The sequence below is a fragment of the Balaenoptera borealis genome, assembly GCF_965194805.1.
Source record: "Balaenoptera borealis genome assembly, chromosome: 10".
In the NCBI taxonomy this organism is placed as follows: Eukaryota; Metazoa; Chordata; class Mammalia; order Artiodactyla; family Balaenopteridae; genus Balaenoptera; species Balaenoptera borealis.
The window spans coordinates 94053549-95206981 of record NC_138874.1 but is presented as its reverse complement, the minus strand read 5'-3'; the positions used below and the strand labels follow the sequence as shown (position 1 = coordinate 95206981).

General features: G+C 41.6%; 2 protein-coding genes, 1 long non-coding RNA gene and 2 pseudogenes across 8 annotated transcripts in view; 3 read left to right on the top strand and 2 right to left on the bottom strand.

Annotated features, from left to right (window-relative positions):
- Nucleotides 1–80020: 80020 nt before the first annotated feature.
- LOC309636153 (secretory carrier-associated membrane protein 1 pseudogene) lies at nt 80021–84373 on the top strand (annotated as a pseudogene). The gene is made up of 3 exons (XR_014249621.1): nt 80021–81000; nt 81350–83677; nt 83991–84373. The product of XR_014249621.1 is annotated as a secretory carrier-associated membrane protein 1 pseudogene (transcript).
- A 119166-nt stretch (nt 84374–203539) lies between these two features.
- Nucleotides 203540–208388, top strand: LOC309604747 (cytochrome b-c1 complex subunit 8 pseudogene; annotated as a pseudogene). Its single transcript has 2 exons — nt 203540–203577; nt 203665–208388. The product of its transcript is annotated as a cytochrome b-c1 complex subunit 8 pseudogene (transcript).
- An 83663-nt stretch (nt 208389–292051) lies between these two features.
- Nucleotides 292052–876997, bottom strand: SORCS3 (sortilin related VPS10 domain containing receptor 3). 4 transcript variants are annotated; one of them, XM_082408251.1, is made up of 28 exons: nt 876369–876997; nt 698760–698827; nt 617909–618008; nt 568198–568356; nt 507449–507522; nt 445931–445995; nt 432594–432712; nt 403056–403145; nt 395003–395182; nt 385675–385821; nt 384020–384122; nt 378500–378576; nt 375455–375546; nt 365088–365195; nt 341968–342085; nt 340826–340959; nt 329799–329912; nt 326093–326264; nt 323270–323456; nt 317194–317327; nt 308757–308880; nt 307013–307125; nt 303140–303271; nt 301301–301400; nt 300232–300337; nt 298633–298680; nt 294705–294865; nt 292052–293449 (listed from the first exon to the last, which is right to left on the bottom strand). In XM_082408251.1, exons 1-28 carry the CDS (start codon nt 876993–876995, stop codon nt 293316–293318), a joined length of 3786 nt encoding a protein of 1261 aa, XP_082264377.1. In that variant the 5' UTR covers nt 876996–876997; the 3' UTR covers nt 292052–293315. The 4 variants fall into 4 exon arrangements, with proteins under 4 accessions (XP_082264377.1, XP_082264378.1, XP_082264379.1 ...); XM_082408253.1 differs by having other exon boundaries at nt 293361–293932; XM_082408252.1 differs by lacking the exon at nt 298633–298680.
- Nucleotides 793384–803353, top strand: LOC309636313. Its single transcript, XR_014249394.1, has 2 exons — nt 793384–801519; nt 801831–803353. It is a non-coding gene; the product is annotated as an uncharacterized lncRNA (long non-coding RNA).
- A 174602-nt stretch (nt 876998–1051599) lies between the features above and the next one.
- The window catches only part of CFAP58 (cilia and flagella associated protein 58), a gene marked incomplete at its 5' end in the record, with an annotated part of 102539 nt that continues 705 nt past the window's right edge, over nt 1051600–1153433 (bottom strand). Inside the window, 16 exons of the mRNA XM_082339681.1 lie at nt 1051600–1051841; nt 1055491–1055624; nt 1058446–1058565; nt 1111573–1111677; nt 1114281–1114392; nt 1116841–1117064; nt 1117813–1117953; nt 1123916–1124062; nt 1124713–1124874; nt 1135809–1136000; nt 1139855–1139937; nt 1143783–1143942; nt 1145943–1146080; nt 1148138–1148332; nt 1149269–1149425; nt 1151612–1151760. Coding sequence (XP_082195807.1) covers nt 1051730–1051841; nt 1055491–1055624; nt 1058446–1058565; nt 1111573–1111677; nt 1114281–1114392; nt 1116841–1117064; nt 1117813–1117953; nt 1123916–1124062; nt 1124713–1124874; nt 1135809–1136000; nt 1139855–1139937; nt 1143783–1143942; nt 1145943–1146080; nt 1148138–1148332; nt 1149269–1149425; nt 1151612–1151760 — 2331 coding nt within the window. The remainder of the gene's footprint in view (nt 1051842–1055490; nt 1055625–1058445; nt 1058566–1111572; nt 1111678–1114280; nt 1114393–1116840; nt 1117065–1117812; nt 1117954–1123915; nt 1124063–1124712; nt 1124875–1135808; nt 1136001–1139854; nt 1139938–1143782; nt 1143943–1145942; nt 1146081–1148137; nt 1148333–1149268; nt 1149426–1151611; nt 1151761–1153433) is intronic.

Sequence of the window (1153433 nt, the reverse complement as noted above, 5' to 3'; positions counted from 1 at the left end):
AAAAACTAAAAATAGAATTACCATATGATCCAGCAATCCCACTACTGGGCATATACCCAGAGAAAACCGTAATTCAAAAAGACACATGCACCCCAATGTTCATTGCAGCACTATTTACAATAGCCAGGTCATGGAAGCAACCTAAATGCCCATCAACAGACGAATGGATAAAGAAGGTGTGGTACATATATACAATGGAATATTACTCAGCCATAAAAAGGAATGAAATTGGGTCATTTGTTGAGACGTGGATAGATCTAGAGACTGTCATACAGAGTGAAGTAAGTCAGAAAGAGAAAAACAAATATCATATATTAACGCATATATGTGGAACCTAGAAAAATGGTACAGATGAACCGGTTTGCAGGGCAGAAGTTGAGACACAGATGTAGAGAAGAGACATATGGACACCAAGGGGGGAAAACTGCAGTGGGGTGGGGATGGTGGTGTGCTGAATTGGGAGATTGGGATTGACATGTATACAATGATGTGTATAAAATTGATGACTGATTAAAAAAAAACATAGGCAAAAATGTGGCTCAGCTAGAACCCTCCTATATTGCTACTGAGAGTGTAAAATGATATAAACACTTTGGTTTAAAATAATCGGGCTGCTTTTTATACAAATAAACATACCTACTCTGTGACTCAGCCATTTTACTCCTAGATATGTCCAGAGAAAACTTGCACAAGAATGTTCCAAAAAAGTTTTTTGAAAATAACCAAAATCTGCAAACAAACCAAATGCCGATCAATCGGATAATAGATAAACAAATTGTGATGCACTCACACAATTGGTTACAATTCAGCAATAAAGATGAATAATAATTCTTGCAACAACATGCACCAACCTAAAAGGCCAGTTTATTGAGCAAAAGAAGCCAGGCACAAAAAAAGTACACACTCTAAGAGTCCATCTAGATGAAGATGAAGAACATGCAAAACAAGTAATTATGATAGAAATCAGAACAGTAGTTGTCATAGAAGTGGTGGGGGTAGCTGTTCAATGGAAAACAACATCAGGGAACTTTCTGGTTTGGCGGAAATTTACTATATTTTGATTTGGGTGGCAGTAACAAGGATGTATAAATTTTTCAGAAGTTATCAAACTGTACAATTGACATATATACACCAATATGTATAAAATAGATAACTAACAAGAACCTGCTGTATAAAAAAATAAATTAAATTTAAAAAAAAACTGTGCACTTAAGATCTGTACTTTTTATGATATAAACACATTATGCCTCAATAAAGAAAAAAATACATTTAGGTATGACTGGCCTAAACAATTCTTAGCCTCCATTTATTTATTTATTGATGTACCTATTTGTCTATTTATTTAGTATTTTTAAACTGAAATGTAATTGACTTACCATGTTATATTAGTATCAAGTGTACAGCATAGTGATTTGATATTTTTATACATTACAAAATGATCACCACAATAAGTCTAATTACCATCTGTCACCATACAAAGTTATTACAATATTATTGACTAAATTCCTCATGCTGTATGTTACATCCAAGTGACATTAATTTTATAGCTGGAAATTTGTACCTTTTAATCCCCTTCACCTATTTCACTCATGCTCTCACCCCCTTTTCTTCTGGTAACCACCAGCTTGTTCTTTGTATTTATGAGTCTGTTTCTGTTTTGTTCTGCTTGCTTGTTTTGTTTTGTTTTAGATTCCACACATAAGTGAAATCATATGGTATTCATCTTTCTCTGACCTATTTCATTTAGCATTATACCCTCTAGGTCCATCCATGCTGTCATAAATGGCAAGAATCAATTATTTTTATGGCTGAATAATATTCCATTGTGTATATATATACCGCATCTTCTTTATCCATTCATCTGTTTATGGACACTTAGATTGCTTCCATATCTTGGCTATTATTAATAATGCTACAATGAACAGTAGCATCGTATATATATCTTTTCAAATTAGTGTTTTTGGTTTTTTTCAAGTAAATACTCAGAAGTGGAATTGCTGCATTGTATGGTAGTTATATTTTTAATTTTTAAAGAAAACCATACTGTCTTGCATAGTGGCTATAACAATTTACATTTCTATCAACATTGCATGAGTGTTCTCTTTTTCTACATCCTACCAACACTTGTTATTTGTTGTCTTTTTGATAATAGCCATTCTGACAGGTGTGAGGTGATATCTCATTGTGGTTTTGATTAGTATTTCCCTAATGATTAGTGATGTTGAATATCTTTTTATGTACCTGTTGGTCTGCCTTCTCTGGAAAAATGTCTCTTTAGGTCCTCTGCCCACTTTTTAATCAGGTTGTTTGGTGTCTTGACATTGAGCTGTATGAGTTCTTTGTATATTTTGGATATTAACCCTGTATCAGATATGTCATTTGAAAATATTTTTTCCCATTGAGTAGGTTGCCTTTTCATTTTGTTGATGGTTTCCTTCTCTGTGAAAAAGCTTTTTAGTTTGATGTAGTTCTATTTGTTTATTTTTGCTTTTGGAGCCCTTGCCTTAGGGGACAGATACAAAAAGATACTGTAAGACCAATGTCAAAGAGTTTACTGCCTATGTTTTCTTGTAGGAGTTTTATGGTCTTAGGTCTTACATTTAAGTCTTTAATCCATTTTGAGTTTATTTTTGTACATGGTGTGAGGAAGTAGTTCAGTATGATTCTTTTGTATGTAGCTGTCCAGTTTTCCCAACACCATTTATTGAAGAGGTTTTCCTGGAAAGATTTTGTCATAGATTAATTGACCATATAAGTGTGGGTTTATTTCTGGGCTCTCTATTGACCTCTATTGATCTATGTGTCTGTTTTTATGCCAGTACCATATTGTTTTGATGACTATAGCTTTGCAGTATATTTTGAAATCAGAGAGCATGATACCTCCAGCTTTGTTCTTTCTCAAGGTTGTTTTGGCTATTGTTGGTCTTTCATGGTTCCATACAATTCTTAGAATTATTTGTTCTAGTTTTGTGGAAAATGTCATTGGTATTTTGATAGGGATTGCATTGAATCTGTAGGTTGCCTTGTGGAGTATGGTCATTTTAACAATATTAATTCTTCCTATCCACGAACACAGTATATCTTATCATTTGTTTGTGTTGTCTTCAATTTCTTTCCACGTCTTACAATTTTCCAAGTATAGGTCTTTTATTCCTTGGTTAGATTTATTACTAGGTCTTTTTTATTTTTCTGATGCAGTTGAAAATAGGATTTTTATTTAATTCTCTTTCTTATAGCTTTTGTTAGTGTATAAAAACATAAGAGATTTCTGTATATTAATTTTGTATCTGCAACTTTACTGAATTTATTAGTTTTAATAGTTTTCTGTGGCATCTTTAGGATTTTCTATATACAGTATCATGTTATCTGCAAACAGTGACAATTTTACTTCTTTTTCAATTTGGATGCCTTTTATTTCTTTTTATTATCTGATTGCTGTGATTAGGACTTCCAATACTATGTTAAATAAAAGTGGTAAGAGTGGGCATCCTTGTCTTTTTTCCTGATCTTAGAGGAAATTTTTTCAGCTTTGTACTGTTGAGAATGATGTTAGCTGTTGGTTTGTCATAACCTTTATTATATGTTGAGGTATGTTTCTTTTATTCTCACTTTGTTGAGAATTTTTATCACAAACAGATGTTGAATTTTGTCAAAAGCTTTTTCTACATCTATTGAAATTATCATGATTTTTACTTTTCAATTTGTTAATGTGGTGTATTACATTGATTAATTTACAGATATTGACCCATACTTGCATTTCTGGGATAAATCCCACTTCATCATGGGATTTGTATAATCCTTTTAATGTATTGTTAAATTTGTTTTGCTAATATTTTGTTGAGAATTCTGGCATCCATGTTCATCAGTGGTATTGGCCTCTAATTTTCTTTTTTTATGGTGTCTTTATTTGGTTTTGGTATCAGGGTAATGTTTGCCTCATAGAATTAGTTTGGAAGCATTCCTTCCTTTCCAACTACCTCTTAAACTATTTTCATTTTTCTTAATTTAAAAAAGAAAAAATTATTTCACCTTGGATGATTTCCACTACTCTGTCTTCCAGTTCACTGATCCATTCCTCTGTATCATCCAATCTGCAGTTGATTCCTTCTAGTGTTTTGTTTTGTTTTTTCAGTTACTGTATTATTCAACCCTGTTTGGTACTTCTTTATATTTTCTAACTCTTCATTAAACTTCTCACAGTGTTAATCTATTCTGCTCCCAAGTTCATTTATCATCTTTATAACCACGACCTTGAATTCTTTATCGGGTATATTGCTTATCTCCACTTGACTTAGTTCTTCTTCTGGGGTTTTGTCTCATTCCTTCATTTGGAACATATTCCTCTGTCTCCTCATTTTGCCTAATTCTCTGTGTTTATTTCTATGTATTAGATAGGTCATTTATATTTCCTGATCTTAGAGAACTGGCCTTATGTGGAGATATGCTATGAGACTCAGCAGTGTACTCCACTCTGGTCACCAAAGCTATATGCTCTAGAGGTGCCCCCTCAGTAGGTTGTATGGGCCCTTCTGTTGTGGCAGGGCTGACAAGTGTGGTCATACAGGCAGGTAGGGCTGGCCCCCAGTCCAGCTGGCTTCCAGGCCCTGCCTCATATGGTGGCTGCTTGCCTTCTGGTGAGCAAGGCCCAGTCCTGACATGACTGGCTGCACAGTCCAGGGGGACCCAGGGCTGGTGCTGGCCCACTGGTGGATGAGTAAGCCCTCAGCACTAATAGGCTAAAGGGAGGTTTCCAAAAGAGTGCCCTTGTGGTAGAATGAGCTCCCACAAATGGCTGCCACTAGCATCTGTGTCCCTGGGGGAGTCCCAATTGCCTCCTGCCTCTCTGAGAGGCTCTTCAAGATCAGCGAATGGCTCTGACTCAGGTCCCTTTCAAATTATTGCCTCTACATTGGAACTTGGAGCATTTGGGGTTTTGTGTATGTCCCTTAAGAGCTATTTTCTACAGCCTTCTGGCTCCCCCTAATGCAAGTCCCACTGGTCTTCAAAGCCAGGCATTCTGGGGGCTCGTTTTCCCAGTGTAGGACTCTTAGGTTCAGGAACCCAATGAGGTGCTCAGACCCTTGCTCCTTGGAGAGAACTTCTGCAATTGTGATTATCCTCTCCCTTGTGAGTCACCTACCCAAGTGTGTGGGTCTTGATTACTTTGTGTCTCCACCCCTCCTACCAGTCTCCTTGTGGTTCCTTTTTTATGCCTTTTGTTGTGAAAAATATTTTCTGCTAGTCTTAGGTCATTTTCATAGACAGTTGTTCTGAAAATTGTTATAATTTTGTTGTGCCAATGAGAGGAGGTGAGCTCAGGGTCTTCCTACTCTGCTATCTTGGCCACACCCTCCAGTTCTTAGTCTCCTTGAACTTACCAACAAATGCATTGATGCCTTTGAGATACCAGCCTGCTTGTAAGAGGAAAACTTCAGTTTACAATCTTATAGGTACATAAAGAGTACATAGATGTCTAATTTTTATTTTACAAGCCTAAGTTTATAACTGCAAAAAGTTTGCCACCTAAACTATACCTAGTGACACCTATCCACAACACTTCAGTTCTGTTTTACTAGATTTTCCAATCCCCAGGGGAAAAAAAGTAATCACTAGACACAGCATTACAAATCAGAACCTTGTTCCCTCTCCAAAAGGCATAGTGGGGAAGAACAAAAAAGAGAAAATGGTAGAGATAAATTCATATGTTTAAAACTGTCACAAAAGACTGAAATTCTCTCAAAGTCCTATACAACTATGCTATCTCAATAACCAGAACTACTTATGATGAGATAATTTTCTAACGGAAGAGGCCTTGGTCATTATTATGAGGAACATATTAAGAGAGGTTTCTCTGAGTTGCCAATCGTACCCCCATTCCTTAAGAAATTTTACCATTTAAGAAATAGTCTTTATTGCTAGAAAACCTGGATTGGAAAATGCTATTTAAAATGGCAAATAAAATCAGGCTGCCCCTGTAAAAGCAGAAATTTATGAGCTCAATATTTTAAAATTTATCTCTGGATAGAAATATATATCTGAAATCAGTGATTCAGTTCTTGGCTTAGAAGCTGTTATTGAAGCCAGGAAAGAATGGGAGACTGTTAACACAGGTGCTTAGGGAAGCAAATCCCCAGCTGGTACTTTATATTGTTAGATCAATTAAGGAAAGGTTGATATATTTACATACCTGTTTCAGATAAATTTATATTTACTTTATATTTTATAAGCATAAGTTATATTTCTCTCTGTTGACTAAGAAACACAAAGATCTTGGTTTGTTTGAATAGACAAAGACACCCGGAATCATACCATTGATTTATAAACTTAAGATTAAAACATTTCATAAAACCTCTCTTAAAATGTTTATGCGGTAAACTATACATTCATTTAGGTTATTAATCTACACTCATCTTCAGAAGTTGATTTTACTAACCAAAACTTTGGTAATAATTAAATTTCTATAACCTCATTATCCAACTCTCATTAACTCAAACAGATGTAGAAAAAGACTGCTTAGTCTCAAAATTGGTTGTATCATGAAAGGCACTTTCCTCTTCTATAAATATAGTTTATAAATAAAACTGCATTGACTCAAATGTGGAATCTCAATTTGCTTTGGTACATTGTAATCTAAATATTGGGACCAACTCAAGTTGAGAGTTAGTTGTTCTGTACAGGTGATCACTGGCTCAGAAGTTGGGAAATTGTCCTAGCTTCCCAACCAACCCAGCCTCTATTCCGACCACCTCAAAGAGAGAAGCAAGAAGGATATGCTGCCATTGCTCAGATCTCTTCTCCCTATCTTGCCCACCACACAAGTCATTCCTCCTCTCCTGGGCAGAGATGAGTCATTGAAAAGGAAAAAAAAAAAAAAAAGATTTTCAATATTTCCTGTAGAGGTAGAGTTCCAATTTCATGAACAAGGGTGGAATAATGGAGAAAGGGTAAAATTTCTTCCCTCCAAATACATCTATCTCAGGTTTGTTTCTGCAAATCTTATCCGACTGTAAAATAAACATCTGTGGAAAACAGATTTACATTAAAACTGATAGGGGAGAGAGGAGTTTTATTTCTATTCTCTGAAATGGGGATTCATGCATATTTTATTTATATTTATTTTGCAAGTTGTTTTTCATTTACAATCATTGAGTTTGCTTTCTCTTGAAAACTCAAAGTGGAAGCAAATAAGAGAGCCTAAGACCATGCTGATTTAATATAAAACTTTTATGGAGCATCTACTATGCAAAAAAAGGAAATACTGTCATTTGCAGAAAACATTCAATGATTCAAGATTATGCAAAATAGCTCCTGTATTTTTCCATACCTTGCAAGTTATATTCTGTTTAATCCTGGGATTCTGGAAAGGGATCACTTAGTGTTAAATAGCAACAAAGACAACATTAGTGTTGATATTTGAGTATGATTACTCCTGGTGAGCCAGAGCAACCAAATGACTGACTCTCATCTGTGGTGGACTGGCGTGCTATACCAGTGGAAGGTGAAGTACCAACTTCCGCAGTAATTTAGGTATATAAACATTGTGAGGACACCAATAATTGTAAGAATTGTGGAGTGCACTGACTTTATTCCAAAGCCCTTGCTTTGGAAATCTTAAATTAAAAAAATGACAAGCAATGAAAGCCAAAAGGCTTAAATACCATGATGGTATTTAAAGTGACCCTTATTTCCCACAGCAAGAGGACAGATTGGGCTAAAATTCATGGCCAGGATTTAATTGTAAAGGTATCAGATCTGCAAAGGAGACTAAACATACAAAGTTAACAGGTCTCATATTAAAGGTAGAGCTCTTACAGGAGGGCATAGTACCTGAGATCTGAATTGAGGACATTTGGAGGACATTCAAGCCTGAGAATCTTGAATCCCAGATTGCTCTGAAAACAGGGGACTGGCCGAAGCAGCTTTTATTTCCTTGCCAGAGAAAAGTGGTCTTACCTTGCCTAGAAGGCTTGCAAAAGATCACACCTGAAGCATCTTACTTTCAAGATGATGCTTATTCTGCTCTGCTGTTACTCAAGGTCTTCAGACCAATAAATATGGACAGGTTTTGACATAATCTGAACAGGAAACTATAATCCCTACGTGGAATGGAAATAGCTTGTTCCCCAAAATAACTGAAGGACTGGGCTGATGTACACAAGAAGGAACCAGAGGGACAGGTGTGGGAGTGGATCATGAGGGTCAAGAGGGAAGAGTATGACAGGGCAACACTCTCCCATGATTCAAGATTTAATGTCACAGCAACGACATCTGGAACCAATCCTAACGCACTGTTGGGGTGATGGCTTGTACAATACATAAGGTGGAGAGGCTGCAACAGTCCTGGCAGAGTACAAAGAAGAGGTCAGAAAACATAGGGAGGTGGGAATATTAGAACGGATTACCTGGGAAGAGAGAAACACTTTGCAACATTCCCTAGAAGACCCTACAAATACCATCCTTCATCAAAGCAATACAGAAAACTTTGGTGGGTGTGTTAGTTAGCATTCTCCAAAGAATCAGAACCACTAGGATGGATGGATAGACAGAGAGATAGGGAAAGAGAGAGAGGGAGAGAAGAGGAGATTTGGAATTCCAATAGGAATTGGTTCATGAGGTTGTCAAGACCAAGAAGTCCCACAGTCTGCAGTTCCAAACAGGAGAACCAGGGAAGCTAGTGGTAAAATTCAGTCCAAGTCCAAAGGTTTGAGAACCAGGGGGCTGCTGATGTAAGTTCCGGAGTTCAAAAGCTCAAGAACCAGAAGCTCTGATGTTCAAGGGCAGGGAAAATATGCCCAGCTCAAGAAGAAAGAGAAGGAAGTGGCCCTTCCTTCACCTTTCTGTTCTATTCGGGACTTTAAAAACAGAATAGACAATGCCACCGATGTTGGTAAGGGCAGATCTGTTTACTCAGTCTACTGAAATCAAATGCTAATCTCTCCCAGAAACACCCTCACAGACACAGCCAGAAATAAAGTTTTACCAGTTATCCGGGTATCTCTTAGCCCAGTCACACTGATGCATAAAATTAACCATCAAAGTGGGAGAACACAGGCATTCACTATGGAAAACCTCAACAGTCTATGTACTGAGGATGTGTAAAATTTTAATGGGGGGAGATGTGAGGAGGGTAGTCTATATGTTTCTATCTTTCTTGGAGGCACAACAGAACAAACTCTATCTACAATTCCAACATGACTGTCATAGTGATATAATTGATTCATTCTTAAATTAGCTAAATTTGGACCAAATTAGTGATCGTGGTGGTTTTAGAGATTTATTCTCAAGCTGAAAGAAATCAAAGATTCTGGGGCAAGGAATAACATTAGCAGAATGTTTGGGAAGACTCATTTGGCAAGATATATTTTGGATGGGTAGATGTTAGAGGTAGGGCAGATTATAAAGTTGGTTTTTGGAGTAGTCCAGGCTTGAGGCATCCAGATCTTGAACTAGAATTGGAAATGTGAAAAATGGAAAAAATTGTTTTTTCAAATCATGCATTGATGTCAAATATACCAGTTACCAAAGAGCTTAAACTATGTTTAAGTCATGACACAAGGTACTAAGGCATTCCAAGTGGTACTCCCGATTTCATTCAGATAAATATATTTGTAACTATAGGTAATTGTTTATATTGAGATGTAGTTATTTTTAAGGAATTTAATGAGCTTTTATTCCTCAATGTATAATGTCACCATTTAAATTATATTTAGAGGTAAATGCGTTATCACCTCTATCCCCAATTCCCCAGTTCCCCTGGGGAACTTCCAGTCTTGATGTACAGCAAATAGTCTACTTAAATACTAAGACCTGAAGAGTTGGGATACTTTTAGAAAGTGGAAATTTATGAAGCATTTGTATGTCTGTACTTATGGTAGTATATCAAGCAATTTTAAAGGTCACCTTTCATATTAGTTTTAAAATAAGGAAGCAACAAATAAGTGGACAAATATTGGGTTTGCCAAAAAGTTTGTTTGGGTTTTTCTGTAAGATATTATGAAAAAACCTGAACGAGCTTTTTGGCCAACTCAATATTAGCCCCAGGTTTCTGGAGTTTCTAAATTGCTCCAATTTTTTTAGTGTAATTAATCTTGGATTCAGACTACAAATGTTTTATGGAGGGAAATGAATAGGCCAATTGATAAAGGTCAAGATAAGAAAACAACGTTTTACAAAAATGGATGACCATGGGTATATCCATGCCTTAAAACAATAAAGTGATTTGCTCTCTTGGATCGTTCAGTGATTCATTTTGCCATGGCATGAAATCTATAGTAATTGCCCTTGGTTTATTTTAGATCTGAAAGTCCTTTTAATCCCAGTGTCACCACAGCTTCGTCATCTGCCCCTGTGAAAAAGAGTTAATGTAGGAGGTCTGAGACTGCTGTACTTAGAAGGGCTTGCTTGAAATGTTGGCCCTTGGCTGGATCTGAGAACTTGGTTCTTGGAATGTTCCCAGTCAAAAGCTAACTGAGGAGAGGGGATCACTGTGCCAGACTGTTTTGGGAAACAATATGGTTTATGATGAATACTTGTTTTATTTCAAGGAGTCTGGAATTTTGGTACATGCTAAGGAGATGGTGCTTATGTGACCAGCCCCAGTAAAAACCTTGGGTGCTCATTTTCTAATGGGCTTTTCTGGGCACAAACATCACATCCATGTTACTGCATGTACACTGTTGGGAAAGAATGTGCTTTTGTGACCCTTCATGGGAGGACTAGAGCATAAGGAACCTGCACATGGATTCCCACAGACTCTACCTGTGTCTTTTCCCCTTATGATATGGCTATATATCCTGACTTCTATACTGCTATAATAAATCTTAGTCATGAGTACAACAATATGCTGAGTCCAAGAGTTCTTTCCAACCAGCCTCCGCGCTGGGTTTTCTGGTCTTGGAGACCCCATCACAGCCCCATTCTTCTCACAGATTTAATGAGTCTGAGCAATAGCACCCTATCATCTGTCTAAGTAAGAAACAGCACTTTTTGTATACAGTTGGAGATCAGCTTTTTTTCCCCCCCAAGTGGAAAGATAGATACCTCTTAAAGAAAAAGAAGCCAACTTTAGCTGAAGGTACAGGATTTATTTTTCTACTTATTTAGGTTGTAAAACGCTATCATTATTCACACACAAACATTTAATTGCTTTGGTAATCTTCCTTGGCAATCTGCAGCCACAGTGTTTGGAGTTCATTACAGGCTGTGAAGTTTCCTTTCATTTGTTTTAAATGTGCTGCTTTTTGATTTCGCCAACGGAATGAGTGCCCTCTTGTTGTTCTGTTATGGGAAAGGGTAAATAAAAATGCCAACTAGCCTTCCCCAAACCATCCATCATGCTTTACTACCTGAGTCATAATTCTTTCTTATTTTCAGTACTGTTGAATCGTACTCAATTCCCTGCCCAGAAAAACCAACATTTTTCTTCTTCCCTGAATAGCATGACTAGAGATGCTGTAAGCTTTTCCCAGGTCACCCTTGGGGTGGCTTTAGTGCAAGCTTTTCCAACAAGTGTAGGTACAATTGGCAACCAAGCAAAGCATAAGTATACTAAGGTACCCTATTAAGGTTGAAACAATTTCTACCCTCCTCTCTCCACTGCCCACCGAATTGCAATCAATTAATATACCAAGGATACCAAAAACCGGGAATTCCCTCCAGAGCTCTCAGCAGCTATAACCAACCAAAAATAGAAGTCCTCCATCTCCACTCACATTGCTGCTTCCGATTATTCCAATCCCTTTATCAGAAGCTTGGAACATTGTCTAAGCAATTATTGTCACATACCTATGTACATTAAAATCTTCTACTAAATTTTAAAATATATATTCTCAGGCCACATTCCCATGATATTCTGCTTTCGTAGGTCTAAGGAGGACCCAGGAATGCATATCTTTTAACAAGTTCCCCTGATAATGCTTTATACAGAAGGATGTGATGGGAATGTAAAGAGATCGTAACTGCAATTTGGGAAAATGCCAGAAAGAACAACATTCAATGTATATCTCTCTCTATTACATGATTATCTGAAAGAGGTGAAAAAGAGAGGCAGTGAACAAGCCCAGGAGCCATGGCTTTTCAACTCAAGAGCTTTCAATATATATGCAGCAGGAAGACACAGGAGAGAAATGAACTGACCTTTTTTGGGAATTACATCTTCTTCCCTTTTCCTCCCATTCTTCTGTGAATTTGCATAGATTTTCATAATCTCCCAGCCTCTAAATAGAGCTGTTGTTTTTTTCTTCTAAGCGTCACAGATAAACACAGTTTGGTGAAGCTTGATCGTAAGGAACAGCTGAGTCCTCTAAGGACTAATCTAGGACACAGAGAAGGGCAACAGAGAAGTTAAATCTATTTGCCAGCTTGGTTCATGGATTTTATGATTAAGGAGAACAAGTAATGCACAAAACTGGTAGGTAATTATAATGCATAAAAACAGATCAGACTAATCCAATCCATCCTGGGCCACACATGATTTGATGAGGTTTTTTTTTTTTTTTTTTTAATAAAATACCTCAGCTAAATTGATTTGAGACCCTTAAGACACAAACCTTTAGGAGTTGGTGGTGATTCTTTAAAGGAGAAGGAAACCTGCTTTTTCACTTTTCCAGTTGGCTGCCTAATGCATCAGGACAGCTGCCCAGGATACTTGCAATTGTTACTGATAAGTTTATGATTCCCTCTGAAATGCAGCGCCATCATATAGAGTCTTGTTTGCTCCTACCATCTCTTGGACAGTCTTAGTGACTTTTACTTACATGGCTGCTGTTTATTTTCTTTTTCTTCTCATGCTCTAGTGGCTCTTTTCTCTCTCACTCCTGTGTTCCCTCTCTCACATCTTTTTTCTTCTTTCCCTACCACCTATCCTTCTGATTTCGCATACAATAAGGGCAAGGTCTACCGCAATCATGTGGCCTAACTACAGACCCAGTCAAGATATTCATTGCATACTATCTGTGATACTGTGATTTATAATAAGAAATTTATATTTGGTTTTTGTCCCCATTTCTGGCACAAAGCTCCTAAAACCCTTGGAATTTCCTAAATGCTGAGCGTGATAAAGGTGTCCTGCATTATGTTAAAGAGATGACTTTTGGAAAGCACCTAAGGATGGGGGCTGGTTGTCAGGAGAATCGACCACATGATTAGAGGTTTAGAACTTCCAGTCCCACCCCTGTGATTTCTAGGAGGGGAGAGAGGCTGGAGATTCCTCTCCATTTCTTTATGTTATCCATCTATGATCTAATTTCTAGAACCCTCATGTTCACTATGATCCTTTTCAGTCCCTCTCCTGTTGACCAAAGTCTCTCAAAATGAACTATGGTTCATTCCACAGACCCAGTACTACTGAGGGAATTGACACATAACCTTCCTAACAGTGCATTAGACTTGATACACATATTGAAAGAACGTTTAATAAGTCAGCACTCCTCCATTCTCTGAGTGTGCATTTATAAGTATACACAGAGACACACATGCACACACACACATACATAATGCAAAGCACACACATATATGTATATGTATATAAACTTAACACACAACTTCACAATTTTCACTGTTAGGCTATATCTCGTAAGTATGACCCCTAATTATAGTCTATTAAATCCAATATTAACTCTGTTGCTGTCATCCTGTTTGCACTTAACAACAGCTTTATACCACCTATAAATTTAATAAACACATTTCTATGTCTTTATTAAAGGAATTATTAAAAGTTGACTATGCCATGTGCAAGGATAGAGCTTGGAGGCATGTTCTTAAAGACTAACTTATTTTTGTTATTGAACTATTAATCAGACACATTCAAGGAATAATAATGAAACCAACTAAAGGTGGCCTAACTTCTTAGCTGTTCTTTGAGGATATCCTGCTTTGCTGAAGTCTGGATACTCAGAATTTTCCTGGTGCTCTAGTCTAATATCTGAATCTTCAAAAGAAAACACAATTGCTCCCAGGACCTATCTTTCTCTGCTACCTGTGGTCCTGCAGAGTTTCAAGCCACCATGGAGAAGGCCAGAACATTTTCCAGCAGAACTTCACGCAAGAAGAAATGTCCCAAAATTGCTTCAATGGAATACGTTTTGATAAAAAGGTACCAGAAACCTCTCAAACTGGCCTTTCTGTTCCACAAATAGGTTAAGCATGCTCACTGCAGGAAACGGGACCTTGATGTTTCCTGGGGTTTCCATGGGTGGCTTCTTCTCTGCATTCTGGTCTCAGCTCAAATGTCACCTCCTCAAGGACTGTTCCTACTATCCTATCTCTGCCTCTTACAAGCTGTGGGATCTTAAAAAGCAACTTAATGTCTCTGGGCTTCTGTTTCCTCTTCTACGAGAGAAGGGCAAAAAGGGCTACCTCCTTCACTGAGCTTTTTTTGGGATTAAATGATTTAAAATGTAATTCTCTTAGAGAAGTATCTTTGCTCTATTAATAGTAAACTCTCTTATTATTGTTACTATTTGAACACTTGCTTTCCTTCCTCACAGTCATTCTAACAAATTTACCTATTTTATTTTCTTCAAAGCATTATTATTATCTCAAATTACTGTTCACTGTTGTTCCCAGTTTACTTGTTGATTTTCAGTAACCTTCAACCTGACAGACACACTTCTGTCTCTGCATGACTGCATTCCCATTGATTAGAATGGCATCTGGCACAATATACTCAGTCAATACTATCAGTTAAATGAAGGAATGCTTGCACAAATGAATGAAAGGCAGTCTCCAGAGTATTATCATATCTCTAGTATTTCTTGGCATATGGAAACACCAAACACCAACTATTCTAAATTTTTGAATTTGGGAATCCTAGATTTGGCAATCCTGGCCATCCTAGACTTCATGGAATCAAGGAACTCTATATTCCTAAATTTTGTCTGAGCACTCCTCATAATATTCATGTCAGATTATGAGAAAGAGACAGAGTTACATTCAAAACTGAAGACAATCAATCTAATAAAGAGAGAAAACTCCTAAGAATAGGAAACTAGCAAGTGTATTGTAAAGTAATTCAATAGCTCCCAAAAGGAAAGATGGGATGCCATTGTACAAGCATAAACACTGGGCTATTTCAGGTTAGTTTGCCTGAAGAAAACTAGCTAGTCCTTGATTCACACACAAAAATTAGAAAATAGACTTTAAAATATTCTGACTAAATAAATTGTGGTATTTTATACAATGGAATATTCCAAAGACCTCAATAAAAGAATAAGATAGATCTTTATATGGCTTGAGAAATACTTATTAGTATTTTTGAATAAAATATTCAGAGTAGTTGAGGAAATATAATGTTTTGTGTCATGGAAATATACTCAAAATATTAATATTTTCTCCACTTGGGTATATGCCTACTGCAAGGGTTTGTATGTGTGTACATCTGTAAATAAACAGGAAAAGGTCTGGAAGAATGCACAAAAGTCACAATGGTGGTCATCTTTAGGAAGGAACAGAGAACAGAATTGTTTGAGGTAGTCTAAGCAGTCTCTGGCCTTACTTGTAATGTTAATTTTTCTCAACAAAAACATATCCATGCCTTGTTTGAATGACAAATTGATTTAAACCTAAAAATTAAAAAAGAGAGCACATTTTCCACAAGTGCAGAAACTGCCCTAAAAATTCTGCTTGCATATTAGACTTCTGTATGGTTAATACAACTGTAATACTTATCAGTACAGCTTAACTGAAATGAAGATAGTTTGGCGCAGAGTATCCTGAATAAACATGCTATATTGAAATGAGTGTGACTTCCTTTTTCAGGTGCATATAAACATCTATTTATAAGTTAAACAATTTGGTGGCAGGCTGTTAGCAAACTGACTGGAGAGTATTTCTCCCCTACAATCTACTGTTCTTCTCCTTTAACAATGAACATCTTTTTGTTTTTCTATTTTAAATTTTGGGGCGTCTCTTCCAGTCTCTAAAACCCCTCAAAGATCACTGATGGTTTCACCATGAACACCTCAGTTCATTTTTCTCCAGACACTTGCATTAACTTTGCTTGGGTCTAGAGATACAAGTTCATTTGACTGTTGCTGAAAAAAATTATTTCCCCTTCTACGTTGGATTTTTGGGCATTTTGATTTTTGTTTTGTTTTGTTGTTGGTAATGAGAAACAAGGCTTGTACTATCTTTTCCACTGGGGACAAAAATATTTGGCAAAGACTGGGAAAAGAGGAACTTGCAAGTTTGTCTCTTCTATATTACAGTAAATATACTGCTATCTGCCCCAAACAGTTGTGCTATCTCTTCTTTGTTTTCGCTTAGTTGCAAACACAGTTAGTCGCCCCACCTGGTGCAAAAGTCTCAGTAGATTTAGCCCTTTGTTTAGGTTTGGCCCTTTCTTCCATCTCACATGACTCCCATTTTTTATGGAGCTCACCGTGAGCATCCCAAGATGTGACAGTGATTTCCTTAGTCAATTTCCCCTTTCCTTGCCCTTCTGGAATCCTTGTGATGGCTTGTATGGTCAGATTTTCAGCTTTTAATGTTCTATCCCTTTCGAGCCACATCCTTTCAGAGCCACTAGTTAAAAAAATCCTTCTTTTCTATGAATTTTTTGAAATCTGGTCTATGTCTCTCTGTTGCCTATTATAAAATCCTCCCTGGAGTGGTCACTTTCTCCCAGGGTTCTCATGTCCTCCAGAGCACCAATACATTCTTCTTTCTTGGCCATAATTATATCTAGAGGGGCAGTTACACTCACTGCTCTCTCCACCACTGACTCTGTCAGATGCTCACTCTGACTCAAACGAGATTTCCAGCTGATATCTGGATAACTGATGTCTGCTAATACCACAGTATTTGGAAATGTTTGGGTTTTGTCTGGGTTTTTTTTTTCCCCCTGGCCAGAACGTCCCTTAGTAATCCTCATTAGTGATTTCACTTTCCATTTCTCTCTACTTTTAACCTTATCCAAATATCGTACCATGTGTGGGGCCTGAGACTCCTGACAGCTACATGGAAAGATTTTCCCTCAAACCCGAAAGCAAATGGAACTTTTTTTAAAAAATGGCTGTTTCTGTTCCTCTTAAGAAGATTTTTGTGTCTCTCCCAAGCGATAAGCTGCAATAAGGAAGAAGAAACATGCAAAGACTGAAAATCCTCTTGTAAATGTCTCTTTTGCTTAGAAATTATTTTTGGTATTTTTTTCCCTATATTTTTACAAAAGAATAAGGAAAAACAGCTGTAACAGAGACTGATGTGTGTTCACTATTCCTATGGCTCTTTTTATTATCTAATTTTCCCCAGTTTCATTGAAATATAATTGACATATAACATTGTATGAGTTTAAGGTGTATACTGTGTTGATTTGATAAAATTATATACTACAAAATGATTACCACTATAGTGTTAGCTATTCCTACTTCTTCTTTCTCCTGTGTGCACAGCTAGGTTACATCTTCCAGTGGTCCTTGCAAGCAGGAGAGGCCATGCAGCTGGGTTCTGGCTGTTGGAATGTAAGTGATGTGATGTCCGCGATTTCAGGCCTTGCTCCTATAAGACTTCCCGCTTGGTCCTATATTCTCTCTTCCACTGCCTCTGCCTGAATTCAGAGGATCATGTGGCTAGATCCTAGGGATGATGGCAGAGCCATACGATGGAGGAAGCTTACCTCCCTGCAATATGTATGAAGGAGAGTACTTATTCTGCTAGCTAACCCACTTGAATCTGGTATCTGCCTTCACAGCCCAGCCAAACTATACTTAATGACTTTAAGCTATTGAATCCAGGTTATATTTTTAATCCACATACTCTTGCTCTCTCTGTTGTATTTGTTTCCAATGACAACAACTTGCTTCATCAAGTTCTCTCCATCCTTGAATTTCATGGCATTACCTGTTGTAGTTCTCATCTTACCTCCTAAGGTTCTCTTCGTCTGTTAGCTCTTGTTTCAATGTGGGTATCCATGAAGCTCCATCACCACCTACTTATCACTCAACATGCTCTCCTCAGGTATTTAATTCCATTTCTATGTTTTTAAACTAACATTTAATAACCCATTTCAAATTGTGGTCCCAGTTTCTAACTTTATGTTTTTTAGTAACATGTTCTGCTTCTGCCCTGTGTACTGGTAATAGTGTACTACTCACCCTTCCATGGATATGCTACATTCTTGCATCCCTCTTTTTTCATATATTGGTTTCTCTGCCTTTCATGATCAAACTCTTATTTTCATCTCAAGGAAATCAATCACCACTGCTTCTCTGATCATCCCTCCCAGGCAGAATTGGGAGCTCTCTTCTTTATGATCTAACTGTTAACTTCCATTCGTCTTCATCATTAGCGTGTAACACAATCACTTGTACATGTTTATTACAGCCACCAAGGCTGTGAATTCTTCAAAGGCAGGTTTCATATATTACTCATTTTTGTCTACTTAATTTTTCAGCATAGCAACTTCCACATAACAAGCACCCAGTGCAGGTGAATTGAAACATTATGAAATGAAATGATAGTTTACTAAAACTCTCCTTTAACATATACCAAAATTTGGAAGGATTTCCTTTTCTGCACTACACCCCAGCAATATAGGGACAACTCACCCAGCTTTTAGCCCTCTGTCAAAAGTGTCAAAGAGAACACTTTCTGTTAGCTTGAAATAATGGGGCTTGATCGGTGGTTGTGGTCAATACGAGGGGTTTTGCTTCTAGTCAATACTGGAGGCTTCTGTGCGACTACTGGGTCCCACAAAGTATTTGAGTGTTGAATCATTTATATTACCTTCATAGGGACAGAAGTATTGTGGGGACACGGCTATATGCTATTTTTTTAATACATCTTTATTGGAGTATAATTGCTTCAAAATACTGTGTTAGTTTCTGTTGTACATCAAAGTGAATCAGCCATATGCATACATATATCCCCATATCCCCTCCCTCTAGATTCTCCCTCCCACCCTCCATATCTCACCCCTCTAGGAGGTCACAAAGCACCGAGGTGATGATCTCCCTGTGCTATGCTGCTGCTGCTTCCCACTAGCTATCTATTTTACATTTGGTAGTGTATATATGTCTATGCTACCCTCTCACTTCTCCCCAACTTCCCCGCTCCTCCCCGTGTCCTCAAGTCCATTCTCTATGTCTGCATCTTTATTCCTGTCCTGCCCCTAGGTTCATCAGAACCTTTTTTTTTCTTTTTAGATTCCATATATATGTGTTAGCATATGGTATTTGTTTTTCTCTTTCTGACTTACTTCACTCTGTATGATAGACTCTAGCTCCATCCACTCCTCTAGAAATAACTCAATTTCGTTTCTTTTTATGGCTGAGTAATATTCCATTGTATATATGTACCACATCTTCTTTATCCATTTGTCTGTCAATGGGCATTTAGGTTGCTTCCATGTCCTGGCTATTGTATTTTATAGTTCTCTTATTTTGCTTGGGCATTAAAGGCTGATATATTGGTATGTTCCTCAGAAAAACTAATTACAGTAATCAACCAACCAACCAACAAACAAAAACACCCAAAACAGCGCTTTATACAATAAGAATGTATAGACTGGAGAGCTCTATCTAGAGATTTGGGAAAAAATGAGTATTGGGTTGGCCAAAATGTTCGTTCAGGTTTTCTGTCCCAGCTTATGAAAACCCGAACAAACTTTTTGGCCAACCCAAAACAAGTCCGCGATTGAATGAAGGAGAATAAAGCTAGAGAAGTTTTATTTTATCTGCCTCCATTACCACCACCTTGGTTTTAAGATTGGCAAAACTTGAGCATGATTCTGCTGAGATCTTCTTTATAAAGAGAAGGAACACAGCAAGAATGGTTAGTTAAGGGAAATTCCAAAGTAAAAAGAGACAGTAACAGTACCCATATTTTACACAGTAGGATAGCTTTGGGTAGGTAATAATGCACCACAGTATGAAAGGTAAAGAGCTATAACAACCAACAACTGTAAGCAGTACTGATATTAAACATGTCCAGAAGAGGACTAGCTCAAATACCTCCTCTTCCATGAAGTCTTTCTTGGTTCTTCCTAATCAGAAGCAAATGTTTCCTCTTCTGAGCTCAGTTGTGCTTGGATTCTGCTTCTCTAGTGATATCTACCACCAGCACTATACCTCATGTTGCCATACCTCCTAAGGCACTCTGAAAACTTTTTGAGTTCAGGAACGGTATCTAATTTTACATTTTGATACGATCACTAGCAGCTAGGACTGTGTCTGGTGCATTCTGGTGTTCAACAAGCATTTATTAAACTCACATTAATAACCGGTTCCTTCTTGTAGGTGAGAATGAAGTCTATAAAGAAAATTATACTCAACTCTCTCTCTCTACACTCAAATATCCTAGCAAGAAAATTTAATACTTGTCATATGCACCTCTTTGTGTGCAATGAAACTTCCATCAGGTTTCTACTGGAATTTAATAAACATTTATTGAATAGCTGGTGAAAATGAAGAATTTACAGACTGGTGTTCGGAGTCACCTTTTTGCATCTTCAGAGACTTGCCTCTGACAAGACTGAAGTTCCTTTGTTATGTAACTCTAACCACTTGACAATGATGAAGAGAATTTCCTTGGTTAGGTGTGTCTGTAGGTGTAAAATTCAGAGAGAGGCAAATGGGTTCTTAGAAGATCTAGATTTGACAGTCCAGGTTAAGATTCTCTATAGAGGCAACTGCTAGGTTTTGTATGCTTGTACACACCAGCTAATGCAAACAAATGTTGAGTAGAAACAGAAAGCTGGCTTATTATCACCGAACATGGGTGATAATGACTTTGGAATCAATACCTGCTGAATCTTTCCCCTTCTTCTCCCTAAACATACAGATGGTGCTCGATCAAAGCAAAACTGTTACAGAAGAATTGATTTCTCATTTCCAAACACACGTGGCTTAACTTGCAGCCAATTGTGTAAACTATCTTAAGCCCTTTTCCAGGAGGAAGAGGGCTGTAAATAAATAAATAAGGGGGCTATATTTTCCTGCCTTCATGAGAATGGATTTCTGGGCTCCTTTCTGCAGAAATTGATGCAGTGTGTTCTCTTGCTAGCCTCACGCTGTAAATAACATTTTGACTTTGGGCATCCTGGTGAAATATACTTAAAAATAAATTAGATGGGGCTCTAGGCAAAGATTAATTTGGAAGAGGATACCTGCTACGGTTTTGCACTCTGTTGCCATAGGGCTATGCAGTCCAAACTGTATTCCTCTTTAGGCCATTAAAAAAATAGAAATGTGTGTTTGCAAATTACTTTGTGGATTTTTTTTTCCGTTGTTACCTCATGCATGGCTTTCCTGGGGATGTCAACAGAGTCAGTTAGCAAAATAAAGATAGATGGCAGGGAAATAATTCTGAAGGTTTTGCTGTTGTTGTTTTGTTTTGTTTTGTTTTTGCAATGCAACTATTACAGATACTCAGTTGTTCTCATTCTTAACCAGAAATTTTTAGTTTTAAGCATTAACCATTAGTTTTCTGCTCTCCTGAGAGCCAACTGCCATCCCTTGCCCTGAGAAGGGCAAGATTTCTTTTTATTAATGGGTGACTAAGCACTTTGATACTCTGTCATGCTTTTCAGAATTTAAGGGAAATGAAAATAAACTAGGCACTCAAAGTGTGGGGAAGAAACCAAAGGTGCCAGAATATCCAGTGTGGAAACTGACTGCAAAAACACCCTCAGTTTTCCATCCCTCCTTCTACTCATTTCCTCTACAATATGAACTTCATGGTTCCTTTCCTCAGGAGTTGGAGACTATTTCCCCAATTCTTGAATGTGGGATCTGTGACTTACTTTGATCAATAGAATGAGGCAGATAAAGATAGGGAGCCAGTTATGAACCCAGACCTTAACAGGTCTTATGGGCTAAACTCTGCACTCTACCAGAACCCTGCCATGGGAACACAAACACGTCAAGGCTATTCTATGGACACAGGAGAGATGGCATGGAGGAGAGCCCAGTGGTTTCAGTTAAGGTTATCTCAGAGCAGCCTACATCAAGCCAACCTGAAAACATATGAGAGCAGCCTTCTCAGACCAGCAGAGCTGCCTCGTCAACACATAGCTGATAGCGGATGCCTGAAGGAGCACAGCCTAAACCAGAAGAATCAACCCACTGAGCCATGCTTGAAGCACTGAACTGTAGAATCATGAGCCAACTCAATGGGGGCTTTTTAAAGCTATTTTGTTTGAGGGTATTTTGTTATGCAGAAATAACTAACCAAAATACGTGCAATAATAAAAATTGAACTAGCTTTTGAGTTAGATCAGCTGGTGTTCACATCCTGGCTGTAGCATGCAAATGGCTAGGTTTGTGAAAGGTTTAACCTAATTTCTTCATTTGAAAATTAGTAGTAATAACAATAGTGTAATAATAAAAATACCTACATTTGTATTGTTTCTAAGGGATAGAAATCACACATGTAAAGCATTTGACCCTCTGCAGATGGTAGCTATTATAAATAAAGGAAAATAATTAGGGATGAGAAAGAAGAGAACAACAAGGAGAGAGTTAAGAAAAGAGAAGAGGTAAGAGAGAAAAGAGAGAGAGGGAGAGAAATTGAAGAGTTGGGGATAATCTGGGGCATAGAAAATTGAGGGGGGAAGGCTGTCTTCTTCCTTAAATGGATCCTGTGGCTGCTATCTGTGGGCATATTAAATATTATTGGATTAGTAAGAGGTAAAACACATCTGTCATTTATTGAACCCACAATATGTTTTAGGACCTCTGCTAAGGTTTTCAGCAAAAATATTTCATTTAATCCTCACACTCTTCCTATATTAGGTAGTTATAATCCTTATCCCCATATTACAAATAAGAAATTGAGGCTTAGAGGATGTAAGGACCTGTCCAAGACCACACAGCTAATGAGGGACAGGCCAGGAGATGAGTTTTGTGTGACACTGGGCTCTTAAGTGCCATGGAGTACACTTTTTCCCTAGAAAGCCTGCATTTAGTGGGTAATATGAGTTTTACAAACCTATCATAATGGACTAATAAAAGACTCCCTTTTAATCAAGAAAGCTTTGTAAATCAGATGTATCTTAAGTGCACATTAAGCTCTATAAATCAGACACATTCTTGAGAATGCATTAAGCAAGATGTTAGGTTCATCTTTTAAACATCAGGGAACCTGGGGGTTTAGTTGGTTCTCAGTGACAATTCCTTTGTCTTCACCCTTCTTTTTGAGGAAAAAAGAGATCCTTTGCATTAGAGCCAGAATTTTGAAAGTTGTCAGGTTATATATTTTGTAGCCATTGATGCAAGAACTAGAATTTTATACAAACCAGGTCAGAAATATTACATTGAATCAGGCCGTAGAAACCAGTTACTTGATATTTTAACTAATACATTTGCTATTTGACATCTTTCCCCAACTGGAAGAAATGTAATCTAAAACAAACTCAGAATGCCCAAGGGATTTTGCTTTCTCACATTTTGAAAGTGAAGGTAAGGGGCTGAACATGTTTTATTTCTAAGCTTTGACTGATTCCCTGTCATTTTCTTTACTCCACTCAACACATGACTCTCCTCATCATTAAAAAGAATTTTAGTGAAAAAATTTCTTGGTAGAAATTTGTATTGCCAAGGATTACACATTTTCACAACACCAGACTGGTGAGGTTTTTAGGATACACACTTGCAAGTAATTTAAAGTACACACACACACACACACACACACACACACACACACACACACACACACACCATTGAGTTTGATTTGTAATGTCAGGGTCTTATTTGGGTGATCCCACATTTGGAAATTTTAGTCTGCTTTCAAATAAGTTGTAAGTCAGAACTGTGACGAAGCACCATGATTTCCAGCAGCTAAGATAAATCTTGTGCTAGATAAAATTTCAAGTGACCTATCTTAGACAAAATCAAATGGGCTCACAAAATTATCCTCCAAAGCTTTTATGCATATACCAGAGTGCCATTTTCTCACAAAGAGAGAGCTTCTAAGCACAGCAGCATCTGAATTGATGGCCAGACCATTACATGGGTGATTATAGCAGAACCAAAGGAAGAGAAAGCCATTCTTCATATATTTCAGAACCCAGAATTCAAATGTAGAATCTTAAGACTATTTCAGTCACTTTTCTGATTTTTTTTATCATAGGATGGTCTTCCCATGACTTAACCAAAAACTCTTCAATATTCAAAGCACCACAAGCTTAAATATAACACACAATTTTTGCCTTCTAGAAGGATCTGTTCCGCATCTTCCTTCATATGCATTATTTATTTTTAAGCTCAAGTTTACAACAGACTAAGAAAATCTTCTTAAAATGGATACCCTCCTGAAAAGTCACTGCCAGACCTCTATTCATGTAATTGACTTAAAGACAATACCATAATTTTATAAAAATGGGAATTCTGTGTAGTGCAGTGACTGGTCCAAACATATTAGACCAAGTGTCCTATTTAGAAAAGGGGCATTTCTTGCGTCCCTACTATTGCCCAAGCTCCTTCATGTTTATTTAATTCTCATTTAATTCTAATAACTACCCATTGCAGCAGGTATTACAGTCTCCATTTTAGGCATGACAAAATGGAAGGAAATAACTTGCTTATAGATCTGTGGCACTAACAAAGTGCTGGCATAGGGATTCCAGCCCTTATCCATCTAGGTCTCAATTTCCTTTTCCTTCCTGGCTGTCATATGGCCTTTCTGAGTATATGTTATTGAATATCCTCTTTGTCCCTTGAGAACTTAAGAAGTGATGTGAATAAAGTAATCTGATACTTGCTTGTGTCTCACAGTTCTACTTAAAAAATTGTTTGATCCCCTCTATTTTGTACTTTTCTATCATTTTGTCCTTGTTACTTCTTGACCCCGATTTTCATACTGTCTGGATATCTGTTCTCCTAAAAAAAAAAAAAAATTACATTTCCTCTACGCAAACAATCTTCCCACTGCTCCCTGAAGCCCTAGAGTTTTGCTGTCACTTTTGAAGACAGATAATAATCCAGTGGCTACATAAATAGCCCTGTACCCTAAACAGGCCCAGGAAACCAGTGAACCACAAATAAAACAAGAACAGCAATGAAACTCCAAAACACAGTTATTAATTCACACCACCAGTATTACTGCTTTCTGTAAAGGTATTTTTAATGAGAAGAGATAAATAAAGCTTTTAAAAATATATGCCATTGTAGTCTGGATCACTGATTTTTAGTAAGTTACCTGCACCATAAGTTTGCTTTTAAAAATTTTTTGGTAGGGGTGAGAAGATTGTGTTACATTATTGATAGGAGCAGAAAGGTCTTCTGCTTTCTTTGAGACAAGGGATATTTATAATTTGGATATTTTTATTATGCAACTCTTACCACAAACTTTCCAAAGGAAACCTGTGTATATGCATGAGTGCATATTTTTTTTTAACTACTATAAACCCCCCAATGTGGGAAGAAGAAAACTCTTTGAATTCTAATTGTTGTTGAAAAGATGATTTGTTACTCACAGGTCCTAAGAGGACTGAACATGCCATGTCATGCAGGGCCACACAGGGTGGCACCAGGGTTGGTGAGGAGGCAGAAGGCATTATAGGAAAGTTTGGGCAAAGAAAAAAAAATTACTATGGTTTTTAAGACAAGAAATGGGTAAATTGGAGAGCAACAGAATCACAACTAACTGCTGAAAAATCATCAACAGGAAGACACTGGAATTCACCAGAAAAGATATCCCACATCCAAAGACAAAAGAGAAGCCACAGTGAGATGGTGGGAGGGGTGCAATCACAATAAAATCAAATCCCATAATCACTGGGTGGGTGACTCACAAACTGGAGAACAATTATACTACAGAAGTCCACAAACTGGAGTGAAGGTTCTGAGTCCCACGTGAGGCTTCCCAACCTGGGGGTCCAGCAATGGGAGGAGGAATTCCCAGAGAATCAGACTTTGAAGGCTAGCGGGATTTGATTGCAGAACTTTGACAGGACTGGGAGAAGCAGGGACTCCACTCTTGGAGGGCACACACAAACTAGTGTGTGCATCAGGAATCAGGGGAGGGAGCAGTGACCCCATGGGAGACTGAACCAGACCTACCTGCTAGCGTTGGAGGGTCTCCTACAGAGGCAGGCGGTGGCTGTGGCTTGCCGTGGGGATGGGGACACTGGCAGTGGAGGTTCGGGGAAGTACTCCTTGGCATGAGCCCTCCCGGAGTCCACCATTAGTCCCACCAAACAGCCTGTAGCCTCCAGTACTGGGTCGCCTCAGGCAAAACAACCAACAGGGAGGGAACTCAGCATCACCCATCAGCAGGCAAGCAGATTAAAGTTTTACTGAGCTCTGCCCACCAGAGCAACACCCAGCTCTACCTACCACCAGTACCTCCCATCAGGAATCCTGCACAACCCTCTTAGATAGCCTCATCCACCAGAGGGCAGACAGCAGAAGCAAGAAGAACTACAATCCTACAGCCTGTGGAACGAACACCACATTCACAGAAAGACAGACAGAATGAAAAGGCAGAGGGCTATATACCAGATGAAGGAAGGAGATAAAACCCCAGAAAAACAACTAAATGAAGTGGAGATAGGCAACCTTCCAGAAAAAAGAATTCAGAATAATGATAGTGAAGATGATCCAGGACCTCAGAAAAAGAATGGAGGCAAAGATCGAGAAGATGCAAGAAATGTTTAACAAAGACATAGAAGAATTAAAGAACAAACACCTAGAAGAATTAAAGAACAAACAAACAGAGATGAACAATACAATAACTGAAATGAAAACTGCACTAGAAGCAATCAATAGCAGAATAACTGAGGCAGAAGAACGGATAAGTGACCTGGAAGACAGAATGGTGGAATTCACTGTCGAGGAACAGAATTAAGAAAAAAGAATGAAAAGAAATGAAGACAGCCTAAGAGACCTCTGGGACAACATTAAACGCAACAACATTCACATTATAGGGGTCCCAGAAGGAGAAGAGAGAGAGAAAGGACCCGAGAAAATATTTGAAGAGATTATAGTTGAAAACATCCTTAACATGGGAAAGGAAGCACAGCACCCAAGTCCAGGAAGCACAGAGAGTCCCAGGCAGGATAAACCCATGGAGAAACACGCCGAGACACACAGTAATCAAACTGACAAAAATTAAAGACAAAGAAAAATTATTGAAAGTAACAAGGGAAAAATGACAAATAACATACAAGGGAACTCCCATAAGGTTAACAGCTGATTTCTCAGCAGAAACTCTACAAGCCAGAAGGGAGTGGCATGATATACTTAAAGTGATGAAAGGGAAGAACCTACAACCAAGATTACTCTACCCGGCAAGGATCTCATTCAGATTTGATGGAGAAATCAAAAGCTTTACAGACAAGCAAAAGCTAAGAGAATTCAGCACCACCAAACCAGCTCTACAACAATGCTAAAGGAATTTCTCTAAGTGGGAAACACAAGAGAAGAAAAGGACCAACCAAAACAAACCCAAAACAATTAAGAAAATGGTCATAGGAACATACATATCGATAATTACCTTAAACGTGAATGGATTAAATGCTCCAACCAAAAGACACAAGCTTGCTGAATGGATACAAAAACAAGACCCATATATATGCTGTCTACAAGAGACCCACTTCAGACCTAGAGACACATACAGAATGAAAGTGAGAGGATGGAAAAAGATATTCCATGCAAATGGAAATCAAAAGAAAGCTGAAGTAGCAATTCTCATATCTGAAAAAATGGACTTTAAAATAAAAAATGTTTCAAGAGACAAAGAAGGACAATACATAATGATCAAGGGATCAATTCAAGAAGAAGATATAAAAATTATAGCTATATATGCACCCAACATAGGAGCACCTCAGTACATAAGGCAGATGCTAACAGCTATAAAAGAGGAAATCGACAGTACCACAATAATAGTGGGGAAGTTTAACACCTCACTTACACCAATGGACAGATCATCCAGACAGGAAATTAATAAGGAAACACAAACTTTAAATGACACAAAAGACCAGATAGATTTCACTGATATTTATAGGACATTCCATCCAAAAACAGCAGATTACATGTTCTTCTCAAGTGCACATGGAACATTCTCCAAGAGAGATCACATCTTGGGTCACAAATCAAGCCTCAGTGAATTTAAGAAAATTGAAACCATATCAAGCATCTTTTCTGACCACAACGCTATGAGATTAGAAATCAATTACAGGGAATAAAAAGTAAAAAACACAAACACATGGAGGCTAAACAATACATTACTAAATAACCAAGAGATCACTGAAGAAATCAAAGAGGAAATCAAAATATACCTAGAGACAAATGAGAATGAAAACACGACAATCCAAAACCTATGGGATGCAGCAAAAGCAGTTCTAAGAGGGAAGTTTATAGCAATATAATCCTACCTCAAGAAACAAGAAAAATCTCAAGTAAACAATCTAACCTTACACCTAAAGGAACTAGAGAAAGAAGAACAAACAAAACCCAAAGTTAGTAGAAGGAAAGAAGTCATAAAGATCAGAGCAGAAATAAATGAAACAGAAACAAGGTAAACAATAGCAAAGATCAATAAAACTCAAAGCTGGTTCTTTGAGAAGATAAACAAAATTGATAAACCTTTAGCCAGACTCATCAGGAAAAGAGGGAGATGACTCAAACCAATAAAATTAGAAATGAAAAAGGAGAAGTTACAACAGATACCACAGAAATACAAAGCATCATAAAAGACTACAACAAGCAACTCTATGCCAATCAAATGGACAACCTGGAAGAGATGGACAAATTCTTAGAAAGGTATAACCTTCCAAGACTGAACCAGGAAGAAATAGAAAATAGGAACAGACCAATCACAAGTAATGAAGTTGAAACTGCGATTAACAATCTTCCAACAAACAAAAGTCCAAGACAGATGGCTTCACAGGTGAATTCTATCAAACATTTAGAGAAGAGCTATCACCCATCCTTCTCAAACGCTTCCAAAAAATTGCAGAGGAAGGAACACTCCCAAACTCATTCTATGAGGCCACCATCACCCTGATACCAAAACCAGACAAAGGTACTACAATAAAAGAGAATTATAGACCAATATCCCTGATGAATATAGATGCAAGAATCCTCAACAAAATACTAGCAAACAGAATCTAACAACACATTAAAAGGATCATACAGCATGATCAAGTGGGATTTATCCCAGTGATGCAAGGATTCTTCAATATATGCAAGTCAATCAATGTGATACACCATATTAACAAATTGAAGGATAAAAACCATATGATCATCTCAATAGATGCAGAAAAAGGTTTTGACAAAATTCAACACCCATTTATGATAGAAACTCTCCAGAAAGTAGGCAGAGAGGGAATCTACCTTGACGTAATAAAGGCCATATATGACAAACCCACACAAACATCATTCTCAATGGTCAAAAACTGAAAGCATTTCCTCTAAGATCAGGAACAAGACAAGGATGTCCACTCTCACCACTCTTATTCAACATAGTTTTGGAAGTCCTAGCCACGGCAACCAGAAAAGAAAAAGAAATAAAAGGAATAGAAATTGGAAATGAAGAAGTAAAATTGTCACTGTTTGCAGATGACATGATGCTATATGTAGGTAATCCTGAAGATGCCACCAGAAAACTCCTAGAGCTAATCAATGAATTTGTTAAAGTTGCAAGATATAAATTAATGCACAGAAATCTCTTGTGTTCCTATACACTAACAACGAAAGATCAGAAAGAGAAATTAAGGAAACAATCCCATTCAACACTGCAACAAAAAGAATAAAATACCTAGGAATAAACCTAGTTAAGGAGGTAAAAGACCTGTACTCAGAAAACTATAAGACACTGATGAAAGAAATCAAAGATGACAGAAAGAGATGGAGATATACCATGTTTTTGGATTGAAGAATCAATATTGTGAAAATGACTATACTACCCAAAGCAATCTACAAATTCAGTGCAATCCCTATCAAATTACCAATGGCATATTTTACAGAAGTGGAACAAAAAATCTTAAAATTTATATGGAGACACAAAAGACCCCAAATAGCCAAAGCAATCTTGAGGGAGAAAAACGGAGCTGGAGGAATCAGATTTCCTGGCTTCAGACTATACTACAAAGCTACAGTAATCAAGACAATATGGTACTGGCACAAAAACAGAAATATAGATCAATGGAACAGGGTACAAAGCCCAGAGATAAACCCACACATCTATGGTCAACTAATCTATGACAAAGGAGGCAAGGATATACAATGGAGAAAAGACAGTGTCTTCAATAAGTGGTGCTGGGACAACTGGACAGCTACATGTAAAAGAATGAAATTAGAACACTCTCTAACACCATACACAAAAATAAACTCAAAATGGATTAAAGACCTAAATGTAAGACCAGACACTATAAAACTCTTAGAGGAAAACATAGGAAGAACACTCTGACATAAATCACAGCAAGATCTTTTTTGATCCACCTCCTAGAGTAATGGAAATAAAAACAAAAATAAACAAATGGGACCTAATGAAACTTAAAAGCTTTTGCACAGTAAAGGAAACTATAAACGAGAGGAAAAGACAACCCTCAAAATGGGAAAAAATATTTGCAAACGAATCAACGGACAAAGGATTAATCTCCAAAATATATAAACAGCACATGCAACTCAATATTAAAAAAATAAACAACCCAATCCAAAAATGGTCAGAAGACCTAAATAGACATTTCTCCAAAGAAGACATACAGATGGCCAAGAGGCACATGAAAAGCTGCTCAACATCACTAATTATTAGAGAAATGCAAATCAATACTACAATGAGGTATCACCTCATACCAGTCAGAATGGGCATCAGCAGAAAATCTGCAAACAACAAATGCTGGAGAGGGTGTGGAGAAAAGGGAACCTTCTTGCACTGTTGGTGGGAATGTAAACTGATACAGCCACTATGGAGAACAGTATGGAGGTTCCTTAGAAACTAAAAATAGAAATACCATATGACCCAGCAATCCCACTTCTGGGCACTGACCCAAAGAAAACCTTAATTCCAAAAGACACATGCCCCCCAATGTTCATTGCAGCACTATTTACAATAGCCAGGTCGTGGAAGCAACCTAAATGACCATCGACAGACGAATCGATAAAGAAGAGGTGGTACATATATACAATGGAATATTACTCAGCCATAAAAAGGAACGAAATTAGGTCATTTTTAGAGATGTGGATGGACCTTTAGACTGTCATACAGAGTGAAGTAAGTCAGAAAGAGAAAAATACCGTATATTAACGTATATATGTGGAATCTAGAAAAATGGTATAGATGAACCGGTTTGCAAGGCAGAGACAGAGACTCAGATGTAGAGAACAAACATATGGACACCAAGGTGCGAAGGCAGGGCAGGGGTGGTGGGATGAACTGGGAGGTTGGAATTCACATATATATACTAATATGTATAAAATAGATAACTGATAAGAACCTGCTGTATAAAAAAATAAAATAAAATTCAAAAAAAAAAAACAAACAGAAATGGGTAAAGCAAGGTAAAAAGGATTAGGATTGGCTAGTTTGAATAATTTCAGCAGGCTCTGGGGTGTGCAGGCTGCCTCGAGTTGTCTGGTACCTAGTCCTGGGCTGGTTAGGCCAGAGGAGTGTTGGCTTCACATGTAGACATTCAATAAAGAAGGTGATTGAGGGATATGAACATTGGAGTGGTTGGTTTGCATATGACGGTTATGTTCCAAAGGGACTAGTTTGCTATCTCTAGGAATTAGCTAGCCCTGGCAGAGGCTGTCCCTTCCCAGTCAGCCAAGACCCTGAGATGTCAAAGCATCACACAGAAAATGAAAAGCAAGATTTATACAGTCATGTAACATGTATATATTAAATGAATGAAAGAATGAATAAACAGCTGATTTCTGCAGCTCAGCATTTCAATCTCTGTTCACATCTTCTCTGACCTCCTTGAAAATGAACAAATGATCTCAAAGACAGCTGAGTACAGATTCTTCTCAAATTTTGCCAGTCAAAATGTTACCTGCATCATTCAGGTTAAAGATTGTATCCTGTCCAAAGGGTACTTCCCTGGCAGGAGCAGATGGGCATGGATGGATCTGAAAACCAGAGTTCCTCCACTCTCTATTATATGTAGGTGCTATGTTGAACTTGCGTAATTCATTTTTCTTTAAAATCTCAGATTCCCATCTATTGAAGAACTTAGACCCTCACATAAGTAAATGTTGGTGGTATTGAGACAAAAACTTAACCAACTCACATTGTAAGCTTTCGGGGAGCTAATTTGAAGTAAACATTTCAGGAAATAAATGAAAGGGAAAGGTATTTTAATTTCTGCAGACCTTTAATGACTGTATAATACACATTGAAACAACAAATACTAGCACTATTATGGGAACTTTATTCACATAAATAAATTCACAAGGACTGTTTAATAACATTTGCAATTAAAATTATTCTCTAGCACTGGAAGGACGGCTTTCAATTACCTGTAGATCATTGGATTCATTTAATTCATATGACTTGTAAATTTGAGAGTCTGTGCTTCTAAAAATAAAGCCATGAAATCCTTCCTGAATATACACAACCCCATTAACAACTTCCTTAATTGAAATTATCAACAGTAAATACATTTGATTACAGTTGCTATATATCACACCTTATTTAATGTTTCATCTATTTTATGTACCATCATATAGGAATTTCCAACTATTGCCTTCATCTTCATATATTCAGGCTTAATAATCAGGCTTATTAGAGTTTAGCTGCCTTTTTTAAAGGGAAAAACCTGCACTGTATTTTACTCACCAGCAATTACATAAAACAGAATCTATCTCTTTGGTACTGATTTTTCTGTACCAAGTCAGGAGTTCATCAAATCTCTTTGTCAATTGTTTGGAGCCAAGCCTATACAAGGAGAAAAGATGTCCTGCCACACTGGGTTACAGGAAGCCAGGGCTGGGCAGTTCTAGCACGGTGGGAGGATTTTATCCATTATCAAGGGTCAGAGGTATTGAATTCAATGAAGCAAATGAATGTTAATCAAGAAACAAAAGAAAACAGGCAATTGGTCAACATACTTCAGTAGGTTAGCTAAGATAGGAAGGATCAAGAAATGCCAGATGCCCAGACAGGCAGGTCCAGAGTGTGACAAGAAGAATGCAGAGGGAGTGACACTAATAAATGAAAGGCAGATTTTTTAAATTCTCAGCTGAATGAGTATGGTTGGAATTTGCTGTCAGAGTAAGAGAGGAGATCTACAGTGGGCTACTTGGTCCGGATGGAGGCAGGAGGAAAACGTTAATCCCACAGATATCTTCTTACTGCCATTTCGCAGCATTGCCAAATAAGCAAAGTGGCACATACCTGAGGTAGAATAGCTAGGTTTGGTTTTAGAGCAGTTCTTTGCTCAGCTCCAGTGAGATTCATACGTGTCCCATTAGTCCTTTTGTGTATGTAGTTTTGGCCCACTGGCAGAAAGAGACTCCCTGGCAAACTGGCAAATGACACCTGAACTTCAAAGTGACTGAATCAATTAAAATGATATCCTAACTAGAAAAACAAAAGTTTATCAAGCATGCCCTGTTCCCTTTCAAGTAAATAATTTAATGTAATTAACAAGAGTCCTTCTAGAGATTAATCAGGGGTGGTCCTGGGATTTGGGTACAGTTGGGCATGAACGGGTCACGGTCACCAGAAGTCTGTTTACATGAGGTCCAAGGAAATTTCTGGCAGGAAAGCCTCCTAGGACAAGTGATCTGTAGCTACTATCTTGTGTTAATAACAGCAGGTGATGCTGAGTTCAGCATACTACTTTTCATGTAAATTGTCCTGTTATCTAGCCACTGGGGACATTTGCCTAGGGTAAAGAAAAAAGAAAGCGGAAAAAAGAAAATGCTAAAAGAATCTCTCTCTAAATGTCCATGGATTATTGATCTTAGCCCAATGTTAACAGTATTGGCGCTGTAGCCTCAGCAGCATTTTTGGACGGATTTATATTGGCACCAAAGCTTTTGGCATACTGGCATTAGAAAGAGTGACTAAGGGTTAGAGGAGGACTCATGTCTTCCTCATGAAGTGCAGTGTTAGAGCCAACAAAAGAATTTTTCAAAGAGGAGAAGGTTTTTTACTTTATATAATACTACTATGTATACACTGTATATCATTCATAGGATATCTTTCACACACACACACATACACACCACCGAGAGGTCAAATAATAAGTGTGTATGTAGGCAGGATTGCTATATTGGAGTGTAGACGGAGAGGCACTTTCTCTACTGGAACAGAAAGAAAGATACAGGTAGATTATTCAGTGGCTGGAGGATTAGAATATATAATAGTAGAAATATTCAGATTTAATCAAATCTCAAATTATGAAGTGTAACAAGGAAACCCTAGAGCTCCTTGAATTATAAAAACCCATTTTGAACTGGAGACAATATTTTTCTTTCAGGAAAAGAGACACCAAAATAAATTGACTTTCTTTGGGAAATTTTTTATTGTGCTTATGATCTTGTTTTTAAACATGCCCCTTCTGTTTTTCCTAACCTATGGAGCTGAATGTCTTAGAGTACTCATTTCCCAATAGAGGCATCATTATATATTCCACATCATCTTGTCAGGTAGGGTTTAATTCTGTAATTTTCTTTTCTTGTGATATTTTTGTCTGGTTTCGCTATCAGGGTAATACTGGCCTTATAAAAATGATTTGGGAAGTGTTTCCTCCCCTACTATTTTTTGGAAGAGCTTGTGAAGAATTGGTATTAATTCTTCCTTGAATATTTGATAGAATCTAGCAATCAAGCTATCTAGGCCTAGGCCTACATTTGCATTAATTTTTAAAAATCCAATCTCTTTATTTGTTGTAGATCTATTTAGACAGTCTTTTCACGAGTCAGTTTTAGCTATGTCTTTGTAGGATTTGTTCATTTTATCTGAGTTATATAGTTTGTTGCCTTACTTTTGTGCACAGTACTCCCTTTATAGCCCTTTTTAATTTCTATTAGGTTGGTACTAATGTTCTCTCTTTTCTTTCTGATTCTAGTAATTAGAGTCTTCTTTTTTGGGGGGCAGTGGGGGGAATCTAACTAAAATATTGTCAATTTTGTTGATCTTTTCAAAGAACCACCTTTGGATTTCATTTATTTTCTCTATTTTTTTTTCTATTCTCTATTTCATTAATTTTCACTCTGATCTTTATTTCTTTTCTTTTGCCATCTTTAGTTGTAGTTTTACCTTTTTTTCCCAGTGTCTTAATGTAGAGGTTAGGTTACTTGAGGTTAGGTTACTTATTTGAGATCTTTCTTCTTTCTTATTATAGGCATTTCCAACTATAAATTTCCCTCCAAGAACTGCTTAGTTCTTAGTTCTTAGCTATATCTCACAAGTTTTATTATGCTGAATCTTCATTTTCATTCATCTGAAAGTATTTTATGATTTCTGTTTTGATTCCTTCTATGATCCATAAGTTAATTAGAAGTGTTTAATTTCCACTTATTTGTGAGTTTCCCAATTTTTTTGGATAGAACATAAATTAATGGATGCATGAGTATACATTTTTAAAAAATCACCAATCATCTTAGTTTGGTGTATGTTAAGTGTGACATGTTTGAGGTCATTTTTCTACTGTCAAACTCAGGAAGGGAAAAAAACACCTTATTCCTAGTCTATGAATTGCAAAAATATCTACAAAATATCTGTCTTCCTTTGCAGATGGTATAATTATCCAGAGGTTAGTGTAACTCACCAAACAAGAGGCCTCGCTGGAGACAGGTTAAGGTTTAAGTTATCAAATGAACTAGCCATGCCTGCTAGGGCGCTGTGAAAAACATTCTAAGAGCTCTCACCTTTAAATACCCATTTTCATCCTTAATAAAATACAGATAATTTCCCCAATGCAAAACTGCTGAGCACTGTTTTTCCAATTCATCAAAGTGTAAAGCTAGTCTATACACAAATCAATTCGGGGGTGTGCAAATGGGAGGAAAGGAGAATACCAAGACGAAAATATCCATTAAAAGTGCAAAGTGCAGTAACGGATAGGCGCCTATACGAACTCAATCCTCACAAATGGCAGCAACCAAATTTCTGAGTAGTCCTCCCTAGAGTAGGTCAAGGCAGAAAGGATTAGTTGAAGGTGAATGGACAGTAATGTTGTCTGATCAATTGCCCTCAGTATGCTTCAGACGTCCCAGCGTGTCAAAGCAGCTTGGTCTGATTGGTTGTACTGTGGGTTGTTTTGTCAGAAATTCAATTCAAATAAGTGGAGAAACCAAACAAACTTATATTTCTGAAGGACAAACGTTGTTTGAAAACAGGAAGTATGTACCTTGCAGATTTCAAACAACGTGCATGGGATATATCCTAATATTAATATTGCCAGTGTACTTGCATAAAATTGTCTCATTTAGCAGCAAGCTCCCATACCCTCCTGCTATCATTCAATCCAGTTTTAGGTGGGTTTCATCTTACGTAACATTGGCAGACAAGCTTTGTTTCTTTTTTTTGTACCTCATGGAGCCAACTTAGAAAAGTATTATGGAACCTTGAGACTCTGCTCACCAGAGCCAGGTTACTTCTAGCAGCATAGACTCTGAAAACTAGTACTTAGCATTAGACTAAACTATGCCTGGAAGAAGAGGGGTTCATTCTGGGATGGGCAGTTCCAGATGCTGGTGTTGAGGCAGGCTAACCACAGAGCAGAATGGTCATGGCACAAAATGAAGCAGTCCTGGCCAAGAGTAGTCTACCATAGAAGATGAGAGTAATATGACAAAAAGGGATCCAACAGAAAAAGACAAGCTTGAACCAACCCCCCAACCAAAACAGTCAATTAACATTAAAGGTGGCCGTCTTGGGCAAGCATTTTCCTCCCTTCCTTCCTCCATTTACTCACTCATTCAAAAATATGTTGTAGTATTTTATTTATATGACAGGCACTAAATATAATGAGATAAACAAATGCACTTCTTGCCCTCATGAATCGTACTGCCTGGTGGGGAAGACAGACACTTACATAATAAACACACAAATAGATGTGTTATTGTGAACTGTGGTTAATTCTAAGAATCAGAGAAGCTCATGAGACCATGAGTGTAATAAGAAGTCCTGATGTAGCCTGGTGGGTATGGTGAAGACTCACTACCCTAAGAGGGGATGTGTGAACTGAGATCTGAAGAATTAGCAAGAAAATGGGGTTGGGGAGGCATTCAAAGTCCTCAGGTGGGAGATGACTGTATATTAGAGGAATGAAAAGAAGGCCAGGGCATGGGAACTACAGAGAACAAGAGGGAGATTGGCAAAAGGGGCTGGAAAGGAAGCAGGAATTGGTCATTCAAGATCTTATGAATCATGGTAAGATTTTGCTTTTTATTCTAAAATCATCAAGTAGATAATGAATGCTTTAAATGAAATGACATAATTAGTTTTTTTTAAAACATTATTCTGATTGACACATGGATAAAGAATGGTGGGTCATAAAGGTGGAGAGAAAAGGAATGAGATGATTCTGGGGGACCACTTAGAAAGCTTTTTTAAAACTTGTTTTCTGGTTGAGAAATGATGGCAGTCTGGCTGAGGATGCTGCAGTAGGAGATGCTGGAGAGAGGCTGATATATTAGAGGGGAGATGAAAACAAGTGGTGGTGGATTGAATGAGGTGTATGTGTGGTTGATGGAGAGAGAAGTGACAGAATTTCCTCTTCAAACTCTCATTGCAGAATGACCTAGATGATTGTACACTTTAGTAACATAATAAACAACAGAAGGAGACAGAATGGCATTAGATAGAGGGGAGGATTGAGTTCAAATCTGGACATTTTTTATTTGAATTCCTTTGAGACATTCTAGGAGAAGTGTAGAAAAAATAGTTGAGGTATAAGTCTGCAGCTCAGCGTAAAGATCCAGATTAGTCCCATAAACTTGGGAGTCATTTGCATATAGGTGATAGTTGATGATGGAAGTATTTGGTGGCTGTGACATTGCCTAGAGAGTAGAGAATGAGGGGAAAAAAGCACTTGGAACCAAGCCTTGGAAAATGTCAACACTTAGAGGTTAGAAAGAAGAAAATGAACCAAAAAGAGACTAGAAGTAGCAGACAGAGGGAAGAAAAGAAGAGGTGTGTGTGATACATCACAAAAGGCAAGAGAAGAGAGTATCTTAATAAGGAGGGCATGATCAACAATATTGAGCGCTGGTAAAGACTCAAGAAAGATGCGGATTGAAAAATGTTCATTTCATAGTGACATGGAGGTCATTGGTGACTACAAATTGCTTTTTTAGTGGAATTTTTGTGGTTGTTGATATTATTGTTTTCTCTCCAGATCAATGAACCTCTTTCTCTCACAATCAATAAGCCTATTGCCTTGCAAATTAATGAATTAACCAAGATTTTCAGCATAAAGCAGGTTTTAAAGGAAGTAGGTCATAGATAAGGAAAGTTAGGAAGATATACTATGGATATACTTTAGGAAGCTTATTAAAAATACAGACACCTGCATACAACCTGTTTAGATTTTCAAGCAAAAAGTCTATAGCAGGGTGAGGGAACCCCTCTGTGGTAGGCAGTCTCCTTGCCCTTGTAGAGGTCTCTACCCTGACTCTGGGCTAGTCCATTTGATTGGCTTTGGCTAGTGAGGCATTAGTGTGAACGAAACAAAAGCTTGAGAAGTGCTTATCTGCTGGGGCTTGTCATCTGGGAATGCTCCTTCTTGGAACCCACCTGCCAACTGTAAAGAAGCCCAGTGTCTACTTGGAGATGCTCACGGGGAGAACTGAGACCCCCCCCCCTACCTGAAAGCCCCAGCTGAGCTTGCTTGCTGGCAGAGAGTACAAAGTGAGTGAGGTTGTTTTGGACCTATTAGACATCCCAGGACTTCTGCCAAACCCACTTGAGACAGAAGAACTGCCCGCCAGCTCACAGACTCATTAAAAAATAATGGCTTGTTTTTGTTGAAGCTATTAAGTTGTGGAGTGGGTGTCTTATGCATCGACAGGAACTGAAAGAGTCCCCATTTTAGTAAGCTCCCCGGTGATTCCCATGACACTGTTCCAGAATATAGTGTATTAGCCCCTTTTACAACTGCCACCCTCTTCCGCCCTGTTCTTCCTCCTCTTCATTCTCCAGGTTCTGCTCCTCTCAACTCTACCTGGAAGCATCAGAGATGAGAGGGATTAGCAGGAACCTGAAATCCTTCCTCACTAAAGCTGCAACAGCGGGTAACTGACTTCATTCTCTGGGCCTCAGTTTCCTCATTTCTAAAGCACAGAGGACAAAGACTCTATTGCAGAGAAAGGTGAGGTGATAGGTGTGTGGGATCTGGCATCTACGAGGCATTTAGGAAACATTTATCTTTTGTCCTTGAAGTACTCCGTAGCACATCTACCTGAGCTATGTTACTTAACGTTGGACAACATTTACCTTTATTGTCTTCATAATCACCTATGTTCATAAACTATAGGGTTTCTTACAGATGTACTTATAATGCATCCACAAGACTTCTGAAAGGGTAAGGTTTCTTCTCAGAATATCATCTGTACCAAAATGCCATCTTGAAGTGAAGCAATCATTTATGCTGAAGTCAGGTGGGGCGGGGGGGGGGGGTACAGGATGAATGCCCTTCTACCTACCCTGCACCACCTCCTGAAGGTTTCAAGCACTGTAGATTTTGCATAATAGAAAACACTAGAAAACTTCTGGCTTTAGAGGCACTGAGGGGAAGCCAAAGTTCCTATTATATTTCTAAGCTCTTCTTTTCTCCTTGAACAAGTAGGAGCATCACTCAACTATACAAGCCATCAGTAGGAAATTTTGATACTCTTTCCCTCGGGACAAATCTAAAATAAACTGTCAGGAGCCTGTAATGGTACCAGGCTCTCAAACAACTGGAGTCCCCAGGCATTTCTCAGGATGGATAAGGAACTTGTGAAAGTCACTGTGTTCCTCTTCTCCTCCTAGCCCTCGGTGACCTGTTATTGTGGCCGATCACTGGTGGTTCCGCTTCAGGGCTGTTCATGAAAGCTTGACAGGCTGCAACCTAATCAAGCCAAGAGCTGCTTGGCTGGGAATTCACTCGGCTTTGTATGTGTGACTGCCCTTGGTAATATACATCCTAGATATACTGGATATGTATCTAGGGAATTTGGATTACTGGGGAAGGGGAGGAAAGTCTTAGTCTTCTAAAAATCATTAAACAGGGGCTTTGTGAAATCTGCTGCCAGCCTGTTAGTTCATCATGTCACCCCATTCATTTGACACATGCTCCTCTAATAGGCAAGAAGGTGACAAGGCTAGCATGAGTCCTAGAGAGACAAAGAAGGTATGCAGGACTACACTAGAGTTTGAACCACTTTTAAAATATCTTTTATGTGAAATTCACTCTAGAGGTTGGTCAAAAAAAAATTTTCCCAATAGTCCCCTCATTCCCAAGTAGGCTGAGAGGTACTGTGATATCAGAATTGCCACATCAAGGTGGAAATATTATTAATCCTACCTAAAATCTATTTCTGAGATAGCAAGGGATAAATATTAAGGGTGTTATTTGCTCATTGCTTCCTCTCTTAACCCTTCAATCACTGATAAGCAAATCATTCATTCATTCATACACCCACCATCCACTAAGCATAGACCCTGTTAGATGCTGGGATATAAAAATGAATATGACGTGGAAAATAAGCAGACTAACAGGGAGGAAAGATATATAATAATGGAAGTTTATACAAGATAAGTGATAGCTCTGAGAGCTGAGTGATTAACTCTGCCTGAAGGGGTCAAAAAGTCTTCAAAAGAGCAGATGACACTCAATCTGAGTTCTGTAGGATGAGTGGGAATTCTCTGGGAGGTAGCAGTAGAGCTGACCCCATAGGGAAAAACACTCCAGTATCCTTTCTTTCTCTTCATAACCAGTGACATGTCTGCATTCCCGGTTCTCAACCTGGCAGTGCATGAGAATCACCCACGGGACTGACAGAAAACCGAAGGAAACCAAATTCACACTCAGCATGGGGGATGCCATGATGCACTGCCCAGATCTGCCCTCGGGATGCTGGCAGATGGCTCTCCACTCTGAGACCCCTATGGGGATTGCCAAGGCTAATGATTAAGGTCTCCTTCCCTCCCCGGGGCAGCCAGCATCCAATAACCATGCACAGTGGGGGTAAAGTCCCAGCTCCCTCACCCCAAGTAAGTATACCTTTGGGGAGTCATCTTAGCACCTCAACAATCCCTTAGATTAGCTGAGGCCTCCACTGAGACTGCTTTGCAGTTTATCTTCTTTCTCTGCCCAGTCTCTTTGTTTTCAGAGGTCATCTATGTCTCAGAGTCAGCTTCCTGGGGAACCCAGCCTGCGACAACTGGCCTCCTTCCAGAATTCTGTACACAGTGGATATGACCCTGCAGGCAGGCACAGCTTTGTAAAGACCCACAGGCAACTCTAACGCATGTCTCTTGTTAAGAACCACTAACTGGTCTTCTCAAAATGAGATGTGAAGACTCCTTGCAACAGAACTGCCTTAAGTAGGTTTATTAAGTGGAGATCCCTAAGCCTCCTTCTAGACCCTCAGAATTATACTCTTTGGATAGGAGGAGTGGGAATCTGCATTTTAACAAATTCCGTCCGGTTCTTTATACGCGCATTGCTGTCTGAAACCACAAAAGCTTATCTCAAACTCTTATGAATGTATTTATCCTTTCAATATGTAAGTAAATAAAGGAATGTGACCTTCCTTCCTAACCATAGACTTTCTGCTTCCTGAACCAAATGCAGATGTGAGTAAACGTGATTCAGTAAGAGAAACACTGGTTACCCCTGGAGCTGCTTTCACCCACACAAGTTCATCATCTCAGTAATGATTCAGTGACCTCTGGTCCCATGGCAGAGAAGGACTTGCCCTTCAAGGAGACACTCTGGCATATGAATGCTTTTATTCAGTATCTCCAGTGCACGCTCTGATTTTGATCACTGCATGTTTTTCTTCCCCTGGCATGTAGTCAATACCAGAGATAGGGGTACAGCGTTCAACGTATCCTAAACCTTTAAAATGGAAGCCTCCAGATATAATCAGCATGACTCCTGGCAGCTCTTTCAGGCCCTTTCTCTGTCTTTTCCCTTAATATGCTTTGCTAATCTATTTTAAAATTATTTCCAGCAATGTTGCCTCAATAACTGTTCCTTGGCAGGCGCTCCATTGTCTAAATGGGCTTCTGAGGGTATTTTCCTCCTACTTACATCTTTCTCACTGTCTTCTCTTAAAAAGTGAAAAAAAAGGCTATTGTTTCTTTATGTGCCTTTCTCCTTCTAATGTTGCTATAAAGATAGTATGGAAATATAGTCCATCTGGTGCATTGTTAGGAAAACCCCTAGAATCAGTCTCCCTGGTTTCAAATTCTGGTTCTGCTGCTTATCAGCTATATAATCTTGAGCAAGGCGCATCATCTGCTTCTTTTTTTGATCCGTAAGTTTGAGATAATAATACCTACCTCTTGGGCCTCCTGTGAGGCTCTAAGGAGTCAGTATGTATAAACAACGTTGAATGCTACCAGGTGTGAGGTAGGTGTTCCCTAGGTTCTGGTCCTCATTGTCATGGGTGTGGGCAGATGGGAGCCAAGGTACACTTGTCCATTTCACATTTCTTGGTCCCGTTTTTAATCTTTCAAAATCAAACTAAAATAAGACCTATCTACTTAGTAAGAAGTGGGCAGAAAAGATTTGGTCAGAGAGGCTCTTTATAGAGACCAATAGAAGCAGGAAGAGTGAATGTGCTTAGCACCAGAATGAACCTGAGGACATGTCGGATGAAGAGGTCTCGGACCCCCAAACTCAGATTGCACCTCCTTGCAGATGATTTTCGCCCAAAGCACTTTAGATCAGTGTAGGTTTTGCAAAACTCTCTGGGTGGTTATGGGAAAGTAATTTAACTTCTCTGAACCTCAGTTTAACCTTTAAATTCAAATTGCTCATCCATCCCCTCTTCACTGGATGGCTGTAAAGGCAAACAGCAGTGTATACGCCAGCACTGGCCACAAAGTTGGCATTAATTAAGCTTTAGATAAATCCAATGGATTTTAAAACAGAGGGAGTTGAGGATGCAGTAAGAAGCATAGGACACCACCTGTGAATGCCAGGAAGGGAGGTGCTTCCTGCTGGGCCTGTGCAAGCTGTGGTGCTAGAAAACCAGCAGGGTCTATTTATCTCCTCTCCGTTCTGATACTCCCAGCGGTGGCTCCCTCAGGACTGAATACTGATGGCTAAGAAATGTATTTGACAAGCTGAATGTCACTGACAGTCACTCTCCCACACAGCAGGCAGCCCCCAAAACAGGCAACTTATTCCCTAGGCCACAGTCCCTGGAGGGAATCACAGCAAATCTTATTTTTAAAGGTGAATTTCTGACTGTTCACCCCTGCCTTGAATTCCACACACCATTGGGCTTTAATGAACAAATGGAGGCAGCCTCAAGGTCCCACACACAGGATTCATTCAACAGACCCAAAGAGACACCAGAAGATTATTTTTTACCCCCAGACATTTGCTCTCCTGGGTTCCCTATGGCCGCAAGATGTTTATACATGATTCTTCCTCCCAGATAACCTTTCATCTTTATCTTCACAGATACAGCGGCAAAGAGAAAGAATTAACATATGTAAAACATTTTTTAAAAAAACAGCATTTACTAGATATCTGCTTTGTGTCAAGGTCTTTATGCTGTATCTTTAATTTTCACAACAGCAACGAGCTAATGTAGATAGTCTATTTCCAACTTTGCAGATGAGAATGCTGCAAATAGACTCAGGGATGTACAGTAATTTTTCCTAGGTCACACAGCTCATAAGGAGTTGGCTGGGGTCCAAAGGCTTTGTTGCCTGGACCCAGGCTCATGTTCTTTTCATGCTGCCCTTCCCCAGAAATCATTCAGGCTAATAATGACAATAGACCAGTATGGGAGAGAATACAGTTTCCCTCATTTGCAAGTAGCCCTAGAGTCTTTCTGCTTATATTAACTCTAAGTTCACCATTTCTGCCTATAATCTCCCAGAGAATCAGGCAGCAAATAAAGTCGTTGCTCAAGGACCATGCTTGGGATAGTCTTGCAATGATTCTCTGGTTATAAAGATTCAGAGAGATCTAGTAATGAAGAAGTCTTAGTTGGCCTCTTGGGGGTAAAAAAACAAAAAACAAAAACAAACAAAAAAAACAGATTTTTAAGCACCTCATTCCCTAAATATTTTAAGTCAAACATTTTCATCTTTGTTATCCAGAAGAAAGGGACTCATTCATTAAATAAATATTTACTGAGCACGTACTACATGTCAGTTGCCATTCTAGCGCTTGAAATGTCACTGAATAGAACAGATAGAGATGTATACCTTCAAGGAGCTTATTTTGTCAAATACACATATATCCCAAGAAACAGGGAGTCTTATGGGAGAGGTTACAGCAACTAGCACTCCTAAATGAGATCCAGTTTTCAGTACATAGGGATAGCAAACATGTTCTATGTTTCCAAATTTTGGAGATGCCCATGGCATAGTAAGTCAAAATCTTCAAGAGCTTTGCAAATGGGACCTTTTAACATCCCAAAGAGATGTTTCAGACAATAATCAGGTGTTCAGCAAAAGAAGACAAACGCAGGAGATGTGCTCAGAGGGAGCTCTCTGGCAACAAAGGCAAATTCAGTGGTGCACAGTGACACCAAGGCTGTGGTTGTTTCACACCTGACCTTGTGTAAGTACACTTGTATATAGAGACCTGTGCTAGCATATAAAGAGGAACTGATGCAAGTTCAAGCTCTAACTGCCACTTTGTGGTATCACCTTGGACAAATCGATTAACCTCTCTGAGCTGTCCTCATTTCCTAAGAAAGATAAATTGTGTCTACATCATTCTGTCTTGCACATGTGTGTCTTTTATCATTGAAAACAATGAAAGAATGTGTATGTTTCATACATTTGCCTAACTCTTCATAGTTTACAAAATAATTTATCACTAATAATACCAGGTAAAGTTTCCGTCATCCTGCCATCTCCTTTGCTTCTCATAATAAATAAGCATTTCCTTTGTATTCAGTTTCACAGATTCTTTCTTTTACTCCTATCGCAACAGTTTAGGCCCTGAGAAGGGGGTTTCATTTTATCCTTTTTTTTACAGCTATGAAAATTAAGCCTTGGTGATTTACTAAAAAAAGTTTAAATTCACATAACTTGTCAGAGGCAGAGTCAAGGTTAGAACTCAGGCCTTTGTAATCAACAGTCTATACAACTGTACAACAAATGAAGTGATAAGTACCAGCCTATGTACTTATCCCTTTAGGTTATACTGTCTCTTCGCTTGTCCCCTCAAATCAGAATTCCATAACAAAGTCAGAAATAACTTTCAAATATCACATGTTTTTCCCACACTGAAAACCCTTTAGAGGCTCTCCATGGCCTGTGGATAACGCACAAACTCAGTGTGAGACACAGGCCCTACCCGGCTTGGATCCTGCCTGTCTCAACACCTCAGGTCTTTTCTTCCGCATCCACTCATTCCACTAAATAATGCCCTGAAGATTCTGTCTTCCTCTGGATTCGATTGCCTTTGGGGTTTGCCCCAGGCTCGGTGGCTGGACAGTTAGCTTGCCATCATGAATCAGAAGAATGTACAACCCTGACCCTCCATCTAGTACACAGGCCTAAGGGAGACTACTTTGGCAGTGCAGCTTGATCAAGGGGGTCAGACCTCTATTATTCAAAAAAAAAAAAAAAAATCATGGTAATACAGAACACACCTTCAAAATACCTTCATATATGCATAAATTTGCAACAATTGGGGGAAAAAAACCCTCAAATTTGCTTGACAGACATGCAGCACCTCTCATGAAAGAAAAGCAAATGTGTGGCAGGCTGTGAAATGGAAGGCAATACTGCCTCATTAGAGCTAATTTTAAGTTGGTTTTAAAGGATGTTTTGTCATGCATCTAAATAACTTAAGTGAGTACCAGGAATGTGTTTATCCGTATTGCTTGGAATGAGTTTCCTTTTGCTCCTCTAAATATAACCCTTCTCAGAATTGCAAAGGCCAAAAAGAAGCCTCCTTCTCTACAGGAGGTTGTGAGTGTAATCAGGACTCCAATGACATTTCCTCTCTGAAAATGCCCTTGTCTGTTACCAGGAGCTATTCCGAGCCAGGAAACCTAGGAAAATCACCATTGGGAAGGTTTCCCTCTTCCTCTAAGGATCACCTCTCCCTAGGTGCTTTTATATAATATTGTTGAAACCTCTACAAAAGACGCAATACATAGAATGGCTAAGGCTGGACACCCTAGTGTGAGATTGCTTTGGTTGCAGTCTTGGCTCTGCCATGTAATAGCTGTGGGACGTTGGACAAGTTCAATGTTCTATCTCTGATGCACTTTTAAAAACTAACTATCAAAATATAATGCACATACAATTTAGCCATTTAAAGTGTACAAGTCAGTGTTTTTTCTAGTATATTGATGGCTGTACAACCATCACCACAAAAAATTTTAGAATATTTTTATCACCCCCACACCTTCCCCTCCTCGGTATCCGTTAGCAGCCCCTCTCCATTTCCTCCCACCTCTCCCCCAGCCCCTGGCAACTACTCATATACATTCTGTCTTTGTGGATTTGCCTTCTCTGAAAATTTCATATAAATGAAATTATTTTATGTATATTCCCTTGTTACTGGCTTCTTTCACTCAGTATAATGTTTTTAAGTTCCATTTATATTATAGTATTATCAGTACTTTGCTTGTTTTATTGTCAAATAATATTCCATGTATAGGTCTACTACACTTTGTTTATCCATTCATCAGTTGGACATTTGTGTTGTTACCATTTTTGGCTGTTATAAATAGTGCTGCTATGAACATTCATGTGCAAGTTTTTGTGTGGACATATGTTTTCAGTTTTCTTGGTTGTATACCTGGGAATGGAAAGGCTGGGTCATATAGTTCTATTTAACCTCTTGAGCAACAGCTGGACTATTTTCCAAGACAGTTGCATCACTTTACATTCTCATCAGCAGTATGTGAGAGATACAATTTCTCCACATCCTTGCTAACACTTGTTATTACTTATTATTTTTTACTATAGTCACCCTCGTTAATTGAAGTGACAGCTCATTGTTTTTTGTTTGCTTGCTCATTTTTTAATATCTGGACTTCATGTTTTAGATGTACAGAAAAATTGAGCAGCTAGTATAGAGAACTCCCGTATTACCCCCGACCACATACAAGTTTCCTCAATTATTAAGATCTTTTATTAGTATGCTAGTATATTAGTTTCCTAGGGCTACTGAAACAAATTTCTACAAAATCAGTGGCTTAAAACAACGGAAATGTATTCTCTCACAGTTCTGGAGGGTTGAAATCTGAAATTAAGGCATAAGCAGTGTCACGCTCCCTCTGAAGGCTGCAGAGAAGAAATCCTATGTCTTCCTAGCTTCTGTCAATTGCTGGCAATCCTCGGAATTTGTTTGCTTATAACTACATCACTCCAATTTTTCTGCCTCCATCTTGACATGTCATCTTCCCTCCGTGTGTGTCTGCGTCTCCCATGGTCTTCTTATAAGGACACTAGGCATTGTATTTAGGGCCTACCCTTATCCAGTATGACCTCTTCTTAACTTGATTACATCTGCAAAGACACTATTTCCAAACAAGGGCACCTGGGGTTAGGATTTCAACATATCCTTTCGTGGGCCAAATTAAATCCACAAGACGTATATTTATGAACAAAATTAATGAACCAATATTGATCCATTATTAACTTAGGTCCATCATTTATTCAGATTTCCTTTGTCCTGATGTCCTAATGTTCCTAACAGCCTTTTTCTGTTTTAGGATCCCATCCAGGATACCACATTATATTTTGTTGTCATGTTTTCTCAAGTTCCTCTTGACTGTTACCATGACCCTGTGACTTTATTTTTGATGACCTTGATAGTTTTGAAGAGTATGAGTAAGAAGTATTGCCAGATTCTCCTCTAACAAATTTTTCTGATGTTTTTCTTATAGTCAGACTCGGGTTATAGGTTCCAGGGAGGAAGACAACAAGTATCATTTAATCACATCATATCAAGGGTACATACTATCAACATGACATCACTCGATGTTAACCTTGATCACCTGGTTGAAGTAGGTGTTTTTTAGCTTTCTCCACCTGTAAAGCCGCTTTTTTCCTCTTTCCATACCCTGTTCTTTGGAAGGAAGTCACTATTACAAAGCAGCCCACAACTGAGTGGGAAGTTTTTCTTGCCCTTCATATTTATCATCACCTACTCTTTCATCCGTAAAACAGGGATAACAATACTACCTACCAATTCAGAGGGGTGAGGTGAAGGTTTATGAGTTTATGTAAAGTCCTAGAAACAATTACTTGCACAGAGTAATCATTCAGTCAACGTTAACAATTATTATCATTATTATTAGAACTCTCACCTTTTGCCTCCTGTTATAGTAAGTTTGCACATGTCTGTCCTCTCTTTAGTATATAGTATCTTTGATTGTCAATGCATAACATCTTAATATTTATACAATTCCTAGCAATGGCACTGTATTTTGGATAAAATCATTGCTCAGTTAAAAATAAGCTGTACAAAAATATACATATATAGATATAATTATTAATAAATCCCTGTTTATCTTCACTCTCTTTAGTTTTGTGTAGCTATTCTGAAAGGAGCAAATTTGCATAGCTGACCTTGGATAGGTGATCATTCCCACCTCTGCTCCAAAATATTTTTAAAATGCCCATTGTTCCATGATTATAATTTATCTCCTTAGTGGCCTGAAGAATTTTCATCTTCAATTTCCAAGTTCACTTTAAGAAGCATTTTCTGGCTGAATAATCAGTCACAGGCACTCTGGGGATCATGAAGATGAATAACAAATGGTCCTTCATCCCTGCCCTCATTAACCTTACAATCTAATTGTGGAGACAGAAATAAATAACTCTGAGTTAAAACAGAAGTAAAACTAAAGTTTTTTGACAATGCAAGAAAGGGAACAATTAATTCTAACCCTGATTATAACAGACTTTCCAGATTTGTAGCATTTGAGCTAACCTTTGAAGAATAAGCAAATTTTAACAAGTAGAGAGAATAGTGGAAGAAATTCCATTCTACAGAAACTTCAGGAGCAGAGACACAAATATAAATAACAGTAATAGCAAATAACAGCTAGTATTATTGATAAATCATTGACAAGTGGTCTAAAATTTTCTAGGCCCTTACATGGTTAAACTACTTAATCATTACAAAAAAAAATTCTGAAAGATCAATACTATTCATATGATTATCCCTTATGAGAGTGATAAGAGGTGACTAGTTTTGATTATTCAGTAGAATTCAGGACCTTGGATGACAGGAAGTAAGGCAGGAAGGAGAGAGGATGAGGCTGAAAGCTAAACTGGAGCCAGATTGTAAAGGGTTTTTAATGTCAGCTTATGAAGGTCTAGGTTTTGGTTCTAAGGGCAACAAGAAGCCATTAAAAGATAATGAGTGACTTGGTGTGTTCAACCTGGGCTGTATTACAAAGAAGAGAATTCCATGGTGCTGGTGGAGAGAAATACTTTAGGTTTAGATACTACATGTAAATTTAGAGGAACATGTTATATCAGAAAGACCCTGTCAAAAAGAAGAAAGGGAAAACTGTAAGATATTTACATTCCTATGACCTTAAGAGTGAAATGAGCTCAAAGTTTAAGCAAACGGAGCAAGGGGTCCAGAGGAGGTAACCATCCCAGGGCTCACATGCTTATTGTTTTAGCAACAGTGCTTTCTGCTCATGTTATTACTGTAATGGGGAAAACAAGACAGAACAAAAACACTAACCAAGGCGAGAGCAGTATGTAGTCCAGTTAACTCCACCTTAGGGGAAGGACTAGAAGAGTTTTGAAGGGGTTGGTGCATTACAAATGAATAAGAAATGCCATTTGGATTTGTTTTAAAAATGCAAATGAATGTATTAAACATGATCAGGAAATTCTTGGTATTACAGACAAGCTGTATCCATTGCTGAATTGGTCAGTTTATATCAAATATACTTCTGTTGCTCATCACAAGTTCAACAAGTTGATGAGGTGAAGTAAGCCATGAAGGAAGCAGGATAGAAGTATCACTAGTTAGTAAGCACACTTTGCAATAGCAAGTAGAATAGATTGGAGGAGAGGATGGCTAAAATAAGGAAAATTAGAGTCATTTGTAAGAGATAACAAGAGACTGAATAAGCCAATGAGATTTAAAGTATATTCTTTATACCTGTAAATATTTCTGGGCAGAGTAATAGCTAAGGCACTTTTCTAATTACACATTTTAGCTATAGAAACAAAACTGTTAGATTTTGAAGGCATCCCTTCTATTGAACTTGTTAAGTTCATCCCTCTACAAAACAGAGACAGAAACTGAGGTTCAGAGAAGACGGATAAAACGTTCAGGCTTCCCAGTGAGTTAGTGGAAGAACTGGCACCCAAACTGGTCTAACGATTTGCACACTAACCTCCTTTCCTGACTACCAGGTTCACCAGTGATCGATCTAGAGATGTGTTAGTCAGTTAAGAAAAGAATGAAGCAGGAACAGGATCCAGGTGCTTGAGAGTGTGGAATTGGAATCAAGGGCAATAAAATAAATTAAAAGGAAGGGAACAGATTTTGAAGATGAACTTTGCCAACTTCACATTTTTGCCAAGACGTAGCCACACTGAGCCATCACCTAAACCAAGTTCAGCCTATGGGAAGGGATAACTGTACACAGAATCATCATTTTAATAAAAACATATTTGCCTTGAGAACCTACCTCCTCCTAGCCACCAGACACAGTCTGATACTTTAATTTTCTTTCAAATTTTCTCTGAGCACCACTGATTTATAACCAGTCCCTTGAAGTAGAGTGAAATCTTCAGGGTGAGCATTTTCCACAGACCACACCTTAGAGTCATTATTGAAATAAAAGACTATTCTGGACCTGTGTGACACATATTATGTGACTAGCTATGACTAAGAAGTAGATAAAATGTCTATATCCACGATGAGGACTCCTTTCTGTGTGAATTAGGGACAGTCACATGACCTGGTTCCTTACTCATAAAATGCAAACGATGATATAAACCTACTTCACTAGGCATTTATGAGGGCTTATGGCAACATGCTTTTAAAATGGAAAGCTCAAGGTAAATAGCATTGCACTGTAAGTTGTTAATGTGCTTCAAAGTTCTTCCAGTCATACACCAAAACATTTTTAACAGCCTAAATTAATTCAAGCTCTGTAAGAATTCCAGCAGAAGCTAGGCTGAAGATTGTTTTATAACGTTTGTTTTGTTTGTTATGTAAGCGTTATATATAGATATTGAGGTTTTTACAGAAAAACTGTAAAATTAGGGCTGAGCTCTAGAGTGAAGCGGTAGAGCACAGTGGTTAAAACACTCTGACGCTGTCATTTATGAGTGGTTTAGCCTGTATTTTAAGTAACATCTCTGTGCATGAATCAGGTTTCTGGTTTTTCTTTTTAATTTCTAAAAAGAAATAACAATTGTTCCTTCACAGAGTTGTGGTGAGAATAAAAGCTCTTGTGCTTGCGAGCTGTAAAGCTCTTAGAATAATTCCTGGCTCAGAGTAAATAATAAATGTAACTGTTATTACTATTATTTTTTTTCTTATTTTAATGAGTCAATTTATATAGGTAAGTTTCACATGTAAGATATAAAGGATAATAAGAGTTTAAGAAACAGAAAATTAATTGGCACTTTGGGTGCCCTCTCCCTGATTCCAAAACTCTCTCTATCCCAATACTCTAGGGATAATTGTTGTCTTGAAGTTTGCATTATGTCCTTGTTATATTCCCTAAAGTCTTTCTTAACTACATATGTGTGTATCCCTAAGTGGCATTATATGAATGAAATCATCTTGATATATTCTGTAATGAGTTTCTTTTTTTCCCCCCTCACAATATTATTTTCCTTAAGCTCAAGCATACTGATTCATGGAGTGGTAGATCACTCTTTCTCTCTGCTGCATGGTTTTCCATCATGTTCCATAGAAAATATTTCAGATGAAGAGTCCAGTTGGCACCAGCGTTCTTCTTTCTTTTTCTCTCCTATATATGATGTTGTATAATATCCTTGTACATGTTTCCTTTTTACCAGTACAGAATTATTTTTAGGGTAAACACCTGAGAGTAGAATTGCTAGGCTGTAGGAAAGGCATCCAAACTTGAACACTGGAATCTCTTTGCATCAGAAAGGAGCACTAGTCTTGATTAGGCTTAGGCAATAGTTATAAATGGAACTGTCCTAAAGGATACGGGAGGTGTGGTCACCCTCATCCTTCTAGATAATATCTTTCTAAAAAAAAAATTGCTTTCTAAAGTATTCCAATTTACATTCCTACCAGCAAGATGCTTTTATTTTTAATTACTTCTTGAGTCAGCTTTGTTAAGTAAGGTATACTTTTCTAGTAATTTCCTGATTTTCTGTTTTCAAATTTACTGGAGTAAAATTGTTTTCAAAACAATCTGACATTTTATTCCATTCGATTTTCTTTAGGTATGTCTATTTTGTCACTTCTACTATCATCTTTGTGCCCTATTTTTTTTCTGATTGCTCAGTCTTGCAGGAGATCAGCCCCTCGAAGAGACAAAACCAACAATTTGACAAACATTTGTCTTTTTTTGATCTTCTCTAAGTGTTTTTCTAACAATTTCTGTTATTATTATTACTTCTTTTCATGTACTTTCTTTTAGTTCATTTTATTCTTTTTCTAACTTTATAAGCTTAGTGCTTGGCTTATTAATTTAAACCTATCTTCTCTTTCAAAGTATAGATTTAAGTGTTTAAGCCTATAAATTTCCCTCTGAGAACTGCTGTAGTTTCATCTCATGTATTCCGTAGGCAGAGAATTTTTGTTAGTGTTCAGGTCGAAGTTATCTAATTCATATTATTATTTCTTTATTGACTTATTATCTATAAATGTTTTGTTTTCCAAAACATCAGGGTTTTACTAGTTTCTTTTTTAATTACTGATTTTTGACCAGTAGTGATTAATTACTTTTTTCAGGAATCAATTTTTTACATCTCACAATTTTGTGAGTCAGAAATTCAGAAAGGGCTCACAGGCAGTTTTATGCTCCTGGTGGCTTCTCCTGGGATCACTCAGGTCATCTGATGGCTGGGTCAGGGAACTTCATTAATGTGCCCAATGCCTTGGCATGATCTCTGGAAGTCTGGGTGCAGCCTGACCCCTCTCCACTTCCATGTAGTCTCAGCGCCTCTCAATGTGGTCTTTGCAGGAGGCTTGGGCTTCTCATAGCATGGTGGTCTCAGGGTAGCTGGCCTTGTAAGGAAGCTCAGAGCTCTAGGTGTGAGTGTACCAAGGGGTCTCAGTAGAATCTATAAGGCTTCCTATAGCCTGGCCTCAGAGGTCTAAGGACATCACTTCTGCCAGATTCTATTGGTCACGAACATCCTTACATCAGCCAAAATTGAGGGGAGATGGATAAATCTACCTCTCAATGCCAGGAATACCAAAGAATTTATGGCCATCTTCCTCCTAGCACACCTACCAATGCCCCATCCCGTCACTGCGTCCAATTTAAGGTTCAAGATCTCCCAGATATGTATAGTCAATACTATCAAGTCCATCCATGGTTACTCACTTTCTAGTGACCAACAAACTAAAAATATAAGTCAGCTGCTCCCTCTAAACTCAAAATGCAGTGTGGTACATAGTCAACATAACCACAGAAGATGCTTCTTTTTGAAAAATGTAAAAGTATAAGACAAACAAACAAACAAAAAATCACTTGCCTAGTAATTCCAAAATCCTGCTGGGAAGATATCCTGAAGGCCAAGAAATGGGAGAAGCTTCTCCTTTAAGCTCTGGTTCTCTGCTCTGGGAGGGGTACCTCTGCCAATATTTTCTTTATGGCTTCATCGTCACGTAGCTGTTTCCTGATTATTTTTCATGACCATATTGATGTGACTTTGGGAGAGCAGGTCTCCCTTTGAGACTGTATAGCTTTATAATGTCTCCTTCTTGCTCATGAAGATATGGTGATCTAAAGCTGTTTTAACTCTTGATCAGTCAAATAATTTTTAGTCTGGGCTGATTGATTTTTTGGCAATTAAATCCCTCCAGCATTTAGTTGGCTTCTGGTCTATGTCTTTCCAGTCAATTTCTTGTACCAACAAGTAAATCCAAAGTTCTTTCTTAAATTCACAGATAAGCTGTCTTTCTTTGCTTCCTCATCCCCTTGCATCTCTCAGCGGTGGCTACAGTGATACCGAGCAGCTGACATTCTCAGGCCGTACCCTTAATTTGATATGTGCTGCAAGACTGGGTCTTAATAAGTATTTGTTATACAAAGATTCTCTCAATATTATTTCCTGACCTCTGTGGTTTATAAACAGTAGGTTCTTTTCAAAATCTAAAGGTCCCAAATTTCTGCACTTTTTATATTTTCCTTTATTTTTCCTTGCAAATCAGCCATTTATTTCCTGAGTTAATGTCTGTCCTAGGATACTTTGCCAAAAGGAAACAATAGTGGCCAACATACACTAAAGATTTGATTAATTTCAACCCCCTCCTCTGGAGCTTCCAATTCAGTAAGCATATAATCTACTTCCCAGGTGCCAAGCCTCAGTTTTACCAAATGTTTCGCCACTGTAGTACATGGACTCCACCTTTATAGCCTCTCATATTAGTTCCCTTCCTGCTCATTGAACAATCATTAAGCCAACGTCCTACATAGAGATCTCAATTTCTGTTAATATAGCATAAGTAGTAGCAGGTGCTGAAATAAGCAACCCCAAATTCTCCATAGCTGAACACAACAAAGTTTAATTTCTCGCTTATGTCAGCCTAATGCAGGTCAATAGTTAAGTAGATTCTGCTTCACTCAGTTGTTCAGAGATCCAGGTTCCTTCTAGGCTATGGCTCTTCCATGTTCAACATGTGCCTTCATAGGCATCTGGATCTACCTCAGATTAACAGATACGTGTTTGGAGGGGGTGGGTGGGAGGAGAATTTGGAGAGTCCAAACTAACTTGGACTGGGTGTGAGGTTATCACTTCAATTCACATTCCACAGGCAAGAACCACACAGAGCATCCCACTTAGATGCAAGAGGGCTTGGGAAACGTAGTTCAGCTGTGTAATCAGAGAAAGGAAGTAGCTGGTAAATATCTAGCCAGTTTCTACCACAAATTTTATGCAGGAGTTTTAGTTGTTTATAATAGGAGAGAAGTTCAAGATACCAAGTCTGGCTCACAGCTAGAAATGAAGGTGTATTTTAATTTTCATTATTCTCTAAATAGTCTGACATTATAGTTTTGACACCATCACGATCTAATGGTTTCATAAGAGAGGTGTGTTTTTTTTTTCATTTCCGGGTAATAGATCTTTTTTTCTGTTTTTATTAATTGCTATTTTTACATCACTGTGAGAAGAGAATGTGGCCTGTACAATTTATGTTATTTGGAACCTACTGAGGCCTACATTTGGCCTAATATATGATCATTAAAAAATAAATATTACATGAACAATTGAAAATAAGGTAAATGAGAAAATGGGAGATTTTAAAACCTCCAATTATTCCTCATCTCATTTAAATAAAATTCAACCTCTCATAAAGCCCTAAATGACCTGATTCCTGCCAGCCTCCCCACACTTACCTCACTCACTTTCCTTCTACTCATCTCTTCCTGCCTGAGCTCCTCGTACCTGCTCTTCCTGCTATCTCCAGATCTAACCCCTGATTGTGACTTAGCTCCAGTTCAAATGTCAGCCTTCTGACAGCATTTCAGAGGCCAATCCAGTCCCAAACGGACATGTCACCTTGTTTCATTCGTTTCATAGCATGTTAAATATTTTTGCATTGTCTGTCCACCCCAAATAAAGTATAATTCTACGTCAAAGTGTAATTGCCTTTGTCATTTAGGGTTTTATTGTTTTATTTCTCATATTTACAAGAGTACTGAGAATATAATAAACACTAAATATATATATGTTGAATAAGTGAATACAACTTACCTCACTGTCTCATTCATGCCTAACTACAAGATTCTTAGGTTTCGATGCTGAATAATTCAAAGGTTGCTGTTATTCTCTCTCTCTTTCTCTCTCTCTTCTCTTTCCCTTTCTCTCTGTCTCTCCTATGCCTCTCTCTTCTTTCCTCCTCTCCACCTCCCTTATTTGGGGAGGTTAGTCTTGCTAAGCCTAAATTGTACATTCAAAAATGTATTTCTCAATATAAAACTTTTGACTGGGACTTAGTAAATGACTTTATTCTGTATTTATGATCCTTTTTCCACATTTTCTCTTCTTAGGTAACTTTATTTTGTATTTTGGTAGAATAATGGCAAGAAATGTCTCAGTTATATTGAGTCATTTACTATACTTTTTCAAAACTCTAACAGAAGTTTTATCTGTGCTCTAGTCTCCAAAAAATGTCTGAAAAGAACAATCTAAATAAGATCTTGGGGACAAATTTGAAGCTTTTTATGCAAATATACTTTTCAAATGTTTTATCAACATCCATTTACATAGACTTAATATGCTTATAACAAATCCATCTTAATCTCTTTACAGAAGCTGCGCTCAAGAATCTTCCCTTGGGGAGCTTCCCTGGTGGCGCAGTGGTTGGGAGTCTGCCTGCCGATGCGGGGGACGCGGGTTCGGGCCCTGGTCTGGGAGGATCCCACATGCCGCGGAGCGACTGGGCTCGTGAGCCACAATTGCTGAGCCTGCGCGTCTGGAGCCCGTGCTCCGCAAAAAGAGAGGCCGCGATAGTGAGAGGCCCATGCACCGCGATGAAGAGTGGCCCCCGCTTGCCACAACTAGAGAAAGCCCTCGCACAGAAACGAAGACCCAACACAGCCAAAAATAATAAATAAATAAATTTTTAAAAAAAAAAGAATCTTCCCTTGGTAACGTAATGTTGCATTTGCCTAAGGTATTGGGTTAAAAACAATTTGATTTCCCCTAAAACTCACTTGTAAACTCAAGTTTCAACACCCTTAATTATCTCCCTAATTACTTCATGCTAATAGCATTTTATTTTTATTAATTAAATTAGTATGATACTAGGTTTAGTTCACTTGGGACAGTACATCTCAGAGAAGAGAGACAGTTGTAGTATGTACGTGTCATAGAGGTGAGGGCTTATTTGAGTGAAGAAAATAAAATCTGATCCAAACTGTGAGCTGCGTTTTGTAAACACGTCCCCTGAGTGAATGCTGGTGGCCCAGGAATGTTACCCTATTTTTCAGGTCCCTTAGGTAACGGCAGGGTTATTTTCAGGATAGTTTGTGCACAAAGGGCCACGTACTGCCTTCAAACTGATGATCATTAGGAATGAAAAGTGCCAAAGCTGTTTATGTACATCCCACCCCATGTCCTGGTTGGCCCTGATTGCCCTGTCCAAGGTAGAATAGCTTGAATTCTGGGGAAAGTTAAGAATACAAGCCTTCCTGTTTTACTCATAAGAAGCAGCCCAGCAAAAGGAGATGTAGGTAACCGCCCTGCTTTCTGGAGATGAGCGCTATTCAATGTGTGGGTGATTTCCTCTCCCATCTTTAATGTGGAAAGTAACCAAGGAAGGGAGCATAATAGCTGAAGGATTGTTGGGTAGAGCTTTTGAATACAAGTGGTTAACAGGCAGGTGACTCAAATTTGAATGAAATAAAAATGATTACGTCTAACACAAAGTGGGCACTTACTATGTTCCTGACCCTGTGCTAGGAGTTTTAAACTCTAATTCACATTGGAAATCTATGAGGGATCCATTTTACACATGAAGAAACTAAAGAAGCTTAGGGAGGTTAAATAACTTGCCCAAGGTTATATTATTACTAAGTTGAGGCTCAAGACTCAGAAACCAGGCAGCAAAACTCCAAGGACCATGCTTTAAATGACCAATGAAGGGCTGGCTGGCTGGCTGGCTGAACAGATGATGAATGGTGTTTGGATAAATGTAAGAGTTAGTTCTTAAATGATGTCAGACAAAAGTAGGAGATTTCAGTGCATTTGAAAACTTTTTTGATTCCAAGCTGATTTTAATGACATTAAAGACAAACACTGATTTTTCTCAAAAGGGCCAGTTGCAGTGATGTCTCCTATAAAGCATCTGCACCTCATGAAGTTGTTGGACAGCCTAATCTCTCATTAGTATCCAGAAACTTGCTACCCATGGAGTCACCTGTCCCAACCAAGAAGAGCTGGCTGTCTACGCTGCTCATTCATTAGCATCATCTGTGTGCCAAATTGATGTTGTATATTATTTATTTGCCTCTCATTAGGAGCAAGGCCAGAGTGCCATCCAATTCTCAGAGCAAAACACCCCAGAGCTTCCTCACTTAAAACTGCACATCATACAATGCTAAGGTTTGTTAAAATACCACATGCTTGCAAAATTTTTCAATAATTGCTACAAATATTCACCAGAGGGGGGAATGTTTATTCATTTGCCTAATTTCTAATAATGTTTTCTACTATGGTAATATTTTGTTAGTCTCTCTTACATTTAATTTGGCATCTGACCAATTGAATTTATGCTTTTAAGCAAATGGTCCAGGCTTTGAATGTTTAGCATCTCATTCATGTTATTTGTTCTTAGATTTGGTACCCATACAGTCTGTTGGCTGTGTTATTTTCTAATGAGAGTTTTATAAAATGCCTTGGAGGCTCATTACAATTTGAGCTTCTTGCTTTCCATTCAAATGAGCCCCATTTAAAAATATTGCATTTCTTGCCATTAAATGAGTGTTGGCTCTGGGGGACACAGGCTTTTCTTGGTCGAGCCCATGCTGCTTATGGACCTGGGAGCAACAGCCATGTGTGGGATGCTAAAGTACATCCTTAAACCTAAGAAACTCTCCCTCCATTCTTTTCTTTTAATATACTTCCTAGCTCTCAGTAATGAAAGTGAATGTGGATACCAGTACTCCTGTTTAGTACTCCTAGAGATTTATATGCAGCCACATATTATATCCTGTATTTTTTTTTTTTACTTTACTGAGCAACATTCTTGTTTTCTTTCCCGCTTTGTTAAGGTATATTGACACATAAAATCATAATATATTTAAAATATACAACCAGGGGAGAAAAGGGGGAGGGATAAATTGGGAGATTGGGATTGACATATACTCACTACTATATATAAAATAGATAACTAATAAGGACCTACTGTATAGCACAGGGAACTCTACTCAGTACTCTGTAATGACCTACATGGGAAAAGAAACTAAAAAAGAGTGGCTATATGTATATGTATAACTGATTTACTTTGCTGTACACCTGAAATTAACACAACATTGTAAATCGACTATACTCCAATAAAAACGTAAAAAAATAAAAATAAAGTATATGACATAATGATTTGCTATACTTATACATTGTGAAATGATTCTTTGAGTTAAATCAATTAATACGTTCACCACTTCACAGTTACCTTTTTTTATGAGAATACTTATCTAATTTTTTAGTAAATTTCAAGTACACAAACAGTATTATTAGGTATAATCACCCTGCTGTACATTAGATCCTCAGAACTTATTCCTCTTATTCAGTTCAACATTCGTACGCTTTAAACAACTTCTCCCCATTTCCCCCAGCCTATATCTTATAATTCTTATATTAACCCTGAGACTATTACTATTATTCTATTGAGGAAACAGACTCAGAGATGTCAGGCAACTTGTCAGCTATCACCTAGCTAGAAATGCGAGGGTCTGTGTCCAAACACATATCCCATGAGTCAGAAGCCCCTGGTTCTCTTTCTCCACCCCCTAAGGTACACTAACACCGGTGGTATTATTCTGCCTCACTCCAAGGCACACATTCGATATGTGGACAGCTTTTACTACTTACAAGTGGTCTCCTGGGCTTCCCTGGTGGTGCAGTGGTTAAGAATCCGCCTGCCAATGCAGGGCACATGGGTTGGAGTCCTGGTCCAGGAAGATCCCACATGCCGTGTAGCAAGTAAGCCCGTGGGCTACAACTGAGCCTGCGCTCTGGAGCCCGCGGGCTACGGCTGCTGAGCCCGTGCGCCACAACTGCTGAGGCCCGCACGCCTGGAGCCTGTGCTCTGCAACAAGAGAGGCCACCGTGGTGAGAAGCCCACGCACCGCGGTGAAGAGTGGCCCCCGCTCGCCACAGCTGGAGAGGGCCCGCGTGCAGCAACGAGGACCCAGGACAGCCAAAAATTAAAATTAATTAATTAATTTTTTTAAAAAGTGGTTTCCAATGACTGTAACCAGTTGTTTTTATTTCTACAGGTTGTACCTCACAGAATAAGTTTCAGTGGTCTTCCATTTGAACTGCTTCAACTATTAGGATATAGAATAAATAGCACAGTTTCTTTCCTTTTTACTCCTCAAGTAACAATTTTCCGATTCCTTTATCTGTGACTCTTTCTCTAGCACAATGTATATAACTTGCCTAGCTCTTATAGGCACTCTTCTTTGATCATATTCTGCTTTATGTGGAACAGGGCCAGCACAGAGTAAAACAGTATTAACTTCTACAGACTTCTAGACCCTCTACTCTTGTTAATGCTGCCCAACAGGGAATTGCTTCTGTTTTGCCTTGTTTTATTTTGTTTCGTTCGGTAGACACATGACATAGTTAACTCCCGTCAGTTTTACTGTAGGCTGAGTCCTCTAAGTCATTCTTACATATTTTGCTAATGAGACATTCCTCCCTTTATCTTGCATTTGGACAGTTATGGACCTGGAGGGATATGTTGAATGTGACGCCTTTTATGCATCGCTTCAGACACTCACTGCCTCCGGCCACTGCTATGGAGACCAACTCTGCATGGTTCTGTCCACCTGGATGCCTGCCGAACACAACGGCATCTCCGCTGGGTAACCCTGTCTATGCCTCCTCCCCCAGGGCTTCCCCACTGACATGGAGGAATGGGCACTGCAGGACTTCCCTTGGTCCCCTTGTCTGCGCAAATCAGGAATGTGAGGGAGTTAACACCTTATGGAATGAATTTTGACCAATAGGATACGGGTGCTGATGGATAAACGCCTCCCCCAGATAAACTACCTGAGATGAAGTTTTTGCAGATTATCAGTAGATAGTTCTACAAGACCAAATAGTCATTTTCAGTGGCACCAGCTCAATAAAGAGCCTTGAATTAGCCTCCCCTTCTGCCCGCCTTCCTCTCCTTTTTGCTCACTTCTGCCTCGCTCTGATTTTCTTTCTTAATAAAATAGTGGCATATAAACCTTGGGCTCAGGCTCTGCTTTCGGAGGGATTCAGGCTAAGACCAATTAGAGAATGTTAACATTTCCTCTCTAAAATTTATTTTAGATTTGAAGCATTCTAACTTTTAAGAGATTCTTTCATCTAGAATATTTGCTCTTATTCTCATTTTCATATTCTTGATTCAGAAAGTAAAGAATTTTCAAATATATGATAAGGCGTTGACCATAATGATACCAACTGGAAGCTATATGGTTTGACAATTATTTTTAGTGCCGAGATATCTTTCTAACCAAACAATACGTTCTTATGGAGGAAGGAGAGGAGGGAGGGAAAAGTAGTTCCACATTTAGTACTTATACTGGGTGAACGTTCAAGGGAAATATTTTCACCGCAAGGATTCCAAATTAAAGTATGTGCATCCAGAAGGATTCAAAGACCCACAGACTCTGATCTGATAGGTATAGCTTGTTATTCTTCAGATTGTATTTGCCAAACCATATCAACTTTCAGGATCTAGTCTAACTTTAGTGAGAAAACTATAACAAGGATTATTTTCGGTTTTAGAAAGTACATCTCATTATGGACTGCTTACTTACGTTAAAATTAAACCTTACAACTTATTAAGCTTAACCATTTGCTTAAAGAATGTAGCCAGAAGGACCTTTAGATGTTTTCCAATTCTTGCTTCTCACTTGCACTTTTCAAATAAAAGGAAACTGAGGTGCAGAGAGTTAGGGCAGCCTGTTCTGGGTCATCAGGAAAAACTTAACAGCAGAACTTGGATTAGGTTACTAGACCCAAGGACTTTCTCACAACACTAGTTCTTGAGCTTTAAAAGAGTAAGAGTTTTTTGTTCTATTCTGAGGAATTGCCACTGGGAATAGTCCATTAAACTACGAAAACGTGGCTAAGAAGAAAACACAGTTTGTGAAGCTTACTTTTGGTATTTTAGCATTTTAAGTCTCCTTTTTAACCCTTGAATATAGGATTCCTCTTTTATCCTCAAATACCACAATCCATTTAACCCCCAATCCTGACAGCTGTAGCTTCAAGGATATACCCTGAATCTGAACACTCAACTGTCTCCCTCCATAAACCTTAGTCCAAAAAAAATTATCTCCTGAAATAGCTCTTAATTGATCTCCCTTCCATCTTTTTTGCATCCTATACAGTATTATCTACATAGCAGTCGCTGTGATCTTTCTAAATGTAAATCTGACCATGCCATTCCTTTGCTCGAAATCTCCCAATGGCTTCACATTCAAATTTAAAGGTAGCCTCCAAGGCTCTGTTCGGTCTGGCCCCTGCCTAGCTTCCCAATCTCCTCATCTAGAACTTTCTCCTCACTCATTTTACAGTAGCCAGCATGACTGTTTAGTATTCTTCAAACAGATCAATTTTGTTCCCACTTCAGGATCTTTATGTTTGATGTTCCCTCTGCCCGGATGATCTTCTCCCAGATTTTCATTCTTTGCTCCTTTGCAACATTCAGGTATCTGCTCATGTCAGTTCCATATAGTCCTTTCCTGACCATCTATCACTTCTTTCCTCCTCTCTGTGCTCTTATTGTACTCTTTCTTTACAGCAATTATCACTAGCTGAAGTTAGATGATAAGGTAATTAAATACATACATTTTGTGTCTTGCTTACTAGAATGTAACTCCAGCGGTCAGAGATTTTGTATTGTTCATCTCAGTACCTGCAGCTCCTAAAGCAATGCCTGGTACGGGGATGGTGCTGAATAAATGTTTATTGAATGGAGGAATGTATAAGGTTATAAATCTTTACTATAGAGAAGTCATTTCTTGCAAACATATGCCATTATGATTTTATTTCCCTTTCTCCAGCAGTTATCCTGTTAACTAACTGAGCAATTCACCATTAATAGAGAGTCAATCAAGAAAGCCAGTCTCCAGTTCAAGCTATTAGAGTGAATTGAAATATCCCATGCATTAGAATGCCTGGAATCTGAATGTCAAAGCCATTTGGCTGCACATTATTTACTGCTTTTGGACCATAGAGATGGTTGTATTCAAATGATCTCGTAATCGCAGAAGAGCTCCTAGATGGCCTATCATCAATTATATTATTACTTTACACTCTGCGGGCGATATCAAATTAGCACCCACCGCATTGTAGGCTGGGAGCAGAGGCAACTGAAAAGGCTTGGAGAGAGACATCAGCATGGGTGGCTTTAATGCATGAGTGAGGCTCTGTGTATTAAAAAAGCAGGCTTTCTTCTCTCTCTTAGACCTGCTGTGTCCAGCTTGTATTCACTGGCCAATTAGTAGAGTGAATCCTCACCTGTTTGTATTTCTTACTTAATTTAAGGAACTGGAGTTTATCTGTAAGATAATATGTACTAAAAAGTTTTCTAACTGAACATTAAATGATGCACTGTCAGGGGACTGGGATTTCTCCAAGGAATGGAAGAATTTAAGAAATGATATAACATAGTGGGTCATTGGAATCAGCCAGGACTGAATTCAAGTCCAGGCCCTGCACATTCCTAGCTGTACATTTTTAGGCAACTAGGGTGAACATGTCTGAGATTCACCGTCCTTATTTGTAGAAATGAGAAGACAGCAGCACCCATCTTGTAGAGTGTTGTGATGACTAGAATGAGACAATGCATGAAAGCAGTTAGAACAATGGCTGGCACATTAAGAGTGCTTTATTTATGTCATCTCTTACTACTGTTTTTTTAAGCATCAACAGGTATTTATTGAAGGACATGCTATATTAACATAATGTAATTGAGGCTGTGGGGGATGAAACACTGACGCTGCCATATCTGAACTTATGATCACTTTGGTAAAACAAAGAATACATACGCTAAATAAAATGCAATGATAAAAACTGCAGGGGCTTCCCTGGTGGCGCAATGGTTGAGAATCCGCCTGCCAATGCAGGGGACACGGGTTCGAGACCTGGTCTGGGAAGATCCCACATGCCGCGGAGCAACTGGGCCCGTGAGCCACAATTACTGAGCCTGCGCGTCTGGAGCCTGTGCTACGCAACAAGAGAGGCCGCGATAGCGAGAGGCCCGCGCACCGCAATGAAGAGTGGCCCCCGCTTGCCACAACTAGAGAAAGCCCTCGCACAGAAACGAAGACCCAACACAGCCATAAATAAATAAATAAATAAAATAAAATAAAATATGTATGTTATAAAAAAGAAAACTGCAAATACGGTAAAATATAAGGTAACAGATGTAAGGTGCAAGACAGCTTTAGGTTAAGAAGATTTGGTACGTCTCATGAAGGAGGATGAAATTCAAGGAGCACTGATAGAAAGTTGAGATTTAGGAAGTTAGAAATAGAAGTAAAGAGATTTTTTGGTAGAAGAAAGTACTCCAATTTCAAGTTCCTATATCTAAGTTCATTGCTGTTTGTCCTGTGGTTGTTCCTATTGAATAAAAGCCCCCTAGAGACCTCCACTTTGGAAATAAATTTGTTAGCCTCTTTCTGGAGCCAAATGTACCTGAGAATAAGAGAATTATATTTATTCAGGGCTGTTATTTTACACCAAGACATCTAACACCTTATTTTTGCATATGTGAAGATTCAAATGTCCCTTGCAGTTAGTTTAGTTCTTTGTATAATAGTAGTTAATTGAGTGGATGCAAAGGATTAAAAGTATTAGAGCCATGAATAAATAAGCTTATCCTTTTAGGGAAAAAATGACCCTTCTTCTAAACCACACAGAAGAAGTAATAAGGTGAGTGGATTCATTGTTTTTTCCCCAACATTTCTCCTGTATGTACTTTTTTTTCTAGTTAAGAACACAAATTACATTGCATTATGCTTCTTAAATATTTCAATAAAAAGTGGGCCTTTATACAAAATGCCTTCTCTATACTGAAAATGGGTTACAGGACTTTTATGGAGTGTGACCTCATTCCATTATTAATAATGCACTTTGTGAGTTTTCTTTCATCCATTGATCTTGCAGGAGCCTTGCTAACATTAACTAATTAATCCTCTTGTCATCTCCGTGAACAAGGTAAGGCATTTATTTAAAGGCTCACTCTGCCGTGGTGAAACTTGGGCAAAAATTGCTTGACAGTGCTTGATGAATGTGTGTGGCCCAGGTGACAGTGAAGAGCTGACTTTTAAAAGAAAAACACTGCTTTCACTTTTCTGGCACCCCTCCAAATCACAGGTGAGCTGACGGCTTTTCACCATATATTCGTATTGGCTCAGATCTATTCCCATCTGTTTGGAAAGCATGGTGCCCAAACAGGCACTGGTCAGATCCTTGGCACAGATCTTGGGAGATGAGCGCTTTTTGGGCAGTTTGTGTCTCCCTACCACGTTGCATCTGCTTTACCAGATGTCTCACCTCTGGGTCCATTGGTATGCCAGCCCTGTAGCTGCATGTCTATTTACAGCACACCGGCTGCTGTGTAAATGCCAAGCCACAAAGTAAATGGTAGGGCGGTGTGTGGCGTGTATGGGGTGTGTGTGTGTGTGTGTGTGCGTGTGTGTGTGTGTTGGGATGGGGATGGTGGTTGGTGGACACCCAGAGCATAAGATTCATAATGTACTTCCACAGCACTGTCCCCATCAACCTTCTCCTGGTGGCGTTTGCTGCAGGCTACAGCTGGGGAACGTTAAGACACCTGCCTTTAGCCATCAAAATGGATGCCTCAAAGTAATATTGTTTCCAGAATCAAACATATACATCTTCTGCCCTAGACATGTGGATCACAAAGTTAAAAGGACCACAACATCTCCAAATAGAAGCGGTAGTAAGGCATATTGAAGCCCTCCTTAGTGGTTACTTCATGTCATCGTTCATTCATTTATTCAATAGATAATCCATTCAGCGTTGGAGTTTAACCATCATCACCAAAAGAACTTGATATTGGCTCAACAGCAAACTGGCTTATGGGGGTTCGCTGGTGTGAAGAATGGTCAGTGGTTGAGTTTACAGCCAAGAGGAAGAGGACCAGTAGATTAACCATGAAATATAAAACTCCTAACTCACTACAAGTCATGGTTTATCAACACTCACTCAGGACAATTAAACAACTATCACTAAATTAGCAGAGCTCGCGTCCAATCCCTTCCTAACTTCCCCCCATTTTATCTGGTGTATATACCTGTCATAAACATTTTATACTATTCAGAGCCCTAAATTTACTATTTTTATGATGACAGGTTATCTTTCCAAAGTCATGACTGGTGTCCTGACATTTAGAACAGAAACTGACAGATTTTTAAAACAATAATCGTTCCTTCTTCCTTCTGATCCTTACCAACAGATAGTGTTTTAATAGATTCAGGCTAAAGTGGAGTTCTCTACACAACTCTTCCACTTAAATTTTAGTAATCTTCCATTTTTAGGGACTAAAAATTCAAATTAAGATGACAGATGCGGCCAGCTTTATTTATAAGGCTAGATAAACTTTGACTTTGGACACATAGATTCCAGCTCATTAATCCCAGGATTTTTTGGGGTTTTTTTGTTTTGTTTTGTTTTTTTAATTAATTTATTTTTATTTTTGACTGTGTTGGGTCTTCGTTTCTGTGTGAAGGCTTTCTCTAGTTGCGGCAAGCGGGGGCCACTCTTCATCGCGGTGCGTGGGCCTCTCACTATCGCGGCTTCTCTTGTTGCGGAGCACAGGCTCCAGACGCGCAGGCTCAGTAGTTGTGGCTCACGGGCCTAGTTGCTCCGCGGCATGTGGGATTTTCCCAGACCAGGGCTCGAACCCGTGTCCCCTGCATTGGCAGGCAGATTCTCAACCACTGCGCCACCAGGGAAGCCCCAATTCCAGGATTTTTTGTTTGATGTTTGTTTTACTATTTCCCTCCCACACTTTCCATAGAACAGTTTTAAACCCAAGGGATTTGGTGCAAAGGCTGAATCCAGGTGAAATGCTGCTTTGTAACAACTCTTCCAGTAATTCTCCCAATTTCTTAGAGAGTTCTGTGATCATGCATTGATAATTTCATCTGTGGGTGCGTTATTTAAATGGTAAATGCATGAGAAACTGGTTTTCAGTAATGTAAATCAGTTCCTTTTCTTTGTCTTATGTGCCTTCCACTTATCCTTAAAAAAGTGGCTCTTTTCCCAGCACCAAATCGTGGTACACGATTACAAGACATTCTGTGAGGACGTTAACTGTATGTATATCATCACTGCATTCTTGAAGACTATGGCTGGTATTAACTATTTTGACAATAGACCTGTTGAAAATGTCAAACTGGGTTCAGTCAAGGGACAACCGTGAAGAATTTTCTTGTGTGGCATATAGTCTTAGAATATATCATTTAAGAAAATCCCCAAATAACAGAGCTGAGGCAGATCTCACCCAGTTGTTTCCATTCTTAAAACATTAATCTCTGAAGAGTAGCTAATGTGGATGATAAATGGTTTCTTAAATGTGACAATTTTGACAACTATTCTGGTCTATGTTGAAATGGTAGTGGAAAGAAATATTAATAGAACATGTACTTAAGCTCCAGAAATAATCAGGAAAAGTAGCGGGGCAAGGTGGAAGAAACACAAGTTATGGATAAGAGAATTTCTCATACCAGTCCCACCATCACAGAGCCTTAGCCTTTTCATCTCTAAGATAGGAATCAAAATACCTACCTCACAAGGTTGATATGTGGCAAAAATCAGATAAAATATGCAAAGGACACTGCAGATTGGTATACTCAACACCTATCCTACAGGTTTTCTAGCAGCCTTCCTATACCATACAGCTGGAAAATCAAAAGCTTTATTTCTGAGACTCCTTTGCAATTAAGTCTCCAGATGCAGCTTACATTCTGCCACATGGGTATATTTGTGTGAGGTTAGGAAGGAAGAAGCAAGAAGTGGGCATCAGCTGCCAGACAGAGGAGATGGTTTCTACTTGGGAGGCTGAGGGGCATAGGAACTTGTTCTTAGGGCAGCTGTAGCGAAGGTTCTAGTCATCTGATCTAGAGCATCACAGGCTCCAAGCAGTAGCCTGGGGGCCAGTGGGGTTCCCCTAGAACCCCATTACCCCAAGTTATTCTTCCTCTCTCTGTATCATCCAAGCATAATCCCCTAATCATCCTGGAATTTGTTATAAACTATTTAATGCCATTTAAGAAATCCCTTCCTGGGCTTCCCTGGTGGCGCAGGGGTTGAGAATCTGCCTGCTAATGCAGGGGACACGGGTTCGAGCCCTGGTCTGGGAAGATCCCACATGCCACGGAGCAGCTGGGCCCGTGAGCCACAACTACTGAGCCTGCGCGTCTGGAGCCTGTGCCCCGCAGCAAGAGAGGCCGCGATAGTGAGAGGCCCGCGCACCGCGATGAAGAGTGGCCCCCGCTTGCCACAACTAGAGAAAGCCCTCGCACAGAAACGAAGACCAAACACAGCCATAAATAAACAAATAAATAAATAAATAAATAAAATTAAAAAAAAAAAAAAAAAAAAAAGAAATCCCTTCCTATTTAAATGTATAGGAATTAATTATGAGGACTGCAAATAAAATCTCTGAGACCATATCTGAAAAGTATTTAGAAAATGATAAAGACCTTCAGCTATTTTTGGAAGGAAGAATCATACCATCCTTGCATTTACTGCTTGATTTCAAAATACAATAAGATCCTCTTAGGAAACAAAGCTTCCAAATCAGATTGTTAAACCTCTATTTTATGATCAGCACAGGTATTTTAAGCATAAGGTCTTTATTTTCTGGATAGAGACTGGAATAAAGTTCTTACCAGGTATTAACTGAAAGTGAGTTTTTAATTTATAATGACTCTCTTTTTCAGTTGTGTGCTTTCTTGTCAACTGCCCTCACTCTCCCCTACGCTCCCCAAGTCATATCTGATGTTTGGAGTCAAAATCAATACGTATATACAAGATATTGAAAAGTATCAATGTGTAAGAATTGTAAAAGCGTATATACTGGCATTCAATATTGATATTTATCTAGAAGAAATTGATTACTCAAGACTCTTTTGGTTGTAAGAGAAAGGCTCAACTTGAAAGGGGAGAAGAGTTAATGTATTATTTTTTGTAACCAGGAGATATAAGGGAAGATCTGGGTTTTGGCACAACTGGTATCCAGACTCAGGGTTGATCTTCACCCCTCTTCTTTCTGTGTGTTTGCTTCAAGTCCCTCTACCTGTGGGGAAGATTACTTTGTTCAGTCCCCTATTTGTATATTCCCAGTAATATAATCCTAAAGACGCAGTACCTTTCCGTAAGCCCCAAACAAAATCTAGTGGGGGAAATACTGATTGCTAACTTGAAGCATGTGCCCACCCTGCACCAATCACTGGGATCTGAGTGTGGTCTTTGCTAGGCCAGGGCTGGTTCCCACAAGCACCAGTGAGTCTGAGAACACTATTTGGAAGCCCCAGAAGCCACATACTTGGAGTGGGGCTGAATAAACTCCCTAAAGAAAGTTAGGGTGCTAGACAGAAGAAAAACAAAGGTCCCCTCCAAGGTACTCCTTGATTTAAAAAAACCAAAAGGCATTCCTGGTACTCATTTTCCCATAAACTATAAAATGCATCTCCAGCTGTTCCTTTATTATGCATTTTCCATCTCCCTTATCTATTCATCCTGGCATGTAAATTTCTTTCCTCCAAATGAGATAGTCAAGATGTAATCACATACACTCACATAAAAAAGCATTTTATGAGGAACAACTAAACAGAAGAACAGCGCACATTCTTAGATTGTATTCTAGCACCTTCCAAAAGCAGGGCAATATGATCTGGGAACAGCCTTGGTACGTAACACTGTATGACCCCTTATAATTGAAAGCACTTATCTTATTTAATCTTTTCAATAACTCTTTTAGATGGGTGATGATGATGATGATTTTTATCTATTTCATAATATTGGGTTGGCCTAAAGTTTCGTTCAAGTTTTTCCGTAACATGGAAAAACCCGAACGAAACTTTTGGCCAACCCAATAATATAATAGTATTATTATTTCTAACTATTTCACACGTGAGAATACAGAGGGAGGAAAATAGCTAGCCAAACTCATAGTTATTGGGTGATAATGAGAGGATTTTTATCTCAGTAATGGGATACCTAAATAACTTGCTCTTTCCACTCTACTTAAGACGGACCGCTCATGGACTAAGTTGTGGGAGATAAGTTGATTAGGTATTTCTTTTTTTTAAAAATAAATTTATTTATTTATATTTAATTAATTTATTTATTTACTTATTCATTTATTTATGGCTGTGTTGGGTCTTCGTTGCTGCACGCAGGCTTTCTCTAGTTGCGGTGAGCGGGGGCTACTCTTCGTTGCAGTGTGCGGGCTTCTCATTGCGGTGGCTTCTCTTGTTGCGGAGCACGGGCTCTAGGCATGCAGGCTTCAGTAGTTGTGGCACGCAGGCTCAGTAGTTCATGGGCTCTAGAGCACAGGCTCAGTAGTTTTGGTGCACGGACTTAGTGGCTCCATGGCATGTGGGATCTTCCTGGACTAGGGCTCGAACCCATGTCCCCTGCATTGGCAGGCGGATTCTTAAACGCTGCACCACCAGGAAGTCCCTGATTAGGTATTTCTAGTGAATTCTGGAATACCTTGAGAACTTCTGATGTGGGGCATGACTTTTGGGGGTAGGGCTTTGGGCTCAATCCAGTGAGAAAAACATTCAGCTGAAAAATTCAGGGAGCCCACAAAGCTTCTGTTACATGATACAGTATTGATATAATCAGATTCCCAATGGCCTATAGCAAGGGAGGCTCCAAGTGTCTCTTCGCCTGGGCTTTACAGGTAAAAGCAATTCTAGAAATCAGCTCTTAAACACTGTCAAGAGTCAGGAACCCAGAGCTCTTCACTGATGTCTCTAGCCTAGCTAGAAACAAACATGCTACACCATCTTGGTGAGAGAGTCTTACCTTGTCCTTAGATCCCTGGAGATACATTTTCAGCCTAACACACAGATTTCCTCAGAAGTGTGTATTTAGTTGCTACAATGTACTGAACTTGCAAAGTAAGTTGTTTTCCATTACCATTTTTTTAATGTCTAATGTCAGCTTCGCCCCTAATAGCATTCTCTCTCTCTCCAGTGATATCTAAGAGATTTTTGATCCTCTTCAAGCCTCTGTGTTGTAAGTAATGTTTATAACTTAAAAGAGGGAAAAAAAGGCTTGCATTTGTATTGTACAAAACACTTTCAAACTGCCACACTTCTGGGTTCTCACAACAACCCTGTAAGATATGCAGGACAGATATGCAATCCCAGTGGGACAGATGGAGACACTGAAATCCCAAGGGAGTGACTTACTCAGCGTCGCCAATTCTTTATGGCAAATTAAGAGAAGCAGCCAAACCTCACGCATCCCAGACCTAAGCTTTTTCTGTAAGATTAGTGGCTTTCAAATATATTTTTAAATAATTTTTTCACATAAATTCTAGCATTTGTATATTGAGACACAACATACAAAATAGTCAGTAGGAATGCTGCTTATATGGAAATTGGAGAACTGAATCCAGCCTCACTCTGGCAACCCCAGAGCATCATTGCAAAAAGCCTCTCATGGACAGTTTGAGAACCACAGAACTATCTAGTTATTAGATAGTAACTAACTTACTATCTCCCCTTGTCTATCTAGTCCGATCCTGCTGAACTTAGCTTCCCAAGGGTGGTGCCACAAATATTCAAAGATGTGCTAAAACGTTGATCCCCTGTAGCCTCCAAGAGGGCCCAGGAAGCTTGAGCTCCCTGGAGTAGATCTCTACCTGGTTGCAGCCTCCTCTGTTTACTCCAGCGTACTCTACAAAGATAATGTTCTGCGTTGGGAAGCACTAGAGAAAGTTTAGGAGGGCTCAGGACCCAGAAACACAATTTTGCTCACTAGATTCAAATTAGCCTCATTGATATTTCTTGTAATGAGCCCTCTCCTTTCTGAGTAGTAATACCATCTTTCCTACCTTAATTCATTATTGGTTATGAGTTACATTTGTCCAAAGCAGATTTCCCCAACAAACAGATAGCTTTCCAAACAATTCCTATGTGACCATTTGTCTGATGTCAAATGAATCCCTTGGCTGCTATTCATTTAAGTGACTTCAGTTATACCTTTTTCCCCCACCCCCAGTGCTTCTTTATATGACTTCTCTGATTGTTTTCATCACACCAGGTTATGCTTAGTAAAATCCTTGATGGCTTCTCTTTTCTATTAGGAATCTTTTTTTTTTTAAGTTTTAGCATGGCTCTAAATGTTCTACTATTATTATGCCAGTATATACTTAATTCACTCAACAATCTCCTTATGCACTATTTAAATCTCTTTGATGGGAGAGAGCCAGAGCCCCCGAAGCAGCTGCTCCTTTAACCCCGTCCTCTCTGAGCGAAGAACAGACGCCCTCAGGCGACCTACACACAGAGGTGGGTCCAAATCCAAAGCGGAACCCCGGGAGCTGTGTGAACAAAGAAGAGAAAGGGAAACTTCTCCCAGCAGCCTCAGGAGCAGCGGATTAAATCACCACAATCAACTTGATGTACCCTGCATCTGTTGAATACCTGAATAGACAATGAATCATCCCAAATTGAGGAGGTGGACTTTGGGAGCAATGATATATATATATTTTTCCCTTTTTCTCTTTTTGTGAGTGTGTATGTGTATGCTTCTGTGTGTGATTTTGTCTGTATAGCTTTGCTTTTACCATTTGTCCTAGGGTTCTGTCTATCCATTATTTTTTTTTTTTTACTTAAAATTTTTTTTCTTAATAATTATTTTTTATTTTTTATTTTAATAACTTTATTTTATTTAATTTTACTTTACTTTATTTTATTTTTTCTTCTTTCTTTCTTTTTTTTCTCCCTTTTATTCTGAGCCCTGTGGAGGACAGGCTCTTGGTGCTCCAGCCAGGCGTCAGGGCTGTGCCACTGAGGTGGGAGAGCCAAGTTCAGGACACTGGTCCACAAGAGACCTCACAGCTCCATGTAATATCAAATGGTGAAAATCTCCCAGAGATCTCCATCTCAACACCAAGACCCAGCTCCACTCAACGACCAGCAAGCTGCAGTGCTGGACACCCTATGCCAAACAACGAGCAAGAAAGGAACACAAACTCATCCATCAGCAGAGAGGCTGCCTAAAATCATAATAAGGCCACACACACCCCAAAACACCACCAGACATGGACCTGCCCACCAGAAAGACAATACCCAGCCTCATCCACCAGAACACAGGCACTAGTCCCCCCACCAGGAAGCCTATACAACCCACTGAACCAACCTTAGCCACTGGGGACAGACACCAAAAACAATGGAAACTACAAACCTACAGCCTGTGAAAAGGAGACCCCCAAACACAGTAAGTTAAGCAAAATGAGAAGACAGAGAAACACACAGCAGATGAAGGAGCAAGGCAAAAACCCACCAGACCTGACAAATGAAGAGGAAATAGGCAGTCTACCTGAAAAAGAATTCAGAATAATGATAGTAAACATGATCCAAAATCTTGGAAATAGAATGGAGAAAATACAAGAAACGTTTACAAGGACCTAGAAGAACTAAAGAGCAAACAAACAGAGATGAACGACACAATAAATGAAATTTAAAATTCTCTAGAAGGGATCAATAGCAGGATAACTGAGGCAGAAGAAAGGATAAGTGACCTAGAAGATAAAATAGTGGAAATAACTACTCCAGAGCAGAATAAAGAAAAAAGAATGAAAAGAATAGAGGACAGTCTCAGAGACCTCTGGGACAACATTAAAGGCACCAACATTCAAATTATAGGGGTCCCAGAAGAAGAAGAGAAAAAGAAAGGCACTGAAAAAATATTTGAAGAAATTATAGTTGAAAACTTCCCTAATATGGGAAAGGAAATAGTTAATCAAGTCCAGGAAGCACAGAGAGTCCCATAAATGATAAATCCAAGGAGAAACACGCAAAGACACATATTAACCAAACTATCAAAAATTAAATACAAAGAACAAATATTAAAAGCAGCAAGTGAAAAAAACCAAGTAACACATAAGGGAATCCCCATAAGGTTAACAGCTGATCTTTCAGCAGAAACTCTGCAAGCCAGAAGTGAGTGCCAGGACATATTTAAAGTTATGAAAGGGAAAAATCTACAACCAAGATTACTCTACCCAGCAAGGATCTCATTCAGATTTGACGGAGAAATTAAAAGCTTTACAGACAAGCAAAAGCTAAGAGAATTCAGCACCACCAAACCAGCTCTACAACAAATGTTAAAGGAATTTCTCTAGGCAGGAAACACAAGAGAAGGAAAAGACCTACAGTAATAAAACCAAAACAATTAAGAAAATGGTAATAGGAACATACATATCGATAATTACCTTAAATGTAAATGGATTAAATGCTCCAACCAAAAGGCATAGACTGGCTGAATGGATACAAAAACAAGACCCATATATATGCTGTCTACAAGACACCCACTTCACACCTAGGGACACATACAGACTGAAAGTGAGGGGATGGAAAAAGATACTCCATGCAAATGGAAATCAAAAGAAAGCTGGAGTGGCAATTCTCATATCAGACAAAATAGACTTTAAAATAAAGAATGTTACAAGAGACAAAGAAGGACACTACATAATGATCAAGGGATCAATCCAAGAAGAAAATATAACAATTGTAAATATTTATGCACCCAACATAGGAGCACCTCAATACATAAAGCAAATACTAACAGCCATAAAAGGGGAAATCGACAGTAACACAATCACAGAAGAGGACTTTAACACCCCACTTTCACCAATGGACAGATCATCCAAAATGAAAATAAATAAGGAAACACAAGCTTTAAATGATACATTAAACAAGATGGATTTAATTCATGTTTATAGGACATTCCATCCAAAAACAGCAGAATACACATTCTTCTCAAGTGCTCATGGATCATTCTCCAGGATGGATCATGTCTTGGGTCATAAATCAAGCCTTGGTAAATTTAAGAAAATTGAAATCGTATCAAGTATCTTTTCCGACTACGACGCTATGAGACTAGATATCAATTACAGGGAAAAATCTGTAAGAAATACAAACACATGGAGGCTAAACAACACACTACTTAATAACCAAGAGATCAGTGAAGAAATCAAAGAGGAAATCAAAAAATACCTAGAAACAAATGACAATGAAAACACGATGACCCAAAACCTATGGGATGCAGCAAAAGCAGTTCTAAGAGGGAAGTTTATAGCTATACAAGCCCACCTTAAGAAACAAGAAACATCTCAAATAAACAACCTAACCTTGCACCTAAAGCAATTAGAGAAAGAAGAACAAAAAAACCCCAAAGTTAGCAGAAGGAAAGAAATCATAAAGATCAGATCAGAAATAAATGAAAAAGAAATGAAGGAAACAGTAGCAAAGATCAATAAAACTAAAAGCTGGTTCTTTGAGAAGATAAACAAAATTGATAAACCATTAGCCAGACTCATGAAGAAGAAAAGGGAGAAGACTCAAATCAATAGAATTAGAAATGAAAAAGGAGAAGTAACAACTGACACTGCAGAAATACAAACGATCATGAGAGATTACTACAAGCAACTCTATGCCAATAAAATGGACAACCTGGAAGAAATGGACAAATTCTTAGAAATGCACAAACTTCTGAGACTGAACCAGGAAGAAATAGAAGATATGAACAGACCAATCACAAGCACTGAAATTGAAACTGCTATTAAAAATCTTCCAACAAACAAAAGCCCAGGACCAGATGGCTTCACAGGCGAATTCTATCAAACATTTAGAGAAGAGCTAACACCTATCCTCAAACTCTTCCAAAATATTGCAGAGGGAGGAACACTCCCAAACTCATTCGACGAGGCCACCATCACTCTGATACCAAAACCAGACAAAGATGTCACAAAGAAAGAAAACTACAGGCCAATATCACTGATGAACATAGATGCAAAAATCCTCAACAAAATACTAGCAAACAGAATCCAACAGCACATTAAAAGGATCATACACCATGATCAAGTGGGGTTTATCCCAGGAATGCAAGGATTCTTCAATATACGTATATCAATCAATGTGATACACCATATTAACAAATTGAAGGAGAAAAACCATATGATCATCTCAATAGATGCAGAGAAAGCTTTCAACAAAATTCAACACCCATTTATGATGAAAACCCTCCAGAAAGCAGGCATAGAGGGAACTTTCCTCAACATAATAAAGGCCATAGATGACAAACCCACAGCCAACATCATCCTCAATGGTGAAAAACTGAAACCATTTCCACTAAGATCAGGAGCAAGACAAGGTTGCTCACTCTCACCACTATTATTCAACATAATTTTAGAAGTGTTAGGCACAGCAATCAGAGAAGAAAATGAAATAAAAGGAGTCCAAATCGGAAAACAAGAAGTAAAGCTGTCACTGTTTGCAGATGACATGATACTATACATAGAGAATCCTAAAGATGCTACCAGAAAACTACTAGAGCTAATCAATGAATTTGGTAAAGTAGCAGGATACAAAATTAATGCACAGAAATCTCTTGCATTCCTATACACTAATGATGAAAAATCTAAAAGTGGAATTAAGAAAACACTCCCATTTACCACTGCAACAAAAAGAATAAAATATCTAGGAATAAACCTACTCAAGGAGACAAAAGACCTGTATGCAGAAAATTATAAGACACTGATGAAAGAAATTAAAGCTGATACAAATAGATGGAGAGATATACCATGTTCTTGGATTGGAAGAATCAACATTGTGAAAATGACTCTACTACCCAAAGCAATCTACAGATTCAATGCAATCCCTATCAAACTACCACTGGCATTTTTCACAGAACTAGAACAAAACATTTCACAATTTGTATGGAAACACAAAACATCCCAAATAGCCAAAGCAATCTTGAGAAGCAAAAAAGGAGCTGGAGAAATCAGGCTCCCTGACTTCAGACTATACTACAAAGCTACAGTAATCAAGACAGTATGGTACTGGCACAAAAACAGAAATATAGATCAATGGAACAGGATAGAAAGCCCAGAGATAAACCCACACACATATGGTCACCTTATCTTTGATAAAGGAGGCAAGAATATACAGTGGAGAAAAGACAGCCTCTTCAATAAATGGTGCTGGGAAAACTGGACAGCTACATGTAAAAGAATGAAATTAGAATATTCCCAGCACCATACATAAAAATAAACTCCAAATGGATTAAAGACCTAAATGTAAGGCCAGACACCATCAAACTCTTAGAGGAAAACATAGGCAGAACACTCTATGACATAAATCACAGCAGGATCCTTTTGACCCACCTGCTAGAGAAATGGAAATAAAAACAAAAATAAACAGATGGGACCTAATGAAACTTAAAAGCTTTTGCACAGCAAAGGAAACCATAAACAAGACGAAAAGACAACCCTCAGAATGGGAGAAAATATTTGCAAATGAAGCAACTGACAAAGGATTAATCTCCAAAACATACAAGCAACTCATTCAGCTCAATATCAAAAAAACAAACAACCCAATCCAAAAATGGGCAGAAGACCTAAATAAACATTTCTCCAAAGAAGATATACAGATTGCCAACAAACACATGAAAGAATGCTCAACATCATTAATCATTAGAGAAATGCAAATCAAAGCTACAATGAGATGTCATCTCACACTGGTCAGAATGGCCATCATCAAAAAATCTACAAACAATAAATACTGGAGAGGGTGTGGAGGAAAGGGAACACTCTTGCACTGTTGGTGGGAATGTAAATTGATACAGCCACTATGGAGAACAGTATGGAGGTTCCTTAAAATACTAAAAATAGAACTACCATATGACCCAGCAATCCCACTACTGGGCATATATCCTGAGAAAACCATAATTCAAAAAGAGTCATGTACCGAAATGTTCATTGCAGCTCTATTTACAACAGCCAGGATATGGAAGCAACCTAAGTGTCCATCAACAGATGAATGGATATAGAAGATGGGGCACATATATACAATGGAATATTACTCAGCCATAAAAAGGAATGAAACTGAGTTATTTGTAGTGAGGTGGATGGACCTAGAGGCTGTCATACAGAGTGAAGTAAGTCAGAAAGAGAAAAACAAATACCGTATGCTAACAGATATATATGGAATCTACAAAAAAAAAAAAAAGAAAATGGGCAGAAGAACCTAGGGGCAAGACGGGAATAAAGATGCAGACCTACTAGAGAATGGACTTGAGGATACGGGGAGGGGGAAGGGTAAGCCGGGACAATGTGAGAGAGTGGCATGGACATATATACACTACCAAATGTGAAATAGATAGCTAGTGGGAAGCAGCTGCATAGCACAGGGAGATCAGCTCAGTGCTTTTTGACCACCTAGATAGGTGGGATAGGGAGGGTGGGAGGGAGGGAGATGCAAGAGGGAAGAGATATGGGAACATACATATATGTATAACTGATTCACTTTGTTATAAAGCGGAAACTGATACACCATTGTAAAGCAATTATACTCCAATAAAGATGTAAAAAAAAAAAAATCTCTTTGATGGACCAGGTTCCTTCCTGCCACAGGACCTTTGCATATAATATTGCTTTTACCCCTAGATGCCACTCACCTCCTCTATCTAGTCAAACTTTGTTGTTTTTATTGATGTGGTGCAATATGCAGTAGCCAGCATGACCTATGCTATACTTTACACACACACGCAAAAAAGAAATCAAACCTTAGTTTTATCAAGGCTCTAGATCTAATTAATAATTTATAGAAAATTCAGAGATAGACAAACTTGTCCTATAAAACCACAGGAATGTCATCAGTCAAATCCAGAATGTAGGAAACTCTATAAGATTCTCTACAGGAAATTATATAGAATTCAGGTCCTTCAATGTAAAATTTGCAAGGGAAAAAGAAAAGAAAAGAGAGGAGGGACTGTTACAGAGCAAACTAAATAATGACCATTAACCAAGTGCAGTGTGTACAGTCTTATTCGAACGAACCAACCATAAAAAAGACATTATCAAAAAACTGAAAGATAACAGGTGTTGGAGAGGATGTGGAGAAATTAGAATCCTTGTACATTTTTGGTGGAAATGTAAAACGGTACAGCCTCTATGAAAACAGTATGGAGGTTTCTCAAGATATTAAAAGTAGAACTACCATATGATCGAGTAATCCCACTCCTGGGCGTATAACCAAAAGAGTGGATGAGATATGTGCACTTCCATGTTTACTTCAGTGTTAGTCGCAACAGCCAAGATATGGAAGCAACCCCAGTGTCCATCAACAGGTGAATGGATAAAGCAAATATCACATATGCACACAATGGAATATTATCAGCCTTTACAAAGAAGGAAATTCTGCAACACGTGACAACATGGATGAACCTGGAGGACATCACACTAACTGAAATAAGCCAGTCACAGGACACATACACATGATTCCACTTATATGAGATACCTAAACTAGTCAAATTCACAGAGATAAAGAGTGGAACGGTGGTTGCCAGGGATTTGGGGGAGGGGGAAATGATGGGTTGCTATTCAACAGGTATAGTTTCTTCTTTTTTTTTTTTTTGGCTGCGTCGGGTCTTAGTTGCCGCACGTGGGATCTTCCTTGTGGCAAACGGGGCTTCTCTCTAGTTGTGGCATGAGCATTTTCTCTCTCTAGTTGTGACGCACAGGCTCCAGGGCGCTCGGGCTCAGTAGTTGTGGCGCGCGGGCTTAGTTGCCCCACAGCATGTGGGATCTTAGTTCCCCGACCAGGGATCGAACCCGCATCCCCTGCATTGGAAGGTGGATTCTTTACCACTGGACCACCAGGGAAGTCCCATCAGCGGGTATAGTTTCTGTCTTGTAAAATGAATAAGCTTTACAGATCTTCTGTACCATAGAGTGCCTACAGTTAACAATACTGTAGTGTATACTTAAAAACGTGTTAAGTGGCTAGATTTCATGTTACGTGTCTTACCACAATTTTAAAAAACCTGCTTGAATGAAACAGGAAATAAAAACATGTTAATTTTTTAAGACATTTATATGACAATTGTTGAAATTTAAACATGGTTTTGATATTAGTTGAAATCCTTCCTAGTAAAATTAGCAACAATTAATACTGTCAATATTAACATTAGATAATGGTATTGAATTACTAGGAGTCATTGTCTCTTGGAAAGACAACAAAATTACATATCTGTATGATGAATAAAATTATATAAATATAATCTAAGATAGATAAAATAAGATTAGCTATATATACATTGTTAACTGTTGAGCTGGATGATAGACACATGGCGATTTATTACACTAATCTCTGTACTTCTGTGTACTTTTGAAACTTCCATAATAAAAAGTTAAAACAAACACAATTTTCGGGAAAAAATGAGGCACAAAATGCCAACACAGCAACAGATTAATGAATTCATCAACAGTCAGCAAATACTTTGCAGGATCTAAGAGGAGTCAGAGTGGAGACCAGAAAGATGACTTTTAAAAAAGAAAAGAAACTGAAGTAATCAACTACCTTTGTGGCCTAAAACAAAGGTGGTAATAGCAGGAAAATGAAGAGTTTTGAGAATCAAAGGTAACCAGAGAGAATGCTTTGGAGAACTAAAATTGCAGATAGCTATAAGTATAGTTTTATAATTAACACTGCAAAGTCAGTTTGGAATTTAACCATAGTTTCTTAAGAGGGTTTTTTATAAATCCTTTTTTTTTTTTTCAAAAGCAATTTATCTTCCATTCTTTATTAAAATTATTCTCAATAGCTTGTTTTCCCCCTTTTAATGGTAACCCTGTTAGACTAGCTCAAATTTTGTTCATTGTTTCAAGAAATGAAGCCATGATGTGGAATTGGAGCTGGCAGCATCGATGTCAGGACAGGTTCAAATGACGCCCATCACTTGAGTAAAAATTTATAGCTCTGCCTGTGCTGTGCGGTGCTCTGTGTTTCAGTTCAGGGCCGATAAGAGATTTATCAAAGGAAGGTGGGCTTCCCTGGTGGCGCAGTGGTTGAGAATCTGCCTGCCAATGCAGGGGACATGGGTTCGAGCCCTGGTCTGGGAAGATCCCACATGCCGCGGAGCGACTGGACCCGTGAGCCACAACTACTGAGCCTGCGCGTCTGGAGCCTGTGCTCCGCAACAAGAGAGGCCGCGATGGTGAGAGGCCCGCGCACCGCGATGAGGAGTGGCCCCCGCTTGCCACAACTGGAGAAAGCCCTCGCACAGAAACGAAGACCCAACACAGCCATAAATAAATAAACAAATAAATAAATAAAATTAAAAGCAGAAATAATAACATATTAGTATCATTAATTAAAAAAAAAAAAGGAAGGTAACAAGATGTATGGGAGTAGCAGGTAAAGTTTTGAAAGGCTTTATGAACTAGAGTAAATCTTGAAACTTTGGGTTTAATCTTTGAAAGTTGGACTTCCAGGTATAATTACAGGTTAACACTTGACATATTGTGCAGGTGAATAAAAGTAAGGCACTAGGAAAGCACGTCTCTAATGAAGCCAAGAAGTTTCCATTACCTGATACATGTGTGTAAGTACCTATGGGATCCAAAAAAATACCATTACTAGGATGGCAATCAGCCATCAGCAATCAGGCAAAAACTGGATCATGGGCTTTCTCGAGAAGGCACCCCCAGCCCGGAGGAACGGGATGGCGAACTAGGAGCTGCGCCGGCGTCCGGCAGTCCGTCGCACCGGGCATGCTCAGGGGCACGGCCGGCTGGGTGGCCTCGCGAGCTGCACCCGGATCTGCTCGGCGGCTGCTGCAGCGACGTGAGCGCGCAGGGGGGCGGCGGCCTCGCCTCCTCTCTCTCTCTGCGCCTGGGTCGGGTGGGTGACGCCGAGCGCGAGATGTCGGATTTTGAGAGTAACCCGTTTGCAGACCCGGATCTCAACAACCCTTTCAAGGACCCATCAGTTACACAAGTGACAAGAAATGTCCCACCAGGACTTGATGAATACAATCCATTCTCGGATTCTAGAACACCTCCACCGGGCAATGTGAAAGTGCCTAACGTACCGAGTACACAACCAGCAATAATGAAACCAACAGAGAAACATCCGGCTTATACACAGATTGCAAAGGAGCATGCCTTGGCCCAAGCTGAACTTCTTAAACGCCAGGAAGAACTAGAAAGAAAAGCAGCAGAATCAGATCATCGAGAACGAGAAATGCAAAATCTCAGTCAACACGGCAGAAAAAACAATTGGCCACCTTTTCCTGACAATTTTCGTGTGGGACCTTGTTTCTATCAGGATTTTTCTGTAGTCATTCCTGTAGAATTCCAAAAGACAGTAAAGATTATGTACTACTTATGGATGTTCCATGCTGTAACACTGTTTCTAAATATCTTCGGATGCTTGGCTTGGTTTTGTGTTGATCCTCCAAGAGGGGTTGATTTTGGATTGAGTATCCTGTGGTTCTTGCTTTTCACTCCTTGTTCATTTGTCTGTTGGTACAGACCACTTTACGGAGCTTTCAGGAGTGACAGTTCATTCAGATTCTTTGTATTCTTTTTCGTCTATATTTGTCAGTTTGCTGTGCATGTACTCCAGGCTGCAGGATTTCATAATTGGGGTAACTGCGGTTGGATTTCATCCCTTACTGGTCTCAACAAAAGTATTCCTGTTGGAATCATGATGATAATCATAGCAGCACTTTTCACAGCATCAGCAGTCATCTCGCTAGTTATGTTTAAAAAGGTACATGGACTGTATCGCACAACAGGTGCTAGTTTTGAGAAGGCCCAACAAGAGTTTGCAACAGGTGTGATGTCCAACAAAACTGTCCAGACCGCAGCTGCAAATGCAGCTTCAACTGCAGCAACTAGTGCAGCTCAGAATGCTTTCAAGGGTAACCAAATTTAGAGTCTTCAAACAATGCATTGTTACCTTCTGACTGTACTTTTTTCTCCAGTTACTGTATTCTATAAATATTTGTTTTGTTCAAAACACACAGTACACACAGCATGTATATTTCCTAATCACTTATGCATGGGCTAAAACCAGAAAAACTTCCTTGTCCTATTATTTACCTGATAGTTTCTTAATATTTCAGTGCCCCTTGCAAAAAAAAAAAAAAAATTACATGCGAAATAAATATTCTCCATATTTTTGGGGGGGATGAATGTTCAGCAAATTATTTCAGTGGTGACACACTGAAATTAACATGGCACTTATGATTAAAAATGCACTTAGTACTTGCTGCAGTCGTTCTTTCAAGAGTCAGACGTAAGGATTACACGTTGGAGCAGTAAAGCAATGCTTTGTTCCTTTTCCTTATTTATATTGAAAGAAATAGGACATCAGAGACTTAGGGATTTTTAAATTGGCTTGCTTTTTAGCAGTTTCAGTCACTAGTGAAGAACCTGTGTACATTTCATGGTAGATAATGTAAATTTTATCTTTTTATTTTCTTTTTTTAGAGTAGTTGGTATTTTGATAATCAAGCTCTGATCTTGCATGGTCACCATGTTTCTTAAAAGAATTAGTATTTTGGGTTATGCACTGCTTATGGTTGCAGGATTGGGGAGTTGTTTATAGAATCATAGAAATGATTTTCTGTAATACTTTCTTTTAAATAAAAATTCACTAGGGTGCAATACGAGGATATAATATAATATGCAGTGCATTATCCAAAAGAAAAGGTAGTGGGGGCTTCCCTGGTGGCGCAGTGGTTAAGAATCTGCCTGCCAATGCAGGGGACACGGGTTCGAGCCCTGGTCTGGGAAGATCCCACATGCCGCGGAGCAACTGGGCCCGTGAGCCACAACTACTGAGCCTGCGCGTCTGGAGCCTGTGCTCCGCAACGGAAGAAGCCGTGACAGTGAGAGGCCTGCGCACCGCAATGAAGAGTGGCCCTCGCTCGCCGCAACTGGAGAAAGCGCTCGCACAGAAACGAAGACCCAACACAGCCAAAAAAATTAAAAATACAAATAATTAAAAAAAAAAAAAGAAAAGGTAGATAATTGATGGAGTAGAATGTAGTGATGATAATACCTTTTTGTTTTTAATTTTCAGTATTCATATCATAGTAAAACATTACTGTATGGAAACTTTGGTATATTCTTGTGGCTACTCTTTTTAATTGAACTGAGATTGTGTTTGGCAGCTCTTTTCTGGGGTATGTGTGTGTAATTTTTAACAGAGGTATTAAAGTCTAGCCTAACTCGATGTCCAAAAAGAACATAACAGTATTTAAGAAATTTTTCTTTTAGCCTCTCATGTCTAGTTGGCATTAAAAATAAAAAGACCCTGGCACTTCACATATACTTGAATCCCTAATGCACCTCAGTCTTCGAATTTTTGAGACAGACTGAGTACATTAAAATTTGTAGCAACAGGGCTTCCCTGGTGGCGCAGTGGTTGAGAGTCTGCCTGCCAATGCAGGTGACACGGGTTCGAGCCCTGGTCTGGGAAGATCCCACATGCTGTGGAGCAACTGGGCCCGTGAGCCACAACTACTGAGCCTGCGCATCTGGAGCCTGTGCTCCGCAACAGGAGAAGCCGCGATAGTGAGAGGCCCACGCACCGCAATGAAGAGTGGCCCGTGCTCGCCACAACTAGAGAAAGCCCTCGCACAGAAACGAAGACCCAACACAGCTAAAAAAAATAAATAAATAAGTAAATAAATTTATTAAAAAAAAAAAATTGTAGCAACAGAAAAAATAAAACATTTAACTTGCATCAAGCAAGAAAATACAGATACAGCTGAATGCATTAATTATGGATATAATCATGTTAAAATTATTACTATGCAGCACAGGACTTCATTCTTATAGTATACTTGGGTTGAAACTTTGAGTCATTTTTAATAACTGATTAAATGACTTAAAGACATTTGTAAGGTCACAATACTGTTGTTTTGGAAGTCATTAGCTAACCTAAAAGATTGCAGGATAATAAGTATTCAACTTGATTTTGAAAAGTAAGGGCACTCTATTAGATTATATTATTTGAGACTAAAAAATTGGCTGGGTGTAAATGGTTAAATCACTTTTATTCTTCCCCCCAAACCTGGAGTTAAAATGAGTTTCATGCTGGGGGTAGGATGGTGAGTTCTCACTATTTATGAAAGAAGCTTTGTGTGATACGAGATATAACACGGATCCATCCAGATGGTGTTTACATTTGATTTATTTGGGACTTTGCTGAAGTAATATACTTGGAAGATATTTCTTTTATTCTGATGAAAGTAGGATTCAGAGTATGAATTTAAAGCTGTTTTAATGAATATTTCTGATCAGTGATAATCTCTACCTACTTTCTCAACCAAATAAGCCAGTTCAAAATTTTTAGAGTCTATAATCTCACTGAAAATCTGTCTCATCAGTATGCTTTGTTGAGTGTGGATTTTACAAACATTCAAAACATTAACCACAAAATACAGCAAAAGTACTTATGTCTGTCATTAATTCATCTCTCAAGTTCCTTTTGTTTTTCTTTAAACTGCAAAATGAAAACTCTATCATAGAGACTTTTGAAAAATACTGAGATACCTTCCTTCAAGAATTAGGAATATTTCTCTCTATTCTGTAGAAATCCTCTATTGCTAAATAGCAAAGAGTAATTACAACCAATTGTACCTTTTTTTGTCTGGATGGGGAAATGTTGTTTTAAATTCCAGTTATTTGGGTTAATACAAGCTTATAAGAGAAAAATGTTTTTTTAAAAACACAAATGTGCATTAAAATGATGGCACTGCTTAACAGTTTAATAAGGTAGAGGGGTTTTTAATTCTTATAATCTCTATTCTCTTAACAATAATTATTAGTAAATAGTCACATTTGCGCTCAGTAAAAGATTGGCACTTGTTAGTGTTTTATATTTAATATTAGCATTACCCAGTATCGCAATCATGAAATGGTCTTCACATTGTAAGGATCCATGTCATTTTTCAGTTGGTAATATTAAGTTTTGGCTATTTTATTTCAAACCAAAGTTTGAACACTGGAAAATCATTGCTCAGTGTTTTTTAATTTGGGACTTGGATTATTTATCTAGGGATGTTTGTATATTTTGTCAACGAGTAATATTGCGCTGCCATTATGGTGACTGTCATGGTTCTATATAAATGCCCTCCATCTGTCCCTCTAATGTTGCATGTTTTCAGTGGTTTGGAAGTTTTCTATATTTATTGTATTAACACAGAGTGTCATAAAATAAAATGCTGTTTACTGGAAAAAAAAAAAAAAGAAGGCACCCCCAGGTGTTCAGTTTTATAAAGTCTTTGTGGGCCAATGCTATGCCTACCAAACAAAGCTAAACTACAGCCCTCATTCTGCCTGAAGCTATCATGTTTACAAACTCTGATCTACACCAATCCTTTTTTTTAAATCCCTTTCCTCCTATTTTTTTTCATATTTAACTTGGTTCAGGGCAAGCTGCAATATTTGTTCCTCGTTGAATTTATTTTCTTGGACCTTTACTGTTGTTCCAGATTTTTTTTTTTAATGCTGTTTTTGAATCCTTCTTCATTTTGTTTGTTAAATATTTTTCCAGAGAGTATAAAATAATGAACATTAATGGGGAAAGAGTTGGTGGGGAGAAACTGTGGACTAATCTATAAGAGGTTCCTTTTCTCGGGCAGATTAGAGTTTGGTGCTAATAAAACCCAGCTTAAAAGTTTCACTTTTATAATGAATTTTCAAAGAATAAACAATATGTCTTTCTAACCAGAGCTGAAAAGATTGTGAACCACCATGTATAAAGTATACTTTTGACAAAATTAACCTAAGATGGTTACCTTAGGTTAATTGGTTAGCTAATAATGTTTACCTTAAGATGGCAACACAGATATCTCTGATTTTAAACTTTGGCCTAACTGGGCATGTAAGTGAAACATTTGGGAGTAAACCTGGCAATGCCTTGGTGATTATTTATTGAGTCTGCAAGGCCACAGTGATATAAAATGGGAGACCCACAAATGCATGGGGAGACAGGATGTTAGGGAGAGTGGACTGGTCTGGGACTTGGAAATGAAGTTCCAGTGTCAGCTCTGTTGCCAACAAGGTGTAAAAACCTCTCTGCTCCTAGGTTAATTATTTATTTACTATTTATATGTTGCCTATTTCCAAAACAGATTGGAGGTAGCTTTCAATAAAAACCACTAATGTATCAGAACTCTTTTACGAGGTAATAACCCGAGATTAAAAAAAAAAAAAAAAAAAAAAAAGATAGTTATAGCCGCAAATCGAAGCTAAGGGAAGACACTGTAATGGAGCACAAATTGCTGCTAGGAGTTCTGTGGCTACAGAGTAAAGCAGGAAACAAGTTGTGCCACTATTATAATCAATGGGTCTCAGTTTTGTTATTTACAAAATGGGTGGGAAATGAGAGTTAGATTAAATCACTTTTTAGGTCTTCTCCGGGTTCAGATGTTTCTGTTACAAAATGATAAGTACATTTCTGAAAAGAATTCCTCACATTCTGCAGGATCAAGCACCAACAGGGGAAACCTGGAGTCAGGTGGTTTACTCATAACCTATGTAACTTTGTAACCAGAGAACTATAAGAATAAGTAACAATGCTAATGAAAATACTGGTAAAATTCTAAGTAAAAAAAGAAAAACTACAATACTTGGAAGACTTTACCAAGAGCAGGTCTGAATGTGGGCTGATGTAAACCTGTGTAGGGAAAGGTTGAGACTATGTAGAGAGACAGTTCAAGGACAAAATGCACACAGATAAGGCAACATGTGCAATTAGAACTTCAAGATGATGCGTGAGGCCAACCTGAGTCAAGACAAAGAACATGGGGCTAGAAACATAGAATGTGGTACCGCATTCCTCAGAAGACTGCTCACGTACTTTGAGTTCAGTCAGAGAAGAATCTGTAAGTGAGAACTGATCAGTCTCAGATGACCTGTGTTTCTATGAAGATGTGTTACAGTTTCTATGTTGGACCAGACACAGCTGAAAGGTTCCATCAACCATAATATTGATTTGGCTGCCACTGTGTAGAGAAGGACTAAAAGGCTAGTAAGTTGTAACCAAAAAAACAAAAAAAGCTATAGGAGGACTATGGCTACAAGGAAATTATAATCTTAAATGATCATTGTGAGAAAGAATGTGGGATAATTTTGAAAAAAAAATCATGAAAATGGCATTAGAAAATGGAGAAGATGTTTTTATGAGTAAAAGTTTTGTTCTAATAATATTTTAAAATTTTTGATGAATTTGAAAAAAAGAAAAAGAAAAATGGAGAAGAAAATTATCAATAAGTTCACGGTAGCTTGTGGCAGCAAACTGAATAAAGAAAACCTGTTTGGCCAAAAAAGAATTCATGGGGCTTCCCTGGTGGTGCAGTGGTTAGGAATCCGCCTGCCAATGCAGGGGACTCGGGTTCATGCCCCGGTCCGGGAAGATCCCACATGCCGCGGAGCGGCTAGGCCCATGAGCCACAGCTACTGAGCCTGCACGTCTGGAGCCTGTGCTCCACAACAAGAGAGGCCGCGATAGTGAGAGGCCCACGCACCACGATGAAGAGTGGCCCCCGCTCGCCGCAACTGGAGAAAGCCCTTGCACAGAAACGAAGACCCAACACAGCCAAAAATTTAAAAATTAATTAATTAATTAATTTAAAAAAAAAGAATTCATGAAAGCGTTGAGAAAAATGGAAGGAGTTGTCCAACCATTCCCATTTTGGGAGAATAAAATTCCTTTAAACTAGTGTTTCTCAAACAGGGGCAATTATGTTCCTCAAGGGGCATTTAGAAATGTCTGGAGATGTTTTTGGTTGTTGCAATTGGGGAGGTCCTATTGGCATATGATGGATAGAAGTCAGATATGCAATGCAAGGACAGGCCCCTACAACAAAGAGTTATCTGACCTGAAATGTTAATAGTGCTATGATTGAGAATCCCTACATTAAACAAAGATAGGGGCAATTTTTCAGTCTAGAATCACTGCTTTAAACATAACTAACAAGTTCTTATTTTCTTGAGGCAATTTACCATGACCCATTCTGCTTCCCATGACCTAAGTGGAAGTTGTACAGGTTTTTTCCAGTCCCTTACGTGATGGCCTTGAGACCCACCTGCTCCCACCGACCTGATCCTTGGAGCCTTAAGATGAAGCTTGACTCAACCTTAATCCACATCTGATGTCTTTTAAAATGTTCCCATTTTAATTATTTTCTGCTCTTTTCTTTGCTTTAGTTCTTTTGACCCCTAACGGATTGATGTTTTGACTTGTGGGGTAATGACCTTCTGATCCTGGTTATAACTTTTTCTCTTTCTTTAGTTTGACTCCTTTTCTGATGTCCTGAGTTTTACTCCTCTCAAACAGTATTCATCATGGTCAATTACATGGAAAAAAACTAATCAGAGCATTTTTAATGTGCAACCAAGTTTCTGAATACTGGATGGCCCCTCTGTGCTTCTCAAGGTACTGCCTTCATGCCAACTATAGTCTTCACTGCTAAAATTACTGAAATAGTCCTTAGATTACTAATACTTGGCTTGAAGGAGATGAAGTGAATCAGATGAAAACAAAAGAGGTAGAATCAAATGCTTTGCTTCTAAGAAAGCAGAAGAAGTATGCTCTTGTATTTACACGAGGAAGAAGCTCTTGACACACACAACTGACTTTGGCATCTCTTTCTTTCCTAGGATTTAGAACAAATTGCTGCAGGCTTGAAGTTTACTTAGCTTAGACTCTTCAGTTTGGAAATCAGTAGGGAACTCAATCAAACATTTTAGGATACCTTGTATGCCTATATTCGATCTGATTTGAATGGGACTTTATTATAGGAAAATCTGCCCTTTGCCAGCTGTTTCAAATGCCAATGCCATCTGAGGCTTCTTCTATAAGGAAACATAACACCTTTTTCTGACATTTTCCCTCATGATTGACACTCACCAGAAATTTCTCCTTAGCCATTGGTTTCATTAACATTATTATTGCTTCTGGTTGGCACTCTGCTCTCTACCTAATCCTGTAAAAATCAGATAGCATTTTGTTCCAAATATAAAATTCTCTTTCTCATACATGCATTCACCACACAGGAAGCCCACAGGAGCATGCGAACACAGCCTACTGTAGGTCAAGCAGACTCCAAGAGAGTGTGTTCTCCCAAAACCCAGGCAGAGGGAGGTGTTTGCCGTGGTAGTCTATACTCCTCACAAATGTTCCGGAACAGGAGAAAAAGAGGAAATGCTTTCATCTCTGTACCCTAAGTGTTCCTCATTCTGAGGACAATAAAGAGAGATTCATGGGTAGCACGTCTACCCTACTCTAGGCTAAATGGAAAGCAGCATCACACAGTTAACTAAAAATTGTGTCTAGAAAGGTTCATTACAGCACAAGGAAAGAAAATTAGAGTAATTTCTTACCTGGTCTCTTAGCGTATGTGCATATGCGAGCAATTGCATGCAAGTCTGTATGCACACAAAAAAAGAATGCATCTCACTGTTTTTGCTCTTCACAGTGGGTCCTGAATTTCAGGATTTATGAGCTGTCAGAATTTCAGTAAGTGAAAATGTCATCCTACTTCTAATGATATATTTGATTAAACCATGCAGATATGTAATAGACATTCTTCAGGAGCTTACTGAGACCAGTCAGTACATAAAATGCCTTCTCTACTGGTAACCAAGATTTACTAAATGCCTCCTATGTGTATCAGACACTCTTCCAAGGGTTCTACATGTGTTATTTTATTTAATTCTCCAGTGTCTTCGAATTATGTGTTCACCAAATCATTCCTTTTAAGAGAAATGTATTTTCCACCACCCCTGAAGTTAGATCGGATCATGGGACTAAGTTATGGTCAAAAAAATGCGGGCAGGAGTAATGCATGCCATTTTCAGAGCTTACCCTTGAAAACTCTCACATGATCTTTTGCATGTACACTCTCACTCTCATTCTTTTCTCATTGGTTAGCTGGAGGGAGAGGATCCAGAGGAGGGTTTTTTGGCTTATGAGAACCAGTGGATGAAGAGAGCCTGGATTCCATGGAGGAAAGCCACTCAGGAAGGCTGATGGTGACTATATTAACTGATACATTTTCATGAGGAATACATAAAGTTAAACAATGCTAAGGGACTCAGCTTTCATTGCTGTTACTGCAGAAGCTAGCATTATTTAACCTGCCTTATACAGCAATTGTTAACTAGAAAAAGGGTGCTGCTGGAATATAAAATTTAAAGATGCAGTATTTGCCTTAAAAGTCTGGTGATAGGTGGTAAGGAGACTGATAATAGAGGCTCAAAAGATGGGAACTCGTGTCATTCAGTGGCAACGTATTTGGTATACCCTCACCCACAATGGCGTAGACAGCCAACCACACGCCTTCTGAGCCAGCAGCTTCACTGGCAAGAATTAGAAGCATCAAACTGTTAGTGTATGTTGGATACTGTTGGCTGCTTTGACAAGGCCTTGCAAGAAAGAGATGAACTCAGGAAAAACCTGACTAGTTTGCCAGTAGCAATGAGAGGGAATAGAGAAAGTCAGAAAGGTAGGGCCTTATTTCTAGAAAAGCCATTTGCTTCTTGACACAAACAATAAAACATGGAATTTTAAAAAGGTTTTAAGGGTCAGTGACCTAACAAAACTTAGATGAGTAAAATGTCTAAAGACAACTATCAAATTAAACTATCAAATGTGGCTTCTCATTCAAGACTGACAGCTGTCATTATCTTGAGAGAGGAAAGCATAAGGTTGAGGAAACAACAAAATATGGCAGATGTGAAATTAAATTTAGAACTTTGAATGAGGATGTTGGCATAAGGAAATAACTATAATCAAAAGATCATATACAGTGCTATGGGTTGAATTGTGTCTCCCTAAATTCATTTGTTGGTGTCCTAATTTCTACTACCTCAGAATGTGACCTTATTTGATATTGGGTATATACAGAGGTAATCAAGTTAAACTAAGGTCCTTAGGGTGAGTCCTAATCCAATATGACGGGTGTTCTTATAGGAAGAGGACATTTTGGCACAGACTGATACAGAAGGAAGATCATGTGAAGACACAGGGAGAAGACAGCAAAGTGAATCAGTGAATTCTCTGTGCTTTCCTTCTCTAATTTTCCAAATGGCAGCATCACTGTGGTTAGCCTGCCCCTGCTCTACCACTGTATATTAAGTGTATGGGGGAGAAGGAAATAGCTTGTCTCTTTAAGTCATAGGTATTAGACCAAGAAGAGCCGCGTCTAGTGAGATGGAGAAAGTAGCTCATTACCCAGAGATCCTGCTGGATGCAGTGTCTAGATGGAAATCTGGGGTGTCTCCTTTGGGTGGTGCTAAATATGTTCCATGCATGGGAAAAGCATAGGTGAGACACTGCTCTGTACCGTCCATACCTTTTCATTTCCTCCTGGGCACGTGGATAAAATACCTTTGCAAGTTGCCTTACAGGAGGTAAGGCAATGTGACTCAAGTGTGGGTTAAGAAATGTCAGTATAATGACATGATTCCTCCCATAATGGCCTCTAAAATCTCTTACAGAATTTCTCTCTCTTACAGAATTCCTCTGCTCTCTTCTCTCCTCCCCTTCCCTCCTCCAATTTGGCTAGACAGGTGAAGGGATCCAGGGAAGAACTCCAAAGATATAGGGGAGCCCAGAATTCCTAGAGTAGATGAAAGGATCCCAGATCCCATAGTCCCTGTTTTACAAGGCTACCATGGAAACTGCCCAATCTAGAACATTCACATTGGACTTTATGGGAGCCAGAATTAATTAACTCTAATTTGGTTAAGCCATGAAATTTTCAGGTTTACTTGTTATTGAAGCAGCTAGTATTACTAATCCTGACTCATACACTTCCCAATAATCCAGAAAAATAACAATAGCAATAGCTTTTTGGAAGAGTCTCTCAAATATTACTAAATTGCTCAAGAGTGTACAGTAAATAAGCCAGTATGTGGTGGGTTAATCAAGTCAAAGTGGTTTAGTTTTAGCCCCAGAATGAAAATTGCAGTAACTTCAATATTACTTCACTGTACAAACACATAGAATGGGGATCTTCCCGAACAAAGACAGATATATAAATTTGATCTGTCAATAGTGTATGCACAAACACACACACAGATACCCCAAACTTGTATTAAATTCTTTCTGCAACCATGTAATGAATTACAATGATTCAAATGAGTTAAGAATGAGGGAAAATCACCAATGGCAGAAAAAACAGGAATTGACCCTTATCCCTGCCAATTTATAGCAAGTATAATGGAGTCTGAACATGAGGAAAAAAGGGGGGAGAAAAGTCGCTGCAGTGTTAAGTGGCAGTTGCTATAGAATATGTCTGAATAGGAAAATTACTAACGAGGTAGTGTCAGTCTCAAACCAGCTATCCAAATGCCAAGTATAAGTGAAACAGTGCTGCAGATCAGTGTGTCAGTGACAACACAAACACCAGTGACCAGACTTGCAGGACCACAAAAAGAGCTGAACGACTGAAGCGGGTTACCTGGAGATGGAAGCATTAGCCTCTCAGAGTTCACAACATGCATTAATATCCTAATGAAAAACCTAATCCCAAGCTACTTGCCTGGTGATTATTTCCCGGGATGACTAAACACAGACAGAAGTAAGAAATGAAATACATTAGAATTAGTATCATTATGGACATCAAACTGTACTTGTTTAAGAAGGAAAAAGTAACAACCAGAAGCTATTTTTTTAACCAGGAGTTCTGCATAGATTTATTGACTACTTTTCTTTGAAGGTTAGAGTTATATTCAATTTTGCTGGCGATGTATTATGATCAGACAGAATTGGATTTTTCCTTTCTATTCAGACATGATGAGGTGCTGAATACAGACATGAACAATAGACAGTGGGTAACAAATGGCCCCAAAGTCACAAGAGAGAAGAAACAGAGACCTATGACTCTAATTCCCATAGGTATTCAACAAAGCCTGATTTTGTCATGGCACAGGGACTAGGGCTGTATGTGTGGTCTCTGCTTGCCCTGACAAAATAGCTCAGCTAATAAGATATTACTCTGATACCACAGCAATCTTTTAGTGTTCTGTTGAATCTTTCTCTCTCCCTCCCTCTCTTCCTTCCTTCTTAATAGATGTGGCCTACATTACAGTTGATCTTAAAAATACTTCAAATGATCAGAGGCACTGTGAACACTTTTTGTTTTGCAAAGATAATGTAAGGTTACCAGCGGGGAAGGGTGGGGGGGGGGGTGGGAAGGAATAGTCAGGGAGTTTGGGATTGACATGTACACACCACTATATTTAAAATAGATAACCAACAAGAACCTACTGTATAGCACAGGGAACTCTGCTCAATATTATGTAACAACCTAAATGGGAAAGAATTTGAAAAAGAATAGATACATGTACATACATAACTGAATCACTTAGCTATACACCTGAAACTATCAGAACATTGTTAATCAACCATACTCCAATATAAAATTTAAAAAAATAAATCACGTATGATTGCTTAAAAAAATCATCATTCATATCATTCTAGGACAAGAGGGCAAGGCACAGAAGCACTGGGAAAAATAAAAAAGGATATCCCTGCCCCAGCCAGCTCCCCTCAATATCATCTTCCTCTCTCACTCTCATCCGCCATTCTCCCTTTCCCTCCTCTACTGGTCCCTAACATATTATTTCCCCTCCCATTCTTTGTTCTTGTCGTGGTTCCAACGGTACACCTAGGCAGTTTCTATTTCTTCCCATAAACTCCCAGTGAGCTAGCAGGAGATATTTTCCCCCTTGTTTGGATAAAGTTCTCTCAAAGCCCACAAACTAGGTCTTTTCTGACTTTAGAAAGTCCTTCCTACAGACACAGAAGATGTCTTCACCTATATCCAATGCTGCTCTTTCTGCCTGCCTGGCACTGCAGAGGCAGCACATGTAGCAAAGATGGACTTTGTTTCATGCAAATCTGAGTTAAGTCCCAACTCTGCCATAAATTCCCTGTCCTTAGACAAAGTTCTTCGTCTCTGAATCTCCACCTACTCATTTACAAAACAAGGGTAATAACACCTATCTTTCAACTGAACAGCACATTACAGATCTATATGTTATAGAATATGATACATAGGAATTGTCTAATTACAGATTGTGGCATACTGTACGCACCCAGTAAATATCAGCATCTTAGCAGACAAAACTTTCTTTTCAACCTTGCTATTAAGAGCCATCATACAGGTTTTTAAATTATGTCTCCCCATAACTTCTTAGTTCATCAGCCGGGGACTCTTCTCTCTGTGTTGCCTTAGATTTAGATAAAGGCTCTTGCAGGCCCAGGATAGTGGGTAAAAACAACTTCCCTCTGTTTGCCTGGCTAACAGGGATAAATGACTCTATCTCTGGTTTATGTTGATGCTTGATAATGCATCACCAAGAGAAGCACTTAGCAAGAACACTCAAAAATAAGGCTATAATATTTATTCAAACTACTCTATTTGCAAAGCCAAGTATACAAATGAAGGATGAAAACAGAAAAAATGGGTCACTAAAATTAGCCTGCACTGTTTGTGAGGCAGATAATAATAATCCAGTGTGTTGTCTTTTAGAGCCTGTGCTCCAAGGAGCTTTAGTTACATAAGAAAGATTTATTGAAAGAATTAGAAATGTATTCCATCTTAATGTGATATCTGCTGGTCTGGGAATACAAGTCACAGAGCTGTATTGCTAAAAGTGTACTCTTTGGAAGGCTCTTTGCCTCCCAAACCTTGATATTTGAATATTATATAAAGTCCAGCTATATTCCTTAATCATACACAAACACTGCATCTCTTTCCCTTAGCGCTTTCACAATCATCTCCTACAGGAATGGAATAGAATTCAAGAGCTATTACCCATTAATAAGAGAGAAATAAAAGAGAATGACTGAGGAGTAGGGGCAAGATGGCGGAAGAGTAAGACGTGGAGATCACCTTCCTTCCCACAGATACAGTAGAAATACATCTACACGTGGAACTGCTCCTACAGAACACCCACTGAACGCTGGCAGAAGACGTCAGACCTCCCAAAAGGCAAGAAACTCCCCCCGTACTTGGGTAGGGTAAAAGAAAAAAGAAATAACAGAGACAAAAGAATAGGGACGGGACCTGCGCCAGTGGGAGGGAGCCGTGAAGGAGGAAAGGTTTCCAGGCACTAGGAAGCCCCTTTGCGGGCAGAGACTGTGGGTGGCAGAGGGGGGAAGCTTCGGAGCCGCGGAGGAGAGCGCAGCCACAGGGGTGCAGAGGGCAAAGCGGAGAGACTCCCGCACAGAGGCTCGGCGCCAACCAGCACTCACCAGCCCGAGAGGCTTGTCTGCTCACCCGCCGGGGCGGGCGGGGGCTGGGAGCTGAGGCTCGGGCTTTGGTGCTAGCCGGGAGGGAGTCCGGGAAAAAGTCTGCAGCTGCCAAAGAGGCAAGAGACTTTTTCTTGCCTCTTTGTTTCGCGGCACGCAAGGAGAGGGGATTCAGAGCGCTGCCTAAACGAAATCCAGAGACGGGTGCGAGCCGCAGCTATCAGCGCGGATCCCACAGCAACAGGGGTGCAGAGGGAAAAATGGAGAGATTCCCGCACAGAGGCTCAGCGCCGAGCAGCGCTCACCAGCCCGAGAGGCTTGTCTGCTCACCCGCCGGGGCGGGCGGGGCTGGGAGCTGAGGCGCGGGCTTCGGTCAGATCGCAGGGAGAGGACTGGGGTTGGCGGCGTGAACACAGCCTGAAGGGGTTGGCGAAACAGGAGGGAGCCGGAGAGGAGGTCTGCAGCCGCCGAAGAGGCAAGAGACTTTTTCTTGCCTCTTTGATTTGCGGCGCGCAAGGAGAGGGAATTCAGAGCGCCGCCTAGACGAACTCCAGAGGCGGGCGCGAGCCGCGGCTAACAGCGCGGACCCCAGAGACGGGCGCGAGCCGCGGCCATCAGCGCGGACCCCAGAGACTGGTAGGAAATGCTAAGGCTGCTGCTGCCGCCACCAAGAAGCCTGTGTGCGAGCACAGGTCACTCTCCACACCGCCCCTCCCGGGAGCCGGTGCAGCTCGCCACTGCCAGGCTCCCGTGATCCGGGGACAACTTCCCCGGGAGAACACACAGCGCGCCTCAGGCTGCTGCAACGTCACGACGCCTCTGACGCCACAGGCTCGCCCCGCCTCCTCCGTACCGCTCCCTCCCCCGGCCTGAGTGAGCCAGAGCCCCCGAAGCAGCTGCTCCTTTAACCCCGTTCTGTCTGGGCGGGGAACGGACGCCCTCAGGCGACGTACATGCAGAGGCGGGTCCAAATCCAAAGCTGAACGCTGGGAGCTGTACGAACAAAGAAGAGAAAGGGAAATCTCTCCCAGCAGCCTCAGAAGCAGCGGATTAAAGCTCCACAAACAACTTGATGTGCCTGCATCTGTTGAATACCTGAATAGACAACGAATCATCCCAAATTCAAAAGGTGGACTTTAGGAGCAGGATATATTAATTTCCCCTTTTCCTTTTTTTGTGAGTGTATATGTGTATGCTTCTGGGTGAGATTTTGTCTGTATAGCTTTGCTTTCACCATTAGTCCCAGGGTTAGGTCCGTCCATTTTTTTTTTTTTTTTTTTACTTAAAAAAATTTTTTTTTCCTAATATATGTTTTCTTAATAATTTTTTCCGTATTTATTATTTTTAGAAATTAAAAAAATTTTTAATAAGTTTTTTCATATTTCTATTTTAAAAAATTAAAATTTTTTTTCTTAATAAATTTTTTTCTTAAAAATTTTTTTCTTATTTTTTACTATAAAAAATTAATAAATCTATTTTTAAAAATTAAAAAAAATTTTTTCTGAATACATTTACTCTTAATAATTTTTTTTCTTATTTTTTATTATAATAGCTTTATTTTATTTTATTTTATCCTCTTTCTTTCTTTCTATTTTTTTCTCCCTTATATTCTGAGCTGTGTGGATGAAAGGCTCTTGGTGCTCCAGCCAGGCATCAGGGCTGTGCCTCTGAGGTGGGAGAGCCAACTTCAGGACACTGGTCCACAAGAGACCTACCAGCTCCACGTAATACCAAACGGCAAAAATCTCTCAGAGAACTCCATCTCAACATCAAGAACCAGCTTCACTCAACGACCAGCAAGCTACAGTGCTGGACACCCTATGCCAAACAACTAGCAAGACAGGAACACAGCCCCATCCATTAGCAGGGAGGCTGCCTAAAATCATAAGGCCACAGACACCCCAAAACACACAACCAGACATGGACGTGCCCACCAGAAAGACAAGATTCAACCTCATCCACCAGAACACAGGCACTAGTCCCCTCCACCAGGAAGCCTACACAACCCACTGAACCAACCGTAGCCACTGGGGACAGATACCAAAAACAACGGGAACTACGAACCTGCAGCCTGTGAAAAGGAGACCCCAAACACAGTAAGATAAGCAAAATGAGACGACAGAAAAACACACAGCAGATGAAGGAGCAGGGTCAAAACACACCAGACCTAACAAATGAAGAGGAAATAGGTAGTCTACCAGAAAAAGAATTCAGAATAATGATAGTAAGGATGATCCAAAATCTTGGAAATAGAATAGACAAAATGCAAGAAACATTTAACAAGGACGTAGAAGAACTAAAGAGGAACCAAGCAATGATGAAAAACACAATAAATGAAATTAAAGATACTCTAGATGGGATCAATAGCAGAATAACTGAGGCAGAAGAAAGGATAAGTGACCTGGAAGATAAAATGGTGGAAATAACTACTACAGAGCAGGATAAAGAAAAAAGAATGAAAAGAACTGAGGACAGTCTCAGAGACCTCTGGGACAACATTAAACGCACCAACATTCGAATTATAGGGGTCCCAGAAGAAGAAAAGAAAAAGAAAGGGACTGAGAAAATATTTGAAGAGATTATAGTTGAAAACTTCCCTAATATGGGAAAGGAAATAGTTAATCAAGTCCAGGAAGCACAGAGAGCCCCATACAGGATAAACCCAAGTAGAAACACGCCAAGACACATATTAATCAAACTGTCAAAAATTAAATATAAAGAAAACATATTAAAAGTAGCAAGGGAAAAACAACAAATAACACACAAGGGAATCCCCATAAGGTTAACATCTGATCTTTCAGCAGAAACTCTGCAAGCCAGAAGGGAGTGGCAGGATATACTTAAAGTGATGAAGGAGAAAAACCTACAACCAAGATTACTCTACCCAGCAAGGATCTCATTCAGATGTGATGGAGAAATTAAAACCTTTACAGACAAGCAAAAGCTGAGAGAGTTCAGCACCACCAAACCAGCTTTACAACAAATGCTAAAGGAACTTCTCTAGGCAAGAAACACAAGAGAAGGAAAACACCTACAATAACAAACCCAAAACATTTAAGAAAATGGGAATAGGAACATACATATTGATAATTACCTTGAATGTAAATGGATTAAATGCCCCCACCAAAAGACACAGACTGGCTGAATGGATACAAAAACAAGACCCATATATATGCTGTCTACAAGAGACCCACTTCAGACCTAGAGACACATACATACTGAAAGTGAGGGGATGGAAAAAGATAGTCCATGCAAATGGAAATCAAAAGAAAGCTGGAGTAGCAATTCTCATATCAGACAAAATAGAATTTAAAATAAAGAATATTATAAGAGACAAAGAAGGACACTATATAATGATCAAGGGATCGATCCAAGAGGAAGGTATAACAATTGTAAATATTTATGCACCCAACATAGGAGCACCTCAATACATAAGGCAAATACTAACAGCCATAAAAGGGGAAATCGACAGCAACACAATCATAGTAGGGGACTTTAACACCCCACTTTCACCAATGGACAGATCACCCAAAATGAAAATAAATAAGGAAACACAAGCTTTAAATGATACATTAAACAAGATGGACTTAATTGATATTTAGAGGACATTCCACCCAAAAACAACAGAATACACATCTTTCTCAAGTGCACATGGAACATTCTCCAGGATAGATCATATCTTGGGTCACAAATCAAGCCTTGGTAAATTTAAGAAAATTGAAATCGTATCAAGTATCTTTTCCGACCACAACGCTATGAGACTAGATATCAATTACAGGAAAAGATGTGTAAAAAATACAAACACATGGAGGCTACACAATACACTACTTAATAACGAAGTGATCACTGAAGAAATCAAAGGGGAAATCAAAAAATACCTAGAAACAAATGACAATGGAGATACGACGACCCAAAACCTATGGGATGCAGCAAAAGCAGTGCTAAGAGGGAAGTTTATAGCAATACAAGCCTACCTCAAGAAACAGGAAACATCTCGAATAAACAACCTAACCTTGCACCTAAAGCAATTAGAGAAAGAAGAACAAAAAAACCCCAAAGCTAGCAGAAGGAAAGAAATCATAAAGATCAGGTCAGAAATAAATGAAAAAGAAATGAAGGAAACGATAGCAAAGATCAATAAAACTAAAAGTTGGTTCTTTGAGAAGATAAACAAAATTGATAAACCATTAGCCAGACTCATCAGGAGAAAAAGGGAGAAGACTCAAATCAATAGAATTAGAAATGAAAAAGGAGAAGTAACCACTGACACTGCAGAAATACAAAAGATCATGAGAGATTACTACAAGCAACTCTATGCCAATAAAATGGACAACCTGGAAGAAATGGACAGATTCTTAGAAATGCACAAACTGCCGAGACTGAACCAGGAAGAAATAGAAAATATGAACAGACCAATCACAAGCACTGAAATTGAAACTGTGATTAAAAACCTTCCAACAAACAAAAGCCCAGGACCAGATGGCTTCACAGGTGAATTCTATCAAACATTTAGAGAAGAGCTAACACCTATCCTTCTCAAACTCTTCCAAAATATTGCAGAGGGAGGAACACTCCCAAACTCATTCTACGAGGCCACCATCACCCTGATACCAAAACCAGACAAAGATGTCACAAAGAAAGAAAACTACAGGCCAATATCACTGATGAACATAGATGCAAAAATCCTCAACAAAATACTTGCAAACAGAATCCAACAGCACATTAAAAGGATCATACACCATGATCAAGTGGGGTTTATCCCAGGAATGCAAGGATTCTTCAATATATGCAAATCAATCAATGTGATACACCATATTAACAAATTGAAGGAGAAAAACCATATGATCATCTCAATAGATGCAGAGAAAGCTTTCGACAAAATTCAACACCCATTTATGATAAAAGCCCTGCAGAAAGTAGGCATAGAGGGAACTTTCCTCAACATAATAAAGGCCATATATGACAAACCCACAGCCAACATTGTCCTCAATGGTGAAAAACTGAAACCATTTCCACTAAGATCAGGAACAAGACAAGGTTGCCCACTCTCACCACTATTATTCAACATAGTTTTGGAAGTGTTAGCCACAGCAATCAGAGAAGACAAAGAAATAAAAGGAATCCAAATCGGAAAAGAAGAAGTAAAGCTGTCACTGTTTGCAGATGACATGATACTATACATAGAGAATCCTAAAGATGCTACCAGAAAACTCCTAGAGCTAATCAATGAATTTGGTAAAGTAGCAGGATACAAAATTAATGCACAGAAATCTCTTGCATTTCTATACACTAATGACGAAAAATCTGAAAGTGAAATTAAGAAAACACTCCCGTTTACCATTGCAACAAAAAGAATAAAATATCTAGGAATAAACCTACCTAAGGAGACAAAAGACCTGTATGCAGAAAATTATAAGACACTGATGAAAGAAATTAAAGATGATACAAATAGATGGAAAGATATACCATGTTCCTGGATTGGAAGAATCAACATTGTGAAAATGACTCTACTACCCAAAGCAATCTACAGATTCAATGCAATCCCTATCAAACTACCACTGGCATTTTTCACAGAACTAGGACAAAAAATTTCACAATTTGTATGGAAACACAAAAGACCCCGAATAGCCAAAGCAATCTTGAGAACGAAAAATGGAGCTGGGGGAATCAGGCTCCCTGACTTCAGACTATATTACAAAGCTACAGTAATCAAGACAGTTTGGTACTGGCACGAAAACAGAAATATAGATCAATGGAACAGGACAGAAAGCCCAGAGATAAACCCACGCACATATGGTCACCTTATCTTTGATAAAGGAGGCAAGCATATACAGTGGAGAAAAGACAGCCTCTTCAATAAGTGGTGCTGGGAAAATTGGACAGGTACATGTAAAAGTATGAAATTAGAACACTCCCTGACACCATGCACAAAAATAAACTCAAAGTGGATTAAAGACCTAAGTGTAAGACCAGACACTATCAAACTCTTAGAGGAAAACATAGGCAGAACACTCTATGACATACATCACAGCAAGATTCTTTTTGACCCAGCTCCCAGAGAAATGGAAATAAGAACACAAATAAACAAATGGGACCTAATGAAACTTAAAAGCTTTTGCACAGCAAAGGAAACCATAAACAAGACCAAAAGACAACCCTCAGAATGGGAGAAAATATTTGCAAATGAAGCAACTGACAAAGGATTAATCTCCAAGATTTACAAGCAGCTCATGCAGCTCAATAACAAAAAAACGAACAACCCAATCCAAAAATGGGCAGAAGACCTAAATAGACATTTCTCCAAAGAAGATATACAGATGGCCTACAGACACATGAAAGAATGCTCAACATCATTAATCATTAGAGAAATGCAAATCAAAACTACAATGAGATATCATCTCACACCGGTTAGAATGGCCATCACCAAAAAATCTAGAAACAATAAATGCTGGAGAGGGTGTGGAGGAAAGGGAACTCTCTTGCACTGTTGGTGGGAATGTAAATTGATACAGCCACTATGGAGAACAGTATGGAGGTTCCTTAAAAAACTAAGAATAGAACTACCATACGATCCAGCAATCCCACTACTGGGCATATACCCTGAGAAAACCATAGGTTAAAAAGAGTCATGTACCAAAATGTTCATTGCAGCTCTATTTACAATAGCCAGGACATGGAAGCAACCTAAATGTCCATCGACAGATGAATGGATAAAGAAGATGTGGCACATATATACAATGGAATATTACTCAGCCATAAAAAGAAATGAAATGGAGGTATTTGTAATGAGGTGGATGGAGTTAGAGTCTGTCATACAGAGTGAAGTAAGTCAGAAAGAGAAAAACAAATACAGTATGCTAACACATATATACGGAATCTAAGGAAAAAAAAAAAAAAAAAAGGCCATGAAGAACCTAGTGGCAAGACGGGAATAAAGACACAGACCTACTAGAGAATGGACTTGAGGATATGGGGAGGGGGTGGGGTGAGATGTGACAGGGTGAGAGAGTGTCATGGACATATATACACTACCAAATGTAAAATAGATAGCTAGTGGGAAGCAGCCGCATAGCACAGGGAGATCAGCTCGGTGCTTTGTGACCACCTAGAGGGGTGGGATGGGGAGGGTGGGAGGGAGGGAGATGCAAGAGGGAAGAGATATGGGAACATATTGTATATGTATAACTGATTAACTTTGTTATAAAGCAGAAGCTAACACACACAAAAAAATAAAAAATAAAAAAAATAATAATAATAATAAAAAAAAGATTACAGGTGGGGAATTTTTACAGTATGTCCATATTCAAGTGGAGATCAAAGAAGCATTGACTGACATGACAACTATGGGCTGAGCAAAAATTCTTTTTAAAAGGGCTATCTTGAAGATTAGGATTCAACCATTGGAGGAACTACAGTGATTTACAGTGGAAGAAATCATAACATGTGAATTCCTTAAATAAAAATGTATTGACAAAAAAAAAAAAAAAAAAAGAGAATGACTGATCATGAAAGAGGAACCCAACTTAATCCATATGGATCCAGAGCTAGATGGAGGATAATGATTGAGGTACAAGAAGGCAGCTTTTGCCTCAACAGAAGAAAGGGAAGGAAAAAAACCCATAATATTAAGTACCCATTATGTGTGAACAGCTGTACTTAAAATTTTGATATTTATCTCATTCATGTGCCCTTAAAAGTTGCCATTTTACACTTGGGGAAAAAAAAGTGTTTATGGGGTTTGCTGTGGCCACTCAGCTAGTGAACAGTGTAACTGACATTCACCTCAGTCTATGATTGACTCTAAAACTTACACTCTTCTCTTCCTACCATTCTATCTCTGTGAGCTCCAAGAACAATTTCACACCAAGAGCTGCTTAAAAATTCAATCAGTGAGTGAATGGGTGAAAAGCTCTTGATCACCAGAAATAGGTGTCCAGAGCCTGCAGGAGCAGCGCTTGAAGAGAAGTCCCCAGTGGGCGGAGGCTGAACTTCTCTGGAAGCTTTCATATCTGTGTCCCATGTCTGTCTCCTTTCTTGCTACCGTTGTTGCGGGTTAGGTCACGTGCATCTGTTTCAAACAGCAACACCAGCAGTTGCCTCTATTCTTCCTCATCATCGGTGGCTTGCCCAGTATTTTATAAACCTGACCACACTTAGTCCTTAACATTTTCCTGAAAGGTTGTTTTATTGTCCCATTTCTCAGGTGAGGAAAATTAATTAAGAGAGGAAATGAAACACACAGGGAGGACACACAGGGAGGACATTTTAAAGCTGGGATTCTAATCTGGATCTATTTTATTCAGATGCAGGTCCAACACTTGGATCAAGATGTCAAAGATCTTAAAACACTTGGGAAAAAAATTTTACAGTAGAAAAAAGTAATCCCTTCCATGTGAGGAATCTGCCTGACTCAAAATAATATCTTATACGAGTTAGCTTAGAGGATGACGGGGCTGCTGAAGCTGGCCTTGCTGGTTTTCCTGCCTGCAATTAGTTTTACACATTCTCCTGTTGCTTAACATCCCACAAGGGCTATCCTTTTCCATTTGTCAGTTTGTCAAGGTTTCCCGTCTTCTATTGAGAAATATGACAGGGAGTTATCACCCTGCTTCTGTCCATCAAGCTAAAGAATTGATTAGAACTGCTGGAGGAAAACAATGGACTTGTCTACTCTACATACATCCTTATCACCCTCCTGACCTTTGAGGGAATAGGTATCATTGTTACATGCAACTTCATTTAGATTGGGTTCCTTGATATATAAATGAATGCATAAACACAGGAATAAACAAACAAATAAGTAAATAAATCATCAGAACCTCAGAATATTTCCTTTGCTTTCATCCCCAAATAGGCATCGCTGAAAGGAAAGCCATGGGATGACTTTCATCTATGGAAACTTCTGCTTGATTCTCATATCCTCTAGGGTTGCAGGGAGAGGTGGTCTGATATCCCACACCTCGGGCTCAAGTAAGACTGTTTATAGGTGAACAGAAATTTTTAAAAGACATGGCTCTTTTTTGGGGGAGGTCTCATGGTCTCTTCTAACCCTCTTGCTGCCTTCACCTCTTTACAAGCCAAAAGCTCTGGGTAGGGATATCTCATCTCTGCTCTTCTTGTTTTGAAAAGAAAGAGTGGACATAGGTTCAAATCTAGCAAAATTGTGCATCTGTAACATCTTTGTGACCACATATTAGGTGATCTTTACATCTTATTTGCCTTCAAGTTAGCTATTGACTTTCTCCATAGGAATGAGCTAGACCCTCTACTAGGTAAACTGGCTGTAATTAAAAGTGTCTTCACAGTTATTCCTACTGCCTGATATGTCCACCTCCCCATCTCTCAGTCTGTGTGTCTTAGCTAGTAACTCAGAAGGAAAGAGATGACACTCTCACAATGGAATAATTCAAGGAGAATTGACTAAAGAGACTATTTACAAATATGTGGGCAAAGTTTAGGGAAATCACAGGAGGCAGTAACAATCTGCCCCACCTCTGTCACCACTTCTAGGTGAAAAGGGAGAAGGGAGGAAGTGGTCCTGAAAGCCAACAGGAGAGAGAGAGTGGGGAGGAAGTCTATAAAAGAAGCTGGGATCTCTGGGAAGAAAGCTACCAAGTGCAATTTTAAAAGGAGAGGGAACACAAGTACCCAACTTCACACTCCTTCCCTCTGATCTCCTTGTGGAGCTCCTCATTGGACAAAGGCCATAGGAGGCTGCAAGGCAAAGGAGCTCGTTAATGTGATCCAAACAGATCAGCCTCTTGCAGTAGAGAAGTAGATGAAGAAGAGTGAATCTGGAGGGGCAAATACAATATTCACCCACACCTGGCCTTCAAATTATATCCAGAAGGCCCACATACACCATGGAACATTTCTAGTCCCTCTTTCCTTGAACTACTGCAACAAGAAAGAAATTTCTCCCCACTCTATTGCAGACTGATCATACATATTCTTACCCATTGCGTTTGTTTCATATGTGGCTGAGTTTCCCATTAGATTAGACACTCCTGGAAGGGCTGGGGCTACATCTAATCTCTTGGGCAGTCTAATGGAACACGAAATAACCAAACTCCGTATATTTCTTTACCTCAAGTGTATAAATGAAATGTCAATGGACTTCAGCAAATTGCCTAAAGTTTCACAGTGAATGAAGTTGAGAAAACACTTAGATTTATTCCAGATTTTATGCATTTAGATTTTGTTGCTTCAGTTTGCAATTAGAACACCTCCTTCCTTCCTTCCTCCCTCCCTCTCTTCCTCTCTCTCTCTTTTCTCTCTCTCTCTTACACACACACACACACACACACAGGCTTAAATTTGGGCATCATGTCTCTGGGTTAAGATCATTTTTGGAAAGGCAGTGTTCATCTTCTATAAGGATTCACGTGGGAGAGGTGATATTCTGCATAAATGTAGAAGGAAATAACAATAACCTTAACCTGCCTTTTATTTTGAGTCCTCCTACCTTCTGGCTCCCTCTCAATCACCAAGTAATCAATCTGAAGCAGCAACAGGCAACACCATTAAAATTACAGATGTTTGGAGATGGAATTAGTCTACTCACTCGTTATTCTTGATTAACAGAAAACTATCCTGCTAACATTTACTGTGCTGTTCATTTGTTATTTGGAAGTGATTAGCCACAAATAACAGTTAAGAACCAGCCAGTTTTGTAGTTTCAGCCACAGCTGTAATTACCTCCCCAGTGCCTCTGCCTTCAGACACGCCTTCCTCACTTGAAAATATTGGGCTGCCAAAAAGTTCGTTCGGGTTTGTCCATACGATGTTACGAAAAACCCGAATGAACTTTTTGGCCAACCCAATAGCTCATGCCCTTCCTTCAACACTACCTCCTCTCAGATATCAGCTTCTTTTATTTTTTTTTCTCTCAACCAGAGTGAAATTAGTGGCCCCACTCACATTCACCCCATTCGTGAAGACCTGAAAACCATCAGGGAAGAATTTTAACTTTTTGCCCAAAGCTGGGAAATCTCGGGGCCCAGATGATTCTGTTTCCCAAATTTCCCCATTAGCTGCATCAGCCTCCAATGCATTTCTCATTCATATTACTTTCCTCCAAGAAGGAACCTGAGGGTCTCAGGTCAGACAGTGACCTAGCCCCACTGTTAGCCTCTGATAACTTCACCCTTTTTCCTTACTTTCTCTTTCCCATTTAAACACCTCCTCACCTGGACTTTCCTTTCTGTAGAAATCTACATTTTAACAAATTCTTATGGCTCTGGGGATGACCAGTGCTACCCTAGGCATTACCAGATTGTCCACCTTAAGGTCTCCCATTAAAATTTCCTTTTTTCTGTTTTTCATTCCCATAGGAAACCAGCTTCACCAGGCTGTTAATTAATGAATGAATTTGCCCTCAGGTGTAAACAACGACTTAAAATTGAAAATTGGTGTTCATCATCCGAGGATATTTACATTTTGTAATTCTCAGCCCAAACTGCCCATTATCAGCATTTCAGAAGCCTTTCTAAAATGCCTGGAACCCGTGTCAGAGTTTCTCATATAACATATAGGGTGGAGTCTGAACCTAAGAATTGGCTCTTATTGGAATGTTAGGAATCTGTAACAAGATAATGAGGGATTGGTTGATTGATTGAGGTTCAGCTGGCCAACAGAGCGCCCTTAAATTCATGGTTCTTTCTCTAAGTCTAAACCTTTTGCCTACTTCTACAATTCAACCAATTTTTTAAAACTTGTTCCAAAAAAATCATCCAGTATGAGGGTGCTTATTCCTGTACCCTATTCCAGAGTTCTGCATTAGAACCTGTAGAAATCTACATTTTAACAAATTCTTTAAAAAAACAAAAAACAAATTCTTATGACACACTAACACACTCTCAAGTTTGAGAACTACTCATTGCATTGGGCAAAGCCAAGATCCAGACCTACCAGGATTAGAAGCTGATTTGATTTAGGGTTTACTTATTCTTTCTTTTAGTTACCTTGCAGTGGATCATTGGCCCCAGACATCAAACTATATACTCCAATGAATCTTTGACTTAACCTAGAGAATATCTTTTTTCTTTTAAATAGGATACATTCAATGAATTGTTTGACATGACATTTACATTATGTCCAGACATGTTTTATTCATCTCACCATTTAATTTGTTGTGCATAAAGCACCACCTAGCATACACGACTACATAGCAAAGAATAAAAACAGATTCATTTCCCTCAGGGAGCTTGGAGTCAATCAGGGAGAATGATATGAATTCAATTAACTAACACAAGACAGAAGGTAATAAATGAAAATCAAAATCTAGAACAGGAATAAGCATAAGTGTATTCTAAAGACCTCATATGAAGGAGATAGCAGATGAGTTGAACTTTGAAGAATGGGCTAGTTTACAACGGGCACTTAGGGCCCAAAAGCAGACAGACTGATGATAACCACTCATGCTGTTTCCCCCTTCCCAAGGGCCTTTCACACATCAGGTCCTTTGGGTGAATTCTTATTTATCCTTTAAACCCTTGCTCTGGCTCCACTGACCCTATGAAGTCTCCTTGCTTCCCTCAGGGCTAAGCTCATCATCTCTCCTTTGTTCCTCTGCTTAGTTTGCAACTGCTGCTATGCTAAAAGCATCATGCTAATCTCTGTTGTAGGGAATGATTTATTTATATAACTGAATCCACACTAGATTGTGATTGACTTGGTAGCAGAAAACATGACATTCATCTTTGAACACTTAGCAGACCACCTGGCATGTAGAAAGTGTACAACGCATGTTTGCTCATTTAACATTTACGTTGTAGTGGTTAACAGCCAAAGTGACCAGTTTGTGTCCTGACTACAACTTGATATCAGTGTGACATTACTAAAGTTATTTAATCTTTCTGTGTCTCAGTTTCCTCATCAGTGAAATGGGAGAAAATAATTTTCTAATACATTTCAGATACTATTTTTAAATAATAAATGCTGCTAGTATTGATATTTGGATAAAATGAGTTAATACAAGTGAAGCGTACAGGAGAGTCTGGTGCATTATAAGTGTTCAATAATTATTTACTGATAGTTTTATTAGTAGTAAAGTTGAATAGATTCTTCTTCCCTACGTCACTATCCTTGGAATTCTGCTGACAAGTTGAGGTGTTTGGGCAGGTGGCTATAGCCATGAATACATCTGTGACACCTTACTGTGATATAAGACTCCCATTCCCAGCACTTACCCTTTTATGAATATTGTCTTGCATCATTACATGGCATTAGGCATCTTACAGACACTGACAAAGACAAGTCTGAGGCACTGTCACAAGTCACCCAATGAATCAGAGGAACAGAAAAACCAGACTCGAGACTTTTAGGTCAATGCCCCCCACTCAATACTAAGGATTGAGAGTCTGGCACATCAGGTCCCAACTTCTAAACCACATGCTTCCCAAGCAGGTATACCCATCATGTCAATTTCAACTTTCTACATGAATTGAGTTTCTCTCAGCCTGGGATATGGGCAAGTTATTTTATGTTTCCTCTTCTGTTGCTGAAGAAAAGCTCTGAAGCAGTGGCTAGCTTAAGCTGTCTTGCAGAGGGCATTGTTGGTTCCACCAGTTTCAACCTCCAAAGTTCTTTACCCCGGGTGGTTTTCCCCCACCTGGAGACACTTAGCAATATCTGGAGACATGTTTGGTTATCACAGCTGAGGGATGCTACCGGTATCTACTGCATAGAGCTCAGGGTTGCTATTAACCATCCTATATGTGCAGAACCGCCCTGACAGCAAATAATTATGCTGCCCAAAATATCAATTGTGCCATGGATGAGAAACTATGCTCTAGAACCAGGTCACTACCTGAGCATGGCTTTAAAGAGATGGTATAAATTTTAAACATCCCATATGCTGGCTCAGTTTGGGGTAGTAAAACTCATGGGAAGAAACGATTAAACAAAGTAGCATGTGAAGATGATAAAGAAGGGCAAAGAGACCTGCTTCTGACAAAAGCACTGTCTCTATTTGGATGCTTTAAGCTTTCTACATCCCAGCAAACCAATTTACTACCTTTTTCTGGCAACAGATATGCTGCACAGTTATTTGGTTTCAATGGTAATGATACCCAGCAAGAACACTGAGCCTTAAGAGCAGCTTTGTGGATTCTGTGGTCTGACCCACTGCCCTTTAATAAGACTAAGTTCCCTTTGTGACTTCTCAGTTGGAGGAGATCGGGGTACTGGGAGCAAAAGCCTCGTTTGATTCATTTTACCCTTCGGTTTTCTTTAAAATTGCACACATCACAAAGGAGGGTCCCAGGTGAGAAGAAAAGAAGCAGGCATCAAATTGGATAAAATAATAAAGCAACTGGAGTCACAGCCTCTCTCCTCCCCAGCTACCTTCCTGCAATATTCACTTGGTTTTCTGTCTGAAAAGCAAAATCATCTGCTGCTCCCTAAACCATTTCCAATTTAACATGCATGTCATACTTTACTAATTATTCATCATAACTTCAAAAAAGCTATCATATCTTTTTACAGGGAGGTTATTTCAGCCTTCTAATCCCAAAGTCAATGAGTTAGAGTTGTATGGATAAGTTATTTGTGTTCATGCATTGGTGCTTCAAAGGAATTTGTTAAGAAAAGACAGAATATTTTGTTCTCGCAGTTAATCCCTTCGCAATATTCCAAATTTATGATATTCAAGATTCACCCAGTTTAAAATCTTATCCAACCTAGAATGAGTTATTACTCTGCAGAGATATTTAAATTTGACTCTGGAATTTGTTTTTAATAGATAATTGAAGGTATGAGTTTCCATAAGTCAACTGTGATCTTTCCCTAGCAAGATATACAGTTGACCCTTGAACAATATGGGTTTGAACTGCACAGGTCCATTTATCCGTGGATTTTTTTCAAAAAATGAGTGTCACAGAACTACACAGTCGGCAACTGGCTGAATCCATGGATGCAGAACTGAGATTACGGAGGACCCTCGGACACCAAAGACCAACTGTGAAGTTAGACCTAGATTTTTGACTGGGCAGAGAGTTGACACCCTTAAACCCCATGTTGTTCAAGGGTCAACTGTATTTTTTTCTTGTGACTTACCTAGTGCTCTATAATGCAATTTTATGGCTACATGTTGGAGTTTTGTTCTGCCAAAAGGTTTGCAGATCTTTAAATGTATTTCCTTCTTACATAATCTTTTCCTATGAGCCCAGTGGACTTTGAGGGTGACTACAAATATGGTATTTCTCACTGCTGTTAAGGAGCAAGGATTGAGGAACAAATGGGTATTTCCCATTTGTTCCTCAATCTCTTTCAAATCCCAGGACCAAAAGTCTGTGCTGCTGAGTACAGTAGGGGCACAAGACAAACTACCCTGCAACACACCAATTAAAAAAAGAAAAAGTTTGTCAAAGACATGGAGGCAAGCTCTCTTTACCAATGATTTGCTTTTGGTTCAAAAACCATACAAAGAGTGTCCCAGTTAAGAATTTTTGATGTACTCTAAGTAGAAAGCACAAGCTCATGTTCACCTAATCAAAGAAATGGAAAATATTGGCTTCTTTCGAACAAGCAACCCCGTTAAAACTTAAACAGTTCATGTCATTCCTTTGCTCAAAATGATCCAATGCCTTTCTAATAGTTTCAGAGTAAAATAGGAGAGTTTATTATGATTGTAAAATTGTACATCATCTAGCGTACCATCCATCTCTCTGATCTCATCACCTATTCACCCTACTTCCTCCTTTACCCCACCCCATCCTTGCAGGTGGGCTCCTGAACTTGTCCTAGCTTGAAGTTCATTCCCTTCACGTTGCTCAAATATCACCTTCTCACTGAGGCCTTAACTAGCCACCTAACCAAAACTGAACCTCCATCCATGACACTTCCTACCACACTTAATTTTCTCTTAGGATTTATCATTATCTACCATCCTGTAGATTTTAACCTTTTACCCTGTTTATTTTGTACTTCCCACATTTGCAATATAAGCTTCAGAAGGGCAGGGATTTTCATTAATTTTTTCACAGCTGCATCCACAGTGTCTAGAATAGTACCTAGGACACAGCAGATGCTCAGTAAGTAATTATTGAAATAAAGAATCAAGATAAAATCAAGTTCCATGGAACTTAAAAGCAAGACGTTAATCTGTGAGTCACAAAGGACTAGAAAGCTCTCAGGAACTTTGAAATCTTCCCTTTATGGATTCATAGGTTCTCTTACATGATCTTCTTTTCCTCTTTCTGTGTCACTTATCTCACCAGCTCTGCAGCCTCATTTGCACTGATCCAGTGTGCGATCATTGAGTTGTCATTACCTCAGTTCCAGCAAAGAACTCTACTAGATTCTCTGGACCTCCAAATTTCTGGAGGAGAGAATTTGATTGGCCAACATTGGCATAAGGTGCTCCCAGCCTCTCATGGGCAATTAATCACAACCAAAGGAAAGGGGCCACATAAGGCAAAACAGGGCCACCAGAGGTTCACTGTTAAGGATGTGGGGGAGGGTTTATTTCTTAGATTTCAAGGTATTTTCAAAGCTCACATTTATACCCTTTTGTTACAATATAAAGACAAGCGGCAAATAAGGACAAGTTTAACAGATAAGTAAGATGGTTCTCGTTACTCTGGCCTTGTTTAAATGAGTAGAACGCTCTGTTCTGTGTTATAAGAAAAAATCAAATTCTGTGTAGACACACCCTGTGTGCTTACAGTCTGAAGGAACAATATTTATTACTGGCAACCAATTTTCAATGTCTTGAGAGAGTGTTTTTCAACCTTTTATGTGTATGTCCCTTCTCCTTTAATTTTCAAAACTTCATGGATACCACCCCCATGGTATAGTCATAATTGTATTAGCCATTGAATGGAAAAATAAATGGCAAGGAACTATTAAGACTTAAGTAACATTTCAAACAATTTTGTATTTCAGAAATCACAAGAGTAACTATATACAGTTAGAAAATAATAGAGCATCTAAGTATGAGACTTATTTGTTAGCAGACACTGTTTCACAGATCTCTAACAGTATATCTGCTAGTCCTCAAGGTCCATGATCAATGGGTTGAGAACCATCAATGTTATACCTACTTTATCCAGACTTCAAATGATTTGTTAACCTCTTCATTGAACCAACATACATGTGTATATTTACTCTTTGTTTATCACTAGGATAAGATTGTAGTGATGCACAACATAGATACTCTCTCCACCCACAGTGAACATCCAAGATTTGCCATCGTTTGCTAGCACTCTTAGGCCCTTGGAAAATAATAACTGTTTGAGCACTTACTGAATAGCAAGCCCACTATGCACCTCATTTAATTATTCACAAAAATATTATGATGTGGAAACTATTACATCTCTGTTCTGTAGATGAGAAAAGTGGGGTACAGAATTCTCCCAATGATTTGGCCACCTTTATAAAGCTCAAGTGATATAGCCCAGACTTAGAGCTACAAGACTTTCGAGGGAAGCAGACAGTTATGCAAAGAGAATGTTAAAATACAGTGCAATAAGCTTTCTAATATAGAATTTGACAATGTTTTATGGGAGCTCATAGAAGAGAGGGACAATTTTCCCTGCGTTAGGAGCAGGGAAAGCATGACATTTGGAGACCAAAGTGGGTTTGGGCTCAGCCCCTCTACTAACAATTTATATGACCTTCATCAATTATTCAACCACTTAACATTGGGGGTTTTTTTTAATTAGAAAAATAGAAATAACAACACATATCTTTTCACATTTTGTTTTGGTAAGTACCTGATACTTGATAAAATATCAAAAACATGCTAGTTACTATGTTTAAGAATTATAGGACCATATATGGAAGTTTTGATGTATGGTATACAATCAATAATTATTATCTTCATTCCTTATTTTTTGTCTTTCCTAATTACCTCTGAATGTGTAGAGGTAAGAACTGAGTGAAAAGCCTTGTCATCTATTTCAAGAGCATTCATTTCATTTTGGTGTCTCCAGAACAAAGAGCAGTTTTGACTCATTCTGTGTCATGGCTGTCTTTAGTTCACGGGTCTGAAACAGTCATAAATATCACTTTGGCTGGGTGCCCTGGAGTCATAAGAAGCGAGCGGCTAATTTTAGGTCTTGACTACTCTATTGGCAACAAGAGGCTTAATTGGCAATTAATGTGTGTAAGGTCATTTAGGAATGAATGAATGGGCTACATGTGGACACCAAGGCTCAGACATTGGGATCAGAGAGAACTTTCTCTGAGAATCTGGTGGTAGACCATGTGTTACAGTTCCTGTCTACCCTGCTGAAAGGAGAAGTATATTTTCACAGAACAGGTGAATCATTCTGCCAATTGTGACATTGCCACTGTCCCCAATGTCATCATTTCTTACTAAAGGCATAATGGGTTGAACCCTGAAATGGGTGTTGAAAAGGCCTGGGTTCCAGGCTCAGCTCTGGTGATTTAATTGGTTCGGGTAATTTAATTAGCATCTCTGGGCTTTGTATTCTCCATTCCTAAATGGAGGAAATGTGTATTGGAACATACTTGATCCATGTTAGTGGAAAAGCTTATGGAGTACAGCAACAAATCAGGATGTTCATAGGTGGACAACTTTCTACATGTAGAGGACAGGCAGGACCTAGACACATATTTACATTAGCATTTGCTTGTTAATTGATTTTTCTCTCATTTTCTGGTTTTGGTCTCATTTTGGTGAGAAATAAGGGAAGGGGCTATAAATAAATGGAGATAAGTATAGCTTGGTATGAAAATCTTTTAAATGTTGGGGATAATGAGGAGGAGGGTATAGGATTTGAAGAGAACTGGGGATTTTGCTGATAGTGCTGTTTTGATTTCATCTGTAATTAATTGGTAAATCTTCAAGGGACATAGCTAGGGCTCTGGGCTAGGTATTGTAAGCAGGAAAACAGATCTCTGCCCCTTTCTCTCCTCAAGGGACTCAGATTCTAGCTTGAGAAATGGAACAGAACTGCCAAGGTAAACAAGTAATATCCTCCATTAGGCACTGTATCCTCAAACCCAGCAAGTGACAGGGACATTGAGTTCAGATGTCAAGACATGGGGTTACAAGGGGAAGAAAGAGTCTTAGTGAAGCACAGCCCTGGAGGAAAGTAAGGATGATTCAGCTTGTCAGTAGATGAGGACAGGGATTCTACTTTCCAAGCTAAGCCAAAGGGCACAATTAGATAACCATCTCTTGTTATGAAATAGTAGACAATGAGATGAAAACACGGTTATTAGTCATGTTGGGGATGATTTTCAACATCAGATTAAGAGAAATTCAACTCAAAGTCAATGAGAGTTATTTATGCTTGTGGCTAAGGTGGGATTAGCCCTGAGTGGGAAGCAACCAACAACGTGGCCTTCAGCACCAACTCTCCCCAACCCACCCTCCTCTTTGCTCTCCACTTCCACCTAGACGAGGCTGATAAACATGGCCAGAGCCTGCCTTTAGGACAATGTGAAGGTAGGTCACTTACTGCTGGCCCTTCTACAAAGTCCACCAGGTTTGTAGTGGCCTTACACTGCCTGGGGGCCCCACAGGGCACTGCCCACACCCCTGTGCTTTCTTACCAGTTGAACTCCAACCAAATTCATCTGTCCTGAAGCTTCCACTTGGTTTCAAACTTGCCTTCCTAAGACTCTAGTTAGTTAGATTGATAAAATGATTCAGTCAATGGCTAGTAATGAATTCAAAAGTGAAATCAAGGAAACAGTCCCATTTACCATCTCATCAAAAAGAATAAACTACCTAGGAATAAACCTACCTACGGAAGCAAAAGACCTATACTCAGAAAACAATAAGATACTGATGAAAGAAATCAAAGATGACATAAACAGATGGAGAGATATACCATGTTCTTGGATTAGAAGAATCAATATTGTGAAAATGACTATACTACCCAAAGCAATCTACAGATTCAATGAAATCCCTATCAAATTACCAATGGCATTTTTCACAGAATTAGAACAAAATATTTTACAATTTGTATGGAAAGACAAAAGACCACAAATAGCCAAAGTAATCTTGAGAAAGAAGAATGGAGCTGGAGGAATCAGGCTTCCTGACTTCAGATTATACTGTGAAGCTACAGTCATCAAGCAGTATGGTACTGGCACAAAAACAGAAATATAGATTAACGGAACAGGATAGAAAGCTCAGAGATAAACCCACGTACCTATGGTCATCTAATCTATGACAAAGGAGGCAAGAATATACAATGGAGAAAAGGCAGTCTCTTCAGTAAGTGGTGCTGGGAAAACTGAACAACTACATGTAAAAAAATGAAATTAGAACACTCCCTAACACCATACATAAAAATAAACTCAAAATGGACTAAAGACCTAAATGTAAGGCCAGATACTATAAAACTCTTAGAGGAAAACATAGACAGAATACTCTTTGACATAAATCACAGCAAGATATTTTTGACCCACCTCCTAGAGTAATGACAACAAAACCAAAAATAAACAAATGGGACCTAATGAAACTTAAAAGCTTTTGTACAGCAAGGGAAACCATAAACAAAATGAAAAGATAACCCTCAGAATGGGAGAAAATATTTGCAAACAAAGCGACCGACAAGGGATTAATCTCCAAAACATACAAAGAGCTCATGCAACTCAATATCAAAAAAATAAACAACCCAATCAAAAAATGGGTGGAAGATCTAAATAGACATTTCTCCAAAGAAGACATACAGATGGCTAAAAAGCACATGAAAAGATGCTCACATCACTAATTATTAGAGAAATGCAAATCCAAACTACAATGAGGTATCACCTCACACCAGTCAGAAAATCTACAAACAATAAATGTTGGAGAGGGTGTGGAGAAAAGGGAACCCTCCTGCACTGTTGGTGGAAATGTAAATTAGTACAGCCACTATGGAGAACAGTATGGAGGTTCCTTTAAAAACTAAAAGTAGAGCTACCATATGATCCAGCAATCCCACTCCTGGGCATATATCCAGAGAAAACCATAATTCAAAAAGATACATGTACCCCAGTGTTCACTGCAGCACTATTTACTATAGCCAAGACATGGAAGCAACCTAAATGTCCATCAACAGAGGAATGGATAAAGAAGATGTGGAGATATACCATGTTCTTGGATTGGAAGAATCAACATTGTGAAAATGACTCTACTACCCAAAGCAATCTACAGATTCAATGCAATCCCTATCAAACTACCATTGGCATTTTTCACAGAACTAGAACAAAAAATTTCACAATTTGTATGGAGACACAAAAGACCCCAAATAGCCAAAGCAATCTTGAGAACGAAAAATGGAGCTGGAGGAATCAGGCTCCCTGACTTCAGACTATATTACAAAGCTACAGTAATCAAGACAGTTTGGTACTGGCACGAAAACAGAAATATAGATCAATGGAACAGGACAGAAAGCCCAGAGATGAACCCACGCACATATGGTCACCTTATCTTCGATAAAGGAGGCAAGAATATACAGTGGAGAAAAGACAGTCTCTTCAATAAGTGGTGCTGGGAAAATTGGACAGATACATGTAAAAGTATGAAATTAGAACACTCCCTGACACCATACACAAAAATAAACTCAAAATGGATTAAAGACCTAAGTGTAAGGCCAGACACTATCAAACTCTTAGAAGAAAACATAGGCAGAACACTCTATGACATAAATCATAGCAAGATCCTTTTTGACCCAGCCCCTAGAGAAATGGAAATAAAAACACAAATAAACAAATGGGACCTAATGAAGCTTAAAAGCTTTTGCACAGCAAAGGAAACCATAAAGAAGACAAAAAGACAACCCTCAGAATGGGAGAAAATATTTGCAAATGAAGCAACTGACAAAGGATTAATCTCCAAGATTTACAAGCAGCTCATGCAGCTCAATAACAAAAAAACAAACAACCCAATCCAAAAATGGGCAGAAGACCTAAATAAACATTTCTCCAAAGAAGATATACAGATTGCCAACAGACACATGAAAGAATGCTCAACATCATTAATCATTAGAGAAATGCAAATCAAAACTACAATGAGGTATCATCTCACACCGGTCAGAATGGCCATCATCAAAAAATCTACAAACAATAAATGCTGGAGAGGGTGTGGAGAAAAGGGAACACTCTTGCACTGTTGGTGGGAATGTAAATTGATACAGCCACTATGGAGAACAGTATGGAGGTTCCTTAAAAAACTAAAAATAGAACTACCATACGACCCAGCAATCCCACTACTGGGCATATACCCTGAGAAAACCATAATTCAAAAAGAGTCATGTACCAATATGTTCATTGCAGCTCTATTTACAATAGCCAGGACATGAAAATAACCTAAGTGTCCATCATTGGATGAATGGATAAAGAAGATTTGGCACATATATACAATGGAATATTACTCAACCATAAAAAGAAATGAAATGGAGGTATTTGTAATGAGGTGGATGGAGTTAGAGTCTGTCATACAGAGTGAAGTAAGTCAGAAAGAGAAAAACAAATACAGTATGCTAACACATATATATGGAATCTAAGGGAAAAAAAAAATAAAGGTCATGAAGAACCTAGTGGCAAGATGGGAATAAAGACACAGACCTACTAGAGAATGGACTTGAGGATATGGGGAGGGGGAGGGGTGAGATGTGACAGGGTTAGAGAGTGGCATGGACATACATACACTACTAAATGTAAAATATATAGCTAGTGGGAAGCAGCCGCATAGCCCAGGGAGATGAGCTCTGTGCTTTGTGACCACCTAGAGGGGTGGGATAGGGAGGGTGGGAGGGAGGGAGATGCAAGAGGGAAGAGATATGGGAACATATGTATATGTATGACTGATTCACTTTGTTATAAAGCAGAAACTAACAAAAAAATAAAAAAATAAAAAGCAAAAAAAAAAAAGAAGTGGTATATATATATACAATGGAATATTACTCAGCCATAAAAAAGAACAAAATAATGCCATTTGCAGCAACATGGATGAACCTAGAGATTGTCATACTGAGTGAAGTAAGTCAGATAGGAAATACAAATATCATATGATATTGCTTACATATGGAATCTAAAAAAAAAGGTACAAATGAACTTGTCTACACAACAGAAATAGAGTTAAAAATGTTGAAAACGAACTTATGGTTACCAGTGGGGGAGGGAGGGGAGGGAAAAATAGGGAGATTGGGATTGACATATACACACTACTATGTATAAAATAGATAACTAATAAGGACCTACTGTATAGCACAGGGAACTCTACTCAATACTCTGTAATAGCCTATATGGGAAAAGAATCTAAAAAACAGTGGGTATATGTATAACTGATTCACTTTGCTGTACACCTGAAACCAACACAAAGGTATAAATCAATTATACTGCAGGGCGGGGGTCCCCAACACGTGGGTCATGGACCACTACCAGTCCACAGCCTGTTAGGAACCAGGCCGCACAGCAGGAGGTGAGCGGCAGGCCAGCGAGCAAAGCTGCATCTGCCGCTCTCCATCACTCGCATTACCACCTGAACCGTCCCCCTCCCCTCTCCTTCGGTCCATGGAATAATTGTCTTCCATGAAACCGGTCCCTGGTGCCAAAAAAGTTGGGGACTGCTGCTCCAGGGGACTTCCCTTGTGGTCCAGTGGATAAGACTCTGCGCTTCCACTGCAGGGGGCCTGGGTTCTATCCCTGGTCAGGGAACTAAGATCCTGCATGCCTCGTGGCTCTACCAAAAACAAAACAAAGCAAAACAACAACAACAAAACCCTATACTCCAATAAAAATTAGAAAACAATAAAATAAAGTTTAAAGAAACAACAATAAGAAAAAAAAAAGTGAGTGTTAGACCTCTCACACATTTAGACATTAGATGTCAGTTTTGATTCCGGTCACTGGAAGTAGTTCCTTTGCACAAATCCAAAGGGGTGATCCTAATAGTGAGAAATGCCAGACAGGGCAGGGGAAATAAGAGAAGGTACCGACTTTGAGTTCACCTGCAGCTGGTCACAACTGGCACTCTCCTCATGCTGTACCCTCAGCTGGGAAATCTTTCCCACACCTGCCTCCCTATTAAAAACACCACCATTTTTCAAAGGTCAACTAAAATGTCACCACCCTGAAATGCCTTCCCCAACCCCGCTTCATAAGCGTAACACCTAATATTAACTGACTGCTTGTTCCTCAGATCATCTTCCAGAAAACCATTCTCTTATCTCCAATTTACAAATGAGGAAATCAAGGTTTAGGGTAGTCAAAGACTTATTCGAAGTTACAGAGCTAATAAGTGGTTAGAAACATGGGGTCAAAATGCTTAATGCAACCAGCTAATCCATTCAAATTTTATTTATTCCTCCTCTGTGCTCCTGTAAGCATGTTGTTTGTATTTTTATTAAAATAAAAACTAGCACAGTCTACTCTGTACTATGGTAAAGTGTATACTCCACAGTCAGCCTCAATAAATTATGAACTCCTTGAGTTTAAGTGCCATAACTTATTCATCATTTTATCACCCGTAGCACCTGGTGAGTGCCTGATGAAAAGAATATGCTTAATAAATTTTATTCGAATTACGGAAAACAAATGAAGAGAAAGTGTGACAAAAATGTCCTTAAAGTTATTTTTGCTTATATTTTTCCACTTTTACTTGATGTGTGTGCGTGTGTGTGTGTGCATGTGAAGTTCAAGGAAAATGTCAGCCTAAATTCACGTTGAATGCCTATGATTTTGCCTCCTGTGAATGGTGTGGAGGGGGCAAATATAGCAGAAGTGGGTACAGGAAGCCACTGCTATCATTTTATAGAGGAAAAAACCCACCAAATATCTATCGGCTATATCCATAGAACTCCCAGATAACAAAGTCAATGAAATTTCTAATGTGCATCCCTCACAGAATCCCCTGCACATTTATTATTTGGTATAAATTGTAAGGTGATTTTTTTTTTTTTTTTTTAGCTTTCTCTCCCCCAGCTTCAGCTTTGAGATAAAAAGCATTTCATCCCTGGCTCTAGTAGCTCTCAGCAAGCTGCAGGGATTTTAGAGGAATTTTAGCTTCCCTTTCTTTTTCTTTAGTGGTAAGGACTAGACAGATACATTTTTCATGATGGAAACACATCCTGATCCAGGATCAAGAGAGTGGTGCCCTTCTTCAAAACTCAGTGAAGGAAAATAATCTTGAAAGGATGTCTCAAACCTTTCCTTGGTCCCAACTGCCAATCCAGACAGACATTCACTGTCTAAGATCAAACCCTGAGCCAGACACCATTTGGCAGCCTCTTGGCTGGATGCTAAGTTTATTCCACAACATCCTCAGCTGGAAAATTGTTCTGAATCAGTTTCTAAAAGTATAATGGCCCCACTTCCACCAGGAGTTCTCTGACTCATCTCTCTTAAAAAGTATAGCAATATGCTTAGCACACTGTAGGTTTTCAGATCAGTCGTGGCCACACTTTATTTCTTTTAAGCAGGTAAACAATGCACCAAATGTGTGTCACCTTCCAGAGAAGCAAAATGGAGGCAAAATCAATTTTTTATTACTACTCACTCTGCCTCTGTCCAATTCAGGACCCACGCATCCTTGACTCCTATGTATCCCAGGCTAATAAGCAACAGGGAGATCGTTTAGTGCACAGGATCTAAGGTAAAACAACTTGGATAAAGTCCTAGCTCTGCAGTGCAATAACTCGATAACATTAGACAATTTCCTGACCTGAGTCTAGTTTTATAAAATGGGTACACAATAGTGCCTGCCTCATGCAGTGGTTGTGGGGACTAAAAGCAATGATGCCAAAGAAGATATACAGATGGCCAACAAACACATGAAAGGATGCTCAAGATCACTAATCATTAGAGAAATGCAAATCAAAACTACAATGAGATATCATCTCACACCGGTCAGAATGGCCATCATCAAAAAATCTAGAAACAATAAATGCTGGAGAGGGTGTGGAGAAAAGGGAATCCTCTTGTACTGTTGGTGGGAATGTAAATTGATACAGCCACTATGGAGAACAGTATGGAGGTTCCTTAAAAAACTACAAATAGAACTACCATACGACCCAGCAATCCCACTACTGGGCATATACCCTGAGAAAACCATAATTCAAAAAGAATCATGTACCACAATGTTCATTGCAGCTCTATTTACAATAGCCAGGACATGGAAGCAACCTAAGTGTCCATCGACAGGTGAATGGATAAAGAAGATGTGGCACATATATACAATGGAATATTACTCAGCCATAAAAAGAAATGAAATGGAGGTATTTGTAATGAGGTGGATGGAGTTAGAGTCTGTCATACAGAGTGAAGTAAGTCAGAAAGAGAAAAACAAACACCGTATGCTAACACATATATGTGGAATCTTAAAAAAAAAAAAAAAAGGTCAGAAGAACCTAGGGGCAAGATGGGAATAAAGATGCAGACCTAGTAGAGAATGGACTTGAGGATACGGGGAGGGGGAAGGGTAAGCTGGGAAAAAGTGAGAGAATGGTGTGGACATATTTACACTACCAAATATAAAATAGATAGCTAGTGGGAAGCAATCGCATAGCATGGGGAGATCAGTCGGGTGCTTTGTTACCACCTAGAGGGGTGGGATAGGGATGGTGGGAGGGAGGGAGATGCAAGAGGGAAGAGATATGGGGACATATGTATATGTATAACTGATTCACTTTGTTATAAAGCAGAAACTGACACACCATTGTAAAGCAATTATACTCTAATAAAGATGTTTTAAAAAAAAAAAAAGATGGCCCTCACCAAGACAAAAAAAATAAAAATTAAAAATAAAAAAAAATAAAAGCAATGAGGACAATAAAGCATTTAGCATAATACTTGTTATGTAAGTTTGAGTTGTCTCATAGTGCTTTTTTTTTATTGGAGTATAATTGCTTTACAATGTTGTGTTAGCTTCTGCTGTACAATGAAGTGAATCAGCTATATGTATACATATATCCCCTCCCTCTTGGACCTCCCTCCCACCCCCCACCCCCATCCCAGCCATCTAGGTCATCACAGAGCACTGAGTTGAGCTTCCTGTGCTTTATAGAAGGTTCCCGCTAGCTATCTATTTTACACATGGTAGTGTATATATGTCAGTTCTAATCTCCCATTTCGCCCCACCCTCCTCTTCCCCCCCATTATAATAATCAAGTTTTTCCCACCACTATGTCAAAGTGAAAAGGCAGAATGGGCTGGATTCAAGTCCTCATTTTACTGCGTAACAGATGTGTGGGCTCAGGCAAGTTCGCTAATATCTCAGTTTCTCATCTTCTCATCTCTAAAACTAGGCTAATAATAATAACTACTTTGTTGCTCAGTTGTAAGCATTAAGTACTAATGCAAGTAAAACCCTTAGCACAGAGTCTGACTACAGTAATGCCCTTAATAAATATTATCATTAAAATTTATTAATAGGAATAGGAGTATTATTATTATTGCTATTGTTATTATCAGTCAATTGTATGCTTTTGGAACAAGAACAGACTTCTCTGGAGCATCTTTGTCTGGCTTTCCTTAACCATCCAAGTGGTTTCAGCCAATCCTGATGCTGAGCTCCTAAAGCAACAGATGAGGTGACATTATTTTACCACTGGGAAAAAGATGCCACTGTGTCAGCAGAGTGGTCAGCCATGTGGCTGAGAAGAATATTTTCATGGAAATTCATAACTGTGCTTCTCAGTCTTGACTTGTTCTCCCTCCTCCCTTCCTCTTTCGCTCTCTCTCACTCATTGGGTACATAGGTATTCATTATTAATAACAGGAACTTTGATCCTAGGCTTGAACAATCCCCATTTATCTTTCCTTCCAAGAGTGTTTAGTTTCTCTCCCTAACTGAGTCGTGTTGGCAAGAACAGACCCCCGACTCTGACTACAGCCCTGTGGTAGGCGTCTCTTGTTTGTTACATACCACTTAGAGAGAAAAGAGACATTTGTACTCATTCACTCTACTCGCTCATATTCTGTTTGCTCCTCAACAAGCAAATGTCTTATAACCCTCACTCCCAATGTGCGCACCCACATATAATCCTCTTTTCTCAAATACCCTCTTTCCTGGAAGCTGTGACAATATGTTCTTCTGCTTTAGCTCCTGCCTCTTTGGCAGTTCCTTCTCAGTCTCTCTTGTGGGCTCCTGTTTCTCATCCTTATGAGAGATCCTCAAAGTTCTACTTTTTTCTTCACGAATGTACGCCTCCTCCAGGGTTCCTGGTCTCCATGAATAGGTCCACCCATTTCCTCAAGCCAGTAATCTGGACTGCATCCTTAAAGTCTTATTCTTCTTAATCAAAAATGACCCCTCCCCCCCACCAAAAAAACACTTAAGTTCCATTGATTTTACAGTCTTATCATTTCTTGACTCCATATACATTTCTTTTCCCTATTTCTATTATCCTTGTTTGGGCCACCATATCACTTACTTGAATTACTGCAATAGCTTCTTTAGTTGTCCTGCTATTGCTAAACTTGTTCCGCATCCTTCAAATTCATTCTCCATACTATAGCTAAGATGATCTTCCTAGAATTTACGTGTGATCATGACAGCAACACTTAAGACCTATCAATGCTTGCCCTACCTCTCTAACCTTGATCTATCTCCAACCAACCTCCATGCTCTCGCCATAACGATGATGTCAAGATCCCAGCATACATCTAGGATCTCCTGTTTCCATACATGCTATTTGCTCTTCTTTAAAAATCTCCTTTTCCTCACTTTCACACACAACATAACTAATTTCTCATTCTGTAAGTTTTGGCACAGAAGTTGCTTCCTCCAGAAAACCTAACCCATACATCCAAGTTTGGATATGGTAACTCTCCTACGTGTTCACTGCCTTGTCCCAGGAGAGATCCATCGACATTGTAATTGCCGACTTTGTGTTCTTCACTATATGATTATTCATGACCAACAGGCAGAGAGGACCTGTATCATTCATATTCATATATGTGTCCCCAGCACTGTCACTGGTTCCTGCTCAGTGATGGAGGGAAAGAGGGAGGGAAGAAAGGGTAATGGTAGAAGAAACCTAATTTGACCTCACGAATAGATGAAGGGAAGGATGCTGTTACAACTTCTCAGCACAGAATATCTCCAAAGAAATAACTTATTGGTATCTAAGTGAGTTTTTATGCCTGGAAATTCACTGCTGTTTGGTCTACTTTATCATGCCCATGTTTTACTTTTTGTTTCCTTCCTGTGTTTAATTGCCTACTGACTTCTTTACTCCAAACAAGTAAGTAGATTTGCAGTTGAATAAAGTTGAAATTTCAAGAATACCTGTAAACAACATTAAATGCCTTTCTGTTTATAGAAAATAACACAAACTTTTCCCCCTCACATTTTTTGTATTTTTTGATGCTTTACTCAACACAACAGCACTGTCCAAAATCTGAACCACATGTTCCAATTATCCTGTGCTTGCATTTCAAAAAGCACTAACTTCTACCTGTTAAATTGCAATTATATCCTATCAGCATAAGTGTCTTAACTTTGAATCACTGTTTTTTCAGTCCCTAATTAGAAAATTGAGGGAAAGAAAGAAAAAAAACACATAACACAAAGCTGACAACAAAATGAACTCGAATTCAGGCAGCCTCCAGAAGTTAAAGATCATCATCAAAAAGATGATCATTGACCCAAGTTAGTTACTTCAGTGTGTTTAATTGAAAAAGAGGTTATGGCTAATGGTGACAATTCTGATGATGACAATGATGGTGATAACATTAATGACAAGGATAATCCATATTTTGTAAACTCCTAGAGTATACCAGGCGGGTTGATAAGTCTTTTTACATAGATCATTTTATCTCATTATTATGATAAGCCCAAAGGAGACATACTATTAATATTATTATCATTTCTATCTTACAGGTGAGAAAACTGAGATTTAAATTGTTAACTAATTTGCCAAAGATCCTGTAGCTAATTGATGGGTAGGCCAGATTTCAAATTCAGGCTATTAAACACAAGAGACCTTATGCTTAACCTCAGGCCAAGGAAATTCTATCAGTGTGAGCTTAATACTGGTGAAGCCTTAGCATTGTCTATTAGGTTTGCAGGGTTTAGCAGGCAGTATTACTTATTTCCTATTTTGGTATTTTGTTCACTATTAGGATACATTATGAGACTTCAGCACTAGGTTGGATCTGGGGAAGAAATTAGCAGTTTCCACTCATTGCCTTTCTTACTTCAAAAAATTAGAACTCTTTATTTAAAAACTCAAGCATAGTCTTTTTCAAAAGTATCTTTTCAGGTACCCTGTATAACACATGATAAACATTAAGTGAGACTTTTGAAATATAAATAATTAGGTATAATTTAGTTTTACCTATAAATTCTTAATTTGTATTAGCAAAGTCAGAATTTCTCATCAGTCTTCTACAAATTATATAACCTCTTTATGCCTCCATATTCTGATTTGTATAATAACATTATTAAACTCATTGGGTTATTATAAATGTTTAAGATATAATTTAAGTAAAGCACAGTGCCTGGAATATAGTAGGTACTCAGTAAAAGCCAATTGTTGTTATCATTAGAGTTTACAGACTAGAAACTCCTTTCACAATTGACTCTACATAGACTCACTCTATAAATTGGTTTCAAAGCTAGAAAGCAGCTTGTTGATAAAATTCCTTTTGACGGCTTATCGTATATCTCAATGAACCACAGCCAAACTGTTTCCCTAGAAGATTTGTAAGTTTAAGTAAAGGGTAAGTCTGGCTTTGCTTTCCTAGTTTCTAATTAACTATAAAGGTCTACTTTTCCTGTTGCCTGCCTTGCTCATTCACCCACGTGGCAGAGAACAGAAAGCTACAAGTAGATACGTTTCTACAGCAGCAGCATGAATTCCATGACAATTTTTTAAACTGGGTTTCTCATTCTTTTCTTTTTCTTTTTTTCATGGCTTTTCTGCCATAGGGTACATGTCGATTTTCTATGCTTAGTGTGTATAGGACACAAATGCACGCACACAGATACATAAGCACGGCTTTTGCCTATTTGGATGCTGTGTGCGAGCCAGAGTATGTCCAGACTTCAACCTAGCTGGGTCCCAGCTTCAACTGTTTTCATCAGAACTTTTAATCTACAACTCTGGACTTCACTAGGTGATGCTTGGCTTCCTTGTCTCTCTGTCTCTACATAGATATGGGATGGTTACAAAAAGTCAGAAGCGCTGGCAGAGGTGGTAACACTCACCGACATTCTTCTTCCAGTTAGGCAGGTTCTGTCACTATTTCTGGACGGTGTGCTGAAAGAGGAGGTGACATGTATCACTACCAGGCTGACCCCATGGAAGCTCATGTTCAAACCTTCCCAGCATTGTTCTACCTGCAACATTGACAAAAGAGCCCATAAGTCCTGGATGGTGCCGCTCCTAGATGGAATGTTTAATCCAACTGGATACTTGCGTTACCACATGGAGAGCTGCTTGCAACTACAGTGGACTTGGTGTGCAAGATAAATACAGAAATAAATCTTTGATACGTTTATCTAGTGATTTGGGGGATTTTGTTGCCGTGACATAAACCTATCTTCTCCTAACTAAAATGAAGAATATCAGCCTTATAGTTTACAAATCCTGGAACAAGAGAATGTTTCTCCCAATAGTCTTGGCAATGTCTTGGATAGGATTCTTTTTTTTTTTTTTTTTTTTTTAGTAGAGAAAGAATACAGTTTTATTACTGAATGGGCATTAAACCAGAGTGTGATACACATCACAGGCAATCTACTAAGAGATCGCAAAGACAGAAAGAAAGCTCCCCCTTTTATAAAGTCAAGCAGATACAACCCATTACATACATGTTTTCAAGGTAAACAGTAACTAATCCTCAGGTCAGAGGACTTGATAGCACCATCTGTCACATAGTTCACCCTAAATTTTCCTGGTAATTGAGGCGACCATCTATGTTAGCTAATTGGCTTTATCCAGAGGAAAAACAAATTCTTATGCCTTTATGACAGAAGGTGGTTTTTACAGCTTGGAGTTCAGTGTCCATTGACATTGGATAGGATTCTTATAGTCCCGTTTGAGTCAAATGACCATTCCTGAATCATCACTGTGCCCACTGTGATTAACCTAACTGGCTAGTCCTATCCTATGTCATGCCCTATACCCTAGATGGAGAAGAAAGGAGCAGAATATACCCAACATCATCATCTGGACTGAAAATGACCACTAGAGAATGATGGAGGAATGGTTCTCCAAAGTACACTGTATTTATACAGTGGGATGTTGATAGCTTCTGAGACTCATCTCTTGCTGACATGTAGTCATCTTGCCCTAATAACTGTTGTCGAGAGAAGTCACATTTGCTTCTCTCAAGTGCTTAAGTGGCAATTTGGCTTTTTACTTCTGTTGTCATCACTTTACTAAGAAAGTGAACCCACATGGTTGGGAGTAGAGAAAGCTGTGAAAACCTAAGAATTAGACCTAATCTTTTATTTCCTTCTATCAGCTCTATGCAATGTCTCCCCTCCAATTCAATTCAACAAACCCATATAGAAATGCTGAGGAGGATGCAAGCCAGTGGGACAGAGTACGGGGACAATCTGCTTAGTCTAAGTGGGAACCTGGAACAAGGAGTAGTTCTGATTTTCAAAAGCAGGAAAAACTGAAAGGAAAAAGCAGCAATCAGAATGGGCCTTGAATGATTATGAGGATGCCTATAGTTAGAAAATAAATGAAATGGTATTCCAACCTCAGAGACCAGCATGAAGAAAGAAGTGAAAGTTTGTGTGGTCACTGGGATGTTGAGGTATGGAGTCAACAGGCATGGTCCTAGCAGGAAACAAATGATAGGCTTGTTAAAAAGCAAAATTCAACCAAGTAAACTTAAGACTTAATTGACTTTATTCAAGAATCGGGCAGGATCCAATCCAGCAAATTGAAACGATCTCTAAGGAGTTACGCAAAATCAAAGGCTTTTATAGACAGAAGGGGGTAGAGCCAAGGAATAAGGAGATTACTTCATCTTTCTTTGGGGGGGGTGGAAGGGGTGTCCCAGGTAGGTTACCTCAATACTGCTGACCAGGAAATTCCAGACTGACTGGGTAAGACTACATTCCTGGTAGAAGTTGAAATTTGCAATTAGGTTAGGTATTAAGTATTGGTTTGCTGATGTGGGGCTCAGCACAAGTGTCTTCATTTGGGGCCTATTGTTTCTTTTAACAGGCTAAAAAGAATGACTAAAGAGAGTCTAATGGGGACTTTTGCAATGTATTTGGAAGGGTTATGTGAAATTGTGGAACACGCCATGGCAGCAATAGTAGGAAGCAGTTAAGACAGGAAGAGGCAAGGGAAACAAAACCTAGAGATATGGATAGCTGTAGAAGAAGGCCACCTGACAGGAGTTTTGGTCTTTCATAGAGAAATGATCCCATTGCCAGCACAGCCTGGCAAAGAGAGACAGCTCAGGGAATAATGACCCCAGCCTCCAGTACTCTGACTCTGATATTTCTCTGCTGTCTCCCATTGGCCAAACCCAGTGGGAAGCTCAGCTGGGATCCTCTGTGGAGATGAGCCTCCTGAGTCCCGGAGCAGGACAGACAAGATGGAGATGTGCAGGGATGAGAGTGAATCGCAGCACAGATGAAGAGAAGGGTGGAGTTAGAGATGAGCCTGGAAAGGTAGTTTGCAGCAAGAAAACAGAAGGGGGCAACATGACTATTATGAAAAAGAGGCACCCTAGATTTTGATCACTCTGGAAAAAGTACAAGATATACATGGCACACAGTATTTCTGGAAAGCTCTCTTATATGACTATTCTCTCAAATATTACCAATTGTTACACGTTAAAAAAGACCCTGAAGTCAGATAATCTGGGGCAACATTAACACAAGTTAATTAGGTATTATAAGAAAGAGTTTCTTAGGTCTTTTAATACACTAGTGTACACCGTGAATGTGAAAAAGTGAAATATAATAATGTAGTATTTCCAAAATACATTTAACCATTAAACTTTTTAAAATAGAACATCTCTTGGTAATACCTAGAGCTCAGTAGTGCCAACTGAGAAATTACAACTTGGCATAAACTTGCTTACTCTGTTGTGCTTTATGATATATTTTATACTTAACTATCTTTTCAGTTATTTGAGGACAGGAAGGTGCCTTCTAAACCTTTTCAATCTGAAGCACTTTGCCTATTGCTAGGGGGTTGGAGATGGTGAGTAGAGAAGAGACCTCTATCTGAAAATGATTAAAGAGTCAAAGTAGAGAACTGAGACATGCAGGTAAGTCTGTAGTGTATGTAGTAGAGTCATGGAAGAACAGTGGTTGTGGAGGTGCATGGTACTTTTCAAAAGAGCAAGCCACAGGGAGGAATAAATTTGGGAATTAAAGTTGTACAGACCTTCAAAACGGTACGGTAGCCACACAGGGAGGAATTATGGCCAGTTTGCCAAATCTGTAAGCATTTCAATGGGACAGAGAACAAAAACATCCATGAAGATGAATAAAATTCATCCCCCCAAAAGTATGTCCCTTTTTAAGTCCCAGGCTCCTTCACCCATGTTCATTTGTTTTTTATTCTAAATGTATATAAGTTGAGTGTTGTGCTCAGGATCGATTTCCTGGAAAGCCACTTTAACTAGTGGAGATTCAATAATCATGTTCTTTACTCCATGAGTCAATGAAAAAAAGTATGTACGAAGTACCTACTATTTACACAGAATCATGTTGTCTAATCCCGTTCCCCATATTCTGGAAATGAAAAGAGTAAAACAGAGTCTGCAGAATGCCAGAAAAGTTTCCAAATGAATGAACCAGGAAGGCAGACAGGAGAGACACTTTTTGGAATACATATAGTTAGAACAGGACATACATATCTTGTCTGCCTATGTCCCATGTGCAATGCACAGACAGTGTACACACAGCCAGTCAATATTTGTCCTCTCACCACTTAGCCTGTTCCAACCCCAGCTCAGGAACCTGCTGTAGCCAATCAGCACCTTATCTGAAAGAGTCTGGGGGGTTCTAGAACTGCCATTCCAAGGGCTAAATGAGAATGCATTTGGATTACTGGAAAGAGTAACCTTGGGTTTGAAGGAAAATTCTGTAGTTTTCCGGGGGCAGGGGGATGGGGAGGATATTGCCTGGTGAGTATGCAAGTTTAAAAAATCATGCCAATTTCACTAGAATTGCTTAGAACCTCAACTCTGGTGAACTGCGGATGAGAGTACTTTACACTGTTAACAGGACAGGGGGCTTCTTTAGAAACTGCGTTGACCTTTGAGATGACTGAAAATTTGGAGTAAAAGTCTTGATGCAGTTCATCAAATTGGATTCAAATGAAAAGTCTAATGTGGGGCCACTTTAATATCACACAAAGAACTCGTCCCTGGATTCGGGGAAATAAAAGCAGGGGGCACGTGTTAGACTCAGCAAAAGCCAGGGGTATAAGGGGTGGGGGGTGGAAAGGAGAGTGTTTTGCTCTCATTGTATTTGTTTTTCTCCTTAATAGAGAAGAGAAGGTGGATGGCTTGATGTCTGAGATAACGCAGTGTTTCCTCAATTCAGAGATGGTCATTTGTTCCTGTTTCAAATTTGAACATCTTAAAAATTCAGGATGAAATCTTATATCTTCTATAAGCTATGGAAGGTCACAAAGTGGTGGCTGTCATTGCCTGGGCATGGACAAACCTGGTTGTAATTCCTTATGACATGACTAGACCCCTTGACGTTTCAGTCAAGAAGCTGTTTAAGGATCTTTTGGGAAGGAATATATTGTTGTTGGCTTTCCAACAAACGGTTATTGTCTAAAAACCTTCCATTGTCACTTGCTCGTAATGCGCCAGCGCCATAATTTACTGATTAGGTATTAGCAGCAAAGAATAATCTGGAAGACAATAATGGAGCACTGTTGATTAACACATTTAATGGCACAAAGAAGATATTGTGGAGAAAAAAATATGGATGTTGATGACTCTGAGTCAAAGAGTGATTCCTGGAGACTGACATAAAGCTGCAGAAAAAATGGACAAAATTGTACAATGAGCTAATTTTGCTATTGTTATTTGAAAGGTTTCAGGAAAAGCTTGTTGATATCTAGAGAAGAAGAAATGTGTCTGAAGTGTACACTGTTTAATGTTTTTGATAAAAAATGGGAAATTCAGCTTTTTAAGGCTATCTTACTGGCAATTTTAAGCTGTAGACCTGTTGAGAAACAATTTTATGTGTTTAGTTATTTCCTCAGTGACTAGATCAGCAATCTATTATTTGTTGCATGTCTCTTAGGGTAGCATGATCTGAATAATTAAGTCTTTACATAATAGAGAAGTAAAAACCTTTAAATCTATAGCTGACCCATGGGAACACTAATTTAAAATGTATAAAATGTCCCTGCCTTAGTTAAGAGTTTAAATGGATCATAATTTCACTTTTCATCGATGATTGCATCATTACCCACATAAATTCTTGTATATCCATGAGGAAATTGCTACTCTTCTCCAGTCCTTGGTTTCCTCATCTGTGCAATAAGGAAGGAAAGGGTTAACTGGGCAATTTTAAGGTCATTTTATGCCTTGAATGCTTATGCTTTTCTTGTATTAAAATCATTAACATTTTAGGCTAAGACTGGGTCATTGATCTTCTCTATCTATGTGAAAACTCCAACCTAGAGTGTATTTCTAGGTGCAGTGGAAAGAACAGCACAGCTAGATCCGGCATCTATGTGACCTAGGCCAATTACCAGTTCTGGGCCAGTTTCCTCATCTGTAAGAGGAGGAACCATACAAAGGGTCCATGAAGCTCTGCTATCATTTTTAAAAAACATAAGTTTAAGCACACAGAGGTTGGTGGAAAATTGGAGACAGACTCTCAGGATTTTTGGCTTACTCTTGTGGAAAATAACTCTAAAGTCAAATCTCAACTTATTTTCTAAGCAAACTTCAATTGTGGGATACACATAGAGAGTAAAATTTCTGCCATTGTATTCTCTGCTGCCCTTTCAATGGCTGTCCTCTTAGACTTCTCCTATTGTCTGCATCAATGAACTCATCCATTAGTAAATATACACCACATGCCTATTTTATGCAAGGCATAATTTTAGGAGTTGGCTTTCCTAGCCTAAAGGGACCCAATCTGATCAATTTATTCAAACTAAGGTTAGGGACTCCTAGGAATCCTTGCTGGTTACTCTCTGTAGGGAAACAATTAAAAACACAGATGACCGCGCTGGTAGTCTGAACTCTGCTCCCTCGGTGATTAACAATCCAATTAACAATGCTAGTTTAGTACTTAGTATAGAATTACTTGCAGGTGCAAGTATTTGTGAAGATAATTATAAGCTGGATCAGTTTTTGCCTCCTCAGGAGTAATCATATATTGTGCTTTTCAGTTTCTCTTGTGGGACCACTGGGGGCACAAAAATGTTACTTAAATTCCCAGGATACTTGAAGCCAACAAACAAAATAATTTTTAAAAAATACAACACCCAAACTTTCTACTGTTTTCAGATCAAAGGAATATTTAGAAACTTCCTACTGATTATCATTTTGGCACTTTTGATTTCTTCTTCTCCAACCATATAAATATTCTAAGTTATATAACCCCATAAATATGATATTTCTACTTCCACTTTTGAGTTTAATCACTTAGTATTCATGTGGCACATAGGATTTGTAAATCGCTTCATAATAATTAACTTGTTGAAGAAAAACACAGATGGATATCTTGGTATTCAAATTATATTGAACCCTGGTATTTCCTTTAAATGTGTATAAATATATATACCTATAACACCTATTATTTCCAAAATGTTTTATAATTATGAAAATTACAGTGATTTTTTTCAATCTGACTTTCTGTTTCTGTATTCCAAAACTCTTACCATTCTACTCTTCCAATTTTGGTGTATTTTGGCAAATAAAAAAATAATTCCTATTTATAAATTTCCTAGCATCATGGAGATTGGTCTAAAGGCATTTTGATACAACTTTCCACCAAGGGGTTTAGACTTATCTGGCATTTAAGAAGACTCTCTTGAACAAATAAGAATAAGCCCATTATTATTCCTAATGCTTTATTCCATTTTTACATTGCTTTATGTTCCTGTGGGTTCTCTTTCCACATCTCTGAACCAGGCATTCCTGAACAGTAATAATGTTATATCTCCATCTGTGTCTGCCCCCTTCATCCTCCCTCTCCTTTAAATACAGATATCAGCGTAACTATTGTAAATCTCATAAAATTAAGTCAGTGACATTACAAATCTAATGATACGAGAGCTTAGCTTAGAACAATAGAAAATAAATACCATTTTATGTTTGTTCAGTAGACATGTATAGTAGAACATGTACATACAAAAATGTTCATTAAAAGACAAAAATCATTTTAAAATAAGGCAAAAATTAGTGATATGGATTATATATTTCAAAATAAAACTGGGACATCTGATCCACCCCCCCAAAAATGGTTTGAGAGAGAAAAAAGCGAAAGAGAACATGAAATAATAACATTATAAATAATAAAGAAAGTATGACTGCAGATACATAAGCTATTTGAAAAATTATAGGTAAATACTGAATGATATTTTATAGTCTAGAAAATCTAGAGAATATATTGCAATAGTAGAAACCTGAATGGATGAATGTAGAGATATCATAGAGATAGTTATAATTTTAGCAATCTCCATCAAAAGGAACTAGGCGCATTTTGTTTTACTAGAGATTTGCAACACCCACCGTAGGATGACCTGATTTTTGTATTATTTAAAATTATATCAATAGTAAATGAGTAAAATTCAGAAAGCATTTCAGTCAGAAATAAGCCTGAAAACAAACATATGACCATAGTAACATATGAATCCCTTTTAAGAAAAGTAAGTCTTACAGACCCATATTTTGATTTACATATTACTTATATATGTACAAACTAAAAGTAGGTTAAAATTCCACATTAGTTATAGCTGTACTCTAAACCCTAAAACAAATGCACACAAATTAGATGCATACTTATAAAAAATGATAGAATACAGAATATATTTCTAGCCACCCAACGTCAACCATTACATTAAGCTAAATAAGTTGTATAGGATTTGATAGAGGAAAGGCCTATTTTTCTATTTTTAAGTGTCTAAGCTTAATAAAACTGATAATGAGTATGCCTGGTCATATACATATTTTTTAAAAGAATTACTAGTAAGTTCAAGGTTTGGTTTACTAGTTACAAATCATCAGAACTCAATTTTTCAAAAATCCTGCTAATGAGCAATCTTGCACTCTTCAAACACCAATTTTAATCAGGTGCCATACAACAAATCTGCAGATATGCCAAGTTCACTTGAAAATAAATTAGCATTGTGGTACTTTGAAAGCAGGCATTAAAAGGCTATTTTACTTTTATTGCTGGAATAGGGGTAGATAAAATCTTCATTACTTATTTATAACTTCATTTATTTTTACAAATTAATATACTGAGGCAAAGTCTACATTTGTGCTTCTCATTTCTGGTTGAAGTTTAGAAACATTTGTAAAGATTTAAAAAAAAAAATGACTGATGTCCAACCCCCAACTTTATGGATTCTGATTTACTTAATCTAGAGTTAGGCTCAAGACTGTACAGGAAGTGCTGGGGACTTCTGAGCCACACAATGTATATACATGTAACTTTAAGACATTATTAACTGCCGTGATTAAATTCTTCTGGGCTTGGTATGCCCATATTAATGTGTTCTTTAAGAATGACCCAATTCTCTCACTTTTTTCTATCCCTTGTTGTCTGTACACCTTGTCATTTTCTGATCTAACCTTGGTGAGAATGCCATCTTAAGCACAAAGGCAAAGTAGGACATTGGACTTGATATAAGTCCTCAGTTGTAGGGTGGTGACCCACATTTTCAAGATTATGCTTAGATGTGTATAATTTTAGAATATCATCAAAATAGAACACAATATGGAAGTATCTTACGATGAGACTAAATCTACAGAATACATGTGTCCTTGGGTTTCAGTTTGAGAAATATAGTTAGAAACCAATATAACATATAAATACATATGCAAATATTCTAGATAACTAATATGAAATTGAGTCCAACTGTACTTTAAAGAAATGACATATTACAATTAATAAGGGTTTTTTACTAGGAAGGTAGATATAGCTTACCATTAGCAAATCTATTAGTACAATTCACAGCACTAATGATTAAAAGAGAGGGAACACAAGACAATCCAAATAATATTAAATTTTTTGATGAAATTCACCCATTTTTAGTAAACTAGGAACAGAAAAAACCACTATTAACTTAATAATTTCTTCTTTAAATCTAGAGCAAACATCATATTTAACAGTGAAATGTTAAAATCATTGGACTTTAAAATCAAGGACAATATTTTAATTGCCCAAAACTATTATTATTCAACAATAACAATCTTGTCAATGAAACAAAAGGAAAGATGAGATAATATTTTTGGAAATTAAATAACAATATGTGTATTCTGCTAGTAATATTAACTATCACCCTGGAAAATCTAAGAGGATCACTTGAGAAATTCTGTGAATAATGAAAGTTTACTTTGGTAAGCTACCCAGATATAAAGGTAACACATGAAAATGAATAGTCTTTCCTTTATGCCAGTAATAACAAATCAGGGACCATATGGAAAAAATGAGTTCTTATTCACAATAAAACAAGAGACATAAAATAACTAGACATCAGCCAAAGAAATATTCAAGGTATTCAAAAGAATAAATTGTAATTCTGGTTTCTAGCCAAGATAAGGTTAACTGGAACTGGATTTACCCAATTGCCTTAGCCAGATAATAAAAACTGGAAAAAGCAAATTGAACAAAGGTTTTCAAGTATTGGAAAACAGGCAGTGCAGGATCACCAGGAGAGGAACAGCAAACGAGGTAAGGCCTATAGTTGCCCCTCAGCTTACACCTAGAGAGTGTTTCTAGGCTGAGGTGCAGGAAAGAGGAACCTCAGTGGAGACTGTTGGTCTCCTTGAGTTCAGCACTGATGTTGGTTTTCCAAGGAGGCCAATACAGTAAGATTAATCATAAGAAAGAGTACCATAGAGGAGAGAGATGCAGAGAAAGAGGAGAACCACATTCTGAGATATACAGATCCCCCACCTCCCACTTCCAAGTCTTCAGGTGAGTACCAATCAGAGCATGTATATGAAGCAACTGCTCAAGGCTTGGAAAAGTACAATCAGTAAAATGCAGGCAAAGAAATCTACAGCACTCACAAAGGGAGAGGAATAATTTGTGTTCCAACCAGCCATATTATCAAATTCTCAAAACACATTGGGCATTACGTACAATACTCAGAAGAATACTCCCTCCCTATGAAGATATAATTAGTTCAAGACTATAGGCTGCTGTGATGCCACTATAAAAAGCTTAAAAGCAAACCTCATAAGTCATTCTCCAAATAGCTTGACTACATTCCAGAATAAACCTCAAAAATATTTGAATAAGTGCAAAAATAGCCAGGACCCAACAATGTAAAATTCATTATACCATCCATAAAAAATTACCAGGCATGAAAAGACGTGGGAGAATACAAGCCATAAACAGGAGAAAAATATACCAATCAAAACTGACCTAGAGATAACACATATGATAAAATTAATGTGAAGGCACATTAAAATAGTTACATAACTATATACTGTATATAAAAGAAGGTAAAGGACTATGTGAACATGTTAAGGACATACATGAATATAAAACAAAATGTCCAAACTGAACTTCTTCAGATGAAAATACAATGTCAGAAATGACAAGTACATTGGAATAAGTGAAAAGCAAAGAAGAAGAGAAGGCACTGAAGAAGAAAAGATGAATGAACTTGAATACATAGCAATAGGAGCTATCCAAAATAAAACACACAGAATAAAAAGACACCTAAAAATGTACAGGACGTCAATAAAGTGTGGGGCAATTTCAAGCATCCCAAAATGTGTAATTGATATCCAAGAGGGAGACCAGAAAAGGATTAGAAAAGAAAATTTAATTCCAAAAGTTTCCCAAAACTGATAGAAAATATAAATTCACAGAATCAAGAAGCTTAAGGAACTCCAAGCAAAAGAAACACGAAGAAAACTACACCAGGGAACTACACCAGGGAACATCATAATCTATTTGCTTTAAACCAGTAATGAAGGGAAAAATCTTAATCAGATCCAGAGAAAAATGACACGTATGTACTAAAGAACAAAGATGCAAATGACAACAGACTTCTCATTGGAAACAACGCAAGCCAGAAGACAGTAGAGAACAATTTTAAAGTTCTGTAGGAAAAGAAACAAAACAACCCTCTGAACCTAGAATTCTAAGAGTTCTATACCAAGGTGAATACATTTTCAGACATGCAAAAGCTTAAAGAATTTAATAGATTTTACTACAAGAAATATTAAAGGAACTCCTTAAGGCAAAAGAAAAGTGAAAGAGCACCAGAAATGGTAAATTTGTAACTATATCATTTCTCTCTTATTTTTACACAATATCATTAAATGTCTAAAGCAAAAATCGTGACAATGCATTGTTCGTTTTATAATAAATAAAAAAGTAAATGAAACCTAGACATCTGCTCTCAGAGAAAATGACATAGACTCATTTTTCCCTGTCCCAGATCCTGTCCTCTGTCCGGCCACTTCAAGTGGCCCACTCCACCTGCACCAGCAGAGCAAGAACTTGCCAGAAAGGCACTCCATTCCCCAAATTCCTGCTAAAGTGGGAGTAGGTAGGCCTGCTCCACCTGCACTGGAAACAGCAGATGCCCAGTGTTCCCATCCCTACACGTTGTGCCAGAAGGAGACAGAAGATTGACATCTCCTTGCCATCCACCTAAGAGCAGAATATGATCCAGGACCAACATCTTCTGACATCCCCACCCCCAACAGAAATAGACTCAAGCAAGCACCTTCTGTCCCAGCAGTTGACACCAGCAGAGATCCAGGGCAAATCTCATCAGCACTAGGCAGCCTGGAGGACTGACCCAAGAAAGCAGTCATTGAACCATAGGTGAGGCACCTCCTATCCCTCACCTGGCAGCACTAGGCACAGGGAAGTGCACTTCGCCTCTGTGGGCAGCATCAGCTGGGATCGAGCAGAAGCCCCAGTGGCACCAGGTGAACAAAGCAGACCACGATAGCATTGCAAGGTTTCAAAACCAAATTGTCATTGAAACAATAGATTACAAAAGTGGGACAGCATACTTGCTAAAGCTAAATGGGATTGCTGCTTGCTAAAACAGAAGATTTAAATAGGATTTAGAATCTCCTAACATAAAATCCAAAATGTCCAGGATTCAACTGAAAAATCATTCATCATAACCAGACATAAATGAGAAAAGTATATTCTGACTGTAATGGAAATAAATTAGAAATCAATAACAATACTGTCTGAAAAATCCATCAAATATGGAAACTAAATCAAATATCTCTATATATCCATTGAGTCAAAAAGGAAATTAAAATAGATGATATTTTGAACTAAATGAAATTGTATCGAAATTTGTGAGATGCAAGTAAGGCAGTAATTAGAGAACATTTTATAACACTAATTGCCTATTGTATAAAGTAGGACTGCAAAGCAATGAGCTAATCTTCCACTTTAAGAAATTAGAGAAAATTAATCCCAAAGTAAGGAACAGAAAGATAAATTAAAGGTAAGAGCGGAAATAAATGAAAACAGAAAAACAGAGACAAATGAAAGAAACCAAAAGTATGTCTTTGAGAAAGATCAATACAATGGATAAACTTAGAGCCAGACTGATGAAGAATTAAAAAAAAAAAAAAAAAAGACCGACTATATAAATTATCAATATCAACATAAAGGTGAGAGGAGAGGAATGTTACTAAAGAGTCTTAGGACATTGAAAGGATAATAAAACAATATTATAAATAACCTATGAGAATCAAATGACCAACTTAGATGAAATGGACAAATTCACTGAAAGACATAAACTACCAAAACTCAGTCAAGAAGAAATAAGCTAATAGCCCCTATATCTAGTAAATAAATTGAATTAGTAGTTAAAAACCTTTCTACAATGAAAATGTTGGGCACAGATGGTGTCACTCTTAAATTATAACAAATATTTAAGGAGAAATAATGACAATCTAGATAAATTATTCTCCAAATTAGAGTTTAAAACACTTTCCAACTCATTTAATGAGACCAGGATTATCCTGATACTACAAAGATATAAGAAAGCTGTATGCAAATGCCCCTCATGAACTTAGACTCAGTAATTCTCTTTTAAAATCTAGCAAATCAATTCCAACAATACATAAAAATTATAATACACCATGACTAAGCAGGAGGCTATCCTGGGAAGGCAAGTTTGGTTTAACATACAATTCACCTTTATCACCAAGATAAAGAAGAAATGCCATAGGATCAGCTCAATAGATTCAGAAAAAAAATGTTTGGCAAACTCCAACATTCATTCCGATAAAACTTCTCAGAAAACTAGGAATAAAAAGGACCTATCTTGGGCTTCCCTGGTGGCGCAGTGGTTGAGAATCTGCCTGCCAATGCAGGGGACACGGGTTCGAGCCCTGGTCTGGGAAGATCCCACATGCCGCAGAGCAACTGGGCCCGTGAGCCACAATTACTGAGCCTGCGCGTCTGGAGCCTGTGCTCCACAGCAAGAGAGGCCGCGATAGTGAGAGGCCCGTGCACCGCGATGAAGAGTGGCCCCCGCTTGCCACAACTAGAGAAAGCCCTCGCACAGAAATGAAGACCCAACACAGCCATAAATAAATTAATTTAAAAAAAAAAAAGGACCTATCTCAACTTGATAGAATACACCTCCAAAAACTCTACAGCTAACATTATAACATTTAAAGACAACGTTTTCCTGCATGATCAAAAACAAGTCAAGAAATTAAGAGTAATAGAGCTTCAGAGAAGGCTGAATTCTCAATCTTATAAAGTCTCTGATACCAATATTAAGACTCTAATAGCAACAGGAGATGAAGTTCAGAGCCTTTGACTCCAGGATTACCCTCAATCTGCAGGGTCTGCTGAAGCAGTTCTCTCTCTTTTGTTAAAAGACAGTAGACTCACTTTCCTTGAAGAATAAGGAGAGGCTTTATTTGGACAAGGTGCTTTATAATCCATCACTGATGGTAGAAGACAGCAAAAGTCTCAGAGAAGTGGCCATTCTAGGTTGAATGCAGTCATCCCTGGGTATCCGTGGGGGACTGGTTCTAGGACCCCTGCAGATACCAAAAGCCCCTTATATAAAATGGCATAGCATTTGCATATAACCTAAGCACAACCTCCCCTATATTTTAAATCATCTCTATGTTACTTATAATACCTAATAGGATGTAAATACTATGTAAATAATTGTTAATACAATGTAAATGGTTTCAAGCATGTGTCAAATTTAAGTTTTGCTTTTTGGAACTTTCTGGAATTTTTTTTTCCTACTATTTTTGATCTGTGGTTGGTTGACTCTGCAGGTGTGGAACCTGTGGATATGGAGGGCCAACTGTATGCTACACCAGCTGATGATATTCTGTAGGAAAGTTCAGCAGATACATTCTTTACCAAAGTAATAAGGAATGTGCTGATGAGAGGGGTGCCAGCATCACTGAGAATCTCACTGGTGGCAGAGCTGCTGGTATGATTCTGTTACAGAACTGGGCACCCTGATAGCAGTAGAACATGACAAAGTCCCCAAATAACAGAGGCTAGGTAGCAGTGCCTTACCATCTAAATCGAGTGGGTACAATGATCTCAATAATCACCAAGATCAGTGGCACAGAGGCCCAACCTACAAAGAGCTATGGAGATGGTTAGAGAACACGGTATCCCTAGAGGCAACATAGATGACCATCCAATGAGGATACTGCTTAATTTATACAATCCAATGAAATCAAGACTGGATGAACTTAAGGTTGAGGATGGACACACCAATAAAATAATATGACCCCTTAACCGGTGTCCAGACCTGAGCCATTTTTCATACCCAGAACCCACAGAATGAAGAAGACATAGGATCTTTTTAAAGGTCTCTGAAATAGTGCTACAAGCTAATTCAGTAATAATTTCTCAGAGACCTTTTTGGTCACTTAGGTGAACATAGATAAAGAGAAATATTCAGGATTATGAGTATTAGACATATGGATTTTTAGACACATGATCTGAAATGACATTGATACCCATGACCTCCAGTCAGAGTGGGAGCATATGGGATGCAGGTAATAAATGAAGTTCTGGCCCAGGCCTGATTCACGATGGATCCCCTGTGTCCACACACAAACTTGGTTTTTCTTGGTCTCTAAAAGTATTTTTGGAATGGACATACTTGTAGCTGTCAGAATCCTAATATTGGTTTCTAGACTTAGGGTAAGAGCTATTGTATTGGGGGTAGAGTAAATGGATACTTTGGAGATATGTCACCACCCACTCACCCACCAAAAAGAGATAATAATTAAAAAACAATAGTGTTACCGAACCAGGTTCATCTTGCCGGATGCACAACAAGCCAAGACGCTGAGACGCCGAGGTTCGCAGCAAAAAAAAGATTTATTGGCAAGGCAGCCAAGCGTAGAGAGGGGAGAACAACCTCAAATCTGCTTCCCGGAAGGAAAGTGGCTTGGAGTATTTACGGGCTAACGAATAAAGAAGCAGCGTGGTCTGAAGCGTGGGGAGCGTGGGGGACATGGGGAAAGGTGATTGGGAAAAGGTGTGGTAATTGTTCTGCGCAGGCCTAACTAAGCTACAGGGCTCTGCACATTCAAAAGGTCACCCAGAGGACGCTGGCACATGCCCAGTTGAAGGGTCAGTGGTCCTATTCAGTATTAATCAGCTTAGCTTGAACCAGACGCAGCTGACTCCAAGTTCCTAGAAAACAACTCAGGCAAACATCTTATTGTTTAGACTACGTGCTACTTGGAGGACATGCAAATCTTAAAACAACCTTATTAGTGAAGGCAGGTGAAATGGATTTGTCTAATCATTATGCACAGTTTCAAGAGGTGAAATAACACATACAGTGCCACCAAGACATAAAGGAGGAAGTTAGTCCCTGTCATATCTTCATTTAATTCACCACTATGGCCCCCCAAATACCCTATGGATCATAGGATGGGGAAGAATGTAACTGTAGAATTAAGCAAGTAGTAACTCCAGCTGAGATTGATCATTGCCACCTGCGTGTGGAATATGGCCACTGACCTGGTGCATCACAACATAGCCTGCTGTGGTTGTCAGCAAATCCATCTGCCGCAGAGAACTACACAAGGCACGCTACTAGACCCTGATAGACATTGAGTTTTTGAACATGAGACATCAAATGATGATATGGCCACAGCTGCCCGTTATGAACTGAATTCTTTCAGACCAACCAAATCGTAAGACTAGGTGGGCCAAGCAGCACTCTTGTAATATGAAAGTGGCATAGATTTCCCAGAAAGCTACAAAAATAAAACTAATAAGTTCACAGGATATGAATGCAACATACAAAAATCATTTATTTCTATATACTAACAATGAACATGTGAAAACTGTAATTTAAAACATATTACCATTTACAATCACTCAAAATATGAACTACTTGGGTATAAGTCTAATAAAACATGTACAGTACTTACATGGTGAAAACTAAAAAATATTGGTGAAAGCTACCAAAGATAGCTTGGAAAGACATATTATATTTATGGAGAGACATATTATATTTATGGAGAGACATTATATTTATGGATTGGAAGACTCAACCTAGAAAAGATGTTAAATTCTCCCCAAATTGATATGCAGGTTTAATGCAATTCCTATAAAAATATAAGCGATATTTTTATGGACATAAGATCATTCTAAAATATTTATGGAAAGACAAAGGAGCTACAACAGCTAAAACAATTCTGGAGAAAAAAGTAAATAAAATGGGAGGACTCACTCTACCCAATTTCAGGACTTCTTATATAGCTACAGTAATCAAGACTGCAGAATTGGTGAAGAGAAACACAGACATCAATAGACAGAATAGAGAATTAACAAATAGTGCCACACACGTATGGTCTCCTGATCTTCGACAAAGTTGCAAAACAATTCATTGAAACAACGATAGTCTTTTGGCAAAAGGTATTAGAGCAATTGAAAATTCAATGATAAGCTAATAATAATAATAAAAATAAATCCTAACTTAAACCTTACACTTTACACAAAGATTAACTCAAAATGGATCATAGATTTAAATGTAAGATGTAGAATTATACAACTTTTAGAAGATCACATTGGAGAAAATCTTTGGGAATTAGGATTTGCTAGAGTTCTTAGACAAAGCACCGAAAGCACAATGTATAAAAGCAAAAAAAAGCTAATTTGTACTTCATCAAAAGTTAAAACTTTTGTTCTTATAAAAACCATGTTAAGAGAATGAAAAGACAAGTTACAGACTTGGAAAAAATATTTGCAAACCACATCTCTGACAATGGATTTATACCTAAAATATATAATGAACTCTCAAAATTCAACATAAAAATACAAATAATTCAATTAGAAATGGGGCAAAAAAATATGAAGACGATATATGGAGGGCAAATAGGTACATGAAAAATTATTCAATGTCACTAACTATTAGGCAGATGCAAGTAAGAATATGTTGAAATATTGCTACATACATTTTAGAACAACACATATAAAAGAAACAAAACATATAAAACACAGTGACAATACAAATGCTGACCTAAGGAGGAGAAATTTAACCTCTTATAAATTGTTGGCGAGAATTTATGGCACCCTTATTCTAGAAAATATGTCGGCAGTTTCTAAATAATAATAATCCTAATAAAACTAGCTAAACTAAACTAAATGTACACTTACAAGATAACCCAGCAATCACACTCCTGGGCATTTGTCCTAGAGAGATGAAAACTTATTTCTGTACAAAAACCTGTACATTACTGTTCATAGAACTTTTTTTTTTTCTTTATTGGAGAATAATTGCTTTACAATGGTGTGTTAGTTTCTGCTTTATAACAACGTGAATCAGTTATACATATACATATGTTCTCATATCTCTTCCCTCTTGCGTCTCCCTCCCTCCCACCCTCCCTATCCCACCCCTCTAGAACTTTTATTTATAACAGTGTAAAACTGAAAATAACCCAAAAAATCCCTTAGGTGAATGGTTAACCTGTGGCTCATGTAGTATGTAACACTACATGATTAAAGTTAGCATGTAATATTACTCATCAATAAAAAAAGAATGAACACTTCATACATGCAAAAACTTATATGGATTTTAAAGGCACTATTGAGAGAAAAAAGTCAGTCTCAAAGGTCACGTACTATATGAATACATCTACTTACCATTCTCAAAATGACAAAATTACAGATGTGGAAAACAGATTAGTGGTTGCCAGGGGTTAGGGCAACCCAACTATAAAATCTGATTATAAAGGAGCAGAGTGAGGGAGGTCACTGTGGCCATGGAATAGTTCTGTATCTTCATTGTCTTGGTGGTTACACAAGACTGCACGTGATAAAACGACACTTGCATTATATCAATGTCATTTTCATGGTTTGGATATTGTGCTATAATTAGCTAAGATGTAACCATGGGGAGGAACTGGGTGAAGGATAGGTGGGGGCTTTCTTACTATTTTTCAACTTCCTGTGAATCTGTAATTATTTCAAATAAAAAAGTGTTTAGAACTCAAAGAGTGCGGGGTTTTTCCTCTGACATTGGAATTGAAACTGTTTGAGAACAAGTACAGTAGTTAGTTTAATTTTATGCTGGTTTGTATGAATAAAATGTTTCTTTTGAAATAGTGGAATAATAGATAGGGTAGAGGGATCTTCACTCTACCAAAAGCCCACGGGAATGGACACTGAGAGTAGATTCACATTCACAAAATCATATGCAATCTGGGCCATAACTGAATGATGAGTGTTGAGCACGCTAGCAGGCAAAGTTGCTCACGGCGTGAGTTTTCTCTTAATGCTTGCCCTGGCTCCTTCATTGCTAGGCTCATGTAGGTGAGTCTGTGTATGCTCCAGGCAAGTTTTTGGTGACCTCATATTCCAAAGTTGCCTAATCATTATCATCTGTGCAGACAGAGGTGTGTGCTTCTTAATTAAAGGTTCTTTCTTCTCCTAAGTGGAGACCGAGAGCAATATATTAGCGTCGTCTGCAGCCCAAATGGAGAAACGCTGCTCTCTCTTTCTGGGTGGTGTGGTTATAGAAAATACAGGGGAAAATGACAAAAAAACATGATGATGATGATGTATGACACTTTTTTCAGAAAAAAATGAAATGTTATTTTTAACATCTTAAAATGGTGTCTTAAAAATAGAGCAGTATTGTGATGTATTGAGAATGAAGGCTCTTGAGATGGGCAGTTCAGGTTAAAATCTGCACTCTGCCAGTGACCAGCCCTATGACTTAGGACAACTTCTGTGACCCAGTGTAAAGAAATTGTAATGGATTCCTTTTTTACATAGCGGTATGAATGTATTGAGGTAACAATATCAAAAAAATGTTAATATATTTGCCACATAGCAATTTCCCTATAAATGCTATTTTAAATATTTCTCACAATCAAAATCTACAATCATTCCCTTTTTCTCTTGCTCACAAAAGAAATATGGGTTGTGTGTGTGTGTGTGTGTGTGCTTGCCATTTTATCCCATATGCCACTAATATAATTTCATTTTATTAACCAGAATCATTTCTGGCTATTCTAGGCATAACCACATGAATGTGATTTTTTCCAAGAAGACAGCATAGTGTAGAGCTAAGAGAAAAGGAGTGAAGATTCCAGCTCTGGGAGGTTGACCCAATCATTTCTCTTGTCTGAGCCTCAGTTTCCTTATCTATGAAATGGAGTTTTTGGTAGCTGCTCTTCCTGAAGTCCATGGATAGTATAAAGCTCAAGCAATTCTATGGTGCTAAAGAATAAATACAACTTACAAAATGTACCAAGGAGGCTGAAAATCCAGCTCTATCGTCTATGACTGTATGTCTCTATTCGGTCAATAGCCAAAGTAAAGGGACACATCACTAGCTATTTCAAGGTGGTCAGCCAGTTTCCTTGGTAGATTATTTCTCTGGCCTTGGACATTCTTCTGTTCAATGGCAAAACAAAACAAACCAAAACAACAAACAAACAAACCCATAATCACCTTGTTTAAGGTGTGTGTACGATAATGATGCTGAATTATCTTAGCTGAATGAGTTATGAGTTTGATCAGTCCCTGAAGTGAAACGTGGATCAGCTCCACCACCTCCTTTTCCTGACCATGTATTTAAAAACCGTGGCTGCTCATTGGCTCATGATTGAATAATAAGAGACCATTTATTCAGAACCTATTATAGACTAGGTGCTTATATACATGACCTCTAATTTTTACCACACCTCAAAGTTTTTCGAGAGTTCAAGGTGAAGTTCAAAGACGTTCAGAGACTCTTATCCTTATTCCTTTCCAGGGTTCAGGCTAACAGAGTATATACACATGGAACTGAGTGAAATAGGGATTAAAATACCAATTTTAATAAAAGTAATATTGGATTTGGAGAATGTGGCTTTGTGCTGAGGCTAAAAGAGGCTTCTTATCCCTTCCTCCTAGATTCAAAAAAGCCAGTCTTGCAGAGTGGAGCCAATCGGACTTAACCCTCAGTTGTAGACTGAAATGCTGAAGGAAAATACTGGGTCTGCCTATTGTCAAGCTCCTTGGGCTTCAGGCACAAGACTAGGAGACTGCAAGAAAGAGACAAGGTAGAGTCTTTTAACGTTTAAGGCACCTACCGGTTTATTGGGTGACAACTCACCTTCCCAGGGAAGAAGAAGGGAGCTATGAAAAGAGTGACCAGAAAGTGATGACTCCAATACCTACCCTGCTCCTTCCTGGGTCAGGAAAAGAGGCTGAGAAACAGATATTTCGCCTCCTCTTTGGAAATATAAGGAGCTGAAGGGGCAGTGAGATGATACATGATGTTCACTGGTGACGTAAGTGATTTCTATGTGCTGGGGGTGGGCAAAGTGCTTTATGGCACTCATTTCATTTAATCCTCCAAACAACCTACAAAGAGGATGGTTGAATGACTGCCAATTTAAATTTGAAGAAATTGTTCCTTGGAGAGGTGAAATGCTTAATACCTGCTTGCTCTTCAACATTGGGCAAAGTTAGGATCCAAACTGGAATCTGAGTCTCCGTACATCACACTTCCCAAGCTCTATGAATGAGTGTATGCTGCCTGAAGATAATTCAGTTATCAGATATGGGGACCACCAGGACAGACTGATATATGGTTCCTATCTCATGCAATCACCGTGGGAACCTGGGCCTGGATTAAAGGGACTGCTGCTAAGAAAGGCCAGGTAAACGCAACTTCTCCTGATAATAGAATGAGTTAAGCCTATTTTCTTGTATTATTTAGAGTTTTCTTCGAAGGTGATTTATATGTATATAACATATGCAATGTCTTTGTTTGGGCTGCTGTAAAAATGTACCATAGACTTGGTGGCTTATAAATAACCTAACTTTATTTCTGACAGTTCCGGAGGCTGGAGTCCAAAATCATGGTACCATCATAATCAGGTTGTAACGGCTCTCTTCCGGGTAGCAAACAGCTGACTTATTGCATCCTCACATGGTGGAAAGAGAGCTAACTAGCTTTCTGGCCTCTTCTTATAAGGGTACTAATCCCACTCATGTAGGCTCCCCCTCATGATCTAATTACCTCCTAAAGGCCTCACCTCCAAAACCCATCACACTGGCATTAGGGCTTCAGCATGAATTTGGTGGGGGCAGTGGGACACAAATATTCAATCCACTGCATGAATAAATGCAGACACCCCTGAACCCAGTTCAGTCATAAAAATTTTTGTTTGTGCATGTATCTGAAAGAAGAAACAACATTTATAAATTAGTTTATATGCATTCTCCTGGTTCACACTTGGAACTTCTCTTCTGCCTCTGGGCCTGGTGTTCTGGGTATTTGGCAGGGATTCAGCTTCCTAATGGACTGACTTTCTATGACATACACAGCATTGAATGCAAGGTTTTACCAAAAGGAAAATAAAGATGGGGGAGAGAGGGAACAATTGTCTCATTAAGCAGATGATAATTGCAATTATTCACCAAGAATTATGAATCACAAATGAGGATTGCAGAGTCAACTGGGAAACAATTTGGCTATAAATACTCATATTAAGCAGCCTAATGAAACCTGCTTTGCTTTCGAAACTTCCACTCTTGTTTTCGTCAAGTGCTTTGTAGAAGTGCAAATCTTGATAAATTATTCCTGTCTCCAGCAATGCAGAAAAAAGAAGCAATGTTCTATAATAAGCATGTTGATGGTTGTGAGATCTTCTAATGGTAGTAATATCACCTACAATTCAATTGCACAGGGTTTTCAGGTTTCCCACTCAAAATCAATATTTCACGTGGTGCTCATGATGCCACATAATGTCAGGCAAGGGAAATATGCCATTACAAATTTACAGCAAAGGAGAATGTATTATAGAAAGGCATAATGATTACCCCAAGGTCACACAGTCAGTTGCTAGAGCGGAATCTGGGTCTGATGGGAATTCTTGCCCCTAAATCATATTGCTTCCACTATCAGTTTCAATGCTTTTAGTTTCACATAACTGAAACTTGAATTCAAATAGACTTGAACAATAACAGAATTTATCAGTTTATGTACATAGTAAGTTCAAACGTAGATAGGTAGGTATGATGGTTGGTTGGTTAGTTTGATCCAGTAGTTTAGAAATATTAACTGATTTTTTTCTATCTCTTCACTCTCTTTTTTGTAACTTTTTTTTGTCTTAAGAACGGCTCACACTATGTCACAGCATAACTATTAACAGCTTCTGGGAGAGAAAGATAGCCACAAGAAAAGAGGAAAGAAAAAACAGTATAGAGAGAAAGTTACAAACACAAGTCCCGGACTTAGTTCTGATGGGCCAATGTAATTTAAATGCACTTTCCATACGCAAGCGCTATGACTAAGGCAATACCATGTACTGATTAGTTTCAACTAGTGTTGATGTCAATTTTTTACCAATCACCAGGGCAAATAAACTATTGTTGATTGTATTAGAACAATCAGAGTCCAGTTCTGAAGTCAGCATAGCGTAAATCCTACCCAAACGCAAACCGCATTAAGTGCTAAACAATGATGTGGGGAGATCATTCCTCAAAGGAAAATCTGAGTCGTATTGAAAATTGAGGTGGGTGGAAATATGAGCTGGAAAGGTCACAAATGAATGTCTACTCTACCTCCAAATGTGCCAGTCATTGAACAAAACTGAGCAGAGCCTAGGGGCTGCTATACATAGATCGAGAACATGGAAGATACGGTCTATAGTTGGGGATTAAGAGGGTTGTAAATATACATTAGTTCTCATATAAACTTGAGATTTGAAATGGGATGGAGAATGGGAATCCAGGCAAGAAGTAGTCTGAAATAAATCGATGAGGCCAGCGGTCTCATCTTTGGTGATCTTTCATGTTCTACCTACACCCACTTTCTCATTATTTTGCTCCATTTCTGTGTCTCGGCTTTCTCCTAATATTAGATAGAAGTGGTAGTTAAAATGCTCACTGACAGTTGATCCAATCTAAATCCATCTAGCTGCAATCCCAGCTGTGTGATCTTATAAAAAGTATTTGACTTATCTGGGCTTCCATTATCTCTTCTATATGATTAATGGTTTTATAAAATTAGACATAAAACACTTCATAATATTGAAGGTCCCTTCCAGTTTTAATATTCCAGTAATTCCCCTGCTCTAGAGATGGATTCATTTAGCTTGAACATTATATTTAATTCTACATGTATGAGGGAGAAATCGAGGAACAGTTGGGCTTGAAACCTCTATTTCTCATTTTATCATACATTAAACGGACTTGCTCCAGTCAGGGAAAATTAAAAGACTCCTTGTGCTTTGAAATTGATCCTGTTTTCCTCCTTCCAGCTGGTAGCAGGCAAAAGATTACATACCAATACGTTTCCACTTTCCTATCTAAGCCTCAGTTTAGTTTTTGCCATAACATTTGGTAGCCTAACCTAAACAATGGCTGCTGTTTTAATTGAAAACTGCTTCAGGAATTATTCACTTTCAAAAACTCTTGGATTAACAATTTAATCACCATCTCCAACTCTGTATCTAAACTTTTGCTATTACTAATAATTCTTTAATAATTAGGATTTATATTTTTATCCATCTGTCTTAGGAACAGATTCCTAAAAGTGGCATCAACAGGTCAAAGAGGAAATAGATATGTTATATTGCTAAATATTGTCAAATTTCTGACCATAATAAGTATTGTACCATTTTACATCAGCAGCAGCATAACCTCAAAAATAGAGTATTCTGGCAAACTTTTGAATTTTGGCCAATAGATGAGAAATTGCATCACACTGAAGTTTAATTTGCATTTCCTTTATGTAAGTGAGGTTGAGCATGGTTTCCTGTGATTAGGAGTTATCTTCAGTTTGTTTTTTCCTATGAACTCTTTATTTCTTTAGCTCATCATCCTATGGGGTAAACTTTTTCTTTTGTCTTTTTAGAAGTTCTTTAAATATTAACTCTCATCTATGACAAAAGTTGCCAATGTTTGGTTTTTTTCACTATGTCATCTGTTTTTTTGCTTTGATTATATGAATTTTTCTTGGAGATATTTTTCATTATGATGAAATCAAATTTGCATTTATTTATTTAGAAGCTATTTTAAATAAGGTGCTGAGGGAATATCTCTCTGGGGAAGTGACATTAAGTCTGACAGACCTGAATGTAGGGTGACCAATCACCCAGGTTTACTCAGGACTAAGGTGTTTCTAGGGAGGGGGGATATTGAGTGCTAAAACTGGTACAGTCCCAGGCAAACGAGAATGAGTTGATCACTCTACGTAAAAGTTGAGCTGAATTGATCATCTGGGGAAGCCAGCAAAGAGTGTTTGGGGGAGAGTGAACTTCAAGGACAAAGCTCTAAAGCAGAAAAAATCAAACATTTCCTAAGAAGTGCCATAAGAACACTGTAGAAGGAGCACAGGAGACAGAAGACAGTAGCCTAATTAGATGACTGGCTAGAAGGGCCAGATCATGCGAGATCATTACACCATGGGTGGAGTGGAGGTAACTTGCATTTCTTCTAAAAGCTTTTGGATGTTATTGACAGCTTTAATAAAAGAGTGGCATGATCCACTCACGCCATTTGGAACTTGTTTATTGGTCACTGAATGAGGGTTGGCTTTGGTTCAGTTTTGAATCTTTGAACTCTAATCTTTCCATATGAGTGGCTTATTCTCCTATACTGAATCTCTTCCTCCTCACTTCAACATGCAGAGCCAGGGCCCACACAGAGAGTGATGAAAAATCCTTGTTGGATAAACAAATGGCAGATGGATTGAAAAGTGGCCCATGCTCCCCTGACATCAATCCTATAAAGGGCCTTCTCCAGGGAAACAGCTGATGGGAAAGCTTTTAAAGGCCAGAACAAACGTCCAAAGTAATACATAGCCTTTAAATTTACATCACCTCCATTTTTCTATATCTTTTCTTAAGGCTCAAGAGGAAGTATTTATAGGTTTACCTGATACTGGATATTTCCCATGTTACTGAACATTTTGAACTTTAAGTGTAAAAATAAAATGGTTTAACTACTCTTTTTTTATTCCCTGTGTTTAACCACAGTCTGTCAAACCACTCTTTTTGATCCCTTAACAATATGTTAGGCAGATACCACAGCTTTACAATCACTTTAGGTTATTAGAAAAATCACTCAGCCAAGAAGGATTTAAGACTCCTGTCTCAAACACAATTCAATGGCAATTCCTCTCTCCCCTGCAATGGGCCTCATTGTGAGTGGAACATGTGGTTTGATCTTGGACCCTCACATTCCAACACTTTAGAAGGATGGGGGTCACCTGGTCTGGTTCTGGAACACCTCCTCTCTCCTCCCACCTCCGTGTCCAGCCCCTCCTTACAGGGGCAGGGGGCAGGAAGGGGCAGGGGGCAGGAAGGAGCAGGAAAGAAGGAAGGGTGTCAGTGGCAGGAAGGCATCCATGGTCTTACTGTGACTCAGCTAATTCCATTTGTTGCTGATGTAATATCCACCAATGCGGTGATATCTGCAAACATGCGAGTGGTTTCCTTGAGGCAGAAGTTGAGTTTCACTCTGGCTCCTCCAATACTGAGGGTGCAGAGAGGAACAGCTGTATCTTTTTTCAGCTCTGAGATTTCCACACATCCACTCCTCTTTCTAGGTCAGTTCCCCCTGCCTCGGAAGCCATAAGCCACCTCACAGTCCTTGCCTTTGCTCTATTCGAGATTTTTTCACTTCCCTTGAAGGCACAAGGGGCTGCAGAGATGTCGTTCCAAACCCTACAGGTGTAGGACTCTGGCACTCTCCCTGGCATTCATTTCTACCCAGATCCACTTGCTGCCATCACCTAGGTTTTCCTTTGGGAATCAGTTCCTCCCACATCATTGTGTAGCACCTATGTGCTTTGAGTTTGGGTAGGATTTGCTCTCTCTGCCTTAGAACTGAACCGTGATTGGTTTAAGTTAACTAACCTTTATTTAACTCTTTTCCATGAGAATTAAGTTGGGTGTGAGTCCCCATCCACTTCATACTAAGCACACTATCCAATGATGCCAACTTGCTCTATTGCTCTGGGTGACTCTACCTTCAAACATCTCCAGATGAGAAGCAATCCCTCGTCTCTTTGGGAATTCTCCCCAACTCCAGGGAGAAAGTGTCAGGCTCTACCAAAAATTTAAAACTCATTTCTACTCCTTTTCCAGTGTCGTCAGATTCTACAACTGAACAATCTACCAGTATGGGAGTGAGATACCAGCGTGTTCTCATGTAGACATTCTACTCATTTGTAGAGTTTGGAGCCCTCTCTCACTTTGGAGCCCTCTCTCTCCTTCTCCATGGGGAAGAAAAGTATATTAGATGCTCTTTCCTTTCCCCAGGTAGGGGGCAGGTATGCACTAAAAAATGATGGGAAGGAACAAGGGTACAAAGAGATGGGGTGACAGGAAGCACTAAGACAGATGCTGCTCATATGGCTCCTTCCAAGAACCGGAGGAAGGATTTCCACTCTGGGAGGATGTAGCCTGTGTGCACTCAGCCAGGTTAGCAGGGTGCTGGCTGGATTTCAGTCCTCATTACTCTCTTGGCTGTACACATTTGAACAATAAACAACCTACAACACCAAACAACTCTGGGCTGTGGTCCTGGCACTGCAGTGATAATCAGGGAGAACAGGGTTGGTTTGGCTATAGCTTAATAAATACTGGAGAATGGGTCTGGTCTCAACTTGTATTTGCTCTGTGCCAGCTGTGTCATGAAAATGAGAGGCCAAAGAAAATTACCATCAAACTTCCTTCTGAATAAATATAATTAAACACTATTGGACATTGTGCTCAGTGACTTAGACTGTTGCTTGGAAAAATTGTTTTAAAATCATATCCAAGGGCAATTTGGAAAAGAAGCTATTGCTCATAATGATTGAAAGGAACTAGGCACCTAAAAAAAATTAAACTATAATTTAAGCCCCATATCTTTACCTAAAATACTCAAAATAGCAGGAACATGTTTCAGTTAAGACAACCAAACTCTGGAACCAAATATGAAATGAGGTGACAAAATCATGAAAAAAATTTAGCTTGCCTTCAGCCTAATGAGAATTGTGATGTGACCAAATTCCCTTAATTTATTTTTTCTTTGGTTTGTTCATTTGAAAGAGTTTTCTATTTTATTTTTCTTTTTAAACAGGACAAATGAAAAGCTGCTCATATTCTTTATGCCAGAACAACCTCATCTTTGGATCCTCCATTTTTTACTTGTTTTTTTTCCCCATGTGTCCTCATTCTAAATAGCATTTTTCTCCCAGCTACAGGCCACTATTTTCATGGGTTTTACATATATCTATACATTTGTATATAACTTTGTAAAATGCATGCATTTAGGGGATATTTTTAAACTTTAATTATTTTTATTTAAAAATATTTTATTTTTATATTTATATACTTAATTTCTATATTTTTCATTTTATATGTATTTTTAATGTTTATCATATAATAAAATTATTTCTATTTATTAGTTTTTCACTCTCAGCCCTGTTTTTAAGATAATTCATTTTTATTGTGTATGCATGACTGTGTGTATATGATTTTTTGCTTCTACTTGCCACAGAATATTCCACAGTTTGCATTCACCACATTACGATTGTCCTTTCTTTAAATAATGGATTGCTTCCAACTCTAAATATACTGATTCATATCTCCATATGAATCTGTATAAAACATGGATTGTTGTGTCACAGGGTATCTGTACATTTAATTTCATGAAGTACTGCCATGATGCTCTCCAGAATGGCCACAGTGTTCTACACTCTCACCCCAGTGAATTATGGGCTCCCTACTTTTGCCAACAAATGTTACCTTTACAACTGGCTTGCCTTGACTGCCTCAAGGGGACATGCAGAAGACTGAATCTACTTAACGTAAATGGGCTTTACAAAGTCTCAGAGATCAGTGCGAAGAAACTGGGGCAGAGACAGCTGTAAGATGCGTGGATGCAGAGAGGATATTATAATTATTAATGAGGCTGATGAAAATCAGATAAGCTAAATAGATGGTTAGTTAACACTATGAAGAGGGCCTCATTCTCTTACTTTCTCCTTTTTTTTTTCCACATTAAAAATAAGTTTATTGCAAATGTCTCAAATGATTATGGAAAAACACTTTTACGATGACATTAAAAAAGAAAAAAAATTGGAAAAGTTGTTTTGTTTGTTCTATACACATGTGTCTTTACATAGTGCTTTTCATTTTTCATTACTGTGGTAAGGAAACACTTAGCATGAGATCTACCCTCTTAACCTACTGTTAAGTGTACAGTATAGTATTGTTAACTATAAACACAAATGTTATACAGCAGATCTCTAGAACTTTTCATCTTGCATGACTGAAACTTCATATCCATTGAATAGCATCTCCTGTTTCCCCATCCTCCAACCCCTGGCAATCACACATTCCACTTTCTACTACTCTTTTATTCTTTTTTAAAACTATTTTTTGATTATCACAATTATACATGCTTATTATAGGCATTGGGAAACTGTAGACAAGTACAACAATATCAAAGATAAAATTTTATACACTCTTCTTTATTCAGAGTCCATTAGTCTGTTCTATAATTTTAAAACATATTTGAGATTTTATGGTATATTACATTTCCTACACTTTACCCAAAATATGTTTCAATTTTAAGCTGGTATAATTTGAACATTTTCTTCAAACATCATTTTAAAAAGGATTGACATGTATACACTGATGTGTATAAAACTGATGCCTAATAAGAACCTGCAGTATAAAAAAACAAACAAAACAACTAATACTAAACTTTCATTGGGTTATTTGTATGGAAATATGTTAATATAAATGTTTCAGACATTACATGAAATTTCTAAAAATCTTATATTTGTATTTGTATGGAAATATGTATGGAAATATGTTAATATAAAGGTTTCAGACATTACATGAAATTTCTAAAAATCTTATATTTGTACTTGTATGGAAATATGTATGGAAATATGTTAATATAAATGTTTCAGACATTACATGAAATTTCTAAAAATCTTATATGTTCTGGTATAATGTTATAAGTAATAATCCTAGTTATTACTTTAAAATGTATATCTCAGAAATAACTAATTTTCATGTCAACTGCATTATTATGAACTGTCATCAAATCTTTAACCGTGGTCATTTTTAAGTCTTTTGTCATTTACAGACAGTTCTGGGTGTACTCTGATGATTTTGCAAATATGTTCCTATAAAAGGGTTTCATCTTCAAGAAATACATGGAAAAGACTCTGACAAGTACAGGTTTCTGGTAACGGACTGTACTGCTGAACTGAATGAATAAGCATTTTCAGAACTCTAATGAAAAACTGATGAACTCATAAAAGTGCTAACAAAAGATCAAGATGAAAAAAAAAAAATTAATTACATGGGACTGAGTGAACTGATGAGGATGAGTATAATTTTTGTGACTTTCTGTCTGAATTTAAAAAAAAAAAAAAAAATTCCACAAGGACTCAGAGGCAAAGAATATACAAATCAATTTTCACTGCAAAGTAAAGGAGCTGTTACAGTGGAGGATTACTGGACTGAATGTCAATACTATGACATAGTATGAGTGTGTTTCATGTTTGGTAATTGCAATCATTGTTGCTTTTGTTGTGGTCATCCATGTACAATGCTTGGTGTCAGTCGATTTATCTCTTGTAAAAATAAAATACAGTGTGTGTGTGTGTGTGTGTAAAAATAAATAAATAAATAAATAAAAAGCAACTTAGTTTGTCACATTGTATAGATAAATGCAGACTTCTTAATTTCAATGTCACTTTGGGATTTATAATTTGAAGTTGTGGTGATGATTATAAATCCCTGAAATGGATAATTTATTATACTATATGTAAAAACAAAGAAGATTTTTGCCCCTCGTATCACTGCCTGATATCTCCCCTAGTCCAAAAATAAAGACAATTTGAATTCTTAACCTATATTCTAGCACTTCAGTTCAAATTACAGTTGATATCTAGGTGGATTTTTTGATTGCTTTCTCTAAAGAGAACATAATTTAAAATGAAACATCAGGAAATCATGGCAGGTCTAAGGGATGAATCTCTAAATTTCACCTTATAGCACTATTAGAAAAATAATGTTATTACTATGAGGGTCCGGGGCAGTTGAAAGAAAGTAGAAGGACTGCTGAAATTTTCCTTTGGCATTGGAAAGGGGAGAGGAATGTCAGCTTGTTTTAGTCTAAACTTCCCAATGAGAAAAATATATATAGCTTGGACAATTTTTTTAACTTTTTGGAGTTATAAGGGAGCTATCAAGAAGTCAAAAGTTTAGCGTCAACATTTCAGAAAGCAGGGAAGCCCAGAATTGTGAGCCCAACATTCAGTACTACTTTTCTCTGAGGCATTTGCTGATTTAAAAAGCAGCAGCTGAGAAGCTAAAATTCTGAGCATAAAGTAAAAGCTAAAATGATTGGCAGTCTCACAGGTCTGGGGGCAAAATTGGAGTCCAGGAACCATCAAAAAGGAGGGGCTCTTACTTACAAATGAGACTTTAATTGGGAACTTGAAAAGCTGCCTTGTAAACTTAAGTGTGAACCAGATATAGACCCGCTGCTTTAGGAGTGAAGTTCAGCTTTGAATCAGCTCAAATCCTGATTAAAGTAGCTCCTCTAGCAAAAGTCCTCCTTGGTCTTTTATCTCTAAACTATGCAATGCAAAATATCTAGTATCCATTTAAAAAACAACAACAAAGAATATCAATAAGAGTCCACTCAGGAAGCAGAAACCATACAATGCATTTCAGTAGCAATGATTTAAAATAAAGAGTTTTTCAATGGAAATTGAAGAACTGGAAGGCAGAAGGGAGGATATCAAAATGTCACAAAGGTAGCAAATATGGAAACAGCCATCTCATTTACAACTGAACAGGAGAAAGAAGTTAGAAATATTTCAACAAATCTTAGAAGAGAGGTCCCTCAAAGATAAAAACCAAGACATTAAGAGAGGAGTTGCTTCTTTTAGTATCCTTTCTGAGCTTGGAGGAGGATTCTTATGGGACGGAGACCCAGACTTCTTAGGAGGTAACGATGCCTGGCCAGAGCTGGAGTCTCTGAGCAGTAATGTTAAGGCCGGTTCTTTGTTTGTCTGAAGAATTAGAAACTGGAACCAATTGCTGCTACTTAAACAAACACCTGCTCTGAAGTGAAGAAACTTAGCTATGATGATACTGATAGAAACAGGAAGCAAATCTGCAGGAAAAAGTCCCTTCTTCTGCCTCCAACCTTACTATCTCCCTCTAGGGTCCTGTATAGGCAGAGCCTAATGGGAAGTCAGTGGGCAAATCAGCAATGTTTTCTGCAGATTCCCTCCTCAGAGCAGAGTAGAGGACGGGGGACTTGAGGCTGAGAAATTACAGCCCAATAACTGCTATAACAAGTGTGTAAAAAACATGATTGACAAAGAGCAAGTGAAAAAGCAGACAATAGTATAGAACCAGAGGGGATCCAGATACTGGAGCTGTCAAACACTTATTTTAAAATAACTGTGATTTTTAAATTTTAAAATTACTGCTCAAGAATTTAAATGGAAAAATGGAGAGCATTTTTGCAAATAACCGTCAACTATAAAACCAAATGAAATGGAAGCTAAAAAAGCATAATAACTGAAATTAAGAACTCAACGAAAGTTCAACTTCTGATTAGGAAGTAGAAGATTAAAGACATTTACTCTCACCAAACTGTCAAGAAATCAACAGAAAAAAAAAATCGCACCTTTCTTTAGAGCCATTGAAGATCAGAGGGCAAAAAGAATCTAAAACACTGAAATCTAGAATGATGAACTCGTCCTAGGTGAGCAAGACAAAGGACATTTTCATGCTTGGGGCGAGTTACTAATGTTGTGGGGGTGCAGGGGAAAGGAAAGTCTGTACCCAACTGAACTGTTGATGAACCCATGTATTAACCCGTAGAATTTTAATCAAACACACGAAATAATACACTCTGCCGAGTAATTATCCTACAAGGGAATTTTTCTTTTTTTTTTTTTGGTGAGTGGGTATGCAAATGTGAAGGCAAGACTAAAAAGTAGAAGTAGGGCTCTGACTCTTACCTCCAGAGTTTCAAATTCTCATAATCTCAAAGTCTTGCTGTCTTGTAGATTTACACTCTCACAATTTCACAGACTCAGAATCTCATGGTTTGGCAGTCTCACATGCCACGGTATTGCAATAATAAAGGTTCCAGGAATCAGTCTTATGGTCTCATGATCTCTAAACTTTGCAAATTCATGGTATCCAAATCTAGAAGTCTCACAGGTTCAAAAAGACTCAAGTTCTAGAAGTCTAAAACTCTAGGATTTTTACAGTTTTGAAATCTACCATACTTGAAGGCTCACAGTTTTGAGGTCTAGAAGGCTCTACTAGAGGGAGAAGTCTGAAACACATTCAAAGTATTTGAAGCCAGAGGTGAAATTAGTCTTACCCAAACTGTACACAAACCTCCTTCAAATTCAACTACTTTTAAAACTGTTTATAAATTATCAGCCTATGGCAATGCAAGTTGAAAGCTGGACTGATAGCAAAAAGAGATATACTTAGAACAAATATAGACAGGATAAATAGAAAACTAATAGCAAAATGGTAAATTTAAACACAATTATATCAATAATTATGTTACATGCAAATAGATTAAACACTTCATATAAAAGGCAGATTATCAGACCAGAGGAAGAAACAGCTACATGGGTAAAATTCTCAGACTGAACAAAAAAGCAGATATGCATAAAATATGACAGAAGTTGAAAGTGAATGAAAGAGAAAGATAAACCATGACAGTACTAAGTATAAGAAATCGGGTATATTTCAAGACAAGAAGTATTACCAGAGATAAAATGGATATTTCATAAATATATAAGTGTCAACTGCTCAAGAAGGCATAACCAATCTAAATGTGTATGCACCAAGTAACAGAGCTTAAAATACGAAAAGTAAAAGTTGGAAAAACCAGTGAGAGAAACAAATTTATAATTATAAATAGATCTGTAATATATTTTCCCTTGTAATTGATAGAACAATAACTCAATGAGAATATTGAAGTTTTGAAAAAAACAATCAACTAAAATGAACTAACTGACATTCATAGATCATTACACCTAACTGCTAAAGAATAAACATACTTTTCTCATACACATGAAATATTCACCAATAAAGACCATGTAAAGAGAAACAAAGGAGCCATAAAACAAGTCTTAAATTTTTTCAAAGAATTGAACCTTTATACTGGACATTCTTTCATCACAGTGAAATTAAATTAGAAAACAGTAACAGAAAGAACTCTAGAATATCTCCAATACTGCAACAAAGTGACACAATTATAAATGATTCATCAATGAAAGAAGAAATGAAAAAGAAAATTAGAAAACATTTTGAATTGAGTAATAAAAACACAACATATCAAAATTTGTGAGATGCATTTGAAACAGTTCTTAGAGAAAAAATATAGTTTTAATGATTTTATCAGAAGATAGGAAAGAACTACACTCAACGATCCAAACTTTGACCTTAAGGAAGGAGAACAAAGATAAACTTAAATAAATGAAAGCAAATACATTTTAGAGCAGAAATCAATGAGATGAAAGGGAGACAAATACCAGATAAAATTAAAAAGCCAAGTTTTTGTTTTAAGGATGAATAAAATTGATACCCTGTAGCTACACTGATCAACAAAAATGAGAAAACATGAGTTAGAATCAAGAATAAAAGATATAACATCACTACCCATCTTATAGCTTTTTAAAGGAAAATAAGATTATATTAAGAATATTACGCCAATAAGTTTGACAACTCAGATGGAATGAGAAAATTTATTTTTTTAAAACAACTATTGAGGTACAATGATATACCAAACAAAGGCTGCACATAATTAATATAAACAATTTGATGACTTTGAACATAGACAAACATGCGTGAAACCATCTCCACAATCAAACTAATAAACATATCCATCACCTCAAAAGTTGTCTTGTAGTTCTTTGGGTTTTTTTGGTTTGGTTTGGTTTAGTTTGTAAGAACACTTAACATGAGCTCTGCCCTTTTAACAAAAGTTTAAGTATACAATACGTTAACTACAGGCATTGCGCTGAGCAGCAGGTCTCTAGAACTTACTCATTTGCATAACTGAAACTTTATACCCATTCTGTCTTTTTGGCATATTTTGCTTAGAACTCCAGGCATTTTTTATAATGTTTTATGGCTTCTAATATATGGACAGAAATACTGAAACAGTAAACAAGTTTATTCATATTTGTTAACAATTTCCCATTTATCCCTAAGGCCAAGTACAAGTTTTGTCCCAAGAAAGCATTCTTTAAAGATTTGAACTGAGTACAAAGTGTTGACATAGAAAGAAAATTAAATTTATAGACCTGGCATAAGGAAGATAGAGGAAGAGAGCTGACATTTTTTGAGATCCCACAAAATACCTGGCACTGGGCAAAGTGGTTGTGTACATTAAGTGTTTTGGAGTTTTACGAGGATTGAATGACAACTTACTTCCCACATCTGAAGGAGGAGTATATGCAATACCAATACACTTAAGTTGTAAAGTGCTTTACAGTTGCTTCTATGCCTCTGGTAGACGCCTATGCTTATTTTTCTGGTACTGCTTTCTCCCTCTAATAATGAAACAGTAACAGCATGGTGTAAATGGTATTAAAATAACGTTTTAAGACTTTCTTTCATCTGAATACAAATCCCCATATAGACTGATGACATAACCTCTCTCTACCTCTACTACCTCCTTTAAAAACTATTACATTATAGAGTAGTCAGGAAATTTTGAGATAACATATGTAATGTGCTTTTTACAATGTCTGGCATCTAGAATATACTTAAAATGTTTCTTATTATTATTATCATTAGCATTATCATGATTATTACAAGGAAAGCAGCAAAAGACACAGTGTTATCTGTAGCAAGGCTTGTGGTCTCTCAGGATATTAGTTTCCAAATCGGTAAAGAGAGTATCTTGACTTGGAATTCTTAACACCCATATTTAGCTAAAGCTTGTATATGTACCTGTTTATACACCCATGTATATATCACTGGTTATTATCTGAAATGATACAATTCACATTTTTAATTTTCATTTTCATGTATCTGATTATCTTCAGGGTGTTTTGTCAGCTTGGGCTCAACATAGTAAAAGTCTAGTAAAAATGATTGCGGGGGATAAATTAGGAGTATGGAATTAGCAGATACACAACACTATATATAAAATAAATAAGTTACAAGGATTTACTGTATAGCCCTGGGAAATATATTCAATATCTTGTAATAACCTATAATGGTTAGTAATCTGAAATATATATATATATATATATATATATATATATATATATATATATATCTATATATATCTGAATTGCTTTGCTATATACCTGAAACTAGCACAGTACTGTAAATCAACTATACTTCAATAAAAAAAAGATGCAGATAGAAGACAAATGGCTAATACCTGTATATATATATTCATCATCTGTCTGTCTATCTATACAATCTGTGATCATTAAACAATAAAACTTTTTTCTCATAGTTTGTAATCTCAATCTCATTACAAAATAGCCACAGTACTTTCTATGTACATTAGTGTAAAATTTTACTTTTGAATCCAATAATTTCCATGGACTCTCAGTAGCTTTGTACATTAGAACTTAATCATATCTGTCATGAAATCTCCAGGACCAATGATGTTCACATGTACTGTATGTCCCCATAGCACTTACTGGAACTCCACTCCTATAAGTTACTTATGAAAGTGTATCAGAACACAAGTGTTATTAAATGAATAATATTAAATCCACTCTAATTAATAAAAATATAAATGATTAAAAGCTTCAGAATTTACTCTAAGTAATAAATTACTTGTGACCTCTTTTCCATCTGAAGATGAGAGTCCAATGATTTCAAACACCAATGCTAAGAATGATTAGTCTATGTGAAGAGAAACATGCTGGCACAAGCTTTAGAAATAAATTTCCTATATTCATGTCCTGGATTCAATACTCACTAATTACATATAACGTAACTTCTTTACTACTTCCTTTTTATATATGTAACATAGGAATTGTTTAAATTTAGCTCTCATCTTAGAATGAGTGTACTAGGTCAACACAAGCAAAAAGCTCATCACAGTTTCTATACCATGGCAAATTCTGATTAAATACTAGACTTTTTATTGTTAAAATATCAGCCTCCTTAATTTGAAATAGTTTGTGTGATTTATTAGGTACAAGTGGGAAAGTGAAGTATGAAAGAAGATACCAGGAAGAGAAGTTGGGAGAGTTCTGGAGTGTTCTTATTTTCACTAACAAAGTGCTGTACCTTTATCTTCTGGGCAATTCACCAATTAAAATATTTCCTAATCTTGATCTTCAAACTTCTTGTTTTGGAGCCTCATCCTTAGTCATTTCTCTTTCCCTATGTTCCCAGGCAAAGTTAGCTAAACTTGAATTCATACTCCCATTGCACTTTGTTCAAATCCCAATAGCTAAACATATTCTAATGATTTACTCACAGAGTTATTTTCTAAGGCAAATTGAATGCTTCAAACATAAGGGTAACTACTTAGGGCTTTTCTACCAGTTCCATAAGAATACGAATTGTGTCTGACTTGTTTATTGCTATATTCATAGTGCTTAACACAGTGCCTGGAACATAAACGTACATAAAAACATTTGTGAATTAATAAGTAAATTTATGATTTGTGCCTAACAAATATTTGCTCCCAACAAACTTCTGTGGAACGTGTGAGGACAGAGAAAAGGGCATTAAGATAGATAGATGGTTGGATTGAGTCAAAGCTTATACTTGGGGAGAAAAATTTCTCCCCCAAATCTGTACTAAAAACTTGAAATAAGTTCCAGAGACTTCATTAAAAAAAAAAAAAAAAAAAAAAAAAGCATATAACCCCTGCATTAGTTTAAATAATATTGATCAAGTGGTTGGTTCAACTTAGGTTATTATTTTATAATATAAAATCTAGAATTCTACACATTGCATTAAAATCATTTACTTATTTCTTAGCTTTGTGGAAATAAAGGATTTCTCTTTCCTTCTATCTTGGATCATGCTAAGTCAAGAAGCTTCAGAATGCTATTATACACAACTTTTAAAATAAGATGCTTTTTTAAAAAGAACTTAAAAATAACTAATTAGTAGTTATATTGTCTATGTTTGCTTTATCTTGGTCATTACATAATTTTCACTGGGATCAGGACCATATATTCTTAATATTTTGACTAGAATATTATAGATAATTGGTAAATATATGCTGGAAAAACACTACAGAAAAAAGTGAAAGCCACAGATATTTTGATTTTTGAAAACAGAACAGAGAGGATGTCTGAGGTTTGGGGAAAAAATGCACTTATTATCCCATTAAGATATACAGATAATAGGACCAGGCTAATCAGGAAAATCCAGGAATAATCATAACTTTGAGATTTCCACTAACCAATACAATCTGGTAGATCCAGGAAGTTGAGTGCAAGATAAATATCCAAGACAAGCAAGGCTAACTCTTCAGAAGTTCCCAGTATCCAAAAAGTCATAGAGTTAGCAAGCTAATTAATGTACATTAATTAATGTACAGCCAAGGTATTATTTCTACTTTTGTTCATACTGTCTGCTGAGTGAAAGTGTCTTGGGTCAACTAGTATTCATCCATGCATCCAACCACCCATTCATTTTTTGAATAAGTTTTTGCTGAATATATACCAAGGGATAAGAACTAGGTACCAGAGACCTAGGGGATGATAATGGAGGTATATGACTGCCTTCAGGAGCTTAAAGGCTAGAAGAGAAATAAATCAATTAAATTACCAGTAACAGTAAACCATGATAGGGGCTAGGTATGGATTAAAGAAGCATGTTACTTATTCTAGAGAGTATCGAAAAGGGGTTCCTAGAGGAAGCTTTAGAACTCAGTTCTAAAAGATAAGCAGGAACTTTTTAGCTTAAGAGAAAATAGTGAGAAAATGTTTCAGATAGATGGAAAAGCAGTTGATGACTTCAAGAAGATGATCAACAGCTTAAAGTGAAGGCTTTCTTTCATTCAGTAGTTAAAAGAGTACCTAAGGTCACCCCAAGACCCTTACCAAATGGAAATACTGATGCAGCTGGTAGAAGGCTATTTCACCTTCCTATTATTTATGATTAACAAGAAGTCAAGGAAGTTCATCATAAGCATGAACACTGACAGCAGCACTCTATCAAGAAAGGCAAGTGAAAACATGTGAAATGATTAAATACCACCGAGTACTCAAGTCAACTGAGAACTCAAGACAATTCCAAACAAATTTTGGGCATGTAAATGGGTTCTTTTATGCAAGGAGGATTATGGAACAAAAGAATCAAGGTACATAAAATTAAGCTCCAGAATAGGTGGCATTTATTTTGGATATGCTATATAAATGAGTGTCCTGATTTTTCTAATTGTCCGAGCCGATAGACACAATGGAGACAGCACTAACTGAGGCAGCCATAAATGTACTGGCTGCCAAAGATCCCCTGACTCCCTGAGTTTTTCTGCCTCAAACACATTGATCAAGAAAAAATGCCTTATTCCAAGACATCTCACAATCCTATTGATTTCAGATGACAGCATCAGAACTCTATGAATCTACACATTCTTATTCTCAGAGGCTCATAGCTACTCTTAGCCCTATGATAAAATAATCCAGTAACCCAAGACTTCTGCTTGCCTCAGAACTCTTCTGTTATCTCTGAAGACCTTCCTTGTAAACACAAGAATTATGGTATCATGTCAGGAATTATTTTCCCAATTGGTTCAGAGTCAGCCTATGCAGCTACCCAAACATTCTTCCATGCCTAGTTTGGGCTTAAACCTTTGTCTGGAGTTTCTCTATTCTAAATGAGCCTGAACAAGGTGGTGGCAAATCCTGCAGCAGTGATAAGGACACCAGGCTCTTACATCTGGTTCTTCTCCGTGCCACACTGAGGTATTGTGATGTTTATTCCCTTCATTTCCAGCAGCTTCAGGTTAGCGCATAAAAAATAAATATAATAGTACCTTGCAAGGATGTTGGAAGCTAGAAATTTAATATTTTTTATTAAAAATATTATTTTTAAGAATATTTTAAGGAGCTTAGAAAAAAGACATAAGCAGAAAATATTATTAATAATAAAAGTAGAGAGAGATGAAACTGTAAATAGCACAGCTCCTTTGAGAGGGCTAGCTCAACCCCACCTCATTTAAATATATTTTTACCCTTTATTTTCAGGGCATTGAATCAAACTAAATGCTCTTCTCTTTATATAACACTGAAGATATTAAAACAATTCCACTACATCTGAAGATACCAAAGGACATTAATTAGCGCTACTTGACTACATGTAAAACTAAATGCTTTAGGGTACTGTGCTCCAGACTTTTTTTTCGGTAAATGTATAGTAGGGTGTTAGTCTAAGAAAAAAGACATAGTTTTGGGCTTTTTAACTTGCTTATTTGTTAAAAATTCATTTATTGTTTTAAATTCTCTGCTTCACTTGGAATCTTTTAGTCTATCTTTTCTAAGTGCCTCCCATTTATTGATTACTGGACTATTACAATTATGATATTCTTATTTTGGATTTCCCACCAGTAATCAAGGAAAGTTATAACCTGTTCAGATTCTTCACATAAGATCCTCCTAACATATTTATTTACCTCCAGTAATAATATTCAACTACTCCCACAAGTATCATTTACCTTAGAGGTAGAGGCATTGGAAGGTGTTTGTGTAGATAACTCACTTTTAGAGTCTGGTTTAAAAAAATACAAGGAAAGATCCACCCACATAGTCCATATAGGCATAAAATATGGTAAAGACAAATTTGGTTAAGAATAGTGTTCCAGATTTTCTAGGAATCTTGGCATATAATATGGAATTGACCTATTTAATCAACCATCAACTATTTTATGGGTGCCTGTTATAGGTACAGTACCATATTGAAAATTGTCGAAATTACAATAAATCACAAGACTTTGTCCTGGAAGTACGCATGATAAAGTAGAGAAAGAAGGGCTTCCCTGGTGGCGCAGTGGTTGAGAATCTGCCTGCCAATGCAGGGGACACGGGTTCAAGCCCTGGTCTGGGAAGTTCCCACATGCCATGGAGCAACTGGGCCCATGAGCCACAATTGCTGAGCCTGCGCGTCAGGAGCCTGTGCTCCGCAACGAGAGGCCCGCGCACCGCGATGAAGAGTAGCCCCCGCTCACCACAACTAGAGAAAGTCCTCGCACAGAAACGAAGACCCAACACAGCCATAAATAAAATAAATAAATAAATAAAAATTTTTAAAAAAATGTAGAGAAAGAAACACACAAATATTTTTAAAGTTTTAAGAAAACAAAACAAAATAAAAATCAAGAGACAAAAGCCCACATTGCTTGTTCAAAGCAGAAAACTGGAAAAGAAATTTCTTCCAATTCTGATCTCTGTGATTAAGAATGAACAAGTGGTATAGAAAATGCATATTTCTGAGCTTTTAATTTTTCTGGTGTTGTGTTTCCTTAGGCATCCTTTTCTGTAATTGTACAAAATTTATATTTAATTACCACGTATATGCTAACAATTACTAAATATATATATTTTAACCTATATATCAGTCTTAACACCTAGCTTCATCTCTTACCCAGTTGCATAATGCCAGGATAAAATGGGTGCATTTGGTGAATAAATTATCTGTTACATAAATGAGTTAGCTGCTACTTCCGTCATAATTTTGCTGAACAAGAAAGAACAAGCTGGTGATTCAGAGGTAGGTATGATATTTTGAGAAAGTACCTTAAAAAGGCAGGAAAGAAACTAAACAAGGAGACAGATCTATGTTTCAACATTTGGTAAAAGCAGATTTCAACATATTCAAGAGAAAGTAAAATAGTAATCTATAGACAGACACCATTAAAGGAAAGGATTCTGTTGAATCCACAACCACTCTCCTCCTCTAGAGGAGACCCTCCAACACTAGCAGCCGTGTGGCTGACAGGGTCCCTGTGCTCCAGCTAAGTGTCAGGCCTGAGCCTCGGAGGTGGGAGAGGTGAGTTCAGAACACTGGACCACCAGAGATCTCCCGGCCCAAAGTAATATCAGTGAGAGATTTCCCAGAGATCTCTGTCTCAATGCTAACACCCGGCTCCACTCAACGACCAGCAAGCTCCAGTGCTGGACACCTCATACCAAAAAACTAGCAAGACAGGAACACAACCCCACCCATTAGCAGACAGGCTGCCTAAAATCATAATAAGTTCAAAGACACCCAAAAACACACCACTGGACTCAGTCCTGCCCACCAGAAAGATAACATCCAGCCTCATCCACCAGAACACAGGCACCCATCCCCTCCACCAGGAAGCCTACACAACCCACTGAACCAACCTTACCCACTGGGGGCAGACAAGAAAAACAACACGAACTACGAACTTGCAGCCTGTGTAAAGGAGACCCCAAACACAGTAAATTAAGCAAAATGAGAAGACAGAGAAACACACAGCAGATGAAGGAGCAAGGTAAAAACCCACTAGATGAAACAAATGAAGAGGAAATAGGCAGTCTACCTGAAAAAGAATTCAGAATAATTATAGTAAAGATGATCCAAAATCTTGGAAATAGAATTGAGAAAATACAAGAAATGTTGAACAAGGACCTAGAAGAACTAAAGAGCAAACAAACAATGATGAACAACACAATAAATGAAATTAAAAATTCTCTAGAAGGAATCAATAGCAGAATAACCGAGGCAGAAGAACGGATAAGTGACCTGGAAGATAAAAGAGTGGAAATAACTACCACAGAGCAGAATAAAGAAAAAAGAATGAAAAGAATTGAGGACAGTCTCAGAGATATCTGGGACAACATTAAATGCAACAACATTCGAATTATAGGGGTCCCAGAAGAAGAAGAGAAAAAGAAAGGGACTGAGAAAATATTTGAAGAGACTATAGTTGAAAACTTCCCTAATATGGGAAAGGAAATAGTCAGTCAAGTCCAGGAAGTGCAGAGAGTCCCTTACAGGATAAATCCAAGGAGAAACACTCCAAGACACTTATTAATCAAACTATCACAGATTAAATACAAAGAAAAAATATTAAAAGTAGCAAGGGAGAAGCAACAAATAACATACAAGGGGATTCCGATAAGGTTAACAGCTGATCTTTCAGCAGAAACTCTGCAAGCCAGAAGGGAGTGGCAGGACATATTTAAAGTGATGAATGGGAAAAACCTACAACCAAGATTACTCTAACTAGCAAGGATCTCATTCAGATTCAACGGAGAAATTAAAACCTTTACAGACAAGCGAAAGCTCAGAGAATTCAGCATCACCAAACCAGCTCTACAACAAATGCTAAAGGAACTTCTCTAGGCAGGAAACACAAGAGAAGGAAAAGACCTACAATAACAAACCCAAAACATTTAAGAAGATGGTAGTAGGGACACACATATGGATAATTACCTTAAATGTAAATGGATTAAATGCTCAAACCAAAAGACACAGACTGGCTGAATGGATACAAAAACAAGACCCATATAAATGCTGTCTACAAGAGACCCACATCAGACCTAGGGACACATACAGACCGAAAGTGAGGGGATGGAAAAAGACAGACAATGCAAATGGAAATCAAAAGAAAGTTGGAGTAGCAATTCTCATATCTGACAAAATAGACTTTAAAATAAAGACCATTACAAGAGACAAAGAAGGACACTACAGAATGATCAAAGGATCAATCCAAGAAGAAGATATAACAACTGTAAATATTTATGCACCTAACATAGGAGCACTTCAGTACATAAGGCAAGTGCTAACAGCCATAAAAGGGGAAATTGACAGTAACACAATAATAGTAGGTAAATTTAACACCCCACTTTCACCAATGGACAGGTCAACCAAAATGAAAATAAATAAGGAAACACAAGCTTTAAATGACACATTAAACAAGATGGACTTAATTGATATTTATAGGACATTCCATTCAAAAAAACAGAATACACTTTCTTCTCAAGTGTTCATGGAACATTCTCCAGGATAGATCATACCTTGGATCACTAATCAAGCCTTGGTAAATATAAGAAAATTGAAATCTTATCAAGTATCTTTTCTGACAACAACGCTTTGAGACTACATATCAGTTACAGGAAAAAATCTGTAAAAAATACAAACACATGGAGACTAAACAATATGCTACTAAATAACCAAGAGATCACTGAAGAAATCAAAGAGAAAATCAAAAAATACCTTGAAACAAATGACAATGAAAACATGACAACCCAAAAACGATGGGATGCAGCAAAAGCAGCTCTAAGAGGGAAGTTTATAGCAATACAATTCTACCTCAAGAAACAAGAAAAATCTCAAATAAACAATCTAACCTTACACCTAAAGCAATCAGAGAAGGAAGAACAACAACAACAACAAAAACCCCAAAGTTAGCAGAAGGAAAGAAATCATAAATATCAGAGCAGAAATAAATGAAAAAGAAATGAAGGAAACGATAGCAAAGATCAATAAAACTAAAAGCTGGTTCTTTGAGAAGATAAACAAAATTGATAATCCATTAGCTAGACTCATCAAGGAAAAAAGGGAGAAGACTCAAATCAACAGAATTAGAAATGAAAAAGGAGAAGTAACAACTGACACTGCAGAAATACAAAGGATCATGAGAGATTACTACAAGCAACTATATGCCAATAAAATGGACAACCTGAAAGAAATGGACAAATTCTTAGAAAGCACAACCTTCTGAGACTGAATGAGGAAGAAATAGAAAATATAAACAGACCAATCACAATCACTGAAATTGAAACTGTTATTAAAAATCTTCCAACAAACAAAAGCCCAGGACCAGATGGCTACACAGGCAAATTCTATCAAACATTTAGAGAAGAGCTAGCACCTATCCTTCTCAAACTCTTCCAAAATATAGCAGAGGGAGGAACACACCCAAACTCATTCTATGAGGCCACCATCACCATGATACCAAAACCAGACAAAGCTGTCACAAAAAAAGAAAACTACAGGCCAATATCACTGATGAAAATAGATGCAAAAATCCTCAACAAAATACTAGCAAACAGAATCCAGCAGCACATTAAAAGGACATTACGCCGTGATCAAATGCGGTTTATCCCAGGAATGCAAGGATTCTTCAATATACGTAAATCAATCAATGAGATACACCATATTAACAAATTGAAGGATAAAAACAATATGATAATCTAAACAGATGCAGAAAAAGCTTTAGACAAAATTCAACACCCATCTATGATAAAAACTCTCCAGAAAGTAGGCATAGAGGGAACTTACCTCAACATAATAAAGGCCATATATGACAAATGCAAATCCAACATCATTCTAGATGGTGAAAAACCAAAACCGTTTCCACTAAGATCAGGAACAAGACAAGGTTGCCCACTCTCACTACTATCATTCAACATAGTTTTGGAAATTTTAGCCATAGCAATCAGAGAAGAAAAAGAAATAAAAGGAATCCAAATTGGAAAAGAAGTAAAGCTGTCACTGTTTGCAGATGACATGTTACTATACACAGAGAATCCTAAAGATGCCACCAGAAAACTTCTAGAGTTAATCAATAAATTTGGTAAAGTAGGAAGATACACAATTAATGCACAGAAATCTCTTGCATTCCTATACACTAATGATGAAAAATCTGAAAGAGAAATTAAGGAAAGACTCCCATTTACCATTGCAACAAAAAGAATAAAATACCTAGGAATAAACCTACCTAAGGAGACAAACGACCTGTATGCAGAAAACTATAAGACACTGATGAAAGAAATTAAGGATGATACAAACAGATGGAGAGATATACCATGTTCTTGGACTGGAAGAATCAACATTGTGAAAATGACTCTACTACCCAAAGCAATCTACAGATTCAATGCAATCCCTATCAAACTACCACTGGCATTTTCCACAGAACTAGAACAAAACATTTCACAATTTGTATGGAAACACAAAGGAACCCAAATAGCCAAAGCAATCTTGAGAAAGAAAAACGGAGCTGGAGAAATCAGGCTCCCTGACTTCAGACTATACTACAAAGCTACAGTAATCAAGACAGTGTGGTACTGGCACAAAAAGAGAAATATAGATCAGTGGAACAGGATAGAAAGCCCAGAGATAAACCCACGCACATATGGGCACCTTATCTTTGATAAAGGAGGCAAGAGTATACAATGAAGAAAAGACAGCCTCTTCAATAAGTGGTGCTGGGAAAAGTGGACAGCTACATGTAAAAGAATGAAATTAGAACACTCCCTAGCACCATACACAAAAATAAACTCAAAATGGATTAAACACCTAAATGTAAGGCCAGACACCATAAAACTCTTAGAGGATAACCTAGGCAGAACACTCTATGACATAAATCACAGCAAGATCTTTTTTGACCCATCTGCTAGAGAAATGGAAATAGAAACAAAAATAAACAAATGGGACCTAATGAAACTTAAAAGCTTTTGCACAGCAAAGGAAACCGTAAATAAGACAAAAAGGCAACCCTCAGAATGGGAGAAAATATTTGCAAATGAAGTAACTGACAAAGGATTAATCTCCAAAATATACAAGCAGCTCATGCAGCTCAATATCCAACAAACAAATAACCCAATCCAAAAATGGGTAGAAGACCTAAATAGACATTTCTCCAAAGAAGATATACAGATTGCCAACAAACACATAAAAGGATGCTCAACATCACTAATCATCAGAGAAATGCAAATCAAAACTACAATGAGGTATCACCTCACACCGGTCACAATGGCCATCTCCAAAAAATCTACAAACAATAAATGCTGGAGAGGGTGTGGAGAAAAGGAAACCCTCTTGCACTGTTGGTGGGAATGTAAATTGATACAGTCACTATGGAGAACAGTATGGAGTTTCCTTATAAAACTAAAAATAGAACTACCATATGACCCAGCAATCCCACTACTGGGCATATACCCTGAGAAAACCATAATTCAAAAAGAGTCATGTACCATTATGTTCATTGTAGCACTATTTACAAACGCCAGGACATGGAAGCAACCTAAGTGTCCATCGACAGATGAATGGTTAAAGAAGATGTGGCACATATATACAATGGAATATTACTCAACCATAAAAAGAAATGAGATTGAGTTATTTGTAGTGAGGTGGATGGACCTAGAGTCTGTCATACAGAGTGAAGTAAGTTAGAAAGAGAAAAACAAATACCGTATGCTAACATATATATATGGAATCTAAAAGAAAAAAAAAAGTTTCTGAAGAACCTAGGGGCAGGACAGGAATAAAGATGCAGACGTAGAGAATGGACTTGAGGATACGGGGAGAGGGAATGGTAAGCTGGGATGAAGTGAGTGAGTGGCATGGACATATATACACTACCAAATGTAAAATAGCTACCTAGTGGAAGCAACCACATAGCACAGGGAGACCAGCTCGGTGCTTTGTGACCACCTAGAGGGGTGGGATAGGGAGGGTGTGAGGGAGATGCAAGAGGGAGGGGATATGGGGATATATGTATACGTATAGCTGATTCACTTTGTTATATAGCAGAAACTAACACAACAACGTAAAGCAATTATACTCCAGTAAAGATGGAGTATAAAAAAAGGGGGGAGGGGTAGGGAGGACTGACTAAACTGAGATATTTAATAGCTATTGTAAAATATATGTGCTATTTTCCTTGTAGTAAAAAAAAAAAAAAAAAATTGCCAGGGTAAAATTGAAACCTCGCAGATGTAGACTGCACCTGTTTAAGCGCTTTAAAACATGATCCTAATGGTGGAAACAAGCATCCTTGAGGAGACAGAAGAAAAGAGGGAGAGGTCCAGAGAAGCGCAGTCTGTTCACAAATGTAGAGCAAGCAGAGAGGATCAAAGAGAAGATGCAAGAGAAATGACATTTGAGTAGCTAAGGGACAGACTATGGGACTGGTCAACAAAAGGAAGGTCCAGTTCCTGGTGAATGGACACCACGGCTTTGGCTAATTTTTCCTCATTCTTGTTTCTCAGCTTACTTGTTACCTCTCTGGAAAGCCTGAGTTATTTGCTTCTTCAGTCAGAAGCCTGACTTTGTACTCTTAGAAATTATCAGTAGAATGTAGTAGTTAAGGGGGTGGCCATGATACCCGATAATCCTCAGTTTTAATCTCAACATCATCATTTACAGTTAACTGCGACTTTGGCTAAAATAAAATTGCTGTGCCTCAGTTTGTTTACCTGTAAAATGAGGTTAATAGTACTATAACTTTAGTTCAAAGTAAGGGCTAAACAAGGTAACACAATGAGCACAAATTTAACCCTTAGGAAAATGTCCGATAATTAATCATTGCTCAAGAAATATCTACCATTGTTATGACTAGTCTTATAACTCATTTTCTTGTTCATATTCCTCACTAGATAGTAAGCTGATGAAGGCATCGGTTTAGATGTTCACTATTGCAGGGCTGCTGAAAACTTAGCATGCATACAAATCCCTTGAGGATATTGTTAAGCGTAGATTCTGTTTCAGTAGAGGTAAGGTGGGATCTAAGCTTCTGTATTTCTAATAAGCTCTCAGGTGATGAACTGTCCATCTAGTTAGATTAACAACACAGTAAAAACCAGAAGTACTTGGCAGCTAGGAATCCAGGTCCTGGAAGATTTGGCCAGCACCACAATTCTCTACTCTCTTTCACTTTGGTTCCGTGAAATAACTTTAACTCTATTTGAAGATTCACTTCCTATTTCCACGCCTGAAATGAGTCCCATAGATACGTAAAGTCAGTGCCACTGGGAAAATAGAATATTGAATTAGTTTCTTGATATGGTGGGTTTCCCAGACTCCTATTCCAGCATCTACTTAGTTCATCAGGCTGCCAGAGATGTAGGGAGAGACTGAATTTACTCTATGAGGTGTAGCCAGCCTGATCTTTGTCACTTCTGCTTCAGAGAATAAATGGAAAACTGAGGAGTGGCTGAAAAGCTGGTTCTCTATCAGGGAAGCAGGCACACCTGCTGGTCATATATGGACCTTTATATGGGTCATGAAAACCATCTAGTCTGAGGGTTCAAGGAACATCACTTGGCCTACAGGCCATATTTTTCCAGGTTCTTATTTGATGGCTTGAGAGTATACTTTTCTTTCGATGTTTGCTTTATGGGGCTAGGCAATACTGACTCTGTAATGATCAGGTGTGCACAGTAACTTGTACAGATAGATAGTTAAACATGTCTGGTTGATTGCAATGGCAATATACTGTGCAGGAACAAGAGCAACCATGGCTGCCTTTGCAAAAGTCCTTCTGGAGGGCTTCCTTGATTACTATAATCTTTAGCATCTTCTTTCTCTAAATTCATATTACTAAAATAGTCAAAATAATTAAAATTTGGCATTTGATTACCATTTTTAATTTCTCACTGCTTTCTACTGTTTTCATTTTGTTGAAACCTGGTTTCCATGACTGTACTGTAACTCCTTTGAGTGAATAAAAGAGCCCTTGCCTGTCTTACCATCTATTAATGCACTCAGCACAGTGCTGGACACCCAAGGCATTCAGTGAAGAGCTGCTGGAATTTGGAAATGAGTTATAACCTTCATTCTGGAAATTAACAGCAGCTACTTGATAAAGCAACTGAGACTGGAATCTCCAAACATTTTCTATCTTTAAGTTAAAATTAGAGCCTTTAGAGTGTATGGTACAAATACTGAATTGGGCCAGCCTCCAAGGGAGCTTTTCCATTTAGGAAAATCCAGTTGCCTAAGGCTTCTTTCTCTAGGAATTTAAGACTCTTTCTTAACATATATGACAGATGATGATAAAGGAATTCTGTGGCTTTGAAAATGCCATCTGAGAATTTAATAAAACATACTGGGTAAATTGCATGCTGCTTTTGTGTTTGCATGTGAGAAGGGGGAGAGAGAGAGACGCAGAGAGAAAGATAGAGACAGAAGGTAACAGAGGAGTTCACATGTGTGGACACTTCTTATACACACACACACAGACATATAATATATAAAATAATTATATATTTACATATGCATTATATATATAATATATATAACTCTTTCTTCAAGTCCAAAGGGACAGTATGTAAATGTACTGGTATGATTAATAGGTTAATTGATAGGAAGATTAACCCTGTACTTAGAGTACCAGTAAAACAGGAATATGAAATAAATGAGGAAAAGATGGAAACAATATGATATTTAATATTTTTAAGCATCAAAATTGTCCTGGAGAAGCTTAGGTCTACATTGGCCTTCTTTCGTCTTATTTTATGGTTTAGTTTTATTTTTGTTTTGAATTACTTATGTCCTTATGCCTGAAGTTCTCAATAGAGTCCTGGGCAAACTAGGAATTGTAGGTTAGCAGATGGGAGTAATGAGAGGCATAAAAACCTGTTCAGGCCATGCATAAGGATTTTGCAGCCTGGATCCAAACTTCTTAAATGATATTATCAAATGTGATATCATACAAATCATTTCACATTTTAGAGTCTTATTTTTTTATCAGCAATTAAATGACAATACCAATACTGACCTCCTATATAACAGGAAAGTTTTGAGATAAAAACAGGGTAGAAGTTGTCATAAAAATGATTTGAGAAAAAGTTTCTGTACAAACAAAAGCTCTTGGTGAGTGATGGGATGTAAGAGACTAGAGAAAGAGAGGAAGTAAAAATAACTTTGTGATTTCCTACTTTAGTCATGGGAGGGGAGTAATGTCATTACACAGAACAAGACAGCAGACTCATTATAGAGAATAGAGAGGATTGTGCTGGGCTGGAGGTGACAGGGAACACCCAAGTAATATCCTGAACTCTACACAATAGGAATCTTACACATCTTCATTCCTAGAAAACAGTCAATGTTTATACACTACTTTTGTTGCATTGTAAAGCCTTCTGATGACAGAAACTATCTTATATAAAAATTTTTGGCAGTTGTCCAGGGACAAACCCTCAAAATCTGCAATATTTGCTTGAATCTGGCTATTTCCCATCACCTCAGATGCTAGTCCATCTTTATCTTTCTTTCTTCTTGATTCACTGTCTGGGCATTATGCTTGGGCCTCTGGTTTAGACAAGAAAGCAGCCTAGTCTCCTTATCTAAAGGAGTTTCTGTCTATAGGGTCAAAAGATTTATATCAGTAAACATTATTTACTGATATAAATAAACATTATTTTATACTTTTTAGTAACAATTTTTATACTTTTTTTAGTAGCAATTTTTATACTTTTTAGTAACAAATACTAAATGTATAGGACTATGAATTTTCCTCTGAATAAAATTTTGGCTGCTTATCATTTGGCTGCATTTTGAATCATATAATTTTGAATTTTAGTCTTGAGAGATCACATGGATCAACAAGCTCATTTTTAAAGAGAAAAATCAGAAAAACATAGCCAGAAAGTGACTTGGCAAATATTACAGAGTAGTTTCCAAAGTATATATATAATTATGCTTGGTGAAAATAAACCAGGAAAAAAAATCTTCTTTAAGCTGTCTTTTGACTATATTTTACAGGATCTAATGTGTATGTAAATCTCTGAGATTATAACCAACTTAATTTTTGCTATTTTCAAGGAAGTTCTTCCTTAACCAAATAAAAATGAAAAATCAATCAAATAAAAATGGAAAATTTCAGACTTCCCTGGTGGTGCTGTGGTTAAGAATCCACCTGCCAATGCAGGGGACACGGGTTCGAGACCTGGTCTGGGAAGATCCCACATGCCACAGAGCAACTAAGCCCGTGCGCTACAACTACTGAGCTCTGCGCTGTAGAGCCCGTGAGCCACAACTCCTGAGCCCGCAAGCCACAACTACTGAGCCTGCGCGCCTAGAGCCCGTGCTCTGCAACAAGAGAAGCCACTGAAATGAGAAGCCTGTGCACCGCAACGAAGAGTAGCCCCCGCTCGCTGCAACTAGAGAAAGCCCGCACGCAGCAATGAAGACCCAATGCAGCCACAAATAAATAAATTAAATACAAATAAAGAATAACCCATGCAAAAAAAAAAGGAAAATTTCACCTTCATGATGTCCAAATGGATATTAATTTTGTAAATTCTAATAAAAGCCAAAATTTTAAAATTACCTGAATAATTATTCCACTTTCAAAATGATTTTGGCAGTATAGATGTAAGCCTTCCTATATTATATAAGGAAGGAAGCCTTGAACAATTTTAGTGCTTTAATTTCATTCCTTAAATATCAATTCTAAGGAGAAACTGCTGCCTAGTTATAAATTCACAGCTAGAAATTGGTACTGAAAAATCTTCAGCCACTCTATGATAATTCATTCTATTTTTGTTATATAATCATTATCACTATTATTGGCATGGTATTCAGGGTTCTCCCTTTGGAAAGCTTCAAGAAACCCAAAGAGACTAACTATGCAGAGTTTATATGCCCTTTACAAAGTCTACATTAGGTGTCTCATTTGGAAACTATGAACCAGATAAACAAAGTACAGGTTTAATTTTCTTTCATTAGATTGTGAAGAGACCAACATGAATTAATTAGTGTTAACTACAACACGCTTCACTAACATCCTGCCAACACAAAGATTTCCTACAGTGCCAAGATGAGAGACACGTTCAGGATGATAGGAGAGAAATGTAAGTGGGTTGGTGCAATCATTATTACATTTATTGCTGCAAAGAGTTCTAATTGATAGGGGATTTTGCATTTGGGGAGTAATAAGCTCTCTTAAGATCTGGGGCTAGACATTTAATTTAGTTTTGATGGCATCATTTTATGTTAAATGGCTTAAAATTAATTATTAAGGCATATTTACTGTGATTATTCATACAGACAACAACATCTTAAAATGACAATTAGGAACTTTTAAAGGTAACCCAGCCACACAGTCCCTCATTGGGTTGAAGTGACCATGAATTGAAAAGAAGCCTCGGATACAGTAAGTGGCCATTTATGTGGTGAGGGAGAGGCCCTGTCCACATCAGAGATATGGCGTTGCCTTCAGGTTATGGCTCTGGTCATTTAAACTTGAGCACCTCTTGTTATTAAAACACTTGTTGTACAAATGATGACTTTTCTCAACACTTTGAAGGTGGCTCTCACTCTATGTATTACAACATAAATCACAGTAATGTTAGCAAATTAGTGGTAACGTTTTGCCCTCCAGGTTTCCTACAGAGCAAAATACACATACAAATGGAACAAAGGCACAATGCAAACTAACTGCAGTGCTAAACAATGTGTACTTATGGTACACACATAAAACATTACACACTGCAGTGATTTCTAATGATTATCCTGTGCCTCATAACTATACCCACAAAGTAATGTAATTCAGCTCTAACTCCTGGCAAGTGTTCTCTGCTATACTTCTAGGTGTCACTCAAAGGTTGCAGTAACTTAAATGGCAAAGAGAATTTAAGCACCCCTCCACACACACATTCCATACACATATACTATACACACAAAGCCTTTAAATATTTCCTGATTGTTTCAGTATTTGTCTAACACATACTTAACCCTTCAGAAAACAAGGGAGATCTCCATGGCTTGGAAATGATAGGAGGGTTGGAGGTGACGTCCACATTTTAATGAGACAGTGAACAGAAAGAAATCTCCATATGGAGGAGTAACAGATAATAAGATCAGATGGGTGGGGTTCCGACCCTGAGTTACTTTGGTGGCAGATAGGAAGGCACCAATGCATGAGGAATAATATGCATACTGTGATATTATAAAAATATTTTGTCTAGTGTCTCATTCAGAGCACAGTCACTTTCTGGAAGAAATGAAGCTAAAAGCAAGCCATTGCCAAGACAGACTCGGCCTTCCAAGCACTGGTATATCCTAAGGTAAAATCTCCAAGAATTTTTCATCTAAGCTTCAGAGTAAATTTCTAAACCTGATTTCCCTGAAGGAGGATGACATGGAGCTCTCCAAACTTCTGCAAAATAAGATATTTTTATGAAGAACTAATTGCAGATTAATATGGTTTGTACATCACTAGAGAAAGAATTTGAAAAGATCTGGATTGGTGCTGCTTGGAAAATGGTAGGGGGCTTTCACCATCACATGATACCACCACCACTGCCTTCACTTTACAAGCCAAATATCAACATTGCAATTCTCAAAATTCTGTCATTTGGGTGATGGCCAATTGTGTGAAACCATTTATACCCATGGATGCTAATAATAAAATGAGTCTTTAGTACTAAGATCCTAAAAATTCTAAAAGATGAGATGACTGCCCCATGAGAAAAGAACTTTATCTTCACGACTGTGTACATTATAGAACATTTTACAAAATGGGAAAACGTTTTTCTCCTTTAAAATTATGAAAATAATAAATATTTACAGATTTTAAATTCAGGGAAAAGTTAAAATATGTTTAAAAATAAATTTTGACAATACTTGTTCACTTTGTGTGCCAAAATTTTATTTATTTTTACTTTATTGGTTGGAGTAGTGGTTGTTGCTCTTTGCTTGCTTTTCTCCCCCAGGAAACAGGCAATATTAGGCAAGTATCAATATTAGGCAAGTATCTTACCTCTGTCACTTAAAACTTTGACAAATTTCAAAATTTTATGTTGTTTCAGGATGCTCTTCTTCAACTGATCATATGTTAGAAAATTATATTTACTGCTTTTCTTTTTAATAAATGAATGTTTATATTCCTTACTATGTTTATAGAACTGATGATGGAAGACGTTATGATTTTCAAAAGTGAATTAATTGGCTATTTACCTATGGAACTACCCTTTTTTGTTGTTGTTGTTCCCCACAGATACCCTCTCCTTGCATGGTTAGTTCTTAGTGGAAATGACATGTATTTCTGCTAGTCTTGTAACTAGCTCCTTAACCAGATGAATCATGGTTAGAATTAGTACCCCCATGTGATTTGTAAGCACATTTCATATCCTAGTCTTAAGATAGAAACTGACTTCCTCATGCAAAGTAAGTATCTGTTAGAATCAACTCATTTTCATCACCCATAAATAGCCTTATTAAAGGCGGAAGAGGGTTTTCCTATCCTCTGTGTGTGCAAATTATAAGTTGACAGAGTCAGGAAATGGATATGAATTCCCAGAATTGCCATGTGGAGGGCAGAGAGAGGACACAGTTTCCATGGCTGATGCTGGCCCCTTCGTTCTGGCTGTGCCCTTCCTTTGGCTGTTTGTGGTCACAAAGGGTCAGGAGCTGAAGTTCGCTTCTGAGTGTAATGTCTGTGCCTCTTTTACCACTGTTCACTCACCATGACGAACGGGACCCAGTCAGGCTCACTGTATTCTGAACCCATTCCTCGTGGTTTTCATCACTTTGTTCTCTGACCGGAAGTGTAACTCTGAATATATATCTGTCAGCATACACTTCTACAGAGATGCTACAAATTTAACCCTAAATTAGGTACATGCTAGAAATAGAATTATGAGATAAATTAACTAAATGCATTCTATGATGTTAAATCCTAATTTTCCCCCTTTCAGAAGAATCGTTGACTTGTCAGTCTGTAAGCAGTGTGTCTACGTCCCAAACCTCATGCCGCTCAGATTGCTCTAGGTTTCTTCAACTACAAATCCTTAGTCCATAAGCCACGAATTTATACATGTCCTTCATTTCTGTGTGTGCACCGTCTTTCTTTCTGTATTAGAAGCTCTTCTAGGACATGGATTCTATCCTAATTGACTGCCATATGCCTTCTGATGCCCTAATCCTTCTTAACCCTCCCTGTCTTTCCCCACACTTCACCTTATGAAAGATGTCTTTTTAAATTCATCCATTCTATAAGCATTAATAGATCTCCTCATTTATTTTGTTTTCTAATTACAGTATTTGAAGTGTCTATTTGCTTATATAAATGAGAAATATAGAGGTATGGAATAATCTCATCTATGGCTGCATACAGGGTATTGAAGAAAAAGCTCAAATGGCCTTCTCTCTCTCTCTCTCCCTCTCTCAACTCCTGTGATTGTAGGTTCCATTTCTTTTGGAGTATTGGCCTCAGTGTCTTCTTAAAGATGATTTTCTCCATTCAGAAGGGGTAGATAGCCATCAGATGTTCAGCTTGGATGTCCTTAGAGCTTTGGACTCTAAAAGAGGAGAACATCTTTCCCAAAGCTCTCTCGTAACAGTCTCGGGGGGGCTACTGATTAACCTTGCCTGGGCTTATATCCATCACTAGATTTAAAGGGGCCTAGATCAGACACACCAGAATCATATAAAATGATACCTATGTGATTTCTGAAAGAAAGGGTTCTATTCTAGGCAACACACTATACAAATGGACAAGTCATTATATTAGACATTGGGCATACAGAGGTGAAAGACATGCCTATAAGGAACTTGTAGCTAGTGAAGGAAGCAGACACAAGACAATTCTAGTTTGATGTGATAATTACTGAATATCCTTATGCTCAGGGTGTTCTTGGAGCACAGACAAAGGCCAATCAGAGGAGTGTTACCTAAAGGATTCCTGGAGGAGCTAAATCTTGCAGGATGCTTAGGGGTTGGCAAATGAAGAAGACTGATGTGCATGTTGCAAATAATTGTACAAGCATGAGGACAACGTTAGACAAGAGACCCTGCTGCAGTCTACGATCTGTAAGTAGTTCTGGTGACAAAGAGGAAGGTGCATGAGAGGGAGGACAGAGAAACTTGAGGATGGGTAGGTACAAAGGCTAGATCCTCAAGACTAAAATTTAAGACCATAAAAATGGCCTGTTATAGGAAAACATTAAAAGCTATAACATAATCATATTTCTATATTAATAAATATAAGTCTAGGGACAGTAGGAAGAATGAATGTGGAGGTAGGGGAATGGAGGGCATGGAGAATTGTCAAAAGGCATCTGCACTGACCTCAGTGAAAGTCTAAAGGTAGGAGGAGCAGCAGTGGGGAGGGGACCTGAACTGAAGACCTTTGGAGGAGCTCAAAGGGACAAAACTGAGTGACAAACTGGATAGTTTGATAGAATACCTAAATTGATTTCAAGTTTTCTGATCTGGATGAATAGAGGAATGACAGATTAGAATCAAGATATAGAAGGCTGGGGAAGGAATATTAATCCATTATTTATTGTAAGTCTACTCTTCAAACCAGCTGGTCTTCCAGCATTACAGAATTTCAAGGATTATTTGCTGAAGGTAGTTGATATCTCATTTTTTCCTTAATCTTCCAATTATTATGAAATTCAATATTATGACCCTCAAAAATCTCAGTTTCACTAGACCTAATCTAAAACTAAGACCTAAGCTAAAAGTAAGGTTAGGTCCAAAAAAATCAGTGCCACCTAAAATGGTGTGATCCGTTAAGTGGTCTGATTTTAATCCTGGGTCTGATGGAGAGGTTTGATTGAGAGATCCTGACAAAAAAGTTCCTGCAGACAAGACAGAAGCAAACTTGAGGCGCTGGCAGGAGAGACCATGCAGTTTAAGTTGGCTCACAGCCAAAGATACAGACCGGCACCATTGATTTACGGAAGAAATTAGAAAAATGTGAAACAATCCACCTTTAAATTATGGATTCACTTGTTAATTCACTTGACCACCTTTAATGTACATTTCTCTTTGCTTTCTTTGAAAACGCTTCTTTCTATCTCAAAACTTCTCATCTCAATGTTTTGGGTTTCTCAATGAAAAGTGAAAGACGTGAACTTCTAATTTTCTAAGTCTCTCAATGAAAAGTGAAAGATGTGAACTTCTAATTTTCTTTAAGAAATAAACATGCTTGAAATAAATAATGCCAAGAGTTTGTTAAACTTTTCTTTCTCTCATTGTTTTTATCCCTGCCTCTCCTGTACTTCTCTCTCTCTCAATCCCTCTCTCATTCTTCTAGATCAAGATATTGTCTTTCCTTACAGAATAAACAAACTGAAATCCTCATATTCTGACATCTTTCCTTGATATTCTACAGAAAAAAACAGGCTGTATATCATGGAGCTGAGCTACCTCCAGGTAAGCAAGAAGAAAAGGAAAGATTTATAAGATAATAGATCACTGTCACTGATGTCTGCCCAGGAATCACACAGTTCACGGAAAGTACCATGTGAGCTAAGGCTGCACAGATAAGGCTAATCTTCAGATGACATTCTCAGAGTGAAAACTAAGACCCCTAAGGCAAACCAGCATCTTCAGCACCCATGGTCTAAATAAAGTCTTCCTCTAGACTTCTGACTCTCTGGTCCAGATTCTGACCTTGCTACTTCATTTATACTTAGCTCTTCTTGGGGTATCCACATGCTAGGTTCCTCAACCTTCCTCCCATTGATTATGTCAACTGATGCCTTTCTTCTCACCATATTCTTTGGTCAAGACCAGGCTCAATGTTCACCCCTTTCAAGCAATGATCTCCAATCCATTCCATCCTATTAAAAAAAACTTCTCCAGTCAAATATACTTTGAGATTTTATATGTAAAACCACATCTTTCTATGTACAGCTATTTGTCTACTGTTCTGCCTTAAAATTCTAGTTCATTAAACTAAACACTTGCATATGCATACAAGCTCTGTGTTGATTACAGATACATGTAAATGACATATGCTCCCAGATCTCAAGGCATTCTGAATAAACTAACAATGTCTATCCAGCAGGAGAAGTTCTAGCTGGAGGTATTTAGAGGATGCTATGAGGACACAGAAGAGATGCATGGGTTTCAGACTGGGGAGGCAAGAGAGGTTTTCCTGGAGGACATGGGACCTCAGCTAAGTTTGTGAGCAACATGAAGACTTACCTGCTTGGGAGATACGGTGGGACTTCCCAGAAGACCTGAAACAGTCTGAGGTATTAAAGACATTTTAAGCAGGTTAGTATGGTTGTGCAGGAAATGCATGCAATCAGTGGTGGGAAACAGGCCAGAGAAAATCTCAAATAGAAGGTCTCAAATTTTGATATACATCAAAATCACCTAGGGAACTTACAAAGGAAGAGATTTCTGGCCAGATCCAGGAAACCTGACTCAGTGAGGCCCAGTAATCTACACGTTTAATAAACTCTTTTTACAAAGCATGAAGAGCAAATGCTAAGCAAAGACATTTGAAAGGGACCTTGAAAGATCCAGGGAGCCATTGAAGGGTCTTAAGTAGAAGAAGGACAAGGTCCACTTGTTGAGAAGAAGTTGCCTATTTGGGGGCTGTTTACAAGGCAGTTTCAGTAATACACTTATTACATTTATACACACAAGGATTATATTATATTGTTTTCTTTTAATCCCCCAGAGCAGTGTTTCTAAAATATATCATACCATGATGATCTGGCATATTGAAAAGTAAAAATTCCTGGACTTCCTTCCTTACATACTAGATCAGAATCCCTGGAGTGGGACCCAGTAATCTATAGTTTAACAAGTTTCTCAAGTGAGTCTTATGTGCCACAAACAGCAAAGTATCTCCAGAACATCTCAGAGTAAACTGGGTCTGTACCTTTTGGATCAAACCTTTGGGTTGCCACGATGGGTTCTAATCTGAATGCATTCCAGCATCTCAAACACAGAATTCATAATATGTGGCATCAGCCCTAAAGCAATATTTTGTCAGAACAGGGGTTTCTGGTATTTCCAAGAAGCACTTCCTATCTCCACAGCAGTTAAAAAACAAAACAAAAGGTCCTCATGCAAGCTTTTTCAGCTCACACTGAAGGAACTGCAGCTTCTAAAAGTCACGTGGAAATAACCACGTATTAAGATGTATCTTTGAAAAAAAGCTGCCAATACTTCTGCGAAGCTTAAGGAGCTCTTCCTTAAAAGAAATCAGGTTAGATAGCCTCAACCACCAGAGAGCAGACAGCAGAAGCAAGAAAAACTACAATCCTGCAGCCTGTGGAACAAAAACCACATTTACAGAAAGATACACATGATGAAAAGGCAGAGGGCTATATACCAGATGAAAGAACAAGAAAAAAACCCAGAAAAACAACTAAATGAAGTGGAGATAGGCAACCTTCCAGAAAAAGAATTCAGAATAATGATAGTGAAGATGATCCAGGACCTCGGAATAAGAATGGAGGCAAAGATTGAGAAGATGCAAGAAATGATTAACAAAGACCTAGAAGAATTAAAGAACAAACAAACAGAGATGACCAATACAATAACTGAAATGAAAACTACACTAGAAGGAATCAATAGCAGAATAACTGAGGCAGAAGAACGGATAAGTGACCTGGAAGACACAATGGTGGAATTCACTGCTGTGGAACAGACTAAAGAAAAAAGAATGAAAAGAAATGAAGACAGCCTAAGAGACCTCTGGGACAACATTAAACGCAACAACATTTGCATTATAGGGGTCCCAGAAGGAGAAGAGAGAGAGAAAGGACCAGAGAAAATATTTGAAGAGATTATAGTCAAAAACTTCCCTCACATGCGAAAGGAAATAGCCACTCAAGTCCAGGAAGTGCAGAGAGTCCCATACAGGATAAACCCAAGGAGAAACACGCCAAGACACATAGTAATCAAAGTAGCAAAAATTAAAGACAAAGAAAAATTATTGAAAGCAGCAAGGGAAAAACGACAAATAACATACAAGGGAACTCCCATAAGGTTAACAGCTGATTTCTCAGCAGAAACTCTACAAGCCAGAAGGGAGTGGCATGATATACTTAAAGTGATGAAAGGGAAGAACCTACAACCAAGATTAATCTACCCGGCAAGGATCTCATTTAGATTTGATGGAGAAATCAAAAGCTTTACAGACAAGCAAAAGCTAAGAGAATTCAGCACCACCAAACCAGCTCTACAACAAATGCTAAAGGAACTTCTCTAAGAGGGAAACACAAGAGAAGAAAAGGACCTACAAAAACGAACCCAAAACAATTAAGAAAATGATCATAGGAACATACATATCGATAATTACCTTAAACGTGAATGGATTAAATGCTCCAACCAAAAGACACAGGCTTGCTGAATGGATACAAAAACAAGACCCATATATATGCTGTCTACAAGAGACCCACTTTAGACCTAGGGACACATACAGACTGAAAGTGAGGGGATGGAAAAAGATATTCCATGCAAATGGAAATCAAAAGAAAGCTGGAGTAGCTATACTCATATCAGATAAAATAGACTTTAAAATAAAGAATGTTACAAGAGACAAAGAAGGACACTACATAATGATCAAGGGATCAATCGAAGAAGAAGATATAACAATTATAAATATATATGCACCCAATACAGGAGCACCTCAATACATAAGGCAACTGCTAACAGCCATAAAAGAGGAAATCGACAGTAACACAATAATAGTGGGGGACTTTAACACCTCACTTACACCAATGGACAGATCATCCAAAATGAAAATAAATAAGGAAACAGAAGCTTTAAATGACACAATAGACCAGATAGATTTAATTGATATTTATAGGACATTCCATCCAAAAAGAGCAGATTACACGTTCTTCTCAAGTGCGCACGGAACATTCTCCAGGATAGATCACATCTTGGGTCACTAATCAAGCCTCAGTAAATTTAAGAAAATTGAAATCATATCAAGCATCTTTTCTGAACACAACGCTATGAGGTTAGAAATCAACTACAGGGAAAAAAACGTAAAAAAGACAAACACATGGAGGCTAAACAATACGTTACTAAATAAGCAAGAGATCCCTGAAGAAATCAAAGAGGAAATCAAAAAATACCTAGAGACAAATGACAATGAAAACACGACGACCCAAAACCTATGGGATGCAGCAAATGCAGTTCTAAGAGGGAAGTTTATAGCTATACAAGCCTACCTCAAGAAACAAGAAAAATCTCAAGTAACCAATCTAACCTTACACCTAAAGAAACTAGAGAAAGAAGAACAAACAAAACCCAATGTTAGCAGAAGGAAAGAAATCATAAAGATCAGAGAGGAAATAAATGAAATAGAAACAAAGAAAACAATAGCAAAGATCAACAAAACTAAAAGCTGGTTCTTTGAGAAGATAAACAAAATTGATAAGCCATTAGCCAGACTCATCAAGAAAAAGAGGGAGAGGACTCAAATCAATAAAATCAGAAATGAAAAAGGAGAAGTTACAACAGACACTGCAGAAATACAAAGCATCCTAAGAGACTACTACAAGCAACTTTATGCCAATAAAATGGACAACCTGGACGAAACGGACAAATTCTTAGAAAGGTATAACCTTCCAAGACTGAACCAGGAAGAAACAGAAAATATGAACAGACCAATCACAAGTAATGAAATTGAAACTGTGATTAAAAATCTTCCAACAAACAAAAGTCCAGGACCAGATGGCTTCACAGGTGAATTCTATCAAACATTTACAGAAGAGCTAACACCTATCCTTCTCAAACTCTTCCAAAAAATTGCAGAGGAAGGAACACTCCCAAACTCGTTCTATGAGGCCACCATCACCCTGATACCAAAACCAGACAAAGACACTACAAAAAAAGAAAATTACAGACCAATATCACTGATGAATATAGATGCAAAAATCCTCAACAAAATACTAGCAAACAGAATCCAACAACACATTAAAAGGATCATACACCACGATCAAGTGGGATTTATCCCAGGGATGCAAGGATTCTTCAATATACACAAATCAATCAATGTGATACATCATGTTAACAAATTGAAGAATAAAAACCATATGATCATCTCAATAGATGCAGAAAAAGCTTTTGACAAAATTCAACACCCATTTATGATGGAAACTCTCCAGAGGGTGGGCATAGAGGGAACCTACCTCAACATAATAAAGGCCATATATGACAAACCCACAGCAAACATCATTCTCAATGGTGAAAAACTCAAAGCATTTCCTCTAAGATCAGGAACGAGACAAGGATGTCCACTCTCACCACTATTATTCAACATAGTTCTGGAAGTCCTAGCCACGGCAATCAGAGAAGAAAAAGAAATAAAAGGAATACAAATTGGAAAAGAAAAAGTAAAACTGTCACTGTCTGCGGATGACATGATACTATACATAGAGAATCCTAAAACTGCCACCAGAAAACTGCTAGAGCTAATTAATGAATATGGTAAAGTTGCAGGATACAAAATTAATGCACAGAAATCTCTTGCATTCCTATACACTAATGATGAAAAATCTGAAAGAGAAATTATGGAAACACTCCCATTTACCATTGCAACAAAAAGAATAAAATACCTAGGAATAAACCTACCTAGGGAGACAAAAGACCTGTATGCAGCAAACTATAAGACACTGATGAAATAAATTAAAGATGATACCAACAAATGGAGAGATATACCATGTTCTTGGATTGGAAGAATCAACATTGTGAAAATGACTATACTACCCAAAGCAATCTACAGGTTCAATGCAATCCCTATCAAATTACCAATGGCATTTTTTACGGAACTAGAACAAATCATCTTAAAATTTGTATGGAGACACAAAAGACCCCGAATAGCCAAAGCAGTCTTGAGGGAAAAAAACGGAGCTGGAGGAATCAGACTCCCTGACTTCAGACTATACTACAAAGCTACAGTAATCAAGGCAATATGGTACTGGCACAAAAACAGAAACATAGATCAATGGAACAAGATAGAAAGCCCAGAGATTAACCCACGCACCTATGGTCAACTAATCTATGACAAAGGAGGCAAAGATATACAATGGAGAAAAGACAGTCTCTTCAATAAGTGGTGCTGGGAAAACTGGACAGCTACATGTAAAAGAATGAAATTAGAACACTCCCTAACACCATACACAAAAATAAACTCAAAATGGATTAGAGACCTAAATGTAAGACCGGACACTATAAAACTCTTAGAGGAAAACATAGGAAGAACACTCTTTGACATAAATCACAGCAAGATCTTTTTTGATCCACCTCCTAGAGTAATGGAAATAAAAACAAAAATAAACAAATGGGACCTAATGAAACTTCAAAGCTTTTGCACAGCAAAGGAAACCATAAACAGGACGAAAAGACAACCCTCAGGATGGGAGAAAATATTTGCAAACGAATCAATGGACAAAGGATTAATCTCCAAAATATATAAACAGCTCATTCAGCTCAATATTAAAGAAACAAACAACCCAATCCAAAAATGGGCAGAAGACCTAAACAGACATTTCTCCAAAGAAGACATACAGACGGCCATGAAGCACATGAAAAGATGCTCAACAGCACTAATTATTAGAGAAATGCAAATCAAAACTACAATGAGGTATCACCTCACACCAGTTAGAATGGGCATCATCAGAAAATCTACAAACAACAAATGCTGGAGAGGGTGTGGAGAAAAGGGAACCCTCTTGCACTGTTGGTGGGAATGTAAATTGATACAGCCACTATGGAGAACAATATGGAGGTTCCTTAAGAAACTAAAAATAGAATTACCATATGACCCAGCAATCCCACTACTGGGCATATACCCAGAGAAAACCGTAATTCAAAAAGACACATGCACCCGAATGTTCATTGCAGCACTATTTACAATAGCCAGGTCATGGAAGCAACCTAAATGCCCATCAACAGATGAATGGATAAAGAAGTTGTGGTACATATATACAATGGAATATTACTCAGCCATAAAAAGGAACGAAATTGAGTCATTTGTTGAGACGTGGATGGATCTAGAGACTGTCATACAGAGTGAAGTATGTCAGAAAGAGAAAAACAAATATCGTATATTAACGCATGTATGTGGAACCTAGAAAAATGGTACAGATGAGCCAGTTTGCAGGGCAGAGGTTGAGACACAGATGTAGAGAACGGACATATGGACACCAAGGGGGGAAAACTGTGGTGGGGTGGGGATGGTGGTGTGCTGAATTGGGCGACTGGGGTTGACATGTGTACACTGATGTGTGTAGAATTGATGCCTAATAAGAACCTGCAGTATAAAAAAACAAACAAACATAACAACTAATACTAAACTTTCATTGGGTTATTTGTATGGAAATATGTTAATATAAATGTTTCAGACATTAAAAAAAAAAAAGAAAAAAAAAAAAGAAATCAGGTAATTCGTTCTGAATTAAAGTTAAGCACTTGGCTTAGTTCTCTTTCATTTTTCTTCTCGTAAATCTCCAACTAAATTAATTAAGCTGGTGTTTAAAGCTGGCAGCCAACCTGACACAGGAAGCCATGTGGCAAGCTGGGCGTCAGTGGTGAAATTAGAACAAAAGTTAGAATCAGCTGCTCGGGAGGAGCCGGCCTGCTTTTCTTCTGCCCCCTGCTCCACCCCTCAACATACACAGGACTAACTGCCAAGACCTTCCTTGTTGGATGCTTCATCCCTGAGTCCCACAGCTGACTTTTTTTTTCTGTTCTATAAAACTTATGACAAATGCATGAGCAATAAAAAGGAAGCTTGGCCATTTTCCACTCAGAAGCCTAACAGCATGAACAGCTGCCGCTAATCTCATCATCCAAAACCAGATTAAGGCAGGGCCTCCAGGCCAATGACAGCAGAGAGGCCTGCCCGCATCAGAAGGAGAGGTGGTCCTGAGCTGCCATTAACATCAGCTGTGATGGCTAATTTCATGTGTCAACTTCTCCTGGACTAAGGGATGCCCAGGGAGGTGGTAAAACATTTTTTCCGGGTGTGTCTGAGAGGGTGTTTCAGGAAGAGATTAGCATACGGATCAGTAGACTGAGAAAAGAAGACCCACATCACCAGCATCCGTCAATGAATTGGACGGTGGGCATCATCCAGTTCATTGAGGGGCTGAAGAGAAGAACAAGGCAGAGGAAGGACACATTTGCTCTTGTTGCTTGGACTGGGGCATCCATCTTTTTTCGGCCCTCAGACTTTGGCACTCCTCGTTCTTGGACCTTCAGGTTTGGACTGGGACTTATACTACCAGCTCTCCTGGTCTCAGGTCTTTGGACTTGGACTGAATTATACTACTGTTTTTTTCTGATTCTCCAGTTCACACGTGACAGATTGTGGGACTTCTTGGCCTCTATAATCAAGTGAGCCAATTCTTACAATAAATCTCATATATTTCTATGTATTGATATATCCTACTGGTTCCGTTTCTCTGAAAAACCCTGACTTACACACCAGGCACTAAAGCAAAAATGCAAATGTTCATTTCTCTTCCTTCCTACCTCCTCTCTTCCTCCCCATCTTCTTTCTTTCTTTCCTTCCTTCCTCTCACCCTCTTTTTTACCCTCCTGTCCTTCCTTCCTTTGCCCCTTTCTTCCACTTCACTTAAATATTAATTGAGCACCTACCACAGGCTCGGCCCTGATCAATCAGTGGTGAACAATACAGACAAATTCCCTGTCTCCTTAGGGAGCTTGAATTCTAGTGGAGGAAACAGATCACACGCAATTAGAACAATTAATAAAGAAAATAAATATTGGGACACATCCTCTGCCACAGAGGATAAGACAGGGGCATTAGATAGGGTGGAGATGGAGAGGAGTACTTAGGAATTTAGACACGCAGCCTGAGAAGGAGCCAAGAAAGCTGGAGAAAGTGTTCCTGGAAGAAAGGCTCCTGGGATGGTGCTCCAAGAATTTGAGTGGAACTTATTTGTCCCTTGGAGACCACCATCTCTATTCTTTGTCATTCCTTTCAATAAGAAATCACATTTTCTAAGAGTTCTAAGTAGAAATTTCACAGAGCTCTGTAAGGGAATCTCTGAAATGAAGAGGTTGCTTGCAAAGTGACTCATCTATCCTCTTTTCTTGTAAGTTTAAGACACGAGTAGCTTGAGTGCACAAGGATCAAGCCACCGAACAAAAAACGCCAGTGGAAAAGCACTCAGTGGGAGCAAAGCTGTTCCCCTGCCTTAATTAACCTTCGTTCTAAGTTCGACATTCAGCACACTTCCTCCTAGAGTCGGCTACCGAAAAGAGGAAGGCATCTGCAGTAATTATATGGGCTCAGCTGTTTGAGTCCCTGAAATTTGTTTGACCTGAAGATTAAGGCAATTTAAAGCAAAATTTGTTTTGGTTCTGGAGCTTGGGGGTTGCGGGGGGGGGGGGGCCTCAATGCTAAATTGTGGCAACTTTGAAATACCAGCTGGGCCCTGGTGGGGCAGAGACGGGGACAAGCCTGGGCCGCTCTGATGTGTGCCTGTCTCCACAGTGCGAGATGATGTGATTTGACATCAATTAGCTGGTGTGCAAGAAAGTCATACCTTTCCCCAGTTAGCGGTAACCACAGAGTACCATGCACCTCTTCAAACATGACAAGCAGCTCGCAAGGCATTGCCTTTGTTGACGCTCATCAGGAATGACAGGCCGTGAGTTATGGAGAGGTGCTGAAGCAGCAGTGATTGGCCACAAACAGCACTGGGGAGGATAAAACCTCCTGACGTTTGGACCAGGTGAAATAACCAGGCAAACTCTAAGTGTATTATGGCCCCAAAGCATGAACTCAGAAGGTGTCTGTAAACATCCTGGACATCTCAGGAGACTCGTTGGTCCAGGAAGAGGTAAGACGCTTCCCAGAAGAATCTCCAGGCTGAACTCTTGTCTAGTAGAAAAGACTGACATGTGAGCTAACTTCCAGAGAACATGGAAGTTTGTGACCTTCCAATGTTTTTAAAAACTGAGAGCATTCTCCCAGACAAACAAGAAACAGACAAAAACTTAAGTGTGACTTTGATGGCCATCATTTCACAATTTATAACTGTTTACTTATTTTAAAAATGACGATCCTCAGTGCATAAAAGGATGAACAGGCATCATAAAAAACGCTATTTCATCACACCTCTCACTGCCAGAACTGGTCTAAAACTCTGCTGCTTGATGCTTTTTGACAGCTTAGGAATTATTGGTGACTCCCATTTCCTATAAAAATCCCAAAAGTCCTCAACCCAGAATTTTATTCAATTCATACCTCCCTGTGCAAACTTCTCTTTATGAAATCATGCTTTATATTTCCACGGGTCCTCTTTTTTCCATGATCAAAAGACAGACAGAGGCAAAGACAAAGAAAGATCCACAGGAAACATCTTAAGGTACAAAAACCAAGTACAGAAAGGTATACACCATACAATTCTGTTATTTTTTTTCTAAACTACATATTTATATACTCATTCAATTAAAGGAATGGACAGAAAAAATATAAGGCCTAATTGAAAGGAAAGTTTCCTTTTTTACCTTTTTTTCTTTTGTATACTTCAAAATTTGCGATTTTTTTACAATTAGCATATGTGTGTGTGTATTCATGGCATAAACTTATATAGATGTATATCATTAACATGGAACATTAAAGTGCGGTATTGGTATCTCACAGTTCCATAAGATTCCACCAAAATCCCAGAGAACACAGGGGGAAAAAAAGTGATTTACAAATCTAACCCAAACCAGTTTGTTGGTTTAAAATGATATAGATTAGTCAATGACACATCTTCCTCAGTTTCTTCAATATTTATAGGAAAATGTCAATCACTTCTTCCAACTAGGCTGAGAAATAAGATGTTTAACTGGAGTCAGACTGCAGCTGTGCCCAAACCCTAAATTCAAACTCCAAGTCTCAGTTGATAGAAACAATATTTATGACCACTTGCCTGGAGGAAGTGCAAATCTGTCACCTCCTTCAATCAGCGTTTCCTAAGTGTGTCTTTTGGGACATAAATGATGTCCAGTGTCCACAGATGTCCACAAGATGTCCAGTGAAGAAAGAATTCTTTGGTCAACCAAGTTTGGCAAATATTATGTATATTCCCTTCCATTGATTCAGAATACACAAGGGTGTACAAAAATATCTGAGAATTTGTGAAGTAGAGAAAAATGCCTCAAATTATTAACCTAGAATTCTCCCAATCTATTTGGTAAGGAACCACTTTTACGCAAATCCCAGTGTAGTATACTCAGGGAAATGTTTCTCCAGCTATTCCCATATATACTCCTAGGTTATGCCTCCAAAACTTCTTACCCAATCCTGTTGTGTTGCCCAGCCTCCTGCTACTTTATAGAACTGCAGTTACTGAACCGAAATCCTTTTCAACACTATCACTTTATATCAATGCACTTTGAATCATGTTATTTTGATTAGTGAAAATTATTGTGAAAAATTTTGCTTACATTAAAAATAAACTCACTTGGGGCTTCCCTGGTGGCACAGTGGTTGAGAATCTGCCTGCCAATGCAGGGGACATGGTTTCGAGCCCTGGTCGGGGAAGATCCCACATGCCGCGGAGCAACTGGGCCCGTGAGCCACAACTACTGAGCCTGCGCGCCTGGAACTTGTGCTCTGCAACAAGAGGGGCTGCGACAGTGAGAGGCCCGCGCACCGCGTTGAAGAGTGGCCCCCGCTCGCTGCAACTAGAGAAAGCCCTTGCACAGAAATGAAGACCCAACACAGCCAAAAATAAATATAAATAAATAAATAAAAATTAAAAAATAAAAATAAAAAAAATAAAAAATAAACTCACTAAGTTTTAGCTACTATTATGAACAAGCATAATGCTGAATTCCTTTCATGGACTATCCAACATCATCCTCAAAACAATCCTATGAGGCTAGCGCTGTTGTTACAAATTAGTGATGAGGAGAAGAGCCTGAAGGGGTTTGAAGAGTCTGGCCCAAGATAACACAGTGAGGAAATGTCAGAGGTTGGTTTCAAACCCAAGTAGCTTGGCTCCTGGGCTCACATTTGTAACCATCCCATGAACTTGATGTCTAAAATAACACATGATGGATAATTCTTAGTGTTTCTTTACCAGAAATAACTTGACTCCTAAACACTTTTGTTTTTGTTTTAATACTTTATTCACTATGTTGTATGAAATGGTTTTGTTTTCCTCTTCCCATTGGTGCCCAAACAGCTCCAGCCCAAAGCCTGGCTCAGCAGATGTGAAGAAGGCATGCGTGTGGTAGACCAACCTTATAGTGGCTCCATCTGACATTTTTACTTATTTTCCTTTTGACTCATTTTGCCTTATTTTCATCTCATCAGTTTTAATTTTTTTGTATTGGTATGCTGTGCATATGTTATACAAATATAAGGTAGTGTGGTAAAAACATATTGCACCTCTGGCACTTCCTATACATTCCTTATCTGCCGCAGACCTTTTTTCTCCAGCTGCATCATCGTAAAATATCATGATGAAAATAAGCCAGAATTGAGTTCCAGTCATAAACATACCTTCTTTAGTAGAGACCTCTAAACCTAGCTGGCTATTAGCATACAGTGCATTGCAGGGGAGAAGATTTGTCAGGAGCCCAGTTTGTCATCGACAGATAAGTAAAAGGTAGTTAATGTAAACTGCATTTCCAAAATTCATTCCATTTAGCATGGCTCAGGAAGGACCTTGAGACGGCAATCTAGAGACTGCTATGAGAGTGAGTAATGTGATGGCCACTTTCCATTTACGTGAGCATTTCTCTCCAGAGAGCACTTTGCAGTTGTCCTATTTACTCCTCCTTGTTACACTTGTCTGGTTGTTCAGGTGTGCTATGAGAGTGTGAAAACTTGAGCAACCAGTAGTAGCAGCCCCCCAGAGCTTAAACTGTGCTGAGAGATCTGGTTCATAACAAGCTCGTGCAAGTACCTCTTGCCTTGTGTGGGAAAGGTGTCTATTTCAAAGATGGCTGACCACGTGAGAAGCTGATCTGATTCATCTGGGTGGCCGTATCCCAGCAACCACATGGCCCATCAGTTTCAGTTATGGGGATGACTGAACCTAAGCTCAGACTTTGGGTTCAACTATTTAACCAGTTGTTTTGAAACAACAACAAAATCGATTTTTTTTAAAGACTTGAAACAACAATAAAACTTCACTATAGAAAATGTTTAAAATATGGATATACAAAAAGAAAAAAATACATAGCACCAAAATTGTTCACTGGGCCATGGGAATGTGAATTATTTCCATACTTGGATATACACACACACACACACACACACACTAACTCACTCTACATATGTGTGTGTGTATGTATATATGTGTAGTTTCACAAATCAAGCCCCAGTAAGGATTCCAAACTTCCATTTAACTACCTGGTAGACTGTATTACCACTTACCATGATCTAGTTCCTCTTTCTGCAGTAAGATTTTACTTTCCTGACACCTTGAATTCAGGTTTGACTGTGTCACTTGCTTCAGCCAATAAAATACAAGGAAACATATGTGAGATACCCCCTGTGTAGAAATGTTAAGGGCTGGTGCATGAAAATAAACATGGCTTTTTTTTTCCCAAAAGAATTAGGGTGGCATGTACTTTAAAGAACAGTGGAAACTATAGAAAATTTTAAAAAGGAAATATATATGAATTTCTACCAGTTAACTATGCTAGACTGACTTTGTTGGTATAGATTCATCCTTTTCTCTATGCAGAAGTTTTACCTAGTTGTAGTCACACTGCTTTTGTAATTTTACATCACTCTCCCACTTATCATAACCTAATAAGCATTTTTTCACACTATTATACTTTTTTCATAGCCAACATTTTTAATGGCTGCATAAATTCCTTTGATTGGTGATACTGTCATTTGTTAACCACTTCTCTATCTTGTACCTTCTAAATTTGCATAGCTTTCTTGCTCCGCGATAGAGCAGTGTCTCTATTGTTTCACCAATTGACGCCGTTTATCAGGCGTTTTCTTCTCATATATTAGACTGCATTTTCACTTTCTCCCAGCTACTCCTTTTCTCTCATGCCCTTTCTGCCTTCTAACATAGCTTGGAATTCCCTATGACAAGCATTTGATTTGATTTTCCCCTTGTTACAAAGCAATCTGTAATCTAATCTGTCAGGAAAGCTCATGCTTCCATCGCTTACCCCATGAGCTGAAGCCCAGGGAGGCATCAGTGATTGTCAAACACACCATAAGCAGTATAAAGATGAGCCCAGAGGGTGTTAATTCAGAGAGAGGGAGAGAGGAAGAGAGACAGAGCAGGAGCAACTTCTCTGTGAAAGAGGGAAAGAGCGATGATAAAGGGAAGTGGAAGGGAAGCTTTGGTTTCTAGAAGAAACGTTCTGCCGTGAGAAATGCCTAGGAATAAAACTGACCTCCATGATGGATTCTTACACGCTGATAAGAGAGACCAGGAAAACGGCATCAGTTAAACACCGCTATCCATTCACCGCATTAATGAGACAGCTTTCAGAATTCACTTGTATGAAGAGGGCTATCAATACCGGAGGAATCCAGAGGTACTGTGGCAGATTAGAACAGGATGAATATTTGCTAAGGGGATGAGGATTTTTCATTTTGTTTCTCATTTTCCTGCACACCACCGTTAAAACTCAGCCATGCCCAGAAGTCTGAGAAATCCAGCCTCACGCTTGTAATGCTGCATGATAATTTCATTGTACTAAACGTGGAAAACATTAGTGGGTCATTCGCTCTGGTCAGCTTTCAAAGCTAATTTGGCATTCTGGTGATACAAGCTCCACAAAGCTCTTGGAGTCAATACATTTTATTGCTCAAACAGATGTCCAAAGACCACGATGTTTTTGATTGGGAAGGTTTTTTGTTGTTGTTACTGTATTATATTAATAAACAATAGGCATTTGTTTATTGTTACCCGACCAAAGCCCAAATTCGTTAATAGGTTCTTTATAACACTATCTTACTGAGAAACCCCACTGGTCCCATGGTGTATGTTTTTGCTCATGGCAACGAGTAATAAACAAGACTTTTTCAACTACTATTGTGTTCAGGATGGGCTCTAGCTGGAGGGCACTGATACTATGGAGTTCTTTCTAGACTGAGTAGAGACAATTCTCCATGTGAACAAGAGTCACTTTTATTTTACAATAAATAGAGTATGACTTGGATGAGGAGTCCTTCAGCTTGAACACCATGTCCAGAACAATTAAGATACACTTGCTTCATCCGATGTGATTAAGAAGTTGGGTTCAGGTTCACACGGTCAGGTTTCAAATTCTGGCCCCGCTGCTTACTGTTTTTCTAGTCCCTGAATCTCCTTAAGTTTAGTTGCCTCATCCTCAGGCTTGGATAGTATTAGTTCCATCCCCACACGGTTGCCATGACCACTGAAGAGATGATGGCCATAAAGGACCAAGCACAGTGTCTGGCACATTTCAGGTCTCAACAAATCTTCATCATTATTAATATCACCTTTTACCCATAATGAAATCATTTTGCATGAGGAAGTTTAAGTGCATAGAAGAGAGTGTTATTTTAAGGTCTTTAAAAAATGTCCAGCATGTAGTAGACGTTCAATGAATATTTTTGAATGAATGGGTACAACTTACTTGGTAATTTTTTTTCCCTGTAGAGTTGAGCATCAGTGAAGTTATTAAAAAGTGAAAACATACTAGGTATATTCCAAGTTGCCTTTTGGTATATTATTAGTTAATGTGAATAACCAAAATTTGGGGATTTGTTTTTAACTTCAGGGTTTGTTTTTTTTTTTTTTTTTAACACGAGGGGCGTATCTGGAGTATTGTCAACCACTGAATTTTTTAGAGTAATGATGTATGATCTAACAAATTTATTTAAAATATATCGCTTTTGCTTAAAATTGGAAAAACATCCATCCTGATGAGATGCTACAATCTTTTTTAAAGGCGAAACTCCCGATAAGATTTTTCACGGGTCTTACCAGTAGGTGGAATATTTTCACACAAGCCCACCCACTAAAGTATCACTTGTTTCTAAATAAAGGTATGATTTACGTTTTGAAAAGAATATGTCCATCTATCATTCTTTTGAGGTTTGGGGAGGAAGATGCAAAAGCCAGCAAGATCCACCCTGGCAGCCATGATTTAGAACATATTGAAACAATCAAATTTGACGTTGTTAACAATTTATCTGGCTCAACCTTAATTCTGATGTACTGACAAGTGAAAATCTGGCAGAAACTCAGTGAACAAATTCCCTAATGTTTCAAGTGTTCTGTGATGCTTCCTTCCAAAATCCTTCAACTCAAGCCACACCCTAACTCTATCTTGGAACAATCTCTCACAGGCTTTCAACTTTGTTTTGTTATTGTCACACAAGAACCAAGACAGGAGTTAAAAGGATTTAAATTGATCTATTTGTCTTTGTCTTCGTACATATATATGTTTACTTTTTTTTAATGTCAAAAATATTCCTAGTAAAATCTCAGTGATGGATTTTTTAAATTTTTTGATTTATGCAATATCTTGGTTGAAATGCTGCTTTTGATTAATGCGTGAAAAAAAAGTTTCCAGCCAAATTAATCCACAGCAGCAGTTCTCAAACTTTTCTGTATATTAGAATAAACTAGTTCATTCTGGAAGTTTGGAGGCTGAGGCTGCATCCCATTCCAATGAAACCTCTGCGAGTGAAAACCAATCATCCATATTTCTGAAGCCCCTCCCAAGTTGGTTCTAGTGTGTAGTCAAGTTTGGGATCAGTGATCCAACCTGGTAACTCATAGCGTGGTATGTGGTGAACAGCACTGGTACTAGCTGGGAGCTTGTCAGAAATGCCAAGGGCTGGGTCCCTTCCTAGACCTACTGATTCAGAATCTGATCTAGACCACTGCTTCCCAAACTTTAATGCGCCTTCCAGTAACATTGGATCTCTTGTCAAAACACAGATTTGAATTCAGTTGTTAAGTCATAGAGCCTAAGACTCTGCATTTCTAATAAGCTCTCAGAGGACACCCATGGTTCTGGTCCAAGACTAGTCTTTGAGAAGGATCTAGCTGCTAAAGGATGAGTCATCTTCCTTGGGTCACAATCATCACAGCCTCCAATCTAACAAGGATAATAACAGCTATGGCTTTTAGGCAACTACCACATACCAGACAATGGGCTAAGAGCTTCTTTCTTACAAGCTCTATGAGAAAGAACTATGATAATTTATATTTAAAAAATAAATTATGATTCAGAGGGGTATAGTGTGGCTCAAAGCTGCTCAGCTTCCCCGATATCAAGGGCTCTCAGACTTCAGAGTGATTATGAATCACTCAATGTGCTCAGTACATGTGTAAATTATAAAGTATTCTGGCTCAGTGTGGTTGAGGTGAGGGGACTCAATAATCTATCGTCACCCTCAGGGATGGTCTGAGTCCCTTCCTAAGTTTCAATTGATGACATACAGACAACAGGATGGGACTATAAAGTGATGCTCAGTGAACATGCCAAACTAATCCTAAAGGATTTCTACTTAGCAAAACTTCATAAGTGTTGTACTTTAACTTGCAAGACATATGATTGAAATGAATTTTTCAAGAGATGGGCTTCTTAGGTTTCTAATAAATGAGAGGATACCATCACTGGGCTTACCCCTCTGGGACATTCAGAGTAAGTGTAATACACAGCACGTTTATGAAAACCACATTTACAGGAGACATATAAACTCATAAAGTAGCTGAACAATAACACAAGGTGGCATATGGTAGATGCCAAATGGGTGACAGAGGCAGTACTCATAATGAAAGTAGCTACCACTTACTGAATAACTATTATGTGGCAGATGTTTTATATAAATTGCCTCATTCTATCACTACAATCAAAGTAAGGTTATAATTAATATTTCTATTTTACAGATAAGGAAAAGGAAGCTCAAGGAGTTATGAAATTTTCCCAAGGACTCACCAATATTAAAAGCCAAACTGGGATTCCAACCACAGCTCTGTGTGACCCCAAATGCAATTCTATTTCTAGAATACCTTATTGCCTCTCCTACACCATCCTACCTCCTCTGTATTCTTGGAGGTCAGTGAAGGAAAACATGCAGCAACAGAGCAAGATTTGTGAGGAGATTTTTACATGAGCTGTTTTTATAAAGACTGCTGAGAGTTTGATAAGCCGAGAAGGGGCAGGAAGAGAAATCAAACCAGGAAAAGAGATTGATCAGGGAGCAGTAACAGGAAACAAGGGGGTGTTGAAGTTTGATAAGAAATGATTTGTTTGGGGAAGAAGTGTGGGGTGAAGTGCATAAGCTAAGAACGTTATAGAGGACCTTAACAATCCTCTCAGGGACATTGGTCTAAGGACAGTGCGGTCTCACAGAAGTTTTCAGGAGAGGGAGAGAAACGATACCCCTAGAGTTTTCATAAAATGTGTAAGACCCCAGTGTACTGAATGGTTTGTAGGCTAAGGAAGGAAGGATTTTGTGAAGGACTCTAATAAGCCTCACTGAAGTTCCAAAGGAATAGTAAAACGAGCAAATTTGTGGATGGGGGCGGGGCAGAGGGGTTCTTTATGGAACCTGGAAACATAAAGCAGGGGTGTCTTGACAGTTCCAAATTGTAGAGTTCTAAGGGATTTGGAATTTTCTCCAGGCAGTGGAAAGCCATTATGAAGATCAGTCTAGGAGAGACAGGAAAGAGGAAGACCTCTTGGAAAACAATAAATTTTTGATTTGAGGTGTTGAAAAGAAAGTATAAATAATAGGAACCAAGAATCTATAGGAGATCAAGAAACACAGGGTGACTGGAACGTTGGCATTCTGAGGAAATTCAGAATGATGAGAAGGTGGTAATGCCTGGAAGAATGTGAGTTGGTCATCTATTTACCCCTACGTAAAATCTGGACTTGGAGGTTATAGTGTAAAGGAAACAATACCGAGTAGGATGCATTTTCCTTTCAAAAAACCCCTGGTGACAATAATAAGAGCTTATGTTTATGCACTTTGTTTTTTATGTATATGTTTTATTATTTTATTCAAAAGACTCTTAAATAAATTACCTAATTGAAATCTCACTTATCAATGAAGAAGTTAGGGTAGAAATTATCACCCACATTTTCTATGTCAGGAAAGCAAGGCAGAGAGAGGTTCAATCATTTACTTGAGGCCACTCAGAGTATAAGTGGCCAAGGCAGAACTGGTCCCGTGGTTGTGTTTCAAGTCCGAGATCAGTCTCCTACAGCAAAGACAGCGAATCCTAGGCAGGAGAAAGCTGGGCTGGATGGGGACGAGCACATGGATTTCTGTAGCAATGTGTCATTCCTTCAGTTAGTCCATAAAGCAGAAGACAATTCAATACAAGTAGGTAATGACTTTGCACTTTGTCATTAGGCTTAAATTACAGAGGTACTTCTCATCAGTTTCCAGGAGAGTGAGAGAGCAAGAGGAAGGAAAGTTGGCTAACGGTGAGGGTTTTTTCTCTCTTTCTTGAAGTGCATGTTATCTGTGTCTAAATGTGGAACGGGAGGCCAGTGGATTCTGCGCCGCAGAGGGAGAGGTGACCTCGGCGCTGCACGCAGCGACCCTGGGCCGCGAGTTTGGGCATCTGATGCGGGTGCGGCCTGTGATCACCTACAGCTTGTCGCCCTTGGAGCAGCGCGCCTTCCCGCACTACTTCAGCGAGGGCTGCCCAACATGCTGCACCGCACTCGGACGTGCACCTTTCGCGTCGTGCCGCCATTTGTAGTGTTTTATTTTGTCTACACATGGGGAACACGGGAGTTTGAGAAATCCAAGAGGAAGAATCCAGCTGCCTATGAAAATGACAAATGAGCAACTCATCTGGATAATGGTCCCTTGTCTCTGAAAGACTCTTCTCTGGGAGAGGGGTCTACACTGTAGTGTCTCGAAGACACAATAAACTTACTAGAGGCTGCAGAAAAAAAAAAAAAAATTGTGGAACGCTTTGCATGAATCATTGACCCCTTAATTACTGAGTTCTAAAGCTATTCATCTGCCTGATCAGAAGAAGCCCACTCCAAATGAGGGCTCTTGGAGTCAACAACTCTCAGATACTGATCACGACCCAAAGCAGGCATGGAGGTTATTTAAAGTTTCTCACACTCCAACTGGGCAGGGAGGTAATGAACCTTAAGATTGCCTATGCCTCTGCTTACATCCAACACTGCCTTTTGGAAGGAAATAAACAAATAAACAAAAACAATGAAATTCTGGAGACCTGGATATACCAGTCTATAAATTGCATATACCTTGAGCAAGTCATTTAACCACTTTGTGCCTCAGTTTCTTGTCTATCAACTGACAATAAAAGGCATTAATTTCTAACTCTGTTTACTGACTTAATGCATGAATTAAAGACCTTACTATATGCCAAGGGTTGAGTTTAGTGCTGAATATCCGCATGGGATAACACAGGTTCTAGCCCAAATGAATCTTGGGGATTACCCAGAGAAATTAATAGTAAGCAAATAATTACAAAAATTAAGACCTCAGTGTTTTAGTGAGGCTTTCTAGAATGAAGGGATTTCTAAACTTAAGACACAATATAAAAGCAATCAATTTTAAGGTCAGGGGAAGAGAGCTAAGTCTTACTGAGAACCTACTATCTATTAGGTATTACGGTTAGATCTTTGTATGCATTTTCTAATTTAATCTTCCCCTCAATCCACACATTATCTGCTATTATATGTGTTTTCCCATAAAGGAACAAAGGTCGGGGAAGTTCATTCAATTGCCAAAATTCATCATATTGTGGTGCCTAAGAACCCAAATTCTGGAGTTAGGTTACGTGAGTTCAAATCCCAGCTCTGCCTCTTATTATCTGTGAACTTGGGAAGTTACTTAACTTTCCCTTTATCTTAGTTATCTCATCCATAAGATGAGAATAATAATATTACACAGATCATAGGGTTGTTGTGAGAATTAAATGATTTCATTGTGCCTGACCAAAAGGAAGTGTTACAGAAACATTAACTAATATATTATTCTTAATATTAGTTGGTTTGATAGTTAATTTCATGTGTCAACTTGGCTAGGTCATGGTGCCCATTCGTTTGGTCTAACGTCAGTCTAGATGTTGCTGTGGAGGTATTAACAGCCACATCAGTAGGCTTTCAATGAAGCAGTTTACTTGTGGCTGGGCCTTATCCAATCAGTTGAAGGCTAAGGCAAAGACGGAGGTTTCCTAAAGGAGAAGGGTTTCAGCCACAAGACTGCAACATAGAAACCCTGCTTGATGTTAATCCCAAAATCCCAATTTATCCCTCTCCCCCACCTTTCCCCTTTGGTAACTATAAGTTTGGGATTGACATATACACACTATTATATTTAAAATAGATAACCAACAAGGACCTACTATATAGCACAGGGAACTCTGCTCAATATTCTGTAATCACCAAAATGGGAAAAGAATTTGAAAAAGAATGGATAAATGTATATGTATAGCTGGATCACTTTGCCGTACACCTGAAGCTAACACAACATTGTAAATCAACTATACTCCAATATGGAATAAAAATTTTTAAAAATAAAGCAATTTAAGGGGAAAAAAAAAAAACCTGCTTGAGTTTCCAGCTTGCCTGGCCTGCCCTGTGGAATTTGGACTCAAGACTAGGTCACCTCTTACCTGAATTTACAGCCTGCTGGCTTACCATATGGATTTTGGACTCATAAGCCCCCATAATAGGATATATCCTATTGGTACTGTTTCTCTGAAGACTCTGACTAATACAGTTGAAAAGCCTGAATATGAATCCGGTTCTGATTGCAAAGGTCAGTTCTTCATTTCAAAGTTCCAATGGACTTTCCTGTCGTTAAAAGCTGTTCAATCTGTACTGCTCTCTTTTACCAATTTGTTTTTTTAAAAAAACAAACAAGGATTTTGATGAGTTTTTACTGAAAAAGGCAGTGGCAATCAAGTCCAAAGAGACCTGACTACAGGTCTTTTCTCTTTGTTGTCCAGAACGTTCCTTCCCTGAGGGCTTTGTCACGGTGAATGGGGCCACAGCTGACAAGTCACATTTCTTTCATAATAGAGAGAAAAGTTTAAAATGAGACTTTCATTAGTTTTTGCACTGCCCTAATTTCTTTTCTCCTCTGCTTTCACACCAGCTGCAGACTTTAATTAAACTGTGGCAAGTCTCCTAAACTTGGCGGGCTTTCCAGAGAAAACAAGGGCATCTCCTCCCAGGGCAGATCTTTCCCGGAGTCCTCCAGCTTGCATTTATTTTCCCCAACTGTCTGGATTAGTGGCTACAAACTTTGCCTGTCCTCATATTTTGTTTCCTCCCTTTTGTTCTCACTTCGCAGATTTCACTAGAACTTCCTGAGCCATGCATTACTGCCATGACTAATTCTAAGTAATATTTCATGGCTGTAATTATGGTAAATTACTACACTGGTTTATCATTTTGACTCTTTACTTTAAAGCACCATTCATAGCCACAGGATAAAACTATCATATCTGTATTTACGGATGAAATTAATCCACCCCTTTATTATAGACAGTGATAAAATGAGAGTTGAAAAGGAAGCACAGTCTTATTAGGCTGTAGACAATGACAAATATATTCTGGACCATCTCAAAATACTCCTGAAACTCAGTGGCTATGTACCCTGGGCCCTGCTTTCTGCACCTGTTCTGTGATTATCAAACCGTGTAATATAGAGAGCTGAGACTCACAAGTTAATTCATCATTGCTTATATGACAAGGTTATTTAAAAAGACAGTATATTTATTTATGAGACCATTTCCTTCTGCAGAGATTCTTCTGCAAGCTGCATCACAGTACCCTTCCCACCTTGAAATAATATGAGACAGCTTACAGGAAAATCATAGAAAATGTTGATGTAAAGACACTAACAACTGAATAAATAAGGAGGGGTCAGGGACTGGACAAATGACAGGGGGGAGAAGTTGAGAATCAAAGACTATGGAGAAGAAACATACACATATCTTTTGCTGAGGAAAGATAATACAGGGGAACAGCGGGAAAGGGTACTGGGAAATAGCTGAAGACAAGGTTTTTAGACCAAAAGAGGTGATATCCAGAAGGTCCAGGAGAGCAAGCAAGAATCAAAAGAAACCTAAGATTATCCTCCTTCTAAAACCTAACCAGGATTCACCTATATAAAGAGCATTCTTTACCAAATAATAACCTCAGGCCATCTTAGTTAAGCCCTAGCTATAAGTACTTCTCAACAAATATTTACAGAGAATCTACCCCATGTCTGGCCCTCAACTAGGCACTGGAATGTAGCAGTGAACAAGAGAATCATGGAACTTGCCTACATGATGCTCACAGTTCAATTAGAAAGAGACACATTCAATAAATAATCTTTTGATAGTTTATTCTACTGAGAAGTGTTAGAAGTTCTATAAAGAAAAAACACAGGGTATTACGAGAGCACATCACGGGGCGGGGGTTGTTTTAGCTAGCCAGAAAGCTCAAAGCAAACCTCCCTGAGGAAGTGATATTTTCAAACCTAAGAATGAGTAAGGCTTCACACAGGCTGTTCCCTCTGCCTGGAACTCCTCCCTTCCCTTGTGGCCAAGAGCCTAAGTGGGAAAAAGCCTGATCCTCAGAATGAAGAGTAGCATGCTTAGAGGACAGTGAGGGGGGAGGAAAGGGCCTGAGGTGAGGGGGTCAGGGGTGTCTTAGGAAGACTGTGCCAGGGATTCACAGACCACATGAAGAATTTGAACTTTCTTATCAGAGCAAAGAGAAGCAACTTCAGCATTTAAAATGAAGGAACAACATGACTGGATTTGCATTTTTAAAAGATGCCCTCTTTTGAGAACAGGTCACAGGTGGAAGAGCAGGAAAAGGGGCTATCGGAAGATAACCTCAGGGACTGGTTTGTACTGAGAACGCTCTATTTGGCAGGCATTGCGCTTGATGTATGCGAACTCACTTTGCCTCACTATATGTGGCTGGGATTCAGGGCTGGTTTTGTGGGCATGTTGCAAAGGACCAGCTCAGTCAGCCAAGTGCCTGGCACCCGGAAGAGCCCTGCACTGGGGTGTTAAGGCTCTGTGGTGTCTGTTTTGAAATTCCTAATAATTTGATCATTGCATGATTGGAGATGTGGCTGGAACAACGGAGACTGCCCGGGGCTTAGTGCTGCCTCCTTTGCCCTCTCTGCCTCTCTCAGATGGGCTGTCAGCTGTCTGCTCCCAGTACCCTGGCACCCTGGGTCCCACCAGATCTCCCCCCCGCTCCATCCCTGCCCCATGACCACAGCCACTCTTTCCCCCAGGGAATGATGGAATCATGTCGGTCTGAGAAGGCCTGCTTTCCACCATCATCCTGTGCCCCCAGCAGGGCCGTCCCCTCCACAAGAGTATAGGATGGCGCTCAGACACGTGTTGACCATCCCTGCCCACTGTCCAGGGCTGGCAGCACCATGGGGTGTTTCGCGGGTGACTTTTCAGGGATGATCCCTTCACCTACCCCACTCCAGGCACCAAGCACATCCTAGCACAGAGAATGAAAACTCGTGGAGGTCACCACTGGCCCGGGGCTGGGTCGGCAGGCCCAGAGACAGGAGATTGACTGGGACACGTTGCCTTGGTCTGGCAGCTGACTGACCTGCTGTCACCTGCCCTCACAGGGTGGGACCCTAGGCCACCTGTGGAGTCTGCATGAGGATTTCCATCCCTGAGGCAGCATGACAGGAAATGGCAAAACCAAAAAACACAAAAACACACACAAAAATGCCATGACAATTTAAGAGGCAGACTGCAGAAGAAAGCTTTATATCTTAGTACCTTTAATGGCTTTATCCTGCTCTTTGAACAATGGCCCTTGAACTTCATTTTGCACTAAGTTACAGAAATTATGTAGCCAGTCTCGCACATTATTGATACATTTTCCAGATATGGAAATTAAATTCTGTGTGGCCAGCCATGTGACACGGGGCAAGTTATTTAAGCTCTCAGAGCTCAGGATCTTAATCACCATGCACAGCTCCCTTTTTAGACAGGATGTAGTTTTGGATATATTTATTTAGGGTGCTATTGAGGCAACTAGCGGAGATGTTGAGAAGAAAGAGAGATATGTGTGTGTGTGTGTGTGTGTGTGTGTGTGTGTGTATTTATGTGTATATATTTGCATATATACATATATATTTCAAATTTTTCTTGTGAGATAATTTAGAATTGTAACTCTATCATCTTTTTTATAGGTCAGAATTTCTAAAAAAGGGCATTTGATTGAGTCATAAATATAAATTATGTCTCACAAGGAAATTCTGGGAGCCAATTCAGATGTCAAGGAATTGGGGGATCTTTTTAATGGAAATGATCAGATAAATAATAAACACATTGAGCATGTATTATGTGACTGGCCTAAATCTAGGCCCTTTACATGCATTATCTCCATGTAAGACTAACTTTATTATAATTTATTGTTACCTTCACTTGACAGATAAATGTTCAAGTCCTAAAGAGGCAATTTGCTGGAGATAACACAGCTTCACTTGCAGAAATGAAGTCTGTGTGCACAGTTTGCAGGGGTATGAGGTGGAGTCCCTCTTCCCAGGTCACCTTTGGAGGAATGAGGGCATCTGAGTGTGGCACTGCTCAGAGAGTCCTCTGGGTCCACAGCAAGTCCCCTGGTGAGTGGTATAGGCAGGTTCTCCAGTCCTCTCCAGGCACGGCCCTGGCCAAAAAATTGCTGGTTTTCCTCCTTACTCTGGATGAGCGTGATACGACTTTCCTTTCAAGAGCTGTGCTAAGGCTACCCACCCCAGTACACTGACAAGGAGCCTTGTACTTCTCTGCCCTCATCTTGACCTCCCTCCATGTGACTAGGTAAACAAACAAGAATAAACATAAAACAAGCAAACATATAAAACAAACACACAGTATATACGTCCTTAGTGCTTCTGGATTTGTAATAACTTCCCAAAAGACTTCATGGATAAAACAACTCAACTGGTAAGAATCATTCATTCCTGCATTCATTGATTTTGCTTTATATATTGATTATCAACCAGAGCCTGTTCTGGGTGTTGGGGATTACAGTGGGGAACAAAACAGAAAATGTTAACTCTTTCATGGACCTCATATTCTAGTTGGGAGGTGATATGATAATTAAATATATGTCTAACGGTGATACATACCATGGAGAAAAGCAAGCAGGTAAGTGCAAAATAAAATGCAGGAGAGCCAGGCAAGGTGCTATTGTAACAGGGGGTTGGGAAAAGCCTATCTCTCTGATATATTTGGGCAGAAATTTGGAAGTAGTAAAGGGCTAACCTACATACTTACCCAAGGAAAGAACATTACAGGAAGTATTTCAGCAAGTGCAAAATCCCTGAGGCTGAAGTTTGCTTAGCATATGCAAGGAAGATAAAGGAAGCAGAGTGAACAGATGGGAGAAGAGGATGACCAAGAGAAGTGATGGCAGGGGAAGCGGGGAGATCACCTGATGCTTTGTAGGGCAAAGCAAGGACTTTGCCTTTACTTGCATATGGGAACCACCTGAAGGTTTTGAACAGGGTGGTCACATGATCTGACATTGTAACAGGCTCTTCCTGGCTGCTATGCTGGGAAGAGACTTTACCAAGCTGGGAGGTGCTACCAGGCAGAAACAGGGTTTCCGGTTAAGAAGTGATGGTGATGATCCACATGAGAAATGAAGGTGGCTTGGCCCAGACTGGTGGTGATGGAGTTGATAAAAAGGAGTCAGCTCTAGATGTATTTTGAAGACAGAACCAATAGGACTTGCCGATGGACTGGCTGTGAAAAGTAGGAGAAGAAAAGATCATCCAAGATTTCTGGCCTGAGCCATCAGTGATGGGGAATGGAATGTGAGAGCTCAGTTTTGGACGTGTTAACTTTGAGATGCCTATCAGATATCAAAAAGGAGGTGTTGAGTAGACAAGGTTATTTATAGTCTGTGGTTTAGAAGAGAGGTCCCGGCAAGAAATAAAAATGTCTCGTCTTTAGAATACTGATAGTATTTAAAGCTACATCACTAAATGTACTTAGAAAGAAAATATAATTAAAATGTGAATAATATGTGTAATATACATTAGCTTAAGGAATCTTACATTATCTCTGCAAAGTAGGGGGTATTCATCTCATTTTACAAATGAGAAATGCAGCAAGGTCGAGTGACTTTCCTTAATTAATTCAAGTAGGAAATGACAAAGTGGATCTCAAATCCAAGACCCCTGGTTTCAAACCACACTCCTTCAGTGTAAATGCATTGATCATTGTGTGCTCTGGACACCACAGCTTCTCCTAAGTACATGTTCTTTTCTCACCTGAGTTGGGAAGTGTTCTTAGGCACCAACCCCCTTATGTGCAAAGCATTTGAGAGAGGCTGCTGAAGGATAAGAACCATTGCTTTAACATCCTCAGCCCATCTCCTTTCACACTGAGTCCCCTGCCTTGCAAAGTACCAAGGAGAGACCGCGAGAAAGGAGGCCACTGGAGCTGAATGATTTTGTTGCAGAAAGAAATGACGAAAGAGTTTTACACACATCCCAAACCTGAACCTCCCTAAAGTTTATAGCTGATGCTAAAAGGCCAGGCTCACCCTAGAGGCTGCTGTGAGCAAAGGGATGCAGGACTGGTAGGAGAACACATCTGACTCCCTGGAGGTGGTGCCATGTGTGGAAGGGCTGCTTCCAGCCCAGTCTCTCCAGCAGCGGCTCCCTCTGCTTCCTAACCTGGATTACCTTGTGGGATTCTTGTGTTTGGTTAATTATACCTCTCTCTCTTTTTCCTGAATGCACCACTTTTTACAGTGTTCACAGCTCTGAATTAATATAGACCTCTCTCCCTGAACAGCTGCTGGCGTCTTTAGTGACGTTATGGATTTTCTTTCTCAATTGCTCTGGAGCCACCCTGAGGCTACTGATTTGGGCTATTAGCCTTGGGTGATTTCAAAACCCTTATTGATAATGCTGAGGCTGTGCTGGTTGCCTTCTATATGGGCTGTAAGTAAACAAGTGGTAGCCTTCTCTGTTATTTCTGCTGCAGCCCGAGTTTTCTGGGGTGCTCCCTGGGAGCTAAGCTAGGTCAGGTCACTGTTATAGGAATCCTGCTCCACAGACAACTTGGAGCCAATATCTGGCTTTCACAATGGTAAAAATGACACTAATCATAATGACAATAATGATAAATTAATATATAGGCAGACCTCAGAGATTGTGGGGTCTGTTCTAGACCACCATGGTAAAGCAAATATTGCAATAAAGCAAGTCACATAAATTTTTTGGTTTCCCAGTGCATATAAAAGTTATGTTTACACCATACTATAGTCTATTAAGCGTGCAATAGCTTTTTGTCTAAAGAGAATACATACTTTAATAAAAAATTATTTCTAAAAAATGCCAAGACAATTAAAATAGTAACATCAAGGATCACTGATCACAGGTCACCATAACAAATATAATAATAATGAACAAGTTTGAAATGTCATGAGAATTACCAAAATGTGACACAGAGACATGAAGTGAACAAATGCTATCGGAAAAATGACCGGGATAGATTTGCTAGACATAGGGCTGCCACAACTTTCAATTCATAAAAAAATGCAGTATCTGAGAAGTGCAATTAAGTGAAGAGCAATAAAATGAGGTATGTCTATAGTAAATGAACAATATTTTATTACTAATAATGTTAATTAGTATTGATTAATAATAACCCTACCTAAGGAGGCAAAAGACCTGTACTTGGAAAATTATAAGACACTGATGAAAAAAATTGAAGATGACACAAACAGATGGAAAGATATACCATGTTCATGGATTGCAAGAGTTAATATTGTTAAAATGACCATACTACCTAAGGCAATCTACAGATTCAATGCAATCCCTGTCAAAATACCAAGGGCATTTTTCACAGAACTAGAACAAATAATTTTAAAATTGGTATGGAAACACAAAAGATTTCAAATAGCCAAAACAAACTTAAGAAAGAACAGAGTTGGAGGAATGATGCTCCCTGACTTCAGACTATATTACAAAGCTACAGTAATCAAAACAGTATGGTATTGGCACAAAAACAGACATAGATCAATGGAACAGAATAGAGAGCCCAGAAATAAAACCACACACTTATGGTCAATTAATCTACCACAAAGAAGGAGAGAATACACAATGGAGAAAAGACAGTCTCTTCAATAAGTGGTGCTGGGAAAACTGGACAACTACATGTAAAAGAATGTTAAACATTCTCTAACACCATATACAAAAATAAATTCAAAATGGATTAAAGACCTAAATGTAAGACCAGAAACCATAAAATTCCTAGAAGAAAACATAGGTGGAACACTCTTAGTCATAAATCATAGCAATATTATTTCAGATCTGTCTCTTAAAGCAAAGGAAACAAAAGCAAAAATAAACAAATGGGACCTAATTAAATTTAAAAGCTTTTGCACAGCAAAGGAAACCAGGGACAAAATGAAAAGACAACCTACTGAATGGGAGAAAATATTTGCAAATGATATGACTGAGAAGGGGTTACTATCCAAAATATATAAATAGACAGCTCATACAATTAAAGGGCAAAAAGACAGACAGCCTGATTAAGGAATGGGCAGAGGACCTGGATGGACATTTTTCCAGGGGGAACAGGTGGATGGTTGACAGGCACATGAAAAGATCATCGATATCATTAATCATCAGGTGTTAGTGAGGATGTGAAGAAAAGAAAACTTGTATATACTGTTGGTGGGAATGTAGATTGGTATGGCCACCATGGAAGGCAGTATGGAGGATTCTCAAAAAACTAAGAATAGAATTTCCATATGATCAAGCAATTCCACACCTGGGTATATCTTTGAAAAAAACAAAAACACTAATTTGAAAAATATATGCATCCCAATGTTCATGGTGTCATTGTTTACAGTTGCCAGGATATGAAGGCAACCTAAGTGTCCATCAACATGCACAATAGAATATTACTCAGCCATAAAAGGGAATGAAATTTTGCCATTTGCAATGACATGGATGGACTTGAAGGATATTATGCTAAGTGGAATAAGTCAGAGAAAGACAAATACTGTATGATATCACTTATATGTGGAATCTAAAAAATAAAACAAACTAATGAATATAACCAAAAAGAAACAGATTCACAGATATAGAGAACAAACTAGTGGTTACCAGTGGGGAGAGGGAAGTGGGGAGGGGCAGGATAAGGGTAGGGGATTAAGAGGTACAAATTATTATGTATAAAATAAATAAGCTACAAGGATATATTATACAACCCAGGGAATATAGCCAATATTTATAATAACTATAAATGGAGTATAAGCTTTAAAAATTGTGAATCGCTACATTGTATACCTTTAACTTACATAATATTGTACATTAACTATACCTCAATAAAAAATAATTTATCATTAACAATAAATATTTTTGTTTTAACAATAAATAATTTAAATAGGGCATCTGTTTCTATGATAATTCATTTATTAACTACTACTTGCAAGGTACTGTGCTAAGTAAGCAATATAATTTTTTCATTGAATCCTCATACTTTCTCTAGGAGAGTTTATTATTATCACCATTTTACAGGAGAGAAATCTCAAGTTAGAAAATTTATGCAGTCTGCCCCATCACACAGTAACTGTCCAGGGCTCAAACCTGCATCTGTCTGAGTCCCAAACCAGTGCTCTTGGTTTCAGATGTTAGTCCTACAGATTGCCTGATTCCCAACCACTTGAAGGGACTAGTTAATATCCAGATTATCACAATCCATTCTAGACCCATTCATCAGAAGTTCTGTGGCAGACCCCAACATCTGCAGTAGTAACAAGCTCTCCAAATGATACTCACATATGGCCCAATCTGGTAACCTCTGTGTAACTTCTTTGACCACCACATTTTTCCAAGTGTGGGCTCTTGGACAGTACTGCTTGGCTATGAATCCCAAGTTCATCACTTATTTGCTATATATCATTAACCTAAACTCTGCCTCAGTTTCCTCATTTTTCAAACGAAGTATATTAATGATGCATACTCTAACATGTTGATCAGTACTCATGTTTTGAGCATTTAGTATGTGTCAGGCTGAGTGTGGTCAGGATAAGGTGAATTAACACATATGGTTTTCCACCAGTGCCAGGCACACAGTATTCATTTTTTAAATTTTTGCTGTCAGGGAATGGCTGGTGTGCAAGTTGACCAAGTGGAGACTGAAAAATCTGAAAGCAAGAAGTCAAAGCTACCCATAAACTCTGCCAAACAAATATAAGCATTTTGGTATATTTCTTTCCAAATATTTTCTATGATTGTATAATTTTTGCAACATCAAAGTCTTTCTGATGTATAATGCTGCATTCTTCTTATTTCACCTAATATTTGTATCATAAACTTTCCCCATCTTTGAAAACTATTTAAACACATTATTTTATTAACAGTCACAATGTGGATGTGCCATAATTTACTAAAACAGCCTACTATTGTTTGACATTTCAGTGGTTTCAACTTCTCATTGTAAAAATGGTTGCACTGAACATGATAATGTGAAAATCTTTATCTACATTTTTGATTAAAATATTTACTAGGAAAACTTCCTCAAAATAAGGTTACTAGGTCCCACTTCTTTAATGCTATTGATATTCCCAACCTACTTTTCAAGGAGATGGTACCAATCCAAACTCCTAGTGGCAGTATTTTAAAGGGCCCGATTAATGAAACCCTCCAGGAAACTTTCCTTTTACAAATGGTGAAAGGGTTGGGATCATCATAAAAGTTGAACTAGCAAATTTGAAATTAATGTACTTACTACACATTTGTCAATTATTAATTATATACATTAACCAGTCTACTTTGAATCCCATATACAGAATTTGGGATAGAAATAAATGACTAAGAACTGGATAGAACAACCTCAAGTTCATATATTTGGAGGACATCCAACTGACCTGATTTTTTGTGATTCTCTGCTAATCCCACTCTCTAATCCATTCACTTATTTCACAAATATTGAGCACCAACTAGACTCACATCTTGATTCAGTAAATAATTATTAGAATCATATTATGAGACATGACACCAACCAGATTCTAAGGTGATACAGGGGCAAATAAGACAAATATGTGCTCAAGGAGCTTCTATTTCATTGGACAGGTAATTACAAGTATGATAAATGTTAGATAAGATAAAGGAAGGATATCGTGGAAGTATATCATGGGAGCATATGATAGGGATATCAAATCTATCTGGAGTATGAAGGGCAAGTAGCAGTGGGTCAGTTGAAAAATAAAAGAGTATTACATGAAGAGGGAACAGCATATGCAAAGTCGTTGAAAAAGGAAGGTACATAATATACTTGAGGAACTGAAACACTTCCAATATGACTAGAGCACAGAGAAGAAGGGTGGAGAAAAGTGCTAGGTTTGGATGGAGAGGATGCTGGCATAGGTCAGACCTTGCAGGCCATTTGTCACTCAACATGTTGGCCCAAGCACTGGAAATAATTGAACGCTTAAAGGGTTTTAAGAAAGAAATAAAATGATCAGAATTGTGTTTTCAAAAGACAACTCCAACTGCTATTTAGAGAATACATTGGAAAATAGTGGAAGCCTAGTGATCATTTATCAGGTTAATGCAATCCAGGAGACCAATGGTAGTGGTTTGAACCTCAGGGTGCCATAATGGTGATGGAAAGAAATGGGCAATCTTAATATTAATAACCATAAGCTCGTTGCCATTTGAATACTTTGCACAGCCATGGAAAAGTCTATCTTCTGATCCCTTGTCCCTTGCTCAGTAAGGATAAAGGATTGCTGATGGCTATTAATTCTGTAAAATCTTTCTCCACATAAGATCTACAGTATAAAGTTTCTCCTGTCTTTCTTTTCCTTGGGTCAAGTAATCCTATTTCTGTGTATCTTAACTCTCAGGATATACCAGTTCAAATTCTTTAAACAATTGTTTAAAAACATTCTTTTAGGGAGTGGTGGGAGGAAAGCCCCAAAGCTTTGACAGGTGTGTATTTGCCATTTTCCTATGGCAAGATGCACTTATGGGATATTTTCCTTGGTTATTGTAGAAACACTGCATATATTTAATAACCTATTCATGAAATGCTAGAATTTTACAGTTTATAAAGCAATATGTTTATTCCATTTGCTACAGTTTGATGAAAATATGATAGGACAGGAGAAAGATGTCTGCAAATGCATCTATTTCGAGGCATGAATACAAGAGTTTCCTATGATGGGCAAAAGTGTAAAACCCAGAATAGCCTCTTTTCTAGTTGTTTCTGCCATGAAGGTGGGGACAGTGATGACTCCTCAGACACTTCCACTGGCTTGAACTTCAGTTCTTTGCTCCGTTTCTGCTAATCACCTCATCTTACAAAAGAGAGAAGTAAGGATTAAAGAGATTCCCTCTGTGACTTTCTATAGCTCCTCAAAATAAAAGGGCTATATATATTCAATGCATTATGAACCTGATTGCGTTTGTATTCATGATTTTTGCAAACACTGACTCAGCCCCAGAAGCTTCTTGCTTTCTAATTCTTCACTAGGAGAGGAATCCAGTATTAAGCCCACTAGCAAGATGTTTTTGTTCAATCGGGAGAAACCAGAGGCAGCCAGCCTTCCTTCATGGTTTATCTTCTCAACAGTCAATCCCTTTTTCTTTTACCAAATTGACAATCTTTGCATTTTTTCTCTTATCTCAAGCGGACACAGCCCCACCTCTAGATGACTTCATAAAGTGACTGTGTATCCCTTAGTCGTTGCTGTTTACTCTTCATGGTTTCCACCCAACAGCTGGCTCTGCCTCTCTGTTAATTGGATTTTGGATTTGGGAATTAAGAGGAAAGGATGGTACCAAAAAAATCAAAGAGAACAATATCTTTCCAGACATTTGCCTCAAGACCTTATACACTGATCCCTTTTTGTAGACTCCTGTATTGTATTTGATGTTGTCTGTTGTGTTACCTTTGATGAAAGTGCCAGGCTGAGAGTGACATTCTGCCTGAGTATGTCAGCCAGCCCAGGGTAGCAGAAGGCTGCTTCCCATCATTTAATGAGATGCCTCAACCCTGATATTTAACTGCTTTTGCAGTCCTCAGACCTGCCTCCCATGATTTAAAATGATTATTAGATGGGTCTGCAACCAAGGTTATTTTGTCAGGCTCAAGGAAGACCCAAATGAGCCTCATGGCCCTGTTTCTTGACTCTTCACAGTCTTCAATGCTGAGCCATACAGGGAAATGGAGCAGCAGTGAGGCAGGGGTGCAGGGGCAATGAGAGATGAGCTTCCCCAGCAGACCTGCCTTGAGCATGATCTATGCCTATAATGACGAGGGCGGGACCGAGCTCTGCAAACCTGCAGTCACTTGTGTCACCTCCCTAAAACTACAACTCCACTTGTTCAGCCTCCTGGGTGAAAGTCTTGTGTTTATTTATTTGTGATTTATAAAATTCCACCCTTGGAAAACTGCTGGCTTTGGGGAGCAAGCACACAGCAGAAACCAGCCAGTTAAGTCACATAAAATCCAGTAGTATAGGGCTTCCTTCGTGGCGCAGTGGTTGAGAGTCTGCCTGCCAATGCAGGGGACACGGGTTCGTGCCCTGGTCTGGGAAGATCCCACATGCCGCGGAGCAACTGGACCCATGAGCCGCAATTGCTGAGCCTGTGCGTCTGGAGCCTGTGCTCCACAACAAGAGAGGCCGCGATAGTGAGAGGCCCGTGCACCGCGATGAAGAGTGGCCCACTCGTGCCACAACTAGAGAAAGCCCTCGCACAGAAACGAAGACCCAACACAGCCATAAATAAATAAAAATAAATTAAAAAAAAAAAAAAAGACCAGTAGTATAGCCATCCTGCCTCCGTCAGCAGGAACTGACTCAATGATTACACTTCCTTCATCAATAGCAATCAGGATAGGGCTATTTACAAGGATAGGGCCTCCTCTGAATCCAGAGAGGAGGGAGGTTAGGTTTTCTTCTCTTAAGATCCACAAATCCTCTTAGAATAATTCTGTGTTCTTTGTCCTCCTGAGACTTGATTCCCGACAGCCTAGAGAGAAATTCTATCCCTAAGAAGTCTGGGGAAAAAATCTCAGCAAAACCTCTTTAATGTAGAGCTTCCTGTGCCTGGCCTGGGGGTGGCCCATGGGGCAGGTAAACACTCTCAAACCCTTTATTGAATCCATGTCTTCCGTGTAAAGGATAAAAATTATATCTCCTTCCAATCCTTGTCTCAAGGACCTGAAAAGGGCAGTTCCCCTGGCCTCTTTAGCTGAGAAGATGAAGGAGCGGGGGAGCCAGCCCCAGTCAGGCAATTGGCTTTGCAAATGAAGGAAAATAGCAAAGCTCTTGCCAGAGGGAGGGTGGTGAGCGAATGTGACATTTTGAAAATGTGGTCTTGCCATGCTCTTTGTTTAAAAGACACTCCACAAAAAAAAAAAAAAAAAAAAAAAAGACACTGCACAAAAGTTGACCGGTGATAAGTTCTCTTTGTCCATATTTTTCATTAAGGCTATCATTAGGGCTAAGGAATGATGATGACCTTAGATGACCCCTCTGCTCTCTGGTTCAGCCTCCTCCCCCTGCCTATTCCCTTTCACTCTCCTCTTCAAAGCAGAGACTGAGGGGATCAAGTATTCATTTACCGTTTAGAGTCAGGTACACCATTAATTCAAATCTAGACTTTCTACCTTATTGCCTTTGTAACTTCAGGCGTCTCACTGACACATGGCGTGGGTCTGGTAAGTAAAGAACGGTGACTCTCCGTTTTTGCTGTTATAACTATGGATGCTACCTGCGCCTGGATTTCCTCATTTGTAAAACTGAGGTTAAAATTTTACCATATAGAACTAGTGTAAAGGTTACATGAAATAAGGCATTATGACTCTGCAACTTCCCTACAGCTGCATGGCGAGGTACCCATCCCATGGCCCTTCATGGAAACTTCTACCCCAATGAGAACTCTTTCTGGTTTTTATCACAGTTGTTGCCTACTTACGATCACACCCATGACACTAAGCTCCCTGAGGGCACGGGCTTCTATAACAAAAATACCACAGACTGGTATAGCTGGCTTTTCTGTTGGTAATGCAAGTGCCTGACTTAAGCTTTGATTGCTGAGACATCCACTTCAAAGAAGTCTATCTGAATAAACACATTGCCAGTCTCCACTAGATAAAGAGCCCCCCAACACCTTCTTGGGTACCCTAGACTCCTTTGTTTTGGAGATCTTGATTGATCTCAATAATTGACTACTTGGGCCACTTGTTTTTCTCTTCCCAAGCTTTAAAGTCTCGCTCTTAGGTTTCAAACACACCAGAAAGAGTGCGCCTGTGAAGCCCTAGGCACCCCACCCTGAATCCTAATAAAAGCCGAACCTCAGGCCCTCACATTCTCTTTCTCCACCTGTTACCTTGGTGTGTGCTCCCAGATGTGCATTATAAATTCCAGGACTTGTAAGTAGTAAACTTTTTTCCCCCGCCCAGTTTCCTGATGGTTATTGCTGAGGGCATTTGCAATCATAATAAGAACCACAAGGGCTGGACCAGCCATATTGGTTATCAGCAGGCTGAGACCAGCACACAACTGGGTGGCTTAAACAGCAAAACATTTATTTCTCAGTTCTGGAGGCTGGAAAACCCAAGACCAAGGCACCAGCGGATCCAGTGTCTGGTGCCCACTTCCTAGTTTGCAGATGGCCATTTCCTGGCAGACAGAAAAAGCTCTAGTCCCTTAGACTCCTGATAAGGACACTAATCCCATTATGGAGGCTCCATCCTCATGACCTAAACTAACCCTAATTACCTCCCAAACTCTCCACCTTCAAATACCACCACACTGTGGGTTAGGGCTTTAACATATGAATTTCAGGGGAAAGCCATTACGTCTATAGCAGCAGGGAAATTTATACTTTTTAGACTGGACTCTCAGGGACCAACATAGCAAGTAACAAGTACTCAAAAATACATATTGAATGTATAGATGGAATGGAGAGGGACCAGTACATTTTTTGGCACTGATACAATCTGAATAAAAACATTAATGTCCTCCCTTCTACTGTTGCCCCAGGATACTCTATCAATATGCTCATGACAGAGCTTCTCAGACAGGGCTGAATTTCTGGTCTCTCACTTTCGCTTTCCCATAGTCATCAGACCTGATATATGTCTTATTCCTAATAGAAAGCTAATGGCAGCTGGCTGTCTAGGTAAGGAAAGGAAAAAGCAGTTTCATAGCCACATTAGCACTAAATTGCTAATGACCAGCACAGTTTATTATATTTTCCCGTTAGAGATATTTGCATTTTAATCAGTGCCTTAGCCAAAGGATAGGTGTGTGAAGGTGGCTTTTCAGGGCTCAGCATTTATAAGCTGTATCTTTCTATATTATGAAGCAGTCATAACCATCATCTACCCACCTATCCCCAAGACATTTAAGTTTAACATTATTTATAAGCCAGAACACCCATAAGAAGTCTATAAGCAGTCTCTTCTCTTCCTTCTTTGGTCAAGAAGAAATCTGTTAACTACTCAGCCATAAGAAGGAATGAAATTGTGCCATTTGCAGAGACGTGGATGCACCTAGAGACTGTCATACAGAGTGAAGTCAGAAAGAGAAAAACAAATATTGTATATTAATGCATATATGTGGAATCTAGAAAAATGGTACAGATGAACCTATTTGCAGGACAGAAATAGAGACACAGACATAGAGAACAAACGTATGGACACCCAGAGGGGAAAGAGGGGGTAGGATAAATTGGTAGATTGGGATTAACATATATACACTACTGTGTATAAAATAGATTACTAATGAGGACCTACTGTATAGCACAGGGAACTCCACTCAACACGCTGTGATGACCTAAATGGCGAGGACATCCAAAAAGGAGGGGATATATGTATATGTATAGTTGATTCACTTTGCCATACAGCAGAAACTAACACATCATTGTAAAGCAACTATACTCCAATAAAAAATTTTTTAAATAAAATTAAAAAAAGAAGAAACCTGTTACCAAGCTGTAGCACATCCCTGCCAACTTGAAATATATACCTATGAGACATATTTGGACATTTGTCCATATAAGGTGAGGGCCAGAGGAAGAGCTCTTCCTGGTCATTTTTTTCTTCAACCAAACACATGGTCCTCCCATGACCAGGGGAGCTACCAGACAGTGCCATCACTACAACCATGAGTATAAATATAGCCAGACTCAGAATCAGACCACATCATCTGACAAGTAGCAGATTTATGTGACATAAGAGCAGGACAATTGAAATCTAGACTTTCCTGGAAAAGCTTGGACATGGGATTCTCCTGTACTTATGTGTAGGTAAAGAAGCTGTCTTTACTTGACCAGATTAGCCCCTGGAGAGGCAAGTCTGGCTGTGTGCTACCAGCCCTACAGGGAGGCTTAGGACACAAAGGCATGGTCCCATGTCAGCAAACATCTCAGCAAAGGCCATGTAACAAAGGGACGTTTTTGCCCCCAATAATGTTGAATAGGGAAAAGATAATTTTAAAATCTTCTAGTGTAGTTTTATTTTTATAGTCAGTAAAATGATTTGCCCAAGGTCACGCATCTTGTGGAGACAGAGCATTTTAAATGCTTTTTTAAAATATATTTGATTACAACAAATTAATGTGGTAAGCAGGGCAAAGCTATCACTTCCATTATATAGATAAGAAAATGAGGATCAGAGTGGCTTGGTCACACAGAATCTTCTGGTGGACCCAGCACAAGAACTCGGTAACCCTAACTCATACGCAAGTGGGTTTTTTTGTATTTTTGTATTTTCTGTATTTGGTTGGTTATTTGTTTGTTTGGGGGTCTGATTTCATGCAAAATATACTCTTCCTTTTGGAAGAAAGTTCAGTGGATCAGCAAGAGTCATGAACTGAGTCATCAGAGCATGTCCTCCTCTGCTTGGGCGTTCCAGGTGTTGCTCTGGGCCTTGGAGTCCCCACCTTAAATACAGGGGCAGACGGTAGGGGGTACACAATGTGGTTTCTAAGAAACTTTCCCGCCTCCTCTAAAGAACTGCCACAAGCTTTGTTCATACTTATTGCCAGGCAATGGCCGAGCAGCAAAATCATACACAGATCTGTTCTCAGTCCTCCAGTTGCTTTGAGGCCTGTTTCTTCTTCTCCATTTTCAGTGGAGAGGAAGGAAGTTGGCCATCACCCTCACAGTTCTGGCTACCTAATACTGTTGCCTTTACTTTTGCATCTGATGCTCTCAGGCATCCTGTCAAGAAAGCAGCACAACCTCCATTGCCCAAACTTACAGTGCTTTAGCAAAATAATTTAGGATATGGATTCTCGAATGAGACACACAGGGGATCCAAGGTTCACTAAAATCTGAGTTAAGTGGCCCGTAAGTAGTAAAATTAGGATGAGTATTCAAAAATGAAGACCTAGGAAGATGAACTGCTCCTCCCAGCTGGCCAGGGCTGAGCTTGGCATACTAGGACCACAGAACCGTGAGCCCTAATGGAGGGGTAATGGGAAGATGGAAGAGAGAGAGCACGTTCACGATTATAATTATTACTAGATTATCACTTAGTATTTATAGCTAAATACTGTATCTTTTAATACATGAAAGAAGAACAATTCTGCCAAATGTTCATGGTCTCTGGGGAGACATTGCACAGACCAGATTGTGCAGAATGGGAGGTGTTTTCTATGTTTCTCAGATGCAGATGTGGGTTCTCAAAACTGAGAAACCCAAGTGTAGCATTGCTGCCGTGGGACCTGCATGAGTCACCTAACCTCTCATGGCCTGTTTCTTCCCATTCGAAATGAAAACTTGCACTCCAGCCTTGCAGAACACAGCAGGGGTGGGACGAAGGGGGCAGAGGTGAAGGGCCAGGCGGTGGTAGGCATGGCTCACCTGCTGTCCCTCCCCCCATCCCGAGTCCCCATCCAGGGCTCTCACTGCCTTCACACCCATTCAAGACAATGAACCCTCTTTACTTTTCCCTCTTCTTTAGGCTGGGCGTTTGCTTCTGACAGCTGCCCTGACAGAGGAGGCCCTGATAATTACTGCCTGATAATTACTGATAAGTACTGCCGTGGTACTTCTTCCCAAAAGGCCGGCACTAGGGCTGCCGGCTGCTGAGCCCTGACCTTGCTCTCTTAGCCCGAGCGTGTTTTCCCAGGCCTGGCTGAGAACAGCCCACCTCATCTCTGAGATTTTGACCTTTTCCCAATGTCTCTTTGTTGGTTGCTGCTGTCCTTTCTAAAAGCTTCCTATTGATGTTTGGCTCTAAGAGAAACGTAAACAAGAGGTAGATAAAGGTTAACTATACCCAATCAATGCTGCAGAGAGAGGCAGGGCTGGGAGGGATGTACTGAAAGGCCAAATACAGGGAGGGCTCTCTTGACAATTTAACTGCATTCATTCTTTCCTCCTCATATGTTGTACTAAAAACAGAGCTGCCAGATGATACTCTTCTTCATCCTTTCCTCCTTATATGTTGAACTAATAACAGAGCTGCATGATATTCTTTCATTTTAGCTATAGTGAGTTATTTTTTTTTAATAGTTGAGAAGAAAAACTGGCATGCAAATATGTATAGAATCACTTTCTTAATTATTTTAAACTAACTTATTCTCAAACATACTCCTAGGTTGCCTATTTTCAATGGTATCCTAAGTTACTCTTCCAGCCCTTGAAATGTGCTCCCCCATCTCCCATCTCCTCTTCACCTCTGTTAAGCGGATCCACCTAGGGAAGCCCAGTTTCGCTGCTGGCCTTCCTGTGAAGCACTTCCCGAGGTCCCACGTACAAGTCATGCCCCTTCCTCTGCCACAGCCACCTTATCACAGCTTCCTTAGTATCTGTGTTCTCAGTTCAAGACTATCACCAAAACTCATGTGTGCGACAAACATGTTACTCAACAGTTGATAGGCAAGGAAAGTGAGGCCTAAAGGGATTATATGCATACAAAATATCACAAGAATTGGAGTTAGAAGTTAGTCTTAAGGTCTAATTTCTACTGTATTTTTCTACCATTTTATGTACTTCATTTAGTTTCTTATACAAACAACAAGAGATGAACTGAACTATAGGCTACTAGGATAGCTCATACCTTAGCTATACCTAAAAATTTTTTAAATTTTAAAAAAGAGAGAGAGAAAGAAAGAAAGAAAGAAAGGGAAAAGAAGAAAGGGAAAGGTAGGAAGGAAGGAAGGGAGAGAGGAAGGGAGGAAGGGAAAGGAAGGAAGAAAGAAAGGGAAAGGAAGGAAGGAAGAAAGAAAGAGAGGGAGGGAGGGAGAAAGGGGAAGGAGGGAAGAGAGAGAGAAAGAGAAAAAGAAAGAAAGGAAAGAAAAAAGAAAGAAAGAGCAAGAGAGAGAGAAAGAGAGAGAGGGAGGGAGGAAGGAAGGAAGGAAAGAAAGAAAAGAAAAGAAAGGAAGGAAGGAAGGAAGGAAGGAAGGAAGGAGAAAGAGAGAGGGGGGGGAGAGAGAGGGAGAGAGGGAGGGAGGGAGGAAGGAAGAAAGGAAGGAAGGAAGGGAGAGAGAGAGAAAGAAGGAAGGAAGGAAGGAAAGAAAGAAAGAGAGAAAGAGAGAGAGGGGGGAGAGAGAGAGGGAGGGAGGGAGGAAGGAAGGAAGGAAGAAGGAAGGAAGGGATGGAAGAAATGAAACTGAGCAGGACCCTGTGGGGCTCCTGGGCACAGAAGCCTTTCAGTGTCCCACCTTTCTTGTAGGGAACAGACTCCAGCCTCCATGACCTCCCCTGAGTCCCAAAGGGCAGATTCAAGCAGTTGCTAATCAGGGAAGGGAGGGGATGCAGAGTCAAGCAGTCAAGAAACAATAGTGCAGCCTTGGGACAGGGTCCTGGTTCCTCCTCAAGGGATACACATAACAATGTCTTTAAGCTCTTTATAGAATTAAAACCCAACAAATGGAAGTTGTCAGCATTCTTCATACCAGAGAAGACCACCTGAGGACAGATTAAAGGAACCAGAGAAGCTCATCAAGAAGATTACCTGAGACCAGAATAGAGGGGTGCAGGCCCTGCACACACCCTAATCTTGTCAGCAATCCCACCCCTGAACTACTGCTATAAAACTCCTCACCAAATCCTCCCGGGTTGGAACATACAGCTTTTTGGGGCAGGAGCCCAGTGTATCCCCTTTGCCTGGCAAAGCAATAAAGCTATTCTTTTCTTCTTCACCCAAAACTCTGTCTCGGAGATTCAGTTCAGCACTGGTGCACAGAGGTCGAGCTTTCAGCATCAGAAGGAAGGAGGGAGGGAAACCCCATCCTGACTATGAATGAACCACTCACTGGCAGAACCCTATGGATGAAGACCAAACCTCTCTAACTGATTCTGATATTACTTTTTCGTTATAATGATTTCTTTATCTTAACCCTTGTTTTCCACATCTCTGCCTCTTTATTACCCAGATTATAGCATTCCAAGAGTGAAAAATAAATATTCTCTTCTTTAAAGGAATCTGGTAGATAAAAACCTGGAATGGAAAAGGAAAACATAGGTGGTAATAGAAGGGATGTGACAACAACAACAACGTCTATGCCTAAATAATTCCTCCTTTATTATATTTTTATATGGTTGGGATTCCCAACATTTGATTTACCAGTTTCAAATTATAAAAACACCTATGTTGCAAACAATTAGGGCTACCTGGACAGAAAAGCTGTCCTTTTTCCACCTTGCCCATTGCAAAGCTTGCCCATCTCTCTGTGGCTTGCAAATAGCATAATGCTTGCCTAGAAACCTCACATCTCATGACACATGTACAGAATAAGGCTGTATTTGAGCAGAGATCCTGCAAACCAATAACTGAATGGTTCTTTCCAAAAGTGGAGAGAGAGAAGTCAAGATCTCTGTTCCCTCCAGCATAGGAAAGGAGGGCAGAGGGTGCCAGCAACTGGGAACCAATCCATTTTCTGTGTTCAGCTCCATTTATATGCTACAGGAAGAGAAACAGCAAAATACTGTTGCATCAAAGAAAATTGCAGCAATTTTTAATTACACACTTAATCATCCTCTTCCAGAAGGGCAAGCGATCTTTCATGACATTTTTACATATTTGAAGGCAGCACTGAGTGAGCACAGGGCAGGATGTTGGGTTTATTAGATGTCACAGACAATTTCAACTGACACCAATGCGTTGATTCAAGGGACAAGAGCATTTTAAGGGCTGTGAGTGCCAGACACTAAGGCGACATGCGATGCCCAGTCTCAGAATTCATCTTCCTTCATTTATCCACTCAATTAATTTGTTAAGACTAATCCTATGAGGTATAATTTTCTAAATATTAGAGATTTAGAGACAAAGGCCAGTACCTACTCCAAAAGAGCTAACAGTGTAATTACTGAAGCAAACATATCAATAATAAGTTGAAATTTACTGAGATAAGAGCATTAATGGAGGTACAGGGCAGGTTGAGATTGTCCTGATCTGAGGCAAGTAATAATGGAGGTTTCTGGTTTCTCAGAAAGATTTAGAAGGCTTTAAGTAGGGTTTTGAGGGATAGATAGGAGTTTGGAACAGACAATATGGTCTTCTATGTTTGTTTGTATGTTTTCCCAAGAGCACATTTCAGAAGAGAAGGGGTGGCTTCCAGTTAGAGGAAAAAATACCTTCAAAAGCCTGTAGATATTTGTTGAAAGGTAACATTTTACCTTTTATGGTAGGAATGACCAAAGGCATATGTAGTCTACAGATGTTGAATTACTTTCCATAGTTCTTTCAACATAGAACCTTTGTTTCTGTGATGCAATTGAATGCAATCAAGGTAACATATCAGGACAAAGCTGGAATTCTTGTAGTTGCTTTTGGTTTGACTCTTGAAATGTATTAACTTTTTAAAGTGCCTTAGCCTTTTTGGAGTTCCTAGTCTGGCTATATTTCTTTAAATTGTGGCAAAATATATATAACATAAAATTTACCATCCTAACCCTTTTTAAATGCACAGTTCAGTGGCATTAAGTACATCTAAATTGCTGTGCTACCATCACCACCATCCACTGAACCCTTTTCATCTTGCAGAACTTAAACTCTACCTATTAAACAATAACTCCCCATTACCACCTCACTCAAGTCCCTGGCAACCACAATTCAATTCTACTTTCTGTCTCTATGAACTTGACGACTCTAAGTACCTCATATAACTGGAATCCTGCAGTATGACTCCTTTCACTTAGCATAATACCCTCAATGTCCATGTTATAGCACATGTCAGAATTTCCTTCCATTGTATGTACACACCATATTTTGTTTTTCCATCACCCAACCATGGATACTTGCACTGCTTTTACCTTTTCGCTACTGCAAATAATGCTGCTATAAAAATAGGTATAGCAGGGACTTCCCTGGTGGCAGAGTGGTTGGGAGTCCGCCTGCCAATGCAGGAGACACGGTTTGGAGCCCTGGTCCGGGAAGATCCCACATGCCTCAGAGCAGCTAAACCCGTGTACCACAACTACTGAGCCTGTGCTCTAGAGCCTGTGAGCCACAACTACTGAGCCTGTGCACTGCAACTACTGAAGCCCACGCACCAAGAGCCCATGCTCCACAACAAGAGAAGCCACCACAATGAGAAGCCCGTGCACAGCAACGAAGAGTAGCCCCCACTCGCTGCAACTAGAGAGAGCCTGTGCGCAGCAACAAAGGCCCAATGCAGACATACATACATACATACATACATACATACATACATAATGGGTATAACAAATATCTCTTTGAGACCTTGCTTTCAATTCTTTTGAATATACATGCAGAAGTGAAATTGCTGGATCATATGGTTCTTTTTTCTTTAACAGTGAAACTTAGGATGTACCTAGGATATCTGACTCTGCCGTGTGGGGAAATGTCTTGGTACTCCAAGTCAGAAAACATAGACTCTCACCAAATTTGTATCATTAACTTGCCACATAATTTTGAATAAGTCCCTTTACCTTTTTGGATCTTGGTTTCTGTGTTAAAAGAAGTTGGACTATATATTATCTGAGTCCATTTTAGCACTGGCACCCCATGGTTCTATACTCGTGGCAGTTGTGTCTTCTCTCAGACTGCCAAAGAAACTAAACTCGGCTTATCCATTATGACATTGTGCACCCACGCTCTGCCTTGTCCTAGATAGGGTGGAATGGCAGGGATGGGGAGCAGTGCAGTTAGAAAAGCAAATCTAAACTTGCAACACTTAAATCACACTACATTACGTAGTCTGATTAGGAGCTACCATGTCCTAGAGACCCTTTGGCAGTGGCAATCCAGCAATGGGGAGTGCAGCTTCTGGAACAAGACCACCTGGGTTTGAGTCCTTGACTTCCACGTATTAGCTCTTTGACCTTAGGCAAGTTTTCAGATTATCCTGTGCCTCAGTTTCCAAACTGTGAGAATAATATACACTCCATGGTATTGTTGTGTTAAATAAATAAAGCACCTAGAACAGTGCCTGCCCCTTGCCTGTGATCTTCTTCTTGACCTTGCTCATGCTATTTCCTCCTCCTTAGTAAACTCTGCTTCTCTTTGCTTGGCAAATAATAAGTGTTAGGAATCTGAATTCTGGAGCTCTCATTCTCTGCCCTCACCTTTATTTTAACCTCTATCTCTCATCCTCTTGTTCCCCTATGTACCTCCCTCATTCCTCCCATCTTGCTCCACATTGTGTGTGTGTGTATGTGTGTTTGTGTCTCCTCACTTCTCCATCCAGTGTTTCCCATTCCTCCTGCCACCTTCCAGTCTATCTTTCATTTTCTTTATCTTTCTTCTGACTCCTACTACATGGAGATAAGTTCCTCTCTGTAGGTAAAGCATTTAAGATTCTCAAATAAAATGAGGTCACAGATAAGTTGCTAGTTCCCATAAAGGTCAAGGATACTTGTCTAGCCTTTCCAGGGACTCTCAATAAATACTAAACAACTTGGGTGGGTGCATAAACAAGCACTTTCATACAGGAGTTGACTCTCCCTTTAGAGATTAACAATGATGCTATCATTTGTTGAGGGTGTACAATTGTCAAGAACTATTCTAGACACTTTACAAATCTTAACCCATTTATGATACAAAAAAGTCATCCACGCTTTACAGATCAGAAATCTGAGGTACAAAGAAGGTAATTAATTTGCCAAGTTCACATGGCTGAAAAGTGGCAGTGGTGAAGTTCAACTCAGGCAATCTAGTTCAAAACCCCATTCTCAACCATTCGCCCCCCAATTCCCACACAGGTCAACTCAAATCTCACTTTCCCCTGGAAGACAGTCTTGACTACGTTAGTCCTTTCTAGATCCCACATGACAGAATGTAGCACCTACATTACAGAATGTTCTATATTCTTCATTCCTAGGCAGCAGAAAGCATAAGCCACCAGAAAACATGAGATGTGGACCCAGGAGGGGAAAGTGTATTTCGGGCTGCCATGTTCTAGCTGTTTGTCTTGGGTCAACTTAACTTCTCTGGGTCTAGTTTTCTGCCGTAACAATATTTTTCTCTTGAAGTTCTTATGAAGGTCCAATGAAGAAACATAAAATAATTTTGTAATTTTAAGGCACTGTCCCAATATTTTTCATACCTCTCATTCTCTCTCTCTCTCTCAGTCTGTACCTAATTAGATTATGTCTCAAATTCAGGGCAATTCTTGTCTCTTCCTTTTTTCTCTCCCACAGCTTTCACAATTTTTCTTTGCTTATGACTTTTGCTAGAACATTGGTTGCTAAGCAGACTTGCTGAACACTGAAATGTTCAGGGCCCCAGCCTTTATTTACCTCCAAAGCTTTATTTCCCAAAGGACCCCCAGCCCAAAGACGACTCAGGAACCCAGCAGGTCTTCTGGCCCTGGAGACTTGCCTGGCCTAGCACTCTGATAGTATTACATAGGAGGCACAGAACACCATTTATATTAAAGTCACACTGATTTAGATTCTACTTAGTTACATCATTCAGACATGGTAAATGTGCTTCTAATTCAGAATGTTGCCTTGGGCAACACTGTGAGCTTGGTAAGTTTCTCTTTCTTGTCTAACCCTTTCACTCCTCTCCCCTCCAAATCTGCATGTAGAATTCCCATGATCCTTGCATCTTCTTTAGGCTAAATTAATCTTTTGATTTGTGTGTATGTGTGTGTTACCATAAAATGGAGGTTTATGTTTTATTTATTCCTAGTGCAGATGAGCAGTTTAATTGAAGTCTTCGGCTGACTATTATTTTGCATAAGGCATTAGCTCCAACAGTGGAAATGTTAGGCATTCCATTGGTGTTAGGGTCATAGACGAAGGGAATTTGAGACAGATAAACATTTCCAAACTCATCAGAATGAGTGGGAAACAGATAATGCCTCTTCTACTTATCTGTAAGGCAAGTTCATTCTTGATTTAAGTGTTGAGAAGTTCTGAATAATTATTTCTCTTGTGAACTTTCAGAAATTTTTCTATCCAAAAAAAAAAAAAAAAGTGAGCTGATCCTAATTTGAAGTTCATTGCTGCATTGCAATTTGAATAAAGCTTCTAAAGGCTATTATTTGAGTCTTCAGCTTGAAAAATGACACATCTATTTGCCATGTGTTCACTAGAGTCAATTTCCTAAGACTTATTGAGCATCTCCTTAGCACAGTAGGTTATTTAAGCTGAAAAAGATGAGTTGTCTCCCTCTAGATGCTTATGTATATGCAGAACCATGAAGAACAATGGGAACGGAGAAATCTGAGTTTAAGTTTTGGCAGTGAAACTTACTAGTTAAGACATTTTTTAACCTCTCACACCTCAGTTGCTTTCTCTGTAAAATAGGAATTTTAAGTCTAATATCCCAGATATCCTGTTTTATGAGTAACTTAAAATGAGACAATATAAGAAGGTGCAGGGCATATCATGGTCTCTCAAACAAATAACAGTTCCCTTTTTGTCTATAATATACTGCAGATTATGATGAGTTTCATAACATAAGTGCAAAGTCCCACAAAAGCCTATGGGGAAGAGATTAATTCTGACCAAGAGATGTCCTATTGTCAAGCTGTATCATTACATCCAATAGGACTCATATATTACACTTCTTTAAAAATCTCACTTAACTTTATTTTCTAGAGTCCATTAATCTCTCAACTTCAAATATGTAGAGGGTTTGGTTTTAGAAAAAATGTCTTCAAAGAAAATAGTTTCCAATTCAGACTCTCCACCATGTCAGAGAATCTATGTTTGCCCAGGAAATGGATTTTTTCTCACTCTGCCTTTTCTATCATCCTCTACCTCATTCCCTTTCTAAGCCATATCCAGTCAACCTGATGGGATCCTTGGGCATTATTCCTAACCCTTACCATGCATCTCCCACAATCAAAGCCTCTGCAATATATAGGTTAGTCATACTTCAAAGAACACACACACACACACTGAGTTCTTAGTTATGTTTTTGGGTTTTTGTTGTTTGAGTTTTTTTGGGCAGGGGGGGAAGGTGGGCAGAGATCACTAATTCAAACTCCTGGATCCTCAGTTAATGTCTACTATTTAGAAGACAATGTAGATTACGTAATATTCCCTCACTCATTCCTTCTTTTGTTTTGGGCTTTTTTTTTGTTTTTAATTGTTGTTGTTTTTCTTTGTTTCTGTTTTTCCTGTTATGTTTGGATTACACCCACTCTCACTGAATTCTCAAATACCCATGTTATGCTCTACACTGTTCAAACATAACCATGAACTTTCCATATTCTTTTCTTATTTTCAGATAAATGAATGGATGGCTGGTGGAAGCACACGGAGTCCATGCATCAAAAGGGAAACTTCCACAAAGCTCACATGGATTCTCAGAGCCAAAGCCACGTTGCCAGAAAAGGCCCATCCTCATTCACATGCACACAAATGTTACTTTGTTCCTTACAATAAAGAAGTTAAGTGAACATTTGATTTCCCAGCAAATGCAAACATTCACTGGCCAACTCTGCATAAGGAGAGATCTAAGCATGTGCAATGGATAGGCTTCCACTATTTTGAAAAATTTTGTTTAGGCAGACCTGAATTTATACTTCTAACTGTGTACACTGAAGGATATATGTGTGTCTGAAGTAGGGCAACTTTTTACTTCTGTCTCCAACTCCATTGCTTAACCTAGGATGCCTTGTATGTTTTGCTATCTTTTGTGACGATAGAAGTTGTTTTCTGCACACAACACCTTGTACCAAGTAATTTAAAAAATGAGTTTCTACATTTTCCATTTTATTACTATTTACTATTTGATTAGTTATTGGTTTACAAATAGATATGCATTACAGGATTTAAAAAAAATTTTTCTTTGTCACTTTGTATATTACTTGTGTCCGCCTGGCTTCCTGCCAATAAAACCATTGAGTATCATCATTTTACCTCTGACAGCCCCACCCAAGAAAAAGCAATAAAGTACATAATTATACAGAGAGCTTGCTGTACATTTGCTTAGTGTATGGTGACCTTCTCTCTGTATTAGACCCTACATAGGGGCAGCTACGATGCAATGGGTTTCATGTGACATCCTTGAGCCATGATGTTCTCCTCTATATAATGGGAATAACTATTTTGAACACTTAGGGTTAGAATGGAGACTTAGGGAGAGTTTTTAAGTCACACATTGCTATATAAATGTTAAATTTGTATCATGTTCTTTCCTAGCTTATTTTCACTTCATTTTGACAAACATATCTTTTTTGAGAAGGCAAGGTCCTGAAGACTTTTCAAATTCTGTTATGAACCCCTACAATGATATTCTATAGTCTTCATGGCCTAAAAAATAAAACATAATATGTAATTTCGGCCTAATGTATTTTTGGTTGCAAACAAAGAAGTGATTTCAAGGAAGTTTAAGCAAATAAACAGATTTGTGTACTTAGATGTTTAAGATCAAATGACTATCTCACAAAGCCCAAGGGCAAGGCATACTGCCGGCCTTAGCAAAAGACTAAAACAAGGAGTCAAGAAGATTTCATAAACGAAGCTGGAGACGCCTCTCAGCTTCACATTCAGAACTCTGGTCTCTGCTTCTCTCTGTGTGTCTGCTTCTCCATGACCATGGTGGAGAATAGTGCCCCACAGCTCCCAGATATATACAACTGCTGTTGAAGCAAACAAACTTCAAATTTCCAAAGCGAGAAATTCTATTTCCGCTTGGTTAAATTTCCACTTATGGCCCACGTCTATGGCTGCACCTGTTCATTCTTGTTGGTAGATGGGGTGGGCTCAGGATGTGGTGGGACTGTTTTCCAAAGAAGATGGTTTCTATAAGTTGCACAGATACCTCAAAAGTTGCCTGGAACAATTACATTTTCTTCTATCATATTTTCTAATCACTTTACCTATCAGGAAGATTCTAAGTTTGTACAGAACCATGTATGACAGTCAATAAGCCATAAAGGAATATCCCTTCCTTAAGGTACCCCACAATCACCACAGTTCACATTGGTATTTGAGAAATATTTGGAAAGACACACTGACATGCACTATATACAGGAAAACCAGAGCAAAAATATAAATATATATTAAATATTTCATATGTTTATATATGAAATATACAAAAAATTATATGTAAATCATATTGTGTATGTTCATATAATATTAATTTTAACTTAAGCCAAGCTCTGAATGGAATTAAACCATGAATTATACACAGATCAGTATGTTGGAAAGAGGCAGAAATGTCGATGTAAGTGTCCTTTGGGCCAGATGAAAAGGATAAGGGAAAACACAATTAGTGACTATCAGTCTTTCCTATGGACTATATTTGAGAAGCCTCACCTACTATGTTTTATCATGAAAAATCCATAGATTGGGGAGCATTTAAGATGGCTGGAAGCTTTCTTATGAACATTCAAGATTGCTTCTACCTAGAAAAATGAGGAATTCTGACCTAAGGCAAAAGAGAAAGAAGGATTTGGAGAGAGGGCTGTTCTTTCTTAGATCACCCTTCCAAAGGGAATATGCACATTTCAGTGTTGCTATCCATTTTCATTTACTTGGGAATCTCCGTCATGGTTGATGTATGAGACTTTAAATGTTTACCACCATAACACATGCCTTAAAGATGCATTATTATTTTTTAACCAACATTCAAGTTTAAAAACTAAATAAAAGCTCTGCTCCACGATCTACCAGATTATCTCTCAGAACAAAAAAAAAGTGGAAGAACAAATCATACAGCAAGATTCAGAGTCCAGGGGGGACGCGTTTTACATTGTTTCTTTTGAGCGGGCATTTGTATTCATATGCTTTCCTGCAGAGAGAGTCTGGGGAAGTAAGTTTTGCTCTAGGTTTTGTAGTTAACTCATTGAGGACATTTCCGTTTCAGAAATGGGACAACGACCTGCAAATTAAATCAGATTTCTAGTTAATTGCCCTTGGACAGGATCCAGTTTGTGCAATATTGGCCTACCCAGTGTCTTTAAAAAGTGAAATTAATTGTCAACATTTTAAAAATCTGGCGTTTTTATATTAGTATTTGGATTTCTGGCTTTATCTTAAAATTTCAAGAGATGTCTAATTTTACACAACATTTTGCTGAGCTGAGGAGAGGTTGCTGCTCCCTTTACTTTTCCTATGTTCTAGGTTTATCATAGTCTTGTGCCTCAATTGTCTCCTGGACTCTGAGGTTGCACACCAAGGTCATTTAATACAAGGCAAGGTATTTTGGCTCTTTACCCAGGACTCTATTCAAAGAAAGAACATCGAAGAAGGTCTGAGTGACCATATATTTCAAGAAAAGTTAGATATAGCAGGTCTGTGGAAATAAAGAACACTCTTCCATATGTATATATATGTAGGCAATGAAGTAATATAATTTAAGTGGCCACTGTAAAATAAACCCAGTTGTTTCACCCATTTTTTAAAAATTAAACACCAATAGGGACCAGGTATTTGACTCATGGATTTATTAGATCTTTTCTATTTCAAATGCTTTATTATTCCACAGTAAATTCTGTTTGTTTTACTACTTTGACAGATGTAGCAAAATAATTTCTATGTGGGCTTATGAAAATGAACAGTGGAAGAAAAGATAATATTGTTCTATAAAGACAGGAATACTAAACTAGAGATAGGAACCCAAGGCTCGAACTAAGATTTCCTAGATCACAGCCCAGGACAATTTCTACTACTATTTCTACCATTTCTATTCTTTCTTAGACACATTAATCAACAGTAGGGGCATTACTGAGCTCTTTGGGTCTCCAAGCCTCTTTTTACTTAAGAAAAATAAAAAGTACAAATCTCTTAAACATCACAAGAATCTCCTTTTGCATTTTCTCAATGACTTTACATTTTGCGAAGATAGTGTATATATTTTTTTCTCTCTTCTATGAGCATTTCTCAGATCTCTTTGGAACCTTCTCTCTTCTGAGCTCGTAGAGTGTTTACTTTCTACTGTCAGGGAAACTACAAGTGAATATTTTCTTAGCTTAACAGTAGGATAGGCTTGCTTCCCAAGACACATAGTAATTGTGTTTGGTGCAAAATTGCCTACTGCATTTTGACCATTAATGATTCATGATGTTTTCTAGTCTACTTGCAAATGCTGAGTTTTCAGTTTTCCAGTTTCTCCTTTTTCCAGCATGGAGAACTTCCTTGGGCAGAATACACAAGGACTAGAAAGAGCAGATGAGGGTAACTTTAAGGAGGGCAGTGTTTCAAGGAGTCTAAGGAAGACCCTCCAGAAAACATGCACCCACACAGGGCAGAACTAAGGCTCAGAATGGGGCTCCTTTATAAAAAGAAAACAATGCAAAGTTTAGTGCTATAGGAATCAATCCCCAACTTCTTCCTGTGTGTTTTAAAGTGAAGTTATGCTCTGTGAAACTAGGTAGGAGTGTTTATGCTGTGAGAAACACTTGTTTAAAGAAATCCTGACCTATAGATTTGCTCTAGATGATCTGATCACAGTTATTCGCCTTCCTCAGAATACACCGCTAAGAATTGCATTAACAAATGCAAAATAGCTAGATTCATATCTAAATCTGCTAAAAGTCTGCCTGCATTTAGAGGAAGTTAGCAAGGTCAAATGGAGCCCAGAATCTTGGAGTTCCTAAATAATAGAAAATGTACATTAGTCTCTTCTAGGAAGAGAAATTAGTACAAGAACTATGACTTCATTTACAAATTAAGTGGACAATTTCTGGTTTCTTTTTAAATAAACATATCATCTAAATTAAGTGACTGATATGATGTTTCAAAAGCTATGTGGAACAAAAAGAATGACTGTAATTATATGCAATATACTTAGTAGATAAAAACCCATAGTAACAATAAAAGGAAACAGCCAGTTACTACCACTGGGGGTGACACTTCTCCCAATTCTGCACTCGGAAAATTGGCAGTTAAGAATGTAGAACTAGGAGAGGGAGATCAAGATGGCGGAGTAGCAGGGCGTGGTGCTCACCTCCCCCCACAAACACATCAAAAATACATCTACATGTGGAGCAATTCTCACAGAAAACTAACTGGAATCTGGCAGATCTCTTATGCAGCCAAAACTGCAAGAAAGATCTTCAGATAATCAGGCAGGATGGAAAAGAAGGCATCAGGTCAGGACTGGCGCCCTTGGGAGGGATCTGTAAGAAACAGAAGGTCCACACACGTGGACCCTCACCTTGGGGAGGGAACAGATCGACTCACAATCTGGGCATCCCAGTCCGGGGATCCTGCACAGAGGAGACAAGCCCCCTTGCTTGCTGGGAAATCTGCTGAGACCAACGGAAGACCTGGAGAAGCCCAGACTCTTTGCAAGGAGTGCCCACATGCTGGCTTGCTAAGAATCGGGACACAAAGAGCCATGCACTGTCCGCTGCCTCTTCACCACACTTCCCAGTCCTAAGGGGCAAATGCTCCAGCGCCACTCACTCCACACCACAGCCTGGCATGTGATCAGGGAAAAGATTTGGTCTAGCCGCGCAGAGAGAGACAGGGACACCTGGGGTGTGATCCAGGCAGAACCGTGGAGAACACTGTCAGCACACACACAGGGGCAGCGGGTCGAGCTGGACAGACACCATCAGTGCACCCACCAGGCAGGCGGCACCACCAGAACCCGGAGTGGCTAAGCGCTGAATCGCGAGCAGACAGGCCCTGGGAGAGGACTCAGTCTAGCCCCTCAGAGACAACCCGGAGGGCCTGGGGTGTGGTCCGGAGCCCATCGGCAGTGCATGCAGGCAGGTGGCAGTGGGTCCAGCCGTGGGAGACACTGTCAACGTGCTCAACAGGCGGCGCCGCAAGAATGCACAGCAGCAGCTTAGTGCTGAATCTTGGGCGGGCGGGTCCCAGGCAGTACTCGGCAGTTCCTTTCGCAGTGAGAGCGCCACAAAGCCACACCACAGCTTAGCGCTAGATCTGGGGCGGACAGGTCCTGGGAGAGGCATCCCTGATCCCAGGTGCCAGCACAGCCACCTCAATTCCTGCAGCCACAGTGCCCCGACCTACACCACAGCCCTGTGCTAGATCTGGGATGAACACAACAGAGAAAGGGAAGCAATCTTGGGCTGCTTCTAGGTGGAACTGCAGACACCTACACAGGCGGTACCTAGGTTCACTGTGATGGCAAGGGCCTCACTAGCTTCAGCAAGCACCTCCTTTGCAGCAGGGCAAGCACTCAAAGGCAATGAAGCTTGATTGAACCCGACCCTCAGGGCTTCTATTCCAACAACTGGGGAGCAGACCCCACCCGCCACAGAGCAGTGACAACCACAGAGTAAAGAGGAAGCCCCCCACACATTCCGCAGAGGCACTAAACACTACAATACCAATTACACCCTCTATCAAGGGGATAACAGCCAGCACACAGGAAAGATACGGCAGGCATCCATACCAAAAACAGCCCTTGCACCAAAAATACTGGACACACACACAGTCTACACAGGGATGCTCCTACATGAAAACACTCCTTCAAGACCACGGTAGATAACTGTTTCTTCTAAATTCATAGAGACAGAGAAAGTTAAGTTTAAAAAAAAAAGAAAAGCAGAGGAACTACTCCCAATTAAAAGAACAAGAGAAATCCCCTGAAAGATCAAATAATGAAACAGAGCCCACCAGTCTACAAGATCCCAAGTTCAAAGAGGCGGTAATAAAAATGCTAAAGGAATTGAGAAAGATTATCAGCAGAAATGCAGATCACTGTAACAGGGACATAGAAACTATAAAGATGAACCAATCAAAATTAGACAATTCAATTGCCAAGCTAAAAACCAATCTAGTAACAATAGATAGCAGGCTAAATGACACAGAGGAACAAATAAGTGATCTGAACAGTAGACAGAAAGATAAATGAAAAAAAAAAATGAAAGCAATATACAAGATCCATGGGATAATATAAAGTGTGTCAACCTACATATAATAGGGGTTCCAGAAAGAGAAGAGAAGAGAAGAAAGGGGATCAAAAATATATTTAATAAAATTATGGCTGAAAACCTAAAGAAAGAAACAGATATCCAATCTAGTTTTCTGTAATTAACAGTAATCTGTTGATGTTCTGACTACCTACCCTTTGTTACAAAACCCCTATATATCCTAGCTCCCCCCTCACCTCCTTGGAGCAGTTCTCTCAGGGTTACTTGAGATGCTGCCTCCCGGGCTTGATGTCCTAAAAATTCCCACCAAAGGGTTTCCCTGGTGGTGCAGTGGTTAAGAATCTGCCTGCCAATGCAGGGGACGCGGGTTCGAGCCCTGGTCCAGGAGGATACCACATGCCGTGGAGCAACTAAGCCCGTGCGCCACAACTACTGAGCCTGCACTCTAGAGCCTGCGTGCCACAACTACTGAAGCCTGCGTGCCTAGAGCTCACGCTCCACAACAAGAAAAACCACCGCGATGAGAAGCCCACACACCACAACAAAGAGTAGCTCTTGCTCGTCGCAACTAGAGAGAGCCTGCACACAGCAACAAAGACCCAATGCAACCATAAATTAATTAATTAATTAATTTTAAAAATACATATGTTAAAAAAATTTAAACAACAACAAAAAAATTCCCACCAAAGAAAGAAAAGATATCCAGGTACAGGAAGCAAAGAGGGTCCCAAACAAGATGAACCCAGATAGTTCCACATCAAGACATGTCAAAATTAAAATGACAAAATTTAAAGAGAAGGTTCTAAAGGCAGCAAGAGAAAAAGAGTCAGTTACAAGGGAAACCCCATTAGGCTATCAGCTGACTTCTTATCAAAATACCCATGACATTTTTCACAGAACAAGAACAAATAATCTTAAAATTTGTATGGAACCACAGAAGACCCAGAATTGCCAAAGCAAACCTGAGGAAAAAGAATAAAATTGGAGGCATAACCCTCCAAGACTTCACACTATACTCCAAAGCTACAGTAATCAAAACAGTGTGGTATTGGCACAAAAACAGACCAGTGAAACGGAATAGAGAGCCCAGAAATAAGCCTACACACCTATGGTCAGTGAATATTCAACAAAGAAATCAAGACTATACAATGGAGAAAAGGCAATCTCTTCAGCAACTGGTGTTGGGAAATACTCCCTCACACCATACACAAAAATAAATTCAAAATGGCTTAAAGACTTAAATATAAGACATGACACCATAAAACTCCTAGAAGAGAACATAGGCAAAACATTCTCTGACATAAATCACACCAGTATTTTCTTAGGTCAGTCTCCCAAGGAAATAGAAATAAGGCAAAAATTTAAAAATGGACCTAATCAAACGTATAAGCTTTTGCACAGCAAAGGAAATCATCAACAAAATGAAAAGACAACCTACAGAATGGTAGAAAATGTTTGCAAAGGATGCAATTGACAAGGGATTAATATCAAAAATACATAAACAGCTCATATGACTCAATATTGAGAAAACAAACAACCCAAACAAAAAATGGGCAGAAGACCTAGATAGACATTTCTCCAAAGACATACAGATGGCCAACAGGCACATGAAAAAATGCTCAACATCTCCAATTATGAGAGAAATGCAAATCAAAACCACAATGAGGTATCACCTCACACTGATAAGAATGGCTGTCACCAAAAAAATCTACAAATAAAAATGCTGGAGAGGCTGTGGAGAAAAGGAAATCCTCATATATTTTTGGTGGGAATGTAAATTGGTGCGGCCACTATGGAAAAGAGTACAGAGGTTTTTTTAAAAAACCAAAAATAGAGCTACCAATATGATCCAGTAATCCCACTCCTGGGCATATATTTAGAAAAGATGAAAACTCTAATTCAAAAAGATAGAGGCACCCCAATTTTCATAGCAGCACTATTTACAATAGCCAAGACATGGAAACAACCCAAGTGCCCATCAACAGACAATTGGCTTAAGAAGATGTGATACACACACACACACAATGGAATATTACTCAGCCTTAAAAAAGAATGAAATATTGCCATTTGCAGCAATATGAATGAACCCAGAGAATATTATACTTAGTGAAGTAACTCAGAGAAAGACGAATATTTTATGTTATCATTTACACGTAGAATCTAAAAAATAATACAATTAAATCTATATTCAAAACAGAAACAGACTCACATAGAAAACAAATATGGTTACCATAGGGGAAAGAGAGGGGGAGGGATAAATTACAAGTCTAGGATTAACAAGCTACTATACATACAATAAACAACAAGGACCTACTGTACAGCACAAGAAACTATAGTCAATATCTTACAAAACCTATAATGGAAAATATTCTGTGGGCTTCCCTGGTGGTGCAGTGGTTGAGAATCTGCCTGCCAATGCAGGGGACACAGGTTCGAACCCTGGTCTGGGAAGATCCCACACGCCGCGGAGCAACTGGGCCCATGACCCATGACTACTGAGCCTGCGCGTCTGGAGCCTGTGCTACGCAACAAGAGAGGCCGCGATAGTGAGAGGCCCATGCACCGCAATGAAGAGTGGCCTCCGCTCGCCGCAACTGGAGAAAGCCCTCACACAGAAACGAAGACCCAACACAGCCAAAAATAAATAAATAAATTTAAAAAAAAAGAAAATTGTTATTTAAAAAAAAAAAAACAAAAAAAAGAAAATATTCTGAAAAAAGTATATACTTATAACTGAATCACTTTGCCGTACATCTGAAGCTAACATAATACTGTAAATTAACTATACTTCAACAAAAACAAGAAGAATGTAGAATAATTTTTTTCAACATTCACGTAAAGGGGACAAGATAATAAAATTATTAGATTAAAAAGTTAGAGAATGGGACATTTATGCAGTTTCTAAGTACTACTCCAGAAATCAAATACTCCACAGATGTATCTGATTTCTGTGGTTGCATAACAAATTACCACAAACTTTTTTTTTTTTTGGCTGCACGGCACGGCTTGCAGGATCTTAGTTCCCCAACCGGGGATTGAACCCAGGCCCTTGGCAGTGAAAGCGCCAAGTCCTTACCACCAGACCGCCAGGGAATTCCCACAAAATTAGTATCTTAAAATGACACCCAATATACAACATAGGGTCTCCTAAGACTGCAATCAAGGTGTCAGCTGGGCTGCATTCCTTTGGAAGCTACCTGCAATTCATTGTCGGGTGACCTTTCATAGACCCTCTCACAACAGGGCAGCTTATTTCTTCAAAGACAGCAAAGGACTGGGGGTGGGGGGAATGGGGAGCTGCTGTTCAATGAGTTTTGCTTTCAGTTTTGCAAGATGAAAAAGTTCTAGAGATCTGTTGCACGACAATGTGCATATAGTTAACGCTACTCAACTGTACACTTAATATTGATTAAGATGGGGGGCTTTCCTGGTGGCGCAGTGGTTGAGAATCTGCCTGCCAATGCAGGGGATGCGGGTTCGAGCCCTGGTCTGGGAGGATCCCACATGCCGCGGAGCAGCTGGGCCCGTGAGCCACAACTACTGAGCCTGCGCGTCTGGAGCCTGTGCTCCGCAACAGGAGAGGCCGCGATAGTGAGAGGCCCGCACACCGCGATGAAGAGTGGCCCCCGCTCGCCGCAACTAGAGAAAGCCCTCGCGCGGAAACGAAGACCCAACACAGCCATAAATAAAAAAAAAAAAAAAAATTAAAAAAAAGAATTGATTAAGATGGTGAATTTGCATATGTTTTTACCATATTTTTTTAAATCTCCCCAAAACCGGAAACACAAACACCTTTAGATTTTGAGGATTAATATTGTAGAAGAGAGTTAGTACCTACCTTTATTTGGCATCTGGGACTGTCAGCTCTTATCGGCCTGTGTTGCAAAGGTGGCTCAGATCCCAAAATACTCTCAATGATGTTGACTCCATAAGGAAGGCTGCGGTTCCTACATTTTAAACAGTCAGAAGTGCCAAGAGGTAGAAAAAGGTTTCCTGGTGAAGAGACGTCTCTGCAATGACTGTTTCCAAGAGGAGGTGAAGATGTCTTATGCCGGCGCTGCCGCAATTTAACACATGTACGACTCACCTGGAGGCTTGTTAACTGCAGATTTCTATGCAGTAGGTCTGGGTGGGATCTGAGGTTCTACAAGATTCGATATCCTCCCAGGTGATATTGAGGCTGCTGGCTTAAGGACCACGCTTTGAGCAGTGAAAGCTTAAAAAAATTCAAATAATTATCAAGGTTGAACTAACTACGCAGGATTTACCAATTTCATCTAATCATAAGAATCACCTGGTACTCTTGTTAATATCAATATCTAGGCTCCTGCCCTGGGGATGATGCCTTAGTTGTTCTTTACTAGAAGTCTGGAATTTTTGTTTTAACTTCATGATTGTTATAATCAGTGAATTGGGAGAAATACTAACTAAATGATCTTTAAGATGGTTTTCAACAGTGACTTTCCCTGACCCTGCTTCTCTGTGTTTCTCATAGGGCTAGCTATTGACTAGGTTTTCAGTGGATACCTATCTCCAGCTTTCTCTTGGTGTGCTGTTTCATCCCAGGGACATTCAAATTTCTACTAGAAGGAGCACCCCCCTTTTATTTATAATAACCAAGAATAAGCACCCAATATGTGAACCCACTTTCACCATTTGATGGTTAAGTGATTTCATTCAGTGATATAATTTTATTTATATAACAACTCTGTGAAGTTTATATTATTTCCCTTGTGTGGATTAAAAAGATGACGTTGATAGAAGCCAAGTGACTTGCTCAAGGTCACAGATGCAGGAAGTTGTGGGGCCAGGATTTCACTGTCATCTCAGTTCAAACCCTGGTCGCTCAGACACCAGACACCTGAAGACACGTGACGCCATCTCCCACTGTGTGCCTGTTAGGCACATCGCCTGCACCCTGTTCACAACCTCTGCTCTTCTCGCCTTGACTTAATGTCTCCACTTACCTCGGCTTTATGTCTCCTACTCAGGACTTCGTGCTCTTACCTTTGCCTCTGCTCTCCCCGGGTCTTCCAGCCCTGAATGAACACAGCCCTGCTTCTGACCAGCACTGGGGTCAGAGTCGCTCTTTCTAATCTCTCTCTCTGGCCTTTATGAACAACCACCTTCACCTGGGTCTGGACAAAAAGCCAAATTGTGATGCAGTGAGGTTCCTGATGACCGGCTCCTCAGAACAGCAGTAAAATGTATTCCCTGAGCAAGTCTTCAACCAGAACCGGCTCTTCTGCACAGAACCATGGGGTGGGCTTGGTGGGGTGGGGAAATTAGCTCTCATAGGTGGTTAATAATGACTTTTGCTGACTTTTTCATCTCTTTACCTCAATCATCGTTAGTACAAATTGCATTGTGATCATTCATTTAACAGATATGCATTGAACACCTGCCTGACATGGTACAGGGTACTTGGAGTTGCAGGGCTGAGCACAAGTTGACACGGATGGTGTCCTCATGGAGCTTCTCATTCAATGAGGGAGATAATTGTAAATAAATAATCACAACATTCCATGTGTGATTACAAAGAGAGACCAGGGTTGTTAAGGAAAGGAACAAAGGCGCTAAAATAAAGTCACAAACATGTGGTAGAAATCAGCAAAGATCTGGTCAGGTTAATCTCATTTTTCCTTTTATCCTCTTTAGTGGAGTTGGAATGTTTATAGACATAAAAAGAGCTAACATTTATAGAGTCCTTATTGTGTGCAAGTGGTTTCTTATTAGCACTTGATATGCTTTAACATATAATATCTACACAGATACCATATGAGCCCTATAAAATAGGTATTCCCATCCCACTTCAGTTTTTTCCTTTGTGACTTTTAGAAAGAATGCTTATGTAACCTGCCCATGGTCATACAGCTAGTGAGTAGTGGGTGATGAATTCCACACAAGTCTGTCTGACTCCAGTGCTCAAGTTTATAACAACTACGGATGACTTATTGCCTTAGCAAAACATGGTGGGTGTGGTGTATTAAGAATCAATAGGAATAGTCACAAGTTGTGTCATGCACTAGTAATTGGGCCCACGATGGGGAGATGGTGGCAAGATGTAAGAACAATTAGGTAGACTAATCATTGGTTGAAGAAATAGACCCAAAGAGGATTTTTTGGTGGTTCACAAACAGGAAGAAGGTTTGTAATAGCTTGGCCCTGTCTAAAATATTTTGTCACTGGATCTAGGTGAACATATGAAAAGGGAGGGTTCATCCCATTTGTGGATGAAAGCTGCTGAGAGGAGGAGTTAATATGTTGATTGACATAATCAGTATTCACAAAAATTCCCACCAACTGAAATGAAGGTCTGCATCTAATAATGTGAAATGTAATGCAAATGTAAGTGAAGCCTTGCCTTTTCAGTTAGGGATATCAACTGTATACAAACAGAATTGGGGAGATGACACTCAGTATTTTGATGTAAGGAATTTTGTGGATAGGAAACTCAAGATGAGGCAACAGTAGAAGGTGACATGTAAAAACCTTAATGAGATCTGGGCTTCACTCTGGGATGCGTAAAATTTGGGAAAAATGTAAAAAACAAAGGAGATAGACATCATTGCTTTATCTGAGCTGACTGTTTATGGAAAAAGTTATTCCACATGCTTTTGTCACCTTATAGTGAGGTTACAAATGAACCAATCAGATCATTTAAAAGAGAGAAGCCAGGATGGTAAAAGCTTGGAAATAATTTCATATGAGGAGCAGTTACAACTTAAATGAATAAATAAAACTAGGTTGTTTACTCTAGGGTGGATAAGACTCAGGGAAATTGACAAGCTGTCTGTAGCATTTGGAATCTCCTGGAAGAGGTGGCCTGAGGTCAGGTTGGGGCTTGTGGGGGCGGTTATTGATGAGACCACTGGGCACAGGAAGAGAAAACCATGAGAGAATAACTATTATTAGTCTCCATTTTACAGATGAGAAAACAGAGGTCTAGAAAGTTTCAGTAACTTTAGTCTGAGTCAAGGGCTTGTTGGATAAATCAGGAGAGACAGAAAGTAGGGTAGGTGAACATTTTTAGAGAGAACTTCAAAAAGCAATTCAGAAGTCAGTACAAATAGGTACTCGGGAAAAAAAACAATTATACGTAAAAGTGTATTGCTTTGATTTTAAACCAGCCACTCTGTTAAATGCTTTCTGTACCTGGACTCATTTAATACTGCTAGCAATCCTTCTTCCATTTTAAAGATGAGAAGACTGAGGCTGGAGGAAATGAAGTAACTTGCTTATACAAAACAGAACTGAGACTCAGCCATATCCATCCGGTCAGACTCCAGAGCCTATACTAAGAGCCAACCTTCTGTTGCTTCTAAGATAGTGTAGAACAGGAGAAAACCAAGGGGTTAGGGTAGGAGGGCAAGGGACATCAGGGCTAGGAAAAGAGAGGTGTTGGCTCAACAGGAGAAACTGGCAGACTTTAGTAAGGTATTGGGCTGAAGACACAGTGGTCTGGATGGGGAGTGATAATATGAGTAATCACAAGTCAGTAGAATAATCAAGAGTGTGACAGTCCCTGGAAAGCAATGGCTACAACAAACTCCAGCTAATATCAACCTTCCCTGGGGTTGGGTCTTTCACCACAACAAATCCTTCAGCAAATGCATCCAGCAGGACCTCACAACCATGTCCTTTCAGGGCAATATCACTCCGCTTGAGTGGTGTTTTCACCTTCTTTTGCCTAGACAGGTTGTCTGCACTCAGTTGTTAATGAAAAAAAAAAAAAAATCATTAATGCCTAACATGATGCAAAGTGCTTCAAACAGCAGTGCTACCATACTGATATTGTATGGTACTGATATTGTAATTTGTATTGATGTCCTGCCACTCTGCCCAAGCTTTACATATTTTCTTTCTTGTGGACTTCCCACGTTTAACACAACAGACATTATCTTTCTCCCCAGGTGCTGGGGAAAGAAAAGTCGCCATGCATTCTGATGCTGGACTTAGTCCCGGGGAAACTGAGGCTGGTGGGATATGATCGGAGTCCTCAACATCAAAGACCAAGTCACAGAGGAAAGCCCTAGACTAGACTCTGCTTCTCAAAGCCTTTATCTCCCCTGCGCCACCCCTCGCCACCCCAGCTCGCTGCCTCTGCTACTTAAGCCAGAGGAATCATTTTGCTTTCAAAACTCTTCATCCGGAATGTCATAAGGCCACTTCTGAAATGGGGCAGGGGACTGTTGGTGGGAAAAATATCCAGAGCCTCCCGTGATGGTTCCTGGCAGTGGAGATCTCTCTTGCCTAAGCAACAGCTGCTGTATGAGTTAATTTCTTGCTTCTCGCATCTTGCTGTGCTCTGCCTTATTAAGAGGAATTTACTTTTCAATTTGCTGTAGTGATTTCAAATTTCCAAGGTGACTGCCACGCCTTACTTTAGAGCAACAATTACACACCACTCGCTAAGGTCGTAAAGGGTTTGGAAATACATCCTCAGTGGACCTTTTACAGGTCAGATGTCACCAGCTTGCAGCATTAGCTTCCTCAATAGATACTGGAGTATGAGATCCTTAGACGTGGAGAAGGGGGAGAGAAGGAGCATAGAAAGAGCAAGGAGAGGTTTCTTTAAATATCCATCCTCAGGGAGTGCCTTCAGAGAGGGGATCACAGCGATGGTAACAACCAGTGGTTTTCTCTCGCAGAGAGCAGTTCCATGTTTGTAGGGGGTCTGATTTCTTCCCTCCAGCCTCTAATCACAGAGCCACATAACTCTCCGCACAAGGGTGGTTATTTTAAATGTTTAACGTTTTTCAAGGAACTTTACTGCTGAGGCTCTTTTAATCTTCAGAGCCAGTTGGTAGGGGGGCCTGCATTGTGCTTATTTAATGGTACTCTAACAATTCCCTCAGGGCAGCATCTTGAAGAATCATGCACTCTCCAAATGGGAGTTGGAGACAATGCTGTAGACCATTTTATAAAGAGGGAAACTGATACTCAGAGAGGGTAATTCAGCTCACACATTATCATACTGTAAGTAAATTGGGAGAGATTTTCCTTATACTTTTATTGCCTATAAATCCCACAGTCACCATAAAGAGAAGAGTGATGCACTGATTCACCCACAGGTTACTTTTTTGTTTTGTTTTGTTTTTCCATTTTATATCTGCTTTAATTCAGTTTGCCTTTATAACACCCCAAATTTGGGGAATTTATGAACAAAGTAAATCAGGAGTAAGCAATCTCTGATTCTTGAAATATCAATAATAATCTGTTTAAGTGCAAAACAAGACGTACAATCCCCATTTATGACAATAGTTGGGGAAAGGCCAAGGATTTTGAAGCATTTATCATCAGCATCACCAAAATATGAGATGAGAAAATTACCCATAGAATTGTAACTTTCTATAGGCCTTTCCCAGGCAAGAGGATTGAGAGAAAAATGGCAGCCACTCCAGGTGATATGACTTGAAATTCCTCTATCTGTCTGTCTCATTCTTTATTATCAATCCTTAGCCTCAGTTTGGGTATGAAATAGTGGTTTGTAGAAACATTTATTAGCAGGCAAATAAGTTTGTATTTCACATGACTATTTTCTATATGAAAGAATATAATACTTTAGTTTTTCCCTCTAGCTATGATAGTAGTGGGGATATCCAGAAGGGTGAGTCGAATAAGTTGGGGAGCATATCAGTGACCTTCGTTTGAAAAAAGTCCCTTCTGGAAAAGAAGAACACCTAGGAAACTGAGATCTAGATCCTGGTCAGAAACCTTATCCAAAAATTCACTTACGTATTTATTCAGCAATCAGTTTGAGAGACATAGTAAATGTCTCAGTCTTTGCTTTCAGATGGGAAAATGCAGAAACCCAATGAGAATAAGCAATGAAAACTCAAATGGGGCACAATGATGGCCTACTAAGAAATTCAAGAAAAAAGTTTAGGAGAAGAGAAGAGCAATGAACATCTGCTGAGCCCCTACTCTGTTCAAGGTGTTGAACTGGGTGCTTTAACATTATAATATTTTCATTGAAGAAAGGAGTTGAGGGCTTCCCTAGTGGCACAGTGGTTAAGAATCTGCCTGCCAATGCAGGGGACATGGGTTCGAGCCCTGGTCTGGGAAGATCCCACATGCTGTGGAGCAACTAAGCCCGTGAGCCACAACTACTAACACTGCACTCTAGAGCCCATGAGCCACAACTACTGAAGCCTGTGCAACTAGAGCCCATGCTCCGCAACAAGAGAAGCCACCACAATGAGAAGTGTGCACCACAACAAAGAGTAGCCCCCGCTCACTGCAACTACAGAAAGCCTGCACACAGCAACGAAGACCCAATGAAGCCAAAAATAAATAAATGTAAAAAATAAATTTATTAAAAAAAAAAAGAAAGGAGTTTAAACTCTGAATATTCTTTTTTTTTTTTTAACATCTTTATTGGAGTATAATTGCTTTACAACGGTATGCTGGTTTCTGCTTTATAACAAAGTGAATCAGTTATACATATGCATATGTCCCCATAACTCTTCCTTCTTGCGTCTCCCACCCACCCACCCTCCCTATCCCACCCCACTAGGTAGTCACAAAGCACCGAGCTGATCTCTCTGTGCTATGCGGCTCCTTCCCACTAGCTATCTATTCTACATTTGGTAGTGTATATATGTCCATGCCACTCTCTCACTTTGTCCCAGCTTACCCTTCCCCCTCCCCGGATCCTCAAGTCCATTCTCTAGTAGGTCTGTGTCTTTATTCCCGTCTTGTCACTAGGTTCTTCATGACCATGTTTTTTGATTTTTGATTCCATATATATGTGTTAGCATACGGTATTTGTTTTTCTCTTTCTGACTTACTTCACTCTGTATGACAGATTCTAGGTCCATCCACCTCACTACAAATAACTCAATTTCATTTCTTTTTATGGCTGAGTAATATTCCATTGTATACATGTGCCACATCTTCTTTATCCATTCATCTGTTGATGGACACTTAGGTTGCTTCCATGTCCTGGCTATTGTAAATAGAGCTGCAATGAACATTGTGGTACATGACTCTTTGTGAATTATGGTTTTCTCAGGGTATATGCCCAGTAGTGGGATTGCTGGGTCGTATGGTAGTTCTATTTTCAGTTTTTTAAACTGTTTTCCATACTGTTCTCCATAGTGGCTGTATCAATTTACATTCCCACCAACAGTGCAAGAGGGGTCCCTTTCCTCCACACCCTCTCCAGCATTTATTGTTTCTAGATTTTTTGATGATGGCCATTCTGACCAGTGTGAGATGATATCTCATTGTAGTCTTGACTTGCATTTCTCTAATGATAAATGATGTTGAGCATTCTTTCATGTGTTTGTTGGTTATCTGTATATCTTCTTTGGAGAAATGTCTCTTTAGGTCTTCTGCCCATTTTTGGATTGGGTTGTTTGTTTTTTGGATATTGAGCTGCATTAGCTGCTTGTAAATTTTGGAGATTAATCCATTGTCAGTTGCTTCATTGGCAAATATTTTCTCCCATTCTGAGGTTTGTCTTTTCGTCTTGTTTATGGTTTCCTTTGCTGTGCAAAAGCTTTTAAGTTTCATTAGGTCCCATCTGTTTGTTTTTGTTTTTATTTCCATTTCTCTAGGAGGTGGGTCAAAAAGGATCTTGCTGTGATTTATGTCATAGTGTGTTCTGCCTATGTTTTCCTCTAAGAGTTTTATAGTGTCTGGCCTTACATTTAGGTCTTTAATCCATTTGGAGTTTATTTCTGTGTATGGTGTTAGGAAGTGTTCTAATTTCATTCTTTTACATGTAGCTGTCCAGTTTTCCCAGCACCACTTATTGAAGAGGCTGTCTTTTCTCCACTGTATATTCTTGCCTCCTTTATCAAAGATAAGGTGACCATATGTGCATGGGTTCATCTCTGGGCTTTCTATCCTGTTCCATTGATCTATATTTCTGTTTTCAGGCCATACCATACTGTCTTGATTACTGTAGCTTTGTAGTATAGTCTGAAGTCAGGGAGCCTGATTCCTCCAGCTCCATTTTTCGTTCTCAAGATTGCTTTGGCTATTCGGGGTCTTTTGTGTTTCCATACAAATTGTGAAATCTTTTGTTCTAGTTCTGTGAAAAATGTCAGTGGTAGTTTGATAGGGATTGCATTGACTCTGTAGATTGCTTTGGGTAGTAGAGTCATTTTCACAATGTTGATTCTTCCAATCCAAGAACATGGTATATCTCTCCATCTGTTTGTATCATCTTTAATTTCTTTCATCAGTGTCATAATTTTCTGCATACAGGTCTTTTGTCTCCTTAGGTAGGTTTATTACTAGATATTTTATTCTTTTTGTTTCAATGGTAAATGGGAGTGTTTTCCTAATTTCACTTTCAGATCTTTCATCATTAGTGTATAGGAATGCAAGAGATTTCTGTGTATTAATTTTGTATCCTGCTACTTTACCAAATTCATTGATTAGTTCTAGTAGTTTTCTGGTAGCATCTTTAGGATTCTCTATGTATAGTATCTTGTCATCTGCAAACAGTGACAGCTTTACTTCTTCTTTTCCGATTTGGATTCCTTTTATTTCTTTGTCTTCTCTGATTGCTGTGGCTAAAACTTCCAAAACTATGTTGAATAACAGTAGTGAGAGTGGGCAACCTTGTCTTGTTCCTGATCTTAGTGGAAATGGTTTCAGTTTTTCACCATTGAGGATGATGTTGGCTGTGGGTTTGTCATATATGGCCTTTATTATGTTGAGGAAAGTTCCCTCGATGCCTACTTTCCGTAGGGTTTTTATCATAAATGGGTGTTGAATTTTGTCAAAAGCTTTCTCTGCATCTATTGAGATGATCATATGGTTTTTCTCCTTCAATTTGTTAATATGATGTATCACATTGATTGATTTGCGTATGCTGAAGAATTCTTGCATTCCTGGGATAAACCCCACTTGATCATGATGTATGATCCTTTTAATGTGCTGTGGGATTCTGTTTGCTAGTATTTTGTTGAGGATTTAAACTCTGCATATGTTTTGATGCAGAAAAGTTTAATCACATTAAGTAACTTACCAAGATCTCACCTCCAGTAGGTGGGTCTGGGGTTGGAATGTAGGTTTGTCTGATTCCAAAGCCCAATACTTTTCACTTTCTGTATGAATTGTTTAATGGTACAAGATTTATATATTGGTGGGGTCTAATACAATCCCCAGAAGTGTTAAAATTATTTTTTATAAAGTCTGTCAGAGCAGTCTTATAGACTAAGGGATGAGTTAAACCTAGTTCCAGATCAAGTAATCACTGATATTATAGGGTAACATAACATAGGAGTTATCAGCATGGGCTCTGAAATCCATCCCTGGATTTTGAATCCTACTTCAACCACTTAGGATAAAGACTGGGGAATCTGAGAGTTTAATAATGGGGTTTTTCACAAAGGTGTGGGAAATTTCCTGGGAACCACAAAGAAAGACTTGGTATTTCCAGCAATTAACAATGCCAGGATCTGCTCCCTCCCCAAGACTGAAGAGGAAGAAGGAGGAGTCCACAGAGAGAGGAGATCTGTGTGGGAAGGGCTGGCTGGCAGAAGATGCAGGTTTCAGTCAAGAGACGCATCCATCCAAAAGGGACCCGACAACGAGGGAGCTGGAGAATAAATACCGCAACCTCATTCTCGCCCTTTCTTACAATTTCCTGCTCCCTGTTGGCAAAACGGAAACGGAAGCCAGAAAGAAGGAATAGCATTCACAGAAGTTGGCCTCCCAAGCACTCCAGTAGGACAGGGAATAATAGCAAGTGAATCTAAAAACAAATACACATCTGTTGCATAGGTATGACAACAGTACCTACCTCTGAGAGCAGTTGCAAGGATCATGTGAATTAAAACATGTAAAATACTGGGATTGATCCTGATCCCATGATAAGCTCATCTATAAATCCAGAGTTGACGCGAACCAAGAATGACAAACTTCAACAATCTCATTTGGCAAATGAGGACACGAGGCCCCAACAGAGAAGTGACTTACTCCAAGTTCTATAAAGAGTGAAAGCGTCAAGACTAAAACTCAGCTCTTCTGTCTACTTGCTAGAGATTTACATCTGTAACGTGTCTACAGAAGAGAGGGCACAGACCCAATCTCAAGTCCAAAAGGGTGAACAAAATGTGCCTTATGATCTGCTGAGCTCACCTCTCCCTGAGCCTTCCAGCAAGGTCCCTGCACCGCTCTGCATTCACAGAGGGGACTGTGAGTTCCTGGCCTAGTTGGTGCAGGAGCTGACCTGCCTTTTGCTCTTATGAGTTTCTCTGTGTAAATAATAATCTACATGGTAAATTTCACAGGACCAATAAGCAAAGAGCAGAGACCCCCCTATTACAGGCACAAGAGTTTACAGAGCAGATGCCCTCTGGTCTGCAGTGACTATGCCAGAAGAGGAAGCAGAGCCAGGATATTTTTTAAAAAGGAGCTTCCTCTTCCCAGAAAACTGAAGACTATGCAGGGGCAAATTTAACCTAAGGCCCTTCGTGATAAGCGCGGCCAATTATATTTTGCCTAATCATACCAGTTTGCCTGGGATCGTCCTAGTTTTATCCCAGCAAATCCCTCAACCTGCAACAAACCTCCTCCCCAGTCCCATCCTGCCCTGCCCAGTCCAAGGCAAACCAGGATGGTCGGTCACATTAGATGATTTACAGAGATTTACGGACTTCAGACCAGACAAGAGCCCTGTGCTTAGGTTCTTGCCTGGTGCATGATTGCATCCTTTGGAATTTAAACAGTTGCATTTCTAAGCAGTAATCTGCATTTGCCTCTGGGAATTCTGATAAGCATATGCTAATAAATCAAAAAGTGGTCACAAGGACAGAAACAAAAACTAAGAGGCAGCTTAAAAACAAAACAGAGAACAGATGATCTAACTACTTGTAATTCATAAAGCACTGAATTCCTGCAAGAGATTGCTGCTCAAAGCACATGTCAATCTAGTGAGCCTGGACTAGGGAAGGGGCCACCAGGAGACCAGGCGGGAAATACAGAGGATCTCACACCCTCTACCGACTGGGGCCAGTGACATCAAGGAGTAGACACCTTTACGCAAGACACCCACTGTAGCATCTTGTAAGGAACTTGGGCTACTGTAATGTGCAGTCCATTCTTGGGGAATTAATGAGTGAAGAATGAAGGAAAGGGCTTCCCTGGTGGCACAGTGGTTAAGAATCCACCTGCCAATGCAGGGGACACGGGTCTGAGCCCTGGTCCGGGAAGATCCCACAAGCCGCAGAGCAACTAGGCCTGTGTACCACAGCTGCTGAGCCTGTGCTCTAGAGCCCGAGAGCCACAACTACTGAGCCCACATGCCTAGAGCCCATGCTCCGCAACAAGAAAAGCCACCGCAATGAGAGGCCCGCACACCGCAATGAAGAGTGGCCCCCGCTGGCCGCAACTAGAGAAGGGCCACGCGCAGCAACGAAGACCCAATGCAGCCAAAAATAAATAAATAAAATAAATTTGTTAAAAAAAAAAGGGACTTCCCTGGTGGCACAGTGGTTAAGAATCCGCCTGCTAATGCAGGGGACAGGGGTTCTATCCCTGGTCCAGGAAGATCCCACATGCCGTGGAGCAACTAAGCCCGTGCTCCACAACTACTGAGCCCATGTGCCACAACTACTGAAGTCCGTGCGCCTAGAGCCCGTGCTCCGCAACAAGAGAAGCCACTGCGATAAGACGCCCGCGCACCGCAGTGAAGAGTAGCCCCCGCTCACCGCAACTAGAGAAAGCCCGTGCACAGCAACGAAGACCCAACACAGCCAAAATAAATAAATTAATTAATTAATTAAAAAAAAAAAAAAAGAAAAAAGGATGAAGGAAAAAGAAAGATGCCTCAAATGCTACAAAATTTTGAGAAGGATCTTCATTGTCATAATTTGTAGATGTTTCTGAACTTGAATTTAAGTGGGTTTCCTTTGCTCTCCCCAGTTCTCATCCAGAGCTTTGTGCAACACACTGTATCAGTGAAGTCTGTCAGGTAGAGCTGTGCACTATCAGCCTTCAATGCCCAACATAAGCTCAGTGAGACTTGAATTATACTTGTGATGGGCAAAAAAAAAAAAAAAAATCAAATATAATCTGTGATGATCCCAGCCTTCTTCCTGTCTTGAATTAGGTAGTTTGGTCTGCTTGGTCTTTATTTTTCTAATTTCACCACATGAAAGAGTGCTCTGAGGTGCCAGATCAGTCCTTGGAATATTTGCGGTGAAAAATTAAGTGAAAAGGCAGAAGGGTTGTGTTTTTTGGAGAGTGATGCAGTAGAAGAAAGAGTGACATGGGGAGTTTTTAGCGATATTAATGGGGCTATAATTCACCTGCATAATTTTCTAGAAATCTAAGTTAAAAAGTTGAATTAATTTATGATTAATTTTGTTGCATGAACTGTGTTTATTTTTTTTTAAACATGGTACCATTATGGGATAGAAGCACAGGGTCATACATATTTAAGTTTAAGGTAATACTCTGTATGATACTATTTTACACTACTGATAGACTGTGACAGGAAAATTGGCTATTCTGATATTTCAATATCAATGGATAGCATTTGTTTACATCAGTGAACACAACTTGCCCTGACATATATTCAAATCTATATAATGGCATATAATTCTGTTATATGTTCTGTTGACATTCTATCACCTAAAATTTTATAAACAATTATTGCATTTTCAAGCAAGTCTACAGTATAAGCTAGTCCGGGTAATAAAATAGTCTCATTAATTTAACGTAAATTATGGCATTTTATTTAGTAGGAAGTACACAGGATTAAAAATCAGAAAGCCTATGGCACTCCTAGCTAAGTTACTGATTGGCTATGTGAGTTTGGGAACTTTGATCCATTGCTTTGATCATTACAATATCACAAGACTTGGGGGATCAGATTTGACCCCAAGTAAACCCACTGAGAAAAACCTCAGTGTTCCATACAAATGAAAAGCTATGCGTTTCATGAATGAAAACTTGCTAAAGAATTAGGAAGATACAAAGTGTACCTACTATTAAGTGGACTCAACATTTAATCTTCCTGTTATCATTCAGAATGAACAAAGGCAAAGCAGCCCCCACAAACTGCAGGTGATTTGGTTCAGCAGTAGTGCTTCTATTTTTGGATTTGACCACCTAGGTGTTAAACATTTTTAATTTGCATTTAAATTTCCTCAAGGCTTACCCTTTACTGATTTAGAGACCATCTCCCATTGCCTTTCCCAGCTCCTCTGTACCTACTGATCTAATCTTACTGGCCTCTGAATTCCCAGGTAGCAACCACTGCACACAATCTCAGGCCAAGCACACCTTAGCCTTATTTTTACCTTTAGTCTCAATGTGAACCAGCACTTAGGAACCCTGGCAGAGAACCTCAAATGGGAGCAGGATGGAGCAGTCTATTCTGCACTAAATCCTTAATTACAGGATTTGTCTCTGTTACGGACCAGATGGAGTGAGTAGCCAGCAGGGAGCCTTAGTGGTCGGCGGAAGCACGTTCTGGGATTAGGTATTGACGTCTTGAGCCTCGGTGTGCTCACCTAGAATATGAGGTAACTTCCTTGTACAGCTGTTTTTTAGGACAGCCTGAGATCACTCATGTTCAGCGTTTAGTGGGAGGTACACACTATTGGGTGTAAGATAGGCTCAAGGATGTATTATACAACATGGGGAATATAGTCAGTATTTTATAATAATTGTAAATGGAAAGTACCCTTTACAAATTGTATAAAAATATTAATAATAAATTTCAATTAAAAAACATTTAGTACAGTGTGGTGCAGAGTAAAGCACCAGGTGCATATGTTTACCTATTATTGATATTACTTTCTGACTCTCTAAATTAATTCAGTTTCCACAGTTACATAACTCTCAAAGAGCTGGATTCCTTTCCTTCATGGCTCTGGTACTGGCATGTAATTATACCTTCATTATTGTGATGATTTGTTTAAAATCTGACTCTCATTGGATCATCACCTCGTGAGCACAGCACACTTGTCTGCTTTTGCGCAGTATTGTACCTCCAGCTACCAGCATGATACCTGGCACATTGTAGGTGCTCAATGCATCTGTGTTAAATAAATCAACAAATGAACTCCATGGAATTTATACCAATGATCACTGAGACCCAGAAAAGAAAATCAGCAAAAGTCACTATTAACCACCTATAAGGGCTAATTTCCCCACCCACCTAGCCCACCCCATGACTCTGAAGAAAACCTGGTTCTAACTGAAGACTCGCTCAGGGAATACATTTTACTGCTGTTCTGAGGAGCCGGTCATCAGGAACCTCACTGCATCACAGTTTGGCTTTCTGTCCAGCCCCAGATGAAGGTGGATGTTCATAAAGGCCAGAGAGAGATTAGAAAGAGTGACTCTGACCCCTGGTGCTGGTCAGAAGCAGGGCTGTGTTCATTCAGGGCTGGAAGACCTGGGGAGAGCAGAGGCAAAGGTAAGAGCAGAAAGTCCTGAGCAGGAGACATAAAGCCGAGGTAAACGGAGACATTAAGTCAAGAAGAGAAGAGCAGCAGATGTGAAGGTTGTGCAGGGCTGTGACTCACGCGGGAGGAGGTGGCACCTCGGGTGATCAGGTGTCTGGCGTCTGAGTGACCCGGCTTCAGACCGAGGTGAGAGCCAAATCCTGACCCCACGACTTCCTGCATCTGTGTGACCTTGAGTGAGTCACTTGCCTTCTATCCACTTCAATTTTTTAATCCACACAATGAGGGAAATAATATGAAACTCACAGAGTCGTTATACAAATAAAATTATATCACTTAGCAAAATCACTTAACCACCAAATGATAAGAGTGGGTTCACATGTTGGGTGCTTATTCTTGCTTATTAAAAACACAAGGGGGTGATTCCTTCTAGTAGAAATCTTTTTTTTTTTTTTGACTCTGAGACAAAAAAAAAAAAAAGGCAAAAGAAAAAGGCAAAAACTAACAACAAAAAAAAGTAGATATAAAATCAATAGCTAGTCTGGTAAGTTGCTATTCTCTCTATCTGCCATCTGCCTCTCCAATTTTGGGCACGGTGATTTTTCCTGTGACCTCACTTCTCTAATGAATCTAAGAAGAACTGTTGATTTTTCAGTGTGTTCAGATATTTCCCTGTTAGGACAGAGTGGCAACTTCCAAGCTCCTTCCTTGCTGGACTCAAAACTAGAAGTCTCATTAAGATTTTTACAATGGAATAAAACATGTTAATTCTCAATATTTCTAATGTTTTAGGTTGCACTGTATTAACTAAATATAAGATTTACTAATTTTTTAAGTCTATCTATAACTTTATAACAAACAAAGTTTCTAGTGTTTTTGTCAGAAAGATTTTAAGGTCACAGAACAATAATATTTTCCCCATCAATCATTGAGATCAACTTTGCACAGTTCAGCTTGTATGATCATTTTTATAGCTCCACAGTGAGGACAGCCTGTACTTTATTTACCCTATATTTTATTTCTCACATATACATGGGTTCCTATTCTGCTTTAATAATATACTGATGTACTGTTACAGCTTATTAGATTTTTTTAAACTACTGAAATTTGGAGTGTGTTTTGATATTGGATACGGACATTTCTTTCTTCATTCCAACTTTATCCTACTTTAAAAAAATCTGCTTTATGGTGATAAATCCCTCTTGATCATAATGACTTTTTAAAAATATGTTGCTGGAATCTATTTGCTAATATGAGGTACAACTTACGGTCTTAAAATAAATGTGCTTCTAGTTACTCTTTGGGTAAATTTTCCATATCTGATTTTTGTATTAGGACTCTTCTAGCTTTTTTAATACATTGGAAAATAACTGCAAAAAAAAAAAATCAATAGCTAGCCCTGTGGAAAATAGAGAAATTACACTGTGGAAAGATCATGAAGATCATCTAGTTAGTGTTTCCCAAACTGGCCTGATGATAAGAATTTCCTTTTTAAACACACAGTTTCTGGACTTCCAATGAGATCGACTAAGTCACAGTCTCCAGGGGAGGAACGTAGAAAGCTGGATTAATAAGAATACCAGGTGATTCTTAGAACCAAACAAAACCGGAAACCCTGTTCTAGCTTCATCTTTCCTAATTACTTGAAAGCCCTCAGGTGTGTTCCACCCACCAGAAGCAGCAGCAGCATCTGGGGACCTGTTAGAAATTCAGACTCTCAGGGCCCAGCTCAGACCTACTGAATCAGAATCTGCATTTTAAGACGACCCCCAGCTGATTCTTATGGTCACTAATATTTGAGAAGCACGGGTCCAAGGCATCCCGTCAACCCCTGGACACCGTCAGTGACAGAAAACACACTACCTCTCAGGAAAGCTCTTTCCATCTCCTAGTACCTCTGACTGTTTGGAAATGTAGGAGCCACACCCTCCCCTGAGAAGTCTGCATCACTGACGACATTTAGGACCTCAGCCAAAGATGGCCACACAGACTGGGTGGCAGCTGACATTTCCAGGATACCTAACAACACTTGCTTTTTTTGTTTTGTTTTTTCCTTCTTTTGTCTTTTATTATATGTTTCCAAAAACAACAAAAAGCAGTAAGAAGAGTGACATTTCTACCATTTTGCAAATCACTTTAATGTTTGGCTAAACAGAAGACAGCTAGATTCTCATATCCGCTTCTGCATTTTTTTCTGCTGTGATATATTGTTAGGTTGAAACATAAGAAAAAAATGGCCTCATACTGATATGTATTTAGAAAAGGAAGAAGTATTTTAATAGCTTTTTGGATAATTGTGGATATTCTTCTCTGATGCTACACCAAAACTAGAAAAGTGGTAGTTTATTAAAAATTACTTACAATGTGGAATCTGATGCTATATTAGTGAACTTTTACTACTCTATTAAAATCAACTAGTCTATCTTGCATTTTGGTAGCTCCTTTCATACCTTTGAATGGAAAATACTGGATCACTGGGTTATGCACATATTCTTAATATTGATACATTTCATGAAAAATATCAAACAAATGACATTCATTAATATCACCACTGATCTCATCAGAAAAGTCTTTAAATTTTGTTAATCTTTTAAGGAGGGTGTTATTCTATCCCAGGTGCTGGAATAAGTTTAATTCTGAAGTTAATGATTCAAAGCAGATATTGCCTGTATGACAACTAAGAGAAAATGCTCACTGGATTGAACAGATCTGAAAAAAAATAGGACAAGGATTGGCATACTCTGGCTTTGTTGTAATATTGCTGGAGAAACCTACCATTTATTAAGTTTTTTCAATGAACGTTTATTGAGCAACTACTATGTGCTGGGCCCTACCCTGGGTGATGGGTATTAGTGGTAAGACAAAGAAGACACAACATGATACTGACATTCTAATGAGGAAAGACAAACAAATAACAAATAACCCCGCAAATAAACAGTAATATCAACTATGCAGAAATTTAAAACAGGATGATGTGATAGAGAGTGACTGGGCTGTTCTTTTAGATCAAGCATAAAGGCAGGGGGCACTGAGGGGGTGACATTTAAACTGAGATATTGGCCAGAGGGGCCAGGTCTGCGAAGATTTGACGACATAACTTTTCGGGTCCTAAAGGCAGAAATAAGCTTGATGTCATAGAAAAAAAAGAAAGAAGGCCAGTGTGGTTGAGATTCACCGGTTGCACGGGAAGGAAGGGAGAGAGTTAAGCAGAAGCCAGATTGAAGAGGGATTTATCAGTCTATAAGCCTTTCCACTACAAGGTTGTAAGAAGTTCCTTTTATTCTAATGCAACAAAATGTCATTGGAGGGTTTTAAACCTGAGAGTGATGTGATACGACTTAGTTTAAAAGGTTCCCTGGAGAGCAGGAGTGGGAGGAGGGAGGTAAGCTACTGGAGGTCAAGGAACCAAGAGGAAATCCTCTAAAGGTACACTGACATCATTAAGCTCAGTTTCAGGAACGGAGAGGAACGAGAAGACAACGAGGCGGGCACTCAGAAGTTATCAATGAATGAAGGAGCAAGGTGAACGCAGCATGATGTGCCGCAACATCTGACGGCACGCATTTCACAGAAGCAGTGGTTTTGAAGGAGGACTAATGAAGTGGTTTATAAGTGGCTGTCTTCATGCTCTGAGGTTCTTGGGGCAACAGCAATACCTCCTATGCTGCTCTCGCTAAAGGAGACCATTTGTAAAGGAATATCCAGATTTCTGTTAGGGCTGGAAGGGGAAGGAAAAGTGTAGAGGAAGGGCACGGTATAGGGTAGCTTACAGCTAACAGATCGTAAGTCCAGAGGCACAATGGAAAGTTCTATGGGAAATCAGAACTAACCAGTAACAATAAAAAGTAGTATGAAGATGGGAGTCCCGTCAGTGAATAGTTTAGGTGTTGTGAGGGCCTAGGAGGATAGGGATATAAGGCACGATTGGATTAACCCCAGAAATCTCTTAGGAGGAGGTAGTAACCAGGTCAAGCTGGACATCTACTATTTCCTGATGCTCAGGGGCATGGCAAGCAAAGAGTGAGCTGAGCGCCCTTGAGGTCTGCTCTCTTTGGTGGCTCTGATGCTTCAGGCAGCACAGAGAAGGGACGTGGGGGCTGAGGCTGAGGATCGTCTGAACTCTAAAAGAATTTGAAAAAGAGTGGATATGTGTGTATGTGTATAACTGAATCACTGTGCTGCACACCTGAAACTAACACAACATTGTAAATCGACTATACTCCAGTGTAACATAAACATTAAATTAAAAATAAATAAATAAAGCCCCGAGGGTTATGGCAGCACATGTTGCATTATTCACCGCCTCTCCTCTCCAAGGCATACTCTTGGTGGGTGAGAAACTGGACAAAAATGAATGTGTGTCGGGCTTCCCTGGTGGTGCAGTGGTTGAGAATCCGCCTGCCAATGCAGGGGACACGGGTTCAAGCCCTGGTCTGGGAAGATCCCACATGCCGCGGAGCAACTGGGCCCGTGAGCCACAATTACTGAGCCTGCGCGTCTGGAGCCTGTGCTCCGCAGCAAGAGAGGCCGCGATAGTGAGAGGCCCGCGCACCGCGATGAAGAGTGGCCCCTGCTTGCTGCAACTAGAGAAAGCCCTCGCACAGAAACGAAGACCCAACACAGCCAAAAATAAATAAATAAATAAAACAAAAAAAAAAAGAATGTGTGTCAAACTTCTTCACTGTAGAACCCTTTCTTCAAGTGAAAGTTGATGCAAAGGCCCAACCCAAAGAATAGTCTAAATCAGATTTACTCCATACTCTGAACCCAGAGGCTCCAAGAGAGCTTATTGGGTCCTCTGGGCTTACAGAGGCATGCTTTGTGCACTCCTAGAAAGTGCCACATCTAAACAAATTCCACATCTCAGAATCAGTGTTGGTATTATTCACACCCTTCTGGCTAACGTCATGACATATGTGGTAAAGCCTCACTAATTTTGAATAATGATGCTAATATGACTCAGTAACAAAACTAAATTACAGGCGTTTTGTTAACAAAATGCAATTTTATTACTCTCGAGTAGAGAGTGTTTTATAAACTGAGCTATAAATGGATATTATTAAGCTAAATGGAATAAGTTTATGTAAAATTATGGCTCACAATAGGCCTACATAATGTGGTGATGTATCACAAACGTAAATCCTTTGGCATAAGAGAAATAATTGCTGTGGTTGAAAAATTGAAAGCAGAGCAAAAAGGGTCTTTAGTTTATTGAGTCCTTAGTTTTCAAAGCTACTACTTGTAGTTTTAATTTTTCCTTAAATATAAGACCCTGAGGAATCAACGATAAAATAATTATTTCAATATTTACTTGAAACAAATGAACAGTACAGAAGTGTTGAAAATCTCAAATGAAAATGGTGAGGGGTGGGCTTCCCTAGTGGCGCAGTGGTTGAGAATCTGCCTGCCAATGCAGGGGACACGGGTTCGAGGCCTGGTCTGGGAAGATCCCACATGCCGCGGAGCAACTAGGCCCGTGAGCCACAATTGCTGAGCCTGCGCGTCTGCAGCCTCTGCTCCGCAACAAGAGAGGCCGCGATGGTGAGAGGCCCGCGCACCGCGATGAAGAGTGGCCCCCACTTGCCGCAACTAGAGAAAGCCCTCGCACAGAAATGAAGACCCAACACAGCCATAAATAAATAAATAAATAAAAATTTAAAAAAAAAGAAGAATAGAAAATGGTGAGGGGTAAAGTACCATCGTATATATAGGTCTAGGTCCTTGATGATACTCGAAAACAAGGACTGAGTTAAACAAGGTCAAATGATGTATATGGGTGCAAGACTCTTCAAAAATGTAATACGCTAAAGCAGAGCATCTCAAACTTTAATGTGCTTATGAATTGCTTGGGGATCATGTTAAAATCCAGATTCTGATTCCATAGGTCTAGTGGGGGGACCTGGGATTCTGAATTTTCCATGCGATACCAGTACTGCAGGTCTGTGGACCACACTTGGAGTAAAAAAGTTCTTTAGTGCATTCAGACTTTGTGTGAGAAAGCTGAATAGATATACTGGAACATTTTTGATCCTGCATATCTTTTATGGGAAGAGGGAGAAAAGTTCAAATATCATTTTATTGCACATTTTTGTACATATGATTTACCTTTACTAAGTAGGATGATCCTTTGATTCCAACCTCTTGTTTATTTTCTCATCTCACTTCCTCTAAGCACTTGGTAGGGGGCCTTTCATTAGAGAGTATTAAGCACATTACATAGGGAAGTCAAGTACGGAATTCTATAACCTAAATTCTTGGATGTTGGCATAGGGGTCCTGTAATTGCCTGGCTTAAAAACTTTTTTTGAATAGTGTATTTTCTTTAGGTAAATTTATTTCAATTCACTAATGTTGTTTAATCAGTGACCTTGTTTAAACGTGCTTTCAGAAAATGTATTGTTTCACTTAAAGAGTAAAGCCAGCCACTATGGAGAACAGTATGGAGATTCCTTAAAAAACTAAAAATAGAGCTACCATATGATCCAGCAATCCCACTTCTGGGCATATATCTAGAGAAAACCATACTTTGAAAAGATACGTGCATCCCAATGTTCACTGCAGCACTATTTACAATAGCCAAGACATGGAAACAACCTAAATGTCCATTGACAGATGAATGGATAAAGAAGATGTGGTACATATATACAATGGCATATTACTCAGCCATAAAAAAGAATGAAATAATGCCATCAGCAGCAACATGGGTGGACCTAGAGATTATCATACTAAGTGAAGTAAGTCAGACAGAGAAAGACAAATATCATATGATATCACTTATATGTGGAATCTAAAAAAATGATACAAATGAACTTATTTACAAAACAGAAACTGACACAGACTTAGAAAACAAACATATGGTTACCGGGGGAAATGGGGGAGGAGGGTTAAATTAGGAGGTTGGGATTGACATATACACACTACTATACATAAAATAGTTAATCAGAGGCTTCCCTGGTGGCGCAGTGGTTGAGAATCTGCCTGCCAATGCAGGGGACACGGGTTCAAGCCCTGGTCTGGGAGGATCCCACATGCCGCGGAGCAGCTGGGCCCGTGAGCCACAATTGCTGAGCCTGCGCGTCTGGAGCCTGTGCTCCTCAACAAGAGAGGCCGCGATAATGAGAGGCCCGCGCACCGCAATGAAGAGTGGCCCCCGCTTGCCGCAACTAGAGAAAGCCCTCGCACAGAAGCGAAGACCCAACACAGCCATAAATAAATAAATAAATAAATAAATTTAAAAAAAAAATAGTTAATCAACAAGGACCTACTGTATAGCACAGGGAACTCTACTTAATACTCTGTAATAACCTATATGGAAAAGAATCTGAAAAAGAATAGATATATGTATAACTAAATAACTTTGTTATACACCTGAAACTAACACAACATTGTAAATCAAATAAACTCCAATATAAACAATAAATAAAAAAGAAAAAATAAAGAGTAAAGCCAGCAATTGCTCTTCAGACTCACAGACTTATAGAATTTTAGGTTGAGCAGGTTATTAGAATGTGTATCATCCAAAACCCTGTTTTTCCTGTAAGGAGATAGAGATGCTGGTTATAACTCACAGGAAGGTTTAGTTCCTTTATCTTTAGTCTTTCTTTGAATTTAGAAAGGAAAATGTGAGCCTCAGTGCCCCTTGAATTTAAACTCAAATGTTGTTTATCTTGTGTACTTATGCTTATTAAAATAGTCATCAGATATTTGTAAGTGTAACAGTATAGAAACCACTTTACTATTTTTCAGATCCTTAAAATATGTGCCTTGAACTGTGTTAGGATGAGCAGTTTAAAGGTGTAACATCCAACTGCTTCATCTTGGCTGTCCATGTTTATGTCTGGGGCCCATATGAACCTCTGTTCCCAAACAGATTTAACAGAATGGCCATCTCGCCCTAGAAAGAAATGTGTTTCGGGGAGCTGTAATGCAGGTTCAGGATCACAGGCTTACACAGCCTCTGATTATCGTCCATACAGGGTGCTGAACGGCCCCAGTAATCTGTGAAATATGCAAAAGGCATGCTCTTCAGCTCCAGCCATTTGCCACTTAGCCCCAGTGAGCTAGCTGGGCTCCAATTCAGGTAATTGCATCCTGTCTGCTCAAATTTCCTTTGCAATTTCAATCAGATCTGTTATCCTCCTTAGCACGGCTGCCCAGGATGATAGTTCAGGAGTCCCTTACAGCTGCTAAACAGCTGTTGTGCTCAGCCCAAGAGGTGACTACATTTCAGTGGTGGGTAAAATGATTCCTTGTTATTCCTTTTCTGCATCACAGAGGCATTCTGAGACTTAATTAAGCTGTGTACAGCTTCCGAGGTACAAGTTAGAGCAAAGATGGTAGACGTTCATTATTAAGCATTTTTAAAGAGTTCTGCACCTGCCTTCACCTCAAAGTGGAATCTGGTCATGATATGTTCCTTATACTATGATATATCCGGCATAAATTTAATAAGAAAATTATTGTCAGAAACTGGCACTGATTGAATTATACAATATGTTACCTCTTTTTATCACTTTAAATGATCTGTAGTACTAACGAGGCAAACTTCTCACTTAAAACTGCATTAAAGAACTTTTCATTGATGTTCCACATTACTAACTGCAGACACTGCAAAGGTATCAATCTATTTTGTAAATCATTTCCCCAATTTTTCCATATGACTTTCTTTGCATGCACCTTGCTCATGAAAATATGCTGCATCAAAAACAAACTATCCCCAAATTTAGTGGCTTTAACAACCATCACTTTATTATATCTTATGATTTTGTTGATCAGGAATTTGGTAATAGCTCAACTGGGAAATTCTTCTGCTGCATGTGATGTTGACTAGGGTCACCTGGTGGTCGGACTGCTCTGGAAGTCTAATATAGCTTTGTTTACATGCTCAGTACTTGGTCAGAGTTCTCTAACTCTGACAAGGTTGGGCTCAGCTGAGTCCCTCTCCATTTAGTCTCTGGCCTCATCACTGGTCTCTCCAGCAGGCAGTCCAACTATCTCATGAAGACCTAGGACTTGACGAGCCTGAGACAGAAGTTGCCAGTTCTCTTAAAGTCTGGACCTAGAAAAGGCACAGTATCACTTTAATTTTACTTTCTTGGTCAAAGCTGTCAGAGGTCAAGCCAGATTCAAGGGAAGGGAAAATAAGTCCACCTCTTAATGAGAAGAATGTAAACGAAGTATGAGCATCTTTAATCCACCACACTGACCATTTTAATAATAGTACTCTTACTCATGGTAGTTTCAAAGAGATCTGCGTTTTCCCCAAGGACACCTCTACAATTAAACACCCAGACATTCAGACATAAAGATAGACTCGGTATCAACCTCTTGGCTTTAACAATGGCCTAAAAGACCTCTGGAAACATAGCCAAGGCAGGTATTTCCTCAGCATCAGCATCTGTAAGAGGTGCTAACCACGATACTTCCTGTTTCTGCTCTCTAAAGAATGCAGTACCACTCCCCCAAACCATCACTTCAAATAAACGTGTAAATAGTTTTGTTTCAAGTGTATTTACACATAGAATACTAAAAATAAAAACAAACCACACACACACACATACACAAAACTTGCAGTGGAAATAGGTCAGATATTATGCTTTCTATTTTGCTGCTGAGGAACTTGAAATAGAGAGAGAGGGAGGTGATTTGCTGAAAAGTCTCCAGGTAATGAGTAATGGGTCACTCAATCCAGGACTCTATCTACTTCACTCCAAATTCTTTCTCCCCATTAAGATTTGACTTGCAACCTAAAAATCCTTGATGAGGTTCAAGGTTTCTGACTTCACTACAGTGGAAATGTTTTTGCAAGACAGCAAAGTCGTTCTCAAGTTAAGATTCCCATTTTCACTGAGAAACATCTAAGTTGGAACAAACAGCAGCTGCTGTGCCTACTTTACTTGCTTTTCTAAGTGTGGAGTATGGGAGTCTTGTATGATTGAAGAATGTGTTGTTTGCTTCGTTTGGCCACATCACAGCCAAAGATGCAAGACCATTCCAGTCCCCTGGGTTTTCTCTTCATAAGCAAAATGCATTGTCTGCACTATTCTTGCCCTTTTGTCTAATTCTGCTTATCCTTCTCAGTCTTGAGGAGTCAACTCAGTCCTCCCAACTGCTCTAAAAACACTTCTCCCACTCTTTCAGTCCACGTTTTGCTCTTTCCCTTGAACTCAAAGAACTTCACCGTCTGGATCATGTGTTATCAGAAATCAATCATATTCATTCTTTCGCTCATTAAAGGTGACATTACTAGTAAGTGACAGAAACAGATCATAAGCCCAGAACTAACTCCAAAAACAAGGCCTTGACCATTAGGCTATAACATCTTTGGACAATTGTATTATATGTATGCACTTCCACGTACGTGTATATGTGTGTGTATATAGTGAGGCAGGGAAATGTATGGTGACATTTATCTTTCAAACGTCATGTGCAGCAAAAGAAAGACACAGACAAGGAGCTGTGAGGTTTCAGATAGGAGCAAAATAACTTCATCTGAGGTAAGAATCCTGGCACTTGACACAGGCCTTACCAGGGGAATAGTGAGTAGTTTGGTTTAACATGAGAAAAGTGTAGGTGAGCGTGATGTGTAAGAATACAGCAGGACAGGGCTTCCCTGGTGGCGCAGTGGTTGGGAATCTGCCTGCCAATGCAGGGGACGCGGGTTCGAGCCCTGGTCTGGGAGGATCCCACATGCCGCGGAGCAACTCGGCCCGTGAGCCACAATTACTGAGCCTGCGCGTCTGTAGCCTGTGCTCCGCAACAAGAGAGACCGCGATAGTGAGAGGCCCGCACACCGCGATGAAGAGTGGCCCCCACTTGCCACAACTAGAGAAAGCCCTCGTACAGAAACGAAGACCCAACACAGCCATACATACATACATACATAAAAAAAAAGAATGTAAGCAGACAAGAATAGCATTAAAAATATATAAATAAATAAATAAAATTAAAAAAAAAAAAGAATACAGCAGGACAAACAAAATATGCTAAGAAGTTTAAATGTAGTCAGATAGTCACTGCTAAGTTTTTAAAGGTGTTTAATGTGGGTTGACAAGATCAGATGTGAACTTTTAGAGGAGTGATCTGTCAGCCTGGGTAGCAGATGGATTGGAGTAGGACCCTGTGGGTAATATGAGTTAAGCCTTGCTCTTTTAATTCCTTCCAAAGGTAATTATGAGTCTATTGCAACAGTCCAAGTAAAGCAAAGTAATAATAGTCTGACTTCAGTATAAACCTAATCTTGGCCTGTTTGTTGATAGTTTTAAGAATGCAATTCTTGAAACGTTAAGTATTAATAATAACAATAGTAAGTGACATTTCTGTGATATTCTCCTCCTTTCATTGGACCTTCACATATATTATCCGTTGTATTTTAAATAGACCACTGACCGCACAAAGCTGAGGATCATAGACTAGCAATATGCTGAGGATACAGTTGCCATTCAAAATGTTTGGCTAACTTACTAACTAATCTATAAGCAGCTATTCTCCCTCTGTTCTTGGAGCCATTCTCCATAGTGCTTCCACTCACGGTTATCAAAGCATAACTAATAATCACAAAAATGATGATAATTTCAAGTAAGTTATTATTAATATTCAACATGAATCAAGCATTTTAAGCCCAATAATATAAGATATATATTATTATCCATAGTTTATACATAAAGAAACTGGGGCAGAGAAGGTTACATAATTATCCAGGCTTATATATCCATGAGGGATAGAGCTGGGATTCAAATGTAGGCACGATGACTCTAGAGCCTGTGTGTACTTAATCACCAACCTCCCAAATCTATCAATAGATTGTCTAGTCTTGGCTCCTGAGTTTCTATGAAATAAGAGCTCTTTCACTAAGGGCTGAAGGAAGAAAAGCTATATTGTTGTAAAAAATATTTTTGAATACTCTAATCTAAATAGAGATATTTGGTGATGCATATCTATGTTTAGGATATAATTTAAGGACCATCTACCTTGCAAATCATGAGTTTAAACTTCATTGTACTCTACTAAGCTTAACATGTCTAATGGCACAAAGGGACCTTGAAAACCAGTAGATGGAAAGAATCCAAATTCCCTTATCCAAAACAAAACACAATTTCTAAATCCCCAACAGGTTTCCTCCCTCCTAGCAGCTGGTTGCCAGGAACAGAGCGAGTTCACCACAGCCCTGCACAAGATTTAATGGGGTAATTAAGAAGTGTGCTGAGATTTTGGCCCGGGACTTGGTTCTGTTTTTGCTCTGCAGATTTTGTGTTGGTGGAAGCCTTCAGGCAATCCACCATTTGTGCTTGGCAATGCCAGTGACACAAGTCAGTTCTTGGAATACAGTAAGGGACAACGGTACCGAGTGGGTAGCCAAGGTTTGGCAGCAACCTATAGTGGTTTGAGGGATGCTTTGGCTATGGTTAGTGTTCCTCTCAGATAACTCAGCAGCAAGTGGCAGGGGAAAATGGAACTGCCATTCCCCCAGTCTGCCCAGACTTTGTTTCTATTTTTTTTTTTGGCTTATTCTTTCTGCATCTATATGAACACTCTCTTTTAGAAGAAAGCTTCACAGGATATCACTAATCTTATATAAGTGAGAAATAGTATCTTTAGAGTATGTGAATGTATGAGTGAGATAGATCATCTTTCAAATGTTGGAGAACCATTTGCATTTCCTTTTCCATGAACTATCTGTTTGTCTCATTAAGCAAAGATCCACGGACTTCTGTGGGGAGCTATGAAATGGGCTCCCACTTATGATGATTATGGAATTATAAATGCAAACAGCGATTTGTCAATATCTAGTAAAAAATTTTAAGGGCTAATTCTCAACAATTCCACTCTTAAGTATGTATCTCACAGACAAACTCACATGTGTGCAACATGACATACTAATAAGACCTTCATTGCAGCATTATAGGTAAAGTTAAGGTAAGAAACAACATATATATTCATTAATAGTAACTGGTTAAATAAACTATGGGAGGAACATCTACTTCTAGACATGATGGAGTAACTGGTATGAGCTAGCTCTCCAGCCATAAATACTAAAAGGCTAGACAAAATATATGAGGCAACATTTTTCAGCACTGGATAATGGACTATATAAGTTTGGGATTCCTGATCGCAGGGAAACTAAAAAGGTGAGGTGCAAATTGTCCAGCCTTCTCCCGGGGGATAATTTCCTGACTATGTACAGAGAGTTGGAGTCAAAGCAGGTCGTGGCAGTCCTTCTGAGTTGCAGAAGCAGAGATCAGAATTTGGAGAAGATGAGATGACTGAAATCTACAGCATGGGGTGTCAGAGATGAAGAGGGAGCTATGCTCAGAGAGGGCTCCAAAGAATCTACACAAAAGCTACATATACATTTATACAGGCAAAGAACAACTGGGAATTGAAATGAAAACCAGTACTATTTACAAAAGCATAAAAACTATGAAATACTTAGGTGTAAATATGTCAAATATGTACAATGTTTTTATTCTGAAAACCACAAAACATTATTGAAACAAATCAAAGAATACCCTAAAAAACAAAGATATACCACAATAATGGATTGGAAGGTTAATTTTGTTAAGATGTCCATTCTTCCATAATTGATAAACAGATTCAAAGCAATTCCAGTCATGTAGAAGTGAACATGCTAAAACCTATACGGAAAAGCAAAGGAACTAAAATAGGCCAAACAATTTTCATAAAGAAGGACAAAGTAGGAAGTTTCACACTATCTAGTTTCAAGATTATTATAAAGCTACAGTAATCAAGATATAGATTAAATGAACACATAAGAGTCCAGAAACAGACACATACATGTATGCTCAATTGATTTTTGACAAAGGAGCTAAGACAATTCAATTTAGAAATGACTTTGGAACAATTTAATATCCATATTAAAAAAAAATAAGAAAGAAAAGAAACTGAGTCCACAGCTCACACTAATATAAAATTTAACTCAAAATGAATTAATTTTAAATATAAAACTTTTCACAATAACATAGGGGACAATGTTTGTTACTTTGTGTTAGACAAAAGATTTCTAAGATAAGACACAAAGAGCATAAGCCATAATAGAAAAAAATGGATATATTATACATCATAAAAATTAAAATTAAAGCTCTTTGAAAGTCACTATGAAGAAGGTTAAAAGACAAGCCACAGACTGGGCAAAAAATATTTGAAAAAGCACATCTGTATCAAGTACTGATACATGTAAATAATTATCACAACTCAATAGTAAACAAATAATCCAATTCAATTCGAGTGGGAAAGGGGAGTATTTTCAAAAAATGGTGCCAAATCAACTGCATATCCATGTGGGGGAGGGAAGGAAATTGACTGTTATATTTTACCAGGTACAAAAATTAACTTGGAATGAGTTATAGACCTAAATGAAAAATCTAAATCTATAAAAAGCTTCTAGAAGAAAACATAAGGGAAAATCTTTGCAACCTAGAAGTAGGCAAAGATTTCTAAGCATATAAAAGAACAAAGAAAACAATTTTAGCAGACTGGACTTCATCAAAATTAATATCCTTTGCTCTTTGTAAGACACTATGCCAGAGAGAATTATGTCCCAACCTCCAACAAAAAATCCCATGCCTAAATCCCCAGGATGATTGTGAATACACTACCTTACATGACAAAGGGAACTTTGCAGTTCCTAAATTAGGTTAACAATCAACAGATCTTAAAATAGGCAGATTATCCTGAATTTCTGCATAGACAAAGTGTAGTCACATGAGCCCTTAAAAGCTGAAGAGCAAGGCAGAAGGAAAATCAGAGAAACTTGAAGAGTGAGAATGATTTAATGTTGCTGGCCAGAAGATGGCTGGGGCCATCTGTCAAGGAAACAGGGACCTCAGTCCTACAACCACAAGAAACTGAATTCTGACAACCTTAGGGAACTTAGAAGCAGATTCTTCCCCAGAGCTTCTGGAAAGCTACACAGCCTTGTCAACACTTTGATGTTTTAAGACCCTCAGCAGAGAATCCAACCACACAGTGCCAGACTTACAACCTACAGATCTGTGAGATAATAAATGGGTCATGTTTTAAGTCATTCTGTTTATGGTCATTTGTTACACAGATAGAAAATTAACACAGACACCATTAAGAAAATGAAAAGGGGCTTCCCTGGTGGCGCAGTGGTTGAGAGTCTGCCTGCCAGTGCAGGGCACACGGGTTCAAGCCCTGGTCTGGGAAGATCCCACATGCCACGGAGCAACTGGGCCCGTGAGCCACGATTGCTGAGCCTGCACGTCTGGAGCCTGTGCTCCGCAACACGAGAGGCCGCGACGGTGAGAGGCCTGCGCACCGCGATGAAGAGTGGCCCCCGCTTGCCACAACTAGAGAAAGCCCTCTCACAGAAACGAAGACCCAACACAGCCAAAAATAAATAAATTAATTAATTAAAAAAAAAAAGAAAATGAAAAGGCAACCACAGACAGGGAGAAAATATTTGCAACGCATATATTAAACAAAGGACTTGTATCAAGAATATGTAAAGAACTCCTGCAATTACATAATAAGAAAACAAGCAACCCAATTTAAAATTTGAACAGACTATTTTATAGAGAGTTCATGAAAGATAATACGTAAATGCCCAATAAAACCATGAAAACATGTTCAACATCATGACTCATTAAGATTCATATTAAACACATGTTTACCCATTAGAATGGCCACAATTTAAAAGACTAGCCATACCAAGAGTTGGAGATCATGACACAAGTGGAATAGGTATACATTACTTGTAGGAAAGCAAAAAAGTACACTTTGGAAAACGGCTTGGCAGTTTCTTAAAAAGGTAAACAGACACCTACCATGTGATGCTGCTATTCCATTCTCAGATATTTATCAAAGACAACTGAAAACATACGGCCATACAAAAACTTGTATGCAAATATACATGGCAGATTTATTGATAATAGTCAAAACTAGGGAAGAAAACCTGAATGCCCATTGACAGGTGAATGGATTTTAATTTTGAAATTACAGTATATCTATACAGTGGAATACTACTCAGCAATTAAAAAGTAATGGACTACTGATACATACAGCAAAATGGTTTAGTCTCAAAAGGGTGATACTAAGTGAAGAAAGCCAGAAAAAAAAAAAAAAAGGAGTACGTCATGTAAGATTGTATTTACATGAAATTCTATGACATGCTAACAAATCTACAGTGACAGAAGCAGGTCAGTAGTTGCCTGGGCATGGGGATGGAGGAAGAGAAGGATGATAAAGCTGCATGAGGAACTTCAGGCTGATGGAAATATTTATTATCTTAATTGTGATGATGGCTTCACAGGTATATACATATGCCAAACTTTATCATAATTGTACACTTTAAACATTTGCAATTATTGTACTTCAATTATATCTCCATAAAGCAGTTTAAACAATTATATGGCCCACAAAGCACATCTTGCAGCCAGAGAGGCCTGGCTGTGGTCCAGCAGTTTGAATTCTCAGAATATGATAAAAGTCAGAAGGACGCTGAGATAATCAAGATTTTGTCACAGAATGATCCAAGTTGGGGTACCTCTGAGAAGCAGGTGGGGAAAGGGGCACCTCTTCTTCTCTGCCTGTATGGATAATTTGAGGGAAATTAGCCTCCTAAAGAACTGTTGTGCTGTGGCCGATTCCCTCTGCCCACCTTGTCCTGAGCCACTGAGCCTTAATCAGCTCACCAGCACTGAGCGCTGCAAAGCCATGGGGATTTCTCAAGTACAGGACTCAGTCCTTAGGCTTCTAGAAGACTATATCTGGGCCCCTGCTGTTATCAAGCATTGCCTTTGAGTTTGTTAGTGGTGGCTGATAGAATTAGCTAGAGCCACATCTCAGGGACTCCCCTGGTTTAAAAGATAAAGGAAATTCCCTGAGGAATTTTCTAGCCAGCCCAGTGTAGCAAGAGGACTTTATCACATCTGGGAAAGAAAGAAAATCGCTCTAATCACGTCTTTTGAATTTTTTATGCCAGAGCCTACTTAGAGGCCTTTGTATCTGCTGTTTCTGGCTGGCAGGGCTAGTTTCCCAGCTCAGGGCTCTCATGAAGGCAGAGCTGATTGCTGAGCGGAAACCTAGGAACTGCCAGTGCCAGGGAGTATCTGCCCCTCCTGATAGAAGCACCACAGAAGAGCAAGCAGACCGACCTGCATCCCTCCTGCAGTATGCTTCAGGCCCGGGGCAGAGAGCAGCCAGCTGCAGAGACTTTGACCCTTCCTCCACTAACACAGGATCAGTGTCAGCTGGGAAAACGCAAGAGGACTTAATCTCCTCTCTGTCACTGGCAGCCAGGTCAGCAGGTACCTCAGATAAGGGTCCTCATGTGATGTCATTCCTGTTTGCCTCAAGACATCCTCCTCATAATCCTTATTCCCCAGAAAAAGCACTCAGTGCATCTTGAGTAGGATAAGTCATTTAACCTCTCAGTTCCTCATTTTCCTGTTATTCACTCATTCATTTATTCAATAAATGGTTAATGGGTATCTGCTTTGGATAGGTCACTCAGGTATGATTGGTAGGTATCAAGACTAAAATCTAGAACTGCTAGAAACCAGAACAATGATTTCTTTATGTCATTAAAATGAGAAACTGTCATTTTTGAACCACTCTTATGCACCATCTATCTGTGTTACAGACATGATTTCCTCCCTCACAATGCAAGTTAGATATTATAGTAAGCATTTTACAGTTGGCAAAACAAAGGTTAAGGAATTCATCCAAGCTATCAGCTTAATAATTTCAACACAAATTTAGAAATACCTCAAACCCATGCACCTTCCACTCTATCAGGCATCTCCGTCGGTTACTCAGCCTGTTTCAAGTGGTTTTAATACGGTGATGTTTCCTTATTTATAGCACTTCTGCAAACATGCTCACATTTTTTCTCTAGAACACTTACTGGAGCATTATAACAGTAAGGTGACATCTGGCCACACAGGCCCTTGGAGGATTCCCATGGTCCAGTTTTAGGTTCAGAACTCGATTTTCTCCTTCATCAGAAACTAGTTTTCTAAATGCACAGGAGCCTGATGTATGAATAAGAATTCTAATTCATTATTTAAAAGGCTAAGTAGGGCCAGAAAACAGAGAGGAATATTGACTATAATGATTCATCCATTCCACAAATATTTATGGTATACTAGGTGCCAGTGTGGTTCTAGACGGTGGGGCTAAGCCAGTAAATATGAGCAGCAAAGTCCCTGCTGCCATGGTGATTACAGTGTCAGTCATGATGATTCAGATTGCTAGTTGGGAGGAAAACAGTTACACAAGCCATGGGCCATTCAGCTTTGAGTAGGCAGAGTTTCAGGTGTCTAACAATTGAGAGCCAACTGTTGAGTTTTCAGTTATTTTGTGAGCTGGTTGATGTCAAGTTGGTAGCTAAAAATCAGCCACGATCGGTATATTTATGTCATGGAAATTGGCAAACTTCAAATCAGAGCGCCTCTTCCTCTCTCCATGAGAGCTGGTTGTTAAAGATTTACTGGCCCATCATTGAGTAGAGGAGCAAAAGACCGGATACAGAGACCAGAGACAGACTGTGACTTCTTTGGATTCTAGAGCCTGTAGTGAAGTTTGAGGGTTATTAGAATACAGGTGGTAGTAAAAGTCTTGTGATAAATACACTAGCCTAGGGGAGAGTGATAAAAGCAGAAGATTGAGAAAAGAGCTTAAAACACACACACAACAACAACAAGGAATGGTTAGGGGAGAAGCAAAGAAAAAACAAAAAGGCCCCAAAGAGATTTGAATGCATCAGGTTTGAAGTATCAGGAAGGAGCTTCACAATGGAAAGTGTAATAAGACATTTCCAGAAGGAAGTGTTTCACTTTGCTATGTTCATCTTTTTAAATTATAGTCTAGGGCTTCCCTGGTGGCGCAGTGGTTGAGAATCTGCCTGCCAATGCAGGGGACACGGGTTCGAGCCCTGGTCTGGGAAGATCCCACATGCCGCGGAGCAACTGGGCCCGTGAGCCACAACTACTGAGCCTGCGCGTCTGGAGCCTGTGCTCCCAACAAGAGAGGCCGCGATAGTGAGAGGCCCGCACACCACGATGAAGAGTGGCCCCCGCTTGCCGCAACTAGAGAAAGCCCTCGCACAGAGACGAAGACCCAACACAGCCAAAAATAAATAAATTAATTAATTAATTAAAAAATAAAAATAAATTATAGTTTAAAGTTTAGAAAGTGTCCAGGCATTTTGGTGGCTAGGGTGAGATGAACCATTGATACCCTTGGACAAAGCACTTTCAAAGAGTAACGGGGAATGAAGCTATTAGATGAATGAAAGTACAGAGTAGATGGGGATGGAAGTGCAAATAACAAGGATGATATACCGGAGAGCTCATGACTGGTGATGGGGAGCCCCGCCCTTCCGGGAAGGGGAGAGCTGGATATTCTTTTTCCAAGACTCACCTCTTGGACCCTCATTTTCTTTTCTTCATGCAGGAAATACTCTGTTAGCACATCCCTTCTCTACATGGAGGATGAAGAAAGCACCAGCTTTAGCTCTGCTAAGCAAGCATACTCTCCCGAGATTGATGAGGCTCAAATCATTGAACCTGGAAGTTCAACTGTTTATCATTTAGGGTAGGTTTTTCTACAGATGGCTAATTTCATTTCCCGCATGTTGAATTTTTCCTAGCTCTCTGCTTGGAAGGTAATCTAAATTTCAAGCTTAGGGAGTGCCTTGCTCTTACCCATGAACATATGCTCCAAGAGGGAATATTTTCTCTGCTCATTTTTAACTCATAAAAGATGCATCAGGCTTGGGGCTGGGGAGGAAGAAGAGTATGACACTTATATTGTCTGTTTGGCAGTAGCCATCCCATCCCCATCTCAGAGGAGCTGCCTCATCTACATGTACACTGGGAGGGATGGTCAGCTCTGTACCATGATATTCTACTAGCCAGGTCTCAGCTGGACTGGGCTGGAGATGGACAACCACTCAAAATCTGCACAGAGACAGTGCCTTGCTGGCTCAAAAAGACAAGCTACAGTAACCAGATTCCCTCTATCTGAAACTTCCCTCTGGGACCCTTAGCTTGAATCCTTCCAGTTGCAGGAGCATGGACTGGAAAAGCAAGTGAAAATAGAGAGGACTAAGCGTAGGCAGAGGAAATCAGAGATGAAAGACCATATGGTTCCTGAGAGACAGAGTAAGGTTACCACTGAGCCTCATAAGAACTGGAACTTAGAACAAAAAAGTCAGAAACCAAGAACAAAGTCAATCCAAAGATAATATACTCAAGACCTCAGTTCATGACAACGAAAGAGCCCTAATGAACATACACATGGATTTTATCCAAGACGCTATCTCTTCATGATTGCAACTTGATGTCCTCAACAAACGTTTATCAAACACCCACTCTACAGCAGACATAGAAACTAAGACTCTATCTTCACCGTCCTCAAATAGTTCTCAGAGTGGGAAAAAGAAAAGAAAACCCTGTGTTAAGGGTTCACTGCAAAAGGGAGAAAAGGAGAATTAAAAACAGCAGCTAAAGTCACGCAGTTTGGGGGTAGAGCATTTCTGCAATAATTGAAGGGCAGCTTGATTTTCTATCAGCAAACCAAGGGCAGCTCAGACTCCCATGTCTGACCACAGGATACTTGCCGTTTATCTGTGTTTATAATCATTGGTTCATCACTTCAGACAGTGTACACATTTTAGCCCACTTGACAGACTGATTGGTTTCTATCTGCTACAGAGCCATCGTCTGTCCACTACCTCTGAGTTTTACCAAGAGGAATATATTGATGTGGCTTGGCTAATTCCTATAAAATACAAACATATTTTTCTTCATCAAGAGCCCCAAACCAAGTCACAAGAATAACGCACAGACCGGAGGCACCCAGATTAGCATTTGATAAATGGGAGCTAAGTGGGATACAAGAATTATCTCATATAATCCTCAAATAGTACCATGAAGCACCTACTATTATTATTATTTGCACTTTGAGATGGAAAGAACTAAGGCTTAGTGACGTGAATTCACTTGCCAAAGTCACGAGCCAGAGGTGACAGATTAGACCCAGGTCTATTTCTGTGGTCTTCTTCATTACAAGGAGAGATCATACAGAAGACCTCCCACCCAAATTAACCCAGACCGCTGGCAAGAGCAAGGCAATCAATAGTTTAAGTTACGCATTCACCAATAACACTCATAGTAGTTATGGGCTTTGGGGAGGACAGTTGCAAAGAAAAACCTAGAAAAGGCTGGATTTAATTAAATAGACATAATGTATGAGTAGATACTCAACCTCTTTATAACGTTAGGGTCCCAGATGATATCTTCCATGCACACACATAAAAATGTTTGTGTCTGTGTGTGTATGTATGTGTGAATATATTTTCAGACCTATTGAAGCAAAAATATAGAAATCCACAGGTCTTATAACAATTATTCTCTGGAACGGTGAGTTGGTCCTACTTAATTAGCAATAATTGAACAAGGTAAGATGGCAGTGTTTTCTTTGGCAAATAGAGAATATTGGAAACTTTTAATTAGTAAGAAAATATCCCAAGTTGTGGGTCATACCTCCTCTCACAAGGCAAGGGCTCCAAAATTACAGTTTGTGCAGTGATGAAAACCCAGAGGAAAAGAAGGAAGCAGTTCTCTAGTCCTTGGGAGAGAAGCAGGGCCGCCTTTCAAAGTATTCACTTAGTGTCAACTGGAGGGAAGGAAGAGAAAAAATATATAAGCGTTCTAGTCACACACCAGCTGTTCCCACTAAACAATCACTTTCAAGAAAGCTCAGCTTGTGTGGATGATAATCATTCTTGAGATTGAGGGTTCAGAAGCTACAGAAGAAAATTCCTGGTAGAGGGAGGGCTACTATCTAAGGCCCGTTGCGGCAATAGGCCATGGTACTCTAGCCTTAGGGTTGGAGGTTCCACCCTGCTGTACATCTCATTGGCTACAAGCAACCTCCATTGCCCTCCCATCTCCCAGAAATCCTCTGCTCTGGCTCACAGCTGGAGACTGGGCTGGGACACTTAGCTATTCATGGGATCTGATTTTTCTGCTCCTTGAGATCTTATATCGAGGAAGGTGTAGCTGTCTTATATCTGTAAGAACCCTTTGAACACAGGGATGGGGATGTCTTGTTTTGTGATCTGACCACCATGGGATGGTGTCTTGGGTTGAGTTTTCTAGAAGCAGAGCCGGAGACAGGGATTTGGAGCATGCAATTTATTAAGAGTGTGCACTAAGGGAAAGCAGGAAGAAGGGTGGAAAGGGAGGAAAAGTCGAGCAAGGATGTAGCCTTGTTGAGTTTAGTTTTGACTTGTTCTGCAGGGGGTTCTGAAGCATAAATTATACCACAGACTTGCCCCATCCAGGCGTGGGATTGGGGTGTTACTGCCAGGAGAGATGGGGACCCCTCTGGGGCAGGAGCAGCTGTGAGACATTAGCAGTCAGCACTCACAGAGGCTGGTGCTGGGCGACCTGCTGCAGCCAACGAAGTGCAAATACAGGCATAGGGAGAAGACAGGAAATTGCTTTCATACTCAGCTTATTGTTGTAGCAGCTCTGAGCCAGTATATTAAATTCATTACAGGATGGGGCATCTCGTTTGATACATATAATGGCCTGATAAGACAGGCAGGGCAGACATCATTTCTCTTCAGCACTGACTCCTATTTTATAGAGGAGGAAATGTGCCCAGATAGACTGAATAACCAGCCAAAGTCAACCGGATAATATGAGAAGAGCTAGAACTAGACTCTAGGACATCTGACTTCCAGTTCTGCGTCCTTTATGCCACATCTCTCTGTCTCTTGCCCCTCTCACGGTAAAAGAGGAGAAAAGGAAAATGGTGATAGCAAGGTTATAGGTCATATAGCAAACACATGGGAAGCAGGGAAAGGGGAGGAGTATTGAGCTGGACTCACCAGGAAGGCTTGCTGAGGGAGCCACACCTGTGCTGGGTCTATTCCATGGTTAGGATTTAGATGGACGGAGTCTGAGAGCTTCTCAGACTCAGGTAGTCCAGAGACTAGAACGGTCCTGGGTGCATCTGGGGTATGGCAGGTGGATCATTCTGTAAAGGGGCTAGATTTGTAGAAACGCTGTTCAGCTGTAGGTATGTGTTGGGAAGAGACAGCTCAGTCACTGCAGCTTGTCTTTCCTCTCACCCATCCCCCACGGGGTCTTCTCTCCACATACCCACATCACACCCTTCTCTATCTTCTCAATTTGGTTGTTTCTGGTTGTGTTAACTCCCGAATAACTGGTCCTACACAGTAGAGAGTTGCATGAAATCGCTTTCCTCCACCAGATGAAGAGGAATAAAGCCCTTTGAACTCAAGATGCAGTTCCTATGAAGTAATGGTAGGATTTTATAGGATTAAGATGGTTTAGAAGAGGACATTAAAAAAATGTCCCACTCTTGTCTCAAACACTCCTACCCGAGAGGTTCCCAAGGGTCTCATGGGAAAAGACAAAGAGAAACAAATTGCTACCTTCTTGTTCCTAAGACCTGGGCCACAAACCCTAAAGGCAGAATATTTTGAGAAACCTGAGTGATACATGTGGCCCAGCCTAGATATTTACGAAGCCTCTACACCAGTCTTCCCCTTTCCTGCAAGCTCCAGTGAAATCACAGGATATAATGGCTCGGTCTATTTCATGCAAACATAGACCACTACAAGAATGCATACAAAAGAAAACTCCCTTTTTTTTTGCTGAGGGAAGGACACATCATAGCAGCATAGTGATGCCAATGACTAACAGGTTGAGGAAGCTCAACCTGTGTCCTAAAATCTGAGCAATCAGATCACTTTTCTTCTTCGAAGAGAAGTAGGGACAGGGGTATAATGGGAAATTTCTGGTCAGCGATAGACCACTTGGCTAACTTAAGACACATGATAATAATAATAGTTCACAGCATGCAGATCAGAAGAACAAACCCAGAGCAGACAGCCCAGATTCATATTAGAGAGCCAAAGGGACCCTGGCCTGGTAAGTTTTGATGGGGAAGAGAGAGTGGGGGGAAAGAAATAGATCATGGGGGCTGCCATTGGATGCTGAGAGCTCCTGCACAGATATTCTGCTTATCCCCACTTCTATCCTTCTACCTGTACCTTTGTTTATACCTTTTTTTAAGGAATGGGCCTTAGACTGAGTTGAAATGATGACCCTCCAAAAGATATATCCACCCAGAACCTGTGAACGTGACGGGTTTCTTAGTTGGAAAAGGGATCTTTGCAGATATCATTAAGTTAAGGATCTTTGGATGAGATCATCCTGGATTAATCAGAAGGACCCTAAATCCAACAAGTGTCCTTATAAGAGAGAAGGGAGAACACACAGAGAAGCCATGTGAAGATGGAGGAAGAGATTGGAGTGATGCAGATACAAGGCAAGGAACGCCAAGCATTGCCAGCTGCCACCAGAATCTAGGAGAGCGAGACAGGGGATGGATTCTACTTCAGGGCTTCGAGAAAGAGCCAAAACTCTGCCACACCCTGATTTTGGACTTCTGGCCCTAGAACTGTGAAGGAATACATTTCTACTGTTCTAAGCCACCTGGTTTATGATAATCTGTTAGAGCAGCCCTAGGAGACGAATACAGCCTGTTAGGTGCTATTCCTTGGGAACATCCTTAGTAACAGCGGTGTGGTTGGATAGATGAACCACTAGGCTGCCCCCTGCCAGGTACCTCAGCCATCAGGGAACAAGCCTACCAACCAGCATTCTAACCTGCACCGAAACGTGGGCACCTCCATAGTCTCCTGGAGCCAGCAACCCCACACAGAAGATTCTGCCTTTGGCCCATCAGCCAGCATCCCGGCTCAAAAACAACCCATTAAACCCGGCTCAAGCACATCTCAAGGCCCTTGGGAAATATGCTCAAATGACAGAGCTGTTCTCCTTTTTGGCAAAGGTCTTTTATCAAGTAACACCAAGTGTATTTTCAATCATTCTCATATCACAGTGAAGAGACAAACCCTGTAAGTGTGTTTGCTGAGCAAGAAAAAGAAAGCAGACGTGAAACGCAGTGGCTTGGTACACCCAGGGACTAGCTGGGGCTTTGAGCTTCCATGAATCTTAGCAGTAGCCAGTGAAGTGTAACTCAATCTTTTTAACTTCATGATATATATTCATGTCAATGGCTTTAAGATAAGGAAAAGACTTTAGTGAAAAATGAAACTTCTGATGAATAACTTGGAGGACACTGAATAATGTACAAATATTTCTTTCTCCTCAGTCAGAGAGATGCCAAATCCTGCTGAGTTCTTAGCCCTGTCACGGCCATTCTTTTCTAAGGAGAACAATTTGGGAATAGGAAAGAAAAGAAACCTTGGCATTTGGGGAAGAAGGTTGCGGGGGAGGGGAGAGGCCAGGAGAAGGAAGGGGAGGGAAAAAAAAACTCAGCATGCCATAATTGAAAGATCTTAAAAGATGGAGGAAAATTGGCACATTGTTGATAATAACCATAATAACAAAGTTAATGATGATAGGCTCCCGGAAGGACGTTGCTTGGTCTCGGATTTGTTATAAAGCAAAGGAGCCGTTCAGCTGGCAGGCGTGCCTGCGTTTAGCAATGCAGCATTCATCCTCCAACAGCCCACCAGCCATGTCACTGGTCAGGCCACTGGTCTCCTTCACTGTCCCAGCCCTCAGTTTGCCTCTACAAAATTCTTGATACCTTGGCTCTTTTCTGAGACTCGACAAAAGAATAGGTGTAAACTTTCACGGGGCGGGGAATTGGTTTAGTGGCTGTCTTTCCGAATTGTTTTTGTTTCCTACACAAGGGAGGGGAGGCAGCTCTGGGTGGATGAACGGGCGGGAGTAGAGCCCCCATGGCCGAGGGGGCCGAGGAACACCTCTTGGGGGGTCTGAGCCTTCCTGTGTTGTCTCTTCCTTAGCAAGGAGTCCTGTGCCCTGTCATACAGGTGTCCTAGGAAAGCACAGAAGAAGGGTCGGGGGCAGAGGGAATGCTCATTTATTCTAAACCTATCATACGCTCCATGTTTTCTATCTTATTTTCTTCATAAGACAAAGGAGGAAATTGAGGCTTGGGGAGATGAGAGACTCACCCGAGACCACACAGGGAGTAAATGCAGAAGTTGGAACTGAACCAAGATGTAAGCCCTGCAAAGGCTAAATCCTTCTGATAACATCATGATTCTGCCCCCAGAGGTGGAGGCAATGCCCTAGCTGAGTCTGGGGTGGGACGTGATCCCTGAATTCTGAGAGCTCAGAGTGGGAGAGCCTTCACTTGAAGGAAGGAAAGTTGCATGATACATTGATAAACACTCATAAAAAATGCTATAAATGAAAAATTGTTTAAAGAGCAGCCTATCTTCCAAAGCTTGGTGGGGCTAGTTTGGACGTGCTCACCTTGTTTGATGTCTCCCGTGGGTGATCGCATCCAGGTCCATGACTTCTGTAGTTCCAATTCTGAACCTCTAGCCAACACCCTTGCATCAGAGGGTCAGGTGGGTGCTAAAGCTCAGGGGAGAAATTTGGTCCAAGTTTCCCCTCTGTTTAAAATGTTTTCCAGCACCAGGCAATGCCTTCCTCAAGCTGAGTTCTTCACCTGACAGTTTACGCAGAATCTCTCACCATGTTTGATAACCACTTAAAACCTTAATTGGTGTTGTTCGGTTCCAACGTTTGTTAACAATGGCAAATTACTTACAGATGGGATGTTGCCAGCAAAATTGCTCGACAAAAAAGTTTCTCTGCTTTTGCGAAAGGAATAAGACAAAAGAGTAGTAGAGAGCAACGTATGAGCAATTTCTTTTGCCAAGAATCTTGAGTAATGATTTCCTGTATCTTTAATACTCATCGTGAAAGACCTAAGTTATTAGTTTCTTTTTCCATTTATAAAGACCAATAAACCATTCTCTAGCAGATATTATGCTACAAGCCTCTTGAAATTATTGTCTATCTTTGACCTATGAATGTTCTTATTTTAACTATGCTTAATAATCAGTATTGCAGAACAATCTCTTATGGTTTTTTTTAAAAGTTTATTAAAAAGGACTCTAATAAAATACCCTGAAATCCACTAGATCTGGAAAACCATTATAAACATTTGATGTGACTTTTACTTTCTTCTTTATTCTTTTAAACTATGAAATGAACACAAGCTCATCATAAACATTTGGAGTCATACAGAAAATACAAACTATCCTGTGCACATAAGGTCAACATTTTTCTAACTCTAAACCTCTGAGTTTTTGTTATTTCGTAGTTGTCTTTCTAGCCTGTTTCCCACCATCCCCCCGTTCCCATTCATCCTCCAGTTCTGCCACTGCCTCAACGTTTAGAGCTCTATCATGTTGCCAGAGAAAGAAGGGAAAGGAAGATGCTAGATGGAAAAAAAGTGTGAGCAAATTCCAACATTTTTAATGCCTAGTGTAAACGTCATTTCCTGTGCAAATTCTTCCTTCAATTTTACCACCATCCTTCCTCTGGGTGGAAGGATCATCCCTATACATCTCTCTGTTAACTGTCTCTAAATTATCAAAGCACTTTGTCCCCCAGAAAAGTGTGATAGAAAATTGAGTACTTGCAGAATGTTCCACCAGGCCAGGAAAGGGCTCGTATAATCATATCTGAAATTCCAACCACCTAACATACTACCAGGCACTTAGTTTCTTAGCTTGTGCTCAATAAATATTGAAAGAATAGTGATTTCAAAACTTCCTTGAAAGGTTATTGAAGTGGACATTCATTCTCTGTCCAGAATCCATTGTGCCTTCATAGCCAACCACTTATTTCCTTTGGTGGTGGTGGAGGGATCATTTCTCTCCTAGTGTACGTCATCTAAGTGGAATAGTAAATCCAAATGCCTCTACCCCCACCTGAAAAGCCAGAGAAATACAGCTTTATTCCCCCAGATAGTTATCCTCACCGTTTAGTTTTCTAAACTAAACAAGTACCAAGTACAAGTACCACAGATTGGGTGGCTTAAACAACAGAAATGTATTCTGTCACCATCCTGGAGGCTAGAAGTCAGAGATCAAAGTGTCGGCAGGGTTGGTTTCTTCTGAGGATTCTCTCCTTGGCTTATAGATGACCATCTTCTCCTTATGTCTTCACATGGTCTTCCCTCTGTGGGTGTCTGTGCCCTACTTTCTTCTTATAAGGATATCGGTCAGATTGGATTAGCACCCACCCTAAATACCTCATTTTAACGTAATTACCCCTTTAAAGGCCCTATTTCCTAATACAATGACATTCTGAGGTACTAGAGGTTAGGGCTTCAACACATGAATTTTGAGGGGACAGGATTCAGCCCATAATACTCACTGTACCATGCAGTGAGCATGTGCCCTAAACTTTACCAGTTAGGAAACTTATCTGGAATTTTGCATCTTCAGTAACATGAGGATAGAAGAAATGACTGACATTCTTTCATTCCAGAAGAGTCCCCTGGTAAGATGCTATCTGCCCGGAAAACATTCCTGTGCTTCCTGATCCCTCTAAATCTGTCTTAGCTCCTGCTTCTTTCCAACTTATGGTCTCCAAACCTGAGTTGATTCTGTGGGCTCCCAATAGCCTTCTTGTAAATTCCATTTTGCTGGAATTAGCCAAGATCAGGGTCTGTTTTCTGCAACCAAAATCCTAATTGATATAATATTTTAAATATCTTTTTAAAAACCATCCAAAGCTATGCTCACTGACCTCTGACTATGAAAGAGTTCACCACCCCAATGAGAGGCCTTCAAATCCTCCAAAGCTGATAGGCGATATCCATAAAGAATTTTCAGGCTCAGAGAATTGGATTTCCATCTATGGGTAGGGGATTGAAAGGGAAAAAAACAATTCAAAGGTAAATGTAACATGGACACATCGCTGATTTTATGTTCCCTCTGAATTTTACGTTAAGGTGACCCTACCTCCTGGTTTGCTTGACACAGTCCTGTGTCATGCTTGTTTTCCCAGGGTAATTATTAATAGTGCTCCATTTACCCCCAACTGTGTCCCAGTTTGGATTTAAAAAAAAGATGTGGTCACACTAAATTGTGTGTTTTGATCATTGATATAGTCCTACTGTCTAGAAAAGAGCCTGGTAGAGAGCAGGTTTTCAGTAAATATTTCTTGAATGAATGAATGAATGAAAAGGATCTTGCCCCATTCTCCGCTACAGGTGCCTATTTAGTTATTTGTTTTTCTTCTACTTGATGTCACTTGCTGGGTCTATATCACTGAGCCAAGAGGTTTTGGAAGGACAGCATCTTGCTATGGAAAGCTCCTAGACAGAAAGGAGACCCATGTTTGAAGACCTGCCATGTTCCTGTTAGCACCCATGGAAGTGGTAGCTGCCTCTTTAAAAGGGATACATTTCAAGGCAAGGTGTGAAGCCCACCTGTTGTCACAAAGCCTGCCAAGATCTGAGCTCGACTGGACTCAGAGCTTTTCCTCCCACTACCTGCCCTCCCCATCGCCTGGATGAGGCTCCAACTTGATCAGCAGGCAACCAACATGCCACTAATTAGGAGGCACAAGGCATAGCAGAGGATGATTAGCTCATGATGATCACACACTGGCTAGAGTTGTCTTGTTACCATTATAAATAGATTAGAAATCTGGGGAGCATCTGTATTTTCCCCTCACAGAGGAGAATCTGAAATTGACAGGTTGAAATAAGAATGTGTCAAGGAGAGCTCTGTAGTTGACAAAGATTAACTTTATTTCTCTAGCCTCATCTCTCCCCTCTTCTTCCCCTTGACACCCCACCCTCAGAATGTCCCAGCTGCCAATGCAAGAAGCCCAGCAATTCTCTAATTGAACCATAACATTTTGGAAGGTCAGCATGAGAAAACCATCCTGGCTTTCTAAGGACCAGGTGTGTTGTTTATGGAGACAATTATGTGCTTCCCAGGTGATTCTACCTAGAAACCAAGAAAGACAGATTAGTGACAAGAAAAGCAATTCTGTTTCGTCTCTGTTGCTTCTGCCTCCTTTCTCTTCCCCTCTACCATGCTTGGACACACTTTTAACTGCAGCCAGTTCCTGGAACATGGGCAGCGATAACCCTTTGCCAGGGAGAATAAGCAACAAAAGAGCCTGCCTTGTAGGAAGAGGCTTCTGGGACAGGCTCCAGGAAGGAGAAGTAGGGCCTTCTTGATGGGGAGAAACCCCTGGGGCCCGGCAGCCTTTAGCACCTGGGACGCTTCGGCACAGACATCTCAGCAGAAGAAGTCTCTGTTCTTCAGGGAACAGACCACACACTTTCTCAGGAGCAAACCACTGAAGGCCCCACTTTATCTAGTTAATTTCCAATGGCTGCAAACTGCTCCGTTCCCCAGAGACTAAGCCATAATGACAGGTGGCATGTGTGCCTGTCATGATCTATTTTCTTCTGTCTTTTCTGACATTTTGGAAAGAATGTGTCTTGTGCTCAGTCTCTGTAAGAGCTCTCCTTGAGCTGTGACCAGAGTTGAAGGCAAGAAACCATCTCCTTGGTACCTCCATCTATACAAAAGGTATATTTTTACAAATAATTGTTTTATCTGATTATTTTTCAATGTATGAAGATAAAGGAACTCAGGTCAGTGACCCTCAGGGAGGCTTTGAGGGACCCCAGGACCTGGAAATGTACATCACAAAAACTTTGTATGAGAAGGGAGTGTAAATAAGAAGCAAGTTATGTTATAAAGGAGCCAAAACCGTAAACAAGCAAGGCTGAACTGTTTCTGTCCAGTAGCGTGGCTCCCTCCAGGGTATCGCCACATTCAGCAAGGCTGAGCATGGTTCAGGACCTGAGAGCCTCCAGTCTCTAATTTTATGAGGCGTTTCTGGTAGCCCTGATTACAAGTGTCCATTTCTTGCCCCCTCCATACGATCCAAGGAAAATTAGATGTTATATTAACAACAACAACAAAAAGCAATTAAATAAGCAGTGACTTTTGGGAACAAGGTGTAAACAGTGGATTATAACCAAAAATCTCTTCCAGATGGGGGAGACGTAATGTCAAGTAATTCTGAATACTTTCTCTAGCAGTACAGCCCTTGGTGAAAGACTGGTAAGATAACTTTTATAACTTGAGGCCAGGAAGGACAGAGGAAAAGGATCTAGCACAATACTAGAGCTTCTCAGATTCAATTCATTATTTGTCAAGGTCTAGTTATTTTGGGTTTATCCAAGTTATCATATTTGATCTTGGTTCCAACACTGTGAGGTTGATGTCATTATATTCAATTTATAGATAGGGAAACTGGACCCTGATGATGTCACTTTACCCCTCTGGGCCTCAGATAATTAAAAAAGCAGTGCCTTCAAGTTTTATTGAGAATCTGAGTCTCCAAATAAATTGAACACCAGCAGAGGCTCTCTTTTGTTTTTCATATACAATGTCCCACTGGTTCCTCTCTGAATGAACCTGTATCTCATAATGATATACAGCCTGAAAGCACAGAGGCAAAGAGCAATTTAACTCTGCTACTGTAAAGTTAGCAGTAATTAAACTAAGTTTAAGGGACATCGAGATGCAGTAGTACTTTGGGAGGTAATCGTTGGACTACATGGCCCCTTTGGCAGCACCACTGGACCAGACAAGAGAACTTGGCAGGATCTGGGGTGTGAGTCAGGATGAGGCATTCCCATTGCTTATGTTTGCTCTCTGACCTTCTTCCCTCTAAACAAGTGCAAATGCTTTGAAAGGAGAGCAGCGCGGTGTGTGAAGCTGGGGTCTGGCAGCTGTCTGTTGAGCAGCCTTATTTCAGTCCAGACAGGGCAGCATAGGCATCAGGCCATGGGCAACTAGACCAGTGCATCAGCAGGGCAATGGCATGTGGAGGGTCGTGAGCCACTGAATGATGAGCCCACTCGGGAAGTCAGATTCTAAAGCGCTCTGGACATTGTAAATACGGGGGCCATATTGCCGTATCCATCAGACTCTCGACTGACTCTCAATGATGGGCAGTCCGATCAGTTTTGCATTTGCTGGGGAGACACGTGGTAGAAAGAATACTGCCCTACAGTAAAGAGGACATGGATTCTATCTTCAGCTCTGAACGAATTTGCTGTGTAGCCTTAGGGAAATCACTTTCCTCTCTGAGCCTCAGTTTATCCCTCTACAGAAGAAGAGAGTTCTCTTAAGTACTAGTCATCTCTCAATAATTTTGGAATTGGCAGTATACTTTTCACATCTCTGGAAATCAAAACTAGCCAGTGAGGCAGGCCACAAAGCGTTTTCCTTTTACAAATAAGGAAACTGTGGTCTAGAATGACTTGCTGAAAGTCAGAGGTCTCCTCCTTCCTGGCTTAATATGCGTTCCAAGGCACAATCAATCACCACCTTGACTCGCTGTGTGATCTGTTTTCGATAACTCCGTCGGCCGCTCTCCCACAGTTGCAGCTGTTGCCCAGGAGGAAATGAGCAAATCTGGAAGCTGTTCTCACTTCTGTAGATTAAGGTGCCTTGTATCATGGTAACAGGAGCCAGGGGAGGTGACTTTTACCCGTAACTCTCCCTGAACTATTTTAGTGGCAGAGCAGTTATTCTTGAACCTTAGTGCACATGAGAAGCCTCAGAGAATCTGCTTATGATGCTGAAAGCTGGGCTCTAGCCCCAGAATGCTTCTGCAAGCTTACTTCTCCGGTCTAGAACTGCCTTAGAGAAGACAGTTCTGATGCAGTGTCCTCACTACTGGTGAGAGACCCTGCACAGAACTAGCTACAAAGCCAATCACACCCTCTGCCGTCTGCCTTTGCCTGCCTGCTACTGAGAAATCTGACAGGCCTATGCTGGTGGTGGATACAGAGGCTATATTCATAGCAGGACTTTGCCCAAATGAACCAACTGACTCACACTGTTTTACCACTTTATTTCACTTCCTTCCTCTTTACTCTGGTGGAGCAATTTTATCAACCGGGACATAAAATTAACATGAGAACTCAGATCTCATGGAAAGCAAAAACTAATTCTCTCTCCTTTGACTTGGGATAGGACTATTAGACACTTCACATTATTGGGGAAGTTCAAAACCATTAAAAATCCCTTAAAGATGTCTAGGCACTTTATGTTATAAACCAGTGGAGTTAGACCCAAAAACTCACTGCTTCTTTTAGAGGTACCATGTGACATTCTCAATATTTGAGGAAGGTACTTACATAATGTAAATCTTTTTAAAAGGTGAGTATAAGTCAAGAAAAGTTATACCAAGAATATACACAATTTTTAAATACATTCACAAATTGAAAGAAAACCACCTTTGTTTAATCCTATATCTTCAACTGAGTTCAGAAAATATGATTCCAGAATAGTCAGTCAGTATCCAAAATATGGGAGCAAATTATTGACCAAAACTTCTGGTTTCTTGGGTTTCTGGGATCCATGGAAGTTTATCACATATTTGAATACTAAATAATTAAAACATCTAACTTGCAGCCCTCATTCTAGGCACTTAGTTCACATTCCATTATTACCTAATGTACGAGAAAGCCAGCTACTCCTCCTTCCAAATTCCTTACTTGGTGTAGGAAAGAGATTTGTTGCTGGTTTCATGCATCAACAGCATAAAAAAGGTTTAAAAAAAGGATATATGTCATGTTGGTTTCCTCTCCTCTTTTCATTTCTCCTGTTGAAATCTTTAAGACCTGAGTTGGAGTCCCACCTCTACCACTCACTGGGAGCTTGTGTCGGACTCAAAGGCCTTGGGGTTACCAAGACTTCTGCTCATTTGAGATGGGGAACTTGGATACTGATTCAAATGGGCCATCTAATGTAAGTTCCCCATGGGGGTCACAGAAACTGAGTAGGTAGAATAGGTGGAACGATTGTTCTCAATTCTTCCTACCCTCCGTAGATTGGAATTATATATCCACACCTTTTGCCATGTAACTTAGTAATGCTTTGCACCGGAGTCTATTTCCCTAGCTCACTGATGTTGAACGTGGCCATATGGTTTTCTTTAGTTAATGGAACATCAGTGACAGTAAATAGAGGGGCCATTTTGAGCCAAGGCCTTGGAGGATAGAGGATGCTGCTGGCCTCCCTTGGAATTCTGTAATCCACCATGAAAATAACATGCCCTGGGTAGCTGCTGGTCTCAGAATGATGACAGCTCATGGAGCAGACTTCAAACAACTGAAGCCTGCATCCAAACTAGCCCAGGAGAACCTGGTCAATCCCAGCTGAGCTCACCCAAATCACAGCCAACCTGAAGACTCACAAGCAAAACATCAATATCTGTTGTCATAAGCTAGTCGTTTTTTTTTTCTCCCATGGAGCATTGTTGCAGCAACAGTCGAATAATACAACAGATCAAGGCAACTGCCCAAAGAGAGAACTCTCAGCCAGGTATATAGCTTTGATGTACAAAAATACATTTATTTTCAACAATTTCAAAACCACTGTCTTTTTTTTTTACAGTAGAAATATTCAAATGGAACAATAAAACCAAGGACAGTATATGTACATATACTGTATATATAGATATGACTCATGCATTTGTATTCCAGTGTTTAGTACAAGTATTGCAATTGTCTGCCCCATTTAACCCTTGAAACGAAAAAGCAAGATCTTTAGAAATATTCCCAATTCTGATCTATGATATAGCCAGTCCGATTTCTCAAGGTCACATTCAGGGTCTCACAGAGAAGGATGTGAACAATGTCCCACAAAAATGAACAGGTAAAAAATTCAGCCTTTTCTGCCATATATATATACAGTGTATCATTTTTATAAAACAAGTACACTCAGGCTGATCCTGAAAATAAAACAATGCTTACAGCATGGCTTAAAGTGACCCTCCTAAAAAGAATTGACACATGAACCGTGTGAAGGGGCTGTGGTGCAGGAAAAGAGAACACTGGCTTTGAAAGTCACTCGCCCCAGATGCAAGAACTGCCTTCAGGGAACTGAAGGTAGACATTTGACTTTAAGGAAGTTGTGTACTTGTGTACATCTGACAAGCAGGCGGCACAGCTTTGCGAGAATCAACTTTGACTAAGATCATTAAAGGCTACACCCCTCTGGGGCCTGCAGGGTTTGCACCGTCACAGGATTCCACGAAGGCCGGCTCCCTCCCACCTCTAACTTCTCCCAGGCTGAGGCACTCACTGGGCTTAACCTAGTGCCCAAGGGACTTTTCTGGGGTAAGAATAGCCAGAGAATTCCCCATAAGCATTATTCAATTCCATGGAATCCAACTGGAAAACAGAATGTCATCTTTTTAGATCCATTGCCTGGCTTCTTTAGAGAAAACCTCAGGCCGACAGCTATCCTCAACCTCATCCTTGTGGAGGGGAAGCCTTGTTTCCCCATCTGATGCGACAAAAAAAAATCCCACGTTCTATGATGTCACTCTCGTCCTTCCTTTGCTAGGTGTTTCAAAGAGGCCCTCCCCCCTCCCCCCTTTATATACAGAAATAGAAACCAGCAATGGCAGGGACACAGAGATGCAAGAGTTAAGTGTGACAGACAACTGGAGAGCATCCAGAACCCAGCGTCAAGCAGGCCTGGGGGTGGGTCAGCTCTGAAGGTGGGTGCATAAGCCAACAGACACATCTTTCCTTTTTCTGTTTTCTTTTTTACTAAACATTAAATTATTTCTCAGGAAATAAAGAGCTACTTACATTGTAACTATATACAATAAGCCATCTGCAGCTTGCAATGGACATGCACGGGGCAGGGCCTCTTCCGACAGGTGTGCACGCTTCCTGCAGCTACGCTCACTCCCCACAAACCTTCCTCCTGCAGACCTAACTGGGAAATGGTTTACGTTTTAGGTGCGTGCTGGGAGGGAGGAGGCGGGTACTGGTGATTTGGGCTTGTCGGGGGGAGGATGGGAGGTTAGTGGAAAGCCAACCCAACTTAAAAAATAAAAGGAGAGAAAGACCGCAAGGAAAACAAGATTCCTTGCACTATCAATGGCAGAATGAAGCAAGAAAGCCATGGGAAGATGCAGCCTTTGCCCTTAACACAAATACAGCCATTTATTCTTTGTGTCTCATTTTAATCAGTTACGAATGCCTTCGCCTACCAAAGCTAAGCCTGCTATTTATGAAGGGGCCCTTGGTAAACAAAAGGTAAAAAAGACATTTTCATTTTTCCATAATAAGAGTAATAGGAACCATCAAAAATAAAAAGTCAGAAAGATGGTTGACCACGTGGCTTGTTGGTATTAAACACTAGTGCAGTTGGGGATCTCCTTTGTGCTTTCGCTGTTTGCAATGGTGGCAATGCCTCCTGCAGGGGAGAGAAGACAGAGGGAGGTAAGGATGTACCTGTCACAAGGGCGTGGGTCTGTGCTTTATTTATTGCTAAATACCAAGCCACCTTAATGTGTGCTTATGAAATAGGGCACCTGGGTAGTCTATCCTACCAGCTCACTGGCTTATCTTACCTATGTTTAATGTTTGCCATCTCCCACCCCAGCACACAAGGTAGGAGCAATACCTTGCCATCTTATACTCTGCTGATCACAATACTAATAGCCAACAGGTACTGAACACGTATTATGTGGCAGACACTGTGCTAATGATATATGTCATTTCATGATCACAACAATCTTAGAAGGCAGATACTATTATTCCCATTTCACAGATGAGGAATATGAGGCACAGAGAGGTCCCAGAGCTAGAAGATTGGTAGAGCAAGAAAATGAATCCAGGGCTATCTGATGGCAGAGTTCCTATTCACGTGATTATTGGGACGTATAATGCTTTTGCTTTATAGAAAAAATAAAGAGAAAGTCCAACAGTAATAGTTGGCCTCAACCCTCTCCCACTCAGACTCCAGCACTTTTGATCTTGATCTACTTCTAAGAGAAAAAAGTTCTGCCAAATTCATGTGGTCAGAGGTGGCGGACACTTTAAAACATGATTATGTCGCTGTAGCCAACTGTTTTCTCCCCCCACCCTCCAGACTAGTCCCATCTGAAGGACAGCCCACATAGGCTGGCTGCCTCAGGGTCTGGAGGACAGAGGACTCAGGAGCCTGGTGATACCAGCACACATACCTATGACCCGGGTGTCCAGCTCTTTGTCCAGCAGTTCCTCGGGCTCGGTGAAGTCACTGAGTGTGATTTTGGGGGCGTTTTCACTTTGGCTCACTGACCCAATCATCTCCTGCTCCTTGTCGTGTTGGACTTGAGCATAGATGTTAATCCAGGGGATTTTCCTATATGGGGCAGAGCAAAATCAGATTACGATCACGGGGCATGCCCAACGGGGGCAACTGGGAAATCCTGGGTGATAAGGTGGAGGAAGAAGCTGTTTACAGGACCAGTGTCAGGGAAAGGGGCTGGCCACCCAGATACTGTCCCCATGAGAGCAGTGAACACAAGGAGGGACCCAGATGCCCAGCGGAGAGGTAAGCCGCAGGACTCCCGGAGGCACGCACCTTCCTCTGAGGCACAAAACCAGCAGGTGTAAACAGAAGGGCAACGCTATCGACCAAGTGTGCACTAAAACCCTTAAACCATTTACCAGTTATTAACGTTTACAGAGGAGCTGGACTTTGAGACTCATAAGCTTGTATCATAGTGAAAAGACAGCTTTTTCTAAGTTTGTATCAGTTTCATCAATTCACATTGGTTTACTTTATGAATAGCCAAGAAATAAAAGACTTATAGCCATTGCTACCATTTTTAGAACACCATCCATGGGCCAAGTATCTTAAATACTTCCATAGTCAGTTTCCTCATCTGTTCAATAGGAATAACAATAGCTTTCTTTTAGGATTGTGGAGAGGATTAAGGCAAGGATTAAGAGAAGCTAAATAACTTCCTTCAAAGACAAGAAGGTAGGAGGTTTGGAAACAAGGCAGACAGACTTGAGGTTGGAGGAGCAGGTAGGTTCAAACTGAAATCTGCTGGAGTACTCATCTCCTGACCCATCTCCATCATCTCCTGACCAACTGTGTTCCAGCTTCTGTAGCCTCCTTTGACTTCTTCTAATCCTGCGCTTCTCAAATTTCAATATGCTTATGCCTCACCAGGTTCTTGTTAAAATGCATTTGTTACTCTACAGGCCTGAACCGGATGGGTTGAAATTCTGCATTTCTGCCTAGTTCCCAGGTGGTACTGATGCTGCAGGTCTGAAACCCAAACTTTTGAGTTTCAAGATTCTGATACATCAGACTCGTTCCCACCTTGGGGACGAGGTTTGAATCAACTGTTCCCTCCGTAACACACCTCCTTCTACTCTTCTCGTGACGGTGTCCTTCTTGTCCTTCAGAATTTGGCTTACATGTCACTTCTGAGAGGCCTCTCCTGACCACCCAATCTCCACCCAATCTCTCCTGACCACCCAATCTCTCCCGTCATAAATATGTAATTATGGGATGGTGTCTATGAAAGAAATGAATAGGGTGTTGGTTTAGGGTGATGGAATAGGCTATGTGTGTGGACTTGTTTTCTGTCTGTCTTTCTCTCCCACAAAAAGCCCCATGTCTGCAAGGTCTACAGTTTCCACTTTCACTGCTCTACACTTAACTTACCACAGTGCTTGGCATGTGGTTTACGTTCAGTACGTATTTGTCAAATAAATGAATAAATGACCTCAAAGCCTATGCTCTTTCTATTTTCATATATTATGTTCTCAAACAAAAAGACCACACTTTCATCTTAGAATTTTACAGGTAGAAGAGCCCTCTCTTACCTCACTAAATGATGGGGAAATTGGTCTGAAGTCCAGACATTTCATGAAGCTGATTACTGGCATAGATGTTATTAAAACTTGAGACATCTGACACCTACCCCAAACCAGAACATTCTGTACAAGTATGAAGCAGAATCACTCTGTTACCCTAGTGCCAACCAGTGGTATTTTCAAGCATCTACATTCCCTTCCCTACTCCAACTCCACAATGAGATAGAATGTGAGGCATTTAATAAGGTCTTCCATAGCTAATTTGGAAGGAAAGATCCCAAAATATGTTTAAAACATGGACAGTTCCTACCTTTCATTTATGTCCAGTTTTCATGTTTTTAATGGTTGCTTTCCATACATTAAGGGAGGTGTCCTCCTGACTCTTACTGGTCTAAACCAGCTTACTATAATTTACAAGAACTTTAAGTGAAGAGATTCTATGTGAGGCAGCAAACCGCAGGCTCTCTAAATGTGTGTAATTAAAATTTCATGCTGGCCCTCACTTTCTTCTTATCTAAATAGAAAGGCAGCCTAACGACTTAGATTTCTTCTAATCATAAAAGTACATATTACTCATGAACGCTGGGATCAACTGTAATATTTATTAGGTGCTGGGGGCAGTCAAACCATTCCTGATCACACAAGTCTGGGTACTTCAGAGCTGTAGCCAGAGGTCACTGCCTCCCTTTTCCTGCTTTTTTAATGATTGATACCTGTGAGAATTTGGATAAATTTGTCCTTATAAAGACTGTTCACTTTATTTTAATCTCTGAAAACGGGCATATTTTTTCAATATTTTTAATAGATGGTTGGAAGGGAATGAATTTTATGTCACAACTTGCAGCAATTAAAATTTTTTTCAAATTGCTTTTTATTTCTTAACACATCCACTTGTAGGACCGTTGAGACAATAAGTCAAGACTAAACCCCACTTTTGCAGATAAGAAAGGTGGGAAATGAGATTTAGAGGCACGTCTTGGGCTATTCATTCATGTACGTTTTAATAAGAGGAGTAAGATGGATCAATCCAAGTCACCTATATAAATTTCAGTTTTTATTTGTTTGTTCCAACTATGATTAAGTATTAGAAGTCCGTGGGAGGAATTTAGCAAAAGCAAAGTAGGCTTCGCACTGTGATGAAAGCCTTACTGAAAAAAGACTGGAAGAAATATAAAATTTCAAAAGTTTTCTTGGATAATAAGAAAAAACAAACCTATAGTATAGAAAGAAGGTCTTGTTAGGAAGTTTTCAGAAAATAAAAGCCATCTCAAAATGATTTTTATATTCCCTAAGACATCACAAAATAGCAGTCACTATCCAAGAATAAGATCAAATGTGGTCACTTAACAGAGGAAGGAGAATAGAGTTACCATGATCCCCAAGATTCCTTTAAATAATTCTATTCTTCCTCTATTAAGTGACCACTTGGGACACTGAGATTGTTTTCAGTGCCTGGCACACAGCAGGTGCTCAATAAATGTTTGCTGAATAAATTAATGGCTTAATGAATTAATGCTGGAGATGGCAGGGAGAAAGTTTCGGGGTTTGAAAACAGCATGGCCAGTGATTTGGAAACAGAAACAGAATTACCCTTTCCCTAGCCTGTGCCATCAAAGTGTTTACTAGTCAGCTGTAGCTATTTAAATTTAAATTAATTGAAGTTAAATAAAATTAAAAATTCAGTTTCTCCACCATACCAGTGGCTACTGTATTGGACAGTATAGATTATGGAGTGTTTTCATCTTTGCAGAAAGTTCTATTGGACAGAAATGAAAGAAGCAGAGGAGACTCTAGGAATCATGGATAAGAACCTGACCTTTACTTGTCAGCAAGCTATGCACCCTCCATATAGCCATCACTGGAGTTCCAGGTGGTGAGGAGGGAAAGGAGACCAAAGAAACAAAGGGAGATCCAAAAGGACCTCTGCCAAAGGGCTTGGGCACTGGGAGGAAAACTTCCAGAAAAGGTGACTAGAAAAGAAAAGGTAACTGATGATTGGTTACTCTTAATTGACTCAAACCATTTATCCAGTTTGACTAGTATTTGTTTCCTGTATCCTGATTCCCTGCCAGGGACATAGAAAGGGTTGGCTGATATCTGGGGACAACAGAGGTAGAATAATTCAGAGATGCCATTAACTGGCATAGATTCAAGTATTAAAGTCTGCACATTAAGAGATGGCGACATTAGTAAGTTGACTGTCTACGGAGTTTAGCAACATTTACAAGAGAGCAGAAAACTTTCTAAGTCACAGGGCAGATCTTGCCTTAATTTTGAGACACCTGACATAAATACCTCTTTGCAGGACTTCTATTGGCCCTGGTCCTCAGCGAGGATGGAGGTCTAGGAGCCAGAAGGTGATACATTTGGGTTAATTGATCTTCAAGTCCCAGCAACCACCAGCCTTCCCCACAATCAAATCCTTGAATGAACGAAAGTGTGCTTTGTGTGTAACTGAAGTGCACCCATAAATGGGTGTTGCTTTGACCAGACTGTTTCTATATTGAATCTTTGCTCGCTAATTGGATATGAAGGCTTTTCCCCTTCTTCAAAGGGAACATGGCAGGTGGGTTGACCTATCTTGATCCAAGAGGACGTGAACTCACATAACTGGTCTATAAATTGAGTAGAAAGGTAAACCCCACTCCGTCCTTCTAGTGGAGAGCGTTTAAGAATTCCTGCTGTTTCGGCTAATGCTGAGATGTCTACTGAGTAAAACTGGTGTTTTTAAGCCTGAGAAATCCACTAGAGGAGAGCTGATGGGGGCTGGGGGCGGGGGAGGTAGAGTGAAGCACCTTTACCACTGATCTCTTCCAAAAATCTAAAAGCATTACCTTCAGTGTCTAGAAAAACTCCCAGGACCAAGTTATACTTTCAAAACTCATCTGACAATAATTAATGACATTTTTACTTTACCCAGACTTCCTATGAAGCACATTTCTATGCCACTGATATGTCTGAGCCCTACTACGTGCCAGTTTGTAACACAGGAGGTGCCTTTGGGAGGCATGTTATCTATAGTAGCTTAGCTTTTGTGATTTTTTATTATGTACTAGATATAGATATTATTACCTCGAAAACATACAGCAAACCTACAAAGTATTATTGTTTTTCCATTTTACACATTAGGAAATGAGGGCATAGAGAGGCAAATTCAATTGCCTAAGGTTGCAAATGTTGAAAGTTAAAATTGGTCTGATTTTTGAGTTCATACTCTTAACCAGCATATCTCTTGGTAGATGTATTACATTATCCAAACAATGGTACAGAATTATTGATTTCAATTTCTTGTTTTTAGTAAGTATCCTATTACATCACCCCGCCTCTGGCCTTCAAAAATAACTTTTGAATACGAGTGGGGTTTGGTTTTCCTGATCAATTTCCCTCTAGAAACAGGAAAAATAGGGAGGAGTATAAAATTGTATATTTTAGCATGCAAATTTAAACAGAGATGTTGGATATCAGCAATACAAGATAAGAAAATATGTGTGTTCATATATGCGTAACCAGATTTCAGCTGCATTTTCTCCACTTAACCACCCTGAATGGGTGGTAAGCTGTAGAAAAAGATCTCTTAAATATTTGAGACCTTACTTCAGAAACTTAGGTGAGGTTTGAAAACCCCTCAAACTTCTCTTGAAGAGAATTAACTGATTTCATAGGCTACCCCTCATTTTCCTAACTCAACATAATTATAAACTGGAGAGCGTTCAGATTCTTAAGCTCCTTTATTCCCTGACCCTAAACCCTTCCTGTTCTTCGCCAATGCCAAGCAGAGCTTCAGGGACAGTTAAAATTACCTATTTAGGATGAGTTTAGGAATGTCGGTTACAGGAGGAATCAGCTCCCATGAATCTAGCCCCACGATTAAAACTGAGTGATGGTAGCACATACCTTTTAAATTTGTAGATCAAAAACACCGCCAGGCCGACAAACACCACTGACAAGAGCATAAGCATGGCTGAGCTGCTGTGCCCAGCACTGGAGTCCACCAGTGGAGCTAGGAAGAAAGAACAGACTTGCTCACTTGGAAGCTATTAGCTGGAGGGAGTATCCGTTGGAGAAAGGAAGCCAGCTGGACTCCATCCTTATATCCAGCCTCCAATTGCCCTGCATGCTATCTGGGCAGAGGAAGCTTCGCTTCAATGATGAGAATGGTACCCCTGATCTACAGCTTCTTAGGGATCTGCTCTGCCTGGGGAAACTTGCTGCTCCTTGTGTAAACTGTACGCAGCTAAGGGGAGTAGGAATAGGGCTTGAATGTTCTTTCTCTTAGCCCAATTGCCTGTCAACATGATCACAGGTGGCCCATTGGGAACTCTGGCTTAAACACTGATGGAGTGTTTCAATCTCTGCCTCTATACTGTTGTGGTAAAACACTGCTGGATGGGTACGTTTGGGACCTCCTCATCTGAAAAGTTTTTATTAATTAGAAACGTTCAGCACATAGGCTTCCCCAGAGAGCCAGAGGTAGATGCCCAATGGGACACGCCTCTTTTTATTCCTTTCACAAATCAACCGCCTAGAGCTGGTCACTTTTTCTACTTAGAGTTACATATGATAAATCAAAGAGAGTTTTAAAGTTATTTGATCTAGTCTTCCAACCAAGATTCACTGAATCAGAGAATCATAGAAATTAAGAGAGCCTGAGGACTACCTCATACAACCCCAACTGTTATAGATTAAAAAAATACATAATAAAGTCCAAAGCCCAAAGAAATTGTAGGTTTTTCCCCAAGATCATCTAGCAATTCAATAGCAAAGCCGCTTCTAAGAAAGTCTTCTTGCCACCTTAACAGGAAGCCTCAAGAAAGATGTGATTAATCTTTCTTTGCCATCACTACACAAAGCCATTTACGGGCATTTATGGAGAAGTGTTTGGTAAGTATCTCCTCCCTTTTCTCTCCAGGATATCAGAGCACCACCCCACCCCCCCACCCCACGAATCCCAACAGGCACTCACCTAAAGTCAGCTGTGTGACATACACAATGACTTGAATCCCTGGCTTCAGCTCAAACTGGACCAAATTTTGGTTTAGAGCATTAAACAGCGTCTCTACAATCTGGGGAGAAAAAAAAAAAAAGAGAGAGAGACTGCATGGGAAGAAATGTCATGTGACCGTGCTCCCTCATGGAATAAGAAACCAGGGTCAATAGGCAAGAAATGACCACGTTCACTCAGAGGACAGGATTTTGCAACATTTTTATCCATCTGGTTCTCCCAGCCCCTAGAGCCCTGGGAAGCCAAGGACACAGCTGGTATTATTCGCTTATACTGGAGAGGAGAGTGAGACAGAGAGAGGCGTGTCCACAGTCAACCTAGTGAATTCGAGTTGACAACAGATATAGAGGTTTCATTCAGCTCCCAGTTCAGTGCCTTTTAAGCCTGTGTAACTTTCCATAGAGAGACCTGTTGTGGGTCCCAATGAAAGAAAGTCAACTGACCAACCGTTAGTTCTTTAATCTGAACAAGCAATATGCACAGGGTAGAGAAGCCCCTGCCAGGATTAAAGCAGGCACATACACCCCAGCCCACTCCTCTGCTGTTTCTCTTTTAGAGACAATGGGCGGCAAACATTAAAGGAGAAGCTGCCTCCTTTTTATGGGATAATTCTTCCTCTTTACTTTTCCCCAGCAAGTCTCGGAACACGTAACATCGATTTAATCACTGTGTAATTCCCACATGAAAGCTGAGGCAGACTAAGGCTGTTGTCCCTAACTCTTATCTCACTGTACACGCCTTAATATCACAGCTGCTATTCATCACCGTAATTACCTATTTATCTAAATGGATGGACACTGGAGCTTCCAAATATAGTTCACACATGCCACTTGCTATTTCAGAGTAAAGAGGTCTTATAAAAGTGATGTACGCATTGAGAAGCTGAAATTATATCTGGCCAATTTCAATATGCAGCCCTGCAATGCAAGGATCCACTTCATTTTCCAGAGAAACTGATGGCATCTGTGCAGCTCACAGAGGACTGTGGATAGATGTGGGGATGGGGTGACAGCCAGGTGAGTAGCAGAGGGATACAGAAGACATCTGTACAATGATTAACTCGTATGGGAGCAAATGTGTTTGATTCATGCTGATTTCTAGCGGCCTCCTTCTCACTTATTTCTACTTCTAACTTAGCATCACAGGAGCATGGAAGAGTAAAGCAAAGCACAGCCAATTAAGACCCCAGCAAGAGCAGGAAGAGAAGGAGAACCATGGGACCACCACTGACTTCATTTCTAGGCTAGTATGCAGATCACAAGAACTATATGCCATTTGATAAGGACAGTAAATCACGATCCCTTTTGGGAATGCTGCTTCCTTAGTCAAAGCAACATGAGGCAATCCATCTTTTTCCAAAGACACATGTTTAAAAGCAGTTCATTTTCTTCCTAGAAGCAGAACTTCTACTGACTAGGATCTTTAAAGACAGGAAGCACATTTCCCCAGAAACAGATAGGGAAACTCAAATTCCTCTCTTCATCTCCCCCATCTCTTTTCCCCAGAACAAGTCATTGGGTGGGAGACATGAGCAAGTTGCAGGAATGGCAACTGTTGGAATGAATGACTTTGGGGGTACTCTTCCTTCCTGTGTAGCTGAATGCTCCAGTGTTTATGCATTTGTGTTTATTCTAGGTAAGGCTGATTGCTCTCCAAAGCCCTGGGTGCTGGACAAAGAGTGACAGTCTGATGGACCCATAGGAAAGGGCTCATCTCACTTTTTGGCTGGAAATACTTTGTGTCCCCTTTGATTATGAGGTGGAGGCAAGTCTCCTACCAAGTTAGTTTTCTTTCACTTACTTGTTCCAGGTCCCCTTCATTGCCTTTCCTCCTCTCTGTCAAGTTCTTGGGGGGAAGGATGAAGAGCTCTGCGGAAGTGGGGAGGCCAGGGAACACGGCAACTAGGATCTGCTCTTCTGGGATGCTGGTTACCTGCAAAGATGTTCAGACCAAAGAATGGGGTCCTGGAGGAGCCAGCCTTCCCCAAGTCAATAACAAGGATATGGACTATACATTTTTTTAAATGCAGCATTTAAGGCACAGTTTCCAATATATATCCAGGCTTCTTTTCTGTTTTCCCCTCGAACTGCCAGGTAGAGAATTATTAGTTTTACTTCCTCCTCTGCTCTTATATACATTTGTACTGAAACTAAAATACTACTACAAGTGAGTTTCAAAATACTGTTTGCTGGCAATATTGGCAAAAGCTCTTCCCATATTTTCCATTTTTCTACACTAAGAGGACTAGAGCTTCTGGCTAAAACATGAACAGACTGGCTGCAAATGAAGAATAGGAAGTTATAAACAAACATGGGAAAAGGCAAATTAAAAAAAAAGAGCAAAGCAGCTCTTGTTTTCACTTACTAAAGCAGGATTTTTCGTTAAGTTACAGTAGCTAATACTGGTGAGGCTTCAATTAAGAGGTTTCCTCAATTGTTGCTGGCAGCACTAAAAATGGATACATATTGCCGATTTGGTTTTCAAAAGACTTACTGGAAGGTCATAAAAATATTCAGACCCTTCATTCAGTAACTGTAACTTGGAGTGTTTGTCCTAAAGAAATGATCCAAAATATAGGAAAAGCCATACGGAGGAAGAAACACTCAGAACATTATTTATGTCAAATAAATGGGAAAGACTCAAACATTCAAAAAAGTAAAGTAAATAATGGTTATACTACCATTAAGATGATAATTAGTACAGGGAGGCAACATGGAAAAACACTTAACGGCAGCTGTATCCTGATCTATTACCTCACATTTCTTTGGTTACAACTCTATAAAAATAAAAAATAAACATAAAAAATAAAACAAAGCACTAAAAGTTCTGTTAAGATGTTGAAGCAGTGAATGAATTTTTCTATTCCTGAGTGTTTAGTAAAAGGATTATATTGTTTTTGGATAAAAACTAAACGTAAGCTTCCGTCTGAAGGCAAATTCCTTAAGAAAACAAAACTCTGAGTTCTCCCGTGTAAAGAGTAGGCCTGTTCTTTCCTATGTGTCTCTGGAAGGTCTTTATATCCAGAACAAAACTTCTTCTTCTGTCAATCCAAATACGATATATAGAGTTTTTGACTTGGCTGAAACACCTGCCTCCTCCAAGAAGTCTACCCTGACTACCTCGTCTGCAGTGACCTGTTCCGTGTCAGTCTCTCACCCCCAGCACCTCCAGATTACCATGAAAGGAACTTAGATCATGTCCACAGTAACATATGAGTATGTCTGTCTGCTACATTCTTTTCTCTGATAACTTCTTATTATATGTTTGCCCAGACATTCCAGGGGGGCGGGGGGCAGTCTCTGTGGCTACCTCACTGTTCCAAATGATGCCTGACCTGGAGGAAAGAATAGACACTGGACTGAATAGAAGTGGAGGGACTGTCTCCCATTAGCTCAGCTCTGATTCTTATTTGGAACTAGAGATTGGAGTTAACGCTCAGGAATGTGATGCAGGAAAGAGAGAGTGCCAACCTGCAGAGAACTAGCAAGCGGCAGTCAGAAGCCTGGAAAGCCCTCCAAAGTGGGGAGGCATCCCCGTGCAGCCTGAAGAGGCTTTGCCAGATGCCTCAGTTTCCCACTGGGAGGCAAGATGGCCTTATCCTAACCAGCCAGGGGAAGTAAGTCTCAGAGAGCAGACTGAGGTCAGACAATCACCCAGTTGAGAGAAGGGGACACGCCTCTGAGTGCTGTGGCTGGTGTGACCCTGTGTCCCAGGGAAGAGTGGTCTCAGGGTGCATCACTTGGCTAGGGACCTTGGAGGGACCTAACTCCAGTCATACAAAATCCCACACAATCCTGGATGTTTCACAGTCGAAGGCATACAAGACCAATTTCATTTTCATCCCTCTCTAGGAACAATCCCTTTATAAACAGATGTGAGGTGAAGTTCTTCTTGTGGACAACTGCCCACAGGCATGCTCTCATATCATTCTCTTTTATTAGTGCTTCTTCCTTCCTGGCAGCTCCTTCTCCATGTCCTTCCCTGGATCTTCCTCTTCTGCCTTGGGAAGCATCAGCATCCATCCCTGCCCCGCCCCCTCTCCCTCTCAGGGTGGGGTGGGGGGATCTACAGAGCCCCACAGCCTCAGCTCCCACATTGCTACCTCCCACAGAAACCTCACATGATCCCCAATCCATATCTTCAACTCTCTTGCTTATCTTCATCCAGTTGTTTCTCACGTGCTCCAAATTCATATGAAAGACCAAATGATTACTGTTCCCCAAGCATGTTTCTCCTACACAGTCACCATCTTGATCAATGGCAAGGAAAACCTTCTCCGTCCTACTCTTAAAATCAGAAAGTTTCTCCCTCCCTCTCATCCACACTCTTATTTTATTAGTCACCGATTCTATTGCTCAACTGCCTAAGTAGCCTTTGAATCGTCCCTCTTCAGGATCACAATAGTCTTTTAACTGGTCATCTTTTGTGAAATCTCCCCCTACACTATTCACTTTCCCACCTCTGGAGTCCATCCTCTGCATTGCCACCAGAATGGGTGTCTGAAACATAAATCTATTGTCAGAAATTTTTACTTATATAGGGTTGGCCAAAAAGTTCGTTCGGGTTTCCTGTAATATCTCACGGAAAAACCCAAACGAACTTTTTGGCCAACCCAATATAATAAAGAAAGAACAACTTCCCAGAGCCTACGGGATGTATGTCAAACCCCTTTTGGCTTCTCAGACCCTTTACAAACTGACCAATCCATCCCTGCTCAACATCATTCACACCTGCCCTTATAACCCATAGATTGGCTACACTAAACTGCCATGTCCCAAATATGCTGTGCTTTCCACTGAGCCTGGCTTTGCACACGCTGTTCATTCTACCTGAAAGACATCATCCTCTCTCTGTTAACTACTATTTATCCTTTAAAACAGAGTTCAAGTATCCCCTCCAAAGACTATTCTAATAGTTCACAAGTATTTACTGAATCACAAATGTGTGTGAAGCTTGAACTTTCCTGGACAGAGTGAACTGAGCTTTTCTCTGTGCTCTTTTGAAATGCTGGCCATGCCTCTACCACAGAACTAGCTGCATATTAGACTTATCTCTACATTTGAATTGACCATGTTTTATTCACTATTACAGTCCAGTGCCTAGGTGTGAGCAAAGGATTAACAAAACCCTTTCAACTTTCAACTTTGTCTAAGGAAAATGTGACCTTGGGCAAACTCTATAACCCCAGAGTCTGCTGCCATGCTCTGTTTCCTGACCTGCAGCCTTCTGATGGCCACATATGGTCAGTGGGAGTCTTGAAGTCTGAGTGGTTAAAAAACAACAACAACAAAAGCAAACAAAAAAACCCCAAATCTTGGTGGGCAAACAGCCAACCAAATGAATGATATTAGTAAAGACTCAATGAGTGACCCAGCCATCATTTCATTAAAGGGGTCAATCTCCTGTCTTAGAAAAATTTAGGATTAAGATGGGGCCAATTTCCCATCCTTGAACACTGGATTGATTCTCTGTCTCTGTCTCTCTCTGCCTAATCTCTCCATCTTTCCTTCCCATCCTTCACTTCCCCCATTCTTCTTTTCTCTCTCTCTTTTCACAGAGAAATAATCTTTACTTAACTGCGGAATGGTGGTTTGCATCCATGAAAATGTATTCTGGACCACAGCACCTTGTTCTTTATTCATAAACATTTAAGCAAAGAAAAAGCCAACTTACTTTCACCAGAGCCCGCTTGATCACATTGGCAATATCTTGCCTCCACTCCGGAATGTCAGGATTGTGGTAATCCAGATTAGGAGAGAATGATAAGAGTTGGGACTGAAAGTATTCTGCAAGGAGAGAGCGTGTGTGAGTGAGGCTGAGAGAGGGTGTGATAGGCAAGGGGACTCCATGATCACTGTGCTTTAGGGAAAGGGCACAGTCTTTCATGTGGCCTCATCTCAAATTCCTTCCTCTCAGCCTGTCTCTTGGCTTCTAAAACAAAGTGGCATTTGGTGACTGGAAGTAAATTTGTGCTCCTACCATTTTTGTTTGTTTTTAAAATCTTAAGGACTTCTTCTTGTAAATGAACATTATCTGAAATGCAAGAAAATTGTGAAACTCCAGAAGAAGGGGACTTTTGCTGCTGTAGATGGTATCATGCAGAGGCAACAATAAAGCATTAATAAATTGGGCTAGATTAGAATGAAGCCTTTTCTTATCCTTCCCTTAGTTCCATGGATCCTGCTAGAAAAACTGCCTCAGGGGGTTAGAAAACAGGTCAAAACTCTAGTATGTGGGTAACATTCAGTTTCTCAATCTGATTGGTAGGTACACAGGTCTGTCCACTTTGTGATAATTCATGAAGCTAAAACACTTATGATCTGTGCACTTCTCTGTATTTAAAAAAATTTTTTTAAATTGAAGTATAGTTGATGTACAATGTTGTGTTAATTTCTGCTGTACAGCAAAATGACTCAATTATATACATATATACATTCTTTTTTATATTCTTTTCCATTATGGTTTATCCTAGGAGGTTGGATATAGTTCCCTGTGTTATACAGTAGGACCCTGTTGTTTATCCATTCTAAATGTAATAGTTTGCATCTAATAACCCCAAACTCCCAGTTACATTCCAATAAAAATGTTTACTTAAAGTCTTCCAGGTGCCCGATGAGAGAGCCTGAGCCTCAAGTTTGCAGACTTGTAGGAAAAGGCACTCACCTGGGGTGAGGTGGAAGAAATACAGACTGAGTCAGAGGGTCACATACTTCACCCAGTACAACTTTCTAGAAAACCCTGGTATAGTGGCTGTTTTTAGGGTATGTGGGAGGTTTGTGGGATGGTGGTAGAAGCACAATTTGATTTAAAAGAAATTTAATAATTAAGAGTGGTTCTCCAGGATTGAGAACAGAATGGTGGCCCTATTTACCACTCTCCTGCCTTGCTCTGTCTTTCTGTTCTCAGCCTTAGTCTCAGCCTTTGCAGCCAAAGATCAGAATCTCAAACGACAAAGAAAACACATCAGTTCTGTGTAGTTCATCTCAGTGCCTAAGCTGTGAGTTCTTCAAGAGCAGGGACCATGCCACCTCCAGCTTTTGAAATCACTGGTCCCCATCCTAACAAAGAATGGATGCCACATGTGTGTGAGAGATACCTTGGCAGGTCATCAGATCTAGATGCTTCTATGATAGTCTTTCCAGCTCAGCATTCCTTCAATTTATGATACATCTCTGTCTAATGAGACCATCAGGTTTTGATGCAGACACATCACAGAAGACAAGAAATGCCTGTCCGTGATCTGCTTCTCTAACAACCTCCGTATCTATTCAAGAACAAGGTAAGAAGTAGGTTTGGATACCTTTTGTGGACCTACCTAATTTTCCTATGCCCTGGGGCATTTCCAAAGCAGTCGGCGATTGCTGCTATGGTGTATGGAGGGCATTGGCTGGGCAGGAAGGGGCATCACGGGGCTTACCGTGAACTGCGATGTCTTTTGTGTCCTGGATGAGGGCATTCCCAGCAGCCACCTGGACAGTGATGGTATTGGTCCCCTCTGCTAGGAACGTGAAGGAAATGCTGCTGTCCAAGGTGATGAGGGGCTAAAAGAGAGAAGCAGGAACACTTACTTAGTCCTTTATGGGATATCAGATTCCCTCCTTTCCTGTAAATCTCAGACTGTCACCAATCTGCATAGCATTTGCATATCCCCAAGGGATCCTAACTTGAAAAAGGAAAAAAAAAAATGCACAGCTTTCTAAAACTGTGATTGTTTATCCAGTATCCAGGAAGAGCATTAATATACTTGAAATGCACTGTAAAATGTAAATTCTGAGAGAGGAAGATAAGACTGGGCACCCTGGATTTTGCATGTCATTCTACTCCTTCTCCTGGGGCAAAGTAGAAGCATCTTTTGTAATCTATTCCTAGTGACTCTGGGAATAGGCGATCATTTTTCTCTTTTCCTCTAATATTCCGTGTCACTTATATGTTCATCCTGTATTCCATCGGGCTGTAAGATTTTTCAGAGAAGTGACCTCATTTTATTTATTTTTGTATCAACCACCCTTGGCAAATTGTCTTACATCTAGCAGGATCCGTATATAACTTGGATGTATGGTCATATTATTGACATTTTATTTGGTCATATCTGTGTTTTCCATTGCAAGGCATTTCTAACAATTTAAATAAGTTGGAAAACATATAAACATGCATATCTGTGCTCACTTTTTAATCTTTTTTCCTTTTCTGTTTTCTTTCCTTGATCATAACAGACAGGGACTTGTCAAAGATAAAGAAAGAGAATAAGCATATTTTTTTTCTTGGGAATTAGGATGTTGATAGAAGCAGGTGCTTACTGGAGAGAGGAGAATGCAGATTCTGCGATTGAAGGGTCATTATTCAGTGATTATCCTGAAGCCAGTGCCCTCTCAAGTTATCTGGTGTTTGCAAGGTAAGACATATTAGTAGGAGGCTTCTCTAAGGTAGCTCATGAAGAGATGTCACAAGTGCAGATGAGCAGACCTCTCTCCTCTCTGTGTGTTAGGATGACAATAGGATAGAGTAATGATGTAGCCAGCTGGGGATGTGTAGAGTTTCCCTTTTAAAGTGTGGGTATCGGCCAGTGTTCACACAGCACACCCGTGCACCTGGACCCTGCAGAGGCTCAGAGAGGCAGCTTTCAGACAGCGTCCCTCCTGCAAGACTGAAATTCCTTTCTAGCTCAGAATTTTCAACTGGGCCTCTGAAACAATCATTTGATTTCTTGGCTTTAATATTCTATTGCTCTATTTTATGACCAGGCTGATGGCTGGAGTTGGACAGGATTAGAGATATTGCCCTAAGCTTTCTGACACCCTTTCTTCTCTGCTTGCTAAATGAAAGAAAGAAGTGAGGATAGAAAGAGTTACACTCTTTTTCTTAAGTAAGGGTAAACCCCAGAGCCCAAGCATGCGTCTCCATACTTATGGCTCTGTGATGATACGCACCAGGGTGTGGCCTTATTAATTAAACAACAGATGAGGTACAAGTAGGTTCTGTGATGGAAATCAACTCCCATGGGCCAAGAGTGGCTGTTTAGTGTCCTGTGTTGAGAAGGAAGCTGAAGTCAAGTTGGGCTCAGCATGGCAATGTCAGCCACGGACAGAGGAAGAATGTGTGCCACTGAGTTGCCATCTTTAGTATAACAAGAACAGAGACTTGATACTCTGGCTCTGTTACTATTTTAATGAATGACCTTGGGCAAAATTTGTCCCCACTGTGTGCCTTAGGTCTTTATCTTTTAAATTAAAGGTTTGGGTTAGAAGTTGTGAGGACTCATTCAGGAATCAGAACACATAGGATTGATGAATGGCTTTTGGCAAATTTTCTAATTCCTACTAGTCAACTCCTTATGACTTACCTGTCAGAATACCTTCAACTGCTTCAGTACCTAGGTCATATTCTTTGGAAGGAGAATGAGATACCTCTATATACCAAACACAATGGCTACATTTTCTTTAAAAATAATAATTTCAAATATTATTGAGGATGTGGAGCAACTGGAACTCTCATACATTTTTGGTGGGATGTACAATGGTGCAACGATGTAGGAAAAAGTTCAGTTTTACAAGAAATTGCGATAATTTTTTCCAAAGTAGTTGTAACATTTTATATTTATGACTTAGCAATTGAAGTCCTGGGGATTTAGTCAAGATAAAAGAAAATATCCACAAACAAAAGAAAATGTTTATAGCAGTACATTCATACTAGCCAAAAACTGAAAAGAACCTAGGAGAATTTATCAATAGGAAAATGAATAAACAAGTCATAGTATATGCATACAATGAACATAAAAGAACAAATATTGATATACACAACAGTATGGATAAGTCCCAAAACCATAAGAAATGAAAGAAGCCTTATATGAAAGAATTCACATGGTATGATTACATTTAATGAAGTTCTAGAAAAGGCAAATCTAATTCATGATGAAGAAAATAGTAATTGGTTCTGGGGGTTGGGGTGGGAATTGACGAGGGGCATGAGAGAACTTTTGGGAGTGATGCTAATACTATATATCTTGATAGAAGTTTGGGTTACAGGTATATGCCTTTGTCAGAACTCAGGAGCTACACACTTCAGATCTATACATTTCATTGTTGATACATTTCATACCCCCTGTGGGGGAAAAAGTATAAACAAATAAAGGACTCTAGCTAATGATTTGCCACCTAAAGCATTTAGGACAAAGCATGTAAGTGCCTGAAATAAATCAAAAATTTAAGATCAGCTGATGGCTGAATAGAGGGATGGACAGATAAATAGACATGATAAAACAAGCACAGTTGATGTTAATGACAGACTACAGATGGTGGGTATGTGAATGTTCACTTCAACTTTAGTTTGTGTTTGAAGTTTTTAATAATAAAATGTTGGGAGAGAAACAAAACAAAAAAGGAATAATTGATGTGGTGGGGTTTTTTTTGTTTGTTTGTTTTTTTGATCCCATGAATTGCTCTCTCTGACCATAACTATATCACATTGTCCTTCCATTTTGGTTACTGCCCTCAGCTATCTCTAATCTCTTCCCAGCTCTCAGCCCCAGGATACTTTTCTCCACATTGTCTCTTCAGGGAATCTGCACGACTACCATGTCATCTTCTTCAGCTCTCAGGGGTCTATATGGCCCCCGCTCTCCTTTCTCTGCACACTCGCCTTATCTTAGGCTTGGGTGATGGTGCTGTGCCAGGCAATGACATCTCTTTCTGAGATGAGTGGAATTCCTCCTGTCCCAGCAGATTTGTTCTCCTCTCTATCTGGCTGCTTTCCTAGCAGATCCAGGAACCAAACAAGGATGCAAGTCTGCAGGACAAGGGAATGCCATCTGAGGTGGGAGGGAGCGTGCCATCCCACCAGCCAGTCAGGGCTCTGAGCCACAGCAAACAAACTGTGTTGAATGTGAACCCTTGGCCTCCAGGTAACAGGCCCCAGACTTCCACCCTAGGGAAATGGCAGAAGCTAATTTTGTTTTCCAAATTGCTTTTGTTTTTCATCAGCTGTTGTGACATCATGGCTGATTTCACCTTCCTTGCAAAGCTGGAACACTCCACGGGATTCTTGAGTTCTTCACTGGCCACCCATGTCTAGTGCACAACACTAAATTAAATCAAGTATTTTAAGGTTCATTTACTAACTCTGTTAGGCAAGCAGACACATTTATTAAGCCAGAACTCTGTTAATCTCAGCAGATTGGCCTTTTAGAGCCCCACAAATCCAACAGGCGGCCAATTGACTTCTCCGTGTTTTGTCCAAGCTGCAGGGCCAGCCCACAGCAAGGCTCATGTCCTGCCTAGGCTGCAGGCTGCATCCCTGCCCACAGAGGATTCCTCATGTGCAACAGGTCATGTATTATCCACTAAGCCCAGCAAGACATCAACGAAGCTCTGAGTAACTAGTTAGGAGATTCCCACGTGACCAATGGATCAGGGAGCTTCAGGAAAAATGTTTGGATGCAGCCTACACCAGATTCCCAATACATAGTAAGTCAAGTTAATATCGAATATTATAAAATCCCCACAATTTAAATGTATACCTTGATAAAACCTTCCATTCCTAAATTGGACAGACTATGTAATCACTACACTTGCCTCACTTAAAACCTTCAGCAGATTACATATGTGGAAAGTGCTTTACTTTATGAAGTGGAGAAGGCAAGATATATAATTGTGGATATGCTATGATGAGAACTACATGAGAGAAAAGTCTAAAATACACAAAAAGACCAAAAATAAATAAAGCAAATAGTACCTAAATATGTGTTATGACTATGGGAGTATTTTGAAAATTTATAGTTTTGGGGAAAAAAATTCCCTCAAACACACACACACACACACACACACACACACACCCCTCTAAAAACTCTTCAAAAGTATCTCATTGTTGAAAATATCACTGTCCATGAATCTGGTTCTATCTTCCACTATCCTATCCTAAATCTAAGTTTCTATGACAAACTAAAACACATCCAGTTATGTCATTCAAAGCCATTTGTCATCTATCCTCCCCAGTTTTAGTTTTTTATGCAATTTCTCCCCAAATGAATCCCTCTTTGGTAGTGTCTGTCTACACAGAACACAAACAGGCCCAAAGCCTTACCAGTGGGCACAAATCCTTTCTCCTCCTCTCTGGCCTCAATTCTACCACTCCTTCAATGCCAGCTTAGGACCAGCTTCATATACAACTTGCTCCAAGACCAAGAAGCCCTGCATCCATCAACCCCTAGGCTGCCTGGCTGGGCCAGTAACGTTACATTCCTATTACCATTCCTTACAGTATCTATTTTGGGATGTTAACCTCATCTTCTTGAATAGATTGTTTCTTAAGGGCAACAAATGGAATTTATACTGCTTTGTGTTCCTCATAAGATCTAGCACAAAATACAGGTTCTTGAGAAAGATCCACGGAGCTACTGATACAATTTCGCATCTCCCGCTGATAGACTTGTAGGTATATGGGCCTATAGTTGGATTTCAGGAATGCTTGCTCTCTTCTCTTTATTCGTACATCATCACACTTGCTCACTGATCATTGTGTGTGTGTGTTCATCTTGCCTTCTCATCAGGATTGTAATCTCCTTGAAGATAGAGACAAGATTGCAAGTGCTCTTCTATTCCTAAGGGCACCAAGCAGAGGGTTGGCTATAAAGGTTTGTGGGGAATCAACTGATTCTTACTGGGAGGTTGATTTAATTCAACCACCTGGGCAAACCTGTCCAATCCAATTCACCTGGTCACAACACATAGAAACAGACACACACATACACATACACATACACAGGGGATAATTTCTCCTTCATCAGTGATGTTCTGATGATTAAATAACATATATGAAGAGCCTAGTGCAAGGCCAATGCTAGAAAGAAATGCTCAAAATTAGTATTAGCTCCTTTTACAGATCGGTTTGTTCATCAAAGGTAACCACATAGCTCGACACTCAGAGCACTCACCGAGACACCCAAAGACACTCATTCATTTGCCAGGAAAATACAATGCTCACTAGATCAATTTCTGGGCACCGTGGCCACACTGATGTGTTTCTGTCATGGTGCTAGCAAAAGCACTGCAAATGTACCTCTTTTAAATGGATGGAATAACGATGCTTGAAGGTGGGAGGGAAATCTCTAGAACCATGTCAGCTTTGCCACTGAGATGTAGATGCCATTGATGCCAAGGATGAGCACAACAGTGACTGGATGTGTTCTCAGCACTCAAACGTCATTCTTTGCTTAATCCTCAACGCAGTGTTAGAGTGTAGTAGCTACCAGTCTTATTCTGACATCACAGTGAACAAAACTAAGGCACAGAGAAATTACCTGATTTGACAAAAGGCATACAGCAAGGAGAATCTGAGCCTGGACCCCAACCCAGGTTTGTCTCATTTCAAAACCACTCTGTTCCAATGCCTCTAATGTACTATCATTCTCTTGGTTCTTTGGGAAGAAAAAACCAACTAGTAAGACCTTTGAGATCTTGGGTATTTGTACAGCACTTTATGCTCAAGTTTATAGATGGAAATTCCTAACCTAAGAAGTACTTCAGGTCATCCTCAATTAAAAAAATAAAACCATAATGCCATTCTGCAATTTTAAAATTTCCCTCTAATAATATAGATTAGATAGATAGATAGATAGATAGATAGAAAGATATTTCAAATAATAACTCAATGATGTTCATGGATTAGATATTAGTATCCTTGATTTAGAGAAAACAACACTGAGCTTCAGATCAGGTGATTTGTTCAAACTAACAGATAATTTTTAGAGAAATAGAAACTAGACTCTCCAATCACTTTGTCCACTTCTCTGTTGATCAAATGTTCATTAGACACTGTCTGGTATTTCAGGCCTTAGAATAAACACCCAAAGAAAAAAATGGTGCTATAGAGAAACACTGTCTTCGGTTCCTTGTGGGCTGTTGAGTAAATCATTGGGTTCATGACGGCCAAGAACTGCCCTCCCTACACACAGCTGTCTCCCAGTAAAGATCAACAGGTGAACAAACACTAACAGAAAAGAACTCCCTGGCTGGACAGCCCAAACCTCACATCCTCAGAGGTGAAATGAACTTAAAATCTTTCTCTTTCTGATGCTCTCCTCCCAGAAGATTTTCTCTTTTTCTTTCACCACGTATGTCTGCTGGTGTTTGAAGCAGAATTTTAGGGTCTGTGACCTCCAAACAGAGTGATGCAGAGAAAGCATCCTGGGGCTGGGGGGTACATGGTAGATGGGAGTTAGGAGACCTGGGTTTAGGTCTGGCTCGACAACTAACCAGCTGTTTGACTGTAGGATGCTCATCTCACGCAGGCAGCTTCACTTCTCTAATATACTAAATGGGGAATCTCATTAACGAACCTCCTTACCTATTGTCTTGGTGAATAATAACACCAGAAATGCAAAAGCATCATAGTCTATGCTAAGAACTTGAAAGTATACAGCACAAATGATGCAAACAAGAAATTGTCCCTTGGGTCCATAAATCTAATTCAGTCTTTTATCAAACCATCCTGTCAGTTTTTATACCAAAATAGAAAGCATCCATTTAGTGAGTAAACTCGTCTGTGCCAGGGAGATACATAGTATCTTACTTAGTTTTCACAAAAATCGAGATGATGCAGGCATTATTCTCTCCAGTTTTCTGTTGAGTGAATTAAATTTAGGTCAAATCACTTGATTAAGCTCACATAACAAACATGTAGCAGTGCTAGAAACCTAACCCTTGTCTCTCTGACCCCAAGGTCCGTATTCTCTCAACTGCATCATGCTACCACCCTAGAAAAGAGCAGGATTTATAACATTGTAAATCAACTATACTTCAATAAAATTTTTTTTTTAATTTAAAATAAGAGCAGGGATGAATCATCTCCCACTCTTATCATGCAAGAGCTGAAGTTCTCTTTGGTCATCTCGTAACAAACAAACAAAACTGGCATTGTTCCATTCCTTTTTAAAAGGAATTACTACACCGGCAACTGAATATTTATTTCCCCTTTCTTTAGATATCCAGCATTTCTGAGTCTGATATATCTTTCACAAATTTTTTTTTTTAAAGTAAAGGTCTAAGATGAGCAATACCAATCACATCAAGAATGACTAAAGAAAATGCAAAGACAAAAACAGGAAGAGTGAAAAACATGAAGTCCTTAAGCTGAGGAACCCTCAGCCAAACTGCTCCCAGCTTCTGTTGTACAAGTGTGGTTACTCTTGAAAAAGCTTCAACATCACCAGTTGCCAGGAGTAGGGAGTATCTGCAAAGTCCAGAGTTTGGCCCTTAAGTCCCTTTCTTTGAGACTTGGCAACATCCAGAGTTTGGCCCTTAAGTCCCTTTCTTTGAGACTTGGCAACATCAGTACCATGCCTAAGAAGAAGAACATCAGTACCCGGCCCTAATAGAACACCTAGTAGGTCTTGCTAAAGATGCTTTATGTGCATTATTACCCCATTTGACTTTCACTGCCCTGCATTTAGATATCTAATTCACATTTCACAGATGGTGTCACTTAATTTCAGAGATGCTAAATGACTTTCTTGATATCACAGAGCGGGTGAGTAGAAAGGCCGGGATTAGAACAAAAGGGAGCGACATCAATATTAGAAATATTGGTTAGAGGAGCAAGAACAACCAGGTTTGTGCAGATTCTCCGAGTACCCTTTCTTCCTCAGGATTATTTGAACTTTCCCTGTTATAACAATGAACTTGCTGTAGGAGGGTATGTCATATTCAATTACGTGGATTCATAGCTTCATTAAGTATCCCCTATTGCCCACATCCCCCCTGTGCCCCGCCCCCCCCCCCCCCCCCCGCAACATCAACACAGAAGTTGGAACATGGGAACGTTCAGTATAGACCTAAGCAGACACCAATCAGAAAGGGCCAAACCTTTGTACTATTGCCGAACCACCAGAAATAGGTAAGGGTCCCCAGCTGGCTGGGCCACACAACTGCACTGATGTTGACCTCCTTATTTCTTATGGCAACAAATGGAACTCGGAGATGAACGTGCTCCACGGGACCTAAGGGAATAAGAAGAACAATGTCAATGTTTCTATTCCTGGAATGAACAAACAATCACACTCCCAGATTCTTAATCTTAACCTCTATTACCATCACCTATAAGAAAACAAGGATTGCAAACTCACAGATGTTGAGAAGTATGTGTGTTTGTGTGTGTGTGTGTGTGTGTGTGTGTACTTGAAATGAAGTACCACGTATAATAGGGAACTCAAATCGGGCTTCAGATTTTTTCAGTGACATCTGAATTTAATTTCCATCCGATGAGCCCAACCTCGAATGCTTATGAACCTCCAGCCCAAGGACAAAGCTAGTTTACTGGACACTTAGTCAGTAAATAGGGAGATAAAGAGTGGTCTCTTGCATTTCTGCCGATTAGCCTGTATCGTGATTGGGGGTCAGTGCATTGTACGGAGGTCTCCGCCATGATCCTCAATTGTTAATTGGTCCCATCTTGTTCAACAATCGGCCATTGTGCCTGTCATCTGCAACACTCAGTGGGTGTCATTCAGCAGCTCGCAAGGCTGTTTTATAAAAAGGAAAAAGCCCATCTCCCTAAATTGAAGGAGAAATAAGTGCCAGGTTCCCAAATAATAATTTAAAAAGCTGCTTGCCAAAAGGTGACCAAGCTTCTATTTTTTTTTTCTTCCTCAGAAAACTGATGTAAGCAGTCTCAGGTTCTAAACTAGCAAGTAAGAGAATAGATTGGAACCCACCCTATGCATACTAAGTGAGGATTTTAATTTAATTCATTTCCAAAATAACGTGAGAAGAGGAAAACGCTGCTGGAAGATGTTAGTGTATCAGCGTTGCCTTTGTGGGTTAGATCTGTTATTTTTTAATTCTGTGGGATTTTCTCCCCCAACCTCACCCCTTTCTTTTTCCTTTCTGTTTTCTTTTTTTCCTACCTACTTCCTTTCCTCCCTTTCTTCCCTTCCTTATATCCTTCCCACTTAGCCAAATCCAATTAAAATCTTCTAATTATCTGTCCACACTAAGTCAGAGCACATTTTCCTGGTTTCCACCATGATAGTGTTGATGAGCTAAAGTGACTAAAGGTCACAGCTGTAGCATGGACACCTCTTTAGCCTGGGGGCCTTGAGTTCTTCTCATGGGTGGGACATTTTCCAGGTCACCCAGCCTTCACTATTGATGTCTTGGGTTATTTTGGAGACAGCTCAGTTTAAAGGGAAGAAAACAGATGGATACTTTTCACTTCTGCTCCTGTTTAATTTTAGCTGTATGACCTTTTCCTCTATCTTACAGAACCTTGACGCTACACAGACTGTTATGCTGTCCCCTGCCTTCCTTACAGTAATAAGAACATATGAAAGTGATGTGTGGATGTTAAAGGTGTCATATAATTAATTATGTGCTGACACTGTTTCCACCACCACCACTACCACTACCACCACATCATCACCGTTCCTGTGTATCACTGTGTAGAAGTCCCTCTTGGAAGAGTGGGCGTTCTGAGTCTCGCCGGGTACCTCCTATGTCGTAAGTAAGTTTATATTGGGATAAAAGGTGTTTGGACAGGGACTGATGTTTGGGTGAGGAGATTAGCCAGACTGGCTTGCCACCTCCCAGATGGTATTTTCCTGAACAATCAACAAGTGAATCTGTGTATCTACAGCGTGAAAATATTCTTTGTCTACTGCTCTCTCACCTGACCCCAGACATACGGCCTCTCAAGATTTCTTTCAACAAATAATTTCAAACCTGTCACTTCAGATACACATTTGGCTGAAGGTTTAATTATTTTCAATGGGTAAATCTGTTTAATTATTTTGGTATGGTTTGACTGTTGGTGAGAATAAACACACACACACACACACACACGTGTGAGAAAATAGCACCTACTTTTCATTGCTTTATTTACTCATTTTTAGGAGTTTTTCTGGTTTATCTCTCTTTGCTGTTTGTGTGTTACTGATCATGTGGAAGAGAATGAGGTAATGGGAAGGGGGCCCTGGCCAGGTCATGTCCTAAGAGGGAGATAAGGAATCTGGGTCTTATTTTAACACCTCAGAGTTGTTCTTCATGCCCAGATTCACATCCCTCATTCTTCTCCTGCTGGGAAAGGGGACCCTTTTATGCTCAAAGTCAATGCCTCTTTTTTTTTTTTAATTGAGGTAGAGTTGATTTACAATATTGTGCTAGTTCCAGGTGTACAGCCAAGTGATTCGGTTATACACATATACATATATATAAATATTCTTTGTTTCAATTCTTTTCTACTATAGGTTATTACAAGATATTGAACATAGTTCCCTGTGCTATACAATAAATCCTTGCTGCTTATTTGTTTTACATACAGTGGTGTGTATCTGTTAATCCCATGTTCCTAATTTATCCCTCACCCTCTTCCCCTTTGATAACCGTAAGTCTATGTCTGTGAGTCTGTTTCTGCTCTGTAAATAAGCTCATTTGTACTATTTTTTAGATAACGCTGCTGTCTTATCTCTCTCCCTCAAAATGCATGGAGCCCATTCCCCTGGCCAGCTCATGGGAACCCTGGGCTTTTCCACAGTTCAGTGATGTCGCTATGACTCGTGGCCCTGGACAGACTTCTCAGCTTTCGGTCACTCAGAGGCTTCAGGTCAACCAGGGCTTACATTGTTGGGTACTCTGATACCCCAAAATATAAAATGAGACCTCCTTCTCCCTAAATTCATGCCAAACACAAAAGGGGTGGGGCTTCCACGAATTAGAACACCATCAAGCACGGCCACATATATGCCAGCTTCAGGACAAGTACATTTGGGTAAATATAATCTCAAGGAACAACATCAAACAGCTTTTCAGGGCAAAGAACCTGAGCCAGAAGCTCCAGACTTCAATCTACAAATAAACCATGGATCGGGGAGAAGAGAGCTGAGGGATTCAGGAGGGAACATAGCAAACTCCTAAAATTCTCACTGTCAAAGAGTGCTCTTTTTGATAAAAATCTAATAATCTGTGCGAGATTGGTTATTATGGGGGGCTAACAACTACCTTTGTTAACTAATGGCCCAAGATGAGGCCAAGAGCAGTTTCCACTATAATAACTGGATGGTAAATGCAGCCATGATTGATTTGGAGGGAATTATGAGCACGATAAAAGTTTCAAGGGACATTTCCTCCTTCACACACATAACCCACAGTATAAACCTGCTCCCTGCTGTTGTGTTTTTTTGTCACTGAAATACATTGGTCACTGTGCCTGGCAGGCAAGGCCCACTCTTGGCAGAATTAGGAACATGGGTGGGGCAGGTCATTGGAAGAGAGGAAAGAAAATGTTTTTTCTTTGTCTTCATTTTTAAATGCAGCAGAAGTGTCAGGTAGAAAGTGAATAGGAAGTACTTAGTAGTTACTAGAGCAGGTAACATTCATCATGTGCCAGGCTGGGTGCTAAGTGGCATTTTGCACACTGTGCAGAAAAACATTGATGTTGACCTGAGATCATCATCTTTAGAAAGACCTGTGGGCAAGATTGGCCCTTTGCTGGCATCTGGGAACTTGGCTCTGGGAGTGTTTCCAGTCAACAGTGAGCTGATAAGAGTGGTTCACTCTGCCTAGACTGTTTTTTTTTTTTTTTTTTTTTTTACCAATTATAGGGTTTATTCTGAAAAAATGCTTTCCTCGGGAAGTCTGGAATTTTGGTATACCCTAGGTAGAGGATGGCTACTTGACCAGTCCCCAATAAAAGCCACGGGCACTGAGTCTCCAATGAACTTCTCTGGTAAATAGCCCTTCATATGTGTTGCTACAACTCATTGCTGGAGGAATTATGCATGTTTTATGTGACTCCATGGGGAGAGGACTCTTGGAAGTTTGCACCTAGTTTCCTCCAGACTCTGTCCCACTGGCCTTTTTCCCTCTGCTGATCTCGACGTGTCTCCTTTCAGTGTAATAAATTATAGTCTGAAGTATGACTATATGCTGAGTCTTCATGAGTCCTTCCAGCAAATCACTAAACCTGGGAGGGGATGTCTTGAGGACCCCTGACACATACACATAATCCAATTTGATTCTCATAGCCTTGCTATAATCTAAGTATTAAAGGCGAGGAATCAGGGGTTTGTAAAGACTAAGAAAGTTGACTGACAGTAGACATTTCACAAACGGATATGATCAGAATTCAAACACAGGTCTCCCTTGCTCTAAACTTGGCTCATAAAAGCCTTGCACACCACCCACCTGGGTTTCTGACCTGTTGCTTCTGACACAGAACTATTATTATTGGTGTGGTGTGGTTATCACCCCTGGGGCTATTGGTGGCCCGTTTCTCACAGTACCTTCCCTCCCTCGCCAGAATGTAAACTCTGCAAGGGCAGGGCCATCTCTGTATTGTTGCCTCCCAGTGCCTAGCAGAAGGCCTTGCATATATTAAGAACTCAACAAATAGTCATTGAATAAATTAGTGAATGATTGGGTGTGTTATTTGTGTTTCCTATTTATTGTTACAAGATCCCTGGGAAGCAAGGTGTCAGTTAGAATTAAGGCATTTTGAAACTGAAGTTCAGAAGACCCAGAGGAGAAATCATTTATCTCATGGTCATGTAATGTGGCATCTTTAAGGATATAACACATAAAATCTGGGTCTTTCTCCATGCACTTCCCCCATCACTGCTGGTCCTTATGCTACTATTGTGACCAGAATGCTAGGAGACCAGCTAGGTCACTGTTTGCCAGGGACCTTTTAAGTGTAGGTTGTTTATACAGCAGTGTTTATATCTTTACTGAGTTGTTAATTGAAAAGGTTCCCCTTGTTTTCACCTAGATTCTTTTAAAGCATTTAATTTTCATCATATGTAGCATATTACCACCCAAACTATCGTGGAGTATATAAGTAAGAACCATAGAAGTCCTTAGACCCATGAGTATCACTATAACGTATAGGAAACCAATAACAGCCCCTAACAACACTTCCTTGACCCAACATTCTAAAATCATATTAAGTTTCAGTTTATATGAGTCAAGTCCCAGGATAGCAAAGGCACAAAATACTTCCAGGACTAACACACAATTCTGGAACTTCAACTGTCGTTTTGGTTTGTGCCAAGCAACAGCCAATAGCCATGAAATACATTCTAGAACAAGAAAAATATGTTGGTGAGTTCTTAGAATTATTCACACCTGGGATAAACCTGAAGTAACGTCAGATGTAAGAATTAAGTTATTTTGTGTGTTCAGTTCTACATTTAAAACAATCTGGGCATGGGTTTCTTTAAGCCTTCTTCGGCTCTTCCAACGGAGAGAACAATTTACTTTTTTTTTTTTTTATAAATTTATTTATTTATTTTTGGCTGCATTGGGTCTTCGTTGCTGCGCGTGGGCTTTCTCTTTGTTGTGGTCCGCGGGCTTCTCAGTGCGGTGGCTTCTCTTGTTGCAGAGCACGGGCTCTAGGCTTCAGTAGTTGTGGCTCACAGGCTCTAGAGCGCAGGCTCAGTAGTTGTGGCACACGGGCTTCAGTTGCTCTGTGGCATGTGGGATCCTCCAGACCCAGGGCTCAAACCCGTGCCCCCTGCATTGGCAGGCGGATTCTTAACCACTGCGTCACCAGGGAAGCCCGAGAACAATTTACTTTGATTTGTGCTCCCTTCACTCAGAGTAACTTGAAAATGAACCTGTGGCTGCGAATCAGATGAGTTCCCTCTTTCTCTATTTCAGGAGTATCCAAAGCAAAGGCAAGGGATTTTTACTTGAATGTGTTTGCATGCGCACACTTACTTACGTCAGAACAGAGGGGAGCTGAAAAGAGGGGCCAAGTGGTAATGTTATCCAAACTTTCAAAATAATCAGCCTACTTTAGTATTATGAAACTCAAACACAGATGAGGTCACATCTCAATCTTTTGATTGGGGTCATCATTTGCTTGGCTTGGAATCCCGGGAAGTCTGAACAAAGGGAGTTGTCAACTGGGAAGAAAGTAAGAGAGGCGATGGCTCATGCTACTTACAAACCACGTGCAGGAAGAGGACAGCTGTGTCTGAGCCCAGGTTGTTCTCCGCATAGGCCGTCACCTGGAAGATCCCCGCACTCTTGTACACGTGCTTGATGCCGTCCTCAATGGGACTGAAGTTAGCATAGGACACTGCAATCCCATCCCCAAAGTCAAGCTGGATGTTTGTCCTTTGGAGATCACCCTGAAAGGTAGAATAGCAGTTGGCCTGGGCCCATTCACATGGTCCAGCCTGACTCCTATTTGATACTTGGTCCTGTGCCTTCAGCATCACCCTTTGAGGCCCTAATCTCTCCCAGAGGGCTGAAACACCCTCGACACAATCATCAGACTCTCTCTACTGGGCACTATGAACAGGTACTATGGACCTATTGCCCCTGTATGGCCAAGCTTGCGGCAGCCTGATTTGGTTGACACCGGCAATTGTGGATAAGGTAGAGCCTCTGTGAAGCTATGAACTGGGGAAGCCAAGGGCTTCCCTGGCTCCCTCATACACATTGTTTAATAATTTCTCTCCTGTGTCGTCCTCCTCCTCATCATCGTAGTAGTAGTACTAGTAACAGCTAATACTGATGAAGTTTCTTTTCAGTTCTAAGCAATTAATCCCCTCACAACTCTATAATGTAGAGAGTATTACTGGACCCATTTCTAAAATGGGGACAAAAATAAATTAAGTAATTAGATCAAAGTCTTTGCAGCCAATACTGGAAGAGCCAAGTTTTGAACCCAGGCAGTCTGGTGTCAATACTTTCAACCACCATGCTATAATTATAATTGTCTAATGTCCCATTTTTTAGAATTTATTATTAGGTTCCAAGCATTATGCTAATCACATATTATATAATACCATCTTTAAAGTAACTCTATGAGATAGGATGATTATTTCCATTCTACAGATGAATACTGCATACCAGCTGAAACTAGACCTGTGCTCTGTTGACCTTGGGTTTCCCTAAACCTGCCTAAGCTCCCTCTTCCCTAAAGCCTTTTTTTAAAAAAATTATTTATTTATTTATTTATTTATGGCTGTGTTGGGTCTTCGTTTCTGTGCGAGGGCTTTCTCTAGTTGCGGCAAGTGGGGGCCACTCTTCATCACGGTGTGCAGGCCTCTCACTATTGCGGCCTCTCTTGTTGTGGAGCACAGGCTCCAGACGCGCAGGCTCAGTAATTGTGGCTTACGGGTCTAGGTGCTCCGCGGCATGTGGGATCTTCCCAGACCAGGGCTCGAACCCGTGTCCCCTGCATTGGCAGGCAGATTCTCAACCACTGCGCCACCAGGGAAGCCCGTAAAGTCTTTTTTGACCATCTCAGCTCACAGATATTTCTGCCTCTTGGGACACTAAGAGCCCCCGGGTGCTGCCTGAGGAGGTGATGGCAGTGGTTCAGTTGAGTGCATCTTACCATCCCAAGTTGATCCTTAGCTTATTAAGGGCTGATATTGAACCCCATCCTTTCTTGTCCTTCTCTCCACTATATTGGGCCAACACTCTGGATAAATTCAATTGAACCTGACCATCAGATAAGGATCCTGGATGAAAAAGAAGAGTCGGGTCTCTCTACTTATTAACAAAGATGGTTGATGGAATAAAAAGAGAAATACATCATTTTGGAATTATCTGCCCAGTGAACGTGCATTCATCACAGTTTGACTTTCTGTCTCTTCCCCCGTGGCAACCCAGATGTGAGTAAAATATTGATAGGTGCTACCTTGCCCCCCACACAATGTCAACTACCCTTGAGTTTATGAATATAAATTAAAGTGGAAATGAACTGAAGGCAATTCAAATGGATAAGATCATGGCTCTTCACATCTATTCAAGAGAAGTTTTTATAGAGCTGGTCCTGGAAACTCCCTAGTGGGAATGTGATAATCACCTCCTCTGAATATTAAATTTCTTTAATTCAAGCACCCAGTGTGTATGAAGCCTAAAGAATCTGTCAGTCCAGGATAAGGAACCCTCACCGTCCTGTCCAGTGTGAGCCAGACTTTAAAGGTCTCTAAAGTATTCAGAGTTAGGGGAAAAACTCCTGGCCTGCTTTGGTCTCCTTCCAAGCTCTCAAGAGCACACAGTAATTTGCATTTAAATTTAGATGGCTTTGTAAATCAGGCAAGTTTTCTTGCCCCGGCACCTCAGAAAGGAGTGCCTGAAAAATTCCCTGGTTTGGAAACAGATGAAACAACTCATATAGGAAGCAAGAAGCATACAGCAGAGCTATTTCTACCCTGGAATGAACGAACGCAGTCTGATTTTACTGCCCAGATTGCAGAAGACCTAAAAAGTGAACCAATGGAGCAGGTAGCTGATGGAAAATCAACTCAAATGACATTCTTTATAAAAATAAGTTTAAAGGGTTAGGATCACTTTCCCCCACCCTCACACTCGTACTTTCAAGACCCTTTGAAAGCCTTGTGGGCTTTTCTAATCAGTGGGATTAAAGGTTTAAAAAAAAAAAAAAAAAGGAAAAAAATGTGAATTCCCCTCTTCCGGCAAAGTTTACAGTATACAGTCTAATGATAATAAACATTCCTCCAAAGATGCAGACCCTAAAGGGATACCTCAAAGAATATATTCAAATCTGCACCTGCCCAGAGACAAGGGGGCCCCACTTCTGTATAGTGAGATGAAGGGAACAGGGTCCCTAAATATCCCAAGACCTCTTTCACCCCTTCCATCTTCTCCCAGGAGTCTTCACTTCTCACCACTGACTTTGTTACAAGGACTGGTGGGAAAACGTGACATTTCTTCTCTTCCCATCTGGAAGTGGGCAATGACCTGCTTGTGAGTTCTGACCTCAGAGACGCAAGAGGGTCTCCCCTACCTCCTCCATGAGGATGATGAAGGTCGCATTGTGCCCCTGCTCTGCCACCAGGCGCCCATCGGTCGTCACCACGTGGAGGCCGTGAGGGGCTTTTCCCGGGCATATCTGGGCCTTGGCAGTGTACTTCTCCCTCAGTCCGTCTGTGCAGTTGTTGGACACGATCCGCCGGTACCTGAGAGGTATTGACCATCGTCAGTGGTGGGGTTTGTGCCAGTGTGTGCACCCTCGCAGGAGCACGTATGGCAGAGCGTGCAGGAGAACAAGAGTGAGACAGAGATTCTGCACAGCTGCATCTAAAGACTGAGTCCCAAAGACAGCAGCCATTTAGGATGCTAAGCAAACGGTGAGAAACCGCTATCCCTCCATCTCAGGAAGAGCAGCTCCTTAAACGTTATTATCGATCCTACCTGGTGAAACGCAGATCGGATCAGTGTCTAAACCAGGCAAGAAAAATCAATGTCTGGCTCACACATGATACAGGAGGGGACAGACCCACTGGACTAGGGAAGCAAGGAAAGCAGGTGCTTCTCTCTGTGATGGAGAGACTTGTGCCTACCTCCCTGAGGCCAGAAAGCAGCTAGAAGATCAGCCTTCTTCTAACTGTAACTAGTCAGGAAGCCTCTTCCGGTCTTCCCTCTACCCCCAGGACATCATGCCATCCCCTAATACCTAACAGCCCTTACTCTGGAGCCACTGGGCTCTTTTACAGCACATCTTCTCTCCTTGTTAATATTTCATTTCTCACTCATCACCAATGCCAGACTAGAAGCACAAGTTTGAAACTCCTATTTGATCCTGCTGTGGTAAAACTGCCTCAGAGAAGAAGCTTGCATGGGAAAACCTCCCCGTAAACGCTGTGACCTTCTAGGTTAAGGGCATCTTTGCGCACAGTGATGACATGTCATCTCGCTTGACCACTGACCCCAGCACGTGAAGCCGAGAGCTTGCCCACAGCCCTGACCTGCATGACAGACTTTATTTCCAGGTACATCACTGTCTGTAAGGCTGCACAAAATCAATACTCTGGTAAAACCACATAAAATAAATGCACCACAGACACCACCACCACCACCACCATCATCACCATCGTCACATCTTCTTTCAATCTGTGTGTCAGGAGTAATCAACCAGTCCATCCATGTTGCCTTTTTCTGGTGGCCTTGAAAACAGGTGAAAGCAAATTCCTTAGGAGTGATACTAGTCCTCCACTATCCCTCATATTTCCTCTCTTGCTGCCCCTCACATACTGCTGAATTACCAGCCCCACATCTCCATCCAGAGATCTCAGGAAGATGTCAAGCAAATGCTATATGTAGTTATTGCCTCATATGCAATTACAATATATCCTCTTATAGATGTATCAATATATTATCATGATTATTTTTAATCAGTCATCGATTTTATACACATCAGTGTATACATGTCAATCCCAATCGCCCAATTCAGCACACCACCATCCCCACCCCACCGCAGTTTTCCCCCCTTGGTGTCCATACGTTTGTTCTCTACATCTGTGTCTCAACTTCTGCCCTGCAAACCGGTTCATCTGTACCATTTTTCTAGGTTCCACATACATGCGTTAATATACGATATTTGTTTTTCTCTTTCTGACTTACTTCACTCTGTATGACAGTCTCTAGATCCATCCACGTCTCAACAAATGACTCAATTTCAATATATTATTTTTAATTGTCAACTGAATTCATAATGGTTCTAGAGCTGCTCTGTCCAATAAGCTAGCCACTTTCCACCTGTGGTTTCTGAGAACTTGGGTTAGTGGTGTGTGTTGAAATGATAATATTTTGGACATACTGAGTTAAATAAAATATATTATCAAAATTAATTTCACCTTTTTAAAAAAACTTTTTCAGTGTGGCTATTTTAAAATGTTAAATTACATATGTGGCTCGTATTATAGTTCTTTTGGTCAGCACTGGTCTATATAATCAAACTTTTCTAACCTATATTTTCTTGCTGAGCTTTAATCATTTAGAAGATATTGAGTTTTACCTATGATAGATATTTTGGTGGGTATCACGTCCTAATGCACACTTGATATCACCCAACTCTTCAGCCTCAACTGGCCAGCTGGTTGACGGTTTGTACTATAAGCCAACATTTAAGCAACCTGGAGATTCACTTGTAGTGAATCTTTTGAAAAAAATGAATAGTTTTTCCCTTTCATCTTCTTGGTTTATTTGATGGCTACTTGGGGTTTTGGTACACCTAACTTGCTTAAACTTGGGTCTACCTACACATGTCACAGGATCATATGAGAAGCCCTAATGCAATTATCTTCCAGCTATGTCCAGGTATGTTCTGGCTGGGAATTTGGTGGCATAGCTGATCTTCTGTGCCCATTATATTCCTCTTCCTCAAACTTCCTAGCACTTTAGTCTCTGACACCACATGTCTTGAAGTTTCATGCTGCTGGATCTGTAGTTTGAGTGGCTTAAATCCCTAAGACCATTCACCTAAAATAAAATGACATCAACAGTGCTTAAACCTCAGCTCAGATCCCAGGAATAGCTCCCTAAGAACCAAATTTTTGACTAAAAAATGTATGTTTCTCAGAGTATCTCAGACCACTCAATATATCTCTTCCATCATGTTTTTTCTTCCTCTGTAGACATCAGTTGGGTAGATAGTACCCCTACCACTATTTTACAACCAAGTAAGGTAAAAGTACTGAGCTGGTGAGTAACTTGTCTGAGATGTTAGAAGATCCATTGGAAGAGCTGAGACTGAATTCCAGAGCACTTTAGTCCCTTGCTACTCAAAGATTAGTGCTAGGACCAGCAATGCTGACATCGCGTGGGAGCTTGTTGAAATGAAGAATCTCAATGCCACTCTAGATCTCCTAAATCAGAAGCTGTATTTTAACAAGATCCCCAGGTGATTCACAGCACATTAAATTTTAAAAAGCACTGTCTCAGACCACCAATCCACTTCCCAAATCTGTTCTAGGTCATAGGAGTGGCAAAGGAAAGGGGAAGACAACAGATCCCCAAGGAAAATTTTTTCAAGCATCTGAGTGAGTAAGTAATAAGTGAACAAAGAGAGAAACATACATAACTTGACAAGTACAGAAAGTGTGCCTTGACCTTCTTATTCCAGGAGTTTCTAGGATGGGACTTTTGACTTTTCATTCTAAGTTTTCATCATCAGTCTACAAGAGCTTTGGTTCATCTATCGCTAGAAAGCACTGTAGTATCTGCACATCACTAGTGTTAATTTATTTCCATCGGGGTCTGGAAAAAAAGGTGGCATCGTTTTCCAAAAGAGAAGGTCTGATCAAATAATAGCTATGGTATTTCAGAGGCAAATAGCAAAAGGTACTGAAATCTGGGTAATCAGAAATCTCTTTTTTTTTTTTAACACCTTTATTGGAGTATAATTGCTTTACAATGGTGTGTTAGTTTCTGCTTTATAACAAAGTGAATCAGCTATACATATACGTATGTTCCCGTATCTCCTCCCTCTTGCGTCTCCCTCCCAACCTCCCTATCCCACCCCTCTAGAAATTTCTTTTGACGTTCCAAAAAAGCTAGCTTCAGCTAAAGAACCCTTCAGCTTTCCTCAGAAGCCACCTGTTACAAACAAACTCTATCTACACTCCACTTTGCTTCAGTAGGAATCCTCCTTTGATCCCAACTTAGGGAAATAGGGAAACAGTGAGTGGAGTTCCTTCAGGTGTTTTACTTACCCAGTGCTGTTAAGGTAGCTTTGACCAAGGCTGCAGTCCTTTGACGGGGATGCTGGATTGTACCAGAAAGCTGGGACACAATGGCTTTCTCCATGTCTCTCATAACCATAGTCACTGTCGAGAAAATAAATATTGCATACTGGTGTAGATGCACAAATGTGAAAATACCCACAGGCACACACAAACACATCCCTTTAACCATCCCCAAAGCTGCAACACATTCTTTAAATATTCCCAGTGGGGACAAATATTCATACTTTGAAAATGGATTTTCAGATTTGGAAATAATCCCAAAGTCATTCGGAGTTCAGTGTATAGAAGACGTAATAGATTCTCAGATGGAGAGTCCAGGCTTAAAAAAGTATGGATGTACATAATGTGGCAGGTACACTGGCTTGGGGTGGGTGTGAGGGATGCTGTAAGCTTAAAAGTATATTTTGGATCACAGTGGATTTACTGAAATAAGTAGATGACAACCAAGAAGATGACTTTAAAGGTCAAGATTTATTTCTGTGTTCGGATTCCACATTTTATTCCAAAATGGACTTCATTGATCTTATTTTCATTTTTTCTGAAATTCTCTCCCAAACAAATACACACATTTGCATTCACATATACACAGTCATTCAAACTTTTCCCAACTGTTTATAACACAGGTCCCCTGTTTCCTTTAGGAAAAAACAAAACACACACACACACACAAAACCCCACAAAAACTATACTGTAGCTCTTCTCCATGTTTTTGTAAAAGCCTAGCCATAGTAAAATGAAGAAACAAAGTCTGGTATGATTTTCTGCTCCTTTCCTCCACATTCCAAAATGAGGAAGTCATAGACCAGTGTAGGAGAAGAGCTCTCCCATCTGAAATGTGAATGGTGTTGCCTTCCTTCTTGGACTTTTATAAAGCTCCCAGAATCATAAATTCCAGGGTAGAAAAAGAGCAACAAAGTAGGCATTATTCCTCTTGTAACCAACCCCAGGTCATTGAACGTGGCTTAAATTGGCAGGAGGAGTCATGCCTCCAAGTCAAGCACCCAAAGATGTCCTGAAACCCACAGACAGGGCAGAACAATCTGGACATTTGAATACTGATCCACTGAGTGTTAATAAAACATAAAACAACAGGAAAATCGCTCTCTCCAGACCCACGCCTCCTTTCTTTTTCTGCTCTCCTATTCTTTCAGCCAAGATTTAATTAAAGTCCAATGAAAATAGACGCAAATTGTCTATGTGGGTAACGAGGATAGCAATGAAAGGGAGACAGAAAGAAAAGTTTAATTCCACATTTATTTATTACTCAGTATGTGCCTTGTCCTGTGAAGGAAGTGCCATAATCCTTATCCTCAAGGGGTTTTCAGTCTTTTGGAGAGAGGAAGACAACATGCCTCAAATCCAACAAAAGAACAGAGTAATACAGTATCAAGCAGAACACAGCATGATACAGGATGAAGCAGTACAGTTAAGAAGTACCAACTGACTGATGAGATTATATAAATTATCTTCTCGGTTTGACCCCACCCTACCTTGTCACCACCTTCCTCCAAACCAAACTCAGGCCAACCTTTAACCCTCTTTGTCTTTGTCTGTGTGATGCCCTGGGCTTTCGTGTTGTTTTCTTTTTTTTTTTTTTAATATAAATTTAGTTATTTATTTTGGCTGCGCTGGGTCTTTGCTGCTGTGTGCGGGCTTTCTCTAGTTGCGGTGAGCGGGGGCTACTCTTCACTGCGGTGCGCGGGCTTCTCATTGCGGTGGCTTCTCTTGTGGTGGAGCACGGGCTTTAGGCATGCGGGCTTCAGGAGTTGTGGCACGCGGGCTCAGTAGTTGTGGCACGTGGGCTCTAGAGCACAGGCTCAGTAGTTGTGGTGCACGGGCTCAGTTGCTCCGCGGGATGTGGGATCTTCCCGGTCCAGGGCTCAAACCCGTGTTCCCTGCATTGGCAGGTGGATTCTTAACCACTGCACCACCAGGGAAGTCCTGCCCAGGGCTTTTGAAGCACTCTACCCTTTTCTGTTTCAGGTGGTTCCCTATGTATCCTTCTTCAATATCTAGGTCTGATGAAGCCATTCTTGCTTCCCTGGACCAAACCTTCATGGTCCTAGCATTTTAGAAACATCAAGGCTACAAAAGAGCAAACCCTTCTGTTGGTTTTGTTTGGCAATATAAGCGTCTAGAATAGGATACTGAAGGTGTTGAATAAATATTTACTGGGTGAATGACACTCTAATTACATTTTTAAATGACTGCACAAATTATCCCATGGCATCTGGTCTATTTCTGCAGGGAGACTGTGAGCCCATGGTTGACTTCCCAGTGTGGACCACAGAGAGAATCCCAGGTGCTCAACAGATGCCTGTGGAGTGAGTGTGAGCTTGAGTCATTGCAAATCGCTACACGGAAAGGTGAAGGTCAAGACCAGCTTTGATATGGCAAGTTTAAATGAAACTGGAAGAAAAGGAGAAAGGGACATGTCTGTCAAGGTAATCTTTTGCCATGCCTCCCCCGATCAATGATTGGAGATCTTCCAGCCTGAGAGATCATATGGACTCAATGTTGTGCCAGCTGGTAACTGCCCATGAGAGCCAACTTAAAATTCGAGGAATTTTGCAAGTTAGTTATTGGTTGTTAAACACAACTATTATCGAAAATTAAGTTATACAAAATTTCAATTAAATAAATTATATTCAAAGGATAATAAATACCGAAAACACAGAAATTCCTCATTATTTTGCTGATTATATGCAATAAATATTATATATAAAATGTCACTGTACATCATTTTATTATTTATGCTCTTGAAGTCATTTATGTCTATGTATCCATACAGTAAATACATAGCTACATGTTGTGCTTCCTAATTCTGCATTCAATGATGTCATGTTGGTAACTTGAATCAGATATGGTGGGAATATTTACAGCAATCAGCAAACACTACTAATCAGGGCTTATTTATTCGTTTCTTTGTTCCCAGAGAGCCAGTGGTTAAACATTTTCCAGTACAGCACTGAATATCTGATTTCTAAGCATTATTTATCTGCAGAAAGATTTGGGCTGTGGTGTGTCTGCACTACTTCTAGAAAATTCCCTGCTTCCTTTATGAGGTAAATCTATTGAATGTCCTGTGAATCCTAAGAAATATTAGTAATCTCTGAAGGAAGGGTGTTCTCCTAAGCAGCTCTGGGAAGGAGAGAAATGTCTTATTTCTCCTTGCTAAATGTAACCATCTTTAGCAGTTCTGTTCAGCTCTGCTACCTGTTAGTGATGTAGTAATTTAAAAAGGTGCATCAGCCATGCTGCTTTGCCCCAAAGAGAAAAAGCACCTCATTAATATTTAATAACATTAATGGAAACATCACTGGCTGCCCCCAAGCTATGGACTTCTTCATTAACTTCTGCTAAATGTATATTAAAATCTCTCATCCTGCCCAAGCTCCCTCCCAGCTCTGGAGTTTTTATGATGTCAGCAAATAAGCAGTCCCAGCTGCTGCTACAGCTTCTTGAGGACAGGTGGTTTTCTGTTGAATTGTGACATTTGGAGAGAATGTACCAGAAAGTTTGATTTGCCTCTGGGAAGTAAGCTGCCACAGCTTCTGCAAACACACAGATAGTTTCTTTTAAGAAATAAGTCACCTCTGTGGTTTTCTTGACTATAAAAGGGTTTAGAACTTCTAAAAGTTTATGGGAAAACTTGCCCATTTAGGACACATAGGGACCTATGTGTCCTCCAAGTCCCATCCAGGGAGAAGCCTCAGACAATCCAAAGAAGGAATAGACAAGAAAAGGTTCAGAAATCAAAAAGCTTCTGCATGTCAGAATAGGAAGGGACGCCTGTATTCCTTGGGTTCAATCCCCTCAGTTGACAGATTGGAAAGGCGAAGAAAAAGAGGAGAAATGACTTGTTAAAGACTGTACACACCTGATGATGTTAACCAAAGGTGATAATTGAGACTCCTGATCCCTGGTTCAGCATTAGTACAAGCCCATGAAACACCCATTTAATCAGTAGGGAGGGCCTAATGTCATTCTGAGCCTCTTGGAGCCATCCAAGAAGTCATGGTCTCTGCTGGCCCAGTGGTAGGGTGTATCCTACTCTCAGACTATGCACTACCCCACCATAGCCTCATCGACCCCAGTTCCTCCATTTCCCCATTTGGGAGCTGCAGTTCTAGGATGAGTGTTCCACAGGTGTCTCTGTCTCATTTTAGGAGACAGTAGAGCACGCTGGGTTTAGGACCAGATAGAGGTTTTTGGCAGCCACAGCATGAACACTCAGAAAAGAGAAGCAACCACAACAAAAACCACAACAAAAACAATGGACTAATAATTAACATCATCATCATTTGCTAAGGCATAGCCTAAATGGAGCTATAGAGATAGAAAGATAATTATATCCAAACCATTTCAGAAATTGTTTGAAAAATCAAACAGTCATCGCTCAAGTGTCTCTCCTAATCTAAACCCATGCTATCCATCTGGCCTTATCCCTCTATTCATCAACAACCTTCATATACCTGCTTTCTTGGATGTGCTGCCCATTTTCCTCATACTTATTCAGCAGCAAGTCTATACAGCTCCATCACCACTTCCTGTAGGAAGCCTTCCATCATTACTCCAGTCCTCAGTGATCTCTTTGCTCTGACCATTCCTAGCACTTGCAGGTAGGACCAATGCTGTCCCACAGAACTTTCTGTGATAATGGAAATGTTTTACATCTATGCTATCCAATATGGTAGCCACTTGCCACATGTGACTTCTGAGCACCCAAAACGTGGCTAGTGGAACTGAAGAAATGAATGTTTCATTGTATTTAATTTTTTTTTTAATTTTTGAATTTTATTTTATTTTATTTTTATACAGCAGGTCCTTATTAGTCATCAATTTTATACACATCAGTGTATACATGTCAATCCCAATCACCCAATTCATCACCCCCCCACCCTCACCCCCCTGCCGCTTTCCCCCCTTGGTGTCCATACGTTTGTTCTCTACATCTCTGTCTCAATTTCTGCCCTGCAAACCGGTTCATCTGTACCATTTTTCTAGGTTCCACATATATGCGCTAACATACGATATTTGTTTTTCTCTTTCTGACTTACTTCACTCTGTATGACAGTCTCTAGATCCATCCACGTCTCTACAAATGACCCAATTTCATTCCTTTTTATGGCTGAGGAACATTCCATTGTATATATGTACCACATCTTCTTTATCCATTTGTCTGTCGATGGACTCACTGTATCTAATTTTAATGCAAATAACCACATGTGGCTAGTGGCTACTATACTGTACAGCATAGGTCTGGATCATGAAATTCAGCACCCAATTATACTCTATTATTTCCTGTCATCCCTTCTTTGCATCCAATAACTCTGGCTAATACATCTTCGATTTTTCTACAATGCCTAGTCTACAGAAAAAATATGCTAGAATGGGCCCTATATGCAGAATACTAAAGGTTGACTAGATTTCAGACGTGCCTGAATTTATGTACTATGGCACCCCAAATCTCTTCCCCTCGTTGTTCTACACTGCCACTTGATAAACTCGCTCTGTGGATCTGGAGCCATACTGGACATGGAAGGTAAACACTAAGACATAGTGAGACTTTGGGAATTCCCTGGCAGTCCAGTAGTTAGGACTCCACGCTTTCACTGCCAAGGGCCTGAGTTCAATCCCTGGTTGCGGAACTAAGATCCCACAAGCTGTGAGGTGTGGGCAAAAAAAAAAAGACATACTGAGACTTGAGACTCTGGAGTAGCATATTATTATTTTGAATGAGTTACACTTAACCTCTCTTGTCTCGATTTCTTCATTTATAAAACACCTATGATAACAGACTCTCCTTCCAAGAGCTGGTTGGGAAGATTAAGTAAGTTAATCCATCTAAAAAACTTGGCACCTGGTAGGTGCTCAGCAAAATTATTGCTGTGTGAGTGGCTGGATGAAGAGTAAGAAAGAGAACAATTTGGCATAATCTCTGGTCCAACTTGGTTTCTCACTGAACAAATGCATTTGGACCTCCCAGGGGGCAAGTACTTCCTAGGAGCCCTCATAGGACTTCAGAGCAGCTCCCTTTTCTGGCTACTCACTAGTTTCTGACAAACTTACTTCTCACGGAGGATTTGCTCCTAGCCCCTCACCAGTGCCATGATGGAGGTTGCTACAGAGAGGTTCTGTACAGTAAACATGAGGCTGGGGGATTTGTGAGGCCGTTAAGTAGAAACATCAATATTTATGTAAAATTCATACTTGTTACTGACACCCGCTCTGGATGGAAGGGTGAAAGTTGCGAAAGTCAATGGTGCTCTACAAGTAAAGGTATCTGAGAATCTATAAAGCCTTCCTTCTTAAGCAGAGCAATACGGGCAGAAAACTCCTCTGTGAACCCAGGCTGCATTCTTTAACTTTTCCACCAGAATCAACGCGTTTAATCCATCCTCCCGTCTCTACTCCCTGCTGTCTCTGAGACTTAAAAGTTGCCTGGGGCTTCCCTGGTGGCACAGTGGTTGAGAATCTGCCTGCTAATGCAGGGGACACGGGTTCGAGCCCTGGTCTGGGAAGATCCCACATGCCACGGAGCAACTAGGCCCGTGAGCCACAACTACTGAGCCTGCGCGTCTGGAGCCTGTGCTCCGCAACAAGAGAGGCCACGATAGTGAGAGGCTGGCGCACCGCAATGAAGAGTGGCCCCCGCTTGCCGCAACTAGAGAAAGCTCTAGCACAGAAACGAAGACCCAACATAGCAATCAATCAATCAATTAAAAAAAAAAAAAAAAGACTCCTCATTTCCTCCTCTTCCCCTTTTAAAAAAAAAAAAAAAAAAAAAAAAGTTGCCTGGATCAATCCAATGAACATGACCTGATTTGGCTTAGGGAAACAACTAGGTGGAATATGCATGGTAATCACTTATACTAACCAAGCTGGGGTCTTCAGATTCCTTAGCTAACACTTCCTGGTAGGAAGGAACATCGAGAAGGAGACAGGGCTATGCAACTGTTGCCATACACGGATTTTTCAGCATGAGCATTAAAGACAAACAAACAGACAAACTATATTTGAGGGAAAAACTGTATTTTTAACTGATACCTATGCTTATTGAAGTTGACTTAAAAATAAAGCAAAGAAAAAAATTTTAAACACTCAGTCCCATTGTCCATGAAAACCACCATAACAACAACAAAAAATCCCAGAAATTTCAGAATCAAACTCTCTCTGCCATACTCAAAAGTAGTGCAAAAATACTTTTAGGTCACATGATTTTTCTTGCTTTTGTTCTCAGATTATGACTACTAACCCAGCTTCAAGTCTTGTGTGTTTGTTAGTCCTAACTCAGACTCAAGTGGTTCTATCTTCTTTTTAATATGAGGTATGATTGGCTACAGAGAGCCAAATATACAATGTCTTACATATCTCCCTTCAAAATTCTATAAAGTCTTCTTGAACACCATACACCTATGACAATTCTAGTACCAATGGCCAAAACTACTTTATTTGGCGTTGGTTTAGAGTTCATGGAACATTCTATATTAAACCTCATCACCAGCAGTTAACTTAGATCATTTGAGAATGAGATCATTTAATTTTAGAATAAGCAAACTTGGGGACCCTATTTCTTCTGAAAAATAAAGTGTATCTAAAATAACAAAGATTTGTTTGATTTCTTGAGAAATGGCATGATATAGAGAAGAGAATGTGGAATTTAGCTAGACTTACATTTGATCCTCACCTCTTTCTCTCACTGCTAATGTGATTTTGGTCAAGTAACTTACATTCCAGATGCGAATTTTCTTCTCATTAAAATGTCATAGTGGGGCTTCCCTGGTGGCGCAGTGGTTGAGAGTCTGCCTGCCAATGCAGGGGACACGGGTTCGAGCCCTGGTCTGGGAGGATCCCGCATGCCGCGGAGCAACTAGGCCCGTGAGCCACGGTAGCTGAGCCTGCGCGTCTGGAGCCTGTGCTCCGCAACAGGAGAGGCCGCGATAGTGAGAGGCCTGCGCACCGTGATGAAGAGTGGCCCCCACTTGCCGCAACTGGAGAAAGCCCTCGCACAGAAACGAAGACCCAACACAGCCAAAAATAAATAAATAAATAAATTTAAAAAAAAAAATTAAAAAAAAAAAATGTCATAGTAATGATACTGACATTACAGGGTGTTGGGTCCAGGTGGTACCTCTACCAATGCAAGTGTGAGAACCATAGAATACTTTGCAAGGGCTTCTCCCTCCACTTCTTTACTTATAGATGCATTCTGACAGCAGTTTTCCAAAGACAGGTTCAGAAATAGTTTAAGCAAAACCATCACCATTGAAATAAATGGATAACACCCAAAGGTTCAACTTTGAAGACAGTGCTTATTTGGATGTATAAGCTCTGATTTACTTGCTAACGATACCATGGGGACCACTTAACCTGGGGTTCAAGATTAACAACAACCGCAGCATCAAAAGCTGTGTATACCATTAGGATAAACTCCTTATTCACATTAATGATGTATGTGAATTCATTTATTCCTCCCTAGGACCCAATGAGATACATGTTATATATTTGTATTTAATAGCCTAGGAGGTGAAGTCATAGAGATTAAGTAAATTTCCCAAGGTCAAAAATTGAATATCAGAGCTGGGTTTTTTTTCCAGACTAGTAAATGTTAATGTAATTGCTGAAGAAAAAAATATTTATATTACAATTCCTACTCTTTCTCAATTGTAAGGCTTCCCAACAATGGGTGAGGGTCTAGTACAGTTCAGAGAGACACAGGAGAAGATGTAGCATGACATATGCGAAGACACTGCACCTCTACGGAGTCAGTCTGCAGAAGGACACAAGGAAGCCTGATATTCAGATTCTGCATATTCAGGGTGACATCAATATGTCATGTACCATAATTCTGAGTGGCCTACTGTATCACTGCTATGACTATTTTTCCGGATTGTGGTTAATAATTAAAAATTATTCTTCCCAATTGTGAAAATATCCTTTGTTTTCAAAGAGTCAAAAATGTTACAGATAGGACCCTGTCATTTAAATTAAATTCCATTTAGCACATCCCATTTGGATGATTCTTGCTGAAGTCAAGCTTTTCAAGGCATGAGTTCAGGGATGAAGAGCAGGTAGGGGGGCAGTCATGGTCAACTAGCGGGCTTGCTGTTACCACTTACAGTCATAGTAGAAAGTGGGAAATGGAAGATGGCTTACAGAACAAATCAAGAAACAGGCTGGATGCAATGAGGATGGAGGGGGTGAGGGTTCTGTATAAGTCCCATTTGGACTTATTTCTGTTATTAGACACCAGATAAGCCCTAATGCAGCTCTGTCATTGTCCTGCCCCTTCCATGTCTATAGGCTGACACCTGAGCCCTTAGCTTTGTCTTTTAACCTGGAATGGGTGATGAAAATATCTCAAATGAACTTCAGTTTTTGACTGTGACACAGAGGAAGAATTCATCCAACTGGAATCAGCCTGGGATGACCCTGCGATCACCAATGGGATCACCCATTCCCAGGTTTGGGAAGGTTTTTGACTCTCCTAAAAGAAACAACATTCAGAAACATCGTATGACAGTTTAATGCTTCCTGTGGGCTAGGCATGGAGGATGCAACAATAAAGAATGTCTAAAATTCCTGCACTCACAGCACTTCCATTCTACTGGGGAAAGATGGGCAATAATAAAGAAATCAAAAAACACAAAACACAATCTCTCTATTTGTGATGAATAATAAGATGACAATTAAACAGGGTGATGTGCCAGAGAGTGCCAGGGTGTAGGTGAGATTAGATGGTCTCAGAAGGCATTTCTGAGGAGCTGCTATTTTTGCTGAGGCATGAGTGATCCAAAGTTGCCAGCCATGCTGAGATGTGGAAGAAATCCTTGCACTCGCTGTTTCCTTTGCTAGGAATGGGTCTGGGTTAATCAAAGTGTAGGAGATAGTAGTGTGGCTGCAAAATAGTGAATGAGGCGAGAACAGTAAGAAGTTAAGGAACAATGGCAATGGGTCAATCATCTACAGTGGAGCAAAGAAAGAAGATTAGATTATATTTTAAGGAAGAGGGGAAGCCATTGGGGTGCTTCAAGTATAGGAGTGATAAGATCTGACTTGGGTTTTTAAAATATAATTTTGGATAGATTTCAGGGTGACCAGAGTGGAAGCAGAGAGTGAGTTAGTAAACTGTTGGAGTGATCCAGATTGCAGTGGTCATGGGTAGAGGTGCTTTGAGTTAGAATGTGTTTTGGAAATAGAGACTTTCAAGGACTTGTGGATGGCCTGGACCTGAGGGTAAAGGGAAAAATCAAGCTCTCCTGGGATTTTGACTTAAGCAACTGAGTGGATATCAGTGTGTTTTATTGAATTTGGAAAAGCTGGTCCGGGATGGGGGGTGGGTGGCTTAAGAAAAGTTGAAAAACTGCTTCCACTAGTGGGTGTTCAGGAAGAATTCTGCTTGGCCACACGAAGTTTGAAATCCCTATTAGCAATTCAAGGGAAGATGGATGCTGAGTAAATAGATGGATACAAATGTCCCCATCCAAGAGGAGAGACAGGCCAGAGATGGAGGTAAATATTTGGAAACTTGTGAGTCATTAGCTAATAGGTGAGAGTCAAAGTCATTCTTTGTGGTTGTCATTAGAGGGAGAAAAAAAGAAATGACGATAAGAGAGCTCATTTGGAAGAGCACAATTCTAGCTAACGTTTCTGGAGGTAACTGTCCAAGGTGGCAGCTCTCTGAGCTCTCTGTGTCCAGCCCCACCTCTCTGGGACTTTCCAGGACAAATGCTAACTGAAGATGGGAAGAAGTCCCCTTGGACATGCTGCTCTGATAGAACAGTGATCTTCCCTGTGAAATCGCCTCCTCCCATCCTCCTTCCAGGGATGCAGACATCCCATCTGGCCAGGAACTGGGGCAGCCAGGCCCATAGGCCAGCAGACACACCTATCTCTTAGTCATGCCTTCCTCCCCGGCTTCATCTTCACCCTCATCCCCCCAACCAGTAAATGTCTAGCTGGAATTGGCAATGAGATGCCCAGGGACTCACCATTCAAAGTCCCAGTCGGCACAGACACAGGGTTCTGAGACCACCGTCCCTGAGGAGTCTCGGCCCAGGGCACACTGAGCTCCTGGCTTGCGTTTCTTGAATATTTTCCTTTCTCCCATGACGCACGGCTCCCCCTTACGAAGAAAGTCCATAGTGAGAGAGGCAGAAAAACACAAAGATGGTGAAATAAACCAGCGTTAGCCTCTTCATTCTCTTCTCGTCACTCTATGTAGAAATCTCCCTCCCAGGAACCATTCAGGAGTTTCCAAGATTAAAAGGCTGATCTTTTACTACCCCGCAAGAGGAACACTATAGGAGGCTGGCCTCTCACTGTCCCTCCACCCAACCTAGCCAGTGATGGCTACTTCGTCTTGTTTCTTCTCCACCTCCATAGAGAATGCAAACACCCCAGGTCATCCTCACAGATCACCCGGCAATTGCCCGAATGGCGTCAGCAGAAATTCCAGTGGAAAAGAACCCACTTCTGGCATATTTTTCACATCATCTTCAGGGTAAAATTGAAGTGGACCCAATAAGCTCCCTCTCTATGATAAACCACTGTGTCCAAGCCCTTATTCCTTGTCAAGGGCACAAAGAGAAGGATAATAATTTGTTGGTACAAATTATAAGGACCCAATAGTTCTGAAGAAAAAAGAAGTCTGCCTATGTTGCATAGCACTAAATATCTGCCTTGCTAGAGCCCCTCACCTCCACCTTTCACCCCTTCTCTGTGGTCCTGTCCACAACGCTCCTGGGTCCTGACTTCAGGCTGGTCTGAGAAATGCTCTCATGCTTCCCAGTAAAAGCTGAGATGATCACATCATTGGTGTGGTCTCCTAGTTTTCTGGGCTTATTTCTCCATGGGTAGCACTAAAATCTCAGGTTACCATTATCACCACTTCCCCAGGCTGCTCGGTGATTTCAACGAGTAGATCAGGATTCCAGGGTGCACAATGGTCCCAAAATATCACCTGCCCCTGCTAGACCTGGGTGTGTGGGTTTCAATCCCTCCCCCGAAACCCACCATCACCCCCAGATGGCCCACTACTTTCCTTCTCCAAATAGGAAGGCCCAATAGGACCAAACAGGGCTTGCAGTGGCCCCTGTTCCTAGGAGACAGGACCCCCTACCCTGCACTGTACCTGATTGAGCAGGTGCCAGGTCTGATAATCCTCTTTGCCGCAGCGCCGGCTGAAGATAGATTTGTAGCCCACCTTCACCAACTGCCATTCCGAGCGGAGGCTGAAGTGGCCAAAAACTCTAAGTGTTTAGGGGACAAATGAGAAAGGCAAGCAGATAAAGCCCCATAGTCAGTCACAGTGTCTAGTCTAGTGCACAAGGACTGGAGGGACAGAGGGCTGAATTGCAGCCTGGACTTTAATGATTCTTCTAAAGCCAGGTCTGTGAAGCCTATTGAGGGGAAAGTCCACTGACCACACAACTCCAGCCAATTGACACAGTATTCACTGTGGGTGTAAAACCAACTTTTTTTTTTTTTGCAAAAGTAATATATGTGCTTTACAGGAAGCATTTCAGATATAGAAAGGTATGGTGAAGGAAAAATCTTCCCCAATCATCTACAATCCTCTCCACAGGTAGACCTGCTCCTCGTATTTTCACGTATAGTCTTCTTCTCAAAGCAAGCACGACTGTTATAGCTACTATGTCCACAGGCAGGGACTCAGTTTTCTCATCTGTAAAGTAAATTGTACGTGTGTATCTTGGGAGGGGTGGGTGTGGATTAGCTAATCTAAAGTATGACCTTGCCAGTTCCAATATTCTGACTGAATCTAAGTGTGTTTTAGTTGAAATTCTCATTGCTTAATTCATGTGAATACCTCCCTCTTTCCCCCTGCCCTGAAAAATCAGTCGTCTCATAAAAGGAAATCATATTTATGTATAGCAAAGAAGCACACTTTCTGCGCGACTTAGATAATCAATACTGACCTTTTCAAAGTCCAGCAGTTGATAGCCCTATAAACATGAATGATCAATCATTTCTAGAAAAATAGAAAAAAAGACTGATCATCCATACTCCACTCAGGTGGCATGTCTTTTAATTACAATGCAAGGCATCTATCAGAGTGATGTAAAGGGGAGACCAATCATGCCGGGAACCAAAACCCTCTGAAGTCTTTCAAGGAACCGGATGGCTTCCATTCCAGCAAGAATTAATCATGCTCACAGCCCTGGATTCTCCTCTTCCCAAGTTCAAATATCCTCATAGTGACACCTAAGAGACTAACTCTCCTCAAGGGACATTTCCTTCTGCTATCTGAAAGATGAGGATGCTTTGGGAGGGATGGAGCTAATTAAAATTGTGAAATGGAGAAAGAATTGTTTTATAGATCACACAACTTAGAATACACCTTAGGAAATGATTTTTAATCTTCTATCATTTGCTCATTAAATAAAGCTTTTTAGAGCTTTGTCTGAAAAATAAAAAAGATTAAACAGATTTGAGGGAGTGACCGTGGGTGTCTCCTTTAGTAAAATCGTATGATCTTTGCATGAATCTTACCTCAGCCCTGAGTAGTAGGAGCCAAGAGGCTAGCATACCCTGGACCGTGTGGCCAGTACTGCGTGGGGTACCTGCCCTGATGTTCTCTCCGTTCTATTGCATTCTTGCTATATTCATTGGTCTCCAAATCCAATACATCCATGCCAGGTCTACACTAAGGTATTTCTACCATTTAGTTATGATTCAGTTCACGGAAAGGTCATGAGTCAGTCAACTTTTAATCTTTAACAAAACAGTTATCTCATAAAAAGTTTCTATTTGTTTTAAGAGAGGAGAATAAGGTTAAAAGCTCATCAAGAAAAAACAAACAGTGGGAGAAACCTTGATAAATGTCTTCTTCCCTCTCTATCCAGCCTATCCAAATCCTCTCACATTCGAATGCTACCTCCTCTAGAAAGTCTTCCCTGATTGGAGTACTCTGAGTAGCAGGATATTAGTGATGCTAAACAAAAAACAAAACACTCTACCTACTCCAAACAGTTTACAGTTATTTTATAGATCACAAAATACATCATGTCAGATGAATCTCATTCCTTTCTATGAAAGGATTACTAAGCATACAGAAGAAGGAAATATGAGGCACATGATTTACCCAGATATCAACAAGGCATCTGATGGTCTGCTGTAGCAGTCTTGAAGAAAAGATGAAAAAACATGAGCCAGGTGCTAGTAAAATTATGTGGCTGAACAGTACCTAATTAAGGCATTAAAATCAACCAGGAGGGAGGGGGTGAGTAGTCAGCTGCAAGGTTACCTGCTGTCTGCTCTTTCTTGTTCATCATTTTTATTAATGACTTGATGACATGAAAATAATGGTCATCATTGGAAGTTGCATTTTCTGATGACACAAAGCTGGAAGAAACAGTCAATATGCTTGACGGCAGAATCAGGACCCAAAAAGGTCTTGACAGACTGAAGAGACAGGCTGAATTTAATAATATATGACATAACAGCGGAAAATATCAGGCCCCTCCCTGGCAACTACATAAGCATTGGATAAAAGAAATGGGGCTTGGTGCAGCTCAGGATACATAATAATAATGATGATGATAATGATAATGATGCAGCTTAAGAATTTTCGTATACAATGTAATTAATATAAGTAAACACTTCAGAGAGACCAGAAATACTTAAGGTAATCTTAGAATGCATTAATGAATGCAGAATTTTGTATATTCTCTAGAACAAAAGAGACAATATCCTGGTCTGCTTTACATTAACTACATAACAAAGGAGAATTGTACTTAGTGTTGGATGTCACCATTCAAGAAGGATATACGTGAGTAGTACATGTAGGGGCTTTGGCGGTGTTAGCGGAGTTTGAATCTCCTGAAATTTGAAATAAAAATATGTATTTACTGGCCTGTGTGTATTTATCTATGGAGACATTACATATCTTTTTATCAGATTTTCAAAAGGGTTCACAGTTCCCAAAGTTTAAGGACCACTGAAAAAGAGAGGGATTCAGATGATGTACTGGATGAAATAGTGGCTCCCCGAAGAGACATGACCATGTTCTATTCCCTGTAACCTGTGAATGGGACCTTATTTGGAAAAAGGTCTTTGCAGTGTGAGTTAAGGATCTGAAGATAAAATCATCCTGGCCCTAAGTCCAATGAAAAGTATCCTTATAAGAGATACAAAGAAGAGAGACATACAGAGAGGAGAAGGCTATGTGAAGACAGAGGCAAAGACGAGTCATGCAGATACAAGCCAAGGAACACCTGGAGCCATCAGAAGATGGAACAAGCATGGAACGAATTCTCCTTTAGTGCACTAGAGGGAGCGCGGTCCTGCTGCCACCTTGACCTTGGACTCTGGCCTCTAGAACTATGAGAGCATAAATTTCTGTTTTTTCAGCCACCCAGTTTGTGGTAATTTGTTACAGGAGGCACAAGAAATAATACAAATGGCGATATGATTTGAGACCACTGTTCATCTACCAATCCAAGGAGTGGTATAAAAACTATGGCTGGTTAACCTGGGGATGACTTAGGAAGGGGCAGTGGAGGGAAGAACAATAAATAAATGGGCACTTTAGGGAGATCTCTTGAGTATTAAAAAATAACAAAAAATAAAAATGTAAAGGTTTATAAAATGTGAGAGATCTTTCTAATAGACAAAGTTGCCCACACAGGAAAGGAATGGCTCAGGAGTTAGTAAGCAGAGAACTTCAAGCTCAGGCTTAACCATTTCCCAGGGCTGATGTTGAGGAGGATGCTGGCATCATCCAAGTACATGTGGCCTAACTGACCCTGAGCCTCTAAGGATGTCCATGTTGTTGGCCTTCCCGGCTTTTAGGGACATCTGTTTCTGATCTGAGGGCTCATTTCAGAACTGAACATAAAACAGAGGCTCATTCAGAACTTGTGGACTAACTTAGCTTCTTCTCTTCTCCAGTTCCCGTAGGTGCATTCCTTTCACCAGTATTTCTTTGGCTTCTAACCCAAATTTCCTTACACCATGTTTTCCAGGTCCTTCCCCGAACTGTAAATTGATACACTGATATTTCCACTCAGGGGTTGGCTAGTATGCTCTCCCACGGGGTCATTTTCCTGTGCCAGATGCAAATTTTTAAACATTTAATGTTAGGATTATGAGCTTTGTTCATTTTCTCACTGGATCCCAACTAAAATTAGTAGGGTAAAACCCCTTAGTAACTTTCAGACATTGATGTACTCCCTCTCTCCATCCACTATCAGTTCATGGTGGGCCCCCTCCTATGGGGCATAAGTGACTCTGATGCAGGGTCTCTCTTTTGCAAAGATCTGGCCTCCCTAATTCTGTTCAATACTGGATTCATTCACTGCTCTTCTGATTGGAGCTCATGGAAGATGAAGAAATGACAGAAACACAGCAAACTAAGTCAGAGATAAAATAAGGACTAACTTAATTTCAAGCATTTCTCATCCCCTTTCATAACTACTCTTAGAACAGATGTTAAAATTCACAACAGGATCTGCAGAAGTGAGAACCCGGCAGAGAAGTCAGTGGGATTAGAAACCACGTCTATCACTTTGAGGTGATAAACACTGACTAGATGAACTTGGTCCTGGATTGGAGAAAGAGAAAACCTAGACTGCTTCTAAATAATAATAGAAGAAATCAACTTCCCCGATAAAAGCCTCTCATCTCCTGGAAATGTTCCTCTAAGTTTATCACCAGTAAAGCAGGGGCAGCATATTCGTCCCACTTGTGGTAACTTTTTGGGAAACAAAGTGATTCATAAACGAATTGAATACACAAACTCAAGAGATGGCTAGCGTGGAGGAACCAAAGATGTGGAACATCTCCAAAAGGATAATGTAATTCCCAAAACAGGTACTACTTCTTTTAGAAAGTCTTCTGTGACTGTTCCAATAATACTGAGCTCTCGTTCCTCAGAAACTCAAATGGTCCCGTTATCTCTAGACTAGAGGATCTCCACTGTCCGCATCAGAATCAACTAGAGAGCTTGTTAAATATAGATTGTCCCACACCCAGACTTTCTAATTAGTAGTGTTGGGTGCCTGATTATTGCATATCTAATAACTCCCCAGGTGATGCTGATGTTGTTGTCTCCAGGACCACCTGTTAAGAAACACTGTTCTAGACCGCTTATGCAGAATTTAATTTTCTTGTATTTTTGGTCAAATTTGTAGCAACCAATTAGAAAGCTTTGTAAGGCTGGGAATGTTCTTATACTTCTTTGGACCACATAAAGCCTTTCAACAATAGTTGCTTGACAAAGAATGGCTGATTATTGGGTACCAAGGGAACAAGGCAATTTGAGAGGGTGGCTTCATTTTCAAGTCTTTGGCAAAAAAGCTAATTTCTAGCGTGTTCAAATTCACTGTCATCCACAGTCCCACTTCCTTGCAATTACCAAGATAAACTATTTTGACCTCCTTCTTCAGAAATGTATTCCCAGTCCCCCTTCTTAACTCAAAGCATATTTTCATCAACATAATCAAAACCCCAAAATAATATATGTGAAAATCTTGAAAACTCCCAATTGACAATAAATATTCATTACCATCACCATCATTCTCATTGCTGGGACCCCCACAGACTCATACCCAAGGCCCTGCTCATCAAGAGGTTTCGATAGGGTTGGCTCAAAATTCCTTTTGCAAGGTAAATACTAACCTAAAATGCAGGGGCTTTGTCTTTTGTGTGTGTGTGTGTGTGACATCTTCTATACAGCCTTGCAGAAAGTAGATACCTCATACATAAATACAGATGACTGTCTGGAAACAGGTAGTCTACCCTTTAGTTCCCGTGAAGAAGTTACTCCCCACCACAGAACAAAATAAATGAATTCTCAGAGCCATTTTTCACAATATGGATTTTCAGGAAAAATCTATTAAAATTTATTACTTCTGTTTTTCTTTTTCTTTTTACCTTGTCACCTGGATTTTTTTTTTCATGAGAGTTTTTGGCTCCACTCAAGATTTGCCTTCTTCTTGGGCTTTACAAACCTGAGACCATCTCTCTCTTTCTATTAATCTCCTCTGTTGCTATCTGTCTGCACTGCTAATGTGACTCTGGTTACAGAGTGTCCTCTTGTGTGGTTGTTTAACTTTGAACATACAGGTGGTCTGGGCATGGTGGCAAAAGTAGTAGGCAAGGAAATAGAAGACTTGTCTTTTCCTAGTCCTTGTCAGCCACTAAATTAGCTAGGTGACCTTGAGCAAATCACTTCATCTCTCAAGCTTTCAGCTTCCTCACAGAAGATCATTTTTAATCAGTGACACGTATACTGAAAGGATGGGATGCAAAAATAGTCTAGGTGGAACATGGCTCCTTAAAGACGATTTCCAAGAGTTTATGTTCTTTCAATCCCTATGTCTACCTCCAGGTAGATAAGCTATCTGTCTCCTGGTGACGCCATACACAAAGGATTTATCAATTAGAGTCATTCAGCTTTGTCTCCACCGGCACTTCTTTCATATAACAGATGCTCAATAAATAGTTCTGGGTTGATTAATGGGTAGAATTAATCTATCAAAACCATCCACTTCTTCCAAAATTGGGGTAATAGCTTTATCTACTCTTATTTCTGGGCCAAAGATCATGGTTGAGTTGTGTGCCCTTTGAGGTTTAGGAGGACTAAAACAATCTCAGGAAAAATAGCAGCAGTTTCTCTACCCCTTGTTATCACGGTCTGTGCTAGGATTTCCACAAACAACCGTGATTTGCTGGGATCCTAAATAACACACCTTCTCTAATCCACCATCCAGACCTGAGGAAACCTTGTGCGGAGGGAAGTGATTAATTTGAGGGATGGAGGTGGTTTACAAAAATAAAAAGACTTCATTAGAATTCCATCCACACAGAGGGATAGCTACTCATTAATTAAATGATTTCAAAGGGTATCTTGGTATATAATTGCTATAATTTAGGTGGAAACAATGCCACACTAAATGTAATTAGAGGAGCAGGCTATGTAAAGGCTCGTCTTTACAGGAGAGCAACTCTGGGTTACCTGATTCTCCCCTGCATAGTAACCTGGTTCTTTTTTTGACCTCCAAATACACCAACTTTTATATACAGTTATAAAAGCTGTAAGAAGTTTCAAGGAGACAGTGGTTGACCACAATCTTTCCGAGAGGAAAATAACAAGAATTCATCACTAGGAAACCACTGGAAATATGCAAAATATATAATCAACAGTGCGTGGGGAGTTAGATTAGCAGGATGTCACTGCAGACTGACCTTTGAGGGAACATCTGGTGGAACTCCACTAGGATAATACTGTGTTGTCATCAAGCTGCCCCAGGCCCTCCCCCTTCCTTTATCCTCCTCAGTCACTCCAGCACCAGCACCCTGAGCTCCTGTAACCCCCACCTCTCCCATCTCTGTCTGCCTGAAGAAAACCTTAAGAAAGAGAACAAGGCCAAAGCTGACTCTGCCAGTTTCTTCCTGACTTTCCTCTTTCTGTTACTGCCTCAACTGAATTCTCAGACATCAGGCTAGAAACCTCTGCATTAGCAGAGGCTCAGCCCTCAGTATGTTTTCTCTCTTAACCTCTAGCCTGACATTCAATCCTTTTCTTACACTTCTACAAAATCTCTCAGATTCACCAACTCCACTTGTATCCCATTCTTATGCCCTGATACTAATAATGGCCACCACTGACGGTCACCATTGACAGCATGCTTGTCAGGTGCCAGAGACTCTGCTGAATGTTCCCTGGCTATTATTACCCCGAATCCTCCACACAAGGCCTGAGAATCTTAGGTATAGCCTTTTCAGATGAGGAAACTGAGGCCCTAGGGCCGTGTTCAAGGTCAAGATTGAGCTAGGCTTCAAGTTGACATTCATGTGAGGCCAAAGCTCTTACTGGCTGCTCTTCCTCCGTCTGAAGACTGTATTCCAGGCTCTCAGTACCTCTTGCCCCCTCACTCATTTACACCCTACATCCATCTTCATGAAACCTATCCTCCACCTGTTTCCAGACAGTTGTCTTAAAACATTATTCCAATGACACCACATCTACACTCAGAAATTATGGCTATAGAATAGGGACCACGTTCCTAGAACTAGCATTCCATCTCATCCCATTCCATCATATTCCTTTCCAAACTTTTCTTCCTTCTCCCCTATCTGTTCTTGCCAAACTGGTCTATTTCCCTTTCTACAAATGCTTAGTCTACATAGATAGTTGTGTTTGTGTGCACGCACACACGTGCTGATGATAATAGCTGTGGAACATTTAGCAGAGTCCCTAGCATACACACACACACACACACACACACCCCACACACATACTCCTGATTTCACACCTTATTTTTGCCATGTTTTTCACTAGAAACATCCTCCTTCAGTCTCTCCTGTCCTAAAACCTACCCAAGCCCCGACTTAAATGCCATCTCCTCTCAGAAGTGTTCCTGAGGTATTCAAAGTCCAAGTGATCTCTCTTCTAGACTTCCTGTGTGAGCACATGGTAATCTTCTCCCAAGGAGCAGAGGCCTTCCTCAGTTTCCCTAACCCTTTGTCTCAGTAACACCATATCCTCCCTGTCTTCCTCTTACTTCTCCAAGTGTACTTCTCCCCCCACTCCTCCTCTTCACATCTCTGTTGGTAACTTAAGCCTTCTTCTTATCTGTCCCTACACTTGACATTGGTTCTTCATATGTGGCTCAATAGGTCCCCTAATATCCTTCTATGACATTCATCTCTTCAGCTTTAATTTCTATGCAGAAAACTCCCAAGGTACCTACTCTTGTTCCTAACCTCTTACAAGATTTAGTCACGAATATCATGCTAAGAACTTTGAATTTGATACAAGAGCCTCCCTATCTACCTTTGCAGCATTATCTCCTGCTACTTCACAGTGTTACTTGTGCTCAGACAGAATTCCCTTTTGTTCCACTAAAAGAAGCATGATTTCCTAGCGCTTGCTTTTCCTCTGCCAGGGACGCCTGTCCCAACATCTGATCTTGTCCAACTCCCACCCATTCTGCAAGTCTGAAGTCAAATAATATGCAGTAATTCTTGGAAGGGGGGAAAGGAGAAGGAAATCTTTTCAAATCTAAGTATTTTGTAGTGACCATTTTGATTTCTCTTTTAAAGAACAAAACTAAGCAGATGAGGTGGGGTTTTTTAAATTTATTTTTCTTATCATTTTAAAATTTTGATTGAACAGAGAGAATATAATCTCAATGGTATCAGCTCTTTGGAATTAGTCCAGCCTTTGTATGTGGCCCAGCATGTAGTCAATTTAAAAAATACATTAAATGTTTTTTTTAGAAAACATATTCTCTATTTGTTGTGTGGAGGGTTGCATATAGTTCTCTTAAATCGAGCTTGCAATAGTGTCATTCATATCCAAAACCACACTAACTTTTGGACTGCTTGGTCTGTTGGTTTCTATGTGAAGTTTATTAAACTATCCCCCTACAATATTTCAAATCTTCCAATTCTCCTTGAGTTTTTGTAGGTTTTTGTATTATGCAATCATTGCACTATGCAGGTTTTGAGATTTTTCTATCTTCTTGATGGATTATTCTTCTGGGTTTTAATTTAAATGCTAACTTTTCTATTATGCGCTCTGTGATCTTTCTTCCTTCTCCACTCCTTTCCTTCTTCGGAAGGAAAAATGATCTCTTTCCTCTGAATTTTTGTAGCATTTTTTTCCTATGTTTTGAGTGTCACCCTTAGCACAGTGAAAGGTTACACAGTAAACAGTTCTTGGAGCCAGGAGTCCAATTTAGGCAGCTGCTGCTAATGTTATAACAGTTATCAGCACCGCTTTCAACAAGGCTCTCATATCCCTTTTTAAGCATTTTGTGACTCATTAGCAATCACTTGACTGCACAGTTTGGCACAGAGGTATGGGCACGGGTGGGGGGATCTCTTAGGCTGCTTGCATAAAAGGCAGAAAACACCATGAAATATATAAAACTGAAAGCACAGCTGGAAGAAGTAAGAAAAGAGAAATAGGCAGAGAAGATGTTACCTAGAGAGCTCCAATTATGGCCCAATTTGTCTCAAGGTCTAAAGCACTTACTATGTGGAGAATTATGTACTTGAACCTGAACTATGGCAATCTTCATTGGTTTGGCCTCTAGCTGGGAGTTCCTGGGCATGGAAAAGAGCAAACAGAACTATAAAGTCTTAGTACTCAAGACTAAGGGTCCTTGGGGATAAACCTTTGGCCCAACCCCTTCACCTGCTAGCTGGAGAAATCAAGCCCCAAGTAAAGTAGTGGTCTGCTCAGGAACACAAAGGACTAGAACCCAAGTCACCTGAACCCCAATTTTTTCACCAACACTGACTGCTTTTCATGGGGATACCTTTGCGGCTTGCAGGTTGAGTCATGGTGCGCCATATGTGACAATAGTACCATGAGTAATTGCTGGAAGAACATGATCACATCCAGGGTTACGGTTAACCAGGAAAGGCTTCAGACAAGACCCACTTTCCACATTTTGCTGGCTTTTCCTTAAGGCTCCTGTGTCTAAAGAGAGCTCTGGGTTTTCCAAGCTCTAGCCTGCAACTCTGGAACTATAAATGTGTGCTACTAGGTTCTTCTAAGAGAGGATTTTCTTTGATGTGCTAAGATCTGTCATTCCTCTGCACAGTCTAATGGGCCGAATGAGTCATCAGAATGACACAGACAATGATGTATTCTGGGTTCTAGGGAAATGAGCTGCCCTCCAGAGACAGCTTAGCTGCTCTCATCAAGCCCCTAAGGTGGGTAAAGGTCAGAGATACTAGGGTGACGGAATCTAAATTGGACTTCATGGATGGCCAGCAGGATGGAGGGCAAGCACAGATCTTCAGTTCACAAATGAGGGGGATATCCCTCTGGGTACCAGGGAAGAGGGAGTCTCCCATTGGTCCAGGTGTTGCCTCCACACTGACATGTAGATAAACGTGCCCCAAATCAAAGGCTCTGCAATGACCCAGACTGGCTACTTGCAATTTCCCCTATTGACACATTGGATTTATTTCTCTTTCTTCTAAGTAAACAATTAAACCAGCTATGGGTTCTGGTGAGTCACACACCATCTTCTCTGCCACCTCCGTCCAGGACTCAGAATTAGCCATTGCTAGGAAACCGCAAATCCCAACTCAGTCCTTTTACTCCGCCTCAACTCCTTTCACTGGCTGGATGTTATTAATTTAAGAACAAATTATTAGAAACCTGGAAAACAGTTCTGAAATACCTGCAGATTTATGATGAAGTCATTTCACAAAAGGTCACAGGCAACCCTGATATAATTAAATCTTTCATTAATTTTTAAAATACGCAATAACTTACAAATGCAGCATAAATTAACCAGATGACCTTGAAAAGATTATTTAGAGCACTGCTTCATCAGAAGCCACTATCTAGCAATTTCCTGAATTTTTATTTTATGAGTGGGATTTGTCTTTTTCCATTCTTGTCTTTGATTGGGTTCTAGTAGCCTGCTTATTTGAAATGATTTAGTATTAATTTATTCAGAGCATTAGTCAGCACTGGGGAGTGATGGTGGGTAGTTATGACTCTCCCTTCCTCTAGGTCATGACTTCAAAGGTAGAGTAAGTGTGACTCACACAATCATCTACACATACCTAAATGCAGCCTCTACTCTTTTATCTGGAAGCTGCTTTTTATTTCATGAGTAAATTTTGATAAATGATTTCCCTCTTCTCATTATAAAAAGAATGCATTCTCATAAAAAAACTGAAAACTTTAAATATCTATAGCTGAGAAAATAAAAACCCCACTGGAGGTAATCACTTTTAATATTTTGTGATATTCCCTTCCATTCACTGACAGTGTTCTTCTTTCTCAGACTAAGAGATAAGCAGAAATCAGAATCCACAGCCAGAGTTTAAATTTTTGGAAGTTAGAGGTAACCCTGAAATCTTTCTCGCCCTGTCTCTCTCTCTCTCACAAACACACACACACACACACCACTACCACCACCACCATTAAAACTCAATTGGATTATGGAAAAATATTCCATAAATATTAGGGCTGAAATAAACCTCATACAAAACTGACCTTTCTTCTGTCGGGTACAGAAGAGGCTGTAGAACACAGCAACTTCCCATCAGCAGGGACCTTGGCTATCCTGTTTATGTCTTAGCCCAGCTCCTGGAGCTCTTAGAACAGTGCCTAACTTGTAGTGGGCACTCAATACACATTGTTGAATAAAGAAATGATCAATGTTCTTGCAATAGCAACTTGACACATGTGGATTCCTGAGTCCTCCTTTAAGTGTTCCTACGGAGTTCAGCTCTCTGAAAGGCCTAGGCTCCCTCACGCCTCCTTTGCCTCCATAGGCCCTTCCTCTCTGCATGCAAGGAGGGAGCTGCTGAGGAGCGATTTCATATCCAAGCAGAAAGAGCAGCGTCCTGGAAAGGCCAGGCTTCGAGGCCAGCAGTTGCTGGTCTCCAGAAATTCAGGCCACATCCTTGGCTTTCGGTGTGCATCTATGCCACCTGACTGTTTTCCCATCAGGGTGTAGAAGGGATTAGTAGTAAAGGAGGTCAGCGGCTGCAGGGGAATTGCATTGAGTGAGAGTGAGACATGAACTAGACCTTAATAGAAATAGGCAGGGAATCAACAGCCAGGAATCCTGCACGCAGAGCCTGTGTTAGTTACAAGATATGATGTTGGGTGAGATGGTGAAAAGAGGCAGGGATTAAAAGGTTTGAAAATAAGTACCAGGAGAGAAGAAGGCAAGATTGAGAAAGAGACTAAAAGGCATTGGACCCGAAGAGGCAAAAGAAAGAAAGCTGATTTTTAAATGCACTGAAAGAAATCATTCAATGTCCAAACAACTTTGACTCTTTTCTCAAAACTTAATAAGCTCCTTCAACGGGTTTGAAAGTTTAAAGTCCACAACAATGGCAGTGTGGTCTGTGAACCTGTGAAAGATGAGGCAGGAGTTGGGTGATGAAGGAGAACCTAAGAGATGGAAACAAGAGGGAGAAGATGGATGCTCAAGATGGGGTTTGAGAGAGGAGGAAATATCTGGGAGTCAAAAGAGCTGTAAGAGAGCAGGGGAAGGAGAGGCGCCGTTTTCCTCTGTCGCCATATTTCTCGGTCTCCTACTTTGTGTCAAATCCTGAACCAAGAGATAAAAAGAATCGGGAAAAAGATAAAATTCAGCCCCTTCTTTTAAATAGTTTTCAGTTCAGGCCAATAGTATTATTCACTCTCGATGTATCTGCTGAGCCCCAATTATGCACAGGCCTCCATGTTCAGGGCTGCAGAGGATGACAAATAAGACAGTTGCCAACCTCATGAATCTTTCAGACTAAAAAAGACCTCAACTGCAGAGATGACCAATATGTAAAACAGTTAGAACACAGTGCAAAAGTAAAGGTGACAATGCCATTTCACCATGACCCAGCAATTCCATTTTTAGGTATGCAGTTCTGAGAACTTCTGTGTATGCATTTGGAGGCATATACAAAGATTGGACAATACTGTTTGTAATAGTGCAAAACTGGAAACAGCCTAAATGTCCATCGACAGGAGAATGGAGAAATAAATTGTGCATATTCATGTCACGACATAATGCCACAGCATTATGTGTCTGGATCAGATGGATTTGTCCCAAGACAGATAATACTGAGTGACAGAAGCATGTAGAGGAATGACAGCATTTAGATAATTACACATTTAAAAACACACAAAGCAATACCACCTATACTTCTATGGATAATTAAATATGTATTAAAAGTTATCGACAGACATACTAGAAGGATATACATCAAATTCACATCAGTGGTTGATCTGTGTAGGGAGTGAGGGGAAAGGTTCTGAAAATGGGCAATACCAAGAAAACCAACTCTACCTGGAATGCCATGCTATTTATTTTAAAACTCTGAAACCCAAACGATGCCGTGTTAATATTTATTAACTCCAGGTTGTTGGCACATGGGTGCTCATAATACTATTTTTGTACTTGACTGTATTTTTAAAACTTTCAAAAAGAACTGTAAGAAAACAATATAGGTATGAAATTATGGGTGTAGAATCTATACTGTGAATCATAAATTCAAAATCTTACAGGAGCCAGGAGTGCAACTTAAATGAACAATGAGTAAGCTGATGCAGCTGGAGAAGTCATGCACATCAGATGAGAGGCGGGGGAAGAAATAGCACACACAGTGGAAACTGGGCAGGTGCCATGCAGCTCCAGCAGCCTGTAGGACTACGGGCATTTGGGCTCAGTGCTGCAAGATGTTTCTGCCTGCAAATTTTAGCTCCATTAAGAAAAGTGAAGGCCAAACTAAATATATCTGTGATCCAAATGCTGAAGCTTAAGATAGGAATTTAATGAAAGAAAATAAGCAAGAGCTGGAGGAATTGTGGAGGGCTTCCTGAAAGAGGTGAGACTTGTCTGTATGGTTAAAATAAGAAATGAGGAAGCTTCTTAACTACTTCACATGATTTGTCTATTCAATATAGTCAGCACTCCATATCTGCCAGTTCCACATCCACAAATTCAATCAACCGTGGAACAAAAACATTAAAAAAAAAATCCAGAAAGTTCCAAAAAGCAAAACTTGAATTTGGCACACACTGGCAACTATTTACATAGCTTTTACATTGTTAAGCATTATAAGTAATCTAGAGATGATTTAAAGTATTTGGAAGGATGTTCAAAGTTTATATACAAATACTATACAATTTTATATAAGGAACTTGAGCATCCATGAATTTTGGTATCCACAGGGGAGCAGGGCGTTTCCTGGAACCAATCCCCAGTGGATACCAAGGGACATCTATAAGACAGTGCAACTGAAGTAGTTTATGGATATGGATAAGTAGTACAGATAGTAGTTTGTGGAGAGTTTCTGAGTTTGTAGAAATTGTGTCAACAATTCAGATGGTATTTATAACACAGCCACAAAAGATTAAACTCCATGTACCCTCTTGTTCAGAGTCAACAAACTATAGCCAGTGGGACAAATCTGGCCCAAGGCCTGTTTTGGATGGCCTACAAGCTAACGATGGTTTTTACATTTTAAATGGTGGGGGAAGTGAATGAAGGAACATATTTTATACCATGTGAAAATTGTATGAAATTCACATTTCAGTGTCCGTAAGTGAAGTTTTATTGGAACACACTGATGTCCATTCATTACATGTGGTCTATGGCTGCTTTCACACCGGATCAGGAGAGGCAAGTAGCTGCAGCAAAGACCCTGTGGCCAGCAAAGTCTAAAAATCTTTACAGAGAGAGTCTGCTGACCCCTGCCCTGGTTGGCCAAAATTCTTCCCTGAAGGTGGCCCATTTCTTGATCATTAGACTCCGGAGACTGCAAACATCTCGAATGTCACTCAGTGGAGGTTATTTCACTTAATTCTCACATTCACATGAGGAACCCCAAGCTCAGAGGGAAGGTAAGACATCTAAGGTCACAGGGATACTAAGTGGCAGCCTGAGTGCTGTCCCTGGAGTGTGGACCTCCAAGATCTATGTTCTCAGCCGCCACCCCATCCCACCCAGCAACCCATGGGTCAAAATAAGCCTTTTCTTCCCAGCCTACTGCCAGCTGCCAGTACCTCCCCATATCATCCAAGCCCCCTACGTAGGCATGCATTCTGCTTCTGTGTTCCTTGGCACCAACTCAGCGGGCCTCTGAATGGATGGCAAGTCTGGTGACAACCTGAAGGACGTGAATCCAGCAGCCAGCCTGAGAGGCGATGATTTGCGAGTTCCACTGGATTTGCTGATTACTCGAATGACTTACTTTGGGCAAAGTAAAATCAGACTCTTCTAGCAAACAACAGAGAACTGAAAAACAGATCAATGCAAGCAGCACTGCTTCATTTCCAACGACTTGATCGGACGTAGTTACTAGAGGCTAAACAATGTATTTAAGCTCAGGGCTAGGTCTCTGTGTTGCTCCAGGGCTATATTTGAGAGCATGTTCGCTGCTAAGCATGAGGTCACGGTCTCTTAAGTAGAAAGAAGGTCTTCACTTTTTTTAAACCTCCGCAGCTTTGGGGTTTGTATAATTTTCTAGGCAAAATGTTCTCTCTCCCCCTTCACTTTGGCTATTAGTTCTGCTGGCAGAACAATGGATCAGAGATTTATGCCAATTAGAATTGGATTTATACAGGGACTCAGCGAGGCAATTGGCCCTAGAAAATTTGCTGAGAGCATCTCTGGCCCTTCTCATCTGTCACTCTCCCCTGCACAGGCCAGGCAAGTTCATATTCTTACTGCTCCATGTTTGCTCACACTGTTCCCCCACCTACAATACCTGTGCTCCTCCCTCTCTGCACAGACACAAAGCCCTACTTGGCTACTCTATTTTTAATCTCTTCTCTGATATCCATTGGCAACTACAATTTGTCCTACCCCCTTACCATTTACTTGTTTTGTAGCTCTTTCATGTGTTTGTCATATTTTTTCAGATAGATTGTGTTTGAATGGGTCTGCTGTGACTTCGTGTCTGGTAGCACAGTGGGTACCCATCAATACTTAGTGAATAACATCCCTGCCCCTCTTGCCCCAAACGCCACAGTCCTTTATTGAACAAACCTTGGAGAATTCTAGTATCTTTCTTCAAATTTCAGCTCTGAGCCTAAGGTTTGAAACTCACATTCCTTGCCCTCAGTTTTCCTCTTACTGAGTGTGCGAGCTGAGCCCCAGTGTCCTCCTCTGCCCAAGGACAATAATCCGATCTACCTGATGGGGTTATTGCAAAATGTCAATGAAATCAAGTTTGAGAGACAGCTCAGCAAGATACCTGACACAAAGGAAGGTATGGAGCAGACACAGGTTGGCTGCTGCTGACTCCTGCTAAGAAGTTATCTATTCTCTTCCAGGGAAGCTGCACCCCTCCTTTTGGGGATTTGTTTTCCCCCTGGGAGGCTGCCAGGTTCTCCCTGGCCCCCGTGAAAGATCAGCTAAATCACAACCAATTGGTTAAAACACTTCGTATCAAGAAAGAATTTCAAATGTGGCTTTGAGGCTGTAGGAAAGCAGTGTTTTTCCATCTGATGCCACATCTGAGCCAAGCCAAAAAGAGCTCTCCTTAAAGTGCTAATTTGGGGGCCAATAGTGGACCGAAGAGTCCCAAGTGCTCTAACAGCCACAGGCACCTTGTCAGCTGGAGAGCCACTGCCTGAGACAGCAATAGGCCCTCCGGCTTGTCAATTATCCAGCCCTGTTCTCAGCCTTAAGTAATAAGAACGGTCACATTTCACTGTGAATTAGACTAGACTAGATGGTTCCTCTGTCAAGGTTACCAGGGAGATGCTGAAATAATAACATTTGAAAAGACAGTGGAAAAAAGAGGAATAAAAGCAAGCAAATCCCATGCCTGCAAGCTGGGGACTATCTCTCCCACACAGATTCCCCTATAAAGCCACGGTGTTAGAAGTTTCCATGCTCCTGAGCTTTGGCCTCCGGGAGAACCGCACACTGGAGAGATTCTGTAGAAAGTGGAAGAAATAAGGAATCATTCCCAGGATGGTCCTCGTTCTCTAGCTGCCCTTCTGCGCCCACTGCCATTCCACCCCTGCTTCATCACCCCCTATACACATGTCTGCACACAGACACAGGCTGCTCTGATTCCTACCCAACTCCAGGTGCCCATAACTTGCAACTATTGGATTCTGATCAGAGCACTTCAGAATCTCTGGGGATCTATAAGCAACCCCCTAAAATGCTAGAGCCATGGGCCAGAGAAGTCACTATACTCACAATGGTGCTAAGATTATTGGGGACCATAAGAGTCATGTGTTAATTCATTCATTTCTTCATTCAATCACTTAATACATATATACGGTTAAATCCTCAGTGCTAGCACAAAACTGATGCACATGGCAGTCAAAAAACAAAATACACGAAGATCCTCCCTCATGGGAACTTAAAGTCAGTGTGTGTGTGTGCACGTGTGTGTTGTTTATGTGCAAACACATGTGTGTCTGTGTCTTAAGGTTAGATGAAGGGGGAGGGGAACCTACTAAACCAACTGCCATTTTCATTAATATTTATTGCCCAAAGTGTTGTGAAGGAAAAAATACATAGGGCTAAGGCCATATATAGAGTGAGGCCCCAACCCGGTCTGGTGGGCTAAAGGAGAGTGTGCCAGAAAACTGATACTTAGGCTGACACTTGAAAGACTTAATTAGAAGCTTGGTTGTTCAAGTCGGGAGGGCAAGCACATTCCAGATGGATACACAGACAAAGACCCTGGGGCAGAAAGGCACCAGTAGATCAGAGAAGGGTGGTCAGAGCATGGGGGCCAGAAATGAGGTCCCAGACATGGACTCAGTGTAGATATTTATAGACCATTCAATGAGTTTGGACTTCATCCTAAAGTCAATGGAAAGCCCTCCACGCATTTTGAGAAGAGGAGTGGTGTTTCCATATTTCCAATTTCAAGAACATCACTCTGGATGTAAGTCAAATTCCTAAACATAACCTAAGACCCTTCATAGGCTCAACCCCTTAACCCCAGTCATGCTCTCTCATGGTTCTTTCCTTTGCTTTGAAGTCATTCATTCTTTCAACCAATAACAAGTGATTTCTGACTACATGCCAACCCTCTTTTAGGCACTGAGGTTACAGTGCTCAACAAAACTGTTTAAAATGTGTGCTTTCTTTGAGCTTACATTCTATTACCTATTAATTGATTGTCCATTGGTGAATTGCTACTGAAACTTCCAGACTGACTCAGTTGTCGCATTTCATACATGTGAAGTTTTCACTTCCCTCTACTTGTATCCTGGTTATATAACTAGGGATTCTTGATGATTGTGTATCTCATTCCCCGCACCCCCCAACACACCAGACTGAGAGCTCCTTAAAGGTAGATATAATTGTATTCACCTCTTTGATATTCCTTAAGAGGGTCTAAAACATATCAGAAGCTCATGAAATGTTTCTGAATGAATGTGTAGTAGTCAGGGCTCTCTAGAGAAACAGAATGAAGAGGAGATAGAGATAGAGACAAAGAGAGAGAGAGAGAGAGAGAGAGAGAGAGAGAGAGAGAGAGAGAGACTGACTATATGGAATTGGTTCACACAATTATGGGGGCTGACATGTCCCAAGACCTGCAGGGTGAGTCAGCAAGCTGGAGATGCAGGAGGGCCAATGGTATAGTTCCAAGCTTGAGACCCAGGAAAAGTGGAAGTTTCAGTTGGAGTCAAAGGCAAGAAAAAGCCATGTCCCAGTTCAAATGCAGCCAGGCAAGAAGCATTCTCTCTTGCTCAGGGAAGAGTTAGCCTTTTAGGTCTAACCAGGCCTTCAACTGATTGGATGAGTTCCACCCACATTAGGGAGAACAATCTGCTTTACTGGGTCTACTGATTTAAATGCTAATCTTATCCAAAAACACCTTCACAGAAGCATCCAGAATAACGTTTGACCAAGTATCTAGGCACGCCATGACCCAGTCAAGTTGACCCACAACATTAACCATCACAAACTTATATATATTATATCCTCCAAATGAAGGCAACAAGGCAATAAAACCTCAGTGTGAATGAGCTAGCCCTTCTTTCTCCCTGACTTCAGTTGAACTACAGAGTCAGGGTTAACAGAAAGAGGCAGGATACAGAATTCAAATAGCCTACATCATAAATAAGTTTTTGGCTAAATGTCAAGGTTAAGCAATCTTGTCCCCAGATGGACCTCCTGTCCTCGAAGTTCCTAAAGAATATATAAAATTATTTAAACTCCTGCTTTAGTCTTTGTCATTGCTATTCCATGCGAGAAAAGCAGTGGTCATCCGTAGTGGGCCACTTGGTTTTAAAGGCCTTTTTAAACCTAAGACAGAGCCAGAAATTGCCTCTCGGCAATCATTCCAGGGCCTACACTTCTGGCTGTCTAAGGAGCCCTGGATAATTTTCATACTAGAGAAACTTTGAATTAATAAAAAGTTACAAATAGGGAGCTTGAATTGTTTATACTTGGATGATTGCTTCCAAACTCATCTTAATTCCGTGAAGGACAAATACCTGTCTGCCTCAAATCCCACATAAGAAAATTACGCACTATTCTAGTTCCTGTTCTACTTACTAGCATTTAAAGAATCTTGATAAGCAAGGTAGAAGGGAGACAAAAGCTCTGCCACACTCCTTGGAGTCTTACTGGGGAGGAAAGAAAAACAGAAGTACTAGATCATCTTTTCAGTCAATGGTTTAGCCCTGAGGTCAATCTCCCTCATATCCATGTGACCAGCTAAACCTCATCCAAAGCTGAGAAAAAAAAAGAAAATTAACATTTACTATTAGATGAATACAGAATTTAAACTGTGGCTTTAAATTTGCTGGGGAACGCCAGGTCATGCAGAGATTGGTGTACATGCACTATTGTGCAAAGTAATGCCCAAGAGAAGCATGCAATGAGTTCAGAGAGGCCTCATTCAAGAGAACGCAGGATAAATCACAGTATGAGATAAGGAGAACACAGAACAAAAGGAGGACCAGTATGTCTCTTTGCTACAAAAACAGGGAAGACCTGACTTTAGGACCATACGTATCTTCAATGCCCAACCTTCTAGGGCCATGTCAGATTTGATTGTGATGAGTAGCCACATTTGGCTTGATCCATTCAAGTAGACTGCACAACCTTCTTGAATGTGTGAACCTTCGCCTTACAGAACTTAGAACTCAATACTTGCAACTTCCTAGTGGCCGTATTGGAGGAAGTCCCAGAAAGAAGGAAGGTTTTCTTTTCATATCTAGTGATTAAGCAAAGGATGGGAAATCATTTGGAAAAGTCAGCTCATGGTCAGAGATCCTTATGAAAAAAGATGGCAGTATTCTGAGTATTCTGGGGTATGCTTCCTGGAATTCCTAAGAAAATATTTTAATCCCTTGGCAGAGTATTCTGGGTAACATGACAGAGTCATTTGTATGTCACATTTATTTAATGTATGCAGTCCACGAGGACAGGGGTTTCTTCTTGATTTGTTCATCTAGAATAGTATCTGGCACATAGGTACCACTAGTTTTTTTTAACAGTATAACTTTTCGAAGGTCTTGCTGTGACCCTAGATCCTTGGGATTTCTCTCTCACTGTATCTCTGTTGTCTAAATCTCTCCATATATACATGTATATCTATGTGTACATATATATGTGTACATATGTCTATACACACAAATACTTGCATATATATTCACTATGCACATATATCTACATATTTATCAAATCATTTGTATTTTAGAAATAAAGTTTATGTTATGATACTGCCTTTGAACATCCAGAATTTGTATTTATACAACATATTGTTGCTGTGTATCTACCAAACGATGAGGCTTTAGACTCTAAGCATTACTAACATACTATATCTTAAATACTGTCTATGGCTCAAACAGCTAAACTTGCATACAACAGTGTTAACTCTTAATTAATAAAGTGACTTGACAGCAACAATAGAGTCCATTTGTCATCACAGGAAATTTAATTAGGAATTTAGATGGTGAGACAATTCTGTTTTGGAGGATATTTTAGGAGAACAAAAAGAAATTGCTGAAAAAACTCAAATTAAAGCTGTACTTCCTGAGTAACAAATTCTACAAGAAATCCTTGTTTACATTGTACAACAGAACTGTCCAGAGAAGTTCTATCATGGCACAAGTTGGCCTCTAAAGACATCAGTTACGAATACAATATACCCCTTGGGAAGATTGTAGCAGCGCCTCATAGGGTTTGACATCATGTCTTTCAATTTCCAACAATAGATCATACGTGCCTAACACACGGATCATGCTCAAAAATGAGCGTTAAGTCTTTAAAAGACACAGTTCACACCCTTGAAGTTAGAGAGAAGGTTGTATAGGCAATTTGGAAAATTCAGAAAGAATTAAAGAAGATAATTTAAAATCACTCTTCGTTGCACTTGTTTCAAATAATTTTAAAGACATTTTGTGGAGCCACCCAAATTTTCTGTTATGAACATTTTTTAAATAATGAGGACACTGGGAATCCTACAGACTCTTTTTATAGACATACCCTATAGACATGGAACCCCTTTGTAGTGTTTCTGCTGAATTTCCTAGGACTGGACTTCTGTCCATTTGTTCTGTCTGTTTTCTCCAATTTGTGCACCATTTTCCATCATGGCTGGGTACTTTCTGTCATTCTGAAAGCTCAGAGGAGTGGCTGGTCAGCCCTCTGGATATGAGGATGGAAGTGGAGGGAAGGAGCATGGCAAAAAGTGGTCCAGTCTGGGGCTAGATTACAACATTTGATCAAAACTGCGTAGCTGCAGTTATAAAAGATTTTTCAACTGATCACTCTGGGAAAAAAAGTAAAGCATAGGAATTAGCCATTTGCCCTTGTATTTGCCTCCTCTGTAAAGCTCATCAGTCTCATATCAGGAAAAGACTGATTCAAACTATAAAGAAATTAATGAACGCAAAGGTTAAAAGAAGAGCAGTGTCCCCTAGAGTAAGAAGATGACAGCGTTCCCCCAAGCTAGCCCAGGAGCATTCTATGAGCCTTTCTGTGACAAGTCCACAGTATAGCAAATTCCCCTTAATCTTGCCCAGCAGACTCCCTTCATTCTGTCCAGCAAATAATTAAAGTGTAAGATATTCCAGTCTCTTGGGAGTAGGGGAGGTGGAGAGCGGTGGGGTTTCGTATTGCTGGTGAAGGGTTACCACAACTATTCCTCCACGCCCCCCTACCTACAGCAGTGCACACAAACACGCATAATCAACTTTTTAAGAATTAAACTTTGATATAATTTTAGAAAACATCAAATTATTATTATCTTCTTTAATATTCAGATAGTACTTTGGAGCTTTTTACAGCTTTAAGATCTATATCTCTACCACCTATTCTCATCGTAAAGGAGTGCAGAAAAATTTTCACAGCAAATTAATCTGAAGTGGAACAACAGCAACTCTGTGTGTGTATATCACAGACTCTAGGAGGTTCCCTTAAAACATTCCCTGTTTTCAGTAAGTTGGCTGTTTTGTTCCCTCTGTCCCCATCTCTAGTTCCTTACTAGGCTGTTTTGGAAAGAGAAAACACATCGAAAGACTTAAGCTTTCTGTTTGCTTGGGTTTTGGATAAATGGAAATTTGTTACAATACTTTAATTTTATGAGAAACCTTAACTTTTCAATTAGAAGCCCAGCTTCTCTAATCCTGTCAGTAGCCTCTTGAGTTGGTGGGTGTTGCATAAATATGTCCATCTTACAGATGAGGAAACTTTGGTCCAGAAACTGAAATGTTTTCGAGTAAGCCTCCCTGGGGAAAGCCCATGGTCTCCGTGGAAGTAGAACCCAGGCCGCCAGGCTCCTTTTGACCACAGACAAAGAAGTACTCACGTCATAATTTGGGTCTCCACGCCTGCCTCCACCAGAGCACCGTCCACAAAAAGAGGAACCGAAGTGAAACCGTACTTGTTCCAGGAGTGGCCCTCGTCAAAACTCACCCTGGGTTGGAAACAAGTAGATGGAAGAGACAGCTGAAAATAAAACCACACGATTTTGCAACCAGTTTTCAGGTGATTAAATTCTCCTCTGTATCTCCCTTTCTGGCAGTTTGGATTATCAATAGGTATTAATCTTCAGCATCTCCCTATATTATTATGAGATTTTATCAAAACTGCATTTCCCGGCCCAGGCACAGACAGCACCAAGAGCTGCAGAAATAGTTCAACATCTCAGAATTGAAGGAAAAAAAAACACCCAAGCGGGAGGGCTTAGTGGCTGGAGTATCATGTTTCAAGTACTCAGAATGGAACCCGAGGTTCAATTTACAGCAGAATTAATTCAGCCTCTGGAGTCTCTGACACAGATAAATTCAGTAGTGCGGGGTTTACCCTATGGGAGGGGAGGTGTGTGTCTTTCAGATCAAACCTTAAAAATAGCAATTTCCTATTTGTTCAGAACGGATGAAGTATCATTTTCCCTCTCCGATGCCACTTTAAGGGGTATTAGGGACGAGTACTGAGTGTCTGAGATGTTCTGGGCAATACTGTTCCATCTTTCGACCAACGGTAAGGGGAAGGTCTGGCCCTTTGTGGACACAGCATCTGAAACTCTTTAAAGGAATGCTGCTAGTGGAGAGGATTTGAGCAATCTTGAGCAGTTGCTTCCTTCCCTTTCTTGATATTATCGAGTTCCCTACTGCCCCTTGATTTAACCGGAGGACAAAGCCCAAAGACCATCTCCTCTGAGAAACTTTTCCCAACACTCCTCCTTCCCCAAGGCAGTTTTATTTGCTTCACTTTCTGTGATTCTTTTGGCCTGGTTAATTCTTAATTTTTCTCTGACTCCACAACACAGGATTCTGAGTTCAACTGTAGAAGCTCTATTTTCCTACAACACCCAGGCCTTCCCCTATCATGGTGCTGAGTGATGACTTCTTAACTCATCTTGAATCCCTCCATTCAACATTATAATCTTGGGAATTCAGGGGTCACATATGTCTTGTGCATTGTCTGACAACCCCCGCCCCGATATCACCTACATATCTTTATTACAATGCTTCTAACCTGATATTACATACATAGTTTCAAAAGATATGTCTGACTCTCCCACTGAACTGTGATCTTTTTGAAGTCAAAGACCATACTGTTCACTTTTGCATTCCTAAAATTAGCAGAAACACTGGCACATGGTACTATATAAATGTTAAATGAATGTATGAATGAAAAAAATAAGAAGTGATTACAGAAACTCTTTTAATCCATCCAATAATTTTTCAAGCGTTACTTACACTGGCATCCATGAATTGGATGTGAATCCCTGTCCCCATTACTAGTCAACCTACTCAGTCCATTCTCTGGATATTACTTGTCTCTCTATCTTATCCTCTCTTCCCAAATAAACCGATCTTAAAAATTAGAAAGTCAATCTCTTTACCCAGCTAGAAAAACTAGTCTCATGCAATAAGAAGTTTTGTATTTCTGGTATACTGAGGCCTACTTCTACAAACAAAAAGCAGGCAGCGGTTATAAAAGTTTTTATGAGTTCCTAAGTTATCAGGATCTGTCTTGACTTTTTATGAACAACTTTACCCAGTTATCTCTGACATACAAAAACTATATATTTAAAGTGTATAACTTGATGCTTTGATATAGATAGATAGATAGATAGATAGGGATATAGTGAAACGTTGGCCACATGAAGCTGGTTTCTGAGGGGGTGGGAGTGGAGGGTGGGCAGGAGGAAGAAGTGAGGACATGTTGGTCAAAGGTACAAAGTTTCAGTTATGCAAGAAGAATGAGTTCTTGGAGATCTAAGGTATAGCCCGATGATCTAATGTATAGACAAGTCAATATTGTCTTGACTTTTAAGGACTTGGCCATTTCAGCCTTTTTTTTTTTTTTTTTAAATAGGCTGAAGGCTAAATAATCACTGAAGCTGAACCAGAGGAAGTTGGGCAGATCTGAACTGCTTCTCTTGGAAATGAGTTTCTCATTCAAAAGTGAAAACAAGAGCATAATTGGGAATGGATTTACCTTTCATGCCATGTACCCTCCTGGTTCCTAAAATAATTGTAGGTATTTCAAAGTATGTCACGGCCACTAACTAGTTCAGTCTGCCTGGTAAGCCCAGAAGGTATAAAAAGATATTCGTTTAGTTTTTGGTTTGTTTATTTTGATGACTTTGGATTGATTATTGTCTTGACAGGAAGAAGCCAAAGTGGTTGAAGACCTCTGTCCTTATCTCATTCTCAGAGTTTCCTTACTGATGAAGGTCAGTTATTAACATTAGCAGAAAAAATTGCAGTGAGTGCCACCACATCCCCGGGAAGGAGGAGCCTTCATACCACTGCCACTAACAGGGCAGAGGACAGTCATCTTTACTTTATACATGATAAGACACCACAAAGTAATAGAAACAGAGGGACCATCACAGCCTTCTGAGCTCTGAGTTCTAAGATGTAAGCTCCAAAGAAAAACCAAGCCCAAGGTGGAGAGACAAGGTGTGGAAGATAAAAGCATGCTGTATGAACTGAATCCATATGGAAGGAGCAAAAACATGGATTAGATGGAAGAATGGGAGCAGCAAAAACACTAGGAAATGCCAACATCCAGGTGGAAAGGCTAGCATATACAATAACCAAAGTCTAAGGGTGACATAAAATTAGCATAGGCCAGGGGACAGTTCTCCAGAGCCAGGGTGAGGAATGAATGCTGTGACTATAATTTATGGTCAATGTACCACTAGGAAGCCCAGGTTCGTGCTATTCAGGTGACTTTCTGAGATCAGTAATTTCTAACACCCGAATATTTCATGCTGAGATAATTATGAAAACCAAAACAAAACTCCTAAAGAAACTCCAAAAAAATACATTATAAAATTTAATCTCTTGAGTATCAGAAACTTGGGTCTGTCATTTGTGAGAGCTATTCTTTCAGATGACTAGGAGTTTTTAGGCGTTCTGAAGTAACTGTATTGAATGGTAACCCCACGGGACCCACCTTCTCCTCCTCTATTCAATAGCTCATTAATGGCCAAGACAAAGGAATTGGGAATCCCTTATTAGGCCCACAGGTGAAATTGAAATTGATAAGACTGCCAGTACTCAGGGAGACAGAGGTAAAGTTACAATTGACCTCTAAGTAGTGACAAGACAGGACTATAGAACCAAAAGAGAATAGAATTCACCTAGCAAATATTTATTGACATCTACCATGTGCCTGGTTGGCAGTGGCCACTGTTCTGGGGATATAGCAATGAACAAGAAAGGGAAGGCCCTAGCTTCAGTGGAACTTACATTCTAGTTTGAGGAGACAAACAATATGTAGATAAATGGATACAAAAAAATATGTTAAAAATAAGTGTCATGAAGACAGTTAAAATAGAGGGATATGATAGAGAGTGAGTGAAGCTACTTTGTATTGAAAATTTAAGAAAGTCCTCCCTGAGGAGGTGACATTTAAACTGAGATCTGAATGACAGTAAGGAATTTGCTATGCAAAGATCAAGGTGAGAGCCATTCTGGAGGGCAGACCTGGTGTGAAATGAAGTTGCTGTATGGGAAGAACAGAAAGATGGTTGGTGGTTGTAGATTACTGGGAAAGGGATTAATAGGAGGAAATGGAGTCAAGAAAATAAGGCTGGGCCAGATTACAAAGGACCTTGTTCCCAGCTGAAATGGGAGAGAGATGATTTGATTTAACCTTTACAAGATGGTTTCTTTGTGGTGAATGGATTGTCAGGCCCCAAAGTTGATGCAAGGAGATGAATCAGTGGGGGAGGCATGGCAATTATAAGAGACCAAGTAAGAGAAGGGGCTTGGAAAATGGTTTTAATAGTGGACATAGAAAGGGATGAAAGGTTGAGGATATTTTTACACGTAAAGTCAGTAGGAGTTTTACAGATGAAGTCAAAAGGATTTTGCTTGAACAAAAGAGAGAAGTCAAAGACAACATGGATTTGGGGGGTTAAGCAACCGGTAAAGGGAAATGTAAAGAACAGGAGAAGCAAAGCTTTTTGTTTGTTTGTTTCTGTTTGGTCCACATCAAGGTTGAGATGCTTTTTGGATTTCCGTGTTGTAACACTGTCAAGAGGACCTTTGGATGGATGCATCCGGATTTCTGGAGATGGCTCAAAGCCAGGGATGTAGATTTGGCAGTCACTTATAGGAGAGGACCAACTTAAAGCAGAATGCTTCATTAAAATGAAAAAACAAAGAGCCCCACAGCCAGAGAAAGGAAAAAGAGTAACTAATGAGAAGCTCAAGCTGGAAAAAAAAAAAAACAAAAAAAAAACCTGAGGTGATTGTCAATCACAAGGTAAATATTTTCCAGCAATGTCCCTACTGTGATAATCAAAGGCACTGTGAGTCTAACGTGTGTTCACAGACAGGTAGCATGAATAATAAAAGAAATTATCCTTCCACCAGATCCTCAATACTATGTTCAGTTTCATTCATTGTAGAAAACTGACAATCAATGTGATTAGAAGTAAGAAACAAGTTGTTCTAGAAACAGGTTATATGATTTGAAGATAGCTTAGGGGAAAGAAGAATAAGAGCTGAATAATTTACCATCACCTTTTAACTTTTTTAGTAAGAAAGCTTCCAAATAGTTCAACACGCAAAAATAATTCTATTGTTGCCTACGGAAAAGGGGTAACGTCTGTGAATGAAATCAGAGAGAATGTGGATAGATGCATGAAAATATCAATTAAACAATACAGATAGAATAAGGTAAAAAAAGATTTCTATTCTCATAATTGTTCTAAAAAGGAAAGTCAAATATTTGAACAAGAATGTAAGTTCCCAAGTATTTTGTCTTGTCCTTTGGTATATCCCAGCCCCTCTACTAGCACTGGATAAATAGTATAGGCTCAATGAATATGTGAGAAATAAATGAACAAATGCATGCAATCTGTCTTAAATTGTGTATCTGATCATTTCCCAGAATTTAGAAAGCCTAGACAGAGCCATCTCTTGAGGTCCTTTATAGGCTTAGGACTCTAAAAATCGCATGCATTTCTGGAGCTGACTTACTCTACATAGGTCTGGGCAGCAGAACAAGGACTGATGGACAGAAATTACAAGTAGATTCGTTATTGCTCAGCACAAAACAATCTTCCTAACAACTAAAGCCAATATACAGGGTGGAAACTCATTCAAATTGGTCAGCTCTGTGCCGTCCTGGTGAAGTGGGGTGTCATTCTTAGGTGTCACAGAGGTATCTGCTGTAGTATGTGTGAAACTAGACTACTTGCCCTCCAAGACCCTTCCTTATTCCATGCATTGATGACCTTATAATGTTGAGGTAAGAGCCACTAAAAGGAACAGAATCTTCCAACGGAATCTGATTCCAACAATCAGAATCCTCCCCGGAACACTCTAGCACAGAAATAGAGTTATAATGGACATTGAGGATCAATGTTCCTCCCTTTGGTGAGGTGCATTGCTCTATTTTTTATTATCCCAACCGCATGAGGCGATGGCACCGTAGCCACACAGAAGTCCTTCAGAGTAGCACATGCACTTTCGCCTCTGAGAGGCACATATTGGCTGGAGCTATTGTTTTCATGTGAATGTTTCTATGAACAAAACGCCAGTGTTCACCACCATTTACAGAAGAGCAAAGGAACAAAAACGGCCAGGTGATGCTTTGTTTTTAGCTTCCAAGAACCTCCCTTTGACAGGAGACGCTGACGGCTTGTCAGGGCTAAGCAAACAGTAGGACCCCGGCTTACCCTCCGGTGAGCAGCTCTGTCTACTGTGAGTTTTCATTACAGTACTGCATCCCATGGGGTGCCACTGTTCATTTCACTCTAATGCTTCTAAGGTACAAAGGTAATACTGGTAATACTGGATGGAGGGCTTACCTGAAATAGCACTTAGGTTCTACTCTCAATGCATCTAAATGTACACGGTCACAAGTGGATGGGTTCATTTGTATGCTGCTTTGTCTTCATACATATCTAGCTACCTATCATTTCAATTTATAGGAAACAGCATGCCTTGTTAGCCTAGCTAACGTTTCCCCAGCTTTTCAATTATGATTCTCATTTTCTCTGAAAGGCGACGTAGTTATTATTTAAATTCGAGAGCCACTATACCCTTGTGGGAGAGTGGGTAGGCCAGTATCTTTTTCCTATGCAAATGTATATACATTTGTATATGCTACCAAAATAACGTCAGTGAGTCTGAGACCTACTACAGAAAAGAACAATGAACTGATCACTTAACCTTTCTTCCACTTCAAATGAGCTCTGTGTTTACCCTGAAGGTTGTAACTTAATTAGAAGCTACTGGTGATGAAGAAACTGCATTTGGGTTTCACAAGCTTGCAATTCATAAGCCAGCCAGAGACAAAATCAGTCAAGAAGTTTATAAGGAAACATTGATGATAATGATAAGGTCAGGCCCTTACAGAACACTTACTTAGCCTCGAAAGAAGTACAAAATGCACAGGGAGATCAGCTCGGTGCTTTGTGACCACCTAGAGGGGTGGGATAGGGAGGGTGGGAGGGAGATGCAAGAGGGAGGGGATATGGAGATATATGTATACATATAGCTGATGCACTTTGTTGTACAGCAGTAACTAACACAACAATGTAATGCAATCATACTCCAATAAAGATGTTTAAAAAATTAAAAAAACAAAAAAGAATTCCTGAATGAGTTAAGTGCCACTGTTGTTTGCTAGCACATACACTCAGTAGCTGGCACTTAACCGTCGCAGGGACTATTTCGGAGAAGGGCATTCATAGACAGGCAAGTAAGCAGAAGTCATGGGTGGTATGTAAGTTCAGGGAAGCATTTGAAGCATTTATGATAAATGACAGCATCAACATCCTTTAAATGGAGAAAATTCTATTTCCAAAGCTTAGTTTGAAAAATCATCACTAAGCCTTTGTAAATTGAAGTAGGTGAACAAATGGAGGGTAGTATTATCATTACTATTATAAGAGGAAATTCAATGGGATGTAGCTATTTTTCTGAGCTCAGTAAATATTTTTTACCAACAAAAGAGATATTTCATGGAATAAGGGGAAACTCAAACTTTGTATTAATGCCTTTGAGAGGCAGGATTTGATCCTACTTACATATCCCTGAGTGAATACTGATTTTCCCAACTTGGATGGTTTCCCTCCAGAAACTCCTTCTAGAAGTGATCAGCCCTCTGGAGAGAAACCACTGCAGAACACACTGAATGGTCAGATGTAAGGATGCTAAGATTCACCAAAGCCAAAACTTTCTCTATTCCTCTGCTCCATGCCAAATGTACTCTCCTCTCCTGTCACTAAAAAGAAATAACAACAATAGCAAACTCCTGTTTTCCTTAGGATAAGGCAACTTTTGTGTAAAAGTCTCTAAAATTCAACCATGAAGTGAGCGCTAAGTCCCTACCACATGAAGGAGAGAGAGCAGGAGGGTGACAGTCAAGGGTAAGATGGGATTGCCACCCTCTTCTCCCAGGACTTAAGGGGAAGAAATCTGCCAGCTGAATCTGTCTGCAGGGCATTTATCAATTATGTCATTGAGATTTAGATAGAGGTGCTTAGAACACAATGATAACGACTAAGGAATGTTACTTCTCTTGGTTAAAAAACAACAAACTTGTCTTAAGAGTCAAGCTGCCCTCCCTGAGAGTATAAGTCCTACTCAGTCCTCAGTAGAGAGAACTCTTCTCACCACAGAGAGAGAGGTCTCGGTAGTAGAAGGAATTACCTACAGATTCAACCTGAACCCCTTAAACTGGCGTTTAAGTTCTTCTGAGGGCTACCCGCCATCACTCACTCACATGCTCGATCCCAACGACATACAGCCTTCTGAGCACTCCCTACATCTCCTGAATTCCAGGCTTGGTCAGAGTTTTCCCATCCCTTGGCTTTCCTCCCATCACTTCTCCTACTCCTGGAATCCTTTTATCAAGGATCAGCCCTCACGTCACCTGCTGCACGAAGACCCCCTCACACACGGGCGGGGGGCTCTATCCGGCCTCAGGATTCCAGCAATGCACACGGTCAGCATCCTTGCGTAGACATTGCTTAGATTTCCAGTAATATGTGGACTGTCTAAGCTCCTTATCTTGACTATGATCTCCCAGAGGACAGAGACCATGGGATAAGCCTCTGTGTACTCATTAAAGTATCTGGAAAATTGGCAGGTAAAAGAGAAGAGCACCCATGATAGAAACCCAACTTGGTGCTGCAAGGTACTAGCTGTGTAGCTCTGAGCAAAGAATTTAACATGTCTGCATTTTAATGCTATGATAAAAAGAGTACCCACAGGAAAATGCATAGGGTGGTTTCAAGAAATAACTTAGGTAATTCATGGAAAGGGCCTAGAACAGTGCCTGGAATTTAAGAATCCCTGAGTAATGCGGACTATCATTATTATCAAGTAATTCCACTCTTCTGATACTACCCAAAAATTATAAAATCAGTAGTAAAAGGATGATAAACAATTACATTAGGAACTTTTTCAAGCTCATGCTTGAGGTGGCAGAGCACTGTTTTTGTGCGTTTGTGTGTTTTGGTTTTTTTTTTTTTCTACAAACGGCTTTTTTTTTTTTTTTTTTAGAAATTTAGGTTTTCTTATTTTTTAAATTTTATTTATTTATTTATTTATTTATTTATGGCTGTGTTGGGTCTTCGTTTCTGTGCGAGGGCTTTCTCTAGTTGCGGCAAGCAGGGGCCACTCTTCATCGCGGTGCGCGGGCCTCTCACTATCGTGGCCTCTCTTGTTGCGGAGCACAGGCTCCAGACGCGCAGGCTCAGTAATTGTGGCTCACGGGCCTAGTTGCTTCGCGGCATGTGGGATCTTCCCAGACCAGGGCTCGAACCCGTGTCCCCTGCATTGGCAGGCAGACTCTCAACCACTGCGCCACCAGGGAAGCCCCAAACGGCTTTAACTTAAGAGAAACTTTCTTAAATCCTTGCCAAGGTGGCTGAAGCTTGAATTTGGTACCTGGGGATCCTAAGCTTATTTTTTCTTTTCCTGATTACAAACTGATGCTTCTAAGTAAAACTCTTACTCTAAAAGGGTTAGTCTCCTGAAATCAAGGGCCTGGGAGTTATGCCAGCATCCATCTTCCAGCCCATGGTGAATCCCAACAACTGTATTCTAGATAGCATTCCCTCTACTACCAAACATTCACTCTTTCAAATATTCATTCTGCTGAATTTGAAGCCTGAAATTCTTTCCCTTCAGGATATAAACATACACGATACTTATCCATCCTCCGCCAAAAATAAAAACATCTTCATCATCGTTATAATCATCATCATAATAATATATTCTCCCTCAACTCTTTGTCTTCCCTGGAGGGTCTTACATACATACACTCAACTGCATTCCATAATCTACTTTCTTGGGAAGAATTATCTACACTGTCTCTACTTTACTTCATTGTTTATCATTCATTCATCCATTTATTCATATATTGCACTCTACCTTTCAACCCCACCTCTCTTGCGAATCTACCCTAACAAAGGTCACCAATGACCTCTTACATTGCTTAATTCTAGATTGTTTTTCACTCCGTAAAATCTATTCTGATTATAGAATTTGGTGCTATTGATCACCCCTTCCTTCAGCCTCCATGAAAACATTTCTGCTGTTTTTATCTTTTTTGGCTATTTCTCCTTAGCCTCTCCTATAATTTCTTCCTCTGCTCTGCATGTTGGTATTCAACAGTGTTCCATAGGAGTCCCTATTTTCTCCTTTTTGTACCCACTTTCATGCGGCATGCAGCCTACTGACATGGCTTTAACTACCACCTAATGGCTAGTGACTCCAAATCTAGAGTGTCATCCCAGACCTCTCTCCTGACCTTCAGATGAACGTATCTGACAACTAATCTTCATCTCTGCTTGAATATCCCTAGATATCTCAACTTCAACTGATCTAGAACTAAACTTAGTATTTGCTACATGCACCTAACCCTCTTCTTACAGCAACGTCCAGCTCCTGCATTTTGGATTCTTAATCTCGGCTGCTTGAACTTGAAGGTCCTTCTTGCTCATTTCTGGCTCATCTGAGCACCCATTCCTACCACCCCACTGTATTCATTATACTTCCCCATCTAAATCATCTGGTCTGCTACTGTTACCAAAGAGTTGGATGATGTAATGTACATCAAATGGATGGATGGATAAAGAAATGGATGAAGAAATGGGTAAAATGGGTAGAAAATCATGCAGAATAACTTGTCCCAACCTTTTCCACTAAAAAGTTGCTCATTAACAGGGTAGGGAGCTGTCCTTACCACAAATGCCTGACTGGCAGAGGTGTGTGTTTCATGGCCACGAGGGCGCCACCCCAGTCTAGGAACCAGACATTGTACTCTTCATCAAAGATCTGGAACAACAACAACAATAACAATCATAGCAACGCCTTACATTTGCATAGTGCTTGACAGTTTACAAAGTTTTTCACATATAATGTTTCATCTAGATTCTGCCCCTTCCAACAACCCTATCAGGAAGTTTGGCAAGTAATGTCATCCCCATTTAATAGATGAGGAAATGGGCTTGTAGAGAACAAATAATTGTCCCTTGGCTACTCAAATGGCATTTCCAGGGCTCTTTCCTCTAGTACTGTGAGCCAGTGTGCCACAAGAAGTTCAGGCAATAAGACGCGTGCTCAACTAGATAACTCAATGGAAAATAAGACTTCAGAAAACTTCCCCATCTTTTCATCTGAGTAACTTACTACTCAGCTTTCTCTTTCTCATCTTTTCAAATGAGACGTTTGCTAATTTATAAATGGTCTGTGTCTTTCTCATCTTTTCAAATGAGACGTTTGCTAATTTATAAATGGTCTGTGTCTTATAAACATTTATAATGTTTATACATTATCTATGAATTTAAAGGACAATTCCTTTTAGACCTGTAGACATTATGATCTACGTGATGACTGAGTTCTCAGACTTAGCCACCAACTCCTAAGTTCCCATGCAAGTTGGATGAAGACTTAAGTTTAGTGCTTGGGGATCCTCACTCTAAATGCTCACTGGGACACCATGCTTCCTGGGACCCAGAGTTACTGATTCTTTGATTTATTTGTCCATTACCTATTCATCCATCCACTCACTCATTCAGTGATCCATCCATCCATCTACATAGGCATTTACTAGGCACCTACCACGATGCAAGTCTCAGAGCCTTAGCTTAGACCTAACCCCACATATAGCAACACTTCTACAATTTATGACTTTTAAGTCTCCAACCTAAGATAGGAAAAATATTTCTCCACCAGGGAACCAGTTCTCTCCTCTAGATCATCTAGAGGAAAGTGGAATTGGAGACTTCCTCTAGCTCTTAACCACTAATAGTGGCTCTTATAGCCTGGATGGAGAGGTTGGGATGGTGGGTTAAGTGAGAAGTACTAGAAGGGGTAAGAAAGTATAAGTAGACTTAAAAGGGAGAGAATAGGAGGAGTGGTGTCTCCTGTAAACATGCCCTAGGGAACACCACAGAGAAAAGTAAATGGACTCTCAGGCCTAAACCTTTCAATTGGTTTTATTTCTCATATTTGCCTTTAAATGCCCACACTAATGGTGAGCCTTAATGCACAAAAGACTTAAGGGATATTCATTTATATGTCAGATATAAACATAGACTCTGAGCCTGTAATGCTAGCTTTTCTCTCCAGAGCTCAAAGCCACATAATAGAAACACTGGTCTGAAGTCTGAGGGTAAGGACTAGAGGAAGATTCTTGGCACTGAGGAGGAGAGAGAAGTTATTTTCTTCGCACTTTCCTCTCTGTTGTATCATTTTGGCCACGGCTAACTCCTGCCCTGTCCAGCAATGTAGTGGAAGCTGGAATCCTTAGCTGTTTGGGAAAAGAGAAAAGAAAACCAAAGTGGTGACACCATAAGGAAGGAATGTAACAGTGGCCACCTGGCCAGGTGAGCTATTTCTTGTGTTGGAGGGACAGTGGTTTGTCTGTTGGGAGTTTCTAGACCAGAAGAGTTTACATTCCAGTTTCTACCCCATTCGGCACTTGTAAGAGAGTATCTTATATTTTGAAGGTATGTTCTTATTTATGTGTCTGTTCCTCATCTACTTGATTCCCTTGTGGGCAGGAATCTTAACTTATTCTTTGTTGTAGGCCTTACAGTAGTTAATATAGGACTTGTGTCTAGTAGGTCCTGGGTAATTTTTTTTTGACAGTGGTAGTAGTGACAGTGGTGGCAATGGGGGTGGCGATGATGATGTTGGTGATGGTGATGATAATCTTCACTAAGAGACCCAAACAGAAGCTTGTGCAAGTAGATTTCAGATGGTGGCTTCACCTTCATCGCTAAGACATTTAGTGCTCTTCCTTTGTCTTCCTCAGATAGAAACCTTCTCATCTTTAAGACTTACTAAAGTGTCACCTCTTCTTGTGAAGCCTTTCCCAGTTTCCCCAAGTAGAATCAATTCCTCCCTCTTCTCTGTAAGCTAATAATGCCACTAAATTAACACAATCACTCTAAACTACAGTTAGTTATTTATGAACCTGTTTCCTCTGCTTAATTCTGAGCTCCATGAGGAAAGGGACTCCAAAGTATTCAACTGTCTGCTCAGGTTTATACTTGACACTCAGTTGACATTGTATAAATCTGTGTTGTCCAGTATAGTAGCCACATGAGACAATTTAAATTTAAATTGATTAAAATAAATAAAATAAAACATTCAGTTCCTCTGTCACGCTAGCTACATTGCAAGTGTTCAATAGCCACATGGGACGGTATAGATGCAGAGCATTTTCATCATTGCTCAAAGTTCTACTGGACAGTGCTGCAAGAAAAAGTATGTAAAACTGAATTAATTTTTCATGTGGTCATGTAACTATTAAGCTGTCTCATACTTAATGAAAGATGGGCCTACATAATACTGAAGCCATCACAGACTTCCATGGCTTTGCTGGTCTTAGCATTCTACTGCCTTCCTCTTGTAGATAAAGAAACAGAAAGGTAAAGAGACCTACTTGCCAAGACCCCGTGGCACATTAATGATAGAAACTGTTTTATTGGCTGTGTCTACTCACACTGGCATGGTAATTAGCATCTGGTGACTGTTCCATACATGTTGCTGAATGAAAGAATGAACAAATCGGGAAAATCCCAGTTTTTCTTATTCCCTGCCCAGCTCTTCCCATTTTACCCCATTGTCCATCTAATCTGCCAGCTACATTGACCAAATAGAAGAGCTGCTTCAATTTTCTTGCACCCAAAAAGTCATAACAAGCCTGAGAATCTATAAGAAAGATGTTGGCAGAACTTGCCCTAAATGGCTCCTCCCTGTCCCCGAATCTCCCAGTTACCTGTCTCCATGTGTTGCCCCCATCGGAAGAGATGAACACGCTGATATCAGTATATGAGAGCTCTGGACCAATGTTGCCTGAAACAGAAGCAGATCGTTTGAAATTGTCAGGCAGTTTACAGATTACGTGTGCTTGGGGTTGGGTGAGGGGGTAGCAGAGAGTAAAGATTTTCCAAGTTATTTTTAGAATAGATTCATACAGTCTGTTTTTGATGCCATATCAAAAAGCCAGCAGGAAGATAACCTAACATGGGAAAAAATGAATAAATAAATAATATGACAGGGATGCATCTTTAACTGGTAACACTCAAAGGCCAAATATTGATAAGCTTGGACCTCTTGAACTACTCATTCAGACCATTAATCTCTTCAAAATTAATCTTGATGGTGGCAAAGAGAAGAGTAAACAATCATGCTGCCTCTAGGGACACCTTCCTCCTCATGTATAACTTTAGCCTATGAAAAACTGGTCTGTGTATGAGTGTGTGTGTGAGTGTGTGTGTGTATGTGTGTGTTTCCAAGTTAAACTTGCCAATATGTTTCTTGAGTGCCAGGCAGTTGAGTAATCCATTAGTATAGGCAGTTGAGTAATCCATTAGTATAGACTATGTAACCAAAATTATACAGTGCCCAAAAGAATATGACAATATTCAGCAGACCATGGCCATCCAGCATGGCAGGAGAAGTCACCTGGTTTATGCCTAGCCTGACCACACTTACTGCCTTTATCCCTTCACACCGTTTTTTCCTCTCCCCTTCTTTTTCTTCCCCTTGAATTAATACTTCATCACCTTGTGGTTATGTTTATTAAAAAAAAGAAAGTGGTTAAGATTTCCTAGTCTATCCATATTGCCCAAGTTTGCCCACACAGCCCCCGTGCCCAGAACAGTGCCCCAAACTTAGAAGTGAGTTGCTCAATAAATAACTGTGCAACAAATGAATGAGTAAACAAATGAATGAATCATGTTCTGATGTTGATGTGCATTTGGGGAGGTCTTGAGAAGCAGGAAAAGTACCCTAAACATGTAAGAATTTATCACTGAGGCTGATATTTTTTCTTTAAAAATAGCATGAAGGGAATGTTAGCTCCCTTCACATTAGTAGCCTAAATAAGAGCACAATAAAAATGCAATAATGAAAATGTTAATTGAGCTCCTGACATTTAATGCTTCAAAATGAGAATTTAAAGGCAGGCTACAGCTTGTCAAGCTCCCATCAGCATCAGGGAGCACACAGCTAGCCAACTTGTTTTGACACTCAGGCTTCCAAAAATAACCCTGGGGCTCAGGGCTCAGGCAGCCAGTATCAGTGGAGTGGGGACAGGCATGGTGAGCGGCTCTGAGGACCTATGTCTGGAATTTGGAATTCAGCTCCTCAGATCCAGGTTTTAGAAGACACAGATGAAGAAAGAAAAGAGGGACGGGGCAGAAAATGTCAACTTGAGTCTTTTAATGGTTGCCTGGGACATTGTGCTAAGAAGGATCCTGAAGCCATATTTGGTTTCAACAGAATAGAGTACAGTGATCTATTAGTAACGTCTACCAAGGGTGGTAGAGAGAGGGGGAAGCAGGTATAAAGTCCCCCCAGAGCTGGAATCTGCCAGCCCTGTCATGGCTTCTTAGGCTCTGTCTCATCACCTCTTACCCTCTTCAGGAGCTGGTTCTGCCTACATCTTAAGCCTCTCTTTCAAAGCTCGATCCAGATTGATTTTAGAGGCGGGGTGGTGGTGAGAATCCAAGGCTCCCAGTGAAGACTGTTTTGGAAGTATCTTGGGTCAATTGAAAGGATCCTTGAAACAAATGCTGCTGATCACAGGGACCAGAAATTCAGTTCCCAGAGGAAAGGACAGACAAGAGGTGTCCAGGATGATTTGATCTTTGAACATGTTCAGTCCCTAAGTGGACCTGTGGGAAGGAAATCTCCGATAGGGAGAGCCAGGGTTATGGTGTCAAAGAAGGAATATCTGAATAATGTGCCTCACTGGCTAAAGCAGAACTGGAGGGGGGCTTCCCAAGGTGGCCTCTAGCCAGATTGTAGGAAGAGGTAGCTGGTCCCTGCTGAAGTGATGTGATAGGAGGGAGAAATAGGGAGAGGGATGGAAAATGGGGAGTTCCTCTCAGCAACAGCTTAGCTTGGAAATCACAGAGGTGCCACTGCCCTTTTGGGCATTTGTAAACAACACACTTTTAAGCCCTATGTCTTCCCAGGGCTACCTTTCTCTGCTCCTTAGTTAGACACATGTAAAGGAAAGAGAGAAAGAGAGAGACACATAGAGAGAGACCGAGAGAGAGAGAGACACACAGAGACCGAGAGAGAGAGAGAGACACACACAGAGAGAGAGAAAGAGAGAAACTTTTAACATCCTCTGGGGTTAGAGATGCTTCTCTCACCACCACTGATGCCCACTCAGGGTGATTAAGTGCAGGGGGAAGCAGACAGCGCACAAGCCACTGCAGGAAAGGAAAGCACCTCCACGGAGGGGACAACGCAAGGGTACGAACATTCAGAATGTATAGGAAGCATGGCAGGGAGCCTGGGGTAGCTGTGGAGCGGGCATGTGAAGAGGCTCGGGGCTAGGTCTGGCTGAATGGCTACTGGACAGACTAGACTTGGAGCCAGAGGGAGTGTGAGTGAGGGCACAACACCTGTCCCCCTGCCCTCCATCCTTCATCTGTAAATCGAGGACAAGAGTAATCGCCTTTTCTACATCATGGGGCCATTGTGCAATCAAGGCAAGGAAAGTGCTTTGCACACCTTAAGGCCCTGGGAGGATGTGAGGCCTCGACTACTAGCTTGAAACCACAGTGGTAAGGATGGTAAGAACCCTAGTGCTTCTGATGGCTAAAAGCAATTGCCAGACTCTCCAGACTGGAATTCCATCTGCCTTCTGAGACGGCCTCAACAGGAGTTTGAGATGAATCCCCAGGTGTCCTGTCATCCGCACAGCTTCCAGGAGCCCTCATCTCCGTGAGACGTGGAAGGACGCAGTGAGCAGTGAGGAGTGGAGAGGAGAGAGGCCAGGGTCACTGACACCTGAAGGCAGGTGAAATGCATGGATGTGGAAAAGGATCCTGGAGAGATGGGCTCCATTCAGGCCAATGAAGCCAACCTAGGATAACTTTGTAATTATTCTCCCGATAGCGAACAGCCTCCCAGGGAGAGCTGGCAAGCAGGGTAAGGAGAAGCGGGGAATGAGAAGGCATGTGCCGGTGACCTAGCACTGGCTTTTCAGCAGGATCTTGTCAGCTGTGTTATGTCCCTCTCAATGCAAAGCACCATACAAAGTTACAAGAGTGACAAAAGGAGAGAAAAGGAATTAGTAAATTCTCATGTATATGGACAAAAAAGTTTCAAAATCCAATCTTTAATGTCTTATGTGTCTGTTAGTTTATAAAGACTTAGCACTAGAGTAATTTAGAGGCACGTGATGGTCTCAGGTAATAACAACCACAACTAACCTACCTGACTATGCTCTGAGCCCTCAGCGGGATCTTCCATCTCTAATTCTTTTTTTTTTTTAAATAAATTTATTTATCTATTTTTGGCTGTGTTGGGTCTTCGTTGCTGTGTGCGGGCTTCTCATTGCGGTGGCTTCTCTTGTTGCGGAGCACGGGCTCTAGGCACGTGGGCTTCAGTAGTTGTGGCTCGCGGGCTCTAGAGCACAGGCTCAGTAGTTGTGGCGCACAGGCTAAGTTGCTGCGTGGCATGTGGGATCTTCCCGGGCCAGGGCTCGAACCCATGTCCCTTGCATTGACAGGCAGATTCTTAACCACTGTGCCACCAGGGAAGCCCCCCATCTCTAATTCTTACAACACACTCACAAGGCAGGGAAAAAAAAAAACCCAAAAACTTCATTTGCAGATGAGGAAAATGAAGCTCCAAGGTTAAAGAACTAAGCCAAATCCATAAGGCTCATAAGTGTCAGAGGCCAGCTTGGAAAGTAGGACTACAGGGTTCCTGAGTGCATTCATTCATTCCGTGGATACAGAGTGAATGCATATTATTTATGGATTCTATTGAAGGAGATGTGCAAACCATACTCTCCTGGTGTAAGAAGAGCAGTTCTAAATTTCTGTAACATTAACAATGATCATAGGTGACATGTATTGAGCATTCGATATGTCCTAGGCACTGTTCTGAACACTTGAAATCCATTGCTTCATTTAATACCCCAATTCCATTATGTTGGTATTATTATTCCCACTTTGCCAATGAAAACACCAACATTCAGAGTGGTTAAGGCACATAGAACAATGCCCTGGGCCCTGGGAGGGGCCTCACATCCTCCCAGGGCCTTAAGGCACATAGAACGATGCCTGACAACATAGTTAGCGTTTATATTTTATTACTGATTACCATTGTCCAGTGTTCCTTCCACTCCAGTCCGGGGTCTCCTATAGGCCTTGAGGAGAGGCAGAGGGCACAGCAGTCCCAGAGCTGGGAGGTCCAGTCGGCATGGATGATGGTGTGTGGGGTTCCCTCCCCCCAGCCAGGAGAACACCAATAGAGCCTGCCCTCATCTCTCACTGTCCTGGGCTCCCTGAAGCCAGTGGTGTTAAATATGGTGGCTCCAGTTCCCAGGGGTTGGAGGGGAGTAGGCTGAGGTGTCAGAAGGCTATGCTAGCTGTCAACCCGATTCGAGTGGATGGTCACTGGTGGTGTTTCAAAGTTCATACGGTTGGAGGCTTGGAGAAGGAAGTCATGTCTACGAGAGCAGTAACTCCAGCGGCTGGAGCTTCAGGTTGATGAGAGAAAACAGACTAAACCATCTCAGCAAGTTGCTGTGAATTTTTCTGCTTTCGTTAGAAAAATAGCTGCCTCATAGCAGAGCTCTAACTTCGAAGATTAGAGGCCTGCCTTGCTTTATGCCATCAATGTATTCCTGAAAAGGTGTGTGGAAATCAAATGCATGCTAATGAGAGCACTTTCCCCCAGAGACTTCCATTTTCATCTCGGAGTTGTTTTATCTTCATTTCTGATAGATGTTCAGTGGACAGTGGTTCCAACAATACAAACTGGAGTTTTTCTGCCCTTTCCCCCAGGCTCTCAGCCAAGTGGTTAATCACGTGTAAGCAAACCTTTACATGCACCAGAGACCTCCTGATTAAAAACAGCTCTGGGGTGAAACCCTTTGTAAAGAATCCTCTGTGTAAAAAGAAAACTACCCCGACTTATACTTGGTGAGCTAGAAAGTTCATATATCACGTTTTCTTAAAGTAAGAATTCCCTATTACAAACAACCTTTCTGATCTATCAGTTTACTTGGAGAGGCACTCTGGCCTCTTACTAAGCACAGGCTGTTGCCCTGTGACCATGTGAGATGTTGCATTTACCAAAAGTTGCAAGTGTCTGGAGCTCTTTTACTGGGTTATTAGATTGGCCTTGGAGTCCCACAGATCTTGCCTATTTTCTGGGAAGAGTGCCCATAGCTTTTATCTGATGCTCAAAATGATTCCAAAGAGGTCATAACATATTCCAGAAGCCCTCAGTGAGGAAGAAGCCCAGGGAACGTCTTCCTTACCTGTGGCCACCACGAGCCCTGGAGCCGTCTCCTTGCTGGAGATCCTCCCTGAGGAATACGGATTTTCGGAGATCTGCAAGTGTAGGTGCAGGGAGCAGAAGGGCTAAAACAGAGGAGGAGAAAGTAGCTTCGTTCCAGGAAACTCCTGACATGCACCCCCTGCCCCACCAGATATGGGGCTCCCAGGTGTTCAGCTTCCAGAGACAGTAAGGATTGGATGTGAGCCACTCACTTAGTTTGGGGCACAAGTCATCTCTCCCTGAACAGCTGATATGTTCACATCGGAAGCTGCCCTGAGCACCATTCATAGGCCCCTTCCTGTCCCTGTTCCTGTCACAATTGTAGGCTTCCCCTCTCTTCCTCACCCCTACCCCATCCATCAAGGTCCAGTTCATGGTCAGCCTTATGAAGCCTCCCAGACCATTCCTTCCCACAGGATGACACTGATCTTCTCCCATCTCTGACCTTGGCCATCATGCTCTGCTTCTTGGAGCTCTAATGGGTCACTGGGAGCAGTGAAGCAGGGAAGTTAAGTGAGACAGTCTCAGGCCCTCTACCCTCTTCTTCAACCAGATGGTCCCTGTTTCTGCTTTATGTATTTGGTTCCTGTTTATAATTTTACTCTGAATTTTACTTAAAATGTCTGAAGCCATTATTTGAAACTCATATAAGTTTGTGTTCTTTATTCATTTACTTATTTATCCCTTTTTGAGTTTCTTTAAAAGGATTAGGGATTTATAGACACCATATAATAAAAATAAATGAATTGTGAAATCAAGGAAAGGAGAAAATTAGGTTAATACAATAAGATGAATCCATGGGTAAGGTTTGGGGAAAAAAAATTCTTGCTGTGACCAGTTCTTGCATGTAGGCAGGCATCTGTCTCTGACCTTCCTAGTACCGCAAATCAGAAGCAAGGAGCTGGACTGAAAACTACAAGAGGGGAAAGGCCCTGTTAATCCTATTTACCACTATATTCCCAGTTTTTAACATAATGTCTAGAATATTCAGTAAGTGGCAAAAGGCAACCTTTTTTGCGAAGGGGAAACATAACCATTTCTGGGACCTTAGAAAATTTTCTCAAATAGGTCCTCTTTAAGAGGGCACCGAGAGTTGTGAATTTCACTGTTAATTATCTGTCTTCCCTCCTCACATGGAGTTGCACCTCCATGGTGCCTACCCCAATATTCCATACAGCTGGAACCCTGGGAATGCTGAGAGATTAACTCTGTCCCATGTGGACATACCAGCCTGACATTCCTTGGGCTTCCAAGGCAAATTTTGCTTACCTTGCCCACCATCAAGCACTTGTCATCAAGCACTGTTATCATACCAGCATCAGCTAATAGGTATTTACCACTACTGAGCTCTGTCTGGGACCCTTGGGCACAGGCTCTTTCTCTTATGTTTCTTTATCTTCCTAGGAGTTGGAGCACATAGTATATTCTCAGTAAAGGTTTGTGGAATTCAACTGAACTTTCCATCCAAGTGATATGGCAGTCTGGGTCCACAGGTCAATGCCCTGGGACCTGTAGGAAATCCCTGCTCAGCACCAGCCAAGATCCTAAGCCCTCCTGGATGGAAGAAAGCCCCCGGTGGAGCATCCCCAGGTAACCAGCCTGCCCTGTGGTCTCACATGAGACCAGGGGACTGACCAGCAGGCAGTGTACTGGGCTTCCTCTCAGGTCCACGTCTGGAGCTTGCAGGAGGCGCCAATCCCTGCCCTTGTTGTAAGTGATGTATGTCTTCACTTGGCCATCCACCTTCTTGTTTGCCAGGAATATCCCTTTGATACCTGCTACCTAGGAAAAAGGGCGAGAGATGGAGAACCATGTTGGGCCAAAATCCCTATAGTTTTGGAGAGGCCCTGGGAGAAGCCCCAGCATTTTCCACAGCATGTTGGGGGTACAACAGAGGAAAAGAGGAGGAACATGGTGAGAAATGTCACATGCCACGTGGTCTCCAAAAGGAGTTTAAGTTCATCTCTGCTCCCTCCACCCCCGCAAACCAGACACCCCATTCCCCTATTATTCATCTGCTTTGCCCTACTCTACAGGTCTCTGTACTTTGTTCAGAGGACTTTATCCTTAATTAACTATCAACATTCCCTCTGGGGTTGGAGTGGTTGATAACAACTGAAGGAGTTACTCCTTCTAGAGAACATTTGGGATTAACAGATACAGGCTACTATATATAAAATAGATAAACAACAAAGACCTGCTGTGTAGCACAGGGAACTATATTCAGTATCTTGTAATAACCTATAATGGAAAAGAATCTGAAAAAGAATATATATATGTATATATACATACATATATATGTATAACTGAATCACTTTGCTGTACACTTGAAACATTGTAAATCAACTATACTTCAATAAAAATTTAAAATAAATAAATAAAAACAGAGAACATGGGATTTTGCTCAGGAGGGCTTGTTGACAGGTTTTCAAGGCATCAAGGTATACTCTGTAATGGCAGAAGTCCAGATGTCCTGATTAATAGTGAGGTGGATATTTCAGGGCAGGTGACCCAGCTTGGCGACGTGGCCCCTATCACTGGCTGTGCCACCAGCTCACAGTGTGACTTTGGATAATTCCCATATTATCTTGGGTCTCAGCCAATGGTCACTTTGAAAGAGCCCTTCCCTTCCTTTTTTTTCCTCAGTCAGCTGGCAAAGGATACAACAGATAATGTAGAGCACTCTTGCCAGAGTTCCGATGTATCGGGATTTGCATACCCTTGATATTCTGAAGGAAGAAGAGCACCACCACAAAACAAGTAGCTAGAGAATGAGGACATTTATGATCCAGAAGCGTTCGAGAGTAAGTACAGATGTGACTCACTTTTATTTCTTCTAGGCCTACATCTGGGCAATAAGAAGAGATATTTAGAATGACAGCAATCTATGTCAAAGAAACATTCCCTTGACTTCTGGTTCAAGTTCCAGGATTTTCCAAAGGAAAGCTAATTCAAATTGTTTAAATATTTATATATAAATAAGAGGTAGAATGGCAGGTTTTCTGGATTACACTCAGATACCTCAAAATTTTAACTGTACTTATCCCCATTATTTGAGGGTCATCATGAATTGAGGTTTACTGCAGTTCTGAGAGGATGCCAGTGGGAACAAAGGGAAGGAATTCCACAGAAGTGAGTTCTTTTTTTAAATGACATAATTTACCTGATGAAATGAGAAGTGCTTTTTTTTTTTTTTTTTTTTAAAGTAACCTGACTGTCCTTGAAAGAGAATAGAGAATGCCAACCCAAATACAAAACAAGAAACAACAACAAAAATGGACAGAGGATGTCAGGAGGAGAACAGTGCTATCTGGGAAGGACACCACCAGGGGGATTTGACAAAAGGCCAGCGATGGAACTGATTAGATTCCTAATGTGAACAGAGGGTGGGTAAGGACAGAAGCCAAGGTGGGGAGAGGGGCAGTGTTGTCAGAGTAATGCCCTTCCCCAGAGGTACCCTCCCTGCCCTAGCTGCTTAAAGTCAGTGCCATTTCAGGAAGGCCGGCACCTTACACACCCATCCAAGGGCTGTGAGGCCCTCAGATCACCTCGGTCTTTAAAACCAACTGCGAAGTTGTTTCTCTCAAACCCAATTACCAATAATTCCTCACAGAAAATGGAATCTGTGTTTCCTTAGAACCTTCTGCCTGATGGAGGCCTTTTGTTATTCTCTTTAGACATAGAGCTGGTGTCTTTTCTGATGGATCACCAGATAATGATTCCATAGAACTCTCCCCCCTAAGCCAGCCGCCCGCCCCCAACGCGTACCCAGGGCCTTGATATCGAATTTCTAGAACATATACAGGTCAGAATCAGACTCCTGTCTGTCACAGTCCCCTGCCTCCTAGCTCGATACATTCTAGCACGAATTACGAGCCACTTAGCTGCTTCTTGTGTTCTTCTGGATGAGCATGTCTGGAAAATATAATATGCCAATATTATATTACCATATTCCCACTAAGAACTCCACCACTCAGATGGCTATTTTCTGTGTGCCTCACATAGTCTGAGAGCAAAATCAGGAGAATGGAGACTGAAAATATATAGAAGAGGAGATTTTGAAGGAACCCATCTGCACCTCTGAAGGTGTTTCTCCTGCAGTTGCACATAATGCCAAAGCAATCTCAGTCCTGTCTGCCTGTCTGGAAAAAAAAAACAAAAAACAAAAGATAACACACTTCCCATTTGGATTTGGATTGTTCAAAGCCCTTACATTATTGCTGAGTTGCTTCTTGGCTCCATCTCTTGTGTAAATGGACTATAAGTTTGGAGGGCACTTTGTTTTCTGTATCCTAGGCCAATAGCTTTCAAACTTTTCAATTGCAACCCAAGTATGAAATACATTTCTGTTGGCACCTAGCGGACTCATACCCATATATGCACGTATGTGTACACACATAGCTACATATATATCTGACACAAAAGTTCCATGAAACACTACTTACCTTCACTACATGCAATGTAAAGGAACTGGGGAATGAGACACACATTTTAACTCTTCTCCATCCATGGAGGTATTTGGAATCTGATCAACTTAAACATGCTTCTTCCCACTGTGGTTTGAAATCAGCAGCATAGCTGCTGCTGTTGGCCCCAAGAGTTCAAGGAGAAAGGTACCAGCTTGTAAGGTGGTCCCCAAAGAAGAGGGTAGTACAAGGTCCCAGGCCTGCATGACCCACTTTCCCTCTGGGAATCAATTTGAGGTGCAAAGGGACACTGACAGCAGCCCCTTGGCAGAGCACTGAGTCCAGGTGGCATAATCATCTGTCGCTCACCCCCATGCCCTCAGGACAAGGAAGCCAGGGCTCTGCTGAGAAAAGCAATTACCATGGTTTGCCTTGGGCTGTCCCTAGAGTTGGACCTGTGGTGAGGGGCCGATGAAGGTCAGTTGGGGAAAATGTCCTCACGGGGTCTATAAGTAGCCGTCCCATCTGTCCAAAGAAGGGTAATCTAAGGTCATGATAAAGCAGTGGGTGGAGGGCAGGCACTAGAGACACAGAAAGCAATAAAACATCAATAAGATGAGCAAAGAGGCCAGAACACTAAGGATGGCTCAGAGTTTCATTTTATCCATCCAAGTATAGTGAGCTCATGATAGTTAGTCATTAGGAAATTTAAACGAAACTAACGAGGTGCCACTAGGACCCTAAAAGAATGTCTAAACACACGTGTGTGCACACATACACTCACACACACACAAAACTGATAATACCAACTGTTGTTAAAGATGTGAAGCAACTAGAACTCGCATACATCTCTGGTGGGGATACAAAATGATACTGCCACTTAAGAAATGGTTTGGTGGCTTTTTATAAACCTACACTGAGATTCAATCTAGCAATTCTACTCCTACGTATTTACCCACGAGAAAGAAACACTTATGTTCACATAAATGTTTATAGAAATTTTATTCATGATCCCACAGAACTGGAAACACCTTGAATGACCTTCAACTGGTGAATGAATAAACAAACGAGGATACACCCAGGCAATGCAGTATTACTCAGCAGTAGAAAGAAAGGAACATCTCTTGATATTCAACAACATGCGTGAATCTCAATGTACTATGGGAAAGAAGCTAGACTCAAAAGACTCCGTTTTTTGCATTCATATGAAAATGTAGAAAAAATAAAACTGGAGGGACAGAGTGAAATCAGACTGGTTTGCCAGTGACTTTTGGTGGGAGGAAGATGACTACAAAAGGGCCATAAGAGGGAATGTCGTGAGACAACACCTTATATGTTCAATGTTGTATATCTCGATTATGGTGGTAGATGCACATACCTCTGTCAAAACTCATAGAACCAAAAAGAGTATAACCAAAAAGGGTAAATTTTACTGTACATAAATTATACCTCAATAAAAAAAATGAATGTGAAAAAAAATGTATAATAGGAAGAGCCTGGGCTTTTTGGTCAAATTGACACGGGTTGGTTCAAACACAGCATCACCCTTTACTAGCTGTGTGATCTGAGCCAAGTTACCAAACTCTCTGCATCTCTGTACTCTCATAGGCACAATAGGGAATGGTATCTACTACAAGGAGTTATTGTAATAGATAAATAAGAAAGAGTATATATATCGTTAAGGGTTGTGCTGTCCAATACCATAGCCACTAGCCACATAGGGCTACTGAGAACTTGAAATGGGGCTAGTGGGACTAAGAAACTGACTTTTAATTTTATTTAATTTTAACCAATTTAAACTGAAATTTAAAAAAACTGATACCTGATCCAGTTATTGGCAAACTTTTAAGTATGCTTGGAATAACTTGGGTATGTGAATCTACCTTTTCTACTGTAAATTTTATGAAATATAAATGCTGATCAAGTATTTCTGGTGAAAATGTAGCATATGAATTGAGATGCTTGAGAAGTGTAAAATATACCCAGGATACTGTAGACTTAGTATGACAAAAAATATAAAGTATTTCATTAGTAATTTTTCATATTGAGCATATACTTAAATGACAGTATTTTGGATATTTTGGTTAAATAAAATATAATATTACAATTAATTTCACCTGTTTCTTTTTACTTTTTTTTACTTTTTTCTCTTGATTTTAAAGTGCACGTGTAGCTTGTTATATATTTACTCGACAGTGTCAGTTTAAGGCATTACATGGTATGCTGTTGTTATTATTATACAGAGTTACAAGTTGGATGTTTAATCCAGGAAAACATTGAAGAAAATGCAGCAGCTCAGAGAATGTTTCTACAATATAACTTAAAGTGTTGCAGAGAACATTTGTTACCTGACTTATCAGTGGAGAACATCTAGGAAGAAATGCAGTTTATAGATAGAGATGTGAAAAAACCACTACAGAGCTCTATATGAAAAGAGTGTCATAAGAATAATGGTGAACACACATAATGAACTGCATTCATTGTCAACACTAGCCTTGTTTTGATGGAATGGCTCTGTTACCTTAAAGAAGAGATCATTATTTGGCCTTCAAGAATTATTTTCTCCCCTGATTATGTAATTACAGCCATGACAAGACTGCACTCTGATGAAGGGATTGGACAGAGCACAACACGCTCCCTCTTCAGCAGGCAACTGCTCCAACAGACAAGGAAATGAACAATGCCTCGCCTTAGATTTTAGGGAGTTGGGTGGGGTTGATCCCCTTGATCTCCAAGGTCTCTCAGTGCCAAGACCTACAAGGTGAACTTCTCAAATAAATTCTCACTTTCTTTGTCCCCTTTCCAATGTCAAGAAGAGGTTTGAGAGGTCCATGTGGAAGACAGAATGACACACCAGTAGCTTTAAGCAGCTGTGGTCAGCTCGAGCCACCTCACATCTGTGTTAACTAAAGGCATCTCAGACATTTCAGACAAGGGAAAACAGATATACCACCCTGTCACATTGTAATATAAGGCTTTACATTAACTTGGCATAGGGACTACCTCGTGCGTACAATTATCATTTGCTAGATGTAAGGGAAAACAGAGAGAAATACCAGCCCAGAGAATAAATGCCCGACTCTTCAGTCAAGCTCTTTACTAGCATCTTCATAGTCTTTATCCCCACTATTCTCCAAGGTCATTCGACATTCTAGGAAAATGGACCTCTACTCATCAGACTCTGGTTCTCTTCTTATGCTGGACTTTACCAGGCATGCCTTTCTCCCATGCTCTAGCAGTTCATCATTTAAACCTACTCATCTGCAAGTCTCCCCAAATTCATCAAGTTAGAATTAATTTTCCTCTTAGTGATCCCATAACATGCAGGAATCGCACCTCTAATACAAGTTAGACTGTGATCAATACCCTACTAGAGTCACTTACGTCTTTCCAGTAGATTTTGAGTCTCATGTACAAGCCTCATCAAGCAAAATACATTTCATGAAAGTGTGTTACTTTCGCTGAATTGAACACGAAAGCTCACTGTTTTTTCCAGCTGTATTACTCAAGGGCATTCAGAGTCCACAAAAATTATAGTCTCTTTGCTAACTGGCCATATGGTACACAATCTCAGTTTCTATGAGAATCTCCAGTGAAGAAGGTTAAAGTCTAATGACCCCTAGAGACCAATTAAATTGGGCTTAATCTCCAAATCACAGAATGTATACCCAGGTGCAAAACAGCATCACCCTCTAAAAACCTTCAATGTGGTCATGGTCTAGATAGTGTCAGGATATAATTTATTACCTTGGTATTAAATGCCTTCTAGAACCTGAACTCCAACTACTTATGCAGCACTCATTCTTGTACCTGACAACCATCTATTCTACGCAATTAGACTGGCTAGCTCACGGACTTACAAATCTACACTGTCTGCCGAACTCTTGGCTTATGTCATTCTTGACATTTGGAATGCCTTCCACTTCTTCACCTCTTCCTCCCCAGGGCAAAAGTACTGATAATCGGATTGGTAACATTGAGAAAAAGAACTGGTCTTTTACAGCACATCCCTAACTCAACTATTTTGGGGATCTGCCTGCAAAGATCACATCCTCTGCACCACAGTGCTGTGGTGTTACAGAGACAGGCTTCCATGGGAGAGCTTTTTATTTTTTTTAACATCTTTATTGGAGTATAATTGCTTTACAATGGTGTGTTAGTTTCTGTTTTTATAACAAAGTGGATCAGCTATACATATACATATATCCCCATATCCCCTCCCTCATGCACCTCCCTCCCACCCTCCCTATCCCACCCCTCTAGGAGGGCACAAAGCGCCGAGCTGAGCTCCACTTCCCACTAGCTATCGATTTTACATTTGGTAGTGTATATATGTCCATGCCACTCTCTTATTTTGTCCCAGCTTACCCTTCCCTCTCCCCGTGTTCCACGGGAGAGCTTTTGATTCACTATTTCTGCCTGTGACTGGATGGATGAGTTCAATTCTGGGGAGCAGTATTAGCAAGACCATTTCCTCCTACATGCTTTTCAAAGCCATAAAGTTGACATTTGATCTCCTTTTGTCTCACCCTTTGTTTCTGTCTCAAATGGTTTCATTCTTGGGCAGGTAAAAGAGGAACTTTGTTTATTGACCCCTTCAAAGTCCAACAAACTAGACTGTAAGCTCCCTGAGGGTAAGAACCCTTATCTTTCCTGCTTTCCTCATGGGCTGGAACACAATGCAGGGGCATGATCAACCTTGGTAAAAATGAATGGAGAACAAGGTCAACAAAATTGGTTCTAGGGAAGTTGCCTTGCCTGGTGTATCTTGCTTCTCTGTAGGTGTGATGACACCATGTATTTTTTTCTCCAAAAAAGACTGACATCAGCAAGACAAAAAAAAATTACATGTATCTTGGCACATTCTTCATTTTGATTCATGTGCCACTTCAGATCAGAATGTCTCACTGTTCTAAATGACCAAGGAGTTTCAGGCACCCTGTTTTAGGAAAGGAACTGCACAGTGGCAAACTCACCCACCATATCAACAGAGTCAGAGAAACAGGAATTTCTCAGCTGAAAGGTCATCTGCAGCAATGTCCACCTCTCCTACTGGGCTCTGACCACAGGAGCATGAATAATCCTCTTACCTCTACAGGCTTACTTGTGCAAACAGGAATGGCCTCAGTCCTGGGAACATTCATCCAAACCTTCCCACAGATGTGATTTACTGCCCAATAACAAAGGTATATTTCTGCCTCCTGGTGTGATTAGAGGCATGAAAATGTAAGCTTCCCAAAGCCATTTACACCCCTAGTCATCTCTACTAGTCTTTACAGCTTTAGGAAGAAACCTAGGTCATTTCCGAAGCTGGGACCTTGTTGCTAAGGGAATTATTTCAGCACTTGTCTACGTCCTAGAAAATCAGCGTATTTCTACCCTGACATTCACTTCTCTCCTTCTTTTTAATGTACTTGCATTCACCCCATGCCTTCTACCTAATAGAATAACTGGAATCTTACATGTTTCCACCACTCTTAGTAACTGAGCAGCCAACTTAGATACCAGAGTAGGGATGCTGGAACTTTGACATGCACTGCTCAGAAGAGACCCCTGTCAAGCAGAAGCCCATGCGCTGATCTCTCTGCTCTGATAGCCACTCCCGCTCCTCGAAAAGGAAAACTCACGATGGAGTAGCTCACCCATACCATCTGAGGCTACCGCCCACAACAGGAAACTTGTCCTGCTGTGAATGAATGACCTCCACCAGTGCAGCCTGTGTGGGTCCGACCACAGGTCACTAGTAAATGTTGGATAATGAGACATGCCTCCTTTGCTCAAATCAATCCATCTAGTTGAAGTGGTCAGTCAAGTTCTTTCACTGCGAAAGATCACACACTAGAGGTATAAACAAGCAGTGTATCATTAGGGTCACTGAAACAATTAGTTTTTTTTTTTTTTTAAATCTAGTCCCTAAATGGAATCACTTGGTTTCCTAGATAAATTATTCTTTAACTGGTGGTCACATTAAAAACATTCAGTATAAGTGGAAACTCAATAAAGGTGATCATATTGAAAAAAAGATGTAAGTCACGGCCAGTTCTTCTCTATGCACAGGTGTTGGCATCTGGCGGCATTTCAGGGAAACCCTCACTCCTATCAGTGATATGTGCTTTCCTCTCCTATAAAGTTGTTCATAAAACATGATTTTCCAAATAATTTAAGGTATATAAATAGCACTAATCCCTCCACCCAGATCTCACAAAAAGAAGCACAGATTTGAAAAACGTACTTAAGAGATCACTGAAGTCAAGTACCTTCACTTCTGGGTTGTAATCCTGCTCATACACATAAGACATTGACTTTAGCTCCCATTTGTTGAAGGCTTATTGAGTCAACCACCACACTAGATGCTTTACAAACATTATCCCTCATTCTCACAACAATCTCATTAGATCAATATTTTATCCCCATTTTACAGGTGAGGGAATTGAGAAGGTAAGTCCCTTGCCCAAAGTTACAACTGCTAAGTGTACAGCTGAGATCTGAATTCAGGACCATCTGACTCCAATGCTTGTGTTCATACTGTTAAAACTCATGAAACCTTGGCTACATACCTCATACAATTCAATAATGATGTTTCCCATCAGACCTCTGCTGCTCTTAATGTTCTCCATGGCCAGGGTGAAGTAGATCCCACGTGTGTCTGAGATGTAGAGGTTGTACGTGTCATTCTGGTTCCATTCTTGGACAGCTGCGAACACTTGGTTCTCATTGGTACTAATGATGTGCATGTCCTGTAAGAAGATGGAAGGCCTGTAAGGCAGCAGATCTTCATATCTCCTTGCCCACTGAGACCCAGAGTAATTACCATGACTTATGAAACGGTTGAGAAAAAGCTTGAGTTATAGGCAAGGTTAAACAATTCCGTGTCGGGCCAAAGCTATAAATTATGAGCTTCATGATTTCTGTTACTTGCTAAGTGACAGTAAGATGGGTGTAAGGGGCTTTGGTGGGTATGATTTTCCATGGCTTCAAGGGATTTATCCACTTTCATTTTTTATTTTTATAACTGAAAGTTGGTCTTTGCTAACGGAGACATACAACCTTGCAAGGGGAAACCCACACGTGCAAAAATGACAGGTCCTATCCCTTCATTAGATCTTCATTTATGATTTCAAACTTTTTAGGGTAACGGTTTTCACGCCTTTCTTTGGAATCTTCAGATAGGGATTGCAAGAAGGGTGGCACAGAGGCATAGCCGATGGGTGGGGCTCTGGGCTTCCAACTCTGTTGTAAACAGAGAGGCACTACTGAGATCTGTTATGTCCTTGAGTTCTGTGTAATATTTTAGGAGTAAAAGGTGAGGGGCGTTCTGCTGCTAATACAGTAATGTTTGAAAACCACAGATATACAGGAAAGGATACTCACTCTAGAATTTAGTGTTCTGGGTCATAATATAAGCTCTGCTATAAGTCAGCTGTATGATATTGGATGCATCAGTTTCCCTGAGCTTCCATTTTCTCACTGAAAGAGTGAAGAGGTTGGGCTACCAATAAAAATAGCTAACATTTGGGCACATTCTAAGTCATCTAAATGTATTATTTCAATTAAAAAATCCAATAATTCTACAATGGAGGTAGTATGATTATTCCTGTTTTACTGAGGAGCAAACTAAGGCACGCAGAGGTTTACCAACTTGCTTCAGATTACATAACTCGTTAAGTAGCCAAACCATGTTTTGAACCTCTGTGATATGACTCTAACCTAATTGTTAGCTTCTAACTATTTGTATATACAGCCTCTAAATCAGAAGTTGCAAACCAATGACCCATGAAATGAATATGAATCACAATTGTTTGGTTTGACCATAACCTCTATCAAATACCTGAAAATGTAGTATTTTAGGTAGAGTCAGCACTCATTGGAGGCTTAGCCCTACATACCTATGATCTGCCCTTATATATTAATGTTAACTTCTTGGTTCCTGAAGCCACTTTAGTTTGTATTCCTGGACTGGGTCATTTCTAAAATCAAATCTAATAGTTCAGAATTCAAAATCATTTTTAAAAGCCAGTTTGCATATGTGGCTAGGCATTGTACAAAGATTACCACAAACTCAAGTCATTACCTAAGGAACTTACACTGTCAGGAAGAAATGTTAGCCTGGATAGATATTGGACTAAATAAGAGTAATTTTAAAAATGTATAACTATACAGGTGTATATGCCAAAGAGTAATATCATCCCAGGAAAGCAAAAAGAGAGGCACCCTTGTCACTGTGGCAAAAAACACTGGTAATAGGGACACAGGCAAGTGGAGTGACAGTAAGTAAATAACTAGGGTGGATCTAGCCTTCACCTTATTTGACAACCTTTCCCAGAAATGGTTTCAACAAAAAAAAGGAGGCAGCAATGTCTCTAATGTCAGAACCATGGAGAGCTCCTCCAGGCCGATTGTACAAAAAAGCAAACTCATCTGGACAGCTGGGAGGAGGCAAAAGTGAGAAAGTGAGTTCTGGATCTTTTATTGGAGATTCTCTGTCAGATCTCAGCCTCTAGCCTTGGACTCCCTAGGTCACCTTGACTAAGACCTCACTTGCTCATTTGTGCTTTCACACCTTGTAGAATTACAGGTTCCTGCTGAGGTGCTTGAAAATGGAAATAAGGCTTACTCTTAAAAACCATGTGATGAAGTCACACGTTGTGTGGTGTGGAATGAAAGCCCAAGAACCCAGTAGGAGGGGAAATAGCAGCTGCAGGAAATATGGATTAAATTCACTTAACCTGTTAAAAATGCAACAGAAATGCCTGGCTTTCCCCAGATGTTTTTGGTCATAAAAATGAATGCGCTAAGTTATTTTAGACTAAACTAATGTAAAAGAAGTGAGGGGGAAAAAACACCTTAAAACCCTGGGGCATGGTCAGGATTAGAGGCAGCCAGATTTGCTGTGAGTGCATCTTAGTTTAGACCCGCACTGGCACTATGTTACCTGGTGAGCAGGTACTCCAGGCTCTAGGATGACAGACTACTCTCTAGTATATAGAATTATGGGATGTCCACTTGAGAAATCCTTAATTTACCAAAGTCACTTAGCTAATAAATTATATTACTAAGATTTGAACCTAAGACTATCTGAATAAAGAGGCTAAACTCCTTACCAGTGGGGGTATAATTCGGTGTGTATCAAAATTACCTGGAGATCCTAATAGCATGCCAACTCATGGGTCCCAATACCTGAGATTCTGATTCATTATGTCTGGTTGTGGAGCCTTAGATTCTACCACCTGAGCAAGCCCTCCAGATGATTCTAGTGCATGCAATCTAGGGAATCACTTTTTGAATAACTCTGAACTATGTGCCCTCTCTCCTAATAGGTCTTAGATTTGAATAGGGGTCAACCAATAATGAGACTATTAAGCCTTCTAGGACAAAGAAAAGCATCATTAGTTAAAAATGGTCCAATAGGAATCTGAATGACAATAAAGCTTATTTCTTTCATCTTGCTACCCTAATTTAACTCCAAGGCATGTGTCACTTCCTTAGTAAAACAATTATAAATAACACTCCCCCTACATCCTCCCAATACAGTCACTAGGGAGAATCATGGTTGCTTTTTGAAAATCTAACCTCTGACTTCCTAGGTGAACAGTGTAAAAATATTTCCGTGTTATTGAAACATTTTCTTGTAATTCGGGCCTAATGTAACTTCATTCATTACAGAAACACCTATGTTATTAAGCATTTGCCATGGGCCAAACACCATATATAAATACAGACAGGAACAAAACGTAGAACCTGACCTCAAGAATATGCCCATCTGCTGGTGGAGACATCACAGACTCAGGTGGCCTTTCGTGAACTTGACTAAGGACTACAATAGACATACTGAAAATGGTGAACAAAGGCTTACAGGTGAGAGACAGGTGGAGTATTCAAGGGAATGTATGGAACTTGGAATAACCTGAAGTCAATTTTCCTCTGAGGGAGGTGAGGATAGACAGTGGCCACATCATAAGGGGTTCTGTATGGCACACCGAAGTTCTACCCTGAAGGAAGTACAAAACTGCCACAAGATTTGAAGCAGGAGAAAGGGAGGATTAGAGTTGGTTAATTAATGCATAGATTTTGTTGAAGATGATCAAGTTCATTACATGATAATATCCAATATGGAAGCATTGTGAAGAGGGGATTTAAATGGGGCAATGTTAGAAGGAAGGGAGAAGGCTTAAAAGGTCATTGCAACCATCCAGGCAGTAATGCACAAGGGCCTGAACTGAAGAAGCAGATTCTCTATGAGAACTCTATGAAATGAACTTGTGAGATATTAAGGAGGTAGAATCTACAGAAGGGAGAAGGACATATCTTGAATATCTCAGATACCTGAATTACAAAATTTTCTGCTTTTTATTTAGAGTATTCATTACAATCAAAATGAACAATCACTTCCATAATTATTTGTGTGATATCTGCCTCTCTCATTAGACTATAATGAGTTCTCAGATGGCAGACACTATGTCTCTCTTATTTGTCACTTTATTTTTAGTGCTTACCAGAGTATCTAGCACATGGTAGACATCCAACAATAGTTCATTGAGTAAATAAATGGAGTAAGTAAATAAAAGGAGGAGATATAAGGGTCAAAAGGTAGAGACTCTGAGCTCAGCTGTTAAACGTGTTCTTTAAGGGAATGTACCTCGATTAGGCAGTTAACGATATAGTTCAGAGTTTAATGGAGAGATATCTGCGGGGGCTGTGGATATAGGAGTCATCAGTGTGAAGAGAAGGGATGAGGTCACTCAGGAACCATGAAGAATGCAACGGGAGTTTAGGAACATCGCCACTTTAAGGATGGCAAGGGAAGGGGATCCAGAAAAGGAAATCAGGAGAAAAACACTGTCAAAGGGAAGAGTATCAAGTGCAGATTTTTTTTTTTCCCCCAACAGTGTCAGATGCTCCAGAGAGTTAAAAAAAAAAACAAAAACCAAAAGATAAAGATGTAGAGATGTCTAATTGGATTTGGCATGCAGGTGGCCATTGGTTACAATGGCTAGCAGATTTTTAATGGGACAGTGGAGAGATGGATGTGGGAGAGCTGAGGGCAGCTAGCAGTAGGTTCAAGAGTGAATCGAAAGTGAGAAAAGAGGTTAAAACTACAGATAACCCTTTAAGAAGTGAGGCCATGGCACAGCAAGGAAGGATAAATCAGTATTCGGGGAAATGTAAAAATTAAGGACAATTTTCCTAAGGAAATTAAGGAAAGGTTAACATCCTTGTCATTATCATTATAATAAATTACCTAAAACATATTTCCCCCTGTTCTCTTTCATTATTCAAAGTGGGATTAACTGTATTCTACTGTCAAAAACAAACCCAGCCTCAGGTAAGGAGAGAGTTGATTGGAAAAGACTATTGGAATAGGGAGAACACTCTGATCAAAGTATCTGCAAGCACCTCAGAGTGAAGGCAGAAAAGAATTACTCGTATTGGGAGAAGTAAAGCAAGGCTAGCATGAACTGCGGGGAGTGGGGTGAGTAGTTAAACAGGAAATGGTTTTCCTTAGGGTCAAGCGATTCTCATAAGGAGAAAAGCCAGACTTAAGTCTGGTCCAGTCAAATTAGCAGGCATTTTGTCCAGATTGGTCAGTGGGGACAAACAGTTCAGCGAATCATTTATGAGACAAAGAACAGGAACCTGGTCTTGCCAGAGGTAAATACGGGGCACATTTAAGAGAAGGGGGGGTGGTCTTCGCAGTAAGCCATATCCAGGAACACAAAAGGGTGGGGGGATTTCTTAAATGTTGCTGTTTCCAGGAGCTTGGGGCTCAAGTCAAGCTCAACATTGTTACCGCCAAACTGAGTTCCGTACAGAAACAAACCAACCAACAGGAAACAATTTTTTCTCTTGCAGAAATGACAGAGTAGCGAGTTAAGAACAAGTCCAGAATCTAAGAGGCAAGAGGAGGTCTATCAGACTCAGAGGGGTCCAGTGAGGCCGGCAAGCTCTGAGAGCAGGAGCAGCCTGGGACACGACCCCACGAGGAACTCACCCAACAGGTTAAGAGCGTCAGTAGTATTTCCCCTGGAACACAATCACTGCTTAGACTTGCCCAGCACTTTACACTTTACCAGCAACGAGCCATTTGCTGCATCCTTACAACTTTGCCAGATGGAATGGTGTTATGATGCCCATTCTACAGATGCGAAGACCTGGGCTCACAGATGAGCAGCAGGCAGAGCTGGAATGAAAGCCCTGGGTTTCTGCTCTTGAGCTCCATCTCCTTTTCCCGAGGCTGCCATGGCTTCTGTCATCTGTCTCCAAGCCCTCCACAGGTGCGTGCTTTACACGGCCATCGGCCTGAGACTCAGCGCCCGCCCGATGCCCAGGGGCTGGGTTACTGAGGACTCAGCACAAGGCTGCTGCTCTTAATAACGTCACTCTTTATTAATGGCCTTCATCTCCTTCCCTGCAAAACACTCGGAAGCCACGGAGTGCCCCAGGGGAGTGTATTCTGAACAGTCAGCTGGGAGTAGAGGTGGGGGGGCCGTGATGATGGGCAGATCTGCCGTGTTTCTGTTTCTAAGCAAGATGCCCAGCAGCAACTGCACCACAACGTGGAACGGCAACAACTTGCTTAAAAGCCATTTCCATTTTTAAACGATGGAAAGAACCAGTCTCCCTCCACCCACTCTGTCCTCACCTCCTCGGCCCAGGCTATGAAAACCCGGCCAATGCCGACGAATGAAAGGGATCGATAACCATCCAGCTATCTTCACGACAGCCCTCATGCCAATGAGAAGCTGTTCTGGATGAAGTTCTATCAAAGGCGCTGCACGGAGGGTACTCTACCACAGTAAATTGCCATGGGGTTGCCAATCACTGATGGAGTGTTCTAGGGTTGTGACTGATGCCAGGCTTCATTTATCCCCACCTGCAGGCACATTGTCCAGGGGAGCAAACTGTTTGCTTTCCTGAGAGGTTTAAAAATACATACAACAGGCATACATACAAGAGGCAAAATAGGCCCTACATGGAGAATGTGGCTTGGAAAGTTCCTGAAACTCTTTTCCTGGGCCAATACATGGAAATCACCAGGCTACTGCTAAGGGTCATTCTCCTTTAGAAAGAACATGATCGTGAACTTCCGCTTCCTCATCTTCTGCAGGCAGGGATACCTCTTTCCTGCTTGGGTTTAGAATATCTGATGGGTACATCCTGCAAGCGTAGTCCTAGACAATGGGCCTATAAAGCCAATCACAGAGACATTAGAGAAAATGAGAAATTAATGCCCACGGCCCCTGAGGCTACTTCCCATGGTCCCTGCGAACCTCGTCAGCCTCTCCACCTCTCTCTGTGGAAGCCAGTCTCTCAATATGGTTTTCCAGTTTGTTAAATGAACCATACTCTCTCTTAAAATCGGGCCAGTATATGTATTTTCTACCAGCTTCCCGAACACTCGCTTGCAGGGTTAACTCCGTATCTGTCTTGAATCATCTTAAGCATCACTTTCTTTAGGAAACTCGTCTTCTCTACCCATATTTGGTGAGCTCCAACTATCATGTCACAATGGCCCTTGAACTTCTGTACCTATAATACTCCCTACACCCACAGTTGCTTGTTCAGTGTCTCTCCTCTACCAGAATACAAGCTCCATGAAGGCAGGGAACGTTTGTATCTTATTTACCACTCTAACCACAGAGCTTAGTTCAGTGCCTGGCACAGAGTAAAAACTTAAATGGAAGAAAGAATAGATCGATGGGTGAACAAACGAAGGAACAAATGAATGAATGGGTATGTGCATGCTTACATGAATAGGTGAATGTATAAAAGCAACCAGGGGTAGATGTTATCCACCTTCTTATCCCATAATCCCTTCTACCTCTGTACTCATTTCGTCTTTCATGATATGTTTCCTAGCACCAACTTAAGAGATCCAAGTCTTTGTAACATTACATTTGATACATGTCCAACCTGAGACTTTGCTTCTTTGCAGCCTTAATAGGTGATGCAACTAAAGCCCTCCCACATTCACACCAACGTTCTAAGATCTGTCTCCTCCCAGAAGCCATTGTTCACAAGGGATGAGGTCCACAGAGTAAGTTTTATGATTTTCCAATACAAGAGTTAAAATGCCATGATTTGATATTAATATTATAGTAAATTATTCCTTTTTAATTACTCATAGTGGCAGAAGGGAGAGGAAGCACAGGCAGTGCATTTATATTTAGCATTAAAAGGTAGAGAGAAGCAAGAAAGCTATGAGACTAACCTGTCCGCATCTATCTACCTATCTATCTATCTATCTATGGCTTCTGCCTGGACCATTCTAAGCCTGGCCCTCTACTGGTCAATAAGGCCCTTGTGAAAGGGAGGGGCCCTCAGGAGAGATTGCAAAGCTAGTGTTCCTTTCATTACCAGTCCTGGGAAATGACCCAAGATCATATCGGATGTTTGAATCATAGGAAATCAAAGCTCTTGCCCGTGTACCCTGCTGAGAGGGGAACACAGAACCCAGATTCAGCGACACCAGCAGAGGCTAAACCCCGCAGTGGTAAGTCAGGCTGAATGCCAGCTGTCTCCCAGGCAGGGATCAAACCTTCTGCAGCCCAACAGGGCAGCCTCTCCCCACTGCTTTATCTGGCAGGACCCAGGGGAGCAGGAGGTGCGTACCTTGGGCAGCGAGTACTTGGGCAGCTTTATCTGAGTGAAGGCTTCTCTTCGGTAAGACACGTAGTAGCTGGCTCTTCCACCACTTGTTACCTGTATCGTGGGGAAAACACAAAAGGTCAGATGGGGCTACGGATCACGGCACAAGGTGGAAAGCAGTAGCCCCTCCATCAACAGCCACAGTAGGTTTGTGACAACCTTTTAGGGAATACTCCCTGTTGGCTTCGATCCTCCAACCCCACAGTGCCCTGAGTTGCTCCTGTGACACAGCACTTAGACAATAAGTCAGCAATTCCAACAGTCTTTCCCTGTGGCTGGCAATGTCTGTGAGAGCAGGGGCTCTGTACTCTGTCACGGTGCTCTGAATACATACACACTTAATAAATATTTTCAACTGAAAACAGAGAAGCTACTGATGTCTGCTGTACCCATGATCTATATATTCTTTTTTTTTTCAACAGCTTTTAATCCACTGCAACGATGACATGATTGTCAAAGAAAATGTTTTGTATCTGAACAATTACTGTTGCTCAAAGCCTTATTACTTTGAAATGAATTTCACTTCCTCTCTGAGCACAACTTTTTTCCTTCCTATTTACAAACCCACGCATTGAGCAGATATTTACTGATTCTTTCCATGTGCTAGTTAATTAAAGGTATCAAAAGTCAGAGAAAGAACTCTGGATTTGAAAGTCAGAAATCTTAGGTCTGAGTCTCAGTTCTACTAGCTCATGGCAGGGGGAGTCAACATCTGAAACCTCACTTGGCAACAGATGGATTCTTGGAGGAACCTGGAAACCACTCCAAGAGATGGTCCCCTGGCCTGGGCTTGCTGGAAAGTCTCACCAACATGGCATAGCTCTGCAGATGGCTGCTCTTGGCCCAATTATCCTAACTCAGGGGAAATTAATATTCACAGGAGAAGACAACATAGCCTGCTCAGAGGAAATAACAGGAGGACAGTCGCAAGCAGGCTGTTGTGCTGAGGAAGCAATCACTGGAAGCCCAGGCTCCTGCTGAAGACAGGCCAGTCCCCTGACCCTGGTCCAACCCTAGTGCCCATCCACAGCGGCTGCTGGGAGCAGGAGGGGTATAACATCTCTACTGAAAGCCACCCATCGCTCCTCACTCCAAGAGGTGGCATTTCCCATGGCTCTCCCTCGACCTGCGCAGAGTGCAAGCCCACAAAGCAGGCACCACAAGCTGCCAGGTAGAACAGATGTTCAAGTCAGCGTGAAGGCAGAACCTTGGAAAAAACTTGGTGCAAAGTCTTAGGCTGTGAACCAAGAGGAGAGACTGGTTTCCCCCTGATGGTCACTGCTATCCTTACATCTCTATTTTCTAATGAGAATCATTCTTATCTCGTATTCCAAGACTTTTTTTTTTTTTTTATAAGACATCTGTTCTGAATCTATATTGTTCCATGTTGGCTTAGAGGTGGGGTGTTGACAGATTAAGACCAATGAGTTGCTGAGAAGTCTTTTGTTTTTCTTTTTTAAATATATCTCAACTATATAGAATCAGATTAAAATATAACCCTTGGTTCTAAGCACAGTCACCATTAGTCCTGGCATGATCCTATTTATTTGCTTCTTTAATTTGGTTTTATTTTAATTATAAAACCAACACATGTAAATGTACCTGCAAACCCAAGAACTAGATCAGTAGTTTTTAAACTTCAGCATGCATCAGAATCGCCCAGAAAGCTTGTTAAAACTCAGACTGCTGGGCCCCACCCACAGAGCCTCTGATTCAATCAGTCTGGGATGAGGTCCAAGAATTGTCTTTTCTAATAAGTTCTAGATGATGCTGATGTTGCTGGTCTGGGGGCCACACCTGGAGCAGCACAGAACAAGAACTTCAGTGCCAACTGACATGCACCTCTATGCCTCTGTGCTCCTCACCTGTCCTGACCCCTGCCTCCCTCTGAGATGTAGCTACTGCCCTGAATTTTGTGTTTACAGTGATAATAAAGTCTTTTTAAAATTAAGGCAAAATTCATAATAACATCAAATTAACCATTTTAAAGTGTACAATTCGGTGGCATTTAGAACCTTCACAATGTTGTATGACCACCACCTCTGACACAGTTCTAAATCATTTGCATCACCCCCACCCAAGAAGACCCTTTACCCAGTGATAAAGTTTTTAAACCCCCAAATATATCCTCTGGTCACCTATCATGTGCTTGAAAATCAGCTCTCCACAGAACATCCTGAATTTCACCAACCTCACCCTTAGTGAATTAGACCAGTGTCAGAATCCCGTTACTAATGCTGGCCAGAGGTCAGCAATTAAAAGAAGCATTTCCCCCGAAGACCCGGTCACCTCCGCAGGGCACAAGATGACAGCACCACCAGGCTTCTTATCAGCACCACAGGGCAAGGCAGGGCCCCTTGGGGTTTCTAACTTACCAAGGGCCAAAGGAGAACAGAGTGGTCCCCTTGATAGGGTCCCGCTGACCTGACTCTGGAACTCAGCCCAGCCATGCCTGTATGGCTCTGTGCAAGCACAGATTCTCTCTCTCTCTTTTTCACACACACACACACACAAGCTCACACACACAACCTGGGAGAGTTTCTGCTTAAATAAAGCATGAAGATGGAATTACACTTCAGAACTACCATGGAATAATCTAAAACATTAAAGGGCTGCACGAAGCCCAAGGAGCCCAGAGGTTCCCCAGTACCTCTGATGCCATAGCATCCCCCAGCGACATCAAGCTGGCTCCCGCAGCTCTGCCTCTGTCCTGGCTGTCCACTCTCTGTACTGCAGAAATCCAGCTGATACTTTAAACCTCAGTGTAAGGCCCCGGAGTTCACGGAAGGGTTGTGGACGCCACCAATTCATTATAACTTCTCCCTCCTCTCATCTCCTGAATTTCGTTATTTCCATTTCTATAGCACTTTCAACATTTACTCCTGTGGTGTACATATACCTATAATGATCCCTCCACGTCTTATTATAAGGGTGTAACTTCTTGATTACTAAGTAATGCTGGTCTCACGGCAGGCGATTAGGGGATGCATCATGATAAAAACAATGATAAAACTGTCATCAATTGGGTTCATCTACCATGCTCCAGAACCTCCCTTACATAAATTATCTAGTCTAATCCCACTGACAACACTGCAGAGTCTATAAGATATGGAATGACTTGCCCAAGATAAGACAAATATGAACCTAGTAAAGATTGGCTCTAAACCTGTTCTCCTCCTCCTGTGACTGAGACAAATCCTCTATTCATCTTACTCGTGTCAACAATTGTAACATTTCCTTAATTCCAACATCTTTAAAAAAATTTTTGTAAATCTCTGTAATTGACTTGTGTGTATACGTTTGTGTTTCTTCATATTCCCAGAGCATCTGCCATGACATTGACACTGCATCTTAAAAATGATGTCTTCTTAGAAGAGAAGTGACGTAATAAAAACCAGAGGAATAGTAATTACCGTGCAGTGAGAAAACATATTACGTGGAAGATGCTACAGTAAGCAGTTTATAAACCATACTTCATTTGCACTTATATATATACATATACATATATATATTCCTGACAGGTAGAGGAGATATATATATATATATATATATATATATGTATATATATGCTCTACAGGTCAGGACAATGAGGCTGAGAAAGGTCACTAATTTGCCCAACATCATACAGCCTTTCATTGTCCCAGCCAGTGTACAGCTCCAGCCTATGCTTAAAAATTTAACTAGGAATGAGCACATCTCCAAAACGGCAGGCATAGGGCAGGAAGTCAATACTTACTGACTGAACAATGAATTGTGATTCATTCGCTTAACCAGAGAGCCTCTGAATTCGATTTTCTCCATTGTTTAGTGACTACACGGCTGCTGTAGAGAAGAACTCCATCCCTGCCCAGTCCCCGCTGGTCACAGGGACTTGTCTCCAAATAGGGGTTCTAGCATTCCCCCTTAGCACTCCCTGTGCTGGAATGATACCAGCCTAGTGCCTTTGCCGCCTCTCCGCTATCATTTGTGTGGTTCTCTGGCAATCACACAAGGAAGGAATAAAGTTTAGCGGCTATTAATCTATTTTGATGAACTTTTCTCTTCCTTACAAGCAAATGTGCTGGCACTGTAAATCCCAGAGATTATTACTACTTTCCCTTTCAGTGACACCTTTTATTTTACATTTGATGGATGTCATCCAATTATTTGCTCTGGGACCATCCGTCATGCTAAACACAGAATTAGCTGGGCCTCTTCCTGACCAATGACTGGCTCGTTAATCTGATTTTCTGGATTTCCATTTTACAGGTTTAATTGGGCTCCTGGCCAGTGAAAATGATTCCTTTGGACAAATGCATTGGCCGTTAAACACATCTGTCTCTTCTGACTTGTTCCCATGCCTGCCGTAACCAAGTCTAAACTGACATATCCTATATTTTTTTCACTTCTCCTTGCTTCTGGATGATGACTTGCCCCGTAGGAGAGAGAGAAATGTGCCCCCCAAAATGGAACCAGAGGGCCTTGAGTCATATTGAGCCTGCGTCTTCCATAGATAGAAGAAAACTTGTAATGTCTCTAGAATTCATAAGTGGGCATAGGTAATCTGAGGAGAGAAGCAGAAACTAATATTTTCCAATATTTATCATGTGATGAGTGCTTTAGATCCACAACACTATTCAATATCCACAATAATTATTACTGTTATTATTGTTAAAACTATTATTAGTACCCTACAAGGTAAAAGTATTGATAATATAATGTTTTTTGAGCATTTATTAAATACCAAGCACTATTCTTCTGTATGTACCAGCTTTCTGTTTTATGGTCAGAGGAGAAATTGAGGCATAGGGAACTTATACAACATACTCAAAGACACACAGCAAGTAAATGGTGGAGCTGGAATTTGAACCCAAGTTTATCCGACTGCAAAGTTTATGCTGGTCCCGCAGACTATGTGAGGTTTCCAAACCTCTCTATGGAAGGGAATGGATCCCAGGTCATTCAGTTCCCAATTTCCCGGATAAGATGCCCACCAACAAGGCAGATCTTTCTCTGGTAGGGTTCATGTCAATTTCCCAGCCCTGAGAAATCAATGCTCTATTGTTGCACAGGAGTGAATAGTGCTGCTATTGAAATTGGTGAATAAGAGGGACTATAATGGAAATAAATTCAGCTTACACGAGAGCTGCTGCCCTCATAGGAAGTGACATTTAGAAGCTTTTCCAGCTAGAGGAACTTGCTGGGTCCAGTACGATGTGAAGAATCTGTCCAAGCCAAGAGAAGTGACCATCTTTATAGGCATACGTTAGTTATTTCTCACGTAGCCCTTGCATTGTTTCCTCTTCCTTAAAAAATGAGAGGGAACAGCTGAGTGTTATGATGCACAATTAACTTTTCCGATTTCTTTGCTCATTAATTCTATTCAGATTATTTGAAATAAGTCTTGACGTTGTTAGGCCTTTCTCTTCCTCTCCACCTACATAATTCCTTTAAAGATCATACTTCTTCTTTAAGAACAAAGAAACAGGCTTCTGACTACCAGGGCATAAGAGTCAATAAATAGCCATGGGTCTCATTAGGATGCAGCTTTAAGTGTCAGGATGGCTTCTCCATGGCAGGTTATGTCGCCTCTGTCATCTTGAGTTCATTTTCTGAAAGCGCTCTGCTAAGGCACTACACTATGTGTCAGAATCAAACCTGTGTTCAGCATTTAGAACAAGACACCTATCAGCAAGCCATGTCCTCTGCTAGACTGTTTGATGTTGAATTTAGTGTTTGTCAAACTGGTGTTTGCTCATTTTATGTCCTAGAGGCTCTGGGATATTAATGCAATATGCAGTTTTATTTGCCTGTTTCTAGAAAGAGTGGGTCTAATGCTTAACACAACACTCCTGCTGAGGCTGAACCTCTTTGAAACAGATTTGCCCATGAAATTTTTTATTGGGCCCCTAACATAGCCCCAAAATGGCTTTACCAAGAATAGATTTGGGATAAGATAGTTGATGTGAAGCCAATATTGCTCTCTCTCTCTTTGTATGAGGGATGTGTGTGTGTGTGTGTGTGTGTGTGTGTGTGTGTGTGCACGCGTGTGCTTGTAGGGCCGGTGTTGGAGGGAAGACGTGTACTGAGGTTGCCAGCGCACTATTGGCCAAAAAATACTGACAAATCAACTGCCACTTTCACCAGTCCTGCCAAGAGACTTCTTGGGGCCTTCACTGCCTATGGGGAATGCTAGTAAGGCAGAGAAAAGGTGGTGAGTTAGAAAAGCATGGGACAAAGACCATGTCTAGATCTAGACCACACAAACAAGAAGAATCAGTAGGCCTGACTCTCTGAGACTGGTTTTTCAAATATAATAAAGGAGCTGGGCTTGATAAGTTTCCAATTACATATTTTCAAAGAAGACTCTTCTGGTTTTTAAGCATTATAGCACATTGGTTGGGATCCCAGACTTGTGTTTGAATCCTGCTTCTGCCATTTGCTGGTTTGGTGACCTTGAACAGGTAATTTAGCCTTCCTAATTTTTTCTTCTGGAAAATGGAGACATTAATGCTACCTAATAACACGTTATCACGAGGAATGAATCTACCATGGCATGTAAAGAGTTTTAGCCCTATACCTGACACATCCTAAGTACTCAATGCATATTACCTGTCCCTGCTGAACTAGAGGCACAGATGCCTGTATCAGTCTAATATCTTAGAGGACTTAGGGTGACTGACCATGGCAACAGTTTATATGTAAACCGGAGGCTGTTCAGGAAGTGTCAGGGTTGCCACATGGGATACCTGGTCAGAATCGACCGGGGATAGAACACTGAAATTCTTCTTGTTGCCCTCAGCAGGGATGACTTTGTAGAGAAGACCACCTGTGGAGACCACAAAGTCAACGTGTTTTGTGCCAGAGATTTGACCATTAAGCAGCTACAAGTCTTATCTTCATGTTTTAGCTTTTACAATTTAAAAGGAAGGGAAGAAGTTCTTGGGATGCCCACTTGACCCTGCAAAACAGAAGTTCATTGTCTTTCCTCTCCTAGTTTTGCTGGGGGATAAAAAGGCAAAGATAATAAGTGCAGCAATAAAAAAAGAACTGATATGGATTTGAATTGTCATCCTGGAGTATAAAATTTGGGAGCGTTCGAATACTCCCAGTTAATATAATAACAGATAAAAAGCTAAAACAGAGACAGTCTATGTTGAGTTCTAGATCAGGATGCCAGAGCTTCACAGAAAAAGGAAACGCTACCCATGGAAACCTTAAAGACAAATGTTAAAACTTACTATCAAAACACCTGCCCTGCTTCCTCTTTCACAAATGTCCCTGTTTCTTGTGTACTGTGAGTTTAATATGGTTTTGTAAAAGACGAACTGAGAAAGGGCTAGAAAAGATATTGCAAGGAGTCAAGCTTATATAGTCTTCCTACACTTATGTAAGTTTTTCTCTTTGAGATATCACATAGCCTATTTCCTTTATACAGGTAGACATTATGAGGTCAATTAATTGGCTGAAATCTTCCCAAGCCAGGCTCTGTCTTTTCTATAACATCCCAGAATTTCAGAAAACAAAAACTAAAGAGTGGGAAAGGAGAAGAAGGAAGAAAGGTAAAAGATCTCAGTATCTGTAACATCTGTGATTCTAGTTTCAGCTTGATCATGTATCAGACATGCAATTTTAGGCATGGTAACTAGTCTCCTGGAGTTCCAAGGTTATTTTTATATGAAAACGGAACAAATAATAATTATCCTTCTCTTACAGAAAAGTAAATGCGATAAGATAATAAAATGCTTTCATGTTAACTATAAATTGTTTTACAAATACAATGAGTAGGGTGTTATGATTGACCTGTATATGTACCCAGGAACCCAAAGATTTTAGAAGTATTCTCACTGACAAATTGCTGTAGAATGAATGTTTGTGTCCCCCCCCCCAAAATTCGTATGTTGAAAGGTAATCCCCAATATGATGGTATTTGGAGGTGGGGCTTTTGGGAGAGACCAGCGTTCTTATAAAAGAGACCCCAGAGAGCTCTCTCTTTTTCTAACATGTAAGGACATGGCAACAAGGTAGCCGTCTATGAACCAGGAAGTGGACCCTCACCAGATACCAAATCTTCCAGTGCCTTCATCTTGGACTTGCCAGCCTCCAAACCTGTGAGAAATAAGCTTCTGCTTTTATAAACCACTCAGTCTATGGCTTTTATAGCAGTCTAAGTACAGAAATCAAGGTGATGATCCACATTGCCCACTCTATTGATTGTCTGGGGCATTGACATTTGCCATTGGGCCAGTAGCTATATATAGTCTGTAAGGCTATAGCTATCTACAGACTGAAACGTTAGAGGCAATACAGAATATGAGAAGAAAAGCAAGAAATGGATGGGCAGAGCTATAGATCAGATGTGTCTTCAGCCACATGGGATGAATGGCAGGTGCACATAGCTGCTTTGAGAATGACTAATTTTATTGATATGTGCAAGATATTTTAAAGATCCTAAAAGGGCAAGGAAAACAAAGCCATTAATTTTCTAGAGAAGCAGGGATGCTTCTTTGGGACATGGGATTTCCAGGCAGACTTGGAGATACCTGGGCTGCTAGATGTAACAGGAAAACTTTGCCAACATGGGATGTGCATGCCTCATTTTGGGACAGCAGTGGACGGATTTAAACCATCTGTCAAGCTGTTTCTCAGAAAACACTGCCACCTCCCCAAGAGAGCCATGAATATTTGTAAAATACCAACTGCTACTCTGCTACTTCTTGGAGCTTCCCCATTGTACTCTCTGTGTCATGCCTGTCCTATCCTCCACCAGCAGAAGTGTCACTGTTGGAGAGTCAAACTCTGTGCTCACCACTTTGTATGCACTGTCTGCCCTCATGCACAATGACCTTGGAGGAGAGATACTATGCAGCCCCACTTTACTGATGAGTTCATTGACATGGATAAGGTCACTCAGCTCCAAAGTAGCAGAGCCTGGATTTGAACTTGGGTCTTTAAATTTTGATAATGTCCACTACACTTTGCAACCCTGAAAAAATCTAAAGTGTCTACTGCAGAGCCTTTTCAAAGAATAGCTAGTTTAAGACCAGTTACCTGGAGGGATTCATCCTGACACAAATCCCAGCATTAACGAATTTCACACCGGCTTACATCAAAAGCTACCTCCTTAAAGAGTCCTCCCCCATCCCAATTTCCCAGCTGGAATTCAGCTTTTCATCCTCTGATTCTCAGGGCCCTTTGTTTGTAGCTCTCTTGTTGCACTTATCAGCTGCTGTCCTGAATTACTGGAAGAGGGTACATCTTAGGTCTCTTGTACTGTATTATCTTCGAGGGTAGACAATGTGTCCTGCTCTCATTTAACCACCTCTTAGTACCTGGCACCCACGTCATAACTCATATTTGTATTCTACTTCATGCCATTAGTTTTCATTATTGGACTGAATCTCATTTGGTTGGAGCACAAGCATGCAAAGGAGGTCTAATTACATCCCCATGTTAGGATTCAGGGGCCGGAGGCCCAGACAGGCCACATTATGTCACCTTGCTCCTAAAAGGTAAGGCTCAAAGCCAACCTCAGAACTTCTGACTTGAAGCCCAAGGCTCTTTTCACATCGCCAGACTGCTTCGGTCTATGTTCACTAAGTCAAGATCAGAAAAACACAAAGTGGAGATAATTGCATGGATTTTTACAAGTGCGTCGTGATTTTACATCAAATACTCCTTTGAGTGGTTGGCAACACCACAACATGGAAAACCAGGTCATGCTTTCCTGTGGGAAACAAAGAAGCGCATTACAAGATGTTCTTCCCTACCCACTGCCGAATCCACATATTAATTAAAGGTCTGGCCGAATTCACATCGTCCCTTGAACATTAATCATGTTTAGACATCTCATTAGGGATGAGAGATGTCTGGCCCCAATTCTACTATGTGTTACATATATCAATCCATCAGCAAATACTTATTCAGCACTTTTGTGCCCAGGCTGTGTCAGGTAGGTATCACAGGAGTCATGGGGCTGTGACCTCATGGAGTTCACCATTTCCTTGTAAAAACAAGCCAAACATGTAAGATGTACAAATGACAATACAAAATGAATGCCAATGCTATGGTACTCTGAGCAGGGCAAAGGCTAAGAGCCATAAAACAGAGAAACGCCCCACCCCAGAACCACAATAGTTTACACAACTTATGATCTTTCTAGACTACAATAAAATCAGTGCTTGGCACTGTGAAGTCCACACTCATCCTACCTCATTTTATAGATGAGACGACTGAGACACAGAGATGCCAGAATGACACAGAAGGCAAAGGGTTGGACTGGGGTTTCAGCTCATGTTTGCCTAACTCCACACACACACTCACATAACTGCACACACACGTGGTAATAAGTAGTGTATAAACAGGTGTTATTTACACTCCCACTGCCTTAGGAGGAGAGGGGATTCCCATACTGAAGGACATCCTCTTTGCCGAATGGGATGATGGATTTGAGGATGGAAGACTGGAGAAACCAGGTAACGGCTGAACTATCCTACACACCAAAGGGAGACGTGGAGAGAAAAGGTGGGGATGGAGCTTGAAAGAAGAAAAAGATCACCAGCAGAGATGGAAAGGTAGCACGATGGGAGATCCAAGCGAGTGGATCACTGGGCGTTGCTTGGTTCCAGAAGAGGCACTTTGGGGGAAGGGCAAGAAATAGTGGGCGTGTGTAGGTTTTATTAAGAGTCTTTGCCATTCAGTATCTGACATAGACACTATGCTTCATTTTCACTTGACATTTGCAATAAAAATGCAATACTATACTGCTCAATAATCTTATTAAAATTTTATTTGTTTATCTCTGCAGAGGTGGTTCACATCAGGAACGTGGTTTCACTTCAAGAAAACATCCAAGAGCTACAGCTGGGTTATGAGGGATTTTATCTTTCTGTACCTTTTAGGGTTACTGACTTAGTTCTTTGTTGTGAAAATTTAAAAAGAACATCAGAACAGAAACCCAGACATGGATCCCAACCCCCGCCCACCCCTACTGGCAATTACGACTCTGTAGGAAAAGCACTTAACTGCTCCTACACCTCAGTTTCATCTAAAAACTGATAAGCATCCTCATATCATAAGGCCCAACGTGCACCTGACACAAAGTAGGGACTCAAAAATGTCACATCCCTGTGTTCCTCATCCCTTCACTTGCTGGGTCCTAGTCTCCTCAGCGTGCATGTCTTCTTCAACTCCTGTCTCCTAAGATTCTATGCGGCCGGTTGTTTTTGTGGTCATTCAATGACTCCACAAACATGTTGTAAGCACTTAACTTTGTGTTAAGCTTCCACTCACTGCCCCTTATACAATTCTTGACCCAGTTTGACTCAGGCAAATAAGAAAGTTTAAGTCATGACGCTTTCTCATTTAAAGAGAAGAACAAGAGCAGAGATTGAGAAAGAAGGCTCTGGTGTCAGGCTGCCTAGGTCAAATTTCTCCTCCACTCTTTACTGGCTGTGTGATCTTTGGAAAATGACTTCACTGCTCTGTGCCTCTTCTGTGAAATGGTGGTAAGAGTTGGACTTACCTCATAGGCTGTCATAACAATTAAATGCATTAATAATATGCCTAGCTCATACTAGCCACTCAACAAATGTCAGCTGATTCTTTATGTATAACTGATTCTCCAAGAACTACAGATTATTCAATAAAACAGAAGATTAGCTAGGCGGTGAAAATTGTGGAGGAAGGCTGAGAACAACTCTTTAACCAAGAAAATGCTGAGAAACTTCTGTTTCTTACACAGAAGAGGTATGTTCAATCCACTTCATAAGGACTCATATCAGATATTTCAGAGGAAGTAAGAAAGCCACTACTTCTACGCCTTCCCTCCCACATATACAAAGAACACCTAAGAAGCAGTTACACAGCGCCCTGAAATAATTAACACAATCGTATTAAGAGCCCTTGGATGATTTCTCCATAACTGCAATCTGGAAGCGGTCGCCACCTGGGGCAGGCAGTAAAACGGCAAGCATTTATTCTGGAGAACCAGACAGAAGGCCTTGGGTATGGCCCCCTCTCCACCGTAATTGCATTCAGTGGGATCACCACCACATGCTATCACAAGGTGTGCATTCCTTCCGAAAACATTTTTCAGAGGAGAAAGTGGAAGCGATCTTGCCCGGCCTCGAGGATTTCCAAGGCTAGAGGGAGACAGGGGAAGTGTCTAATTTCATGCTCCCATTACACACAATCTGGATTAGAAGAAAACAAGGGAGGAGGAGGAGAGAATGGCGATTAAAGAATCAGACAATTTTAAAGTCCAAGAAACAAAGAGAGAGAAGAACCAATCAATTTCTTTCTTTTTTTTTTTTGCAACAGATGTTTTGCTTGCAGTTCCGAATGTAGGAAGGATGAAATAGGAGGAGGAAGAAAAAGAAAGAGCTTAAAGGGAAGGGAGTCAGGGAAGGAGAGAGTCAGGTTGGCAAACAGGAAGCTAATCCCAATGCTTCCCTCCTTTCCAGCGTCACCATGCTCTGTTCTACCCACTGGGGACAGCAGGGTGTCCCTCTGCCTTATCCCACACCTGCAGGCATTTTTTCACCAGGAAGGCGGGGGTAATCAGGCCCATCCCTTAGGCATCTTCATCCTATTCCTTTCATAATCAGCTTCTAAAGTTCTGTTTGTTGGATGTGGGGCTAACCAGACCAAGCATTTGAACAGCTGCTCGGGCCATGGAGCTATTCTCTTTGCCATTGATCACAAAGACAAAAATCAATCCTGGCTAAGGAGAAAGAAGTTAAAAACAAATTGCAGGAATTGATTTCTGTTCAGACCTTCTGACTCCCAGTTTAGGAAGAGGGTGCATGAATCTGCCTGTCATGAAAATACTTCGCATGTCCCAGGCTCAAAAGCAAAATCTGGGTATATTATACACACACACACACACACACACACACACACACACACGCACACACACAATTTTATCTTAATTTATGCTTTTATATTATTTTATTTTTGCCTCCCAATAACTATCACAGATGAGAATCCATCTAAATCATAAGCTCCCATGAGAAGAGGACTGGGTCTGTCTTGGGTTCACTATAAAATCTCCAAAGTGGGGCCCTATGCTTTGTGAATAGTAGTAACTCCAGAAAAACTTGAGGGACTGATGGAATCAATGAATGAATGAAGCCCCCTCCTTGCTATTATTGGCTCTTTCAGTTATGCTTATTTCTGCATAGATTTCTCACAGTATGCAATTATTTTTCTTCTTTATTGCTTAGCTTATGTATTATCTCTCTCTCTCTCTCACTAGACTATAAACCCTCCCATGGCAGGAACTTTTAGTTTTTGCTTTTTAATTTTTGATCTATTGCATTATCTCCATATTGAGCCCTCAGTACATGGATGTGAAAGGAAACAAGGGAAGAATGATTCAGCAACTCTCTTGAGCAATTAGCTACATCCCAAATATCTTTTTTTTTTTTTTTTTTAATTCTGACATTGGAGAAATGAGTCGGGAAATACTTCCAAATAACAGTCCCCTCTACATGTCTGACTCAGTGGACTGCCCCACAGAGTGAGCAGACTTATGGAATTTTAGCATGAGAAGGGAATTTCTGGAGTCATAAAGCCCACTGCCTTCCAAACTGGATTCTATTCTAGAATTCTACAGCAATGCTTTGAGAGTGTCCATAAAAAGGTGAAGAGGAGGCTGGGTGGGTGGGGGAGCTGATCCAGTCCCTCACCCTTCTTAAACTAGATCCATTCCACCTGCATCTGTTTTACATACTGGAATTCCTTGAACTACGCTGTCTGAAAAGTGGTTTCCACTGTTAAGAGCAGTAACGACAACAAAGAGTTTGAAAGCTCTACTTGGATGCCACCCTTTCCTTTTGTGATAAGAAAACTGAGTTCCAGGGAGGAAGGTTAATTGCCCAAGGTCACAGAGTGAGTTACGGTGATACCAGGCTTAAAGGTAGGAATACTTGCCACCCCTCCACCACCTGCCTACTCCATTACCATGGACACTGTCTCCTGCCATTAGAGGTCTCTCTTCTTTGGAGCACTGGCTGGTCCTGATGCTGGACTCCTCAAGTTAATTCCCTTCTCTGGGAACTGGCTTGAGCCCTGCCTTCTCCAGGAACTGTCCCTGATCACATCATGCCTCATGGGTCTCCCTCGCTCTGGAAAGGGGCCTCGCATACCTTAGGTGCTTTGAGCTTCACTCATGGAGACTTGTCAGGTCACCCAGTCCTACCTCTACATCTAAACTGAGCAAAAAATGAGGACAGCCACTTTGTCAGTATTGTCTACCATTATATCCCTTTCATTAAGAACAGTAATAGGAGCGTATTAAGTGCTCAATAAATGATTGTTGGATGAATGAATCAACCAATCAACCATTCTGTCTCAGACAGTCCAGGGTATATAGTAGGTGTTCAATCAAATCAAGTTGATTGATTAGCCACTGGCTCTGCCACTTATTAAAGTCCAGGAAGATCTTATTCTGGCTGACCATGAGGGCTTTCAGAATCCTAGTCTCAAAAGCTTCTTGCAGAAATCCAATATGTCTGTTTACTCCATTAGCTAGTGATGCAGTTAAAGGAAGAGCGAGTAAAATTTTTAAAAGCTGAACCTCTGAAATGTATATTCTAGTTAGAATGGTAATGGGGAGAGAACTGGACTTAATAGTCTGCTCCTCAGTCAACAGCCCAACTGCCGTCATTATCAGCACTGTTGTTTTTACAACAATACAATTATCTTTAATAGAAGGCCCCAGAAAAGGGATCCTCCTGGGAGCTGCGCTCAGCACAGTGGGTGTTGGGGACTTGCTGGAACTTGGAAGAGAATGATAACAGGGAGACCTGATAGGGTCATGATGCAACAGCTCTTCTGCATCCGGGAGTGGGACACAAGAGATGCCATGCCCCAAAATACATCATGGAAATTGGATCAAGCACAGAGAGGTGCAAGGCAAGTGCGGAAGACTTGAGAAGAGTGGAGCTGGGGACGGTAACGATGCTCAGCCATGCTGCCACTCACCCCCCTTGGCACCTTAGCGATGAGTGTTTGAATAATCCTCTAAGTGCATCTGAGGGACAACCCTCAGAGGTGCGGGCATGATCACATTCTACTGAATTCCTTTAAGCCTCTCTTTGGTTAATGACTCAGAAAGTTTCTGATCTGAAACAAAACAGAAACAGATCCTGACAAACAGTTCACTGAGCAAGGAGTGGAATGAGGCTTTCTTGCCCCGACTATCTACCAAGACAGGGAGAGCATCTGCCTATTTCACTTTTACAGCCATCTGGAAAAGTTCTGGGAACACCAGCTATTCAGTGTTGATGTGAAGATCTTCATCTTGGGGAAAATGAATGAGAAATGGATCACTGTCCTCTTTTCTCATCCTTCATGAACCCAGGCAGCCCTGAGGTCCGATCCTCCTCATGCTGACATTTATTGAGCTACACAACAAAGGGTGATTCTCTAAAATTTCCTGAAATTCAGTTTCCCCCTTTGCAAAAGAAAGATCATGCTGTGTACCACACTGAGATCCTAGGAAGATAAAGTAGAATAAAAAAAATAGTAAAATGCACACATGCCGGATATAAATTTGACACTAAATAAATGTGAGGTCCTTTCCCAACAAAGACAACAATTCTTCCAATTTGCTGATTGGTGGGCAAAAATTGGTGGAGTGGCTAGGTGGAAATAATATGAAGAATCACTGCTTTGGAAATAGGAACTTGCAGGTTTCCAAACAGCGGAAGAGATTTGAAAGTTGTGTGGCTGATCTCATGCCTTTGAGCTGAATACAGAAACGTCTGTGGTCCCTGGAAAGCATACCCACCTTCCAGACCAGAACGCCCAGGCTGCATCTAACAATATGAGGCCCCTGGATAATGCAACACTATGAGTGCCACTCTTCCTGTAAGATGCACTGCACAGTAGACATGCCACTACTGCCCACCATGCCCATGGAGACACTTAATTAACAAAAGCAGTCTTTCCTACTGAACCACGATAACACAGTCTTCTATGCAGCTATTACTAATTACTCAGAGGTGATACACAAAATGAGAAAAAACAAAAAAACAAAAAACTGACAACCCTAAACCGGACATACCCATCCATGTACTACCAGAAAGGCAAATACTTAGGTTCCAATACGTAGCTAATTACAGAACAATTCTCTGAGATTAAGGGGAAACACTCCCTGCTATTTTGGCCTAGTAAGCAACAAGCATTATAACTTCCATGGAGCCTCAGCAGATCTCTTGGGAAGAAGCAAACAGGAATCATTTATTAGACATAGACACAGCAAAGCTTTGAATAGAGTGAGGACGTCGCCATGCTGAAAGGATTGATGGGCATCCTGTAAATACAGAGCCCCTCCCAGGAGTCACTCTGTCTCAGCAGGAGACACTGGGGAATCATCAGCATCTGGTTTGTAATTGATGTTCTGCTGTAGGAACAGACAGGAGGGATTGATCAGCGAGAGGGCAGGACGTGAGCAGAGAAGAGGAATCCAGTGAGGGCTCTGAGAAAATATTTTAAATTCTCAGAGAAAATACTTAAAAGGTGGGCAGAGGAAGAGGTACCTCTGTAGAAGAGGAAGAAGAAGAGACTGAAGAGGTAGGGAGAGGAGCTGGCCTGCAAATTATCAAAGAAGCAAAGGAGAGAGGCTGCTTCAAGGAGGAAGGAGCAGTCAGGAGATTCCAAAGCTGCAGACGAGTCCACTAATATCATTACTGAGTGGTGCTGTCGAGATACCATTCAAAGATATCTTTGATGAACTTGGCAAATTCGGTAATTTCAAGGAAGTGGCAGAGGCGGAAGTCAGTCTCAAGTGGGTTAAAGAGAGAAGGAAATGAGAAAATGGGATAATGAAGGTAGAGTGCGCTCAAGAAATTTGGTCGTGAATGAAAGATGGGTCATTTCTAGAGAGGAGTATGGGGTTCAAAGAGAGTTTTGTTGTTTTGTTTTAATTTAAGGATGGTAGATATTTTAAAATATTTAAACACTGATGGAAAGTCGGAAAGAGGGATGAATAAGCTAAAGACAGAGGGGACAGAAGGATAAGCAATAAAGCCAGGTCCCTGAAAAGTTAGAAGGCATTGGGAATGGGTGTTTGGATTGAGGAATTTTATACGGGGATGCGAGTGATTCTTTCTATTTGTCTTGTATAGTCCACCCTATCTACAATCCTGGATGCACAGCAGGGACTCAAAGAGACAGTCTTCCCAATTTGTCTTGAGCTGGGTTCCCCCCAGAATTAAGGCCTGAGACAAGGGCTTTTGGGCAGGTAGTTTATTTTTTCGGAGGGGTTGTTTGGGTCTTGTTTGTTTATTTTTGAGAAATGTTCCTAGGGAACAGGAGTGGTGGAACTAGGAAGCAGGAAACAAGGCGGAAGGGAAAGCCATCCCAAGGTGCGTTACTGAACTGGTCATTATTATAAGCAACTGGGGCTCAGTTCTACTGGGGACCCTGTGAAGACTCAGAGGATGAGGCCCAGCATTGCCCTCCTGACTCCGGAAGAGAGGAGCCCTTATCCCCTGGCCCATGACTCTATTGCTCAGATTGTCCCAGAGGATCTCAACACCCTTGAAATTCAAGGTATGCATCTGCACCGGAATGACTGAGGGGTCTATCGTGAGCCTCCCACTTGGGGAGAAATCAGCCCTAGAACAAAAAGCAAGAGGTCCACAGAGCAGTGAGGTGAGGTGGTATCAGGCCACCGCTGTGTACAGCTAGTTGCTGAGCAAATGTGAGCCAGGAGCACGGGAAATGGGACACAGATGTTCAACACACAGGTCAACTAAATATTATTACTTCACGATCAGATCACTATTTTGTGTTTATTCATGGAAGTATTTCCAATACTAACAACTTTTACATCAAGCCACTAAAATCATTATAGGTACAGAGACACAGCCCAGCTACATGCTATTTAAATACCTCCCATGAATATTGGGGTGCATGTATCTTTTCGAATTATGGTTTTCTCCAGATATATACCCAGCAGTGGGATTGCCAGATCATATGGTAGCTCTATTTTTAGTTTTTTAAGGAACCTCCATACTGTTCTCCATAGTGGCTATACCAATTTATAGTCCCACCAACAGTGTAGGAGGGTTCCCTTTTAGCCACACCCTCTCCAGCATTTATCGTTTGTACATTTGTGATGATGGCCATTCTGACCAGTGTGAGGTGATACCTCATTGTAGTTTTGATTTGTATTTCTCTAATAATTAGTGTTTATTTACAATAGTCAGGACATGGAAGCAACCTAAATGTGCATCAACAGAGGAATGGATAAAGAAGGTGTGGTACATATATACAATGGAATATTACTCAGCCAAAACAAAGAACAAAATAATGCCATTTGCAGTAACATGGATAGACCTAGAGATCGTCATACTGAGTGAAGTCAGACACAGAAAGACAAATATCATATACTATCGCTTATATGTGGAATCTAAAAACAAGTGTACAAATGAACTTATTAATAAAACAGAAGTAGAGCCACGAATGTAGAAAACAAATCTATGGTTACCAGGCGATAAGGAGGGAGAGGGATAACTTGGGAGACTGGGATTGACATAAACACACTACTATATATAAAATACATAACTAATAAGAACCTGCTGTACAGCAAAGGGAACTCTTTTCAGTACTCTGTAATGGCCTATATGGGAAAAGAATCTAAAAAGGAGTGGATATATGTATAACTGATTCACTTTGCTGTACACCTGAAACTAACACAACTTATAAATCAACTATACTCCAATAAAAATTAAAAAAAAAATAAAGACCTTCCATTAGTGTTGCCTGTTAAAAACACTTACGATTTTGAAAGGGCTTCAAGGATAGTCACCTGAAGATGTTTTTATTGGATTTCTTTTGAAGATCATCTCTGAAACTCTTTCATTTTTCTTTAAACTCCTGTGTTGTAAATGTGCCCCTAATGATGAAATTGCTATTTATTTAACATTCAAAATCTCTCCCATTAAGGCCAAATTAACATCATTTAAAATATTGCCAAATAGTTTTTCTTCGAATAATTACACTCAATTTCTGCCTCAGGGTTTTTTTTCTTTCAGAAAGATAACAATTTATTAGGGATACAGTAGCCACATCATCGAGGCTCTTCTACCTCTCATGTAGGTGCATAAAATGGGCTCTTAATGTATCAAAACCCAGGTGATCTGGGGACCAAGATGCTACAAGAAGGCACTCAAGAGTCTTGAAAGATATCTACAGTTATCTATACACAGATATAGGTATCATTAAAAGTTGGTTTCTTTGATAACCAACACTATGGGAGACATGTGGGACGATTTTATTATGCACATATGTCGATAAATGACTTGAAGCCATGAATAATTAAAGAATGAATTTGGGGGAAAGATTTAGTAATCTTTTATAAAACCCTTCAAAGAGAAGGTGCATACACAAAATACAGTGAGGCTGATTTTTGCACGTGGATTAGTCTCTTGATTCTTGCATTTTATAGGGCTCCTAGTTTTCAAAGCATTCCAAAGCCATTAGTAGTTTCAAAGCATTCCAAAGCCATTAGTAGTTTCAAAGCGTTCCAAAACCATTAGTAGTATCTCCCTTGATCCTCACAACAACCTTCCAATTTAGGCAGAGCAAGTAGCATGATTCCATTCTACAAAGATCAGGAAATTAAGAATCCAAGTGACTTGTCCAGTGTTCCCTGGCTGGCAGGTGGCAGATTCCTAATTACAACCCAGGTCTCTGAGTTCAGGGTTCTTTTCCCCACATCAGACCACTAGCTACTCGAGTCATAAACTGCTTCAGAGCAGGGACAACGTCTTCCATCTCTAACATGCTCCATTGCACCTGGAGTATTTCTAGTGGCTCAACAAATATCTGTTAATTGGCTACTTGTACTTGCTAATTGCTAATACTTCTAGAACGTCTCCCAACACACAAAAATAGTACAATGGTGCTATTTTTCTATGTTTATACACACAACTCTTAAAAACGAACAGCAACTCGTATCCAAACTACCCACTGGTTTCACTGTACTACTGGAATCATCTGAGAACCACGCTTATGTATGGCATTGCTCCACCCTCAGATTTCCTTGCTATAGAAGGGGCTTCTCTACACAACTTCACCAGGGGTCAAAAGTGGCATTACGTAGCAGATGGTTCTGCCCTGTTACTGGTCTCCTTGTGGATATGGAGAAGGATCTGGCAGGGTTGGGATGGCCTTCCCTCCTTCAAATTTTCTGCTTTGTCCACCCCTCCAGAGTACTTTATTTGGATCTTAATTATGGATCTGTTTTTTCTCTTATACTTTAGATACCTGAAGATAGGTCAGTATCATACTTGCTTTTTTTTTTTTTTTTTAATTCAATTGCATGCACTGTGAAACTGAACCCATATCACATTAAAGGCCACCTCCTGTGCCAGAAGAGAGGAAAGGACCGGGCTTCATGTAGCTCAGTAAAGACGTACAAATCTCTTGTGATAACTTATTAGGGCTCTGCTCCTCTTTCTTCAACACACTCCCCAATAGCCAGGGTATGAATCATATCACTGAAGGGATTTTACTGCTAACCACTGCTGACCTACCTATTCTCCAGGATAATCACTAGAAAAGCTACTCCATAAGGAGAAAAGACAAGATTTCCAACCATCTTGACTCAGAACACAGAAACCAACTTATCTCTCTCTCCCTTTGCCCCTACAGAGGAAAGCAGATTTCTCTTTTATCCATGTGGAACGGAGGCATTTCAGGCAGACACTTCCCCATTAAAACAAGGGCTCTTCTGGGAAGGATTAGCTCCTTTTGACTTTACTACAAAACCCCAGGCCCTGGGCCTCCTGCACAGAAAAGGCATTGACAGATTAACACATTTCACAGTTTTCTGTACATCTCCAGCTCAGCATCCCCAACAGCAGGAGATCAAACACTAGGTTCCCTAAGCAAAACCATCAAGATGGCTACCTTTACCTCTTTGTCAATGAAAAAGTAAAAGGTGAGGCAGAACCTTTGCGATCTGTCTAAATTATAGGAGCTGCATGAATAAGTCTATGGACCCTCCTACCACACAAGATACAGGATAAAAAATAATAACATCATGCCCAGAAAAAGGAAATTATGACTGGGCCTGGGAAGCTTTCCTTTAGAGGAACAAATGGGAGAGGGTGAATATTTTATGCAAAATTAATATCATGGGAAGTGCATTATGAAGAGCTTAGCTAGGTTTTTGGTTATTTAAACTGCACTCTCAAATGCATATACGTTTGTACATAATGAGTCACTGTAGGTAAATAATTATGCCTTAAATACATGCACCTCATTTATAAATATGCAGAGAGAGGATATAAGCCTGGATGTCACCCGAATTCCTAGTGGTTCAGCTGTCCACACACACAAAAGCCCGACTTTGACCTATGCAGTCAGCAGTGCTGTAAAAATGTCAGTGGTTTTCAAACCTTTCTTAGCAGCAGATTCCTTTTGTCAAATAAAAGTATTAAGAACGCTGATACACAGAGCAAACAAAAGCAGAATTACACTTTTAAGGAGGGCTAAGGGTCCTGGAGCCCCACCCTCTTCCGTTTTTGTTAGCATCTGAGACAAGTTCCCTAAGAACCAATGTAAGAGCCACCAAGAAAAACATCGGGCACAAAAGGGTAGGAAAGAGTGAGGGGATAGACTGGTCTCCTTTTCTGCGAGGTTTTGTCTTTTTCTCCCTTAGAGTTCTATCTCCGGTAGCACTAAAACAAAATATAAGATATCAATACTTTGAAAGTTAGAAAATTTAAGTGGTAAATCCCTTAAAATTATGAAAAACCAAACCCACCAAAGCCCCTTATGCCCATCCTGCTGTTATTTAGCTATTCAAATTGTAGGCATAGAAGTGAATAATCTGCTTTTGCAAGTCTCCCCTTTAAAAGTCAAACTATGGAAAGATGGCAAGACTCTTTCAGTGGCAGCATAATCCTCGGCGTCTAGCTCTCCACAGGAATGTCACCCACAAAGGTTGGGCTGGACCCAAGCCCGGGTGCGCTATAGCTTTTCCCAAAACCGTTCTTTGGCAGACTTCTAGCCAGGGTAGGAAGAAAACAACCTACCCTGATGCCCTAATATCTTGCTCAGATACAAATCTGTGGGTTTAAACAATGGAGGGGAAGCTACTGTTGGTCTGAGGGTTTTCTGCTCTTACCAAAGTCTTCTGAAGCAGCTTTATTTCAATGAAAAGAATGAAAAACCCTTGCTCTTTCCTTGCTTCAGAGGTAGATATTCATCATTGCAGTGCAAATCTTACCTTTTCCATAAAGCCTTTCCTGATCCCCACTTCAATTTTCAAAACTCATACCCTCCAAAAAAAAAAAAATTAAAGACCCACACTGATTGCAGAAATGTATTTGAGATGGCATCCAATAATTTTTTTAAAAAAAGGCAATTATCAAGCAAAAATATAAAAAAATACATGAAAGGTGCCAAGTCATCAAAAACGACCAGTGGTATAGGAGAAAGGAAGAAGGGTAGCATAAAGCTTAATGCAGGGAAACTGCTAAAATTGACACAAAAATCAGTTGTGAGCTTTTTAGCAACTGTAAAGAGGGAAACACAAAATTATCAGTATTCAGTTAAAGGAAATAGAAAAGGTTTACCTCTTCAGGACAATTTTCTAATTTACTTTCCAGCCACCTCACTCCCTCCCATAATTACAGCTGTCCTTAGATAGAGGTCGTGATACATTGGGTTGGCCAAAAAGTTCGTTCGGGTCTTTCCATAACAGATAGAAAACCTGAACGAACTTTTTGGCCAACCCAATACCATGGTCTCTCACTTCCCTCACTTTACCCATGCCTTCCCCTCTGCCTGCAGTGCCCTTTGTCCTTCACTTGTCTAACTGGTACTCACAGTCCTGCTGCCAGGAAACTTGTACTGACCCTCTTCCCAGGGCAGGGTGAGGAGCTCTTCCTCCTCACTCCAAGAGCAATGCATGTTTTCCACAAATACAGCTCTCACCACACTCCATTGTAATTGCTTTGTTGTCTGTCTTCCCCACTGGGCTGAATGTATTTGAATACATTTAAATGAATGAATATAAAAAGGACATTGAATAATATAATGGATAATTCCTGGACAGCAGTTCTATAAAAATGCAGAGACATTCTACATACGGTCATTTCTTATGCAGTGAGCAATTGCCAATTACCCTAAGTTGTCTTATATTGTTAGTTGGAGAAACAAGACTCCCTTGCTTTAAAAAGATAACTAACTACACTCCGTGAGAATAAGGACGGCGTCTTATCTTCTCAGTTCAGTTCAGTTCAACAAACTTTTATTGAGTACCAGTCATTATGCTAAGTGCAGGAAAAACTATGATGAATAAGACATAGTCCTGTCCTCTTAAAGTTTACAGACCTGGCTCGGGAAGCGTAATACACATGGATAAGTAATCAGCAAAGGAGCTTGGTCTAATCCTGATTGACTGAGGATGTCAGGGAAGACTTCCTATAGGCGGCATTGTCTAAGTTGAATCTTAAAGGATGAGTTTATTTGATAAAGGGACATTCCAAGCCGGAAAAAAGAATACAAGAAAGGCATATTAGGCAAGAAATGACATGGTGCAAAAACGACATGGTGTATGCATCGAGACTAAAATAGTTTATTTTTATTGAAGGGTAAAATATAAAAAGGAAGGTATATGGGGAACAGTGGTGGGAAAGGAATTCACATGAGGCTGATGCAGTAGGTAGGATCCAGATAGTAGAAGAGCTTGTAGGCAATGTTAAGGAAATTGGATTTTAACCTATAGGTGATGAGAAGCCACTGAAGGCAAGGACATTGATTCTATTTTAAATAAATTACTTTGGAAGTAGTGTTGTGAACAGACTGGAGGTATGCTGACCTGGGAGCAAGAAAATCAGTTAGCAAGTTATTGCAACATTTCAGAAAATACATGATAAGGGTTTATAAATGGTTTTAAATAGCCAAGTAATAATGGTGCTTCCCCCTTTTCTTAAATCATCCTGGAGCAACAAGAAAAACACGAAAGAAAAATGCAAATTCTATACTTAAGGAAAACAAAACCCTGAAACACTATATGTGGAAAGGAAGCCAAAGGCAGTGAAGGACAAACAGGGTACAGACAGGCACCAGAGCAAAAATGCCTACAGCTACGAATCTTAGATCAAGCTAGAGATACAGAGTTCTCTAAAGATGATATTTCCTAAGGAGTAAAACTAACAACCTATTATTTGGAACCAAGGGAATGTGGCTCAGGAATTGGCAGTGGGAGTGTTTCTGGAATTCACTGGTGACAAGGAGAAGCTGGAGAGGCATGGCTGGCTAGAGAACTGCTCAGGCAGTTTTACCTTATAAGAAGAATCCACTAACAGACTAATAATCTTTAGTTATATGGAACCTCACTGAGAACAAAGGGGGACTCTTGTTAAGCTGAAAGAGAGCCTTGATCAGAGCCCTGATCCCCAAGATGAACATCCTCAAATAGTTCAGCCAGAAGAGCTCATGTCATTAAAAAATAAGTAATGATGAAAAATATAATGAGAGAAGAAAACAGCACAGGAGTTACAAAATAATATGACAAAATAAAAGAGAGAAAGGAACAGGAAAAACAAAGAGCAGACATAGAACAAAAAATGTTTCCATGAACTAAATAAAAATTGTGACCACACTGCTACAAATAAAAATAACCCACATGATGCAATCACCTCTATAAAAGAAGAGGTCAAGCAGAAATACAAGAGCTCAGGGGAGATATGTTGAGACAACAAAAAGAGATAAAATATAAGCTGGCAAAGTTAAAAACAATAGCAGCAAAAAAGGCAAAGAGGAGCCTGGACACGGCTACATACTCATTCAAGGACAGTATGAGTAAAACTGTTTTTATAAATTTCATTTTGCTCAGGAAGTTAAACATACTAGAAGAAAAAAAAGATGTCTCCCCTTTGTCTTTCTTGCCCATTGTACACATCCTAAGTGTCTTGAAGGAAGAGAGCCAAAACAATAAAACTAACGTATATAATAAATAAAATACATATTTCAAAATATAAATCACAGAAACTTTTGAGAAATTAAAAAGGAAGAAGCAATTGAACCAACTGAATGAGATATATTCCATGGGAAAGAATCAACATAGTATTAACGACCACAAAACATACACTACTAAAGTAAATAGTATTCAAATATATATATATGTGTGTAATATATATATATATTTTTTTTAAAGGACTTTACGTATCAAGGGTGAAAAAATATCAAGACACCTAAAAGGGAAAATATGAGACTAGCCAGACACAGTAACATTCAATAAGTTAATGGAGCAAAGTGTTTATGGAAAGCAAATGACATCTTTTATACCTTAAAAGATGATATTAAAGCATAAAGGGGATAAACCAACATATTTTCAACATTCAAGAATTCACCTTTCTTGAAGACATTACTAAAGGACAAATTTCAGACAACCAAGAAACTAATGGGAAAACTATAGTAAAAGGACCACTGAATAAATTTACCTAAAACTAAAATCAAAATAAATGCAGGAATGATGGTTCAAGCAGAATATAAATGCTCCAAATGATTTAATTAACAAAACTGGAGTTGGATAGAAGGGAGAACGAAGGAGGTCATAAACACACATGCTATTTTTTTCTACTTGTCTTCAGCAGTGCTTAATAAAATATTTAAACTAACAGAATTATAGGGAAGCAAACACTAAGAGATAACATAACCAACCAAAACTGGGTGGTAGAGGAATTAAAGAGATAGGGGAAGAAATAGAAAGGCATGGAAATGCACTAATTTTAAAATTGGTCACAAGAGGAAATCAACAGATTATACAAAAATAGAAGATGTGCTATGTTGTATAAAGTTATATTAATAAAGTTTAGTTAGAACAAATATTCAAAATCCTCAAACAAATACATGTGCAGGAAAGCAAGGAAAACAGACCACATAATGATTTTTTTTCTTAAAAAGAAGCAATTAAAACTAAAAACTAAGCATACAGTGTCAGAACTAAGATATATTTGTCACATCAATCAGTCAACCCTCAAACTCACCTATGAGAATGAAAAGACTCTGATTCAGTATTGATGGGCAACCAACTTATATTTGTACCCATATTATGTCTAGCTGTTTACCTGCAACCCACTGACATCCTTTATTTTATTTTTATTGTAGCCAGTTGATAGTTGCAAATAACAGCATTTAATCTGTGTTTATTGGATGATTAATGAAATTCAATGTTTTTCTCAAGAGTATTGGCCTTTTACATTTTTTGGAGCATTGTTAGTCAACCGTTTCCCATCTCTTTCATAGTAAAAAAAAAATCCTTAAAACAGCCTTCAAGGTCCTGTGGAATCTACCACCCTGTGCCTTCCTGATGTAATCTCTATATTCTCCAAGTGTCGCTTACTACCTCCCTCATCTCCCTGAACTCTATATATTGGAGTGCCCTGTGGCTCAGTCTTTAGATGGTTTCTCTTCTCTATCTACACTTACTCCCTCGGTGACTTCAATGTTGCAGTTCAAAAATATCAATATGCAGACACCCTTCCCATTTATATCTCCAGCCCCTACCTTCCCACCATTCCTGCTTCTAAACCAGCCTCAAATTTCTAGCTGCCTACCCCACATCTGCATAAGGGGCACAAGGAAGTGCAGGGCACAACAGACCTAGCTCCACGTCCCCCTCTGACGACGAACTTCTGTCACTCTCTCCCTGGTCATCACCCAACAAGGCCTTCCCAGGTCATCCTAAATAGCAATATCCACAGACACCCAACATTCAAGGCCCCTCATTTATTTTTATCCATAGCACTGCCATCACCTGCTATACTTTGTAGATAGATAAACAGATGATAGTAGTAGATAGATAAAAAGATACAAAGCAACATTTATAGAACATTGTTTTGGTGCTTTACAGGATTACAAATGTAATCCTCCTAGCAACCCATGAAGTAGGTACTACAATTATCCTCTTTTTATAGATGAGTCAAATGAGGCACAGGACAAGGTCATGTAGCTAAGTGTGGCACACAACATTTCATATCTATGTATATATGGATGTATACATATCACCTACATATTTTCCTGTCTCCCATTAGCATGTAAATGCCACAAAAGCAAGAACTTTGTCGTGTTCAATATCTTAACCCCAGCACCTAAAACAGGGGGCTGCAATGTAGTAGGGGATTAATAAAACTTTACTGAATAATGGGAATGCATATCTCTTTCAAACAAAATAAAATTTGATGCTGATTAAAGAGAAAAACTTCCATTGGTTTCCAGCATAATAATAATTCTTTTAAAAAGGAGTATTTCAGAACAGTTAGAAAAAAATTCTGGATTTCTGCTTGCAGTTACAGAAAACTTTATGCAATACAAAGAAAAAAGAGACAAGAAAATTGAACATTTTAAATTCTAAGTCATGTTGCCCAGAAACAATTCTGCCATGTTCATCATTTTATGCAGTATCAGCATTAAGAAAAGGGCAATCAGATTGGTAAATTCATAAGTCATCCCTGTGCTTCTACCTTAAAAAAAATTAAATAGAGAGAAAGCAACAATAAAGCCTTAAACTGGGGCCATAACAATGGGAATGGAATGAAAGGAAACACTTGAGAAATAACTAAGGGTGACATTAGCAGAGGCTGTGGATTCATTTAATTTGATGACATAGACTGGCTTCCAGGTTTCTACCTTGAATGACCTGGTAGAGGGTAGTGCCACCAATGTGTCAAGTTCAAGGGGGGCATGTCAATTACATTTAACCTGTGGAATATCTAAGTGAAGATATTGAGATTGCTGTTAGATATGTAGGTCTACCGTACGTGATAGAAGTCACGGCACATTGACTTGAGAGTCATCAGAACATGGAGAAGATGCTCAAAACCATAAGATCTCCCAGAGAGTGAGGGGGCGGGGCAAAGATTAGAAGGTCAAAGGCAGAAAGCTGGGGAACACCAAGTGTAGTGCCTAGTACTGTATATTTTGCATTGTATGTGTTCAATAAATACTTATGAATAAGAAAATGGTAGTACCAATGACATGCCAAGATTTAGAAAAAAATTCCTGAAATTCTGGCCGAGAAACAGTGATTATATAAGCACAAAGATCGCTCTTGCACTCCCTCTTTCAAGCTCGTTTTTGCATGGCTGGCTACTTTTCCTATATCATAGTAGAGCTCAAAAATCCATGCAGCTTCATATATGTATACATACGGCTGATTCACTTTGTTCTACAGCAGAAACTAACACAACATTGTAAAGCAATTATACTCCAGTAATAATAAAAAAAAATTCATGCAGCTCATTTGTAAAAAAAAGTAACCGCTACATGCATAGTCAATCAATAAAACAAGTAGACATTGAGCACCACTGATTTGCAAAGGCCAAGGTTCAGGGTAAAATGTGTGTATGAAATATTGTCCCTTTTCTCAGAGAGTGTAAAACACAGTTTGGAAAGAAGGAGACAAATCCACTAAGACTTAAGTAACAATTCCTAATAGCCTATGTGCTAGAGGAACAGCAGGTAGCAAGAGCTCCAAAGATTCAGAGGAAGAGTCGTACCCAGATTGGAAGTTCAGAGAAGGTCTCATAGAGGAGATGGGGCTGATCTGGACTAAGAGACCAGGAGTGAGGCCGAGAAAGCCCTTCAGGTGCTTTCAGCTCTGAGCAAACTCAGGGAGATTCTGAAGTTCAAGGTTCCTATAGGAAGCAGTCTGGAAAACAACAGACCATAGAAGGGTGGAAAGGCAGAGGACAGGGGGACCAAGGCTGCCCTCAAATGCAAGTATGATTTAGCTCAGTAACATACACACACACACATACACACACACACACACACACACACACATACACACACACACACAGTCCATCACTTGATGGAGCATCTTCTTTTGTTTTCCCTCATTTTTGATCTATTTTGCACCTCCTTTCAGTGAAACTCAAAATCTAAAACAAGGCTTCCATTGCCTGCCTAAAAATGTTAGTCCCATCCAGTTTTCTCTAGGAGTCACAGAGTTCTTGGAGTGAAGGATTTGGGGCTTGGACATTTGAGGGGGTGGTCAGCACTGGAAAGGGAGGGGAAGATTTAGTGAGACCTCAATTTTCACAGAAAGAAGATCCTAGAGATGCTTAATTTCTTGGAGATTCTCACTCCCACATTAGATAAGTCACTTTGGACAGAAATAGAATGTGGCTTTGATAAATTACTTATCTCTAATTACTCATCTCTAATGAGATTTGATTCTAAGTAATCTCAAACTCCAGCCCAAGTCCTGGTCATTTCAAGACCCCTTTGGTATAATAAAAGGACAATTCAACTGAAGGATTCAGTGGGCCACTAAAGTTCCCTGTAAACAATAAGGACCCATAACACCTTCATCTTTCACCAGAAGTCTGGGATCTCCCCAGCGGACCGTGTACCGCAAGCACCGGAGGGACAGCACCTCAGCTCCGCATCTTCACAGCCTCTGGAGAGCCGTCCTCATCTTCCCGGTCAGCAGTTGACTTTCCCCACGCATCTTCCCTCTACCATTGACTGCACATCTGGACTCACCTGAATGAAGATATATTCATCCTGGACGACCAGGGAACTGATGTCAATGGAGCGGGCAAAAGGCCCACTCCGCGTAGTCTCAGCACATTCCTGGATCCTGCAGGTGAGGTAGTGAGCATCTGAAATGGGATGGCAGAGAGACACTTAGACACAAGGGGCAATGGTCACCAAACCTCTCAGCACACAAAGCCCTACCTCCTGGGGATCAGTGATGCAATGTAAAACAACCATGAGACTGCATTTTCTTGTCCAAAGAATTTGTAATAATTTTTTTAAAAAAAGGAATATCTAGTTCAGGAAAGGGAGTGGGGAAAGAGTTAATCTTATATCCTACCAGCCAAAGAGTAAACTGGTACAGATTTTTAAAATTTTATTTTTTATTTTTTTTAACAGCTTTACTGCAGTATAATTGCTTTACAATGTTGTGTTAGTTTCTGCTATATAACAAAGTGAATTAGCTATATGTATACATATATCCCTATGTCTCCTCCCTCTTGCGTCTCCCTCCCACCCTCCCTATCCCACTCCTCTAGGTGGTCACAAAGCACTGAGCTGATCTCCCTGTGCTATGCAGCTGCTTCCCACTAGCTATCTATTTTACATTCGGTAGTGTATGTATGTCAATGCTACTCTCTTCGTCCCAGCTTACCCTTCCCCCTCCCCGTGTCCTCAAGTCCGTTCTCTACGTCTGCATCTTTATTCCTGGTACAGATTTTTGAAGGAACAAATTTGAAATATCTATCAGAATTTTAAATGTACATATCTTTTTACCAGCAATTCTAATTCAAGGGGCGTTTTCTGGAGAAATACTCATATATTTTCACAAAGAGGCAAGGGCAAAAATGTTCATTGTGGCGTTATTCATAGCAGTGAAAAACCAGAAACTGGCTAAATGTCCATGAATTAAAGAACATTTAAATAAACAAACGTACACATATAACAAAGCACCATGTTGTGAATAGAAGAATTAGGTAGATACATATGCATCAGGTGCTGATTTCCCCAAGGTGCATTGTTCTGCAACCTTTTAAAAAATTATTTAGCAACATGTATGGCACGATCCAATTTATAAAAAAACAAAAAACAAAAACAAAGAACAATGTCTTTATAAATACAGGTTTGTGCCATAACTGCATAGGAAAAAAAGTTTTAAAAGACATCTATATAAATTAGCTATGACTACTTTGGGGGAAAGGGATGGACTTAAGGAGAGTAGAAGTGGGGCCTTTGCTTTTTATATTATATACGTCTTCCTTGTGTTTACAATAAGAATGTACTTACTTATTATAAGTAAAACCTGTATAATTACTTGTAAAATTTTCTAAAGATCTCAGCAGCTGAACCTTCCTCAACTAACCCCGCAAAGTTATGGCAGCAGCTGTAGCTGAATGAGAAATCCTCAGCATTCTGATCATGATGACAGGGTCACCCGAGGAAGACAATCCATTCAGCTTTTTGTTCCCCAAGCAAAAACCACATGTGAATCTCTATAAAGAAACCTCTGTATACACTTGCTTTAAAAATGTGTATTGTTTATTTAATGGTGTTTAAAAATAATAAATGGGTCAAAGTGAAAAATAGAGGTCATTTTAGGATTAAAAGCAGAGACGTCTTTGTTATCATCTAAAATGACATGCATTACTACATACATCTAATGCGCTTGCCCACTTAAATATGTGCACAGATGTGAGTACGTTTCGGAGGCTACACTGGAAGGGGTGGTAAGCGGCAGAGATAAAGGCAAAAGTTTAAATAAAAATTTATAACAACTGAGTGTAAAACAAGGGTACTTTAAATTTTCCCTGATTATTGATCTTTAATTAATTGATTGATTGATTGATCCAGAAAGTATTTCTTGTGTGCATATAATGTATTGGGTATTATTTAAGCACCAGGAATATGGCAGTGCATGAGACAGAGATTTTCTATTGTGAAAGGCCCTGCTGTCTAGGAAGGGGTTCACTCATATAATTTATAGCTAGCTATTACACACATTTATGAATAAACAAAACACTAATTTAACAAAGAAACATGCTTTGGTAGGAAATGAATTCATTATGTGCTATAGCCCTACTTTTCAAATGTCTGTATCTGGGCAAAGCCAATTTGCTCTGGTGCCCTTCCTCCAGACACGTCAAACACTAATCTCATTCTCTCCATCAGCGGTCTCATCATCTGCCCAGTAGCTCAAGCCTCTTCACTTTTCTTTCCTCCACATGCCATGCAATCCAGCTGGTTCCCAGCCTTGAAAATGCTGCCTCTGAAGTGCTTCCAGCCTCTCTCTTCTCTCCACGACCCCTGCCACTTGCCTGGAAAAGGCCTTCCCATCTGTGTTGCCTGCTGCGTCCATTTCACAACTGGTGCTCAGGCGCAGGATGGAGTGCAAGTTGGGTGGCCCCGAGGCAAGGAGCCAGCGTCACCGCTCAAACCTAACCTCAGCTAATCCCTCTCGGCTTCAAAGTCACCCACGGTTCTCAGTGCCCGGGGACAAAGCCCAAATATTCTTCTGTAAAATAGAAGGCCTTTTACAACTAGCCTAACGAAGTCAAATGTCTCAGGGGCGAGGCAAATAATGTACAAGAGGAAACTGAGCTGGGGTAAGACGATGGATGGCAGCGGGCGCATGGTCTCAGCGTCAGGGGTCACTGAGGAACGGCTGGGACTGCAGGAAAATGGCCAACACTTAACCTCTTCACGGGGAGCTGCCTCTCAGCATCAGTCATCACTGAGATGCAGGAATAAGATGTTCTGAGTTTCTACATAAAGCTAAATGGCCCAGTTTTTTTAATGTGACATTTCCTAATGTGTAAAAACTGGACAGCTAATTTAAATTTAAAATATGGTGCAGGCCAAACAGTATTAGGCCAAACAAAACAAGCCTACAGTCCACCAGGAGCCATTCATTTCGTATCTCGACTCTGTAAGTTGGTCCCTACCTACCTCTCCAGGGAATAGACTGTGCCCTGTCCCCATGTTCCCTGACCTGTTGGCAAGACCACCTTGTTCCCCATTCTGTGAGTACCGCCTGCGGACCCCTCCCTTTTGTCTCTGTCCACAGAGAAAGCCGAGAATGGCCTGGCTTTCCACGTCTGGCTGAGAGGCCAAGGGAAGGCAAGGCTTTCCACGTCTGGCTGAGAGGCCAAGGACACTAGAAGCGCTTTGGAGCACCAGGCACAGTCTTGGTCCCCCCCGCCAGCCTGAGTAATTTGCTCCTAGCATAAAGCACTAAAACTCAGTGAAACGCTGCAGTGAAGACATGTAAAGAAACCACAAGGGTTGACTTGACGACCTGCTTCTTTCTCGCCAGCGAGTGTCTTGGAAAGCCCCTTGTACTGGTAATCAAAGGTGTGCACAGGAGGACGTCTGCTTATCCCTCCCATGGGCTCATTTCTCCCCTGTCTATTTACTATTTACTCCCATACTTGGACACTTTGAAAAAAGAATCAAGCGTACTTGAGGCCACCCCACACAAAACCGAAACCTACCTAAACTGTGGCCCCTGGTAGGTGAGCTATTGGGCCACACTCATCCTCCTTCTTGGCTCGCCTGCTGCTTGCCACTGCCCAGCATGGAACAAAAGGTCCAATTTAACAGGAAAGCAGCACTAAAATTGCGTTTGGGAAATCCACTTAAAATTCAGGGGCCTTGTAGTCTGTAGCCGGACTAATATATCAGAAGTCTCAATGCTTTTATTTTTCTAAACACAGAGATACCCACTGCCTGGTGAGAACCCCAAGTGGGGGCCTGGGGAGAGGAACATGTCAGGCAGGCCAGGCTACCAGATGGAAGTGACCGAGGGTGTCACAGGGGACTGGGGATGTCAAAGGAGAGCAGGAATCACCACTTCGCTCAAGCCTCCAACTTGCAAAAGGTCTTAAATTTGGACTTTGGACATTATCTCCAAGTGAGGCTGAATACAGTCATAAGGATTCTATGATGAAACTGAAAGCAGATATTTATCATGTAACATGAAATCCCCAAATAGGCTTCTAAACAACTGTGGTCTTGTTTGTTTGTGTGTGTGTTTGTTTTAATAACACAAGATGCCTGATAAAAAGGAAGAAAAGCGGTCCAGATTTCTCAAGCATATTGTGGTGTGTGAGAGAAAGGCTTGTGAAGGTAGAAAGTGCGAAGTTCAGATCCTGAACTTGCTGCTTGCTGATTGCCCCGGGCTAAGCAGCAGTTCCGCTTTTCATCTGTGAGGTACAAACAAAGTAAGTGTTTGCCTCTCAGTACGTTGTTGAATACATTTTAAAGGATCAACAAATGCTAGTTCTTTTTAATCATAAAGAGAGAAGGAAGGAGATTTAACACTCAGCATCCTTCTTACGTACAATTAACAAGTAATTTTCTGTTTTACTGTGGAGAATCGAAGGATCATGACAGCACAGGTCCTGCTAGTGAAGCCATATTCTGGATTGACGTCACTGTTTACTGTCTCTCAATGCTATAGGTGTTCAGACAAGAAAAAGCACATCTGAGCTGGAATAATTAAGGAGGACTTGAAGGGGGAGACAGTGCTTGTGTTTAGCATGGATGGAGAAGTGTTCTGTGGGAGAAGGGGATTTCTAAAAAAGGGAGTGAAAAACTGCATGTGGACGTTTAGGTAGGGAAAGCCCACTGAAGGCACTATATAATTACACGATAACGGGTGGACATGGATTAATCTTTATTCTAGAACTGCTATTTCCCATCCTTTCCTTCAAAACATCCTCAAGCGGAAAACTAGAAAGACCAAACTGAATGAAGATCTCATTAGGATACCCTTATGGGAAAACAAGAGAGGGATTCCCCAAATGGTTAAAAAGTCACATCATCCTCATAATTAATGTATTTCTAAATATCAAATGTCTTTCTAATGTATTTCTAAGAGCTGGTGCGGTCACTTACAAAAACTAAAAGTCAAAAGCTTTGTTCCCTGTGAATAGAGAGATCTGCTCCATAACTTTATCAGTACCAGGCCCTGTTTCAACTAGCTGTACTGCTAGCAAGACTTTAGGGAAGGTGGTACCATTGCACCACTGTGTCCAGCCTCATGCCTCCTCATCTTACAGATGGTGGACCAAGGGTCTCATATGGTGAGAAGGGGTGACCTTAGACTGACTGATTAATTTCTTTTGTATTGGGTCAAGGTGTATAGAGACACTCCCTGAGGTTCCAGAAAGCAGAGAACATAAGACTGGTTCTTGCCCCCAGAAGAATGCCAGGCCAGTGATAGAGACAGGATATTCGCAAGTGAACATGCCTTGGGATCTGTGCTGGATCTGAGAACTGAGGAATGTGGCAAGAGCACAAAGCAGATAACCCAACATCCTTAGTCTTATCTCCTTAAGAGGTTGCTTTTCCACCAACAGTTTTGTTAAGGCAACCTTCACATCCATCTATATCAATGAGTTTCACTGTGAAGTCCAGCATTTCTCACTCTGTCAAACCTTTCCAAAAGGATCACCTCCTTAGAAACCTGGATAAAGTCTTAGTCATCTTTGTTTCTCTCCTCGCACTGACTTTATAAAGCTTCAGTAAATGCAAGTTAAGCTGAACTGAATTACATTAAAAGCCGATACATTTGTGCTATATTCTGACCTGTGATTATGTTTTGCCTTTAAGATTATTAAATATTCAAACTATCCTAAACGTCATGCCTCTTGCATCTCAGAGAAAAAAACTTTCCTTGATTCGTTCAACTTCTATCCCTTTGGGTAATACTGTCAAAATTGAAAAAGTGAACTAAAATTGTGAACAAAAAGCAAATTCAGCTCTTCAGGTCTTTTCTTAGAGAAATACCCAGGAGCTATTTATTTTAGATAACAACATTAACTCTCAAATGCAAATAAGTGAAATCGAGCAGATTCCAAGGAACTCTGAAAAGTTATTTAGCTTCCAAAAGCCTCCTTTTGCTTGACTGGGGAGTGAGGCTAAACTATTTGTAGGCACAGGGCAAAACAAAGGATATTGACATTGTTCCAAATGCCTAACACAGCACCTGAGACAAGGCAGGTAATAAAAATCAGCAAAACAAGAAAAGGTAGCTACTATTCCTTCCTATTGTGCTTATGGGTTTAGAGTTTTTGTGAAACTTCTTTTTGCTCACAGGAGAATTCTAGTGTCTTTTCCTTCTAGAAAAGAAGGAGAATCTGGCAGAGTTATAGACATTTAGAAACCACAGAGATCCTGAATACCTTAGGATTCCTGATACTCCTCAGGGTTCTGGGATTTGAATCCAGGCGACTTGACACCAGAACCAGTGATCCTAATCGTTATGTATTTGAACCCTGGAAGGAAAATCAGGCTGAGAATCAGACCAGAATCTACATTCTGGTTCAGTCCCTGTCACTGACTATCTATGTGACCTTGGGAAAATTGTTACACGTTTTGGTGCTTTTTGGAGAGTGATACAATTTGAAAATTTCTAATCCATTCCAACCATTTTTTAAAATTCTGAGATCCTTTATCAAAAACAATCCTATATTCTCAATATATCAAGTAGATTTTAGTGTGCCTTGTCTAAATGAACAGAAGGCTTGTAATCCTATTGGTTTAGCTCCCCTTTATCCTCTTCTTGGCCTCTGAGTTCTTAGAATACTGCTGGATCTCTGAGTTACACAGTTTACAACCATTGAACTAGTCAGTAACCCAAAGTTCTTTAAGAGCCATTATTCTATGTGTCTAGAACCTACAGTTTAGACTTCAGGGCTAATAGTTTTGCCTTGAGTGCCAAGCCCATTTGATTACTAATGACTTCCTGGAATGCTCTGTTAAGATGTATTGGGCTTTATCTTGGCTTAGTGAGAAAGTGCAGTAATTGATGAAGAGAGTTGATAATAGTACCAGGACAAGGAATGGTAGTATATGTGCTGTGGGTTTTGATTCTAGAAATCTCAAGTCTAGATGTCTAAAAACTTTCAGCTCATGTCGAGTTTCGCTTATTACAATGTCCTACAAGGCCCCCATACAGCTTATGCTTGAACATTTCCAATAAAGAGGAATCAACTACTTAACAAAGCAGTCTGTATCATTTTGGGGTCCTCTTAATTGTTCCTCCTTTGTTCACTGAACTGAAATCTGCCTCATTGTAAATTTTACTCTACAATAAGATCTTTGTTATCCAATTGATGAAAAAAATTATAAAAATACCTCTTATATTTGCGTATTCAAACATGTGAAGCACTAGAAGATTCACAGAAAGTTTAAAAAAAAATTGTCCAGGGTCAAACAGGCTCTAATTGACAGAGTTAATTCTCCAACTTAACTCTTAGGGCACCAAGTTAATACTCTTTCTATTGACACTCAGTTGTCTCTTGGATGGAGAAGGGGGGTGTGTGTGACTGAGTAACTGAGTGAAAGAGAGAGAGAGAGAGAGAGAGAGAGAGAGAGAGAGAGAGAGAGGGAGGGAGAGGAAACATGAATATGAATATAAATAAGAATATTCACAGGGGACATTGAGACATTCAGACAGAGATGATTTCCAGAAGAGAATGGGAGAAAAAGCCATCTGAATCCTGAATCTCATGGCAGAAACAGGTTTCACACTGTTATTAACCAAATTGGTTGGCTTTGCCCTGTTTAAACCATGCCAAGGCAAGAGATAATTCAATGGCTTTAGTTTAATCTGGAAGTCTGACTCCCAAAGAGGATGACCAGGACTGGGGAAGAGTGGAGATGCTTACATCGAAACAAGAAAAGGAGACCTGTTTATGTTGGGTTTGCTCCAGAGTGTGGGAGCCAGGTTTAGAGACAGGACTGTCAATGCCACACCACGCACTGAAGAGCCACACGCCATGCTTCTGCACCTGCAGCCCCTCAGTCTAGGGCAGTCCTGTGCAGTGGAGCTACTAATGACCTTTTAAATTTCCCAGCAGCCATACTTAAAAGGTAAACAGAAAAGTGTACATTTAACATATTTGATTTGACCCAAAATATTTTGATCTCATCATGAAACTAATATAAAAATTACTGATGGGCTATTTTCCATCATTTTATTCATAGTGAGTCTTTGAAATCTGGTGTGTATTCCACACATACGGCACACATCAATTTGGACATCACGTTTCAAGTGCTCAGTAACCGCGTGTAACTGAATGGCTACCATATTGGACAGTACAAGTCTAGCATAACTTTCTCACTCTCCTTTTCTACCATCCCCTTGGGAAAATCCAACTCATCTCCCAAGGCGAAACTTAACCATGGGCTCTTCAGTGCAGCCTTCAGTCGCTCCTCAGCGATTGGGCTACCCAAAGAGAGCACTTTCTTCATGAGACAAAACAGAGTCCCCACGGCCTTCAGCACATTATATTGCAGTAATAATCCGTGTACTTATCTGCCTCTGCTACTCAATGCTGACTGCGTCCTATTTACCCACACACCCTCCACAGCTTCGTGCAGTGCAGTGCTGATCAAAGCGGGGTCTACTGGCCAGCAGCATCAGCTGGGAGCTTGTCAGAAATACGGAAGGTGTGTTTTAAAAAGCTCTCCAGATGGTTCATTTGTAGTCAATGTTGGAGAAGCTCAGATCTAGTGCAGTGGTTCTCAACCCCACATGTACTTCAAAATCATTAGGACAATTTTATACAGGGCAATGCCCATGACCTTCCCCTGGAGAATCTTCTTTCATTGATCTGTGGTGGGACCAGGTGAGTATGTATGTATGTGTGTGTGTGTGTGTGTGTGTGTGGCAATTTTAATGCTAGGTTTTGAGAACCTCTTGTCTTCCACACATGGAAAGGGCTCTATCACAGTGGAGTGAATTATGAGTGGGTCAATAAATAAAGGTAACACAAATTTCTATATTTCTGCCATACTCTGGGAAGTACATAAAGCAACATTTAATTGTTTTTTCATAGGCATATCCTGTTTCCATCCCCTGAAGATCTTTTCAAAGCTCATACTATTCCTGCTAATATTTAAGAAGTTCTCTCATCCATGATTTTAGACATTTGAAAGTTATCTTGATGTGGAGAGCACTTTATAATGAATTGTGACTTGTTGATTTTTAGAAGGGAAAGAAAGACCCATTTGCTCTCTTTATACGTTCTTCTCACTTGCATTCCTGTGACAGCCCAGGTGCTACGGAGCAGAGTAATTCCCGACTCCAATACCAAGGCTCCTTGTTCATGCTTACTGAGGGTATAACTGTCCCCGAGCTGTGACTCCAGCACCACATGAGGTAAGGGATCCACACAGCAGTGTTTCTGAATAGCACCTGGATCAAAATCACGCTGGGAGTGTGCTTAACAATATGGAGACGCCCAGGTCCTGTACCAGACCACCTAAACCAAAACCTCTGAGGTGGACCCCAGGAATCTGTAGTGGAACCAACTCACCAGAGGATGATCATGAATGCTACTGGTTGAGCAAAATGGCCATGAGAACTGTGGTGCAGGAAGATGCAGAGAAATGGAATTTTACTGCTCAAGACCCCTTTGATGATAATTTTCAAAATAGCAGTTAGCAAATCTATAACACAGGGTAAAGGGTCTGAAATGGGCTGATTAAGGAATAGACTCTTGAACATGCCAGAAAAAGTGGAATAGTGAAGGAAAGTCTGAGGAAGGAAAAATAATTATCTAAGATCCATTATTTCTCCTGATTTAAGATTCTTAGAGAATTTTGTTATTGTTCTTTTAAACATATGAGTCACAAAACAAAAGGACTCAAAGGATCTAGGTATTACTTACTCCAAATATAGCAAATACTTGTGTTTACTTGTCAACTTTATATTTTCCTTGGTAAATGTTCTGTTCAAACTTTTTCCTATTTTTTTTTTTTAATGGGGTTGTTTCTTATTCCTATGCTTTAAAGGTTCTTTATGTGTTCTGGCTATAAGTCCTCTGTAAGTTATATGATCTGCAAATAGTTTCTCCCACTGTCTTTATTGCGTCTTCTGAAGAACAAAATTTTTAAATTTTGATGAAGTCCAATTTATGGATTCTTTATTTTATCAGTTTTGCTCTTGGTGTCAATTTAAGGTCATAAAGATTTTCTCCTATAGTTTCTTCCAAAAGTTTTATAATTTTATATTTTACATTTAGAAATGTGATCCATTTTGAGTTAGATTTTGTATAAGTTGTAAATAATAGGTTGAAGTTCGTTTTCCCCATGTGGCTGCCCAATTTTTTCCAATGCCATTCATTAAAAATAATCATCCTCCCTCCACTGAATGTTTTGTATCCAACAACACTGCTCTACTTACATATTTGTTCTAGCAGCTTTTTTTGTAGATTCCTTGTGATATTCTACATAGAGAATCACGTCAACGAGAATAATGACAGTTTTATTCTTTTCCTTTGTAATCTATATGAATTGCATTTCATTTTTCTTCCTTTATTGCACTGACTAGGACTTCCAGCATCATGTTGAAAAGGCGTGTTAAGAGTAAACATCCCATATATACACTAATATGTGTAAAATGGACAACTAATAAGAACCTGCTGTATAAAAAAATAAATAAAATAAAATTCAAAAGTTCAAAAAAAAAAAAAAAAAGAGTAAACATCCCTTCCTTTTTCCTGCCCTTAGCGGGAAAGCGTTCAGTATCTCATCATTAAATATGATGTTAGTTGTGGGTCTTTTGTACTTGTTCTTTATCAGAAGTTCTCCTCTATTTGTAGTGTGTTGAGAGTTTTGTGTTCTAGTTTTTATTCTATCACTAGGCTATCTGTGTGAATTTGGGCAAATTCAAGTCCAAGCTACCACATCAGGGGAAAAAAAAAGGAAATAAAATATATGTTGTGCCCTTTTGTGATGATCAAAAAGATAGAGATGTATGTGTATGTGTGAGTGTGTGAGTGTAAGAAAGCATTCACTACATACCAAAGAAGAAAGGAGTCATACATTTCATTAGGGTATGTAAAATAAAACATCCCCGGTTAGTTCAGTCTTGTTATGTGCACTTTCTAAATAAAGGGGGGTTACAGCCAATTCACTAGGTTGAAAGAAGATACTTTGAAGTATTGAAAAACTCATTTTAACAAACCTAAAAAATGACACAGAATTAATATATACTATACTTTAACCTAAGTGTGGCATATGACATTTATCTCTGTTATATTTCTGTCTGCTTTTTTCAATTCTTGACAATAGGTCAGGAACTTTTCTATGTGTTTTGCATTTTTAATCTCATAAAATTTCACAGCAGTTCTGTACCACAGGCCTTGTCCCAATGTGGACCAGAATTCTTGAACTTTCAGAAAGTAAGTTTGAGCTTTATGTAAGAAATTACCTTAAAAAAAAAAAAAGGGAGCTGTCCAGCAGTAGAAAAGGATATGTCTTAAGCCTGAGCTCATGAAACCTGAGGACACACTATAAGAGATTCTGGGGGAAGGGATTCCTACACTAGGTAGGAGGTCAGACAGGCATATAAAGTGTCCTCCAACTCTAAAATATTACAACCACCAGAGATCACATATACAGCTTAAACATGTTGGGGCTTCCCTGGTGGCACAGTGGTTGAGAATCTGCCTGCTAATGCAGGGGACACGGGTTCGAGCCCTGGTCCGGGAAGATCCCACATGCCGCGGAGCAACTGGGCCCGTGAGCCACAACTACTGAGCCTGCGCATCTGGAGCCTGTGCTCTGCAACAAGAGAGGCCACGATAGTGAGAGGCCCGCGCACTGCGATGAAGAGTGGCCCCTGCTTGCCTCAACTAGAGAAAGTCCTCGCACAGAAACGAAGACCAAACACAGCCAAAAATTAAAAAAAAAAAAAAAAAAAAATGTTGACATGACAAGCAAAGCCAAGGCAGGGGTTGTCCTGAACACTTGTCTGTGGGTCATCTTCTGAGAGCTGCTGTCTGCTCCCCTCCTGCTTTTCCGCTACGCTCCTTCAAACCCCTCCATCCCACTCGTCCTCCAATTTCCCATGTTTTTTTTTTTTCTCAGCACTAAGAGTAATTTCGAATTTAGGCTTCACCATGCTTACGATCAGTGAATTTGAATATGTGGCATTACCTCCCTAGATGTTATAGAACTCTTCTGTTAAAAAAAAAAAAAAATGTAAAAATAGTGTGGGTCATCCCTCATCCCTGGCTGTATCAGAGAAAGAAAGAAAGAAAGAGAGAGAGAGAGAGAGAGAAAGAGAGAGAGAAAGAAAGAAAGGAAGGAAGGAAGGAAGGAAGGAAGAAAGAAAGAAGGAGGGAAGGGAGGAAGGAGGGAAGGGAGGAAGGAAGGAAGGAAGGAACTCAGCAGAGTGCCAGGCATATAGTAACAAGTGTCAATTGCCTTCTAACTCTTTTAAAAATAAAAATAAAGCAAATAAAATATATTCCCCAAAGTGCATGTTTCTAGCATACATCTGAGTTTGGCTTCAAAAGCAGTAGATTTCCCATGGACAAAGCACAAGCGCACCCAATACCTGCATCCAGGTCAAAAAGAATCTCCTTATGTTTGTACCTTCAACCCATAACCCTATGAGGTGGGCAGGGCAAGGATGAGAATCCTCAGATAGTAGGAAACCAGAGCACAGAGAGGTTAGGGGGTCTCATGGTCTCATGGCTAGTGGGTGGCAGGACCCAGGACGTCAACTCACAGTCCGGTGCTTTGATCTGCTGCACCCCTAAGGTCACTATTATTTCCATGGATTATTTGGCTCTATTTGTGATCTAGAATATGCTAATTATATTTTCATATATTTTTCAGATTTCATATATATATTTTCGCATATTTAAGTTGATTTTATCTTTCTTGGACAGGGAAGAGCCCTATAGATACTTGAGTTGGTGCAAAATGATACTTTATCAGTCAAATTCTGTTCAAGATGTAGACAGGTGTACGACGTACAAAGGGGTCACATGTTTGAAATCTTGGATTCCATGTCTGATTTGCGGGGACAACAGAGGTCTTGCTCACCACTGTATCTCCAGGGCTAAGAATCTTGCCTGGCACACAGTAGGCCATCCCTAAATATTTGCTGAATGAATGAACAAACAATTCTGGAAATAGTTTGTCCAGTTACTTTTTTTTTTTTGTAATCTTGACTATATAAAGGTTTATTTTTTTAAAGCTGGCATCATCTTATTCACCATGTGAATGCAAAATACCACGATGAGCTATGGCCATCCCTATTTGAATTACACTGAAGATACCAGGAAATGACTAACAGGAGCCTCAAAATTGGTCACATTAACTCCCATCCCCAGAAAATTCATTCCTGAGGGTTTATTTCAATGAAACGTCTCCCTTGGGACTGGAGGCCTCTCCCCTACTCTAGGAAATAAGATGCACAGGGCAGTAAGGGAGCTCAGGGCTTTTCATCTTCCCAAGCCATTAAAATGCAAATTGGGGGAGGAGGGAGACCTGCAGGCAGACCTCCCCGGGCCCAGCCTGGTGGCCTCAGCACTCACATCCATCAGCTGTCCGCACTTCCATGTGCACCAAGTCCGCCTCCTTGTCCAATCCGGCCACCGACCTGGGGAAGGAAAGGAGAGTCAGAAGCTCAGTGACCGTGAGGATGGCAGACAACAAAGTGGGGAACCATTCAGAGTTATTCCTCAGAAAGCCACTTTCTCAAGATGGCCTGCCTTGCACTGTGGGGGCCCACAGAATATGGCGACTTGCAGCCCCTGCAGGGTGGCTCTCTCTAGCAGCTGTCACCTGTAATGGTCACAGCTCATGTGTCTTGGAGCAGCGTCAGGGAGTCAGTAACTCGCAAAAAAACATAAAGGAGCACAGAGTAATGTACTCCATAGTAAAGCTGGTCTAAACCTCTGTCCTTAACCCTTCCCCACCTCATACCTTCCACCTCCCCAGTCTTGTCACACCTGGTTATTTCCACCACTTCCTTCCCCTCTGCCCTCCCACTTGGGGTGTGCTACTCCCTACCATGTTCTGCCCCTGGGGAAGGTGGTTTAGCCTCCGTTCTGGCTATCTGCTTCCAGACACTCCTACCCTCCTGAGTTTGGACCTATCTGCCCTTCCTTACCTCTGCCTTGTGAACAATAAATGTTTGGTGACAAACATTCAAAATCTGGTCTAACAGGAACACAATTCTGGTGATAGGAGTGGGAAACCTTAAAGGTCGATGGCCAATAGTCAGAAAAAGGAAGGCTGAGAATCCTGACAAACTAATTCCTGTGGGCCTCCAACCTCCCACATATAAAGTGCAGTCAGCCACCTCCTGCATGAGACATCCAGGCCAGAGTAAGACCCAGAAAGTCAGTTAAAAAAGGCAACACAGACATTAAAACATTCATGCACTAAAGACATCACATAATCCACCCTCTCCAGCAAGCTTGGACTCACAGTCTTTTTACTTTTAAATTTCATTCTAAGATTGGTTTTCTGGTTTAACAGTCCTCAATAGGGAAGAGGCGGCAAGTTAGAAAGGAAGAGGAGAATTTAAAACAATGAGAATAATCAAGGTACCCAAATAGCAAGACAAATTGAAAACTTATAAAAAACAGACCGAAGAACTCAAAACCCAATCTTCCACATCATAAATCTACTGCACTTCTTCTGATCCTGAGGCCATAGCTGTTATTATAGCACGGTTCAGCATCCGACATCTCTGCTGAGGGGCTGAAGGCAGAGAACGGGAAGCAGGAGGCTAATGATATCAGTTTACTCTAAGAAAATAGGGTTGCAAATGACCTATGTTAGGAAAAATGAAATGATTTTTATTTGTTAATGATTGTTGTCTTGAATGGCTAAATTTCAGTTACTTTAAAAGTTCATTTATGTAAAATACTTCTTTCCCCCAAAAATACCGAATAAAAGAAGTTTTACTCTAATGCTGTATTTTTTCCCAGTGATCACTGATACACTATCTTTTAATTTTTCCTCACCTCATTTGATGCCTAATGTAAGGAGAACAGGTATCATTAGTTATATTTGACTGACTGGGAAACTGTGGCATGTACTGGGAAATGGATATGTATCTAAGATGACACAGGGACTAGGCCAGAACTAGAGAGACGGACTGACTGACTGAGACTTCTCCATCGAGAGCAGCTCCCAGCCTTCTTGGCTCTTCTCCCGTCTGCTTGCAATGTCCTTTAGATGCAACTCTCTCCCTGCCCCTTTCCTTCTCCAGCTACCTCTCCCCTTTCCTTCAGTGCTCAGTTGGTCTCATCCCTCCAGCAGCCCATCCATCCCTCATCTCACTGAAGAACCTTTATCTGCTTCCATAGCATCCTAACCTTGGTGGTTCTCAAACTTGGCTGCTCACGAGAGCCACTGGGGGAGCTGAGAAACATCCAGATGCCTGGGCCCCTCCCCAAACCAATGAAATCAAAACTTTTGGGATAAGCTCAAGGCATCCGTATTTTTTTTTTAATTTAAATTTATTTAATTTATTTATTTTTTTGGCTGCGTTGGGTCTTTGTTGCTGTGCGCGGGCTTTCTCTAGTTGCGGTGAGCGGGAGCTACTCTTCGTTGCGGTGCACGGGCTTCTCACTGCGGTGGCTTCTCTTGTTGCGGAGCACAGGCTCTAGGCGCGCGGGCTTCAGGAGTTGTGGCTCGCGGGCTGTGGAGTGCAGGCTCAGTAGTTGTGGCGCACGGGCTTAGTTGTTCCGCAGCATGTGGGATTTTCCCGGACCAGGGCTCGAACCCGTGTCCGCTGCATTGGCAGGCGGATTCTCAACCACTGCGCCACCAGGGAAGCCCTGGCATCCGTATTTTGGAAAGCTCCCAGGTGATTTCCATGCACAGCCAAGTCTTAGAACCACTGCTTTGCATGACTCAATCAGGTCGCATGTAATTGCACTTCTGTGAATTCTGTACTTGGATATAAACTTTAAAGAAGTAGGATTCTGTCTATTTATCTTTGAATCCTTGGCACCTAAGTGCCTAGTATATATTAGGTGCTACTGATGTATTTACTGAATTAATGAACAACCCAATCTGCCCATGACAATGACAAAATTCCGATGTGAAACTCACTTGAGGTCAGACACACAGAAGGGACTATATGGACACCTCTGTTCCTCAGCCTCCCTGTTTCTTTATAAGCAAGTTGGTATTCTTAGAACTAGAGGCCTCTCAGGTATTATTCTTCTATCCTCCCCCAAGGTCAATGGCCGGGTAGGATAGTCAGAATTGGAACCATAATGACAGTCTAACTATGGGCATCAAGCACTACGTTCTTTAACAAAAGAAAAGTCCTTGCCTCTTAGGAGCTTGAAACAAGGCAAACAACACCAATAAAACAAGCACAGAAACTTCTCCTTCATCCAGGATTGCTCACTCCTTTCCACCTATCTAAATCTTATACACCTTTTAAGGTTAAAACCAAGAATCAAGTCCTCCTGGAAGTCTTCCTTGATTACTCTAGCTCGCCCCCCTTTGAACTTCTAGAGAATTCGGAATCAAGATTAAACATCCTCTAGCACTTGTATTGTTATTAAGTTGTGTGTTTGTTTCTCTGGAGTTGGTCTTGGCTCCCGAGAGTGGACACCTGTGGTCGTGGTTGGCTTAGTACCCCTACAACCCTTCCATCCTTTGCAGAACTGTTCTACCCAACTCACGCCATGTGCTTTGTCCAGGGTGGTCAATCCCAGGAGCCCATCCCTCTGAACACCCAGGATGGTGCATGATCTAGCGTGATCATGAGACATCTTGGCTGTGGTGGTCAGAACATGCCAGGACAGTTTAGAGGACTTCCTCAGGATTTCTCTAACTGAGCTGGCAGGAAAAAACTGCCTTTCCTCTCTGATCATCAGGGCAGAACTCTTGGGAGAAATGTTCCCAGCCTGATAGGAAGAATAGGTCTAAAGGAGCAATGTAGATATACATAGAAAAAGAAAAGAGAGTTGACATTGGGACAGGTAGTTTAACAGAGAGATGGGGCTACAAAGGGTGATAGGAAGATAGTGGGGAAGACAGAGATGAGATAGACACACAGGAAAGAGAGAGAGAGACAGACAGAGATTCAGAAAGAAACGGAGAAGGTAGACCAAAATGGCAACATAGGAGACTTCTGAGCTCCCTTCCTCCCATGGATACACCAAATGTACACATGGAGCGATTCCCTCTGAAAGAGATCCAGAAACTAGTTGAGTAACTTCTACACATCAGATGAATGACAAAATACCCACACAGAAAAGGCTAAGGGTAGAAAAGGCTAAGACACACTCTCACCATAAACCCCACCCCTGGCACACGAGCACACAATTGGAAGTGAACCGTCAACTCTCATATTCTCCCTGAGGAGCAAAGGGTTTGGAGCCCACATCTAGCATCCCAAATTTTAAGACTTGCAACAGAGGGACGGCCCCCAAAACACCTGACTCTAAAAGCCAGTGGGGCTTGTGTCCCCAAGACGATAGCAAACAAAGAAGCAATTCTTAATGGGTGCAGGAGCACTGATGCAGCTGTTGCCCCAGGGCTCAGTGCAGAGGGAGCAGGCAAAATCACCCATCTCCCCGTCTTTCCCTGGAAGTGTTATCTGCATACTATAACCGCTGCTGCCTGAGGGCCCGTCTTCTAATTTAGCAGGCTTCTAGGGACTGCATGTGAATCTCCCCAGAGACAGAGGAAGCTGACAAATATCCCTCCCACCTTCTGCCTCCGGTCCTCCCCAGGTTGCCAGTATCTCCCTGGAAGGAGCTCATACATGACTGCACCCCAGCTTTTAGGGCCGCCACCTATGAGATGGGTCCCCAGATTTCCTGGCTTTGACAGCCAGTGGAGCTTCCATTCATGAGTCCCATGGAACTGTAACAAACAAAGAAGCAGATCTTAACAATCTATCTCCCTGAGGTTCAGCCCAGAAGGAGCAGACAAAAAAATGCCCAGCTCCCAGTCTTTCCCTGATAAAGGTTTTTATGTGGATACTTTAAAAGCTGCCACCTGAGGCTTCTAATTTAGCAGGCACCTCGGGGCTGTGATCCTCCTCAAAGACTGAGGAAGGTTGCAGACACTCCTCCCATCTTCTCCTTCCAGGCCACTCCAATAATAAAACCAAGTCACCAGTGTCTCCCTGAAAGGAGGTTGTATACATATCTGGCACCCCAGCTCTTGTGACAATTTCATGAAGGATGAGCCTCTGAAACACCTGGCTCTAATAACCAATGGGCCTTACATTCATGAGGCACAAGGACTACAACAAACAGTTATTAATGGGCACAGGAGCACACCCACCCCTGCAGCTATACACCAACACGAAGCACAGAGGGAGCAGGCAAAAATGCCATTGCCTTGTTTCTCCCTGGAAGGGGCTTAATTACATACTTTCTTAGCTGCTGCCTGAGGGTCCAGCTTCTCATCAGCCTGCATCTAGCTGCTGACCGCACTCCTCCCCTTGATCACTGATAGGTCTTGGCACACCCTTAACTACTGGGAGTCACTAAGGACAAAGAAGGAGGCTTGGACAATCACAAAAGTTTGAGAGACAACTATGAGCTCAGTCAAGCTGATCAATGAAGTTCATCTCCTACAGGAGATCACTCTGTCAAGACTGGGAGACACATCTTGTGCTGATCTATCTAATGCTCAGAGACCAACAGAGAGTCAAGAAAAATGAAGGAACAGACAAATATGTTACGAACAAAAGAACAAGATAAATGTCTAGGAACATATCTTAATAAAATGGAGGTACGTTATTTATCTGGTAGGGAGTTCAAAGCAACTGTCACAAAGATGCCTACCAAGGTCAGGAGAGCAATGCATGAAGACAGTGAGAATTTCAACAAAGAGACAGAACTATTAAAAAGTACCAAACAGAAATCACAGAACTGAGGAAGAAAATAATTGAACTGAAAATTCAATACAGGGGGTAAACAAAAGACTAGATGAAGTGAAAGAAAGAATCAATGAAGTCTAAGACAGGGAAGTGGAATTCATACAACTAGAAGTGCAAAAAAGAAAAAAGAAAAAAAAGAGTGAAGATAGCTTAAGGGACTTATGGGACAACATCAAGTAGACTAATGTTCTCATTATAGGGGTCCAAGAAGGAGAAAAGAGAAAGGGATAGAAAACTTATTTGAGGAAATAATGGCTGAAAACTTTCCTAACTGGGGGAAGGTAACAGACAGCCAGAACCAGGAAACACAGAAAGTTCCAAATAAGATGAATCTGAAGAGGACTACACAGATACATTATAATTAATGTATATGCCCAAAAGCTAAATATGAAGAGAGAATCACAAGAATAGCAAGAGAAAAACAATTTGTTACATACAAGGGAACTCCCATAAGACTATCAGCATACTTCTCAGCAAAAACTTAGCAGGCTAGCGGGGAGTGGGACGATATATTAAAAGTACTGAAGGAAAAAAACAAAAAAGAAGAAAAACCTGCCAACCAAGAACATTCCTCCCAGCAAAATTGTCTTTCAGAATTGATAGAAAGATAAAGAGTTTTCTAGACAAACAAACACTCTAGGAGGTCATCACCACTATATCAGCTTTAAAAGAAATGTTAAATGGAGTTTTTCCAGCTGAAATTAAATAACACTAATTAATTATAGAAAAATATACAAAAGCATGAAATTCACTGGTAAAGGTAAAAATGCAGTTACTTTCAGAATATGCTATTATTTTAATGGTGGTGGGTAAATCATTGATAAGTCTACTATGAAGGTTAAAAGACAAAAATATTAAAGTTAATGAATTTGTTAATTTGTTAATGAATACACTATGTAAATGATGCAAATTGTGACATCAAAACATAAAATGCGAAAGGGGGGGGGTACTTTTGTATGTGTTTCAAGCTATTATCACAGACTGCTATAAATAGAAGATGTTTTATCTAAGCCTCACATTAACCACCAACCAAAAGCATACAGGAGGTATGCAAAAGAAAAAGAAAAAGGAATCCAAGCTTTCCACTACAGAAAATCATCAAATCACAGAGGAAAAGAGCAAGAGATGAAGCAAGGAAAAACGGAATTACAGAACAAGAAAACATTTAACAAAATGGTAATGGTAAGTCTGATTATCAATAATTACTTCAAATGTCAAAAGATTAAATTCCCCAAACAAAAGACAAAGGATAGCTGAATGAATAAAGAAAACAGGACCTAACTATATGTGCCTCCAAAAGACTCACTTCAGCATTAAAAAAACACATAGATTGAAAGTGAAGAAATTGAAAAATATATTGCATGCACATGGAAAGAAAAGCAGAAGAAGCTATTCTTATATCAGATGAAATAGACTTTAAGCCAAAAACTGTCAGAGACAAAGAAGGTCATTATATAATAAGAAAGGGGGCAATTCATCACGAGGATATATTATTTGAAATATTTATGCCAATACAGGAGAACCTAAATATATAAAGCAAGTATTAAAAGATCTGAAGGAAGAAATAGCAATACAATAATGTCAGGGGACTTCAAAACCCCACTTTTACCAGTGGATGGATTGTTCGGACAGAAAGTCAATAAGGAAACATTGGATTTAAGCTACACTTTAGACCATATGGACCTAACAGACATACAGTAGTCCCCCCTCTTATCCTAGGTTTCACTTTCTGTGATTTGAGTTACTGGAGGTCAATGTGGTCCAAAAATATTAAATGAAAAATTCCAGTAATAAACAATTCGTAAGTTTTAAATTGCATGCTGTATGAATAGCATGATGAAACATTGCACTCGCTCCATCCCACCTTGGAAGTGAATCATCCCTTTGTCCAGCACATCTCGCCCATTACTCATCTAGTAGCTGTCTTGGTTACCAAAGTGATTGTCAAGTTATCACGGTACTTGTGTTCAAATAACCCTTTTTTCAGTTAATAATGGCCCTAAAGTGCAAGAGTAGTGATGTTGGCAATTCAAATATGCCAAAGAAAAGCCATAAAGTTCTTCCTTTAAGTGAAAAGGTGAAAGGTTTCAACTTAATAAGGAAAGAAAAAAAATGATATGCTGAGGTTGCTAAGATCTACAGGAAGAATGAACCTTCTATTTATGAAACTTTGAGGAAGGAAAAAAGAAATTCATGCTGGTTTTGCTGTTGCACCTCAAACTGCAAAAGTTATGGCTACAGTGCACGGTAAGTGCTTAGGTAAGATGGGAAAGGCATTAAATTTGTACAATAAGATCTTTTGAGAGAAAGAAACCACATTCACACAACTTCTATTACAGTATTTGTTACAATTGTTCTATTTTATTATCAGTTATTGTTGTTAATCTCTTACTGTGTATAATTTATAAATTGAACTTTATCATAGGTATGTATGCATAGGAGCCACACATATTATAGAGAGGATTCGGTACTGTCCATGGTTTCAGGCATCTACCGGGAGTCTTAAAATGCATCCCCCATGGAAAAGGGGGAACTACTGTATATAGAACATTGTATCCAACAGCAGCAAAATCACATTCTTCTCAAGTGCACATGGAACATTCCACAGGACAGGTCATATGTTAGGACTCAAAAAAGTCTGAATAAATGTAAAACGATGAAATCATATCAAGCATCTTTTCCCAACCACAATGGTATGAAACTAGAAAGCAATTACAAGAAGAAAAGAGGAAATTCACGAATACATGGGGATGAAACAACATGCTCCTAAACGGCCAGTAAATCAAGGAAGAAATCAAAAGAGGAATCAAAAAATATCTTGAGACAAATGAAAATGGAAACTCAACATAGCAAATCTTACCGGATGCGTCAGAGACAGTCTAACATGGAAATGCACGGCAATAAATGCCTACGTTAAGAAAAACAAGACCTCAAATAAACAACCTAACTTTACACCTAGAGAAACTAACAAAAAAAGACTAAACTAACCCTAAAATTATTAGAAGGAAGTTAGTAACAAAGATCAGAGCAGAAATGAAAGAAACTGAGGCTAAAAAGACAATAGAAAAGATCAGTGAAACTAAGAGCTGTTTTTAAGATAACCAAAATAGACTAATCTTTAGCTAGATTTACCAAGAAAAAAAAAAGACTCAAATAAATAACATTATAAATGAAAGAAGAGACATTATAACTGACACCACAAAAATGCAAAGGCTTATAAGAGACTACTATGAACGGTTATAAGACAACATATTGGACAACACAGAAAAAATGGATAAATTCCTAGAAACATACAATCTACCAAGACTGAATCGTGACGAAATAGAAAATCTGAACAGACCAGTTACTAGGTAGGAGATTGAATTGATAATCAAAAACCTCCCAACAAAGAAAAGTTCAGGGCCAGATGGCTTCACTAGTGACTTTTAACAATCATTTAAAGAAGAACTAGTACCAGTCTTTCACAAACTCTTCCAAAAAGTTAGAAGAGGAAGAAATACTTCCAAACCCATTTTACAAGGCCAGCGTTACCCTGATACCAAAGCCAGTAAAGGATACTACAAGAAAATTACAGATGATGCAAAGCTCCTCAACAAATGATTTAGCAAACTGAATTCAACAGTAGAGATCTTCCTCAACTCACGCTGGGTTTATGTTCTGATGGACCCATGGAAAGCTGAAAATATCAAGTTGAAATGCATTTAATACACCTAAGCTACTGAATATCACAGTTTAGCCTAGCCTACCTTAAATGTGCTCAGAACACTTACATTAGCCTACAGGTGGTCAAAATCATCTAACACAAAGCCTATCTTATAATGAAGTGTTTAATATCTCATTTAATTTATTGAATGCTGTATTGAAAATGTAAAACAGAATGGTTAAATGGGTACAGAATGGTTGTAAGTGTATCGGCTGTTTATCCTATTGGTTCTGTTTCTCTGGAGACCCTTGATTAATAAAACTTGTTTCTTAGTCCCGCTCCAACTTTGCAGCCCGTTTATCCACATAAGCCCATAACGCACCTTTGTGAGTGTGTCTGCATATTTATCTGCTTAGGCCATCAACTGCAAAAAGAATGGGTCTTATTAATATACAACCCATCAGACAGTGAGCTTCCTAGAGACTTTAATTATTTTTCTCCAATGTTTTCTACCACACACAAGTCAGGATTAGGCATACCTTCAGATTAAATGATAGGGATAAGAGATTTGTACTTCAAAGCTGCTCTGTCCCTGGATCCAGAGGGAAAGAGGTTAAGTTGCTCAGCTGGCCAGAGGTGGAGCAAAAGATGTTGGGTACTGAGGGTAAGGAGAATACTCTTGCCCTCGTCTAGCTCACAGAGGAATGCCACTGCCCACTTTCTGCAGTACTGCTGGCATTAGCCTAGAGTCTCTCAACAATGGCACTGTTGACATTTTGGACCAGATAATTCTTTATTGGGGGGGCTGCCCTATGCACTGTGGGATATTCAGCAGCAGCCCTGGGCTCTACTAAATGCAGTAGCATCCCTGCAGTTCTGACAACCCAAACTGTCTCCAGACGTTGCCTACTATTCCCTGGGGGCAAAACTGCCCCCAGTTGAGAACCACTGCCTTACCTGGACACACTTAGCTGATACCTGAACTCTGTGCCTTCCCTGCTAACAAGGCAGCAAATATAAGCAGGCAGAGATTTCACCTCCTCACCTAGCCCTAACGCTGCTGAGATGCCCACCAACTCCAACTATTCTGGACCACACCATCTCACCAGAAAACTATCTGACACTTGCCAGGTGGAAGCAGTCAGGTCCCTAATCTTAAAGCCTCACGATGTCCCCACTTCTAAAAACCTAATGCATGGAGCGTGCACACAGATACAGCAAGCAAAGAAATACAATAATATGCAGATATTTAGCGATTTGTTTGTTGTTATTGTGGGGGCGAAGCTGCAAGGTGTAAACTTGTGGAAATGTTTGGAAAAGTGCACGTGGTAATAATGATAAGTGTCAATGGATACTGAGACCATTCACATGCCAGGTACTGTGTTTGGTGTTTTAATTAATTACCTTAATTAGTCCTCAAGATACCATTCATCTAATTTTCATCTTCAGTAAAATGGGGATAATAAGAAAGATTAAGTAATATACCTCAAGTCACACGATAATAACAATTCACAGATAGTGAGAGTAATTTACGTCAGGCACTATTTTAAATGTAAATGCTGATCTCATTTAATCCACATATCAATCCTATGAGTCTGGAATCATTCTTTTTCCATATTTTAAAAGGGCCCAGCTAGGCATTGAAAGCTTAAGCAACTTGCCGAGAAAGTCCACAGCTAGGAAGCAGCAAAACTAGGGCTTGAACCAGCCAGGTGGCCTTGAGTCAGGAGCTTAACCTCCCCTGTAAGCTGACCCTTTCAGCTGCTGAGAGGAGAGACAGGCTTTGAACCCAGTCATTTCTCCCAGAGTTGAGGATCGTAAACATGGTGCCCCATTGCCTGCTCTCCTCATACATGTAAGTCCATCAGCATTGTAGGAAATATAAATGGTGTTGTGTACACATATTCTACATCTCAGAAAATTTTGGTTCTATTTTACATGAACTGGGGGTCACTCATACTGGTGATAATCAATAAGAAGAAAATGTTGGGAATAGAAAAAGGATGTTGGGCTGACGGTAGAAGAGTAGCAGATGGAAATTTTTGCAGAGAAGCCTTAAGAAAGACAAATTCAGTGGAGGAAAGGAAAACTGGGGACTTGGGCTTGACTCCCTTTTAGGTCTTTGAGGATGGAACGAGCCGAGACATGTATAAGAGGGACTGTGAAACTGTCATGAGTCTATGGGAGGGGATGAGTGCCTGCTCAGATACGCCAAGCAGGTTAGTAAGTGCCCCTGACACGTCTTCCATCTCTAGCAGCCATGTCCCTTCACATTTCCAGGACCAAAATGGGGCCAGGGTGGACCAGAGGATGAGAAACAATATCTAGTGCAGAACCAGCCACGGCACAGATCAAGCTCCCTGTGCTTAATGTTTGCAACAAAGGAAAAATGAATTTGCAAGCATCCCACTGAAACCACAGGAAAGGAAACTCCCTGAAAGTTTCTAGAAAGTATCAGATGGTAAAAAGAAATTTTATCAGTACATGTTATTACTAATGCAAAATGAAAACAAGTCATCGATAGTGCCTTTCTTTGGTTATGTTGTATTCCTGGTTTTAATTAAGTGACGATAAAACAAAATTTAATAGAACAAAACAGAGTTAAAGGATCAAGACCAGATACGAACCTATTAAAGCCTTTATGAGTATTTTTAAATTCCTCAATAGTGAATTCTTCTAACACAAGTTTCTTCTGTAACCTAACACTCAGGATCGGAAAAAAACTAATCTTTTCCAGTGGCTCTTCCCACTCTTCCTAAAGAAGAGAACTAGGATCAAACTTTGTGCAAATTCCCCATCACATTTTGCCCACACACGCCAATAAGGATTTTTAGTTTCCACATCTGTAAAATGGCACTATAATAATACCTGCTTCATAGAGTCAGGGGGGGTCAAATGAGCTAAGCAGTAAATACTTAGGACAGTGCCTGACACACAGAAAGCATTTTTTACCTTTTAGCTATTATTATTTTTCATTGAAAGGACAGTAGGAACGAGTCTGCTTTCCTGACTGCCTTCTTCCCTCCCCTGTAACTTCCTTCTACATTTGTTAAGTGCCTAATATAGTCACAGCATTGTTCTATGCACTGGATAAGAAAAGTTCTGCTACCAAGGAGCTCAGTTCAGGCACCTTTCTCATTCTCCAGACTGGTTTATATCACAGAACAAATCCTGGGAACCCACCCTTGATAAGGGCTCCTGTAAGGCCCCATTGCAAGTTTTTTTTTTTTTTTTTGCCTATGGGACACAATCCTTGACCTCACCAGCTTTTGCTGGTTCTTTTTTTTTTTTTTTTTTTTTGATTTATCATCTTTTAATTTTAATTATTTTTAGTTTATTATTATGGTTCTGGGAGTCAGAAGCACAAAGTCAGTCTCACTGGGCTAAAGCTGAGGTGTCAACAGGAGTGGGCTGCTTTCTAGAGGTCCCAGGGGAGAATCCATTCCCCTGTCTTTTTCAGCTTCTAGACACTACCGGCACTCTTTGACTCATGGCCTCATTTTTCCATCTTCAAAGCCAACAACACTGGGCTGAGATCTTTGTATGCTGCCATCTCACTGGTCCTCTTGCTGGTTCTTATACCGACATTTCTTTCACAGTGAATAACAGACCATCAATAAATACGTGTCAAATGAATGATTACAACACTTTCATTCAGGCATACAAACTTCCTAAAGCCCTGAGTAAGCCTTCAGCTCACATCTGTGTCTCAAAGAAAACTTTTTTTATGCTCAAAAGCAGGGGTCCCCAACCCCTGGGCCTCGGACCGATACTGGTCTGCAGCCTGTGCCTGAACTATGTCCGCACCGCCCCCGTCCGTGGAAAAACTGTCTTCCACGAAACTGGTCCCTGGTGCCAAAAAAGGTTAGGGACTGCTGCTCAAAAGAGATCTCACTTTCCTGTCTATGTTCCAGATCATTTTTATCATGCGGATTGCTCAACTGGTGAGAAAAGGGAGGGAAAAAATCTATACAGACCTGAATAATGTGTGAAGTGGTTTCTGCCTGGGGATATTTCACTTCATAACAATTACCAAGCTCAGCACCAGCACACAAAAATCATGTGAAACTCTGAGAGGAAGGAGAGGGATTATTCTCCAAAACTGAGAGCCCTCCTGAGTTCTGAGCAAGGACCAAGGACACAGGGAACAAAAGGACATAAGGAGCCATAGCTAAGCCTCCAAGGAGGAAACTGCAATTGGCTCTTGGAACAGCAGGCTCACAGATGTTACGACGGAAGTACCTGGAAAAGGTCAAGCAGCTTTCAAACTTATTTTCCAGCAACCGAACCCTCTGTTCAAACACAGTCTCCAAGTCCTAACACGTGAAATAGGTCAAACAGGAACTTATCAGAAACCGAGAATGGCTCACTCAGACACAACAGTGCCCAAGAGAGCTGGACGCAGCAACTGTGAAACACCGTGATCTCTTTCTACCCCTTCACTTAGTAGATCAGAAAATTGAGCTTCACACAACTGCCCAAAGACACACAGCTAGCTTGTGTCTAGAAGCCAGTTTTGAACTTCAGGCCAGCCTCTTCGTAGCACACGTGCCTGCCATGAGGAAGTGGCGGGGCTAAACTGCTGTGTGTTTTTCTCTCCTTGTGGATGTGAATCCCGGAGCAAAACCTTCCCCAGAAATAAGAAAACTGGACATTGGGGTATGCATGAGAGAGGTATTGAGGGTAAAACACTGATGAAGTCAAGGGACAATTGCTTGACAAATTGATTCGCTAGACTGTTAAATTTCAAAATAATTTTATCTCAACATGTTTCTCCAATTCACACCAGAAACATTCTCCCCCTTGATGTTTTGGCTCAAACTGCCCCTCCACCTGGAATATTCCTTCTGTCCCACTCTGCATATTCCCCGCTTATGGCCCAGCTCAATACCACTTTCCATGAAAGCTTCCTGACCCTGGCTGGACATTATAATCCCATGGGGACCTTTCTAAAAATACTGAATGCCAATGCACAGATCCCAATTCCATAAATTCTGGTTTCATTGCTCTGGAGCAATAATCCCCTCACATTTTAGTTGCATCAGAATCTTTCTGTTAAAACACAGATGCTGGGCTCTACCCTCAGAGTTCTGGATTTGGGAGGTCTGGGGTGGGGCTCAAGAATTTGCATTCTTAGCAAATGCGTAAATGATATGATGATACTGGTCAGGAATCACACTCTGAGAACCACTAGCCTGGAGTATAATCCAGGAATCAATAGCTTTTAGATGCTCCTGGGTGATAAGGACGTGCAGTCAGAGTTGAGAATCACTCATTAGAGCTCGAAAAGCAACCTTCACAGATCAAGCTGAAAAGCCGTTCCTTTTTATGTATCAGTGAGGTAGTTAAGAACGCGAATTCTGGAATCAGACGCCCTGAGTTAGTCTCAGCTGCATCACTTACTCACCGTGGGATCACAGGCAATTAACTCAACCTCTCCTTGCTGCATTTTTCTAATCTGCACACTGGAGAGATGATAATAGCACCCTTCTCACTGTTTTTATGAGAACTAGATGAACTAAATGCATATAAACATTTCTAATAGAGAGAGGCTTATATCAACACTTAACTCTATATAATGCTTACTATTATAGCGCTCACATTATGTGCAACTAATACTTTTTAAGTGTAACTAATATTTATTGAGTATCTAATGTACCAAAAATTTTATTATCATTTTTTTTTCGGCTGTGCCACGTGGCATCTGGGATCTTAGTTCCCCAACCAGGGATTGAACCTGAGCCCCCTGCAGTAGGAGCATGGAGTCCTAACCATTGGACCGCCCGGGAATTCCCCTTTTATTATTAATTTAATATGTTATCTCACTTAATCCTTAAACAAAGTTTTGAAATTGGTAGTATAATTTTTTTTTTCAGATGAGGAAATGAAAATTTTGAGATGTCAAATTGCCTAATCATTGGTACAGAGTGAGAAAGAGATGGAGCCTGGATTCAAACATGGTTTGTTTTACTCCACCATCATTTATCTGTGTACCTGAATTTTTTTCTCCTTCTTTATTGTACTGTCTTTAAAGACAGGTTCTAGGTCTAATTATTTTTCCACTAGTGTCTAGAACTGTGCCTTGCTCTGTATTAAATATCTGTTGAATAGGTGAATACACAAATGAGAGCAGTAATAACCCCAGCAATATGTTTAAGATAAATGTTAAAAATAGCTCTATAATATGGTGAAACAGACTTCATTCATTCAATTAATCTCTAGGCAATTAAGAAATAAAGCCTTCATTTTCCATTATTATGCTGTTATTTTCACCATTTATCCTCAAAGCAATATTAGATCTGCCAAATACAGTCATCTGTGATTTTCTTGACAAATGCACGATCATCCTGTGAAAATACTAGGGCAGTGAAAACTCAGGGATCTTATCCAGCTCAAATGAACATGGCTTCCGTGTCCTGGCTATTGTAAATAGAGCTGCAATGAGCACTGGGGTACATGACTCTTTTTGAATTATGGTTTTCTCAGGGTATATGCCCAGTAGTAGGGGTGGGATAGGGAGGGTGGGAGGGAGACGCAAGAGGGAAGAGATATGGGGATATATGTAAATGTATAGCTGATTCACTTTGTTATACAGCAGCAAGGAAGAGATATGGGGATATATGTAAATGTATAGCTGATTCACTTTGTTATACAGCAGCAACTAACACACCATTGTAAAGCAATTAAACTCCAATAAAGATGTTAAAAAAAAAATGAACATAGCTCCTCTAGTGGGCATTTTGGGAGCTCTCCTCCTAAATTACAGTAATCCCTGCCTCTGTCAACTGCTGGCCCCTCCCCATCCACAGATTTCTACATGCAGACCCCCACGCCCGTGTCGGTCCCATACGGCTCTGTCCCTTGTCTAAAGCTGATTAGACCAGGGCTAGACCCCCAAGCCAAGCTGGGTCAAAGATATTTGTTTCCCGGGCTTTCAGATTGCTTTGAGAAACTACGGCATGAGACACGGAGCAACTTGCCTTGGACACCTTTACCTGTTCTGCCAGAAAGAAGAGAGAAACAGAGATGGCAGATAGAAAGAAAGCACTCTGTGAGATTCTGGAATAGGGTCCTTTGTGAGATCTAAATGCATTCCTTTTCTGGGATTCTAATAATTGTTTCTCTCTCTCAATATGCTAGCTTAAGTTAGTTACTGTTTCTCGTACCACAGAATCATTATCAACATGCCCCCCTAAAAGTTGCTTGGCATGTGCAGGGCCATTTCATGACACTTGGATTAGCTACTATCCCTGCAGCACTCTGGTTCTCCCAGCAAATTAAAAGGGCTACTGACTACTATACCAGTGTTTCTCAAACTGTGGGCTGTGACCCACTAGTGGGTCATAAAATACATCTATTGGATCACAACCCCAATTATTTTTTTATAAAACAAAATGGAATGGAATACAAGATATAAGAGAGCATCTCATGTGGTATACTAAGTATTTTTCATGGAACTTGAAGATATATAAAAAGACATAGGTTTATACAGGGTCATAAGTATAAGCATTTCCTACCAGGGAAGCAGTACTGAAGGAAGAAAGGAAGGAGGGAGGGACGGATGAAGGGAGGAAGGGAGGAAGGGGGGAAGGGAGGAAGGGGGGAAGGAAGGAACTACATGGTCTAATTTAATATAATATCTTTCTAAACTCTAGATGGCTAGAATGAAATTCAGCGGTCACATGAACTATTTTCAAGACAAGGCATACACACATCAAGAGGTCACTTGAAACTGATGAGGAGTTTGAACTCGACTGAAGAATCTCAGTGAACCGTAGCCAACACCACACAACATGCTGGCAGTAGCAATTTGAGGCTGAGCTTTGGTCACTGGGGTTTTGTGATTGTGCTAACGTAGTGACAATCCATGAGGCTTTACCTAAATACAACTGAATAACTGGTCTGCTAGGAATACAGCCAGTAATCCCTTGGCAAGTACTGACTGAATACCCACTGTGTGTCAGCACTCAGGGGACTGCCAGCCAGCCTACCACATGGCCCATTTGTCTGCTGTATACATGTGGGCTATAGCCTAGCATAGTTCTAGTGAACAAGACCATATCATATGACACACCTTAAAAAAGGGTACTCACAGAAGACCTAATAATCCTATTAAACAGACCAAGTACATTGCCACATTTGTAGAGTGGTTGCAGACAACCGGCAATGCCCTTGCTCCCAGACATTAGATTTTGGAACGTCCATTCTCAGACCCTACTACCTATCTCCTGAGAGTACCTTTAATAGGTATTTATAAGGTAACACATAAAGGGAACTTCGAAGAACTTGCGGTCTTGTTGGAAAGTTGCAGTGGATCAGACGGGGTTTCACAGAGACGGGAAAACAAGGACCAGGCTTGAAGAATGTGTGGGATTAGAAAGTCAGGAAGGAGAGAGGGATGCTACGGTCCAAGGCATGATGGTGCAAACAGGCATGCTGTGGAGGAGAGTGCTGAACAGCAGTCAGAAGAGACCCCTTTGGAGACAGAATAAGAAAGAATTTGAAGGCAGTGACAAGCTGCTATGCCAGGAATTATGGACTGGTTCCCGCAAACCAAAATCTGCAACATTCCCTACATATTGGTTATACCATGGGACAAATGCTTCTCTTTCCGAAGGTATATTCACTTTATTTCTTTAGAACTTAATTTGTATTAAAACAACCTTTATAAACTGTTTACTTAGAAGAATCTATACTTTTTAAAATGTTGCTTTACCTTTATTTATTTACTTTTGGTCTACGGGATGTGCTTAAAATATCACGGGTTGGAACATGCGTGACCCCCCCAGTGGCGGCGCTTTGTGGAGACACTCTCACTTCCTCATTCACTGAGGGCCTGAGCCAATACCCATGGCCACTCAGGAGGGGTGAAACGCAAACTCAGAACAAAGGGAGTACCCACTGACCTGTCCCAAACCACCCAACTCTGCCACGTAAGAAGAGACGAGACAGGTGTTTGGCGAGAATTTTCATGAAAACTTGGATGGAGAAGGAGCATCTTTCTGTCATCCCCATGATCACGTTGCAGGTCTCTTCTGGGCAGATGACCACACTAACTAACTAGTTCATTCAACTTATTCACACACTGAGCACCTGCTAGGAGTCTGGTACCAAAAGATGATATGGGAGAGAAGATGCCAAGAGGAGGAAGATGAAGTTTCAGCTCTCTCCAGTAGCCCAGACTGACACAGGCAACGGAGGGAGGCAGGTGTTTATAAGAAAATGTGGCGCATGCTTTCAGAGTGGAGTATTCTGCACAGAGGGCTGTGACAGTCTGCAAAGCGATGGGTCTTTAAGTGAGTAGAAAGGAGGGGTACCTAGATGAGGCACAGATTGCTCCTGCTGGCCCACCACTGTAGCCCTTTGGCACCCAAGGCAAGCACTTCCCAACCGTTTCCTGTGTGTCCAGCATGGAGCCCAGCAGTAAAATGAGGGTCAGGAGCCAGAGGCAGTGAATAGGTTGAAAAGTGGGGTAGAACATAATTTGAGAGAGAAATAAGTTAATAAAGGTATAGAGATCAGTTAAAGAAAAACAATTAGGAAGGAAGAAAAGTCTCACTGCCCCACATTTCCCAAGCTGGAGCTCAGGATGACAGTTTGTGCTTATTGGGGTTGCACTTCATCACACTGGGTATTACTTTTAACTCGTAATGTGTTATTAGGACAAGAACTTGTCTCTTCTATGTCCAGTGGTTAAGAGAGGAACCAAAGTTCAGTCCTAGATGCTAATTCTGGCTTTACACCTATTAGCTGTGTGACCTTGGGCAAGTTACTCAGCCTCTCTAAAACTCGAATTCTCTTAAAACAGCGGAAACTTCCCCATTTGGTCTTGATGAGGATGAAATGAAACGGCACATGCACACATTTAGAGAATGTGCCCATTGGGTTCCAGGCATCTTACGGAGCTTGCACAGGGAGACACGTGTACAGATGTGCATGCACACGTACACTCATTTGAATACCTACTGACTGCGTAGAAAGTGTCTAAGGAAACTTTGCATTGGAGTGTAGGAGAAAGCGCACTGGGCTGGGGCGAAGACTTCAATTCTGGCCACAGTCTGTTCACTGACCAGCACTGTGGCTTTGAATACGTCACTTGAGCCCGCTGGGCACAGTTCCTCTCTCTGCAAATTGCAGGGGTCGCCAGGGCTGTGTGGTGAGGGCACCGGGATCCTCTCTACCGCTGCTCTCTGGCACTGGGTGACTCCACAGCTACAAAGATGGAGACACGTGAGCTGCCCCTTTGCACGGGCAGCTCTTATGCCCCTGATGGTCAGGGCCCTTCCTGCTCCATCCTGCTCTGCCCCCTTCTCTGAGGTGGAGCGGGGCGCCTTTCTAATCAACTAAGTGCATCCGAAGGCAGAGGGACCTCCTGCTGGGGAGGTCCCTGAGGTGTCGCTCACCGCCGGCAGGGCCCACACCCAGCTGGAGAGGGCTTTCCTGAACATCCTCGTGCCGCCAGAACCTGCCTGCCCTGCACCTCCATGGGGACCAGAAGACCAAGCAGGGAGCAGGCAGACGAAGTCACTGCTGGGGACCAACGAGCTGGAGGGCTCCACGCTCGCCGGTTTACAGAGCTCCTTCCCATCATCAGCCTCTAATCTCACTGCCTTAGCCCTGGGAGGAAGACATCATTGTTCCCATTCTACAGATGGCCAAACTCCAAGCCAAAGTCGCTGAAGATCACCAAGCGGAGCTGGTGCTCCCCCCAGGTTCTGCTGACTCTAAGCCCAGAGCTCTCAGTGCTGTGGGCTTTCCCGGCCGCCCTGCGCATCAGCCGTGAGGCCGTGTGTAATCAGATGCAAGATTATGTGGTACCGACTGGAAGTGCTGGAGGAATTCAGAGAGTTAATTTAAAAAGACAAAGGGCATTAGGGAGACAGCTCGGGAGGATGTTTTGTAGACGTTCTAGAGAAGAAAGAGAAAGGAACCAGGTATATTTATAGACCAAAAATGTGCAGAAGGGGGCGAGCTGCCCAGCAATTCTCATCAAGTTAAGGGATGCTGCCAATTACTGTGGTAACATTTTTAATTGTATCTTAGCTCCGAAGAGAATAAAAACAGAATTTCTTAGTCTTTGCCTCAGGACTGTTAGGGACACACATTCTGGTATACTATAGTAGCGTGGACATACCTGCCCAGAGTCTACAAAGACAGCCCACTTCATAGGAAAACCTTACTCACAGCTGTCCCAGACCTAACTGGGGTTGAAAGGAGTAGTTAGAAAAGAGGGTATCTGCTTTATGGGTTCATGTGTATAAATGGGTCCATGGGTATCTGCTTTATGGATTCCTCACTTACACACGTGAGGAAATAGGCTGCAGTCACGTGGTACCCTCATAAAGAAGAAGGTAACCACAGCATCCCCGATGATGATGTACCGATAGCTAGTATGTGTGTGCTGTCTTTTGGTCCCTGGGATATAATGCATTGTGTGTGTGATCCTATTTAAGCCTCATAATAATTGGTGTGGTTATTTGAATAATGCCTGCCTCCCCTCTAGACTGTAAGTTTCTTGAAGGGAGGGGGCCTTGCCTGCTTTTCCCACCATGGTGAATCCACTTCCTAGCACAAAGCTGGCACTTAATCATGTAGTTGAACCAATGATCAAAACTCCTAATTTTTATCTACATTTCACTAGCCAGGGACTACAGGCTCAGAGGAGTTAGGGAGGTGGCTTGTCTAAGACTTCACAGCTAATAAATGGCAGCTCTCGGATTCAAACCCAGGTCAGTTGGACTCGGCCCTGGAGCACATTCTGTGATGCACCATGGAGGCCTCCTTTCTCCCCTGGAAACAGGGAGGGAGGCAAGAAAATGACCAGCACATGTTCATCAGCTACAATGTGCCAGGCACCTTATTTCTTTATGTCATTTAATCCTAAGAAGAAACCTATGAAGTACTGCCCACAAATTGAAAATGCAGAAATGGTGGTCCTGAGAATTTAAGTGGCTTGCCCAAGGTTCCTCAGGTGGCAAAGGAGAAGAGAGAAGGTTGAAATGATTCCATAACTTAACCTTGACAGAGCTCCCCTTTACTTCATTCGTCCCAGAGAGTGACACCACACAGATCAAACTAACCCTAAAAACACAAGGCATGGAGGAGAGGAAAATAAAAGTGTATGGTCTCCTGTTCCTTCAAACAAATCTTTCAGGGACAACTTGGGGACAAATTGTGGCACAGGTAATTTTTCTCTGATGATCACCCCCACGCCCATCCCTGATCCCAGCTCCCCTTTCTGTACTTCTCTCTCTGTTTTCTACATTCAGTGGGCTCATGCTTCTCACTCTACACCTGTGCCAGGACCCAAGACAGTCCTCCACTTAGGCCTGCCCTTCCTGGATAATATTCTGGGCTCAAAATCAACCATCAGCAGCTCATGTCTATGCCCAGGCCCTCAGCCAATAGCAGCCAAGGAAAAGTAACCAAATGAATGAATGAAAAGATCTCCTTCAGTAACAAGCAAGGATATCTTGGGAGGGGCAGCAGAGCCACTGAATGTTAACCAGCTACCCTGACTATGCACTGAACACCTTCTGCCCAGCAGCCTCATTCTCTAAGCAGAGGATACATGAATGAAATACCCCCTTTCCTAGGCCTGGAAGGGAGCATGGCCTAAGCGCTCACAGATTTGCAAACATCCCAAGATCTCTGCACCTGAGACCTGGCATGGGAGCTCATGCCACATACCCAAGCTTCCCAGTTTAGGAAGCTTAACCTGGTTGATCTGAGAATCGGCCATTTCAATTCACAGTCGGCACTGGTCCCTCCCTGCCTCTTCCTCTCCCTGACTTCTATCTCATTCGGTACATTTCACTAGGAGGCAGTGACGAGAGGCCACTTTGCAGTCGGAGAGACCTTGGTCTCTCTGATCCCAGCCCCACCACCAAGCTAAGTGACCTTGACACTCATCTGACCTCTCTGAGCCTCAGAATCTCCTTCTCTGAGAAGGGAATAATAACCATACTTACTTCTAAGCGTTGTGAGAATTAAAGTAGGGAGCAGTAGGACGCTCCTAGGCTTAGGAATACTCAACGCACGCCCCATTAGCGTTTCTGGTCTTCCCCATGAATCATCAGTCTTTGACTCCCACTACTGTCCTGAGTCCCCACACCCCTCTTTTACCTGCATAGACACTGCTGGAGGCACATCTCCTGGCTAAGAGGAGAAACGTGTACAATCACCAGATTTTAGCTATAGGTAGAGCTGTTTCATCTGCCCCCAGAAGAGGATTCCTCCTAAACCTGAGCACATTCCAGAGGCAAAATGTGAAGACTCCCAGACCCTGGAAAACTGAGAGCAAGGTGAGGACGCACAGCCCTGGCACAGGGCAGCACCATCTTCCAAGACATTGCTCACACCTGCATCTGCCGGCCCGGAGAAGGGCTGCCCAGGGGAAGAGCAAGAAGTCAGGCCCTCTGGGACGATTACAATTAAACAGAACCAGATACCCTGAAATCCTCTCCTGGGAGCCATTCTGCCTGGTCCAGGGCTAGAGCAACACCACTTAATAGGCCCTTTTTCAACTTTAATTTCTCCGATTCAGAAGGTTTACAAGATCAATTGCTAAGAGGGCTAATGTGAGGAGATGAGGCAGCAAGTTGCTCCGGGCCCAGAGTCAGCTAATTCCTTAGCTTCTAACTAGAGCCCACAGGGACTCACTTACATAAAGCCTGAGAACTCGCCTGGCTCAATCGCCCCTCCCATCCGCAAACCCCCTCTAAATAAAGAATTTGAATTGCAACCCAGCAAGAAAAGCATATCAACCTCAAGCCAGCCAGCACTTCCCAGGAATCTCAGGAAGATCTTGCTGGATACACTTACCCTTCAGCCCGGCGTAGGGCTCCTGAGCTCAGAGCCTGCCCCTCTCAGTCTTTGTATGGAGCGTCCCAGGGACCTTGCATCTTCAAAGACTATCTGAGACAATGCAATATCATGATCAAGTCAATGGGTTCTCAGGCTGTGTGAGTCTAAATCCCATTTCTACCTCTTTCAAAGCCTTGGTTTCCTCACCTGTAAATGGGAGCAATAATAGAGGTTTGTGGGCATGTAACTAAAGAATGCCAGTAATGTGCTTAGCGTGGCACCTGCACTTGGTAAATGCTAGCTATCATTCACTCTCCATTCTTCTTGGGCCACCTGGCGCCAGCACACTCTACTCATTCAAGGATGAAGTCAAAACAGACCAACACTATGAAGCACTCGTATTTCACAGGAAATACAGGACTATACTCAGACTTCATTTTAGCCAGTGTGCTAGTAGCTGCTGCATCCCTAAGAGAAGCGACAGCCTTTTCATTTATTATTTTCCCTATCTCCTTTATTACTGTAATAAGTTAAGACCTCCTCTCCTCCATTCCCTCCCCACAGGAAGCCACATATAGGAACAATGCTGGCTGATGACAATTTTACCAAATGATTCCTGGAAACAGCATGGAAGAAGAAAAAAATGCCTCCCATCCGGGGGACATACATTCTCTGAATGGAAACACAAGGGGACTAGCTCATACCAATTGTTCTGGAGGATGCATCCTCCAGGACCCTTCATTTCCTTAATAGGACACTTGCCTCGCTTCTCCCATCACGTCTGCATATTCTCCTGAATTATGGCAGAATTAAACTGAACTATTTCTGCACAACTAGCTCTAGGGGATTCCAGAAAGCCCCGGAAGGAAGTCTCAATTTGTGCACTTGATGAGAATGAATTCTGCCTCATATAACTCCTGACAAATTGCCATTTTAAAGGGTTTGTTAATTTCCAATGAGCAAATGGCACCTCAGATATCTTGTTTATTCAACAGATGCTCCTGAGCTAAACAAAAGGTTCTTGTTTAACAAACATGGAAACATCTTGTCAGCTTTGCCAAGATCATCCTGTTTAACTATCAAGGGAGGGTCTTGTGGTTTGTGGAGAAAATATGGGTTGCCTCCCTCCCATGTAGGGTTCCCCAAAGGGCTGGGAACAGTGGTTCCATTGAAAGAGATGATGAGAAGCTCCCTGATCACAGGCTGGGAAGCGGCTCTTAGACAAAGGTCCTGGGATTTCTCCCTTTCTGTGAAGATGTCAGGTTATTTCTGATTCAGTTCTATTTGATCCAGAAATCTCCTTCATCCTGAATCTGAAAATAGTCTTGAAGGAGATACCCATCTGAAACAGAGAGGTGGTATAAAATTGTAGATAAGATCTCAGCTTTGGAGAAAGCCTAGGTTGAATTCTTGCGCTGCCACTTAGGAATTGTGTGAACTTGGGCTGCTTACTTAATCACTCTCAACCTCAGTTTTCTCTTCTGTGAAAGAGGTCTGTTAATGACATGAAAGGCAAAGATGATGATGATAGTAATAAATGTTCATACTATTGACCCCAGTTACATTTTCAAGAGTTTTTTTTTTGAGAGTGGGAATTCATTTTAATTCAACAAATGTTCATCAAACACCTACTAAAGTCAATGAACAAGGCACCATTGAGAATAGTAAGGAGAGTGAGGGATACACAAAGCTTAATAATACAGTGGTCTGCCCTCCACAGCTAGTCAAGGAAATAGTCATAGAAACAATTAAGTCAAGGTAGTGTTGTCACATTAATGCCTTTTTTTTTTTAAGATCAAAGTCTAAATTTTATTTTTAATTTTTTATTTTCTTTTTTAAAAATTTTTGTTGAAGAATAATTGATTTACACTGTTGTGTTAGTTTCAGGTGTAGAGCAAAGTGAATCAGTTGTACATATACATATATCCACTCTTTTTTTAGGTTCTTTACCCATATAGGCCATTACAGACTATTGAGTAGAGTTCCCAGTGCTATACAGCAGGTTCTTATTAGTTATGTATTATTTTTAACATCTTTATTGGAGTATAATTGTTTTACAGTGTTGTGTTAGTTTCTGCTCTATAACAAAGTGAATCAGCTATACGTATACATACATCCCCATATCCCCTCCCTCTTTTGTCTCCCTCTCACCCTCCCTATCCCACCCCTCTAGGTGGTCACAAAGCAACAACAAGCTGATCTCCCTGTGCTATGAAGTGGCTTCCCACAAGCTATCTATTTTACATTTGGCAATGTATATGTGTCCATGCCCCTCTCTCCCTTTGTCCCAGATTACCCTTGCCCCTCCCTGTGTCCTCAAGTCCATTTTCTAGTAGGCCTGCGTCTTTATTCCCGTCCTGCCCCTAGGTTCTTCATGACCACTTTTTTTTTTTTTTTTTAAGATTCCATATATATGTGTTAGCATACAGTATTTCTTTTTCTCTTTCTGACTTACTTAACTCTGTGTGACAGACTCTAGGTCTATTCACCTCACTACAAAGAACTCAATTTCATTTCTTTTCATGGCTGAGTAATATTCCATTGTATATATGTGCCACTTCTTCTTTATCCACTCATCTGTCAATGGACACTTAGGTTGCTTCCATGTCCTGGCTACTGTAAATAAAGCTGCAATGAACATTGTGATACATCACTCTTTTTGAATTATGGCTTTCTCAGGGTATATGCTCAGTAGTGGGATTGATGGGTCGTATGGTAGTTCTATTTTTAATTTTTTAAGGAACCTCCATACTGTTCTCCATAGTGGCTGTATCAATTTACATTCCCACCAACAGTGCAAGAGGGTTCCCTTTACTCCACACCCTCTCCAGCATTTACTGTTTGTAGATTTTTTGATGATGGCCATTGTGACTGGTGTGAGGTGATACCTCACTGTGGTTTTGATTTGCACTTCTCTAATGATTAATGATGTTGAGCATCCTTTCATGTGTTTGTAGGCAATCTGTACACCTTCTTTGGAGAACTGTCTATTTAGGTCTTCTGCCCATTTGTGGATTGCGTTGTTTGTTTTTTTAATATTGAGCTGCATGAGCAGCTTGTATATTTTGGAGATTAATCCTTTGTCAGTTGTTTCATTTGCAAATATTTTCTCCCATTCTGAGGGTTGTCTTTTCGTCTCATTTATGGTTTCCTTTGCTGTGAAAAAGCTTTTAAGTTCCATTAGGTCCTATTTGTTTATTTTTGTTTTTATTTCCATTACTCTAGGAGGTGGGTCAAAAGGATCTTGCTGTGATTTATGTCATAGAGTGTTCCGTCAATGTTTTCCTCTAAGAGTTTTATAGTGTCTGGCCTTACATTTAGCTCTTTAATCTATTTTCAGTTTATTTCTGTGTATGGTGTTAGGAAGTGTTCTAATTTCATTCTTTTACATGTAGCTGTCCAGTTTTCCCAGCACCACTTATTGAAGAGGCTGTCTTTTCTCCACTGTATATTCTTGCCTCCTTTATCAAAGATAAGGTGACCATATGTGCATGGGTTTACCTCGGGGCTTTCTATCCTGTTCCATTAATCTATATTTCTGTTTTTGTGCCAGTACCATAATGTCTTGATTACTATAGCTTTGTAGTATAGTCTGAAGTCAGGCAGCCTGATTCCTCCAGCTCCGTTTTTCTTTCTCAAGATTGCTTTGGCTAACTGGGGTCTTTTGTGTTTCCACACAAATTGTGCAATTTATTGTTCTAGTTCTGTGAAAAATGCCATTGGTAGTTTGATAGGGATTGCACTTAATCTGTAGATTGCTTTGGGTAGTATAGTCATTTTCACAATGTTGATGCTTCCAATCCAAGAACATGGTGTATCTCTCCATATGTTTGTATCATCTTTAATTTCTTTCATCAGTGTCTTACAGTTTTCTGCATACAGGTCTTCTGTCTCCTTAGGTAGGTTTATTCCTAGATATTTTATTCTTTTTGTTGCTATGGTAAATGGGAGTGTTTCTTTAATTTCTCTTTCAGATTTTTCGTCATTAGTGTATAGGAATGCAAGAGATTTCTGTACATTAATTTTGTATCCTGCTACTTTACCAAATTCATTGATTATCTCTAGTACTTTTCTGGGGGCATTTTTAGGATTCTCCATGTATAGTATCATGTAATCTGTAAACAGTGACAGCTTTACTTCTTCTTTTCTGATTTGGATTCTTTTTATTTGTTTTTCTTCTGTGATTGCCATGGCTAAAACTTCCAAAACTATGCTGAATAATAGTGGTGAAAGGGGGCAAACTTGTCTCGTTCCTGATCTTAGAGGAAATGGTTTCAGTTTTTCACCATTGAGAACAATGCTGGCTGTGGGTCTGTCATATATGGGCTTTATTACGTTGAGGTAGGTTCCCTCTATGCCTACTTTCTGGAGAGGTTTCATCATAGATGGGTGTTGAACTTTGTCGAAAGCTTTTTCTGCATCTATTGAGATTACCATGTGAATTCTACCAAACATTTAGAGAAGAGCTAACACCTAACCTTCTCAAACTCTTCCAAAATATAGTAGAGGGAGGAACACTCCCAAACTCATTCTACAAGGCCACCATCACCCTGATACCAAAACCAGACAAAGAAGTCACAAAAAAAGAAAACTACAGGTGAATATCACTGATAAACATAGATGCAAAAATCCTCAACAAAATACTAGCAAACAGAATTCAACAGCAAATTGAAAGGATCATACAGCATGATCAGGTGGGGTTTATCCCAGGAATGCAAGGATTCTTCAATATACGCAAATCAATCAATGTGATACACCATATGAACAAAATCAGTAAATTTTTAAATGGAACTGAACCCAGGAATGAATCTAAGAAGCCGAGAAAAGGTTGGGAAGGGCCCAATTCCCATGTCCTCCATTGTCTGGAAGGAGTAAATGTGGCACCTTTGATACTGTGATGGCTTGATGACTCTGGTCAGAAATGAAATCTAAACAGAAAATGCAGTTCTTCCAAGTCTCAAAACTCCAGCCTGATATCATAATTACTTTCAGCCAGTGAGCTAAGGATCTGGCTAGACTAGGAGGTAGGATGGGATGAGGATGGCTGGGAAAGAAGGAAAGGAAAGAAGCCAGCTTGTCGGGAGCACACAAGGACACATGCAGAGAGATAATGGTTGACCTCTGTCAAGTCCAACTGTGCAAGGATAAATCCATCTGCTGATGAGTTCCGTACAGTACAAAGTATTAATTAAAAGAGGGATGGCATTTCAGAGCCTCCCTGCTGAGAAGTACCATGGAGAATTACCTTGAGACAGCATCTAACATGCTGAAAATTAATTTACTCCACAGTTTAGGTGCTTTGGAGAGATGCAAAGTGAAGTTGACCACAGCTGAGCGTGGCATTACCATGTACTGTCAGAATCAGTTGCAGATATTAACTGACCTGAACCTGTGAAAGGGCTGCAGAAGATCCCCCCACTCCACCCCAGGCATGGTTAATTACCTGACACATCTCCACAGCAACTCTATAATGTAGAGAACAGCATGATTATCATCATTAGGCTGATGATGAAACTGAGGTTTAGAAAACTGGCCCCAAATATTAGAGCTTCTAATGGAGGAGCCAAGATGTCTGTTTCAGGAAACATGCTCTTAACATCTCTGAAAATGTAAGAGAGAGTTCAGGCAGTTCCAAAAGTAAGGTAACTTTTGAGAAGATGGCCGAGTAGAAGGACGTGCACACCCCCTCTCTTGCGAAAGCACAGGAATCACAACTAACTGCTGAACAATCATCAACAGGAAGACACTGGAACTCACCAGAAAACATACACCACATCCAAAGACAAAGGAGAAGCCACAGTGAGACGGTAGGAGGGGAGCAATCACAATAAAACCAAATCCCATAACCGCTGGGTGGGTGACTCACAAACTGGAGAACAATTATACCACAGAAGTCCACCCACTGCAGTGAAGGTTCTGAGCCCCACGTCAGGCTTCCCAACCTGGGAGGATGGCAATGGGCAAAGGAATTCCCAAAGAATCAGACTTTGAAGGCTAGTGGGATTTGATTGCAGGGCTTTGACAGGACTGGGGAAAACAGAGACTCCACTCTTGGAGGGCACACACAAAGTAGTGTGCGCATGGGACCCAGGGGAAGGAGCAGTGACCCCATAGGAGATGGAGCCAGACATACCTGCTAGAGTTGGAGGGTCTCCTGCAGAGGCAGGGGGTGGCTGTGGCTCACCATGGGGACAAAGACACTGGCAGCAGAAGTTGTGGGAAATATTCCTTGGCATGAGCCCTCCCAGAGTCTGCCATTATCCCCAACAAAGAGCCTGTAGGCTCCTGTGCTGAGTTGCCTCAGGCCAAACAAACAACAAGGAGGGAACTCAGCCCCACCCATCAGCAGACAAGTGGATTAAAGTTTTACTGAGCTCTGCCCACCAGAGCAACACCCAGCTCTACCCACCACCAGTCCCTCCCATCAGGAAGCTTGCACAAGCCTCTTAGATAGCCTCATCCACCAGAAGGCAGACAGCAGAAGCAAGAAGAACTACAATCCTGCAGCCTGTGGAACGAAAACCACATTCATAGAAAGATAGACAAAATGAAAAGGCAGATGGCTATGTACCAGATGAAGGAACAAGATAAAACCCCAGAAAAACAATTACATGAAGTGGAGATAGGGAACCTTCCAGAAAACGAATTCAGAATAATGATAGTGAAGATGATCCAGGACCTCGGAAAAAGAATGGAGGCAATGATGGAGAAGATGCAAGAAATGTTTAACAAAGACCTAGAAGAATCAAAGAACAAACACCTAGAAGAATTAAAGAACAAACAAACAGAGATGAGCAATACAATAATTGAAATGAAAAACACACTAGAAGGAATCAATAGCAGAATAACCAAGGCAGAAGAACGGATAAGTGACCTGAAAGACAGAATGGTAGAATTCACTGCCATGGAAGAGAATAAAGAAAAAAGAATGACAAGAAATGAAGACAGCCTAAGAGACCTCTGGGACAACATTAAATGCACTAACGTTCGCATTACAGGGGTCCCAGAAGGAGAAAAGAGAGAGAAAGGACCTGAGAAAATATTTAAAGAGATTATAGCTGAGAACTACTTCCCTAACATGGGAAAGGAAATAGTCACTTAAGTGCAGAAAGTGCAGAGAGTCCCAGGCAGGATAAGCCCAAGGAGAAACATGCTGAGACACATAGTAATCAAATCGACAAAAATTAAAGACAAAGAAAAATTATTAAAAGAACAAGGGAAAAAGGACAAATAACATACAAGGGAACTCCCATAAGGTTAACAGCTGATTTCTCAGCAAAAACTCTACAAGCCAGAAGGGAGTGGCATGATATATTTAAAGTCATGAAAGCGAAGAATCTACAACCAAGACTACTCTATCCGGCAAGGACCTAATTCAGATTCGATGAAGAAATCAAAAGCTTTACAGAGAAGCAAAAGCTAAGAGAATTCAGCACCACCAAACCAGCTCTACAACAAACGCTAAAGGAACTTCTCTAAGTGGGAAACACAAGAGAAGAAAAGGACCTACAAACACAAACACAAAACAATTAAGAAAATGGTAATAGGAACATACGTATCGATAATTACCTTGAATGTGAATGGATTAAATGCTCCAGCCAAAAGACACAGGCTCGCTGAATGGATACAAAAACAAGACCCATCTATATGCTGTCTACAAGAGACCCACTTCAGATGTAGGGACACACAGAGACTGAAAGCGAGGGGATGGAAAAAGATATTCCATGCAAATGGAAATCAAAAGAAAGCTGGAGTAGCTATACTCATATCAGATAAAATAGACTTTAAAATAAAGAATGTTACAAGAAACAAGGAAGGACACTACATAATGATCAAGGGATAAATCCAAGAAGATATAACAATTATAAATATATATGAACCCAACATAGGAGCACCTCAATACATAAGACAAATGCTAACAGCTATAAAAGAGGAAATCAACAGTAACACAGTAATAGTGGGGGAGTTTAACACCTCACTTACACCAATGGACAGATCATCCAGACAGAAAATTAATAAGGAAACACAAGCTTTAAATGACACAACAGACCAGATAGATTTCACTGATATTTACAGGACATTCCATCTGAAAACAACAGACTAAATATTCTTCTCAAGTGCACAAGGAACATTCTCCAGGATAGATCACATCTTGGGTCACAAATCAAGCCTCAGAAAATTGAAGAAAACTGAAGTCCTATCAAGCATCTTTTCCAACGACAATGCTATGAGATTAAATTACAGGGAAAAAAAATGTAAAAAACACAAATACATGGAGGCTAAACAATAAATTACTAAATAACCAAGAGATCACTGAAGAAATGAAAGAGGAAATCAAAAAATACCTAGACACAAATGACAACAAAAACACGATGATCCAAAACCTATGGGATGCAGCAAAAGCAGTTCTAAGAGGGAAGTTTATAGCAATACACACCTACCTCAAGAAACAAGAAAAATCTCAAATAAACAATCTAACCTTACACCTAAAGGAACCAGAGAAAGAAGAACAAACAAAACCCAAAGTTCGCAGAAGGAAAGAAATCATAAACATCAGATCAGAAATAAATGAAATAGAAACAAAGAAAACAATAGCAAAAATCAACAAAACTAAAAGCTGGTTCTTTGAGAAGATAAACAAAATTGATAAACCATTAGCCAGACTCATCAAGAAAAAGAAGGAAAGGACTCAAATCAACAAAATTAGAAATGAAAAAGGAGAAGTTACAATGGACACCACAGAAATACAAAGCATCATAAGAGACTACTATAAGCAAATCTATGCCAATCAAATGGACAACCTGGAAGAAATGGACAAAGCCTTAGAAAGGTATAACCTTCCAAGACTGAACCAGGAAGAAACAGAAAATAAGAACAGACCAATCACAAGTAATGAAATTGAAACTGTGATTAAAAATCTTGCAACAAACAAAAGTCCAGGACCAGATGGCTTCACAGGTGAATTCTATCAAACATTTAAAGAAGAGCTAAAAACCATCCTTCTCAAACTCTTCCAAAAAACTGCAGAGGAAGGAACACTCCCAAACACATTCTACGAGGCCACCATCACGCTGATACCAAAATTAGACAGAGATACTACAAAAAAAGAAAACTACAGACCAATATCACTGATGAATATAGATGCAAAAATCCTCAACAAAATACTAGCAAACAGAATCCAACAACATATTAAAAGGATCATACACCATGATCAGGTGGGATTTATCCCAGGGATGCAAGGATTCTTCAATATGCACAAATTAATCAATGCGATACACCATGTTAACAAATTGAAGAATAAAAGCCACATGATCATCTCAGTAGATGCAGAAAAAGCTTTTGACAAAATTCAACACCCATTTATGATAAAAACTCTCCAGAAAGTGGGCATAGTGGGAACTTACCTCAACATGATAAAGGCCATATATGACGAGCGCACAGCCAGCATCGTTCTAAATGGTAAAAAACTGAAACCATTTCCGCTAAGATCAGGAAGAAGACAAGGATGTCCACTCTCGCCACTATTATTCAACATAGTTTTGGAAGTCCTAGCCACGGCAATCAGAGAAGAAAAAGAAATACAAATTGGAAAAGAAGTAAAACTGTCACTGTTTGCAGATGACATGATACATAGATGATGTGTGTACCTGTATGTACATGACACACATGTATGTACGTATGATACACATGTGTACATGAACCTGTATGTGCATGATACATACATGATGACATAGATAATCTTAAAGATGCCAGCAGAAAACTACTAGAGCTAATCAATGAATTTGGTAAAGTTGCAGGATGCAAAATTAACGCACAGAAAACTCTTGCATTCCTATACACCAACAACGAAAGATCAGAAATAGAAATTAAGGAAACAATTCCATTCATCATTGCAACAGAAAGAATAAAATACCTAGGAATAAACCTACCTAGGGAGGTCAAAGACCTGTACTCAGAAAACTATAAGACACCTATGGAAGAAATTAAATACAATACAAACAGATGGAGAGATACGCCATGTTCTTGGATTGGAAGAATCAATATTGTGAAAATGGCTATACTATCAAAAGCAATCTACAGCTTCAATGCAATCCCTATCAAATTACCAATGGCATTTTTTACATAACTAGAACAAAAAAATCTTAAAATGTGTATGGAGACAAAAAAGGCCCCAAAGAGCCAAAGCAATCTCGAGGGAAAAATACAGAGCTAGAGGAATCAGAGTCCCTGACTTCAGACTATACTACAAAGCTATAATAATCAAGACAGTATGGTACTGGCACAAAAACAGAAATATAGAACAATGGATCAGGATAGAAAGCCCAGAGATGAACCCATGCACCTGTGGTCACCTAATCTATGATGAAGGAGGCAAGAATATACAATGGAGAAAAGACAGTCTCTTCAATAAGTGGTGCTGGGAAAACTGGACAACTACATGTAAAAGAATGAAATTAGAACAATTCCTAACACCATACACAAAATTAAACTCCAAATGGATTAAAGACCTAAATGTAAGACCAGACACTATAAAACTCTTAGAGGAAAACACAGGAAGAACACTCTTTGACATAAATCACAGCAAGACCTTTTTTGACCCACTTCCTAGAGTAATGGAAATAAACACAAAAACAAACAAATGGAACCTAATGAAACTTAAAAGCTTTTGCACAGCAAAGGAAAATATAAACAAGATGAAAAGACAACCCTCAGAATGGGAGAAAATGTTGGCAAACAAATCAATGGACAAAGCATTAATCTCCAAAATATATAAACAGCTTATGTAGCTCAATATTGAAAAACAAACAACCCAATCCAAAAATGGGCAGAAGACCTAAACAGACATTTCTCCAAAGAAGACATACAGATGCCCAAGAGGCACATGACAAGCTCCTCAACATCACTAATTATTAGAGAAACACAAATCAAAACTACAATGAGGTATCACCTCACACCATTTAGAATGGGCATCATCCAAAAATCTACAAACAGTAAATGCTGGAGAGGGTGTGGAGAAAAGGGAACCCTCTGGCACTGTTGGTGGGAATGTAAATTGATACAGCCACTATGCAGAACAGTATAGACGTTCCTTAAAAAACTAAAAATAGAACCATCATATGACCCAGCAATCCCACTACTAGGCATATACCCTGAGAAGACGATAATTCAAAACGCGACATGTACCACAATGTTCAATGCAGCACAATTTACAATAGGCAGGATATGGAAGCAACCTAAGTGTCCATCAACTGATGAATAGATAAAGATGTGGCACACATATACAATGAAATATTCCTCAGCCATAAAAAGGAATGAAATTGGGTCATTTGTAGAGATGTAGATGGAGCTAGAGACTGTCATTCAGAGTGAAGTAAGTCAGAAAGGGAAAAGGAAATATCATATATTAATGCATATATGTGGAATCTAGAAAAATGATATGGATGAACTGGTTTGCAATGCAGAAATAGAGACAGATGTAGAGAACAAATGTATGGACACCAAGGGGGGAAAGTTTGGGGGGGTGGTGGTAGTGGGATGAACTGGGAGATTGGGGTTGACATATATACACTAATATGTATAAAATAGATAACTAATAAGAACCTGCTGTATAAAAAAAAAGTAAAATTCAAAAAAAAGAGAGAAAAATAAATACCGTATGGTAACACATATATATGGAATCTAGAAAAAAATGCTTCTGATGAACCTAGGGGCAGGACGGGAATAAAGACGCAGACATAGAGAATGGACTTGAGGGCACGGGGAAGAGGAAGGGGAAGCTGGGACGAAGTGAGAGAGTAGCATTGACAAATATACACTACCGAATGTAAAACAGCTAGTGGGAAGTAGCTGCATAGCACAGGGAGATCAGCTTGGTGCTTTGTGACCACCTAGAGGGGTGGGATAGGGAGGATGGGAGGGAGATGCAAGAGGGAGGGGATATGGGGATATATGTATACATATAGCTGACTCACTTTGTTACGCAGCAGAAACTAACAACATTATAAAGCAATTATACTCCAATAAAGATGTAAAAAAAAAAAAAAAGTAAGGTAACTTTTGAGCAAAACTTTAGAAGATTATTAAGTAGTTTGCCTGGAACTGCAATGTTCTGTTTTCATTGTCCTGGCAAAGGGAAGGCATGATTGAAGAGCCAGAGGTAAATGATCTCATGGCATGTATGCAGAGGGGTGATGGTGTACAGTGTGGGTGGGGAATGGAGGATCAGTAGGTGAGTGTGAGTTTGGAAAGATGTTTCAGGTATTTGGTGTGAGAAGGCAGTCTATGCCATGCTAAAGGGTTTGGGATTCAATCTGTAGGCTAGCCAAGACATGGAAGCAACCCAAATGTCCATTGACAGATTAATGGATAAAGAAGATGTGGTATATTTATACAATAGAATATTACTCAGTCATAAAAAAGAATGAAATAGTGCCATTTGCAGCAACATGGATGGACTTGGAGATGATCATACTTAGTGAAGGAAGCCAAAGACAAATATACGATATTACTTATATGTGGAATCTTTAAAAAAAATGATACGAATGAACTTATATACAAAACAGAATTAGAACCATAGACAGAGAAAACAAACTTATGGTTACCAGAGGGGAAAGAGGGGGATAAATTAGGAGTTTGGGATTAACATACATACAATACTGTATATAAAATAGATAATCAACAAGGATTTACTCTATAGCACAGGGACCTTTACTCAATATTTTGCAGTAACCTATAAGGGAAAAGAATCTAAAAAAAAAAGATATGTATGTATGTATTACTGAATCACTTTGCTGTACAACTGAAACCAACACAACTTTGTAAATCAACTACACTTCAGTTTAAAAGATCTCTAGTCTAGTTTTTCTCAATCTTGATTCCCTGAAAAATCTATGGTGATGCTGTTCACATAAGACACAACCAGGTGCGCATACCACAATTTTAAAAATGTCTCTAATAATCTTTAGTGAAATCCTGCCCAGCAATGATTTGTATTCACGGCATCTCTTTATGGTTTGTCCATAAAGGCAGATTACTATGGGCAGTAAGAGAAAAAAGGATGGGGACACATTAGCTGTCACTCAGTTGATTTTTGTTGATTTACGAATGCAAGTATGTAAGAAAGACATAATTTTACTGATAACCTTGAATTGCCTCAAATTTACCAAAAACAAAACAAAACAAAAAAAATGGAAGAGCGATAACTCATCAACATCAATCTTTATTATTGGCCACAAAATTTTTGTGACACACTTCACATGTAATCGTGACTCACCAGTGTCATTACACTTTTATTTAAAATTCTTTTATAGGTCTCTCTTGACTTCAGCAGCAGTTTTTAACCAAAGGATAACATCATTTAGTCTGCATTTTAGGAAACTTACAAGGCGACATAAAGGATCAATTGAAGGGTAGCAAAACTGAAGGGAGAGAGGACAGAAAGGAAGCTGATCCAGGCAAACAATGATGAGGATATGATTTTTAAAAACATCAGTAGGGATGAGAAACATGCAGTTGAAAAAATATCTTGCAGGTGTCATAAATTGGCATGGGAATCAAGCGGGTGGGGATGGTTAAGAGAATGAAAGAAGGGAGTCCAGGGTGATTTGAGATTTCCAGGTTGGACAAGCAGATGGACGGTGAGATTGTTCAATGAGATCATCTGAGAACTCAAGAGGAATAATTTAACCAACTTGGGGGAAGGAGGAATGCAATATGTTCTGTCATGGAGAGTTTGGCTTTGAGGTCTATGAGAAATATCCCAGTAGAGCTATCCAGCAGTATCTGAGCAATATCAGGGTAGAGATGTCTAGTGGGGCATGGAGTGTGGGAAGTGTGAAATTCTGGAAAGAGTAGAGCACGGGAAGGATTTAGTGATCTTCACAGGAACTAACAGTCATGATGAAAATGGGTATGTTTTTCTGGGAAAATGTATCTTTTTAAAAGCAAACAAGAAAATGGTGAGAACATCCTGGAAACACTGACATTTATGGGGTCCCCAAATCAAGAAGAGCCAAAGAAAATGCAAAAATGGAATGGTCAGGAAGATAGAGAGAAAAACAGAAGAAAATCACAGGGGCCAAGGAAGGACAGAAACTCTGGAAGGAAGCAGACACCAGTGCAAATATTGCTGAAGTCAGGTAGAAAGAGGAATGAAAAGAGATTCGACATTAAGAGTTCCCTGAGGATCATGGTCCAAGAAGTAGTGGGGCAGAGACAAGATTGAGTGGGTTTAGAGGTGGATTAAAGGTGAGGAAGCACATTCATTACACATAATTTCATAAAATATGGCAATGAAGAAAGGAGACAAATAGAGAAATCACTTGAGAGGAAAGAAGAACAGTTTTGTTTTCAGGAGGGAGAAGATTTGTTTTTTCAGGAGGGAGAAGAATTAATGATGTCTTTAGGTGCAAGGGAGTAAACAGTTTGAAGACAGTGCACCCAGATAGTAACTGATGAAGCAAAACTCCTAAAGAGCCGGAAGAGACAGGATTAAAGGTGCAAGTGAAATTTAGTTCACTAAGAAGGTACTGCTACTCTTCAACATAACAGAGAAATACAGAAGAAGAGAAAACTTTGCGGGGAGAGGGGCAAAGGAAAGTAGGATGCGTTTATATGTTGTAGCCTCTATTTTTTGGTGAGACAGAAGGCTCAATGATTGCTCAAAGTAAGGGACAGGGAAGGGTGGGGGGCTAAGGTGAGTGGTGAAGGTGTGGTAAAGGTCTGGACAAACCCACACCAGGAACAGGAGGACAGCCAATTAGAACACACTATGTGGCAAAAGCAAGGGCTGTTTGGCTGATCAAATAAGAGGAGTGGAAGGATGCAGGTCGTGACTGGTGTTGAGCTATTATGTTTCTATTTGTTCAAGAATGACCAAATCAAGAGAATTAGGAATGAAAAAGGAGAAGTAACAACTGACACTGCAGAAATACAAAGGATCATGAGAGATTACTATAAGCAACAACATGCCAATAAAATGGACAACCTGGAAGAAATGGACAAATTCTTAGAAAAGCACAACCTTCCAAGACTGAACCAGGAAGAAATAGAAAATATGAACAGATCAGCTATAGGCACTGAAATTGAAACTGTGATTAAAAATCTTCCAGCAAACAAAAGCCCAGGACCAGATGGCTCCACAGGCGAATTCTATCAAACATTTAGAGAAGAGCTAAAATCTATCCTTCTCAAACTCTTCCAAAATATAGCAGAGGGAGGAACACTCCCAAATTCATTCTACAAGGCCACCATCACCCTGATACCAAAACCATACAAAGATGTCACAAAGAAAGAAAACTACACACCAGTATCACTGATGAACATAGAGGCAAAAATCCTCAACAAAATACTAGCAAACAGAATCCAACAGCACATTAAAAGGATCATACACCATGATCAAGTGGGGTTTATCCCAGGAATGCAAGGATTCTTCAATATATGCAAATCAATCAATGTGATACACCATATTAACAAATTGAAGGAGAAAAACCATATGATCATCTCAATAGATGCAGAAAAAGCTTTCGACAAAATTCAACACCCACTTATGACAAAAACCCTCCAGAAAGCAGGCACAGAGGGAACTTACCTCAACATAATAAAGGCCATATATGACAAACCCACAGCCAACATCGTTCTCAATGGTGAAAACCTGAAACCATTTCCTCTAAGATCAGGGACAAAACAAGGTTGTCCACTCTCACTACTATTATTCAACATAGTTTTGGAAGTTTTAGCCACAGCAATCAGAGAAGAAAAAGAAATAAAAGGAATCCAAATCAGAAAAGAAGAAGTAAAGCTGTCACTGTTTGCAGATGACATGATACTATACATACAGAATCCTAAAGAGGCCACCAGAAAACTACTAGAGCTAATCAATGAATTTGGTAAAGTAGCAGGATACAAAATTAATGCACAGAAATCTCTTGCATTCCTATACACTAACGATGAAAAATGTGAAAGTGAAATTAAGAAAACACTCACATTTACCATTGAAACAAAAAGAATAAAATATCTAGGAATAAAACCTACCTAAGGAGACAAAAGACCTGTATGCAGAAAACTATAAGACACTGATGAAAGAAATTAAAGATGATACAAACAGATGGAGAGATATACCCCGTTCTTGGATTGGAAGAATCAACACTGAGAAAATGACTATACTACCCAAAGCAATCTACAGATTCAATTGTAATCCCTATCAAACTACCACTGGCATTTTTCACAGAACTAGAACAAAAAATTTCACAATTTGTATGGAAACACAGAAGACCCTGAATAGCCAAAGCAATCTTGAGAAAGAAAAACGGATCTGGAGGAATCAGGCTCCCTGACTTCAGACTATATTACAAAGATACAGTAATCAAGACAGTATGGTACTGGCACAAAAACAGAAATACAGATCAATGGAACGGGTTAGAAAGCCCAGAGATAAACCCCCACATATATGGTCACCTTATTTTTGATAAAGGAGGCAAGAATATACAATGGAGAAAAGACAGCCTCTTCAATAAGTGGTGCTGGGAAAAGTGCACAGCTACATGTGAAAGAATGAAATTAGAACACTCCCTAACACCATACACAAAAATAAACTCAAAATGGATTAAAGACCTAAATGTAAGACCGGACACTATAAAACTCTTAGAGGAAAACATAGGCTGAACACTCTATGACATAAATCACAGCAAGATCCTTTTTGACTCACTTCCTAGAGAAATGGAAATAAAAACAAAAATAAACAAATGGGACCTAATGAAACTTAAAAGCTTTTGCACAGCAAAGGAAAACATAAACAAGACGAAAACACAACTCTCAGAATGGGAGAAAATATTTGCAAATGAAGCAACTGACAAAGGATTAATCTCCAAAATTTACAAGCAGCTCATGCAGTTCAATATCAAAGAAACAAACAACCCAATCCAAAAATGGGCAGAAGACCTAAATAGTCATTTCTCCAAAGAAGATATACAGATTGCCAACAAACACATGAAACGATGTTCAACATCACTAATCATTAGAGAAATGCAAATCAAAACTACAATGAGGAATCATCTCACACCAGTCAGAATGGCCATCATCAAGAAATCTACAAACAATAAATGCTGGAGAGGGTGTGGAGAAAGGGGAACCCTCTTGCACTGTTGGTGGGAATGTAAATTGATACAGCCACTATGGAGAACAGTATGGAGTTTCCTTAAAAAACTAAAAATAGAACTACCATTTGCCCCAGCAATCCCACTACTGGGCATATACCCTGAGAAAACCATAATTCAAAAAGAGTCATGTACCACAATGTTCACTGTAGCTCTATTTACAATAGCCAGGACATGGAAGCAACCTAAGTGTCTATTGGCAGATGCATGGATAAAGAAGATGTGGCACATATACACAATGGAATATTACTCAGCCATAAAAAGAAATGAAATTGAGTTCTTTGTAGTGAGGTGGATGGACTTAGAGTCTATCATACAGAGTGAAGTAAGTCAGAAAGAGAAAAATAAATACCGTATGCTAACACATATATATGGAATCTAAAAAAAAAAATGGTTCTGAAGAACCTAGGGGCAGGACAGGAATAAAGATGCAGACGTAGATAATGGACTTGAGGACATGGGGAGGGGGAAGGGTAAGCTGGTACGAAGTGAGAGAGTGGCATGGATATATATACACTACCAAATGTAAAATAGATAGCTAGTGGGAAGCAGCCGCATAGCACAGGGAGATCAGCTCAGTGCTTTGTGACCACCTAGAGGGGTGGGATAGGGAGGGTGGGAGGGAGACGCAAGAGGGAGGAGATATGGGGATATATGTATATGTATAGCTGATTTACTCTGCTATAAAGCAGAAACTAACACATCATTGTAAAACAATTATACTCCAATAAAGATGTTAAAAAAAAAAAAAAGCATGGAGTGACATGCAGTGGTGCCTACCAAATGAATGGCAGACAGTGATGACAAAGCTAATTAGGTCTCTAGGTGTAATGATCCAAATGTGATGTGGTAAATCCACAACCCCCACACCAGCTCTGCTCCTGGCAAGGAAAAAGCAGCGTTTTGCAGCCAATGAGATGGCAGCCCCAGTCTGTCCTTGATTTATCTCCAACTCTTCCAAATCCAGCTCTTTCAACCTCTAAACCCATAGCCTTCTCTCATCTATCTCCATCTCCTCAAGTCCACCGTTTCCTAGCAAGACCACCAATCTAGAATAGATCCTCCAAGCCCTGAACATTCGAGAAGAGACAGCAAGGAATTGATACTCACAGGGAAAGATTTCAGTGGGGACAGGAAGGAGGGAGAAGCTGCTTCTTAGTATTAATGCAGGTCTTTTTTGCAACATGGTGACAAAATGTCAGCCATGTATTATTCCACCAGATGAGCCGCTGAATGAATATTAATTTTTAAAAACCTTTCTGGGTATTAGCTTTTTATAAAGCACAATGTTTACCCAGGGGACCATCCATAACAGTAGTTAAACAGAGACACTCTAATTCATTGGGTTTCTAGGGTCTTGGGAAATAGAAATCCTTTAAGTACTGTTACTCTGCTTCATGGGAGCTAGTTTTCAAAGTTTAAATTGTTTATATTTCACACTACTCACTTCCTAAATTCCATTTATAAATCAAAGTAGCTTTTGAGCAATTTGATGGGAGTGAAATGGATTAAGAAAGAATAAACATATGTATATATATATATATATATATATATATATTTGGTCATTTGAATTAATTGGATTTTTTTCTTTTTTTTTTTTTTACTTCTAACCGCTTCTATGAAGATACTCTGAGCCAGGTCTGGTGTCTTCAGCTTTGGCCTGGAGATCAGGTATGTTGCCAGAAAAGAACATGTTGTGACTGTCCTCTTAGACTACCAACTTCCAACTCCAATGATATCATGTCTTCTGTGTTCTTTGGCATTGGAGTTGACCTGGCTAATGTCTCAGAGATCCAGGATGAAGAACAGTTCTTTCTACAGTAACATCTTCCCATTCATAATCACTCAAATCCAGGCTCTAGAACTCACCATGGGTATTTTATAACACTGATCTAAAAGTTTCTACCCCTTCCAATTAGAATCAAAGGCTCTTAGTGCCGGAAGGGTTCTCAGAGGTCACTGTGTTACAGTTGGTTTTCAAACCAATTGGGAATGAATATATTTTCCCAAACTATCACAGACTGACATTTTTGTAAATGCAATAAAAATATCACAGAATGTCACACTGCTACAGAAGTTTCTAAAGATCCTCAATGGACGTACTTATTTATACTGATCACAAATCAGTAGCAGTTTGTGGACCAGCACTGGTCCCTGTACTATACTTTGAGCAGCTATGATGCTGGTACAAACTTCTCACTCTTCATTCAGGTAAGGAAGCTGAAGTGTAAGGGGACAAGGCAATTAACCACAAACACATAATTTCTTAGCAGGAGAGTTAGATTAGGACTAGGATTCCTAGTGCTAGCCACAACTACTGAATCTCCTCATAGTCACTCACGCAGAGGTTAAGAAAGATGGACCCGTGCACAAAGACTCCTCAATACCTGCAACCTACATAGTTTGATTTTAAGTATATTTGGGTATCTGACAAGGTCAGGTTCCCTGTTATATATACACTATTAAGGCAGGCCTTCCAGACTCCCAGACTAAGCTGGGTCCCTCGGTTTTACCCTCACATCGCAATATTTACTCATCCTTCGTTGCTTTTACCACAGTTAGCAGTTACATCTTTACATAATTATTTCACTACCATCTGTTTTCCCTGATGGGCTATAAGGACTAAGGGGGCAAAGACCATGTCTGTTTTGTCTCCCATCATAGCCTGGTGCCTAGCACAGTGCCTGGCTCCGAGCAAATAATGAAAGAATTAATTTTGTTGAAAGAATTAACTACTGAGTGGAGAAGTAATGCTAGGGTAGCACTCTGGGGCCACCTGCAGGCACTACGGGATCTAGCAGGATGCCCAGTGCTGCCACCATGAGGACACCGGGACTGCCGCAGAGCTGAGCCTGGCTAAGTTTTCTCCAGGGCAGCTTAGCTCCTCTGCCTAGCAACTTCTTCAGGCTTATTTCAAGGGGCCTTTTATCAATAGGGCAGGCAGGTCTGTTCTCCCCTCCTCCCTTCTTCCTGATCTCCCTTCTTGCCTCCTCCTAACTTCCTTTCTTCCTTTTTTCTTCCCTGTAATTGTTTCTGTATATAACACTGTGTGAGGCAACGTATATAGAGATAAACTATCTGGCAGGATCTCTGCCTAGAACAAGTTTACAATATAGATGGGGGAAGGGAGAAGTGCAAATGATCAGTTGATAAAAATCAGCAAAGATAAACATTAAGACAACATGAGCTCCAGGAGTTTCAACTCCTCTGCCTGGATTTTAAGCCCTTCACAGTCAGATCCCATCCTACCTGGCCAAGGTGTACCCAGTGTACATCAGAAACGCCGACTTCCTCAGCACCTCCAAAACATCACACTTACTTCTGTCTCGGACCCTCTAGCTCCTGCTGCGGCCCTAGCTGAAACGTTCTCCTTCTTTTGGCTTTGCCAGGTCTCACCTTGCCGACGTAGCTCAAGTGCCGCCACCTGTGAGACCTACCCCACCCTCCAGTTTCCTGTGGCGCAAATTACCTGGATCACACAGGCGGACACTCAGGCATTTGACATCTTGCGATCAGGTCTCCCAGCTGATCTCTGAAGGAAGCAACTGTGGCTGGTATACAGTCACTGTCACCAGAGTACGTCAAGTCTGAAATTGTGAATGCTTCAGTGGAAATACGTAGCAAGGCCAAAACAATCTAGTTTTAGGTGATTTTACTGGATCTACCATCACCTAGAATATGTAAAAGCAAACTCAGGGCAAAATGCAGATAGGTGTCATTGGAAGACATCACAACTTATCTCAGAAGTGGCTGTACTTGCGGTAATGTATGAAAGAGTTTTCCAAGACTCGGTTTGTCATTAATAAAATGGGGATAGTAAGGAGAGCTAGGAATAATGGGAACGATATATAATTAAGGGTAACAGCGGCATGATATATACAGTGCCGCGCCACTGTCCACACCATGATTCCCAGTGAGTCTCTTTACCTCTCTGGGCCTCAGTTTCCTTGTCTGTAAGCTAAGTCTATTTTCTCAAGACTCCCTTCCCACTTTAATTGTCCAGGTGTCTCTCAGAAGCCAGTATGTCTCTCCTGGGTTCCCACGGTCAATGGCTGTTCCAGAAATGGCTGCTGATTTCCTCTGAGCAGCCAGAAGGAAAGGTTCTTATTCATTACACAGCCCCATCAATCATCTGGAGTCCATAGGATGTTTAATATGGAATCACTTAATTTAATAGTCATTTTGACATAAGAAACTGTTTTCTTAAAGCAAGAACTGGCTGTAAAACCTCAAGTGATATTTTACGGCCGCCATATAATAAAATCATTCAGCAATTAGTGATTAATGACATACAACCGTAAGTTTCTCCACGGTCACTTCCCCACTGCTGCTGCTCCTCTCTGGTCTCAGCAGTCACACCTGGAGTGACAAGCCTCTTTCTATAACCAGGGTAGATTTCTGAGCCTAAAAGACCTTTACCTCCATCAAAAAGTATCTGATGGAGCCTGGCACCATAGTGGGGCTGAATGAAAGCATCTAAATAGACACATTCCATGGCCTGGGGGAAAGTTAGCGTGGAGCTCCCTCAGACAAACCACCACGGATGAGGTATGGAACAAAAGAATAAAGCGTTGACTCCCTAGGTTTTGCTCTTTTGGCGGCAGGGTTTTTGTGAGAAAGGCACGTAGAACCTGTGAGCTGGCTCTCTCCTGCAGCCTTCTACCCATCACACTGCCCTCCTTCACTGTACTTTTAGCCCTGATCCTCCCACTGCCAAAACACCGAACACCCTCTTGCTGAGCAGGGCCCCTGCTGTGGCACCCTTCTCTGGCCTCTCCTCCCACAAACACCAAAAATTAAACTTGACAGTGTGGGCTTTCAACGCAGAAATATCAGCCCCACTCTTTCCTCATTCATAACACTCGCCCAAACCTTATGGGACGGACTATTGGTGCTAATCCCATTTTACAAATGAGGAAACTGAGGCCCTGGGTGCCCAAGAACACACGGCTAATACGCAGCACAACCATGACTCCAACCTAGGCAGTCTGCAGCCATCCCCCTCGACCTTGGGCCACTGCATTGTTCTGCTTGCACGCTTGTTAAAAGATAATTGCAATAACAGGTGCCATGGACAAAGCACATTACTTGGCCCAGCACGAGCCCTCAATAAGTGATAGTTTATGATTATCATTGTTACTTATTTTACAACGTTGTTTATGATTGCCTTGTTATTTATTGTGATTATTATCAAAATTCATTTCCCTCTAAGGAACAAGAACAGGATTGGGAGCAAACCTCTCTGCCCCCGCTGTAGTGGATACAGTGGTGTGCTATCCAGAGCCCACTCTCTTCCAGGCACTCACTCCCAGTGTTGGAAGTGTGAATGGCTGTTGACTCCCAGCTGAGTCCCTCTCCGGAACTTCCCACAGCTGGTGACAGCACCTCACCAAGTTCACACCCTTCCCCAGTGGTAGCCCACATCTTATGGACAGTCAGCGTGGAGGTAGGAAGGCTCAGTCCCTTGGCTCAAGGCTGGACATCTCTGAAGGGCCATCCCAGCTACACAGCTCTAATGGGATCAGTCACTGCAAATGCCTCACAGCCCACTCCTTCCCTGCCCAACACTGCCCGCCTCACCCCTCAAAGGGGTGTTATTCCTGAGTTCCAGTAAACCTGCTGCCCACAAATTCCTGTCTCAAAGTCTGCTTACCAAGGGGGCACTGCCTACAACACCCACCCATCCCCCCAAAAAACACAAAAAACAAGCAAATAAATACAAAAATGTACAGGGAATATTGCTTTAGTGTCTTTTTAACACTGGGGGAAATTACACCTAAGTCCAGAGTATGGTTTTCCATTAAGTGTGTTAATATCACATTGCATTTAAACACTCACTAAAAAAATTTATTAGTAAAGTCTTTGAATCTGTGGTCACTATAACTTGTTGATTTAGTTCCAAATAGAATTTGAGTTTTTAGATATTATAAAGACAGGAAACAACATTCTAGAATGGAAGAAGGATTTAGATTTATTTTCTATTCTTCAAGATGTTCTTTTTCTCTTTCAACTGTGAAGCACATTTTCTAGAATTTCCTGAAGGTCCATCTACTCTTTGCAGTATTTGCTGCCCCCAATAATAGCCTTTTAATGGGCCACCTGGACCCCAGTTCTTCCTTCTATGATTTGCCCTTCATCCCACTGCAAGAATGACCTTCTTAATGGCTGGTCCCGAGTACGCCTATCACTGAGCAGAGCCCTTCAAGTGTATTAACTGCAACATCTTCAACCTGGCATTTAAAGCCTCTAAGTTATCGTTTTAATCTTCTTTTCCAGCCTTACCGGCATCTCTTCTCTCATGAGCGTAGAACTTGAACTTCCCGATAGACTGAACTATTAACATTTTCTAAACACACCCCATGCTCTGCTACATGGAGGCTCTCCTCCTGCTCCTTCCTCTGCCTGATATGCCACCATTATGTCACACCAGAAGGCCCATGAGCACAAACATAGGTCTGCCTATGGAAACTGAACCCATCTGTCAAGGCTCCTCTCAAATGCCACCTCCTCCACGAAGGCTTTACTGATGTCACCTCCCCTGGCCCCGCCATCTCAGGTGGTACACCTCTCTTGTGGCACTTCACCACTGTCCTTTGTATCAGACACTAGTCCATTTGTCACAATTTTCTTTGCCCTACTGTATCAGTAGCTTTTGCTGCATAATAACCCATGCTAAAATGCAATGACTTACAACAACAGTTATTTATGCTCATACATCCAGGGCCAGCTAGGGAATTAGCTTGTCTAGACTGGGCTCCATGGGATACTCTGCCCCAAGCTAGGAACTGGGGCAGAGCTGGGCTCTGCAGAGGCTCAGGTGTCCGTGTGCCTCATGTTCTTCATTATGGAGCCTGGAATGAGGGGGTCACAGCTACCATGGGAGGGCAGAGGGAAAAGACGCATACCCCAACCGGGCAGGCACTTTAAAAGTTTCTGCTGTGTCACACCTGCTAAACTTTATCAACACAAGTCAGATGCATGAGCCCACAGCCAGGCTGAGAAAACACCTGCCACACACAGTCCAAAGGCACCGCAAAGGTACACGGCAATGGATTTGGAAGTACAATTTTATTACTTAAGAGATAATTAAGCACTGGAACAATAACCCACACCTACTGTCCTTTATATCCCTTTGTATGAATACACTATTCACAGAGTAGAGACTCCAAACAGTCTCTTGAATAGAAATCCTTAGTAAGGACATCTAAATGGACATAGATAAAATCCACAACCTCATTTATGCCATAGGGTTAATAAAAACTAGAGGTAGTATTTTAATAATGACTAACATCTATACAGCATTTTACAGTTACAAAGCATTTTAATAATGCTTTACAGCTTTCAAAGCACACTTAAATGTACTATCTCATTTAGCATGGAGTGTATGCATTTTTAAAAGATACCTGGAAGTGGCAATGCCTTCACTGGTTGGAACTACTCTTTCACTGTGGATGTCAAGTACTGTGGAGAAAGGAGAGGGGTTCTGGTATGGGGCCCCAGTCTGTATGACTCAAAGCACAACACCTAGGACCCCACTCACTTGCCTCCCTGGTTTTCAAAACCACCTCCTAGCCACCTCCTCTGGTTTCTAAAACCTACTGGGCAAAGAAATTACTGAGAGAGAGCGCTGAAATAGATTCCTGAGGCCAGGGTCTACAGATTCAGACCAAGAGTTTCAGGGTGGGGCCCAAGAATCTGCATTTTTAACGAGCACCTTGGGTCAATCCACCGCAGGTTCTCCCTTGACCACCATCTGAGACACAAAATTCTCTCTATCAGGGGAGTGGACAGGATTTTCTCTCCTGCCACCGCTTAATGTTGGAGATCAACACTCAGGCTGCAAGGGGATCATTGACTCCTGGGATGAAAGCACTGGACCAAACCTTCAAGACCTTCTAGTCAGCTCTTTAAATTCTACAGAGGAAGATGCAGAAAGCCACAGGAATCCTATGAGTGCCCCAAGGCCTGACTGCTATTCCAGTGGCAGAAACACAATTAGCACCTGAAAGCCCTGACTCCTTCTCAGGCTCTTTTCACTACACCTCACAGGTCAGGGATTTTCTCTTCCTGACGTGCTGAGTTTCTCTTCGCTCTGGAAAATCCTAACAAATCTCACATTAAAATAATAAAAAAGAAAATGAAAGAAAGAAAAGAAAGAACAAAAGGAGACATGGCATCACTCCCCTTATCATGTCACTCAGGTTTCAAATCTCTTCTTCCACGGAAGTAGAAAATAGTCATAAAACCCAACTCTATTTGTTCTATTTCACTGTCACTTCTTTTAGTGACACTTGTTAAATGGGGGGTAGGGGTGGGGCACAGGGCTAAGAAATGTATGGCGCAGGTTCCTGGACCCCTCATTCCCAGCATCACTCGGACAAGTGCATGGCCATCCCATTTTAAACCCTCCGGTGCTTCTGGCCCAGCTCCTTGGCAATTACTGCACACTTTGGTGCCTTTTATAGCTCAGACGGGTTCCAGGGTCCGACCTTTTCAACGCTTCAATTTCCTCGTATCCATCTGAAATGCTGAGTGGGCAGAGCAGGGACCCCTCACCCCAACCCGGGTTCTCTCTCTGCCTCTACTGTGCATGGTTCTGCTCGAATTACTTGACAGCTTCTCTTCAACACCGTTAAGGGAAAAGGTTGCAGAATGTCTGAATATGACACAGCTGGCCAGTGGGGAGATGAAAAGGGGCGGGGCATGCCCCTAATCCATCATTCAGGCTGTCTTTCCAAAGAGCAGATTTGAGTAAGAGGCCTAAAGGGGGGGAATGCGTCCTGATTTGGGAGAATTTGAGGATTCTCGAAGGACAGTTTTTTCCCTCATTGTATTTGTAAGCAAAGGAGATCAAGGTAGTAATACACACGTCAACTGCTAGATTCAGATATACACAAACATGTACATGGAAGGCAAACTGCTGCCTTTGAAAAGCAGTTTGCTGACAGATGAAAAAGCCTAACTGCCTAACGGTATTTCCTGTTTTAAGCATCCCTTTGAGAACAAAACAAGCTAGGGTGTAGTCACAACACCTGGGCTCAGTGCCATTTGCCACCAAGTAAATGAAAGTGTTAATTTCCTCCAATCCAATCACCATAGTCTTTCACCCTCTCTCACACCTGGCTCTCACTTAACTTGTCAAAATCATTTCCACGTGAGTGTGGACATTTATCTTCTCACCAAAAAACATGGTGAGCCCCTTGACAGAGTAGAGGGTCATCAGGTAGTGTCCTCATTAGCACAACGGCTTAGGTTCTTTGGCAAGATTTTAGCCATTCAAAAAGCGTCTACACTATGGAACTGGACATTTCAGGGTGGTGCAAGCACTAAGGAAGGATAACCTGAAGACTCTTATACCAGTATGCAGCTTGTGTAAAATGAAAAGAACAGTCTAGATGAATGATTTTATAAACATTTTTGTTTGTTTCTTTAATGAATGGTCTTCTATCTTCAAAAGAAATCTTATGCGTAAGCCTGATATATAAAACATTAAGAAGCTGAGTAGTTCTGGCTGAAGCAAAAATGATGGGGCCAAGGACCTGATCACTAAGCACCCCTAAGGCTTCTCTGTGTACCAGGTATTCCCTGGGGCAATTTATCAGAAGTCCCACAAAACTTCCGAGAGCACTAGTGGAGAAATCACTAGACCAGATCATCTTTCAGGGTCCTTTCCACTCTAACTTTTCCATAATTCTCTACTATAAAAGAGAGTTTATCAATTCAGTGGAATATTCTGCCACATGAAAATGATCATTATAAATACTAGACCCACATACAGAAAATTACTTAGGTTGGTTAAAAGTGAAAAAAACAAAGACATAAATGCAAGGACATATTACAACTATAATTTGGTGAAAAATTACTTTTATGTGTACAAAAATTAGAAGAGGACAAGAAAGAGTAAAGTGTGTGTTAAAATGATTAAATCATTAGTTCAATAAAAATCTGTAATGTCATATCAATTAAAGTATAAACAGAAATGAATTATTCAAAAATATATACTAGGCATATATTTTTAAAAGTCCACAATTCCATAATTTTTCCTTGGAGAATGAAACTTGAGATCAAGATACTTTAGAAGATTTGCACATGTCTTGAGGAAAATCAGTAGCTTATCTATTGACAGAGAGTTGCACACAATGCACTTAAGCATCTCAAGGAAAGTGCCTAATGTTAATAAATCTTCATAAAACATGAATATCATGTCATTCCCCTGCACAAATATGAATGCCCTCCATTACCCAGAGAGACAGGTCTAAACCACTTACCTGGTATTTGAAGCCCTTCACAGTCTGAATCTAGTCTACATCTCTAGCTTCATTTCTCATTGCCCCTCAGTGCAAATCCTATTTTCCTAGCACAGTGATTCTCAATGGGGGGAGGGGGGTGCCCCTCAGAGAACACTTGGCAGTATCTGAATATTAGACACATTTCTGTTCTTCACAACTAGAGGAGTTCTGTGAGCATTTACGGAGTAGAGGCCAGGAATCCAGCTAAACCTCTTACAGTGCAGAGGATAATTATCCAGACCAAAATGTCAGAAATGCTGAGGCTGAAAAACCCTATTCTAGCAGATCTACTAACTGCTCTCCAAACATACTATGACTTCGGCTTTGTTCTAATCAGCTTCCCTTCCCAGGAAAACCTGTTTCCCTTTCTTACTTGCCAAGTCAACCCACTCTTCAAGGTTCTTCAACCCCATCTCCAAGAAGCCTTCACTTGGCATACCAGGCTAACCTGGGCCCTTTAGCTTCTGAGCAATCATGACATTTCTTCTAATATTCTTTTGGTGCTTGCCGTTTCTGGCCACATGCCCTTGGCAATCTGCATGGATTTGTCTCAACATTTGCATCACATCTGTAAAAGCACACAGGACCTGATTCAACACAATCTTTAGTTTATGGTTTTATGAATTTTATTAACATCAAGCTAGAAATATTTTTCTCTAAAAATAACTTTAACATGTATAACAATAAGACATATGCTGATACCTGGAAAAACAGATCAGAAATACAAACACTGACTATTAGGTAATAAATGTGATTTGAATGTAGAGGAAAAAAAGGATATGCAGAGGTACTCAACCTTGCTCACTTTCAAAGAGATGCTAAGTGTTATTTGCCACCAAATTAACGAGGATGGTCATTTCTTCCAATTATCCTCTCATATTATAAGTTGTTTTACTATTAATTTTATATCTAATATTTATTAAGCACTTACTATGTGCCAGGCTAGAAGACTGACATTCAGCCAGGAGGCAATGGCAGGGTATACTGATGCCCCATCAGTCAGAAAGGACACCAGCTGATGAAGTACAATTGCCCAATGTCATAAAGCTATTAAGGGCAAAGCTCTCCTCCTATTTAAATCCTCAACCACCCTCCCCCCACAGGAATGAATCTCTAGCCATATCACACTCTCCTAATCATTTAAAATTTCTTAAAACATGTATTTTCTTTATAATGTAAAGAATCTTAGGGCACCGGGATTTCCGTGGTGGTCCAGTGGGTAAGACTCTGCACTCCCAATGCAAGGGCGCCAGGGTTCGATCCCTGGTCTGGGCATGCCGCAAATAAGAGTTTGCATGCCACAACTAAAAGTCCACATGCTGCAACTAAAGATCCCGTATGCCGCAACTAAGACCCAGCACAGCCTAAATAATTAAATAAATAAATTTTTAAAAATCAACATTTAAAAGAAAAACAAAAGAATCTTAGGGCACCAACTATATATGCATGTAGGCAAATTACAAATATACCTCATGGCTATCCAATTCGGTCATGCCAATCTGAAGAAAGATGTTATGTACGAAATATCTTTACTTACAATAGCACCAAAAGTAACAATTCCTAGAAATAATATTAACTAGAAATGTGTAAGACTTGTATAAAGAAAACTATACAACTTTTACTGAGGAACAAAGAAATAGTGAAAAAGGAGAGACAAACCATATGGCCAAAAATGAAAACTGGATATTGAAAACTATTCAGTTTTTGCCAAATGAATTTATAGCTTTGCTGCAATTCTAACCAAGAATCTAAATAGTTGCTCTATAGGGAGGGGGAAAGAGGAAATTTTGAAATATGACGAAGTTATTTCAAACTTATCTGGATGGATAAATGAGTAAGATAAGCCAAGAATATTTGGAAAAAGAACAAAAGGTTCTATTCTTGGTTTTTTGTTTTGTTATGTTTTGAAAGAGAGGAGACTTGCCCAGCCAGCCACTATGTTGTGTTATAAACAATAATTAAACACAGTCTGGTCTGGCTCAGGGCACAGAGGACTGACCAATCCAGCAGAATAAAGGCTGCTGACAAATGCTACCAACATCAACGGTCCCTAACTTCTGACCAGAGTTTCTCCTGCAGGAAACCATCAGAGGAAATGGTCAGAAATATGGGCACAGAATTAAGTGGGAAGATGTTCATTGGATTTTAGTTACTTAAAAAAATAAAAATCCTATGAAACCTAAAAATATCCATCAGTATGGATAAAATTATTAAATTATAAAAATGATTAAATTATAGTCACAAGAGGAAATAGACAACTATCAATATAAGATTTCTGAAGCATAATATAGGAGAATGCACAGTCTTTTAATATATATAATCTAATATATAATATATACATATTATATATACTATTTAGTAAAGAAGCATTACAAATCAGAAAACTTCAGCTAATATTTACATGACCACAGGTTGAGGGCACGATTTAAACATAAAGTAATAGAAGACATTATAACAGGAAAAATAAAAAGACTTGATCAATTTTTTTAAGTAAAAAGTATGTTTGATATCATAAGGCAATTAAAATCCAAAGAACAAACTGGAGACAATATTGAAAGAAAATGAGACCATATAAAAATGCCCATAATAAAGAAGAAGCAAAAACAGATGGTCACATAAAAGAAATACAATGGCTAATAAATATATGTCTAAACTCACCAGTCAGATAAGAAATGCAAATTAAAACAAGGAAAATCCATTTTTGCATATTAAATTAGATTACTTTTTTAAATTAAATTTTTATGAGGTGCAGTGAAATGGTATTTCACTAGTTGTAGTGCAAATTGGTATAAACTTTCCAGAGAACAATTTGGCATGCTAATATTTATAGATATATTGTTTTGGTAGTCTATCCTTAAAAATTATAATAATCAGACCTTGAAAAGATAATTACTTAAAGGTTTTCAAAACAACATTCCAATGCCTTCCTTAATAGTAAAAATGCAGAAGCAAGATCAATGTAAAATAATAGTAGAGTGATTAAATTATTATATAGCCACCAATTAAAATACAATGTAAGTAATGCAAGTTTTAAATTATGTTTAGAGAGTGTAGAGAATGGTACAGGAAGATGTTCAAGCATGTTTTAAAAAGATACAAAATTTTATAAACAGCATGATCTCAGTTGTAATAAAAATTTAAATATATTGAAAATTATACTATATTATAATAGGGGAAAAAGTCTATGAAGAAGTACCTGATTTTTTAAGTGGTGTTTTCTGGGCAGTGAAATTAGAAGGAATTATTTTCTTTTTATTTTCCTGCCTTTCCTTGAACGTATACAATAAGCTCGTATCTACTCTACAACCAGAAAAAAAGTAGTTAAATTGTGTTTGTGTCTTTTAAAAATTATTTTTGTAGTTTTGGCCTTGCCTCTCCATCTTTTCCTACAAGCCTGAGACACTTCTGCTCCACGACTCTTCTTGGTGAGAAGTTCTCTGGAAAGTTTGCATTTCTTCTTAAGGTCTTCCCTGCCTTACACCCTGCTATGGACTGAATTGTGCCTGTCTGCCCACCCCCCCCCCCACCGCCATTCATATGTTGAAGCCGTAACCCCCAAGGCAATCGTATCTGGAGATGAGACCTTTTGGGAAGTAATTAGGTTTAGATAAAGTCATCACAAGTGGAGTTCTCATGATCACATTAGCATCCTTATAAGAGGAAACACCAGAGAGCTAGCTTTTCCTCTCCACCATGTGAGGACACAGCAAGAAGGTGGCCATCTACAAGCCAAGAAGAGAGTCCTCTCCAGAAACCAACCATGCTGGCACCCTGATCTCGTACTTCCAGCCTCCAGAAGTGGGAAAAAATACACTTCTACTGTTGATGCCACCCAGTCTATGGCAGTTTGTTGTAAAAGGGTGATTCCGCATGCCTGCAACCCTGTATCCAATCTACGTGTTAAACAGCCTCTGAGCCTTCAGTTGGATGCTTTCTCCTTGGGCTGCTCAGCTCAATATCCTTCTCTTTCTTCTCTCTCTAGGCCTCTCCCTGACCCTCCAATTCTCAGATTCCCTAGTCAAGGCTACTAAGCACAGCTCATTACTATCAATGTATTCAATGTCCCCACTTCTTTATGTAGGGAACAAGCCCTAAATGGCAATCTGAGTTTCAGGAAGACTAGAGCAGTCAAAGTGCTTTACTCCATGTGGGCCTCTCCTGACCCCTCCTCAAAGGACAATAACCTCTGAAATCTCACCCACTGAGAACAATCAAATTTGCTCCCCTCTGAAAGTTTATTAGTGAGATCTGTCTGTCTCTGAGCTGAAGGACTACTTCTCATGCCCTCCACATAATCATCAGGGTGGAATAAGCATTTGGAAGCCACGTGTCTCTAATTCCAGAGAAACCAGCCAAAAAGCTGGGGAAAGAAGAAATGGTGTTTCCATTTGTATCTTGGAATTTTTCTTACACTGAAGTAGGAGAGTGGATGTGGCTATCTCTGAATTCTTTTTGACACACAGAAATCTTTTCAGATTTCCCAAGGCAGGGTCAAGTATGATGCCTTTCCTTCACAGTAAAGAATTCACTTAAGTCTACAGCTACATATGTCCCCTTATTTCCCCTCCTTTGTAGCACTCATCTGTGCTAAGCGTGATCACCACCTGAGTCCAACAGGTCTTGACTTCAACCAAAGAGGTGAGTGTCCTGTTTTCCTCAGTGCACTGGATTGACGACCATGTGTAGCTTTCGAACACTGCATTTGCTTTCGGCATTAAGACAGCTCTTCCAAGGCCGAGATGCAACCAGACATGCAGCATATGGGTGGCCCCCCTCAGCAAAGTAGAAACTGATTTCTGCTTGCAAGCTGAGCTTTCACATCTCCCCTCCTGACCCTGCATGTATTATTTTGAATGTATTTTTAAATTGCTACACCATTTAAAAAACGTAAGGGAGAGTTGAATTAAATATTATTTGTGGCGTGCACTGGTTCGCAAAGGGCCTCTAAATCTGATTCCTTCCACGAGGTCGATGCCTAAATCCCATTATTTGAGATTGCAAATGACTGTGTTTGCAAAATTGTAGATGCACATTTAGATGCAGCTTCAAAAATTCACCCCGTAATGTTAACTTTGTTTGAAAAGACCTTGATTTTCCAGGAAGCAATCTCAAATCATTCTGCCTGTTCCTTAGCTCTGTCTCTGTCATGGATAATGTATTAATAGCCAAAGGATGACTCACCATGTAGTTCTTCTGGAACCATTGTTTAGGAGCCCATCCTTGAAGCAAAACAGAATACATTCCAGAACAGGTGAGATCTATAGAGTTTAAACTGAAGTAAAGGTGTAAGAGGGTTCACCCAGCCACATTATCTCAAGGTAATCATGTCCCATTTTCACTTCCTGCTTCTCTGCCCTATGCTTTCCACCCTCACAGCTGCTACTAGGCTGAGCTGGGTAAGTCTAGGACTCAGATACATGGGATTTTTGTAAGTGAAATTAGCACTTCACTGAACAGGAATGTGCACACTTGGCTCATGTGCGCGCGCACACACACACACACACACACACACACACACACACACACACACACACAGGCAATAAACAGTATTCTCACAAAGCAAAATCCTGCCATCAAAATGTAAAACAGAATAGAACAGAATGAAACAAGTTCAGAAAACCTCACTAAAAAACTCAGCAGCTAAAAACAACAAATATTTCTCATCTCACTGTTCCTATGTGTCAGGAATCTGGGCATGACTCAACTGGGTGCCTCTGTCTCAGCGTCTCTCACAAGGCTTCAATAGATGTGCTGGCCAGGGCTGCAGACTCACCTGAAGGCTTGACTAGAGAAGGATCTGCCTCCAAGCTCACTCACATGATTGTTGGCAGGATTCGGTTGTTCCTCATTGGAACCAAGCTGTTGGCCTGAGGCCCTTAGTTCCCCACTGACTACTGACTATAACCTCCCTCAGTTTCTTGTCACATGGGCCTCTCCATTGGGCAGCTCACAAAGCAATTACAAGAATGCACCTAAGACAAAAACCATTGTCTTTTGGTAGCCAAATCTCCGAAGTGACATCTTATCACCTGTGCCACATTCTAGTAACTAGAAGCAAGTCGCTAAATGCAGCCCAAACTCAAAGGGAGGGGACTAAACAATGCATGGTCGCCAGAAGACAGAGGTCATTGGGGGCCATTTTGTAGGCTGCCTGCCACAAGAATGAAGTAAGTATTGACTATAAATAGACTCATACTTGCACATGTTTTAGGTGTGAATATACAATAGCACAAAATTGATATCTTTAATGACAGGTGTCAAAGATACTCAAATGAATATATTCTGAGGTAATTATTCTCCTTTCAGTGGTAATTAAAACAAAGTCGTTAAACCCTAACAATCACCAATTCCCCCTCCTACATGTTCTAAGGGATATACAGCAAACAAAGATTGATTTCCTGGAGGGTGGGGTGAGAGTGATAGACGGAGAGGAAGAAGAGAGAGGGTAGGTCATTCTATATAAGAAAAGCTTATGATACTCGGGGAGGAAGGTGTGTGGGGATAGAGGGGTGCTCTGGAAGGGGATGTTCTGTGGACAATAAACCTCTGTGACTGAGAATAGTTTTAGAACCCATGGAAAGAGAAGGAAAAGTTGAGAAGGTAACTACCATGATGATCAAGATCTTGGAGAGACAGATATGCGCAAAGGACAGTTTTAGAACGACTCACTGTGTGCTGTGTGATATAATGCTTCTTTGCAACCCCCTTCAAGAAAATGTTCAGTAAAAACCTACATTGCTCTAAAATGCTTTCAGTGTTGAATTTGGGTCATACCACTTGAATGTGACACTCTGTTGAGACTGGGGAAAACATAAATTTTTATTTGGGCTACCTAGGACACTGGTCCAAGAAAACAATCCTAGATATTAAGGAAATATGCATAAAATATTAACCAAACTGTTATTTATGATAGTGAAAAATATGAACATTTCCAATGTCCAATAAAAATAGAGTAATACAAAAAAAATAAAAATAAAAAAATGTTTAAAAATAGAGTAATACAGTATCTTTACATAATGAAGAGTTGCATAGACAATTAAAATGATGGTTATAAAGATTTTATAATAACATAAAAATTGTTATAATAGCACATTAAGAGGAGAGAAGGGAGATTATACAAATTCACATGCAATATGTTTAGGCTACACATTAAAGAGCATAGGCACACAAAAAGAGACTGGGAAAAACAAGAACGATGAAAGATCGGAAAGGAAATATTGCAATGAAAGGGTTTTTTAGTCCATATCCTTCCTTTCTCCTTTAAAAGATATTTTCCTAGGACCTCCTATCTATACACACAAGGGAGGACACGTTTTGCTTTTCCATTCTCCCTACCCTCCCTCATGACCTTTCTAAAAGAAGAGAAAAGAAGCTGCTGGCAGAGCCATCGCTAGAAATCTACAATGAGGAAGCCGACCTTAATCAAAGGACAATAGAGCCCATCCCGACTGTCCCTACACACCAGCCACTCTTCAGCCTGCAACCAGGCTTCACAGCAGCTCAAAAGAGCGGTCCACAAGGGACTCTCTCCATGAGCCCCCCTAAAGTGGGCTGATCTACAACTTGTTCTACATCTGTTGATTCTTATAGGGTTTTTTTACTCTAAAGACCAGTCCATTTTGCAACCCAAATACTCCAGAAAAGAGGTAAGAGTTTAATTTCCTGGCACCTTAGTGTGTATTACTTTATCAGAACACTCTCCTGCAGTGACAGCAAAGAAGAAATGGACCCTGATCTTTCAGGAGAGAGAACAATTAAGGGGAAGTTAGTAAGGAAGAGACATAGGACACATTCTATCTCTCCTTCAAGATATGGTACGACCAAATGCCATCAGGGATCAGAGGCACTTAGAGGCCAGTCCAGTTACACAGAGAACTCAGCAGGCCTAGGATGCCTGTTCCCTCAATGAAAAAGAGGCCAGAAGAGGGTGAACACCTAGGGAGGGTGAGGGGCTGCAGAGGCAAAGCTGTGAACCGTCACAAGTATTCATATTGGATGTGCAGCGAAAACAATCTTCCCACAGCAGAATGTGCCTGCCTGTTAAATATCTTCCAATGGAAGAGTGGAAATACTATTCATTTGTAGCTCAGTAGGATATTAAAACAAAAAACAAAAACAAAAAAACCCACTTTTTCCCTACAATAGCTCTGCCCAAGCAGAGACTAGAGAAAGATTACGTTAGGCTACTTAGCCACTCTTGTGCTCTCCCTGCAAACTAAAATTGCTAAAGCAGTTGGGGTGATGAATGCGAGCATAATCTGCCTGTTAACCAGGTATCAAATGAGTGAAAAGGTCACATATAAAAGAGTTTTTACGTCAGTCTGATTCTCAGGGCACGAGTTTGATGGCCCAGTCACTCTATGGTGTAAGATTCCTAGGTGACCTCTCTTGATGGCATTAGAACATCTGGAATTCATAAAGAAAATTTTATCTCTTGATGAAGCTTTTATGATTGATGCTAATGAATATTATGCCCCATGCCCTGTCTAACCCACAGGCACTGTGGGGCACTAAGGAGGAAATGGATAATCATGATAGCCCCTTATGATTCCCAATGCATTTTCACAGCCATTACATTGATCATCACTGTAGATGGTCGATTCTTCTCCAGCACACTTGGCAGAAATCTTTTCTGAATCACAGTGTTCTTCCCCACAAGTCCCTTCTAGGTTGCTACTTTCCACCAACTGAAGGCAACATGGGAGACGAAACTTAGCATTCGTGAAGGATCTATCCCTAGACATTTGAAAATCTCCAAATTATAGATAACAATATTTGGACAATATTTTGTCTGGTTAGCATGTTCACTCTATTTGTCTACATACCGCAAGATAAAAGTCTTTTATTTCAATGTCTTGTTTTTGGCATGACTTCCCTGCCCCCAGTGCGTCCCCACCGTCCCTAATACCACTTCACCCTGCAGCAACCCTCCCAAAGAAGCAGCTGTAGGGCTTTGGGTTGTTGAATTGTTTTGTTTTTACCACGTCAGAAGAATTATGACTCCAGAAAAAGTGAGGACAATAAAGTTAGGTTGAGATGTGGATTCTTGGCAGTAAATTAGACCCATTCGATTGTTATCAGATGTCCACACACAAACAGTCTCACTGGGAATGGGATTCAAATTTGCGTCCCAGAAAAATGACAAATCACTTATGTGTCACAGTCTTCAGAACTACTGGTAAACATAGTATTTAAAGACATAACTTACAAATTATAAATCTGAAATGGTGAAACAAAATTGCCAAGAGTCCAATTTTGAAAGGATTATATCTGGTCCTTTCAATAAGCATCTGAAACTGACAAGAAGAATATTGTTCCCATTGCGTAGATGCGGAAACCAGAGCTTGGAGAGGTGCTCTCTCAACCAAAGCTGTGCTCTACACCCTGAGAAATGCACACTTTGTCTTTCCTCAAGGAGGTGCCTAGTCGATATTTCCACTCCTAACCCATACAAGCCATGTCTCTCCAACATAAGCGCTTTCAACAGCCATGAATTCTGTCATTGGGGGGGAAAAAAAAAAGGTCTGTGTAAAATGAGCTCTTCCTCTGCAACTCCTATGGCACCTAAAAGAATAATCACGGCAATTATACATCAGAAACGGAGAAATGATAATTACAAAAATGGAATTTTCAGCTTCCACTTGGCTAGCCAGCACAGGCACTAACTTTTATATTTCCCCACGGGGGCATATATGAAAGAAGCACAGAGTGGAGAAGAGGTGAAATACAATTGCCAGGACCTGGGGATTTATCCTTTCTGCTACACAAAGGAAGGGGGAAGGCAGACAGCAACTGGGACATTCTCTTCTTGCTCTTTGCAAAACAAAGGAAAATGCCGCCCTTCATCCACTTAATTTAATTTCCTTCAGAAACAATGACGAGTCCTATCCAGTCTACTGTACTTTCCTTCTCCGTCAACGTGACTTCCTAGTCGGCTAACTGCCTTACCATCTCAAGAGTTTGTTCCAGAAATAGCAGAGGGCTACTTTTTTCTTTTTGAGGGACTTCTGAGTGTTGGCACACTGAGAAACTGGTCCATCTTAGCTGAGCAAAAAGGCAGTAGTTATATAGCTAGAACATCAGAAAAACAAATATTTCCTTTTTCTGCCATAGTCTACTGAAAAAAATCTTAATACAATTCTAAATACGACCAAATAATAATTGTAATAATAGTTACAGACCAAATAATAGTTGGTCTGAAAAGGGAAAAATAACTGGGAATAGCCAAGGTATTGAGTCAAAAGCAGTGATTCCAATTCCCTTTTTTCGCCCAGTTCTTTGTGTATAATACGACACGGTTGATTTTCACAGTGTGCTTCAGCAATCATCATTTTAATTCTGGACAAAGTTCTATAGGTGCAGAGGGGACTGGGTGAAAACGCTGCTTCCAAAGATGTTGGTATGGTTGTATGTACATACAGGGATACATATACCTACATGACCACCACCCACACACACACCACCCCTGCCTTGTGGAAGGCATAAATGGCCATCTTGTGACTTCTTAAGGGAACTGACTAAGGTATTTAAAATGAGACATGGAAGAGGTACTACTTTCAAATACTGTTAATTTTTTTCTGTTTTTAATTAAGCACATAATTAAGCATATTATACACTTTGGTGTATGCTTCCTACATATATCTGGCCACCATTTCTGCCGAAATGAAAGCCAGATACAACTAAGAAGCATTTCATAGAGCAAGGAAGAGTAAAAGGTAAAATTATACCAAACCAAGTTTACTTTGCTACAACCAAGGTAACAACAGTATGCATGTATTAAAAAAATACCAATTAATAACAACACTTGCCCCTTGTACAATAGTAAATCTGTTCTCCCTAATAATACCAACTAAAATTTACAACATAATATATAGTTAATGAAGTATTTTTCAATTAAAAATAGAATGGGGGGCTTCCCTGGTGGCACAGTGGTTGAGAATCTGCCTGCTAATGCAGGGGACACGGGTTAGAGCCCTGGTCTGGGAAGATCCCACATGCCACGGAGCGGCTGGGCCCGTGAGCCACAACTACTGAGCCTGCGCGTCTGGAGCCTGTGCTCCGCAACAAGAGAGGCCGCGATAGTGAGAGGCCCGCGCACCGCGATGAAGAGTGGCCCCCGCTTGCCGCAACTAGAGAAAGCCCTCGCACAGAAAGGAAGACCCAACACAGCCATAAATAATAAATTAATTAATTAAACAAAAATGCTGAAGGTGTCCAGGGACTGTCCAGAGTGCTATGTTGTCTGATAATTCCTTACCCAAGAGGATGGTGAGACTGAGGATGGAGCTTACCAGTAAAACCTGTTGGGTGTGATGCGTTCATGCATGAGTTGCCACCGTCTCCCAAAGTCCATGGAGCTGTAGAGCTGCAAAACAAGGAAGTGAGGAGAGCATAAGCATCAAGGGACACTGTTTAACAGAAATGCACGTGTCACCCTTCTGGAGATGAACATTCCAACCCATCAGAGTGCCTAATGCACGCAAGTAGGCATCCATTCTATCCAAATATATGAATATGACTGTGCTATGCTTATCATGGGGTCTTCTAACTCAATATACATCCAAACAATGGACGCTTTGGAGCTGAGTGTAAAACCAATTCTGATGCCATCCATGTCTCTCCTTTAGGGGTAAAGCCTTTAGTAAATTATATCTTCCTTTTTTCTTCAAATTCCAAGAAGTCTCTAGCTACATCTAAAACAGTTCAGCAACACTGAATATTTTAAAATATTTATTGAACAGCTCTTACATGAAAGGCACTCTGGTGGATATGAAGATAAGGAAGAGGTACATTCTGTGCTCATAGGAAAAGTAACACTCATAGGTAAAAATGCTCATCAGCTGATATCTGAGCCAATATTAAATCAAAATATTATGCTCTTTCAGTTTTATCTCTTAGTGTTAAATATAATATAATCTAAATGAAATGGTCTCTTCGATGCCACTAAGATACCAGGCTCATTCACACTCTCATAACTTTGTAAGATGGCAAGGATAAGACGACTCTTGTGCCTAAGTGAAAATCACCTATCCGTGCAGGGCCAGCACAAGTGTGGCTTCCTCCACAAAGCCTTTTCTGACCTCTGGTCCACTCACTGTTCTTCCTTCTCAATTCACTTATCATTTGTTTCCACTGAGCACTTATCATGGGATAAAATATGTTTGTGTGTTTCAGATTTGTCTGTATTATTTAGTTGTATTTATACTCCCTGAATACATACAGTGTTCACTAAATATCTGTTTCCTAAATCAGTAATTAAAACAGGCAATAAAGATGGACAGAAACTCATGGAATGAGAAAAAACCCAGAAGAGCCCCAGGACTTTGGAAAAATAAAAGAAGAACCCTCTGAGAGGCCAAACGACACAGATTCCATGTTCTCTTATTTTATGCATGCAGAGTCTGAAGTCTTTGTAACACATAAGGGAAAACCCAGCATCCCTTTAAGAGACTAGCCAGGAGTGTGGCTAGTTTATTTTTAATTGAATGCCTAGAAGTACAATATGTGAATCAGACTGATGATACTAATAATATAATTAGTAATAATTAGTAATAATAAATATTATTATCATCATCATTATTGTTATTAATGTTGACTGTGTTGCTCTTTCACATACATTTCAGCCTTATAAGGACAGTGAAGAGAAGGCAAGACAGTTATTACTAATGGAAACCCCTGCTCTCAAGCATTCTCTCATCCACCCAGACAGTTAACCACTCCCTCCCTGCTGGCATCACTGTGTTTACTATCAGCCTGCAAGAAGGGGTTCACAGTCAGCCATTACTGGTTGGCACACCTCTCCGCCCCACTAGACTGAGAGTCATAAGACAGGCAGAGATCATGCCTTATTCACCTTTGTGCGTCCGTGGTTATACAATGCCTGGCATATAACAGAGGAGCACACAAACCTCCTATTTCACATTTAATGAGACGCAGTCTTGAAGAAGTTACAGTTTTGTCAAATGAACTAGGATTTAGGTTTTCTGAGGCCCTAGCCACCATCTCCTTCTATGGAATCACAGTGCCTAGTTTATAATGAGAACTCCATCATGTTTATATTTTTCCACAAATGTTTACAACTGGAAAAACTGAGCAAGGCAGAAGTAGGTGGTCCTCAAGTTTATAGAAATGGGGTCAGGTGAAGAATATCCCTGTAATCACATCCCCAATAACCGTTTACCCACAGTGCCCTCCAATGCACCACATCCAGGTAACGTTTCCATCTGTAAGTTTTGAGTCCAAATCTTAACAATGCACACAGAAATAATTTTTGTATGAACTTATGGTAATCTCAAAAAAGCTTTGGGGGGCTTGGAGAAGTCTGGTCCCATTTCAGTTTCATTCAGGAAATATTACTGAACATTGGCACCATGAATGAACTACATTTTTTAAAGTCTCTTTTTTTGTCCAGTAAATAACAGATATGTTTGTGTGTGGTTATATATATATATATATATATATACACACACACACACACACATACATATAACTCAAAATAGTCTAAAAGGTCGTTAAAGAGATATATTAGCATTTCTATTTTATAGATGAAGACATCCATGCTCGGTTCTACAAAGTGACTATAGCAGCCGTATGGAAAACCAGGATGTCTATGCTGATGTAGCAGATGCCAGGTTTATACTACACCACACCAGCCCCACCAACTCCACCAACTCTCACAGTATTTATTCAAACCAGGCTCTTACTCCATGAGTAAGTACCAACTACTATGTGTGTCCAACTCTGCACATGGGAAAAATAGGCAAAACTACTCTGACCCTCAAATATCCATACAGGTCCACCACATCAAACGGGAAAATGGGGCAAAGGCTAAGGCTCTAGAAGGTGAGAGATGGGAAAGATAAACTGGGGTAAAAATGGAACAATGAGGCTTACTGAAGAAATATATTTTGAGCTAGGCCTTTGGAAATAGGTGGTGTGGCCCAGAGAGAAGGTGGATCGAGATTTTCCTGGATGGAAGAGACAATGAAGAGAAAGGTGTCAATATGGCTAAGGTCTTGAGCTTGGCTCTGGGGGAGCTTTTAAGAGAAAGGAGGGATGTGATAACAGTTGCTGGCCAAAAGCAGGTGGAGGCTGTCTGTCTGTCTGTCTCCCTATTCATCCATCCATCTATTTGCAGATGTTTTTATATCTCTCTGTATGTATATTTAGATTGGAGAGGGGCTTGGGAGGAAGGAGAGGGTTTGTGAGGACTAGACCATCCCATTGGGAAGAATATATTCACATAATTTATTGCAAGAACTGAGTATTCCATGCAGGGTTTTAAGAAATGGATCACTTTCTTTCCCATGGCATATGCTGAGACTTAAGACAGATGTTTCTCAATTAAATATAGGAGAGACTTTGGTTGGTGCCTTCTATAACCCAAAGATATCGATCAGACTCTCTGTCGGCCCTGCTTCCAATCTGAGCAAACAGAACCCCAAATTCCTTCAAATAAAACCCAGCACGATTGTGTCTTCCTCTGCTGCAACTCTAGCAACAGGTCAGGCAAAAACCTTGAGGGTCACACCGACTCCTGAATTCCCCAGGGAAATCATCAGACCCTCCATCACGGAGGATGCTGGTCGTGGCAGAACGCCACCCTCCACAGCTCCTGCTCGGGCGTACTGCTGGGAGAAGCATGGCTCCGCTCATCACACGTACTTCCCAACAGAAACAACTAGAGCTCAGTGCCGATCTACTCAACCAAGCCTGTTCCACTTCCCGCCTCCCTGTCTCTGGTTTTGCTTTTTCAGCTTTTCAGTTTGACTGATGAGAGAAAAATCAAATTGCATTCTCTGCCTGGAGGCTGATTCAGATGAACAGAAAGAGCAGGCTCCTACTCATTAAGGGCCTTGGCTTAGCTACCTTGTCTCTCAATCTACAGTAAGTTGCTGAGTCTGAAATGAACTGTATTCTCCCACAAGCTGAATCTTTGCAGCCTCTCCATCCATCCATCCATTCATTCATTCATTCACTAAAAGTGTATCAAACAACTACTATGCTTTAAGCACTGAACTAAGTGCTGGGATTACAAAGGTTAAAAATACCATGGATAAGTAAAAGACAGAAATCCAGACAATTACACTGCCATGCATTATATGTCATAATATTAATACTGTTTATCTCTGCAATGGTAAGATTGTGGGCAATTGATATTTTCTTCTTTCGGTTATTGGGATTTTTAAAAAATTATTGTGAACATGTATTACTTTAGTAATTTAAAAAATGAAAGCTCTGACACTGAAATAGAAACAAAGCACATAGGCAATCACTCAATAGAAAGTGCTAGAAGATTGTTTAATGGTATGAAAATGTTCATTATATATTATTTATTTAAAAATATGTTACAAACAATGCATATATTGATGCTAATTTTATTTAAAGTATTGCATAACTTGAAATATATTAGTAGAGAATATGTCAAAATATTAGTAGTGGTTATCTCTGAATTGTGGAATGATGAGTAATTTATATACTTTTTAAAGCTTCCCATTATTTTTAGATTTCTTTACAATAGATATATATTATACTTCAATAGTAATAGTAACCTATGGTTTATTCTATTTATATTTATGTAACAATAATTTTCTTTTTATAAATGTACATGTTATATTTATCTATCTTTTAAAAGACCAAGAATCAAACCTGCAATTTTTCCATTGGGGAACTGGAATTAGACAAAGCAACATGGAACTTTCCATAAAATGGTATTTCACAGAGGTTATTATTATGGATAGTAGTGAATCCTTCCTTGGACAGAAAATGTATTAACTCACGCAGTGTTTATATAGTCCTGCATGGCTTCAACCCAAAGTGTTTCATGCAACATTAAAATAAAATGTATTTTCCAAACAATAAACATATTTAAAACATTTCTTGTTTACACAAAGTTACACATGAGATGGTGTTCTCCTCCATATACTGCCTTATGATGTCCCCTCCCTTCAAGGATGTCATTCTTGGACTTCTACCAAAGAACAATCCAGATCCCCTTCTCTCCCTTCTTCCACTATATGTCATGGTCTCATCTCTCTTAACAAGCACATATTAGTAGTGACATGCACACGCAGCGCCCTAAATGAATCATCGGAACAGCTGGAAAATATGAAAGAGCACGCTCTTTTCCTTATTGATTCAGTTATTCGTTCCTTAATTATATCAGCCTGCCAGGGAAAAGCATCTGATAGCTGAAAAACTAAAGAGGCCATTTAATCAATGTAATATTCCACAGGAAGAACAACAAGTTGTATCTGGAAAGCTTAAGTTCAAAGAATAATACGACTGCATTAGGAGGTTATGGGTTGAATTATGCCCCACCCCCCAAAAAAAGATCTGTCAAAGTCCTAACTCCCAGTATCTCAGAATGTGACCTTATTTGGAAATAAGGTCTTTGCAGATGTAATCAAGTTAAAATAAGGTCAGGATGGGCCTTAATCCAATATTATTGATATCGTCATAAGGAGAAATTTGGACACATAGACAGACACAGAGGGAAGACAATGAGAAGACACCCAGAGAGAAGGCCATGTGAAGACAAAGAATCTTAGTGATGTATCTACAAGCCAAGGGATGTCAAAGACTTCTGGCAAATCACCAAAAGCTAAGAAGAATCGAAGCCTCCCCTATAGGTTTTAGAGGGAGCATGGTCCTGCTAACACCTTCATTTTTGACTTCTAGCCTCCAGAATGGTGGGACAATGGAATTCTATTGTTCCAAGTCATCCAGTTTGTGACACTTCGTTATAGCAGCCCTAGGAAACTAATATAGGCATCTTACGCTTGCTACCAGGAGTAATAATGACAGATCTGGCCACATTTTTCTGTTGTTTTCTTGTCTCCACTCCTAAGCATTTAGTTGTAAGGCCAGAAGTCTTGTTTAGGGCCAGACTGTTGAATCTGTGGTTGAAAACCAAACTCTCATTTGCCTATATTTCTCTGTCCTGTGCATTTTTACCACACCCCTAAGGATATTTTCTAAGAATAACTGTGAATTCATAAAGACCATATGGCAGTAACCAGACATAATCAGAAGGGGCAACAAGCTATACATTCTATAGCAGCTTTTGGTATTCCAGCCAGATTCCCTAGAGCCAGCAGATCTCCCATGTAGAGGGAAGGACGGTTTGGAATACATTTATACAAAAGCTCTCCCCTGTAGGCAAATTCAAACTTAGTGTGTAACTGTCCCGATTTTTTGCTCAAAACCCATGGAGTTTAGGTAGCATTCCACTGAACTATGGCCATGACGATCTTGGTCTTCCAAATAAAACGAGACTGGTTTCTGCTCAAAATAAGGTCTCTGCACCTTTTTCCTTGGTAGCCACAGAGCAAGTAGGAGGGCTTGGCTGGCTTATGCAGGGCTATAGAAAGGATCCCCTGGGTTGTGGTAGGCAGAAGAGAAACCAGGTCACATAGCAACAAAGAGTCCTTTCCAACCTGTGCCTCTGGCTCCTTCCTCAGATGTTCTCCAAAGAACTCCTTTCTTGATAACCAGGGGAACCAATTGCATCCAAGGTCCCTCTAAGCTCTGGAGATGTAGACAAGAACTTCTGTCCTCAGTAACCATTTTCCTTTGCCCTTAGGAGTTATAAGGCATCTACACCATAAAGATATTTATAAAAAGACATAGACAGTCACCTAGTTATGCCATCCTATTGGAGATGGCAACATTTTTCTTCCCTTCTTGAAGATTTCTAGCCAAGAAGGTTTTCTCTCTCTCAGATGGTTTACATCATCCATTCCTTCATTTAACAAATATTGATCAAATGTCTATTAAGAACAAAGCACTGTTCTGTGGGTTTAGGATACATCAGTAAACCAAAAAGACAAAAAGTCTCTGCTGTCAGGAATTTTACATTCTAGCTGAGATCAAGAACTCAAATGCCCTAAAGTTCATTGTGTGAATACATGAGGGAGGGATAAGAAAAACAGTACCACTATTTGTATTCTTTAGATACAGGCTCATTTTGCTGGCACTTAATGCACTAAGGAAATTTCTTTGCTTATCCAAGAAGAAGATTTTTCCATTTTTATTGAAACACTTGATAAAAGGCTATCTTTTATTTTCCTGCTTTTAATAGAGACATGAGTTCAAAAAATGTTTCACTTTCCTCTTAACTCTAAGAAAAACACCATACAAGTCTGATAATGTTTGGCAGATGAAACTTCCCCACAACGCTGGGGAGAAGCAGGGAGTCCACAGAGCTCATGCTCCATCGAAAAATGGGCTTAGCTGTTCCCTAGCTGGACAGGAGTGCTGAGCCAGTGTGGTCAGGCTTTAGAACTTTGAAGAGAACCTGAAAATTCTGATTTTTTATGGGAAATCTCCATATTTTTCAATTTTGGCAAAAACTGAAAAATTTAAAACATACTGCAGGGCAAATAAGATGTGTCTTAATCCAGATGGCCAAGTGCTGCCTGAGGACCACCAATTGGCAATCTGAATCCTAGCGTAGACCTACAACTGCCTGCAGGAGACAGTGGGACTATTTGACCTTGAAGTAAGATGGCCAGATTTAGCAAATAAAAATACAGAATGCTCAGGGAATTTGAATTTCAGATAAAAAATAAACAATTTTTTTGTGTAAGTGCATCCTGTATAACAGTAAGGATATGCCTATATTTTTAAAACGTTGTTATTTATCTGAAATTCAGATTTAATTACATGCCCTATATTTTATCTGGCAACCTTACCTTGAAGTCCCTCCCATTCCACCTCTAAAAGTCTGAATTAGGGCTTCCCTGGTGGCGCAGTGGTTGAGAATCTGCCTGCCAATGCAGGGGACACGGGTTCGAGCCCTGGTCTGGGAAGATTCCCACATGCCGCGGAGCAACTAGGCCCGTGAGCCACAACTACTGAGCCTGCGCGTCTGGAGCCTGTGCTCCGCAACAAGAGAGGCCGCGATAGTGAGAGGCCCGCGCACCGCGATGAAGAGTGGCCCCCACTTGTCGCAACAAGAGAAAGCCCTCGCACAGAAACGAAGACCCAATGTAGCCATAAATAAATAAATAAATAAAAATTAAAAAAAAAAAAGAAAAGAAAAATATCCCCCAGGAATCTGAAAACAAAGACTAGATTCCAAAATAATTACTGTGAATGTACAGGGAGCATATCTCTTTAAAAGTCTGAATTATAAGATGCAGCCCCTTATATTGGGCTTCTTTACTCTTTGACATTGGATGCCACCAAGTGAATAAAAGAATCTCAAAATTACTGTAAATACTCCCTGTAATCAATTAAGTCAAACCATTTCACTCAATCTAATGTTAATTGAGCACTAGCATGTGCTAAGCTCGGTACCAGGTATGATGATACAAAGGGGCAGAACACAAGGTTCCCTGATCTCTAGATGAGAAGACAGATGTGTCAACAGGTAAGTGCAACATGACACAAGGAAGCCCCTGCCAACAGAGGCATAGGAGGGCTAGGAGAATTCAAAGGAAGGAGTGGTCAGGTCTGCTGGGCTTGGCACTGGGCCAGGGACTGAGTCAGAATGGATGAGTAGGAGCTGGCCTGAAGGGTAAGTTCCCCCCAAAACATTGCAGCTAACAAAGGTGAAGATTTCTAGACATTAGAAAAGATGTTGGAAATAAAACAAATATTATCTCATCCTCCTACAAAAGTACAACTCATTTGGCCGTGGATCAGTGTACATTGGTCTAACCGTCACATCTCAAAGGAGAAAGAGCAGAGATGGAAAGGGGTCTGAATAAGGTCATGTAAAGGATTCAAGAGGAACAGGGGAAAACAACTCTGCAAGAGCATAGGTGTGAGGATAAAATGAAGACTTAAACATGCGCTGTGAGGGCTTCCCTGGTGGTGCAGTGGTTAAGAATCTGCCTGCCAATGCAGGGGACAAGGGTTCGAGCCCTGGTCTGGGAAGATCCCACATGCCGCGGAGCAAATAAGCCCGTGAGCCACAACTACTGAGCCTGCGCGTCTGGAGCCTGTGCTCCGCAACGGGAGAGACCGCGACAGTGAGAGGCCCACGCACCGCGATGAAGAGTGGCCCCCGCTCGCCACAGCTGGAGAAAGCCGTCGCACAGAAACGAAGACCCAACACAGCCACAAATAAATAAATTAATTAATTAATTAATTTAAAAAAAAAGATGCACTGTGAGAGTGAAGGCTATGAAAGCAGAGAGGGGTAAGTAGATACACACTTGTTTATCAAGTTTCAAAATATCCTCCCATGAAACCTAAAAGAGACAAGATTACAACAGCAAAAGTGAACAACTACTTTTAAAAGCAAGTTCATAAAATTCATTACTCTAAGAAGACGGTGAGAAAAGCACAGGATATCCTATAACAGTTTAAGACTCAATGCTTCTCAAAGTTTTTCATCAAAACATCTCTAACAGCCAAAGGGAATAAAGCATCCCACCAGGAATCTGGAGTTTGACCGTAAGCAGTCTGACATTAGGGCAAACATTTTCAAGTCTCTAATTTTCACCAGAAAATTCCATGGATTAGTCTACTCTATATCTGTGCTTAGAATAAAAAAATAAATTTCTTCACAAATCTTCAAGTGAAATGGACCCTCCAGAAAGACATTCTATATCTATCATACTCTCTTTACACCACTGTCCCCGAGGGGTGCATTTTTGAGTCCCAATTTGAAGAGGGGGGAGTGACACCAAAAATGGCTGATGCATAATTAGGGACCAGGTGCTACTGATGGGGGTGACTCATTTAACTGTCTCAACTGTGTTTTCTGTAGGGTGACTACAAGCGGGGGTTGTGATCATTTCTTGGTGCCTATGACAACTGGAATCCTGGACTTGATATGAGGAGACACCCTTGGGCAGGGTTTTCATTTAATTTTATGACCAAGGGAGAGGAAAACATGTAGTTCTGGTGATACCATACTTGCAAGAAAGCAATTCCATTAGACCCTGTCTGCTAACATAGCAAGCCTTATTTTTGTCATGGCTTTTGTAGGATTCCTCAGGCTTATCCACCCGACTGTACCTCCAATTCAGAGGTCATATGTATATCTGAATAAGCAAAGCCTTTTATTTCCCAAGTCAGTGTTCTACTCCTTGCTAGAGGTGCTGGTGACTCAAAAGGCCCATTTGAGAACACAAAGCATAGACGATGCTTGCGCCCAGATGCCCCAATGCCCACCCCACAGTAAAGATGCTTTCTTCCAATCGGGCACACAGAAACTGGCTCATAAGGATGTTCGTGTCTACACTCTGTCAAAGGGGGGACACCGTGCTCATTCCCCACCTGCCTTTTCCTCCAGGATTCTCTCCATCCGCCTTATTTTCCAACTTGCAGCCACACTAGCCTTCTTTAGCTTCTCAAACATGCCATGGACTCTCCAGTCCAAGGGCTTTTGCACACGCTGTCCCGTCTGCCTAAAATGCCCTTCTTCCACTCTGCACTTCTCCCTCTTTCCATGCATGTAGTCAACTGCTGCTTCTGTGTCAGGTATCAGCAGAAATAACCCTTCCTAAGGGAAGCTCTTTGGTCACCTCCTGCCCCAGACAGCACCAGGTCCACCTGCCACCTGCCCTCATGGCTCTCTATCCTCTTATTTCATAATATTCACCAAAATATGAAATTATATATTTGTGTAATCATATGATTGACGTCTGTCCTCCTTTCTAGATAGTAGGAATTGCCACTTTAATAGTCCCAAGTGTTTAGCACAGTGTCAGGTCTGGAAGAATAGATGCTCAATAAATATGTCCTGAATGAATACATGATTATTCCATTTCAAGCCTTTCAAAGTTCTATTCCTTCCACCTGAAAGGCCTCCCTTCCCTTCCCAAACTTGTCTAAATTCTACCCTTCTTTCAATATTAGTTCAAATTGTCTCCTGTCCATGAAGCCACACTTGGTCAAAAGAGACAAGATTATAAAAGGAAACCTAAAGGACTACTTTTAAAAGCAAATTCATAAAAGAAGCTGGAGAGAAAGTAAGAGTATCCTATGAATAGTATCTCTTTTCTCATAATTAACACCAAGTGTCCAACCAGACTCCAGTAACAGGTTTCTCTTATAAGCTCTCAAATTGCTTTTATTTAATTCATCCAACCATTAATCTGGTCACTTAATTCACTTATGCATCAAAACTTCAGGTAATCTCTTCAGATAGATTAGGGGCCCCTGGTTGAGAGAATCCCATCTGAAATCTTGATCCCTTCAAAGAAACTTCCACTGAGCTGCTCGACAAAACAGAATCAGAGAATCATAAACTTTTATAGCTGAGAGTGTCCTTAGAGGTAATCTGGAAAATTCTTTTTACACATGGGGAAGGCTCAGAGAACCTAAGTGACTTGCCTAGTATCACACAGCTATTTAATTGTGGAGCTAGAATTCAAACCCAGTGTCTTGATTCCTACCTCAATGCTCTTGTAACTGTGCTGTATTGTTGTTTTTTGTTAATTGCTTGATTCTAAAAGAAAAACAAGTTAATATAACCTCACAGGAATAATGGCTCATTATTTGGCTCATTATTTGGGTATATCATACATGAATAAAACCGTGCCTTGAATCTCTTCAGCACTTTTATTTACAAATCATTTTCACAATTCATTTTATCCTCTTTCATGCTGAAGAGTTTCTGAGCTAACAGACACATGAGACAATCTTACAAACAATTCACACAGTATTTACCAAAATCCATTCTTTTGTCTCCACAGTCCTATTCTCTTGGCCATTTTCCTTTGCAATCAGATTCTATTCATTTTTATTCATTATGATTCAGAAGCATCTCATTTTAAGCAGCACCCTTTGAACACAAATGTTGGTATTTCTCCATAAGCTGACTTTATTTGTTCTGACCCACACCTCTCCCCCTGTACCTGTGTTCTCTCTCCTTCATGGTTTTGGTTTCACATCACCTCCTACTATTAATATCCACTTTATCACCTACTTTACAGGCTTTTCACTGCATTCAATTTGTCTTTAACTCTTTTCCAAGTTCAAATTTGTTTTTCTTTCCCCCAAAACCTGAATCTAAAAGAGATGGAAAGAACTTAATTTTTTTTTAGTTTTAGGTCATTTATTTAATGTAAATTACTATCTTTAAGTATCAAAACAATAATACCTGCCTTTAATTTGGAAGAAATGAAGACTTTACTATACCTACCATATGAAACACCATTTGAAATATATCTCCAGGTGGACTATTTAAACATGGTCACGATTTTAGTATTAATATGTGGCCAGAAACTCTAAGAATTCATTCAAACTCAAGACATTAAAGGGGAAAAAATAGTGTATACTTCAAAGTCTATTCTTTCAGAAAAATAAAAATAAAGACAAAAAGAAACTTACATTTATGGAGGATCTGCCCCTGACAGGTATTTCTGTATATAGTTTAAATGACTCAAAATAAACACTTTTTTTTTTTTTTTAATAAATTTATTTATTTATTTATTTATTTTTGGCTGCGTTGGGTCTTCACTGCGGCACGCGGGCTTTCTCTAGTTGCGGCGAGTGGGGGCTACTCTTTCTTGCGATGCACAGGCTTCTCATTGCGGTGGCCTCCCCTGCCGCAGAGCACGGGCTCCAGGCTCACGGGCCTCAGCAGTTGCGGCCCACAGGCTCAGTAGTTGTGGCTCACGGGCTCAGTAGTTGTGGCGCATGGGCTCAGTTGCTCCACGGCATGTGGGATCCCCCCGGGCCAGGGCTCGAACCCACGTCCCCTGCATTGGCAGGAGGACTCCCAACCACGGCGCCACGAGGGAAGTCCCAAAATAAACACTTTTTGATGGTTATTTCTGTCCACACTTCTTGGAGAAGAACACTGAGGACTTGCTCAAGATCCCAAAGCAAACTCCAAGACATCTGATTCCAAAACCAGTGTTCATTCCAAAATATCTGCTGCCATTGAAAAATGAGTGTTATCAAGGAAACGACCCGAATTGTAAGGGAGCTCAAACTATAATATCCTAGAAAAGTTGTCAAAACTTGAGGTTGTGACACAGAAAACTGACCAAGGAGCAAAAAGGTTTATAACTGTTTTCAAACATGGGAAAAAGTTGTTCTGTGGAAGGACAATGAGACATTCTCCTGCTGCATCAAAGGACAGAGCAGGACCAAAAGGTGATCTAGACAGAAGTAAATGTTGTCTTGACATAAGAAATAATATTCTAATGGAAAGAACTCCCCAAGGCTGGAAGAAGCTTCCTTGCATGCCAACAAGTTCTCCAGGGAGTTACTGGATGTGCTTAAGTAGAAAATGGATGAGCACTTTGATTAAGGTGATACCATCAGGAAATTAAAGCGTCAGATAGGGTTTAAGCCAATGAGTTCTTAGGTCCCTTTAGATACATGATTTTTGATTCTTAATCCAAGAGCAATAATCCTAGGAAGAGAACCCAAGAGAATATTCACTAATCATGCTCCCTAAACATTTGTAAAAGCTGGCAGAGGAATTTTTTTCAAAGGCACTCAAATGTTGTTGGAAAGGCCAGGACTCTGTGTGGCAGCTTTGATGGATTCCTTCAGCCTCCCTGTATCTAAGACCTTTGCAAAAGGATTTTCAGCTCCTCCCTTCAACAGCTAGGATTTATTTCTTCATCCCTTGTTTGGGCATCAGAATGCAGTAGAAGAATCCCAGTTCTGAGAAGCCTTGGACACTTCCAATCTTTCAGAATGCTGTCACCCAGGGTGAACAAACCTGGGCTAGCCTGCTGGAGGATGAAGGACCACATGGAAGAGAACCCAGCCTACAGCCATCTCAGACCATCATACAGCCAGCTGAGCTCAAACTAGAAAAGCGAGCCCAGACAAGATCAACACAGTTGCCAACCCAGCCACAGCTGACCACAGACACATGAATGAATCTAGCCGAGACCAGAAAAATCACCCAACTAATCCACAGAGTTGTGAGCCATAATGAAGGTTTATTGTTGTAAGCTTCTAAGTTTAGGGAGAGTTGGTTACACAGCATTAGCTAGCTGCTACACAGACCTTAGATACAAGTCTTGGCTCTATCGCTGGCCTAACTGAGCTGTTTTGAGGAAGACTTTAAATTCTTCAATCTCAGTCTTCTTATCTAAGTATGATGAAGGGCTTTCTCCACTATAGTGGCTCTCAAATGTCAAAGTTATTCAAATGTCTTGTTAAAAATGTATATTTCAGGCCCTCCTCTAGAAATTCTGATTTGGAGGGTCAAGAGTGGAGCCCAGAAATATGCATTTTGACAAGATATCAGATGATTCTAATGTAAATGCAGAGGAACCACACATGGAGAAACTCTGTTCTAGATCATTCTTATGGAGGCTTGGACATCTATAACTAAGCTCATCATCCTGTCTTCAGTCAATCTCTACCTTCATCACAGGCAGAGGATGCCGAGCTGAATATCTGGAGCTCCTTAGAGATGGGGGTGTCACAGATACTCTAAGGCCCAGTAGAGAAGAGTGACTTGCCCTTAAGTCAGACAGCTTTTGGCTCCTGGGAAACCCGCTCCTAGCTCCATCCCAGAAACCAGAGCCTGGGAAAAGAAGATAGGCAGACTGCTTCCACTCAGAAAGATTCTGTCCAACTGCCAATGCTGGAACACGATTAAATAGCAAACAGCATAGCCTCAGCTAAAATGCACAGTAACAGCTGGACTGTGTTCCCTGAAAGTACAATGCATTTATTACACAGATAATTAGACTTCCCTCTGGATCCAAAAGTCATATGGTCTGTGCATTAAGCAAAGGGGACTTACCACAGCCTAGCCAACCCTTGCCCAAAGCGCACAGAAAATGCTGATCCCTGGGTTCTAAAATGGGGTGAGGAGGGAGCTAGGGTGAAGCCAGGAAGACAGCAACTTCTCTGATGTTCTTCTGTTCTTGGCTTTAGTGACCCAAGTCAGTGGTTCTCAACTCTGCATCACAGTTACCTAAAAGTTTTAAACAATATTGATACCTGGGCCCCATCTTAGAAAACTTAAATCAGAATCTCTAGGAATAGACTACTTGGGCATAGGTATTTTTAAAGGTCTCCAGGTAACTCTAATGTGCAGACAGGGTTGAGTACTACTGGTCTAAAACAGAGGTTGGCAGACTATGATCCACCTTTTTTCATAAAGAAAGTTTGATTGGAACCTAGCCGTACTCATTCGTTTAGAGTTGAGTGTTGCAACAGAGATCATATGGCTAGCAAAGCCTAAAATACTATTCAGTCCTTTACAGAAAGTTTGCTGACCACTGCCCTTAGGTACTGGTCTTTAGCATCGGTTAAGAGGTCCCAACAGAGGAATTTTATCCTGAATGCCTCCTAGCTTGGTTACACACCCTTTTTACCTATTTCTCCAACACCAGGAGCCCACAAGTACATGATAATAATAATAACTAATGTCTAACGAGTACTTATTATACGTCAGGTACTAGATTAAGTGGTTTGCATCTTCGCCTTTAAAACCTACAACCACCCTGGGAGGAACTCTGGTTATCATCAACTTACAGAATGGAAAACTGACCTTTGGAGAGGACTAAGTCACTTGTCTGAAAACACAGAGTAAGTGTAGAGATCAGATTTAAATCAGACTGTCTGATTCCATGGCCTATGTGCTTAATAATCACACAAGCCAAGATTCACAACATGGAAACATGGAGCTTCTGAGCCAGATAGCAATGTGAGCTTGGGCAGGCTGCTTCCAGGGGCAGGGGTAGGGGACTTCTAAGAATATCTACCATACAGGGCTGTGGTAAGATTAGGGGTAGCATGATGCCTACTAAAATGAAACTGTCTGGCAGACAAACTATTTTTTTGTCAGATTTTTCTTCTGGAGACATTCTGGACAATATTTCACTAATTATTTTCATCCACTTAATCACTCAGTAATTTAGTGAACACCTTACCTGAACCAGGCATGGTTCTATATTCTAAGGATACAGCAAAGAACAAGGTGCTAGAAAACACAGTTGTCAAAAAATATGCATATATATTTTAAAATATATTTCATTCACTTACTGCCCATTTCTCCCACTACCATGTACACTCCATGAACTGAGGGGTCAGCAGCCTTTTGTGCTTGGGAACAGTAGACAGATCCCAGCACAATGCTTGGGGGCCATTGTAAATAGCGAAACCACCAAAGAAAAGCACAAAAATACAAAAAAACATGGCACAAAACAGACCATGAAAAAGACAGCTCTTTGTACCCTGAGAACTCAAACAAGGCAGAGCATCGCCTTGTTCAGTCTTTGCTGGGAACATGCACGTCAGGTGACTCAAATTTTTTGCGCCTCAGCGCATGTTTGCAAATGTCCACAAAAACTTTCTGAGTACTGATTTGGGGGTTATAAGTGAACTTTAGCGAGTAGGTAAATTCGCAAATACGGAATCCACAAATAATGAGGATCAACTGTATAATGTCATGCAAAGATAACTACTAAGAAGAAAATCAAAGCAGGATAAGGGGATAAAGCAAGAGAAAGGGGTACTATTTTTGTGAAGGCAGTCAGTGAAGACCTCTTTGAATAGCTAACATGTGAGCAGAAACCTGAATGAAATGAAAGAGCAGGTGATGTGAACATCTGAAAAGTGACCTAGGAGGGAAGAAGAGCAAGGGCAAAGAACCCTAAGTGGGAGTGTAGTGGCATCTTGGAGGAACACTACAGGCCAGTGTAGCTGGAGCAGTGCATAGCGAGAGAAGCTTTGGGAGATGAAGTTAGAGAGAAATCAGGGAGGACTTCATGTACAAGGCATATCTGTCCTTGATAGGATCTGGGGTCTTCTATGCATGATGGAAGTGTATGGAGGCATCTGAAGATAAGTCTGCCACAATCTGATTTAAGTTTTAAAGATCACTTGCAGAAAGTAGGGGATCCACAGAGAAGGGATGATTGGGGTGGTCCAGGGAAAAGGGGGGGTGGTCAAGGGAAAAGGGGTGGTGGCCTGCACTAGCCTGTGAATGGTGGAGTTGGGAAGGTGGAGGGATTGGCAAAATGTTCTGGAGGTAATGCCAATAAGATTTGGTGATGGAAGGGCTGTGAGATCTGACAGTAAAAGAGGCATCACAGACAACTCAAAGATTTTGGACTCTTACCAACTGCGTAGTGGAGGAAGATGAGAGAAATGATCATATTCAGGATATGTTTTGCAGGTAGACATGACAAGATTTGCTGCTGTACTCGAGTCGAGTTTGAGAGAAGGAGACAATTCCAAGATGTTGAGCCTTTAGAAAGGGGTGTCATTTACTATAATTCAAATCTGGGAAGATTAAGAGTTTGTGAGGGTATCAAGAGGTACATGCATTAACTTATTCTTCTTTGGATTTTTATGTGTGTGTCTGTGTGTGTGTGTGTGTGTGTGTGTGTGCATGTGAGAGAGAGAGAGAGAGAGAAAGAGAAAAGAGAAAATTATAAATAAGTAATAGGTACTCATCAAATGTGTATAAATTACCTATCGTGTATGCTCTGCTAAGTACTAGGGATAGGCAGAAATAAAACACAGCCACCATGGAGGAGCCTGAAATCGAATGGCGGAAACAGACAAGTAAGCAGGTGATTATTTTATTTTTTTCAATACAGGTTCTGAAGCCAAAGAATGTCAGGCAATGCCCAGTGCAACACAGAAAGAACACTGGAGTGAGATCCAAACGTCCTAATCTGCAGAAACTCCAATTTCTCCAAAGAAAGACCTGAGAAAGAATGATTTTGCTGGTCTCATAAATACAGTCAAGAGTTTTCAGCACAGCTGTTGAATAAATCACTACTAGGTTCTCCTTGGGAAAAGGCTTCTGAGAAGGCTGGGCAGGCCAATAGCCGCCATGACATCAAGTGGCACACAAATGTCTCCTCGCTCAGAGGGTAGCCCTCAGCTCCCAGGACCGGCATCCCCATGTTCATTCATTCACCTGCTGAACTTGCCCGTAGATGTGCTTGCTGCTTTGAATGTGTAACCAAGAGCAACCCACAAAACAAAGAGACACCCACAAAACTCAAAGTCCTCAAGCAAGGGAAATACCTCCGCAGACAAACGAAACACAACTTCCTCCAAGGTTTGAGCAAGGACAAAATAGCTCTCTTGAGGAAAAGCCCCGCTGAAGGCAAGACACTTTTCCCTCTGAGTGTGTTTCTACCTTTCTCTCTGGTCCCAGCGTTGACAGAGACCAAACTGAAAAATAAGACACAATCCTTTCCCTTAGACTCCACAGTATAGCTGGTAGAGACCAGCATTTTCAAAAAGAACTTACTGTAGAAATCCAAGAGGGAAATAAACAAAGGAAATGTAAAACTATGAAATTGTTGCACTCACAGAGCAGAGCTTCCTGACCTCACGATAGATAACTACCAGGCACACAGGCCGTTTGTTACACATTCTGTCTGCAAGTTCTGCGTTCAGAAAAAGGCTCTGCTTAATGCTTAAGCAGGCAGCTCATACACACACATACATTTATACACACTCCTTGGCCGCCTCTTTTCTAGATAAATGCCTGGAGTTTCTACTCTAGTCTGGGGGAAAATGTATAGATATCAGGACTTTTGAAGCTCCCCTGGGCGAACAAGGCAAAACTCAGATTCCTTCCAGCATATAACAGCCAAGACACGGGTTGGGTAAAGACTTGATCCCCCTCTTCTCCATTTCCCCTGCCCTTATTCCAACCTATTTCATGGAAACGTTGCATTTCAGGGCTAGCAGGGTCCCAAGGGATCAATGCTGGCGTCCCCTTTGAAGCCAGTAACCATGAGATGGGCTTATTACATCTTTGTCTGACAGGAAAGTGGCCCCTCAACCCTCCAATGGTGGCATTTCGTACTCAGAGAACAGTGAATGACAATCGACAGTCAAATGCATTCTCAGCTACATCAGCAGATACAAGAATGAGAAAGTGTGCGCAATCCCTTGAGGAAAATCAGGAAGACCACCCACAAGTCACACGAGGGGCTATTCAATTCGCTCTCACCCAGAGGTCAGTTCTGTGCTATTGCCTGTCACATAAGGAGAGTGAATCACCTATACATACAGATGCCCCCTTCTGCCATTTTGTTTTCTTTTTGATTTAACGTTATTGCACCAAGAATACTAAATTCCAGCAGTGTCCCCATGACAGAGTCAAACTACACAAGTCAAAATAATTAGGGGAAAGGGAGGCTGGCTTCTCCTTGAAGTGGAGACTTCCCAGCTCCTCGTCTGCCCAGGCAAGTGCATGGAAATCACTCTGCCTGTGAGCTCCTCCCCCATTTCCAACTGGATTTTATGGTTTGCTAATTTCTTGCTATTTGTCCCCCACCCTCCCAGTCCTATCCCTGTCCAGCATTCATAATTTGGCCAGGAAACTTAGAATTTATTTTCTATTTCTTCCTCACTGCTTTGCTCAGCAGCTACAGAGATGTTTCAGACTGATTTTCCAACACCCCTACCGCCACTGTCCCCAGGCAAGGGACAAAAGTTCCTCTTGGACCCATCATTTGGATGTGCTCACTCTCTGTGGCATGATTTATAGAAAGGCAGCCTCAATTATGATTTCTCTTACTCTCTGCATTGATGAAATGCTGAAAATACAGAATTGCCAAGATGGCACGGTACACAGCCTCCAACTGAAACAGCTTTCTGCCGACAGCCCCAAGCACACACACACAAAAAAGCTGCAGCACCATAAACAAAGACTCACTCCATCAGTGCCAATGACGGGAAGACCGGGGGCTGTTTTCCTCAGTCAGAAAAGTGGCCCCACCACCAGTCTCCTCTCTCCAACCAACACTGGGAACTCCCTGCTCTTTCTTCTGGCTGCGAGTTTACAGGCAGCCACTGATAGGGGCCAAGCAATTTCAGGAGTAGCAGCCAGCAGACAGGAATCGGGAGATTAAAAAAATAAATCTGCATATGTACTTCTATTTCTAGCCCTTGTTTACTCATAGTAATAATAAAAAAAAAAATTAAACCAGTAACTGAAATAAAAACAACTAGACCCATTTATCTACTGGCTTTGGTTTCGCTTTTATTCTATCGATTGGAAATTGGTGAGAACTCCAAAATAGTGTTTCACCCAACAGGAGAGTTTGTGGAAACAGCTTATCCCAGTGCTCTTCTTACCAGGAGTGAGCCTGGGATGGGGGCAGGGGGGAGAGGACTTTGATAAGTGTTACTGGTTGGTAAAACAACGAGCATATTAAATACAAGGTCACTCTTGGACTACCTTCCCACAGACGCTCTAATCTTTTTTTTTTTTTTTAATCCTGTCTCTTCTAAAGTCTTTTTATTACAGGCTTAATGATCTTCATGGCATCTTAGAAATAATTGTTTTAAAAGCTCTATGTTTAGAGAAAGTTCTCAAGGGAATTAACCGTCATTTTGGCTTGAACATTCTACTTTCCATCCACTTCACCATAGTCATCCTTGCAATGGCCTTTCTCCAACCTCCCAGGATGTCCAAAATGGTATTCTGCGTAAAATATCTAAGAGGTCATCTCTTGACAATTGGAATATGTTTTAGTGTCTTAATTATTTAAATTAAGACTTTATAATTAATAGACTTTATTTTTTGGAGCAGTTTTAGGTTACAGAAAAATGGGTGGAAAGTACAGGTACAGAATTCCCAGATAGCCTCTCTCTTCCCCACTATTATTAACATCTTGCAGTTGCTGGTACATTTGTTAGACTCAATAGGCTTACACTGATACATTATTATTAACTAAAGTCCACTGTTTTTACTCTTTGTGTACACTCTGTGAGTCTTGACAAATGTAGAAGGAAGGATACGTATCCACCATTGACACACAATAGTTTCACTGCCCTTAGAAATCCTTTGTGCTCCACCTGTTCATCCCTCCTTTCTCATTAGTCCCTGGAAACCACTGATCTTTCTACTGTCTCCATAGTTTTGCCTTTTCCAGAATTTCATATAGTTGGAATCACACATTACATAGCTTATACAAATTGTCTTCTTTCACTTAGCATAAGCTTCGTCCAGGTCTTTTCGTGGAAGAATTGTTTTTCATTTGTCTGTTTGTTTGTTTGTTGGAACTAGTAGCCTGTAAACACAGAGCTGGGACTAGTAGCTTGGAAATTTTAAAATGGCTCCCAACCTTCTCTTCTCTTAACTGTAAGCTTTAAAGCAGATCAGGGACACCATGAAAAACTAATCAAACAAAAGCCTCGTGCTTCCTAATATTGTTAAAGGCAAATCCACAAAGACATATTTTATATTATCCAGTGCGTGTTTATAGATATGCCAAGTGAGTCAACTGAAATTATCCCATCTCAGGGAATATTATTACAATTATTCATTATTAAAATGAGAATGTGTCAGAGTTCAGGTGGAAAAATAAAAGAGTGCTTGAGCTCTGTGAAACAGCACAGAAAGATATTCATTCAATTGGTTGGTTAATTCTATTTTAGTGTACACACATGCTAATGGATCAAGCACCAGCCAATGGGTGTTACCTGAGAATGTAGCAACGACAAGGGTTTGGGCAACGCACTTTGGACGTGTGAATGTCTTGGACACATGCCCTGCACACTAGTCGCATATGATCTCCTGGGGGAATGTGTTGCTTGCAATAATTAACTCCAACGTTAGGCATTATACGCTGGGGCAATGGCGGTACAGAGGATGAGTGTCGTAGGAGCTCAGACAAGGGAGGTGCTTTCTGACTGGCTGATATGTGAGCTGGTAGCTCTTCAGGAAGGGCAGAAGGTCATACATAAGCAAGGGTACAGTAACAGGACAGCATAAGGAGGAAGAGGGCAATGGTGACGACCAGGTGCCTCCCCTTTTTTTGGTGCAGGAGTCTCAACCTTGTAATCCAAGTCCAGCTTTTGTTACTTTGTGTGTGGGGTTTTGGGGGGGAAAGGGGGAGTTACTTTGGTTTATTTATTTATTTGTTTGTTAAAATAGGTTTTTAATGAGTTTGAATAGCTTTAGGCAGGGCATGTCCACACCAATTTACTATAGTTATTTTTATGATCTGCCCATACTTAATGTGCATCTGAGATAAACCTGGGGTATAGGGTTTGCAGAGAGAATCAGAGGGTGATACGCCTATGATACAAACTGTGTAAAGGTTAAATTCTGTGTTTAAAAACTTGAACTTCCCCCTGACAGCAAGGGAGAGCCATAAAGTTTGGGCAACTTCATTTGGAAGACACTGTCTTATATGGTCAATATTTATGAGGCCTTTGACTTAAAAGATTCTCATTCCATAAAGAGTAAATCCCATATCCTGGACATCCAATGACAGGTAAGTATGGGCAACCCCATGGATGACAATTACAGATCCAAGAAGCTTCCTGATGTAGCAGCAAGACCATGGATACAAGGTGTTTTAAACAAAACACTGGATTTTCCAAGAGAGCAGGTTTGGGCTCTGGTTAAGTCACTTGAGTTAAGTAAAGTCATAAAGTATTAGAGGTCTTAGGCCTCGACATTCAAATATAAGTTGTTGGTGCTTCTGCAAAATTCAGGGAAGAGAAAGAGAAAGAAATGCATTTCTATGGTAACCAGTCCCCTTCTGATATAGAACAGAAAGATCATCTGTCACTTTCGTCAGGGATAATGGGCTCCTGTATCAAGTTGATCTTTAATTTAGAAATAATTGCATTCCTTCATTTATTTGCTCTTTCACCTATTCAACAATGCCTATTGATGGTCTTCTGCATGCTGGATATTGTTCTGGGTGATGCAAAAGTAACAAAGTTGATAAGACAGATTAATTCCAGCATGGTTATTACATACAATACAGGACTGGGCATCTTTGAGCAAGGTAGAATAAGTGCTTGACACAGGATATGGCACAAAGTACACACCTGATAAATAGCTACCCTTAGTATTAGATGAAAGAAGAAGGAATGTCAAGCCTCAGAAGGAGTGTGGCCACTTTTTGTTAGATGACTAAAGGAAGCACTTGGAAAAGTGGCATCTGATCATGGAAGTACATTAGCATGTGGGTTGGAGAGGTAAGAGAAGGGAGGGAAAGTGGCAGAACGACAAACGTTTACAGAGATGAACACAATCCACATGTGTCTAGAACATGAAGGATCTGAAGAGAAGTAGAAACGGCAGGTACAGTCTAGAAGGGAAGACACAAATACTAACTAGAAGCATGAGCAATGGAGAACAACTGATTATTCTTTCATGTGGGAATGACATACCACTTTCTGTAGAATACCACAAACTGACTTTATGACACTCAACAGTTATCTTAATCTCTCTTCAGTTTTATTATCTGTAAAATGGGAAAAGGGTAGAGATGATTTCTGAAGAATGATCAAATATGTCATTCTGTAGGAATTTTAACTTGGTGTCAGTGCACAGGAAGCTTAGAAGGCAGAGACACAGAGGGACATCTGAAGAATTAGGAAGCCACTACAGGTGTTGTAAAATAAAGACAAAAACTGAGGTGGTAACAGTGGAACTGGGAAGGAAGGGAAGACAATGACAGAACAGCAAGATACAATGATTTCAGCAAGGGTGACAGGGGAGAGGGGAAGTCCCAAGCTTAAGTGACAAGAAGAATGGATGGGTCATTGGTAGAACTAGCAAAGACAAGAAAAAAATTAGGTTGGAGTTTAGCAGATGAGGTGGAAGATTTTAATAGTTCCTCAGTGCCCTCATGAACATAAGTTTAAGATAGAGAGAGAGAAACTGAGTTTAGAGTATGGAACTACAATTAGTCAAGGGAGAATTTGTATGAAGAGCTATGGCTTCTTCTACACTCTACCAAGGGAAGCAATTCAACTCAACTGTGTTGAGTCTGTATTAGATAATAACTGTATATTCTGCTTTAAAATTAGAACAGATAAAAGAGGAAAATACAGCCTCACATGTAATAATCTTAAAATGTAGTTGAGAAAAATGCCAAATCTGTGTTCTACATAAGTCAACATAAAATATGTGTCTGTTGCTTTCCTACTCTGTGCTTATTTGTACGTTTTTCAGTAACTCTGAAATTCCCTGTGACCACTAATCCTCCAACTAGTTCATGAGATTTGGTGCGACTATTCCCCACTCTTACCTTGACATCAGGGTCAGCATGTGATCTAGGCCTAAGCCAATTGCAGTGGCCTTGGTGATTAGTTTAGGGGGTGGGCGTGTAGCACAGTCAGAAGCAATTGGAGCCCACCCAAAGACTTTCTGTTAAAGGAGCCCTCTTTCCACCAGGGTCATGAGAGACTAGGACAGGGGCGTGGAGTTGCTAGCAGCCATCTTGCCATGCTGAGGGGAAAGTTTCCTTCTCAAGAACGAAGATAAGTCAGAAAAAAAAGAAGAGCTGAAAGACGTAGGAAAAGAGAGCACTGCCAGCATGTTGTGAGCCCTTAGACTCAATCACGCTTGAAGCCAGGTCTTCTCTTGAATGTCACACCTAATAACCCACAAATTCCCTTTTGCTTACACCAGTTTGAGAAGGGATTTTCAAAACCTCCAACCAAAACATCCCTTACTGTACACAACATATAACCATGGGTAACACTGAATCATATAACACTGAATCATACAGAAACTAAGTCCAGAGAGACGCTTGTGTTCTGTAGGCTATGTTAGCCAGTGACTACTTCTTGGAGGCTGGTTTACCGTGCTTTGGCTAATGGCATTTTGTAGCGCACTGCAGGGAGTATAAAGAATGATCTCAGTGCAGCTCCTGCTAACCAGGGACCTCATGATTTCATGTAGGAAACAGCTGCATGCCAAACTCAACAAAAGAGTGAACAAAGTTTAAGGAGATGAAGAGTGGAGACTAACAGAGAAGGATCCATCCTCGTGAGACAAGCGAAATTAAGAAGGACTGTGGTTTTTTTCAAATGCAGCATTTACTGAGCAACATTCTATGTGCTAGAACTTCTCACATGTACTATCTCTGTAGTTCTGTTCTCAAGAGCAACAGTAATAATAATAATAAAAGCCGTAAAGCCCATGACAGCTTCCTCCATTTTTTTTAGACTGGACTGTGCAATCTAAAAGTTCATGCTTTAATCAGTAAACTATACTACTAGAAACCGCTTATTGCCTGATTGATCCAACCAGCCTTTCTGGTTAATTTATTCTCTTTCCTACCCCTGAATCTGCAAAGACTCTTTATTTGCCTGATACCAGTCGGAAGCAGGAAACTACCTTCTTACTGTTTGATTGCCTTCTGGAGTCCGTGCTCATCCAAGGGAGGGCCTTTCTGCCACTGCCACCATGACTGCCTTTGTGGTGGACCCCCCCCACCCTGCCTCTGGCTGCCCACACCCCAAAGGTACAACCATTTCATGCAGAGACCAGCACAAGAGCAGGTGGCTCTCTCAAAAATATTCCCTTCATTACAACAAATAACCTTGATAATTACCCAGAAGTGGCAGACAAAATATCACTAGCACAAGAGAACAAGCAAGACTTAATCTTTAAATGAGATGTAACGGAGTTTCTAGCAGTGCATCAAAGTCATTGTTAAAAATACTGTCCTCCAAATGAGAACACCACTCTCCTGATTCCAAGAGTCAAATCAGTTCAAATGCATCTCTCCCCTGAGACAGTTTTCAAGATTATTAATAGTGTATGTGTTGTTTTGGGAAACTTTCTTTTTCCCCCTGCAACTCAAAATAACATTTATTTTGTGAGCTTTGAGCAGGCCATCTATCCATTCCCCACAGACACACTGAGTGGAGAGGAAAAGCAACTTTTGCCAGGGACAGCATGAAATTGGAGTGGCAGACAGGAATACCACTGCCTGCGGTCATGGTCCACCATCCAGACAACATGATAGAGCCCTCAGCAGCTTTAATCTTTTATGATAATAATATATATGAGGGGGCACAAAAAAAGTATGACTATTTGCAAAAATAGTTAAAATAATACAGCTATTTCTTGTTATTCAGCAATTAGACTACAGACATGGTGCTAAGCTGTTTAGCTTTACAGTTTCTTCAGTGTTATGTTTTAGTTTTTTTAAAAATCCTGTAATATTTTCTTCTTATAAAATATGTATGTAATATTTATAATATGTAATATATAAAATAAATGTAAGTTATGAAGCACAACAAAACAAATACCTGTGATCCTACCACCAAAATTTTAAAAGTAGAAACTCATCTATTGCATTGAACTATCTGTGTGCCCCCCCTGAACCCCAAAGGTAACACTCACCAGAATTGGAGTTTTACTGTCCCCTTGATTTTAAAAATAATTCTATCCCATAAGTATGTAACTCTAAACACAATATTGTTAGGCAGTGTTTCTTTCTGAAATTTAAAAATGGGGTCATACTGTATGAAGCCTATTTTGATGGGATTTTTTTCCAGCCAGGATATTTTTCCAAGATCCATCCATGCATGTAGTTCAATGCAGTTTTAGTTTGTTAATTTTCATGGCTGAATAATATTCCATTGTGTCAGTATAACACAGTTTAGTTGTCCATTTGCCTATCAATGGATACTTGAGTTACTTCCAGCTTTTATCCTATAACAGGAAACTATGTTCATATATTCATGCATGTGTCTCCTGGCAAGCATTTCCCCAAGGTTTACACCAGGAGTTGATTGTTCAATTGTAGGATTTGCATTTAGTTGGTGTCAAAGGTACTTACTGCCAGCCTGTTTTCCAAAGTGGTTGTTCAAATTTAAACTGCTATGGGGATGTACTAGGACTCCCACTGAAGCTCAACCACCCTCATACTTGAAATGACGAGGTGCCTTAATATTGCCAGTCTTGTGGGTATTAAATGGTATCTTATTGTCATCTTAATTAGCATTGCACCAATTACTAATGAGGCCAAACATTTTTTTCATGTTTATTTTCCATTAGTGTATCCCCTTAAATGTTATACCTTGTCATTTATTCTGGCAATTATTTTGTTAATTTGCCTCTGGTTCACTTACAAATTTGTAATATTTCTTTATGTAAAATAGATCCTTATCCTTTGATAGAGATATGTGTTGTCAATATCTTCTCCAAGTTTGTGGCTTATATTTTCACATTTTTGGTATCTTTAATGAAAAACTATTCCTCATTATTATGAACTTTAATTAATATAAGTTGAATGTATTCATTTTATGGTTAGCATTTTTGGGGTCTTAATTAAGAAACCCTTTCTTATCATAAGATGTAAAATATAGCTTCTAGAATGTTCTTCTTAAAGGTTAATATTTTCTTTCACATTTAATTCTTAAATTCATCTGGCATTTTATTTTTGTGTATGTTAAGAAGTTCAGACCCAAATATATTTCTTTCCTCTGCATAGGCAATTATCCCAGAAAAGTTCATTCTATGCCCACTGTTCTGTTACACCAACTTTGGTATTATTAATTTGCCATATGTTTTGTATGACTCTTTTCTGAGCTCTCTATTCTCTACCAACTTGTCAATGTGCCCATGTTTGTGTGTGTATGTACGTACTCGTGTGTGTGTGTGTGTGTGTGTGTGTACAAACTGAACAGGGGTACAGAATAAAACTATAATTTTCGATATCTGATAAATGCTCCACTCCAGCCCAACAACACACACTTTATTCCCCTTCAGGTGAATCTGACTTATTCTTGGGCCTTTCCTGTCTTTCATGTATTAGAAAATCAACTTGATAAGTTCCTACAAGCATCTGTTGTTATTTTGATCAAATTGTATTAAAACAAAGCAACTTGCAGAGAATTGACATTTTTACTCTACTGAGGCTTCTAGTAAGTATGCATGGTGTATTTTTCCATTTAGTTTGGTTTCCTTTAATGTATTTTTTAAAAGTTTTGAAGTTTCAAGGGGGTGGGGTGGTGGTGTGATGAATTGGGCGATTGGGATTGACGTATACACTGATGTGAATAAAACTGATAACTAATAAGGACCTGCTGTATAAAAAAATGAATAAAGTTAAATTTAAAAATTTTTTTAAAAAAGTTTTGAAGTTTTCTCCATAAAGGTCTTGCACAACTGTATTCCTGCTGGAAAGTAAAACACATTATGCATGTAAATTATGTTTCTAATTATGTTTCCGAACTGATTATTGCTGAGGAATAAAAATCCATTTGATATTGCTAAGCTTTATTAAGTTTAATAAATTGTCTGTAGTTTCTTTTGAGTCATATGTAGAGAATCATATCAACAGAGGATGACTTTTTTTTCTTTTTCTTATATTATTATGATGGTTAAGATTCCCAGTGCAACACTGATTCAAAGCTATAGTAGTAGGCATTTTTGTCTCACTCCTGATTTTAAAAGAAATGGTTTTAATATTTAACAATTTAAAATAATATCCATTGTATTGTCTCATTGATAATCCTTATCATGTTGAGGAAGCACTCATCTTCCACTCATTTGCTAAGGGTTTTTGTTTATTTGTTCATTTTGTTTCTTGTTTTTGCTTTGTAAATCACGAACAGGTATTGAATTCTTTTCAAGAATTTTAATGAGTCAATTGAGATGTTAATGTCGTTTTTCTCCTTAAACCTTTAATATAGTGAATTTCATTTTTACACTTTTTTAACATTTAATGATCTTGCATCCTAGAAATGAATGAAACTTTATCATAAAATATTCCCTTTTGCATACACTGCTGGATTCAGTTTATCCCACTGAATCTTCGCATTATGAAGCAGGTGCTTTACAATCTCCTTACAGAGTGTCATTTAGCAGTGATGTGACCAAGGGTAAAGGTAGAACTTGACCTCAGGCCTGTCTGACCCCAAACTCCAAGATTTTAACCAAGTGGCATACCTCTCTGGATGCTTTGAAGTCAAAAACTCATAAGAGTGCCTCAACATAAATTTGTATAGTGTCCACTAGTCTAGTTTTTTGCTCTTGAGACAGTAAGATCCAACAGGCTAATTTAATTAAACTTGATTAGTAGACCTTGAAAGTCAACCTTTTAGATGTGTGAGTATAAAGGGAGGAAAAGATGATTGAACTGCTGGCACTGACACGCTCCAAGACCAGAGGGAAAGAGTGTAAATGCAGACTAAAATGTCTTTTAGGTCTATTAGAGGAAGTGACTTGAAGTTTATCAGGTTACCATCTTAATGGGAGGAGAGGGACCTCCTCACCTCCTTTCCATCTAGATTTATGAATCCATCAAATCTATTTACGCAAGTCCACCTCCACATATTTCACACTTTCTCATCAGAACTTTTACCATTGTCAACCATTCAGTATTTAACTTTAGACTGAAAAGATATTCACCAGGAAAAAATTGGCAAGCTCTCACCAAACCATCCAATGTCCAAAAGTTCATTCAGATTTCCCCTTAAGCATGGTTTTCCTTCACTTTGAACATGGATGTTTTTCTCAACCTACTCTAGTTTCTCCACATCCTTTTCTAAATTCAGTCACTAGAACAAAACATCACAGAGAACTCAAATGAACAGAGGAGAACCTAGGCCTAGGGAGGCAAAAGTTTTGGGAAACTCAAGAATGGGTGTAATGTGGCTCCATCCCTTCTGTGCTGTTAAAAGCCTGCCCACATTCAAGAGATCACGTTCTAGATATTGATGGTATGCTGGAGACCCACAGTACTGGCTGGAGCCTCTGCTCTGGAACTTTGCTTCTCTCAAATATCACTGTCTTGACGAGACCTCTCCTGACCACTCTAAGTTGTAACTCTCCCATCCTGGCTCTCCCTATCCTTTCTTGTGTTATTTTCCTTATAGCACTTATGACAATAATTAACAACATATGTTATTATTAGACCAACTCTGACAATAGTTAGCCAACTACAACTGACCCTTGAACAACGTAGGTTTGAAATGCCCGGGTCCACTTACATGCAGATATTTTTCAATAGTAAATACTACAGGGCTACATGGTCAGTGGTTGGTTGAATGCATGGATACAGAGGAACCAAGGATACAGAGGATTGACTATAAATTATAGATGGATTAACCCCCACGTTGTTCAAGGGTCAACCGTATATCAAGAGTTGACCAACTATATAAACCAACTATAATAATAAGTGTCATAACACTTTATTTTTGACACACATGGCAAGTTTCATGATGGGAGAAATTTTTGCCTGGTTTTTGTTTGTCTGTTTATTCCTTAACGTAGCCAGGTGCCCAGAGCAGTGCCTGGGACATAGTCAGTGTGCCATGAATGTTGATGGAAAGATGGAAGGAAACTGGAACGCAGGGATCCAAAGAACAGCAGCAATCAGACTGTGGTACAGTCATCAGGCCAGATGTCCACAATGTACAGTGTCAACTCTAAAGTAGGTTTATTTTCTCTCACTTGCCCTTCCCCCTTTTTCCAGCTACCACTCCTCCTCCTGAAATGAAGAAATCCTCTAAGAGCATCTCATGCATGTACCAGTTCTGCTCATCCATCTCAGTACCTGTGTGGCCACCCTAGATGTTGTTTGTGCCACTTGTCACCACACAAGCTTTAGCCAACACTCTGTCTGGGCCAAGGCAGCCATAACCCCCAGCATCCCCCTGGAGACTCACCCTGACCCTAGCCTCCCCTTGTTGTTCTCTTAGAAGTGTTTAAACATCAGAAAAGTACCACAGAAAGAAAAAGATAGTGTACTTCCAATAGAAAGATTTTTCGTTTAAATGCACTTTATTGTGTGATGTATCCCTTTAATTAAAGTGTGTGTCTGGGTGCATTGGTTGGTATTACAGTACAATTCCTCATGCTTATTGAATGCAAGAGTAGCTGGGGCAATGCAGTGGAAACTCACACATTAGCTAGAGTGCAACTTAAAGCTATAGTTCCCTGATCTTTTGAGCTTCTAAGAGGCGGATAATCTTCAGGGTTAGTGGCCCAGTGTGATGAGATGCCCTCAATAAATTTACAGAGGTCTCGTATGAAAAAACAATGTTTTTTTCCAAAAACCCTGTTTGGCTTGTCTTGTTGTCTCACCCAGATTGCATCTTTCACCTCTAGAAGAAACATAGAACCAGGCAAAGGAAGGGAAGATGCTAGAAACTTTCCACCATCTTCAAGAGATAGTATAGGGAAGTAGAATTATTAACACTCTCTGCCATTTCATGTTACTTTATGGTTTACAGAGAACTCCTCCTAAGTGGCTTGTGAAGTGTTATTACTTCCCATACCGACTTGGGAACTAAAGAGGTAAAGGACAAATGAGGTACCCAAGTTGCACAGAAAACAGCAGAGATGTGCCAGACCCATACTTCTGACTCCAAGGCCAGTGCTCTTTCCACCACCACAGAGCCGGCAATAAGGTCTCTGCTCTGATTCTGCCATGAGTTATGACCGACTTTAGAACAAATCCTGGAATCTCTCTGGGTTTTAGTCTCTTCATCTGTAAACAGAGGGGATATTTCAACATCCCTTTAATTCTTAAATTCCAATAGTCTCTTAAATATGCTTTCATAAGCTGAGAAATGAGAAACCAGAGAAAAAGGGGTTTAATTTCATGATCATTGGGGAGGATGGTTAGTTTTCTTCCTAGAGAGGGCCCTGTAATACCATGAAAAAAAGGTAGCATTTCCTTCGGTATCACTCCTGTCTTTTTCTCAAACATACTGAGAAAAAAATGTCATCATAACATATCAGATTTTTAAAAATCAATTATTAGTTAATAACCCCAACAGATCAACTATTTTCATTTCCTCATGATCTCTGCCAGGTCTTTTTCAACATACATCTATATATTTCCATGCTGATATATCATCCCACTGCCATTTTCACAAGGAAGAAGGTCTATCCTTTTGTTCTTCTTTTGAGCAAATATTGTACCTCCAGAATACTTTTTCTCTCCACCTTTATTGTGAGCTTGTTGAGGGCAGAGACCCTAAATAACACATCTTTGGATGTGCCTTGGCATTTATTGTTTACTGCTAGTAGCATTAAAAGCCTTAATAGACATTTATATTTATGTTCCTCTGCTTCTTGAATTTGTCCTTCCACAATTAAAGCTCTGCTTTCTTTTCCAGATTCTCTTAATAAAATCAATTTCTCATTTTGGCTCTGGCCTTCACTAGTTCTCAGTATAGAGGCAAACCACATACTTCTCTATGACCTGTTTTTAATTCTTCAATTTCCAAATTAAAAAAAAAATAATAATTACCAACTCACCAGAAAATTGTGCAACAAAAAGCACACAGAAGCACTTAGCACAATATCTGGTATACAGCAGGGGCTCAATAAATATGTGTTAGACATGAGAATATAAAACAACATGTGTCTATGTTCATACTTCCCCTTAGAGTTCAAGGGAAAAAGAGAAGAAGAAAAAACTATGCAGCCAAACTTGACTCAATCCTACCTTCTCAAAATTATTCACCATTGCTCTGTCAGTAACTTTCAGTAAGATGGACAGCATCCTCTAAAAACACGCTGGCTATGAAGTGCTCACCACCAGCCTCTTCTGATGACTCAAATGCAACAAAAACCATAATACAGATACCGAAGGACAGTTCAAAGCCACATCAAAGGGATAGATGCACCCATAATAATATTACAGCCTTCAAGTTTAGTCAGGTTAGAATATATTTCCTTGAACAGGACTGATGATGGGGAAAAAAAAAAATCCCTTCATGGGGAATTTCTACTAGACATCAAGGAAATGCAGACCTTTGTTCAAGAACTGATTATTCGGTATTTACTATGTGCTGGGCACTAGGGATTCACAAAAGAAAAGACAAGGTGTCTTCTCCACTGTACTCACAGTCTGTACAAAAAAAGGTTGGTTATAATACAAAGTGGTAGACGCTAAGATGAAGATGTGTCTGTGCAAAAACAGGAAGGAACCTGAGACTGCCTAGTAGAGATCAAAAAGGCTTGTCAGAGGTACTTGAGCTGAGTGAGAATTTGCCAAACAGAAACCAAACCGCGTAACCAGAATCATTCTTCGCCAGCGATTTTTCTGTTCTTTCTTCCCCATTCCTCTCCAGCAACACCATTTCTTTTTCCCATCTTTTAGGCCAACCTTAAGTTTCTCCTTCTCAGTGACATAGCCAATCATCCCAGCCCAAAGAGATTTCTTCCCTGGAAGGAGATCTCCATTCGCCCAGATTTTCACCTGCTAACTTGATTTCAAATGTATGTCCTTCTACCTCCTGAGCTCTTTGAGTGCAAGGCCCATGCCTGGAGTAGCTCAGCATTTTATATCCATCACAAAAAAACCCTGCCTGGTACCTAGTAAGCCCTTCTATAAATAGACAACCAATGAACAATCATCCCGACAATTGTTCATGTCATGAACGGATGTTATGCCCTGATTCTGGGGGCTCAGCAAACATGGTCTGCGATTACGGCACTGAGAGTCAGGCAGGTGGTTTTGAATCCAGCTTCTGCTACTTCACTCACTGCCCCCATCCTCACAAACTCCCATTCAGACACTCACCTCGGAAAAATTACTGATACTCTCTTGGCCTCCATTGCCTCATATCTGTTTCTTTCTTTCTCCGGAGGGGTATAAGGGGTAGATATAACAATGGTACTTTTCTAACAGTGTTATAAAAATTAAATGAGATTCCCAATGTAAAATTCTGATACAGTGTCCGGAACACAACTATTAATACTACTGGCATCGCCTAGTACTGTTAATTACTGGTGTGTGTGTGTGTGTGTGTGTGTGTGTGTGTGTGTATGTGTGTGCGCTTCACCTCAGATAGATGACCAAGACTCTGGAGAACAGAATTTATATCACATATTTCTTTGTATCTCTCATAACACCCAACACAGGCCTGTATAGAAAGTAATTCCTAATAAATATTGATTCACCAACTGGTTAAAAAGCAGGGGAGAAAATGGAGAGGTCAGGATCTGTCTTTCCAGCTGCCTTCCGGCCTGAATGGCTCCCCGTGTGCGGCAGGGGCCCCCTCTCCTGTGACTCCGGCTGTTGGATGCTGCCCCTGGGCCACTTCAGCTTACTCCGGGAATTCATGGCGTGCTTGCTCCTTCAGGCTCAGGGGTTTAACATCTTCCTGCTGCAGCTGCCTAATACTGCTGGCTCTCAGGGCCTTGTCATGCTGCGCTGCTCCCCTTAACCCTGCACACCCCTCTGAAAAGAGTCCCTTCACTCAGTTCGCATGGAATTCTAGCTAAGGCCGACCCTCTCGTCCAGGTCTGGATGCTGCCTGGTACGAGGTCAAACTGCATCCCTTCTCGGCACCATCCTGCTCTGGCCCCAGCCCCTCCCATCTTCCTGCAGAGCCCAGGCTGTCAGGCAGCCCGCTGCACTGTGCCCGCTCTGATTTTACAGCCATCCACAGTCTCATAAAAATCAATGGAACAGAAACCCAGAGAATCTTTACCACACCTGAGAAATTTCCCATAACTGCCCCGAAATTGTCCTGGATTTCCTGTGGTAAAACTTAAAGAGGTGGAAAAAAAAAGAAGAAGAAAGAAGAGGGTTTGACATCCAGGTGTAAACAAGTGGTAATTCCCGTCTTTTCTGTGACTGGATGAGAAATGAAGTGTCCGGGAGGAGCTCAGGCTGTCTGAAGACAGAGATAACGCCTAGTGCACCCCCTGTTCTGAGGGCTGCGCTGTTTGCATAAACATTTTCCAAACCCCAGCTCCCAAGTGCTCGGGAGGGAGCCCACAGCATCAATCAAAGCCTGGTCAGAAGAATCAGTGAGGGGGGACGGGCGCCCACCCTGAGCTCCTGTCTCCACACACTTGCGCTAGGATGCCAGGTAAGCACAATTCATGACGAGTGGTTTGTACAGTTTCTGTAAACATATTAACACCTCGCTCTGCACATTTATCTGACATTAAGTGATTAACCAGTTGCATAAGCTAATATTTATACACGACTTGCACTCGTGCAATGCAAATTAGGCCCCATTTATCACAGAATCAGAGAATTTGGAGAAGGAAACAGTCCAGGGACATTTCTCGTCCAACCTCCACATGTTGTAGGTGAGGAAACTAAAGCAGAGAAGGGGAGTGATGTGGCCATGGTGGGGAAAAGCAAGGGGTAAGAGCTCCTTTCTCCACTAAGTCCTTTTCCTGCTATATTTTGCTATTTTCCACTCACAAGGGAAACAAGGTACCCACCTCTCCCAGATGCTTAAAGAGAATAAAAGTTCGACTTTTTCTAACTTCCTTGAAGGCCAGAATAATAATAACTAACATTTTGTCAGCTTTCACTCCATGCCAGGCAGATGCTAAGATCTTCGTGGAGTAAGTGACTAAATCCCCCAACATCACTATGAGATTGATGCCCTCGTTAGGAATTACAATAAAGACCGAGAGCAAGATTCCTGATCCCGGGTTCACATCCAGCTCCATGAAAGGGCTGCAGGACTTTTCTGTCCCTGTTTCTCCATCTATGAAATGGGGATGATAATAGCATTTATCTCCTAGGGTGATTGTAAGATTAAGTAATAATCAAATAAAGCAGTTACTATGGTGCCTAAAACGTAGTGAGCACCCTGTAAGACGTTCCCTATTTTCTTGTTAATTATATTTCGTATTTTGTAGATAAAGGAAGAAAGGCAGAGAGGGATTTTTTAAACGTGCTCAAGAGCACACACAGACTCACAGCTGCTGAAGGACAGAGCCAGGTTCCAGCCCAGGCTTTCTGATTCCGGCGCCAATGTACCCTTTCACTGATGCTGTCCGGTAGAACGTTCCGTGATGGTGGAAGTGGGCTACAGGCATATTAACCAATACGATGATACCAGCTGCATGTAGCTACTGAGCACATGAAGTGTGGCTAGGGCAGCTGGGGAATGGGGTTTTTATCTTATTTATTTGTAATTAATTTAATTTATAGCCCCACGTGACTCACCTCTTCACTCCCTGATTCATTCTGGAGTCTTTATACCCTAGCTCAGTACCTGACATACGCATGGGAGGCACTCCAGTCTCTCTCTAGGATATAAACCCTTATTCCCATCTTTCTGACATTAGTGTCTTCACAAGCCTGTCCTCTAACTAGGGTTATACAGCTAAGATGAACTCATAATGCCTGTAAAATGGATGAATAAATAAATGAACTGCCACCTCACCTAGGTAGAAAACAGCTCCATGTGAAGCAGCGCTGGTCTCCTGGTCTCCCCTCCTCTGTCACGTTGCAGGCACCCCTTCCTCAGCCTGCAGCCTTTCAGCTCTTGTCTGCTCTTAAGGAAAGACAAGTGGGCCAAACTCAGAGGCCGTAAAGATCCTGAATCCTGTCACCTGGTTCCCACCTGGGCATACAGCTGAGTGTCTGGAGGAGAATTTGGAATGCACTGATCTCTCATTTTGATTCTGGCGGACACATCCCCCCATGTGCCCAGGGAAGTTTAAAAAACCACTTAAAGCACATCCCACTCTGGGACCTGAAAAATTAAGATGCCTCGGCATGGAGTCTGACCAGCCTCTGTTTGAATCCCAGTTCTGTCATTTCTAGCTCCAGTACGTTGGGCCACATCCATACTCTAAAACTTTAGTTGCCTGATCTTTAAAATGGGAACAACAGGGCCCTTCTCCAAAGGGCTGAAAGAGACGCTGAGTATGAAGAGTTTAGTGCAACGCCCAACGTGTTGTACTTGTTCAGGAAACAATGTTCTGCTTCTCCCTGCAAGGCTGGAGTTACTGCAACTGTCTCCTCTAATTGGCCTATCACTAACCCATCCTTTCTCTCCATGTTTTTCTCCTGAGGGGGTTTCTACAGGCAACTTTTCAAAGAAAAAGTGTATTCAAAGGGTGAGCATAAAGCTGGACCTGATCCCATATTTTTGCATAAACTTTTCAAATGGGAAGTGCAATTTCAAGGAAGGTTTTGGATAATCACCATCACCATAAAAAGGCACTTAAGTGCCTCTTCACAAGTGGTGCTGAAGGAAGAGGACAAGACTACACAGTCCTGCCCTCCAGGCACATTTCGAAGAATCACGTAGACACAATCTGTTCTTTTCAGAAAACTGCCAAACCTAATGGTTTTCTCAGCCCTTACCTCTCTAACAGCATTTGATTCTCATCGAAACCTTGAACCTCTCTTCTTCCTATGGTATTGCTCATTTATGGTCTTCTTCCTGCTTCAGGAACATTTTTCCTTTGTCTCCTTGGCTGGCGGCTGTTTATCTCTCTTCTTCCACTTACTGGCTGTGCGACCTCTGAAAACTTACCTAACCATCCTGAACCTTGATATCTTTATTCATACAATCAAGGTAATGATACCTACCTCATAAGGTTAGTTTGAAGATTATATAAGAGAAATAGGCCGCAACTAGATGGTACTCCATCTCCTAACAAATGTTTTGACATGATAAATAAAATAAAACTCAGAATCTTAAATAGTTTCCCACCTTGGAAGGAAATTCCAGCATGTCAAAATCAAACTGAAAACTCAAAACCAAAGTGGCAATCAGGGGCTGAATCAATCATGATCCACAGTGTTTTGTGAACTAAATATAGGCTCTGGGAACTGAGGGGTGGATTCTAAGATCTATCCAAGGAAAAGAGAAATTTTTATGCCCTACAAGGTAAATAGCTGGAAAGAGCCCATATAGAAAAGTTGCAGTGTTATCAGACATGACACAGAGCCTTGAAATATGTTAGCCGGTGTCTGCACAAGCAACAACAAATTGCCTTCTGGTCAGAGTCTTGGATTAGGGTGCTGTGGGAATAGCCACCAAAAGAAAACAAAATCCCAGGCTAGTTATTGCTATGGATCTGGAGTTTGAATTCACATGACCTTCATGATGTGTGTGTGTGTGTGTGTGTGTGTGTGTGTATATATATATATATGGCACATCCACTGATACTCCTAGGGCTCAAACAGAAGCAAATGCAAAACCACCTACAGGGGACATTTTACAATACAGGGAACCCTATAAAAATGCAGAACAGAGAACTCCATGTGAAGATGAGCTAATACTTAAAACACATATATAACCCCCCCAACACATACACACACCACTATGATATCTGAAATTAATGAAATTGATGAATGAGTCAGAAAGAACCTAGAATATGAAAATTAGCATAAGTAAAACAGCATAAGGCTTAGTATATATTGGTTATTCAACAGTTCCTATTTCCCACTCTCTTTTCTTCTATACCTTAAATAATGGTTCCAAAATTCTGCCCTTGTCTCTGTGTGGGACACTGATTTTTGGTTTTGTTATATTTTATTCATTCATTTATTTAGCAGAGGAGCCCATGACCAGCACTGAGCTTTAGGAAGACAGTCCTTTGTGCTACCACCATATTGATTCATACACCACTGCAAAAAAAGGAATAAAAGAATCCAAGGCAATAATGGAGAACCAGGGGCCAAGCTAGAGGCAGGCAGTTCAAGGGAAAGGCAATCTATCTGCCTACCACAACAGAGTAGCCAAGTGGTTAAAAAAAAAAAAAAAAAAAAAAGGATGAGAGAAGGAGTTAGCAGTATAGAGAAGGGAGCCACAGAGGAATCTCCAGCTCCACTTGTGGACTCTAATGGGCTGGGTCCATGACTTGAACCCAAAGCTTAAGAGCATAAAGCATCCTTCTAAACTTTGTGTGTGTGCTTTAAAGGCCAAGAGTTGGACCACTGGAGTATGAACCCTCCTGCCTCCCCTATATATAACAGGGCTGTAATTCAGGGTTTTCAGAAGTTATTTCCTGGAGCAAGAGATGTTCACCCTGGAGGAGACAAGAGTAATAGGGCAGGTACTAAAGCTATGCCACCTATTTGAAGGGTTTTCACACGGAGAGAGAGGGGACTTGTAGGCTTCAGAAAAGAATGTCTGAATGAGGTGGTGCCAAAAGAGAAACTATTTCCAATAGATAGAAGACTAAAGAGGGTAGATTTCATTTTACTGTGATATAGCCTTAGCTAATAATTAGAATTCTCCAAAACCAGAATTGGCTGTTTGAGGAAATGAGCTCCCTGAAACTGGAAGCGTGTAAACAGAAACTATGTGGTTGCTGTCAGAGCTAATATACAAAGGATTTGGGAGTTGGACTAAAGACCCATCCAGCTCATGGATTCTGTAAGAATAGCCTAAGAAGATAAAACGTAAAGAGAGAAGGTTAAAGACACAGACATAGAGAATGGACTTGAGGACACGGGGAGTGGGAAGGGTAAGCTGGGACGAAGTGAGAGAGTGGCATGGACATATATACACTACCAAATGTAAAAGAGCTAGCTAGTGGGAAGCAGCCACATAGCACAGGAAGATCAGCTCGGTGCTTTGTGATCACCTAGAGGGGTGGGCTAGGGAGGGTGGGAGGGAGATGCATGAGGGAGGGGATATGGGGATATATGTATACATATAACTGATTCACTTTGTTACACAGCAGAAACTAACACACCATTGTAAAGCAATTATACTCCAATAAAGATGTTATATAAAAAAAGGCAGCAGCAAACACACTACAAAAATATTTACCAATGAGAATATAAAAAATGAACTCCATACCTGGAAGCCTTAATAAAAACAAAAAGAATTTAATTAAATAAATGATAATAAGTAATTTTTCCTTTCCCTTTTTCCATTTTCATAACAGAGGGTGAGTACTCACACACATAAGCAATCCAAAGGGACACCACCAAGTGACACTGGCACAACTGAAATGCTAAAAATGTCATAGTTCCCACGTTGTCATCACTTTCCCCTTCTGTGTACATTTCCATGAGAAAGAGCTGGATCATCTGAGCACTGCTGTCTTCAACTCTGTAATTGCAGAACATGGGCCCTGATGCATTGCAAATGGAGTGAGAATCCCTGCTTGTGACTTAATGAGGAAAGATAGCCCAGTCACAGCCGTCCTCACTCCATGTTAATCAAGGGCTGATGATTTTCTGCTGAGAAACTGTCCTCACTGATATATGGTCCTATTAGCCAACTACTACCCTGTCGGCCTAAGACCTCTGGCCTTTCTAGTTTTGAGTTTGGACAAGTAGGCATTAAGGAGACTGAAGGCTCAAAGAATCTTGGGAGGTAAATTCACCCAAGAGAAAATATTCCCTGAAGTCCTAGAAAAGTTAAAATTCATGGTAGCAAAAGAAGAAATTTTTAAAAACACACAAAAAAAGAAAACAGAAAAAAAAAACCTGCCAAGAAGGAGAAGGAAATCTGAGTTAGCTCATCCAATCAGAGGCCAAATAATATGAAGATCAGTGTCATCTGCTCAGCTGTGAGGCCTGACGGGGTAAAGCTGGTTTATGCCAAGCAGAGAGCTCACACTGAAAAGGGACTTAGCACAGCTAAGAATCCTTCACCCACAGAATTCTTACAACACACCGGTGAGCTTTCTGTCATGATTCTCACTCTACCTAAAATGAAGCAAGTTCAGAAATGTTAAGCCATCCACTCCAGGTCACACATCTGGGAAAAAGGGAAGCGTGGAATTATAAATCCAGGCCTTTTGAGTCCAAGTCCAATTCTCTCCAGAGCCTAATACTATGTCCCTCAAGAGGGTCAACTTTCTGCTGCATATTAATTAGCTATTAATTGTCCTCTAAAGCAGCAGTCCCCAACCTTTTTGGCACCAGGGACTGGTTTCATGGAAGACAATTTTTCCATGGACGGGGGTGGGGGGTGGTGGTTATATGCTGGTTCAGGTGGTAATACGAGCAATGGGGAGCGGCAGATGAAGCTTCGCTCACTCGCCTGCTGCTCACCTCCTGCTGTGCGGCCATGGACCAGTACTGTTCTGTGGTGGGGTCTGGGGACTCCTGCTCTAAAGTATTTCCTTAACTGAGCCTTTCTCCATAACCCACTGTCACCACGTATGTAACAAGCGCCTAACAAGTACCCCAGTGGGTTTCTTTCCTTGGTCGAACCTTCCTCATCCTTCAAAGTCCAGCTAACTCCCTCCCCCAAATTCTGTAGTCTCCAAAGACCTTTCCTCACTGGTGGTCTCAGAAAGGCATTAGTTTCTAAGGTTCCAATGTCCACATATGTGATTAACAAGAGTTCATTACTTTTTCTCTCTCATCAGACTGAGCTACCTCAGGGAAGGTCTGAGTCTGATTCATCACTATATCCACACAAGCACTGTACACAATTATTTAAACCTTTCAAGTCCTCAGTAAAGGTGTGTAGAATGGAAAAGTAAGCTCTGGCATGAGGAAACTGGGTTCTTGCTACAGAGCCAAGGCATACATGTGAAACAGACACTGAAGAAAAGATTATCACATGCTGCACTTTGTGTCCCAGATTTTAATTACTGTAGAGATAATCCCTAAGGGACACTCCCCAGAAAACAAAAAGCATACATACACATCTCTCCCATCCCCAATCCCCGATGTGCTTTCTCCTTCTCCCAGAGATTGGAAGCATCCACAAAGGGCTGTTCCCTATGACTGTAAAGACAGGTCACTGCCTGATCAAGACTGGATTTCTTAATTGGGATAAGATTATCGATGGAAAGCCCAAGTCTCAGACCAAGAGAAACAGAATTGGAGAGAAAAGTTCACATCGTAAATTCTGAAACAAATTGGAAGTCCACATGAAGTTGATGAAAGGTAAAGCTAAAGATCATCTTTAGGTTTTGAATAGTTTATGGTAAAGAAATAACTTACTCAAGTAGCCTTTGTTATTTTAACACAGACAGTTCCCAACCTCCAGATGAACTATGCTAACAAGAAAAGAAATAATTTCCAATCTTTGCATAAAAAAGCACAAATTATGTAGACTAACACCCAAAGGTCCCCCATTGGCTGACCTCACGCTAACTTCTTGGTTACTTTCCATCATGCACCCTGTGCTTCAGCCAAACTAAACCACTTGCTAAACTTAACTATACCTCCCCTTTCTCCACCTTCACAAGTTTACTTAGGCTTTTTGCATTGCCTATAGTATCTTCTCTGTGTGCTAATCTGACATTTTTTTCCAGGAACCATCTACCCAAAAAAGCCATGTTTTTCATCTTCCACACACCCTGGCTGGATCTTCTTTCACTTAAATCCTGAAGTACTTTTACCTCTCTAGTGGGATGTGAGGGCAGAAGTTTGTACTTACTTGACATTTTAAAGTGACATTTTAGTAGTAAGGATTTTTTTCTATTATTAATTCTTGTCTCCCAAAGTCCCTCTAATGGCTTCAAAACATCTTCTCTTACACTAGGTAATTTTCATACTCTTCTGAAACTAGTTAAAATAGTTCCATTTTACAGGTGAAGAGTTACAATAAGTGTACTCAGTCACAAAGGAGCAGAATACGGTCAATCCTGGTAAGCCGTCTATATGCATTTGAGAAGAATGTGTATTCTGGTTCGTTGGGTGAAGTGTTCTACCAATAACAGTTGGTCAATTCTACATCCTTACTGATTTTTCTTTCTACCTGTACTATAAACTACCAACAAAGAATCAAAAATTGAATTTTTTAAATACCATTTAAAAATCATATTTATGAAATGCTTAGGGATAAATCTGGCAAAAGAGGTTCAAGATCTATAAAATATTTATATAAAACATTGCTGGGGCTTCCCTGGTGGTGCAGTGGTTGAGAGTCCGCCTGCTAATGCAGGGGACATGGGTTCGAGCCCTGGTCTGGGAAGATCCCACATGCTGCGGAGCAACTGGGCCCATGAGCCACAACTACTGAGCCTGCGCGTCTGGAGCCTGTGCTCCGCAACAAGAGAGGCTGCGATAGTGAGAGGCCCACACACCGCGATGAAGAGTGGCCCCTGCTTGCCGCAACTGGAGAAAGCCCTCGCACAGAAACGAAGACCCAACACAGCCAAAAATAAATAAATTTAAAAAAAGAAAAACATTGTTGAGTTAAAGAAAATCCAAATAAATAGAAATAATGGGTTCATGAATCACAAGACTCAATACTTGTAAAATGCCAATTCTCCTCAAATTGATCTATAGACTTTATGTAATCTTAATAAAAATTCCAGAACCCTTTTTTGGAGGGTAGAAATTGACAAGTTGACTTTCAAATTCATATGGAAATGCAAAGTACCTAGAATGACCAAGACAACTTTAATAAGTAAGAACAACTTCAAGAGACCTGCCCCCAGAACATTATAAAGCTACAATAATCAATATAATGTGGCACTGGTGTCAAGATAAGACAAATAAATGGTTGAAATGGAAGAGAGTCCAGAAATATACCTGTATATATATGGACAATTGATTCTTGACAAAAGTGCAAAGGCAGTTCAATGGAGAAATAACGGTCTTTTCAATAAGTGGCATTGGACTAATTTGGCATCCACATGCAATAATAATAAACTTTGACTCATACCTCACACCATATGCAGATTAACTCAGAATAGATCCTAAGGCCTAAATATAAAACTTAAAACTATAAAACATCTATAAAAGAGCAGAGGAGAAAATCTTTATAAACTTGACAGGCAAAGATTTCCTAGGCATGACACCAAAAGCATGATCCAAAAATAAATAACTGAAAAACTACCCTTCATCAAAATTACAAGAGTCTCTTCATTGAAAGACATTGTAAGGAGGATTAGAAGACAAGCTATGTTATGGGAGAAAAATATCTGCAAAACATATATCTGATAAAGGACTTTTATCCAGAGTATAGAAGGACTCTTAACCCTCAATAATAAGACAAAAACAACCCAGTTTTTAAGAAGAACTCTTAATCCTCAATAATAGGACAAAAACAACCCAATTTTTAAGTAGGCAAAATATTTGCTCAGAGACATCATCAAATAAATAATCTAGATAGCAAATAAGCGCATGAAAAGATGCTCAAAACATCCTTAGTCACTAAGAGAATGAAAATTAAAATCACAATGAAATATCATTATACACCTATTAGAAGGGTTAAGATTTTTAAAAATAACTATAACAGATGGGAGTACATCAAACTAAAAAGTTTTTGGAAAGCAAAGAAACTATCAACAAAACGAAAAGGCAGCCTACTGAACGGGAGAAGATATTTGCAAATGATATATCAGATGAGGGGTTAATATCCACAATATACAAAGAACTCATACAATTCAACATCAAAAAAACAAACAACCTGATTTAAAAGTGGGCAGAGGACCTGAATATGCACTGCCCCAAAGAAGACATACAAATGGCCAACAGACACATGAAAAGATGTTCAACATCACTAAACATTAGGGGATTGCAAATCAAAATCACGAGATACCACCTCACTTGTCAGAATGCCTATTATCAAAAAGACAACAAACAAAAGGTGTTGGCAAGGATGTGGAGAAAAGGAAACCCTCACACACTGTTGGTGGGATTGTAAATTCATGCAGCCACTATGGAAAACAGTATGGAAGTTTCTTAAAATGTTAAAAATAGAACTGCCATATGATCTAGCTATTGCACTTCTGAGTATTTACCCAAAGAAAACAAAACCACCAATTTAAAAGATATATGCACTCTGATGTCCATGGCAGTATTATGTACAATAGCCAAGCTATGTAAGCAACCTAAGTGTCCACTGATAGATGAATGGATAATGAAGATGTGGTACATATACATACATATATACAATGGAATATTTCTCAGCCATGAAAAAATGAAATATTGCCATTTGCAACAACACGGATGGATCTAGAAGGTATTATGCTAAGTGAAATAAGTCAGAGAAAGACAAACACTGCACGTTCTCCACTTATATGTAAAATCTAAAAAACAAAACAAAGAAACAAACAAAATGAAAACAGACTCATAGATACAGACAACAAATGAATTAGTTGCCAAAGGGAGGGGGTGAGGAGGTTGGAGGCGGGCAAAATAATTGAAGGGGATTCAGAGGTACAAAACTCCGGTTATATAATAAATAAGTCACAGGGATATAATATACAGCATAAGGAATATGGTCAATAATAATATAACAACTCTGTATGGGAACAGGTGGTTTCTAAACTTATCATGGTGATCATGTCATAACATATGCAAACCTCAACTCATTAAATCATTATGTAGTATACCCGAAACTAACAGAATATTGTATGTCAACTATATTTCAGTTTAATTAATTAATTAATTAAAAACCAATTATAACAAGTGTGGATGAGGAGGGGAACAACTATAACTCTCATGTGCTGCTGCTACTGGAAATGTAAAACGGCACAACCACCCTGGAAGACGGTTTGGCATGTTCTCAAAAATTTGAAGCTACATCCACCGTATGATCCGATCATTGCACTATTAAGTATTTGTCCAAGAGACAAAAAAGCATATATCTATACAAAAACTTGTGCAGGAATGGTCATAGCAGCTTTATGCGTAATAGCCAAAACCTAGATTAATCCATTAATAGGTGAATGGATAAACCAATTTTGGTATAGCCATACAATGGAATACTCCCCAGAAGAAAAATAATCATAAACTATTGATACACGCAACAACATGGATGGATCTCAAAATATTATGATAAGAGAAAAAAGCTATGCAAAAACAGAGTACATAATGTTTAGTTCCTTTTATATAAAATCCTAGAGAATGTAAACTAATCTATAGTTACTGTGAACAAATCCCCAACTGTGAATACTGTGAGGGGATGAAGAAGGGTGAGAGGAAGGAATTACAAAGGAGCACAAGGGGGTGATGGATATGCTGAGTTTCTTGACTCTAGTTATGAATGCATGAGCGCATTAGCGTCAAAACTTATCAAATCAGTACACTTTAATGTGTGCAGTTATTGAATATCAACTATACCTCAATAAAGTTGTTTATAAACATCTGCAGGCAACTCATAGAGTGACCTTAGTTTTATTTTAAACTATGTTTATAAGCACTTAATGCCAAGAGAATACCTTAACTCTTCAATACATATATCTTCAAGATGTAACTCTTCAAACGCTATAGCAAACATTTTTGAAGCTAGGTCAGACCTTCTCCCTAAAATATGCTCTCATAACAATCTACAGTCTTATTTTGTCACGTCTGGCATTTTCACCATAAACACCTTTGGGTCAAGCAATTTCACAGTACAACTAATGAGCCGTAAAGCCATTTTGCCATAAAAGATAAAATAACTGGTTGACAATTGGCTTCATTTCATCATTGACACACTACTCCCATTTTCATATTGTTTACATCTTAGGTCTCATAATGGTCTATACCGTGATGAGTAGACATGGCAGTCTGAAAATAGTGGATGACAGCAACTCTGTTAGAAAATATGGTGATAAGAAAACTCACTGGAAGTGTGAGACAAGAGCGTGTAAAGCCAGACTGCACACTATACTAGAAAATGATAACAAAGCAGTTTGCAAATCTTTCAGTAAGCCCAGGCACCCTCCCACCCATCAAAACCAAGAGTTTACCAAGCTATGGCAAATATAAAAGAGGCGGCTTGTATTTCACACCAGACTTTGGGAGCTTTATCTATCGAGTCTTTGGCTGATTTAGATACAACAGCTTGTTCGCTCATGTCATCTTTACCAAATTTATCACACAACATGATAAGTTGGAGGCAAAAGAAGAAGAATCAAGCTCCTCCTACTCCCCCCAAAAGAAATGATTACACGATTCCTGATGAGTTTAAGTTTCTTGAAAATGGTAAAAAATTTTTGCTATTTGATAGTATACAACATGATGTAGATAGAATTTTGGTAGTTGGCACGAATCTGGGTTTGATGATTTGGTGTAATATAAGAATTGGGCATGTGATGGAACACTTAAATGAAGTCCAGATATGTTCTACCAGTTATATACATTACCTGTATTGATAGGAAATATCAGCATCCCTCCTCTGTTTGTTTTCCTTCCAGGGAAATCTGAAGAGATTTACAGCAGATTTTTCTATATCGTGAAGAATCTATGTCCAACATTAGATCCAGAATCCTTAATGATCGACTTTGAGAAAGAAATTATTATAGGTTTCTCTAAGATGTACCCGAATACGACGATAACTATCAATCTACACACATTTTAAATGTATTCAAATTCTTTTTGTGTTTTCATTTTTCACAATGAAATCTTTTTTTAAATGTTATTACTTTTTCATGTCTCATGGTGTCCTTTTTAATGCCCCTCTTTTATTTTCATTATTTTATCTTTCACAGCAAAATTGTGCTCTGGCCAGTTAGTTATGCAGTGAAACTGCTTGCAATGAAACTGCTGTGGCAAAGATTCAATACCTAGAACCCTATTTTGTAGACTTATCACCATTGCCATCAATTACTCATTTGATCAATGCTTCTCTTTCCATGACAGCAGAGATGGTATCAGTATACTTCATTCCTGCATCTCTAGGTCCTGGTACACAGTAAGTGCTCAATAAGTACTTGTTGGATATAGTATTTTGACCTGGTGTCTGGGTGCTAAAGAGCAGGTTGTTGATACTTGAAATTAAATATACTAAAAAATAAGAGATTGTTTCTGCTAAGCTTTTCTTCGTTTTCCCATTTATTTTGTCAATATTCATTTTAGAAGAATTGTTTTCAAGATTCTAAAACATGAATGTCTGTTAGAATTTGTTAGAATTTGTCTGGTATCTGTTAGTAAGTTACTTGGGAGAAAAAAAAGACAAACGTCATGGCATACTTTTCAGTTATTTTCAATGATTAAGTTGTGATACCTGTAATGGTGATTAAATGAATAATATCAGCTTTTTACCTGATTATTAAAGTGGCATTTTTCAGCATCAAAAAGGGAAAGAGATTATATAAACCTAAGGGTAGACAGATTATATCAAGCGTAATGATCTGCTAGTCAGACCTGAAAGCTCCCTTCCGGGGCTGGAGCCTCTGGGCTAGAAGGTTCCAGAGACCATCCATGCCTCAGATAAACACAGGAGAGGGTAGATTCCTCAGCCACCTTTCAGAATGTTAATTATGAAACATTCAAGTCCAATATGAGTAAAACAACATTTGAATAGAGAAAAGTTAATATAGCTTTTCTTCCTCACTCATTCCCCAGCTACCTATTATAAAGCTTCTGGATTACAATCCCTGGTATCTCTACCAAGCGCTTCAAGTTAAGAAGTCTCCGTTTTAAAAAGCCTGTTTCAATAACTTTCTCAGACAGACACTGCTGACTGCTGCCTCTGGCACTCAAGAGCAGCCAAGGGAGGCAGGGGGCAAAATGTCAGAAAAGCAGCCAAAGGGAAAAACAACCACAAAAGAAGTTCGTCGTCCCCTCCGTGCTACACCCTGGTGGTAATGCCTACTAGGGCCTCCCCTCTCCCGTTCAGTGTGCTTGAGAAACAAACACCTCCTGTGTCAGGAAAGAAATGTGCCGTGGGCACAGCTCACGGCCTTAGATATTTTTGCAGGCAATCAGACTATCGGATCCATGGTGTCCTTTTGGCTTTTGCCATGTCGAGGTTATCAGGCTCCCCTTCTTCCTGTGACTTCTACGCAGTCACCGAGGCTGCTTCTATTTTCAAACCCCTCTATAATTTTTTCCCCTTTCTTTTCAACTCCACAATTATTATCTTAATTCAGGTCTTCCTTATCTCTTGTCCAGGGACAATTTAAGATCTTTGGATGTCCTAAACACTGAGATACATTTTGGTCTCTCTACCCCTCATGTACTTAAAAAATATAAAACCATAAAATAAAAAGTTTTCCAGTACGCTGATGTGAAAATAGCTTTTTTCTAGATTTTTCTTAAAAGTCGAGAAAGCTTTCTCTAGAAAGTCGGATTTGCATTGAGTTGTAAAAGATAAAGAGATAGATAACTAGATAAAGAAGGAGAAAAGGACTCCTAGAGGGAAGTGTCTATGTCAAGGTATTCTGGGCTGAACCAAGAGGATACATTTCCATGTTGCATGAGTGAACAAAGGGCTTGGGGAAAGGGCTAGAAAGTAAGACAGCATCCAAACTATGATGGTCTATGTGCTGAGCTGACTTTATCTTCCAAGCTATGGGGAAGCCAATGACGAATTGTAAGAAGATGTATAACATCTTCAGGTCATTCAAACCTCTTTCTGTGAGATCTACTGACATTTTCAAAGGCAAAGAGAGAACAAAAATCAAGCACCAAAAACAAAATCAAACACAACAAATCTAGCTTATACAAGCAAACAGCCATGATTCTCAAAAATAAGTTTCTAGCAGAGATTTCTTTCAAACTGTTCCCCAGTGTTCTCCATGGCCTGGGCACCATCTTTTCTCTTGTGCCCTCTGTGATTCCCTAACTTAACCCAGGGTCAAAGCCAAAGACCAGTTTGAGACCTTCCTGACCTGTCTCAGGGACTCTCATGAGGTTTCCATCCCAGGGATAAGCCTCACCCTCACTTCCTTAACCCCCCACCCCGCTTCATAGCACATCCTTCCTGGTGGCTGGTTCCACTACACTTGCCTCAGAAGCAGTCATGCTACACAGAGGAGACTCTTACCCTCTCCTTACACAGGGCATTACAGACCCAAAGGACATTAAGACTTTCATCACTTAGCAACCTGGACTTGCATTTATGTTATCGGCTAAATTGTATCTCTCCAAATCCATATGCGGAATGCTAATCCCCAGTGCTTCAGAGTGTGACTATATATGGAGATAAGGTTTTAAAGAGTTAAGTTAAAATGAGGTTATTAGGGTGGGCCCTAAATAGCAATATGTTACATATAAGAAGAGGAAATTAGGACACAGAAACACACAGAGGGAAGACTTTGTGAAGTACAAAGAGAACAGCCATCTAGAAGCCAAGGAGAGAAGCCTCAGAAGAGACCAATCCTGCTGACACCTTGATCTCAGACTTCAAGCTTCCAAAACTGTGAGACCTTACATTTCTGCTGTTTAAGCCACCCGGTCTTACAGCAGACCTAGCAAACTAATACAATATGTGACAAGATGGGGAACAGGTTTGGGGTTTTTTTCACCACAATTCCTGTTTGAGGGAACTCTTCTTATTTCACGACTGCATGGATCAATGTAAAGAGGAGTCATAAGTATGACCTAGATGGCCTGTACTTGGATCTGTGGATGCCTGGGCTTCCAAGAAGTAGGTGCAGATAAGTAGAGGATTTTGTCTGCTGTGGGACAGAAGACCCACTGAAGCCAGGGGAAGGTCAGTGAGTGTGTTAGTTTCTTCTCGCTGCAGTAACAAATTACCACAAACTTAGTGGCTTAAGACAACAGGAGTTTATTATTTTGTAGTTCTGGAAGTCAGAAGTCCAAATGAGTCTCCTGGGGTTAAAATCAAGGTGTCAACAGTGTAACAGGGAAGAGCCAAACCTGACTAGATGTTGGATATGTTTCTTTTACTTTGACCTTTGCTTCCTGTTGCTTTTGTTCACTAAAAGGATATTGTCTATACATAATGGCCTGCCTCGGGGAACCCTGCCCCTCTGCCTGAATGTTAAACCAAAGTGCCTTTGTTCAGGGAAACATCCGGACCCTGTCCACCTGTGGATGGCCTCAAGAAAGAAGAAATGAACACATCCCCTCCCTGAGGCTGGCCATTTCAGGGGATATTTGCAAATCTTATGGGGCTTTTTACTTTACTTCCTCATCTCCTCCCCTTCTCTGTGCTATAAAAGAAACTGGCATCCAAACCCCGATAAGATGGTTATTTAGAGACAATAGTCTGCCATCTTCTCCGTCTGCCCGCTTTCCGAATAAAGTCGTCTTCCTTGCCTCAACACCTCGTCTCCGATTTATTGGCCTGTCGTGGGGCGAGCGGAGCGAGCTTGGACTTGGTAACGACAGGGCTTTCTTCCTTCTGGAGGCTTTGGAGGAGAACCCATTTCCTTGCCTTTTCCAGCTTCTAGAGGCTTCCTGCATTCCTTGCCCCGTGGCCCCATCTGCAAAGAACATCATTCCAACATCCGCTTCTATAGTCACATCTCCTTTTTAAACTCTTCTGCCTCGCTCTTATAAGAACCCTTGTGATTACACTGGGCACACCTGGTAATGCAGGATACCCTTCTCATCTCAAGATCCTGAACTTCATCACATCTGCCAAGCCCCTCTTGCCCTTTAGGGAAATGTATTCACAGGTCTGAGGATGCAGAGGTGGACATCTTCGGGGGAGGGAGCATTATTCAGATTATAACAGTGAGGACACCTAGAGGGTGGCACAGTCCAGGAGGAACTCAGGCAAACAGACATGGCCAAGGAGGTAAAAATTTATATGCTGTGGCCCCTGCCCTTGACCTCAGAAATCTTCCGCTACCACCACCCATCACAAAATGCTTGTCACAGTTGGTTAGCGTTCCCCCAGGAGCAGACACTGAGACAAGAACTGAGTAGTTTATTTGGGAGATAGTATAGCAGTAGAGAAATTACAGCCAATGGAGGGCAGTTAATATACAGTATGTTATAAAGCCAGCTAACTCTCTGGGCAACTAGAGCTTAATCCCATTGGGAAATGCTGGAAAAAAGTGTAAAACTCTTGGGAGTTGTTCCACATGAGAAGTGAGGAAACCGTGGTGTCTCTACACCAAATTTTGTTGGTCATTGGCTGAGGGCTGCTCCCACATGTTAATTCCCTGGTACTTCTATAGAAATGAGTAGAGTAGCCTCTAGAGCAGGGGTCCCAAACGGCCCCCGCCCCACCCCCCACCCCGGGTCGCACAGCACGTGGTGAGCGGCCAGCGATCAAGCGAGTGAAGCTTCATCTGCTGCTCTGCGTCCCTCCTCATAGCTCACATTACAGCCTGAACCATCCCCCCCATCCCACCCCACCCCCCGGGGAAAAACTGTCTTCCATGAAACCTGTCCCTGGTTCCAAAAAGGTTGGAGACCGCTGCTCTAGAAGCTTTGGAGAAAGCCCGCCAGCAAAGAAATGCAAATCTTGCAATCAGAAGTCAGTGGGAGCATTTCTATTACAATGGAAATACCAAATGGATATGGGCAGGACATCATCAGTGTCTGCTAAAATTAGATTTCTCATGGAAATCAGTGACATGGCTGAGTTTTGCATCCTCATTGATGTGGGGCTGAAATCGTCCATACATATGAGGTAACAGCTGACATCTGGATTGCACAGAGAATAAGCACCAAAAGAAAGCGACTTCTGTGCTCATCTTACACTTTATGCCTATAAACCGGTCACCACTGCAACCCATTCTACAGTCTCTTCCACTGAAAAACCAGCCCTGAACTCCTTGTTTTCTGGCCCCTGTTCAGGACTTCCATAGCATCCCGTTTCCAGTATTTCCCTGGTCCAAAGCTAATTTCCCCCTCCTCTCCCACTCCCACCACATTTGGCTTAGACAGAACATCAATCTACAGTGCTGCACATGTCTATTGCTCTTTTGAGTAGACAAAAATATATTGGATAGAGTTTCCCTCCACCGACTACTTCCTCCCTTGATTAAAAAAAGAAAATTAAAAAAGAAATTACAAAAATAAAATCCCCAACTGTTATTTTCTCCTTTCATTTCACTCCAAGTCCTCAGCCCTTCCCCTTCATTCTCAGCCATAAATCAGGCATTTCTGGAGTTTCCATGTCCAAATGCACAAGGACAATATGCAGTGGGTACTTTTAAGGAAGAAATCAATGTTCTATAATTTAATTTTCTCCTCTCACATTAAACCTGCCATTCATCACATAATTGGAGTGATAAATGCAGAGTCAGACTTCATCTTCCTGACTTTAATACCTATCAGTACTCCAAATGCAAACAATTGTGACATTCGACTTTATAAAAATTACTAAGCACACCAACTTCGCTTAATTAAACCATTTAAAAGTTGCTTTTGTTACATTTAATGAATGATATATTATACTGCAATGAAACATGCAGCGATACAAATACTTCACAATGCTTCCAATTAAGACTCACTTCACTTATGCCAATTGACAACACAAGTGTTCCACACTTCATTCAGTTTGTGCATTTTAAATGAACTGGTTAGTGAGAAGGGTGCTTCTTTGCTAATGAGTTTTGTAATCAAGGCATCTATTTTAATTTCAAATTGGCTAGATTGGGGGAAATTGCTAGACTAAATGACTGGTACTAATTAGGATTATAAAAATATTCATCATGCCATGGAATTAACATGGGGGTCTGATTTTCCTACATTTGCATATTGCTTGAGTTTTGGGGGAAAAAAATCTTGACAAATTGTCTTCTCTTTAGCAAATTGAACAAACACTATATCTGTTTTAGCCCTTCTTTTCATTTAAAGCATAATACATATTCATGGTTTGTAAATGAAGTTAAATGATTTCAACTTCTATCTTCATTACCATGTTAAAGATGTTGTCTCCATAAACTTCCTTAAAAAACCCAGATTATAGTATTACCTATTTGAATGGCAAAGACTTGTTTAATTTACATGTGAACCCAAACACTGGAACAAATGGATGGGAAAAGTGTGCAAAACTGGATGAAACCCAAAAAAAAACCCAAAACAACTGCTTTGTTGTTTATTTTCTTCCAGAGGCAGAATTACCTAGTCCTATGACCTATCATCAGGAAGCAATTTGATGGCTTTCCTACTCAAGGTTCCACCTCGGCAAGTGCCATCAGCGGAGGGACGTGCTAGAAGAAACTAGATTCATCTGAAGGTCTGGTCTCTGCCCGGCTGATTTTGTCGTCTCACGAGTACCATGTTTTCTGGGGTTAAGGTTCAATGTAAAGTGGCCCCTATGGAATTCTGCCCTGAGGGGGTGGAAAGTCTGTCCATCTACTAGCCAGAGCGAGATGCGGTGGCCATAGTGGGGGGTCTCAGCCAGGCTTAGAGGAGCAGGCCAGGCCCCTCACTTTCTGGGTGACCTTGACCAGGTGGATATTGCCTTCAAGAATCATATGCTCACCTGTAACTTGGAAATAATAACAACCACTTTGCAGATGCCAATGCAGATTCAATGTAACCATGTATATAAAAGCACCCATCAGTGCCCATAGACAGGAGATACTTAATGACATATATCTCCATTCCTGAGAAGCGCCTATATGTTCAACACTGAGTAACGAAACATGGCAAGTGTAAGAGTCACTAGGCGCAAACTCCAATTCATTGCGTATGTCTGCACCTCTTGGCTCCAGAGTATTTGTTTCCATTACAGCTGTCAAATCAAATAACCAAATGCTAATTTAATTTTAGGATATAGCCACAAAATTCATCTGAAAAATCACCAGAATAAAGCGCTTCCTTAACATCCCTCTCTAGTGGGTTCTTCTAAATAATAAAACCTCTATCTATCACTGAGTTGTAAATAGTAAGGACTGAGGTTATACCCAACGAGGATACTTTCTGTTAGGAGAAAAAAATAGTTCCTAGAGTTTCACAGTTCAAAAGGGACCACAGTGAAAAGCAAAGCTAAAGAAAAGAGAAACCTCAGACTTGTTATATTCCTAGTTAGGGAAATTTTCCTCTACACCACATTGCCTCTTGAAAATGTAGTTAAATAGTGACTTGAAATGATTTTACCTAAGTTGACCTTATTCACACCTAAAACCTTTTTTAAGATCACTGCCTTATAATTGAACATAAGCTATGTTCAATAAGCTATTCAAGGTAGATTACTTTTCAGAATTCTTTAATCATAAAATTAATCTATAATGAAATAATACAAAATTTAAAAAACAAATGTTATTAAAAAACAAACATAATTCCATCATCTTAAGATAACTCAGGTAATGTTTGGGAATATTTCCTACCATTTAAAAATTTTTCTCCTTCCTTCCCTCTTTGCTTCCCTCCTTCCTTCATCTTATTTTATTTGTTACATACTTGTATTCAAAGAGCACTCATTTATTTAATATGAATCATGTATGAATTTATATATACATATAATGTATGCAATATGAGACATACATGTATTAAATAGATATTAATATGTATCATGTTGCTACATGGTCATCATGACCACCATTTTAATGGCTGCATAATATTCTGGCCAATGTATACATCCTGATTTAAAGTCCCTTAATATTGGGCATTCAGTAAATTTCTGTCCAGATTTTCCCATTATGAGTGACTTTGATAAACATTATTATGCTTAAATCTTTTTGGTATTATGCTATTGGTGCAGTCTCAGAAGTGAAGTAACTAAATCATTGGATCAAATTTATGAATATGTGTATGCCTTCTGATACATGTTGCCAAGATGTTCACCAGGAAGGAAAACTCATTTGCATGACCATCAATACAGTTTCGTAATATGAGTTTCACCATAACTTTGCCAACATTGGGTATTTTCCTTATGGCACAGAAAGGAACACATATTTAAAAATACAACCTATTAAATTAATTTTAAATGAGCATCTTTTGAAAGCTTCCTTATGAATTCTCTGGATTACTTAGACTTAACTGAACATCAGTGAATTCTTGCCTTTGGCTTAGACTAATTCTCTAATGTTAATATTTTTAGAAGTCTCCTTCTCTGTCATTTACCTCACTTGATATCTTCCAACCTTTCTTCCAAAGAATTCATCTTGTGTCTATTTCTTCACCAGTTTAGCCAGCCATAAATCATCTGCATGAAATTAAAAATGACCCAACTGATAGCAGTCCCACTGCGGGTGGAAGGTAATGACTGAAAAAGTGCACAAGGGGGATTCTGGGATTCTGGTCATGCTGTGTATCTTGATCGGGGTGCTGGTTCCATAGGTGTATTCAGTTTATGAAAATTCACTGAGCTCATGATATGTGCACTTTTCTGTATGTATAGTACACTTTGACTTAAAATGTTTAAAGACTGACCTGACTTTAAAAGGCCAGGTGCTATCATACCAGGGGGAGTAGTCAAGGTGGAGGCAGAGAATGGAGGGAGGATAGAAGGTGTGGCGAGGTCAGGTCGACTGGGTCATAAGTCCAGAGAGGCTTGCAAAGGAAGCAATAAGCAGAAGAACTCCTAGTTCCAACTGGAAAACTGGAAACCTAGGGTCAGAATTAGGCAAAGGGATCAGAGTTAGGGACCCTGGGCAGTAGTGTGAGCACTAAGGACCAGTGTGTGTGTAAAGACAAGGTCACCCCATATAGGAAGGGGTGAAGGAACACAGAGAAAAAGGTTGTATTCAACCAGAGGAGGCTGCATTGCGTGACCTCTTGCCCACCTGTAGCTGCAGTCACCTCTTTCACCAAAGTATTGCCACGCCTGAATTTCTACCCTGAGAGCATAATTGCTTTGGGAAAAGTGTTGTTGGGAAGAGGTACCTGCGTACCCTTCTTAATACATATATACGCTGCATCTTCCATTAATTATTTTAGCAAATGTTCTTTTCCCTGACAGAACTGTGGCAGGTTACCAAAAGGAACACATAGGAGGTAGAGGCAGGGAACTGAAGTCTGGGACATGATATAGAAAAAGCAGGCTTAGGAGGACAAAGGCCACCAGATCCATATTTTGCTGAAGGTTGTTCCTTTGAGCTAGCTTTCTCGCAAACAATGTTGCAAAGCCTGGAGATTCTTACTGCACCACCATCACTGACTGCGAGTTAATGCTGAACATTAAACCAGTTTTGTCATTCAGAACTCAGTTCAAATAGGTTAATTCTAACATCTGAATAACACAGTGGCTGTGCCACCTTTTTAATACAAAATAGGGCCATTCTTGCTTGGCCCACTGTTTTTGTTTTCACCTTCAGGAAAGTGGCCTCATGGAAACTGGTGTTTCTATGGTGATGGAGATAACGCATTTCTATTGTACTGATGAGACATCTGTAAGATCAGTGTGGGCTCCCCCTAGGTGAGTAGGCCTATGGATTTTTCTTTCTCTTAAATGATGCACGTATGATTTTACAGGCACGGAAGAGGACCTAATGAAAATGTAATGTTTTTCTTCAAAAAAAAGGCACCCTTCAGTTCTAGCCTTATTCCATGGGAAATAAGCTTCAAAACCATGAGCATCCCTAGTTAATCCCCAACAGCTTTGCCCCCACCAGGTGCGGAGCCACGAAACCTGCTCCTGTCAAGGGCTGCTGAGGAAAGTTACCATCACCTGCTAATCCTGGAGGCTCTGAGTGCAATTACATTTCTAATCTGAGGGTTTACATGAGAATATAAATGAAAGGAACAGCTTCATTTGTATCCAGCATTCTAGAAGTACAAGTTTAAACTTCCCTTTGAATTTTCAGGCCCTCCACACACCAGATACACCTTAATTCACCAGTGTCCTGCTCGTGTGTGGCAGCACCAGGTAGGAGGGTCCAATCAGGAAAACCTACCTGGAACCACTGCCATCTCCTCTGCTGCAGACCCTATTTTGCCAGTGACCCGACTAAAATTGCATCAGCTTCCTAACAAGCTTGTCACTCTGTCAGCTACTATTGAACTTGGCGGGTAGCCAGACATAAAAGAAAAACAAAAACAACAACCCAAAAAAACCCATAGTTGCATACCCACCTCCCTCCCAACTACCATAACAGAAACCCTTCGTTATGTGTGCTAGTGTTTCAGAAAGTGGTTTTTACATTGAAATTATGGGCAATTCTAGACCAGTCTAGCCCAGAAGCATATGAAAAACAATAGAGTCTGAAATCCCATTGAGATCCTCATCTCTGATGACTAAAGCAGCTAGATTTGTTAAAGTTTCATTTCGTCAAGAAGATAAATGATAATAGAGAGCTCTGCGATCCCGCCTCTCAGGCAGAAAAACAGCTATTTTCAACTCTCCATCTCCGTGGAAGGCCCCCTGTCCAGGATGTATGCATCTGTGAATACATGAGCATGTGCCCATTGTTTTTTAAAAAAACTATACTGAGTCTTTTGTCAAAAGGAGGGATGTTTAAACACCCAGCTTTCTATAGCTATGAGAACAGCACCTATCTCTTTAGAGGACTGCAATGTCTTCAAAATCTATCTCAAAATCTTTCAAAAATTCTCAGTTTCAATAAGATTACTGAACCATCCAGCTAATCCAAAACATCACAATGTAAGCTGTTTCGGTCACCAGCAAGGAAGTAGCCTGATGGAAGCAAAAGAGAATCCTGCTTCTTAAATAATGGGTAAATACACAGCTCTCCTAAGATGTTCTAGAGCTTTGGTTCAGAGAGCAGAGGAGAGGAGTAACTTTTATTATTTCCAACTGGTCAACCATAACCTATTATTTCTGCTATTTTTTTTAATCTCAAAGATTTTTTATAAAACATCTCCAAGCTTCTTATACCCAAGAAAGAATCTCTTGTTTTTACTAAGAACTGAGTCAGTGAATATTAAAATGCAAGATGGCAGGAGAATCTGTAAGGCAGAGGGGAGCTGGCATAGTCCTGTGGCAGGACTCACAGGATGGCCAGAATAGAAGGACTTGGTCAAAGGCCCAAGTCGCACTGAGCAGGACACAGAAAGGACTTGGCTAGATCGAGACACAGCAGAATTGGAGAGGCATGATCCTTCAACAGGGTCAAGTGCAAGGTGCATTTGCCCCTACCTCCATACCCCTTCATAGCTTTGGAAGTTGGAAGGCTTGGATCACTTTCACCCCCGAACAGGCCCTGACCAGTACAAGCGAGCCATGTTTCCCAGGTGATTCACAACCTGCCATACAGCATCTCAAGGAACACAACGTCATGTGCAGCTCTCAACTTCTAGACACAATTTTGTTCTATCCAGAAGGTATTTCCTTAATTCTCCAGCAGTGCCTTTACCGAGTAAGAACTCCTAGCAAGTCTCCTGCAGCTTTGGGGTAGCAATTTGGAAAGTAGAGCAATTGGATATTGTCCTTTTAAAATATCATTCAATTAGGTCTTTTGTAATACACACAACTAAAGAGACAGTCTTACCAATTCTAAAGAAATGGCTAGTGCATTTCATCAAAGGCACAGTAATGGAAACATTGATTCACTCCTCGCCACAAACATCTCCCTTTGATGCTGCAGTTACCTTAATCCTAGCACTTTTCATTTTCTCTAGAAGAAACCAGCACCTCAATGCATGCACATCAGAGAAGGCAGCAGTCTGAAATAAGACATTTGTATATCAATCTCAACCACCCTTGCATCTTCATTTGCTGCTCCGTAGCGCCCCTCTCCTTGACTCTAAACCCATAAATTACCCTGAAATAAAGAAAAACTCTGCTGTAAACTGGATGCCTGGATGATGTTTTATGGCATCTCCACAAATGTTGCCAGGGGCGTCATCGGCCTCCTCACACCATTTATTTAAAAGAGTAGCAGGGCACTGGTTAGAAACGTGATGGACCTAAAGAACATTCAGCCACTTCACACAAAAGATGTCAACAAGAAAGCGAACTTAAGGAAGAATACATCTGGAAATGTGCAGTGTGATTAGAGAAATCCATCAGCTCCCACTGCCACATTTCCAAATATTTTTACCAAGTGAAAAAGCAACCACCGAGTCAGAAAGTATCTTGAATGCACTATATCCACAAGGGTACTTCACAAGCAATGCCGTAGATGTTCTCAGTGCTGTGGAATTGGAGAAAAAGAATAGTTCTTCTATAGACACGCAAGGCATATTGCATTTGGCTTATTAACCTCTTGGCACGAGACGTCTGTTGCCTCTAACCTAGCTTGTCTCTGCATAAGTAAAAACACGGGTTAAGGGTTCTGAGTTTCATCTAAATAAATTACCATACCATTTAACATCCAAATGATTTTTTTTTTCAATGTATCTTCAAAATTCCTGGCTATACTAAGCATCTAAACTCACAGACTATCTGACATTTGGCTAAGTCTTTCATACAATATCCACCTGATGTCATGAAAGAAATGTATTTGCAATGGCTTTTGCTCTGCAAATGTCATGTGGGTGTCCTTAGGGAATTGCATTTAGCACGTGGCGCCTACCATGAGGCTCTATTAATGAGAGATATAAAGGTTATGTTGAAATTATTGTTTAAAGGTGCTGACATCTCACACACATGCACACACACACACACACGCACACACACTCACATTTACAAAGTATATATTCAAATATATACTGAGGAGCAACTGTTTCAGGACTTAAGAGAGAACAGAGAGAGGAAGCTATTTCAACCAAGGTGATTCTGTAGATATCTCTATGCAATATAGTGTTCATAATTATCCATTTCCTTTCACTGATTGAAACATTGTTACATAATAGTTTGGCATCAAACACTGTACTAAGGTTCTGGAGAAAGCAGGAAATACAAAGAAGAATTAAGTCTCTTAGGTATAAGTTGATCAGCTACAAAGGGCTCATTACCATAGCACCAATGAATTCATCCACTAATTCATTTGCCTAACAAATACTGATGATCAGTAAGTAGCAGGCCCTGTCCTAGGGTCTGGTGCTACAACTGTGAGTGAAACCAGGCACCGTCCTGCCTTCCTAGAGCTTGCAATCTAGTGAGAAATGCTGACGATGCCAAATTCACATCAGTCAATGGAAAATCTCAACCGTGACAGGTACCCTTGAAGGGAAGGGTGCAGAGCCTTACGAGAAAGAACACCAAGGGGGATTTAACTTTATCAGGGAGTTTAGGGAAGACGTCCTGCAGAAGTGATGCTACATCTGAGATCTGACAGTGAGGAGGTTTGCTTTAGGGAAGAAGATCCCAGGCCCAGGAAAGGGAGCAAGGGGGACAGCTGGGGCGGGGAGGGGACTGAAAGATGGCCATTGAAAGGGAAGTGCTAACAGTGAGTCAGGAGACAGAAGGAGGGACCAGACCAGGTAGGTGCTAATAGAGCCTACGGAGGACTTTGGTCTTTTTTTCTGCGAGTAATGAGAAAATGCTGAAGGAGTTTAAGCAAAGGCATGAAATCAAAAGATCTACATTTGGGAAATATATTGTTCAGGTTATAGTATAAACACATACTACAGGAAATATTAAGGATACCTCCTAGGTTTGCAACTAAATGAATACAATTAGGGAATACTGGAAGAGAACCAACTATGCTGGGGGAAGGTCAAGAGTTCATCTTTGGAATATGTTGAATCGAGAAACTTTTGAGATACACAGGAGACAAGGTCAAGTACACAGCTGGATGTATGGATCTGAAACTCAAAGGGAAGGACTCATTGGGCTACTCTATCTTGGATGTACTTTTAGAAAATAATGAAATGGACATGTTGGAGGCTTCCCTCCCTTTGCTAAATTGAGAACAGTGGTTATATTCCCATTCAAAGCAGCAGGTGTGAAGGGATATTCCTAGACTTGGAGTCTGACAGCAAGCATCCAAGCCCTGGCTCCTCCAGCTACTAGCTGAGTGTGTTTGAACCAGCACCTTAGCTTTTCTGCACCTTTGTTTACTATAGTCTCCATAAAATTATTAAGGATATACATTTCCTACTTACAGCACAAGGTTGTTTTAAAGGTCAAATGAGTAAAATCATAGAGAAAACTATCTCAAACCCGTGAAATGACAAATAACATTGTCAATAAATGAAATATATCTGCCTGCATATTTTGATATGAAAGACTAGAAAGGAAAGTTAGTTAGCTGCAGACACAATCAACTTGGTTGGAAGGATACAATGTCACTGAATGCCCTCCAACATTTGGATTGACTAAGCAAGTGCTTTTCACTGGGTGGCACCTGAGTGACAGGACATGAATGACAGCAGTATTTGTTCACCTTTTGATCCAGACTGTAGGCCAGCACCCAGTCCTCTTGCTTGGGGTGAAAGAGCAGACTCTGGATATAGAAGGTGAGCCGGTATTTCTGATAGGTTGCCCCTTCATCTGAGCTGATCAATATGCTGCTCTCCATCTCAGGATCACTAAGAAGCATGATCTAAAGAAAGGGGAGAGGAGAAAATACAGACAGAGTTAGTAGGAGAGAATAAATACAAGAAATTAAAGCATAAATATAAAGTCCTCTGTACTTGTATATCACAGCACAGAAAGGGGCATCTGGGCCTCTAGATGAAATATTGGTATTTTTCTTTCCCAATTTAGTCCCTCATTGCTGAATTGAGCTAAAATACTGTTCAAGGCTAGGTCTGCATACAAATGAGAATTCATTTTTCTGAGGTCCTTCTTTTAAATACCTTCATTTTTGATGTTTGTAACTTGTACCTTTAAGTACTGGAAGTTTATTCCTGGGGTCCTCTGTCCCCTGACCTTAGGACGACCATCACACCTCTGCCTCCTCATCGTCCCGCAGTCAATTCTCATGTCACTCTTCCATCACTCTACTGGTCTTACTGCTCTTTAGTCATGAAAGAGATCCCACTGTTTCGTTCTTTCTAAACTGTCTTCGTGATTTAATTGATTTAAGTGGTTTCATGACCCCTTTGCTCTAGATGTTTTCCAAAGCACACATCCCCAAAGGCCTTTGGGACAAATACTGATGCTCAGGAAAGTTTGTCGTCCCCAAGCCCAATGGGCAGGGTGGTGTAGTGAAAAGGCTTCGGCACCTGAAAGAGCACGTTCAAGTATCAACACTTCTCTGTCATACTGTCACCTTGAAAAGCCACTTAACCTCTGGAGGCCTTGGTTTCCTCAACAATAACTGGGTCTGACAACACAAGAACTGGCTTTGAATGCCTGGCATGGTGCATATTTTTGACAAGTGATAGTTATGGTTACTACCGACCTCTCAGGATTTAAAAGCCCCTCCAGTCAGGGCAATTTGACTTCTATTCACAGGACCTCAGTGGCATTGGTCTCACTAAAGGTGTGAGTGATTTTCTAGTATTTAAATCCAATAAACACTGAGATACTCAGACCTAGCTGTCCCTTAGTTAAACGCTTAGCAGTCTTTGTTACCACTGACAATTCCATCCTTCTGGAAGCATTTTCTTCCAGGGGCTTCTGTAACACCATACTTCTCTGGTTCTCCTTTCCGCCTCTTTTGAATACTCAACTTTCTCTGATTACCCTTATAATATGGCCACTCCTCAACCCTCAGTTTTGACTTTCTTCTCTTTTCACTCGACACACCGTTCCTCAGTGACCACTTCCACCCTCATTTTTATTTATTTTTTTCATTACCACCTTTCTGGGGACAACTCGTAAATTAAATGTCAGTCTGAGGTCTCCTCTGAGTTTCAGACTTGAAAACTCAGCTGCCTGGTGCCTTCTTCTATTTGGATGTCTCAAGACACCTGACATTCAGCATGCCCCAGGATCTACCTCATCCAAGCCCTCCCCCTCCCCAGTGTTTCCTGGCTCAGTGAGTGTCTCCACCAACCACCCATCCCACGTGAAGCCAAATGCCCAACACCATCCCTAACTCTGTTTTTCCATTCACCTCCTATAATTAATTAGTCTCTAAGCTCTGCGTATTTTACCTACTAATTAACTCTAAAATCAGATCCGTTCTCTCCCTGCCCATTGTGATTGCCTTAGTCCAAAATGTGACCATCTCTGTATTGGATTCCTGTAAGACACCCCTCGTCATTCTCACAGCTTCAACCAGTATCCCCTCCAATTCACTTTGCACACTGTGGCCAGAATAATCTAAAACCATTCAATGGCTTATCTTTGATCTTCCTATATTCTAAAATTCTTAAAATAGCCTGATAGGATCTGCCCCTTGTGTATGTGTTTGGTTCCATCAGCAACAAAGCCCTTTTGACCTTTATCACCCAACTCAACCCAGCTTCTTTGAACTTCCAATGTTTGCCCAGTGACTGAATGAGCAAATGAGTTTATTTCCTCTTATAATTTGTCCTGTCTTGGGCTGTACCGCCACCAGTTATTAGGGCTACCGCTACACACAGTCTGCACCATGGGGTCCAAAGTACCAAGTAAAGTCAAAAAAAATTTCCATACCTCATAAAATAAAACTACTGAATACTAGGATTTAAAAAATTTACCCATAGTATATATTAGTATTATGAAGTAAGCTTTAAACAAATTCAATGCCTTTAACTGCTAAGATTCATAGTTATTTTCCTCTTTTATTCCTTTATAGCTTCCAAGACAAGTCTACTTTCTTTTTCTCAAATACTTGCTTTGGCTTCATTGAAATAAGTTATTACTAGTTATCAGCAAATTTCTGAGAAATAGATGCAGTATCGTTTTTTTTTTTCCATTCATGTGTGAATAATCTAAGGGAAAAGCTCTGCGATGGGTTATTCATAGACAATAACTTTCTCCTCCCTTGGCACTGTGAAGGGTAGGGACTACTGGTAAAAGCACCCCTGCTGCCCTTGAAAAAACCTAAGAGGGGCACCCATGCTCCTTGCAGAGTCTGCAAGGACAAATATACAGGGAAAGAATGAAGCTTTCATAACCACCCTCTCTTGCTTCCCAGCACGTACCGATGAGCTACATAACAGGCAATGAAATCATTTCTCCCCTGGTGCAGAGAAATTAAACTGCTTATTTTATGCAGGTATAAAGAAGCTTCATGCCTATGATTTTAATTAGAAGATAAGACCAACATCATAAATGAACTTTAGTTTATATACCATGAGTTACAATATACTGAATGAGGGTTACCATCAAATATCTAGTGCAATGTACTCTCTTCGTCCAGCCCTGTTTCTTCCTGCACACACACTACATTACTTGCATACACAAACACATTAATCCGCACACAAATGAGGCATATATGTGTGCACACATACACTTACACATATATCGCTGTGGCACATATATGCATGCACATGTACAGAAATACACATATATAAGGTGTATTGAGATTGTGTGTTGGTTTTAGGGTGCTTTTGTTGTCAAGAGGACATTTTTATTGCAACCTTTCTCTGACATTCTCATCAGAAATCCTTTTTTTTGCATATACCCTGAGAAAACCATAATTCAAAAAGAGTCATGTACATGGAAGCAACCTAAGTGTCCAATGACAGATGAATGGATAAAGAAGGTATGGCACATATATACAATGGAATATTACTCAGCCATAAAAAGAAACGAAATTGAGTTATTCGTAGGGAGGTGGATAGACCTAGAGTCTCTCATACAGAGTGAAGTAAGTCAGAAAGAGAAAAACAAATACCGTATGCTACCACATATATATGGAATCTAAAAAAAAAATGATTCTGAAGAACCTAGGGGCAGGACAGGAATAAAGACGCAGACGTAGAGAATGGACTTGAGGACACGGGGAGGGGGAAGGGTAAGCTGAGACGAAGTGAGAGAGTGGCAGTGACATACATACACTACCAAATGTAAAATAGCTAGCTAGTGGGAAGCAGCCACATAGCACAGGGAGATCAGCTCGTGCTTTGTGACCACCTAGAGAGGTGGGATAGGGAGGGTGGGAGGGAGATGCAAGAGGGAGGAGATGTGGGGATATATGTATATGTATATGTATAGCTGATTCACTTTGTTATACAGCAGCAACTAACACAACAATGTAAAGCAATTATACCTCAATAAAGATGTTAAAAAAATCCTTTTATATACTTTGATATCACTGGCAGTGTCTGTATTCAATCCTAGTGTATGAGAAGAATGGAAGGAGGGACGTAGAAACCTACATGTTTTGGATTCCTAACCTGTGCTGGGCACTTAACAGGGTATTTTATCGAAACCTGAAACAAATTATGTGACATATCATTACTTGCATTTTACAGGTAAAGAAACTGAGGCTCAGAGGAGGAAAGCAACTTGCCTATTACCTCCTCTGATGGACTCAAATGCCACCACCTCTTGCCACACACATACACACTAACACTAATGCTTTTCTGGACCTTGAAATCTTAGCACTTTGTGCTTTACCAAGGGACAAGGGAACGTCAGAGAAGCAGCTCTTTATTCTTTTTAAAGCAACTCTAAGAAATCCACACACCAAAAAGCAGTTTCAAGAAAGCCCCTTTCCTCCTCTGACTCATATCCACCTTTGGCCAAGAGGACACGAAGAATTAAATGAATAGGAATCCAAAGGAGAAACAGAAAGTTAGTGCTAAAAAAAAAAAGAAAAAGGAAAAGAGGGAACCATAATATTAACATAAAGAGAATCAGAAAGCAAAGCCTCAGCAAAAGTTAAGCCTCAAGGTAAAATATGTATATTGTGTATGAATCTACGTAACTACTTCTATAACTACATATATAAAGAAAATCATCCCATGCCCACCAAGATTGTTACTGGGAAGAAGGGATTTCAAAGGTAAATGCCTAAGAGGGCAAAGCAGGTAAACTAAGTGAGCAAAGCAGATAAAGCAAAACAAGGAGTGGTAAGAACTATGCCGACATGGAAAGTACACACCTTTCCTTAAAACGTTTAAAATGAGATTGTTACAAAACAATTTTTACTCACATTCAATATGTGTGTGGACTGAATTTATGAAATAGGAATGTGACTCTTGGCATAGTTATGACAGTTTTATCCTACAGACCCAAAAAAATTTATAACCCTTGCCTTTGAATCTTTAATTGCAGGTATATACATATAAAACTTATGGCAATACCTGTTAAGACATCTGTGAATTCTGCATTTATGTGATTTTGCTAATATGAACAGGGAAGAGTTCCCACTGGAGATTTTTTGTTTTGTTTTATTTTGCTTTTGCTTCAGTTTGCTTTGATTCTTTATCTAGCTTGTCCTGACACAACATCTGCAGTGGGTGTATGCACGTGCTGGAAGAGGAGGAGGGGGTCTTTCATTTCGGGTTGAGCAGAGTTATTAATGCCATAGGCTCTGGGGGCAGGTGTCTTGAGTTCAAATCTTCAGTCTGCTACTTTATGTGTAAACGTGAGGATATTACCCAGTTTTTCCAATCAGTTATCTCATCTATGAAAAAAACCGATAATAATTATCTCTAACTCACAATGCTCTTGAGAGGATTAAATGAGATAATGATTAAAGAGCTTAGCACAGGGCCATAACGGCTAAATAAACATGAACCTGGATCTATAAACCACCCAGGATAAGAGCACAAATGAAGTCAGAAGTGATGCCAAGCAGGTTGGAGATTTGGGGATTATTTGCCTCCCTCTTGGCTCCCTGAGTTTTGTAGATAAAAACCAAAGGGATGGGTGGTTGGGGTAAAGGGGAGCTGCTGTTCAATGGGTATAAAGCTTCAGGCCTGCAAGACGATCAAGTTCTAGAGATCTGCTGTACAACTTTGTGCTTATAGTTAACAATACTGCACTGCGCAATTGGAAGAGTTTGGTAAGAGGGTAGCTCTCACGTTATGCATATTAGTACCACAATTTTTAAAAAACGTGAAAGGATGAGGGAAAAAAAAGACTACAATTTACACTTATTTTACATTCCTTGTAACATTTTAAGAAAAACACACTATTTTAGCAAATAGCAACACCGCCAAAATGAACACCAATCAGTAGGTAATTGTCAATTCACTAAACACCATTGCACTTTGAATGACCACTCTCATCTCTTCAATGGGAGGCTCTGGCCCATGAAGGAATTAAACACACCACTGCCTTAGGGGTAAGAGCCTCATACAGCCTGTCTCTATGGATTTGGGCATTTATGGTACATGAATTGTCTGTATCTCAGATTAGAGATGGACAAGTTTTAGAGTTTACCAACATACAGATGGTACAATATCTTTTTTACTTTCTTTTTTTGGACCCGTAATTCTTTTTGTAGGAAATTCCTGGGAAACTTGCATAATGGTGGCCCTGATTTTAATGGCTGGTTGCAAATTACAAAAGACACAGATGTAAGTCAGGAATCAGGCAAGGCTTTGCTTCAGCAACTTAGATTTTCAAAAGCCTATAGGCTTATTTGTGTCTAAACCAGTCAAACTTAGTATTGAAGATGTCAAAATCCTCCCCAGAAATCTTTCCAGAATGCCCACCTTCCTGCTGCTGGGTGAGTCTTATAATACCCAAATTGTAAAATTAATGAATATGTTACTTTATTCAGTTGCCATGCTCTGGTTCTCCTGTGTGCAATCTATAAAATGGGGTGAAAGCTATAGGTTTCTCAGCCTCGCACTCTGCCAGAATCCCAGAAATGCAAAGGAAACAAATTGTAGTTCAATGCTTTGAAAACAGTCTTTGAATAGGAATAAGTAGACTTCCTCTGAATAGAAAAGGAGAAATGCTATAATTTACTGTATAATTGAGTCCTAATGGGAGACTCTTAGCACAGTTAGTGCTCAGTAAGAAATAACAATAATATCAATACAAGCTCACAAAGAATATAAGAGATATTCTTTAGGCTGACCCCTAAACCTACTGACATAATCGATATGTTGTTGAATATTGACTTACACACAAATAAAGCCTGTTACAGATAAGGGTCTTAATCACAATATAACAATATACCAGTATTCGCTCCCCACCGCCCATCTATCTATTTATCTCTCTACCTAACATCTCCTCTCATAGCAGAAGTTATAGCTGGCAAGAAAAGGGGCTGCCCTCAGGGGACATTTAGCAATGTATGGAAACATTTTTTTCTATTGAGTTATAATTAACATACAATATTATATTACTTTCAGGTGTACAACATGGTGATTTGTATTTTTATACATTTTGACATGATCACTGCAATAAGACCAGATACCACCCTGTTAACCAAAGTTGTTACAATATTATTGACTACATTCTCTGCATGTACATTACATCCCCCATGACATTTATTTTATAGCTGGAACTTTGTACCTCTGATCCCCTTCACCTATTTCATCTATTCCCCCTCCCTGGAGACATTTTAATTGTCACAACTAGGGTCAAGAAAGAGAGTAACTCGCATCTACTGGGTAGAGGCCAGGGATGCTGTTAAATAATTACAATGCACAGGACAGCACTGAACAACAAATAATTATCTAGCCCAAAATGTCGATAGTACTGCTACTGAGAAATCTTGTTACAATATTTGTGCATTTATGAGTATATATATATGTATACACACACACACATATATCCTATTTTGGGAAAAATTTGTAAAGTACATATACATTTTTCAGGTAGAACATCAATTCATATTTATGTTTATATGAAAGTCCCTTTCACCCATTAGTATTTATACATGCCATTCTCTTTGCCAAGATTAGACTCCCCACCTTTCCACTCCAACCCATTTTATTAAGTATATTTCTACTTGTCCTTCAGAATTTAACTCAAGCATCAGCAGTAAAGCAACAATCATTGAGGCCAATCAGGAAAAAAATATATAAAAATCCCAAATCAACAACAACAAAAAACAACTCAATTAAAAAATGAGCAAAGGACTTGAATAGACATTTTTCAAAAATATATATATAATATATATCTGGTGAGGACTTAGGGAAATTGGAACCCTTGTGCATTGTTGATGTGAATTCTAAATGGTGCAGCTGCTATGGAAAACAGTATAGTAGTTCCTCAAAAAAAAAAAAAAAAAATGGAATTACATATGATCCAGACTTTTCACTTCTGGATATATGCCCTAAAGAATTGAAAGCAGGATCTCAAAGAGATATTTGTACATCCATGTTCAAAATACCATTATTAACAATAGCCAAAATGTGGAAGCAACCCAAGTGTCCACTGATGGAGGAATAAACAAAATGTGGTATATACATATAATGGAATATTATTCAGTCTTAAAAAGGAAAGGAATTCTGACACATGCTACAACATGGATTAAACGTAAAGACATTATGTTAAGTGAAATAAGCCAAAAGACAAACACTGTATGATTTCTATTACAGTACCTAGACTAGTCAAATTCATAAAGACAGAAAGTAGAATAATGGCTGCCAGAAGCTGGGGGAAAACGGAGAATGAGGAGTTGTTTAATGGGCATAGTTTTACCAGATGGAAAGAGTTCTGGAGTCTGGCTGCAAAACAATGTGAATGTACTTAACACTACTGAAATGTACATCTAAAAATGGTTAAGGTGGTAAACTATATGTTATGTGTATTTCACAATTTAAAAAAAAACAGAAAGAAAAATATAAAATTGGATATGAGATGAGATAAAACAACTTGCTAAGAAAATTTGAAAACTAATCAGACATATAAACAGTATTCATTCAACCATTATTTACAGAGTCTTTACTTTATGCCAGGCTGTACTATAAAGACCAGGATAAGGGCAATAATCAAACCAAATGAAAAACCCTGCCCTCAGAGAAATTGCATCCTAGTGAGAGGAGAACAGACAATAAACAAAGAGGTAAAGTATGTAGCTTATCAGATGGTGACGAGTCCTTTAGATTAAAATAAATCAGGAAAGGAAATAGGAAGTACTGAAGGGGAGGGTCTGAAAGTTGAGTAGCAGGGTCAGGAAAGGCCTCACTGAGAAGGGGACATTTCAGAAAGGCTGTAGGAGTCCACTGAGCTAGAACAGAGCGAAGGAAGTAGAGAGTTGAGCATGGGGGCAGTAGGTGATATGAGCACCCTGGCTTTATCCCAAGGGATGTGGAAAGCACTGGCGGGCTTCGAGCAAGGTGATGTAGGCTATGGCTTGTATTTTGATCCTTTAACTCCAGCTGAATAGAGCATTGTGGGAGGTGGGGAATAGCAGGTAAAGAATCAGAGAGACCAGTAAGAGGCCACTGAAATGATCCAGGTGGGAGAGGCTGATGATGGAGTGCCGTCTCAGTTACTGAGATGTGGTCCATCTATGGGGATAAAGGAAAAGTCAAAAAGGTCTGCTTACAGATGAGCTGTAGGGAGCAAGAGAAAGTGAGAGGTCTCATTAAAAAATAAAAAGTTTTATACCTGTATGTTCATTTCAGTGTTGTTTATCATGATCAAAAATTGGAAATAACTCAAATGGTCAGGTAGGTTTTTGGCCTGAACAAGTGGGAAAACAGAATTGCTTGTTTATGAGACAGGAAAGCTTATGGGAGGAGCAGATTGGGGGCTTTGGAAATGAGGAATATGATTTTGAAAAGGCTAGGTGTCAGATGCCTAACAGACATCCAGAGGGGCTGATGCGTAGACAGTGGATAGAGCGGGCTGGCCTGCAGATAAGAATTTAGGAGACTTCAGTGTTTGAACAGCATTTAGACATGAATCTGGAGATCACAGAGACAGCAAATATAGATAGAAAAGAGTCTGAGAACTGGGCTCTAGCACACTGTTTAAGGGTCAAAGATGTAAGGAGGGACCAGAAATGAAGTGTGAGAAGGAGAAGGAAGACCCAGAGAGTGTGATGTCCTCAAAACTTTGAAACCAAGGAAAGAAAGTGTATCAGGAAAGAGAGTGTCCAACTGTGTCAAATGCAGCTGACAGTTCAGTAAGATGAGTTCTGGAGAAGTGACCACTGAATCTAGCAATGTGGAGGATATTGGTGACCATGGCCAAGACAGTGGAGTGAAACATGCAGACAGTCAGTGTTGATGCAAGTATACATTGGCATGACTGCTCTGGAAAGCAATGTAGCAATATGGAACAAGATTCATAAATATTCATACTTTTGACCCTGTAATTTCTCTTCTAGGAATCTGTCCAAGGAAACCAACAGGGACCCAATGAAAGACTTATGCACCTGTGTGTTCATCTCAGCGTTATTTATAACACTAAAACATTGGAAACAAACCAAATAGCTGATAGAATAATTAAATAAAGTCGGCTAAATCCATTCAATGGAATATTATGCAGCTATTAAGTATGAATTCAAATAGTTTTATGACACGTGAAAAATAATCATATGTGGAAGCCGTGCATAACAAGCAGGCTGAAAACATATGAGGCTTAATTTCAAATTTGTTAAAAACTGTTTCTATCTCATGCCCATATTTATGCACAAATGAACAACTTGAAGGAAAAATTCACTACATGTTAGCAGTAGGTGTTACTGTGCAGCAAGATCATGAGTCATTTTCATTTTTTTTCTTACACTTTTCTATTTTTTTCCCTATTATTCTGCTATTCTGCAGATATGAGCAGATATTACCTGCTCATAAAAACGAAATGTTTCTCTCTCTCTCACCACACATACCCACACTTTCCCATTAGCCCTTTCGAGAATCCCAACAGGATTATGCTGCCCATTGCCCGCCGGTGGAAAAACTGAGAAGCTGGACAAGTACGTGCCCACACTGCGAGCACTGCTCTGAGGGCAGGACAGGCATGGGTGAAGGCGGGGCAGCTACCGGGCGTACCTCACTGAGACAGCAGCAAGAGCACCTCCCAGCTCAGGGAGCGCTGGTCCCGACCTCCTCTCGAGCAGGAGTCCTGGCTGTCCGCCCCACCCAGGCTGTAGACCATCTGGCCTGCCCTGCACTGCATGATGGCTCTCCCCTGGCCCAGCTCGGATCATGAGCATGGCATTTCCTCTCCATAAGAAACTCCAGTACCCTCAACAGGTCACGAAAACCAAGTCTGGCACCTCAAGACACTTCTTAAGTGGGCCCCCATATTGTTCTCAGGCTTGATCTCTACAACCCAACCGTATACCCTAGCCAAGCACTCCTCTAACATTCCCATCTTTGCTAATGTTCCTCCTTACCTAGAAAGCCCAGCATTTTCCCTGGTCCATGCCTTCCTTCCAGGCCCTTTGTAATTCCCTCCCTTCCATGAAGCCTCTCAACTGCTCCAGCGGAACGATCTCTACCTTCCATGAACTCCATTGGCAAATTCGCGATCACACTGAACTATGGCTTCCTGTTTAAAATATGTGAAAAGTTATAAACATTTTATATATTTTAACATATTAGTTAAATTTTGTTTCACTTGTATTCATCTCACTTTGCCCCCTGGATGTTAAGTGCCTTAAAGACAGAGAGTGTCACTGATACCACATCCGCTGGTCTTTGCTGTGCTCAGTGAAGCACATACTCAGTCAATATCTGATGTGCGGCTGAGTGAAGGTCGCTCAAGGGTTTCAAAGTTTGCTTGACCAAACGTTCACTGCACTGGATCTGTGGCTTACCAGGGCCCCGTCCAGAGAGGCCGGCTCCATCCCAGTGACAGCAGTCAGCAAACCTTTATGTGAAGCAAGCACTGCCCACTGGCAGTCCAGGCATCCCCAGCCCTACCTGTGGTGATTATCACTTAGGGCAGTCTCTCTGTCAATCTAGTTCCTCTCTGTCAAAGTCCAATACAGATAAGTTAATACATTGACGGCCATGTTATTTTTCTGCAAGATGTTCAACTCCAGTATTTTTAAGAAAGCAAGTCTAACCCTGGGAGAGAAGGAAAAAGAAGTTTCATAAGTTTTTTTTAAAACCCTGAAATCTATAGGATTGGGTTGGAAGTCATTTTCATTACTTTTGTTGAATTATTTTTAATGTTTTGTTATGGTTTGATGTGAGGGTCTTTGGTTTATTTGTTTGGTCTCTGTCCGTCTTAGGAGCACTAAAGAAAGATGCGTGTACTCCTGAGATCAGATGGAGGGTGCTGAGACACAGGTTAGATGGGACGAAGGCATAGGATTTGGTAACCAGGTGTATTGGGAAAGGTTTAGAGAAATATCAAACTAGCTCAATCAAGATCATCCACATTATTTGCTGTTTCAAGCATCCAACTTTCTACCGTGCACATCTGGGACCACAGTGGAACCCCAGAGTTAAGAATCGCTGCTCAGAATCCTAAAATCAGAAAGGCAATGACTATATGAAGAGATAAAGAAAAAGTGCTCACCAGCATGCATATTATCTACCACAAAAGAAACTTAATTTATAAGCATCTTGTTGAAGCTGCGGGGGAGGAAGATCCTGAAAAGATTCTAGCGCACAAGGGATGGTAAACGGAAATTAACTGCACTGCACCCATTATGACTAATTTAAGAATCGCAGATTGTCACTGATACAGTATCTATTTAGTATGCTAGCTTTAGTATTTCATTCAGTGAACATTATAAAAAAGGGACAAGGACTTTTATAAGTTCACCTGCTAATCCTATTTTTCCCATTGGATCTTGAATTCTTCATATGAGAAGCCTTCAACCTCGGCAATTTTCAAGGACTTAACCCTACGGGGATTAGCAATTTGGGAACAATTATTCTAGTCAGGAGAGGCAAGACAAGCATTAGGTTATCCCAAGGAAAACAATCAGGGGAGTAAATATGCTTGGAAGTGTCCTGTGTCCTGGCCTAGTTGGAAGAGACTAGGCAGTGGAGAGCTTCATTAGAATAGGGAACAAGGTCACTACATTCCAGGAACACCTCCTGGCTCAAGAAGAATAATGAGCATGTGAACATGAGTTAGAGTTAGAGCTCAACTCCTCACCCCCATCGCTGCCCACACTGCCGAGGGGCAGGGATGGGCTCACATACAGCTAAACGCTGGACGTGACCAACGGAGAGTCAGGCAACTTTCTGAGGCTGCAGCTCCTGGGGCCAATGGACCACCTCAAAGCCAGGCTGTCCTAACCAGTGGTCCCTCACAGTCCCTCACCAGTGCAGGAACCGTCCTAAGGAAAGGAAATGGTGGCACTGAGCCCATTCGCCCAGACCAGAGACATTTAGCTCCCAGAAAGAGTGAAAATGAAAAGGAACCAGACCCTGCAAGGAGCTGGGCAGACCCTTGATCGGTGCGTTCCACCCCCAGCTCAAGACACCTGCTCTGCATCCCCCCTTCACCCTCAGCTGAAGTTAATATCAAGGCCTTCGCGTGGCATTGCATTTTATATCTTGCCAAGTCCTTCCTCAGCTATTTTCCCCTCCGTCCTCCCTCTGCTCCCTGAGGAAGGCAGGGCTGGCATTATTACCCACTGTATTAGCTCCCTGTGGCTGGAAACAAATTAGCACAAGCTTAACGGCTTACAACAACATAATTTTATTATTTTACAGTTCGGGATGTCAGAGGCCCAAAATGGGTCTCACTTGGCTGAAGTCAAGGTGTCAGCAGGGTGGCATTCTTTCCTGGAGGCTCTAGGTGAGAATCTGTTTCCTTGCCTTTGCCAACTTCTAGAGGCTACCCCCAGCTCCTTGGCTCAAAGCCCCCTTCCATCTTCAAAGCCAGCAATGGCCAGTCCAGTCTTTCTCGTATCACCTCACTCTGACCCTTCCTCCCTCTTACGAACTGTTGACTGAAAAAAAAGCACAACCTAAAAGTTGAGAATTATGTGTATTTGACAGACTTGCTGAGGACTTAAGCCTGGGAGGCAGTCTCTCAGTCCTGAGGGACTGCTGTGAAAAGGTCAGGGAGGAGCCAGGATGTACAGGAGTTTCTGCAACAAAAACCAGGCAGTCCGAACATGAAGAGATTACTGTTAGTTAAAGAAAAAGCAACATGAAAGGATGCTCAACATCACTAATTATTAGAGAAATGCAAATCAAAACTACAGTGAGGTGTCACCTCACACCAGTCAGAATAGCCATCATCAAAAAATCTACAAACAATAAATGCTGGAGAGGGTGTGGAGAAAAGGGAACCCTCTTGCACTGTTGGTGGGAATGTAAATTGATACAGCCACTATGGAGAACAGTATGGAGGTTCCTTAAGAAACTAAAAATAGAACTATCATACGAGCCAGCAATCCCACTACTGGGCATACACCCTGAGAAAACCATAATTCAAAAAGAGTCATGTACCACAATGTTCACTGCAGCTCTATTTACAATAGCCAGGACATGGAAGCAACCAAAGTGTCCATCAACAGATGAATGGATAAAGAAGATGTGGCACATATATACAATGGAATATTACTCAGCCATAAAAAGGAATGAAATTGGGTCATTTGTAGAGATGTGGATGGACCTAGAGACTGTCATACAGAGTGAAGTAAGCCAGAAAGAGAAAAATAAATACCGTATGCTAACACATATATACGGAATCTAAAAAATAAAAAAAATGGTTCTGAAGAACCTAGGGGCAGGACAGGAATAAAGACACAGACATACAGAATGAACTTGAGGACATGGGGAGGGGGAAGGGTAATCTGGGACGAAGTGAGACAGTAGCATGGACATATATACACTACCATATGTAAAATAGCTAGCTAGTGGGAAGCAGCCGCATAGCACAGGGAGATCAGCTGGGTGCTTTGTGACCACCTAGAGGGGTGGGATAGGGAGGGTGGGAGGAGATATGGGGATACATGTATATGTACAGCTGATTCACTTTGTTGTAGAGCAGAAACTAACACACCATTGTAGAGCAATTACACTCTAATAAAGATGTTTAAAAAAGAAAAGAAAAGAAAAAACAAACATCTCAAGTAAATGGATTTAGCACTTTTCTATATATGGGAAGATACAAGAGTCTGGGCTCATTAAAATCATTCACTTGATATGCACCTGAACTACCTAGGGCCAGTATCCTGTTCTTCCCCAACCTGAATCACCTCAGGGTACACAGCTGGGATTGGCTGCAGTGGCTCGATGACCACAACATCCTTTGTTTACTGATGCAGCAGGCAACAGTCTTTGTCCGCAGCACTTTTAAGGACCCTTGTGAATACAATGGCCCACCTGGAGAATCCAGAGGGCTCCCCTGGCAATTGTGCCAGGCAGGTACTCTCTGTAATGATGGCCATACTGTGCCAGGCAGTTTCCAGACAGGCAGGGGAGAGAAAGCCACAGTAACAGTCAAATATTTTAACGTCAGAGGATGAACAGCCTTAATGCCATCTAGAACTTGAATTCCCCCTTCACAGATTCCAGGGATTAGGATATTTCCAGGAGGCCCTTTATTCTGCCTACCACACCCCATTCCAGAGGCAAGGAAATGCCAAGCCTGCACCTGGTGACTTGCCGAGGTCACAGCTGGTCACCAAGTATGAAAACTGGGGCTCAAACTCAGAACTTGACCTTCCAAGTTGAGTGCCCTATCCTTGCTGTGCTCTGTATTGGTGACACGGTGAAGGAGAGTGAGAGGACACAGCAAGCGAACAACAGAGTGAGTGCAAACACAGGAGCGGAAAAGAATCAAACAGAGAGCAGGAGAGACTTTTGTCCATCATCCTCCCCCTTTGGTTTCCAACCCTTCAGTTGCAAATTTGACCCCATTCTCCCCAAACAAAAGAGCCCCTGGCAGAATGTATTTTTTTTCCTTTTGGGTTTTCAGGGTGTTGGGTTGTTTGGTGGTGCTTCCTCTCTTTCCCAACGTGATGCAGGAGGGGAGGGGGCAGAGAGGTGGTAATTTTGTCAGGCAGGTAGTCTCTGTAATGATCCATCATCCTGCACCGGGCGGTTCCCAGAGAGGCAGGGGAGAGAAAGCCACAATAACTGTCATAAACGGAGAAAAGGGTCTTCCACGTAACAACGTAATGAGGAGCCCCAGCTGCCGCAGTCAGGGAGAGCGGGAAGAGGCAGGAGAGGAAAGACTGAAAGGGCGAGAGATGGAAGTGCCCAAAGGTTGCAGTTTTATATTTTGCCCCAGTGACTGCTGCTCTGTGTGTGTATTTCTGTGTTTTCTCTCCCCATTGCTCAAAGGAAGAAAGCACCACACACACTCTCACAAACTTTGTGTTGTTGTTAAGGATGGAGCAGCACATTTGTCATAAAGGTCCACTGTCATCTCCGATTCCAAAGCTCGCAAAGGATCCACCCCTATGGTGATTTAGATTAATCGCTTCTCATTAAGAGCCAATAAACAAACTACACTGAGAGAGTTCCTCTCAGCCACAGCCCACTGTTTTGGTGTATAATTGCCGAGAGGGAGAGCAGAGGCATACCAGAGAGTTGTCAAATGTAATGTATAGGTGTTTAAGATCTAATCATTCTCTATGATATTAGATTAAATGACAGTCTGTATTAAAGAGGAAATTACATTTCAGCTTGCTTTCTTCACTTTTCCCCCCCTTCCTAGCTAGGGTTTTCAAAGAGCTCTAATCCCACAGCCAAGGGCCAGGAAACGCCCTTGACAATATACTTGAATAGGATCAGCCCAAGGACTTCCCTGCACCCAGAAGTCTGTCCAGAGATGCGGGACTGAATCTGCGCACCTCAAATGGGACTTGAACCCACGTGCCAGGACTCGAACCCAGCCAGAACTCAGGTTGGCACTGGAACCCACGGTCTTTTAATTGAGATCACACATCTGGTCTCAGGACTTAATGAAGCTCAGGTTCTTGATGTCTCATTGCAGAAAGAATTCAGTGAGAAACAAAGTGATAGGTAAGAAGTGGATTTATTTAGAGAGACACATGCTCCACAGACAGAGTATGGGCCGTCTCAGAAGGCAAAAGGCCCCGATACGGTGGTTAGTTTTTATGGGCTGGGTAATTTCACAGGCTAATGATTATTCCAATTATTTTGGGGAAGGGGGTGGAGATTTCCAGGAATTGGGCCACTGCCCACTTTTCGGCCTTTTACGGTCAGCCTCGGAACTGCCATGGCGCTGGTGGGTGTGTTACTTAGCTTATGTTGATGTATTACAACGAGCGTATAATGATGCTCAAGGTCCACTGGAAATCAAATCTTCCATCATCTTGGATATAGTTGGTTCTAACTAGTTTTTTTCATGTTCTATAGCTATGTCATTCTTTTAAAGGTTGTGCCCTGCCCCTTTCCCTCCTGTTTCAGGACCTGAGATAAATGGGAATATTCTCTTAGCTGAGCCCCCTCCATCCAGGAGCCCCATGAAATTGGCTCCCCTCACTCCCACCAAAGCTGTGCCATCTTACCCTCTGACCACCCTCACCACAGCTCCAGAGTATTTCTTTCGGTGTTTGTGGTGGTAGAGAGATCCCTTACAGAATCCCATCACATTTAGATTTGCAATCAAACATCCCTTGCTTTTTCATTTAGTCATTCGGTCATGTGGCCAATCACTCGCTCACATTCGCTTATGTGTCAGATTCTAGGATGGGCATGGGAGAAACAGGGTAAGACAAGATTCAAATCCCAACTCCATTTATTAGCTCATTTATTAGTTCCTTGACTTCAAAGCTTCAGTTTTTGCCCCACTGTAAAATCCAAAAGGAACACACCGCCCCACCACCGTTAGAGGAGAAAGTAAGAAAGAGAACTATTGTTTGGAAACTTCTGACGCACGTTGGCAAACTCAAATGTTGGGGCTCTTCTTTCCCTTCTGCTCCCCACAGGGCTGAGAACAGTTATTCTCAATTAAGATGGTGACAAACACAGAGGATCAGTTTGAAGAAGGAGGCGAGTCACTCAGATTGCAGAGCTGAGATGTAGGAAGTAAAAACCATGTAAAGATTGATATCCACTGTTGTAGAAGGATGTGTCTGGTCCCTAAAGCACAGGAAAGGAGCAGTGGGGCAGTCATCCAGTATTGTGCATGCTTGGGATACACAATGTCAGATTACAGAGAACAGACCCATTAGCCTGGAGGTCACAGTTTCTCATTCACTGGTTCCAACAGAACTTTCCAACCCCATGTCCTCAGGGTGCCTATACTCTTGAAAAGAGTCACCCAATTCACTCCTCCAAACATCTTACTTTGCCACCTCCAAGCCACTGCTAATCCCATTCCTCTTCCTGGAAAGCTCTTCTTACACTCTATACACCTAAACCCTATCTGTCCTTTAAGGCCAAACCCAACGTCCTCTAAGAAAGCTCCGTGGATTCCTCCCTTTTCCCTCTGTAGTGCTTTTTAGAGCTATGACTACCTGCTTAAATTACAGTAAAACTGTAAGCTCTTTCATGGCAGGGAGAGTTCCCCCATCTTTTTATCCCCACACCCCCAAAGTCCGAGTTAATGTCTTTCAGAGGGAGTTAAAAAGACCAACTGCTTGCTCTATGCCGCTTGCCTTTGTGAACTCAGCCTGAAGGAGCAGCTGCTGCATCCCCGCAGGACCACTGGATGTGGGAAAGGAGTCACGGCAGAGCTTCTCAGTGGTTCCTAAGGCTTCTGATCACAAGGGGCCCTGGTCACCTCCGCTCTCACCGCATTCATTGGCCAAAGCAAGTCATATGGCCACGCCTGCTCCCACTAATGTGAGGTATAGAATTCCCCCCAGGGGGAGAACCCCAGGGGCAGGGTTGGGGGCAAGGAATATCTTGTACAAATAATACACCTGAATTCCACTCACAGGTATATACTCAAACAAATCAAAAACAAACACTCAAACAGATACATGTACATTCATGTTCACAGCGGCACTATTCACAGAATGTAGCCAAAACATGTGGAAACAGTCCAAACATTCATCCGCAGCTGAATGGATAAGCCAATTCTGGGACATATACATGGAACATTACACAGCCATAAAAAGGAATGAAGTACTGATAATATGCCACAATATGGATGAACCTCAAAGACATTATGCTAAGTGAAAGAAGCTGGTCACAAAAGGTCACATATTGTATAACTCCATTTATATGAAATATCCAGAACAGGCCAGTCCATAGAGATAGGCAAGTTGGTGGTTTCCAGGGTCTGGGTAGGGAGGAACAGGAAGTGACAATTTAATGGTTACAGGGTTTCTGGGGGTGATGAAATGTGTTGGAACTAGAATGAGGTGGTAGCTGTATAATATGGTAAATGTATTCAATGTCACTGAATTATTCACTTTAAAATGGTTACTTTTATGTTATGTGAATTTCACCTCACTAAAAATAAAATAAAAGAGCTATGGCCAGCACTGGTTGGCTCCAGCCTCCCTCGGCCACGCCAAGAAAAACTAGGATGACAATACTAAGTGGAAAATTCTAGCAAGCGCAAAACTGACTCTCACCTGGCTTGTAAAGTGACCAGTCTAATAAACTCCTCTGCTTAATGAAAATTAATAACTGTATAGTTGGTCTAAACAGGTCCCACAGACCACTACCATCAGGGAAGCCTGAACAGCTCTACTAACCTAACAGCCCCCTATTGGCTCAGGAGTCTTGGCACTGGTCTATTTTCTTCCCAGTGATGCCCAACTCCATCTCAGGCTGAAGAATCTACATAAAGAACCCACGTGTCCTGCTGATGTACGTGACAGTTCCTGGCAGATGACCCCTCCCAGGAACAAATCCCATTCTAACTGCCTCAAGCCTTCTCTTCCTATTCCTTAAAAATTAACATTACCAACAGGTTTAATGAACAAGCAGAGGCCCCTTCATGCCTAAACACCATGCTTGAACGCTCTCATTTTCAAGGACGGTGTACAGGTGCTTGCTTTATACAGCTTTACGAAGCATGTGTTATAAAACCACGTCACCCATATGGCTTTTATATACCATGGCAGTCGGTTCAAGTCAATCCCATAAAACCCTAGCAATATTTAAGTGTTAAAGGTGACTTTCACTATGATATTTATTCTTGGGTAATGAAAAATGGGACGGATAGCCTTCAAACCTCTAGGCAACGGACCGAACCACGTCTCTTCTACGCTTTTAATAATAGGATCACCATATTTCCTGGAAATGACACAAATCCCCAGAGTCCCTTTCGAGATTCCCTCTTGGCAGCATGAATTTTCTTGAGTTTTTTGTGTTTGTTTGTTTTTTGTTTCGTAGAGACCAAATCCCGTATCAGTCAGAGGAAACTCAGTTAGTTAAATATTTGGATCTGCCTTTTCCATCAGACTGGACGTTTTTAGGACAATCTTGCCCTTCCCGTATGACCAAGAGTTCCCTATGACTCTTGGTCTCCCCTTGTTGTAGATACCCCTACAGAACCCAATATAAAGAGCTATCCAAATACAGCGGGAATTCACTCCATGTCACCTTTCCTAACTCTGGACCCTCTTGGGTCCTATGTCCTATTGCTATTATACCGGCTAGTATGCTTATTGTCATCTATTGCTCTGTATGTTTATGTCCTCAGCAGACTGTGACGTCTCTGAGAACAGTGACTGTGTCTGACTTCTCTTTCTCTTCCCCGGCGTTCAGCACAGTATCTGGTACATTGCAGATGTTAATAGATGTGTCTGCGTGAAATAAGAGTTAACTAATTCCGAGAAAACTATTATAGAGCAGAATCATCCATCACAACTCTCTCAATATACAGTTGAGGGCACATGAGAGATTCAGCGATCTTCTTAAAATCCCACAGTTATCAATGATATAATTGTTAGCCAATAGTGGCACCTTGGATAAGACCATCTGAATCCTCTGAAATGCCTGTTAAACTCTGCATCTTCCTAGGTCCCACCGCAGACATACCGAATTGGGATTTCTGACTCAGAGAGCAGAGCTCTGAATCGGCCTTAGGACACGCACCGAGATTTTTCTAATGTACGTACACGGGTCAGCACCTCACCTTCAGAGTGTTTACAGCAAGAAAAACTATTTTTCTCCAGTTCCTTGCAGAACAGAAGTAAACTGCTAGTGCCTGACAGTCCTCCATCAAGGAGGTGGCCATGGAGAGTCTGAAGAACTCGCGCGAAGTAAAATGGAGCGTGAAACGCAGGTGCAGCCTTCACACGACGGGTCAGTGTCCCTGTACTCGATGGGAAATCAAGGGCTGCAGGAGAGAAGGATGTGGCCCCAGGGACAGAACAATCATAGCAAGGGAATCAGGACAACATTTGTTAATATCCTTCTCTGAATAGCCTTTAACCCCCACTACTCTGTCAGAGGTGAGGTCCCCAAATATCCGTTTCGTAACTTCGCTAACTTCACACTAAGCTCCTAAAAGGTGTGTGCCTTTCCTCCTAAAGAGTCTACATTTTAGGCTTTCTAAACACCACCTATTTACAGAGTTGGAAAGAAATTAGCATCAGCTGTGGAGCAATGAGCTGCTGCTCTCAGGTTGTACATTTAGTTTCTGGAATAGAAATGAGCAGGAATTAGCCATCCTCTCTCCTCATTAATAGGCGAGAGTTGCCATCCCTACTAGTTTACAACATGTTAACACAACCCGAGCTACTCCGTGGTTGTCGTGCCTAGCTTAAGGTGATGTCAAAGGGAAACAAGTATTTGGTGTCACTGTGTGTATGCATTTAGGCTAGAGAGGCAAGCATGTGGGGACGGAAACTTGAATCTGATCAGAATGGAGTAAGCACAGCTCTCAACTTAGTCCCAAGGTAAAACACGAGAGGACCTTCAGTCTTTGTTCCTGCCTCACCGTTTAATGCATACGCCAAGGATCGTGGACATCTAGAATAGGCCAATTTAAGACTAAGGGGAGAAAAAGTAGAGCTCAGAGCAGTGCATTTCAAACTTGAATATGCTCATGGATCACCAGAGACCTTATTAAAATACAGATTCTGGTCTAATAGGTGTGGTGAGGGGTGTGAGATTCTGCACTTCTAACAGGCTCCTAAATTAAGCCAATGCTTCTGGGTCTACAGCCCACACCTTGACTAGCAAGGACTTAGAGTAAGTAAGTATTCTGAGAAACAGCTGATGTAGTGCTGTCACCTGAAGGGCTTGTGGAACCATAGATTGCTGCCCCCTCTACCACCACAGTGTGTGACTCAGGAATTCTGGGGTGGGTCTGGGAATTTGCATCTCTAACAAGTTCTCAAGTGACGCTGATGATACGGTTCAGGAACCACACTTGAGAACCACTGGGGTAGTAGAACACTGGACGTGGAATCAAGCAGAAATTACTTCAAATCTCAGTGTGGGGCTAACTTGCTCTGCTCTCTGAACCTGGTGTAAAAGCAGATAATAACTAATATCTACGGGTTGGTTCATTGGTTTGGGTGGGAGTTAAATGAAATGACGCACATAAAATATTTAGCATAGATTATTAGGCCCTCGACAATGGACAATTGTGAACTTCCTTCCTATTGTCAAGATTAGCCAGAAGGAAGCATGGCTGAATTATAAGAATATCCTGGGATGTGGCTTCATGATATAAGGCTTCACATCAAAAGCCAACTTTGCCCAGAAGTCAAGATAATCATGAATCTGTGTATTGTGTCTGCTTTGATTTGCCCATGTCTGATCTTCCACCTCTGACATGTAGACTGCTAGGTAAAACTGACTGATCAGTTATTTATTTAATTGAGTCTCACACCATGCAAGGCAGTGTGAAAGGTGCCTCTGAGACTGGGAATTGAGCAATATGGTTTCTACTGTCAAGAAATTTATAATCTTGTAGAGGACATTCAGTCCTAAGTAGTGTGAACTTGGCCTGTTATACGTGAGACATTTCATAGGGAATGTGCAAGACAGAATATAAATATAGTAAGTAGTATTAGTGAAGACTAAGAAGGAAATTATCTGTAAATAGTAAAGATAAGCAGAAAATGGAAATACTGCTAGTGCCCACTATAGATGCCCAAAGGGCTCTGTATAGGAATAACGATTCCTCTATAGACTAGAAGGTCAAAAAAGTAGGCTTTCTTCAAAAACACATTCAACTTCAGATACTCCTGTTACACAATCACTTTGCTGAAATCATTTCTATTTAAGACCCAGCCTTTTAGTTATGAGACCACTGAGAGAACAGTATTTACATATAAATCTGTGGATTTCAACTTTATATAAGAATCACCTGGAAATCTTGGTAGACCATTCACACCCCATGCTACATGCTCTGGAGATGCTGATTCTGGAGTTCTGAAGTAAGAACATAAACCTCCCAAGCCCCCTTTTCTTCCAAGACAGCACTTCTCCAGTCTGAGCTGAAGGAAAATATTGCTTTTCCCCAAGCACTGAAACTAGCCCTTCTATTCCAAATGGAAGTTCCCAGCAGGTTTTCTCCAAAACCAATTTATAAAACCTTTTTGTAACTAAACCAGGTCTATAAAAATAGCTTTAAAATCATAATCACAATCATAATAGCTAATATTCCTTGCTCTTGCTATGTGCCAAGCTGTATGCTAAGAATCTTTTTCATGGGTCCTTCATTTAACCCGCACAAGGACTCTATGAGTTAACACTCTATTAACCCGTTTTCAGAGAAAGGTCCAGCAAGGTAAAGAAGCATACAAGATCATACAGCTAGGAGGTACTGTTGCAGGAACAAAAATCTGATATTTCTAACCCCCAAACTTACTGTTGTATACTACGCTAAAATTAGCATTTGGGCTGGGGGGATGGTCAAAAAAGGCAATAGGCAGTATCTCATTGGCTGTGGGTAGTGATCACACATGGCTTCATTTCAGAAGGTGACATTTTGAAAATGACCTTGAATGGGGTAGAAGGTTAATAGGAACTAGAGCAGAAGAGTGTTGCAAAGAGGGGCACAAAGGTGTAAAGGTGGGGAAACTCAGAGGAGTCCTGGTTTCTCTGCTCTGCTTACTGGTACACTTTATTTGCTCCACCTTCACCTTCTCTCTTATTGCCCTGGCTTCAACCTTTGCATCTTAGATTGATGCTTTCTGTGACTTAACCTGACACCTGTACAGGTGGGCTCGTGCAGCTTAAACAAAAACTGCACACAAACTAAACTTGTGTATAAATTGGGAGTTTGGAATTGACATATTCACACTACTCTGTATATAAAATAGATAACCAACAAGGATCTATTGTACAGCACAGGGAACTCTGCTCAATATTCTGTAATAACCTAAATGGGAAAAGAATTTGAAAAAGAATAGATATATGTATAACTGAATCACTTTGCTGTACACCTGAAATTAACACATTATAAATCAACTATAGTCCAATATAAAATAAAAATTTTTTAAAAAACAAAAAAAAACCCTAATTAAACATGTAAATCGAATCTTATTCCTCCACTGACTCATTACCATTTCACTTCAAATTGATAATTCAATGAGCAATTTAAAGTTTCTCTCTTTTAGGTTCTCCACCAAGTAGCTAATGATCTGTGAATGAACAGTGAAATACACCAAGGCACTGACCAATAAGTTCACTATTTGCTCCACCCCTCCCTCCTCCATACACAGGATCTCAAAGCCCACCTATTTTACAATTCGAAATATTTATATTGTGGGTTTTCTTAAAGGGAACACGAATTTAAGCATGTACTTGTTTCTACTCAAAAAGCCACAATGAACAAAGACCCAAAACCTAGACCAGGCCAGATGACTACTTTAAGGTTCTCTTTATTATATATGTATGTGGAAGGAAAATAGAATATATTAATGAAAGGTAGCAAGAAGTTCCAAGAGACAGCATCAAATTTCCTAAGAAGTAGAAGGTGTAAGTCATACTTAACTTCCTTTCTTAATACTCTATACTTTGAACCCCTAAGAGAATGCCTACTCTGTTAAAATGTTTCACTTTCTTACAGGGAAAAATAATTCAGTTCATCTATCATTTTCCTGAACTGCCAATTCCAACTAAAAGCCTGACTTCCCAGGCTTGAACTACTTTCCAAACTATTTTGCTTTCCCTCTGGCATGTAAGCAAAAAAGCTCCTTCTACCACCCGTGTCTCCCCACTGACACCCAAACACAAACATAGTATCTGTGGAAAACACAGCAATTTAAAGGCAAAGCGAACACTGAAATTTTTAATAAAGGCAACTCTCAATTTTCTGCCTCTGGAGTGGGGCAGGGATTATGTATGCTCAAGGAACCTACTGATATTTTAAACATGGAAGAAAAAAAAAAAAACTTGGCTTTTACTGTCAAAGCTTGGTTATTCATACCATGGAGAAGACCTGGAAGGGTGTATAATCCCAAATGGTAACTAATCAAAGCATTTATTTTTTCTTTAAATCCTGGATGGTGGTCTTTTCTGCAACAAATTAGCTTGAATGAGCTTGGGCTACTGTTAGCATGGATTTGCCTTCCTTGACAAAGTAAGTAATATTTAGTGGGTGACTGGGAGGAATGAGGGTGGTAGCAAATGGGACAGGGAGAAGAGTGGCTTATAATTAAATACTTTGCATAGAGGCACAACTATGAATAATCAATGCTAGGATAATAGAGTTGTCTATCCCATTTGTTAACTCCTAAGAGGCAAATCTGATCTTCATTCACTTCCTGTGTGTTCTTCCAATTGAGGAGGTTTCTTTTCATTAAAGATCCTTCCTTTGGACCCATGAGGCATGTCAGGATCAAAGAAAAGGAAGACACTGATAGATATCAAAGTGGAAAGTCAATAACATGAGGGCAGGGCTATATTTAGGGTTTTAACTACTGTGTCCCCCGGCCTGACACCCTGAAGATGCTGTGAAGTGAATGAATCCATATGTCAACTCGGTTCCCAGTTGTACCACTTCTCTCATGAGAATTTCCTCATTCCACTCCACTGACCTCCACACTGCTGCCCTTGCCCAGTTCTCTATAATCACTTCCATACCCACCCAGCCTCTACACTTTTCATGCCCAACTGGATGCCATGTGATATCTGAGTCTGGCTTCCCAGATCCTTGATGTTGATTTCTTTATCTTGTATGATGCACCCACATCACAATTTATTGGTAATGACCCACTGATTTGGTAAAGCCCTGATTTCTGGGTTTTGCATGCTGTCCTTTGTGACCTCTATCAGCACAGCAGAACCCTGGGGATGGACTTAAACGGCTGAGGGGGAACACAGCTAAACCCTGGGGAGGTAAGCAGGACCCAGAGACACTCAAGACAGGGCCAGGCAGAGGTCAGTATCCTGCATCGCTCAGAGAGGTGGACAATGTACACTTGGGAAAAGCATGCAGCTTATATATGTGTTATTTGTTCCTTAAGGCCAAGCCCATTCTCAGTCCTGCTGGGAGCTCTCTATAAGGAGTCCTTTAAACATTCTCACTCATTTTTACAATGACAAAAATAGCTCTGGTGTCCAGACAAAAGCAGTTTTGTTTTTTGAATGCTTATGTCCAAGATCTTTAAAGACCGTAAAATGCAGTGCTGGCTCAGGAAACGGGTCTTGGTAAGCAAGCAAATGGAGAAGACAACTCTCTGAGTTGATGGGATTGATGTGCTACTGCACAGGTCAGCCTCACTGTCCATAAAAGGACAGCAGCACCTCTGTTCTAGGAGATCCTCTGGGCTTCTGGAATCGCTGAGCCTCCCTCAACAGGAGAGAGAATGAAGCTCTTCTCTCTAAATCCCAGCATTTTCTGAGCCTTCCTCAGTCCCAGTAGAGTATGGGATTCTAGATGGTACCAGTCCTTCTTTCTAATACCCATAGAGAAGGGAAAATTTTCCCCAATCTGCATAAACTACAGCAGGCACGGACCTTACTGCTGGTCTCTGCCAGAGAACCTTCATTTTTCAAAGTGCACCTCTCTCCAATAGCCCTTCCTTGGTCAACTACATTCCCCCTCCGGGCAGGGGAAACAGAGGAACTCTCTATATGTCAGCAAAAGAAAAAGTGATGTAAAGAGAAAAACAAATACCGTACACATATATATGGAATCTAAAAAAAAAAGAAGATTCTGAAGAACCTAGCGGCAGTACAGGAATACAGACTCAGACATAGAGAATGGACTTGAGGACACGGGGAGGGGGAAGGGTAAGCTGGGATGAAGTGAGAGAGTGTCATGGACATATATACACTACCAAATGTAAAACCGATAGCTAGTGGGAAGCAGCCACATAGCACAGGGAGATCAGCTCGGTGCTTCGTGACCACCTAGAGGGGTGGGATAGGGAGGGTGGGAGGGAGACGTAAGAGGGAGGAGATATGGGGCTACATGTATACGTATAGTTGATTCAGTTTGTTATAAAGCAGAAACTAACACACCATTGTTAAGCAATTATACTCCGATAAATAGTTAAAAAAAAAAAAAGTGATGTGACTGTGAGGATGGGGGTAGCAGATTAGACTAGGTATCAATGCTAATCTTAGTAGGCCACACCATGGCTTTTTCTGGCACGTGAGCTGCCATCACCTCTCTCCATCACCCATACCGGGCACTGCAAACAACCCCAACTTGCCACCCCCAGAGGTGAGTTTGGCTTCAGTGCAGACTCCTGTTCCCCGCAATCCCTGTTCCTTCTGCATCTGCCTTCCTTATCCCTACACCGAAGGGACAGGCTGAGAGCTCAGAGGGAGTGAGGGTTCCTATTCCTCTAGGACGTAGAAATCCCACCAAGGAGGCATAAAACTATTAACTCCAAATAAAGAGAAGCTGCTCTGATGCCTTTGCTCCCTTGGGCCACATGCGATTGGTTCTCCCGCAGAAGGAGAGGGGGAAGGATGATGGGCTGTGTGATTCCGGCCGGCACGTGGGCGCACTCCCTGCCAGGGGAAACTGAGAAAGAGTGGAGTCAGTAAGGCTACCAACCTGCAGCCAACCTCACCTCCGAGCAGGAGACGGGTCCCAGCGTTTACAAAGAGTTCTGAGTGCCCTGTCTCCGCGTCAAAGCCCCTGGGATGGTCTGACTACAACAAAGCACTTATCGAATGATTTTGGTTTCTGCTGATAAAATAGAACCACACTGGTTCCGCTGCAACCATACATATCATTCAGACAGAAAGGGAGGGGCCACGTGACCCAGGCAGGGAGCAATGTGGCTAGAATTCACTGCGCTGCTGTGAAACAGGAGAGGAGGGGAAGCACAAAGAGGGGGCCCCAAAGGAAGAGATGGGAGACTGAACGGGAGAGCAGCAGGAACCAGCCTGGCAGTCCTGTGTTTGTGATTCTTCATTCTCAATCCCCTGTGGGCATCTTACACAGCCCCCCACCCCCTCCGTAGCCAGGAGTATGGCAAGAAATTGTTGTCCCCACCGTCAAACCTGTCACTTCCTGAGCACATGCTATATGCCAGCCATTGTGGGAAGCACTTTCATGGGCTACCTCATTTGATAACAACACCCTAGAGGATAAGCATTAATATTATTCCCATTTCACAGATAAGGATACTGAAGCTTTCAGGACTCAAACTACTCACTCAAAATAACACTGTTAATAAGTAGTAGAGCCTAGAATTCAGGTCTGCCTGAAGCCAGCATGGGGGCTCTTAAAAACCACACCAGAAAAACAGCAGCCACCTAAGTCAAAGCCCATTCCCATAGCCCCCGAAAGGGTCGCCAAAGCCACTCAACTTCCCCAACATGAATGAGGATTCACTGGCCTGAAGACAAAGTATAGCGTGGAGCAAACACACTTTTCTTTTGGGTGGGTGTATGTATGTGTGGTTAATTTTTTGAAAAAATTGTGTGCTGCTGAATAGAGCAGCCACAAATCCCCTCTTAAATCAAGGTGCCTCCTTAACATTACAGAATAATTTAATGTAGACAATATATTGAAGTCAACATACACAGAGTTCACAGGTGAGCGTGCCTGTGTATTTACTTCCGACATAAACAAAAAGAACATTTAGCAGCCACTCAGAAACCCACCATGTGTCCACTCTCTTCCAAAAGTAACCATTATCCTCTCTTCTATTAACATTCATTTCTTTTGACCATTTTTAAATGTTATATCAACAGAGCTACACTTGCTTGTAGGGCTCCACATTCTATGAGATTAATCCATCTTGTTGCTTGCTTATAGCAGCGATTCCTTCTTTCTCTTTGCTGTATAGTTTTCCATGGTATAAATATTCCATAACTTATTGGCCCATTTTTCTATTAATGGACATTTGAGTTGGTTCCAGATGGCGGTTTTTATTCCTATGAACATTCCTTTACGTGCCCTGTGGTGCACATATGCATGCATTTCTGTATGATATACACCTAAGAGTAGAATTGATGGGTCATAAGCTACCTATATGGTCAGGTTTAGTAGCTGTTGCCAGTTTTTCAAGGTGGCTGTAACAGTTTCCATCCCTCTCAGCAGTGTACAAAAGTTCTAGTTACTTTACATCCTTGCCAACACTTGGCATTGTCTATTTCTCATTTTAGCTAATATGTTGGCTATATGAAGCATCTCAGAGTGGTTTCATCTTGCATATCCTGATGACTAATAAAGTTGATCAAGTTTTCATATGTTTATTGGAAATTTAGATATCTTCTCTGATGAAATGTCAGTTCAGGTCCTTTGCCCACTTTTCTATTAAGTTATCAATTTGTTTTAATGATTTATAGGCATTCTTTATATATTCCAGATATGAGTCCTCTGTAACATATATCTTACGAACATCTTTTCTTATTAAGTGACTTATCTTTTTACTCTTATAATGCTTTTGTTGAACAGAAGTTATTTAGTTACTTAAGTTCAATTTATCAATATTTTCCTTTATGGTCAAAACTTTGTGTGGCCTAGTAAGAATATTTGCCTATCCAGAAGCCATGAAGATAATCTCTTATGTTTTTGTTGGAGAGCTTCATGATTTTAACTTTCACATTTATATCTGTAATTCTTCAGGAATGGTTTTGTGTAGAAGTAAGATAGGAGTTAAACTTCTTTTAAAAAATAATAGGATATTCAATAGACCAAGTTACTCTTTTTTAAAAGAACACTCTCTGTATCACACCATTTCAATGTTACTTTTGTTATAAATCAAGCAACTATATATATATATATATATATATATATATATATATATATATATATATCTGTCTACTTCTGGGCTCCATTCCACTGGTCTATTTTTCTATCTTTGTGCTAATACCATACTGTCTTAATTATTGCAGCTTTAAATAAGTCTTGATATCTGGTAGTGTAATTACTCCAGCTTTTTTATTTTTTTCAAGATTGTCTTATATACTTTTGGTCCATCATATTTTTCTATAAATTTTAGAATCAGCTTGTCAAATTCCACAGAAAAAGTACACCAGAATTTTTATTGGGCCTGTTTTGAATTAATAGATGAGTTTGGGAGAGAATTAACCACATAAACATGGTTTTATTTTCAATGTATTTAAGCCTTCTTAAATTTCTCTCAGCAATGTTTCGTAGTCTTCTGTATCAAGGCCTTGCTCATTGTGTACTACTCTATTCATTACCTTATTATATTACCTACATATTTATCAGATATTATTTGATGCTATTATACCCAGAACCTTTTTTATATTTTTTATTTTCTATTTGCTTATCATCACATAGAATTTTATATAACTATATAAAATATAGAAATATGGTGTGTGTGTATATATATATGCACATACATATTGTATCCAGTGACCTTGCCATATTCATTTATTAATTCTAGTGGTTTGTTTACAGACTCTTGAATTTTCCACATAGACAACTGCGTTATCATTGCCTTCTCTTCAATCCTTATACGTTTGATTTCTTTCTCGTCTTTTCCACTGGATAGAACCTCCATTATAATGCTGAATAAAAGAGGTGATAGTGGGCATCCTATTCAATTCTCAATCTTAGGGTAAAAACATTCAAAATTTCACAATTAAGTGTGATGTTTGCTGTGGGTTTTTAAAAAATATATATTTATTTCACCACACTAACGAAGGTCTCTTTTCTAGTTGGCTAAGAGTTATTGATATGAAAGAGTATTGAGTGTTATCAAATATTTGTTCTGCATCAACTGAGATTATCATATGATTTTCTCCTTTATTATGTAACTGTGGTGAATAATATTTCATTTTTAATATTAAAGTCACCTTGCATTCCTGAAATAAGCCCAACTTGGGTGTGATATATTATCCTTTTTATATTTTGCAGGTTCAAATTAGCTAATGCTTTATTAAGGATGTTTGCATCTATGTTCATGAGGGGAATTAACCTGTAATTTTTATTTCTTTTAATGTCATTCTCAGGTTTTGGTATCCAGGTTACGCTGCCCTCATAATGAGGTGGAAAAACTTCTGCCTTTTTCTATTTTCTGAAGAATCTCTCTAAGATTCCTGTTATTTTTTTCCCAAACATTTGGAAGAATTCACTGGTGAGGCCTTCTGGGCCTGGTGACTTCCTGGTGGGAAGACTTTTCATCACAGATTCAGTTTCTCCAATAGACACTGGACTCCTGAAATTTTCTAGTGTTCCAGAATATTTCAACAGTTTCTCTAGGAAACTATAGTAATTGACTCCTAGAAGTCTTCAGAAAATGCTCCAACCCGTTCCACTGGTCAGATTCCCTCCACATTGGTCAGACTCTCCTTCACAGTCCTGATCTTTTAGTCGGATCTCCTTGGTTCTCATCCTATCTCAGCATTGCCTCTCTGATGAATACAAGATGTTTTTATCATTAAAAAAGAAAAGACAATCCCTGTCCTTGCAGCAGGGTGAGTTATTGAGAATTTAACACAGCAGGATAACCTATTAAGACATAACATTGTGTCGTCTTTCTCAGTGCTCCAGATTCATCAGGCTGTAACAAAAGCTAAGTCCCATTTCCCCACATAAACCTCCTTAGACAGGCAGCCAGGGCTTGGTTTCCAAGCACTGGATTCTCTTTTCCCCCAAAGGGGACATCACAGCTTTTTTGTTACTGTGTTTCAGAGCCTGAGCAAGAAGAGAAACAGGCTTGTATGTGGAAGCCAATGCTAAAATCATCTTTGCTTGTTTCTCCAAGGCCTAGACCAGTCCAGGGAAGTTAGCCAGATTGTCTAAGTTTTGGTGCTCTGGTTGAAAAGAGAAAAGTCCAAATCCTTAAAGTCTTATTCAATAACGGTAAGAAGAGCTGTTGTTCTCTTAGCCTGATCAGCAGCATTCGGAGGGGCAGAAACTCAAACGGGGGTGCCTGTGAGTACCGACTGTATATATATAGCCTGTGAATGAAGTCAGTAGCCTTGAGAACCCTCAGAAATATATGTACAGCGCAACCCAACACAGAGGGAGTAGAGATGGCTTTGGAGGGAGCCATGGCTGAAAGGACCAGAAGGACACTTGTCAAGGGCCAAGTGTAGTGAAGACCATCACCAAATGAGGTTAAAGATGTTCCCACTCTTCGCTGGGTTGTGTAAAACCCAGCGTTTTTACATGACCCACAGGGGGAGAGAGCCAGAAAGAATAACTGGTATGAAATAGATCAGTAAGTCTAGCAATTAAGGACTCCAGCTCCCAATTTCTTTTTTCATTTTTCAATCAAAACAAATTTAAGAATTTTAAATGTGGCCTATCTTTTAATCTCCAAGTGTTGTGGAACTATGCTCACATCTCTTTGCACTTTTTGGAACAGGGTCAGTGTGGCAACCGACCAGGAAATTAATTTTCTAAGTAGGTTTTGGTGAGGGTAGTCACTTCACAGAGCCTCAGAAACAGTTTGGCTTGCCTTGACCTCCCTCTTTCCCAGTGGTACTTCCATCCAGAGGACAGAAAATGTCCTCTAAACATCCAGCGTGCGGGCCCAATGGGACAGCCTTAAGGAAGTTCGGAAGAGTAGCAGCAGGAACGTGATATGGAGTTCAGACGGTTCACCTGCTTTGATTGGGCTCTTTCTTGGGTTATTTTCACTCAGTAATGGCTGATTAATTTCAGCTTAGTTGAAATGAATGTCAACCCAGTGCCACCCGCTGTGTTAGGCACCAGGAAGCCTGGACAGATAATGCACGGTTCTGCCCTGAGGGATTCAGTGTTTAGCAGGGGAGACAAGAGACATGAATGGCTGAGCTGCAGGGAGATTTATACTTGGAGAAGGGATAAACAGAATGCTGTAAAAGCACCAGGGAGGGAGTGATCAATTCCACCACAAATGCCCCCCTCCCCTTCCTCATCTCTCACCCCCCAGCAGAAGGGGCTAGGCTCTGGATTCTGGCAGAGGATGCTGGGGAAAGATTATAAGCTATCACAGCTAGAGGCCATTAGTCCCGCTGCAGTGACAGGAGAAGCCAGCAGAAGGCTGAACACAGAAGGTGAGTCCAGGATGGAGCAGCCAAGCTCAGGTGCCATCTGGACCAGCAAAGCAGATCCGGGAAGCTGGGATAAAACCTGAAGCAAAAGCCCTCTTGCTTAGTTAGCCCTCCACAGGCCGTGCCCAGGGAAAGGCTGAGAACCATCGACAGATGGCTGGGATCCAGCAACCCTGGAAATGCCCCCAACACCTGCACTATGGTCTCCCTCCAAGGCAGCAATGAGAATGCTGTGCTCTGAGAGCGTGCGAGACCTTGCACCAGGCACTATGATGGGTACAAGAATGGGAAAACTCAGTCCAGACCCTGAAAGATCTAACCGAATTTCTATAGACAGAAACATTAAAAGATGGTACACAAAGTGAAAAACGCAAGTCAGCGTGGGAGGAAACACTGGGTGAGTTGACAGGTAAAGGTCTCTAGCGGGAGATGACTCTTCACGGGGCCCTGAAGATGGTTAGAATTCAAGGAAGTAGAAAGAGAACAGGGAGGAGCATTCCAAGAAGACACTATGAGCCCAAGCGCAGGAGCTGCCAGGACAGGCGAAAGGGAACGTAGAGTGTCTGAATCCCACAAGAGTAGCAGAGTACAAGTTAGACGGAGCAGGAGGAAACATCTGGTGCAGGTGAGGGGGCAGCTTTAATCCCATGAGTTTGGCCTGAGTCCTGAAGGCAATGGGCAGTCGCTAGCAGATTTTGAGTGGGTTAGGGACTGCATAAAAGCAAATTATCTCACATAACACTTCTCCCTGAAAATCATCCCTCCCTGACCAATAAAGGCCACTCAATTGGAAGATGTCAAAGCACAGCCTAGTCCCAGATTACAAATTTACCTCCCAACTACTGAGAGCTATATCAGCTTGAGAAGGTTTGGTCTCTGCACCAAATTTATTTCCCAGTCAAAAATTTAAGGCACTAACAACAGTAGAGAAAGAGGCAAGTTGAGGTTAAATGGGTTCCCAAAGCACCAAAAGCCCTGGAGGTACAGAGAGCACATTAAGTGGCAGCAAAATCAAAGGGTAAGACTGGAGTCCAAACTCTGCCCATCAGTCCTCCTCCACCAGGTCAAGCGTCTACCACTTGGCTGGCTTCCACCCCCACTGGTGCTCAAATGTGAACTGGTCCTCACCACTGTGCCTTGTAATTAAAGGTAAAAGTACACACAAGCACTGCCAAAGGAGAGGGGTCAAACACGTGGGAAGCATCATTTGGAAGTGCCCAGTGGTGTGGCAAGGTGCGTGCAGCAGTGGGATTCTGCCACCACTTTGCTGAGTGACCTTCAATACCCGCCCTGGAGGTGAGAAAGAACAGATTCGCCCATTCCTATTGAAGCAGCCATGGGGATTGGGGCATCTGCCTGGAGCTCAGCAGAGGGTTGTCCACCCAAAACCCAAGCTTGACTTGGCTGGGATGAATTGGAGGAAAACATATCACAGGCACCACCCATATTCAGATAGTCAATGTTGCTTTGCCTCGTAGTACGTGAAGGTGACGTGAGCTTTCAGCCAAACAGAGAGAACTTAAACTGGCTTACAAAACACATATTCAGTGTTAGCAATCTCTTAGAATAGAACTTGAATTTTATAATGAATGCCTGTAATAAATTTAATATCCAGCTTCCTGGCATTCAAATTAATACCCACTTTTTCTAGAATATGCTTAATTTCTAAAGTGAAATTCAACTGCAACAGCGATGTGTAAACCACCGATCCACTTTGCAAACTCTAACTCATCTTTTAAGGCTTAGTCAAATGTGACCTCTGTTCCAAATCTTCCTACTAACCACTTATGGTAAACTTAATCACTCCCTCCTCTGTGTTACCAAAGCATTTGACACGTACATCTATTATAATATGTTTCCCTGGTCAGAGACCAAGTCTTGTTCATCTTGGTGACCCCCGTGCCTGGCACTGTGCTAACCAGAGAGTAAATTTTTAATAAATGTTTGCTGAATTGATGTCAAACAGGGTTTATTTGCTCTTAATCCTAGGTTCAACAACAAGAATCGCAAACATATTTTATTGTGGAATTTACCTTTGTTTGCCAAGACTTATGTGTGCTCTTAAGCATAAGCCTGTCTCCTAGGATCTAGACCTATAAATCCAACTGCCTAACAGCCTTCATACCTGGATGTTGTCAAACTCAGCATGCCCCTACCAAACTGATTATCTTTTGCCCCAAACCTGTTCTTTCTCTGTAGTTCATCTATCTCTTACAAACATCCCCAACCTCCACTCATTTACCCAGCCACTCAGCTGAAATCCTGAAAACCACCCTTAAATCTTTTGTATCCCAACATCCAAGCAAGCACTAAGTTGAGTTGATTCCACCTCTCTATCCCTTCTCAAAGCCTACCTCTCCTCGCCATCCTTCCACCACCGCAGGAGGCCATGTCCTCAGCATCCCTTGCCCAGAGTATCATGTCAGCCACTAGTTTTCTGCTTGCTTTATTTCAAATGTACAGTTCTATAACCTGGTTTTTGTTTTTTCTTACATGTAATGAACAGCTTTTAATATCAACAAACCTAGTCTTCGATCACTACATAGTATTCCACCACACTAATGTATTTTAATTGACTAATAAACCTCTCATGGTTGGGCATTCATGTGACTTCTAATCTTTTAAATAATCATTTTAAAAATAATAATAATTTTTATAATAATTTTTATAAGACAATGTCATACTGGACTCTGATGTCAGTCTCACCATCCTTCACCCTGTTCCCTGAGTAACCTTTCTAAGAAAGGTGCAATGACTCCCTACTCCGTATTCTGTTAAGAACAAAACAAACAAACAAGAAAAACCACTCAACACCCTAGCCCAGAGCAGGAGACCGTTACTCACGTGGCCCTTTACCACCTCTCTTTCCTCCTCTGCCACCTCCTCACGTGTGCTCTCACCCCACACCCTGCAAAGCTCTTGGGGCTTCCTGAACATACCTCACTCTCTCACATGTCTAAGCCTTCACACATGTTATTTCCTCTGCCCGGAAAACCCTCCCCAACCCACCCCTGCCAAGAGTCCTCAGTAAACTCCCCCTGATGCACTGACTTGGCTTCAATATTAGGTTCACTGTGAGCCCTCCTGGCCCTGCCTGGTAGAATCAGCACCTCCTTCCTCTGTGACCCGGAGCATTTATCACCCTCCTGGACATGCCTCCAAGAAAGCCAAAGTCCAGGACACAAGACACACTGCAACATATTCGTTAGATAAATGAATTTAGCTTTCCTCCAACTAGACCAGTGGTCCTTGATGCATTTAAAATGTGTCCAAGGTCAAAGAACTGATACTGTCGAGAAGGACAAAGAGAAGCTTGGACAGGTAAGCTTGGAACCACGTGCTAAACCACACACACGTATAGACTTCTCCCAGGGACACTGGGCAGATCGTGAAAGTTTCTGAGTAAGGAGTGCCATGATCAAAGTGGTGATTCCGAAAAATAAATGACCCATTCTGACTGCTATCATTTTTTGAGAGGATGGCTGGGGTAAGGGGCTGCTTCCTCACCACTCCCTCTCCCTCCCTCGCTTCCAGAGGCTGATGGTCCAGACCCCAAGTACCCGCCCCAAAACTTCAGGGTAAACTCAGCATGCATGAGTTCATATGCAAGCAGCTGGAGGACTAAAGAGAAAGCATCTTTATAGCTGCTCGAGAGGAGAGGATGACTTGGAGTACTTTTAAGCATTTACAGTTGTCTTAGGTCCAGCTGAGGCAAGACAGGCTCTCCAGAGAGCCACGTCACGAAGCTGTTAGTGTTGAGGATATCTTCTGAGAGATAACTTTTTACAACCTTGCGTCTATGAGGCTGTTCTCCTCTGAGCTATCGAATGCTGGTGCTCTGTGATTTGGGATCGAGGCAGGGAGGCTGAGACCAGGAAGCCAGCACTTTATTATTCCAAGCCGACTTTCCGGAGCTAAGCTGCATGCTAAGATTCTGCTCTGACATCAACTCACTCCTCTCCAAAGGTCCAGAGCGGCGTCAGGAAATCTTCCATGCATCTATCTGCTGTCACTATCCCCTCAGGGATGATTAAAGTTTGGAGGTTCAGGCCAACGACCACTTTGGATAATTGCATTCTATCTCTCTGCTACTCTTCTTCTGTGTCTGTCCTTCTTGTCTGGCCTGGCCTGACTGTTTCAATCAGTCAAGTGCCTCTCCGGTTACCATGCCCCAACAAGGGAAAGGTACCCTATGAAAGCGGGCTGCCAACAACCCGACCCAGTCCCACTCAGGAAGCCCGTGTCCAGGCCTGCCATGAACTCCGTGGCCTGTCCTCCTGCTCTCTTCCCTTCTGGCTGGTCTTTCTGTTTGGGGCCTTTTCTCACCCTTCGGACTTCAGCACACCTTCTTTCTCCAACTTGGACCTTTTCCCTCTTTATTCAACCTCTTCTCAGACTCTCCTCTGATTTTGCTGCCTTTGCCTGCTCTGGGTCCAAGATGGCCTTGGGGACCTTATCCATGGCCATGTGCCCTCGGGCAGTTCCCCACCTGAGTCACGCTGGTCTGAAAGACTGACCTGGCCTCTTCTGCTCCCAGTGCCCTGGAGACTCTGGGTTTACTGGACAGACAACAAGAGCTTCAAAGCTCCCATTTGTCAGTGTCCTCCTTGGCCACCCGTCTGCCTAGGTCTGTCTGCATTGGGCAGCGTCTTTCTGTGCCACTTCACAGGAAGAGCGCCGGGCTTGAAGCCAGAAATCTGATGTCCAAAACCATAGTTCTGCCATTAAGTGGCTGGGCAACCTTGAGTAAGTGAGAGTCCCCCCCTAGGGACTCAGTTTCTTCATCAGTTTAATGAGAGGCTTGAACCAGACAACCTTCAAGTCACCTATTACCAGAGCCACACCTCTCCAAACCAATCACTCGATGCCCGAGACAGGGCCTGAGTGCCCAGCCAGGCTGAGGGCCATTCGTACATGGGCAGCTTCAACATGGGATTACCCCTTGTTTGCAGGCACCGGCTGCCCTGACATCGGGGCAATGATAAGAGTAATAGTAATGGTATCTACTAACTGGACACCTGGACTCAGTCACTGGCCAACCATTTGCAAGCGTTTTTCATTTAATCCTCCTATCAGCCTATGAGATGGGTACTAGCGTTATCCTGATTACACAGACGAGGAAACGGAGGCTTAGAAGTAGTTAATAATGTTCCCAAGCCACCAGCTGCTAAGAGGTAGAGCCAGGATTTGCACAAAGTGGCTTCTTGCCCAAGTGGAAAGAGACCCCTGGGGACCCGGCCAGCCCCACCCTATGGGGCTCCAGAGTGGGAATGCCAGAGCCGAGGCCTGCTGCTATCCCCAGAGAACCACTGAAAGCTCAGGCATTTTCCACAGGCGACAAGCCGCCCCATCTTCCCTAGTCTATTGTCTGCCCGACATTGAAGGAAACTCAGCCCCCCTGTGCTCCTCTGGCTTCTCCTCTCCACAGGGAACATTTTCCACAGCTTCTCAGCACAGGACCACGGCATTGTTGGACTGAAGGAAACACATCCCTCTGCGTATCTACACTCCTTTTGTAGATATGTAAAGAGAGGTTTCCAGAAGGTCACAATGTCCATCTAAGCCGAGGGAGGCCAACATGACACCATGCTAAAAGCTTATGTTTCCAACTTGGACAATCTGGGTCTGAAGCCTAGCCTGGCATCTCCGTAGCTCGGAGACCTCTGTCTTTTCGCTTTGATGCGCTCTCTCTTTTTCTCCCCCCATGAGTGCCCGCAATCACTCTCACTCTCTCGTCTCCCTAACGTTCTCATAACATGGGGATAATAACAGTATTTACTTTATATATATGTATATTTTAAAGCCTTTATTGAATTTGTTACAATATGACTTCTGTTTTATGTTTTGGTTTTTTGGCCCCAAAGCATGTGGGATCTTAGCTCCCTGACTAGGGACTGAACCTGCACCCCCTGCATTGGAAGGTGAAGTCTTATTAACCACTGGACCACCAGGGAAGTCCCTAACTTTATATATTTTTGTAAGGAAAGCGTTCATGTAAAACCATGAGCATGGCACACAGTAAGTGCTCAATAAACTTCTTTCTAACACCCGTGCTGGACCTAGAACCTGGTCCTGATGTCTCGTCTAGCAGCTGCTGTCATAACTGCAGTCTCTGAGGTGTTGGGGAACCTGCTTCTCTCCCAGCTCTCAGCCCCAAATGAAAGTCCCACTTAAATACCACCTCTGGCATTGCGGGGTCCAAGCCTGAAGCACCTGCGTGCTTCCCGGGCCTGGCGCAGAGCTCCCGCCCAACGGCAACGAGCTCCCCAGACATGCGTTTTCGAGACAGATCATCTGTACACCACCAGGAGGGAGCAATGAATCCGGGGGTGCGTCTGCACAGATGGAGGTGGCGTTTCACGGGGTTACAACGCCGGAGGGCTCCCCGGGGCTCTGCAGCCAGGCAGACCCGGATGCGAAGCCCTGTTCCAGCAGCTCTCTGTGCCTACTGGGGCTTGGGTGACAATGGGAGGAAACTGGCTCTGCACATACTACCCAGGGCTGGCAACCATCCCTTTTAATTTATTCTCCATTAAGTGAGATAGAAGCAATCAATGGATCGGTGAGAAGGCACACAAGGCAGGTGGCTGGATAGAGGGAGAAAAGGAAGGGATACAGAGAGGACAATTCTTTTGTTGTTTTGGAAGTTCAACGGACTTTGCCTAATGCTGGTTTGAGGAAGGGGTAGATTCCTTTGCCCAGGATGAAAAAGTCGGCTATTAGAAATGGGCTACCTGGGAACTGGGAGACATTGCTGAGCAGAGGGGAAGCCAAAGAGAGGTTCATGGAACTGAGGTCACACTGTTGAACCCCTACCCTGTGCACTCTATATACATTATGTTATTTCATTCTTAAATTTGCTTTTTTTAATCCCATTGTGAGCCCCATTTACAGATGAGAAAGCTAAGGCTTAGAGAAGGTAAACTGTACATCCACGGTCACACAGCCAGGCACGGGGAGCGCTGTGAAGCCCTTCCCTCCACATCATCACTCCTCGCTGGGCACCACCGAGGAACCAGGAACAGCGGGGAACTTTCTAAACTGAACCGCACTCTTTCCCATCTCTGGCAGCTGAGAGATATTCACATACATTTCTTGTACCTCCATCCTCTCTGGTTCATTTCTTTCCTCCGTTTGGTCATCGTAAGACAGCCCGGCCATTGCTCAGGGTGAGACTCGGGCTGCGGAGGGACAGGGCTGTCTGTCTGCTCCTGTTCCCGGGGACCCTCCTCATGGGGCTGCCAGCACCAAGCTGGGCCCCCATTTGTCACTGAGGTCAGTGTCTCACTCTGCATTGCTGGTTCTGACCCCAACGTGCGGGGACCGGGACTTGCTTGCTCCAAACCTGCCCTCGAGCCATCTGGCAGCCCGAGGATCCCAGGATGCTCGCCCCTCATTACCCGGACATGCTCACCAGCAGTGTGTGCTGAGCGCTGACGTCTGTCATTCTGACCTTGGGCTGGTAATGGGGGGTCCGGCTGGGGGCGAGGCATGCGTAGCAGTAGCAATCTCTCTGCTTGGATGAGCTCACCAAGGAAGAAAAAAATAGTTGTTGCTTTCACTGGTGGTGGTGGTGGTGTTTGTCACAAATATCTCTACTTCAGGGGCAGTGAGACCCATTTGCTATACAACTGTGCGTCAGAATATTAGGAAGAACGTACCGCTGTGGTTTCCCAGGCTCTTTGCAAAAATTGCTCTTGCCTGTGATGCTCAGAAAACACACCTAGAAGGTCTGGTGAGGGCAGGGCAGGGAGAAGAGATGGAACAGGATGCCTGACCCAGGCACCTCATTGGTCCAAGGGGCTCTCGTCAGTCAGCCTTTCTCATACGCAGCTCTCATGCTATCAGCCCCTAGCTCAGAAGCCCGCTATGGTTCCCCATGCCCTCTGCACTGAGTCGTAACTCCATCCCTGAGCTTCGATGGGTCTACAATATATAGCCCCACCCATCTCTCTCTTGACTTGCTGCTGCTAAATGCAATATGCCTATTAAGACCTCCAAACCCTCATTCTCCTATTGAGATTGTCATTTCTATTCCCTCCTTCTCCAAATAGCAAGATTTCTTCCAAAGTCTGCCCGATTTTTGCCTCTATCTTTCACTGGCTCTGATTATGTCACAGGACAGCATCTTTCTTCAAGCTTGGTACCGTATTAACTCTTTCAGTTATTTCTAACATTTGCATAATGCTCTTTGTTGAACATCTTCTAGACACACACAGATGCATGTGTGTGTGTATATATAAAACCCCAAACCAAGCAAAATAAAATTTAAAAAAATAGGTTAGGCAAACATAAATCATGAAGAAGTACAGTAAAAAGCTAATTCTTATTATTTCTCTTAAATGCCTGGATAATCTTACTGCAAATCATATCATTATGATATGATACACTCAATGCAAACCCAAAAGGGCACTTTGGAGAGAAGCCAGGCTATAGGTTTATATTCTTCCCATTTCAAATAAAATGCAAAAGAAAAAAACCAGTGATCATTTTAATGAGCCTTTAAATAAATTCTTGGCTAGAGCACACTGCAGCAATTTATACAGGGGACCACATGCATATATTTGCCGAGAAAGGGACTGTGTGACTAAAGAGTGAATTTCCAAGAATTACTCTAGATTCCTTTCCTTTAAGTGATTAGTTTGAATTGAACCACACTTCATATCCACTCCATCACTGGGTCACACTTGCAAAGGCAAATGGAAACTTGTAAACCAGTGTCTGCCCCTTCATTGATCCACCTCTCTTCTGACTTCTTAACTTTCCTTTATTCTGATTTCTCAGGCCCTGATGAAGTCAGATACTTTCACTTTCGGGGGGGTTACTTTCTGGTTCTTTTTCTGAACATACCAAGAAGAAAAAGGTTTGAACTTGGAATCAGTAAATGAAGATGGTTTAGTCCAAGTTCTGTTCTTTTCCTTTTTTTCACTCCTTCCTCTCACACATTTTCCCCTAAACTCAACTTCCGAAAGACTGCTCCAGCCTTTCAGTAACTGTTAATTTATGAGGCAAGAAAAACGAGGTGGTTGTGAATTAACAAGAGTGGGACCATTTCTCTCCATCAGCAGAATAATCAATCTCTCTCAGGCAGTCAGCAGGTTTGGTTTTAAAAGACAGGGAAGACGATTGCAAAAACGCAGGTGGCAGCATGCCTCCTGGACAGGGCAGGATGTGAGACTCTTAAAAACCCAGGGTTCTGGGGTCTACATCCTCCTCAAGGAAGCCAAGAAGCAGGCAGCCCAGCAGGGGAGGCCCAACAGCCCTGCGGATGGCCTGCAGGGTCCCTGCATTCCAGGGTGTGGTCCTGAGGGCAGCGCCATATGAGGGGTCCCTTTCTGTAGCTGGTTTCCTGCAAAAAAATACGACGTTTCTCATTTTATCCTAATTATGGTCCCAGAAAGAGGGGATAGGTAAATGGTCTTTTATCCCCACTTTACAGCTTGAGAAACAGAGGCTCAGACAAGTTAAATGACTTTTCCGAAGCCCAACAGCTAATGAAGAGAAAGGTCTAAACCAGAAATCCTGATTCCTTCCCTGACACTCTGCCCCAGGGGACCTAGTCTCACTTCTTTGATAGCCGTTTGCCTTGGGCACGCTACTCAGCCATTCTGTGCTTCCAATATGCTCAAGGCAGTTTGGATTCCAGACCCTTGATTTCTCATCCAGGTTCATCTGAAGTGGGATTCCAGCTGCAATATTGCTCAGGCTTTGAGACCAGAGAGATGAGAAGCTATGGATGTCTGTATGAAGCCTACAGCTTATAACACACACTCACTGAGATGGGCAGGGAGTACATATTCCCGGCTGTTCCCTACCTGCATCCACCCCGGTCCCCAGTCCGGGCTCTCCACCAGATCTGTGTGCTCCAGCTGTCAACAGCCCATGGGCTGAACAGAGAACACTGGCCTAGGAGTCAGCAGACCCAGTTCCAGCACTGGCTCTGCTGCAAATGACTTCATGACCTCGGGCAAGCCCACAAGTGGTCTCTTCTGTTAAATGAGGGCCTGCCTAGACAGCCTCTGAGGGCCCTTTTATCCCCAACACGTGGTGAGTCTAAGAATGAACTATGAGTGAAAGTGAGTTACATGAGCACGTTAGACCAAGGTTAAGTGACCATCAGCAACCAAATCTGAGCGGGTCAAACTGACCTCTCAGTGCCAAACTTTCAGCATTTGTAAATGGACTAATGATAGTACCAACATCATAGAGTTGCTGGTGAAGTATTAAATGAGTTAATTCACATAAAGCATTTAGAATAATTTTTGGCACATAGTAAAAATTTTCAAAAACTGCTAGCTGCTGCCCTTCCCCCTCCCCCTCATCCTTCTCCTCCCCCTCCTCACCATTATGATTGTCATTCTTATTATTTTCATAAACACGTGTTACCTTTGGAAACAGAAATGAATATTAGCGCTAAGAGGGATTTCTCTTACTTGCTCTTTAAATATAGCTTACTGTGCACGTTTTCTGAAGGAAGAAAGCAGGGTCCACAGAGATGAGGTGCCTGGATGAGGCTGCAGGAAGTAGGTGGCCATGAAGGAAGAAGTGTGATGCAGCAGAGCTGGTCCCTTGCCTGTTGTCGTGATACTTGGTATCCTCACCCCTGGGTTGCCAGAACAGATGCAGATAGCATCTCTAGCTCCCTTTCCTGCTGGAGGAGGGCTGTGCACGCCCGGGTCAGCACAGTGATGGTCTTGGGAAGTTGCATCAGCTCGTGCTGATGGAACCCCTCAACTGTGCCATGGAGGATGCCGCAGTTCTGAGTTCCACCAGCAGAGGCACCAGCTTTCAGGGAACCACCCACCTTCTGAACAAGGAGCTGGGACTTCAGAAGAGCTGGCCTGAATGGGAGGGCTTATCTGGCCAATGTGTGGCCATAAAACCAGGAGCTTTGGGGACCACCCCTTCCAAGGACTAGCCAACTGGCTATCCATTGAGTCCAAAGTCCACAGTTGCGCACATATCACCATGTAGCCCTCTGAGAGGCACAGTCCAAATGGTGGTCATCAAGACCATCTAAGCTGGAAGGAGCCTCAAAAAGTATAAGACCTACCCTTGCCACTGTACAAATAGGGAAATGGAGGCTCTGCAAGGGAGACGTCTTACTCAAGAACACCCCGTTACCCAGGGGCAGAAAACCAGGACCAGGAAGAAGACGTCTGCCGCCTTCTCCTACTCTAATGGTCTGACTCTGAACTGACACAAAAGGTCCCTCGGAATTGCAGAACCTTCTGTGTGATTCCTCTGAGTCAAAGGGAGGTCTCTGCAAGCTATGCTCAGCTTAATTTCTCTCTCACTCAGATCATAAAAGCATCACTGCAGGCCCCCAGCAAGAGCAGCTTCTAAGCGTTATCCTTATTCTGTTGCCCCGGAGACCACGTTGCAAATACCAACTTTTCACCTGGAGACTTACTTACTACTCAGGTCATGGCACATGACACCAATTGGATACAAGGATTAAAGCAGATTTGGGACAGCCTGCCAGGCCCCACACCCTGAACTCCACATCCTAGCCTGTCTAAAACACTTCGAAATACGTAAGTTTCATGTGAAAATATGCAGAGGAAAAAATCTATTAAGAAAATCAGACACTGATGACAACGATGGCGTGGCTGTAATGAGCCCTTGTTCTCGCAGGACGACAGTCATCTGGAGCTTAGATTACAGAGCGGCTGCTGCAGTCCCCACCTGGCCAACACCTCTCATGGACATTACCTGCCTGGCCCTTGTCTGCATTTGCGATTGAGTCCCTAGGTCTATGCATGCAGTTGTTTTCTGTGTGCATCTCGTCTGCCCAAGTAGACTGCACATTTCTGAAAGCCAGAAACTCCCATCCAAAATACTTTGCTCAGAGCTAGACACTTAACAGATAGCTTAATAGCCTAAAATTATCTTTCCACATTCTTTTTTTGCTTTGCTTTAGTGTAAGAGATTTTAATATCTGTGAACTGAAAGTGTACTACCTTAGAGCTGACTTTCCCTGACCCTCCAACAATCTCAGGAGACATGGTCAAGGAAAGCAGGGGTCCAAGATTTTAAGAGTCTGTGTTTTGTTTTGTTTAGAGGTTTTCCGTTGTGTCAAAGATTGCTCAGGGTTATGCTGCTGTATTGAAAGACTGACACGGGAATAACCAACATCTGACCACACACACAATGCCTCTTAACAGCTCGACAAAGGCAGCCTGCCTGCTCATCGGAGAAATCTGACTGGTAATTCCCACTGTATTTCTGCAGGGTAGCCTGGAAGTAATTATCCTTCTCACTGGTAAATCAGTTAGGAAAGGAGGATCTAACACTCCTCTCCTCCTCCAAAAAACTGCTAATCCTCTAACAGTAATGGGCGGGAAAACCCCAGGCAACAGAGTTACTACTAATAGAGGGATGAATGCACTCACCTGGTCTTTTCACCTGTGGCAGGGGCAGCCGAGCTGAGGCAGGTCAGAGTAGAGAGCATGCCCTGTGTGGTCAGACAGAGGTGGATGGACCACCTCAGACAGAGGTGGTCAGACAGAGGTGGTCTAGCTACTTTAGAGAAAGCAAATGGCTCATCTGCCTGAGCCTCAATTTCTTCACCTGCCAAGTGGGAACAAAACTACCAGGCTCAGGGGATTAAGAGTGAAACTTAGAGTATCGAAGTGAACTTAGCCTAGTGTCCAGAACTTATTAGGAGCTCAATTTTAAAAAGACTTTATCCTCTTCTGACATCAGCCCTTATGGTCCTCCCACCCTCCTCCATCCCCACACAGGCACACACACCTCTACCATGCAGTGATTTGATCACATTCCCTGGCAGTCAGGACTTTGTCTGCTCTCTGTCATTTCCAAAACACTGTTTCCAAATCTGCAGGTGTCAGCCGCTTTTGAGCCAGAGCAATTAGGCCATAACAGGCCTGCATTTCTCCATCCACTCAAAGATTTGCTCTTAAACAGACACCTGTGGTAGCTAAGCCCCTCCCTTGTTGAGGCACAAAGACTTCAGCCTGTTTGTACAAAGCACAGTGCTGGTAAATGCAGGCTTGACCTCGGCGCATGCCATTCTGCATGGGACAGAGTCAGCTGACAGTCATGAGTTCTAGGAACCCAGGGACGTGTATCTCCTGCAAAGGGAAGGGGAGGCTGTGAGCAGAGCCCTCCTGCAGAGGCGAGCCTCACATCCACATGGGGAACTAATGCAGTGCTTTGTGTTCAAAGTGCCAGACTCAGACATCACCCAGGCAATGGGCTAACTGGCCAGTGGCCAGAGAGAAGCAAACAGCAAGGGATGCAGAATCACATCAAATACAAGTGGGGCAGGTCAACGCCATTAAAATAACGCTGATGCCGCATACCATAGGATGGTCTAGAACACTTCAACTCAAGTAGCACCCAGCATTTCATATCAATACTCTCATCTGGAAAAAAAAACTAGTAGATACCACTAATCTAAATCTCAACTTCCTTGAGGGAGTCCAGCATTGCCAGATGTATCCTAATTTGTCCCCCAAATAAACCTCTTGGAAAGATTGTTGCAGACTCACCATTTGTAAGTAGTTAAACAAGCTTGGTGTGATTTACATAGAGGTTATTTCCTTATCTTGCCTGCCTTCTAAAGTGCCTGGGAGGACTGGCAATTATATAGATAAAGCTCCTAAAAGGAATCTGAGCATAGTTAATGCTAAGATTATTACTAGTAGGAGACTATACACATGTCAACCACTTCTACTTTCAACCTAATAGCTTATTAGCTATCTACATTTGGAGATTTTATGTTGTCAAAAAGGTGTTAAGACATCAACAATTAGCTTTGGGAACAACTATATAAATACAAGCACACTCTACTGTTTTGCTAGGGGTGACAGAACTCTGATGTACTCATAGCCTCCAAGGAAAGCAGTAGCCATCTGTTACATAAGTAACTCATTAGGTGAAAAGCAAGTGTTTCGACAAGATTAACTAAAAAATCTGCTGGAGACTACTTCCATTAGCTGGTTGATGAACATGGGCAGCTACCGATAATTTGAATGCTGAGAGAATCAGAAGAATCCTGCTTAATTCAAGCTCAGATGAGAATCCAGGTGACCAAAGGTTTAAACTCCAAGACATGTAAGCAGGACACTTAAAAAAAAAAAAAGTTGCATTACAAGGTCATAATGACCCAGAGCACCAGACCAATAAAGAAACAAATAAGAGTATTTTCATTTACATCTAACTGTCGATTTGCCTGAGTGGCGTGTAGTCTAGTAAATTTGAATATTCTAGTTAAGAGAAAGTCACCGTGTAGAATATTTGGGCATCAGCGTCTCAAGGCTCAGAATACAATAAAAAACACCTAACAACAAAATGAAACAGAATCTAATTTCATCTCTCCTTGGATGATTCAGAAAGTCCTTCAGGAGCACACAGTCTCCTTATGAAATTAATTTCTATTGGTATTTCCTAAATAAATAAATAAATAAATCCATGGCATTGGTCTATCTTTTGTCTTTCCCCTATCTGAGTGAAGAAAATGTCTGCACTTTTAACTTTCTGGGTGGCAGTGCCTCTTAAGGTGGGATTTAACTGTGTTCTGGTGGTGTTTCTCTGAAAAGACACGCAAAACAGCCTAACTTTTGTCAACTGGGCAATAATTCCCGTGAGGAAGTGCTCCAGAGAGCCCACGGTCTGAACGTCACCTCTGGGAAGGAGAAATGGAGGTGCACTTCTGCACCAGCAGGCTCCAAATCCCAGCTTTATGTTCCTTCTAACCCTGAATATCTGCCTTACCCTGCCCTTTGTCTCCCACGCTACTGAGCACCTCTAGGTCATACTAAGAAGAGATAAAACAGTCAGGAGTGGAGAAAAATGGAAAAAAGACTGAAAGAGATGTTGTTATGAGTAGGAGTCCAACGGGAAACATACATGACAGATGACTACCAGAATGGATGCAAACAGGTGTGACCCTTCATATGCCCCTTGCGGAAATCCTCATGAAGACAGCTGATCTATCATCTACATGAAGACGTGATTAATTCTGCTGTGGTCCAGACACAGGTCAGAGATCAGTGCTAAAGGACATCTGCCATGTGTCAAATATCCCCTTCTTGCTTCTCCCAGAGTGCAGACACCCCCTATGATTCCACCTGACCCCAAGTCACTGTGTTGGGTGGGAAGAGCTTTAAGCTGGGAGTTAAAAACCAACTGTCCATCCTGCCACTGACCAGCTGAGTGACATGGGTGGGACATCTGTCCTCTGTGGGCTTCAGCTTCCTTCCTAATGAAGGGAGAAGGCAGAGGAAGAGTGGAGATAGATCATGGCTGACTTGATTCAGTCAAGTTTTATCATGTGTCCATCATGGACCTGGCTTCAATTCAAGGCCATGAAGCAACTGCCTCAAACTCCCCGGTCAGGACTAGACCATCAATTTTGAAGCACGGGGCTGTGACTATATGGGAGGAAAAGGAGCAGAGCGTGGGCTGAAGTCAAGAAACCTACACTAAGCATCAGGAATCCTGAGCTCTAACTGGCTCCATATCGTACCCGGCTTTGGAGCCTTTTCTGGCTTCAGTTTCCTCATCTGGGAATTGAGACCACTGGTATAGATGCAAGATTCTCAACCAAGACTCCGTGGACATCTTGGGTCCAGAGGGGGGATTCAAGGTGTTCCTAAACACCTAAAAATTGTTTGCAAAATTTTACGTTTGGGGGCATGTGTCCAGAGGGCAGGTCCAGAGCTTTAATCACATTGGCAGAAGACTGCAGTTCAAAAGCTACAAATAACTGCTCGTATAGATGAAATCGATGATCCCTTCCAGCTCTAACATTCAGTAATTCAAATAACAATATTGAAAAATGGGAAAATGACAACCCTTTGGGACAAAGAAAAGAGAAACTACTCAGCTAAAACCAGGAACAGGCACCTAAACGGCCATCCTGGTTATCAGAGTTTTGGTACCTGGCTGGTGGGCACAGTCCCATGTGTGGGGACCCCTGCAGCTGCTGAATCTTTGAGCATCAGTTGCCAATATACTGAACCAGGAGTCACCAATTCTGCTTCCTCCCTTGCGGGGAACAGTTAGGTGGGAGTGGGGAGAAGGGGTGGCTGTGAGTTACGATGCTAAGGGTTTAAGTCCAAGTTGCTCTGCTTTGAGTAGCACCAACAGCTGTTCTAAGCCACAGCGTGGGCCCCACCAGGTTGGAATCAGAGATCAGCGACAGCTGCACAATGGGTTGAAGATCACCCCTGCACCTACCTTGCTAAAGAAAGGGTTTGCAAAACCACTGGGGAATGCAAGATGACACGGGGAGAGCTGGGGAATGCCATTTTCAGCCCTTTAGAAACCGTGAAATGGCCTTTGATATTCGTGGTGTGTTTACTGAGGCCAGGCCTGCCTAAGTTTCTAAACAGGAGTGCCTTCCTAGCTGGGGAAAGATCATCTCTCCTTAAGGCCAATATATCAAACAGCATTTATTTTCTAAAACCATCCATCGTCCCAGGCCCCCTCCTCCCAGGAGGTCTCCGTGACCAAAGTCTGACCTTATATGATTTCACCCATGTCCTGGCTGTTAAGTGAAGAGGAAAGACAGAAAAGAAGAGGCCAGCATAGCCAATGTGCTCCCCTGGGCCTCAGAAGGAGCTCTGGAGCAAGTGGAAGAATCCAGGGGCTGCCTATCCTTCCCTTGGAGGAAACCGACTCCCTCTTTACAAGGAGCTAGCTCTCTGAAAACAGAGCAGCCAAAAGGAGGCTATAGGAGGACTCGACTCTGGAGTCAAGCAGACCCATTTTCAAACCCCAGATCTGTTACTCACCATGTTACCTGTTACTGTCTGGCATTAGGCTAGAAAGTTACTTAATCTCTCTGAGCTTCAGTTTCTTCATCTGTAAAATGGGGACAGTAGTCATTTCTACCCCAGAGATTCATTGTGAGGATAAATGAGATAAGGTATGTAAAGCACACACCGCCATCCTTGGCAGAGAGGAACCCCTTACGTAGTTACATAGTTTTATTATTGTTATTGTTGTTGTTATTATTATTATTATTGCTACTACTATCTCAAGGCAGTTGTTAGAATTACAATGTCTGTGGTGTTCTTGGCATATAAAATAGGCATTCTGTAAGTGACCCCACGGCTACTGGTTTTTTCCTTAACTCCTAGGCCTTGGCAGCCCTGCCACTCCACAGGGAATGCTCAGGACCCATTGACCACCCCCTCTCACCTTCTTTTTGTTGGTGGGATTGACGTAGAGGTAACTGAGGACAGTCTTCAAGCCCACTTTGTCATTGAGCTTTTCATAGGTGGTGCCGTAATCTGTCGATCTGCAGGTAGGAGAGAAAGAAAGAAAGGGAGAGATTGTTTTACCAAATGGGGGATTGTGTTTCAAGGGGAGCCCAGCTCTACCCCGACCTGCATCTTTGTTCCCAAATCACACGAGTGCTTAAAGGTGTTTGTTCTTCAGAGATAAAAGGCCCCATTAATTTTAGAAGAGCAATTAGACTGATGCATCTGCCTACTACCTAAGCTCGCTCCCCTTTGCTCCCAACCTTTCTCAGAGACCTACTTTCCTTCCCTCTGTGTGGCTGTGAGTGACAGGAGCTGCCGGGGAGCTGGGCCACCTGCCACAATCAGCCCTCTGTCCCCGCGGGGCATTGCAGGGACCTTCTCCTGAGGTCGCTGGGTACAACCAACTTCACGCCCCTCCACTGAGCCTGAAGCCAAGGGACCCTCAGAAGGGCAGGAAGCACTGTATCCAGGAGCTGTGGGGTCCAAGGGCCAAATCTGGCCGCACCCGGCAGAGTCTGAGGCTTTACATGGGAGCGATGGTGTGTCAGGGGGAAGAGCCAGCGACACTGAACTGCTGTCGATAGCTCATCATCCCAACGATCCTGCTGCTGGCCGCCCGCCCCTCCTTTGGGCCTAATTTCCAGGGCTCTGACCTTATACCAAGACCACGAGTCAGGGCTCAGAGAACAAAGGCGGGCCAACCAAGCCACGGGCTCCTTCCTCTGCATCCCGCCTTTGCACAGAGGAGAAGGGAGAGCGAGTACCCGACAATGGATTCAAGTAGCCGAAACCCCTGCTGCTCCCGCCTTGCTTCCCCACTCTCATCCCAGACACCTCCCTCCCTTTTCAGACCACCAGTATCTTCAGGTTCTCACCCCCTTTCTGCCATCGCCTTCCTTGGCTAGACTCAGGAAACCTCTCCCACTGGAGCTTTAGAAGGCCACAGAGGCCCATTCATTCTCTCTACGGTGAAGTGACCTCACGGGTGCCTGCATTCCGATGCTAGTCCTGTGTCCCCCTAGTAACTACCTGCCCCTATCTTTGCTTGATCCTTTACCCACCTTCTAACTCTAATCTGCTTCTGCCTTGGCCCACAGCTTAGCTTTATAAGTCTGGCAGCCAAGCTCTGTGATGACCTTTAAGAACTGTCTCCATCCCCATCCAACCTGGCAAATTCCATGTCCCAGGCCCGGCTTAAATACCCACCCTTACCTCTGGTTAAGGCTTTACTGGCCCTCTCCCTGGTTGCCACTCATTTCTCCTCTGCACCAGAACAAAGTTCCCCATCTGTTGTACACCCAAGGCACACACTGTACATGCCCCTTTCATTTCCCCATATTGTCATGATATTAGTTTCCTTATGTTCTGTTTCTCCAACCACAATGTAAGCTCCTCAAGGACACGGAACATCAGAGAACGCTATGGGGAGAGGAAAGAACATGAACTCGGGGCACAGTAAAATCTCTGGTTAATTCCTAGATGGGCAGCTCCCTGGTCACATGACCAAGTGCAGGTTACTTCACCTGCTGGAGCCTCAAATTTCTTATTTGGAAAAATGGGGCTCATTTAATCTCACAAGGCATTTCTGAGCATGCAAAAATACAACACACGGGAAACCTCCTAACAGGATGTAGGCGTTCTGAGATGTCAAAAAATAAATGAAAATACAAAGGACAATGACTTCCCCTTTCCCCAAACTGTACAGAACCAGGTCTTACACATCATGTGTGCTTGGCCTGTTTATTGAAAAAAAAAAAAAAAATCAGTATTTCTAATCCCTCCCTAGGCTACAGGCCCCACACGGTTATGCTAACTTTAATACTCAGCACCTCCCCCTCCGCAAACTGACTTCTTATCTTCTGTCTCCTCTCTACCTTAGGCACTAGGACTCAACGCCAATCGGAGAAATCCTTGCCTTTATCTCTCGAACCCAGCTCAGTCCCCAAGTCGTAATGATTCGATCTCCTACATAACTTAGACCCTCGATCTTCCCATTCTCATTCCAATGCTGTGGCTCACACATCATCATTTTTGCAACGATTCCCCAATTGGATGCTCTTCTTCAACCTTCTCCCCCTCCCACCAATCTCCATGCTGTCATTAGGTTGTATATCAACCACACAGATCTGTCCACCTCACTCTGTGGTAGTAATTACCCACTGCCTGCACACAGTAAAGTTCTTTCTTCCAAGCTTAGTCTTGTAAAATCTGGTTACAACTTCCCTTACTAGATCTATTTCCAGCCACTTGCTCCTCTGCCCCTTGCTGTCCAGCCTCATTCAACTTCCCTGAATGTCCTACATTTTTGTGGCCTCCATTTCTGGCACATCATTCCCTTCTGCCTGAACTATCTCCAGCCTCTGTTTCCTCTACTTGGTAAACTTCTCTGCAATCTTCACAATCAACTCCAATATCACTCTCCTTCCAACTTTCTCACTGGGAAATTAATCACCATTTCCTTTGTGTTCTCATACCACCTTGTACATATTTCTATTTTAGCATTTATCCTATTGTTGTGATCATGCTATTTTTATCCTGAGACTTCGTCCTTGACTATACCTTCCTAAGGGCAAAAGCCATTTCTTATAACAACCCAATGCCTTGCACCGTGCCTGGTACAAAGCAAGTACTGAATGTATTAATGTTTGTATTGTTTTGCTTTGTCTTTATTTGCAAGAATGAATGAATGATTGAACCTGTCCAAACCCACTCACAAGGTCTTGACCAACTGCTAACGTTTAGTGGCAGCTCAACAGGGAGCCACACCTAGAAAACACACCTGATATTTCAGTACTTCAGATACAACTTGCAGAATGGCAAGGTCTTTTAGTGCCATCTGGTACCAGGGAAAGATCGAGAATTAAGTTAAATGACACTAGAATTAAGGTGAAATGACCAATCAATCTGACCTCCTATCCTACCCAGGGCAGGGGAGAAGACACACTATAATCTCTACAGACTGTCAGCAGTATATTTTTCTTAATACAAATAAAATATTTTATAGAACAAATTGCTTCTTGAGTCTACACTCTTGAAGGCATAAAGATGGCACCAGGTGGGAAAAGAAAATTGAACTTGGAATCTGGAAATCTAGAGTCTAGAGTGATTCTGAAATGTACTCAAAGTGTTACCCTGGAAAGGTCAATTCTCTAAGCCTGCTAAAGAAAGAATTATTCTGGCGCTTGTTAAAATGGAAAGGCAGACTTCATTCAGGACTATTGCAATAGGTACAAGGACCACAGCAGTGAGGTTTTGAAGTAGAGGAGGGAGATTGGACTCCACTCCAAACACAACAAGGAAAAAGTGGGAATTTATAGCCAAAGAGAAGGGTGGGAGTCAGTGGATAGAACACTACTAAGAAGGTAGGGCAATTCTTTGCTAAGCCGACCTGACAGGATTCTCACTGAAGGCAGGTCAGGGTGATCAGACATCACCTGGGGGATGGTGGAGGATGAGGAATTTGATCAGATATTGAGTATGATGAGATTATTGCAAGGGGGTGGGAGGATCCTGGCTAAACTCACTTAGCGGGACTGTTGCTAAAAATGGGCTCTTGAGGACATATCCAAGGACAGGGCCTAGTTAAAAAAGAGCTCGGAGTATCCTGACTAGAGCTTGGTCAAGAAGAGAATCTTTGTCAAGCCCCATTCTATCATCAACACAACAGGTTTAACTCAGATAATCATAAGGCCCCTTCTGGACTTGAAATCTTATTATCCCACCAGCACAGCGCTAAGTTGTTTCCAAATAGCAACTTTTCCTCATGCTATATATAGCCAACATCTTACTTATAAGAGCTAAATTCTCAGGGCTCCCTGCATGACTGGTGTCACAACAAACTTCCTTCCAGCATCCAAATAACCCTCATCAGAGGCAGTGTACTTAGCATGATGCATAGTCTCTCTTTCTGCAAGCCGCACAACCGATTCCCACTGACTTTGCTGTTTTCCAAAAGTGGCTGCACAGGGTAGGGGCTTCCCAGCAAAGGATACGCCACGGCTCAGCCTCCTCTGTTCCTCGGGCAGCTGCTGCTCACTCAGGCAAACAGAAACAAGTCTCACTCGGTGAGGACACCTCAAGGAGCCACTGAGCCCTGGGACCAAAGGAGGCCTGGACTCTGCCCTTCCCAGCATGGAGGCCACACACCGCGTTGACCACAGAGTTCTGTGGGCCCCCTTCACCTGGGGTGAGGGGCAGCTGGCAGACAGGCCTCAGCACCATTGCCAGAGCCAGCTGTGCCTGCAGAAGTCGCTTTGACAGGAAAGCAGACCATCCTCCACCTTGTGACTCCAGACATCTGCCGGCGGGGTCTCTTAGAGGAAGCAGGCTCATTTCCCCTAACTTAAAGCTAGTTGCCCAAATCTTGACACTAAGCTCCTAACGCTGAAATGTCCTGAAAGCTGGGGACATCACACACATGCATGGGGCACCTGCCATAGGCCGGGCACTATGCCAGTTACCATTTGGAATGGCTCAGAACACACAGCTAGCCTGGCAGGCAGCACGTGAGAAGTGCCCAGCCACAGGGCTCCCAGCTTCTGTTCTGGGCTCAGATTCCTCCAGTTCCAGAAGGTTATTCCACTGCTGTGTGTGTGTGTGTGTGTGTGTGTGTGTGTGTGTGTGCGCGCGCGCACGTGCACATGTTTGTATCTCCCTCTCTCTTGCTCTTCGTCTTTCGTTACGAACTATTTCCAGAACACAGAAAAATACAAGAAGCCAATCATATACCCACCACTAGATTTATATGTTGCGTATGAACACAAACGCTTGATCATCTTTTGGAGTGTTTTTAGATTCACATAAATGTTATCATACAGGATATACATTCTGCAGCTTGCTTATTTTGTCCAACATTCAGTTTGGGGGATTTTATCCATGTTGACACACCTAGCCGTAATTCATTCATTTTAACTGCTGTAGAGCATCGCAGCTTACCAATAAACCACTGTCTATTTATCCTTTCAACCCCTGATAAATATTTTTGTCTTTTTCCTTTAAAATTTGCTATGATAAATGTTTCAATTGCCATTTTTACAAGTGGCTTCTTGTGCATCTGTAAAGAAAAGTTTTTTCTGGAGAGACATCTTGATGTGCAATTACCACTCATACTCCATGCATAACTTCTTTGCTGGTATTAAACAAATTTTTCTCTAAGGAGGGCTTCAAAGAGACACTCCCTTAGTCCCCAGCTCCAGAAATGGGGTCCTTCTTTATTGCCAGGGCCTGAGTCCATAGCTCCGGACCTGTCTCGTCCCAGCTATCTCTGTCTCTGGAATGCTGAATTCCAGAGCATCTGAACCCAATTAGCAGCTGGGGCCCTGAGTCCTGGCTTCATGAGGGCCGTCTCTGGTTTTCCCATTCACATCACTGTAGGTCACCTGCTCCATGGCTCCACTGCCCGCCCAAGGACCCGCTTGCTGTCGGGCTGGGCCTCCCAGCTGCCAACTGCTCACACTCCTCGCCAGGTACCCGATGCTGACAGGTAGACTAGATGTCCATCCTCTTCAGCCTCCCAGCACTCCTAGTCTGAGCCCTTCGACTCTTCAGAGCTCCTGTCCCATCCTGATAGGCCTCCAGAAGACTTCCGTGTGGGCCAGTACCTTCCAGGAGGACCCCCTCAGCCTAACTTCCCATAACCCTGGTAGTTACCCAAAGCCAGTCTCTCAACGACAATTTCCAGGGTTGAGTTGTGAATATGCTATACTTTCATCCACCCAGCAAGCTCCCACTCCTCTAGTGAGCTTCTGCGGGAGCGGATGGTGGCAACAAGCATATGGGTTGCTATTTTAAAACTAAAAGAACAGAAAAGAAAAACTTTTAGCCAATGCAGCCAAGTTGGCTTCCTGGTAGAGCTGAGCTGGATCTCAACACCACCCGCCCTCGCTGCATCCCCAAAGCCACATTCCTGCCAGAGGTGAGAGGGCTCCAGAGGGCACTCTGCCAGTTCTCACCAGCCACCAGATGTTCAGGATCAGGGCGGGCACACTGCTTTCCTAATCCCACCAGCTGCCTTCCCCTTGTTTGCCACCTGTGCTCCTCAGCCCCCCTCCGCCTTCCCTCTCCAAGCCTCGCCCCTGAGAAGGAACTGGGAAATTTCAAGTCTTTTACTCTTTGATTCTCTTATCAGTCTTTCATCTTCTCAGTGGACTCCCTTCTCTGTGATATTATCTAAAATTAGCAAACAACCTCAGTCCTGAGAGTTCCTTTTCCTGTTAGCAATTTTATTTTTGTTTTGCTCATTTCTTAACACATCTCTATGTGTTCTCTGTTATGGCATCTACCATGTGCCAGGCACTGGGCTTACCCCTCCTCCCTCCCCAGTGAGGGACACTTACGAGGAGGTACAAAGCTCAGGCAAGCAAAGTGCAAACTGTTTTCTGTAAAAGGGCCAGAGAGTAAATAGTTTAGGTTTTGCCAATCTCTATCACAACTACTCAACTCTGCCTTTGTAGCTCAGAAAAAGCCAAGCAGGATACACTGATGAATGGGTGTGCTGTGTTACAATAAAACCGTATTTACAAAAGCAGGCAGTGCATAATCGGGTGGCCACCGCTGCTCTAGCAGACTACAATATCAACCCCTACCATCCCCACCACCAGCCAGGCTCCCATCCCGCTTTTGTCTCTAAGACAGCTTCCCAAGATTCTGGCCAAGGTCTCTGATACCCTAACTCACGCTTCCCTGCCTGGCTGCCATCAGGTCAAAGTGTCTGCCTAAGCCTGGCACTCAGGCCTTCTCAGGCCTTTGCCCCCTTTACCTCCCATCTTCCACTCTCCCAATGAGCTTACGGCTGGCAAGTGTCCAGATTTCCTCCTTTTTGACTCCCAGCTCTAGTACTAATTACATCTTGGAGACTTTTCCTACAACTTCAGCCCACACCCTCCTCTGCATTTGTATCAACAGCGTTAGGAGTTCCCTATTTATTCTCTGAATACACCTGTGTGCTTTTTTTCTTTTCAGCAATGACTAAAAGCTCCTTAAAAGAAAACAACAAATGAAATCTCTTTTGAATTGCTGAAAGTGCAGAGCACTAAGTAGAGAAAACAAGGAAGATGTGAGCAGGGCAAAGACAACTATACCCAGTGCTGGACGAACTAGCCATGTGAGCTCTTCACTTCTCTGAACAATAGGGCCGTTGTTGGGAGGACTACATAGAGAATAGTGAGAAACATAGTCTAGCATCCGATAAACCCCTGTGCCATAAATGTGTGTGGCTGTCATTTTTATGACTACTCCAGATTGTATTTTTCTCAAGGACAATCACGTTGGGTTTTTTCCCTTGATTTATAAACTCCTTACGCTTAGGGGGTGAGGCACAGGGACGCCCAATTAATCATTAAGGACTCTTTGGCCACAGTGTCCCATTGCTGCCATGAAAGTACAATATGGCCCAGCTGCCTGGGGAATCAAAAGGCAGAACCAAGCTTCCAAGTGCCAGGCCCTGGAAAGCCTCCACCAGCCTTTCCCCCTGAGCTACACCAAGTTCCCCTGAGCTACACCAAGAATAGTCAACAATCAAAAGACCAGAGGCAACAAGGGGCTCCAGTGTGTGGTGGACCACAGCCCCCTCCAAGGGCAGGTCAGGAGTTTCCACAGCATAGCTCCAGACCCATGGCTGCCCAGAGAGTCTTTATGATCCAAATGGGGAAACCACTGATGCTCCCCTCTGGCCTGTTCCACTCCCCATCTTAAGGCCAGCGCCTAAGGCCACGTTAATTTGTATCTCTGCAATGGCAGAAGCCCAACCTGACCGCAAATAACCAGCCAGAAAACTAATTTCAGACTCCAAGCCAAAAACGAGTGACTTCAATAGCTTCACTCTCCAAGTGGATAGCGGCCCCACCCTCTGCTTCAGAAAAACCACAGGCAGGCTGATGCCCAGGCAGAAGCTCACACAGCTCTCTGTGAGCTCTTTGTGTCATCTGACTCCACCGCCGCATTCTCTAGTCTCACAAAGAGAGACACAGTGATACAGAATAATTAATGTTCTCCTGCCCCAGCTATCTGAATGAGAGCCATCACGGGGTCCAAGTGCAGAAAATTGAAGGTAAACTGACTCTGGAGACCAGATCATGCAGAATTCATGGTTTATATCAAATAAAATGTAGACCCACCAGCAGCACCATTCCAGTTCAGACCTAGGAGGGAAGGTTGGCGTGTGTGGGGTTGGCCCAAACATTCAGATCCTTGGTCTTTCTTTGTGTTCATTCAAGTGTGAACACTTCATTTCTCACTGAAGAATCTCAGTGAAGATAATAGGACTGCTGGGTTGTTATTTTGAGGACTTAAAATGATAAAAGATTTCAACCCTATCAGCAAAGAGGCCTGTTTGTGTCATACTGGGGAAGGGAGGAAAGAGCACGAGCAGACCCTGAGAAGATGTGACAGCCTATAATTCACTGCACCTCTGTTCACATGAATATAGTGTATTTTACACAACACAGACACACACACATACACACACACTATACAACAGCATTAAAGAATCAGGTAGATATCAAGATTATTGACCTAGAAAAGTCTCTAAGACATTACTAAATGAAAAAGGCTACTGAATAATAATGCATCAAAGATACAAACAGTATACCCAAACAAAACAAAACAATATATTTCCATTAGGTTTTTAAGTGTATACACTAGTCCATTTTAAAATTTCTAGAGGAAAACGCAAATACATGGTAATAGAAGTTACCTCTGAGTAGGGGCCCGGGGTGGGGTGGGTTGGCTATAAGAACTTGAGTTTATTTGTAATGTTGCAATGTTTTCAAAACCAAAATATAGCCATGTGTCCACTCATGCAGTTAAAAATAATCACAATAAAATGATTTGTTACTGTGCAGTTATGAGGCAGATCAGTAAATTAACACATCTGTAGAGGAACTCTATTACAGATAAGCATTTGCATTCAAAAAGACAACCCAACATAACCATAAGAGGATTTGTTTCAGAGTCAAGCAGATTTGGTTTCAAATCCAGCCTGTGTAACCTTAGGCTAATTACATAAGTCTCCTGTGTCATATCTGCTCAATGGAAATATAAATATCGCCTTCATAGGATAACTGTGAAGCTTAAATGGCCCTAATGCCACGCAGTTCACTTCACTGCTGGTTGTTGGGAGACCCCATGGTAGAACAATAATGTGATCATTGGAGGAGAAAGTGTCCCATACATCTCTGGGCAAACAGGAGGTGAGTTATAGTTACATAACCACCAGTGGGCAGGTTAAAGCCATCCCATCCCCACCAGATCAGCCGTCAGCTACCAAAAGGTACACGGGAAGATGGAGGGGTTGCCACGTATAATCAGAGATAGCCTCCAGGAGGTGGCCAATACTAACAAATTAAAGTCTAGGGAAAACACACTTCACTTTGTTCAGTAAGTTTTCCTGGGGAAAAAAATAATGAGGCACGAACTAGAAGGTTCTGGACAGTTTTAGCAAGGCATCTCTATCTGGGGAGTAGACGTTTACCATTTCCCTTCAAAATTACATGCAGCCAGTTGGGTCCCTATGACATGCCAGAATTATATCTGTGCACATCCAGAAACCCCCAGGATAAAGTGCGTAGCTGCCTAATGGAGAGATGTAAACTGATGGAGAGCCTTCAGACCATCCCGCTACCCTAGAGAAGCTAAACTCTGTGCCCCATTTATTTGTAAATCTTTCTCTTCTCTGAGATAAACATAATACCTTGCATGTGGTAGGCACTCAAAGCATTAATTAATTTATCCGTTAAAGCAAGTCTATTTCTCCCCTGAGCAACCAGCCCTGTAGAAAAGAGAGTGGCTTCTCCAGCTTCTATCCTCCTCCAAGAAGCCTCTCATCTTTCCTGCCTCTGGTTTCCTAGCGCTCAGCATCTGTGTCACTCTCAGGGAGCATTGTACCCGCTCTCTGGGGATATACATCTCTTCTCTTCTGCTGTTGTTTTATGTCATTATTTAACTTTTTGTGCATGAGGCTTCTTTTTCCAGACAGACTAAGTCCTCTGAGGTCAAGGAACTACCTTGTGTATCTCTCTTAGGCCCTAATGCATGCTGCATAATGCCATGCCGTTTGGATACTCAGGCTGAGCAAATGTGTCCCAGGGACTAAATAGTCACACTCAGATTCCCTTCTGCTTGGGAAAGGTTCTCCTGGGAGAGACTAACAACAAAGCAGATGTCCTTCAGGCAGAGCTGGTTCTATCAGTTATCTTACCGGTCATTCGGGGAAGAAAGAAGACTAAAGTATTCCAACACCTGACACCTTCCAGCCCAAGAAAGAATTGGAAATTCCCAGATACCCAGGAGTGAATTGCAGGTCTCCCATTTGAAGCTCTTATACCACAGCCACTCCATCTCCTTATGGGCCCAGAAATCTGAAATCTCATTTACCTCTTCCTCTAAAAGAATCATATGTTGATTGCTATGCTCCCTGCACCATGCCGGCTACACAACATTATTTAAACAATTGCCCTCTTGGACACCACATTCTACACTCCAAATGCCCTTGACAACAGACCAGAGCTATAGGGCATGAAAACCAATCCCAGTTTTTTAAAGCTTTCCTTTGAAAGGCTAAGTAAGAAGAAGAAGCAATTAGCTAGAAGTTGGGTTTGTTCTCAAGTCACAGAGTATTTCTTAAACCATCATTTGGCACTGAGAGAAATGCCCCTCTGAGACCTGAGGCAGCACTCATCTGAAGCCCTGGTGCCATGGATTGGCTCAGTAGACTGGTGCCCATGGCCTTAGAGAAAATAAATGTCACACTCTGGGGTCTTTTTAAAAAATAAAAGGACTGAAAACTTATGGTAGAAATATCATAAAGTATAGAAAAGTATCATGTGCAACATAGACATCAATTATAGCCACGCTATGCAGAGAAAAATCCACTTAACATTTTGGTACTTTTTTTTTTCTCTAATCTGTGTGCATGTGTATGTTTTACAAAATTGGGGGTTGTTCTCTGCATACAGTTTGGTGTCCTACTTTTTCACTTAACATAATATTTTAAGCATCTCACCAGGTTGTTTAATATTCTTCCAAAATCATTTTAAAAGCCTTACAGCATCCCAGTGTATAAATGTATCATAATTTACTTTAACTGCCTTCTCGGTCAGATGGTTGGTTTCTGGCCAAATTTTTATAGTAAATAACTGTAGTGTGTACTCTTCTACATAAATTTTGTATGCGTCTTTGTTTCCTTAAAGTACATCCATGTTAATGTAATTATTAGTTCAAAGGGTAAAAATTATCATTAATATGGTAATTGTTACAAAATATTCTGCATGACATAAATATTCTGGTCAATCTGCACTTCCACTAACAGTACCTGGGAGCACCAGTTTCACTGCATACTGGCCAACACTGGGCATTAATATTTTAAAATCTCCAAACATAGGTGTGTTGGCACCAACGCATAATAAAAGTATGAGACCTTAATTAACTGTGTCTTCACACTGGAATACCATGTCTTTAACACAGGACCCCCTTGATACTTTTAAAAATTATTGTGGACCCTAAGAGATTTAATTCATATGTTATATCCATCAGTCTGTACTGTATTAGAAACTGCATCTGATAAAATTTTACAATATTTATTCATTTATTTTAAAATAACAATAATAAAACATAAATACCATAATTTTATGAAAAACAACTACAGTTTCCCAAACAAAAACAATTTAGTGAGAAAGCGTGGCTTTTTTTTTTACATTTTTTGCAAAGCTCCTTAATATCCGACTTAATGGAAGACAGTTGGATTCTCATATCAACATCTGCATTTAATCGTTATGACATCACATATGTCACGTAGCTTCTAGAAAACTCTACTGTACACTTGTGAGAGAATGAGAATAAAAAAGGGCAAATAACATTTATTATTATCAGAAAATATATTCATTAATCCCCTGATAGGGTTGTGGGCATTCCCCAGGGTTCCCAGGACCACACTTTGAGAACTGCTGCTCTATGCCTAACAACTGGGTCCCAGAGGACTGCAACTTACAAAGAGATCTTTTCGAATTGTAATTAAAGCTATGGACTTCTTGCAAATCTCCTCTCACCTCAAACAGTCTTCTTCGTCAGACCCTGTAAAGTTCAAATCCAGCCTCCTATATAAAGCCTTCTCATCTACCTTGCCCTACAGTGATATTTCCTTTCTCTGATTCTTTACTACTTTTATATCACTGCAGCACAATTTGGCCTATACCCTCTGATTTTCATTGCCTCTCGTCCCCCCCCAAAACTATAAGCTTCTTGAGGTCGGGGATCAAGCCTTTGGCACACACTTGGGCTCAATAACTGATTTCTCGGGAGAGTGCCACCCTAAGTCGCTGTGGCATTTAAGGAACTAACATTTGTGTAGTGCTTTATAAAAAACACTTTCTCTTGAGATATTTCATTTAATTCTCGCAATGACCCTTTGACAAAGGTATTTTATCTTTGTCATACAAATGAGGAAATAGAGACTCAGAAAGGTTAAGTGACTAAGTAAATGACAATGCTGGAACTTAAAACCAGGTCAACGGATTCCAAATCCCGTGCACTCTACTTCAATTCTTGGCTGTTTATTGGAAGCAGTGGTAACGAAGTATCTGTTTCTCAAAATATCACATAATAGAGATTTCACTGACTCATCCTTTCAGGGGATCTCTGAAGACATTTCCTACTAGGAGGTATTACAGGTATTAAAAAGGAGAGCATTTGAAGTCAAAATTAGGCTAGAATTCCTGCTCTCCCACCTACTAGCAATATAACCCTGTGCACATTGCCTTAGCTTTCTGGGCCTCAGTTTTCCCACCTCTAATATAGGCATAATAACTGCTACCAGTCAGGGTTGTTGGGAGGACCCAACGAGAAAATCTACATAAAGCACAGTGCAAGAATCAGCTTAGTTCTTGGATACACTTTCATTTCTTCCTAAAGCCATCTTACCGCCATCCTTTATTTCCCCTCTGAAAAATGAGAAGGACTGCGTGAAATGATGACAGGCACTTCCTATAGCCTGAACAATCTACTGAACAGGAAAATATTTTATCCCAGACACCTGGGTCTGGGGTCTTTGGTACAGAGAGGCTACAGAACCCCAGGCCAAAAGTATCACTGGAAAGAAAGGACGGTGTCTTTATACCAAAAGACATTCACTGCCAATCCATGCGAGAGCCTGTAGAGGTTTTGGCTCTGGAAGCCAGCCCCGCACAGCCCACCCCCCTCAACATACACAGACACTCCTCAGGCTCATGTCCTCTCGGAGTCCCTGGAACTCAGTGCCTTTCCTGACACACGCTGCCCCCCTGGGGAAAGGCAGTGCTCAAGTGCGCAGGTCAAGATGCTGAGAAGAGCCAGAAGCCTGGTTGGGAGCAGTACCTCCCAGCCCACTAACAAACACCAAGACTGGCAGCAACACAATGCATTGACTGTCCCCAGGGGCTCAAACTTCAGCATTCAGCGAGGCCCACAAGTTCTGGTCTACTGGGCTTCCAGAATCTTGTCGTTACAGACACTCCTTGTTTCCAACCCCAAACAATGCTTCACAGTTTGATTACTCTCCTCTTTTGTAAAATGAGAGGGTTGGAATCAGTGATCTCAAAAGTCCCTGCCATCTCCAACCTTCTGCGCATCTGACCAAGCTCCAAATGGCTTCTGGTTGCTTTCAAGATGCAGATCTATGCTCTAGGGATGCAAATCTGTCATCACCAAGGGCTACTGAGGTCCTGCAAAAAAATTGCCTGGGCTTGGGTATGTCTCTGGAATAAGTGTTCAGCTTCCCAAAGGTCTACCAGCCTATGGATCACCTAATCTAGGCACCTATGGGAATGCTCTCAGAAAGTATCATATGGTCTTGGGGAGACAAGACCATTTCTCACTAAATAACTAAAAAGCATGGCATGAGTCAGTCCTGAAAGCCAAGGGACATGTCATTTTAAACACAGCACCTGAACCATCAGGAAATGATAGGCAAAATGACACAGAACCCAGGCGAAATTTTGATAGAGTCGTCTCCTGGAGAGATTAGTGGGGAGGGAGAAGCTTAGGGAGAGGGACAGCAATTAGGAAAGGGGCTCAAGAAAACAATTAGATAAAACTCTGTGAGGACAAGGGCCCTACTAAGTCCCTAGTGTCCAGTCCCTGGCACTCAATCACTATTTTCAATGAATAAATGAATAAAGGATAAATGAGTAGGAAGAAGTTAGACCAAACTCAATAGGATAGCAGTGTGGTTAAGTACACACATTTTGGAGTCATGGCGGTTTCAAAACCTGGCTCCACACCCCTTACTATGTGATTTTGGGCAGGTCACTTAACCTCTTTGAACTTAGGTTTTCTGATCTATAAAATAGGCAAAACTATCTAAACTAAGTACCTCACAGGGTTGTTTCAGAACTCAGTGAAGAACTCAGTAAGAACTCAATAAGGAAATGCACATAAAACATTTGTCACAATTTCAGGCATATTATATATAGGTTCTTAATATGACGGTGATGATGATGATGATGATGAAAATGATGAAGATAATGATATTCATTAGTGCTAGAGGAGCTCAGAGAAGAGGAAGGGAGATTTCATTGAAGAGGTGAACTTTGAGGAAAAGGTGGAGCATTAGGAGCCCAAAGGAATACAAAGACCATGTCCAAAGGCTTGGAACCTGAAACATGCAAGTATTTTCAGAAGAAAATTAGGAGATGGGCCCAGCCTGAAAGAAATGTTCATACACAGGCATAAAAGGGTGTAAGTTTAGATGAGCAGAATAAGACTTTGTGGAGGGTCTTGAATATCTGCTAAAGAGCTTGAACTTAATCTTACAAGCAACTGGGGCCCCCAAGGTTCTGGAATAGGGTAGGGACATGATAGAAACCCATGTGGAAAGACTAATCGGTTGCTGATGGATATGATGGGTTGGTGAAGCCTGTCCTTCTGGAGGTAGAAAGACTTACTAGGAATCCATCCACTAACCTGATGATATTGTGTTGTAAGAAATGAAAGAGGAGCACAGAAGAAGCACACTGTGTTTACTGGACAGGGACAGAGAAGGAGCAGGTAAAGACAATGTCAAGATTCTAAGCCTGAGCGCCTAAGAGAATACTGTCACCATGGACAGAAACAAGAGTAGAACTGACATCTCTGGAGCAGAGTATAAAGTGACCTTGAGAAAAAAGAAAAAACATCCTAGGCTGAGTTGCCTAAAATCAGAGCTTGAGTCTGGGATTTGGAAGCTTAAGAATGATTGAGGGAGTGCTCTTAGGCCAAACCTAATGGAAGAGAGGGAGGCAAGACAGGGAAGGGGCAGCAGACCAGCAAGGTTGTGGTCCCAGGTAAAGCTTGATCCACAGGGGGGCTCTGGTGCAGAACTCTCACCAGAGACTTAACCCATTCTGAGGCAAAGGGCCAGGTTTTTGTGCCCCATACCAGCCAGTCATTGGCCATCCCAAATGTGGGAAGGGGTGACCTCTGGAGGAAGTCATCACATTTGTTGCAGCAGCTGATGGGTGGGTAAAGGGAATGTTAACCTCAAGTTAACCTAAGGCTTATAGCACATAACACTCAGCAAATGCCTTCTATTATTACTGTGATGGCTAGCATCGAGAAGATGGCAAGATGTCCAACATACTTGATGGACGAAAGAAAACAACACCGGGCAACTACAGTTCTCTGTACAACCTCTGACCGAGAGTATAATTCATTTCCCCTCCATTTTCTGACCTACTTTGTGTAAGCAGCAGAAAGCTAAGTAGTTGTCATACTCTGGATTTTCAACATCAGTCATACAATTCATCAGAGGTGCAAGAGCATGAAAGAAAAGCTAGGTGAGTCTTTCTAAAAGTGGAGGAAAGATAGGCTGTTTCTATTTTAAGCACTTGAATATGGATGGGAAGACCTCTGGGCCCCTAAAATTTACTGCAAGGTCATATATCCTGGCCTAGAACCATCTCTCCTGGATGGAGCCCATCTGCAAAGCTGCTCTAACACATCTAGAATTCTATATGGCTGGATTTTCCTTGTATATGGTAGGAACCTCCCTGAAAGGCTGTGTGTAAATTTAACATTAGATTTAATGTTCCAGGTAAGCTGAACTCTCTGTTTAACAGCTGTATACTAAATCCTGTAGTAGAGAATCACCCCCAAATGTATATTTCCTCTGAAATATCAGATCGGTCTAACATAAAACATGCTTGCATTTTATAGGAAGCTGCTGTTTCATTCTTCGACCCAGAAATCAATCAACAGACGTTTATTGAGCGTCTATGGTGTAACGGGTGCTACGCTAGATGCTGGAAAAATACAGCGTATCTTGGGAATAGTAAAAAGACATTCTGGCTGGAGAACAAAGTGAATGTAGGAGTAGGAGGGCTGGATATGCATTCCAGAGACTGTATGCACTGAGGAGCTAACTGCAGTAGCAAACACCACCAATGCGTCAGTGACTTAACACTGTGTTAGTGTACTTCTCACACCATAGTCCAATATGGACTTGCAGGGAGGTGAGGGGCAGGAAGGGGCTCTGGTTCCATACCATGATTCAAAGAACTGAGCTCCTCTCATATCAGCGTTTTGCTATCTTCCAAATCTTAGGAATTCCCAATTGAACTGGTGGAAGGAGAAATGAGTGAGAATTGTTTTTACCATGTATGCAAGTGGCATCCATCACTCCTAGCCTCCTTCTATGGGCCAGAGTTCAGTCATATGACTATATGTAAGTGAAAGAATGTAGTCTAGCTGTTTGTCCTGGATGAAGATGAAACAGGCTTAGTGAATACAGGCATATCTCAGTTTATTGTGCTTTGCTTTATTGTGCTTTGCAGATACTGTGTTTTTTACAAACTGGAGGGTCATGGCAACCCTGCATCGAGCAAGTCTATCAGCGCCATTTTTCCAACAGCATTTGCTCACTTCGTGTTTCTGTGCCACATTTTGGTAATTCTCACAATATTTCAAACTTTTTCATTATCATTTTATTTGTTATGATGATCTGTGATCAGTGATCTTTCATGTTACTATTGCAAAAACATTCTGCCTAGCTGAAGGCTCAGATGATAGCATTTTTTAGCAATAAGGTATTTTTAATTAAGGTATGTACCTTGGTTTTTTTCATTATAATGCTACTGCACACTTAATATACTACAGTATAGTGTAAACATAACTTTTACATGCACTGGGAAACCAAAAAATTTGGATAACTCATTTTATTGCCATATTCATTTTACTGCAGTGGTCTGGAATCAAACCCATAATATCTTGCTGGTATGCCTGTTTCTATTCAGTCTCTGCCACATGAACATAAGGTGAGGTTTCAGAATTCTGAAGTTAGGATTTTGTCTTATACATAAAAGACTGACCACCAAATGCCTTCTTGCTTCCAAAAATATTCCGAGCTCACCTGAGACACATTCTACTCACCAAAAGAACAGGAATATACTTTGTTGATTACCTATTCATTTGCAAATTATTTATGCAGTGCCTATGACTTGTTTGACACTAAATACTCAAAACACCATGTTAATCGGAAAACGAACAAACAAACCATGTGTCAGGCACTTTCATTAAGATAGATATTTTTACTTTTATCCCAATATTTCAAATAAAGAAACCAGGATCGTTCAACATCCTTTCATAACAAAAAATTAAAAAAAAAAAAAAACTCTCAACAAATTGGGTTTAGAAGGAATTCACCTCTACATAACAAAGGCAAGCCCATATGACAAGCCCACAGCTAATGATATTATTAATTATTACTCAGTGGTAAAAAGTTGAAATCTTTTCCTCTAAGATCAGAAACAAGACAAGGATGCCCACTCTCACCACTCTTATTCAACATAACCTTTGAAGTCCTAGCCAGAGCAATAATGCAAGAAGGAGAGATAACAGGCATACAAATTGGGGGGAAAAAAAGAAGTAAAACTGTCTCTGTTTGCAGATGACATAATCTTATATATAGGAAACACTAAAGAATCCATCAAAAAAAAAACCAAAAAAGAAAAAAAACTGTTAGAACTAATAAGCAGCAGTAAAGTTGCAGAATACAATATCACCATACAAAAACCAGTTGTGTTTCTATATACCAACAATGAACTATTAGAAAGAGAAATTAAGAAAACAATCCCATCAGAGTTGCATCAAAAAGAATAAAATACTTAAGAATAAATTTAATCAAGGAAGTGAGGATTAGGAACCAAGATGGCAGAGTATAAGTACGTGCTCTCACTCCCTCTTGCGAGAACACCAGAATCACAACTAGCTGCTGGACAATCATCGACAGGAAGACACTGGAACTCACCAAAAAAGATACCCCACATCCAAAGACAAAGGAGAAGCCACAATGAGATGGTAGGAGTGGTGCAATCAGAGTAAAATCAAATCCCATAATGGGTAGGTGGGTGACTCACAGACTGGAGAACACTTATACCACAGAAGTCCACACACTGGAGTGAAGGTTCTGAGCCCCATGCCAGGTTCCCAACCTGGGGGTCCGGCAACAGAAGGAGGCATTCCTAGAGAATCAGACTTTGAAGGCTAGTGGGATTTGATTGCAGGACTTCGACAGGACTGGGGGAAACAGAGACTCCACCCTTGGAGGGCACACACAAAGTAGTGTGCGCATCGGAACACAGGGGAAGGAGCAGTGACCCCAGGGGAGACTGAACCAGACGTACCTGCTAGTGTTGGAGGGTCTCCTGCAGAGGCGGGGGATGGCTGTGGCTCACCGTGGGAACAAGGACACTGGCAGCAGAAGTTCTGGGAAGTACTCCTTGGCACGAGCCCTCCCTGAGTCCGCCATTAGCCCCACCAAAGAGCCCAGGTAGGCTCCAGTGTTGGGTCGCCTCAGGCCAAACAACCAACAGGGAGGGAACCCAGCCCCACCCATCAGCAGTCAAGTGGATTAAAATTTTACTGAGATCTGCCCACAAGAGCAACAGTCAGCTCTACCCACCACCAGTCCCTCCCATCAGGGAACTTGCACAAGCCTCTTAGATAGCCCCATCCACCAAGAGGGCAGACAGCAGAAGCAAGAAGAACTACAATCCTGCAGCCTGTGGAACAAAAACCATATTCACAGAAAGACAGACAAGATGAAAAGGCAGAGGACTATGTACCAGATGAAGGAACAAGATAAAACCCAAGAAAAACAACTAAATGAAGTGGAGATAGGTAACTTTCCAGAAAAAGAATTCAGAATAATGATAGATAGTGAAGATGATCCAGGACCTCGGAAAAAGAATGGAGGCAAAGATCGAGAAGGTGTAAGAAATGTTTAACAAAGACCTAGAAGAATTAAAGAACAAACAAATAGAGATGAACAATATAATAAATGAAATGAAAACTACACTAGAAGGAATCAATAGCAGAAGAACTGAGGCAGAAGAACGGATAAGTGACCTGGAAGACAGAATGGTGGAATTCACTGCTGCAGAAAAGAATAAAGAAAAAAGAATGAAAAGAAATGAAGACAGCCTAAGAGACCTCTGGGACAACATTAAACATAACATTTGCATTATAGGGGTCCCAGAAGGAGAAGAGAGAGAGAAAGGACCTGAGAAAATATTTGAAGAGATTATAGTCAAAAACTTCCCTAACATGGGAAAGGAAATAGCCACCCAAGTCCAGGAAGTGCAGAGAGACCCATACAGGATAAACCCAAGGAGAAACACACCGAGACACATAGTAATCAAACTGGCAAAAATTAAAGACAAAGAAAAATTATTGAAGGCAGCAAGGGAAAAACGACAAATAACATACAAGGGAACTCCCATAAGGTTAACAGCTGATTTCTCAGCAGAAACTTTACAAGCCAGAAGGGAGTGGCGTGATATACTTAAAGTGATGAAAGGGAAGAAACTACAACCAAGATGACTCTACCCGGCAAGGATCTCATTCAGATTTGATGGAAAAATCAAAAGCTTTACAGACAAGCAAAAGCTAAGAGAATTCAGCACCACCAAACCAGCTCTACAACAAATGGGAAAGGAACTTCTCTAAGTGGGAAACACAAGAGAAGAAAAGGACCTACAAAAACAAACCCAAAACAATTAAGAAAATGGTCATAGGAACATACATATCGATAATTACCTTAAACGTGAATGGATTAATGCTCGAACCAAAAGACACAGGTTTGCTGAATGGATACAAAAACAAGACTCATCTATAGGCTGTCTACAAGAGACCCACTTCAGACTTAGGGACACATACAGACTGAAAGTGAGGGGATGGAAAAAGATATTCCATGCAAATGGAAATCAAAAGAAAGTTGGAGTAGCAATACTCATATCAGATAAAATAGACTTTAAAATAAAGAATGTTACAAGAGACAAGGAAGGACACTACATAATGATCAAGGGATCAATCCAAGAAGATATAACAATTATAAATATATATGCACTCAATATAGGAGCACCTCAATACATAAGGCAACTGCTAACAGCTCTAAAAGAGGAAATTGACAGTAACACAATAATAGTGGCGGACTTTAACGCCTCACTTACACCAATGGACAGATCATCCAAAATGAAAATAAATAAGGAAACAGAAGCTTTAAATGACACAATAGACCAGATAGATTTAATTGACATTTATAGGACATTCCATCCAAAAACAGCAGATTACACTTTCTTCTCAAGTGCGCATGGAACATTCTCCAGGATAGATCACATCTTGGGTCAAAGATCAAGCCTCAGTAAATTCAAGAAAATTGAAATCATATCAGGTATCTTTTCTGACCACAATGCTATGAGATTAGAAATGAATTACAGGGAAAAAAACGTAAAAAACACAAACACATGGAGGCTAAACAATACGTTACTAAATAACCAAGAGATCACTGAGGAAATCAAAAAATACCTACAGACAAATGACAATGAAAACACGACGATCCAAAACCTATGGGATGCAGCAAAAGCAGTTCTAAGAGGGAAGATTATAGCTATACAAGCCTACCTCAAGAAACAAGAAATATCTCAAATAAACAATCTAAACTTACACCTAAAGGAACTAGAGAAAGAAGAACAAACAAAACCCAAAGTTAGCAGAAGGAAAGAAATCATAAAGATCAGAGCAGAAATAAATGAAATAGAAACAAAGAAAACAATAGCAAGGATCAATAAAACTAAAAGCTGGTTCTTTGAGAAGATAAACAAAATTGATAAACCATTAGCCAGACTCATCAAGAAAAAGAGGGAGAGGACTCAAATCAACAAAATTAGAAATGAAAAAGGAGAAGTTACAACAGACACCGCAGAAATACAAAGCATCCTAAGAGACTACTACAAGCAACTCTATGCCAATAAAATGGACAGTCTGAAAGAAATGGACAAATTCTTAGAAAGGTATAACCTTCCAAGACTGAACCAGGAAGAAATAGAAAATATGAACAGACCAATCACAAGTAATGAAACTGAAACTGTGATTAAAAATCTTCCAACAAACAAAAGTCCAGGACCAGATGGCTTCACAGGTGAATTCTATCAAACATTTAGAGAAGAGCTAAAACCCATCCTTCTCAAACTCTTCCAAAAAATTGCAGAGGAAGGCACACTCCCAAACTCATTCTATTAGGCCACCATCACCCTGATACCAAAACCAGACAAAGATACTACAAAAAAAGATAATTACAGACCAATATCACTGATGAATATAGATGCAAAAATACTCAACAGAGTACTAGCAAACAGAATCCAACAACACATTAAAAGGATCATACACCATGATCAAGTGGGATTTATACAAGGGATGCAAGGATTCTTCAAGATACGTAAATCAATCAATGTGATACACCATATTAACAAATTGAAGAATAAAAACCATATGATCATCTCAATAGATGCAGAAAAAGCTTTTGACAAAATTCAACACCCATTTATGATAAAAACTCTCCAGAAAGTGGGCATAGAGGGAACCTACCTCAACATAATAAAGGCCATATATGACAAACCCACAGCAAACATCATTCTCAATGGTGAAAAACTGAAAGCATTTCCTCTAAGATCAGGAACGAGACAAGGATGTCCACTCTCACCAATATTATTCAACATAGTTTTGGAAGTCCTAGCCGTGGCAATCAGAGAAGAAAAAGAAATAAAAGGAATACAAATTGGAAAAGAAGAAGTAAAACTGTCACTGTTTGCAGATGACATGATACTATACATAGAGAATCCTAAAGAGGCCACCAGAAAACTACTAGAGCTAATCAATGAATTTGGTAAAGTTGCAGGATACAAAATTAATGCACAGAAATCTCTTGCATTCCTATACACTAATGATGAAAAATCTGAAAGAGAAATTAAGGAAACACTCTCATTTACCATTGCAACAAACAGAATAAATTACTTAGGAATAAACCTACCTAGGGAGACAAAAGACCTAGGACAAAAGACCTATGCAGAAAACTATAAGACACTAATGAAAGAAATTAAAGATGATACCAACAGATGGAGAGATACACCATGTTCTTGGATTGGAAGAATCAATATTGTGAAAATGACTATACTACCCAAAGTAATCTACAGATTCAATGCAATCCCTATCAAATTGCCAATGGCATTTTTCACAGAACTAGAACAAAAAATCTTAAAATTTGTATGGAGACACAAAAGACCCCGAATAGACAAAGCAGTCTTGAGGGAAGAAAATGGAGCTGAAGGAATCAGACTCCCTGACTTCAGACTATACTACAAAAGCTACAGTAATCAAGACAATATGGTACTGGCACAAAAACAGAAACATAGATCAACGGAACAAGATAGAAAGCCCAGAGGTAAACCCACGCACATATGGTCAACTAATCTATGACAAAGGAGGCAAGGATATACAATGGAGAAAAGACAGTCTCTTCAATAAGTGCTGCTGGGAAAACTGGACACCTACTTGTAAAAGAATGAAATTAGAACACTCCCTAACACCATACACAAAAATAAACTCAAAATGGATTAGAGACCTAAATGTAAGACCGGACACTATAAAACTCTTAGAGGAAAACATAGGAAGAACACTCTTTGACATAAATCACAGCAAGATCTTTTTTGATCCACCTCCTAGAGTAATGGAAATAAAAAGAAAAATAAACAAATGGGACCTAATGAAACTTCAAAGCTTTTGCACAGCAAAGGAAACCATAAACAAGACGAAAAGACAACCCACAGAATGGGAGAAAATATTTGCAAGTGAATCAATGGACAAAGGATTAATCTCCAAAATATATAAACAGCTCATGCAGCTCTATATTAAAAAAACAAACAACCCAATCCAAAAATGGGCAGAAGACCTAAATAGACATTTCTCTAAAGAAGACATACAGATGGCCAAGAAGCACATGAAAAGCTCCTCAACATCACTAATTATTAGAGAAATGAAAATCAAAACTACAATGAGGTATCACCTCACACCAGTTAGAATGGGCATCAGCAGAAAATCTACAAACAACAAATGCTGGAGAGGGTGTGGAGAAAAGGGAACGCTCTTGCACTGTTGGTGGGAATGTAAATTTATACAGCCACTATGGAGAACAGTATGGAGGTTCCTTAAAAAACTAAAAATAGAACTACCATTTGCCCCAGCAGTCCCACTACTGGGCATATACCTAGAGAAAACCATAATTCAAAAAGACACATGTGCCCCCATGTTCATTGTAGCACTATTTATAATAGCCAAGTCATGGAAGCAACCTAAATGTCCATCGACAGATGAATGGATAAAGAAGATGTGGTACATATATACAATGGAATATTACTCAGCCATAAAAAGGAACAAAATTGGGTCATTAGTAGAGATGTGGATGGATCTAGAGACTTTCATACAGAGTGAAGTAAGTCAGAAAGAGCAAAACAAATATCGTATATTAACGCATATATGTGGAACCTAGAAAAATGGTACAGATGAACCGGTTTGCAGGGCAGAAACTGAGACACAGATGTAGAGAACAAACGTATGGACACCAAGGGGGGAAAACGGTGGGGGGTGGTGGTGTGATGAATTGGGCAATTGGGATTGATATATATACACTGATGTGTATAAAACTGATGACTAATAAAAAATAAATAAAATAAAATAAAAGACACACACACATGCACAAAAAAGACAACAGAATAAAAAGTGAAAGGTTATGATAATTAGCTCATGTATCATACTTGCTACATGTCAGGCACTACTCCAAATACAGTGTGTACATTGACTCACTAATGTCTAACAACCTTGAAGTGATTATTATTATTCCTGTTCCACCCAGGGAAACTATAGCATAGAGACATTAAGCAAATTGTCCACAGTCACACAACTAATAAATGGCTAAGCTAGGATTTGAATCCAGATAGTACAGTGCCAGAGTTTGTGCACTTAACAACAATGATGATGTCTGGTAGAAAAAGGCAAAGGATATTGCAAAAGTAGAAAATGTATGGGTATGAACTTCGATGTAAGCAGGTGAATCAAGCAGGATAATAAATGGACTCACTTTGATTTACATTGAGAAGTTTATAGGTAATTTGAAGATAGAGAATTCCTATAAAATTTTGAAGAGTGATTAAACACACTTATGGATTTCTAAGTTTAAAATGTGTTCCTCATGATGAAATTATAGGTTAATTGTAAGCCAGAGAATTAGGGAAATTAAAAAATAAATAAATAAATAAATAAAATACGACACAAATGAACTTATCTACAAAACAGAAACAGACTCACAGACATAGAGGACAGACTGATGGTTGCCAAGGGGGAGGGAGGGTGGGGGAGGAAAGGATTGGGAGTTTGGGATTAGCAGATGCAAATTAGTATATATAGGATGGACAAACAACAAGGTCCTACTGTGTAGCACAAGGAACTATATTCAATATACTGTGATAAACCATAATGGAAAAGAATATAAAAAAGAATGTATATATGTGTATAACTGAATCACTTTGCTGTACAGCAGAAATTAACATAACATTGTAAATCAACTATATGGCAATAATATTTTCAAAAATGAAAATTAAAAAAATTTAAAAAGAAAAAAAAAGGAAGTGAAAGATCTATACACTGAAACCTGTAAGACACTGATAAAAGACATTAAAGAAGATACAAATAAATGAAAGGATATAACACGTTCATGGATTGGAAGAATTAATATTGTTAAAATGTCCATATTACCCAAAGTGATCTATAGATTCAGTGTAATCCCTATCAAAATTCCAAGAGCATTTCTGATACTGGCTACACAGGAAAAAACAAACCTCAGATTTGTACAGAGCTACAAAAGACCCCTAATAGCCAAAGCAATCTTAAGAAAGGATTAATCTCCAAAATTTACAAGCAGCTCATGCAGCTCAATATCAAAAAAACAAAAAACCCAATCCAAAAATGGGCAGAAGACCTAAATAGACATTTCTCCAAAGAAGATATACAGATTGCCAACAAACACATGAAAGGATGCTCAACATCACTAATCATTAGAGAAATGCAAATCAAAACTACAGTGAGGTATCACCTCACACCGGTCAGAATGGCTATCATCAAAAAAATCTACAAACAATAAATGCTGGAGAGGGTGTGGAGAAAAGGGAACCCTCTTTCACTGTTGGTGGGAATGTAAATTGATACAGCCACTATGGAGAACAGTATGGAGCTTCCTTAAAAAACTAAAAATAGAACTACCTTACGACCCAGCAATCCCACTACTGTGCATACACCCTGAGAAAACCATAATTCTAAAAGAGTCATGTCCCACAATGTTCATTGCAGCTCTATTTACAACAGCCAGGACATGGAAGCAACCTAAGTGTCCATCAACAGATGAATGGATAAAGAAGATGTGGTGCATATATACAATGGAATATTACTCACCCATAAAAAGAAACGAAATTGAGTTATTTGTAGTGAGGTGGATGGACATAGAGACTGTCATACAGAGTGAAGTAAGTCAGAAAGAGAAAAATAAATACCGTATGTTAACACATATATATGGAATCTAAAAAAAAAAAAGTGGTTCTGAAGAACCTAGGGGCAGGACAGGAATAAAGATGCAGATGTAGATAATGGACTTGAGGACACGGGGAGGGGGAAGGGTAAGCTGGGACAAAGTGAGAGAGTGGCATGGACACACATACACTACCAAATGTAAAGTAGATAGCTAGTGGGAAGCAGCCACATTGCACAGGGAGATCAGCTCAGTGCTTTGTGACCACCTAGAGGGGTGGGATAGGGAGGGTGGGAGGGAGACGCAAGAGGGAGGAGATATGGGGATATATGTATATGTATAGCTGATTCACTTTGTTATAAAGCAGAAACTAACACACCATTGTAAAGCAATTATACTCCAATAAAGATGTTAACAAAATGAAAAAAGAAAGAAAAACAAAGCTGGAGGCATCACAGGTCCTGTTTTCAAACTATATTACAAAGTTATAGTAATCAAAACAGTACGGCATTGGCATAAAAACAGACACATATATCAATGAACATAATAAGAGAGTCCGGAAGCAAATACATGCATATATGGTCAATTAATTTTTGACAAAGGAACCAAGAATATACAATGGGGAAAAGGATAGTATCTTCAGTAAAAGGATAGTGCTGGGAAAATTGGATATCCACATGCAAAAGAATGAAACTGGACCATTATCTTACACCATATGCAAAAATCAACTCAAAATGGACTAAAGACTTGAATGTAAGATGTGAAACCATAAAGTTCCTAGAAGAAAGCATAGGAGGTAAGCTCCTTGACACTGGTCTTAGCAATGATTTTTTTTTCTTTGACACCAAAAGAAAAGGCAACAAAAGCAAAAATAAACAAATAGGACTGCCTCAACCAAAAAAACTTCTTCATAGAAAAAGAAACTTTTTTTTTTCACATCCACAAATGAAAAGGCAATCTATGGAATGGAAGAAAATGTATGCAAACCACATATTCCATAAGAGGTTAATATCCAAAATATATGATGAACCCATACAACTCAATAGCAAAAAAACAAATGACCCACTTAAAAGTGGGCAAAGCATCTGAAAAGACATTTTTCCAAACAAGAGATACAAATGGCCAACAGATTTATGAAAAGGTGCTCAGCATCACCAGTCATCAGGGAAACACAAATCAGAACCACAATGAGATATCACCTCACACCTGTTAGGATGTCTATTATCAAAACAAAAATAAGAAATTAAAAAAATGCTCTTGAGGATACGGATAAAGGGGAACCCCTGTACACTGCTGGTTGAAATGTAAACTGGAACAGCCATTATGGAAAACAGTACAAAGTTTCCTTTAAAAATTAAAACTAGAAATACCATATCCAGCAATTCCACTTCTAGGTATATATCCAAAGGTAATAAAGAGAGGATCTCAAAGAGATATCTGTACTCCCATGTTCACTGCAGCATGATTCACAGTAGCCAAGGTATAGAAACAACCCAAGTGTCTGTCAACATATGAATGAATAAAGAAAATGTGACATACATATATATATATATGTGTGTGTATATATGTATATATATTTATACATATATTTACACATATAAAATGAAATAATATTTAGCTTTAAATAAGAAAGAAATCCTGCCAATTGTGACAACATGGATGAAGCTGGAGGGTATTATGCTAAATGAAATAAACCAGTCAGAGAAAGATAAATATTGCATGGTATCGCTTATATGTGGAATATAAAAAATTAAAAAGACTCAAACTCATAGAAACAGAGAGTAGAACAGTGGTTGCCAGGGGCTGTGTGGTGGAGGAAACAGGGAGAGGCTTGCAAAAGGACACACATTTTCAGTTCCAAGACTGAAAGACCTTAATGTTGAAGGAAGGAAGGAAAGAAGGAAGGAGGGAAGGAGGGAGCAAGGGAGAGAGAGAGAGAAAGAGAGAGAAAGAAGGGGGGAGGGAGGGAGGAAGGAAGGAAGGAAGGAAGGGAGGAAGGAAGAAACTACTCTCAAAGAGACCAAGTGGCTTGCTCAAGTTCACATCTGCTAAGTAGCACAGTGGGTGTCTGATATCATGTCTGCTTGACTTCAGAATGCAAGTCATACTTCTCTGAGCCAAAGAAACTGGCAGATGCCTTTAAGAGAGGCCATCGCAACCCAATCCTAAAATCAGCTTCTCAATGGTGCTAAGGAACAGATGTTTAACCAGGGAGATTTAGCCCTCTATTTTCCACCTCCATGAGAATAAACAGGCTGGACTGAGTGTGAGAAGTCAGGATGGGCTGCAGATTATCTGGATGTGTGTTCCCAAAGGCTAGCTGGCAAGCATGAGGTGAACTACCCCACTCAAAACGTGGTATCCTTTTGACTTGTTTTTCAACCATTTAAAAATGTGAAACCTGCCCTTAGCACACAGGCTATACAAAAACAGGAGGTAGGCTGGATTTGGCCCATGGGCCACCGTCTGCTGACCTCTGCCCTTGGCCCCTGCCTTCTTGCCCCCTCCCCACTATGAGCTCCCTTACCCCATGCTGACCTGGCAGCACCAACACTCAGCTTACCTCCTAGACCGAAATCTGCATTCACACTATGACTTATGCCTTCTCTGAGCTGTGCCTTGCCTGAACCACCCCAGTCCCAGGATGCCATCCTGGCCTTTGTCCTTGGCGGCTGGCATGCTCATCTGATTCACAGGAGATTTAGTAGTGGGAAAGCAAACAAAAGGGCTGCCAAATGTTGTGCTTCTTCATGTCTTCAAAAGATCTGCACTTTAAGAGAGGCCAAGCTGCAGCTTACCCCATGGACCAACATGCATGATGCCCAAGCTGGGCTTCTTCCAAAAAAGAATGGGAAGCATCCACCACTTCACTTTCTTTGCCACAAGCCCAGTGAGGAAGCATGTGTCCTGTAAACAGGGGGAACTGACAACTCCAGCAGGGGAAATTGTGCACCAAACCCATCTGGTCAGTGCAATCTGGCCAGGCCCATGTGGCTAAACTCATGTTGCCTAAAGCAACAGTCTACATCCAGGTTGGAAAATGGCAGCAATAAAAAGTAAATAGAACCCAGCCAGAGAGATGATTCTCAGCAAAAAAGACACACTGCATAAGGAGAAATGGGGGGGGGCGGCGGAAATATTTATATCCATAGAGAGAGGGAGAGACATTATCTTCTTCTCCAACACATTTTTCTGAAGTTACAAGTCAATGGTTTCTATTTATTCCCATTGGAGGGAAAAACAAAACCCCTGAGATTTATGAGCAGTTGTTTATTTATAATCCAAAAACTCCCCTCATACCATATGGTTGGGAAATTTACAGAAAGGCAAAGTGAGAGGAAATTGCCTGCTTAATTCAATGGTCTTGGCAAAGCTAGCAGGCAGAGAGAGCTTCCCAAACCCTTCCTCTGACACATGTGTAAGCGTGTACAGGCGCGGCGGCACGCATGCAGACAGCAGAGGGAGCCCTTTCCTTGCCAGCAAAGCCGTGACGCAGTGTAGTGGGAATGAGAGCAGCTGATGAGCCCAACTGAGGAAGCTGGACTCATTTCTCTATTCTAGCACAGGACAGAGACACAGAAACCGAGAAGCAGACTGTAAAGGAGAGTGAGGGCCAAAAGACGTGGGAGCAACCAGTCTTCTGGACAAGTAAAGAGGAGGCACAGCGCACGGGGGTTCTCAGGAAGGCAAAGTGCGCACAGGTCTCTACAACACTTTTGTTTAATCATTTTCCTCCTTGGCGTTAGTGGGAAATAAGCAGGAATTTCTGAGTCCATCTCTGCTGCCCAGCGTGCTTTACAGAAAGGCAATCACTCACAGTTTGCACTGGTTGCTTCTATTTCCTCTGTGATCTACTCTCCACTTTCAGACTGATGACAAACAGAAAGAAAGGAAAACACTGAAGTTAAAGACAATTAATGCAAATGAAAATAGTGTCCAGATATGAAAAGGGATTGAAAAGCGTGAAAAAAATAAAAATACAAATGACACGATGGGGCAAAGGAAAGTCCACCTCTTCGAGAAAATCGCCCCTGACGCTTCTGTCCATGGGGCTCCATCCACTGAGTGTCCACAGCGCAGAGGACCTGCCCACACCACACTAGGGTTCCACATCCGCTGCCTGCAGTATTAGCTACCTTTTAATATGCATACAACTGCTCCTCTGGTACATCTCCCATTTCTAATTGGATGACTGCCAAAATTTATCCTGCTCCAGCCTCTCCTATGAGCTCCACTCCCACATTTCCAAACGTTGTGCACTGAGCCATCGGCACCGCAATTCCAGGATGCTAAAACCGAGCTCATCAACCCTCCACCATAACAATGTTTCTCCTCCCCATTTCCTCCCCCCTTCTCCTCTTCCATTCCCTCACTCTGTAATGGAACCAAACCCTCCCACCCTCCCAGGTCTGAAATCTTATAATCATCACGACTATTTCTCCTCCTCCCTCACCTCTAATCACCATCAAGTCATGTTAACTGTGCCTCAGAAATCTCTTTTGCATTGACCCTTCTCTGTCTCCTTCTGAACAACCCACGTTTAACATGATGGGCTGCCTGGGCTGCTGTAATACTCCCCTAACTTGCTGCCCCACCTCTGGACACCCTTCCCCTCAGCCCAGGGTTCACAGTGGTGTCAAATCTACCTTCCTAAGGCATAGCTATAAGCAGTCATTTTCCAGCTCAAGAACCTTCATGGTTCCATGTTTACCACAAAATATAATTCTGGTTCAATACCCGTCTGAGCCTTCTATCACCACTGTTCACCCCAACACCGGGGGCAGTACACAGTTGAATCTCAGTAATTGCCTGATGATGAAATGGCTGATGAATGAAGAATATGGAAGAGAGCGATGCTTTTTCTCTTCTCCTCTATGGCTACTTGGGAGAAATGCTGCTGTTGAGAGAACCTGTGGGCTTATAAAACTGAACTGATTTGACAGTTACAAGTGTGTAAAACAATGATAAGAAAGCAAAGGGAGGAAAGAAGAAAGGCGATTACACCAGACTTCATGACAAATAACAGGGAGGCAGCCTAGTCGGTAAGCAGCCCAAATAATTAAAAGCAAGGCCCAGAAAGGTCTGGGAATAAAGCTGAAGGGCCTGGGAGAGCGAGGGAGAAGTAATTTATTGATGAGGAGTAGATATACCTAAACAAGGAAATGAATTTGTGGGGGAGGAGTGTTGCAGGAACGGGGGAGGGAACAGGTGCTGGAGAGAGGCATACATTTGCCACAGGAGAAAAACCCCAGGTCCGTATCAGAATGGGTGAAGGAGCATCTCGGAAGAGGAGAAGGCTGACCAGACCACTAAGTGTGACAGGGTTTGCCTGAGAAGGAAATAACTGGAGAAGCACAGAGCCGTTCATCCCGGCATGGAGACCACCAGCTTCCTCTCGACATGCAGAGCAGGTATGGCAAGGAGTCATGAATACCTGGAAGGAAACGAGCCCTGATTCAAACAAACAGAATCTACAGAAGCACCCGTTAAAGGTCTCACACCAGGAGACTGGGTGGCCAAAATGGGACAAGGCACAAAAGGGGACAAGAGGGACAAAAGGTTTGTCACATGTCAGAGGCACTGAAAACAACCAGTACGTATCATTGATAGAGTTCCAAAGCCAGGAAATCACACTACGAGTGACATCAAACTGGAGTGAACTGTGCCCTACCATGTTCTGACTGCCAAAGCTAACAAGGCAGACAGTGTGGGGATCGGATGGAAGAGGTCCTTGCCATCCGTCACTCTATACCCAGAATGAGGTTATGCTTTGTACACGGTGATGCCCAGAAAACTGACTCATTGCTTTTGGAGATTCTACTCCACAAGTGCCTATTGAGTGCCCTGCATTATGATGTTGTTGTAGAAACACAAATCCAACAAGTGTGAACCATTGTCCCATTGCCCAAATCAACCACTGCAGGGGTGATAAAGCAAATAAAATCCCAGCTCTCATGAATCTCACTATCTAAAGTAGGAGATAAACAATGAACCAGTGTAATAATAAGTAAATTCAAAAACTGAAATCATGAAGCATGCTGAAGGAAATAAAGAGGGACTAGGATAGAGACAGGCAGGGGGCAATGTATTCTAAGAGGAGAGGCCACTTAGGCTGGACCTGAAGTATAAAAGCATATGCAAAATGTGAAATAAAAAGCACTACAGTGCTTTGTAAAGGTCCTGTGGCAGGAAAGAGGCTGACCGGCTTAAGGAATTAAAGAGGCAGTAAGGCTAGGATACGGTGAGCAAGGGAGAGAGAGGCATGCAATGGAAATACACTTGTGGCCCAGCCTCATGTTTCACACTGGGATGACACAAAATGGGAGAAAGTAACGAACATATCTTGACTGCCTTCTATGTCTTCTATATGGGAGAGGTATTTTTCAAGCTGTAGAAGCTTACAGAGAGAATACAGTCAGTCATGCTGGAGGTGTTTTCACTGGTCTTGGTTCGGTAAGAATTTGTGGGTAAGACAATCTCATTTTGCACCTTCAGCCAAAATAACAATCCCAACTAGCCTGATGCCTCTTCCTAAACACAGCACTGAGCTGGTGCATTATTACTAGGCTTTTTTTGTATACTTAAAATCTAGCTTTCTTAGCAACAGTGATGGACAGAAACCTGAATGGATATCTTAAACATCAAAAGGGAATTTTCTAAAGGGACACATCAACAACCCAGTACATATTTTTACAACATCAAACAATATAAAGTTGTAAAACTTAAATCAAGAATCTTCACAATATATTCACGCTGACACACAGTCTGCATCTTCTTCCCGGGGGTCACAACCCTGTCTACAGAAGCATGCGTTTGACAAATAAGAATCAAAGAAGATGCAGGAGTTCCATGAGCTTCTGTGTGTCTGTGATTTAAATCTTGTCCTAGAAGATCCAGTAGCCAAATCATTACCTTTGGGGGTGATGGCTGGAGTATGTAAAATGACTAAAAGAGCACAAACATGGAAGAAAGAAATCTGGGATCTAATGTCAGCTTTGCCTCTAGACCAGCTGAATAAACCTTAGGTAAACATTCACCTCTTTGGACCTCAGTTTACCAGGTATAAAATAAGGAATGGGTACTTCTGATTCTGGACATGATGGAGTAACCACGACTGAATCTAACCTTTCACGTGAAATGACTAATTAATTAATTAATTATATCAAACAATTTCCATTTCAATTTCAAGTCATTGGACAACAGGCAACAAAAAGCAGGGATCCCTGAGAGATAGAGAACAAATGAGATAAGCGTTACAATTGCCCCAGATCACTGCATGGAGAGAGTCTCCAGGCTACACGCAGGGTAAGATATTTATATAGAGCCCAGTGACCTCCCTGAGCTGAGCTGATGGAATGGGGAATCTGGGCAGGCAAAGGTGCCTACAATTTGCAAGAAACAGTACTGAAGAAGAGACAGCTGCAGAAACAGAGAGAACTCTAGAGAAATGCAGAGGGTCCCCCTCAAGTCTTCAGCTGAGTGTTAATCAGTTCATGCAAGTGAAGAAACTACCCAAGGCTGGAGAAAGAATCACCTGAAAGGATTAGAAGGAGCAATCCCAGAAGCTCACACAAGGTCAATAATCATCACTGTGCCCATCAGCCAGAGTGGCAACCCTCATAAATCATGGGATATCTGGTAGAATACGTCAGAAAAGTTCTGCCTCAGTAGTGGGGCAAAATCTATCCTAAACAAAATGCTGTTCTGGTCCCACCTTATAAAGCTTAAAATTAACACTTGAAAGAATTCAAACATTCCCAAGTAACTTAAGTGTGTCCCAGAACAAGGCTCAACAATACTCATAGGAATTTAAAAAGATCTAGCAACCAATAAGATAAAAATCTTAGTATCTGGCATCAAATGAAAAATTATTTGGCATTGACGGAAGCAGAAAAATCACACTCATAATGAGGAGAAAAATTAACCAATCTAAACTACTAGTTCTTAACTACAGGTGATTTTTCACCCTCTCCAATCTGGCAATCTGGGAACATTAGTCAATGACTGGAGAAATTTCTAATTGTCAAGACTGAAGATGCTACTGGCATTTGGTGGAGGGGGAGGAGAGGGATTATGCTAAATATCCTACAATACACAGGAAATCCTCCCCACGACAAAACATTAGCCAGTCTAAGATGTCACTATTACCACTGTTGGAAATCATATTCAAAACCATCTCAGAAATGATACAAGTGATAGAATCAATAAACAAGGACATTAAAACAGTTAATAAAACTGTATTCTGTATGTTCAAGAAGCTAGAGGGAAAAGCGTATATGTTAATTATATACATGAAAAAAATAAAAAGGGGATACAAGCCAAACTTTCAGAGAGAAAAACTATAATGTCTGAGCTAAAAAGTACACTAAATGGGATTCATGGCAAATTAGACACTGCAGAAGAAAAGACAAGTGAAATTAAAACCATAATAACAGAAACTGTACACGTGAAACACAAGAAAAAAATGGAAAAAAGGAATAGAACATCAGTGTGTTGCAGGAAGTCATGTGTAATTAAGAGTTCCTGAAGAGGGAGGGGAGAAAACATATTTGAAGAAACAATGGCTGAATATTTTCAAAATTTGATGAAAACTATAAAGCGACATCCAAGAAGCACAAAAAACCCCAAGAGTCATGAATAGAACAACATCAAAGTACATCATAATCAAATTGCTTAACACCAGTAATAAAGACATAAGGAAAGAGAGAAAAAGGGTATGGCACATAGAGTGGAACAAAGATACGGATGTCAGCAGATTTTTTGTTAGAAACAAAATAAATGACAAGAAAGTGAAGCAACATTTTAAAAATACTGAATAGAAAAATAACAACAATTGATACCACATGGAAATCTGGATCTACACAAACGAATAAAGAGCATGGAAATGGTAACTACACGGATAAATATGTCCTTCGTATTAAAATATCTTTAATAGATCACTGATTGTTTAAAGCAAAAACAATAGCAATGTATTGTAAGGTTTACAACATATGTAGAAATGAAATGCATGGTTACAGTGGCCCAAGGGCTGGGAGGGGGAAATGGAAGTGCACTGGTGTAAGGTTCTTACACCGTATCTGAGGTTGTAAAATGTCACTTGAATCTAGCCTGTGACAAGTTTTAAGATGTGTGCTATAAATGCAAAAGCAACAACTAAAATAACACAATTAAGGAGTCATATCTAATTAGCCAAAAAAGAAGGTAAAATGGAATAAAAAAATATTCAATCCAAAGGAGGAAGAAAAACAGGAAAAATGGAACAAAGGAAAAACGGGACAAATAGAAAACAAAGAGTAAGATGACAGACTTAAATCCAAACACATCAATAACCACATTCAATGTAAGTGGTCAAAGGCAAAGATTGTCAGATTGGAGTAAAAAAAAGCAAGACCCAAGTATATAGCATCTACAGTACTTTAAATATAAAGACACAAATAGGTTAAAAGCAAATGATGGGGAAAATGATGGGAAAAGATGTACCAGTCAAAAGAAAGCTGGAGTGGCTATACTATTATCAGGAAAAGTAGGTTTCAGAGTAAAGAATATTACCGTGGATTAAGAGGACAATTACGTCATGATAAAGTAGTCAATCTCTCCAGAAGACATAACAATCCTAATGTTTATGCACCTCCTAATGGAATTTCAAAATACATGAAGCATAATAAAGCAAAAGCAAGGCTAATATTCAAACATAATAATGTTAAGATAATGGAATTTGGTAAATTGCTGTTTCCCCAAGGCCCCTAAATATCCCCCAACCACCCCTGCTTCTCCCCCAGGATCTTCCCACAATTCAGAAACTAAAAGAGTAACATCTGTACAGCATGGAGCTTCGTTACCCTGTTCCAGCCCTGTTGCCTCAGTCTACTCTGATTGATTGATACCTACTACTTAGTATTTTAAATATAACCTCTGAGCTTAGATGAAGGTAATATCCAAATTTTCTGCCATGCCTAAGGTTTTACCATTTCATGTATCTAAGTTGACTCAACACAGAGAAAAGACTGAGTGCCGGAGGGGTGGTTAGAGCAAAGAAACAAGAATGGACAGTGGCCTTATTTTGCATTGGTGGTAGGTGTAGAACACGTGTTTGTAGAAACATGGAAACAAGGGCCTCTTCCATTTCGCATTTCTCACTGAACACCACAAGGTCTGATGCTCTGCAGGAAAATACAATTCAGCTCAACCCTTGGGATCAACCAGCATATCAGTCTCTTGGCCCAACCATTCCGCCTGTCACTTTGCTCTGCTGGTAGCTAGGGATTTATGGATCTGATTTCAACATTTAATTCTCAGTTTTATTCTCAGTAGCAGGGGAATAAAAGTAAAATTGTTTAAAAGAGGTCAAGTGTTACAACTGTATGAGACTCTAAAAAGTGAAAGGAAGGGGAACGGTTTTACAATGCTCTCTAAAAGAAATCTATGATGTCTCAATGCTGCAAGCAAGAGGAAAAGAGATCCTGGGGGAAAGCACAGCTTCCAGGCCACCTTTGAAAAGAAGACCATAAACCCCAAACTCTTACTAGCACTCTCATTGGTCTCAGGGTGTCTCCATGGACTCGCCTCTCCCCCTGTTGCTGGGAAGGTACAGGAGATAAGAGAGGTCACCTGGCTTATACTAAATGCGCAAGCATCTGTACCTGCACACCCCTTGCAGATCTGGCCACTGTACACCATGACAGATGCAGTAAAGCTTAAAACATCTACAGAAGCATGAGTAAAACAAAGTAACAGAGATTCAGAAGACGTAAGCACGACTCTCAAAAGTGGCACCATTTGAAAACAATCCAGTTCACACGGGATCTAGGTAACTTTATGGATGAGAGCTGCATGCCATCAACATCACCACTTGGAGATCCTGGGGCAGAGAGGATGCTGGGGTAAGCACCCAATCACCTGACCGGGAGTGGCAAGTCTAGGCCTTCCTGTCACTGGACTCTTGTCTAAGAGCTGCATTCTATGTCACAAGCCCACAGGAGCAACTTAAACTCCTCAGTGGAACTTTTAAAGCCCTCTAGCATCTATATCTTCCCACCTCCCTGTGTAACTACGTCTCTGATTATTCCTCTGCACTTCCTCTCCACACCAGCAGGAATGAATGAGTCCAAGTGTCCCACAAAGCCATGTTCATTTCTGACCCAAGCTTTTGCTCATGCCAAACCTCCTTCTAGAATATCCTCCATGACTCCTCTCTGCCCAGCTCTTTTCTATTCATCCTTTCAGCCTTAGCTCAAGCAGCTCCCACCCAAATTCCCTTTCCCAACCACTCCAGTCCATAATGATTGCTTCTTATTTTGGAGTACTTTAGCATTTACAAACAGAAAAGTACCTATGACATTTGCTCATAGAGGCTTTTAAATTTTCATATAATTACCACTCACGTGAATTTTTTATCTCCCCAACTAAATCATAAATTCCTATAAAACAGACACTCTAAAATAAACTCTTTTCCCTACTATGCTTAGGGAGGTATTCATTAAGTTACTTGCTGAATGAAGAAATTTCAATCTCTAGGATTATCCACATGTTCCCACCTAAATATTCCTTTCGGAAAACTCTGCTGTCAACCCGCACTGCAACTGAGCTCACAGACAGGAAAGTACAAGGAAGTCATATATTAGAAATTCCAATCAGATTACTCAAAACGTTGGACCAAGAAGATGATGGGGAAAACTGGGAAGGAAAAAACAAAAACAAAAACAAAACCTCAAAGCAAGCCTGAAAGCTGTCACCATAGATAAAAGAGTAAACATTTTAATTTTTAATTCAGGTAATCTAAAGAGAAATATTTTCTCCACTATCTTACGAATTTTACATATTAATTTAAACATATAGCACAACGGTAAACAGGTTCTATTTCACATGCCATTTCCGGCTGATACCTAGTTACTGTCCTGGGCTCTCACCTAAAGAAAGATTATAATTCCAAATCTATGTCTAGGGAAAAAACAAACAAACAAACAAACAAAATATATATATACACATACATACACATACATACATATACATATATGTGTAGTATTTTGTGTATTTTATACATTATTGTATACAATGTATGCTATACATATACATAAGTACATGTAATTTATTACTTATATGGCATCAGGGCACATTCTGTGTAGGTGCCTATTCTGAACAAACAGAAATATATATAAAATTAAGTCCATAAAGTAAATGGAATGAATTCATCATTTATCCTTGTGACAAAGATATTCAAATTCAATTTCCAAGAATACTGAAAAGAGAGAAGCAGCACTTGAATAAGAATTTTGGGACCGCTGATGTGAATAAGGGGATCCAAATAGATTTTGCTGCCTCCATACAGGGATGACCAATCATTATGCATCATAATCCCCAAAATAAAAGCCTCCGCCCCCGCTCCATTATATAAAACCCCGGATCAAGTAACTCTTACTAGAAAAAAATAAAGATGTATTTAAAGACTATGGAACAGGGAGTCAAGAGACGTAAATGTCCTCACACAACTACTATTGGGTTGGCCAAAAAGTTCATTCGGGTTTTAAGGCAACGTCTTACTAAAGACCCGAACAAACTTTTTGGCCAATCCAATATCTAGCTGGGAATCTGTGAGATCATCACCTAATATTTCTGGACTCTCAGTTTGCCAGTCTGTTAAACAGGAGGAATGGCTATGATGTCTTTTCTGACTCCGAGGTTCTTGCTTTACTTTGAACATTACCAAATCACCTGTCACCGAGACTAGATATAACTATGTTTTCTCTTTTTTCTCTTTTCCAACTATTCTGTTGACATCGCGGCCTTTGCTGTTCCACTTCAGATCACGCGAATTAAGAGAAATTCTTGGAAATATTAAGAGAAAAGTAGAAATCCTAAAAATTGAAGTTATTTTGCACTAAGGTGCACTCAAAACTTGCCCAGGATACTGGGATATCCATCCTATGTATGTTCTGTCTAGTTTGATGCAGTATCTGCTTTACATCATACACTTCATGTAAGTAGGCTGACATGGGAGTGGAAGAGAAGTAGAAACAAACAAACTAAAAAATAATTTCTTGGTTATGCATTTTATGTTTGAGGGAGAACCTTTTTCTCCTAAGCCTTAATACCGTGCAAGCATTTTAAAAGATAATGACCGTTAACTTCTTTTTCTAAGTCTAACAAAATTAAAATGCATTAAGATATACTTTAAAAGCCCTGCAGAGTACTGAAGACCATATTACCACCAGGACCACCTACACAGCAGGGTCTCTGGAATAGAAAGGAATGTCTATTGAACAGTTTTGAAGTGCTTCTTGGGCACTGGAAACACAAGTGTGTGTGCCCTCAGAAATCTAAGTCTCCCTGGCAGTGTAAACTCAAATCTGCTATCCCTGAGGTCTTTGTTCACCTGACCCTAATAAAGGTAACATTTTTGGTTCCAGAACATCCAGTAAAGAGACACTGTTGACAGGAGGCAGCAGTGCACTTGGCTGTGCCCATAGGCATCCATAAGGGGACATGGAGACGCTGCTTCCTGCATGGGTGAACAGCAGTTCAGGCCCCTTTCACCGTCCCGGCTTTAGAGAGATTAGTGTGTTCACTGTATTCCCAGCCCCTGGCATGGTTCCTGGCACCTGGTGGATTCTCGGGAACTCTGTGTTAAAATACTGACTTGGAAATTTACTACTAGTCCGCCCACAATTTCCTGACTTCCTACCAACTTCGATGAAGCAGAAGAAATGGAATGAGAAAGCAATCTACAAACAGGAAATGCGAGGGATGCTCTGGGCAAAGTAACTAGTGCAGGTCTCCTATGATCAGTAGCAAGCATCCGTGAAGGGATATGGAAGAAAGAAAAGCTAGAAAGGTATATGGAACCAGGTTCTGGAGAGCTTTGCTGATGAGCATCTTCTTTTTCCCCCAAATTGCTACCTATAAGAGTTCAATACTTCCTTTTGGAAATGTCTTATTTTCCTTACACCCAAATCTTCCATTAAGTGTGATGGACTTCGTATCCATGCTACTTCTCAAAAAGGTCACCTCTTGTCTATACCAATAGAACCTGGTCCTTCTTTTCTACGACCAACCTGTCACATACATCTCATACACTATCACCTGATTATTCTTCCTAACTTCTATTTCTAATCTGGCCACACCCAGCTCAAACCTTCAACAGCTCCCCAAAATCTGCTGACTGCTTCCTTAACCTGCTATCCAAAGTCCACTATCCTATCTCCTCCCTGAACTTTACAGTATTTTATTTAAAGGTCTCTGATAGAACATATTGATTTTTATATCACAGATCCCAGATGTTGGATTGCTTTATATCACTTGTCACATCTTATTTATCTTTTCATCCCCTCCAGGGTAACCTAGCAGGTGGTAGTCCCTCCATGTTTGAGGAATGAATTAAATAATTAATTAAGTGATCAAAGCATACTTGTGCTAAATATCTCTTCTCTTTTCTAAAGATCTGTATCACTTGTAGAATTGCAAACTGGAAGCTTGTGGGCTAAGTCCTCCTGAACATGTTTGATTTGGCCTGCCAAGAAGTATTTAAAAATCTGAACGTGAGTAACTTCAGAGGGAACACAAATATTCCTGTTGACCACAGGCCCCGCCCCTCTCTATTACCTGTCCTGATTTACCCATTTGTTCTCCTCTGAATTTTTGATTCTGCAATCCTTGACTTCACGTTTATACACAAATGAATCATGACAATAACTGAATTTTATTGGGTATTCACTTGTGCCAGAACTTGTTCTAGGGACTTTTCACATACTACTGAATTTTACACAATCTGATAGTCAACAATAAGGGCCTGGTGTTATGCATTTAATAGATCAGTGGTGTTAGCATTATCCCCAGCTGGACAGTTGGATCTTAAAAAGTAGAGAGGCTGATCCCCTCCGTGGTTCACACACAGAAGGAACTGAAGGTATAGTTACTGGCTGTCCAAAGGAAAGACTCCATGCCTTCTTTAAGAAGTTCAGGAAAGCTTGGGGAAGGTGGAGCGTTGGTCTCAGGGGCCACGCTAACAAACCCACCTCCCACCTTCCTCAGAGGAAAAAAAGTTGAGTTGCCCCAGTCTGGCTCCCTAGTACTTAAGAAGCTCCAAGAAAAAGATGTCCACCTCCTTTCAGAGCCTTGAAATGCTTAGTAGGATCACCAGTAAGAAATAAGACGTTCCCCATAGATTCCAGCCCCAGTTGGCTGTTTTGTGCAACATCCCTGCAAGACTTGACCCAAAGAACCATTTTTCTTAGCTCAGCCTCTCCACCAATCTTTTTATGATGCTAATAAATGAGGTAAAATCTAAGGTTTTGCCTTTTAAAATACATATTTCAGAGTTTTCTTTATCTTCCCTTCATTTACGATGAATCCCTCACAGTCTTCTCGTAGCCTTTGCGCAAAGGCACTTAATCTTCTCATCTAATGACACTGTCTACAGAGAGAAGCCACCGTGTCTCCATTCACCAATAGCCAGATCAATCATGTGTCTCTAAGAAAGTGAAGTCATACCAAGCTGGTTTTTAACATTACTGAGGGGCGTCATTAAAACCTCGGACACTCTGTCTGCGATGGGCTCTGATAGACTGTGATTAATTAGGTCTCTTTTTCCCATAGACTCCCTCCCTGCCTCTGCTGTCAAACCCGCTCACCCTAAGGCGGAGACTCCTGGGCTCCCCAGACCTTGTGGCAACCAGCTTAAATGAGGTCCAGGAAACTTCCTCACACCCACTCCTCTGCTCTGGAGTAGAAAAATGAAGCTCCTACTTTGTCTACTGAGAATGAACCAAGCAGGTGGTGCAGCAACCTGTAACCTTAAAATGTGTGCCCTTCCTCCCCGTGATTCTGTGATGTTGCTCTCCTGAGGACCAGGATGCTTTCTTCTACCCTTCACTGTACATCAGCGGCATTCTCTTTGAAGTGGAAGAGGGGGGTCAAGAGGGGAAACGTTGTGTGACAATGAAATGGTGAATTAGCATTCTTTTTCTAGTCCAAATGTTCACCAGCCTTTGTGATATCTGCAAAGATTCTCTCATCCCAGGCTGTGGCTGGGAGGGGGCAGTGGATGGGGAGATTGGAATAGGCAGCTATTCCAGGCAGCTACAGTATGGGACTGGGCAGCATCAAATTCGAAGATTGTCCAAGGAAATATACAAATCACAATGTATCAATATGTTATGGACAAGGGAGTGGCCATCTGGATGCTTCTTCCCTAAATAGGTGGGTTGGGTCAAATCCATGAACACATTTCCCAGTGGGCTTTCTCTCTTCAGGCTTCAGCGTATTGATTTGTAAAATGGTTCTGTAGAATTCTACAGCTCTAGGAGGCCATGCTCTTCTCCCATCACAAACAGTGAGGCAGTATTTATCAGGATTTCCCTTCAAAACTAGCATTCTGAGGATACTTGCTTCATAAACTGATGCTCTGATAGTCATTTCTCCTTTCTCATTCCAAATACTAAGTTCTGCTCCAAGAGTGTCTGAAGCCAGGAGGTTTCTTTTGACCAAGGACGTAATCACCCTTTCAATCGTGCATCAAAGCCAAACCAAAAAAAGTGACTTGGGAACCACATTTATAATAAATCTGGGCATTTCACAAGCAGTCAGATTGAGAATAAATCTCTCAATAAATCTCTGCTATACGCAGAGGCAGAAAGTGAATCAGGTGGATCTCTATCCACAATTTGTTGTGAAAGAAAATTCATACTTTCCAACTCTCCAAACTAGTGTACTGATCAACTCTCCAAACTAGAGTACTGATCAGTGACAGTGATCTGCTAAAACTCTTCAAAGGAGAATCTACAATTTTTAAAGGGGAATCTACCTTCCAAATTTCACTGTGCATCTGTTGTGCATCACCTCTGCCTTCAGATCCCATTTGGAAATTTACTTTTTTCCCAGTGGGAAATAGAGATGCCTGCTAACTGCTGAAGATATAAAGAGCTTTTATTCCATTCAATATACATGAAATCTATATGAATTCCTTAAGCTAAGTATTGATGCTCCCATTTTACCAGTGAGAAAAACTGAGCCCAGACAGTGAGGTGGCTTGGCCAAGATCAGGTGGTGAGTTAGGGAGGGAGGTGGATCTGGCATCCAAGCCTGCTGACATACTGCATTCCATGGCCTTTCTGCTATGCTACTATGCTAGGTTTTTGAAGTCAGAAAAGGAAAAACAAGTATAGTACATTAACACATATATGTTGAATTTAGAAAAATGGTACAGATGAACCCATCTGCAAAGCAGAAATAGAGACACAGGTGTAGAGAACAAACATATGGACACCAAGGGTCGGGGGCAGTGGGATGGACTGGGAGATTGGGATTGATGTATGCACACTACATGATGTATGAAGTAGATGGCTGGTGAGGCCCTACTGTATAGCACAGGGAAAAAAAAAAAAAAAGAAGGTACAATCTATTTGCAGGACAGATATTAAGTTAACCTTAAAAAATGCATTCCAATATACATTAGGTGCAGACAAACACTGTTTGATTCCACTTATACGAGGTACCTAGAATAGTCAAATTCATAGAGTCAGAAAGTACATTGGTAGATGCCAGGGGTCAGGGGGTGGGCTGGGGGGGTGAGAAGGGGGACTAGGGACTTAGTGTTTAATGGGGATAGAGTTTCAGTTTAGGAAGGTGAAAAATCTGGGAGATGGATGATGGTGAGAGTTGCACAACAATGTGAATGTACTTAGTACCACTGAACTGTACAGTTAAATATGGTTAAAACAGTATGTTTTATACTATGTGACTTTTACCACAATAAAAAAAAAAATTTAAAAAAAACTATGACACTCTGCTTCAGTAGAGCAAAGCTTCTGCCTTTATAGCTGTCAATGTGTGTACTTATCTATATTTAAATATAAGCAATTGAAAAAGTGAACACTGCCCACCCTTCCATTCTTAATATGAAGTTCTTTAGTTTGTTAGTTTTTTTTCTATTAAAAGAACTCTCTTTAATCAAGCAAAAAGGCTCAGACTCTGTCTGCATGTTATAGGTTCCCTCCCAAGCTTGGTCTTTGCAACTGAATATTTCCATTTAAATGCTCCATCAATTCAATCAAAACGTTAATACTCTGATTACAAAGTACTGCTCTCTGCATTTTTAACATGTTTCTTCCCACTTCTTTCCCCCAGCAAAGCACAGAGCTGGAGTTCACAAATAGGCAGGTCATTTTGGTTTAAAAGGGGACAATTTACATACCACAATGCTACAGCAATTGATGAGTAGAAATATTTCCGCAGATTAAACTACAATCTATATGCACCCACCCACATTCAAATCACTTTTGTACTCTGCACACAGCTACGGCACAGTTGCTAAACCTCTGTGTGTTTGTAATGATCAGGGGGGACCAGTAAACTAGCAGCTATCCTTTTAAATCTGCATTAAAAATGGCTTTAGTGATGTGATTAAGAAGTGTAACTCTTTTTTCATTCTTTGCTGCATAAATGATGCTGAAGTTGGAGCAAATAAATAATCACAGTTTCAACTTCAAGGCATTATCCCTCAGACTACAGAGATTATATATTTTAACAAGTCAGATACACAGAACCATGTCAGGAATTTTAGAATATTAATCTCTTTCTCCCCTGTATGGAGAGTGACAAACACATGGTTTTGAAATACAACTGTGGCTCACATCCTGACATTCCCACTGTAAAATGGATAGCATGTAATGGGAGATCTGCTTAGTAATGACCCCGTCAATATGAGCCACCTCCCTGCTTATCTGCACTATAATATTACAGAGCAAAGCAGGGAGGCCAGGCTGGGGGAAAGCAGGATTTCTAATAAGGGGTTGGAGAATGTGCTTAAAAATGTTTTGGAGCAAGGCCTTCTCCCCACAGTGGGTGGGGGGCGGCGGTAGAAGGGGGAAGGCTGCTAGAGGCATTGGTGGAAGAGGCGACAACCAATGGGATAGGTGTCCCCGGTATGAGGAAGCCCCTGACTCCAAAGTGCTTTTCCCACCTGCTCTGACAGTTCTTTTAACACAAAGCAAAGGCTTTAATCCTGTAATTAGGCATCAAAGGCATGTATCCCTGAAAGGCAGACTACAGTGATAAACTCAATACCGGCTAGCAGATTTTGACAGAGGAAAGGAAAGGCAGAAAGCACACAGCAGCCAAAGGGGAGGACGAGAGGTCCCACAGAGAAAAGGAGTGCTCAGGGAAGGAAGATAAACTTTGCTGTCTCGGGCTTCCCTGGTGGCGCAGTGGTTGAGAATCTGCCTGCCAATGCAGGGGACACGGGTTCGAGCCCTGGTCTGGGAAGATCCCACATGCCGCAGAGCAACTGGGCCCGTGAGCCACAACTGCTGAGCCCGCACGTCTGGAACCTGTGCTCCGCAACAAGAGAGGCTGCGATAGTGAGAGGCCCGCGCACCGCGATGAAGAGTGGCCCCCGCTTGCCGCAGCTAGAGGAAGCCCTCGCACAGAAACGAAGACCCAACACAGCCCAAAAAATAAATAAATAAATAATAATTAAAGGTGCTAAAAAATAAATAAATGTATTAATCTTAAATGAATTTTCTGATTAAAAAAAAAAAACTTTGCTCTCTGATACTTGTGCTTTTTTTTTTTTTTTTTTTCTTACAGTGGCCGTAAGAAAAAGATAATGACAGCATGTGTTGGTAAGTCTCAAAGGTCTTTTACAATTTCCACCACATTTTATCTCAGCCATTGGTTCATTTAGGCCACACGTGTCATTAAGTATCTAATAATGAGGTTGGGCTACAAAGAATGTAAGGAGAAGAGCATGCAGGCTTGCTGTCCTTCCAGGAACTTACAGCCTAGCTGGGGAGGTGATATATAATTATTTAAAAGTAGAGATGAAAGTATGAGGAAGTGAATCCAGGGTGACTTGGGCCCTGGGGAGAAGGATTTGAGCTGTGGACCCCTCACCTGCCTCAAGTGACCTGGCATTACCCAGATTTACCACCACAACCATTACCATCCCCAGAAAGAGGTGGCAGGTAAAAGTCACTGGACTTCAACACTCTTTTCTAGATGTTTCCACCCCTTGACCTTGCCCAGGGTCTCTGTAGAGTGCTGGGCAGATTCAGGACGTGTCAAGGGAGAGAGTGGACCCAGTCTGCACTCCGCTAGGCAGGCTGTGAGCCTATTCAGTGGAAGGGAGAAATTTCTCCAAGATACTGTCAAGTCACCTGAAGTCCCTTCTGAAAAATGGTAATTATATATGCATACACAAGTAAACATTTTTTAAAATATAAATGTTATTACCAAAGAGACCTCTTTTTAAAAAAACTAACTTTATAACACCGAGGTGATAGAAGACTCTCAAAGTCGTAATGTGAATGACACAATTACGTTTTGAAACTGGAAAACTGTACATAACGATAGAGCAAGGACATCCTGTGTGGTATGTGATTCCTTCCCAGGAGATTTTCTTCCTATCTCCCTGTATAATTAGCCTTCCTTTCCTCTCTTAGCCTGTTTTCTGTCCCTCATGTGGCATTCCTTTATAAGCCCTTGCCTTGAAATTATTTGTGTACACCTTTCTTTATTTGATCCTGAGCCCCTGGAAACTGTGGCCAGCTTCTAACTTATTTATCCCCAGTGCCCAGCCCAGGTCCCTACACACAAGGCTTGAAGGAATAAACGACAATAAGCTAAATTAACAGTGGTGGGAAATTATATATATTGAACATCTTTATGGGTCAAATGCCTGTGCACTGACTACTGACTTACTTAATCCTCATGAAAGGTATGATAAGATTGCTTCCATTTTACAGATGAGGAAATAGGTTCTGAGGGATCAATAAGATTGTCCAAGGTCACATAGAACACGGTGGTTTGGAAAGAAGTGTGGCTGGGCATTGAAAGATAGAGAAAGTGAAAAAGACGAAGAAAGGAATGAGGAGAGAGATATTTTAGGGTCAACAATAATGTGGGAAACTACAAGGCATGATGGATAGTGGGGGAATGGACTAGCTCAAGCAGAGGTTAGAGTTACTGAGAAATAGTAGATGTTATGATTAGAACAGCTACAGCTGGACCAGGGTGTGGTGTGCACGTTATATACCACCACTCAACCACCATGCAGATTGTGTGGCATGTGGAGAAGGTGTCCTTTTCATTCTACAGTCAGTGAGGGTCAGAGCCATGAAAAGCTCTATCCAAGCCTCCTAACCTCCAACTCAGGCTCTTTCTTTTATATCAAACTGAGATATTATTATTTTACAAAAGGATCTGAAGGTCTTCTGGGGTCTCTGGTATCGTGCTCATAGAAACTGATCTTTGATTGACATACAATTTCTATGTCTCTACAGATGAATTTGAAGGGTGTATAACTATAAAGTATTTTGAAACCTGACTTCCTTTGTTAGTTAACTGCAAGAAAATGCAGAAACCCAAAGAGAAAGGATAACCTTATGAAAACAAGCACCACTCTCCAATAGCCAGAAAAATCAAAGCAAGTAATTAACATCTGATGATAACGTTATCCAGGACAAACTGGTTACAATAGGAGATGACTACAATCCTTAGAATCCAATGCCTTTCTGGAATGCTTCCTGCCCTTAGTGACTTACGGCAGTTGAAGTCCAGTCCCCCTTGGTCAGCAGGCTTTGCTGTTTTTCTTAAGAAATGTCAGGTCTTATCTGCTAGTGTTGGAGGGTCTCCTGCAAAGGCGGGGTGTAGCTGTGTCTCACCATGAGGACAAGGACACTGGCAGCAGAAGTTCCGGGAAGTACTCTTTGGAGTGAGCCCTCCCAGAGTCTGCCATTAGCCCTACCAAAGAGCCCAGGTAGGCTCCAGTGTTGAGTCGCCTCAGGGCAAACAACCAACAGGGAGGGAACTCAGCCCCACCCATCAGCAGACAAGCGGATTAAAGTTTTACTGAGCTCTGCCCACCAGAGCAACAGCCAGCTCTACCCAACACCAGTGCCTCCCATCAGGAAGTTTGCACAAGCCTCTTAGATAGCCTCATCCACCAAGAGGGCAGACAGCAGAAGCAAGAAGAACTACAATCCTGCAGCCTGTGGAACAAAAACCACATTCACAGAAAGATAGACAAGATGAAAAGGCAGAGGGCTATGTACCAGATGAAGGAACAAGATAAAACCCCAGAAAAACAACTAAATGAAGTGGAAATAGGTAACCTTCCAGAAAAAGAATTCAGAATAATGATAGTGAAGATGATCCAGGACCTCGGAAAAAGAATGGAGGCAAAGAACGAGATTTGCAAGAAAAGTTTAACAAAGACCTAGAAGAATTAAAGAAAAAACAAACAGAGATGAACAATACAATAACTGAAATGAAAACTAAAATAAACAAATGGGACCTAATGAAACTTAAAAACTTTTGCAAAGCAAAGGAAACTACAAACAGGACGAAAAGACAACCCTCAGAATGGGAGAAAATATTTGCAAATGAATCAATGGACAAAGGATTAATCACCAAAATATATAAACAGCTCATGCAGCTCAATATTAAAAAAACAAACAACCCAATCCAAAAATGGGCAGAAGACCTAAACAGACATTTCTCTATTGTCTTCTCTATGATTCTATAGAGAATCAACGAATTTGGTAAAGTTGCAGGATACAAAATTAATACACAGAAATCTCTTGTATTCCTATACATTAATGATGAAAAATCTGAAAGAGAAATTAGGGAAACACTCCCATTTACCACTGCAACAAAAAGAATAAAATACCTAGGAATAAACCTACCTAGGGAGACAAAAGACCTGTATGCACAAAACTATAAGACACTGATGAAAGAAATTAAAGATGATACAAACAGATGGAGAGATATACCATGTTCTTGGATTGGAAGAATCAATATTGTGAAGATGACTATACTACCCAAAGCAATCTACAGATTCAATGCAATCCCTATCAAATTACCAATGGCATTTTTTACAGAACTAGAACAAAAAATCTTAAAATTTGTATGGAGACACGAAAGACCCCGAATAGCCAAAGCAATCTTGAGGGAAAAAAACGGAGCTGGAAGAATCAGACTCCCTGACTTCATACTATACTACAAAGCTACAGTAATCAAGACAATATGGTAGTGGCACAAAAACAGAAACATAGATCAATGGAACAGGACAGAAAGCCCAGAGATAAATCCACGCACCTATGGTCAACTAATCTATGACAAAGGAGGCAAGTATATAAAATGGAGAAAAGACAGTCTCTTCAACAAGTAGTGCTGGGAAAACTGGACAGCTACATGTAAAAGAATGAAATTAGAACACTCCCTAATACCATACACAAAAATAAACTCAAAATGGATTTGAGACCTAAATGTAAGACTGGACACTATAAAACCCTTAGAGGAATACATAGGAAGAACATTCTTTGACATAAATCACAGCAAGATCTTTTATGCAAGATGATTACCTCCTAGAGTAATGGAAATAAAAACAAAAATAAACAAATGGGACCTAATGAAACTTAAAAGCTTTTGCAAAGCAAAGGAAACTACAAACAGGATGAAAAGACAACCCTCAGAATGGGAGAAATATTTGCAAATGAATCAACGGACAAAGGATTAATCTCCAAAATATATAAACAGCTCATGTGGCTCAATATTAAAAAAAACAAACAACCCAATCCAAAAATGGGCAGAAGACCTAAATAGACATTTCTCCAAAGAAGACATACAGATGGCCAAGAAGCACATGAAAAGCTGTTCAACATCACTAATTATTAGAGAAATGAAAATCAAAACTACAATGAGGTATCACCTCACACCAGTTAGAATGGGCATCATCAAAAAATCTACAAACAACAAATGCTGGAGAGGGTGTGGAGAAAAGCAAACCCTCTTGCACTGTTGGTGGGAATGTAAATTGATACAGCTACTATGGAGAACAGTATGGAGGTTACTTAAAAAACTAAAAATAGAATTACCATATGACCCAGCAATCCCACTACTGGGCATATACCCAGAGAAAACCATAATTCAAAAAGACACATGAACCCTAATGTTCATCGCAGCACTATTTACAATAGCCAGGTCATGGAAGCAACCTAAATGCCCATTGACAGATGAATGGATAAAGAAGATGTGGTACATATATACAGTGGAATAATACTCAGCCATAAAAAGGAACAAAATTGGGTCATTTGTAGAGACGTGGATGAATCTAGAGACTGTCATACAGAGTGAAGTAGTCAGAAAGAGCAAAACAAATATCGTATATTAACGCATATGTGTGGAACCTAGAAAAATGGTACAGATGAACTGGTTTGCAGGGCAGAAATTGAGACACAGATGTAGAGAACAAACGTATGGACACCAAGGGGGGAAGCGGTGAGGTGCAGGGGTGGTGGTGTGATGAACTGGGAGATTGAGATTGACATATATACACTAATATGTATAAAATGGATAACTAATAAGAACCTGCTCTATAAAAACATAAATAAAATTCAAAAAATTTTAAAGAAAAAAAAAGAAATATCAGGTTTAACAACCATGCCAAGGTGAGCAATATGATTTGCTACTTACTGGCATTTGACCTTGATGCATGGAGTAATACTAACTAGAAAGAAAAGACATGGTTCGAAAACTCCCAAGTAAACTTGAGGAGCCTGTGGGCTTATGTTTGGCAGTGTTAGGTGAAAAACAGCCAGTTTCCTTCTGCCACGTGAGTCTATTTAGCCATTCTAAAGCTTTCCCATCAGTGATATGGTGTCTAGAGATTCAAAAACACTAATAATGATGTCCATTCTGAAGCTCTGCATTGACCATCAGCCTGGAACTTAATCAGACAGGCATGCAGGTTTTACAATTTAGAAACATTTCTAATATGCACCACTGAGCTCATGAGACCATCTATTTTTTCATGGACGTGGGCAGGCCAGTGACAATAACTAACTAGGAATTGCATTAGAGCAGCTGGGTCTTAGCCACAATTTACAGACTCAAATGTCTTCAACACTTCACAGCTGAACCTGAAATTTCAGAGGTTCACTGGAGGCAAACACTGATTTGAAACTTTAGCAGGTCAATGACTTCTAATTAATAATAATTATCACTTTTTAAAGAGTTTACTAAGTTCCAGGAACTATGCTAACCACTTTACACACATTTATTAATGGAATTATCACAATTAATTTATAAGGTGGACCCTATCATCATGCCCCGTTTTGAAGATGGGAAAGTTGAAGTTAAGAGGAGTAACTTGCCCAAGGTTACACTGCTATTTAGTGGCAGAGCCAGGACTTAAATGCAAGATTGACTGTTCACGTAAACCACTATTGTGAAAGCAAAGCGCAAATAATGGTTTATCTGCCAAGATGGCATCCTTGACCCAATGCACATCCCAAAATAGAAGACAGGGTATAATTTTCTTGATTGGTCAAACACTCTTGACTTGAAAAAAAATCTACCTATTGGCAAACATTCATCGAGCATCTATTCCAAGCAAAGCACTGTGTATGTAGGAAGCTTGATTCTTGCCTTTGAAGAAGACAGTCTTTTAAGGATGATAAGACATGTGACTTGAGGGCTTAAGGTTAAGGAGGAATCAAGAAAATGGAAGACATCATGTACTCAAACAAAAACTCAAATTCAGCAGACATAAGAGTGTGAGGAAATTGGAGAAAGAAGAGAATGAGGTCAGAGAGGGGAATTTCAGGGTTCATATTATTATAAGTAAGGCAGTTCCAAACGATGATGAGGACCAAGATTTGGTAATGCTGCTGGGTGGTTGAAAAAGAGAGCTCAGATGATGAAGTCAGAGTACTGAAGGTATCTTCTGATATGAATGGAGAAATCATCACAGAGGTTATTAAAGGACATGATGAGGAGGAGAGTTGTAAGCCAGGGACGTGGGAAGGAACACGGCTAGGTAGACTTGAGGTTAGCTTACAACCTAAAGGAACAGTAGGCAGGATAGCAGTTGCCCTCCGTTATGACACCTTCAGAGCTGGCATAGACGTAGCCACTCCTAATTTCACCCATCCCAATTACATATAAGGTTGGCTTTCATTTATTAAGAAAACTACCTCTTGGGAGTTTTCAGAAGGTCTCCACAGTTTTGATGCCCCAAAACTTTGGTGAACTAGCCAGTCTACAAAAATCAAAAATTATAGGTGACGAATATTCGAAAGGGACCAGTATACACAATCCAGGGGGCAATAAGACCTTTAACATGTTTCTCATAACAGAATAGCCCTCAGTGGCAGATATTCCCAACGCTGATCAAAACAGCAATGTGTGCTAGAGACGAGATAGCAAAGGGAAACGGAGGTAAAGAGAAACTCAGAGGAATGTACGTGCTTCTCGGTGGCAGATCAGAATGGCAGCTACCTATGGCCAAACCAAGGACTATATGAAAATGCCTGGTATTTTGTCATTTATCGGAATTTGTCAGCATGACCAAATCCTCTCTCTCAAACAAAGAAGGAGGGTGTGAAGGAAGCAAACAAGATAAGCACACGGCATTCTCACCCCTATTAATGTGATTTCTTTGCATGGCCTTGTTCAGGACAAACTCCCATCACTGTGTTCATGTCACCACGGCAGTGAATTTTTAATGCAAATCAACTGTCTAACAGTATTTGTATTACAATAATAACCTGCAAGAACTTGTTTAATATCGGAAGACTTAGTGGAACAGATAGATGAATAGTTGCAACGCGATATCCACGGGATAGAAATTCAATTAGAAGCTGCAAGTAGAGCTGGAGAGCGGTGGTTATTGTTCAACCCATACCACAGGGCCCTTTGCCGGAGCACAGCTATCAGCCGAACTGGTTGAGAAATTCTGTTTTCCTTTATGGCAATCTGTTAGCTTGTATAAATTTAAATTAATAAAAACACCAAGCTGCTTCTGTGGTGGGAGAGCAGGATGAGGCCAAGGGCTAGTCGCATATTTTATAATTATGGATTAAGTGCATTAAGCCATGCAAATTAAAGACATGCCACAATTATAATAAAAATGAGAGACTGTGCATCTGCAAACGGTGATTGTATGACTACTGCATCCAAAGGAGAGCGCTGGGGCCCTACCTCCAAAAGGCAATTGTTTCTGCTATAAAAAAAAAAAAAAAAAAGGAGGAAATTACCTTTCACCCACACTTTCCTTCTGAATAGGCAGAACAGTACTTCTTCTAAAGACAGTCAGGTAAAAGTCACATGGGGCTGTTGACCGCCTCTGCTCTGTGCTCAGAACTGGGTCCCACTGCACAGAACCTACACATTTCAGTGGGGAGCACTCTGGAGTGAATGAAGGTTGTCAAGTTCATTTAGGAATGAACGGATTCCCAGCAACTAAGGAAGAGCAGAAAACCAGGGGTCTTATATCACTGAGGGAAAGCAGTCCAGGGACAAAGACATCCTGCATTCCACGTTACCGCATTTCTGCCTCAGAAGCCCTCGCTATGTTTCCATTTTCTTCTAGTTTTGAAAACAGGAAGCAAAAGCCCTTCTTGTGAAAATGACTGACACGTTGGCATCCCCTGCTCCCTGCTGAAGAGGGCACGGGTTCTTCAGATCTTTCTTTGCTCTTTTCTTACCACATTTATTGTGTGGGAGCATACTCAAGTATGTGTCTGTGTGTGTGTGTGCATGTGATTATAATCACATTCTGCAAACAGAATATCAATACTTCGAGCCATTCGAGACATAAGCTCTCAGTCATGGCAAATGATGATACTTCCAGCACATAACACAATTTTCCTTCTGCCAAGACTCCAGCATATTGTGCTTTTCAGAAAACAAACTTTTCAACCCATATTGTTTGTAATGGTGCATGGGAATGGGCGTGCGCGTGCACATATGGGCGAGCACATGAGACCCACACAAGGAAATGGAGCTAAAGAAAGGAAGCTAATCAGAAACCCAAAAGGAGATGTCAACGCAAGAAGCTTTTACCTGCATCTCCTTTGTTATTCTTCCCCTATTGCAGGGGTTCCCAAATGATGACTTGCGGACTAATCCCTTGGGACATTTGTAAAAGTATGAGGATCCCTAGGTCCAATTTCACACTTACTGGAACAGGGTCCCTGGAGGATGGGAGCCGGAAGCTGGCATCTAGCAGGATTGTGGCCTGTCGTGGCCAGGTGACGCTGATGGACACTCAATTTGAGAACCAGTCCTCTATTTTCTTGTCCAAGCCAAAGACCCCAACATGCAGATAGATTCTCAAAAATACTTAATCAGGAGTATCATCAGACACGATCCCCTCATTTTCCAGACAATGAAGCTGAAGTCCAGGAAGGAAAACCAACCCGCCAAAGGTCACACGGGAGTCACTGCTGGAATTCAGGCCAGGCTGGTGACAGTGCCTGCCATTTATAATTTAACATATAATTTAAGAGCACTTTGCCAATTATCATCACATGCACTGTTCACAGCATCTTATGAGTTTCACGCGGCAGTTATATTTCTATGACAGACGTGGGTATAGAGACTTGGAGTAGGATGTGGTTGACTAGGGTGTAAACTTTGTGTGCTTTATTCAGCCACGTAGACGAGTGTCTGGCTTCATGTGAATGATTTTGCTTTGAATCAAATGGTCAGAGTGAGCAGAGCAGTCAGTGTGGGACACAGCAGAAGTCACCTCGCCTAAAGTATGACCGTGTTCCAATCGGTTAAGACTCTAATCAGAAATATGAGGCAAAGGAATAAAATAAAGACCTCTCAGCAGGGTCTGAGAGCACCAAGCAAGCATATCCCACAATCCAGACTCTGTGCATCTCCCCGGGGACTCCCTGCCCTCCCCGTTCAGGTTTCCAGGAAGGGCAGAAACAAGATCACCGTCAAGCTGTGTCTTAGGGGCAGGAGCACCTGGGCCTCAGCTCACAAACACTGATAGAAAGGATTCCAGCAAGACGGCTCGAATAAAAATGGATCGAGGATTCAAAACCAATTACCAAAGTATAATCTCACTCAGATGGGCATGCTAAGAATAATTACTCTCTGTAAGAAAAGTGTCTGTTGTAGACACATTGCAGAAGGCTGCATAATTAAATACAGCTGCCAGTTCTCACTCATCTTTCTGGCGATTTGCATTTGAGGGTCCACCTGGATTGCCAGAAGCCCGGAGCCAACGTGCCAAGTGGGGTCAAGGGCAGGGGCCTCACATTTCTAAAGTGGCTGGACTCTAATGAGGCACTTCCGATGGGTCCCAGCTCCGAACATCAGCTTGCACCCCCAGTTTAGTTAAGGGGACCCCATACGTAGACCGCATGCCCTTCCTCCTCCCTTCCTGGAAAGCTCTCCCCTGTCTCTTTGCCTAATTACATCCTAGCCATGCTGCAAGGCCAGATCCACGATGGAGCTGAGTCCTCTGTGCCTTCATTCCTTCATCTTCAAAATGGGGATCGTGAGAGAAGTCACCTCCTCAGGTGGTTGTGAGAATTTTAATCTACAAGTCATTTTCTTGTTTTTTTTCAAATTTTTTACTGGAGTATAGTTGCTTTACAATGTTGTGTTAGTTTCTACTCTACAGCAAAGTGAATCAGCTATGTGTATACATATATCCCCTCTTTTACGGATTTCCTTCCCATTTAGGTCACCACAGAGCATTGAGTAGAGTTCCCTGTGCTCTACAGTAGGTTCTCATTAGCAGAAACAGAGTCACAGACGTAGAGAACAAACGTATGGATACCAAGTGGGAAAGAGGTGGGTGGGATGAATTGGGAGATTGGGACTGACATATACACACTATTGATACTATGTGTAAAGTAAGTGTATTAATTTTCGAACAGTGCATGGCACCCAGTAATCTCTCAGCAGATATGACTGTTGCTTTGTCCTCTGGCCCCTCTGGCCAACACCGGCCTGTTTCTTCTCCAGTTGCTCCTCTCCTCAACCACACAGGGTCCCCGTGCGCATGTAGGGCTGTTTCTCCCACCGTGACCTCTGCTCACTCGTGTGCTTTGTGTCGGTCTCTAGGATCCTTGAGGGCCGGCAGCCTTAAATCCTTTGGCCTCTCACTATAAAAGATGCCAGAAGACAGGCCGGCAACAGAGTCAGAATGATGCCTTAGCGGTGGGCTCATTGCAAGAGCCCTTCCAAGACAGACATCCAGGGGAGGTGAGAGGAGCGGTGGTTAGAGGACACGGGTGGGTGGTGGGACTGGCCTGCCTCATGTAAATCAAGCTGGGCAGAGCCCACGGGGTCACTCTCAACATGGCAGACGCCATCTTCACTACGGCCAGCCTCTCCTTCACGTTGAACTCGTTTCTCCCTCCCTCCCTTCACTCCTCCGGTCACTCTGAGGGCTGCCCTCTTGGCCAGCCGCCCTATACCCTTTGCTGTCCCCAGGACCAAGGCAACCTAAACCCTCATGCTTTCCCCAGTACCCCATCAAAATCTCTCTCAAAACTTTCCCTCACACTGAGGTGCCAGGAGATGTCAGCAGTTGTAGGTATTACCTTTGTTTGAAATACAGTTTTTAATGAGAACAAAAATATTTATTAAATATAATAATGATCCATCAGTTTCATCAAGGGGCTGGCACATGGTGGGGCTTAACAAATATGTGTTGAATAAATGTGTGCACAAATGAATGAATGAATACATGGCTCCCACCCATTGCCACTTACTAAAGGTGGCTCGATGCTTCCCTTTCCCAAGGATTTAGATTGGCCAAGAAGGACAGCTCCAGATGATAGGATCAGTATGGAAAAAATAAATATTAACTGAATCGAGTGCTTTTGTTTACATATGTTTTATCTGAAAGACAAAAATAGGGTAAAATGTGCACCATCCTTTGAGATCTGTTGAGACTTAGAACATGCATCTACTGGGCATCAACCATAATAACAGAAATACTAACAATAACAATAATCGTAATGACAACCATCTACAGCATTACTAGAGCTCTTATGATATGCCAGGCACTGTTCCAAGAACTTCCTCTTTACTCCAGAAAACAACTCTATGTAGTGGTTCCCATCATCATTATGCCCATTCTGCAGATGAGGACACCAAGATACAACAACGGGAAATGTTTTGCAGCTAATAATGATGAGGCCAGCAAGAGAACCAAGGCAGTCAGCACTACACAATATGTGCAGTGATCATGCTTCCTGAAATTCCTAGTCCTGAGTTCAAACATTTAATCTAACACATTCAAACATGACACATAGTGTGTTCTGCTTCGAGTTTGGGAAGAGATGGCTGGTGGCATTGCCTAGAGGGGTCCATCTGAGAGATGCCATCAGGAAATCAGAGCCAGAGGGAAAGATGGCTGGACTGGATGGGGAAAGCCTGTCCTAGAAGCCATGGCCATGGACTAGCTAGATTAAAGGGGCCTATATCTGAAGTGAAAGACACAAGTGAGCATCCCTGGCAAACTACATGAAGCACGGGAGATGGGCAGTCCCATGAGAACACAGCTTTGCAACAGCACGAGATTCTGCTCCTACAGAGTCCACATTAGAAAGAGTAAGCTATCAGACGTGGCTTGGGAATTAGAACTTTGCTCATAATTTTGGAACTTTGCGATGTGGCATTTCTCAATGAGGTGTTAATATCGCTGGTATGCTTTTAATTAATGGTCTCTAGCTGCACATGTTATTTATAAAGAGACATTTCCCCAAGAAAGCAGCCAAGACCTTTTCCCTCAGTCAGAGAACAAACCCCTAAAGCACTCTGAAGTCAGAGTAAAGGAAGAAATGGATGGAATCACCTGGGCTGAGCTACAGGGCTCCTCAGCAATTAAAAACAACCCTATAGGAAAAGATGAAGCAAGGATGGGGTGGGGTGGGGGGGGCGTGTTTCTAAGAACCACATGGAGCCAGAGCCCTGCGTGCTAAGGAACGCAGAGAAGCTCGGGTTGTAAAACCACGGAATACCACCCCTCATTAGTGCTGCATTTGATGGCTGTGTAAAAGGAAGAAAATGATCCACTTAAAAAGGGTCTTTAACACTGATGGGTCAATTTTGGCAATTACAGGATTTACGCGGCTATCTTTGCACCACATTGAAATGAACCACGGCAAAAGCAATCTTCACTCACTTGTTTAGCTGATGACCACGCAGCTCTTTGAAGGCTTGCCTCCTCATTATCTTTTAGGTCTCAGCTCAAAGGTCAACTCCTAGGCAGGGCTGGGACCAGCAGGAGATAGGCAAGCAGGGTGTCTAAGGCACGAAATGTAAGGAGGCCCATGCAGGGCCCTAAGGAGGAGTGCCTCCTTAAATAACGCACCCTGGGCACCTCACCTGCCTCCTCTGTCTCACCCTAGTCCCAGCCCTGCTCGTAGGTGAGGTGACCCCTGACCATTCTAATAAAAGTGCCCCCTGTTGACCGAAAAAAAAAACAAAACCCACAACACGAGAGCTGTGAGTTTCGTTTTATCTGGGGCTTACTGAGGACTATAGCCTGGGAGACAGTCTCTCAGATGGCTCTGCGGAACTGCTCCAAAGAGGTAAGGGGGGAGGTCAGGATATATACGTGATTTTGGTGAAGGGGGTACATGCAACCAAGCACGCAGCTTGGTAGAAGGTTGCTGCTAGTCACGAGGAGCAGATGTCTCTGTGAATGATTTTAGTGCTTTTCTAGGTATGAGAAGATGCAAGAAACTGGGTTCATAAAATTTTCTCCTGATAATATCTAACTATCTGAAGGCCTGTTCTGCCAGTTTTTCCCAGAGCACAGAGTGCCCCATTCCTTACCTCCATCCTGAACTCCTTTCAGGGTGTGTTAAAGGTCAGCTAACGCAGTGGCTAGTGACTTCATTCTTGTAGAAACCGATGGCGAGCGACACTCTTTCGCTGGCCCCCCTCACCACCCCTCCCCCATGCCCACCGATCATACCACCCGGTGGCACTCGCCGTACGTATTCAGTTATCACCGTTACTCATCTGCTTCCTGTGGTCCCCACTCTTGTGTCCACTCCATGAGAGCAGGGACATGGTCTATCTATCTTCCCCACTCCTGCCTGGGGTCCCTACTGCCCCATGTGGGGTTCAGCACACAGTAAGGAGGCTTCCAGGAATGTATGGGTTAAATGGGAATAAAACAAGGATGTGAACGCCTCCGAAGAGAATGGTATGCAATGACTCTAAACAACCAACAAAATCCTCCTAAACCCTTATTCTTCCTCCTGATATTCAAGTTTACACAAAGAGCCAGTGTTGTGGGTGCATGTTCAAAACTAAAATACTCCAAACGAGACTTGGGGCGGGGGGGAAAAAGCACCTGAGTTAGAAAAGAGATATTCAAAAAATGTGAACTCCACAAGCATTAGAGCCACATTTTCCCAAACTGTTGAGAGAAAAAAATGGAAATAATGAATGAACACCCGCTTATAATAGGCACCTCTAGATTATTTCAATTAATGCTCACATTAACACTCTGAAATAAACCCTGTTCGCACTTTCCAGATGAGGACATTAATGTGAAGATTAAAGGTTACATAATCTGTCCATGATTTTACAGAGAATAACTGAGGCATCCAGTGTTCAAATTCAGGTTTCCGCAAACACCAAAACTACTCTTTCACATGGCCTAACAAAGCATCTAGACTGATTTAACTTCAAGGACTCAAGGTTATAAACATAACAATTACTGATGGTCATGACTGGTCCCAACTCTGATTATTCTAAAGAATTCCTGGATCAATAAATCCAATAAGTCAGAGTAGTCAACACAATTAAATAATTTGTTTTTTGGAAATATATATCTTTTTACATACTTTAAATATCCATCCTGTTACTTTCCCACCATAATAGTTGTTTTTTTTTTTTTGAGGTGTTTTTTTTATTGGGGCACAGATGTTTTACAATATTGTGTTAGTTTCTACTGTACAGTGAGGTGACGTAGACTTATTAACTTCTGTTACATAAACACCTAATAGCTCCCTTACCTTACTTAATCTGTGTCTTTTCTTCTTGATCAGACCTCTCTGCCTCAAGTACCTGACCTTGAACATTAAGTCAAACGTTAGGTCCTCAAAAGAAACCACCACAATTGTGTCCCTTTTCCCTCTCAGACCTTTTTTTAAACGCACTATTCACTGTTTTGGCTGTATTTTAAATGCACTTCCTTGCTCCCTTCCTTTTCAAATTTCAGGGATAATGCATATGAGGTGTCAGCCACAAGCTGATGAATGTGGGACGTGAACAGAGAACTACTGTCTGATCCCTACACATCTGCCTCCCATGAAGGCTCGTGACCAAGGACAGAAGCACTGCAGTCAGCCTGTGTGTGTGAAGCCCAGCCGTGCAGAGAAGGTGAAAGATGCATGAGCCTTCCATCCCTGGTGTGTTCTGAAACAGAGCCCGACTTTCACTGTCAGGTGCATTGTGTTCAGCTTGTAGCTTCACTTTAGGGAAAAGAAAAAAACCGTGTTCTTTCAAGGGCCTCTTGGAGAGTGGCTTTTCAGACTCAGCCAGATTTCTCCTGGGTGAGAGCCCGGCATTTGATCACCTCCATGTCTTCAGTTTCCCACTTCTCTGGTTCAAAGGCAAAGGGTTTAGTCACAAGCCCCTAAGGACGGGACTCCCAAGACCTTTCAAGGCTGCCTGCCTTCCATCTGAAAGTGTGACGGTTTCAGTTTTGGTCCAGTATCTTGCCCCAACCAAGTGACATGAAGAAAGTCACTTCCCTTCTCTGAATCTCACTTTCCTCATCCTTACAATCTGGAGGGAAGGCTTGATGATACATGTTTCTCCTACATGAAATGTCAGCAATCTACTTGAGAGAATGTGCGAAGGAAGAGCTCTACAAGGGGTTCAGTCAAGAACTGCTATCCAGGGAGTTGGGAATCTCATGTCTACCTGCCTGCCCTGGCTTCTGCCTGTGGATTCCCGCTGCCCACCTCCTGCTTCCCTCTCGTCGCATGGCTCCTATCGCGTGCCAAGCACAGTGCTTGGTGATGAGAAAGAATGTTGTATAAGGCAAACACACCCCTGCTCTCAGTGGATCTCTGTTTAGTGGGGAAGGTGGCACAGAAGTGAAATAACTAACTAATAACCCTTACATAAGACATAAAATAAAATGACTTTAAGCTGTACAATAATTAGTACTGTTAGACAATGAGAGAGGGACCACCTCGGAAACCTCTCTTAGAGAGGACGGCTGGGTAACACCTCTCTGGAGAAGAGATGCTTAGATTGAAGAAATAAAAGGTAAAGAAGAACTAGGCTTGTGAAAAATGTGACTAGGGGCAGGAGGAGAATGAGAGTATTCCAGACAGATGTGAAGTCCCCAGGCAGGAAAAAGCTTGCTTTGTTCTAAAGAGACTGAGAGAACACCAGACTGCCTTTGGTGATTTGGGGCGGCATGCACTATCACTCCACCATTTGCTCTTATGGGTCTAGATAAACTCGGTGCACTCACCTCGTCACTGATGCTTTAATAGTGGACAATGAGAAGCAAAATGACGGGTCCAGTGATATTTCTGAGGCAAAGATGTTGGGAGCACCCTGGTCCAGTCCTCACTGGCTGATGCCGTCCACCACAGCACACACCAAAGGGCCATGAAAGAAAGATGGTACCACCCAGTGAGATCCTTAGCTGGACCCTGAAAGGACTGACTCTGGCTTTGGTGCCAGTCTGTATGAAAAGGTCAACAAGGTTTACTTAGATGCCCAAGGCTGGACAGGTCCCTCTGTGGCTGCATCCATCCCATGATTCCAGGGAGGCCATGTTCGCTAGGACTCTGGGGCTGTGGGTGCAGTAACACTAAGCTCTCCCCAACTCCTACAGATCCCTAGCAGAGGAAAATCTTTTTAAAATATTTTTTTAATCTTAATTTTTTAAATCTTAATCTTTTATAAACATGTAATAATTTCTGACATCTCTGAGCAAGATAGCAAAGCCAGAACTCCACGTAACATTTCCATACACATGTAGTACTATCCTGCTCAGCTCATACGATACCCAGCACTTCTCTACACATCTTGCCATCAGCATGTTTAGATTAGAGATAATATGAGAAAGTCCCTATTCCTGGTGCACAGCAGCCGTTCGGTATACCCTAACGAGTATGAAAACTGCCCCCAAGCACATACCACCCCCACTTATCCCCCAATCTCTTGGAAATTTTCATTTTGTCAACCCTGATGAAACAATCTGGCAACTGCCTCAAAATGGCCAGTGGATTTTGATAACTGTGGCATTCTGCGTGTGCATTCTCAGTTTTCAGCTGGCTGGCTTTCAACACATTGCTGTCACTCCAAAATATCCATTTATCCCATCCTACACCATCTAACTGTGACAGAGGACAGGCTACAGAGCAGAAAACACTGCTACTGCAAAGCTGGTGACACAGGCGCAGAAGGGGCACCAAGAACTAAGTGTCTCTTGGGGGCTGCCTGGCACTCGGAGTCCCTGCAGGACCTGAGGCTGCTGGACGCAGCCAGGCTTTCCACAGACTCCCCGTATCAAGACCAAGGAAACCCAGGTGGATCTGGCTACCCAAAAGACATTTATTCAGCACGTATGACACTCAGAGCACACAGCCACGTGCTGTGGGTGATCTCAAGAAGCCACACGTGGTACGACCAAGGAGCAGGTAAGTGGGTAGAAAAGCAGATTTTAGGAGACTCAAAAGAAAGAAGAGAGAGAATGCTGGGCTAGAGTGCTCAAGAAAGTCTCCGGAAGAAAGTAGAACATATGTCCTGAAAGTGGTTAGGAGGAGAAAAGAGGGAATTCCAGAATGGCACGTGGCATAAGTAAGGGCTGTCGGGAAGTGAGGCAGTGGCCTGGCTAGAACAAAAATCTATGGAAGCATGTGCTCTGCTGGGAACCTCCTAGTTTCCATCTGTGAAATGGGTACTAAACTCTGAAGAGACAGGGTGGACGCCACCCAAGAAACCACTTGAAGCTTCCAGTGGAGAACTTCCTTGATTATGAATAAGTCCTGAGCTGTTCATCTGGGTTAAGAGCCCAAATCTACCTGCGTGAACTTTAGCAGATTACTCATTTTATTAAAAAACTCAGTTTCCCCATCTTCAAATAAGAAAAGCATAGTAGGACCTACTTCATAAGTTTTGGGGGAGGACTGGATGAGATAATTGATCAGAAAACAAGCAGCTGTTTCCCCAAAATGAATGTCACAGCTTAGTCAACAATTTGTAGCACATGTTTCCCATCTAAGGGATGATGTCCTGCTTTGTAAGAATAGACTGAAAAGGTGAGAGCTCTTCAATCTTAAATAAAACTAAGAAGGAATGTGGTTTTTTAAAAATAAAGATTAGCAGATTTGATTATTCACAGAATGTAAAACTCCTACTTTATGAAAAGGCAAACTATGATAACAGGAAAAAACAGAATGGGGGAAATATTGGTATCAGATTCAACAATGCTTTCAGTTTATATATTAATACTAAAAAATGTATAAATGATAAGGAAAACAAGCCCCCAACATATAAACATACAGAACGCATGAAAAGAAAAATACATGTAAGGAATTACAAGTAGTCAACAAAACAAAGAAAAAAAATGTTCCGTTCACAATAATACAAAACCAGTAATAAAAAATTAAACAAAATTTCAATGATAATAGATCTTTAAAGCAGTCATTAAATGATGGCATACTCCTGCTTAAAGCCTTTTAGGTGTATCCCACGTGCCCAAAGTAAAACCCAACGTGTTTTAAATGGCTGACCAGACACCACGGGCGTGCCTCTTGCCATCTCCCACATCTCACAGACCGCTCCCCCTCACCCACTAGCTTACTCTGGCTCCTTGAAAAGGGAAGCTCCCACCCACCACAGGACCTTTGCACAGGCCTGACTGGAATAGTTCCCCCCCCCCTCTCCAGCCCCTCAGCTCCCGGTTAATTCTGCCTCACCCTTCAGCCCCAGCTATGGGCACTTCCCAGCTGGTACGGATTGCCTTGCATCCCCCAAAAAGATTCATACCTTCGAGTCCTCAGAATGCGACCTTATTTGGAAACAAGTTTGTCACAGATGTAATTAGTTAAGGTGAGGTCATACGTGAGTGGGGTGGGGTGAGCTAATCCAATATAACCCAATTTATAAAATAAAATAATCCAATTTATAATCTTATAAAAAGGGGAAATTTGGATGCAGATACACACACAGGCAGAAGGCCCTGTGAGCAGGAAGGCAGGGATGGGGTGATGCTTCCACAAGCCAAGGAGCACCAAAGATTGCCAGCCAATCACACAAACTAGGGGAGAGGCATGGAACAGATTCTCCCTCACAGCCCTCAGAGGGAACCAACCCTGCTCACACCTTGATCTTAGACCTCCAGCCTCCAGAACTGCAAGGCAATAAAATTCTATGGTTTAAACCACCTAGTCTGTGGTATTGGTTACAGCGGCCCTAGGAAACGAATACACCCAGGAAAGCCCTCCACAATCCTCCCGCTGGGGGGGGCTCCTGCCCTCTCACTGCCTCGTCTAGCCCACACTTTCTCTCACCTGCTGTGGAGAGTCCTGGGTCCCTGGGCCTCCACTCTGGAGGGAAGCAGGAAAGGAGCAGGCAGCCGGCCTGTTCGCTCCCCCTCCACCCGTGGGATCTAGCATGTGGGAGCGCTCCACAAGTATCTGCTGACTGCGTCTGGGAAACACCGGAATAAGTCCTGGCAGGCAGGAGACTGGACTGGAGCCTTGAGGGATTAGGGCAAAAGGCAGAGCAGTCCAGAAACTGAAGCAAACACTCACAAAGCACATGTGCTGTGAGCCAGCACTCTTCCAAACACGTTACCACTAGTAACTCAGGGCGTCTCTCAGCCTCCCAGTGAGGCAGGTACTGTCATCACTCCTACTCCAGAAATGATGACGTGGGGCCCATAGAAGTCACCGCCCAAAGCTCACAGCTGGGAAGTGGCAGAGCTGAGATTCGAACCCAGGCAGTATACACTAGAGTCTGTGCTTTTAACCTCTCTGTACAGTGATTCTCAAGAACCTGTAGGCAAGCAGGTACAGGTAACAGGTAAGACAGGTACAGAACAGGTAAGCTTATGCTCGACAAGTCCCTCGGGGGTTATTAAGAGAATTTTGGGGAAGACGAGCCCTATTCCAAACCTTTACAGAAAGGAAGAGACTAGACCCTCCCATGTTCCTACCCTTGAAGCTTCCATCGCAGATCATGCCCTGGGTTGGAGGAGCCATGGGTATCATCCAGGAGGAATTTCCTGTAGTCTCCCTCCTCCACATGAGTCTTGCACCAAGGTCTTGCACGAAGAGCATTATAAATCTTAGACTGGTTGAAACTCCGATAACAACTTCCAACCTCAGTCAGGTCTTCCTCAGCGACTGCCTAGAGTAGGATTAAGTGCACAGGCTCTAGTATCCAAGCGTCTGGATCCAAATTCCAGCTGTACTACCTACTAAGTGCATGGCCTTGGGAAAGTCATTTAAACTCTCTGGCCCTGAGGTTCCTCAGCTGTAAAATGGGATGACAGCAGTCTTTACCTAACCGATTTTTCATAAGGCTGAGTAAAAACATATGTAAAGCACTTCAATCAGTGCCTGACACATAGTTAGTGCTCAGTAAGTGTGAACAGCTACTATTATTTTTTTTTAACATCTTTATTGGAGTATAATTGCTTTACAATGGTGTTAGCTACTATTATTGACGTGATTGCTATTGTTTCCATTTTATCAGTTCAGATGGGCCTGCGTATGCTCACTCAGCAGGTGACATGTATGTTCTTCTTGGAGACTGCGGATACATCATTTTCCAGAATCTCATTACCCAAGATTTATTCCAATAATTTTACGATAATTTTAGGTATACTAATGACCCTAAAGCATAAAAATGCATACGTGCAGTATTAATATACCACACACATATATACACAGTGGAAAATGTGATAACTTTTCTCTTTAAATTTCAGAGATTTCTTTCCCAGCATAAGAGTTGCAGAAACGCACCTTTTCATAACCAACTGAACAAGTATGCTGAGTCTTAAAATTTCTCCTCTAGAAGTCTATCCTAAGAAAATCATCTAAAATGCAGACAGAAACAAAGATTTATATATCTAGATATTCATGGCAACATTTTCAAATAGTGAAAAACTGTAAGACAATCTAAATCTCTAAAAATAGAGGAATGAATATAGTTAAGTAAATTACAGAACAGCAATACAATACACTATTATGCAAACATCACAATTATGTTTGTAAAATATTTTGAATAACATAGAAAAATGCTTAGTTAAATATTATATGAAAATAAGAAACAGAATTGTTTATACAAGAGAGTCACAATTATGTAAAATTGTATAGGTAAAAAATGTATAGGTATATATATATATTGAAACTTAACAATGGTTTTAAACAGGATTAAGATGGTGGCTACTTTTTTATAGTACTCTTCATTTTTTATTAGTGAAATTATTGCATAAAAATTTAAATATGCAAAATAAGAAAAAAACTTAGAAGCTTAGGAAACTTACTGTTTCTTCCTTGCTGGCCAGACAAAATCTTATACAACATCTCAATTCTGATGTCCTAGAGAATTCAGGCAGGTGTGTTTAAAGGGAATGCCAACAGAAGGTATCATAGTATCAGAGTAAATCAGAATTTGCTCCAATTCCAAATTCTTTCCAGTTTGCATTGTTACAATCCTGTCTTCCATATCCCCACAGAGAGGAATGAAATGAAATAACCTTAGGAAGTCAATCACTTCCTTTGTCCTCTGCCCCACGCTTCCAGAATGCTGAAGGTTGACCTTTACGTATAGTAAGCCAGTAAATCATGCCTGGTTCCTGATAGCCCTTCACCAGGTCTGACTTGATGAGCTAGTCATCATACCTTAACTTCAGTGGCATAGAATTCATGTTTATACACCTGAGAGCCAGTCAGAGATTCAGGGGGATGGCAAGGAATTTCTGGTTTCCCTCAAGCAAGTTTGAATTTCAGCTTCCTGCCTTCCTCGTTCCTGACCCATTAAATAACATTAGATCATTGGACATTCTACAAAGGTAGGCAAATAAACATAGAAGCAAAGACACATATGGATAGATGGATGGATAGATAGATAGTGGTAAAAAGCATAAGAATGTCACAACAGTCTCAGAACTGATCCTCCCTGCCTACAATTTTCTTCCCACACTAAATCACCCTTTCTAAACACATCTTTCCAAAACACAGCTATAACCCAAAAATTTGGTAATGGCTACATGATATACGAACAAGTAAATTCTCACATCAAAGACAAAGTGTTGGGGAAGAAAGTAAAAGTGTAGAGTTTTTGTATGTGATTGTTGTTATCAGCTTAAAATAGGCTGTTATAACTGTAAAAAGTTTAATGCAAACTTCATGGTAACCACAAAGGAAAAAACCTAGAATGGAAACAAAAAGATAAAGACAAAATAATCAAAGTATATTACTACAAATAATTATCAAATAAGAAAAGAAGACAGCAAGAGAGGAAGAGAAGAACAAAAGAACTACAAAACAGACAGAAAACCATTAACAAAATAGCAAAAGTGACTCTTTACTTATCAATAATTACTTTAAATTTAAATGGATTAAACTCACCAACAAAAAGATATGCAGTAGCTGAATAAATTTTTTTAAAAAGTAAAGAAACAAGATCTAACTATATGCTATCTACAAGAGATTGACTTTAGATTTAAGGACACATATAAGGTGAATGTGAAGGTATGAAAAAGATATTCCATGCAAATGATAACAAAAAGAGAGCAGGGGTGGCTAAATTTATATCAGTCAAAATTGTCACAAGAGAAAAAGAAGATCATTACATAATTACATAAAAGAGTCAATTCAACAGGAAGATATAAAACTTATAAATATATATGTACTCAACATCAGAGTGCCTAAATATATAAAGCCACATGAACAGGTCTGAAGGGATAAATAGATAGTAATGCAAAAATAGGACACAATTTCAAAAACCCACTTTCAATAACTGGTAGATTATCCAGACAAAGTCAATAATGAAACAGCAGGCTTGAACTACACTATAGACCAAATGAACCCAACAGACATACACAGAACATTCCATCCTACAACAATGGAATGAAACAAGAAATCAATAACAAAAGGAAAGCTGAAAAATTTGCAAATACATGAAAATTAAACAATACACATTTAAACAACCAATGGGTCAATGAATAAAGCAAAAGAGAGATTAGAACATGTCTCAAGACAAATGAAAACACAACATATCAAAACGTATGGAATGAAGCAAAAGCAGCAGTAAGAGGGAAGTTTTTTATATTATCTCTTCCTCCAAATGTTGAGTTATACCAGTATCCTTCCAATGAATCCTATATGGTGCCCAAGTTAGTGATGATTTCTGTTGCTTGCAACCAAAAATTACGAACAGAAAGCCTTCCAAAGTCACCTGAAAACCATTCCCCATTTGTTGTGCTCTTCGATCTTCAGGAAGCCTAGCTTTCCAGCTAAAAACTCAGCTTCATAGAGTTTATCTCAACACAACTCCATGGAGACCAGAACCTTATGAACATTCTCCTGTGGCACCATTATCTAAAATCAATGTTAATTGCCCAATTAAACAAGCCTGATGCTGACAGAATGTGAGCTAATTAATAAGTGCCAGAGCTCATTCCAATTCCTAACCTTTATGGTTGTCATTTATGAAGACGAGGGTGCAACTATGTATTTTTGCATGAATGATTGTGCTTGTCATTCTGAGCCAGCCATAAGGAAAATGGGTAAAAATGGGTAAGAGGGCCAGGTGCTATACTGAGGGGAAGATTCCCCAAAATAAGTTTTCATGGACCTTTCAGAAATCAAAATGGCCATGAAGTCTCTTAGGTCAGTAGTTATATCAAAATCAAGTGGGGAGCTCTTTAAAACCATAAGTTCCTAGATCTTGATCCCAGAAATTGATTCAGTAGGTTTGGAATAAGGCCCAGGAAACTCACTTTCCTTATATTTCCCTGATGATTCTCATGATCCACCACAACTGAAAATCACTTAGACAAATATCCAAGGAAACCCATTCCTGGTCCCCAAAGTAGTCCCTTGGCCATAGATCTCTTATGAAATATAAATGGTTGCTGAGCTGGAAAGGCCAGGAAAGACTGATTACTAATGTAAGAGCAAGAGCATGAAGCTGCTGAGAATTGGAATGCCTAGATCTGGACACCAGATCTGAAATCACCAACCACCAACCTACTCAAGAAATCAGTTTATCCATCTGTAAAATGGAATGTTTAATTACACAGGCCTCCCATTCCTCCTAGAAATATGAGACATGCCATACTTCGTGTGGGCAATGACTACAAATATTATACCAATTTAAGATATCAGTGCCACTGAAAGGAAAATCTTTTAGAAGATAAACTCTACGTATTGCCTTTTCATACTTGACTTTAGCTTTAACTTGGGCACAAACCATTTGGAAGCAAAAGTAAGCTGTGAAATATTTCCTTTATAAGTTCAGTGATTTCTGAAAAGAAATGTCACAGACATGTAACATTAAGAAGAGGCCTTTTTACCAGTTTATGGCTCCCCAAATGAAGTCTAGATAGTGGTCTTCATGGGGAAGTTGCCAAAAGCCTTCTAATGACATTTACAGTCTATGTCCAATAAAGTATTTGGCCACCAAAGGATGATAAAGTAACTATGAAAGCCTGACTACCTAATCTTTATAGTCATTATATATATAAGCAGGAATGGAGTATGTAAAAATCCACTCTCCTATAAACTTGGAAATAGATAGGCTCTGTGTGAATTGAAAACTTTCCCTTTTTCTTGGCTTCAAACCACAGTCCAGGGGCCCACCTATCATGGTTTTACACATGTGGACATCTGGAAGGGAAATGAATTAAGGCTTTACCTTAGAGAGTCGGGAAATGCATCCATTTATAAATGTTATTTTAGAAGGAACTGTCTGATCCTGTTTACTTATTAACTTCATTAGAAGGCTAACGAATCTACTACTGAGAAAATGAGAGGGAACTCAGGGTGTGGAGAGGGATGGGCAGAATTTCACACCCCTTCTCCAAATGGTGGGGTTATTTGTGATTGTGATAAAATGGCACAGCATTTGGAAGGAAGGGAAAACAACATAAAATAACAATCCACAGACACAATCCATACGAAAGGATTATGTTCTCTCAGCCACTGGACAAAAATCAAGATTTACACATGTCAGGGTGGAAGAAAAAGACTAAGCCATAAAAAAGAAACCTCTTTCCCATAATAAATAGGAAAACATTAAATCTGTAAACCAGATCTGTTTCTCCAGTGTTCGCATTGCTCTATTCTCCAGCAAAGTAAGATGTCTGAGGTCTCGATATTTAGGGCAAACTCCTTTCTCATTCTATTTTTTGGGGGAGCAAAGGGTTTCATAGATTGAATGCTGCTCTTTATGTTTAATGAATTGAAATTAAGTAGTTAGGACAGGTGTTCTGGCTGACACCTGCCCATTGGCTACTATCCATCCATGAACAAACAGCACGTTAGTTTTCCTTAAGGAGGGTGGACGTTCTCACAAGTGGGGCTGTTAGCTCATAAAAGGTATCTGCTGGGCACCATAAATTCTGTGTGTGTTCCCTGTTTGACTTCCCAGGTTGGTAGCGTCTGTGGACTTGGGAGTTGAAAGGGATTTGAGATCACTTCATCGAATACCTTTATGAGGAAACAGAAGGATGGCATGAGTAATTCGATTAATTAGCAACTGAGATGGGCCTAGAACCCAAGCTTCCTCTGAGCTCAGTGGCTCCCAATCTTACGTGAAAATCAGAACCAACCACAGAGCTTTTAAAAGTATACATCCTGAGTAACACCAGCCTTACCAAATTGGAATCTCTTGGTTAGGGCCCAGGAATCTAGATTTTTAACAAATCCACAAGTAATTCTGAGGCTACACCAAATCTGAGAAGCATGGATGACCCCATCCTGCCTTCCATGTTAATTACTTGGGAAGAACAAAGCTCTTCAATGGGCTTACCTCCCCCAACACTTGCATTAAAAAGAAAATAACCAGCAATGGATGAGGTAACTCAACACTGTGTTAGGGGAACTTAAATCAGATTGTGCTTGGCGTCCTACGCCCAAAATCAGCAGCAGCTGCAGCTGATGTAGAAAAACCAAGAAATATATTAACCTTTCCCTTTTGCCAAGCACAGATGAGTATCTAAAGGAGAAGACAAACAGATGGCCAACAAACACATGAAAAGATGTTCAACATCACTAAGTATTACAGAAATGCAAATCAAAACTACAATGAGGTATCATCTCACACTGGTCAGAATGGCCATCATCAAAAAATCTACAAACAATAAATGCTGGAGAGGGTGTGGAGAAAAGGGAACCCTCTTGCACTGTGGGTAGGAATGTAAATTGATACAGCCACTATGGAGAAGAGTATGGAGGTTCCTTAAAAAACTAAAAATAGAATTACCATATGACCCAGCAATCCCACTACTGGGCATATCCCCAGAGAAAACCATAATTCCAAAAGACACATGCACCCCAATGTTCAATGCAGCACTATTTACAATAGCCAGGAAATGGAAGCAACCTAAATGTCCATCAACAGAGGAATGGATAAAGAAGATATGGTACATATATACAATAGAATATTACTCAGCCATAAAAAGGAATAATATTGGGTCATCTGTAGAGACGTGGATGGACCGAGAGACTGTCATACAGAGTGAAGTAACTCAGAAAGAGAAAAACAAATATCGTATATTAACATATATAGAATCTAGAAGAATGGTGTAGATCATTTTATTTGCAAAGCAGAAATAGAGACACAGACACAGAGAACAAACGTATGGATACCAGGAGGAAGGGGCGGATGGGATGAATTGGGAGATTGGGATTGACATATATACACTATTGATACTATATATAAAATAGATAACTAATAAGAACCTACTGTATAGCACAGGGAACTCTACTCAATGCTCTGTGGTGACCTAAATGGGAAAGAAATCCAAAAAAGAGAGGATATATGTATACGTATAGCTGATTCACTTTGCTGTACAGCAGAAACTAACACAATATTGTAAAGCAACTATACTGCAATAAAAATTCATTAAAAAAAAAAAAAGGAGAAGACTCCAGAACATTCTCTCAATAGAAATGTATCATTTCCAGGCACCACGTGCTTAGGACTCTAGGTATGTTCTGCACCCCACCCTCCTAAAGATATCAGCACAACTGTCCTCAGGAGCCTGGTAGAAGCTGCTGGGCTAGGAGGATATGAGCCTACGAACAAATAATAATTATTACAGTAAGTACTAAGTAGATAGTAGGCATTTTGCATTCCATGCATTATCTCACTGAATCCTCACAAAGCTTCCATGAGATAGGTCTTACTATCATCCCACTATATGGATAAGTAAACCAAAGCTTACAGAAATGAAAACACTGCTTAAGGTGGTACAGTTAGCAAGCAGTAGATCTGGGATTCACATCCAGGCAATTTGAATTCAGGACCCACTTCTTTAACCACTACACATACTCAATCCCATCTGTTACCAGGTGTTTCTGAGAATTATGGAAACTACTAGTTCTCATATGAAACAGTCTTTCCTCTGAAAAGTTTCACACCCTAATGGAGAAATAAGATGTTTTATATTAAACAGCAAAACAAAATACATGAGACACATTGATCATTTCTCTAATTCATTCCTAGAATTGCTCTGCATCCTCACGGAATGAGGTGTGATAATAATAAAAATATAAGTATTTCTACAGTAGGGCCACTCATCACAGAATGCAATGTGTTCTGCATATACATATATATACTTGCATATGCCTGACATTGTTTCCTACATGCATTAATCTTACCTTTCAACTGAACTAAACATTCCTCGAGGATAGCAATCACGACATACTTATTCGGCATCACCCAGCAATGAGCACAGGACTGCTTACGTAATGAATGCTCAGTTAATATCTGTTCAACCAAATGCTCTGTGGCCAATTCAGGAGTTTTCACCAGATTTATTACCACTGAAAGCAAACAGACAAAGGCCCCAGTTCTAGAGGGAGGATTTCACAGCCTGTACCTGCCCAGCCTTCGGGACCTCACATATGAAGAGCCTAGCGAATAGGATGGAAAGCTTTTAATTAACAGTCTAGAAAAAAAAATGTCATTCCAATCTGCAGTTTTGTTTCCATTAATTCACTCAGATTCAGCAGGGATTCCACTAAGGAATTGGGGTGAACAGCTGTAGAGGGAGGGAAGCACATAAATAAATCATGAATGTCATTAAAATTTGTAAACTAATAACTTCTGGGAAGTCTTAGCAATTATTATCAGGGTTTTCTTGGCAAACAAAAAAATTAATAAATCCAAAGGTCTCCCAGAAAGGTCACTGACAGAACAATTAGAGGAGGAAATAAATGGTCCAGACAACAGCTTGCAAAACAGATGAAAAGTTACAGGATTCCCCAGTGGCGGGGGGATAGACAACTCAATACATGGAAAGCAACAGGACAAGGCGGGGCTGGGGCTGGGACTGGTTCGGGGCTATTGGTACTTCAGTTCAGTTCTTTTAGCCTTTATTTAGTGCAGCCCGAGTGCTGGGCCGTGTAGATCCAGAAACAGGAAGAGCACGTGGTCCCTGCTCTCGAGCGGCTCCCAGGCTGGGAACAAATCAACAGCACAGTGTAAGGATGAGACATCAGTGGTAAGCAGAGGAGAGGCACCCAATCCAGGGAGGAGTGTCAGGGAAGGTATCCAGGAGGATGTGACCACCAAGTGGGCACATAAACACCCTAACCAGGAACGCCTCGATCTGAAGCCCCCTTGCGCTGCAGGTCCTGAGGCCAGGCATACAGGAGCAGTGGCTGAGAAGCCTCGCTGCTTTTCCAAGAGCAGAATGTCTCCCACACTGCCAGGCTGGGGGTGGGTGAAATGGAGCAAGAGGGGAGGGAGGGAACTGAGGTAACGTAGCAATGCAGGGGTACCATCCACTGTAAAGGATTCCTGGTTCCTCTTACACCAAGACAACTGCAAATTCATTTCTCTGTGAGGACCCCAATCCAATAGAAATTCCAGGGGAAAGCTCATGTGGAGACATCACACCCGATCAGAAACTGGCCTCTCCCGGACCTTTACTAAAGGCTAGTGCTTGAGACGGACAGATGGAAGCCGGGGATTGCTTGCCAGCTCATCTACCTCCAGAAAATGAGACCTTAAAAACAATTTTTTGAGGGGAGGGCAATGTCTTTGTTTATCAGTCTAAGTGTTAATGTTTAAGACATATAGAACTGAGTCCAAGAACCAATCTGCCAGCCCCCACCGTGACTTATGTTCTAAACTAAAGACTCAAAAACCTCAAGCAGTGGATTAATCAACCTTTTCATAAGTACCACATTCAAAGAAAAGTGGCGCCCTTGCTCCCAAATTAAGGACCATGAATGCCACCAAACTCGGCAGAGGTGCACACACCCATATGTGCAAAGGGACATGAAGATGGCACCAAAGCATGTGCCACATGCTGTTGTCACAGAAATGAGAGAGAGCGTGACCCAGCCGTTGAGGCCCATGGTGCCTGTACACCATATAACAATGGCCTATTTGCAGTTGGGAATGAAGGAGACGTGAAGAAGAGGGCCATCTCTAAACAGACTCACAGACTTAGAGAACAGACTTGTGGTTGCCAAGGGGGAGGTGGGGTGGGAGAGGGGAGGAGTGGGATTTGGGGTTAGCAGATGCAAACTATTATATATAGAACGGATAAACAACAAGGACCTACCATATAGCACAGGTAACTATATTCAATATCCTGTGATTAACCATGATAGAAAAGAATATGAAAAAGGATGCATATATATGTATAACTGAGTCACTTTGCTGTACATTAGAATTTAACACAACGTCGTAAATCAACTACAATTCAATTTTAAAAAAGAAGAGAGCTGTCTCTAGCCAGTCCCAGGGTTCCCAGTTAGGGGATGTGTGAGTTTACGGAAGGAGATCAGGAGCCAGCAAGAGCCAGGGCGCACTCTTAATCTCAGACTTCTGATTCAGGAAACTCAGGCAAAGTGTCTCCCTCTCCCTGAACTCACACCCTTATCTCTGAAACAATACGGTTCTGGGGCTCAAGGAGAACGTTTGTTATGATCCTTTCTCACCCTAAGTCTCTCTTTTTTTTTTTTTTTTTTTTTAAAGAAACTGGGATTAATCGTTGCCCTGTGACATTTCCTTTTTTTTTTTTAATTTTATTTATTTATTTATTTATTCATTCATTCATTTATTTATTTATTTATGGCTGTGTTGGGTCTTCGTTTCTGTGCGAGGGCTTTCTCTAGTTGCGGCAAGTGGGGGCCACTCTTCATCACGGTGCGCGGGCCTCTCACCATCGTGGCCTCTCTTGTTGCGGAGCACGGGCTCCAGACGCGCAGGCTCAGTAGTTGTGGCTCACGGGCCTAGCTGCTCCGCGGCATGTGGGATCTTCCCAGACCAGGGCTCGAACCCGTGTCCCCTGCATTGGCAGGCAGATTCTCAACCACTGTGCCGCCAGGGAAGCCCCCTAAGTCTCTTTGACTCCAGGGTCAACAGCCATGATTATTTCAGAATTACCAAGAATCACAGTTCAAAGACCTAAAAGTTCTTGTGGTGCCTCTTCTATTTCTGTGGACAGATTTCCACAGTCCTCCCTTCCTTTTAGATGATCAGAGTTTTAATATGGATCAGGTCAGCCTGTGACACTGCACATATTCCCAGTACCATAACATTATAAAATAATTGCCTTCCAGAACAGGTGGAATTTTTTACCTATTGTCCTTTGATAAAACAGATATGCATTTCTATGGTGAAAAAAGTTACCGTCACCCCCAAATGAACTGAAAATATGTGAGAGACAGGTTACTAGACCTCCACTGGGCACTATGGTATCCGCTAGCCATATTTAACTAACATTAAACACTCAAAATGTGGCTGGTCCAAATTGAGATATGCCCTTAAGTGTGAAATACACGTTGGATTTCAAAGACTTACTACAAAAAAAAAAAAAAAAAACTAAGGCAAAATAGCCCATTATTCTTATTGATTGTCTGTTGAAATGATAGTTCTATTTAACTCAGCTAAAGAAAATTTATTAATAAAATTAATCTCCACTGTTTCTTTTCACATTATTGACTACTGGAAAATTATGTGGCTCCCATATATTTCTAATCAGACAGTGCTGGACTAGAGAGCATCCATCTCAATTGCATAAGGAACGTTTTAGCCTAGAAGTCGAAATCCCAGCCCAACCACTCTAGAGCAATTTTCCCACTCTGGGAATTTCTCCCTCTCTCACTTTCCATGTCATCCCATTCTCCATGTCATCCCATTCTCCTACCCATTAAAAAAAAAAAGATCTCTTATTCTGAAGGAGTCCATAAATCCACTCTCACCCAGAATCAGACACAGCACACAGGGTAGAATGAGCACAGACTCAGGTGTCAGTAGGATTCCCCCTACTTGTTAGCTCCATGATCCGGGGCAAGTTGTTTAACCTCTGTAATGCTCAATGTTCCCATCTGTAAATTGGGGACAGTGATATCCGACTCTCAAGTTTCTTGCAAAAGATAGAACAAGACAGCTCAGGTAAAGGAACTAGCAGAGAGAAGCAGTTCAATTACTCATGGATCATATGATGACAACTAACTCTCCTTGAGCATTTCCCACATGGGCGCTGCATGTCAGGTACTTTTCTAGGCAGTTTACATATTTTATTTCAATGAAGCCTCACAACTTTACATGGTAGGTGCAAGTATAACCCTCATTGTACAGATAAGGAAATGGAGGCACAGAGAGGTGAAGAAACGTGTTCAAGGTCACTTAGTGGCTCATTGGAGGAGTGTGGACTTGAACGCAGGACATCAGTCCCAGAGTTTTCACTTTTAAATACTTTGAATAGGAGGAAACTGATGGATGCTGAGCCTCCCAACCTTGACTCATCTCTCCTCCTTGGGTCAGGCTTCTATAAAATCTAATAGAGTCGGTCTCCAGTATCACTCTTGACGGATGGACAGCCTCCAGGCTTGACACACTATGGACTGAAAACACCCTGAAAGCGAAGCCCCAGGTCTTTTTAAAAAGTCAGTCCCCAACCTCATTAATTCTACAAGCTTGACATCCTATATGTAAAATGTCCTTTGACTAAAGGATGCCAACAGACGGTTGTGCTAAATGACCAGTTTATGCAACCATACTTGTGTGGGTAGAGAGAAAAAATTTTGACCACCCCCAGTATACTGGCACCTAGGAGTCCCAGAAAGGGGGTCACAAGGGCACAGGCTACTGCTACACTATAGAATGCCTTTAAACAGTCTTTTGTCTATTTAGAAGTAGATGGCTTTTCAATTATTAATTCAGTGAGACAAATAATTATGTCATACTGTAACCTGGCAGGGAACATCATCTTGTCATGACAGCTGCTCCAGGTGCCTCTGCTGTACAGAAAATTGAAGAAGAATCACCAAATTCAATTTCAACTTGGCTAGGCATGTTGGACTGAATCACAGAAATGAAAGGGTGTGTGTTTAATTTAGTTTCTTTTCTCTGCTCACTGTATGAGTAAGGAAGATCATAGTGCTCTAGGCTCTAACTGTAAAATACATCATTAGCAATATAGAAAAGAGGACGAGGGCACAGATCTTTAGGGGATGAGTAGGGAAGACAATAAAAAGTAAGAAGTCACCCTGTGAGACCCCAGGAAGTTGGATAATTCCCACAAAGTTTAGGAGCAGTCCCTTTCCTCAATCACATCCTCTGCAGGGGTTCCTAAGCTGGGCTTTATCAGACCTGTGAACCCTCTGAATCACAACACAAAAATACACCCGCATAACATTTATCCAGAGGGAAAGCCTATAATATCCACCAGTTTTTTTCAAATCCCTGAAAGGTCATACCATATATACTCTGTTATCGATAATCTATGCTCTGAGTAACTGCCTTTGATTTGACCCCTTCTGTGAACTCGATGAGTCCCCCCACCCTCCCTACCTGGTCCAACACCCAGCTGCTCCCCCTGCCTCCTTCCTGGCCGCCTTATCTCCTGCAGTCCAGCCTTGCCTGGACTTTGCCCTGTGCAAGGGGCATTTTTCCACTTTCCGTTTGCCAAATTGCAACCTGCCCATCATTCCAGCACCCAGCTCAGAGAATCTTTTCTACAAAAGAATGTCTTTGACTAGGTAGCCATTGCTGTTCCAATTCCCCCCAATCAGCAGAAGGAACATTATAAATCACTCTTCTCCCCTCCCTATCCCCTGTCGTCCCCCCAAAGATCTGTGCTAATTCCTAGATGGCGCAGAATACATCCCTTTGGTGCCCTACAATTTCCATCCCATGGATCCCTGCATTAGTGGATCCTTACAAAGAAAACTATACAAACACACAGGGTTATAATAATCATTAATTATCATAATTAACTAAGCACTTCCCACATGTGGGTAACTGTCCTAAATGTTTGTACATTTCATATTTCATTTAATCCTTGCAACCCATCCATGAATTTATTCATCGAGCAAACATTTATCAAGTACCTCCTGTGTGCCAGATGCTGTCCTAGGTGTTGAGGATACAGCACTGAATTTAAATGGAAAAATTCTCTCTCTCTACAAGCTTAGATGTTACTGGGTGTAAGTAGAATATAAATAAATCAGTAAGTAAATATTTAGCAGCTAGAGGGTGACAGGTACTAAGGAGGAAAATGCAGCCAAGTGATGGAATGCCAAGTCCTCAGGCAAAGGCCTCACTGATGAGGTGAGCAGAGAGGAGGGAAGTGAGGGTGTGCCCTGCTCCCTGGAAGAAGAGAGCTCAGACCCAGGAGAGAGCTGAGTGTAAGGGCTCCGGGGAAGAGGCTGGCTGGTTCAAGTAACAGCAAGGACACTGTGGCTGGAGCAAAGGTAGCATCTGTACTATCTCCAATTTACATTCAGGGAAATTGAGACTTAAGAGAGTGAAGTAGGTTGAATGGCAGACCCCGCTCCAAATATGTCCTAACCCCCAAAACCTGCAATGGGACCATCTTCGAAAAAGTGTCTTTGCAGATGTACGGATCTGGAAATGAGAGCATCCTGGATTATCCGGCTGGGCCCTAACTCCAATGGCAAGTGTTCTTCTAAGGGACAGAAGGGGAGAAGACACAGACACAGAGGAGAAGATGATAAAGGCAGAGAGTGGAGTAATGCAGCCCCAAGGAACACCGACAGACACCAGAAGCAGGGAGAGGCAACGAAGGGTTCTCCTTAGAGCCCCCAGAAGGGGGGTGGCCCTAAAGATGCCTTGATTTCAGACTTCTGGCCTCCAGACTGGGAGAGAATACATTTCTGCTGTTTGAAGCCACCCAGCCAGTGGTCCTTGATTACGGCAGCCCTGGGAAGCTGATCCAGAGAGGTTAGGTAAAGTGCCCAAAGCCACAGAGCTCTTTGGGTGGACAAGCTGGGATTTGAATCCCGGCAATGGGACATCAGGATGCCCTTAGGGCCACTTGGCCATCTGCTGTCCTTGACACACACTAGTGAATACACTGGCTCTTATGACTGTGGGGCACACACTCTGTCACTTACGGGCCTCTAGCATTAAGCACCTGGCTTCGGCCCCATGGTTTTGCCTGGTCCACCTCTAAAACTAGCAAACCTTTCCTACAACATGGGCTGCCAGGTACAGCTGTTTCCCATTGTAAGCATGGGCTTTTCTGGTTTGTTTCATTATTTGCACCAAGCAGACAGCACTGGAGTCAGGCTTAAAGGATCACCACCATATCCCTGTGACAGGGCCTGAGGGCCTAAGTCCCCAGGAGTCCCACGCGAGCGGAAACAGGCATGCTTTCATCTACGGGAGGCACCCTGGTTACTTATACCTCTGCCACTTTTCACTGAGCAGCAAAATTAGGTTTTGGACACCCTGTGCAGATGGAGGCAGGCCTCCATCGACATGAGCAATTAACCCTAAATATTTAATAGATGCTGTGACTGCTTCCCTCCCTGGGAGAGAGGCTCTGGCTGATTCTCCGCAGACAGGTCAGAGGAAGAAGCAGCCCGGCATGCAGATACTCACACCCCAGACCCCTCTGCTCCAAAACCCCAGCAGACCCGCAGGACTGGCACTGGGATGAAGACACAGCCAAGTGAACGGCCTTTTGTGGCAGCGCTCTCCCCAGTGTTTACAAGTGGCAGAGCAAATGGAATGGATACACAGCCCTCTTGAGGCCCGTGGAGGTAATAAGCACAGAGCGTGAAGCGCTGACTCAAGAGTGGCTGATGAAACTTGCTGGTGCCCTGTGTGACTGCCAGCAGCGTGGCGGTGACCGTGAACTTGCATGTGAGGAGGTATATGGAGGAGTGAGTGTGCGGCATCCCCTAGCCAGAGAAACTGCGGGGTTCACGGCTTCGTGAAAGCCCTCTCTGACTTAATCCACCCACATCCTGCTCCCTGTCCCAGCCTTCCGTCGGGGCTGACTTATCCTCCTGGCACATGGACACAGAGCCTAGGGTTCACAAAAATGCTGTCATTTCTTTTAAAGCCAAAAACAAAAAAAATGAATATTTTAGGCTGAAAACAAGTTTTAATATACAATATGAATATGTTTGTCTTTACACCAGTACAGTTGTAAAATATATTTTTTGATATTATTTTATGGATGAAGAAGCCCACGAAGGCTTGGGACCACAAACGTCATCACACAGGCCTGATTCCCACATGTGTCTATTCCCAGAATCATGGGCTTCTCGAGAATCACAGCATCTTACAGGCACAAAGGACAAGAAACAGTCTTTGGGCCGAGACTCATGCCAAGGCCGGCATCCCTTCTACAGCACGCTCCCTTATCCACGGCCTCCACTTTTCCCAGGCATGCTCTGATCTCTCTACCCACATTTGTGTTTATCCAGTCAAAGGAGACACTGCAGGAACGCAGAAGCAACCACAGTGCCAGGGAGAATATGTGACAGACCCCACGGGAGGTCAGCAGAGTGCTAAGGAATTTGCAGATGGAGGCCATCAGTGCCACCCAGGGCATTAAAGAGGGCATCCAGGAGGAGGACCATCTTCTGCTCCTTTCAAAACGTGCTCTCCAACTGCTTAGCTGGCATTCCTCACGTGAGCCGAACCCGAGGAGCCGGGTAAGAATCTCTAACCCACTTACCTCCAAAGTGAGCTCTCTGTCACGCTTCCTAGGTTGAAGTCATACAGCTTCGTCAGGATAAGTATAACCTGAGAGGGGGGTAAGGAGGAGGGCAGAGGAGAAGAACAAAAGGGGAGGGAAAAAAAGAAGCCGACTTTAGTTTGTGTAACAATATACAGTTCATCTCAAATCACCCAGTGGAGGGCTTAGAATTTATCTGTGGAGTTGAGGGGTATTATAGGATCAAGCAAGGGGAAAAAAATTATTAATTTAATACTCCCCCGTAACCGGTAGCATTTATTTTAATCCCGACAATGCTTTGCATTTGAAATAAAACATGTCACCAGGAATTAACTGGGTACTGACAGTTGTTTCTCCACATCTGTCCTCCTTCAAGGTCAGGCACAGGCCAGCTGGCTCTGTTCACACGTATGGCCACCCAGAGATCAGAGGATGGGCTTGCCTTTGATCTGGAGATGACTTTGACTTACAGATGTAGACCTAAGAGGCTAAGAAGGAACTGGGCCTGATTCTGTGTCTACAGAGAGGTTCAAAGAGATTTTGTGTTCCCATCACAGGGCCTCACAGCCATAAAAACCTGAATGACAGGCAAGCCCAGTCCCCAGCAGGCTCTGATGCCATCTGCCTTCTACCATGTCCCACCCATGGAGTAAGCAGGTCACTAGACCCCACTGGACTCCAGGACCACTTTCGTGACTCCAGCTGAAACTAAGAAACCCAGAAGGAAGCTGTATGTGTCAAAGAGCTGGACAGCCTGTAACAGGGTTAGCAGTTTTCTGAAATGATCTTCCATTGGCCAGGCTGGTCCCAGGCCCTTTTAACTTCTCCAGCTGGGAACCTGGATCTCAGACGTTTCCCTGCCTATGCCTCGTGCGCCCAGACACTGGCTTAGGCACAACCCCATATCTATCAGGATGCTAAGCGCACGCACCTAAATCGATTTTAATCAAAACACAGGTGCCTAATATACAGTGTCTGCCTGCACGCGTGATAATCCAGTTACACATAATTGTGTTTATCTAAATTTAATGCACAACTCATTTCACTTTTCTCAGCTCCTTCGCATTTCACAATTTAACTTCCTCCAGTTCATCTGCACAGCACCCATTAAACTCTTTCCGAGATAATGAATTTCTGCTACCAAGATGGGACTTTCCCATTCTAGGTATCCATTTAAGATTAAAGAAAAATAATCAGCCATTATATTGAACATTTTTATGGCATTTAACCGACGACAAAACACTCACTTTGAGATTTATTCTCATCCAGCACCCCATGGGGTCAGTCAGTACCATTTCCACCTCTTTTATGTAAACTAAGAAAAAATTAGAGGCCAGGATATGATCCATTATGGGTCAAAGAGAATCCCTGGAAAAGCTGACTTGCAACATTCAACTTCTCTGCAGGGCCATGACTGGAGGATTCTTACGTCTTCTCTCAGATTGTGTCCTGTGATGGGGAGTAGTAGGCTGGCAAGAAACAGCCAAGCCAAGAAGAACATCAATGACATGGCTATTTGCAGAACAGGGGGATAGGTACCAAAGTACCAAGCTACCTGTCCTATTAGCATAGCACAACTGCAAGGAGCGTGTATCCTCTGCAAAGCATTGTTCTCCATGGTCACTCAGTGGTCCATGCCTCTCCCATTAATGGCGAGTTTCCTCATTTGTTAAATTCAGGAGCTAATGAAGACAAGACTTATCCAAACCTTCTCCAACCAAATAGTTAGCAATGTGCCGATAATTCCTATTTGTTAAATTAATACAAACACATACACAGACACATACATACACACCAGACTTCTCTTCATTTTACTTCTTTCATTGACCAAGTCATTCTTTCACAGTCACTATGTAAAAACATGGGTGCCTATATGCAGACCATCCCAAAATCTGGACAAAGAAACTCTAAGCTATGCGCTTCTAGAAACAGATCCGAACACCCATCTAGAATCTGCAGGAGCAAGTAAGACTACTTCACTGTCTCCCAACATCAAGCCTTCAGGGACACCAAACAATCTCAAAAAAGTGCAAAGCCCACAAAGAAAGAAGCAAGAGATGTTGGGGGTTAGAGGTCACTTAACTGATTGTCTAACAAACAACTGGGTCTGGAAAACCCCTCAAAACTGCAGAGCCCTTCTCATGTGTCTGTGTCTCCTTACCCAGGGCTTGGATCACTCTCCTTCCTTCCATCTTCTCAAATCAAATCATCATTTTTGAGTCAATGAAAGATAATGGTGTTTCAGCAGTAAAGCATAGTCTTCAGAAGGGGATAGTGTTAATCCAGTCTATTACCTTCATTTTACAGATGAGGAAACTGAGACACAGAGAGAGGAAATAACTCAAGTTCAAGTCCCAACAATGTGTGGCCTTGACCAAGTGCCCAGGGCACAGTTCTTCCCATTCCATGAGCAAAGTTGGAGACTAACAGTCACTGGGGAGCCTGCTAAATGCAGATTCCCTGGTCCCATTCCCAGCAAGTTTGACTTGGTGGATCCTGGGGAGGGTCCAGAAACCTTCCTGTGGCTATTAGAGGACCACGCTTTGAGAAAGACTCTACCACACCATGATTCCTCTCCCAACTCCATGCGGCAGTGACACCACCCTTCCACTATGGTGGAATCCTGATCTCTAAAGCCTTTAAACTGAGTGGACTTTACAAAGAAAGCAGGCCATAGGAGATGTATAAGGAAGATGTCTCAGCAAAATCACCCCAACATTCCCCAGAGGAAAGGTCCAAACACTGAGAATTGGGGCTGGAAGCTACCTTTCCCCTGGAGCCAGCATAGAAGGACAATAATAAAGTTATGAAGACATGATAATGTAACCTTCAGCCTTAAGATATTCTGTGCCTAGCAAAGACAACCAAGATTGAAAGAAAGCCTGTCAACCTCTGGCTTCTCTCACCATTCAGAGCCTTCCAAAGGCCACCAGAAAGAAGGGATTACCAGGGCAGAAAACTGAAAGCAGATGCAGTAAACCCACTAACAAGCCCCGGGCTGCTGGGCAAGGACTCACTCAGATCAGAACGAGAAGATGTGAGTGTGACCAAAGAATCACCAGCGGATAGATGAGGCATGCAGGAAGGATGGAGGAGCTACCCTGGGAGCCACAGCAAAGCCTGACTTGACTCCTGTCCAGCAGATACCCCCAGATGAGAGTTGGCAGTCAAATTCAAAGAAGGAAAAGCAGGGACCAAACATTAATTGAACCCTTACTATGTGCTAAATACTACACTGGGTGCTTCTCAATCCTCACAACACACTTTTGAGACTGAGCAGATGTAACACAGCATCTGCATTTTACAGATGAGGAAAGTGAGTCCTAAGAGTTGAGCAATTTGCTCCCCAAAGCACACAGCTAGCAAGAGACAGAGCCAGCATTCCCACCCAGGGCTATGAGACTCCACCATGCTTGTTCCGCTCTAATGCAATGCTCCTCCATTCAGCAAATGTTTACGTGAGTTTTTTGTGTGAAAGGCAATGAGCAGGCAAACTGAGAGGAGGGCACATCCTTGCTCTCAAGGAGTTTATCACTCAATCATGAATTCCACAAATATTTACTGAGCTCCTCTTATGTGAATTAGAAAGACACTTGCTAAACTCTGGGAATCAGGGAAAGATCCAGAGCTCAAGGCCCAGGGGTGAAGGTAACTTTTGTTTTCTTTGTTCTTGGAGAAAGAAATAGGAAACAGAGATGTGTAATGACGAAATAACTAGACAAACTGTTGGGAGATCAGGTTTGTCAAATAAGCTTTGTCAAAAAGTTTCTTTTTGACCAACAGGCTACAAATCCTAGGGGGATTTTAGACAGCAGGAGAAATGAAAATAAATTGGAATTATTCATGAGTAAATAGCACTTCTCTCTTAATATAAGCTATACACATACAGGCGCACACACAGAGTAGTAAAGCCACATATATAAAAGCTCCTATGTATAGGCACATATAACCGTAAATTGGCATCAGACATATTCTCTGGAAGAGCATTTGTTCATACATCTCTTATAGCTTTTATCAAACTGGATTAATGTGACTTCTCCATATGTCTGTCTTGTCTGTTAGATTGTGACCTCTCTGAGGTCAAAAATCAGGTCTCATTCAACTCTGCAACCCCAATGCCTAGCACAACACCTGACACATGGCAGGTGCTATACAAGGTCCACTGAATGAATTATAAATGAATGACAGTAAAAGAAGGGATGAGATGATAAGTGTATCTGAGAGGTTCAGATAATGTGAGATAAGAGTTGAAAGGAGGAAGCAATTAAGTCCAGAAAATGTGGTCAGCAAAGTCTTCATGAAGGAAAGATTATATGAGCCAAAACTTGAAGTATGAAGAATTTGGAGATAGAGAAATGGAGCTTACTCCCTTGCCTGTCTGGCCTCTCTCTTTATCCCTCCCTCCCTCCTGGTCTTTCTTTCTTTCCTTCATATTTTAGTTGGACAAAAACAGATAGAAAAAAAGCAGGGCAGAAGGGTGCCATTTCAGTTACAAGAAACAGCACAGAGGTAGAGCAGAATGGGCCATTAGGGGCTAGAACAGTCATGTGTTGAGTGCAATGTCATGGGGACACCAACCACTTGGAGACACAGTCAGGCTGTGCCAAGGTGAGAAAGCAGGCACAAAGGACAATGGAATCGTGCAGGAAGGACAGAGAAAGCCCAGCCTGTAGTCAACTATGGATTGACAAAAAGTTTTATAAGAGTGAAAAGGGTGATAATGAGGGACTATATTATAACAAGAGACTTACTATGTATAAACATATAACATATAATATTAATATATATTACATATATAATATCAATATATTGTATATTAGATGACTATATTATAACAAGAGACTTACTATGTATAAACATATAACATATAATATTAATATATATTACATATATAATATTAATATATTGTATATTAGATGACTATATTATAACAAAAGGCTTACTGTGTGTTCATATATATATATATATATGTACACACACACACATATGTATTATATATATATATATATTAAGGGACTATATTGTAATAAGGGACTCATATAATTAGGTGACAATAAGGGACATGGCTGGCCTCTTACAAAATCCATTGGTGCTGCCCTTGCTGACCATCCACCTCCAATCTTCTTGTCCCCAAGCATCTAATGTCTTCTGCTGCCCCCAGATGCTCAGGCCAGCCCTCAGCTAACTGCCTGATCTTTAGACACACACAATGCCAGTAACTAATGTCTTTATTTGTCACATCCCCTCTCCCGTTCATTCTTCTATTCCTGCCTTATGCCAAACACAGCATAGGATCCTTGGTGATAAAGTGATCAAAAGAGAAATGGCTCCTGTCTTCATGAAATGTATACTCTCCCTTAATGTATAATCTTCTTTAGGAAGATTTTGCATTTCATGAAGACAGGACCCATTGGGTCCAGCCGTCTGCCTCCTGGATGGGGCTCACCTAGCAGCACGGAAAGAACAGAGCCCTTGCAACTAGAGGGCTGCACTCAAAACCCGATCGCACCATATGCTACTGGGCGAGCCTGATCAACTTCCTTACATTTTCAGTATCTGTTCCAGTTTCCTAAAATGGGGATAATGATTCTCCTTCCCCTGCCAGCCTCACAGGATTTTTGATTTGAATCAAATAAGGAAAGCTGACCTGCTTTAGAAGCTGTACTATGCAAATGTGAGTGATTAGTATGATAATTATCCTTCAGGAGACAAGGGTTGCAAGTCATCCTTATTTGATGGGGTGAGGGGGATTCAGATCCTAGCGTTGCTAAGCTCCTTCTGAAAAATACCCACCCATTCTAGACCCCAGCTGCAACACAGCAGGCTGCAAATCAGACCCGGTATGTTCACTGGGCTCCTGCACTCAGCTTCAGCTTTAGAAGCAAAGCAGAAAGCCCTGGGGGATTCCTGTCCTCTGAAAGGGTAACGCATAATCTGAAAATTCATAAATCACTGGGACGCTGTGGCCCGTGAGCACATTCAGTGAAGTGAGGACCTTTAGTGCCTGTAAAATTTTACTCTGAAGGAAAATTACTTTAGTTCATTAAACCTTCCTGAAACCTTGGTACCTTTAAATCCATGAGGTTCTATGCATGTCCCCTCCAGGTCCCCCTCACCTCTCACCACCTCATTCCTGCCCCTACCTGAGAGTTCGTTTCCAGCCAACTGGAATATGGACAGTGGCCTTCTTTACCGAAAGTGACTGACAGTGGTAACATAGTAAGGATGCTAACATATTCCTCGGGGAGTGTACACAAAAGTGCATTTCTCAGTCTCAGCAGAGTCTGAATTCTGGAGCCCTCCTCCCACTTCGTGAGGCACTCCCCCCAGGGAACAGAAACTGCATATTTACAGTCCACAGCCCAACTGATCCCCAGTCTAACAATGTCTGGGCACCAACTGGGTATCCAGAACTGTGCTAGGTATATGCCAAGTTCAGAATAACACAAATGGTGCTCCCTGCCCACCATGAGTTTACAATCTAGCTGAGAGGACAAGGAATAGGACAAGGAATTGTACAAGGAATATCAACTTTGTCATCTTGTTCCATTGCACGCAGTTTCACAAAACGGTTATCCCATTCCCTGTTTTTTTTTAAAGGGCAGATCATCAACTCTGTGGTTCAAGATAGAACCTCAGCATGACCCCTGAGTCCATGCTCATCCCACACTTAGCAAGACAAACATCAAGTCCTCTGAAATGTGTTGCAGTCCACTGGATCATCCAATTTCCGGTCCTCATTTTTTCATTCATTCACTAAGCAAATATGTATGGAATGCTTCCTCGTGGCCAAGTGCTATGGATTCAGCAGTGAAGACAACAAACCAGCTTCTCTGCCCTCATAGAGTTCATATTCTGGCAAGGGAGATAAACAAACACATAAGTAGGTAAATGACATAGTAGTCAGATGATGGTGGGTCAGATGATGGACATATTAGCACTTAGAGCAAGTGCTCATATGCAGGCATGGTCCAGGGCTATGCAGGCTGAAGCAGTATAAAAGGAGCCCAGGAAAGTTCTCTATGAAAAACTGACACTCAAGCAAAACCCTGAATGAGGTAAGGGATGAAGCCATGTGGCTATCTGGGTAATAAACATTACAGGCAGAGAAAGCAGCAAATGCAAAGATCCTGAGGCAGGAATGTGCCTGACATATTCAAGAAACAGCAAGGAGGCCAATGAGGATGGAGCTCAGAGACAGGGAGAGTAGTAGGAGATGAGGTCCAGGAAATTTGGGGAGGCTCAGATCTTGCTGGGACTTGTGAAGGACCATAAGGATCCTGGCTCTTACTGAGTGAGATGAGAAGCTCCTGGAGGATTTTACTCGAGGACTTAAGTTTTCACAGAGTGCTTCTGGTTACTGTGTCGAGAGAGGCATTGAGGAGACAGAAGTGAATTAGGATCCTGTTGTAATCATCCAGGTGAAACATGGTACGGGGTAGACCAGAGCAACAGCCGTGAACAGGAAAAGAAACATGATCTGAAGATATGTTGAAGGTAGAGTCAAGAAGATTTGCTGACAAATTGGATATAGGGCGTGAAGGAAAGAGGAGGGTCCAAAATGACCCTCAGAGTTTGGGACTAAGTAATTAGAAGCATAGAGTTGCCATCTTATGAGATGGAGACGGTAGGAGAAGGAGGTTGGGAGGAAAACTGAGAAGTTTAGCTTTGGACATTAAGTTTGAGATGCCTAAGAGAATTCAAGTGGAGAAGTCAAATAGCTGGATAAATGAGCCTGGAGTTCAGGGCAGAGAGTCTAGGCTAAAAAATATCAATTTGGGAGTTGTCAGTGATTAGATGGTATTTAAAGACATGAGACTAGGTTAGGTCACCAGGAGAGGGAGCGTGGATAGAGTAAGAGATAAGGACCGAAAGCTGGGGCGTTTCAGCACTGAGAGACGGGGGGATGAGGAAGGAAACCGGTATGTGCTTCAACCTCTCAGAATTGGCACAGTGAATGTCTGTGTCCTGTGCGAATACTCACCAAATGGCACTTACTACGGAGCAGTCTCTCAAAAAGCAGATGAACAAGATGGCCTTCTGTTGAGGCCGGCAAGCCTTTCTCCCCAGATCCCCCTGTTTGCTCTGTGGGCTCCTGTGTACAGTGGCTACTGTGGCAGAGATGGAGGCTTTGCCTATGTTTGCCATGGACTTGCCCTCGCCAAGGCTGACATGGGCAACGTCACTGCAGTTCCCAACCTGCCAACCTCAGAAACCAGTGCTGAGCCTCAACATGGCACCTGGTGGCAAGTTGATTGCACTGTCCCCCACCCATCACGTAGAGGAAGCAATTTCTTCTCCTTGGACTTGCTTTCCTTGCCTGCGGTAAATATGCTAGAATCAAAATCTTTCCATTTCAGAGTGCCTTATTCACCGTCATGATATCCCACACAATTGCTTCTAACAAAGAAACTCATTTCACAGCAAATGAAGTGTTGTCATGGGCATGTCCATGGAATTCACTGGTCTTCCCACAGACTACATCTGCCAGAAGCAGTTGACCTGATACAATGATTGAATGGACTTTCAAAGATTCAACGGCACAACTAGCTAGAAGCCAGCACTGCATGAGGTTGTGGTGCTGTCTTCTAGGATGTGGATTCGACTAGTAAATGGCCAAAATACAAAGGTCTGGGAATCAAGGGGGAAAAGTGGGAGTGCGCCTCTCATTATTCCTCGCAATAAGCCATCGCAGAGTATTTTCTTCACATCCACACAACTTTTGGCTCTGTTGATAAATCTTGGCTCCTAAGGAGAAAAAAACACCTGTTCCATTGACCTGGAGGCTGAAACTAATACCCAGCTATTTTGAGCTTCACATGCTACCACTGAACCAATAGGAAACGAGGAGGCTACTTATGAATAGGGGATGGAGATGGACACTCAGAGTAGCTAAAAGGGCGGACTGTGCTGTCTGTTTACTCTCGGTCCACTTTCCTGCCTAAGTATCATAGGTAACCAGGACCCTGAGAAGAGTATTTCTAAGACTCTCCTGTCATCTGGCTTCCAATTCTGCCAGTGGGGGTGGGGTCACTCGGGGGACATGTGGACAAGGGAAAAGCTACTCTCCTCACACTTTGTTGTTTTTGTGTTTTTTTTTTAAAGGAACTCCTTTATTTATTTATTTATTTATTTATTTATTTATGGCTGTGTTGGGTCTTCGTTTTCTGTGTGAGGGCTTTCTCTAGTTACAGTGAGCGGGGGCCACTCTTCATCGCGGTGTGCGGGCCTCTCACTATCGTGGCCTCTCTTGTTGCGGAGCACAGGCTCCAGACACGCAGGCTCAGTAGTTGTGGCTCACGGGCCCAGTTGCTCCACGGCATGTGGGATCTTCCCAGACCAGGGCTCGAACCCGTGTCCCCTGCATTGGCAGGCAGATTCTCAACGACTGCGCCACCAGGGAAGCCCTCACACTTTGTTTTTGGGTGACAAGACAACAGTAGCAACAGAGCCAGTGGTACCAACAGCAGCGGTGCTGGGTCTCAGTGACATGAAGGGCTCGTGCAGCTCAGCACAGCCCCAGGAATCTGGACGCGAGAGACCCTTGGCCTCTTGTACTTCTCTTCCTCCTCCTGGGCAGGGGGGTAACAGTTTCTGCAGTTACCAGATTTGAGCAACTATATTTTCTCTTTCTTGTTCCTCCAGCCTTGCCGGCACTCTTGTAAATCAATTCCTGCATTCAACATCTTTTCCTGAGAAATATCTAGAGTCAGGGATGCTCACTGACACAGAATGATCTGTGAAATTAGAGGAAATTCAGGAGAGCATGTGTTCTGGAAGCCAAGAAAAGGATGGGTTTCAAGGAGGAAGGAGTGATTGGCTGTGTGAAATGCTGCTGGCAGTTTGTGGACAAGAAAGATGAAGAATGGACCATTGGATTTAGCTACTAGATGACTGCAGAGGCCTTCAAAATAACAAGTTGACTTAATTTCTGACGTTCACCCCTCTTCCATCCTTACACCAGAATGACCTTTCTAAAGCAGAGGCTGAATCCCATTGCCTACTGCCAAACAATCTCTAGTGGCTTCAGGTCGCCTTTAAGATCAAATTCCTCAGTATAGCATAAAAGGTCTTTCTCAACCTGGCCCCAATTGACATTTTAACCCTCTTCTAGAGCCACTTTCCCAAAATAACATCTAAATTCTAGCCACACCAGAATACTCATGTTTCTCCTTGTTCCACGCTCCCACACTTTCACACAAGCTCTTTTCTCTCCTCTGAAAGCCCTTCTCCCACTCTCCACCTGAGGATCTCATTCTTTAAGGCCCAGCTCAAATACCATCAACACTCTGGTGTCTTACCTGTCCTCCAAGACAGAATGGGTCCCCCGTAATCCAGGCTCCCCTACCTTGTTGCACATACTTCCAAGTATGCTACTCCCTAGATTATACTATAATTTTCTATTTGCATATGTATCTCCACCATTAGGGGATGTGCTCCTTCAGGACAGGCCTCGTTTTTCTCATTCTTATACAAGAGTATTATCACACTCTTCATCAACATGCTGCCTATTAACTAACAGAGATATGACACATTCGATGAACTGAAAGTGTTGCCATAGGCATTCAAAGGAGGAGAAGATGAGTCTGGGCTGGGGTGATCAAGATGTCCTCATAAAGGATGAGAGGCATAAGTAAGGTCATAAGAGATGGGTGGGGAATGGAAATTCCCAGCCCTCTTCTTTCTGGAATATCTTATACAGTTTTACAAGGGTATCTTTTTTTTAGGTAAATTAGGAAGAAAGAATTCCAAATGGGTATGAAAGAATTTCAAGAATGTCCACAAGAGGGTAAGATAAAGGGAACACACGGGCAGGGAGGGAAGATGGTGAAAGCAACCTTCTCGTATGACTGCATTGAGTTTTTTGTTGTTTTTTTTTTTAACTTTTTTTTTTTTTTTAACAGCTAACATTATTTATTTATTTATTTATTTATGACTGTGTTGGGTCTTTGTTTCTGTGCGAGGGCTTTCTCTAGTTGTGGCAAGCGGGGGCCACTCTTCATCGCAGTGCACGGGCCTCTCTTGCTGCAGAGCACAGGCTCCAGACACGCAGGCTCAGTAGTTGTGGCTCACGGGCCCAGCCGCTTCGCGGCATGTGGGATCCTCCCAGACCAGGGCTCGAACCCGTGTGCCCTGCATTGGCAGGCAGATTCTCAACCACTGCGCCACCAGGGAAGCCCCTGCATTGAGTTTTCAAGAGTTGGTATTCTCTAGGGACTTCTAGAGAGGACAAAGATATATACCTATACCTGATGGGATGTAGATTAAAGAAAACATTACACCTACAGACAAAAGCACGACTTGATTAAGTAATTTAGACAAGAGAAGAACAAACATAGAAAGGGCAGAGGTCGGGATGCTAATAGATGCTGAGCACCTACGAAGTGCCCAGCACTGTGCTTGGTGCTCTATGTGCATTACATAGGTAATGGGCATAGCCACGGTGAAGGGTAGATATCATTACCCACATTGTCCAGATGAGCAAACCGTCCAGGCCATGCAGCTAGGGAGAGGTAGGAGTCAGAACCCAAACACGGGCATGTCTGTTCCCCCATGATCCAAGGAAGGGATAAGAGATACAGAATTTAACAGGTATTAGTCAGCTCTATTTAAAATGGGGCCATTGTTTAGAAAGTACTTTGCAGAATGTGGTAGCTGAACGAGGCAAGTGGCAGACCAAGGAAATGAAAATGCAGTGTTGTTGAAACAAGGAGCTTGTGAAAAATGGCTGTTGAATAGTGGGAGGTTGTTCTGGTTTTGTGTAACGAGCCATTAAAAATGAATTAAAAATCCATTCACTCTCATTCCCTAAGGGACTCTGAAAATGAAAGAGACAACCATCTCTTGGAAATGATTTAGGTAGCATGCAGCCCAGTAAGAGGGGGGGGGTCAAATTAGCCCAGAATTCCCTGCCAGTGTCTGTACTACACGATGAGAGCTCACCAGAACCAGAGTTAATTAGCTCAAAGTATACCATTAACTAGGAGTCTGAGCTCATACCCTCCTATATGTCCATCATTCCTTCCATCCAACCACCACCAGCACCACCCACATGAGGAGGCCAAGGGCAGAAACAGGTGTGAGCAGATGAAAGATGAAACCATGGCTCCAAAGCCACTAGTGTGAAGCTTCCAGAGATACTCATCAACACAGAGGAAAATACAAGCTATCTGTTACCTTGGTAATAGATCAAAAGCTCTAACCCAGACAGTCTTGGTGTGGAATCCAGGCTCTACCACTTACTCTCTGTGTAACCGGAGGCAAGTGGCTAACCCTATGGACCCTCAGTGTCCTTATCTGGAAAATGAAACCAGTATCATTCCCTTCACTGGATTGTTGTGAGGATTAGGATTATGTGCCAGGCACATTCTCAGGTCTCGTCATATATTAGGTTCCTGCCATCCTGGTTTGTCTCTGAGCAAACCAGGTCATTTGCCCACCCAAGTAGGAAAAAGCCATGTCCCAAGAGGGAGCACGTCACTTCTTTAGTGATGACAACTTGCAGCTCAGAAAATAAAGAGCAGCCTCACAAGGCCTCTCACTGATGTAGAGACGAAAGCCCGGAGCACTCCCTGAGTGCTGGTGCTTGCTTTGTGTGGACGGGCATTGACAGCCTCAGCAATGGGAAGATCACAGGCTCACCAAGTCCATTTTGCCTGGTGTGCGATCCTACCCACCTGTCACTTTTCATTTCAGGGTCTGTCTCCACTGGACCTGCCTGTAGGCACGCATACTCCCCTTCCTTCCGCCACTCCTGTCAAGGGGCATCATTCCCTCTTAGGTCTCAGGAGCTGAAAGAGCTCTCAGCCAAACCATTGTAGCTGCGGAACCAAGTGGATTTTCGAGGGATAAGCAGATATCCCCAGATTGGAACTAGCTACCAGTGCAAGAGACCAAGAGCAGGGATTTGACTAGATTGTAAGATGCCTCCGGGCCACACAATGGTCTGTCCTATTTTTCACTACTATATCTTCAGCACCTGGGACAGTACCCAGCATGGCCCAGATTCCCTGTATACAAGGGTGGAGTGAATGACCTATCATCTAATCCCGTGATCGGGCATTTCTCACAACCTGTCTCCTATTCAACGCTACAAATTACTACACAGTGTCTCTTATGGTCGATGCACCACACTCAATGCTGTGGAGGATGGAGGGATGAAGGACACAATGTTCCTGACACTTTCAGTGCAACCAGAGAGACACACATTTATACGACTACCTTCAGTGAAAGCTGGAATCTCTCTGACTTATACCAGGTTGTAAGTCATTCCACCTATTGTCTCATGGGAATCTCACAGTAACCCAGCAAGGTTGACATATGATAGAAATGAGTGATTCCCTAACAGGGATGAAGTAGAGGATTACTTTCCATGAAAATTTTTATAAGAGGTACTATCTGAACTGGCTTATTTTTAGTAGGTGAAGAAGGCAACGACCTTTTCAGGCTAAGGATGCAGCATGAGAAGACACAATTAGGTTGAAATTGCCTGTCATGTTCCAGGCCTGGGGGTGCTGGGGTCTGCAGAGGTTAGAGCTCCAGGTACATGGAGAAGGAGATGGAGACCTGGGCTGGGGTAAGACAATGATGATTTTAACTATTAGGTATGTAAGTTTCTATTGCTGATGTAACAGATTACTACAAATAAAGTGGCTTAAAACAACACAAATGTATTATCTTACAGCTTTGGAGATCAGAAGTCCAAAATGGGTTTCAATGGCTAAAATCAAGGTGTCAGCAAGGCTATATTCCTACATTCCTCCTGGAGGCTCTAGGGGAGGATCCGTTTCCTGCCTTTTCCAGCTTCTAGAGGCTGCATGCATTCCTTGGCTCCTGGTCCCCTTCCATCTTCAACGCCAGCAATGATAGGTTGAGTCTCACACTGCATCACTCTGACTCTTCTTCCTCCCTCTTTCCCATTTAAGGATCTGGACCCAGCCAGATAACCCAAGATAATTACTTTATCTTACATTCAACTGATTACAACCTTATTTCCATCTACCATCTTATCTCCCCTTTTCTATGTAATCTAACATATTCACAGGTTCCAGGGATTAGGACATGGACATCTTTTGCGAGGACACTATTCTGCCTAGCACATCAGGTTAAAGAGTTTCAACTCTACTCAGTAAATAGCATAGAAATGTCTACTGTGCTTGAGCAGGTGAATAATCAGTTGGCACCTGCATTTTGGAAACAAAACTGTCAGGGGTATGAAGGGTGAATCAGTGAAGATGAAAAACAGGGAGTCTGGTGAGAAGGATATTACAACAGTCCCAATATAAGAGATAAGAGATCTGAACTAAGACAATGGTCGTAGAGAAGGAAAGAAAGAAGTGGGGGGTGGTGGGAGCCCTACGAAAACTATTGCTAAAAATTGCAAATAGTGTATAACAGAAAAGCATGGAGTCAAAGATGCCTCTGAGGTTTCCAAGGAAGTTAATGTGCTTCATTTTAATTCGAAGGCTTGGGCTTGAAATCCAGCTCCAACACTCGCAGGAGGACCATCTCATATGTTCCCACAGTCTAACCCTCATTTCATGCCCCAGCTTGGTTGAATGGGTTTTCAAGTTATTTCCCTGCATCTATGCATCCTCCCATTGTTGGACACATGCTCGTGGCCAAATTGCTCCTTCTGCCCCATCTTGTTCTTGCCCATTTGCCTAGGGGACTGAAGGGTTTGTCTGTTACTTCCTGCCCAACTGCCTGAACTTCTGAGAATCTTCCCTCAATTAACATTTCCTGGCCTCATTCACATTTCCGGTTACCTCTTGAGCCTCTTTAGCACACTGCTTGCTTGCATCTCACCTGTGGGTTGCCCAGAGAATTTGACCATGGCAGCCGCATCCCAATACCAAACAGATGAAGGGCCATCCCATTCAAGAGGTGGGAAGTGGGGAGGGGGTGTCAATTTTAGTCTCAAGCTCAAGCTCATGGACAAGCACTTGATCAAAACCCAGAGTTCTGAATCACAGAGTAAAAGGATCATCCAGTCAAGCAAGAGAGTACTCATAAATCCCAGACATTAGAGGTAGAAAATATTTAGGGTATGTTCAGGGCCATGCCAGACCCAGAGAAGAATTGTTGCCCTCTGGTCTTTTGCAGTTGCTAGCATTACTCTAGCAGCCAAACCAATATCCCCACTAGAAAGTTATCTGGATTGCCTACAATAACATAAGCCTGGACTTTGTCTCCACGTAACTCCTTGGAAAGGAGAACCTCCAGTGGCTGATGGTGGATGATTTAAGAGCCCTCTCTCGTGTAGTCTAGGACATAATAACAAAGAACACATAATTTATTTGTATTGATTCACCAGCACACATTTGATCATATCTACTTGTCCTTCCTTTGGCTAAGAATCCAGGGCCATGGTCCCGAGAAATTTATCTTTCACAAAATATCTCTGTAAAAAATAAGTTCCACACACATCTTAGCTTCAGCAAAAGAGTCAGGTCAGGGAGACTTGCCAAGGAAAAGGGGAAAGGGAGCCTGCAGCCTCCTCGTGTGTTGACCCTGGTCTAAACAATCTCCCTCCCACAGACAAGGTGTGCTTGGAAATTAACGCTTCAGTTCTGGAACAGGGACTGTCATATACAGAAACAGAAATTAGGGACAGATCAGATTCTTGTGCTAGAGGAATAAGGAGCACAGGGGAGCTGGTTGCATTCTGAGACAAAGAGAAGGAATACAAAATAAGGAGCAGAAACACGGCATAAAAGTGCCCAGGTGTTCAGCACTGCTTTCACTTAACCTGGAATGAAGGTTATTCATCCAAATAATCTTGTGCTGAGCATCTACTATGTATCTGGTTCTGCTCGAGAAGCTGGAAATGGTTACACATAGTTTTTTTTCTCCAGAGACTCTCAACCTAATGGAAGGGGGAAAAGGCAAGTAAGCAAGTATTTTATTTAACGTGATTTCTAGTGTACTTACTGCACTAACTCAAAAATTTTGTGACTCATAATCCCATGGTGTAGTAGCTCCTCTTACTCCAGAATAAAGCAGAAAATCATGGGAAAAATAAAGAGAAATGGCTTTCCATTTTAACAAGGCTGATCAACCTGGGTGGGCACAAGGAACTTTAAACTTGATGTTGAATGTGTTGAATGGACGCCTAGAAGGAAGTCATTTGCTTTAAATTGCTGTATCCCATTGTAGGATTTCTTCCTTAGCCTATTTAGTTGTCCTCAGCGTTAATGAGGTTGACTAGATAGCCCAAAAGAAACACAAGTCCTCCCCTCTGTCCCCAACAACATGCATGTGTCCGTTTCTCCCTGCCAGCATCCACCGACCCACCCTTCAAGCACCAGCTCAAGCCCCATCCCCAGCAGAGACTCATCACTCCTTACCCCAGTCCGAACTCATCTCTCCATTTATGGCCAACTTATTTCCCAGTATCTCCCATCCCACATGCTTATTTTACAGTTTGACCTTGACACCCCTCCTATTGAGTGGCAGATGGAGTTCACGTCCCTCCCTTTGAAAGCAGGCATATCTTTGTTATTATATTGACCAAGAGTGCATAGGGGAAGTAGTGCCAAGTGACCTCCATGGTTAGCTGTGCACTCTTAGGATGGTTGCTCTCAAGGTGCCAGTGCCATGTGTGAGAATGCCCAAACTGTACCGCAGTAGGGAAGACCACATGCAGGGGCCATAGTGTTTCAGCTCACAGCCCAATTGAGGACCCAGTGAAGAGTAAGTATCAGTCACCAGCTACGAGGGAAGACAGCTTCAGATGCCTTGCAGCCCCAGCTGTTGAGTCAGCCTCAGCTCTGAATCTTTCCAGCTGAGGTTTCAGACATGGTATACATAGTGCCCAGCCAAAATCCTCAACACACAGAATCATGAACATAATAAAATGTTTTCCTTTTGCACTGCTAAATTTTGGGGTGGTTTGTTATGCAGAAAAAGTACCCAGGACACCACTCATAAAGCACGTGCAGCATTTAAGGCTTACAGTCTTTATGCACGTGGAATTATTTTTCTAATGACTTAATTTATGTAGATCTAATTTCCATAGATAGATGATTGTAAACTCCTTGAGAGAAGAGATTAAGAACCTATCAGACATCTTCCTACAGGTAGACTAAATACAACCTGCCCTAAAGAGTGTTTATCAAGAAACCACTCAGACCTGCCCCCTCCTTTTGGAATGCCACATCTCAAAGAGGGCACGATCATCCATTTGGTTGTCCAAGCCAACCTACTATATCCTGCTACATTCCTCCCCACACCACATGCAAACCCACCCCGTTACTCTGCCCCTAATGTCCGTATCTCACCCTTCCATGCATGGCTACCACTCCTTCCCAAGTTCAAATTCTCATCCTTTCTCATGAGCTCTATTGCGCCTGCCTCCTTACTGGCCTCCCTGCCTCTAGTCGCACAAGGGGCCAGGTTGCCTTCCTCACATGCAAATATGATCATGTCATTCCTCCAAATCCTCAGTGACTCCCTATTGCCTACAGGGTAGAATCTGAAGTGAGTGGCAAAGCACAAGGGCTTTCAACCTGGCCCCAGCCTAAGTCTCTAGGTCTCTATCCTCATTTCCGGTCACTAGCTCTTCACTTTGGGTTCTACTTTCTGTATTATTCATATGAACCATGGAACCGAGAAAACGATTTCAGTGACTTTTTTCAATTCTCTCCCAAAATGATACATAACCAGGGCATTCTGGCTTAATTTCTCTCTCTCCCTCTTTCTCTCAGTCCTCTTTCAGAACCCTGTCTAGGGTCTAGACCTGTGCTTTCCAATTACCACTATAGCCATTAGCTATGCAGGATTACTTAAATTTAAAAAATAAAAATGAAGTACAATTAGTATTAATAATTCAGTTCTTCAGTCATGCTAAGCCACATTTCAAGCACTCAACAGTCACAGGTGGCCAGTGGCTACCATACTGCAAAGAGTAGATTATAGAACACCTCCATCATTGCACAAAGTTCTAGTGAACAGTGCTGGTCTAGAGATTCTCAGCTAAGAGTGGTTCTTCAAACATACTCTGTTCTCACTTGCCCCCTGCTTTTTCCTCACCCAAATTACTGGTATGGTGGAGAGTTAGATTCTCCATGCTTGCCAGAATCCAGGCCCTCTCCCCCTGGGAACAATGTCCCTTTGGGGAAGCAGTTCTCCCCATAATGAGCCATGTGGTTCAGGTGGCATGGACCATGCATTGACCCATCATCAGTTTAAGGAGTAGGCTCTATTTGGCCTAAGCCAATCATCCATCCCACCCCTATGGCACAGGGATTGGTTAAGGGAAAAAAACATGTTACCTAACTGGAGCCAATGAAAGCCAACATAAGTCTTGCTAGGGCTTCTGGGAAAGAGGACCATCCTCTTCCTCCCTCAGGAAACATCATAACAAACCCAGTTCTTTTAATAATACAGAATAAAGAGATGAGTTATAGAATGGCTACAGCCGTTTTGCTATCTTGAAGGGAGTTCCTGAAGTTGCTGAAGGAAGACAAAGTGGAACCGAGGATGCAGCCAACATTGCACAGCCAGTAGCAATACTAAGGGAACCTAAGTCCTTGACAATATCATTTGAGCTGCTGGATCAAGCCTGATCTGATGAAGCTATTAACCTTTTATGTTAGATCAGCCAATAAATCCTCCTTTTGTTTCAGCCCATACATGTTCTTAACTGTTAAACTGGAAATACTACTCCCATCTTGTAAGCCTCAAATCAAAGTTATCTCCTCCATAAGGTCTACCAAGACTCTTCCAGACAGACTCTGTTACTCCTCCTTTTATATGTCCCTCCATGCATCCTAATGTTTTACTGAATTGTAATACTGATATTTTATCTTCTTTCTACACTATGAAATATTTGAAAGCAAGTTTTGAGCCTCTCAATCTGTGTTATAAATAAGCAAACTAACTAAAATAACTAGCTAACTAAACCCTAACATAACCCTACCTGATACATAATAGATTCTTAAAATATCTGTTAATAAGTAAATATTTATAGGATAAATAGTAGTCTATTGATACATTTCAGTTAATAATAACGGTAGTAGGAACAGAACTCAACATTCACATCCATTAACACCTTTAATCCTCACAACAATCCTATGAAATGTAACTGCCATTATTGTCATTTCTTACAGGGATGAACCAGAGTCTTACAAAGATTAAATAACTAAGCGAAGTCCCACAACACATAAATGGCAGCGCCTGGTATATTCTTTCCTCTGAAAAATCTGGCTATTCCCTCCCAAAGTTTTATATTCCACCTCCTTCCTGAATAAGGTGTCAATTTAACTCAGCAGTATCAGCACCACTGAAGTTCCCATGGCAGCTCGGCATGTACTAGAACCTCTGCTGGAATCTCCTCAAGGCTAAGTTAAAAGTAAACCCAACAAAATCCTCAAGAGAGAACCACAGAGCCAACCTCAAGCCACTCTTTATTCCAAGCTCGGTGGTCAAGGAAGACACAGGAACCTGCAGGTCTGGTTCCACAGCTGTTCAAGCAAGCTCAGCTCTTCGGGAGTGAGGACCTGACACCCCTTCCACAGCCCCTGTCCGCCTCCCCGCTGTCCTGAAACTCGGGTCCACGCCCACGCTTTACATCACGCTCCACCCTCAGTTTCTTATTCCAGGCCACCTACCTGGCAGGGCTCAGGCTCTGGTTTTTCTTCTAAAATTGGAACTCTGACTCAAGAGAGTAGGTTCCGTGTGGGTAGGAGGTGACCTGGGGAAAGGGAAGGGACATGCCTGCTATCACTGTCCAGGACACTGAAGGGTCCAAGTGGAGAGTATGTGGCTCCACCTCAAGGAGAAGTTAACCCAGAATCATAGCAGAGGGGTCATTCAACCAGCTGGCATGTGTCCAATACCTAAAATGTGCCATGTGCTTCTCAGGCATTGTAGGCGTATGGGGGAGGGAGTCCACTGAGACAGGTGAGTGAGTAGGAGGCTGGGAGTGGGAGAATGTATGGGGGTGGGTCAGAGAGAAAGAGAGATGCAGATGCAGGTGTATGTGTGTGTGTGTGTGTGTGCGCGTGTGTGTGTGTGTGAGTTCCTGTGTACAACATATAATACGTAAGGACCTCTCTAAATGTGGCGCACGGACCACGTGAATCAGACTCATCTGAAGAACTTAAAAAAACACAGATTCTGGACCCCACTCTTTATACACTGGGAGTGAGAACTCTGGGAGCTGGGACTGGCCATCTGCATTTTACAGGCCATGCCCATGGCCAGGGCCGCACTGGGCTGAGTCTTTCAGAAATAACAAACCTCCTCCAGGCTTGGGAGCAAAGGACATACACTGCCCCCGAAGACAGGGAGCTGGGTCCACAAAGGTGGGTGCAGAAGTGCTCACCGGAATCTGAGCAATGTGAAATCTTGGTTCCTGGGCTGACGGCTCGGCTGTCCTGCAGCTCTGACAGCTGGGTGCCCTCTAGGGTTGACCTGTGCCCAGAGGTGGCCTTCCCTGGGCAACTGCCTGGGAGCTGTAGGCTGTTACAAGGGCTCTGTTCCCACACAGACCTGGATTATCTGCGGGAGCCTCCAGAGGAGGCCAGAGGGCACGACTGCCTCTGGGGAAATTGGATTTGTTTCTAGAACTCCAGTAACTCAAGACAATCAAGAACTACATGAGCAGTCCTTCCAGAAGATACTGGGGCTCGGGGCCATGGGAAATACCAGAGTAGGGCCAAGGTGATGGGCGCCACACTGCCTCTTGTAATGACTCTCAGCATTTATTCCCAGCCAACCCAGAACACGGAGGCTGAACCTCCCACCTTAACGGCCTTCATGCATTTGAGATCTATGGTTCAGCCAGGAGCCTCCCTTTCTACATATGAGCCTCACTCAGATTCTCCAGTAGCCTCTAATTAATGCAGCTCTGAGCAGCGTGAGGTGCGGCGCAAATAAGGCCCCACCCAAGGGTGGGACAGATGTGTCACACCAGATACCCAGTATGGCAGGATGCAGCCACGGGAGGCCTACAAGCCACCGCTGACAATACATTCCTGTGCTGCAGTGTGGACACCCCCCCCCCCGAGTAGAGCTCACCTCCACCAGGCAGCCAATGCCTGCACAGGCCCCCCTGGATGCTGAGGAGGATGGAGTTCTCAGGATTAAGTCCTAGGCTCTCCCACAGCCAGTCTGGAGGAGGTAAGCCCGTCAGCACTACATAGCTGTACCCCAGCTCCTAAATCGGGGACTGGCACGAAAGAGGCATTCAACAGGTGTTGGCTGAATGAAGGCAGGAGCAAAGTCACAGGTGGTTAATGAGCCCCTGGGATAGATTCTATTTAACGGAGAACAAATTATCCCAGAGACTAAATGTACAGTAGTCAAAGCCTAAATCACAGAAAGCAAATAGTCCTGGGTTCCAATCCCAGCACCACCACTTCCTGCATGTCCTTGAGCACGTTATTTAATCCCCAGAGCCTTCCCTTCTGCCTCTGCACAAAGGCACGCGGACCCCATTGGGCTGCCATGCGGAACAAAGAAGAAAACTCTCAACCCAGAACCCAGCATCTACCATATAAAAAGAAGTTGGGCAGTGTTAGTTGGCATTAGAATTAACTCCAGAAAGCCCCGGTTCTCTAAAAAGGCAGAGGAGAGAAGCTATTCCAGAGAAACCCTCCAAGTTCAGTGCTGTTCTCACTGTCATCCAGCAGAGGAAGCTCAGGCTCATATAGGCTAAGAAACCTTCCCAGCTCACTCAGTGCAGAGCCAAGATTCAAGTCCATGCAGGACCTCAAGGCCATTGCTCTCTCCTCAACTCAACGTGGTTTTTAAAAATCTCTGGTGGGTCTGGAAGGTGACCTGAGCAGAAGCCAGGTCCTGCCTGGCCCCATGGGTACAGCTGAGAATCCACTAAGCTCACAAACTCCCTGCACTTGAGTGGACCTGGGATAGCTGTCATTTCTGTAATGTGAAAACATGCTGTCAGGGAAAGAGCAAATACAAGAACAAGAAAAGCTACTATCAAAGTAATAAAGCTTGGTTGTTTTTCCTCATATTGCAAAGGATAACCACTGTTGGTCCAAGACCAGAAGCCATGCTTACAGGCACCAGAGAGAAACAGAGATGCCTGAAAGCAAAGAACAGGTGGTGTACAAGGGAAGAAAATCAAGTGCCCAGCAGACCATCTTCAGCAGAGTTCTAGAAAAGCACATTAACTCATTTCTGAAATGCTGGGATACCATCTGAATTAGTGAAAATTAATTTTGAAGTTATGAAGTGTAAGAATATTCTAAAGAAATGGATATCCTCATATCCTCTTGGGAATACTGTATGCTGGCCCAGGCCTGCCAGAGAGCATTCTTGCCAAATGACAAAGCTATTTATGCCCATAAACCTGCTAATTCCACTTTGGGTAATATACTCTTATATTCCAAGGAACTCATTCAAAAAGAAAAAAGCTACTTGTATGGAAATGTTCATAACACTGCTCTCCGTCACAGGAAAACAAAAAACAAAAAACAATCAACCTAAATACCCAATAGCACAGACATATGCAAGCAATTAGTAGCATATTCTATGATGGATTCTACATTGTTACTACAAATTAAAAACTGAGGACTTCCCTGGTGGCACAGTGGTTGGGAATCCGCCTGCCAATGCAGGGGACACGGGTTCCAGCCCTGGTCCAGGAAGATCCCACATGCCACAGAGCAACAAAGTCCGTGCGTCACAACTACTGAGCCTGCGCTCTAGAGCCCACGGGCCACAACTACTGAGCCCGCGTGCCACAACTATTGAAGCCGGCGGACCTAGAGCCCGTGCTCCGCAACAAGAGAAGCCACCGCAATGAGAAGCCCATGCACCGCAACAAAGAGTAGCCCCCGCTCGCCACAACTAGAGAAAGCCCGCACACAGCAACAAGACCCAATGCAGCCAAAAATAATAAATAAATAAATTTTTAAAAAAATAAAAACTGAAACTACATGGTCTATTTTAATACAGGGGGAAAATGTAGAAACATACTTAAGTTATAAATTAGACCAAAAAGCGTGTTCATGATTATAGCTATATGTAAATATGTATATCCACCGATAAGCTGGTGTTTGGTATTAATGACATTATATCTTATGAAGGTATATGCATAATGAAAAATTATTTTTGTTTTATGTATTGACTTAGCCTGAGACCTACCTAAAAAAATGTGTGTCTAATATGTAATTATGGAAATGCCAACATACTCTCCTTTATATATGGCCAGAAGTGACAATCAGACAGAATAACATTTTTAAACAGATAATTAGGATCAAGATGACTCTACTTTGAATCTCAATTTCAAATCTTTATTTATTTATAGTTAAGTGTGTCCAAGAATGTTATGCTCCAGGATCCCCAGTGACTGACTTCCCAATTGTTCTTTGCTACTATGGTTAGCTATTATTAATCCCTGTGGCTTAGCGGACACACTAGCAATAATCAGGTACACATATCCTTCTTCTATTAGTACTGTTTGTCTGTCCTGCCTCCTCTTTCAGAATGCAAGCTTTTTGTGAATAAGGATTGTGTCTTCCCTCTTCTTCCAAGAGTATCCACAGAGAGCATCTTATAAGTTCTGAGTCACAGACTGGAGCTCAATTAGGATTTGATGATGAAGAGAAAGAGAAAAGGAAGAATCATAATTATCAACTGTATTTACAAGCTATAATAATGCTGGGAGACTTAAAACTAGGAGCTAAGTACAAATAATCAACTTGCTGTGCTTTATTCTGGCACATCTTGAAGCAAATAAAATGTTCTCCATATCCATTAATTAATAAGTAGCATCTAGTATATGCCCTAGTGATAGATAAATTAGACCCGATCTTGCCCTCCTCCAGAGTGTTTCACATTTAGTGAGTTACATACATGAACACACAACAGTAATCTAAAGAGAGTGTCTTTGATGGAGGTTATTTAGCAGGAGATGCTGTCAGTGAACAGAGGAGGGCAGTCAGCTCAGGCTTCCAGGAGGAGGAGTAATACCTGGGTTGAGTCTTAGAGGATGATTAAGGAGAGGAAGATATGGAGAGAGGGGTTGGCAGAGGAATAGGATGAGGGCAGAATTCCAGGCAAAGGGAAGAATACCTGCAAAGGCAGAGGCATGATGATCAAGAACAAATAGATCTCAGACACAGGGTTTGAGTTAGAGGCAGCTGAGGCTGGGTCATCACAAAAGCCTGGTTTTTGAGGAGGGTCTCACTCAGTTATTTTGGGTAGTGTATGTCCTTAGAATGGGAAAGGAAGGCAGGAAGATGAGAGGGAAGGAATACAGCAAGGGCAAGTGACCCATCTCACTGCAGCTAGGGAGAGAGGTAACTTTCCGAATACCATTTCCAACATAAAAGGAAAGCAGAATCCACTTCCCCAAGACACTACAAAACTCAAAACACCACCACTCCCACTGCAGTGAGGAACCAGCAACTTGGAAGCTATTCAGACAAGAGAGATTCTAGTGGAGTGTTACATGATTAAGATGGCAGAGAACACATACTAATTTCTACCTGGTAAAGCTGCAAAGTTACTCTGGAATAGAGTGAAAAAAAAACATCTTGAGTTTTCCTAAACTACTTATAGAAACCAAGAAAGAAAAAAAACTGACTCCCACAAATATACCTTATCAGTGAGATAACTGTTTTCCTGCCGGAAGAAACAGCTTTTAGAATTTCCAAAATGTTCATGACAATGATAGAAAAATATCTTCTCAACAAACCCATCAAAATGCTGTTGTCCTGGTTACTAATTTTGCTTCAGAAATGAATTATTCATCTTTAATGAAATTTCTCCCAACCCAGAGCATCTTCAGAGGAATATTCTCATTTACGGCCATCAGCTCCACCCACGGAGAGAGACCAAGGGGTATAGAAAGGACCAGTGTACCCAACCCCGAAGAGAGGAAAGCCTCCCTACTCCTGGGATGTGTGATGTGCTCACACCCAATTTACCCTGGAAATGAGCTGATAAGGCCACAGAAATGGGATGCCTCAGGTTCAGTCATTTGATAAATATTAACGAAGCCTCTTCTATGTTCCAGCCACTGAGCCAGGTGTGTACAATAAGTATATGTACATATATATTATACATACAATATATACACATATAATATATAGCACATGTATATACTATATATATATATATATATATATATATATATTAGTACATAAAATACGCTGTCCCTGTCAAAGAAATGAATATGTAACTACAAATTGTAAAGATGTTCTCTGAATCAGAGAATAGTAAAGAAGATATCTTTCACACTGGGGGGTCAGAAATATTCTTTCTCAATGGTGAATGAACCATGAGAAATAGCTGGCCATCTGAAGAAGAAAAGAAGGAAAATCACTGCACTCACAGGGAACAGTGGTGAAGACCCTGAGGCTGAAAATACCTTGGAATAGGAACCCAAAAGAAAGTCAGTGAGGCTGGAGGGTGGCAGATAAATGTGAGATGGAGCTGGGAAGGTGGTGAAGCAGGCAGGGGCCTTGTAGGACCCAGAAAAAGAAAACTATCCTAAGGATGATTTTGGAGCTAAAGACCAAGGATTGGTGTCTTGGAGTTAGAGGTAGAGGAAACCATGTTTCTATAGAAAAGAAAGAGACAGGCTCTTCTTTCTGTAGATACATACATACATACATACATACATACATACATACATACATACAATTCAGATACCCACCACCCACCTATTACACCCTCATCAACAAGGAAATGGACGTGGAACTGGCCCACACTTCCTCCAAATACTACTCTGCTTATCCCCTCGGAGGCTCTGCCTGCTCCCCTTTTCCAGCTGATTCCCGGGGAGCATTGCAGCATTGCCCTGTTACCCCCTCACCCAGCCCCTGCCACAGACCACCCACTGGCCTGAGCTTCAGCTGGACCATCAAAGAGAGAAGTCTGGTTCCAACCAGAACAGACTTTGCTGGGGGCTGGGTCTCTCGGGTCCCTATGTTTCCCATCCCACTGTACTAGTACCACCTCACCACTCACTGGAGTATTTCAACATTGGATGTTGTTATTATTTAAGAAAACAAAGCTTTTATTTTTGGAATTGCAAGCTGGGAGTGGAGACAGAAAGTAGAAAGGAAATAATATTTTGAGTCAGGGACGTTTTGTTTGTTTGCTATTTTAACTGAAATAATATAACAAAATCTAGGTCAGAGCTTTTTCTACTATTTTGACTGAATCAGTAAAAGAACTGCTAGAGCAAATAAAATCCTGGAATAACTCTGGATGGGCCTAACTAGTCAGGGACTGAGCACCGGGCTATCTGCACCCGTTTCCTTTCTTTAACAGGTAAATGCTATCTTTGGAAGCAGGACAGCTCTCCAAGGGAAACTGGGAGTCTCCATCTACCCCCCACCCAATCCTTGAAGGTGTCACTGCCACATGAATCCTTTCTGATGCACACCTCTCGGCAGGCAACTCCCTTGTTCTCAAGATATCAATGGCTTCTCTACCACCCAACTAAGGTCCAGAGCCCTTAGTTTAGAACGCAAGGCCCTCTGATATCCGGCTCCCCATCGCCTCCCTGCACCGCTCCCCAAATGAACCTCTGGTCTCCCACCTGACTCCCTACTTCCAAGGCTCTTCCCAGGAGATGCTGCGCTTCGGTCATGCCAGGTCTCCCTCCTCCCCATCCCATAAGGCTCAGCCTAACTCGCAGTCCCTCTCCAGGGCTCCAGTGACTAGGAGAGCAAGCACAGATCTAGGTGGATGCTGTGACTCCGCTTTTGAGCTGGGTGACCTCGGGCCAGTTACTGAACCCCCGTAAGCCTCAGTTTCTTCCTCTGCAGACCAAGCACGAGGCCCCCGCCTTTCCAGGCACTTGTGAGGAGTAAATGAGGCAAAGCACTATCTTTCCTTCATGCCTTATATCAAAATCTCTCTCTTCTCAGAAACCAACCTCAACTCCCCCAGGCAGACTCTTTCCTCTTACATACGAATCTGTTACTACAATCATCATGTTGGTAGTAACTGCAGGTCTGACCCCCGTGTTGCTGGGGTCTCTTTGACAACAGGCATTCTGGCTCTTCATCTTTGTATTCCCAGGAAATGAACAAATGAATGAATGTGTAAAACACCTGGCCCAGTTCCTAGGGCACAAAATATACCAATGCATATTTTCCCCTCCTATATGGTATCTTAATATGTTGTCTTGTGTTGTAACTATTGTGCCCACGTCTTATCTTTTTCACTGGATTTTAAGTTCCTTGGAGCTACGGGCATGCCTTAGTCACTTTTAAATTTACTTTTTAAGACGCAGACCTACTAGAGAATGGACTTGAGGACACGGGGAGGGGGAAGGGTAAGCTGGGACAAAGTGAGAGAGTGGCATGGACATATATACACTACCAAATGTAAAACCGATTGCTAGTGGGAAGCAGCTGCATAACACAGGGAGATCAGCTCGGTGCTTTGTGACCACCTAGAGGGGTGGGATAGGGAGGGTGAGAGGGAGGGAGACGCAAGAGGGAAGAGATATGGGGATATATGTATATGTATAGCTGATTTACTTTGTTATAAAGCAGAAACTAACACACCATTGTAAAGCAATTATACTCCAATAAAGATGTTAAAAAAACAAAAAACAAACAAACAAAATAAATAAATAAATTTACTTTTTAAACTTACATACAGGACAATTAACTTATTTTGGTATACAGTTCTATGAGTTTTGACAAATGCATAAAGTTGTGTAAGTACCTTAGACATTTTTATTCTCCCTGGGTACTTTATCTCTCTATAAATGTTTACTGAATAAATGAATGAATCACTGAATGATGGAAACAACGAACAAATGCTTGCTGGGAAAGTTTCCACAATAGCCACCCAGATAGGCTTTCAGTCAAAGAAAATTCAAAGAATGAGATTATAACTGCTATAGCATTTTTCTGCAAAGCAATTTCTCAGTATCTACTGGAAACCTTTAAAAAAATGCTTATACCCTCCAGCCCAGTATTTCCATTTCTAAGACTATATCCAGAGTAAATAATCATAGGCTCACAGTGATTTGGGCACCAGGAAGGACATAACAGCATTATTTATAGTAGCAAACCCTCCGAAACAACATATATACCCCACAATAGAGAAATGGTTAATTAAACGGTGATACTTCCATATGATAAGATAAAATCATATCTCCACACCCTTATTTTATAATACTGAATACAATGCGTCATTGTGTAGTGTCAAGTGTAAAATACAATCTATAAAACAGTATACATAATACTAACAAATGTTTTTAAAATATATATGTATATATGTATATTCTGCATAATGACAATGTTAAATTAAAATTTTTATACAAAGTATTAACCTAATTTTACAAAATTAATGTACATGTATGTTGATATAATCATCCGTGTGCAATACGTGATTTTTATTTCCTTCATATGTTTTCAGACTTTCAAATTTCTGACGATAGATACTCCTATTTCTTTTGTAATCAGAAGACAGTTATAAAAATAGAGATGAAAGTCTTTTATTTCTGCTTTAAAAAACTCATAACCTTTATTTCATCTCTAGATGATTCAGTGGTGGCTAAATTTTAACATTCAAGATGTAGCATATGGCTCTGCTTATAGGAGAACGTGTTTTCTGTCTGAAGCGTGTTCAGAAATAGCCCATCCCACTGGTGGGTGACACATTTCCTGCACACCTACGGGAAGCAGCCCCTGTCCCAGAAGGCTGAGGCTTCAACAGTGGTTACATCAGGAGGACGTCAGATAAAGGACACCGGGGAGACTCTGGGACGCACAGAGTAACTTCGCCTTCACCGCTAACAGGACCACCACTTTCCTCAACCTCAAGTGCTGGGACTGTGCTTTATTCACTTCTGTATCCCAGCAGCCAGCAGACAAGCAGCCCCGCAAGAGATAACCGGATAACCCTTATTACATCAGGATGGGCAAGACATGAGTGAGAGCTGGAAGGTGGAGAAGTGAGGATGTGCTCTGAACCTGTAAAGGAGCCCTGCTTTCTTGGAGAACACACGTGTGGCCAACTGCCTGCAGCAATGGCCCCAACTGTCACACCTCCCTGTACCCAGGTTCATTTCCAGTTGTAACTTGCAGCTTCTCCCACCAAGAGTCAGGGTCTGCTGCTCCAGCCTCTGCATCTGGGGTGGCTTGTGACTTGTCTTGCCCAACAAGAACATGGCAGAAGAAAGGCATTCCAGTCCTGGGCCCAGGCCTCCAGAGGCATCGCATGTTTCTACTTGCTCCTCTAGAACTTTGGCTAACCCCCATGAGAACACCCTGGGTTACCTGTCGCAGCATGAGACACGTGACCAGCCACCTGCCCAGGAGCAGAGCCACCCAGCTGACACAGGCATGACAGCAGATGCATGAGGAAGCCCGGCCAAGACCAGAACAGCTGACCAGCCCAACCTGTCAACTCAGAGAATCCTAAACCAATTAAATGTTCTCTTAAGCCACTAAGTGTTGGGAGATGAATGACAAATGGACTTTCATTTGAGATTTTAAATCTCTATTTGTATATCTTAAAGATATTGAAAACTCAACACACTTAAAAGTCAACTCACACTCTCTCTCCCAGAACCTCTAGGAGTCTGTGATTGTCATGACTATCCTTCCCATTACATGTGACAAAAATCTAGAAGTCATCCTCAAATCCTTCCTTGCCCTCCCCACATTCTTCTATATCCAATGCACCATTAAGTTCTGTTGATTTTGCCACCTAAATACTTCTCAAATCCATTTATTTCTCTCAGTCTTTATCACAAACACTTTTCCAAGTTACCATCAATCCATTTCTGCTCTATGACCTTTGACAAGTCACTTTACTTCTCTGAGCCTCTGTTGCCTTGACTGTAAAATGAAGATAATGCTAGTACCTGCTTCAGAGAGTTAGAGATAATGTATCTAGGTGCTTAATAGAAGATCTGGTATAAAGTAAGTGTTCAGTAAATGTTTATTTTCTTTAATAATACACCACGTGGTGCCCATTTAAGCTGGGCCTCAGTCTTTTCATCTACTGAGTGTTCCCACCATTTTGCTTATGTGAAGGCAACAGCAAACCATCTTCACCCATGCCTAATTCTCTCTCTTGCCTCCAGGCCTTTACAAATGCTTTTTCCTCCAACTGGAATGTCCTATCCCACCATCTGTTACAGGTGAACTCCTATTCATCCTTCAAAACCCAAGTCATACATAGATCACAGCAAGATCTTTTTTGACCCACCTTCTACAGTAATAGAAAGAAAAACAAAACTAAACAAATGGGACCTAATGAAACTTAAAAGTTTTTGCACAGCAAAGGAAACCATAAACAAGATGAAAAGACAACCCTTGGAATGGGAGAAAATATTTGCGAATGAATCAATGGACAAAGGATTAATCTCCAAAATATACAAACAGCTCATGCAGCTCAATATCAAAAAAAAAAAATACAAAACAACCCAATCAAAAAATGGGCAGAAGACCTAAATAGACATTTCTCTGAAGAAGACATACAGATGGCCAAGAAGCACAATGAAAAGATGCTCAACATCACTAATTATTAGAGAAATGCAAATCAAAACTACAATGAGGTATCATCTCACACCAGTTAGAATGGGCATCATCAGAAAATCAACAAACAACAAATGCTGGAGAGGGTGTGGAGAAAAGGGAACCCTCTTGCACTGTTGGTGGGAATGTAAATTGATACAGCCACTATGGAGAACAGTATGGAGGTTCCTTAAAAAACTGCAAAGAATTACCATATGACCCAGCAATCCCACTACTGGACATATACCCAGAGAAAACCATAACTCAAAAAGACACATGCACCCCAATGTTCACTGTGGCACTATTTACAATAGCCAGGTCATGGAAGCAACCTAAATGCCCATGGACAGACGAATGGATAAAGAAGTTGTGGTACATATATACAATGGAATATTACTCAGCCATAAAAAGGTACGAAATGGGGTTATTTGTAGAGACATGGATGGACCTAGAGACTGTCATACAGAGTGAAGTAAGTCAGAAAGAGAAAAACAAATATCATATATTACCACATATATGTGGAATCTAGAAAAATGGTACAGATGAACCTGTTTGCAAGGCAGAAATAGAGACACAGATGTAGAGAACAAATGTATGGACATCAAAGGGGGAAAGGAGAGGTGGGATGAGTTGGGAGATAGGGATTGACACATATACACTACTGTGTATAAAATAGATAACTAATGAGAACCTGCTGTATAGCACAGGGAACTCCACTTCGCTGTACAGTAGAAACTAACACAACACTGTAAAACAACTCTACCCCAATAAAAAAAGAAAACCTTATGTGAAATATATGTAAAAATTCCCATTTATCTCATGAGATTCCACACATTTCTTAAGAATAAATTCTTCCGAAATGAAAAAAAAACCCAAGTCATATTTTACCTCCATACTTTCCAGCTCTCCCTGAGCCCCCTGTACAGAGTTAGTCACTCCCTCCAATCAGTCCCTCTTATATGCTATCTCTGCATTCGATACATGCTTCCACTGAACTGCACATTATCATAACTTATTCATTTACACCCATCTTTACTTTACTGTTAGCTAGTTGAAGGCAGAGGCCATATCTTTACATCCTCATCACCTAAAATAGTGCCCAGCACACAGTATGTGCTAAGTAAATGCTTGATGAATGGATAAATAAATAAATGAACATCCACTCTCACACCCTCCACCACCTCACAAGAGCAGAACATACCCTGAATCAATAGAACCAACTTCTTCTGTCTTGGGTGTCTTAGTTTTTTCAGTGCCAAAGTAACTGGCACCCATGTGGAAAATATTTGCTGTCACTCTCCTACCCAGATTCCAAATTCCAATTCAAAGCCAAGTGCCTGTCTCCCTGCCAGGGCAGCCCACAGCTTTGCTGAGAATGTTTCCCTCAGCTCTCCTCTGCGCATAACCTTAGCTATATTATTTATTACCATGAACACCGTAATATGTATTTAAATATGCCATAAAGGTCAGACGACTGAGCCATACCCCATCCTGGGAATCCATTTCACACCATGGCAGAGTCAGGCCTCCCAGCACTCACTCAAACCCAGATTTGAAGGTAAATTATGAAGGCTTTTTTTTCTCATGTGAGGATGACCTCATCATGCACCATATTCTGTGGAGTAATAGCTATAAATCCTTCTGTTACATTCTGTTACAAGCTGAGAGAGCAGCAAGTGTTGGGAACCACAGAATGATTTTAACTTCTGGGCTGTCACCCTCATATTCAGAAAGTTCAGCTATAAAAATCAACCTCAAGTTTAAGAAGAAAATAAGGAGAGAAGAGTTGGAGAAAGCACGTGGAGGACAGATGCTGCTTCCCCACCACCAACAACCGGAGATGCTCCAGATATGTGATTCTTAAACTTTCATCTCCTTCCTCTTCCAGACTAGGCAGCTCTTTTTTGTCCTTGCCATGATGACTCCAGTTCCGTTCTCTTACATTTAAAGGCTCAAAGAGCTCTTAGAGAAAACTATTAAATGACAGATACTTTCTCCACAGAAACATATATTTCACATAAAATTTTCTACTCAGTAGTAAGGCATTCATGGAATCCCTAAAGCCTCTCCATGGACCAAGAAACCCCAAAAAAGAATTTGTTCTACATTATCCCTCAGCTGAGACTGAAAGAATAAACAGTGGTAGGTTGAAGTCTCCAAACACAAAACAGAGCGACACACAACACACATACACACACACACACACACACACACACACACACACACACACACTTTATGCAGGAAACTTAGTGAAAAGATTATTAGCGGGAGGTAGTTTCTTAAGAGCAACAGTCCAGAGTGTCTGAAAATGCTGCCTGCAAATGCACATCATAGGAGGTTTTCCCAGAGGCGTTCAGAATACAAGAAGAATAAAAGGTGTGGGATATAGGCTCTGTGGAACCTGGCTCTGCCCTAAAAGTTCCCAAGGTCTAGGGCGTTTTCTAGAGTTGGTCAACATCCAACGTGGAAAGGGAAACCTAAGCTGGTCTCAACAGCTCCAAGCAAACCTTAACCCCTTAGTTCTCTTCCATTTGCTTTCATTATGAAAATCACAGCACACCAAAGACAATTTGGGGAAGAAAAAAAGGCATCCATAAGCACACTAGCCTCTTACTATTTCTATCCTTATGTTCTTTTCTGATTGGATGAAATGTACACCTTTGTGGAGACTTGTGATCAAGTACATATAACATGTGAGCTACTTTTTCATTTACGCCTAACCTATCATAAACCTATTCCCACTTTGCCCTAAAATCTTCATAATGATCATTATTGTTATCAGGGAACATACCTTATTATGTTTCCATTTTTTTTAATGTGATTTTTTATGCATTTAGCATCTTTCATCTTCAAACAAGTCCTTAGGATAAATTCCAAGGTGTGGTATTACTTAGTCAAAAGCCATGATCAATGCTGTAGCTTTGGGTACGTCCTACCATACTGCTTTCCAAAATAGTTGCTCTGATTTACAATGCCACCAGCAAGATTCCTCCAGTTTCACTGCCACTGAAGAGGGTTCTAGAGCTTGCAGCACCATTAGCCACATTTAGAGGCATCATGCAGCTATTACTTGAGGTTACTATTCATAATCCTACTCTTTTGCTCGTAACTAAGCTTCCCACCCCTCTATGCCTAGACTTCCCCTCCGGGCACGTAGAAAATTAACTCAGAGCAAACAGTCTAAAATGGTAGAAAGACCTAGTATGAGACTAAGTCATAAATACCGTGTTTAGATTCCTGACGCTGCTAACGACTAGCTTAGGAAGGATACTTGGCCTCTCTGTGCCTCAGTTCCCTCATCCAGAAGCTAAGGATAACTCGACCTACTTTACAGGAAGTTTAAACGTGGCAAAAATGTTCACAACATCTTTCCCAACCGCCACTCCCATTCCATGCCCTTTCTAATACAGGCTGAGGTCATCTGTAGCAAGACAAGCAGGGCATCTGAGATAGAGGTTTTTTTAAAAAGGTCTGAAATTTACTCATGAAAAAGAGAGAGGGGAAAAAAGGAAGAAAAGAATAAATGGTGAGAGGGAAGAAGGACCAGGAGGAAGAGAAAGAAGTCTGTGCCAGGCTGGTGAGGGTGTGAAGAGGGGGACCCTGGGCTGCAGAGCGAAGAATGAAGGCCATGAGAAGGTTGGAGAGCGATGGGAATGGAGCACCAGCAAACAGGGAAGCGGATGGAAGAAGGGGCGCTGTGCTCACTCATTGTATCAGGTCCCTCCTCGGCGCTCCCTGCCCCCAATTCCACCCTACGGAAGGAAGTGACTGTGACTGGTCTCTGTCTTAGAGCCTTCCCAGCTCCCATCACCCCCTTCTCCCTGCTGCCTCCAAGAGAAGTCCTACCCCCCTAGGGTGACTCGTTAGCCCCACTTCAAAATTCCTGAAATGGACCACAACTCAGCTTCTGTATTAATGTCTTCTATCCAAAACTACTGGGTTGGTCAAAAAGTTCGTTCGGGTTCTCTCTCATAAGATCTTACAGAAAACCCGAACGAACTTTTTGGCCAACCCAATACTTTGAAACAACATGGAACATTGGGATTTTCTGACTATCCCTTGCATTTTCCCCTTCTGAGCCTTTGCTCATGTTCCTTTTTTTTATTTTTTTAATGGCTGCTTTGGGTCTTCGTTGCTGCACGCGGGCTTTCTCTAGTTGCGGCGAGCAGGAGCTTCGCTGCAGTGCGTGGGCTTCTCATTGCGGTGGCTTCTCTTGTTGCAGAGCATGAGCTCTAGGTGCACGGGCTTCAGTAGTTGTGGCACATGGGCTCCGTAGTTGTGGCTCGCAGGCTCTAGAGCACAGGCTTAGTAGTTGTGGCGCATGGGCTTAGCTGCTCCACGGCATGTGGGATCTTCCCGGACCAGGGCTCGAACCCGTGTCTTCTGCATTGGCAGGCGGATTCTTAACCACTGCACGACCAGGGGAGTCCCTCATGTTCCTTCTTGATATGGCTCCTCTTCCATGAAGCTTTCCCCAGATTTTCTCATTGGAATTACTCTCATCGTCCTCTGTGCTCTCAGGACAATTTTATTTCTACCTCTTCTATGATCAAGTCACATTCTGGTTGTATTAGGTCTGTGTGTACATGTCTCTTTCCTTGTAATCAAGGGTAAGAAACTGAAGTGCAGGGACCAAGGTTTGTAGCCCCCTGGTGACTCACACAGAGGAGGTACTCATTGGGTGGGCTTATCGGAAGACTGAAATAGTTCCACGCAGCACCCGAGAACCAGCTAAGGGTGACACTCAGCATTTGTCTCCCCCTCTTTGTCTACTTATCTAAACACTGCTTATCTGAATGTAATAAATCAGTGCACAAATGAATGAATGAAACTTCAGAGTGTCTAGAGTCAGGCCTTTCCTAAGGAACACGAGAAGCTCACACCTACCAGTCAGTCCATTTCTGGTAGAAATCAAGTAAGTTTGCCCAGTTCATATGATTTGGCCTCTATTCTGGTTTCAGGAAATGATATCAGTTGTTCAAATCTTACCCTATCTCTACCAGGACTTTGTTAATATCTGAAGATTGAATATCAACTTTTAAAATAAATGCATTACTATCCCACTTTCCGTGATGCAGCTCATGGAAAGGGAGTACACTAAGCTGTAGACTACGTTGTTAATTATGTGACAATGGTAGAGTCACTTCCTCTGTTTTAACCTCTGTATCGACATCTGTATAATGCACATAAGCATGCCCACCCTGCCCACTTCCAGAGCTATAAGAGTGTACAAAATGATGTAAGTGAGGCCACCTTACAAAAGTATCAGGTACAAAACTGGAGGAAGGAAAACTAACATGTACTTTGAGCCCTTCCTATGAAGCAAGGACCATGAAAGAAACTTTCAACAGCATGTTTCATCCTCTCTACAGTCCATATTACCAAGAGTTTATGTACATGAAGGGCGATTCTGAAAGAACTGAGTTCAAATCCTGATTCTGCCACTTAGCAGTTGTGTGGTCTTGGGCTAGGTCCCTTGACCTTTTATCACCTGTATCCTCAACTTTAAACTGAGAATGATGAAAATTCCTACCTTCCAGGTGCTTGTTAGAATCAAATGAGATGCTCCATGCGGGGGCAGGAGGGAAGCCGTGGAAACTGTAAAGCACTAAGCAATTTCAAGGTATCATTACTAAAATAGCAGAACCCTTTACCCTAACAAGGTAACCAGATAACTGGAGGTAAATGGGTGATGTATACCCACCAACTTGGGAACTGACATCCCAAAGCAATTGCTTGGCATTGATCTGGGTCCTAGCGTTGGGTGGTAAACAATGACATAGTGGTTCTTTCTGTAGAGTTTAAAACAGGCTTTAGCTGGGAGTTAGAGAAGATCTCTGTGACAGCAGTAAATTTAGTCAAGGAGGGAGACCTTGAGCCCTGGAGGAGGCAGAGGACCCTCCAAAGTAGAGCTGGAGGAGAAGAGGATCAGGAAAAAAATACTGCCTTTCAAGGAATCCAGAAGCAAAAATGAGGTCGCTCACCTGCAGTAAGAGCTTGAGTGAGTAAATGAGCCTGGAGACTCACACAGGCACATAAATGCATTCCTTATAAACAGCGACCCAGAGACACCCAGGAAGGGAGAGAGGTGATAAGGTAGAGGGAGAACAGTGCCAGTAATGGGTAATGCAGAGGATTATAAAAAGTGCTTACTGCAGAGGTTTTCAAAGATAATTTAGCCCAGGAAATCTTTCTTTAAAAGAAATTGATGTGAAAATCCACATGCATTTTACTTGCATAAAACAAGTAAAATCAAGGTGAAGTAGTTGAGGAGAGGTTTGGAGCCTGAATGTTCAACCCCACAGCTTCTCTGTTCCCCTTTATGTAGCTTCTGAGAGGAATCTGAGGCCCCCTAAGGGATGTGACAGCAGAATTAGAAGGCCATTGCCTGAATAGGGAACGAGATCTGTAACTAAGACTGCCAACGTGTTCCCCTTTCTTCCTTTTAGAACTGGAACCCCTCCTGCCACATTTTAGCCTTTATCCTGCTAGAAACTTCATTTCCCTGCTTGCCTTGCAGCTAGAGGTGATCATGAGACTAAGATTTTTTTTTTTTTTTTTTTTTTTGCCAAGGGAATGAGAGCGGAAGTGATGTGTGCAATTTCTGAGTCACTTCCTTAAAAAGAAATGGACTGTTCTCTTCCTCACCACCACATGGACATGACAGTAACTAGCTTCAACCACGTGGAAAAGACAAACTGAGAGGCCAGTAGAGCAACAAGATGGAAGGAGCCTGGGTCCCTAGATGATCTTGTGGAGCAGAGTCACCTCCCCTCTGTGGACCAACAACCAACACCTGGACGTGGGAGAGAGAAATCTCTTGTTTGAGCCTCAGCACTCTGGATATCATGGTAACAGATGCCTACAACCTAACTAACCAGGTCTGCAGGAGGGAAAGAGAAAGAGTGGGAAAAATTCAGCTTGGTGCCTCCTAAGCCCCTCCAAGATCTCCTCTGAGCACATGACTCCCGGCCCTAACACCAGAATGGTGACCTCTTTGACCTTCAGAAGTTGTCAGCAGCTTTGAATGGTAGCAGATTCTGTTTATGCTCCACTTTTCAGGGAAAAGGATTCTGTAGATGCTCAATAGATCCCGACAGGATCCTTAGACCAGACTCTGACAGCAGAGAGCTCCTTTCCTCTCTTTGCTTTTGCTCAGGGCCTCAGAGCTGGAACTAGGATTTCACAGTCCTGCTCACTCTCCACTTCCTGACACTGCTTCTTCCGGGCTATTCCCAGGATGAGCCATTGCTTCCTGGGGGAAACCACAGCCTAGTATCTAGTTCTTTAAATCCCAAAGAGATCTATCAGCTCAGACTGAAAACTGCTATCTCAATTCAAAGAACTATTACAAGATGTTGAGAAATCCTATAAAGTTTTATCTCTGTTGAGGCTGTTTTTCACTTTTTCTTCTATTCTATTTTCTCACCTTGGATGATTCAATTTTAAAATAGAGGCAGAGGGCTTCCCTGGTGGCGCAGTGGTTGAGAATCTGCCTGCCAATGCAGGGGACACGGGTTCGAGCCCTGGTCTGGGAAGATCCCACATGCCGCGGAGCAACTGGGCCCGTGAGCCACAACTACTGAGCCTGCGCGTCTGGAGCCTGTGCTCCCAACAAGAGAGGCCGCGATAGTGAGAGGCCCGCACACCACGATGAAGAGTGGCCCCCGCTTGCCGCAACTAGAGAAAGCCCTCGCACAGAAACGAAGACCCAACACAGCCAAAAATAAATAAGTAAATAAAATTTTAAAAAAATAAAAAATAAAATAAAATAAAATAGAGGCAGAATAAAGAGATTTTAGGTCCTCCATCCCCATCACCTGACAGGCTCACCATCTCTTGGCTTCAGGGATCCAGAATCTTTGTGAAACCATTGTTAAATACTAGGTCATTACTGAAAATGATGATGTTGAGGTGTATAAAAGAAACGTAATACCTTGGAATATAAGAGTAATCACTACATCTAATTACCAAGAAGAATGATTCACCCAAATATTTTAAATGTCTTTAAATATAATAAAGTGAAAAGAGAGAATGTGAGCAATTGCTTAGTGAGCTGGCAATGAGAAGTAGATCTCAGAGAATACAATTCCCATTTTAGCATCAAAGAAGCCAGGATCTTTCAAAATCACTGTAAGTTCTATTCTTAACAGTGTTTAAACTTAAGACCGTCAGAAGTGGTAAAACTTTTGAATTTTTTAAGGGGATCTGAAGCTCACCCTTGCCATGTACCACAATGACTCTGTAAGCTTCTACATATCTGTAAATTCATGTACAATTTTGGGATTAGAACTAACTGAATCCCTCAATGCTTTAGTTCCTCCTTTCAGGCTCTGCTTCAAAATAGACATGACCAGATGGAAGTTCTAAGATGTAAAAATTAGGTTCACAACAGATTTGTATCTTACCCTCAAAGATTCCCTCTGTGCTGCAAGACAATACATAATTCATTCATTCACACACTCGTGTTTACGGCAGCGTGAGTGACAGCATAAAAGGGATATTCATGCCGACAGAGTCAGGGGTGATATTTTTCACCCTCAGAATTACATTAAAAGGTAGGCATTTTTACTTTCATTTTACGAATGAGGAAATTATGGTTTGAAAAGGTTAATTTTTCCAAGGTCAAAATCAAAGATCTGTCAGGTTGCAGAGCTTGTCCACTGCCCTACACTGTCTCCCTCCACGGGAGTAGGGAAAGTGGAGAAAGAATAACACAAGTTGCTGTGCCCTAACTGAAGCTTCATATGAGGTAGGCCCTCTTAATTCCCCCATGGTTACAGATGAGGAAGTCTGGGAAGACAGGTTAAGTGACTTCCCAAGGTGACACCAACAAGTGGCCAAAATGGAATTTGAACCCAGGCCATCTGGCTGTGCCCCTCACCACTACATTAAAGCTGCCCTGATATGCTAAAGGAAGTGAAAAGACACGAACGGGGCGGGGGTGGGGGGAAGAGGCAATAAAATAGTCACTAAGTTCTAAAATTAGGGGAAGGAGAAATCAGTCCTGGCTAGCTGAATCAGGGAATGCTTCACAGAAAAGGTGCTTTTTGAAACTAGAGGCATAAGGGGATGATTAGCCTAGCCATGAGGGGAACCAGGACTGAGGAAGGAAATTTATATGCTCCAGTTCTTTCAGTGAGTAACTCGGTCTAACCCCAAAGACCATAGTTTACAGTCCCTCTTGGTTTTGTACATTCATTGGGTTTAGACAAATGTGTAATGACCTGCATCCACCATTGTAGTGTCATACAGAATTCTTTCACTGCCCTAAAAATCTTTTGTTCTTCCCTCCTCTTTAACTCCAGGCAACTACTGATCTTTTTATTGTGTCTAGTTTTGCCTTTTCCAAACCGCCATATAGTTGGAATCATACAGTATGTAGTCTTTCCAGACTGGCGTTTTTCACTTAGTAATATGCATTTTAGTTTCCTCTATGTCTTTTCATTGCTTGGTAGTTCATTTCCTCTTAATGCCAAATAATATTCCATTGTATGGATGTACCACAGTTTGTTTCTCCATTTACCTCCTAAAGGACATCTTGGTTGCTTCCAAGTTTTGGCAATTATGAACAAAGCTGCTATAAACATCCATATGCAGGGTTTTGTGTCGACATATGTTTTGAACTCATTTGGTTAAATACCAAGAAGCATGATTGCTGGATCGTATGGTGAGAGTAGGTTTAGTTTTGTAAGAAGCTGCCAAACTGTTTTCCAAAGTGGCTGTACCACTTTGCACCCCCACCAGCCATGAATGAGAGTTCCAGTTGCTTCACATCCTCGCCAGCATTCAGTCTGGTCAGTGTTTTGGATTTCCGCCATTCTCACAGGTGTGTAGCGGTATCAAAGTTGCATTTTTAAAAAGAGCTTCCCTGTGATTCACATGCAGATGGCTCAAGGTTTTGAGAAATATGAAATTTATAGAAAAAGAAACCCTTACCATCTGCTTGCAGTTTCTTATATGAAGGTTACCAGGGCTGATACTCAACTGGTACTCACTGGTACAGTCACACCAGTTAAAATACTAACATACTTTCAGGCCCCTTAGTTAAAAAGCTATTGCTCCAAGCTCCCCATTTGTCCCACCATCCAGACATGCTGCTTAGACCTGCCAGCTTTTCTCACATCCTATACCTAAGTAACTAAGGTTTGGCATGAGAGGACCTCTAAGATCCCACTTCAGCTACAGCGAGGGTCCTTTCTGATGGGGCAGAGTCCAGTCCTTCCCTGGTTATTAAATATTTTGAATATCAACCATGGGATTGCCCCCATGAGATTACGTACTGTTTCCCAAACTTTTTTTTTTTAAAGATTGACTCAGTTCTGCTGTTGGTTCATGTATACCTTTTGTTTTTTTATTTTTTATTTATTTATTTATATTTATTTTTGGCTGTGTTGGGTCTTTGTTTCTGTGGGAGGGCTTTCTCTAGTTGTGGCAAGTGGGGGCCACTCTTCATCGCGGTGCACGGGCCTCTCACTATCGCGGCCTCTCTTGTTGCGGAGCACAGGCTCCAGACGCGCAGGCTCAGTAGTTGTGGCTCACGGGCCCAGTTGCTCCGCAGCATGTGGGATCTTCCCAGACCAGGGCTCGAACCCGTGTCCCCTGCATTGGCAGGCAGATTCTCAACCACTGCGCCACCAGGGAAGCCCTGTATGTGGGTTTTTTGTTTTTCTTTCTTAAAAACACCCAAGATGATTTGTTTTTTGCAATCTCCCAAGGTGATTCTTATCTTTTGGGAGAGTTTTACAATTAAAAGTGGGGAGGGGCATAGTTCCACCCAGGCTAGAAAAAGGCAACTAAGTCCAAAATGCATGGTCCTTGGATGTAGAGACATTAGCTGGAGATATGAAATTCAAATCCTTGTCCCACCTTGCTTGCTGTGTGACTTTGGGCAATTAACTTTAACCTCTCTGAAGCTACAGTTTGATATAAAGACTAGGTGAAATAAATGCATGTGGCACATAGGAATTAGTCAAACGATTACAGCCAATAATGTAGATATGCAACACATTTACAGACTCTATTTTTTCAAAAAATAAGGCTTGATTCAGAGTTTTTTCAGAGCAGCAAAATTGGCCAAGGTTGGCTTAGCAAACCACTCAGTTCCATCAAACCAATGGCAAATGTGGCTCCTTTGATCTTATTTATTTGGTGGGCATCCAATCTACACCAATATTTGTTGTTTAAAAAAAAATGGGGGGAAAAATACTTTTAACTCCATTTTGAGTTAGAAAACATTTACCTCAATCATTGTCATTAGTCACTAAAGGTTTCATTTTATAGACCTCTTACCTAGGCTATTTATTCTTCTCTTTCTATTTTTTGCAGCAGCAAATATTCTTGGCCCAGCTTCTTGCTTCGTTCTAGACTGGGGAGAGAAAAAATGGGAAATGCCTCCTTTCAAGGAATTTTACCTCTTCTAAAAGCAGAATGATTCTTGGGAATCTCAGCCCATCCCATGTCATTAGGGATGGATGCCACCTTGTTATAAGTGCTAGGCTGCAAAGAGTAGAGAAATGGGCAGATAATGAAATTACTGAACACTCAAGGTGTCAGAGACTGACAGGCTGGGGCCATCCATCACCGATTATATGAGGCATTAACATGCTGCTTCCTTATCCAGGGACAAAGACAGCAACAAGAATAGTAAATAGTCTGGAGTGGATCTGTGCAAGAAACCAATAATTTAATGAACTGACAACCAGCCAATACCCTGAGAGGATGGCCTGCCTCTGCCCCTGAACTTGTTTTACACCCAGGCACCTGCCCCTTGAATGATACAAAATGGCAATATTTCCTAAACTTCAATTCTACAGGCACCACCTTCTTTGCAAGCTACATCTGTGTAACACCTGTGCTAAATGTATTTCTTCAGATTGGCTCTTCTTTTTACTAAAATTAATTGAGTTTGAAATAAAACTTGGTATTACTACCAAAATGGAAAATCAGTATCACCTGCTATAAATGCAGAGTAATCATGAAAATAATTACAAAGCAGAGAAAACATGGCCATTAAAGTCTAGTCAATACCGTCCCCTGCTGTGGGCTCTGAGCCTGAAGCCTGCCCTTTCTTTGTTAAAATAGGAGATTATCAAGTGTTAGAAAGGTGTTAAAGACACACTAGCCCCAAACTGAGATTTTCTTCTTGATATCCTAAAGGGATTAAAAGCAAACTGAGAAAGGATTAATTATCTCACCAAATGAACCAATGTTACTTAATGCCACATCTATGTACTAGATGAACTCTTACAAGTCTCACACTTTGGGAAATACTGTTAAGAGCTTTGGCTACAGAAAGTATAGCACTGTCAGACTTTTCACAAATACACAACAAACTATGGAAATCGCAGGCCCTACTAAATCCAAATCTGAGAAAACAACTGTGTTCCACCCTGGTAAAAGGTAGACAACTAATGGAATCCCCCTTCAAGGACTTTTCCATGAAACATCTTAGAAGTGAAGATCTGGTCCTCCTTTTGATCCCACAAAGAAGGTTCAGCCAAAACCACACCACTGCTCAGGATGGTTCCCAGTCCAAAGCAGGGCCAGGTCTGGCTGTTGGCCTGGCTGTTGGGCACATAATTCTCATTACAGATAAAACCAAAGTTGATAACTAGAGTCTTGAATCAGGAAGCCATGATCAAAGAGGGGTCACAGTGCAGCTAGGACTTGAAATTAGTCAAATCCATAGTAATCAAATTCGTTTGCACCAGAGACTAAGCAGCACCACGGACAGCTCCTAAGTGATAATACAGGATAACTGGAGTTACTCAGTTCCCAGTAGGATTGGTCTTTTCTGACTCCCCCCAAGTCTAAAATAGTGGTTCCAACAGGAGAGCTACTGGCCCTTAGGGGGCATTTTGAAAATTTGGTGGGGCAGGGCAATCCTGGATTTAGTGGACAGAGGCAGGAATGCTAATCATTCCATACTGTGTTGTACCATGGAAAATCATCTCACATCCTTGGGTAGAAAAACCACCACCAGACATTCTTGTGGGGAAGAACCTGTTTGTCATTAACCAAGCCGAGAGCCTAAATTCATTTCATCTATAAGCAGAAAATATTTTTGCACAGTACTAATAGACTGAATTTTCTAGGTATACAGCTACCATAGAGGTTGAGGGAAGATTGCCTTTTGTTTTATAAAGAACTTTACCAAATTATTCACCATTTTTTAAAAAATATCACATAATAAATGGAAACGCCATTTACAGTGTTTGAATTTCCAATACCACACACCTGTGTCAGTCTGCTTTTGTAGCTATCTTACTCGGGGTAATTCTATGTACAGGAGTAAGCATCTGACGACTTCATTATACCTTCCAGCATAGTCACACCTTAGCATTCAGTGAAATACACACTGTTTTGTTATAAATTACTCTCCATTTATTTCTCCTTTATATTAGAGTTAGGGCATTATGTTGATTTTAATTGTGTTTGTAGGCAGGTTACATTTTCTCTGATTTTCATTTCAGTACTGTAAAGTGAGGATTTCAAAATATTTGTTACAAAAGGGGAAACTAGGTCTGATATGCCCGAGAATGTTGTTCTCAGACATCAGGCCCACTGTGGTGTGTCGTAATCATCTCCATATCCCCCACTGAGTCCATCGAGGGCCTTCCTTAGGGTAGAGAAAAGCAGGCTCCTAATCCTCTCTAAGCCTTATGTGGGTGTTGGGCTATGACATCCAGAAGGACAGTGTATTTGCCAGGGAATTCAACTCCAGCAAGGCCCCTCCTGTATCTCCTTGTTACCACAGCAGTCTCCTTGTCCTTACAGCAAAACCTGAATTAGATACGTAGGTATGTATTGTCTGCTGAAGTGACTTTCCAAATCTTTTCCTCTTCAACTATACTGGATAATAATCAATGACCGGCCCCCAGCAGCCTCCTCTCTCTCTCTCTCTCTCTCTCACACACACACACACACACACACACACACACACACACACACACACATACACAATCTGCCTTGACACCCCTCCTTGAACTTTTGTTTAAATCCTTCTGATGGGGGCTCTTTTGGTCAACTTCCCCTGGATTCCTGTAGCTTTTTCTCCTCTGGGCTCCTGAAGGACTCTCCACCCCATACCACAGGCATCTGTTCTGAGCCCCAGAGCTCCCTTTATCACTATTTATCTTTCCATCTACAGCAGCCACTTGGCTCTTTATCACTTTGGCTTCATGATAGAAAACGTCCCAACCATGAACCCCTGGAGGAAAACCGGTGTACTAGGGAATGTCGCACGCTTCACTCCAGAGAGCTGACGAGCAATACATGTGCAACGTTTCCCAAGCCAAAAACCTGGACACAAAATCTGACAAAAATATGGGTATGAAGTCTGACAACAGAACAAAGTATCTGGAATCGTGACTGTTGCAGAAATTCAGGGATGAATGATCCTGATAGGGAGGTCTTAGAAGTCTTCAGACGGAGCTGCATATTACTTTCCTATGGCCTGGAAACTGAGGCGAGACAAAGGTCCAGTCCTTGCATTTCTAACACTCTGTGGGCATCTTCTCCAGCTTTGTCATCACTGACCTGCCTCACTCCACCCCTTAAATTTTGATCACTGCCAGAGTTCCACCTTCAACCCTCCCTCTCTCTCCACATTCTATTCCTGGGAAATTTAGTCCATTCTTACAGCTTCATTACCACCTAACTGCCAATGGATCCAAAAATTCCCTCTCCCATCCGGAACTCCTTCCTGATCTTCAGTCCTGTAAATCCAACTGCCTCCTAGAAAACTCCAACCTTTTGAACTACTGGTACTTCAATCATAATATGTCAAAATCATACACGTCCTCCTTCCCTCCCCTCTGCTAAAGAAAATCCCTGTTCCTGTCTGTATGCCTGTCTGAGTTAATGGTGTCAGCAGGAACCTAAAAGCCATATTACTGATCTAATTCTTCCCTAAACTCATTCAATCATTGCTAAATCCTAACACTACCTTTGCAATGATAACTTGTTATCACATCCTCTGTGTTCCCACAATTTCCGTCCAGATTTTTACCATCTTTTACCTGGAATACTGTAATACCATGGACTTTAACTGATTCCTCTTCCTTCTCGCAGCCTCCCACCCACCTCCCAACCTTCTAACAAGGATGTCCTAATAAAATATATTGTCAGATCTCATACTTAGCTCCTCATCAAGCATTCAAAGGTCACCTGTGGTGCAGAATCCAAATTCCTGAACACAGCCCTCCATTACTGTTCCCTTTCAGTCAGGAAGGGCTAGAAGCACTTGAGTCAGGCAGACCTGAGGCTGAATAACAGGTTCACAGATTACTGGCTCTGTGATCTTGGGCAAGAATGAGAGTGCAGACTCATTATTTTAATGACCTTAATTGTAGAGTCTGTGTTTATTGTACATAGAGTTCAACTCCCTATTCAGCCACTGTAGGTAAAAAAAAATTCACCCATATGAGATGGGGTTATGTTATCTGACATTCAAGGTAACTCACTTCTAAAGTGATAGGAATCTCTTTTTCCTCAAAAATGGAGATAATAACAATGTTTATCACAAGTTTGTTGTGAGGATTAAAATGAGAAAAAATATAAGTAGATGTACATATATATTACATAATACATATGTTTATATATATACATGTTACATATATACACATATGCATTTCTATATAAACATATTTATAAATACATCATATATACACATATGTATATACATTTTATATATAAATATATTCCAGCACAAGTTCCAGGGCTCCTCTCCTCATTTGCCCCAACATGATACTGATACAATGAAACTCCTTATTAAGAGATAAAACTTGGGAAATCAATGGTCCAAAAATCATTCAGTCCCAAAGTAGGGACATAGCTACTGTGGAAGACCCAAGGAGCCCACAATCTACCTGAAGGTAGAAGAACTGAAAAAAAAATGATAATGCACAACCTACAGAAATGTAGGAGTTTAGAGAAGGTAGGGTCATGTAAATCAGAGTCATTAAAAGTTTCATGAAGAAGGCTGCTTCTGAATAATCTTTTTTGGAAGGAAGTAATAAGTGTGAAGAAGAAGAACTGTAGCCATCTTGAAACCAAGAATATTTAGAAGTTCACTTTCCAAAGCAGGAAATGTTGCAAAGACCATAGCATTAAACATCCACTGCATTTCTTCTGCCAGGAACAGCACAAACGCTATGAGCAATCCAAGGGGAATAAAATGCTCATTGCCTTCAAGGACCAAATGGTCTTAGGTAGTCATTAACATGCTTAACTAGTGAAGCAAAACAGAATGGGATGCAGTCAAAAAGAGGAACCAACCTCATGCCACAGGAGGATGAGACTATAGGTAGCGTCAAGCTGCACTGGATAAACAGGCGGCCCCAGGAGCATGAGCTTGGAGGTCCCATCGTACGTTCTCCATCTTTTTCCCACCAAGCTCTATTGCCCAGGTAACTCTAACAGGATAGGTCCATGATGTTTTAGGATAACTCTGCCTTTCTTGGTCCCCGAGTTTTTAATTCAGACCAGAACCACCCCCAAAACATGAGCTTCTCTTTGCAGAAAATGTAGACACTTGTCCAGGCTTCTCTCTACACTTATGACTCGGATCTATTCCCCCCACCTTCTTTCTGATTTGATTCCCAAACAGAAATCTAACAACTCTAGTCTCAGCAAAAGATTTTAATTACTGGCATTGTTATGGAAAGAGGTGTGGAAAATATAAATATCTGTTGTGACCACAGCCACCAAAAGACTCCCAATTTGGAAAGATCTTCAGTTTTCCCAGAGTTTCAGAGAACTGCAGATGATCCATTAGGTATCAACAGAAGGGCTTACCTGCTTATGAATGAAGACAGGGACTCAGGAGATGCTCTGGAACCTGTGTGCCTGTGGCTGCTCCAGCTCCACACCCTCTCAGAGCGGCATGGGCACCCCCTCTAAGTCTTGCTGTGTCACTCAAGCACAGCAGCCAGAGTTCAAAGTCTTAGACACCAACACTCTCATGCTCCAAGTTGAAGGCCAAAGGGGTGGCTTTAGAGTCAGTCCCTGAGGAGCCTGAGTTTCAACTGAATGAGGTGCCTTAATCAAAAAGAATGTTCACAAAATGGCCACTCTGTATACCGTGGACCACCACTGGGGGAGATCTCTCCTGAATGGTTTTGACCCTTAAACTCCTCTGAGCCTCTTTTAAGTCACCTGTTAAATGGAGACAATATCCTCCTGGCATAAAGGCAAGGGGCTGGATCAGATGGCTTCCTGAGGTATCTTCTAGTTCCAACTCACCTGCATAGCTACCAGGAAAAGGGAAGGCTGGAGTTTGACAAGGGACGGATTAAAGCTACGTTTGGATAGACATAGGTTTGTTTGCAGGGCTCTGAGTCCATATTGCTTCCAGGAGTCTACAAACATATGGAGAGCGACCAGTTAAAGAGGATCCACCTGTCCCAAGGCTCAGCCTTCTCACTCCACCACCAGCTTCCTCCTTGGTTCACGAAATCTTTCCTTAGCCTTTTTCAGACATACCTACCATTCCACTGGCCTTGCTTTGAATAGCTCATGCATGTTCTTTCTTTAGCTCTCAGTGCACCCTGAGCTGTATTCCCAACTTTGGAAGGTCAGGGTTACCTCCAGGCTCTCCCAGCCCTACTTATTCATCTATGAGATGACTGGCCAAGAGAATGATGCTGTTTGTAGACTATAAAATCAAGCAAGAAAAGAGTCTCCTGAGTTTCCATTCTTATGCAAACTAGGAATGTCATCTTATGAAGGTCAAGTAGTCATGGACCTCAATTTCCTCATCCTTAAAACAGGGCAGAGAGGGTTGAGTCTCATTCACTCAACAGAGATTGCACATACACTGTGCAAAGAACCATACTTGATTCTCCTAAAGGTAAATGCCTTAGTGCTAAGACTACATTTTGCTTGTGTAAGTATTCTCCCATTAGCACTGGGAGTGATATATAATAAGCATTCAGTAAAATAGTTGCTAAAATGTTGATCACCAAGTCATAATCTCTGCCTTCAGAGATCTTATATAAACATGGACACAAATAACCACCATAAAAGGTAGAAAGTCAGCACTGAGAGAGAGACAAGTAGTGAAACAGAGTTACGTCCTAAGAGGGAAAGTTGTTTTCATCTGGAACATCAGGGGAGGCTTCAGGTAGGAAGTGGCATATAAGGCACTAAATGGGTAAACCATTAGACTGCAGAGATAGGGAAGGGCTCTGCCAACAAGGGAACAAGGTGGATCTTCCAATGGTAATCAGTCTACCTGGGGATTACAACTCAAGACCATAGATTTTTCTCTCCCTCCATCTTGAAAAGGATCTCTATCCTTTTTTCTTTTCCTTTTCTCTGGACTTCTTTCCAGTATAGCTTATTTTCTGTTACCCTCTCCTACTTCCCCATCCATTGCAAACTCCTACCGAGAAGTTGTTTGTTCCTTTTTTTTTGTTCACCCTAAGTTAATGGGCTTCTGGCTAAACACTTGAATTTATGCACCCTACATTGTCTTTTCAGCACTGTTTTCAGTAATTTATAGGAACTGCTGTCTGCTGCATTGTGTTATTTAGTACTGCGTATGGTTCTCGGATATAGTCTGCACACTGGTCTTCTGCAGGAGAGAGAAGCAGTGTTACATGGAACCTGGACGGGCTCTCGCACTCCTATTCTGGGGTAAAAGCTCCTGTACGGGTGAGTTGCCGAGGAGAGTTATGGCAGTGTTGGCACAGAATCCCCTGAGTCATGCCAAACCATTAAGAAGAGACAGCATACGGGAGAAAGTCCTGAATTATCGGACAAAGTTGGCCACTGGGACAGCCAAGATTCCTACTAGCCAGAGGAAGACAGACAGAGGAAACATCGTCCGAAAAGTCACGCAGCCAGATATTCTTTACACGGAGGTGGCAGCAGAGGGCTCAGAGCAGGACAATCTAAAGTACTCACCTCCACTTACCGCTACACTTTCAAAGGGCAACCATTATTCCCTTAAAGCTTACCAGGTTCTTATTCTGAATACATATTGCGCTAAGAATGATTTCATTTGTTAATTACATCTTCTCAGCCATTCCGTTCTAGTTTTCACTTTTCCTATCAGAGAAATACGCCCTGGGAAGAGAGCCTCCCAGTTGTGATGCTATAACCCAGTAACATACTGCATGATCTAGGTTTTTGAAGAACAGCCCAGGGCAAGATGTGTTCATCTCTGCCCTGAGTAAAAAGATGAATCAGTCTTCGCCCTCCAGGAATCGGGTGTCCAATACAAGAGACAAGATGCCTTTTCAATAACTTGGGGCAGAATTCACAGACAGGCAGAGTCAGGTTGCTTCCCCGCTATCTGGTCAAGCTTCCTCTATCGACTCAACACCAAAACTCTGGAGGATGCTTTCTGACTAGAGAGGCTTCTATTGAATCTGTAGGGCCAGGCATGCCTGAAAGAGGAAGCTGAGACATCAGAGAAAGGTTTAGGAAAGGGACTATAGAATTTCCCAGGTCTTGAACAAGATATGACCTGCAGATTTTTTTCAAGCTGAATTTGATCCCAAAGGGGCATGCCATTCTGGTTGCCAAAGGCCTCACCACTTTTACCGCCTCCCACTTGGCCATTTCAAACATTTATATTACTTCTTTGACCCCTGATTCACAGGAAAGAAATTCTGAGAGCCCCCAAGAAACACACCATCCACCCCACCCCTGCGGAAGAATAGTAGGAAAGAAGAGGCAGTGAGCCCAGCTGGTGGAAACAAAGATGTCATTAGGAGGGATGTTTGAGCTTCTAATAAATGGCACAAAACAAATTAGTGTGGTATAAATGCAATTTATGTGGACCATAATATACTCAATGCATCCGCATAAATGAAGGTAAAATCGTACCTCACCTGACAGGTTCTAGTTCTTACTTATCATTAGAGGTGATAAATCCCACACAATAATGGGAGTTCCTGGAGACTCTTCATTTCTGGGTAGCTGTGGTTAGTCACACTCAAACCACAATTTGCTCATCCTTCCAAAAGCAAACCTTGCTAGGCATTATTAGATTTGAAAATCATTTTTTTAGCCTTAAGTGATTTTTGAGAAAGTAATACAAGCATATAGGAAAAAAAAAAAATCCAGAAGCACAAAAGGATTTTCTACAAACAGCTTTCCTGCCTCCCCTGTCTCTCAATCAAGTCCTTCCCTAGTGGCAAATATTACTACAAATTTCTTGTGAGTCGCCTCAGAAATCACCCTTGTAGACGTAAGGTACATATTTAGGAATCACTCTTACTTTTATACAAATGGAAGCATCATGCTATATAAAATGCACTGCACTTTTTTCTTTAATTATACCATGGAGATCAGTCCTTATCAGTGTACATAAATCGTCCTCACTCCTTTTAACAGCTGCACAGTATTCTATTTTATGGATGGACCATAATTAATTTAACCAGTTCCCAACTCATGGACATTATGGTTATTGTTCCAGTCTTCTGTTCCCACAGTGCAGCAATAAATGGTCTTTTGGCTCCATTTTCATTTTCTTTCAACGCAGCTACTGCCCAGTTCAATTTCCCCGCCTTCTTCACCCAGATTCAGGAGCCTAGCCTGAGAGACAGAACGCAGTCTCTGCGGAGCTGTGGTTCTCAGCAAAATGAAATAAAATAAAATCCTCCCTCCCTAGGGCCATCTGGGGGGAGTTGCTATGAGTCGAATCTGTAAGAATAATAAATCTCTCCTGACACAGGCGCTGGGAGGAGGCTGCCCAGGCCGCAGCGATGGGCTTCTCAGTTTGAGGTGTCGACAGCTATACTGAAAGCACAAACTGGAGCCATATAAATCTGTAATTGTAACCCCCATTCTCACACGCGGAGAGCTGCCTGCTTGTAGCTGGTTCTCATTACCTGCTCACAACTGTCATTTCTGTGTGGTCTTTTTCCCTACCCTGCAGTGTGCTGGCGACTCAGAGCTGTGGCCGCGGTGCTGGGCATTTTGAAAAGGAGAATGAAAAGGTACCAATTACGGAAAAGTGATTTCTTCTTTTGAATCCAACTGCTGTGGACTTCACTGTCCCTCTTCAGGTGAGACCATCACAACCTTGTGCAGAAACAGATTGTTTCTGCAAAAAGAAACCCCACCTGCCTATCCTGTAAGAGCGTCAGACGGCTAGGCTGGATTGTAGCTGAGCTCCAAGTACTCACCAGCTCAAACAGACAGACCAGCTCGTCTTCCTACCAGGATGTCTAGAGTATGTGTCCGAGCCATACTAGCCAAACGACTAGCCAAAGAAGGAGGCTAGTTGTTTTACTGGATGCATTACGGAGCCCAAACAATGAAGAAAACAGAGGTAACTGGCATAAACATGATTCACTGCAAAGGTGTTCATCATTCTGCAAAGTTCTCCCTCTACAGAGACTCCCACATCGGTGAGCTCCATCAATAAGGCTATGTGATCAGAAGAGACAGCCTTATCCCCTACCAAGTTCATTGATAGGCGCTGTGGAAGCTGTGGACCACAACAGGTGAGCCGATTCCTAAAACCCCAAGGTGGGGGCCCTGTGTCCTCCGTTCTTTGCCTATAACAACTATGGGAAGTCACCCAAGTGGCTTCAGCTCTGCAGAGGGCACTGAAAAGGGGAAATGGACAGTGCTGCCTTGGGACCCTGGAAGGTTCTGGGTGATTTCTTAAAGCGCTTCTCGGGTCAAACTTGAGTCCAGGATCAAGTGCCAGGCACCCAGCAGACCCTGCCGGACCCTACACACTTCTTCAATCCCAGCAGGTGGACCTTAGACCAGTGCCCTTTCTTATATCCTATATTGTTGAGAGAAAGAAGAGTGGTTTTTCATCTTTGACTCCCCAGTAGTTGATATTTTGCTCCCCGGGAACAAAATAAACTTGCGCTGAATAAATGAATGAATGAATGAATGAATGCATGAGCTACTAACTCACTCTGTTAAATTATGATTCCCCAAGAACAACAGTTCTTTGAGGCAAGGAACTGAGGTGGTCCTTCCCTTGTACGCCCCAGTGAAGATGCTCAATGCAGAGCCACAAAAGCAGCCACTGTCTCCAAGGAGTATCCTGAAAATTAGGAATGTCAAATTCTGAGTTCACAAACACAGACCACCATGCACCACGTCGAACCACATGCAATATTGTGTATATGCATCTGTATGCAATTTTCTGCAAGAAGTTCCTTTGCTTCCATCAGATTCTCAAAGGGATCCATAGCCCCAAAGAGCTCACTGCTCACTGACTTACAGAATCAGAAAGCCTGAGAACTGGAGCAGGCTCTTCTGCCCTGATGTGGAGCAGGATGGAGCGGGGCGGGGGGCTGCGGGGGCGGCGTGGGGAGGCTGCAGGTGTGAGTTCTGCTGACTAACAAGCATCACTGCTCTGCTTTATGGAAACAGATCAATCACTGGGACTTAAAGAATCTCAGTCCCAGGAACGCTCTTGTGCTTGACAGCAAGCACATTTTTTTTCCACCAAGTCAACATCTCCAGAAGGAGCAGCCAAGCCCTGTCGATCCAAGAAAAAGAAAAGAGGCTTGGAGCAAGATTCAAAAACATAAATAAAGCACAGTCTGCAAGCTGGGAAAACAGGATCATCCTATAACGGTGCTAAACCACTTGATCCTGGAAGGGAGGACAAGAACAGGCGATGCGCCCTGTCAGCCCTGATCCCAGAAGCTCTGCAGGGAGAAGGCCCCTTTCATCCCTGCCCACACAGTGGGATCGGGGGCTCGAGGGAGCTGAGCGCTGCCCCTCTCAGGGCACGAAGGAGCGCTGGGCTCTGGATTCGTTCGGTAGTGTTAGGGAAATATCACCTGGTGCGTGTCCTTCCACATTGTCCAGAAAACACCCCTCATCATAAAAGGCCCAGCTGAGTACCTGATTTTACGGGACCTTGCACTGCATTTAAACAGACCTGGTTCCTGCCTAACTCCAGAACACAGTTTCTCATCCTCGGCCCTATTGACATTTGAGTCCGGAGAGTTCCTTGCTGCAGGTGGCTGTCCTGTGCATTTAGGATGTGTAGCAGCATCCCTGGCATTTATTCAGTGGATGCCAGGAGCACGCTCCCCGCTAGCTGTAACAGCCCAAAACGTCTCCAGATTTTATCAAAAGCCCCCTGGAGAGCAAAACCACCCCCGGTGAGAACTAATGCTCCCACTGTGTCCTGGGGAACACCAGTTCTGAGGGATGTTAACAGCTATTACTTAGAGGAAAACAGGCTACTCTGGTCAAACACTTTGGGAAACACTGGATTACACAAAGATAAACCAGGACTCCTCCCTGATGGATTTCTCGGAGTCTGAAATAGATCAGGGTGCGTTGTGAGTCTCTAAGAGGGAACCATAATACCCAGCATTTTCCCAAAGGCATTTGGCGGAGGAATCCTTTTCTCAGAGCCTTTAGGATTAGTATTCCGGGAGATTTACTTTTAGAAACACTTCTGCAAGGCAAAATTGGAAATACACCTCTAAGGCAAACACATCCAAAGGAAGGAATGAAGAAGCTGAAGATGCCGGGAGCAGCCTATGCACATACCACAACTTCCCGGGACACAATTTATCTTAGAACCCCAGACTTAATCATTAGACATTCATTTTTTTTTGAGAAAAGGTTTAGATTCTCAGGCTTCAAAAGTCCCAAATATTTTGGAAGCTATTAAGACATCCTCAGCTAACACTTTATAACCAGGGTAAGGTTATCAGAGAATTTCCCCATAGTGAGAACTGGCTGGGTCCGACAGTCTGGAGAGAATGGGAAACCACAGAGGCACCTGGAGTAGAAAAGAGTTAACACAGGAAAGAAAGTAAGGAAAGAGGACATCGAAACAAACCTCTCTTAATTCACTACTCTGGCCAGGCCTGCCTCTGATGTAATATTCACAACCTGCCCTTGTGGACTTTAAAAAGGTGGGAGACAGCAGGAAGGTTGTCTTGTAAGAGGGGTTAGAATTGTTCTCTGTAAAATAGATTTAAAGTAGTATTATTCTACTAAATAGACCTCATGGTAATTGCCACAGATTTCAAAGATCATACAAAATTAGAGCTAGAGAGGACCCTGAATCCTCTACTCCTAATGTTTTTTAAACTTGTTTATCTACAAAAGTCATTTATTCAAAGCCCAAAACATAAAACACAAAATCATAATGATTCTCTTTTAGTATGACTGGTGTCCCTGCCAACACTTAACCCCCACCTCAACCTTCTTTGCAGCCCCTGAGGAACCTTCCAGAAACCCCAAGCTGCTCAGAGCACCATCTGAAACCCAGTCCCCCCATTTCACAGGCAGAGGAAACAGACGCAGACAGATGACCAGACTTGCCGGAGGTCCTAGCTTATGGGTAAGAGAGTCAGGAGGAGAACCCAGACTCACACGAGGCTCTTAGCTCAGCGCCCCTCCCATCTCCCCACGCGCTGAGTGTGTGCTAATCTACAAGAGAGCGAGCTGCCTTGGAATGGAGTGATCTCCTCGTCTCTGCAGGTATCCAAGAATAGGCTGATGACCACTTGTAAGGTCACTGCACTGATAAGAAAGATAAACTAGACATCTTTGCAGTCTCTTATTAAATTCTCACTAGCACTGAGACGTCCTCCCTGTCATTAGCGACAGGATGCTCAAGGGAAGCCTGTTCTAGAGAAGTGACACAGCCCCAGACAAACAGCCACCACGACCATTGCACATCCTGTCTGGTTCCCGAGCTTCTGCCTCCTCTTGATGGAAGCAGGCCAGCTGAAATGAACAGTGTAGGGCTCAGCGTGGGTGAGCGACGGTAGACGGCGAGGTGACACATCCCGAAGCTAAGTCCAGGCTCAGTGCGTATCAGGCAGAAATATGACAGTAACTGTCAGTCACAGGAAATATCATAAGGGAGGTTTAAAATAATAAAGCCGTCTCGGAACTGGTAATACAAATGATCCACGCACAGGATGGCAGATCCTGCTCCGGATTACTGAGAGTGGAGGCATGTTTGTGAGTGCATGTGTGGGTCCACATACACCCGCACCCTACTCTACACGTCGAAACAAAACTGGCACTGTGTCTGCAAAACTCAGTAACTGTATCCTCATTCCATCTCATTTCCTTTTTCTGAAGAAGACTCTGCTGCACAAATGATGGCAGAGAAATGGGACAGACCCAGAGAACCCAGGAAAGAGGGGCAGGAAGATCTGCCCTGACGGATGCCAAAACCCCACACAGCTATAAATGCCCAGACTGGGCCTGATGGTCAGCAGGAGGAAATGGGGGCACCCAATGGACCCCACGCATCATTTGCTGTTGCCTTTCCGGAAGGTAGGAAAGGACACCTGATATTTGGCAATGAGTGAGGCACAGTGACATAGCTAAAAGCTCTTCTTGGTTGCAGCTTTCTATTATTGTTTTGTTTGCTCTGTGTGTTTTTCTTTTTTTTTCCTTGGGGGGTGTGTGTGTGTGTGTGTGTGTGTGTGTGTGTGTGTGTGCGCGCGCGCATGCATGCGTGTGACTTTTGTGTTTTCTCCAGGAGTCATGGTGCCCTCCTCGCACAAAGGCTGGCAGGTGGCTCAAAGCCATGTCATCTAACAATCTCATGCCTCTGAAAGGCCCAGAATAAACCCAACCCCTCCTCATATGCTGCCCCTCTGCGAGGATCAAAGGAGGTGACTGAAGTGGAAGGACTCTGGAGCATAAGGCACTGTGACCGCATAGCACACAGGAATGCACACCGCTCTGTGGGGCAGGCAGCTGTGGTGGGGTGGAGCAAGTCCCGGCCTCAGCGTCACAAGGGGTTCGAACCCTAGTGCTTCCACTTACCAGCTGCGTGATATAAGCAAGCTACTTAACTTCTCTGGGATGTACTTGAGCATTGTGCAGATCACATGAGATATAAAGATGGATACGAGCTATATAAAACATCCTGCAGATGTTAGATATCAGTATTACCACTACACCTGCCTATAGAGCTCTCTACCCTCTGTAATCCCCACTGATACTCATTTTCTGTCCAAAACACATCTAGATTGGTACAACAGTGCTCTCCATTTATTGCTACTAATAGTGGTATGCATAGCTAAGAGAGCTACATCATGTATCTCCTAACAACTATATTACTCTCTGATATTAGGGAACAATATATTTCCTAGCAGCACTGGTACCAGTAACAGTAATAGTAGTCTATAGCTAGAATATTCTACAGTGTGTTACTATTCTCTCCCTAAGAAGGCAGTGAGCTCCTAAGATCTTATTTGACACTTCTGTGTCCCCATAAGTTGAGGATCACCCAGCAGACACTCAGCAAACGTTTGATGATTGACAAAAGCCGCAGGCGACCCCTGGTTGATGCCATCTCAGCTGGCCACTGGCCTGGCCTCCCTCTAAACGTAACCGTTTCAGAGCCTTAGTGCAGCACAGTCTAGCAGAGATCGTTCTCATCTCCCATCGCACCCAGAGATCCGCACAAAAGCAAAATGTGCTTTTGGATCAGACGCCCCTCCAGATCCAAACAGGGACAAAAATAAGAAGTGGGCTCCTCATCTAACAAAACAGCTCCTTTGGAAAGAAGAGCAGCTACCCAGGGCTCATGCCTCTAGACCAAGCAGGCTCGTTATGTCCCAAAGTCTGGACGAGGAGGCTTCGCAGAGAAGGGTTCCGTGTGGGAAAGGGGTGAGGACTCCGAGGGTTGGGCCTAAGGTTTATTAATAACCTCCCTCTCCATCCCTCTTCCTCTTCTCCCTCTCATCTCAGGGTGACCTCCACAAGTCACACCATGACAGAACATTTATCATTATTATAATTACAGTGATCATATTGGTACATACGCTCACAGATGCCTCTGAATGTGTGACGTGCTAATTCTCCTGCATTTCCAATTCACAGCATCCCGGAGCCAAAAATACTGCTCTATCAAACGACGCTCAGCTTTTTTTCTAATCTGCCTCTTTTCTCGGGGCAACTCTTTCCAATCCTTCGTGACGCAGCAGATCCTTTGCACCACGCCCACCCCCTCAGCCCCCAACCCCACCCCTGCCTCCGTCCTCCCTCCCACAAGCAAAGCTGCACTGTGCTTAAGGTTAATATGCCTGTCAAGACTTCCCCCGATGAACAACAGGTTAATGATGCGCACGTCTCCTTAAATCATTCGTATTTCTAATAACCACGTTAGTCAGCACTTACACCGCCCATCAATTGACGCAGGGTAGTGCAGGCGGAGGCTGGGGAGAGTGGAGACTCACGTGGCAAAGACGGGAAATGAAGAGGGACCTCGCCTGCCATCCTCTCTAAGCAGAGTCACAGGGGAGACAGAAGCAGCTTCCAAACATGTTAAGCCAACAGCAGGAACCACTGTGCCATCTGGGAAAGGAGAGGGCAGGAGACCAGATGGAAGGCTCAGCATCTAAGGGTCAGAGGATCACTGGGCAAGAGAGAAGTTTTTTCCAAGATGCCACAATGTCTTCACAAGGCATCAAATGCACACCTCAGGGGCTGGCCACCTTCCCACTTCCTCCAGGGTGTTCCCCTGGATTAACAGTACCAGATGGGAAGGATCCTCTTATTCTCAACTGTTTCTCTTATATGTTTTCATTTGCTCCTTGATGCAAATCCCCCCTCCCCTCTTTTTCGGTTGTGTATGTGTCTCCTCTAACTGGTTAGACATCAGATGTCTGAACTCCCCTTTACCACTCAATTTCTACATTTGCAACAGCGTGGATGGACCTAGAGAGGAATGCTTAGTGAAATAAGTCAGGCAGAGAAAGACAAATACTCTATGTTATCACTTACATGTGGAATCTAAAAAAATAAAACAAATGAATGTATATAAGAAACAGACTTACAGAGAGAACAAACTGATGGTTACCAGCAGGGCGAGGGAAGGGGGAGGGGCAAGACAGGGATATGGGACTAAGAGATGCAAACTACTATGTATAAAATAAATAAGCAACAAGGATACATTGTAGAGCACAGAGAAATATAGTCCTTATCTGTAATAACTTTAAATGGAGTATAATCTATAAAAATATTGAATCACTATGTTGCACACCTGAAACTAATATAACATTGTAAATCAACTACAATTCAATAAAAATTTATTTTAATAAAAATGGTGTTTTTTTTTTAAAGAATTTCTGGATAGGAAACCACAGTAAGTGTATATGTTTCCTATGGCTGCTCTAACAAATGACCACAAGTTTGTGGTTTAAAAACCACACAGATGTATTCCCTTACAGTTCTGAAAGTCAGAAGTCTGACATGAGTCTTACAGGGCTGGTTCCTCCTGGGGGCTCCAGAGGAGAAGCCACTTCCCTGCCGATTTCAGCTTCTGGAGGCCAGCATCATTCCTTGGCTCGTGACCCCTTCCTAAAATCACTCCAGACTCTGGCTTCCAGTGTCCTATCTCCTACTTCCTCTGATCTCTTGCCTCCCTGTGATGATATCAGGCTCCCCCAGACAATCCAGAATAATCTCCCCATCTCAAGATTCTTAACTCAATTACACCAACAAAAATCCCTTTCACCATGTAGGGTAACATTAAGAGGTTCAAGAGATGCAGACATGAACATCTTGGGAGGCTGTTATTCAGCTTGCCATACTCAAGAGTACCTAGAATGTGTCCCAGCTATAAAAGAAGGATGTTGTGAAGCTAAGTAGAAAAGATACTATAAGAGTATCTAACACGTGCTTGGAATGTAAGCAGCTGATGACTGTTAGGTCTCCTTATTATCTAATACAGTCAACTCATCTAACAGGTCTGAACACCTACTGTCCACCAGGAGCTTTGACGCAGGTTATCTCATTGCATGCTCACTGCAAACCCTGAGATGGATGTGGTCCTCCCTCTTCAGAGGATGAGATAATACAGGCTCAGAGAATAAATAAATGACTTGTCCAAGGTCACACAGCTGACAAATGGCAGAGCTGAGGTTAAGATCCAGCCTTATCTGAATGGGCAAATAATAAATGTTCAACCATCACTGTTACCTAATCCATTATGTACCAAAACGGCCTCTCGGTCAGAATCACCTTTGAAGCAGAGTAGCAATACAGATTCCTGGGCCCACCCCTGGAGATTCCAACTCAGTATATACGAGGTGGGGTCTGGGAATACATCTTTTAACAAGCTAGATGTATAATGTGGATGCTTGGGCAAATTTGTAAAACAGGAGCCTAATCTACCCCCAAAATGATATCAGTACCCTCCCTGCAGTCACAATGAGCTCTCATCTCTTTCAAATACAACTCCCCGCCACACACGCACACTTACACACAAAATCAGATATGCAGAGTTTCTCAACAGCAGCGTGATTGACGTTTGGGGCCGGATAATTCTTTGTTCCGGGGGCTTGTCCTGCGTGTTGCAGGGTGTGTAACCGCATCCTTAGCCTCTACCCACTAGACAGCAGTAGCACTCTCCCCCCAGTTATGACAAATGTCTCCAGACATTTCTGGAAGACCTCTGGGAGGCAAAATTGCCCCTGGTTGGAAACCACTGAGCCTGGAGAGTGGGGGGTGGCAGAAAGAATGGTTATGAAAGCAAAGTCATTGCCTGTGGAGACCTGCGGTCTCTGGTCAGCTCACACCCCTCGCTGAGCTAAAGCAAGTGAGGACGGGGCAGGGGGAAGTGCAGCACCTGAGAATCAAGAATGTAGGGTTCTGGTCCCACTGACCTGCCCAGCGCTCATCATGTAGCCATCCTTGAGGGCAGCCACAGACACACACCCCAAGTCAAATTTCCTAGTCTGGGTTTCAGTTTCTTATTTGCAAAATGAACAAGTTGAGCAAGAATATTTCTTCGGTCACCTTGAGTTCTGAATTCTTCAAAGGTGGGCCAATCTTCAACCAATTTTCCTAACTGTGAGAAGGCGGGGCTGAAGGGGAACTTGACCCTGGCTCCTGGGAGGAGGGCACAGCCTCAGATATCTGCAGCACTGTGACCTGGGCATGTGCAGTGAACCAGAAACAGCCCCTACTCCCCACCACCCCCATTTCTCTCCCTCCTTGTAGGTTTTTCTTTCTCTCTGCCTCTCTGTCTCTATTGGCATATAAAAAGAGGAAATATGCAGGGCTTTGTGAGGCTTTATTTTTTTCCCTTGCTGCCGAATAAGCCCAGGTACTTTTATTTTTATTAAAGCTGATACCTTCAGTGAAGACGGAACAGAAAAGTTCTCTGAGTCCTGAGATATAAGATGATTACAATTCTGCCTGACCCAGGATCCCAGGGATGAGCTGAGACAGTGATCTTTGGAGAGAGGCCCAAGAACAGGCTGGTTCTCAGAGGCATTTGGATTCTGGACTGCCCTTTAAGAAAAGGTAAAAAGACAACCCTCCCTGCAAACTATATTTGATGTAATTATTTGGCAAGGGTGTCCTACATGGAACACACTTAATTTCATTTCAAATTAATCTTATTTCATGAGCAGAGTGTGACCTGGGGGAAAAAAGCTGCTGCATAGCACAGGGAGACCAGCTCGGTGCTTTGTGACCACCTAGAGGGGTGGGATAGGGAGGGTGGGAGGGATGCTCAAGAAGGAGGGGATATGGGGATATGTGTGCGCATATAGCTGATTCACTTTGTTGTACGGCAGAAACTAACACAACATTGTGAAGCAATTATACTCCAATAAAGAGGTATGAAAAAAAAGCACCCAACAACAAAAATACCCAAATATTAAGCATAAATATCTTGTCCCATTTTCAAAAGGCCAATGCAATTGACTTTTAGATGAGGGCTTCATGCCAACGTCAACTACCCTTGCATTGTCTGGCAACATTCAAGCAGGCTGAGCAGAAAGAATTCAAAATAGACAGGAGAATTCCCCAACCTTGGGGAATGTTGGCACTCTATGGCCTGAAGGAAGACTTGCAGAAAGAGCACAGAGCTCACTTCCTCCAGAAAATCTCCCCCTAACCACCTCGGACTCCCATGAACCCCTTCTTTATATGCCTTGGTGCAACCCCATGACCCTCACATCCAGGCAAACTGTCACCTCGTACAGCCCACCCTGGCTCCCATACTCTGTCTCAGCATCCTTAGCACCTATAATACTTTGCCGAGCATAGTAGCTTATATGTCTGCCTCCCCTTCAGACTAGAACCTTCCAGAGGCAAGTGCCAGGTTCAGTCACTCCAAGACCCTTAGCACACAACACCAACAAGTGTTTAATATCTACTTACTTAATGAAAGAAAAGGGAAGAAAGATGGCCAGGAGGGAAAGCACTGCATGACCATGCACTTGCTGGGGTCAGAAGCCATGACGCATCTCTGCCTCTAGCTTCTTGCTATTCAAGTGAGCACACCTTGTCTCCCAGCTAAGTAGCGACTCCTGGCTTCAGGGGCTGTTTCTTCTCATCTGTAGAATCCCACCACGCCACTCCCACCATGGTGCTAGCCCAGCACTGGAAACATAAACATTGATGTTGTTCTCTCTTGGAACACCTCAAGTACAGTGCTGCCAGGAGGGAGATAGTCTAAATGCCACACCCAAGCCCGATGTAGTGCTGAAGTCTGTCATTCTGCCTTCACAGAACTGGTCCCAGCTGCACTGTGTCTGTATTTCCTGACTGTCACCAGGAGCACACTGGCCACTGGCTTTCTAGTTCATGACGCTAGGAGCTGGACGTCTTTCCTCTGTGGCCCTGATCACTGCATACTTACCTCAAGTGCTGATGGATGCCTCATCGCGGACTGGGTATCTGTCTCCCTGTAGCTCAGGGGGTGTCTTGCAAGCAAGAACCCCCTGACTTGCATGTATCTTTGTGTTCCTAACACCTAATCAAAGCCTGGAGCCTAATAGGGAAAGGAGTCACATTTATCGGCATTTCCATGCCTCAAGCATGATATGCTATGTGCTCTAGACCTATTCTCTCATGCACTCCTCAAAGAGGAAGGGAGTCTTTCTGTCCCCATTTTATAGGTGGAGAAACTGAGACTCAAAGAGTTTAAGTACATGCCCAAGGCCACAGCTTACAAATAGCAAATCAGAGATTGAAACCCAGGTTTTCAATTCAAATTCCTATGTAGCTTCCAGTGTACCATACTTCATCCCAAGAGTGGACATTCCATAAATGCTTGCTGAGTTCAGCTGAATTCCCAGAACACTCTAAAATGGAACACACACTCAGACCAGGCTCCTCACAACTTACTGCTGCTTGCAAAAATTATTCTTAGCTAACAAGAAATAAATAGAGTCTCTGGAGTACAGCCCATTAGAACTACGTCCTTGGGAATTAGAACATAAAACAAGCCTAAATAGGAATGTCTCTGCTTGTTGGTGAAGTTCATAAAACCATAGACTCTCAGTGCTGAGGGGGACCTTGGAAATCACCTAGTTCAAGCCCATCCTCTTACAGAAAGGTACACAGAGGCACAGATGGAAAATGACTTGCTCAAGGTCATAAGCACATCAAGATGTGGCAATGACAGGACCAGAATCCAGAATGGTCCCTCCTGGTTCCCTCTGTGCTCTGGGATCCCAGTTCTAAATGTCCTGGGTGTGATTCCTCACTGCCCACAGCCCTTAGAACCCAGGCTCGCAGATGGACTCTTGGTCAGATCTCTGGGTGACCAGGACGCATGGCCACAGACCGAAGCTGCCACATCATCTCAGCGTTTAGTCACCCACAAAAGCCATTTCCCGCCTCGTCAGCTCCATGGCCAGAAATATTATCCTTAAATAATCAACACACAGAAGACACCCTTCGAGGGACAAGACTGTCTTCCCTTTTCCCAGGGATACAGTGATATCAGCACAGGTTGCAGAGAAAGAAGGGGCTGCTGCTCAGCCCCACCCCCTCGGAAGCCTGGGGGTTAACAGCACAGCCTACAGGATCCAGCCATCAATTTCAGGAAGAGGAAGAGGAGGAGGGGAGGGGGAGGAGGAGGGGGGAGGGGAGGAGGGGGAAGAGGAGGAGGAGGAGGAGGAGGAGGGGGAGGAGGGGGCGGAGAAGGAGGGGGAGGAGGGGGAGGAGGGGGAGGAGGGGGAGGGGGGAGGAGGAGGAGGAGAAGGAGGAGAGCCCTCATCTTGCTGTCACGGGGAAGGGCTGGGACAGTCTGTTTAGTCAAAAACAAAGGCTCATCTCCCACTGAGAGCAGTGAGAGCCAGGGTGGGGAGAGGGGGTAGCAGAAGGGTGCAGTGATGTAAGAGTTTACCCTTTACAGGAAGGTATATATCCCACCTTCTTCCAAAAGGGTGGGAGATGGTTTGTGAATTAAACACCACAGACAATATCATATTTTATAAAGTAAAAATTTAAAGTGTAATCAAAAGCAATGCAAAAGGAACAGAGAATAGATATTTCCAGTTCTTGAGAAACAGCAGAAACCGGCACGGTTTGGTTTGTCTGCCCTGAAGTGAGGACTCTTTGTTGGGCAGCTCTCTTGACACTTCTTTCCCGTAGCCATCCTCTCAAATCCGTCTCTATCTCCCCATTTGATAAATGAGGAAACTGAGCTCAGAGAGGCTAAATTACTTGACCAACAACACACAGCTGGTGTCGTCTCCCAATTCTGAGTCCCTGCTTCTCCCCGCCGCTGCCTCCTGCTCTGTATGCCCATCGCTGTGTCAGCTGGCAGGGGTGTGCTGCTAAATGTTTAAACACAGGCTCACTGAAAGGAAAAATGAGAGCCCTGATTTATAGCATTCACCAATTTCCACAGCGTAAATATTGTCATCGTGGCCAACTTCAAACAACCCATGTGCATTAACCAGCTTACAAATTCCCCAAAATGTAACCACCAGCTCTCAGTCACTCAGCAGCAGCACATCACTGCTGCTGGGGAGCAAATGGAGGTTTCTAGGAGCAGCCCCTGCTTCAAGGAGCCCACAGCCTGATTAGGAGAATGTGGACAGACACAGACATAATGCTATGCAGGAGAATGGCATGCTGGGAAGAAAAGCTATGCCTCCGTGGCCTGGCGGGACTGGACCCCTGCCACCTCTCCAGCCTCACCTCCTTCCAGAAGCCTCCAGGCTCACACTTACACTCCTTGTTGCGGTGCGCGGGCTTCTCATTGCGGCGGCTTCTCTTGCTGCGGAGCACGGGCTCTAGGCGCACGGGCTTCCGCAGCTGAGGCTTGTGGGCTCTAGAGCGCAGGCTCAGCAGTGTGGCTCGCGGGCTCTAGAGCGCAGGCTCAGTAGCTGTGCCTCGCGGGCTCTAGAGCGCAGGCTCAGTAGCTGTGCCTCGCGGGCTCTAGAGCGCAGGCTCAGTAGTCGTCGTGGCGCAGGGGCTTAGTTGCTCCGCAGCATGTGGGATCTTCCCGCACCAGGGCTCAAACCTGTGTCCCCTGCATTGGCAGGCGGATTCTTAACCACTGCGCCACCAGGGAAGTCCATGTAGTTCTCGAACGTGCTGGATGTTTGGCACTATACATGCATAAGGGACTCCGACAATCTCAGGTATCCCCGTAGTGCCTGATGTATGGAGAACATAGGCCAAGCCATGCTTTAGCCTCACATCCATGTGCTTCTCTGACTTTCCTTCACTGCTGTTCTCAGAAGTCATGCTCTTTGTCATTTTTTCTTTTTTATATGTCTCTCTTCTATTATTTAGCATCAAGCTCCCCTCAACATTCTTCCAGTGAAGTCTGAAGCGTACTAGGTAATTATGTTCTACTGTAAGCGTTCTACTGCTTAGCTACCTGCCCCTTCAATTCTCATCCTAAACGTTGCTGCTTCAGGAAAGCATTCCCTGATGTTAGGTCTCCCTGTAAAACACTCCGACAGCCCCAAGATTCAAATTACAACAGTTCATTATAATGTGATGTGTCCGTCCTCTGCCCAGGGATCCCAGGACCCCTTTACAGGGTCAGGGGCCAAGAGGTCACTCCCTGAGCCAAACCACATCCACTTTTGCACACGGGGGTCCCCGTTTCTCACATCAGCGGTGCTTATCAGGTAACTGCACCCACACAGAATTGGAGGGACAGTAAATCTTGGAATTGGAAGAGAAGTCATCTAACCCACTCTCTCAAGCTTAAAGGTGCACAGAAATCCCTGAGATAGTGCTAAATGCAAATTCCAATTCACAGATCAGGTGTGAGATTTTGCATTTCTACCAAGCTCCCAGGTGCCGCTGATGCTTCGATCTTTGGACCACACATGGAGTTACAAAGATCTCATAGATCTGCACTGACCAGTAGGGTTCCCGCCAGCCACGCTTGGACTATGGCCAGTCCCAAAATCTACACCAGAGTTCAAAGGCTTAGTAGGAAAAAAAAAAAAAAGAATGAAAAATATCTCAATAATTTTATGTTGATTACATGTTGAAATAACATTTTGGATATATTAGGTTAAGTAAATTATTTAACGTAATTCCACATAATACAATTCCAAATTGTATTATTTGCAATCATACAAATTATTAAAAGTAATTCCACCTGTTTTAACTGTTCTTGATGTGATTACTAGAGAACTGTGCATTTCATATGGAGCTCACACTGAATTTCTATGGGACGGTGCTGTCACAGATCCTCCCAGCGAACGCAGTAAACCCCACGAAGGCAGCACCCATGGAACTGCTTCTGTAACCTCATCAGAGGAGCCCCCCTCTCCTCCCATATCCAACAGAGTCCCACACTCCACTCTGGAAACACTAAGTTAATCAAAATTAACTCTATCCTTCTCTATCAGATTCCCCAGAAACTTTTTCTGGCTCCTGTGCTTTGTGAACTTCCAACGAAGGGTATAGTGTGCAGGGTTTCCCAGACTTACTTGGTCCTTCTATAGAAGCACATGGCTTCAGACTTGTTTTTCAGACAAATTCCCAGGTCCCATCCCAAGCCTGTCAAATTAGAGTTTCTGGGGGTGGCGTCCAGGAATCATTTTTTTAATAATCAGATGATTCTGATGACATTATCTTGGAATCACCAGAAAGCATTCTTTGACTGCTGCTTGAATACTCCTAGTGACAAGGAGCTCATCACCTCATAAGGCAGCCTGTTTCACTACTGGGCAGCTAATCCTCTTGCAACAATCATTACACATTTGGTGATATTATTACTACCATTATCATGAACCCAAATGGCCCCCAAAAGAAGAGCCATCTGACCAAAGCTTGGAACTCTTAAGATCAAGACAGGACTGAGGGCTCACCAAGCTGAAACCCTTCATTTTACAGATAAGGAGCTGAGACACCAGAAGGGCAAGTCCTATCCTAGGTCACACACACAGACAGAAGCAGACATCAGACTCCAAGTCAGTGCTCACTGCTGACAGCCCTGCCTCAGACCCCAGCAGCTAAATACCCCTACGGCTCTGAGCAGACATCCCAGACCTTCTGGAGGCTGGGCACCAATTCCTGGTGGACTTCCCTTAGCTCCAACAAGTCGTCTTGGAGACTCCCCGCACTTCCTCTAGGCATCAGATTGGAACCCTGGTAATGCCTCCCAGCCTGTTCCATCAGATGCTGAATCTTACACCCAGCCCCAGCTCCTCAGCAGGCATCTCACCACACCTGGGCACACTCCCCAGCACAAGGACCACGGCTAGCATCACTCCTAGGGGTAGGAATGTCCACAGCAGCACTCCAAATATCTCACCAGACACTTCTGTTCTAAAACTGTTTCCAGAAATAGAAACAGCCGGCAGCACCCTTGTGGGCACGGTGCCCGGGGCGGCCTTCAGAGCCAGCCCTGTGAACTGGCCTCACCCCGGCTCTCCCTCTGGCTATACACCAGCAGCAGTGGAGAGCCCCAGGGCGGTGTCATTGCTCCCACTCTCTGTGTTCTCCTCGGCGGCGTTGTAAAGAGCCCCCAGCCAGTGACTCCCTCATTCCTGGTGAAGCCACAACTTTTCTCACACCCCCCTGAGAGATCTACTTCCTTAAGTGCAAGTAAGTTGGCGGTTCTTTGACCCTCTGTGCTGTCACTCAGGAAAACAGGAGAGGTGGGAGGCTTGGAAGATGGAGGGGAGGGAAGGAGGAGATGCGGCAGCAAGGAGGTGAGAAAGTGAAGCCCAGTGTCAAGGTTTTGCAGGGTCCTCGGGGTGAGACACTCTCTCGGGCCGTGTGATTCTGTCTGCACAGTCAGTAGGACTCCACGAGCTGCCCTCGGCCCTCACCTCCTCTGTGCCCAGGTTCTTACACCCTTGTTCACACACTCTGTGCACTCGCATTTTGCCTCCACGTCAGGTCACTCCAGTGTCACTCAGGAGCAGGAGGGCCTCCAATTAGGCAGAGAAGAAGATGCTTCTTTCATAGAAAATTGGATTGGAGGGAGCAAGGGCTGACCCCTGACCTGTGAAGCTCCTGAATAGCAAATTCCCCATCGGTGGAAGCTCAACAAGCACTGAATGATTAATAAGCACCACAAGAGAACTAAACACCATCACCTTCAAGTGCCCTGATGGCTTATTATGTAGGGGCTCTGTTTGGAGGCCATGGATACCACACTGTCGAAGAAAACGAAAAATTAGACAAGCAAAAAGATTGTTTTTTCCTTCCTATGTATCAAGAACTCCCCTCCTCCTCTCACTTCCCCTGGCCCCATCTCAAGCACAACTTCTCTTTAAATATTCTTTGCATTATAAAATATGACTGACAAATAGAAAAAGTAGGGTGCTGGGCTTTTTACTATAACACTCTCACATTTTATCAAAAACTGCCTGTTCTCCATCTCCTCACTACTGAACTCCAATCTGATGTGCCTACTTAGCTCCCCCAGAAGAAGGAAGAGAGCCTGCACTAAATGATTCGCAAACTTGAATGCACATAAGAATCAACTGGGGGCTTCCCTGGAGGCGCAGTGGTTGAGAATCTGCCTGCCAATGCAGAGGACACGGGTTCAAGCCCTGGTTTGGGAAGATCCCACATGCCACGGAGCAACTAGGCCCCTGAGCCACAACTACTGAGCCTGCGCGTCTGGAGCCTGTGCTCCGCCACAAGAGAGGCCGCGATAGTGAGAGGCCCACGCACCGCGATGAAGAGTGGCCCCCGCTTGCCGCAACTAGAGAAAGCCCTCACACAGAAACGAAGACCCAACACAGCCAAAAATAAATAAATAAATTTATAAAAAAAAAAAAAAGAAGCAACTGGGGAGGTCGTAAAACAGTGCAGATTCACGGCGCCTTCCCGACAGACTCAGATGCTATGCAACTACTTCAGAGCTCAGGAAACCATAATTATAACAAGTAAGGCAGGTATTTCTGAAGCAATTCTCCTCTGAATCACACCGTGAGAAGCTCTGTTCTAACAGTTCTGACCCAGGTCAAGGAGAACATATTTAGAGGTTTATTTTCAGAAAACATGACTTAAGTGCTAATTCTGCTTTATCCAGTTTAACCCCTGGGTGCTAGTTCCCTGAATCTGTCCTGCCCTGGCATGTCACAAGCCTTGATGCTGCTTTGTCTGTAGTAAAACAATTCAGAGAGTGGCACCTACTGGCCATCTTTTATATTACAGCCAAGCTCTCATATTACTTGTAAATAATAAAAAATAAATAAATGAAAGGAAAGAGGAGAGGGCCATGATTCTAAAGAGAAGTGGTGATGTCCAACTTTCACAGCAGAACCCAAAAGCTTGCTACAGTCAAGTCCTCGGGAGGCAGCGTTACAAAAAGATGTTATTTCTGCAGGCCTGGCAGGTAGGGTTTCATTTGTACCTTAAGGTGCAATTTCACCAAGTGTGTAGGCTGGAGACCCCAGAACTCCTCCGAGCTTTTCATTTACTCAGTGATTCAGAAAACAAACCTCGCCACCCTCTAGGGAAGGTCATTTTCTCAGCCGCTTCAGCACAGAGGAAGTATACAAACACTGCCCACCAACTCAGCAAGTATTCACTCATCATTTTCTCTATATAAATCCTGAGTTGTGTCAGAACAAGTCACAGAACCAGCTCTCTGAGCGCTTACACCTAAGCTGGGAAATAAGATGCTGAGAGTCAGAATAATCAGGGGCCAAGGAGGACCTGGAGACACTGTTCACCAAAATTACTGAAGGAACATGAATCCAAAGAGCAGCCACTTTTCGCATCCTTCCTCTAAACCCGGAAAAACTAGAAACCTGACAGTCGTTACCTAGGAACTAATGGGTCTTACCCATAATACTGGAGTACAGGTAACACTTATGTTAAATCAAAATGCACAGGCGGTCATGGTAAATGACATAATGAGAGAACATGTCACGGAAAGCCAAGGTGCACCTTTGGGGTGGGCACAGAAAGGAGGTAGCCGCTTTCGGGCAAATAATTCAAGTTACAATAGAGAGTTATGTTCTTTATGTACTGTGGCCCCACATCTTCTTGAGCCCAGTGTGTGGCATCTGCTCCTCCTTCTACCTGTGACCTCCCCAAATCCTGTCCCATCACGATCCCTACAGCAGCAGCGAGAGAAAGCTAAGATGAACGCGCAACTCACCACCATGAAGGAAGAGAGCCTCCTCCAACAGTCAGCTGTATGAAGGGCCCTTCCTATAATCATTCATTCATTCACGGTCCACTTACCAACTGCGTGCCCAGCCCTGTGCTAGTGCTTGACGTACAAGAGTGGGCAAGAGGACACAGCCCCAGCTCCTCCCACGCAGCTCAGATGGGGCACAGACAGGTAAACAAACGCCGTGAATGCAATGCACTAGGACAGAGGTATGTCAGGATGCCACTCTCCTCGCTTCCCACAAAGCTCGTCTCTCAGCTCCACACGTGGGGGTCAGGCTGTGGCTCCAACACTGGGTCAAGAAGGCAAATGTGGACCAGATCTAGTGAAAGCATCCATTCCACCGGCACTCTCCTGACCCACTCTCAGCTCTTCTCGTGGATGCCACAGCAGTCAGACCACAGCCTCACCCTCTTCATTCTCTCTGGTTTGATTTTACAGCTGTAGGGGTCCTGTCCCAGACTTAGTCTCACTCCCCTCTCTCCCATCTTGACTTTTTCCTGGGTCATTTCTCCTGAAAGCAGCAGGACAATTCCAGAAATTCCAGAAGATAAGGAGTTCTCCAGGAAACAAAGCAAATCTCTAACATCTCTGGCCTCAAAAGGGAAGTGAGTGGCTGTGGCTACCAGGAGGTCCCCCACCGCAGGCCTAGATGAAGCAGCATGGCACGGTGGCTGAAAGCACAGACTCTACAGCTATACTCCCTAAATGGGAATCCCAGCTCTGACACTCACTAGCAGGGAGATCTTGAGCAACATATTTAATTTCTCAGTGGAAACAGTACTTAATTCACAATGTTATTGTGAAAATTAAATGAATTGATATCTATAGTGCACTTCGAATTACAGCTGGCACAGAGCAAAAGTCTTGGACGTTCTTTTTTAATTGGGGTATAGTTGCTTTACAATGTTGTGTCAGTTTCTGCTGTAAAACGAAGTGAATCAGCCATATGTATACATATATCCCCTCCCTCTTGGACCTCCCTCCCACCACCACCCCAATCCCACCCATCTAGGTCACCACAGGGCACTGAGCTGAGCTCCCTGCGCTACACAGCAGGTTCCCACTAGCTATCTGTTTTACACATGGTAGTGTATGTATGTCAATCCCAATCTCCCAATTCATCCTACCCCCCATTGCCCAGTCCCCATGTCCACACTCCCGTTCTCTACGTCTGTGTCTCTATTCCTGTCCTGCAAATAGGTTCACCTGTACCATTTTTCTAGATTCCACATATATGCGTTAATATACGATATTTGTTTTTCTCTTTCTGACTTACTTCACTCTGTATGACAGACCCTGAGAAAACCACAATTCAAAAAGACAACACATGCACCCCAATGTTCATTGCAGCACTACTTACAATAGCCAGGACATGGAAGCAACCTAAATGTCCATCGACAGATGGACGGAAGATTTTGTTAAATAAAATAATTGTCCTTCTTTCTCCCCATCCAACAGCATGTATGAAAGTCATCAAGACTCTATGTCAAGTCAGGTCACCACTCCCACCCTATGTCAATGTTGTTAAAAAAAAAAAAAAAAAAAAGAAATACACACTGTGTGCAAAGGCTCAGCTAGAAGAAGGAACCAGCACTGACTGAATGCCCGTTGGGCACCAGCCACGGGGTGGGTATTCCCACATACATTATATATCACTTAATCTCTCAACAGCCCTGAGACATCAAAATCATTGTCCCACTTCTACATATCAGGAGACAGAGGTTCAGAAATTCCTCTGACCTATTTAGGAACTAGAGACTAGCTCCATGACTATACAGTTTTGTAAGGGTCCATAAACCTCTTAACTTCATCATATTAGTGTTCCTCTATTTCCACAGAAAGATACAGAAAGATTAGGAGTTGGGTCCATAAGAGAATGGGGTTTATGAGGAAGAGTAGAGCTGGGGAGACTGCCGTCCTCTCTGTTCGGATCTATGGAGAGAGAAATCGCAGGGGACAGAGGAAGTGTGGCTGAGGTAGAGAGAAAAGACTAGGTGCCATGGGACCAGAAGGAAAGAAAGGTGAAGTTAGGGAGCCTAAGAAGAAGTCCCAGAGCTTCATGAGAGGAATTTCTGGCAGGCTCTCTGATTCTTGGTAGAGATTCAAACCTAACTCAATCTGGCTCTAGAGACCAGCCCACCACTTTTCCTGCCCTCTGTCAAAGACAGACATAAATAATCAATCACAGCACTCATGCCTTCAGGCCTGGAAAGAGTCTCAGCCAGGAAGCCCTGTCAATCAATCAGAGTTGACTACTAGATAAGATATATTTGCCATCCCTTCTATCCACCATGCTGCCAAAAGGAGTTTAAGAAGCCCCCTGTCTTTAAAGTGTGGGTAATCTACTTAGAGAACTGACTAGGACAGAGGAAACAAGTGAAAATATATACTCCTAGAAACTGCTAGGTGAATCCTGGTTTAAAATTCTGGACCAAAAAAAAAAAAAAAAAAAAAAGACGACCCCACTACAGTGGGCCAGGCAATGCAGTGCAATTAGCTGTGCTTTGAGAAACTAATAATTCTTGCTTTCTTAGCTTAAATTTCTAGAATGCTTTATGATTTACAAAGTATCATCATTTTACCCTCAAAACTACCTCACCAGACAGGTGGGCACCTTGTAAATGTGTAAAGCATTAAATTCTTAGTAGTTTTAGTGGTTCATAAAATTTTCAAGTAGGAAATCATTTTTGCAAGTAATGTCCTTTACAATTCTCATGCCCCTCCTTCCTTTTTCCTATTTTGTTGCACCAGCCAGAACCTCAGAGCCTTGCTACTCAGTGTATGGTCTATGAACCAGCAGCACCGGCCTCCCCTGGAAGCTAGCTAAAAAGGCAGAATCTTAGGTTCCATCTCAAACTTCTCAGAATCTGCATTTTAACATGATCCTCAACTGATTCATATGCACATTAAAATGTGAGAAACATTGCTCTACTACCTACTGAAAAATATTTAAAGTTCTCCTTATTTTTGCTCTGATTGTAATGAGAATGTCTCTATTTTCATCATAACTTATGATGTTTATTAGAAGTTTTTGATAGATATCCTGTATCAGTTAAAGCAGAAAGCTCTATGTAAATATTAATAACTATGAAAAAATTAAGGTCTAGAGAAGTTGTATCTGCCACAAGATGACCCAGCTTGTAAGTAACAGATCAAGCACAAAAGTCCATACTTGGGCTGTCCCAATGCTGACCCCCATCACAGGGAAAGATGGACTAATAACAAATTATTCACACCTAGCAGGTGGTTCTGTCCATCAATACATACTTGTTGAATGAACAAATGAGTGAATGTCACTGTGCTTTCTTTCATTTAATAGGTGTGTTTCTGCATAGCTGAATGAACAGTAAGTCTTAGATCCTTGAATATTTGTGAACCACATGACTCAGTGTGCAAGAAGAAACTCTATTTTAAGGTGCTCTGCACTAAATCCTCTCACAAAGAGGAAAAAAATAGCTTGCTTCATGAAAATGTACTCCCTGATATATTTTAATCAACAAGTGTTGATTGGGTGCAGCTGTGTGCCTATAACTGTCTACGGGTCTAATAAGGATTCAGGAGACATAAGACAGTGGTTCTCACATTTAACATGCATCAGAATCACCTGGAGGGCTTATTAAACCACAGATTGCTGGCCTAACCCTCATCCCCCAGGTTTCTCATCTAGTCGGTCTGGGGTGTGGACCAAAAATTAGCATCTCTAATGAGTGCCAGGATGACGTTGATATAGCCAGTCCAGGGATCACACATGGAGAAGAGCTGGCATACAATATCCTGCATCTAAGGCCAGTGGTTCTCACCTTGGCTGTACTTTTGAGTCACCTGGGAAGCTTTTAAAAATACTGATGACTGGTTCCCTCCAATGACCAGTTGAATCAGAATCTCTGGGGTAGAGGCTGGGTACCGGCATTTTTCGTACGTTCCCCAGGTATTTCTAACGTGAAGTCAGAATTTAGCTCCACTGAGCCTTAGAGCTAAGTTGGGGAGCAAGGGGTAAGACAGATATGAAAAAAGAATTCCAGGGCAGCACACGCAGTGGTGTGCCAGAACCTGCCGGGACCAGGCGGAGAAAGCCAGATGTGCGCATCTCTTCCCAACACTGCATTCAGGGCCATCGCTCCTCAAGCTTGAAATCAGCCACTGCAACAGTATTTACACCACAAAGATTGGCAAGTGCTACAAATCAGTGCACCCCTGCCCATCCCCCCAGAGAACCAGTTATTAAACTTCTACCAGCAAACCACTGAATAGAAGGCAGATGTGACAGGTACCAAATAAACATTCAGACAAGAAGTAGCAGAGGAGATGAGAAGAGGAAGAAATCCCACTGGGCTGGAGTGGACATAGAGGACTCCATGGAGCTGGTGAGGTCCAAGATGGGCCATAAGGGATGGATGGGATCTGTATAAAAAGAAAGCCATCTGCCTGGGAGAAAAATAGGAGCCAATGTTTGGAGGTGGGACAGGGCAAGGTGCCTCTGGGCACACTGAGGGGACTGAACATGCTCAGGAGAAAAATTCTTGTTGTAGAAGAGTGTTTCTCTGAAAATTTGACTTCAGAAGTTTAGAATTTCATAGGATGGGTTCCCATAGAAAAGTGCATACATGCAGTATAGGACCATATTACATAGTGGCTAAACTTTCTGTAAGGATCCTTAAGACAAAAGCCAGCCACAGCATTACCACCCAACCCTACCAGTGCTTCCCAGAGACTGCCCGGCTTTGTAACAAGTGCACAGTCACTGTGCCTAAGAGGCAACCTGGACAAGCCCATCAGGCCCCATTTTTCCCTTGGATGATACCAATCTGTTTGATCTCATCCACCTTCTCCCAGAAGCGGTTAGGGGGAGAATTTGCATCTTCAAAATCCTGCTCTCATTCCCAAGGGGAGATGGCACCGTCAATGTCCATCCAAGATCCTGGAGATGTAGAAAGAAGTGGCAGTATCTTAGTTTATTGGAAAACCAAGATGTCATATGAGGAAAAAGAAAGTTGGAACTGGAGGGGAAGAGTTTTGTCTATCCCTCCATCCCCCAGAAGGTCAAAGACAGGCCTGCAGGAGCCATTTCTACATGCTTCCTCTGCTCAGAACTTTTGTCCTGGATGCTTTCATTCTTGCGACTAGAGAAGGAAGAGGCAAGAAAAAGAAAAATACCCATGAATATTTCATGCAGTGCCTCTGCTGACTTTTTAGTTTCCTGAACACCCATTAAAGTGCCACTGTAATAATGTCATTGTTTGCTCGTCATTTTCTACCTGGCTCTTAGGGAGGAAAAAAACAGAAATAATAATTCCTGGCTCTGATTGGGAGGTCATAGGAAATCATCTACCACTTGTACTAAGGCTTTTGAAGATCAAAGGGCTGAACAATCACATTTTCATTTATTTGGCATCATTCAAGGAGGTAGAATTCCATAGACATACATTTTTCAGATAAATGAAGCTTATCCTGAAGCATTAGATTTGTTTTTGAATTTTAACCATTTCAAATGCAAATAATTCCAGAACGGAACGGTACCTATTTCCCTGTTTTCTTAGACAAAATACATGAAGCAAAATGTACTTCAGAATCCTCATTGTGAACAGCCTGTATTTTTAGCATGCTCTAATACATGATGTCCCAGCTTATTCTCCCACTTTGGGCTGCTTGACCCCAAATTAATAGCCTCACATTGATGAGCTTTGTTTGCCTCTAGTGCCGATTCCCCACCCCCACTTACTTCCCAATTATAATTCGTTGCTCTAAATTTGCTAGGAATCAGGAAACTTAACAACCAACGTCATTATAATAGTATGTAAAAAGAGAGTTAATAGGCTCTGAACAAGGGCCAAAGGCAGCGTTGACTACATAAATTGTATGACCTTGAGCCATCCTGCCTTGGCATCTGCGAGCCATGTTTATGTATTTATTCCTTCCTGAGGCACCCTGGATAGTAGGGTTTGCCTGAGAAGCAGTCCTTAGATAAATGTGGTATTGTTTAGTGATTCTTAATTAACATGTGTACATACAGGTGTTTACGGGTATTCCTTCAGCATATTTATATATATTGAGCACTGACTGTGTGCTGGGTGCCGTGTTGACAAAGGTACAGAATCCTCTCCACCGCGAGCTCAGTCTGGCAGGGAGACGCAGCCTACCTAACCCTGCTCCTGCGCACCTCGTCCACCCCACCCCGACGCTCCTGCTCGCTCGGCAGCCGATCGCCAACCACTCCAGCCTGAGCACGCCAGGACCATTCCCTCCTCTGGGCCTTTGCACTTTGCTCTTTCCTCCCCCGGGACTCTCTTCCCGAGGATCTTTGCATGGTTGATTCCTCCCGTGCTTGCAGGTCTCCCTCAGTGATCGCATCCCTGGCCGCCCCACCTCCAGCTGCCTCCTGCCCCCTTCTGGTACATTACTGTGTTTTGTCTTCTTCATAGAACCCTCCATGATCTGACATGATCCTGTCCACTAACATCCTTTGTGTCAACTTGTCCTACTTCTGTATAAGCTTCCAGAGCTCAAGGGCCTCCTCGGTGTCAGCCAGCAGCCCAGCTCCCCCGGGACAGCACCAGGCCCTCCACGGACCACCTGCTGAGTCAGCAAAGCAGCACAGATGGTTAGAATACAGCAGGGTAAGTTTTGAGAAAGGAGAGTGGAGAATACCTACACAAGCCTGGGAGGAGAAAAAGAGATCTCAAGGAGGGAAGATCTGACTTGGCCTCAGCACGTGAGCAAGAAAGGTCCAAGGGTATTCCAGACAAAAAGACACATTTAATTAACATACCAAAAATATACATTAAGATAACCTCTCCACAAAATCTCAGGCGAATGATTTAAATATTGTCCAAGAATCCTCTGCACTGCTGGACTGGCAACAAGAAAGGTGGAGCCCCTCTGCTGCCATCTCCCCCCAGGTGATGAGTTTCCCTCTGAAAAGTGGAGCAAGCACACAAATACTTTGCATGTGGAGCCTGGAGTAGTCAGCTTGGGCTGCCATAACAAAGTCCCACAAACTGTGCGGCTTAAACAACAGAAATGTATTGTCTCAGCGTTCTGGAGGTTAGAAGACCAAGATCAAGGTGTGGACAAGACTGATTCCTTCTGAGGGCTGTGAGGGGAAATCTGTTCCGTGCCTTGCTTCTGGTGCTTTGCTGGCAATCTTTGGTGTTCCTTGGCTTCATCACTCTGATCTCTCCTTTAACTTCACATGGAGTCCTCTCTGTATGTCTGTCTGTGTCCAAAGTTCCCTTTTAATAAGGACACAGTCATACTGGACTAGGGGCCCACCCTACTCCAGTACAACCTCACGTTAACTAATCACATCGGCAATGACCCTATTTCCAAATAAGGTCACATTCTAAGGTGCTGGGGGTTTGGGCTTCAACATATGTATTTTAGGATACAATTCAACCCATGGCAGAACGTCAGATTAGAAACCAGCTTCCCTAGCAGGGTCTGCTTCTACAGGGTAAAGACGTGTCTGGGGTCCACCCGGGGGCCCTGTAGAGGCAGATTAGCCTTGTCAGGCCACCAAGGGGGGAGCACAAAAACAACAGGCCCTTGGCTTTGAGAAGCATCCTGGAAGAAGGTCTGGAAGAGGGATGTGAGCCCCATTCGCACCCATGGAGCAACCACAGTCCCCCAAGTACCCGCTAGATCACCTTAACAGCTCAAAACCCCCGTGAGGTCCTAGTTGTCATTTTAAAGTGATGAGGCCCAGGGCACTCAGGAAACAAGAGATCCCAGAGCCTGGACCTTGGACACAGGCTGCACAGCTGAGGAAATGGAAACTAAGTTTCCTCATCTGCAAAGTGAAAGGTTGGACCCTTCTTGCTGTCCTGGTCTCTGGTTCCAGGCTGTGGCATACTTTATACCTGGCAGCCCCTTGATGAACATTTATCAGATAGCTGAATGAAGGAAGAAATAAATGAATGAATCCAAAGCCGTAAGGATAAGGATAAGATGCAATAACCCTCACTGTGGTTAACTCCGATGGAAAAAATAAAAAAAGACCAAGAATGAATCTGGGGTAAAGATCATTGCCCTCTGGAAGCAGTTAAAATAGAATAATATCATACCCACTGAAACAGAGCAGTGCAAACACACCCAGGGCCTAATTGGACTTCTGAATACATATGCACACAGGTCTAGCCAGAATTTTCTTTGCCTCAAAACACAGATCTCAGACCCTTTTATCCCCAACCAGGACCTATCAGTTGCTGGGGCTTAGTCTAAATCCATTCCTTAGTGTTCAGGCTCCCAAACAATCCAGTCCAAGAAGCAATTATTTCTGGAGCCGAGAATTCAGTTTCCACGTCCCAGCCTAATGTGAGTTCTTCCCGCAAAGGACTGAGGAGCTACAGCCAAGAATACAATCAAAGAGAAGGACAACCTGTAATCTTAACTTGCCCTTTGTACTTCAGACAGCCGCGATCGGCATCAAGGCGGCAGGAAGAAAAACAACTGCCAGCGCAGCAATCACACGGACATCTGTGCAGGGAGACCTTGCCCACAGCAAATGAAAGTGTCTCCCTTTACTGCCAGAGTTTAAGAGGAGAAGTCTCTTCAGAAATGAGAACTCAAAAGAAACAAAAGGAAAGAGAAAGAAACGGGGAGAGAGAAAGTTCACGTCCTCCAAACTGAATTTCAAACCACCACCACCACAAAGCAAGAGCCAGCTCAGGAAAAGCAAGAAGAAAACCTATTATCCTGACAATAAACTGCAGCCTTGCAAACACTCAGGAACCCAGATGCACGGGTAGTGGAGCCGGAGCTGAAGGGCAAACAAGAGGCACCATCTCCAAGAGCAAAAGCAGCCAGAGAAAGTGGCCCCCGGGAGCCAGCTCTGCCACTGCACCTGCCTGGTGTCCGAAGGACAAGCATTCCCAGCCCTGCACTGGAGGGCTTTGCAAATGAGATGAAAAGCAGCCTGCAGTGGGACTCGGGATGCTTGGAGGACAAGAGCTAATGGCAATTATTTAGTTTTAACAACTGGGTAATTGCTGACCAGACCAGCAGAGGTCAAAAGGCCAATGCCTTTGCTTTGCCAAGAAAACCAAGGGTTAGGTGTTAACTGCATAAAACTAAGTGCGCTGCTCCCCTGGTCACTTGTAATTGGGCTGTGCTGCCACACGATGTGGGGACAAACCATTTGGGTCAGGGGACCTCTGGCAGACCCACCTGGACAGAGCAGGCACAAACTTTTGTGAGCGGTCATTGGGCTAAAACACCTTAACGTGGATAACAGGAACTGTTTAGTGTTGGAGTGACTTAGAGTTCTGAAGGTAAGAGTTGATCCTGAACATGGATACAGACCTTCCTGATTTAGGAGAAGACAAGGGACTATCTCAGGGGGGGGATCCTGAAAGCAGGTGGAACTGTCAGGAGGTCACGTCCTTAGCACTGAGACCCAGAAATCACAAATCTGGAAGTCAGGAAGGTTTCCCCAGGCACCAGCACAGGACATGGACATCCAGACTCAGCCCATGCACTGCCAACAGCTTGGGAAGTGAGGTACTTAAGCTCCTAAGGGATTTGTCTTGAAAGTATCACTCTGCCACCTCTCAGAGGGTGGGTGCCATGCGAGGCCCACTCTGACCCACAGCAGCCCCCATTCTGTATGCCCACTCCAGCCTCCACCTCTTCACTCTGGCTTTCTCCACTCTCGGGATGCTTATTCCTGTTCCAGTCACACCTCGCCTGGTACACCCCAAGTTCCATCTCATTCCACCCTTATCCACCAGGAAACCCTGTTTATGAAGAAGGTGCTGAATAAGCATCACCTGCCCTTCACAGTGATTTATCCCTGCTGAACATGTTGAGCCCTGGATCAATTTCAAGCTTAAAGGGTACTTAGAAATCATCCAGTCCAACTTGATAGATAAAAATAAACCAAAGCCTTGTAAATTGATACAGCCACTATGGAGAACAGTATGGAGGTTCCTTAAAATACTAAAAATAGAACTACCATACGACCCAGCAATCCCACTACTGGGCATATACCCTGAGAAAACCATAATTCAAAAAGAGTCATGTACCAAAATGTTCATTGCAGCTCTATTTACAATAGCCAGGACATGGAAGCAACCTAAGTGTCCATCATCGGATGAATGGATAAAGAAGATGTGGCACATATATACAGTGGAATATTACTCAGCCATAAAAAGAAACGAAATGGGAGTTATTTGTAGTGAGGTGGATGGAGTTAGAGTCTGTCATACAGAATGAAGTAAGTCAGAAAGAGAAAAACAAATACAGTATGCTAACACATATATATGGAATCTAAGGAAAAAAAAAAAAGGTCATGAAGAACCTAGTGGCAAGACGGGAATAAAGACACAGACCTACTAGAGAATGGACTTGAGGATATGGGGAGGGGGAAGGGTAAGCTGTGACAAAGTGAGAGAGTGGCATGGACATATATACACTACCAAACATAAAATAGATAGCTAGTGGGAAGCAGCCGCATAGCACAGGGAGATGAGCTCTGTGCTTTGTGACCACCTAGAGGGGTGGGATAGGGAGGGTGGGAGGGAGACGCAAGAGGGAGGAGATATGGGGATATATGTATATGTATAGCTGATTCACTTTGTTATAAAGCAGAAACTAACACACCATTGTAAAGCAATTATACTCCAATAAAGATGTTACAAAAAAGAAAGAAAGAAAGAAATTTAAATAAATAAATAAATAAACCAAAGCCCAGGCAGGTTATCTGGCTAGTCCAGACATTCCTTTGTTAATTTCAGTTTCATGTATAGGAATCTCATTTGTCTAATATGTTGTTATGTTTCTGAAAGACAAAGCTCTTATATTATTCTTTATGTTAGTCTTTTCTATAACCGCATAGTATTTAACATAAGCGTACACAGAAGTAGATCCTTAATAAATATCTGCCCATCACTGGTCCCTCTCCTCTGTGGTCCACTGATGACCTAACTCCAATAATAGTATTGTGGGGCTCGGAGTGACCTCAACTTCTTCTAACCACACTGATGAGGAGCCATATAACAACCTAATAGCTTTATAGAAGAGCAAACCACTTTGGCTGTTATCCTACACATAGCAGGCAACAAGGAAGGGAAGAGGGATTGGTCCCTAACCTCCATGCAGAGAGATCACCATTCAGTCCACATACACTAACAGGGTGCACGTTATTTGCCAGCTTTGTGTAAGTAACAATACTTGAAAGTCGAAAAATACAGTCCTTGCTCTTGACTTTCAATCTAAGGGGGAAGGCAGACAGGAACACAGATCATTATGACTCCATGCGACAAGTGTGATGACAGAAAAGGCAAAGGAGTATCATTCTAGATCGTTAAATGAAGCTCCATATGTCTCTCAACTCACCAACATGTTCCGCATGAACACAAAGTGACGGGCTTGACTCTTTGCCAAAGCCCGCAGCATACCTCCGCCTCTAGGTCTTCTTCCACACCACTCTCCTCACCCCAAATGTCCTCACTTCCCCCTGTAAATCTAACTCATCTCTGAAACTCAAGCTTCAGGTTGAATCCTAAACTTTAGAGTTCATCCAGGCTCTCCTTAACAACCTTACCACTTCCTTTCTGCAGCACTTATCTTGTCTCATACTATTTCTGGTTCAATTCTTATGTCCTTACTTAACTCTCATGCAATCTTATTATTGATCTAAATTTTAAATTCCTTAATGGTGGGTCTCAAGTTCTCTCCTCTAGAAAATTCACATATGGGCAAGTCTCAGATACACAGCAAGTGGTCAGTATATTTCCTTACAGAATGAATGCATGAATGAATGAATGAATGAATGTGTCATATAACTAGTCAGGTTTCAATTGTTTATCAATAATTCCAAATAAATCTACCCTCTCGCTGTCTTCTCTCTTCCTTATTACACACTAACACAGAGAGACATGATACTATTTTGGGTCAACCAGAATGAGTTCACCTGGAATGCATTAGCCACAGATCTCTGCTAAGATTAGCAAGGTTATTTCCCATGACACATGCCTTATTTGATTATAACCTTTTAGAAATATGTATTTACTTTAAGGCAATTCCACGAATTTCTGAGTTGCTAGATTTCTGAAATGTTTATCCAGTTATCTTCTAGTACTAAAATGAACTCGTTTATTTAGGTTATATGTGTGAGCTGTATAACAGTAATATTTACTATTCCAGATAAAATTCCCTAAAGTATTTTTAGAATCTTTACCATTTAAATTACATGCTGCCGACCTACTAGAGAATGGACTTGAGGATACGGGGAGGGGGAAAGGTAAGCTGGGACAAAGTGAGAAAGTGGCATGGACATATATACACTACCAAATGTAAAATAGATAGCTAGTGGGAAGCAGCCACATAGCACAGGGAGATCAGCTCCGTGCTTTGTGTTCACCTAGAGGGGTGGGATAGGGAGGGTGGGAGGGAAGGAGACACAAGAGGGAAGAGATATGGGAACATATGTATATGTGTAACTGATTCACTTTGTTATAAAGCAGAAACTAACACACCATTGTAAAGCAATTATACTCCAATAAAGATGTTAAAAAAAAAAAATTGCATGCTGCCAATTTTTCATCAGTTTCTTACCTTCTCAATCTGGGAACTATAGTTTAATTCTGAGGTAATTCAATTTGCTAAATACTTTGTCATTTGTTTATATGATTAGAAATACAGTTTTCCAAATATTGTATATTAACACATATATGTGGAATCTAGAAAAATGGTACAGATGAACTGGTTTGCAAGGCAGAAACAGAGACACAGATGTAGAGAACAAGCATATGGACACCAAGGGGGGAAAGCAGGGGAGGGGGTACTGGTGGTGGTGGGATGAACTGGGAGATTGGGATTGACATACATATACCAATATGTATAAAATAGATAACTAATAAGAACCTGCTGTATAAAAAAATAAAATTCAAAAAAAAAGAAAAAGAAAAAACATGAATTTAGAAAAAAGAACCAGAAATACAGTTTTCAAGTGGTTAAACTCTCAAAAAAAAAAAAAAAAAAAAAAAGATTAGCCAGGTTATTTCAATAGTATCTTTTCTATTTTAATTTTTTCTTTGCCATCCCCCTCCAACCCGCCCTGACTCCATCTGGACTTTTTTAGTGCTTGGGGAAAAGGAGAAAATGAGTAAATGAGCTGGCAGGAAAGAGGTATAATTCTGTGGTTCAAATTGCCATCCTTTAATGAGTGGAATAAATTTTTACTGATGTTAACAAACAAGATGCCGACACATGGGCACGGAGGTCAGGACCTAGCCTGGTAGGGCCCCAGCAGGGACTGATTTCTGTAATCAGTTTTCATCCCTCTATGAATATCCCAAGCTACAAGCAGTCTGGATGGGAATCATTTCCTGGGTAAATGTCCATATCCTAGTACAGGAAGAAAGGCCATGAGCCCAAACACTGATCTCAACCACCAAGCCCAGGGAAGCTTATCTACCTTACTATGTCTCTCTTGACTTCTCCCTTTACATCACCTAAAACCAGAAATGCCAGGGGAAACGGTCCCCCCACCCACTATTTTGGACTCTATCTCTAAAATATACTGATAGGTATAAGTACACAGCAAAAGTCCTTCCCTCTACAGGGTTACAGTCTAAGGTAGGCAATAATGCACAGAGGACCCAAACCTGCCTCCTGGCCACACATCCAAATCACCTGGAGAGCTGGCTAACAACGGCTGGAGAGATTCTGACTCAGTAGGTCTTGGGTGGAATCTGACAATCTGATGTTTAACATGAGCCCCTGATGATTCTGATGTAACCAAACCATAAGACAGACTGGTAAACAAATGGAAACACTGTATAACATGCTTTTGAGTCAGGCAGGTCTAGGTGGAAATCTCAGCTCTACTATATCCTGCAAACTGGGGCAGGTTATTTAACCTCCGGGTTAAGAACAGCTTCTTCAGAAAGTTGTTGTAGGGCTTTAAGCACATAACACTCACAAAACTAGCAGTGTAGGGCCTGGCACACAGCAGAATTTTTATAAATAGAAACTGCCCACAAAGAGAGCCAGACGGTCTGGGCCAGTCCAAATTTCACTAAATCATATTAGGTCTATCAAATTAAAGCTCTGTATCAGGACATAAGTATGATTTAATCATTTCATATACATAAATTCTCAATTAGAATAAAGTGTACTTGCGGTTTCTGAAAATATAGTTACCATAATGATAGCACAGAATTCCATTGCTACAGCCTTGGACTTTTAGGTCACTGATCTCTGAAGAATGTCATGGTAATGTTGCCTCATTCATAACATGGTGCTATAACATAAACCCCAAGGACAATGTCATACTAGAAAATAAGATGGACAAGGAAGTCCTTTGGAAAGTCTACTATATAGTAATAAAAGTTAGTATCTTTAAAGCCACATTTAGAAGCAAAAGAGGGAAAAGCCATCAACAAAGTTACACATTACGATCATTCTTATACTTTTATTATAAAGGTTAATCATTCATATAGTATTAGGAAATGGGTTCTCGATTAAAGCTAAGTGTTGCTATCAGCAAACACTTGCATTCTTTCTATTCTTGCTTTTTACACACATTCTGTATTCAGTGTATCTTTGAGAAGTTAGCCTTAACAGAAAGGTATGTGGGACTTCAGCACTTAAGTTCTCTTGACATAACTCAGCCCAATCACTCTACATGAATGTAGATCACTTTTCTATTCTTGGCAAGATAAGTTACTGGTAAATATCATTTAACCTTCCTCAAACAGTGAAGGTGACCCTGGTTCCATCCATCAAATAGATTCCTCACTCTTAATTTAAAATATTAGACGGTGCCCTAAACCTTTTTCTTGCGGGGAGACCCAAGCAAATCTTATTTGGATAGATTCCCCATGGTTGTCTACAGTCAATGCCAGATTCTTATAAGATACCTAGCCAGGTACAGCATTTAATTAAAAGAAGGTCAGTCAATACAGTGGACATACTCCTGCTTGAGCAGTTAATTGCTACAAAGAGTTTAATAAATTATTTTTGGAGCCAAACTCCCAGTTTCCATGAAGGTTTTTTTTTTTTTTTTCTTAAAATCCTCACTGAATTCCACCAGCAAATTCTTTCCAAGCATGTTAAATACCCAAAGACAAACAGCTGTCTGTAGGCATTCAAGATAAATGGAAAATACATAACCTCTCTATTTTAAGTCCGTAGTAACTATCAGAAACCCAAGAGTAACTTCATTATTATATACTGCCCCATTTCACGCTATGATCTTTTATTTTTAATATGAAATATTCAGACGAGAGTAATTAATTCCATTTAAGGGAATCAAGTGCTGGTGAAAGGAAGTTATATTTCAATCACCGAGCAGATATAAGAACAATCACAATGCACACACCTCATATCCTTGAGATCTTATTCTCAAAGAAATGGAAAAGGGATGCTAAATGAATCTGTGATCCAGCCAGAGAGCAGGCCCAGTCCACAGCTCAACTGAAATAATTTAAATGTGTCCTGGAGGTCCTTCCACTTTTTTTCAAACAAGGCTTACCCTCAGTGGTGATTCTCCATCCCCCTAAGTTTGACAACTATTGAACCTTACTCAACTTTGCAACCCAAACACTGTCCCCATGATCTTCCTTTCCTAAACACCGAAAATTTCTTAAAATCCTGTGTTTAGCTGGAGCTTTTAGAGGAAACTAACCAAAAACCTAACTCCCTTGGTCCTTCCATTAGCATTTTTACATTTTTTTAAGAGAGAGGATGAGGACTTAATTCAATTGAATAAAATCTGAAAGGTGAAATTCCAGTCTCTATATAAAGTCACTGCAGGAGAATATGAGAGAATATACTAGGGAAGGAGCCATCTTCACATCCCTCTTCATATCACACTATTCAAGAGGGAAGCCAAATAGCTGTAAATGCACTTTCCCTAAAATGGGATTCTTGTAGCTTGTTCTCACCCCAGAACATCATGGATGAAAGGGATCCTGATTCTAGCCTCTCATTTCACAGTTGAGGAAGCTAAAGACCACAGCCATTCAATGATCTGCCCTAGACCACACAGCAAGCTACTGTCACATCTTATTCAGTCTCTGTGCTTTACAAGGGTTTGGAGAAATGGATATACCCTACTTCTGCATCTACTTAACCTTTACATCCATTCAGTTGCCATGTTTTGTTTCACCTGGAAAACAGAAATAGCCTCCTAACTAGTCTCCCTGATTGCATGGTAGCATAAGTCTTATAGGGTGCTGAGAGCCCTTGTCACTCAAATGTTTAGAGTCTCCACGTTGCAGAAGACACCATTAATCCACAGGAATGTCTCTTGAGATTCACCCTATGTGAGCTTCCAACCCAGGATTGTTAACTTCCCATAACAGAAATTTCATAACCTCCGAAGAAAACTCATGTCATTACCAGGTATTCCTATTAGGACTTTATTCATTATTTTAAACCCACATCTGTCTCTCTATGGCTGCCACAGATTATCATGAGTTCTGCGATTTGATACCATATTAAGCAATCCTAATATTTCTTCTTTTTGACACTCTTACTACATCGGAAGGCTGCTATCATGTCTCTTCTCTGTCTTCTCTTTCTCTTTTCCATATTAATAATCCCCTGTTTCTTCAAACATCCCCTATATGACTGGTCATAGGGTTCTTCTTCTCCCACATGTCCTCCCATTTGTCCATGTCCTACTATGTAGCCACCAAAACAGGAGAATTATTCGAAACTAAAATATTACAAACACAGTATTCCAAACTTGAACGTGCATAATACAAAGAAATCACCCCCGTTCTCATTCTAGATTACACAACTATGACAGAGATTAAGGTTTCATGAGCTTTTCGGCTTATGATAACAGAGTTGACTCATAGTGAACCGTTGAGCATAGTGAATAGTGGCTTGTTTTTCAAGCCACTTAATAATATTTTACTCATGCTACTAATTCTCTGAAACATCTCCCTCATCTGATTTTGTACAGTTTAATTTTGGGATTTGTAGAACTTCACATTTATCCCTGTTACATTTTGTTCTGTTAGAGTTGGCCCAGATCTCCGGTCTATAAATAGTATTTTATATCCTGTTTCTGTCTTAGTATTCAGTCTCTCCTGTCTTTATATTATTTGCACATTGGATGAATTTCCCATCAATACCTTCCCCAGCCTGAGGGAAATGATGCCTCTCTTAGGCAGAGTAGAGGGCAAGGCCAAGGACAGCAGCTTACAGCCCGCGACTGGGTGATCTCCAGGTTAACTTACAACCATGGTCAATATCCTTTGAGAATGGTTGTTTGACCAGTTATTAATCCATCTTCCCTTGCATACAAACATAAATCCATATTAATTACAAAAATATCACAAGAAAGTTGTTCAGATATGTTGCTGAGATCTTTTCTGCTTGTGTTATTTTTTTCTCACCTAATAGATTAGCGACCCTTATAAAGGAAGCAAAATTGATGTTAGCGTGGATTGCTTGCATCAACCCCTCACAGCATCCTAGTGGTCATCACCTCCTCCTCATTATTTCAATATCCCTTCTAAAATCTTGCCCATGGTCATCTTCAAGCTCACTGCTCCAGAGTTGTGACATCCATCATCTGACATTTGTCTAACTCATTCTTGAAATTAGTCAGTCTTTAACAGTGATCTCCTAGGTAATGTTTTTCAGAGCCCTACCATAAAACTGCTCCGTGATAGAAGACTTAAATTTATTTAGATCAATATCATATTCTATCGGTCTCTACATGCACCTTACTTGGCTTTTCTCATTTATCCATGTTCATTTACACACGTTCATTCTACACCGTTGAGTCCAAAGATCAATTTACCTTAACCCCAAAGGCAAAATTAAAGTGGAAACTGAGGTGCTCTGCTTTCTCCCTGTCATCCATCACTTCCTTGATATCTTTGCCTTAATATTGACAAAAATCTAGCTCTTGCCCTTGTTTTTGTTTAACCGTAAGGTATTCTAAAATTTTGCCTTCCAAACTGTTCTTTTAGGTCAGCGCCATCCACTCGTTTATATTACACACACTTTGATTTCAAACACTTTTTCAAACATATTGCTTAAAAATTGTGTCTGATGCTGATTAAGGCAAAATAAAGTTATATAGTCATGTAATAATTTAATTTTATCATTTGTTGATTTTCAAAGAACAATGCTCATTCTCATTGCTTTGCAAGGGATCTATAATTATTTCAGGCTCAGGAAATACCGATGAGGTTATGTTTAAAAAAAAAGAAAAACCTTTCCATGTGGAAATCAAAGAAAGAAAATAGACAACATCAAATATGTAAAAATAAGCAAAATACTGTATAATTTACTAAATCCTATTTAAAATGAAAGCTAGGATAGCATAGTACTGAAGAGCACTGGCTTTCGGGTTAGCAAAGTTGAGTTTAAATGCTTTTGTTCAGCTCACACTAAGTGTGTCATCTTGAGATACTTACCTCTTCTTTCCAAGGCTCCCTCTCCCTCATTTGTGAGATATGGATAATGCTAGTGCCCACTGCTTAGGGGGCAACGAGGATTCAATGAAAAACAGGAAATAATGTATTTGTTCAGTTACTGACACACAATAAGAACTCACTAAACCCCACAGTATTTTATATGTTCCCATTTAAAATCCACTTTTAATATTGAATACTTGGGTGAAAGATGCCCCGATTTTTAAGGAGCATGAAATACGAGGTAGATATAAATAACTCAGGAGAAAAGAAACTAGGAAATCGGCTGACACAGAAATCACAATCATGTTCAAATTGATAAAGCCGTATCTCTGTCTGGTTCTGGCCTTGCACTGTAACCTCCTAAAGGACAAGGTCCCTGAAATACACTTCTTTGTGACCACCGTGCACGCACGCGCACACACACGCACGTGCACACACACACTCGCACTCCCATACCTTGCACAGAGTGAAGTACATGGTAAGTGCTAAATAACCATGCTTGACTGAGCAGTGATCTCCTCAGAGTTGGAAAACAAGAAGTAAATTCACAACTCTCTAGGCAACACAAAAATCAACTGCAGTAGATACGCTGTATACCCAGGTCCCCCGTCTGGGAATTGCCTGGCCCACATAATGTGGTGGCCTCCTTGCAGTCATGTTTCTGCACCATGACCCTGCCCCTTTGGCCACAGCAGACTGGTTTAATGATGGACACCTAACCACCACTGGTGGACAGCTGGGAAAACTGGATTTTCTCTCCCAAGCATCTGTTAGGAATTTAGTTACACTCTTGGTGGAGATCTGGAAGGAGGGTCTACAAACTCCTGCCCCTGAGGTCTTGGATTTACTTAATCCCCACCCTTTCTTCAATTCTGATCATTCCCTGAAATGCCTATGATACTACAGCATCTTTCCAATGAATTTCATTTTCTTGCCTAAGTGAATTCCAGACAGTTTCTGTTGCCTTTAGTTTAAACACGAAAACTGAACTAATACACTGAGGAAAATAAAGAGAAAGAATACCAGTTTCATCATCAGCCTGGCCTTGCCTATGGCTACACATGCTTTTGACTGATACAAACAACCAAAACAAGATCTAATAGTTTACTATTTGCTAGAACACACTGAATGGAACTCAGTAAAGCTTGTTAGGAAAGAGATTATGGAATCATGTCAGCAAAATGTATCATCAAGATCCATAAAAGATTATAGACTTTAGAATCAGATCACATAAAATCAGAGAAAAGCCAGAATTTTCCAAGAGAGATACTTTCTGAGAAGATTAATCAAAATTACATGGCAAAAATAAGGGCCAACACTGGCTCAGTGCTTACTACGTTCTAACTACTGCTCTAAGGCGTTTTACGTGCATAAACTCATTTAGCCCCTATGACAACCCTGTAACATGGAGCTAGTAAAGATGAGGAAACTCAGGGTCTGAGAAGTGAAGTACGTTCCCAAGGTTTCATGGCTAAAAAGTGGCAGATCGAGGCTTCAATCCCGGTGCTCTTAACAATGGCAGAGTTGGGTTTGTCCTAAACTAGTTGTTCTCTTTTCTCCTGTCTTCTTTCTGACCAACTCTCCCCACTGGGAGGTGGCCAGCCAGATGATGGGTGCAGCTGAGCCACAGGACCATGGAGCAACATTCCCTGCAAATCACACCCATGGCACTGGCTTCACTAGTTTAGGTCTTCAGCCACTTAGGGGGAAGTGCCCCACTCAGTAGAGTAAGCATGGATTTGAATCCACACAGACCTAGAGTTGAATCCCTGCATCTCCACCCGGCAGTTGGGTAACTTTGAACGAGCAAACTTCTCTGAGCCTTGGTCTTCTCACTTTAATACTTGCCTCACAGAATCATCTTGAGGATTAAATGGGGATCATACAAATGAAGGCACCAGAACACAGTAGAGGTCAACAAATATGAATAGCCCATCCCTTGTTAATTCAGCATATGTTTTTTAAAAATATACACTGAGAGAGTGGCATGGACATATATACACTACCAAACATAAAATGGATAGCTAGTGGGAAGCAGCCGCATAGCACAGGGAGATCAGCTCGGTGCTTTGTGACCACCTAGAGGGGTGGGATAGGGAGGGTGGGAGGGAGGGACACGCAAGAGGGAAGAGATATGGGAACATATGTATATGTATAACTGATTCACTTTGTTATAAAGCAGAAACTAACACACCATTGTAAAGCAACTATACTCCAAAAAAGATGTGAAAAAAATAAAAATTAAAAATAAATAAATAAATAAATAAATGTACACTGATCCTTTTAGATTTTTAGAGTCTACTTTTCTATCTCCTCCATCTTCATCTTTCTGAGTTGGTAGACTTTTCCATATAAGTGTGACAATAGGGAACAGCTGGGAGACACAAATGATTAAAAAAGGAAAACCACATCGTTAATTGAGGATGAGAGACCCATTAACTCAGTTTGCTGTTAACACTGTGCACGGGAAACCCCCTTGAAACCTCCCAACTCACAAAAACCAAAGGCTTGCGGTCATCTTCACTGTGCAAATGAAACATCACTCTGCAAACCACAACTAATTTTATGTTTAACTTTTTTAAACAAACCATAACAAATACTAAGTGTAGCTAATCATTCCCTGATTCCTTTGGTATTCATTGTAATAGCACTAATTATGATAAACACATTTGGAATTAATGTGCATGTCATATGCATATACCAATTCAAATTTACCATTGATTAATGCCCGTGAAGTGAACAGTGAGTCTTCAGTTTTAATACACCACTCACATCTTGAGCAGCACAGCCTTAAAAATGGTCCCAGGCATGCAACACCAAAGCAGCAGCCTACAGAAGGCAAAAGGCAAGGGGGACATTGCAGGAAGATGATTCTGATGGTCTTTCCCTTCTCTATTTTCATGATGCATTCTGCGGGTGCAGGCAGAGTCCAGATTCTGCAAACCTAGCATTAGAACACATTAGTGTGAGAGAAAATTAAGTTTGGTGGTTAAAGCCTGCGCTTGGAATCTGATCTGGTTTCATATCCTGGCTTTGCCGCTTATTCGTTAGTACATTGTTTTAGGCAAGGCACTCAGGGTCTCTAACCTTCAGGTCCTTCATCTGTAGCAGTGGAGATAATATGCTCCTCATAGGACTGTTGTGAGGATTCATAAGAAAAAGCAAATATTTCACTATTCTCGGCAAATGGTTTGTGTTTTAATTTAAAAAATAACGTTATTATAATTGATAATGATCACCATTATTATAATAGAATATTTGCTATTACAAGCTAGGAATCTCATTCAACAGGATGCACTGGCATAAATAAATATCCCCCAAGCAGGCCCAGCATGTCAGGGATCCAAGAGTGAGATAGGGGAGGGAAGGCAAAGATATGACTGTTTGTTTTCAGTTTTTGTTTTGGGTTTTTTTTTTTAATAAGACTGTTTTAGAGGTTTGAGTTTAGAGCGCAGAGTGATGATGGGTAAAGGGGAGAACTCTGGCAGGAGAAAGCTGCCCCATCATTCTCTTGCCAGCCACCGTGCACAAGCCCATCAAGCTTTTAAGAGTTGACGTCTTCATTTGTAATATGGAGGGGAAAATATCCATCTCACAGTGCTGTGAGGATCAAATGAGGTGATGAAATGGGAAATGTTGAAAGCATCGTGATCAGAGTTTGTAACTATTATTATTGGCATCATTATCATCATGATTGATTATCATCATCACCATGAATGAACGAAGGCTTAGGGACGCCCATTCTGAAATCCTTTCCTCGGAGCGCTAGCCTTTAAACTTATGCCTGAATAAAGGATGCTTTTCATTGTCCTGTTCCTAACCTCTCTTCCAAGCCTCCACATCTACATCTGTACAGACCAGGCAGACTTCCTGTGTTTCCCAGCCCCAGCCCGCTACCTCACCGAAGCATGCTTATGTGTGCAAAGGGGCTTAGGACAGCACGGGGATGGCTCAGAACAAACTCACTCCCTCCTAGGGAAGTAGAACTCAATCCACTGCCGTCCTGAGAGCCCACTCTCAGTAACACAGACTTATCGAAAAGAACGTCTTGGGCACAGTTATAAGGCACCCACCTCCTGCTGGCCTCCCCCACCTCCATGGTGATGCATCTGCTCAAGGGACCCCAGCACAAGGTGAATGCCTCTCACAGCACATCTGCTACCCCTCCTCCTACTACATCATTCAAGCATTAAGCTTAACCTCCCCTCCCCTGGACCAGGAGTCCCTTGAGTAGAGAGATCATTTGAAGAAAAAGGCTTTTCCATTCCCAACACTGATTATTTAATTTTAAAAATTAAAAAACAAACTGAAAGATAACAAGGGTTGGTGAGGTTGTGGAGGAATTGGAACACTTGTACATTGCTGGGTTTTTTTTTTTTGTTTTTTAACATCTTTATTGGAGTATAATTGCTTTATAATGGTGTGTTAGTTTCTGCTTTATAGCAAAGTGAATCAGCTATACATATACATATATCCCCATATCTCTAACACCTGTACACTGTTATCGGGAATGTAAAGTGGTGCAAAAAATAAAAATAAAAATAAAAATAAATAAAATAAAATAAAGTGGTGCAGCCTCTGTGGAAAACAGTATGGAGATTCCTCAAAAAATTAAAATAAAACTACCATATGATTCAGCAATCCCACTTCTGGGTTTATATCCAAAAGAATTAAAATCAGGATCTCAAAAACCAGTATCTGCACTCCCATATTCATTACAGCATTATTCACAATAGCCAGGATATGGAAACCACCCACATATCCAATGGCAGATGAAGGAATAAAGAAAATGTGGTGTATACATATAGTGGAACGTTATTAGGCCTTTAAAAAGAAGGAAATCCTACCATTTGCAACATAACAAGAATGGACCTGGAAGACATTATGCTAAGAGAAATAAGTCAGTCACAGAGGATAAATATTGCATGATTCCTCTTACATGAGGCACCTCAAACAGTCAAATATACAGAAGTAGACAACTGAATGGGGGTTACCAGGGGATGGGGGAAGAAGATATGGGGAGCTGTATTTCAATGAGTTTTAAGTTACAGTTCCACAAGAGGAGTAAGTTCCAGAGCTCTGCTGTGCAACATAGTACCTGTAGTTAAAAATATGGTACCTTGCACTTAAAAATGTAAGAGAGCAGATCTCATGTTGTGTTCTCACAAAACAAAACAAACCCCAAAGAGATGCAAGAAAACCTTTGGAGGTGATGAATATCTTTATTTACTGGATTGTCATGGTGTGCCATGAGTATACACATATGTCCAAACTCACCAAATTGTATAAACTAATTATGTGCAGTACTTTGTATACCAATTACATATACCTAAATAAAGCTGGGGCGAAAAAGAAACACACCAAAATGCTACTATTGGTTACCAAAGGAAGGTAGGATTGGATAAGAGTATATATGTGGTGGAGGCTAAACAACACACTATTTAATAACCAAGAGATCACTGAAGAAATCAAAGAGGAAATCAAAAAATACCTAGAAACAAATGACAATGAAAACACGATGACCCCAAAACTATGGGATGCAGCAAAAGCAGTTCTAAGAGGGAAGTTTATAGCAATACAATCCTACCTTAAGAAACAAAAAACATCTCAAATAAACAACCTAACCTTACACCTAAAGCAACAGAGAAAGAAGAACAAACAAAACCCAAAGTTAGCAGAAGGAAAGAAATCATAAAGATCAGATCAGAAATTAATGAAACAGAAATGAAGGAAACGATAGCAAAGATCAATACAACTAAAAGCTGGTTCTTTGAGAAAATAAACAAAATTGATAAACCATTAGCCAGACTTATCAAGAAAAAAAGGGAGAAGACTCAAATCAATAGAATTAGAAATGAAAAAGGAGAAGTAACCACTGACACTGCAGAAATACAAACGATCATGAGAGATTACTACAAGCAACTATATGCCAATAAAATGGACAACCTGGAAGAAATGGACAAATTCTTAGAAATGCACAACCTTCTGAGACTGAACCAGGAAGAAATAGAAAATATGAACAGATCAATCACAAGCACTGAAATTGAGACTGTGATTAAAAATCTTCCAACAAACAAAAGCCCAGGACCAGATGGCTTCACAGGTGAATTCTATCAAACATTTAGAGAAGAGCTAACACCTATCCTTCTCAAACTCTTCCAAAATATAGCAGAGGGAGGAACACTCCCAAATTCATTCTATGAGGCCACCATCACTGATACCAAAACCAGACAAAGATGTCACAAAGAAAGAAAACTACAGGCCAATACCACTGATGAACAAAGATGCAAAAATCCTCAACAAAATACTAGCAAACAGAATCCAACAGCACATTAAAAGGATCATACACCATGATCAAGTGGGGTTTATCCCAGGAATGCAAGGACTCTTCAATACATGCAAATCAATCAACGTGCTACACCATATTAACAAATTGAAGGAGAAAAACCATATGATCATCTCAATAGATGCAGAGAAAGCTTTTGACAAAATTCAACACCCATTTATGATAAAAACCCTCCAGAAAGTAGGCATAGAGGGAACTTTCCTCAACATAATAAAGGCCATATATGACAAACCCACAGCCAACATCATCCTCAATGGTGAAAAACTGAAACCATTTCCACTAAGATCAGGGACAAGACAAGGCTGCCCACTCTCACCACTATTATTCAACATAGTTTTGGAATTTTTAGCCACAGCAATCAGAGAAGACAAAGAAATAAAAGGAATCCAAATCGGAAAAGAAGAAGTAAAGCTGTCACTGTTTGCAGATGACATGATACTATACATAGAGAATCCTAAAGATGCTACCAGAAAACTACTAGAGCTAATCAATGAATTTGGTAAAGTAGCAGGATACAAAATTAATGCACAGAAATCTCTTGCATTCCTATACACTAATGATGAAAAATCTGAAAGTGAAATTAAGAAAACACTCCCATTTACCATTGCAACAAAAAGAATAAAATATCTAGGAATAAACCTACCTAAGGAGACAAAAGACTTGTATGCAGAAAATTATAAGACACTGATGAAAGAAATTAAAGATGATACAAACAGATGGAGAGATATACCATGTTCTTGGATTGGAAGAATCAACATTGTGAAAATGACTCTACTATCCAAAGCAATCTACAGATTCAATGCAATCCCTATCAAACTACCACTGGCATTTTTCACAGAACTAGAACAAAAAATTTCACAATTTGTATGGAAACACAAAAGACCCCGAATAGCCAAAGCAGTCTTGAGAACGAAAAACGGAGCTGGAGGAATCAGATTCCCTGACTTCAGACAATACTACAAAGCTACAGTAATCAAGACAGTATGGTACTGGCACAGAAACAGAAATATAGATCAATGGAACAGGATAGAAAGCCCAGAGATAAACCCACACACATATGGTCACCTTATCTTTGATAAAGGAGGCAAGCATATACAGTGGAGAAAAGACAGCCTCTTCAATAAGTGGTGCTGGGAAAACTGGACAGCTATATGTAAAAGAATGAAATTAGAACACTCCCTAACACCATACACAAAAATAAACTCAAAATGGATTAAAGACCTAAATGTAAGGTCAGACACCATCAAACTGTCAGAGTAAAACATAGGCAGACCACTCTATGACATAAATCACAGCAAGGTCCTTTTTGATCCACCTCCTAGAGAAATGGAAATAAAAACAAAAATAAACAAATGGGACCTAATGAAACTTAAAAGCTGTTGCACAGCAAAGGAAACCATAAACAAGATGAAAAGACAACCCTCAGAATGGGAGAAAATATTTGCAAAAGAAGCAAGTGACAAAGGATTAATCTCCAAAATTTACAAGCAGCTCATGCAGCTCAATATTAAAAAACAAACAACCCAATCCATAAATGGGCAGAAGACCTAAATAGACATTTCTCCAAAGAAGATATACAGATTGCCAACAAACACATGAAAGAATGCTCAACATCATTAATCATTAGAGAAATGCAAATCAAAACTACAATGAGATATCATCTCACACCGGTCAGAAAGGCCATCATCAAAAAATCTAGAAACAATAAATGCTGGAGAGGGTGTGGAGGAAAGGGAACTCTCTTGCACTGTTGGTGGGAATGTAAATTGATACAGCCACTATGGAGAACAGTATGGAGCTTCCTTAAAAAACTAAAAATAGAACTACCATACGACCCAGCAATCCCACTACTGGGCATATACCCTGAGAAAACCATAATTCAAAAAGAGTCATGTACCAAAATATTCATTGCAGCTCTATTTACAATAGCCAGGACATGGAAGCAACCTAAGTGTCCATCAACAGATGAATGGATAAAGAAGAAGTGGCACATATATACAATGGAATATTACTCAACCATAAAAAGGAACGAAACTGATTTATTTGTAGTGAGGTGGATGGACCTAGAGACTGTCACACAGAGTGAAGTAAGTCAGAAAGAGAAAAACAAATACCGTATGCTAACACATATATATGGAATCTAATAAAAAAAAAAAAAAGGCCATGAAGAACCTAGTGGCAAGTTGGGAATAAAGATGCAGACCTACTAGAGAATGGACTTGAGGATACGGGGAGAGGGAAAGGTAAGCTGGGACAAAGTGAGAGAGTGGAATGGACATATATACACTACCAAACGTAAAATAGATAGCTAGTGGGAAGCAGACGCATAGCACAGGGAGATCAGCCCGGTGCTTTGTGACCACTTAGAGGGATGGGATAGGGAGGGTGGGAGGGAGGGAGATGCAAGAGGGAAGTGATATGGGGATATATGTATATGTATAACTGATTCACTTTGTTATAAAGCAGAAACTAACACACCATTGTAAAACAATTATACTCCAATAAAGATATTAAAAAAAAAGAGTATATATGTGGGGGGGTTATTAACATTCTCTTTATAATCATTTAAATGTTTTAATTGAAAACATATTTTAATCACAAAAATGATAATGACTAAAATTTTCCCAAATTTGGCAAAAGACACAAACCTAAAGATTCAAAAAACTTAGCGAACCCTAAACAAGATAATCCCAAAGAAACTCATACCAAGACTTACCACAATCTTCTGAAACCTAAAGACAAAGAAAAAAATCTAGCAATCTGCAAGAGAGAAACAATACCTTACAGACAAGGGAAAAAACAATTTGAAAGACAGTGAATTTCTCATGAGAAGTGAGTGACACCTGGAAGAAGTGGCATGATATTTTCTAAGAACTGAAAAAAAAAAAAATACTGTCAACCCCAAATTCTCTATCCAACCAAAATTTCCTTCAGGAATGAAAGGGTAAATCAAAACATTCTCAAATGAAAGAAAACTAAGAAAATTTTTTTACCAGCAGACCTATTCCAAAAGAATGGCTAAAGGAAGCTCTTGAAACAGAAAAAAAAAAAAAAAAAAAAAAGAAAATGATCAAAGAAGGAACCCTGGAAAATAAGGAAGGAAAACAGAACACCAGAATGGAGCACAGGAGAAAGGCGATCACATTGGTACTGCATAGCCTGCACACCAGAAATGCACGATGAAATCAGTAGATACTAGGATGACTGTCAATGCAAGTGGCCCTTCTGTTTCCTCTATTCCTACAAAATACACTGTTTTCCCCCATTCAACAGACTCTCATCTTTTAAATGCTCCAAAAATGCTCTTGCCCTGCCCACCTGGGCTTCAGGAATTTGTTAAATGATGAGCACGTCCAGCTACTTCTTTTTTTTTTCAAATTTATTTTACTGAAGTATATTTGATTTACAGTGTTGTGTTAGTTTCTGGTATACAGCAAAGTGATTCAGTTATACATATATATGTGTGTGTGTGTGTGTGTGTGTGCGTGTGTGTGTGTGTGTGTGTATACATAGAAAATAGCTCGCATCTTCTAATCCCAACCTCCCACTCCATCCCTCCCCCACTCTCCTTCCCCCTTGGCAACCAAAAGTCTGTCCTCTATGTCCGTGAGTCTGTTTACATTTCATAGATAAGTTCATTTGTGTCATATATTAGACATATGATTTGTATGGTATTTGTCGTCTCTTTCTGACTTACTTTACTTAGTATGATAATATCTAGGTCCATCCATGTTGTTGCAAATGGCATTATTTCACTCTTTTTTATGGCTGAGTAATATTCCACTGTATATATGTACCACATCAGCTTTATCCATTCCTCTGTCCATGGACATTTAGGTTGTTTCTATGTCTTGGCTGTTGTAAATAGTACTGCTATGAACATAGGGGGTGCATGTATCTTTTCAAATTATAGTTTTCTCCAGAAATATGCCCAGGAGTGGGATTGCTATATCCAGCTACTTCTGTTTCCTATCCTTATATCCAACAATACTCCTGGCCCTATTTGCCAAGCACCCCAGTACAAGGTCAGTCCCTGAGGCACAGGCTGCTTTCATCCTGGCCCCCACTGTTTCTTCTTACAGACTATGAAGAGGACACTTTCAGCACAAAGAACTGTACTCTTCATGGAATTCCAAATTTTCTAAGAAAAAAAAAAAGAAGTTATGTGGTAAAGGGGCATCTCTTCCTTTCCAGTTAGCCCTTACTCTCCCTCCTCCTTCTTTTTAGAATCCCAGAGGCTCACCTTGCCATATAAAGAGCCCTCCTATAATGTGACTGAGGCTCCACTTTTCCTCCATGAAATACAGAGGGAGAAGGAGAGGCAGCAAACACTGGAAACTCCATCTCCCTTGGCTTCAGTGTATTTTGATCACCATCTGATCCAGATAATTTCCCACTCGAGAAGCCTTCATTATCTGATTCAGTGATATATGAGTGAGGAGGAAGAGTCCCACAAATTTCTAGGACTACATACTATAGGCAGATTTTTGGAAGGAATGTGTTATAATTAATGTTGACCCTTTCAGTTTTATGTCATGCAAATATTGCCAATTTGCTTTTGTTAGTATGTGTTGCAAAATTTTAAAATACATACCTTTTTGTATTTATTGATCATGCTAAGAAAGAAATTCTATACACAAATTAAAACAAATACTTTCCATCTTATACAAAGTAATACTGACTACTATTTGCTGGTCCAAGCCTTTCCTCTTCACCATTAAACACTCTGTATCTCCTCACATACTTCCTACAGAAAGGAGGTACCAAGTAAAATGTTCTTTGATAGTTGAATAAACACAGAACCTGCAAATTACCATCTAGAAATCCTGGAGTCCTGTATAGGTGGGCGAATTCCCTGTCTTATTTTGATTGGCTTTTTAATGGAAATACAGTCAAAGGAGAGAAATGGGTGTGGCAGAATGTGGGGGAAAGGTATGATCTCACCTATCCCAATAAAATGGCAGCAGTGACTCAAGATCCCTCCAGAGGCACTGGGAGCCTTCAGAATCGGATGCCTGAGGAGAGGGCCTCAACTGACCAGCACCTATGGCTGAACTCCAGGAAGCACTGTCCTTCCCCTGTTGCAGGAACCACTTTGACAGCCCTACTCCACGAGGTATGGACACAGCACCTGTCTAAGGTGCCTTGTCTCCTAGGTGATGGAGACTGATAAAAGGCTTTTCATCTGCCCAGAGTGCTTTTAGTTCTCCCAGAAGAAGCAGGTACAGGAAAACCTGGAACTGAGCAATTTGGTCAGAGTCATCAGAGAGTTGAAGCCAGTAATACAAACAGGCCTAAGAATTTGCCCTAGCATGGTAAGCTTCTATGTGACCATGGCAGAAAAACTCAGAAAAATTCAATCCATTTGCCTGAACGAGTTTGAAAATCCCTGCTGACTCTCTGCAAACACAGCTTCTGCTTCACCTGAATCAGGACTTTGGAGAAAAAAAATCAAGATGGTCTTTTCACTTGTCCCCAGTGTCTTGATATCTCTCAGATACAAAGGATCCCAATCAACATGGTCCCATGACAGCTGGTGGCTGAAATTAAAGTGTTTATGCCTGCACTGAGCATGAACTACTGGATGTGGACATTCTGTGCTTACAAGTCTGGATCCAGCCATGGCCAATAGCTTCCTCATATTTCTAACGACTTGCAGAGTGTCAGATGTGTGAATGGCCAGCAGAGTCCACCAGACAACTCTGAGACACACATCTCTGTGGTGTGTATCTTGGGTTCCCCTCGCTTTGCTCTGGCCACCACCATTGGGAGGGAGAAATAGGAGAGTCAGCTGAATAGGCTGTGAGTCTCTACAGGAATATGAATAGTGTCAAGAAACTTCCCCTGTTATCTTCAGCCCTTGGGTTTTGGGTTGTGAGTCTTAGGGAAAGAAGTGAAGTTACTGTCAATTCTGAACCATGTACTTGACTCCAAATAAACCCAAATTTGCAGAAAGTAAGAAATTTCCTAGACTGTGACATGAAAGCCATTTCACTTTTCAATGCCTCTGATGGTTTCCATCTATATACACACGAATGTGTCTGTCTCAGAGCCTTTGCATCCACTCTTCTGCCCTGGGGTCCCAAGAGACAGTGAAAATGTGGAACCTGTGAAGATCTGTCACAAAGAAGCTACAAATCCTGCAATTTGGGCACAGTCTCCTCAAGAAGACATGTAAAGTCTGACCAGAAAGAAAGAACAAGTGGGAGAAAACTACTGCCTCATATATTCCCAAGTTCTCAGATATGAACAGGTATTTGCAAGAGGCTACGTCCATGAACTGCTGCTTCAAGAACAGTTCCTGATGAACCTCTTTCTGGAGAGTGTCTGGGCTGGATCAGTGTCACATGTCATAAATGTGTGGGTAGGTTGTGAACAAAGAAAAAGTCATCACATTAAAAGCCTGAACACCAAGCAAGAAAGATGACAAATACCTGAAGAAAGTTTCCAATTGAAAAAGTCAAAAGAGAGGACTCAAGAGATGGGAACATTTTGAAAGAAAAAGAAAAAGTTCACTTGCAAAGAGTACAGCTTTTTGTTGTACAAAACAGTCTTCAGAAGGACTCCTTCCTCAAGAGAGAATATAACAACTATTTAATCGAATAGACCGCAAAATCATCGAGGTCATAAAAAATTACTATAATGGCAGCGCTCTTTTGAGATGCCGACAATAAAATGCAAAAACATGAACGTTGAATTCATCCATGTCAATTTCAAATATATTTCTAAATCTCGACAGAATAACAAAGCGTCACTGCGCTCTCTAGAACACAGCCCTCACATGCAACCAAACACGTGTGTACGTGTACGTGTATGTGTGCCAGGATATCCCTGCCAGCCCGGGTACAGGCATGCCCCACCTAGAGCAGGTTCTTTACACCTGGGTGTTTACTTCTCTCAGGAAGACACTGGAACATTAAGAAGAAGACAACCCTTCCACACGAACAAGCAATAGCTTTGTTTTTCACAAGCTCACGCCACTCCCATGGCCTTATTCCTTTTCCTCCTTCTACGTTTGAAGTCAGACCCCAACCACCAGGCTTTCTGAGCTCCACCCAATCAACTCACAAGAGGGTCTGGCTGAGGGCAGATGACTGGTGTATTCAGCAATGACCCTCAGAGGCCCGAGGCCCAGGAACTCAAGCATTCAAAAATTAGGTCGACAAATTTAGTCCTGTCGCAGGAGGACAATTAAGAAGGTTGGCTGGTTTGTTTCATAAGTGGATTCCTGGGCAGCCCAAGTATGACAGCTGTTTAACACCAGCCCAAGGAGATGAGCCCAGATGAAAAAGAAAAAGAGCTCAACCAAGCCTCATTCTGCTACTAAAGAGAAGCAGGAGAGAGAGAGAGAGAGACGTGCATTTGACTTCACTTTGAGCTACTACTGTATTGTGTTTGGAGGGCTGTATTTTTCCCTTGGGGGAGGGGGTGGCCAGATTAGAGGGAAAGAGGTTGCACTTTGAAAGAAAAGAAAACGAGTTATTATGAGCAGATCAGAACTGGTTTCAAGAAATCCGGGGCCTGGCTGGCGTCCGTGGCACGTGTAATAGCCGCGCCCCAAACAGAAATCCTTATTGGGACGCAGCCCCAAAGCCGACTTCAATTGCTGCCTTTTCATCCCCGCAGCCACCAACAGGCCAGAAGCTCAGCTGCAGCTTTCATTAATTTCCACCGTCACCTCTGATCTTTAAGCTTTAGCCAGGAAGGGAGCCGAGGGCTTTGTCTTTTTTCATAGGTAATTTTCAATGACAAGGGCCAGTTTCCTTGAACCCTACCGTGAGGCAGAGCGGCTTGGGGAGCAAGCTTCCTTCTCTCCCAAAGAAACAAAGGGATTGGTTAAAAAAAAAAAAAAAAAAAAAATCAGATGGTGAGAGCTCATGAATACCCCAGCTCTGGCTCCAACCAGAAATAAACATGAAAAATAATGAAAGCCCCGAAAGGGAACAGCTGAGGACGCATCTCCGGCGGCATTCGGGGGCAGCTCTCAAAAGCCACCTGGAGTTTCCTGAATCCCAAGTAATAACTTTCCAACTATCTCCTAAGCCAATTTTTTGAGAGCCCTGAATGGCTGGCATAAGTGCCAAGAACAATGCAATGGCACAGCTTCTATTCAGCAGCCGGGCCCCCTGCCCGCCACCGACATTCACCAGGCAGGAGAGCCCTGGGAAAGGCGAGCTGCAGGGGGATGGCCCCCTCCGGGAGCTCTTCTGTTTCCTGATGTTCTTCACCGACTCTTAAATTTGTACACTACACTTTCTGGGGAAAGGCTTTTTATTTTATTTTATTTTTTTTAATTAATTTATTTATGGCTGTGTTAGGTCTTCATTTCTGTGCGAGGGCTTTCTCTAGTTGTGGCAAGCGGGGGCCACTCCTCATCGCGGTGCGCGGGCCTCTCACTATCGTGGCCTCTCTTGTTGCGGAGCACGGGCTCCAGACGCGCAGGCTCAGTAATTGTGGCTCACGGGCCTAGTTGCTCCGCGGCATGTGGGATCCTCCCAGACCAGGGCTCGAACCCGTGTCCCCTGCATTGGCAGGAGGATTCTCAACCACTGCGCCACCAGGGAAGCCCCGGGAAAGACTTTTTAAACTGACTACCTTAAAGGGGAGATTCTTTTATGAACTATAAAAAAATGTTTTAAGAAAGAGAAATCTAACTCGCCAGGCATATTAATAATAAGTTAGTAACAGGCCCGGCATACATGTTATCTCATTTAACACTCATATCACATGTACAAGGTCAGTGTTGTTTTTATCTCTGGTGGTTGGAGAGGTTAAATCATTCTAGTCAAGGTCATAAAGCTCAAAAGTACCTGAGCTGGAATTAAACCCAGCTAGCTCCATCCAAAGCCTGCAGATGTACTTTTCACTGCAGAACGTGGTCTCTCCTGTCAAGGGGTCCTGAGCAGTGTCAGTAGAGGCGATGGAGAGAGATATCAGAGGTGAACCCTTCTGCCCACATGTGGACCCTCATGTGTCATTCTCACAGTGATGGTCACCAAAGCCATCATTGCCTGCATGAGGCTGCAACCCACACACTCAGCAATGGGTCTTCCTGGGGTGCTGTGTGCAGGCACAAGGTCTTCTGTGCTCTGTCTACTTAATAATTGCTTCTCAGGGAGAAATGCATATTCTGCCCCTGAAGTTCTGTCAATCTACTTGGTAAGACAGGACCAACATCAGCTCTCAACTGAATTACAAAGAAGCAGTTTGTCTTTAGTGCCTCAGCTTTCTCCACTTTCTCTGCCCTTTGCCTTCTTTTGTCTCCTCTTCACCTCCACAGGCTGCAGGCTACACTCACTACTGTAATTGCTCCTAGAGCTAAAAGAAAAGACCACTGACTAATTCATCCTAAGTGTACAGAACTACAGATGTTCATCCTTACAATAAACAAGTATATTTCTAATGATAAAAATTATCATTGCATGCTGGACTAGGAAATAGATATATTTCTAGGGAAGAGATCTTTCTAGCATCCCTAAAAACAAACCACAGAAGTGAATAATTTTTTTTCCGCACTTCAGATTAAACCAAACCAACACATACATATTCACACAGATATGCACACATGCACAGACACACGCAGAGACATGAACTTAAACACAGTAATGTCTCTACTCCAACTCAATCCAATTATTATATGCTGAGAGCCTACCATTATGGTGAGAGCCATGAGAGCAGGTCGCCAAGATAAGCAAGACACTAGGACCCTTAAGAAGCTTATAATCTGTCTGGGGACAGACATGCATCTAAAGACATCATCGAGGCAACATCATAGCACTAATCCTTTGGTTTTGAGGAGATGCTAAAAAAAAAAAGAGGGCTTCCCTGGTGGTGCAGTGGTTGAGAATCTGCCTGCCAATGCAGGGGACACGGGTTCGAGCCCTGGTCTGGGAAGATCCCACATGCCGCAGAGCAACTAGGCCCGTGAGCCACAACTACTGAGCCTGCGCGTCTGGAGCCTGTGCTCCGCAACAAGAGAGGCCGCGATAGTGAGAGGCCCGCGCACCGCGATGAAGAGTGGCCCCCGCCTGCCGCAACTAGAGAAAGCCCTCGCACAGAAACGAAGACCCAACACAGCCAAAAATAAATAAATAAATAAATAAATAAAAGTGAAATTCTTAAAAAAAAAAAAAAAAAAAAGAGACAGAGCGAGAGAGAGCAGCCCCATGTAAATGGGGTTAGGTTTTCAAACTGGCTCAAAAGAGGCGGGGCTCCCCTCTTCCTCCCCCACCACAAAACGGGGATTGAGGAAATAAAAATTGAAACCTTTGAACCTTACAGCAAAGCACCAAATCTGGTGCTTCCCAAGAGAAACTGACAGGGAAACACTGCAAAGCTGCTTTATTGAAATGCATAAACTGTTGGGATTATTTGAAGGCAAGTCTCAGATCTCCATATTTATTAAACCTAAATTAATGCCTGACACAAAAAATGTGCAAGAGATTTGCTGAATGAATGAATGAGTTACAGAAATTAGGGAGGCATCAGGTCCAGTTCCTTGGCATCGAGCTGGGTGGCCTTATACAGGCCCCTCAGCCCTCTGCATCTCTGCTGAGGGGAGAGCAGTGCCAGCCCTCCCCACCTCTTAAGGCTCCTGGAAGCATCAGAGGAGCTCATGGACTCCAGAGCATTTTCAGAAGCATAAAGCATTCTGCAGGTTCAAGGGTTGTTATTATTCTTTTGCAGATGCCCATGACAGTCGCAGCCGTTCTTGTAGGGAAATTGAATTCATCCCTGATTAATCAGCCCGTTTACTGCAGGCTGATTGTAGCCTGACTTGCCCCTACTCTGGCTCTGGGGCTCTCTCCTCCACTGTTTGCTGCTTAGCCCCTCAACCTTCAGACACTCGAGCCAGAAACAGGGCCTGGAGGAGGCTCTCCTTCTCCCCTGCAGCCTCCGCCTGCATGGGGTCCATCACCCCTAACCCTGTACCCACCTCCATTCTGAATACACCAGGCTGTACCCAGAATGCCTACACAAAGCTCCCCAGCTAAACAGCCCTTCTGGATGTCAGAGGACTGCTGTGACCCTCCTTCCTCGCCAGTCCTGCTCATCAGCATAGCTATTTATTTTCAGGGAAGTGGTGAGATATCTCTGCTCTACAATATGCACATTTTAGCCCAAGATAAAGGCTTCTAAACAGTGGCCAACAGCAGCATGTATGTAAAAGCAGAGGTTGATCCAAGTTAAGGAGACTGAGACTGGAGTTAATCTTTCTAGTAATTTGATACCCCCGCTTCCCTTTGGAGGTCAGCAGAGGCACTTGGCACTTGGCATGTTTAACTTCCTGCAGCAGAGCCCGGTTCTGTGTGTTCCTGTCTCATAGGCATCTATCATCATCTTTAAAAGCGGTGTCGTCCTGGAGTGATTCGCCTTTCAAATACAAGCGCCACAGTTTAGGAACATCGTGGCCAGAGACAACAGAGAACACTGATGTAACAACAGCCCTGACCTCATGTTTCTCTGTGCCTCTCTTTGTACCCATAACGTCTGCTATTAAGCCTCTGAGCTAGCACAATTCCGATAAAGCAAAACAATATCCTGTTTTATTACAAATGTGTCAGACCCCTACGTGGAGTCCCTTTTTGCTCTCCTTTTATATGGTGGGGTCCTTATCCAATAAGCACTCAAGATGGATTTACTGAGGGACAATTAAACACCAAATCAGCAGAAGTAATATAAGTCGGTGTCCTGACCTCCTGGTACATACACTAGAGCAAGCTAGGATTTCTTGAGCACTTGTTGTAACTACTTAAGAGTATTATGTTTATAATCTCATTTAAACCTCCTTAAAACCCTGTGAGATATTCCCCAATGTTGAAGAAACAGTTTTCTGAGAATTTAACTAATGTGCCCAAGTTAGTGGAAGGGCTGCGATTTGAATTCAGGCCTCTGACTTCTGAGCCCATAGCCTGAAGTCAGCATCAATAAATGACCAACACGAAACAACCAGGAAATTCTGAAGGGCTAAATAGTGCTGGCCGGTGTTTATCCCTTCCTTTGTTCTCATTCATTCTTTTTACAGTTATCTACTGAGCATCTTCAGAGTGCCAGGTACATTCCAGATACAGGAATCAGTGCCCCTGCCCTTCAGTTATTCATAGTTCAGCCAGTCTGTATGGGCTTAGTGACCTGGGCAGGTCTGTGGAAGGGGGCAGACTCCTGGGTAAGGCTTGGAAAAATACAAAGGTGTAAGGGATCACAGTGGGAGAAACAGAGGGAGCCAAGTCCTAGAGCCTGGAACGTGGATGAAAGGTGACAGGAAAACTGAGGCTCCCAACATCAGGGTGGAGGAAGAGTCAGGGATTAGGCAGACTTTTCTGGAAAAATCCTGAGCAGTGACTCCTGGGAAGGAGATGATTTAGACCCCATGCCCTGCTCTTTCTCCCAAAAAATGAAGACGCAGACTAAGAAGACACATCAATTTGCATCTCTGCCTCTAGCTGGGACCCAAGAAAACCCTTTGAAAAGGTCACCATGATACTCCCATGGACCATTTATTATGCTGCATCCCACAGGAGATGCTACCTGTGGCAGATGTGAATATATGGCGTGTGATGATGTCTTCCCAAGCCCCCTCCAGGCCTCTTCACCATGCAGTCAGCTGAGCAGGAGTCAAGGGGATGAGGGGGACAAAGTGGTGCGACACACCAGATAACCAGATGGCTCCCAGCTGCCTTGGGAACACATTCACTCACTCAAACCCCACCCAGTCCCTGCCATCCCAACATGATAAATGCACTCCATGTCCAACTCAACCTTGGCCCCTTGGCCCTGGGGTCATCCACTGGGTAGAATGGAAAGCCTGGACTCACCACGTTTTTCAGTCTGGAAGGGATATTAACGACTGTCCAGCAAAATGCCTGAAGGGCAGCTGAGAAAAACATAGTAAAGTGGGAGGCAGAGGGGTGTGGGGCCCTGTAGAGTTATGACCCAGCTCGTCATCAGCTGGTCTTGGACTCAGACTCTCCTGGCACCCAATCCATCTGGATTTCTCCATTTACCACAAAACACTTCCCCCTGACAACCTACCAAACGTCAGTACTCCAGGATGCAAGACGTGCAACATGGCCGTCTAGAAGGGACGCAGAAGGTCAGGTTCTAGCTCAGCTCTGTCTCTTCCTAGCTATGGAGGCTTGGCCTAAACACATCTTCCCTGAGCCTGAGTTCCCTGATCTGTAAAATGCCAACAAAAACAGGACCTCCTTCACAGGGCTATCCAGAAGGGCAAAAGAGATAATCCAAGTAAAGCCCTCAGAACAACGTCTGGCAAATAGGACAGGTCCATCTCACATGCCTCCAAATCTACTCTTCTCCAGACTGCAAATCTTCACTTGACATGAATTTCAACTCTTAGAATCTTATTCACTCTCCTGTTAGCAGGGACAACAAAAAGAAATTCAAGATTTGCCGAGCACCAAGTCTGAACAAGGACCAGTTCTAAGTGATGTTCATGAGTTATACAGTCCTCACAAAACGTGACAGAGTAGCTATTTATTGCTCCATTTTACTGACGAGGAAACTGAGGTTCAGTGAGAGTAACACATTCCCCAAAGTCCACATAGCCTGTCACTGGCGGATTGGGAAGTCGCCATGTTCTTTGCCTTTGTTTTCTCTCTCTCAAAGTGCTGTGCCCAGAATGAGTCACCTCATTCCAGGTATGATAGAACCAGCGCCAGTGAAGGACTTTCTCCAGCTTCATCACAGGCTCTATAGTTCCATTCATGCAACTTGACACGTACTGAACTTGACACAATATCTTCTGAAATATAAGTAGTCAAACCTCCTCCTCCTGCCCTTGTGCAGTTGTTTCACTTTTTTAATGCAAGGTTAAAACCCAGCATATGACCCTACTAACCATAATTTTAAGTTAAATTAAGTTCATAAGTTCACTTTTCCAAGTCTGAACTAATCATTTTGGATCCGAATCTTTTTATCCAACATATCCATTTTCTCTCCCATTTTTCTTTGTCATTGATTAAAGGAAATGTTAACAATGCAGGATCAACAATAGAACCTCCTGGCTCTAGAAACCTGTCTCTGGCTTAAGAATGCTTCATTAAAAAGTACTCTGGAGACTGGATATAGTTCCCTGTGCTATACAGTAGGACCTTGTTGTTTATTCTAAATGTAATAGTTTGCATCTGCTAACCCCAAACTCCCAGTCCATCCCTCTCCCTCCCCCTTGGCAACCACAAGTCTGTTCTCTATGTCTATGAATCTGTTTCTGCTTTGTAGATAGGTTCAACTGGTCCATATTTTAGACTCCACATATAACCGTAATGTAAAGAATGTATATATGTGTATAACTGAGTCACTTAGCTGTACAGCAGACATTAGCACAACATTTTAAATCAACTATACTTCAATTAAAAAAAACAAAATTAAAAAAAAAAAGTACTCTGAGCATATCATTCCATGAATAACTGATCCAACCCAAAGCCCTCTGCCTTGAGCCCAGGGTTACCCTGAGGAGCTTTCCAACGCCTTGTTGAAATCAGGACACACCATGCCTACTGCAAAGAAGGAAAGAGGTTAGTGGAAAAAGCCTTGCTCCTTTCTTAGCACATGGTGATTCCTAGTGATTACTATTTGCTTTCCAAGGTTACACAAACCATCTTTTTTTTTTTTTTTTTTTAATTTATTTGTGGCTGCATTGGGTCTTCGTTGCTGTGCACGGGCTTTCTCTAGTTGCGGTGAGCGGGGGCTACTCTTTGTTGCAGTGCGCGGGCTTCTCATCGCGGTGGCTTCTCTTCTTGTGGAGCACGGGCTCTAGGCACGTGGGCTCAGTAGTTGTGGCTCACGGGCTCTAGAGCGCAGGCTCAGTAGTTGCGGCGAACGGGCTTAGTTGCTCTGCGGCATGTGGGATCTTCCTGGACTAGGGCTCAAATCTGTGTCTCCTGCATTGGCAGGCAGATTCTTAACCACTGCGCCACCAGGGAAGTCCCACAAACCATCTTTTAAATACTCAATTTTAGAGTCTTGCCCAGGAGTTTAAACTAGCACATGAATTTATAAACTACCTCATACAGACTATTTTGAAAATAGGAATAACTGCTTGTCTCCAACCTTCTGGAACACTCCCACTCTGCAATGATTTCCTCAAACATCACCAGCAATACTATATTACACCAAAGTTTGACATCTAACCTGGGATGGGATCTCTCGAGATCGAGAGTTGAGCTCATTTAAAGCAGAAGGAGTTCTATTCTAATCAGGTCACCAGGGCTTGGTGGTCCACTCTTAACAGTCCTGATCTACCCCCAGCTTGTGACCTGCAGGACTCACCTCCCATTAAGGCTGGACTTCTGCTGTCACTTGCTAAGCTCAGACAAGCTGGAGCTAGGAAAGATCAGGCAGATACTAGGATTTTCCAGGGCTTATATTGAGATGTTCTTTGAGCCTACAGGCCTCAAGAGAGTCCCATCACAAAAATCAGTCCTTGATTTCTGGTAGGACAGGTATAAAAGGCTTCCTACCTTAGGTAGGATTTATCACCATATGAAGGGCCTCACGTGCAGTGTAATATATCCCCAAATTCAAGCATCTTTGACCTGATTTGACCTAGTCTGACCCCTCATACTGCTCTAACCTGGTTCCCAAATCCTTTCCTGGCTTCAACCATCCTCCTATCATCATCTCAGGCATACACAGGCTCCCCGAATCCAGATCCACCATAAACAGAGTGAATTCTCAGCCTCACCTAGGTTTTCTCAGCCCTGTAATAGAACTCAGTCCCCTCAAACTTTCACTGCTCAAGTCTTAGAACAGCACTACAAGTGCAAGGTCACGGCCAAAGTTGAGATCTAAGCAAGGTTTAAACTCTAGAGTTTGCTTCCTCTTTTGGAGGTAAAATGAAAACTAAAAGCTGCACTCTGACTTTTAAAATCACCCAGAAGCCTTTGACTCAGAAATTCTATCCCTAAGAATTTTTATCTTAAGGAAATAATTAAGGATGGTAAAAAGATAGAGCCACGTGAACAAAATTTGTGAAACAAATGTCCAAAAACGGGGGACTAATTAAAAAAGAAAAAAGTGCTAGTACAACCACAAATGGAATGAGATAGACAGATACATAGATAAGGATAAATATATGATATATAAGGATATACAAATGCTCTAAGGATTATGATAACAGCATATTTAATTGCATGAAAAAAATGTTCATGATATACTATGAAGGGAAATAATAGGTTATAGAACAATAGGTACATAAGATCCAAGTATTTTTAAAAAGATATAGAAACAGACAGATAGATGATGATTGGATAGACAGATGGAAAGGGGGGAGGGAAGATATTGGAGGGATAGACAAAATGATATTAATAGTGGTTATTTCTGATAGTGGGTTTTCAAGCAATATATGTGTGCTTTTCTACTTTTTCCACATTTTCTGCAAAAACACAATGGACATTTATTTTGAAATCAATAAAAATTAATAAAAATCAATCAGTGTAGTTATGATACATCCTCTCACTTCAAGGATATAATTCATTCTCCATTCATTCATGTAGCAAGTAAGATCCAAACACCTACATGTGAAAGGCTCTGTGCCCCATGCTCCAAAGGATCAAAAGAATGAGACATGACCCTCGTCCTTGAATTATTTACACTTTCGATGGAGAGACAATAGTGAACACAAACACCTATGACAAAAGACACTATAAACAGCCGGTGCCACATGAATGTGTGGATGATGAGTGCTGGAGCTCAGAGGGCCAGCGGGGAATTGAGCAGAACCCTTAAAATGGGTGGAATTTCAATAGGTGGAGATGGTGTGGGAGGGGGATGACCAACCCATCCTGGTTCACCCAGGACTTCACCAGCTTGAGCACTGAAAGTCCCACATCCCAGGAATCCCGAGCCCCAGGTGAACTGGGACAACTGGTCACCCGCACTAGGGGGTGCTCTCTGGAGGAGAAAGGGATCAGGCAAAGCTTGCTCAGCAGAGGGAAGGCAGTCACCTAGAGGAAATGTGAATAGGAGCCAAGCTGCGGATGGCTCCAAAGTCTAGCCAGAGGGGATGAATTTAACCAAGTGGCAACACAGAGCTATTGAAGATTTTAGAGGGAGAGCAATTTTGGAATAATAATCGGGCAGTAATCTACCTGGCAAACTAGAGGAGAGAAGGAATCAAGGTGAGATCCCAGAGAGGTGCCCAAGGGAGAGTCCCTCTTGGGGGAAGTGTGTGGCAGGATGGCACTAATGCCGTTTACATGCAAACATGCAAAGTAGTTGAGGGAGGAGAAGCTCCGTATTGCTCCTAAAGTTCTAAAGTTCACATCCGGTTCCAGAACTCTTAATGCACACGTAGGCTGTCATCCTCACCCACCACCTCACCATACTTGCTGAAAGCAAGAGTGCAGATGAGTAAGCATGGTTTTAATTCCCCGCAAGAACAGACTGTCTAACAAAGTAGAACACCGTCTGCCAGCAAGTGTCTTCAGAGTCATGAAGAAACAGCAGGCACGAGTGCTCAGGAGAAGACCAGACTATGTGTTCCTCAGAGTGTCCCCAGGAGGGAGGTGCTCTCCTGAGCACAGGATAGTTACCCAATGCAGGAGTTCCTGGAACTGGGGCCACTGAACGCTGAGGGAGGCAAATTTGCCTCTGCCGGCTTTAACTGCCAGGCTTGTTTACTTTAAAGACCTCTCTGAGCAGAGGACGCAGCTGGCTGATTACCTTCCTGACACGGTCTCACACACAAGACGGGGAAAGAGAGATCTGTTGTCAGACGTGGCTTTCCCAGCCCTAAAACATGAAGATCCAGGGTCATTTGTTTCCCTCGCCCCAACACACATACAAAACACTCCTCCAACCTCAGCATGAGTATAATTCCCATGGTTCCTTGTTGCCAACAAGGTTACCTTCATGCAAAGACAGGGAGAGGACCCAACTGATTTCGATCATCTTGAAATAGAGTGAAGTAAGTCAGAAAGAGAAAAACAAATACAGTATGCTAACACATATATATGGAATCTAAGGGGGAAAAAAAAAAAAGGTCATGAAGAACCTAGTGGCAAGACGGGAATAAAGACACAGACCTACTAGAGAATGGACTTGAGGACACGGGGAGGGGGAAGGGTAAGCTGGGACAAAGTGAGAAAGTGGCATGGACATATATACACTACCAAACGTAAAACAGCTAGCTAGTGGGAAGCAGCCACATAGCACAGGGAGATCAGTTCGGTGCTTTGTGACCACCTAGAGGGGTGGGATAGGGAGGGTGGGAGGGAGGGAGATGCAAGAGGGAAGAGATATGGGGACATATGTATATGTATAACTGATTCACTTTGTTATAAAGCAGAAACTAACACACCATTGTAAAGCAATTATACTCCAATAAAGATGTTAAAAAAACAAAACAAAACAAAAAAAACACCCTGCTTTATCTGTGGGTAGTGTGTTTACCTTTTCCCCTGCCCTTTACATCCAGTGTCCTTTATCCTCACAGCAATGCAGGAGGCAGGTATAAATGATCCCACTGTCCCCATTTAATGGAGAAGGACACAGAGAAATGGAAAGGTGAAGCGATTTAGCCTAAGATCAGACAGTGATGCATAATAATGTCTTTCCCTGTGTTGCATCCACCATCATTCTCCACATCCTCCCCCGTTGTGGAGAGGGCCTGAGTCAAGGAATAAGGAAGTAAAGGGAGGTAGGTCCAGCCTCTAATTACTTACATTCAGTTACACTGAGAAAACCTAAAGACCTAAATTAACCCAACCCACATGTGAGCACATATACACTAGACACTCAGGTACAAAGGGCACGCAAAACCAAGGAATACTTATAACGATGAAGAAATAAAAGAATAGGGATTTACAGAAAGATACTCTTCTAGACCTGAGCTATTAAGTACGGTAGCCATTAGCCATGTGTAATAACTGAGCACGAGAAATGTGTCTAGTCAGCACTGAGATGGGCTGCAGGTGTCAAAAACACACCAGATTTCAAAGATTTAGTGTGGAAAAAACAATATAAAAAATCATTAATATTTTACATCGATTATATGTTGAAATGATAATATTTTGGATATGTTGGGTAAAATTAATTACTAAAATTAATTTCACCTGTTTTTCCTTTTTACTTTTTTAACCTGGCTATTAGAAAATTTTAAATTACATATGTGGCTCACATTATATTTCTACTGGACAGTGCTGTTGCAGACAGTTTTCTTCTTTATTTTTATGGAACAAAACCGGAATTTCCTGCTTTTCCAATTCCTAAGAGCATGTAAAGAGATGTTTCCTGATGGCATATTCCTGACATTGTCCCCACTTTACTGGACCTCTCCCAGCTCCTCTGGCCTACTTTGTCCATCATGGTGACCTTCTTCTCAGAAATCATCTGAGTTTCCTTTTGTCACGGTCTTTGCTGAAATTGCCACACCCAATACCTCAAAGCAGGAGTCCATTCATGAAGTGTTCCTCCTTTGGTGTGCTCCGTATTTCTTTCCTAGAGTAGAAGTCACTGGGGCAGGGGCAGGGCACAGTCAGATGTGTCAGACTCTAATTATACTTCAGAGGCACTTCCCAAACTTTTTGTTCCACGGTACCAAAATTCAATGTCCCAAGGCTTTGTGAGTCTTAAATTTTATCAGACTGCCCGGCTCTGGCCTTTTTTCCTGCTGAAATCACTTTCAGCTGATGGTGTGACTATCCCACAAGCACAATATGCAGGTGGTGTCCACAAGGGCCTCCTGATTGTCACTGTCCCTGGGTTTGGTATTTGATCATCAGATAGAAGATACTCATAAGCAAAGGTAGCAACTGAAAGGCAGGAAGAGAAAGACACCTGGAGCTCCTTCACCAACACCCAGTGGAGGGGACCAGATCACAGACAGCAGGCAACAAGGCAGTGTCAGTGACAGACTGGAAAGGGAGAAAGATGCTCTGGGCAAGGGAAAGGGACAGGAGAATAGAGAGGAACCTGAGCGAGGTCGACACAGAACCTCTCTTTCCTTTTGTTCCACTGGGTGATGCCACTTTTAAGGCTAGAGCATACTTCCTTTTTGGTGGGGAAGGGGATTAGAATGATGATTCCTCTTCCAATAGCAGGATAACCCTTCAAGCACTTTCCCTCTTCCTGTAGTCACCAGAAATGCAAGGCCAACTGACATCTAAAGCACTAAGGACGACCCTCTAAATAAAATGGCAATGGTCCACCATGGAGGGGGGACCTAGGGGATCTGGTTCCACTGACCTGAGACTCAACCTCAGAGGACTCAGGTGAGATTAGGAAACCTCTCTGCCTCCCAGAATATTGCAGAGTCAGCAAATATCAAAGACCCGGAAGGAAGGAAGATGATTTCTTGTCTCCCAGAGGACTGCCTGGACATGGCTAAGGTTTGCTCTTCCTGGTCCTGAGCCTTTCTCTTGCTTTGGTTCAGTTCTCATTCTCTTCCTCTCTCTCCCTCTCTCCTTTCCTCTCTCCCTCTCTCCGTTCTTCCTTCTCTCCCCTCCTCCCTCTCTTTCTTGCTCCCTCTCTTCCTGAGAAGCAGCTTGCGGTAGTGTAGGCTTTGGCATCGGAAAGCCCTTAATTTTAACCTCAGTTTTGTTTCGTTCTAGTGTCATGACCTCACCTCCCTTCTCTGAGGCTGATACTGTTTTCCTCATGCAGCCCACCAGTCAACAAAATTTAACACTCTCTTCAACATTTATTCTTTCATGTATTCAACAGAGGATTGAGGATTTTCTACGTATGTGCTGGATGAGAGAGACAGAGCAGTACCAATACAGACCAAAACCTTCTCCTTGTGCACCTTATATTCCAGTTGAAGGAAGATAATCCTTAAACAAAGTGAATAAGTAAATTATATGGAAAAGTTTTGAGGAAAAAAATAAAGCAGGAAGGAGGAACAGGAAATGCAGTGGCTGCAAATTTAAAAGACTTGAAGAAATCAAGGAAGCAAGTCAAGGAGACTTGGGGAAGAGCATTCCGGCAGAGGGCACAGCACTGCAAAAGCTCTAAGGCAGGGGCAGCAAGGGGCCTTGTAACCAGGTGCTTCCGAGTGAGATGAGGGTAGCAGGAGAGAAGGTAAGTGGCAAGACCACTGGCTTTGCTTAGAGTAAGACAGGAAGCCAAAGGAAGGGGTGACATGACCTGACCTGCGTGTCACAGGATCACCAGGTGTGATCACACAGTGAGAATGGAAAAAGCAGGGAGACAAGAAGCCACTTGTCACGGTGGCTCAGACAAGTGTTTCAGCAGTGGAGGTAGTGAGAACCAGTCTGTATCTGTTTTGTAATTCTGCCCTAATGCGTTACATACCCTTAATTATATACCCCAAAATAGGAGTAGTAAGAGGATGAGATTCAAAAATTCAGAAGGTCAAATATTTTGTTCCAACCACCTAACAGAATACCTTGTCCCCCCACCACCCCTGGATATACCCCAATTTGGAGAGCCCTGGTATAGATTATACAAATAATGTGTAAAAAGTATCAAGTATAGGTGTGAGAACACAGGACAATCTTAATTATATTGGTTCCTCCCACCCCCCCCACCCCATGTAACTTAGCTGATGACCAGTTGCCCAACTGTCCTCCTGCCTCTGGCCCTCCTGATGCTGCCTATGACCTGGTCGCTTGTCTGATTGAAAGGTTACACTAGTGTAAGTCTCAGTTATCCCAAAAGCTTCCCTACTGGAAAGGCACCATCTTCTGGGCTGGGAGGAAAAGAAGGGGAACCCTGTGGTTTGGGCCTTAGTCTAAATTGACATTGTACTCCATCCAGCAATAGCAAAACACACATTGTTCTCAAGCTGGCATGAAATTTCACTAAGATGGAACACATCCTGAGCAATAAAGCACACCTTATCAAGCTTAAAATAATAGAAATAGAAATCACACAAGTGTGTTCTCAGAACATGACAAACTAGAAATCAATAACAGAAAGATAGCTGTAAAATATCCAATTATTTGGAAATTAAACACCACATTTCTAAATAACAGTGGGTAAAACTGAAGTCTCAAGAGAAAGTTTTAAATAGTTTGAACCAAATTAAAATGAAAATATAACCAATCAAAATTTGTCAGATGCAGCAAAAGGAGTGCTTAGAGGTAAATTTATAGCACTAAAATGCATATGTTAGAAAACAGGAAAGATCTAAAATCAATAACTTTAGCTTCTACCTTAGGAAATTAGAGAAAAAAGATCAATTTAAGCTTAAAGCAAGCATAAAAATATATGAACAATTAGACATCAAAGAACTTGAAAACAGAAAATAGAGAAAATCAAGTAAACCTAATGCTGGTTCTTAGAAGAGAGTAATAAAATAGAGGAATTTCTAGTGAGGATAACTAAGGAAACAAGAGAAAAGACACAAATTACCAATATCAGAAATGAAAGAGTAGTCATCACTACTCATCCTATTGATATTAAAGGGATAATAAATACCCATAAGTTTGATACTTTAGATAAAATGGACCAATTCCTTGAAAGGCACAAACTACCAAAACTTACACAAGGAGAAATAGATAGCCTGAAGAGCCCTACATCTATTAAAGAAACTGAATCAGTAATTAATAATCTTTCAAAAAAAGGAATCACTGATTTCAGATGGGTTTGCTTGTGAATACTACTGATTACTTAAAGGAAGGAAGTTTACCAATTCTCTACAATCCCTTCCAGAAAACAGAAGCAGAGAGAACATTTCCTAACTCATTCTATGAGACCAGAATTACCCTAAAACCAAAATGAGAAAAAGACACTACAAGAAAAGGAAAACTACAGACTAATATCTCTCGTAAACATAGATATAAAATCCTCAACAAATATTAGCAAATCAAATCTAACAATGTATAAAAAGAATTATACAACACAATTAAATGGGATTTATTTCAGGTATGTGCAACTGGTTCAACATTCAAAAATCAATCAGTATAAGGGACTTCTCTGGGTGTAGCGGTTAAGAATCCACCTGCCAATGCAGGGAACATGGGTTTGTGCCCTGGTCTGGGAAGATCCCACATGCCGTGGAGCAACTAAGTCCGTGTGCCACAACTACTGAGCCTGTGCTCTAGAGCCTGTGAGCCACAACTACTGAAGCCCACAAGCCACAACTACTGAAGCCCGTGAGCCACAACTACTGAACCCAGGTGCCGCAACTACTGAAGCCCACGTGCCTAGAGCCCAAGCTCCACAACAAGAGAAGTCACCGCAACGAGAAGCCCGCGCGCTGCAACGAAGAGTAGCCCTCGCTCGTCGCAACTAGAGAAAGCCCACACACAGCAACAAAGACCCAACACAGCCAAAAATAAAATAAATAAAATAAATTTTTTGAAAAAGCAATCAATATAAGCCATTGCATGAATAGACTAAAGAAGAAAAATCACATGACCATATCAATCAATCAATGAATGCAGAAAAGGCAATACACAAAATCCAGCACCCATTCATGATAAAAACTCTCAGCAAACTAGAAACAAAGAGGACTTTCCTCCATCTGATGAAAAAAAATATCTACCCCCAATACCTACAGCTAACTTGAGGCACAAGCTAAAAAACAGAGAGAGAAGTATCCCAGGGAAAGGGACAAAGAGTGAAAGTGGATGTTTTTTCCTCAGGTTTGGGGAAGCCTGCAGAGGCTGAGGAGGTTGGGGCTCCTTCCTGGGTACCAGCACCCTGCATGCAATTGACACGTAGTGCTGCGAGGGGTCTAAGATGAGAAAAGGTGACATAACACTTCCCTGGACACCCACCCATCACACATCCCACACCCTTTCTCTGTTTTTTTCTCCACAGCACTTACCCCTTTCTAACATGCTGTACAACTTATTTCCTTTCTAGTTGACTATCATCCACTAAAAAGTAAGCTCCATGGGGCCAGGGTTTTTGCTGTTTTAATAACTGCTATATTGTCATTGCATGGTGTTTGTTTATTTTCATTGAATGAATGAACCAGTTTGGGCCTTCAGGTATTTTAGGTTACTCAGGCACCAAGAACACTGCGAAAGTGTTGGGCTGGGAACAGTAGGGCAAAAGACACCCTTCAGCTGTGGGCATCTTCTCAGAGACAGGAATGCTTACTACTATGCCATAGAAGCTTTCTCCGTTTCCTGCACCCCTAGACCCACTCGCCAAGGTCTGGGATTGTTACCTGGCTCACCTGGGACAAGGAGGACATCATATCTCTCCTCAGCCTCTGTAGCCCTCCCCAGTCCTGGAGTGGCTTACTGAGCCAAAAGAACCATATGTGAGGATGGCCTAGAAAACTGCATCGTGTGAATGTTTTCATTCAGCAGCAAAATCGTTTGATTCCATTCAAGCTTATCTTTGCAAGGGCAACCAAAGCCAGCTTGACAGAGAGCCGTTAAACAGACTAATTAGGAAGTCATTTGCAGAGGCGGTGCGGCAGAGTGGAGGAGAGTTAAGCGACTAGGACTGGATTCTGGCATAGTTACGTAGTACTTGCCGTGTGACGTCTGGCAGGACAATTAACCTCTCTGAACCTCCACTTCCTCATCTTTAATAGAGGGGCAAAATAATGATATCTCACAAGGTTGTTATCTGGCTTTAAGGAGACAATGCATATGAAAAGTGCTTCGTGAACTGGGAAGTACTTCCAAAATCTGTTTGTTTCTACTATTTTATGATTGTTATTATTGGAAGAACCACAAGAGTGAGAATGAGGGGGAACTTAGCTGTTGGAGATGCAGTACAGGGAGAACAAAAAGCTAATCATGAACGGCCACGTGGCTATTTGAACCACACCACAGGCCCATCACAAGAAGCATGGGAAGACCGAAAAAGATTCCCTTCACATCTCCTCTAAGCACAGAACTCACAGGGCAGCACCTGAGCTCAAACACCCCAGTCTCTGAACTGTCCAGTGTCCCAGAGCCAGATGTGGAGGCCCAGCCTTGACAGAGATTCTCTGAGCTCAGTAGCCCACGATGCTTCCAAAAACCCTTCCAGTGCAACTCCACAACCATCCCCGGGGCTGGTCCTCACCTTGGATCCCCATTCCTGGAGAAACGCCGGGGTGAGCAGGAGGTACAGCTTGGTGCTGGGGAACTGCCCAAGGCTGTCACTAGCCTGGGTCATGTCAGCACCCTACAAAGTGAGCGTGGCCTGAGATGGACTGCCATGTGAGGGGCAGCTTACCAGGGCCATTAAAAACACAGACCTCAGGTGAGAGAGGCCCGTGTTAAATTCTGGCCTCTGCACAGCTACCCAACTATGTCACTTTGAGTTACAGGCTTGACTCTCTGAGCCTCAGTTTCTCCTGTGAGGATGGTAAAGAACACTTTGCTTATAGCTCTTCCCACGGTGCCTGGTCCATGGTAAGCTGCACATGTTCACTCACAGACTGCCCGGGTTCAAAACCCAGACAGGATACTTAGTGGATATACGACACTGGGCAACTTAGCAATTTCTCTGTGCTTCTGTTTTCTCAATTATCAGATGTGGACAAAAGAACTTATTTCTTAGGCATGTTGTGAGGATTAAAGCAGTTAATCCATGTAAAGTGCTTAGAACAGTGCCCAGCATATTGTAAGTGCCCAACAGTGATAGTTAATATTTGTTTAATAAAAATAAATAATAATAATAGTAATTACTGCTGAAGGGGCTTGAAAACCAAAGCAGTCCTGCCTCAGCCCGTACCTCTAGCACATAATAGGACATTAATAAACATTTTCAGGGAATTATCCTGGAAACCTCCGTCTAATCTCCCCACATTGTTGTGTTCCATCTACTCATAAATTCTGTTTCTTGGCCAATAGAGGCAGAAAGTATGAACCCATGTTACCGTCACCTTGTCCTTGTGCTTCACATGCTGCCTTTTTGTGGTGATGTCATTGACTTCTTCATAGACGTCTTATGAAAGGGAGACTCAGCTGTCATAGGCATTCTCCAAAGGAGCTGGTCTGGAGGAAGCTGCTATGAGCACAAGAAAGGGCAGCCACAGCTGATCCAGGTCGGGTCAATTCATTGCTCTGACTGGGGTGGGGGAATGTTACTTGGTCTGAAGATGAGCATAAACCTCATGGATCTGCTATTTGCTCTGGCTCAATGCTCTTCCTCTCTTCATTCAGGCTTTTCTCAGTTATCACCTCACAAGAGACGCTCTCTGAAACATCTCCCCTAACATTCTGCATCCGCTATCCTGCTTGGTTTTTCTTCATAGAATTTTACGTGACATTTGCTCATTAGTTTATCATCTGCCTCCTTCCCAAGGGAAAGGCAGGGAGACTTGCCTATTTTGTTCTCTACTGAGCCTAGAACAGTGCCTGACACATACATAGGCGGTGCTCAAGAAATATTTGATCAGTGAATGAATGAAGCAAAGGTCCTCCCCTGGCAGAGGTGACCGCCAGCAGGCTGGGCAGATTGCAGAATTGACACTCTTCTGCCAAATGACTTTTTTCAAGCCCAGGAGGATGGGCTGGGCTGGGCTGGGCTGTAGGGCAAAGGGAACCTGCAAACCCAGGTCCCAACCCAGTTCTTTCTGATGGATGGTAAGACTCTGACTGCCTTTCATCTGGGAAACACACTCAGTGACATTCCATCATTCAATTAGAAAGTTAAAGAGTTGCAACAAAATTAATTTGCTTATCACCAGGGAAATTAATATGTCTGCAAATAAATTCTACCCCTGCAGTCCAGTTTCAGGTGGGTGATACATCTGATATGTTGGCAGCAGTGAGAACAAAGAGGAGAGTGCTGGGAAAACTAGAATCTAGCTGGAAGGGAAGATTCAGCAAAGGTAAAAAAATTTTTTAAAAACAAAAACAAAAAATACACTACCACCAATAAGGACAGCAACCACTGCTGTCTGAGTCTGTGTCTGTAATGTCTTCTCCAAAATGGGCAAATGATTATGATTTAAGGAACTAAAATGCAGGCTATCCAGTTAACATCTCATTCTCAAGACCAGAATTCAGATATTAATTGTATTCCCAAACGACTTGAGTTCTGTCATTTAGCACAGTGTTTCAGAGTATGGGCTTTGCAATTAGACAAGCCACTTACTAGCTGTGTGACCTAGATATATACTAACTTCTCTGATCCTTGAGTTCCTCACCTGTAAAATAGGGATAATAAACTTAATCTCCTGGATTGTTGAAATAATGTATAATTGTACATAAAGCAGAGTAGGTGCTCAATACATGAAATATACTTTTATTATTATATTAATACCAATAAATATCAGGAATGTTAAAAATAACAATGTCAGTAACAAACATAAAAGATAATCATCTTGAGTTTATAAAGGGAGATGGTACATATCAAAACACAGAGTAGGTCTGGCAAGAAATCTCATCAGGACCTCTACTTCTCCTGGAACTTTCCTCAGAGCCCTTCCGTTCAAGACACAATATGACATTCCTGTTCTAAGGGGACACAGTGAGATGGCCTAGAATGATCCCTAAGAGATGAATGAATTCCATGTGACACATTCTGCGACCCAAATACCCAATCCAAATCTCCCCTCTACTGTTATACCCAACTCCCACTCCATCCACCTCCCTCCAAACACACAGAAAGTGTATGCAATAAAAAAGGAAGGAAGTGACTTAGGAAAGCAGCCAGGGAGACAAGAGTAAGAGACTGGAGGTCTAGACAAAATTGCTCTCAAATCCAAAGCGAAAGTGAGGAGCCAGGCCAGACAAGATGGAACAGAGAAGGACAATGGGTGGGGTGAGCCCACTGCACTCTAATGAGCCTCCATCATGGTGATTCGATGGAATGGGCAAGTCCTCTTGCCATTTTCCCTTTTGTAATATTACTGTTTCCCTGGAATCACTAGCAATTAAAGGGCTTCATGATTGCCTGAGGGACAAGAGTAAAGAATGAGCTGGAAAAGGCATCCTATTCCATCCGGGAGAAATATAATCCCAAGGAAAGAGAGATTAAAATATGGCTACTAAAGGAAACCCAAGTCATGTCAGAGGCAAAATAACTGATGATGGAGTTTTTAAAAAAATGGTCAGTCCAAAGCTAGCAAGTTTGGGGGGATTTACAGAAAAGCAGAAGTCAGAATCAAGCTCCCTTTCTCCCTAGCCCAGAATCCAAGCATGAATTTTTGCTGGCTGTATGCACCAAACAAGTTATCATAAGCAATTTAGCAACCAGTCAAGCAAAGATAAATGGACTTACTGTTCCTTTTTTACTAAATTCTTCAGCCTAACATCTTTCACTGCACAATGATTCACATGGACAATAGGGAACCTCCCTTACTTTGCCACCTTGAGTCTCCTGGGAAGAAGGGGACCAGGACGTGGGCTGGTAAACTTCTATGCTTAAGTGCAAGGCTATGGTGGCACGCAATGCCATCAGGAAGACTGCACCAGGTGACACTGGCACAGTCCCTATTCATTCACAGCTGCGGGCGGGTTTATCCAGGGCACCAATTATCTAATTGCTGCTAATGTTCCGTCTATGTACTCAGCTGCAAATTTGCAAGATGGGGCCTGACTCACAAGAAGGGGATAATAATGGGAAATATATTTCCATTTGAAAATTCATGAATAAGCAGCAAGAGCCCTGTTTATTAAAATTTAGATGCAGATAAACAATGAGTATAGTTCCAGGAAAAACTGCAGGGTTTCCACAGTTACAGAAAAACCAGCCCTTTTGTCAACACTCCATTGTTCTATTTATACCTTGGGAGATATTGCACCGAGTTTCTATAAATACAATGGAAACTCATTCATCTCAACCCCTCTCACGTGGAAAGTCTCAACGTTCTCAGCAATAAAAGAACAGCCTCCTGAGTGTATCTGACGTTGGGCCTCAAGACTGCCATAGGCAAATCCTTCCTAATATAAGGGATAAAGCAGAACAGGTTTGGATTGGGCGGGGCAGGGGGAGGGGAAGCAACAGGCCTTCTATTCTGGTCGCTGAAATAGACATGAAGCAGACACATCCTCACCAGCTCTCAGCCCCGGCGTGTTAAGAATCTCAATGATTAAAAGCAGAGGAAACAAACTGGCCAAGGCATCTCCACCCCTGCTCGGGATGGGAGCTCATCAGTGACACTCATCTATATATTTTTTTAATGTGACTGTCCTCCTCTGTGACTATTAGGCCCCTCTCTCCTATTATACTACAAACCTTCATCGTGGCAATCTTGAAATCTACTTCTCTGATCCTCCCACCCCCAAAGTACCCAGCTCTACACTTTGTACCGCCCTGTGTTAATCAGAGAGAGTCTGGTTCAGTGAAGGTCTTCTGATCCCAAACAGCCCAAAGAAACACCTCTATAGCAGAATGTAATTGTGCTGTCCCCACATAACAATTAATATTTATAAGAATATCACATTTTTAAGTGTTTTACCATGTGGCAGGCACCGTGTGAATTACTTTCCAAACAAAAATCTAATCATCCCACCAGCTAAGTGAGGCAGTCCCATTACTCTTTTTTTAAACACTAAAACAGGAAGCAATAAGGTACATCGCCTAGACACACAGCGAGTAAGTACCAGGGCCAGGACTTGAACCCAGAGCTATCTAAAACTAGGATATATGCTCTTAGCCACTACATCATGCAATTTTTCTGCTTCTTAGATCCAACCTCACACTGCTCCTTTTTGTGGATAAGCCCCTGAGCAGCCTGTCCTTATGCCATGGCTCAGACAGATCTTCCTTCTATTAAGTCATTACTTTCACCGCTACACACATATACACACACACACACACACACACACACACACAGAGCTTTAGTCTCTCTCTCCATAATTCCTCGTTTACAATAGCTGACCCTACATCCACAGCAATTTTCCATGTGCCCACACTAATCTGTCTCATGTTCAGGGAAAATAATCATTTTATATAAGAGATATATAGTAGATATATATATATACACATACATATATATAAGAATAAAATGCATATACGTATGTATGTGTGTCAGTTTCTTGTCAGTGTCTCCACACAGGTAAGGTAAAATTATCTGTAGAGAAGTGGGACTACCCCAGAAATGGGGCCCTGATGTATATGCTACACTCTTCGCCAGCTGACATACCATATGCTGCAGCGGAACCAGAATCATTAAAGGGATTTACACGTACAGAATTTTAATACAAGTGGCATCCTTCAGTGGTCTATCTCTCTAGAAACTCTAGTCCCTGAACATTTCACAAGTTTCAGAGCGAAAGTAGAAGAAGCTGAAGCAAGAAGTAATGGCAGGGAGGGTCTCCAGGGAGCGAAGGAGACACTTTATACTTCACTCATCAACAAGACAGCAGCTGTGTCAGAAGGTAGGGCAGGGGTTTGGGGAGCCAGCTGGCAGGCTCATCCAGAAATCTGTGCCCTGTTCATTGGAGGGAGATTTGCCTTCATGGTCCTATTTTGCAGATGGTAGGGAAAGTTCCAGCCTTTTGATTTGGGCCCAGCACCCCTACAGATAGAGGAGATGGCCAGGTATGAGTTCAAATACCAGTGGTCCTGAAAAAGTCATATTCCCAAAAGTTCTCTCCTTCACTTACTGGATTATTCATGCATCCATTTAACAAATTCTTCAACACCTGCTCGACTAGACACTGGACCAGCTCAAACAAGTATACGCTCCCTAAACAGAGTTTTGCTTAACCAACCTGCTGGATTAACTGCTGTTCTCCATTGCTTCTGCTGCCCACCTCGTGCAACTCCTACCAGCTGAGTCACATGTTATTCCCCCCAAGCACTGCTTCTCCCACCAGCCGAGGTATGTGTTCGCAAGAGCTAATTGTGTTTTGTTCTCAAGCCTGTGTATAGTTGTCATACTTGTTATTATAAGTATATTATTTAAATAGTATGTAAAACAACAGAAAATAGTACAAAAAAATCCATGTTTCCATAAATACTTATCTGAATGTTTTGCAAGACTTGATAACAGTGAATCACTAAAAAAAAATACAGTTTAATAAGAAAATTAGGAAACAACATGGCCGGCCAATTAAGATTAGCTATAGGCAGCTGCTAGTTTAAAAAAAAAAAAAATACAGTTTAATTATGTGTGAGCAGGAAAAGAATAAAATACTGGGTGTGAGGAAGAATCTACAATCTTTGAATGGCTTTCCCAATGTCTTCCTACTTCATGAAAAACAAAAATCAGAAACTGGAAATTATAAATAATGTATTACAGGTATTATTTCAACGAGAAAGATGATCTAGAGCTCTAATCAGCAGAATATGGAAAGAAAAGACAGAGCCTACCTATATCAAAAAATGGGTCAATGAACATACATCGCTCAGTTTTCAGTTCAAATAATATATTCAGAATATGTATGTACATTATTTTTTGTGATTCCCCCAAATGCCAGGCAAATTTTTCAATTGCCGGCAACTGGTCTCCATTGTAAGATACAAACAACCACAATCCAGTGAGTCATGGGCTGTTATAGAGGCATGAGGAGTTGGGGAGGGAGAGGGGGAAGGCGGAGCATCTCAACCAGGCTTGTGGTGAGGAGGAGGGAAAGAGGAAAAGGAAAAAAACCTTCAGGGAGAAGGAACATATGTGTATAGTCTTGAAGAAGAAGAAAGAGGTAGGAAGGCAAAGTAGGAGCAAAGGGAAATTCCGAGCACACAGTGCAGTATCTGTAAAGGCACACGGTGCATTTGTGGGTCTCCAAATGAGTTGGTACGGCTGGAACCCTGAACAAATGGTGGTGAAGGTGATTCCTTCCACGATGATTTGCACACTTGTTGTTTGCCAGGGACCATACTAGGATCTGCACTCATAGGACATACTTACTGTCTTGCTGCTCTATGGAGAAGTGGGTCCATAACACTGTACAAAGCTTTTTCATACACACTCTCCAGAAAGCCGATCCTCAGAAGGTTGGAACTGGGTCCGCCTCTGCTTTGGTATCCCCACCACCATCTCCACCTTACCTCTAGCTTCCAACCCAATGCAGGGCACAAAGTTATTTCTCAGGAAGTATAATGAAAGTGAACTGGGACAGGCTATCAGATCTGATCAACAACAAATTCACACTAGCCAAAAGGACCCAGAGTTGAAAATAACCATGTAATTTTCCTTCCTGTTGGTGCTATTTCTTTCTAAACTGAAATGCTTATCCAACCACCCAAATGCCACTGAAATAGGTGGTAGATTAGATTATCTGATATACCTCTACACCCTCCAACAAATTTCCTAGTAATCACAGTGGCTGCTATTTTTTCCAGCTAGTTGCTGACAACGTTTCAAAATGAATCCTCCTACACTCTTATTTTTACCCTCAACTGGCTGACTTTAATGGTATAGGTTCAGAGCCCAGATGGAGTTGAAAATCTCTTTAATTTCTTTCAGAAGTGAGCTTTGGTAGAAAGTAGCTCCATCAGGCTACTCTTAAACAGTTTGTTTTCACTCTCTGCCTGCCCTGGCCCCCAACCCTTATCATTTAATCTAAGCTACTATTGCATTGGCTTTCTTGAGAGTTCAGCTTCTAAATAAAGAGACCAAAATTTCCCTTGGTCTTTGGGATGACCTTTGTTTTAAAAGGTCAGGAAAATCTAAACTCGTGTAAAATCAATCAACATGAAGTTTTCTCTCCTTTAACATTAATGAACTGGATCACTTGAAGGTAAGCTTGGTAAGCATTTTGTTTACCAGTACATCCCCAATGCCAAGCAAAAGATACGGCAAGAAGTAGGGGCTCAGTAAAGAGAAACTGGATGAATGGTAATCCTCACAACAGCCTGGCAGGGTGAGCAAGGTGGATGTTGTTCCAGTTGAGGATAGACTCATTAAGCTTAAGTAGTTTGCTTAGGGTCACTTGGGACTCCATCAACATTTGTCTAGAGCCATTTTACTAGACCATGTACCCGCATGTACCAGCATGTGGCAGCAATAGAACAGGAAGACTTTGCTTCTGTAGAGCTAAAATCAGGCCCCCAAGTCCAGTCCAAGGTCCACTGCTCTTACGGTAGAAATGCAGACAGTGGAAAAGTGGTGTTCTTGGAAACACCACTTAAAACTGAAACCTGTAACAGAGCTCTGCAGGGAAAGGGAAGGGAGCATGATGGAGGCTGCAGAAACATTGTGAAAACACAGTGTGTTTCCGCTCTGCCCAAGTAGAAGAGTCCACGCAGACTCCAGAAGACTGTGGACACGAAGTATGTGCAAACAACTGTCCAGGGGCCAAATCTGACCCTTCATCTGTTTTTGTAAATTAAGTTTTATTGGAGCAAAGGCTCACCCATGCATGTAAATATTGTATATGGCGGCTTTCACACTACAACAGCAAAGTCAAGTAGTTTACCCTATAGCCTCCAAAACCAAAAATCTTTACTCTCTGCCTTTTTACAGAAAAAGTTTGCCAACTCCTGGTGTAGACTCATGAAGTGACAACCTAAGAATCAACAGCAGCAGCAGAAATGAAATAAAGTACTACGGATGTTCAAAGAGCTGGAAGGATCTTTTTTATACCCAATACCAAAAAAAATCCACAAAACCAATTACCTCAGCACTTGATACCTTGATACTTAGAAGCCTCTTGTCAATAACATCCACTCTTCCCTGAACTTCTGAATCAGACACCTACTCCCTTCATACCACACTATATTTAGGATTAGCAATCAGTGGAAAAGCTATAGAAAACAAACTTTTTTTTTACTACATTTTAAAAGAAAAGTGCACACTGAATGCAGTGCTACAATAAATGGAAACTCAGCATGCCTTGTAAAATGGTCTAGATCTCATTAAATGATTTCTTGGCTATTATTCTTTGGGCTCACCAATGGATCTGAATGGACTCTCCAGTGAAAGTGGAATGTTTAAGAAGCTACTCTTTTGAAAGGAAATAGCATATTGGAATCAAAAAAGACGAAGACAGTTGTTAGGAAAACTGATTTCAAATTAAGAGCGTCATTTTCTATCTTTAGGTTTTGACACTGATATTCCCTTGCAAATCTCTTAACCCTCGCTATGTCTTACTTTCTTACAAGTACCAAATGGAGAAAATCATATCCATCTCCTACCCCTTATCTGCCTCCTACTAACCAGGGATTTGGAAGGATGTATAAGACAGCATCCTTTCATTCATTCACTGTGAGCTTTTTAAAAGACCTTCGCAGGTAAATCCTCAACACTGTTACGTGTATGCTCTCCAAGCCCAGGTTGTTTTCAAGGGAGGTGGAACTCAGCAAATATGAACATGGCACAGTAGAACAAAAGCCAGGGATTCAAGGGCAAATGACCTATTAACTTGTCTCCCACCTTATTCACGTATGGCAACACAAGATGAAAACTCTCTGTGGATTAAATTCTGGTAAATTCTAAGAGAGGAACTTCAACATCTTCATCCTCCAAAGGCTAAGCAACTGTTGCTTTCTATCAGGATGAATAACTTTTTCTGGAAATTGGGATGGAAAGTCAAAGTTAAATCACTTTCTCCAGCCTTAAAGAGCTTGAATTGTGGTTGGCTGTGAGATCCAATAGGTCCTTGTCTCTGATAGCCACATCCTTTGCTGCAGTCCAGGCTAAGACGAAGTCTCTGCTGTTATTCTAGGCATGGGGCTGATAGTGTGGAACAGAGAGCTCCTAAGGCCACAGGACCACAGAGTCCTACCTCAAGACAGCCAGCATCAGCTGGTATCACCTTGATCTGAACTTCTCCCTCTCTCTCCCTCTCTCCCCCCTCTCTGTCTCTGTGTGTGTTTGTGTGTGTGTCTCTCTCTCTGGTCTGGCCAACACCCCTTCCTTTTGGAAACTGTTCCTTTCACTCCATTTTATTCTGATAAGGCTGTCCATCAGAGAGTCTGACTCCTCAAGCTGACAGATAATTGGTCCAGAAGCGGGGTGGACACATGAACCAAGCAGGGGCAACTTTTTGATAAACAAAAATAAGAACGGAGAGAAGGACAAAGAGGGGAAGGAGAAAAGAGACTGACTCTCCTTCAGTCAATGCAAGTTCTAAACTTCCATCTTTACCACCACATGGAGAGTGCCTCCTGGAAAACGAAGCTGACAATGAGGAAAGCAGACTTGGAAGTGGAGAGAGAAAAAGACAGACTCAATCACACTGAGCCTCTAGATCCAGCCACAACTGAAGGCCACATCTATGCAGGACCCCTCAGTTAAGGTTTAGTTAAATTTTTTGTTTGGTTAAATGTTTTGGCTTAAACTAATTTGAGTTTACTTTCTGTCACTTGCACCCAAAGCTTCCTGACCAGTACAGTGAATGCCTATCTCAGGCCATCCCATTTACCTTCACAAAGTGATCAAGGGATAGAATGTGGATGGCTCAGGGCAAACCATCCCACCTCGAAATCACAGCTCAACATCTGCCCAACCACTAATGCATCTGAAGCAGTGCTTTGAGTTTGTTCTGTTCTGTGGCATGTTATGTTTGCAATTTTTCAACAGCCTCTTGAATGGGTATCTAATACACTTTTATTTAGAACTGGGTGAGAAAATAATTCATAAGTATCTCAGAATATATTACTTCTAGAATAAAGCTCACTTTGCATCCAGAAGCAATTACCCTAATGAGTAACAGTAAATCATCCATTCTTTAAAATCATGTGTATTGGGCTTCCCTGGTGGCGCGGTGGTTGGGGGTCTGCCTGCCAGTGCAGGGGACACGGGTTCGGGCCCTGGTCTGGGAGGATCCCACATGCCGCGGAGCGGCTGGGCCCGTGAGCCACAATTGCTGAGCCTGCGCGTCTGGAGCCTGTGCCCCACAGCAGGAGAGGCCGCGATGGTGAGGGGCCCGTGCACCGCGATGAGGAGTGGCCCCCGCTTGCCGCAGCTGGAGGGGGCCCTCGCGCAGGGGCGAAGACCCAACACAGCCATAAGTAAATAAATAAATTAATTTAAAAAAAAAAAAAACTCCCTTTATAAAAAAAAAATGTGTATTTTTAAAATCTATTAGCTCTTATTATTTTCTGACAATCAAGAATTTCCTGATTATCTTTGTTATCTATTTTTCCTGATTATAACTTTTTAATACTTTGTACTCAAATTCTTAAAACCTTTAAACTGATGTGAAAGACTCCCATATTAAAGACCTCTTCTCCTCCTCCTACCTGATATCCACAAGCACCCTGCCTTCCAGAAAAACTGGTCCACTTTATCCAAGACTATCACATGCCTGTTTCTTCGAATCTGAACAGGCAGTTCTCTTGACCCACTCATCTTCCATTCACTCATCTAGAGATCTCAATACTAGCTTCTCTTCAAGGGTCAGTCAGGTCCCATCTCATCTTTGAAACAGTACTAGACATCCTAGCTCAGTTAACGCTCTCCTCTCTGAGTTTGTACCTGTTTGCTATTTGATATATACTTGGTAGCATACTGATGCATGTTCAGGATTGGTTCTACAGCCTTGAGGAGGCTCCTGAGTAAAAGATTTCCCCATACACCACCATGACCTTCCTTCAGGAGCTCTGCACACATGTCCAGTGGTGATAATGATGATGGTGATGACCAGGCAATCAGAGACTAAAGCGAAAGCCCGAAGTATTCAGTCTGTGAGAAGTTGGTGGTCCAGGCTTTTATCCTTTTATACCTATACGCTTGGGCCTTTTCTATGCAAAGGGGTCCCAGGAACCAGTGATTCAGGCACTCAAGAAGCAAACTGATTCTAAGGAGCAAGATGGGTCACATCTGCTTACAATGACCCAACATTTTCTCACTGAACCTCAAACACTTGGAGTTCATAGGGCCCTAGAATACCCTTCCTTTTCCCATTCCCTTCATCCAAGGGCCACCTCGCCTCTAGACCCTTCTGTTGTGAGACTACAGGGACCTATGCTGCTTCCTTGACTCCTCCATCCCACAGTGACCCAACTTTCTCCAAAATCATACTAAAGGGAAAGCTTTCATGGCTCATCATGGATAACCGATTACATGCTTCCCTGTGTTATTTCACTGTCTTCTCATCGCCTCAACTAGACTGCAGGTTCCCCAGGGCAGGGACAATTCTTTGCACAGCTTGGTATCCTTCCCTTTGTCCAGTCCAGAGTCACACAGGGTAAGCATTCAATAGGCATTTGTTCGATGAGGAGTCTAATTAGATTCCCTTATAGTGAAATCACTCCTCTTTCTTCCTAAAAGGCTTGTATTTAATTTGTGAGAGCTGATAAACAGGTGTGTGTATGTGTATCTGTGCTAAACAGAATGACCAGCAATAGGCTGAACCATGGGAGTGACAGTGAAAGGCCTGTTGACTATCAAAAGCAAAACAAAACCCTAAAAATGATTACCCAGGAATTTGCACATACAGAATTTGTTTTGTGCTCAAAGTGATGTGTGGAAGCATACATAGGCTGTGTGGACACAACTTTGAGATGTCCTGTGGGTTGTTATTGTAGAAAGAGACTAAAAGGAAATTTCCTACAAAGCAGGAAACCTAGGTCTTAGATCCCAGTCTCATCACTGGTTCAGTATGACTTTTCATAAGCCAGGAAACTCTGACCCTCAGATTTTCATCTTTAAAATGGGGCTACTAATGCCTGCCCTGCTCCACAAGAGTGTTGTGCAAAGGAAAGGAGGAAGTGCCTTGAGAAAACAAAAGTGCTACATAATGGACTTGCATGGTCATGGGATGCTCCAATTAATGGTCCTCATGCAAACCTCCTCCCCCAAACTCGAGGTAACAGTACACAAAACCCTTTAAAAGTTGCCCTCCGTTAAAGCACAATGGAGGCAGGCAGCAGGCAGCATCGGGTGTACTGGGCTTTAATTGTGGGTGACGGAATTAAACTACAGGCAGGATCATGAATATGCTGAATGGCATCATTTAACTAGACCCTTCACTTAGATGCACTAATGGGGCTATAGATCAACTACTATGTCACAGAGAGTGTCCTGGATGCATTTTAAAATTAACTATTCATAGGGGATCCTTTTTGATGCTTATTTACATGTTGGCGGCTTAGCACCCGGCGATGCACCTGTTCTCTTTGAATAGCCCCCTTGTCATGTAAAGCCTGAAACACCTGTGAACATTTTAACTGGCTTGGGTAGCAGCCCTGTGATCATCTGCAAACATGCTCGGATCGAAGCCCATATCCTAAAACGACGAAGGAAGAAAACACGCCTTATCCTGGAATCAGCACATAGGCAAAGCCCACCACCAGGAAAAGCTCTCTGTGACATAAAAACAAATGGCCAACAAGACCTAGGCAATCTGGCCAAAACAAACTTTTACCAGGAAGGACATCAGTGCACCAGACTCTTTCCTTGTGCAAATCTATATATGATAGTCAATCTCTCCTGAGAAATCAGTGCTTGGTTGTGTGCTAAGGAGAGGGGTGCTCCCGTAGTCTCTCATCAAGCTGCACCTAGCCTTCACTTCGATTCAACAATTGATGGCTCAGCCCCTATTGTGCGTTCAAACCCGTGCGAGTCGAGGGTCATATGTTTAAATGGTATAACGGGTGTTTGAACAAGGATATTCACTGAAGCTCTGTTTACTATATTTAAAAATCTGGAAACAACATGGATATCCACTAATGGATATCTTCTTAAATAAATTTTAGTGCAGCCATTCAATGGAGTCATATGCACAAACAAAAAAGAATGAAATAGGACTTCCCTGGTGGCGCAGTGGTTAAGAATCCCCCTGCCAATACAGGGGTCACGGGTTCAAGCCCTGATCCAGGAAGATCCCACATGCCACGGAGCAACTAAGCCCGCGAGTCACAATTACTGAGCCTACGCGCCACAACTACTGAAGCCCGTGAGCCTAGACCCTGTGCTCTGCAACAAGAGAAGCCACCACAATGAGAAGCCTGTGCACCGCAATGAAGAGTAGCCCCCGCTCGCTGCAACTAGAGAAAACCCGTGCGCAGCAACGAAGACCCAACGCAGCCAAAAATAAATAAATTTATTAAAAAAAAAAAAAAAAGAATGAAGTAGATTTGTATGTAAGGATCTGCAAAGATATTCAATTAGAAGTGAACAAAGGCAGACTTCCCTGGTGGTGCAGTGGTTAAGAATCCGCCTGCCAATGCAGGGGACACGGGTTTGAGCCCTGGTCCGGGAAGATCCCACATGCTGCGGAGTAACTAAGCCTGGGCGCCACAACTACTGAGCCTGCGCTCTAGAGCCCGTGAGCCACAACTACTGAGCCCACATGCCACAACTACTGAGCCCAAGCGCCTAGAACCCGTGCTCCGCAACAAGAGAAACCACTGCAATGAGAAGCCTGTGCACCGCAACGAAGAGTAGACCCCGCTCGCAGCAACTAGAGAAAGCCTGTGAGCAGCAACGAAGGCCCAACACAGCCAAAAATAAATAAATAAATAAATATTTTTTTTAAATTAAAAAAAAAAAAAGAAGTGAACAAAGGCAGTACACAGTAGAATGTACAATAGGATCTTATTCTATATACATATACATACCCACATATATACATGCATGTGCACACACATACATCACTATAACTGTATGCATATGATCATACATGTATAGAAGAAAGCTGAGGGCGACATGGCCTAAGTACATATCACTATGTATAGTGATGGGTATTAACTACACTTATTGTGGTGATCATTTCACAATATACACAAATATCAAATCATTATGTTGCACCCCCGAAACTAATATACAGTTGACCTTTGAACAATAAGGGGGTTAATCTGGGTTCAGTCAGTCCTCTCTGTCAATGGTTCCTCTTCATCCTTGGATTCAACCAATCACAGACTGTGTAGTACTGTAGTACTGAACAGTATCTGCAGATAAGTGGACCCGGGGAAGTTCAAACCCTCAATGTTCAAGGGTCAGTGTAATGTTATATGTCAATTATATCTCAATTTTTTTAAATGGTGTACTAGACCCTCTTCCCTTTAGTATCATAACCATTCCCACTGGTAACCATCACCTAAGCTCCCTAATGCTCCAGCAAATAAGAAACCACAAATACACTTTGAGGGACACACACACGTGCATGCACACACGCACACATTTGGAAGACTGAAAGGGCAGGTGTGAATGATAATACCTTCCCTCTTCCCTCTACTGGGTTTACAACACTTCTTTTCCTCGTTAATTCCTCACTAAAAGATTGAATTTGTTCAAGCTCTTCCTAAAAGTGAAAATATCTTTGGGAAGGTCCTGCAGAGAGCATATGATTTCTAGTAAAACTTTAAAAAGAACCACAATGATAAAATTCCAGTAAACAAAGCTGATCTGAATGTCCCAGACCACTTCTTATAACGAAGTTTGACGTGACTCACCAGGAGGGCTTCCTTCATAGCTCCAAAGCATTCCTACTTTCACTGAAATTTACTGAGCTCTGATGATGGCTGCATATTCAGTATTTTCCCAAAATACAGAAAAGTTCCTTGAACTTTTATAGCTATGTATTTTATAAAATTTTAACGCTAATAAAATAAAAGCTACATTTACAGAGGACCTACTGTTTTTCAAGCATTACACTAGGCACTTATATCAATGACCTCATTTAATTATCACAAGACAGAGGTGTCTTAGGTGCAGAACCTAGGTCTCTGAAAACTGAGGTTTGCATGCAGGAGGATTTTTGTGGGGGAGTAGGGGGGAGGCTCAAGATAAACACTTGTGGGGAAGTGAAGGCTGTAGGACCAGGCAGAGGGAAATGGAGTCTCCCTCTCTGTGAAGGCAGAGGGATGATGCAGCCACAATAGAGGCCTCAGCCCATCCATGGGAGCTCTGGAATTATCCGGCCTTACAGCAAGATGGCCAGGCCATTACACCTTTGACATGGACACAGGCTGCCTCCAGGGAGTGGGCATGACCTTGAGCTAGGCAGCTCTCTTAGGCTGAGGGCAATTCCTAGGAAGGACTCAGCCGCCAACACTCCCAGCAGCTGCGGGGATGAAGGCTCATCCTGAAAGTGTAGATCTTCACGATGCAGCACAGCACCTAATGCACGTGCTATGATAAAATCCATGTTCCAGAAATGAGGGCACAACAACAGAGAAATTAAGTCACTAGCCAAAGGTAAGCTGAGAGGCAGGACTCCTTCCTCTGAAACTCCTTCCCTAATGCCATGCTGCCTCCTCAAACGGAGTACCTACCCACTTGGGGCATCTGCCTCAGAGAAGGGTGGTTTCTGGTCTACACCTCACCCTTCAAATTTGGACTTTTAGGCTGATAAGCGTATCCATTTGCCCACCAAGCAGAAGGGGAGAAAAGAATTCTTGAATCTGATGGTAAAGGAATCTATCAAGCAGAATACATCTGTCACAAACACAGGAGAGGGGCTTTGAGAACAAACACACAGGTAACTAAGGCTCTGTTGCTTTGTAGTTACTTTGGCTATCTTGTGCCTGGCACAGAAACTCTGCTTATCTTACTTATACTGTGGGTCTTACTGAAAGAGGTTTGGTTTCAAATGGATGCTTAAAATTCCATTTATTCTATTCCATTTCTACTCTCCAGGTCCTATAATAAACTATCAAAACTAGAAGCTATATATGATAAATTGGATGAGAGAGGAATGCACATTTTGGCACATGGAAGAAAAGAAAAAGAGGGAGGAGAGAAGAAAGGTGACTAAAAGAATCTCCTCTGTGCATAAGGCATCAAATTTCAGATGCATCGATTTAGTTATTCTTAAAGGCTCAGTTTCCCCTGTTGTTAAATGGAGAACAATGATACACAAGCCTCAGGGGGTCAGTGTGACGATTCAATGAGATTGTGAACATTCCGTGCTTAGCGCTGGGAATATACAGCATGAGCACTTACTAAACGTCAGCTCTTGGTTATTACTGTCAGGTCTGTTACCATAATCATCAGCACTCTCCCAATAGCCAACTGTAGCAGAAAAAGTCAGAATGAACCAAAGTGCAGTACATGAGTTCGGTTTTTCTGAACTTTCTGGGAAGTATGTTGGCTTAAAATGACTTTGCTTTCCTATCTTTAGAGATGCCCCCCAAAATGGCAGGTCCTTCTCAAAATTTTCCACCCTCTCTTGCGTTTCACAGCTCATGGTGTGGCCGGCTGAAATGACAGAAGCTCACCCTCACTGCCTGTGCGTAAACCTCACACACTCAGCGAGGGCACAGTCACTTCCGACCTGTGCACTGGAGCTCAGCCGACCTGCCTTTGCTTCCTGGCTTCATTAGTTAAGGATAAGGCAGGAATGAATTGGTGTTTTCTCTTCTGATGAAAAAAGCAAGGGTCCTGGATCTGCCAGCCCCACAGAGACTATCTTACGGTTGTTAAAACTATTTGTGCGGCTTCCCTGATGGTGCAGTGGTTGAGAATCTGCCTGCCAATGCAGGGGACACGGGTTCGAGCCCTGGTCTGGGAAGATCCCACACGCTGCAGAGCAACTAGGCCCATGAGCCACAATTACTGAGCCTGCGCGTCTGGAGCCTGTGCTCCGCAACAAGAGAGGCCGCGATAGTGAGAGGCCCGCACACCGCACTGAAGAGTGGCCCCCGCTTGCCGCAACTAGAGAAAGCCCTCGCACAGAAACGAAGACTCAACACAGCCAAAAATAAATAAATAAATAAATAATTTTAAAAAAAAAACCTATTTGTGAATCCCCTAAGAATAGCAAGCCTTGAAGCCCAGGTGTCTCAGAGAGGGTTCATTGCATGAGGAATACCCTTGGGGTAGACCAGTGTTTCTAAGTGGGTGGTCCCCAGGTGATCTCCATCTAAATCACCCTGGTAGCTTGTTTAAAATGCAGATTCCCAGGACCGAGTCAGAATCTTTAGGGTGGAGGTGGGAAGCTACATATTTAAACAGATTTCAAGATGATTCTGCTTCACCTACAGTTTGAAGGCCCCTAGAATACAGTCATGCTTTTCATTACAGCCTACACCACCAGACTTGGTCATCATGATTGTTTTTAACTTCCCTAATCCCTGCCTCCATATGTCCCAAATATTTACTCAGTGGTCAGCAAATCCTTATTTTACACTTGAAAATGTGTAGTCTATTAATGTCCCTGGGGTTTCCTGATCCATGGAGAGAGGTTCTATCTTCTCAGGTAAAGTGTAAGCTTGACAAGAACAAGAATGACGACTCATTCAACAAATATGGGGCATCCAAAAAACAAAACAAACAAACAAAAAAATGGGGCATCCAAATATGGGTGCCCATCCCTCTACAGGTGCCATAAGGTATAAAAATGTCTAGCCACGGGCCAACCTTTCAGGAGTTCATTGTGTATACACACAAAACTCCATCCATGTTGTGCCCTAAGGCCTCAGAGACACTTTGCATCAACAGCTACCCTTGACCCCTGAAGCACCTGTAATCCAGACCTGGGGCTGAAGGCCAATGTCCAGGTTTCTTTTCTCTGCTGCTATGGACACAGACCTACCCCCTGCCATTCATCTTTCCCTCTGTTCTTTCTCCCCAAGGCCTCCCATATCCTCTACTCCCCCACGCTTCCTCAAATGATGAGAAAGGCAGATGAAGGCTCAATTCCTCCTCCAGATCCATGTTGAGATGGTCCCATCTCAGAAAGATTGCCAGGTTGCTAAAAGACACCAGCCGCAAAAGCCAGTACCCAATCACCTGCCCTTAAATCAAGTCCTCATCAATTCAGAAATGTCTTCATGTGTCCACACCACACGGTGAGAAGTCAGACACTTGGCCCCAGTGGGAGGTCAAGTATAAAACAGAAGTCCAACACACACCATAGACCATTTAATTCGCAAAAATGGACACACATGGAAACATCACAAGCCATGCAGTACAGACATACATGGTGAAGGAAAGAGCAGCCAACTATTGTTACTGTAGCATCTACTCCATGTCTTAAGGAAGCAAAAGGAACAGAGATGTTATAAGAGAGAGGAGGAAAACCATGGGTGAGTGTTGTCCGAAAACCAAGGTCAAATGCTCCAGACCAGACAAGGAAGAGGAAAACTAAATGGCCCAAGTGGGGAGGGGGATGAGTCAGGAAACACTTCCTAGAGGATGTGATGTAAAGCCAGTCCTTCTTTTTTTCTCTTTTATTGGCACTGATCCCGCAGAGCCTTCTCTATTTCTGTTTCTTTTAATAATATTTTTTTTAGTTTTCCACACCCACACAAAACAGCTTCTTCCAACCCTCCCACCCTAGTCGTTTTCACTCCTCCCACTACCACTCCCATCAGAGCCTGGCTGCTAACACAGTGGGTCAGCCCTAGTCTGACAGGTCCAGGGGTCCCCCTGTCACTGTGGATGGAATTCCTCCATTTGGTTGCTATGACACAATGGAGCTAGGACTCTCCAGCCTTGTTACCATGGAATCCTTCCTTCTCCATCCTTTACCGCATGTCAGGAGGGCACAGCACTGCAGGATAAGCTGCCCACAGGCTGTTGGCCAAGCCCATCCCCCTGGACACTGTCCTAAAGGACACAGTGGTCGAAGCCAGCTGCAGTCACACACCTGAACCAAGGCGGTCTGCGGAAGAGTTTTCCAGCAGACCCCTCCAAAGATTAACTGCGTAGAAACAGCCTTTTAAGATCTGTATCTGAAAAACGAAGTACTCGGAACACATGTGGTGCTCTCTTTCGTGAAGGAACCATGGAGCCATTGGTAACAGAGGGGTACCCTTAGCACAATCCTGCCTGGCCCTGAGAGGCACAGTCAGGGGTCAGCAGTACCTGTTTGGAGCACGGATCACTGGGAAACACCTGTTGCCCGTCCACTACCCTGGAACCCAAGACCTTGCCTACACTCAGTGTTCTCAGGATGATGAACAAGGGCAGCAGAAGGGACATGAAAGAAGAAAAGGCTTATCTCTGTACAGTGAGAATAAAGATAAAGCTTCCTGTTGCACAGACGCGCACAGCTCTGAACTAACATCCTGGGTTACATGAGGATCTGTCCAGCTCTGATGAGGGCAAAGCACCCCAGACAAGGTAACATGACACCTGGGTTCTATTCCTGCCTCAACCCTGTGATTTGGGCAAAGAATTTCTTCTTCGTGAGTCTCCCTCCTCATCCAAAAAGCATGGGGCCCTGAGCAGATCATCTCCCCGGGCCGCACCCAGGTAGCCAGACTTCACTATTAGTCGGGGCTCCGGGGATGGGACTTCTGAGCCTGCCCTCCTCAGGGGAGCAAAGCAGCAGAAATCAGGCTACCGAGGACTGGATCCTCAAATCTACACCCCATGCCCTGCCCCAAGGAGTCCCAGGGTCCAGAGAAGGGCTTCATCACCAAGAACAGGCCCTTGTGGGTACTGCCACCCCGGGAGTAGATATATTTATAAGGGAATCTCCCACCTGCAGGCAAAGGATAAAAGATACTCCAGCCCTTCCTCAAAGTGCCAAAACTCAGAGCTGACCCAGGCACTGTAGCTACTCCTCATCAAACACCCTACATACTTTCCAAAGATCCTTTCCATTGGCTAGACAGCAACCAAACTGAAGAAGTCCAAAGAAACTTACCTGAAAACCAAAACATGCAGGAGAGAACATGATGATGCCACACAGTGGAGGTATCTGCTCCAAATTTAACTAATGCAGCCACAGACCAGGTGGGAAGATACAGTTTGCAGAGGAATCAGTCCCCACATCCCTTCTTCTCTGTTCAACACATCTAGGGAGTCCTGACCTGGAATTCCTCTTCTCCAGGCCTTCACTGACTGCATGCCTCACGTTGCAGCCCATCCACAAATGGCACTGGGCAGGGGAGCGCGGGTACAATGGTGAACCAGCTACCGAGGCCCTTACCTTACAGGTGTTATCATCCAGTGGGGAAGACTGACAAAAGAGAAAGAAATTAAATTCCAAGTCGTAATAAACCCTTGTGAGAGGGAAAAGGGTGTTATAATAAACAAAATAATTCTCTAGGGGAAAGGAGAGTTAGGGCAGGTCTCTCTGATGAGGTGACATTTAAGCTGAGATACGAAGAATGATATGGGGCCAGTCTCATGAATCATGAGAAGACGGGAGTGTTCGTGAAGCGCCAACAGCACGTGCGAAGGCCCTGAGGCATGAATGGTTAAAGACATAATTCAAGGAACTTCCAATCTGGATGAAGAGACGGATAGGCAAACAAACAGCCACAATTTCATAAGGTAACAGAGAACAAAGTGAGCAGAACCAAAGTGAGCAGAGAAAGAGTTGCTAAAAGCCAGGTTGGCCAGGAGCTGGCTGATCGGGAGGGCTTCTCGGAGGAGGAGGTATCTGAGCTGAATCTTGAAGGATGAGTGGATTTTGCCAAGGCAGGAGAAACACAGAATGTACAAAGGGCTCGAGGTGTGAGGGACGTAGAGCTTTCCTGAACCACAAGCAGTTCCATTTACCTGGAGCCTCAGGTGGGAGGAAAGGAGTGACGGAAGGTGAAGCAAGAAACAGATAAAAGGTTCAAATCATGAAGGGCCTTGTGTGCCAAGGCAAGAAGGAAGAAGGGGAACCAGAACTTGAGTCCCCTAAATGGGTGGAGCAACAGAATGTTAACTGGGTAACAGGTCACTCCCAGCTATGCTCAGAGCGGACGGCCCCTCTGCACGACACGTCCTCGCTTCCCCGGCACGCCTGCCTACCTGGAGGGGAGGGGGCTCATCTCCCAAGGGTCACACAGCACCTGCCCTGGTGCGTTGCCTCACTGCAGGGGACCCAGGGCCCTGCTGCCAAGGGCCGGCCTTGCCGAGGAGGTGGCGGGGGTCAGCACGTGGAGGGGCAGAAGCCCGTGGGTGTGGAACAGCCGGTACCCAAGGATGCGTCAGAACCCCACCCACACCAGCTCTCTCAGAAAGGCTGGTAAGGGGGGGAATTCAAGAGAGACGGAGAACAAGAGAGGAGAGGGAAGGAGAGAGGAAGGAAAGAGGACAGAGAGGAGGAGAAAAGACCAGGCGCAGGAGGACTGGAGCTGAGGCTGCCCTACGCACCCCCTGGGGTGGGAGAGCTCCGGCACCACTGGCTGCTTCTTTCAAGAAGAAAACAGAAGCGGTCCCCACCGCTGTGTTCCTGCCACTGGGAACTGCGGTGTGGCCTCTGCACACGCACTGCTACTCTCCCTGCCCACGGCCTGCTGGCAGGCGCCTGAGTCTACGCGCTCTGATTCACAACGCCCTCTGCATCCGCCAAGCACGCAGCTTCTGTGTGTGCCACAGCCGAGTCCTACCCCAACTCCCCCCCTACACACACACACACACACACACACACACACACACACACACAGCCTCTGCCTGGGCAGCTCCCCTTGGCCCTCCTGCCCCAGCCTCCATAGGCCCCCACTTCTTCCAAGGCCTCTCTGACCATTTCTGGGACTGTCCTAGGGGATCCAGACCCTGCTTCTAAAGGGCTCAATTGGTTAAGATTCCCAGACAAAATACAGTAGTTAAATATGAATTTCAGATAAACAACAAATTGATTTGTACCTTTACTTGCTAAATCTGGCAATGTTATGACTGACGGTTCAGGTATGCAAACCCTCTTGCTTTTGCTCCAAATTCCTCTCCGAAACTACAGATGATGAAGATGATGATGATGATAGCTAACATTTTTGAGCTGTTATGTACCAGGCACTGTGCAAAAAGAAGCACGTGCCTTATTTCATCAAATCCTCACAACAACCCTATGAGATCAGTATTATTATTTTCCCCATTTTTCAGGTGAAGAAGCTGAGGCTTAGAGCTTGTCTGAGGGCGCACAGCTAGGAAGTGGGAGCTAAGATTGGACCCACCAGAATCAGACTTCAGAGCCTGTGCCCTAAGCTCCCCACCACCCTCTCGAGACACACAGTGGATCAGGGGCTATCAGTGAGCCAAAGAGTTCTTATGTTGAAATTATTACGTCTCAGTTTGAAACCACTGGCCCACAGAATCCCAAGAGGCTTCTCCTCCCACGTCCTACTCCCGTGTGGTACCCACTCACTCCATCCCAGGGCCCTCTCCTGGCCCTCGCTCCCAGTGCATAGGCACACTCAGGGGAGAACTTCACATCAGTCATTTACCCCTTAATGTGTATTTATGTTTGGTGTGACTTCTACCAGACATTTGAACTTGGAGTTGTCTCATACTAAGTAATAAAGATCTTCACCATTAAAGGCAGCTCAGTCACTGGTGAGTATTTGGTATTGGGAAAGGGGTTTCCCATTCACCCAGCCACTCCCTATCTGGAGGCAGCAGGAAGAGGTAAGGGACCCAGAGACCTTCCAAGTGTCACAGGTAGTACCTCATTCCCCAGCCCAGACTGGCTGGATGATTTTTGAAAAGGCTAAGTCACGTGTTCTGATTGAGGGAGCTTACTGTCCAGCTGGGGAGGAGAGACCATCTTGGTGGAGGGAGGATTTTAGGCAGGGCTGGATGGATGAATGACTGGGTAGGTGGGTAGGTGGGAAGGTGGAGGATGGATGGAGAATGGATGAATGGAGGAATGGGTAGGTGGATGGACACGTGGATGGGTGAGTGGCTAAATGGAGAATGGATGGATGAATGGATGGATGGGTGGGTGGATGCAGGAATAGATGGATGGATGTTTGGACGGATGGAGAACCTGAGGGGGGTTGGTTTGTGAGTCTTAAAGAGACCACTGACCATATGGCACTCCTCCTGGGAGGCTGGGTCTTTTCCATCATGTACAGTGAAAGGTTTAAACACAAGGAGAGAGGAGAAAGGGATGAAAACAGGATAACCAGGCAGGGGTAAGGAGGCAGGAAGCAAGGCAAGAAAACAAAGGAGAGGAGGAAGAGCTGGGTGGCATTTTGAATTCATCTGGCTCCTTCCCAAGGTTCCTGAACCTTCCATGCTGTTATACCAGGGTACAGATGGCCCTGTGGGGACCCCAGCTTTTCATCTCTGCAATTTACTGAGTGTGGGTGTTCTAGAGCTCACGACGATTGGTATTCGTCACTTTATTTATCCAGGAGCCTGGTGCAGGGGGTGGGTAAGGCTGACGTCTCCACAGTCTGAGTCTGCAGCAGTTGGCAGCTCTTTCACCTTCTCCTGCACTCCCACTCCCAGCCCCAAGGGAGTCACTACTGCTACTCTTGCCCCCTAAAGAAGCTGAGACCTGGGGAGCTCTCCTACAGAGCCCCTGCTCGCCTCCAGGGAAACCAGACCCTTGCTCAGAGCCTTCCTTCCAGAGAGACAGTAGTGCCTCCTCCCTGACTCCATTCACTACAGAGAAGCTGACAAAGTGGGTCTACAAGAGAACTCAGAGCCCAGGGTCCCTCAGGAGATGTCCTGTGCTACTGCCCTGCCTGCTCCTACCTCCGTTCACCCCACATGCATTCACTTCCCACCATAGCTTGCTTCTCCCTGACACTTCCTCCCCCTACCCCAGGGCAGCAGGGCCTCACTGACCCCCAGCGATAAGGAGCAAAGGGTCAGGCAAGAGGGGTGTCGGCCAATCCCAAAGAGGCCGAAAAGTCAGCAAAGAAACCCACCAGAGGAGAAGCAAAAACCAACCCCACCTCAACTCTGGTGGGTCCCACGGGGGGCGGTGCCACCTCTCAGAGGACATGTGGAAGAAGGAGGGGAGAATACTACTGACATTGACTTGGTGGGCTGGAAGCAGGGACGCTAAGTCTGGCCATGCACACAGTCTGGTACCCCAAAGGGCAATGTGCCCCCTATTTTAAGAATACTGCTTAGAGACGCACCTAATTTCCAGGCAGGTAGAGGTTTCCGTAAGGGCTCAGGGGTACGGGAGGCAGCAGGCTAAAGAACCATAAAGCCGTAAATAAAGTTTCCTTCCTGCAACCTGTCCAGGAGCCCTCACCCTCCTTCCCAGGGCAGCCTGCGGGCAGGATGCATTCACCGTATCAGCCCCCATAGGCGTCCTTTCTTGAGGGCTGGACCCAAGTTCCATGGAGGAGGGGTCCCTATGCCCGGAAGTAAAATATTAGACCTGAAAGCACTTCTAAAATAGCAGCTGGCCTGCTGAACACACACAAGGTTCAGGTATTCTTCAGACTCTCATGGACTCCTTACAACAACCCTACAAGGTAGTTACACCGTTAGCTCCTTTTTACGGGAAAGGAAACCAAAGGCAGGGAGGCTAAGGAACGGGCCAAAGTTCACAGAGCTGCCACGTGGAGGAGCCCCGGCCACGCAGCCCCAGGGCCTGGCCTCGGATTCATGCATTCAGCAAATAGCTATTAGGCACCAAATAGAATTTTTTCCAAGTAAATAAAGAGCTTTCTGGAGAGGCCATTTCTTTTCACAGCTCAGGAGATAACAGGGGGCAGCGAGCTGGCGATCATGAAGTGCTTCTGCCGCCTTGCCTCGCTAAGCGTCCCCACCTCTACCACCCTCCTCCACCGCACTTCATGGGGGCTGGGAACACGACAGGCACACCTGTTTTCATGGAGCTTGCATCCTCATGAGGAGGGAGACGATACATAAGATAAATCAGTAAAACATAATATGCAAGACAGTCACCAGGAGGAAAACTAGAGCAGGGAAGGAAGGTGAATGGGAGAGGTGCACAATTTTAGACTGTGTGGCAAGGGCGGGCCTCACTGAGAAGTACTTTTAAGCAAAAACCAGAAGGAGGCAAGAGAATGACCCATGTAGCTAGCTGGGGACAGAGCATTCCAGAGAGCAGAACGGTCAGTGCAAAGTCCCCTGAGGCAAGAGCTTTGCTGATGTGTTGGGAAACAGAGAACCCAGCTCCCAAGCGAACCAGGGGAGAGCAAACCAGACGTAAGGTGAGGGCCGTGACAAGGACCAGCCATGTGGCCTTGTCTCGGACCGAACCCTGCATGATGCATGAGAAAACGAGGCTCAGAGAAAGCTGGTGATTTGTTAAAAGCCACACAGAGCTAGAGTTCAATCCAAGGCCCTGACACAAAATCAACCCTAATGGTTCCTCCCACTGAGCAGAGACCCCAGGGCCTTCTCCTCCTGCCACGGCCTCTTCAACCTGGTAACCCCATCCCTTTCTGGTTTCAAACAGCTACAGGAAATTGACGCAAAAAGGCAAGCTTGGTGGTGTTCGGTGGGAGGGCTGGGAACTGGGGCTCCCTCACCAGCCCCACCCCGCAGTCAGCGGGATCCCCAGAGACACAGGGAAGGGATAGGGAGCCAGGGGCTAGGAACCCTCTGGCGAGGTGAGCTTTCTGTCTCCTTGGGCTGTAAAAAGAAACTGCCTCTCCAGAAAGGGGGTTTGTTGGAGAAAATCCACCCGCTGGTTCAGGAGCCTCTCGCCATGCCTGTGCTGCAAAGACCCAATTCCTGTTTCCCATTTTATTTCATTTTATTTTTATTTATTTATTTTTTAACTTGTGTGTGGTTCTTTGTTGTTGTTGTTTTTTAACATCTTTATTGGAGTATAATTGCTTTACAATGGTGTGTTAGTTTCTGCTATATAACAAAGTGAAGCAGCTATACGTATACATAGATCCCCATATCTCCTCCCTCTTGCGTCTCCCTCCCACCTTCCCTATCCCACCCCTCTAGGTGGTCACAAAGCACCGAGCTGATCTCCCTGTGCTATGTGGCTGCTTCCCACTAGCTAGCTATTTTACATTTGGTAGTGTATGTGTGTCCATGCCACTCTCTCACTTTGTCCCAGCTTACCCTTCCCCCTCCCCGTGTCCTCAAGTCCATTATCTACGTCTGCATCTTTATTCCTGCCCTGCCCCTAGGTTCTTCAGAACCTTTTTTTTTTTTTTTAAGATTCTGTATATATGTGTTAGCATACGGTATTTGTTTTTCTCTTTCTGACTTACTTCACTCTGTGTGACAGACTCTAGGTCCATCCACCTCACACCCCACGGGGTGCAGCACGTGTCACATCCACATGTGAGCTGGCTTCCTCCCTCGAGACAGGGGGCATCCATCCGAGGTGGGGATGTCTCAGGAAAGTTGTCTATTTTCCCTTTTCCAGAAGGCTTTCTGGAACTCTCCACAAAGGGAAGGGGGAGAAATGGGACGCTGCGTTCGAGAGCCCTGGGAAGGACTCTGCAGGAAAGGGAAGAAGGTCTTAGCTGACAAGGCAAAAGCCTGTGCTTAGAGGGCCATCCCAGCCCCCAGAGAAAGTTGCAGAAGGGTTTGAAACAGGACTGTTCTACCCATAAGTCATTTATTTAGATGAGGAAAAAGTGGACTTGGTGTGAAAGGATCCAACTGACAGCACAGGGTTCCAGGAGATGATTAGGAAAGGAAAATGTGAGCCTGGGCCCAGTCACTCTACCTGCCTGAGTATGCTTCCTTCTCTACTACTCACCTGAAGGTGTTCTGACACAAGTTAGTCAGGTAAAGAACGCACCTGGCAAAAGGGCACCCTCCTACACTGTTGATGGGAATGTAAATTAGTGCAGCCACTATGGGAAACAGTATGGATATTCCTTAAAAAACTAAAATTAGAACTACCATATGATCCAGAAATTCCACTCCTGGGTATCTATCTGGAAAAAACAAAAACCTAATTCAAAAAAATACATGCACCCCAATGTTCACAGCAGCGCTATTTACAATAGCCAAGACATGAAAGTAACCCAAGTGCCCATCAACAGATGACTAGATTAAGATGTGATATATATACACACATATATATACATATAAACACACACAAACACAATGGAATATTATTCAGCCATAAAAAAGTGAAATATTGCCATTTGCAGCAATGTGGATGGACCTAGAGAATATTATACTTAGTGAACTAAGACAGACAAAGACAGACGAATACTATATCATTTATAAGTGGAATCTAAAAAATAATACAAATAGATGTATATACAAAACAGAAACAGACCTAGAAAACGAACTTATGGTTACCAAAGGGGAGAGGAAGGGGGAGGAGGGACAATTTAGGGGTATGGGATTAACAGATACAAACTACTATACATAAAATAGATAAGCGACAAGCATTTACCGTATAGCACAGGGAATTGTACCCAATATCTTACAATAACCTATAATGAACATAATCTGGAAAAGGAAGGAAGGAAGGAAGGGGGGGGGGAGGAAAAAGAAAGCACCTAGCAATTCTCCTGATGCACAGTAAGTACTAAATAAATGGTAGATCCATCCTTTCTCTTTCAAGATGGGTGAGGGTCTCACCAGCCGTAGTTGGCCCAAATAGGCCACCCCAGCAGTTTTCCCTTGCCTCTCCACAAGCAAGAGAACCCAGCTCTCATCTCATTTAATTTCTGCCTTAGAAGGAAATTGAAAGATATAGTCCAAAGTCCTCCACACACCCCTCCACAGCTGCCCGATAAGAGCCCCAAGGCTCTGCTAACCACTTCTTCCCCCAGGCAAAGTTCTTCATTATGGTGCCAGAAAATCAGCCTCCTTGCAATTTCTCATCTCCAGTCTAACTTCTACCCACTAAGGCTCTAAAGAACAATTTTTTCCTTCTCTGCATAGAAGCCCTTCGAATATTCAGTGCTCCCATCCCCCAAGTTTTCTCTTCCCCGGGTTAAACAAACCTAATATTTTTAAGAGTTTATTTTACAAGAAGATTCCAGTGCCCTTCCCCGTCCTGCTCTCTCTCAGCAAATGATGTTCTCATTTATCTTGGTTGCCTAGACCTGAAGGCAGCACTGTAGACAAGGCCCAGCAATAACAATCACACACACTAACACTGATAGAGTACTTACTATGCACCAGGTACGTGCAAGAGCTTTACTCGTATGAGCTCATTTACTAGCTGCCTTGGCAGCTCTGAACTCTGCATCTGGAAGTCATTCATGTGCACTAGGTCTAGTCCACCACAAATAAGGGGAGTCACCTCACTTTGACAAGGCTTACCACTACTAAAGCTTCATGCCACAGTCACACATTACCACCTAAGGGCAGAATGCAGGAAGACGTGAAATGCTGAGGTCCTTCCTTGCTTATTCTCAAAGTATTTATTCTCAAAGGGTCTATGCCCAGTTAAGAGATTCAATTTTGGCATCTTCACAATTTCCTATTTTAAGATCATGCACATGTGTGTCTACCGTTGACATCAATTCTATTGCTCCTAGAATGTTCCCAGGAAGTGAGAGTGCCTATTGCTTTAAACAAATGTCCGGTCATGCACCATCCCTCTTACTTGAAAATGTTGCATAAGAGAGAAAAATGTAGAAAATCTCTGTGGTGGGAGCATCAGTAATTTCAGTGGTCCTCTTCACTGAACACGCACGTGCACACACGCACACACTGAATGGTTTGTTTCTAGGAACAGGGAGGGGATGGTGAGGAATCATCCACACTTTCTCCAGAAGGTCACACTCAGAGACAACTGGCCGTTCTTAGGAAACTGGCTGTAGCCCTGGGGTCTCCTTTACCAAACAAGATGATGACAATGGCCTCATTCCCACCACATTCATCCACTGTGCCAACCCATCGTGGCCATCCCTGGGGACCAGTGTTATTTCATGTTTCAGTAATGATGATGGCCCAGGAGCCCTTATGCAGGCAACTTCTCAGCCCAAACCTCAGCCTCTTGCTCAACAAACTTTCCTGCCATGTAACAAACATGCCAGGTCCCCGGGCAAGCAGTGACAGATTGGCTACCAGGAGAGGAGCGTCTCGAATATATTAAAACACTGCAAAACATGTTTGCATTCGTCTTTCAAAGGGTAAAAAAAACTCTTCTTTATTCTGTTTCTTCTTCAGTGCTTTTTTGTGGCTGTTTTATGTTGTTTTCACCTTAAATGGGACCATCCTAATTCAGTCAGGACTAGAAAACCAAACAATGGCCTCAGGATAGACTCGGCAAAAGAGAAAGCAAAACCCACAGGAGAATCCAGCCAGCTGCAGAGTGCTCAGGCAGCACAGCCGCGTGGTGTGCAAACACCCCTAGGTCTGGCCCATGACAGAGACCTCGGACCCCAGGAGATGAGCTTGGCTTGTGGCCACAAACGATGGACTTGTCTGGAGTGAGGAGGGTGGCTGCAGCCTTCACTCCAGCCTGAAGCTTGCTCATCCCTCTTACTCTGTGTGTACCGCTGACTGTTGAGTGGCCATTATTTGCAGAGAGCTGACACTGAGACACCAAGGAGGCACCAGCCATGTCCCTTCATCTCATGCCCCAGCCACTGTGATCTGAGTGACCCAGGTCAACTGGCATTATGTAATGGGCATCTCAAAAGCTGAACTAAAATAAGAGGTAGCCCAGAGCAAGGGGCCACATATGACCTGGATGGAGGAGAAAAGGTGGTACAACACCACCATTCTCCACTAGAAAGAGAATGAGATTAAGTTGGAGTCCAAGATTAAGATCAAGACTGAGATAAAGACTGAGAAAGAGACAGAAAGAAAGAATCAGATATGGAGAGACACAGGAAAGACACAATGCCCCAGGCCCATAGGAAGACTGTGCAATAGCTGTTCTCTTCCTTACAGGTCTTCCTTTTTGTTTGCTGTCCCTCCTGGTTCCCAGAAGACCTGGATTCTCACCCAGCCTCTAGCCTTCATTAGCCATGTGACCTATTGATCATAACTCCCCTCAGTTCTCACAGGGCCTGGAACATAGGAGGCATCCAAGAAATTCTTGTACTCTCCTTTGTAGCATCCTTCTTCATGCCCTTCTCTCTTGTCTCTCTTATTCTTACTCATGTTATCCTCATTATTACTCCCTTCTATATATTAGTTTTTACTTTTTACATACACTCAGAGACAATCATCAAATGTTAGACTTGAAAAAGAGATTTTTTTATCCCTAATCTGATAAAAGGTATCTATAACCACCTACAGCAAACACAGTGATTCATCATGAAATATTGAATGCTTTCCCCTTAAACTCAGAAATAAGAGAAAGATGTCAGCTATCACCGTTTCTATTCAACACTTTGCAGAGGTTATAACTTGTGCAATAAGACAAGAAAGTGAATTAGAGGATGTAAATAAAAGAAAAAAAACACCCTCCCATTATTCACAGTTGATATAATGGTATGAAACGAAAATCTGAAAGAATCTAAAGATAATACTAGCAACCAGCAATTTAAAAATGAAATTTTTTAAAATTCCCACTTAAAATAGCATCAAAAAGCATCAAATTCCTGGGAATAAATCTATTTGAAGATTTCCAAGATTTCCAGTTCCAGAAAACTGTGGAACACTGCTGAAAGAAATTAAGGAAAACCAAATAATGTCAATTTTCCCCCAAATGACCAACTGATATAAGGTAATCCTAGCCAAAAATCCTAGCAGGCTTTTTTGGTGGAAATTGGCAAGTTGATTCTAAAATGTATTTGGGAATGCAAAGGGCCAAGAGCCAAGAAGAAAACACAAAACATTGACAAACTTAAATTACCAAATAATAAGATGGACTATAAAGCTACAGTATTAAGCCAATGTGGCAATGGTGTTAGGATAGAAAAAGAGGCCAACAGAACCAAACAGAGAATTTACAAACAGACATACACAAAGACACCTGATTTGCAACAAAGATATATTTTCCATAAATGGTGTTAGGTCACTTGGAGTTCTATATGAGAAAAGGAAATGAATTTGACCCCCTTCTTACATTACTCAGTACATTAAAAAAAAAAGAGAAAAGAAATTCTAGATGGATTATGGGCCTAAAGGTGAAAGTTAAAACAGTAAAACTTGTGAAAGAAAACATAGGCTAATATCTTCCTGACACAGGAACAGGCAAAGGTTTTATAACCTTAAAAAAACTGACAAATTGTACTTCATTAAAATTAAGAGCATCCCTTTATAAAAAACACACCATTAACAGAATAACAAAGCATGCCACGAACTAGAAGATATTCTAAAATAAATATATCCGACAAAGAACTTAAATCCAGGATATGAAGAACTCCTACAAATCCATTTTAAAAAGACAATTTAACATAAAATGGACAAAATATTTGAACAGGCATTTCACTGAAGAGGATATCCAAATGGCCATTAAGCATATAAAAACTGGTCAACATCTGTCAGTCATCAATTTTAAAACCACATGAGCTACATACCACTACATAGGCCTCAGCAAAGAAGTGGCACAAATGCAAATCAAATACTGCTGGAAGGAGTGTAACTGGTACACCACTTTGGGAAGTTGTTCAGTAATATCTACTAAAGTCTATTCTATGATCCAGTTATTCTAGTCTTGGGTATATGCTCAAGAGAAATGAGTGCACATATCCACCAAAAAAAAAAAATGTACAAGAATGTTCATATAGTCAAAAAATGGAAACAACCAGATGTCCATCAATTCTAGAATGGATAAATAATGTGGGCGTATTCCCATATTGTAATACTATGCACAAATTTTAAAAAATAATAATGCTATATATGTCAATAGGGATAGATTTCACAGACATAAAGTTAAGTGAAAAAAAAGAACATACTATACATATCAGTTATATATTGCTGTGTAATGGATTATGCCAAACCCTAGTGGCTTAAAATAACAGACATCTATTGTCTCAGCTCTGTGGGTCAGGAATCCAGGTGTAGCTTAGCTGAGTCCTCCAGCTCAGGGTTGCTCACAAGACTCTAATCAAGCTCTCAGTCAGACTATGGTGATGTCAAGCCTCAGCTGGGAGAATATCTGCTTCCAGGCTCACTTATATGGGCTGTTGGGCAGAGAGCCTCAGTTCTTCACTGGCTGTTGCCCAGCGGGCAGCTCACAACATGGCAGCTGGCTTCATCAGAGCAAAGAAGAGCCAGAGAGAGTGCAAGCTAAATGCAAGTCACAGCCTTGAGTAACCTAATCTTGGAAGTGCTATCCCATCAATCCTGCCATATCCTATTCATCAGAAGCAGGTTTCAGGGTCCAGTCCACACTCAAGGGGAGGATATTACACAAAGGCATGATTATCAGGAGGCAGAGATGATTGGAAGCCGTCGTACAGGCTGCGTACCACACACTATTCCACTTATGTGAACTTCAAGAACAGACATACCTTGATAGAAATCAAAATTATCGATTACTTCCGGGGGAGAGGCTATTGATGAGAAGGGAGAATGAAGGAGCTGTCTGGGATGCTATAAATGTTCTCTATCTTCATCTCATTTAGGTGGTGGGGTAACATCAGTGTAATCACACGTAAAAAAAATTCATTGACATACTATTCAAATCTGTGCACTCTGGTGCATATATACATAAAATATGTTAAAAAGGTTCTAATAGCCCCTATCTTCTCCCTTTCTATACCTGAGGATATAAAAAGATGAACTGAGTTCCTGAAGTTCAGAGAGCTAGTTTTGAGGGGCAACCCTGGCTAGCCTCTCCCATCTGGTCAGTGTGTGCATGTCAACTCACACATCCCTCTGGCTGAATTTTCCCTCTGGCAGTACCACGCAAAGAGAACTCTTCGCTCTCGGAGGCAAGGCTACACCTGTTTAATTTGCTCTTACAGCACTGAGGTCAGGGTAACACTTGGGAAAATATCTCTGTTCCGTGACAAAGTTCTCAGAAAGCAGTTCCATATCAGGAGTTACACTTCCTGTGTCCCCTTCACCTATGGCACCTGCAAATGATGAGCAATAAAAATGCCAATTATTCTGATCCTTCAAATTCAAAATTTGAGAAAATCTATTATAGATGTGATCTGGGTTACAGCCAAAGTTTTGCACTGAGCTCAAAAAGTATTTATTTAACAAGTCATTGGGGAAAAACATAAAGATACATTTGGCCCACTTAATTAGAGTTAACTTTGACAAGAATGACATCATAATAAGATGTTCGAGATGTATCTCACTGAATCCGAACCCCAACACTATGAAGTAGGTACTAAGTTTCATGCCAATATTGTAAATGAAGACATTACACATAGAGAATATAAGTAAATCGCCCAAGATCATCTAGCTAGTAAGAGGCCCAACTGAGATGAGGCCGAACCCATATCTATGTCCCTCCAAGTCTGTGATCTTAACTATAAAATAATTCATTACATGACTCTTCATGCATGACTTTTAAAAAAGCCACTTAGTAGTTCTGTATGTGCCAGTCATAAATGGTTCTGAGAGAATCAATAGCACAGGTCCAGAAGAGCCACATTAGCAGCTAGACTGACATACTCTAGGTCCTAGAAAGAACAAGCTTGGATTGTAAATGCACTTCATATGGCTTACTAACACTGTACACGTTGTGCATGTGCGTGCGTACACACACACAGGCCTGTCACAGTAAAAGTATAATAGCAGAGCTCCAACCAATAAGGTCCTCAGCCGAGATGGGCAACCACAACTTAGGAGACCAAATAGAGAGCTGTCTACTCTAAGTCCCAGGGGTACAATGAAGGGGCCTTGACTCAGGCACCAAACACTCCTGACAGCTCAACAAGGTGGCACAAATGGAGAGAAGTGGGCTTCCTTAGACCCATCCATCTCCCAGGTGGGGCACCAGGACAGCAGCACCCAAAAGCGGTCCATAGCAAAGCACCTACAGCTCTTGGAACCCTGCGAAGAACTAAGCTAATTAGTCCTACAGACTCGGACCAATTTTACTAAGAGAATATGTGGCCAGATCACATGACTACAACTTGCAATCACAAGCGGCGTGAGCCATGCAAACCACAACAGAAAACAAGCTGCTAAACTAAACATGATTGGCCACTTCCTTGGGGGTGTCTCCTTTTAATGTTCATTTGTTACTTGTCCATTCATTTATCAGCCAGAGTTTAATAACAGAAGTCTAAAAGAGAATATTTTTTCATTGTGCAAAATCTAGCCATAATTTGTTTTTCCTATTCAAAAAAGGGCCACTGCTCCTTTATTTCTGCAGCAGATAGTCTAGCCTGATCCTTGGGCAAAGCAAGGATTTTTTTACAGCAGAGGGGAATGTCTTCTCTCTCTTGAGATTACTGTCTAGAGACAGAGAAGGGGTAGGGGGGACTTGGTAGGAAGATTCAGGATCAAGGGAAGAGGGCTGGCGGGAAGATCTCAGAAGAAGGGAGCAGACAAATGCAGAAGTGCGGGTGCAGGAAGACAGGGACACGGCAGAGGAAAGCAGCCCAGCAGGTGAGCTGAGGCAGGTGGGAGCATTTAGGAGCCCAGGGCCTTGTGTGTTTCAGTGCACACCTACTACATGCAGAGCCATGTCCCAAAGTTAATACATGAACGTAAGTCAGTTTCCACTCACACTCCAACGCCTCCTCACTGAAGCACCATGGATTCACTTTACGTCTACCACAGTTTTAACGATTTCTATTTTATTTACTTAATAACTGTCTCCAACACACACACACACACACACACACACAACTGTAAGCCTCATGAGAGCACAGGCTACAACTTCTGCCTCTAATTCTCAGCTCCGCCTTTTCCAACTGTGTAATCTGAGTCATGTTACTGAACCTCTCTGATCCAATAGTTGACGGAGATTTTGTGAGGATCAAATGAGCAATACATATAAAATACAGCGGAGGACTCATTAAATGTAATCCAGTTCACCTAACTATTACCGAGCAAGGACGGAGCCCAGCGTCCACATGCCACAAGAGCTCTTCCTCCTTATCCTAGATGAGGTTTATTCTGGCAACCCATGGCTAGACTCTCCACTCAAGAATCCAAACAGAAAAATCCCACATCCTGCCATCACATGGTATTTTATCGGAATTTCATCCCTCCGGGCAGTCTCAATTCTCTTCTCTCCTCTCCCCCTGTCCTGTCTGATGCTATGATGCCACAATCCAGTCTCTGTGACTCCGGGACTGTCTCCATGGTGATGAGCAGTGATGTCATAAAGGGGCGATTGTTACAGGGTTGAATGAAATCTGGCACCAGATGCACCCTGCCTCCTTATATAAGGTGGGGGGGCGGGTAGGAGACAAGCCCTGTGGGCACATCTCAGAAAATGGGAAACCAGATCACCCAAGGGATGGCAAGGGATGACCAGAGGAAGAGAAAGTTCCAATCCCTTCCACACATTAGCAGCCCCATTTGGAAAAGAACGGATTTAACAGACCTCACCAGGACAAGAATCATTTTTCATGGAAGGAAATCAAAGGAACGAACAAGAGGCAGTGACTACGGGAGACTCCACCTTCTAGTCTCGGAAGACCCAAGCAGACAGTGGCTTCATCCACCAAAGCCCGATGTACGAACTATTTATTGAATAAAAAGCCACGGACTCTTCCTTACCAGAGCCTTAGATTGCCATGTGCGTCTGATTGCTCCAAAGACAGACCATGGTGATTGTGGGCCCAGCATTGTTACTTGTTACATTTTATAGTAACAAGTCTCACCAGAAAAATAGCAGCCACCCCCAGCTTAATTCCTAGAGGAACTCAAACCACCTTGTTAAGAAAATTCTCAGAGATTTTACACTAAGGAGCATCCCATAATGCTGTCTGCCATCTCTAGGTTCTGCAAAAGTAATCCCGGCCTTGTTTGCACAGTTGGAGGAACGAGAGCTTTGCCCAGATGAGTAATGCTTGGAAGTACAGAAGCACCTGTTGCACTGGAAAGGCCTGGTCAGGGTGCTCACTGTCAAGGCCAGTTCCTTCTCTGTCCATCCCTCGAAACTGCAGATTGAGTGACTGACACAATTGTGAGTGCCAAGGATCGGGTCCTTCTCAATAAAAGGTTTCCCTTGGTCCCACAGGAGGCTCTGGGGGCCAGTGCTTTAGACACTGCAGAGTCCGTTTTTCTTTGTCTAGGCAGCTGGCAAGTTTGGTCCACAGCAGTAGCTAAATACGTGTGCAGTGTGCATGTACTTCTATGGCCTTCATCATTATTTATGAACCAACTTCAAAGGGAAGTCACTTCCATCCAGGAAACTTGACATATGTTTTTCTATATCCACACATGCATATAGATGATATAACTGTGCTTTCTTATTATTCTGGAGAGCAAGAGGCAATGTCTTCCAGATGTCACTATGGGCAGCACCAAGCCAGCTACCGTGTCTCAGAGAAAGTCAAACGGCCTGAAGGCTCCATTCCCAGGCCACTCTCCAGTCCCCGGACATAACCTCTCATGGCTCCTGAGCTTGGCCATGCTGTCCTCTTGCCCAAGAATGTCCCCCACCCCCATCCTACCCTCACAGCCCCTGCAACCATAAGATCTGGGTTCTGGTCAAATGGCCCAGATCCTCCTCTCTGAATGCTTCCTTCCAAGAAGGAGTCCCTCCCTCCTTCAGTGTCCATCTCCTCCACTACAGTGGGGGGCTCTTTGAGGGCAGGGATCATTCCTTATTCATACCGAATACTGGGTTGGAGCACATGCCCCGGCCTCTGCAATAGACATATGCCAAGGTGAATGATGGAACAGAAGCCAAGGTCCTTGGGGGGACTTCCCTGGCGGTCCAGCGGTTAAGACTCCGCACTCCCAATGCAGGGGGCGTGGGTTCGATCCCTGGTCAGGAAACTAAGATCCCACATGCCATGCAGCACAGCCAAAAAAAAAGAAGAAGCCAAGATCCTTGGACTCTGAAAATTTTCACTGCCAAATTCAACTGTTGCAAAATAAAAGTCAATTTTTAAAATTGAGTTTTGGTGACTCAAGAGACTAATTTTATGGACAAACTCCCTTAATAAATCAAAGAGGAGCAGTGTGATCCAATGAGAAGGCCTGGGACTCTGGAGCCCTAAACTCTGGCTGTGAGACACTGAGCAAACGGTTTATCCTCTGGGAGCTCCAACTTTCTCATCTACAAAGACAGAGAAGGGTGGAAGCCTGGGCTCAAAGTCCAGTTCTAACATTCTAACTCATTGAAGCAGCGTGTGGCATTTCCACATCCTGTAACAGGAAAGTGTTATATTTCAAGGATGATTCCTCAAGGCACTTTGCTGCCCTCCTGGGTGGATGTTGTCTCTTTCACTCTCCCTTAAAGTCTTCCCTCCTGGTTAGTGCTCACAATGCACTGCAGGCTGGGGACGGATGACAATTCCCCAGGAAGGGCAGACCATAAAGACAAATGGAACCACTGCCCCTGTTAATGCCACGTCACCGGAAGAGAGTCGCCCCCCGCCCCCTTCCCGAACACCTCTGAGCCTAACCTTAGCCCGGCCCCCGGCACCAGCTAAGTTCTCCCCAAGTCTTGCCTGAGCGGGAGTAATTCCATTATTTTGCAAACGCATCTCTGTGTACCTGTATATTCTGTCACTCTCCTTGTCCATGACAAATGTCTGGCATAAAAATTACCTTCAGAAATGCGTTAAGGCAGGCAGCAAGCATATCCAGAGGCCTGCGGAAGGTGAGAAAGCTGGAGATTGGTGGAGATGTTCTTCATGACTGTGCATCAGAAAAATAAAAGGAGAAAGAGGAGCGGGGAGTGCCAGGGTGAAGAAAAAACTGGTGGTTCATTCACCAGCAGCAGGCATGTGTTGAAAGTCTATCCCAGTTGCTCAGCAACCAAGAAGAAGTATTTCAGAGAGCAAGGGGCTAATTGGATAAATGAATTAATTAGACATTTCTGGAGTCAGTGCCATAAATGACAACAGGAGTCTTCAAATTTAGGGAGCTGGGGAGGGTGGGAACCAGGTGACAATGTGTCAGCGGGGCCAGTGATGGAGGGAACCCCAGTATTGGGGGAGAAGTTGAACAAAATGGCCTTTGAGGTCTCTTTCGACTCTAATATTTGATCAGTTTTGCTCTGCAGGGTAGGGAGGGGGGGGGGGAAAGGAGTAAATCTCCACTCTAGCAGTCTGAGGGTAACTTAATAACCTGCTTTCCCACACCATCCTGTGGGGTTTCCCTTTGCTGTGTTTAAAGGAAGCAGGTTCCCATGAAAGCCGATAGACGCAGTGTGGGAAATGAGATGTTTTGTTGGTGGTTGCTTTTTCCCTTGCTCTGCTTTGCTTCCTCCTGACGGCTTCCTTTAATTACAGCAGAACCCCACTGGTTGCTCTAATGATGGAGAGGCCCGCTCCTGCACAGAGCTCAGGGCAGAGAGGAGGGCGCGGGCGAGAGGCACTGCTGGTGGGAAGGGAACAGACCCAGGGCAAGAAGGAAGGGTGGCCAGCGCTGCCTGAGCCCATCTCTCAGCCCTGAATATCCACCAGCCCGTCTCCTCCCCAACTCCACGGGCCCCTGCAGTGAGAGCAGAGGTGAGAAAACGGTTAGGGATGGGGTTGGAAAAAACAGAAGAGAGCAACAAACTGCAAGTCTCAACACTTGCTCAGATACTGAAGAAGAGAATTCAGCTGTCTGAGGAACAGGGCAATGGGAAGGCGTTGTTGAATGGTTACAGAATTTCTGCTTGGACAATGAAAAAGCTTTGGAAACCGTGGTGATGGTTGCACAACAGCACAGAATGTAACCAAAGCCACTTAAAAATGTTTTAAAGGGCAAATGCTCTGTTATACATATTTTTAAATAAATAGGTAGATAAAATTTAAGGTGAAGAAACAGAAGAGAGCTCTCCCCAATTCCCCATCTCCTTAACCAAAGAAAATCTACTATGAGAAGCATTTGACCAACACAGAGATAGAAGCTATCCTTCAGTAAGAGCCCTTTGCTCTCACCTCACAGGAGTTTTTTGAGGCTGAGGTATGGGTGAGAAAGAAAACAAGCACCTCTGGCCAGGAATGGTGCCAGCCTCCCTCCCCCTAATGCCGGCCCTGAAGGTGGAAAAGTTAGACAAATCGTACAGGCTACGATTTCCAGAGTCCCCATCCCTAAAACGCCTTTTCCAAACCATTGCCAATAGAGGTGGAAGATTTTCATTCACCATTAGGAGGTCAAATTTAAAATGCATTTCTCAAAAGAAGACATACAAACGGCCAAACAGGTACATGAAAAAATGCTCAACACGGCTAATCATCAGGGAAATGCAAATCAGAACCACAATGAGGTATCACCTGTTAGAATGCCTATTAGACATATAAAGACAAGGAATAACAGGTTGTTGGCAAGGATGTGAAGAAAAGAGAAGGCTTGCAAACTATTGCTGGGAATGTAAAATGGTACTACCATTACGGAAAATAGTATGGAAGTTCCTCACAAACATAAAAATAGAACTACCATATGATCCAGCAATCCCACTTCTGGGTATATATCGTAAAGAAATAAAATCAGGATCTCAGATATCTGCACTCCCATGTTCAGTGCAGCATGATTTGCAACAGCTAAGATACAGAATCAATCTAAATGTCTATCAATGGATGAATGGATAAAGAAAATGTGGCATTTATATATAACGAAATATTATTCAGCCTTAAAAAAAATAAATCCTGTCATTTGCAACCTGCAAGACATTATGCTAAGTAAAATAAGGCAGGCACAGAAAGACAAAGACCATATGCTCTCACTTATACGTGGAATCTCACTTATATGTGAGTTGACTTAAAAAGTCAAACTCATAGAAGCAGAGGGTACAATGATGGTTGCTGGGGGCTAGGAGGTGGGAGAAATGGAGAGATACTGGCCAAAGGGTACAAAGTTTCGGTTATGTAGGAGGAGTAAATTCTGGAGATCTAATGTACAGCACGGTGAGGATAGTTAATCATACCACAGTGTATACTTGAAATTTGCTAGTAGAATAGATCTCAAATGTTCTCACCACATAAAAACAGTAACTATGTGAAGTTAATTAGCATGATTGTAGTAATCACTTCACTATGTATACATATATCAAAATATCACACTGTGTACCTTAAATATGTACCATCTTTATTTGTCGATTATACCTCCATAAAGCTGGAAAAAATCAAATCAAATGCAAGGACCTCAGGAAAAGGAACTGAAGAAGTAAAGGACTGCTATCAGAACGTTTTCCCAGACCAGGAAGAGTGAGAAAAGCGGAGAGCACTGGGCAGAGGGGAGGATGAGAGCCAGGATGCTCTTCCCTGCATTCCTTTCTTTTCTTATTTCGCTTTAGCAAACACTGGCCCAGTCCCCATGGCTGAGAGCTGACACAGGCTCCAGGGTGTTTTAGATCTCCTACTGACCCTGGAAATTTCATCCTCTACCCAAGCGTTAACCCATGGGTGGCCCTGCTTTAATTGCTAAAATTCACAAGAAGCAATGGATCTTACCCAGCTCACAAGGAATTCAGGATAGACTTGCTGCAAGCAGGATAAACTCTCTCTAGGAAAACTGAAACCTGTTTTTAGGAAACCACCTTAGTAATTTAAAACAAGAAGGGGCACCCCATGAGACAGAGCCATGCAGCAAATGGACACAAGTGCTTTTGTTTGTTTCATCTTCGGAGTCACCTGCTGTTCTTTAAAGATGCTCATCCCTACCTTCTCACCATCTCCACCCACTTCAGGGGAAATTTAAATAGGGCTGGATCTGAGATTAAAGAGAAAGGGAAGGCTATTGGTAAGTCTTAGCTTACACCTCTGGCCATTACAGGATCCTTTCCCACTGTGCAGGGCTTTTCTCTGCTGGAGCATTTCATGAGTCCCTCCACCCCTAACCCTGGGGAAGGGAAATGGCAGCTTCCTCCTCCCCTTAAAACGCACATCTTTGCAGTGGGGAAAACAGCTCTCAGGAAGTAGACCTACTAGGAGGTAGACCAAGCTAATCTTCAGGACCTCTTATCACCTGATAATTATTCCCCATTTTCAAGCACACACCATGCCAAGCATTTCAAATTCCCCAAATCCTCACAACAGCTGTGCAAAATAAGGATTATAATCCTGGTTTTATAAAAGAGAAAACTGGGTTTCAGAAAAGTAACTTGCCCAAGGAAGAGCTGGTCAGTGGTGGAGCTAAGAAAGTCTGGTCCATCTACCCAAGCACTACTCTGCCACCTAAAGCACCCCAGCTTCTGTCTCCCAACAAGTCATCTAATTTATTCATTCTGCCCAAGGCTGCCTACTGGGAGAAAAAGCTCTAGACTGCATTAAGAACTTAATGGAAAACTAAGGAACATCAAGGTGTTACAAAAGAGCACTGGACGAGAAGTCAGAGAGATGGACATTGGTGTGGGCTCTTCCACGATCCTGGTGAATTGAAACATTCCACAGTCTCTCCTGGCCATATTTTTCAAATCTGGAAAAGGATGTGGTTAGATCATTATGTGTTCTTTCCAGCTCTAAAAATACTGTCTCTGAATTATTTATATTTCAAGAGGATCTTGGAGAGAACAATGTTTAACCCAAAGGAAGGACTCTTGAATTGTGATGTTTCTGCTCCCCCTCCCCCCCAAAAAATTGAGCACAGAATCCTCTCTGCTGCCCCTCAAAATCACAGCACAAGAATGAGCAACTTTTCCTATGATTTGGTAACAATAGCATTCCCTTACACATGTCTGGAAATGTATAGTTTATAATGCCCTTTCAAATATATGATTTCATTTTGATCCTTGCAACTAATATACAGATGAGAAAATGTGAATCTCAGATGTTGACTGATTTGGACCATTTCATAAAGCTGATAGATGATGATGTGGAGGCTGGCCCTCCAGTTTCAGTTTAGTCACAACCAAAAGGGATGCTCCTATGTGTACCTTGCACTTGGATTCAGAGTCCTCTTGCAGCATGAGCCCGTTCATACGACCACTAAGCTATCATCATCGTCATCCCCAATAATTTCTTTTGAGGCCATAATAGAGACTAAGTAATAGCTGTTGAAATATCTAATAAAGGATGCTAGTACTGCTTCAACACATACACCTGAAAACCTGCCAAATCCATCAACAGGTCAGATCAGCTCTGCTTAGAGGTGTGTGCACATAATACTCACGTGTGCACACGCATGACCTCCCTACTATTTACTCTCCTCATCTCAGCTCATGAAAAAGGCCCACTGATGAGTCCTTTTTTTCCCAGACAATTCTTTCAGCATTCCTCAGTCTGGACTACAAAGAGGCTTGGCTGAGGCAGGGGATTGTCAAGGAACTACAGTGTTTCTCTACTGCCTGCCTATGTTCAGTTACAGGGTGTGACAACGGTGTTTCACACAATATTATCAACTCTGCCTCCTAATTCCATTTCTTTAAAAATTCATAAGTATGCACAAAAGAAAAGAAAACACAAAACAAAACCAGAAGAGGGAAAAGGCAATCTTGAAATCTATTCAACTGCAGAAGAGCATGTTCCTGCAGGCATAGTAGGTATTAATAATTCAACAAAACATTACAGTAATTACTATACTTTGCAAAATCACAACAGTGCACTTTCGCACAACTCCTACCAACCTCTCTGCAACTGCCATTAATAAATAAAACACAATTCCCTATATTAAATTTGTTGTTTAAAAGCTAAATATTTTATCAGCACTAATGTATTTTAAATACTCAGTCAAGACCAAGAAAATCCCTTGCCCCACATTTCTCCCCCCTTTAAGTGAAATCCCATCTTCCCCGCTAGAGCAGAAATTGACTTCAACTCTACCAAGAATACACTGAGCGTTAGGGCTTGAAGGCCCTCATGGAAGTATCTGAGGACCGCTCAGCTCAAACACTCTGCTGGAATCTGATCAGGCTGTTGGAAAGAGAATGAGAAGGGAGAAGGAAAAAGAGTGGAAGATTAATTCTTTTGGACCATGAATCTGACCTACTTCATTCAGCTCCAGGAAAAGAAGCCATGAATTGTAAAGAGAGGTGAGTGGCAGGAAACCACCAAAAAGACACACTTAAGTATAGCCCTGAGCATATATGAGGTTAATGATCTTGAAATATAAGCGAGCCTCCCTTTACACTGTAGTCACGGTCCCACAAATTTGCTACATCCAGTCTATCAAATTCTGTTGCTTTTATCTGCTGTATCAGCTTTTGCTGCAAAAGTGCTGCAGAACAAACCACTCGAATCTCAATCATTTACTGTCACAACAATCATTTGTTCTCATAAGTATACAGGGCAGCTGTGGGTTGGCTGCTCACAGTTGGGCTCGGTTGGGCAGTTCTGCTGCCCATGGCTGGGCTGGGCTGGGCTGATCTAGGCTGGGCTTGGCTGGGAGTGGTTACATACGACTTGTCTCTAGTTCTCTACCCAGGACCGGTGGGCTAGCCTGGGCATGTTTTTCTCATGGCTACTGCAGAGCTGCAAGACAGCATGTAGATACACAATGCCTTCTGATAACTAAGCTTAGAACTGGCACTCCTGCTATTGGGCAAAGCGAGTCACAAGCCCAAACCCAAGGTAGGAGATGGGGAAGAATGCCCCACCCAGAGAGAAAGGGCACTACAAAAGCCCAGTATAAGGGAGTTAGAGAGGGGAGTGAAGGACTATACAGAGGAGGCAACAACACAATCAAGCACGCCCGCTGAATAGCTCTTCAGTGGGCTCCTTCTCACCACCTACACTGCCACCACCCAAGCCACCATCCTCTCGAGCCACGGCAACACTCTGGTCTCCTAGAACCCAGCCTTTTCTCCCTCCAAGCCACAGGCTGGTCAAATTTAATTATATGACTCTCCGACTTTAAACTTTCCCGAGGCTTACCCCTTTGCTCATAGGACAAAGAATAAACTCCTTCCCAGGGGCCCATATGGCCCTGCTTGGTCTAAGCCATGCCTGCCTGTCTAGCTTCATCTCTCACCAGCCCCTAAGCCACAAACCCTCTGCTCCAGACACTCTGTCCTTCTTTCTGTCCCTTCCAGAAACCTTGCTCCCTCATGCCAGAGAAGCTGTGTGCCCTGAACACTCTGCCCATTCCTCTTCACCTAATTGACCTTGCTCATCTGCCTCTGCCTCTCTGCCCTCTCCAAGTTAATGTCGCTGGTGTAACCTCTGATAGTATCGTGAACCTCTCCTTCAGAGCGCACCGTACTCTGAGCCCAGCAGCACCTGGCACATAGACGGCACCCCGCAAATACCTGTTGAATATCTGATGACATTTTTTAAAGCTATTTTAAATTTTTTAAATAAAAGGTAGCCAAGACTACCTCATCTGGTTGAGTTATATATTAAAGGTATTCAGGTAAAGTGTCTATGGCAAATTGCCCCAGAGAGCATTTATTTAATCTCCCACACTGTACTGCTGATTTTGTATAAATCTGGTTTTAATGCATGAGGTTCCCTTAGAGGGTTAGGCCTCACCAACAGGAACAAAGCCACGGTGTCCCATGCTAGGCATATCCTTTCCCCACCCTCATCAGTCCCTTGAGGCGGAAGACACACATCATCCAAAAATAGCATATGATGCAAAACCAGCAAGTACTCTAAGAACTTCAAAGACCCAAGGGTAATTTTTTTGACCTTAGATTTCTATGTCCACATGAACCATCAAACCCGTGTGAGACCAAAATAAATTTTAGACATGTCAACAATGAAAATAAAAAGTATCACTCAAGCACTGGGTGACTATATAATGTACCATCCAAGGCAGGATCTTTTGAGAGTTAGAAGGAACCTAGCAATATTTATGTCAGGACACAGGAATAAGCCAGGACATTCCCTTGCACTCTCTGAAAAAGAATACTTGAGGCTCTACCACAGAAAAATGAAACTCAGCCCAAAAGAGAGGAATGGAATCCAAGAAACAGAGGCACTAATCCAGGAGTAAAATAAATAGAAATATCAAGATGACAATAGGGAAGCAGGCCTAGAAGGATATCAGTACAAATTAGAATATCCACTAAAAATACAATTAAGAAGCTGGACTATCTTAGTGCTATGATGAAAAAAACAGATGTTTGTCTTCCTGTGAGGAAGATAAAACAATTAGAAACTCAAGGAAAAACAAAAGCAGACCAAGAAAAATAGTCCAAACTAATATGGCAGAATTCTGAGCAACTGTCATAGCATAAAATAATCTATTTGACCTCAAAGCTCAGAACACTTCTCATCAAGTGACACAGATTTAGTCATGAGGATTACATCTATTTCTAATCATGCTACTGGATTTTTTTGTAGATAATAAAACAACCATAATATTTTAAACATTTTATTAGTTTCCATTTACCGTGGTCTTGATTACATTCAATGTATTTCCTAAGAATGCTCAAATTTAGCACATATTTTACATGATCTCACATTGTTCTTTGCAATATTAGTCTAATAATGTGATTTCCACACACAAGACTATAAGCTTTTTGGGTATCCAGTCGGCATGATAGGCCTCACCAATAGAAACAAAGCCATGGTGCACTCTTTTGCACATTCTGCATCACTAGGCATATAGTAGATGCTCCCCAAATATTTCATATTGTCTGAAAGGAATAAGGCAGAGCAATCAATACAGGTCAAGACCTGGAACAAATGTTGTTGTTTTTTTATAAACATCAAATTACACTCCCATCTGAGACTTTTATTATATCAGATGTGACTTGAAATAAATTGTACATCATGCCTGGAATAAGAATCTCGAGTTTTTTAACACCATGGTTTGTGTGCTAATGATAGTGTTTCATTTGTGCTAGGAGAAGGCAAAAGAAACACGTGGTCTCAAATCTGCTATGGAAGGACCTCCAGCTACTCAAGGAATAAAGGAGAAGTAATGTGAACTAATATCATGAGTTCATATCACTCCCTGCTCATATTGCTCCTGTTCACAGCGCTTTGAAAAGCACTCTTTTCAAAAGGCTGACAGGTGCAGTAGCTCATTATTTAACTGCGACATAAGGGGAGCAAACAGAATTGTCCCCATTTCACACATAAAGAAATGATTGACCTAATACCATATCTAGCTTGTTGTGAGATGGGCCTGAATCAAGAGTTGCATAAGTGACTCTTTCATTTTATAGGTAAGGAAACTGAATCCCAGAAAATCCAGATAACTTAATTAGCATCACACTAAGCAAACAAATTACTGAATGAATGAATGAATGAAAGTAAGTACATCTGCATCGGATAAGACCAAATTTATACGTGTGTGAAAAAAGCATTTTCCAGTATTTTTAAAATCATAGTTCTAGAACCTTTCCTTACTAATGAGCCCATTAAAATTTTTTTTACTCACAGACATAATAAGCTACTATACCTGGAAGGGTCTTCTTTCTCTTACACCTAAGAAACATGTGACTTGCTGAAGAGAGTTAATGTAAATCAGGAGGCCATCTGGACATCCCAACTCCCAGGCCAATATTCTTTCCAACCTCTCGTGATGCCCCTCACTAAGGATATCTCAGAAGGGAAGGTACCAACTGTAAGCTCAGCTGCTTCCTGCCAAAATCTTGACAAAGTCTAAGAAAAAAAAGAATCACACCTTATTCTTAGGTGAGAGACCGTCCATCAGCAGGTAGAGGTCCAAATTTGAGGGAGACGATGTATTGTGAAGACCAAGCACATGCCCTGGGATGGGGAGGGGCTCTTTAGCTCTGAGAAATGACAGTGAAAACTAATTTGGGTGTGTGTCCCCTCCTCAAAGCCCCAATGCCATATTCCTGCCACTCAATATAACCTGAGCTCCTTCCTTCTGGAAGGTGCCAACCCAAAAGGAAGACCCTCTCACAACTGGGGTCAGTGACTCCATTTCCCTCTCTATACCCAGTATGTCCCACGGTAGGGCCTGATGCATAATTTTATAAGAGATGAGGGAAATTCCTGATTTGGTGTGATGGATAATTTTATGTGTTAACTTGACTGTGCCACGGAGTGTCCAGAAATTAGATCAAACATTATACTAAGTGTGTCTGTGAAGGTGTTTCTGGATGAGTTTAACATACGAATTGGTAGATTAAGTAAAGCAGATTGCCCTCCCAATGTGGGTGGGCCTCATTCAACCCACTGAAGGCCTGAATAGAACACAAAGGAAGAGTAAGAAGTTATTCTTTCTCTCTGCCTGTCTTTAAGTTGGTTGGTTGAATCCGCGGACACGGAACTTCACATACTGGAGGGCCAACTGTAAAGTCATACACAGATTTTTGACTGTGTGGAGGGCCAGGTCCCTAACCCCACATTGTTGAAGGGTCAAGTGTAGTTTATTTGGTAGGTGATCCCAGGTGATACTGACTGTGGGGTGGAGAAAGGAGATAGGGATGGGAAGGTAGCCAATAAAGCAAGCAAGTTACCACCTTAGGCAATTGGGGCTTAATCCCACTGGTAGCTCTGGGAGATGGTGTAGAAAACAAGCTTCAGAGTTACCCCACCCCAAAGGGCAAGGGAGCTGGGGTATTTATCCACCAGCTTCCAACAGTCATTGTCAAGTGGTTGCTCCCTACTCCTTGATGGAAATCAATTCCCTGATGCTTCCAGCCTGCACCTGTGTAATCGAAGAAAGCCCCAGTGGGCACACAGTCCCTGGTGCTGGTGGTTAGAAGTCAGGCCAGATTGCAGACAGATGGCAAGTGCAGAGGGCATATGGGCAGGGTACCAACATATCTGCTACAAAAAGACAGACACTCAACCTACCCCATTTCCTGCCTAGGCGATAATGAGAACTAACATTTTTTAACCAGTGTAATAGCCTACTATGCTAACCCCTTCAGAGTATTATCTATAAGATTCACAACATCCCAGTATTATTCCCATTTTACAGCCAGTGAAACTAAGGCTCAGAGACTTGTTTGAAATCACTGTTGCTTGGGGGCCTTCCCATAACAGAAAAAAAAATGTCTGAGTTTTGAGAAATCTTCCAGTGAAAAGTTTGCTTTCAAGCACAGATAACACTGAAAGCAACACAGTTATATGAGCAATTCTTTTGCCTCTAAAGATTCTTTCCTCTACCTGCCTCCACCCTGGTAAACAAGCTTCTCTGCATCTCCAGTACCACGGCCTCAAAACTCTTAACGTAACGAGTTCCCCCAGTACGTGTAATCACATTCAGATATAGCAACTTGAGCAACTGAAAAAAATGTTCAACTCCGTAATTGTTCTCCGTCTCCCACTGAGAACAGACTTTAAAAGGAAAATGTTCATTTCTTACGCAGCAGTGTACTCTTTAACCTGATTCTACCCATCTGGAAGAGAAACTTCTTACCTCACATAGATGCCAAAAAGGCTTAGAGATGACTGAGTTAGGTACACGGGACCTGGGAACAGGTGAGAGGCCATTGTGATGTCCCAGGGATGCAGACCCTAGGCCTGGAGGCAGCAAGAAGCAGCCAGATTCTTCCCCATTCCCAAGACACGCATTCTTTACCCAGGCAGTTTTAAGTATTTAAGAATGTACTTATGTCATTCAACTCAATAAGCTTATATTAACTGATCACGATGCCCAAGAAAGTGAGGGAGCACAAAAGCAGAAAATGCAGAAGAGATGGAAGACCCAAGCCTGAGCATCACTTCTGGCTGCATTTACATCTGGAGTCTTAGTTGAGTCATTTATGGGTTGAATGGACTGCAGAACGTCTGTATTTGTAGAAAACATCCATTTCCTTTTTTCTGCGGGAAGGGGCTGAATGATCAGTCCCCCAGGACTCAGCTGCTCGGTTGCTAATCAATTGTTCTTCTATGGGTCACCCTCATACAATGAACCTGCAGGCTGCTACCGCTCTTCTTCACTCCCTTGGAACAATTCCTCATGCAGTATTTGTTTTATTATTTCATTCTATTTATTTTCACTTCTTTCCCAGGGCAACACTCCCTCTAGTGTCTGTGTAGGGATCTCAGGTTCCACTCGAAGTGCACAGGGTGCAGGCAAAAAGGGTACAGGCAGGTACAAACCTGTACCTCGATGGATGTGGATTATTACAAAATATTCATGGGTCTGGCCAATATGATAATTCTGGGAAAGAGGCTGCAGACATCATGCAGAGAGTTCCAGCCACGGATATCCCCATTTCATGCCAGGCACAAAGCAGAGGTAGGAGATGGAAAGGAGAAGCGAACCTTGAACACCAAGGTCCATCCCATGACTTGGATGAAATGAGTCTTTGGCACTCCAGGCTTTTCTTGTCCACCAGTCCCAGCAGCCCTGTGTTCTCCTATTTTCTATGAAAGCTACACATTTCACTCACTTCCTTCAAGAAGTCTTCCATGATTAACTGTGAGGTATAATCATGGGTGCCCAAGCCAAGAGAAGCTACTCTTCATCTTTCTGGATGCCTTTCTCAAAACTCCACTCAACAAAAGCCCTGAGAAAATGTTCCACTTATTAGCTGTCTTTAGTATAATCGTTAACCTGACTCTAAGCACCTGCTTCTAACCATTTCTATTACAAATTCTGAGTATGAGTTTCAATCAGCCGGGTCCCCAGCCACTCACACTTCTCTCTTTCACTGTTTCCCTTAGCATGACACAGAAGGCAGACACGCAAAGACTCGTCTGAGTCAGGGCATGCTCTATGGGAGGTGGTTGAAATGAGCATCTCACTGAGAACTGGGTTGTAGCCAAGGGCTTTGCAATCAGGTCACTGGGAAACTTGGGGCAAGTACCTCCTTCCTCTGCTTCTGTGTTTCCATCTGCAAAGGAAGAGAAAACCCCTTCTAATATAAGAATAACAACTAAACTAACTAAAATATCTGGAGGACTAACTACAGGTCAGGCATTTCTTTTAAACACTTTGCTATGTACAATATCTTATTTAATCCTTGAAATAGCCCAATGTGAGAGGTACTATTATTATCACTCCCTTTCGTAGATGAAAAAATAGACAAGAGAGGGTGACAACTTGCCCAATGTCACACAGCTATTAAGAGACAAGAGGCAGACAGCCCAATTTAAAAATGGGCAGGAAAAAAAAAAAATGGGCGGGAGAACTGAATAGACAGTTCTCCAAAGAAGACAGGCAGATGGCCAATGGGCACATCAGAAGATGTTCAACATCACTAATCATTAGGGAAATGCAAATCAAAACCACAATGAGGTATCACGTCACACCTGTCAGAGTGGCTGCCATCAAAAAGACAACAAATAAATGTTGGCGAGGATGTGGAGAAAAGGGAGCCCTCCTACACTGTTGGTGGGAATGTAAATTGGTGCAGCCACCATGGAAAACAATATGGCGCGTCCTCAAAAAACTAAAAATAGAACTATCATATGACCCAGAAATCTCACTCCTGGGTATATATCCAAAAAAAAAAAACAAAAACACTAATTCGAAAAGATACATGCACCCCCAATGTTCATAGCAGCATTATTTATAATTGCTAAGACATGGAAGCAACCTAAGTGTCCATCAACAGATGAGTGGATAAAGAAGATGTGGTATATATACATATATACATACACAATGGAATACTACTCAGCCATAAAGAAGAGTGAAATTTTGCCATTTGCAGCAACATGGATGGACTTAGAGGGCATTATGCTAGGTGAAGTAAGTCAGAGAAAGACAAATGGTGTATGACATCACTTATATGTGGAATCTAAAAATATATAACAAATTAGTAAATATAACAAAAAAGAAGCAGACTCACAGATATAGAGAACAAACTCGTGGCTCCTAGTGGGGAGAGGGAAGTGGGGAGGGGCAATATAGGGGTAGGGGAGTAAGAGGTACAAACTATTAGGTATAAAATAAGCTACAAGGATATACTGTACAACACAGGGAAGATAGCCAATATTTTATAATAACTATTAATGGAGGATAACCTTTAAAAACTGTGAATCACAATATTGTATACCTGTAACCTATATAATACTGTACGCAACTATATTTCAATTCTTTAAAGACTAAATTAAACTTAACCAAAAAAAAAAAAAAAGAGAGAGAGAGAGAGAGAAGGAGAGAGAGAGACAGAGGCAGGATTCAAACCCAGGCACCCAGCTCCAGAACCCTTGCTCCTGTTTACCATATGGCTTTGTTTCTTGCTCCCAGCCTACCTCTGTTCCTAATATATCCTGAAGAGGATGGCATTCATGATGAAAACCCTCCACAAGTATGAATTCACACAAGTCATACAATCATACCCAGGCTAAATAATCTACAACCTAACAAGATCCTTGATGACCCTACATAACTATGTCCAGCTTTTCCCCTAAACTAGATTCTCTTCCAGCACAGGCCAAGCACCAGGCCACAGGTCACAAGGCACACATGAGAAGAGAAGAACTCACAGCAGGTGTGGGGATGAGGTGCTGGTGTAAGCATTTTATCCCTCATCCCTCACCTTCAAAACACTCATAAAATAACCAAGTGCAAACTAAACATAATCAAATGTGTGGTACAGGCTGTAAATTCTATAAACAGTTAGGAGAAAGAAAAATAAATGCTTCTAAGAAAGGTTCTATAGAGAAGCATGTTTGAATCTTAAACTGAGCCATGAGTAATGGGTGCATCTCAAGAGAGGAAGAGGGGTATCCTGAGTGGAGGAGACCTTAAGAGCAAAGGCTTGAGTCAAGAAGGGGTCTGGGACAATGAAGGGGCTGCCTTGGCTAGAGTGAAGGGGCCCATCAGGGAACGGTCAGATGCAGAGTTGGAGAAGCAGATCCAGGACATACGCAGTGAAGAGCCTTGAATGGCAGGCTAAAGGACTCTGGAGTTTAATTCAAGAGGCTAAAGGTACTCAAGCGAGAATGGAGACGTCCTGGGTGAAATGCTCCTGATTATAGTACCGGTCAAGTTATGAACAACCTGAGAAAGGAAGCATCGCTATCCCAAGGGACAAGGGTTTTCAATCCCTTCGTAGCCTCTGCTCAATGAGACTTGGGACTCACTCATTCACCCACTTGGTCAAACACAGTTGCGTCTCTCTACTGCGTGTAAAGCGGAGCTCTCTCATCTCCACTCTCTGCCAACAAAGTCAGAGCAGCATCCAGACCCTTCTCTCAGTGACCCACCACAACAGGGGGATGACCACGGTTAGCTGAAGGCCATCCGTCCCACACTGCCACTGCTGCTTACCCAAAGTGGCCCACCAGGCGCCGGCATGCTACACTTTCCACCTCCAACTTCACAAGACCTCTTTTCCCCCAAACTTGCTGAAAATTCATCCTTTGACATTTTCTCCTCATAGGGAAGTGTCTCAAGCCAGCCAAGAGGCCAAAGGAAGCAGGAAATCAACAGGCGAGTCCAGCCCCCAGGCCTTGGTGTACGTGGCCTTGGATAAACCCTCCAGACACACCCTCCTATTTCAGCCATCCAGCTTTGTCACACCTCTCTGCTCCCTAGAGGACGATCACCCGGTTCCAAAGTGCCCCCAGTTACAGTAGGATTTACACAGCCGAGGAAAGAGCAGTTCTCCCTTCTGCCCCCGCTCCCTCCTCAGCCTTCCTGCCACAACTCCCTTCCCTTAAATCCAACACAATCTGAGAAGCCACTTCCCGCGTTCCTTCTCTGCCAACTACAAAGCGAGTTCCAACCACTGCATTTCTGCCATCATTAAATTGGGCCTCCCAATTAAGGAGTTTGCAACTTCTGCTTACCTTGGAAATCACTGCAGGATCTGAGAAGCAAATCACGCCCTGTAACTGGGCCATCAGAGAAAACGCAGAGCAAACAGCCAGTGTGCGGTCCCTCCACTCACCACCCCCAGGCCTATGGTGACCAGGAGCAGTTAGCGCTGTTATGTCCCGTGGCATTTCCCAGCTACATCTCAACTGAGATGGCTCCCCTTGTAATATTAATTAAAAACAGATTCGTTTTGGCGAACCCCTGAAGAACAGCTTCTGTGGCAGGCTTTTTTTTTTTTTTTAACATCTTTATTGGAGTATAACTGCTTTACAATGGTGTGTTAGTTTCTGCTTTATAACAAAGTGAATCAGCTATACATATACATATATCCCCATATCTCCTCCCTCTTGCATCTCCCTCCCACCCTCCCTATCCCACCCCTCTAGGTGGTCACAAAGCACCGAGCTGATCTCCCTGTGCTATGCGGCCGCTTCCCACTAGCTATCTATTTTACAGTTGGTAGTATATGTAAGTCCATGCCACTCTCTCACTTCGTCCCAGCTTCGTCCCTTCCCCCTCCCTGTGTCCTCAAGTCCATTCTCTACGTCTCTGCTGTTATTCCTGTCCTGCCCCAGGTTCTTCAGAACCTTTTTTTTTTTTTAATTCCATATATATGTGTTAGCATACAGTATTTGTTTTTCTCTTTCTAACTTACTTCACTCTGTATGACAGACTCTAGGTCCATCCACCTCACTACAAATAACTCAATTTTGTTTCTTTTTATGGCTGAATAACATTCCATTGTATATATATGCCACATCTTCTTTATCCATTCATCTGTCGGTGGACACTTAGGTTGTTTCCATGTCCTGGCTATTGTAAATAGAGCTGCAATGAACACTGTGGTACATGACTCTTTTTGAATTATGGTTTTCTCTGGGTATATGCCCAGTAGTGGGATTGCTGGGTCATATGGTAATTCTATTTTTAGTTTTTTAAGGAACCTCCATACTGTTCTCCATAGTGGCTGTATCAGTTTACATTCCCACCAACAGTGCAAGAGGGTTCCCTTTTCTCCACAACCTCTCCAGCATTCACTGTTTGTAGATTTTTTGATGATGGCCATTCTGACTGGTGTGAGGTGATACCTCACTGTAGTTTTGATTTGCATTTCTCTGATGATTAGTGATGTTGAGCATCCTTTCATGTGTTTGTTGGCAATCTGTATATCTTCTTTGGAGAAATGTCTATTTAGGTCTTCTGCCCATTTTTGGATTGGGTTGTTTGTTTTTTTTTTGATATTGAGCTTGTGGCAGGCTTCTTTATTAAGCCTCTGAGAAGGCAAAATGCATTAAGATATCATGACACGGGGACTGAGAGCGGGGACGAGAAGGTTAGACAACCCAGCCAAAAGCTATTTGAAAAATCTGTTTGGGAGCCACAATTAGATGCTCCAGTGAGTGAAACACAATTAATCTGATCAAATCTGTCACTATTTTGCACATTAAGAGTAAATATTTTAGAACACCGTCCAGCTGAATTAGTTACGGGTATGAAATCGTGCCTGGGAGAGTCAGTGCGTTCCCCCTGCTAGCAGGGTAAGGATGCCGGGTTATTGGCATCTCCCTGTTTCTCTTCACCAAGGTGCAGAGTTGGGCACATGAATACCATCTAGCAAGTCCTTCCAACCAGACACACTGCAGGGGTAGCAGCCTGCAAATCGCTGTCTCTGGGAGTGAGCTGCAGGAAAGGCATGGGGATCAATCTACGGGAGGGTGCAGCATTCTCCCCTCAGCACCAGAACAGGGGATCCCCATCAAGGCTTACAATGCTGAGGGGGCCCGGAAAGCGGGCTGTTGTCTTTACAGCTTTCCACTCTCCAGAGCCATTTGCCAACTCACTGACCAAGCAAGGAGGCGCCTTTCTTCTTTTGAAGGAGATGAGAATGATGTGTTTTTCTGTATTATCCCTGTCACAGCCACAGGGTCTGGACTCCCTTTGGGTGTTTGTGAAACACTCTCTAGCCCATTAATCACCAGGATCTCAGCTGGAGACAACCAGAGAGAAAGGCAAATCACTCTTCCAGAATCTAGGCTCCAATCAGCCCCGGTGGCCCAATGGATAAGGCAGAGTCCAGGCTCCAAGCCCAAGCCCACTCACCTCTCCCCCGAAACACCTGGCAGGGCAAGAAAGGTCAGAGGGGGACCCAGACTCCACCCCCTCCTGGCTCAAGCCTGCTGGGCACCTCCCCCGTTGCCCTCCAAGCCATCCCACCCCACTCCTGGGACCAAAGTGAATATGTGACTCAAGCCTAGAATGAGACTCTCAGCCCCTGCGCACATGCTGGGCACATAGTGTGGGGTGGAGGTGCTTCCCTTGCATGTCTACTTCCTTATGCCTGAACGCAGACGGCCAGAGTGGCGTTCAATTTTCCATTATACGGGGTAACAGGAAACTCTCCCCAAAAAGGACCTCACACCAGGAATGAGGTCCACCAGAGGCACTTGGAGGGAGAGCGGGAAGCCCCACAATGTGTTAACAATTAAACCGGTGGCCTTCCCAGAGAAGGACATGCTTAACACCCTTTACGTCGGAAGGGAAGATGGAATTCTCTTTTCACGTCAAAAGAGCTTGGTGCAAGGCCCCATGTTCTCTGCCTTGGGGACATCTCCAACCACTGTGAAACCAATGATAAAGGGAACTTCCAGAAGGGACATCATCTCCATCACTCCTCACCCTGGCTTTATTTTAACAGTACCGTCTTTTGCTGTCCTCGGGAAAGGAGGAGGGGAGAAAGAAACCAACTGGGTAATGTTGCAGAAACTGGTTTCCTAGCTCCTCCCCCAGGGTTGTTTCCTTAAAGTCTCTCAAAGGCAGGGCCATGTTAACCTGTTTCCTCATCTTCCTCAGAGCAGCACAGACCTACACTCAAAGAAGCCCTTCTCGCTGGAATTGCCTGTGAAGCATCGTCAAAAGAGGCAGGTCCAGCCCAAGAGCTAAAGAGGCAGTAACTCTCTGGACCAGGGACAGTAGACACCATGGGGTCCCTGCACTCACCTGTGCTGCCTTGTCCTTTGCTTGGACAGTAAGACTGGCCACGAGCACAACCAATGAACCCCTGAGGAGCTATTAATGAACTGCCCAAATCTCATCACTGTCACTAAGGACTCCAAGGCCAACTGATGCACTCCTCAGGCCCTCTGCACCCCCTTTTAACTGAAGAGCCATTTCCCTGGGGCGTGTGGGGCTAAACTTGCCCCCTCACTTCCTCTGCTGTATAACTGCCTTGAAGATGGGCAGAGAAGGCCATGCACATTTAATAACTACTTGCAGAAAGCACTCTTTAACGGTCCCATCTTCAGGGAATTTGTCAACACACGAAAATGATCCTTAAAATAAAAGCAGAAACATAAAAAAACTCTTTAGGCAGAGCGAATTTATATCGTCCAAATGTGGCAGTGTTAAAATCACAGACATGTGAAGATACCACCTCCTCCTTCTCCTAGGGATACGTTTACTTCCACACATCCTGTCCATCCTCCTCATGGAGTAAGAACACGAACAAAATAACACACATGCACACAATTCCTCACTATCAAACTAAAAGGAAGTTAAGAGTCACGATCCCTGCGGTCAGAGAATTACCTCTCTCTCTCTCTCTCTCTCTCCCCCCTCAACACACACACACACACAGAGTCCTTCGGAGACTTGTAAGTCCTCAGTCACCCATCCCTCCCAATGCACACGTTGCCCACCGCCCAAGTCCAGAGCTGTCCACTGCGAAGCTATGGGGGGCCTTCACTGGAGGCAGACGGAGTCAGCCACCGCGCTGCTGGTAAGCTGGACTGCCCAAATGCTTCCAACCCAGGCTGTGCTGCCTGCGTGGTGCTGTGTGTCAGAAGGAACCAGGAAATCTGTGCTCGGTATTGCTGATGTGCTGCTCTCTGCGGACTTCTGGCTTTCCTGTTAATTCACCACTCACCCCTGTGACACCCTCCAGGCCCTGTTAAAATAAGGCGAAAATTTCCCCGGGAAATCTTTAATGTCAGTCATGAAGAGAAATATAAAGGGAGCGGGGGTGGTGCTTTCCCATCAAATGAGTTCCCCAAAGCTGCCAGTACAGACATCCGTCATCCCCCAGACTCTGCCCAGTGCCGGGCTCTGATCTGATCCTCAGAGCCAGAGATGAGGAAAGGATTTTCGCAGGAGTGGCTGAAGTGGGGGCCGAGGAAGGCAGGGGAGTGGAGTAAATCGTCGGAGGCTGTCCCCACTCTTCCCCGAGGGCCATCCCCCGCGGATCCTGGGCTAGACTGCACGTGCTGGCTGCCAGCTGGGGGTAGGGTGGGGCGCTCCTCCGGCCCGAGCTGCGGGCTGCGCAGACGGTACTCTGCGCCCGGTGTCTGGCCGCGGGCGCCGGAGCCGCCGGACTGGACTCCCGGGCGCCACCTCTCGTACAGCAGCTTCCAGGTTAACCTGGCAGCGGAGAGAGAGGCGTGGAGAGGTGCACAGAAAGCACCGGGACCCAACTCCACTTGGCGAGTTTGTCGTTGCAGGACTCAGCAGCCGGGGCGAGTATTTTGCTCAGCGACTTACGTGTGCTTGTGCTTGCGTGAGAACGAGGGGTGCAGGATGGGTGTTGAATTTCACTTCACACTTTAAACTTCTTTTTTTCTGCCCCTCCTATAGCTTTTCGGGGCAGCTGCCTGGGTTGTTTGTTTGTTCTTTTTAATTTTTAACATCTTTATTGGAGTATAATTGCTTTACAGTGTTGTGTTAGTTTCTGCTGTATAACTAACAAAGTGAATCAGCTGTATGCTGCCTGGGTTTTGAAGGGGGAATCAGTGTTGCCTGAAGGCCCAGCCTCCCCTAAGGCTGGGAGAAAGTGCGCCCGGAGCCCGAGGCAGCATCCTAAGCCCGGCGGGCAGGAGTACCAGAGTCCGAGTGGCCTCAGTCTCCTGGGCTTTCCGTCGCGTGACTGGAGGGGAAAGGGGGGAAGCCCCCGGGGCAGTCGCAGAAACCCGTCAGTCTATCCAGCGGTTCTTTCCCCAAATCAATCTGTGTCCTCACCCAAGAATTCACACACACCCACGACAGGATAACTGACTCTACAAGCCAAGTACCAGAGAAAGTGGTCATTGATCCCGTTAAGGACCTCTTCTTCCTCTCCCCTCCGGGCGGCCCCAATCCTAGGGCCTCCGGTAAACAAAAGCACAGGCTGTCTTACAACAAACTCCACTAACCTGTTGGGGTCATGGGGAAAGAGGGATGAACCAGTCCGTCTAAAAGTCGAGGAGCCCCCCCTTCCCCTTGCCTCCACCTAGACCCAGAGCAACTATCTGCCCATCGTTCCCGCCGCCCATTTTCCCTCGCTGCCGGCAGACAGAGAGATCCGCCGCCGGGTGGGTACTCACGCTGCTGTTGTGTCCCGACCAGTGCACCATGGCTTGGTTGTGGGCCGAGTCCCCGGTCAGCGCGAACGAGGTGCTGGGTAGCCGGAGCTCTTCGGACGCCGACCCCCCAGCCCGTGGTGCCTTCACCTCCTCCCGGAGACCCTTGGCCAGAGAGCGGCTTCCTTTGGAACCATCGGCTAAGACAGTAGCCTGGGTGTCTCCGCGTTCCAGGGCACTGGGGGGCTGCGCCCGGCGACTCCTCCTTGTGCCGCCAGGCTTGCCAGGAGCCGAGATGCCCCGTCCCCACTGCGCGCCTGCCGGCAACAGCCCTCCGGCTTCTCCCTGCTTCTTTCTGCCGCTGCCTCCGCCTGGCTGGGGCAGTGGCTCTGGTCCCTGCCGGCGCCCCAGTGCGGCGCCTCTCCGTACAGTCGCCAGCTCCTCCGGCCACTGGCTTGCCACTGCCCGCAGCGAGAGAGGAGGCAGCGCCGGGGACCGCGAAGCCAGAGACGCGAGGCGCCCAGGACCGCCCGTTGCGTCCCAAGTGATCTCGGCGCCGGCCAGGACCCACGTCGACAGGAGCAGGAGCCCGGTGCGGGCGAGAGGCGCCCGGGGCCAGCCTGCGGGGCGCTCCGTGCGCGCCGCCTCCATCCCGCTGCGGCTGCCGGCTGCCGCGGCTCGGGCTGCCGAGTGTGTGGCGCCCGCCCGAGGTGCGGGTCGGCGCGGGGGGTGTGCAGGCGCTGGTAAGCGAGCAAGCGAGTGTGTGTCGGGGGAGAGCGGAGGGGGCGGCCGGGAAGGAGGTGGCTCGGCCTGGTGCGCCTTGCTGGTCCTCTCCACTCTTCCCTCCCGGCTCTTGATGGCTTGCTCTCTCCACGGGGCGATTCCAAAGCCCGAGAAAAATTAATAAATGCCCCTTCGGTGCTTTTTTTTTCCCCTTCAAACAAGATTCCCGCAAAATCTTTCCCACCGAGCTCCTCCAGAAATTTTTTCAGGAGTATTCAAAGGTAATACGAAAATCCTCTTTTAAAATATGAAAATGAAGCCCAATCCAGGAGGAGTGGCTGGCGACGGACCCCAATCCAGGGTCTCTCTAAAACCCAGCCTCCAACCTGCTCCCAGCGAAGAGTTAGGAGCCGCTTCTGGCCGCGTTTAGGGGGTTACCGTCCGGGCCTTTTGTGGGGGTGGGAGATGGCACGCAGGGAGGGTTGGGGGGGCCTCGAGGGAGGAGGAGGAGGGTGAAGTGTTTTCAGCGCCTACTCTTCGGGTTGGGGAGCCAAAGGGGAGCCCGGAGCCTTCGCGCAGGAACGCAGTTGGCGGAAGGCGAGCGCGGGATTGACTGGGAGACTCCGCTCCCGGGTCCCTGGCCTGTCCCTCCCGCCACCCACCTCCCACCGCGTGCCTCCGCCCGGTGCGGGGGCTCGGAGAGTGCATGCGTGCGCGTGCGTGAGGGGGGGCGAGGGGTGCGCCCGAGGCTGGCGGGCCAGCGGGCGCCCAGGGTGGGGGTACCTGGCTGAGCCAAGGGTGCCTGGGTGTGCGGGGGCGCGCGGCTCTGTGCGTGCGCGTTTGCACGCGTGTGTGTGCGTGTTAGTGTGAACGATGGGATGCGAGGCAGGGAGGGGTGCGCTCGGGCTGTGGGCGAGCATGGATCAGGCACGGGCTGTGTTTGCATTTCCAGGAACCTGCGAGTCGTCTGAAAGGCAATATTGAGAGCGAGGCAAGGCAGGCGGTGCTGCACAGCCCGCTCCTCCGGGCGCCCCGCGCACCCGTAGTCCCCCACCGCTTGCGGACGTAACCGGATTGTTCCCGGAGCCTCCCGAAGGGCTAGAGGAGAGAACTAGGAGGCGCCGGCCCCGGAGCTGGGGAAAGAGAGTAGTCGAGAGGGGTCGCTCCCATCGGGAGGATCTAGCCCCCATCTTTCCGCCTGCGATTTTGAGGTCGCTCCCTCATCTCCTTAGATTAATCTCTGAAAGGGCTCAGTTCTTTCAAAGTGTCAGGCTGCCCGTTGAGGGTCCCCGGCCCAGCGCCACGCAGGCCTGAGGAACAGTTCGCACTGTGCCCTGCCGCAGAAGCGGAGCCAGAGTGCGCGGAGCTCAGCCTGGGCTGGGACCGTTCGTGCCCATAGGAAAAGGAAAACTTTGGGTGAGCTGGAGAGAGGAAGCTAAACCCAAAGACAACCTCGAGATGTAGTTTACAGGGCCCCCGGCAAGGAGTACAGGCAAGTAGTGCAGCTGCCGCCGCCGCCACCGCGGAGCTCCCGGGATTTCTAGGGGTTGAAAAGGCCTAGACGCGTGGAGCTGAAGGGACTTTTAAGAAAGGAGTAGGATGGAGGAAGGGAGCTTGGGAAGAGTGAAGGCCTCCTCTTCTGGATTAGACAGAAGAGTTCCCTTATGGGAGATGGTTAAAGCAGAGTGAGAGGGAGGGAGTGCAAGGAGAGGGAAGAAAAGAAAGGGGGAGCGAAGGTTTAAGGGGGGAGGGGACAAAGGGGGAGCTCGAGAAAGAGAAAAGGGAGCGGGAGACCAGCTGGGAGATAATGAAGTGGTGGAGAGGAGGCGAGATACTGGTGCAAAAAGAAAGGGGAGAGCAAAGAAGAGGCAAACGAGTGCCAGGGGAGGGCCAAGAGGGATGCAGGAAGCAGAGGAGGTGCCTGGGAATCTGAGCCTGCCAAGGAGGTAGACCACCTGCGGTTCCCAGGAGCCCCACCCTCGTGAACTTGCTTTTCCACCCGGAGCTAAAATGGAATATTGGGAACCAGTGAGGCTGGACCAGAGAACCACACCGGTGAGAACGTCCCACTCAGAATGAGGTGGGTCCTCTGTGGGTTTCCAAAGACAGTGGCGACTGGCCGCCGGGAGAAAAGTTCCAGCGCTGAAGGCTGAGGTGGGCGCGGGATCTGACGCTAGACGGGAGCCGGCCATCCGCAGGTTCCCAGCGCCCCTGCCGGGGAAGGCCCGGCGCTGCAGCCCAAGCCGAAGCTCAGGGCTTGGGGAGGGATGCGAAGCCTCCACTCTGCTCGGGCTCTGAGCAGAGCTGGTAGATGCCAGAGTCTAAGGTCTGGGTCTGGACCCTTAGGCAGGGCTCCCGGACGGGAGGCTCATACAGCCGGGGAGGGTACGGCCTCCTAAGCCCCAAGCCCACAGGGGAGGTGCGGTGGCCAAGCTCCCTGCAGTCCCCCAGAGGGCAGTTGTCTGCAAGAGCAAGGCTGGGATCTCTCCTCTCTCTCTCCCACTTGCAGGAAGCCCTACCCAGACAGAGCTCACGGAAAGGTCGGATCCTAGAGATGGACTTATGGATATATGGCTATAAAATATTTGGGAAAAAAATGGATGAAAGACTCTAGGTGCAACATTTTCATGTAGTTTCCTGCACCAGTTCCCCCTCTTAGCTTTTTCCATCCATTAGCACATCCTCCTGCTATCTTCAGTCTCGCCCTCCTTCACCCTTTGCCTAACAGTCCTTGCCCTCAGCCCTGTGCTGCCCCTCCCTCCCCGCCTCCCTCCCCACCCCCCCCCAGCCTCCCATTCCCCACCAACCTTCTCTAGTGTCCAGACCTCTGCAACTCTCCCCTTCCTCACCAACCACTCTCTTCAGGATTTTCTGCAATCTGACATCTGTCTTCAGGTGACTCATCAAAGGCCTATCCCAACAAACACCACCAGTGGCTCCCTGAGACAGTGGGCCCAACAGCTTCTGCTTCCTGCATTTGTAAACGTGTTCCATTTGGAAAGATCTCCCTTGGTCTACATGTCATCAGGGTCTCCTGGGTTCTCCCTGACCATCCTTATTCAAATTCACCAGCCTCTCTTCTTTCTTCCACATCCTAAACTCGGAGCCCCAACCTCTGTGCAATCCTCTGTGCCTGGCTCTCATCCTACCTTCTCTCCATGAGTAAACCCCATGTTCTCACCCGTTTCTGTGCTTCTTCAACTATCACCTCTTGCTGGTGACTCCTGAATCTACAACCCCACTGTGTCCTCTCTTGTGAGCTTCACATCCGAATTCCCCATTGCATATCCCTGTTGAAAGCCATCCGCATCAAGTTCTAAAAACCATCCTCCAACACCTCAGTTATGCAGACTAGACATTTAACATGCAACCTTAAGTCCTCCCTCTTCTAATCCCCACATCCAGGAAAATCAGTGTCAAGTCCTATTTAAAAAGCGTTTTTACCTGTCCTCTCCTGCCTATTCCCAGCATCACTGCCTTAGATCTGACCCTCATCATCTCTGGTCTAGGGCTTTGCTATAGATGCCTATCTTCTCCTGGTCTTCAGTTCTTTGCTTCTCCAAGCCAACCTCCCCATTGTCCACCTGCGCTGTCCAGTAGAAATATAATGTGAGCCACATAGGTAATTTAGAATTTTCTAGTAGCCTCATTTTAAAAAGTGAAAAGAAACTAATGAAATTAATGTTCATAATATACGGAACTGAATATATCCAAAATATTTTCATTTCAACTTGTAATCAACATAAAAATTATTGAAGTATTTTAGCATATTTTTGTACTAAGTCTTCAAAATCCAATGTGTATTTTACACTTACAGCACATCTCAATTCGGACTAGCTACATTTCAAGCGCTCAGTAAGGTGACTAATGGCTATTGCTTTAGACAGCACAGCTCCACACTGTTGGCAGAAATAGCCTTCTAAACACAAGGAAGATTATGTCATGGATTGCCCTCCTCAAAACTCTTCATTACCAACTATTGTGCATGAAGTCCAAACTTTTTAGAATGGTGTCCAAGATTCCATGCACTCTCACCTCCATGAACTTGCTTACTGTATTTCTTAAGCCTGTAATCTGTCCTCTGACACAATTTCCATTCTGGTCTGGTTTAAATGCCAGCTCTTCCAAGAATCCTGCCCCCACTATCCCATAGTGCCTGACACTGTATTCATTATTATCACCACCACGGTCATCACCGTCTTCATTATCATCATCACCAAATTCTTTGTCTTCCTGCTCTAAGATGGGAGCTGTCCAATATTGATTTAGAATTTAAAAGAGAGGGCTAGGGTTAGAATGGGCTCCCATTTCCTTTGCTGGCATAATGCCTACTTCAACCGGGAAAGGCAGGTTGAGAGCTAAGATTAGCCCTCACCCAGTCCCAGTGGGGAGAGCAAAGAAGGCCTCACTGAGAATGCATTTTCCCTCTGGGTTTCTATGCCTGTTACAAACAACTGGAGAAAAATGTCACCTTAATATGGCTTCTTTCAGTTTTGTTTTTTTTTTAACCATCACAGTGGAATAACACTTGGGGAAACTTTACTTTTTCTCCCTGATATCACAAACACACATGTGTGCACGTGCGTGCACACACTCTTCCAACCCCTTAATAATCTAATAGATATCTTGCCATCAGCATCCATAGCCGGCACATATAGGGAAGCATTCCAATTATGCCTGTTTCTCATATTTTATAACATGTTCAGCAGTCATATGAGGCTCTAAAGACAAATTCCTCATAAAACTTAGAGCCAGGAAAAAATTGGATTTCTCCTGTGAAGCTGACATCCTATCTTAAAGACTTTCTTAAAATGGCTGTGTCTTCTCACTTTGTCTTCCTCTTGTCTTGACAGTCAAGCTGAGTACCACATTCACTTGCTGTAACAGTCTTCAGAACAAGATCTTTACCCTCTGCTCCCCTTTTACTAAATATTGTTTGATACTCTTTGGTCATACTATGTCTGTGCATTGTTGATAAACCACTTCATATCCTTTTTAGAACTAAACAGGAAATTAATTAATTGATTAACATCAAAACAACAGTCCACATTGTAACTCTCTAAATTTCTACAGAGGCAAGTGATTATAAAACAAAACCTGAAATGCAGATGAAAGCAGTTAGAAGACCACTGAAATCAGGACTTCCTACTACTGTGTGTCCATGAAAGCAAGAAGTGTCTATTTTGCTCATTGCTGTATCCTCAGCACCTGGCCCAATCTCTGGCACAGCACTGACCCTCAATAAATGTGCAATAAAAGATGAAACAGGTGAATGTAAATAATAATACTTCTGCTGCAACTGCTAATCATCTGTTCTTTTTAGCATACGTACGCTTTCTAAAGAAGCAAAAGCTCTAATATTTGATTGATGCTATTCCCTACCACAGGTGACCATCTGCCCAGCAGTCACAGATGTAGGCAGTAACATTAAGAATCTCTTGCCCAAAAAGGCACCAAAGAATTTATGATGAGGAAAAGTGGAGGAGAAAGAGGAAAAGCAGAGGAGAGAAGGCAAGAAAGAACAACCGGAAAACTGACATTTAGCAAGAGCTTTCTTTACGTCAGGCTCTAAGTCGTCTATGCCCACTGCTTCATTTAATTCTGACAAAGTAGGTTTTCTTGGTTCCAATCAATACATTGAGAAGCAGAAATGTATACAGGTGAAGCAGTATTGAGGAGGCGATCATGGTGATGATAATGATGAGTGTTAACATATACTGAGCGATAACTCTGGACCAGATGTGGGGTAACGACCCATCGGCATTCCAGCAGAATGATATATACACTACCAAATGTAAAATAGATAGCTAGTGGGAAGCAGCCGCATAGCACAGGGAGATCAGCTTGGTGCCTTGTGACCACCTAGAGGGGTGGGATGGGGAGGGTGGGAGGGAGGGAGATGCAAGAGGGAAGAGATATGGGAACATATGTATATGTATAACTGATTCACTTTGTTATAAAGCAGAAACTAACACACCATTGTAAAGCAATTATACTTCAATAAAGATGTTTAAAAAAAAAAGAGTTCGACTTCGGAACTAAATTTCTGTATTCACATTCCAACCATACCAACCACCAACTGTGTGATCTCGGGCAAATTACTTAACCTCTCTGCACTTCTATTCCTCATCTGTAAATAGGGATGGTGAAAGTCCTTACTGATAGGGTGATAGAGAAGATTAAATGAGTTAATGTACATAAAGCAGTTGAACAAAGTGTGGTACCAATAAATTGCTATATGAGTTCGGCTATAAATGTTCTCACTCTCCTTAACAGTCTGTGGAGGCCAGCACTTTGTGCCCATTTTACAGATGAGGAAACGTTGATTCAGAGAGGTTGGGTTGCATAGCTTGTGAGTGACAGAACCAGGGGTTTGAATCCAGATCTGTCTGACATTAGAGCTAAGCTCTCGCACAGTGGTCTATACTGTCTTCCTGTCCTGGATCACATAACATGTCCTAGACAATACTTGTATTCACATCTATCTGGCTCTAAAGCCAGTGTTCTTTCTGCTGCATCACCTGTCTTCCCACCCAAGCACACACCATGAGGACTAATGCTGGTAGCCGGTACTCATTGGGCATATGGCTCCCACAACATGCCTAGCAATTTGAGGAGAGATTGGTGATTTGGTTGGTGGCATCCTTGTCTTTAAATGGCACCCCCTAGTAAGGAAGAGAAAATTGTGGTCAGTGAATTCCAGGCCTGCATTCAAGTAGCAAGTTCAGGCTTGAAGAAGTAAAGTCAACAGTGGAAAATGAACAACCTCCAGGAAAGCACATACTCATTAAGCTACTGAAAGTCATCAGCAACTTTGTCAACATTTTCCTCAAACTTGTGTCTCCAAAGGAAAAGCAGGGCAAAAAATCTAATGAGGTGAATGCACTTGGAAAATAAGGTTTGGAGGAAAACAGGATTTTGTTTTATTCTTCTCCCTATTGCTCTAAAAGCAATGCTGCATTTCTTAAAGAAAAGGTGGTCTCTTCAAGACAGCATGGAAAATGAAAGCTTCCAACTGAGACCCTTGACTTCGGTGAGAGGATGAGCCAGGAGAACAAACAGATGAGCCTGAGAAAGGGCAGCTCGAGAGCCTGGAGGGGAATCCATAGAGTGTGGCATCACGGAAGCAAGGGAAATGAGTGTTTTACAAAGGAGGAGTGGGCAGTGTTGCCAGATGCTCCTGGGTCAGCTCCCAAGTCCCCAAGCTCAGAACAGGCTGCATCCTGCTGGATCTCAAATACCATCCTCAGACAAGAGGACAAGGAGGAGGACACTTGCTTCCACATCAGCCTCCTTGCCCAAGTTCTGGCCTCACCCACAAAGACCAGAAATGTATTTTTTTTAAGGCAAGTGTGTTAATCCAGGTCTTACAAGAAGCAGATGCCACAACAGGATTAGACCTACAAGAAATGTATGAAGGTAAATGCCCTGTAAGGGGGAATGAGAGGGAGCCAGGAGTGGTGGCTGGGAAAGCCATCAGCCCAAGATGTATGTCCGACTCTTGTGGAGGAAAGAGGGAAAGGAGGAAGGAAAGTTGAGTGAACGAATCTTTGATTACCGTGCATTCTGAGAAAGTCTGGCAAGACAGAGGGGAGTCCTTGAGTCAAAGTCACTCCCTAAGTAGTTCTCTAGCTCCCAGAAGCAGGCCTGCCATGGTATCCCTGCCACACTTGGTCGTGGCTGGGAGCAGCCTGTGGAAAGCATGGCCTGGGCACTAACATGGCGATGGATTTCAGAGTGCCGTTGCTGGGGCCTTGGTCAATTAGGCATTATTCAGTTTTTCCATTTTAAAAGAAGGTATTCTAACATCATCCCCATAGGATGGTTTTCAGAGGTAAATGAATAATATATGTAAAACTTAACCTAGTGCCTGATGAACCTAACAGATCCTTCCTAAATGCTTGTCAAATGAATAAAAGAGTAATGGAATGCGTGAACGGAAGACAGAACGGAGATTTGAGCAATTTAATTAGAATATCTTATGGTAGAAAAGCAGGGGATTTTCTAGGAGAGGTGGAGATGAGGACATGAGAGGATTTAAAATGTAGTCTTGGTTTTCCCAGGGTTAGCTGAGAAATTTTAACAAGTCTCATGATTATGACAGAGGAAAGAAAACCCACTTCACTGAGTTTGAGGATTAAAGGTGAGAATGTGCAAGGAAGCACCAAGCAAACTTACAGGACGACGCAAAAGGAAAGGCATGGCCTGCTGTTGTAGTTGACATCGATATTGTTACAGATCTCATCTCTTTAGACTGGACCCAAGCCAACCCCCAGTTCTGATTTCTAGAACACAGTATATGCTTAGAGAGACTCTTTGTTGCATCCAGCCTCCCTTTTCTTTTCCCATGACTCCTAGTTCTGTGTTTCCCCAACAAAGTTTATACAGAGGGATCATCTAATTCATCCTTCAATGTTGATGTCTTAATGCACCCTTCCCAGGAGTACAATATTTGCATTTAAAAAGACACCACCAGATGCTTACCAAGTTTAACAAGGGGAAGAGACAACCATGGGAAACTCCAGGCAGCAGTGACAATGAGATCCTAGCAGAGCTGACCTGTCCCCCAGGGGTACCATTGGTGGGTTAAGGCCCAGATAGCAGAGAAGAAAATAGGACTGGGGGGAGGGGGGAATGGAAAAGCAAAGAAAAGATGAGGGAAGGGTTAGAGAAGGAGAGAGAGAAGAGGTACCTGGGTGGTGGTAGTGGGAACACTGGGGAGAAGACAGAAAAAGACAAGACAGATAAGCTTTCAGGTACTGGAGATGGGACATGATTTCCAGGGAGACTGCAGAGGCCAGTGGGCAAACAATGATTCTGGATCCAAGCAGAGCAGAGTTCAAATCCTAGCTCTGCCATACTATGTGTGTGATTTTGGGGAAAGTGTGCAACCCCTCTGAGCTTTGGCTTGCCCATCTGTAAAATGAGATATCAGTAGTTCCTATCTCAATGAGTTTTTTGAAGATCCAGTGAGATAATGTCTGAATAGTGCCTGACACATAATAAGCACTTAATAAATTACTATTAGACCCTCTTTACCTCTTCTAATTCCTCCCTCCATCCCCCCAAAACATATATTCCATCTGCCCGGTGATGATGCCTGGATTTCCCTCAGGAGAAGTCAAAGCTTTTATCCCCCATGGTGAGACTGCAGAATTAGAGAGCAAATAATCTCATGGAAAAGGCCTCAGTGGCTGACCTCAGTGCTGTGACTCTGAACAATGGTATGCAACCCTTCCTCGTTTTAATCTTTTCAGAGTCCTGGGAGGCGGTCAGATCCACACAATGACGCTCAGAGAGCTTAAACGCACCCTCCAAAGCTAAGAATAGGGTTGGGTTGGGAGATTTTCTAAGAGCAAGTTTGGATACAGGAGAAGCAAGTTAAGAAGTCTGGGTGGAGAAACCAGGGGGAAGGGCTCCCAGGGTGAGACTAGCCAGAGGGGGCTGCTGCTCAGAGGAAGCAGCCCACCTGGGAGGAGGGAGGGAAGCCCTCAAGGATGGCCCGAGGCCACTTCAGCTGCTGCCAGAGGAGAAGGTGCTGTATGGCGCACGCGCCTGTGGCCCTCCTGCCCGCATACTCAGGGGTCATGTCCCTTTCACTCCTCCCCTAGTCAGAATCAGGAGCCGCGCGGCTGGGGGCTCTTAGGAAATTGTTCAAGGGTGGCAGAGAGAGCAAAGCTGGAGCTAAATATAGCCGCAAAACAAACATGTGGTTTACAAGCCAGCACGGGCCTGCGAGAGAGACTGCGTCTGAGGTCTCAGGAACCAGGAACCGGAGCCTCCTGCTGTTATCCGCGCAGGGCGTTCAGGCGCTACTGCGAGAAGCCGAGAAGCCGCGCTGCTCCTGCTTCCGCGGGGCCCAGGCTCCCTCCCACCGCAGGATCTTTGCCTGTGCTGTTCCTCCCTTCCCTGCTTGCCTAATTCACTCTCCATCTCCCTCCAGATCCTAGGTCTAGCTTCACCTGCTTCAGGGAGCCTCCCCTGACCTCGAGCCCCCTCCCCTATCATTAGGGTGACCACGGACCCCAGTTCAGGACACTCTCCCAGCCTAATTACTAATAGCACCGCTGTTCACTCTCGGAAGTGTCCCAGTTTGAGCAATGAATTATGTGGTCACCCACCCTACCTATTATATGTTCTCCCAGGACTATACGCCTCTTCTTTAAAGCATTATTACAGTTGATTATATTGTGTTTGTATAGAGATTCAATTAATGCCTCTCTCCTCCAGAATACTGTAAACCCCATCAGCAAAGGGATCAGACCTATTTTTTAGTTGCACTTTTAATTTTGAGATAATTGTAGATTCCCTTGCAGTTGTAAGAAATAACGCAAAGGGATCCCAGTTCCTCCCAGGGGTAACGTCTTACAGAAGCACAATGCAACATCACCAGCATATTGACACTGAAACAGTCAAGCTGCAGAATATTTCCATCACCACAAGGATCCTCATGTTGCCATTTGATAGCCACACCCACTTCCATCCTGTCTCCCAACCTCTCCTTAACCCCTGGCAACCACTAATTTGTTCTTGATTACTATAGCTTTGTCATTTCAAGAATGTTATCTAAATGGAATCAGATTGGGATTGGCTTTTCTCAGCCTAATTCTGTGGAGATTCATCCAGGTTGTTATTTGTATCAATAGTTTATTCTTTTATGCTGAGTTATATTCCATGGAATGGATGTATCATAATTTGTTTAACCTATTGAAGGACATCTGAGTTTTCTCCAGGTTTTAGCTATAATGACCAGGCTGCCGTAAACATTCACGTACAGGTTTTTCTGTGAATGTAAGTCTTCTTTTCTCTGGGATAAATGCCTAGAAGTACAATTTCTCAGTCCTATGGTAGTTGCATGTTTAGTTTTTTTTAACAAACTGCCAAATTTTTTTTCCAATTTGGCTGTACTGTTTTACATTCCCACCAGCAATGTCTGAGTGATCCAGTTTCTCTGAATCTTCTCCAGCAATTAGTGTTCTCACTAGTTTTTATTTTAGCCATTCTGGTGGGTGTGTAATGTAATCACATTGTGGCCTTAATTTGCATTTCCCTAATGGTAATGTTGTTGAACATCTTTTCATGTCCTATTTGTCATCTATATATCCACTCAGGTGAAATGCCTCTTCATGTCTTTGGCCCATTTTCTAATTGGATTGGTTTGTTTTTCTGTTGAGTTTTGAGAGTTCTTTATGTATTCTAGATACTAGTCCTTGTTGGATATGTAGTTTGAAAATATTTTCTTCCAATCTATGGCTTGCCTTCTCATCCTCTTAACAAGATCTTTCACAGAGCAGAATTTTTCAATTGTGAAGAAGTCCAATTTATCAATTTTTCTTGTATGGATCATACTTTTGATGTCATTAGCACTTTTTGCCTAGCCTTGGATCTCGAAGATTTTCTCCTATGATTTTTTCTAAAAGTTTTATAGTTTACATTTTACATTTAAACCCATGATCCATTTTTAAAATGTATTTTATTCAAGTATAGTTGATTTACAATGTTGTGTTAGTTTCTGCTGTACAGCAAAGTGATTCAGTTATACGTATATATACATTCTTTTTCATATTCTTTTCCATTATGGTTTATCACAGGATATTGAATATAGTTCCCTGTGCTATACAGTAGGACCTTGTTGTTTATCCATTCTATATATAATAGTTTGCATCTGCTAATCCCAAACTCCCAACCCATCCCTATCCCACTTCCTCTCCCCCTTGACAATCACATATCTGTTCTCTCTGTCTGTGTGTCTGTTTTGTAGATAAGTTCATTTGTGTCATATTTTAGATTCCTCATGTAAGTGCCATGATCCATTTTTATTTAATCTTTGTATAACGTATGAGACAAGTTGAGGTTCACTTTTATGGCTATAGATATCCAATTGCTCCAGCATCATTTGTTGAAAAGCTACCTTTCCTCCACTGAATTACTTTTGTACCTCCATCAAAAATAAGTTGGGCATATTTGTGTGGGTCTATGTCTGAGTTCTCTGTTCTATTCAATTGATCAATCAAATGTGCCTATCCCTCTGCCAGTACCACACAGACTTCCTTATTGTAGCTATATATTGTCTTGAAATCAGGTAGACTGATTTCTTCCACTTTATTCCTCTTTTCAAAATTGTTTTAACTATTTTAATATTTTTGATATAAACTTTTGTCTTTTGATATAAATTTTAGAATAATCTTACCTATATTTATAAAAAAAATCTTGCTGGGATTTTGATAGAATTTGTATTGAACATACAATTGTTCTCAGTTTGGGGAGAACTGACTTCTTTAATATGTTGAGTCTTCCAATTCATGAACACAGTTTGTCTCTTCAATTATTTATATCTCCTTTGATTTCTTTTATCAGCATTCTGTAGTTCTTAGCATATAATTCCAGTACGTTTGGTTAGACTTATACCTAAATATTTCTTTTTTGAGTTATTATAAACAGTATTATATATATGTGTGTGTGTGTGTGTGTGTGTGTGTGTGTGTGTGTGTGTATATATATATATATATATATATATATGGCTGTGCCATGCGGCTTGCAGGATCTTAGTTCCTGGACCAGGGATTGAGCCCAGGCCATGGCAGTGAAGACACCAAGTCCTAACCACTGGACTGCCAGGGAACTCCCTCAACAGTATTATATTTTCACATTTTAGTGCCCATAAGTTCGTTGCTAGCATATAGAAATACAATTAATTTTTGTATCTTTACTTGAATCCTGTGTCCTTGCTGAACTCACTTATTCCAGGATTATTTTTGTAGATACCTTGGGATTTTATACGTAAATAATCATGTTATATGCAAATAGAGAATGTTTTATTTCTTCCTTTCCAGTCCATAATGTCTTTTCTTTTCTTTTCTTGACTTATTGCACAGGATTGAACTTCCAGAACTGTGCTACATAAAAATGGTAAGAGCATACATCCTTGCCTTGTTTCTGATCTTAGGGGGAAAGCATTCAGAATTTCACCATTAAGAACAATTTTACCTGTTGGTTTTTTGTAGTGCTCTTTATCAAATAGAGAAAGGTCTCCTCTACTCCTGTTATTCTGAGTATTTAATCACAAATAGGTGTTAAATTTTGTTAAATGCTTTTTCTGCATTGATACAATCAGTTGATTTTTCCTCTTTAACCTATTGATATTGATTGATATCCTCATATTAAACCAGTCTTACAAGCCTGCAATAATCCCCACTTGATCATAATATATAATTCATTTTGTATATTGCTGAATTGTATTTGCTAATATTTTGTTAAAGATTTTTGTGTCTATATTCATGAATGATATTGGTCTGTGGTTTTCTTTTTTTTTTTTCTTTTCAGTACTCCCTGGTTTTGGTATCAGGATAATACTCACTTAATAAAATGAATTGGGAAATGTTCCCTCTTCTTCTATTTTCTGGAAGACATTATGTAGAATTGGTCTTAATTCTTCTTTAAACTTGATAGAATTTTCCAGTGAAATCTTCTGTGCTTGGAAATTTCTTTTGGGGGAGTTTTTGAAATTATGAATTTAATTTCTGTAATAGTTATAGAGCTATTAAAATTATCCATTTCATATTGGGTAAGTTGTGGTAGTTGGTGTTTTTCAAAACATCGGTCTATTTTGTCTAGATTGTCAAATTTGTGTGGGTAGAATTGTTAGTAGTATTCCTTTATTATCCTTTGATGTCTGCAGAATCAGTAGTGATATTGCTAACTTCTTTTCACCCTGTCAGTCTTGCTAGAAGTTTGTCGATTTTATTGCTCTTTTCAAAGGAACCAGTCTTTGTTTCACCGATTTTCTCTATTTTTTTTTTTTTTCTGTTTTCAGTTTAATTGATTTCTGCTATTTTCTTTATTATTTTCTTCCTTCTGCTTGCTTTGGGTTTACCTGCTCTTCTTTTGTCTAGGTTCTTGAGGTGGGAGCTTAAATTATTGACTTGAATCGTTTCCTCTTCTCTAATATATGGATTTAGTGCTATAAATTGCCCTCTCAGCACTAGTTTAACTGTATCCCACAAATTGTGATATATGTTTTATTTTCATTCAGTTCAATATTTTTAAATTTTTCTTGAAACTTCCTCTTTGACCCATGGATTATTTGTTCTTCGTTTTCAAGTATCTGGAGATTTCCTATTATCTTTCTGTTATTGATTTCTAGTGTGATTCCATTGTGCTCTGAGAACACATTCTGTCATTCTGTATGGTTTCAAGTTTTTTAAATGTTGTGGTCTGTTTTATAGTCCAGGATATTGTCTGTCTTATCTATATTCTGTGGTTCTTTGAAAACAAAGTATATTGTAATGTGTTCTATAACTACTAGATCCTGTTGGCTGATGGTGTTGTTGAGTTATTCCATGTCCTTGCTGATTTTCTATCTAGCTGGTCTATCAATTGTCGAGAGGGGTCCTGAAGTCTCTAACTATAATTGTGGATTTGTCTATTTCTCCCTTTAGTTCTATCAGGTTTTGCTTCACATATTTTGCAGCTCTGTTGTTTGATGCTTACACATTTAAGACTGCAATATCTTCTTGATAGATTGACCCTTTTGTCATTACATAATGCCTGTCTCTGGTAATTTTCTTTGTTCTGAAGTCTACTTTATTTGCAATTAATACTGCTAGTCTTGCATTCTTTTGATTAATATTTTCATGATACATCTTTTTCTATCCTTTAATGGTTATATTTGAAGTGAGTTTCTTGTAAATAGCATATAGTAGGCTCATGACTGTTAATCCATTCTGCTAAACTCTGTCTTTTATATATCTAGACCATTTACAGTTAATGAAATTAGTTATATGTTAGAATTTAAGCCTGCCATTTTATTTTTTGTTTCTGCTTGATCTCTCTGTTTTTCATTTACCTGTTTGGTTTTTTCCTGCTGCCTATGGGTTACTTGAACATTTTTTAAATTCCAGTTTGATTTTATTTATAGTATTCTTTAATGTATCTGTATAGCTTTTTTCATGGTTGCTCTAGGTATGGCATTAAATGTACATAACTTATCACAGCTGGCTAGCTTTTCATTTTACCAGTTTGAGTAAGGTACAAAAATCTTATTTCTCTTTATGTCTCTTTACCCTCCCCACTTAAAACTGTCTTAAATATTTTCTATATTTACATTTAGAACCATATCAGGCAGTGTTACAATTTTGGCTTCAACCATTAAACAAAATTTAGAAAACTCAAGAGGAGAAGGAAAGCCTATTTTTTTACCAGTGTTTTTTCTTACCATGTTCTTTCTTCATTCCTGGTGTTCCAGAGTTCCTTCTTTTATCATTTTCTTTCTTTTTAGAGTACTTCCTGTAGTTATTCATTTAGAGTAGGTTTCCTGGTAACAAATCCTGTTAGTTTTTCTTCATCTGAGAATGACTTCATTTCCCCTTCATTCTTGAAGGATAGTTTCACTGGTTATGGGTTTCTAGGTTGACATTTCTTCACTTTCAGCACTTGAAAAAAATGCCATGTCACTTCTTTCTGACTTCCATGGTTTCTGATGAGAAATCCATTGTCATTTAAATTGTTTTTCCCCTATAGGTAATGTGTCGTTTCTCGCTTGCTGTTTTCAAGATTTTTCTTTGTCTTCAATTTTCAGACGTTTGATTGTGATGTGTCTTGCTGTGGATTTCTTTGTGTTTATTTCTGATTGTTCACTCAGCTTCTTGAATATGTAGGTATTTCTTTTGCCAAATTTGAGAAGTTTTCAGCCATTATCTCTGTGAGTAATTTTCTACCCCTGTCTTTTTTTCTCCTCTCCTTCTGTGAATCACAGGACATGAATATTAGATCTTTTGTTATAGTCCCACAAGCCCCTGAGACTTTGTTCATTTTTCTTTCAGTCTGTTTTCTCCCTGCTCTCAGATTGGGTAATTTCTATTGTTCTAGCTTTAAGTTCAATGATTCTTTCCTCAGTCCATTCTATTCTGCTGTTGAATTTATCCTTTGAGGTGTTTTGTTTTTGTTTTTTCAGCTATTATGTTTTTCAGTTCTAAAATTCCCATTTGTTTCTTCATTACATCTTCTGTTTCCTTGCTGAAACTTTCTGTATTTTATTTCTTTTGAACATGTTTATAATGGCTTGTTGAAGTATTTTTACAATGACTGCTTTACAATCTCTGTCAGATAATTTCAACATCCCTGTCATCTCAGTGCTGGCATCTACTGATTATCTTCTTACATTCAATTTGAGATTTCCTGGTTCTTAGTGTGACAAGTGTTTTTTTTTTAATTGAAATCTGGATATTATGAACATTATGTTATGAGACTCTGAATCTTATTTGAACCTCTTGTTTTAACTGGCTTCTTCTGATACAGCTCTGGCAGGAGAAGGGGAAGGGGTGCCATTTTGTTACTGCCAGGTGAGGGTATGAGTCTACATTCCCTACTTGGCCTCCATTGACATCTGGGGGATGTGGGGCCGGGCAAAGTTTTGAGTTCTCTGTCCCCACCAAACCTCCACTGAGGTTGGTGATTACCAACCAGAGGTGAAAGTCCTGAGTCTCCACTAGTCCTCCTCTGACACCACTCCAGCAGGGAGGGGCAAGGGTGCCTCATTCCTGCTGGGTAGGGGTAGAAGTGGCTTCTACTGACAATACAGGTAGGAATGGGGGGGAGCCCCATTACCACCTGGAGCAGATGAAAGTTTTAGCTTCCTACTTGGCCTTCTCTAACACAGCTGCAGCAGGGTCTTGGAGCACCTTGTTACAACCACAAGAGGGTGCAAGTCTAGGCTCCTCAGTCAGCCTTTGCAGTCTGGGTGGAAGTGAAGCCAGTTTTTTCAGTGGTGTTTGGCTAGAGTAGTCATTTTAGACAGTGACTTTTTGTCATTGTCTAAAAGTTCTCTGTCTAGCCAAGCTTCCCCTTTCCTGGGCCCTTGGCTAGAAAGAGGAGGATTTTTTATTGTCTTTGCCTATTGGCATTTCCAGGTTGCTGGTTTCTTCATCTCCAGGTCTGGGACACATAAGGCAAGAAGAAGAACCAGGGATGTCACCTCTGTGTCATTCCTTGGGTCCAGAGGTCCCTGGCTAATCTGCCTTCCTTCCACGTTTCAGAGTCTTATTACGTTTGTTTCACATACAATGTCAGGGTTTTTTGTTGTACATAACAGGAAGAAAGGTACAGCTACTCCATCTTCCCAGAAGCTGATCATACCTAGTTTTATTCAGCATTATACGTTCAACATCAAACTCAGTTCCTAGCACAGAGTAGTATATCTTCAGTGAATGTATGTATACAACCAAATCCAAATTCTCCAGTGTTTAAGTAAGCCCTTCATCCTACATGTGAGCTTTTCGGTGGGTCTACACTTTCCCAGGCTATAAAGGGGCCTCTGAGAAGTAGGTGCCCTTCCATTTTCTGTACCAAGGGTTATGTATCTGTAAAATTGAGATAATCATAGAACCAACCTTACATGTTATGGTAAGGATTAAATAAGGAATCCACATAAAGCACTAACAAATGCCTCTGTTAAATTATAAGCTCTCAATAAATACTATTACTCTGCAAAAACAAAAAAACAAAAAAAACCCCTGTATTTTTATCAGTTGGATTGCATTTCTCACTGATGTGCCTTATCATTTTAAAGGTGATGTCATTTTGTTTCTGATTTATTTTCAACCTGACAGTGGCCCCCAAAGCTTAGTTTCTCAGCCTCCCTCTCAGCCTTTGTGACGAGCCATTGGTAATCTACAAATGGACTGACGGTCAGTGCAGCCAAGGGTCTTTAGAATTCATTGAATTCTGGTGTTCCTTCTTTTGTCCAGCCCTTACATCACCCCTAATTGTTCCATTTGATAGACTCACATATTGGTTTCTTTAAATTCCGCATGTTTGGAGTTGAGCATAATTAGCTCTTACATTCACATGCTGCCCTTTACAGAGTTTTTCCACTGGATCATTATAGGTGGCACAGTTATAATAATACCCATTTTTCCGTTGATAATAATCGTCATCATAATAACAGTAGCTGCTGCTTATGGGGCATTTATTATATCCAGGCCCTTTTTTTTCAGAGCTTTACCAGCATTTTCTCAATTAATCCTCATGAAAGAACAGGGATATAGGCCCTCTTGCCATCCCCACTTTTCAAATGAGAAAACTGAGGTTTAGAGAGTTAAGTAACTTGCCTACGGTTATAGAGCTCCTAGGTACTGGGGCCAGCATTCCAGCCCAGGCCTGTATGAGGCCCAGCCCTGGGGCTCTTTCCTGAGAAGTGAGGGCCACCTTCTTTAGCAATCACAACCACCACACAAATCAGTGATGTTTGCCCAGAGGGCCCCTTTTCCAGAGGGAAAGCAGTTTAAATCCTGAGCAAACCTGACTTATAGAAATCAAAAATTCTAACAGGCTAACAGGAGGAGGTCTGAGTTCTGCTTAATTGACCCGGTATAATTATTTCCACTGAATTGTTCTACATCTGGGGATGGGTATTTACTAAGCAGACTTGCCCAGCGGTTCCCATCAGCACCTGCTTTAGTCTGGAGGAAGTTAATTGCATGGAAAGTTCTCATCTAAATCACTGAGTTTCTTACTCCCAACAATGCCTGAAACACACACACACACACACACACACAGTCCTGTGCCAAAAGGGTTTTGTTAGAAGATAGATTTGTCCTTTAGCTCAGATGCTGCTTCTGAATGATACAGCTCAACCCATTTTGAGGTTCTCAGTGGCACAGTTACTCCAAACAGCCTGCCCAGGGCCCTCTGCATTGCAGGGAGGAGACGGCAATGAGCAATACAATCTCTAGACCACCCAGACCAAAGACACACCCACTTCCCCACCACCAAAAGGCACGAACCAGATATAGTATACAGGGAAAATGTGCTTGGCCAAAGTTGCCTTTCTCCTCTTTGTAAACACAAGAAGATAAATTACAGCTTCTGTTAGTAACATAATTACTTTAATTAAAATTTAGGGGGTTGGAAAAGCCAATTCTGAATGTCAGGTTTCCAGTGATGTTTGTTAAGCCTGGGAGAATAGAAATATAGTCCCATAAATAACTAGCATATTATAACTGGAGCAATGCGTGTGTTGTAATCACTTAGAGTTGGCATAGCAATTACATGATAACCAGGATTGCATTCTCTGCCCTCCCTTGCCTCTGTCCTCATTTCACACCCAGGTAACAATTACGTGCATAAGACTATGGTGGCTCTCCCACCCCCACCCCCTCCCCCTCCCCCTCCCCAGCCGAGTAATAGTCAACCTCCAAGGCCCTTCTCAAACTGTTCCTTCAACCCTCTCCTGAGCACTCTGTCCCACAGAAATCCTCCCATTCTAATCAGCCACTGTACTTGTTTTCTGCACCAGGCATTTTCCTCCTTAATTGGGCTGATTTCAGCTTTGTACCAGTCTGTCATATACAGCCCTCTAATTGTGTCGTGTCTCCCTAACAAGATTATAAGCTCTTGGGAGGCATCGAATGTGTCATATTGAAAGAACAGACATTTAGAGCTGGAGAGATCTCAGAGACTATACTGCAGATGAGAAAACAGGTCACAGAGCTGGTTGGGGGCTGAGCTAGGACTAGAGTTCAATAATTCTAACTCGTACTTCAATGTGGTTCCAACCCTGCACTGGATTGGTGGCAGGTTTTGGATGAATTCCAATGAAGTATCACCTTGGTCAAGTATGAGGGAGAGGGTGTTAGGGAGAACTTTCCTTAGACCGCCATCCTTCACGCTCCATCCCAGGGGGCTTGTCCCATTGAATGGGGTGGGAGAAGGCAGGTTAAGTGGAGAGCTAAGGAGAGACTCCAGTCCAGAACGTGTGCTGTGGCTGACGGACTAGCCAGCCGCTGTCATTTGGGTGGGGGCGGTGGGGGGGTACTCTCTGAAGGACAATAAGAAAGGCCAGGCTGGCCCAGCTTCTGTGTAGCCCTCTGATATGGCAAGAGACAGGGCTTCTATTGAAGAAGCTTCTCCAGCTCCTCCCCCTTCTCCTTTCCCAACCTAGATGTCTTAGCTCAGGTTCCCCAGAAGCAGACTCTGAGTGGTTTTTACAGGTGATGCTCCCAGAGAACTGGGAAAAACAGGAGAAGAAAGGGGAAGAAGCCAAGAAAGGGATCCAGTTCATGAAAAATCCGACAGAGGGTACGTTCACCCTGATCCTGGAGGGATGCTCATGAGTCGAAGTCACCCCTGGGCGTTATCCCAACCAGAGGACAGGGGCCTGGGGCTTCATAGTCCCACCTGCAGTCATTGGCTGAGGACACCCTGGGGGGACATAAGTTCCCAGGCTCTCCTTACTTCTCCTATGATTGGGCAGAGTGAGCTCCAGGTGCCCAAGGGCAGGTCTTTGAAAAGGAGCCACAGGGACTTCCCTGGTGGTCCAGTGATTAAGAATCTGCCTTCCAATTTGGGGAATGCGGGTTTGATCCCTGGTCAGGGAACTAGGATCCCACATGCCTCGGGGCAACTAAGCCCACGCGCCACAACTCGGGAGCTGCCATGAAAGATCCCGAGTGCCCCGCGTGGCACATCTAAGACCCGACACAGCCAAAAATAAATAAATAAATTAAAAAAAAAAAAAAAAAGAGAGCCACAGGCACTACTAGGAGCTCAAGGACACTAAAGGGGGGACATAAATGGTAAAAGGGGATCCGAGGCCATCAAAGCAAAGCACCAACGTTGTCAGTAACACTAGGACATTTTTATCTAGTCAACAAGCAGCTTGGAAACTTAACAGACAAGTATCTGTGGCCTTTGTTTTCTGGTTTCATAAAGGGGTGACCAGAGGTGGTAGGAAGTAGACAAGGTTTCCATGGGGAAAAGACCCTCAGGGCACAATAAAGTAATGTGGTGGTTTAAGGGGGAAGTCATCCTGATCAACACTTTGAAATATTCTCTCACCACACTTAGTACACACAGCAAAGTGGGAATCACTAGGAAGGCTGGCTGACGGACTGCCAGAAGCTTCCCCAGGTGGCATTTACCTTGGTGCCTCAGGGAGTGGTGGAGGATACTATTTAAGAATGCACATTGCAACCCGACCCTATAGCTAACCAACTACAAGTCCCTGGACAAATTACTTAACATCTGTAAGACTCAGTTTCATCATCTGTAAAATGGGGAATTATAAGAACTGTCTCATGGATTTGTTGTGAGGAATAAATGTGTGTGTGTGTGTGTGTGTGTGTGTGTGTGTTTGTGGAGAGAGAGAGATGGCAATGCTACTGAATATAGTAAGTGCTTGTGGCAGGTTATATTTTTCCAAAGAAAGCCACAATATTATTTCCCATTGCACACATGCTCTTTAGAACGTCGGCATTTTCTCATCAAAGGGGGAGTCTATTTCCTCTCCCTTTGAATCTGGGTGAGTCTGTGACTCTCTTGTAACAATTAGCAGGCAGTTGGAAGTGACATGACTTCCGAGGCTAGATCAGATCAACTATTCTTCAGTAAACAAAATAAAATAAATTTTTTCAAAAAGTTGATAGAGCTTCCACCTGGTTCACTGAGAACCCTGCTTTTTGGAGCACTGGGAATGCCATATTGTGAGGAAGCCCTGAGCAGCTCACAAGGAGAGAACACGTGGAGAGGTCCAGAGTCGACATGAAAAGAGAGAGATGCCAGTCAACCCCCAATTGCTCCAGTCAACCCCCAATTGCTCCGGTCATTGTCCAAATACAGCCCAAGCCAGAACTGTTCAGCTAAATCTTCCCAAATTCCTGATCCAAAGAAACAGTGGGAAACAATAAAATGATTGTTCTTGATTCAAGCCACTAAGTGGTGATTTATTACAACAGGTAACTGAAAAGGTGCTTCATAAATGCTAGGTCTTGTCATTGCTAGGATGCCATCCACAGCCTCACGGGTTCTGAAATGTGGTTTTCTTTTATTCTACTGAAAATGAATCAGTGTCTTGAGGATGGACTGTCAGTAATCGAGGTCACAAAGGACTGATGCGCAGCCCAGAATGCCAATTTACTATCAAAAGAGAACTGCAAGGGGGCTAAACATTCTGTCCTCAGGCCAGATTATTTCCTTCATGTAAGAAATTTACTTTGGAAAATAGAGTATAATCAGGTTGCCTAGCCAGCGTAAAGTGAGAATAAGGGAAAGTAGTTGTCTGACTCAAATGATTTGATGGTATCAGGTCAAGGGAAGCACATTGTGTTCATCTCCCTGGACCCACCAGCTGCCACAACCCAACAGCCCAGACCTTGAGCCAAGACATCATCTCCTTCAAGTGGCCCTTGGATGGACACTGATGGCATTCGTCCATCTGATTTTCTTTTTTCCACATTCAGTACAGACAATTCCCCTTGTGATTGGTGTGGTATTTCTTTAGTCCAGAAGATATTAATAGTGTTCTATGGAAAGCTTACATTTCATAATGTTCTATGAAAAATAAAATCATCATATAAGTTCAAAAAATACTAGATTCAGCAAATTTTAAAAGGGTTCATTACCACAGGACTTCTCAGAACATTGACTCTGCAAATCATGATGCAGACCACCCAGAGGAAGATCTAATAAGAAAATGAATTCTCCCACACACACATATCTCCCCCACCCCCAGCTCACAGTTTGTTGAATGCTGTTTTCAAGATAGTTTCCATCAAATCACATTCTGTACCAGGAATCATTCTGACTACTTAAGTTGTCTTTACATACGACTTTTCTGGCCTGTTAAGTTGATTTTGTAATTTAACTCTCAGAAGATTTACCTCAGTTTCCTTCTTTCCAAGTTCTCTTGGAGGGTATAGGTCTTCCACCCTTCAGGAGTTCTGGATTAGAGGGGTGGGGAAGAGGTCATGCATACTGTAATGTAGGTACAGTGCTACGACAGAGATCCAAAATGTTGTGATGCCTCTGGAAATACCAGAAAAGCCTTTTAAAAGGGGCAGCATTTAAGGGGAGCTTTGAAGATAGGAGTCTGACAGGAGTTCTACAAGCAAACTTGAAGGAAAAAAAAAAAGGCACCTCAGGCTAAAGGACCAGGGTAAGCAAGAGGCCTGGAGAGGAGCAGGAAGTTGGGAGGAGAACATGTTGATGGAGGGATGAAGCTGGCAACACAGGAGGAGTCTAGAAATCCATATTAAAGAGACCAGACATTAAATGAAGGTGTAGGGATGCAGAAATAGACTGAGAAAGAGTGAGGGTAGCCAGATTAGCCCCAGGAGCTGGGAAAAGGACTCTGAAGCCAGTGTATGGAATGCACTGAGAAAGCAGAATACGGGAAGGCGCTAAAGAAGTTACTACAATATCCCACAGGAGTGTCAGCCGAAACTCAGAAATATGTGGCGGCTCCGTCATCTCCTTTATACCCCGTGAAACAGGAGACAGACTATTAGAACAGCTGCTGTAAAGAAAAAAATACGGAGCTCTGTGCTTGGGGCTCTTTGAAAAATCATCACCAGATCATTTCAGGCGTGCAACTTCACACAATGACAAAACAAAGAGAAAGCCCTCCTTGATGATAGCATGGAAGCAAACCACACAAATCCAGCCCTGCAGATAGGAGAATGGGATTCATCACAGCTCTCAACACAGGGAGACGTGAGGGTACAGCCAGACATCCCCAAAGCTAATACAGAATGGTTGATGTCTCGTCTCTGAATCAGTACTCTGCTCTGAACTGTCTCCCACATCGTCAGAGGATATTCAGTTCTGTAATCCCATGGGGCTACCTTTTAGTGCTGTTCAGAAGTCCCAGGGTTCTTGTACGTCCTAAACTTTCAAAGGAAAATCCTTGTCTTCAGTCCTCACAGTTACAACTAGGTGATCCTGGTTTAAGCTAGTCTGGTCATTTGAGGGGGCAGATTCAAGGCAGAGCCCAGCAGTCTCCCAGCACAGTGAGCAAGGGCACAGTATTCAAACTCCCAAGCATCTGCAAGCCACCTCACGGCAGTCCCAAAGCGGGGAGTTAGTCTCTTCCCCTCAAAGGACCCACAAAAGCCAGTTGCCACATAAGCTTGAAGAATCTCAACTCTACTTCCCCTCCAGCTGCCTCTGCCTCTCCCCTCCGAAAGCCCTGATCCAGTCTGACTCAGAAACTTAAATACCTAAGAGGTCCAGCAGATGATGCAAATGAGTGGTACCTGCCAGGTGGAAGATGATAAAATGGCAACTGACTGTCAAGTCTGGGTGAGGAAGACAAGAGGGAGTGGTAGGGACTGTGGCTAACCACCCTTGCCTTCTAAAGGGGACAGGGTCACTGCTGGCCCTTAAAATGCAGAGCCAATATTGACTGGGCACGCAATTTTCTGGGAAAAGCTTGAAATCTGGGTTTATAGATAGAACCTCTCCATTTAAAAATTTTAACAACTATCAGACTTAAAATTCTGTATTGATACTGCTCAGGTCATAACAGACACATCTCTTCACTGGCTTCACCCTGGGCCAATTGTGTGAGGCACAACTGGTCTCAGAAAGCCTGAGCTTTCGAAAACAAAGGAAAAGTCTGCTGCAGTCTCGCAGCACAAAAGCTCCTGAGGCAAAGGAACTCAGATTTTTGTCTATGTTTTATGTTCTTGGGTAGTTTCTTGGAAGCTATGTTGGGGGTTATAACTACAATATAAAGCACAAACTGAAATCTCAATAAGGAACTCTGCCACAACTGTGTTACAGAGCAGCCTGGGGTCTGGAAGAGTGTCTACGGGGGCCATAATGGCCCAAGGCTTCCTGAAGGAGCAAGGACTATGGGCAGGGCTGATATTCAGTTAGGACACACTAGTTTGGTTGTGCCAGCTGTTAAAATACTGAAAGACAGGATTCTATCACTGGCTAAACTCTTGCTATCCGATGCCCAGAAGCCAAAAATATTTAGACAATTCAGTACTCCCTCATTATCTGAACTCAGTATCTAAACTCACACTATCCTAAGTACCCACACTTGTACCCACACTAAGTACTCAGAGCTGCAGCCTCATTTTCTTGGGCTTACAGACAAGAGGACTATGCCCACACATGGCGGATGGAAAAGAATGCAGGGTCTAGTGATACCACTGAGCAGCTCTCCCATAGGGTAGCCCTAGGTAGGTGAGGGGCCAACCAATGAAATCTTCCACAGAATGATGGAAGGGTCAGCTACTGTGATCTGCCCTCGAGTTTACTGAGAACAACTCCTGGTCCCTCCAAATATGACCCTGTTAATGGTCTTCTTTTGGTCTCATGCCATGCCTGGGGCTCAGGAGCCTTTTGTAAGGCAGTCTGTGGTTTCGACAGTCCAGATACACCACATGGCAGGCAGCAATCCTAGGAAACAGCAAGCAGGACCCATCTGATCTGGGGACCATTGACAACACTCTCTTCTCTTTCTCCCCCTACATTTCCAGTGTGAAGGAGAATCTCCACCTTCCCCACTGCTTCTCCAAGATTTTGTCTACACCAGTGAATCACCTCATTTTCTATAAGCAATTTCCTTTGCAAAACCCCTACTTCCTCCTACTCTTCGGTCCTCAATGTCCATGGTTGTCCCCTCTCCAGAATCAGAAAATATGAGTTTCCCTTTCCTCTAAGCAGAAAGGCTTCAAATCCTCTTACTACAGCAAAGAAGTGAATCAAGAATAAAGCTGTTACTTTTCCACATGAAAACAGCCTCAATCTTCATATCTATCTTGCTCCAGGTCATATGTCACTCATTTGTCCCTTTGGTCTCAGATATATTTCTCTCCTTTGCCCTAAAAACTACATTTCCCAGACTTCCTTGCTAGCTGCCTTCTGGTTTAGCCAATGAGAGACAATGTTGGGAGATTGGTGGGCAGATGAGAGGAGAAGTCAGGGTATTTCTTCCCCCTTCATTCTGCTCTGATTGGCATCTCCTCTGTGGTCCCAGGTCACGTCAGGTAGTCTATTGTAGATTCAGATCCTACTGAGTAGTTCTAACTCCAGTTCTCTGGCTCTGGTCATACCATGTCCTCCATTTATTCCCTATACCTTAGAGTTTGTAGAGGTTTCCTGCTTTCCTGATTAACCCTGTTAATCTCTGGGTTGCCTCATGGTCCTGTTTCACTCTTCAGCTCTCCCAACACCTTTGTAATCAATTCTTCATATTAAATTCCTTCTATTGGACTACCTAGTATGTACTCTGTTTCTGTAACTGGACACTGGCTGTCTCAGATCACCTCATCATTAGAGCACCAGCCTTTATAGTCCTATTCTTGGTTGCACCATAGAGGGTAGTATCAAACCACAGAGAACTGGGCAACAATGCATTAATATATTGTCCTTGAGACCCCAACTCTCTACCAAGGCCACCACAAGCTAGGGAGCCTATCTTTTCTAATGTATATAGTAGTCCTGTTGTAACAAATTTTCTTTTAGTTAAAAGTGAGAAATCTTCTTTTGTTTAAATGGCAGGTGATAGGAAGTGTTGCATTTACTTCCAGGAAAGTCATAAAATGAAAAATGAACCCATATATTCTGGGGGAAAAAAATGGTCAAATACTAAACAAACAAACAAAAAATTGGTCAAACACTAAAATGCAATTCAAATCCTTTATCATTCATGAATGTATAGGTTGACCTAAAGGTCTTAATCCTGAGATATTCCTCCTCTTGGAAACTAAAACTAATCTTTTTTTCAGACTAAGTTTTTTGTTGTTATTTCTCTTTGTCATATACAATCACTGGCAGAAAAAAAAATGAGACTAATTAGCTGCTTCAAAAAGTATCTAATTGAAAAACTTGTCATGATTATGTGTTATTTTTACCTACCCATCAACCTTCCCTAATTCTTCTGATAATGATACTCAGGCTTTCCTCTGGAGGAAGTGCCAGCACCTCACTCTCCCACTGCCCTTCCTGTAGAGCTGATTATACCCCGAGTACTTTGGGGAGTCACCAATCAGCACTGGTCAGGCCAATCAGCATCAATTCTCATGGCATGGTGATTGATTGGCTCACGAATGGGCACATGACCTAATCCAAGCCAATAAGGTCAAACAGAGCTAACCCTGGGACTTTTACTTGAGCAATCAAGAAAGAAGAATTTTCTTTTTCTTATAGCTTACAGCTGTGAAGATGCAAGCCTGGAGTTCCCACTTGGAGGGAGACTCCCTCTAAGTAAAATCAGAGAGAAATGCACCGAAGAGAAATGGAGAGAGAGAATCCAGGTCCTGATGGCATAACTTGCATCTCTTTATACAGCTATCTGAAGTTCATCTGCTGTTGAAATATATATATATTTAATCTGTTTTTGTTTTTAAAATTCTGATGTCATTTATTGGCACAAAAATTATTCAGATACGACATGGTGTCTAGACATGGCTACAATTTATGCTTTGTGCATTTTGTTAAATATTTCTTTTTCTCATAACTCCCAACATGTCCTAGACCTTCCTCTCTGTGTTTAGCACCTCCATGACGGCATTTCTGTATTCCAAGAGCATAAACATAGAGCATTGCTGTAAACACAGAACATTCAGATCTCACCGAAAACATCCCATATGTGTGTGTATGTGTGTGTGTGTGTGTGTTTGGTTTAAGAAAGTTTGCGTTGGGTTTCTATCCCTTGTAGCCAAAAGAGTTCTGACTAATATACCTATAACAAGTAAGACGTTATGTTGGGCACTGTGGAGGATCTCAAGATGAGCAAGCTCTCAGGTAGTTGAGAGAGGAAAGAGATGGTTCCATTACTTGAAGCCGATGATATAATGGGAACAGGAGATAGAAAGCACAACTACTCTACTTCTACTTTGCCTCCATCATTTCAGGAAAAATAATCATCATATGAAGAGTGTAGAACAAATGCTTTCTCAGGGCTTGGAAATCTGACATAAATGAGGAGACAGAAGAAAGCTCTTCACTGCCTTGAATGAGTCCAAATTGCTTGTCCCAACTGAGCCACACTGAAGTGTACTTACAGGACTTAAAGATGAGAATGCCAAGCCACAGGGGATACTCTTTGAAGGACTGTGGGGAATTCAAAAATAGTCTGGATTGTTTTTAATCTATTTTATTATTTACAGTCCAGTGAGTTGTATTTAATCCCTGGGAAATTAAGCAGTTGTTTTTGAACACATTAGAAAAATGTTTTCATTTCTTAAATTAAATGTTCTTTAAAGGAACTAATTAGTCCCATTTTTTTTTTCTGCCAGCAATTGTAGATGACAAAGAGAAACAACAATAACAAAAAATTTAGTCTGAAAAAAAATTTTTTAATCTCCAAATTGAGGGATATGTCAAGATTAAGACCTTTAAGTCCAACCTATACATTCAGGAGTGATAAGGAATTTGAATTGGATAGTATTTGACCAATTTCTTTTCCTCCAGAACAATAGCATGAGTTCAAAAAGAACAAGGTATACCAAACCACTCCAATCTCCTTTCATTAATAAAATTATAAGGTGAGCATAAAAGGGAGTGTGACAGACGTAATGTATCCAAATGGTAAAGTGATTGGCAGTCTTTTTTCTTGTTTTTGAAAATTCTTATTTTCAAATGGAGAAACAAGACACAGGATAGTACAGCTAAGATGATTAATTGATCAGAACTAAAGAGTGTTTGATCAATGGAGTAATGAAACCTGGAGGGTGGTTTCCAAGGGAATGCTATAAGGCTCTATCCTACTTAAAATGATTTATCAGTGATTTTGATGCTTATTGATTTTGAAATCATATAAACCTGGGAGAGACTGGTTGATGAAATCAGGACTTAAAAGATCATTACAGGCTATAATAATTTATCTTAAAAGCAACAAGGTGATTTTTAATAAAAATGTAAAGTCCTACATTTAGGTTAGGGAAAAAAAAAAAACCAATTACACATGTACAGAAAGGAGAAGACCTGGCTTAACTGCATCTCATTCAAAAAAGACGAGGTGTTTCACCTGACCACACAGTACAATATGATGTCATCACTATGGATGATAATGTAGAAAGATATTTCCTGACGTGGGGAAAATGCATGTAACATTTTCTTAAGTGGATAAAAACCAATTTATAAGACACACACGTGAACACGGTTATTAATAGAAAAAAGATTCAAAAGGTGGCAGTGGTTAACTCTCAGTGGTGATAATACAGGTAACCTTATTTTCTTCTTTGTGTGGTTTCTCTTTTGCACATTTGCTGAAATTACTTTTTATAATAAAAATTTCATTTTATCTCGATACAGATCAAAAGTGTGACATGGCTGATAAAAACAACACAAATGCAGTTTTAGGCTGCATTCGTAGAATTATATTTTCTAGAAAAGAGACACTGATCAATTCACCATGGGACAGCCATATCTGGGATAACGGTGCCATGTCTTAGGGATATTCTGACAATTTGGACTGTATATCAGTGTTAGGAAGGATGTGCATGATCTGAAGATTAAAGAAATTGGTGATTATGGCCTGAAAAGAAAAAAATAGAAACACATTTGCTTTCTTTTATATATTAAGTGTGCTCATACGGAAGGGACAGTACATTTGTGATGGATTACAGGTGACCACAAATACTTTGACACTTATCCCAATGATACATCGGAGTCTATGTCCCCTCCCTTTGAAGGTAGATAATCTCTGTGACTGCTTTGATCAACAGAACATACAGGAAGTGACGCTATGACAGTTTCCAGGCCCAGGACTTAACAGACTGGCAGCTTCCACTTCCTGTCTTCTGGGGAAGTCAGTGGCCTTGCAAGAAGCATGCCTACACCATGATCACCATGCTGTGAGGAAGCCCAAGCTAGCCATGTGAGAGGCAATGTACAGAGAGAGATGTCTGACCCATCCCCAGCTGATCCACTCATCCCAGCACAGACACCAGCCCTGTGAATCAAGAAGCCTTCAGAGGGCTTCTTTTGGCTATGACCATACACAGGATATCAAGCAACAACCGCCCAGTTGGGCCCATGAAACCCAGAATCATGACAGATAATAACAAATTGTTTTTTTTTTTAATTTTTTAATTTAATTTTTTTTATACAGCGGTTCTTATTAGTCATCAATTTTATACACATCAGTGTATACATGTCAATCCCAATCGCCCAATTCATCACACCCCCTGCCCCACCACCCTGCCACTTTCCCCCCTTGGTGTCCATACATTTGTTCTCTACATCTGTGTCTCAATTTCTGCCCTGCAAACCAGTTCATCTGTACCATTTTTCTAGGTTCCACATATATGCGTTAATATACGATATTTCTCTTTCTGACTTACTTCACTCTGTAAGACAGTCTCTAGATTCATCCACGTCTCATCAAATGACCCAATTTCGTTCCTTTTTATGGCTGAGTAATATTCCATTGTATATATGTACCACATCTTCTTTATCCATTTGTCTGTCGATGGGCATTTAGGTTGCTTCCATGACTTGGCTATTGTAAATAGTGCTGCAATGAACATTGGGGTGCATGTGTCTTTTTTTTTTTTTTAATACGATGAAAGCTTTTACTATTTATTTATTTATTTATTTTTTGGCTGTGTTGGGTCTTCGTTTCTGTGCAAGGGCTTTCTCTAGTTGTGGCAAGTGGGGGCCACTCTTCATTGCGGTGCGCGGGCCTCTCACTGTCGCGGCCTCTCTTGTTGCAGAGCACAGGCTCCAGACACGCAGGCTCAGTAGTTGTGGTTCACGGGCCTAGTTGCTCAGCAGCATGTGGGATCCTCCCAGACCAGGGCTTGAACCCGCATCCCCCGCATTGGCAGGCAGGCTCCCAACCACTGCGCCACCAGGGAAGCCCAACATGTGTCTTTTTGAATTATGGTTTTCTCTGGGTATATGCCCAGTAGTGGGATTGCTGGGTCATATGGTACTTCTATTTTTAGTTTTTTAAGGAACCTCCATACTGTTCTCCATAGCAGCTTATCAAGTTACATTCCCACCAACAGTGCAAGAGGGTTCCCTTTTCTCCACAACCTCTCCAGCATTTGTTGTTTGTAGATTTTCTGATGATGCCCATTCTAACTGGTGTGAGGTGATACCTTACTGTAGTTTTGATTTGCATTTCTCTAATAATTAGTGATGTTGAGGAGCTTTTCATGTGCTTCTTGGCCATATGTATGTCTTCTTTGGAGAAATGTCTGTTTAGGTCTTCTGCCCATTTTTGGATTGGGTTGTTTGTTTCTTTAATATTGAGCTGCATGTGCTGTTTATATATTTTGGAGATTAATCCTTTGTCCGTTGATTCGTTTGCAAATATTTTCTCCCATTTTGAGGGTTGTCTTTTCATCTTATTTATGGTTTCCTTTGCTGTGCAAAACCTTTTAAGTTTCATTAGGTCCCATTTGTTTATTTTTGTTTTTATTTCCATTACTCTAGGAGGTGGATCAAAAAAGATCTTGCTGTGATTTATGTCAAAGAGTGTTCTTCCTATGTTTTCCTCTAAGAGTTTTATAGTGTCCGGTCTTACATTTAGGTCTCTAATCCATTTTGAGTTGATTTTTGTGTATGGTGTTAGGGAGTGTTCTAATTTCATTCTTTTAAACGTAGCTGTCCAGTTTTCCCAGCACCACTTATTGAAGAGACTGTCTTTTCTCCATTGTATATCCTTTCCTCCTTTGTCATAGATTAGTTGACCATAGGTGCGTGGGTTTATCTCTGGGCTTTCTATCTTGTTCCATTGATCTATGTTTCTGTTTTTGTACCAGTACCATATTGTCTTGATTACTGTAGCTTTGTAGTATAGTCTGAAGTCAGGGAGTCTGATTCCTCCAGCTCTGTTTTTTTCCCTCAAGATTGCTTTGGCTATTTGGGGTCTTTTGTGTCTCCATATAAATTTTAAGATTTTTTGTTCTAGTTCTGTAAAAAAATGCCATTGGTAATTTGATAGGGATTGCATTGAATCTGTAGATTGCTTTGGGTAGTATAGTCAGTTTCACAATATTGATTCTTCCAATCCAAGAACATGGTATATCTCTCCATCTGTTGGTATCATCTTTAATTTCTTTCATCAGTGTCTTATAGTTTTGTGCATACAGGTCTTTTGTCTCCCTAGGTAGGTTTATTTCTAGGTATTTTATTCTTTTCGTTGCAGTGGTAAATGGGAGTGTTTCCTTAATTTCTCTTCAGATTTTTCATCATTATTGTATAGGAATGCAAGAGATTTCTGTGCATTAATTTTGTATCCTACAACTTTACCAAATTCATTGATTAGCTCTAGTAGTTTTCTGGTGGCATCTTTAGGATTCTCTGTGTATAGTATCATGTCATCTGCAAACAGTGACAGTTTTACTTCTTCTTTTCCAATTTGGACTCCTTTTCTTTTTCTTCTCTGATTCCCGTGGCTAGGACTTCCAAAACTATGTTGAATAATAGTGGCGAGAGTGGACATCCTCGTCTTGTTCCTGATCTTAAAGGAAATGCTTTCAGTTTTTCACCATTGAGAATGATGTTTGCTGTGGGTTTGTCATATATGGCCTTTATTATGTTGAGGTAGGTTCCCTCTATGCCCACTTCCTGGAGAGTTTTTATCATAAATGGGTGTTGGCTTTTGTCAAAAGCTTTTTCTGCATCTATTGAGATGATCATAGGGGTTTTCTTCTTCAATTTGTTAATATGGTGTATCACATTGATTGATTTGCATATATTGAAGAATCCTTGCATCCCTAGGATAAATCCCACTTGATCATGGTGTATGATCCTTTTAATGTGTTGTTGGATTCTGTTTGCTAGTATTTTGTTGAGGATTTTTGCATCTATATTCATCAGTGATATTGGTCTGTAATTTTCTTTTTTTGTAGTATCCTTGTCTGATTTTGGTATCAGGGTGATGGTGGCCTCATAGAATGAGTTTGGGAGTGTTCCTTCCTCCGCAATTTTAACAAATTGTTATTTTAAGTTACTGTGTTTGGTGATAGTTTGTTACAGAACAATAAAAAATTGGAACACTTGTTACATCTAGCTTGACCTTCATATAACATTCAGTAGGGTACTATGGAGGGGTTTTGAGGAAGAGAAGACATTATTGCCCTTTACGACAAGTACTCTAATGATACAGGGTAGGATGGAGGGGTGAGCGGTACCAGAGACAAGTTCAGGATGACAGCTCAAAGCTTTGTAATAAGCTGCTAGAGAACTCTACCTGTAAGGCAATACCAAACAAGAAAGGTAACAAAAGTTGGCTCCATCCTCAGGGATTCCCACATGGACAGGGGAACATAAGCAGACACAGGGGATGCAAGCACTGCAGGGGGTGGTCTTTACTAGTGAGTTGAGATTACAGTCCCTTGGGTAGTGCATAAGCTGAGCAAAGTGATAGGGAACGTCTCCCTACTTTGCCAACAGCTGGCCATCCTGGTTTTCTGCTGCTTCTCTTGGTACCACCTTTGTTGCTGTTTTCTCCATCTCTCTCCTCCTTCTCTGTTGGACCCTGCTTTCCCCCCCCCCAGTTCCCTCTTGGCATGAGTCTCCTGGATATCGGATTCAGAGTTGAGGGGCCTCCTCCGCTCAACGCATGGAGTGAACTCCACTACAAGAACTCTGAGTTCATGCCTGGGAGGGGTGAAAAGAATCCATTCCTCCGCAGTATCCCAGACTTAGCAATCCAAAACAAAAGAATACCAGATATAATGTTATAAGTCATAATTCTAGTTATTACTTTCAAATGTATATCTCAGAAATAACTAAAAAAAAAAAAAAAGATTAGCAAATTGAGACTGATACTGAGCTTTTATGAATAAATCAATCAAACTAAGCTTGGTTAGTCCCTGCTCTAAGATTCCTTAAGATAATATCTCTACTTTCTTCTTTTCCTTCATTAAAAAATGAAACAAAACCAAAAACATTTCACAGAGCGATACCAAGCGACCATTAGCTGATGCAATATCTCTAGGATTATTTCTAGAGGTAAAACTTCATGGTTGTGGACAAAGAATTGTTGCCTGCCATTTCGTAAACAATGAATGTTGCTCTCCATCAAGCCATCAGCCACTGCAGCTGCCCAAGCATGCACCTTGAGGGGAATTCAGGATAGAGAAAGACAGGACACTGGCCCAGAATAGTTAAGATGCTTATCAAAGGAATAATGTCAAGGAGCCCAGATTCTTGCAGCTTCCCATACATAGAAAAGCACTAAAATTGTTAACTTGAGATGTCTGTTTTTTGTGATTAGCAATAAACTTTGATGTTCGACTACAAAAAAAAAAAAAAAAAAAGAATACCAGAATGTTTTCTAACATTTCTCCAGAAATGTATTAACTGTATATACTCACATATCTCTAAGACAAATCCTCCCAGAAAACTCACCACAAGAGGATGGTGTATTTCACCACTACCTCTAATAGTATATCATCCAAGAGGCAGCATCTACTTTAGCTATAGGTCTACCAGGAACCATCTGTATAGAGTTGGCAGAAATTACTTACCCTTGACTTTTCTCATCTGCAAAAGGCGGTCTTCGGGTTGGATAATCAGGGGACACTCCCTTCCTGAGTTTTTCCTTCCACGATTTTCTTGCATAATACCTCCACTTGTTTCACTCCAAGAATTTATCACAATGTGCAAAATGTCTTTATTTGCTCCTTCATTGATTTCTGTTCCATTAGGCAGCAAGTTTGTGAGGCCAGAGACTCTGACCTTGCTCATTACTGTTTCACCAGCACCTCATCCAGTACCTGACACAGTGAAAACATTCAAATAATATTCATTAAATAAATGAATAACTGAGGCTTTATTGTATTGCACTGTATTTTACTGTGCTTATCTTTGAGTCTAGGATTCATTTACTGGATACATACTTGGGAAACTTTCACACACAGAGGAAAAGGAGAAATAATGAAACTGCAAGAAGCCAATTATCAAAATTTCAACGTTTGGGCTTGATACTTATTCACAAATAACTAGGGGACAGAGCAGCATGGTGGATTAAAAGTAAACCACTTTCACGTGATTAATGTTGCTGTCTTTCCAAAGGTTGTGATTTAGTCTCTTTCGGCAGGACGTCACCGGGCAGAGAAGAATAAGAAAACTGTTGTGATTGGGCAAAATAAAATATAACGAAGTTACAGTTCTTCTGAGGGCTGGGTGTTTGCGTTCTATGGATTCATATGTAAAATCAGATTCTGAGCAGATGAAAGGCTTGTACAATAAGTCGGCTTGAAGAGAGAGACAGGCATATGTGCCCCCCACACCCCCGTCCCCGGGGAAACCCCTGGGCCTTTAGCAGGCGCCAGGATTTGGGAAAACTGGGGAGGGGGATAGGAAGGAGGGAAGGAGCCTTCAGTCTCTGTGCCACTTTCCAGATCAACAGTAAGTGCATTTCTGTAGGCAGATTACACCTCAGAGGAGCCACGTAGCTCAAGATAAAGATTTCCATACGGTGATGCAATTAGGACCCCTCTGCAGGGGTGCCCCGAAGAGCCAGTAACCTGGGAAGATGCTTGGAAGCAGCCTGAAGAAAGGAAAGTTTGGTGGGAGGAAGGAGACAGAATGTCTTTGGCCTGTCATTGTCCCTGATGATGATGGTGCTTTGTTATCCCTGGGCTCTCTGAGCCATGGGCACAGATGACAGAGGGCTGGGTCTCTTGGCTTAATCATCTAGCACTAGAAAAGAAACGCTCCCCCCTCCAACTCCATCTGGTTTTAAGACCCCACCTGATTTTCCTTCACACCTCACGTCTCTTCTGCTTGACCCCCTTGCTGCAAATATGAGGGTCTCTCTTCCAGCCTCTGTCTAAGATGCCCCTGAACACAAGGTACATTTCTCCCTGTTTCCCCTAGTCCTCAGATCTGGTGTCTGAATGACAGCTTGTTTGGCGCTTTACAATTGACTAAACACACCCACGTACTGTGTCTCACTTGATCATCACAACAATCCTTTGAGGAACCCAACGAGGAAAGAGAAAAAGCATTAATAACCGCTAAGTGTTAACAACTCTGGAGCTCGGCCCAGCTGAGCTTGCATCCTGCTCGCTCACTTCCCAGCTGCGTGACTTCAGCAAGTTTCTTAACCTTTCTGTGCCTCAGTCTCCCGATCTCAGCCTGACTTTCAGCCCAGGAGGTGAAATGGAGTTTGCTTAAGAGCTTAGCTCTGGAGCCTGACTGCCCAGCTAGAATTTCTGCCACTGGCCAGACATATGACCTTGGGCAAGTTACTTAACCTTTCTGTGCCTCAGTGCCCACATCTGGAAACTGAGGATAATGATATCGCCAGCTCAAGAGGCTTCTGTGAGGATGAAAGAAGTAAGTACATGTGAAGCACTTTGAAGAAAACCTGACATACTGTAATCATTATATAAGTTTTATTGTTAGTCTTACGAGTCTTCAAAAAATATATTTGTGTCCTGCAACTAAAAGTAACACATCAGCATTGCAGAAATCTTGGGGGACCTCTAGCTTGCTATTTATACGTAATATTTTTTAATAAGAGTCTTAGTAGGCACTGCTCCAAAATATTCGGCCAGTGCCTCCTCCCGTGGCCCCATCCCCCTCCGTCCAGGCTGTCCTAATCACTGAGCTGGAACACAGAGGTACCAACACAGGGGCAGGGGAGCACTTCTCCACCAACCACTTTCCGCTATCCCCATGACAACCACAGCAACAAGCAACCAAGAGAGAACAGGATTCAAATTAAGGTCAGAAGTTTCTTCTTTAGAGCTGGTGGCTTGTTCATTTTACATGAGCTTTTGTTGCTTGGTGGTCATTTTAATTTGTCCTCTCTGCCCTGCTCTCCCTCTGGCAAGTGACCACTCACTTTCAGAATCTAGGAAGATGACAAAGTTCCCGTAATGTGTGCTGACCTGGAAAAAGAGGGAAAAAATAAACATCCATACGTTTCCAGGAGAGGGAGGGAGATGCGTTCTCCATGGTCTCCCCTCTTGTGGCCTCCCTGACCACATCAGAGAAGCCGCCTAACCCCCTCGATCCAACAAGATGCCAGGCTGCCTTCCCAAAGGCCAGATGTGGCCTCGCGGTACTTCCAGGCACACCCCTTCGAGCTACATGGGGACGTTTTTCTTTAGTAGGTCGGGTATGGCGGAATCATATAATTTAATATCTATCCCAGAACAGTTTTCAAGTGAAAGGGGGCACAGTTACCAATAACATCAGGAAGGCGGGCAAAGACTAGGATGGGTGGTCACCCTGGAGGTCCCCACCAGCTTCAGTCCCAGGTCCCACGTGTGCAACTGCTTTGTAGCTGGAGGTCTCCCCACGAGAGCGCTAATTCTCAGAGCCAAATCCCCTTTGGAATTCAGGTTGCCCCACCTTAGTCTCTTCTCCAGATTTTTTCATGCGATATACAATGTTCTGACTACAGTAAAAGAAGCAAATACTCATCCAAAACAGAAAATATGTTCATGCTTCTTCGCTAGAGAAGGAAGAAACCTCATTCCATACCAAGCCCACAGGCCACACAGGCTTCACCAATATTTGTTGGATGAATGGTATTAAATTCGAGTAGTTCTCAAGATAATAAAATAGATAATATTGATTAAGTGCTTTCTCTCTGACAGGCACAAAGCTAAATGCGTCACACATCTGATCTCATTTGATGCTCCTAATAACCCCAGGAGAAGAGATGTCCAATAACAGATGAGGAAATAGAGGCTTAGAAAAGTTGAATAATTATCCAAGGTCACTGAAGTGGTAACTGGCAGTGCTAAGACTCAAATCCAAGTCTTTCTGCCACCAAAATCCACTCTTTTAACCACTATTAAAAACAATAAAGATAATGATAATAATAACAAACACTGTGTGCTAGGCACACTAAGCATTTTACATCTATAAAAATATATGTGCATATATTATTGCTAGACATTAGTATTATTATGCCCATCCTACTGGTGAAGAGAATGAAGCACAGAGAGGCTAAATGACATGTCCAAGGTCACACAGCTTTTCAAGTACCTGAGCTGAGACACAAACCCAAGCAGTCCAGCTGGGGAGGCCCTGTCCTCCACCACCCTTACTGTCCCCCCACCTCGCTACTCTATTACTGATCATGACCCAAGACAACATTTTTGGTGGGAACTTTTCTCTGGCAGGACTCTGATAAAATAAAGACCCAGGCAGACACTTTCAATCAATGTAAAAACCTGTATTATATTATTTTTTATTTGGCCCAGGGCTTCCTAGGAACTGTCAGGGACACAGCAGAAGACACATGCTTTTGCCCTCCAGAACCTTCAAGTCCATTCCAGGCTGAGATTGCAAAAGTAGTAAGTATTTACCGAATCCTAACTGGACACTAGCACTGTGCTAGGTCCTTGTGTGTCCCCTGCTTTCTTTGATCTGCACAACCATCCTGGGGTTTTATAGGGACCCATCCTACTCATTTTATAGGTAAAGAAACAATGACTTCCACGAGAGAAAGAGATCCCTTAGCTGTTGGCCCTAGCTCCTCCTGGCTAGGAATTCTCCCAGGCCCAACCTCAGATCAATCAGCTTCACACACTTAATTTTTTTCTCAATATTCAGTGCTCATACACACACATATACGTATACACGCATGTACAAAAAGCCTAGCTACTTGAGAACTAAATATAGAACTGATTGCTGGGTTCAGTGTTTATTCTAATCCATGCAGGTTCATAAAGTCCACTTTAGACTCAAATAAGACTGACTCACATATGTAAAAGAAAATCAGTTCGTATTTACAAGCTCTATAAAACCTGCTGCAAATACTTAGGTAGAAAGATACAGCAAAGGCATTTATGACCTTCCCCAAACGTCTCACTGGCAGTGGTCTGGAGGAGGTTGAGAGAGGGCTGAAAACCCAGAAAGTGTAAGAGGCTCAAGTAATCTATGAGGGTAATGTATCCTAATTACCAAATGAACAGGGCAATCTGAGAATATTGGATTCAAATGGATTTTCCTGTGTCTGCAAACCACTATAAAGCACGCCATAAATGAGGCTTATGATATGTTTAGAGGGCCAGACTCATGAATATACACATACACCATAGGGGAACAGAGGCTGTGCCTTTATGCCTGAAATGTCCCAGCAAATGCTGTCCCCTGGTGCCACCCCGGCTCCTCAGTCATTAAACATCACTGGCTATCCCTCCAGCATCTCTTCCTTGCCCTGCCCCGTAGTGTGCATTGGCAGGAGGTAAGAATGGAAATGTGGTTCCTGCTCTCAAGAAACTTACCATGTGACCCCCATGGATCATTCAAAGAAGAAGTTAGTTGGGATCTGTTTGTGACGGGACATGAAAGCCCACTGGAAATGACTCAGGGAAAAAGGAGATTTGTTGCCAAGAAGAACAGCATCTTGAGGAACCCAGGTTGGGGGAGCACAGCTGGGCTCCTGTCCATCTCTCCTTCTTTCTGGAACCCCAGGTCTCACTCTCTCATCCTTCTTTTTTTTGAGGCTTCTCTCCCCTCGTCTTTCTCTCTCCACCAGCCCCCTCTGCATGCACACAGCCAGCCGTGTATAGAATGCGCAGGGCTCTTGATTAGGCAACTAAACCTGCTGCAAAGGAATGAAGAGACTTCCCAAAGGCTAAGAAGCACTCAGAGCCACTCAAAGTCATGGCTTCCAAGGGGAGGACGTGCCTCCTTGCCCCATTGGCTATACCCCCAGGGAAGGAGGAGGCTGGCTTATTTTGCATGGACTTTGAAGCTGGTCCCCTGAATCTGATTCTCTCTTGGGAGAAGGACTGTCTGCAATGAGGCCACTTTCCAAAGAGAGGTCATAATGAAACCGAGCAGGGCCCTGTGGGGCTCCTGGGCATGGAAGCCTTTCTGTGTCCCCCATTTCTTGATTGTAGGAAATAGGCTTCAGTCTGCATGACCTTCCCTGTGTTCCAAAGGGCAAGTTCAAACAGTTGCTAATCAGGGAAGGAAGGGAATGCAGAAACAAGGGAGGAGTAGTCAAGAGACAATAGTGAAGCCTTGGGACAGAATCCTGGTTCCGCCTCTAGGGATTCACATAGCAATATCTTTGAGCTCTTCTGCGGAACTAAAAGCCCCAACAAATGGAAGAGGTTAACTACTTGATGAAGCATTATGCATTCCAGTTAGAAGGTCACAGTTTGATAACCTCAAGAATCACAGAAGCTCTTCAGGAGACCACCTGAGGCCAGATTAAAGGAATACAGGCCCCGCACACACCCTGATCCCTATCAGCAACCCCACCCTTGAACCACTGTTATAAAACTCCTCACCAAATCCTCCTGCCTGGCAAAGCCTGGCAAAGCAATAAAGCTATTCTTTTCTACTTCACTCAAAACTCTGCCTCTAAGATTTGATTCAGCACCAGTGCACAGAGGCCAAGTTTTCAGCATCAATAACTTGCAGAGATTCCCCACATATGTGGAGGTCACAGCTCCAGGAACTATGCCTCCTGGGACACAGAGAAGAGGAAAAGGCCTCCCCAGGGCCTATGTCCCTGAGCCTGCAGGAGAGAACACAGCCATTTCACAGCTGCTCCAAGCCAGAACTTACTGACCTACAATATTCTCCGCTCTACCAGCATTAATGGAGAGCCTGCAGCAAGTCTATGCTTAGCACAAGGGGACCCAGAATCAGGAAGCAAAGTCACCAACCTCAAACAGCCTGAATCCTACCAAAGAGGACAGACATGCACATAACCAACCATAATAAAAGGCAAAGGTGGAACATGCCTCTAATGAAGGGAGGAAACGAAGACTTTGTTAAAAGACAACTCTGTGCAGGCATTTGAGCCTCACATTCTTCCTGAAAGACCAAGGGGGTATCCAGGGCTCAGAGAAGCTAAGAAACTTGTCTACAGTTGCACTGTTACTTGCAGGATTGGACCCTGCTCTTTGCATGATGCTAGGAGCCTTCCTCCTAGAATAGTGCATTGCCCGAGAGAGGTGCAGAGGTCTTGGAGAACGCAGAGGAGAAAGAGGGAGTAGATGTGACTGCGCTGGGGAAATCTCCACCAGCCATACTGGGAGCATTATTATGTAAAATTAAATTGCTATTGTACTTTTGCAATCAACAATGTGAGGGGTGGGGGAATAGATTTTAGATGATTTGCTTGAAGCAGGCACAATCAGAGACGGATGATGATGAAGACAGACCTAAGAAGCATCAAGACCCCAAAACAGCACTAAATGAAGCCACTTAGTATGAAGCAACCACACACCCCAGCCAGCCCTATTTTGCAATGCTACATGGTAATTAGTGTTCCTAATGATACCTCTGGGTTATCAAGAAATGGATAAATTACCTTGCCATGTTGTCTAAGTGAATGGAATGCGCAGTCAGAACTCTGTAGTTTCTGCATCTGTCTTAGGCTAGTGGTGTCATCTTGAAAAAGTCAGTGAACCCCTCTGGACCTCAATCATCTCACTGACGAAATGACAGTTGTAGGAACTCTAAGTCTTTCATTGCAAACAAAGAGATCCTGGAGACAGAAACTATTCCCACCCATCCCACTTCAAAAGTACCAGCAATCATCTCACTGACGAAATGAGGGTTGTGGGAACTCTAAGTCTTTCATTGCAAACAAAGAGGTCCTGGAGACAGAAACTATTCCCACCCCTCCCACTTCAAAAGTACCAGCAGCCCTTGTGGGGGGACAGCCACATTCTCCCTCTGGACCATCCAATTCATATATGGTTGTTTATGCCAAAGGCACCATCTTGCTTCCTCTCTCTGCTCATTTCCCTAAAAGTGCTCTTCTTCACGGCAGCTCCACTTTTGCCCAGGTTGTCACTGGGGATAACATGACCATGTTCATTTTAAAATCAGGGTCACTTTGCTACTTATGGAAAAGGAAAATGATATTGATATGGCAGAATTCTTTTTTACTTAGGATTTTTAAGAGCACAAGTCACACTGTTGAGATGCTAAGCTACATTTGCCATCCATAGGCAGCACAGGTCCCTTAATCTCCACAATAAAAATGTGTTGCAGAGAAACCACTGACACCCCAAGCTTCTACACTGGAGGATGCCGAGGCTGAATGCAGGCCTGGACGAGCTGCCTCTGCTCTGCTGGAAGCCTTGACAGGGCTGAGGGTTTGAGGCACGTTTCTATCGCCCTTCTAATGTCAAGGGTCAGAGCCAGTCTAGATCAGAGAAGGAGACTTGACGACTTCAGCCCTCAATTCCATCCAAGTCCAGCACTTGAAGTTACAGCATTAGAGGGCCAGTCCTGGAAGCCTTATTCTTTAACTTTCAGAGCACACTGTGTAAAACCAAATATCCTCGGAGGAGATAAGACCTTAATCCCTGGATGGTCAATAAATTTTATCTAAACTACCAACTTTGATCAATGGGTAATGACCGCCCCAGAGCACTCTACTGAGAAAGAGTCTTAAACTGCTCCCCAGGGTGATATTCAAAATATTTAACAACCCACCAATCAGCTCTTCCAGGCCCCCTGCTGGTTTGGACAGTAACTCTTCAGTTGCTGGGTCAGTGTGGCGAAGTCCAAGGGAGTTATCCCAGCAGCAGCTATTTACCGACTGATGCAGAAGATGTTTAAACCACCTGATTACCTGTAGAGTATCAGCTCTGGCTGTCCCTTGGGTTCATGGGAACTGGGAAGCAATAGATTAGCAGTGTCAGCCTTACATGGAGGCAAAGGAGAACATAGCAGCTTGTCCAGCATTTTCTCTCCCTGCCTGCAAACTTTACCTTCTAAAGAATCCACATTGTCTTTGGTAGGTCATGGGACCAGAAACTCCTGTGTTGTAGGCACTGTGAATTTTGACTGGATGCAAACAGAGAGGGTGAAACTCAGATGTATTCATACTGGATGTGGGTGCATTGATTTGTTTTCCATTGTCAGTAAACTTCTGTTGATGTGAAACCAGAACACTCTCTGGTAATTTTGTTGGAATTAACCTTAGACAGCTAAAAATGATAGAATTGCTTCTATTCAGCGGCAATTAAAATTATGGGTAGGATCAAGACTATCGGTCTCACACAGTTGGTGACTTTCAGACCATCGGAGCCCCGGAAAGGTGGTCAAGTTGTCCTGGCCTTCCTTGGGTGCTTCCTAATTGGAAGCTATTGCTAAAAATCTTAGGCAGAGGACCGCCCAGGGTTATGTTGCATGTGGGACACCTGGCCTGGCAGGTAGAGCAGATTACTCTCCAGCCTTGGAGGACATGTGGGGACAGGGGTCTAAGTCTCTTGCATACCTCAGTGTGCATCAAAAACACCTAGGACTGTGTTTAAATACAGATTCATGGGCCAGAAACAAAAGTTTCTAGCTCAGCAGACATCTGCATTTTAACAACTTTCCCAATTGACTCTGTTGCAGGCTGTGGAGCACATTTAGAGAAATCTTAGTCAGTGGGAATGAGAGCCTGAGAGCCTTCTGAAGGAGATGGAAACCAACAGTAAAATGGAGGAAAACAATGCAAAGGGGACATGGGGCAGCCGACTTAAAGCCCACCCACTCTGGCCTTCCTGATGGGTGGCCAGATCCTGCCTTCATCAGAATAATGAATGAGGCTCATGTATTGATGCAGTGTGACAAGTGCTTGCAGCACATTCATTGCTTCAAATCTCACAGCACCTAACACAGAGATGGTGGGCACTCACACCATCATTCTCATTTTTTTAAAATTTTATTTTAACATCTTTATTGGACTATAATTGCTTAAAATTGCTGTATTAGTTGCTGCTGTATAACAAAGTGAATCAGCTATATGTATACATATATCCCCATATCCCCTCCCTCTTGTGTCTCCCTCCCACCCTCCCTATCCAACCTCTCTAAGTGGTCACAAAGCACCGAGCTGATCTCCCTGTGCTATGCGGGTGCTTCCCACGAGCCATCTATTTTACATTTGGTAATGAATATATGTCCATGCCACTCTCTCACTTCGTCCCAGCTCACCCTTACCCCTCCCCGTGTCCTCAAGTCCATTCTCTACGTCTGCGTCTTTATTCCTGTCCTGCCCCTAGTTTCTTCACAACCATTTTTTTTTTTTTTAGATTCCATATATATGTGTTAGCATATGATATTTGTTGTCCTATTTCTGACTTACTTCACTCTGTATGACAGACCCTAGGCCCATCCACCTCACTACAAATAACTCAATTTTGTTTCTTTTTTATGGCTGAGTAATATTCCATTATATATATGTGCCACATCATCTTTATCCATTCATCTGTTGATGGACACTTAGGTTGCTTCCATATCCTGCCTACTGTGAATAGTGCTGCAATGAACATTGTGGTACTTGACTCTTTTTGAATTATGGTTTTCTCAGGGTATATGCCCAGTAGTGGGATTGCTGGGTCATATGGTAGTTCTATTTTTAGTTTTTTAAGGAACCTCCATACTGTTCTCCATAGTGGCTGTATCAATTTACATTCCCACCAACAGTGTATGAGGGTTCCCTTTTCTCCACACCCTCTCCAGCATTTATTGTTTGTAGATTTTTTGATGATAGCTATTCTGACTGGTGTGAGATGATGTCTCATTGTAGTTTTGATTTGCATTTCTCTAATGATTAATGATGTTGAGCATTCTTTCATGTGTCTGTAGGCCATCTGTATATCTTCTTTGGAGAAATGTCTATTTAGGTCTTCTGCCCATTTTTGGATTGGGTTGTTTGTTTTTTTGATATTGAGCTGCATGAGCTGCTTGTATATTCTGGAGATTAATCCTCTGTCAGTTCCTTCATTTGCAAATATTTTCTCCCATTCTGAGGGTTGTCTTTTAGTCTTTCTGGTTTCCTTTGCTGTGCAAAAGCTTTTAAGTTTCATTAGGTCCCATTTGTTTATTTTTGTTTTTATTTCCATTACTCTAGGAGGTGGATCAAAAAAGATCTTGCTGTGATTTATGTCAAAGAGTGTTATTCCTATGTTTTCCCCTAAGAGTTTTATAGTGTCTGGTCTTACATTTAGGTCTTTAATCCATTTTGAGTTTATTTTTGTGTATGGTGCTAGGGAGTGTTCTAATTTCATTCTTCTACATGTAGCTGTCCAGTTTTCCCAGCACCACTTATTGAAGAGGCTGTCTTTTCTCCATTGTATATTCTTGCCTCCTTTATCAAAGATAAGGTGACCATATGTGTGGGGGTTTATCTCTGGGCTTCCTATACTGTTCCATTGATCTATATTTCCGTTTTTGTGCCAGTATCATACTGTCTTGATTACTGTAGCTTTGTAGTATAGTCTGAAGTCAGGGAGTCTGACTCCTCCAGCTCCGTTTTTCTTTCTCAGGATTGCTTTGGCTATTTGGGGTCTTTTGTGTTTCCAGACAAATTGTGAAATTTTTTGTTCTAGTTCTGTGAAAAATGTCAGTGGTAGTTTGATAGGGATTGCATTGAATCCGTAGATTGCTTTGGGTAGCATAGTCATTTTCACAACGTTCATTCTTCCCATCCAAGAACATGGTATATCTCTCCATCTGTTGGTATCATCTTTAATTTCTTTCATCAGTGTCTTATAGTTTTCTGCATACAGGTCTTTTGTCTCCCTAGGTAGGTTTACTCCTAGGTATTTTATTCTTTTTGTTGCAGTGGTAAATGGGAGTGTTTCCTTAATTTCTTTTTCAGATTTTTCATCATTATTGTATAGGAATGCAAGAGATTTCTGTGCATTAATTTTATATCCTGCTACTTTACCAAATTCATCGATTAGTCCTAGGAGTTTTCTGGTAGCATCTTTAGGATTCTCTATGTATAGTATCATGTCATCTGCAAACGGACAGTTTTACTTCTTCTTTTCCAATTTGGATTCCTTTTATTTCTTTTTTGTCTCTGATTGCTATGGCTAAAACTTCCAAAACTATGTTGAATAATAGTGGTGAGAGTGGGCAACCTTGTCTGGTTCCTGATCTTAGTGTAAATGGTTTCAGTTTTTCACCATTGAGGACAATGTTGGCTGTGGATTTGTCATATTTGGCCTTTATTATGTTGAGGTAGGTTCCCTCTATGCCTACTTTCTGGAGGGTTTTTATCATAGATGGGTGTTGAATTTTGTCGAAAGCTTTTTCTGCATCTATTGAGATGATCATATGCTTTTTCTCCTTCATTTTATTTATATGGTGTATCACATTGATTGATTTGCATATATTGAAGAATCCTTGCATTCCTGGGATAAACCCCACTTGATCATGGTATATGATCCTTTCAATGTGCTGCTGGATTCTGTTTGCTGGTATTTTGTTGAGGATTTTTGCATCTATGGTCATCGGTGATATTGACCTGTAGTTTTCTTTTTTTTGTGACATCTTTGTCTGGTTTTGGTATCAGGGTGATGGTGGCCTCGTAGAATGAGTTTGGGAGTGTTCCCCCCTCTGCTATTCTTGGAAGAGTTTGAGAAGGGTAGGTGTTAGCTTTTCTCTAAATGTTTGAAAGAATTTGCCTGTGAAGCCATCTGATGCTGGGCTTTTGTTTGTTGGAAGATTTTTAATCACAGTTTCAATTTCAGTGCTTGTGATTGGTCTGTTCATATTTTTTATTTCTTCCTGGTTCAGTTTTGGAAGGTTGTGCTTTTCTAAGAATTTGTCCATTTCTACCAGGTTGTCCATTTTATTGGCATATAGTTGCTCCTAATAATCTCTCATGATCCTTTGTATTTCTGCAGTGTCAATTGTTACTTCTCCTTTTTCATTTCTAATTCTGTTGATTTGAGTCTTCTCCCTTTTTTTCTTGATGAGTCTGGCTAATGGTTTATCAATTTTGTTTATCTTCTCAAAGAACCAGCTTTTAGTTTTATTGATCTCTGCTATTGTTTCCTTCATTTCTTTTTCATTTATTTCTGCTCTGATCTTTGTAATTTCTTTCCTTCTGCTAACTTTGGGGTTTTTTTGTTCTTCTTTCTCAAATTGCTTTAGGTGTAAGGTTAGGTTGTTTATTTGAGATGTTTCTTGTTTCTTGAGGTAGGATTTTGTTGCTATAAACTTCCCTCTTAGAACTGTTTTTGCTGCATCCCATAGGTTTTGGGCCATCGTGTTTTCAATGTCCATTGTTTCTAGGTATATTTTGATTTCCTCTTTGATTTCTTCAGTCATTTCCTCAGTGATTTCTTCAGTGATCTCTTGGTTATTTAGTAGTGTACTGTTTGGTGGTGCTGCATTCTCTTAGCTTTTGCTTGTCTGTAGAGGTTTTAATGTCTCTGTCAAATCTGAATGAGATCCTTGCTGAGTAGAGTCATCTTGATTGTAGGTTTTTCCCTTTCATCACTTTAAATATGTCCTGTCACTCCCTTCTGGCTTGCAGAGTTTCTGCTGAAAGATCAGCTGTTAACCTTATGGGGATTCCCTTGTATGTTATTTGTTGCTTTTCCCTTGCTGCTTTTAATATTTTTTCTTTGAATTTAATTTTTGGCAGTTTGATTAATATGTGTCTTGGCATGTTTCTCCTTGGATTTATCCTGTATGGGACTCTCTGCGCTTCCTGGACTTGATTGACTATTTCCTTTCCCATATTAGGGAAGTTTTCAACTATAATCTCGTCAAATATTTTCTCAGTCCCTTTCTTTTTCTCTTCTTCTTCTGGGACCCCTATAATTCAAATGTTGGTGCATTTAATGTTGTCTCAGAGGTCTCTGAGACTGTCCTCAATTCTTTTCATTCTTTTATCTTTATTCCACTCTGTGGTAGTTATTTCCACTCTTTTATCTTCTAGGTCAGGTTCTTCTGCCTCAGTTACTCTGCTATTGATTCCTTCTAGAGAATTTTTAATTTCATTTACTTTGTTGGTCATCATTGTTCGTTTGCTCTTTAGTTCTTCTAGGTCCTTGCTAAACGTTCCTTGTATTTTCTCCATTCTATTTCCAAGATTTTGGATCATCTTTACTATCATTACTCTGAATTCTTTTTCAGGTAGACTGCCTATTTCCTCTTCATTTGTTTGGTCTGGTGGATTTTTACCTTGCTCCTTCATCTGCTGCATATTTCTCTGTCTTCTCATTTTGCTTAACTTACTGTGTTTGGGGTCTCCTTTTCGCAGGCTGCAGGTTCGTAGTTCCCATTGTTTTTGGTGTCTGCCCCCAGTGGGTAAGGTTGGTTCAGTGGGTTGTGTAGGCTTCCTGGTGGATGGGGACTGGTGCCTGTGTTCTGGTGGATGAGGCTGGATCTTGTCTTTGTGGTGGGCAGGTCCACGTCTGGTGGTGTGTTTTGGGGTGCCTGTAAACTTAGTATGATTTTACGCCGCCTCTCTAATGGGTGGGGTTGTGTTCCTGTCTTGCTAGTTGTTTGGCATAGGGTGTCCAGCACTGGAGCTCGCTGGTCATTGAGTGGAGCTGGGCCTTAATGTTGAGATGGAGATCTCTGGGAGAGTTCTCGCCGATTGATATTACATGGGGCCAGGAGGTCTCTGGTGGCCCAGTGTCCTAAACTTGGCTCTCCCACCTGAGAGGCTCAGGCCTGACACCTGGCCAGAGTACCAAGACCCTGTCAGCCACACGGCTCACTTTGTCAGCAGAGATGGTCTAGAAGTAATGACACCCCAGGAGCTGTTAGCACAGCCAGTTCCTGATCTTGGACCCAGGAGCCAACATGAAAGAGCTTCCAATGGCCAGAGCTGGAACAACCTGCTAGTGTTGGAGGGTCTCCTGTAGAGATGGGGGGTGGCTGTGGCTCACCTCAGGGACTAGGACACTGGCAGCAGAACTTCTGGGAAGTACCCATCACTCTCGTTTTTAGGTGAAGAAACTGAGGCCCAGGGCCACCCAACTTGAAGGTGGTGAAACCAGGACTCGAAACCAGACAGCCTGTCTCCGGAGCCCAGATACTCATGGCCCACCTGGGCTGCCGACGTACAAGAACAATTCTGATATACCCAAGACAGTAGCCTACAAGGTCCTCGTAGACTAGCTAGAATATAAATACAACTATCAACTTTTCTCAGTTTATAATGACTATTACCGGGAGAAAACAGAGCAGAAACTAAAACTGACAGGACCTAAAACTGCACATGATAAATTTCATTATAACTAAAATACAACTAAAGAATCTTATCTCCTTGACAAAATTTAGATTTTCAAAAATTGAACCTGAGAAAGCTGGACCTGAAAAGAATAAAATTATTATGGTGAGAACCAAAATTTGAAATGGTCCAAAAAAAAAAAAAAACAACTGAATGCTAAATCAAGTATTTATTTATTGTACAATATATATGGAATAGAATTTCTCATACTATCAATAAAATGGAAATGAAAGCCAAACAATTTTTTTAGATGCCATCAGATAGCAAAAGATGATCAAGAAGCTAAATTTACTTAATGGATTTTGCTCCATAAAGTCATATTTTGACAAAAATTAATGGTTTTTTAATTCCAATCAAAATTATCTTATTTATAAACATGGAATCAAAATGTCCTTAGGGGGTCCAAATGGCAAGAACAAGCTCTCAGTCAGTCCCACTAGGCTGTCTTTATAAACGGTGCCCATCACTTGGGCAGCCATCCTCCTTCACAGTCAGGATTTACAGAATGATCAGGACACAAAATCCTGTGCCTGTTGGTGGAGGAGGGCATGTCCCCCACGTTCCTCCAGCAACAATGTGCTGTTCCACCTTCCAGGGGAACCCCAGACGAGAATCGCTGCTGAACTGACATCCTTTTCTTGACGTAAGTACACAACATTCCCCATGAGGGCAGGAAGAAGACGTTTGAGAAGCACTGCTTTAAATATTGAGACCTTCCCCTACCTCCTGGCATCTGTCTACCCTACCCTCCCTGCCCTGAGTATTTAAACACCCGTGCCCTGCTCACCAACTATTGCTCTGGCCTACACAATCGCCATCGCTCATCTGGACCGCTGCTATAACCTCACCTGGCATCCTGTCTTCACTCTTGCCTCCTTACAATCATTCTTCCTTCTGTAGCTGGAGAGGTCTCTCAAAAAGTTAAGTCAAATTATGTTCCTCTGCTTAAAGCCATTCAAATGGTTCCCTGTTGCACTTAGAGTAAAGCATAAAATCTTTATCCTGGTTTACAAAACCCTTTACATTCTGACCCTGACTACTTCACCAGATACATCTGTATCTCCCACCCGTCTCTCACCTCACCCTTCCCGCACCGCCTGCCTTTCTTTGGTTCTGGTTAATCCCCACGTCGGATTCTTTGCATTGGCAGTTCCCTCTACCTAGAGCACTCTGTCCACTGAAAGATCCTGGCTGGCTCCTTCTTGACTTTCAGGTCTCAGCTTAAATGTCACGTCCTCGGGCTTCCCTGGTGGCGCACTGGGTGAGAATCTGCCTGCCAGTGCGGGGGACACGGGTTCGAGCCCTGGTCTGGGAGGATCCCGCATGCCGTGGAGCGACTGGGCCCGTGAGCCACAGCTGCTGAGCCTGCGCGTCTGGAGCCTGTGCTCCGCAGCGAGAGAGGCCGCGACGGTGAGAGGCCCGCGCGCCGCGGTGAGGAGTGGCCCCCGCTCGCCGCAACTAGAGAGGGCCTGTGCACAGAGGCGAAGACCCAGCACAGCCAAAAATAAATAAATAAATTTATTTAAAACAAAAAAAAATGTCACGTCCTCAGAGAGGCCTTTTCTGATCCCCATCCCCAACCCAAGAAACCAATCACTGCTGTTGCATCCTATTTTAATTATCTTCGTTCACGCCACATCTCCTATTTTGAGTTGTATGTTCATTTCTTATCTGATCCTTGCATTATATGGTGAGGCTCCATAAGGGCCAGGACTGATTTTATCTTGTTCACTAAATGTAAGCACCCAATATATATCTGTGGACATGATAAATGGATACACGGATGAATGAATGAGTAAATGAACAAACGAAGTACCTTAAGGCTGCTGAAATTTTAGGAGCCAGTGTGCTGGGAATACCAAAGAGAAATGAAGGTAAGGTGATCTTCCTTCTCTCAACTCAAATCCCTTGCCCAAATCCCCCCTTCCCTTAGGAAAGCTGCCCTATCCTCCTCTGAGCTTCTATAGCAGTAATTTACATTTATGGCTAACCCTTCATTCCAGAACGAAAGCACCTCCATCACCATATTGCATTATCTTCCATATGATATTGCTCTGCCCCATGGCCCTGGATTAGATCTCCCCAACTAGAGTAAATTCCCTGCAGGTTTGGACTATATTTTTTGTGACCTTCAGATCCTAGTGGGCACCCAATAAATATTTCATAAACCAGAGAAGTTCAGGGTTGGAAGTGACCTTAGAGATCACCTTCTGGAAACTCCTGTATGGAGGTAAGAGAGCTGAGACCAAGAGACATGAAGTGACTTGCCCAAGGTTGTGTGACCAGCCAGACACAGGGCAGCTCCTCAGACCTCGGTGTCCTGTTTCCCAGGCCAGTATCTTTTCCACTGTGTCAGTGGAGACCTTGTTAGGAATACAGACTCCTGGGTGCCACCTCAGATCTGGGACAGGGCCCCAGAATCAGGTGCCCAAAGTGACTGTGGCAGTTGTGGCTCCAGGTGTCCAAAGATGGTGCTGTTTGTGTAACTTAATGTTAGGTGTAACTGTGTGAAATCGCCAACTTTCAGGAGCTCTTGAGGTACAAAACAGCAATTTCATTTGGTTTGACTTAATAATATTCTCTAAAAAAAGTGTTAATTGTGACCAAGGAAAAGACCCAGAAAAGAGATGATAGCTAGCTGAAAAAAAATTTTTTTGAAAGTCTGCGAAGGAGGATAATAAATAGACTCTGAAATGGAAATTTCAGGAAGACAGGGAGAGCTTCCTTTCCTGGATCAAAAGCTGCCTTGAGGTGCCAGGGAGGGTGTTGGTATCACTGGCCATAGCAAGTCCTCATCCCCGAAAAGGTCATAAACAGTAAGGCAAGTCTTCAAAGGTTGTGCTTATTGAGGGGCTTCTCTTGCCAAGGACCACTTTAGCCCTTTATGTAGACCACCTCGCCCTCATGACAGTCTCACTGGGTCAGTACTGTCATCTTTCCCGTTTTACAGATGAGGAAACCAGGACAGGAAGGGGGCAAGGAACTAGCCCAAGTTTGAGGATTAGGAAGTGACGGAGACCCTGCTCTCACCCACTGCACTATTTTGAAGATGGTCCAGGGAAGGTCAGATGACCATTCAGCACGGACTTTGAAAAACCACTTACAGCATGGAGTGGACAGTAGAATAAAAGACCTTTGAGGAAACTTCTGGGCCTGGAGTTTTAGGATTCCAGGATTCTGAGTGTGGTGTTCCAGCAGAGAAGGTCTCACCACAGTGTTTTTTTCCCCAAACACTCTCCTTCCAGCCCTCCTCCTCCTGCCTCCTGGCCGGGTACACACTGTTGCTGGGGGAGTGTACGGGGGTGGGTCCAGGACTTCGGGGTTATGTGCTCCTGTTTATTATACACCTGCTATGCCCCGTGCCCGCTACAGGACATGCGGTGTTTTACAAACTCCTCTGAACACCACCGAAGCCGGTATACCTCCTGTCCTGGCACCATTTTACAGACAAGGAGACTAAGTCGCAGGAGAGGGGCCTGGCCTTAGCTGGTCAGTGACAGAGCCAGGATGGGAACCCGGGTCTGTCTGATTCCAGAAACTTGTGCTCTTTTCACAAAACCACAGAACGCCCATGAAATGCGGCTGCAGGAAACAGCTGTCTCTTCCCTTGTTCTTCTCCGTGTTAACATGGCCTGAGAGCTGAGTGGCGCTAAATGGGAGGGAAGGAGTCTTTAAATTCTTGGTCCTGACTGCAAATGGCACGTGCCTCCTGCAGCCTCAGGTCTCCACATCAGAGAAGCTGGCAACCCTGATATGCTTATCCCAGGCGGTGCCTGCCAGGTATATGCCCTATGGCACCCGAAGGCAGGAGGCAGGATAAGGAACGTGCCTTTTCCAACTCTAATTGATCAGCAAACTTGATCACAAGAGCCTGTCAAGACTGTCTGACAACAACAACAAATAAAAGGAAGTTGGGATGCTCAATAAGCATTTAAAATCTAGCCCTGGCCCAGCCCCTGCCAAACTGTTCTTCTCTCTCTTCAGGTGAGGTCAGGGGGAGCATGCGCCCAGCTGTCAGCTCCCCCGCTGCTGGGTGAGAAATGCTCCCCGCCAGGGCTCAGCTCAGGAGGCCGCTACCTCCCCGGCATCCCAGCTCTGGTTTCTGCCATGCAGGGACAGACGCTGTTTCCTTTACTTGCTTTATAATGATATCATTTACCTTGCGGGTTCCTGTGGCTGGTTTTTGTTTTATACGCTACAGGGGTTCTCAATTAGACTCTCTCCTCCACCATCTGCCGATGAGAGCTGTGGCGTCGTGACAGCAGCGACACACAGGCTCCTTCCACTCTTTACGCAGAACCAATGAGAAGGGGTGCAGAGCCTGGCCCCAGACCAGAGTCGCTGCTTCCTCACTGCGTGGCGACCAGAGGTGACAGAGATGGCGAGGGTCTGAGTTTACTATCAGATGAGAGAAGACACCCCAGTTCTGAGGCCAATTCACCAACTCCAGCTCAAGAGCCCCTCTTCAGCTGAGCTCTTCCTGGCAAACCCAGGATCACCCCATCCACCTTTCTGAATGTCTGTCTAGCAAGGGCCGGGGCTGAGGAATCTCAGCTTTGCCTGTGGACCTGAGGGCAGCAGCCTACATGGGGTTGACAGGCCCCACATTTGAGCTGTTTTTCCCAAACTATGTTTTTCAGAAGGTTCATTAACAGATGTTCAATTTAAGTGCCCCTTGATCAAATAAAATGAAACAATTCCGCCCCCAGGTGTTTACCCAAGAGAAATAAAAATTTATGTCCACAGAAGCCCTTGTACACAAATCTCCATAGCAGTTTTATTCTTAACCACCTAAAACTGGAAATAACCCAAATGTCCATCAGCTAGTGTGGGTGGATTAACAAACAATGATACATCCATACCATGGACCACTACTTGGCAATAAACAAACTGCCGGCGCACACAACATGACTGAACCTCAAAGAGCATTATGCTAAGGGGAGGAAACCAAAGACACAAAAGACTACTTACTGTAGATTCTATTTATATGAATTTCTAGAAAAGGCAAAACTATAGTTATAGAAAAACAGACCACTGGTTGCCAAGGGATGGGAGTTGGGGAAACAGATTGACTATAAAGGGTCATAAGAGACCTCCAGGGGTTGATGGAAATGTCCTATATCTTGATTGTACTGTTGGTTACTAAGTATATACAGTCGTCAAAACTCACTGAACTACACTCTTAAAATGAGTGAGTTTTATTGTAGGTAAACCATACTTCAAGAAGACTATTTTTTTCAATTAAACAGGTTGTTTGTAAACTTTTTTAAAAGTTTTTTTAAAAGTCATTTTTTTTAAAGACTTTTCAGAGCTTTTAGCGTGCTGATGTGCATTTTAAATCTTCAAGAAAGAGATGTAAATATCCAAGGTTTTTCAAATTCACTTGACAAAAGATTTAACCAAAAGTTTTACAGAACACCAGTTAAAATCTTGAGGACACAGGCAGAGAAAATTGCACTAGAGAACTACCGATCTGGATAAAGCACTGCCCTCTCTTCACTGTCATCTTTAAAAACTCAAACCCCCTTAAGAAAAGGAAGAACATTCAGCAGGCCATCTTTGTGGGAGTCCTGGTTGAGTAGGCGATTTCCTGCAGATTGGAGGGCCAGGTATTAGCGTGAGCCCACTGGGTGAGGAAGAGGGTGCTGAGTGGCGAAGCAGGAGCCGGAAGCCTGACTGGGCTCCCTGTATGCTGTGGCCGTCCATCCATCCATCCGTCATTCATCCTGTGAGGCACTCCGCCGCGTGCCAGAGAAACAGTCATGTAAGGTGCCCGCCCTCCAGTAGCTCACAGCCTTGCCACTTCCGTTAAGAGCTGCCTGCCCCTGAGTCCCAGTGCCCGTGGGACCCTCTCCTCCACGATTTTCTTGTGTGGCTTCTAATTGCCTTTTCCTAGCGGGAGAGGAGGATGCACCTTCCTGCCTACCTTCCAAACAGAATGGTCACCAGCTCTAACCAGCGGGTCATCCCAAGCTCACAGATCACCAGAAGGAATTTAGCACTGGCCCCAGAAAGTTCTGGCAGACGGCAGTAAAGGGAGAGAGTCTTCCACCTCACTACATCTCAAGCCACATGCAAATTCTTCCTACCCCTCGATGAGTCTACCTGTTGCACTAAGTCAGGGAAAAGCAGACAAGAGAGAGCATCGTGGAGAGAGCTGCATAGAACGTGCCCACTCTGTTAAGTGGGTGAGTCCTGGTCCAGCAAGCTCTTCTCTCGCCGCCTGTTCCCCTTCTGCCTTTCTCAGGTCTCCCCAACATGGCCAACCAGCTCCTGTTCAGAAATAGCCATCTCCAGGGAAGTAGAGCACAGACCCAAGATTGGGACCCTAGTCTGCCCTTTCTAGAAACAGCTCCTAATTGCTGCACTACACTGTTAAGTTCCCTCCCCACCCTCACCTAGGAAAGAAGGCAGACGCAGAAGTGTAACAGCCTCTCCTCACCTCTTTCTGTATTCTCTGCACCTGGCTTGTCATCCAGCCACAAAAAATCCCTAAGCCTCCAAGGCTTAAGAGACAGAAGGGCCTGGGAGATGGAACCAGAATTGCTAACACACGACTGCCCTGATCTGCAGCTCCCCTGATTGCTCAAGGTTTAAAGAGTGCGCCCAGAGCCCCAGGAATACACTCTGGAAGGGAAAAGAATCTTGGAAACACACTGTGTTGAAGGGAATTTGTTAGATGTTTTGACTGCCCATCACTTTCTACACTGGGTTCTTGGAGAGAGCGCGTCACGTCCTCTACAGGAGCCCAAACAGTCATGCACACTCCACCAAGCTCCAGGCTACAGGATCTTGCATAGGTGACCCCAGCTCCACCGTGAGATGCACCCATACCAGACCTCACCCAGGAGCTGGGACCACGAGGACTCCAGGATGGCACTGGGACATCCAGTTTCCAGCAGCAGGCTAAACCCCGTGGCCTCCTGTGTCCAGCACAGATGGCTCTGTCCTCACCAGTCTGGCCAAGACTCTGGAAACAACAGGCCTCCAAGTTTTCCTGGAGTCACTGGTTTTCCAAGGCTGATTCTGGAGTCTTCCTACAGTTCCTCCCTTAATATCCTTTGAGTAACTTCCATTGCTACTACATGATTGATACACTGTGTGTGCGCAACACCCATTGCCTCTAAACTAGCAGTTGTCAGACTTTTTGTTCTCAAGATCCCTTCACACTTAAAAAATTAAGGACCCTCAAGAGCTTTTGTTTATGCTGGTTACATCTACTGATATTCACTGTATTAGAAATTAAAAGTGAGACATTTTTAAAAATATATTAATTTATTTAAAAATAATAATGAAGTCATTACACCTTAACATAAATTCATAACATGTTAATATAAATTAGGTGTTTTATAAAAACTAACTATATTTTTCAGAAAAAATTAGTGAAATGAATGGCATTGTTTCATGTGTTTGCAGGTCTCGTTAATGGCCGGCTGCATAGAAGACAGCTGAAATCATCTATCTGCTTCTCCCTTCAATCTGTATTTTTTTTTTTTTAATAAATTTATTTATTCATTTATTTATTTTTGGCTGTGTTGGGTCTTTATTGCTGGGCGCGGGCTTTTCTCTAGTTGCAGCGATCCGGGGCTACTCTTTGTTGCAGTGCGCGGGCTTCTCACTGCAGTGGCTTCTCTTGTTGCGGAGCACAGGCTCCAGATGTGCAGGCTTCAGTAGTTGTGGCACATGGGCTTCAGTAGTTGTGGCACGTGGGCTCAGTAGTTGTGGCTTGCGGGCTCTAGAGTGCAGGCTCAGTAGTTGTGGCACACGGGCTTAGTTGCTCCGTGGCATGTGGGATCTTCCCGGACCAGGGCTCGAACCCATGTCCCCTGCACTGGCAGGCGGATTCTTAACCACTGCGCCACCAGGGAAGTCCCAAATCTGTTTTGATATCGCATGTCATGTAGACTTTGGATAACTCCATTGTCCATTCATGACAGAGATTTAAAAAGACAAATGCCTCAGCGTTATTATAAAAACACATGTGAGCTCGCATACCCCCTAAAAGGGGCTCAGAAACCCGTGGGAGTTACCAGAGCACACTTTGAGAATCACTAGTCTAAGCCTTTCAGATTTTCTTATGGGATTGATTGGCTGGCTAAGGATCCGCACTTGACCTTGTGAGGGAAATGACCATGGCCCTCTGGCATTGGTGGGAAGAGTGGGAGAGGCAGCAGCAAACCAGCTGGACTGAAAGCAGGGCAATTGCTACCACCTCCCCAGCAAGAACACACATTCCATGAGGGCAGGCGTGGACTCTGTTTTGTTCACTGCTCTGTCCCCAGATGCAAGAACCCCCAGTAGGCACTCAATAAATATGCGCTGAATGAATGAATAAAATAAATGCATGTGTGTATATATTTCAAGGAACCTATTAAACATTTTTTTAAGGAAGAAAGAAAACAGAAAAGCCTCGATGCTTTAGGTGATAAACCTCATCCCCTAGGAACACTCAGCTCTCCAGAATAACAACTAGACAGGGAGCACCTTGATGGCCGATTCTGTGACTCATCTGTGTTTCCCTAGCACCTCACAGGAGCCCACCACCTCAGAGGCGTTCAGGGTAGTTGCATAAATGACCACACAGTGGAGAGGGAACATTCGGGTATGCCAGGTGTCTGCTGTGCATATCCTGTCGTTGTAACACTTTTCACGGTCATCTCCTGGAGGCGGATTCCTCAAAACCATAGCATCTGTGAGGAGGCCAAGGAATGATCTAGTCCAGTCATTTTCAATTTCTTTCTTCATGACAGAATCGTTATTTCAAATGGCATTTTCCGCCGTGCACCACAGGAGAAGTGGGGTTGCTTCAGACAAGGCAGAGCTGCATGGAATCAACGTCTTCCTCTGCCCCTTTGCCGCCCCCTCATCCCACCACCACGCAGCCCCCATCCCAGGAGCAGTCATCGGCTACTGCCCAGCCTGGACGCGCCCAGGAGAGTTAAGAATCTTGGCAGCTCCGAGCCCCTGCTTCCAGATGGGATAAAGCTCTACCTCATTCCCTTCCCTGGGCTCTGTGAGCCACACCCCTGTGTCCTATTTTGCTGCTTCAGCCAGTTTGAGGAAGGTTTTTGTCACTTGCAGCCAAAGCAGCCTTAATAAAGTTAGCCGATCTGTGTGGATACTCTCACATTCGGCCGCATGAGCCCTGCTGGGAGCCCGTGGGCCTAGGATGGAGAAGCAGCAGGAATAAAAACTCACGACCGTGTAGCTGACCAGCACGTTCCCAGCCTGTAGGGCAGGGGTCCTTTGCCCTAGATGAAATCAAAATTAACCCCCTTAGCTCTCTTCCAGCAAAAAAAAAAAAAAAAAAAAAAAGAGGTGGAGGGAAAAAAAAAAGAACTCTTTCATTCTGGGCAAGATCTAAATGCAATTATAACTTAGTAGATCCATGAGGAAATTGACAAGAGCCAATCCTTTGCACAAGGCATGCTCTGATTTCATGCCGACAAATTATTTTTTAAAGGGCATTAATATCACAAGCTGATGACTTTTAGCCCTGAGCAAATGATGCATTTTAATGTTTCTTTACACATAGCTCTCAGCCCAAGTGAAGCTGTCTTGGCAAAGCATTAGCAAACATTTACATTTCAAAACTCAACAGAAGTGTTGCTGTTAGGTTTTTCTTCCTTTTTCTTCTCATATATGCTTGCACAGATAACTCATATTTCACATGGTAAGTGGTGTATAGCCTTCCGTTTCTAACCCCTGGCATACCTTTAGAAGATAGTGGCTCCTGGTTTTCAGGCCTACAATTTAAAGATTGATTTTTTTGAAAGGGAGAAGGAAACACAGTGGCATCATCAAACACTATTACCTTTGTTGCAGGCAGGCTCTTTTTGAAATGGCAGTGTATTTTCAGATTCCTTTATTCCTCAGCACAGGTGAAGGCACCAGACATTTGGTGCTTTCTCCTGTCTGAGGGTCAGAGCAGGATCCTCAAAGAGCAAACAAAGTCCAGCGGTTAGTGTTTATCTTTCCAGATGGAGCCAAAGCAAAAATGACAGTGAACCCGGGGGTGGGTGAGAATTAGAATCAATGAGGGGCAGGGGCTCATTTTCCTTTTTAGTAGACGCAACTTGGTTAAGAGTCACAAAATTAGAAGTCTTGAGTGTGCAGTCAGTATCTGATGCATTTTAAGTCATCTTACGGTACAGTCTATGCTCTAGACCAAAGTGCCCCCTACTATAAGAGTTTGAGCACGCAAATTCTGCAGGCAGAGAGGTATGGGTTCAAATCCCAGCTCAGCCACTCCCTGGCAGTGAAACCTTATACAAGTGACTCAACCTCTAGAAGCTTCAGCTTCTCCATCTGTAAAATGGGAGTAACAAGGCTGCCCACCTCATTGAGTTACTGTGTTAAAAGCGAATGTGATGATTCACGTGACAAGGTCCACAGAGGCCTTTCTCACTGTACATACACATCGTTCCTTCCCAAAAGAACGTTCCTGCCCACGCTACTCCACCACCTCCATTTCTTACGTTTACTCTCCTCCCAAGGCTGGCGGTGCACCCTCATCTCAAACCTTACAACCTCCTTCAATAACCTTGCAAGCTAATCGTTCAGAGAAACAAGATAATTAAAACAACCAGTGTGCTAAAACGGGATTTCAGGGATGGTTGTACAACAGTCTACAGTTACTAAAACTCGCTGAATTGTACATGCACAGTGAGTGAGTTTTATGGCAGTGAATTAGACGTCAATAAAAATAAACAACCAGGCCAGGAAAGTTCGCAAGGTTCCAAAAGGTTAGCTGACAAAGATTAACAAATGGTTTGAAATCCCCCATACGTCTGAGAGTTATGATCGGACCCAAACATTCTCAACTCTTCATGTCCTTTAAATAAAGGGGGCCACCTGACCTGCACACTTCTCTCCCTTCACCCCTCGGCTTTGTGCCTAATGTTGGGACAGCTGACGGTGAGTCTTTGAGGCAGGAGCCCCACCTCCTCCTCCACCCCCCAGAGGAAATGTGCTACCCTGCTCTCTGCCCACCTTTCCTTCCCCAGGTGACATGGATTGGAAGGAACTCAATGAATATGAATGGCACTGGGGAGACGCTTACCAGGAAACCCAGACCCAGGAGCAATCTTGTTACTGAGCTGGGGGAAGGCTGACAGAAAACACAATCCATTCTACCTAACGTTCACTCGCCCTGACAACTCATCTCTCCTACACACTCATTCCCCCAAATATTTACCTATCTCGCTTCCTCTCTGGGTACACAATGGGCCCTAACCAGCTTTAACGCAGATGACATTCTCCTGAAAAACGTCTTTTGTGGTGAGGTGTGCACTCTGTTATTTTGGGAGCGGCAGACATCTGGACAGGCTACAGGATGGCTATTTAGAGTCCCCAGGGCATCCTTCAGGTGCAGAATGCTCTGCTCCCTCTTCAGTCTCCATCTCTGTCCCACTGAGGTGGGCACGATGCAGCCCGCACCGAGGTGACCATAAAAGGAGGGAGAGGACAGCCCCCCCAGATGCCTGCAGAGGACCAGTTTTTTCACCCCTTTAGAAGCTACCAGTGGCTCTCCTTTCTCCTCTGGAGCCCCTACCCCAGTCTCTGTTCCCTGCACGAAATTGCACCTTGGACTCCACTTCCCACTTCCCAGGGCTTTGCTCCTTGCTCACATCCTACCAAGTGTTCTCAGGATAAACAAAGTACAATTTCTGACTGTGGTTTTCCCAACAAATTTAACATAAGGCAAAGGAAAAACACAAGGAGTATCCCCATAACAACCCAGGAGGGGCTTCCCTGGTGGCGCAGTGGTTAAGAATCCACCTGCCAATGCAGGGGACACGGGTTCGATCCCTGGTCTGGGAAGATCTCACATGCCATGGAGCAACTAAGCCCGTGTGCCACAACTACTGAGCCTGTGCTCTAGAACCCATGCACCACAACTACTGAAGCCCGCGCTCCTAGAGCCCGTGCTCCACAACAAGAGAAGCCACCGCAATGAGAAGCCCGCGCACCACAACGAAGAGTAGCCCCGACTCACCGCAACTAGAGGAAGCCCGTGCACAGCAACAAAAATTCAAACATAAATAAATAAATAAATAAATTAAAAACAAAAAACAGGGCTTCCCTGGTGGTGCAGTGGTTGAGAATATGCCTGCCAATGCAGGGGACACGGGTTCGAGTCCTGGTCTGGGAACATCCCACATGCCGCAGAGCAACTAGGCCCGTGAGCCACAACTACTGAGCCTGCGCGTCTGGAGCCTGTGCTCCGCAACAAGAGAGGCTGTGATAGTGAGAGGCCCACGCACCGCGATGAAGAGTGGCCCCCGCTTGCCGCAACTAGAGAAAGCCCTCGCACAGAAACGAAGACCCAACACAGCCATAAATAAATAAATAAATAAATTTAAAAATGGTTCACATCAAAAAAACTTTAAAAAAAAAACAAAGACAAAAACAAAAAACAACCCAGGAAAGGAGCTGAGATGGACAGATTGGAATCACCCTTGCTGCGGTAGGGCCAGCTTTGGGCCAGCACCACCGATGTGGATGGTCAAGATAGTTAAGTGCTCAGAGAGCCATTCAGGGCCCAGCCTCCCACGGGGACCTTGATTTTATCTCTTACCCACATACATTAAGGAACGAAGGCCAGCAGACTTCTGCAGAATGTAGAGCAACAGAGAATCCACCAAGGACAGGACAGCAGACACACAAGATGAGCCCGGGCAGCCCACGGATGTGTCCTCCCTGCTGACTGGATGGGTTTTGGTGGGGTCTGGTTTAAGGGTGCCCTAACATGCCCATATCCAGATAATCTCCCATCCCATTTTCTTTTTAGGGTTTTTCTGCCTGAACAGAACAATCCTGTGCCTCGGTTTTCTGAAGCCACTCTGCAAATCTCAGGGCCCAGAAAGAACTTCTGGCTTCCTCCTTTCAGGCCTCAGGTGTTCTCACACCCTGCTCTTTTGAAGCACATGCAGGTCCAGTGCTTTTAGCATTTACCTGAGCTAGAATTCACCACCACGCAAGAGGATCCCTCATCCATCAGAAGCTGTTTTGTTGGCCATCCAAAATGAATCAGATGCAGATGCAAAGCTTAGCTTCCTTACCCCTCATCAAATGCTTACACATTAGATTATTCTGCCCCAGAAGGGCCAGTCTGAGAAGAGAAAGGACCTTGCTAACGCTGCCCATAGAAAGGACCCCAGGAAGGTTTCCCCAGTTTCCTCTGTCTAAACTTTCCTTCCCTGGGGGACTCCCCTATCAATCTACACCCACCTGCTTGGACCTCTGTCTGGCAGCCCTCTCCTCTCTCCAGCCAGGCCTCTCCTCTCAATAAAACCCCTCGCGCAGCCTCCTGATCATCAGCTCATGATGAGATGTAGCCCCTAATGAGCCCCTCTGACCAGGTCTGTCCTGCCTTTACCGACACCCCAGACCCATTCCCTGCACCACCACCACCCAGAACCCTCTGAACAGGGGGCGTGGCAGCCCTCACTGGAATCCCAGGGGCCAGCCATACGCCCCCTGCTTTCTCCTTACTGGTGAAAATCCCCACCTGGATCCGGGCATTTAGCTCCCACCCTGGTTTGTGAAGGCGCCAATTACTCTGTTCAACAAGTGCCCCTCCCACAGATCTCACTAGCCAATCCAGCTGCGCAGCTCCACAACTGCCCAGTGGCATCACTGCACACGCCCCAGGGCCGGAAAACAGCACTGATCCCGCCCAACTCAGCCCTCCCACGGCCCTTCTTCTCAATAAATCTCACCCCCACCCACCCAGGGTCCAGACCTAGACCCGAGCGTCATCCTCGACTCCCCACCCTCGCTCACCCACCATGGTGACTCTCCACCAGTGAGCCCTCCTGGTCCTGACTCCAAAAGACGTCCCGAGTCCACATGCCCTTTCTTCCCCACCCTAGTGTCTCTGAAATCGGCAACAGCCACTCTGATGTGTCCACGCTCTGCTCCAGCGTCTGTTCCTGCAGAGCAGCCGGATGTGGAACAGGGCACAAATGCCTGCTTCACATACGTTACTCTCCATCTTCCTTTGCTTCTTAAGGAAAAATTGAAACATTCCCAGGGCGCCTCACTGTGGTTCTGATAGCGATCAGAAACCTACGCCACTCAGCAGCCTTTGCCCACCTCCCCAGAGTAAAAACTAGGGGCATCACCTCCGCTGTCCAGTCACAGTGTTCTACCTGGGGCTTAAGCTTTACCTTCCAACATCATCCCTTTTTCTAAGTTCACACTATTTTCTAATTGTGTCCCTATTCGCTTCCCAGCAGAAAACGCAGAAAAGTTAAGGCTCGCGGAAGTAATGGAAACTCTTTGGTGCCCCCCTGTGGTCACGGATAGTTAGCCGGCTGAGATAAGCCCAGAAGAACGCTGGCTTTTCTGCTGCTTTCGAAGGTAGAGAAGGCTGCTGTGGGGACTCTGCAAAGGAGAGCCTGAGGCTGGAGAGGGAAGTATTTCCAGGCGCCAATCCTAGAGATGTACATCTACCATCCACACGGGGAGGAATCCAGATCAAAATGCTTTCCAGACAACTTCTCTGAGTCTCCGATTCCTGTTTGCTAATAGAGGTGTAATAATCCCTGCCCAACCATCCTATTAAGTGTGCAGTGAAGCTACCACGAGATCAATCACCTGCACTTTTTTGGGGTATGTGTGTATATGTGTATGTGTGTATAAATATGCCTATATATTCCAGTACTCAATCTTGATACATTCTAAAATGCTTCTCCTGCCCCAGCACACTTGCCTATTCATATGAGCTCTCTGTAATCACCAAATGAGTCAGGCAGGATGGAGTGGAGGATGTATTTGAGATAACGTGTGTCTGACAAAGAGGTGCCCATATGCCACTCATCGTCATACAAAGAAGTCCTGGAGAAAATGTCAGTAACAAGGCATTGCAAGTGGTGAAGCAGAAAGGTGGGCGTGTGTTGTTGTTGTTCTGGGGAAATTCAAGGGCAGATGCTGGGTTCTGACATTTGCAAAGGAACAGGAGCCCAGGTGGAAAGCCAAGTATCTCTGATTAAGAGAAGTAACCCTAATCTCCTGTGTTTCCAGCCCGTTTAGAGTCCCCACCTTCAAAATATTCATCTTTGCACCCCTGGAGCCTATTAAAGTGTTTGACACCAAACAGGTACTTAAGAAGGAGGTAGTGCATGAATGAGTGAGTGAAGGAAGGAAGGAATAAATGAATTTGATTTTGAGGAAATATGTGCAACATCTACAAGCCTCTAGCTCTGAAGCTCCTTACTTTCTAGTCCTACCCGAGCCCCTGAAGACCCTGTTCTTGTCCCCTGTAAGCCTGAGCTTTTTCATCTCTCTTATTTTGAGTAAAGTGGGAAGAGGGCATGGCTCATTTTGTCAGGATTGCCTGAAGTCTTTAAATCCCTCTCTCTGCACAGCTAATTTGGCACTGTCTTCCCATCACATTGTCTTAGTCTGAGTAAAGAAAATCTGCCCAATTAGAACAGTAAAAATGGATAACTTTTTTCCTCCAAACCAATAGTTCTTAACTCTGGCTGAACATTAGAATAAGCTGAGAAGCTTGTGTACACACACACACACACACACACACCAATCCCTGGGCCCCATCCTAGACCAATTATATTGAAATCTCTAGGGGTCAGAGCCTGGGCATCAGTATTTTTCCAAAGCTCCCCACTTGCATCCAGGGTTAAGAATCACTGCAATGAATGAGCCAGCCCTTGCCCAGAGAGCACAGACTCACCAATGCAGGATGCCACGGCAGACTTTAATTTTGCCTTCCTAGCACCCTGAGACCCAGGCCAGGAAGAAAGGGAGGATCCTGAGCCTAGGGCTGGTAAAGAGGTCCAGTTCTCACCCCTCCCTGGACACCAATCTTGTTGATGCCCAAGAGGGGGATGGGACCCCAAGGGACTAGATCTGCCTTGTCCAGCTTAGAAATTTAGGAGTAGGTTCCAGCAGGTGTGATGGCATCAGCACAGGCTCCAGTGTGGCCCTGCCAGCTTAGGGTGGCCTGCAAAGAGAGCCATGGTCACGGTGAAGGGAGGGGGAGGTCTCCTTTTTATGGCACTAACTGGATGGAAACTGGGCTTTCAATGCAAATAACCTGGCATTCAGGGGTTGCTGCATGAGGAACCCACTAGTCATTTAAAATCATGTTTTCCACAGCCAATCACATATTTCAAACACAGCACATGAGCCTCAATTCAATCTGCTGCATTGTAATTTCTTGCTTTTTATTTAGGGCCTCTGGGCCTCAACTAATTTAAAGGACAATCTGGTGATGAAAAGGAGACCATCTTCTTACAAAAATGTCATTAGCCTAAGGGACTACTTCCCAAATTTGGAGCACAATTGAGACTTTCCAAATCTTACCTACACTTTCGGAGTCTTTTAAAGCTATGCACCTGAGCCATAAAAAAATAAAGTCTGTCTACTAAGTAGCAAATCATGGTGGTGTCCATCTCTTCTATTCTCCACTAGACCATTTGTTCATTTAATGTCTCTGTGCTCTTAAACATTAGACGGCCGCCTTTGAAACCATGGAATAAACATGAGCACGATTCATCCCTTTGCCATGTTCAAACAGTGATTTGACCACGTTCCGCTGGCTCTCAGTGAGAACACCAGTCATCGGATCATCAGTAAGCCCCACGCTGAGATCAGAAGTCCCACCCCAGGCACAGGGTACCAATTGCTTGTCACAGATGGATGGGAGCATTGCCAGGCTGGCCCTTCTGCATCTGATGGAAACACGGGGGAGAAGGCCATGTTTTAGGGCTCGCTGCGGGCAGCTCTGACCAGCAGGCCAGGAAACTGGAGGTGCTGACTCAAAGGGACAGAAGGCAGAGTGACATTCACCTTGATTGCATCACCTAGATCCAAGCAGGTGCTCTGAGCTGGTCACCCTGGGGTGCCCCACACAGGGCGGAGGCCTTCAGAGGAACTTCTGTCCATAATGGAAGGGAAGTTACAGCAGCTAACCCTGGCTTTCCAAGGGCTCATCCCTGGGAGCTGCTGCCTGCGAAACAGCCCATGTATTCAAAAGGCCCTGACTTTCCCTTGCCTCACCCTCAGCCCTCATCCTCACCACTTGCCCCTCTGTCCTCAACAAGTGCTTGCCACACAGAGAACACTCAGTAACTATTTATAATGAAATTCCCAAAGAGCAAATAAGAAAGCCTCGGGACTTCCCTGGTGGCACAGTGGTTAAGAATCCGCCTGCCAATGCAGGGGACACGGGTTCGATCCCTGGTCCGGGAGGATCCCACATGCTGTGGAGCGGCTGGGCCCGTGCGCCACAACTACTGAGCCCGCGCCCCTGGAGCCCATGCTCCGCAACGGGGGAAGCCGCCACAGTGAGAGGCCCGCGCACCGCAAGGAAGAGTAGCCCCCACTTGCAGCAGCTAGAGAGAGCTCACGTGCAGCGATGAAGGCCCAACGCAGCCAAAAATAAGTAAGTAAGTAAATAAATAAATAAATAAATAAATAAAATAAGAAAGCCTCCATTAAAAAGCTAACCCGTAAGGTAAGAGGACAAAATCCAGGATAGATCCTCCTCTTTTTTCAGAACTTTTGTTCAGAACTCTCTCATTCATTGTAAGCGCTTGTTCCTAAACACCACTGCCTTGATGGGGCTTTTCCTGCCCCCTCCAGAGTGAAGAAAAGAAAACAGAAGGTGCTGTTGGAAGGAGTCTGAGATTCTTAAACGAATCCCATTCTTTGGTAGAAGAAAGAATTGAAAGGCAGAGAATTAGAGAAACCTACACAGAGAAGGCTTTCCATAAATGTTGGTTCGGTGAATATCTGAACAGCTCTGTTGCACAGAACATGCCAAGAGCTCCCCGTCCAGTGCCTTGTCCATATCAGCACCCTGCAGGGAAGCAGCCTTCCTACTCAGATGCTCGGGTCCTTTGAGCCTACAGGTTTCCACTGGAGCCGGCTCCTAAGTGCCTTCCCGGCTTGATGAGGCAGTGTTTCAGGTCAGCCGGGGAGACGCCTGAATGTAACGTTGCCTGTGGGGAACCGAGGCGCTCTGGGCACTTGAAGCAAAGGGAAGCAATCTCAGGATTGGCCTATGCTGAGTGAGGCGTGAAAGAACGGGCTGCTGGAGGGGGCGGCCAGGGGTTATGAGTTCAGAGTGAACGGTGGAGGAGGGGCTGAGATTGAGGGCAGATCGGTCCAGGTCCCCCGCCACCCTCCAGTGCTGGCTACCTGAGTGACAGTGGGTACGCTAGGTCACTTCTTCCCACAAACACAGTCTGCAGTAGTGTCTCCCAAAGTATGCTCGCCAGAACACTCCCTGTGGGCTGTGTAATGCTGTCCTGTAAAAGTGTTCTGGGAAACCCTGCTTCTTCCACGCCGGTCTTTCACAGTGAAAGAGAGCTACGGTGCATCTCGGTGGCGTAAGGCTCTGAGCATTCCTGCAGCAGAGGAACGTGTTTCACTCAGTATTGTCGACCCGTGTTTGACCACGCAACCTTTTTTTCTGGGAGCATCTCAAGGGCAACTAGTTGGGCGAATGCTAGTGTCTAGCGGTGGTTCTCAACCAGGGGCAATGTTGCGCCCAAGGAACGTTTAGCAGTGTCTGCAGACATTCTGGGTTGTCACAACTGGAGGTGTGTGTGTGTGGGGGGGTTGCTAATGGCATCCAATGAGCTGAGGCCAGGGATAAACACCCCACCATACCTAGGACAGCCTTCTACAACTAAGAATTGCCCAGTCCAAAATATCAATAGTGCCAAGACTGAGGACCCATGGTCTATAGCCGTTTCTGCATTTTCTCACCATTCACTCTGTTGTTCATCTCTGGTAACCAGTCCAGCTCTGCCTCCCTTGGTTCACCCACATGCCATCCTACTACCCATCCCAGAGCCTTTTCTCATGTCTCATCCCGCTTGATCTTTTGCAGCACTTAGCATTGATGAGCTCCATGTCGTTCTTGAAACTCTTTCCTTAGTTTCTAAGACCTTCCTCCTGGTTCTTCGTCAGCCTCTAGGGCTTTCCTCCCCTCGTCCCTCCACGTAAACCAAGGACCCACCAAGGATCTTCCTCCAGCCCTCTTCTCTTATGATTCTTTCGTCTTTCCCTAGATGACCACATCTCAATGACCACAGAAGCCAATGACAGCTCCTATGTGGCAAGCTTCTGGGGGAACAGGGATACAGAGATGGATAGGAGATGGTTTCTGCTTTGTAAGGACTAATTTAGAAAGGAAAAAATGTTTATTTGTTCAATAAAGTACCTACTAAGTGTCCACTTTGTGCCAGGCACAAAAATAGGCATGGTCCCTGACCACATGAAATTTACTCTAATGGGAGACAGAACCAAATCATCACGTGGACAAATGTTAAATTGCTTCTGAGGTAAGTGATAAGGTGTACCTGGTAAAAAGTTCCTACAACAGGGAGATGGAACCTTGTGAGTTTGTCAGCAGAAGCTCAGACAACGTGGCACTTGAATTAAGATCTGAGGAATGAATGGAGATGCTGATGAAGAGATGACTCAGTGTTCCAGGCAGTGAAAACAACTTGCACAAATGCTCTGAAGCAAGGAGACATATGATGGACCAGAGTGCTGGAGCCAGGGGCGTGATGGGGCGAGTCATGCCAGGTGAGGTCATCAAGATCCAGACTCTGAAGGGCCTGGCAGGTCTTGTAAAGGAAGTTTGGGATTTTATTCTCAGAGTAATTGGAGGCCTTTAGGGTTTTATTGAGTAGGAGTAGGAAGGTAAGGTGACATAATCAGACCTATTTTTAGAAAAGATTACTATACTCCTTGGAGAATGGATTGAAAGGGCCACAATGATGTGGGCTGACCCAGACAAAGGTACCATTTATATAACCATAGAGTAGAGCTGGGAATTGGGATCTTATGTCATCACTAAAGATGAAAATCACATGTAATTAATATTATCCTCAAAGATTCCTTATTAACCATTAAAAGTCAGTAGAGTGACATCTTCCAATAAGTCCAACCCAGTCAATATTGGAATAGGTCACCAATTCTTTGATGGGACCCCAGATGATGTAATTACCTGTGTTTAGGGACACTATTATAGATTAGATAAGAAATAGCTAGAGACATAGATGATAAAAAGGTAGAGAGATAGACAGGCAGATAATCTTCAACCACAGGATTGACAGCCAGAATGGAGAGATGCCTACATTCCTGGAAGCCTGCAGACACTGAGCCTGAACAGGGAATGGCAGATCCACACCTCTGACCTCACACCCACTCGAGGACAGAGTGTATTAGTCTGCTCAGGCTGCTGTAACAAAATGCTACACAGATTGAGTGATTTAAATAACAGAAATTTATTTTCTCAAAGTTCTGGAGGCTGGAAGTCCAAAATCAAGGTGTTGGCAGGTTTGGTTTCTCCTGAGGCCTCTCCCCTTTGGCTTGCAGATGTCTGACTAATTTCCTCTTCTTATAAGGACACCAGTTAGACTGGATGAGAGCCCACCCTAAAAGCCTCATTTTTAACTTAATCACTTCTTTAAAGACCCTACCTCCAAATACAGTCACATTCTAAGATGCTGGGGGTTAGGACTTCAACATATGAATTGGGGGGGGGCAGGTAAAATCTTTCTTCCCCCCTTTCCCCTTCCCTCTCCCTCTTTCTCTCTCTCTCTCTCTCTCTCTCTCTCTCTCTCTCTCTCTCTCTCTTTCTCTCCAGCAGGTAGAGTTGAATTTCCATAAGGTCAATGCACATACCATCAACACGAGATGTTTCAGCACAAGATCTATGCTGAGTAGATGGCAGGTACAGTAAATATGTCAAGCTCAGAGGATAGTGAGCTCGTGGAGAGCTGAGACATTCCACTGGCAGGCAAGAAGGGAGCGGGGCGCTTCTGAGAGCACCTTTGGACAGATACCTGGGAAAGGAGTAGACATCTTAACAGAGGGTACAGGGCAAAGAGAAGCATGAATCCTGAAGTGGTCAAGATGTGCCCAGATGTGTGCTGAGCAGCTAGAGTGGCTGAAGGTGGCAGAGGGTTCACACCATGGAAGCAGGAGAGTGAGGAGAGCTAGCGGGCTGGAAGTGAAGTCAGCTTAAGTCAGAGCTTGGAGGAACAAGAACGCTAGAACAATGAATATGGACTTTACCCTGCAGATGTTGTAAAGCCAGTCAAAACTTTAGAGTCTAGGAATGGCACAGTGAGGGAGGGGAGAGGGCCGCTTAATGCAAGAGATCAATCAAAAAGATAGCATAGGGTTGCAAATAGCTAGGGACTTGGGGGTGACATAAGACTTCCCGCAATATCCTGCTCAAAGTCAAGGTCAAAAAGAGTTACTATGATCTCAGTCTGAATACCCTCCCCCCAAATACCAGAACCATCACATGACTCACCAGCTTCAAGCCACTAATCAAAGTACAAAAACCAACCTCATGCCAACAAAAATCAATTTGTCTTTTGCCCTTTGCTTTACAAATGATCTAGATTTTCCGAGTGCAGTAGAAGAAATAAGGTAACTTTTCCAAAAAGATTATTTCATGCAAGAAACAGTCTCCTTTTCAATAAATAGTTTTAAACCATTCTCCCTGGTTTCTGAATTATGCTACTCTCTGAAGATATATAAATAACAGGCAGCAGTTTTATTTCCTGTGAGTGGGGAGCTTTCGTTTAACAAGGAGGAGAGAGGCAGGGTGATGGACTTTTGGCGATGAACAAAGATCTATTAGATCATCTCGGCCATCTCGCTGGGCCTGCTCAAGACTGCCCCCAGCTCCACTGGCATATTCACTGCTGCTCAGGCTAGTCCAGTTCTAAATGATTTAAGGGTCACATATTAAAGGCTCATGACCAGCTATAAAGAGGTGCTTCTTTCTGAGACACTAACGAAGCCTTGGCTGTAATTTTAGATGCATGCTTATCCCACCAGAGGTCGGGGGGCACCTTGCTGTCCTTCAGGCTGTATCACACCAGGGCCATGGCAGTCACACCCATCTGGACTGTAGTCACCCTCCAAGAAAAAGTACAAATGCCATGTGCATTTATCAACACTCAAAAGCAACCATGAGCTGTATGCACTCTTACTATCCATAGCAGTCAGTACAGATGGGTTTCAAAAGGAACGGAATGGCCCTAATCTGTATACAAGGTGGGTTGCGCACTGCAAGAAGCTGGTCTTGGGATGGCGGGGTGGAGTGGGGCAGACCTAGTCACCTCCTCCTCTTCCCCAGCAGGAGTGCACGTTATCTCCACTGAGTTCTGGGAGCGATCCATCTCAGGACGGGGGACTCCAGAACTAGGAATATCCTAAATCTCATATACTGTCGCTCCACCTTAGGCCCATAGGATCAAAATGCTCTGAGTACATTTTAACCATTTGAAAGTCTTGGTGGCATGGTCCAGGCTTAGAAATAGAGGGGCAGATGAAAAGAAATGGGGTGACTCAACCAACAGACTAGAGGCCATCACCAGTCTCTAAACAAGTCTTTAGAACTATAATAATCATCACTAAATTTAGCAAGCATTTACTACACTCCAGACACATACATAATTTCTCCTTTTATGGTACATTCTTGGGTACTTACTATTATTATTCTTATTTTACAGCTAGGGTAACTGAGGTTTAGAGCAGTTAATTCACCCACCCTTATTTTCATATCTGTCTTCCCTACTCATCTAATCAGCACTGTTGGGGCCCCTCATAGACTTGCTGTCATTACTTTTCACTTGTGTCATTGTGGCTTTGGCATCCCTTGATGTGCACACACAGAAAAGCCTGGGATCCCTGATGTGGGATTCATTTACTACAGGAGATACTAAAAGTCACATCTCATTAATTCCAACAATGTCTTCTTTAATAATAACTCCAAGAGAAATTTCTTCCAGCCTTAGTACCTAATATAGCTGCATGTCTACTGAGGTCTGTTTTTACCTTCAGGCGTTACAAAAAAATATAAGTAATGGTATTTCCCTTTTTGCATTTGCAAATAGGGAACTCTGGGACAAATTTCTATCCTACCTCTGTTAAAGTGTGTGAGACATTAAGCCATATATTGGGGATAATAATATTACTCCTGGTTTTGTTTTCTTTCTTCTTTCATTCTTGTCCCCTCTGCCCTCTTTCCTCACTTAAAATTACTTTTCTCTCCTTGGCACTATATGCACTTTTATATGTCACCACAAGCAGTTCTTAAAGTGAGATGAGATATAAATATATTTTAAAACCAAAAGATCTGGAGGTGTGTATGTCTTGTGAAAATGCAAGACTTCATCCAGCTTTATACTTATGAATTAGTTTGTGAAGAAGCAACAATGGTGGAGTAAGTAGCTCTAAGAGCCCATCCCTCTACAGAAACATCAAACAATCAAGAAAAGATGTCTAAATCAACTTGTCAGAACTCTGAAAAACACTCCAAAGTTTATAGCAAACAAGTCAATTCTGAATCAAGAAAAGGAGACTTTAAAAGTGTAGGAAAGCTTTGTGGCTTGTTGGTTGTCCTGACCTCTTTAGCTTGGCAGTGAGTGGTCTTGAAGACATTAACCTGTATTCCTGTTTTGAGACCCTGACCCCTGGTTCTGAGGCAAGAGAACAGGCCTTATTCACAAGTAACCATGTTGGTCCCAACCTATCTGGGAGCTACCTGAAGACTCATGCAAGGTGTATGTCTTTGTTTAGCCTATCTTGGAACCACTCAGGGTGGAAAACACAGTGGGTATTCCTCAAAAACATTGTAAGGTAAATGAAAACCCTGTAGATCCCTGAGGCATATAATAGAGTGCCTAAAGCCCAGGAAGAAATGCTAGGGAGAGAGTTTCTTTGAGAAATTCAGGTCAAAAGCTCCCATGTATAGAGGCCACTTACTCATGTAAGAAAGCCACACAAATGCCCAGGGTAGAATGTGTGCTCAGAAAAGACCTGTGAAGACCCTAAGCTTTGCTCTCTGGATGATCTCTAAGTTTCCTGTAGGCAGGAATTGAAGGCTAAGGCAAAATATTTAAACGACTTGATTAAGAATTGAAGGAGTTCCCCAGTATAGAGCCCAATCTCCAAAGACTGGAAGAGATTTTAAAATTTGATCCTTCTGGGGTTTTTTCTTTTTCTTCTCTCTCTGTCTCTCTCTTTCCCTCTCTCTCTCTTTCTTCCTTCCTCTCCCTCTGACTCCTAGTATGCAAGGAAATCTTTCTCAAAACAACTAGCTGAATGCAAGCAAAAGGAACAGCAACTTCAGAGACCACACATAACAAAAAATACAGACTGCAAAAATAGTTTAGAAAAATTGCTAAACCAATAACTAGAGTCTACAGGAAGCAGTAAAAAGAGGATGAATTTGATTACAGAGTTCCTACAATACTGAAAGTTCCAGTTTCCAACACAAAAATTAGGAAGCATGAAAAGAAATAAGCAAGTATGGCCAATTCACAGAATATATATATCTGAATCACTTTGCTGTACTGCAGAAATTAACACAACATTGTAAATCAACTATAGTTCAATAATTTTTTTTTAAAATGCTGCTGGGACAACTAGATATCCAAATGCAAAAGAATGAAGTTGGGTCCCTGCCTCATATCATATACAGAAATTACTCAAAATGTATCAACAACCTAAAACTCTTAGAAGAAAATTTAGGGATAAATCTTAAAGACCTTGGATTTAGCAAACGAATTCCTATATATAACAACAAAAGTATGAACAACAAAAGAAAAAATAGATTGGACTTCATCAAAATTTTTAAACTTTGTGCCTCAAAGTACATTACCAAGAAAGTGAAAAAACAACATACAGAATAGGAAAAAATATTTGCAAATTATGTATCTGATAGCTGTCTAGTATCCAGAATAGATAAAGAACTCTTAAGAGCTCAATAACAAAAAGACAAACAACTCAATTAAAAAGTGGGCAAAAGACTTGAATAGACATTTCTCCAGAGAATATATACAGATGAGCAGCAACAAACACATGAAAGGATGATCAACATCATTAGTCATTAGGGAAATATAAACCACAATGAGATACCACTTCACACCCACTAGGATGGTTATTAAAAAAAAAAAAAAAACAGAAAATCAGTGTTGGTGAAGGTATGGAAAAACTGGAACCCAAAACAATTTAGTGGCTCCTCAAAAAGTTAATTAGAGCTACAATATAAACAAGCAATTCCACTACAAATTTGGATATATATGTTTGGTATAGATCCAAAATAATTGAAAACAAATATATGTACACACATGTTCATAACAGCACTAGTTCACAACACGCAAAATGTGGAACCTCAAATGTTCTTCAGTGGATGAATGCATAAAAAATTGTGACATATGTAGACAATGAAATATTATTGAGCCATATAGAGGAATGAAGTACTGACACCTGCTACAACAAGGATGAACCTAGGAAACATTATGCTAAGCCAAAGAAGCCAGACAAAATATCACATCTTGTATGATTCCATTTATATGAAATATCCAGAATAAGTGAATCCATAGAAACAGAAGGCAGATTGGTAGTTGCCAGAGACTGGGAGGGACAGGGAGGGACAGGGAAATGGAGGTTAACTGCTTTCTTCTGAGGGTGATGAAAATATTTTAGAACTACAAAGAGATGGTGGTTGCACAACACTGTAAATGTACTAAATTCCACTGAATTATTCACTTTAAGATGGTTAATTTTATCTTATATGCATTTCACCTCAATTAAAAAGAAAAAGTAAACCAGATAAACCAATTTTTAAATTTTTAAAATTTGTTCAAAAGACAAAGCTACCTGAAGGTAGAAATCAAGTCTCACTCATCTTTATGTGCCCTCACCCCCTTGATCTTTAGCACAACCTGGCACATGAAGATAATGAACAGTATTTACCTGGATGAATAAATAATCTGAAGAAAGGCTATATATAAACTTTGGAGACTTAGAAGTTCCATAATATCTTCCTTACTTTCATCCATCTTTTTAATTTGTTTGTTTAAATGTTTCCTTAGATTTTCTTTTTCCAACCAAAGCAATACTCCCTAGTAGCTACAAGCCAACAACAGGGGTAAACAAAGAACTTCCACCACCTGCTCACCCCACACCCCAATCCTGCAGTCTCTGTACTCTCACAAACACCGGGTTCCCGCTATTAACAGATTAACACCGGTATTAACAGATTAACAATCTTGTGTGTATCTGATACTGTCCCCTTCATGCTTATTCAAATATCCCCCGAATGATGCATGCAACTCATCCTTCAGTTATAATCTTGGTATTAGTATTCCGAGAGTGAATTACTCCTGTGTGCTTTTATTCCTTCATCTCCTCCCCCAGATGATGGGGGCCAAGAGAAAATGATTAGGAGGCATCTTCCCATGTCAAAGGCATGACATTTCAACTGCTCCATGCATTGTCTAATTACGCAAAGTGGGAGTTTGATTTGAAACTTTAAATGAGAAAGCTTAAGTAGGCGAGACATTTGGCAACAACCATTCTCCCACCCCTAATATATGCTATTCGTTGTTTTATAACCATCCCCCCTTATCAGCAGAGACCGTCTGCCTCCCAACATGGATTTTATCCAGGATTATTCTGACTTTTCTCAATTCACAGGCAGCATTTCATCACCTCCTAATATTTACTTATTTACAGTCAGCCCTCTCTATCCACAGGTTTTGCATCCGCTGATTCAACTAACCACTGATGTAAAGTATTTGGGGGAAAAAAAAGTCCAGAAAGTTCCAAAAAACAAAACTTTAATTTTCCATAAGCCGGCAACTATGTACACTGTATTAGGTATTATAAGTAATCTTATAGTAGAGATGGTTCAAAGTATACCGGAGGATGTGCATGGGTTATATGCAAACACTACACCACTTTATACAAGGGACTTGAACATCTATGGATTTTGGTATCTGCTGGGGTCCTGGAACCAATCCCCATGGATATCGAGGGACAACTGTATTTACTTATTTTGCTTACTGTCTGCGCCTCCCCCCACTAGCATGTTACCACTATAGGGCAGAGATTTTGGTCTGTTCTGTTCATTGACATATGCCCAGCACCTAGAATACTGCCTGGCACATAACAGGTGATCATATAAGAACATATCATAAAAGAATATGCATATATAAAAAATTCTACAAGATCTCCCCTTTTAGGACCTCTTGGAAAGGTCACTTCCCTCTAGAAAAAGTTAAGGGTATAAATCTGGAATATTTCCTCTTCTCTCCTCTCCTTCCTGGTTTCCCAGGAAGATTACAGCTAAATAAGGGAGAGGGGAAAGTTGACCAATTCAAAAGGTTCTAGCTTGCCTAAAGCTACCAGTTTCTCACCTCTCTGCGTCCCCAGTGAACTTTAGAGATAACAGACCCTCCCTGTGTATCATCCTAAGAGACTTGATAAGCCCCTCTACATAATCTTGCTGGGTCCTTAGTCCAACCTTTGGGAGAGACAGAGAATGAGGTATCACCCTGTCACAGAAAGACATCTGGGAGGCTTCGGAGTGACGTGAGGGAGCTGATGTCAGAATCCACAGCTCCAACTGCTCAGGACTGTCGTCGATGCCAGCGAGAAGCATCCCCTCTCCCTCATGAGGTCATGTTTAAAAACCCTAGTTCAGTGTCCTATTTTTCTACCACAGCAAGCATGTCCCCCAAACCTATTTTGGGACCAACAGAGTACAAAAGCAGAGGCTCAAGGTTTTTTCAAGAAGTACTGGTTGATTGGCAATTTTGTTGAATGTCTTTCAATTTGGGTTTGTCTGGTGTTTTCCCATGATCAGACTGAGGTTATGCATTTCTGGCAAAAATACAGAAGTGATATTTTTCCACAGAAATGAAGTTGTGTCCTCAGCACAATACTCTTTGAAAGTATCAAGGTCATAAAAGGCACACATACACACACACACTATAAAACAAGTGATTTTCTACTTATAGCATATAACTTTCACACCATCAAGCCATACTCAATATTTCCGTAGTATCTGTGAAGTTGAAATCAAGTCATTGTCAATTGTGGGTGGCAAAAAATAAAGGACTTCCAACAAACCCCCGTCTACTGCATCTCATTCATTCAGTAAATATGTATTGGAAACCTGAGCATCAGGCACTGCAGAGCAACGGGGAGTGACTCATTTCCAGTCCTCCTTTTACAACACAGAGTAAGTGAACTCTCTTTGATGAGCCTGGACCCCATCCCATGACTCATTGGGTGGCCTAGTTTAGTTTCCACCCACAGGATGTGTATACAGCCATGGACATGCAGAAAGCAAAGGTTAGGATCAATGTGAGAAACATTGTAAAGGAATGAGAAAAAGATAATTAATCGGATATGGAAGTATCTAAAAGGAAAGAATCATGGAGTCCATCCTCTGTTCCTGTTTCTAAGTACTGAGGCCAGATTCTAACAAGAGCTTTAGGTCTTACGTCAAGGAGGCCTTTTTCACCAACTGTCTTAATCCATTCAGGCTGCTATAACAAAACTAACATAGACTGGGTATCTTATAAACAGCAGAAATGTATTTCTCACAGTTCTGGAGGCTGGAAGTCTGGCATCAGGGTGCTGGCATGGTCAGGTTCTATGTCTGCTGAGAGCCTCCTTCCATAAACAGCCATCTTCCCAAGGTAACCTCACATGGTGGAAGGGGTGGGGAGCTTTCTCAGGCCTCTCTTATAAGGGCACTAATCCCACTCATTGGGGCTCTGCCCTTATGACCTAATCACCTCCTAAAGGCCCCACCTCCTAACACCATCACCCTGGGGTTAGGATTTCAACACAGGAATTTTGAAAAAATTACTGTGTTGAAATCCTAACCACAGCACTGACCAACTTCAGTCCCTATTTCCTCTTCTAGTAAATTAAATCCTGGGCTCATCCTTACAGGTGGAAATGAAAAATAGGAATGATTTGGGTCCAACCTGACATGAACTTGACTTCTGAGGTTCCAGACTGCTATAGGGGAATGGAATGAGGAACACATCAGCTTTGGGAACAGACCCAAGGACCCAGGGAAAGTTTTCAGACCCCGCCTCTCTTTATAGGTATAATGAGATAACCATGGTGTTTCAGAGGCCACTGACCACAGCCCTGGGTCCCCGCTTCTCTCACTGCCCCCCACCAGGTTGTTCGGGCAGCTGTGCTGGAAAGGTGGTGAGTCAGCAGCACTCAGAGCCACCTTCCCTGAATGTTCAGAGTAGCTGTTTTTCATTTAGTCCCTTAAATGTCTCTCAGCGCGAGTGACATGCAGCCAACTATCTTGTTGCCCAACACGTCAGGAAAGGCGGCTGTCCCACATCTGCTCAGCCCATATTTTTAATTGCTTAATAGTAGTGAGTGGGCTTCCCTCCTCCTCCCCCCAGGCAAAGCAGCGTGGGGGGCTTTGACATTCAGGGCCTGGCGTGTGGGCAGGAAACGCAGATGAGGCTGGGAAAATGTCAACCTCCTACAGCTTCTCTCCCAATTAATCACAGCACCATATGACAGGGCACACCTCCGAGGGGGAACGCTGGGCTGGCGGTGGGGAGAGCTCGCTCCAGCTCCAGCCCCGCTACCAAATTAGCCGTGTGACGGAGCGTGGGCAGCGTGACCAGCTCACCCTCCGGGAGCCTCGAGCTCCTACTTGTTTGAAACTTTTTAAAAGGAATGGGAATTGGAGAAAAGGATCTTTAGGGGATGGTCCCGTGGGCTAGTGATTAAGAGCGCCGACTCGGAATTCAGACCACCTGGATCCACGTCTGACTCCACCACCTGCCAATAATGGGATCCCAAGTCAGTGATGTGAGTTATCTGGGCCACAGTTCCCCCAGCTACAAAACGAGCATCATAGTAGGACCCACACAGCAAGGAGGTTGCAAGGACTGAGAACTGAGCATAGCATGAAGTGTGCACTTCATAAATGTTAGTTGCTCTTATTATTCCGATTCTAGTCATCTAAGTCAACTGACTGTATTTAAAGTTCCAAGGGAAGTATTTTCAAAGATGAATACAACGTGGAATTTGCCCCCAGATACTCAGTCTTATGGGGAAGACAAACATATGCTTAAAACGTGTGAGGGCTGGAGGAGGTGGGCTGCCTGTAAGAGGTAGTGCCACGTGCCGGGGGCTGGGCCGAGGGCGTGGTGGGCATTCTCCCGCTTGACCCTCACAGCCGCCCAAATGAGGTCGATCCCGTTTTATAAAATGGGAAGCAATCTCAGAGAAGCTACATAATTTACCTTAGATCACACAGCTTCTATGTGTCAAAGACAGGATTCAAAGTCACGTCTTAAGTCACTGCTCTTCAACTCTGCGTCTTTGGGGAACTGGGTGGGCATCTGGGGAACGCTTCACAGAGGAAGTAGCATCTGAGCAGACTAAGCCTCCACCTATTTTTATTATGGAAAGGCAGGATTTCTGGGGCATGTCCCAGGAATGCTTCTTAGCTATATAGGTAAGTTCTCTGTAACATCTCTGAGCCCCAGTTTCTTCATTTTCTGAATATAGTGCCCACCACAGAGCTCATGGGAGGAGTGAGCTTATACCTGTAAAACTCTTAACAGTTCTGGAACACGGCAAGCACTTAATAGATATTAATTTGCCGTCATCGTTGTGTCATCTTTATCATCATCATTGTCATCATCTGTGCTCAGTTCCCCTTCAGCCGACAGGACCACCCACTGATAAAAAGGGAACCTCTGTTTTCACAAGGGCTCTCAAGACCATTTCCCAGCCTGAAATGGACAATCACTCGTTTGTTCCTTAGGTTAAGAATCTGTCCTGTGCCTGGGTCTTCCTGTAAACATGAGAGCCACCAAGAGGATTGAATCACACATGCAATTCTTAGTGCTTTGGGAAAGGAGTCCATGCCCTTTTGAGGCAGAAGCAGACAAGAGAAAGGCCCCTACAAATGGGGACTGCTAGAAACTAGGGAGGGGGTAGAGCTAGATGTTGCCTCCTTCGAAATTCCACCAAGGGCTCCCTTGGTTAGAAAATCTGCCAAGAGGCTGAGCCCCCTCCCGCCCGCCCAGCCTCCGGCAGGGACAGTATATGAGCTGGGCCCTCATTAGCATGTGCCGCCAGAGTACAGAGGGGTGAGTGATGGCTCCCCCAGAACAGAGGCGTGTTTGACGTAGGCTTGTCAGCCCCACCATCCTTCACCAGGACCTGGGGCCAAGATTCATATCCTTTGTCAGAGGCTCATCTAACACCCTGAGCTGGCCTCCACTGGGGTCTAATTTGTATACCCTCTCCCTGAGAATGGCAGGCAATCTTTCAGGGCCCGGAAACGGGGGGAGGTGGGGGAACACGCAGCAATGGTCCCTTTTTCCGGGGAATATCTTAGGGGCTGGAGTCAGGCTAAACTAAGAAGAGGGGAAACGGAGAGAAGGACTCAGAAGGAATGCATTAACCACAGCTTTTTACCCTTAGAGCACCGGCCCTCCCTCCCCCAGCCCCACCTCAGGTTTTCCAGGGAATATCACTTGGAATAATGGTATATTATTCAGTATCAGCTCGAGATACTAGTCTGTCACAATAAGCAGCTGCTCACCAAGAGAAAACGATGCCATGACATGCCAAGATCAGATTCAGACGAGAAGTAACAGCCTCAGATCCAGATGAAGCAGTTTGACTATTTTAGTTGGAAGCCTTATTTGTCTTTCACTTGGGTTGCCATGTCTCTAGGTCAATTTGTTAAGTACCTATGATATGCTGGGCAGAGGGCTGGGGGCTGGGAAACAGGCAAAGCTGTGGCCCAGTCTCTGCTCCAGGAGCTCACAGTCTGGACCCCGTGAGAATAAGCCTGCCCAGGACAGCAACTAGGTCTTGGGGTGGCTTACTCTGCCCTGTGGCTTCCACAGTGCCCGACACACAGTAGATCCTCAATGGCGCCTCTTCAGTGCTAAATTTCCGTCACATTTTTCCCACAAAAATGATGCAGAAACCAACAGGAATAAAGTCTTATATTCTTTTCTCTCATTTAATTCATTGCAGGGGAAGAGTGTTTCCCTCATTTTCCATTAAGCTTGGACAGTAAAGATGCAACAAAAATTGACACCACACACTCAGGCAACTTCACCATGCATTCTGTGTAATACTGATGGAAAGAATTCTGGGCTGGAGGCCACGAGTTAATGTTGGCTCTGCCCTAAGGTCCCCTTGAAGGTCCCTAAGGTAACTGGGAACCCCCTGGACCACTCTGAGCCTGGTCCATGTAGGACCAGCTCTTCTGCCTGATCTATCAGAATACAAGGCAGAAGGGGCTCAAAGATGCTTTTATGTGGGGTCTCTTAGCTGGGCCTGTGGGTTCTGCTCTCAAAGCCTAAGGCTGAGGAAACAAAATGGTGGACCCAGATGTAGCGGTTTGGGCCCCACGAGGTATTAAAGAAAATGGAATTTCCAACATTGAAAAATTCGGAGAAGTTTTTACATTTTAAACTCTGAATTTCCAGCTGCTCTTGAAAAATCGAAAATCTGACAACACCAGACCAGAAGCTCAGCATGAAAGCAGTCTTTTGTAGTTGAAGTATGGCTACATCCTTTAGACTGGGCCTGTGCTCTGCAGGTCACCACAGTTCTCACTGCAATCAGCTTTCCTGTTTTAAGCCATCCCCTGGACCCTGCAGGCATCTGAATGGGTAATAAGCCTGAGCAGGTTAACCTGTGGTGCAAGACAGCACGAGCCCAACACCACCTAGGAATTTACACTTACAGGCACAAGTGGACCCCCAAGAATTCAGAGGAAAGGGAGTTCTAGAATGTTGGGCAGGGGAGGTGGTCAAGGAAGGGAGGGAGAGATGTGTGTGGTCCTACTTGGGGTCCATGTGTAAGTCATTCTGGCCAGACTGGGGGCCTGTGCAGGGGAGCTGGTGGGAGGCCTAGGCTGGGAATGCTAAGTTGAGCCCATAATGTGGAACAAAGGACATGAATGCCAAGTAATATTATTCTCAGCCTTTCATGCCAAGAACTCCAGATATAATGTGGGGTTTAGGTGCTAAGGCTGCCAAGCTCACCCTACACACACTTCCACCTCACCTTCATGACAAGAGTCAAGGTAGGAGGCTCGGCCTTGGGAAATGCACAGCTAAGTACAAAGTTCTGACAACCACCCTCCGCCTTCACAAACTCCTCACTCTGTAGGTTTCCTAAACCGGCCAGAGGCATCCCACCAAGACCCAGTGGAAGCAGGGGGCAAACTTCTAGGTTGGATCCTCCCAAAGCACTTCAGGGGAAAGAATAGGAGAAACAGAGAAGGGAAAAAAACCTCCTTTCAGCTTCATTAGAACTCTTGCTTAACTGAGCTAAAAATAAAACTAATCGCTTTTGCTATTCTAATGTGAAAAATCAGTTTTTAAAGGATCAAGATTCTCTCCCTGGCTGGAGAAATCATTGAATCGGGAATAGACTGTCTGCCAATGAATTATGAATATAGTAATCAAGTCTTCTTGGAAGGCCAAAGTCTTGGTTACGAATGGGCACTATAATTAGAAATATGCTGAAACTGCCTAAAGAAGACCACACCCCTGCAACTTTGTCTTTTTTTAAAGAGGGAAGAGGCATGGACTGCTCCCCTCCAGGTACCTGGCTTGTCCTCAAGCAATTCCTGGTTCTCAGCATTGAAGGAGACATCTACACAGAAGAGTATAGGAACTCCACCTGCCCACCACCACTGAAAAGCCCCACCAACCTCCCCCAACAGTAGCTGTGAAAATGCTTCAATTATCTTCATTCACGACCTGGAATTCCACAAATTAAAAATATTCCAGGACAGCAATCAGCCTCTTTTCAAATCCAAGAGAGCAGGGCTCAGTCATCTACACCTTAGTGGGTTATCAGTTCGATTCAGTCCTTTCATTTGAACAGATAGTTGAGCCGCCAGGATTGGGAGCTGCAGGAGTTGGGGCATGCATGTCAGGGAGGAAAAGGAGAAGAGAAGGGCAACACTGAAAGGTGGGGTTCAAGGGAGAAGGAGGATGAGTAGGGCTGCTCCTACCTCCAAGCCCTCAACCAGGAAGGAGAAGAGGCACCGCCACAAAACTTGGACAACGAGAAAAGCCAATCGAGATCAACAGAGCCAATAGTAACAATCACATCCCCTCAAAAATGTATCACAATTGAGAAGGCGTTATCTTACCTCATTTTCTTGAGGATAGAAGCAAAAAAAAGGTAGCTGGGAGTTGCTATCTTTCCTCAAATCCTTTACCTTTGGCTTGGCCTCTAGAGATGGGATCAGTTCTAACCAGAAAGCCCCCTGAACAGGAGCTGCTTCCAAGAGCTTACTTATCCCAGCCCTGGAGTGGTCAGTTGGGGGAGGGAGGTCAGGGCTCTGCTTTTCTCTGAGCCCGGGATTGAAGGTAAGCACAGCTCCTCAGTCCCTTGCCCCTTGCTAAGTACAAGCATATGGGCTTAATCAGTGGTTCTCAGCCCTGATTGCACATTAGATTCACCTGGGAGATTTTTCAATGTTGATGCCCAGGTCATCTCCCAGACCGATTAAATGTAATATCAAGGAGTGGCTCCAGGCATCACTGTTTGTTATAGATTTCCAATGATTCTAATATGCAGTCATGGCTGAGAACCACTAACTTTTTTTAATAACCATTTATTTCTTTTTTTCTTTTCTTTTCTTTTTTTAGACTTTTAATTTTATATTGGAGCAGAGTTGATTAACAATCTTGTGATAGTTTCAGGTGTACGGCAGAGTGACTCAGTTACACGTATACATGTATCTATTCTTTTTAAAATTCTCTTCCCATCTAGGCCATTACTTATTACTGAGCAGAGTTCCCTGTGCTATACAGTAGGTCCTTGTTGGTTATCCGTTTTAAATATAGCAGTGTGTACATGTCAATCCCAAACTCTCTAACTATCCCTTCCCCCCACCCTTCCCCTCCGGTAACCATAAGTTCGTTCTCTAAGTCTGTGAGTCTGTTCTGTATAACCATTTTTTAAAATTGAAGTATAGTTAATTTACAATGTTGTGTTAGTTTCAGGTATATAGCAAATTGATTCATTTATATATACAATATATATTCTTTCTCAGATTCTTTCCCATTATAGGTTATTACAAGATATTGAATATAGTTCCCTGTGCTATACAGTAGGTCCTTGTTGGTTATCTATTTTATATATAGTAGTGTGTCTATATTAATTCCAAACTTGTGTCTATGTTAATTCCAAACTCCTAATTTGTCTCTCTCCCCTCCCCCCCATCCCCTTTGGTAACCATAAATTTGTTTTCTATGTCTGTGAATCTATTTCTGCTTTGTAAATAAGTTCATTTGTACCATTTTTTTTTTAGATTCCATTTATATGTGGAATCATATATTTGTCTTTCTCTGTCTGGCTTACTTCACTCAGTATGATAATCTCTAGGTCCATCCAAGTTGCTGCAAATGGCATTATTTCATTCTTTCTTATGGCCGAGTAATATTCCACTGTGTATATATACCACATCTTCTTTATCCACTCGCCTGTTGATGGACACATGTTGCTTCCATGTCTTGGCTATTGCAAATAAAGCTGCTATGAACATTGGGGTGCATGCATCTTTTCGAATTAGAGTTTTGTCTGGATATATGCCCAGGAGTGGATTGCTGGATCATATGGTAACTCTATTTTTAGTTTTTTAAGGAACCTCCATACTGTTTTCCATAGAGGCTGCAGCAATTTGTATTCCCACCAACAGTGTAGGAGGGGAGAACCACTGACTTCATCATTCCCATCCATCACCTGTTCTCCATCTTCCTGCCCCTCCTCTCACTTCCCAGACCCAGACTGAGGGGCTTCTCTAGCACGAGAGGTTCTGGAGGCAGCGATGCCTCCATCTCCCAGGGTGGGCACCAGGTTTCGGAGCATCTCTGTGTAGCACCCAGCTCCCCCACACACCCAAAATCATTCCATTAGAAGAGACCTTAAGGCACATCTAACCCAGGGTAGCAGATAGGATTCATCCTCAACCCAATTCTGTTGGACCAGAAGTGGATCTTTAGGGTACTATATTGAGAAAACCCTTCTCAAGAGGACATGTCCAAGCTCAGTGGGAAAGAATACCATCTTCCACTATCAATATCAGCCAAGGAAGCAGGAGAAGGAAATGGGGGTACAGAAGCCTTAGCATCTGTCAAGCCTAAAAAAAATTCCTTATCTGGTTTTTAGGTAAAAGAGACCCAGAGAAAGGAAGTAATATGTCCATTAACCAGTTCAATAAATCAGCAAGTTCGCTTGAAAGGTTTTGTCTGTGTCTAATACTGTAGAACCTTGCTACTCAAATCAAGGTCCGTAGACCATCGGGTTCGGCATCTAACAAGGTGGGAGCTTGTTAGAAATGCAGAATCTCAGGCTCCACACAAGACTAACTGGATTCAAACCTGCATTTTAACTAGTTCCCTGGGGATTCAGCTTCACAATGAATTTTGAAAAGTCCTGCTAGGGAGTAGAGAGAAGATGGGAAGGAATAACAGTGGTTCTGCCACAGTCCAGATGAAGAATACCCCCCCCAAAAAAAAAGTCAAGCAAAGAACAATGCTAACTACTGTAAGAGAACAAAAATGCTGCTGAGCCCACAAAGAGGAGAGATCCACGCAAGCACAAAAACACAGAAGGCTGCAGAGAGAAGGGAGCCTTAGGGTTGAGTGACACAGTATGGGTGGAGCTTAAATAGGCAGCAAGGGCCCCTGTCACTCTCTGGCAGCATTCCCCTCATCTCTGGGAGGCCTCTGTCTCTTGCCTTCTCCCCTTCCATAGCTCCGGATGTAGATCAATTGTTTCTGGTGGGAGCCTTCTCTTCTCAACAGTCTTGGGAGCTCCTTGAAGCCAGGGATGGGGTCTTTCCCCTGCCCCATCTCCTGCACACATCCACACAGGACCAGGCTCAGAAGGACCACTCCAACCCTTCTGAATGAATAAATGATTGAACAAACAAGAAAGGACCGAAGCCAGGTCTGTAATAACAGAGAGCCCAGCTCCATGCTGCCCCTGTCCATCACTACCTCCCCAAATTGACCCAGTGGGTCCTAGGCTGGTGCCCCAAATTATCCAACTATGACTTTAGAAAACTTAATCTAGAATCCCAACCCTCACCCAGGTCTGGTTTGGCTGCTAATAAGTTGGGGTCCCTTTATTCTGGAAAAAAAACTCCCTTGGCTCTGTGATCCCAACATTCAAAGCTGAACCACAGAGGGAGAGAAGCAGAGAATGAGGCTTGAAGAGAGGGGGTGGGAGGCCTGCCTGAAGTTTTATGGAGCAGAGATAACAGTCACTCTGCAGGGTCGGTTCTCCTTAGTCAAGATGTTCCCTCTTATACAGCAGCCTTCAAAGGCCCTGGCCGGCCAGTCTACCTCCAGCCCACCCCACAAAGTTAATGTGTGTGGAAGTACTTTGTAGAGAGTAAAGAGATATGTAGTATAAAGTATTATCATAGTTGAATGATGAGAAAACCTCCAATAGAATCTTAGAGTCATGGATATTTTCCATACCTTTATTCTTTCACAGTCTTGCCTTTGTGAACTCTGCAAAAAAAGAGAGTGCAGGCTCTGGGGTGATACTACCTGTGTTTGGATCATGACTCTGGCACTTTTCATCATTTAACTAAAGAACTAAAGCAAGTTATTTAACTTCTCTATATCTAGAGATCCTTATCAGTAAAACGGAGATAGTAATAATAATAACACATCAAAAGGGTGTTCTTGGGATTAAAAGAGCTAATGCATATGTGAGTTCTTGGTACATACTACACATTCAGTAAAAGTTAGCAATTAGTTTCTGCCTTTGGCTCCTGCCCACCTTACCTTCCAGGGTCCATCTCACTACACATGTCTCCCCTAGGCCTATAAATGTGGCCCCTGGATGCCCAGTTTATCCCATGGACATCAGCCAGGCCTGGTCTAAGCTAGGATCTCATGTTTCAATGAAAGCAGTGCCCTCTGACACTTGACTCTTTATACCTACCATGCTCTTAGGGTATATTCTCAGTAAACTTTCAAGTATTTGATAATCTAATTTAATCTGCAAAGAAAGAATGCATTTTAAAATCAGAAAATGAAATAGATAACTGATAAGTAACTACTGTATAGCACAGGGAACTCTTCTCAATACTCTGTAATGACCTATATGGGAAAAGAATCTAAAAAAGAGTGGATATATGTATATGTATAACTGATTTACTTTGCTGTATAGCAGAAACTAACACAACATTGTAAATCAACTATACCCCAATAAAATTTTTTTCAAAAAATCAGAAAGACCTCAGTTTGAATTCCAGTTACTCCACTTACTTGCTATGAATCCTTTGACAAAGTTCTTAAACTGTGTGGTACTCAGTTTCTCCACTTAAAATAGAATTACAGCATTTGTCTCCTAGGAATATTATTAAGATTAAATGAGCCACTGAGCATCAAGTACCTGGAACACAACAGACACTCAGTAAATGGAAGCCAATTGTATAATGACTTTTCAGTTTTCTTTTTTTTTTTTTTAATTGGGGTAGAGTTGTCTTACAATGTTGTGTTAGTTTCTACTGTACAGTGAAGTGGAGTTCCCTGTGCAATACAGCAGGTTCTTATTAGTTATCTATTTTATGCATGTTAGTGTTTATATGTCAATCGCAATCATTTTCTTTTAAGGGTTTTCAATCTCCTTCCACCAAGAGTGAGCATGTTTTGCTGCAGTGACTTTCAAATCATTTTTGGGAGCAAAATATTCTCTTCAAAATAAATCAAACAGATTAAATTGGCCCCATCATCCCCTTCTCTCCTGAAGGATCCCCTGAGACACTGCCTCTGAACCCTTAGAAAACTATCAGTACAGGATGAATTGGAAGACTTGAATTCTACTATCTGTTATGCCAGTAACAGTGGCATAACTATCTGTTATGCCAGGGAGACTTTTGACAAGTTACTTCTGCTCTCTGAGTCTCAGCTCTCTCATGGTTAAAATGGAGAGCTTGCGGTATGTAATCACTAATGACCCTCTGACTTCTATAACTCAAGGAGGACTCTGGTTACTGGATCTGATTATTGGTTTTCCTGTCTTTCCCCCATGCCTACCCCAATCTATTATGCTGAATAACTATTTGTTGATACTCTATGAGATAGCTATATCCCCACCACTAGGGTACAACTGCTTCTATTAAATGAAGCAATATCATCCTGTGTTGCCTTGCTCCACACCTGGGCACCTGCATGTGGCAGAATATCACATACAACTATCAAACTGAGAATAAACCAACAGTCCTGGGAGTGAGGCTGTGGCTTTGGCCAGAGGGTGAAAGAAGCAAAAAGTGACATATCTACCTTAGTCCAAAGACCCTGAAGGATCCTCCAAAATGGGAAGTCAGGAGCTGGAGGTCCACGGGATCTTAAAGATCACATTGTTTCTTTTTAAAATATCCTTCACCTCAGGACTACCTATTATAAAAGAAGACAAACGTTTACCAATTACCTGGAGGCTTTAATTAGTGTCCAGAGAGTGTATTACCTAGTGGGCAAGTTGCCCAATGTTGAGTGAATGAAAGGAAATTGAGCAGGAGGCATGAGAAAGCAAATTCTAAAGGAGAGGGCAGAGAAGGGAAAGACGGTGGTGGAGGCCTGGCCCGTGACTTCAGGAGTTCAAGGAGTCAAGTGTAGGTATGGGCAATATGAATGCCAGAATAAAGCCAAAGACCTTGTCATTCCAGCAAAGGCTATCTGTCAAGATCTTCAGGCAAGGCAGAATGAAGCTTCATGAGAGGTTGAAAGTAAGGCTGTAATTGTGAAAATACAGATAAGGCATGGTGTATAAAAAGAGTCCCCAAATACTTTCAGGTCCTATCTTTAATGTATACAAAAAAGCATATAACTCTCAGAAGTGATAGTAGAATCAAGTGAAAAAACACATTTTACAGTCCTTTGAAAACAATGAAATGTCTAATAAACATAAGATGCTACTTATTAAGGTATTGGACCCAATCAGTGCTTGTGATCAGCATCAAGGACAGATGACAGCGGAGCTAACTGCCTTCCAGGTCTTCCTTGAGCTCCCAGGTCTTCGAGGATGGGACTTAACCTTGAAATGAATCTTACAATTCATTTGTCAGGATAGGCCCAAATTGCCTAAAATGCATACTCAACATATGTGTCATGCAGCATATATGCAATGTTTTCCCAGTAAATGTGTAGCTAGGCTGGGGAGCTTACCTAGTGGATTGCACGGAGTTAATTCCTCAATGTCCCCTTGGAGCTGAGGCAGGAACCTTGAAACACACCAGGAGAAGATGATCTAGAGCAGAGGTCAGCAAAATTCTTCTGTAAGGGCCAGACAGTAAATATTTCAGGCTTTGCAGGCCATACAATTTCTGTTGCAATGACTTAACTCTGTTGTTGTAATGCAAAAGCATTGATAGTCAATTTCTAAACAAATGAGTGTGACCATGTTCTAATAAAACTTTATTTACAAAAAAAGATGATGGGATGGATTTGTCCCATAGGCTGTGGTTTACTGACCTCTGATCTAGAGGGCCAGTTATAAATCATTTTAGGCAGAACTGGGTAATGTTTTACTAATATGCACCCAATTTGGTGGTATATAACAGATATTTAAAATGTGTGAATCATCCTTTCATTATCCTGAACCTCAACTTTGGCCTTTATTCCAGATATCCCTTTTGGGAGAGCTCAGGTAGTCCTAGCTAACAAGCAGAGAATGTAGAAAAGATCAAGAAAGGCAAAAAAGAAAAAAAAAGTTTAACGGTTATGAAAGGTTAATAGAGAACTATGGGCATATGGAGTCCTAGAGTTGGCCTTGCAAGAGACATAGTCCTTCAACTGGTAGACATATTTCCATAAAAATTAATAAGAGTGGACCACTGAGAACTGAATGACAGGGGGAAACCATGATTGCAGCAGAAGCAGGCTTAGATAAATACAAGGAGATGCTCCAGATCAATTAGGCATTGACTTTATGCTAGGACCAGCACTGGGAGTTTTGCCTATGTTATTGTGTTTCATCCCCACCATCCCCCTCCAAGAGAATATTACTTCTACTAAAGCATGAGCGGTCTCAGAGGCAGAGAAATGATGTCGCTTGCTCAAGGACATGCAGCTAACGAGTGGGGACACCGAGATGACAATAGAGAACAATTTAACATCAGAGCCCATGCTCCCCTCCCCCACTCTCTATCTGCCTTAGATTCCAAAGCCTGAGTCACTTAGGGAAGCTGAGGGTTTGTTCCTATGAGGCTCAGGTCCAGAGAATGGAACCTCTCCTCTCCAACCCCTTCCCATTTCAACTGGGCCACCCTGGCCAGTCTCCAACTCTCTCCAGAGGCTTCTCTCTGCAGCTACCCAAACTGGGAATGACTGGGAACCACTCCCCCTCCCTGAAGACCCTCTCTCTCCCTTACATGCCGGTGATCCCTTGCCCTTCATTAGTGCCCTGGACAGTGCAAGGCTCAGCACAAGTGGGCACTGAGGGGAGGGGGCCTGGGGCAGAGGAGGCTCTCTGAGGACCTGGGGGCTCCCAGAGTTATCTTCCACTGCCCTCCCCGCTCAAAGAGGGCCTGGATGGCAGCTGCAAACTGCATATGAAATCCACCCCTCAGTGCTGCCAAGGGCAGGGAGGGTGGGGGGAATGTTTTAACGTAAAGCAATAATATGCCTGCAATAAAAGTTTACTGGCTTTTATATACATTCTCAATAATGAGGGGAGATATTTCAGCAGCTCAGAGGGGGCCACGGAGGAAAAGCAATTCCCAGCACCACTTCTTCAAGGTGAGAATCTGCCTTCCTCATATGGTCCATAACTGGGAGTGTTTCCCATTTAAAGGGGACTGCATCAAGCTCTGTGTCTCCTTCATTCCTCACTGGGGTTTGGAATGTTTCCTCAAAGCTTCTGAATGAAGAGATTTAAGGTGTAACTTTGCACTGGAGATGAGTGGTGAACGTTTATACCCCAAACCTTGGAAGAGTCCAAAGTTACAGCAACAGAGAGGTAAAGAGATGCGGAATTCCAGAGCGTTCCAGGAGCTCAGAGCTGGGGGCAGGGGTGCGAAGAGAAAGTCTGTGTCCTCAAGCTGTGAGCTCTGGGAAATAAATGGAGGCTGAATCAAAATGCTGCTGTCCTAGACAAGGACCTTAAGGGGCCATGTTCCCATGAGATGGCCAGGAACCTAAGATAAAGTATAGATAAGACTCTCCCAGGGTGCCTGGGAAACGGGTACAACTGGGGAGCTGGAGAGAATGCTTGGTCACCTCGAAGCACAGGAGATGACTTCAGAGATTCAGGTGAAGGGGCAGAAATGAGGTGGTGGCCAAGATGAGGGACGAGCGCTTGAGGGAGGCTGGTGCAAAGGCAAATGACCCTGGTGTGGGACCAGGAGAGAAGCCTGCTCTTCCGAGCTGCCCTCTCACACTACCCAGAGATGGAAGATTCTTTTTGATCTCCGCAGGAAACTGATTGCAGCTGAGACGCCCTTGGGATTTGACACAGACCTGTGGGGCCCCATGGTGCTCACCGGCTAATGGGCATCGTGTCAAACCTCATTAACAGAAACATGCCTGATTTCAAACTCGTGATCAAGTGGACACAGACAAGACTTGAACTGACATGTGAGCTTTCAGTGAAAACAGTTTGTTCCACAAATCAAGAGTGTGAGAGAATTATGGGCAAGAGGGATAATTAACCTACTTGGGGAAAAGCAGCTGATTTCAAGAACTTGGAATGACATTAGCGCCTCTCTCTTTGCATCCAAATAAATGATAGCTGTCTCCCTGCATCAGAGGCCCAGCAGACCCTCTGCCCCATAACACTTCCGTCAGTCACTAATAGGTGTTGTTGCCTGTGCTTAAAATAGCAATAGTAACTCTCCCCTACTTTCAAGGTCCAGCTCAAATCACCCCTCTCCTGCCCCTGCATGAGGCTTTCTAGGACTTCTCAGTCCAACACCTTTCCCTAAAGCATCCGGAGTCTAAGTCACCTAGGTGCCACTTACGGGTTATCTTGAAATATAAGTTCTTCTGTCCATGCCCCAGTCGTACAGCCCTAACTGGACCAGAAGTACCTGGAGACTAAAAGGGAGTCTTTATGGCAATTTGACCTGTTAGGTCACCAAGAACTCTGTGTTGGCTAATTGAAAGGGAAGTGTGATTTTCTAGCAAAATCTTTACATATGGATACTATGAAATATTAGGAAGCAATTAAAAAGGATAAGTTGGAGCCATATATATTGATTGACCTAGGAAGATATCCATTTCACTGTTAGTGGAAAAAAATTATTGTAGGGTTATGAAAATTGTGTGATCTCATCGTTGAAGAAAAAAATTTTTTTAATATTTTATAAACATTTAAATACGTTTTGAGTGAATGTAGAGAAAAGGAAGGAAAGATATACAACAAACTGTTAAGTTTGTTTGGGGGGATGGAGGTGGGGATGGAGGAAGGAGTTGGCTTTTCCTTTGCGGTCTCCGTGTCACATGGCTTGTTGAAACAAGCATGCGTTACTTTTTACTCTGGGGGTGGGTGGATCAGTAAGCACTACAAACAATGCAAAGTCCAGCTATGTCAGACTTTGCTCTAACCCAGACAGCATTACCTCTTTCCCATGAGGCTTAACCGCCAAGCTCAGCATGGGAAGGGGCCTGGCAGATCATCTGTCCCTCCTGCCATCCCATGTGGCATTCACGCACAGTCTCCCTGGGGATATTAAACACAACCCCCTGTGCCTGCCCACCTCTGAGCCCCATCACTCGCTTCTCCTTGAAGTGACCGTGAGTGGCTCTCTGTTTCTTCTGTCCCAGAGAGCCCTGCCTGAAACAGCAGATAGCACTTGAGAACTAGATATTGTCCATTTCTCCTTCCAGGTCCACTCTCCACCCCCATCTTAGTGTCCCTAGGAGGCTGGCATCCATGGACAGCATCAATAAGACTCCCTTACGGGGTTGGGTTCAGCCAACAGGAGGATCAAGGGACCAGAGGGTGGGAGGAGAGAGAGGTCAGGCTCTTCATTCCCCCAGCTCTCTCACAGCCCAGCCCCAGGCGGGCAAAAGCTGTGCTCCTCTGCTGAAGACCACTGCTGCTACTGCACACCTCTTCCGCAGCCTTCTTGGGGTGTGGTAAGCGCTTCACGTCTCAGGTGGGGGCCCAGTGTGGTAATAGTTTCTTACTGTGACTAATCCCGAGGTATTTCGCATCCCTGGTCCCCTCAAACATGCCTACACTTGTGAACAGTCCCTTTATTAAGCTCTCTTCAATCCCCTCTATGAATGTACCACCTGTTTCCTGCCAGGACCCTGAGCAGCTTCCCCAGGCTCTGCCACTGGCAAAGGGCTCTGAGGCGCTCCAGCAGAGAGCCAGGGCTGTATCAAACACTGCTTACGCTGTGAGAAGCCTCTCCAAGCCAGAGACGGGCGCAGCCTGGAAACGCCTCTCTCAGGCAGGCTGTCCAGCCCGAACTCGGGGAGCTGTAACAGGCACAGACGTGCAGCCTGGCTCTCTCACCCACTAGCCACGGACAGGCGGTACACAAGGCCAGCTCGCCTCCCTGCCGGCCATTTGAACAGAGGAATCAGCAAACTAGGAGAGATGGAAATCTCCACGTCCCCGCGCAGGCCAGATACAATCAGAGGGTTCGGCGGAGCCAGCTGCTGCCGTCCGCCAGCTCCCATGGCAAAGTCAGTCATGCTCCTGGGCCTCTCACCCAGCCGGCGTCTATCAGGCAAGGAACAGGGAGAGAACAGATGCAAACAAGCCATCTAAAAATACACCCGTTGCAGACTTCATTAAATGTGCGGGAACGTTCTTAGTCCCTGGGGCAATGATGGGACCTCAGGATCTCAAGGGGCACAAGCGAAATGGCAGCTAAAGTAAAACTCAATATAAAAACAACAGCAATAATGACAAATATAGATATCCGATACCAAAAATAACTGTTCCTATTCAAATCCTAATTTGACCTACCACTAACCTACCTAGTTACTAATCAAGCTGAGCAAGGTTGAGCTGTGGCCTCTGTACCAGTGCCCTTCCACCATCCGGAGCCCATCATTCAATCTGTGTGTGCTATTAATCCATGAACTCTAAGAGATGTGAGGGGGACCCATCTCAGGCCCACTTCTAGACAAAGCAGGAGGTTACAGCCAAGTGGGGCCTGAAGGTCAGGCATAGACGACAACAGACAAGCAAACAACCCCTCCACCATCACCCACCACCCACCCACCCACTTTCTTGGCAGCAAGAAAGCAAAGATGTTCTAGACCCAGGTATAGAACAGCCAGGAAAACAAAGGACAGGTTTTCATGTCCATAAAGGCCTATGTTCTACCTTTAGTTTAGTGAGAACACTGATTGAACGTTATAGAAGTCAAGTTTAAACTGGCTTAAGCAGAAAAGGGGACTGATTGACTCATATAACTGAAGTCCAGGGATGAGTCAGGCATGGCTGGATCTAGGTGCTCAATGGATGTCACCAGGAATGTCTAGCTCTCTGCCTCTCGGATCTGCTTTCCTTGGTGGGACTTGATTCTCATTATTCATGGGTGGCCCCCAGCAGCTCCAGGCTGATACCTGTTATTAAGCAGGTACAATATACACAAGTTCCCAAAGGAGTCTTAGATTTGAGTTTCAGTGGTATGACCTGTGTCCCTTGCCCATCTGTAACCAGTCCTGTGGCTAGGAGAATGGAATACTCTGACTGGTCATGTCCAGGTCATGTGCTCACCCCTGAGTCTTGGAAGTGGAGTAGTCTGGCATATAGTAGGCATTCAAAAAAACATGTTGAATGCATGAAGGCATGAATGAATGAATCAATGAGTGACCCAGAGGTGTGAAAATTCACGGTACCCTGGGGGACAGTGAGTTGGCTACTGTGGGTAAAAGAATGTGATGGGAAAGCCAAGAATGAACAGATAGTATCTGATGTGGTAGCCATGGTCAAGGTAGTCCGCCAACCGGACTACAAGCCACAGGACACATGGAGAAGCCCAGATGAGCCGTCTGCCTTCTGGAGCTTACAACCTGCTAGGAGTCACGTTACAACTACCTGCATGTTATAACAAGGAATATGTGATGGGCCCTATAGGAGCAAGGGGATGTCTTCCCACTTGGGGAAGGAGGAGGGCTTCAGGGAGCTTTCAGTGGAGGTGTCTGTATTCTATTTGGAGTTGGTGAGTGGGCATAGTTTAGACAGGTGGAAAAGAATGAGCGCTTCAGGCAGAAAGGCTGCTCGGGAAGATGGGAGCTAGGGTGGTAGGTCTGGTAGAGTACAGGTCTGGGAGAGGGGGCACCTAGGAAGGGGTTCGGAGGCCCTGGGGGAAGGCTGAGGCTTCTGGTCAAGGGTTTAGAGCTTTACTCTTTTGGCCGTGGGGCACTGCAGTGGCTTCTTGAGCCAGTTTGTCTCAGTCACCACCTTAGAAATAGCATCTGCCTTGTCTTGGGGCATCTCAACTCAAATTCATGGTTTTAAGGAATTGACGGGATCTCTCTTCCCAGCAGGCTGCTGCTGCAGGGGTGGATGATTCTTCTCTGAGGGGCAGCATCTTCAGGCTGCAAATCGCCTCCCTGACTTTCAACCATTTCCAGCAACAAAGGCGTAGCTCATCTTAAAGAGCCACGTTTCTTGGCATGCGTGATAAACTCAATTTAAACTGATTACTGAAATTTACAAGCTGTTAATCCAGTGGCTGCAGCGAAACCCCATTCTCTCCACTGTTTAATCTTTACTTACAATGACAGAATTCATATGTTCTCTCTCAGCTGCTCTCAGCAGCCCCCGCCATGCCTTCTCCACACCTCTTCTGCAGTCACTCCACACAGCAAATACACTCACATAATCTCCTCTCTCCCTCTCCTTTTCCCTCTCCGTCTCCGTCTCTCATCTCCTATCTCTATCTCTATCATCTCTATCCCTAACTCTAGCTCTGTCCCTAAATGAGGCATATCTGGAAATTACTGGTCAAAGCAAGCAAGGAAATCATAGGGGAAAATTCTGTGCAGGGGAAAAGAATGGATTCTTAAGGACCTTTGCCCACCCTGCTGGGGAGTGGTCCGGTAGGCTCAGATGACTGCTTGGTTTGATGAACAATCTTAGCTGGCCGTCTGGGTTGGGCCCCTCAGCAGTGGTGAGCCTTGTCAAGGGCTTCCTCGGGGTTACCTGGGAGCGTCACTGGAGTGGGTGGTATGCCCCTCCCCCAATAAGCAGCTTTACTGCCGGTCTGGAGCTCACAGATGCCGGGGCTGGTACTCACTTGGCCAAGTCAGAGCTGCCCCCCTGTCCCCACACCAGACGAACCACAAGCACAGGGGATCTCGTGTGATTTTCTAGAGCAGGGGCTCCAGAAAGGACCTAAGGGGGTTAGTGCCTCCCTCGTGTCTATCCTGCTGGGCTAAGGCTTTGTCCTCTGGGAACAACATCAAGACCAGTGTTACTACGTATACGGCGCTTTCTTCATCTTCTTCCCAGAAATGAAGTTATCACGTGGAGTGGAATGGGGAGAATTGACATAGACAAGGAAGCTGATCCCCGGGTGTAGGGCTCCTTCTGGCAGTGGGATGAGGGTGGGCCGCCTGCTTATCATCCTTTGTCAAATTTGATCCATTTGATCCATCCATTCTCCTCAGCACTAGGCTCTCTTCACTCAGATGGTCCCCAGGATGAATTCTCAGCCAGGTTCAAAACATGTCACTGGATGGTATCTGCTTCCATCCATCCATCCTTCCACCAATGGCCTGTGGAGTATTGCAGGCTGATGACATCCAGAGCCCTGTGCTTGACTCTGGGTGGGAGGGAGGGGGCAAGACATAGAAGAAGGATTCCTTTCCCTGAGAGCTTCTAACCCATTAGATAGACAGACGCAATCCCCACAAACCTCCCAGATGGCAAGTAAATTACAACCAAGGGCAGGTGCCGGCGGTCTTAAGGAAGGTTCCCAGATACTGACATGTGACACCTCTGCTTACATCTCATCCACCAGATATGAATGCATCTGCCTTGACCTGGGTCAGCTGGGCTAGAGCAGGGGTGGTGGAGGTAGGGGATTCAAGAAGGCTTCATAAGATACCCAGACGAGGCAAACGCGTGCATGCATGAGCGTGTGTGCATGCATGTGCTTGAGTGTGTGCGTACGTGTGCATCTTCAGACTGGCCTTTGCCGGGACTGTCAAGCCACAGGATTGTCCCTGCCTCCCTTTTAAGTGCCCTTCTCCCTCTTTCCTCAGCACCCTCTGTCCCCTCCCCACTCCCCTCATCCTCCTCCCTCTCTCCCCTCCCCTTTCACTTTAGGAAGTAATTAACAAGGCAAGACTATCTGCCCTTGCAGTCACACCGCCCCAAACGAGGTGCTGGTTTGGGGCCCTCCCTAAGCAGTTTTTAAGAAAGCGATCTAAGCTGAATCGAGTATCCTTCCCCGCCTCAGATTTTAGCAATGGAGTAATTTCTCTGGAAAATAATGGTAATGAAAAATGGCTTCCAATGATTCAAAGCCTATTTCCATGAATAATTCAGGAGCAAATGCTCTAGGGCTCCTTACCTGCTTGGTCACAGCACCCCTCCTCCACCCCCGCCCCTCCCTCACTCCCAGGTGCTTCTTAATTCCCCCCAAAAGACTGTAACTCTCTGCACACTGAAGTACCCAGAAACGTGGTCACCTGGAAATGCCAGTTAAAATAACTGCCATTATATGTAGAACCCGCACCATGAGCCCAACACTGGGTTAAGCATGTTGTGTGCATTCCCTCATGTCATTTCCTCAGGATCTGGTATTATCTACTTTTTACAGATGAGGAAGAAGAAGCTCGGAAATCGAAAGAAATTATCCCAAGGTCATATAACTAGAAAGTGATGGAGGAAGGATTCAAGTCCAGGAGATGCCAGAGCCTGGGCCCTCTGCCAGCGCTCCGGTGCTGAGTGCTGACGGCCATCTACACAGGGGGGCGGGGCCTTGCTAGGCAGCGGTCCAGACCACCCCTCTCCTCGTGCCCACCCTCAACTCCGAAGCAGAAGAGAGCTCTTTCAGCTCATTTCAGTGCTTTAGGATTTGCATTGAATCGTTCCTCCTCCTGGGAAGTTTCTGGGCTCCCCAGTTTATAGCATTGGCTTCCTGCAAGATCTGTTTGATGGACAGAAACCTGGGAAACATTTTCGAGCCCTCTGGCATCTAGGGGCAGGCTTTGCCTTATCTCGACTCCAGCTCCTTGGAGGAAACTTACAAAGTTTTATGTGTAGGTGAAAGCAGCCTCAGTAACCACAATCCCCTCCCTCATCTTCCCATCACCATAGCAACTTATGTCCCATCATCACCAAGAGGAGAGGTGGAAGGAGCAAGCTTGCAAACAGGACTTTTAGCTTCCTGATCTAAGTTATTTGTACATGGATCTGCTCTGGTTCTTTAACTTTTCCCTGTGAGATTGGGCACATGGTCCCTGCTCTACACTCAGCACGGAGAAGGGACACAAGTTGGCCAAGACCCCACCAATAGACAAAGCCTAGACACCCACTAGTGGGAGAATAAAGAAGGCACATTGACTCTGTCCATCCCAGTCATGAGTGGGCTTTGATCAGCTCCACGGCAGAGCCAGTGGACTCCCAGTATCCATCCCCCTTTCTTCCTTAGAAACAGAATCCTGAGACTGATTCCTACATACTGTCTCCAGGAATAAAGCCTACATGTCCTGGCCTCCCTAGGCAGCTGGGTTCTGACCATATGAAATGGAGCAGAAGTGTGTGGGAAACTTCTAGGAAGTCTTCCTTTTCCTTCCCTTCTTCCCATTTTCTGCCCATACTCAGAAGTGACGGCAGTAAAGGACCCGAGCTACTGCCAAACCAGCAGGAGAGTCCCTGACCTCATTCATCTCTTGCCCTCCTCCCACCTGCTGGCCCTTCACACTGGCCAGACCCACCTGGAAGACAGAGGACTTGAGCTGACTGGTCCTTAGTTGTCAGCCTCTGGGGCTCAAGTAGGGAACCTCCAACCAAGGCAGGCATGACCCCAGAAGACCCCGCACCCACTTCTCCCTTAGGCAGAATCCAAATAGCTCATACATTCCTGCCAGAACTCCCACCCTTTAAACCCACCTCAGCATTCCCAGCCAAAAACATTTGAGACTGCAGCCAATCTGCATACAGACCATTATTTGTACTTGCTAATTTCTTTTTGTTTTTGTTGTTGTTTTCATTTTTTTCATTGTGATAAAATATAGCTTACATAAAATTTACCATTTTAACTAGTTTTAAGTGCATAGTTCAGGGGCATTAAGTATGTTGACAAGGTTGTGCAACCATCACCACTATCCATCTCTAGAACTTTGTCATCATTTTAACTGAAACTCTATACCCATTTAACAATAACTCCTCCCTCTAGGAGCTGGCAACCACTATTCTACTTTCTGCCTCAATGAGTTTGATGACTCTAGGTACCTCACATAAGTGGAATCCTTCAATATTTGTCCTTTTGTGACTAGCTTATTTCACTTAGCATAATGTCTTCAAGGTTCATACATCTTATAGCATGTATCAGAATTTCCTTCTTTTTTAAGACATATTCCATTGTACGTATAACCACATTTTCTTTACGTATTCATTCATAGATGGACATTTGTGATGCTTCCACCTTTTGGCTATTGTGAATAATGCTGCTATGAACACGGGTGTATAATATCTGTTTGATTCCCTGCTTTCAATTATTTTGGATGTATACCCAGAAGTGGGATTCTGGGCCATACAATAATTCTGTGTTTAATTTTTTGAGGAGCCACCATATGGTTTTTCCACTGTGGTTTTACCGTTTTACATTTCTACCACTGCTGACTTGTTTATCATCATTCTTCTCACGGCATTTTATGTGCCTGTATGTTGTTTCTTCACCCAGACAGTCAGTACCTCCAGTACAAGGACCACACCTTCTCTTGCCTACGGTTTTGACAGCAATAACTATTTATGGGGGACCAGTGGTAGAAAGACACCAAGCACATTAACAAAGATGACCAAGATCCTTTCCTAGATTTCAGGAAATCAAGATTTTTCAACCTAGAAAGAAAAATACCCAAGAAAATAAATGCAGCGACATGGGCTATAACACAGAAACAACATGCTAATTCCCACAGGGATACTTAAGGAAGTCTTCCCAGTAAAGATGGTATTTGAGTTGAGCCATGAAAGATGAGAAGACTGTCTAGAGCCAGCACTGAGACAGGGAACTCCGGGTGAGGGAAACAGTGAGAGAAAAGGTACGGCAGTGTGAAAGCCTCTGGTGTGTTTAGGGGCCAGCAGGAGCTCAGGGAGGACAGTACCTCGATGCAAGGGCAATCAACTAGGAAGCAACGTTGGTGGGGTAAGTTGGGGCCAGGAATGAAAACCTTATGAGTTGCCGCATTGAAGAGTTCTGGCTTTATCTGGGAGGCAGTGAGGAGACACAATGCTTTTGAGCTGGAGGTGTCATGATCAGAGCTTTGTCTTAATAAGGAAAGCAACAGCAATGTGAGCATGAACTAGGAGGGAGGAGATCAGAGGCCGGAAGCCAAGTCCAAAGGCCACTGCAAGTTTGGCTTTATGATATTATGAACCTTGAAAGTGACGCTAATCACAGAGTGGGTCTGTGTTTGGGACTCTGGTAGGAGAGCTCTGTGCAGGGTGCCCTGTAGGATGCGAGCTCATCCTTTCCAAACTGAGGGAACCCACCGTGTGCTACCTTCTTCAGCCTTTCTCAGTTGACATGTGGCGTAGACTCCAAGTCAAGAATCACTTGGCCTTCTGCGGGGCCCACAGAGGCAGGGGTGAAATGATTCCATTGCAAAGGCTTGGGATGGCCGGCTGGGGCAGGGCATAGATGGAGAACATGACAGACAAACAGGGCACGCCTGGTAGGAAGAGCTAAGCGAAGGCCAAGTCAGGATCTCTACTGGACTCCAGAGCCTGAGAACACTACGAGTCTCTGGCCCCCTCCGCCTCGAGTGCCAGCGAGATGAGCAGTGGGCAGGTGGGCAGTAACATCACTGTGGAAACCACGCAGACCTGACAACTCCTGTACCCTGATGCTCCGAGAGAGCCCCCATACTACCCCATATCAACGTGGGCAAGGTGAAAAGAAGAGAAACTAATCGTCCAGATCAGACAACGTGAAGTCTGCTTTTCCACTCATCACAATGCAGACTCAGCTATGGGAAACAACACCTTGTGTAACTATGGGGGAAATGTGCTGCTCTTCAAAGAAGCTCAATTTCTTTTTTCCTCCCACAAAAGCTGTCATCATTCAGGTCTTAACAGCAGCAGACTTGGTAAAGGGAAGAAGACGTTTGGGAAAATTTTTACACCTCCTCCACCTCCATTCAGTCTTCCATTTGGGGGATAACCAACCACTTCTTCAAGTCACTTCTCAATGTTCCATTCTTTCTAAAACGTCCATGTCATCCCTTAAAAACAACTAACGTGGGGCTTCCCTGGTGGCGCAGTGGTTGAGAATCTGCCTGCCAATGCAGGGGACACGGGTTCGAGCCCTGGTCTGGGAGGATCCCACATGCTGCAGAGCAACTAAGCCCGTGCACCACAACTACTGAGCCTGCGCGTCTGGAGCCTGTGCTCTGCAACAAGAGAGGCAGCGATAGTGAGAGGCCCACGCACCGCGATGAAGAGTGGCCCCCGCTTGCCGCAACTGGAGAAAGCCCTCGCACAGAAACGAAGACCCAACACAGCCATAAATAAATAAATAAATAAATAATTTAAAAAAAAAAAACAAAAAACAACTAACGCCGCAAGGCCTTCTATGTTTTTCAGCCTATATTTTAGATGAACAGTTGTATTAAACAACTGTTGCTAAGGAATGAACACCCCCCAAATCCCACTGGCACCCAACCATAGGCATTTACGTTTCACTCAGCAGGTTGGCTGGGGCAGCTCTGCTTCATGTGTTTCTCATCCTCATCCCGGGGTCAGGGGTGAGTCAGGTGATGGTCACAGCAAAAGAAGGCAAGTTGACTGCACCAGCGCATCCCAAGCCTCTACTTGCACCATGTCCCCTAGCACCCCATTGGCCAAAGCAAGTCCAGTGGCCAAACCCAGCATCGAAAATCAGGGACGTGTAATCCATCTTTTTGAGAGGGACTGCAAAGTGATAAGGCAAGGGGCATGGCTATAAAGAGGGGTAACCCCATCCCCATAATAAGTGAACTATCTGCTATTCACCAGGCCCCACATTTGCTGAGTTTCCACTACATGCAAGGCACCATGGGATATCAAGTTGAATTCCAACCAGTCTTTGCCCTCCAGGAATTTACAACCCAATAAAAGAAACAAGTAAGTCCATAAAGAGGTAACATTGGAATATGAAGCAAAGAGCTTGGGGAGGAAGCGACATATCCTGTCTGCAAAAGTCAAGGACTACTTTGCAGGAGAGGGAACATCTTAGGTACAAGAATGATTTTGATGGGTAAAAAAGGAAAGGACCTTAGCTCTCCAGCCAAGAGCAAGAAATCCAAGATCAAAGATGATGCCTAATATTGTAAACTGCTTTCATAGTACTGGATACTAAGGGTGCAGGGGGGCTGGGTTCCCAGCATGACAGTGCTGAAGAGGATTTGAGAGGTCACCTAATCCAAGCCTGTATCAGGACCCCCAAACTCTCCTAAGCCCTGGGCACCCAAAGATGAACAAGACACAGTTTCCTGCCTTCAGATCAGGCAGTCCTTAAAACTCTCAGAACAGATGAGAGATGTTTGCACATGCATGCAGGTGTGCGGCTTATGACTGTGGGAAATCAGTAGAACAGTTTGCAACACCAAAACCACACGAAACAAGGACAGCGTTAATGTGGAAGCTTCCAGGACAACAGAGATGCTGAGAAGCTTCAGGTCAAGGTCCACACTTTGCACCTTTCCCTGGAAGAGGATCTGAATTCTCTGTAGGCGCCTGGAGTAGAATTTCTTGTGAAGCCCCCGGGCTCCAAAGAGTTTGGGTGAACTCTGATTATCTTCTCAGAACTTGGAAATTAGGAGCAAGGTTGCCTCTTCAGACCCATCGGTTCTCAGTTACATTGGGGAAACCAAGGCTGCCTCGTAGCCTTCTCTTGCTGATGATCTGAACTAACAAATGCTCAAGATCATCTAGAGGTTAATGCAGCAGGAATTCTCACTGTGGAGTCTAGGGATGGTCATGAGTAAGTCTGTAAGCACCCTGAAATGACATATAAAATGTGTGTTTTCATGACTACAGTTTTGGAGTAAGAATTCATAGCCTTCATCAATCTATATTCTCAGTACAACTATGACCACTTCCAAAAAGTTAAAAATATTTGATCCACTCCTTCCTTCACTTATTCAACAAATACTGATGCTGACAATTCAGAGACCAGGTATTCAGCCCTGGGAATACAAGCAAGATAAGACGCCACGCCAGCCTTCAGGTAGGACAACCCATGTATCATCTTGCTCTTCCAAGAAACCTATTAGACAGGTCAGCAGAACTTGAAACCCTTTCAAAACATGGGCCCATCTTGTCGCCCAACATTATTCCTCAAGATTCCCCACATCCTCTCCCCTCCCCCCGCTACCACTCCGTCCCTGTCTCCTTCCCTTCCAGCTTTCCACAGATATTTAAGGAGCACCTCCTTTGAGCCTGGCCCTGGGGCTGTATCTTTTTTTTTTTTTTTTGACAATTAACTTTATTTTTTTTAAACATTTTTTTTGGAGTATAACTGCCTTACATTGTTGTGTTAGTTTCTGCTGTATAACAAAGTGAATCAGCTATACATATACATATATCCCCATATCTCCTCCCTCTTGCATCTCCCTCCCACCCTCCCTATCCCACCCCTCTAGGTGGACACAAAGCACCGAGCTGATCTCCCTGTGCTATGCAGCTGCTTCCCACTAGCTATCTATTTTACATTTGGTAGTATATATAAGTCCATGCCACTCTCTCACTTCGTCCCAGCTTACCCTTTCCCCTCCCCGTGTCCTCAAGTCCATTCTCTACGTCTGCGTCTTTATTCCTGTCCTGTGGGGCTGTATCTTTTTTAATTGCTGGAACCATGCATTGGACTGAACCAATGTGAGGCAATTCATCTCTGTGGCAAAAAAAAAAAAAAAAAAAAAATCAAAGCTCTCTCCTCCCCTCTCCCCTGCCACCCTGCCCTGCCCCAGTCAGGGAAAGCTTTGTTTTCTCTTTGAAGAAGCCATAATGAAGACTCCGCCTATGTTTATGGTTTATGGAAGAAGAACATTAGAGAATTGCCATGGTTACAGGCCCCATTCTGCCTCCATCTGAGGACCAGAGGGAGCTGGAGGAAAGTGCCAAGCAGCAGCTCCTGGGGCCGCTCAGCCTGGAATCATCATCAAAAAAAAATGTTTACATCAGAGGAGAAACTGCTCCTCAAATAGCAAAGGAAAAACGCCAGCCTTGATGAGATCGTTACACAGAATCTTGGCTGTGTTGTTTCTCCCTCATTCCCCCTTCCCCCTGCCGCATTATTATTTAAGGTTGTATTAAATCAGGCAAAGGGAACAGACGACAAAATGCAACTTAGTATCGGCAGCTCTGGCAGGATGCTCAGGCTCAGTGCCAGCCCCACATCTCGTCCTCTTCATCTTCAGCCGCAGCAGCCTCGGCCACCAGCATCACCATCTCCCTGCAGACCCTGCCGGAGGACCAGCCCAGAGTCTACCGAACCGACCTGACTCCATCTCCCTGGGGGCTCAGGGACTTGAGTAGACCATTCTGATTCTGAAATAGAACCAGCGTAGGCTAGAACGAGGCAACCAGCAACCTAATCCAGCTCTGTTCCTTGTTAACTGTGTGTCCTTGGGCAGGTGTCTTTGACTCTCTGAACTATGATTTCCTTTCCTTTAAAACAAGGGCATAGGTAACCATCCTGAAAGTAAAGCAGTGGAATAGTGTTGTTAAGGGTCAGGTCCTCTCATGCCTCAGTTTCCTCACCTACAAAACAGGAATGATGATAGCACTCACCACAAGGAGTCGTGAGGATAAACACTGTCACTCAGAAGTGGGCGTGGCCATGAGGATGCTCCGTCAGTGGGCCCTGTCATCCCTACGGCTACATCACACAGCACGTTGTTCTGAGTGTCTGCATTCTTTCAGGAAGCCCGGAGACGATGCATTTCTGCAATAAGGGGTGTTGCTCGGGCTGCCAGATGGCAGAAGAGGCTGTTGACGTTATAACAGAATGATTTTGAACCCCTCTTTCTTCCTCCCTCTTCCCTACCCCAGCCCCTCCCTCTGAAGGAACGCAGGGATATGGGGTTACCACGTGGCATTCATTCGGAAGGGCTTAACCTGAGCTGGGGTGGGAGGTGTGAGTGGCCCCCCGGGGTTGCCGGGGAGGCTCCCTTGGTGGCAATCTGAGGGTAGGAAGCCTGGATTTCCTCACTCCCAGCTTCTGGAGGCAGAGATGTCTTGGGGAGGGTTCCTTGAAGAGGGAAAGCAGGAGCTGAGAGGTCCCAGTGGAGGAAGCCACAGCTGAAGGTGAGGAAACCAGATCGCGTTTGTTAATGACAATGGACTCATTCAGGACTGAGTGCACTGTCTGTGCTAAGCGAGCACCAAGCCTGCCTGAACTCACCGCAGCCCCACACGCCCTCTGAGGCACACGCTATCCCGTCCCCACGGCGCACGTGGAGAGACTATGGCGTCACAGCCTCCTGCCTGAGCGCACACAGCTTCCACGTGGCCGAGCCCGGCTTTGACCCGGGATGGTCTGGGCTTCTCCGCCCAGTAGGGAAAGAGCTGTGGGTGGCGTACAAGTGCCGTGGGCCTCGAACCCCAGACCCTCTGCTCTTCCTCATCACTCGGTTCTCTGTTGTCTTGTTGGTATCCCTGAGAACTTGAAAAGGTGTTACTTGGAAATCCAGCCTTGTGTCACCTGTGCAGACACCCAGAAGGAGAATTTGGAAGTCGAAAGGCAGCTGCGGGTGTGTGAGGCCAGCAGTCCCATTCCCATGCTGAGATACTTCACCAGAGACAGCCTTGGAAGACCCAGACCCAGGCTTTAGTTCTTCCAGCAGAGGGGATTCCTTCACACAGGCCTGTGGGTACATTAGGTGGTTTAACCAATCAGTTTAAGCGGCACTGTGCCAGCCCAGAGGGCATGCAGGAGGAAGCTGCCTCATTCCCTGTGCCAGGAGCTGTCCTAAGTACTTTACACGCATTATGCCTTCGTCTTCACCACTACCTGATGAGATAAATACTGAAGTTGTTCCCATTGTATGGATGGAAAAGGAGCCCCAGAGAGGTTAAGTGCTCTCTCCAAGTTCCCAAAGTGGAAAGTGACAGAACCCAGAGCTGCCCAGATCCAGACTCCAGATCCCATTCTCTGTGCCCAGTGGATCCCCGCTCAAGGCAGAAAGTGAAAAGAACTGTCATAAAGGCACCAGGCAGGTCTGTCTAACCCCAGACCTAATGGCTCTCGGCCATTAAGACAAGTTCCCTCTCCTCAAGGAAGTCCAGCCTCATTGGAGGGACAGGACAGCTACCAAAGCCAGCTAAGGAGCACTGGGAGAAGGTCCATGGTGAGGGATGGAGCCAAGAGTGTCGACGCCTATAGACGAGAGATCCCTGAGGGCTTCTGGGAGGAGGTGAGCTGAGAGGAGGGACTCATCAGAGCAGAGGGGAACCAACCCAAGCAAAAGCAGAGAGATGGGGACATGTGTGGAAGGGGCAGAGGGAAGAGCAGAAAGGCCAGTAGGGCGCCCTGAGAGATGAGCTGGAAGAAGCCCCTGCAGTGGGCAGTAAGGAGCAGCAGGGTGTCTCAGAGTTGACGTGTGACAGACTTCAGGGTCAAGAGCGACCGTGGGGCTGAGCCCTTGACTCCCCACTTGTCCCAAGGAGGGGCTCTGGAAAATGGGACATTGTGATTTAGGGAAGCCCGAGGCCTCGTGCCCCATCCATGTCTAGCCCCGCTCTCAGAAGGAAAAGCAATTTTCCATCTTAATGTATCTGAGTCCCAAACCTGCTGACCTGTGCAAAACTCCTTCTAGTGATTTATTTGTCTCCTCTTGCTAAAACAACTGCCTCATTATTTTAAGTCACAAACACGCCAAAAGCATGAGCTCCCTTAAGGGGTCAAACTGGGCCTGCGATGGGAACCAGAAAAAGCCCAGGGAAGCATTGTTTGGCAGGGCCGCCATAGCACTCTGGGGCCACAAGGAACCCTTTAGAGACCCTAGTTCACAAGGGATTTGGCCAGGTGGTGCCAGATCAAGAGATAGTCTGAGCTCATGCAACAACCAGTAAAATAATCCCGGGAAGCTTCAATTTACCTAACGATGAAACCAGGGCACCTGTGCCATGACAGATGTCATAGAAGAGCTTTCATGGAGTCCAAAGTGGACTCAGCTGTAGTCAGGGACAGTCTTATACTTTAAAATACCCTGTTATTCTCAGATAGCAACAGAAATAATAATATCCCCAATACCCCTACTCCACCCTCCATTTCCTCCTTTGCTGGAAAAGGATGGGTGTTAGAGACTGGTCACCAAATATTTTCCTATACTGACTGCACATACTATTTTCAGAGTGGACATGCTCTCTTCTCAATTACAGGGATGGTTTAAGGAAGGCACTGTCTTTATACTTATTGTTGATCCCCTCTGGGATCTGGCACGGGACTGACACAGGGTGGAAACTCAAACAAGAGGTGTTTAACCAGCTGATCGTAGAGGCAGAAAGGGCCTGTGGGTGAGAAAACTCAGTCTGCTGGACTGGCCAGGTAAAGACTGGCTCAGTGTATACTGAGGACGTGGCCCGCCCATTGCCCACACATACAGGGGTTGGATGGATGGATGGATGATGGATGGATGGATGGAGGGATTTGATGGATGAATACATGGATAAGATGACCTAATCCTGAGGAGACTTCTCTGGCCCCTTGGTCCCTTCAAACTAACTGAATTTTGATTCTTTTCCCCCCTCCACAGGCTTAGTTATTCCAGCCAGGCTGCACCCAAAGGCTGAAGGGGCAGCCCGATTCGTTTTCTCACTTGCTTATGTTATGTAAGTTAATAACACAAAAACAACTCGATGTCATGTCCCAAACAGTTCTGCCGATGCTGTCAGCCTCCTAATAAATGCCATTGCCCAGCAGGCCCTCAGCAGCCTGTCGCTCTGAGAGTACTCTGAGCCCCCAGCAGGTCATGCCAGGCCTGGTGCAGCCTGCATCGAGCCCCAGCCAGTGACTTCCTCTCTTGCCCACCCGGAGGCACAAACACTTATGACAAGTTCAGCGTGAGGCAATTCAGTGCCATCACATTCCCAAAAATGTGGTTATCAACGTCATGTTGGAAAACAGGCTATGTCTTTGAGGAAACACCAGGACGGTCCTTCTAGAGTTTCCTTCCAAAACCTTAAATCTGCCCCACCCAAGCCCCATCCCTGATTCCTCAGCCTTCACTGGTCGGTTCCCTCTGACCTCTGCAAGCTTCTGTTTACTCTGTGGGGAAGGTGAAACTGTCTCTTCCTCTCAACCTCATATTTCAACCTCAGCCCATCAGAAAAAGGCACCTTTTACTAGTTTCTCCCCAAAGGACATTCTACAAAACACCTGACCAGTCTTCCTCAAAACTGTCAAGGTCATCAAAACAACACAAGTCTGAGAAGCTGTCACAAGCAAGAGGTGCCAAAGGAGACATGAGGGCTAAATGTAATGAGGTATCTTGGATGGGATCCTGGATCAGAAAAAGGACAGTAAGCCAAAACTAAGGGAATCTGAATAAAGTGTGTATTTTAGTTAATAATCAAGTATAAATATCAGTTCATTGCATAGGGCAAACATATAATAATAATGTAAGATTTTAATAATAGGGCAAACTGGGTGTGGGGTATTCAGGAAGTCTCTCTTACTATCTTTGAGATTTTTCTGTACATCTAAAAGTGTTCTAAAATTAAAAGTTTATTTTTAAAAAGCTAATGGAGAGATTTGGGTCCCAAACCCCACCTCACCCCCTGAACCTATAGTATATATACCATCCAGGAGAGAACATGTTCAGATACTGTCTCACCCTTCCATGCAGTGCCCCAGCAAGTTCAAGTTCCTTAAAGGCAAGGACCAAGTCTTCTCTTTCTCTTACTGCATGGATAGATTTGTAACCCAGAGCCAGGCATGTAGTAGGTGCTTAATAAATACCTGGTGATTGTTTAAAATACCTCACTACCTCAGAAAGCTTGGGAGGTGAGAGGGGATGGTGAATGCTGCCCCATTTTGCATTTAACTATAATATGTATTTTCCACAAAGAAATCAAATGACTCTAATGAGTTAAATGAGGCAGATCACTGCAACTTCACAATTAGCTGACCCGCACAAATAATGTCATTTGTAATACTTAATACTTCGTGCAGTGCTCCTAATAGGCCAGGTGTTGCTAAATGATCTCACTGAATCCCCAGAACAATTCCAAGTAGTAGGTAGTTATAGTTGTTATAATCCCCAGTTTATAGATGAGGAAACTGGAGCTCAGTAAGATTATAGGTCAAGGTCATATGTTAGTAACTGGTGGAGTTAGACTTTAATCCAGGTAGAGCAGTCTGACTCTGAACTTACCCTAAGCCAATGCATTCTCCTTGTGTTAACTACCCACCAATCTGTGTTACTTATTTCAACCTGTTTCTCAACAAGGTCTGTGGGTTCCATGTTCAAATGACTTCACATTCTCAACAAGTAGGTCAAAATAAACAAGCATGTCTAAAAGTCTGTCTCCAGACTAACAGAGAGGGGCTGCCCAGAGCTTCCAGAAGAGCAGCTTCTCCGCGGCAGTTGGCCTGCCTTCCATCTGCCACGACACTCTTGGTTTTGGCCCTGGCTCTGCCATCTGCTGGCTGTGCACCACCTCCACACCCCATCCACCATCCTCAGTTTCCCCCCTCCACGATGAGAGGGTAGGACTAACTGATCTCTGAGGTCCTTTCCAGCTGGAGGTCCTTTCCAGACACAAATGGAGCCCCTGAGGGGCAGGACACTGCCTGTGTCAGAACCTGCAGGGGGGGTTCATATGGATCGGTGTCTGGGGAGAGGGCCCTGCTTTTGTCTTTTCACTCCAACTAATCCCAGCTTAAATCCTCAAAGGCCCAGTTCCATCATCTCTGAGACTCCAGGGCCCACATCTCAACCAATGCCTGGAGCTGATTTCAGGTCCCACACAATCACAGGGATAGTCCTGGCCTCTAGTATAGGAATTTCCTTGAATACAGCAGATGAGAACGGATGTCTTGAAGGACCTCCCTCCAGGCCCCCTTGTTTGCGCCTCCACCCACTCCTGCCGGTGAGCGCGCTGATTGTCAGCCTTCAATTAGAAATACAGGTAGCAGGTGCCAGCCGGAGCAGCACCCAATCCCTTCTCAACAGCCCCTGCAGACACCTGCCCAGAACCTCCTGTAGCTGCAGCTGGTGGTGGCTTCCTCACCAAGGAACAGAGTCAAGGTAACCAGGCTCGCCATCCAGACAGGCCAAGGCCCCTGCTTGCCTTCTGGCTCCATCTAATGCCTCTAGAAGAAGCCCAGGAAGGGATATCCATACCTTGCCCCTCCCAGGTACTCCTGAAATTTCAAAATACCTTTAAAGGAATGTGGCCATGTAATTAGAGCATCAGGCTTGAGTTCCACAGACCTGGACTCTAGTCCCAGCTTCGGAACTAACAAGCTGTGGGCCTTTAGGCTTGTCAGTCATCTTCGCTGGGACTCAATTTCCTCATAAATTTAATTATTGTTAATCCCACAATTAATTATATAATGAATTGTATTAATACCTGAACCGCTTACCCTATAATGATGATACAAGAATTCAGTTAGAAAATAGACAACAGCCTTTTCTATTTAAGGAGAACTTAACTTCATGCCAGATCCTGAACTAAAGCCTTTTACTTTCATCGAAAACTAAGCATTTTAGGCATAACAGATTACTGCCACCTGAGCTGTTGCAAACAATATCCATTTGTTCATTTTTAGTACCGCAGGTCAGAAGTCCAAACACAGTGTTGCCAGGTGTTGCACACCTGGCACACCTGGCAATTCTGCTCCGGGAATCATAGGTTGAAATCAAGGTGTCAGCCAGAATGCATTCCTTTTTGGTGCCTCTGAGGAAAAAAATCCACTGTCAAATAGTTCCTTTCTTGCTGGCTGTCAGCATCTGTTCTCAGCTCCTAGAGGCTGACTTCATTCCCTGCTAGGTGGCTCCCTCCACCTTTAAGCCACTAGTGGAAAACTTCTCATGCTTGAATCTCTGACCTCACGTTTCATATCTCTGACCTTCCCACTCTCTGACTTCTAGATCCAGATTTAAACGGCTTGTGTGATTAGGTCAACCCACCCTGATCATCTCCCTATCTTAAACTCAACTGATTTGAGACCTTACTAACATTTGCAAAGCCACTTCACAGGCATATCTAGATTAGTTTTTGAATAATTGGGAAAAGGTACATGTATCCTAGGGGCCAGGAATCTTGAGACTATCTTAGAATTCTTCCTACCACAGAGTTTTTGGCTATTCCAAATAAAGCCGCTATGAAAATTGTATAAACACACAACAACAAAACTAAGCATTTTACATACATCCAAACCAGGTCGACCTGCGATAGATGCACTTGCATGTCCTAAGCCTCAGTCATGGACGCACTGAATGGGGCTGAACCACTTCTCATGCTGCTGAACCAACAGGCAGAAAAGGGGGTTCAAGCACAGGCTGGAGCAATTGACTCGGGGAGGGGACTGATCCAGAGGGAAACTGGGCAGCTGCCCCACAGTGGGGCTAGAGAAATTATGTCTGGAGCACCGGGGACTCACTAGGTACCTTTGGTACTCCTTCATCTAATAATCCTGGTTAATGGATTATTAATGGCTTAAAGGCAGCCCTAATAGACTTAGATCTCACAGGAATGAAGTCTTGGGACACCCACCAGGAGAACTCCACCCAGAAGGAGCCCACCCTGTCAGCAGCAGGCCTTTCTGAACTTCTTTCCTTCTATTTCTGAGGGAGAAATCCACCCACGGCAATCCCACCCAGATGCTCTTTTTTGTTTTTTTGTTTTAAATCGCAGGGACACTGTAATGCACAGACTTTGAAGACTGAATCACAGAATCTCCAGGTCGGCAGTCACTTCAGAAATAATTCAGTTCAGTGGTGTCTAGAGCAGTCAAACTCATAGGGACAGAAAGTATTTAGAATGGTGGTTGCCAGGAGCCAGGGGAGGGGGAATGGGTTTTGCAAGATGAAAAGAGTTCTGGAGACTGGTTGCACAACAATGTGGATTAACTTAATGTCTCCGAACTTTAAAAAAAAGGCTAAAATGGTAAATTTTATGTTATGTGGGTTTTTTTTAAATTGTGGTAAATTTTTTTAAATTTAAAAAATAATTTACAATGAAAAAAAAAATTCAGGGAGATCAGCTCGGTGCTTTGTGACCACCTAGAGGGGTGGGATAGGGAGGGTGGGAGGGAGGGAGATGCAAGAGGGAAGAGATATGGGAACATATGTATATGTATAACTGATTCACTTTGTTATAAAGCAGAAACTAACACACCATTGTAAAGCAATTATACTCCAATAAAGATGTTTAAAAAAAAAAAAAAGAACAGATTTGGATAAAGATGTTTCAGGCAAGAGAAAAAAAAAAAAATTCAGTTCAAACCCTCACCACCACCAATGTTTAACCCCACTCTACAGCATTCTTTTCAAAAGGCCTTCTCCAACAACACCACTGACACCCCATCTAGGTGTGCTGTGAACTGGGTATACTGGGAGGGAGCCCTGGGGGAGGGGGAGACTGGGCAGGAAGCAGGGGGAAACAGGATATAGTTCTTGTCCTCTGTAACTGTGTGCTGGGGAAACAGTAGAAGCTCACTTTTTTTTTTTTTTTTGTAATGTGTTTGTCAGGGTTTTTTTTAAACATCTTTATTGGAGTATAATTGCTTTACAATGGTGTGTTAGTTTCTGCTGTATAACAAAGTGAACCAGCTACATGTATACATATATCCCCCTATCTCCTCCCTCTTCTGTCTCCCTCCCACCCTCCCTATCCCACCCCTCTAGGTGGTCACAAAGCACCGAGCTGATCTCCCTGTGCTATGCGGCTGCTTCCCACTAGCTATCTATTTTACATTTGGTAGTTTATATAAGTCCATGCCACTCTTTCACTTCGTCCCAGCTTACCCTTCCCCCTCCCCAGAGGCTCACATTTTAAACACACTCGCATAGACTCTGGGCCAGTCCTTGCCCCTCCCCTGCTCTGTCCTCTGTAACAGAAGACCTTGGAGGAGGCTTTTCCAGCCTCCTGTGCCAGCTGGCTTCCTGCTGGGTTAGCCCAATGGGAAGCATTAGTAGGAGACTGGAGGGCAGGAGGAAGGGAGAGGCCAGAGTATCTTCCCTTCCTTCTCTATCGGAGAAAGTGTCTATGGCAACAGATGCTTTCCTAACTGGCTCCTGCTCCTATCAGAAACCCCTGCCCCATGGCTCCAGTTTCTACCAGGTGATAACCCTGCCTCCACTCCTGGGCTCTGGTAATACCACCTCTTCCCCTTGACCCTCCAGCCTAGCGGGGACAACTACATCCTGTGGTGCTAATCTCTGGGTTGCCTCATCATCCCTTTTAGTTTGAGGCTTTTCCATCACGTTGCACTAAATGTCCAGCATTGTAAAAACTCACAGTGTCTGTTTTCCTGGTTGGACCCTATCTCCTGAACACCAGCTTCTCTGGTTATGTCAGCATCTCAGGCCTGGAAGGCAAAGCATCTTTGGTCCATTGCTCTTTGTGCAGTTAATCAATGGGCCTGTGCTCCAGAGGAGGAACCTACAGACCCCAAGTGGCTAAGGGAGGAGCTCAAGGGTCTTGTGGTCCCGGGGACTTGAACTGCCAATCCAAGAGCTCCCCACCTGTGGCTCAGGCTCTCCACTGCTGTGGGACCTACCCATCCCCTGCAATGGCCAGATGTGCTCAGGGACCACTGAGAGCTGGGAGAACCTGCCCAGGACCTGAGAGCAGTGGTGCCCTTGGTGGAAGAGGGGTCTGGAGCAGTTCAGGAGCCAACCACCCCTCCCCACTCCCCCCAGTGGAGACATGTAAACCCTCGTCAGGTGTCTAGGGGTTCTGCAGAGCAGCATTGGGGGGCAGGGGTCATTCCCTTCTAATCAAGAGTGATCTTGTTCATAGACCTGCATTGTCCACAATGGTGGCCAATAGCCACATATGGCTTTTTCTCATTTAAATTAATAAAAATTAAATAAAATTTAAAATGGTTCTTCATTCGCACAAGGCCTATATTTCAAGTACTCACCTTGTGGCCAGTGGCTGCCATATTGGACAGCACAGATGTAGAGTTTCCATCTACGGGGTAGCACTATTGGTAGACAAAACTGTCTTTGTCAACAGAGAAAGAAATGGAACCTGCACAATACAAATTAACCAATTACATGTTAACAACCAAACACTCTCCCAGCTATGTGTTTGACCAAGGATGATGGCACTTTTGTGCAGAAATGGCTTTTAGCTAGACTAGCTGAGGGTTCAGGCAGAGTGGAAGAGGCAGAGAGATTATTTTCTAACGCCTCTTCCAAAGATGCATGCAATCAGAGTTGATGGGATTCATTAAGTACGCAAACCCACCAGAGCAAGGAGGTTTTAGAAATGAAAGAAAGATATTTACTTAAATGGGAAAGAAAAGAAACAACATGTTTACTCTTTACTTGGTTCTTTTAAAAGAAAAGAAACAAAAGAGCAGCAGCCAAATCGTATTCAACTACAGCACAAGCTTAGCAGGCCAGGACTCTGAAGGCAATGCTGGCAGAGAGTGAAGGAAATATGATATTTAACCTGTCTGCTCTGACAAGAAAATTAAAGACAATTGAGCATGGCATTAAGCCTGGAGAAACAGGGATGGTTCTTTTGCATTATACCTTCTCTCGCTGCAGCTCCGAGCTAGAAGGAAACAGCTCTATTTCCAGCTCATTCAAAATCTACATTCTGGGTGGAATAGGGAGTGCGGGAGGGAGATGCAAGAGGGAGGGGATATGCGGATATATGTATCCATATAGCTGATACACTTTCTTATACAGCAGAAACTAACACAACATTGTAAAGCAATTATACTCCAATAAAGACGTTAAAAATATATATATATATAATATTAAGGAGAAGACGCTGTAAAATAATTTTCTATATCACATTAATAAATAGATGTCTCTAAAATAAATTATTACCACTTTGGCTACCAAAAAAAAAAAAAAAAAATCTACATTCTAACTGGGGTGGGAATGGAGGGATGTATCCAGGGGGCCAGAGGGATAAAGAGGAGCTATTTGCTAACCCTTAGAAAGTTGACACTTTGATTACAAACCAAAAGTGTCAGAAGGCTACAGGGATGTTGTCCTAACCTGGAGAGAAAAGGCTGCATTCCCCAAGAAGTGGGTCTCACTAGCAGTTTCCTGGGCTCTACCTCCTGATTCAGCAGGTCTTGGGATGGGGCCCAAGAAATTTCATTTCAATAAGTTCCCAGGTGTTGCCGATGCTGCCGGTGGAAGCCACACAGTGAGAAACACTTCTCTAGAGAGAAGCTCCACACAGGGCAGCCCAATGGAAGGTCGTGTTCCCTACCATCCACTCAGGGCCGCGTCTACGTGAGCAGAATGGGTTGCACTGGTTAAGGTTTTTTTAACGTTACATTAAAATATTATTTGTCTTGATTACTGAGGTTTTGGTGCCTCCTTGCTCTAAATTTCACACCCGAGGTGAGTACCTGACTCTCCTTACTCTAGTCCTGGCCTTGGTTGCAAGATTGGCACCAGGATCCCCATCTTCCATCTGAGGCTCAGAGATGTGGAGTGATTTGCCCAAGATCACACAGTAAGTGCAAACCCAGGACTTTTGACTCCCAAATCTATGACTCTTTCTGCTAAACCCCAGTTCCCCAGATTAACACCCTCTGGTACCCCTGTTTTCCCACTCCTCCTGTGACCCCTTCAAACAGGTTGACAGAGCCTGGCCTCCCCCATGACAATCCCCCAGACCACCATGCATGCAGGAAACTGTGCTGTCCTCTGTCTGCCAACATCCTCAGTCCACACCAGAGAGCTTTTCTTTTGTCTGTTAGGTGTCCAGCTGAAAAATGGCAATTCACCTATTGAATCAGAACAAACAACTCCTTGAACCAAGGAAAGGTCATCTCTAACATTAATTTAAAATTTACCACGGACCGGGCACTCTACCCACATCATCTCATTCCATCTTTATGTCAAATCTGGGGAAGGAGGTATGGCTAGCCTCTCCATTTCACAAATGAGAAGTGCCCAGTACAGAAAGGTATGTCTGTCCAAAGTCACAAAAGCAGTAAAGGGAAGATACAGGATTCCAACCTGGACAGCCTGCTTCCAGAGGCTGTATCCACCACCATTGCACTGCACATCAGAGGAGAGAGGAAGGTCCTAGATCCAGCAGATCCCCACGGTGTTTATAATCTCTTCTTTTAACCAAAGGCTGATTGCACACCTACTACGTGTGGGCACCAAATAAGATTTAAAGATTCTTATGTTCCAGCCGTGCAGGATTTTACATATGTACCTCTTCCAGGCACACAGAGACGCTGGTCCTTCATGGATAATGCCCAGATCATTTTTCTTTCAAAAAGAACATTAAAAAAAAAAAAAAACCACAACACATTTTTAGCAAGAAAGAAGATGCCAGAGGTAATTGCTTTGCAAATTACTGTAAGTTATAAATGGATCGATGATTTTCTCCAAAGTTGGAAGCAACTGTAATTAGCAATATGCAAATCCCACCCGGAGCCCTTTGCTGCCCACAATGAAGTGAGAGGCACCCTCAGCAGCCATTGACATTCATTCCAAGGAGCCCAAAGGGATACTCACCGAATGGGGTTTGCAGGCTGAAAAATGAAAGAGGGTGGAGGGGAGCAGAGGAAGCCTGTTCCTGCCGGAGCTGGGGGCCAGGTGCTCCTTAGAGCGCTTCCAGCAAAAGTCCTGCCTCTGTGCCCAGCTCGGCCTGAGTGGGGATAGCAAAGGAGGATCTGCTTTGGATGTGAACTTCCTTCCACACTGCACAGTGAGGGTGGGAGGAGAGCAGGAAAACGGTCAGGATTTAATTTCTAAAGGAAACCGAAATGCCTGTCACCTGAAGGAAGAAGTCAGCCTGGGTGAGAGAAAAGAGCCCTGGACGAGGAGTCCAGAAGCCTGGGTACCAGTGCAAGCTAGCCTTGAGCCCTTGAGTCAGTCACCTTGCCTCTTAGGCACTCAAGTCTCCATTTGTAAAAGGACTGGGTTGTACACGGTGTTCTTTAGAATTCCTTCATTCATTTATTCATTCACTACAAGCATTCACTCTGCCTCCTCTGTGCCAGGCACTGTGCCGAGCACTAGGGACAGGAACCCAAATAAAACTTGTCTCCACCATCAGGAGCTCTCAGTTTGCCAAGAGTAAAGAATGGGTCATCAGACCCCCTTAAAGACGTGCACTAAGCAACCCAGTAAACATGTGAGCAGATTCATCTCAGGGAAACCGGGAAGGCTTCTTGGAGGAGGTAACATTTGAGCTGGACCTCAGAGAATGGTTCTATACTTCAGTTCCAAGCAATTCACTTGAGACTCCATTTGCAGTCACAGAAGGTTGAAGGCAGTGCTTCTTGTGCTTTTATGAACACGTGAATCATTGGGGAGTATCTATAAAATGTGCAGTCCTGGGGTCCATCTCCCACAGATTCTGTTCAATCCATCTGAAACTGGCACAGAGAATCTGCATTTTAACAAGCTCACCAGGGATTCTGGGGCAGTTGGTCTATGGACCACATTCTGAGAAAGAACTGGTTTAATCCTTCCTGATTCTATCTGTACTATTATGAAAGGGAAGTAGGACTTCCCTAATGGCGCAGTGGTTAAGAATCCGCCTGACAGTGAAGGGAACATGGATTCGATCCCTGGTCTGGGAAGATCCCACATGCCGCGGAGCAACTAAGCCCATGCGCCACGACTACTGAGCCCGTGCTCTAGAGCCCGTGAGCCACAACTACTGAGCCCGCCTGCCACAACTACTGAAGCCCGTGCGCCTAGAGACCCTGTGCTCCGCAACAAGAGAAGCCACCGCAAGGAGAAGCCCGTGTACCATAACAAAGACCCAACGCCACCAAAAATAAATAAATAAATGTATTAAAAAACAAAAGGAATGGAAACAAAAACTCCCAACGGGCTGTTTTCAGACACTTGACATTTGAAAACAATTCCCAAAACTTCCACATAGGTGTCCCCTCCCAAGAAGCAAACCAACAGCTGCTGCCATAACACTGGTGCCACCAAGAGGACACAAAGAACTTTAGAGCTAAAGCCCCATATTCCATTCATTCCCTGCAGAGGGCCAGTGGCTCAGCATCTGTTCTAGAGGCGCCTAAGACTCAGGCTGGGAAGGTGTCCCCAGGCTGTTCCTTCGATTCTGTTCTCCTGATCCCTCCCCGCTGATTAATGACTGGCTCTATGACCCAGAGGCACCTCGTTTTCCTCCCTCCAGTTTCTTCCTTCTGTTTCTCCCACCTCTGTCAAAAAGGGGATCTTCATCTAGCTCCAGCCAGGGAAGCAGAAGGTGAGGAGGGCACTTTTTCTTTTTGGATGGATGGATGAATTTCATCCCTGTTTTTCTTTTCTTTTTTTTTTTTTAACATCTTTATTGGAGTATAATTGCTTTACAATGGTGTGTTAGTTTCTGCTTTATAACAAAGTGAATCAGCTATACATATACATATATCCCCATATCTCCTCCCTCTTGCGTCTCCCTCCCACCCTCCCTATCCCACCCCTCTAGGTGGTCACAAAGCACCGAGCTGATCTCCCTGTGCTATGCGGATGCTTCCCACTAGCTATCTATTTTACATTTGGTAGTGTATGTATGTCCATGCCACTCTCTCACTTTGTCCCAGCTTACCCTTCCCACTTTCCGTGTCCTCAAGTCTTCTCTACGTCTACGTCTTTATGAGCAGGGCACTTTTATGGTAGAGAAAGTCATTCTGCCCTGACTGGAATGCTCATCCCTCAGTTCTTCACCTGAACAGTCAGGGAGGCCTCAGCCAAAATGTCACTTCTTCAGAGACGCCTTCCCCTGCCAGCCCACCTGCCATCCCCACTCCTGCCTGCTCCGTCTAACCACCCACCGTCTAGTCTAGCATCTCTGCGACAGCCCTTTAAATGGTGGTCCCCAATACATCATGCCTCCAGCTATCTGTACCTTACACAGTCAAATTCCCTTGAATCTAGGCTGGTCCTGTGACTTGTTTCAGCCAAAGAATGTGACAGAGGTGATGCTGTGCCTTAAGAAGGCCTGGCAACTTCCACTTTTGTGCTTGTGGAAGGCTGGAGCCCTTGTGTAAGAAGTCCAGCTCTGCTCCTAAAAGCCTAGGTGGAGAAGCCACATGCAGAGGGAGATACCCTGAGGCCACACGCGGGTTGAGGGAGGGGATCTGATCTGGCTGATGCCAGACACTGCCAACCTGCCGGACGAATGTAGTCACACAGGGACCATCAGCAAGGTTAGCAAAAGAACCACCCTGCCGAGTTCAACCCTGATGGTAGAACTGTGACAAAATTGAATAATTTTTGCTCTAAACCGTGGAGTTTTAGGATGGCATATCATGCAGCAATAGACACCTGATATCAAATCTCTCTGTTTCACTATCTTCATACCATCTATCACAAATAAACAAGAAAGTCTGCCTCTAAAAGGTAAGCTCCATGAGGGCAGGGTCTGTCTGCATATTGTATCCCCACCACCTAGAGCCTTGCCCAGCACAGAGCAGGAGCCCCCTAGTATTGATGGATGAGTTCACCATTGCTCATCTGCACCTCAGGCTGGACCAGGAGAAAATGTAAGACAATAATCCAATGCCCGGCAGCCTCTCTGCCAGAGCCAGAGTCGGAAAGACAAGTTGATTTTCCATTAGCAAACTTCACACTAATCAAAGCAAACTTTAGAGAAAAAAGAAAACAGCTAGTGAGGATCTTACGCTTGTTCAGAGGCAACCTAAACAGCTGGCGTACAAGCGGCAAGCACGGCAGTTCCCTGGCGTTGCGGGAAGCGGCAGCCGAGACCAAATGGAGCCGGCGCCAATCTTTGCGGGTCCCGGACCCAACAGCTGGCCTTCTGTGCCCCCCTCATGCCGCTGCGCACAGAGCACGCCCGCCCCGAGTGATGACACTTCCCAAGCAGATCCTTGGCTGCCACCTCCTGCAGAGCACAGCCAGCTGCCGATGCCAAAGAAAGCCACGGATCCCCTCTGGGGAGGGCAAGCAGGCTAAATATGGGACAAAGGGAAGCTGTGTGCAAAGAGGCTTCCTGGCTGCTTTTTGCGCAGACAGCCCCCCTGACACCAAGCCCTTTACTCCCACTTGCACGCTTCTCTGTCCTCTTTGTCCTTCTCTGTGTTTGCAAAGGCCTGGGGACCCTTCTCTATATGTAGCAGCTGGTTGCTAGAGATGCAAGGAAGTGTACAAGAGTACTATCTGCCAGGATCCCCAGAGCCCCCAAATCAGTTGGCATCGGGATTTTTGAGGGGACCTAGTCAACCCCCTTATCCTTAAACCTTGCTAAGTTTCCTTGTCTTCTCTTTGATGGAGGTTCTCTCTGCGCTCTTGTGAGGGTTAAATTAGACAATGCATTTAAAGCAGCAGTTCTCACACACTGCTGTGCATCAGAACCATTTGGAGGACTTGTTCAAACACAGACTTCTGGGTCTCATCCCAGAGTTTCAGTAGGTCAGGCATGAGACCCAAGAACTTGCACTTATAGCAGTTTCCCAGGTGATACTCATGCTGCTGGCCCAGGGACCCCACTCTGAGAACAACTGACTGAACAGAGTAGATATGTAAACATGAACATCTGTATCCACACGCATACACTCAAGGAGCTCAGATTTTTCTAGAGGAATCACACCTCTGGATCCTTTGCCCAGGAAGCATCACTCCATTACTCATCAGTCAAGGAGGAGTGTTAGGTGGAGGTGGGCTCTTAGGGCTGGGGGAGTGCTGGTGGATGGACCAGGATTGAGAGAACACCCTCCCAAACTCTAAGATCCATGGGCCTCCTGCATCAGAATCACAGAAACTCAGGCCCCCAGACCTCACTCCAGACCTGCAGAATCAGAATCTGTGAGAGGGAGATCTAGGACTCTACTTAAACACGATCGCAGGTCAGATTTATATACACTTGAGATATTTCCTAGGGTGTCTCAAGTCCCATCAAAAATGCAACAGGCGGGGGAAGGGGGAGGCCAGCAGTTAGCATTTCATGGGGACAGAGTTTCAGTTGGGGAAGATGAAAAAGTTCTGGAGATGGATGATGGCAATGGTTGCAGAGCAACGTGAATGTATATAAAGCCACGGCACTGTACACTTAAAAATGGTTAAAATGGTAAGTTTTGTGTTACGTATATTGTACCACAATAAAAAAAAAACCTATTAAGGAGATTTTAAAAAATCAATGAGACAAGTTTAATTACAAATTACCTTGACAAAGTTGTCATAATGTATTGGATGGAGAGCAGAAAGACAAAAGAAATCATGTTTTGAGGTATCTCTGCCCAGGTGAATGGCTGGTGTGATTTTAATAACAGACACTTCTGAATGCAGCAAAAGTATCTTCAAGATAAACAGGAGGCAATATTCCTGGTGAATATCCAACCCCCTTTGCTCCTCTTCTGGGGTCCCCAGGCAATATTCTGATCTACGATTGGGGCTCTCTCAAGCACTGCTCCCCACTCACCCCAGAAGGCAATGTCCCCTGCAGGTGCATGAGGCTGGAGAGGCCTTTTGCTGTAAAGTTCCACATCAGCACTCCACTACAGGTCTCGGTCCCCTGGGAAAACAGTCCTGTTTGGCCACAGCAAATCCATATCCCCAAACCTCAATGCCTGGCCAATACAAAAAGCTGAAGTTCTAAACCTGCAAAGCTGAGGATGCAAATGACCCCCTAGAGGATCACAAATTCCAGGAGGCCCAGAATGGGCAGTAAGTTGTCCACTCCATCCACCGTCTTCCCCACAACACACACCTGTTTATAATGAAAATATAAGTTAAACCTGGGAAGTTGCTCTCATTTTGCCCAGGAACAAAAGAAGCATTATTGGTTTATGCTTTCTAAGTTCGTCACAGGGGTCTGTCAAGTCCTACTTTAAACTCACCTCCTCAGCAAAATCGTGGCTGAATTCTCCAAACCCTACTCATCTTCCCCTCTCTCTTCTAAATGAATACTGAACCCAAATCAAGGATGTGGCATTTGGGACTTCCCTGGTGGCGCAATGGTTAAGAATCCGCCTGCCAATGTCGGGGACACGGGTTCAATCCCTGGTACGGGAAGATCCCACATGCCGTGGAGCAACTAAGCCTGTGCGCCACAACTACTGAGCCTGCGCTCTAGAGCCTGCAAGCCACAACTACTGAGCCCACGTGCCACAACTACTGAAGCCCACGCACCTAGAGCCCGTGCTCTGCAACAAGAGAAGCCACGGCAATGAGAAGCACGCGCACCGCAATGAAGAGTAGCCCCCGTTCGCCGCAACTAGAGAGAGCCCACACGCAGCAACGAAGACCCAACACAGCCAAAAATAAATAAATAAAATAGATAAATTTAAAAATTAAAAAAAAAAAAAGGATGTGGCATTTAATTGTACATGGCCCTGTGTCATGGCCCATGGTCCTGGCATCAATAGTTCGATAGGATGCAAAAGGTGTGGGTTTTGTAGCCAAAGAGATTTAGGCTTGAAGCTAGTCCTGCCGGTCCCTGGCTGTCTAACTTTGATTCTGAGCCTCAGAATCTGCATCTGTGCTTAGAATTTAAGATACTCAGTCCAGGTAAAGAACTAAGAAGGTGAGATAACGGCTGCAAGAGTGCCCAGCATTGTGTAGCACACAACAGAAACTCTCTGAACACTACTACACTTCCAGAAGGCGAGGAACACAGTCTCCTCCCTTTCCCCCAAAGCCATGGTTCTCAACCCTGGCTGCATATTGGAGTCTGTTGGATAGCTTTACATGCCCAGAGATCCTGGGATGGAGCAAGTATCTATTCTTTTAAAGCTCCCCTAGCCACTTCCCTAGAGCAAACAGCACAATACTGAGTTCAACAAATATTCAAGAAGGACTTAATAAATCGATTGAGATGCAGAGTTTGGTGATCAATATGACTGACAAGAAGGGGCTATCCCTCACAGCCATCATTTCTATTAGTTTCCATTTTAACAGTGAGAAAACCTCACAGAATATTAGACAACTTCAGATGAGCATTAACTGAGCTGCCAAACACTTGGTCTTATGGCCAAGGATCCCAACAATGTCTTTGATAATTATTCACATTCGACAGCAGTGTCTCTTCAAGTACTGAGACCCTTATTAGGAAAATAACCATCTTCTCCAAGACATACTTTGTTTGCTGCAGCAGTGAAAAATAAAGGGGTCATGGAAGAACTTTGGGAGGAAGAGCTGAGAAGCCCAGTGGTGTATAAGCAGAGAGCTGGATGGTTACTAAATGACCCCTGAGTCATGTAATTAGAGAACAGGGGGGAAAATCTCATTAACTACAAAAATCATTAGCAGAGAAAGAAAGAAAAGGGAGGGCTGAAGGTAGAGGTATTGGCTGCCAAAAGAAGGCTGCTCTGAAAGAGGTGGGCACTGCCGCTTGAGCAGGATCTGGGGGTCACTGCAGGCATCTGAGAGGCATGACAAAGGACCCAAGAGCTGGCCGGCCCCATGCATCCACCCGGGTTTCCATGAGAATAGACAAGAGATTGAAATGCTCAGGGCGTTTAAATGACCATGGCCTCTGTCTTCCAATACTTAGGCTCAGGGTTATGTGACAGTCCACCCTGCAGGCACAGAGGTGTGCAGAGGTGACCCTGACCATGCATGGATGTGAGGGGTGCTCTGCGATCTGGAGAGTAGTCAAGGCGGGACTCAGAAGGAAGCCAAGGACGCAGATGAGCCCAGTCCCCAGCTAGCTAGCCCCGCCTGATGCCTGCTCCCCAAATCCCAGCTCCCACTAGGATACTCCAAGCCCACATCCTGCTTTGGACCCAAGTAGATGAGCGCTGACTCATGCCGTATCCCATGACCTCAGGAGGAATTTGTTCCCTTTGACTTGATTCATTCAGCTAACACACGCTGTGCTCCGGCTGTGGGTCAGTGAACAGGGATGCACAGACACAGAGGACAATGTCTGATGAAGGAATGAGTGGTAAATATCAATAACAAGAATAATAACTAGCATTTATTAAACCCATGGAATATGCACTGTGCTAAATGCCATATATTATCATCGGGTCCTTAAACAACCCATGAATGAGATGTCATGATTCCAGTTTTACACATCAGGAAACTGAAGTTCAGAAAGTTTTAACAGCCAGGCCATATAGCCAGGAATTGGTGGAGTTGAAATTTAAGTTCACATCTGCCTGCCCCAGCATCTGAAGAGCTCAAAGCCAAATTGAACAAACTAACTGTACAAGATAATGTGGTGAAAGAACCAGAACACTGCAGACACCCAGCATGGGGGGGGTGCAGAGGAAGGAGAGATCAGGGGCAGGAGAGGCCAAGGTGCCCAGCAGTAGGGCCAGGTGGGGTTCCGAGAGCCTGGTGGGTTCCTGCTCAGAAGAACCCATCCATGCCTGGCCAGCAGTTTTTAAGGTTTGACTTTGACTGCCTTTAGATGTGGAATGTGTACCATTCTCTAATATCTTACCACAGCCCTCTGCCCAACTCCTGTAGCCATTCAACCTGGGGATCCCAGGAAAAGATTATGGGCCCCTAGGGCTTCCCTGGTGGCGCAGTGGTTGGGCATCTGCCTGCCAGTGCAGGGGACACGGGTTCGAGCCCTGGTCCGGGAAGATCCCACATGCCACGGAGCAACTAAGCCCGTGTGCCACAACTACTGAGCCTGCGCTCTACAGCCAGCGAGCCACAACTACTGAGTGTGCGCTCTAGAGCCCGCGAGCCACAACTGCTGAAGCCCGCGCGCCTAGAGCCCGTGCTCCACAAGAAGAGAAGCCACCGCAGTGAGAAGCCTGCGCACCGATATGAAGAGTAGCCCCTCTGACCGCAACTAGAGAAAGCCCGCGCAGAACAACGAAGACCTAATGCAGCCAAAAATAAATAAATACATAAATAAAATCTATTAAAAAAAAAAAAAAGATTATGGGCCCCTAAAGGAGAGCAAACCCCATGGTGAAGTTATATTACAGCATTCTGCTTTGTTTTAAAAATACAAAGGGACTACTTTTTCTTTATCTATTAGAAGATGTGTGTGTATGTGTGTGCACACGCCCATGTGTGTGTATATGTAAAATTTTGCCTAAACATGAGGCTCAAGCACAAGATGTGTAGACGTTTTCCCTTCTCCCTCAAAGCATTTAGGCACATAACTTATAGGATGCAGTGGCCTCGGGCTACCTTGATTAAGAACAATGGTCATAATTTATTAGAATCCTTTATTAGCACCCTTTAGAAAAGAAAAATCTATCACATGACCATTGCCAGGGATTTAAAATCCTTTATTATTGCCCTTTAGAAAAGAAAAATCTATCACATGACCATTGCCAGGGATTTAAAATCCTTTGCAGAATTTTCTCAAGGATCCTTCAGAACACCTACCCATATGCTTCCTTGGGGAGGAGAGAAGTAATAGAATTGCATGTGGTACCAAAGGAATTGCATATACCATGGCCTGTCTCATCTAGAATGCGAACGGCAGAGTGTGAAGCAGCCACACAGTGTCACTCCGGGGTGGGAAAAAGGATGGAAACATAAGACACAATCACTTCTCTGGACCATTCTCGACTCAGACCAGACCTCAGTCAGAACTGTCAGCCTCTGCAAGTAGGACAGCACCTGAGCTTCAGGCAAGGATTGAGAATAAGATGTAGGAAGAGATTCTAGGGCATGTTTATGTCATATACCCTAGTCTGCTGAAGACTTCAAAACACCAGTAATCCCAGGAGATACCCAAATCCCACACCCAAAACCAAAGTCCTATGCTGTCTGGGTTCACTATTAACCTGAGCCAGTTAATTCCTTCAATAGCATCACAGGTCATTTAAACGGTAGAAAGTTCCATCATGTGGCAGAGGAACTGGGGAATGGAAGGGAATAAAAACGTGCTCATTGACAGGAAAGTTGGAGCCAAACTGCGTCTGCTGGAGACTCCTGCTTTCGGGGAACATCAGTGTATTTACAATGGCTCTCACAGATTGTTCTGGAAAACCTCTCTCCTCCATGATATGCTAGATTATGCGTTTGTTCTCAGACTAGATCTTCCAAGTTCCCTGATGCCCCATTCATATAAATATTCTTGAGCCTGGGGAACCAAGTCCTTCATCAGCATCTTCTCATAGAGTGTACTGCATAACTGTTCACAGGGGAGATTTTTAAGCTACAAAGTGAAAGCACTCAGTAGCTGCAATTATATGTGTGTGCGTATGTACATGTGTGTTAGAATACACACACAAATGTGTGTATATATATGTATATATACACATATATATAGCAAATAGCTCTACATACATATATATACAAAAAATAGCTTATAAATATGTATTTGCTTAGATGCATAGATAGACAGACAGACAGATACAATCAGATGAACGGGAAGCAGGAGAGAGCATGGTCCCATCTTGAAGCTAGGCTGTATCAACACTGGAACTCAACATATTTTGGAATGTTTGAAGAATTGGTGATTCAATTTAGGAGATCCTAATAAAGACTGAGAAAGCCTCCCGGCAGCGAACTTCCTAAGGGAAGAGGGATATACGGAAAAACGACCCAATATCAAGTCCTCAAGGTGAGAGATGAGGCCTAATTCTGCTGATAATATAGAATCTGTCACTTGGCCCTGTTCTTGCCTAGCCCTTATGCTGTATCATTTGGGCCTATTAGCTAATTTATATCGGCTAACATTACAGAGCATTACTACATATACGGAGTTTTGCATGCATTAGCTCATTTAGCCTTTAAACAATCCTGAGTCAGGGACTGTTTTAGTACTATTTCACACAGGAAGGTGTTGAAGCTCAAAGAAGGAAAGAACTTTGTCTAGCATAGACGGCTACTGAACGGGAGAGTTAGGTTTTAAATTCCAGTCAGTTTGAACCCATTGCCCAGATTCTAACCTCACACTATCCTGATCCCCTGGGGAGAGAGGACCTTAAATAAACATGGAAAAGCCCGATGCCGGACTACTCTTCAAGGCAGCAGCTGCCGACAGGATGGCTTTGGGGGTGCACAGAGAGGAGACAGCAATTCCCTCCAACTGTACCCCAGACCACCATGCATGAGCACCTCCAAAGTTCCCCAGGGCGTTAGTCATGCCTCAGTGGGAGGGCATGTGTTCATGCAGGGAGACTGTGGTGCCCCATGGGAGATGGGGTAGAGGTGGCAAGCAGGGGCAGTGAGTGCCCTGTGGACACGGCAACGTCCAGCAGAGACACACACACACAGTTGGCCCAGGGGCAGCAGTGCCCAGCAGAAACCTGCAGCAGCTGACCAAGCTCGCTTGTGAGCTCTCACGGGACACCCCGGGCACACCAGGAGCACCTGGGGGGTTTTTGGCAAGGATCAGGGTCCTGCCTTAGCAGGAGGGGGTGCGAGCTAGGAAAGACAGGAGATTACTGATGACATGACCCGCCTTAAACCTCGTGCTGCAATGGCCTGAGGAAACATATATTAAATGCATGTGAGAGAGAGGAAGAACCATCTGATGTCCATCATGACTTTTTTTTTGGACTGACCATGATTTCTTTCAAACCAAAAGCCCAAGTTAGATGACAAAAAAAATTTTAATAAAATTTGCATCAAAATGAGGGCAATAGTTTCAGTTACCCCATGCCACCTTCACCCTAAATTATCCTCCATATTGATGAGAATTGTCAGCTTAAGTTTTTCCAAGGGTTCCAACCAGCCCTGACCATCCAGGGAAGTATCTACTGGCTCCACGAGAAGAGCTCACACCCCATATCCCTCAAGCCAATGGGAGTATGTACCCCACATTCACCTACACACACGTCCATAGGTGCCCATACAGCACAGACCCCCCTGTAGATGCAGAGTTGACAAGACTGGGTTAAGGGCTTGGCCTTGCTTTTCCTCAGCAGATGCCATGTGAAAAAATGCTGGCCTGGCTGTGCCCTGTGGCTTCAGCAATCAGGCTGCGAAGGCTAATTAGTCAGTCTGAGCTCCATGGGGGAAATGCTGACAGACTCAATAAGCAGCAAGTGCTAGGCTCCAGAGGGCGGGGGAGAGTAGAGGGGAGAGGGGAGGCTGGCCTCACGAAAAAGCAAAGGGCAGCAGGTCCAGGGGCAGGAGAAGGGCACATGGGTGCTCTCCAAAGAGCCCTTAACCTGCTGACCTCTTCAACCTGAGTTCCAGAGATAGTTTTCGAGGCCTTACCAAGCACCAGGCACTGCGCTCGTGCTTCCTCAGACACCCATGGCTTTGGAAGAGGAGTGGGTGGTGGTGACAGGCAGCTGATGCCAAATGTCACAGGGCTTTGCAGGATGTGCACAATATACCATCATCTAAACAGCCACCGACAGAGCATAACGAAACCCTGAAACAAACAAAAACTGTCCCGTCCCCTAGTGATCAGGTGTGATGTACACTGAGTTATACAAAGAATAAAATGTTTCTTTTTCATCTCCTTTAATATATCTTTCTTTTGATGTGTCAGTGACTCAGGACATCACAGAAGCCTACTGGCTGTGAAAAACTGATTTAGTTTTAATAGATATATTTGCACACTTTCTGGACCTTGGTGGAAACATTAAATTATAGTGGTTTCCGAGTATTTCTGAAGATTAAAATTCATAAAGCTTGGGTGAGCTTTTATTTCACTGGCATACCTTTATTTCACTTATTTCCTTGCATATCTTCCAAATTGAAAGATATACTGCAGGCAGTGAAAGTCAGGTCTGGAAAATGCCCGTAGGGAGAGTCTCAGAGGGGTGTTGGGGCAGACATGGGTGATAGACAGCTCCCTGGAGGACCCGGTGCCTTCCTGCTCGGGCAGCTCTGACGGTTATAGTCAAGATGAGGAGCAGAAAGTAAGGGGCTTTGGAATTCACCCATCCAACAGACAGTTATCATGCCAGGCAACTGTTCTAGGCGCTGGGAACACAACCGTGAACAGAAGAGTCGAACGTCGTTTGGAGTAAGAGAACTGATGCAAATTCAGACTCTTGGGTGAGTAAAATAAGCTACAAGGATATATTGTACAGCACAGGGAATATAGCCAATATTTTATAATAACTATAAGTGGAGTATAACCTTTAAAATTGTGAATCACTATATTGTACACCTGTAACATACAATACTATACATCAACTATACTTCAATTTTTTAAAATAGGTGAGAATTAAAAGGTATTTAGAATAGTGCCTGGCATATATAAGCACTCTGTAAATATTAGCTTTTATTAACAACAATAATACAAACAAGAAGATATAGAACTGATGGTTCACTGAATGGTTTTTGCTAAATATTCAATATATGAATGTCAGTTACCTTTCCTCTGGCCTCCTCTCTCGGTCCCCAGCCAGGTGACAGAGGGGGCTGAGAACACACTGAATGTTAGTGACTATGTGTGTCCAATCTCTGACTTCACTACAAACCGAAGAAACCAATGATTTTGAACTTCCTTTGGCTTTTGTACCAGTCGTCCCTGGGAAGAGCTGAATGGTGCCTTGCATCTGAGTTCCCCAAGCACATGAGGCCAAATGCAGGGGTTTCATCTGCATTTCATTTTGTTTATCACCCTTGGTAACCAGATCATAGCCTTTATTCCCCCCCTTGGATGGGGCAGTAGAAGTAGCTCTCCTTACAGGATAAAACTAAACAAATAAATGAAGTAGAAAGGGCGGGGATTGGGGATCTGCACGCTGTCCCCAGACAGAAATGGGACTGGCTCCACCAGAGGTGGATATTAAGTAAAAGGTTCAGCCCTGGAGAGCACGGGGAGAAGGGAAGAGAAGAGAGGGGCTCACCGCAGCTCCCGCTAACTGCCCTCACCCTGCCCTCCATGCTGGCCTTCAGCTGAGAGGAGGGGGACCCATTCTTACAAAGCAGCAACACAAAGGAGCCAGTTGATGAGCTGAGGGGAACAGATGTCTTGATTTCCTCCCTGGGCTCCTTAACGCTGCTTTCAGCTTAATTAGCCAATTGTGCTGCCCTCACACCTGGATGGGATTCTGGATAGGAATTCGGAGGGCTGAGCAAACACCCACTGGATGCCCTCGCCACCCTCCAGGCTCTGTCTGAACCACAGGAGGCTGCCCCCCAACCAGACCTCTCCTAGGATGCTTCCGCCAATGTCTCAAGACACACTTAACCACTTGTCTTCCTGTCTATCACTAATCTCCGTCTGCACAATAGGACCCAATTCAAAGGGTTATTGTGATAATTAACTGAGGTCACAGACATTGGATACTCAGCATGAGACTGGCCCATGGTGAGGGCTCTTCCTACCATTCATCTCACTTTCCCTTCTCACTCAGAAATTAGAAACCCCAACATATTTCTGACCAGTAAGACAAACCAATTAGAAGGTACCAACTTGTAAATCCCTATTTAGGTAGGCTTCTTACAATACCTCAAGGTTTAGGAAAATCTCAGACCCCTGGAAGTTCATTGATTTACACAAGGAAATCAATATAATCAAGGAAAATTAGAGCAAATTCAGGATTATTTTTTAAGACCAGTGTGGTTCTCATCCCTGACTGTATTTTAAAATCACTCAAAGAGCATTTAGAAAAAAGAAGACAAATTTCCCAAGCCTCATCCCTGAGATTCTTAAGAATTAGTCAATGATGGTGTCACTAATATTTCTTGTATTAAAACATTAATTTTTTAGAGCAGTTTAAGTTTCTCAGCAAAATTGAGGAGAAGGTACAGAGATTCCCCATGTACCCTCTGAACCCACACACGCATAGCTCCTCCCATTATCAACATCTCCCACTAGAGAGGTACATTTGTTACAAAGGATGAACCTATATTGACACATCATAATCACCCAAAGTCCATAGTTTACACTATGGTTCATTCTTGGTGTTGTATATTCTATGGGTTTGGACAAATGTATGATGACAAGTCTCCATCATTATGATATCATACAGGGTATTTTCACTGCCTTAAAACTTCTCTGGGGCTTCCCTGGTGGCGCAGTGGTTGAGAATCTGCCTGCCAGTGCAGGGGACACAGGTTCGAGCCCTGGTCCGGGAAGATCCCACATGCCGCGGAGCAGCTGCGCCCGTGAGCCACAACTACTGAGCCTGCGCGTCTGGAGCCTGTGCTCCGCAACAAGAGAGGCCGCGATAGTGAGAGGCCCGCGCACCGCGATGAAGAGTGGCCCCCGCTCGCCGCAGCTAGAGAAAGCCCTCGCACAGAAACGAAGACCCAACACGGCCAAAAATAAACATAAATAAATAAATTTTAAAAACAAACAAACAAAAAACAAAACAAAAACTTCTCTGTGTTCCACCTATGCATCACCCCCCATCCCTCCAGGCAGCCACTGATCTTTTTACAGTCTCCACTGTTTTGCCTTTTCCAGAATGTCATACACTTGGAATCACACAGTCTGTAGCCTTTTCAGACTGGCGTCTCTCACACAGTGACATGCATTCAAGTTTCCTCCATGTCCTTTCATGGCTTGATCGCTCACTTCTGGAGACACCACAGTTTATTTATCCATTTACCTACTGAAGGTCATCTTGGTTGCTTCTAAGTTTTGGCAGTTACAAATAAAGCTGCTATAAACATCCATGTGTGGAATTCTGTGTGGACATAAGTTTTCAACTACTTTGGGTAAACACCAAAGAGAACAATTGCTAGATAATATGCTAAGAGTGTGTTTAGTTTTTTATAAGAAACTGTCAAATTGTCATCCAGAGTTGCTATACCATTTTGCATTCCCACCGTCAATGAGTGAGAATTCCTTTTGCTCTACAACCTTGCCAGCATTTGGTATTGTCAGTGTGGGTTTGGGCCATGCTAATAGGTATGCAGTGGTATTTCTTTGTTGTTTTATTTTGTATTTCTCTGATGACATATAATGTGCGACATCTTTTCGTATGTTTATTTGCCATCTGTATATCTTCTTTGGTGAGGTGTCAAGGTCTTTGGATCATTTTGAAATCAGTCTGTTTATTTTCTTATTGTTGAGTGTTTAAGAGTTCTTTGCATATTTTAGATACAGGTCCTTGGTCAGATGTGTCTTTTGCAAATATTTTTTCCCAGTCTGTGGCTTGTATTCTCATTCTCTTGACGTTGTCTTTCACAGAGCACAAGCTTTTAATTTTAATGAAGTTTAGCTTATCAATTATTTCCTTCATGGATCATGCCCTTGGTGTTGTATCTAAGAAGGCATACTCAAGGTCATCTAAGTTTTCTCCTATTTTATCTTCTAGGAGTTTATAGTTTTGCATTTTACATTTAGGTCTGTAATCCATTTTGAGTTAATTTTTCTGAAAGGTAAGCATCAGATTCATTTTTTTGCCCATAGGAGTCCAGTTGTTCAACACCATTTGTTGGAAAACTATCTTTACTCCACTGTATTGACTTTACTCCTTTGTCAAAGATCAATTGACTATATGTGAGTCCATTTCTGGGATCTTCATTCTGTTCTACTGATCTATTTGTCTATTCTCTCACCAATACCACACTGCCTTGATTGTTGTAGCATTATAGTAAGTGTTGAAGTCAGGTAGTGTCAGTTCTCCAACTTTGTTCTTCTTCTTCAATATTGTGTTGCCTCTCCACATAAACTTTAAATCAGTTTGTCAATATCCACAAAATAACTTGCTGGGATTTTGACTGGTATTGCATTGAATTTATAGATCAAGTTGGGAAGAACTGGCATCTTGACAATATTGACTCTTCCTATCCATGAACCTGAAATAGTTCTCCATTTCTTTAGTTCTTCTTTGATTTTGTTCATCAGAGTTTTCCTCATATAAATCTTGTACATATTTTATTAGATTTATGCCTAAATATTTCATTTTTCAGGGTGCTAATGTAAATGACATCGTGCTTTTAATTTCAAGTTCCAATTGTTCAATGTGGCATATAGGGAATCAATTGACTTTTGTATGTTAACTTTATGTCCTGTGATCTTGCTATAATCACTTGTTAGTTTCAGGAGTTTTTGGTCAGATTTTCTACATAGACAATCATGTCATCTGCAAACAAAGACTTTTATTTCTTCCTTCCCAATCTGTATAACTTTCATTTCCTTTTCTTAGCTTACTATATTAACTAGTATTTCCAGTATGATGTTGAAAAGGAGTGTTGAGGAGGGACATTCTTTGCCTTGTACCTGATCTTAGTGGGAACACTTCAAGTTTCTCACCATTAAGTATGATGTTAACTGTAGATTTCTTCTAGATAATCTTTATCAAGTTAGGAAAGTTCCCCTCTATTCCTAGTTTACTGAGAATTTTTATCAAACATAGATATTGTATTTTGTCAAATGCTTTTTCTGCATCTATTGATATAATCATGTGATCTTTTTTAGTCTTTTGATTTGATGGATTGCATTAATTGATTTTTGAATGTTGAACCAGACTTGCATACCTGGGATAAATCCACTTGGTCACAATGTATAATTCTTCTTATACATTGTTGGATTCTATTGGCTAATATTTTGTTGAAGATATTTGCGTCTATGTTCATGAGAAATAACGGTTTGTAGTTTTCTTTTCTTGTGATGTCTTTATCTAGTTTTGGTATTAGCGTAATGCCTGCCTCACAGAATGGGTTGGGAAGTATTACCTCTGCTTCTCCTCCGACAGAGATTGTAGAGAATTGGTATAATTCCTTCCTTAGTGGAATTCACTAGCGAACCCACCTGAGCCCAGTGCTTCTATTTTGGAAGGTTATTAATTATTGGTTCAAATTCTTTAATAGATATACACCTATTCAGATTGTCTATTTCTTCTGGTGTGAGTTTTGGCAAATTGTGCCTATCTTGGAATTGGTCCATTTTATGTAAGTTATCAAATTTGGGGGCATAGATTGTTCATAGCATTGCTTTGTTATCCCTTTAATGTCCATGGAATCTGTAGTGATATTCCCTCTTTCATTTCTGATATTAGTAATTTGTGCCCTCTCTCTTTTTTTCTTAGTTGGCCCAACTAGAGGCTTATCAATTTTATTGATCTTTTCAAAGAACCAGCTTTTGGTTTCATTGATTTTCTGCATTGACTTCCTGTTTTCCATTCCATTGATTTCTACTCTAATTCTTATTCTTTCTTCTGCTTACTTTGGATTTAACTTTCTCTTCTTTTTCCAGTTTCCTAGAAATTCAGATTTCCTAGAATCGCATAGATGATAGATTTTGCTCTTTCTTCTTTTCTAATATATGCACTCAATTCTGTAAGTTTCCCTCTAAGTACTTCTCTCATTGAATTCCACAAATTTTGTTAGGGCTGTGTTTTTGTTTTCATGTGGTTCAAAATATTTTTAAGTTTCTCTTAAGACTTCTACTATGACCCATGTGTTACTTAAAAGTGTGTTGTTTAATCTCCATGTACTTAGGGATTTTCTGTTTCTGTTTCTGTTATTGATTTCTAGCTTAATGCCAATGTGTTCTGAGAGCAGACATTGTATAGTTTCCATTCTTTTAAATGTGTCAAGGTTTTGTTTTATGGCCCAGAATGTGGTCTGTCTTGGTGAATGTTCTGTATGAGTTTGAACAGCCTCTGTATTCTGCTATTGTTGGATGAAGTAGTATATATATACTATCCAGTTGATTGAAAGTTCTGTTGAAATCAACTATGTCTTTACTAATTTTCTGCCTGCTGGATCTGTCCATTTCTTATAGAGGAGTGTTGAAGTCTCCAACTATGATAGTGGATTTATCTATTTCTCTTTGCAGTGCTATGAGTTTTTGCCTCATGTGGTTTGATGCTCTGTTGTTAAGTTATGAAGCAATTATTAAGGAGTGTTGTATCTTCTTAGAGAAATGATTTATTTATCATTATGTAATGCCTTCCTTTATCCCTGATAAGTTTCCTTGGTTTGAAATTTGCTCTAAGATTAAAATAACTACTCCTGCTTTCTTCAGATTAGTGTTAGCATGGTATATTTTTCTCCATCTATTTATTTTTCATATACATGTGTCTTTATACTGAAAATAGGTTTCTTATAGACAATATACAGTTTGCCTTGTTTTTTTGATCCACTCTGACAATCTCTGTCTTTTAATTGGTGCATTTAGACTACTGTTATTCAAAGTGATTATTGTACAGTTGGATTAATACCTATCACATTTGTTACTGTTTTCTATTTGTTGCCCTTTTTCTTTGATCCTATTTTCGTCTTCTGCTCTTTTTTTTTGTATTTTGTGGTTTTGAACCGAGCATTTTATATGATTCTATTTTCTCTTTTTATTAACAAATTGGTTATACTCACTTGTGTTTTTGAAAACCTTCAATGGTCATTTTTTGCCAACTTTTTTTCTGCCAGTTCAGGCTGTCTCTCTGTTCTTCTTTCACCAAGTCCATTCCATGAAAGCCACTTTCTGCTCTCGTTGGGCCATGCTGGGTTATCAGTTATTCAGTTAACAACTTTATTTTGCACTTAGATCTAGGTACCTGGTGATCCCTGCCCTCAGGAGTTGATAATCACAATCACCATTTACTGAGCATTTATTATGTGCCAGTCACTGTCCTAGGTGTTCTTAACTACTTCAAGACGGGGGCATTACTATCCAGTTTCAGAGATTTGCTGCAAATATATCCCTTATTCTATGTTGTTACCATAGTTTTTTTCCAAAAGAAATTAGGACAGTCCAAGGTCTGAATTGGGATCTAAACCCTGATGTCTCCTATTCTTGGCAAGTTAGAAACCTGGCTTTCTTCACTCTGATTTCCTCCCAAGTTCATTTTTTGACCCATGAAGGGGGGAATCATTTGTCTTCAGCACTAGCAAGTACACGTTGTGATTTTTAATTAAATTAAATTTTTTTAATTTGAAAAATTTAGAGCAGAGGCATTTGGGGACAAGCATAGAAAAGGATGACTTCACCCCTTCTGAGCATTCTGATATAATCTTAGCTGCAATGATAATATCGTAGTAAAATCATAGGGGGCACCAAACATTTGGAGGCACCCTGTGCACATCCGATTCAATCAGTAATGACCATCTTGCCCAAGTGATCTGCCACTTCTGGGAATGTGAAATGGAAACTTTGAGATTCAGCCCCAAATGGGAGCAGATTAGAAGTGGAGTTCAGCTGAATCACACTAATGAAGAGGCAATAACGCAAGGTTGGGGAATTCTGCTGCTGCTTCTGTCCTGGGGGTAGCCCGGTTCCCAACTTTCCTGTGACCTACTTGTCCAGATTTTAGTTGGATTCCAGCAGGCCCATAGCCTTAGAATATTCTTCCCCTTACTTAACTCCAGGGGACTTCCATTCCTAGCAAATATATGGCCTCAAAGATAAACTGATTTTGCCTAAATAAATAAAATGTACCACCTTCTTGAAAATACGATAGCTATTCTCTCCTGAGCTTCAGATCAAACACTGACTCTAATCAAACACTCAGGCAGGTGGGCGTGGAGCTCCCACCATGCATTTGACCCTGTGCCAGAGCTTGTGGCTTAGAGTGAAGAAGGGACAGGACTCAAGGGGGTGGCAGGCTTATCCTATTCATCACAGAGGTGAGAGGACAGGAGAGAGAAGCAGGGAGCCTGGCTTATGCCCAAAGGGAACAAGAAGAAAGGAAATGGAGCAGCTTTTGTTCCATGTTTGCTCCTTTTGCTGCCAGCTCTCTGGCTGCCACAAAGACGGGCTGGGTTGTCTCCCAGGCTGAGCACTTCTTCTCTGAGAGCTGGGAAAGAGAATAAAGCTACAGCCAAACTCGCTGACACATTTGCCAAGCCAATAAACTGCAGTTCATGAGCTCATCCAAGGACAATTATCACTAATGAAAAACTGTACAAGATATGAAAGTAGCTTTTTTTTTAGGAATCAAAACTTATAAAAGTTTTATGCATCTGTATATAGAGTGAGTGTGTGCGTGTGTGCATGTGCTTTTGGAGAATAACTGGAAAGAAAAGCACAGTGACAGAGAAAGCCACTTCCTGGGTGTCCTTGAGTAAGTTATTTAACCTCTTTGAGCCTCAATTTCTTCATCCATAAAATTTTTAAAAGGTAATATCTACGCCACATGGTCATCGTGAGGATTAAATGAGCTAGTATATAATGCCTGGTATATAGTAAGCACTCAATTAGTAATAAATATTCTTTTTAAGTTTGGTTGGATTTGGGAGTCCTATCAGTTCTTACAATAAGATCCCTCCTAATTCCTTGCTGTCTGGATGGAATAGAAAGTTCCACCAGCATTACAGTTAGCCCTCCACTCTTTTTCTTTTCCAATGACAAATTTAATTTTCAAAGCCAACACTGAGATGGTTAAGAAACAGACCTGGATACACCTGAAACTATCACAACATTGTAAATCAATTATACTTCAAATTTTAAAAAAAAGGAAGAAACAGACCTGAAAATTATAGAAAGTAACAAAAACTCACTGTGACTCAATGGTTTAACTAGTTCATTCTCAAGGAAGATATTAAAAGTGGTTTGGAAACTATGAGCAAATAAAACTAACCCTTCTTCTACCTAGAGAAAGCAATCAAAACTATTAAATGATGATTAAAGGCTGACCCATATTCTGGAAGAGAGATAAAGCAAAAGATAAAGATGGATTTGGGGGCAAAAACACACAGAGTAGAATCTGTCAGGCAGTTTTAATTTTTTAAGTCCCCTGGTCATTGGTCCACCACCAAAAATGTCCTACATTTAGTTTCCTAAATTTCCATCAGGTAAACTGGTGAAATAATCCAGGATGGTCCATGATGAAGGTAGGTTAGCCCTCCACTCTTAAAACAGAAAGGCTACAGCATTCTGGAATAATTTCTTCTCCCTTACAGGAAAGTTGTTCAAGGAGAGTGGTGGAAAAGGAAGCACCAGGGAATAGCCGAGTTTCCTCTCAGCACTGAGCGTCCTTTGCCTCTACTGCCCTGTCTCCTATCAAATCCCAGATTAGTCGATGTGGCTAGAGCAGAGGCTATACTCAGTCTGCATAAAAATAGCCTAAACTCAGGTCACACAAGAATTTTTGTCTGACCAATTCAGGGTTTCATATTTTAATACAGACAATATTTAAAAATCAGATTTTCTATTTTAAAAAGTTCAGGTTTCTGGTCCCTCTTGAAGAGCCAGAAATCAGGCCACACTGGACCCTCCTTCACCTGTGTCAGCAGTAGGCTGGCACTCAGTAGCAGCTGCCTCTTTCAGTTGGGGCGAGAAGTCTTCAGTTTGCCACAGTCCTCACCATTCCCTTTTGCTTTATCTTCACTTACATCGCTTGCCTGGCCCATGGGCATCTGCAACATCTGGTCTAGAGCCACCTACTTAGCTACTTTCCCAGTCAAATCCTGACCCTCCGTTGGTCCCTTATTCTGTAAGAAGACAAAGAACATAGGTCCCATGGGGTTCCATGAAGTCCTTAAAATGGTGCCCTGAGAAGAGGCCAGGACAGTTTTGCCCTCCAGACTCTGTTTGTCCCCCAAAAGAAAAAGAGCACTGGGTTGGGAGTCTGGCACCAGGGGTGTGTAAATTCCTCCTCCCCCAGGTCACCTCTATGGACTCCCATTTCTCCTCCTGTGACCTGGGAAGACTGGAGGAGAGGGACGCAGAGGCTCCCTTTGGCACTAACTCGGCATCACACAGAGTCAGCAAGTATCTGGTTTGGCAGGGGAAAGAGCAGCATGATGACCCCAGGGGCCTCAGTCCTTGTTCAGAGCTAGTCCTGCCCTCCGTGTCCTGTTAGAGACAGGCTGAGCTGAACACTCCCAGCTGCTGAAGCCCCAGCACTTAGAGGGAGGTGAGCCAGACACCTTTGTTTCGTGCTGCCAGGGTTCACTCACAACCCAAAGATGCACCGCGGGTGGGTGTCAGAGAAAGTGGACTTCCTGGCTAGAGCTGGGAAAGCAGTAAAAACTTGAAGCAGAGAAAAAAAAAAGCATTAAAAGCAGGAGGGATAGGGGAAAATAAAAGGAGAAGAGAGAGAGGCGCCTTGTTAAAGAGCTGTATAATTCTGGAATAAAAAAAAATTAAAATCCTGGGGGATGAGAGCACTGAAGAGGGTCATCAACTCATGTAGACTTTTCTGGAGCCACCCAGATCCTTGAGGCATTTATAGCCCTGGCTTCTGCCACCCGCAGCCCCGACCCTCCAAGAATGTGCTCTGTCTGCCGGCTCTCCTTCCCCCTCTGAGCCCCTCTGAGCCCCGGCTGCTTCCAAATGAGCCCTCAGTTCTGTAAGCCGTTTTCTTAGATTGCATCTAACGTAAAATGTTCCGCTAGAATAATTGTGTTTTCATTTCACCGACCAAGAGAAAAGACTTGAGATGCTTTGAAAAAGCAGTCAAGCCCAGGCAGTTTTAATAGGCTGGCAGGAGGAATAATAAGAGTACTTTAAGACAGATTTTAAACAAAGTAGAAGCTCCAGAGAGACAGAGAAAATGAAGAGAGATGGAGAGTGAGAGAGCGTAACCACAGAGGAGTGGGTTTTGGAGCACCCCTCTCAAACTCTGGTACCTCACCTGAAATCCAAGGCAGGCTCTAGGAAAATGAGTGGCCACAACCAGAATCTCCTCTGTCAACAATATCCATCAAGCAAGCCCTGGCATGGGATACTATCCCTACAGCTGGCGCCTTAGATGGATGACTCTGATGAACAGCCCTCAGCCTGTGCTAGCTGGCCTATGGGTGACATTTGGGGAGACCTATGTGTGCTTTTTCCTGGACAGGCATGAAGTCCTTGGCCTTTCAGGAAATCCCACTAGGGCTCCCACCCATTCAGATGCTGCATGACACAAGGTCACCTGGTGACGAGACGCCAGGATGTTTTAAACCCAGCCAAAGGTTTGACTCCTTTAAACTTGAGTTCTGGAACTTTCTTGGGGTGGGGGTGAAGTTGAAGGGAGTAGTCCTCACCATTGGTAATAAAAGACAACTCTTCCCCCATCACTACAGAAATTGCCTCCTAACTGGCTTTCTGCCCTGCACACTTGGCCCCCATCCCTGGTCCGTTCCCCTCACTGCAGCCACATACTCTCACCTGGAAAACTTGAACCTGATACTGTCAGGGGAGGACCTTATCTGCTGAAAACACTTTAGCGACTTCCCGTATTTCAGAATAAGAATGAAATCCTTAATGTGGCCTGAGGGGGTGACTGTATACTCTGTCACCCAGACCAAGACAGTGTTGGGAGGAAAGGGAGACCTTATTCCTAATTTTCTACAGAAACAGAAGCAAACCAGGACTGTCCCCAGCAAACTGAGGTGTATGGTCACCATCCATACAGGCCCGGCGTGTTCTGGCCCCAATCTCTCCCCAGCTCAGCCTGAGCTACCTTCCTGCTTTGCTCTACATTCTAGCCAGCCTGGCCTTCTTTCACTCCCCGGAAACCCTCGTGCCCTTTCCTACCACAGGACCTTTGCATGTGCTGAACCCTCTACCTGGAATCCCTTTGGCCATCCCCTTTAACAGACTAACTTCAGCTCATCACCCATATCTCAGCTTAAACAGTACTTGGAAGAGAGGCTTCCCCTGACCTCCTCCCCCACCCACAGCCAGCCTGGGCCAGATCCTTCCATTACATGTTCCAAAAGAGACACATTCTTTCCTTTAGATCATCTATCTCCCTTTGCGGTTATTTGCTCATTTGTTTAATAAACTGATTGCTGTCGATTTGCCTCATCAGATTCCACAAGGGCAAGGACTGAGTGTGTTCTGCTCACAGTATACCCTTAGCAGCCAGCACAGTGCCTGGAACACAGTAGGTGCTCAATAACTCCATGATGAATTAACAAGGATAGGCTCAAGTCCTTTCTAGAAAATTCAGGGAAATTCACTTTGTGTCCAGCCCCAAGCTCTGGACCAACTTTACATCAGGTCCTCATGTGCCCTCGCCCTGCCTGTCCCAGAGCACCCACCCCTCTCCTTGCTCCTCTATCCCACGTGGTCTCACACAGTCTGGGCCACCAAATGGAGCACTGGGTTGTGTCCTGCTCTGGAACATTCTTGAATAGATTCATGGGTAGCCATTGGGTCTCCCAACCAATGTAAGCTAAGAGCACGAGCCTCAGAGATGAAGGGACTCTCTGAGTTCAGAGCCAACTCTCCACCTGAGTGGCTCTCGATCTTTTCATCAGGCTTTAGCTCAGTGATAAAGAGCACATATCAGAAGACGCACTGCCTGGGTTCCAATCCTGGCTCCAGCATTCATTAGCCGGGTGGCCTTGGACAAGTTGCTTTACATTTCTGTGTCCTCTTCTGTGAAATGGGGGTGGGAAATTGTACTACCCTTGCAGAGTTTTTAAGAAGATGAGGAGTTTATGTGTATAAAGCCTTTAGAACAGGTGGTGTTCTAAACAACATGTACTAATGTGCAATAAGCAATGCTATTATTACCAGGAACACTCTAGCAGTAATTCTGGGGGTGAGGGTAAAATCTCAAAAAGACTCCAAGTTATTTAAGTACACATCCCCTGGGAGATGCCTCTCCCAGTCTCCCCCCTACGCCGTCATGGAAACCACTGACCTAGTGACTGCAGTCCAGTCCTGCAGAGGCCCCTCCGAGATTTTCCCTGACTTTGCTCCCATAGCTCCAGGGTCAGAGAAATCACCACCTCCTGAGACAGACCGATCTCATCAGACACAGCTTTAGTCCTTTATTCATTCAACAAACATTCTGCGAAGCTCTAAAGACTGGGGAAGCCCCTAAAGGTCAGAACCATGTCTCTCTTGTCCACTAATGTACGCCCAGTGCCCGACATGGTCCTGACACATAGGGAGTTCCCAGTAAACATTTTTTGACTGATTGACTACTTTTTGCCAGGCACTAATCTAGGCACATGGGGACAAGATGATGAGTAAAAGAGACAGAGCCTCTGCCCCATGGGGCTTATGATCTAGCTGGAGAGATACAGATATTAAGAGGCCGTTACGTTACAGTATGCCAAGGGGGGGTGGAAATACAGGGTGCTATGAGAGCATGGAGGAGGAGCCACTAAACCAGACTCAGGGAACCAGGGAAGGCTGCCTGGAGGAAGAGACATTTAATCTTTAACCCTTGGACTTGAAGGATGAGAAAGTCATCCAAGAGAAGCTGAGGTAGGGGAAGGGTGCTACAGACAGAGGGAGCAGCATTGTGAAAGCTCAGTGGCAAGAGGAAATGTGATATGCAAGGAATTGAAAGGGATCTGGGCAACTGGGTGGCTGGAGACAAGGAAGAGAGTGTTTGCAGGGAGCTTGGTGAGGGGGCCAGACTGATTATGCAGCCTGAAGCCACGCTAAGGCATGTGGACTTTGTCCTAAAGCAGCGGAAAGCATTCCCCAGATATTTACTAAGCAACTTCTGTGTGTCAAGACTGGATGAGACATTGGGGATATGGAGGGAAACAAGTCAGATGCGATGCTTGCCCTCATGGACTTTACAATTTTGTGCAGGGACCAGACATGAATCCAATAATAACTGAACAAATCAACATATCATCATTAAGGGAGATGAGCAATCTGAAACAGCCTGCCCAGATCTTTCCGTGATGATGGATATAGGTGGACACGGCACAGGCACATATAGCTGCCACGCACTTAGAATGTGACTAATGTGACTGAAGAACCGAATGTTTAATTTTATCTAATTTCTATTATCTTAAATGCAAATTTAAATAGCCGCAGGTGACTAGTAGCTACCGCATTGGACAGCATAGAAAAGAATGGACTCGGTTCTGAGAGCACATAACACAGGAACCTGGTCTCACTGGCAGGATCAGAGTAGGAGTCCTAAGTAAGTGACATGAGTTAGGATTTCAATTATGAGGTGGCAGATACTGTCCACTGGCTTATCCTAAAACTCCTAATATACAGTGGAAAGAACACTAAAACCAGACTACACAAGTCTTGGATTCTAGCCCCAGCTCAGGGACTTACAAGCCAGGCAACATGTTACTCAAGTCCCTGATTTACTCAGGGCCTCGGTTTCCTCATCTGTAAAATGGGAATCTCTGTTGTACCTAATTTGCAGAACTGTTATGAGGATCAAACCAAAGCATGTATACAAAAAACGTTGAAAACTATAAATACTACTTGAACGTAAGATATGATTTTAATATCTCTTTTGCTCATTGCAAAAGAAATACACACCCACTGTAGAAAATTTGGAAACTGTAGAAAGATTTAAAGGTGAAAAAAATTTGTAAATGACATATTTTAGCTGACTCTTCATTCATTTTTTTGGCGTATGTGTGCGTATATGTAATTTTTTAAAACAATCACGGGGCATACTTACATGCTGTTCTGTAGTCTGCTTTTTCCCCTTAGCAATGTATCATGAATCTTACCCCAAGTCATTAGAAAGTTTTCTACAACATGGTTTTTAATGGCTGCAAAGTGTTCCATAGCTGTTGTCATTTTACCTTCAGAGCCCATTACTTCCTTCACTAGCAGGTGGAAAGCGAGTGAAGGGAAGTCCCCAACGGCTTCCACCACCGTGGAGCTGGCACTGGGCCCAAGGACACTGCCAGCACATTCAAACGCCACGGCGCCCAGTTCCTGGAAGCCAGTGCCTTGATACCCCTGAACAAACCAAATTATGAACGAGGAAGCTTCCCAGGCTCAGCTGATCGCACCCGTAGCTGCAGTAATCACTTCCCCAGGCCCTGGAATCAAGCCAAGCCCAGACGGCAGCTTTGCCAGATTCACCAGTGATTTCCCATCGGCACTTGGCACCCAGCACTGTGTGGGTGGAATTCCCCAGGGGTGACCCTCAAGCTCCCTCGCCAGTCCACCCCTACGCCGGGCTATTTGGGGAAGTTTCCTTTCTTTGTCACCGATGAGCTTCACTGGGCTTTCATGTTTTCAGAGTTCAGGTGGTCCTGGAGCCTCCGAGCGGCACTCCTGCTGAATTGGTTTTCAGGCTGTGCCCCTTTAAACATGATTCAAGAAAAATTACCAGAGCCTCCACTCCATCTGTCTCTGGAAATGGTCTTTGTGCTCAGATCGTTTGCCAGCGACACTCCATCTCCACAATTACCTCGGCTATTTTGTCTTTATCTGTCTGGAACACTGAAGGGGAAGCAGCAGATAACGCCGTTATTTAAGTGACTTGTCCAGCTTCAACATTTTTGCACCTCAGAGTGCAAAATACCCCACTGCTGCCCTGGCCTTTCCTGGGGCACCAGCCCCTGCACTGTCTTCAGGTTTTGAGCATGACGAAGGAGGGCCACCAATGAAAGGGCTTCATCATAGCGAGGCTGCACCCCTAGGAATGCAGGGATGAGACTGAACCCTAGCCACAACCAGAACTGCCTCTTCACGTGCGTCCTGACCCCCAGGCGGCCCCATGCCTGAAAGGTCAAGAAGAGCAAGTGTCAGCCAGGATGTTAAGCTACCTGCTCCCTACCCATGTATCTCTTTACACACCCCCTTTATACACATGCTGTACACTCCATGCGGAAGAAAGATGCCATCGCATGCCTCCTGCCTTCAGGGGGATAAAACATCAAAAGACAACGAACAAAACCAGGCAGCGCGTGCCAGGTGAATGATAACAGCTAGCGATGCTGAGCTCTTACCGTGTGCCGCGCACTCCACCAAGCACTTCCTCACATTCTCTTATTTACTGCTCCCAGCTACCCTGTGAGGTGGACATGTTGAGCCTCATTTTTCAGACGAGGACAAGGAGCTGTGGTGAGGGATTAAACAACTTGCCCCACGCCACACAAGCAGTGCTTGCAGCCAGAGCTTTCTGCTTCGTAAGCAAGACGCCACTGCTTCCAAAGGGAGCAGTGAATTGGCGGAAGAGAGGGGGCCCTGTCCCACTTGCTAATAAAGCCGGTCCATTGGCGGGTTCAAGGACCAGAAACTGATCCAAAGAACGCAGGGCAGCCCCCGTGGGTGGTGGACACAGCTCCTCGGGGCTCTGCTCCTTCTCTAGACACACATCCGTACGTATCGTGCCCGAGGTGTGGTCCTTTCACTACCCTCTCCTGCCCTCCCTCAAGAGGGAGGCTTTCTCTCCCTCCCTTCCTTCCTTCCCTCCTTCCTTTCTTCTTTCTTTCCTTCCTTCCTTCCTCCTTCCTTCCCTCCTTCCCCCCTCCCTCCTTCCTTCCTTCCTTCCTTTCTTTTTCTTTCTTCCTTCCTTCCTTCCTTTCTCTCTTTCTCTTTCTCTTTCTCTCTCTCTTTCTTTTTTTCTTTCTTTTTTTTCTTTCTTTCTCTCTCTCTCTTTCCTTCTTCCTTTCTTCCTTTCTTCCTTCTTTCTTTCTTTCTCTCTTTCTTTCTTTCTTTCTTTCTTTCTCTCTCTTTCTCTCTTTCTTTCTTTCCTTCCTTCCTTCCTTCCTTCCTTCTTTCTTTCTTTCTCAGAGGATCCTGAAACAGATACGCCATGAGAAGTTATATGAGTTTAAGGTAAGGAAGGGAGCAAGAAGGGCCTAAGACAGTACAGGACAAGCCACCTCAAATCTTAGACCTACAATGAGAGACTCGGGGCCAAGATAGGAAAGAGATCTGGCTTAGGTTGCCAGCCCCCAAGCAGGCTCTGAGACAAGGCTCTGGGAGGAGACTCAGAAGTAGTAGTAGGGGCTGGGAAACTGAGGCAGAAGAGGAAGGAAGTGAATACAGGGTGTGTTAATAGGAAGTTTACCACCAGGGGCAATTGGGGCCAAACTGCACAGGGAACTCCTGGCGACAATGCGGAACAAACCTCGGAGCTGTCCCACCCCAGGGGTTAGGGAACTGGGGTATTAGCCCATCAGCACCTTCACATGAATAGTTGAGGGTTGGTCCCACGGGAGATAACTCGAAGCATGTCAGCCCACCCCACCTGCTCAGGCTAGGCACGCTCCTCCTACAGCTAGAGGAAGCCCCCAGGCAGACAGTCACAGGTGCTTGCAGAAGAAAGCCCTGGCTAGGTATGCCCGGGACGTGTGAGCAGGCACCAACAAGGTCAGAGCCAGAGCAAACAGTAACTGAAAGGAAAGGAGGGTAAGGACACAGTGCAAGTCCTCAAGACAGAAAGGGCACAGAGGACTGTGGGCTCCCAGTGCAGCCTGGCTGACAACCACGTGACACAGGCACAGGCAGGGCTGGGGGCATCAAGGGTCAAGGTTGGGCTGATGGGGAAGCAGCTCTGGTGCACAAGTCACTCAGGCACTCTGCCCCGTGTGGACCTGCTCTGCGGCCCCTTCCATGTCCTAAGGGTGAGCTGGGGCCAGAACTCAGGAAATGGAAGGGCACCCTGCCAAGCCTTGGTCCCCTTGTCACCATCTAGCGTCTCTCCTTCCCCCACTCTGCTCCGCAGGGCATGGGTAGCTATGCACTTGACCCCTGGCTTGGGGGCAGGGTGATTTTGCTGAGATGATACCTCCTCTCTTGCAGCCCAGACCTACAGCCTGACCCTGTGACAGTGGCCCCAGAACTGTCACTCTACAAATAATTATGGTCACGGTGACAGGTGCAGAAGCCAACATGAGAATCTGAGACAGATATCTGTAATTTCATATTCGGGAAAACCCAGACCTTTAAACAGAAGTGCTGTTTCAATTTTCTCACCCCATTCTTCTTTAACCTCAGACTGAGGGAGGCATAAACCCTCTTTGATTTGTAGACTGAATTCTTTAAAGAGCCAGCTTGTCCTTTTTTAAATTTATATTTTTCCTTTTGCTTGGGGTGGACACCAGGGGCCCAAATGGGAACGTGGTACCTTGGTCAGATGGCTTAAAATGCCAGAAGTTACTATAGAGAATATCAGGCCACCAATCCATCTTTCCTACTAATCCTAAAGTCAAATAAGTCCATGGAGAGCTTTTTTTTTCCGAGAATTTCAGGCTCCCCGTGGACTAATTTCTCTGAAATCTGCACTAAACTAATAGCACCATAAAAGGCCCATTGTGAGATGTAATTAGTTTGCAGGACTTTCCTATAAAAATAATAAAAGACTGCCAAAGGCAGTTTCCAAAGGTCAATTATCTTTGTGTTGCTTGAGTCGAATGGAGGTCAGTCCCAGAATTCCATTTTATAGGAATATTAATCAAAACCGGGCCTGCCCTACGCATCTGACCCCACTGGCTGTCAGAGGAGTCATGGGCTCCACCTTATGTTGATCGATCACCTAAAGGGTGCTTTGCACTCCTCTTTTCCCGGGAGGATACGGGCCCTTCGCCACAGTGAATGCAGAGCTGGAAGCTCTTCGAGGCAGAATGAAATGAAGAAAAGTTACACCCTGAGCATAAAAAAAGAAGAGAGTAAGTTAGGCTGTGTGTTTAGAGACTAGGTGAGACAGGGCCCCTGTCCCCAAGGAGCTGGAGAAGTAGTTATGACTTTTGGTTATATTTGACCAAAACCAGCTTAAACTAGCTTAAGCAAAAGTGAAAAGTTTAGTTGGCTAACATAACTGGGAATTTTAAAGTTGTCTGGGTCCAAGGGCTCAAACAGTGTCAACTCATTGGTGAGAGCTTGTTCTCACCTACCTTTGTGTGTGTGTGTGTGTGTGTGTGTGTGTGTGTGTGTGTCCTTCTCCCTCTCCCTTAACCTCTCCCCCTCCCTCTTCCTCTCTCCCCATGTCTATCTCCGCACTGCTGGTCCCTGCTCTCAGACAAGCTCTCTGCCACATGGCCGGCAAGAAGACATCAGGCTGCCCCTGTTGTCCACCTTCCCCATTGAGCTACCTCAGTATAAAGAGATGTTTTCTCCTAGTGTTCATATATCAATTCCAGGAATAACTCTGATTACCACAGTTTGGATCATATGCCCACCCCTGAACCAATCACTGTATCTAAGGGGTTGCAAGAATATGATTTGCTCAGACTGGGTCATATGTGGCTATAATATCTGGAGAGAGAGGGCATACATACAGCATCTTTAACAGTTAACCATATCACATTGAGTAGGGGGAGAGGAGATTCCCCCAAGGACAGAATGCTGGCAAACAAAATCCTGCCCACCCAAAGAAATTTATCCAAATTCAAAATGCACTCTACTGGTTAAATTAAGGTGTCTTCATTCCAAAGAATCCATTAATCTAACCATCTCTCCTTTCTTCCACTCATCCATCCATCCACCTGTTAGGGAAACGTTGACAGAAACCACCCGCCTAGGCCAGGCATGATGATAGCCACTTGCGTAAGTTGTCTCGCAACAAGAGGTCCTGATAAGGAACACGGTGCTGCCACCGAAAACTAACCAGGAGAATTCGGGAGAGGCCAGAAGGAGGGAGGAGATGCCAGTCCATATGTCCTACCAACCTCCCAGAATCTTTCTCACTGGAATCTATCTTGGCTGAGAGATGTGTGTGCCACCAGGAAGGACCCCGAGTCAGACCAAATATGGGCCAAGCAAGATGACTGACCAGAGACAACCCGGAAACTAACCTCATAACCATAAAACCTGAGACTGCGAGCCACGTGGCAGAGCAGTTCTCCTGGGTTCCTTTACCCTGCTGCTCTCCACCTGGGCGCCCCTTCCCAATAAAGTCTCTTGCTTTGTCAGTATGTGTGTCTCCTCGAACAATTCACTTCTGAGTGTTAGCAAGAGCCCACTCTCAGGCCCTGGAGGGGTCCCCCTTCCTGCAACACATCCATCCTTTCATCCACCCATGCATCTATCTATCCATCCATGTATCTGGCAAAAGAGTTGGTTTTACAGGAAAAGGATCTTCCCCTTCTTGCCCCTGCTCAAAATAAAATCTGAATACAATTACTCTTGTAGGACCTTAAGTTTCTAAAAGAATGAATTATCATCAAGACCTAAAGTCTGTAAGTCTCAATAAGGAGGCATAAAAATGTATGAAAGGCATCAACAGATGAATGGATAAAGAAGATGTGACACATACATACAATGGAATATTACTCAGCCATAAAAAGGAACGAAATTGAGTTATTTGTAGTGAGGTGGCTGGACCTAGAGTCTGTCATACAGAGTGAAGTAAGTCAGAAAGAGAAAAACAAATACCGTATGCTAACACATATATATGGAATCTAAAAAAAAAAAATAAATGTCATGAAGAACCTAGGGGCAAGATGGGAATAAAGATGCAGACCTACTAGAGAATGGACTTGAGAATACGGGGAGGGGGAAGGGTAAGCTGGGACAAAGTGAGAGAGTGGCATGGACATATATACACTACCAAGTGTAAAACAGATAGCTAGTGGGAAGCAGCCGCATAGCACAGGGAGATCAGCTCGGTGCTTTGTGACCACCTAGAGGGGTGGGATAGGGAGGGTGGGGGGGAGATGCAAGAGGGAAGAGATATGGGAACATATGTATATGTATAGCTGATTCACTTTGTTATAAAGCAGAAACTAACACACCATTGTAAAGCAATTATACTCCAATAAAGATGTTAAAAAAAAAAATGTATGGAAGGGACTTCCCTGGTGGTGCAGTGGTTAAGAATCCGCCTGCCAATGCAGGGGACACAGGTTCAAGCCCTAGTCCAGGAAGATCCCACATGCCGCGGAGCAACTAAGCCTGTGCGTCACAACTACTGAGCCTGTGCTCTAGAGCCCGCGTGCCTAGAGCCTGTGCTCCACACAAGAGAAGCCACCGCAATGAGAAGTCTGAGCACCGCAACAAAGAGTAGCCCCCGCTCGCCGCAACTAGAGAAAGCCCGTGCGCAGCAACGAAGACCCAACGCAGCCAAAAAAAAAAAAAAAATGTATGGAAGGTTATGCATCAAAATATTAACAATGGTTATCTCTAAATGGTGTGTGTGGCTCTTTTTTTCTTTATATCATGTTTTCTAATGTTTCTGTAATAAAAATGTATTGCTTGTGTAATTTTAAAAAGGAAAAAAATCATGATAAAAACCTCTCAATCTCATTACTCTGATTCTATACATACCAAGCAACATTTTTGGGACTTAAACTGGTTTCCCAAGTCAACTTTGCTACTAAAGAGAGAACAGGTTGACCATCCTGTTGAAAGACAATAGCTATGTCTTTCAATAATAATAATGCTGCTCAACCACGCTAGCCTATCACGTCTTTCCTGAGTCTTGGGCTGCTCTTGAGATGCTGGCCCAACAGCCAGTTTCTTCTTAGCAGAACCTGAAGGCGACATCTAAGGCCCTGGAGGATAAAAGTGTTTTTGGCTTCTCACAACAGCCCTGTCGTGGCTGGCCACATTTGTGCCAGCCGCAGGACCATTACTCATTAGCAGCTAAGTAAAAGCCGGTACATAGTCTATCATCCACATGAGGGGGTGGTCTCCTGATACCATCAGTGACTGTCCACACTGAGCATGAAAGGGACATGTCCTTCCTGGGAGCAGCAGCAGAAATGTTCCAGCTGGGGCTGGGGGCTGCATAAAGAGTTATTTCTATGTTGGGAATAAAAGTGGAAATTATTAGACCTTTGAAATAGCTTAAACTTAGACCGTAATATTTCGAATAGGATCAAAGTGCCTGGGTATAGTACAGTACTTTTCATGGAGTCCTTTGTCACACAGATATGGAAATACACATATATGTCAGTCAAAAGTATTTTAAACTTTTATACCCAGACTCATGTTAGAGGAGGTAGGATTACTGATCAAATAAGGAATACCATTTCTAAAGGATGTTGGTGCTTCTCAGATGGGAAACTGTTAAATGATTGAACGCCAAGCTTCATAATATTCACATGGACCCTGAATCTGATATATTTCCTAAGAAAAACAGCTATCAATCACAAATAAGCTAACATTTCCTATTCATCTCCTATGATTTATATATATTAGTTTGAGTAGTCCTTTTACAACAACCCTACACATTTTAGAAGGTAGGAAATCAATTAATAAAACTAGTAACTGGAAGAACCAGAGTTTAACCCAAGTCTCTCTGGACTCCATCCCATACTTCCTTCCATGACCCCTATGTGTCCTTCTCAGCAATGCCCCAAGTGTGTCTGCATGTAGCATGCACATTTGTAGGCATCACACGTGTGATAAGCTTGTGCAATGCTCGGGTACCACATTTTCTGCATCAACTATATTAATATGCAGGCAATGGAAAGGAATGCCAAGTGAGAAAAAGGAAAATAGAAGGTAGAGTTAACTCCGAAAGTGTAAAATCAATTTAACTTAAAGAATCCTTCTAGGGGGGTCTGGGCAAGATGGCGGAAGAGTAAGACGCAGAGATCACCTTCCTCTCCACAGATACATCAGAAATACATCTACACATGGAACTGCTCCTATAGAACATCCACTGAATGCTGGCAGAAGACCTCAGACCTCCCAAAAGGCAAGAAACTCCCCACGTACCTGGGTAGGGCAAAAGAATCCTTCTACTGCATAGAAAGTAGTGGCTGAGTAGTGGGTTCTGGACAAACCTGGCCATTTCTGGCTTAAATACAACCTCTTCAGAGGAAATTTCCTGAAGTGTCAGGTAGGCATAATTCTAAAATGTAACGCTAAACATCAGTAGGGAAATAAACCCTGTGGTTATAAATCCCATAAGGAAATAGTAAAAATGTCTTTGACTAAATAACAGCGTGACACACCAATGTTCCAGAAAGACAAACATAAACATAAGTTGCTGCCTACTTTAAAAAAGAAGAAGCAGTGACAAATTGACTCTCGCTACTTTGCCGAGTCCTTCCTATTAGTGCTTGGAAAGTTACAGGGCCCCAGGGCCTGTTCTCAGATGCTGTTTCTGGGAGGGGTGCTGGCCAAACCGGGTTTATTTCTTCTAATGCCCAGACTAAGTAAAGTACAAATCTTTCTTTAGAGGTTTACAGAAAACAAAACAGGTTTATTGAGAGTACAGCTTTTTTGTTGTTGTTCTTAACAATAACAAGAGGCTTTGGATACACGCTTGGGTTTATGAAGTATAAATCCTGTTTAAATCTATAGAAGTTAAAAAGACGTGTGATGGCTCTTTGGAGAAGAAAGCAGTGCCGGTGTCAAATTGTACTGAGCAATGTTCTTTGCTGTTGTGAGATATTGATAAATCTCCATGTCTTCAAGAAGGGGAGGTGAGAATAGGAAAATCATTTCAAATCATATCTCAGGTAGGCGTCTGAGCCAAAATAAGATAAAAGTCATTAACTTTTTTTTCCTATTAAGCCACCAAGCACAAGTGGAATAGTTCTCTCCTTTTCTTATTTGATCCTAAAACCTGGTAAGGACAAGAGCCAAGATTCCTGTTCTAAATCTTCAGAGAACTGCACAAAATTGTTCTTTCCTTCTTCCTTAGCAAAATCAACAAGGTGTGAACAAAACTGTCATTTGACATGTTAATTAATACAGGGAGATTAATTAGGTGCTACAAGCATTCCTTTCTCATTGCAAACATCACTGATGCCAAGGAGATTAATGTCTCCATCACTGTTAGGGTAATAGCCCACCTTATGGATAGGTGTGCTCTACCTGTCTTGATTTGGTAACACAATGTCCCAAATTAATTTCTGAATGATTTCCCCAGGCCTCCTCATGGAGGAAAAGAGTCAGAGAGTCCAAAGGCATCCTCAGGCAAATCTTCACATCTGTGATCATAAACAGCCTTAGACCAAACCACTTAACTTTCTGTAACAACATAAATATGGGTAACACCAGGAGGGCGGCCAAAGTGGACCCTGCAACTCAGGGCAAAGCTGGAACAATCTCTGATGGTAACAAACTAGACAGCTAGCACTTGAGGATTTAACCACCTAAACTAAAAACCCCACTGCCCTCTGTCTACATATGATCCCACAACAAAAAAGTTGAGACACCATCTTTCGCAGGCTGTGTTTAGATGAGATTATACAAATGATTTATACTACACCTGGCTTTCATTTCAAGCCAAGGTCGTTCAATCAGAAAACAAAACCCAGGCATGCTGTTTGCCTAGTAATAAGCATGCTGCTCCTTTCCCTGGATTATTCCCCCGCTGCCCTTACCCCTCTCTCTCTGCATCTAATACAAAACACAAGCTGCTGGTGGTCCAGTTACCTTCTCCCATCACCCAATTTTCTCCCTACATCTCTGTCCACTTCTCACCATCCCCAGTAGCTTGTATACTTGAGGTCAGACACTGTAGTCTTTGCTTCCCGTATTTTTTTTAAATTTGGAGCTTTCATGTGTCTTTCTGTATCATCAGTCATAAAGTATGATTACTTCTTTGAGTAGAATTACCATTCCATCAAGTTTACTAACTCTTCAGGAAAACAGGGTCTCATAATATTTGAGTTGGGAGTGCTTCTTCCAACGTGTCTGCTCTGAGCTTTCTCCAGTGCACACATTCTCTGATAGCCCGATACATGATCTTCCCCACTTTGCTTCAACACTTCAGATGTAAAGAAGGTCACGATACTTGAGGCAACCTGTTGGATTGACAGACTGCAAACGTGTAGACCGTTCTGCCTTCTGTTTGCTGGAGGTTATCCCTTACAACCTGAGTTGTTGATTCTGGTTGTACTCTCAGGGACTCCACAGAATACATCAACTCCCCTTCTAACTTAGCAACCCCTCAAATAGCTAGAGAGAGCAATTTCATCCCTCCTAGCAAGAGTGTTGGGCTCAAACAGCTACAGTAGTCAAAAGTCACAGTAGGTAGGCTATGTGGGACTCTGGGGAACCAGAGAGCAGCTCATACAAGGGGACAAGCAATGACTTGGCACCATGCAACTTTGTCATAGATAAATGAAGATCCAATGCCGCCAGAGCTCTCAAATTTCCAAGTGAAGCATGAAATCTAGATTTGTATTTGAAATTTTCCAGTTTTTGAAAGTTGACAACCAAATCAGAAAATAATTTTAAATATCATGTAAGCCAAATGAAACACCTCTGCCAGCCAGATTCAAACCACAGAACACAAGCTGGAATTCACTTCTCTAAAACCTTCTCTTCTCTGAACCAGAGGTATGGTAGTTTAGATGACAATGGCAAGCACTGTTTAGGTTCTCTTTGTATTCTTATTGCCCTACATACTGGCCTGCAGAAATGGTTAAATGTCTTGCTGAGAGCATATATTTGCATTTACCTGGAGGTTTTCTTTTTTAAATCATTTCAACCAAACTAATCCCTCATGCAAGGCTACCTGCATTAATACAAGTTGGATGGCTATAAGTTACTTAGGTAATTAGCCAACATCATTAGCCATACAACCATCTGTGGTCTTAGGAAATTCACTCAAACTCCCTGAGCCTCAATTTCCTCATCTGAATACTGGGACAAAAAATATCTTCCCTGGTGGAATTTAATTACTACCATCCCTTCACGGCTTGAGGTTGCACTAGACTAGAATTAGTGACTCACTTCCAAAGAACAGAGTATGGAAAGGGGAAAATAGTCATTTGACAGTGGAGAAGGCTAGCAAACACTACCTTAACAAAATGATAAAGGTGAACATCATCTGTGATGTTACATGGCTGTCATGTTCTTCTTGATATGAAGGGATTACAAGGGCACTTCCCCTCTGTGGTATTCTTCCCAAAAATAACTTCAATCCATAACTTCAATCTCATCATGAGAAAAACGTTAGACAAATTCATATTAGAAGCATATCTACACGACAGTGTTTCAAGGAGGAGGAAGTAGTTGGTTGGGTCAAATGTTGTTGAGACGTTGCATAAGATTAGGACAAGGAGTTTTCTACTGACTTGATTGTTTCCAGAGGGGCAGCTGGAAACTGAAGCCAGATTGGAGAAGTTGGAAGAGTGGGTGGGACCAAGGATAGATAACGGGTTCAAGAAAATTTTCTGGAAAAGAAAGAAAAGATACTGGGATATGAGTGGAAGGAGGATGTGAAATCCAGGAAGATTGTTGTTGGTTTTTAATGGGCCATGCTAGCAAATATCTATACATTAATGAGGATGATCCCATAGAGTAGGACAGACCAATGATGCAGGAGAGATCTAATAAAACTTGCTGAAACAGCACATTCTTGAGAAAGTGAGGAGATAAGATCCAGAACTCAAGAAGAGAGGTTGACATTCTATAGAAGTGGGAACACTTCTCACCTCTTAATGGGAGGGAAATGAAGATAGGCAAAGCTCCAAGTAGATTTCTAAATTTGTTGGTGGGGAGATTATGGCTTCTACATTCTCAGTTAGGTATGAAACAAGCCATGAGTTAAAATTAGAAGGTAAGGGGTGAGAAAGGCTGGTAAAAAGGGAGCGTACTCACACTAGGAGACTTGCCAGTCCATTACAGCAGAAAGGGAAGGTTCACAGGAGATGAGAGTGTTTGCAAGGAAACAGTAGTAATTGGAGGCCATGAAATCTAAGCCACATAAGGTGGGGAAGGAAGAAAAGAGATGAATAGTGACAAAGTAGCGGAGTCTAAGTTTTGATGGGCTCAGTGATGTTGGAAAACTGTGGTGTTGGTTACTCTAGAGCATATTATCTGGAAGAATAGGAAGCAGAATATTCAAAATCAAGAGTTTAAGACTATAAATAATTGGAATAATTAATTGTAAGTGGAATAATTGGATGGTGACTTGAGGCGGAAGGGAGAAAAAGTTGTGGGAAGTGAGGATCTCAAGGAACAAGAGCCCGGCACATTGTGTGGGTCATCCACACAGTTGCTGACATCATGAGAAGCAATAAGAGGAGTAGGTAGGCTTGCAAAAGACACAATGAGCCATTAGCTAAGGCATGTGCAGAAGCATGAGGAGAGTGCCTAGGAGGTGGGTGTGTAGACGAATGAAATTCAAAGGGCTGGTGGGAGATACAGCAGGATGGCCCAACTTCAAACACACTAACAGTTTGAAGGAGAAAATCACAGGAATTAAAGTAGAAATGCAGAGCAAAGATGACACTTCCTCCATATCCTCAACCTGGAGTATGGAGTATGTGAGATTTAAGAAGAAAAAGGTCTCCACTCAAGAGAGATACAAGGGTGTGAGCCAAGTCTCCTTTAGGGCAAGGAGAGGAGAAAGGGGACTTCTATTCAGAATAAAAGGTTGAGGATTTTGGAAGTTTGCTGATCATAGGTCAGAGTTCAGAGGGCACATGAGGGTGAGGAGGGATAGAGGGTTGGGTCAGTTTGAATAATGTGAGAATGGGATGGCTGGGAGCTTGTGCTTGCATCAGAGATGGAGGAAAACCTCAATGTCATGAGGAAGGGCATGACAGGATTACACAAAGAGGCATATATCAGTACAAGCCCTATCTCTGAAAATCAAGCTCCAGGACCAGGACCCAGGAGGCTGCCTCCTCTGTCACTAGTGAGGCCATGTGAGTCTGAAGACAGGCTTCTCTCAAGGGGGAGGTATTGTGTGTAAAGCAGCCATTCTTAAGCATGGCCATGCATCAGAACCACGTGGGAGCTTTAAAAAATCCTGATGCCCACATCATATCTGGGCGGATAAAATCAGAGTCTCTAGGGGAGGGGCCAGACATCAGTATTTTTTAAAGTTCCCCAAATGATTCCCATAAAAACCAGGTTTGAGAATGTGGATTCCTCTCCCAAAGATTCTGGGGTGTGGCCTGGGCATTAGGGATTTTAAAAGCCTTTGTTGATGATGGCTATTACTGTTATTATTACACTTATTAATTTCCCTTGCATCATCACAATGAGAAGGAGGAAAAGGAACTGTCTTTATTTAAATAGAAGAAAACAAAGTTATTCTGGAACTAGAGGAAAGAATTCCTGGTATTTTGTCTCAGATTAATTGTAAGAAAAACTAATCACTTATGTGAAAGAGACAGAATTGGTAAAATATACTTTCATAGCTTGTTCAATCTTCTAACACCTATTTAAAGAGCAAAATAGAAGGCTTCACAATCCAAGGAGGATTCTTGACTATATCCATTCAGACATAAGCATTTGTCATGATGTTTACTGTCCATTCAACTGACCACTTGGAACAATATTTTTTAAATTTCCAGGCTATTATTAGGAGCAAGGAGATGATTTTTAGATAATAATAATTAAAGCTGACACGGATTGAGCACTTACTATGTGCCAGGCATTGTGCAAGTATCACATATGGTCTCCTATAATCCTCATAACAATTCTATGAGATGGGTACTGTTATTATCCCCCATTTACAAATGAGAGTCCAAAGGCTGGAGAGGCTACTTAACTAGCCTGAAATCAAACAGCTATAACTGAGAGGGTATGGATTCAAATAAAAATGTCCATGTGGTCCCCAAAACTGTATGCTCTTAACCACTATGCCATCCTGTCTACTTACAAGATTCCATAAGCCATAAAAGGGAAGAGAACTGTGGGCAAAGATAGAGGAATTAGCCTTAGAGAAAAAGTAGAGGCATGCTCCCTTGCTTGATAGAATAAAAGAGGGAAAGGTAGCCAGGAAAAAAAAAATGTAAAGGAACTTGAAAGTGAAAAGGAGAAAAATGCAAAAATTCTAAAATTTACAAGGACATCTTTACATTTCCTAAAGTGCTTAGCACAATAAATTATATACAGTAGAAACTCAAAACATACTGTTGACTGAATATTCTTTCAATTGTTGTTGTATCATTAAACAAGAAATCTTAATGAAAATAGTCACTTTGTCAAAGAGCTTAGGTTCTGGCAGCTTTTTGTTCATTTTTAAAATTGTTATATTTATTACAATTATATTGTTTGTATAAATATCAAAAAGAAAGAAAGAGAGAAAAATAGGAGGGAGGGAGGGAGGAAACATTCTTTCTTCCAGTAAATAGTCAGTTAATAAATGGAGAAGGAATGACAGAATAAGAAAATCACCATTTGGCAAAATATAATAACTGCTGCTGATTCAGGAAAGAATCATCATTAGTGCTAAAACTAGTGGGTAAAGTTTAAGGAAGGAAAGAATTTTGACATAGTCTCAAATTATTTACCTACTAGATATTTATTAGTTTCAGTGGGTTGGAGAATAAATTTACAGTGGAGAAACATGGCAATACCACCTTAAGCAAAATATTAAACTTATAATCAGAAGGGGAATGACTATCTATCTCCTGGTATGATGCAGTGAGAAGAACTCAGCATCATCTCTGTGATATTTCTGCCAAAATTATATGACCTAAATGTAACCACAAGAAAACATTGAAAAATATCAAATTGAGTTTAAAAAATAAACTTTCAATGCCATGAAATACAAAGGAAGACTCATGAGCCATTCCAGATGTAAAGGGTCTAAAGATATACAAAAACTGAATGTAAGATAGGGTATTGGATTTTCATTTTCTATAAAGAACATAAATGGGATAAGGCGTAAAATCTCAATAAAGTCTCTGATTAGAAAATACTATTGGGCTTCCTTGGTGGCGCAGTGGTTAAGAATCCACCTGCCAATGCAGGGGACACGGGTTCGTGCCCCGGTCCGGGAAGATCCCACATGCTGCGGAGCGGCTAGGCCCGTGAGCCACAACTACTGAGCCTGCGCGTCTGGAGCCTGTGCTCCGCAACAAGAGAGGCCGCGATAGTGAGAGGCCCGCGCACCGCGATGAAGAGTGGCCCCCGCTTGCCACAACTAGAGAAAGCCCTCGCACAGAAACGAAGACCCAGCACAGCCAAAAGTAATAAAAATAAATAAATTAATTAATTAAAAAAAAAAAAAGAAAAGAAAATACTATTATATAGTGCTAATTTTCTGAGGTTGATTTTATTAGAGTTATGTAACCGGGTTCCTTGTCTTTAGGAAATACACTTTGAAGCATTTAGGAGTAAAGAAGCATCATCTCTACAATTTACTCTTAAATGGGTTCAGAAAAAAAAAAGATAAATGAGTAAAGCCAATGTAGTAAAATGATAGCAGTTGGTTAATCTGGGTGAAGCATATCAATGAACTCTTTGTACTATTCTTGCACCTTTTCTGTAAGTCTAAAAATGAGTTTAAATTTTTTAAAACTTTTGAATAAGACTTTAAAGTAATTCACAAGGAATTTAACTATCTACCAAAACAAACCTGCACACTCATTAAAGGAAGACAACAAAACCTAGACACTCAACAGTGTGATACTCACAATATCTAACATCCAATAGAAAATTACCAGATTTGCAAAGATGCAGGAAAATGTGACCCAAACCAGAAGAAAGTTCAGTCAGTAGAAATAGCTATAAATTACAGAGGTGATGTAATTAGTAGATAGGGATTTCAAAACAGCTATGGTAAAAACAAAAGCAGCTCATGTACATAAAGAATCCATGAACATAAAGAGGAGAGAGATGGAAGATACAAAAGTAACCAAATGAAACTTCTAAAGCTGAAAAATACAATACCTGAAATAAGAAATTTACTGAATGGGGGTTAACCACAGAGTAAACACTGCACAAGGAAATATTAGTGAAACTTTAAGACACAGCAATAGAAACTATCCAAAGTTTCCATTTCAAAGAATCACAAAACAAAAAAAGACTGAAAATTAATAGAGAAATCAATGCCTGTAAGATACTATCAAACAGTCCAACATGAAAGTAATAGAAATCCCAGAAAGAGAGTGCACAAAAAATTTTGAAAAAATAATGCTCAATTTTTTTTCCAAATTTTATGGAAATTATAAGCCTATATACCCCCATATCTCAATGACTCCCAAGCAGGATAAACATTAAAAAAAAAAAATCACACCAAAGTATCATAATAAAATCCCCAAAATCAGTTCTAAAGACAAATTTTGTAAAGTAAAAGACAAATTATATTCAGGTGAACAAAGATAAGAATATTTGCAGGCTCATAATCAGAAATATTATATACCAGAAAACAATACAACAACAAAGGGAGAGGTTAGTAAAAGGGTATAAACTTTCAGTTATAAGGGGAATAAGGTCTGAGGATTTAAGTATAACATGATGACTATAGTTAATAACAGTGTATTATGTAATTGAAATTTGCTGACAATAAGACTTAAATGTTCTCACTCCTCCACAAAGTAAAGGTAAATATGTGAGGTGATGGATATGCTAATTAACTCAATGGGGGGGATCCTTTCACAATGTATACGTATATCGAATCATCATGTCATACACTTTAAATATCTTACAATTTGGCAATTATACCTCAATAAAGCTAAAAAGAAAACTCACTACAAAGGCAGATGGGAAAAGAGGAACAGATAAGACAAATAGAAAACAAAGAGAAAGACGGCAGACCTAAACTAAACAATATTTATAACTGATTTAAATGTAATTGGTCTAATCCCTCCAATTAAAAGGGCAAGATTGCCTTCCATACTGAACTTCAAAGGAAAAAAGCAACATCCAACTATATTCTATCTACAATGGGTATATTTTAATATAAGGATACCAATAGCTTAAAAGTAAAAGGATGTGAAAAACTATACTATAAAAACACTAATAACAATAAAGCTGGAGTGACTATATTAATATTAGACAAAGTAGGCTTTGAGATAATCAATATTACCAGGAATAAAAAGAGAAGTCTTTTATAATCATAAGAGGGTCAATTTATCAAGAAGATATAATCCTAAATGTCTATGCACTAATTTCAAAGCTTCAAAGTACAGGCAGCAAAAACTGACAACAGTGAAAGGATAAAGAGAAAAAGCCACAACCATATTTGGAGTTTTGACAATCCACTCTCAGTAATCCATAGAACAAGTAGAAAAAAAATCAGTAACAATTTAGAAGAGTTGAACAACACTTAGCAAATTAACTTCACCTAATTGACAGTTACACAACACTCCACCCCACAAAAGCAAAACATATATTATTTTCAAGTGCATATAGAACAATTATCAAGACAGTCTATACTCCAGCCCATGAAAAAATCTCAGTCATTTTGGAATGATTCCAAGTATACAGAACATGTTCTCTGATAACAAAATTAAATTAAAAATTAGTAACAAAAAGATACTTGAAAAAGCACCTAGATGTTTGTGAAATTTAACAACATGATTCTAAACAGCCCATGAGTCAGAGAAACAGTCATAGAGTAAAGTAGAAACAAATTAGAATGAATAATAATGAAAACAGAACATATTAAAATGTGGGGGAGCATTTTAAGCCAAGCTTAAAGAGAAATATATAGCTCTAAGGCTGTATCTTAAAAAAGGAAAGGGCTAAAATCAACTACGTTAAGAAGATATAAAAGAAAGAAAAAATAAGAGAAAATCAAACCCAAAGTGGAAGAAAGAAAATACTAAGTATTAGACCAGAAATCAATGAAATAAAAAACTGACAATAGACAAAACTTAATAAAACAAAAAGCTAGTTCTTTGAAAATATCAATAAAAGTTTATTGATAAACTCCAAGCTAGACTCTCATAAAGAAAAAAAAGGAGAGAAGATTTAAATTACCAATATCTAGAATGAAATAAGGAATATTTGTTCGGATCCTAGCAATGTTAAGGGTAGTCAAAAGAACATTTTGAACAACTTTAAGTCAATAATTTAACAACTTATATGACATACACAAATTGCTTGAAAGACACAAATTATCAAAATCAAAACAAGATGAAACAGGAGATTGGTTCAAGACGGCAGAGTAGAAGGACGTGCTCTCATTCCCTCTTGCGAGAGCACCAGAATCACAACTAACTGCTGAACAATCATCGAGAGGAAGACACTGGAACTCATCAAAAAAAATCCCACATCCAAAGACAAAGGAGAAACCACAATGAGATGGTAGGAGGGGCGCAATCACAATAAAATCAACTCCCATAACTGCTGGGTGGGTGACTCACAAACTGGAGAACACTTATAGCACAAAAGTCCACCCACTGGAGTGAAGGTTCTGAGCCCCAACACAGGCTTCCCAACCTGGGGGTCTGGCAACGGGAGGAGGAATTCCTAGAGAATCAGACTTTGAAGGCTAGCGGGATTTGACTGTAGGACTTCAACAGGATTGGGGGAAACAGACACTCCACTCTTGGAGGGCACACACAAAGTAATGTGTGTATCAGGACCCAGGGGAAGGAGCAGTGACCCCATAGGAGACTGAACCAGACCTACCTGCTAGTGTTGGAGGGTCTCCTGCAGAGGCGGGGGGTGGCTGTGTCTCACCGTGAGGACAAGGACACTGGCAGCAGAAGTTCTAGGAAGTACTCCTTGTTTTGAACCCTCCCAGAGTCTGCCATTAGCCTCACCAAAGAGCCCAGGTAGGCTCCAGTGTTGGGTCCACTCAGGCCAAAAAACCAACAGAGGGAACCCAGCCCCACCCATCAGCAGACAAGTGGATTAAAGTTTTACTGAGCTCTGCCCACCAGAGCAACACCCAGCACTACCCACCAACAGTCCCTCTCATCAGGAAACTTGCTCAATCCTCTTAGATAGCCTCATCCACCAGAGGGCAGACAGCAGAAGCAAGAAGAACTACAATCCTGCAGCCTGTGGAACAAAAACCACATTCACAGAAAGACAGACAAGATGAAAAGGCAGAGGGTTATGTACCAGATGAAGGAACAAGATAAAATCCCAGAAAAACAATTAAATAAAGTGGACACAGGCAACCTTCCAGAAAAAGAATTCAGAATAATGATAGTGAAGATGATCCAGGACCTTGGAAAAAGAGTGGAGGCAAACATCGAGAAGATGCAAGGAATGTTTAACAAAGACCTAGAAGAATTAAAGAACAAACAAACAGAGATGAACAATACAATAACTGAAATGAAAACTACACTAGAAGGAATCAATAACAGAATAACTGAGGCAGAAGAACAGACAAGTGATCTGGAAGACAGAATGGTGGAATTCACTGCTGCAGAACAGAATAAAGAAAAAAGAATGAAAAGAAATGAAGACAGCCTAAGAGACCTCTGGGAAAACATTAAACGCACAACATTCACATTATAGGGGTCCCAGAAGGAGAAGAGAGAGAGCAAGGACCCGAGAAAATATTTGAAGAGATTATACTCGAAAACATCACTAACATGGGAAAGGAAATAGTCACCCAAGTCCAGGAAGCACAGAGTCCCAGGCAGGCTAAACCCAAGGAGAAACACACCGAGACGAATAGTAATCAAACTGCCAAAAATTAAAGACAAAGAAAAATTACTGAAAGCAGCAAGGGAAAAATGACAAATAACATACAAGGGAACTCCCATAAGGTTAACAGCTGATTTCTCAGCAGGAGCTCTACAAGCCAGAAGGGAGTGGCATGACACATTTAAAGTGATGAAATGGAAGAACCTACAACCAAGATTACTCTACCTGGCAAGGATCTCTTTCAGATTCAATGGAGAAATCAAAAGCTTTACAGACAAGCAAAAGCTAAGAGAATTCAGCACCACCAAACCAGCTCTACAACAAATGCTAAAGGAACTTCTCTAAGTGGGAAACACAAGAGAAGAAAAGGACCTACAAAAACAAAACCATAACAATTAGGAAAATGGGAATAGGAACATACATATCGATAATTACCTTAAACATGAATGGATTAAATGCTCCAACCAAAAGACACAGGCTCGCTAAATAGATACAAAAACAAGACCCATACATATGCTGTCTACAAGAGACCCACTTCAGACCTAGGGACACATACAGACTGAAAGTGAGGGGATGGAAAAAGATATACCATGCAAATGGAAATCAAAAGAAAGCTGCAGTAGCAATACTCATATCAGATAAAATAGACTTTAAAATAAAGAATGTTACAAGAGACAAGGAAGGACACTACATAATGATCAAGGGATCAATCCAAGAAGAAGATATAACAATTATAAATATATATGCACGCAGCATAGGAACACCTCAATACATAAGGCAACTGCTAACAGCTACAAAGGAGGAAATCGACAGTAACACAATAATACTGGAGGACTTTAACACCTCCTTTACAACAATGGACAGATCATCCAAACAGAAAATTAATAAGGAAACACAAACTTTAAATGACACAATAGACCAGATAGATTTCATTGATATTTATAGGACATTCCATCCAAAAACAGCAGATTACACGTTCTTCTCAAGTGCGCATGGAACATTCTCCAGGATAGGTTACATCTTGGGTCACAAATCAAGCCTCAGTAAATTTAAGAAAATAGAAATCATATCAAGCATCTTTTCTGACCACAATGCTATGAGATTAGAAATGAATTACCGGGAAAAAAAACGTAAAAAACACAAACACATGGAGGCTAAACAATACGTTACTAAATAACCAAGAGATTCCTGAAGAAATCAAAGAGGAAATAAAAAAATACCTAGAGACAAATGACAATGAAAACACTACGATCAAAAACCTTTGGGATGCAGCAAAAGCAGTTCTAAGAGGGAAGTTTAGAGCTATACAAGCCTACCTAAAGAAACAAGAAAAATCTCAAATAAAAAATCTAACCTTACACTTAAAGCAATTAGAGAAAGAAGAACAGAAAAACCCCAAAGTTAGCAGAATGAAAGAAATCATAAAGATCAGAGCAGAAATAAATGAAATAGAAACAAAGAAAACAATAGCAAAGATCAATAAAACTAAAAGCTGGTTCTCTGAGAAGATAAACAAAATTGATAAACCATTAGCCAGACTCAAAGAAAAAGAGGGAGGGGACTCAAATTAATAAAATTAGAAATGAAAAAGGAGAAGTTACAACAGACACTGCAGAAATACAAAGCATCCTAAGAGACTACTACAAGCAACTCTATGCCAATAAAATGGACAACCAGGAAGAAATGGACAAATTCTTAGTAGGGTATAACCTTCCAAGACTGAACCAGGAAGAAATAGAAAATATAAACAGACCAATCACAATCACTGAAATTGAAACTGTGATTAAAAATCTTCCAACAAACAAATGTCCAGGAACAGAGGTTCACAGGTGAATTCTATCAAACATTTAGAGAAGAGCTAACACCCATCCTTCTCAAACTCTTCCAAAAAATTGCAGAGGAAGGAACACTCCCAAACTCATTCTACAAGGCCACCATCACCCTGATACCAAAACCAGACAAAGATACTACAAAAAAAGAAAATTACAGACCAATATCACTGATGAATATAGATGCAAAAATCCTCAACAAAATACTAGCAAAGAGAATCCAACAACACATTTAAAGGATCATACACCATAATCAAGTGGGATTTATCCCAGGGATGCAAGGATTCTTCAATATACGCAAATTAATCAATGTGATACACCATATTAACAAACTGAAGAATAAAAACCATATGATCATCTCAGTAGATGCAGAAAAAGCTTTGGACAAAATTCAACACCCATTTATGATAAAAACTCTCCAGAAAGTGGGCATAGAGGGAACCCACCTCAACATAATAAAGGCCATATACGACAAACCCACAGCAAACATCATTCTCAATGGTGAAAAACTGAAAGCATTTCCTGTAAGATCAGGAACAAGACAAGGATGTCCACTCTCACCATTATTATTCAACATAGTTTTGGAAGTCCTAGCCACGGCAATCAGAGAAGAAAAAGAAATAAAGGAATACAAATTGGAAAAGAAGAAGTAAAACTGTCACTGTTTGCAGATGACATGATACTATACACAGAGAATCCTAAAGATGCCATCAGAAAACTACTAGAGCTAATCAATGAATTTGGTAAAGTTGTAGGATACAAAATTAATGCACAGAAATCTCTTGCATTCCTGTACACTAATGATGAAAAATCTGAAGAGAAATTAAGGAAACACTCCCATTTACCACTGCAACGAAAAGAATAAAATACCTAGGAATAAACCTACCTAGGGAGACAAAAGACCTGTATGCAGAAAACTATAAGACACTGATGAAAGAAATTAAAGATGATACCAACAGATGGAGAGATATACCATGTTCTTGGATTGGAAGAATCAATATTGTGAAACTGACTATACTACCCAAAGCAATCTACAGATTCAATGCAATCCCTAACAAATTACCAATGGCATTTTTTTACAGAACTAGAACAAAAAATCTTAAAATTTGTATGGAGACACAAAAGACCCCGAATAGCCAAAGCAGTCTTGAGGGAAGAAAACGGAGCTGGAGGAATCAGGCTCCCTGACTTCAGACTATACTACAAAGCTATAGTAATCAAGACAGTATGGTACTGGCACAAAACAGAAATATAGATCAAAGGAACAGGATAGAAAGGCCAGAGATAAACCCACGCACCTATGGTCAACTAATCTATGACAAAGGAGGCAAGGATATACAATGGAGAAAAGACAATCTCTTCAATTAGTAGTGCTGGGAAAGCTGAACAGCTACATGTAAAAGAATGAAATTAGAACACTCCCTAACACCATACACAAAAATAAACTCAAAATGGATTAGAGACCTAAATGTAAGACCAGACACTATAAAACCCTTGGAGGAAAACATAGGAAGAACACTCTCTGACATAAATCACAGCAAGATCTTTTTTGATCCACCTCCTAGAGTAATGGAAATAAAAACAAAAATAAACAAATTGGACCTAATGAAACTTAAAAGCTTTTGCACAGCAAACTACAAACAAGACGAAAAGACAACCCTCAGAATGGGAGAAAATATTTGCAAATGAATCAACGGACAAAGAATTAATCTCCAAAATATATAAACAGCTCATGCAGCTCAATACTAAATAAACAAACAACTCAATCCAAAAATGGGCAGAAGACCTAAATAGACATTTCGCCAAAGAAGATATACAGATTGCCAACAAACACATGAAAGAATGGTCAACATCACTAATCATTAGAGAAATGCAAATCAAAACTACAATGAGGTATCACCTCACACCAGTTAGAATGGGCATCATCAGAAAATGTACAAACAACAAATGCTGGAGAGGGTGTGGAGAAAAGGGAACCCTCTTGCATTGTTGGTGGGAATGTAACTTGATAAGCTGCTATGGAGAACAGTATGGAGGTTCCTTAAAAAACTAAAAATAGAATTACCATATGACCCAGCAATCCCACTACTGGGCATATGCCCAGAGAAAACCGTAATTCAAAAAGACACATGCACCCCAATGTTCACTGCAGCACTATTTACAATAGCCAGGTCATGGAAGCAACCTAAATGCCCATCGACAGACGAATGGGTAAAGAAGATGTGGTACATATATACAATGGAATATTACTCAGCCATAAAAAGCAATGAAATTGGGTCATTTGTAGAGACGTGTATGAATCTAGAGACTGTCATACAGAGCGAAGTAAGTCAGAAAGAGAAAAACAAATATTGTATATTAACACATATATGTGGAACCTAGAAAAATGGTACAGGTGAACCAGTTTGCAGGGCAGAAATTGAGACACAGATGTAGAGAACAAACGTAGGGACACCAAGGGGGGAAAGTGGAAGGAGGGTTGGTGGTAGTGTGATGAATTGGGAGACTGGGATTGACATATATACACTAATATGTATAAAATGGATAACTAATAAGAACCTGCTGTATAAAAAAAATAAATAAAATAAATTTCAAAAGAAAACCCCCAAAAACAAGATGAAACATAAAATCCAAATAACCCTATATCTATTTAAAACCTTCCCACAAGAAAAATTGTAATTTCAGGTAACTTTAATGGAAAGTTATGTCATGTATTTAAGGAAGAAATAATACCAATCCTACACAAAGTATTTCAGGAAATAGTGGAGAAGGATCATTTCCCAATTCAGTTTGTAAGGCCAGCAAAACCTTGAAACCAAAACCAGACAAAGATATTATAAGAAAAGAAAACTACGACCAATAACCCTGATGAACATAGCTATAAAAGTCATTAACAAAATGTTAGCAAATTTAATTCAACAACATATAATAATGATAATATGTATAAAAATGACCAAGTGGGGGTCTATGCAAAGAATACAAAGTTGGTTGAACATTTGAAAGTCAAGGTAATTCACCATGTTAACAAAACAAATGAGAAAAAAAATATGATTAACTCAATACACGCAGAAAAGGCATTGATGAGACAGTATCTATGCATGATTAAAAACTTAGCAAACAGGCAATAGAGGGGAGCTTCCTCAACCTAATAAAAGGCATCTATGAAAATCCTACCGCTAACATCATACATCATGATGAAAGACTCAAAGCTTCCTCCTAACGTCAAGAACAAAGCACCACTTTAATCTAACAATTATTTGAAGTCCTAGCCAGTTCAAGTATGGTGATTACGAACAAACAAATAATAAAAAGCATACTGACTGGAAACAAAGAAAAACTGTCTTTATTTGTAGAAAACATGTTTACGTTTACAGAAAATCCTAAGTAATTCCAAAAAGCTGTAAAATAAATGAATTTAGCAATGTCCTCAGATACAAAAGGAATATACAAAAATCAGTTGTATTTCCATATACTAATACCAAACAGAAAATGAGAGGTAAAATACCACTTACAATAACATCAGAAATTGCAAAATACTTAGGCAAAATTTTAACAGAATATGTGCAATATCTGTACACTGAAAACTACAAAATGTTGCTGAGAAAAAAATTTTAAATCTAAATAAATGGGGATATGTGCCATGTTCATGGATTAAAAACCTCAATTTTGTCAAAATGACAGTTCTTCCCAAATTGATCTCTAGATTCAATGCAATCCCAACCAAATTTCCAGCAGGCTTTTTTGTAGAAATTGGTAAGCTGATTCTAAGCTGTATATAGATATGGATAAAACCTAGAACAATTAAAAGATTTCTATAGAAGAAGAAAAAAGTTGAAGACCTTGTACCATTAAATTTCAAGACAAAATTATTGTCATCAAAATAGATAGGTATAGAGTTACAGAACAAAGTCCATAAATAGAACTGTTCAAATAAAGTCAACTGATTTTCTATAAATATGTCAAGGTAATTCAGTGGAAAATGACAGTCTTTTCAGCAAATGGAGCTGAACAACTGGATATCCATATGGAACAAAAATGAACCTCTACTCTAACCTCACACCACACATAAAATTAACTCTAAATGGACCATAAATATAACATAAAAACTAAAACGATAATAAAACTTCTAGATGAAAACAGATATAAAATCATTACTATTTTAGAGTAGGCAAAAATTACTTAGGACAAGAAAAGTACAAACTACATAAGAAAAATAAGGATAAATTGGACCTCAGTAAAATTTAAAAGGTCTGCTCTTCAAAATACACTATTAAGAAAATGAAAAGGTAAGCCAGAAACCAAGTGAAAATATTTGCAATACATATATCTGACAAAGGTTTTGTATCCAGAAGGCACAAAGAACGTTTACAACCTAATAAAAAGATTTTTTAAATGGTCAAAAGATCTGAAGACACTTCACATATGAATGACAGAAAGCACATGAAAAAAAATGTTTAACATAATTAGTCATTGGGAAATACAAATTTAAACCACAATGAGATATCATTATATATCCAATAGAATGGCTTAAAAAAATACTGACAATACTGAATACTGACAAAGATTAGAGTAATTGGAATTCACACACATTGTTGGTAGGAATGTAAAATGGTCCAACAGTTTGGCAGTTTCTCATCAAATTAAATGTATACTCGAATTGATCCAACAATTCCATTCCTGGAAATGATACTATTTGTCTACATAAAGACTTGTATATGAACAGTCATAACAACTTTATTCATAATAGCTAAACACTGGAAACAACCTGAATTCCCATCAACAGGTAAACCAATAGACAAATTGTGTTGTCAATATAATGGCATATTACTCAGCAATAAAAATGTATTAATTACTGATATAAACAACAACATTGGTGAATCTCAAAAAAACATTAAACTACATGAAAAAAAGCCAGGTGCAAAAGAGTGCCTACTGTATGATTCCATTTATATGAAATCTAAGAAAGACATAACTAATATAAGATGAAAAACAGATCCATCATTGCTTAGGCTGGATGGGGGCTGTGAATATTGCCTGCCAAGGGGCATAAGGGCATTCTTGGTGGGGGTGGAGGGCAGGGGTTGTAGTTGTGGTAGTGATTGTGGTAGTGGTTACTTGGGCATATGCATTTGTCAAAACTTAGCAAACTGTACACTTAAAATACGTGCTTTCATTATATGTGAATTATATCTCAATTACATCTTTGATTTTTAAAAAACAAAATATATCTATATATACTTATTTTAAATGTCCAGAAAGATACACTCAAAATTATAAAACAGTAGTATTTCAAAGGTGATATTCAAAATATTTAACAATTGGGAATTACAAGCACCAACCAGTCAGAACAGATGGTGGGCATGAACAATTGGTACAGCGAATGAGACGTGTATTAGCCCAGGAAAACAATAGTTATCAATAGATGGTGGGATTACTGATGTCCTTTTTCTTCTTTTTGCTTATTCGTATTTTCTAATTTTCTATCTGTATTTCAATCAGGTACTTTAAAATATGGGGAAAAACCTATTTTTAATTATAAAAAAGAAAAATGGTACCCTGTTGACATCACATTTCATACTGTTATAAAATTCTAATGGATCTCAAAACCCTAATGGAACTTTTAAATAATAGATATGAGAAATGGTATACTAAAACAGCATTGAATTAGAAGTTAAAAATGGATAATGCCATAAAAATACTTCCTATCTACTACAAAGAAAATAGTGAGATATATTTTTTAACTATTTTACCATTTTAATATTTTAAAATGCCCTCCCTTTGCTCCTATTACAACTAGGTCTCCATACAATTGATTATGTTTAAGACAGAGAATATCTTTCCTCAAATTGTCCAGGCTCTGAAATGCCATTCTGCTCTAAAGTCAAGATATAGTATTTTCTGATGGGTATCTTGGCCTAGGTCAAACTTCAGAATCTGGTTGAGCAAGCCAGGAAATCAAACAATACTTATCAACCTTGGATAAATTTTTATAGCAAAATTACAGCCCATGACAAGGAGAGTTGCTGCCATCTCCTCCTAGCATGACAACCTCCATCTCTACAGCTTATCACAGCAACAAACCTTTGCTCTGAGCAACTTCTTCAGAGGTAAGCACAATAAAAACCTGGCCTAAGAGCAGTCACTGAGAAGCTATTATCAGCAAATAATGACCAGGGAGTCCTCTTTATCATGTGTCTCTCTATCAACAGAGAAACCATACCAGCTCCCTATCAGCCCAGTTGAGAGTCAATGGCTGGTCTAGCAACAGGACTCTTTTTTTTTTTTTTAACATCTTTATTGGAGTATAATTGCTTTACAATGGTGTGTTAGTTTCTGCTTTATAACAAAGTGTATCAGCTATACATATACATATGTTCCCATATCTCTTCCCTCTTGCATCTCCCTCCCTCCCACCCTCCCTATCCCACCCCTCCAGGTGGCCACAAAGCACCGAGCTAATCTCCCTGTGCCATGTGGTTGCTTCCCACTAGCTATCTACCTCACGTTTGGTAGTGTATATATGTCCATGCCACTCTCCCACTTTGTCACAGCTTACCCTTCCCCCTCCCCATATCCTCAAGTCCATTCTCTAGTAGGTTTGTGTCTTTATTCCCGTCCTACCACTAGGCTCTTCATGACCTTTTTTTTTTTCTTCTTCCTTAGATTTCATATATATGTGTTAGCATACTGTATTTGTTTTTCTCTTTCTGACTTACTTCACTCTGTACGACAGACTCTAACTCCATCCGCCTCACTATAAATAACTCCATTTCGTTTCTTTTTTATGCCTGAGTAATATTCCACTGTATATATGTGCCATATCTTCTTTATCCATTCATCCGATGATGGACACTTAGGTTGCTTCCATGTCCTGGCTATTGTAAACAGAGCTGCAATGAACATTTTGGGAACAAGACAAGGTTGCCCACTCTCACCACTATTATTCAACATAGTTTTGGAAGTGTTAGCCACAGCAATCAGAGAAGACAAAGAAATAAAAGGAATCCAAATCGGAAAAGAAGAAGTAAAGCTGTCACTGTTTGCAGATGACATGATACTATACATAGAGAATCCTAAAGATGCTACCAGAAAACTACTAGAGCTAATCAAAGAATTTGGTAAAGTTGTAGGATACAAAATTAATGCACAGAAATCTCTTGCATTCCTATACACTAATGATGAAAAATCTGAAAGTGAAATTAAGAAAACACTCCCATTTACCATTGCAACAAAAAGAATAAAATATCTAGGAATAAACCTACCTAAGGAGACAAAAGACCTGTATGCAGAAAATTATAAGACACTGATGAAAGAGATTAAAGATGATACAAATAGATGGAGAGATATACCATCTTCTTGGATTGGAAGAATCAACATTGTGAAAATGACTCTACTACCCAAAGCAATCTACAGATTCAATGCAATCCCTATCAAACTACCACTGGCATTTTTCACGGAACTAGAACAAAAAATTTCACAATTTGTATGGAAACACAAAAGACCCCGAATAGCCAAAGCAATCTTGAGAACGAAAAATAGAGCTGGAGGAATCAGGCTCCCTGACTTCAGACTATACTACAAAGGACTCTTTTCTGAAACGCTCAAAACCCTGGGGTAAAATGATGGTACTGTATAATCTCCTAATGTTGCTTTACAATGCAGCTCAAATATGTGATTTTAAAAGCACCTTAAGCCCACTGTGAGCTCACAGTTATCTTTAATGATCTGCAAATCTCAGTGTTTTTAATAGCTCATTTTTGTACTGTGGCTACAGTGGCAACACCTGCACCTAAATAGTTATTGCTCTTAATACCCTGGGTTGTCAGGATGTGCAGTAAATGAGAGGCAGCAGCAGTATCTTCCACCTTTTCTAAGCCTTAATTTACTCTTCCTCCGTTTGAACATAAGTGTATTGAGCTGATAGAGCTGCTGCGTCAGCTCCCAGAGCCTGTGCGATCTCAGCTAATGGGACCAAGATCAGAGGTCATCAGCAGAGGCTGACCACCCTTCTCCATTACATGGGGAGAAACAAGAAGAAAATGGTAGCTAGAGGCCACCAGGGTTTTTCCCTCTGGAAGCTCCAACTCCTGAAAGTGAAGGATCTGTCCCCAGATCACAGTTATAAGAAAAATATACAGAAGTTTTCATGAGGTCCCCAATATGGCATTTCTGCAAGATACTAAACTATAAATTGCATTAGCAAATCTAGCTTCATCCATTTTAATGTCACTCACCCGCTAAACGAGGATAAGAATCATCTTTACAGTTGATATAATAAAGTATTAAGTAACAACTTTGATTCTCAAATTTCAAAACATAAGGTATCTCTTATGTAATAATAATAGTAGGTATTTATTGAACAATTACTATGGGCCTGACATTGTTCTAAGCTTACATGCATTAACTCATTTAATCCTCAAAACAACTCAATTGTTATGACAAGCCAGGATTTGAAACTGGCATCTGTCTCCAGAGTCTTTGCCATACTGCAATAGATCAAGAATCACAGACCCCATTTCTCTAGAGAAGTGAACCTCTTATAAAGCCACCCAAGGGCTCAGAAGGAAGTTGGCTATAGCTGTACTTCAAAATGTTCCTGAATGGATGGGAAACCCTCCAGTGCGGCACATGTCATAACTGTCTTGCCTCACCTTACCTGTAAAAGTCTTCTGCCTAAACAGAATGTGGTTGGCTCTGAGGGAATACAGCATCAGTGATTTTCAACAATGGAAACAGCCCCATTGTGATTCTTCAGGTTCAAGGTTTTCTAAGCAAATTCTCTTGTGTATATAACCATCCTCACGCTCCCACATGGTACACAAATTGCTGATGATCACACCTCACCACAGGGTCACCAGCTACACTGGAGGTTGATTTCTATATGCAGTTCTCGACTGGGATCATGTGAGAGAAGCAACAGAGGATGACACTGCCTGATTCAGTTCCCCCAGCCCTTAAACACTTCTGCTTTCAACAGTGAGCAACTGCTGTCTCTTTGTCTGAGAGCTGCTTTGCCTACAGGGAAGACCAGAAAGACCCTTCCAGAGCATTCCTTGGCCAGTGACTGGAAGCATGGGGGATATAAATAGCCCAGTTCCCTCACCCTGATGGGGGCAACTCTGAGATGTGATTACATTGTCTCCAGAGCTCCCTGAAAGGTCCAGCCAAAGTCTCCCACCATGGAACTTGACATTGAGCCTTAGGTTGGTCTCCTTCCTTTCCCTGTCCTACTTCCCCAACTCTTAGGGTGTTTCCTGGGATCACTTCAGAATCAATCACTTTCATGGCCATCATTGCCTTGGGTCTGCTTCTGGCAGTGAACTGAGAGGGACAGCAGAATATGATTTTAGATCCCTCTAAACTCCTACCTCTCTGGATAATCTAAACAAACATCTTGGGGCCATTAAGTCTCCTGCTCCTCTCAATGGGAACCTTAGTTCTGCAGCACAAATGGAATGATCTACTTATACTGTCCTTACTTATCCATGAGCTACTTACTCTTCAATTATTTTTTAAAAATTACAGAGGTCAAGTTATTGGGAGAGAGATGGCCAGAGTGTCCCACATAATATTACTGAATGAACACTCTAAACAAGGGAACTTTGAACTGATGCCCACATAACTGTGGCTTCAACACAAAGAAAATACAATGGATTCAGCGGCTCAAAATGCTGGCCTACAGCCTGGAAGGCAAACAGATCTCTGTCCCATGTAACTCTGTTCTCCAAGTGTGAGGTCTAGAAAGGATAGACCTTCAATGGATACCAGCCCAAACCCCTCATTTTACAGTCTTGGTTCCTCTGAATCACATCCTTGGGTTAAACATTTCTCACAGTAGTTTTAAACTTTAATTATGTACTCTACCAAAGCAAAGATCAAAATCTCTACAAAGGTTCTTTTTATTTTTTATGATGAAGCATTTATTAGTATGTCTCTTTGGAATAGATTTTCATACCCCAGGCCTGAAAAGAAATTCCACATAGAAATCACTCTCAGAACACTTTTTAAATACGAGAGTGTGTCCTTCTTTCTCATCTCATCAATGACTTGTTAGTGAGGAATAATTACAATAGATTCTTATTAATAAGAATGCATTGCATTTCAAAAAATTTTTTAAAAAATATAAAATCTATGCACCAATGTCTATAATAGAGACATTAGGATCCAAACTTTCATCCATACAGAGTATCTAGATGTGGCGCATTTCAAAATAAATCAATGTGGTAGTAACAAAAGATCAGCTTCATGGAATGGGTCGGCCTAATTGAACAGATATAATTACACTCTGTTAATATCCATGTGGACTATGTAGAACGTCATCACTCTTATATGTACATGACTATAATAGTTCTGCGTTTCTTTCCATCCTGGAATCTGAGGACTGATTTCCCTAAATGTCTGTGATCCAAGGGATTTCAAAGAGATTCCTCCAAAATGTTCCAGAGTGAATTTCATGAGCTGTTCAGCTGGACCCAGCCAGCAGCTTGGAGTTAGGACTTCATCTTGGATGACTTGCTGAGGGGAAATCCACCCCCCGTAAAACGAGGGCCAGCTGGTTTGGCCATTGAGAAGGCATTCTCCATGCCTATTCTGTCCTTGTTCCTATAAGAAAGGAGGTGAAAGTTAACTTCCTTACCACCTTTTTCCTCTTCTATGTTTGATAGTTCTTAGGGTGAATTAGCCACTGAAAACTGCTTTGATCAAAGCTTCCAGTTTGAGACAAGGTGGTGGTTTAAATCTAATTAGGTGTTACTGATAACACATAGAATTAGGGAAAGACACAATTAAATGTGCTTTCCTCATGTTGATCTAAATACGGACAGAAGGCCTCATAAGAGCTCAGACCCTGTGGACTGGAGGCTCCTGACTTGTAATCATCTTCCTATTTTATAAAGCATTTGTTTAGTTCCAAAGATCAGTCAGAAGAATCCTTCTCTTGGCTCAATTATAATGATTAATTCATCATTTATCAACTTTTATAATCCAAAGTTTCAGTGGAAACATAAATATTTATCACACACACAAGGTATCTTCATCAAACTTGGACATTTATAAAATACAAATTTTCTTATAACTTTAGATGAGCAGCAGTTATTATTAGAAATAGTTTAAGATACAAGAAAAGCTGGGAAAGATAAATAAGATAGTACATTTGGCAATAGATAAAGGAAATTCTAATCTACAATGTATCTTCTACGCAGATCTTCTTTAAATACCCACACATACACACACACACATACACACACACACACATTCAGGTTTCCTGCAGAGGTATCTTAAATTTATACAAATTACCTATTGAATAATTAGGGGTCTTATGGAAAACATCTTTGGAGTCCCTTTTTAAAAATAAAAACTGAGCAAACTACTAAGACTAAAACCAATTAGATTTGGCTAATAGAAGTGATTTACTTCAGGGAAGAGAATTCTACCTTTTGCAAAAGAATCTGAATTGTACTGCAGACTCTAGACCAGCCTGGAGGTCCAGAGTAGGGGAGTCAAGGGCAGGTGGGTAGGACTGCAGGTCAGGACTGGAGCATGATAAAAACAGGGTTTGAGAAAAGTGAAAAAAAAAAGGCAAAAAGGTAAAAATGATATGAGTTGCTATTTTATAAAGAGTATATGTGAGGAGAATATCCACAGAGATTATTCTAAATTATTCCATTTGAAAAGAACCTGCAGAGAATTTGTTAATCAATCTAGCTGTCCCTTAGCAGAATTGACTTCATTATTATAAAAAGCCGTCCTCCATAAATAGGACAAAAGCTTTAGCCTTGAGTGGGTCCAGCAAAGAAGATTCCTTCAAGTACTGTGACAACTTGTCTACCTCCTGACTGTTGCTAGATGCAGGCAGTGCCCCCCTCCCCCTGCCCTCTCTCTCCTTAAATAACCTAAAATTTCCTCTCCGAAGGAACTTAAGCTTAATGCTTCTGGCCTGATCTAAGTTGACTAATGGGAATAATGTCTCCTTTATACGATCTTCTTAATGTATTTATAGACCACCTTAATGACTCCCTTCAGCCTTCTTCCTTCCAGTCTAAACCATCTCAGCACTTTTGTTCTTGCCTGGGCATATTTTCCTTCAGCTCTTTAATGTTGTTTTTTTTTTTTTCCCTGTTCTCCCATGAACTCATAACTCTCTGTCTCCCTCCAGTTTATGGATCCCAACTAAATGGAACGACCAAATGATGCCCTAGCCAGGTCAGATTGGCCACAAGGAATGAGGATTCAAGGCAAAGGCAGAGTCTAGAGCAGTGCTATCTGATAGAACTTTCCATGATGGTGGAAAAGCTCTATATCTGAGCTGCCCAACGTGGCATCCACTAGCCACACATGGCTACTAAATAGGTGAAATGTGACTAGTGCAATTAAGGAACTGAACTGCTAATTTGATTGAATTGCAATTCACTTTAATTTAAATAGCCACAAGTGGCATACTGCCCGGGGGCAGTGCAATTCTAGTGGATGGGCCATTGGGAGGGAATGAGCTATCAGAGGGGTGTCCCTCTGTCAGCATGCTCCCTGTGTCCAGAAAACTGTGTGTGCCTGGCCAGGGGATCAGTAAGGTCAATGGAAACTAGGCCAAATCCCAGGGCCAAGGCAGGGGAGTTAATGAGCTCTAGGAAGGCAATTAACTGTTTAGCCAAGCCAGCTGTTTATAACTGTTTCAACTGGACCACTGGTCTCCAAAATGGAATGCGTGAACTCTACAAGATGAGTGGGATGACCTGTTGGCAAGTGGCAAGAAGATATTAGAGATTCAATATTTTATCTTTGAAAATTAAAAATCATTCTTTACTAATAATTACTCACAAAGTGACAATAGTATTTGTGTGTACTTTATAAATTAAAATATATTGGAGGTAAAAAACTATTCCAAAATAGTATTTTTTTAATTTTAAAAACTATATGCATATATATTAGGGGGGCTGCAAGTTCAAAACTGTTTTTCTGATAAGGGTGCACACTCAGAAAGTTTGAAGGCCACAGAGCTAGACAACTGCCTCACATGGAAACTAGACATGACATTTCATAAGCACAATTTTGGTGTCCTAAAAGAAAACTACAGTGTTTCTACTCCAACATTCATTCAATTCACATCATTAATATCAGTGGTTCTCAAACATCAGTGTGCATGGAATTCACCTAGAGAGCAAGTAAACTGCAGATTTTTAAGGCCCATCCAGAACCTGCTGAATCCAAATATCTGGAAATTGGGCCTAGGAACCTGCATGTTTAATAAATCTCAACAGTGATTCTGAATCAGATAGTTGCTAGACCCACACATTAAGCCAGACCCATCTAAATTAGCTATAGTTTTTATCAATATTTTAGTCTACCAAGGAACTGGCATCTAAATGTGGAATGCGGGAATATTCTGATTTATAAAAAGGATAGATTTTTACTGGCAAATGAATTCACATCCAGCTACTTTAAGTAGCTGTTTGCCACTAATGGATTATTGGTGGATGCGTTCAAACCCTGTTTCACCATGTCCTTGAAACGCCCATGTGGATGAAATACCAAGCCTGACTTTCAACTCACAATGTGAGCCTCTACAGAATGAACAAGATGATTTGGGCAATGCACACAGCCAAGGTTCAAACCTGCTGATTCATCTGGGCCCACTCACTCACCCCAGGATTAGGCAAACAATAACAAAGTGAAGAGAACATTTACTCTTCAACATGTAGGCATCCTGAAACCCAAAATATTCACCTGATATCTGCATTACCATCTCCTAGAAGAATGCTCATGCCGATACACTACAGTAGATACTGAAGTCAGGTACTAGACATAGAAATGGTTCAGAGACAGTTTATCTAAAACATAGGTGAAAATTACTTGTGAACTGCTCATAATTACAGTGGTTTTAAATGTGAATATGCTTCAGCCCATACAAGGCTAATCGTGAACCTCCTTTGCAGACATAGTTATGGAATGATTATCTCCAAACCGTGAGAACAGTATGGGGAAAAAAATCACACTAGGTTTCCTCTGCTCTACACGAGGTCCACCAGTGAGCTGATACTAATGAATCCCTGTTAGGGTCCTAAGGAGGGGTCTCAGTATCAGAGGAGACACCCATCTTGCTCTGACACCAGCCCACTGAGGGACCTGTAGAAAGTAATTTGCTCACCCCTGACTTAGTTTACCCCAGTGAAGTCTGTGACTCTGTGACTGTCTGCAATTATTTTCTTATCAGGAGTTAATAGGCACAACAAAACTAGAACATTTGACTAATTCTTACTTCTGAATGTATTCTTTACGTTTCTGAGCAAGGTATTTCTTCTTTAAGTTCAGCAGTTCATTGCTAAGTTTCTCAATCTCATACTTATATTCTTGGCTCTGTGATTCATACATATTCAATTCTGAAGACAAAACCTAGCGTGACAAATAAAGCAGCATTAACAGAAGAAACGCGGTGAGACAATATCCTTTTCTGAAAAATCTTTTTAATCTGCGGCCACTTACCTCAGTGAGGCTAGAGATACAAAACCATGCCCAGGTTTAACAGTTAACCCGCACACTTCTACCAGTTCAAGGTCTGTATCTGGGTAGAAGTCTGACGGAGGTCTGAAGACTCATAATCCAGTGGCAAACAATGGAACCTCATTCCCCTGCTTTAAAGGAGAACCATCAGGCACAGGCTCACATATGAATGGTGTAATGTGGTTCAAGAACACTGTGAGTCGAACAGAAAAACTCCCAGACATACAGCATAAAATTGCTTTTAAAGCCTTTTTTTAATAAAGCATTCAGAAAAGTCATTACGAGGGAGCGTGATTCATCTGAGGATTACTGTAAAAATTACTCAGAATCATCCTGCCGCCACCACCACTCAGCAGGTATTCAATTTATATGTTTTCCAAGGTTGCTGTTCTGCTGAATGTCAATCACCTCTTTACTGTGCCCTTTGGGACTATTCACAGGTTCTCTCTTTATCCCAGCACTGGGACTTACCTCTAAGAAGCAGGGGGCTATGACATCTGCAGGGAGGGTGTGCTGCATGCGAGGGGCTCTAATAGGAAGCCTAATTACCTGCCTCTTGCACTGCTGCGTTCAGTAGATGCTACTGGTTTCAGGCTGGACAGGGAGAGAGGGAGTTTACTCACCTAAACGGATGTGTAGAGCACACTAAAGCGAGGGGTACCCCCAAAAAAAACCAAGGGGAAAAAAGGGAGGCTACTGTCCTAAGGGGCATGCAATAGATTTAATTTGTTTTCCGTCTAGCTCTGCATTTTAAAAAAATTTGCATAAAAGGCGGATCTTTATCTTTCGAGTGTTCGTCTGCTTCTGAACTCTTTCCTCTTAACTGCTGTGAAAAGGATTCTGACGATGTTATCATGAGCTAAAGAATATGATTTTCATGTTGGAAGAAAAACTGTCTTCAGCCATAAAAAGAAACGAAATTGAGTTATTTGTAGTGAGGTGGATGGACCTAGACTCTGTCATACAGAGTGAAGTAAGTCAGAAAGAGAAAAACAAATACTGTATGCTAACACATATATATGGAATCTAAAAAAAAAAGGTTCTGATGAACCTAGGGGCAGGACAGAAATAAAGACGCAGACGTAGAGAATGGACTTGAGGACACGGGAGGGGGAAGGTTAAGCCGGGATGAAGCGAGAGAGTAGCACTGACATATATACACTACCAAATATAAAATAGATCGCTAGTGGGAAGCAGCTGCATAGCACAGGGAGATCAGCTCGGTGCTTTGTGACCACCTAGAGGGTGGGATACGGAGGGTGGGAGGGAGGAGATATGGGGATATATGTATATGTATAGCTGATTCACTTTGCTATACAGCAGAAATTAACACACCATTGTAAAGCAATCTTACTCCAATAAAGATGTTAAAAAAAAAATAGTTAAACTCTTAGGAACAAAGACCTTGTTTCCAAACAATGAATGTGGAATTTTCTAAAACAGCCCAGATAATGAGGACAAATTGGTGGACAGGCTTGGTATTATCCACCCCTGAATCTTCCACCAAGGGTCACATGTCATTCAGAGCAAAAATCTGGATATCCTCAGATAAAGGTTTAAAGTAACAAAAGTCTCCTATGAACCACTGAATACAATCCAGCGCTAAGTATGCCTATCTGAGAGTAGTGTAAAGACATGTGCTTTTCTAATTTACACCCACCCCTGAGAAAATAAGTTTTTATTTTATTTGATATATTCAATTGTTTAAAGGGATGAAAATAATCAAAAGATTATGCCTCCTGCAAAACTCAAATTATGTCTCAGGATACTCATGTAAAATGAATGCTTACAGTGATAAATTGAAAATTAATGCTCTCATTACATTTCTGTTTCATCTGCCTTTTTTAAGTAAAAGGATGTGATTTTACAACATTCTATTTGTGAAAGGATTAGTACTATATTAGTAGCGTGGCATCTATTTTACCCCAGGCAGAAAGGCAATGATTATTACCATCATTGCACAGGAAAGTGCGAGAATTCAGCTGGCATGTGCTACATTCTGTGCATGGGTGTGTATAAGGCTTCCCTAACATGCCAAGAATATCTAAGTACTTTTTAGCAGGTAAAGGTGAGGATATAGTGGAAACATACAGTTTTTGAAAAAACTTTAAAAAGGCACATATAATACTAAAACATTCCATCTCCGCAGCTAATGTTCTTATGTCACTTAGAAGGGAACTTATGCTAACAGAATCCTAGAATGATTTTACTTCCCTTTCATGGCTTCTTATTTCATAGATGGTCATGAAGCAAGGTTCCTGGGGACTGGGGAGTAGCCTGTGTTTTGTGTACATGTATTTCAGGCGGAATGAATAGTAAAAACCTGCTTTGACACAATGATCTGCTTCAGTGGGCAATGGTGTTAAAATATTCCCTCTGTTCTTTCCCACCATCTGAATCCTCTAAATCATCTTGAGATAATCTATACAAACTTTGTTCCCCAAATTTCTATCCCATTGCCATCATCCTCTCCCTAGCTCTTTCTCCACTTGTTCATCTCCCTGTTTTGTGGGAGTCTATGAGCTTAGGAGCGGAGGGGTAGCTTTAAGGCTTGCCCTGTGCCTCCCGGGACTAGAGCACTAAAAAAGCTGATATCAAAGGAGGACAGAATTTGGGAGACTGGCTCCTTGTGCTGAGGCAGTAGACTTGTCCACGGGTATTCCCCAGAGTGTGTCTGTCCTTCAGTCAGGAAGGAGCAGAGGCTACCACTTACTTTAAGCTGCTTGGTCTTCTCCCGCAGCGTGTGGCGGTAGATCTGTAGCTGCTCTGCAGCCTCAGGCCCAGGCTGCCGGGCCAGGATGTGCTTTAGTTCCACATACAGTTTCTCCTTTTCCTGGTGGAGAGTATAACCACAGGTGGAGATAAATAACCCCAACAAGACAAGGGAAGTGCCTTTAACAGCATGGTCAGGATGATACGGGATCATCCTAAGGCCCTTCTCAGCTCCACACTGATTATATTCACACATAGATTCATTCAATCAAGCATCAAGCCACATAGGGACCTGGCACTGCCCACCAGCAGGCCGGCAGCAGCCTTGCAACTCCCAGGTTGTGTGGCAAACCACATGGGAAGCCTACCCTGCCCTCCAGTGGACTTGCAACAACTGCATGAGGAATGGCCTCCCAGCCAGCCTGGCCAGGGGCCAGCTCCACCTACCAACATGCCTACAGTAGTCAGCCCTGCCACAACAGAAGAACACATGCAGTCCACAAAGGGGGCACCACTAGAGCATACAGCTCTGGTGACCAGAGGGGAGTGTGCTGCTGGGCCCTAAAGGATATTTCCTACATAAGGCAACTTCCCCAAGATTGGAAAATGTAACTGATGTACCTAACACACAGAAATAAACACAGAGGATTGGGCAAAATGAGGAGACAGAGGAATATATTCCAAATGAGGGAACAAGACATAACCTCAGAAAAAGAAGTAAAGGAAGTGGAGATAAGCAATCTATCCAACAAAGGACTCAAGGTAATAATCATAAAGATGCTCACTGAACTTGGGAGAAGAATGGATGAACACAGTAAGAATTTCAACAAAGAGTTAGAGAATATAAACAAGAACCAAACACAGCTAAAGAATACAATAACTGAAATTAAAAATACACTAGAAGGAATCAACAGTAGATTAGATGGTACAGAGGAACTATAAACCAGAAGACAGAGTAGTGGAAATTACGAAGCTGAACAGAAAAAAGAATTTTTAAAAAAAATAAGGATAGTTTAAGAGACCTCTGGTATAACATCAAGTGTAATAACATTTGCATTATAGGGATCCCAGAAGGAGAAGAGAGAGAGAAACGGGCAGAGAAAATATTTGAAGAAATAATAGCTGAAAACTTCCCTAACCTTGGAAAGAAAAGACATGCAGGTCCAGGAAGCACAGAGAGTAGTCTCAAACAGAATCAACCCAAAGAGGACCACACCAAGACACACTGTAATTAAAATGGCAAAAATTAAAGATAAAGAGAGAATATTAAAAAAGCAAGAGAAAAGCAACTAGTTACATACATGGGAATTCACATAAGATTATCAGCTGGCTTTTCAGAAGAAACTTTGCAGGCCAGAAGGGAGTGACACAATATATTCAAAGCGATGAAAGGAAAAAACTTACAACCAAAAATTCTCTACCCATCAAGGTTATCATTTGGATTTGAAGGAGAGATAAAGATTACAGATAAGCAAAAGCTAAAAGAGCTTAGCACCATTAAACCGGCTTTAAAAGAAATGTTAAAGGAATTTTTCTAGGTGAAAAAGAAAAGGATACAACTAGAAATATGAAAATTATGAAAGGAAAGATCTCACTGGTAAAGCTAAACATACAGTGAAGGTAGTAAGTCAACAATGTATAAAGCTAGTAGGAAGGCTGTAAGATAAAAGTAGTAAAATCATCTATATCACAATATGTAGTTAAGAGATACACAAAACAAAAAGATGTAAAATATGACATCAAAAACATAAACCGTGGTAGGTGGGGAATGAAAATGTAGGGTGATTAGAATGCATTCAAACTTAAGAGATCAGCAACTTAAAATAATCACATATATATATCAAATATATATATAAATATATAATAATAGATACACACACAAAAAATAAGAAAGGCATTCAACTGTAACACTACAGACAGTCATCAAATCACAGGGGAAGAGAGCAAAAGAAAAAGAAAGGAACAAAAAACTTTAAAAAAAAATTAACAAAATGGCAATAAGTACATACCTATCAATAATTAAATGTAAATGGACTAAATGCTCCAATCAAAAGACATAGAGTAGCTGAATGAATACAAAAACAAAACCCAAATTTACGCTGCCTACAAGGGATTCACTTCAGATCGAAAGACACACACAGACTGACAGTTAGGGGACAGAAAAGAAACAATAAAGATCAGAGCAGAAATAAATGAAATAGAGAAATAATAAAGAATCAGAGCAAGGATGGCCATCTGCTGGTTCACCTGTTGGATGTCCCAGAGGGTATCCATGGGCAGTGTAATGGGAGTGTTGTCCAGCCATCATATGAAGCTGTCAGATATGCCAGACAAATGTTGCTCAATTGCACAAGGCAGGCAGATGATAACCTCGTAGAAGGTACCACAGCAATCAGTTGCCATGGCAGTGCACTATGGTCAGCTTTTCCTGCTTATATTCTCTCACCCTGAAGTTTCCCTGTTATCTGGTTCTTTCATTCGCAGTCATGTGGTGGGAAGCATAGCAAGTGGTACAACCGGAAGTGGAGATTGCATCAGCCAGAAATGACTCATTAGGAAGTGCATCACTGGAAGTTGAAACGTCATCAAAGCACAACAGGGCAGGGCTAGGGTTGGGGTTAACCTCACCAACGCGAGTCAGCAGGGCCACCTTTGAAGAGAGAGTGAGAGAGGACCCAAATAAACAAAAAATCAGAAATGAAAGAAAAGTTACAACCAACACCACCAAAATACAAAGGATCATAAGAGATTACTACGAACAATTAGACGCCAAAAAAATGGACAACTTAGAAGAAATGGATAAATTCCTAGAAACATACAATCTCCAAAACTGAATAATGACAGAAGGAAAAGAAAATATGAACAGATCAATTACTGAAATTTAATCGGTAAAAAAAATGCCCAACAAAGAAAAGTCCAAGATCAGATGGCTTCACAGGTGAATTCTACCAAACATTTAAAGAAAAGTTGATACTTATTACTCTCAAGCTACTCCAAAAATCTGTGGAGGAAGGAACACATCTTTTTTTTTTTTAATTTTTAAATTTTATTTATTTTTTTATATACCAGGTTCTTATTAGTCATCTTATTAGTCATTAATTTTATACACATCAGTGTATACATGTCAATCCCAATCGCCCAACTAAGCACACCACCATCCCCACCCCCTTGCGGCTTTCCCCCCTTGGTGTCCATACGTTTGTTCTCTACATCTCTGTCTCAACTTCTGCCCTGCAAACCGGTTCATCTGTACCATTTTTCTAGGTTCCACATATATGTGTTAATATATGATATTCGTTTTTCTCTTTCTGACTTACTTCACTCTGTATGACAGTCTCTAGATTCATCCACATCTCTACAAATGACTCAGTTTCGTTCCTTTTTATGGCTGAGTAACATTCCATTGTATATATGTACCACTTCTTCTTTATCCATTCATCTGTTGATGGGCATTTAGGTTGCTTCCATGACCTGGCTATTGTAAATAGTGCTGCAGTGAACATTGGGGTGCATGTGTCTTTTTGAATTATGGTTTTCTCTGGGTATATGCCCAGTAGTGGGATTGCTGGATCATATGGTAATTCTATTTTTAGTTTTTTAAGGAACCTCCATACTGTTCTCCATAGTGGCTGTATCAATTTACATTCCCACCAACAGTGCAAGAGGGTTCCCTTTTCTCCACACCCTCTCCAGCATTTGTTGTTTGTAGATTTTCTGATGATACCCATTCTAACTGGTGTGAGGTGATACCTCATTGTAGTTTTGATTTGCATTTCTCTAATAATTAGTGATGTTGAGCAGCTTTTCACATGCTTCTCGGCCATCTGTATGTCTTCTTTGGAGAAATGTCCATTTAGGTCTTCTGCCCATTTTTGGATTGGGCTGTTTGTTTCTTTAATATTGAGCTGCATGAGCTGTTTATATATTTTGGAGGTTAATCCTTTGTCCGTTGATTTGTTTGCAAATATTTTCTCCCATTCTGAGGGTTGTCTTTTCGTCTTGTTTATGGTTTCCTTTGCTGTGCAAAAGCTTTTAAGTTTCATTAGGTCCCATTTGTTTATTTTTGTTTTTATTTCCATTACTCTAGGAAGTGGATCAAAAAAGATCTTGCTGTGATTTATGTCAAAGAGTGTTATTCCTATGTTTTCCTCTAAGAGTTTTATAGTGTCCGGTCTTACATTTAGGTCTCTAATCCATTTTGAGTTTATTTTTGTGTATGGTGTTAGGGAGTGTTCTAATTTCATTCTTTTACATGTAGCTGTTCAGCTTTCCCAGCACTACTAATTGAAGAGATTGTCTTTTCTCCATTGTATATCCTTGCCTCCTTTGTCATAGATTAGTTGATCATAGGTGCGTGGGTTTATCTCTGGCCTTTCTATTCTGTTCCTTTGATCTATATTTCTGTTTTGTGCCAGTACCATACTGTCTTGATTACTACAGCTTTGTAGTATAGTTTGAAGTCAGGGAGCCTGATTGCTCCAGCTCCGTTTTCTTCCCTCAAGACTGCTTTGGCTATTCGGGGTCTTTTGTGTCTCCATACAAATTTTAAGATTTTTTGTTCTAGTTCCATAAAAAATGCCATTGGTAATTTGATAGGGATTGCATTGAATCTGTAGATTGCTTTGGGTAGTAGAGTCATTTTCACAATATTGATTCTTCCAATCCAAGAACATGGTATATCTCTCCATCTGTTTGTATCATCTTTAATTTCTTTCATCAGTGTCTTATAGTTTTTTGCATACAGGTCTTTTGTCTCCTTAGGTAGGTTTATTCCTAGGTATTTTATTCTTTTTGTTGCAATGTGAAATGGGAGTGTTTCCTTAATTTCTCTTTCAGATTTTTCATCATTAGTGTATAGGAATGCAAGAGATTTCTGTGCATTAATTTTGTATCCTGCAACTTTACCAAATTCATTGATTAGCTCTAGTAGTTTTCTGATGGCATCTTTAGGATTCTCTATGTATAGTATCATGTCATCTGCAAACAGTGACAGTTTTACTTCTTCTTTTCTAATTTGTATTCCTCCTATTTCTTTCTCTTCTCTGATTGCCATGGCTAGGACTTCCAAAACTATGTTGAATAATAGTGGTGAGAGTGGACATCCTTGTCTTGTTCCTGATCTTAGAGGAAATGCTTTCAGTTTTTCACCATTGAGAATGATGTTTGCTGTGGGGTTGTCGTATATGGCCTTTATTATGTTGAGGTAGGTTCCCTCTATCCCACTTTCTGGAGAGTTTTTATCACAAATGGGTGTTGGATTTTGTCAAAAGCTTTTTCTGCATCTATTGAGATGATCATACGGTTTTTATTCTTCAATTTGTTAATATGGTGTATCACATTGATTAATTTGCGTATATTGAAGAATCCTTGCATCCCTGGGATAAATCCCACATGATCATGTTGTATGATCCTTTTAATGTGTTGTTGGATTCTCTTTGCTAGTATTTTGTAGAGGATTTTTGCATCTATATTCATCAGTGATATTGGTCTGTAATTTTCTTTTTTTGTAGTATCTTTGTCTGGTTTTGGTATCAGGGTGATGGTGGCCTCACAGAATGAGTTTGGGAGTGTTCCTTCCTCTGCAATTTTTTGGAAGAGTTTGAGAAGGATAGGTGTTAGCTCTTCTCTGAATGTTTGATAGAATTTACCTGTGAAGCCATCTAATCCTGGACTTTTGTTTGTTGGAAACTTTTTAATCACAGTTTCAATTTCATTACTTGTGATTGGTCTGTTCATATTTTCTATTTCTTCCTGGTTCAGTCTTGGAAGGTTATACCTTTCTAAGAATTTGTCCATTTCTTCCAGGTTGTCCATTTTATTGGCATAGAGTTGCCTGTAGTAGTCTCTTAGGATGCTTTGTATTTCTGTTGTGTCTGTTGTAACTTCTCCTTTTTCATTTCTAATTTTAGTGATTTGAGTCCTCTCCCTCTTTTTCTTGATGAGTCTGGCTAATGGTTTATCAATTCTGTTTATCTTCTCAAAGAACCAGCTTTTAGTTTTGTTGATTTTTGCTATTGTTTTCTTTGTTTCTTTTTCATTTATTTCTGCTCTGATCTTTATGATTTCTTTCCTTCTGCTAACTTTGGGTTTTGTTTGTCCTCCTTTCTCTAGTTCCTTTAGGTATAAGGTTAGATTGTTTCTTTGAAATTTTTCTTGTTTCTTGAGGTAGGCTTGTATTGCTGTAAACTTCCCTCTTAGAACTGCTTTTGCTGCATCCCATAGGTTTTGGATCATGGTGTTTTCATTGTCATTTTTCTCTAGGTATTTTTTGATTTCCTCTTTGATTTCTTCAGTGATCTCTTGGTTATTTAGTAACGTATTGTTTAACCTCCATGTGTTTGTGTTTTTTACGTTTTTTTCCCTGTAATTCATTTCTAATCTCATAACGTTGTGGTCAAAAAAGATGCTGGATATGATTTCAATTTTCTTAAATTTACTGAGGTTTGATCTGCAACCCAAGATGTGACCCACCCTGGAGAATGTCCCGTGCACACTTGAGAAGAAAGTGTAATCTGCTGTTTTTGGATGGAATGTCCTATAAATATCAATGAAATCTATCTGGTCTATTGTGTCATTTAAAGCTTGTGTTTCTTTATTAATTTTCTGTTTGGATGATCTGTCCATTGGTGTAAGTGAGGTGTTAAGGTCCACCAGTATTACTGTGTTACTGTGGATTTCCTCTTTTATAGCTGTTAGCAGTTGCCCTATGTATTGAGGTGCTCCTATGTTGCGTGCATATATATTTATAATTGTTATATCTTCTTCTTGGATTGATCCCTTGATCATTATGTAGTGTCCTTCCTTGTCTCTTGTAACATTCTTTATTTTAAAGTCTATTTTAACTGATATGAGTATTGCTACTCCAGCTATCTTTTGATTTCCATTTGCATGGAATATCTTTTTCCATCCCCTCACTTTCAGTCTGTATGTGTCCCTAGGTCTGAAGTGGGTCTCTTGTACATAGCATACATATGGGTCTTGTTTTTGTGTCCATTCAGCAAGCCTGTGTCTTTTGGTTGGAGCATTTAATCCATTCATATTTAAGGTAATTATCCATATGCATGTTCCTATGACCATTTTCTTAATTGTTTTGGGTTTGTTTTTGTAGGTCTTTTTCTTCTCTTGAGTTTCCCACTTAGAGAAGTTCCTTTAGCATTTGTTGTAGAGCTAGTTTGGTGGTGCTGAATTCTCTTAGCTTTTGCTTGTCTGTAAAGCTTTTGATTTTTCCATCGAATCTGAATGAGATCCTTGCGGGGTAGAGTAATCTTGGTTGTAGGTTCTTCCCTTTCATCACTTTAATTATATCATGCCACTCCCTTCTGGCTTGTAGAGTTTCTGCTGAGAAGTGAGCCGTTAACCTTATGGGAGTTCCCTTGTATGTTATTTTTCGTTTTTCCCTTGCTGCTTTCCATAATTTTTCTTTGTCTTTAATTTTTGCCAATTTGATTACTATGTGTCTCGGCGTGTTTCTCCTTGGCTTTATCCTGCATGGGACTCTGTGAGCTTCCTGGACTTGGGCGGCTATTTCCTTTCCCACGTTAGGGAAGTTTTTGACTATAATCTCTTCAAATATTTTCTCGGGTCCTTTCTCTCTCTCTTCTCCTTCTGGAACCGCTATCATGCGAATGTTGTTGCGTTTAATGTTGTCCCAGAGGTCCCTTAGGCTGTCTTCATTTCTTTTCATTCTTTTTTCTTTATTCTGTTCCACAGCAGTGAATTCCACCATTCTGTCTTCCAGGTCACTTATCTGTTCTTCTGCCTCAGTTATTCTGCTATTGATTCCTTCTAGTGTAGTTTTCATTTCAGTTATTGTGTTGTTCATCTCTGTTTGTTTGTTCTTTAATTCTTCTAGGTCTTTGTTAAACATTTCTTACACCTTCTCGATCTTTGCCTCCATTCGTTTTCCGAGGTCCTGGATCATCTTCACTATCATTATTCTGAATTCTTTTTCTGGAAGGTTGCCTATCTCCACTTCATTTAGTTGTTTTTCTGGGGTTTTATCTTGTTCCTTCATCTGATACATAGCCCTCTGCCTTTTTGTCTTGTCTGTCTTTCTGTGAATGTGGTTTTTGTTCCACAGGCTGCAGGGTTGTAGTTCTTCTTACTTCTGCTGTCTGCCCTCTGGTGGATGAGGCTATCTAAGAGGCTTGTGTAAGTTTCCTGATGGGAGGGACCAGTGGTGGGTAGAGCTGGCTGTTGCTCTGGTGGGCAGAGCTCAGTAAAACTTTAATCTGCTTGAGTGTTGATGGGTGGGGCTGGGTTCTCTCTCTGTTGGTTGTTTGGCCTGAGGCAACCCAACCCTGGAGCCCACCTGGGCTCTTTGGTGGGGCTGATGACAGACTCTGGGAGGGCTCACGCCAAGCAGTGCCTCCCAGAACTTCTGCTGCCAGTGTCTTTGTCCCCACGGTGAGCCACAGCCAACCCCCATCTCTGCAGGAAACCCTCCAACACTAGCAGGTAGGTCTGGTTCAGTCTCCCCTGGGGTCACTGCTCCTTCCCCTGTGTCCCAATGCACACACTACTTTGTGTGTGCCCTCCGAGAGTGGAGTCTCTGTTTCCCCCAATCCTGTCGAAGTCCTGCAATCAATTCCCACTAGCCTTCGAAGTCTGATTCTCTAGGAATTCCTCCTCCCATTGCTGGACCCCCATGTTGGGAAGTGTGACGTGGGGCTCAGAACCTTCACTGCAGTGGGTGGACTTCTGTGGTATAAGTGTTCCCCAGTCTGTGAGTCACCCACACAGCAGTTATGGGATTTGATTTTACTGTGATTGTGCCCCTCCTATCGTCTCATTGTGGCTTCTACTTTGTCTTTGGATGTGGGGTATCTTTTTTGGTGAGTTCCAGTGTCTTCCTGTCGATGACTGTCCAGCAGCTAGTTGTTATTCTGGTGTTCTCGCAAGAGGGAGCGAGAGCACGTCCTTCTCCTCCGCCATCTTGTTTCCTCGAGGAAGGAACACTTCTGAACTCATTCTACAAGGCCAGCATCACCTTGATACCATGATCAAGTGGGACTTATCCCAGGGATACAAAGATGGTTCAATATGCACAAATCAATCGATGTGATACACCACATTAACAAATTGTAGAATAAAAATCATATGATCTTTTCAATAATGCAGAAAAAGCTTTTGACATTCAACATCTGTTTATTACAAAAACCTCAACAAAGTGAATATGGAGGGAATATACCTCAACATCATAAAGGCCATAAGTGACAAACTCAAAGCAAACTTGATGAAAAGCTGAAAGCATTTCCTCTAAGATCAGGAACAAGACAAGGATGCCCACTCTTGCCGCTTTTATTCAACATAGTATTGGAAGTCCTAGCCACAGCAATTAGACAAGAAAAAGAAGTAAAAGAAATCCAAATTGGAGGAAGGAGTAAAACTTCACTGTTTGCAGATGACATGATACTACATACATAGAAAACCCTAAAGATGCTACCAAAAAACTACTAGCACTAACAAAGAAATTCAGTAAAGCTGCAGGATACAAAATTAATATACAGAAATATGCTGCATGTCTATACACTAATAACAAACTGTCAGAAATAGAAATTAAGGAAACAATCCCATTTACAATGGCATCACGAAGAATAAAATACCTAGGAATAAGTCTAACCAAAGAGGTTAAAGACTTATACTCTGAAAACTGTAAGACATTGATGAAAGAAAATGAAGGTGGCACAAACAAATGGAAGGATATATCATACTCATAGATTGAAAGAATTAATATTGTTAAAATGACCATACTACCCCAGGCAATCAACAGATTCAATGCAATCTCTATCAAAATACCAAAGGCATTCTTCACAGAACTAGAACAAATAATTTTAAAATTTGTATGGAAACACAAAAGACCCCCAACAGCTAAAGCAATCTTGAGAAAGAAGAACAAAGCTGGAGGTATTATGCTCCCTGATTTCAAACTATGCTGCAAAGCTGCAGTAATCAAAACAATATGGTACTGGCACAAAAACAGACACATAAATCAGTGGAACAGAACTGAGATCCCAGAAATAAACCCATGTTTATATGGTCAATTAATCTCTGACAAAGGAGGCGAGAATATACAATGGGGAAAAGACAGCCTCTTCAATAAATAGTGTGGGGAAAACTGGACAGGCACATGCAAAAGAATCAAACTAAACTAATTTATCAGACTTCCCTGGTGGTGCAGTGGTTGAGAATCTGCCTGCCAATGCAGGGGACATGGGTTCGAGCCCTGGTCCAGGAGGATCCCACATGCCCCAAAGCAACTAAGCCCATGCGCCGCAACTACTGAGCCTGCACTCTATAGCCCACGAGCCACAACTACTGAAGCCCATGCACCTAGAGCCCATGCTCCACAACAAGAGAAGCCACTGCAGTGAGAAGCCTGTGCACTGCAATGAAGAGTAGCCACTGCTCACCACAACTAGAGAAAGCCCATGCGCAGCAACGAAGACCCAACGCAGCCAAAAATAAATTAATTAAAAATATTAAAAAACAAGAACATAGAAAAAATAAATTGTATGCTTACCCACATAAAAAATGTAAATTAAAAATAAATAAATTTTTTTTAAAGTTGAAAAAAAAACAACTAATTTATCACACCATATACAAAAATAAACTCAAAATGGAAAGCCATGAAAAGACTTAAATGCAAGGCCTGCCATAAAAACTCCTAGAAGAAAACATAGGCAGTAAACTCTTTGACATCAGTCATTACAATATCTTTTTGATCTGTTTCCTCAGGCAAGGGCTACAAAACCAAAATAAAACCAAATAGAACCTGTATCAAACTAAAAAGCTTTTGCACAGAGAAGGAAACTATCAACAAAATGAAAAGGCAACCTACTCAATGGGAGAAGATATTTGCAATCAATATAATCAACAAGGGGTTAATATCCAAAATATACAAAGAACTCATACAACTCAAATCAAAAAAAACCAAACAACTCTATTAAAAAACACACAGAGGACCTGAATAGGCATTTTTCCAAAAATGACATACAGACTGCCAACAGACATATGAAAAGATGCTCAACGTCACAAATCATCAGGGAAATGCAAATCAAAACCACAGTGAGATACCACCTCACACCTATCAGAATGGTTATCATCAAAAAAGACTATAAAAAGTGTTGGCAAGGATGTGGAGAAAAGGGAGTACTTGTGCACTGTAGTGAGACTGTAAATTGGTGTGGCCAATTTGTAAGTTGGAAAAGAGTGTGGAGGTTCCTCAAAAAATTAAAAATAGAACTACCATATGATCCAGGAATTTCACTTATGGGTTTTTACCTGAAGAAAACAAAAACACTAATTCAAAAAGATATATGTACACTAATGTTCATTGCTGCATTATTTATAATAGCCAAGATATGGAAGCAACCTAAGTGTCCATTGATAGATGATGGATAAAGAATATGTAGTATATGTATACAAAGTGATATTACTCAGCCATAAAAAATTGAAATCTTGCAATATGCAACAACATGGATGGATCTAGATGGTATTATGCTTTGTGAAATAAGTCAGATAGAGAAAGACAAATACCATATGATCTCACTTAAACGTAGAATCTAAAAAACAAAATAAAACAGACTCATAGATACATAGAACAAATAGGTGCTTGCCAGAGGGGAGGCAGGTAGGGGGAGGAAGAAATAGCTGAAGGGGATTAAGAGGTATGAACCACCAGTTATAAAATAAATAAGCCATGGGGATATAACATACAGCATAAGGAAAATGGTCAATAATACTGTAATAACTTTGTGTGGGGACAGATGATTACTAGACTTAGTGTTGTGATCATTTCATAATGTATGTAAATGTCAAATCACTATGTAGAATACCTGAAACTAACATAATATTCTACATCAACCATATTTCAACTTTAAAAAGTTGTGCATATCCCAACCCTGATCAAGGGCCCAGGATGTGCTAGCATCTGGATACAAATAATAAGACAAATGAGGAAGAGATAGTCCCTCTCTTCCTAAACTTATGTCACATGACTGAGAGACAAGGATGGTGACAGAAGATTTCTACAAGTGTTGTGGCCAGTAATAGCAGGGAGTGACTAACTGTTTGGAGGAGTTGGGGGAGAGTTCACAAAAATGTCACTTAAACTGTCCCTTGAAGAATGAGTAGGAGTTTTCCCCAAGCAGAGAGAGAAAAGAAGGGCTTTTTAGGCCAAGATTCAGTGATAGGACAGGGGAGAGGTGAGTCCGGCTCAGCAGGTACACTAGGCAGGTACAGGAAGAGAAAATGCTGGGTGCGTAGGCTGGCACATGCGATGTGGTTTGAGACCACATCCTTTAAGCAACTGGGAGCCAAGGATGAGCCATGCCTGGGTTTGTCTTCAGAAGAATAACTCCAGCAGGAAAGCAGAGAACAGAATGAGGGGACTGCTCAGGGGACCAGTACAAGCAGAAGATGAAGAAAGCTGGACCCAAGGCCGCTAAAATGGAAAGTAGGTAGATGTAAAGACATTTCTGAGGCAGAATCAGGGAGATTTGGTGAATGACCAGACAAGGGAGGAAGGAAGGAACAGGAGCCAATAGGACTTCAAGGTTGCTACCGTGGACACCTCGGGGGGTGGAGGTGTTGGCATTGGAGGCAGACAAGCTGGGAGAGGGGAGGATATAGGGAGAGGGGAAGGGAACTGTTACTACATTCTCTGCTGATGATCAGTGGGTTCCTGAAATGTTAAGCTTGAGGCCCTGTGGGACTACCTAGAAGAGAAGTTGAAAATAAAGTCTCAGACTTGAGAATTGAGGAGCATGTTGGAACTAGAGGTGGATCACATCCAGAGCCATGGGAGTGGATCTGTCTACTGGGATGGCTTACAGGGAGGGCCAAGGCAACCAGATTTTTGAGAAAACTAGCATATAAGGGGTAGGTAAGTATGAGAGACCCAGAGAAAGAGAATGAGGGAGAATAATTTACCCCAAACCATGAAAAGGCAGACATTTTAAAAGGAAGGAAAGATTTGAATCATCAGTGATATCAAAGGGCATAAAGAGAAGAAACAGGAGAAGGACTGAAAACAGCCTCTGGGGTGGGCTGTGAGGACCAAGCAACCTCAGTCAGAAAGGATGGAGTAACATATGGGGGTAAAGGTCACAGAGACTGAAGAACAAGTCAGAAGTAAAAAAGAAGTGAGTCTTTTAAGAAACATGGCATGAGAAGAAATGAGATCTGGAACTGGTTTGAGGGAGTAGGTAAAAATCCAGGAAACCTAAGGTATACAAATTTGTAGAGCTAAAAGAAAGGACTTCCTAGGATCCCAAAGCAAATCATAATTCTATGACTTATTTAAACCAATAAGCAATACAGAATTCCCATTTCTACTCTGAAGTTTAATTGCTTGTAACGTGTTTTCAGATCCTTGAACTAAAGATATTACACATGAGCCAAGATTTATTTCTAAGGCGTCTCAATTCTGGATTCCCATTTCTCTGAACTGCAGTCACTTGAACAAATACTGATAAAGACGAGCGTGTCAGGCTTCCCTGGTGGCACAGTGGTTAAGAATCTGCCTGCCAGTGCAGGGGACATGGGTTCGAGCCCTGGTCTGGGAAGATCCCACATGCCGTGGAGCAACTAAGCCCGTGAGCCACAACTACTGAGCCTGCTCTCTAGAGCCCACGAGCCACAACTACTGAGCCCACGTGCTGCAACTACTGAAGCCTGTGAGCCTAGAGCCCGTGCTCCGCAACAAGAGAAGCCACCACAATGAGAAGCCCGTGCACTGCAACGAAGAGCAGCCCCCGCTTGCTGCAACTAGAGAAAGCCCGTGCGCAGCAACAAAGACCCAACACAGTCAAAAGTAAATAAAATAAATTTATTAAAAAAAAAAAAACGACTAGCGTGTCTACTCATTTGTCTCTGTACTTTTACATTTACTTCCTTAAGGTAATTAATTATGTTTAAGGAAAAAAAATATAAGTAAATGCCCTCTCATTAAATAAACATCCAATCAACTGGAAACTAATTTTTACCTAGAGCTAACTAATCTTACCACTGTCATCAAATAATCTGTTTTTGCCAGAGAACATAAATGTCATCTAAAAAATAAGTAAAAGAAAATTCATTAACCAGTCATTGTTACCATTTGTTTTAGTTTTCCCTAGCCAAATTACAGAAAATTTATAACAAATAACATGGCTCTACTTTCAAAAGAGTGTATGCAAGTTAAAAATTAGTCAGATGGGATAAGCTTCTGGAGAAACAAATATCAAGATAATACGAGAGGACCTTCAAGATGGTGGAGGAGTAAGACTTGGAGATCACCTTCCTCCCCACAAATACATCAAAAATACATCTACATGTGGAACAACTCCTACAGAACACCTACTGAACACTGGCAGAAGACCTCAGACTTCCCAAAAGGCAAGGAACTCCCCATGTACCTGGGTAGGGCAAAAGAAAAAAGGAAAAACAGAGACAAAAGAATAGGGATGGGACCTGCACCTCTGGGAGGGAGCTGTGAAGGAGGAAAAGTTTCCACACACTAGGAAGCCCCTTCACTGGCGGAGACGGGGTGTAGCGGGGGGAGGGGGTGGCGAAGTTATGGAGTGATGGAGGAGAGCGCAACAACAGGGGAGCAGAGGGCAAAGCGGAGACATTCCCGCACAGAGGATCGGTGCCGACCAGCACTCATCAGCCTGAGAGGCTTGTCTGCTCACCCACTGGGGTGGGCGGGGGCTGGGAGCTGAGGCTGGGCTTCAGAGGTCGGATCCCAGGGAGAGGACTGGGGTTGGCTCCGTGAACAAGTCTGAAGGGGGCTAGTGCACCACAGCTAGCTGGGAGGGAGTCTGGGAAAAAGTCTGGACCTGCCTAAGAGGCAAGAGACCACTGTTTCGGCGTGCGTGAGGAGAGGGGATTCAGAGCAACGCCTAAACAAGCTCCAGAGACAGGCGCGAGCCGCAGCTATCAGCGCGGACACCAGAGACGGGCATGAAACGCTAAGGCTGCTGCTGCAGCCACCAAGGAGCCTGTGTGCAAGCACAGGTCACTATTCACACCTCCCCTCCTGGGAGCCTGTGCAGCCCGCCACTGCCAGGGTCCCGTGATCCAGGAGCAACTTCCACGGGAGAACACACAGAGCGTCTCAGGCTGGTGCAACGTCATGCCAGCCTCTGCCGCTGCAAGCTCGCCCCGCATTCCATACCCCCTCCCTCCCCCCAGCCTGAGTGAGCCAGAGCCCCCTAATCACCCGCTCCTTTAACCCCGTCCTGTCTGAGTGAAGAACAGATGCCAGAGGGCGACCTACACACAGAGAAGGGGCCAAACCCAAAGCTGAACCCCCAGGAGCTGTGCAAACAAAGAAGAGAAAGGGAAATCTCTCAGCAGCCTCAGGAGCAGCAGATTAAATCTCCACAATCAACTTGATGTACTCTGCATCTGTGGAATACCTGAATAGACAACAAATCATCCCAAAACTGAGGTGGTGGACTTTGGGAGCAACTGTAGACTTGGGGTTTGCTTTCTGCATCTAATTTGTTTCTAGTTTTATGTTTATCTTAGTTTAGTATTTAGAGATTATCATTGGTAGGTTTGTTTATTGATTTGGTTGCTCTCTTCCTTTTTTATATATATATAAAATATATATATACTTTTTCCTTTTTCTCATTTTGCGATTGTGTGTATGCTTCTTTCTGTGATTTTGTCTGTATACGTTTGCTTTTACCATTTGTCCTAGGGTTCTGTCTGTCCATTTTTTTTTAGTATAGTTTTTAGCGCTTGTTATCATTGGTAGATGTGTTTATTGGTTTGGTTGCTATCTTCTTTATTTTTTAATTAATTTTTTATTTTAATAATATATATATATTTTTAATAACTTTATTTTATTTTTTTATTTTTAATTTTTTTTCTTTTCTCCCTTTTCTTCTGAGCCATGTAGCTGACAGGGTCTTGGTGCTCCAGCTGATGTCAGGCCTGAGCCTCTGAGGTGGGAGAGCTGAGTTCAGGACATTGGTCCACCAGACACCTCCCGGTCCCTCATAATTACAGTCAGCAAGAGCTCTCCCAGAGATCTCTGTCTCAATGCTAAGACCCAGATCCACTCAACGACCAGCAAGCTCCAGTGCTGGACACTCCATGCCAAATTAGCAAGACAGGAACACAACCCCACCCATTAGCAGACAGGCTGCCTAAAATCATAATAAGTTCACAGAAACCCCAAAATACACAACCGGACACAGTCTTGCCCACCAGAAAGACAAGATCCAGCCTCATCCACCAGAACACAGGCACCAGTCCCCTCCACCAGGAAGCCTACACAATCCACTGAACCAAACTTACCCACTGGGGGCAGACATCAAAAACAACGGGAACTATGGACCTGCAGCCTGAGAAAAGGAGACCCCAAACACAGTAAGTTAAGCAAAATGAGAAGACAGAGAAATACACAGCACATGAAGGAGCAAGGTAAAAACCCACCAGACCAAACAAATGAAGGCAGTCTACCCGAAAAAGAATTCAGAGTAATGATAGTAAAGATGATCCAAAATCTTGGAAATAGAATGGAGAAAATACAAGAAACGTTTAACAAGGACCTAGAAGAGCTAAAGAGCAAACAATAACGAACAACAAAGTAAATGAAATTAAAAATTCTCTAGAAGGAATCAACAGCAGAATAACTGAGGCAGAAGAATGGATAAGTGACCTGGAAGATAAAATAGTGGAAATAACTACCTCAGAGCAGAATAAAGAAAAAAGAATGAAAATTGAGGACAGTCTCAGAGACAGCTGGGACAACATTAAATGCACCAACATTTGAACTATAGGGGTCCCAGAAGAAGAACTAGAACAAAAAATCTTAAAATTTGTATGGAGACACAAAAGACCTCGAATAGCCAAAGCAGTCTTGAGGGAAGAAAATGGAGCTGGAGGAATCAGACTCCCTGACTTCAGACTATACTACAAAGCTACAGTAATCAAGACAATATGGTACTGGCACAAAAACAGAAACATAGATCAAAGGAACAGGATAGAAAGCCCAGAAATAAACCCATGCACCTATGGTCAACTAATCTATGACAAAGGAGGCAAGGATATACAATGGAGAAAAGACAGTCTCTTCAATAAGTGGTGCTGGGAAAACTGGACAGCTACATGTAAAAGAATGAAATTAGAACACTCCCTAACACCATACACAAAAATAAACTCAAAATGGATTAGAGACCTAAATGTAAGACCGGACACTATAAAACTCTTAGAGGAAAACATAGGAATAACACTCTCTGACATAAATCACAGCAAGATCTTTTTTGATCCACTTCCTAGAGTAATGGAAATAAAAACAAAAATAAACAAGTGGGACCTAATGAAACTTCAAAGCTTTTGCAAAGCAAAGGAAACTATAAACAAGACGAAAAGACAACCCTTAGAATGGGAGAAGATATTTGCAAACGAATCAACGGACAAAGGATTAATCTCCAAAATATATAAACAGCTCATGCAGCTCAATATTAAAAAAACAAACAACCCAATCAAAAAATGGGCAGAAGACCTAAATAGATGTTTCTCCAAAGAAGATATACATATGGCCAAGAAGCACATGAAAAGCTGCTCAACATCACTAATTATTAGAGAAATGCAAATCAAAACTACAATGAGGTATCACCTCACACCAGTTAGAATGGCCATCATCAGAAAATGTACAAACAACAAATGCTGGAGAGGGTGTGGAGAAAAGGGAACCCTCTTGCACTGTTGGTGGGAATGTAAATTGATACAGCCACTATGGAGAACAGTATGGAGGCTCCTTAAAAAACTAAAAATAGAACTATCATATGACCCAGCAATCCCATTACTGGGCATATACCCTGAGAAAACCATAATTCAAAAAGAGTCATGTACCACAATGTTCATTGCAGCTCTATTTACAATAGCCAGGACACGGAAGCAACCTAAGTGTACATCGACAGATGAATGGATAAAGAAGATGTGGTACATATATACAATGGAATATTACTCAGCCATAAAAAGAAACGAAATTGAGTTATTTGTAGTGAGGTGGATGGACCTAGAGTCTGCCATACAGAGTGAAGTAAGTCAGAAAGAGAAAAACAAATACTGTATGCTAACACATATATATGGAATCTAAAAAAAAAAAAAAAAAAAAAGGTTCTGAAGAACATAGGGACAGGTCAGGAATAAATACACAGACGTAGAGAATGGACTTGAGGACATGGGAAGGGGGAAGGGTAAGCTGGAACGAAGTGAGAGAGTGGCATGGACATATATACACTACCAAATGTAAAACAGATAGCTAGTGGGAAGCACCCACATAGCACAGGGAGATCAGCTCGGTGCTTTGTGACCACCTAGAGGGGTGGGATAGGGAGGGTGGGAGGGAGACGCAAGAGAGAGGGGATATGGGGATATATGTATACGTATAGCTGATTCACTTTGTTATACAGCAGAAACTAACACACCATTGTAAAGCAATTATACTCCAATAAAGACATTAAAAAATAATAATAATGCTCACCATTTAAGAAATAATTCCAGAAATGACATGGAAACCCAAAAGTCCATGCAAAAGAAGAAAACTTGGACAAATAGAATTACAAAGTGGTGATTTTCCTTTGCTGTACAATACCTCCTGTCACACCTTACAATATAATGTTCCCAGTAAATGGATGTAGCAAGCAATGAGAAAGATATCAGGAAGTGAGTTTATTTTCTCTAGCCACTTAATGCCTGCTCTGTTGGAAAAATAACACTTCTGACAAGGCTTCAAGATTCAATTTGGAGAGGGTAATAAATATGTGGGGAAGCCCATGAAACTGTTTTGTCCATTTCTGTCATCTCACATTTCTCTATACCCAGAGTACGAGTTGACTTGAAAAGTAAAGAATCTCCCAGTGACGAGGAGGAAACAATCTGGTTTGGGATACAATAATGTCTTAAACCGAAAAGGCCATCTTTCTCCAAGAACCGTCTAATGTTTCACAGGCATAATTCTTTTCAATTGCTCCTGGTAGGGAGGGAGGAAAGAGTCACAGAAAAGACTGGAAGAAGCAAATCACTTTACCTCGTCTCACAGATAAGAATCCCAAGGTCAACAGGAATGAGTGGAGCATCCAATTCTTCGACAAGTCAAAAACCTTGTCATGATATACTCAAGGATCACTTTTCCCATGCAACACCTCCTCTGGGGCTTGAAGACGTGTTACAACCCTGAAAGAATCTGGATCAAATTGAGCTACATAATTCCTAAAGGCTACACGATTACATCAATAGAAGAATGGAGTCAGGTTCAAAGCCAGGTGAGAGGGTATCAGAGGTAAGAGCCCAACTCAGCTCCCACTTCTCCTGACCCACCCCATCTGAATGAGCCTTGCCGTGTCCTCTAACAGGACGTGCAATCTTCATATACAGAGTGGACAATGTTGCCACTTATCCTGTCTTCTTCTATAACTTCCTGGGGTTTTATCGAGGCTATAAAATGAATTGAAATGGATTTATTCTAAAGAATAACTGAGTGAGTGAACAGTCAGGGCCCACAAGTGTGGAGGGGAAATGAAGAAACTGAGTGAATAACCATGAAAACTGTCTGAGTATTCAAAGTCAAAAAGTTCTGAGGGTGAAATAACCCAGGAGAAGTGATGCATGTGCATTCATGGTGGATGGAAAGAATACCAAATGAAACTTCAGTGACGAAGACAGTGGGAGAGGGAATGGAGGGTTCTGGTTGAAATGCACTGGCAGGCTTCAACGTGCGTGAACTTGGGTCTATGCTTACAACAAAAAAACTAGCTTTTGATAAAAGCAAAGTGAAAGCTGGTCAGCATTAACATTCTAGCCGTGTGTATCACACAGATTTGTATTCGGGGAGAACGTGCTAGTAATTTAGATAAACATGGAATGTTTGATGGATTGAAGGTCTTAAGTACGATTGTTTTCCAATTTATTTCTCTCCTAACCCTCTACAAGGGCCAACTAAGCTCTTCAAACATTGTGCAATGGTGTGTATAATAACCCCATTTAGAGACAAAGCATGCAATTCTATTATAAAGAGAATCTATCTTATGCAACAGAGACTCATTAGCTGTTCGTCTCCATAAGCCAGCAGTGGCAGAACCAGCTGCCTTGTAATACATATCCTGTCCTTCTTCACTAAGCTGCATCCATTTCTTTTTAAACCAAGTCAATTAATTTGTCACTGGGTTAGAAGAACCATATGTCAATGAAATATCATAAGAAAATCATAAATAGTTTATTATTTCCCCACCAACAAAAGATAGCATCTTCAGCTCGGCACTTCTTTATTTATTCAGTTTGTGCATAATGCACAGCAATATTACTTTGTAGCATGCCTCACGCTTTAAATTATTTTATGAACAGTTGTATTGGGCTATTAACACCAAAAGACTAGCCTTCCCTTTGGCTGAGCATAGCATTAATCGTACTACGTCCATCCTTGAAATGATATTCTCTTTCTAGACAGCCCAGTCTCTCAGTTGGACAGACTGTCAGACATGGTTATGGATTCTTTTGCTGCAAGAGCCTCTGCCAAGTTATGCTGGATAACAGCATGGCTCACTGTCAATATTGGCTGAGTACAGTGGTAAGAAATTAATTACAGTATTAGCTTCAAATAATGCTGTCATTACATGGTGACAGTCTGTAACCCCATATTGGAAGCTCCAGATATGGAACCACTCAGACTTCAGGTATTTGTATTTAATCTGACAATAAATTAAAAGTCTACATTCTGAACAGTCTATGCAAATAAGAGTCAGTGTTATTTTGGGTACAATTCAGAGGAAGAAATTGAGTTGCTCACAGAACTCCTTTCCCCACTGAGCTACAATTTTATATTCACTGTCTGTTTCTATTCTGTGTCTTCTGATTTGCCTCTTCAGCTGAAAACAGAAGGTAGTTCACATTCAATGTGCACCCTAACACTCTTCTTCCTCAGCTCACCTACTTGAGGCAATAACTGACTAAGAGGAACTAATTTATTCCGTTTTAATCTGAATCTGAGCTTGGCAAATGCCAATGCATTGATTCTGCTCACCCTGGATGCGTCAATTTGCTTGTGCGAGCATTAGGAATAATTACCTCACCCTGTGGACTAACTACCTCATGTGAAACAGGCAGCTTTCCTCCTGATCTAAATACACACACTTATCTACACCCGCCAGGGTGAAAGTCACCCACTCAGATGCTTGGATATCACACACTCTAAGGAAAGAGACACCGCCTTACCTTTACTCTTGCTCACCCAATGGGTTCAAGATGAAGTTGATTTTTTTTTTTAAATCCCATAACCACTACTTCTGAGAAAGCCTATTTCACAGAATATACAGAAAATCTCGTTTCCAAAATGTCAACAGATGCCATTTGTGTTACTTCAGTATTTAATCTTTATGAGTCCATTCTTTCTCTCCAACTGAATTATGAGCCTTTAAGGTCAGAACCACAATGGATCATTCCATAGCTCCCTTGCAACTACTATTGTTCTCTACTCATTCTAGGTGCTCAGTAATTTTGTTGCTTGCAATTATGTTGTCAGCAAACTATGTCCATCATACTTTAGTAGGACACGTCAATAGAGGTAAGATATATTTATGTTGAACTTTTACTTGAATTAGACCATTGGGTACAATCTTCCTGTTAACAGAGCTTGTATATAATTCACCCCAGTGAGCCAGTACTATAAGTTTCACAGATTTGAGCTAAACTTTTTCATTGTGTATACTGTTTGTAACTGAGGAAGTCACTTGATCTTTTAGTTATATGTTTATAGTGATTTTCTGATAGTTCAAGTTGTTTCAAATGCCTTTTTAAATTCAAATGTATTCACTTAATTGGCTCTGAAAACTCTACTTGTATGTGCACATACATACTGATACATGTAAGTATGAAAATGCAAGCATAACTCTTAAACTACAGTCCTCAACTAAATAATATGCTGGCTTTTTCAACAGCCTCCTTAAACACAGAAATTCTAATTGCACACATAACTCTTTTCCATAATTAAAAAAAAATGCAATACACTTTTGCCTCTTTGCTTGGTTTTAGTCTTTTTCTATCCTCCCACCCCCATCCACAATTCTTAACAAAAGACTAAAGACGAAAGACTAAGATTTAAATGTTTAAACAAAATTGCTTCCCTCTCTCTATAAAGGCAACTCCAGAACATTGCCTAATTTATCTAGGAATGCCTGTTTTCATTAGTAGGAAAATAAATTAGAAACTTTGTAAACATATTACATTTCTATCCAGCTTTAGAAAAGGAAAAAATAACAGCTGATACCTTGGGGCTTTCTTGTTTATTAGCTTTATAACAAAAATGTCAGCTAAACTGAACTCTGGACCTATCTTGTTTATGATGTCATGAAGTAGTAAAGCCCCCTGGAGAGGATGGGAGATGCTGGATTTGGGGATAAAACAGAATTATACAGCTGACTTCCTTATGAGCATGGAACTACTTGGTTACACAGTGGTTCTAGGCTTCAGATGTAGATGATTAGGTGTTTTATGAGGCATATGAGAAATGTGCATGCACTAACCTTCACCATTTTTGTGACAATAGAAAATACTTCTGGTGCCTTCTGATATAAGCAACACAAACTTTCTTTTTTCTTCTTTTTTTAACACAAACTTTCTTGAGAGATCTTTTCACAAGGGATTTTATTTCCAAATGCAAATATATGTTTATGAAGTCCTGTACAAAGTATATAATTGTCTAGAGCAGCCTGAACTTCATTACCACGACTGTTGGCTTGTTTAACCTTTGTACCTTACCTAGCAACTTAATGTATATGAAGAATCTGCACATGTTAAATAATGATAGTGTTGAGTTTAAGCTTGTAATGAAACAGGTCTAGAAAACTGCCAGCCAACTAAGTTTTTATTTAGTACCAATACCATGCATGTGATCGTCCCAGTTTCATACATACAAAGACAAGTAAGATCAAAAACTTCAAGGAGCTTACTATTCAGTTGAGGAAAAACAAATAATAAGTCATAAAGCAAGACAGAGTAATGCCAGGTCCACAGAGAGGTGGTAGGAGTGGTGCGCAGTGTGTGAGTAGGTTCAGAGGTAGAGATGAGAGCCATTGGTGGGCCATAGAGAGGGAAACAGTTCATTTAGATCTTCATAGGAGTATTAGTAGCAGCAATAATATTTGTATTCATGAATTAGAAAAGGGCCTCACTATCAAAGGACAAATTTAATAGCTAAAGCCACCTGAAGTCAATCCACTTGAAATGTGATCATTTTTCATAGTAAATAATAAGGAAAAAAGTTTGAATGAGATTTTTTTCCTTGAAAAACTCATCTAAAACTCATAAAAAGAAGTTTATCTTGTCTTACTTAAATTTTTATATTTTAATTGTAATAATATACTAATTCCTAGAACAAAAAATCAATTTAAATAATTGGGTTTTTAACACAACTAACATTATTTTATAGTACAATTTGACTTCATATATCTGACTTTTGCAATACACCATTTTCTTAAATTTTTATTATTTAACAACCACATAAAAGAATATCTATACCATATACAACTACAAATCATAATAACAAAATGAATGCTTGTGATTAATCCATCCCCCAACTTATGAAATAGAACATTATCAATACCTAAATCTGTATACCCCTTTCTCTGTCCCATCCTTGTGCCTACACAACTGTCACCATTAGCCAAGGTAAGCACCATTCTGAATCCCATTATCATCATTCCCTAGATTTTTTCATATAGTTTTATCATATACCTATTATTTAATTTTGCTTTGCTTTGAGCTTTATAAAAATATATCCAAGTGTACCTAATTTTCTTTGACTTGCTTGTTTTATTCACCATGATGATTCTAGATTTACTGATGTCATTTTATGTTTCTGCTCATGTAGTTCACTTGATATTCTATAGGATAAGAATTCTACAATTTACTCATTCTCCGGTTGGTGGGCATTTGGATTGTTTCTAGGGTTTTGTTTTTACCAGTAATGTTGCTATGAACATTCTCATGCATGTTCCCTAGCTCACAAGTACAAGTCTTCCCAGCATGTAGACCTAAAAGTGGAATTGCTGCATCTTAAAGATACATGAATGTTCAACTTTGTAAGACAATGTAAAATTATTTTCCAAAGTGTTGTATAAAAACTGATCTGCATCTTTGCCATTACTTGGTGTTGGCAGGCATTCCTCAGCAGAGGACCCAGCTAAGCCATACCCATACTCCTGATTAACTGAAATGATAAAACAATGTATATTGTGTTAAGCTGTGAAATTGGTGGTAATTTATAACAGAGCAATAGATAAACAACTTTCATCCCTCTAGAAACTGCAAAATTGTGCCTCAATGAGGTTGTATATTTCATTTCTCTGCTTATAAAATAAGGTTGAACATTTTTTTTCAAGTTCATTCATCATTCATGTTTCCTCTTCTGAGAAATGCCTATTCACATACATCATTTTCGTTTTTCTACTGAGTTGTCTTTTTCTTGTTGACTTGAAATTCTTTATATATTCTGATAGATAAAGATATATAAAGTTCGTGACTTGCTTTCTTTGACTTTTTTTGAGGAGCATTCTTAATTTTAATGTAGTAAGATTTACCCATAATTCCTTTCATGGTTAATGCTTTTTGTATCTTAGTTAAGTACTCAGACCAATTATTTTTAAAAGACTTCCTTCAGCAGAAATATTCAAAGCCCTCATTAATTTCTCCCAAATCCGCTCTTAATCCTTTGATATTTAAAACATTCTTTTTTGACGTACCTATACTTTACTTGTTCAATTTTCTCTTTTTCCACCGGATGCTGATTTGTCATTGCCTTTGTATATGATTCCATCATTTTTCTAATATCACTTGTGTTGACTTCATGAGACCTGACATCTTTTGCAAAGTTTACATTTTCACTTTACAACTGCTTTGCATTGTATTTGCACTTCCTGTTGGGTATTAATAACATTGGACAATCCTACTGAAAAATGAGACCAAAGATGTCAAGATGGGTAGGAGTTAGTCACATGATGCTGGTTAGGAGGTCTGAGTAGTAATAGTCATATAAATGTCAACCTCATTATTGAACATATTTATATTATGACAACATACACTTTCCTGCACAATCTCACAATTTGGGATAACTGGACAAAAGAAAACTGGAAAAAGAGTATCAGAAGCAGTAGCAGCAGCTCTCATTTATAGCACAGGTATTATGGATGTGCCAGGCATGATGCTAAGCTCAACACATGTGTTATTTCAATAACTCATCACAACAAACCTGAGAACTGATGGTTATTATTCCTGTTTTCCAGATGAGGACATCGCAGCTCTGAAGTGTCAGTGCCTTAGCCAAATGAAACAACTAGAAAGTGGAAGAACCAAGATCTGAACCTATATTAAATAGAACATTTCAAAGACTGAGATATATCCATTTTGCTCTTATGTAACACATGTACTGCTTCTTACAGCAAGTGGAGAGTAAAAGAAGAGAAAAATACAAACAATGGTATAAAGGTAAGGAGTGAGAACACAGAAGCCTGCAGACTTACTAGACTAGAAAGGAGGATTGCATGTGTCTTGAGTAACAGGCAGATGAATTTGTTTTCAACATAATAGGCAGTAGAAACCATTGAGGGTTTCTTGGTGGATAATATATTATTACTATAGTAATAATATTAATATATTCTTATATATTGTATATATGTACTACTCTAATAAATTATTTACAAGATATTGAATATATGTAAAATAGAACATTTTAAAGACTGAGATTAATATATATATATATATATATGTATGCATGCATGTATGTATAAATTCTAATGTTTTCTTCCAACACTCAGTGGATTGTCTTAAGTGCTCCACTTTGAAGAACACAGGTCTAAGATAATAGAAATGAGGACCTAAATCAAGACAGTGGCTGGGAGCAAAAATATAAGGTTAGAAACAGATGCAAGAGCATGTGGAGATGGAATTTACATGACTCAGCAGCTGACATGGTGGGAAAAGGATGGAGGAGTCAGACATGACTCTGGTATTTGAAGCCTCTTGGTACCTGGAAAAGCCGCCACACCAACAACGTGCACACACAAGCCAAGGACAGAGCTGGCTTCAGGAAGATGGAGAGTTCAATTTTAAGGGGTGAGTCAACAGGACATCCTTTTGACCAACAAGTATTAAGAAATATGAATCCAAATACAGGAGAGTCTAGATTAGCCACCAGGACTGTATCTACATAAAGGTGAAAATTGAAGCCTTAATAAAGAACAAGATCCTCAAGGGAGAAAGCAGTAAAAGCAACATTCAAAGATATGCCTTGGAGATTGGTTACCATTTAGGGAAGAAGAAAAGAAGAAAAAGAGCCAAGAAAGAAGAGAGAAGGGATAGTCAGCAAGGGAGGAGAATCAGCAAGCTGTGAGCCCTGAGATAAAGGAAGAAGAAAGTGTAGAATGTGTTTGACAGTATCAAATATGGTTGAGGTCAACAAAGACAAGGGTTGAAACCAATCCACTCATTGTTTACTCGTCTATTTACAAGTAAATTCCAATAGCCAAGACATGGAAGCAACCTAAATGTCCATCGACAGATGAATGGATAAAGATGTGGTGTGTATACACACAAACACACACACACAATGGAATATTACTCAGCCATAAAAAAGAATAAAATGATGCCATTTTCAGCAACATGGATGGACCTAGAGATTATCATACTAAGTGAAGTAAATCAGACAGAGAAAGACAAATACCATATGATATTGCTTATAAGTGAAATCTAAAAAAACATGATACAAATGAACTTACATACAAAACAGTAATGGATCCACAGACATAGAAAACAAACTTATGGTTACCAAATGGGAATGGAGGGAGAGGGATAAATTAGGAGTTTGGGATTAACATATACACACTACTATATATAAAATAAATAACCAACAAGGACCTACTGTGTAGCACAGAGAACTAGACTCTATATTTTGTAATAACCTATAAGGGAAAAGAATCTGAAAAAGATAGATAGGTAGATAGATATATATGTATAACTGAATCACTTTGTTGTATATCTGAAACACAACATTGTAAATCAATTTTAAAAATTAAAAATAATAAATAAATAAACATACATTTGTTTGACATCCATTCACCCAACCATTTGTCTATCTATCCATTCAACATGTGCTCATGGATACCACAGGCACTGTGCTACACTCCAGTGACATCACCACTGCTGTTGTGACTGTTCTCATCATCACCAGCTACCATTTTAAGCAACTACTCTATGCCAGTCACTTTTCATAAATTATATCCAATCCTTATAACAATTATTTCAATGAGTAGATATCTTCACTTTACAAAATGGGGAAATAGGTTAAGTAGGTGACCAAGCTCACCAGTGCTAGAGCTATGAAGCTAACCTAATTCCAAAAGACCATATTGGTCCTTGTAGACTGTGTGGTTCTCAAGGGATTTAGAGTCAGAGAGAGAGAGAGAGAGAGAGAGAGAGAGAGAGAGAGAGAAAGAGAGAGAGAGAGAGACAGACAGACAGACAGACAGACAGACAAGTGACTCAACAATGTGTTGTAATAAGAGCAATTCTGGACAGGCACAAATGATACCATAAGAATCAAAGAAAGACAACCCTAAAAAGGAAGGCCCCTGAGATTCCATAACTAATATTAGTCCATCATTTCCCAAGGGCTCAAGGGGTTCATCTGCAAAGACTGCCTGGCTGGGTCCATTTGTTTCTTTCCCCTGGATCTCTCTCTCTCTGGGACCCTTGCATCTTGGTGATTTGTTCAGGGGTGGCTGAACTAGGCTGCATGAATATTGGGGCTCTAGAGAGAGACAGCCTAGGGGGATGCTTTAATCAAGCACATATTTTTTGGTCCTAAAAGTGGCTCCTTCCTCAGGCCTTGTCTAAATTGTCTAAATTAGAAGGAGATCTCAAGGCTTCCTATACTCTTCTCCTTAAAGCCTGGGGTAAAGAGGTCAGACAATGAACTTTCAGCTTCCTCTCACTGAGGTACCACTGAGGTAGGAGATACAAGGAAAATTCTAGAACCATAAAAAAATTAATTAGGCCTACCATATGAATGACCTGTTGGGGATTAATAGGAAAAGGCAGGATGATTCCAATTATTCATAGAATAGTAATTATAATAGCTAACACTTACTGAACACATACCACAAGATCTGAAAAACACTTTACAGACATTATCCATGTAATCCTCATATATCAACTCCATTTCACAGATGAGGAAACTGAGGCTCAGCGAGGCTAAGTAACCTGCACGAGATCACACACCTATGAATTACAGAGACAGGATTCTAACCCAGGCCAGTGTGACTCCAGACCTGGACCAGCACATTCTTGGCTTCTTCCAATCTATTGTCAAACTTCCTCCACCACTCTCAGCCAAACCAGAGAGAGTGAGGGATCAGGGGAGAACAGAGCAGCTGTGTAGCTGTTCATCAACAGTGATAACTGCTGCATAAAAGACCCTACACAACGAAGTTACTAAAACATGCAACGTGGCCAATGAGAGGTAGCTCAGGGAAATCTTGCTAACTTGGAAAATTCTTCAGAAAGTGCATAGCTTTGAGTAAGCCAAATTCAATTTAAAAATAAGAAATACTCTGATGGAATTACATACTCAAGTTGAAATAACTCCAAGTAACTTAGATTTTGTGATTAAATCTAAAAAGCTTCCAAGCAAAAATAGATCCATGACATCACAGGATGGGCTCAGAGCAGAGAGCGCTCCATCTTTACTCTGCTCCCCTTCATGTTCCCTGTGAGCCCATGATGCTAAGTCATTGTCACTCCCTGATCCACCAGACTCTTTTAAGCTTTCTTGCCTTTGTACTGGCCACTCATTTCTCCAGAAAGCCCTTTCCCTACTCCCACCTCCACCCTTGGTCAAACACCTTCTCATCCTTCAAGACCCTGCTCAACTTTGTTAGGAGTAATCTCCTTAGGAGGACTTTCCAATTTCCTCCAATTAACTGCATCCTTGGCATCATCACAATGTTGTTTAACCTTGGGTTGACTTAATCATATTCTTCAGTTCATGATACATTATTCAACATTGGTCCATCTTTAAATTTATACATGGTATAAATAACACTACATTAAGCATCTTCAGTACAACATTTATACACAACTGACTTATTTTCTCTGAATTAATTTCTTAAAAAGTACAAATTCTGAGTCAGAGTTTGCACATTATAAGACCTTTAATACATACTACCAAAGTCACTTCTAGAAAGTTTACATCAATTCAAACTCTACCTACAGTATACAAAAGTATCTATTACCCCATACATTCTCAGTAGCACTAGGTATAATCAATCTTTTTTCAACTTCTCTAATCTGATAGGAAAAAGGATAGTTATTCTTTTTATTTTCATTCCTCTGATTACCAATAATGTTAATCATACTGTTATATGTTTATTAGCCATTCATATTTCTTCCTTTGTGAATTACTTGCTTATGGTCTCTATCAAATTATTCATTGAGGTGATCATCTTTTCCAAATTGATTTGCAAAAGTTCTTTATATACTAAAGATATTGATCCTTTCTCTGCCATATTTGTTGCAAATGTTTTTTTTTCTTTTTTTGCCTTTCCATTTTTAAAGTGTTTTCTGCTATACTGATGATGTTTCAAACTCTTTATGTAGACAAAGCTATCACTCTTTTCTTTTGTGATTTCTACCTTTGACATTACACTTAGAAAGTTCTTCCCCAACCTCTAGGTACATAATCTACAGGGATGTCCATCTATGTGTACAAGGAGCCTTGTACAAGAAAGCCCACTGAAATAGGTTTACAGTAGTGAAAGTTTGGGGGAAAAACTAAATGTGCATTGTAAAAAAATAAACATAGTAAAAATATAAATATAGTAGATAAATATGGTGACATATACAACAGAATTACCTGTAGCATCTATGTGTATCTTCATGAATATTTCTCAAAATATAACGTTGATTCTTCAGAACTTTTTTTTTTTTTTTTTTAGATTCCATGTATATGTGTTAGCATATGGTATTTGTTTTTCCCTTTCTGACTTACTTCACTCTGTATGACAGGGGCAGGACAGGAATAAAGACACAGACGCAAAGAATGGACTTGAGGACACAGGGAGGGGCAAGGGTAATCTGGGACAAAGGGAGAGAGTGGCATGGACATACATACACTACCAAATGTAAAATAGCTAGCTAGTGGAAAGCAGCCGCATAGCACAGGGAGATCAGCTCGGTGCTTTGTGACCACCTAGAGGGGTGAGACAGGGAGGGGATATGGGGATATATGTATACGTATAGCTGATTCACTTTGTTATACAGCAGAAACTAACACACCATTGTAAAGCAATTATACTCCAATAAAGATGTTAAGAATATATATATAATGTTGAGTGGGGAAAAAAGAACAAAATGAATAATAATACCTGTACTATATTACCACGTGTATAAATATAAGTAATTCTCTATGTTGTTTGTAGATGCATCAATTTGCAATAAAAGCATAAAAACATACTGAAGGAATAAACATCAAATTCATGGTAGTTGTTGCCTCTAGGAAAGGCAGGGGAAAAAATCGGACTTTGAAGGGGTACAAAGAGGCATTCACCCGATCTGAAAGATCTACTCTATTTATTTTTTAATCAAAAACAAATGCACACCCCAGCCTCACCACCAACCACCATAAAAACCCCAACCAAGTTTCCTGCCCCTGCTCTTTCTCAAGCCATTTTTGGATGTGCTTGACAGCCACTCTGATCTCCCCAGAAAGCCTCATTGTTTGAGTAATAAACCTTTTATAATAACCCTCTTTAAAAAATGCGACAAAACATTAGTCTTTACCATTCTGGATGGGTAGTGAGTTCTTTTGTTCTATTACACTCTATTTTTCTGCGTTAACATTTTTTCCCAAATGAAAAAAAGGGGGGCTTACTCCACCTTCCAGGAATATATAGAAATTCACTTTTATTTTATTCTATAACATGTGCAATATTTCTTAAAATTTAGGATATAAAGTATGACTTGAATAAATGAATGAATCAACAGAAATGAGTGAGTGAATGAATGAATGAATAATTCATCTAAATGACTAAATAATTTTCTGCCACTCAAATTCAGACTATATAAACATACTCAGCAAATCAGAAAGAATTTAACAGCCAAGCTGATATTCAAGTAATCGTGGCCGTAAGACAGATCTATGCCAGTCAATATGGTAGCCACTCGCCATATGTGGCTTATCAAGCACTTGAAATATGGGTAGTCTGAATTGATATGTGCTGTAAATGTGGAATACATACTTGATACTCTAGACTTAGTATCCCCAAAATGTAAAATATCACACTAATAACTTTTAAAATTCATTTCATGTTAAAATGATATTTTGGATAAATATTTGGATAAAGAGTGAACAACGCACACTATTAAAATTCATCTCACCTGATTCTTTTTCCCTTGTTATTGGGACTACTAGAAAATTTACAGTTACAGATATCGCTCACATTACATTTTTACTGGACAGCAATGAAACAGAAAAACAATGTTGTTTTAGATCTAAAATTACAGAAGAAAAAAACATGCTCACTTTTCACATTTGCCTAAATCTGAATGCAAATCAACCACATCTTTATATAAATAATGGCATGAAACTAGATGAAAAAATATGAGGTCATTATGCTGCACAGCCGCCAACCTGGAAAATTAGACCTTACGCAAATTGTTCTACAAAGCACTTAATAAAATTTTAAGGAAGTGGAAAATTTTGTATTAAGTTTTGTGATACAAAATAGATTCATTTGCAAAAGAAGACCATAAGGTGAGAAGGTAACATGAAAAACAACAGCCATAACGAAATGACATTTTGTTGTCAGTCTTCTAATGTTTCTGTTGTCCCGTGGATCATCACTGTATCAGCACATGTTATTTCAATGGTCATGGGGTTACTCTCTTTTTTTACTGCGGTCTATTCTTGACTGGAAAGTGATGATTCTAGTGCAGCCCTATTGATACTAAGACCTATGTGGTCCAGTCACAGAGAAGGACCATGGTCAAAGAAAGCTACTAAAAAAGTAATTTCAGACTAACTTCAGTACTGCCTTGGTATCAACTACTATAAAGGGGCTATATTATCTACATCAGTTCTTAAAATCCTCCTTCCCTCATAATCTGCAGCTATTCCCACATCCTTGACTTCGTAATTCCTAGAAAAACTTCGTTCATGTGCTGCCCGTCTATCCATCCTTCACTGTTACAATGATTATGTATCTCAAAAGCCAAGAGAACTACTCAGATAAGGACAGACACCTCCCTCCAAGTGCAGAGGAGGGCCTGACAGTGAGAGGGCAAAGCCAGAACCCTCTCGAGCAGGCAGAAAAAAGGAAAGGCTGTGGGGAAAAAAATTAAGTTTATATTTGGTGTCTTGTCCAAACCAGTCAAAGCTCTTCTAAGGGTCAACATGGGTAGCTAAACATCTGAAAAGATCAGATTTTATAAAGAAAAGGTGAGGGGTGGTACAAAAATGTACCTTGAGTCATTTTTTACTTAGGATAAATTCAGGATGTATCAGACCTTGCAGAATGGAAGGATTTCACAAGTCAGAGAGCATCTGTAATAGTCTATGTTAAAGATGAATCGAGACTTCTCCAAATACATGCCATTGGGAGACATAATGATTTTCAGAAATGACACTAAGGGATGCTTCAATAACAAGGAAATTTTCATAAACAAATTCAGGAAATAGAGTCTGATACACCACTATAGGCACTGGCTTTTTTTTTTTTTTTTTTTGCTTTTATCCAGTTGAAATAGTACACCTGAAATTCCATAGCCAGTTTAATATGAATGCCATTAATCCAAGAGCAGGCTTTAAAATGCTCCAGCTCCATGTTCCCCTCTCTGAATGCAGACTCCTAACTTATTATTTCTCTCACTCCTTCACTCTCTGCCCTCCCTGGGACCTACAATCACTCAACCTTCCCGCTCCACTCAGCCCATTAGCCTCCTCCTGGCTTTACTGTTTGGCTTCCCCAACTCCTTCCCCAGAGTCAAATACTTCCAAGTGCCCTCTACACTCTCAACCCCCTCCTCCAACCTTCTGTCATGCCTGCCGTGCACACTCCCAGTACGACCTCTGTCCGACTGTCCAGTTTCTCAGCTCCCAGGCCACCAGTGCTGCTGGAGGGAACTGCAGAACGGACGTGCAGAGTGGGGCCATTACTAAGTCCAGCTGTGCACGGTGATGTGTTCCCTCCGTCTCCTCAGCAATCCTCACTTTCGTGTCTTGTGAACACCCAGATGTCACCTCCTCAGCATCCTCTCCCGACCTCCTTCCTCGGGACTCCAATTTCACCTTGGTCACACTCCCTCTCAGCAGATGACTTGATCTGAACACACAGAGGTGTCTTAAGAGACCCCAATCTTCATCATAAGACATCAGTGCTAATAAATGCTCTCTTCCTTCCTGTCCATGTTGAATGAAGAGCTGGACACCTTCATCCTCTCTCCCAGTGCGTGTGGATGAATAAACATATGTAGACATACACCCATGCATATAAAACCACACATACTACACCCCCCGCCCCCCCCCACACACACACACATATCATGCCTACCTTGAATCTCCTCCTCTCCTTCTTCTGGGCTTACTCTCTGCACTCATGCCTGACATTCACATTAATCTCGCCCTTTCTCTCTAAAATGTTTACCAAGGATTGAAAGAGCACGTGTCACTCCATTACACTCGGGTATGCAATGAAAAGGGACAGAGGTCTTGCATGGTTTATTCTATGTGTTTCTAAATTCTTTGAATCTTTTGTAACAGTTTATATGTATGTTTTTGAATTTTTTATAATAGTTTACATGTATGTTTTAAAAAACTTTTTCCCCAATCCTTCACAGCCAAATGTCTTACACAAGTAACCCAAGTCTACCTCCTCCATTCTCTCACCGTCTCTTCCCTTCTGGGCCCCTGGTGGCCAGGCTTCTGTGCCCAACAACCTCGCAGAACTGGACCCTAAAAGGGCATCAGTGGGTGGCTTCCTTGTGGGCACATCCTTCCCTCTGTCCTACTCTTGGAAGATGCCAACAGTGATGACCTACCCCCTCTTTGAAACTCTCTCCTCTCTCGGCCTCTACGAGATGCCTTCTGAGTTCCATTGCAAAACTGGACACAATTCACTGAAAGATCCTGCAAGCAATCAAAGGAGCTTTCCCTTTCCTTCTCCTAAAATCAAAGGAATTAACAGGAGCTGCAGAATGGGAGCCTCTAGATGCATGTATGTGTGTTTGCTTATGAAATGTCATCCTCTAAACAGCATACTACACACCCTCACACAACCTTCTCCACTGCCTCTACTTTGGGGGAAAGCCAAAGATGATAAGGCCACACCAAAGTTTCCATAACCCTCAGCATTGCCAAGAGGACTTCTTGTCAACCATCCTCTCCATATTCCTCCCCCAAGGGCCACAGGGCTGGGTTCTCCCTTCCTGAGCTACTTTGCCCAGCTTCCCTCCACTCCACCCCTGTCCATTACCTCTCTCTTGTGAGGAAGGAGCAAAGATAATGTCCTCCTTGAACAGGGTTTTGAGAAACGAAGAGAGGTTCAGCATGTGGACAAGGCAAGGAAGGACATTCTCCGTGGGGAATTTCATTTTCAAAGACCAAAAAGTCTGCATGTAGCAAACCACCATTAGATAAACCTTTTGGGTGCATGTTAGAAACCAGCGAGTGCTGAGTATTCAATGAGGTTGTGTAGGTGGGAGGATTTTGCAAACTGTAACTTGCTGGGCAAATGTTAGATACTTCTCTCGTCATCTACCTCACAGAGTTGTTGGAGACCAAATGAGATGATGTATGAAAAACGGTTTTGTCAACTGGAAAAAACATTTATAAATTGTAGTTAGTATGTGATGTTTTGCCTCTAGGTAGGTTAAGAATCAGACCATGGCAATATTGAAGAAAATTAAAATACCAGCTAATTTCTTTTAAATCCACAGTCCTGGAGCAGTTTATAACCTGAGAATTCTAATTAATTTCTATATTCTCACCTCTTTTCAGGTGAATTGATTGCAGTAAACTTCAAACTCTATTAACAGCGGAGTCAAGTTCCCGGTGACTTCTAGATTACCAAACTTTGGATTTGAGGCCCGAAAGTCATCTTTTGTGCCCAGGCCACAATAACAAGGCCAGCCCATTTTCTCTTGTGACTATTACCTTCCTTTCAATTTCCTTGGGCATCATAACATCATGATTCTACTGCAGTAGCCTCCTGGCCATTCACTCTATCTTTAGCCTCTCTGATTTACAATCCATCCTTCCTACAGATGCTCAAAAAAATCAACATTATTTTTGTTATTCCAACTAATTTTTTAAAATATCGATATTATAAACAAAGTGATGAGTCAGGAAACAAAAACAAATTGAATAATTATTGGAAAGGAAGAAGAAAATCATCACTTCTTAGAGAAGGTATGATTATATACCTAAAAAGCCCAGAAAATTTACTGAGAAGCTATTTAGTGTGGTGGGTTGGATACAAATTAAGCATGCAAAAATCAACAGCCTCCCAATACGCCAGCAGTAACCAACTGGAACACATAGTGGGGGAAAGATTTCTTTCACTCTAACTGCCAGTGCCCACCAGAGGCACAGTTAGGAAGAGTGAAAGTGGGGAGGAAAGAATTACTAGAGTCCCTCGTTTTTCTGTAATGGTAACTGCAGCCCTTATGTGACATGGGGTTTCTTTCCTGTTTTATTTTCACCTTCTGTTCAAGATTTAGAGTCTCATGGTCCAAGTTTCAGCCTGGGCAGCTCTGTGTGTGGGTGGGGAGGTGGGAAAATGGTGGGAGAGTAGGAGCAGGGTGGGTGTGATGTGGTTAACAGGCCCCAAGGCAGTGATCCGCTGCACCAACCTGGCACTTGTCACTGATCAGGATGGAAATCTGAAAGCCACCTTTGACTCTTCTTCTTTGTCCTACACAGACATTCAATTGCCAAGTCCTATAAATTGATCCTTTTAAAGATTTCATGCATTTACTCCTTTCTCCTCAACCCTAGCACCTGTCCCTTGCCAATATCCTCAGTAACTTGGGCCTACACTACAACCATCTCTTAACGGTTCCTTCAGCCCCAGTCCCTGACTGGGGACTTTCTGTCTTTTCTTCTCATCACTTTTACTGTGTCACACCCCTGACTGGTTAATATCCTATAGAACGTAGGCCTTGCAGGCCAACCAACCTGGGCTAGAATACGGGGTTCACCTCTCACACCAGACTGAATGGGTTTGAGCCCCAAGTCTGCCACTGGTTAGCTTTGTGACCTGGACCATATTGCTTGATCACTCTGAGCCTCAGTTTCCTTGTTTGTAAAATTGGCCTAATGCATAGTAACAGGAATTACTGTGAGGATTAAAAATAATACATAAAATACAAGACCCATCATAGGACTGGACACACAATAATACAACAGGCATTCAAAACCCATCACTGTTGCCATGAGAATTGTGGTCATTATCACGATTAGAGTCCATAGTTGTCTGCTGGCGCAAGTTTAATGCTGGTACTTGTTCTCTAAGACCATATAATTGGTCCCCACCCAACTTATCCAAGGCACTCCCCAACACAAATTAGCCAGTTATGCATCCCTGCTATTCAGTTCCATCTCCACATCCCAAATGTACTCACCCCTATCCCAGAACTTTGACTCTCCATCTTCCCTTGGCCTAAAGTGCCCTTTGCACTTGTTTCCAAATATGCCTCCTTCAGGAACTCCTTCCATCACTCCACGCTTGTGTCTCCACAGTGCCTTTTCCACCCCAGAAGCACCAACATCACACACAGTGAGCTCTTACCACACTGCATGTCCAGCTCTGTCCTGGGCAGTTTGAATGAGGCACCTCATTTCATCCTCACAACAGCCCAACCAGGTACTATTACTCTCGCCACTTTACAGCTGGAGTCACTGGGGCTGTGAGAGGGTGAGTTGCTTACCCAAGGTCACAAAGTCAGCCACCGGTAAAACAAGGACTCAAAACCTAGGTCTGCACTCTCAACCACTATCCCATCCTTCCTCAACTCATATTTTTAGGTAATGGCTGGATGAGTCAACTTAACACATCAAAGTCCAGCCCAATCACATCTTCTTTGTCCTTGAGGGAGCCAGTTCTTATTACTCTCCCCTGCTGTTACCCCTTGGCACTTACAGCTGTTTTAAACAGCAAACACCATACTATATACTGTCCTAGACAGCATCTATACTGCATAACTGGGCGCTCACTTTTGTCAGTATCCAGTATAACATGATTATGCATAATTGGGTATCCTTCACTAAGTGGAACCATAAAGTAATGATCTGGATTTTCACACACTGCTCATAGAGACCAGTCTCATTTCTTCCCAGATATACCTCAGGAATCTTCTCAAATATAAATTTCTTGCAGGTAAGGATCACATCTTGCATTTATTTGTGCCTCACAAACTTCTGCAGATATTAGAGATACCCCAAAACACCTTTTGGTTCATAATTGGTCTTCCAAGCAGGCTTTCTTAACTGGGGTGGTGGGGTGGGGTGAGGTGGGGGGGAAATGGCAGGTCCCTGGAGGTATGCAGGACAAAAGGATCCAAGATGGAATGACCTTCTGTTATTATGTCAGAGCAGAGAGCACACCTGGGTCCCTGTACACATTGGGAAAAATGTTTCCAGTTGTCAGAAGCCTGAAGCAAACTGGATTTGATGGCATCAATATAATGCTTAATATGCTACATATTTGGCATCTGTTCCAGAAAAGACTGTGTGTCAGGAACTCAGAAAAGGTCTCCTGGGCATATGGGCAGCTCCCGGTCTGTCTCCGACACATTAAATATACTCAGGGTAGGGAATACACATTTTTAAATGCATGAAACATGAGCCAGACTTGACACCCATCTATCAGAGCTGCTTTAAGGATAATAAAATCAGTGCTGCCATTATAAGGAGAGGGAACTTGATGACCAACTGGAGATTTCTTCCAATCTAAACGATTCTATAAATTCCCCTAAAATCATAAAAAAACAGATTAAGGATTCATGTAGGTGTCTGAACTATAAATACAAATTAATTTCTGCTCCAGCTGCAGTTTTTTCTCATCCTTGTGAGAAGCACTTCTATCTCTGAGATATTTCTGGGTGAAACACCAACATAGCAGCTAAAAATAGGACTCCCCCAGGTTCTCACTGGCAACTATTTTCTTCTAATTTCACAAATAAATCTGCATCTTGAAATGAACTGAATTGAATCTTGCTGCTGTCCAGAAACATTTATCACTGGAAATCTGTTTCATTTGGGGAGTAAGATATAATTATGCACAGATTCAATAAGAACCTAAATGTTCCACTGAGAAATTCTTTATTGAGAATGTTTTGTTTGAACTCTAAGTAATCTATTTATTTCCATTTTCAGTTACTAGCCATATTACTACTATCTGTTTTTGCATTAAAAATATCCTGTTTAAACACTGCTCTTACCAAAAAAAAAAAAAAGGTGAATAGTTTCTGACACCAAAACCTCACATTATTCTGCTTATCACTTGGTTTTGTGAAACTTTATTCAAACTGGCCCTTATAAAAGAAAGAATTTTTTAAAACATTCCCTCATCTATTAGAGCTCAATAACTAGAAATCAAAAGAAAATAGTAAATAACATTTTTAAAAGGTTAATTTATCGACTTACATATTTTTGGTTGACATATTTGCTCTTATTCAATATGAAGTCAGAGACGAAAATAGAAATAAACAAGTGGATTATGGGTCATGTTTCCAAATGCATGGGGATAAATGCATATCCCTAAGGAAATGTGCTCAGTTATGACATCACAGCTGTTTCTCCTATAAAAAGAACTATGTCCTGCAGCAAACTATAATTTCCCAAATAAAGGGAATAAAAGATTAAAGAAAAGAAAAACATGTCAGCAATAAAATCCAAGGAGAGCGACCAGATGCCAAGCATATTAAAATACCATATCTGACAAAGGATTTAAAAAAAGAGATCTTATACCACTTGAATGCTTAAACGCAAAGTATTTCCCCTCAGATTCACAGAAGAAAGGAGACTGTGGCATATTGTTGCAATAATGGCTGCATGTCTCCTGATCTTAATCCTCTTCCACATTTACTCTGGGCTTGGCCATGTTACTTGCATTGGTCAATGGAACATTAGCAAGCATGACACAAATGGAGGCTCAAAAAGCACTTGCATGTTGGGGCTTGTCCTTTCTTGCTGCTCTTGGAAACCCTGAGACTGACATCAGGAGAATAAACCTGGGCTAGCCTAGTGGACACATGTGGTCTGTCACTCCCATCACTCCAGCCGACTGCCAGCACCAAGCACCATACATGTGAATTACATACCATCTAAGTCAACCAGCTCCTAGCAACCTGCCAGCTGCCTGCAGAAACACAAGTGAGTCCAGACAAGCCCAACAGAAAAACTGGCTGGCTGAGCCCAGCCTAAATTGCCAACTGATAGGATCAAAATCTAACAAATGACTTTGTTTTAAGCCACTATGTTTTGGATTGGTTTGTTATACAGCAAAAGCTATCTGATACCAAGGTCATCACAGAACCTATTTCATGAGCACACCAGTTAATGCTCCAGTCACCATAGAGAGAACGTGAGAGGCTTCCCTAAGAATGTGTGGGTCTATGTGATTATTCCCAAAAGTGAGTTTGCCTATGAAATGCTGAGTTGTTATACTAAGCCATTTATAAGTTACTAGTTTCGGAATCCTTCTAAAATCTACATCCAATGTGCAATCTATGATAATAGCAGCTAACATTCATTCAGTGCAAGCATGAGGCTATGTGCTTGATACAAATGATCTTGATTAATCTACACAAAAACCTCATATGAAAGGTATTATTATAATCTGTATTTTACAAATCAAGAACTGAGGCTTAGGGAAGTAAAGTAACTTGGTTGGGGTCACACGGTATCATGCGTAACCCTGGACTCACACATCTGATTTGCTCAAGAGTCTGAGCTCTTAATCACTATGCTTTTCTATCTGATATCACCCACACCATCTGCCATGAAAGGCTTCTCTTGTCCATTGGGCTAGATAATTGTTGGGACCAAGAGATTTAACTTCTCTCTCTCTCTCTCTCTCTCGTATCTTAAGTCGTCAGGCAGAACAGATCCAATGAGGCCTATCCACCTAATCGAAGATACATAGGATTTAGGGTGGATGGTGGACATGGTGTATCTTGCCCTGGCCTGCTGACCTCTGACACAGAAACTGGAAGAGCAAGAGAGCTTCAGCACAAGGGCAGGAGCTATTTAACATATGATGACCTGGCCCATCAGCAACAAGTGGCCCAAGTTTCAGGCTGTGACCAATCAGATGAGCAATGACTCCCTTTCCGGTCTTGGGGGGATGAGGGTGGGGAGGGAAAGGAGTCTTGGAAAGGGTTGGAGAAATGGGTGGGAAGTTGGGCAGAAGTTCCTTTCTTCTTGTGGGTATAGAAGGTGTTCCCATGAGGAGAGGGAAGAGCCTCCGTATCTACCTCAGACTTACTGTCTGTCTAATGAAACCTCTGGAATCAGGCCTGCTTTGCCCTGGATTTCTGAAACTTTAAAATGCCTCAACCCTAACTCAATACTGAGATGAAAACAGGGGTGAGGAGAAGGAAGTTGATCAAGACAGCCCCTTTCAAAAACCACTTATTTCAAATCACATAACATGAACAAAACCCTTCCTAACCAAATCAAAGGTCTAGCCCACCAGTCAGCTGTGGGAATGCTATGGGTACCAAGGGGGAAACAGGGGGGTGGGAGGAATTGAGAGATTGGGATTGACATATATACACTATTGATACTATGTATAAAATAGATAACTAATGAGAACATACTGTATAGCACAGGGAACTCTACTTAATGCACTGGGGTGATCTAAATGGGAAGGAAATCCAAAACAGAGGGGATATATGTATATGTATAGCTGATTCATCTTGCTGTACAGTAGAAACTAACACAACATCGTAAAGTAACTATACTCCAATAAAAATTAATTTAAAAAAAGAAAGGAATGCGCAAAAAAATAAGAGAATGCCATTTCAAAAAATAACATCTTACATCTCCAAAGGCAAGAAAGAAGGACAATGGAAAAAGAGAGGTCCCCAAAACTAAAAAGTAAAATTGGCTTTATGCTACACATTGTGCTCTTTCATTACAAACCAAAGAATATTTGTTTGGAAACATACAGATTTTCCCAATCCCCAGTCGAACATTTGGGAACGACTGAGATACAATATATGGAAGGCACTTTGATAATGTGCCCATCAGACACTAATGGTTGCTGTGGTGCTCTAAGACCATGAGTGAGGTGCCACCCTCTCTAAGCGCTCACACTGAGGCTGACCCAGACAGACCAGGTGCATAGAGGTAGATGGTGCCCCGCAGGCAGCCCACACGGATGTGTGCGCATCTCTGTGTCGGGCCAGCATTAGCAGCTTGTTTTCTGAACAACCCATCTCCAATTGCTCCTTCCATCCTCCCTGACATGGAAGAGCATGTGCAGGACAGCAGGAATCCCCCGGGATTCCTGGAAGAGGTGGCAGGGGCACAGCAGCCCAGCAGGAACACGCTGGGGAAGAAGCCACTGCCGCCATTCCCAACACGTTATACATTCTCTGGTGAGGACAGCAAGGCTCTCCAGGAGGTAATCCCCCTCTCACCTCATTCTTCTTCCCTTTGATTTTAGACCCAAACAAAAGCCTGCAGATGGGCTTCTAGTCAACAGCTCCGGCTTACACTGTGCCTTTCAGTCCCTCCGTCTCTCTAGGGAGGGAACATCTTCAACAACTTCACCTCTGTTTGGGGAGCATGGTCACTTAGCTATCCTCGAACAGAATGGGCCAGAACTGTGGTTGGTGTCCATCACACCACCAGCAACTGGGACACGATGTTAGAATTCACCTTCCATATCTTAAGGCAGTGCATTAATAATTTTATAATTACTTTGGAATTTGGGAGAGAAAGTGGTCATGGAAATGGGATGCTTAGTGGCTTTATGCGGAGGCACCATAGGGCAGTGGTGAGAGGCTCTGTTCTGGATTCCGGTGACGAAGGTTTCGAAGAGGAGGCAGGAAACCCTTCCTGTAAAAGGCCAAACAGTAAGTCCTGTGGACTTTGTGGGCCATACAGTCTCTGTCACAAATACTCAACTCTGCTGTTGCAGCATAAAAGGAGTCATGTACAATAGATGAGTGGATAAGCATGGCTGTGCACCAAGAAAGCTTCATTTGTGGACACTGAAATTTGAATTTCATATCATTTTTACATGTCACAAGATATTATTCTTTTGATTTTTTTCTAATCCCTTAAATATATAAATACTATTCTTATTGTGGGCCATATAAAAACAGGCGGTGATGCGATGAAGAGTGGCCCCCTCTTGCCGCAACTAGAGAAAGCCCTCACACAGAGACGAAGACCCAACACAGCCAAAAATTAATTAATTAATTAATTAATTAATTAAAAAAAAAAAAAACAGGCGGTGAGCCAGATATGGCCCACTGCAGGCCATAGCTTACTAAACCCTGGTTTATAATTGCAGCTCTGGAATTTCTTAGCCATAAAATCTTCGGCAAGTTTTGTTTCCAAGCCTCAGTTTCCTCCTCTGTAAAATGGAAACAATAACAGCCTCAACCTCAACTGGGTTTCCTATGGATACAATGAAAGCAAAATGTTTTAGCACGGAGTGGCTGCGCGTGCTCACAGCAGGCAGTAAGTGTGAGCTGTTACCGTCATTTTCCTCCACTCTTCAAAACTCTCCGTAGCTTCTGCCAAATGCATCCAGGCTGCTATCAAACAGGATCAAGGATCCTCATGCCTCTATTAACGAAGAAACATTTTAGACTTTTCATACTAACATCAGTAGCCTTCAAGAGTTTATGGGGTCCTAAAACATGCCTCAAATCCTGGGTGCACTCATTTGTCAGTTCCCTCCCAGATCTCAGTCCTTGGAATTCAAGAGCTGAGGACCAAGGTGTCAGGTTAGTATGCTCCAACCCAGAAATACAGTCATCCCTCGGTATCCATGGGAGGTTGGTTCCAGGACCCCACACAGATACCAAAATCCATGGATGCTCAATTCCCTTATATAAAATGCCATAGTATTTGCACATAACCTACACACATCCTCCCATATACTTTAAATAGTCTCTAGATTACTTATAACACCTAATACAATGTGAATACTACATAAACAGTTGCCAGCATGTGGCAAATTCAATTTTTGCTATTTGGAACTTTCTGGAATTTTTTAAGATATTTTTGATCCGCAGTTGGGTGAATCCACGGATGTGGAACCCACAAATATGGAGGACCAGCTGTAACGATATTTCTTGAGCACTGGCCAATTCTCTTGCCCCCTGGCATCTGCTAAGTGCTCTATGCAGTTCTTTCCCTTCATCTTCACAACAACAAAAGGATGCTGATAAGATGATGAGCTCCAAGTTTCAGAGAAAGAGACCAAAGTATAAGAAGGTTAGATAACTAGGCAAGGCCATGCATGTAGTAACCAAGAGTCGTGGGGTTCCTTCCTGAACCACGGCTCTTGCTTTGGAGCTAAGAAAGGGGCCTCAGTGCTTCTCTGTCTGAACCAGTATCCTGAATGCCTAGGAACTTTGTTATAATGCTGGTTATGATTTATTAAGGCCTGGGGAGGTCCTGCGATTCTGCATTTCTAAAAAGCTGTCAGGTGATGCCAATGCCACTGGTCCTAGGACCACGCTTAGAGTGACAAGGCTCTAGACGCAGTGAGAAATGTGACCTTTCCCCATTAATGACCAACGTGGTCTGCAGATGAATCAAATCAGTGACCTAGTTTTCCATGGAGCCAGACTGCCACAGTTAGACTCAAAACTCCACCGAATGCCAGATGTGTGGCCTTGGGGACAAGTCTCTCAACTTTTCTGTGCCTCATGTTTCCTGCCTGTGAAGGGAAAGATAATAGCTCTTATCTCATTGGGGTGTGACAATGATTAAATGAGATAATACATATACAAAGCATTTAGAACAAGGTCTAACCCACTGTAAACATTCAATAAATGTAAGACAATCAGAAGATAAAGAAAAATGAAGATCCTACCAAAGAATTATCTAAAAATGTGCTCTATGAGGTTTGCTCTCACTGCACAGCTAATAATTTGCACAGATCCATCCAAACCCTCTTATCATTCAAGCCATTTTACAGTTAAGTAAACCAAACTTGCACCCAGTCATAAAATTAGAGAGAAAGTTCACCTTGAAAGGGCAGGACCCAGATGCCAAGGAAGAAGCAGCTTTCCATACTACTCAGCCATAAAAAGAAACGAAATTGAGTTATTTGTAGTGAGGCGGATGGACCTAGAGTCTGTCATACAGAGTGAAGTAAGTCAGAAAGAGAAAAATACCGTATGCTAACACATGTATATGGAATCTAAAAAAAAAAAAGGTTCTGAAGAACCTAGGGGCAGGACAGAAATAAAGACACAGACGTAGAGAATGGACTTGAGGATACGGAGAGGGGGAAGGGAAAGCTGGGACAAAGTGAGAGAGTGTCATGGACATATATACACTACCAAACGTAAAATAGATAGCTAGCAGGAAGCAGCTGCATAGCACAGGGAGATCAGCTCCGTGTGGGATGGGGAGGGTGGGAGGGAGACGCAAGAGGGAGGGGACATGGGGATATATGTATATGTATAGCTGATTCACTTTGTTATATAGCAGAAACTAACACAACATTGTAAAACACAGTAAATTCCAGGCTCCTGCAAAGTTAGAAGTTAATAACACAAATGCAGAGGCAACAGGAACAGTAATTCCCATAACCTCTCAGAGCTCAAAGACAGAACTCAAATGACTGTGGGACACATCACTTATTGAAGGACCACCGTTCTTGCAACATTTAATCAGTCACTAAATAAATATTTGCGAGGGATGAAATAATCATTGCAATAGACACGGGAACTGCCTTTGGAAAGCTTATGGTCTAGCAGGAAAGTCACTAAGCACACAATTGCAATTATTTCAATAATTACAAGTGTGACAGTGGTATGAAAGTGAAGTCAAGGTATGGGAACGTGTACCAAGAAACCTAACCTAGAGACCTAAGAGGGACCCCTGAGGAGCGAGCATTTAGTCTCAGGTCTAAAGGGTGAACAGGAGTTGCCCAGGCAAAGAGCCTGTCCATCTTTACTGAGCACTTATTATATGCCTGGTTCTGTATCAGGCATTGGGGTTAGAAGGATTAATTAACAAGTGCCTTTCCTCAAAGAACTCACAGTCTATTGGGGGCAAATAGACTTCCATTACATCTGCTGCTGGGAAATGATAGGGGCTCTTCAGCACCATGTAACAGATTAAACAATCATTTAAAAAATGTTCTGATACTCAGAAGAGTTCAACCAAAAATCTTCCTAATTGCAAAATGTTCTGTTGTGAGTTTAGAGAACTTCTCTAATAATTTAATAAAACAGATGAAATTGAGAAACTGTCAAACCCCGTGGAGCACCCAGGGTTTCACCAAGATACCAAGGCTTGTTTGCCAGCAGATGTGCAAGCTCTGGAAGAAAATTCACAGCAGACCCAGGGCAGCCCAACCATCCAAAAGAAAGGTGAAATGAGGAACTGGACAGAGGGGAGTGAGGCAGGATATTAAGCTTTGGAGACCTGGGAAAAAAACGCTTTTTGGTTAATAATATTAACAATCATCACCATAATGTTAATGATAACTAAACACTCTGATCAAACTGTATGTGCACTTCCACTCAATTCTGTGGGTGGGTACTTATTGTACCAGTTTATGGATGAGAAAACTAGGGATTAGAATAAACAAGAAATTTCTGTTTATGGCATTATGGCATACTAAATAACCTGAAAACTGAAGTCCACAATGCATTAGACTTGCTCAACAAAACAACACATCCTTTTAATCACAAAATGGAGTTTGCAAGTAGTTTGATCCTCAAATGTCAAAATCAAAGGGTGAACTGCGTATTAGAGCAGTAAATAGAAACTGCAGCTCTCTCTTGGGGGCTGACTGGGACAAATGGCTGGACTCACTGAACAAGGGGCTTGGAGTTTAACGGCCATAAGAGGATAAAGGATGAGGTACTGAGCCTGCGTGAAGTGGGTAGTTAGTACTGAGACTCCTCCACATAAAGTTAGGGACTTAAAAGAGTTACAGCCTCAGTGTAAAGAGACAACAAAGAGAAATTCACCCACTGGGACAGGAAGACCACAAGGAAATCCAACTATCTCTCCTGGTTCTGCGTGGGGAAAAAAAAAAGCCTACCCTGAGAATCTGTATCCATGGGTCTTCTATCATAAGAGTTTAGAGTTCTAATATACATCAACCAGGTAGTCTAGAAAGCCCCAAAATGAGAATTTAACATAAAAAATTATCCTAAGCAAGTGATATCTCTTAGAGCGTCCGACAGAAACAAATGAAAGGACATACCCTTAACCTGGACCATTCCCGAGTTCCATAAATAAAGCCTTTCTGAAAATGAGTTCATAATCCAAAATCCAACACAAATGGAAAAAGTCCACCATGAATGAAAGTCAGCAGTCACAGTAAACAATAGGAACGACCTCCAAGACCTTCAAATAATAGAACAATCAGATAAAGACTATAAAATAAATGTTTCAATTAATTGAAGACATAAAGAAAGGAATAAAAACATAAAAGATCAAGACACTATCAACAAAGACCAGTCATATGTGAAAAAGAATCACTAGAAAATAAAAACTAAATTTTTGAAAATAAAATCTTGATAGATTGGCTAATAGCAGATGAGCACACCTCAAGAGAGACTTAGTGAACAAGAAGATAAAGCTGAGAAAATGTAACACAATAAATAAAGAGAAGAAAAATATCAAAGAGGTCAGTAGATAAGAAAAAAAGAATGTGAAGAAGTCCAACATACATCTAATAAGAGTTCCAGAAGGAGTGAAAATAGAAAGATAAAGGAGAGATTATTCAAAGATACAGTGTTAAAAAAAGAGACGAAAGGCCCAAAATGCAGTCACTTGTGTTAAGCCCACATCAACAAACTGAGACTTAATGCCTAACCCAATTGCAATTTCAGCCTTTCCTAGAAATGTAATCTCAACTGGTCAGTCTGAAATTACCTGGTCAGCACTGGTCATTCCTGGTCATTGAGGAAATCTGCCTGACAGACTCCTGCTGTACCCCAAAGGAAGGTGACCTTGCCTGAGACAACACACTCTTTGCTAGTAACTTCCTTGTCCTGCCCCCCTTCTGCCTATAAAAGTTTTCCATTTTGTACAGCTCTTTAGAGTTCCTTTCTAATTGCTAGATGGAATGTTGCCCAATTCATGAATTGTTGGAAAAATCCAATAATATCTTTAAAATTTACTCAGTTGAATTTTGTTTTTTAACAACAGGAATCCTCAGATTCAGGAAACACAATGAGTCCTAAGCATATTAATTAAAACTAAATTCATACCAAATGCATTGTGCTGAAATTCCAGAACGCGAAGGACAAAGAGAAACTCTAACAATCAAACAAAGAAAGGGCAGGATACTTAAAAAGTAGCAATAATAATTAGACTGACAGCAGACTCCTCAACAGCATCATTAAAAGCTAACACAGAGGACTAACATCTTCAAAGTACAAGCAGAAAACAGGGTTTCAACTTAACCATTTACAAGTAAGGCCAAAATAAATACATTTTCAGACAAGCAAAAGAGAGTGTTAGTCATTGAAAAATTTGTCATTTTAAGAACTATGAAAGGATGCACTTCAAGAAGAAGGAGATGGAACCTAGAGGTAAGAAATTGGAGAGGTGAAGAAACAGAAAACAAAAGAACTGGTTAATATTCTGGTGAATCTGAATAAATAATTCATAGACTCTATAAAATACTGATGATGATGACTAATACTGGGAGGACTGTAGGAGGTAATTGGAGTTAAAACATTCCAAGTCCCTGCACTGTTTGTAAGAAGGATAAGGATATTGATCAACTTTACATTTGTTTAGACTTGATGTCAACTATGCATATTAAATTTTTAAGGAAATCAGAGAGAGACGGAATTACACTGAGCGGTGATAACTATTCAGCAAAAATAAATAAATAAATACACCAGGAAAAGGAGAATAGGGAGTAATGAGGAGAGAGAAGTGAGTGGTGGAGGGAAAAAGAGGGAATAAAGAAAACTCAGTCCAACAGAAAGCAGGAACACACTATATTTGAGCATAAAAAAAAAAAACAAATCAGGGTAAATAATAGAAAATAAGAAGTAGAAATAAACCTAAAATTATCAATAAATATAAATAGACTAAACACACAAGTCAAAAAACAAAGATATCAGATTAAGTTTTTTGTTTTTTTTTAATTACAAGAGACTCACTGAAATATAAGGACACCAAAAGTTTAAAAGTACAGAAAAATGATGCAAAAAAACCTGGTAAAGCTATATTAATATCAGACAATTTTATAAGTAAAAGCAATAAGGATTAAGCAGGGTTCTTGCATAATATTAAAGGAACAATTCACCAGGAAGAAATGTTAACTATAACCTTTTACTCACCTTGTGAACATAATCTAAAATGTACTTAAGGCCAAAAACTACAAGGAAAAATAGACAAACTTTTTTTCAGTAGTTAGGTAGACAAAAAAATTAGGAAAGCTATAGATTTGGACAATGCAATTAACAAGGTTGGTCTGACAAACATCATATAGACTCCCGAATCTTGAACATTTAGAGAATACATATCTTTTTCAAGCACCTAGGCATTGGTTATAAAAACTGACTATCAGCAGAAGCAAGAAGAACTACAATTCTGCAGCCTGTGGAACAAAATCCACATTCACAGAAAGAGAGACAAGATGAAAAGGCAGAGGGCTATGTACCAGATGAAGGAACAAGATAAAACCCCAGAAAAACAACTAAATGAAGTGGAGATAGGCAACCTTCCAGAAAAAGAATTCAGAATAATGATAGTGAAGATGATCCAGGACCTCAGAAAACGAATGGAGGCAAAGATCGAGAAGATGCAAGAAATGTTTAACAAAGACCTAGAAGAATTAAAGAACAAACAAACAGAGATGAACAACACAATAACTGAAATGAAAAATACCCTAGAAGGAATCAATAGCAGAATAACTGAGGCAGAAGAACAGATAAGTGACCCGGAAGACAGAATGGTGGAATTCACTGCTGCGGAACAGAATAAAGAAAAAAGAATGAAAAGAAATGAAGACAGCCTAAGAGACCTCTGAGACAACATTAAATGCAACAACATTCGCGTTATAAGGGGTCTCAGAAGGAGAAGAGAGAGAGCAAGGACCCGAGAAAATATTTGAAGAGATTATAGTTGAAAACTTCCCTAACATGGGAAAGGAAATAGCCGCCCAAGTCCAGGAGCCTCACAGAGTCCCATACAGGATAAACCCAGGGAGAAACACGCCAAGACACATAGTAATCAAATTGGCAAAAATTAAAGACAAAGAAAAATTATGGAAAGCAGCAAAGGAAAAACGACAAATAACATACAAGGGAACTCCCATAAGGTTAACAGCTGATTTCTCAGCAGAAACTCTACAAGCCAGAAGGGAGTGGCATGACATATTTAAAGTGATGAAAGGGAAGAACCTACAACCAAGATTACTCTACCCCGCAAGGATCTCATTCAGATTCAATGGAGAAATCAAAAGCTTTACAGACAAGCAAAAGCTAAGAGAATTCAGCACCACCAAACCAGCTCTACAACAAATGCTAAAGGAACTTCTCTAAGTGGGAAACACAAGAGAAGAAAAGGACCTACAAAAACAAACCCAAAACAATTAAGAAAATGGTCATAGGAACATACATATAGATAATTACCTTAAATGTGAATGGATTAAATGCTCCAAACACAAGACACAGGCTTGCTGAATGGATACAAAAACAAGACCCATATATATGCTGTGTACAAGAGACCCACTTCAGACCTAGGGACACATTCAGACTGAAAGTGAGGGGATGGAAAAAGATATTCCATGCAAATGGAAATCAAAAGAAAGCTGGAGTAGCAATACTCATATCAGATAAAATAGACTTTAAAATAAAGAATGTTACAAGAGACAAGGAAGGACACTACATAATGATCAAAGGATCAATCCAAGAAGAAGATATAACAATTATAAATATATATGCACCCAACATAGGAGCACTTCAATACATAAGGCAACTGCTAACAGCTATAAAAGGGGAAATCCACAGTAACACAATAATAGTGGGGGACCTTAACACCTCACTTACACCAATGGACAGATCATCCAAACAGAAAATTAATAAAGAAACACAAGCTTTAAATGACACAATAGACCAGATAGAGTTAATTGATATTTATAGGACATTCCATCCAAAAACAGCAGATCACACTTTCTTCTCAAGTGCGCACGGAACATTCTCCAGGATAGATCACATCTTGGGTCACAAATCAAGCCTCAGTAAATTTAAGAAAATTGAAATCATATCAAGCATCTTTTCTGACCACAGTGCTATGAGATTAGAAATCAATTACAGGGGGAAAAACGTAAAAAACACAAACACATGGAGGCTAAACAATACATTTCTAAATAACCAAGAGATCAATGAAGAAATCAAAGAGGAAATCAAAAAATACCTAGAGACAAATGACAATGAAAACGCCACGATCCAAATCCTATGGGATGCAGCAAAAGCAGTTCTAAGAGGGAAGTTTAGAGCTATACAAGCCTACCTCAGGAAACAAGAAAAATCTCAAATAAACAATCTAACCTTACACCAAAAGGAACTAGGGAAAGAAGAACAAACAAAACCCAAAGTTAGCAGAAGGAAAGAAATCATAAAGATCAGAGCAGAAATAAATGAAATAGAAACAAAGAAAACAATAGCAAAGATCAATAAAACTAAAAGCTGGTTAAAAAAATAAATAAAACTGACTATTTAGCTGGTCACAAAACAAGTCTCAACAAATTCCAAAGAATCAGTATAATACAGATCACAATGCAAAAAGTGAGAAATCAATAACTAAAAGATAACTTAAATACCTATATTTTTGGAAATTTAAATTTGTACTTTTAATTATCATAGGAGAAATAGTGGATATTTTTTAAGACTTACTCTCAAAATAGAAATAATTTTGAAAATAGAAAATATTTAGGACTAGATGAAAATGAAAATACCATGTTTCAAAACCTGTGGGAAGAAACGAAAGTTTTTCAAGGACATTTTGTACCTGTAAATGCTTATTTCTATTAGAATAGTAGGCTGAACATTAATGAGCTGAGCACCAACCTTAACCAGGTAGAAAAAGAACAGAATGAACCCAAAGTACGGTTAATATTATGGGCTTTGGAATTAGAAATAATAAGAATAATTGGTCATTTATTTGCCAAGCATAATGCTAAGCTCTTTCAATCCTCCTTTCAACATGCCTTTTATTTTTAACATTTTGCCAATTTTATTTCATCGATCCTCCATCTCCATATCCATGTGTCTCTGATCCCTTCCCCCTTTCTTCATTTCTTTGCTGGAAAATTCTAAAATAAACCCCAGACTATGTATCATTTCATTTGTAAATACTTCAATACATCTCTCTTATAAAAAGGCTTTTTTTTTTTTTACAAAACATAACCATAACATTCCTACTACACCTTATATAATCAACACTAATTTCTTAATGTCATCCAACACACATCCCATGTTCAGATTTCATTGACTGTAGAGAAAACAATGAACAGAGACACAGACCTTGCATGAAGCCAGCCACACGGAGGGCCCAGGCAAAAGAGGGAGCTACTGTTGTTGGTACATGATAAACGGTGACCAAGGACATTGAGGTGTCATGCTTTCCCCGTGTGGGCACTGAATGAGAGTGATGAAACCTGAGACTATGACTGAGGGCAGCTAAAATGAAGGGGGATAAATGCATTCTTCTGGCACAATTACGTGCTAGTTTCTGTGCTGCCTGTAGAGTGAAGCCATGCTCTTCCTTTCACTGAATTACTCAGTTTCGTAGGGAGCTACTGAAGTTAAATGGTTACACTACTGGGGACAAGTAGCCTTATATTCTAGAATTCTCTACCTAGTGCTGGTTAATTTTATTACTGGGGAGAATCACAGGCTTTCCCCACACTGGAGTGCCCTCAGAAATCAGGGCTATGGGCCAGGAGCAAAATATAGGAGCTCTCTCCCCACATCTGGGGAGTTAGGACCCAGGCAGCCCAGGAGCATCGGTGTGAGTGCACAAAATAGGAGAAGGTATGACGTCAAAGATGGGGATCCTGAGCCATTAGTCTTGTACACTCTTAATGTCCCAACAACATCCCTTTTCATAGGTTCTATATTGTCCCATAATACAGATCAAGAACTTCAGGTGCAGAGAAGTTAACCTCACACAGCTACAGATTGGCAGAGGCAGGATTCCAACCCAGGCCACCTAACACCAGAGCTTATATTCTTTATCCACACCAAACTCCTGAGGTTAACCTTCCTCATCCGCTGATTGGGGATGACAACCCCCAACCCCAGAACTATGAAGAGGAATTGAGACAAGGAGATAAAGCCACCAGCACAGTATCTGGCACGATGATGATAATGGTGATGAAGGAAATGATGGTGGTGACAGCTGGTACTTGCAAAGATACAGGCCCACAAGGATGTTACCATTGTTAATTGCTCCAGAATAACTTACTGCATAAAATCCTCAGAAAGATACCTTTCCTTCCATTTCACTCTCACAAACCTTCAAGAGGACATTTGTGCTCTATGTGAAAGCTAGTTTTCAAAGTCAAAATCATGGCATTTCACATTACATGAAGATATGAAGAAAAGTATTTAAAAGAATCTAACGAATAAAACTGCAGGGCAGCAGGGAGCTCACATTACCCAATGCAGTAAGTGTAGCCTTGAACTTAATTTTCTAGAATTCTTGAAATATCAGTGATGGCAGCATAAAAGACCAATTAATCAGATTGTTTGTTCTCTGTGTGTGAGTCCCTGTTGCCATCTACAGTTAAAAATGGGGCATGCAACACTGCCAAATAACTAATTCTAAAAACACTGTCCTGGAGATGATGGTGCTAAGAAAATATACTTGTTTGATGAGTACAGACAATGGAAATGTTACCTGAAGGAGCAGCTCTTTTTCAACCACCTCTTCTGTCTTGCTGATGAGACGCTTCTGCAGGGTATGAATTTTCTGTATCAGCTCAAAGGTACTGGGGTCACTGGCCTACTCAAGGGGAACAAAATAAAGCAGCTGAAATTATCAGTTTCAAAGCACTGAGGTGCCTATGTAAAATAATTATTGTTCTGTTAAAATCTATTGCAAAGCTGTAGACCCAATACAGAAAGAATTAGAACCAAAAAAATAAAAAATAAAAAGTACAACAGGGCTTCCCTCGTGGCGCAGTGGTTGAGAATCTGCCTGCTAATGCAGGGGACATGGGTTCGAGCCCTGGTCTGGGAAGATCCCACATGCCGCGGAGCAACTAGGCCCGTGAGCCACAACTACTGAGCCTGCGCGTCTGGAGCTTGTGCTCCGCAACAAGAGAGGCCGCGATAGTGAGAGGCCCGCGCACCGCGATGAAGAGTGGCCCCCGCTTGCTGCAACTGGAGAAAGCCCTCGCACAGAAACGAAAACCCAACATAGCAATCAATCAATCAATCAATAAATCTTAAAAAAAAAAAAACGAGCTACTTCTGTTAGCTCTGATCTCAAAACTAATGAAAGTCAATAGTGATTTAAAAAAAAAAAAAAAAAGTACAACAGATGAGACAGTCATCAAAACAGACTGATGTTTGGCTCTAGTTAGCCAATAAATGGAAAGTGAGTATGTTTATTCCACCAGGGAAAATAATAACAACAGCAGCAATAATGGTAGCTCCTGGGCCTGATACCTGGTTCTCTGCCACCTGGACACTATGCTAAGTGTTTTTCATACATTATCAAACTTTAGTCACATGACAGCCCTACTAGACAGTATTATCTTCCCCTTTTACAGATAAGGCAACTGAGGCTCAGAGGAGGTCATTTACCCACACCGATAAAGGTCAGAGCTGGATTCAAGCCCAGATTTGCCTGGCTCCAAAGCCTGGGCTTCTTAATTACTATGCTCTGAGGTTTTCCCTACCATCATTTCTGTTTCCATAGGAATGAGACAGGGTTCCCTAATTCATTCGGTCTCAGGATTCTCCTTTCATAATTGTCAACAAGAAGATTCATTACAGCCTATGATGGGGAAAGTTTCTAGGATGTGGACATCTGCTAATAATTGGCAGCAGAACAGGACCATGGCATTTAGCTCTCAAACGGCATTATCAATCCGTAAGGCTCTGATGCGCCTTCAATAGCTATCTGTGTACAATTCAAACAAGATCTACAGTTATACATTGATAATTTGTCCTCTAGACGTTGAGCCAAAGCTTTACTTTCAACTGTACTGACATTCTGAATTAATCTAGGAGCTAAATATTTTCAACTACCTCCCAGAGTCTCTATTTTCTAATTTTTTTAATAGACATTGACATGGAATTGGAAACTTTAAAGATCTGCTTGAAAACACATGGAATAAACTAATGTGACAGTAAATGAATTTAAAATTTTCAGCTCCTTAGGAAAAGAATAGATACATGTATATGTATAACTGAATCACTTTGCTGTACACCTGAAACTAACACAACATTGTTAATCAACTGTACTCCAATTAAAAAAAAAAAAAAGTTGTGCAACAACCAAGCTACCACAAAAATAAATAAATAAATTAAATTAAATTTTCAGCTCCATTTCCCCAGACGCATCCATGTTATTGTTAGTTTAGTAAGCTACCCCACTCTTGGCATTTGAAGAGGAATAAATGAGGGTCCAAAAGAGGTGGGGGGACATATTCCATTGACTATGACTTTGCTTAAGAAATCTAAGCACTGCCAACTGATATCCATATTTTGGAAGTAGATTTGGCACACATTCACTTGGCAAGACTGGATGTCGTTAAAACTCAGGCCTCATGTTTACATAACAATTTATAATGCATTCTCCTTAATGCTTTCTTCATTTAAAGGAAAAAATAAAAATGGAAAACAAAAACCTACTTGGCTGTTTTTCCCCCTTGCCCTGCTCTTTCTTATACCACATACTTCTATTCTCCCAACACCCTAATTGTTGACTTAGTCAAAGCCCCTTCTGACACCCACATTGCTGGGTACAACTAAAGGAGATGGGCATCTTTTTCTTGAATAAGCAGAGCTTGTCTGTTACTGTTATCTGCTGGTGGAAATGTCTATCAGGAGGTCATAAAATAAAATATGAGGTTTATTATCCATCACCTACCAATGGGACTTTGGCTGTGTTCCCAGATCCTAAAAGGAGTTTGACTAACACAATGCTAGTTCTTTGAAAAGAGGGCAAGTTCACAAAAGCCCTGTTTTCTTTGGGAAATAAAAGGGTGCAAAGGCCAATTGAAAGATGGCGAAGACGCTGGTAGCCAGCGCAGCTGAAGGCAACTAACCATCCAAGACAAACAGGTAGCTGCAAAATAGCTGGTTGACCAAACACTGCTTAAATAACAACAAAAAATAATAATAATCAATGTCAATTGGTGAGGCCAGTTTACAGCTTTCACTGGGTCTTCTTTAGGCAGAAAGGATTTTGTCCAAGACTTTTAAAAACAAAACCCAAATCTGGAACAATCCAATTTACATTTGATCTAGCCTTGCATTTTAGGTGACAATGGCATAGCATTAAATAAAACCATGCTTCTTATTGTGCTTTAGGTAAGAAGACAAGCAGGTTAGAAGGAGGTTTGGGGGTGGGAGGAAGTCTCTCCCGAATGTTACCTCGAGCTTTCTCCATCTGTGCACATTCATGGGGTTCTCCAGTTCCTCCTCCAGGGCTCGGCATCTTGTCCTCTCCTTCAGGAATTCCCTTTGCGTGTGAAAAAGCTCCTGCCTGAATAAGACAAACTTTCTTCTGCAAAGAAGTTCTCCACCCATTTGAATATCCTTTACGTGTCCACTATGTCTTATACAAAAAGCTGGGATTAGAGAGACTTCAGGACCACTGAGACTAGCCTCCTAATCTGCGCAAGACACAGATGATATCAATTCTTGCAGAGTGCAAACTTCAGCTTTAGCTTTACAAAAAAAAAGTACCAGAGCTTCAGAATTATGATTCTGGATACCAAAGGAATTTTAGAAGTATATGGAAAGAACAGGGAGGAGGTAAATTATGAGGATTTCAATATATTGTTCAATGTGTCTAAACGTCTCCTACAGAAGCAGAAGAAAACAAGCCACATTCCACCATGAGGTATGGCATCTGAATGCAAGAGACTGAGGCTCAGGTGAGAACCTGACATCAATTAGGGCAGTGCGTCACCACCCTGATGGCATACTGGAATCACCTGGGGAACTTTAACAACATACCTTTGCCTGGACCCAACCCCCAAAGGGATTCTACTTTAATTGGTCTAGCATGCAGCTTGGGTTTCATAGATTTTTTAAGTCCTGCTGGTAATTCTAATGTGCAGCCAGCATTGAAAAACACCAAATTAGGAGTGATCTTTTCTCTCATGTTCCGCAACTACACAGATGGCTGAAAAAGTCCCAAAGAACTAGCTCTGGCTCAAACATACTTCTAAAATCTGTAGGAATCTCTAGTTAATAGGTAACGTGCTACAGCCATCCACAGTACCCAGTGAGCTGGCTGCCACCCTATTGAAAGAGAAGCTCTGTTGGGAGGTGGAGAAGAGGCAAGCACTCGCGTTGACACGGGGAAGAGGATATTATTATCTGTCCTCATCTGCTGCGTGTGCGCAGATTACTGATACTAAGCCATCTCTTTTACTTAATTGCTTCATTTAAACCAATAATACAACTTCCCCTCATTAGCAAGACAAACCATTAGAATTAACTGCATAATGTTCACTCAACAGGGAGCTCAAGCTGCTTAGAATTAAAACCATATTTTTAACACTATGATTTTCTATAGTGTCATCAGCAGCGAAGGGCAAGAGTATTAGCTACTGTTATTGATGGCTCCTTTTGTACCAGACTCTGTGCTAGGCATATTACGTTCGTTTTCGTGTTTAATTTTAACTGCAAGTCTTAAGCTCAGATAAGTGATTTGCCCAAGGTCGCACAGCTTGTAGGTGACAAGTCTGAGATTGGAATTCATGCCTGCTTGCCTCCAATATTTTTATTGTCTTCCCATTATAAAGAAAGATAAAATCTATTATCAACAAACCAGCAATGTTGACTGAGAATGGGTAGAATTTGGTCGTTTGCGTATATAATAAAAATAACACATGGCTGGCAAGTTTAGTGATAGTCCTGGAGATCATTCAATAGCTACTTAGAATGAATCCATTTGTCTCCAAAATGTCAATGGTAGCATCTCTGGATAGTAAACTTATGAGAGATTTTCTAATCGCGTCTTCATATTTTTTCTGCATGCCCCATATTTTCTACAATGAATCTGTACTACTTTCATCGTCTGAAATACAAGCAACTCTTTAAAAGAAAAAAAAGAGTATTGATCTATCCTTGATGGTGGCAACTTCCCTTGCTATTCCTGAACATATTCACTGCATTTAAATATCAAAACTATCTAATTCAATTAATTTATGAAGTAGTTCCAAACTGTGTCCTTGTCCCAAGGTGGCCAAGGATACTGTTCATCTACAAGTCTGTGGAGAATAAGATAGCTACTGAGAAAACACCAGACTTATTATTTGGTTTCCTGCAATTGCCTATATAAAACATGGTGATGTTTTCCCAAAGGGAAAGTAGATCTTGTATAATGTAAGATTTAAAGCAAAGAGAAGGCGCACTAAGCTCAAATGAAAGCTGCAGAAGATAAATCAAGAGTGAGATGTAAAATCTGGCCGCCTTCTAAGGAAACAGAGTTTTCAAACAGTGTAAAATTAAATTTTTCCCCTCTTTTCATTCTGTATGTAATTCCAAGAAAAAGACGTGCAGACGTTACCAGGATTCAATTTAAATATTGATGCTCCATTTCTTGCATACTACCTAATTAAAGAAATTCTAAAGAGCTCATTGGGGGAATTTTTTTCTGAGTTGTAACTGGTTTGTGGTTATGATTTGACTTGAAATTTCTTTTTCTAAATCCAGAATAAAGTTTTCAAAAAATCCTTTTGCACTTGCTTATGTTCCCCTGAAAGGAAACCAGTTCATTTTTTGTGACATAGAATGGGCATGATATAGATTCTGGATTATGGAAAAGTTGATCTCATTATCTGCTAATCATTTCAACATAAAAAAATTATTTTATGCAACCTGATAAAGACCTTCAATGACCAACTGGAGGAACACAAGGTCATTTCAGGACCTCCCCACAGAGTGCTGTGTGCTCAGCTCCCAGGGGTTTTTCTATTACCTGAGTTCATCAACATTAGCCACACTCCTGGCAAGAATCCCCTTTTCCCAGCGAAGCTTCTTGATCTCAAGTTTGAGGATTCTCATGTCCTCCAACCTCTGGTTGTACTGGCTCTCGCCTTTATTCAGCACGGACTGCTGGATCTTGATCTTCTCGTAGAGCAAAGCCAACTCATCATTGCGCCGGACTAGCTGTGACCCAAGGATATCTCTCTCGCTGATGACCTAGAAAGGTAAGGAAGGGCATGGCCACCAGGGGACAAAAAGTCCCATGTTTCATTATGGCAGCAGCATTCAGTCTGTCAATGAACACCCATCCAATGGCCACATGTGCTAAGCACCCAGTGGGTGAGGCCCTGGAAATAGCCTGCTAGACAACCAACACTGGACTCCTCCCATGAGAGTTGGCAGCCTTGTTGGAAAGAGTACAACAAATAATCCATAATAATAATAATCCAATAATCCTTGGCCCATGCGTCTTTGTTTGGTTGGTTTTCTCCAACACATTATAAGTGTTTAAATTTGAATGCCTTTAGGGTGAGCTAGCTCTTGCCAAGTTCTACCATTCCTTACTGTCTTGCATTAGCCAATGTCTTTTTTTTAACCTGCCAGATCTCTGAAAGCATTTAAGTTTCTAACCCCCAAATTATGTAATTATTCATTGTAATTATACACAAGCAATTATATTATGCTGGAATGTAAGCTCCCTGAGGACAGGGACCTTATTTTCTTGTTGGTCAGTGTATTCCCCAGAGCTTAGAGGAGTGGCTGACACATAGTAAGTGCTCATAAATAGGAGCTGAATAAATGAATGAATATTTCATAATTAATCAACAGAAGGTGGGCCTCTGGGGCTGTTCTTCTGATAGACTGAAGGGAAGAGCTTAGAAAAGAATGAGGCTTTGTGAAGAGTTGCATCAAACAGTTGTGTCTGCTGATAAGGTCTGCAGGTCTGGTGAGGAAAGGTTCTTACCTGGTCTAACTCCTTCTTCTGTCTCAGCCTCTCCCCGTCAGCCTCGGCAATGATTCGCAGGAGTTTTCTCTCTTCGGCTTCCTGCTTTTCAATGAAGTGTTTGGTCTCCAGCGCTTGTTGTCTCAGCTTCTGCAGCTCGGCCTGACAAAGAGTGAAAGACCAATTTCACTCTGTAACAGCACAAACCAGGATGGCAGGGCCCAGATTTAGATGGACAGTGTGCTTCTTATACTTCCCTGTGATGTTTCATTTAGCATGGTTTGATCAAGCTCACAAGCAAAGCAAGCTACACACACACACACACACACACACACACACACATGGCCTGTAAAGAAACAACAGTGCACATTAAGGTGATCATGTTTTATTCTATGAGTTGTGCCCTTGAGGGATTTCCATCATTTTTCTATATTAGTATAGCAGGGACTTCATTGGTATTCAGCAGCAGTTCTCTTACCAGCTAAACATGGGGAAAATTCACAAATAGTGCAGAGAAAGATGTGGGGAGCAGCATGGTGGGGGGTTGGGTGAGGGCAGCTCTGTATGTACCGGCTCCTATAACAGTCCTAACACCACCAGCATATCAACTGCAGAGATAAAGCCTATTACAAGCAACACTTAAATTAATAACGATAACAACCAAGGGTCTATCATATAAAACATCTTGATGGAACAGAAGAGATGTTATAGTATAAAAAGATATATAGATCCTACTCTTAAGACAATTACAATCTAGATGAGAAGATAAGATATGTAAGTATTATGCAAATATTAACAAGTCCAGGCAATAATGTTCCAGGACCTTTATTATCACACAGACAGTGAATTGATGCTACAGGAGGTCAGAGGACTGCAGTTGTTAGCAAGCCTTCCTGGGAGAACTCAGATCTTGAGGCTCTTGAGGCTACATGGAAATCCTAAGAGTGATGGGGAAAGTGTGCTATGAACTGGTAATTTTCAGAAGGAAAATTCCTCTCATCAGAGGACACATTTGCTTCAATTCCACAAGTATATTTGTGGCTTACAATATCCCTGGCATGATATTAGGTATTTTGCCTCAGTACTCTTATCCCCATTTCACAAATGCAATTACAGAGACAAAGAAAAGCAAATCAACTTGACCAAGGTCACACAGCTAATAAGTAGCAGAGTTGAAATTCCATCCTAGATCTTTTGATTCCAAAGCTTTTGCCCCCTTTGCTATCACCACACAATAGTTCCAAGTCAAATACAGAAAATGAGTAAGACGTGAGGGATTCACCACCCATCGAAGATGACAAATATACCCAACTACACTACGGTGTGGAAATGCTCTCTACTGTGTGAAGAAGGACATGGGAGAACAGGAAAGAGTTCCTATTTCTTCCTGGGGTTTAGAGGGAAAAACCAGTCAGGGCTTTGGCAGTTGACAGTTATTTCTAAAATGGAGAGGTATGTGCTGGGGAGAGAGCAGTCAATGGTCAGGCTCATGTGAACAAAGGCATGCAAACTATAAAGTACCTGGTGTGTTCACCAGACAGCAGAGCACCCAATGTGGCTGGGTTAGAGTATTAGGTAGGGAATAGCAGGAGGTAAGGCTGGTAAAACAGCTGAGCCAACCTGAGAAGGGCCCTGTATGTACTGTGGACAGTATGCAATGGGGAGCCACAAAGTTAATCACATTAAAGAAGAATAAGTCTTCGAGAGCTTCCAAGCCCATACAGGAAGGACAGGTGGTATCACAACCAGGTCAACACAAGAAGGAAAAATGCAGGAAGAATTCTGCTTTCACCCATGCCTGAAATCACAAGGGAGAGGACAAGACAATATTAAGGCTCCAACTTTTTGGACTTCCCTGGTCCAGTGGCTAAGACTCCATGCTCCCAATGCAAGGGATCTGGGCTCAATCCCTGGTCTGGGGACTAGATCCCACATGCCGCAACTAAGAGTTTGCATGCTGCAACTAAAGATCTCACATGCCATAACTAAAAGATCCCACATGCCGCAACTAAGACCTGGCACAGCCAAATAAATAAATATTAAAAAAAAAAAAAAGGCTCCAACGTTTCAATGGCCTGCAGGTCAACAAGTGAAAATGAAAAAGTAATAATTTTCTCCTTCAAGAAAGTATTGGGTCCCCTACCTCCATCCACCCAGAAATGTCATTGGGATGATAGAAAACCGAATATTTGCCAAGTGAGTGCCTGCGAACCAACCCAACTCTAGTTGCAGCCTGCCTCTAATCCATGAAGACCAAGAGTCATTAATTCCATAGCTCAAACTTACCCAAACAGTACAAGATACCATGCACCTAGCAACAGACCTGTAACGTCACAAACTAAATGCAGCTAGCTACTGTAAAACCCAGAGTTTCCTTTATGACATTTTGTTCATTCATGAAATATATTTTGGTCCAGGGAAAAGCAAAAGGAAATACTTAGTGAGAAAAGATCTGGTCTAGTATTTACCACTTTGGGGGATTGCCTGTTAGGAAAGAGAGTGAAGAACCAGCCTTTCTACTTCTATAATCATTTAAGGTGACAGCAAAGACAGCAATAAAATACCCGTTTGGCTCATGCTTTCTTTAATAAAACTTTTATTTTCCCAGATGTGTGGCATTCACTTCCCTGTTCCTAAGTGCCGAGAGCTGATCAGAATCCATCAGCAGAACAAAATGAAATGGCCGTTATATTAAAATGCAATCAATGGTGTGTAAAAGTATCTGTCTGAAATGTAAAACCATTCATGTGTTTGGCATTGCTGGGTGTTTTTTTTTCATAATATATCAAAATTCTGAGTGGTCTCCTTATGTCATAAATTTATGGGCTGTAAACAAGATGTGCCATTAGACGTTGGCAGCAAATGTTAACATCAACAAAATACCTTAGGTCTAATGCATTTAGCATTTAGCTGTCTCATCCAGGAAAGATGGTAACAACTACTGTGCACCCAAAAGCTCATCAAGTAATGTTCTAGGTGGGACCCAAGGTATGAAGTTGTAATACAATGGCAGGACACACTCTTTAGTCACTGCCTCTACAATTTTACAGTTTTGTGACAGGTGTTTACAGAATATATATCATCCAATCTTGCTTCAGGCATAAGTCATATCTCAAGAATCATACTTGAGGGAGTTTCACCCATTCATACAGGATCCCAACATTTACTGGGTTTCACAGAAACCATCTGTTTATTTCTAGCAGAACAAATAGGACCACCTAAAGTCTTCTAGCCATGAGAATAATTAGGCTTTCTCTCTGTCTCCCCCACTCCCCTCCGACAGTTCCCATCCATGTCACTCTAGAGAGTCGACTAAGTACAAGGATATGGTGCCCTGAAGCCAGTTGCTAATGTGATGCTGAGCTCTGGACATAGAGGATTTGCTGCTGAATTATTCACCAAGAATCAAAGTGCTGTCAGATTGACGTGGGATGATTGGGAGGTGACAAACAGAATCGAGAGCTTGTTAGGACTGGAAGGCAGACACTCCACATGAGACGGCCCCTTTAGTGCTGATGAAACAAGATGGGGACACAATGGGCAGATGAACGCAGATGCAGCAACATCTACAAAGATCTACTGACATTCTGTCATAACCATCATGTGCTGACAATGTCTAGAATCCTGAGGAGTCAGTAGAGCCTGGTAGCAACTGAAAAAGAAAAAGAAACATGGAAGAAGCAAGACTTTTCATTTGAGGGGGATGAATGAGGATGGGGATGACCTATTACGGACGATTGTTTGTCTGTTGAGTTGGAGAAGTAGTAAATTGGGTTGTCCTGTCAAAAGGCATCTCACGGTCTACCAAACAGGCTAGGGTTTGCCCTTCCGGGAGGGATTATGTAGCCACATAGCTTTGTGGAACTCATAATAATAAACTACATGTCTCTCATGGAGCAAAGTTACTAGAAAATCTGCCCTCCCCTCCAGGATTTTGGTTCTCGAACTTCAGATGCATGAAATCCAGGGACCTCTGTAAACGTGATTCATCTTCGAGGCTAAAAAAGTCAAGAGGCTAAATGAAACTCAACATTTAAGCTGTCACATTTTTCTAAAGAATGTCAAATGGGCTTAATGATAGGCCAAAATTATCCAGTCAAAGCACCATTGCAAGTTCCCCTTGGATAACCTCAAATAATAAGTCAAGGAGGCAGCCTTTTTCTGTTCCTAATTCTTGCCTTAATGGGAAAACCTGAGGAAAAGGCATCCTAGTTTCAAAGTAAGTCCAAAGCAACCACCTTCCTATAATCGATGACCCAAAGTTATCCAGACCTAGGATTCCTCATTTAGAGCAGACTCTCTAGAGCAGAAGCCCTTTAATCATCTCTGTTATTCACCAGCTGCCAACTCGGCTGGCCCAGGACCAAAAAACAGGACCCTATTATCCTTTATTTTATTATGATGCTTCTTTGGAGCTATGTGTGCAGATGTCTAATGATGGAGGGTGTAACTGAAACCAATATTAACCAAAGTCAAACTAAGGAATCAGGAGTAATTGCTTTTTTGCATAGGACATTACTTATTCTAAAGCAGGATTTTGTCTACCTTGGACCCCATTATGCAGCAATAGTTAATCTTTTGAAAAGAGCATTACTTGGGACAGTAAGAGATGAGGATCAATGTCATCCTCTGAAAGGAAGAGATGATGTACCAAGTCAAGTTACACTGAAGCCTTGCTAACGTGGGTCCATGAGGCCCATGGGTGAAGCAACGTTTACAATAAGATTCTTCTGATTCAGCCCATAATAAATAAACCCCATCCCACTATAGATTCCAGGGTGGTAGAGCAACATACTACCTTCTATAAAACTGTTTTCAAACAAGGAAAATAAGGACAAAGACACAGAATATTTTCAAATTTTAGAAAATACATTTGTTTCTTTATATGTAAATAAACTTTAGTACAGAATTTTCTATTTTTTTCTGTCATGAGCTAGAGTGGGGAGATGACAGTTTTAGGTAAATAAATCAATTACCATATCTCTATTGTAAAGGCACTTTTGTTACATTTTAATCTCTCTCAAACCTCATGTATCTTAATTTAATGTAGTAGTTCTGTTTCTATGAAGACCTATCATTAAGTTGACAAAACGTATTATTAAACTGAGAGTGCATAGGTCAATCTATGGCATCATGGAATCAAGGAAATTTGGCATTAAACCTGTCCAACACGAGATACACATTTTCAAGATAGGAACTATCTCTGAAGTTAATTATATGCAGAAACCAAGATAACCAGTCTCATTGTTTGTAGAAAGTTCCTGCAAGTGGCTCATAAACATACACAAAAAATAAAAGTGGCATCATTCTCTTAGAAGTTCCTTTTTTAATTCTTCGGTCAAATGGATTAGAAGGGAAATCTACTGGATTGGATAGGAAAAGGAAAATACATTAGGTTTAGTGAATGTATACAGTAAAACATTTAGTTCAAGGATTTGATATGGTATAATTATTTGGCATGTATTTTGGGGAAGAGTCTTTATATTAGTAGACATAGAATGTTCTAAATTAGTAGATTTAAAAGGATATATCTTAGTAACATGTGTGAAGACAAAGGTGATTCCCTAGAGGAGTAGCTGCAAAGTTCTTAGATTCACAGAAGTAAGGGGAACAATGAACCTAGCTGAGGGCAAATCAAGTGAGGACAAAGCTTGACACCTGGTAGTTAATGACGTTGAGGGCAGCAAAGGCACATGCACATGAAGTAAACAAGGATTAGGACAGAGGGACAAAGGGTCCTGCCAGCATTGCCTTATAGAAGCCCCAGGGAGGAGTTTGGGAGGGTTGAGTACAGGCAAAGTGTTGGACTTGGGTTGTAAATGCAAAGAGACTGTGGTCAGCCTGAAAGTTCCAGGACTTCCTGGGACCTGCTAAGTTCTCTTGCACTGATGCCATGACAGCCATCACAGGTAAACTAGGTGCTCTGCATCTCCACCGGCCCCTCCCCATTCTACCTGAGAGCACTCCTCATGGGGAAGACTGACCTGGAGGTGGTGGAGGTCATCCTCCAGGTGCTTTGGTTGTTCTTCCTGCCCCCTTACTCCCTTCCATGAGCGTGAAGCCTGGCCCCAATAGGTCTAATAGATTGACTATTGGTTCATTGCTTTTATTATAAGGTCTGTACCTTCAACGTTTCCTTCTCCTTTTCTATATGCTGCTGTTCCAGATGTAGCTTCACAAGTGCTGACTCCTTGGCTGAGATTTCTTCTTTCAATTGATCTACCTGATGGGTCATAATCTTTAATTTTCTATTCATTTCCGTTATTTCGTCCTAACAGAATAAAAGGAGAAATGTTGGAAAGTGAATTAAATAGACATCACCATGCCTATGGAAGTTCAAAACACATTCAAGAGCTTTTAAGGGAGACTCACTCAAAACAATGGTCTCAGCTGAGCTATTCCTTTGTATCTTGTGCCCATCAACCTCAAAGTACTTTATAGCATTAACTCTCCAAATATTCTCATGAGATAAAGTATACATAATGAATATGTCATACACACACACACACACACACACACACACACTTACTTTATTCCTCACTGTACAAGAGAGGAATTGGAATCACAACAAGCATTTTTAACTAAAAGATTACAAAGCAAAGCTCTGCAATTAAATGACAAGTGTATACTGATCCCCTCTGAGTCATGGTAGCTATTAGCAGCTTTAAAAAATAGAAAGAGGAGAATGGCAATTCTACATAATAATTAAAACCAGCACCATGATCTTCACATCCAGTCAAGTTTTGTTATTTCCATTTCAAACAATCTGACAGTTCTGCATAAACTGATCTTCTCTTTCAGGTGAATTCCACGATATTTCTTTCTGGATCTATTTTAAATCCTGCCATTAGGATAACAGAAACTGCTTTAAACCCAGGATGGGGAGGAATCAAAATGTAAAGACATAAATATATTCTTTACCTGAGCTTCAACCAGATTTTTGCTATACAGATTCCTGTCTGACCTCACAGCTTCATACAGGTTCTGTTGCTGTTTTAATTTAGTCTCTGATTCAGCGATTTTTTTCCTGTAGTCAAAAATCTGCATTTCACGGACTTTTATGCCTTCCATGTTCATGAGGACCTGGAGGAGAAAGAAGTAATAGAGATGGTTGAATAGCCCATCGGTGGTTATCGGTTCAGGACAAACAGAGATTTTTTATCGAAGGGTAGCTCATAGAAATGCCACCAATCAGAAAATGTGACTGTGGCTATAATCACTGCAGTACAACACAGACATTCAGCCCAGCTGATGAGGGGCAAACATATACTTTATCTATGCCGGAGTTCTGCTCAAGCATGAAGGTTTAGCACAGCTATTCTGTGACCACAAGAGGGAAAAGAAAGTAAAAAAATTCTTTCAATACTGAGAACCTCTCTTCACCATCCCACCCACCAAAAAAGGAAAGAAAAAAAAAAAGCACAGGCTTAAACAGATCTTAACACAAAGCACTAGGAAGGATAAGAGATAACTTAGCTGTTTGGCCATACTCATGGCTTTATAAGGTTAACCACGAGAAAGAAAAGTGGCCTTTGAACATTGATAGCAACCATAACACTGTCTTGCCAATGTCAAACTCACTCCATCAGGGAAACCCAAAGGACTCCATAAAAATATGTGTTCTACTGTGCATAAAACACTTCTAGGCAAGATGAGATGCAAGAATTACTGCCTCGGGACTTCCCTGGTGGCGCAGTGGTTAAGAATCCGCCTGCCAATGCAGGGGACACGGGTTAAATCCCTGGTCCAGGAAGATCCCACATGCCGCGGAGCAACTAAGCCTGTGCACCACAACTACTGAGCATGTGTGCCACAACTACTGAAGCCCACGTGCCTAGAGCCCGTGCTCTGCAACAAGAGAAGCCACCGCAATGAGAAGCCCGTGCACCACAACGAAGAGTAGCCCCTGCCCATTGCAACTAGAGAAAGCCCACCTGCAGCAATGAAGACCCAACACAGCCAAAAATAAAAAAAAAAAAGAATAACTGCCTCCTTTTTGCAAGTATGAAAAACTGAGACCTGAAATTCTACCATGAGCCTATACCTCTCAACAAGCAATCCATACAGTAGAAATAAGGTAATCATGACTCTCAGCTGCAATGGCCACAGAAATTGGCTTTCTAAGGACAAACTTCTTCAAAAATCCCTTAAATCAATGGAGCTTATGATCTAACAACAGCTAGAACACACAGGAGAAAATTCTTAAGAATATTTCACTTCATTTCAGTGGAGTTCTCTTAATTAATGATTACAGTTGAAAGAAGTAAACAGAGTAATATGACAGAGAAGGAAGGAAGGGTTTCCTCTAAAGAAGAGGCACTTTACCTAGAACCTAAAGGTCAAAAAGGACTTAGGCCTTCTGCCATGCTGATACTGTGAATCAGGTGAGAGCTATCTGTGAGCATCATGTTCCCAAACCACTGCACTAGGGAATTCTTTTACTCCACTTGTGGAATTAGTATTCCAGAAAATATACTTCAAGAAACCCTCTTCTAATGTTTTCCCATCAGAGTTAATGATGGCTGGTGTTTAATATATTTTCCTTTATATCTTTAAATAAACGCCTTTCAAAGTTTTCTTAGGCTTATATTTAAGGAGGGATGGGATTAAATTTTAGTAAATGCCTTTTTAGCATATATTATTTTGCACTACATTATTGGGTCTACTGATTTGATATACTTAGTAATAAATATTTCCTTTTACAAGTATTTTAGTTTTATTTCTTTATACATAGTCCCATGTGCCACAGTTCTAAATAAATGCATAAATGGAAAATATACATTTATTTTCTTTTCCTTATTTACTTGGACCTTCCTTCTCCCTTCAACCCACATCAATCCCTCACTGATAACATAAAGTAACCAGGTTAATAATCTACTATGTGTTCTTCCAAATTTTCTTTGAATTCTGCATATTCTCTTTAGGTCTACTAATGTCATCATTACAACATCCTCATAACAATAGCTAGTATTTCTCAGGTACTTTCTATATACCAAGAATTTTACATGCATTAACTCATTTAATCTTCACAAAAATCCTATGAGATGTGCATTATCATCACCCCACTTTCACAAACATGGAAACTGAAGTCAAAAGAAGTAATATAGTTCACAGCTGTTCAACTAGTGAATATACAGATACAGGGATTTGTTTGTTTTCCTTTTGCTTTTTGAGTTTGGTCTTTATTTTTTAGCAAAATGGGATCCTCTTACATACCTTTATGCACCTTGATTTTTATCACTTAATAATACTTTGTGGAAATCAGGTGAATTAGCTCTAATTCATTCTCTTTAAAGGGGACATAATGCCCTACAGTGTGGATGAGCCATCATATACTCAGCTCCTCCCCTCTGATGGGCATTCACTTGGTTTCCACTTTTTTGCCACTCTGAGCCATGCTGCAATAAACATTTTATACATGTGTCCCTATGCACTTGTTCTTTTACTTCTATTGAGATGGATTTCCAGGAGTGGAATATCTGGCTCAAAAGACATATATATTTTTAACTTTAATAGATATTGCTAGATTGCTTTCCAAAATGGCTGTAACACTTTACATTTCCATACCGCCAGCAACAGTTTTCTCAATAGAAAACTATCCTTGCAGTTGCAGGATAAACCCTCTTTGGTCATACTGGATGATTCTTTTACTGTACTGTTGAATTTGGTTTGCTAGAATTTAGGATGCTGCATACCTATTCATAAGTGACCTAAGTCTATAGCTTTCTTTTTGTTTCTATTTCCATATCAAGATTTCTGCTAGTTTCATAAAGTGAGCAGAGTACCCTTCTGTTCACTCATTCATCCACTCACCTACTTATTCATTCACTCACTGAACATGCATTGAGGACCCATCTATGCAGGCACTGTAAAAGCACTAGTGATGTAAAGAAGAATAAGATGCATTCCCTACCTTCAAGTTCACCTCTAGTGAGTGACTCCACCATAAAATGGATAATCAAGGAATGGATACAACCAATAATCTGAGATACGCATAGGGTGTTATGACAGAATTAAACACTGGGAGTTTAATAGGATGGTCATTCACATCTTATCTAAGAAGTTAATATTTGGTATTTACATAATTTGTGAGAACCACCTCTTCCTTCTTGTTCCTCAATCACCCTAGCCAAGGACTCACGCCAAGCTCTCTCCTTGGCCTAGAGTCTTTGTTCATTATCACAGCAGAAGGCAGGGGTTACGTCAGTATAGTAATGCCAATCAATATTACCCCAAAGAATATACAGTACATTTTTCTAAATTCACACACACACAAAAATTTATATAGCCTGAGAATTATCTGATTCTTAAAAGTTTGAAGGAACTCAATTCTAAAATAATTAGGTCCCCAGTGACAATGCTGGAGCTAATTCTCTCAGCCTTTTCGGTGGCTTCCATGGTTATTAATCTTTCTATGGTTTCTACTTCTCCTTGAGTCAAGCCTCGATGTGTGTACATATTTTCGAGAAAATTATCTATTTCAACGAATCTTTTAAATTTATGCAACCAGAGTTGTACAAAGTATTTTTATATGATTTTGCTGTTTTATTACTATTAATTGCTATCACTCACTTTGTGTGGAAAGAAAATGGCCCAAGGTAAGAATGTATACAGACTCCGTGATGAATGGCTTGCATCATTGGTTGGGGGGCTGGAAGGAACAAAATTAGAAAATCTGAGAAGAGGAGGTCTGGAGAAGAGGCACATGGACAGATCTGAAATGAAAAGAAATCCCACTCCTTCTTCCATCATTTTTTTTGATCTGTACCTTTAGAATCCTTAAAAATGAGTAGCAGGTGGCCTTTTAAGGTACCACCACTAGCAACTAAAATGTATAAGTTAGGAACAAATGTGAAACATAAATAAGGTATCTATTCCTGGATCTGTTAGTTGTTTGATTTTTTTAAAAGAAAGGGACTATCTCAGCCCAAAATTTAGCCTTTCTATGGACATGACCACCCTCGTTGGGGTCAGTGAAATGAATAGATTGAAAATACTTTGAAGAGCATCATCAGCATTCAGAATATCAAGCAGCACGTCAGAGAACAGAAAAAAATTGCTTGTTCAATCACTTTCAGAGATATTACAGCAAGAATAATCCTTCGCACAGACAGAATAATGCTCCAGAGAAAGGATGCAGACAAGGGCATTTCTTTTTTGGGCACCCAGCTAGCAGGGTCCATCTTTCTGCAAACAACAATGCACGAAATCAAACTTGCTTCCGGATTCTTGAAGCTGGGAGTAATAGGAACCCATCATGATACCAAGAAGATCAAGGGTATTTCATTTAAATGACAACGAAAATTGTAAAAGTATTGAAACAAAGGGAAAAGACAATTCACAAAGCAATTTAGTTCTAAGTGTTGGGACTCAATTTGTTTTGATGGAAATCATTCAAACCAATGTCACATAGAGGTTCAAATCCTGAAAATTCATAAAATACGTGGAGTGTTAAGTAGAAGCAAAACCCTTAATCAGCATAATGTCCCCAATTTAAAAGGATATATCAGAGAATGTAGAATGCCAGCTATGGGGCTGGAGCTTAATTAATTGATTACACTTTAGATACCTCAAACCAACTCATGAGCTAAATCACAACCAAATATAGAAAGTTTTATTATAGCCAGAGGGCTGGAGATCCTAGCACGTGGAGGCCTGCTTCAGAGGAGACCCAAAAGTGCTTGCGGTGCGCTATCAGGGTACAATCTCAGTTTATAACCTACTACCTCTTCTTTTTCTGTTAAAACAACCTGCCAATAGAAACGAGTGAGATAAAAATCAATAACACATGCTGGAAATCTGCAGCCATAGTCAAAACATCATATGGACGAAGGCAGGATGAGAAAGTGGGTCATTGAATTTGGAATCCTTTAACTTGCATTTGATGAAATATCAGTACAATAAACTTCTCAAATAAGTTTTTCTGACTTGATGTCAATGGTTTTGATGCTGACAACGCCTTTACCTCCATAATGAAACTGGAAAACTCATTCTCAAAAAAAAAAAAGAAAAAAAACTATATGCCCAGGCACGTGAAATTTTAAGTCTTCTCTGTTTTTCTTGCTTTCTTATTTTCTCCTCTATCTCAAATTTAGAGAGGCATATCTATTTTTTTATCTGCTTTTAATAACATGTTATGATACAAAATGAGGGATATAATATCTGCCTCGGAGGGCTATTATGAGGATATAAGTGAGAAAAAATATATTTATGCCATCATAGAAGTACCAGGCATATCATAATTTAATCATTTAATAGATGTTAATAGATTATCATGATAGGTTAACATTATGTGATATTATATAATATTAACACTTAACAAATCAATTTGATTTTTTCTATGGATCAAATTCTGCCCTCCTGCAGGGAAATAGTGATCCATAGTACACTTCTTTTATTATAACATGAAAAGGTTAAAATTTGTGTATGTCCCCTTGAAGGCTCTCTCCAGGGTTCTACCCTATTAAAGACGTTCTGTATAAAAAACTTCAAATTAATATTGAAGAAACAGAAGTTTCATTTTATGATGAAGTACGTATTCAGTGAACAATATCTCTTTGATCAACTTTTGCTATCCTCACTTACTTCCAAGTCCTTTCAAGCACATTATTATTCATTTCTTGGAACCTCTGTCTAGAAGAGCTTTGTTTGACACTGTCATAGGCAAATAAACAGACAGCTAAGAAACCTGTAGGTAGGGATTCATTGTGAAAAATGCTTTTTGGCATATAAGCTGTCTGGGAGGTGATAGCCAGAAGAAAAAGAAGGGGTCCTAAAATGAGCCAAATGCATAATGTGCAAAATGTTCCCCAGATTTAATAATTTACTGGAAATGATTTTACCTAGAATTTATAAAAGTCTAGAAAAGAAGTAAATATGGTGGACCACAACTTCTGATGCCATTCCTGGTGCCTCTCAATTTACCTGAATAATAAAATTTACAGTGCAGCAGAGGAAATACCATGAAGATAAAAAGCGCTGCAACATTGTAGTAGATTGTTTTACGGTTCCGTGAATATTCGCTCCCAGCACCTCTTGCCCTTGCTGTTGAGGCTGGGCCTGGACATGTGACTTGCCATAGCCAATGGGGTGTCAGAGAACATTTGGCAAGTAGAGAATCATGAAATGTGCTTGCGTGGTTGGGTCTGTCCTTTGCGTTCCTTCCTTTCTCCATGAGAATACCATGTATTCTGGAGGATGAGAAACATGTGGAGCAAATCTGGACCCAACCCACAGCCCCAGGCCAAGCCCAGGCAAGCTCAGCCTACATCAGCTGATGCTAGTCAACTGCAGGTGTGTAAGCGAGAAATAAGTGCTTGTTTTTGCATGCCAGTGAGATTTGGTGTTTATTTATTATGCAACGATATTGTGGCACATGTTGACTGAGACAAACACATAAAGAAAGGGTTTGGGATTCTGAGCCATCCAATTCTGGCACAAAAAAAGTATCTTCTTTCTCATTTGCAAATGCCCAGTTAAATTAATAAAATGTAATGTAGGGCTTTCAGCATCTTAGATGTCACTTTTATTTCTCTAAATGAAAAGAGCTAGAAAGCGAATGTTGACACAGTTTTTGCAGCCCAGAAGGAAGAGGACATCAGGTCAGAAGTCACTCACAGCTAAAATTGCCAAGGATAATTTAGATAGCATTGTCCATTATGGCAACCTATTTCAAATGAATTTAAAGGAGGGCAGACCCATAGTGATAAATAGATTACTGAAGAAGAATTTAATATAGATACCTAAAATTAAATCTTTGACTAGTTGATTCAGATGTCTAATTATGCTTTCCATACACGCTTTCAAAATATATTTGAGTACCTATTTAGTGAATAAGTAACAAGAAGAGCTCAAAATTGAAGGAGACCTGCCCTTAAGGAGCTTGTAAGTAGCATGAGGCAGACACAGAAATGCAAAGACGGTAATAACATCAGATTTCTTCAACTGCCAGAGAGGGGAGCCAAGTACAGATGGGTTAGAAAACATTTTTAATAAAGCTCCTTGGGAAACGTAGGATTTTATTGGCCCTTGATGGAAAGGCAAAGTTGTTTTAAATATTTTTTCTTTTTTTTTCTTTTAGTCAAGATACTAAAGTAATACATATTCATTTCAGAAAATTTGAAAAATGCAAAAAGCACAAAAGAGGGAAATTAAAACAATCTGTATCCCTACCACCCAGAGATAAGTAGTATTCACATGGTGGTGTGTTACCTTCCACTTCTTCCTTTTTAAAAAAAAAAAAAAGAAAAAGGCAAGTAGGCTTCTGCTTTTTCTTCTTGCCTAATTCTCAGAGAGTACTTTTCTGCATCACTGTGGGTGAAACAATACACACACAACTTTCTCCCAGAGCAAGTCTCTGTAAGATTCTCCTGTCACTGATTTTGCCAGACACATGCTCAAGCCGCGTGTACCGTTCTTTCTTCATTTCCAGAAAATCTGTTCCGTTACATCTTTGCCTTGGGGCTCAGTTCCTCCATCAGAGACCAACAGTCTGTAGATTGGTTTACATTCCCTGTCCTGCTTATCTCTTATCTTCTCTTTGATCATTTTTTCTTTTCTTTCCACCTGCATTCTAAGAGAACTACTCAAGTTTGCACTCCACTTCACTGACTCTATTTTCCACATCAGTTCTGTTCTTTACTAACTTCAAGGTAGATTTTAAATCTGCCATTACTTGCTTTTGTTTGGTTTGGGGTTTGTGTGTATTTTAGTCTCTTTACAACTGTTCCTTATTTTATCCATCACTTCCTTTCTGTTTCATCTCTGCTTTATCATAGAGGTAATGCCATCTTGGACTTATAACCCAGATGATAGTTCTCTGTCCTGTCAGGGTCACTCGGTTCTTAACCACAACAGAACATCTAGAATCTTCATTCTGTGTGCTAGGAAGACCAACATCCCACCTAGTATCTCCAAGAATTCTTAGAGGAATTATATTTCTCCTATTCACTGTGGCTTTGATTTCCTGTTTCCATAGGATTCCGGATTCTCAATTGGCACTTTTCTCTGGCACATACTGTTCCTTTTCTGGGATGTGTTACCTCACATCCCTCACCACCCCATCCCTGACCCCACAAAGCACAATCCAGCCACTGGGTTGATGTAGCAGACCGTCACCAAAGGTTTCAGGTACAGAGCACAGTAAAGAACTTAAAATCAACCTTCGGACATCCCATTCTTAGCAATTCCTTGGTCATTCCTGCCCTGAGAACTGGTCATCTCTTCCAGAAGAGCCCAGCCTACTGCCTCGCTGTTGGTGTTGTCTGCTCTCCTCTCTCATCCTCTCCTATCTCCCCCCATTTCCTGCTCACCACCACCCCTCCCCTTCCCAATTGGAAGCAAATTCAAGGGACTGTGAGTTGAGGTCCAGGTAGATTTTCCTCAATTCACCTCTATTGGCTTTAAAATTCTCAGCCAGTCTCTTTTCTTCTATTTTAGCATCAGGCTTTATGTCAGCCTTAGTGTTTGAGACTGTTAAAACTTTTCATCTATGTCTGCACCTTATTGACATTTAACAGGAAGTTGAAAATAGCTACATTCAAATGCCACTTTGAACAAAAATTCTGGGCTGTTCATCAACGAATATATTTATTTATTTACTTGCTTATTTATGAGATGTTTCATAGCATTTACTATCTGCCAGAGATCATTCTAAATGCCTTATAGATATTACCTCATTTAATCCTCACCACCACGCCATGATATATGCCCCCAAGCCTTTTCCTCTGCACACAGATAAAAGTTAGGTCAAACCATATTAATAATTTTGCATTTTGTTTTTATCAGATTCATACTGTGACCATGTTCCCCATTTAAAAAATATTTTTCAAAAACATGGTTTTAATGGTACATAGCAAATTTGCACAATTTATTTTGAAGAATATTCTTTTATAAAAATCTTTGCATTATTGTTTTTTCATATATTCAGTTTTTACAAAAGAAATTGCTGGGTCAAAAGGATAAACTTGGAACAACTCACTTTAGAAGTAGATCAAAATATCAGTTTCATGACATCTTCCCCACCCCTGGTATTATTCCTCAACTCCCTATAAACAGAATGCACGAAAGGGAACTTTCTGTTTCTGGGAATGAGGTGTGTGTGTGTGTGTCTGTGTGTGTGTGTGTGTGTGTGTGTGACAGTAAAGAAAGAAAGAAATATGGGAAGGTGTTAAAAAGACATATATGTTTTTAATAAGAAGTCCAGAGGTGACACAAGTTGCTGTAGCAACTGATATATGCTGTCAGGGGTTAAGTAAGAGAAAAATTATAGTTGATAAAGAACATTTTAAGAACTCGTGCTTAAATTATTTAGGTAAGACATTATGTAACCTTGTGCAGTTAAACATCAGAAACTGTGAAAAACAGTTACCAGCAAAACTTGTTACCAGTATCTCTCCTTTACAATGAAACAGAGAGAAATATACAATCCTATGTTAAAATCAGTGGCAGTATTCTTTTTATCACTCATCATCTATCTATTTGTTCAACAAACACTTTTTCAGCGCCTACTATTTACCAGCATGCTGGAAGTGAAAAAAAGAATGAGATAAAGTCCTTGCTCCCAAGAACTCACTATAAAGTAGGGAAGACAAAGGTACAAATAATTACACTAGAAGATGATAAGTGCCATTCCAGAGACACCAACAAACCAATAAAGTAGGAAGTGACTAGTTCTGCCTAGGGAGTCAAAACAGGCTTGACCCCAGAGATGAGCATTTGAGCTGGGTATTGAATAAGAGCTTTCTATGCAGAGAAGGGAAGAAAGGGCTTTCCAGGGAGAACGAAGAGCTTAGACTCTGTTGCACAAGTCAGAATATACCAATGGCTGTGTCTTGCATGGGTTACAGGTATGTACCAAAATACTGTGTCTTGCGTGGCTTACAGGTATGTACCAAAATACAGGTATGTATCACCCACAGGATGGCCAGGTGGGACCTGGGCAGCTAGCATCCCTGGGTTAGTCTCCTCCAGCCCTGCACATTCTCATCTCTCTCATTCCCACGTACTGTAGATATCGAATTTTCTACGATGCTGTGATGCAGAGAATGCTAGGAAGCACCGCCCCACGCTGCTGAGAGATGACAGAGGTTTGTCAGGCTGGGGGTAATAATAAGACCAGGTTGGAATTTTTAACAACTTGACGGCAGCCAGCAGTGGAGAAAGACTGACTCTTGGGAAGGAGAAGTAGGAGGCTGCAACAGATTATATGTTCAGACATACTGGCTGTCTCACCAGGTAGGGCCCCTCCCTTAGTAGGATCACACTCCTGCCTGGGGATATCAGGCTTGATCATGTAACTTGCTTTGATCAATGAAATATGAGCGGACAGACCCTGTACCCTTCCCTTGCCAGCAGAAGTTCTGAGAGCATATCAAAGGTCCACTATTACACTGTTTTCCCTCTGTAAGAGGCCAGCACATCCCAACAGAGTCAGTCTGAAATAAACAGGACGTGAAGCAGGCCTACAGCTGACTCTCAAAGACCAATAATGTGAGTAAAACATAGATCTCTGTTGCTATAAACCACTGAGACTTGAGGGTTATTTGTTACAACTTAATCTGACTGATACAGAGGCTAACAAGGCTAGCCAAGATAGAGAATATGAGTGCCTGAACTGACAGCTAGTCCTCTCAGAGTCAGTAAACCAATCAGTGGAGGTTCTTAAATGATCAAGTCGCAAGAGAAATATGCTGTTTTACAGTGGCTCCCAATCAGGGATACGAGGATCCCTGGGGTTCTTTTACAAGGAAGATATGCCCTGCCAGGGCTGGACTGATCATATGCATTTGTGCTCCTCTAAATTTACATTCTGCAAATATCTGCTCAGCATTTATTTACTCTAAATGGGAAGTAGTTGATTTCCTAGCAAAGCTTATTTCTCACTATCTTAAATCTGCATGTGAACCACAAGCTGAAATCTGAATAATTCATCTTTGCAACAGTGTGTGGCAATCAGAAATGTGACAATCAGAAAGAATGTGCCGGTGCTCGACCCACACCATGGAGGAGTGGCTTACCTTTTGGGTAAGGTCACTGGCTTCATTGATGTACCGATCTCGCTCCTTTTCCAGTTGAAAGATAATCTTTCTCTGCTTCTGAGCCTCTTCTTTGTAGTTCTGGATTTCTTCCTCCAGGTTTCTCTTGGCTTGTTCATGGAGCTTTACCAGGTCTATCTGTTTCTGGGTTGCACTGACCTCCTTAAGCATATTCTAAAAACAAGGACAACACAGCAGCCCCATTACTCAAAATGTTTGGAGATTTTTGGTTAAATTTACTCCCTGTCTTAATCCTAAAATAATTAGATGCATTGTTTGGGAGATGAATAAAAATAATCATATTATTTACAGCTTATTTAGAGCTTGTTATGTTAATTTTGCACAGAGCACTATAGACATACATATAAATGCACTAAGAGACAACATCCCCAGGAAGTGGGCACTATATCGCTCCCATATTAGGGGTAGGAAACTGAGAATGAGAAGTTAAGCTACTTGCCTACAAGTTCATACAACAGTGGAGTTAGGATTTGAATCCAGAGCTAGCTGACCCCAAAGCCAACCTCTGTTCCAGCTCTTGCCTTTTTCTTGTGAAGTCAGAACAGCTGAACCTAATCATGTAACACAGGCTTTGACTACAAAATAAAATAAAACCAACTTATTAAAAATACAGATACCCAGAATTAACATATGCTCCAACAATATCACTCAAAAGAATAGAAAACAGGTGTTCAAACAAAAACTTGTACGTGAATGTTCATAGTAGCACTATTCACAAAAGCCAAAAGGGGAAAATAACCCAAATGTCCATCAACTGATGACTAAATAAACAACATGTGCTATATCCACACAGTGGAATACTATTCAACCATAAAAAGGAATGAAGGGCTTCCCTGGTGGCACAGTGGTTAAGAATCCGCCTGCCAATGCAGGGGACCAGGGTTCGAGCCCTGGTCTGGGAAGATCCCACATGCCGCGGAGCAACTAAGCCCATGCGCCACAACTAATGAGCCTGCGCTCTAGAGCCCGCGAGCCACAACTACTGAGCCCACATGCCACAACTACTGAAGCCCACGCTCCTAGAGCCCATGCTCTGCAACAAGAGAAGCCACCACGATGAGAAGCCCGCGCACCGCAATGAAGAGTAGCCCCTGCTCGCTGCAACTAGAGAAAGCCCGTGCACAGCAACAAAGACCCAATGCAGCCAAAAATAAATAAACAAAAATTAAAAAAAAAAAAAAGGAATGAAGTACACGATACAACATGGTTGAAGCTTGAAAACATTATTCTGAGTGAAAGATGCCAGACATAAAAAGTCACATATTGTATGATTCCAGTTATATAAATATCCAGAATGGTCAAATCCACAGAAACAGAAAGCAGATTCATAATTTCCAAGGGTGGGAGGAGGGGAACGTGGGGAGTGACCACCTCACAGGTACAGGGTTTCCTTTTGGGGTGATGGCAATGTTGTGGAACTAGACTCATGATGTTTGCACAACATTGTGAATGTACTAAATGTCACTAATGGCAAATTTTGTTTTGTATGTATTTTACAACAGTAAAAAAGAATTAACCTGTTTTTTTAAAAAACACAGGTGTCCCAATTCCAGAGATTCTGATTCAGTGGAGCTGTTATGCACCTAAATTTTTTTAAAAAGCTGCCCTGGTGGTTTCAGATGCTATAATGGAAATGCCTTGGGTTGGCTGCCCAAGGAGCCAGGTTGCTCCTCTGGAACACAGAGTTAATAGAGTGCAACTCTGGCAGCCATGCTCATGATGGAGCAGAGCTTGTCTGCTTTTCTAGCCACAGCTGAATGGACCCAGTGACTTTTGAAATAGGGCCTCCAGATTTTTATAACTCAGTAAAAGATGTAAACTTGGGAGCTGCTGGTGATAGCTTTTTTCTGCCATATGGACAGGGAAACAGAGAGAGACGATCTTCACTAAAAGGAATGAAGCAAAAACTCAGCTGGAAGTCTAGTGGTGGAGGGAGAGAGCTTTCTGTGCACCCCAAGAGTGTTAGGCCAGGTTCCTATCTGTTCTTGAGGCCCAGCTGTATCCTTGGGTTCCATGAGGTGCCTCATAATTCCTTCACAAATCTCTAACCAATACAGAACTTCAGCCAGGTCTGAAAACCACTGGCATAAACAGGTTAAAAAAAAATGAACATTAAACCTTGGTCGGATGACAATGTAGAAAATGGAAAAGGTCAACTTTACTTTCAAGTATTGAATTAAACATTTGCTCTATGAAAGATAAAGCCACTTCAACATGACACTGAAAGAACCAAATATTATTAACATTGCCGCCTGTCAAAACTATGTCACTCACTCACTCAATGAAGGTGGCATTTCAAGTCAGTGGGGAAAGAATGTATTATCAGTAAAGGTTGACTGCATACCTGCCAGAGGGGCAGGCACTGTGCCAGGCATTAAGGATGCAATGGCCCAGGAAAAAAAAAAGTTAAAAATGTACCCTGCCCTAAAGAGGGAGTTGATGTAGTCAGATCAAACAAAATAAGTATAAAATTAATGTGTTAGGTGTCCTGTTGTGGCAGAAAACCTATAGGTTGTTTATCAGAATATATAAAATATAAATGGATTAAATATTGTATGTGTTACAAATAAATTAAAAAATCTAAATCCAACATTATTTACATATATAAATTTATAGAATGAAGAAACAGTTACTAGGATTATGCAAAAAAAATTAATGACTTTCTTAAGGAGTGCTCAGCATGTAAAGATATCTAATCTTATACTATGTCCTGAGATTCCCCAAATAGTCTACTTTAAGCTACAGGGTAATCTATTCAATACTTTGTTAACATTTATTCAATTCTGGGAAACTTAAAGAAATAATAAAAATTCGGAATGAACAAATATAGGCTGTATCTACTTTGATGAGATGAAGCTATCTTGGCCAAAAGCCATCAGGCTGTCTGCTCCGGAAGCAGCCTCCCCACTCTACACCTGGTCCATAGCTTTTTCCTCCCTGGAGGAAATCCTTGAGCAGGAATGTTTACCCTAAATCCTTGAAAGTAGTTAATCTCCTAAGAGTGACTGTCAATCAAAGGAATCCTCTGGAAGGGGCAAGGAGGGGAAAGGGGGGGTGGTCTGCCTTGAATAGAGGATTTCTAGGCCTCAAGCTCCCCCAACCCCTCCCTCAGCTTTGGACCATATTGAGCTCAAAGACCAGGAGAAATAAGGGCCAAAAACAGAAACCAAAACCTACAACACTCCTGAAAAGATGGAGGAAAGGTTAGAGACTCTTTATATGGCCAACCAGCCATCCTTCAAACACCTAAAAGTTAAATTTTATTAGCACTCACTTGTATCTTCTGGATTAGTACAAGTTGCAGATTATAGATATTGAAATCAGAAATTTTGGACTTCCCTGGTGGCACAGTGGTTAAGAATCCGCCTGCCAATGCAGGGGACACAGGTTCGAGCCCTGGTCTGGGAAGATCCCACATGCCACGGAGCAACTAAGCCTATGCGCCACAACTACTGAGCCTGTGCTGTAGAGCCCGCGAGCCACAACTACTGAGCCCACGTGCCACAACTACTGAAGCCCACGCTCCTAGAGCCCATGCTCTGCAAAAAGAGAAGCCACCACGATAAGAAGCCCGTGCACCGCAACCAAGAGCAGCCCCCCACTCGTCACAATCAGAGAAAGCCCACGCACGTGCAGCAACAAAGACCAACGCAGCCAAAAATCAATCAATAAATTTATTAAAATCAGAAATTTTGATCAACTGCTAAGATGCCAAATAACACACCAGCAATAAAAACAGAAACCACAAGACACCCTGAAATCCCCTGCTGGTTTATATGATAATTCTCCAAAGTCCCTTTGTGCTCACAGGTGATAATGCAGTTTCAATTCACAGCCAGTGAATGGTGGAACATGGATAACTGCTTAGAGGAAAATTGAGCACTATTATTAATTCTAATCTACTTTTGTTTGCCTCAGAGTTTTCTCTCCCCTGCAACCAGTTATAGGCAGATATTATAGCACTAAAGAAAGACATTTATTTACCCGTGTTACTGTAACAAACTCACCTTATTCAATAGGTCCCTTTCTCTCAGAAGCTCATCCATTGCTTTCTTATCAAGTTCTGCTTGTTTCTTTGAAGCCTCCACCTCTAAATCACCAGGGAGAAAAACAATAATAAATATAAAGAAAACCTAAGAATCTGCCAAAGCCAAAGTGACATAAAAACTGCTTTATATATTTATCTGTAGCTATAAAACTACTTTTCGTTGAGTGTTACATGATCTTCATTATAACTCAGTGAGGTAGGTCTTCCTGTCCCTGAGACTTAAAGGCCCATATGCCAAGGGTCCACAGCCAAGAGGTGACAGGGCTGAGATTGGAAGTTTGGTCTCTCTGACTTCAAAAAGTCCTTGCTCTTTTTAAATCTTTTTTATTATACAAGTAATTAGAAATACAGGAAGAAATTGGAAATAAAAATAGAAGGGAAAATTTTCTAAATCAGAATCTACTTAGGATTTTGATGTGTCTCTTTTTTGACTTTTTCCTATGCAAATATACATGTGTATATAAATATGAATATTTATACACCACATACACCAAGAGGGAATCATACCACACATACAGTTTTATAACTTGTTTTATAATTAACAAACATAAAATAAATACCTCTCTATATTATAAATGTGTATCTACGTCAGAATTTCTAATGACTTCATATTTCACTGTATAAAAATGTATAATTTATTTAGCCAATCCCCATCTTAACATTTAAGTTGCTTCTTTTTTTAAAATTTTTTTGCAATTATAAACAATAATCCTATGAAAGTTCCTGTTCATTTGTTCCTCTAGGAGAGGAAGTCCTGGATCAAAAGTGATTTTCTTTTTAAAGACATTTCTCCCCTACTGCCGAATTCTCTCCAAAAATTAAAAGCAGTTTAAATCCACACCCAAACCACCACTGTTATTATCATTCTCTTTGATCTTCGACAACCTGATAGATTTTTCTAAACCAGTATGTCCATATTTAATTTACATTTCTTTGATTAGTAGTGAAGGCGACTACTTTTCCTGTTTAATGATCATTTATTTGTTTTTCTGTTTTTCAAATTGCCCACACTGGTCCTTTGCTCATTTTTCTCATGAATTGTTTACCTTTCTGTGAATTTGTAAGAGCTCCTTATATATAATAAGGATACTAACTCTTTGGCAATATTTTAGTCAATTTGCCTTCATATATAGAGTCTTTGGCTGCTAAAAAAAAAATTACCTTTAATTTCATTAAATCTCTGCATCTTGGCTTTATTGTTCCTACATTTGACCTTAACTTTTTTCCCAAAAAATAGTTGTCATACTACCATTTTCTTAATAATCCATACTGCACACTGGTATGAAATGACACCTTTATCTTAGATGATAATTGTGGGTCTTTTTGCGGCCTTTCTGATCTCCATTGATCTGTTTATTCAGGCATTTTCACTAAACTATTTGATTACTGAAGTGTTATAATACATTTAAACACCTGGTAAGGCAAATGCTCCCTTCTCACTCTTCTTTTCCAGAATTCTATAGCTATTGTCACATGTTTATTCTTCTGGAGGAAACTTAGAATCAGTTTTCAAGTCCCAAGCAACATAACTCACTGAAATTTTTATTGGAAATATTAAACGTGTAGATTAATTTGGACAGATTTATATCTTTATCATATCAAGTTTTCTCATCGAGAACTTGGTGTATCTGTCCATTTTTCAAGTCTTCTTTTATACCCCTCAAAAGAATCCTGTAGTGTTTTATATATATAGGTCTTACAGATATCTTGGTAACTTTATTCATAGATATTTTATTACTTTAGTTGCTATTGTGAAAGGGGGATTTTCCATCATATGTTGTAACTGGTTCTTTGTAGGAAAGAAAGCTATTGATATCTATATATTTATTTTATAACCTGCCACCCTGTTGAGCTCTTGTTAGTTCTGGCAATTTTTCAGTTCATTTCTTGGATTTTGTGGTAGGACATCATAACATATGTGGTAGGAAATCATGCTCCTAACCATTATGTCCAATGCCACTCTTTGATAGGGCACATCAAAAGGAAGTGCTCCCTAAGAAGAAATAATGATGTTAACGATATCTATAAAATAACCAGAAGAGAAAGCACGATGACTTCTGTGAACATGATTTAAGGATGAAGGATTGGGTTCAATACTTAATGGATAAAATTTTTTTTCAAAGCTTAGAACTATCGCCAGCAAAAATACAGAAATTTTAATATGGAGAGTTTTCGGAAATTCACTAAGCCAGTTACAAAACATGCTCTACTAGTTCTATTTTTTTTTTCATATCTGTCATTGAAGACATTAGATTGTAAACTCATGCTAGACTGTAAGCATCCTGAGGGCAGGAACCTCCATGCACCCAATGCCCAGCATAATGCCTGCACATAGTGTGTACTCAATTTATTGAATGAATAAATAAATGGAGAAATTATCAATATCAGCTGCAACTGTGCCTCAGTAAAAGATTATTTCCGATGTCTTAGGAGGAAAAATATCTGCACTTCTCAAAGACGTGACAAATATTTCTAATAATCTTATCTAGAGATTTAGATTTTACATAACTTTTAGGGAGGCAATGTACATTTTTATGCTTCTATGTATGTTATCTCAGTCAGTAACTTACAGCTGAGGTCAATGAGGTGTTCCTGCCTCACATTTTCTGGTGCAGTCAGAATTCAAACCCTGATCCTCTGTCTCCAAGTCTCTGAGCTGTTTCTACCACACCATGTTTAACTAGCATATCCTATTTTTAATTATATTCTTTTTCAGAATGAGATAGTATCCTCTTATTACTTTTATAAGTGGTAATATATCTGGATAACAATAGATGACTTTTTTTTTTATTTTGGCCGCACTGCACGGCATGCATCCCCGACCAGGGATCAAACCCTCACCCCCTGCAGTGGACGCACAGAGTCCTAACCACTGGACCACCAGGGAAGTCCCAATAGATGACATTTAGTACGCACTTACTGTATGCTAAGCACTGTCCCAAGGGCTCTCTATATATTAGCCATTTCATCCCCAACAGCTAAATGTGATAGAGGTGGGATCTGAACCCAGGTAGATCTGACTCCAGAGTTTGTATCCTTAATGATGTTTCTGTACTACACGGCCTCCTGTGGCACTTAAATTTTCCCTCCACAGGTCAATGTGATAGTTGGCTAAAACAAGCGTTTGCCATATGGTAAAGTACTAACAAAGGAAAGGAGTTAGAAGCCATGAATTTTTGTCTCACTGATTCTGGGTATACTATTGTCTCAAATACCGCTCATGCGGAATATTCATTTGAATTTATCCCGCATCTTCTGTGAAAAAAGAAGACTGAAGGAAAAGACATGTAGAACCCAGACCTAAGAGTATAGATGCTGTTTACTCCATTGACAAATACTGAAAAATACTTTGGGCTCAGTATAACCTGTTGAAGAGTTTTTTTTTTTTTTTTTTTAATTTTATTTATTTATTTATTTATTTATGGCTGTGTTGGGTCTTCGTTTCTGTGCGAGGGCTCTCTCTAATTGCGGCAAGCGGGATCCACTCTTCATCACGGTGCACGGGCCTCTCACTATCACGGCCTCTCTTGTTGCGGAGCACAGGCTCCAGACGCGCAGGCTCAGCAATTGTGGCTCACGGGCCTAGTCGCTCCGCGGCACGTGGGATCTTCCCAGACCAGGGCTCGAACCCGTGTCCCCTGCATTGGCAGGCAGATTCTCAACCACTGCGCCACCAGGGAAGCCCGAAGAGTTTTTTAAGGTGAGAAAGTTCAAGGTATTCAAAACGATGTCTCTTCCATATTATCTACTTACCAGTTTGAATGTTGTTTTACTGAATTCATTTGGCATGGTTTGTGTTTGCATGCATGGAGTTGCCAAATGACATTAGTTACCAATGAAACGCTCATAAACTAATAAAACAAAGCACAAAATGATTCTTGGTTTACCTCTCTCTAATCCCAAGATCTGATTTTTCAGGGTTTCCTTGTGCTGTTCCACTTCTCCCTTTTGACCTTCAACCTGGTGCAATTTCTTATGGATTTGTTCTCTGATTTTGTTGAGCTTCCCAATGTCAAGGCGCATCTGATGGACTTCTTCCTCTTTGGCCTATGATTAGTGAGAGAGGATTAACCAGGGACACTCAGTCAATAAAGAGCCGGTGACTGGATGATGGTAAACTCAGAACCAATAAAAGGACATTGTTCCTATGTCAGTGTAAAGTTGTTCTGTGGGATTAAATCAAAACACACACTGTTTGGTTTTTGAGAGAAATTGAAAAAGTCTATATAAGCCATAATAAAATATATGGCTACATGAGCTAAAAACAATGAAAAGACTGATTAAACCTGATACCTCAAGATACCATGGAATTGTTGAATCAAGCAAGATAAGAATGCTGAGTTGTATCATAAATGTGTGAAATTTGTGTACAAATGCTGTACTGATTAGCAAATTTCATAGACTCACAAAGTGATCTCTTGGAGGTTATTAACATGCTATAAAATATTGAGTCTTTTGGATCCACATGTCCACTGTAGTGCAATTACGTATGTTAGGAAAGGGGCCGGCCACTGTAGTGCAATTACATACGTTAGAAAAGGGGCCCTCTTTCCTCAGAGTATGTTAGTCAATGACTGTATATATGGACAGGTGGACAGGGTAGCATTAATAAGCAAGTCTACACGATGTCAAAAGGTATCAAAACAGCAATTCCAGCAAAGTAAAGCACCAGATTTTTGTCTATGGATTTCAAGTTTTATGAATTTTTTAAAAATTCATTTTTAAAAAATGTGCCATTCTTAGAAATGACTGGGAAAGCAACTAGTGATTCTTCTGCAAATAAAGAGTAGCAATTATTCCCAGTTCTTGACAATGAAGAGGCTGCACTTAGCTGGGCACGTTATCCTCAGATCACTGCTAGAAGCAGAATCCCATAGGTTTAGGATCTGATAACAAAAATATTCCATCTTTCAAGGTGCCCCATGCATGTCATCAAAGGAGAGAATTATTGGCATAAGTATTTTTCCTTTAATTTCACCTTCGGGGCTAATACATTATTTTGCCTTCAGGAGTCGTTTCATTTCTGCTTTAACTTGGAGCATTCTCATAAACAATGGTTTTGAGTCAAACATTTCTGGGGTGCTTAAATGTTCCTCAGCCTCAGATCCTACCGGGTCCAAATTAGTTCATCTAAGGCCCCTTTCAATTAAAACAATAAGATGTTCTAATTCAGTAGTTATTAATCCAGGCCCCATGGTTAGAAAAATTAATCCAGACCCCATGGTTAGACTTCAGAAAAATCCTGTAAACCTCTAAGACTGCATGCAAAACAAGACACAAGATGTGCAAATAAGTGTGCGTGCATGTGTATGTGCACGCACACACATGCTTTCATCAGATTCTCAAAAGGTGTTGTGATGCAAAAACTGTTAAGATTTACTACTCGAATCAATGTATTTTCCTGATTAGTCACTCATTTTATGCCCAGTATTCTAACATAACTAGAGTAGGGCTTGTGGATTTTTCAGAATTGGTGATAAACATAAAGCCGCTCTGCTAAGCATGTAGGCAGACAATATGTATCCAAGTATAAAACGGTTATCCAAACTTAATTTGCAAGCACTCTTCAATCAGGGCAGGGAGAATAGGAGACATATCTTGAAATTTACATTGGACAGAAGTGAAAATCATGATTCTGCAGTCCTAAGAGTAGACATCAAATAGTACCTGACCATCCCCCACCCCTCCCATTCCATACAAGTAGCGAAATACAATCTCACTTCTTTGCCACTCACATGTGTAAATGATTTCTAGCTCTGGGCAACTGGTTACTTGCAAGGCTCAATTACAGAGGTGAACATCTGAGCTCACTTTGGAAAGTATTTGCATAGTCATATGATTAATAATCAGCTTGGCAATGTTATAAGAATGGAAGTTATCAAACTGCTTCCGGGCATAAAGCAATCACTGTAGGTTTACACCTGCCTCTGAAGGACCAAGGCTAATACAGGTTATCCAACCAAAGGCTCCAATAGCATCAGCCAACTTATATTAATAGGGAATGAAGGAGGGCATGCTAGGGAACAGATATGTCACTTGGTGTTTACTTTGAGCTCCAACGCCTTCTGCTGGTTTTCCTGGGATAGCTGCTCACAAATCAAACTATGTTGTTCGTTCTCTTGCTGAAGTTTAGCATTTCTCATCTGAAACTGCTCCAGCTCCTTTGCAGCTCTCTCATTCAGTATCTGAAAGATGCAGAACGAGCTGGTTAACGCTTTTGAATCTGATTACAGTAGCTGCACCTCCATGCAGGAGGCCACGCAGACCTCCTGGGACAAGCACGGCAACCACACTTCTTTTGTCTTCGCAGAAATTGTTCCTTCTCACCAGTGAAAGCATGAAGGCACTCAAATATGATGAATGTTAAATGGCTGAGGGAAATGATGCCTTCTAATGAATAACACAGAGAGCATAATTTTTTTTTCTGGGCACCTTGGGAAGTCTTGTTCACAGGTGGTGGATAAATATTTTAATGCCTGTTTGCCATTTGGCAGGCTTCGCATACACAACAATTGCTATAATCATTGCAAATGAGCTAGAAATTCAAACGAGCTTTATCGGCTGTGGGGCTCAGAAGCTACATCTTCAGAAGCAAATCCTGCATTAGCATGCCTACAACATTTTCGTGAACAGAACCATTCACTAACACCAACACAAAACAATTTCCCTTCATCCAACTTAAGTCAAAACCGTGGAGTAGTAGTGGAATGATCTCTACCTCCCTGACTTCAGTGTCAGTTGGATTTTCCCCTTCCCTACCTTGACTATTCAGAGAAGACAAGGTTTTATAAAAACAGAGGATTATATTTTGGGAAGTCATTTCTATTGGGAAAATATCAGGGAGATGGAGGGATATCAAAAAAAAGAGAGAAGATGGCTTAGAAGACACTTACTCCAATATATAACTTCCCCTCAAGCAAAAGTTAAACACAGAAAGAATCAATCCAACTTCCCATCAATAGGGACTAAATAAAATTTTCCATGGGTCCTGGATGTTGCTAAGCAAAGTACTATAGTTTTAACGTGATAACCAAAAGCCTCTCAAATTTCATGCTCAAAGGAAGCCACGTGTTTTTTTCATGGATGTTGCACACTGCATATTATCTATTTGATGTCTGGCTTTATATAAAATTAATAAAGCAACTGACAAATAAATGCGTTCTACTATCTAATTTTTTAGGTAGAAAAATGATGTATGGCTTAAAAATACTTTGGAAACTTCCTAAGAGAACATATTTTCAAGAAATGACTTTTTTCAATTAGATGAAATGGTTCTTCTTTAAGAAATTAGAACAGACTAGCATTTGTGTTACCTTCAACTGTTATTACAGAGGAAATGTTTAAAAAAATTACCATATTTAAAACGCATAAAGACTGTGTGGGTTTCCCAAACTTGAAACTTAAAATTAAACCTGTTAAAAATAAATCATGTTATAGTCACAGGCTGGAATGCTTAGAGCAATAAGAGTGAATGGTCTTCTGAGCTCTGTCCAATAGAACTTTCTGCAATGAACTAAATGTTCTCTATGTGCACTGTCCAATACGGTATCTACTAGCCCCATGTGGCTATGGAGCACCTGAAATGGTGCTGGTGCAACTGAGGGATTGAATTTTTAATTTTATTTAATTTCAAATAATTTAAATGTAAATAGCTGTATGTGGCTAGTGGCTACCATATTGGATACTGTGGTTCTATAACTATGTGGCAACAACGTAAGTGAATCTCAAAAACAGGATGTTAGGAGAAAGATGTTAGACACAAAAGAGTACATCCTGTATAATTTAATTTCTGTAAAGTACAAAAGCAGGCAAAACTAACCTCTGCTTAGAATTCAGAAGAGCGCTGACCTTTGGGGGAGAGAGTGACTGGGAAGGGGCACGAGGAGGCTTCCGGGGTGCTATTTCTCAGGCTGGGTGCAGGTAACCAAGACGTGTTCAAGGGGAGAAAATTCATCAAGCTGTATACTTGTGACTTACACACTTTTCTATGTGTAGGTTACACATCAATAAAAGGATAAAAAGAGATTAACCTGTTGGAGCACGGCAGGAGGGGGATGGGGGGGGATAGAGCATATCTACCCGTAAGAGCCATTCAAAGACCAAACACAGTACAGTGCTACGCGCTGTGTTACCAACATCCACCAACATCTGCGGTGAAGGGAGTTTGCTGCTTTCCAGAGAACACTCTAAACTCCCCACTCTTGTTCAGCCAGGCCCCGCGGCGCAGCCCTGCCCAGCCCACCTTCTGCTCCTTCAGCTGCTGCGCCAGCTTCTGAAGCTCCTCCTTGCTCTTCTGCACGTACTGCTGCAGGGCCTTGGTTTCTGTCTGCCTGGTGTCCATGTCCGTCTGCATCTGCTTGAGCTCTTTCTCTAGTTTTTCCTTCTTCCGAGTCTCCCGTAAAGCTTCGTTCTGATGTTGCTGGATTTCTTGTTGGAACTACAGGCACAGAGAGGACGATGGGGGATGGGGTGCGGGACATGAGCCCCTTAGGACAGGTCTCGACCAGCCGAGCTTCTCCCTCTCTCAGATATTTTCAGGGCAATGACTCTGGAGTAGTATTTCTCCTGTAGGAGAGTCATCTTTGAACTGCAATGTTCAAACTTATCAAGAATATTCTGTATTGTTTTTCAGAGCCTTGGCACCAAACAGCCACCCTGATGGTGGGAACAAATCCACAGAGAAAGGTATTAAATCCAGTTAAATACGGAAGCCCAGAATTCTAGGGAAGTCAAACATGGAAAGAATTATCTAATTCTCCATCAACAGAAACTAAATAAAATGTAGCCAGCTACCCTAAATATGAAAGTGTATTTTCCATGAGTCCTGGATATTGCTAAACAAATTACTACAGTTTTATCATGATAGCCAAATTCTATGAAAAGTCCTCCTCCTGTCTCATGATCAAAGGAGTCTCCTGTTTTTCTCTTCAAGCCTGAGCTTGTGTACCACCTATTCGACTTCTGGTTTTATAGAAAAGTATTCAGAACGATTCAGCTAGGTGGCTTCCTTACACAGGAGAAAGGCCAGGGGAAGTGCTTTCACCACCCCCAGGTGCAGGGCGCCCTGGTTGTCACAGGGGACAACTTCTTGGGCCAGAAATGTAAGCAGTGCCCTATCTTTGTAACATCTCAGACAGAGAATGACTCAAGTAAAACTGCTCTTCCAAAAACAAACCAGAGAAACAAGCAAAACAATGGATGCTTCATTTGGTGACCTGGCCCGGGGCAGAGGGGCTGGGGGTGGGGGGTGGGGGTGGGGAGGGAGGGTCATAAATCTAAGAAAGGAACAAGACCGGAAGGGAGCCTGGAGAAGGACAAAACCTCCTTCTGGAAGGTAATGGTCCTTCGTCTTGCTCTCCGTATCAGAGCAGACCTGACTGATGGCCAGCTCTGCCTCTTCCCTGGACCGCTCCATTTCTTGTTGCTGTTCAGTGGTCTGAGCTAAGGCCTCTCGTAATTTCACCACTTCTGACAAGAGTTGGTCTCGCTCCTTTGTCACTTCTTCTTTGAACTTCAGCAAATCTCGGATACTAAAAAAGAAGAACACGGGCGTCAGACTAAATGGCCATCTGCTCGGGGAGCCTTCTTACCATCTCTGAACTAGTTTTCATGGGAAAGACTTATGGTCAAGGATCAACACTATTCAGGTGTGAAAGAGAAAGATCTTTATGCCCTGATGTGGGAGCTGTTTCTGAGTTTTTAACTGAAAAAGAGGATGTTCCAATAATAATATGCATAATATGACCCCTTTTCTTATTTTTAAGCAATTACAGCCTGTGTGTGTGTGTGTGTGTGTGTGTGTGTGTGTGTGTGTGTGTGTGTGTGTGTACTATAGGCATTTTTATAGAAGTCCAGAAAAATAGGCATCAAATTGATAACTGGTTATCTCTGAGGAGTGAAATTTAGGGTGGAAGAGTTGGGGGAGCTGATTTCTACTCCTTGCTTTCCACATCCCTGTCGTATTCATTTTGAAAGTAGAAAAACTATGTCTGATAGGACCTGTGCAGCAGAATTCATCTAGAACAAGGCAGCTACTTTAGAGCTGAGAAAGCAGAAAACTTGCATTTGAGACACTTGCAGCTGACAGACATCAAATGACTGTTGGAAACACAGTAATTCGATAATATGTATTGACCAACAACTTTGATATAATTGTTTAATTAAGAACCTTCAAAACCGCAAACTCTTCTCCATAAACAAGACCTTAAATTCTAAGGTTACTGTAAAGACAGACAGCTACACCTAAGCGCACTGCTGAAGACAAAATTCTGAGTTGGATTGTTTCATCAGTTCTCCTCCTCATTATGTTCTGATTTTCCTTAAAACTCCTCCTAACCAAATCAGTTCCCTCACGTTGCTCTTCAACAGTTGCTCTTCAATAGTTGCTCTGATCGTGCATGACTTCTTTAATAAGAAAATAGAGTCCATTATTATGAACACCACATCTTCTGTTTATTTTACCTATTCAACATTCAATAAACGTATCTAGAAAGTATAAGAAACCTAGACAGCAGGTAGATTTAGTTAAGGATGCCTAAGGAAGTGTATGCTCATTCCTGGTTCATTAATTAATGCAAGGTTTTGCATGCCCTACAGAGTGCTAGATTCCTAGAGGGATGGTAAAGATAGATGTCTTCCCTCAAGTAGTTTACAGCTTAATGGGCAGAGAAGCACAAATAATTTCAGTACCATGTGACCAGTGCCAAACTTGAGGGAGATGTTGGGTCCTATGGAAACAGGGAACACAAAGACTCTTCTGCCTGGTCACTGGGTCTGAGGCTTGGGAGGAGGTTGGAACAGAGATGCTGACAGTGATAAAGTTAAGATGGTGTTTAAGATAGGTCTTAAAGGATGAATAGTTGTTTACTAAGTGGAGAAGGGAAGAAAAAGGATCCCTGGCATAGAAAACAGTATGTCCAAAGGCATGGAGGCATGAGCAAGCATGGTGCTGCTGGACGTGAGTCTAGCAAGGCTAACTGGGGCAGATCTACAAAGGGCTCTGCAAGACATGTTCAAGACTTTGGGCTCTATCCGTAGGAAATGGGTAGCTGTCGAAGGTGCATATGCTGGAGATGGAAGCATGTAGCTACATGTTTTAGAAGACTAAGTCTGGTATGGAAGATGGTAAAGAGGGGAGATGTCTCCTCAAAGGCAGAGAGGACAGTTAGGAGTCTACCGCCAAATCCAGCAGAGAACAGGGGACCCACTGCTGATAGTGGGGAGGGGAAGAATGAAGTGATGTTTAGAAGACTGAGTCAACAAGACGAAGCTTTAAGGGATGAAGGAGTAACAAGTGTGAAGAGCAACTGTTTTCTGGCCTAGAATCTGAGGTGGTAGGAAGGATAGTGATACGGCTAATCATGGGGCAGGCGGTGTATGGGAGGGGCTGGGAATCTGGGTAGAAAGTCAGCCATTCCACACAAGTTTGAGAGAAATAAACTTAGAATCTTTACTCATTTTAAAACTGTAGCACTGATTTTATAGAGCCAGAAGTCTGATATAACCATGAATTAGAAGTTCTTGGGTGTGGAGAAAGGGAGTATTAAAAAGAAAAAAACGGCAATAGACAGAAAACTATCTCTGGGAACCCAACAAAGTGGAGTCTGGCATTCACAAAGAACATTCAAGATGGTACCGGCAAGCCCCAGGCTGTCTGTTGAAGAAGGTGGCCTCTGCAAAAGCAAGTTCAACATGAATCAAGACGGCTATGACCTACTTGCTATCCTGGTCCATGGAGAGTCCAGACCCTTGCTCGACTAGTTTGGTTAGGTTCACTATTTCCTCTTTCAGGGCAAGAATCGTCTCCTTTGCCTTCTGCTCTTTGTCATAGGCTGAGTCCACCATCTTCCAAGCCTTTTCAATTTCCTAGGTGGGTCATGGGATATCAGTGAGAAAAACCAAACTAGGTTCCAGATGCAAGCTAAATTGAATAAATAGAATAATAAAACAACTACGTTATAGAAGCTATTTATGGGGAAAGAAGATTACATGTTATACACTATGTATTAAATGTATACTGACTTACTGCATTGTTCAACATGAGTTAGTCAATACTGAAAAGCAGTTTTAAAGAGGGTTACTGGCAAAGGATATTTTCTCTTGTGTAGGTAAATGTGGCCACAGGGCTCACATACTGCAGGGGCTGCTATAACTAATGGTATTATTTCTAGTAAAGATGTTAAGATAGGTTTACAAAATCGAAAATGAAAGCTTATGTGCTTTCCAAGTCCAGATATTTTATAGGAAAAAAAAAAAAAAAAAGCTTTTTCACATAAGGAATGGTCTTGGATCCAAGTCCTAAATTTGAAGCTCTTGATAGATTCCATATTAAAAATATATTTTGCCCTCAGGCCCCAAGTGAGCTCCTGGATGGCAAGGTGAACTTTAGAGCCATCCATAGAAATGAGGTCTTGGCTGTCACCTAATTGTACACAACAGCCTTGATAATTCCCATTTCCAGAAACCCAAGCCCAGGCCTTCTCAACAAATGCTTATAGGGGAAAAACAAAACTATTCTGAATACAAAGTGGAAAGTTAACAGAAATACTTAAAAGTGAATTACAGCCATTCGAGTACACGGACGAAGGACAGTAAATGTTGCAACAGCCTTGAGTTTTGCCCTGCCACTTAATTTTCTTGCAAAATTTCATCAAGTGCAATGTGAGTCCTTTTATACAGGTAAGAATCTATATGCTTAAGGTGAAAATATTCTTTTATGTTGACAAGGAATAAAATGAGTGGAAGAAATTATTTAATTAAATAAATTCATGCTATTACATTAGAGAGAGAGAGAGATGATTCTTGGGTAACTGCAGCACATAATTTAGTGATTCAAAACAAAATGTCAGGCTAAGGGGTATGTTTTTCTGTAGCAACCATATATACTATTTTTGGCAAAACAAATGAAGGATAATTTAAATGAAATATGATTATATGGAGTCTTGTCCAAAGCAAATTCACCAATTATATTTTAAGCAATTCATGACTTCCATTTCCAGCTTTTTAATTTACAATAAAAAGTGGGGTCTTTTCTCATCATAACATGATTTAAAGCCTTCTTGTATTGGTATTTTGCAAGGAGAAGAAGAAAATAACAATAGAGAGAAAAAGACACTAAAAATAGTGGTTCCTAAGAAAACAGGTAAGTTACATTTTGCACTAGTCTTGGAACTTCATTAGAATTGGGGTATGTTTAATTGCATGATATCAAGGGAATTATCTAAAAAATTGCAAATTATTTCTCAGCACTAGGGTTTCAATTATAAATTAAAATATCTTAACCTCTTATCACCCTGCAATCTACAAGGAACATTTGTGTTTCACCTTCAAAATAATGCAACACACTTGAGGATGAAAAAATAAAGTGTAAAAAAAAGCCATACTTCCTCAATATCCCCCGCAGACTGAATCCCTGTTCTCGCATTATGAGGAACTGGGACGATCAAGGGAGAAGCAAAGGGGCGATAAGAGGAAAGATCATGAAAACTACCATCTGGAAATTCTCAAGGTAACCTCTCCTAAAACATTGGAAAACGTAG

Bases quoted from the DNA above. Each gene is read 5' to 3' on its own strand.
- SORCS3 (XM_082408251.1), bottom strand. From the start codon at position 876,995: ATGGAGGCGGCGCGCACGGAGCGCCCCGCAGGCTGGCCCCGGGCGCCT. The intron at 395,183-403,055 runs GTACGCACCTCC...ATCTTCTTACAG, and splicing joins CCAAGTACTCGCTGCCCAAG to GACATGCACATCATTAGTAC. The intron at 375,547-378,499 runs GTAACTGGGAGA...TTGTTGTTCCAG, and splicing joins GGGGCAACACATGGAGACAG to ATCTTTGATGAAGAGTACAA.